The 1,134,215-nt window shown below is 43.4% G+C and overlaps 13 protein-coding genes and 10 long non-coding RNA genes across 100 annotated transcripts; 8 read left to right on the forward strand and 15 right to left on the reverse strand.

The window, feature by feature from the left end:
* Positions 1 to 1,740: 1,740 nt before the first annotated feature.
* LOC309370948 lies at positions 1,741 to 10,518 on the reverse strand. The gene is made up of 3 exons (XR_014168755.1): positions 9,986 to 10,518; positions 3,983 to 4,176; positions 1,741 to 2,889 (listed from the first exon to the last, which is right to left on the reverse strand). It is a non-coding gene; the product is annotated as an uncharacterized lncRNA (long non-coding RNA).
* A 253-nt stretch (positions 10,519 to 10,771) lies between these two features.
* On the forward strand, positions 10,772 to 166,289 carry UNC5B (unc-5 netrin receptor B). 2 transcript variants are annotated; one of them, XM_081913080.1, is made up of 17 exons: positions 10,773 to 11,262; positions 122,316 to 122,537; positions 131,517 to 131,660; positions 134,158 to 134,261; positions 139,701 to 139,881; positions 140,788 to 140,955; positions 142,341 to 142,505; positions 147,095 to 147,127; positions 151,260 to 151,454; positions 152,025 to 152,414; positions 153,603 to 153,690; positions 155,007 to 155,175; positions 156,491 to 156,724; positions 160,695 to 160,844; positions 161,835 to 161,999; positions 162,962 to 163,140; positions 165,283 to 166,289. In XM_081913080.1, exons 1-17 carry the CDS (start codon positions 11,166 to 11,168, stop codon positions 165,446 to 165,448), a joined length of 2,850 nt encoding a protein of 949 aa, XP_081769206.1. In that variant the 5' UTR covers positions 10,773 to 11,165; the 3' UTR covers positions 165,449 to 166,289. The 2 variants fall into 2 exon arrangements, with proteins under 2 accessions (XP_081769207.1, XP_081769206.1); XM_081913081.1 differs by lacking the exon at positions 147,095 to 147,127 and having other exon boundaries at positions 10,772 to 11,262.
* A 12,874-nt stretch (positions 166,290 to 179,163) lies between these two features.
* Positions 179,164 to 213,323, forward strand: SLC29A3 (solute carrier family 29 member 3; the record flags this gene model as incomplete). Of its 2 annotated transcripts, XM_081913159.1 has the most annotated exons (6): positions 179,164 to 179,261; positions 181,133 to 181,431; positions 197,529 to 197,611; positions 208,245 to 208,471; positions 210,026 to 210,188; positions 212,002 to 213,323. In XM_081913159.1, coding segments are annotated over 6 exons (1,449 nt in total). In that variant the 3' UTR covers positions 212,678 to 213,323. The 2 variants fall into 2 exon arrangements, with proteins under 2 accessions (XP_081769285.1, XP_081769284.1); XM_081913158.1 differs by lacking the exon at positions 179,164 to 179,261 and having other exon boundaries at positions 181,081 to 181,431.
* A 56,258-nt stretch (positions 213,324 to 269,581) lies between these two features.
* On the forward strand, positions 269,582 to 635,681 carry CDH23 (cadherin related 23). Of its 2 annotated transcripts, XM_081913083.1 has the most exons (67): positions 269,582 to 269,653; positions 286,568 to 286,645; positions 334,217 to 334,359; positions 337,895 to 337,942; positions 339,397 to 339,489; positions 392,282 to 392,476; positions 393,539 to 393,667; positions 405,060 to 405,138; positions 418,545 to 418,657; positions 422,308 to 422,496; positions 440,952 to 441,101; positions 444,742 to 444,900; positions 475,530 to 475,594; positions 476,840 to 477,077; positions 482,194 to 482,299; positions 482,394 to 482,521; positions 493,974 to 494,046; positions 494,953 to 495,069; positions 498,008 to 498,120; positions 504,260 to 504,367; positions 510,700 to 510,889; positions 511,325 to 511,470; positions 512,245 to 512,464; positions 514,372 to 514,524; positions 518,384 to 518,497; positions 521,091 to 521,239; positions 538,801 to 538,861; positions 540,052 to 540,200; positions 542,349 to 542,484; positions 543,023 to 543,411; positions 543,503 to 543,604; positions 548,018 to 548,167; positions 549,819 to 549,947; positions 551,282 to 551,410; positions 551,938 to 552,165; positions 591,078 to 591,299; positions 591,430 to 591,549; positions 593,882 to 594,062; positions 601,228 to 601,361; positions 601,986 to 602,195; positions 603,771 to 603,878; positions 604,709 to 604,811; positions 606,184 to 606,309; positions 607,081 to 607,284; positions 608,386 to 608,844; positions 610,755 to 610,871; positions 611,018 to 611,242; positions 612,820 to 612,989; positions 613,714 to 613,851; positions 615,141 to 615,260; positions 616,595 to 616,772; positions 618,697 to 618,908; positions 620,229 to 620,423; positions 621,965 to 622,075; positions 623,171 to 623,300; positions 624,151 to 624,414; positions 624,804 to 624,965; positions 626,016 to 626,272; positions 626,480 to 626,577; positions 627,540 to 627,660; positions 628,593 to 628,672; positions 629,467 to 629,507; positions 630,025 to 630,085; positions 630,390 to 630,519; positions 631,134 to 631,256; positions 631,636 to 631,749; positions 634,278 to 635,681. In XM_081913083.1, the coding sequence occupies exons 1-67, from the start codon at positions 269,587 to 269,589 to the stop codon at positions 634,602 to 634,604; spliced, it is 10,077 nt and encodes a 3,358-aa protein (XP_081769209.1). In that variant the 5' UTR covers positions 269,582 to 269,586; the 3' UTR covers positions 634,605 to 635,681. The 2 variants fall into 2 exon arrangements, with proteins under 2 accessions (XP_081769209.1, XP_081769208.1); XM_081913082.1 differs by lacking the exon at positions 631,636 to 631,749 and having other exon boundaries at positions 629,449 to 629,507.
* On the reverse strand, positions 526,959 to 533,416 carry LOC309370934 (uncharacterized protein C10orf105). Of its 2 annotated transcripts, XM_081913220.1 has the most exons (3): positions 533,311 to 533,416; positions 533,052 to 533,165; positions 526,959 to 528,725 (listed from the first exon to the last, which is right to left on the reverse strand). In XM_081913220.1, exons 1-3 carry the CDS (start codon positions 533,323 to 533,325, stop codon positions 528,306 to 528,308), a joined length of 549 nt encoding a protein of 182 aa, XP_081769346.1. In that variant the 5' UTR covers positions 533,326 to 533,416; the 3' UTR covers positions 526,959 to 528,305. The 2 variants fall into 2 exon arrangements, with proteins under 2 accessions (XP_081769346.1, XP_081769347.1); XM_081913221.1 differs by lacking the exon at positions 533,311 to 533,416 and having other exon boundaries at positions 526,959 to 528,730; positions 532,959 to 533,057.
* On the reverse strand, positions 556,555 to 586,194 carry VSIR (V-set immunoregulatory receptor). Its single transcript, XM_081913204.1, has 7 exons — positions 585,962 to 586,194; positions 578,191 to 578,610; positions 576,403 to 576,459; positions 571,204 to 571,311; positions 561,365 to 561,392; positions 559,671 to 559,858; positions 556,555 to 558,626 (listed from the first exon to the last, which is right to left on the reverse strand). The coding sequence occupies exons 1-7, from the start codon at positions 586,038 to 586,040 to the stop codon at positions 558,589 to 558,591; spliced, it is 918 nt and encodes a 305-aa protein (XP_081769330.1). The 5' UTR covers positions 586,041 to 586,194; the 3' UTR covers positions 556,555 to 558,588.
* LOC309370953 lies at positions 593,945 to 599,345 on the reverse strand. Its single transcript, XR_014168759.1, has 3 exons — positions 599,140 to 599,345; positions 597,216 to 597,347; positions 593,945 to 594,058 (listed from the first exon to the last, which is right to left on the reverse strand). It is a non-coding gene; the product is annotated as an uncharacterized lncRNA (long non-coding RNA).
* Positions 635,682 to 635,760: 79 nt separating the features above from the next.
* Positions 635,761 to 676,497, reverse strand: LOC309370908 (prosaposin-like). 2 transcript variants are annotated; one of them, XM_081913153.1, is made up of 14 exons: positions 676,338 to 676,497; positions 654,886 to 655,019; positions 652,410 to 652,484; positions 650,824 to 650,949; positions 649,310 to 649,507; positions 646,274 to 646,417; positions 645,226 to 645,285; positions 643,494 to 643,607; positions 642,188 to 642,283; positions 640,472 to 640,655; positions 639,776 to 639,957; positions 639,143 to 639,223; positions 638,096 to 638,197; positions 635,761 to 637,134 (listed from the first exon to the last, which is right to left on the reverse strand). In XM_081913153.1, the coding sequence occupies exons 1-14, from the start codon at positions 676,396 to 676,398 to the stop codon at positions 637,099 to 637,101; spliced, it is 1,593 nt and encodes a 530-aa protein (XP_081769279.1). In that variant the 5' UTR covers positions 676,399 to 676,497; the 3' UTR covers positions 635,761 to 637,098. The 2 variants fall into 2 exon arrangements, with proteins under 2 accessions (XP_081769279.1, XP_081769278.1); XM_081913152.1 differs by having other exon boundaries at positions 646,274 to 646,420.
* Positions 676,498 to 679,477: 2,980 nt separating this feature from the next.
* Positions 679,478 to 704,526, reverse strand: LOC309370903 (prosaposin-like). Its single transcript, XM_081913101.1, has 14 exons — positions 704,380 to 704,526; positions 696,393 to 696,526; positions 693,954 to 694,028; positions 693,217 to 693,342; positions 692,681 to 692,875; positions 689,823 to 689,966; positions 689,201 to 689,257; positions 685,532 to 685,645; positions 683,768 to 683,863; positions 683,118 to 683,298; positions 682,801 to 682,964; positions 680,464 to 680,544; positions 680,098 to 680,205; positions 679,478 to 679,925 (listed from the first exon to the last, which is right to left on the reverse strand). The coding sequence occupies exons 1-14, from the start codon at positions 704,423 to 704,425 to the stop codon at positions 679,890 to 679,892; spliced, it is 1,557 nt and encodes a 518-aa protein (XP_081769227.1). The 5' UTR covers positions 704,426 to 704,526; the 3' UTR covers positions 679,478 to 679,889.
* A 7,487-nt stretch (positions 704,527 to 712,013) lies between these two features.
* On the reverse strand, positions 712,014 to 721,433 carry LOC309370949. The gene is made up of 3 exons (XR_014168756.1): positions 721,394 to 721,433; positions 714,461 to 714,589; positions 712,014 to 712,098 (listed from the first exon to the last, which is right to left on the reverse strand). It is a non-coding gene; the product is annotated as an uncharacterized lncRNA (long non-coding RNA).
* LOC309370955 lies at positions 718,206 to 723,924 on the forward strand. The gene is made up of 3 exons (XR_014168761.1): positions 718,206 to 719,875; positions 720,197 to 720,360; positions 722,341 to 723,924. It is a non-coding gene; the product is annotated as an uncharacterized lncRNA (long non-coding RNA).
* A 7,722-nt stretch (positions 723,925 to 731,646) lies between these two features.
* CHST3 (carbohydrate sulfotransferase 3) lies at positions 731,647 to 776,370 on the forward strand. Of its 5 annotated transcripts, none has more exons than XM_081913163.1 (4): positions 736,630 to 737,395; positions 739,824 to 739,972; positions 769,434 to 769,709; positions 770,977 to 776,370. In XM_081913163.1, exons 3-4 carry the CDS (start codon positions 769,573 to 769,575, stop codon positions 772,214 to 772,216), a joined length of 1,377 nt encoding a protein of 458 aa, XP_081769289.1. In that variant the 5' UTR covers positions 736,630 to 737,395; positions 739,824 to 739,972; positions 769,434 to 769,572; the 3' UTR covers positions 772,217 to 776,370. The 5 variants fall into 5 exon arrangements, with proteins under 5 accessions (XP_081769291.1, XP_081769287.1, XP_081769289.1 ...); XM_081913164.1 differs by lacking the exon at positions 736,630 to 737,395 and adding an exon at positions 739,373 to 739,673; XM_081913165.1 differs by lacking the exons at positions 736,630 to 737,395; positions 739,824 to 739,972 and adding an exon at positions 731,647 to 732,733 and having other exon boundaries at positions 769,434 to 769,847.
* On the reverse strand, positions 734,852 to 798,149 carry LOC309370648. Its single transcript, XR_014168629.1, has 4 exons — positions 798,145 to 798,149; positions 797,901 to 798,041; positions 763,662 to 763,780; positions 734,852 to 735,103 (listed from the first exon to the last, which is right to left on the reverse strand). It is a non-coding gene; the product is annotated as an uncharacterized lncRNA (long non-coding RNA).
* LOC309370951 lies at positions 738,191 to 760,882 on the reverse strand. Its single transcript, XR_014168757.1, has 2 exons — positions 760,351 to 760,882; positions 738,191 to 738,611 (listed from the first exon to the last, which is right to left on the reverse strand). It is a non-coding gene; the product is annotated as an uncharacterized lncRNA (long non-coding RNA).
* On the forward strand, positions 797,358 to 805,984 carry AIFM2 (AIF family member 2). 4 transcript variants are annotated; one of them, XM_081913171.1, is made up of 9 exons: positions 797,358 to 797,594; positions 798,293 to 798,501; positions 800,646 to 800,761; positions 800,851 to 800,970; positions 801,472 to 801,564; positions 803,050 to 803,158; positions 804,352 to 804,504; positions 805,034 to 805,234; positions 805,580 to 805,984. In XM_081913171.1, exons 2-9 carry the CDS (start codon positions 798,327 to 798,329, stop codon positions 805,732 to 805,734), a joined length of 1,122 nt encoding a protein of 373 aa, XP_081769297.1. In that variant the 5' UTR covers positions 797,358 to 797,594; positions 798,293 to 798,326; the 3' UTR covers positions 805,735 to 805,984. The 4 variants fall into 4 exon arrangements, with proteins under 4 accessions (XP_081769297.1, XP_081769299.1, XP_081769298.1 ...); XM_081913173.1 differs by lacking the exon at positions 797,358 to 797,594 and adding an exon at positions 798,029 to 798,159; XM_081913172.1 differs by lacking the exon at positions 797,358 to 797,594 and adding an exon at positions 798,042 to 798,188.
* Positions 805,985 to 807,276: 1,292 nt separating this feature from the next.
* MACROH2A2 (macroH2A.2 histone) lies at positions 807,277 to 823,025 on the reverse strand. Of its 7 annotated transcripts, none has more exons than XM_081913177.1 (9): positions 822,577 to 823,025; positions 817,607 to 817,831; positions 816,727 to 816,833; positions 813,928 to 814,125; positions 812,902 to 813,012; positions 810,717 to 810,816; positions 809,860 to 809,949; positions 809,018 to 809,192; positions 807,277 to 808,013 (listed from the first exon to the last, which is right to left on the reverse strand). In XM_081913177.1, the coding sequence occupies exons 2-9, from the start codon at positions 817,776 to 817,778 to the stop codon at positions 807,848 to 807,850; spliced, it is 1,119 nt and encodes a 372-aa protein (XP_081769303.1). In that variant the 5' UTR covers positions 817,779 to 817,831; positions 822,577 to 823,025; the 3' UTR covers positions 807,277 to 807,847. The 7 variants fall into 7 exon arrangements, with proteins under 7 accessions (XP_081769303.1, XP_081769302.1, XP_081769308.1 ...); XM_081913176.1 differs by lacking the exon at positions 822,577 to 823,025 and adding an exon at positions 822,173 to 822,312; XM_081913182.1 differs by lacking the exon at positions 822,577 to 823,025 and adding an exon at positions 822,177 to 822,302.
* A 7,404-nt stretch (positions 823,026 to 830,429) lies between these two features.
* Positions 830,430 to 915,650, reverse strand: COL13A1 (collagen type XIII alpha 1 chain; the record flags this gene model as incomplete). Of its 44 annotated transcripts, none has more annotated exons than XM_081913123.1 (40): positions 830,430 to 831,122; positions 833,401 to 833,428; positions 834,983 to 835,021; positions 837,350 to 837,377; positions 841,822 to 841,857; positions 842,469 to 842,522; positions 843,318 to 843,371; positions 846,429 to 846,464; positions 850,523 to 850,603; positions 851,368 to 851,394; positions 852,772 to 852,813; positions 853,340 to 853,384; positions 854,050 to 854,139; positions 855,515 to 855,559; positions 857,292 to 857,345; positions 857,688 to 857,711; positions 860,378 to 860,446; positions 861,137 to 861,223; positions 862,245 to 862,298; positions 867,811 to 867,873; positions 868,392 to 868,418; positions 870,285 to 870,317; positions 873,948 to 873,992; positions 876,893 to 876,919; positions 877,665 to 877,727; positions 878,928 to 878,963; positions 880,440 to 880,466; positions 881,445 to 881,486; positions 881,868 to 881,966; positions 884,263 to 884,328; positions 889,436 to 889,462; positions 889,900 to 889,926; positions 890,032 to 890,058; positions 895,090 to 895,116; positions 896,020 to 896,046; positions 896,588 to 896,623; positions 903,827 to 903,877; positions 907,367 to 907,393; positions 910,429 to 910,464; positions 915,630 to 915,650. In XM_081913123.1, the coding sequence occupies 37 exons, from the start codon at positions 910,447 to 910,449 to the stop codon at positions 834,984 to 834,986; spliced, it is 1,662 nt and encodes a 553-aa protein (XP_081769249.1). In that variant the 3' UTR covers positions 830,430 to 831,122; positions 833,401 to 833,428; position 834,983. The 44 variants fall into 44 exon arrangements, with proteins under 44 accessions (XP_081769249.1, XP_081769247.1, XP_081769233.1 ...); XM_081913121.1 differs by having other exon boundaries at positions 833,397 to 833,428; XM_081913107.1 differs by having other exon boundaries at positions 833,397 to 833,428; positions 837,300 to 837,377.
* On the forward strand, positions 836,263 to 838,601 carry LOC309370945. Its single transcript, XR_014168752.1, has 2 exons — positions 836,263 to 836,352; positions 838,133 to 838,601. It is a non-coding gene; the product is annotated as an uncharacterized lncRNA (long non-coding RNA).
* Positions 915,651 to 964,694: 49,044 nt separating the features above from the next.
* Positions 964,695 to 1,010,538, reverse strand: LOC309370942. Its single transcript, XR_014168749.1, has 4 exons — positions 1,010,172 to 1,010,538; positions 1,009,488 to 1,009,586; positions 994,712 to 994,828; positions 964,695 to 964,765 (listed from the first exon to the last, which is right to left on the reverse strand). It is a non-coding gene; the product is annotated as an uncharacterized lncRNA (long non-coding RNA).
* Positions 1,008,994 to 1,034,739, forward strand: LOC309370939. 17 transcript variants are annotated; one of them, XR_014168736.1, is made up of 6 exons: positions 1,010,407 to 1,010,544; positions 1,012,148 to 1,012,201; positions 1,012,489 to 1,012,851; positions 1,025,608 to 1,025,708; positions 1,029,412 to 1,029,617; positions 1,031,708 to 1,034,739. It is a non-coding gene; the product is annotated as an uncharacterized lncRNA (long non-coding RNA). The 17 variants fall into 17 exon arrangements; XR_014168741.1 differs by having other exon boundaries at positions 1,010,474 to 1,010,577; XR_014168744.1 differs by lacking the exon at positions 1,010,407 to 1,010,544 and adding an exon at positions 1,011,311 to 1,011,446.
* Positions 1,034,740 to 1,056,272: 21,533 nt separating this feature from the next.
* Positions 1,056,273 to 1,057,115, reverse strand: LOC309370957. The gene is made up of 2 exons (XR_014168763.1): positions 1,057,019 to 1,057,115; positions 1,056,273 to 1,056,574 (listed from the first exon to the last, which is right to left on the reverse strand). It is a non-coding gene; the product is annotated as an uncharacterized lncRNA (long non-coding RNA).
* Positions 1,057,116 to 1,077,546: 20,431 nt separating this feature from the next.
* On the reverse strand, positions 1,077,547 to 1,082,824 carry FAM241B (family with sequence similarity 241 member B). Its single transcript, XM_081913228.1, has 3 exons — positions 1,082,336 to 1,082,824; positions 1,080,896 to 1,081,022; positions 1,077,547 to 1,079,391 (listed from the first exon to the last, which is right to left on the reverse strand). The coding sequence occupies exons 2-3, from the start codon at positions 1,080,986 to 1,080,988 to the stop codon at positions 1,079,113 to 1,079,115; spliced, it is 372 nt and encodes a 123-aa protein (XP_081769354.1). The 5' UTR covers positions 1,080,989 to 1,081,022; positions 1,082,336 to 1,082,824; the 3' UTR covers positions 1,077,547 to 1,079,112.
* Positions 1,082,825 to 1,112,690: 29,866 nt separating this feature from the next.
* Positions 1,112,691 to 1,113,593, reverse strand: NEUROG3 (neurogenin 3). Its single transcript, XM_081911516.1, has one exon. It carries the CDS (start codon positions 1,113,522 to 1,113,524, stop codon positions 1,112,736 to 1,112,738), a length of 789 nt encoding a protein of 262 aa, XP_081767642.1. The 5' UTR covers positions 1,113,525 to 1,113,593; the 3' UTR covers positions 1,112,691 to 1,112,735.
* Positions 1,113,594 to 1,134,215: the final 20,622 nt, after the last annotated feature.

The raw sequence follows: 1,134,215 nt of genomic DNA on the forward strand, positions 1-1,134,215 counted from the left end.
ATATTGCTTCAAGTTAAGAACTTTGCTTCAGGATGAGAACAGAAATTGTGCTCCGGCGGCGCAGCAGCAGCAGGAGGCCCCATTAGCTAAAGTGGTGCTGCAGGTTAAAACAGTTTCAGGTTAAGTACGGACCTCCGGAACGAATTACCATATTTTTTGCTCTATAAGACTCACTTTTTCCCTCCTAAAAAATAAGGGGAAATGTGTGTGCGTCTTATGGAGCGAATGCAGGCTGCACAGCTATCCTGGAAGCCAGAACAGCAAGATTGCTGCTTTCACTGCCCAGCGATCCCTCTTGTTGTTCTGGCTTCTGGGATTCAGAATATTTTTTTTTCTTGTTTTCCTCCTCCAAAAACTAGGTGCGTCTTATCGTCTAGTGTGTCTTATAGAGCGAAAAATACGGTAAGTACTTAACCCGAGGTACCACTGTATTTATTGCATTAGAAAAAGGAGCCAGCCAGGTCTGAAGGGACTTCTCCTCTGGTGCAGGAAAAAAGGGAGCAGTAATTTGGCAGCCCTGCCCTACAGTCTGTGCTACCTGGTCTTTTGGCATGAGAAATCTGTCTCAGAAAAGGCCTTGGGGTAACTGTGGAAGAGTTGCAGATGGGTGCTGTTATCACACCCGAAATACAAAGTGTAGTCCTAGCAAACCAACTGGAGAGTTGAGTCCCAGTGAACTTGGAAGGCCTTCCTTCTGAGCAAACAGACAAACAGACTGGACTTGCTTACATCCTCGTGCATCTGATTTGGCTCCTCTGTTTGCTTAACTGCCAGGATGTTCAAAACTTGGGAGAATTAATGGCCCGTTCCCTAATCCATTGGTGCTAACATCAACTAATGATAGGAAAGGGGGGGGGGAGAGAGACTGACGTGGTCTAATGTGTTAAAAAAACAACAAAACAAAAGCACACCACCAGTCGTGTTTCCCCTTCATAAGCACTTTGCTAGGCATACATGAGGATGAAGCAATAAATTAATGTTCTGTGGTGGGGGGAGCACCATCATTCTGCCATCTCCCCAGGGCATGTCCTAGCCAAACGGAGGCTCTTAAAAGAGGAACTTGAAGCAAACCTGTAGGGTGTTAGGAGTGCTTTTCCATGTCTCCTGCTGATGGGCCGATTCCCCGTTGCCCAAGTCCCAGGCTCTCATTCACACCCTTTGCTTCCGGGCTGCTGGTGTTCCTCGCACGTCCTAGGAGCCTGACAGCGTGAGCCGCTGCTTGACCGCAGTCTCATCCCAAGCCTTGGCCTTGCTGCTGATTAAGACTTTCGTTGCTGGGCATCTGAGGGTTACGCGGCCAAGCCACCCCCTGACTTTCCTCCGAGGTCACCAGGAAGCAAGTGTGCGTTTTGTAACAAGAGATCTTAATTAGACGGTGGTCGTGGGTGCTGCTGCAGCTGCTGCTGCTGTGTCCCTAGCCTGGCTGAGGCTAAGGTTGCACAGCGCCCCCTTGTGCTCACTTGTTTTACTGCCGCAGGACAGTTTGGAGCTTTAAAGCGGCGTTTATTTCCTCTGTCGAATTCCCCACCCCATCCCCTTTATTTTTAACTGAGCAGTAAATTCCGTTGTTCCTGCAGTTGAGGCCGGCCTAAACTGAAGTAGCACAGTACAGAAAGCACGGTGTGTGTGTGTGTGTGTGCGTGTAACGGGGAGGGGGGGCGGGCTGCTGGCCCTGCATGCTCCATTGATCATTCAGGTCCATCATTGTTTTCTGTGTTTCGTTAATAACTGTGTCAGGAAAGAACCCGGAGGAAAGCAAGAAGCTTAAAAGGGAGCTGGAATTCTGCCCCACCCACCCCCGTTGCAATGAATGAGAAACGGCGATGCCAAACTAGCCATCGACGCCGGGAGTTCCTAGGCAGTTAACTAATCTAACGACTTCCACCCCATATGCAATCAGAACAAAATGTTATGGAGCTAGAATTTAAACAGGAGGGAAGATACTTATTTCTAAAGCGCTGAAAAATCTGTACGTTGCATAACGTTGCAGCAGCATGGAATACTGGGCAGAGGATAGAAAGAGGGTTTTGCTGTTAAGAATGCAGAAAAGGGATTTTAACAAGAAAGCAGAATCTGCAACAACATGTTGCTCTGTAGTTCCAGGAAGTCTGCCATGTCTCTCCCCCCACTCCCAATACTCCATTCCATTCCATCCCTCCCAGTGTTCTTCCTTGGCCTCATCACGCAACATTCTATGGCCAATGAGCATGCTCAGTCCTCGCTGGCATGTTTTGAGGTCTTCCCCTCCCCACAGGTTTTCTGAGGATCGTCCAATCCCCTGCAATGCAGCAATATGCAGGTGTCCCATACAGGGATCAAACCTGCAACCTTGCTATTATCAGCATCACACTCTAACCAACTGAGCTGGTTTATTTTATTTTATTTTTACTTCTGCAGAGCTTGGCATTCCACCTACTGATCCCTCCTTCTTATACATAAGTGGTGCTGTTTCGGCTACGTAAAGATCCACACTTGCAGAATGAGATTGTTAATAGTATATAGGATTCAAAAAAACGAATCTGAGCAAGATTTAGGGAGAATCATGGGCACTCATGGTTGGGGCAGGAAGCTTTTTTTAAAAAGAGTTTATTTCTGTCATTTGTAGAACCTGAGATATGAGACAAAATGTACAGGCACTATTCTCATCCCCCCCCCCGACAGATTAGCCTGTTCCCCATTTTCAGTGTTTTACTTCCCCCACCCCCTAGAGAAACTCCTGTGGGTGCCCATGGCAGTAGTATCTTTCAATCTGTAAAGTAGCAGAGGATTTTGTTTAAAAATGGGGATCGTAGAACCTTCAGCATTTGTTCCTAGCATTATAATAGCTTTCAGCATTTCAGAGTGACGTTTGTCCAGTCAGCCATTGTCACAGCGATCAGTTACGTTTTCCTGTAAAGCAGGGGCAAGAAACAGAAGTTGTTAGTTTCCAACACTCCTCAGCCCCAGTCAGCATGGCCCAGCAGTCAGGAATGTAGTCCAGCAGTGAAGTTCCTGCTTTTTAAGTCATCAGGGTTTCCCAAACTTGGGTCTCCAGCTGTTTTGGGACTACAATTCCTATCATCCCTAACCACTGATCCTGCTAGCTGGGGGTGATGGGAGTTGTAGTCTGACAACAGCTAGAAACCCAAGGTGGGAAACCCTGCTCCAGATGAACTTTCAGGAAGACCAAGATATAGGGATGAGAGGCCTCTAATTATGAAGGCCTTCTATTAAGTAGTGGCTACAACTGAACTGACCTTTTTGGTGCTGGCCCCTGAACTTCTCTATTTGCTTCTTAGCTGTGTGACAGAACCAGAAACAAGTCCATCCGCCTTGCCATTCCATTCGGACAGGCTTTTGGTGGCTAATGCTTGGTCATCTTTGGTGCCAGGCTCATCATGTTGGCCCCATGTTGTCTTTCTGCTTGGAATTCTATTTGCATTATTAAAGTATTTTAGGTGAACTCCACTTCGGGAACCATTGACATGATTGAAAAAAGAGGGCTGAAATAATGCGTACATTTAGTTTTAAAGCCTGGTCTGTTGCTCACAACAGCCTTGATCTCAGACATTAAGCAAAGAAACAAATCTGGCGCACGAAGGAGATTTTGAATAAATTTGATTAAGAGGGTGCTCCATTTCAGGATGATGGTGGGTGTGCTTTTTTATAGAAGCAATTTAGGTTTAGACATCACAATGATTTTTTAAAAAATGGCATTTTTCATTTCATGAAAGAAAAAAAAGCTGTGGGCCCCTGCTCCAGACTGTGCTCCTGATCTAGAATGGAGAAACTCACACCAGTTTCCTGGTGCAAATTGCCCCCTGCCTGGCTGCTACTTGCACCTCAATGTGCTGTTTGCAATAACCAGCACATTTGGGGACACGCAGAGGACTTTCTGCAGGAAATTAGTGCTGTATCAGGAGTATATTCCTGCTATGGAGCCCATGGCTGCATTTCCCCACACATAAAAGAATAAAGGTGGTCAGATTAGGTATGTACCTACCATAACGTATAGTTGTTACTTCAGAGCCTGAACTATACCCGTCTCCCTCAAGCTTCAGAATGTGCTCTGCTGCCATTCTTCATATACAGTATGTGAAGGATCAGTGCTGGAGTCAGGTGGAAAGCCTTGGGGCAGTGGAAGGTGCCTTCTTTTCTCTTCCCTAGGGTATAGCTCAGTAGTTCGAGAAACAGCACCTGAGAAAAAAGCAATCTGAGCCTTAGATGCTAACGTTGCTCTTCTCCTTGTATGGGCAAACATGAAGACAGTTTACATCTTTTCCAGGTGTTGTGGAAAGTTGTGGAAAGATTTAACTGGAAATTTAAAATGTTTGGGGTGTTAGGGGAGGGGTAGTACATCTGGTGGGGAACACATCATGCTCCTTCTGGGGTAGTTGGGCCACCTTTGGTCCCCGCCCTGCACTCAGCTCTCACCTGTGGCTCCTACAAGCTGTCAGCATGTAACAGCAGCCACACCATCTTGTATCTGTGAAGCGGAGTCTAGTTCATTAAAGCTTAAGCCATAATAAAATTAGTTAGTGTTTAAGGTGCCATGGGACTCTTTTGTCAGATGTTTTATGCAGCATACTAACAAGTGAAAATATACCTTACAGGCTTGTTGTAAGGCTGGGTTGAGGAATCCTTCAAATGTTGCTGGACTCCAACTCCCATCAGCCCCAGCCAGCATGACCAATGGTCAGGGACACTGTAGTCCAGCAACCTCTGAAGGGCCACAGGTTCCCCATCCCAGCTGTAACTTGCCATGACATTTGCACACATAAAGGTATACAAATAATGCTAGTGATGGTGATTCAATTTCACACGGTCAGTGCAGGGTGTTGTTTTCCTGAGCAACACAATGACAAGTGTTCCCCATCCACAAAGACTGCACAAAGGAGTGGGCAGTGGAAGCGCTCTACGAATGGGACTGTCAACAAGCAACATTGCCAAGTGACTGCCTGCCTGCTTCCCTTTCCACTTGCCCCATTGGCGCCAGCTCAAAAGCAGCCATAGTCAAGCCTGAAGGGATATCAAGGAAAGGCTTCAGATTGCACGTAACAAAAGAGCTGGCTGGTTGTGATCCCCTTGCCAGTTACTAAAGTCATACAGCCACCCAGGAAGAAAGGTGCCCCAGTGCAATCTTTGGTGCCCGGAGGAGGAGACCTAGGCGGTAGAGATCTGATAACTCTGCTCTCCTGGCCTGAAGCATTCCACAGCCTCTTTAATCATCGCGGGGCCATTAAAACAGAGACGTCTGGCAGGTGTGGTTGCTGCACCTGCCAGGTGATTATTATATAGTTATCTTCACTCATATGGTTGCATGGACCTTCAATGTTGCACAGTGCTACAGTTGCCTTATTGCAGGGGTGAGAAACCTGGAGACTGAATACAGACCTCCGGGGCTCTCTGTCTGCCCCTCAAGGCTCTCCCAGCCCATGTGCTTCCAGACTGCACCTGCTCATTTTCCTCTGCTCTTAGACTGCGTATTCTTGAACTGTGATAGTGCCTCGTTTGCTTTGGAGGAGGGTAGGGAGATGGAGGCTGGGGGCAGCAACCTCTGCCCTTTTGCATGGAGGGAATGTCCAACACAGCTCACCCATGGCTCCACCCACTTTTGCTTCTGACCCCGCCCACCACCGTCATGTGGCTGAGGTTTACCCTTGAAGTGCCACTTGGGCTGAGATTCCCACCCCTGATTGGTCAACTGAAAACAACCCTGTGAAGTTGCTCATTATTGACTCCCTCTTTTTGGTGGGGATGGCAGACTTCTAGCTGCTGCTGCTGGACATCAAGGACTCAGCCACTGAATAACTTCTCACTGATCACATGAGAGAAATGTGGAGTTGAGAACTTTATGGTGGAACTCATATCTGAAGACCCCCTTGCCTCCCAACGAAGTGCAAGCCTCTAGTCCAGTTGGTCATGACTAAATCTCAGGACGGCAGTAAAAGAGAGTTGGTCGCTTGCATACTTTATGCTGATAGAGTTGTGTGTTTCTCTTCCCCCTGCCTCCCTCCCTCCTTGGGAGTGAGTTTCTGACATAAGGCTAAACATTTCATTGACAGCTATAGTCAAACAGGGATAGGCAACACAGTGCCCCCCAGATGTTATTGGACTCAAGTTCCCATCAGCCTCAGCCAGCATGGTCAATAGCCAGGGGTAATGGCAGCCGGATTTCTCTCTGCCACAAACTCTCCCAGATCACTAAACTCTGTTACCTCTTCAGCTTCTAACACCTCCTTCTTCCAGTCTTCTTCCTCTGACCTCTCACTGTTGTCCCACCCCCAATCCCTGGGCTCTGAGCCTTCTTCCCCAGCTAGTTCCTCCCACCATTCCTCTGCACCCAACCAATCCATTAAAGGTGCATAAACGTAATTTAAGCCTCTGGACCTGATGGTCTGAAGGACTCCACTTGTTTAGATAGGGATGTATATTGTTTCACTCCTTTCAATGGTAAGCTGTGTTTGGGGGTCCTCCTGTTCATTCTACTGCATAGGGCCACAGACTCTTGCCCCAAATGCCAACCCAGAATGCATGCCAACTGGTGCATGCTGTTCTTAAGCAAATGGTGGCCACGGTCATTGCCCGAGTGAGAGACCACGGGAGCCTTGTGTGAGCCAAAGTAAGCTTCATGCAGTAAATCCATGATTGGACCTCTCAGTCTATCTTACTGAAATGCAGCTGGGAGGGCTGCCAATGTGACTGAGGTAATAAAAGAGCAGAATCTGCAGCCCACCCATGCAGCCCACAGAGCCAGTGTGGTGTAGTGGTTAAAAGTGCCAGACTAAGACCTGGGAGACCAGGGTTCCAATCTCCAGATGGCCATGAAGCCTTGGCCTAGTCACTGCTACTCGGCCTAATTTACTTCACAAGGTTCTTGTGGAGATCAAATGAGAACCATGTATTCCACCATGAGCTCCTTGGAGAAAAAGGTGGACTAGAAAAGCAACAAACAAACAAATAAACAAACAGCAAGCTAACTGCAGCTTGAGGGCTGGGGAGGAGGTGTTTGAGAAAGTGCCATAGTGGAAGGATAAAATCACACACACACAAACACCACTGCCATGACTATGGCCAAAATTGTTGGCACTCTCTCCCTCACATAGCTGCATTTCAAGACAGGCCATTATTGCGGATCTTCCACATAGATTGGCCCTGAGCTTCCTGGAGGCAGAGTGGGTTATATATAGGTGAAACAAATGGACATTATGGAGCAGGCTGTATGTTTTTCTGACCCACCCACCATCAGAAGTAGGTAGGAAAAGTGTGTGCAGAGCTGTGGAGAGTGGAGTTGCCTCTTCCACTATCCAAATCCCATTTTGTAAAAATGCAATAATTCCTTTTTTTCTAGACAGGAGAAAAGACGCATTAAAAACCGTCAGCAGAGTGCAAACAGTCCATCTTTTCTCCTTATCTCTTTGAGATTATCAGGTGCTGCTGGGTTTTTTTTTCAGGGGGGGTTAACAGTGCTGTGGAGAGGTAGGAAGGGGGTTATTTCTTTATTCACCCCTCTAAGGCTAATCTTGCCTGCTTTCATCTATCACAGACAAAACAAAAATCAGAGAGACCAGCGATGCTTCCTGGACATTTGAGACCTCTGTGATCCCTGCATCCCCCCTTAACACGCAGACTTGCTTGGGATGGAGGGGGAGGGGTGCCCATCATCCAGAAAAGGAGCAGGGAATGGGGGGCAGCCAGCGAAGTGTACACTTTCAGCCCTGTACTCAAAATTCATCTTTGAGAAAGGAAGGGGAAGGAGGGGAATGTTTATTTAGGGATATTGAACATTAATGGGTTGAGATAGTCCTCTTGTCTCCTTTCCCACATATGACAAACAAAGAATATTTTCTGGTGCTTTTCTGCATGCAGCCGTTAAGATTACTGAAGGAAATGTGCCCTGTGTGAGGCAGCCCTGTTAGCAGTCCCCTGCAGGCAGTTAATTTTGTAGGCCTGCCCTTCTTTAATAAAAACCAGTCCTTTCATACAGAAGGGGTAGAATGGTAGATCCACTTCTGCCGCTAGGAAAACCATGCAGGCTCCCAGGTTACACAGAGTTCTGTTCTGACCCTATCAGTTTCCAGCAGCAAAAGGCACAAAAAAGCTGCCCTTCTAAGCACAGCTAGGTCTGTTGGTGTGACCTCCTTCTTAACTTGCTTAAGATTACAACTTCATTTTAAAACAAGTCTCACTGATTTAAGGATTGTGTCATTATCGCAGGGCGGATCTACATAGTACCTGATCTGTGCAGTAGCTATTTTCCCTGTGGTTCAACAGCATTCCTCACATGGCAACAACTCCCGATGACCCAGAGAAGTTTCCACACCAGTGACATACTCTTCTCGGTACACCCAGCAGTGACGTAGAAACTTCTTGCACTGTTTGTTTGTTTTTAAATGTAGGTAGTAGTTCCTATTACATGTTATAGAGATAGTCGGAAATTGCCACATGTGGAAGCAGTTGCTCAGGTTATGTATAGATCAGCCCTCAAGGAGACTGGTACAGTGAAGCCAAAGAACAATGACTAGTATTTCATGTTTATTTTAGCATCTGTATACTAGATCAGGGTTGGAGGGCTGTGGTCCTCTGTTGCTGTTGCAGTCCAACTCCTATCTGCTCCAGTCACATGGCCAGGGGGCAGGTTCCCCATCCAGGGGCATCTTACCCATAGAGGATAGTGGAGCGGGGAGCCAGGGCACCAGGTTCTGGAGGGCGCCAGGGAAGAGGCGGAGGCTGGACACGCTGCTTCCCAGCATCCGCTCCCTGCCCTCGCCATACCGCATTGTAGCAGCTCCGCACCTGGAGCCTCCATCTACCGTGGCCACCGCAGCAAAAAATGGCCAGCTGAGCTGGGAGGTGCCGCGCCCAGCCTCCACCTCTTCCTGCTGGAGGAGCCTTCTCCCCGCTGGCAGCGCCTTCCTCCCTAAAAAAACTCTGGGAAACAGGGGGCTGGGCTCCGGAGGGAGCTTTGCACCATGGTGCCGAATATACTTAAGACGGCCCTGTCCCCATCCTTGTGTTAGGGTGCTGTACATAGAGCAGAAGTGACAGCAGCTGGGATAGCTCAACTGGAAGAGCACAATACTCTTAATCTCAGGGTTGTGGGTTTGAGCCCCAAGTTAGGCAAAAGATTCCTGCATTGCAGAGGGTTGGACTAGAAGACCCTGGTGGTCCCTTCCAACCCTACAATTCTATGATTCTACAACCCACCCGCTCATAAAGTGTGCGACAAATGACAATAGCACCCGTGTGCAATTAAATCCTATGTTTGTTTAGAAATAAGGATTGCTGACATCAGGGAGAGTTTTCAGTGCGTTTACCATCACAGGGTTATTGAGTTGCATCAATGAAGTTTAAGGCTGCACAGTCACTTGCACAGCTGAAGAGACAAACCACTCTATAAAGTTGGAACTGGAAAGTGGCTTGCCTCTTCAGCATGTGGTGGAAAATTCAAAGAAACATTTGTTTGCAACATAGTTTCAAGGTCTCCTTGAAACTGTACCAAATACTTGTATATCATTGAATTCACAGAATTGTAGAGTTGGAAGGGATCCTGAGGGTCATCTAGTCCAACCTTCTGCAATGCAGCAATCTTTTGCCCAGTATGGGGCTTGAACCCATGACCTTTAGATTAAGACTCCCATGCTCTCCCAACTGAGCTATTTGGCCCAGGAATCACATTTTTGGAAACCATTGCCTCATATTACACAGGACTGGCATGGCTCTGAATTATCGGCACTGCTTCCTTAATTTTTATTTAAAAATCATTGATTTCAGTCAGGGAGAAGGAAAGCAAAGGTAAAAATCATAATTCCATCTCCGTGTTATCACCTTCACAGCCCACATCTTAAATTTACCTGGGAATACGTTCTTTTTTACCTTAGCACCAGAGTTGATAATAGGAAACGCTAGTCAAGTGTGGGTGCAGAGGGATAATGGCCAAACTAGCAGTACCAAAATCCTCAACCTATGCTTGGAAGTGAAATGTACTTTCAATGGGATCTCTTACCTGTGGGGAGGCCACGTTCAATCAAGTTAGGAAGCAGAGCATCAGGCACGGAACACGGGCACGTAGGGTGAAGGGGAAGAGCCTGGCACACGGAGCCATTCCTTAGGTACCAATGGGACCTATTGCTTCCCAGGCGCAGTGGAGAGGCTCACCAATCGTCACCCTTCGGAGAACCTCTTTTGATGCGCCAAATCCAAACATTACTCGTGTCCCGTGTGACACTGAACCGGTGGTTAAGAGCGCGCGTTTATGGTCCATGGCGCCGGAGCTTTGCTGCAGAAACAACTTAAAAGTGGGGATTGCAAGAATGTCGTGCGTTGAGCGAAATGCTCTTCAACCAAGGCAGCGCGTATCCGTCCATTTCATAACATTTATGCACCTTAAAAACCCCACAGCGGTTTACAAGGAGAGAGAAAAGCAGCCTGAAACTTTTGGGTACACACGTGCACGAGATCGGGCTGCTGCTCGCCCGTCTTCCGGGCTTCCGTCAACTCGTCTGGAGAGGCTCCAGCTCCGTGATTGGGGAGCCGATCCCCGCCGCCTCCGCCGTGTTTTCCGCGCGGCCTGTGGGCCGTCGCTCGCTCCCTGGCGCCCCCCTTCCTTCGCCCGGCTCCGGCTGTCGCCGCGGCTGTCGCCCGCCCCCTCCCGCGGAGCCCTCCTCCTCTCCCTCCTCCCGCCAGCCCGTCCCCTTCTCGCGGCTGGGCTCCCCTGCGCGCGGGACACCTTGGCACTGTCGGAGGAGGCTGGACGCGGGGAGGATGCGAGGAGCAGCGCCGCGCCTCCGGCGATGAGAGCCCCGCAGCAGCAGCCGTGGCTGCCCCTCTGAGCGCCGCTCCTACCAACTTGGAGAGCGGGGAGGAGCTGCCCAGCCTGGCACCGCAGGAGCGGCTCGGCGGCACCGGCGACCCTCTTCCTCGCGCGGCGGCGGCGGCGGCGGGTCTCCCCTTTCCCCGCTGTGGGCAGAGGAAGAGTTGCGCGGACCCCCGTCGCCACAGCGTGGCTGCGAGAGGCGGCGGGAGCGGGGCAGTCTTGGGGCGCCGGGCGGGGAGGCTGGAGCTTTGGAAGGGCTGCCGAGGGAAGAAGCAGAAGAGGAGGGCGCCTCTGGAGAGGGCGAGGAGGCGGCGGCGCAGGAGGAGGCGCAGGAGAGCGGCAGACGCGGCAGCCTCGTCCGCGCCCAGCGATGGCTCCTGCCTGGAGCCGGGGAGTTTCGGGCCCCGGCGGGATCGTCCTGCTCCTGCTGCTGGGGGGCATCTGCAACCTGAGGCTTTGCCACGCAGGTAAGACTCGGCGCGGCTGAGGGTGGGGGGGGGGGGAAAGGCGGGTAGCGCTGCTTCGTCTCTTCAGGACTTTGCTGAGGTGGAGAGAGACTCCTGGTTTCCCACCCGCTTCCTAAAAGTTACCTCAGACTTTCAAACACCCCCCCCCTACCTCGAGCCCGTTTCCCACTTTGCCGCTTGTGCGTATGGATTCTTCTGCCCGCGTTTATTCCGGCGGCGTCGAGAAGGGAAGCTGGATTACTTAAGGAGGGGGGGGGGAGTAAAGAAACGAAAATGATTGCTTTGCGCTATCGCCCTCTCTCGCTCTCCCGCACCCCTCTTTTGGTAATCGAACACCCCAAACAACGTTGCTATTAAGCGGTAGCGGGGGAGGGCGGGGGCCTCGGCGCGCCGAGTTTGTCCCGCGCTGGTGGGACCACGGGACGGTTCCCCCCGCTGTTCTCCTCCGAGGGTGGTGGAGAGACGCGGTTGCCTCGGTCTGAGGGACGGGGAAGGTCAGGGGAAAGAAGTCGTCGTGGTGCTGCCTGAGTCAGGGGGACCCAAAGAGGAGAGGTCTCCACAAGTGCTGCGGGAATAGTTCCCAAACACAGCTCCCCCCCCCCCCCAATGCTCGGAAGTAGCCGCCGTGGTGCTCAGCGCGCAGCCTTTCCTCTGAGTGCAGCTCGGAGGAGAGTTTTCCAACCTTCCTTGGGAAAGATTTTTCTTTCTTCTTCTTGCCTCCCAGAAAGGTGAATATATAACCCAGCTCACCTTGCAAAAAAAGGGTTTGCTTCGGAAGGGGGACGCAGGATCCCCGATCTCGGGGCAGGTGCATGTGAAAGATGCTCGTCCTCTGTGTACGGTTAACTCGGGAATAAAGCCTACTCGATTCACTTACTCCGAGGAAGGCAGCGTTGGGATTCACACTTTGGAGGGGTGAGTTCTGCAGGGCTGTGATGCATGTGTGCATAAGTTTGTGGCGTTAGGTTGGCAGCCAGTGCGCGCTTACCTGGGAGTAAACCCCATGGAACCTACACTTGCACCTGAGTAAATGCACTTATCTGTTATATATATATGCAAGTAACTGCACACAATTCCCCCGAAATCCAGGTTCCTGGTTAATTGACAGCAATAACTCTTATACTTTTTGCCAGGTGATGGGAGTTGACTGACTCCACTCCTAATTCAAGCAGAAGTGGGTGATGCTGCTCTGAATCTTTGTCATGAGTGCCCATGGTGGAAATCTGAACGTTTTAAAAAAGTAAATTGTCAGAGCCCTGAAGCAATGTGCCTGACTCTTTCAGAGACTATCTGTATTAAATAGTCACTGTGCATGAATTACCCCTTGGAAAGTATTGCTTAAAAAAAAAAATCTGTGCAAAAGCAATCTGGATTCTCTCCTGCGACAGGAACTAACTGACTGGGATGTAACCGCCCTTCCCTGAGTGGCATCTGAGTAAGTTGCTGGCCTGAGAGACTGTAATTCAAAGTAAATCACCTACTTCAAACCAGGTTGCTAATTTGAGGCGACTCCAGCATGAACTCTCTTCCACAGCCTTACTGTTTTAGACTCCATCCCTAATGCACCCTTTCACTTGAGCAGGAAGTCTTTTTGAACTCAGTGGGGCTTGCTTCCAATTTAACACCATAGTGTTTGTGCTGTTAAGCTGCTATCTGAAATAGGTTATATTGGGGAGTAAGTCCTGTTGATTGTCTGTTTCCACATATCACTTTAGGATATGTTGTAGTAATCTGTTGCAGCAGGAGGAAGCCAGAGCGAGGTGTTGGTTATCTTCCTGACCAGCTTATTTGGAGACAAGTTCCACAGAGTTCAACAGGACATCTATGCAGCGCATTTAGGAAGGGGGGAAAGTTTATGCATATTAAAGGAGCAAAGAATCAAGTGTAGCGTGATTATCAGGCTGGTTTTCTCTCTCCCGGATAAAGCTGAAAGGTCAAAGAAGAAGAATCTTTCTAATTGTCAAAATAGGCTCTAACAGGAAACTGCAAGGGGGGCTAACCCTTGAAGTTTTAAGACATCTGAGCTGGTTTGAGGAGGGTAATGTGGGCTTCTGTCTTTCTTCAGGATTGTTAAGTATTTCTGTGGTCTGTGCAGCCGTAATCATGTGTTTATTAGGGAGAGATTTCTACTTGGAAAAACACACTCACCGCCTTCCCTGGGAAGAGTCTCCTGTTCAGTTGGTTTGGCTGAAGAGTTGTGGCCTAAATATATGCTGTTGGACTGATACTTGTTTTCATGTACTCCATCCTCTTTTAATATCCTTTTGCTTTAGGGTCTGTCATAGCAGACCCCTGCGCATTCCAGGCCTGGCAGGGTGAACTGATCCATGCACCTTTATGTTTTCCTGTTTATCTCTGGCTGTTTTGACAGAGATCTGTAATCCTTGCTTGCTGCAAGTCCTCCTGAAACTCAGCAGGGGCTGTGTAGATTTGTAAAGGACAGTGCTATTTGAACTAAGATTTTTTTTAAAAAAATAAAACCAAAGATTTATTTTGGATGGCCCTTTCAATGCAAAACCAAGACCTTAGAACCTGGTATCCGATGATTTGGGTGAAAGCTGATGATGGATCAGAATGCTCATAATTGCTAATAGCAACTCTGTATGTTGCGCAGCTACTAATAAGTACACTGAGCGCATTGTTTTTAGGGTGCAGTATGCTCTCATTCCAAAGAGCTTGCTTGTAATTAACCAGAATCAAATTATAATTTGCTCAGAGTCTGGTGCTTTAAAGATGTATTTTGAAGTTGCAGTTAATGATAGGGGAGAAGGAGCCTATAGTGAACAGAGGACATTGTTTAAAGGGATTCTGGAATGTGAAATAGGAGCACTGCTTGAAGGGCTTCTCAGAGAGTACATTTATAGATATGCTTTGCTACAAAATTAAAGAGGACTCAACCAAAGGAGCAGAATTTTCCAAAGCAGGGGCACTGTTTTGCATTCCTTAAGCATTCCGAACATCTGCCGGAATAAAGGAAGGTTTGAGAGTGCAATGAAAATATGTTGAGACCCTGGTTTGAAGTAGGAACTGTCATCTTGCAAAAATAAAAATATTTATAGCAAATTTGTATTGCATTGAATGCGATGGTTTGGAGATAGGCAGCAGTGGGGAGGGAGGGTGGTGTGTGTGTGTGTGTGTGTGTGTGTGTGTAGTTTGGTAGCCAGCTGAGGATAGGAGTGAAACTGTTAGCTGGCCCCGCTGTTACTTCCAGCTTTGCGCTGCATTTGAATCTTATTGATGTTCTCTTTTGCTAGCTGAGCAAATGATAACCCTGTTGAGAATTCCATTCTTTCATTTAATAACCATGATAGCTGGAAGTGCGGCTTAAAAGTTCAGGCGCGGGGGCTCCGTACTGTGGGAATGATGGGATGAGTGAAGGTAATAATCATCTCAACTCGGAGAATTACCTTTTAATTGCAGACCTTTTGGTTCCCTGCCATTGCGTCAAACACTGACTTGAATTATATCCGCCCCATGCTGCTCTCCCTCCAAGTTTGTGAGCTAATATGTAGGGACAGGCTTGTAGGTCTCCTTAGCCTTTTCCAGCAGTTTTCCTTGTGCAGCCAAGAAAAACTGTAATGGTGAGCATGTGATTTGGAAGCTTAAACCCTTTACACCAAGGGTGGGGCAGCCTTTTCCAATCCAAGAGCCATACTGTTTTCCCTTCTGGGCAAACTTCAGAAGGCTGCATGCATAGTGGTGGCGTAATGGTTAGAGTGTTGGACTACGACCTGCGAGTCCAGGGTTTGAATCCCCACTCAGCCATGCAGCTCACTTGGTGACCTTGGGCCAGTCACCATCTCTTAGCCTAACCTACCTCACAGGGTTGTCGTGGGGATGAAATAAGGAGGAGGACAACAACCATGTACACGGCCTCTAGCTCCTTGGAAGAAAAAGGTGGTCTATAAATGAACAGTGGAGGGTGGGACCAGGAGCAAAAGTGGGCGGTGCATTATTTTCTACACACAAACACACACACCACTGTCTGTCCTCTGTCCAGGCAGGCAGGAGGCATCATCACAGTTCAAGGATACATTCTGGCCAGGCAAAGGCATTCAGGGCACAAGGAAGGACTGGTGATGGGGAGAAAAGAATTATAGACTCATAGAGCTGAAGAGTTGGAAAGCGACCATGAGACTCATCTATTCCCAATTCCCTGCACTGCAGGAATCTTTCCCCCAATGTTGGGGCTCGAACCAGTGGCCCTAAGATTAAGAGTGTCATGTTCTACAGACTGAGCTATCCCACCTCAGGAAGATTCTATAGGAGGCATCCCCAAACTTAGCCCTCCAGCTGTTTTGGGACTACAACTCCCATCATCCCTAGCTAACAGGACCAGTGGTTAGGGGTGATGGGAATTGTAGTCCCAAAACAGCTGGAGGGCCAAGTTTGGGGATGCCTGTTCTATAGAGAGGGACTTGGGGCCGCATTTGACCTCTGGGCTTGAGGTTCCACTACTCCAAACTGGTATACAATTGTTACTCCATGCTGTAACCAAAGAGCATGCCTCACCCACATAAATTCATGCATTGGGGTGGGGTGACACATACACCTTTTTTTCTAACATCACCGGCTTTGTCACTGTTGGGGAGAGGTGTTATTTCAGCCGAGACATGACCCGAGAACCTTGTTTCAGTGTCACAGCTGAGCCCTGTGACTTTACCAACAGAGCTCCTGAAGCACATGCAGAATGCTTTCTCTCTCTCTCTCTCTATCTCTCTCTCTCTCTCTCTCTCTCTCTCTCTCTCTCTCTCTCTCCTCTCTCTCTTTTGCTGCTTGCACTGTGGGTTAAACCTCAGAGCCTAGGACTTGCCGATCAGAAGGTTGGCGGTTCGAATCCCCGTGACAGGGTGAGCTCCCATTGCTCGGTCCCTGCTCCTGCCAACCTAGCAGTTCGAAAGCACATCAAAAGTGCAAGTAGATAAATAGGTACCGCAAGTAGATAAATAGGTACCGCGGGAAGGTAAATGGCATTTCCGTGCGCTGTTCTGGTTCGTCAGAAGCGGCTTAGTCATGCTGGCCACATGACCCGGAAGCTGTATGCCGGCTCACTCGGCCAATAAAGCGAGATGAGCCGGCGAAACCCCAGAGTCGGCCACGACTGGACCTAATGGTCAGGGGTCCCTTTACCTTTATGCATGTTTGGGATTAATAAGCAGAGCACTGGACATAAAGCACCCTTTCATGGCTTCAGACCAATTCCCTTCTTCTTATCCAGGATACTGTCCCATATATCCATTGTAAAGCTCCAGCAGGGGAGACATGGAGATGCCGGTGAGACGTTCCCCCCCCCCTTTTAAGTGCAGTTATAAAGAGATGTCTTTAGCTGCGCATCTCAGAAGTCAGGAAACCATAAAGTTTGATGGCTGCAGAGTTTGGGAAAGATCATTGCTATAAACTGTTAGGGGCTTGGAGTGCCGGCCCGGCAGGCAGTGACAGGCAAGTCTGATTGTAAGCTTTCCTTTTAAAAAGACTTTGAAGCCTCTTTAACTTAACTGGTCATTTTCTTTCCACCTTGTAAAGCTGGAGGGGGCCTGCGTAATGCACTAGGTGTGGGGATGTGTCACCAGGCATGCCTGTGGCGTTTGTTTGATCAATGCCAAAAGCTTCTTGCAGCAAGCAGGCCTTGCAAGCATGTTGAAGGGAGGCATTCATTTTTTTTTTTTTACAGTGCAATTAAAAGTTCAGGAAAAGCTTATAGGACATGCCTCAATCAGCAGCGTCCCCCCCACCAGCTCCTCACTCCTAGCTTCCTATCATCTGCCTTCTTGTTGTAATGGGAAGGATGGTTTTATTTTATTTTTAGCTATATATCATGCTTTGCTTAGGAAATGCTTTCAGCACAGGTATTATCCCAAAACTGGGTGTGCACCAGAGTGTGGAAATAGTAACTGACAACTGCTGAATCTTTCCCTCCCATGTTGAATGTTCACGGCTACCAATTCAGCTCCTGTAGTTTGCAGTCCGTTGCTACTGAAATGATTAATCCTAAAATTATCTCCCTTCCTGCCATTTCCTCGTAAGGAAAGCAGGGGACGGTAGAGATACCAAAGAGATAATTGCTTTCTTGGCTGGTTGAACTTAAAAAAGCTAATAGGTCTGGACTGTTCACTTTTGTATGCGTCTGCAGCACTCATTGGAGTCACGATGCTGCTGCTGGTTCTATTGTTTTTACTTTCATCTGCTTGTCAGTATAGGGATAGGTACTGTGCAGAGTGCGAAAAGGATAAGGTTCGTGGTCTCGAGGCTGATTTACACATGCCGGGGAATCACGTGTACTACTTCAGTGAACACGCTGAGCATTTTATGACTGAACACCGAAGAGATCCTAGTTTGGTCTGCCCCTCGGATGCTGTTTTTGTGTGTGCAAGAGGTTCCTTGATTTCCTGTAGCTTTAAGCTTGCAAACATGGCGGTCCAGCCAAATTGCTACCTTACTTGCTGACAACTGAATCCACTCCATAAATTGTTATTAAGGATGATACCAGAAAATTATTTTTCCATGTGAGGAGCCTGCTATTGAAGTATTGGTATCCTTCTCTCTGTGTAGGAAGAAATTGAAGAGACAAGTAACTGGAGGGGACTGTTTTAAAAGTTAATGACTTTCTTTGGGAGTACTTAAAGTTGCAAAAGTCAATGACACTTTCTTAACAACAACAACAACAACAATAGTGCTGCATAGGTTTTTTCTGATGTGAAATTTGGGTGACCACCTTTCTCCTGGCAGAGGTTATATGCCTCCAGAAATTATGAGACAAGCAAAAGTCCAACAGGTGTGTTTTCCCTGTCATGGAAATATCAGGATGGAGTAAGCTGTGCCAACTGCATTTTTACCTGTTACACAGCTGTTAGAAAAGGACGGAGATGGTAACCTTCTTTTGATTTGAGATGTGGATTTGAAAGTAATATAGGAGGAATGAGGCACCTGTTGCCTTACAGGTGATTTTGGACTCTAAATTCCATCATCCCTACCTATTGTCAGATGGAGGGTCATGGATTCTCCATCCCTGGTACTGTATAAGGAATAGCCAGGAGCAATACCAGCAGAGGATAGTTGGAAAGGAAAGCTTGTCTAGGAAGACTGATAACTTATCATAGCAACTTTGTAACTAGTGTAAGATACTTTGGCTCTTGGGCAACATATAAATTTATAAAACCACAAAAATATGAAATAAATCATGAAGACAAATCAGGCCAAACAAGAAAGCATAATAATAATTATCACCTAAGGGTCTCATTAACATCTTGACACAAGGGGTCTCAACTTCCATTAACAAACAGCTGGGCTCCTGTGTGATGTGACCCTCCCCCTTTGAGATTCATACCTACAAACTCCAGGGATGTAGTCAAGTTGTCTGATCCTGTGGACACATGTTTATGTATTATTACCCAAACACTGTGTTTAAACTTCAGATTTCCAAGCTTGGTGGCTCCTAGGCTTTGTCTTGCCTGTAGTGTGGCAGGATGCTGTTTAGAAGCAGGGAAGTCTTTGGGGTCCACCTCCTGGAATAAGATTTGTGCTTGAGTTGAGTCCCTGGCCATTCTGCCATGCTGCTGATTTGATTGCATGTTTGATTAGATTACATGTTTGTTTCTTATTAAGAGTGGCATGCGAAGCAGCCCAGTGCAAGGATCGCAGCCTCTCTTGGGTATGTTTTCGCCTTCTCTCGCCTTCCCCTCCCATCACACCCTCCCCACCTTGGCAACTGCCATGTGAGCTGCTTGAGCAGCTGTGAAAATCTGGGATGGGATGCTGCTGTGAATGTGACTAGCAGTGCACATGCTCTTGCCAGAGGAAGTGTGAACCTGCGATGGCTGATTACAAAGCAGTACTCTTGTTTGTGTTTGATGAACATATGGGCTGGTGCAGTGGGCTTAAAAATAAAATGGGGGAAAAGGCTTGCTTGAGGAGGAATTGGGGGTGTGGAGAAGGGAGCTGGGGATGAAATGGCAGCAAGAGGTAACTTGTTTTTGTGACTTCAGATACAGCTTTCTTTTTAGGAACTTGCTGTTTTTCACCCAACATCACCAGCTTGTTTTGAAAGTTGGTGCAGTGTGCTGCAACCCAGGGCAAAGAGATCAGCATGTGGGCAAGTGGCTAGGGAAGGAACCTACCACAGTCTACTCCCAGCTTCATTTCTAACTAACTGGTGAGGGAATCTCCTATTAGTGCACCCTAGGTCCATCCATGTGAATCCAACAGGGATGCCTTTCCCTTCACGTTGCCGTCATGTTAGCAAAGGAAACCAGAATGACCTGTGTGGTAGAAACGGCCCAAGAAGGGAACTTCTTAGGCAAAGGCTGCAACTTGTGCTGAAGCATATGCTTTGCCTTCAGAGAAGTCCAAGGTCTGATCACCAGTGTCTCCAGGTGGGGCTGGGAATGTCCACTGCCTGAAACCTTTGAAAGCTGCTGTCCATCAGGGTAGACTGCTGAGCTAGATGGAGCAATGGGTTGGACTTAGTATAAAGCAGTTTCTTATATACCCTAATTGTCAGAACTTTAAAGTACTCCTTGCACACTGGTATGTGTTGCTGCTGGAGATGTGCCCACTTTCTCCTTATGCACCACTTCTGGGAACGTGCTCTAACCACAACAACGGTAATAATAATACATTGCTACTAATTAATAATGATGCACAGATTCTGCTTGTCTTCGTGCCGCCAGCTATAGATTATTTAGAAAGGCAAAACTTGCATCTGGCTGGATCAGATGTGAGGAATCTTTGGCCCTCCAGATGTTGCTGAACTACAACTCATATCATCCCTGGCATTCGACCATGCTGGCTGGGGCTGATGGGAATGGTAGTTCAGTAACATCTTGAAGGGCCAAGAAGGGCACCTTGCGCTAGGTGGCTTTGGCAGTAGGGCTGACTTGGTGACTGCACACGAAACTCAACGAGTTGCTTGGGAACTGTGACAGCAATATCTGGGACACTGGTAAAACAGCGTGGAATCAGAAATGTTTGCCCCAGGATCCTTCACTGGCATTTGAAGATGGATGGCCAACACATCCCCAGACAGCCCTGGCTTGCAGGGTTTTGTATCTGAGGCGCCAAAGCCTCTTTTTACCATCCTTGAGACTTCTATGATTCATTTGTTCATGCCCTATAGTTCCATATTTGGAATCACTGGTACTAGTTTCAGTTTGGTGAGTTCTTTATACACGTTATTATGCTTTTCCCTCACCATAAACCTATGCAGGAAATCATTATTACTCCCATTTTACAAGCTGGGAACCAAGGATGGTGGTTGATGACTCTCAAAATATGGCTGAGGTGTGACTTGAACATCAGACTCTCAAGAATCCTGGAGTATTCATTACCATACCTGCAAAGGGTGGGTAAAATCCATCATAAATCGGCCTTTTGTAAGTCTTGCTACAAGCACCGCTTAGGGTGGTTATCTATCTGCACTAAGAGTTGATCTTAATATAATGGAGACAGTGGATCTGGAATTAACCACTGATAAAAGCTATGTAGTGACATACTGGAAATCTACACAGTTCCAACACTTTCAGACTGGATAAAAAGAAATTGGGAAATGGCATTATCAAGAAAATTGACTTAACTTCTCAGAATGCTGCCCAAAGAAACAGATTAACTGTTTTGTTGAAAAGGGGCCTTGTTTATAAATTCCTGGAATACTAATTTTCAAGACAAAATACAACCGGTTGTAGATATGGAACTCACTCTTATTTTCATAAGGTTAAAAATGTGGGGTGTTCTCATTGGAAAGCTAACTTTTGATATCATTTTGATTGTATTTTTTCCATGCTTGTATCCTTTTAGACATACAGTATGCTGTCTTAAACATTGTAACTTGGATTACCTCTGACTTAATGAACCTTTATTATGGGCATTCGTTCCATCAACTTATACATTTTATGCATTATCTTGTGTTTTTATTCTTGTACTTTGTGCCAATATGGTTGCCCTCCAGAGAGTATGTTGGACTTCCAGTTCCCATCGTCCCTGGCCATTCACAATGCTGTCTAGTAAGCGATATGAGCTGGAGTCCAACAACATCAGGAGGACCACAAGTTCCCCATCCCTGGTCAAGAAACGAAGCAATTCATTCCTGCCACTTCACCCTGTTGACTGCAGAGACACACATTATTGTGTCCATGACATAGTTGGCAAAACTAATCAATGTAATCGTTTTAAGAAAAGCAAGGGTGGGGAGGAGCTTCTCTAGCTCTTGAACACATACCCTGGGAATTGGTATCTCCTGACAGTATTTAGGGCAGCTTGCTCATAATGAGTTTCCCTATCTCTACTAGCAAATAATGTTGCCATGGAGCATGTCATGTACAAGGAAATTCACTGTGCTATGGTAGCTCACATATATGTAGTGATTTGTGCCAAACAATATAGCTATGTATGTGTGTGAAATGAAACACAGGGATGCTAATCCTTATGCGTATATGGACTAGGTATACTCAAGACTGCTTACATCTGATCTATATATAGATCAGCTCTTAAGTAATTTTGAGTATACCTGGTCCATCAGATGACATTGCTTCGGCAGATGAATCCTCAGAGATGGTCTTATTAATTTGTTTGTCAAGGGTTGACTGGATGGAGAACTACTCTCTTCAGTATTACAGAACAAGCAGCCAGTGGCTCACAGGAATCGTTCTGTTAGACTGTAATAGGTCAGGCATTCTTTAATGGACGAACCCCAGCATTCGTTTTTGATTAGAACAATGCTTTATGAAGGACACTAGCTTAGCAGTCATTTGTCTCAGCATATCCAGAGGAGATTATTGAGATCTGATTCCATCTCAGTAGGGTCCTACTAATGATGATTTTGCACTCAATTCAATGGACATGGATAAACTTGCTCCTCAGTGTCAGAGCTTTATTCTGAAGCTGACATTTGAGTAGGCGCTGATTCTTGGTCCCTTTTGGGGTGGGTGGGTGGTGGAGGAAAGGAACTATGCTGCTTGCTGCAAAAGGATAAATGGATTGCATGGGCTGAGTTGGTAAAGAATAATGACTAGAGGTGTTGAGAGAAGCAGATATTTGAAGGACACAGGCTCAAACATTGCAGTTCCGATTCGCCTGACCACAGCAAGGATGGCTAAAAATATGGTTTAAAAATGGGGGGGGGGAGTTGAGAGTTTGTTTATTTCAACCCAATAGTCGTTCCCATGTAGCCTTTAGAAACAATATGGCACAAGCACTTCTGTATTTTAATGTCTCCCTGGCTTACTGGGTGGGCTGATGCCTTTAAGCAGGAGGGTCCTTCCACACTGCTATTATTCGGGTTCCATGATTTGCTGGAAGTCTCTCTGGAGAACTGGCAGGAAGCCCTGAGCATGGAGGCACTGATGGAGAGGGCTGCACATAGTCTGCAAGGAGTTCATTAGAGCAGATGTTAGTGCCATAAAGCCACAGGTTCCTGCTGTTTCTTATTCACTTACATCCTTTAGGCTTTAGCAATGCTAATGTTAGTGAAAACATTTGCTGAAGTGGAGACATAAATCACAGTCCTCTTTCCCTCTTGTCTCTCCTCCCCTCCCCCACATGCCTTGTCTGCCTTCTCTTATCTATCTTTCACTTTGTTTGCCTATTTTCTTCACTCCCATAGAACAGCACTTGGGAATCACTGGCAACCCAGCGCATTCCTCTCTCTCTCTCCCCCCAAACCTCCTTGAAACAAAAGAGACTTCATTAGCATCTCTTTAGCACTGTGGATTTAATTCAGTGAGGATCAGCAAACACTAGTTTGTTACACTCCGCAAGGCTTTTTCTGCCTCTTGACACTCACTGCCCCATCTTCCCAAGCAGACTCCTTTGCAGTACACAGAATTGCAGGCTTGCAGACTTCTGTTCCCTCTAAGATCTGGTGGTGCAATCCTTGTAACTTTGGAGTTGTGTGGGATGATGATGATGATGATGATGATGATGATTTTTTTAAAGTAGCGAGTTACTATTTTATCCTGGTATTAATGGATGCTGGGTTAGATTAGTGGTGCTCCAGGCAACTGCAAAAATTGTTGCAGAACCATTCCTGCTCTCTATTCCTGCTAGCTCTCCTGGTATGGAAACAACTACCATTTTATCTTTCACCACTTGATTTGGCGCCAATCTTGCTTTCAAGAAATGTAAATCCAAAGGGAGTGGGGCGCTTACATAAACAAGTTGTAAAATGTTAGTGTGAAAAGATAGTCTTGCCACACCCCCTCCCTACATATGACCACACCTCTTTATAATCTGCTCCTCCTCACTAATTATTTAGTGTTAACAGTATGTTATGCTCTGATCTTCAATTATAAGATTACCTCGTATCATTCTCTACCGCATACTCTAAAAGGCAAACGCACACAGACATAAAACAGGCTGGTTTTGTGTGTGTTTCTGTGTGCAGGAGTATGCAAGCTTTCTAGTTCAATAGAACTCTTCATTAAACAAAGGGCCATTGAGGAACACAGCAGCATGGATGCTGCAACCACCAAAAGAAGTTAGCTCATTCAAAGATGCCACTTTCTCTGTTTCACGTATCTCATTCGCTTTGACCATTATGGCAACAACTGTTTTATTATACACAAACATAAACAAAAAATAATGAACTTGTATAGCCCCAGGGGATGGCAGCTTCTTTTTAGGTTGAAGATTGTACTTTGAAAGTGGCTTTTTTTCCAGAAATGAAGTATTGATATTCAGCGATTCTCTCTCTCTCTCTCTCTCTCTCTCTCTCTCTCTCTCTCTCTCTCTCTCTCCCCTTCTCCCCTACCCTCCTTGCTAGACCTTGATTTCTGTTCACTCTGCCAGTTTAAGGCCGAGCTATTGCATTGATTTGATTGCTAATGAAAACCTGTGTTTTGTGTCCCCAAAAAAGGTTGTTTCCCCCAAAGGCTTTTCTAGGTTCCACCCTGATTAAACTGACACTCCTCCGCTGGCTGCCTCGCAAGGGAGAACACACACACACACACACTCGAGTTTCTGCAAAAAGAGGAAACAGGAAATTCCCACCACAACCATAAAATAAAAGCACAGGAGGAGAATATGCAGCAGTAAAGGAAGGTGGATGGAATGGGACCAAAGGTCCCCTTTGCAGTTTTTGCTTTTAAAATTCAGGATCATTATAAAGTTTTCCAAGAAGTTCCCCACCCTTTGTGATTCTCACTGACTTCTGTAAACTCCCTCACCTGCAATGAACTCCATGAGGCCTTGCTTTTTTTACTTTGCTCTGTGGAAATTTAGAGAGACTCTCCAATCGGAGATAATATGGGAAGATAAGCTTTTCAAGCGCTGTTCCCAACTTAGGGTGCTGCCTTTATTGTATCCCCTCCCCTGCTACTGGACCTCCTATGCTTTGTAACAGCTGTTTGAATGGCAGAGGTACAGCAGATGCAGGCTTTTAAGGGCACTGAGATGCAGAAATTGAGAAATCAACATGCCAAAGGCACCAGAGGCCAACTAGCCAAAATTGCAGTCCTAGCTTTCACTGGCATATCTCACCTGCAATATTTTCATATGAATGATGTAATTTGCATTGACATGGCCAGAACTAGGCTTCTGCTGACTGGTGGCTTGTCTGGTCTTTAACCGAACTTGAGGGGGGAAAGAGAAAATTTAGATATTTTAAAAAGGTAGGGCAAAATACATTAATTTGGACATTTCCCCTCTAGTATTTCTCCCCCACCTTTCTCTTCGCTTTTTGGGATTAAAGATGCTCACAGCCATCAAAGATGCCTTAGGGGTAAAACATATCCATGGACCATAACTTAGAGGGGAAGGAAGTGAAGTGACCTTATATTTTAGCCTCTGGAATACGCAGAACTGCCAGGGATGCTGCTTACCTGAGATGATAAAATACAATTTGACAGTACCCATCATCGCTTTGGGAGCAGGGAGTTTGGGCTTTGTAGGACTCGCTGTTTTCCCAACTGGTTCTGGCAAGGCTGGGCACAAAGCACACTTGACCCAGGGACTGCTGCCAACCTCTGGTGCTGCTGGAACATCCGGGTTCCCTGCTCCTGCCTCTGTGGCTCTTGCAGGACTTGGCTAACCCAGCCACAGGGGAAGCTTGCTTGGCTGTGATATAGGTCATGGTAGCAGCCGACACACAAGTCTCCCACCTCTTCTCCCCCAGCCATATGTTGCAGCTCCTTCCTTTCCATTTGGGGATTCCAGGCATGCGTGGGCACGGGCGCTGGGCAGAGACCTGCAGCTGAAGAGGACTAGTGCACTAGCACTTAATGTTATAGCCTAAAGATCTGGTGCGAAGCTAAAAGATTAAACTCGGGGGTGGGTGGTATAAGTGCAGTGGAGGAAGAAGCAGGGGGAGGAGGAATAAAACTAAGCCTTTAATTCTGGGTTTGTTGCAGGCTGTCCCATATCGCCCTATGTTACTGAGTCACTTTAATCCTCTGTGCTTTTTTTCGTCGTCTGCCGTGGCAAGCCTTTTAAAATTCCTTCCCTTGTTCTCTTCTTCCTTTGCTTCTCTCCTCCGGAACCCCACGCCCTGTGCTGTTAGGCCAGGCCAGTTTCCTGTGTGACAGATCGGCTTCTTGCCCCAACAGGTGTTTCAGGGTACACGCCCCCTCCTGTGAGGTCACCTCCCCTCCCTATGATTAGCATCATTCATTACAAAGGTGTCCAAAGGCATTTTTACTGCATGCTCACCTCCAGCCCTTCTGCTGCCAACACTACCACCTTGTACATAGTCAGTCTTAGGGGGGAAAGATGTATTTAGCTGTACAGGGAGGCTGGGTTGGGTGAGATTTTGCATCCTTTACCCAAGACAGGACTTGGTATCCCGACTGCAGGGTTGAAAAAAGTGGCTGAGATCGTTAGTGGGATTCCCCCCCCCCCAGCAGAATGGGGGGAAAGTCTGTATTCTAGGCAAAAGAGAATCAGGGTTTGGGCAAGTTCAATAACAGAGAACTAGGAAGAAAGGGCAAGTTTTATGTGAGTATTAAAATGTTTCCTTGCACAATCTCGCCCATTTTAGTATCTCATTATTTTTGACCCTCGGAAATCCACACCCTCTCATTAACTGTGACAAATGTCCTGTGAGACTGATATTATAGTCTGGGAATCCACACTATCCTATCCTGTTGGGTCACTTTAGTTTCCTGGGTGTTCTGTGTTTGGGGAAGCCTATTTTATTTATCACTGGTAGGCTTTTGAAAAAACAAAAAACACTCCTTGACCCTTTTCTAAATAGAGGCCAATCTTCTTTTGCCAAATCATGTTCTGATAGGCCTGCAGTGAACCTACTTAAGCTATGGGAATTATTGTTCCTCTTCTTATGCTACCTTCTCAATACTGGAGGAACTATTAAAGTGCATTTTGGAAAGCCAGAACACAAAATACAAACATTATTGGTTCACAAAGAACATGAAAAACTACTCTGAGAACCTCATAAGATTGAGATGGGTTTTTGTTATAAAGGAATCTGCAGATACCTGAAGGCATGTATAATAAGACCTTTGGTTCTGAATATTGAAATCCAGATTTTTAAAATTCTCATGTTAATTCATTAAATGTTCACAGTCCTCAATCTCCAACCTGGTTGGTCCTTTCATGACATCACAGCAGTTAAGCCACTGGAAGCCAGGGAACTTGTGACGTAGCCTGTCCCCCAAGTCAGGGCCAATTGGCCAGATGTACATTGAGAAGCAGGGTGAACTAGAATACTTGGAAGAGGAGGAGACCGCAAAGACAGATTGCCATATTGCTGCATCATCAGCTAATGTCATGGGAAACCACTGGGACAGCTAGTTAAATGCAGTGAGCTCAGTTGGGGTAATATACTTAACTTATGTATGCATTCGTAGAAAGACCAGAACTTTGAACCCACTCCTCTCCTCGTTCCGACAGGCAACTGAATTTATTCCACCCACTGGAACAGTAGAGTTAAACCCTGTTTTTTTCAGTAAGGTGGGTGGGCTCAAACTTTGGATGGCAGCAGGATTTGTGGATTGAAACACATTTAAAAGTAGCACAACGAGCTGCATATTAGCTATAAAAATCTGAAATGCCTCTGGCATGTATGACTCTGTAAGCTGTGAAATAAGTTTGACAGCACATCTGCGCTGTCCCTGTCTCTTCCAGGACAACTTCTGCTTCTTTTGTCAGCAAATATCAAACCTGCAGAGATATAAAAGAAAGGAAGAAGTTCTTCCCCCATCTCTGCTGCTTAGAGCCTGATCTCTGATGCAGGCAAGCAAAAGAAAAACTATATATAATCAATGAAACAGGAAGCGTTTCCATTGGTTTCTCAAAGGTACAGAGTGAGACATTGAGTACTTACTGGTTGAAAATGGTGGAGAACTCTGCGGCCCTCTCAGGGCGGTTCACAACATCAAAATGCAATATGAAAACCCCATCATCTCTGGCCATTGGCCATGGTGGAAACTGGAATCCAACAACATCTGGAAGGTCTCAGGTTCACCACACCTGGTATCAAGCTAGGCTTGCCAGTAACAGGTGAGGAATGCCTTTAAGAGCAGAAAGGATGTGCAGACAAGGGTTTATCTAAAATCTCCCCTGTAGTGCAGCTTTCTTTTTCAGAGTCCATCACTAGAACGCCATTCATCACCACCCATTTCTGATCTTGCCTCTGATGCTGGAAAGGAGTCTGGCAGAGGTCAGAGACAATGGACTGTGGGGAAGGCAAGCTGTGGAGAAGGGGAGGGTTCATTCTCCTCCCCAACTAAGTATTTTTTTGTTCTTAAAACTGGGCCACCGTGCTCCTGTCCTTTGTATTATTCATGATTGGGGAAGGCTTGAGTTCGACCCAACAGGCCTGCTGTTGTTGAGTGGGGGGGGGGGGGGGGTTTGGGGGGGAGCATTGTTCTGGGATGAATGGTGGCATTTCCATCCAGAGCAAAACCTGCTGTGGGAAGTGATTGGTTGTCTTCTGCAGATGGTAACACCCCACTCTGTTCTCCAAAGGCTCCCTTGCAGGAAGATTCCTCTACTGACTTTCACGCTAGTTGTTCAGTTCTTAAAAGCAGAGTGTGCATGTCAATGAGAGCAAGCCCTCCGGAGGTGCTGGGAGAGAAAAATCAGCCCCCACAGAAGGGAAGGCCATTACAAAAAAAGCCCCCACCCTTCCAGGAACAAAGAGCCAGGTTTCCAGGGCAGAAGGTGTTCTGGGGCGGTGAGGTGGGGGGAGTGTATGTTTTTTATTTTTATTTTCTTAGTGTGTTTGCGCGCATGTATGTGTCAAGGATCCTTTTCTTCCCTGTTCCTCTTCTCACATGCATTTGATGAATACCAAAACTGAGGGGATTGTTTCCTTGTGAAAGAGCGTGAAAAATCTCATTTGGAGAAGTTTAATGCTTATTAGACCCATCTGCCTCCAGGGCGAGTTCCCTTTTTCTTTGGTGCTGAGGCCACTAAAAGAGAAGGAGAGACCTCCGGAATCCAGCATAATAATAGTCCGACACAGGCACAGGGCTGAGATGGAGACAGGGGAAATGTTCACACGCACGCACGCGCACACACACACACACACACCACTCTTCAGTGAGAGGTAATGTGGGCAAAAGATCTCACAACAGTTTGAGTGAATTGTAGTTCCTGAGAAGCAGGCCTCGTCATTTGCCACGAGTCTTTCAAAGCATAACCCTACAGCAGGTATTTAGACAAAGATATATGCCGTTTATGGGTAGGAAAGTATTGTTTCATTAACTGAGGCTGCAATCCTTGTCCCACTTGCTTGAGAGTTGAATTCAGTGGAATTTACTTATGAGTAGGCATGGGTAGGATTGTGCTATTCTCATCTCTCTTTAATGATGTGTGTGTGCAAGGAACAATGCATTTACACTGTAATAGATGAGTATCATAGAGTTGGAGAGGACCTTTTGCAGGAATCTTTTTGCCCAATGTGGGGCTTGAACCCACAGCCCTTAGATTAAGAGACTCATGCTCTACCGACTGAGCTATCCCAAAGGATTCCCTTAATCTGTCTTTAAGGCTGATAACTTTCTCATACGAGAGAGATGTTGATTCAAGAACTTTCTAGTATTTACTGGTGATAATCAATTATAGTAAGTTGATTTCCTTTATTAACTTGGTTATTCATGAAAGGAAGTTAAGTATTTTTCGAAATCATTTAAGAATGACATTTTTTTTTTAAATGATCCTGATCCGTAAAGTGATATTCAGGAAAAATCTGATGAATAGTCCACATTGGAGTTTACTATAGTGAGATGTTTTATATAATTTGATCAGGAAGTTATAAATTATAAGATTAGCAATTTGTCCAGAAAGGTAATTTATATAATAATCAATTGAAACTTATTGCACATAAGGGGTGGGATTATACATAGGTTTTGGTCTTACTCAATAATTGACCTATTATATTGCACCATAATTTAATGAGAAGTATGGTGAAAGGTGTGATCAAAGCACAAACATTTTCTGATTGTTGCCAGTTAACACATGAGCTCAAGTAGAACTCTGTATCTGAGAACAGAATCTGGCAGGTGGAATACTTAATAGATTAGGAGGTGGATGTCACTCCAGAAGAAAGCTAGGTATATGAAAGGGGTACATTAGACGGAATCTAAATATATATATATATATATATATATATATATATATATATATATATATATATTAAAAGATTGTCAGCCCACTCTTGTACTTGACAGTAAACAATCCATATGTTCAATTGGGCTTACTCCTTTGGGGGCGGGCATAGGGGCTGCAGTGTTCCATAACCAGCACCCAATGACAGGAGCTAAAGATGTTCACAAGATAATTGTTCTTGAAGTGAAAATAAATAAAGCATTTGGGCTCAGTGTTCAGGTCCCAAGCAACATGATTTCACACCTAGGACGTCAGTTGCCAAACGTGAGTCCTGCTAATTTCTCTCACTTGGTCACCACCTACAACCCCACACCCCTTGTCATCTGAATATTTCAAGCAACGTCAAACTTTGTTTTATATTCCAAACATGGTGGTTGTTTTTGGGTTGGCTGCAAGTCTCCTGGAATTATAGCAAGCTTGTTTTCTAATGCTTTGGAGGCTAAGACCCAAGCCAACGACTTCAAGTTACAAGAAGGGAGATTCCGACTAAACTTCAGAAAGGACTTTATGATAGTAAGAGCCGTGGATCAGTGGATATGAGGTGGTGGACTCTCTTCCATTGGATGGCCCTCTGTTGAGATTCCTGCATTGTAGGGGTTGGACCCTCAGAATCCCTCCCAACTCTATGATTCTATAAGCATACTTAAACTTTGTACCTGTATGCATTCCCTCCCTCCCTTTCTCCCCGTCTCTCAATATTGAGCTTGCCTGCCTGCCCTGTGCTGGGCTTGTGAATGACTCAGCTTTGCAACAATTGTTCACCTTTCCACTTGTCCCCAATTATCCTCTCATTTGATTTGACCTAGTTCAGTTCCATCTTTTTTCTTCCTTTTGGTCTTCCATTTGACACTTCTTGGAAGCAAATGAGGTGGCGGTGGTGGTGGGATCAGGGAGAGAGCTTTTTTCTCATGATTTCACTATTCCCGATGAATAACTGAACATGGCCATGTTTGGTGAACATTATTGTCTCCAAACAATACAGAAAACAAAAGGCACTGATGTCATAAAAATGTTTGCCTCTCCCACCTACTGCTGACTTCAATGCAGTATTGTACTAAACTTCAGGGTGCAGGTGATTGGGATGGGTGTGCAAATAAACACTGGGTCGAGCCAAGGATTTTTTATTTTATTATCAAAGCAGGAGACAGAGATCCTGTGACTTTGTTCTGTACCAAGACAGTCATTCCATTGTGTTGAATGGCAGCCACCGGTGCCGGCAAGATAAGCCAAGATGTTGCAACTGCTGTAGAAAGACTAGATCGAGAAAGATGACCTGTGAATGGAATTTGGTGCCACCTTGTAAATAAGCAAACCTATGGGGCATTTGTATTCTCACCTGATCACTCTCAGGATTTAGTCCAGGGTTTCGCAAACTTGGGTCTCCAGCTGCTGTTGGACTACAACTCCCATCATCCCTAGCTAGCAGGACCAGCGGCTAGGGATGATGGGAATTGTAGTCCAAAAACATCTGGAGACCCAAGTTTGGGATACCCTGATTCAGTCCATTCATCTGGGTATGAGGTGGAACCTGCGCATGTGCTCTTAAATTCAGTTTCAGGTGTGGGATTTTGAAACTATATGTGAGCCAGCTCTGAAGCTGAGTTACCTGCTCATCTATGAAGCTCACCAGGAGGCCTTGGGCAAGTCGCCATTGCTCGCTGTGCCTAATCCACTTCACAGGTATGGCTGCCATGTTGCAGCTTGGAGAACCAGTTCTGCCACTTACCATGCTACCTGCTCTAGGGCATTTCTGAGTGTCTCACTTGCTGGGAAGTCAAAGGAAAAAGGTGGGGAGAAGAACCAGGGAGTAAGCACTAGGTAGGAGGCACTCTCGCTGCACTGTCTCCCACTGCAGTTGCAAACTGTAAAGAAGAAGAAGAAGAAGAAGAAGAAGAAGAAGAAGAAGAAGAAGAAGAAGAAGAAGAAGAAAGCTGTTTTCTCCAGGTCACAAGCTAACAGGCCCAGTGTGTGAATGCAAAGGGATAATCCCATGCGTACAACTTTGCACTCTTTGGACACATGTAGGGCTCAAACATAATCAAAATCCACATGGCCATTGCACTTTAAACCTGACTAGGCTACAGCATACACTGACAAAACAGGGGAGACAATATTGGCTTAGGCAGCAGATGTGGTGGCTTGTTTTCGTACAAACAGCCTTGAAGAGGTGTGTAGAGAGAATACCAGCCTGTCCGCCAACGCATACTCTGGGATGCAAGAGTGCTCAAGTGTTGGCTATGGCAATCTGCTCGCTGTAAAATATTGGTTACTTGGTGATGTTAATGGCAGTGACAAACCAGAATGTGTGCTTCAAGCAAACAACTGGACAGCACGTACCTTGCCCTGTGAAAGTAGCAGATTGTGTCCCTCAAGCTGTTTGGGGGAGCGGATTGTAACACAAGCAAGCCTTTGTGCAAACTTCCCAAAGAGGGACAACCTGTAGGGTTAGGAGGTGGACCACGCTTTGCTAAAGCTCCCAATTAGCGTGCTAATTAACTCCTATTTAGATGGTGGGTTCACTAATGTGGGCATATGATCTACTACTGGGAGCTGGTCTGAAGGTAGTTTCTGATTTCAGCCTGTTCACCGCTTGGCATTTTTGGGTTACTCTCCTCATTCACTCTTGAATAAATCATGCATCCTGTCACATTTATATCCCACCTTTCTTCCATGCCATCACGCCTGAGGTTGTTTAATTTTATCCTCCCAGTAACGCTGTGGGTTGCCCAAGGCAACTTCTCAGTTAAGCAGACACTGTAATTTGCTCTATTCACTATACCACACTGTCTCTAATATACATGTAGTGCACACTAAAAATATAACCTTTCTGGGTGATCAGTTTATTTTAACCTAACTATTAATGCCATGAGACATAGGGATATTCTTAAATGAGAGAATTTAGACAGTCAAATTCTGTAGTGACTTCAGAACAGTCTGGAACTGTAGCTATTAAGGCTAGATAAATCTGTCATGTCCAGCTTCTCATTCTTTCTCTTCATCAATTTCTCATCTTTTCACTTCAGCTTGCTGTTTGTTTGTTTGTTTGTTTGTTTGCTTGCTTTTTAAAAAAGTCCTCATGGAAATTTATAAACATTTTAGTTAGTATTCCTCCCCCTTATATATACATTTTTGCAAGCAGTTTTCTCTAATGTGTTTCTGCATGCAATTTTTCACACAATTCCCTCTAATACAAATTCCTCTAATACACATTTTTGGGTTGGAAAACTCCTGTCACAACATTCAGAGAAGTTTGGATTTCATAGGTCATGGGTTTCATATTTTTTGGAGCAAGTGTAAATTAGGTACCAGTTTTCTTCCCTATCCCCAGCAAGCAGCTATGGTACCCGGGTAATTCATTTACCCTGGCAGCTTTCACCTGGCAGCTCTTGGTTCCTGGGTCCTCCTCTGTGTTGGCCCCTCATGGGCTTCCAGTCCCTTTGGCATCCCAGAATTGATCTCTGTCTCATTCTAAAGGACCAAAGCCCTAGCATGGCAAAGTAGTATGGATTTTGTCCATGAGCATTACACAGCAATGTCTGTTTGTTATGTCTTATCAAGGGACATATGCTTTAAGTTTGTCAGCGTGCCCCTTTTGCTGAAAGATTTCCAAGCTGCAGTGTAAACAAAACCATGATTCCATGGGTCATGTGGCATGACTAGCTTGAAAGGCTGGAAATTACTTCTAAGCCTTTCAAGCTACTGCTTATCTGTGTGATTGTGTGTACGATTTTGAAGTTTGCAAGAAGATGAGTTTGCAGAAAGATGAAGTTTGCAAGAAGATGGCTGACGTCCCATGAGAGAAGACTAAAGGATGGCTAAGATGTTCACACACGCTTTTGAAGATACTTCTCTTAACAAGGTGCAAAAATACCACTGTGTGGGTAAAGTGAGGCAGTGCAAATACTTTTCCTCTTCTTGGTCGTCAAAACCAAAAGCGGGCAGCAGCAACGCAGCCAAGTTCAGAGGCAAGCAGCATAATCCCAATAATGGAGGCAAAGGAGGCTGCTTACCCGGCCGCGCCGCAATTTAAGCGGTCATAGCCACGCCCCCAGCAAACCCGATTGGCCGGCCAGGGGGCGTGACGCAGCCGGGGTTCCTGCTGCAATACTCTGCCCACTTCAGGGTTGCTGCAAGGAGCCGGATTCCTACCCACAAAGGGGGAACTGACTTGTAGCCTTAAGTTGATGCTGTGACATGATACTCTAGTCTAACAGGACCAGAGAGCTCTTTTTTTGCCACTCAGCCGCTGAATCAATTGACCAATACATTTCAGGTTCAAATACGATTTTAGAAAATGATTGTCAGCAGTGAAGTCCGGCTCACAGCAGCAGACCTAAGCTTAACCTAATTCTGCATTTCAACCATCTTATCTTGAGCCATATAGCCTCAGTTTAAGGCCTCCCAGAATATGATGAAGAATATACTATTTTAAAGCTGCCCTGGTAGCTAAATGTATAATCATAACGCTGAATGCCTAAGAAAGTCCCAACAGCAGGACTTGGAACAGAGGACTTTCATTTGACCTACAAATAAAATAAATATATTTAATTCAGATGGGGTACCCTGGATTTGGATCTAGATGTGATTTTTAGACTTAGTTGGATAACAGACTTGGAAGTGCTGCCCTGCTTTAGCCACAGTTCCCTTCCCTAAGCTCACTTTCAATCTTCTCTTTCCTGTTTCTGTTTCCTGGGTTACAACTGATTGGTTGGTTGCATCTATATCCCACTTTTCACTGGATCCCCACAACAGCCCTGTGATGTAGGCCAGGCTCAGTGGCAGCGACTAGCCCAAGGTTACCCAGGGAGTTTAATGGTCAAGTGGGAATTTGAACCATGGTCTCCCAGGTCCTGGTCCGACTCTCTAACCACTACATCTGGGAAGGAGCAGATCATTGGGAAGTGGGTTGGAGATGCTTGTTTTGGGGTTTGGTCCTTTATTGTGGCCTTATGCAAGTTTTGTTGATTTTCATATGTATATCATGAATTGCTTTGGGGAATATTTGTTTAGTCTCCCCTCTCTCCAACTGCCAGATACAGTTTAGCTTTATTGGCTATTTGCACCTCACTTTCGCATGTCAGCTGGCTCTCACCTGGCTGCTTCTATTTTGTAGTAAAAACATTCATGTTTGTGTGTCCAGATTAGGGTCCCGTACTGTTTTTTGTTGTTTGATTCTGAAAGTGCCCCTTTAAGGGTAAGTAGAATATGGGGCAGTTTTCAGCAGTAAACCAGCATTGGGCATTAAATTGCATTAGGCTGCTTTTTCACCAAAATAAAAGTAGCCAGGTTAAGCGTGTTTGTTTAAATGCTTTTAACCCAGCCTTCATCACACCCTGCTCCCCCGAGCTGGCTTGGCTGTGCTGCAGATACAACCACAGATGCTTGGGAATAGGCAGGATAGCTTAACGTCACCTGCTGTGGTCATAACTTACCGTACAGTGCTGGGCTGGCCATCCTGTCATTCCAGTGCTGGGCACTGATGATTTTTCCATGCCTGTCAACCAGAAGTACTACCAATAGCATGAGCACAGAATGTCTCCACGCCAGATACCAGGATGGGCCAATGGCCAACGCTACATGTTACAGCTGCAGTGGGGAGAAGCCTGGAATGGCATGGAGGTTGTTGCTAACTTCACTCTGCGTAACATCTGAGTGATGATGCAGCAGTGATGTAATTGTACAGCTTAAGGATATGCCTACTGTAATATAGGCTGTCATTTAGTTCTATGAAAATTCTGCACGGAGGCTTCTTGGCTTTGAATTCTTCTGTTTTATTTATTTTAAAATATTTATAAAACACATTATAAAGCAGCAGAGTGGTGCACAGAAAAAAGTATAAAATATATAAGTATATAAAAAAATTAACGATAGTGGCGCCCACCCTGTGGAATGCTCTCCCATTAGATGTTAAGCAGATGAGTCATTATATAACGTTTAGGAAACATCTGAAGGCAGCCCAGTATAGGGAAGATTTTAAAAGGTTTAATGTTTTACTATGTTTTTATATATGCTGGAAGCCGCCCAGAGTGACTGGGGCAATCCAGTCAGATGGGTGGGGTACAAATAAATTATTATTATTATTATTATTATTACACCAGCAATAATACAATTAAAGTAACAGGGCAACACCAGAATATGACCAGCAGGCAGTAATTAAAATAATTCAGTCAAAAAGGCTTTAGAGAAATTTAAAAAGAAGCCTTGGAGTTTTACCCAGTGCTGCATGAGCAGAGTATGTGCAACAGGACGTCTTCCTTTCATCTTCCCAAGAGTTCTCAAAATCAGCTCTTTGGATCAGATTTTGAGGGCGCAAGGGGAGCTGGAGAAGTAAGGAGGGGGAAATTCCATTGCGCAAGTGGGAGTCTGCTGCACGAGTGGAACAGCAGCGCTGGATACAGGCCTTAATCGTGCATATGAAAGCAGAGATTGTTGCAGCGACTTCACTCTGAGCAGTTGCTTCTTCCACTTTGTGAGTCTGTAAATAAATGAAAACCTACACTGCTGTATATCTTGAATGTCCAAATATTGCAAATAGCAGTCTTTATCCTTGTATCGCTATATAACTTCCACAGGTTCGGGAGATTGATCTGTGTCCTAGGTTGGTATTGGTCAGGGCCTTTTATTCCCCGCCCCCAAGAACTACAAGTACACATACATTTTTTTAAAAAGTAATATATTAGCGAACTTGTAACTAGCTGGAGTTCAGTGTTCAGGGCAGATGTTGGCCTGTCAGGTATTTCATCTGGTATTCACTTAGCCTGTCCTTGTTTCTGTATATACAAATGACATATTGGGTCTGTTTTCATTAGTATTTATGTACTAGCTGTAAGGGAATGCAGTCTTTCCAGCTTGGCTGTTAATGACCCCTCCATGCAATAGCCAAGACCACTTAGTAGTCTCAGCTGAGGAGTTTTACTGCCAGCCTCTCCATCTAATTCTGCCTCAGTCTGTCTTATGCCTTTGGAGAGTGATATAAAGAGATGAGTGTATGATTTTCGCGGGGAAGAAATATATCGGTGTGTACATAGAGTCGAAGATGGGATGCAAAGTGGGCTCCCACAAGGCTCTGCTTGCACAGTTTAAAAGAGGGAAGGAAAATGAGACACTTCCTGCTGCTTAGCTAGACTTGCGTGCCCAGGCTAACCTGCACCATGATATATTTAGCAATATGTGCATTTTTATATTCCAACGTGTTGCAGTTGTTAAGTATGTCACGCGGAAATACTGGTATCTTTGGAGCAACTTGGGACTGTTGAGCAAACTGGGATGGCTTGTTAGGTACTGTGGAGACAGGTGCTGGCTCCAGCTGGCCACAGGACAGCTGGATGGAGCCAGGGTGGAGAGGTAGAGGCCTTCAAGCCAGCAGACGCAAATTTTCTGGCCAGAACCTTTTGCAGCCAGAGAGCCCAGCGTTCTAAAGCAGCAGCCACCTCCCATTCTCCCTCTTTAAATGCCAGGCTTCCCTGCTGCTCTTTATTCTGAGGAATAGGTTACCGAAGGAAGCCCCTCATAGCCTGTCAGCCCCGCCTGTCTCCTTCGTTGCGTAACGGCTTATTGCATTTGCCTTGCCGTGCTGGATCCCACTAAATAGTCGGTCATTCTCAGCACAACTATTAAATTATTTTGGAACAGGGCTCCTAGTCAGAATCACTCTGATTCTCTTCCTCCTCACCCCCATCCTCTGCCATTACATACTCCAGCCCCAAAGGAAGAGGGAGGGGGGAATCTGTCCTAGTTTAAGAGACGTAAGTCTCTCTCGTCTCCACAACCTTTGTTGGCAACCTAGTGACCCACTGCCAAAGCTCTCATAATGGCAAGACTAAAGTCTCCACTTGAGAGCCACTGAAGCAAGGAACATGCTGTTCTGTTCAAGAAAGCTCCTCCTGTAAGCGGCAAGTGAAAGAGGCACGGGGTCAGCCATGATCTCTTTAGGTAAATAAAGGATGCTTGAATAATCTTGGCAGCTTCTTTGTGAGCAGCTTCCTCCTTGCCCACCATTGGTTTTCAAGAGTGGCTGGCGCGTTTGGTGAAAACGTTCCACTTGCATTAGAGGTATTCTCTTTATTAGCAGCTCTTGATGGTAAGCTAGACCTTACTTTAAAGAAACAGCATGCTGCTGTATGCTGACCCATTGCTCCCACTTTATGTCCCTGGTATAACCAGGATAAACAAACCAGGGCAATTTGAGTTCTGTTTCTTCCAAGCTAGGTGCCATGAATTTGTTTACCCTTAATGAAGCATGGTGGTTAGCCAACCTTGGCCATGCTTTGTTGTTGGTTTGCTGGTTGTGGCAACAACCATGATTGTTAGTTCAGATGTAAAGGGGAATCCAAGGATTCCTGGCTTGTTTCTCCTGCTTGCACCAGAGTGAAGCTGTAGCACTCAAGCAGCATGCACTCAAGCACACACACAGCTCATTCACAGTAAACCACAGTAAGCCACAAAGTCTGGCTCATCGTTATTTGCAAAAGCAGACCGTCTCTCCATTGTTCATAATATTTTTTTTAATGCACCATGGCTGCAGTTCCCAGCATTCTTACTAGGAGCTTGCTTCTGAGTAAACCTGTTTAGAATTGCTCTGTAATGTGTAAGATACTGGGGTTGTCAACATACCTGGAAGCCACACCAGGTTTTGAAGCTTTACTTTCTGGCTCTGGAAAGGAAACTCAGGATGAGGCGAAGGCACTCTGCTCGAAACTAAAATTCAAAATGTTCAAATAAAACAGTAGTAATATTGAAGGAAAGAAAACGTTTGAATCATGCAACAATTTTTATTTATTTTTTAGTAAACACTGCCACTTACGATGTGGATCATTTGGGTGTGGTGGAAAGAATCTTCCATCCTTGGAAGCCGTACAACATACACTTCTTAGACCCACTTATAGGTAAAAGATCAATGGTGCTCCATTGCTTTATGTTGGGTTATTGTAAAAGTAACCATAAATATTGATGGATGTGCTGCAGCCCCTGTCATTTCTGAAGGCATGTGAAATCAAAATATTGCCAATACTAAGTACAACAAAAAATAATGTGTTGTCGATACTAAGTGGAGGGAAACTGGAGGAAAAAAAATGCTGAGAAAGTTATTAGGTTAATTTTAATACAGAATAACCACTCTGCTGCGTATACTGTTCCAGCTGTTAATATGAATCAGACTACAGCCTGCATATCATACCTTTTTTAAAAAAGGAGGTAAGTACATTTTTCAGCGTACATTCACAAGTGCACTATGACTTGGATTCAAACCTGTAGTAGGAATCCCCATTGGTTATCAACATCAGTTGATGCAGGTTTTGCATTTATCAGTACAGGGGATGCAGGTAGCCAGGAGCAGAACAGTCTCAGCAGAACAGGACTGGCGCTTGGTGGGACATAATATGACCCAAGAAGTCAAAAGTGTTCAGGGGTTTGTATGAATCCCATGAAGAAGAAGTGGAGGACGTTGCCTGGAGGGGTTCTGGATTTGTCTTAGGTGAAGCAGGGTAGGAGCTGAGCTGAACCAGGGAGCCCGCACACCCTGGAGCGCCTTGGTGTCATGGACTGGTTGGACGCAGAGGAATGGTGGGAGGAACCAGCTGGGGAACCCCCAAGGGAAGAAGCCTGGGGAGTGGTGATGGGACAACAATGACTGGTCAAAGGGAAAAGATTGGGAAGAGGTGGTGTTGGAAGCTGAGGAGGTAATGGGGCTTCGTGAGCTGGGAGAGTCTGTGGCAGAGAGAAGTCCGGAATCAGAGGCAGAGGCAGAAGTTGAAGCAGAAGTAAAGAAGGAGGTAGGTCAAGAGGCAGAGATGAGTCAGGCTGGTGAAGAGTCAAGGGTGTCTCACTTTCCTGCTGTGATGAGCTCCTCTCCCCTCTGGTCTCCCAGAACCAGAAGAGGCATGAAAAGGGCAGAGGAGGGGTTCATGCATGCAGAATCTCTGATTGCTTGGAAAAAGCCCTGGAGAGGAAGGAACTTTGATGGCTGTGGAGAGGTGAGGTCTCAGCAACTGACCTACTGAGGATGAGCTGCTGTGCCCATTAGGCCTGACATTCCGCCTACTCTGTGCATATTGTGTTTTTGCTAATAAAGAGTTATCTCCAGCGTGAACGGTGTGATTAACTGCTGGCTTGCTCCTGATACTCAGCAATATTCAGTGGCTTACTACCAAAGAAGGGAAAAGTAATACAATGAAATGATCTCTTTTTAGCATCTCTGTGGAAGTATGAGTGGTTAATGGATCATCAGAGTAGTGTTCTGCCAGAGGGTCTCTTGAATTAGGCTTTTGTCATGTAAACCTCCGTCAGAATTATTCAGGGCCATTCATCTGATCCAGAAAATCACAGTTTGTGCTGAGAAGTTGCACCTGCTGCAGTGTGTCTCTCCTGTAGTTCAAATAAGGATGCCACCCATGTTTCAACACCAGGCATTCATAGCTTCCCCTCCATTCCCTCATGTATTTGTCACAGAAATCCATAAATGTTTTTCTAGGCTTGACTAATTTTTCACTCTGTTCTGACAATTCTAGGAAATTATTCTTTTGTCTAATTTGTCTTGCCTTTCATGATCTCATTCTATATTTAAACCAAAGCTGCCACATTTAGGCTGCAATCTTGTACACCCCTACCTGGGTGTTGTCAACCTCTATAGAATTTAGTTTTCAACTACAGCATTGTCATGCAGTCCTCCACTTCTCTAGGTAATTTTCAGCATTTTTTCAATGGACTGGTTCCAGTCTTCTCGCTTCAGACACAAAATGCCTCTTTAATATCTCTCTCTCTCTCTCTCTCTCTCTCTCTCTCTCTCTCTCACACACACACACACACACACACACACACACACACACACCCCAAAATGGGAAGGGTCATAGTTCAGGGATGTGGAGCACATCCCTGCATTCTGAAAGCTCCTGGTTTGATTCCTTCCCATTGTTAAAAGGATCCTGGATAAGGATGACTGGATCTGACCCTTTCCATTTCTGGTTTTTTCAGTCTTAAATTCAATTCTCCACATTCCCATATCACTTGGGGGGGGGGGGAGGAATTAAACTTAGAGTTCTCATGAAAATTCACCAGCATTTTAGTATGATTTTCCCCCATATATATTTTTGCAAAGCAATTTTCCTATTGAAATGCATGTTTCTGTGTTATTTTCACTAACATTTGCATTTTATTGACGCTTTACCCTAAAATAATTCATTTTTTAAAATGTATTATTTGGCTGGAGAACTGCATTGCAAAATTTGGAGACATGGTGTATGATGATGTCTGTTTTGGGGTCGTGAATTGTTTCAGAAAATGTGAATTAGGTGGGTTTGCCTTTAAATTTCTCCCCCATGACTAATCCCAATCTCTGTTGATATTGGGCTAGATGCGTCAATGGTCTGGCTTAAGTATAAGGCAACCACATTTTTCAGATCCATCGCTTTTATACGTGTGATTGAAGACACAGCTCTCAACTGACCTAATTCCCATTTTACTCTAGAAAAATGGATGGGGGCCTTGGTCCTTTTGATTTCTAGGATTACTTGTAAAGGTAACGGTAAAGGTACCCCTGCCCGTACGGGCCAGTCGTGTCCGACTCTAGGGTTGTGCGCCCATCTCACTTAAGAGGCCGGGAGCCAGCGCTGTCCGAAGACACTTCTGGGTCATGTGGCCAGCGTGACGAAGCTGCTCTGGTGAGCCAGCACCAGCGCAGCACACGGAATTGCCGTTTACGTTCCCGCTATAAAGCGGTACCTATTTATCTACTTGCACTTAGGGGTGCTTTCAAACTGCTAGGTGGGCAGGAGCTGGGACCGAAAGACAGGAGCTCACCCTGCCGCAGGGATTCGAACCGCCGGCCATATGATCGGCAAGTCCTACACGCTGAGGTTTTACCCAAGGATTACTTGTATCATAGCCTTATGACAGAGCAGAGAACACAGAAAGTAGGTGGGCACAGGTGTCTCAGACCTTTGGCAGACCTTTCAGCACCACCAGTTTTGGAGACTAACCTGTCTCAAAACCTAACCTGTCTCAAATGTACTGGAGTGTGCACTTGAAGAAAACCAGCCCTTTAAATAATGTTTATACCTAATACGTATATGAGAAAGGGGAAACATTTTAAGAGTTTGTGTGCTGAGATAGCGATATTTCTACTGCAGAGTACTTAGTGTCCTTGCTTATAGTATAAAACTGAGTATATCAGATTCTTTTAAATTGTAAGCTTATCGTCTGGTTCAGATGACATGTTAATGGTCGTGCGCTACAACTCTTTGAGAAACTTTCTTTAAGAAGGATGCCAGGTTATGAAGTCTAAAGGAAAGAATGCTAAAATGCTATTTATTTAGTTCATGGCGTGTAGCCATGGGGAGGGGGGAGAGCCAGTAACTCTTGAGAGCCGACCTCAAGGTGTTTTAAAGCTGAGATTTCTGGCTGTGTTGATTTCTGTAAAGAGCTTGTTCTGATTCTTCCCGCTTTAGGCAGTGAGAAAACCAAAAGTGAATATGGACCCAAATTTAAAGGGGGTGGGGAACAGTTAACAAAATAGAATGGAATAATTCTGGGGTGCTGTGAGCTAGGACAAAATCTGTAGAGCTTTGAAGTAGAATAGCTAATAAACATTCATTTTTGTGTTGGTCAGTGCCTTTTGCGTAGAAGCAAGAATTGTAGTCCCTTGTTCTGCCTCCCCAGCCATACCCTTGGACAAGGAAATGGGAACAAAAAAAACCACACAAAAAAAACCAACAACTTGCAAGCTGAAAAACATTAGGTAAGGTTGGAAAGAATTATGCTTGTGTTGCCAGAAACATTTGATGTCATTTGGGGTGCAGTTAAATTTCATGGACGCCTGTTTAGAAAGAAATCAGCATGAACATAAAACGGCTGGCAAAGGAAACCAAGTTCTGTCTTATTCCCTTTTGCTTTCCACAGAGGTATGCTTTCTTTGCATTTTAAGAATAGCGGTGATAATACTGGTTGGTGGCTGTTAAATTTGTTCCGCTTGTTACTTTCCCAAAGACTTCAGGACGGGGCGAGCGAAGAAATCTTTCAGTACATAAAAAAGCTTTACTGCCTCTCGCTGCTGCTGCTGCGATTACTGCCGAAAACGGAAACATCACAAGAAACAGAATCTTGTTGTATATGACCTCTTCCTTAGAGGATCTTCCTATTGCCGCCGCAAAGTAAACAATGGTTCTTAAGGGAGAATCTGATTCAGTTAATTGTGCGCTGTTTCATATTGCACTGAATGTAATTCTTGGGCCACCCAGGGTCTGGGCTCATTGAGTGTGAGGATTTCCTGCACCCCCATCTCACTGACCTAATTGCCCCCTGAAAAACAAAAAACCAATTATGATTGGACAACTTGCTGCACTGCTTTCAAACCAAGGGTGTATAATATCAACCATATCTTTACTTCTTCTGCTTGTTAAAGAGGAAACTAGATTACTACAGTATAAGAGCTATTTATTTCCCCCCTGGGTATCTCAGAGTCTGTGTGTTTCTTTCAAGCGAGCTGCTCCAGCAACTCAGGTGGTAGCACAGCAACCTGGGTGTTCTTCTCCTCCTCCAAGTGTGCTGTAGCAGCTAGAGCAGGCATAGGCAAACTTAGCCCTCCAGATGTTTTGGGACTACAACTCCCATCATCCCTAGCTAACAGGACCAGTGGTCAGGGATGATGGGAGTTGTAGTCCCAAAACATCTGGAGGGCCAAGTTAGCTTATGCCTGGGCTAGAGTGTTAGGCTAGGACCTGGGGGACAAGGATTTTCATCCCCAATCAGTCATTAAGCTCACTAGCTATAGCCCACTGGCTGACCTTGGGCCCAACATCATCATTTCTCAGCCTAACTTGCTTCACATGGTTGTTGTGAGGATGACATCAGAAGCTCCTTGGAGGAAATGTGGGGTGTAAATGTAATTTGCTATATATTTTGGAAAGTTTGTTTGGCTGTTCACTATGCATTTGGACACCTCTTACGAAACCAGAGCCAAATTTTTGCATGATTGTTCCTGAGACCAAGGAGCAGACTTTAATCAATGTCTGAGCACATCTGGATGCAGTTTTGAACTGCAAACCTTTCAAAGCTGCACTGGTTTTAATGACTGATTTCATAACGGCACTGATTTTGACTGCTGGTTTTATAACTGCACAGATTTTTTTTGGGGGGGGGAATGTTCTCATAATTTCTGAGCAACGCCAGGTATGAAGATATCAGTTATAATAAATAAAACAAATAAATATTTGGTCACGCAGTCTGGAATGTGTTTGAGGGCACGACCCAGAATTGCAATCTGGAGATTTTAGAAACCACCACTGCAAGGTTAGGATCTCAGCTTTCTGTTCGCCATCTCTGTTTAGCAGAGAGAGAGATAGATAGATAGATAGATAGAGAGAGAGAGAGAGAGAGAGAGAGAGAGAGAGAGAGAGAAAGAGAGAGAGAGAGAGAGAGAGAGTTCCTCATGAGTTACCTTGATCCTTCTGTCTTCTCGCTGCAGGTAATTTGCCCACCTTTTCTGCTGGCTCTTTAAAAATGGATTGTTTGCTCACACTGAGTCTTCTCTGAAGAGGGATACATTTCTCAGGGTTTTGGTTTTTTACTTCTTCTAGGTTTTTTTCTGTCTTCAGGCAACAACCATGGAGACCCTGACCCCTCAACCCCCCTTTAAAGCTTCCAAAAATTCTGTCATCTGCTCTCCAGCAGTGGTTTTAGTTAGGAGATAGCTGGGACTTCTTGAGTCAGATCCTTCTCAAACATTCAAAACATCTCAAATGCCTTTTTCCAACACAAAAACTCTTACAAAGGCAGCCTTCTGCTTCCTAACCCAACTTCCATGGCTCTTCCATGGCTCTTTTGTGTTCTCTCCCAGATGGTCAATGCAGCCTCTGCACCTACACTGCAGGCTTCATCCTCTAGATCAGGCTTTTTCTCAACCAGGTACAGTTGAGATGCTTTGGACTCCAGCTCTCATCAGCCTCCATCAGCATGGCCAACAGACAAGTCTGAAAAGTGTTGTCGTCCAAAATGTCCGGAGGGCACCAGATTGGGGAAGACTGCTCTGGACAACTACAAGTCAAGACTGTCATTTCCTCCGGTGGTTTATTTCTATGTGCTGTGGACTGGAACTGCTCTAAATGTCATGAGCACACAGCTGTTGACATGAAGGTGCAGAAGCAAGAGCTGTCTCCAGAATCCATGGCACGAGAGAGCCTTTCATGTAGCTTCTTGGTAAAGCAGACCGTATAACAGATTCATTGGAGCTTAAACTGTGCTGTTCCATCGTCTCCCAGCACAAGGATAGCTGGAGGGATGCTCATGTGTAACTTGTGACAATCCTATTCTCTCAGCAAGGACCACGAGCCAAGTCTCCCTCCTTTCACTGTTATGGGACCAAAGGCTCTTCCCTGCTCACTATGCTAACACATTGTGCTTTCTTTGCAAAACCCTCTGGGGCACAAATTTATAAGTACAAAAGGTTGTGTGTTCTTGTGGTTGAAGATATTCTACAAAAACAATAGCAGTCACCTACCAGCAATTCCAATTTGCCCTTAACTGGCTGCAGCTTATGAAATGGCAAGTCCGGCTACCTTTCAGTTGTGATCCTTCCGACTCAGAAGCATCATTGAGCTTCCATGGAATAGTTGCTTGTACAGGCTTTGTTGTAAACAACCTCTCAGTTGCTTGGGACCACTGGAAGGAAAGCGATGGAAAAATGATTCTCCCTCTCCCCCCCCCCTTCTTTTTTTTTGGACCATTCATAACCAATACACTTTTTGATTTCAGAAGTTTTGCAAGCGAGACTTGGTAAAGCATTCGTGGAACACAGTGTACAGATACTTGAGAGGAACTCAAAAGGGAAAAGAAATGGGCCCATCCAACATTGAACCTTCCTCTCTCACTTGGCTTAATACTGCAGATAAAGTCATAGAAAAACCCAGCACTGTTATTTCTTAAACAACAGCGAAGAATCCGATTTGATTTGTTTAGACCAAAAATAACTCCAGAGATGAGACAGAGGAAGAAAAGCACGATATAAACCTCTCAGACTTTTGTGTGTGTGTGTGTGTTTAGAACAATGGTTGTTGGCTGAAATTGCATGGAAAAGGCAGAGAGGCTGGTAGGGACAGGACACAAAAGGCACCGAAACCCTGTAGCTTGCCTAGTTATGGTAAATGGAGAAGTAATGACAAAACAAAATTGTTACTTAAAGCCCAGGAAATGGTGGGGAAGAAAGGGTAGGAATGGATGTTCATTGTGGAATTACTGAGAAAATCGGTCTCCCCTTTTCACTGGCCTGATTATAGGAACACCAGTGATAAGATAGAATTGCAATCTGAAATTGTTAATGGGAAACTAGTGCAGTAAATGAACAACAAGTGCTCTCCCAAAACACATACTCTGGGCTGAAATGGGATTTCAGAGCTTCCCAAAGCCTAAAGGTATAATTTAAAGTTTGGGGGAAATACACGTAGTCCGCAAAAGTTCAACATCATGTGCTGTCTCCTTTTCAAACTCTTTGAAGTGGCAAACAATATTGGCTTCAGCCCAAGGAGTCTGATGCACTTGGAAAACACTTCTTCTTGTAAAGGGGGGGGGGTGTAGTGTATCCAGTTTCAGCTTCCTCCATGTTTCCTGCTGTGGATTTTTTTTTTTTAAGTTTGCTTTGTAAGTTTCAGCTTTGGTGGGGAATTTGGGCTGCAATCCAAACCCCTCTTATATGCCAGGCTGTGGACAGTTTGGATTGGGCATAGGCATCCTTCCGCTCGCTTTTTCTGGCTCCGCTGGCTTGTGTTGCTCTGCCAGTGCAGAACTACCCCCTCCGCATGTGGAATGGGCAAGTGGAAAGCCTGCCATTGGTATCTCTGCTGGCAGAGTCCAATGGAAAGCTCCAAATTGGGCCTCCCAGCGAGCCTGAGTGAGCCTGGGAGCCAGTGAATCCTAGACTGTTCTCACAGCTGGTACCAACCTGATTGCTGCACCATCCTGAAATTGGTACAGGGATCAAACCAGTCAGCCTCCCCACCTTCCTTTCCACAGCTGGCGTGAGTTGCCAGGCTGCAGCAGTTCGGATCACTCTGCCTGTTGAGAATGTGCATGTGTAGCTATGCTGTGCTTCGTTGACAAAATTCTTCGAGCCTAGCTAGGTGCATTCTTATTCAGGCTGATTGCAAAGTCACCTGATGTCGAATAGTGTCGAGAACCTACATTCCTTATGATGATGATGAAAACTTTCATACTCTTTAGTGATGCTTGCATTGGTTTTTTCCAAATGTCCACTCTACTACCAAAGATTTATTAAAAACAAGGCAGAGTAAAGGCAGAGTAAAGGAGACAAGAAAGTGAGTCTTGAAATGTTCATTCAAGAAGATATGATAGAGAAAATTAAGCATATTTGGCCTATTTGTTTAACACGAAAAGCCCAAGTAAGAACACCTGTTGGTGTTATTTTAGAGGTAATAATGTGGCAACTGAAACAGTGCATCAGAGGGACTTGGCACACACACCTGACTCTCTCTCCATGGGAGACCAGAGTGATAGCTGTTGCGGTTCGTTGGGCATTGGTACAAAATAATGTTTCTGCAGAAACAAAGCAGCCTTTTATTTCATTAACTGAAGTGCCTGGAGCTCCCATTTTCAAGGCTGCTGGAAAGATAATAAATGCCGAGCAAAGAAAGTTAATCTGTAAATCGCATTTCAATAAATAAGTCAGAAACAAAATCACTGCAGGCCCATTGTGTCCTGCTGACTTGCTGTCTGTTTGTTTGGCTCCCCGCCCCCAACCATTATTTTAGCCCACGTTAGTGCAGAGAATTGGGACAAATGGCAATTAGCAAAACGGGTTTAATTGGGGATGTTAAATGCTCTTAAGACATAGCTAAGAAGCTGCAGTGGCATCTGATGAAAAGCTAGGTCAGCATTTCCCAAACCTAGGGCACCCCCGCCCCCCGATTAAAACTTGGGGTGCGGATCTTATTCCTGCACTCAGGAAAATACTTGATCATCTTCTAGAAAACAATGGCAATCGTTTGTGCCACCAAAGGGTAACCCAGCTAATACTGTATCCAGCATTTTGACCTCTCCTTTCGCGGTAGCTGAGTGCATCTTGGCGTACCCTGGGCCACACCAAGGGCTCTTGGCTCATCCCTCTTCCATTAGGGATGCCATTGCAGGATGCCAGTAGCATGGTGGAATCAGTTCTGCACAGGGCCTTTCCACTCCAGAGGACTTAAACTTCAACATGGGTGGCATACAATTTTAATGGTGCATTTCAGCCTCCCTAGTTACAAATACACACCTGGGGCCCCCAGCCCACAGTTTGGGAATCTGCATGCTTGTAGTTTCTTGAGAGAGTAGACTGCACAGAATGGATAGATCCAAAGCTTCTCTCTCATAATACCTAAACCGAAGAAGCTGAACATTGGGAAATTCCAAACAGATAAAAGAGAGTACATCTTCATGCAGCGTGTGGTTAATCTGTGAAACTCGTTCCCACAGGGAACAGTGATGGGCCACCTACTTGGATGGCTTCAAAAGAGGTTTGGACAAATTCGCACAGTGTATAGGCTATCGGTGGCTGCTACCCACAATGGAGGCTATGCTCTTCCTCCATGGGCCATGAAGGTGATGACCACAGTTGGAGACAGTGATGCTTCTGAATAGCAGCTGCTGGAAACAAGGAGGGAACCGTGCTCTTGTGCTCACATCCTGCTTGCAGGGTTTCCCACAGACATCTTGGTTGACTGCTGTGAGAATAGGATGCTGGACTAGGTGGGCTACTGGCCTGATCCAGCGAGCTCTTCTTATGTTCTTACAAGTTGCAGGGATACCACCAACCATGCTTTTCTGTAACAAGAAATGGTCCCTGCTTGTAGATATAGATATAGGTAAAGGGACCCCTGACCATTAGGTCCTGTTGCGACCGACTCTGGGGTTGCGGCACTCATCTCGCTTTATTGGCCGAGGGAGCCGGCGTACAGCTTCTGGTTCATGTGGCCAGCATGACTAAGCCTCTTCTGGCGAACCAGAGCAGCACACAGAAACGCCGTTTACCTTCCTGCCGGAGCGGTACCTATTTATCCACTTGCACTTTGAGGTGCTTTTGAACTGCTAGGTTGGCAGGAGCAGGGACCGAGCAACGGGAGCTCATCCCGTCACAGGGATTAGAACCGCTGACTTTCTGATCGGCAAGTCCTAGGCTCTGTGGTTTAACCCACAGTACCCCCACATCCCACTGCTTATAGATATAACTGAGTGCAATTTGCGACTCCTGTTGTAAATCACCATTTTTGAATATGTGGTGATGAATGAATAATGATAATAATAGTAGTAGTAGTAGGCTGATGATTATGATGCTATTTATAGGATATTGACGTCCTTGTCCAGAGTTCAATTTATAAGGAGTGTTCAGTGGAGTGCACTTAGCCAAGAAAGCATATTTCACTGAGGTGTGCCTAAGAACCCACTGGTCCATTTTTATCTTGTTTGTTTTCTTCTGTCTGTCTAGCACTGTGGAAAGTTGAGTATGGTCCTATATAAAGGACTTCTCAATTTGTGGCCTTCCAGCATTATACCTTTGGGCATTTAAGAAAACCTTTTATTTTCAATCCCTGGAGTTTCCTTTTATCCTGCAGTAAGATTGCATCTTCCTTTAATTCACTGGAGTTTAGTTTCAAAAAAAGGAAATGTTTTCAAAAACAGGCTATTTTCTCCCCCTCCCCACCCTTTTCTCCAATTTATATATACATGCTGCATACCTAAAGCATTACTGAAGCACCTGCTATGCTGAGTATATCTGAAGTTGCCAAGTTTCATCATCCTTCCATTATTTCAGCAAATTCCCCTTTAATTGAATGCAAAATCCCTTTGAGTCCCACAGCGCAGATAAGAACCTTTTTTTCTTTTTAAATTATTTTTTAAAAGAATGATTTGCATGAAATCCACTAACAGGTCTATTGGCTTCTTTTGTGTGTGTGTGTGTGTGTGTTTTTAAAAAAAACCAGCAACACATAGATTTGTTGCACAGTCATTTGCTAACACAAATTGGGACTGGGCAACAGATAGTCTTGTTAACGGGAGCAGCGTATCTAAATACTTCTGCATAGCACTGGAAATGAATGAATCACCTGCATAAATACACTCTGTATGTGTTAGAGTGATGGGCTCCTGCAAAGCTGGTTAAAGGTCTCGGTTTCTAATTAAAAGTAATAATCATCGCATATTTTCCAGTTTGTTATTAAAAAAAAAAAAGTGTCTCTGACTTTTCTCGCTCCATGTATAAATTGGGTTTGAATTGAGGTGCCAAAAAGGTTAAGCTGCAGAAATTGTTTAGAACTTTACACTCTCTCTGCAAAAGTGTTTGCATAGAGCATTAATATGAGATTCTGAAAGTTCCTTGCCCTCGTTTCACGTTACTTTGCATACATCCAAAAATGCTCAGTTTCCTAATTCACACCCATTGGGCATGTACAGGCATGCGAGTCTCTGAACCAGTCGATGAGGTTTTCTACCTCTGAACTTAGTCACGTACTCCTCTGCCAGAATACTTCCAGCTCTTCATTTCTGCCTCTGCCATCTCTGCATTAAACACACCAAACCAGGGACTCAGAAGGAGCGTGGGAAGTTTCTGCAGATTGTCACACTGCTGGTCCATCTAGCCTAGCACTATGCTGGAGTGTCATAGTTTGCCTTTGAGTACTGGGATTTTCTTCAACCAACATCTAGCACAGGGTACCCTGAATCATATGGGGACCAAGGCACAGTGGGCAGTTTAACCCTTTGCCACCGCCACAGTCCTGACCAGAAGGTCCCCGCCTCACCTTGTGCTTACAATTTGGAATGGGAAGAAAGCCCCCAACTCTACAGCGCCACCTCCAACTCTTTGGCTTGGTCCCACTAGTCAAAGTCAGTATTATCATTATTACCTGTACTATAGACTGTGACTGTATGTAGCTTACTGCCTAAACCAAGAGTCTCATCTGATGCTCCACCAGCTTTTGCCACTGTCCCCGCCCACCGCTATCATTAACCATGAAGGAAAGTGGTCCACAAGCTGAAAGGGATGCCCTACCCTTTGGCCTACGCTGACTGGCAGCATCTCTTCGGGGTTTCAGGCAGTCTTTTCCATCCTTATCTGGAAATGCTGGGAGACTGAACACACAACTTTCTAAAGGCAAAGCATGTGTTCTTCCATCGAGCTACTGAGTTTCCCAGATTGTTTAACTTCCCTCTCTATTCTCAGATGCCTTAAACCTGTTTAATTTACTCCATCTCCAACAGGGCACCCAGGGCATGTTTATGCAGGAGTAGGGATGGCTCCACCTGTTTCTAGTCCATGCCAGTTTCACATGTGTCCGTAAGTCTGCCTGTCCCATTTCTACACCAACCTTTGATGATTTAATTTACTTACCTATTTAAAAGGAAGAAGCTTGAGTAAAGCTTGGTGCACGAAGGCGGGAGTTTGGTGTCTGAATGGTGCATCAAGGCCATGGGGAAAGGCCATAGCAAAGGAGCAGGACACCTCTTTTGCACGCAGAAAGTCCCAGGTTCAATCCCCAGCATCTCCAGGTAGGACTGGGAGAGACTGCTGCCCTGGAGAACCATTGTCTGTCAGTGGAAACATTACTGAGCTAGGTGGACCAGTGAAAGGCAGCTTCCTATCACAGAACTGTTGAGTTGGAAGGGACCACGAGGAGAATCTAATCCAACTCCCTGCAGTGCAAGAATATTTTGCCCTACAGGGTCTCGAACCCATGACCTTGAGATTAAGAGTCTCATGCTCTACCAAGTGGGCTCAGTACTGGAGGGACACCTTTTGACATCTGGAATACTGGAGGGACACCTCTTCAAGGTAGCAAAATAGCTGCTCAAAGAGTCCAGGGAATTTTATACTGTGACCAAATGCATTACTTGGGATTCACGATGCTCCCTGTGCAACCTTGGATGTTTAGGCACTGGGACTTGTGCAATGTATGTCCCTGCAAACCTTATGAAGACCGGGAGATGATGAAAATAAAGAGAAAACCCTCAGGGACAAGGCAGAAGACCTTGTGGGAGAGTGGAGTTATATATGCAGAATATATATTGCCAACAAATTGCCGTTCAGTTCAATTAAACTGGTACCACAAGCCAATTGCATTGGGATATGCCTAATTAGGAAACTGAATCCATTTGATTTGGGAGAAGTGTAGGGGAAGTGTTGAGTGGAGACTACTTGGTCGTAATATGCTTCCTACAGCAGAACCCTCCATACTACGTGAGTGGAGTTATGGAAGGAAGCCATGCTACTCAAAAGGGAATGGACTTGCTGCTGCAATTGCCATATTGGCCCACCTCTGGTAACTTTGCTAAGTGCCCCCCCCCCTTGATTTCCCTATCCAGTAGCATGAACAGCTTTGGCTATGTTCACCCACTGAGAAAGCAGCTTCCCTCCTCCATCACCTCCTCCTATTACATTTTGTTTGTTTGGAGGGTGTGTTTCTCCTTCTGAAAAAAAGAGAGAGTTGTACTTGTTGCCTTGATCCAATTCCTCTTTACAGGGAGATAAAGATCCTGTCTGGCGCCTGGGTTTCAAATCTGCTCCTTGATTATCTGCAGACGCCCTGGTAGAAGAGCCCGAGGCAACAGATAAAGAGAGAAGGAAGGCATTCTTCAGGCCCACAGCCACAGCCAGTCTCTCCCCCCCCCCCATGGCCTGTCTGCTCTGCTCGCTGGGGCAGGACAAAACCCTACTGGGATGTATTAATGCCGCTACTGTGGTGAGGGGCGGGGAGTTCACCTCTGTTAGAAGGAGCAGTTTTAACCGGCTTCACCAGCGGTGATCGAAACGGGGTGGAATGAGAGGACAGCAATCCTGGGGAAGGCCTAGGTGGGATGAATGCCTTTATTAAGCACAAAAGACGTCCCTTGAAGCATTCCCCCTCATCAAATTAAGTTGTGGAATGAAGGCAGAAGAAAAGTGTAATACTGTCCAGTTTTCTCCTGCTGAGCCGTTTCTTCCATGATGGAATTGAGGAAACCAACGTGCTAATGAGAGACAGCTGCTGGACTGCTTGCCGTCAGTGCAGGGACTTCAGATCTGTCGGGCCGAGAGGGGCCTTTTGGGTACCCCCACCCCATTGCTTGGTGTAAATCTCAGAGAGGAAAGCTGGAGAGCAAATGCAAGGTTGTTGCAGCGAGGAAGTCGAGAGGGAGAGAGGATTGTACGGGCAATAGTTGCTCACTTGCTCATGGGGCTTCCAAATGCCGAATCTCAACAATGTGGTGAAAGCTGCTCAAACCAGTTTGCAGTTTTGTGGGTTTGGTTTGGTTCCCTTGAAGTCGGACCAAAATAAACGAAGCCAGCAATGTAATATTTTGGCTTTCTCTGAGGCTTTTCTTTCTCTCTTTGTGTGCGAGAGAGACTAGTGTGAACACAGGAGTCTTTTGTTGAGTCAGACTGTTGGTCAGTCCAGCCCGATACTGTCTGTTCTCCTTGTTCATGGTTCTTTCGAAGTCAGAGTTGCAGAAACTATTACTCTCCAAGTGAGGTTGAGCTCCAGCTCTCATCAGCCACAACCAGTGGCTCAGGATGATGGGTGCTAGAGTCCAGCAGCAGCCAGAGGAGCCCAGCACCCCTGAGATTTCCCTCTCAAAGACCACATAAAACATGCATCTTTCCCAACCCCTGTTCCCCCCCAAATTCAGGGCTAACACTGCAGGCAAGGAATAGAGTGCCATTCTAACCAAAGCCAAGGTGGAGCTGGTTTTTAAATACATTGTAATTCAGCTTCCAGGAGTTGTAAAACGCAATCGCATCTTCATGCTGGGTAAATAAACACCAGGCACAGAGGCTGCAAGTCCAGGCCAGTCTGTATATATTTTCACTGCATCATCTGCTGTAGGGCAAAGTGCTGAGCCAGGCTGGCAGGCCCTTCCCTGGCCTTGCCCTGGCTGTGTGCAGAGTCCTGACCCATTAACTGTGCTGTGCTATTTAAAGCCCATACAGTTCTGTTCCCTGCAGCAAAGGGAGCCTTTCTCTCTCCCCCCCCCAACCCACCGCTCACTGCTGCTCATTTGCATATTAATAACCAGAATGCTTTTCCAGCTCCAAGTACTTCATTGCAATGGTAAATATTGGAGCTTGCAAGGAATGATCTGAACCGTTGTTGTCACAGCCCCATCTCTAACCCCACCCCCACCCCATGCATAGCTTAAGAAATAGTGTCAAATTATTTATTGTTAAGTCTCTCTCTGCATGTCGATCTCTTGATGAAAAGGTGGGAATGGGTGGCATGAATCCTTAAAAGCTCCAGTAGAAATATTTTCCCCACACCTTGCTTATTCAGATTTCAACTCTTGGCCATCAAGCTGCGCTCTAAACTCTATGCAGCTCCCCCCTTCAACCGTGGGTTGGTGTGCTCTCCCCATCTTCTAGCGAAGGCTGGGTGTGCTGTACTGCCTTTCCCCTGAAAGAGCCTTTGTGGGTTGGGTATCGTGTGTTGTCTCTTTTCAGCCTTGCCCCTTCTTGATGTGGCAGATGGACAAAATCCAGCTCAGATTTCCAAATCCTTGTGGGCGGGTAAGAGGACCAATGGAAGCACTTTGTAGGCACACTGGATCTTGAGAAGCGTGGGTGTTTGAAGGCCATCTGTCTTCATCTCCTGCATCGGACTACCGACAACGCAAGCTAAAGGAGAGGAGGATATTTTCCCTCTGCCCACCCCATCCCTAATGCTTGCAATTTGCTTCCCAGAGAAAACCTCTGTGACATTTGGGAAATTGTCTCGGAGCCAGGTTGTTGTTGTCGTAGTAAAGAAATGCTGGGCATGCCTTTTTAATGTTTGTTCATTTTTGATTCTTAAGCGTTCTTTGCTTTAAATGAATATTTATGTAACCCTTGATAAAAAAGAATGCCTCGAGCTTCTTTCAGTTTCTTATTCCACCTGCAATACAGCTCCATCCAGCGAAGCCTTGAAGCAGTTTTGCGAAGTACCTATGTAGCAAAGATGAATATATTTTTGCTTAAATTGCCACCGTTCCGCTGGTGCACAAAAGAACCTGCCAGCAAAAGTGTGTAGCAGTAGCCTAAGTTTGGAGGGGGCAGCAGGTTTTGAGGGTATCCCTATTGTTTACTGTTTGCCACAATCACTTGTACCTCTGGGCTTCTCAGACAATGGGGGTGACACACCTCCTCAAGCCCTCCGTACTAACAGGGATGAGAATCTGGTGACCCTACAAATGTTTGCACTCCAGCTCTCCATCAGCCCCAGCTAGTATAGCCAGAGGTCAGCGATGATGGAAGCTAGAACCCAGCAACACCCAGAAGGCTGTAAGTGTGCCATCCCTGCTATAGTGACTCTCACATATTCCTCTTCAAGCAACAGAAAGCCCTTTTGGCCATTCAGTTCAAAGCTTTTCATGTCATATCTTTGCCCCATGACCATTGCTCCCCACTCGCCCTACCACCGTCAGCTACAAATCTCTGGTGGTCTTAAATGGTTGGACCCATTCCCCCTCCCTGTCCTTTAGGCCCAGAACACCTGCTTCCAGTACACAGTTCTTTCTCTTTCCCTTTGATCCCCAAAGCCTACTTCTTTGACCACTCTTCATCCTTTTAGTCATCTTCATCCACAACTTGGTCACATCCACACCAAGCATTTAAAGCACATTTACAGCCATGGCTTTCCTCGAGGAGTCCTAGGAGCTGGGAATTGTCTTCTGGGAACTGTAGCTTTGTGAAGTATCTCCTCCCAGTTGTCAGCAGCTCTTAACAAATGACAGTTCCCAAGATTCTTTGCGGGAGCCCATAGCCGTTGAAGTGCTTCAGATAAGTGATGTGGTCTGCACACAATTGTTCTTTTCTCCTGTTGTTGTCTATATTGTTTAACTTGAGGTTGTAAGCTCCTTTAGGACAGGGCTTTCCCTTCTCTTTTGCTTATGTTGAGGTATTTTTAATCCATTTTTAGTTATTTTAACCTTTGTATGTTTTGAAGTGTGGCTGTGAATTTTTCATCAATTTTATTGTTATATCCTTTTGTAAACCCACTTTGAGTTTGTCTGTGTGTTTGTTTTTATAATCAAGTGTCGTGTGTATATATATATATATATATATATGAAATAAATAAACAATGTTACTTTGTGCATTGATATAAATCAATCATAATTATAATATAATGCCCTACTGTGAAATAAACTCTTTCCTATCTGAAGCATTTATGAAGACTGGATATTGCATTTATGGAGTTTGAGGGTTTGTAGCACATGTTGCCTGTTTCACACAGATGTCCCAACATGTGAATATTTTAAATAAAACGTTATTTGATGAGCATCCACAGAATGAGACCCTGCAGCCAACCACCTCAAAAAAATCCCCCAAGTTAAGTTTACTCATTTGGGGGCCAAGATATATATATATATATATATATATATGCAGGTTTTGGTGTCCTCGGGTGTCTTCCCGTGTAAAAGTTGGGGTGTCTAGGCGACGTTTCGACGAGGTCTCACTCGTCATCTTCAGGCTGGTGCTTTCGGCTTCTTGTTACTGGAACAGACTACTCTGTTCCAGTAACAAGAAGCCGAAAGCACCAGCCTGAAGATGACGAGTGAGACCTCGTCGAAACGTCGCCTAGACACCCCAACTTTTACACGGGAAGACACCCGAGGACACCAAAACCTGCATTCCTGTACCCGTGAAAATCTACGAAAGCAAATATATATATATATATATATATATATATATATATATATATATATATATATCCTATTGATTTGCCCACCGTGTTGTTGCTTGTTGCCTAGAAAGAATGTTTCTTTATAGCACCAAAGTCACCAATGAGGCCTTCAAGTTAACCCTAGGCTGCAGAGCATTGTTGCAAGCCCATCTTGCATCCCTTGCCAAAGACTACTCCTTTTATCCCTCTTGAAAACAACTTACGTTCTGTCCAAATAGTAGGGAAAAACTTATGTGTTAAGGCAGGACACCTTCCTCTGAGACAGACTGCAAACATACATGGTCTCTGGTTTCCGGTGTGCTTTCTTGTGACGCTTCCTGGCATTAATATTTGATACTGTTTCCTGGGATGAATATTCAAGATATACAGTCCCTCTGTCCTCCCCATCTCCTCCTGCCCCCTCCCCCCCAAAAAATAAGTTGGAAACAAAATCGTTTTTTATGACTTCCTGGAGCTGCTGTTGGATGCAGTTGGACAGCAGTGGGTCAGGAGCAAAGAGCTGCTGGCCTTCTGATTGCCTGCCTCCACATATCTCTCCCCTTTTAGGTCGTAAATATAAAACCACTGCTTGAAAAACAAAATGGTCATTAAGCTGTCAGCAGGCTCCGGCTCAGAAGATCGTAAATGTTTCTCCTTAGCAGCAGTTTTGCCTTGGCCCTGGGATTTAGGTGCCTCTGCATCCTGGAAAAAGCCATAGCATCTTCCTTCAAGGCCGAGTGAATGGAGAGAGGTACTTGGACCTATCAGATGCTGGGGTTGAGCTCCACCACTGCCATGGATGGGTTGCTGCTTGTTTAAAGCCCCACAGAATACCTCTCTCGACTAGTGATGACCCCGTCATCATTAGCAACTTCCTTGTCAAGTTACAAGTCCAACCGGGACAAAAAGTTCATTCCATTTTTGTTACTACGAAATTCCAAACTAACTCTGCGTTTGAGCATCACCAAAGTGCATGTTAAGAATATTTTGGCAGGTGTAATACGATCATGGCACGTCCTTTATGGCTGGTATCACATGCGCTTTATTTACAATAGTTGATACGCATGAAGCAGGAGCAATGGGTGGAGCCAGTGGTTACTGAAGGAGACCGAACGTCAGCAACAAAAATGCCTGTTTATTCATTGCAGGAATCTGCATGTTGCTCATGCTGCTGAGAAAGCTAAAGGGTTAAAGTAAAACCATTCCACGTGCCTTGCAAATGGTACATTTTGAAATTCGTTCAGGCAGCAGAAAACAGGCAAGCATGCACAAAGGTGGTAGAATTTGGCCGCTGAGTCCTGCCCACCATACACATCACACAAATACAGGAAATATAACTAACAATTAATCTCAGTTTGAATTGCAAAAAATATTAAAAGTTTGTTGCACCAAAAGTCAGGGCTAGTTATACATTTGAGAATTAGGTACCTACTTAGATCCGCGTTCTTCAACCTTGGGTCCCCATATCTTGCTGGACTACAGTTCCCCCCAGACCCAGCTGGTTTAGCCAGTGGTCATGGATGATGGGAGTTGTAGTTGAACAACTTTTGGGAACCCAAAGCTGGGCAGCAGTGTAGTAGATTAATCTTATGAACTAATTTTGAGTTACATCAGTGTCTGAACCCTTAATCTTCAGTTCCCCATCTGAAAAATGGGGAGCAACACTGACCTGGCTCTTGGGAATGTTGTGGGGGATGGACAAGGCATTGAACCTAGGAGAGCTTGCAGATGAATGTTACTAACTTTACAGATAAGTAGGGTAAGTAGGCTGTTCAAAGGCCCAGCTCTTCCCAATGGAGAAAGGGAAAATGGATATTTGTTACTGGCTGTATTTATCAATACAGACCCAACCAGCCCCTTCCAGTTTACATTTCCACTTCCATCTGTATGAAGGGCCACAACTGCTTTGCCCGTAACACGTAATGACTCTGATGCAGCTTCTAGCACTGACACTTTTAGTCACGATGATCTGAAGCTTCACTGAGTACTGAAATCCAGATAGGCTTGAAGCATTGCTAAGGGATAGTACTTAATGTTTCTCTCTGCAGGACCAAGGTCTGAGGTTTCTTTGCAGAGAACAACTAGCTCAAGGGACAGGCTGTCCTTGAGGTTAAGCAACCGAGTGGCACTTGTTTCCAGGATGCTTTTCTCTGTGAATTCGAGGCCTCTTGTATAAGGAGCAATTGTTGATTCCCCCCCACCCTGCACAACTTGGGATTCTTTCCTGCCTTGCAGGCAGGAAAACCCTCCTGGTTTGTGGTTGTTCCATGTTCTCCTGCCAAACATGTCTGCCCATAAAACTATCATGTTTGCAAATATGGGGGGAATAATAGATCTATCATTCACTTTCCCTCCCTCTCCTTTCTCTTTTTATTAAAACACAAAAAATAGCAGTGTCATTGCAGCCAGACCCCATTTTAGATTGGGTTTCAGCCCTACAGCGGGTAACGATTCATTAGTTGTCTCTGTAACCAATATGGTTTCAACCATGCAGCCCAATGCTGAGCATGTTTCTGTGGACTTTACTCACAAGTAACGATTGCCGCAGTGAGTGTTGTGCTTGCATGCTGAATTAAAAGAGAATGCCTATCGAAACATCCCCTTCCTATCGCCGTTCCTTTCCTCCTCGGGATCGGTTCAGAAATTTCTATGGCTGCTGTTGCCTCCCTACACTCTGTAATGATGGCTTTGGCTTTCTTAATAAAGTTTTTAGTGCCTGTGTTAGAGTGATAAAGGATACTAGAAACTGAAATTAGATTAGTTCTTCCTAATTACAGTGAGTTTGGAGCTCTGGGTTATATGTATGCAAGCAAGCAGGGGGAGAAGCTGGGGGATGAAGAGGCTGAGAAGATGGAACATTTAATGGGAACTTGATTTCCGAATCTGTTTAGGGTTTTTACGGTCTTGTAAGTAATTACGACAGGCAGCCTTCACTTACTTATTCTGTGCAAGGAAAGGTGGGAACCAAAAGCAAGGGCACAGAATCCTGGCATCACGACGCTTTATTAAGTTTATTACTAACTTGGCTCTGCCGCTCATAACTTTCTGACATATGGAAATTAGGGAACCATTCGGATAAGTAAGGAAGACCGATAAAGTGTTTGCGTCGAAGGAAAACTTCCCATGGGGAAGTCTTGTCTTGTCACCTGTCTGTACGGTTTGCCAAAGCGGTATTATCTTCCTGTCTACTTAATGGTTAATTATTTACAGGTATCTTGCAATGATGTTCCTCTGCTTCCCGTGGAGAGATTTTAAGGCTCCTCCCATGCTATAGTCATTGGATCCTGGATTGGCTCACGATGGAGTGGCTACAACTCAAAATTATCTGACCAAAGTGTAACTAATTAGCCACGCGACATGTGGCCAGATGGTGACTTGGGTAGATTTTGGGCGTAGGCAAGGCCAAGTGTTCAAGAGACATTGAAAGCAATCTGCCCTATGCTAGAAATGCAAAACAAGATGGATGAATATAGACAGCTGTGTGCCAAGGGATAAAAATGCCAAGTGACAAGGAGAATTTTTACCAGACTTCCACTCCAGAGCAGAAATGCTGAGGACCAGTGGAGTGTTAAAATTCTTCTCGCCCCTTGGCAAGCGGTTGTGTGTGCAATGCAGGGTGCGATAAATGTGCAGCTGGAGGGACAGGTGTAGATGATCACTCCAGGTTTTGCTGAGTAATTGCCCACAAAATTACGATTTGCCAACTGTGTTCTGATAAATCCTGGGCAGCCTTGAAGGTTTATAGCAGGGATAGCTGAATGAGAATAGCTGGCATGATGGACAGGTTTTCCTGGGAAGAGAGCTTGCCAAGCACTCCCATTCTTCCTAAGCCACACTCTTTTGAGTTTGAGCAAGACAGAGGCAAGGCTCAACAAGGCCCGAGGAATGTTCCATCTGAACTGAGGGTGCACCCCAGAATATATAAGAGCCTGCTGGATGAAGCCCAAGGATCCATCTAGCCTAGCACCCTGCTCTCTCGCAGTGGCCAATCAGATGCCTAGAGGAAGCCTGAACGTTGGACCTGAACAACACTCTTCCCCATCTGTGATTTCCTGCAACTGGTGTTCAGGGGCATGTTGCCTCCAGCAGTGGAGGTACAACAGTGCCATCATGGCTGGTAGCCATTGATAGCCTTGATTCCTATGAAATTGTCTAGCCCTCTGTTAAAGTTGGTGTCCATCACTGCCTCCCGTGGAGCTGAATTCTGTGATTTAGATATGCACTGTGTGACGTAGATCCTTCTTGTCTGTGCCGCATCTTCTACTGTTCATCGGACATCTCCAAGTCCTAGTGCTATGGAAGAGAGAATCCATAATCATCTGTAACATGTCTAGGCTTCATACAATGGAAAAAAATGTCTAGGTGGCAACCGATTTGACTTGCAGATAATGAATAGGGCTAGATGAGCAACCACAGGGCCATTCATAGCTAGATCCTAGGCCAATTTAGGCTTTTGAAAGAATGATGTGAAGGAAGCCAGGGTGACTCCTTGGATGTAATGGTATTCCTGAGGTGACAAGACAGAAGTGCTGCAGCAGGAAGCTCAGGTACCCACAATTAAGTCCTCTGCAGCACTTAAGAAAATAATGGCCATCATGTGCATCACATTAAAATAACTAACTAAAGAAGTTGAAGCTTCTCTTGTTTTATTAACCCGAAAGAGGAGGGGGAGAGGAGACAGATTTTATGCACGGCAATGGAAAGGTAAAACGACTTAATTAAGGATGATGTGCTCTGAGATGGGGTTTCTGCTGCATGGTTCCCTCCCCCCAGGTATATGCATGCACACTTTTCCCCAGGAAGGCCAGCAGTGATTGCTTTGCACAGCTGTTCTGGAGCTTCCTCTCTCGGCTGTTACCTGCAAAAAGAAGCAGGTTTAAAAAAGCAAAAGACAACAGCTCAGGAGTAGTCCACAGAAGGGGACATTGGAGTAGAAGCAGAAGGCAACTGTAAAAGAGGAGCCAATTTCTTAACTGCACAGAGTTCAGGACTTTAGTTTGTTCTCTTTCTGCAATGGCAACAGGTGTGCAGTGACAAGAAATAGAGAGATGTAGCTTCCTTAATACTTCCGCACCCATGCAGAAACAGGCCTCTGGAAGTCTTAAGTTTTTCCCTGGTGATCAAAAATGATCATAAGGACTAGGTCTGTAGGCTTCTGTATAAAGTTGGGATTTTGTAGTTGCAGCAGCTTCCCATGCAATCTTGCAACCACAGGGAAAGAACATTTTACAGTGGTACCTCGGGTTAAGTACTTAATTCATTCCGGAGGTCCATTCTTAACCTGAAACTGTTCTTAACCTGAAGCACCACTTTAGCTAATGGGGCCTCCTGCACCGCTGGAGCACGATTTCTGTTCTCATCCTGAAGCAAAGTTCTTAACCCGAGGTACTATTTCTGGGTTAGTGGAGTCTGTAACCTGAAGCGTATGTAACATGAAGCGTATTTAACCCGAGGTACCACTGTATTTACATTATTCTCACCTCCCCAATCCATGTGGATTTTCAGTTTGCAACATGATGTTAATTCTTCCAAAAGAATTGACCTAGAAATACTCCCATCGTGGAAATGTTTTGTCAGAACCGGCTTCTAACTAAGCTTCCAACTTGTCAATCGAGTCAAACTTTTTCCTTCAGTGACTTTGTAGGGACCGCTGACCACAAGCCTGTATTTTTAAAGGGGTGGCAAAGGGTGGATCAGAAAAGACCTGTTAGAGAGTCTCCATTACCTCTGGTGGGATTATACATTTGTTCTAGCGCTTTGTCCCAGCTAGCTTTACATGTCCCAAGAGCTCGCACCACTTCCTGTGGAGGCCGTTTCCATTGTGCGTTGACAGACATGTGTGACCTAATAAATTGAAAGGTTCTCTACAATGGAGCTAAAAAGAAACAGCCTCCGTCTCCTGGCTTGCATTGTTCTTTATAATCAGCTTGGCATTTCATTTTAGAGGGGAAAAAATAAAATGCATATATTTAGGCAGGGATTTGCAAAGTGCCTGCAGACTTTAGACATTGAAATCCCATTCACATGGTGCTCTATCCACTCCCTTCAGTTTCTCCTGGAAAATTCTGATCTTTAAGTCTTTAAAAGCATCAGTAATCCATCTGTTCTCTCGGTAGCGTGTTAGCAGTCACTGTTTCAATTTGTTGTGTTTTACTAAAGCTCCTTCTCCTCTGTTTTGTAGTCTGGTGCAGCTCTTTTCTTCATTCTGCCCCTCCCCCCCAAAAAAAATCCTTTCTTGTGTACATACACACTAACTCATTTGTAGTTGAAATGTGTGGTTTTTCTAAAGCTAGAATCTAAAGCTAGAAACAGCCTCGGTCCAGTATACCTGAAGGAGCATCTCCACCCCCATTGTTCTGCCTGGACACTGAGGTCCAGCGCCGAGGGCCTTCTGGCGGTTCCCTCACTATGAGAAGCCAAGTTACAGGGAACAGGCAGAGGGCCTTCTCAGTAGTGGCACCCGCCCTGTGGAACGCCCTCCTACCAGATGTCAAAGAGAACAACTACCAGACTTTTAGAAGACATCTGAAGGCAGCCCTGTTTAGGGAAGCTTTTAATGTTTAACAGATTATTGTATTTTAATATTCTGTTGGAAGCCACCCAGAGTGGCTCGGGAAGCCCAGCCAGATGGGCGGGGTACAAATAAATAAATAAATAAATAAATAAACAAATAAATATTAATTATTATTATTATTATTTCATGCTCGCCCTCAACATTCCTCTTTCAGTCTAGGTTCTGCCGCCCCAACTAGTGCATGAGGTTACTACATATGCATTTGAAAATGATCCCCTTGATTAGGTTGTCCATGCCTTTTTGTTCCATTACATGGCCCAGGTGAATGAAGAACAAAGTGGTACTTGTAGCATACTCACAACATTATGGGTCAGGTGTGGGTTATACCCCTCTCCCATTGTGTACAGAATCAATCTGCAGTGAACTTTTCTTAAAGCACCCCCCCCCAAGAAACCATGGATTTGTAGTTTCTTAAAAGAGCTGAGAATAGTAGCTCTATGAGGGGACAAACTACAGTTCCCAGGGTTCTTTTGAGAGGGGTGCTTTTAATGTATGGTGTGTACACAGCCAGAGAGTCTGATGATGTGCATTTTCCCCCAGATTTGCCAGCTGCTAAGATTTGGAGAGAGCCCATGTCAAGGGCTATAAAACCTCTTTTGTCTTAGAAGAGCTTGCCAGCTAGCCTGCAGTGCTAATACTCTGAGTATTGTAAACAGAAGCCTAAAGTAGCCATTGCCCTCACACATATGCAAGGCATTAACAAATGAACAGCAGGACACCAGATGTTCCGTTGTCCGGGCGAGCTGCTATCAGTTTGACACCTGTTGGGTCCAGCAGAGCTGTGGCTGAAAGAGCTGGAGAGAGAGAACCCCTTCGCTGTTAGGGAATGCAGAGCCCTAATCTCCAGATTTAAGAGGGAGTGGAAAACCTCTCCCACTTCAGAAAATAGATATGGGGGTGGGTGGTTCATTTCTAAAATGCTTTTAGGGAATTGATCCAACAAGGCTGATTTGAAATAATCTCGTCCTTTGTTCGATCTGCTGAATTGTTTGTAATTTGGTTTCCAATTTAAACGAAGCAAAGAGTGCATTACAAATCCCCCACTTTCTCCTTTGCCTCAGACTGTATAATTGGGATGTGCTCATAAGCCACAAGCAGTGATCATGCACCACACACATTAAGAAACAACACATATGGGTAGGACTGTTAGAGCATCAGTGGCAGTTTGGCCCGTCACTCACTTTCTTTGGCCTGTTGTTCAGTTTCAGAATTGTCAGAAACTTGCTCCTGCACTCATTGCAAACAGGCTTAGGTTTGTTTCAGTGCCATTCTCCTCTGTGCTGCTCTGTTGCACTCACTGTCCTTGGCCTCAGTTGTCTGTACGCTGCTTGTTACTACCAGAAACTGTTTTCCATCAGTTCAGACTCTTTGGCCACATCCACACCATGCATTTAAAGTGCATAGCTTTTCCCCCAAAAGAATCATGGGAACTGTAGTTTTTTTTAAGGGTATTGGGAATGGTAGCTCTGTGAATAGTAAACCACAACTCCCAGAGTTCTTTGGGGGGAGCCATATGCTTTAAACATATGATGTGGATGCCATGTTCTGACTAATAGTAGCTCTCCAGGGTCTTTCCTATTGCTTTCTACTGGATAGATTTTGTGTGTGTGTAATTTTGTCAGTGACATCATGGACATAATAACATACATTTCCATTGTCAATAAGACTGCGCGGCAGGAATGGTTCTCTAGATTAGGGATGGGGAACCTGTGGCCTTCCGGATGTTGTTGGACTCAAACTCCCATCAGCCCCTGTCAGCATGGGCAAAGGCCAAGGATGATGGTAGTTGTAGTCCAACAACTTTGAGAGGATGCCATGTCAGCTATCCCCATTCTAGATTCTGGCCCCAGTTGATTTCAGTTGCTGCTAATCCCCAGGCCCTTAGAACTACGGTACTTCAGATGTGTGACTTGACTTGATTAAATGGGTTATGTCTTCCTGTAGGAAATCAAGTGTATTTGTGAGGCTTCACACGAGGCAAGCCTGGCTTTACGTCATGGTTCGAACTGTGAGACAACTCAGTAGACTTTGTCTCGGAACCTGACTCTTGAAGAGAACAGATTGGCCCCAGTTTTGAAGGCAACTTGTCCATCTTGGCTCTCGCTCTCTGTGGAGCAGCTCGTATGTTCTGAACGCTGACAGTAAGCTGGCTGGCTGCCACCTGGGGATTCCCCTTACTGAAAGGGAATCCTCTGCGAGCCGGATAAACCAGCTTGCTGGATGCTTTGTCCGCTGGGAACAGGCCCAAGAATCAGGTCCGTAATCTCCACAGCAGCCAGAGATTTCTGATGGTGTGTCTAAATGTTAAGAGCTAATGGAGATTAGCAAAGCAAACAAAACCCTAAAGCTCTGCCCCCGGACCTTCTGGTCAGGATCTTCTCCTCCAAAGAAGGAAGTCGGGGGCAGACAAAGTAGAGGGCCAACTCTTGACTTCCCCTTGCTGGCTGTTCTGACAGTCTGGGATAGAGCTTTCCAAGAGGCCATCACCTTCCCTGGGCTAAGGACTTTTATGTCTGACAATTATGTCTGACACAGTGTCTGACAATTCAAGATTTTGAAAGCACAATGAAGGTGTGAAATATGGAAGTTTTATACTATGAAGCCTGAAGTGAGTGCAGTCAAACCTTCCAAGTGTCCCTATTTTCCAGGGACAGCCCCACATTTATAGAAGCCGTCCCGGTTTCTGACTTGATCCCAGAATGTCCCGCTTTTCCTTAGGACATCCATATTTTCATCAGAGAAATGTTGGAGGGTGTGGAATCGGACATCTTGCTTTTCAAAAGTTATTGGCAGGGCTTTTTTCAGCAGGAACTCACTGGAACTCAGTTCCGGCACATCTCAGGTGGGCACCATTGCCATTCTAAGAGAACGAGGGAGGTGTTCACGGTGAGTCCCAGCACCTCTTTTTCTAGAAAAATAGCAAGGACACCCCTATTTTCATCAGAGAAATGTTGGAGGGTATGTGCAGTTTCTCTGGAGCCAGAGCCAAACAGCAGGAAGAGGCAATTAATTCTCATTCTGTCCACAGTCTGGCAATCGTTTGTAGTGATGTCTATGCAATTTCACACACATTTTCCTTACCAACCCTCATTTTTTGGAACTGGAGTGTTGAAAAATCCAACACGCCCTACTAGGGTGTGGAGGGTATACAACGTCAGAGCTCCAAAGTGGAGTCACTGCGGTGCCACGGAATGAAAGATGGCCAATGCTGAGCTTAAGCACAGGCAGTTGTTCTACTGGGTGACTAAACCTGCCTGGTACTGGATCCTTCCCACCTCCCCCACCGCAGTGCTACAGGTGCCCTTTGATTCCCTCTTCTCTGTCTTTTCCAGGCTGCTCCCTTCCCTGGATCTCTGCGGGGAGAACAGTTGGCTGGAGACCACTTTGCTACTGGTTTGGCAGGCCGCACAATCATCTCAATTAGCCATTAGTCACAGCTGCAGGCAAACCGGCTGCTCATCAGGGAGAATATGGGATTCTGTGAGGATAATACTGAGGGACAGCTTAAGAAATTAAGGTCATATGGGGGACAGTTTTGAAAGAGAAATTCCAGGAGAGTAACTGCGTGGGAAGGGAGGATTTCTGAGGCAACTTAAGAGACTTAAGGCCTGTGCAAATTAGGCTTCCTCTGAGGAGGAATCCTACTCTGGTGGGAGTTTGGGGGTATGCAGGCCTGCTTTCCCGCCCCTTCTTGTTCCCTAAAAAGCTGGTGCTCCCCTTGTGGTGCTTCCTCTCCCATCCAACAGCAATTTCCCTGTGTCTTCAGGGTCTGGTGTCTGAGATGTTTTCGAGGAGGGTGGTAGCTGTGCCCATAACTGAGAGCAGCTTCAGGAATGCATGATGGGGAGTTTCAGAGATCGGTGCGCTAGCTCTGCTCCCCAGTCCAGACACCTTCCAACCAATGAAGGGGACCTGGCAAAGTGTGAGACACGTCTGTGATTACAGGGCAGTCCCCACTTGAATGTAGTTATCCTCCACAAGATGGGAGACCACCAGAACAGTGATGTGTGAGTGGAGCCAGCACACCTGTCCCTGGGTGCCCCCCCCCCATGTAAACACAGCATGCTAACTGAAGTTTGTTCCTCCTTCAGACACAAGCACACACAGAGGCTCTGCCTTCTCTGTTGTACGGGTCTGCAGTGTTGTAGAATGTATGTATATATTGGGACCATGCCGATGGGAACCAATTGTTTGCATCTCTCTCCCCTCAGTTGTTACTCTTCCTCCTGATTGAGTGACGATCAAGCAGCCAGAGCCGTAGCTAGGTGATCTTGCGCCCCTGGCAGAACCGTCTAGATTGCGCCCCCTAGCCATGGACAAATTAGCTCTTCCTTCTGCCTATCCTCCAACACCCCACCCCTGTCCACCCATTCAATTCACCCTCTATTTAAAACCATTTCTTGTGAGGCAATAATCAACATTTATATTTATGGACATATTTTTAAGCCGATTTTCTGCCCCCAATCGTCTGCGCCCCTGGTGGGGGCCCACCTCACCACCCCCTAGCTACGGCCCTGCAAGCAGGGAAGATTCTTGCAATTCATTCCAGCCACAGCTGCTGTGGTATTGCTTTGCTTTGCATAGCTCAGTAGAGCCTGAGAATTGGGGTTGTGGGTTTGAGCCCCATGTTGGGCAAAAGATTCCTGCGTTGCAAGGAGTTGGACTGGATAAGCCGCATGGTCCCTTCCAACTCTACAACTCTGATGCTGTAGTACCCCAGGGAAAACCAATCCCGCACAACTGCACTTGCATGTGAAGAGAAGAACCATGGTGGGAATTAATGAAAGTGGGGATACAAAATGCATCCTGGCCCTTTCTTTCTTCCAGTTTCCTCAGTTCCTTGTATACATTAGAGAATGTCAGAAACAGAATACTGAGGTGTTTTGCCCAGCGTTCATGGGTCGCACGAATTGTGCTAATACAAAGGCCATGTGCGAACCTTGCGTTCTTCAGAAGCCATAGTTAGAGCCATCTGGGTTTATCGCAGAGGCACATATGTTTCTTGTATCCCATTACCTGCACCATTGCAATGATTTTAAGGCTGCTTGTCAAGGCGATGCATGTGGCTTGCCTCTCTCAGCTGGGCCACTGCAGAGCTGTCGCAATTGCCTGAAGCGTCCTGAGGGGTCCCTCTGGTTGCTACAGATATACCCTGTGCCTTTCATTCTTGTCTCCTGTGGGCTGTTGCTGGGATGAGTTATTTTAGAGGTGGGGGAAATGGATCCATTGTCGTTGGCTCCCGCAGCAATATGGCGGGGAGGGGGGAGTGATGTTGCCATTCACCTCTGCTGCTGTTTTGTGCATGAAAATGTTTCTGCAGGTGCAGGCAAGTGTGTGTTTATAGCCCAGTAGGCTTTCCAGTTTAGCGCAGCAAAATGAGAGCTTTTTGGTAGGGGGTGGGGAGTAACTGGGAATGGGAAGGGAAACCTTGTACGCTCCCAGGGCTCTCTTGGAAATTGCTCTGCTCTTTAGCTTAGGATATGGATAGTCCCTGTTGAAAAAGGAAAATTAGACACGAGCCTTGTGTAAAGCAGCATTTTCAGAGAAAGTAAAGTAAAGAGGGGAGAGGGGGAGGAGGGACACCAAGAACATTTGACAATACTGTTCCCCTGCCTAATTTGTAGAGACAACAGCAGGTATCTCAAGAACTACTGCTCTTGTATGTCTTGCAGCAAAGCAGCGCCAGATGTTTCCCATATGGTTTTCGCTTCCTGTCTGGCTCCTCCACATTTAGCCTTTTTAGAATATAAAAATGAACATGTTTGCTTTGGACTACAAATAAAGAAAAAATAACAACAAAAACAAAAAGCGAGGGGGGTATCTTTTATAATCCTTTCCCCAAGAGAGATCATTCAGGATGCAATCTGAACTCTATTCACTATTGTATGCTATTGAAGAACTATTGTTTCTCTCCCCCTGCTTTTGTTAAATGTCTTCTGTTCTCTTTCTATCCCACCCCCCACCCCCCGCCACAACGCCATTACATGTTTTCTTATTGTGTCACCAGGCCTTTGCTGCGATCTCTTCCAGCCATCAGTCAAAGGCTGGGAATGGCGTAGTGCAGCGTTTCTCAAACGAAAAACCCACAGCAGAGTTTGCAGAAACTTTAGCAATTTGCTGCATCCTACCACTGCCCCCCCAATGGCACATGCCTGTGCATTATTATTAGTAAGCATTAACTAGTTAGTTAGTCAACAAAAACTTTAGTTGCTGTTTACTGGGAAAATACCATTGGTAGTGACAGGCAAGGAGTGTGTGCATCCCTGTGTTTGTCTATAGCAGGGGTCAGCAAACTTTTTCAGCAGGGGGCTGGTCCACTGTCCCTCAGACCTTGTGGGGGGCCAGACTATATTTTGGGGGGGGGGAGTGAACGAATTCCTATGCACCACAAATAACCCAGAGATGTATTTTAAATAAAAGGGCACATTCTACTCATGTAAAAACATGCTGATTCCTGGACCGTCCGCGGGCTGAATTGAGAAGGTGATTGGGCTGGATCCGGCCCCCGGGCCTTAGTTTGCCTGCCCATGGTCTATAGGTAGGTAGGTAGCAAAGACATGTCTATTGCAGCGATCTGTGTTGGTGTGCAGGTGCGTATGAAATGCACAAAGAGACACATTGCCTTGTTGTTCACTCAGTGTCAAGGTAACACAGGGCTTCTTTTTGTCCTTTTGTGGGTGTCCCAGGGTTTTAAGAGCACTCCCAATGCTGTATCTTTGGGAACAAATTCTGAAATTATGGCAGCATCATAGAGACAGGTTTAGTTTTAGAAAGTACTTGACCACCCCACGTGTATGTGTGTGCAAAGCGAATGCACATTCACCAAAACTTCCTCCCTTTAAAGAGCACTCTGAGGTCTGTGGATTGACATTATATAAGAAGCACACCCCCCCCACACACACACTCATGATTTATAATTATGTAGCTGTGCAGTTATGAGCATGTACAATATCGAGCACTGCCTTGTGTATACAAAAATGTGCCCAGGACATCAGAATATTCTGAATGAATGAATGGCTTGGTTAACAGTGCTCAAAACAGACTGCTGTATGCTCATAGCATGGTAGTGAATGTGTGCGTTTTTGTGTGTGGTGAACAGAAGGGGGGGCGGATGATACAGAAAATGAATCGCAAGTCACAGTAGCGCTGTGAATATGATCTGCCACCTATTTATTTTGATTTAGGAGGTGGGGGGAAATATAATAAAAAGGAGCAAACAACATGAGAAATGTGTTCTGCGAACAGAGCTGCAGTAAGTGTATGTATAATGAGGACTGGATCCATCCCAGAAAGAGTTCCCATTTCTCAAAGACCTTCCAACGTAAGCAGGAAGAGGGAGGGAAATGCCACAGGTGAGTCTTCTCACGGCATCCTGCTGCTGTTGTGAGGAAAGTTGCACCTGCCAAACTTCTCTCTGTATGCAGGATGGAATCTTTACTATTATTCAGAGGGAGCTGAATGTTATTCACAAGAGAAACAAACCCCGACTATCTGGTTGTGTACGCTTCTAAAACTCTGCTGGTGGTGCCTAGGAAAAGCATACAGTTTTATTTTCAGTGTGGCGTCACTGAATAGCTCCTAAATATTTTTATTTTATTTTTTAAAATTCCAACCCTGGTGCAAGATGCTTTTTCCAGAAATCAGCATGCCAACAGACAGGATCAGTTCAAGAAATGCGACAGCTGTTTTTCTCTCCTCCAACCCCAAGACAGCATCTCCTACTTATGGAGTTAAAGATTCTCTTTCTCCCTTGCTCCTGCCCTCCCCTCTCTTAATTGCCCATTAAATTATTTAAATATTTAGGACTAAAGGGCTTCAATTATCCATTAATTTACATTAGTAATTTATATATCAGACTGAATGGACACGCTGTTAGTATAATGGGCCCCAGTGGACTGGCAGAAGCCACACTGCTGTGCATTTTCCTGGAATATGATCCATTTCTTTACACCTCCATAGCTTTTTAAAGCACACACAGAGAGAGCGAGACAGATAGGCACTCGGCCCCATGCACATGCACGCCAGCCTGTGCATCAAAAAGCATGTGCAGGGCTGCATGTCCTCAGTGCCACGCAAATGCACAGTTGCATTCTTATTGCTTCCACGAATGGGTGCATGGAGAATAATGAAACACAGAAGAGCCCTCGACTCATATCCTCAAGTTCTGTGTCGTGCCGTCAGTCGCCTGCTCTTTCAACTGTGCTGCACAGAAAAGGCCCCTACTCAACATTTCCTTTAGAAAGCCTCAGCCCATCTTTCTCGACCTGCCTATTTCATGTGCAAATTCTGACAACCGCATCCTGTTAATCAGCACACTGCAGGCCTTGAGATCATTCTCTTGGCAGTAGGGGCAGCAAAGAAGAGGATATTTATTGCCTCTTCAGTATTTTTTTTTTTTTTAAGGAATCTAAATCGCAGTGAGGGTGGAGGCTTCAGTGGTCTGCTAGGCCCATCCAATCTAGTTTTGCTTGAACTACAGGTAAGGGTCGTCAGGTGAAAAAGAGGACAAGGCTCCTGTACCTTTAATGGTTGTGTGGAAGAGGGGATTTCAGCAGGTGTGGCTTGCCCCAGCCATCATGGCCCATAGCCAGGAATGATAGATGGGCCAACATTTGGAGAGCCAAAGGTTCCCCAACCCCTGCTTTATGGAAGAACTCCTCCACGTTCCTTTTCTCACAGAACAGCCCAACAAGGGCAGCTGAAGTTTCATGTGGCAAGCTTTTTCTTGGTGCTTAAATTTTCACAGTAAGTAGTTCTGGGGCTGGGTGTGTTTCTCAAGGGAAAGTTTCTACTTTCAGATTGAAGGTGGATACCTTGGCCTTTGTGTGTAGAGATGAGGGGGTTTTCTGCCATAATGCTACAGTGTCCCTTCAATAATAGCTATCAGATGTTGTAAGCCACCTTGCATAAAATCTTGGATTTTGAAAAGCAGGTAACGGGTTTTATTGGGAGTAAAATGAAATAAATAAAACCAGTAAAGAGATGCTATAGGTTCACAAGTTCTTCAGGATTCCACCCCCTTCCGCTCTTGATTTGCCATTGTGAGAGGCCTGGTTTAGATCAGTGCCTCAGCAGGGGAGATAGGGATGTGTGAGTAATTCAATTCAGTTCATCTTTAAAGGCAACCTACTTCATTCATAGTTCCTTAAAAACACACACAATACAACCAAAACACAGCCATCCTTCAAAATTTGCACTTCTCTGAATTTTGTAATGCAATTCTACATTGCCAAGTAATGTGTGTCAGTCGGGTAAAGTGACCATTAAAAAATAATCATCATGTTTTCACTATCATGCAAAAATGCATTATTTGGGGGAAATTGCAAAAGGTATGGTGAATTTTCGCAAGGACTTCTTTTCTTTCTTTTTAAAAACCAAATTCTCCGATTGGCATGGGAATGTGGGGAACTGAACTTCAGAGTGGAAAAACGAGAAATGAGCAGAAGCTGAAATGGACTGATTCACTGATCCCTAGTGGGATTGTGGTCCTGATTCAGATCACGGGACTTGTGCTGACAATTTGAGTTTGTTTGTGTGTTGTTGTTTTTAAAAAAAGCACCACAACCACCAAACCCTGCACTTGAGGGCACAGATACTGTGCCAGTGTCTGACCCTTAAACAGATTAGGATAAGGTTAATCTATCCAGTGAAGATACTTTAGCCTGGGAAGGTGAGATTTGGAGAAGCAGTGCCTCTCTTCTCCAGGTCCCTGGTGAGGATGCCTGCCTCTTTCACTCTGAGGATCCTAATCTTAAAGCCGCTCCTTTTAGAACTGCCTTCCAGGTACTGCTTTTGCCAATGTCTTCCAGAGGCTCCTGTGCTTTTGGTAAATAGCTCTTAGGAAGCCTCATTCTGGGCAGTGTCCTTGTTTGACATCCTGTCCGCCTGTGTGTCATCTGCTATCTCTGCCACAGCGATTCTATAGCTATAATGTAGTGGAAGCCTGCCTGCTTTTGACACTGTTACTTGAGATTCCTCTAATTGCCTGTAGCAGGTCTTTCCATGCAGTGGCAGCGGCAGAGGAGGAGTGGGAAAGTGTGTGTGTATTGGGGCAGTGGGAGAGAAAACAGACTAGTAATCTTATCTTTATCTTCACATAGAAAGATGGCAGCTTTTCAAGTACTTGGGGGAAAGGCCTGAATTGAAAGCCAACCAAATTCTCACTGGAAAACTGGATTTGATTCTCCTGTACCAGCCTTCAGCAGCCTAGCACCCTCCAGATGATGGGAGTTGTAGTCAAAAACATCTGGAGGGCACCAGGTTAGCAAACCTTGTCCTATACTATCCCAATTGTAATTGGAGATTTAAAGTTTGGTTAGCAATGGAAGCAAAAACATCCCTATATGTTAAGTTGTTTCTATAAGGTAGGGGAAATTGCGTTCTGTGTTGTTGACCCCAATCTTGGCCCACCCTCCTTTGCTGTGTAAATATTGCCTTGCTCTGCAATGAGCTTTACAGAAAACAATGCGTCAAATGGATGCCCTTGTGTTATCTAATCTTGGCCAAGAGCTGGGTCTCGGTCTCCACTTTTTAAGCATGGAAACAGTGGCACCCTTTCAGGGTTGGGAAGAACACATATACAGGCCTTGTGTAAACTCAGCCTCAGAACTTTAATGTCTCCACAGGGCACGTGAGGTCCTTGCTTGTTGCAGGCTCCTTGTTTCTATGCTAACAACAAGGAAACTGATTGTGCATTCTTTTGCGTATATCCTTCTGTTTATATAACAGAGATGAACTGGATGATCCTTTACCCTGATTGGACCTATCATGTGTTGGGGATCACAAGCACCCCACCCCCACCTAACCAGCACACTGGACCCACCTCCACCATCCCAGCTACCAACATGGAGGGGGGCAACACATTCAAAAGTGGCCTTGCTTGCAAAATCCAATCTGTATAGGCCAAAATGAGGAAGCTGATTACCAGATCTTTTCCTGGCCTATATGCGGTAGATTTTACATGTGGGTGGCATATTGAGGTGTTTCATCCTCACACTGACAGCTGGATGCTGTAGAGGTGAGTCAGAGTTTGGAGAGGCCAGGGGTTTTTTAATGCATTAAATGTACATGCTGCCCTTCAGCACTGCTGTTCCCAGGACAGCTAACGGGTCAATAAAACAGGCAAACTAATATAAGACACAATTAAAACTGAGTTGTGCAGAAGAACCAGAGAGGAAAGTGCAGAGAGGCAGCTGGAGATGGTACAGAATGGCCTACAAAGGGGCAAGGCGGCTGATGGATGTTCGTGGCAGGAGCTTGGTGAATTGCAAAAGGGATTGTGAGAGAAGCCTGCAGGAGAAGGCGACCTCAGGTGGAATGCCAATAAGGAAAAAGATGGAATGCCAATAGAACAAGAGGCATCTAGGAAGGAACATCTAATGGGGCCAACAAATGAATCCACAGTCTTTGACCATCTGAGAGATGTGGAAAACACCTTTACTGGGGTAAAGGTGTCCCACCTCCAAGAGTAATTATTGGGGAAGGTCTCATTAGAACTAATTACCCGGATGACGTGTATTATATCTCCAGAATGCTTGTTCGAAACCACAGTTATTGAAACTCAGCTGGAATGTATACCATTGATCAGGAAAGGTTCCTGCAGGACCAAGAAAAAGGCAGCATGGTTAACAAGCAAAGTCAAGAAAGTTATCAGAGGCAGTTGCTGGGCACTGTTGCACTCAAGCTCTAATTTTGGGCTTCCCGTAGGCATCTTATAGGCCACTGTGAGAACAAGATGCAGAACTAAACAGGCCTTTGGTCTGATCTAGGAGGGATCCAGAATGTCCTTACATGAAGAGGTACACAATGCATGTTCATGGGAGATTGTAGGACGTGTGTTATGAAAATGTAAAGGGAGAAGAGGTCTGTTGAAGACAATTGGAGGACCAGCTGAAGAAGAAAAGCTGGATAGGGAATAGAACAGAAGCAGGTCAGCAGAGCAGAGGAGAAGTGCACACTGGGAAACGGAACCATAAACAGAAATGTTTTTGTGTGTGTGAGTGTGACAGGGACTTACTCGATGCAGCTTGTGACACACAGCTGATTCCGGTGCCGTGTAAACCACAGGAGGTCGGGGCTGGCTTTTTGGTTTGTTCATTAATATAATTGCTTGCTTGTGTTATCAGCAGTGAAGTGATTTCGTTCGTGCTCATTAGATTCCAGAGTGGTTGCCAGTCTGTCTCTTCTCATCTGCAGCTGAGAACTATTTATTGGAGGACGATGTGCGCTTCTCTTCCATGACTGTTTAATGGCCAGGCATTCAACCTCAGGCAGCTGAAGAGACTGCAAGTGACTCTCTGGGTTCTGCCACCTTCCAAAAGAGCTAGGAAGTCAGGGCACTCCTGGAACAGCTGGTTGCTCCTCCTGAGGCCTCTGAAGAGTAGCAGCGTGAGCCCAAGTTAATTAACATGGGAGGAGCATGCATGTTTTGTATTGTTTTTTGTAAGTCCCTTTAAAAGCTTATTTAGCTGAAAGGTGTCTAATACTGTAACTGGGGGGGGGGGGGGAATAAACCAAACAAATGGGATCACACATGCACACTGTGGACCATCTCATTCCTACTTCTTATTTGTCTGTGTGTACAGTCATCCCGGATTTCCTTTCTATAGGCATTATGTGCCTGGAAAATTGTGGCTATGATATTTCAAAGAGGACAAAGAGTGCTATGCATGTGTGTTCTGATATATAGGTATATTCTTGCTGCAAACAGTTTTAGATGATGCGGACAGAACTGGCACTGAGTTGGCCTTTGACAGAAGCTTTGTGTGCCTGTAATAAATATATGCGTATATATACAACCTATGACTTGGGCCATTTTGTCATGGTGCTGGCCCTGCTTTCAGCTCCAGCAGTAATAGTTTCCTCGCCACACACACAAAATAAACCTCAGCTCCAGCCAATCAGCATTTATGCTTCCAATAAAACCCAGCATTCTGGATCAGGAGCCATCAATACGATGTCATACAGCCACAGCCAGATTATAGCATTAGCAGAGGAAATGGGGCTTCGTGTGTTCCTTGAGAGGCTGCTAAAATAGGATGAGGTTTCTGTGGTGCCATTTGCGTTCTGTCTCAAAACAGATTGGCAGAGTTATAGGCTTCAAAGGGTGCCATGCTGAAGAAAGCAAATATCGGCCATTGTGGGCTTTAGCAGGGGGAGCCGTAAATGTTAGATGGCTGCTTTAAATAGAGGGTATCCTGCCTTGGGGCAGGAGTTGAACTGTCTGGCTCATAGGCCTGGTTCAGATGCTATAATATTTTCCATACTGAGTCTTCCAAACACCCATCAGTGTGGTCATTCTGAGTCAGACATTGCTTCCTCCCTGCGACCACTTCCACTGGGATGCTCAGCAGGGATAACTTTGCAGGTTCCGAACTGGGCCACAAACATCCATCTCATGTGTCTGGCGCAAAGTTGGGCTTTGGAAAAACCTCCGCTTTTATTTTTACTTCCAAAAATATATTTCTAGTTCTTAGGGCAGCAGGTAGTTAAAAACAGAGAAAAAGATCAGAACATTGTTTGAGCAGATTGATTCTTTTGGTACTTTGTATATCCCTGCATCCATCTTGGTTGATATGTCCCAATTTATCCACTGCTTTTTTTAAAAGTGCCCAGCTTGGAAAACTGGTTTAGACCGAGGTTTGGCATGGAATAGAACATCAGAAAATTGCCCTCGGTTAGATCCTGTTGCATTGCGCGGACATGTCAGCTTGCTGGAAATTGCAGCCATTGTGAATGAAACCAAATCAAAATGTTGCTTCTCCTGAGTTCTGCAGTGCCAGGGTCAATTTTCCTTTTCCTTTGGAGAGAGTTTGCTAACTTGTGTTTAAAAAATCATCTATGTTATCTAGTTCCTAACCTGACTTCTTCACTATATGAATGCTTGTGAGATGAAGTCCTAGTTTGACAGGCTCCTCGCTGTCACGGACTAACACCCAATTTCATGACTTGCCAGTCACCCATTATTTCACTGCTACAGAGACTTCTGTCTCTATGGAGGCAGATTTAGCTTGGCAAATCACCTTTTATTAGATCTTAATGGCTAATGTCCACTAGAAAATGACAACCATTGCTGGCTTTTCATTATTGTCGTACTCACAGGCACAGGCTGTAATCTGAGCGGGCAGACTGGTCCAAATTAGGTTTCCTGTTAGAGAAGGGGCACACAGAGGCCTGAATTCACGTGGGAGCTAAAACTGAATCCAGAGACATGAGCCTGAGAAAGTTAAATCACAGCATTCTGTATTTTAGGAGAATGAGTGTACAGTCATACAACAGAAGTCGAACACCTTGCGAGTCAAACATTTTGGCTCCCAAACACTACAAACCCAGAAGTGAGTGTTCTGGTTTGCGAATGTTCTTTGGAACCTGAACGTCCGACACGGGTTCCATGGGTTTTGATTGGCTGCAGGACCTTCCTGCAGCCAATCAGAAGCCGCACCTTGGCTTCCGAACATTTTGAAAGTTGAACAGACTTCCAGAACAGATTCCATTCGACTTCCGAGGTACAACTGTATTACCGTTTTCAGTTCTCAACTAAATGATGTGCGTAGATGCAGTTACCAAAAATGTTTGAAAATGCATACACTCCACCATCCCTGCCCATGTTGGCTGGAACTGCTGGACATTGTAGGCTGAAGGATTTGGAAAATATCAAGATGGAGGAAGGTTGTTTGGACCGTGTCCCAGGTATTTTAGTTCTTGAATGATAAATACCTGAACCTATTCTACAAGCCCCATTTCTGCTCTTCCTGATACTTTACTGCAAAAGTGATCACTTTCCAGTTTGTTTATAGTTCTGAAAATAAAATAAAATCATAACAAGTCGTTGATCAACTTATCTTGATCACTTTGATCTGAAGGTGGTAAAAAACAAATCAGATATGTATACAATTTTGTTGCATTTGAAATGTATTTATTTATTAAATTTTTATACTGCCCTTCATCTGAGGATCACGGGGTTGTGTACAATATAAAAACACACAAATGCATACCATAGTAACAAACAAAACAACAACCCCCACTATTGAATCAATAATGCTTGAGTGGCTATTAAAAATTCTGCAAAACCTTTGGCCCAAGTGTGAAATGTAAGTCACTTCAGGCAGGTGGGAGCTCACATGCTTCCCCATGCTCCTCTACATTGGGGGTGCTTGAGAAAATACTTTTCTGTGAATTCCAAGGCAAACTGGCATGATCTCCACCTCCTAATCTGCAGACTGAAGCACAATTATCCTTTGGATTTCTCATTTGTCTGCAATACAGTTCTCCGTTCAAAAACATATGCAGGCATGTGTTTAACATCCTAACCCACATATATTAGGATAAATTAAGTTTGAAACTAATACATTGAGATATTATTTTCTGTTTGGATTTTTTAAAAATGCAGTTTAATGCAGGAACAGAACTTACGATGCAAAATTTACATGGACTAGAAATTGCCAGAACCAGCCATCCCTATCTCCATACCAAAAAAAATAAAACCAGTCCTCACTTTCAGAAAACTAGCATGTCAAGGAGAAGGCTAGGTTGGAAAAACACTTTCTCATATCTAGTTTGCAGGCATGGGGAAACCGTGGACCTCCCAATGTTGTTGGATTCCAGCTCGCATCATCCCCTAGTCAAAATGGCCAGTGGTCTGGAATGATGGTACGTTGTTGTCCAGTAGCATTTGGAGAGCCACAGATTCCCTGTGACACCCTATCAGAACAGATGGTCAAGTAATGCAGAGATGTACCCACAGATTGCAATACAAGGAAACTATTCTCTTGGACTAGGATCTACCATCCTCCCCTTTTCATCGTTGTTTTGTTGTTGTTGTTGCTTTTGCCAAGTTATCTGGCCCAATGCATTATGGGACATCTGGCATCTCTACGTTTTGTTCTTCCCATTCTCCACCCCTTCCTCCTCCACCCCACACTTCCACCTCTGAATTATTATTATTATTATTATTATTATTATTATTATTATTATTAATTATTATTAAGTGCTGATGGGAAGGACATCATGCGTACTGGGGGAGAGGATGCAAGCACCAGATAAGGCTTGTATGTAAGAATGCGTCTGTCATCAGGCTTGTCTTTCCTCCTCTTCCTTCTGGGACACTTACCCGTTTTAATTTTGACTTGTGTAAGTGAAGCTGGGTAGGCAGGCAGATAACGGGAAGCATCAAGAGTGGCAGGCACTGAGTCAGCAGCACCTTGGATAAATGCAGACAGATGGCTTAGCAATGCTCCGAGATTCAAATGGGGAGCCTGGCCTTCTCATTTAAAAATAATAATTGCAAAACATGGGAGAGGGGGTGTTCATTTAATCGAAGAAGTGTTCTCTAATTAGTTCATACCTGCTTCCCCCTTATCTGTATCCAAGATGAAAAAATGTTCGGCCTTGCTCTTCGCTAATGTCGCATCGTAGATGCAACTCCACCCATCATGGACAGCTGCTAACTTGCCATGTCAAATTAAGATGCCCATGCACCCTCTGCTAGTATAGTGAATTATACTCGGAGTCGAGAGTGGATTTGATGCTCTTTATTCAGCTCATAGTGGTGAGGAGGAATGGAAATTCCCCCCCAGAATGTCTGCTTTATATACATTATTTACACAATGGGCCTCACGTGATTGGCTAATTCCGGGATTCTCCAGCAGGCCAATCAGGTTGCGGATTCACTTCCATCTGGAGCTGGATTGGGTGGCTCCGGTGGACCAATCAGACTGCTGCATTCTGATTCCTGTTGTTCTAGGACCAATCAGACTGCTGCATTTTGGATCCTATTCAACTCAGTACATAACATATAGCATGCGGATTTCATGGAGCAGCAGTAAACTCATGCAGAACACAATTAAAATGTCGGTGTGTTTAGTGGGAAGGGCATGTGACCTATACCTTGCAATTGCTCTGTGATGCTAAGAAACTCTTGGGATGGAACCCTAGATAAAAGGTTTGGATGTTTCCGCACCAGTTTATGCCACGAGGTAGATATCCATTCTATTCCCCCACAATTCTGCCACCTCTCTCCTGTATCCTTCCCCCCCCCCCCATTCCACTTTGTATACAGTTGCAATATTTGAAATGGGAATCTGTACCCTTTAGTAAATCCCTTGGACCAGACTTGTGTGGTTTTGGTAGCGTGAAACGGTCCCTTCTGGGAGGTGTAGCTACTGATGCAATGTGGAGTAACGATGGGCAGAAGCCAGCCTGGCAGCCTGGTTTTCTTCCCTTGGTGCAGGCAATATCTGCAACAGTAACGTAAAAGGCTCCAAATGCAGGTGTCGGCCAATGAGACCGGTTGCAACAAACAGGCGGCTTTGCTTCCCCTTTTACTGTGTGTATTTTATTTTATGTTACTTCAGTCTCTGCTGAAGGTATGGCTATGTATCTCCTGATCACGTAGGTTTCCAAATGCTGGCTTTATTACCATGGGCTGGAAAGCCGAATAACATTCAAACTGCCAAGGAAAAGCAAAACGTTGATTGTGCCCAAACTGTCCAGGAATCTGCTGGTTTCTCAGTCCTTGGCTTGGGAGTATGTTGTTCTGCCTTTATGAAACTGAAAGGCTGGTTCCAGGATTCTTTTTGGGGGGTGGGGGATATCATGTAAGATCCATCAGTGAGTCCCTTACCCAGTGAAAGATAGTAGGGAGAGAGGACATTTATTTATCCCATCCAGGTGTCCCAGCAGCCTTCCTCACCTTTGCATCACACTCCTACAATCTCCCAGTTTCCCAGTGGGATGGGAGAAATCTCACCCCATCTCCCCTGTTCTCTGTGCACTCCTAAGGGAGTTGGAGGAAGGTTACTTTCATGTTATGCTAGGCTTCTGAGAAGGCCAGAGCAGGGCTGCTTTTGTTTTTCCTGGTAACCTTGTGCGTAGTGTGAAAATAGCAACCTCGCCAGCTTGATGGGCCCTTCAGAAACCTCTTAACTCACGTTTCCCAAGCTGTGATTGCTGCCATTATGTTATATTACAATAGCCAGCGCTGCTTCATGTTTTATAAGCTTGGAAGCATTTAAGCATCAGAGTGTAGAAACCTGATTGAGAACAAGGGTGGGTGGGTGGGTGTGCAGAAGAATTATTGGGCACAAGTGCAACATGGTCATGCCATCGTGTTCATTCCTTGCAATGACATGGATGAAAGCCAGAGCCTGCATTTCCTGTCCTCAGTCACTCTCTGGAGTGTCATTCCACAGAGCTGGCATAGATTTGAGCCCAGCAGGCATGGGGTTCCAAAAGCTTCATTACCTACAGTGCACCTCTAGGAAGTAAAAGGGCTCCTGCTGTTTTATGTACAGAGTGTTCTATTAAAGAACACTATTACAGCCCCCGGCGGGGTGGTGGCGATGGATGGTGGAAGATGCATTTTGCATGGCTGATCGGTACCGGCAGGAACTTGCTGCTCTTGTATTTGCACGTGGAGATTATTTGGTGCTGTGGTGTGTTTAATAATTCCACAGGAGTTCGTGGCAGTGGTGGTGCATGGTACTTCCATATACAGTGGTACCTCGGGTTAAGAACTTAATTTGTTCTGGAGGTCCGTTCTTAACCGGAAACTATTCTTAACCTGAGGTACCACTTTAGCTAATGGGGCCTCCCGCTGCCAGCACACAATTTCTGTTCTCATCCTGAAGCAAAGTTCTTAACCCAAGGTACTATTTCTGGGTTAGCAGAGTCTGTAACCTGAAGTGTCTGCAACCCGAGGTACCACTGTACTTGCTAGAACTCCTGCACATTGTGCCATACCTTTCAGGGCATAATTCATCTCAAATTCCTTGAAGAATGGATTGGTGTGTGTGTGTGTGTGTGTGTGTGTGTGTGTGTGTGTGTGTGTTTCACAAGCAGTGCAAATCCATGTGGGATAGCCTTATCCTCCGTAAGCACACATGAGAATCTTATGTGAACTGGATTATAGTTTCACATCGAGGCTACACAGTAGCTTTGCCCCATAAAATGAAAAGCTGGGGGGGGGGGGTGTTATCTGCTTCTGGTGCTGCCTCATATTGAATGACACCCCAAACACCCTGTGCTGCAATATACAAATGGAGATGACATTTTTCATGGTGCAGTGATAGGGTGTGTGTGTGTGTGTGTGTGTACACTCTTGTCTTGTTGGCACGTGCTTCTCTTTTGCAGCTGGGGATGCTTTCTGCAGGTTCCTGGTTCTCACTGCCTAATTTCTCCCAGGAATATCACTGTCTTCCCTCCCCTTCCCAATCCACAGTGGAGATTATTTATCATCATCATCATCATCATCATCACAATCCTCATTGTGGTTGCTGTCATTTCACATTGTGGCAATATCCGTTGCAGCTCTTTTTGAAAAGTCCAAGTGAAAATGTGTTTCATAAAAGCTCAGGGGAAAAGCTACTTTAAAAGAAGAAATAGTTTCATAGATACCAGAAATAGTTTAGGGAATACTGAAAAAGAATTGACAGAGGAAAAGTGTAAGGTATTTTTTTAAAAAAAAGATGTGTGTGTTGTTGTTGTTTTTTTCCTGAAGGAAAACTCAAGAGAGCAATAACAGTGCAATCCTAACCATGTTTTACTCAGAAGTAAATCCTGTTTAATTCAGCTGGGTTCAACCTGAGGTAAATTGGGGTTAGGATTGCAGCCGGACCCAGGGTTATTGATACTGGTTAAAGAGGCATGTTTCTTTTGCAGGCTAGGAATAGAGGCAGTCATTTGGAAAATCGCCAATTAAAACACACCAGCTTCCTCTGTCAAAAATAATAATAAAATGGGGCAAGCAGACAGGGGTATCCCTTTACTGCTTGGATTAGGAAGTAATCCAGTGGCACAAGCACTGCCTGGAGTCAGATCCTGTTTGTAAGTGTTAATAATACATGGTGAAAGCATAGACGCCACGTATCGCCCAGCTGCTCCCAGGGAGGGCGAGAAGGAGGGGAGGGGAGAGTCGCCTACCGCGAACGCAACCTGAACAATTTGAGGAAACTCCCAGAGGAAACTTAGCAGGATCCAGGCAACGCAGTGTGACAGCAGTGGGAGCGGAGGCGATGGTGGGGAGAGATCTGCAAGGTTTCCCACCAAACACGGGAGAATCGGAGGATGTGACTGTCTCCTAGTGAATGGGCATGGAAGGGGAGGCAAGGGGTCAGGTTTTCAATGTCGATTTCCTTTCCTTTTGAAACGTTTGGGTTTTCTCATCCGCTTCCTCTGCCTTGCAAACAAACAGAAAACATCAATAACAGCAAGGCATGAGATTTCCAGCGGCAGGTGCAACTGGGCTCTCTCAGAAACCAGCTTTTTCGGCAGAATGTATGGGGTAGCCAAGAGAAGGGGATGAAGCCAGCCCCAGAGTCAGGGATGTGTGTGCCTGTGTGTAACTCTGAGTGCCTGGAGGGGCAGGTGGGTGAGAAGCAGGATAAGCATTCTGCTATTTAGAATATGCTGCTGTTCAGAAAATTTCTAAGGAGCAATGGTATATAGCATGGGAAACACAGTAATTCCAGGAAAAGTAATACACCTGTTTATAGACTGCACAGTAATTCGGTCAATGCATTGCTCCCGGATTGGTGGACTCTCTTTCCTTGGAGGCTTTTAAGCAGAGGTTGAATGGCCATCTGTCATGTAGTTGAGATTCCTGAATTGCAGGGGGTGGACTAGAGGACCCTCGGGGTCCCTTCCAACTCTACAGTTCTTGGGACTCCCATCCCCTGTCACTTTTGGCCGTTGGGTATTCTGGCTGGAGCTGATGGACGTTGGAGACCAGGAGCATTGAGAAGTCCACAGATTAACCACCCCTGTTTCAGTTGGAGGGTGGTCCAGGGCACGCCGTGATTCAACAGCTTGAGGGTGGGCCTCAGGGTCATACGTTCTTCGCCCTCTCTCATATTAATCCCTCCCCAGCCTTTTCCCTGCAGCCTTAAGCGTGATTAAAGATTACATCTGCACCAATTTTAGCCGTGGTTTACATTATGTCTCCTGGAACTTGTGGGATTAATGTGGCTGCCTCCTGATTCATTTTAGTTTTTTAAAAATAATATATATATATGCGAAAGAAAATATTCTGCTAGTACATGTGATGTAGACTAAATATTAACATTGTCAGCATATTATAACATAACAGCTAGCTTTTAATTTCTAAATGATGGTGTGGGAGTGTTGCATCTACATCAGGGGGGGGGGAGGTCACCTTGACATTGTGGGTTTGCTTTTTAAATGCTCAGTTTCAGAAGCCTGTATTGTCATTTAAACTAGAACTGTGCCAACTGTGCTGAATTCTGTGTCTTTTTAATATTCGAACTCCATGAGTCAACCTTGAACTTTGAACCATTTCAATTTCAGCTGAGTTTCCCTCTTAGCTCGTTTGAGGCTCGCCAACACTGAATACTAGTTAAGTCATGGGTCAGCAAACTAAGGCCCAGATCCTGTTCAATTGCCTTCTGGATGTGGCTTATGGACAGTCCGGGTGGATCGGCGTGGATCTGATTCTGATCGTTCGGGCTGCGCCATTCCCCCCCCCCCCAACATACACACACATACACCGCAGCGGCGCCTTCTCCCTCCCTCCTCCTGACTTCTCCCCACCCTGCCTAGAGGAGGAAGGGGGCTGGGCTTTGTTGGTGCCAGCCCCTCTCCAAAGCCCTTTTGCTCATCGTCCCCCGCCGCCACCAGCCCCTGCCAGTCACAAAACACAAGAGCCACGGTTGGCTGAGCACCCCTCTCAAGTGGCCACCATTTAAAGCAGCCCCTCTCTGGAGCCCCTTTAAAGCAGCTCCCCTCTGGAGCTCATTGTCCCTCATTCATTTCCACCCCAGAAAATAGTCTGGCCCCCCGCAAGATGGCCCCTGCTGAAAAAAATTTGCCGACCCCTGGGTTAAGTCATTCAGCATAAGCCATCCTCAAAGATTGTTACTAAATGTTTACAGGTAGGCCTGAAAAAATGTCCACTAGGAATAGCACCTTAGAACGTTTAGCACCTGCCAAGCAGTTTTCCTTCCTTCCTTGGCATGTAAATCCATCAGAACTGATTGATCCCATTGACCAAGGGAGGAGATGGGAGGTGCAGAATGAAACTCTGCAAAAGCATTTGTTATGTACTGGACAATCTTCTCTGTTTAATAATATGTAGGAAGAATGCTGCATCATCACTGCCACATTCATGCCCCTTTCAGGGCCTGTTCACACATCAGTTAGGCACATGGTAACCACAGGATAAAATCTAGAAGAGCCTGTGCAGCCTGTGGTGAGCTGGTCGTGTGCATCCACCCAGAATGAAATGAAGGCTAGAATGCTTCATCTGGCAGGGTAAACATTGATTATTTTTTTCAAGCACTGGGTGAAATGTGCTGAAAGTCAGATCCTGTGCATGGCAGTGCATGCAAACAGATTATTCTGATACATGTCAGCATCAGGTGGGATGAAATAACTCAGCTGCTTCAGATGAGCAGACTCGCCTGTCCTCTAGGGGAGCTGCATCTCTGCATGAGTTGCTGATCTGGACTGCACACCTTCAATTCAGGAGATAGCTCCAGAACAGCAATGCGTACATAAACATAAGGGGTTGCTTCTCTGATGGAGGATAATTTCTTTCCCCTATGTGTCCTAAAAGTAAAACCTGCAAGAGCGAAGTGTGCCTCTGTTGTTAATTTTGGAAAGGGGTGGGGAAGTACGCCTTGGCTGAAAGAGGTTTAGGAAACACTGTGTTAGAGGTAGCTGTTAAAATCAGCAGAGCTAGCAGACTGTCGTGCTGCCCAGTGTCACGTGTTCCATTTATTCCACACCAGAGAGCCGGGCTGCAGAAGAGCACCTACAGGGATAAACCTTCTTTTGCTATCAGTGCAGTTGCTCATGTTATCAATAGTGGTGGTGGAGGAAATATAGAATTGCTGTGATTTATTGATGTCTTTTATTCCCCACTGGTGCCATCCAGATGTATATTTATGTTATAATGGGCAAGCTGCACAGAGCCATGAGGAGATAATTCCCATCAAGGCGTGTTGGATGACAGCAGAAAACATGAAAAGTAAAAGTAGGAGGGAGAGAGAGAGAGATGTAGCTGGGGAAGTGAAGAGGAGTTGAAAAGAGACTGGGGTTCCCTTCTGCCCCCGAACACAGCAAGTTTATTCTAAAACCATGAAGTCAGGATTGAATGCCAGGTTCATACACTTCCTATTATTATTATTATTATTATTATTATTATTATTATTATTATTATTATTATTTTATTATTATTCCGTCCATCTGACTGGGCTGCCCCAGCCACTCTGGGTGGCTTCCAACAGATAACAACGTTAAGCACAATAAAACATCAAACACTAATTCTCTATACAGGGCTGACTTCAGGTATGGTTTTTAAAAAAACATTTTGAGGTGTAAGCAGTATATAAATTTAATAACAACGACAAGTAACATTCTGAGTCTAACCTAGCTTGTGGAACACTTAGGCTAAAATCTGTTATCTTTCCTTTCCTTGGAGGTAGGACGGGAGATGAAATGCATTCCTTTATCACATTTATTAGCTCCCATTTTACAGTGTATCAATATGGAACTATAGAGGAATATTTTCACTAGATTAACCCACAGAGTCATTCACAGTCCTGAGAGAGGGTGCCGGGGTTCTTGCTCCTCCCTATCACACATTGACTTTGGTCCTGTGATTCTGGAGTCTAAACCACAGCTTCCCATTACATCCAAAGTGGGGAACTGCTGATTAATGTCAGTTGACTAACCAGTCTCTGAAAGCACAGTTTGATCCTGGTTTATAAACCCAACATGAAGCCACCGTTCCCCATTTTGGGTGCTATAGGGAACTGTAGACATAAGAAGAGCTCTGTTGGATCAGACATCAGCACATCTAGTCCCATGTCCTGTTCTCTCAGATGCCTGAGGGAAGTCTGCAAGCTGGGTCTGAGAGCAACGGCTCTCTCCTCACTTACGATTCTCAGCAGCTGTTCTTCAGAGATCTACTGTCTCAGACAGTGGAGGTAGAACATAGCCATTGTGACTAGTAGTCACTGATAACCCCACCTTCCATGAATTCATCCTTAAAACCATCCAGGTTGGTATACACTGATCCTTACAGGTGAATGGGGACCATGACCCCCCACCAACCACAGAGGGTGGCACTGCCTGTCAGCTTCCCCTCCTTAGTCTCAATGTCACCCTTGCAGAACTCAGCAGGATAGAAGATGGGGACAAAATTAAATAAGTTGGTTCTGCCATATGTTGACTCTGACCAACTGCTGTTGGTTTCCCTGACTTCTGCCCTGCTGTCCTAATGGACACTAGCCACATCTCACTATACCTCCCTGACCACCGGCCATGTGAACTGGGGCTGATGGGAATTGTAGGGCACAACATATGGAGGACACAAGGCTTGCTACATCTGGTATAGTTGATACTGAGTTACATGGATTTGCAATCTGATTCATGTTCCTAATGTGGCCCCCCCAAAAGTGCTTGTGTAATTTCAACACATGAAGAAAGCACAAGAAAATACAAGGTATTAAACATGTATGTTATACAGATGAATGCACCAACAAGCTGGCATCAGCCAAGAAAAAAGTCCTTTGGGGATTGCTCAAAACTGCTACAGGACTGCTATCTTACTTGCTTGGTAAAAAGAAATCACATGCTGAAGAAGTTTCTGGTTTCCGTTCTCCCCACCCCACCCCCGCAAATCTTTGGGGAAACATATATTTGAGTTCTTCAGTTTATTGTGTTGTCCTTCAATGTAGCTTGGAAGCCCTGGAACAATGAAGGTCAAAGCTGTAGGTAGGAGGACGTGTGGGGGGGGGGAATCCCCAGTTGGATATTATTTTGGCTTGGCACACAGAAGCTTAGAAGGACAAAGTTGCAAGGTGAAGTCGATTCCAGTCCAAAGAAGACTTTTTTAAAGTAGCGGCAAGACCATTATATGGTCTCTCAGCTATGCAATCATCTTCCAGTTCCTGCCAAGATTCCTCTCAAGAGTCTTGCTAGGGATGCCGTTTGCCAATTCTTGAACCTAGCATGTCACTTCAGGATGTTAAGCAGCAGGCACTGGGAATATATGCTTGGAGGCACTTCAGTGCCTATGGATGGCAGCAAGGCTGGAGAGTTTATAAGACCAGCATATTTTATCCAGTTCCACAGCTGTCAGGGCTAGCTTGCCCATGAGGCAAGGTGAGGCGACTGCCTTGGGTGGCAGGATCCATAGAGGCAGCAGATCCAGCTTCCAAGGGATGCATTGCCTGCTGCTGCTGCCCCATGCTCCTTGAAGATGAGATCTGCTGCCTCCTCAGAAGCCACCGCCTCACGGCCACCTCTATAGAAGGCATTGCAAGACTCCTCCCACCCCTAGGGATGAAATGGTGGAGGCTGCCTTCTGGCATGATTTAGAACAGGCTGCCCCCCACACAACAGCCTTTGATTCCCACTTCAACCATTAGGTAAGGTTGATTTCATTCCCCTCCTTGTTCATGATGTATATTTCACTCATCCCTTCCTCCCTGGCAGGGGCGTGTGGGCCATTTTGTGTTTTGCCTCAGGTGCCAAAACAGCTGGGGCCACCCCTGACAGCTCCATAAGATGTGGCAGCTGTAGTGTGGGCATGGGCTGCAAAAATGTCTGCAATGACAGAATGCTTAATGCAAGCTGGTCATTGGGTTCATTCCTGAGAGAGAGAAGTTGAGCACCAGAAATACCAAGGGGCTCCAAAGGCTTCAGATTTTGGTGCATATTTTGCCTTCGTCTTCCCCAGTCCATCCTTAAAAACAGAACAGTAATTCCAGCATTGTAGAGTTGAGCGTTTATATCTGGTAACTTTAAAGGTAAAGGTAAAGGGACCCCTGACCATTAGGTCCAGTCATGACCGACTCTGGGGTTGCGGCACTCATCTCGCTTTATTGGCTGACGGAGCCAGCGTACAGCTTCCGGGTCATGTGGCCAGCATGACTAAGCTGCTTCTGGCAAACCAGAGCAGCACATGGAAATGCTGTTTACCTTCCCGACGGAGCGGTACCTATTTATCATCTTGCACTTTGACATGCTTTCGAACTGCTAGGTTGGCAGGAGCAGGGACTGAGCAATGGCAGCTTACCCCATCGCGGGGATTTGAACCACCAACCTTCTGATTGGCAAGTCCTAGGCTCTGTGGTTTAACCCACAGCGCCACCCGCATCCCTATCTGGTAACCTTACCTGGCAGTAAATCAGGGATGGCTGACCAGATCTTAGTCTACAGTTGCTGCTCATTGTTGGTCATGCTGGCTAGGGCTGCTGGGAGTTTGAAACTGGAGGGCTACAGGTTAGCCACCCCTTCTCTAAAAGCACCCACTCTAGGTTTGTGGGAATTGTTCATACTGCTGCAGGACATTCACAGACACACAATCTTCAGGAATTCAGAGCAACTGGGTAAATGGGAGAATGGGGGTGAGGCCACATGCATGTCTCCATACTGCTTTTCCAGGGTGATGATAGCTCAGTGAATAGATCCTGAGACTCTTAATCTCAAGGTTGTGGGTTCGAGCCCCACATAGGGCAAAAAGATTACCGCATTGCAGGGAGTTGGAGTAGATGAACCTCATGATCCCTTCCAACTCTACAGTTCTGCTGAAACCCCAGAAGCCAGCAGGATAGTGGAGTCAGATTTCCCATGATTGAAGCAGGGCTTTAGTGCCAGTTCAAGTAAATAGTAAAAATTGCAAAATAAACCATGAAAATAAAACCAAGTTTGCTTCAGATTTGCACAATAGATAAAAGTCATGCAATTCAGGTTTCTTGGAGGAATTTTAATTGCCATGGTACAGGGTTTCAATTGGGGTTTTGGTCAATACCATTATAGAGTTTTTCTGACTCTAATAAGATGATTGCGCCAGTAATCATGCCCTGCTGTAGGATCCCTTTTTTGGTTGCCCACAGATATTCAACTCATGCTTAGTTGATCACATCAGTTGGACAATGCTTCCTGTTTAATCAGTGCTACGGATTGGTAAATGTTTATGCCTAGACTGCTTCCAAAGCAAAGGCAAATGAAAGGAAGCGGTGCTATCATATAGCTCTGCTCAGTATTGGCAGAGTGGAATCCTTTGCTTTGTCTGTTCAGAAGTTGGAGTTCAATGGGGACTTCCCTCTGAATAGACATGGTTAGGAGTTGCAATGTTAATCTCTCTGTCCACTTTGATTGCTTTGTAGGTGAGGACCAAGAGAGATGTATACTCTGTAAAGCAGAATGTCTATCCCTTACCCTCTTTGGCCATTTATGACCACATTGCATTCTTTATTATGAGTGTGAAAGGTACAGGTGTAAGTTATTTCTGGGAGCAACCCCCTATCTTTAAAGCCCCATGACTTCATGTTGATGTTTGCAGAAGAGCGTCATTGGAAAGTTGGCTAGAACAACAGCAATTGGGTTGTGGTGGGTGGGCGGGGGGGGGGGGCGGAATGCAGAGGTACTTCTTTGCTACTGGAGAGGTTAATAGCTAATGGCTTGCTGGGGAGGGGGAAGGTGAGATAAAAGGGCACAGCGGATGATACGTAATCAATATACCCCTTTCATTAACACAAAAGGCTCTCAGACAGCCACTGCTTATTCTTCCTGCCCAGGATGAATCAAAACAAGGTCAGACTCTAGGCTTAAATTGGTCACATGTAGGAGAAAGACCTTTCACCATTTAAGAGCTGGATATTGCAATCCCTTCGCTTTTGGTTCCCGAGCCAGACTTTCTTACACCTGCCTTTTTTTTCTGGACACACCTGCTCATGTGTCTTACTTGCACCAACAAGAATTATTTATTCTCATATTAAACTTCTTCTCTTTTTTTGCCCCAAGCTATCTGTATATGTACAACGTTTCAAACTTCCCATGCTGAGAAACTTTGTGGGCAAACCCTGTATGTGGGAGAAGTAAACCACAACATCACATGAAAGTTTATTTTTATCTTAGCAGACCGCCATAACAACCCAGCCGGAAAAACCAGCCTGAAGAGCATAAGATAAAATGCTGAAGAGCATAAGATAAAACAGCATTAATAAAAAAAATATCAACAGTATATGTTTGCTTCCATAAAAGCATTTACAGCTGTATGCTCATTGCATAACTTTCCTACACTGGATATCAGTGATTTACTCGTACACATCATATGGGAAATAAATGAAAAAGTTAAGCAAACAAAACACACAGACACACACACACACACACACACACAAACCTAATCTATGGGCTCATAATTCCTTAATTGTGCTTACATCTTTTCCACCAGGAACTGTTTGTTGTGGGGGGTTTTTGCAAAAAGAAAAGTAGATCCTGTAAGAAAAGTCCACCTTTTCCTGGTTTATATAGTCTGGACCAGTGTTTTTCAACCTTGGGTATCCAGATGTTGTTGGGCTACTACTCCCACCATCCCCAGCCATCTTAGCTAGTTGTCAGTGAAGATAGGAATTGTAGTCCCAGCATCTTCTGCGGATTGAAGTTGAAAAACACTGATCTAGATTTTGGGTCGAAAACCACACTTTGTAAGAGTTCGGGAGCTGTAGGTATTCCTTTGACTAGCTCTGTAGAATTCTGAAAAGAAGACTCTGCAGCTCCATCATCTCCCCAACTTCTGTATGTCTTTGACTAGGCAATCCTGGTGCCAACGTACTCCAATTTCACCTTGACCAGGGATGATGACTCATAGGGCCATCTTGAACATCTCAGCTTATAATTTAGATAAATGACCTCTGTTAGACTTGTCTCCCTACCTTTGCACATTTCCCGTTACTACTGGGTTTTGAAAGCCAGGATCAATCTCATCAACCTACCTTGTTTTTTTTTTCCTGTTTCCCTATTTTTATTTTGTTCCTAAAACCTCGGACACGGATGCTTGCTAGACTGACTTGTTTAGAAAAGCTGGAACGTCAAGGAGGAGAGGGAGTCAGAGAGGAGAGATCTCTGGGCAGCGTTCGTGTCTGCCTTCTTTACTGTGTACCGAGAACTGCACAAATGTTCTGTGCTGATTAATAACAGCAGTAGTATTTCTGCCATGTTTATTACTCTTGTTCAGTGTGGGCATTCAAGGCAGCTGGAGAGTTTTACAACATGCTTGGAATCCAAGCTTAATCTACTGTCTTACGATGGCTACTATTACAGAGAAATATTTGGCTGCAGCCCCCACGCTGTTTAATCTGGAGCAGTCCAAGTTCCAACAATTCAGCAGGACAATGCTGCAGTGAAAGGGATTAAGCCATGGTGTGTTTTATTTAACTACTGTTTGGGCTGTTCATGTAAGAAGAGGCTGTTCTTGCTCATCACATAAGAAAAAGCTTTTAACTGTGTTACTGTGCATATGTAAATATGAATACTACCTCCTTTTGCAAGTCATGGTTTCCATCTCCTCTCAGCTGCCTGTAATTATTGCTCTCTCTCTCTCTCCCTCGATTCTATAAGAGTGGCATCATGGGAGAAGCCTTGGCAGGAAGCAGAATTCCCTCCCCTGTGTGTTGCATTTGACTTACAATTTACCTGAAGGCACACCTGAGAAATCCAGAAAGCAGTGCAGGGAAGGATGGGAGGCAAGTGTACAAAGAGGAGAGCTGAGGAAATGGATAATATAGAAGCTGGGTGTGGGAGGAAAGCTGGTTACTGGGCTGGTTCAGACTTCAGTGAAACTTAATACACCACTTGTGGGAAATGAGAATGACGGGGGGGGGGGAGAGACGAAAGAGTTTCTAGAAAATGGAGCAGCTGGAGATTGGAAGGTGCCATTTGAATTGCTAAAGGAGGTGTTTGTTTTTAGAAAATCACAGCAGGAGGGGGACTCAAAGATATTAATGCAGAGATGTGAAATGAGTAGGCATCAGGGCTGGGAACGGAGGAGAACTGCTAATGCCCTGGAATCAAACCTCTCTCTTTTTTACCTTTGGGACGCAGGTGGCACTGTGGGTTAAACCACAGAACCTAGGACTTGTCGATCAGAAGGTCGGCGGTTCGAATCCCCATGACGGGGTGAGCTCCTGTTGCTCGGTCCCTGCTCCTGCCAACCTAGCAGTTCGAAAACACGTCAAAGAGCAAGTAGATAAATAGGTACCACTCCAGCGGGAAGGTAAACAGTGTTTCTGTGTGCTGCTCTGGTTCGCCAGAAGCGGCTTAGTCATGCCAGCCACATGACCCGGAAGCTGTACGCCGGCTCCCTCAGCCAAAAAGGCGAGATGAGTGCCGCAACCCCAGAGTCGGCCACGACTGGACCTAAGGGTCAGGGGTCCCCTTTACCCTTTACCTTTACTTTCTATTGAGCAGGGAGTGTGTCCTTGGCAGTACTTAGAGTGAATCTTGTTATGTGGCTGTGTGTGTGTTTTAGCGTGTATTAGCGTGTGTTAGCCTCTTTCTTGGGAGACATTTCCACCGCAGTCCTCGGTTAGCACAGTGTTTACATGCACAAAAGCCTGTTGCAAGTGAGGAGGGGATAAGACAAGCCCCCCCCCCCCGCCCAAGCTCCGCTGCAATTCTTATTATCTACACTTCGCTTAGCTCAGCATTAAACTCTTAAAAGTAAGTGAGATGGGGAGAGCTCAACCCAATAATATAGCAGAGGCCACCACACAAGCCGGCATTGCTAAGCCCCAAATCCCACCCTGCTTGGATGATGAAAGTTTCTTCCCCCCCACCCCCACCTCCGCTTCTCCCCCTCACTCTTTGTATAGACTTTCCTTTTCTATTTTTTCCTCCTCTGCATCTCAGTCCCTGTTTAATAAAGGTGCACAGCAAGGGAGTCCGTCTGCAGACTTTTAATTTTGCTTGGAGAAGAATCTGCTTATTTTAAAACTGTATAATTACTGCTGGCTCAAAGCACCCCCTCATTACCGGAGCCTGGAAGGAATGCTGTGTAATTACAGCATTTGTCTGCTGCAGGGAGGGAGAGCTGCGGGGAGGGGGGAGGCAGGCGAGGGTAAAGGGAAGGGATCTGTTGCTCTTGGGTCTCAAAAGCCAGAGGATCATCTACTGAAAAAAAGGAGGCGAGTATTCCCTCAGTTCTCAGCCAACTGGATCACAGAAGGAAAAAAAACAAATCCTGAGCACATTTATTACTGGCAAACTATCTACACACATGCCCATGTTTTCTGCTGAATCCATATTTCAGCAGGGAACTTGCAATGTGGCAAATTTGGAACATACTATGATGGTAATAGATCCTTTTACCGTGATCTCTCAGAGCACCGTACCATAGAGTTCTTATTCCTGAGTCTTCTTCGGTAACATGGGAAGTTAAATAGCAAATATGTATCAAATAGCAAAGCCCCCAGAGTCCCCAAAGCATGGGCTAAAGGAAAGGGAAAGCCTTTCAGATGTTATTGAGAACATACACTTTCCAGCTGTGAGATGACTCTCCACACTGACGAAAATAATGTATCCCAGAGTAAGTTCTCCATCAACAGAAAGGTCACTAACAGCAACCATAATTTTCTTATAGCCCAGCATGAAAGGAAAGGAATAAAAGTAGGGTTGCCATACGTCTGGAACTTCCTGGACATATCTGGAATACTGCAGTCGGCAACGGTGTCCAGGCGGAAATCAGCAAAATATCCATGAAAATCCGGATGTATGGCAGCCCATGTCGGCAGTGCCCCCCCCCCAAAAAAAAAACACCCAACAACTTTTCTGTCTGGATTTTCACCATTTGAAATATGGCAACCCTAAATAAAGAAAAGCATGGGGTCAGACAGGAGCTCTCCGTTTGCAGTTTCCTCAAGCTACAGTGGGGGCAAATTGCCACTAGTGCATTATCAAGGTGCCACAGTGGAATGAGTTGGTGCGAAAGGCCTCTTGCACTATTGAGAAACCAAAGACATCCCAATGAGGTTTCTGCACAAGTTGGATAATGCCTGAAATGGAGATCCAGCATTGACCTTCATGTGCACTCAAATTCCAGTTTAGCCATGGAATAACAGGCTCCCTCCTGCTTTGAGGATGGGGAGGGAGCCTGTCTAACCACAACTGGAAGGGATTGCCATGAAATGGGGCCCCCATATGGCTCCTGATGGGTATTTCCTTCCGTTCTTTGGAGGGAAGGTGTCCAAGGATGAAACGCCGTACTGGATGGTGCCACACAGATTCTCATGGAAGGATCAGATGTGGTGTAGTGGTTAAGAGTGGTGGACTCGTAATTTGGTGAACCGGATTCGATTCCCCACTCCTCCACATGCAGCTGCTAGGTGACCTTGGTCTAGAATCTGAAGTCTCTCAGCCTCACTCACCGCACAGAGTGTTTGTTGTAGGGGAGGAAAGGAAAGGAGATTGTTAGCCACTTTGAGACTCCTTAGTGTAAAGCGGGATATCAAATCCAAACTCTTCTTCTACTACTACTAGCCATGCATCTGAGTCCCCCCTTCCTAAAGACCTCAGTGATTGGGTAAAGATACAAGGGATTAGCAGTCCTTGAAGTACCCTGGACCCAAGTTGTTAATATACCTGGGAGCTTGTCAGATAGCTAGAAGAATCAACCATTGAAAAGAAAAAAAACGCAACACAGGAGAAAGGCAACTGATGGACACAAAACTAGCCAATGTGTAGGGAATGGTGTTCTGGGGTAGTGTTTCATCCTTAAATCAAATATGGTGTTGTTTTCTTTAAAAAACAACAACACACAAAACCCTCTTGGACATTACTCAGGGTACTGAGTGAGTTAGCCTTGAAGATAAGGAAATGTGATATTTCTGGAGAGTATGTAATAGTATCTGAGGCTTATGATATCATGTATTTATCTGCAAACCCACATTTATGAACAAAGTCACTTCTGTGTGGCTCTATCTAGCTTTTACAAAATGACGAACACATGTGCTTGAGAGAGTGAAATTTCAGAATGTTTAATCTCAGCGAAGCTGAAACATTTTACTTGAGTGGCTGAATTGTGCAAGATCCTACCTGCTAGTTTTGCTGTGTGACCTGGCTGTCCTATTTCCCATAACTACCACTTCTGAGTAGATACTGTTGATGCAGGAGTGCCTGCAGGAAGGGGGGAAACCTGAATAAAGAAATAGCTATTGTTGCACAGCTGTAGAATGCCTTTTATCTAGGATCCTTAAGGTGCTCTGCAGACTTCAATTCATATGCTGTGCAAGTCTACATCGGGCAGCTTATAAGGCCAGGCTTATGACAGTGTTGGGGAACCTGTGGTTCTTCAGGAGTTGTTGGACTACAACTCCCATCATCCCTGCCCATTGGCCACAATTGCTGAGGCTTATGGGAGTTGCAATCCAACATCTGGAGGTTTCCATATTGGCCACCCCTTGGTATAGACTGTACTGAACTAGACAGACCAATGATCTAATTCAGCGTCTCCCTATTTTTGTAAGCCATTTGGGGAAATTGTTTGGATGAACCCATTATAAAAAGCTCTGCAGGTTGGTATGGAACAAGGTTGATACTCTTATCCCACTACAAATGGAAACTTAGGTTGTAAGATTTTTAGAACCGGAGCTTTATGTTACTCTCTAAAGCAGCCATCGTCTCAACCTGATGCTCTCCGTATGTTTTTGGACTACAACTTATAATACTGGGGCTGATGTAGTCAAAACATCTGGAGGGCACCAGGTTGGGTTCTAACCCTAATGGGGTTGTGGCAATTATGTGTGCATTGATCAGGCTACATAAACAATGGCAACTGTTTTAAAAAGAAATAGCACTACCTGAAGTTTCTCATTGCTCCCACCCCTGTCTACTGGGAAGGATTGCCTGTGCATTCTTCCCTGAGACATGGAACACCTCCAGTAATATTCCCTGAAGCTCTGGAAAGCCTTTAAAGCAAAGGTATTGCAACTAATTGATGTAATGGGGTTTTTTTGATTCTTGGGCTAGAAGGAAGAGGAGTCCACTAAAAATCCCCCACTTTCTCTGCACGACTCTGCCCACAGTAGCAATTCCCACAACAAAACTGTCTGGCGAAGTTGCTATTTTATTTTATATACTTTTGCGGCTGATTCACAAGACATTTCCACCCCCTTGCTGTGCAATTTTTGCCTGCTCTCTGTGGCCTCTGGGCCAACATGTTTGGATTTAATACGGCATTCTGATATCCAGTTTAAAAGTCTTATTACGTGGTGGAAAGAAAGCCATTTGAGCTCCTTGCAAACAACCCATTTCCATTGGATCTCACTGTAGGGCGACTGAGAAAAATTGCCGTGTGGTCATGGGAATTCACCTTCATGGCTGAGAGAAGATGAGGGCATCCAGAAAACAAAAGGTGCATCTGCCTGTTCCCCACACCAGTTGTGAAGCGAAGCTGTGACATCTTTTTATTGGATTCCTCAGATCATGCAGAGACATACAGGGCCTACTTATTAGGCCTGCTAGACATCTGTAGATCTGTTCTGTGGCACCAGTCTCTGGCCACAGACTTTGAAGGCTAGTTTTAAATACATGTGGTTCTGCCTTGATTCAGCCCTGATTCAGCCCAGCGTAACTCAATTTGTTGATGCCACAGAAAACGATACAGTTCTCTTTGTGCTGCGGTCTCGAAAGTACATTCATGCAGGGCAACGTTTTTTCCAACCTTCCTTTTACGAAAGCTTGAAAGGGGTGATGGCTGCCATCAGAAATACACTCAACCCAGCTTCCAGCTTATATCCTTCCCTGCTGCCTTTCTGTTAAATATGGAGGCCTCGTGAGCATTGGGAATTGGTGCAACATGTGCGCACACATTTATATACACCAAGGTATTTCAGGTGCTATGGTGACAAGTGTGGTATAAATATGTATGCAGGGCAATCTAAGCACAGCTCCTTCAACACACACAAACACACCCTCTCATGCGCTGTCAGCCATGATTCTGCAAGCATTTTTGCAACAATTCTCTTCTGCCCCTGTCCCCTGCACATCCTTCCCTCCTGTTAATTCTCATCCATTGAGACCTTACCAGTTGCAGTGCACACGTGGTTCTGACTGGCAGCCAAACTTCCAGTGACTCTCCTGTTCCCCACCCCCACCCCACCCCGGTTGTCATGCAGGCCTGTCTGTTTACCCTAGTAAGACACTGTTGTCACTGCCGCATGCACCCCCCTTCCCTTCCCTGCCCTCCCACTCCTCACTTTAGAAAAAGAGGTTAATGTACTCCGCGCACTGAGTTAATGAGGACCAGGGATTACATCAGCAAGCTGCAAACAGCAGCTAGCAAGTAACAGCAACCGTCCCAGGAGGCCGCTGACAGGGCCCCATTATATCCTCTGTGTCTCGGTTTCATCGACTGTTTCCAACTTGCATCAGCCTTTTGCAGCTCCTTGTCATCAATGAACGGGGTCATGCACCCCTCTCTCTCTCTCACATACACATAGGTCCGTCCTGGGCCCTTTTGCCCATTCAGAGATTGCTGTCATGTCTTTGGCAGAACTTGATTTTTATCAGGAGGATAAGAAAGGCCCAGTGCGCACCAACAAACCTGCTGGTTGCTGCCCTATCCTTTATCGTGCCTCCTCAATTGCTTCTCACCCTGCTTGGCTTTCCAAATGCAAGTCTGGCAGAAAAGCGAACCCCTAGCATCTTTCACTTCCCAAGCTTCCCGCAGAGCTGGAATCGCAGGACAGAGAGGGGAATTGGCTGGTTTGTTGCTTTGTAGCTGTGTGATCTACTGTTGCGAGGCAGCTTTATAAGCACTTCAGCTCTGCTAAAGAGAGGTGTTCTCTCTTCCCAGTCCTTAGGACAACAGTTGTGCCAAGTCATTCTTGAACTGGGACAGCTTCTGTTTCATGTGCAAGAAATGTCACACGTACTCGAGGGGGTGGGGTGCAAGTAGACACAGAACCATCACTGAATTCTACCAGGACTGAAGCGGGGTATATTTGCTTCGTAGGCTGCATTGGTGAAATAAACTCTGGCTGGAAATTCTAAGCTAGCTTAGTCCCTAATAACTCCTGTTGAAATCCATGGGGCTGGCTTTTAGGAGTCAACACACTCAGGGGCGGCCTGAACAATTTGAAAGGGTATTCAACAAAGGCGGCAATCCTGCCTGCATTAAGGCTGCTTAAATCCATACCTTAGATGCCAACAAGTTTGCAGCCAGAGCAAAGTTTAAAGGTGGAGTCAACGCTTGCTGATGAGGGAATATGCATGGTTTCATGTTTTTGACTTGGCAAGCCGGGAAGGGGGAGATGGAATATATTTTCCCCAGTGGGTGATATTCAACAATGGGTATGACCCATTGAAATTAATGGACCTAACTTAGCCATGTTCATGCATTTCTGTGGGTTTACTCTGAATAAAATCTAGTTGAATACCACCCAGTGGGGTGTGTGGAAATGCCGTAAGTAAGAGTAAGCCAGGTCGCTTGAGCTTTTCTTCCCAACTACAGTTTACAAAAAAGCAGGGAGTTTATCTCATTCTGCCTCTCTTATAGCAGGCCTATCAGCCCTGGCCAGATTGCTTCTGGGTCATTCAAGATGGAAACCAACCACAGTGGAGCTTTGTTGCTCCTTCTTCTGCTCTCGTGGTCTGTTCCTAGGGAGGACAGCACCTGCACTGTGTTTCGATGTTGGCCAGTTATGAATACTTAACAAGCATTAAATGATGGTGAATATAAGAGTATGGATTCATAGCAGATAACGCTTTCCCAGGCCAATGGGGAAACTCTCCATTGTGATGGTCATATGGCAATTTCACACTCTCCCTGCCCTCTCCCTCAGAGAAAATGACAATAAGACATGCCTCATGATTTGTGAATGGCCACTCCTGGGTGCCTAGTTTTTGTCCAGATATATGCATTGGGAAGTGTACCAAAAAGGACAGGCTCACCATCATTCATGCATAATTGGGTACATGTTGTTTTTCCCTGGTATAACTAGTGATGCTATGCTAGGAGGAAGTAACTTGGACTCTCTTTGGCGGGGGGGGGGGGTGTCTCATTCTGTGCAAAGTGTTGTAAATGAAAACTCTTTCATTGTTTGTTTTAAAAACACCACCACAACTCTAAAGCCCCCCGCCCCCAAATAAGAAGGCTGTGGACACACCTTCAGAGTACTTACGTGTCTGCCTTCTATTTCCAAGATCTGCTAGGTGTTTATTTCGAAGAGGAAAATTGCCAGCGCTAAAATATATAACCGAATATCCCACTAAAATATATAACCGAATATCCCTCTTCCATAACAACAACAGAAGTTCTCACTTTTTACTTTTACCAGTAAATGCCAATTGCATCAGCTTGCAAAAGCAAACATAAAGGGAAAGGGCTATAGAAAATCAGGGAAATGTATGACAGGTAACGTAATTAATCCTCTGCAAGGAACGTATTACTGCATTGTTTAAAACTGAATGAATAGGGAATGTGAGTGGGATTCATTGGTTTGAGAATGTTTACTTTGTGTATTTTCACAGCCAACTCTGGCTTACTCTGTTTCATTATGTATTTTCGCAGTTTACCACGGCAAGTCTCTTAACATAACATTTCTGCGCCTATTGTTTAAATAGGTATTGTTTCACTCCTCGGTTGTGCATATTAAATGCTGTTAAAATTAAAACTGGCGACTGGGTGTGCTGTCATGCACATTTCTTGCAAAAAGTGAACTTGCAGAATCGAGGAAGTAAATATTCCAGCATCCTACTTCAAGAAATGATTCATTGTTCACTAGCACATTTATAGCACTTTTTTAAAAAAAATCTAATTTTTTATAGCACTTGTCATGTGTTCAAAGCACTTCTTATCCATTTTCTCAGACGTCCTTACCAAAGCCTTGCATGGTATGCTAGTACTAAGGTTAAAAATAAAAAAGGTAAAAGACCCCTGGATGGTTAAGACCAATCAAAGGCGACTATTGGGTTGCAGTGCTCATCTCACTTTCAGGCCAAGGGAGCTGGCATTTGTCCACAGACAGCTTTCCAGGTCATGTAGCATGACTAAACCGCTACTGGCGCAATGGAACATGGTGATGGAAACCAGAGTGCACGGAAACGCCATTTACCTTCTCACTGCAGTGGTACCTATTTATCTACTTCCACTGGCATGCTTTCAAGACAGAGCAACAGGAGCTCACCCCATCACAGGGATTCGAACTGCTGACCTTCTGATTGGCAAGCCCAAGAGGCTCAGTGGTTTAGACCACAGCACCACCTGCATCCTATAGTATGCTAGTACTATCCCCAGAGGGTTGAGAGACTTACCAATTGGTCAGTTTGTGGCTGAAGTAAGACTGAAGCAAGTACATGTCAATCTCCACTCATCTTAACCACTACACTGTACCTGCTCTACTAAAGATGCATATTATACTTTGCATTTTTTTTTAATAAGAAAAAATCTTATTAAAGTTAGTTGCAAAATGCCAGCTCTTTGACTTCAGGTTTTCCCTATTTTCAAAAGCATTTGCTTTTGAAAATAGAAGAGGCTTCTCTGAATTTACCCAGAAGTATGCCATTACTTATACAGCACCAAAGTTGTTAGCAGCTCCTCCTCTGGGACAGTGGCACCTTTAACAAAAGAGTGCATTTTTGCCTTTAAATACCTTAACGCTGTGCTAATGTTATAGCTCCACTTTCTGCCTATTAGGAGGGTTTAACCCAGGAGCAGCCATGCAACAGAGAGCAGAGTTACTGCAAACCGTGGTGGGCAATACTAGATAGTGCAGCCCTGCCCTGTGCTCTTTTCAGTGCATAGATGACTGTATGCGAACCCTCCTGATGCATACTTGAAACAGGTGCATTACATGATGTCACTGCATTAGCATTTTCCACCCACCTGCAAGTGGCAGCCAATGAAGCAGGGCTGGGCAATGTTTGATGACATCACTCCACTTGGCTCCTCCTCCAGATGCCATGTTTACTGAGCACTCGTCCTGTTTTGCTTATGCAGAGGCTGTACGATATCTGGTTTTTAGGGAGCATTTGTTCTGATTTGTTTGCAGGGAGGTTATACAAAAATGAGCGCTCATCTCGATTTGCTTGTGTAGAGGTTGCACTTTTGCCTATTAATTAGTCATTTATCCTGTTTTTAAAAAATGAATTTACCTGTCACTTTCCTAACTGCGAAAAGTCTGGAGGGTTTTGTTGTTGTTGCCACAGAGTGCAACAAAAGTATTTGGGGCCATTCAGGGGCTGTATTTACACATCTCCTGTCAATTGGGTCAGAATCTAAGGAAATTCAGTCCAATGCAAAACAGTTATACTTTGCATGAAAAGGCACATGTGTGGAGTTTAACTTTGCTATGACGCTTCCTCTCCTGCATTTCAAGCCTCATGATACCTGCGTAGTTGATATATCTAGATGGGATCTCAGTGCGTGCCACTCCCATTCCTCCTCCTCCTCCTCCTTGTCTACTCTCTTTCCAATCAGGGACTGAAACTCTTAGTTACACTTCAAGTTCCTCTTGACACTCAAAGCTCTTCTGAAGATCAATAAACCTTCCCCTCATTATTTATACTCCCTGGCTGTGAGAACTAAGAATAGCTCCATGAGCTCCGCTGCTAGCAACACTTCAGTGGCGCCAGACCATGTAGCAAAAGGATTCTTGCCAAACCACACCCTAACGCTGACAGAACCCTGAAGGCTACAGAGAGCATAGTTCAGAGCCTTGCCATACTTTTTGCAGGCAAAAATTCTATGTGTGACCCAACCACGAAGCAGAAACAGAAGGTGGTATTCAACTTAAGTTTTATTCAGAAGAGACACGGTGAAATTAATGGACATGACTTAAGTTGAGTCCACTAATTTCAGTGTGTCTACTCTTGAGTAAACCGAGTTGACTCTCGCCCAGAGGTGCATGAAAAAGTAGGCCAATAAGCGTGCGTTACAACATTTGACCAAAAGCGTTTATTCTTGTCCACTTAAATGTATGCGTTGGTGCAAATCACGAGGGGCAAAGTAATTAAAAACAAACAAACAAACAAAGCATTATCGTGGATGTATAATAATACGAAATCTAATGAGGCACAGGAGAGTTGCAAATGCAATAAACTTTTGTAAGCGCCTCCTTTATTCTGCCAGGATGCAACTTATAGAGATTGATGTTAAAGCATACTCAGCTCACGTTTACGCTACCAATAACTGCAAACACTTTCTGGCTTCAAGTCTCTCGAGCCTGAGGCATGTGTTACTCATGTGTAGGGCAGGAGCAGGGCTGACAGCCTCACCCCCAATGTCACAGCTGCTCCTCTGCAGTAGTCTGTAAAAGGGCAGCTATTTCATGATTGCATGCAGTGGCTCTGTGCAATCAAGGCGCACATACAACTGGGTGACCCAGTCACCCAAAGCTTATACATTGGGGTTTCCTTACAGACGACAATCTGAAGTACAGTGGTACCTCGGGTCACATACGCTTCAGGTTACATATGCTTCAGGTTTCAGACTCCGCTAACCCAGAAATAGTGCTTCAGGTTAAGAACTTTGCTTCACGATGAGAACAGAAATCGTGCTCTGGTGGAATGGCAGCAGCAGGAGTCCCCATTAGCTATAGTGGTACTTCAGGTTAAGAACAGTTTCAGGTTAAGTACGGACCTCTGGAATGAATTAAGTACTTAACCTGAGGTACCACTGTACACAGTTGTTGCAGGAATCAGACATGATGGCAGGTAGGGTTGCCATACGTCCAGAATTTCCCGGACATTGCTGGGATTTGGCGGTCAGAAACAGTGTCCGAGTGGAAGTGCTGAACTGTCCAGGAAAATCTGGATGTATGGCAACCCATGTCGGAAGTGTATATTTTGGTGAAATTCCTTTAAAAAGAGGTAAAAAAAAATTTTTGGGAGATTTTGCAACTTTGGGCAAAACTGACGCATGGGGCTTTGCAAGTCTATGCAAGGTAGTGGTCTGCTTGCAACTCCCAGAGCTCAATTCCTTGACCAATTCTCTTCTTTCAGTTTCAACAACAGCAACTTAAGGCCTCCTGGCAAGTTGCTTTTGAGAAGCACATAAATATCTGCCTGCATCTTCCGAGTTTGAGTTGCATAGATACAGTTCGCAGTCACCCTTAAGGCAACAGCATGAGACAGATGGAAGCTGAAAGATGCAGCCCAGCAATGGTCAGTTTGATGAGGCCGTGCCCAGCCAAAAAGCACAAAAAAGAATGCCACCATGCTGAGTTTTGATTTCCACCCTTTAGTTTACAACCAAGCCAAGTTGCCCCTTTAGTGGGGCAGGGGATGTGAATAAGTGTGCAACAGTCTTGCTCTCTTAAAATGTTTGTAGAGTTGGCATCCTATCCTAAAAGTTCCAATTTCTTCTTAAAGAAATAATTTCTTTATCTTCCAAATGCCACACGCATTGCCTCCTTGCTTTTGCGCACACACATTCTCTCTCAAACACTCCCATTGTATGGCATGCAGGCACCTTCACACAGCTCAGTTTTGCATTCAGGGTTTCCAAAGTATGGATACGATTAAAAAAACAACAACTTTTACCGATAAACAAGGAAAAGGTCCATAAACATTTTATATATGCTGCCTATTGGCATGTATATACACATATGCATTCTCTCTCTTCCCTCTGTGTGTGTTTGAAAAATAAAATCTCCCAGCAGCCGTGGGCTCAGCTTCAGAAAATTTCCCAGGAGCCACTTCACGCTGCCATGTCTCAGCAGGATGGCATCATAATAGGTGTTGCCTACGGGGCAGGGAACATTGCGGGTTAGCAGAGTCTAACAACACCACTTTGCAATTCTATAAGGCCTTTCATCTGAGGATTTCAAAGCACTGAACAAACATTAATTAAGCCTCAAAACACCCCTGTGAGGAAGGTGAGGGATGAATGGGGATGCCTGCATTAATTAGCTACTGTTCCTAACACAATCTGAAGATGATGGGAGGCAGGGGGCTTTAATGCAGAGAGGGGGTCCTAAAATCAGACCTGTAGGCAATATCAGCCTTGCTCCGCATGGAGGCTGGGAACTTGCGCTCTGGATTTCCAGCGCTGGGTGGAGTGGGGAGCACCAAAAGCAAATATGTCAAAGCTGGGGACTTCTCAGCTTCCTGCTTTAGTAACTGCAACAAACAGCAGGTTTGTGCCATGGAAAGAAAAAAAGCTGCACTTACTAATTCCGGCACGTCAGGCTTCTATTAAAGGCACCAGGCTGTTCCTCTTCCTTCGGCATGTGGCAACCGTAGTTAGGATCACTTTGGTTTGTATTCGGTTTCTGAATCCCACACTGCACAAATGCATCTACTGGTAGCTAAATGGCCATTGTCGAAGAGGAAAAAGCTGCTTCTAGCAAGGGAGATTGGAAGTGAGGAAACAGGTGCCCTGTTTCCCATGCTCCAAATCACCCGCTTGGGTTTTCTCCCTCTGTGCAATTTCAAATGTCGGAGAAAACACACACATTTGAAACCCCCCAAAGGAAGGAAAGCTATGAGGGGTAATATGGAGTGGGGGGAAATGGGGAAAGGTAGTCATAAATTCAGTTCTCTACATTTTGCAGCAATTTGCAGTCGTTCATTTATTTGCTTGTTTTAAAATCATCATGAAAATTCCTCAGCATTTTAGCGTAAGTTCCGCCTAATAAACACATTTTTGCATGCAGTTTCATTTTTGTGCATACTTTCCTCTGATATATTCATTTTGGTAAACACTGTGTATTTAACTATTATCTCTTTTATAAAAGTTATACACTGCATCCCTGTAAAAAAGAAAGAAAGAAAGAGAAATCCAAAGCGGTTGCTAAATTCAGATCAGTGTGAAGTTCGAAGAACAGCCATTTTCAGTTTGCATATTGCTTCAGAAACCTGCAGATTTGATAGATTTGGCTTTGAGTGCATAAAATATATGCTCAATCCCTAGCCTCCACAAAGCAACAGCAGACAGTGTAGTCAGCAGACAGAGTTCATGCTGGCATGAAGAAACAGGTGTACGTTATCCCAGTGTGGAAGCAGGATACCCTTGGAAAGTTTGCATGACAAGCCTGTGCTTTTATGCTCTTGGAAATTCCATTTTTTTCATATGGCAGAGTTTGTTTTAGCAATACACATGCGCTTCCCACCTCACAGTTTTGTTGTGTGCAACTCCATGGGGAAAAACTGGAGCCTGGAGAACACCGGCAGAGTTGTGGGTGTGGTCTGGTCCTGATGGGGATTCCTTGGCTCTGTTGTCTGAAGCAACATCCCAAAACATGCATACAAAAGACTCCAGTTCCTACTTCCTTTGACTCCCTGCGGCTTCCCTTTTGGTATTGAGTCCATGCTGCTAATCTGGACCTGTAACCCAAATCCCACTGAACAGTGTGCCTTTATTTTCCACAGCAAAGTGTCTCTTTGTGTTATGATGGTGGTGGCTCTATCTGTCTCTGTCTCCCTCGGAGGCAATGGCTTAGCTCGGAGAAGGCAGGGGACATGAAATGGGTGGTTTCCCCACTATAATTTGCTCGAGCTGTGAAACGTATGGCAGCAGGCACTCATCCACAAATGAGCCTGTTTATATGTTTCTTCGAGAGGAAGCGTAGGGGAACAGGTGAGAGTTGTGCTGCAGACTTTCCTCCTGCATGCACTGTGGGGGGGGGGAATGCCTTCTGAGGTGCCTGCCACCCCCAGGATGATGCTTATGGGGCCAATTCACACAATATACAGCAGCAAGCATGGCAGGAAGCTGCAGCCAACCCTGGCTCTTGGAAGCAATGCACCCCCTTGGGACACATGTTTTCAAACATCAGTTGCATCCACACATAACATGCCCAGGGAGCAATAGGTCTCACACTCCTGTTCTTGGGGCAAATGGCAGTTTCTACTTGGTGGTTTCAAGTTCCAGTTGGAATGCCCAGCTCCGGCTTCTGCTTTCCACACCATTTCCCTGTAACATCAACATGGTGAGATCCCCCAAGCCTGAAATTATGTCACTTTAGATATTACCCCAGAGTACCAGCTCAGTTGGGCTCCCCTTTTGCCTGTGCCTTTATAATATCTGAGCAGGTTTCGAGTTGCTGGTATAGAGGGAATGATGCCCTGACCCCAGCATGGCACACAAACCCAAACTTACGAGTTTGGTGCATGTAAGGCCTTAGCAGGAAGCCTGCTAGATGGAATAAGGAGCTGCTCTGCCAATCCTTCCCCTTTGTAAAAAGCAGCATTCTGGTGAATGTTTCTGCTGCCACTGAAAGGAGTGAGCAAATGCAAATCATAATGGCACCTGAACATGGGGTAAATTAAACAGAATTTTTACACTTGCCAGTGAAAATGACATGTGTGTGTTTATAATCTGCAATTCCATCCTACCTTGACTGCTAGGTGCAATCTCAGAACCCCAGCTCTCTCTGTGGTCACATCCACACAATACATTTCCAGCACATTTAAACACACATTTAAAGCACTTGGCTCTCCACCCCCATGCCAGGAAATATGGGAACTGTTAAGGGTGTTGGGAACTATAGCTCTGTGAGGAATAGGCTGTGGTTCTCAGGATTCTTTGAGCAAAGCCTAGTGCTTTAAATGTGTGTTTAAGTGTGTGGTACGGATGTGATCTGTGGATACTTTGTATATGTAAGCTGTGTACATAGGAATGGAGGAGTGAATGTTGTTTATTCTCCCCAGCACCCATCTTGGTCTCTAATGCTTACTAATACTCCCAGTCTTTTGGTTACTAATGCTCTGACATTCTGATGGGAAACAATTGCAGGAGAGGGGATTTTTAATACCTCTTCTGCAGATATATGGCTTGTGGCTAGGTGACAGTTACTATAAATATAGTACCACAGATAGGCCAAGGATTTGAGTGAGAAGAAATTTACGTCGGTGCCTTTATTTTTAAACAGTGTTGTTGTTGTTGTTGTCGTCGGGTTCTTCTTTTTAAAAAAAATCCATTCTATCCCATTGTTACATTCTACGTCTTCCGTCTTTTACAAGTCGAGAGAGCTAGCTGCAGACATCTGCAAATAAGTCACTGGGAAACAGATGTTGTGGGTAATCCGGATCAAGAACATCAGATTAAAATGTGTAATAATGCATCCCATCAAATATGCTGTGCACTAACCATTTTCCTGCTTCAAGTCTGAGAGAAAAAGCGACTCTCTGGAAGAGGGTGGGGTGGGGAGGAGAAAGAGTGGCTTTCCCTTCTTTTAGTTCCCTTTCTGTCCTGCCCATCCTGCTAAGGAATGGATTTCTGACCTAGCAACATTGTCTTCTGTAGCTGTCCTTCGTTAGCAAGACGCTGTAACAAAAAGAAAAGAGCTAACAGAAAAAGAATGTAGGACACGGCCTCCCATTTATGACAGCTTGATCATAGGAACAAAGGGGTTTGCCTTATATGCAGTCAGGCCATCTGGCTCAGTATAATCTACACCAGGGTTTCCCAAACTTGGGGTCTCCAGCTGTTTTTTGGACTACAATTCCCATCATCCATGACCACTTGTCCTGCCAGCTAGGGATGATGGGAGTTGTAGTCCAAAGACAGCTGGAGACCCAAGTTTGGGAAAGGCTGGTCTACAGTACCTGGCAGCAACTTCCCAGAATTTTATTCAGGAGTGTCTTCCAGCTGTGCCTAGAGATGCTGAGGACCAAGCCTGGGTCCTTCTGCAAGCAAAGCAGATGCTCTCCCACTGAGCTGCAATCTTTCTCTGAGATTTATATTGTCTTGAGAGTCCTAGGTATTACTGGAAACCTAGGGCATCTTTCACAAACTGCTGAGAGAGTGATGGCACAGAAGTGATTAGCTCCATAACATGCTGCTTAGAGGGGACCAAGTCAAGGAGAAGTAAACTCTACAGTGGACTTGACCGCAACAAAAAAATTTAAGTCGAACTTCCTTGTTATGTGACTATATTACTAACTGCTTTGTTATCTGCTGAAAGGGGGCTCATGTCTAGGGTTGCCATGTGACCCAAATCACCACATTTTGCTTGCGTTGTTCCGCCTATCTGGGACGCTATCTGGCCCAGAGTCTCAGTATGCACTTAAAATAAAAGCTCTTGCAGATTTGGAGATAGGAGCAAAAATGTGAAAGCTGTGTTGTGCCCTGTCAAAACAAGCCTGCTCCTGCCTCTGAGCACACACGCATGTAACTGCTAGTTGCCCATTAATTGGGTATATACCCATGTGATACAGGAGCAACCGCATCAGAGACAATGGGACACATCGTCTGGCTGCATCTCTCCCCCCAACACTTCACTGTTGTCAGAGAAGAATGCCTAAGCAGATCCTGGCAGCAGCCACTAGGCAGGTGAATGAGATGCTTCCTCTGAACCCTTCTCCAACTTTTTGAGGTGGTTGCCAAGGGCAGACACAAAGTAACTGGGAGGCAGCGCAACAATGAATGTGCCCAGTCTGCATTATTAGCAAGTGACTTGCATAATACGCAAAGCTCATTGCCCAGTTCTGGGCAAAAGCACTTGTTAGCCTTCCTCCAGCGCTCCCAGTTTCTTTCTTTCGCAAAGGGTAGGTACCTTAAGAAACTGATTCTGGGAAGACCGGAGACAGGACTATTTCTCAAGACCGCTTCTTGCTCCATCTCAGTCTGGTATTGGTTTTGCAGTGCATTGTGTCTGGTGGCGTGGCGTTTCTCCATCCCATCCTGGAAAGCTCATGGTGGCACCAGGGTGATGGTGAAGTCGAAACCATTGCAAAAAGGGGAAAGCATGGGAGTGTGCAGAGGAGGTAACCTGGCGGAAGGGAGTGTTGCACTTTTTGTCCTTTAGAGCTGGTTGCTGAACATGTTGGTGAGGCAAGAAGAGGCGTGTCATCACAGAGAAAGCTCCCAAATCACCAGAAGTAGAAGAAAGCTCTGAGCTGTGTTGTCTTTTGATATGTGTCGTGTATTGAGCTACTTTCTCCTTCCCTCATCCTGGCTCCCTGCTTCTCATCTGTTGCACTCTCTCTCTCTCTCTCTCTCTCTCTCTCTCTCTCTCTCTCTCTCTCTCTTTCATTTCCTTTCTCCACCCCTCAGAGCAGCCCTGAAGGAGATGCCCCGCTTTCTCTATCTCTCTCTTTTCTTTTCTGTGACACCCCTTGCTGAGGGAATTGTCCCGTGTGCTGAATAGGGCCAGGCGAAAGGGGGATGGAGGCCCTGACCCATGGATGCTAGCCATGCAAAAACACAGTGTAGGGCAAAACAATCAGCACTTCACAACTACAGAGGGCCTTTGTCATCGTTTAGCTTTCGCTCAATAGCTGTGCTTGTGATGAGAGCAAGCCAGTGTGGAAAGATTTGGTGAGTTGGGGAAGAAGAATATAACTTTCTGTTCTTTTTTATTTTTATTTTATCACCTCTCCCCTCCTAAACCCGTTATTTATCTGCAAAGAAATGATGCCAAAAATTCAAGCAAAGGTTAAAAAAAAGAGAGACTTCTCCCTTTTTCCGCGGCTTTTCAAAGTTGGGAGATAGGAAGCCACATGAATCCACTTTCTAGTGATGCCTGAAAACGAGCTCAATAGCGCGATCGCAGGGTGTCTGCCGAGTCGTGCATTATTAAGTCCTATACATTATTAAGCCCTAGTCATGTTAGGCAGTCATTGTTCTAGTCCTGAAGGAAGACAAGGAGAGGGAACAATTTCTTTTGACTCAGCGGAACGGTTTATTATCTTGGAAACTCAAGTTATTAACCCTAGCACATGGTGTTGCTTTATTTCGGCACAATGAGAAGAGGGGGCCCATGGCTGTGGTGTCGGGGTCTTTTTTCTGACAGTTGCTGAGAAATAGATCTGCTGTGTTCTTGCACTCGGGATTTAAGTAGGAAAATCCCACCGAGTTCAAATAGGGTAGGAACCTGGTGCCACTTGTCTTTCCTTCTAAACTCCGCATTTGCTTCGAGTCGGAGGTTGTTCACACACGGCGCTTTCATTTCTGCTTAGACCGCTATTCGGCATTTAGCGTTCATTAGCTAACCCTATAAGTTGTTGTCTTGCTAGGGAAGTCCATTTATCTCTCCAGCAAATGGATGAGTGCCACCAGCAGAGCTACCTGGGGGCAATTTTCTGAGGGCTGGGTGTGGCTAGAGGCTAAAAGGGGTGGGCAACAAATATAAATGTCACCTTTAGTCTCTATAAAGGTGACTATAAAGACTCATGCACTCTTCTCTCTAACTTTCATCCGGGCAAGCAGGAGGCATTGTCAGAATTCAAAGACAAATTCCAGGCAGGCAGGCAGGAAGCAGGGCAAGTGAGTACAGTGGTACCTCAGGTTACAGACACTTCAGGTTACAGACTCCGCTAATCCAGAAATAGTACCTCGGGTTAAGAACTTTGCTTCAGGATGAGAACAGAAATCGTGCTCCGGTGGCGCGGCAGCAGCAGGAGGCCCCATTAGCTAAAGTGGTGCTTCAGGTTAAGAACAGTTTCAGTTTAAGAATGGACCTCCCAAACGAATTAAGTACATAACCTGAGGTACCACTGTAGTGGAGGGAAAGAGGTCCAAGGATCGCATAGGAACACAAGAATGCTGCAGCACGATTGCTGACAGGAGTGTAGCACCTGTGCTCAGAGAACTACACTGGTTGCCAACTGGCTACTGGGTCAAATTAAAGGTGTTATTATTAGCATATAAAGCCCTCAGCAACTTGGAAGCAGTTTACCTATGAGATTGCTTTAACCCACATGCGTCCACTATGCACGCGGGTGGAACTGGCACTTCTACAGGTGACACAGACTACCTGCTCTGTGTCTCATTGTGTGGTAGCACCTGCACTTTGGAACCCCCTGCCTATTGAGATCAAGCAGGCCAGCTTCACAGTACTCTTTTTGGTGCCTACTAAAACATTATTGTTTAGACAAGCCTTCCTATAGAAACTTAGAATTGTAGAGTTGGAAGATATCCCAAGGTCCATCACTAGGTCCATCCCAAGTTTCCCACACTGGGTTTTTTGGACTACGCTTCCCATCGTCCCTGACCTCTGGGTCCTGTTAGCTAGGGATGATGGGAGTTCTAGTCCAAACACAGCTGGAGACCCAAGTTTGGAAAACACTGATCTAGACCAGGCACCCCCAACCTGTGGCCCTCCAGATGTTTTGGTCTACAACTCCCATGATCCCTAGCTAACAGGACCAGTGGTCAGGGATGATGGGAATTGTAGTCCAAAACATCTGGAGGGCCAAAGGTTCCGGATGCCTGATCTAGACCAACCCCCTGCAATGCAGGAATCTTTTGCCCAACATGGGACTCAAACCCAAGACCCAAAGAACAAGAGCCTCCTGCTGTACCAACTGTCCCCAGATGCTTAAAAAATTAAGGTAATTTTAATCTGCTTTAGTATTTTAGCTTTTGCATGTTTCAAAGTATGGCTGTGATTCCCCCCCCCTTTGATTTTATTAGGGGGCGTTGTAAACTGCTTTGAGGAAATTTTTTTACAATCAAGTAGTGTATAGATTTTATGAAACAGGAAAAAAATAAAATGTTTGGAGGCACAGTGACTTATCAAGTAAATAAACAAAACTTAAAGTTAGGCCTGAGAACACAGGATTGCCCTGATAGAGGTGAGGATGTGTTTTTATTCTCCCAGAACTGCACTGTCATGAAGTGACCCACAATCAGCTTCCCTGACTGCCACAGGCTTGTGTCCTTGCAGGACTTTGCCCTTCATTCTTGATGTCTTTGATTCGGTACATATTTTTGTGTTCATGCAGTTACACCATTTTGAGGGTGTGGGGAGACAGAGAGGGAGAGAGAGATTGAGAGAGAGAGGGGGGGGGAGAGAGAGAGAGTTCCAAGGGCTGAACGATGACAAGGCAGACATTACTTTCTTGGTTATCTGACTGAAATTACAGACTGTCGCGGTGACTTCTTCAGATCAGGACAGAAGTGCTCTGAATGAGCGCATCCCTCTGTGGTCTACAATACTTGATAGTGTGTGTCACCTCAAATAGTTTTATGGTGTGCGTCTGAAAAAGCACAGGGAGTGATTGGCACGCGCACATGTGTGTGTATCAGAATCTCTCTCATTCTCCAAGCATGTTCTTTGCAACCTCAATTGCCATGGAATAGAGCACAAAGAGAACAACGCAAGCAGGAGGGCAGCATTCTAGCCCTCTGTGTGTTTGTGTGAATGTATATCTCAGTGCGTATATGTATGTGTGTCTGTGCACACATTGGTCGAGGGACAAAGAGAACTTGGTGGGGGCCGGATTCATGGAAAGATTAAAAGGACGATCCTTTGGATGAATTCAGGTTGAAATTGCAATTGATTATATTGCAGACTACATCTCCCTCCCCCCCCCCCAATATATTTTCACTGTTGCTGCATTCCTTAAAGCTTTTTCTCATGAGAAATTTCTGCACTTCCCCAACACTGCACTGCAGATTCTGCTCTGTGCAGTATTTTCAGACCAGGCCTACCCAACTCACAACCCACCAGCTATGCCTTGTGCCGGACTAGGAACTTGACCACATCCCTGCTTTTGTAGTTCCCAGCAGGTAGCAGGCAAGGGCTTTGTAGGGCCATGGGCAAACGTGACTAAGAGGCTCACTTTGACTTGTTAGGTTGCAAGCTGTGCAGGTGTGGTCTGGGTGCCCTGCACCTGCTCTGCTTTTTGTTTTGTTTTCCTTTTGCCATCCTTTCCCCCACTCCTTCTGACAATCTCTCTTCTCCTTCGTGCTACTTCCAATGTATTTTAAAAGGCATGGGCCAATGGTATGTTCCCCGCTAAACCAGCTGAAAATAACAGGTTGTTGAATGGGATCCATAAACTATCTGCTGCTGGTGGGAGAGACGGATTCCATCTCTTCATAAGGGGTTGCCCACTGTGACAACTGCTTCCCGCCCCCCCCAAAAAAACACCATCAGCTTTTGTTTGATGCCGGATTTTGTTTTATTTTTTCCTTCATGCAAGGCCCCCTTAACAGAGATTGCTTCTTGCTTTTCCTCCCCCCACCCCCATGAAGAAAAGCCAAGACCATCAATCCCTTTGCCTACAATGCAACTTGTGTGAAAGAGAAAGAGGCTGTTTTGTGTGCATTGCAACCCTTTCTCCCCCCCAACTCCAAAATAATAAATGGGGTTTTCCCCCCACTGAGAGCATCAGCTGAGTGGAGAAAATGCAAGAGGTTTCCCATGCGGTGGGTGGTCAGGCTGGCTGGAATGAGCAAGGGTTGGGAACGAGGGGTCTGAAAGACTGTTTTGATTACTTATGATAAATGTGCTCTGCGTGTTACTTCCCCCACCTCTCCCCCCCCAAACATCCTTCGTTCTCCAGCCCAACATCTCTTTCTCTCCCCCCGCCCGTGATTCACTTAACACCAGCTTGCATAACCTGCAAGGCAGAGGCAATTTCCCCCCTTGCCCCCGTTGTCAGTTCTATTATCCATCTAGTGCTTCATCTGTTTTACACAGCATTATTGGACCAGGCAGTATTTAGTATTTTAGTTGTTTGTTTTGGTGTTTTTTTTTGAAGAAAAAAGGCAACCATTGCTGCCTCCTCAATAACCTTTGGTCAGCTTAAGGTCTTGAGCCAATTATTATTTTGTTTTAACAGGGGCATGTTTTTAAACGAAAAAGCCTGGGGAGCTGACTGCCCTGTTTGGCAGTGATTTTTAATAGCTTTACTATGAACTGAGCAAGGCCATGAAGGGCTAATAGCATTGGCACATGAGAAGAGCCCTCCTGAGCCAGCCCAAAGAAAGACCCATTTGGTACAGCCTCCTGTTCTCACAGATACCTATAGGAAGCCCCAAAGCACAACCTCAGTGCAACGTCGCTCTCGGCACTTGTGAGTTCCAGCAACTAGTGTAACATAGGCATGTGATTTCCAACCTAAATGCCATGGTTAGTAGACATTGATAGCCTTGTCCTCCATAAGTAAGTCTGATCCTCTTTTATGTTCTCACTTTAGAAGACTGGTGCTCATTCCAGAGCAGAAATGATGCCTTATCTCAAGAGTCCATGCCATGCATTCCGGGGAACCATGCTAGATTCTCATCAATCCCTATTTAGGAGCTTGCTCTCTCTTCCTGTGGTCCAAATGGAGTTTTGAACAGATAGAAATGTTAAGAGAAGGATCCAGATCACCAAGGGGGAAGGAAAACCATAATTGGGAATGAACCCACAAGCCCACAATTTTCTCCAAATTAAGCTCTGACTCATCTGTGATTTTCTCCATTCAAGAGAGAGAGAGAGAGAGCACAGAACCCCAACTTCTGATGACCAGATAGCCTTAATTCCAATCAGCAAAGAAGCAGCAAGTGTCTAGTTGGCTAAAGAAAATGGCCTTGATTTCTTTTAGATTAATAGTGAGCGTTTGACATACCCCCGCAGGAGGCTGTTCTTATTGCCTTGTGCAAAAGTGGAGCAGTCTGTCACCTACTTCTTTTTTCTTTTCCTGCTAGGCGAAACAAGTGAGCAGGCTATTTCAAGTGATTTTCTGCAGCCATATTACATGGCAGTGTGTGCTAGTTTTATTCCTTTTGTGGGGTAGCATCAACATGCAGGAAGCTTTCACATTCTGAAGGCGAGTCAGGACTTGGAGATAAAATTATTTAAGGAAAATTCTACATTTTTTCCCTGATAGCTATGTGAATAAACTCTTGTTTGCAAATGGACCTCCTCTCTTCCACAGGTCTCAGGAGAGTATTCATGAGTGTCAAGGAAAAGGTGCAAGAAGGAACAGCTCACACAAACACCATAAACTATAGTCTCTAGATTACCAGTTTTCTTTCTCTCTTTTGGAAGCATTTAGCCCTTGTAGAACCCAATATATGTGGCAAAATATGGAGTCACTGTTCTGCTCATTTGTTTGTGAGAAAGCAGTTTGCTCCTTCCTTTCCGTGTGTTGTTGTTGTTTAGTCATTTAGTTGTGTCCGACTCTTCGTGACCCCATGGGCCAGAGCACGCCAGGCACTCCTGTCTTCTACTGCCTCTCACAGTTTGGTCAAACTCATGCTGGTAGCTTCGAGAACACTATCCAACCATCTCGTCCTCTGTTGTCCCCTTCTCCTTGTGCCCTCCATCTTTCCCAACATCAGGGTATTTTCCAGGGAGTCTTCTCTTCTCATGAGGTGGCCAAAGTACTGGAGCCTCAGCTTCACAATCTGTCCTTCCAGTGACCACTCAGGGCTGATTTCCTTAGCCAATGAAAGAATTCATAGTAATTACTGACATTTAGAAAAGACAATTAGCCAAAGAGAAGCCTAGAGTGAAACATCCATAGAGTGAAACATCCATTGTCTATAGAAGGAATTTCTTGGTTAATTTTTAAGCCTTTCATGATTCTCTACCTAGTGTAGAAGTGATTGCTCCCTAATAAAAAAAGAATTTAGACATCCAGAAATCTAGAGTAGTTGAGTTTGTATACATTTTTTAAAAAATACCTTGTCAGTGCCAAAGCAGATTAAGCCTATCATTATTATACCTATAAAACAGAGTGTGGGCAGTTACCCAGTAGTCTTAAACTATTTTGCTGGGGGAAAGCAGGCTTTTGAGTAGTGCATACTAACCTGGGGTGTTGTCCTGTGGACATTCATGATAGCATTGGCAGATCAAGTGTCCCAAAATAGTGAGGTGCTATGAAGCTAGGACTTGCTGATCGAAAGGTCGGCGGTTCGAATCCCTGCTGCGGGGTGCGCTCCCGCTGCTCGGTCCCAGCGCCTGCCAACCTAGCAGTTCGAAAGCACCTCCGGGTGCAAGTAGATAAATAGGGACCGCTTACCAGCGGGAAGGTAAACGGCGTTTCCGTGTGCAGCTCTGGCTCGCCAGAGCAGCGATGTCACACTGGCCACGTGACCCGGAAGTGTCTCCGAACAGCGCTGGCCCCTGGCCTCTTAAGTGAGATGGGCGCACAACCCCAGAGTCTGTCAAGACTGGCCCGTACGGGCAGGGGTACCTTTACCTTTACCTTTATGAAGCTGCAAGAAACCCAGACTAATTAAATGCACTTCTTTTTATGGTTCCAGACCTTGCATTTTAAACATTAGTTAGTGCAAAGGTGAGGAGTGTCTGACTTGCTCTATGTTCTTACAGTTCTGTAGCACCCTGTTGTAATAAAAGTTCAACCTTATATGTTTTATAAATAGTAGTAAATGTAGGATTCTTCTCTTTCAAACTTCATCTGTCTAGCAGTGCAGTATCAAACTTTCCCTCTTCCCCTCCCACAATCTGAGCATCTAAGTCAACCTTACCCAGGCTTCCGTCATCCCTGCCCACTGGTCCTGCTTGATGGGGATTCTGTGTTCCACAATATCTGGAGGGCACAAAGTGTGAATTCATTGTAACTCCAATGTTTCATGCAAACATTTTGAACGCTTTAAGTGAAATGTGCCACCTCAGGCAAGAACTAGAGATTACAGAAGTTGTGGGGGGTGCTGTCCTAACCAGCAGCCCCGCGGTTCCTTCTCCTCAGCCCCATAACATCTAGGGTCATGACATTGCAATGTTGCAAGCGTTGTCTGCACTTCATTGATTGCCTGATACAGACACAGGGAAATTTACAGCGCAACGATGTTGCAACATGCATTGAGTAACCCAGATGTTAACATGGGGTGGGGAGGTGTTGCTGCTGTTTTCGATAGCAGCCCCCAGCGCCATCCTGACACATCCTGACATTCCAGGCTCTGTGAGCCTTGTTCTCTGGGACCAATACAGCCTCTAACACTGAGAAAAGCAGCAAAGAGTTTGCTCTGCGAAGTGCCACGTATTGAGCAAGGCGCTTCTGAAATACGGGGCATCCATTATGTCCGATGGAGCTGTCATGTTCAGGAATAAGGAACATCCCTTTAGCTGAGGGGCATCTTTCAGCATGAGCTCAGGTGCCCTGAGTTAGAGGCTGACAATGAAGGAATGTCAGGAGCTGGAAGATGAATTGTGCTCTCCTTCCAGATGTCTCTTCCATGGCAGAGGTGCGGGCATTTTTCCTTTGCAAAGTGCTGTGAGGTTAGTCCTCTATCCTGGGGTTTAAATCGGATGCTATGTGTGCACACACACACACACACACACACATGCCAGCAACAACATAAAAACTCCAGCAACAGAAACACATCAGCACAAGCAAACAGCAACGAGAAAACTTAATTGGTAGCTTCAGGCCTGTGTTACAACCCTGGCCAGGGATAATATATCTTTAAGTACTTGTAATCTTTTGAAATTCCCCTCAGCCCAGCCTGAGAGAGGACGTGGAGATTACCAAAGGGGCGGAGGGAGAGGAGTGACTTGGGGGAGAAGAACTTTGCCAGACGCACTTTAAGAGACTAATGGATTTCTAATGTTTACATTCTTTATATACAAACCTGCTTTATAAATGATCGTGGCATTATAGCTGTAAAACAAAGTCATAAAAACAGCCTGCAGCTCAGGCATAGAGCATAAATGCCTTTTTCCTCAGGCAGATGAAGGAGAGGCAGAGTGGAGAGCAATCAATATTTATGGGCCTTATCTGTGTTTCCGTGGTGCAGTCAGGGAGATGGCGCATAGGCTTAGGTATGTTACCAACCTCTGGGGTTGGCCCTGAGACTTTTTCCCACAACCACCACTTCCTGATAGGTGCCTGTGGCGTGTCTGGAACCACATATGCCAAGAGTCACTTATGGAGTTCCCTTGCTTTGATGACCACAACCGCTTTTTCCACTTTTAGGACATTTATTTATTATTGTATTTTATCCTGCCTTTCATCCACCATGGTCCCCAAGGTGGTGTACATGTGGCTCCCATCCAGGACCTAACCAGACCTGGACCTGCTTAGCTTCAGCAAGGTAGTAGACTCCCATGACTTCAGACCAGACCCTGGGATTTGCGTCACCATCTGGTTCCATTTTATTGTCTGAGGCCGAATTGCCAAATACAGCTATTAGATTGTTGTGGTTGCAGCATCTGCTGCAAAAAACATCTGAGGTGTTCTAGAAGGTTGTTCTGTTGATCAACCAGGTGCATTATTTCTTAGCTGCCTGTTTGCTGGGTTCAAAAGCATAAGACAATTGATTGACAAAATGGTTTTGATTTAGAAAAATCATTCAAGTTGCCCCATCTTTTTTAAAAGCATGATGCTTAATTTTGGTCCTGGCTAATGATATCTTCGGAAATATTTGAGATATGGCAGTACAGGCTGCTTTGAGCCCAAATTGTCCCAGAATATTCACAAGCATTTTTTTGGGGGGGGGCACCTTATTTATAACAAAACCTTCAAATCTAACGTGTCTTTCCCATCTCCAAATGCTTGTTCTCATTGGACCAGAGAATTCTGATGATCCTGGCTTTCGTCAAACTTGAATGCTAGCTATTTTCTCTGCTAAGGGCATTCTCTTCTGTTTTGGGGGTTGTTTTTGTTTTTGTTTGTGTGTGTGAATGGTTTTTATTCAAAGCTCAAACAACAGGCGGTCAGAGAGAACAATCTGTAATCACCACTCGGCTGTCTTTAAGCTATGGGACCTACACTGTAGGGCATTTTATTCCAAATGATCATCTTGGACTGGAGCCTTTTTCAATTTTAGCTCCAGAAATGCCCATTCATCACAAAACCATCATCTTGCCTGCCCTGAAACTTCCTGCCTCCTCCGTTCCGCTCTGGGGTGCTCCTGGGTACCCAGCGAGCTGCTTTGGGCTGCAGCTGTGCAAAGGCTCACAAGGGCTCGCCAGGAGGACATTGTGTGCCCTAATTACACTCTGCATCCCTGTGCAATTGGTCGGGTGCTGAGAAAATTACAGACCTGCAAATGAAATTAGGAAGGGGATGCCTGGCAGCAGCAGCAGCAGCAGCAGCAAAGAAACCAGGGAGCATGAGAGAGAAAGAGAGATTAGCCTGGAGTTTAATTCGTTGTTTCCAAAAGAGCAGTTAATGGATTATGACAAATGTCCTACTGCTTTCCCTAGTGCTGTGTTAAAATGGAAATGGAAAGTCAATTTTCCTAAATGGATTTTAAATGGCCAGCCTTGTGTGTGTGTTTGTGTGTTTGTGTGTGTGTATTTTCACAGGCTGATTTCCCCCCCCCCCCTCAGGATACATCTCTGGCATCTGGCTTCCTTGGGCCTAATCATTATTTCCCTTCGGGGTTTGTTTTCTAAAGGACTCAAAATGGCAGGCCCTGGTGGTTTGTGGGCAAACTCAAGATTGGCTGGTACTTAGTTTGGGTTGTAGGGTTGCCATGTGTCCTCTTTTCCAGGGCAGGTCCTCTTTTTCATGGGTATGTAAAACAAGAGTCGTCATAGCGATCCATAGTTAAAAGCAGAAGTTGGCAAATGTGTCCTCTTTTTTGCTCTTCAAAATATGGCAACCCTACTACCAATGCATTTCCCTTCAGTCCAACCTCACAAGTTCAATCTGTACCATGGGATCCACTTTCCAGCTATTACAATATATGCCCATCTTCCTTCTCCTTCTCTCCTGCTCTCTTTCTTCCATTCTTGCCTTTCTGACTTTCTCTTCTTTCTTTACTTAATAAATAAACCCCCCTTTTAAAAAGAGAGGTGTGTGTGTGTGTGTGTGTGTGTGTGTGTGTGTGTGTGAATGATTGTGCAGCTCAATTGTGTGGCATGACCCAGCAGCTGAGGGCAATATATCATCCAAGACCTCATCACAGCTATCTGCCCATCACCCATTCCCACCACCCTTCTGAGTAATACCCCTCCCCACCTTCTCACTATATAGAAGGGTCTGGAAACTTCTGTTTCAGTGTATCCGAAGAAGTGTGCATGCACACGAAAGCTCATACCAAGAACTAACTTAGTTGGTCTTTAAGGTGCTACTGGAAGAAATTTTTTTTGCTTTGACTATGGCAGACCAACACGGCTACCTATCTGTAACTCATTTCTTCTGTGTAACTTGGAAGCTCATCCCCAAGACTGCCTAGATTTGCCTGGTATCTTTCAATCCTAGATGTTTGCTTTGTTGCAACTGTTTGTTTACTTTTGGTCTTTAACCTGCAGTGCCCAGGAAGACCCTTGGCAGTGCCAAGCAGGCTGGACACAAGCATGCTTGAACCATGAAACATCATAGGAACACCATGCTTGCCTTAGCTCTGCCAGTACTCAGAGGGTTTAATAGCAGCACACAGTGCCTACCGTGTGTGTGTGTGTGTGTGTGTGTGTGTGTGAGAGAGAGAGAGAGAGAGAGAGAGAGAGAGAGAGAGAGAGAGAGAGAGAGATGGTGCAGTTGGCAGGCAGGGTTGATCTGTGTTGTAATCCCTTTCAAAATTGCTACAGCCTAGTGGAGAATGTTCTCTGAATATGAAATGCTTATTACTTATATTCTGTCCTATATTCTATACTTAAGAGGCTTTTCCCCACTCTTCATCCTTCAGGGCTGCCCATCTCAGAGGAATATCCCCTGGAGTATTTCCCCCAACAGAAAACACATTATGTATCTCCCCCTACATACTCTCTTCTGTGTATGCAGCTGCCCTTTCCCAAGAGTCTGAGTACATATATCTCCTCAGGGCTCAAAGCCAGGAGCGAAGCACCCAGACCGGGGTGTCCTGTGTCTCCCAGGGCCTGCCAGTCTGGCTCCAGTTTTCTCATGCAACTCTCACTGTATTGCTAAGTGCCTGGAGTGCATTCAAGATCCCTGCCATGTGGCTGTAACACATGAAGTATGCAATCCTACCTCCACTTGGCAGTAATATGTTTAGCATCTGTATGGAAAGGGGCAGGCAACTTTTTCTTTTGTTGAAGATCTCATTCTTTCTGAGAACTGTCCATTTACCCCTACTTTATGTTTTCTGTTCTTTAACCAGTTACCAGGGAAGATTCAGAAGGGCATCGGGGGCTACCTAAAATAAAGTTGACCCCCATAGCTCTGGATTGTCCACCTGTGCTTTAGGGCATCCAAATACTTTATAGCTCATTAATCCTGCAAGGTGGTATCTCCATACTGTTGATTGGAGGAGGAAGGTGGCTGAGCAATAGTGTCTTGTCTGAAGCCATCTATATGGTCCATGGCAGAACCAGAGACTTCCAGATTCTATCTCTTTCCCACAGTGTTATAGTAGCTTTCATGACTTGCCCATGAGTAACCTATATTGAAGTCCATGGGATTTAGTTATGAGCAAGCATATGTAAATGGGTCTTCAAATAGTACGCTTTGCTGGTTCTGTAGAAATTGTCCCACTAAGAAGTATGCTTCCGTGCTTGCATCTCTGTTAAGGATTGGTGTCCCAAGAGAAAGGAAGTGACAATGACCTGGTTCAGCAATGATATTCTTGACCCAATAAACCATGCAGCATTGCACTGAGAACAATAGTTGTGTTTCCACTCTCTGTCCTCCCTTTCTTTTCCCTTGAGTGCCTTAATGAAAGAATCCCAAACCAGGAAACAGTAGTGACTACAGTCCATACTTGCAAACCATGGTATATATATCTGAATTGGACCAATGACTATGCAAATATATTAAGTTACGAAGTGGGGGTAAGAATAAAGGAAGCTGCAACTGACAAGGAGTCAAAAAGTTATGAAATTCAGGTTGTTGTCCATCAGACACCGTTCTTTCAAAGCCAAGAACTGATGTCGGGTTATGAGGTCTGCATTGCTGCTTGAAGCATGTGGAGCTAAATTTCTCACATTTCTCATCTTTCAATGCAGGGATTGAGTATGGAGAGGTGCTTCCAGATTCCTTCCCATCAGCCCCTGCAGAGTCCCTTCCCCATTTCCTACTGGAGCCACAAGATGCCTACATTGTGAAGAACAAGCCAGTGGAACTGATCTGCAGAGCCAACCCTGCCACCCAGATTTACTTCAAGTGCAACGGCGAGTGGGTGAACCAGAACGATCACATCACCACAGAGAGCTTGGACGAAATCACAGGTGAGAAGGATTAGAGGATCGAACCATCTCTCAGGCCCACCTGGGACTAGACCTACCACTAGGTACAGTTAGGCAGCTGCCTCAGACAGCACATTTTGGAGATCAGGGAGTGGCAGTGAGGAAGTTAGAGGACAGAACTGTATTTGCCACAGGGCCTGCCTACACCATAAGCCAGCCTAAATTAGCCCCCTAGGTTAGCCTTCTGCCTTCAGGTGCAGAGGAGAGGACTGTTCCATTGCCAGTACTGAAGAAAGATACCTTCATCTCAGACACCAAAATATCTTGGGCCAGCTCTATGTGTCAGCTCTACTCTTCTTTTCTACCCATCAAGCATGATATTTTATATCTTAGATTTTTGTTTCTCCATTGAGGCATATGCCGCAGAGCACGTCCCCATCTGTTATATAATATATATATATTTAAATACGTTGACTTGCCTTCTTTTGATAGCTGAGAATTAAAACTGACAAAAGTTCTCCTAGCCTGTCTCTCATTGAGAGCAGTTTTGGGACGCTTGGTCAGAGGAAGAGCACTGGGCCAAAGCAAGTGATTTCTCTCTCTCTCTCCAAACTCCTGTCTCTATGAAAGCTTAGCAGTGGTTTCTCAGTGAGGAGACCAGACACAGTGGCCAAGCCTTTCTGACAATCAGCTTGTGCACCAGTGTTGCCCCCTGAAATGAGCAGCCACCTGATAATGTTGGGTGTGTTTCAGCTGGTGGGTCAAGACCTGCCTTTGGGTCATAGCCTGATCTAAAGTAGAACAGCACAAAAGCAGAGCAACTCTAAAGGTAAAGGTAAAGGAACCCCTGACCATTAGGTCCAGTCGCTAACGACTCTAGGATTGCGGCGCTCATCTCGCTTTACTGGCCAAGGGAGCCGGCATACAGCTTCCAGGTCATGTGGCCAGCATGGTTAAGCCGCTTCTGGCGAACCAGAGCAGCACACGGAAACTCTGTTTACCTTCCCACCACAGCGGTACCTATTTATCTACTTGCACTTGACATGCTTTCAAACTTCTAGGTTGGCAGGAGCTGGGACTGAGCAACAGGAGCTCACCCCATCTCGGGAATTTGAACCACCAACCTTCTGATCGGCAAGCCCTAGGCTCTGTGGCGGGTGGCATTGTGGGTTAAACCACAGAGCAACTCTACCACCATTGAAATATGTGGAATGAGAGATAGAGGTAGACATAGACCCAGATGGATATGCAATTGTTTGTTGTGGTTAAAGGTGGGTCCCAGGTCTGAAAAGTTTGAGAGATACTGTTCTAGGGGACGCACTCAGCTCATGAGCTGGCCTGGCCAGCTCTTTCTCTAAAGGGAACCCCCAGAATTGTCTGCAGTTCACATGGTTCTCTGAAAGCAGACTAATATAGAAAGGTTTTCCTGGAGGTAAAATGTCTGCAAGCCAGAGTAGTAGTAATGTACTACACCCGATTGTTTAGATAAGCCCTTGATAACACTGAATCACGGTGTAATTAATTTCAACATCCTATTAGGGCGAATTGTATCAACACGTCTGTGGTGGAAGAAACAAAGTCCCACTCTTAATGTGCAAATTCATGCTAGTATTTAATAACAACTGTTTAGGCATATTTTCATTAGATTTTCCAGTAAAGTGTTTCACAAGAGGTTCTTAAGAAAATCACATAATCTTAAAAGTGAGGGTTGGTAAAATTCTGTCATGGATCAGAAACTTGCTAAGAACAAGAAAGCAAGCAGTAGGGAAGCATAGTCAATTTTTACCGTGGCAAGAGGTTAGTAGGTTCCCCACAAGAATCCAGACTGAAAGTTCAGTTTTATGCTGAGATGCTGTTGGGGGATTTTCAAGGATTTTACAGCCATCCTCCAGCAGCCTTCTGTTGTGAACTTGAATGGGGCTAGCCCACCAAAGTGAATGATTTATAGATTGTTGCCTCAGGACGTTAGAAGCCTTGTTGCGATTGAACTTCATAGAACTGGGTCTCCTTGGCTTTGTGACAGACAGATCCTCAGATAACTCGCACTGGTTCAAATTCAGTTCAAGGGTATTGTGCCCACACCTGATCAGTGCCATGAGAAATTGTGTCTTAGTCTTGTTTGAAACAAGCTCATCAGGCAATGTCCCAGTACCAAGCTTCATGATTTAAGTCATGGAATCCTAGCACAACCCTGGAAATGGGCTACATGTGCATGGAATTGTCTTGCCCCCAAACTAGCACTGACTGTCCCTGTAACTTGCTTGTGGGATTCCCAGAGGGACCTGACTTTCCACTGCCAGAAACATGATGGGATGAGGTGGGCCTTTGATCTGATCCAGGATTGTCAGTCTTATGTTCTTATACCTTTTGAAATACAGTAAGGGATCCTGTATTGTCTATATGTTCATACCAACTTTTCTGATTAATTCTAGCATACTAAAATCTAGAGAGAGATCTCTCTTTCTCTCTCTCTTTCTTTCTTTCTTTCTTTCTTTCTTTCTTTCTTTCTTTCTTTCTTTCTTTCTTTCTTTCTTTCTTTCTTTCTTTCTCTCTGTCTCTTTCTGTCTCTCTCTCTCTTCCCACACAGGCAAACTAGGCATGGTTAGGCAGATGTGAAAGATTCTGGTAGGCCTCAGTTTAAGTACTTGTTCCATACCGATCCAGGGCTGAAGTACTATTTTTCTCTGACTTCAGGGGGTGGAGCAAATGTTAAGTAATATTTAATCTTAGCTTTCAAAAATCTCCGCCTTTTCTCTTACAATAAAAAACACTTGTCACCACTTCAGCTGATAACCCCTCAGCCATCTCATGTTTAAAAACAGGTCTGAAAATATCTTAACATTCACCTGCCTCTCTCTCCCCAACCCTGTCTTACAGTTGCTTAATATGCCCCCCCCCCCATTCTTGTGAAGGACAAGTGGTTCCACAAAAGAGGGGAATATTCAGCCCAGCTTGATCCTAAGTCATGTTCTGCTTAGAGCACTTCTCTAGATTTTCCTCAGTCATGGATGAAGAGTCTTCGAGAGCCATTGTGAAAAGGGAGTCACTAGTAGAAGGGCCAGACCTGTAAACAAAATGGTCCAGATGAGGTCTTTAGGGTTTGGGTCATTTTTTTAAGTGAGGAAATATTCTAAACAACAGAGGTAGCTAAATGGGTGGCATAATCTGAGATGGATTTTAATACAGTGCCAACTACTTATAAATAGCATTATAACTTCTGCCCATTAAAACTACTCTTGTCAGTTTCACTCCAAGAACTCATTACAAGGTCGCTCATTGTATGGTTTCCACCTGAGGGCATTTTCTGCTCCTTTAGAATGTAAGAAAAGCTCCTTAGTATGCTAATTGCTTCAGCAGTGTAATAGCACATGGTAAATCTTCTGAGGTGCTTAGTGTGGGTACTGATGACACTTTGACAAGCTAGGCCTGATCAGTTCGTTGTGGCCAAGCACTGAATTTACACACGTCAGAAACAGAGTCAACTTATGACCAGTTCAGAAAAGTGTGTGACCTGCACCACCATAATTCAAATCTCATGAAATCATCTCTGAGGGCTGATTTCACAGCCTATGTTTTCTGGCCAAAGGATAGTTTCTGTGAGCAATGAGCAATCCCTGCACCCTTAGAAATGCAGGACGGCTTTTGACATATCACCTATCTACACAGTCAGCTTCACATTTAGCTGCTTCCCCCCCCACCCCCATTACTAATCAGCAATGGAACTTGGGTGCTGTGCTGAAGATGCAAATATAATCTGCCCTGTTGCCCTAGATAAGATCCATTTTGGAACTGGCAAACAAGTACCAACAGCCAACTTGCGGAGGAGACTGTGAGGGTGGCTGGTTGCACTTATTGGTAAATGTCTGATCCTGCTGAGTGTGCATCCTTGCCAGGGCTGTGCACGGGGACAAGCTTGATTAAACAGGTGTGGCTATCTTGGTAATTTCAGAGAGGTGTAGTTAATTCCATTACATGATCCTTCATCCTTGTGGTGCCTTCCTGTTTTTCCTCACTCCTGCTCCCCAACCCTTTTGTTTGGGAGGTGCTGTCGCTCAGCAGTGGAGACCATACAAGAATCCTGCTGGTCAATGTGGACATCACTGAGCTAGATGTAGCAACATTCAGACTCAGTATCAGGCATCCTCCTTCATTGATACATCAGCTGCCATCATTTTTATTTTTAAGTTTATGCAAGCATCAAACAAACTGGTCTGCTATGTGTGCACCGACCCCTCTCGCTCTCCAGGCTTCAGGAAGACACCCGCAGCCTAGGCAGCCCTGCGGGAGGTCCCGCAGGGCTGTCTATGCTACGGATAGCAGCCTGCTTCCCGGAGCGTCGGGCGCCCTGAAAGCAGAGCACCCGGCGCTTCGGGAACACATCCGCAGCCTAGGCAGGAACTCCCACAGGGCTCCCCACGCTGCGGATAGCAGCCTGCCACCCAGCGTGAGGGGCGCCCTGAAGCAGAGCACCCCGCCCGCGGGACAGACATCGGCCAGCCCCACAAGCTTGGGGGATAGCAAGGAGGCGCAGCGCCGCCATCCCGCTGTTCCTCGACCTGGTTCGGTTTCCCCGACCTGGTTGGGGGGGGAATAAAGGGGGGAAATTTCCTTTATTTCCCCCCCAAAAAACTAGGTGCGTCCTATGGGACGGAGCGTCCTATGGGACGAAAAATACGGTATATTATTAAAAGCCAGAAAATATTTCTTTTCCTCTCTTTCTCTCTCTCTCTCCCTCTCCCATTTGCTCAGTGCAATCTCTCTTTGTAAAACAATTTTAAATGAATATATAACTGTAATTAAAGCTTCCATTAAACAAGTCCGTGCTGCACTGTTGAACTCACGCAAAAAGTCCACATTAAATGCCTTCGAGGGCTAAATTATTTAATTAGGATTGAGGTTGCCAGCATGAATAGCAAATGGATTTGCAACAGGCGGGCAAGAGGCTTTAATGTCCCAGGAGACCACTTGCCACACATTCCTGACATCCCGCCTGCGCTACCATCACACCAGCGAAAGGAGCGAGACATGTTAGGATGTGATCCACAGGCACTGCACAGCAAAGGAGAAAGTTGGAGGAATTAATATTTCTTAAATATTTTAACTGACTACCATTCCATCCTTCTCAAAGGACTTGGTGTAGGGAGCTACACACACAATCATACCATTTCTACTTTACATTCAGAATTCAAGAAGCACTTAATTGTCAAAAAAAAAAAGTAAGTCTTGTCCTCGGGTTGTAGATAGTGAAGGAGGGGAATTTAAATTCCGTTCGCATTTATAGGTGAACCTGCATAACTTGCTGTTTCCCAAACATTACTCAGACTGAAATGCTGCTACCCTTCTTCGAAATGCACACTTCTCAAAATTTTGCAACACACTTCTCCAGCCAAGCAATGTGTACAGAAATGCATCTACCAGGACAAAGCATGAATAAAAACGCATGCGTTATTAGTACAAATAGCACACAAGAGTGTGTTCTTGTCAGAGATCAGCTGAAACTGACCCATTTGCCAATCTCCTGTTGCAGAGCTGGTGGCATCCCTAAGATGGTTGGACGGCACTTTGTATGCCTCCTTCTGGCAACTCCTACAGCCAAGTTGGTGCCACACGTATCGCTCTGCTTTCCTTTGGACCATAACAACAAGGTCTTGTCGTTCGGGCAGCCCAGGACATCCATATGCACTGCCCAGGCTTGCATCCCAGAGAGGTCAAAAAACAATGTGGGAGACATATAAGCTGCAGGACTGGCAGTGGATGGCCTAGATGAGTGACAATTATCTGTATCTTTCCCATGCTGCTCTCATTCTCAGCTATTATTTGCTTCCTCTGAGGATCCACTTCCTATCACATGCCTGCCTGCCTCTATCCCTGCCCATAAATCTGTTTCCCCCTCCATCATTCATTACATTTGTGCCCGGCTGTTCCTCCAAGATGACATACATGGTTTCCCCACTCCCATTTTATCCTCACAACAACCCTATAGTGACTGGTGCCACATCACCCAGTGAACTTCATGACTGAATGGGGATTTGAACCCAGGCTTCCCAAGTAAAAGGTAAAGGGACCCCTGACCATTAGGTCCAGTCGTGGCCGACTCTGGGTTGCGACGCTCATCTCGCTTTACTGACCGAGGGAGCCGGCGTACAGCTTCTGGGTCATGTGGCCAGCATGACTAAGCCGCTTCTGGCGAACCAGAGCAGCACACAGAAATGCCGTTTACCTTCCTGCCGGAGCGGTACCTATTTATCTACTTGCACTTTGACGTGCTTTCAGACTGCTAGGTTGGCAGGAGCTAGGACTGAGCAGCGGGAGCTCACCCTGTTGCGGGGATTCGAACCGCCGACCTTCTGATTGGCAAGTCCTAGGCTCTGTGGTTTAACCCACAGCGCCACCCGCGTCCCGGCTTCCCAAGTACTTTCTTCCAAAAGCTGGGACTTGGGCTACTTGCTGAGTCTAGGAAGAGAATGAGAGAACACTGTGACTATATCCTGCAGATTTAAACGGGTTTAATGAGCAATCTTGTCTTTCAAGAGAATTCTGGGAAGAGGGTCGAGATCTCCAGAAGTTGATTCTCAGTAGCAGCACCAGGCTATAACAAACATGCCCTCTTCCCGGGGAATTCAGTGAGGAGTGTTCAGTGATCTCTGAACAGACTAATGCATGCAGGCTACAATTTGCAATATTCTTTGGTGAGAAAACCAGGGAAGAGCACCAGAAAGGGTTTGTGGTAAACAAACATTGTCTGTGGATATAACAATTGAAGCATGGTCACCCTTCAGCTTATGAACACTACAGGTAATTAAGTTTGGGTTTGACAAACAGCAGTGATTTGAAGGTCATGGAGCAAATATACCATTTACTTATAGAACGGGTCAGTCCTGGTAATTTGGAATTTGAGCAGATGCCTTAAAGTATAAAGAAAGAGGCTTCTGAGACCTATTCTTATTAATAAGATGGCAGCTTCCCAGACCCACAGAAAGCAGTTGGAAATGTCAGCCATAACGGGCTCAAATCCTTTATCTGTCTCTACCTACCATGTTCATTAAAGTAGCAGCCATCTTTATTGAGGGCATAAACATCTTCAGTTCATGTTGCATAGCTTTAGTACCACCGTTAGGGTGTGTGTGTGTGTGTTTTATAAGCAAATGAAATACAATTGTCATAATGGGAAAGGCAAGAGAAACAGTTGCTTCAACTGCTGCTGAATCCACTCTGCTCTTCATTTGTAGACAATTGGCAGCGAGGTTTTACTATATTAAGGCAATAAGATTAAAGCACATGCTTATGTGCCTTGCTGAATTGAGGCTGTGATTTTTAATGCGACGGTGAAGCGATTAAGGTTGCACTAAAACAGGAGGAGTAATGGGGTATATCTTAGCCAGTAGTAATAGCGGCTCTTTCGTAAAACAGCTGAATGTTGATAATGGCTCTATCAGAGTTATCACCCTTGGGTGACTCTAGAGTTCTGCCCTCGATGGGAAGTTCATTTGACCAGAAACAGCCTCCCTGATGACTTGAGGAGCTTCTTCTTTCAAAACATATTTCATTTGCTCAGCCTGTTGGTACTCAGTTCTTAATCGTCTAAAATTCTCGCCTCCTTCCACTTATTTCTTTTTGCAACTGCCTCTTTTCACACACAGAGAGACAGACAGACACAGACAGACAGACAGACACAGACAGACAGACATGACAACCATTATTGCCCCACTTTATCCCTAGGGTTGGCAGAAGTTTATCTTCCCTATAACATGAAAGTACTAGATCTCCCCGCCCTTATGTGGCCTAGTAGGACCAAGAAAACTGTGTACCAACTGTAGATAGCTTAAAAGGAGGGCGACAGCCCATCAAGATATTAGGATTTTGTCCTGGACTGTACATGCCTCCTAGCCAATTAAAGAAGGTATGTGTGGACATTGAGATCTGCTTTATACTGAAGTCAGACCATTGGTTCATCTAGCTCACTCTCATCTACATGGCCTGGCAGCAGGTCTCCAGGGTTTGAGATTGAAGTCTCTTCCCCAGCCCCCTAGCCAGAGATTCTGGGGATTAAACCTTGGGCCATCTTCAAGCAAAGCAGGTATTCCAAACTTAATTTTAAGAAGCACTCTGTGGGCAGTTGGGGTGGAGGTAAAAGATGAAAAAGTCAGAAAGGGCTCCTGAATCTTTGGTCGTTGTTTGGAAGAGGCAGGACCAGCTCAAGACATTTTGTTGCCTGAGGCAAAAGACAAGATGGCGCCCTAACCTGCATTCCATCATACTGACAGTTGAAACACTCGCTGTGGGTCAGCATCCTCCACTGGAGGGCAACAGGCCATCTCAGGGGACACAGAGCCAGCCACGTGACACACACAACACTCTCCTCCAACACCTTACTTCTGCTTCCAACCCTACAATCCCAAGGAAGTGCCACATGAGGCAACCCTGCCAAATCTGCTACCTAGCCCAAAAGAGAGACTGGGAGCTGCCTTCTACATTACGGTAAACCCTCACCTTACACATGTTTGACTTTGTGTGATGGTGATTCAACCCTAATTCCAACCATATGTAATTGCATAAGTCAAGTCTCATGCAAGGCGGGGAGCTTGAAAGCAACAGGGGGGGAAATCTGCTTCATTTTCTGCAGGACAGCTCTTCAGATATTTGACGAGTGCTATCATGAAATAAACTGAAGCTCTTTTCGTGGGTAGTGAGGAAACCATAGATGCTATACTCAACCATGCCTTCTTTCTGGTGTGTAGGGCCACCATTTCCCCTTTTACCCTTGCTTCAGCCATGTGTATGCATTTCTCACTTCCATGCACTTCTATATCCTCCCATATGATAGAATCATAGAGTTGGAAGGGGCCCAAGGGTCATCGAGTCCAACCCTCTGCAATGCAAGAATCTCAGCTAAAGCCTCCAGGCCCCAAGGCCATCCAAGCTCTGCTTTGAAACCTCTAAGGAAGGAGAGTCCACTGTCCTAGCTTCTCATCCCCCCTGGCTCTCATCATTAACCCTCCTCCTTGTTTTCTCTTCTTCCAGGGCTCCTTGTAAGAGAAGTCCAGATTGAAGTCTCTCGACAGCAAGTGGAAGAACTCTTTGGCTTAGAAGACTACTGGTGCCAGTGTGTGGCATGGAGCTCTGCTGGGACCACCAAAAGCCGAAGAGCTTACGTCAGGATAGCATGTAGGTCTTGAATGTGTTTAACCCTCCTTCACACGGGTATTTTTCATACTGTGCATTTCTCTGCAGGTACTTAGTCTATTTGTATGTAGGGACAGAGATGGACGGAATATACCCCCCAAGAGACACATTGTAAGCAGGTCATGTTTGCTCAAATGTGAGCTGTTCTATACATTTTGGGCACGTTGGGGTGTGAGAGTGTGTGTAACAGAAATAAGGAGGGATACCCTTTGTTGGAAAGGAGAATTTTAAGTTACATTTTCCTTGGTGAGGGTTGTGGGGGGTTTTGTTTTAATGAGCAGAACAAGACAAAAGAGAATTCATTTCATCATAGTTTATTGGATTGTTTGATTTAAGGATTTCAATGGGCTTTTCACATATGTTCATATATTTATTACCCCGTTCTCATGGAAGAAAATGAGAGCCCTTGACGGTGGGATCAGAATGGCAAAGATTAGGCCTTACTGTGTGTTTAATAATCGAGGATGGAGGCAAGGTATTTCGATGTCAGGGGAAGTTTGTTGTCTTTATGTTCGGATGCCGCTTGGAAAAATATTGCCAAACTTGATACGAGAGTTCTTGAGGTGGGAGCAGTGCTCTTCACTGATATTTGGACACTCGCTGCCATTTTTAATCAAGCTGGCAGACCGCAATGTCCCTTTGGCATGACTTCCTCTCTTTTTCAGCATAGAATAGATTTGGCTGCTTTTCAATATAGCATCTCCAATTTTGGCATGGTGGTACCCATGGTGAGAGTGGCAATTTTTGTTAATGTTCAGATGCCAGGTGTCATTTTGCAGCAAGATGGCGGACTAAACATGACTTTGGGTTGACTCCACCCATTTTTTGGTGTGACACATCCAATCTCACAAAAGGCACAATGTTATTTTTATTTCTAAAAAATATGCAGTGCTTATATATCTGGGCACTCCACACTAGTTTCAAAATATGTGGCTTTATTTTCTACATGGCTCCCTTCCCATGCTACAAAAATTTAAAAATAAATGTATTCTCAAGGATTAGAAATGCAAGGATTAGAAATTTGTGCGAACAGGCACTATAAACTTGCAATATGCAGTTCTAGAAGCAGTGGTTGTTTGAGGGATGCTAGCCAGTGAACTTTCTCGTTCCAGCAGATCATGCTGTGATAAGATCTACAACGATCAAGTCTTGTTCATAAAACAAGACAGCAAATTATCATCATTGTCATCATCGTAATCATCCTCAAAAATAATTACTTTGGACAGCCTTTATTTTCATTGGAACAGTTTGTCAAAACTGCTTGAGAGTAATTAGGTGGGTTATAGTGCCACCTACTGGTTAATACTGGGGCTTGTTTACTCGTGATACAGTTTAGTTAAGCACACAAAGTTCTTTGAAACTGATGCAATATTCAAGTATTAAGAAAAGTCGCTTAATATTTCTAATATATTCCTGTTCCCTGTGGCTACAAGCGATGCAATCATTCTCTAATGTTGATGTACAGAATTCAGAACATTTTAGCAAAGGTTTTGATGCACGGGGAAGGAATAGTAGGGAATTGAGATATTTTGTTTGGGAGTAGAGTTAGTAGAGGCAGAGGCAGATCAAGAAATTTTGCCATCTGAAGCAAGCACAAAGTGATCTCCTCTTTGCACACTGTATACTAAAGCCAGCTGGACTTGTAGTTGTCTCCTACTTCAGCATTTCGGTTAGATTAGTTAGATATTGGAAGGCATGATGTACAGCAGACATAACTCTGTTGTCCAGCACTTTACCACTGCTACCCACCCACCCAGATTCTACTGCTTGAAGCAGCTCATCACCACCTAATGGTAGGCCAGGCCCTGAGCAGACACACAAAAATATCATGTCCTACATTTTATGGAGAACAGCTATGAAGGGCTCTGAAACCTTGTCCTCTCTCAACTGTTTCACCCATTTGATTTGTGATAGTTCGGAAAATACAGTCCGCACATTCACATTCAGCAGAGACTTCCTTTTCCCTGCAAGCCCATACATCTTTGGAAGTAGAAGTGGCTTACTCCCAAGTAAATATATCTGGGGTGTAAAATACAAACTCTGCATGTCCATTCCTCCTTTAACTACCTCGATGGGATCATCTGAGTGCTTCTGAAAACCCTTATTGAGATAACCTGTGAGGCCAACAGAATGGCACCACAAGGACTTTTAAGCAGTGCATTTCTCCACAAACCTCCAAATCTTCATTTCAGTAAGAATTGCCAAGTAAGGAACCAGCACATTTCTCCCACCAAAGAAGCCTGGGAACCGTCGTTGGTTAAGGGCGCTTGCAGTTGTAGCTCTGTTAAAGTCTAAATACAGTTCCTAGGGTTGTGGGCAGGGGAGAAAAATGTGCTTTAAATCTCTGGTGCATACCCAGCCTAAGCTCATGCTGAGCTCTAGACATGCCGCCCTCTCTCAGCCGGTATGACAAGGCAACTGAGCTCCGCAAGTGACTCCTGGACTGATGCCTGGTGCTTGTTTTGTTTCCCATTCTTAGACCTGAGGAAGAATTTTGACCAGGAGCCCTTGGGGAAGGAGGTTCCTCTGGATCACGAAGTGCTTCTGCAGTGCCGCCCTCCTGAAGGAGTGCCAACAGCCGAGGTAAGCAAGGCAGACCACGGGGAGGGGGTGTTGGTGGCAGCAGCCGCCAGCTGGGAGGAGCCTGCGGAACTGAATTGCGATTATTCCCACAAGGCGACACATGCTCATGTTGTGTTTCTGCGTGATGATTAGCGTCACTGTTACTAAAGAGCACATGTAGCACTTTCCCATGTGCCAAGGGGTGTGCAGGGCTTATCTCAGATCACTGAGAAAGAGAACATTCTATACTTGTTTCATTCCTTCCTCAGCCCATAAATGTGAACTGTCTCCCTTCACTTTGGCTCATTGTAGGTACCTGCTTAGCAGAAAATAGACTGACACTTCAGTCCTAGGTGTAGGGCGTTGTTTACTCAAATGAAAGTACCATTACACAAGTAAGCCTGTGTAGGATTGCACTGTCCAGGCTACGTGGCTTTTGGGGATGTTCCCCGTTTAGAGAACTGCACAATTTAGCCATTTTGACACGCACACACAAACACCCTTAGGGGGAAAACAGGTGTTTTAATTTTTATTTGCTTTCTGTAGTTCTTTAGTTGGGCCCACGCAGGCCCTAAAAGAAGCCTAGCCTTGAGTTCTCAAACCTGTTTCAACTGCCTGGTTGTGAAAATACTAAGCTTCCATTAGTCAGCCGGTTTTTTTCAGCTGCAGAAAGGAATCTTACCCTTCCAATGCACTCCTGCCATTGAGCTTGGATTTATTTGTTTTACACCACCACCACCCCCGTCGCCACCAACCTCAGTGTCGCCTTTGGCCCTATTTCTTCTATCCTGTTACTTTGGACAGTTTTATCCATGTCACATGGAGGTCAGGCAGCTGCAATTCTCTTCTCGTTTGCACTCCCTACACACAGTTTTCAAGGCTTTCGTGGCATATTTGTCTCTCCTAAGGGGAGGAAGCTTGGTGGAGTGAGGTTTATTCCGCTTTGTAAAAAATAAACCAAAACATAATAGCCACAACAACTATGGCCTGGCATTTCTGCTGCTCATCATGGCTTCTGATCAGGAATTGCCCTTGTAGACAGCTCTGATCTCTTCAGTGAGGGTTGCTGTGAGGCAGGCAGATGAATCTTGTTTCTGAAGAGGTCGCTTCAGCTTGGCACCATGTATCTCCTCAAAACTGGTGGTGCTGGCTGTGGACTGGGCACGTAGCCAGAGCTGCCAAGAAGTACACGGATTAGTGTGTGATGCTGCTAATACCCATTAGGATAAGGCTGCTCATGCAAAAAGCCACAGAAGATAACTCTTCTTAGCCTCATTTTATTTTACAGTACCGCTATCAGGCTAGGGCATAGACGCAGAGCTGGAAAGCACCCAAATATCATCCTGTTCCCAACCTCCCGCTGCAAGGTGGAAGCATCCATCCAGCAGATCAGGCCCTCCACTTCATCAACACACACAACCGGCTCACAGTGCTCAACAAGCAGAGAGAAGATACGCTGCAAGCCTCTCTGAGCAGAGCAGAAAGCTGGCTGACACAATTATAGTTCAGGCCCACAGCAGAGAGAGAGAGAGAGTCTGTATAAACAGTCAAACTAGGGCAGGTGAGACCTGCATCCTTACACAGCCACGAACCTCAATGTGTGACCCTCGGCAACTCTCTCCTAATGTATCTCAGAGAGTTGTTCTGAGGATGAAATATAGGGGAGAACTATGAAGGCTGACCCGAGCTCCTTGGAAGAAGGGCAGGAAAGAATGCAATAAATAAACAAACTGTGGGTGCAAACCGATGATGGGGACAAATATTCCCGCAAACAGACAAAAGGGCAACATCCAGAGATGTTGATGATCCATGGATGGTTTGGGCAGCCATGCTATCTAGAGATGCAGTGAGTTGTACTACAAAACATTGGGGGGGGGGGACTATGTTGGCAAAGGTTGCTGTAGACTAACTGAGGAAGCAGCCACAACAGTGGGTGCATCCTGAAATGGAGTCTAAAGTGTGAGTTCATTTCCCAACCCAGGTGTTGGGAAATTTTGGCCCACCAGGTGTCGCCGAATTACAACTTCCATAATCATTGGCCATGCTTGCTGGGGCTAATGGGAGTTGGAGTTCAGCAACATCTGGAGGGTCAAATGGGTTCCCCACAACTGACATAGCCCCTCAATAAGCCATCCCTCTGTATTAGGTGGTGAGGAGAACTTTACCACACTCCTGCACCTGATCTGCACCTGATCAGACACAATCAAGGGAGTGGCAAAAAATCACCCTGCCTCTTCTTGCCAAGTTTTCTTAGATGGTGGTGAAGATGCTGTGCAACTTAACATGCATAAAATCACGTGGTGAATGGCCAACTGAAATCACCCAAAACCTTTAGGCAAGAATGCAGGGGAAGTTACTTGGGGGCAGGAAGAGTGACAGGGAGCTGTCACAAATAAGTACTTGTGTCCAGGAGGTCCATGGTCTGCTTGGGAAAGAGATGGCTGCTAAGCAAGACCAGCTCTCCAAAGGACCCAGGTTTGAGATTGCACCTGGAGATTTAGAGCACTTTCCCTGACAGTGATATATATCTTTTCCTACCAGGCTTGTTCTGGCAGAATGCTTTGAGATTCATGAGCTAGGGCTGTAGCATTGCCTCCAATGGTGATTGCTGCCCTCCCATTAAATGTATTACTTTCCCCTGTTCCATAAGACAGATGCTGGAATAAATGTTTAAAAGCCTCCTGAAATATCTGTCTCCTGCTTTTTTTTCCTTTTTCAATTTTAGGGTGTTATTCTAACTCGGACATGCAGACTTGTTTTATAGATTTTGGTTGCTGAGATATCTGTCCCCCCACCCACCCACCCACCCACCAACCAACCACTCTCCAAATTTGCTGGCGGTTGGTAACCAGAAACTTCCTGCCTTCCTCCTACAGCTGGGCACATCTGCGCCTTCCCTGAAGGCACACCATGAATGTGAATAATTGTAGGCAAGGATGCAATTTTTCCCATTGCAGCCCATTAATAAATCACGGGGAGCTGTTACCTCTCTCAGATATCTGCCCAGCCACCCTCTCCCCACTATGCACACCACAGAAGCGCGCGCACACACACACACACACACACACACACACACACACACACACATCTGCCTGCTTCTTCCAAGCAACTGCCATAAAATTCCAGCTGGGAGTGTTGGCACCTTAGCAGATTGCCAGTTTACAGCCAGGAGAAAAAAAGTGTGCATGAGGTAAATGAGTCGGCTCCCAGAGCCGGATCGGGGCCGTGATGGATAGCCTCGCACGGAGGCCGTCTGCTTTCATTATTCAGCAGAAGTGTTTATTTTAGGCAGCGGATCTGTTATTCTGACACCTAATAATGTACTTAACCTCAACACCTGTTCAGCCCAGCCTTCCCTCCCTCCTGCATGGGCTGATCAGCCATTAACTCCTCGCAGGATTTAGCAAGGAAAACACAGAACGAATTGTTTTCCAGTGAGGGGGAGAGCCATTAGAATTAGGACGTATCAACATTCCTGGAATTCCCCTGACAGTGGCAGAGCTTCACACAGGGGTCATCTTTAGCCTTTGACACCCCGTGACCCGGTACTTCCTGTGTAAACGGCCCAACTGGTGTAACGGCTGGAACATTAGCTTGCATTTGGGGAAACTCCAGCCCCGGCTCCCTTCCGTGAGGCTCTCAGGGTGTCGCAGCCTTGTCACAAGGCAGAGTGGGGCTGCATCTTCGGGGAGTATCACAGAAGTGGTGGCAAACAGCTGCCCCCAAATCTGCTGGTTCTGCAAGTGTTGTGCAGCATGCTTTCAAACAGAGGGCAATGCCACCTCCCTGCTGGCACTTTATGAACACGCATACCAGAGCAGTTGTTTGGGTGTGTGGCACCATCCCAGGGACATAAATTTTCTGCTGTTGCTGCTACCGCAGGAAGCTTCCAGCGACTTGTGACTGCAGTGGCATGGTAACGCTGCCACCGCCACCAACATAGCATCATATGGCTGTGCAGTTAACGTTAGGTGCCTGGGGTGTAAAGATGCTCAGTCTAGATGGAGTGCAGGCAGTTAAGCACACACACGCATATACCTGGTGACTGAGTGCCGATGAAGAGACAGGTCAATCCAAGCTAAGGGCAGGTAGACCATAGTGTCCTGTAGGGTAGCACCTGGTTTCTGCCTCTAGAACACCAAGAGGCCTGGTCCATGCATGCAGGTGAATGAGGAGGCAGAATGGATATTTCTGCTTCAGGCTGCAGGTGCAAAATACTGTACTAGTTTTGAGTGCACACATATGTTTTAACAACAACCCTGTTTGGCAAGTTTTAGAAACGGGAGGGGGGATGCTAGCATATCCTAGTCCAGCCCCTTCAGAGCTAGTTTTCTATGTGCAAGGTTTTGTGTTTTTTGCTGAAATGGCAAAACACCACTTTCAGCCCAAAATGGTGCAGTCTAGTCTATCGCTTCAGGACTCCACCATCTCGTTCCCATTTCACTTTGTCACCTGTGTGGACGACGCCTGAAGCCTTCAGTCTCACACTCTCAGAACGTAACTTACTTTTCAGAGTTGTTGTTGGGCTAAAACTGTTGGTCTCAGCAACTTGGGGCAGGATACAAATGTAAGAAATTAATCTGCGATTTGTCTGGCCTTGTGTTTTTTTTGCTAACAAAACAGCGCGGTGGTTGAACTGGGCCATTCCACATCCAGCTGGTGTGGCAGATGGGAACAAAATTAAAAATAGAAAGGTTATCTGTAAGAAAGTCTGTCCTTTCTCGAACAATGAGCAAAGCCCAGGTGCATTATGGTACTAGGGGCTCCTGGGGTGACAGGCAGGGTTGCTTATTATTAAAAAAATGGTTGAACATCACAAGATTCAGGATGCTTCATAAATAAGGCCTGTTTGTGCTTACTCAGTATTACTTCTACGTAGGATATTGCACGTACCAGTAAGGCAAGTGGGCAAACGTATACGTGCCACAGGAACCCAATGGAGTTTTCTGTCATGGGTACTTGCGGCAAATTTCGCTCTACTTTCTTTTGGACTATATCAGTGAGGCCTAGAGTGGGGGGGGGTCTTGTAATCTGGACAGCCCGGGACCTCCATACACACTGCCCAGGCTTGCTTCCTGGAGAGGTTGCTTCCGTGCTGCTAATGTAGCAAAAACAACACAGGAGGCAGCAGTTATGAGTTATAAGTCTCAGCGGCCACAGCAGGCACTGTGATTCTCCCGCAGTTTGACTCCACCCCTGGAGCGTTATCCAACAGAATTCCAGGCTCTGAATGACAAAGTCCCATGGCTTGCTAGGGAAACTTACAACTTTTAAAAAAAGAAACTTATAGTTATAGATCTGGCTTTGGAATGAAGATCACATGTTGCATGCAGTGTGTGTGTTACAGTAGTTAACAGTGGCTCCCTCTTCCTCCTTCCTTCATTTTTTTTTTACCCGTCCCAACACCTTCTTTCCCTATTCCTTTCCTCCCTGTTTTTCTCCCCCCATGGCTCTCTCTAGGTTGAGTGGCTGAGGAATGATGATGTGGTTGACACTGCCCAAGATACCAACTTCTTGATAACCATTGACCATAACCTCATCATCAAGCAAGCCAGACTTTCTGATACTGCCAACTACACCTGTGTGGCCAAGAACATTGTCGCCAAACGGAGGAGCACCACAGCCACCGTCATTGTCTATGGTACAGACTTTTTGCTTTCGGCAGGTTAGGGGGCTTATTCACATGGTGGGTAAGGAGAAGATGGGAACACAGTTTTCTGTAACGTATATATGTGTGCATGTATAATTAAATACTGGGTTCATGCAGTATGTAATCATCCACATTAAATGCAAATAACAACCTGATCTTCTAAACATGTTTGTTCAAAAGGAAGTCCCACTGAATTTAATAGCACTTGCAATTGTGTTTTAATATTTTGTTGGAAGCTGCCCAGAGTGGCTGGGGAAACCCAGCCAGATGGGCGGGGTAAATAATAATAATAATAATAATAATAATAATAATAATAATAGTTACTGCAAGAGTTACTGCAGTTTCCCCATCAATTGATTGATTGATTTCTTACAAGTTATAGGTTGCTTCATTGTAAAGCAATCTCGCAAATAAACTGGTCCCGATCTGTTCAGGGCTTTAAGTACCAATAGTTAACACCTTGAGCAGTTAATTGACAACCAGTGCAGGTCTCTGATTCACAGGCGTTACAATTTTGCAGATGTTCCTTAATAGATGTGTTCTTACAGAGGTACATTTTATTATTATTGATTGGTGGTGGAGAAGATGCAGCATTTGGGCTTCCCTCTTGTGGTAATTGCACATGGAGAGTGTCCAGTCTGGTGCCAGCTTCCACCAAAAATGTGCAACCCTGGCATGATTGGGGCAGCCATGGTGGTGAGGACTTATTGAATGTTACAGCTGCCACAGGAACCCAACACGATGTGGGTGTTTCCCAGCATATTTAGTGTGGGCAGCTGTAACATTAGAAGTGGCTACAGGAGAAAGAAATCAGCTAGGTTGGTATTGAGGAGATAGCCTCACTTGTCTGCTCTTTCATGGTTTTTAATATCCTTTGCTTCTCTTCCCTGCTCATAGTGAATGGCGGCTGGTCTACCTGGTCAGAATGGTCCCCATGTAGCAACCGCTGTGGTCGTGGATGGCAAAAGCGCACCCGGACCTGCACCAATCCTGCGCCTCTCAACGGTGGCTCCGTTTGCGATGGACAGTCCTTGCAGAAGATCTCCTGCAGCACTATGTGCCCAGGTGAGGGCATCTCGGACAGCCACTCCTGGACTCTGCACAGTGAGCTGTATTCACACACAGGGCTGTTTCTGTTTGTATAGCACAGAATCTGGTGGCAAAGCTTGATGTAGCCAGTTGACCTAGACTCAGTACCCTGTACAGAGCGTTAGAGTATCTCAAGCAGCAGGAGCCAGGCAGCAAAGCATTTGGGAACCATATCTGCTTTAGAAAACAACCCACCAGTTTCCAAATGTCATTTATTAAAACAGCTCATTCTTTATTTAGAACTACCTTTAAATATCAAGGGTTTGGGGAAAGGCATCCAATATTCCATTTTGTACGAACGTTCTGTGTACATTATAGTGCAATGATATTTATGTTGAGTCACAACTGAAGTGAGACTCATAATTTACAGGAAGAACTGCTAACATCACAGCATCTGCTAGCAGCAAGATGTGTTATTGCAAGGAATTGAGGAAAATAACAATGCTCTTAACACTTGCGGCCTGGAGGGACGAAACAGGATAAACAATAAAGAAGCGGGTTGTTTTGTGAGAATTCAATGTACTTTTATGTCTGGCTGCTCTTTTTAGACTTCAAAAGAAAGCAGAAAAGTAATAATCATACATGTGATCATGGGAGGCTGGAACCTTAAGAAAGGCAGATTTGGGAATGCATGTGCTAGTCAAATCTGTTCCATTTAGTTTAGGGTTTTTTTAATTACATTTTATGCTTGGTTAGGATGACAACTGGCAGATGTGGCAAGAAAGCAGGCGGTGCTTTAAAAAAGAGGAAGCTGCTGTAGTAGTTAGAACCTACAGCTTTCAAGATGTCACCTAATTTTTTGGGTAGGTGACCTTTAGCAAGCCACAGTCTTTTGCCCCAGCTCACTGGCTGCATTATGGGGTTAATGATACTGATCTACATTGCAGGCTTGTTCAGAGGACTGCTAAAAAGCAGCATAGAAATTCTAACTATAGATACACACCTGAAAATAGTTGCTTGTATCAGTATGCGTCACATTAAGGCACACTTAAAATACAACAAATTTTGGTGTAAAAACACTTACGTGTGGGATATAGTGCATGTTTTCGATGTGGAATAGCTTCCTGTGTTGGAATTTTGCAATGTTTTAAGTCTGGTCTTGCCTGTCAGCCAGTATCACTTTACTTTTTGGTTTGGGGCCGGTGGTGCCAGTAGGTGATTTCACAAGGGCATCTCAGCATTCTGCTTTTTTCAGGATTTAGTAAGCTAGTCCTACAAGAAATTGTTTCCTCTCTCCCTGCCGCCGCCCCCCCCCCCGCCAACCCCTTCTGCCTGTGCGTCTCTAATTAGTTTCCTTCCTTTATGGTGGTGATTCTGGTGATGGATTAGTCCCTGACTGTCTTTTCCCTCCCGAAATGCAGTAGACGGAGCTTGGACGGAATGGAGCAAGTGGTCAGCCTGCAGCACAGAATGCACGCACTGGAGGAGCAGAGAATGCACAGCCCCTTCGCCCAGGAACGGAGGCAAAGACTGCAGCGGAGTGCTTCTTGACTCCAAAAACTGCACCGATGGGCTCTGTATGCAAAGTGAGTCGATTTGCTGTGCCTAATAAGAAGCAGAGGGGAAAGGGAAGACAGAAGGGAGGCAGGTTTTTCAGTTGTACTGAAAAAGCTCTGCAGGTGGGCATGTAAGACCCAGTGACAAACTTCTGTTGCCAAGTTATCTATCACAGAAATAAAGACACAACACGTAGGCTAATAGCTGTTAGAGCATATATAATAGGATATCATTCTATTTTATGATATTTTTGATATCATTCAAAAAGTATAAATAAATCTATTAGAGTTCATATATGCAATGTAACAGACTAGTGGCGCAGAATGTCAAGGCCATGCGTTCAAGGTAGGCATCAAAGGTCAGTCTCACAATGGTTATTCAAAGGTTTCAACAGAAGACCTTCTGTGCCACTAGTCTCTTACATTGTATATATGAACTCTAATAGAGTTATTCCTACTTTTTGAATTATATCATTATTCTATTGCATATGCTCTAACAGTTATTAACCTGCGTGTTGTCTCTTTGTTTCTGTGGTTGGTTCTCATTGCAACACAGGGGTTTGTTTTTGCCAATTTATATATGGCAGGGGGAGAACACCGACTGCATCCTTTCAGCTCCTTACCCACATCTATTACCAGTCCCAATGAAGTTCTCTGGTCACCTAAATTCACAAGTTTGAAACTAAAGTTAACTTAAGGTCATTTAAGGAATGGAAGTTTCCTCTCCGCTCTGTCCCAATGTGGTTACCTGAGACCCACAGAAAGCCTCTCTTGGGGCTCCCTTTTGAACTGTGTTGGAGGGGGGACTGCTGAGAGGAGGAAGAGACATAAAAAATCCCTTCCATAAACTTTATTTCTTAATTATTTCTTCTGTACCTAAGATGTGTGGATGTGATCAAACATATTGTTGCGCACATAATTACTGGGTACACTTGTCACAGAGCTGTGATTATTTTTCACTCCCTGTTGAGTGCACACTCCATAGCAAACCTACATTTGACACTGTGTAATGTGTAGATCATCCCATTGCCTCTGCCTCTGGTTGGCATCAGCCTTCTAGGTGAATGGTTTCAAGTCTTGGAGGTGCATGGAGATAGCACGCTAGGGCATAGTGGTGAGCAAACCCAACTGAGCTGCAAGCTACTTCTGAGTCCACCTGCTTAGGAATGGGCTACAGATCCTTGCAGCCCACCTGAATGGGTTCCAGTTGTGCTGCTGCCCAGCCAATAGTCAACTTGAGACTGCTGATTGATGTAGACACCTGTATTACTCAAACGATATGTAGGTCATTCAGAAGAGCAGAATATTTCAGTTAGAAGGATTATCTGTATGAACTGCTGGCTGCCTTTGTAGATGATAGATATAGATAGATAGATAGATAGATAGATAGATAGATAGATAGATAGATAGACAGACAGATAAGATTAGATAGATCAAGAGAACTATGTATGGTAAGGTTAGTGGGTGAAATGCCAGCCTTTCCTTAATGAGGTTTGAGTCCTAATCTTGAATGTGAATCTTCTGAAGAAGATGGACGAACTGTCATTCAGAACCCATGATGGCAGGATCCCTCTGCCACCTGTAGAGCTCAAAGAGTGAAACTATGAGAAGTAGAACAGGGTCTCCTCTTCATACAAGAAAGGAGAACACAGGTGGGCAGGGTAAAGGAATTGTGGATAGTGTCATTTCCAATTGAAATGAGAGAGAAATCTTATATTTCATTGACATTTCCTTCAGAAATCCATCATGGTGCTGGGGAAAGCAATCCAGTGAATTTTGTTCAACAATGTGATCCAAGAAATGGGTCCTGATGGTACCTCAGTGGGATTTTTGCTTTGCTTGAACACCTGGCTTAAACTTGATCCAGATCTCTCAGGCTACAGAAATTACTTTCAGTGCTAGGACTAAGCCTCAGAAGCCAAGAAGCAATAATGAAGAAAAATATATTTAGACAAGTGCAGAGTGAATTTTCTTTGGTTCTACATGACAACCATCAGCCTATTCCTACCCCCATGTGTACCTGCTCTCTAGCTCAACGGTCCGGCAGCCTGCAAAGGACCTTTGCCTGAGTCATTTTGCCAACAGAAATGACCTGTGGCCCTTTAGGATATTTGACAGCTCAGGAAAGCACGTTGCTTTGCCAGTATTCTCTTGCCAACATCTTCATTCCAGTCTGCTTGTACATTCATGAACATTCCATGACATCACAGTAGCTCAGCCAGTATCTGAAGCTCGTTGGGTGGTCACAGGAAGGCAGGAAGCAGAAGATGTTTGGTTTTAACCCTTCTACTCTAAACTTGAGGCAAGGCTGGGGAGAATTGCTTTATTTACATCTCATTAGAGCAGGCTTCCTCAAACTCGCCCCTCCAGATGTTTTCGGCCTACAACTCCCATGATCCCTAGCTAGCAGGACCAGTGGTCAGGGATGCTGGGAGTTGTAGTCTCAAAACATCTGGAGGGCTGAGGTTGAAGAAGCCTGCTTTAGAGCATCAAAATAAATTGCCTGAATGAGCAGAAAAGCAAGCTTTGTTACAAGAGCAGCCCTGCTTTTTTAAAAAAAAATAAAAATAAAAATTGTGACAGTGCTGCCACCTGCTGTAGTCATGTTGATTTCCGTTGTGATACCTTCCTGGCTCGTTATTTTGCCCGAATTTATATTGCTGCCTGAATTCTGTCCTCCCACCGCAATCTGCTCGCCCCCCCCCAAATGCTATAATTCTAACCTCATGCCGCTGCTGCATGAGAATGTATGTGTGTCATCTTAAATGGAATCACTGGATTGATCCATGTTGGCAGATAGCAGAGATGAGGGGGAGTCCTGTACAGAGACGCAATTTATTTTTTGAAAAAGGGAAAAAAGCATCTCCCCCTCCCTCCAGTAGCTGCTGGCTCTGGAGAAGCTCACTGCTGGGAAAAATTAAGGCATCATGACAGCCGAGGTCGGGTGCAGTTTGCAGGCACAGTCAAACTGTGCACCATGGCAGCCTGCTGCTGGCAGTTAACACTTAAACAGGCAAATGGTACTGAGAAGAAAACCAAGCAGCAACACACCGAGAGGCAGGGAACACTGTGCTCTGTGTACCTCCCCATTGCCTAACAAGGATCAGTACATTTCCAGTGTGTGGGAACTTTCAACATGTAGCAAGTTTGAAGAACTTTAAGATGAATTGGAGTTAGTCTGTTCTTCTTTAGCATTTTGTCTCCCTCATTCCTCTCTTCTTCCTCCTCCTCCACCATCCCAACCATATATGTGTCCCTGCCACTTTGGGATCACCATATACTTCATCAGTGCTTTTTTTTCTGGGGGGACGCAGGGGTACGTATACCCCTAAACATTTTGTGACTCTAAGTTTGACCTCATTGAGGGACGGTATTTCAATAGGAGTAGGAAAATGGGAGTATCCCCTAAACATTTCTTTTTAAAAAAGAAAAAAGCACTGTACTTCATTCATCTGATGATGTGGACACAGGCCCATGAAAGCTTCTGCCCGTCAACATGGCGCTTTTCAGGTGTTGGTGGATTACAACTCCCATAATACCTGGCCGTAGGCCATGCCAGGAATTGGAGCTGATGGGAGTTGGAGTCCATTGACCTCTGGAGTGCACCATTCAAGGCTTATGCCGTAATATATGTGCTTGTCCTAAACATCCTACAACACTGTTGGGTTTCACTGCAACAGACCAGCATGGCTCCCCCATGCTACTGCTTCTTCTAGCACTTTCTTACGTTGATTGGGGGGGTAGGGGGTGTTTTTGGTGGTGATTGGGGTAACTACCTGCCTAACGGAGGACAGGACAACTGAGAAACATGGCAGCTCATTGCTTCTGTCCAGATAAGTTGTAGGCAATGCTTTTTTTCTTAAAAAAAAAGTTTCAGGGTACTCTCATTTTGACTTAAGAAGATCATCATTTTTATAGTTCAAATTGGGAAGAATAAATACAGTAAATGGACAAAAGTACAAAGACGCCCAAAATGTTTAGGGGTATGCGTCCCCCCAGAAAAAGCACTGGTTCTAGGATTATGCCTGAGAGGACTGGTGGGTCACATGTTGTGAAGAACCAATAGTAGTGCAGTTGGGTGGTTTGTACCAACTGACCACATAGCGGGGGGGGGGGGGGCTTCCATGGTCATGGGAAGTATGGCAATGAATACCAGTGGTTGGGGGGAGCAACCACAAGAGACACCTATCACCATTGTGTCCTGCTTGCGGGCTTGCTGGAGGCAGCTGGCTAGCCATTCCTAAGAAACAGACCGCTGGACCAGATGGACTCTTGCTCTGCTCCTAGGCACGTTAGCACAGCATCCCAGACCATGATGTTGGTTTTACATTTCGCAGGCACTCTCCTGATACTGTGGGCAGATACAGCAGTGCAGATATTTGAGAGGTGCTGCTTGTGGAGTGAATATGCCAGCCTCCTCCTCCTCCCTTCCAACTGCAGTTTACGTGGCTTTGTCTTGCATGTCACTTCAGTACAAATTGTTCCATTGTGCTTACCATACCCTTAGTCCTCGGTTTGCCAGAGCTGCTAAACTGCCCTTTGTTTTCTTTTGTTACCATCTTCATTGTCGCCATTCTCATTTTTCAACCTTTGTTTTTGAACTTTGTTTTCCCCGACAGATAAAAGATTTGTAAGCGAGCCCAAAAGTCACCGTAAGTCTCCATTTCATAGCCATTTTCTTTCATTTGTTGTACATTTAAGCTTCAGGTTTGGTTCGGGTTTGTCTGCTATACATGAACATTTGCCCTACCTCAGTATTAAAACATTCCTGGAGGACCATCTCTGTGTGACTCTAGCAGCCTCAAGGGAGCTGAAGCCAGTGGGAAGGGGAATGTAGACATTGTTAGGCCTGGTGGACCTTGAAAAGTAAACTGGGTTTGTTTTAGAAACTAGAATCAAACCAGGTTTATTTCTGATACAGTAGGAAAGATACTGTGGTGGTTTTAAGTTCAGTGCTGGTTTAAATAATAAAGCTTTGTAGCCTCCAGCAGGAAGGAGATGGATGTGATGTTCTGGACTCCTTCCCTGAACATTTCAGCTTGCTTGCTTGCTTTCTTCTTTTTTTAAAGAAAGCTCTCTAGCCTTTTTGTTTACAGAGATATAATGGAAAACGTGCTGGCTATTTTCTACCCAATTGCTCCCAGTAAAACAAACCTGCTTCTAGTGTTGTGGATAGCAGCGGCAAACGCACTGGGATGGCTGACAGCCACGTGCCACTGTAAAAAAATAAATATTAGGCCATTCTTATTTTTGTTTTGCTCAGTTTTGCCTTGACCTATTATCACAGCTCTCCCAGTATACCTTAGGATATCACATACACACACAACATTTTGGGTCAAGGGAATGAATTAATGATTATGATGATGATGCAAATATCAGTTCTTTGTATAAAATAAAAAACTATGCTCCACCAACACCTGCTATTCCCTTGACTAAATTCAGTGTAAAGTTTCAATGGAAATTAAAGCTATAGTTCATCCATTCATCTACAAGAGCGAGAAAGAGAAACTCTTTGCTTTTGTTTTTTGCTCAGTGCAAGCATTGTTCTTCCCCTCCCAGCTTTCTTTCTCTCTCGCCCTCAAGTAACTTGTTGGTGTTTCTGTAACTCCTTGACATAGGGCTATAGCGGTGGCGTTATTTTGTTTCGTTTTTGTTTTCATTTTTGCCAGAGATGGGGGTGTTCTTGTTGCGCATCCCTCCCCTTTCCTTGCGGCAGTGTGCCATCAGTTGCTGCGCTGCGTGGCAATAAAACGTGATAACGTCTGTGAACGTGAAGCATAGAAGGCAGAGCTGTTTCTGCATGAGTAGCATCCAGTGCAGAATATTTATTAGCTTCATCAGTGATAGCTTATCTTCTGTAATGCAGACTGAAAATCAAATAAAGGGAGGATAAAGGTGGCAGAGTAATTGCTACTCTTCCAATTCTGCCGCTCTCTGCCACCTAAAAATTCTCTTGCTGTTTTAAAGGACCTTTGCTCAGTCTCCCTTGCTTCTCCTTATGCCCACAATGACCTCCCAGAATGCTCTATTCTACCCCGCCACCCCCCTTTTATTCTAAAAATATTTCAAAACTATTCTTGCAAAGCCTATGCATCTCAACACCTTAGCCTCCATGCCTTGGTCACGCAAATCCCTTGCCTGCTGCCTCCCTTCTGTTTTATTTCCATTGTCAAACTAGAAGCTGCAAGCTCCCTGGGGCTTCCTGTTGCTCCTGCTTTGAAGTGCCATGCATATTGATGGTGACACCTTAATAAATAACATTAGCATGGGAGTCAACCCTCCCAAGCCCCGAACTATTTTAGCAGTATTCCTTGCTGTTGTATTTCACCTTCTAGTCAGAGGGAGGGAAATTACTTCTGTAGCAAGCAATGATGGAAGCTTGGCATGGAGCGTTCCTCTGTCTACCCTAGCAATCCCTATAGATTGGGAAATGGTCTGATTGGATACTTCAAAGCCTGTAAATTCCCCGTTATTTCTTCCTTGTGCCTTTTCCGGTAGTACCCTCAGGGAAGAAATTCCCAGTGGATCACACACAATTGTACATGTAGTCCAGATATAATTACAATTTTTTTAAGAAGAAAATCAACAACAACAACACCTTGATTCAGTTCCACATAGTCCCTTTCAGAAAGAAGGAACCTGTGACAACAGGGCATGGTAATGCGGGGAGCTTGGAGAAGAGGGAAACAGTTAAATCAAAAACAGGGGTGGAGGGAGGAGATCGTTGTAAATGCCAGTCTCTTGGCATATCTGGAGTACTTCTCGATTTGATTGGATATATTTCTATGCCTCTTTCCGTTCAAATGAATCTCAAAACGGCTTACAAATAATCAGTAACATGATAGAACAGAATAGAACATCACGAATACAACATGAATCATACAGAATAAAGAAAGCATTAGTGAAACAATTACAATCTATAAAAAACTGTTAACAAAGCAGCAACTAAAAAAAAATAAACTAAACATTGCATGTTGAAGAAAAAAAGCCATGCTTTTTTATTAGCAAATCCATACAGCATTTCTTTTGGAGGCAGTGATGGGATGAGGCTTCAGTTCTTTCTATCATCTTATATGGCCAAACCCCACCCCTCCAAAAAGGTCTTCCTGGGCATGTTTGAACAAATTGATCTGCAGAACTTTGGAAGTGTTGAATCAAAGGCCCAGCATTTTTGAGGTAAATAAACTTTATAAAGCCAAGATGAAACTCAACATAGTTAGTAGAGGTTGGGAGCAGGAGGAATGCACTAGGCAGCAAACATCATTTGCGAGCTCAGCCACTCAGGAGCTGATGCTGCCTTGTTGTCCAGAGCAATCTAGGACCTGTTTGCTACCAAAACGAACTTACAGGAGAGATTGACTCGGTTCATGGACTGTTGTTCATCTCTGTGCATCCAGTCTCACAGAGCGGCAGTCTTGTTGTTGTTGTTTTTTCTCAGGCGTGTGCACATTTTTAAAAGTTCAAGGTAGATGACTTTTATCACGGTCCTCTTTTCTGCGCACCAAGGGAGACCAAGGAGTCACAGCACGTGTCATGTATAAATAGATAGCTCCAGAGGCAATGTTAATTAGGGGTCCGCGACTGTGCCAAGGTTGCCCAAGGTTTTCTGACTAGGTCATTTAAAGCATAGGCAGGAGTACATTAAGAATATTGCATTCAGTCTTGCTGATCTTGAAACAGCAGCCTTGTGGCTGGTGATCATTTCCCTTATCACTGAGTCAAAGATCCATAGGCCTTATTGCACCCCCCCCCATTGCCCCATCCTAATTCAGGGGCTCCTGTTTTGCTTTGTGCTAGTATGGTCTAAGGACTAATGCAATAAAAGTTATTCTCCTCATTGGCTCCTGGCTCTGGATACCATAAATTTCTCTAAATTTCTTTCCTGAACAGCAGATTATAGCTTTGCGAGCCCATGGCTCCTGCTTCCTGCCATTCCCTCTTTGCTGCTAACCTTTCTTTCCTTCTGGCTTCTGCCTATCTTCTTTCTTCTCTCCAGACCACCAAAATAAGCTTGCCTTTGTCTGGGAGGGAGCCTAATTCTTGCACCACTTGCCCAACACAGCAATTCAAAAAGAAAAAAAGGACTTGTGGTTATTGTAGCTGGTATAGCTCAGTTGGTAGAGCATGAGACTCTTAATCTCAGTGCCGTGAGTTCAAGCTCCACATTGGGCACATTGCAGGGGGCTGGGCTAGATGACCCTCAGGGTCCCTTCCAACTTTACAACTCTATGATGTCATCATAACTTTTGTCCCAGTGTTGTATTCCATTTACAAATCAGTCAAGCTTCCAGCTTGATCTCCGTAACCTAAAGAGAAAGGCTTTTGGTGGTTTGTGTGTCCAACCCTTGCTGTAAAGAATGACAATAGGGAACATGCTACTAAGAGATAACATTCCTGAGGGGCAGTCGCATGCAAAGTCCCTCAAAGCAAAGACTTGCCTGAGCAAACATTTCCTAACTAGTCTCACTGAAGGAACCTGAGGGCCAGAGGGCTTCAGACATTAAGGCAATCTCTGTCTTTTGTTTCTAAGTTCTCTTCAGCTGGACTTTCTATTGTTTCCTCCTTGCTCTTCCAAAAATCCTGAGACAGAGGGGGGAGGAATCAGAATAGGTGGCGGAAATGTGGTACAACGTTTTGGTTTTGAATTCCGAATGGAAGAGTCATGCCATCATGATAATATTACTGAAAGGCATCCTAACATCATTTAAATAAAGAAAGAGGCAAGCAGAAAGTGGCAATTCTTTTTTCAGTTTCTGTTTTAATCTTTCTCTCTCTTCCTTCTAGTACTGGAGGCTACCGGTGACGTGGCCTTGTACGCTGGTGTTGTGGTTGCCATCTTTGTGTTCATTGTTATCCTGATGGCTGTCGGGGTGGTTGTGTACAGGCGCAGCTGCCGGGACTTTGACACTGACATAACAGACTCTTCCGCTGCTCTGACAGGAGGCTTCCACCCAGTCAATTTCAAGACCTCCAGACATGGTAAGACCCCAGCTTACTCACAAGGTTCACATCCATTTTCATACGTCCTTGAACCTCACAAGGCAGAAGGAGAAAACAGATACAACCAAGCATTTGAACTGAAGGCCGCTAGAACCCATTGTGGAGAAAGAGGTGGACTTGGTCCAGGGCAATCTGGGTTCAAATCCAGGCTAGCCTGGAACTCTCTGGGTGCTTTCTTTTTTCTCAATTAACCAAATCATTTGTGAGACTAAACAAGATGGAAAGTGTGAAATAAACTGTAGAAGTTTCAAATAAATAAATAGAAGAAAGTGGCTTAAATTCAGAAGAAAGCTACATCAGTTAGCCTGCAGATATTTGTCAAAATCTGACACATTATCCAACAGGAGGAGGTGGTAGAACTGTAAGCTGTTCAGATTGCAAGTTGAGGCCCACGCTTTGGAATAAAATCTCCCTGCATGTTTTCTGGTGTATGTTTAAAGTTTGTTTTTAACCATTCAGTCAAGCTTCCAAGGAGTAGCCATGCTGTCTGTGTCTATTTCCTTCTATGAGAAACATACCATTAAGCATTTTCCACCTTCTCTTTTGCAGACACCCCCCAATTGCTGCACCCTTCAATGCAGCCCGACCTGACAGCCAATGCTGGCGTGTACCGCGGCCCCATGTATGCCTTGCAGGATTCCTCTGATAAGATCCCCATGACCAACTCTCCCTTGCTTGACCCGCTCCCTAACCTCAAGATCAAAGTGTACAATTCCTCCACAACATCATCCTCACCCGGGATGCATGAGGGGACAGACCTGCTGGGAGTCATGCCCTCAGGCACCTTCCCAGGGGAGAACCTCAGGGATAATCACTTCATGAACCTAAGGAACAAGACCATGGGCTCTCAGCAGCTCTTGACTCTGCCTCGGGAGCCTGGGAACAGCGCCACTGGGACATTCGGCTGCCTGGGAGGAAGGCTCACCATCCCTGGCACAGGTAAATGTCAGCATGAAGGGAAATTTCTACTGACCTGACTTTATCTGAGAGTCTATTGAACCAAGAGGTTATGGGCAGGCTGACCTAAACATAGTCTGTAGTAGGTCAAGCTGGGGTTGCAGCACCTTGGACAGCTCTGAGGTGACACCTTGCTCCAGGGAGGTCTCGGAACCCAGCTGAGCTCCTATGTACTTGCTAGTTGTGACCATCTCTTCCAGGTTTCTCCCCCTCACTGGTGAGTGGAGAACCTTAAAGGGATATTAATCTGTCCTAGAGCACCACGCTCTGTCGCCTCTTCACTTGTTCATGCCAGGCACTTTTGAAAGGGGCACAGCTGGTAAAAAGCATTGCCATCGCCTAGAATACCAGAAAGAGGCCCAGATCCATTAGTGTCCTCTAAACACTGAACCTGCTCCTGTAGGGGTGTTTGTGTCATTCCATCCAGAGCAGAGATATTTATTGCCATCAACAGTCCACATACCACAAGCATCTCCATCTTTGCCTATATTGAGTTTCAAGTTACTCACCCCCATCCAGGCTATTATTGACCTCAGGCAGTCGTTCAGGAATGAGGCTTCCTGTTCACTTAGATGTTCTTCCAGGATGCATTGGTTGGGAATTTTCAATCATCTTCAACTATTACAAGGGGAACATCCCTGACTATGGGCCTCATCTGCTGTGGGATGGCTCCTTTGCCATAGGTTTTTTTGCAGAGGGAGCGAAAAGGAACGCATAATGCACACAGCTAGAAGCAGCTTCTTGGTTTAACTCTAGTGCTAAATAAAACCAAAGTGGGTGAGAGGGGCACATTCCCCAGGCATCGTCTGGGCAGAAGCAGATAATGGGCACCGAAGGTCAAGTGATATACTGCATTGACAGTTACTAAAACAATGTCCAGAGATGCCATCTTTTCTTTTTGGAATAATTAGGCACAGCTTTCAAGGTAATGGGTGAGAAACCAGGTGATGAGCTTGCTTGGGGGCTTTGCAGAGCGTTGCTGGTGATGCAGAGTGAGTCCACTGCATCTTCTCATTAGCTCTGTGCCTGCGGCCTAAGATACTGACTTGGGGGAAGAGAGATCAGAGAGAAGGGAAGATGTACTGCAGAGCTGAGGGTTGTATCATTTTTAAATCTAGTAAAAGCCTTTATTCATTCTCTTCTCCTCTACCATCCCTTTCTGGTCCATAGGGGTGAGCCTCTTGGTGCCACACGGAGCAATTCCTCAAGGGAAATTCTACGAAATGTACCTGATGATCAACAAAGCAGAAAACACCCTGTAAGTAAAGCAGAAAACTTGCTGTGTTTTTCAATCTGGCCTGCATCATCAGAGGTTATCCAGGAGATCTGCTTTAGGCATGGTCAAAGGTTTGAGCATGCCCAGTGTAAACTGTTCCCCTACCCCACTCCCATTCATTCCACAATCTGCTTTCATTAGTCCCTTGATTTCAGCAAACTGTGTTTCGTTCAAGAAACACTACAAACTTGCATCCAGACTCCGCTGATTGCACTTAATGTCTGATTGAAGTCACTGTGTCATGATAGTCATGACCAACTTAAGCATTTCATTGATTTCATAGAGAGCAACGTAGACACAGTTAGGATTCTGCTGTAAGTCAGGATCCAACCCAAAGCCACCTTAGACGTATTACTTTGGATCTTACCCAAGGCCTTTAATTTTCTTATCTGCCTGCGCTCAACTTAGCATTAGTATTTCTTCTTTTTAATTTTTTTATTTTGACAAAGTAATAAGAATAAATAAATAAGAATAAAAATGTGCACCCCACCCCCGAGACCATTCCTTTGTTACTATCCAACCTCCCAAAATTTCAACACCTCTTGCGATGGTTTGGCCCCTTTCCGTTTTAACAGTACAAATTCTACAAACACCCTCCATATCTCCTCAAAATCATTTCTACTGCACATTCCCCATCTTACCTTAATAGCACATGTTAATTTATCATTAATAGCTGTATCCCACACAACTTTATTCCATCCTTCCATTTTATATTCACCTTGCCCTTTCCACTTCCTAGCTATAACAACTCACGCAGCTGCCAATAAAATTGTGAGCAAGTCCTTCATAGCCTGTGAACCTTCCACCACATCGTAAATTGATAATAATGCTACCACTGGACTTTCGATCAGCTTCAACTGAGTGATTTCTGTTATCTCCTTAAACAACCTTTGCCAAAAAAAGAAGAAGTACATATTTACACCCCCACCACATGTGAACCAAAAGTCCTGGTTTTCTGGCATCCCCGCCAACATAACACCAAATATTCCTAGTATTTATTCTTTAAGTCAAGACAGCAATCCAGGACACCATTCAGTTGCTTAAAACCCTATTGAAGTTAAAGGGAGGGGAGATTGTGGCAGGTGGATAATTCTAACTAATTTAATATTTAGCCAGACTGCATTCAGGGGCTTCATTCAGCAAATATTGCTCTCGTCAGGTTAGATTCAAGCCATTCCCCATTTCATTCAAGTCATCCATTTCCTCTGAGGCCCAGATAACAGATGTCACAGGCCAGTTCTTTGACTTCCTTCATGTCACTGGAGACAACTTAGCTTTCTTCTCCTTGCCTTCTCTAGCTTTCCATCTGAAGGTACACAGACGGTGCTGAGCCCCATGGTGACCTGTGGCCCCACCGGGCTGCTCTTATGCCGCCCTGTCATCCTCACTGTCCCCCACTGTGCAGAAGTCAGTTCCCCAGACTGGATGCTGCAACTGAAAACCCAGTCCCACCAAGGAAACTGGGAGGTAAGACATTATAATGATTTGGGAATGGAATCAGCTGTTCCATTGGTGAAGGCACCGCATGCAATCTGTGGGTCAAGCCAGTTACTTAAAAATGTATGGTTATTTATCAGTTATAAAGCATTTTAAGGTAAGGAGATAGATAGGTTTCTGTTGGTTTTTTACTCGTTCCACCCCTCCCTCCCCACACAAATCTATAACGTCTCCTGTCAATCAGTCTCTGCTGATAAGAAACCCCATTGCTCAAAATGATGAACTTTCCCTTCAAAAATTGTATGAGAGAGAAACCCCTTTTAAACACGTATTGCTAGAATCATGAGATCTAGGAAGTTTACAACGCAGAAGTGAAAAGTCAGGATAGCAGCATTTTTAAAGTCGATAAAAAGCTAATCTATGCCAGTGCAGCACCAGACTTATGCAAGGCAGGTGAGACCTTGCAGGTATTGCATTGCTGCCCTCCTGGAAGTATTATAAATCAGGGTTGTGTGTATGTGGTGGTAGTTCTGCTGAAAAGATATAGCCTGGAATGTTGTACCAGCCACAGAATTCAACTTGCCTAGAATTACAGCTTTCACACAAAAAATAAAAATAAATGTTAACCCTTATGGTTGGGAAGATATACTTGAAAATATGGGGAAAGGGCCTGATGAACTCAAATGTGCAATAGATTTCCAGTCATCAAGAGAGCACGACTTTAGTGCCCTATGTAACTCTTCACCTCCTTGCCATGAGTGACAATGGCAGAATAAATTGGGCAAAATGATTTCAGAAAATGTTAAACAATGTTAAAAGTTGCAGAACATATTGTGCAAAAAAATGAAGAGCCATAAACAATCTTGCTTAATGCATAGTTTATGCAAGCTGCAGGATTCAGTTTTCTTGAATTTCAGAATTTAGGTGACCATACTGTAGTTTTACTTCTTGTTAAACAGAGCACCCTCAACCCTGGTGCTAGTAAACAGGGAGACAAATCTATTGAATAATAATTTCAGCTTGGTTCATGTGCACCAGCAGCAAGAAAGTCACTGTCTTTTGACCCAAAACAGTGCTGACTGCCCAATGGGATTTCTTTCTTTTTTATATAAATGATTTGGGGACTTTTACTATTTAAAATTTTGACAACTTGTATTTCTGAAAAATTTTTGTTTAACTTACTCTTGGATAGTTTTTGTTTTTCTGAGTTACGTTGCAATGGACGTTGAATACAAACAATAAAAATCTGACATGCTAACCAACTGGCCTCCAGCCAATGGAAGTAGGCACCAGGAAGAAATTTATTTCTGTTTTTTGCTCTGCCCACCCCTTTCTTCTCCTTTAGGAAGTTGTAACTCTGGATGAAGAGACTTTAAACACGCCGTGCTACTGCCAGTTGGAACCTAAGTGCTGCCATGTTCTGCTGGACCAGCTTGGGACATACGTCCTCGTGGGAGAGTCCTACTCCCGGTCAGCCATCAAGAGACTCCAGCTCGCCATCTTTGCCCCCACCCTTTGTACTTCGCTGGAATACAATGTCAAAGTATACTGCCTGGAAGACACACCGGATGCCCTGAAGGTAACATTGCTCAGTTTGCCCCTCTTGAATTTCTTTGCACTTGACTTGCACGCCTCCTCCTTTCTGGCTGCTTAATTAAACCATTCATCAGGCAGATAAGTTTTTTTTCTGATGAGAAAACTTTCCATTCTGAACAGTCTCCATGATCCCAGTAGCTAACTTAAAAATTCGGTGGGATTCTTGTAGGGTTGAAATGGAATATGTCCATTCAGTTCTCTCGGTTTCTCATTTCAGTTTTATTTATTTGAATGGTAAACTGCCCTGTGATCCTTGGACGAAGGACAGCATAGAAATTTCATAAATAAATCAATTTTACCAATCTTAAATTCAGTTCTCCGCATTTCCCTAGCAGTGTGAATTTCTCCTTATAAGCACATTTTTATATACACTTTTTTTTGGAAGCCATTTCCCCTAATGCATCTTTGTACGCCAATTTTCATTAATATGTTCATTTTTATGCATGCTTTCTCTTAACATGTGCATTTTTGTAAACATCGTTTGGTTGGAGAAGTGCAGCACAGAACTCGCTTAAGTGCAAATCTTGAAGAAAGCCTGCATTTCAGTTCACATATTATTTTGGGAGGTGCAAATTTGATAGGTTTGAATGCAAACTGCATCTTACTTTAGATTGCACTCCGCGGCCCCAATAAGAAAATCTCCCAGCCATTTTCCTTCATGACACTGAATGTTGATTCACTCATCCTAACATTCACAGTGATCACTCCACTTTAGCTGAGACTTTGGCATAGACTTACTAAAAAAAAATAAACATTTATTTTTATTTTATTATATTATTATTATTATTATTATTATTATTATTATTATTATTATTAATTCTGCTAAATTTACTACCTGCCATTCACCAGCAGGTCCCAGGGTGGATTACAACAATTTAATTTTCAGAAATTAAAACCAATTACAACCAACTGAAGTCATAGGAATAGGCTACTGAGGGTCAGACATGAGGCAGTGATGCAATCAGCACCATTTTTTTATAGTCTTTGCTTCAGCAAAGACAAGGTGACCCGTGGCCAATTAAGCATCAATTGCCCTGGCTACACCCATCATGTTTCTAGTATGCTCCAGAGTTGTCAACAACAAAGGGTTCCTAGAAGCACTTTTCTCCTTTGGCACGTCTAAGGGTGAAATCACCACTCAATGACAGTAGTGTAGTTAAGTGGCACCTTGCATAAGTGAAATAGCCATCACCAAATAAGTATTGTAGACCAGGCTTCCATACCTCTTTGAGAGCAGTATTTCTCACTGAGGGCTGTTAAGGCATCCATCTGCAAGCCATTAAGCCATTAAGCACATACACGTCTGAACCACCTTGTTTCTTGAAATTCTGGAATGATGGTAGTAGCCGTAGCTCAATGGTAGGTGCATGCTTTTCGAGCAGAAGGTCCCAGATGTCTCCAGGCAGGGCTTGGAGAGATCACTCTCTGAAACCTTAGTCAGGACATACAGTACTGAGCTAGATTAAATCAGTGGTTTGATTCATATACGGCAGTTTCCTATTTTATATTTTACGCCTGGATTTGCTCTGAACATCCTACGGTACCTTTAAAAAAAGCTGTCATAGACATTGGTCTTTTCATGCATCTAACAACAGTCAGTTCTGAAACTAAGTTCACAATAAAAGTGTGCTCATCTTTAATTCTCTGTTGGAATTCTTTGCTGTCTATGCTGCGGCAGACAAAAGCCTTATTCATTTGATTTCTCTGCGCTGACTATACACTTGGGGACATGTGAACTGTCTCCACTCAGAAGCGTTGCCTTTGAGGTGGTGTGAAAATTCTTTTCTTTGGTACTGTAGTATCATCCTTGCATTCAAGTCATCACTAGGGCATTGAGGAACCAGACCTAACATGACCTACCTTTTTGGAATCTGCACCTCTTAAGTGTCTAGGAATAAAACTTCACCTAACAGAAATGTCAGCCTCTTTGTTTTCCTGCTCTGGGACTATGCTTGGGGCCATACCTCAGAGAGGGTAGGAAAAACTCTGTGCGTAGAAGTTGCATGTTCAGCACTACTTGTCCGACTTCCCCATTTGCTGTTACTTTGGACTGCTGCTGCTCAAAATGGCCATGCTGGCAGTCAAAGGAGCGTGCGATGCAACTTGGAAAAGAGTCGCTCTGGGGAGCAAAACTGCCTGATGCAATGCAATGAAAAGTGACCTGCAGTTTGGTTTCAGTAATAGTTTCCCTTAACCCATTCCTCAGAGACCAGCCTCCTTGCTTTAAATGGAGGTCCCTGGAGGGAAAGGAAGGGTGTCTGAAGGAGACTGTTCTATGCCCTGTTTTGAAGATATAACGCATGGGCTCCCCCCCCCTGCCCCCTACTATTGCTGCTATGGCAAATTATCTCTCTGCAGTCTTAGACACTGGACACAGTGGGGCTTACTTCCAAGGAAGCCTTCATGTTAGCATGCTGTGCACATTCAGAGCCCTCCTCACCCACACAACCAGACAGGGCTGTGCAATATGCTCACGCTCCCCAGTATGATTGGCAGGCAGTACAAAGCCTGCAGATTGGCCTGTCCGGTGTAGGTACTAGGATCTGGGCCTTTGGCCTTCACTTGCTCATCAGGACAGCATCTCTGGGTTCAGGCGTGGCATTGCCTGGCTCTGACAGTGGGTCAGAAATTCTACAGGCCTTACAGGCTTACCCATTATTTTTCATATGCAAGGTTGTCTTGCAATCAGAGTTAAAATATGAGGGATTAAAGACCCACTGGAAAACTGCCTGCTTGCTCTCAATCTGAAAAATATCTATATTTCAGGTTATTTCCAAAGCCTATCAATAATAGTAGCACTGCTTTGCATGACTAATGAAAGCGACCCATCATTCTTAATGAAGTATAAATCTCCATCTGCCCTCATCCTACAAGAGTGATTAGTTCCAGTGATCAAGCTGGTGTTTCCGATCTTGCCGCATTGTGTGTTTTTAACCTTGATGTCATGGTTGGTGTCTAGCTTCTCTTCATACACTGAAAGAGCCAGAAGAGGACTCTAGAAATCAGCTTTTTGAGGTTTTGATTTAGGATATGACCAGTGAATCATAGGGAAGAAGACTCTGCGTTTCTGCTTCTCACATTGTCATGTTTATTGTCAGGGTGCTGCAGGAAGTAGAGGGTTGCTGTTTCCCCCCAAGATGTCATTGTGAGGGCTGAAAGGATTATTGAGCTGGTTTGTCTGCTGAAATACTGGATTGCTGCAGAAAACTATACAGGGGGGAAATACTGGAATTCCAAAACAGAGATGAGTATATGACTTAAGTCAAAAGAGTATGAGTTTCCAGATGGGATTTTTTTTTCTGGTTGATTGGCTTGAATTATAGCACCAATCAGTCGCAACCTGTTCCGGCACTAGTCAAAGGAACAGCGGTACATTGGGTTGAATCAATGTTACATCTAATTCCACATCCTTCCTACTGACAGTGTCTATAGGGATGCAGAGGAGACGTTCACAAGGAAAGCACGAGGTGCTTCCAGGCACCCAAGCCCAGATGCTGGCAAAGTCCAGCTCCCATGGCCAGAAAGATACATCTGGGGTTGTGCCACAAATGACTGGTAAACTGCATTAGACCTATGAGTGTCAGGGAATCCAGTGCTTGAGCCACCAGCAAGCAGCCTGGAAACACAGAGAGCCTAGAATGAGTTGCCTGTGCTATTTAGTATTGCAGCTTAAAGTGCCTGTGGTCGTCCCGTCCCCCCACTCCATGAACAGCAGCCCTGGTGGCAGTGATGGTGGTAAAGGTAAATGATGTGATAAAGGAAGAGAGACAATGTCCGACCAGGTGCAATTCTGCTTCAGGAGCTGCTGTGCAAAATAGAGACTTATCAGTGCCCCATCTGGCAGCATATGACAATCTGGGAGCATGGGAGGTGCTCGCTGGTTAAATTGCCATCATTTGTCCTTGGGCCTCACAGTTGTCCTTCCTCTCCTCCCCTCCCTTCTTGTCTCACAGGAAGTACTTGAATTAGAAAGGACTCTTGGTGGCTACCTGTTGGAAGAGCCCAAGCCCCTGCTGTTTAAGGACAGTTATCACAACTTGCGCCTCTCCATCCATGATATCCCTCATTCACTTTGGAGGAGCAAACTCCTGGCCAAGTACCAGGTGAGTGACTGGGTTGCCAGCATACCAACAACAGAGGGAGTGCCTCAATGGGACCACTAGCAAAACTGCTTTTGTTCATCACTGTTCTCTTCCAGCGCACTCCAGCCACCATCAAAACAAGAGTGCATGCACACATACACTCACTGAAAGGCCAGCCCCAGTTTTTATTTTCTGCAGATTTATCCTTGGTGAAATGGTACCACAAGAGAATTATGTGACTGGCTTTTCAGGAAGATACATTTCATATGCCTTAGCAAGACTTTGTGACTGCTCTGTCCTCTCCCACATCCTTACTTCATGATTTCCACCAGAAGGTTTGGCATCCTTTCATTTCTCCAGCCTCCTGTGGTACCCAACTCATGCAGGTGTGAGACCCAAGTTATCCTATGAATGGAAGACCCTAAATGGGCCCATCCCTGGGTGCACTGTGCTTAGGAGTCCTACAAAAGATCTGAATAGCACCTATAGACCACAGTGCCTTCTACACCCACACACACAAAACATCTCAGCCAGACCTCTTTGCATAAACACGCACTCATCATTGTAACTAAGCAACAATGCTTTCCAGAACAGGCCTGAACATCTTAAGAGAATAGGAAGAGTCCTGCTGTGCTGGACCAAAAGTCATGCTTCCATGAAACCCACAAGCAGGACTTGAAGGCTGTAACTTAAGAACCATTGAGCCAAACAAATACAGCCCACCAGGAGCGCCTTAATCCATTTTCTCCCCACCAGCCTGGAACTGGTTTGTTGATGCATCAGTGCTTTGTTGAGGAGCTGGCTGGTGGGCTGCGTTTGACTTGAAGGACCAAAAGGCGTGCAGACCTGTTCTGGTTGTGTAGACGTGTTCCATTGCCACAGTGACCCACTGGCACATGTCCAGTGTGATGGCATCCCAGTGTGCTGACATGTCATTATTATTATTATTATTATTATTATTATTATTATTATTATTTATTAATAATTTATTGTTATTACTATTTGCTGCAGGAAATCCCCTTCTATCATATCTGGAGTGGCAGCCAGAGGGCTCTTCACTGCACCTTCACTCTGGAGAGACACAGCCCAGCTTCCACAGAACTTACCTGCAAGATTTGTGTCCGGCAAGTGGAAGGAGAAGGGCAGATATTTCAGCTGCACATTACCCTTGGAGAGGTGAGCCAAGGGGATCCAGACTGCAGAAGCAAGCAGGCTATGTGGTTGGTTGGTAGAAGACAAGTGGAGCAGAACAAAATGTAACAGGAATCCCAGTGGCCTCTCTGAGCTATTGGCTAGAATTAACTGGCAAAATCTTCCCTGACACACATTGTGAGCCATTGCTCACTCCTAGAACTTGCTAAAGAAGCCCACATTCTTCTTGCCTGCTTTCTCTGACATGGATGTGGCACTGTAGTCTGCAGGAATATGTAGAGCAGAACCTATTATCTCACACATTTTAAGTTCCCTACCCAGGAAAATGCAACCTTCCTTCCACTTGTGAGGAAGCCATATGGCATCCGCTGCTTATGGAACATTCATTTTGATTTGTTTGCAGGGAGGTTATACAGTGCTGCATCAAGCAGTCGTTATTCCATTTTCCAGTGCATTTCCCCATCACTTCCCTTACTACAGAAAGTTCAGTTGTGGGGAGGGGGTCTTTTGCACAAGAGAACAAGACTGCCGATACTATTTTAATTGCACAGTGTGATTTTGCCACTGAATCCCAGCCACAAAATAACAACAGTCTGCAAACAACCTAATGCTTCAGTCCTGGTTACATGCTCTGACCCTCCAACACCCGCTATTGTTCAAGCATGCATGTTGATATCTGAAGGGTGATTTTTCTCTGGGTTCAGTGAAGCAGAAGAATGTGATGCCACTATTCAAGTCAATGATACATATTTTAAAGGCATGATATTTACCCTTCTCTTTCCCATTGTTTCTATTTCTGACCATCCATGCATGCCGGGTTGCCTAATTATCTGTATGTTGTATATTTGCCATTTTGTTACAACACGTTGGGGAGGGGAATTGGGCCCTAAAAGGCAGCTTATAACTTATTTGCTTAATTAGTAAAAAAAAAAATGCCTCTAAATCTGACAGATGCCAGTGAGCCTACGCCCTTTTTTGTTTTCCAGAACTCCAACTCCTTTGATGCCTTGCGTTCCTATCCTGGCAGTGCTCTGACGACTCAGCTGGGGCCGTATGCCTTCAAGATCCCTCTGTCGATACGACAGAAAATCTGCAACAGCCTTGATGCCCCCAACTCCAGAGGAAACGACTGGCGGCTCCTTGCTCAGAAACTTTCCATGGACCGGTGGGTTTTGTTTCAGCGCTTTGCCGTCAGCCATCCTTGCAGGAAACACAAGAGCCAAAGGAGCTGCTTGCTTGCACTTATTTAATTCTTTATTCTGATGTCTGTGGGTTGCCTCTTGGATCAAAATCCTTGCTCAAGACAATGAATAGTGCAATACACCAGAAGAGAGAGGGAAAACCTCATAAAACAGCAAACATAAATAATATTAAACATTAACTATCAGACAAACGCTCCCTGTATCGGATACCTGTAAGAAGGGGAACATTTTTACTTCCCTACTAAAAATATAGGGGATGTGGGTGGCTCTGTGATCTAAACCACAGAGCCTAGGGTTTGCCAATCAGAAGGTCGGTGGTTCAAATCCCCACGATGGGGTGAGCTCCCATTGTTTGGTCCCTGCTCCTGCCCACCTAGCAGTTCGAAAGCATGGCAAAGTGCAAGTAGATAAATAGGTACCGCTCTGGCAGGAAGATAAACAGCATTTCCGTGCATTGCTCTGGTTCACCAGAAGTGGCTTAGTCATGCTGGCCAGATGACCCAGAAGCTGTCTGCGTACAAACCCCGGCTCCCTCGGCCTATAGAGCAAGATGAGCATGCAAACCCAGAGTCGTCCGCAACTGGACCTACTGGACCTTTACCTTTTACTAAAAATATAGAAGAGTTTTCAAGGAGGCAGGATAGAAGAACATAAGAAGGGCCCGCTAGATCGGGCCAATGGCCCATCTAGCATCCTGTTCTCACAGTGGCCAACCAGATGCCTGAGAGAAAACAGCAAGCACAGGAGCAACTCTCCCCTGCTGTGGTTTCCAGCAACTAGTATTCAGAAACATTGCTGTCTCTAGCTGGGGAGGCAGAGCCCAGCCACTCTCTTAGGAAAGCCACCCAGGTTGATTCACTCATTTGTCTTCAGGCCCAGGTGCTCAGAGCAGAAATAAAATAAAATAGAACTTGCTATGTGCCCAAACAGTTGGGTGCCTTGCCAGTTCCCAAATGACTGGTGTCTACTGGTGTTCTAAGCAGTTGCTGAAACATTGTCATGGATGTATATTTCATTCAAACAGTGAAAAGGGTGCCAGTTGGAGGTTCCCCAGAATATGATGTAGGAGCTGGGAAGCCACTGCCAAGCCAAGGGCTTCTATACCATGTAGCCTAGGTAAGGCACTTGGCTTCACCCTGGTCACTGTGAGCAGTAAGTTCCATACTGCTGCAACTTAGAGAATCCATTTTCTGTTAAAGCAGCGGCCTTCATTTGCTGAGCGACTTTCCTGCGGAGACTTTGTCAGTGTCATTGGCCTTGGTTTAAAGATATCGGGGGCCCTTGGGGTACCATCCCAGAAAAGGTCAAAGAAACTAGGTCAGCCAAAACCCTGAGCTCCTCTGTGTCAGTAAAAATTTGTAGCAGATCTATTTTCCCCCACCCTGCTGACCCCTGGTTTCCTCGTGTATATTCCAGGCTCCTCTAAAAGTTTGTCTTTTCTTTTTATTTGAAAAAGCGTTGTGCCTAATTTTAGAATCACAGAATCATAGAGTTGGAAGGGACCACGACCTGCGGTGCAGGGTTTCTCCCCCGCCCCAACATGAGGCTTGAATCCACAACCCTGACATTAAGAGTCTCATCCTCTACCAACTGAGCTATCCACTCAGAAAGACGTACATAATATCCCTCCTTCAGCAGTGTTCTGGCCTTAGGTGAATGACAATCATGCCGTGCTCTACCTTGCTCCAAACAGCTTTTTAAAAGTGTGAGTTTACGTGTTATGCTTTAGACTTGGTAGGAGCTGCTTCACCAAAATCAGGCACTTCATCTCTGTTTCCCCCTCAAGACCTGTTCTGAATTTGTGTCATCGTCCTTCCACTGGTCATATGCAGTCCTCACTAAAGGCCTAGCCCTTAGTTCAGGGATGGGGACCTGTGGCTCTCTAGATGCTGATGGACTGCAGCTGTCATGGACCATGCTGTCTGGGGCTGATGGGAATCCCAACATCCCTGCCTTATGTGATCTCATGGGATCTGTAATCTCACATGTGGGAATACATCCATAAGTTTTATTATGAGCCCCATGATATCACAGAGATCTAATGGGAAAACACTGACGCCAACCATCTCTCTTTCCCTCTCTCATTTGTTTTCTTTCCTGCACAGGTATCTGAATTTCTTTGCCACCAAAGCCAGCCCAACAGGAGTCATCCTGGACTTATGGGAAGCCCAGCACCAAGATGATGGGGATCTTAATACTCTGGCCAGTGCCTTGGAAGAGATGGGCAAGAGCGAGATGCTGGTTGTCATGGCAACAGAGGGGGACTGCTGATGCAGCTCTCGAGAAGACTTCTGGCAATGGCCGAGCGGAAGGTGGAGTGAGAGAGGGAGAGAAAATGGCGGGAGCAACCCTTTTGGGAACTGATGGGGAAAGGGCTGCAAGGAAGAAGCAGAGCCGTAGCGTAACTCTGAAGAGATTGGAATGGCGTTCCTTCTCCCTTCTCGCACTCCTCCCTCCTCAAATCACAATCAGCCTTACAGATCCATGTTGCGCAGTTTACAAGCAATCCAAGTGTTAAAGACTCCTTTCCTCCTTCTCCTCAAAGCCTTTGAACCGGGGCACAAAAGCAATGTATCATTGCTCTCCGTGACCGCAGCCTGTGGCAGTTGTGGTCTCCTCAGCTTCTGCTGCCTCGTGTGGCTTCTGAGGGCTGCTAAGAATCTGGGTTGGGGTTGTTGTTTTGTTTTGTTTTTCTTTTCCTGTCCTCTTCCCATTCCCTGCCTTGTTCTCCCTTTATTTCTTCTTTGCTGGCAATTTATGCTTTGAAGAGTCGAGTACAATCTAGAAAAGACTGCTTACTCCTGTCAAAAGCTTCAAACAGCTTTAAGACACATTTAAAAAATGGAAAAGGAAAAAAAAAGGAAAACAGTTTCTTAGGAAACGCAAGTAATTTATTATCCAGATCTTTGGATGCATCCTTTTTAAGAATTCAATAAGAATCTTTCATGTATGTGAGAGCAAGAGTATCATGACACTCAGAGAAAGGGAGAGAGAGAGAGAAAATGCAATGGTGTTTTAGTGAAAATTAAACAATATCAATTTATGTGGTAACCTATGAAATTTGATCAGGTAGGATTGATGATTTGACCTGAGCCTCATATGTGTCTTAAAGGGGAAACTTTTTCTTCTCTTTAACATTTTGCTTGCATCTATTTCTCTGACTATAGCAGAATGAATGGGAATAAGTCTGAAAATTCACTCACAGGAGAAATAACCTGTTTCTGGAAAAGAAGCTGAGAGAAATTTCTTGGGGAGCTTTCTTGACAGACCAATACAAACCCCTCACACTCTTTCCGGCCCACCTCAGAATCTGGTGAAGTGCCCAGATATGCCTGACCAAATATCCACTGGTATTTGCTCCTGGTCTTGTCTCAGTTGTGTTTGGAGCCACTTTTGCTTTGCTTAACCTACTTGTCTTTGTGTGGGCCATTCCAGCAGAACGAAGTCCAGTTAGTACAGTAACAAGTCTCAAGCTAGAATCCAGATAGCTCCATTGAGGAATGTGTAAAAGGTTTTCTTGTGCTCAGAAAGACTTTTGGCCAAGGGGGGGGGGTTGGGTTGAGACAAGGACTCTTGCTATGCTATGCAGCCCAAGAAGCTGGAGTTCAAAAATCCCAACTGAGATGGTGAAGGCTTAGCAATCAAGGGTGTGTTCAGTCTGTCACTAATTTTGGGTGGGATTCAACTGCATAATGCCATATCCAGGTCATGAAATTATAGAATCGTAGAGTTGGAAGGGACCCCAAGGGTTATCTAGCCTGCAGTGCAGGAATCTCAACTAAAGCATTTGTGATGGATATCCATCCAATCTCTGCCTAGTAACCTCCAAGAAAGGAGAGTCCACCATCTTTCGAGGGAGTCTGTTCCACTGTCAAACAGTTCTTAGTGTGCATAGGCACTTCCCCGGGGAATGTCACCCATTGTTCTCATATGCCCCAGAACATGCCCCAGACAACTTGTGTGCTCTCAACCTCATCCTGAGACCTGTTCCTAATAGGTGGCACTTTATTTCCAGGTTTCTTTGTAGGAAAGATAGTTATCTGTTTAAGGTAGTACAATGGTACCTTGGGTTACATACGCTTCAGGTTCCATCCGCTTCAGGTTACAGACTCCGCTAACCCTGAAATAGTACCTTGGGTTAAGAACTTTGCTTCAGGATGAGAACAGAAATTGTGCAGCAGCGGCGCAGCGGTGCTTCATGTTAAGAATGGACCTCCGGAACAAATTAAGTACGTAACCCGAGGTACCACTGTACTAACTTCCCTGCAGTGTCTGAATAGGCATCAAGCAGATGACACCTGCTAGGTGAGATGAATGTGTGCTACTGCTTCCACTCTTGGGTAAAGTTATCCATAAGTGTCTGCATCACATCCATTTTGAATTTTGGAAAGCATGAGCAAAAGTCCCACTGTTTTTGAGTGATACGACCAGGACAGGATCCAGGATCCAGGACTGAACAAAGATACCCCTAATGTGTAGTTCTTCGAGAGGAATAAGAAATGTTAATGGTGACGGTTCAAACTGGAGGAGCAGAAACTTTTCCCACCAGTCTTGTTTTGAGCTGTGTTTCGAGTGATATTAAAAAAATATATATCTGAGAAAAATGTTTCAGCCGCTACACAGGAGTATCTCAAAGACCTGGTTTGCATAGCCATAGTTGAATGTGAAGAAGCCTACACTGCTGAAATTGTGGGCACTTGGTTCTACCGCCGCTGCTGCTACCACCACACAGCCAAGAAACAAGCCACAGTCAGAATTTTGACACAGGAACCCAGGATCATGGTTTGCTTGCCACCAAACAAGCCACAAGAGGTACACCAAGAACAAATCTTGGTTTCTGCCTGTGATTTGCTAGGAGGAAAACGAACTGTTGTCCCAGGTTTGGATGATATGAGAAGCCAGACAGTGGTGGGTTGCTGGCAGTACAGCCAGAGAAGAAGAGCAAAGTGCCAGCAATTTCAGCGGCATGAGAACACTTTGACTCATTTACATTAAACCATAGTTTATTTTAGCTATGGTTTGATGTGACACGCGCACCAAGCCACTTGAGTTTTAAATTCTTCACACTTTTCTCTTTTGTTCCTAGACCTCATGATCGAAGGAGGGAACATTTGCTTGAAGATTAGAAGCCACAGTGTCATATTATCATGTTGGAATAATGTTTGTGGTTAGCCCATCCGTGTGTGTGTGAGGGAGGGAGGGAAATTTGGAATCTCTGCACTTGTTATAGGTGACTCTCATTCCAGACAGTTTAGCTACAGAATTCCACAAGGACTCAAAGCTAATAATGGGTGGCGTTGTGATAATTTTTGTTTCTTTCGGTAATGCTTTGCGGTGCCTTACCTTTTTCTCTATATTGCAGGCGTTCTATTAGAAGAGAAGTAAATTACACAACAACAAAAACGTTAAATGAGTATTTGTGAGCAATGCAAATGGCTCCCTTGTATGTGATAGCTTCCTGAAAAGAGGAAAGGATATTGTTTGAATAGCCCCAGATTGAAGTTATTAATAAACTCAGCCACCAGGCGTAATGATTTAAAAAAAAACCTTGTATGCCAACAAGATCTTAGGTGGAAATGCAGCAGAAGTTCATTTCCTCTTAGCAGGAAATATTTTTAAAGATTTGCAGCTGCTGCGCACACAGTGCCCAGTTCAGGTAGTTCTTCATACTTTCCTTTCAATGAGGTTTCTAGCCCTCATTATCACAGGAGAAAGCAGCTGGCAGTGTTTGCTAGACGTCTGCAGTGTACTCTGATATGAATTACAACTAATAGGGAGCAGATTTTTGAGTTGGCAGTAGGAATGTAGGTCTCAGTTTTGCCATTACTGCCTATTCTATTTTGCCAGATCTTTCCCTCATGAGAAAATTAGATTTGGTACAGAACCGAGATTAAGGGATACAAACCTTGCAGTATAAGGGTAGTTCCAGCAGTAAAATTCTAATGCAAATGCACCCGTATTACCTTACTTTCGTATATATATATATATGTATATATTTCTATTTGCATTGGCCTTTGGTTATCCGTTATTCTTCAGGTTGTTGCAAGCACTGTGTAGTTGCAGGGTATTTTTCTTATAGTCACTACCTCTTAATAAGATTGTCTTCTTCTTCCATAAAGCATAGCATGGCACCAAGAGCAGTGCTGCCTCATCATGCTGATCCTTTCATTCCTAACTCTTCTCCCTTCCCACGAGGACACGTTCGTAGGCAATAACTTTAAAGACACGGCACGACATAGCAAGTCTTGCACCAGAAGACCCTCGCAATTACCTCATTCTCCTTAAACGGTAGCATGCTCTTGGGGAAAGACAAGTGCTGAAGACAAACAAAAAATTGAATGGCACACCTACTCAGGGAGCGGGAACGTGAATGGAACGTTATTTCTTTATGTGGCAGCTTGGTAACCAGTAGTTCAAGGAAGGGGGAGCTGTGACCCTCCAGATGTGGCTGGACTCTCATGGTCCCTGACCTTTGCCGATCCTGGCACAGAGAGCCCAACAACATCTGGAAGCAGCAGCTTCCCCATCGCTGCAGTCGTTTCTCAGGATGCAATTTCTTATCTGCGTGCCCAAGGAAGGCGCCGAAAGCTAGTTGCTGCCTCGTGTTCCTGTAATGACAGTAAACATTTCATACAGGAACCCAAAGACTGCAAATAGTTTGCAGGCAATGCCTGCTTAACCAGAATATATAGCCCCATTGTTCAGAGGTCACTTACAGTGAGAAAACAAATGGAATGCTAAACGTGGACTCTTAATTCAAGAAGACATTTTTGTTGCTTGGAGCCTGGACATTTACACAGAAGGCAAATCCATGGGGGAGGATGGTGTGTGTGTGTGTTTTGTTAAGCGCTGCAAAGGCAGGGCCTGTTTTCAAGGTGTGAAGTTTTCTTCACTCGTTCTCTTCCTCAGGCAAAAAGTCATTTTCGCTAGCTCTGCAGCCCTGTTCTCTAACCTTTTGGGATGTTTTGTGTCATTTGTAGGGTTCAGGTGCACAGAACCTCCTAGTCCAAACTATACGCCTCTTCAAATTCTTTTACACCAAAGCAACATTCCTGTTGCAGCTCAGGTCTCTCAAGAGTATGGTGCAATCTATACAAGATAGAACATGTCAGTATTGGGGGGTTTTGATGGCGCTTCTAGTGAGCATGGATTTGGAGACCTTGGGTATCTTTACCCGTACCTGACAAACATTTTTAAAGGACTAGACCTGCTTGATGCAGGGTCCGTAACTCTCTCGTCTGTATAGTTTATATACCCATTGGTAGGGCATACTTTCTTCTTTCTCACATCGTAGTTGTCAGGGATCTCATATGCAATATACAAATCTGGAAAAATATCCAGATTTTTGGAACCAAATGATGAACTTTCTGAGAATTGCATCTGGGGTTTTTTTGTTTTGTGTTTTTTTTAGAGCGAAGTTATTAGTGCTTGTTTCCTGTGTGGCAGTAAAAGAAAAGAAAATCAATCCTCAATCAAAAATAGATACTGTAATCATTTAACCACAAGGTATTTTGGGAGAGCTGCAGGCATTGCTGTCCTTCAACATGGCATCAGATGAGAGCACGATAGGTTTTTTTGTAACATTTTCAGCTAGCTGGAATATTATATATTATATGACTGAACTGCTTGCTGATAAATTGAATAGAAGAAATTCATCTATACATTCCACTTACAACGGTGAGGCCGTAAGGGAGATTGTATTAGGAGTTTGTGAGAAATTTAAAAAGAAGGTTCCAGTCTTTAACCTGATCTCTTGCTGTACGTCAGGGTGACTTGTTTAAGAATTGCATTTAGTCAATTAAGTTAAAGGTTCAGGCTGGAAACACAATTAGACACTTAGGCTTTGAATTGTTTAGCTAAGTAAGTGAACGTTACTACTTTCTGTAGAAATAGGCTGATCAGTTTTAAAATTACCTGCCTTTAGATTCCAGGAGCAGAGCGTGTTAAAAGTTTGTGCATCTCTCTGTGTGCATCTCCACCCCCCACCCAATATTGCTTCTCATGTTCTGTTGTTGTCCCTGTTTTGCTTTGGTCACATGGCCACATGGAATCTGTGAAGGTTTCCGCCCATTCACAATTTTCTTAGTCAGATGAGCATATCACTTCAGTAATCCAGAGACCAGTTCATGCGAGCAGGCCACCACCTCTATATGTCTGAATGTACCTTAAGACCTTTAACACAAATCTGGGGTGAATGTGCTTAGCTCCTGCTTACTGTGTATCTTCCGCAAGCCGATGCGATTGTGTGGCTGTGGGATGGGTGGGTGGAGAAGTGGAAGATATATGAAACTCAGTTGTACGCATAGTGATGTAAATTCATATTGGCACCGACAGGCCTAAGACATTTTGGCACCTGAGACAAACCACAAAAAGGCATCCCCCTCCCTGCCAGGGAAGAAGGAGTGAACGAAGATCTACATCAGGAACAGGGGTTTGGAATAAAGATCTACATCAGGATCTGCTGCCCCTGTGGGTCTTACCGCCTGAGGCAGTCACCTCACATTGTCTCATGGGTGGGCCTGACATATAAATTGAGGGAGCAGGTGATCTGCTAAGAGGCCAATCTGCCTTAGTCTTTACTCACTGCTTTTGTGTGAATTGGATACTGGATGTGCAGATATATGCATTCAGGTGTGTAAGAGAGAGAGGGGATTCAGAAGTAGAAATCTGGTGTGGGTGGGTGGGTGGGTGGGTGACAGAGAGAGATCAGTACTATATAACAGATTAGGGATCTGTGGGTGTGCAATAGGAAGCAGCGTCAGGAAGTGTGCAGAGTTCACCCTCTTTCTCTTTGCTTCTTGTTCAGAAGAGTGTATGTTGACCAAGTAGGGAGCCCTTTTGCCTGGAAAGCACCCTCTGCTCACACAAATGAGGGCTGTGCCTGTCTTTCTCCCTCCCCCACTGTCTCTTAAGGTGCTCTCTGTGGTCACACTGAGCTTTGTGACATGGGCAGCCTATGCCATCGTCTGGGTGAAAGCAAACCACGGTTTCCTTTCTCCCCTTAAGAGTGTCCTTCATTCTCTTGCTCTCCATTCTGTTTTCATATTTATACGTCCAGGTGGGGGGGGTTTTGGTGGGGGGAGGGGTCCGGAAGCATCCTCAAAACACGTGTCTGTTTATTCTGTAAACTAAGAACTGTAAATAAGGTTTAGCATTCCTATTGTAACAAATTAATTTTTATGCAATAAATTATATTTCCTAGTCTAATAAAAAGTTTAAAATTAAAACCAACTGTGTGTGACTCGTTAGTTTAGCTCCCAAGGGACAGAAAGCTCCCCGATAAATTAACATGTGCGATTAAGGTAAAATGGGGAATATGCAGGAGAAATGATTTTGAGGAGATATGGAAGGTGTCTGTAGAATTTGTTCTGCTAAAATGGAAAGGGGTCAAAAACATCACAAGAGGTGTTGAAATTTTGGGAGGCTGGATAGTTACAATGGAATGGTCTCAGGGGTGGGATGCACATTTTTATTCTTATTTATTTATAGTTATCCAGAAGCCATAGTTATCCAGAAGCCAACATTCTCACAGGTAGTTTCCAATGAAGTCACCTCTGGATTGTAGTGGTACTTCCTCAAGGCTGCAGTTTTTTAATAGCATTATTAGAACTATTCTGAATACTTTTAAATTTTGATTTTCCGGGAGGCAGGGAAAGACAAACTATGAATTCTGATAGTGTGCAAGTCCTCTCCCTCCCCTGAAATCAGCTAGACTTTGCAAATAGGGAACTTCCTAATAAACTCTGCTTGTACACATTGTTTTTCAGCACTGGTGAAATTGTTTGCTTAAAAAACCCGAGCAATTTCAGCTTAGCTCTAAATAAATAAAACCGGCTTAAGGACACAAATACTGACCTATATCACCATCAGCTCATATGGTGGTCCCCTTCTAATTCATAGAACAGGGAGGATCCGATTGAAACACTTTGCAGTTTGCCATTATGCAAGTGGTCCATAAGGTGGCAGCATTGCTCTTCCGCCACTGATCAGTTGAAGTGAGTTTATTATGCTGGGATAGGGTGAAGGGGGCTAACTCCATCGCTCCTGCTTGATCAGAAGTCACAGCAATAGATCTATTAAACATTTATTATATTACCCAGCTGCTTAATACTTTGGCTAACATTAGGTGTGGCCTGACATTTCTTAACAGAGGCTGAGAAGCATGTCTGCTTCCTTAATGTATCAGAGATGGCCACAACTATTGCAATATTAAGTGCAATGATCTTGTGTTAAAGATATCACAGCAAGCTCTTGGGGAAAGCTCAAATTAGCTCCCTGGGAATGGTGGTTCAAGAAGGTTATTGTCTTCTTGAGCAACCCTGTTTTGTTTTACAGAACAATGTAAGTCTCTTTTTTTCCCATTGCACCGGCAGCTTAGGGGCAGCCTCTGTTACCGAGTCTGCATTTGGAGCAGGGGCTACTGGATCACAACCTCTGAGCCACAAGTTGCTATAGGCACTGCTTTTTTAACTACTAGCACTAAGTGCAGGATCCTGGGGACTATCTGAACCATTACCCAGCACCTGCCTTGCCATTCAGTAGAGTGGGGCAGCTGCCTCAGGTGGCAGATACTGGGGAGGCAGAGAGCAGCATCAAGCTGCAGCATACCAAGTCCATCAGTATACCATTGGTCCATCCAGACTGGTACTGTCTATACTGACTGGCTGCAGCTTAGGAGTCTCCTCCAGTCCTTTTTGAACATGAGGCCTTCTGCATGTAGGCGACTACAAAATTGCTGAGGCCCAGACCCTGAGCCTCTGGGAGGGTCTGCACCACGAACAATAAATTGCCAAATAAATTTTGGTATCTCAACGGACCACAGTGTGGCTAAAAATGTCAGTGGCTGAATCTTCAGCAATACCCAAATGTCCCTTAAGCACCAATACTTAATGATACGATGCAAACATGGCAAAGTGTGACAGATACCTTGAGACCAGAACTACTAGGCCGCAGTTCAGTTTGCACAACTACTAGGCCCCTGTGCACATTTGCTCAGCAAGTATTACCCACATATTTCTCTTCAGTGAAGGATAAATCAGTGACTATAGACAAAGGGAAAGCTAAGTTTGTGCCACCTCTTCTTGTTTGGTCTGTGGCTAGGCAATGTTTGAACATGTATACAGGTGCTTCAGCAATGTTTCAGGGTGAAATTTGTGGAGTACGAATACAAGTCTGGAGGACAGAAGAGAAAAGTGAGGAAAATTAGGAAAAGGGCTGCAGCAGAATGCAAAGGTGAGAGACTCTTTCACAACTTCACATTCCTTATGGCCCTCAAGATCAGCCCTATTGATTCAAATACCTCATAATCTTTGTTTTTCCTTCCCTTTACTATGAACTATATGGTGAGGACACAACATCTTATGTAGGCCTAAGCAGGAAGAGAGAGAAGATTGTCCGCTTTTGATGAATGGCACCTAATGAATTAAGCTTGAATGAACTATTAGACCAAATAGCCAAATTCCATTTGCAATAATGGAAGGCATTTGCCTGTTTTCTTCTGGCAGAGAACTGGGTGTGCAATAGGGGGCTTTGGCAGTAAACTAAAGTCCTCGGGCAAAAGGGAAGGAAACAAGTCTCTGATGCATGCTGGGGTGCCATTTTAGATTTCCGGGAAGGGGTTTATTGATGCATTTGACACTAACCATGAGTGGCTTCCTTTATATGCCTTCTAACAGGTACAGCAAGGTCATTCACACATGACACGTCCTGTTTCTGTTATTTAAGTGAAGCAGCCGGTTTTGTACTACTGGCGTGCAGACCACCACTGCATCTGTCCATTTTGGCTGCAATCCTATTAACCTGCCTATAGTATACAGTGGTACCTTGGTTTGCATACGTTTTGGATTACAAACACGTCAAACCCGGAAGTGCGAGTCCCGGTTTGCAACCTTTTTTTGGATTACAACCCATTTCGTTGGGATTACGAACATTGGAGGCCCCATTGGTGAAAGCGTGCCTTGGGTTACAACCTGTTTTGTTTTACAAACGGACCACCAGAACAGGTTATGGTTGTAAAGCAAGGTACCACTGTATACCAGGTGGCAAACGTCAGGCCCTGGGAGACAAATGCAGACCTCCATCTGGCCCTCAGCACTCTTCCCCAGGCTACACCCCTTCTCTCTAGGCCACGCCCCTCACTGGCCCTGCTATGTATCTCAAGAATTTTTGCCTGGCTGGAATGTGTTTTTAAGACCTGATAACACCTCTTGCTTGTCTGAATGAAAGGCAGGAATGGGCAGGGTGTAGAAATGTACTGTAGAAATGTAGAATTTGCAGTGTCTCTGGCCTTGTTCACCACAAGGGAATGCAGCTCTCAGGAGAAACACAAGTTACCTGATTTGGAGTAAGTCCCACTCATCTAAATAGGGTTTGCTTAGGCAAACATTACTCTGTGTGCAGAACCTTAGCACAGATTATCAAACCTCTGTATGGGCTTTCAGCCTTATAATGTGTGTGATCTGCTGAGAGGGAAACCAGGAAGTTTTGGCGTTTTTTCAAAGTAGCCCAAAATGAATTAAAATCAGTAGTAAGACTGAAAAGACTCTGACACTTTGTGAACAGTGGCCATAGCTGGCTAAGGGAAAAAATGTGAGGGAAACCAAAGCAAATTATCAGCGGGAAAATACATATTACAAGTGTATGAAAGCCTGCAAAAGCTGTTACAGGCCACCAGACAAATCTGTATTACTGATTGAATACATCCAGCTTTTGGCTTTCTAAGCAGTTTTTAATGGGTAATATTTACTTGATGGACCAGAACAGCTTGGGCTAAATGCAGGTTTTCCCCGCTACCCACCCTAATTGTATTGTTTACCCTGGCAGGCTGTCACAGTCTCTTGTGCTAATCTGATCTGAGGCGCTTTTTCAACAGTGCCTTTTCTGACATGATCGACCACAGCATCTTGGAAATATCAAGCTTGTCCCTTCTGAGCTGATGGCTTACAGGCCAAGACAGGCTGAGCAATCTCTTCCTCGGGTGCTTTCGTGGCCTGGGTTGGCCATGCCGTAGAAGAAAGCCACTGTGCTCTTATGGATTTCTTCTAAATTTACGCATGTCTCCATTTGGTAACCTGCTTTAGGGGCATGCAAAAGTTTATCTTTTGTCTGTTTGATGGAAAACAAAAACCATGTGTAGCTTTGCTGAGTTATTTTTGTTAGCTCTGGAGGCCAATCATTCTGATACTGTATCTCTTCAACAAAGAAGGAGGCGTCTAAGGGCAAGTTATACCCTTTCTACACAGGTATTGATCCACTATGCATTTGCGTACAGTGCAGAGGATGTTGGTATTTGTTGTTCACAGATGCTTTCAGTGTTAGAATCTACCAACACAGAGAGACTTTAAGAAAATAAGATTTAATTAAAGCTTTTTCAAAATGCAGTATGTTAAAGGAAACTAATCTAAATAAAAACAAAACACAGAAAGAGAAAATGCAGAGTCCTCTCTTAAAGGTAACCCTGGTCTCACACAGAAAGTGGTGGGCCCTCACAGCATTCCTTTTTTCTCCCAGTCTCTTACCCTGGTGTCTTCCAGATAGGAAAAAAAGAAGATAAGAAGCTACCTTATACTGAGTCCATCCAATCAGTACTCGCTGTCAGGGCTAGAGAATGAACATGGAACCTTTGGCACACAGAAGATGCTCCACCACTGAGCTATGGCTCTCACTCCTTGCTTGGGGCTACAACTCCTGTTAGCTCCAGCCAGCATGTACAATGACCAGGCATGATGGGAGTTGTAGTCCACAACATCTGGCTACCCAACATGTACGCTCCAGATGTTAGAAGGACACTGTGACACCCTACCTAATTATCAATGCAAAACAATAATATCCATGACACAGATATATCTGAACCTATTTAGATATATTTGGCTTCGGGGAATTCCAAAAGAACAATGCATTTATATATAATACATGCAGAGCATTTATATACAGTATATTGGTTTCCAAGCTGTGCCGTTTTGTATGTATAATCATCTCATACAGAAATATGCTGTCAATCGCAATCAAACTTTGTGTGTGCCTTTATCGACCTTAAGTCTGCTTTCGTATCTGAAACTTAAAACGGGAAATTTTCCCCATCATTGCATCTCCATGCCATGAAATTTCACTCATTTTCAGTCCTATCTCATGGAAGATTAGGGGGCGCCCAAGCCTATTTAAACCAGTAGGTTTAAGCATATGTCAGGTTTGTAACCTTAATTTCTGTCTGTAAAGAATCTGGAGTCAGTCTCGTTACATCAGAACAACTTTTTCCAAGTGATCTGCCTAGGAGTGTTTGCAGACAAGACGTGAGTCACAATCTTCCTCTTATTGGCTGCGGCCAACACCATAAACACCCAACAATTTGAACAAAACCTCTTTTTGTACCATTAGAGAGCCTCATCAACCCACAGCTGGGCAACCCATCTAGAACAAATATTAATACCTCCTGACAGTGCTGATTCAGATCATTTGACCGACAGAGGGGAAATTATCCTAAAGAGGAAGAGAAACAGCTATTTTTTTAAAGTGTGGACTGAGGCCTAATTCTCACAGAGCAAACCTGTCTGGGTTGTACCATATCAAACTGCAGGCACGGCATTTTTAAAAATCCTCTCTCGACAGAAAATTGGATTTCAGGAAGGAAGGTTCTAGTCCAACCTTTCCCTTGAGATGCTAATTTTCTATGTGCAGTGATTAAAAAAAAATCAATCTGAAGTGATAATGGCCTAGATGTAGTTTTACCACATCCAAGGCGACTAGACTGAAGAAATAGGTTTTAAACAAAACAAAACGAACATTTCTTCTTAACATCTATAACCCCATTTTGGCTCAGTGTAAGAGTATGTGTAAAGAATTACACTACACAGCAGATTGTCTAGAAATTATTAAGATCCTTAAAGATTAAAGAGGAAGGAGTTGGGGAAGGCAGGACATGTATTACCTGTACTGGAAGAGTCCATTGATTGCAGTAAATGGCGACACTAAGGCTATCTACACATTAGTGGCCCAAAGCGCGGGGCGCTTATTTCCCCCTGCTGTGTTTCAAATCACATTTTGACTTGTAGGTCACTTAATGGCAGGGCCATCACCTCCCTCTGCCCTTCTGCCTGGCAGAAAAACAAGCCCCGCCTGCCAGTGCTGATTAAACCCCCGTCCCCAGCACCCAAGAATCTATAGGCGGAGTCTGGCACCAGGCATTTGGGGAACCCCTGTTTCATCATCATTATTATTATTACAACTATTATTATTATATCGTCCTATACCCGGAAGTCTCACTGTAAATACATGGGATTCCTGAACTGAGTGTTAGGTACAGTGAGGGCAAGTGGGGAAGGAGCTTTGGAAATGAATCAGGGGTGCCAACTTGAATAAAATATTCGGGGAGGGGTAGGTATGATCACATGACACAATGCACACATACACACACACCCCATTTGAATGGCAATGTCATGCCCATCAATTTTGGGGTGCCCTGAAATATTTTAGGGGGAATTGATCTGATAAACTTAGATAGATCCAGTTCCAGATAGGTAGCCATGTTGGTCTGCCATAGTCAAAACAAAAAAAATTCCTTCCAGTAGCACCTTAAAGACCAACTAAGTTAGTTCTTGGTATGAGCTTTCGTGTGCATGCACACGTCTTCAGATACACAAAAGGAATCTGTGTATCTGAAGAAGTGTGCATGCACATGAAAGCTCATACCAAGAACTAACTTAGTTGGCCTTTAAGGTGCTACTGGAAGGAATTTTTTTTGTTTAGATAGATCCAGATAGAGATTCCTGAATCAGGGCAGCAGTCGTGACCCGTGCCCATTGCGCACAAAAGGAATGCTTATTATTAGTAGTATTATAAATATTTTTTTAGCCTATTTCCAAGAAGGGCTAAGGAACACCTTCCGGGAGAGATGGAGGATGAAAGGAGCAGCACTTGCTCGACCCTGGCAGAAGCCCCCGCGGAGGAGGAGGAGGAGGGAGCAGCGGAGGAGGCGGCGCTGCGCGGCGGCGGCGGCGGCGGGCGTGGCTTTGGCGCGAGGGCCGGCGGAGCCTGTGCTTGGCGAAGGCCCGGCTCAGAGCAGATGGGGAGGCGCGCAGGGCCGGCGACAGTAAGTGGCGCCTTCTTCCGCGGGGCTCTCAGGCCACGGGGACCTTTCCGCCGGGGGTTTTGCGGCTGCGCCTCTCTTCGCCTTTGCTCTCTACCTGCGACTCCTTTTCCGCCTCCTGCTTCTCCTCCTCTTCCTCCCGGCCTTTGCTCCTCCTCCTCCCGCCGCACTTTGTTTCGGTCTCGGAAACTCGCCGTGAAATCCGCGGTCGGGGTGTTTGCCGGCGGCAGCACGGAGCATGTGCAGAGTGCATTTCCTGCCACGCACTGCTGGAATGAAGGGCCCGGGCAGCTTCCCGTTCGCAAGATGCACCTTTTCAGTCGAGACTAAGGCGCTCTCTCTTGCCACTGGGGGGGGGGGCACCAGGATTTTTCCCACGGAGAGACTTTTTTTTAACTTTTGGCTTCCTTATTGTTACCTGTCAGGGTTTGTGAGGCTTCAGGGGGACCCAGTATGCATTTTGTGGGTCTCCCTCAAAGCCAGGCCAAAACATTGTGTTTTCTGAGAGAACAGCAAATAGCCTCTTCCTCAGCTGCCCAGTATCCAAGGCTGGTCAAGGGCGCTGAGTACCCAAAGGGTTTGGGCAGTATATTCATGATACTAATTCCATTTCTTATCCACCCTTTACCATAAGGTCCCAAGGCAGGTGACAGCAATTTAAAAATACAGTATTTCAAACGTTTTAAAGCAAATTTCAGTCGCAAGAATAGAGTGGGGCCTAAAAAAAATAAGCTTCTCAAGTGTCAAAAGGCCAATGTGAAGAATGCTGTGTTTTGCAAATCCCAAGTCCTGAGCTGACCTACAGATGTCTTCCATAATTCATTTTTTAGGCCGTGAAGCTTAGGTTTGTATTGTAGGTGGGACTTTCTGTGACAGCCCACCTTTCTTGAAAGGAAATTTCTGGATTGGCTCCCAGAGTTTATTTGCCCATGTGGCATATTTTATTTTTCTTTTAATCATACCGAGCATACATTAAGCATTGATTGCTTTCCGGCAAAGCGCTTTTGTGTAACTAAAAAGCTTCCACATCTTAGTGAGTGACTGATTGGCCCAATGAAAGATGTCATTTTGCCATTTCTCTTCACTGTGGGTTGGCCTCAAAATATTCCCCAGCTCCCTTAGGAATAACATGATTCAGCCACATATTTCAAAAGGGAACCTCTTCTATTCTCTCCCCAGTCCATTAATTCTTGTTTTGATGACCTGGACAGGAGGGCTTAGAAGAATGGAGATTGCTTAAAAACTTAACAAGAGTCATTTGATCAAAAATTTAATTCTAAGGTAACTACTTCCGCATGATGCTGTCCCTTCACTTTGTTCTCTCTCACACATACAAACTTTTTAACAAACTTTCACCCTACCTTCCCTGAAGACTCGCGGCAGCTAGCAGTTCAACTATTTCATACAGTAAAGCAAAAGCAAACTCCATGAATACTGTTTGAAAACCATGTGAATATTTCAGAATATATTTAACATTATTTTAAGTAAGAACGTTTTGCACAGGCCCTTCTAAAAGACCTGTTTAGGCTGCAGTGGGCCTCAGTGTTCCATTATGCATAAGGACACACTAAATACTTCTCTTCTGGAACACCGAAGGAGTTTCTTTGAATTCAGGAACTCTTGTCCTTTTAACACAGATTTATTTGGGATGCTTGCAAGTGTTGCTGCAGCTTTCTGTGGCAACCAGATGGGTTGTATTTCTTAATATTAATAAGCATTTATATAGCTCGCTTGAAATGTTCAGGTGCACCTTCTCTCAGTGTACCATATCCCTGTAAGAGAGACTGGTGGTATTATTATAGGGGTCAAAGGGCTAGTGACAATGTCATGCTATGTGACCATAACTTTCGCACATCTTCAATTTATCCTAAAAGTGGCTGTTGATTTGGAGGAGCAAGATGACTACCACCACAGTGCGAACTCTTTGTACAAACCAGTGGATGTCACTACCCAAGAAGAGACACCCCTGTTCGAGGAGCCAGAGGGAAACAGACACGGTTTTCACAAGCCTAAAGATCACTTCAATGGCACCTACATTATTTTCTTCCTTCTGGGGACTAGCTCTCTCTTGCCTTTGAACTTCATCATCACTGCAAAGAATTACTGGATGTACAAACTTCAGAACTGCTCAGAAGAAGTCTCTCCAGCAGAGCAGGGAACTTCAGATGTTCGTGTAAGTGTTGGAAATTCAGGTTTTAACTCTTCTGTGTTAACCCTTCTCTTTATCTGTGAGCTTAGTGCATGAATTTGATGTCTTAATACTTATGGAGGACAATACTTTCACTTATGGAAGACAGCTCTGGTTTGTTTTTGCAAATACATTGCGCACGTGGTGTCCATAATCCAGCATTTGGGGCTTTTTTAGTTTAGAAAATATGACAGTGAAGAAAAGAGATACAGACATCTTCTTTTCATCCCTCTTGCACTATATTGGTCCTGTTTGTGGGCTTCTCAGAGGCATGTGGTTGTCCAGTGTGGGAATCAGGTTGCTAAGTATTTTGGCATTTGGAGTTAAAACACTCAGCAGAAATCAAACTTAATACTGAATTGGAAGAGCACACTTTACCCTGGATATAGTCACACTGAGATTCTGAGTTTAGGAAAACAAGAAAGCTACGTTTATTACAGGAAATACATGCTTGATAGGAAAGATCCTGGTTCTGCCTAACTTGAGAGATGCAATGAGCTATGCTTGCTGTTGTGTCTCGAGCTATGCTTGCATCTTGCATGCAGAGAGATCCAAAGTAGATGTCTCCTTTTCCAAGGTGAGGATGAAGTAGAAGGAAGTAGGAAATGAGGTCAGCAACCCTAAGGGTATCAGTCTAGTACCGGAGGGAAGGTCAGCACAGGTTAGGTCAGAAAGGGCAGTCTAGGAAACTTTAAGGGTTTTTCCTCACTCTCCTCTTTCCCATGCACATGTCAGCCTTCAGTGCAAGCTGAGTTGGATCCCAGTACTTCCAACCATCTGTTGGTTTGATAAGTGAAACTGATGATTTGCAGGACTCATGACAGACAAAAGAAAGTACTTCATCACACACTGCATAAGTAATTTTTGGATTTTGCTGCCACTCTGATATTTTATGTGTGGTTTTCCCTCCCCCGCCCCCACTCAGGCTAGGCTGGGACTGGAGGGAGATGAGACTGTTTTACATTTCTCTCTCAAGGGGAGCAGCAAATGTTTTTCCACAATTTCTCTCAAGGCCTTTGTTATCCAGGTGCTCTGATGGACTCAAAGTCTGGTTTCATAACTGAGGGCAGATTGGAAACCCTGAGAGTTTGCTTGTCCAGGCTCTTAAAAAGCTAATGCTGGAACTTAAGAGTCAATCAGTTCAATTCAGTGCTTAAAATAAATTAGGCAGCTTTATTCCTTAAATAAATTAGGCAGCCTCCTAGAAGTTTCAAATAGTTTTGTTGGAAATTTGATAAACTTTTCCATCATTGCATAGAGAATTCTAATTCATACAGTTGTAAAGGTATGTGAGGAATAAGGAAGGGGATGAATTGCAGAACCTCTAAATAAGAGGCTTGGCTGTGTGTGATAACATAGAATATGCTGCTTTCGAAAGTTGCCAGCATCTCATGGCATTAATCTCACAGGTGTATAGGGACTTTCGCTGTAATGCACATAGCATGACAATTGTCTAGCTGCATAATTGTTGCTGCTGTTTAGTGTCCAGTGAAAGATCCACACACATCACAGTATTGCAGCTCAAGTTAGGAATTTTTCACCTTTTTGAAAAGGTACAGATGGGATTATGGTTGCAGCTCTTGGCAGCCCAGTGCATACTACTCCCAAGACTTCTGACATGTTGTATAAACTCTAACTCAGAAATACAGTCATACCTCGGGTTAAATGTGCTTCAGGTTGAGCGTTTTCAGGTTACGCTCTGCAGCAACCCGGAAGTAACGGAGCATGTTATTTCCGGGTCTCGCCGCTGTAGTAGGACAAAGGAATGGCATTCTGGAGGTTTGATTAACTTTCAAGTAAAAAAGGGCTAGCATGGACTCAGTATTTACTTGCCTCCTATCTGGGAAAACCAGAACTGGATCACTCTGGTACTACATGAGAAATGGATGGATGAATGAGTGGAGTTTACGCTTGCCTGTGAAGTGCGAACAGTAGCAGCCCACCTCTAGGCATTGTCTTTGGGGAATTTTTTTTTTTTTAAATGTTTTAGCACCGTAAGCTTTCACGGGACCCAATGAGCATTTGCTAGGATGTTGCAGGCTAGGATGCTTCCTGCAGCTCCAGTGAATGCCAAGAGCTGTTCCCCATATAATTATTTTTGCTACAGGGATAGCCTCCAAGATGCTTGCCTTAACTTTAGAACTGCCTGGCAAGTTTCGGCTTTAATGCCAGTTTCCATCCAAAATCGCACGTGTCTTCCCCACTTTGCCTGACACTTGTCTCATTTCTCACTTTAGGGTAAGTAACATAAAAATAGGAAGCTTCCTTATTCGGTGTGAGGCCACTGATCCATCTAGCTTCTTTTCATATGCACTGAGCAGTAGTAGTTCTCCAGGGATTCAGGCAGGGGTCCTTCCCAGCCCTAAATGGAGATCCCAGAGGTGGATCTACAGATCTTTTGCACCAAAGGAGCCTGCATAAAAGAAAAAGCACACCTTAAGAGACAAACTTCCTCAAAAATTAGCAAAATAGAACAAGATATCACAGGCCTCTCAACTCACTATGGATCTTTTGCATGCAAAGGGAAAAAGGCACCTGCAATTTAGCTGTGTGTTTTGGGCTTATCACTTGTTTCCCTTGTAACCTTCAAAGTTGAAAAAGTTGCCTTGCCACCGCATAGCAGCAGTTTCTCCCCCAGTCCTTTCTGAATGTCATGATGATTCCAGCATTTGCTACAGGCCCAGGTCTTGCAGAATGGGTTGCAACAGCTGTCTGGGAAAACCAATTTTCGCAAGTGCTATCAAGCTCTAACAGAGGCTTACCAGCCTATCTGTCAGATTGCAAAGTACTATAGTGAGGATTAAAACAGAGTTCTGATAGGGCAGGCTGAGCGATGATGGCTGGCTGTTGGAAACACTACATTGAGAAAAGTGTAAAATAAATAAATAACCCTTGATCTCGCAAAGGGGACCCCAGAGGGAACAGAGTAAACATAGGGCCTTAAATTGCCAAAGCAGGAAGGCCTACTCCGCTTTCTGATTGAAATGTCACTTGAAAATATTAGCTATTTATAGTCTGTGTGCAGGTGTTTCTGCACAAGGGATCAGTGTGAGAAAGGGGAAGGAGGGAATGTTCATCGATAGGACATCCCAGGGGTATGTTCAATGGAGTACAGTGAGCAGCAAACCTAATACATGGTCGCTCTTTCGGCGCCAGAGGTTTTTGCCTAGTGCTTTGAGAATCGGTTCTAATTCTTTGTGAATTTTGCCTGTCATGCAAAACAATGACAACCCCATTCTGTCATGCAACAGTTGCATTAATCTTGTTATGAATGTGGTAATAATAATAATAATAATAATAATAATAATAATAATAATAATAATAATAATAATTTATTTATATCCTGCCCTCCCCAGCCGAAGCTGGGCTCAGGGCGGCTAACAACAATCAAAATAATCCAACATTCTAAAAACGTTCATTATAAAATTAATTAAAATCAAATTGATGGCAACCAGTAAGCAAAATTCTGTGCAGATTGCCAGAGGAGGGGGTCAGGCTGTGCCCTGACCAAAGGCATGGTGGAACAGCTCTGTCTTGCAGGCCCTGTGGAAAGATGTCATGTCCCGCAGGGCCCTAGTCTCTTGTGACAGAGCGTTCCACCAGATTGGAGCCGCGGCCTCTCTGTGGCCTGGGATCTTCAGGATGTTTTTATTTGCAGACAGTAAATTTCTCTGTGGAACATACCAGGAGAGGCGGTCCCGTAGGTACGAGGGTCCTAGGCCGTATAGGGCTTTAAAGGTTAAAACCAGCACCTTAAACCTGATCCTGTACTCCACTGGGAGCCAGTGCAGCTGGTATAGTACCGGATGAATATGATCTCGCAGCAAAGACCCCATAAGGAGTCTCGCCATGGCATTCTGCACCCGCTGGAGTTTCTGGGTCAGTCTCAAGGGCAGCCCCACGTAGAGCGAGTTACAACAATCCAGTCTGGAGGTGACTGTCGCGTGGATTACAGTGGCTAGGTCAGGGCGAGAGAGGTAAGGAGCCAACTGCTTAGCTTGGCGGAGATGAAAAAATGCCGCCTTTGTTATAGCTGCAATCTGCGCCTCCATGGAGAGGGAGGTATCGAAGATTACACCCAAACTCTTAACGGACGGTGCTGGCACTAATTGCACCCCCGCAAGAGATGGGAGTTGCCCCCTTAATCCCATATCGCCCCGTCCCAGCCAGAGGACCTCTGTCTTTGCAGGATTTAACTTCAACCGGCTCCCACGTAACCATCCAGCCACAGCTTCCAAGCATCTGATCAGTGTGTCTGGGGCCGAGTCAGGATGGCCATCCATCAACAGATAGAGCTGGGTGTCATCAGCATACTGATGGCAGCCCAGCCCAAAACTCTGGACAAGCTGGGCGAGGGGGCGCATAAAGATGTTAAAAAGCATCGGGGAGAGAATCGCACCCTGAGGCACTCCACACACCAAGGAGTGGCGCGATGACAATTCCCCCCCCAAGCGCCACCCTGCTGGGATAGCTCAGTCGGTAGAGCCTGAGACCCTTTAATCTCTGGGTCGTGGGTTCAAGCCCCACATTGGGCAAAAGATTCCTGCATTGCAGGGGGTTGGACTAGATGACCCTTGGGTGCTTTCCAACTCTACGATTCTATGAATTGAATGAGCCATACAAAATATAGACAAACTTCTGTTTTGTTCTCAAAGCCTAGCACCACCTTCCCAACACTGGCCTGCCTTGCGTAATTCCAGACGTTGGAGATTGTTAGAAGAAGCAGTGAAAAACATTCTTGCTTCTTATTGCCTTTGTCAACACTTTGCATAATGGGAGGGGAAGCCCTGCTTGTCCCCAGTGCCTTTGCTATGGCAGAGAACTCAGGAGAAGACAGTGTGTGTGTTGTCTCAGTTTGGCTTGGGTTTTGGAGAAAGTAAGAACTACAGTGCTTGCATTTCCTCTTCATAGCCCAGCATGAAGTGAGAGACTTAACATGCCTATGTTAGCTGCAAGATTAGTTTTGCTGTTTTGCTGTTGCGTGCTTAGAGGGCTCAGGAAAGGGGAGGGCACAGTGGGCAATCAACAGTAATTACTGACAAGTAATTTGAAATGTATGGCCCTCCTAGGTCTGCCTCCTTCGGGATTCTTCCGTGCTGCCACGACGCCAATGACGCAGGTGTTTAAAAAGTGGAGACGCAGGCATGGCAGTAGAAGTCTACAGGTGCCCATTATAGTCCAGCTTTTCCAAAGTGAAAACCCTCTTAGCACCTGTTTGGAATTCTGCAAGCTGCCTGCTGTACTTTATGGCTTTTTCCAAAACACTGGCAGGTGTGAACAGGCTGCCGGCTGCAGCAGGGAGCCTCTTGTCTTGGCGTGCAAGCTTAGAAATTTGTTGCTTCTTGATTCACGGGATTGGCGTTCTGATGTGAGCGCTGCAGTGGAGGCACCTTGGTCCCGTACTGTTGTTTTCCTCCTTAATTCCTACTTGCTTTCCTTCCCTTGGATTTTTTTATTTCTCTTTAGCAAAGTAGGTAACTTCTCCCAAGAGAACATTGGCACATCTCTTATGATGGGCAACTTCAAATTTTACTGGGCTCCCCATGTTTGTTTGTTTGTTTGTTTGTTTGTTTTTAATGCAAGGTTCTGTTTTGAAGTGTTAAGTTTCTGAAATTCCGGCACGAATAAAATTAACATGCTTGATTTTGCATCTCCACTGAAAATCCTCACTTTCTTGACAAAGCCTAGTGCTTCACTGGCCAAGTTTACATATAGGTGGATTGCAGAACAAAATGATTCACCTGAGGTTCCAGTATGAAGTGTCCAGTGGACCTCTGCTTATGTGGCATCTGTAGCTAGTAGATCTTGCTCTGAGATTGGACCAATGAGACTTGAGTACCAATGCTCTGTTAGTTTGTACCTTCAAAACATTTAAGATAACTCAGTGGAGACAGTAAAACCCTAAAAATCAGCAGCAGTGAAATCACCATTAAAAGCAGTTATAATACCATAATAAGAAGGGTTTGAAATATAAATATTAAGTACTTTTATCTGCAATCTTTGCAATAGCCCTGTAAGGCCAGTGTTGCTATCTCCATATTTCAAATAGGGAGTTGAGACTGATTTGATTTGCCTAAGGCAATCCAACAAACTTCATGTGTGATCAGTTTGAGTTGTACTTTATTTTCTTGCTGGTGATTCCCCTTCCCAGAGAACATAGGCTTGAATTATTGCAACCAATGCATTCACAAAAGCAAACAAAGATACCATTATTCCTACAAACTCAACCATTTCCACCAGCAAAATTAGGAAATAATTTCAGTTCCTCTCTTTCGAAATGCTACCAGTTCTGTTTCATGGCTGCTTCTCGCATGGAGTAGTTTACACAGACAGAAGAACTAAAAGAGGTATACACTAACAACCAATTTTGATTATTACATTTGATGTAGGACTTGCAGAAATGCAAGCAGCTCTTGCTTTGCAACTCTTGCTTCACCAATGTAAATTGCTGGAGCCCAGCCATGATTTTAAGAACTAGCCTCTTAGCTACGAGTGACCAGGACCTGAGTTCAGACAAGTGCATGGAGTGCCATGTACGTGAGTGAGAGGGCCCAGCATGGAAACCCAAACAGGTTGCCAGAGGAGGGACAAAATTCTCCACCTTTCTTCTGCCCAACCACCAGCAAGCTAGTTAAAACAGTTGCAGGCTAGTAACTTTAGTGAGCTTATTTATGAAAGCTGGTGTAGCATATGAGGCAAAAACAGGAGTGAGGGAATGAATGAATGAATGAATCTTTATTTACGTCAGCCATTGGCCATAGCAGTAAAACAACAATACGATGTACAAAGAATAAAAATTAAAACGTTAATTATATAAAATACATTTTAGGGTTTTGAATCAATAGTCAAATAGCGGATCTTATTCTAATTGCCCCAGCTAAAATCCTTGCAACCGTAGCTGACTTCAAAGCAACAACGCTGACACGTCATTCTGGTGCTAGTAGTGAAATGGATGTCAGAAGACAACTCGCCCCATTGAGCTGCCTACCTATTAACCCACCTCTCACCTTTGCCACCCCGTTGACTTAGACATGTATGAAGATGTCAGCACAACACTCTGACTTCTTTACCAATAATAGTGGAAGTGATGCAGAGAGTGACTCTTCTGGAAGCTCCGTGCCATTAGGCGTGAGGGGAAAGTATTCATTGTAATGCTGTTTGGGATAGAACCCTGACATATACTGGGCCACAATTATAAATGCATCCCAGTATTGGGAAATGTTTCCCTAATTGGGAAACACCTTTTGCGCAGAAAAGGGGGGTGGAGAAACCCTGCAGTGATGCTATATTGCCTTTAGTCCAACAAAGTGCAGAAATGGTGGTCTAACATCAGCTCATTCAGCCTAGAAACGCTGCTGTTTACCCACTCTAGACTTCATCAATCCCTCCATGACCTAATAACAACTTGGGGATATTTGTTCTTCGTCGTGAAGGGTCACAAAGCACTGTGCAGATTTAACAAGCTGGCGTGGGGGTATATGCAGGGATTAATGTACTGAGCCATCAAATATAGCCACTCCTGTGATATCGCGTAACACTTTAGGTGAGAAGTATTTGATCACTAGCAGGCTGTCTCCTGGTGCCCTCAAGGAAAGATCTGACACTGAAGGGTTTGGCGCTGTGAATTTTGACCTGGTTTCACTTTATTGAACCTGTTTCTCTTGACTTATTTTAATAGTGAGACTGAACATTTATTTTCCGCAGCCGCTTCATGTCTGGAAACCCTGGACACCCCTTCTCTGAGGTAAAATGCTCCCCTAGCAACGCTGTCTTTCAGAGACCCACCCCACCAGCTGCCTGGCCTCCTCTGGTGGTCTTAGTCATGGGTAGGCAAACTAAGGCCTGGGGGCCGGATCTGGCCCAATCACCTTCTCAATCCGGCCCATGGACAGTCCAGGAATCAGCATGTTTTTACATGAGTAGAATGTGTCCTTTTATTTAAAATGCATCTCTGGGTTATTTGTGGGGCCTGCCTGGTGTTTTTACATGAGTAGAATGTATGCTTTTATTTAAAATGCATCTCTGGGTTATTTGTGGGGCATAGGAATTTGTTCATTCCCCCCCCCAAAAAAATAGTCCGGCCCACCACAAGGTCTGAGGGACAGTGGACTGGCCCCCTGCTGAAAAAGTTTGCTGACCCCTGGTCTTAGTACGCCACAAGCTTCACATGAGTCAAAAGTCTGGAACAACAGCCAAAAAAAAAAGGGGGGGCTAATGCTATTCTAGGTTGCATCAGCAGAAGTGTGGTGTGCTGATCAAGCTCTATTCTGCCTTGGTCAGACCACACCTGGAGTACTGTGTCCAGTTCTGGGCACCACAATTTAAGAAGGATATCGACAAGCTGAACCTTGTGCAGAGGAGAGCAACACAGATGATAACAGGTCTGGAAGCTAAGCCTTATGAAGAATGGTTGAGGGAATTGGGTATGCTTAGCCTGGAAAAGAGGAGAGGCTGAGAGGAGACATGATAGCCATTTTCAAATATCTAAATACCTATCACATGGAAGTTGGAGCAAGCTTCTTTTCTCCTGCTCCGGAGTGCAGAATCCGAACCAATGGCTTCAAGTTACAGGAGATTCCGACTAAACGGGAGAAACTTTCAGGCTGTAAGAGCTGTCTGACAGTGAAATGGACTGTCAGAAGGTGGTGGACTTGCCACCATTTGAGGTTTTTAAGGAGAGGTTGGATGGGTTGGACTAGACCTCAGGGTCCCTTCTGACTCTCCCATTCTGTGACCTCACAGCAAGAAGACAGTCTTTCATTAGCAAAAGAGAGGAGAAGAAGCTTCCCACCACATCAAAATAAACCCAACATTTTTCATGTTTATAGGTCTTCCAAAAGACAGGTGACCTCACCACTCGTGGTTTCCTGTGGCAAGCTGACCTGATTCCCAGGTTCAGATGGATGATAAACTTATCTTTATCTGGAGTTCGGCTCAATTAATATGTAACGTTTAGTTCATTGCCCCATACCTAATTTCCAGCAGAACTCCCCACAAACAAGATTAGATTCTGATTTGGGTGTCCTAAAAGGATCTCTTGGCTAGTACTTCAAATGGGCCATTAAGATAAGCTGAGGAATGACTGAGCTGTTTAGGAGAAAGATAAGGTAGTTGAGAACAGAATGCTGGACTCCTGGGCTTTTAGCCTGATCTAGCAGAATTCTTCTTACGCAATGTTGTTTGTATGTGAGGACCACATATCTGAGTCCCCAACTAAATTATATCCAAGATGAGAGGTTTCTAATTCAGTCTAATCCATGTTTGCTGCATGGAGCAAGATTGAGAAAATGCTGATTGGCTCATAGTAGATAAGGCTTCAGTTCTACAAAACAGCAAAGTGGGGGGGCTTGGGGAGGGGGAGAATTAGAGAGTTAAGTGGTATCATTTTCCACAATACATTCTCAAGCAGTGACATGTGACTGAACAGTTTCTGGAAAACATTCCAGTGCTTTATTTTTTCCATGGGGGTGGTGTCTTTCACAAGTTCATTAGTAAAAGTGAATGGATGCTGGCTGCAAATAGCTATTGAGCAAGATCAGACAGTTTCAAAGTTTGTACAGTGGTACTTCGGGTTACATACACTTCAGGTTACATACACTTCAGGTTACAGACTCCGCTAACCCAGAAATATTACCTTGAGTTAAGGACTTTGCTTCAGGATGAGAACAGAAATTGCGTGGTGGCTGCGCGGCAGCAGCAGGAGGCCCCATTAGCTAAAGTGGTGCTTCAGGTTAAGAACAGTTTCAGGTTAAGAACAGACCTCCGGAATGAATTAAGTATTTAACCAGCAGTACCACTGTATCTTTGTTTATTAAATGCAAGCAAAATAAGCTTGTTGATTTAGATCACTTGCTGGGACGTCAGAAAAATTTCCCAGCACAAACTGACAATTACTCTGTGCAGATTCCTCACATAGCAGAATGGTCCTCTTTTGTTTTCCAGTTCAGTATTTTCTAAGAAACCCACTTCATTGTTCTGAGGTCAGGAGAGCACAGTGTCTGAAGTGGCACTGTGAGGAGGATTTAGCATGCTGCCTGAGAAGAGAGAGATGGGAATATGTTTCGCCTGGGAGTTGCGTGACATATACCCGTGACTGTCTTGCAAGCAGAGATGTGTCTAAATGCTTTCCGTCTCAGAATGCTAAGATATGCAAATAATGAGTGAGTCAGGCTGTTAATGATTCCCCTAGAATTCGAGGTGTTAAGTTTGGAAAATTGTTTTGTTTTTAAAGGCAACCCAGGTTGCACTGTTAACTATTCTTGCTTAGAAAGTCCCATTGAAATCAGCAGGCTAGCGTGAATCAGCACGGCTGGCGTCAGGTTTGTTAGTTTATTATTGCATTTAGGGCAACTCTTACCAGTGCAGAAAAGGTCTTTAGGTTTTAGTGCAATCGTGAATATATAACGCTTGCCTTGGAGAATGAGCTAAAGTAGCACAAGTGGACTTGGTTGGTTGTTTTTAATGTTCCCAAGTGGCATCTTTGTAAAATTGACTTATTTTTGTGTGGGAGCTTTTATGGCTATACGCAGGAAGAAGTAAGTGTGGTCATGTATCTGAAATGCTGTTAATGCAAGTTACATATGGATCCACACACACAAACCCCCGGCCTCAGGTTTACATAATACAGCCAGTCTTGCAACATGGCCTACTTTAAACAAGGGCATTGAGGGGGCTGGACTGGGAGAAGTATGAGCTAAGGAAACCACTAAGTGAATTTTATTGCTTATGGAAAGTGCTGGCTTGCTAACCCTGAAAAACGAAATGCTTTATCCATGCGACATAAACAGCTAAGTCAGCAGTGACACAACCCCTTATTCTCCTCTCCTGCCCTTTGACATTTGGAAGGAACAGGTTTTTAGCTGATGCAAGAGACAGGATCGCTTTGCAGAGTCAGGCATGTTGCCTCGTTTCCCCCTAGAGAAGTGTACTGTGCACTTTGGTGGGACTTGTTGGAGGAGTCGCATGTATATGTATGCCACTGCTGGTAACACTCTTTTGAGTGCAGGTTGTGTCATTGGAGGTAGAGTTAAGCATCTCCAAAACCTTTGAGGGGTGTGTATGTGACAAAAACAAGTTTCTAAACCTTATAGGTATAAAGATAGACTTGAAAATGAAGGGCGTGGTGTCTAGTAAATCACAGAAGCTGAATTTATTCCTGAATAAGTTTTCTGCTACACTGGGGGTGAGGGATTCAGTGCCCTACAAATATGGCTGACATGGCACCTTCCAAGTCTCATCATTGGGGTCCATGCTGTTTGGAGCCGGCAGACATTTGGACAGCATCCCTGGCCTAAGGAGAAGCAGAATGCACTGCATGCAACAAGCAATAAAATAAATGCAATAGTGCACAATGTGGCTTTTCTTTATGCAGAATTTGGGTTATGCCATGAACTTCTATTTTGTACTAGGGATGGGCTCCTTTCTCACCTGCACGTCATTTGAGTCTTTGCGTTTGTTTATGCTTTCTTGAGTGGAATGCACTAAGAACATTTAACGTCAAGCATTTTTTTCTGGTCTGGAAGCCTGCCCTTTCAGTAACTCCCTGTACCAGAGCCCATAGCTTTGTTCTCTGCTCTGCTTTGCATGATTTGCCTCGAAGTGGATGAATGATCAAGCCAAAGGAGTCTGCTCTTCCTAAAGAACAATGGAAAATGGAGGCTTTAAATATTTCTCGGCACTTACACTTTGAAGAATGGTTGTAGCTGAATTGCCATTGCACAGGAATTTTAATAACACCGGTGTTATTGCCAGATATGCGCAAGCAAAATGAAACGCCAGCAAAAGGGGCCTAATGTGCATATATGTCCAACATGCCAAGTTGATTGCACAGCAAGAAGCCTTGGCAGCCTGCTGGGGAGGCCTGACCTATTATTTGAGAAAGCACTGGCTTGCACTAATGGCCTAGTAAAGTCACAGAAGATTTTGTTGTTGCCTTTTAATGTATTGACATAGCAGCCCAGATTTGGTGCCACGGATAACCCGTTTCCAGGAGTCCAAGACTAGAGCCTGATCTTAATGGCTCACCAGCCATTCCACTCTCACATATGGGATGATAGAGTTGGAGAGGGCCTTGTAGATATCTGGTTCAATCATCTGCTGGGTGCAGGAAATACAGAGCTAGAACATGCCCAAGAGATGACTGTCGGGCCTCTGCCAGAAGGCCTGCAGTGAGGAAGAGCCCAGCACCTCTCTAGGTAATTGGTTCCCTTGCCCAACTCCTCTTACTCTCAAGAGGTTTTTCCTAATCTACCCTACTTGATCAGGTTAAGTCTAGTTCTATCCTCTGAGGTACCTAGTGGACAAGGCTTTCCCCTCTGTTTGGCAATCCTTTGGGGATTTTAAGAGGGCTATCACATCCCCCTCCCCCTTAGTCTTCTCTTGTCCCAGCTAAATATACCTGGGTCACATCTATGCCATATATTTAAAGCATTCTTCTACCATGTCCATGGAGAATACTGGGGTCTGTAGTTTGTTACTAGTACAGGGAATTGTAGCTCTGTGAGGTCAGTACCCATAACAAACTACACTTCCCAGGTGTATGATGTGGAAGTGACTTCAGTTCCTTGCTTTTCCATGTCTCTAACCATCCTCTGAACCGCTCAGCCCTGAAACGTGTGGCAAAAGAATAATTGAAAAGATCTCTGAGTAGGCATGGAGTAACCTCAGCACTACAGAAAGTGCAGAGAGCTGCGCATTGCTAGGAAGAAGGGCTTCCAGATCGAAAAACCGTGATGCTTCTGGAGAGGCTGGAGCCCTGGCATCTCTGCCTCCTCTTCTAAAAATTAAGCACCAGTTGGAACCAGGCCCTGCAAAGCAGAGCAATCTCCTGCAGTCTGCTGTTTAATTATAGTTCCTTCCATCTGGTGGTTTCTCAGGGTGCAGCACAGTCAGTAATTTCTCCTAATAACAAATGACTGTGGGGAACTGGTGCGAATGCCGCAGTTCTACAAAGAGGAAGAAATCAAGGCACAGGGAGATTAAAGGTTTGATCAGGAAACAAGGTGGGAACATCCAACCTAACCTGGTGTCAGACAACCCCTGAGCTTTAGACCACATCACCATTGGCCTTTTGCGGAGAGTGTCATGACTTGGGTGTTGGAGTGCTATATGGCATCCTTGCATAGTGTTTCCTTAACTTCCTTCAGCCTGTACAGTAAGCTAAATTGGTCACCATGGGTGATGGAGTCGGTTCTTTTTAGCCTCCCTTCTTTTCACTGCCAGTGGTTGCACACTTCAGGTGCTTAACAGGTGCGTCTTAGGCTAATGCTGGATACACCTTGGAATCAGGTGATGCAAAGGTGATGCTGGCAGGTTCACATAGCAAGCTGGATGTATAGCATGGTGCATCTGATAGGAGCGGGGTCTCATAGGAAGATGCTGTTTTGCTAAATCGGGTCAGTGGCCCATCAGTATTGCCTGCACTGTCTGCTAGTGGCTTTTTAGGGTTTCCGATAGGGGACGTTTCCAGCCCTGGAGTTACTGTGTTTTGAACCTGGGGCCATCTGCATTCAGTGCATGTGTCCTTTTCACTGAGCCATGAACCTTCTCCTGCACAAGGGCCTGCTTTATCTAAGCCTGCCTTGTGATCAGGGCTGTGTGTCTTTCCCGATTCCATGCCAGAACAGAAATATATAGAACATGGTGTGCAGAAATCACCCGTCTGGGAGTTTTGGCTATATCTTAAGCTCTTTTGTTTTCAAGGTTGCAAAGATAAGCTAGGAAATATGTGGGTGGTGCCCGTATAAAACATTGGAAGCCTTGGAGAATAAGATTCCCACTTTTTAATATATATACACAAATATTCCTTTTCACCACAAGGTCTGCACAGAAGAACGGAGATCTCAGTTAGGGAGGTTCATAGCATGGAAGCAGACAGACTTTTGGTTACTCTGATCCCAGGTCATTCAGTGCTCTAGAGACCCAGACCTGCTGTTTGAATTCTGCCTGGAAACAAACTGGCAGCCAGAGAGCAGGGTCTCAAGACACAGTAAGCCAAACTGTGACTTAAACCAGGACCACATGAGTGGGTGGTCTCCTGGAGAGAAGCTCACAGACATTTTGCTCCTCCCCGGCCTTTTCTACTCCCATGCCAAGTCAAGCTAAGCCAAGGTGTGACTTAACGTGCTGCCTGAACCCAGACTCATGGTTTAGCTCTTTCCTTGCTAACCACAATCTGTAGCCAATAAGAAACCTTGGCATGCATAGCTCTGCCACTTTGACTATAATCACTTCCTAAAAACCGCTAACGAAACAAAATAAAATAGGGATGTTCCATCATTCAAAATCTGGCCGACAGAACTGTGAATCTGGGCAACTGATGGGCGCGGTTGCCCTTTCACAGCTATTGAAATTTCCAGCAGACCAGCTTGCTTTGGGAGTCAGCTTCTGTCCGGGCGTTCGGTGTTGGGGTGTGATGAGTGAGCAGCAAAGCGGGGGGAGAGTTCGTTGGCCCCGCACAGACTCGTTGAAAGCAGGTCTCGGCTATCTGAAGATGAGCTCACAACTGCAAGCTATTCTTGGCTCCAACCTGCTGGCTGCTGCTAATTTCATGCCCCGTGATCCAGGTAACGCTCTAGTGCCTTGCTCCGTCACCCAGGGCTTGAACTGCTTTTTTAGCCCAGCAGGAACCCAGCTGCTTCTGCTGCCGAGTTTAAGCTGAATAAAAAGCCACTTTGCAAAAGCATCTTGGCAGCACGGGGCAGACTTTTTGCTAACACCACTGGGCAATTTTTTCCCCCTTTAGAAAAAAGACAAATACGTATATATTTAAGTATCCAGTATTTTTGCCTGAAATTATTGCATTGTGCTGGAGAAGCTGTGGCTAATACTGGGCCATTCTCTCTCCACCCACCATCTCATTATGAACCTCAGTTTTCATTGATTTAGAGCGCTGGTCACTGAAGGATTATTGGGCTGATACAGGAGATCAAAGAAAATACATCTTGAAAATGCAATTGAGATCAATGCACCCAGCTTGTCTGGAATTTTCCAGAGCCTATTCTGTGCACACAAGCTCACATCGAGGTGATGAGCTCTCGTCGGGATTCTCTGTTCTCTTGTATGCGGGGAGAGAAGAGAAGTTTGGGAGAATTAAGCAGCAGTAAAATAGAAGACCGTCTTGATTTGTAGGGCAGCTGAATCACTTCCTATAAATAAGTCCACACAAGTTACTAGCCTATAAAAGTGTTTGCCAACCTGCCTGTATCCACACATGCCCACATTAGTAATTTGTGGGACACTGGAAGACTGAAAAAGTGAGGAGAGGTAACTTTTTCCCAGGCTGTAAAAGCTTCCTTGCCTGGTCACTTCCAAATGAGTAGACAGGGTAGTCTTTGTAAACAGCAATTTAGCATGCCACAAATTACTAACAGAGGCACAAGTGTGGATGCAGGGCAGGCAGGCAAGATACTATGGGATTTCTGTAGGCATTTGCCCACATGGTTTAAAACCTACCTTCCTAAGCACTAAAACTTTGTGTCTTCTGAATGAACACAGAGATTCCAAGTAATGTTGACTCCTGTCCCCAGTGCCTCATTTCACTTCTTGTTCTCCCGTGAAATCTCTTGCATAAAAATGCCACATTTGCCCTCACCTGGGACAGCCATTTCTTATCGCAGGCAAAAGGCTTCATCTTAAATTACAGGCCTTCTGTGGCAGAGAATTTTGCCCCCATGTGGAGATTCACATTATGTATCTTGACTGCTGGCACGATTCATAGAAGAAAAAGGAGGAGGAGCCCTTCCCCCCCCCCTTGTGTTTTTAACCTTCCTTAATGAGAACTAAGAAAAAGGTCACAATGGGATTCACACTGTGGAGTGGCCAGTAATACAGCAAGGGGTGTCTTTGAGGTTGCCAATAGCAGACATGCTCCTTGGCTAAACAAATTGAGTGGTGTGGGGTTAATCACTTTGCAAAGTCTGCAGCCCTGCAAGCTTCAGGACGCTTCAAAGCCGTGACCTTGAGCTGCTGTGCCTGCGACTTGTGACAGGGAGACTCGGGGACAAGCCACGTCATGTCTTTTTGTTCTTTCTGAGGCATAGTTTTTGCAACCATCTTTGACACACTTTTCCTCCCTTCCTTAGGACTTCTTTGAAAGCTACATTTCCATGGCTTCCACTGTGCCTTCTGTGCTGTGCTTGATTGGGAACTTCCTGCTAGTCAACAAGTAAGTGCAACTGCATTAGTCATAACCATTTTCTCCCCTCTGTGCAATCCTGGCCACACCACCTCCCCCCCCCCCACCCCCAAGGCTGCAGCATTAGCACAGCAGTGGGCTAAAAAACGCTTGATGGGCAAATCGGTTTAGGCAGAAAACCCTGAGAAGCAGAGAAGCTTCTCAGAGTGGTCACATCTTGTAATTTAGTCCCAAGACGATAGCAGGCAGTATCCGAAATTGTTCAGGCGATGCCAGTTGCAGGAGGCTAGCAGACTTCCAAGTCTGCCACTTCATCCTGAACAGATGTGCCTTTAGCCTAATGTAGGAAGAGAATGAGAGCCAGGGTATTGGCTTTCAAGGGGAAGGGAAGATAAACCTTTAGCAGCTTGAGATTGTATTCAGTGGGCAGATCAGCATCCAAGCAATGAGCTCGTACAGCTGACCATTGCCACGTATTACACTTTAACTACATAGGTAAAGGGAGCCCTGACCATTAGGTCCAGTTGTGACCGACTGGACGGAGCGGTACCTATTTATCTACTTGCACTTGACGTGCTTTCAAACTGCTAGGTTGGCAGGAGCAGGGACCAAGCAACGGGAGCTCACCCCGTCGCAGGGAATTCGAACCGCCAACCTTCTGATCGGCAAGTCCTAGGCTCTGTGGTTTAACCCACAGCGCCACCTGCATCCCTTCGTTTAACTACATAAGGTAAAGGTACCCCTGCCTGTACGGGCCAGTCTTGCCAGACTCTAGGGTTGTGTGCTCATCTCACTTAAGAGGCCGGGAGCCAGCGCTAAATCAGGATATTGCAGACAGCCAAACTATCCCAGGATGAGGCAATCGCAGTACAGCAGGCATGTTCAACACCCATTTTGGGGACCCTAAAAAAAGCTCAACAACTTCAATCCTAAGAAAAGGTTAAAAACCTTGGTTGGCCCCTTGGTCGGCCCTCACGGCCCTTCGCTTCATCACATCTGGCCCTCTTTGAAAAATGTTTGGACACCACTGCAGTACAGTCTATTCAGCATCTGTTCACAGGTAGAAGAGAGCTAGAGCGACAGACACACACAGAGACAGACAGACAGACAGAGGTTTGCACATAAATTTTCAAGGCTTTTGCCCTTCTATTCAAACTTAAAACCTCAAATTCTCACATAGCCTAGAAGCTTGCATCTCGCTCATTGCATTCCCTCGAGGGACCACTTCCTGTGATCCCTTTTTTCTACATCAGGCCTATCTCTCTTGTATGCAGACTTTCTTGTGTCTAGTAAACAGAGGCCAGGGTTTGGTCTGGCACAGAGGGATATTCCTCTTTCATATCCACCACCCCCTGCCAAGAGAACTGGAGAAACAACACTGTGTAGTTCTCCCCACCTCCTGGGTCAAAATCTTTGCACTAGGACTCCAGTGCTGGAGCTCCTCAGCAGGAGCTGTAGTTTCTGTGCCTGTGATGTTCTAGGGATGCTGATGCTTTTTCATCTTCCTTATTCTTTGCGCACTTCAGCAATGAAACTGTGGAAAGCCACCTGAAAATCCCAGGGGTGGCCACACAATGCACCTGCTGTACATCAGACTTGTTCTCCAGAATCTTCCAGTGGAGAAAGCCCCCGTTTGCCTAAATGGAGCTCTCTGAATGTTAATGCCCAAATGTTCTGCATTGCTACTGCTGTTTTATTGCAGAATACAATGCAACGGTGGCAACGGTGGTTGTTTTCCAAATTATGCCTTGGAAGTGGAAAGAAGCAGAAGGCAAAAAAGGAAGGGGACCCAGAGATAGGAACGCCTGCTCCTCCTCCTCTTCTTAAATATTCTCCAGGTTGGAAAACCATTTCGCAAAAGCCATTATGTGCTTAATGCATTACATTTTAAATGTAGCATTCATTTATCTTTGGCACATTGTTGATTCTGCTGAGTGGCACATCCATAATCAATAAGTGTTTTATTATGCTAAGTTTTCAGCGTCATAAATACACATGAGGCTGGCTTGCATTTATGGAAACTCCTGAGCAAATCGGTTCCCTGTAGTTCAGTTGCCTCCAGAGAGTAACTTATGACTACTCTGTGCTCCACCCTTGTTAAGAGCATCTGCTCTCGTGGCTAAAATATGATGATGCTTTTGAAATGGATTTCCTTTTTTTTTTTATAAAAATTTTTATTAAGATTTTTTACAGATACATATTTAACAAACAGAATAGGTTTCATAACATCCTTTCATTCTATTGCGGACTCCCTCACGTCTCCCGCTTCCACTTTCATCGTTAAAAACGAATTTTTCCAAGCAAATTATCATCTTGTTTATGCTCTTAAGTACAATATTTAGGTTAAACTCAAATAAAAAATTATAATTTAATGGTAGACAGTTATTTCTGCTCTGGCTTCCTTGTTAGGCTTCAACCAAATTACAGTACTTTTGTAAATAAATCTTAAATTTCTTCCAGTCTTCTTCAACCCTCTCCTCTCCCAGGTCGCGGATTCTGCCAGTCATCTCAGCCAGTTGCATATAGTCCATCAGCTGCATCTGCCATTCTTCCAGTGTTGGTAGATCTTGGGTTTTCCAGCTCTTAGCAATAAGTATCCTTGCCGCCGTTGTAGCGTACATAAAAAATGTTCTGTCCTTCTTTAACACGTTCTGGCCGACCATGCCCAGAAGGAAGGCCTCTGGTTTCTTGGTGAAGGTATACTTAAATACCTTTTTTAACTCATTGTATATCATTTCCCAAAAGGCCTTCACTTTAGGGCAGGTCCACCAGAGGTGAAAGAATGTTCCTTCATTTTCCTTACATTTCCAACATTTGTTATCAGACGAATGGTATATTTTAGCCAATTTCACTGGGGTCATGTACCATCTATATATCATTTTCATTACATTTTCCTTCAGAGCATTACATGCTGTGAAGTTCAGCCCGGTGGTCCATAACCTTTCCCAGTCCTCAAACATAATGTTGTGCCCAATATCCTGGGCCCACTTTATCATAGCCGATTTAACCAATTCGTCTTGTGTGTTCCATTTCAGCAGCAAGTTATACATTTTTGAAAGTACCTTGGTCTTAGGTTCTAGCAGTTCTGTCTCCAGTTTCGATTTCTCCACCTGGAATCCTAACTTTTTATCAATCTTAAACACTTCCTTAAGCTGAGCATAGTGTAACCAGTCTCGCACTTTATCTTTCATTTTCTCTAAACTCTGCAGTTTCCAATTGTCTCCATCCCTTTCTAGTATTTCCCAATATTTTGGCCAATTGGCCTCCATATTGGGTCTTTTTCGGGCCTTGGCCTCCAAAGGTGACAGCCACCTCGGTGTTTTGTTTTCTAATAAGTCTTTGTATCTTGTCCAGACATTAAATATTGCTTTTCTGACAATATGGTTCTTAAAGACCTTGTTGATCTTAACCTTGTCGTACCATAAATATGCATGCCATCCAAATGCATTGTTAAAACCTTCCAAATCCAGCACATCCGTGTCCTCCAGAAGTAGCCAGTCTTTTAGCCAGCAGAAAGCTGCGGCTTCATAATACAACTTTAAGTCTGGCAGGGCAAAGCCCCCTCTTTCTTTTGCGTCCGTTAATATCTTAAACTTAATTCTGGGCTTTTTGCCCTGCCAGACAAATTTGGAGATATCTTTCTGCCACTTCCGGAAGCACTCCGTTTTATCTACAATCTGCAATGTCTGAAACAAAAATAACATTTTTGGCAATACATTCATCTTAATAGCAGCTATTCGACCTAACAATGAAAGTTTCAATTTTGACCAGCTATCCAAGTCTCTCTTAATTTCAGACCAACATTTTTCATAATTATCTTTAAACAGACTCAAATTCTTTGCTGTTATGTTTACCCCTAGGTATTTAACTTTCTTAACCACAGTTAACTCTGTCTCTCTCTGAAACCGTTCCGACTCAATATCTGTCAAGTTTTTTCCCAACACCTTGGTTTTTTGCTTGTTTAGTTTAAATCCCGCCACCCGACCAAAATCTTGGATTAGTTGTAGTACTCTTTTCGTACTAGATTCTGGCTCCTGTAATGTCAGAACTAAGTCATCTGCAAACGCTTTAAGTTTGTATTGTTTCGCTCCGACCTGTATCCCTTCCACCAACCTGTCCCCTCTAATCGTGTTCAAGAGCACCTCCAGGACCGAGATAAATAATAACGGGGAAATCGGACAGCCTTGTCGTGTTCCTTTTTCAATTTTAAACTCTTCTGTAACCACATTGTTAACTATCAGTTTAGCCTTTTGTTCTGAATATATTGCATCAATCCCATTCTCAAACCCCCGGCCCACTCCCATTTCTTTTAAATTCCCTTTCATAAACTTCCAGGATATGTTATCAAAGGCCTTCTCCGCGTCTATAAAAATTAAAACAGCTTTAGTATTTATGTCTGTTTGTAAAAGCTCCAATATATCTATAATGTTCCTTGTATTGGCAGACATATGTCTACCTGGGAGAAAGCCTGCCTGGTCTTTATGGATTACTTTGTTTAAAACCCTCTTGAATCTACTTGCCAAAACGTCTGCAAATATTTTGTAATCCACATTTAAAAGGGAGATGGGACGGTAGTTCTTAAGCTGTGTCTTTTCAGTTTCCGATTTTGGTATCAATGTGATGAAAGCTTCTTTCCACGATTCTGGCGCCTTCTTCCCCTCTAAAATTTCATTGCTGACCTCCATCAGTGGTTGTATCAAATAGTCTTTCAATGTCTTATAGTACTTGGAGGTCAGCCCATCTGGTCCTGGTGATTTGCCCTGTTTCATGTTTTGGATGGCCTGCTCAATCTCTTGTCGTGTTATTTTGCCATTCAGAATTGATCTATTTTCTTCTGACAACTTTGCCAGTCCATTTGTCTTTAAAAATTGTTTAATCACTGCTTCATCTTGTGGCCCTTGAGTGTATAATTTTTTGAAATATCTCTGGAAACACTTTCTAATCTCTCCGGGGTTCTGGATACATCTTCCTTCAATCTCTAAGTTTGTCACTGTGTTTAACTTTTGTCTCCTCTTCAACTGCCAAGCTAGCAGTTTTCCACATTTATTAGCCGACTCAAAAGTTTTTTGTTTCATTAGTTTGATTTTCCATTCTATTTCCTGATTTATCAGTTTACAATATTGTGCTTGGTAAAGTTTGATTTCTCTCAGAATCGGCTGGGACTTCGGATTAAGTCTTAACTTCTTCTCCAACTCCTTGATTTTTTCCAAAATTTTATCTTTCCTTTCGTTTTGTTTCCTTTTCTTTACTGTGTTCTGTTGTATCAGGAACCCCCTCATCACGGCCTTACTTGCGTCCCAGATAGTTCTTTTTTCCACTGTGGTGTTCATATTGATCTCAAAATAATCCTTTAGGGCTTTTTGGGCCTTCTTAGTAATCTCCTGATCTCTAAACAGGCCATCATTCATCTTCCATCTGAAGGAACCGGTTGGAATCAATGTCATGTCCATTCTCAGTGCGTTATGGTCGGAGCATGTCTTTGGGCAGATTTCCACCTTTCTGATCTTAGGTGCCAGACCTCTAGTTATCCATATCTGGTCGATTCTTGTCCAAGTCAGTTGGGCTTCAGAGAAAAATGTTCCTTCCCTTCCCAAGGGGTTTCTCACTCTCCAAATGTCAATCCAGTCCATATTGTCTGTCATTTCAAAAAAGGTCTTTGGTAGTCTCCCATCTTTAGAAATTTTTTGGCTCTGTGACTTATCCATGTTGGTTGATACAACTCCATTCATATCTCCCATCATAATGATGTTGTTGTAGTCCAGATAGTCCAGCATAGTCTCATGCAACTTCTTATAGAATTCCGATTTTCCTTCATTTGGAGCATAAATTCCTAATATCAGTATTTTTTCCCCTTGATGTTGTATTTCTATCGCCAAAATTCTTCCATGCTCATCTTTAAACAGAAATTTAGGTGAAAGGCTCTCTTTTGCATAAATTACCACACCTCTCTTTTTAACTGTATCCGAAGATATAAATTCCTGACCAAGTCTTTTATTTGTTAACACTTTTCTGTGGAGCCTAGTCACATGTGTTTCCTGTAAGCAAATAATGTCCAAATGTTCCTTTTTTAAAATGTGAAAGATTTTTCTCCTTTTTCCTGGAATGTTACAGCCATTTATGTTCCAGCTCAAAAGTTGCAGAGACATCCTGAATATATCTGGTTATTCTTGCTGTGGGGGTACCTTATTCTCAGATTTTTGGGGGTCCGAGGGTGCAGGAACCCCCGGAGGTTCAGGCCCTGGGGGTAATCCAAGTCCCTTATGGAGATCTTCTCCGTGTGCCACCAAAAACTTGTCTCTATCCTCCGGCGTTCTAATTTTGATCTTCCTCCCTCTGAAAGTAAACGATAAACCTTGTGGAAACTCCCACCTGAAGATGATTGAGTTGCTCCTTAGCAATTTTACTAATTCCGAGTAGTCTGCTCGAAGATCCAACAGCTGTTTAGGAATATCCTTATAAATTTCAATTCTTTTGTCCAAAATATCCAGTGACTTTCCGTAGTGCAGGCCTAGAATCTTGTCCCTTTCCTCCTTTGATCTCAATATTATCAAACAGTCTCTGGGCTTCTCCTTCTTTATAAGTCTTCCAAGCCTAAAAGCAGATAATATTTTAAAGTCTTTTTCTTCTAAGTTCCAAAACTTGGAAAATTCTTTGGTAAGGAACTCAGTTAAGTTACCTTCTTCCACTTCTGGAATTGAGCGTATCCTTAAATTGGCCTCCCTGTTCCGAAGTTCTGTCATGGAAAAGTAGATCTGGTGTTCTCCTACTTGTTTGCTGAGTGGTCTTACTTCTTTTTCAAGCTGTCCCAATCTTTGGCTAGTGTCTTCCGCCAGTTTCCGATTTTCACCTACAGCCTCCTTCAATTCTCCAATAGATTGAACATTCTGTGCAACTTGTCCAGTTAGTCTATTTAAACTTTCTGTGTTTAAGTCAATTTTAGCTGATTGCTGGTCAGCCTTTCTGTCCAGAGCCTCCAATTTTTCAAAAATTTTCTCCAAAATAGTGCCACTTGCTCCTGAGGCCATATCTTCCAGTTGTAATTCCTCAGTTTCTCCCTCCCCTGATTGTAGCAGGGAGGCCGCTTCTGCCTCAGGAGGCAAAGTAGTAGGCAAAGCAGGCACAGATGATCTACGCTGTGAGACTGTAGGTAAAGTTAACGTTGTTTGTCTGGTTCTTCCCCTTTTTCTTGTTCCACTCATTCCAAAGTTATCTAAAAACCAAGGTCAAACTGAATTGTTCCCATGAGAAAGTAAGAGCCCAGATGGTAACACTCAAACAGGAGGCCGGGAAAGAGAAAGTAAAACAAAGTCACTGCTGTAAATCCAAAAATCTTCTAGGTGGAGCTTAGAATGTCTTTGGGGAGGAAGTCCAATCCAATTAAAATTAGTAAGTCTGAATTGATCTCCAAAGATCTTCACAAAGATAAATTTTAGCAGAGTTAAAACTTAAAGCCAAACATTGTTTCCAAAAGTGCTTAGACCACAAGTGTTTCAAAGTAACAAATTCAAACTCAGTATGTTCCAAAGTTCAGATTCAAAGTATCCAAAGCCTGCAGGCTGACTGCTCAGTTGCTCAGGCAGCTCCAGTACCTGGGTTTCTTACTTTTATTTGTAATCCAATAGATCAACAGAAGACAGGTACCCTTGTCTCAATGAAGGTCCAAAAATCAGCCACTTAAAGTCTTTAAATCAGCCAGAAACAACAGTTTAAATAGATGCCAGATCAGTCAATGCAAAACGTTACTCTTTGTCTCCACTCCTCCTGCTCTTTACTTTCAAGTTCAGTGTCAGCGGAAGACGGACTTCCTGTTTTTCGTCACTCCGCTTTCAGCCAAATTCACAATTTTTAGAGGCTTTAGAAGTATATTGTCCAAATTACTCACGGGTTGTTGTTTTCCAAAGTTAGCAGTTTCAAGAAGAAAGGTCAGCGCTCACCGGCAACAGCGACGCGGCTTCGCTCCGTTGATCTCGCAACGACCCACAGCGCCGCTACCCCCTCCGCGGTCCGGAGCCCCTTACGGGGTCCCTTCTTCGTTTTAGGGGCTGCTTTTGGCGCCCGCCGGGTCTCAGGACCACAGGCTTCTGCTGCCTGTGGTTTTTCTGGATGGGTCCCCGCTTCGCCGTAGCGGGCGACCCGTTTCAACGGAGCTACCCTCTCCCGTTCAGGAGCTGGCAGCCATTGCCGTTCGCGCCGCCTCCGGAAGTGAGAATATGATGATGCTTTTGAAATGGATTTCCTGACTGTGTGGGTGAAGGTGACATTTTTGGGGGGTGGGAGAAGAGAGCGAGGAAGGAACTAACATGTTCAGTGTGCAAAAAGTGGTGCTTCTGTTTACCCAATCCATTCTGCTTCCTTATTGTGTCTTTCTGGAACTGTTGCATGCAAACAGGTTGCATTTCTCAGGGAGTCCCTGAGCCAGGCAGACAACATCTCTAACTTGTGCAGTGACGTGGCATGAAGCGTATCCCATCTGGAGCCTCTTAAAAGGAGGATGTATATCACAAGACAATGTTTGAACTGCAGTTTCTTATCCCAAAAATAGAATGCCCATTCGCTGCTAGAATCTTGGTCATTTTCTGCCTTTTTTTTCCTCCTTCCCTGCCCTCTCTACTGAAAAGGAGCCAGTCAACTCTTCAGTGTCTATAATAAGTAACCTCCCTGTTCAGGCAGCTAATTATCTTGTAGTGATAAGCATGCGATTGCTATTCCCCAAGCTGCAGTATTCCCCAGGCAGGCTTCATTCCTGTTATTGCTGCCTGTTGCTGTTGTGATTTCTGGGCATTTCCAACTTAGCAGGGTTTATGGAGACAGTAGATCAAGAAAAGACTGATGGGAGAAAAGTAGAATCTGTACATTTTATATAAATGGGGGGGGGGGGAATGCTTATTGTTCCAAGCCCTTCCTCACCCACCCATTTTTGCCTTAAGTTCTTTGTAAGTGGTTCAGCCATCTCTGCAACAATAGTTGAGAGCAGCAGCACATACTCTGGTTCATCTCTCTAGTTACCTGGCTTCCTTTAAGTCATTGGAGAACTCCCCAGGGCTCTCGTATCAGCAGCCTCTTCCTTAAGAACAGGAGGCATAACTAGGCGGCTCGTGGACAGTGCTTGTAGCAAGGCATTGTGGGAGGCATGGAAGAAATGCCATGTTTCCCCCCTTTTGCAACTAAACGCCGATTAAAGCGAGTATCAGATTTGGAGTCAGCCAGAGAGAAGCACAGGCAACTCTTTTCAACTCGACAAAGCAGCGTGGAAAATAAGGAAGTTTCCATTTGTCGTGAGACAGAATGTTGAATTTCCTGCACAAAAAGACTGCATTCAGGCGCTGTAATAATAAGATGCTCCATAATTAAGGTAAATGCATAAAAGCCAAAGTCTATCCCAGAAACAAAGCTACTGGTCCGTTTCACCCTGCAGCCCTGCTTGAGAGGCTCTGCCTATTTTTTTAAAAAAATACTTTACACCTGGGTAGCTCAGTTGGTTAGAGTGTGGTGCTGATAACGCCAGGGTTGCAGGTTCAATCCCTGTATGGGACAGCTGCAAGCTCCTGCATTGCAGGGGGTTAGACTAGATGATCCATGGGGTCCCTTCCAACTCTACAATTCTATAAAGAATTCTATGAAGAATCTCAATTCTATGAAGAATCCTCTTCAGATTCACATGGGGGGAAATGCAAACTGTGATAGTCAACAGGTGGAGTGAAGCACACATTGTCTTTTTAAGGGTGAAGCTGAAGAATACACTTTGAAATGTGAAATGCAATCATGTGCATTGTCTAGGTATGCTCCTTGTGGAATTGTGCTTGGCTGAAGCCCCCCAATGAGTGTGCATTTACTAGCAAACCTGGGCTTTTCTCTCTCTGTCTATAAAATGGCCCTTTTAAGGAGAGGGCCCCAGCACCGGAGTTCTTGCTGCATACCTGGATGGTGTGGCAGTGGGGCTGGGTGAGGTTGGGGCTGTGTGGGTACACAAAGGAGCCAGTCCTGTGCTTCTGCTGTCACTGCCCCCATTCCACCAGCAGCAGCAACACTGATGTAGGAAGGGTAGCGTCATGCCTGCTGCTTCTCTTGGCTTGGGTGCAAAGGCGAGTCACCTCTTGTGGCACTTTCAGCTGGAAAAGAGCTAGAAGGCTTAGTGTTAAATGCAGGGCCCATTTGTTTATAGCAGATAGATGTGGGGGGGACAGATTAGCTGTCTTATTCGGGTATGCACTTGGCCTTGTTTTGATTTTGGATGTAGGAAAGATCTCAAAAGCCCCGTTTTCCCTTAGTGAACCTCCTCAACGTGCCCTTTCATTGTAACATCTCAATGCTAACTGGCATATTTGCCTCTTAATGTAGGTTTCTGCACAAATTGATGCGTTTAGGCTGAGCACTTGGCTCTTAGCGGAGACGCCGCATTGCACATCCAGCTGTGAGAAGCCAGAACAGGGCTCCTTGGTTCCTGCCTCTGCCACTGGCATTCTCTCTTGAATTGTGCAACGTGCCTCCCCTTCCCTCTGCCTTTCCCCACCTCCTCATTGCCTGGGACGTCTCCTGTGCCTTGTGTGTCCTTCCGTTTGGTGCTGCTGAGCAACACCCAGTCAGGAGGACAGAAGGAAAAGAGCAGGGGGCTCTTCTTGCACAGAAGCCACATGCTATAACCCCGCTTGCCTTTCTCTTCCAGGGTCTCCGTCAGCATGCGCATTCTCTCCTCCTTGGTCACCATGCTGGCTGCCTTGGTGGTGATCACCGTGCTGGTGAAAGTGGACACCTCCGCCTGGACTTCGGGTTTCTTTGTCATCACCATCGTCTGCGTGGTTGTCTCCAGCAGCGCTGCCACCATCTTCAGCAGCAGCGTCTTCGGCCTGACGGGAAGCTTTCCCATGCGGAATTCCCAAGCGCTGATTTCAGGTTAAGTCTCCTCCCTGTGATGCGCCCGGCTGGAAGCTGTAGCGCATGAGACAGGGCTTCTCCAATTGCTTTTAATTTTCTTCGTGGGCAGGATGCATGTGCTATCTTTTAGGCTTGAGGTTTTGGCAGCGCCTAGTCCCATGACGATGCATTCACTCTGAACGAAGTTAACAGAAGATGACTTTTTGAAAATAAAGAACCGCACAGTGTTGTCGGACGGAAGTTCCGAAGGAAGCTCAGCAGATTAAGCAAGCTGACTCTCCGGTTTATGTGGATTTTCCCCCTCCGCCCACTTTCCTTGGTTCTTATTTCTTCCTCAGAGGTCCAGCCTTGCAGTATTTCGGTTTGGGAAAACGGAGTTAACTTTTTGTACGAAAAGAAAACATCTGCATTCAGCTCTGTGTTTGTTTATATCTCAAGGAAAAAAATATGAAACTTTGCATTGTCTCATTTCATATTCAGCATTAACATTCATTTCCATAACTGATGAGTTCCAAGTTTGCAGCTATGAATGATGAGGCCCCTCGAGGTTTAGCAGACGTTGATAACACTGGAAATGTGCTTTGAGAAAGACGAGGTGGGAAGAGAGATGCTAAAATCAATACAGAGGTTTCAGGTTTTCTTTTTTTTTCTAGGCCGTAGCGAAGAATGTTATTGGGGGGGTTGACCCACTGTGCAGACTTTCACCAGACCTCCTGTTGGAAACCTCCCAGTATTTTCAGAGTACTGGAGCATATCTTTATTTTTAGTGCAGATCAAGAAAGCCACACTCTGCCTGCATAAAAGAAACAATTTGGCAACAAAACCAGGAGGCCAAAAGGCTTTACCCACCAGACCACAGAAACGCTATTTCGCAGAATTGCAAGGCGGGGTGGAATTGTGCCCGTACATTTTTCATCCAGTCTCAGTCAAAACAATTTAAGCTTAGCCCTTCTAGAAACTGGGGTGGTTTTTAAGCATGCCAGATGAGAGTCTCTTGGTGACATTTCCCTGTTGGTTTACTTGCTTTTTTGTGTGTGGAAAAAAAAATTAATTGAATCCATCTTTACATAAATGGGTGTTTTTTTGTGGGGGAGGGAATCTGACGATTCTTGCAAGAGTGTCATTGCTCAAATGCAGAAATCCTTCAACACTTGTGTGTCTCTCTGTGTGGTTTTGGTGCGAAACAAAAGCTAACCCTTCCCAAACCTCACAATGGGATGTTACCATTGTGAATCCAAGACATGCATGTGAGAAGAGGGTCTTGGGATGAAGAAAAAAAACCCCACAAGTTAACAAAAGCAAGGACACAAGTGGCCAAAGGTAAATCGGTTGTGAGCAGAACAAACCAAAATCGCAGGATCTCTGGCTAGATAACACTGCAGAGCAAATGCAGTTGAACTGCGAACTTCCCTAATTACTGCTTTTGTCGCTTTCCCCAGTTCCAGCTTGTCTGATTCAGAGCCACTCCCTACTGCAAGTGTCTGGCTCTGGCAGACCCAGGATAGGCCAGGGCTTATTTCACAGTTCGTTGACTTTTGTTCTCCTTCCTCGCCCTCTTTCCTCGCCATGTAGGTCAGGCCATGGGAGGAACAGTGAGCGCCGTGGCATTGGTGGTGGATCTGGCAGCGGCACCTGATGTTACAGACAGTGCTTTGGCCTACTTCCTGACAGCAGACCTCTTCGTTATTCTGTGTATTGGGATGTACTTGATCCTTCCCAAGCTGGAGTATTCCAGGTAAATCCCCTTGGACCACCAGGTTGCCACGCAGCGTGTACCTTAATGGCCGAGTTCCAAAACAGCTTCCTCTCGATGCTTCCTGCCTTTTTGTGGAGGTCCCCTTCTGCCCAAAGTGGAAAATGTGCTGACTCTTTTTCCCTGTTTGCTCTCTCCAGCTGAACTTCCTGATTTGATTAAAAAGAAAACCAAACAGGAACTGTGGGATTTACCACTGTGCATACAGATACACACACACACACACACACACACACACACACACACACACGGTTGCTTGAGAAGCTATGAACCACTTAGATAGTGCTGGTGACTGTGGCTTCTAACCCTAACGCCCCAGGGCCAGCAAGCTGTATCAGCCTTGTGGCAAAGCTGCTTCTGAATCTAACATTCACACTGTTGCTACGAGACTTCTTGAAATCACTATGGTTCGTAGCTCTCGCTTAAGTGACGCAGGCCAGTCCCAGTGTGTTTTCTAGCTGTAGGTTGAAAATAACAAGCTTGTGAGCCATTGCCTGCTAATTTCCTGGTACCAATTAAGGCCGCTGTTGCCTTAGAGGTTGCTCCTATGATGCAGGATACTTGGTGAGGAGCTTTATGTGGATTCTTATCTGACCTCTGCAGAATTGCTCCTGTGTATATCGCCTCCCTGCCTCTGCTATTATCAAGGACTGGGCAGAGGAGGAATGGTGGAGACCGCCTCCCCAGCCTGACTCTTCCAGAGAAGAGGAAGAGGGGTTTGAGGGAGGTCACAGCTCAGGCAGATGAGGGGGAAAGTTGGGAAATAATGGGAGAGGGGGAAGAGATAGAGGAAACACCGGGGGGATGACAGATGACAGACACACTGTCTTTAGAAAGCATTCCAGACTCCCCTCTCCCAGAACCCGGTGAGCCTTGAATGTAGGAGAGCAAAGCTTAAAGGTAGAGGGCACTTGTCAGCACCCGTAGGGATGACAAATGAGAAAGTGGGAGAGATGGGTGGGGTCAGGGTGGAGATTCACTCGGGACAACTCCATTATCCAAGAGGCTGGGTTCCAAAGCCTCTCTGTGAATACTGAATAAAAAGCGAGTGGTAAGAATCATTTCCTTGTCTTTGTATGTTCCTGGGCAACCAGCCACATGGGAGTTGCTGGCAGCCGCCTGACAGCTAGGGAGGTAGTGCTGTTGCCACCCAGAGACTCACTGTCAGCTGATGTTGTAGCGGCTAAGAGGAGAAGTTGTCATATCTCTGGTCTTGCTTGGCAGGCCACTATCTCTTGAATCCTCACCGTAGATTTGCAAGGTAGGGATAGGAATGCAGATGTGCCTTTAAAGCAGGGGCAGCCAAAGTTGTGCTCTCCAGATGTTGCTCTGCTGTGGGTCCCATCATCCCTTACCGTTGACCATGCTGGCAGGGGGCTGATGTAGAAGAGATGGTCTGTGGCTGTCTAGATATCCCATACATCCAGCCCTCCTGTCTCAGCACTCCATGCTGCTCCATAACAGGGATCATTGGAATAGGATCCACCAGCCTCCTCCTCCCTTGTCGCGTCTGCTCAGACACTCCTGACTCATTCATACACTACAGGTCCTTGAATAAATGACTTGCAACACAAGCCCAGTATTAGTCTTCTCTGACTAGCAGTGGCAAGCCAGAGATTTGTTGTGCCACCTGAGATCCTTCAGCTGCTTCCAAAGGATCAAACCATATACAAACCGTGGCTTCTGGCACTGTTGTCATCTTTGATGATTATCTCCTTTCCCTTTCAGTCCCTAGTTTTGCCATCTTTTTGGACTTCCTGGCGCTAGCCTTTTTTCTGTGCCTCTTTTATTTCAGGTACTATATGGAAAGGCGACAGGGCAGCATGCAGCCACCATGTGTCTTGCCTAGTGACTATTTGGAGGATGGTGATACAGCCACAGGCAACACCAGCCTGCTTCCCCCAGACAGAAACCAGAGAGGAAGAATCCCTCCCTTGGGGTCCATCCTAAAGGAGATGGGCGTGCTGGGCTTCTGCGTCTTCTACGTCTACTTCATCTCTATCATCATCTTCCCTGCAATCTCATCCAGCATAGAGTCTGTCGACAAGGTCCCAGGGAGCTTGTGGACGGACAAGTACTTCACGCCCCTCACTAGTTTCCTTCTGTACAATTTTGCCGACTGGTGCGGACGGCAGATCACTGTCTGGATCCAGGCCCCTGGACCAAAGAGCAAGTTGCTGCCGGCTCTGGTTCTGCTGAGAACTTTCTTTGTGCCAGTCTTCATGCTGTGCAACTTCCAACCTCGGAAACACATCACAAAGGTCTTCTTCACCCAGGATGCCTATCCCGTGGTCTTCACGGTGTTGCTCGGATTCAGCAATGGCTACCTGAATACATTAGCCATGATGTATGGCCCCAAAGTCACGCCAAAAGAGCTGTCAGAGGCAGCCGGAGTATTGATGATGATGTTCTTGCAGTTGGGGCTGGCTTTGGGGTCCGTCTTCTCAGTTCTTGCTGTCCACCTCATGTAGAAGGAAGCAAGGGGAAGATTCAAGTCCATCCCCTGAGCTTTGGGGTGCAGTTGTACCTTGGTTTTCAAACAACTTTGTTCTCGAACGTGTTGGCTCCCGAACGCCACAAACCCAAAAGTGAGTGTTCCAGTTTTCAAATGATTTTGGGAAGCTGAATGTCCGATGGGGCTTTTGCGGCTTCCAATTGGCTGCAGAAGCTTCCTGCAGCCAATGAGAAGCCGCGCTTTGGTTTTCGAACATTTTGGAAGTCAAACGGACTTCCTGAACGGATTCTGTTCGACTTCCAATGTACAACTGTACTAGGATTTTATTTATTTTTATTTTTCAATCATGTTCAGAAAGCAACCATTTCCTTGTTTTTCTGGACGTGATCCAATCTCTTGACTGTAGCAGCAGGGAAGTTGCTTAGAAGCATATCACAAAATACAGGGGCCAAATTCACACACTTGCGATGCATCGCTGAGACTTTCCCCATTTCCTGTGTCATGTTTAACAGTGTGTTTGTTCGTAATGTTTTTTGTACTTGTACATATTTTGCCTTACAGGATCAATGGGAAAAGGAACCACTTACATTTTGCCAAGGATACTGGGAAATTAAATGCTGGACCCTTGACTTTTTTATTGCAGGAAATCTACAAATTGTTAATGATGATGATAATAATAATAATAATAATAATAATAATAATAATAATAATAGCAATTGTTATGGGAAAAACTCTCCAAAGGACCAGTTAACTTGCTTCATATTTCTTGAGAGGCATCTTATGCAAACCCTCTTGGGGCGGGGCAGGATTTGATTTTTGAGTAGGTTCTGTTGTATTCATGCTATGGGAGCAGGTAGCAAATATACATACCAGGTGGAAAGAATTCTCAGCAGCTGTTTTTAATAAGGGGAAATCATGGAATGATGCCAGGTGAAAAGAGGGTGTCATTAAGCAACATTCAACATGTGCTTCTAGCCAAGTCCCTAGAGTGAAGGGCAAATGCCAAGGAACCTTGATTATCCAAAAACCGAGAGTGTAAGGACTCCTCATCCTGGGACCAGAACTTTAAAAAGCACAGGAGAGCCAAAATGAGGGTAAGAATTGCTCATGTCACCCAGTCTACTTGTAGAGGTGTGGTTATTAATTGCCTGGGGCCTTAGAGCCATTATGCACTCTTAATCCCAGCTTCTCAAAATGCACCCAAACCATGGCTGCTATTGAAATCCCCGTTTAAGCAGGGAAATCAAGCTTAAAATCCATGGGTTAAGGCCATCAGCAGCTAACAGCCACGATGGTTATGTTCTAGCTGCATTGCTGAAGGCAGTAGGCTTCTGAACAACAGTTGTTGGAAGCTGCGAGAAGGGAGAGTGCTGCCCTTGTGCTTGGCTCCTGTTTGTGGGCGTGCCATAGGTTTTTCTGTTTGTCCACAGTGAGAACAGGGTACTAGACTAGATGGGCTGTTGGCCTGATCCAGCAAGCTCTTACATTCTAAGCACTGGCAAAAGCTTTGAAGTAAACGTATGCAGAATTAGTCCAGGACGCCATTGTTCCTTGCGTCATGAGGCTGGGGGATGACATTGCATCATTGAGCTTTGTTTGTTGAGGGCAGAACCAGCCGTTTTAATGGAAATGGAAGAGGCTTATTTTGCAAAGTAAATGCAAGGGCAGGAAACTGGTAGGGGAGAGGTGTTTCACAGTTCTACCCACCCAGACTGGTTGGCTTATGGAAAATAATAATAATAATCCTTTGTTACCCAGACTGGTTGGCTTTTGTAAAAAAAAAAAATTAAAAATCCTGGTGACCTACAGGTGTTTAGGACGACAACTCCTAAGGTCCCCACCTAGCAAAACCCACTGCCATGTTTAACCCATTTTCCCCACGTGAAAGGTTTTGAAACTGGAAGAAAGCTCGAAAGGGAACAGGCGAATGGCCTCTGTAGGCATTTGTAGAGGAAGTATTTAGCAAGCAGGAGATTGTTGCAACCTCTTTCCCACTCTCCAATTCTTCCTTTGCATTATCTCGGCAAACGCTGGCTCGCAGAAATGTGTTCATGGCATATGGTTAATAAGGAGGAAACATGAGAAAAGCCTAACTAGAGTTTCCAAGTAAATGCTTTCAACAAGAAAAGGCATCCTAGCACTTGCATTGCACCTTTTCCTTTGAGATGCAGGTTGCCAGGTTTATTGTTCCAAACAAAATTTGACAGAGGGATGGCATGGCAGCTGGCAAAAGTGACGTGCCGCTACAGCCCATGCTTTTTATTTCAACTGGTGAAGAAGCAAGGTCTTGGCTGTGTCCATTATTATCTGACAGCATGCCTTTACTTTGACTTGAGAGAGCAATCCTATACCCTCTTACCTGGGAGTAAGTCCCATTGAACTCTTGAGTAATTCTGTAGGATCTCTCAGTGACTGATAGGTTAATCCTGCTCCATGTAAACCAGGGATGGGGAGGGAACCTGTAGCCCTCCAGATGTCATTGGACTCCAAATACCATCAGCCACAGCTAGCATGTCCAGTGGTGAGGGATGATGGGAGTTCTAGTCCAACATCAGGAGGTTTTCCCATCTTTGATCTATACCAGCTTTCCTCAAACTTGGCCCTCCAGATGTTTTGAGACTACAGTTCCCATCATCCCTGACCACTGGTCCTGCTAGCTAGGGATCATGGGAGTTGTAGGCCAGAAACATCTGGAGGGCCGAGGTTGAGGAAGCCTGATCTACACCTTTTGGAACTGAATTCAGTGCTAACTTTTACTTGTATAAAGTAGTAATGCAAATGGTTATTAAGTTTTCTTCAAAGCACACAACAGGGTGCCAGTGGTTAAATACCACAATAATGTTCCCATGCTGGTGAACGTTGTTTCTTTAGCTAAAAGGACTGGATGCTTTTGAAGAGTAAGGCTTCTGAAATTTGTGGAAATGTTGTGGGGGGGGAATAGAACAGATGTGGCTCGATGTCTTGAAGTTTATCTTAATCACAGTCATCATTGGTTGGTTTAGCTTCAAGCTGTGGTCCTCTAGAATGCACAGGCCTGCTGCGAGTAAGCTCTGCTGAAAATATCTGGATTTACTTTTGAGTAGATATGTATAGGATTGAGCTGTGAGAGGGAGAAAGCAAAACTACATTTTCCAATATGTATAAGCCAAAAAGGAAGACTAGAAGAAGATGTCGCACAATTCAGCAGGCTTCAAAATTGTGTCTAATATCTCAACATCATGAAGTATGTACTCACTTGAACTCGGGCAATGTGCCGTTGTAGAGGGTTATTTTTTCAGGCAAAGATGTAACTCGTAAGCACCCAATGAAAGCGTTAAGCAGGGAAAATACTGGCTTTGGGTTTCACTGTCTTGCACCTCTTCACATCTCAGAATTTCTTGCATGCATGACATTTACATGCCCCCCGCAACCCTGTGTGTGTGTATGTGTGTGTACTGGTCCTTGTGAAGAATCCAAACACATCTGTTTCATTGCACGTGCAATGGGGGTGGAGCGAATATGTGTCTGCTCACCAGATGTTGTGGCGCCTGCAAGCGATTTCCATATAGGGAGCTGGGAAGCAAATAAAGGACTGAGGAGGGTGCCAGGCATAACTTTTAAATGTTAGGACATTGTTTAATGAACTCAGCATCCTCTTTCTATGTGTAGTTAAAGCACTGTGAGTCCCCACCCCACCCCCAAGACCCTCCCCTGTGCAAGGTCCATAGAATTACTTTCAGCTTGCACAAGAACAACAGGGTGTCAGTCACACCGGAGAGATTCCCAGGGGGTGTGATACCAAGGTTTGTACAACTAACTGAACCACTGGCACAGCTTAAGATGTGGCAGATTTGTCAAATGCTAGGTCTGTCTGGGGGATGAAATAGAGAAAGACTTAAAAGCGCAGCTCTCTGTAGCTCCGTTATTTAACACTTGACAGAATGCTAATTGGAAAATAATCTGACCTCGTCGCTGAAGAGCATATCGCACATCATGTGTGGGAATGTGGGCTTGATGGCATCTGTTACGAGCAGGAAAGTTGTTCTTCTTGTTGTTTTAAGAGATCTGATAGCTGTGCTTTAAAACAAAAAAATCCAAAAAAACGCACCCTCCTGCTGGTTTTTATTACTGGATCTAAGAAAGAACAGAGCTAGTAGATAGTAAACTGACATGATTGACAGCAGTAACTGAGGATGGAGCACCCTAAGTGTGCATTGGGTGTTTAGCTTGGGATCACTAGTAATGCACGCAAAGTATAGCTTTATAGGTAATTTAGAAATAAACATGAAACCAGATGTGAGCAGAAAATTTACTAGGCATGTGATGGAGGGGCTGCAGCTTTTATGGTTTGTGATATGCCATTGTGTAAACTCTGGAAATCGTAAGTGAATACTTGTTCCATTAGGAAATCCTTGGGTCTTTGCTGCATGGATTTATGACACAGGCTGACTGGCTTTGATTAGTCTCACACTTCCCGTTCGCTTTTCCACTTGGAAAATAGCACAGATAAAAGGTTCGGAGGCATCCTTACATTCATCCGTTTTGGAATGAGCTGTGTGTTTGTGTGTGTGGAGAAATATATAAACAAGACCAAAGCTGTGTTTTCTCCATTAGCTTCTCTATGCCCTTCCCAGCTCCCCCAAATTTCTGGTGTGGCTACAGTAGAATGCTAGACCATCCATTCATTCCTGGAGAGCATAGCTCAGATCTAATTGGACCATTGAAAGTGGCACCTTGGCAGATTCAGCCAGTGCTGAGGAACTTATGAGCACTTCCACACTGTCACTGTTTTCAGGTGGGGTTCGGTAACATACCAGCAAGCTGAGGTTGCAATATTTGTTGTTGATTGGGAGGTCTTGCCTACAGACCCGCTTCCCTTTGCGGTAGGAAAAATGACAGGAAAAAGCAATGGAAAGTTTGGGATATGACATGATGTTGTGTAACCTCCCTGCAAACAAACTAGGGTGAATGCACATTAAATAGCCACTGTCAGTCTGATCTCCCTGTAAACAGATGGGGATGAATGCTCAGTGAATCACCCGATCCCTGCAGCAGTGGCATAAGGTAGCAGATACTCTCTCTAGTACTTACTCTTAACATCAACCGTCAGTAAGGATGTTACTCTTAACATCAACAAAGCAAATATTTACAAAGGTTCACAAGTCACAAGCCCAAAAGCCTTTTATTCTTCTTAGTAGTCCACCAGTCCATGTGTAACTCTGCTAGTTATTTGTGGTCTGAAAGAGGCAAAAAAGCCACCAACCTTAACTGTTTGGAGACAGTTTTGTTTATCACTGGCTGTCAAGTATGTGACTGTCTGCAAACCTGCTTAATGTTCTTCTTGAGCCCGCAGCAGTGGCCAAAACCTCCTGCCTCTACAACTTGTTGCATTGAGACCTGTGTATGAGGACAGTGCCAGCAACAAGCATTTGTGGTTGCCCAGTCTCCTTGAAAATAGAGCTGCTTTGACTCTCCTTCTTGACTGCACTACTTTCAGGAAATTAAAACACTAGAAATATTTCCTTTCCAGATGGTGAAGACTAGATAAATGGTTGGTTGACCTACAGTTCTGTTTGACTGCATGCAAAGTAACCATCATTTAAGCTGTTGGCTTACCCTGGAAATGTGTTGACCGTGTATCGTTTTCTCTCCTGGATTTAACAAACTGGTCCTGTGAGTTTGCCACAGAAGGCAGCTATGTCCAACGCTGACGGCATTGGCATCTGCACACCACAGAGCCTTCTCTCAACCCTGGAAACATTTTGCAATGTTTAATTGGAACAGATAGCCCAATACATGTCTCTGTGTGTTTGAAAGTGTTTGGTGGGTTTTTAGCTCCTGCTCCCAATCCCTGGCAGGTGATGGGCACTCCCGTCCCAACACAGGCCAAATCCACTAGCTTTTCCTCTTGCACTTCCTGTCTTGAAATACCCAGGTTTTCCTTAACACTATATGCTTGTAAATCATGTCTTTTGGGTTCTACTGCAAGCCACTCTCTGTGAACTAGTCAAGCCTAAATGAACAGCATTTTTTCGAAACACAACCTTGTCATTTTAGTAGTACTAATAAAAGAGAATTATTATTTTTTTAAGTGCTGGTGTATTCTGGTGTCTGGTCTGCATTAAACTTAGATGGTGAGAATACTGTAGGTGGCATCGCTCAAGGGGAATCCCCAGGGGCAGCCCAAGTGATGAGGTTGAGCCATCCTCCCTGCAGCATACCAGGCCAGGGCAGCAGTGAGATTAGTTTGCTGTGCAGCCCTGATCTGGCACTCCTACTGATGTACCTAGGAAGCCCAACCCTTGCCTCCAATCTGCTGCTACACTAGCAAGGTCATCTGTGTCAATACAAGTGTTGGGAGGGCAACTCCACCCCACCACAAGGGCCATTTCTGTATCCCACTGCCTGCAGTCTCTACTAAGAACAGGACCTTTTCTGTAGTAGAGACTTAACCATGAAACTCCTTTTTAAAGAAGGTCCATTGGCCTCATTCTGTCAAGAGGCTTTGCCCAGGGGCGCTGAACCCGTGGCTTTCTAGATGTTGAGGTTCCCAACACAGCAGCGACCTTCTGGATTGCTTTTGAGCACTTCCAGCCTGTCACTGTTTCCGGGTCACAAATTCAGTTTTTGCAACTATACGTGAAAGAAAGAGGTCTTTTACAGCAAGCCTGATTCCCCAAAAGGTCAGATAGTTCATCTCCCCTTAGATGAAGTAGATGAAGGTCTTACAGTAATAAGGTACTTTCGTAGAAAGTGCTTGTAGCAAGGCATTGAGTTTGCTTTCCAAACTAACCTTAGCAGCTGGTCTAATCTCACTCATAGAGAACTGCTCTTAATATGAAATTGAGAGGTAGACTTGAGTGTTTAGTGGACTTTTTGGGGTAGAAGCTTACCTTGTAATTAGAGAATTGGAGGTTGATGGCGGTGTCCACAGAAATATTCTTCTGCATACAAAATGCAAGTGGCAGATAATGGAAAGAGAAACAAAGCAAGTTAAGTCAACCTGGTGCAAAAACAGACAAGGCTCCTGCATCTTTTTGCAGAGATGAGGAAGTCATCTTGGCACAGCTTTTCCCATCTCTACAGGTCAAAGCAGCAGCTGCCAAAACTCTTCTGCCTCTCTGTTGAAGGTATCAGAGCTCTGCCATCCTTTCCCAACTGAACATCTTAGAAAAAGTGTTGCGTAAGAGTGAAAAGGTCTTAAGGCTAAATGTCTGAGACGGGGTGGCTGGGTGGAGAAGTTAACACTTGCATCTGAGACTGCACAGGCTGTTAGAGGAAATGAATTACTGAGTGGCAATGTACACAAACATTTGATTTGCTTGAAATATGTACTTATTTCTAGCCTTCAGAAGAGCAAGGTAAAAAGTTCAAGATGGCTTCAAGCCTGCTAACCTTTTTAAAGAAAACATTCAAGTCTCATTCCTTCCTGCACTGAGATGTGAGAGAAAATTAAATATTCTGATTTTATTTTCGCATCAGTCTTTCAGACCACATCCGTGATGCTAGAATCCTGAAACTGCAGCATAAATTTCCTTGTCAGTGCTCCCTGTCCCCTCCTTTTCATGCTGCTTAATGATGCAGCATCTAACTCACATTATTCTGTTTAAGAATAGTGACTTTGAACTAAACTTTACCTACTATTGATATCGCTCACACGAAGCTGGTTTTTAGTGAGACTGACGGGCTTGTATCCCCTTCCAAGGTCTATTTGCAGTTTCAAGGTGGAAGGAAGACTATTGGTGGCCACTTTCAAACCAGTAGATAATAGCTAGTGACCCTGACCTCAAAATCATAACATTTCAAAGCACTTTGGATATCTTAGAATGTCATAGAATCATAAAGTTAGAAAGGACCACAAGGGTCATTGAGCCCAGCCTCCTGCAATGCAGGAATCTTTTGACCAACTTTTCTTCCCACGACCCTGATATTGAGAGTCTCGTGCTCTACAAACTGAGCTATCCCAAATATGATCCATCTATGAAAGTCCATCACTTTTCAGTTCCCACCGATTTCTGTGGAAGGAGTTTTAAGCATGTATTTAACAGCCCCCACAAACATGCATCTTGAGATCCACCAAGCCAAGCCTAAACCATCGTGTCCTGTAGTATGGTAGGGACAGTGGTTGGTGGTGTGTCCTCTCTTAGCAACCCCAGACGACCAGGGAGAACCAAAGATTTTGAGCTCTTAGTGGTCATTGTCTGTTTCTGATGGGTTCCCTTCAGCTGGGCATTCAGAAGCTTTGCAGGACCAACCTAAACAATAAGTCTTATAGCTATTAACTCTGGTAACTGTAGGGTGAGTTATTCCCACCTGTTTTAGCAGAAAACAGATACTGCAACTGCTTCCATGAGATTAAGAGGCAGGTGGGGGTGTCCCTGGGCATCAGGCACTTGGTATGTTGTTGCTTATCTTCTCCAGCCTTGGGAATAAGGATGTGTGAAGGGAACTGCTTTGAAATCTCGCTGGCCCAGCTGCAGAGTCACCTTCAGCCTTCCAGGTTCTGGTTTCCTTTTGTCTGCTCTCTGGAATGATTTGGGCAATGTTTACACGATGCTGGTGAACGGTTTTGAAAAGCAAAGCGAAGAAAATGCAGTCAAATGGATCGTTTCAAGGCAGCCCTGTTTACCATTCCCAAGAAGACGAAAGTCGGAGTGGATTTGGGGGGGGGGATCGCTATCCAAGGGACATTCTGCTAGTCAGCACTGGGTACTTTCCCCTTGATTTGTGTCTGTAACGTGAGGAGAAGGAGCCGCAGATGCATGCTGAATTCTGCAGGGAGCATATGCATGCGACTAAATCATTTACAGCTTTTTTACGGGTGCAATTGTAAAGCACGTTTCTTTTTTGCATCCGTAATTAGCTCCCAAACAGATGGTGAAGGAGTGTAGCACCCGATTAGGCAAGCTTTTGCTCTGCTGGACTACATTGGAAAAAGGAACAAAGCTCTTTGGAAGTTGCCTAATTTATCACACAGTTATGCGAAGGAGGATATAACTCTGTTTTCGCAAGAATGGGCCAAGCCGGCATGCCAGGGTGTGTTAACTAATCTGCATAATGCTTAAGCAACTGACAAACGTTAATGTCTCCCTTTTAATGGTGCAAAGGCCAAGGATTCTTGCAGGGGACCAGATCGTTCAGCATCCCTCTTGATTTGCTTGCACTAAGCTTTTGCAGTGGTACCGTGAGACTACTTGGGACGCGGGTGGCGCTGTGGGTTAAACCACAGGGCCTAGGATATGCCGATCAGAAGGTCGGCGGTTCGAATCCCTGCAACGGGGTGGGCTCCCGTTGCTCGGTCCCTGTTCCTGCCAACCTAGCAGTTTGAAAGCACATCAAAGTCAAGTAGATAAATAGGTACTGCTCCAGTGGGAAGGTAAGCGGCGTATCCATACACTGCTCTGGTTCGCCAGAAGCAGCTTAGTCATGCTGGCCACATGACCTGGAAGCTGTACGCCAACTCCCTCAGCCAGTAGAGCGAGATGAGCACTGCAACCCCAGAGTCGGCCACGACTGGACCTAATGGTCAGGGGTCCCTTTACCCTCTACCTTTACCGTGACACTATGGCTAGTCTTTATTCTGATATGTTTATAGAGAGGCTACATAATAATGAACACCCATCCTGTCTGACTTGAAGAGAGGTCACACATCTGCCCGTCAATGCATTTCTCCACCACTTACCAAACCGCAAAAAGTCCAGTTTTCAAAAAGCAGGTTTTTAAAAGTGAATTTGCTGCACGAAGGCGACAGAGTGCTTTAATCCACTTGGAAATACTCAAGCCATTAAGCTGCAATGTGCGTTTGGATCCCTCCTGCAAAACACTGCCAGTCTGGGAGGCACCCCAGATGTTGTCCTTACAAATGATGATCTATCTATCGGCGGTGCGTACGTGCCCCAGGCGACATAGAATAAAAACACTGGTGTTCAGACTGTTTGCAGCCGTTGCCTTCCCTGCTTGTCACAGGCTGATTGATGGCTTAATTGTTGTGCTCTCACCTGCTCTTGTGCTGCTCTCGTCAATCAAGTTCTTGAGCTCGGAGGGAAGGGACACGTGTCACTCCTGCGGAAGGGACAGAGATGAGGAGGTGTCGATCTCCTTCCCTGAGCGGGTTGAAGCAGACGATTGGAGAGAGGGACCGAACGCTGTTGGGAAAGGAATGGGAATGAGCAGAAAGGGTGTTTCGGAGCTGGAAAGGTTTTGGGAAAAGGCAACTAAAATGACCAAGAAGACGGAGCAGCTCCCCTTTGAGGAGAGCGTACAACATTTCATAAAAGCGTAGCGTTCAAGGGGCCCTGAGAATCATCTAGTCTAACCCCCTGCAATGCAGGAAGATGCAGCTGCCCCATATGGGGATTGAGCCTGCAACCTTAGCATTATCAGCACTGCGCTCTAACCAACTGAGCTATTGGGAACTTTAGAGAAAAGACAAGCAAGAGGGGGAATGATAGGTGTACATAACATGCACAACATGGAGAAAGTGGCTAGAGAAAGGTTTCCTTCTCCCCCCCCCCCCCCCAATGCTAGAACCTGTAGGCATTCGATGAAGCTGGATGTTGGGATATTCGGCACACACCAAAGAAAGCACTCCTTCATGCAGCACATAGTCACAACGATGGGGGCCATTCTCGCCAGATGCAGTGGTGCCTCCAACTCGAATGGCTTTGAAAGAGGATTAGAGTGATGCCTGCAGAATCAGGCAACCAATGGCTGCTGTTTGTGGGGGGGGGATGTGCTCCTTCCTCTGCTGGAGGTAGCATGCCCCTGGGTGTTAGTTTCCGGGAACTGCATAGGAGGAGATTGCTGTGGCTCTCAGGCCCTGCTTGCTGGACTATGAACAGGATGCTGGATGATGAAAGGGCCATTGGCCTGATCCAGCAGTCTCTTTTTAACGTTCTCAATGGGTTGTTTCTGTGGTTAGGTTTTGTATTTATTTTTCCTAAGGGGGAAAAAAGTTTTAAGAATTGAAAACACTGTGCTTGTTTCTTTCTATCTCCCTCTCTAGAATTTGCTTTCAAATTGAAAGGCACCCCGTGCCTCTGGGAGAAAGTGGGATAAAAATCTAAACCAATTAATTAACTCAAGGAGAGGTCTCTCTCTGTGTGTGGTACTTTCCCCTGGGGACTGTACCATCTCAGTCTGCAGGTGGGCAAGCATATTTGCTAATGCTCCCAAGTCGGGTGCAAACTCTTTATTTCCTAATGCATTTTCAGATTTTGCATCCAGTCTTGTTTTATTTTTATTTTTTTTAAAAAAAGCTCCCCAAGATGGCGAACACCCAACCCATATAAGTTACATATATTATATTATGCTACCTATCAAAAAATAAACCATAGGCGCCAGCTCCTAGGGGCCAAGGCACTTTTGGCCAGGACCCCTCAATGTTCAGAGGGCGTTTGGCTCTGCCCCTGGCTCCTCCCAACATTGCACATGTGACGTCAAGACATCTTGCAATGTCAGGATATCGGGTCGGGGCCCCTCAGTCATCTTGAGAAGATGGCTCCTCTGAGACAAACTGATTGAATTTGGCAGCCATAAACAAAAACAATAAGTGCAAAGGAAAGACCCAGCAGAGCCTGTGTCTCTTGACCCCTGTCCACCACTGGTAAGCAGCTCCTTGAGGAACCTCTACAAAGGAATGTGGCCCCCTAAAGCAGTGCTGTTGCTGTGTTCCTCCCTGGTATTGGTACCCAATGAAGGATGCTCTGTAAGTGCTTTTATTACGAAACAAACACGCAAATAAATTACTGCCGAGGTGAACCCACAATTGCAAGGCCTCGAGGCGGTTATGATGATGTTAGCTGGCATATGCTTGTGTGTGTGAATGGGATTTGGTCAAAGTATGTGCGAGAATGTGATGCATGCAAGGAAACTGGTGGTTATTCATGCATAAAATCTGTGAAACTTGGTAGGTTGAGGTTAACAAAGGAAGTTGCTGGTGAAGGTGCACATGTCCTTCAGAGGCCAGGGTTAGCCTTAAAGGCTCTATGGCCCCCTCATGTGCTTTTTGAACATCTATGGGTGTGTGAATGTGGGTGTCTCATGAACCTTTTTTGCTCTCTTGCTCTAGTTCTCTCTATGTGAGATAGGAGGAGGAGTTGAGGGAATGCTCATCCAGTTTGCAGATGACACCAAACTGGGAGAAGGCAGAATCAGGACTCAAGATGAGCTTAACAGACTGGAGAACTGGGCCAAAACTAGTAACATGAATTTCAATAGGGACAAATGCCAGGTTCTACACTTAGGCAAGAATAACCAGCTACAAAAATATACAATGGGTTGCCAGTATTACACGTGAAAAGGATCTACGGGTCTTAGCAGACCCCACAGGCTTAACATGTCAACAGTGTGTTGCAGCAGCAGTACAAAAAGCTAATGTAATTCTAGGCTGCATCAATAGAAGTCTAGTGTCCTGATCAAAAGAAGTAATGGTGACACTATATTCTGCCTTGGTCAGACCACACTTGGAGTGCCTAGAGTACAACCAAGATGATCAAAGGTTCTGGGTCTGGAAAGGCTGAGGGACTTGAGTATGTTTGGTCTGGAGTAGAGGAGGCTCAGAAGAGCTATGACAGCCGTCTTCAGATATCTTAGGGCTGTCACTGAGGGCAGGACTCAAACCAATGGCTTCAAGTTACAAAAAAGGAGATTCCAACTCAAGAGTTGAAATAGTACCTCAGGTTAAGAACTTTGCTTCAGGATGAGAACAGAAATCGCTCAGCAGCGGCAGCAGGAGGCCCCATTAGCTAAAGTGGTACCTCAGGTTAAGAACAGTTTCAGGTTAAGAATGGACCTCCAGAACGAATTAAGTTCTTAACCCGAGGTACCACTTTACGCTATAAGAGAGATTGTCTTCCTCCATACAATTTGTTTTGTAAAAAGAAAAGTAAAATTACTTAGTGATCCTCTCAAAAGTAATTATTATTGTACACATAATGTGTGATAGATATCACTTCCTGTAATGAATACTGTGATGTTTTGTTGTGGACTTAGCCCAGCATTCCTGTGTAAATCAACAGGGCAGCAACGAGATTACAAAGGTCTGAACGAAACTGAACTGTGCTGTGTTTGGGGTGCTAAAGGTTCTGTGGTTGTGGGTGGGGGTGGACAATGAGAGTGAGTCCTATGGCATCTTAAAAGACCCACACCCTGATTATGGAACAAGTTTTCATAACTCCACTTTGTCAGGTGTGGAATTTGAATTAAGCCTCCAGGTGGCGCTTTTTACTGAGCCTCTTCCATTTTTTTCTTCCTCATGCTCTTAACACAGTGGCTGAAAGCAACATTTTATTTTATTTTTATTTTTACGTTTTGCATTAGGGAGAGCTAACAACACAGACCAAGAGTACATTCACACGGAACATTACAGCTGTTATAGTTCGCTCAGTAGATGGATGTGTGCATGTTTTCCCAAGGCTGAACTAACTGATCCTGAAAAATAAGGGACTACATAATTTCCCAACACACTTCCAGGTTGCACTTACTCTAGAGGAGCTGGTGGAGGCAGTTTTGTGCTGGATCATGGTCCAAAGCAGAGTGTGGCATGTTTAAGCCCACTGAAATCAGATACCTTAAGGGTTCCTAACTCTATGCAGGTTGTGGCCTTTGGGTGTAATTCATCAAGAGCAAGTCTAGGTGCCATTTGCCTAGGAGTAAACTCCATTGAATGCCGTGGGAATTACTTCTGAGTAAGCATGAATAGGATTGTTCTGCAAGTGTCTTAATAACCACTATTCTGGTTGCATAGGTAGATGAATTATTTCTGTGCATCATCACAACAACAACAAAAACTAGATAGCAAAATCTAGAAATATTTACAGTCCATTCTGTCCATATAAGCAAGGTAAATTAAGTATTTAAAGCCCTTGCACAAAAATTTAGTAAAGTGTCCTCATGTGTCATTTATTAAAATGTTTCTATGCATCAGTCTTCCTCCAGCATCAGTCTCAAGGCTGTATACCATAATTCAAAAAGACTATAAACTATACATGCAAGTTTGTGCGCATATGGCTGGTCTTGCACCTATTGGGAGGAAACCACTTTCATATCATAATTTGTGTCTGCAAAGTTGCTGAAAAAAACAACCTACCTCCATTCAGATTCTCCACCACCCCAGGAATTGTTTTAGGCAAGTGCACAAACAATTCTCCTTCCACAACACACACAATGTATAATGAGAAGAGTCACTAGCTGTCAAACAGCTGTCGCTAAATGGAAATCATCTTTGCAGCAATTGCTTGCCTTGATGCAAACCTTCCCACGCTACGCTAAACAACAGGACTACAAGATACAGTACAACAATTAAAGGGCATGGAAGTGTTTCCCACAATTCTACCTGCTTTTGCCATGTTTGCTATTTAGTGGTTGAAAAGGTGTGCGTGAACCCAGCAAGCCTGCTGGGTTTTTCACTGCTAGGGTGAGAAAAGATATTCTGGGCTGAGGGTTATTTCCAGGTGAGCAGGCTGTTTCTCCATTTCTCAAAAATCAAAACACCCTGCCATGCAGATAAGACAAATGCCTCTTCAGAAACTGAGAGTGCAAACCTTTAGGAGGTAGGTCTCCAAATCCAGTCTCCAATCTTCTTGATTTATTCCTAGTTTTCCCAAAGCTTCTTAGCTGCTGAACTGCATATGTTGCAAAGAAGTACAGGGATGGGTTCATGGAATCAGGAAGAACTTTCTGACAGGAAGAGCGGTTCCTGCATATGTTGCAAAGAAGTACAGGGATGGGTTCATGGAATCAGGAAGAACTTTCTGACAGGAAGAGCGGTTCGACAGTGGAACAGACTCCATGAAGGGTGATGGACTCTCCTTCCATGGATATTTTTAAGCAGAGGTTGGATGGCCATCTTTCATGGATGCTTTAGCTGAGATTCCTGCAAGAGAAACTGGAGACTGGGACATGGTGGCCTTTTGAAATCCGCTGCCAAAATCTGCTGCACCTTGATTCATAGTAAGGCAGGTCCTGTCCAGATCTTCATGTTTGGACTTCTGAATGACTCTTCTCAAAGAGGAGAACCATTCATCAGTGCAGAACTGTAGCCAGTGCCTGTGACTTGGGGGCAAAGCATCTCCTTGACACCCCAGATTCAATTCCTAGCATCTGCAGGTAAAAAGATAAGGTTCCAGACAATGGGAAAGACCTCTCTGCCTGAGACTGTGAAGATCGGCTGACAGACATACAATATTGAGTTAGATGACCAAATAGTATGCCCTGGTATGAGAGAGCTTCTTGCTTAGGGGAAAGGCTTCCATGCAATTAAAAAAAAAATTAGATTTTTCACGATAACACAAACCACAAAGCAAAACGATGCACAAAAACAGGGAAAAAAAGAAAAAAGGGAACAATAAACAGATAAACAATAACAACAAACTTAATTCTTCACAAATCCAACCTTTTAAACATCTTGGTTGACTTCCTCAAATCCCTTCCTTCTGAGTTTCCTTGTAATTAAAAGTAACAGCTTTCCAATATCATTATTAAACTAAACTAGTGATTTTTTAACAACTGCTGTTGCTGAACAGCTAATACATATAAGCATATCTTGCAAAGCGAAGGAATTGAAGGTGACTTGGCGCAAGTGTCTTAAGTCACAGTACTGTATGACATGATAGCTGGTTAATATACCCAGTGATCGGAATAGCAAGATACCAAATGCATTTTGACTCTCTGCATCCTATATCTTAATCTCGGGCAGAAAAATAGAAAAGGCCGTTGCCGTTCCATAATAGTTGATTTACTGTTAATGCTTTTTAACACTGTTACTAGCAAATAAGCACACTGCTTTCCAGCACAGGCAAATAGCATAACTATTGAGGAAAAGCATGCCCCTCCATGACTGAAGTGGAATGTCTCAGTCTTGTTCAAACTTGGTCACAGCCAGTTCTAATTTCCCATATACAGAGCACAAACCCAGTATTGGTCTCCCAAATGTTGTGTGTAATAGACCTAGAAATTAATTTCACATTGGGTGAAAGGATCACTGTCAACCATAACATTCGGATATTTTTGCATGCATGAGCCAATCAATCCAGTCCAGTGCAAATTAATTTATCGAAATTGGCCTCAGTGATAGCAAAAGGTGCTGTTATCCCAGGTGTGAGAAACTGGAATTGGGGCAGGAGAAGGACGTTCATGGTTGAAACATTAGACATCTCCTCTGGAGCACTACTGCATGAAGAATGATGTTAGCTCTGGCAATTACTGGAATTCTGAGGCTGTCAGAAGGTTGAGAGCAAGAATAAAGTCCCACTGTGTATGCAGAGAAAGATATTCCCCTTGAGTTTTTACATCACCAAAAGCAAACATCTATAAAACAAAACATTTTTATTCCCACTTAGTGTAAACAGAATTCATACCAGCCATGCTTTGCCCCAAACCTTGGAATCTAGACCAGTTTAGAATGCTTTCTGCATGCTTTTTTGATAGCTCCCAATCCCAACTAATTATAAAGTGTCATTACTGTCAGCTGGACAGTTGTTTACGCATATACTTAAGGTTGTCACCTGGGGGTGTTGCAGGGTACAGGCTAATGGGCACAACTTTACATTAAAACTGCAATTCCTAATTTATATGTATAGATGGGGGGGGGGAATAGATTTTAAATGACCTAGAAGGCAAGCCAACAAATTTTCTAACCAAACCCCCAGATACATTCTTCAACTGATTTTGCACCCCACCTTGGAAGACCCTTCAAATCAGTTCCTTTTCCATCCATTTGCCCGCAGTTAATTTCCCCCAAAATCCTGCTTCAAATTAATTACTTTCAGGGCCTTTTCAGTTGTGGCTGAATGCTCTTCCTCTTGCCTGCATTATTTTTTGCTGGGAATGAAGCAGGTGGGGTAACCTCTTCCCCTTTGCTGCTGAGTCTGTCAGCATCACAGGCAACTGACAGCAAAGGACAATTTGAGCTGATCTAGTTTGTGTCTATTTCCTCCACTGAAAAGCCTGGGGATATATAGCTTTCCATGCCCTTCCAAGTAAAACTGAAACTAGTGTTGGCGAAATATTGAAGTCTGGTATTAACTTGACGTATTTTAACTTTGGCATCCCATTTGATGAATCTGGAGAAGTTTGGTGAGCCAATGGTTCTCATCAGTGTTTTCAAGGGATGCTTCCATGCCAGATTTCTGTCCCCCATCCTTGCTTTTCATCTCCTTAAAGGAGACCGCTAAACACACACACACACACACACACACCAAATAGCTTCATCAGGATTAATGGAGGGAAAGAGTCAGAGGTGGGTGAGGGGTGGGCTGAATGAGCCAGAGAGTAATTTCAAACCTTATCATTCTTTCTCTTGTGTGTAATGAAGAGCTCTCTTGTTGCAGACAGCTGCTCTTGAGGGGATGCTTTATGGCATCACTTCCATAATTCAAGGTCTAATAAGCCTTGTAACGGAGAAGCTTAGGCAAGACTTATAGGAAGGGTGACTAGAATTAGCTCTGGAGCACCGAACAAAGCAAAAGGCTTGGTACCCAAAAGTAGACCACGTGCAAACATATCACCATCATCTTCATTCTTCTACAGCCAAACTGGTGTTTATAAAGTAGGCGGTTTGGGTTGTTTTTATTCTACAGGGGGTGGGGAAGGAAGGCTTTGGCTATTATAATATTTCCTATTCCTGCAGCTCCTGTTGTTTCTGTTGGAATTTTTCCTCAGGTAAGTGTGTACAGGTAATACAGCTCAAGGTCCAGTAAAGAGACACAATTGGGGAGAGGACTTGGCAAAAAGAAGTGAAACCACCTCTTCAATACTGAAACCTGCCTTCCCCCTGCCAAACACACACCTAGGCCCACAAACCTGGTGTCTGAATCTTTAACAGAAAACTCTGTGAAAGTCTGTGTTTTTGTCTCTCTATGAAAGTTCATATTTTTGTCTGTTACTTGTGAGGATTACAGTGGTACCTCGGGTTACATACACTTCAGATTACATACGCTTCAGGTTACAGACTCTGCTAACCCAGAACTAGTACCTCGGGTTAAGAACTTTGCTTCAGAATGAGAACAGAAATTGTGCTCCGGCGGTGCGGCAGCAGCAGGAGACCCCATTAGCTAAAGTGGTGCTTCAGGTTAAGAATAGTTTCAGGTTAAGAACGGACCTCCGGAACGAATTATGTACTTAACTCGAGGTACCACTGTACTCATGTAGACTAGAGACAAATTTAGCAAGTTTAAGATGCTGTGACAGAAGCACTGTTGCCTGGATTATATAAATATTCGCCCCACTACAATCTCTGTTCAGATTTTCAGGTTTTTGTTCTTTTTTGAAAATCTGCACAGCCTGTTGGACCAGAGGTGGTGCTAGGAGGACTCAACCAAATGAATGTGCACCACACAGGAGATGATGTCTCTGTCCTAATCACCTCCAACTCTCTTTAAAAACCATAGTCTTTATATTTAAAGATTATTAAAGTAGTTACATCTTAGAGCTGGTATAATGTTCTGAGTAAGTGTGTGAGCCGTGAAGCCACTGGTTCACATTTCAGCTATGAATATACTAGAAAAATTCTCCCTCTCTCCCTCCTTCTCACTCACACATACACACAGAATATGAGAATAATAATACTGAACAGCAGACTTGCCATAAGGCTTACTGAGATAATGTATGGAAAGTGCTTTGAACACTAAAAAATGTTATATTCTTGTTAATATTTTATGATAGGATACACAAAAATAGACATCTCAAATCCAGGATAGATACCCTTAACCTAAAACCACAACCACACAGACTCCTACATATTTAAACTGCTTAATCAAAGAGCTCTCTCTAAGTGGTGTGCATGAAAAAACAGCTGAAGCCCACAAAAATTATAAATATGTAATTAAAACACACATAAAGCCAGCAAAACCTTTAAAGCCAATAGAGGCAACATCCACATCACATTTAATTGTCTAGGTACCACTCCTTCATTGGAGCCTGTCTTTATTGCTTGTGCTTCCATTGCTAACAAAATGGCACCTTCCACTAATCATCACCCAGCCGGCAAGGATGCTTTGTGTCTTCATTTCGCCCTGCATGGGCTTAACATTCCAGATGTGGGCTTGAATGCAAGAGTAAGAACGAAGGGTGTGGTGCCAGTGGCAACTCCTCCACCCCCAGCAAACAGCAGCTTGGGAGGGAGGAATTTATTTATTTTTTAAATGATCAGGGTGCAGAGAGAAGTGTTAGACCTCTTTGCTGAGGCCCCTTGACCTTTTTACACAGACACAGAAACAGCAAGAGGAAAACCAAAAATAAAAATCAGATGCATTAAATACACCCATACATCTTGCACATCCATCTGGTTTGTTTTGGTGTTGGTGCTCTCCTCTGAGCAACTACAGCTTCCAGGAAATGATTTGCATGATCTGATCAGTTTGAGATAGATCAGATGGGATAAATGGACGGATGCTGTGCTCACATGAGGAGCCATCACTGGAAAGCAGCACCCATTATTTTGGTAATGCTGGGTTAGATCTTCTTTCTTGAATCAAGGGCAATATGGAGGGTTAAAGTATCTGACCTAGGTTACGGGTTCAATGTGGCCATTCTTATGGGTGAGATAGTAAGAGTCCCTTGTTTAAGGAATGAACCTGTGCTCTAGCCATTTACTTCATTCCTAAATCTCCTCTCGGAATGAGCAATGGCAAATATTTGGCTCGTGAAAATCAATAGGGATATCACAGTTTGATAATACAGTTGGAGCTGACAGGTGCTGTTTATGAGAATCCTACTATAAATAGTCATTTCAATACTCAGTGCAAAGCGATCCTATTCTTTTTCATTTAAAGGAGGAAGGAGAGTAAATAGTTTTCAAAAACCCACTAGGAGGAATTCCACAGCAATCAAAAATAAATAAACAGACCTACATTTTCAAAAGTGGTTTTTTGCCCCTAAAAAGAACTGTCAATGGATAGAGGCTATAATTCTCCTAAGCATACCTGTTTGGAACTAAGTCCCGCTGAAATCAGTTTACTCACAGGCAAACATAGCTAGCATGATACTTGTCAAACTGCTTGACTCCAACCTGACACATTTGTCCTGATATATTAGCCTGTACACAGGACCAGCCCTACCATTAGACAAAGCAAGGCCAGTGCCTCAGGCAGCAGATGTTGTAGAGAGTCAGAGAGCAGTGTTGGAGGATGGAGGTAGGTGGGTCATGCAGCCTATACTCTACTTTCTAAGCTAGCCTGATATTCTCAGGTGTAGTGGTCATTTTCTGCTTGCTCCCATGGAACTTTTATTAATATGAATGCAGCACTTTTTTTTTAACTGAAATAAGAATACTGGGTATTGGACACACTGCAGAGTTCTGGCACTTGGTAACATGTCTTGTTCAACACTACACAGAGGGAGAGGTGGGTCTCTGATACCTTTCAACAACCCAGGTAGGTGGAAATAAAAAGTGAGAATAGAGAGAAATTCCTCATCTGCTTCTGGTGGACAAATATTTCCCCGCCCTCAATGTTCAGAGGTTGTTCAGGCTTCCCCTTGGCTGCTTGCCTAATAATAAAAATAAAAATGCACTTAACTGCATCCCTACAATTATCATTTGCTCCTGAGAAATTGGAAACCGACCGCAAACACAACTTACTCCTTCAGATGTGTCAGAGGGTTGTGCTTTGAACTGTGTGCATGTTAACAACGAACTTGTGAAACTGCTTCATTCATTAAAACATGGCTTGATTCATGAAATTGCAGATACTGCTGCCAAAGTAATGTGCGAAGTCTATTTCCTGCCCAGTTCATGAGACCAACGGTACTTTGCTTGATTTGTGCGATCGGCTATATCCTTGCCTAATTCATGAACTTCCACCGCTTAAGTGTCTCCCTTCTTAGTGAAAGCAGGAAATTCGGGTCTGAATCTTCAGAGCTGATGGGGACCACAGGGAGCTGCTCAGAGAGAGGTAGACCATTGTCTGTCTAGCTCAGTATTGTATGCCCTGTCCAGAGGATCCTTGAAAATACAAGGGACTGAAACTAAGACCTGTACCAATGACCTGATGTACCATACCAGATTTTTTGGGGGGGGATTAGACACCAGTGGGGTGTCTCTGCTGCTGTTGTAGTGACAATTGTTCTGCCCTGCCCTGCCCTGGCACAGCACAGCACAGCACAACTGTGTACGTAAAATCATTTGCTATCCAGTGGCCCTGGAACTGTGATCAGTGGCTAGTCTGCACTATTTTTCTTTAGTAGAATGAGCATGGTAATGGCAAGTGGGACATTTACTATAGCCAAGTCCATGTGGTGCTGCAAACCACTGATAGTGCCAGCAAGTCAACCTAACCTGTCCAGCAGTCGTGAAACTTTAAAGTTTGAGGGCTTTCAGTGGTAGGAACTTCATTCTTCGTGGAATTTTTCTGGGGCAGGGGAGACTCTCCAAATATATAAACAGCATCAGAGGACAGGTAGATTTCTAGTAGGTCTGGTGACTGAGCTTTGCCTCTGAGAAACTTGTATTCTGGGTCGGCCCCTCAGTTGTTCTCAGCGGGTAGACCTGCTGTTCATTTGTGAGTAGGCCTGGCATCATGAAATCCTCCCACTCGCTGCTGAAATCTTCGATTCTTTCCTTGGCTCCTGTCATCCTCTGTAGCCCATAATTGCTTGCACCACTGCTATAATCAGCTTCACAGTCAGCTTCCCCACCCGCCACCCCGCTTTCCCCTAAAAACAACAACATGCCAGGATACTAGCATTGGACTGTACCTCATAGATGCCATACATTACTCCAACTCCCCACTCTCTCCAGTAAAGTGTGAACAGTATAGATACCCTGTGTTACTTTACAGGAATGGTATAAACCTCGTCTTGCTCATTCTGAGACCTACCTCCTGCAATATCGGCATAATACTGGTGGTCTCTACCTTCATTAGTAGAGTAATTCAGGGAACTTTTGTTTTATTTTCTTATGTGAAATAAGACCTGAGTTAGAGCTATCACGAACTCCTGTCTTCATTGTTACCTTTTGCTTTTGAGCTGGTACATTGCTTCCCAATCACAGCTATGCTAAAATCCACAGCTACACTACAGGGCAGCAGTCACTTATCTGCTAAGGTAGATGGGGGGGGGGGAGGCTTAAAACGAACCAAGCAATTCCTTGTGTAGAGAGATTTTTCACTCTAGGCACCTTTTTGTTGAATTGTCTACCTCTGCTTTCTTAATGCCTGCCATTGCTATGACTTCATTCATTGGCTAAAATCACCGAGAGGCGGGAACAGGCTTGGTTTTTTCACAGAACAAATGTGCTTCATATCTTGAATGCTAAAGGTACTTTTAAAAAAAAGTGAAAGCAGGGGATCTGGAGGTTGCAGCTCACCTGGAGGGCAGCTGTGTCTGCAGACACTGCCTTCCTTGTGGAAACACATTAACAGCAATTCATCGTTGGAAGGAGCTTCAAGAAAGAGGCGCTAAGCAGAACAGAGCTTTTGTGTGAGTCACTCCTTCTGGACAGCGCCACGACCTGCTCTGATCCTACTAGTAGTCCACACGCTGTGGTCTTCATCAGAAACCATTTTCCGTGTGCCTCACTGAAGGGAAGTGCAGAGAGTGACTGCATAAGAACAGGCTTTCTTTCAGTGATGGCTCCTCATCTGTGAAATGCCTGTCTCCATCGTTGTTGCGTTTTAAGCACCAGGCTAAGGCCTTTTTATCTACCCAAGATTTAAGAAGTTATGCTCTGCCATGGAGTGGGATAGCATACTGTTGGTTGAGCGTTTCAGGAATTTTGTGTTTTATATGGTTTTAAATTTGCTTTGAATTGATTTTATCTGTTTATATTTTGTCAATTTGAGACACACATAGTAACTAAAGCAACCTCTTCATTTGGAGTATTTGGTATTGTCAGTGTGTGACTTGTGGGTGTCGGGCAAACTGAATTGGCACACCTGACTCTATCTTGAAGCATCCTGATTAGGCAGAGGTGCTTCTTTTTTTTTTTTTAATAAATCCTTTATTTAAGAAAACTTATGCACAGTTTTGAGATCAATGGATTCCGTTATCTTCTATTGAGATAAATGGGCTACTGTAACTAATCAATCTTGGCTCATAAATTAATTCCTTGATGAATTGATGAATTGATGTATTGATTCTTTCAGCTCTGTTTTGTTCACTGCATTTACTGGAGAGATTTTAAACTGCCATATTGTTAAAAATGCAGGTGACTTTGTAATCTAGATTATAGTGTCTGGAAAGCGGGGGGTGGAATTGAAGCAACAAATCCCTATCTGAAGTCAATCATAGCATCAAAACTCTGGTTTTAGAATATTGGTATAGTGTCAGCATTTGCATAGTGGTAACATGCAATAATTTCAGTTCATTAATGTGTCGCACTGACCATTGGCACCCATGGTTTAAGTACAGTCCAAACAAGACATTATGCTGCACAGATGAGTAACCCATAGCTGTTGTACTGCCATGCCCATCATTCTCAACAATTAGCCATGCTGCCTGGGGCTGGTGGGAAGTGGAGTTATACTAAATATGCCACTGTTACTGAAAATAGCAACCATGCATTTCATTCCTTTCCTCAACCAACAGAACCGGTGTCCCAACATATAACAATATTCTGTGTTTTCCTGCCTCTCATTCTGCTAGTGTCAGTCCATTGTGTGTGGTGGTGGAAGAGGGAGGGAATACAGTGACATTAACATGTGGTTATGTTCTGGGAGATGTTATGGGGAGTAGGGGACCTAAACATGCACTTGCCATCTTTTGTGCGTTTAGCAATGTGTCCTTTAGAGCCTTGAATTGTTCCAGATAAGCTACGTGGGCATTCAGGCATGGAATAGCACGTGTGACACAGAAGGCATTTCACATGTGGAATTTGTAATCCAGAGGTGAGGAACATCTCTCCCTCTCTCCCTCCCTCCTTCATTTCTGCCCCCTTGCAGAGGGTTCCCACCCCCTTCCTTCCATCACTAGGGTTGCCATAAAGTGAAAATCTGGACAAAAAATTGTTGAGCTATTTTTAAGGAAATTCAACAAAATCTAGAGTTCCAACATAGGCTGACATACGTTCGGTCATGTCAGCGATTTCCACTTGGACACTGCTTCCGACTGCCATATTCCGGCTATGTCTGGGAAATTCCAGACATTTGGCAACCCTATCCAATACTTTGCCTCCCCCCCCCCCCCGCCAGTATTTTCCTTTTTTCTCTCCCTTTGGGTTCCCCCCGCTTTCATGAAATTAGACCAAGGGCAGCATGCAGTTCAGGAGCCCCGCTTGTGTTGTAATCCTTATCCATCCATGAGTAACCTTTGGCTATTATCTATTTCTCTCTCTCCCTCACTCCTACCTGGCAGGGTTGTTGTGATGATAAAATTGAAGGGGTAAACTGCGCACCACCTTGAATTCTTTGGAAGAAGGATAGCATAAAAAAGGAGGAAGGGTAGTGTTTAAAAATAATAGTAACAAAGGAATAAAGCACTTTGATATAAAATCTCCTCTAAGCAAGAATATATCTCTACAAATGAACATTTGGGCTCTTTTTTTGAGGGGGGGTGTTTTATAAAGTGAATAATTTTATACTGATTTATACCATTGATCAGGGCCAGCCAAAGACATTTTGACACCCAAGGCAGATCCCAAAATTGTGCCCCCCCCTCCCCACCAGGGAAGATGTGGTGAGATTTGCATCAGGAACAAGGGGAGGAGGAAAATCAACATCAGGATCTGCTGCCCCTTTGGAGCCTGCTGCCTGAGGCAGTCACTTCAACTTGCCTCAAGGGTGGGCCGGCCCTGCCATTAAGGTATCGGGCCGAGCGTTGCCCATGCTGACTGATGGCAGCTATGCAACATCTTGGGCTAGGGCATTTCCCCTGCCTATGGCTGCTTGCCAGAGAGGCCAGAGATTGATTTGAACTTTGGAGATTTGGTATCCAAAGCATGTGCTCTATTATGGCCCCTCCCTCCCTTCTCAATTCCGCTTTGCATTACCAATCACATGTTCCCATAAATAGTGCAAGAGAGGCTCAGAAGCAATTTAAGCCATACATGAGAAAATGCCCAGAGTTATGGAAAGGGACATGTCTCTTAAATAGCAGAGCTAGAGTGGATTAGTATGGAAGTACATTGCTAAGACCACACCAGGGAACTTGGCCACTTCCTACCCTCATTATATTTGCCTTAGGCTGGGCATATTAGACTCTCATTGCATAAATATTGAAATTCACTCAAGTTTAATGGGTGGGAATTGAGGATCTGTCAGCCAGCAATGCCTGTTTTAAATATAAATGTGTAGAAGGACCTAGCAACTTTATCAAGGGAGAGAAATGAGCCAAAGGCAGCATTAATTGCACCAGTGATAAGGTTCTCCTGTTACTGAGAGCCTAGGAAGGAAGGTGGATTTTGCACCTCTGCTTAATACCAATGATGCATGCAAACCTTATCACCTTCCACAACAAGTAGTAGGCAACTTAGGTAGCTAAGATTTCTAGCAGGTAAAAACAGACTTCAGGGGTACCCAGAGTGCTCTGAATGTTATAGTTCACAGGGGAAGTGTGTGCCCCTCTGTCAGTGGCATGCATAAAATACAAATGTATAACTTTATAGGACTTCGAGGTAAGAAGTTATTAACTGACTTCCTTGTCGCTCCCACTCAACTACCTATGGAGGTTGTATATGTTTCTTGCACTCCTCCTTGCAGGGACATAGGAAGTTACATTATAGAGAGTCAGACCATTATTGATCTGTCTAGCTCTGTATTGTCTACACCAAATGGGCAATGGCTCTCCAAGGCTCTCCAAGTCTCTCCCAGCCTTCTTTGGAGATGCCTGGGACATTCTGCATGAAAGCAGATACTCTACCTCTGTTATATGGCCTCCTGCAACCCTTGACTGCTTTCGAACTATGCCGTTCGTGCTTTGGCAAAGTCTGACCCCTTCCTCGTCCATGTGGCTGCCAAGGATTAGTAACACAGTGCAGTCCACATGCTGGTTTCCTGTATGGTCATGCTGCCTCTCCCTGGGGCATCACTGCATTCCTCTGCTTGGGTACTCCAATACCCAACTGAACAGAACTTACAAAGCTGCTGTTCATATATGCCCACAACTACAAATGGGGAAAATGGTACATTTTTTAAATCTTTATTGTATATAGTAGTTTACTCAATATGGCCAACTTCCCGGGTGCTGATGACAGGCTTTGGGAGACTTGTCATGGCTCAGTACATGAACATAAGAATAGGACTATAGACCTTTCTGTCATTTGGTATGTCTGGTTTACGTGCAAAGAGCATGCATGCATATATACCTTTCCAGACTGTGTGAAGCATTTATCTCTCTCAGTGCCTTGTTCTCACCAGACTCAACCAAAAGCAATATCCACAGCTTTGCGCAATTTGTTGGGCAAGCCTGGAAGGAGGAACAGCTAGTAATAGCTGGGCATGTGCACTCTAGAACTGGAGACTGTGTCGCACAGATTCTGGTAATAAGTAGATGGGAAAGAGGGGGAGAGTGTGCAATAGTAAACTGGCATGGCTAAGTGTGGAAGAATCTTATGATGTGCCTGGTTGTGACACCACAGACCCCATTCAGTTAGTGCACCGGACCTGATACACAAAGATGTGATGGGTAGCTGCACTTTCGATGGGGTAGAAGCTGCTATTTCCCAGCAATTGTATTTAGCAGTTTAAATGCTGACAAGCTGAGGCTTGCTGACAACAGCAGCTCTCGCTTGCATGGTATCAACATGGGTGAGTAAGTGGGAATCCACAGAAGCTGTCAGGTTGCCACCAGTCTCTTTATGGCAATCACCTCTCCCGGTTTGCCCGGCACAACATGAGGGACCTCACCTGCTTCCCCCAAGTTCTCTGTGCTTGGCAGAGAACTCAGAGTTGACAAGGGACTCTTACTTTATCCTGGGTAGGAGTGACAGACCCTGCCCTTCCTCCATGTTATACAGAGAACTTGGCGTGCAGGGAGGGGATCGGTCTATCACCGCTTAATGGAGTCTCAGAAGCCTAGTACAGTGGTACCTCAGTTTAGTACTTAATTCGTTCAGGAGATCTGTTCTTAACCTGAAACTGTTCTTAACCTGAAGCACCACTTTAGCTAATGGGGCCTCCTGCTGCCGCTGCGCCACCGGAGCACGATTTCTGTTCTCATCCTGAAGCAAAGTTCTTAACCTGCAGCACTATTTCTGGCTTAGCGGAGTCTGTAACCTGAAGCGTATGTAACCTGAAGCATATGTTAGCCCAAGGTACCACTGTTTGACCATGTAGACTAACTCCTGGTGACTCCTAGGTCAGGAGACTTGTGGAAGGGGAGAAGGGGCAGTAGCAACCACCAAGAATGGCAGGGGTGTACCTGGGGGTTGGAAAGGTTGCCCCCCCACCAAGGCCCAGGGGATGCCAAAAAACCTGTGGCTCAGAGTGGCTAGGAACCTGTCTGCCCGCCTGCTCCCCGGGCTGCTCCTCCATTACTCTAGGTGACCAGGCAAGGCTCACAGGCTCCTCTGGGTGCATCTGTAGAGGAGTGGAAGGGAAAGAGGCAGGGGCAACACAGCTCCTTACCAAGGGTGCAAGGGAGTCTAAACTGGAGAGCCAGTGTGGTGTAGTGGGGGAGGAAGGGAAAGGAGAATGTGAGCCGCTTTGAGACTCCTTAGGGTAGTGATAAAGCAGGATATCAAATCCAAACTCTTCTTCTTTTTCTGCATAATGGCAGTCAAGCCAGTGTGGTGTAGTGGTTAAGAGTGGTAGTCTCGTAATCTGGGGAACCGGGTTCTTGTCTCCGCTCCTCCACATGCAGCTGCTGGGTGACCTTGGGCCAGTCACACTTCTCTGAAGTCTCTCAGCCCCACTCACCTCCCAGAGTGTTTGTTGTGGGGGAGCAAGGGAAAGGAGAATGTTAGCCGCTTTGAGACTCCTTAAAGGGAGTGAAAGGCGGGATATCAAATCCAAACTCCTCTTCTTCTTCTTCTTCTTCTTCTTCTTCTTCTTCTTCTTCTTCTTCTTCTTCTTCTTCTTCTTGTCTTGAAAGGTTTAACTAACATGCAAGTCTGTCTGGAAGCACAGGTAATAATATACCCATCAATAAATGCTTACGTCCAAAGCCTATAAGCCTTTGTTTTAGACACCTAAAATTTAGAGGATGCCGTTCTGAGTTACAGCAAGATGCAAACTGGCCACTAAATGAGGAACAGGAAAATTTGGATCCCTGCATCAGCTGAAGCGACTGTTTTCATGCCCCTGGAAGGAAATAACTTTTACTGTGTGTGGCATTCATGGAGCAAAACAGGTGCAGCTAACATTTAATAGTTGTCTTCCTTAGTGGAAGCCAGGTGCCAAGTTCTTAACAGCTAGCAATAAGCAGGACAAAACAAAGGCCTGTTTCAGGGGAGGGGGGAATTGTTGTCCATGGAAACTGCGCCACTAGGTGCCCAAATGGGAGCAAGGAAGAAGTGGATGGCACCCGTGCCGCCGCATCATGTGCCTCTAACAGCATAGCTGGTGGGCCAAACGCTCTGCCTGCCTTGGCCGGTTGCAGCCATTCCACATTCATGTATGATTCATGCAGTCCACATTGCTCAGCCAACATTTTCATTTGTTTTTAATATCATAGTGGTTCTATAAAAGGACGGTGCTATAAAAACCAAGAGAACTTTATGCCCAGGCACAATTGGTAGTTTAAGTATTGTGGGGGTAATTCTCCGCTAACAGGCAATTGTTTTCCACAGCAGCTGATGCTGCTGCCAAAATAAGAAAATTTGTTTCTTTTCTAAAGGCTTTTATGTGTGGAGCTATCAGCCAAAGAACGAGCAGCCCTGATTAGTTTTAAAAGAATATTTTGGATGCCAGGTTCCACCAGAGAGAAAACCAGCTTTTAAACATACATGCTAATTTTATGGAGACAGACACAACCGAGGAAGGGGGGAGTCAGGAGAATGGGAGATGGGTTTTGACTATATTTTGACATGTGAATAACTCCATTTTTAAAACAAAACAAAACAAAAGGGCTGTAGAACTTCTGCTAATGTGTATGTTGCAAAGAAAAGAACCACTGATAGACTGTCTGTCAACAGAAGTGCGTTGCTGAAACTTGTGTATACATTAAATATAATATGCTTGTAACAATCCAACTGAGATCTCTTGGCAGCAACATCTTCATGCCACCCCAGTCTCGACATTGCCCTGCCTTGCCCCTGCATCATCCCAGGAGGCACCAGTGCTGCGCCTTCTGGGCTTCTGAATGGAAACTTGGTCGCTCTCATGTAGTCATATCTTCTTGGTTCTCATGGACCTCTTGGTGGCTTACATTACTATCAGCCAGGGTATCCTCCTGGGACACCTTGCTAGTTTGATTAAAGGAGGCACTGCATCGCAGCAGTTCTACAACTACTTGCGAGGTAGGTCCCAGAAGATAGCGCTGGGGATGCTGCTCTGTCTGTTAGGACTTGTCTTATGAAGTTTTGCAAGATTCTATCTTGTCCCCCTCTCCTTCTTCAACACCAGCACACTGGAAGATGATGGCTAGAGATTTGTGGTGAAGCGTGGTGTGATGGCCTGGGAATCTGATTCAGAAACTGAATCTGAGGAGTCCCAGCCTGCACAGGAGTCCCCACCTCCAGGGCCGGCTGAGCTGGGGCAGGGGCTTGAATCTGAAGGGTCTGCACCTGTGCCGGATCCTCAGGAGCAGACACCAGATGCATCCACTCTGGCTCCGGAGGTGATTGAGGACCCATTGCCTGCAGGTGCGCCTCTCCCAGCCCTTTCAGGGAAAGGTGAAGATGCCCCTGGGTCCAGTAACCCTCCAGCCTCTCCTGAGCTGCAGAGGCTAGATCAGCAGTTCTCAACCTGTGGGTCCCCAGATGTTGTTGACTACAACTCCCATTATCCCTAGCTAACAAGGCCAGAGCTGACCTAAACAGTCTGTAGGTCAAGCTGGGGTTGCAGCACCTTGGACAGCTCTGAGCTGACACCTTGCTCCAGGGAGGTCTCAGAGCCCAGCTGAGCAGGGATGATGGAAGTTGTAGTCCAATAACATCTGGGGACCCACAGGTTGAGAACCGCTGGACTAGATGAAGGTGAATAAGCTGAAGCTCAATACATACAAAACAGGTGTGGATTGTGTAGTTACGACATGGCCCAAGGCCTGGTTGTACCTGGGTGGCTGTCTTGTTCTCTGAAAGAGACAATAACATTCTTGCCTCACTGCCTGACTGGTGTGTCCTCCACACCTTCCCTGGCAGGGGCTATGCTTCACCAAGGAGTCACTGGTCTCTCTGTTTTGGGTGGTGTTAGACCAGGGGCAGCCAATGCAGTGCTCTCCAAAAGTACTGCAGTTCCCATCAACGCTAATCAGCATGACCACATGCCAGGGATAATGGGAATTGTAATTCAACTATATCTGAAAGGTACCACATTGGCTACCCTTAGACCATCCCTGAAGGCAGGTGTGTAGTCTGGAGTTGCTGTGGGACTTAGTATTGCTCTTGAATTCCCAGACAGCAGCAGTGGCTTCAAGCAGGTTGGTTCTCCATCTACAGCCATTTAAAGTGACTGTGTTGTTGCATGCCACTGAGTTTCATGGTTTGGTAACCTTCAGGCTGAGCTACCTTTGAAGGTTGTCCTGAACCTTCAGTTGGTTCATCATGTAGCCACCACCCATCTAATTTTCAGAATGCCTGAAGAGAGCATAAGGCACTGGTGTTAAAAACAGTAAAACAAGTGCTGGATTTAGTCGAGCCTTTCATATAATTGAAGCCAGTGGTGGCTGTTATCCATTAGGACCGGTAGGGTGGAACTCAGTGAGACTAACAATAGCCAGAGCCAATGATAGGAAGAGCCAATGAATTATTGTTTTGTCTCCACCCTACTTCCTGTTGAGTCCTACAAGGGCAATGCTGAGAGACTAAGGAACCTGACAGCCAGGACCATCCCCTGGGCTAGTTGTAAATGGGAGGACAGACAGGTAGGGTCTGGCTGAGGGAAGACTTGACCTTGCCCCATATGCCCTAATGGACCAGCCTCCAGTCCTTGCAAAAACATAACTTAAAGGAAGGTCTTTGTTTCCTTATCAGGATCCTTGTATGTTATTATTTATTGCACTCATTAGTCACTTTTTTAAACAAATGAAAAGTAAACTCAGAGCAACTTACAATGCAAATACAAAAACCAAAACAAAATTAAAACTAGAAAGGATCACAGGAAAGTTTACAACATAAAAACACCTACCATTGTAACAATTAAAAACAACACACACACCAAGTTTAAAAGGCCATAGATTGTGTTTAATAAGCCGAAGTGCCTGGGAGAAGAGGAATGTTTTTCCCTGGTGCCTTAAGATACAAAATAAAGGCACCAGGCAAACCTCCCTGGGGAGAGCATTCCACAAATGGGGAGCTACTGCAAAAAAGGCCTGTTCTTGTGTTGCCACCCTCTGGACCTCTCACAGAGGCGACACATGAAGAAGGGTCTTGGATGATGATTGCAGGGTCTGGGTCAGTTCATATGGAGAGAGGGTGGTCCTTGACAGTGGCGTAGCGTGGGTTGTCAGCACCCGGGGCAAGGCAAGTAATTTGCGCCCCCTAACCCGTGGATTTGCGCCCCCTAACACATGGATTTGCGCCCTCTAACCCGTGGATTTGCGCCCCCTAACCCTACCCCCCAGATGTTGCGCCCGGTGTGGCCGGCCCCCCTGCACCCCCCACGCTACGCCACTGGTCCTTGACATATTGTGGTCCTGAGCCAATAGGTCAAAGGCTTTATAGGTCAAAACAAGCACTAACACACACAGAACCCACTAAAGGAGGTCACAAAGCTACTAAGAAGCCGCCTTATTTTGTTTCTTCTTGACTGAATTCAGGATGCTGTCCATGACCAAGTCTTTCTCAGTCGCAGCACTCTCTCTTCATGTCCTAGAGAAGCCCACCAGGCTTTCTGGAAATTTTGACCCATTCTTTCCCCTGAGGATGTTCAGAAGGTGAAACAGGTTTTATTTTCTGCTCTTCGGAATTGTATTGTTTACTATAGTTTTAATGGTTGCAATTTAATGAATTTTCAAAGTGCTGTTGATGGCTGCTTTGTGTTAAATCTTTACATTTTGTAAGCCACCCTGAGGGCTTTTTCAAGACCACATACAAAATAAATAAGTTCATCTTCTGAGCACCCCAGAGGGAAAGCCTGTTTAAGTAATGGTGTGGGAAAGTTCCATGATTCTGAACAGCTATGGCTGTTCTCCCAAGTGACAAATAGTTAAGCAGAGCATCCTTTTGAAACAGATTCAAATGGAGAGCAGAGGAGATAACCCGATATTCTTTCCGCAGCGCAATTTAGGCAAAGGGGGTAAAATAGAAATAGTTTTTCAAAGGTCAATGGACTCTTACATTAGGAAAGAACAGAAACCAAGTAGTCACAGTGTAGTCATTATTACAGGAAAAGAATCAAGCTGTGTTTAATTTATAAAATGAGATGTGCAAATTTGTTTGCAGGCCTTGTCCCCCTCATTCCAGATGTGTGTATTAAAGCTGTGGTTACTCACTGGTAGCGAAGAAGGACTCTGCACATGGTCAGAGATCCTATCTCCCTTACCTCACACATCCTTGGTCCAAGACCTGCCTAACCTGAAGCCTTGAGTGCATGTTATATTTATTGAGTACATGCTATATTTTTTCACGATGGAGGCTCTGCACTTCTTAATTAGGGGTGCATGGCAGGCTGAAATTCAACAGGTGCTGCATCCCCATGCCAAGAAAGCAGCAATAGGGAAAGCTGTCCGTTTGGATGCATTCAGTCTGTCTCTCCTACTGGCCCTGTTCTCATGCTTTTAACATTTCCATGCCGGAGAGAGCTTCACCTGGTGAATTTCTGCAGGGCATGATTTTGCTAGGGATGGCTGAGCAGGGCCAGTATAAAGAAAAGAAGGCAACTCTAGTGCACAACCTTGGTCAGGAAAAAAAGAGGGAGGCCGATTTCGCTAACTGCAAGGTCGCAAAGGATTCCTTGGTTGCACCTTTGTGGGGATTTGTGTCCAGCCCCGGATCCCCAGAGCAGGACGGGGGCGCTTAAAGCCCGCGCCTACAAAGAAGTTCGCCGCAGAGTGTCAAGCACGCGGATGCCTTCCAGTTTCTCCCGTCCTTTCTGAGATTAAAAAAAAAAAAACCCAACTGAAACCAGACGCCCGAAAGCGACTGTGCTGAGTTGTGCTCGGCGACGTTTCGCAGCCACAGAGGAGCGCGCGGTGGCTTTCGTGCGCTCCGGCTTCTCCCTCGGGGCGGGAAGGGCTGTCGGAGTCGCCAAAGCAGCGGGTCCCGTGACATCAGCTGAAATATTCACCGCTCGCCCGCTGCAGCTCGTGCTGCTCCTTCCTCCGTCCGCGCGCGCGCGCCAGCTGCGCTGCTGCTGCTTCTCCGACGACTCCTGGCTGCTTCCGCGGGCGGAGGAGAGAAAGAGAGCGCGCGCTTGCGCCGGGGTATATATCTCCTGCTCTTCTCCCCCGCCGCCACCAACCTCGAGGGAGCTGCTGCCGCGCCCCTCCCCCCCCACTACCACGCGCATCCCTCAGGAGGGGGAGGCGCCCAAAGTTGCTCGGCTCCTGAGGCGAGCGAAGCGCCGCCGGGCAGCGACAGCAGCAGTAGGAGCAGCAGCAGCCGGAGAAAGAGGCGGCGCCCGCGCTCCTTCGCTGGACTCCTGCGAGGAGCGCGAGGTTGGGAAGGCGGCGCTCTGCGGCACAGGAGGAGGCTCCCGGCCGAGGAAAGCGACTGGATTACGGTCGGCGGGCCATGGCAGAAGAGCCGGCGCTGGGCTGGGAAGGTCGGCGAGCGAGGGACGGCAGGAGGTGACTTGGCGACGACGCGCGCCCTCCGCCTCTTCCCCTGCGCGAGCTTTGGCTGGCCGGAGGAATTCCTTCGCAGGCTCTTTCTTGGCCAAGAGCCGAGCACCCCTCGCCGACGCACCGCTCGCTCCCCCTCAGCCGCCCACAGGTAAGGCGAAGTTTCAAGGCCCCCCCCCGCGCCCCTTTCCCGCGTTTTCTCTCCGCCGGAACTTTGAGGGGCGCTTCTTCTTCTTTCTTGGATTCTTGGACGCTGCGCGCGCCGCGAGTAGAAGCGAAGACCGAGCTGGCAAAGTCCTTCGCCGCCCCAGCTCCCGGTTTCAGTTAACTCGGCCACGTCGGAACTCGGAGGGCCCTGATGGTTTTAGTCGGGGGTGTGTTTTTTTAATAGCCTGCCTGGTTCCAGAGGTTTATGGCGGGTGGCAGCTGAGCGAGAGCAGCTCAAGTGAACAGAGAGAGGTTGCAGTTCTAAGCAGGGTTTTCGTTTTGCTTTTTGTGAAGGAGAAAAATCGTTTTGTAAAAAGCAGGTCCCGCGCGCGCTCTGGGGTTGTGTGTTTCCCTGAAGGCGGAAGGGGGACTGAGAAGGTGCGCTGCTATCGCTGCGCGTTTCTTGTCAGAAAGTTCTCACCTCAAGATACGAGTGCTTAGGATTCCAGCCTTAAATATTCTGAGGCTGCAATTCTATATCCACGGACCTGGGAAGCAAGCTGAATGAATGGGTCTTTCTTCTGACTTGAGCAGGAGGCTGCAGAACCGCTGAGAGTCTGTGATGGTGCTAAGATTCTTGCAGTTGCACATAAGCCCCATAGAACACGAGGGCTTACTTCTGAGTAAACATGCATAGGATCTGGCTATGCTTTTATCCACCAGATGACAGGTAGAAAATGAAGGGGGGGAAGAAGCATCCTCCTCTTTGGGTTCTCTTCTTGAGCACTCTTGCAAGGGAATAAGCACCACTGAAAACAGTGGGACTTGTTTCTGAGTCAACATGCATGGGATTGTGTTGCAGTAGGAAAACCCTATGACAACTGTGCATTGAACTAAAACAAATTGGAATATAGGAGCAGCCTTAATAAAGTAAAATGGGGTTTTGCTTTTTTGTGTTTTTTTAAAAAGAGCAATTTTAATACTAAGAGCAGGTTCAAGTGTCTTTTTAAATGCAGCCTCTAAGAGTGTTGAATCCAATAGTGCAAAAATGAACAGTGAAAGAAGCCATAACATAAAATAATAACAATCTAAGCAGCTATATATGATAGATAGATAGATGATAGATGATAGATAGATAGATAGATAGATAGATAGATAGATAGTGCTGCAACCCTATGCATACTCAATTAGGAGAAAGCCCCACTAAACTCGCTAGGACTTACTTCTGAGTAAACATCTATAGGATTGGGTTCCCCAGACGCAGTTGCTTTTTTCTCTTTGACCACCTGTTCTGATGTAGTTTCTGCAATGAAGGCAACTGACAGCATTACCTTGTGCATATTTACCGGTACTTAGAATTAAACAGGACTTTCTCCCAGGAAGCGTGCGTATAATTGCACTGAGAGCTTGGAAATACGGTGAAAAGGAGCATGAAATTTGAAGATCAGTTAGACTCCCAAGTATATAATAGAGAGCATATAGGGCTGGCAACTTCTGTTCTCTCCCCTCCCTTTATTGCAGAGCTTTTGAAATTCCGTGTACCTTGCAAAAGGCTAAATAAGTACATAAAAACAAAGCTTTCCCTACCACTCCAGCTCAGTGCTGCAAAAAGTTTAAGCCGTTAAAGACACCAGGCAGGAGGACAATTAAGAGCTGGCAGCCCCCAGAGCTTCTCTGGCAAATAAATAGAAGTCTGACACCTGACGCCCACCTAGGGCACCAAGCAAGAAGGTAGGACAGCTCTCGGAGTCTGCTGCCTAATCATATAGATATTCCAAACTAGCAAAGCTTCCTTAGTCCTTTGGAAGGACCAGGTTGCATGGTAATGAAGACACACAAACATGCAGTGATCGCTACTTTGGAGGCACTTGTTGTATGGGAATGCAGTTTTGCTGACAAGCTGTTTTACACAGCAATCACTGTCTGGGGGCTGTCCATAGGACTGCAGCTGGGCAGTGCAATCCCATTTTTGGAAACTACTCAGACTGAATTCTGCGGGATTTATTCCTTACTAAATGTGATCAGGTCGCCTGTAGTCCTTTTTAAAGTGCTTGTCTGTTTGGCAGTCGTGCTCCCCAAACAGGGGCTTGTAAGCATCTAACGTTGCACTGCTCCTATTTGGCATTAAGTTCTATTAATTTCAGTGACTGCTACATTCGTGTAGAGCTACTTTAAAAGCATGGAACTTGACTCGGCAGATGCATCAGAGTGGGATAGGGGCTGCAACACCTGAAATGCTTCTCTGTTTAGAATATCCTGCCTTTTATCATATAGTTCAAGGCAGCTTTTGTACAGTAGTGTTAGTCAGCTCTTCTAACCACCTTCTTGTCATAAACCAAAGCCCCAGATAAGGGTGCTAAGGCATGAAAACCTTAACACAAAGGAGGCTGTTGAGCCTAGTCCTAGAAAGCAGCACATTCAGGCTGCCCTAAGCTGTGTGACAGACTAAGCAGGGACCTCCATCCCTTGAATGTGAAGCTAAATGTTAACTTTCTTCCAGCAAGCACCTCCTGGCTTATCAAATTCCTTCACCTATAAAGCCCCATCCCTCCAGAGGTGTCCTATGCAGCTGTGCTTAGGGTTACTTTGCAAGCAACGGGGATCACTTGGAATACCCTGTACTTGAAACCCAGTGTGTCGCTTTTTGAAAGGTCTGAGTAAGACTCAGCAAGTGTCCTCAAGGGTGGACAGATGACTGAGCAAGCTCTCCCTCTGTGGTGGGGTTGGTTGAATGGGTCCCATCTAGAAACCACTGTGTTCTGAATGAGTCCCAGTTTACTGGAAGCACACCTCCCATTGCTTCAGTGTAATTTTGTGAAGTAATCTTGTCTGAGGTGCACCAGGGGAAAAAACCTCTTTCTGCATGGGTGATGACCAAAGAAGAGCAAAGTTCATTGGGGGGCTGGGGCTGGGGCTGGGGAGTAACATGCCTTCCCCAATATGTTAGATAAAATTACATGAAAGAGAAACGATGCTATACAGTGCTTCATATGAATGATCACATTTGAAATGTGTTTTCTCCCAAGCAAGTCCTATTGACTCCAAAGGAACTTTGAGTACACAAGGATTGCAGCCTTAATTTGATTTGCAATTTGATTCAGTTATAATCTGTGTGTGGAAAGTGCCTTTCTTTCAAGTAACTACAGGGGTCCAGCAATTGAGTGGGTGGGCAGGGAAGTGGCACAAGCTGCAGTATGTATTGGCATCCTATTCCTGGAGGGGTTTCCTTCTGACCCTTCTCCCTCTGGCACTGTCTATTTTCAAATGTAGCCTGGGGAATCCCCTGGGTGGATCTGCCCCCACCCTTACCCAAAAAAGCAACAATGCACCGCCACAAAACTGTTGCCCTGTGTTTTAGTTTTAATGTATCCTGCTGCAATTGTTCCAGGGATCTCCTATTCTTTCCTGTTTCTCTTTCCACTCTACATGAAGTACTTTTTTTTTTATTCATAGCTTCTCCCTTTCCCTCTCTTGGCATCTTTAACTGCATATATTCAGGGTTAAAGGTGTTAAAAGCAGGAAGGGATGGGCTCTGGAGGCAACCTGTACTATTTTTAGCTGACCGGCTACCCATTGGCATCTTGGCCAAGGGATGGGGAGAAGAAGAGAGAGCCAGCAAGTATTCAGTGCTTGAGTATTTTTCACAATGAAGTGGATGAGTTGTAGATAGGCATAGTTCAAGAATTGTCTCATCTTAATATTATCTAAAGAAGAGCACTGTCTGCAGGAACAATTTACTAATTTATGTTGCGCTTCTGCTTTTTGTACCAGCCATAACTACAAACTTAGTAACTTGTTCATGTGAGTTATGGCCCATTTCCCCAGCTCATAGAGAAAGAGAGTTTTACCCACCTGAGCCTGATGTTGCTCCTTGCTAGATCCTTATTTGATCCTGAGCTGCATACGTAGCCCCAAAGAGCAACTGGGATTTGGTTGGATAGGTTAGGCAAATGGGGGCACTGGAACCCTTTCTCCTCAGAAGCAATCTCCTATGCTTTCTTTTCTTTACAAAGGAAAGCAATGCAGAAGGACCAGCTTTGACGTACTGGCCTTTGCTAGTATTCAGTTGTGCATAACAGGCAAACGAACCTGCCCAGCAAAGGAGGCCATGCCACAACCAGCTGATGCTCTCTGCTCCCCAAAGTGCTCCCTCTTATATCCTTTGTGATGAAGGAAGCTTGGAGGATATGAAAGGGCTGGTGAATGTGGTATTCAGATCTGAAGTACTTATTCATTCAGCATCTGCACCTTTGAATCAAATAGGGTCCCAGGAACTGCAAACATAGAACTAGGAATCAGCTTCACACTGGTGGAGCGGGCAGGGAAGAGCCTGTTTAAAGAGCATTCCCAGTTACAGTGTCTTCCCAGCCTCTTCTTCCACCTGCTCACTTGAAAACTGCAGTGGGTTCGGTGAAGGGAAGGAGGACTTGGGTTAGAAGCAGGTCCCTTGCTTTGATCTCTCTGAAGCCTCGATTTTCAGCTTAATCTCCCTTAAGGAGAACATCTGTCAGCGGCCTTACTTTGCATGGTTGAAGAGATGCCACAAATGGCAGGCAAAGTGGTGGTTTCAGAACTGGAAGTGAACTAGCCTTTTAACATTTCAACAAATTCTTAAGCAGGTAGGAATGGGCTTTGTTGGCACAGATAACAAAGTCCTGATTTTCACAAAGTGGAAGGATGTTTTCTTGCCTGCCACCTTTCCTGGGTGTTATATAGTCTTTGGGAATGGGTGATAAAGAGGGTTTCCCTCTCATGTTCTCATTGTGTTTTGGGGGAGAGGGGGAGAAAATAGAGGTGGAAAGTGGACCTGAAGTGGTGCTCATGAAAAACTTTTGGAACCGTTCTGCTGCATGATATCAGTTGGATTGGTGAGGTGGCAATGCGAGAGAGAGAGAGCCTCTTCTTTGAGGGAGTTCTGGATCTCTCTGCTTGCTGTTGTATTTAACCTTCTTTAGTTAAGAGCTTGATATGCAACCAGGTTGGGCTGTGGTTGTTGCCTGGCAAGATATAATGCTAATGGTGATGTTTTTGCTTGCCAACAAATCAGCTTTGACCCTTCCAGTCCCACAGCAGGCACTTAAACAATAATGTTGTTGCTTTCTTGAGATTGTAATCCTAAACACACGTTCCAAGAAGCAAGTCCAAATAAGATTAGGGTGTACTTCTGAATGAGATTAGGGTGTACACGTTGAGTATGAGGCTGTTAGTGCATTTTGATGTTGAGAGGCATGGGTTGCATAATGGCTTGGGTGATACTTTTTGCTGAAAATAGCAAGCTTCCTGGATACATAGATTTCTGATGTACCCCCTAAACGGTGTAGGAAAACATTTCCCCCCTTAATGTGTGATGTGTTATTGGTTACTGTATGTAGCTTGTGTAGAATTTCTGCAAAGATGTCACTTTGACCCTCACTCAGTAGTACAAATTATTATATGGAATTGGAATTCCATTTTGGTTGGCTTTTCTAATTTACCTGTCTGAATTTGCTGTTTGGGTGTACCTTTGTCTAATTTTCATGGTTCTTAGCACAAAAACATTCCCAAGGCAGCATGCATCCTCTTCCATGGGTCTTGATTCTGCAAATAGTTGCAAACCTGAGCTGCTTTTTAAAAAAATCATATGGTGTTTCCATAGTCCTAGGTGTAAAATTACCTGGTTGCACCATTGCACTAGGCAATACATGGGTCTATCTCTTACACTTTCCCATTTTGTTATTTGCCATGGGGAAAACCTGCAGGGCCAGTCCACTGGATTAAGGCCATCAAAGTTGGGGAAAGGCCCTGATTCAAGTCTGTGTGATAGTGCAAAAATTCAGTCTTGAGTATGGATGCTACGTCTGCCACTAGGAAGGCACAGCATATCTAGGTAAGAGGGAGAAGACAGATATGGTTATCATTTCTTCATATAATTTCAAATCCTAGAGTTGATTTACTGGTTTCAGTTTCTCGTTCAGTTCAAAGACTTGAATGGAGCATGAATTAGGAATTTGGATTAGAACATCTCTGCATTCTATCATAATCTTTAGACCACCCTAGATCATTTGCCATGCTACCTTGTCAATTGATAAATGCCGATGCCCTGATTGAAACCCTGTTTTCTGTTGAATTCATTGTTCGAGCTGCAGTTGAACCACTGATTTGAATACGGAACTGAGAACCACCTTGTGGCTTTGAACTGGGTGGGCGAGACTTCTAAGGGACTTCTAAGTGGGGACCAGCTGTGGACATTGAAACACCATGTCAGATCCCAGCGCTTCAGACTTGTGATAAGCTATGCTGGTGCATATAGCTGATCAGACAAGTAGCTTGGTTTCATCAAGTGAATATGGAGTGGCTTTGGAGGGGGTTTCCTCTAGGTAACCAGCCAAGGAATTTTCTATGCAAATGGAAGTGTACATTTTTCTTTCTTTAGTGTTTTCAGTGTGGCACAAATTACTAACATACAAATGTATAGACAGGCTATTGTAAATTCTTGTGGACTAGTAACTCTTGCATACATATTTGCAAGGCTGGTTTTGACATAAAACACACACATACCTCTCTCCCTTCAGGAAGAAGGCAATTTAAGGGTCCCCCCCCTTGCCTGTTCTGAGATTGCCAAGACCTTATGAGGAAACCCTTCCTCTGAATGTTTCAAGTCTTCCTGGTGCAGAGTAGAAAATGTAGAGGAATTCTTTCCCTAGGCACTGACAGTAATGGAATAATCAATCTGCTATTACTATTGCATGAGGCCATTTTTCTCCCCTCAAAGGTACTTGGAATGTTGACTCAGTGGAACAAGATGAGGTCTGGTCATGCCTAGCATGCTCCCCTGGCTCTCAGGATCTCTCACTGAGTGTCATAAGCTCATTCTATGAGATCTTCCTGGAGAGAAAAATGAAGTAAAGATTAGCTCAAGGAGATGATTAGACAGCAATCTTAGCCTTTCCTTTTTTGAATGTGAGTTGTTTTGTAAAATCACTCCAGCATGACAGTTGTATTAGGATTTTGCTACAAGATGTACCCGCATCGCACAGGTTTATGACTTGTAGACAGCAGGGATACCAGGGAGCAGTTTGGAAAATCTGTAGCATGCAAGGTAATGCGCATAAGCAGTGAACATAGTCTTTGGACTGTGGCACATTCAAATCCAATTGAATGGTCAATAGGCTCTCTTTTGGTCACATTTCACTCAAATGCAGTATATTTTGCTACTTAATCCCTACAGGTTCAAGTGTGATAAGTCCCTTGCTTAGCCATCCCTTCAAGCAATGGCACACACCTGCATATAATATAGACAGCTGGGGTTTTCTTGGACGTTTCTGTTGTCACAAGGGGGGAGCCTATATGTCAGTTGGCCAAATTGCCTATAACTACATAGCATTGCAAAGCAGCAGCCGGGTTGGCCTAGATAACTAGAATCCAAGCTTAACAGAGACTGGTGGGCAGTGAATGTGTAATAGCCTGCGTTCTCTTTCTCTCTCTCATGCCTAGTTTTCCAGCAAGCTTCTTAGATAAACTCCTGCAATGAGAGGTATAGGTAGCAGACGCTGCAATGCATGACGCAGCTAGCAAACATCTTCCTTTAAAAAAATTCTATTGATAGAATAATACCAAAAAGCCCACAAAAGGTAGAGTTAAGATGTACATTTAGATCATGTTAAAATGCCAAAAACCGAAGAGATTTGGCGATCATCTTTAGTACTTCTGACCCCACTACGCTTAAGGAAGGGACACCATTTCAGATTTCATTTGGAGAGGTCGGTAAGGGAGTTCTAGTAAAGTTCAAAGGTCTGGTCTTGAATATGTTCAAGTTAATATTGCAAACGTGTATACAAAGAATGTGTGACATTTTCTTCTTCTTTCCTATTGTTATTGCTATAGCAATGTTAACATGACAAAAATGGCTATAGCATTATTATTATTATTATAATTAACATTTTAAAGAAAGTGATTTCTGACTTTGGTATGAATATGAAGCACGAAAGCCCACATAAATGCTCATAAAAATGGGGTGGTAGTCACCTAAGTTTTACTCAGAGTAGACCCTCTGAAATTAATGGGCCTAACTTAGTTATGCTCATTTATTTCAGGGTTTCCAGCTGTCTTTGGACTACAACTCCCATTATCCCTAGCTAACAGGACCAGTGGTCAGGGATGATGGGAACTGTAGTCCAAAAAACACCTGGAGACCCAAGTTTGGGAAACCCTGATTTATTTCAGTGGGCCTACTCAGAGTAAAACGGGCCTGGTGGCTAAAAATAGCACAAATGGCTAGTCTTACACATGTGCCATACAGGTCGGGAGTGCTAACTGTGCTATCTGCACTTATCTCCCCATATTATGGAACACAGTGCTTTATTTGTGATGGGCACAGATCTATCTATTCAGCAAGAGATTGTAAACATTACAGTGCAATGGTAAGGTCACCCCAGGCATGCCATTTTCAGCAGGTGAAAGGTAACTTACACCTTGGCTCTCATTCTGTTCAGGGTCTTAGAGTATTGGATTAAGAAGTATTGGATTAAGAGTATTGGATTAAGAAAGAAGCTCATACCCTTTGGTGTTAGACTGAAAGATGCCAAATAGTTAGTGAAGCTGTATAGTTGACCAGTTGGACAGTGTAGAAAAAGCCACCTCTGGCTAATGTGTTTGACTCACTTGAATTGTGAGGCTCTTCCAGAAGTGTAGGTGCTGCACTGCTATTCATGGCACACATAGCTTGGTGTCTGCTTTATGGTGTAAACTTCTGCTAGTGAATAGGTTTGGTAAGTTTTTTTTCAGGTTTCTGTGTGAAGGATTCACCATAGCCCCTAGACAGACTGTGGCATTCTTCTGCTGAAAAGTACATCTGTCGCTGTTCAACACATCTCTGCATGTGTAACAGAATACCTTCCCTGTTTTCACTAATTCATCACATGGGTTCTAATTACTAAAATGTTCAAAACCTAGTTTCACCTTATATGTGAAAATAGGTAAAAAGATAAAGGAAGTAAAGGACCCCTGGACAGTTAAGTCCAGTCAAAGGTGACTATGGGGGTTGCAGTGCTCATCTCACTTTCAGGCCGAGGGAGCCAGCATTTGTTCACAGACAGTTTTCTGGGTCATGTGGCCAGCATGACTTAACCACTTCTGGTGCAACAGGACACCGTGACAGAAGCCAGAGCGCACAGAAATGCCATTTACCTTCCTGCCACAGTGGTACCTATTTATCTACCTGCACTGGCATGCTTTCGAACTGCTAGGTTGGCAGTATATGTGAAAATAGCATTATAGAGGCCCCCATATCCAGCAAATGTGGGGAAATTCCTATCATGGGGTCACAACAACCATGGTCTCAAAAGTTGGGCTGCTTCCGACCATGCAGTACCTGTTGTGGTACATTGTGCTATTAAAAAACTCCAGAAGTAGCAGAGAGATACATGGAAAGTAATTGGCTTTTCATTTCTAGCCAGGTGCAGGGCATAGGTCCAAGCAGATGATGTCACCAGGGACTGGAACTGTGTTTAGTGCCCTGGATTGCAGCTGCCTAAATCTGCCTTGTGGTCATTGGCTCAACCAAAGGATCACAAAAGCTTACAGGCCTGGTTACAGATCCACAGGCTCATCACCTGCAGCCTCCAGTGAGCTCAATGATACTAAGCATTACTGAATGTGGCAACGATCCTCCTCCTTTTACATTTGCTGAGCTGGAGGCTATTACACGGAAGAGCCTGAGAACCAGGGATTTCAACTTTTGCTTTTGCAGATAGTTGCATTAGGTAGATCCTGTCATGTGGATCTTCCCCAAGGCAAGAAGAAAGAAAGGGAGAAAGAAAGAAAGAAAGAAAAAGAAAGAGTTGCTCCTTAAAGAAAAAAAAGACCATGTGTTGTCACTGGAATAGAGATGTGATTTAGACCTCAGCTGCTCTGGCTTCTATTCATAGTAGAAAACTTAATTGTAGCTAGAGACTGACAGGTTAAAAATAAGAGAGAGCAGCCAAGCTGAGGTAGTGTGACTTACCAGAATAAAAAGATTAAGAGTAACAGAGTGATTTACTGGCTATATTAGATTAACTGCTATGGTACTGGAAGAAAAAGCCCTGCTTAAAGTTTCCTGAACATTCAAGGAGAGGACAAGAGCAGAATAAAAACAACACCGCAGATTCGAATGGAGCCCAAAGTGGGACTGCTAGTGGTATATGCAGCTAGTCTCTCTCTCTCTCTGTGCAGAACCTGTTGAGGACCAGAATTCAAACCAAGCTGATACAATTGTTTACATTGCCATTGTAACTGCTACAGAATAAAAGTAAGAGAGGTTCTAAAGCCTGCATTAATAGGGCTACAGATACAAAATTGCATTCTGTATATTTTCTTAATTGATTGATCCAGAGTAATTTCATCCTCAAGAATTCAGTAGCTCTGGCGGACGACTAATTTGGGTAATCAGTGTAACAAGTTTTCAGAATTTAGGATCCCCGCACTGCTGAAATCATGAGCACCCATTCTTATTTGTAATATTTCTCAAGCAATTTGTTAGTCACATGGGCTGCAAAGGCAACACTGGAAAAGTTTGTGATTATACCCAAGGAGAAAGTAATAAAAGTAGTAAAAGCCATGTCCTGTTTGCAGTTTGCCTTTTTCTCGCCCTCAGCGAACATTGAGTGTTTCCCCCACTTATGGTTCTGTCCTGCCCTTTTTCTAAGGAGCTTAGGATATTGCCAATGGGAGTTTTCCTATTCTAGCTTCACAATAGCCCTATGAGAGGACTTAGGGTGAGGGGTGGGTGGCTAGTCAAAGGTCATTCACTGACCCTCATGGCTGAATGGAGGTTTGAACTTGGACCTCTCCAGTCACAGCCCAACTCTCTGCCTCAGATGGCTTTCTACCCACTTACTGTTTAAAATCTATGGTCAGAATTCAGAATTTTTCAAGTAGGCTTCTGCGAGTGCAGAAAGACCTCATCTTCCTTTCCTTCCCCCTTCAGCTCCCACATGCCCCCAAATCTTCTCCCAGTGGTCCCCCAGCCATTTATTATGTTGAATATAACCCTGTACACCAGGAGTTTGAACTTGAGGAGGCATTGCCCCAATTGCCACAAATCCACACACACAACTGTGATTTGGTCAGAAGAAAACTCCCTTCCTGAGAAAAGAGGTTCGTATTCTTCACAGATGGTATCTGAATCACATTATAATTTGGAACTAAATGTCAGAGTGATCTGAAGAATGAATAACACGAAATTGAAAAGCTTAAGGCAGGTAGCTTTTCAGAGTTTGTATTCTTTGATTTGTCATTTACTAGGGAAAAAGTTGAGCTGTTTCAGATGGCATATCTGGCTGTCGCAAGTAAGCTTAAGGAACAGGGCTGTGGTCTAGCTGGGCTTCTTATTGTTGAAGTTGGTTGTTAAAAATGCCAGCTGTGAGTCAGGATTCTGTTACGCTATGGAAATGCAACAGCTGAAATTACTTTTACCGTAAAAGGGTTGGTCAAAATTGAATGATTCATGAATGAAAGAACTGAGGGCTGAAGAAGGCTATTAGAAAAGAGGAAAGACATAGAACTGTAGAGAGAACGAGAATTTCCAGGTGGACTGACAGAAATAATGCAATACTTTATCAGCTGTGGGGAGTATTTGGATGACCTCTGTGGATCTGACACATTCATTGAGTAAAGCAGGCACTCTTATTAAGACTAATTATAAATGTGTTTGCTTGTGTGTGAAGGTTTTGCAACTACTGTATTAATATTGAGTTGTGAACGTTGCCCATCTCGGATTTAAAAAGTGGACTGCAACAGGAGCTGTCCTCACTGGAAGTGCTGAATTCATTGCTGCAAGCCACAGGGCCAATTGCCTTGAGACAAAACTTGCTCTAATGTGTGGCTTCTTGCTGTGGGGTGTTTGGGGGCATCAAACAGCCTCAGAAATATGACCTGCCATTAAAATTCTGGTTATTACTGAGCACTAATCAAATAACTGGAAATAAGTGTGATGATCAATTGACTGGAAGGGACTGCAGGTATGCCATGGAATGTGGACAATAAATAATTATTGAGATTTTTCACAGTGAGCTTCTACTGGACCAAAAAAAACCAAAAAAACCTTCAGAAACATTTTTTTGCTCACATCTCTAACTATGCAATTTAATGAGTAAATTAGTTTTTCCCGTCCCATCTTTTTTACACTGGCTCTTCCGCATGTGTTCTGCTTTCAGACTTCCTCCTTCTGTATTGCTTTGGCTCCCCCTGCCTTTTTGTTTCATCTTTTCTCTGTCTTCTAGATTGTTGCTGTTTTTAACTCTTTGCTTTTTTATTATCTTTCTCCAGTTTCCTTCCAGCTTCTCAAAACACTTTCAGTTCTTTTTTCTATTACTGCCCTCCAAAACAAAAACAACAACAACCACCCTTCATATTGTTTTTGAATGGGTAGCAGAGTCTCACAAGGAGCACAAAGTAACATCTCTCACCCACCCTACCTTCTAGTTTAGAGTTCCCATGCTATAGTCTGGAGTTCAGCCTCCTTTCCAGTCCATCACTCCTTTTATGTTACTACAGCAACCTTGTGGTACACAATGTGCTTGATGCTCAAAGGATGGCAACCATCACTTCCCTTAACCTCCTTTGCTTCTGGGAACAAAATGCGCTGAGGCTCCTTGCTGATACTTGTGCCGTAGCAGCAGCTAACTCCCCAGTGTTTTCAACTTTTCTCACGACTTTTGATTGCAAGGGTGGTGAAGGACAATGCATTGGCATGGAGGCAGCTGACATGCCAGGGCCTGAGGCAGGCTGGTTTTGAAGAATGAGGTGGTGAAGGAGTGAAAAAAGTGTTGGCATCAGCCTTGTTGACGACTGTGCCTGCTGCACTAAGAATTCACACACCTTCATGTTTTGAAAACTGAGCCTGTAAAGTAAAATCTGGGTGTTGCTGCAGAATCCTGCAGAAGTGCTGCCTTTCCAGATTATATTTTTAGCTTTCACTTTGGGTGGGGGGGAGCATTGTAGTGGTACGTTAATTTGATATGCTTTTCACCACTTCCAACTTCCCCCCTTTTTTTTGCTTCCACCAGTCGCAACACCTTCAGCATCTTTGTCCTTGCCATATTCTTTGTGACTCAGCTCTCTCCCTCCCGAGTTTGGGGTGGGAAAGAGGACGCTCACATTGTATGTAAATTTACCTGATTGCAATTGCAGAACCTATTTGTTCTATTTGCTAAAACGCCTCTCTATATGCTGCAAAGAATCGCAGCCATGCTGACTTTGGTACTTTAAGGTTTTGATGGTTTCTCAGTTGTCCCTTTTCACTAACCCCCAATTTCGTTTTAACTGTGGCTGATTAGCCATGGAATGCCCATGGTGTTCCTGTTTCAGACAGACCATCACCCTGATTAGCCTTGAAGAGCCTCCAGCAGCAAAGAGCCTCTCCCTAAGAGTTAAGTGAGCTTTGTGCGAAAGCAGCAAGGAACCTCTTGATTTAGATTACATTTTACGTGGAGCTTTCATTGCTCAGGCTGTCCAGGGTAAGCTGTTGCGTATCTCTCCCCCACCCACGCCTTTAAAGTCAACGTGTGGTCTTTCACCTCCTTGAAGAAGCTCCTGTAAAAAAAAAAAAGCTGTGCCTCTTTCTTTTCAAAAAGGTATGCAAATATCAATCTGATTTAAAAATATTTAGACACTGAGAAAGAATTAAGTATTTCCTGTCTATGCAGCTAATACTTGGTGTGTGTATAGACTGCAACATAGAATTCGGATTCCATAGAGTCATAGAGCAGTAGAGCTGCAATGCAGGAATCATGGATGGCGGCTAACAGACTGAGGTTGAATCCTGACAAGACAGAGGTACTGTTCTTGGGGGGCAGGAGGTGGGCGGGTGTGGAGGACTCCCTGGTCCTGAATGGGGTAACTGTGCCCCTGAAGGACCAGGTGCACTGCCTGGGAGTCATTCTGGACTCACAGCTGTCCATGGAGGTACAGGTCAATTCTGTGTCCAGGGCAGCTGTTTACCAGCTCCATCTGGTATGCAGGCTGAAACCCTACCTGCCCGTGGACTGTCTCTCCAGAGTGGTGCATGCTCTGGTTATCTCTCGCTTGGACTACTGCAATGTGCTCTATGTGGGGCTACCTTTGAAGGTGACCCGGAAACTACAACTAATCCAGAATGCGGCAGCTAGACTGGTGACTGGGAGCAGCCGCCAAGACCATATCACACCGGTCTTGAAAGACCTACACCGGCTCCCTGTACGTTTCTGAGCACAATTCAAAGTGTTGGTGCTGACCTTTAAAGCCCTAAACGGCCTCGGTCCAGTATACCTGAAGGAGCGTCTCCACCTCCATCGTTCAGCCCGAACACTGAGGTCCAGCGCCGAGGGCCTTCTGGTGGTTCCCTCACTACGAGAAGCCAAGTTACAGGGAACCAGGCAGAGGGCCTTCTCGGTAGTGGCACCCACCCTGTGGAATGCCCTCCCATCAGATGTCAAAGAGAAAAATAACTACCAAACTTTTAGAAGACATCTGAAGGCAGCCCTGTTTAGGGTTAGCTTTTAATGTTTAATAGGTTATTGTATTTTAGTGTTTTGTTGGAAGCCGCCCAGAGTGGCTGAGGAAACCCAGCCAGATGGGTGGGGTATAAATAATAATTTATTTATTTATTTATTTATTTTTATCATCATCATCATCATCACAATAAAAGCATCTGTGACAGCTGGCCACCCAGCCTCAGCTTAAAACCCTCCATTGAAGGAGAGTCCTCTACCTTCCAAGGGAGTCTGTTCCACTGTTGAATAGCTCTTGCCCTTTGGGTCCTCCCCTCTGGAGCAGGAGGAAACAAGCTGGCTCCATCTTTTATGAAGACTGCTGAAGCTGGAGGGTGGGGCAAGGCAGGTGGAAAGAGCCATCATTGCCTGATGGCCAACAGGAGGTCTCTCTCCCCTAAACAACCAAAAACCAACCAAAATTAGTATTTGTCAAATGGGCAAATGTGGGGGGTTTGGAGGAACATGGAAAACTTTTGGAATCACAGTACCACAGCTGGAGATGTACGGGAATGTAGTTAGTAAGAAAAAAAGGAAAGTAAAAGAAATGGATTTTTATTTTATTTTATTTGCCTTGGAGATGAGATAGAAAACCCTTTTGGCACCACAGTATCACATCTGGGGACCCATAGGCTCAGCCATTTTAATAATAATAATAATAATAATAATAATAATAATAATAATAATAATAATAATAATAAATAAATAAATAAATAAATAAAAATAAATAATTAATAATAAATATTAAAATGACAAATTGTGGAAGGGTTTTGCAGGGTCACAGAAGCCTCTTGGGGGACAGATATCACTCATGGGTTGGTTAACCAACCTGTGCTATTCCAAAACCATTATCAAGTTAGTTTCCCTTTGTGAGTCTGAGCAAAGAATATATAGCTAAAAGGAAACATGACAGCCACTATTTCCATCATGTATATATTGAATTGGACTAAGGGCTTTCAGACCTAAAAAGATGGGTTCCCACAGAGGCTTACAAAATCTGTTTTCATAAGCCCAACACAAAAGCTGATGTTCTTTGCATTGCCTGAAAACCTATATAGATTTGGGGTTTCTTTTTTGACCAGAAGTCTCTCAAATCTATTGCGGCAGGGAAAGCCTTATCACTTTGAAGTCAATGGGAGCGTTAGCATTGACTTCAACTGAATGAGGCTTTATTCATGGAAAGTACTACAAGAGCAAAACCAGAACATTTTTTCCCTAAATTAGTGCACTTGTAAGGCAGTATGCATTGTTGCTCATTTTCCCCCCATCACATGCCATTTCATAGGATTTTCTTTTTTGCTCTGAATTTTTGCTTATAACCTAAAAATGTTCCATAAAGTGAAAAGAAGAGTGGACTTTTTGTGTGTTAGGAAGGTGGCTTCTTTTTGTAATAAAGGAGTGTTTCTCAAACAGTGGGCAAGGAACCATCCAGGGCTTCCTCGCTTCCTCCACTTGCTAGCACCAGCAACTCCCAACTTGCTAAATAAAATGATCTGGAAGACAACAGAAGTTTGGGTTGGAGGGGGAGAGAAAATGAGACCCCCCTTTTCTAAAGGGAAAGGGCCACAGAAACTTTTGAATGACAGGTAAAGTAATAATAATAAAAAAACAACAACTGGGGCTAGAATAGAGGGAAATTGGAGAAGAAAGCTGTTACAGGAGGAAGAAGTGAATGTAAAAGGAGCAGGGAGGAGAGAAGCAGGCAGTTCAGAGGGGAAAAGAATACAGTGGTACCTCTGGTTACGAACTTAATTTGTTCAGGAGGTATGTTCTTAACCTGAAACTGTTCTTAACCTGAAGCACCACTTTAGCGAATGCGGCCTCCCGCTGCCGCTGTGTCGCTGCTGCGTGATTTCTGTTTTCATTCTGAAGCAAAGTTCTTAACCCAAGGTACTGTTTCTGGGTTAGAGGAGTCTGTAACCTGAAGCGTATATAACCTGAAGCGTATGTAACCCAAGGTTCCACTGTACAAGTGTGAAAGGAGGAGAGAGGGAATGGCAGGAGATGAGCAAAAATATTTTGAGCAGCATGTGCAGGTGAGGGGGAATGAAAAATTTTAAAAGCCTGCTTTAGAGCCTCTGGTGCAGCAAATCCTGGTGAGAATGGGGATGCTGAGTCACAGTGTCTCCAGTCAGTCTTTAAGCTTTGAGGAAAATGGACTATGGAACCCCATTTACTTGCCACATGGAAATTGCTGTGGCAAAGAATTCCCAAAGAGGGGTTAAATTATAATATAAATTGTGCAAGTAATTGCCATCTGGTTATGGTAAACTCTGGCTCCGTATGCTGCCATTTTGTTATTAGCGTCATCTCCTGTGCAGCCATTTTGTGATTGGAGGGCCTCAGTCATTTCCGGTACTTTCAAGTGGGCCCTAGGGGTAGAGAGAGAGAGAGAGAGAGAGAGAGAGAGAGAGAGAGAGAGAGAGAGAGAGAGAGAATATCACTGTATTAAGAGTGTAGAAAATACAGCAGATGCACAACTCAGTGAAGCCAGAGTGGCAATGTGCATATGCAATCCAAAAGGTGGTGCTGGGAACTTTGTGGGAGTCAGCACACTCCCCAAGAAAAGTAACACCACCCGTGGAGTTGTAGGATCATTGTGCCAAACATGAAGTTGCCTTACACTGAGTCCACCTGGTCCATTGTTTCATCTGGCCGAAAGCTACTATCTATTTCACCTGGCAGCATATCTGACAGGCATTTTGCAACACAGAAATGTCTGATATCCATGTGAAGTGGAGGTGCCACACAAATAACACCTTAAAGTTACTGAGCGACTATTCCAAGTCTGTAATAGCTTTTGGCACCATGGCTGCAAAATAGTAGTCATACTTCTGTAATATCATATTTATCCTCTATATGAAGTGCCAGTGAACTATATTTATTAAGGGACCGTTTTTAATCACTATGGGCGGTGGGGGTAGGAGGTGAGATTCTTCACTGGGAACAAATCTCATTTCCAAGAGTCCTTACAAAATGAGCCATAAAATTACAATATTTCAAAGTACTTCGTAATTCCAGTACAGGCGGCTCTTCATCATGGAATATGAAGGCTCGGAAAATACAAAACTCATTAGATTAAAATAAACCACCTACTGCGAGGAAGAAAAGCTTATTTATCAATATCAATTTTGTTTCTGATTACCCTGCATGGCAATTTGTTACTACCAAGAATTATGATTTGGGTATCATTCAGACCCAAATGAAAGTGTCTTTCCTGACTCTTAGTTTCAATTTCTTTTGAAATTTACTTAGTTTTAAGGCAGGTAGAAAATGATGGTTGGTAACTAGGTAACATGTCAACAAAAGACACAAAATCTTAGCAACACAACCAATAACACCCCAAATTTCTTGTCTTGAGATACTTTTTCAAAATCTTGACACTGCAAAAATATTTTGTTTCTATCCATGTATAATAAATATAAAACAAGTGTCTATTTTCCTCCAATTTCAGCTATCTTTTTTTTAAAAAAAAGTGTTAAAGACATAAGTAAATGCTTATAATAACCCAATCCCAACTATGCTTACTCAAAAGAAAGTCTGATTTAAATGAAGCTTCTTTCCAAGTAAACATGCATAGGATTGTGGCCTAAATCTCAATTCATAACATTTTAGTGTAAAATACTGCATCTAGCATAAATGTGCAAAATGTGCAAGAACCATAAAACAGGATTTACAATAAAGGAAAAGTAAAATAGTTACAGCTTTCCAAAATTCCCTATAATTTTCCTACTCCACATTCTGTTATGGGTCAAGTTACCAAACAATCTGTATTGCCTTAAATTACAGGTAGCTGTGTTGGTCCAAGTAATCATAGAGTAATACCTTTATTAGCATTAGCTAAAATGTTACAAAGCATGAAGTAAACTTAAATCAGCCATTCCTTGGCTTTTGGAATTACTGCTGATTTCCATTGTGGCTAATATAACCTTAGGTGGTAATAAAAGATTTAAGACTAGTAATCTACGATCACCTTGATCGTTCTCATGCAAGGAACATAATAATACAGTCAGTGGGTCAATCCTCAGACTGACACAGACTCAGGTAGATATGCTGACCCAAGACTGTATTAAAAAAAACCCCAGGGGTGTTCTATATGGCCATGTTTCTGTTACTTGAAGAGACAGAACTTTCCTGAGAGAAGAGCTGACATCTGGTAGCAGAGACCTGAAAGCAGAGAACAGAGGCTTAGATGTAATTGGACACGTTGGTAAACTGATCTCTGCAGAAGAAAGTTTGCCACACTGATACTTGATCCTGGCCTTGCTACACTATTCAACCGAGAAGTAAAACAATCTCTAACAGAATGCTCTCTGGCAATTAGTAGGCATGGGTTCAGATTAGTGGTGCATCAGATGTGAACTTGCACCACCATGTCCCCCCCCCCATAATAACATGGGCAGGAAATTAAGTTCTCCCTTAATTTTATATCCTGTATATGGTAAACTCAATGCTCAACAGTGGAGAAGTCGGGGGAAGTCCAAACATAGGAAGGACCTTGTACGGCTGTCCACATATCATTTCCACACAGTCTTTAATAAATAGGTTAATCTACCGTAGCTTTACTTTATTACTCAGTCTGAGCCCAAATTTAAAGCAAATTTAAAGGCACACTCATTTGTTAAGGCTCCTTTGATTCTAGTGTGTCCCTGTAATAAGGGATGGGGCCCTGCATAGGTGACTGGTTGAATTACTTAAATTTCACATACTGGGTTTATCTGGCTTCAACTGGACTTCTTAGTAGTAACAGCACACCTTGTACAGGGATCAAAATTCATATATATATAGTTGTCTGAATTATCCAGCATGAACTAAAAGTCTTGTACCCATCTCAAAAATGGGTGTTTCAGTAATAATAGCATTTAAAATAAGAGAGGCAGCTTAATTACTACTAGCCTTTTAAACTTCTCTGGTCAGACCCTCTGTAAACACTGTCCCGGATGGTTGTCATTGCAAAACCTGAAGCTAGAATCATCCCATAATAGCTTCCTAACCATATGCTGCGGTTTCTCCCTCATATTGTAAAAAAATAATTTGACAATGTTCCACAAGAAGATTATTTCCTTTTGGTGTCAGAAAGAAGACAGATTAGCCTGAATTAATACTTCATCATGGCAAGCGGGCCTTTGAATTGGTAATTGGCATCGTCTGGTAGAGGACGCAGTAGTAAGATGAGCAGTATACAATTTTTATGTCAAAATATGGCAATTGTAAATGATAAAAATATATATGGATTGGAAACCTATCTTATGGTGGCAAGTGTGTCTTTATATCCAAGAGTGAGCAGGGACTATGAAACCTTGGAATTCAATATATTAGTCTGGAATTTAGTAAATATCTCAGATTCAGACTAAAGATACCACTGGTGGAGTGGGGTCTATGAAGCTGCTTGAGTTCACATAAATGGCTTGCATTTGCTTAAGCTGAATTTCTGATTTTTCTTGTTTCTTTGGAGAGCTGACCTGCCCACCCTGTGTGCCATATCATAACCTACTTTTGACAACCCCCTCCATTTCAAAAGCATTTGGGCATGTGTCGTTGCTGTGGTGTGCTTTCTTGGGGGGGTGGGGGATAAAGTCTTAAAGCTATTGTGGCGTCATGTACCTAATTTCAGGTTTCTTAGGACTTGTTGCCATAGTTTTGGGAAATCACAGTAATAACAAATGTCATCCAACAATGCCCATTCCTAACACCATGCCATTAAAAAGAAGAAAAAAAGGAAAGATGCTTTCTAGATTGAAGCATCACCTGGGTGGAAACCTGAAACATTGATGAGCACAGAATTCACAAGCAACTCTAAAGAACTGCTTGCATAATGTAAGTAATTTGTTTAGAATAGACAACACAGAGCTAAAAGGGATGCTGTTGGTTCTGTCTTTGTAAATAATGTAAATTGCTTTTCTGCTTTTACTGCTTTTAAAGGATGCTCCAAGGGGCGAGGGTGGAGAGTGGAATTTTCTTTCTCTCCAAATCCTGCAAGCTGTAACTGAGGACTGGGCTTTCAGCATCTTCCTGTGCTGGAGACACAGTTGGCTTTTTTGGGAGCACCAAATGCACCTCCTTGGTGAAGAGTTCTATCATCCAAATGGTTTCTTGCATCCAAAGTTGAGTCTGCCTTTCGTACTCTGACCGTGTCAGGACTCTCAACAGCAGCCTGTGGTCAGAAACACAATGGCATTGGTCCAAGGAGAGTCTAGGTGTAGCTGGGGTCAAAGCACAATAAAGCCTAAGCAAACATGGTCCAAGAATCAGGGCAGGATGAAAATGCACAGCATAATATCAGTGAATCAGTGAAAATGCACAGCATAATATGTAAGATTGTTCATTGGGAGCAGAAAGTCTTGTGTTGTTTCAGCATTCGTGAGACCTAACTGAGGGCTTACATCGCCTGGTGCCCCAGATTCTGTCAAGGACCAGTGTTCTGACAACTAATTACCCCTGCTCCCCAGAAGCCCATTTACTCACGAGTAGCTCTATTATGCTAGAATTTGGGGTGAATAATCATTTGTTGGGTAACCGCTTGAGCCTGGAATTTCTGGTCCATAAGATAAAAATGCTGACCTAAACTACAGGAGTTCGACACAATATTCCATGCTATCTGAAAACATTGTGGAAGTGACAGAGACATCTATTTACTAATGCCCTATTTTTATGATTGTGTGGGTGGGTGCGCTAAATAACAGCCAGAGACATAATGATGGTCTTGGTCTATACACCATGTTAACAAAATCCATTCCCTAAAACAAAATGGGGATGGCTGATGCCAATATTGTTGTAGCAATTGGATATGGAGAACTGGGGAGGGTGAGAATAGATCAATTGAATGTGGGGTGGTGGTGGGAATTATGTGAAGTTTGTGAAGCATGAGTAGTTGTTCATTCCTTCCCATCCACTTTGTCATGCTTTCCCATCCATTCAGTAATATGGACTTATAAATAGAGAGTGCAGATTCATGACAAAACTACGTTGAGGCCACACCAGGAAGAGGGACTCAGACCATTCAATAAAACCAAATGGTTTCAATAAAACTATATTATGTAAGTGAATAAGTGTATGTGTATAATAGGCACAACGTCTATCAAATGCATCTTGCATTATAATTTTAGTTTATTTTTTTATTTAAAAAAACCCAAAAACCTGGTAATTCCTTGTGATTTGGAGTCTTGCTTTTCTTTCTTTACTGGAAGTGAGATGCTTTTGACTGATTTTTATTGTTGGGGAAACAACGTAGACCCACGGCAACTTGATGCTTCTAAACATTGCGCTGCCATAATTCATTCTGTCTCCTGTACCACCAGCAGTGTAAGGAAATGTGTGCTCAAATAATCTATGCCTGTGATTTTCCTGGAGCCATAGTGGGACGCTTGTGTTGGTTTGCATGCTAATGTTCTTCCCGGCACATCACAGCTGTGCTCAGGTTGTGAAGCAGCTAGCACTAATGATGTACCCTCTACTGAGTGCAATGCACTAGGATTTCTTTTGCACAAGCCCCATTGAAATGAATGGGTTTTTCTTACTGTTTATTCAATGCTCATTGAATTTAGTAAGGCTTGTGCTTTTGTTATCTGGCCTCGCACACACCTTGAATTGGATGAATAGACAAGGGCAGGGAAGATCCCTGGAAGACATCCACCAATTTATCCATTTCTATTGAGAACAAGCAAAGCTACTTGAGTAATCCTGCAAGGTTGCATTGCCTACACCTCATAATCTGTGTATTCAAGACCTCGGAACAATTTAACAGGATTAATAAAGTGTGATTGCTCCTATCAATCTCTAGGTGGAGATCACTGACACAGTCTGGAAGCACAATTTCAGTGCTGTCTGTGCCTAGGCTGGAAGCCAGGCTAGCTGTACTCTTCTGCAAATGCAATTTTAATTATAATATTCATTATTCACAGCTGCATCAGTTCAGACTTTTCAATATTTGCTACCAAAGCAGCCAACGTTCTATGCCTTGCACATTTTGCTATCATCCACAGTCCATCATGAAACTCCAGTGTATAACAGAGTGGCCCTCAATCAAACAATTTCTACCCTGTGTTCTAATAGATTCTTGAGAACTGCCCTGTGGGTTGGTGAACATCCCCTAAATTTGGTTGCTGGGTGAGAAGCTTTTATTCCCCTTTCAGCAGCAAACATATCTCTTGCTGACACAGCAGTGTGTGTGTGTGTGTTAAGATGCAATGCCTCTTATGCAGCCAGCAACATGAGGCAGGTAAGGAAGCAGGATTGCATCAGAAAGAGCAATACTCTGCTGCAGAGCTGAGTTCATAGTGTGTGTGCGTGCACACACATGTAAACATACCTACTGGGATCAGTGCCTGGCTTTGCACTTCAATAGTCCATTCTAAATCTTATTGAAAAGTTGTGGGGGGGGGGGTCTGTTTGGCCTTTCTCTTGCCCCAAATAACTAATGTGCATTTTGTGCTCGATTTTTGAGTCCATACATTCCGAGGTGTGATCCTAAGTTTCACTTGATGGCATGAGTGCACTTTGATTTAATTAAATAAAGCAGGACTTAAATGATAATGATCTCTGTTCTCCTATTTTAGGAACCATGGAGTGTCACTTTTCTGCCAAGATCATTTTCCTTGCCCTTCTGTTCTCGGAGTGGGTCTGCTTGGGTAAGTCTTTCGGTCATTGCTCAACTATTATTTCTTCTCCCCTTTCTTTTTTGCTTTCTTGAGTACCAGCGGGTTCCTAGAGAAGGGCTGATGTAATCCCTGGCTAACTTCATCACTAGCCTTTTTTTAATGCTTGTGATACCCAGGACAAGTTTTTCCATTGATGTTTATGATATCTTAAAATCCATAATAGGTTGTCTCACTTTCAGTTCTTTTCCCCATAATGATAGAATTCACTCAATCTGTTCAGCAGTAGCAAAACTGGTAGAGCATGAGACTCTTTATCTCAGGGTCATGGGTTCAAGCCCCACGTTGGGCAAAAGATTCCTGCATTGCAGGGGGTTGGACTAGATGACCCTCGGGTACCTTTCAACTCTAGAACTCTGTGATCATGCATGCTGCCTGGCTGATGATCTAGGAGAAACATTTTGCCACATTCAGGCAGCTGAATGATTAATATGGTTAATGTGTGAGAAAAGGCTCTGTATGAATTCGTCCTTCAGTGGAACTACTTGAATTTTGAATTAAACACGCACACACACACAGAGAGAGAGAGAGAGAGAGAGAGAAATTAATGTATGAGGTTTGTTGGTTGCCTTCCTGGCTCTCACCAGAAAGTGCAGGAAGTGGTGGCAGTATTATTCATTGCAGAGATAACAGCCTTTTTGAAGCTTTCAAAGATCAGTTGTACAGAATAAGTTTTTATTGAGGTTCAGCATGTTTACAAGCATCCACACCATCTGACAAAACAAGTTGACATAAATAAGGGTCCTGAGCTAAATAAGCATCTTACTCTAGGAAGCACCTGAGACTGCCTCCTCTTTGTTCTACTGATCTTGGTGCTTTCCCCTCCCTCCTGTGAGAAGCCTCATGCCACTTCCGACAAGACACACATGCCAAAATGCCCTAAGAGCAATGTGATGCAGCAGGCTGTTGCTCCTGAGGCATTCTGGGAAGTGCAATGGCATAAAGAGGGGAGCCTTGTGCTGCTGCAAGCAGCCTGCATCTTAAAAAGAATACAGTGGTACCTCGGGTTACATACACTTCAGGTTACAGACTCCGCTAACCCAAAAATAGTACCTCAGGTTAAGAACTTTGCTTCAGGATGAGAACAGAAATCGTGCTCTAGCGGTGCGGCAGCAGCAGGAGGCCCCACTAGCTAAAGTGGTGTTTCAGGTTAAGAACAGTTTTAGGTTAAGAACGGACCTCCGGAACAAATTAAGTACTTAACCTGAGGTACCACTGTAAAATAAAATAGGTAAAGCAGTGGGGGGGGGGACTTTGGCCACTTCCTGAGGTAAGTAAATTTGGTAACAACTGCTGCTGAATATTTTCTGGATATTCTCCCCCGTCATGATTTTCCAGAAGGTATTCATTTTGTTCATACCAACATACAGCGGTACCTCAGGTTAAGAACTTAATTCGTTCTGGAGGTCCGTTCTTAACCTGAAACTGTTCTTAACCTGAGGTACCACTTTAGCTAATGGGGCCGCCCGCTGCCGCCGCACCGCCACCATGCGATTTCTGTTCTCAGCCTGAAGCAAAGTTCTTAACTGGAGGTACTATTTCTGGGTTAGCGGAGTCTGTAACCTGAAGCATCTGTAACCTGAAGCATCTGTAACTTGAGGTACCACTGTATTAGGATTAAAATAACAGCAACAACAGCACAACCCATGTGGGAAGATTCTGTAATTAAGAACAAACTTTACACTAAGGGAAGAAATTCAATGTTTGATTCTCAGGAGATTATTTAGTTGCTATTTGTGTTAGTTACTTCAATACAATTGTGTTAATGGTCAGAAGTTGTTGTATCTAGTGACAACTACAAGATTCCTGGTTTTCCCAGCTGCAATGGGAGCAATGTGATAATTGTCCCAGGATGGCAATTGTTGTTGACTTCAGATTCCTAACTTCAAGTGTAGGAACTGAGGAAACTCTTTGCTTGGATATGAAGGTGGCGTGATCTGGCTCAGTATAAGGTGTAAGTAAATCCAGAACAACTCTGCTACCCAATTAGCAGTTGTCAACAATGAAATAGAGGCTAGTTGGTATTGCCACTGCTAGAGAAGTAGAGCCCCAATAAGAGAGCCTTCCACATAGTGAAAATGTCTTGCGAAATCATCCATTTGTGTGAAGATTTATATTTATTTACCATATTCTGGGAAACATGCATTTTCCATTATACAATAAAATCTTTCTTTCTTTTTTTTGCACATAAAGTGCCTTATGGTGGCATATCTGTATGAAAAATGAACAGTGTGAATCAGAAATGTTCTGCTTTTCTCATTTACCATTTCTTGTCTAATAGTAACTGAGCTGGCAGTGGCTAACCAGGAAAGAGATCTTGGGAAGATGGTGGATAGCCCAATGAAAACGTCAATCCAGCACATGGTAGCTTTTGAAAATGGCCTATTCCATGCCAGGGGTACTTAGGAAAGAGATTGGAAATAAAGCTGCCAGAATTGTAATGCCTTTATGGAAATGTACAATTCAGCCACATCTGCCATACTGTCTATGATTCAGGTCTATGGTTCACCCTGTCTCAAAATGGATATTGTAGAGCTAGAAAAGGCTCAACATAACCCTGTCCCAACCATTTGGCCAGGAAGAATCCCTGGAGTCCCCTTGCCATTTGGGATCAGACTGGTGTGGGATGGTTGTGAATGGTGGCTTGGGGTGGGGGTGCTTACCTGACCTTCCGACTGCCACTCATGAGCCTTGTGGATACATCTTGGAGGGAGAGGTCTGGTGGGGGAGGAGTGGAAAGAGATGGGGAATTTGGTAGAATCTGACCCTTGGAGGGGCCCAGAAGAATGAGACAGGTTCATTGAGACCTGCTGGAGGTCTCTGCTGTTCCCACTCTATTTCCTGGTAAGCAGCAGTGACTCCAATATCAGCAGGTCAGGTAAGCACTGCTACCCCATCCGACCCTCTGCTACTTGGTGTGGAGACTGAGAGAGAGGGCCTTCTTGGTTGCTGCCTCTCGTGCTTGGAATACGCTCCCCAGAGAAGCTCACCTGGCACCAACTTTGAGGTCCTTTTAGTGCCAGGCAAATATTTCTTTGTCGCTGTCCGTGGTACTGTGTCTTTAGCTTTCCTGGATTTTATGGATTTATTTATTTTTAATGGCTGCAGCTGCTTTTATATAGTGATGGTGACCAGGAAGTCTTTCACTGAGCAGCTGACTATAAGTAGACAAGAAGGCAAGAATTTTGTCTGCCAGCAACTATTTGCCACAGTGGTCAGATGCAACCCCCTGGTTCAGAGGCAGTATATGCTACTGAAAACCAGTTGTTGGGGAGCAATAAATAGGAGAGCGCTGTTGCTTGTGTTCCCTTCTTATACTCTTTCTTGAGGCATCTGGTTGGCCGCTCTGAGAAATGAGTTGCTGAAATAGATGGGCCATTGCTATGATTCAGCAGGGCTTCTCTTGAGATGTTCTTGCCATGCTGAATGCTCTTCTGCAACTCAGAACGAGTACAGTGGTACCTTGGGTTACAGACTCTTCAGGTTATAGATGCTTCAGGTTACAGACTCTGCTAACCCAGAAATAGTACCTCGGGTTAAGAACTTTGCTTCAGGATGAAAACAGAAATCATGCAGCAGTGACGCGGCGGCAGCGGGAGGCCCCATTAGCTAAAGTGGTGCTTCAGGTTAAGAACAGTTTCAGGTTAAGAACAGACCTCCAGAATGAATTAAGTTCTTAACCCGAGGTACCACTGTAACTTGTTTGGGTACACATCATGACAGGACTCCAATGATAGCACTCTTGCTATATTGGAAATGCAGGGCTACAGACCACTAGCTGTGGGGGGGGGGGGGAGGGAGGGAGGGAGAGAGAGAGAGAGAAAGGCGTGGAGGAATGAATGATGACTGTTTTCAGTTTGGTGTAGCTTATTGTATTTTCCTTCCCACTATAAGCTGCAACAAGGCAGATATTTTCTTTTCTTCCAGGCTGTGCATGCAAACTGATTCAGTTCAGTATCCCAAGAGCTGAGTCTCCAGTGAAGTGGCATATATCTTATGCTAGGCTTTCGGGTCCCTTCTTCCTCCTCCTCTTCTTTTTCCTCTTCACAGGAGTATCTTGGCCATAGCCAGGTATATGCCTTTTGATCTATGCAAGTCATGAGTTGGGGGGAACCCTATCCAGTTGTACTATTTACTATCTTAGTGCTTGACTGGAGAAGGAATCTGTAGCTGCTTTGGCTTCTTAGCAGCACAGAATAAAGGCAAGGGCAACTTTTGGTGCTTCAAAGGGAGCTGGGGATGCTGGGGGAAGCTAGGAACGAAGGAGTGCAGCCGAACACTCCATTTGCAGTATCGGAAGTTGCCTCCATCTATCCAATGTCACAGTTTCTCTGATAATGCCTTGTATAAGAGCAGAAAAACATATCAAGAGAGAGGAGAAATGGGAAAGAGCAGCACCTCTTTCCCATGTGCTTCAAACAGACTTCATGTTACCAGCCCAAATAGTTCTTAATATATGCCCTGTAATAAATAACACCCCTGTCTCAGCTATAAAGTGTCTGTCTTCAACTGGGATGCTTAAAAATTCATGGCATTCTGGCAGCCAGATAAAGGAGGCTGCTTCTCATTTTTTCTCCTTCTATTGCTCTGCTGTTGATCCCCCTGAAATAGTAATTTGCTGAGCAGGGGGAGAAAACAAGTCATTAAAGTTAGCGACAATGTGTTGAAAAGATCAGCAGCAGCAGCTGCCTAAAACACCACCTGGCAAGAGACTTCCATGTGGTGGCATTAACAGCCTAGCACTAGTGAACTCCCAGGTGTGTATGTTTGTATGTGTGTGTGAGAGAGAGAGCCCACCTCCCAAATTACAGCACCCCAGTAGGTAGCTTTTAAAAATATGTTCCTTGTAGGAAGACTTTCAACCTCTGCTGTCTTCAGGTGTCAAAGGGCTCATTGAGACAAAGAATAGAAATATGGCTTAGGAGTAGGGCTGGGCAATATAACCATATATCGTCTAAAACCAGTTTGAAGTCCATATCAGGATATTGGTTTCATAATTTTTGACCTGGCAATATATTGTGAACAGCATTCAAAATTCGCCAGGTGCATTTTGCCCTTAGATATTGGCCATGTGCAACCAAGTAAAGATGCCCAGACACTAGGATAGAGCCTGATGTCTCCACCATCTGGAGATGCATGCCTGGGCATCCTTGGATCTTGCCTGTTTTCACACACTAGCAACACATATTGTACAATTGTATCTGTGATATATTATCTGCACAATCAGAACAAATTTCAGGAACCCAAAAGTTGGAAAATACGGCTTGCGAGCCGTCTGGCCCCCCAATGGCAACTAGGCATTTTGTTTTGGCTACTATAATGCTGGTTTAAGAAGCCATTTGACACCTAGTTTATATATCTGAGTTTCTCACATGGTGTGTGTGTGTTATGCAAAAATTACAATGTGGGGAAAACCATGAAGCCAGCCAATGCCTCTAGAATGCCTGATTTCAGACATGATATACCAGTACATTGCAGTGTCTAGCTGGTGATATAACATAATGTTGAAAACTATATATCACCCAGCCCAACTCACTGCCTTATATAGTCAGCCCATGAAGCACATTGCCTGGAAGTTGATTTCCAAGGCTTCAGACAGGTTTCCCCCCAGCTCAGGGACTGAGCATGGAATCCTCTGCATGTGCTGTATCACTGAGCTAGGGGCCCTTCCCTTGCCTCCAGGCTTTTCCAATTTAAGGGATCTAGATAGGAATGAAATCTACACCCCATAGCTGGAGCATGTGTGCTTTTGGTAGCCTGGCAATTGGGCTGTACCAAATGCTGTAATAGAAGCTACAGTTAGTACTGGATATGGAACAACTGATTGGTTCAAAATTGGGAAAGGAGTACGGCACTGTATATTGTCTCCCTGCTTATTTAACTTATATGCAGAATTCATCATGCGAAAGGCTGGGCTGGATGAATCCCAAGCCGGAATTAAGATCGCCGGAAGAAATATCAACAACCTCAGATATGCAGATGACACAACCTTGATGGCAGAAAGTGAGGAGGAATTAAAGAACAATTTAATGAGTGTGAAAGAGGAGAGCGCAAAATATGGTCTGAAGCTCAACATCAAAAAAACGAAGATCATGGCCACTGGGCCCATCACCTCCGGGCAAATAGAAGGGGAAGAAATGGAGGCAGTGAGAGATTTTACATTCTCGGGCTCCATGATCACTGCAGATGGTGACAGCAGTCACGAAATTAAAAGATGCCTGCTCCTTGGGAGAAAGCAAACCTAGACAGCATCTTAAAAAGCAGAGACATCACTTTGCCAACAAAGGTCCGTATAGTAAAAGCCATGGTTTTCCCAGTAGTGATGTATGGAAGTGAGATCTGGACCATAAAGAAGGCTGCTGGCCGAAGAATTGATGCTTTTGAATTATGGTGCTGGAGGAGACGCTTGAGAGTCCCTTGGACTGCAAGAAGAACAAACCTATCCATTCTTAAGGAAATCAGCCCTGAGTGCTCACTGGAAGGACAGATCCTGAAGCTGAGGCTCCAATACTTTGGCCACCTCATGAGAAGAGAAGACTCCCTGGAAAAGACCCTGATGTTGGGAAAGATGGAGGGCACAAGGAAAAGGGGACGACAGAGGACGAGATGGTTGGACAGTGTTCTCGAAGCTACAAACATGAGCCTGACCAAACTGCGGGAGGCAGTGGAAGACAGAAGTGCCTGGCATGCTCTGGTCTATGGGATCACGAAGAGTTGGACACGACTAAACGACTAAACAACAACAACAACAAAATGCTGTAATGTGGCTGCTTAAGAAGATCCTGCCTTTAACATATCACAGCTTTTGTGCTAATCGAGAAAAGTGTGGCAGTCAAGAATGAAGGTCATTTGTCCCATGGAAAACTGGCTGCACATCAAGTATTGCAACAAAATCCTTGTTATTCGAAAGTCTGCTTTGTATATGGCTGGCGGTTTTCAGTAAAGCTGCCCAGCAGGTTTCATAGCGCTTTGGGCATCCAGTAATCGTAATCGGCAGGTGCTCTAAACTAAGATTTCAAAACTTAGCATGCCACAAAAATGTGTTATTCTTTGGTCTTGTAAATGTATTGCCCCCATGGTCTCATGCCTTTCCATCTCTCTAATCTGCATCTTAACATCATTTGCTTCCAAGCTGAAGGAAATAAACCAGTTTTGTGTGATGGGCTAACCCTCTGGAAAAGTGAACTGGCATTACTTTAAAAAAAACCAGCCATGAGATTATGCTTTGAATTATTGTTACTGTTCTGCCAGCTCCTGAATGCTAAGGTGCTTAGATTTCAATACGGTGTATATAAGAGAATATTTGAACGCAGACCAATTTATGGTGATAGTCATGACGGCTGGCTTCGCAAGGGGAAGAAAAAAAAAACCAAACCCTTTGAGGCTTACTCAGCTATGGTATTCTTGGAACATTTTGCTGCCTTGAAAGGGAGGGGGTTAGGAAAAGTTCACGCAAAATACAGCCTTAGGGTTCAACATGTGCACATTTGCTAGGCAACACACCTGCATTAGGCTTTGATCCGTGGTTGTTGGACGGGCAGTAATCAAAGTGAAGCCCTGCACTATCTCAGCCTAGAGAACTGGCTCACACTCAACCCTCATTTGAGCTCAGCTGAGCCAAGGCAGGGACTGTGCCAAGGGGGTGACACAGAACTAGATGAGTCGAGGGCGGTATGCGGTGGAACACATATGCAAACACACACCTATAGTCACTGCTACAGGTGCATTTTTTTGGTATGCATGAGAAGTAGTTGGAGATGGACAGCTGTTGCCAAGTGCTTTTAATAGGAGTTTTCCTATAAGCATGTTACTTCAGGAAGAAGATTTAATAATGGCATGTACTCAACAGCTCTCTGTCTGGGGAAAGCTAGTATGTTGAGGACAGCAGAATTATATTTGGTGTTGTATTATGAAAGAGTTTAGGCTTGAGATTTCTGTGCCCATGTCTGGTTATGTTCAGCAGCTCGAGTTTATTATAGAACCAGCTAGAGGCCCAACAAGACATTATCCTTGGGGTGCAGTGAGATGGTAATGCTGATGGAACAAAAAACAAACAAAATCCCCCACAAAGTTCAAAGTTCAAAACTGGGATAAATGAATATCATCCAAGAAGAGAGCAGGCCAGCATAATTCAGAAGTGCCAGGAGCCAGTGCAGGAGCTTACTAACTGGCTGAGCATCAAAACTGAGATTCATTCCTGTGACTTAAGTTTAATATACTCATAGTTCAAGACACCCAGATTGCTGGAAACATCTGAAAAAATGGCACCCATTTTGAAAACAAGCCTTAAGTAGTGGTTGTTTCCACATTTGGGAGCAAACTAAAACCTGGTAAAGGCCTAGCCAGACACTATTATTATTTTTAAAAGCCTGGAAATTGGGCAATTGTACATCTTGCCTTTAGAATGACACCATAATGTGTACCAAAGTGGGGAGTGCTGGCTAGTATTTGTAGATGCAGCAATGGACTAATTGCTAATCTACTTCCTAGTAGTCTATCTTCTTGTGCCAACATTTATAAAATGAAAATGTTAATGATGTTTCCAATGGGGATAAATGAATAAAATGTGGCCTATGCTTTTTTTAAAAAAAAAAGAGTAGTTGATGTAAAAATAATAAATATTCAGAAAATAGGTCAGGAATAGTTTGGTTTCCATCCTTTTTAGTAGATTCTTATGTAGCCAAAATGGTACTGGAAGGATCAAAGGAACCAGAGGGTTTGCAGACGTTCAAAAAATTAAGGGGTGGGTGGGAAGAGATATAAAACAGATCAGTTAGTACTGAGCATGCTTGGTGGGTACAAACAGACTGTTGAGAGAGGGGAAAAACCCCCAAAACTGGAGAAATTGAGTTACAAATACCCACAACTTTTTGCAGCATTGGTTGTGCTGCTGCTGTCATTCTAGATGCTGAATGAGAGAAGAACATGAAACAGGTCCCAGAATTAAATGCATTCCGCTGTTAAGCATGGCATTCTCAACGAGCAAATTTTCATGTTGCACAGAGCTCTGATCCCATACCCCCACCCCCACCCTCCAACTGGGGAAGGACTTTTTGAAAAGTGCTGGGAAGCATTGGGTTGTGTAGTAAGGAAGCAAAAAATAATAATAATCAACTATCTTAAACAAGTCCTCTTCTGAAATTACAGCTCCGAGGTTCCACTGAATATATCATGTTGTTTCCCTCTAGTGTCTGATTCAAGCAACTGCATAATTCAGTTTGAATTTAGATCAACAACAAAAAAGAAAAAGAAAAAAAATCTAGACCTGTTACTAAAACAAACCAAAAGGGGCTAATTTAAGGTGACCATTACAGTTCATCCAAGGTATGTCTGCATCTGTACTGTTAGTTCAACCCACACAGCAATCGGTTCTGCACTATGGAGTCCCATACTATGTATGTTTAACTGGGAGAAAATCCCACTGTACTTGGTGAACCTTATTAAGAAGAAAGTTTTGATAGGATTGCAACCCTAGGTGCTGGAGAAGTTTATAGCATTAGGTGGCTGAATACCACTCTGCAGTAAACAATGCAACCTGTGATGAACACATGTGTTTGGCAACACTCTCCTAGCCTTGAAGGAGCATCAATAATAGATATCACTGCTGCTGGCTGTCTCCAGACAGGTTGTTTTGTCATGAGCTCTGTGTGCTCTCTAGGAAAAAAGAGCCACCATAGAAATCTGAGAACGAAGAGCAGAGTGGATAAAACGAAGGTGAATTTGTTCAAAGAGGGGCAAAGGTACTGTCCACTCAGGAGGCAGGAGTACAATCATCACCCACCCCACCCACCCCCCGAATGCTGCTATTCAAGAAACTGAAAGGCTCTTCTGTAGCATAGTCATTGTGACAAACACTGCAAGTTCTGCAGAGATTTCCCATCTGGTATCTGTACGAACCACACTTTTGTTCACAAAATCAGTTTGGCCATGTTGCTCCATTAGAAAAAAGTCAGAGTGGGGGGAACCTTATTAGGAGGAGCCGCTGTTATGTATTACTATTATTTTATCCCACTTTTTTGCCTCATAACTGACCTCCAAGCTGGCTGACCATATGAAAATTAATATATAATAAATGTTATTCTTTTTTTAAAATGATGTATATCTTTAAGTAATACATTCATAAACCAGTGGTGTTTTATATGAAGGCTTAGCGGAGAGGGGAGAAGGATGGAAAATGTCCACTCCCACACTTTTCCGCACTGTTTTCCGTTACCGTGTGGAAAAGATAAAGTATAGAATGTAGTAAGTTTAGAAATTATGGGGAAAACCATGGAGGGATGGAAGGGAAGTTGAATGTGAAATGAATGTGTATTTGGAATAATAAAAATAAAAAATGATTATTTGTATGCTGCCCATCTGACTGGGTTTCCCCAACCACCCTGAGTGGCTCCCAACAGAATATTAAAAACATGATAAAACATCAGACATTAAAAACTTCCCTAAAGAGGGCTGCCTTCAGATGTCTTCTAAAGGTTGTATAGTTACTTAGCTCCTTGCCATCTTGTGGGAGGGTGTTCCAAAGGGTGGGCGCCTCTACCTGCTTCCTCACTTCTCTCAGTGAGGGAACTGCCAGAAGGCCCTGAGTGCTTGATCTCAGCGTCCGGGCTGAGCGACGTGTGTATTAATTTGTAAACATCTGAAACTCAGAAACAAAATTATATAAAAAAGGAAAATGATCACTCCCAAGCCTTAAATCCAAATGGTAAAGTTTCACAGAATTCAATTCACTTCTTGAGTAACATGGAAGAGAATGAAAACTTCCTCACAGCTCCAATGCATTTTAAGTTGTGAATGTTGTTGATCATTGCCATAAAGATACTGTTTTACTGACAGCCACTTTTATCAATTGCCTTTCACCACCTGTTAAGCCCATAGTATATTTTGAAGGAAGTTGGCATTCCAGTGGCAGGATTTGTTTTCACCCCCTGCTGCCCATCTTTTTCCATTCCCAATGCTAATAATAATAATAATAATAATAATAATAATAATAATAATAATATGTCCTTTGTTCTCCCTCTATCTCTTACCACATAACTTCTGTAGGAGCTTGGTGATGCACCTTTTCTGACTAGCTCTATGGGGTTTTTCCCCTTCCTCCTCCTGCTATTTCAACAAGTGCTGTGCCAAAAATTTCTCCTGTGTTCCCCTCCCCAAAACATTATGCATTGATGATTGAGAAAAGAAATTGCATTTGAACATTATCACAGGGGAGGGGGGGGGAATCAATTAATTTATCCTTGGTAGGGTTTGTAAGGTTTTATTTTTTATTTGTATGTGATTACCTTATTTTTGAGGCGATGGCGGCAGGTTATGGGTGCCCTTTCTTTTGTGCTCAAATCATCTGTACTCTGCAGCCTTCTGAGTGCCCACACACTTCAGTTAAAGCCCAGGGGAAGGCCTCATGAGGTAATTCTCCCCATGGGGTTTTTCAGATCAGGCAAACAGGAGGTTCCAGAGTGCTAGAGAAAACTTGACTGGGGGGCGGGGCGTAAATACACCATGCTTGGTCACCTCAAAACCCCAAACTGATCAAAATTCTAACGAAATTCTCAAGCATCTTAAGAACAACGCAGAAATAGTGAAGCCTTTTTGGGCAGAGTAAAAAAAAAAAAACTTTTGTAAAACAGTTCTTTGCTAATTTCAAAATCTCAGCACCTGAAGGCATAGCAGATGTTAGGTGGCACTCTTAAACTTGATTTGTTTTTAGGGAGTCTGAGCTAGTGCAAGTTTTTGGCAAACTGCCCTCTAGCAGTATGCCATCAGAGGGTATTGGGGTATCTTATGTCATGGTGCCAAGCTCCTCCCCACCCCCACCCCTTTTAAAATATTGCTTCCATACCAAGCTATCATGTGTACAGGATAACAAATGAAGAGGCAGGGAACAGCTGTGAAGGCAAATAGTCAGGTGTTGGAGTTGCTGCCAAGAAGATTATATGGAGCACCACTCTCCAAATTAGAGCTATCGGTTCTTAAACTGAGAAGATGTTCAACCCACCTCTTGAGTTTCACTTGTTTCTATCACATCTGAAAAAGATGCTTTTTTAAAATGCAGATTTTCTGTTTTTAAAAGATAGTGAGAATTCCGAATATTGAAAGTAATATTCAGGCTGTGGGAAAGAAACACATTTTATTGCTAAGAACAACACAACGTTGGTGATTCTACACTGCCCCTGAGAGACGCCTCCATCTGCCTGATTTCCTCTGTTGTACATAGACATCTCTTTTTAGCACAAGTTCCAGGACATATTTTTTCCCGATGAGCTTCAATTGGCTTTGTTTATTGACATGCTTTGTGGTTGGCTTGTCTCTCTGCCTTTTGTCTGCTACCTTACGCTTTAGAATGAAGCTGATGTAAAAAGCACTTCAGAGAATCATCCATTGTATACATAGGAATGGGACTAGAATCTGGGTGACCTGTACAGGCACCCTTCCTGAAATTACCGTATTTTTCGCTCCATAAGGCGCATCTGACCATAAGGCACACCTACTTTTTTGGGGGGGGGGGTTCAAGAAAAAAAATATGCAGCTCTTGGGGGCTTCTGCAGGAGGTGGGGGAAGTGAAAGAGCCTCGCTCTGTCCCTTCCCCCACCTCCTGCAAAAGCCAGGGATAGCCACGCAAAGTCTCCCCAGGGCTGCGGGATGAAGGCTCCCCGCTGCCCTGCAGAGGCTTCGCGGGCTACCCCAGAGCTGCTCAGGAGCTTGTGGGGCTGGCGGGGGAAGCCCAGGTCCCCCCCCCCCAGCCCCAGGGACCACACATTCGCTCCATAAGATGCACAGACATTTCCCCTTAGATTTTAAGAGGGGGGAAGTGCGTCTTATGAAGCGAAAAATACAGTAATTTTGCAAAAGATAAAGAGGACTATAAAGCGACAACATCGTCAGTTTACATATTAGAAACAAAAAGGAAGCGGGTGGGGGGGCAATTAGTGTTTAATTGTTATAACTGAATGTAGCAACCCTTAAAACTGTATTTCAGCTAAGAATATGTGTCACAAACATACATGGTGACGCACGTTGTATCCTGTTTTTTCACACCAATTTGGCATATAATGATGGCAAGAAGGATGAGGAATACTCAGCCTAATTTCATATAACAACTGACCTAATTTTATGCAATTGGGAAAAGCCCTGGACTAAGTGATTGAGGGAGGGGGCTCTCTCTAAGTGATCAGTTCAGACAATTTGGGTGGGAGTCACTGAAACAAATGTAGAGATGGAGGAAGGGGGGGAGCACAGAGATACACTGGATGGCACACAGAGAGAGCGAGAATCCCTCTGCTGCAGACACGCACCCCATCGGTTACCTGGCCTTCAGCTGAAAGAAGGAAATGCATCTCCTAATGCTTTTACAACTCATCAAAGGTAAATTTTCAAAGGCGAAAAGTAGGGTTGATTGGTGCCATTTTGCATTGCACCTACAAAATATATCCCCCTATTTATTGTCCAGTGATTTGGCACATTGCTAGAAGTGAGTGAACCCAGAATCGAGAAAAAAGGCAAGTACACCTTTCCATGTGACACTCCTGTCACATTCTTGCATCTGGGAATCCAGACATGCAGGTTACACTCGATCTGTGTGCAAATGGCCTCTCAAAATTCTCCACCCTTTTGGAGAAATTCCTTTTGTGAGCAGGGAAATTGGAAGGATGTTGGGGTAGGAGAAATTCTCCAATAGCTTCTTGGGTGAGTGGAACCCATCATTACCTATTAGTATCAATAGTACAACTTTCTTTATTTTTCTCCACTGCAACTGGCAGCAGCTGTCTTGGCAGCCTAGCCACTACCACCACCACCATTTTGCATCTTCCACAGTTTCTCCAGATCTAATGTTGTTCCAGGTCACATGCTGGCTAGGCCTGATAGGAGTTGTAGCCCAAAACAGCTGGAGGGCACCAGGTTGATGAATGCTGATTTAGGTATTCTCCGTTTATTGTCTTGGAATTGCTGTGTGTTAAATTTTTACTGTCCTCTTCCCTGAAATCACTAAGGTGAAGGATGGGTTGTTATAAATATTTTAAACAAAACAGAGGAACTATGTTTTGCTATAACTTCTTTATTGTCTTGGAATGGCAATACTGGTTTTCCCAAGAAGTCTAGGCTAACATTGATTGGGAACAGCTTTGTATAAATCTGCCAAACTGATTATGAGTGTTTGAGGAGTATATTTCACACTATACTGTCAAAAGTACTCTTCATTGTGCTAGTGTCCAGTAAGCTTTCAGGTGTTTTGGTGCATTCAGAACTGGGCACCTGTTTTGTAGGTGAGCCAGCGACATGATCCTGCAGAGACAAGATGCAAAATATTTCTGACAGCCCAATTAAATCCCCTATTTCCCTTGTTCAATAATGTCTGGCAGTGAAAGTAGATCTCTTAATAAAAGACAGTGCTGGCTGGTCTAACGCTGGCTGGGAACCAAAGTAAGCCCATCTGTCAAATGTATTACGCTTTGCATCTATACCCTTTCAGAAACTTGGTAGATCTGTCTTCTGCTAACACAATTTCTCAATTTTTCACTCTGCTTCCAAACCAGTGTGGGCTATTCTACTTTGTTGTCTTGGTTCTGATTTCCCCAGATCAATCATGCATCAATTAATGTGGCCTTTGGCTAAGTAACACCTCTGAGCCTCAGATCTCCATTTCTGAAGTGGTAAAAAAGAGTTCCTTGCTTCATTGTAAGGGCCCCTTCAGATTTTTATTTTTTTATTGAGCATTCATCATTATATGTGATCATGATGTTACTGGGGCAGTTATATGCTATCACACATTCAATACCATTTGCGCCTGCAGAAATTTCTGGGTAGCTAAATTGTTTATTTTCCAGTAGGTATATATGTTCAGTAGTTTCCTGCTAAAATCCTGCAATTTGTCAATAGTACAAATGCTCTGCTTTCGTTTATGCCATGGTTCAAAAACACTCCCTCCAGATGGCAATAATGTGGTTACTTTGGGGACGTATTGCAGAACAACTAAGAAAGTGGAATAAATGTGTCTATGGTCCTGTGTAAATCCATCTCTGATGCACTATTATTGCATCAGTGACTTGCTTTAACTCATGTTTAGTCGTCTCGTATGAGGGTCTCCTGTACACCGTTTGGAGTGATTAAGTGGTATAACCACAGATTGTTGAAATACATAAATAAATAGAAATGCAGAGTCCACATGCAGAAAAACACCAGCCTGAAGGGACCCTAAGATTGTTACTGGTAAGGCTGCGATAGGGAATACCTACCAGCTCCGAATCCCCCCAGTTATGCTAAAATGCCAGTAACAACAACAACAATGAAGGAGATTCCTACTAAACATTAAAAAAAAACAACCTTTCTGACAGTAAGAGCTGTTCGGCAGTGGAACAGACTCCCATGAGAGGTGGTGGACTCTCCTTCCTTGGAGGTTTTTAAGCAGAGATTGGATGGCCACCTGTCAGGGATTATTTAGCAGTGATTCCTGCATTGCAGGGGGCTGGACTAGATGGCCCTTGGGGTCCCTTCCAACCCTAGGATTCTATGATTCTAAATGCTTCCGGGTGCAAGGGTCTTGCAAGCGTGTGTGCTTTTACTTACTTGAGCGAAAATAAGCGGGCAGCTGAAATAAGTGAGCCTCATTATTTAAGGTGAAAGGAAAGGATGCTCTGGTGCAATTAAGGCTGACGAGGCAAAAGGCTGACAGCCATGGGAACAATGTGAGGTATTAATCATGTGCTAAAACAGTAATTGCCATCTCCTGTTCCCTTTGCATGGTCTTGCCACCCCCGTGCAACAGAAGGAAAATAATAATTATAAAAGAAACAGCCATTTGTCTTCGGGAAGATCTAGGTATCTGGTTCTCACTACATTCACAGCAGCAAACACAAAGTGGCTTGTGGAAGAGCTGGGCCGAGGTCCTTTCTGGGAGCCTCCTATATGATGGGTGCATTGATGATAGCCTAGCTGCAGGGATATAGCCAATCTTAGCCCATCCTTTAAATTAAGGTGTGCAGAAGTCATATAGCAAGGGGCATTCCCATCAGCTGCATTTTAATAACTCCATTTAAAACACAAAATGAAACTTACATAGGACAAAGAAATGGCCATACAGAGAGGTGTGTGTGTTTATGTATGCATATACAAAGTTTTGTTTATTGTTTCTAGTCATGCCCTAAATAGCAATGGGGTGGGTTAATTCCTCCGGAGTTTGATTTGGAATCAGTTCAGTAATTACAAAGACTTCTTTCAGAAAACAACCTTTCCTGTTCTTAAAGCTAGCCCAGCAAATGATGCTGCCACCTGCACAAATTAGGAACAGCTCCTAATTCCAGTCATTCGTGAAGTCGGTTTGAGAAATAGCACCTCAAATAGTTGTATCTTAAGACAAACTACAGGATACGTAAGGGTTTTTGCATAAAGTTGTGTGAACAAAGAATAAAAACCCTGGGCTGAGTGCACAGTAGACAGGAGTGTGGACACAACATGAGTTTGCAGAATGCACTATGCTTGCAACAGATGCATCAACTGTGTGTGCAACAAATGAGAAACACATGCACATTTATTAATTTTAAAAAGCCAGCTTCCTTGGAAAGTTGTGACACATTCATGCATCCTGGACAGGAATGCCACGCAGCACATCATTTCATCTTTATTGGTGCTTCTCTGCTTCCACCCACTGGGATCCAAGATTCTTTCTACTTTCCTTTTAGGATTGGACCAATTTACTGTGTCTTACTTAAAAGGAGGAATAAGTGCTTTTCAGTAGCTCAGCTGGCACTCGCTATTTACTTTGGGTCATGCAAAAAGCTCCCTTTTTACCCATTGCAATCCAGCCTTCTTGTTCAGGGCTTTGTCTGTTGCATCAGTTAAAACATAACCTCACAGATATAAACAACCCCTTTTTATCTGTCCCTATTTTTCCAGGCCTAAGCAATCGCTTGCCGTACTTCGTAAATTATTTCTTCGACACATACCTGTTGATCAATGAAGATACGCCAGTGGGTAAGTGCATTGAGCTTTTATGTCTAATGAGTTAAATGGCATGTTTCACATCAAATTCTCTTTGGCGGGGGCGGGGTGGGGGGGGGGAAGAAAGTCAAGAACAGCGACTCAGCATGTTGATTTTAAAGGAGCTGCCTATAAAAGGCAAATAGATTCCCCCTCTAGAGCGTTAAAATGTGCACTGTCTTTGGTTGCTTTCAGAAGGCTGATAAAGATTCTGTTGATGAGGCTGTTGGTTTCAGTCTGATTAAAGGGAAATTAAACTGGATGCAGTGTGAACAATCTCTGAAGAAGAATCCCAAACGCTAGCGTGGATTTACTTACCCTGTTTCCCCGAAAATAAGACAGTGTCTTATATTAATTTTTGCTCCCAAAGATGCGTTAGGTCTTATTTTCAGGGGATGTCTTATTTTTCCATGAAGAAGAATATGGTACACATTTATTGTCTAATTGTGAGTAAGCCAGACTCCGTCAGGGCAGAGCGAGCAGCAGGCAGCTCTCTGATTTAAAGAGACCTCACACTGCCTGAACAGCTCCGGCTGCGCTGTGGCCGATCCGTGAGCTGCACGGTGTCACCCGCTGCTACGGTCCAGAGGAGTCAGACACCTTACTGTAGCTTTGGGGGCCTTATATTCCGGGGAGGCCTTATTATTGGGGAGGTCTTATTTTCAGGGGATGCCTTATATTACAGCGAGAGGCAAAACTGGAAGTAGGTCTTATTTTGGGGGGATGTCTTACTTTCGGGGGGAAACGGTAGTTCTGTTCCATGATCCTAGACTTCCATATTTTGCTAACTGTTTTGTTGTTGCAGTTTTATATGCCCTCCGCCATTCACTTTTTAAAATTTATTTTTGTGTATGGTGAAGCATTTTCTCTTCTTATCTATTCCGTCTGCAATGCAATATATTGTTGTATCTGGCGGTAGAGAACACCAGAATTGAAATTAATTATTCTGACTGTACCTTACTACTATGTTTCTTGGTTCAGTCCAATAAGTTTCTTTAAAATAAAATGTATGAGTTGGGATAGCTCAGTCGGTAGAGCATGAGACTCTTAATCTTAGGGCCGAGGGTTCAAGCCCCACATTGGGCGAAAGATACCTGCATTGCTGGGAAATTGGACCAGATGACTGTCAGGGTCCCAACCAACTTTACAATATTATGATTGTATGATGTGTAAATGGCCACTCTGCTCTCGAATCTTCTGCTTCATATGGTCAGAACTGGCAACTAAGCAGCTTACACAGTTTTATTTATTTATTTTTAAAAATATTTATATACTGCTGTATCATAAAAATATATCACAGTGGTTTACACCAATAAACATAAAATGAACAACATCATAAAAAGTTAAAAATAAAACAAGTTAAAAGCAAATTAATAACAAACATCAACAGACCATCGTTGGGAGTGTTCTCTTAATTGCCTGCATAGTACTGGCGGAATAGAAAAGCTTTTAGCAAGTGTTTAAATGTTGGCACAGAAGAAGTTGGTCCGCTGAATCTTTTGGCAGGGTGTTCCACCAGACTGGGAAGACGACCCTAAAGGCTCGATTTCTTGTTATTGTCAAATGACCCTCACCAACTCCTTTGCATGTCTATCCAAAAGTTGGTCTTGGTGCTTACCTAGGGAAACTGGGTAGTGGGGTTGTATCCTGAAGTACTCGGGGTTTGAAAACAAAAACCAGGGTTGTCCAAATACTCAGCTAAGCTCTACTCACTGTGCAGTTATCAGTTCCCCAAAATTATCCTGAGTGTAAAGGTAGGTTTTATGAAATTCGCAAAAACAATGTTGTCATGCCCCAAAATCCTTTTGACAGGCAAGAAATTCCAGGGGTGGAAATGAAGGATGTTGCTGTGAAGCTATAGTAACATTTTAAAGCACGAAATAAAAGCATTTAATTGAACATTTATTTCATGCCACTTGAAAATATGGCATATGTGTATGCGTCTTCCACATCCAGATAGATGCCTTGTGAGCCGACTGAGAACAGGGAATGGTTGTGTGTGTGTGTGTGTGTGTGTGTGTGTGTGTGGTTTTAATTGTGCCCTTGGCAAAATATTTCGGCGTTTGATTGACAGATTTAGCCTTTATTTATTTATTTTGTCAGTGATCAGTTTTAGTAAATGTAAAAATCGATTGGGCCCTTTCTTGGCCTCTTTCCAAGCTCTCAGTCCATTAAACTTCTGCTCTTCAATCAGGGCCTGTGGATGGCTAGTAATGCTGTTCGAATTGATTGTAAGCCCTGTGTGTGCACAAGCACAGTCTGAGCATGATGGGCTGCTCTCCCTGTTCAAGCTAATAGCTGTGATTTTATCAGGGCCCGAATAGCAGAGCCCTCTATTTTCTTGCATGTGCTCCCCCACCCCCCCATTTGCAGTTCACGCTTGCAACACAACACCATTAATCCATGTATTCTTAGTGAAAGGTAAATTTGATTCTGAATTAAAAACAAGAAAACAAAAAACATGGGATGCTTAAGACATCCTTTGGGGGGGAGGAATAAGGTATTGTACTTTATGGCCATGTTTGCATAGTTTAGCATGAACTTGGGCTCCCAGGGTGGCAGCTAAGCCCCAGGGTTTGGCTTAGGGTGTTGTCTGAACCCCCAGCCTCCTAGTTAAGCTCTCTTCTCCTTAACTGAGGGGCCTAACCACCAATTTCCACTGCCATCTTCCCTGCAAGTTCACAGGGTTTGATTTGGTTTGCTAATTTGATTTCCCATCTACACTAATAATACCAGAAATATTTGGCGCAATCTAGAGGTTGAAGATTTTGTAAATATACGTAGAGAGAGAGAAGTGCTACTTGAAATTAACAGGAGGGCACAACATGGGGAACCAGCAATTCCAAAGGAAATCCTGTGCACTCAGGCCCCAGTTACATGATTTGATTATTACATTTTAACCGTTCTCCAAGCTTCAGAGGACCTGCTTGTGGATAAGTAGTTCTATGCAACAGGGAGAACATCCAAACACACACACACACACACACACACACACACACACACACTCTTCCATGTGGAATAGCTTTCAGAGCTGGCAGGTTTTCGCACATGAGGGCAACTAGCTTTAGAGTAAAAACAACAAGCACAAGCACAAGATGTCCCTGATTGTAGTTTGGAGCCTGTTGTCCTCAGCTAAGAGTTTTATAAATGAGGCTGATTGCATTCAACTAAATATGGAAGCTGCTTATGGCCCTTGTGAATCATTGTACACTATATAGTCCTAGTGTAGAACTTAGTGCTCCACAAATTGCCTTCCCTTGATATTGTATACTTAAAATCTTTGCTGGGCTACTGGATAAAGATGGCAGTGATACTTTATTGCAGTCCCAATCAGCTACAACTTAGGCATAATTTTTATTTGGTGGGGGGAGGGAACTCTCTTCATTCCAATAAGCATCATAGCTAAATCTCATTAGCCATGTGAGGCTATATAAGGATGTTTCGGGGGGACGACGATGGCGACGGGGAACCTGAAGCTAGATCAGAGTAAAGCCTATGCCTGTCAAGAAACTCTGCCCTCACTCTGAATTTGCTTCATATGCTCTTAATGGTATTCTTATTAAAATTGGTTGTGAGATGATGTCACTTTTACTAGGGACAAGGGGAAGTTTTCAAACCCAAAATGACTTGGGAGCCAATTAGGCCTGCAAAGAGCAGCAAGCTGGAGGGTGGGGAAGCTTTGGGGAAATTTTCAATTGCCCAGGAACAATTTTGCGTTTATTAATGTTTGCTAGAAAACAAACCCCACTAGTGACTTCATTCGCTCCCCCATTTAGCCTGCTGCTGTCTTCTACAACTCACTTGCATTAATAAAACCATTTCCCCCCCCCCTTCCTGGTCCCTGCTCAAAATCCCTCCCCCCCCCCTCTCTACCTGGCTTGAATTTAACTGCCTCCCCTTTCCCTCACGTGATGCCTAAAGGAGTGTTAAGCAACAATTAAATAGATAATTCCCTCTCTAATCACTTACATGAGTAAATTAGTCTTGTCAGGAGCTATTAAGACAGAGAGCTCGGAATTCATTAGGCTAGATTGGGCCTATGGAGCTTCTGGCATCGCTGCTAGTCCAGGCTGATTAATTTCCTTGAAAACACTATCAATGCCCATCTGTTTCATTTAGATCTTTGGAGAGCAATTTTCAGGTGGACTGACCCCCTCGTCAGTTATTTCACCCAGAAGTAATGACTGACACACACACAGCCTACTGCAGTGTGAAGAGGAAACTCTCTGTGTTTGTGTATAAAAGTAAAATATTCATGCACACTTGTTCAAGACCTGCAGCCAAAATTTGGCTGATGGTTTAAAATTGATTAAGGGAAAGTTAAGTGTTGCCTCCTCCCCTGCAGTTCCTCAGCATGTGAATCTCGGCTAGCCTTTCTCCCATCGTTGTCCAACCTCACTTCCTCTAGAATCTAGAGACCACTCCTTTTCTTTTCCTAGTTCCTTCTGCCCTTGACCTGCTGCCTTCTCCTGTGCTGAATAAACTTGTGGGGCCAACTAATTCTGGTTTTGTTCCCCATCCTCCTCCCTGCTGAGTTCTTCAAAGGCAAGGAGGAGACTGGCAGCCAAGGTCACTTCCAGGACAAGATGTAAGTAAGAAGACAGGCAGACTGAGGTTGATGGGGCAGAGCCCCTTTTTCCCCAGGACAGTGGTGGCAAACCTATGGCATGCGTGCCAGAGGGGGCATTCAGAGCCATCTCTGTGGGCACACGCGCCGTCGCCCCAGCACAGAGTTACTATATGAAACTTCCAAATGTGACAAAAATGGCGAGTATCTTGAGTTATTTTTACAAACATTACCCTATTAAAAAAATGAAAGATAAAAATTAGATAAATGAGTCTAATGAACAGAACTGCAAAACATAATTAAAATCCAAGGATCTACATTACATTTTGTAGAGTACCCATTGAAAACAGGTAAGCCTTTAAAGCCTTCTTAAACATTGCAAGAAATATGTAGATTTTTTGAGGGGGGGAACCACTGATGGTGGGGAGAACTGAGGTGATAATGAGCTTAGCTTTTGCCTCTTACGACGACGCACTAGCTAAAAGGGAGTGAGTTGAGGGAGAATTAACCTGCAGAGAGGCACACAAATTAAGAGCTACTCATTTAGACAGACAGCCTTGGAGAAGGTTATGTCTGTCCCGCGGTGTATGTAATTATTGTTGATCACTGAAGCATGTCCCTTGAAGACCGGATCTTAGGTTTAGTTATGCAAAAGAGGGCTGCGAAGATAGGGAAGATGTACATAGATCTGATATCAGCACCAGTCCTGTTGCTTAACAACAAGGAAGCTCATAGTGAGTTTGATGCTACAATGTCATCCAGCCTCCACCCCCTTCACTGTACTTCGCCCCCCCTGCATTCACTTAGAGTTTGTAAGCTCCTCAAGGCGGGGACTTTTAATCTGAAAAGCATCGTGCACATTGACAGAGCTACCTAAAAAACATTGGCATCTTACCTTGCATACAAAGTCTGAAGACTCCATAAGCTTTGTAAGTTTTTCACAAAACCCTGTACAGATTGCAAATCTCCATGCATCTTCCCCTGCTACGTACTAATGAAACCTAATGTCTGCATGTGCACAGAAGATATTTAAAGCTAGAAGTGTGTAAGGCTAAAGAAATACTGCAGGCGACTTGATAATGAGGTACTAATTGGGCATCAACCATGTGCAAATTAAATGAAGCCCAGCGGAAGACTGGAAAGCTATAGCAAAGTCAACAGTTGGCTCACTACTGAACTACATTTGTTTACATTGGACACAGTTTGATACACAGTTAAATGCATTTAAAGGCCATTGATTTCAGCAGATTGAACAAGGGATGCTCAACTGTGCATTCTGGATTGTGTTCTGTGGATTGTCTTCTGTGTAATGTAGACTTGCCAGAAAGGGTTAGAGCCAGTTCTGAAGTGTCGTACTGAAGAGACTCCCCATCCTCCTTAAGATATTTGTTATTGTTGGTTTAAAGCACAAGAGTCCTACCGGTCTTTGCATGCAATGTTGATGTCATCAAGGAAATAATTTATTTAGCATTGTGCCAGTTTCTCAGATATCTCCATGCATTACCTTCATCCATATTCATGCCTTATGGTTTGGGGAAAAGCACGCCAAAACTCAGTATTTCATAAGAAATAACAGGGCAGATACTGCATAGATATGGATTGTGGCTAGTGTTGTGTGTATATCGCTTCCCAAATAGTGGCAGCACGCTGGATGGAGACTAAACAGAAGTGTGTACAGTACACAGCTTGAAATTTCTGTGCAAGTATCAATGAAGCACTCTCAGTGAGAGAGTGCTTAAAAGGTGTTAGGAGAAAATTAATTTCTGAGAACAAGCTTCATTTTATGATAGAGATAGAGTGAGATTATGTTTCTACTTCTCGTGGAATTCTTTATTGCCTTTGAAAAGTTCGATTAACTTATGATCCATTGGATCATGGTGAAGTTTTCTTCAATCTAACTCAACTTCTGTGCAACTGGATGTCTGTTTCACTTCACCATGTCACAAAGAAAAAGGCTGACTGCATGTTTGAGGGGGCCCTGGACAAAATTTTCTCTGGTATACTCCCTCCTCCTTTGGTGGGCTTATTTGAAGGGAGGCAGCAGCGTGCCAAGCAGTACCAGGTGGCTGGATTTAGTCACCATGTTTGTTTCCCCTAATGTTGCTCCAGGCACTGTGGGAAATTAAAATGGTGGGCAGGTCTGGTCATCTGCTTATAATACTAGGACAGAAATATATATATATTGCGGGAGGCTGACAACAGGCATCAACCGTGGTCTTTGCTGAGAGTCTGGGCCCCTGGCTACTACTCAAGAATGCCAAGAGCTGATACTGGCCTAGAAGCGGAACTACACACACAAACACAAATACATAGGCTCACCATTTTACACTGTGATCAAATGTATGTCTGCCCACGTGGGAGTATATATTCAAGATTTCATTTACAAGGAAATGACAATGTTGGAGAAAAATCACTGCTATATTTTTATCATCATCATTCTGTAATAAATGATGACAAAAACATGTCTTACTGTATGTAGGCTACTTTGCTTAAGTTTCCCCCTAGGTGGAATTGCCTTGCCACACCTTTCCTCGCTTATCTCGGCCTCGAGGCATTTGGTTGGTAGTAATGAACATTGGAGGCTATACACCACACCCCCTCAACAGTATTTATAGGAACTCAAACACTGAGATCCTGCTCTGTTCCAGTAACAAGAAGCCGAAAGCACCAGCCTGAAGATGACGAGTGAGACCTCGTCGAAACGTCGCCTAGACACCCCAACTTTTACACGGGAAGACACCCGAGGACACCAAAACCTGCATTCCTGTACCCGTGAAAATCTACGAAAGCTAATGAATATATATATATATATTCCCTTGAACAGGCTGTATGCCAGAATGCTATGATAACCAGTTTATGAGTGGTCTGCTACACAGCATCTCCTTTTGCATTCACATGACAGCCTTGTGTGCGGCCAAAGCATGGCAATGGGGGCACAAATCAGAAGGTCTGGTTCTGCAGGAAAACACAGAAATATATGAGCCATAGCTGTTGTTAACTATTTATTAGGAAGTTGGGTCGCATTTGTGTTTTCAAGCTGAGGCTTCTTCCTCAGGGTCAGAATCTGTATGGCCTTATTTGTTCCCATCAAAAGAACGCCTTGGGGAAAAACAAAAAGAGTGAATTACATGATAAATAGTTAATAAAATATGTGCCTCTTATTGTTGCAGTTTGTTTATTTCGAATACCAGTGTGGTATCCAATGTTCGCTAGCACAAGGATTTTCACTTGTGCAATGAAACTTCTCCCTCTCCCTGTGTGTCCCTGTTCCCTCTCTATAAATGCTATGAAGGATTGGGAGGGGAAAAAACAACCACCTGGAACAGATTTAAGGGATACACAGGAAGTGGAGAGGGAGGGGAAGTTCCTTTGTGCAGCCAATAGTCCCTGCACTAGCAGAAGCACTTGGCTGGCTATCCCTTTGTGCTCTAGAGCAGGGGTCAGCAAACTTTTTCAGCAGGGGGCCGGTCCACTGTCCCCCAGACCTTGTGGGGGGAGAGACTATATTTTGAAAAGAAAATAACGATGCAAGAGCACTATGAGCCCCGGTGGCTGCTTATTGTGTCTTGCGAGCAGCAGGGGCTGGTGGCAGCGGTGGAGGGACAATGAGCGGCATGCGAAAGTCTTCCGGAGAGGGGCTGCTTTAAATGGCAGTCGCTTGAGAGGGGCACTCAGCCAACCGCGGCTCCTGTGTCTTGCTGGTGGTGGCGGAGAGACAATGAGTGGTGCGCAAAAGGGCTCTGGAGAGGGGCTGGCACCAACAAAGCCCAGCCCCCTTCCTCCTCTAGGCAGCACAGGGAGAAGCCAGGAGGAGGGAGGGAGGAGCCGCCGCCACCACTGTGTGAGGGAGAGGGAAAGAACACGGAGGCTGGCAATCCATGTGGCAATTCCTGGACCGTCCACAGGCTGGATCCAGAAGGCAATTGGGTCTGATGCGGCCCATGGGCCTTAGTTTGCTGACCCATGCTCTATAGCCCTAAGAGACTTGCAAAGCAGCATACAAAATATTGTTGCAATAAAAACAAACAAAGAAACAAACAAACACAAAATGTCTAATAAAGGAACAGAAATTGCATTCTACCCATACAGTGCTAGGGCTTTTCATGCCCTTGATATCTCCTTTGGCCAACTTCTACCAGGTAGTAAGTCTACTGAAATCTTCAGAGGCAGGGAAGTGGGGTTGAGCTACTGTAACTTGCTCTGTCTAGCATGGAAAAAGTCTTATATAATGCATCTCCCTTGAGGAGTGTCAGTTCCGTCGCATAGCTGCATGAAATCCCATACAGAGTTTCTGCTATACAACACCTTGTATGAATAGTGGAGGCATCATGGCTTGTACTGGGACAAAGGGTTTCCCTGTTTATAGCAACATGTCTTTATGTTATCATATGAAGATCACAGTGTGTTGCTGTATGTGAGAAATTCACTGCAGATGTGAAACTCTGCTCTCTTTTCTGCTGTGTGAAAGAGAATTGGCTCAAACCTTTGTTCAGATTAGCAATTTCAGTGTAAACTATACTGAATACTAATTTTCACTGCTTGAACTGTTACATTAAGCACCTGTGCAGTTTGTTTATATTTCTTCAGAATGAGGTCGGGAGTTTGAAGAATTAAATTACTGGCAGCAATTATGCTGTTTTAAAGCTCCATTTCAGTAGTGCGCTTAAGCATATGTTTTAATAACTTTCTTTTGTGACTTGAAACTGTGCTTACAGATAAACATATGTTTGGGGTTTTATTACAAGCTCATTTTCTGCAGTTCGGTGATATGTTCTGCTTTCAGTTTGTAGCTTGCCTTTATTTACGGCTTAGGTTAGGGAGTTCCCTTCCCTCTTCATTGCATTAGAAATCTGACATTTGAAGCTTGCAGGGGGTTGTGAACATTATTTTAACGTGACTATGGTGGGATTGTGGCTTGTTAGATTATTATTTTTTATAAATATATTACAGCATTTATATACTACCTTTGGGGAAGTTCCCACCACAAGGCAGTTTAAAAGAACCATATAACATCTTGTGTTTATTGCTAACTAAGTCAATATTTTGTTAGCTAATATAATGAATGGAGTGCAAGTGTGGGAATATGATAAAGAGATATTTATTGAATGCATATGGCAAGTGCCCATACTTACTTTAACACCCAAAAGACACTTGGTTGGAGCATCCCACTAGGCAGAGGCAATTTTCCAATCAGGAAAGTTTTCTCCTGCTATGGTTGGGGCAGTCAAGCATCCCTAGGGAGGCATTTGTGATGACATGTATAGCAAAGATATTATGCATTGGCAGTGATCCACTGTTTTGTATGCGTATGTAGAACTTAGGTGCTAGCAGATGCTTTTTCACGAGAAGGAGACTACTTGGCGTGCACAGTGAAAAATCACCATGTGTGAGCCATAAGCAATCACCATTTCCCTTTGCAGAAGAGAAGGGGAAACACAGCCCCCCCTTATGCTCAGGCCTTTATGTAGTACCCACTGATCACAATTAAAATGACAGTTTTAAGTGTGTGTAGGAGGAATAACGAACTTCTTTGCTAGCTGTTAAAATATATACTGGCTAGAAATTATCAGATTTGTTTTAATGAGTTGCTCGCTCACACTTCCGACTAAACCTCAGGAAGAACTTTCCGACTAATAAACACACTAATAAATGTGTGTTTCTGCCCCCCCCCCTCATGCCACATTAACTGGTCTTTCACTGAGAACAATGGCAGAATAAAGGTGGTTAACTTTGGGTTAACTGCCAGAGAGAACATAGGCAGCCACCTTGAATAGATTTTCTATGTTAAGTGTGAGCTTAAGCTTAAATGAGTTTCTGTCAAACATGGGCACTGCAGGATTTGCTTCCAGATGGTGGGCCCTGAACAGTAGATTTTGGAGAAAGCCAAGCAGCAGGCAAAAGGCCAGTCTGACTTCATGTGTAGAGCAAACAGATGACTCTTTAGGAACCAGGGATGGAGGAATTTATTTTGGCTCAATAAAACTGCTCGCAGAAATGACATATTGTCACGAAGCATAAAACAGAATATTATTTAGCAGTGCTGGACAGAACTAAGGATACTTGTAAGTATATGCAAAGTGGTGTCATATTCCTCTTGCATTTTGCAGTCAGTTCTATTCAGATGTTTCTTTAAGAGCTGCAGAGAAAAATGTGAAAGAGTAGATAGGTAACACATGGTTTGCACTATTAGGAGAAAATCATTCTTGGTGTGCAAAAGTAGGGATGAATTGACTCTGAATAATTAGCTGGAAGAGCTTACACAAAGGAATTAAAAACGACAGAATTCCAAACCACTGCTGGCACCTACTAAGGCTGACTTTTGTAGCTTACTTTTTAACTTTTTCCATCACTTAGAATGGAATACATATTTCTGTAGTCCTAAAGTCTAAATAACAGGGACGCAGGTGGCGCTGTGGGTTAAAGCCTCAGTGCCTAGGACTTGCCGATCGAAAGGTCGGCGGTTTGAATCCCTGCGGCGGGGTGCGCTCCCGCTGCTCGGTCCCAGCGCCTGCCAACCTAGCAGTTCGAAAGCACCCCCGGGTGCAAGTAGATAAATAGGGACCGCTTACTAGCGGGAAGGTAAACGGCGTTTCCGTGTGCAGCTCTGGCTCGCCAGAGCAGCAATGTCACGCTGGCCACGTGACCCGGAAGTGTCTCCGGACAGCGCTGGCCCCTGGCCTCTTGAGTGAGATGGGCGCACAACCCCAGAGTCTGTCAAGACTGGCCCGTACGGGCAGGGGTACCTTTACCTTTACCTTTAAAGTCTAAATGGGTATGCAGGTGGTGCTGTGGTCTAAACTACTGAGCCTAGGGCTTGCTGATCGGAAGGTCGGCAGTTCGAATCCCCACAATGGGGTGAGCTCCTGTTGCTCGGTCCCAGCTCCTGCCAACCTAGCAGTTCAAAAGCACGTCAAAGTGCAAGTAGATAAATAGGACTTCCGGAGGCGGCGCAAAACAGCAATGGCGGTCCTCTTTACCCAGTGAAGAGGGGCTCCGCGAAAAAGGGTTTTCCGCTACGGCGAAGCGGAGACCCATCCAGATAAACCGCAGGCAGAGCGAGCCTGTGGCCGTGGGACTCGGCGGGTGCCAGAAGCCCCCCCAGAAGCGAGGAAGGGACCTCGTAAGAGGCTCCGGATCGTGAACGGGGGAGCGGCGCTGTGAGTTCATCGCTCTTTTCGCGGAAGTGAAGCCGCGCTGCTGTTGCTGATGAGCGCCGACCTTTCTTCTTGAAAAACATCGAGATTGGCTGCAATTTACCCGTGAGTAAGGGGTACCAAAGAACTGACTAAGGATCAACTTAAATTTGTCTATTTTGGCTGAAAACGGGAGGCGAGTAACAGGAAGTCCGCCTTCCGGTCCTGCTAATCGGAGCAAAGCAAAGAACCCGATGCGGGCTGAAGTGTTAAAAAGAGACTTTGAAAGAAATAAGAAGGGGCATTAATAGACTGTGTGTTTTTAGAAATCGAAAAAGGGTGAAGAAATAAATGTTTTAGTCCAGTGTGTTAGAGAATCTTCCTCCTATTGTGAAGAGACGTGGAATTGAAGGGGACAACCGAGTTATTGGACTGCCAGTGTTGCAAATGAGTACTGTCAGGCTGCAGAAACTTTTCTTTTAACATAAACTGTTGCACTGATGGATACACTATCGCTTTAATACTGTTATTGAAACCTCTCTGTTACCTTGTGGCACTAATTCGAAACAGAACTCTCTGAAATCCTCCTTTCTGAACTTGGGGATTTCAGTCGAAATAGGAGCTTTGATGGTGGAAAAGAAACTTTCTTTCCTTTGAAAACCCCCCCTAGTGGATTTGCGGAGACATAGTAGCCTGGGAACTGTATCTTATTGGGATTTTTTGTGGTTTAATTGTTTATACTCTGGACTTGCCTTTCTCATGGACTGAAAGACTATTTGACCTTGAACAGCAGCTGGGGAATGAGTGGCCCAGCGAAAACAAGAGCAGCTAAAGCTAAGGAAGCTTTAGCTGAGGAAGTTAAAGAAAAGAAAAAAGACAAGAGAGCTGGGCAGCTGGTCCAAACAACCTTGATTCACCATCGTAGATCCTCGGTGCCTACTGTGTTGACGGCGCAGGAGGAGGAAGTTGAAACGCCTGCTACAGAAGAAATGGCAGCTGGAGGAACTGATCCAGTCTTGAAACAAATTTTGGAACAATTGGCACTTTTGAATAAGAAGGTGGACGATCAGTCATCTAAAATTGATAGAGCTACATCTACTATCAGCAAGTTAACAGATCAGGTTTCGCAGCATACCCAGGCTATTGAGAAACTGCAAGGAGCTACGGCGGAGAACTACAAATTAGCTGCGGAAGCCAATCAAAAAGCTGAGCAAGCGTGCAAGAAGGTGGAAGAGATCAAAGGGGAAGTAAGACCTCTGAGAAGACAGGTAGGAGAACAGCAAGCCTACCTGTCAATGGTGGAACTGAAAAGTAAGGAATGTAATCTTAGGCTGAGGGCTGTCCCAGAGTTGGAACAGGGCAACCTAGAGAAATTCTTGACGGAGCTGTTTTCTAAATTTTGGGGGGTTGAAGAAGATAAAGACTTCAAGATCGTGACGGCCTTCAGACTGGGAAGATCGGTTAAAAAAGATAAGTCCAGAGACTGTTTGGTTTGTTTGAGAACAAGAGAGGAAAGAGACAAGATATTAGGCCAACACTTTAAAAAATCCCTGGAAGTCGAAGGTAAAAGGGCAGAAATTTATAGAGATATTCCTAAATATTTGTTGGACCTTAGAGCCACATATACAGACTTGGCCAAATTGTTAAGATACAACGCAATCCCATACAGGTGGGAATTTCCTCAAGGTCTGTCATTTACCTATAAAGGAAAGAAGGTAAGAATCAAAACGCCAGAAGACCACCAGAAGTTCCTACACGACAACGAGGAGGACCTCCAAAAGAGAGCCGCAGATTCTTGGCCTCCACCACCGGGATTACCACCAGGATCCACACCATCTGGAGGCGGCCCGGCACCACAGCTTCCGGAAAAGGAAGACAAATTAGATACCCAACTGTGATATCCAAGAAGTAGACCGGGATGTCTCTACAGCTTCTTAGCTGGAATATAAATGGCGGGAATTCTCCAGAAAAACGCAGAAAAGTATTTCATATTTTGAAAAAAGAACAATTGGACATTATTTGCCTGCAAGAAACACATGTGACAAGACTCCATAGAAAAGTGCTAATTAATAAAAGGTTAGGCCAAGAATTTATTTCATCGGATAAAGTTAAGAAAAGAGGAGTGGTGATCTATGCAAAGGAGAACTTGTCCCCAAAATTTGTATTTAAAGACGAACAGGGCAGAATTTTGGCAATTGAAATCCAGACACAAGGAGAAAAGTTTTTAATTCTAGGAATCTACGCCCCAAATGATGGAAAATCGGAATTTTTTAAGAAGCTGCATGAGATTATGCTGGACTATTTGGACTATAACAACATTATCATGTTGGGAGATATGAACGGTGTCGCCTCAGTGAATATGGATAAGTCACAAAGTGCTAATATAACGAAAGATGGCAGACTTCCAAAAACCTTTTTTGAAATGACTGACAATTTGGATTTGATCGACATATGGAGGATCAAGAACCCTCTAGGGAAAGAAGGAACTTTCTTTTCTGAGGCCCATATGACATGGACGCGAATCGACCAAATATGGATAACTAGAGGGCTGGCACCTAAGACCAGAAAAGTGGAAATCTGCCCAAAAACCTGCTCCGACCACAACGCCTTGAGAATGGAATTGAGACTAAATACAACCGGATCGTTCAGATGGAGAATGAATGACGCCTTGTTAAGAGATCAGGAGATTGTTAAGAAGGCCCAAAAAGTTTTAAAGGACTATTTTGAAATAAACTTAAAGACAAATGTGGAAAAAAGAATAATCTGGGACGCAAGCAAAGCAGTGATAAGAGGGTTTCTAATACAACAGAACACGATTAAAAAAAGACTCTGGAATGAAAAGAAGGAGAAGATCTTGGAGAAAATAAGAGAAGGAGAGAGAAAACTGAGATCCAGGCCCAAATCGAAGGAAGTATTGAGAGAAGTGAAGTTTTTCCAGGCACAATATTCGAAACTGATAAATCAAGAGGTGGAATGGAAAATTAAACAAATGAAACAAAGATCCTTTGAATCTGCAAACAAATGTGGAAAATTGTTAGCCTGGCAGTTGAAAAAGAGACAAAAACTTAACACAGTTACAAATCTAGAGATTGAAGGGAGAATGGTTCAGAAACCCGAAGAAATCAGAAGGTCCTTCCAGAAATATTTTAAAGAACTCTATTCTCAAAGGCCACAAAAAAGCTCAGAGGTGGACCAATTTGTCATAACTAATGGATTACAAAAAATACCCCAGGAAATGAGAGCAACCCTGAACTGTAATATTACAACCCAAGAAATTGAATGCGCCATTCAGAACCTCCAACTGGGCAAATCTCCGGGACCTGATGGGCTTACTTCCAAATATTATAAGGTACTGAAGGACTCATTGACACAACCATTGTTGGAAGTTTGCAATCAGATTATGGAGGGGAGGAAGGCACCGGAAACGTGGAAAGAAGCCTTCATCACGTTGATCCCAAAACTAGAATCTGAAAAAACTCAACTTAAAAACTACCGTCCTATCTCACTCCTAAATGTGGATTATAAAATTTTTGCAGACATTTTGGCAAGTAGGTTTAAGAAAGTCTTAAATGAAGTTATTCATAAGGACCAAGCAGGCTTTCTCCCTGGTAGGCATTTATTTGACAACACAAGAAACATCATTGACATTTTGGAGTTTTTACAGATTAATTCAAACACAAGAGCGGTGTTGATTTTTATTGATGCGGAGAAGGCCTTTGACAACATTTCTTGGCTGTTTATGAAGAAAAATTTGGAAAGGATGGGAGTAGGGCGGGGGTTTGAAAATGGAATAGAAGCAATTTATTCAGAACAAAAGGCCAAATTGATAGTAAACAACGTGGTGACAGAGGAGTTTAAAATTGAAAAAGGGACACGACAGGGGTGCCCTCTATCTCCTCTGCTGTTTATTTCAGTTCTGGAGGTGCTACTGAACATGATCAGAAACGACCAGTTGACACAGGGAATTGTGGTCGGAGAGAAACAATATAAACTGAAAGCTTTCGCAGACGACTTGGTATTAACATTACAGGAGCCAGCCTCTAGTACTAAAAGAGCGTTAGAATTAATTTCTGATTTTGGTCGGGTGGCGGGATTCAAGCTGAATAAACAAAAAACTAAAGTTTTAGCAAAAAACTTGACAACTACTGAAATAGAGGAGTTCAGAAAAGAAACAGAACTAAATGTGGTCAAAAAAGTAAAGTACCTAGGGGTCCATTTGACCTCCAAAAATTTGAATTTATTTAAGGACAACTATGAGAAATGTTGGGCAGAGATAAAAAGAGATCTGGAAACATGGTCAAGATTAAAACTTTCCTTGTTGGGCAGAATAGCTGCCATAAAGATGAATGTATTGCCGAAAATGCTATTTTTGTTTCAGTCCCTCCAGGTCGTGGATAAGGTGGAATGTTTTGGAAAATGGCAGAGGGATTTGTCCAAATTTGTCTGGCAGGGCAAAAAGCCCCGAATAAAGTTTAAAATACTAACAGATGCGAAAGAAAGAGGGGGGTTTGCCCTGCCGGACTTGAGGTTATATTACGAAGCTGCAGCCCTCTGCTGGTTGAAGGATTGGATCTTATTGGAGAACACCGATGTCCTTGACCTGGAGGGATTTGATAATGCTTTTGGGTGGCATGCATATTTGTGGTATGACAAGGTTAAAGTTCATAAATTGTTCAAAAACCATATTGTCAGAAGGGCAATTTTCATGGTCTGGTCAAAATATAAAGACTTATTGGAGAGTAAAACTCCGAGGTGGCTCTCACCGATGGAGGCCAAAGCACGTAAAAGACTCAATATGGAGGCCCACTGGCCTAAATATTGGGAAATAATTGAAAAAATTGGAGATAAATGGAGGTTACAGAGTATGGAAAAGTTAAAAAACAAGGTGCGAGATTGGTTGCATTATGCTCAAATTCAGGAAGTTTTTAAAGCAGACAAAAAAGTGGGTTTTCAGGAGGAAAAATCGAAACTAGAAACAGAGTTGCTTGAGCCAAAATCCAAGCTAATTTCGAGAATGTATAACTTGCTGCTTAAATGGAACACACAGGATGAGATTGTCAAATCCTCTATGATAAAGTGGGCACAGGATTTGGGGCATAACATTATGTTTGAAGACTGGGAAAGGTTATGGAACACCGGAATGAAATTCACGGCATGTACTGCCTTGAAGGAAAACATTATGAAAATGATATACCGGTGGTACATGACCCCAGTCAAGCTTGCAAAGATATATCACCTGTCTGACAATAAATGCTGGAAATGTAAGGAAGAGGAAGGGACATTTTTACACCTCTGGTGGACCTGCCCGAAAGTGAAGGCCTTCTGGGAAATGATACATAATGAACTAAAAAAGGTGCTGAGATTCACCTTACCTAAGAAACCGGAGGCCTTCCTTCTGGGCATGGTAGACCAGAGGATGGTCAAGAAAGATAGAATTTTCTTTATGTACGCTACTACAGCAGCGAGGATTCTGTTGGCAAAGCACTGGAAGACACAAAATTTACCCACATTGGAAGAATGGCAGACGCAGCTGATGGACTATATGGAGTTGGCTGAAATGACTGGCAGAATTCGAGACTCGGGAGAAGAAGAAACGGAGGAAGTTTGGAAAAATTTTAAGGACTATTTGAAAAAGCATTATAAGTTGTATGAATGTTAAAAAATGCTCCTTTCTAGGAAGGTATAGCTTCAGTATCGGCAAATTTCTGAATTGATAAATAAGACACTATAAGACAGAAGTGAGGTAACGAAATATTTTTATTGTGTGGAAATTAAAAATTAATGCAATTGTATCGAAATGTTTACATCAGATAACACGATAAAATGGAAGATATATTGTTATGTACAAAACAAGTCAACAAATTGCTGAGGTTTTGGTTACACAGGGAATGCAGTGCTCGGGAGATGGGGGAAGTCCATTGGATTCATGGAAGTATGTATTTGAAAGTGGAAATTTGTTTATTAAAAACCTAATAAAATATTTATAAAAAAAAAAAAAAAGTGCAAGTAGATAAATAGGTACCACTCTGGTGGGAAGGTAAACAACATTTCCGTGCACTGCTCTGGTTTTACCAGAAGTGGCTTAGTCATGCTGGCCACATGACCTGGAAAAACTGTTTGTGGAAGTGGACAAACACTGGCTTCCTCAGCCAGTAAAGCGAGATGAGCTCCGCAACCCCAGAGTCGTTGGCGATTGGACTTAACAGTCAGGGGCCCTTTACCTTTAAGGTCTGAATTTGGGCAACAGGAAAAATCTTAGCCTTCCTGTGTGACAAGTTATGTCACTGATGACTATCATATAATGTGCTACAAACTTTTCAGAAAGGGAGAAGCTCATCTAAGCATAGTAGAAAAAAAGACCTGTAGTCTCATATGTAACTCTGTCAGGATTTTAAATTGCAGATGTGATTGAACAACCTGGATATATTTAGGTGTTGATGATCATAACACCTCTTGTTCTACTGAAGAACTGAGGCAGGAGCCAACAATGCAATAGCTCCCCCCACCCCACAATGGGTAAAGAACATCTGGTTATGAAGGGTTTTAAAAAACAAAAAAACAGATGTTGTCTTAACATTCTGCCAGGCCCTGAAAAGATGGGGGAGGGAAGTCCTTTTATCTCTGGCTGATATTCTTCACTGTCCTGGATAAATTGGCCTTATGATTGGAATATTGTCTGCAGTCTTGTCAGGTACACACCAATGAGTGACAGGTTATAGAAAGCAAATCAACCGAAAGCTATTACCCTCTTACTTCAGCAGAGTTTGAAAAATAGTCATAAATTAATGTTCTGTGCTGACTTGAAGGAAAATTCCCTACGTGTATTCCCAAACACATCAGGCCATAATTGTGCATGTGTGTGTATGTTTTAAGAGGATGTGCAAAATAATTCAATACTGTAATAGTGTTGCTGTTTTCTAAAAAGCTCTGATATTTACACACCCCATTGAATCGAAATCTTGTTTGGAAAGAAGCCAGGGAAGCCAGGATATCATAGACTTTGTAGTAATATCCTCAAGAACAACAACTTACAGGGGTTCGTTTTTTCCGCATCCCTCCCTCCTTGGTACAACAGGAGGAGTTGCTGCTTCACCTTTTAAAATATTCAGGTCTGAAAAAGCAGACCACTCTGCCACTTCATAATTCACACACTGCTTGTTTTACAGCTGATGGAAGAAAAGGGGAAATTTATACATTACAGAAACTGATGAAGTTCTCCTGACTCAGAAAAGAACTTTGTGTGTGTGTGTGTCATAAAAGCCCACCTCAAAAAAGATTCTAAATTCCACATTTCTCTCCCCTGTTTCCATTTCAAATTAAATTAGAACTGAAAAATAATAGGGAGGGGTGTGTGTGTGTCATAGCTGTCAACTTTTCCCTGTTCTTGCGAGGAATCTTATTCAGAATAAGGGGATTTCCCTTAAAAAAAGGGAAACGTTGACAGCTATGGGGTGTGTGTGTGTGTTTTAAGCACCTGTTATTGAATATAACAGAACAAATCTGCCTCCATAATATTCAACAGGGGAAGAATTGACTTGCTGGAGGAGCTAAATAAACAAATAAAGGAAGGAAGGCATGGCTTCCCCTTCATCAATTTTTGCCATGACCTCTAGCCTCTTTTTCCTGCTTGTTTGCTTGTTTTTTAAATTTCATCCAAGAATCAGAGGGCGGTTTACATGATAAAAACACAAAAAATACATAAGATAACAAAACAATGCCACTCCCCACCCCCCCAGTTTAAAAGGCCCATAGATTGTTTAATTAGCCAAAGGGCTGAGATAAAACTTTTTGCCTAGTGCCTAAAGATATCCAGTGAAGGTGCCAGGCAAGCCTCCTTGGGGAGAACATTCCACAAACGATGAGACACAACAGAAGACCTCTCGTGGAGGAGGCACATGAAGAAGGGCCTCAGATGATGATCGCAGGGTCCTGCTCAGTTCATATGGGGAGAAGCGGTCCTTGAGGTATTGCAGTCCTGAGCCGCTTAAGGCATTATAGTTCAAAAGAGCACTTTGCCTTGGGCGTGGAAACTAATTGGCAGCCAGTGCAGTCAGGCCAGGATTGGTGTTATATTCTCAGACTGTTTTGTCCCAGTGGGCAACCAGTTCCATACAAAATAACAGAGCTCCATTCAGTTGTATGGGTTGGGGGAAAGATGTTGCGAGCATCAAATTCGAAGGTAGAAAATGAGGCCATTACCCTATGTGTAATACATTCCATTCATTTGCGTGGGAGCTGAAATAAAGATGCTGCAAAGGCAAAATAGGAGGATGAGGGGAAGAAGGGGGTGAATTTTAAGTTGTGTGCGTAAGGCTCTTCCTGATACCACACTCTCCATTCAAGTGTGGTAACTAGCTGGAAGAAAGAGCTGTTGGCCTGCTCTCTGCCATGTGTCAGTGTCACCAAGTGCAAATGAGTTTAAAGAGATCAATTATTGTATTGACTATGCATAACTTTGCATACAAATAAAACAATTTATCTGAAGAAAAATGCACATCTGTCATAGCAGGCGCAATCTGCATTTGTATTTATGTGTGTGCAAGAGAGAGAAATGGGAGGGATGCCTCTTGTAAAAAAAACACCTGCCGCTAGGAATGTCGGGGAATTCTGATGAAAATGGAAATGGGAGTGGAAATTGCCAAAGTTCACTTATTTGTCCCCTGACTGATATGGAAATCAATCCAGTGAATGCATTCAGTATTTGCTGTTGTTGCTTTCAGACCACAAACTATCACATAATGGGCTGCTTCCAGAACTTGGAACTCCATCGCTAGAGAAGTTAGACTGGCTCCCTCCTTGTTGTCCTTCCACCACCAGCTGAAAACTTTCTTGTTCCAACAGGCTTTTGGGAACTGACTCCTTTTAATGAAAGGGCTGGTGCTAATCTGTTTTTATTGTAATTATTTGAATGGTTTTAATAGATTTATACACACGCGTGCACACACACACACATTTTCACTCATACGCATACACACACACATATTTCTAGAAATGCTTATTTATTTCTTAATGGTTGTTTTTTCAATATGTTATTATCTATTCTTGTTTTTATTTGTAAGCTGGGATATAAACAAACTAATAATAATAATAATAATAATAATAATAATAATAATAATAATACATGGCAGAATGGAAAATTATTCTTTCTTACATCCTTATCTGCTACCCATGATATTTTATTAGCTTTCTTTGAAGGGGGGAACTTTTATTAAACATAATTTTACAAATTTAAAAAGGAAAAAAGGCTCTTCTTCCCTATTAAACGGGGGCATCTTTTTAACTCAATCAACTAAAAGTTTCAGGCATAATTTTCGTGGTTAAGTGGAGATGCAAAAGATAAACACACCCATGAACAGTTTTTAAGGCGTGTGTGTGTGCTAATATTATTGCTGCTGAATTATCGCATTTTAGTATAATGTGAAAATCCTGTCTTGGTTGCAAAAGGATGGAAGTAGTGGAAAACCAGAGAGAAGAGCCAGAAAGCAACAAATAAAGTGGAGATAATATAATAAAATATTAAATCCCCTGTGGATGGTTGGGATGAAAGATGAGACCCAGGGTTAGAAAAGTTGAATGGCATGGTATTGGGCAAATCTGCCTCTCAAGTTGGGAGGTTCATTGTTTGATAGAATGCCACATGTACACACACACATACTGGAAAATTTTACACATCACTTGGGAAGACAGGCAAACTAATATCAGTGTACTGGAAGAAGCAAAGATCACCAGTGTTGAAGCAATGATTCTTCGACATCAACTTTGTTGGACTGGTCATGTTATGCAGATGCCTGATTATCGTTTTCCAAAGCAACTACTCTATTTTGAACTTAAAAATGGAAAGCGTAATGCTGGTGGTCAGCAAAAGAGATTTAAAGACTGTCTCAAGGCAAATCTTAAGAAATGTAGTATAAACACTGACAACTGGGAAACTGCGAGCGCTCCAGTTGGAGAACAGCCTTTACCAAAGGTCTCATGGGCTTTGAAGACACTCGAACTCAGTACGCAAGGGAGAAACGTGCTAGGAGGAAGGCACGCTTGGCAAATCCACACTGTGATCAACTCCCGCCTGGAAACTAATGTCTCCACTGTGGAAGGACGTGCAAATCCAGAATTGGCCTCCACAGTCACTTAGGGACTCATTGTTAAAACCGTGTTTATGGAAGACAATCTTACTCAGCTACAAGTGATCACAGAAGAAGAAGAAGAAGAAGAAGAAGAAGAAGAAGAAGAAGAAGAAGAAGAAGAAAAAATGAGATCTTTCACTACCTTTCCCACTGCCAACCTTTTCTATGCCAGCAATTTTGCTATAAAAAAGAAACATAGACCATTTGTTCAGGATCTCCTCTGCTGTGAAGTGGCAGTAGCAAGGAACTTGTTGCTAATGCACAAAGCTCCCCAACCTTATTATTCTCTGAGTGGTTCAGGTACTCATCCCAGCTATGTAATGTGCATGTGTCTGCCTGCACATGAGTCTAATGGCAAAAATAAATAATATGTTGAAATGGCTGAAGAATGGAGATGGAGTTTGGTTAGATGAGGATTGGCAGAACAGTCCATTGCACCATTGTGGTTCTGGTCCGTTCTTTTGTCTTGGAGCCTGCTGGGTTGTAAAAGCAGACGTGGCCCCAGGTGGTAGGATAATAACATCTTTAATTGTGCTCAGAGTGAAATTAGCTCCTTATCTGACAGCTTGACATCTTTATTGTTATTAATGTGCATATTGTACAGTGCTTTTATAAACTCTGTAGTGACAAATGTTTTCCCTTTTGCTTTTATTAAAAATAGAAGAATTGGCTATGAAGAGTTCTGTATATCTTAGAAGTCTTCATTGTCCAACATCAGTCAGCCTCGTGAAAGAACACTACCAACCTAGTTTGTATTTCTCAGGATTGAGGAAAGGAAAACATTGGCTTTGTAATGAATTATATGTTGGTGATTATAAAAGCAAGATCATGGTTAGAATATAGCCTGGTTGGACTTGGGACAAGGTTTTAGACAACTAGTATAACAAGAAAAGTCAAGAAGAGAGAGTTAGACAATGGGGTTGTTGTTTTTTGGTCGTGTTGATACAGAAGAACTCCTTTCCAGTTCCTTATTTTGATCCCTTTCCACCCTTCACTTACATTCCATTCATCTTTAATAATTTTAGAAGGAAAACAAACAAGGCATACATGACAAGAGTCAATACCGCTGAAGATCATGCATGAAAACACACAGATTCCAAACTAAGCAAGCCAAGCTGAGAGGCCAGAGTAGAATGCTCACCAAACATAATATCATGTTAGAAGTTGTGATAAGATCAAAATTCTGGCCAAGTGGGATGCAGGATACAGTGATGGGTAAGACACTTTTTAGTCCAAGGGACTCCTAGAAGGCTATAATACACGGTGAGGAACCTGTAGCCCTTCCTGATGCTGTTTGGTGATGACTCCCATCATCTTTGACCCCGTGCTTATTGCTCTGTGTTTTTATAAACTCTATGCCCATGTTGGCAGGAGCAGATAGGACTTGGGGCTGTAGATTCCCCATCACTTCTGTAATTAAAAAAAGGCAAAGAGTAGAGAACTGTGAGGCTTGTAGGCTTCTCTCTCTTATTGTATTGTTTCTATCAGGTGTTACAAAACAAAACAAGAAACTACCTACTCAAAACTTTTAAGATGAATTCTGTGTTGTTGAAATAATTGCATGCACGTTTGCACACACCACTTGCACACTAGCTTCAAAGCACGCTTGCTGTATCACTTTTACGACTAGGAAGAACTTGTGTCTCATTCAGCAACTTCCTTATATGCTTCTTAAAGAAGGTGGTGGGGTGGAGGCAGGGAGTAATATCTGGAAGAATGGTCCTGTGACTAGGATTCGGATGCAAGTAGGGGGATGTTTGTACTTAACATCTTGTTATATTCATTCAGTACTAGTCTTTGGAACAGATATATAGAAATTAGATTTTCAGTGGAACTGTTCTGTGTGGGCCCTACTTTTAATACCTCTCCAATGGAGTCTTCATGGGGAAGGTCCATTTTGCATGTCAGTTATAGACAGAGAGAGGAGTTGAGGGTTATACAGTCTCCACCCCTTCCCAGATTACTGAATGGTTATGGTAGTGCGATGACAGTTTGCCGCATGCTGGAGCCCACAGCAAACTCACACTCCATGTGGTTGGAAAGCTATTCTTGTGTGAGTGGTCAGATTCTGCAGTTCCTGAAAATTTCAGCAATTCTCCATGGCTATCTGGGCAGTGTGGTATTTAAAGAACAGCATAACCAAATTTGTCTTTTTGCCAATTGCCCCAATGCCTTCATGAAAACCAATATTTTAACATTTCACTAAAGATGGCTAATGATAATGAGTGTCACAGCTAATTTGCATTATGTATGTAACTCACAAAAGTGGTATGACATATCATGGTGAGAGAATGAGAACTTCACACCTTCACAAAACCTTGTAGATAACTTCTCAGTGCAGATGTTGAAACTTAATAGGAATGGAATGGAAAGGGGGGGAAAATTCAAGTGGCCTATTTTAAATTACTGGCACCCTTATTCCTTGTCTAGTTTATCATGCCTTATCTAATGTACTAGTAGAGTTAGAGAACAGATTTCTGCCTAGGAAAGATGGACAAAAGGCGTTCCATTTTAAAGAAGCGCTGGCTAAAAGGCTATGTAAGCAAGGCACATAAAATTATGAAGACATGGGGTGGGGGGTGGAATGGGGTGGGGATTTCTCTATCATGCTCTGTAATGTTAGGACTTCCATGCCAAATTAAATGTCAAAAGAATGAGCCAGCAGTAAATCACACTGTTCAAAGTTGGAGTTAACTGTTTATTAGCAAAAACAAAATCTTCACTTGTCTGAGTGTCAGGCCTAATGAGCACAGCAGCTCATCTCCAGAAGGTCTTACCCATGCATCAGTTGCCGAGACTGAAAGTCCCCACCTCTCCAAAGCTATGTTGTTGCCTCTTCAGGGATTTATCCAAGCAGTCAGAGACTGTGGCTGAATGCAGCCAACTTCTCCTCTGCTCTTTTCCTGCCTCTTCTGCCCGACTAATCTCTGCCTCTTGGCCCCCTTCCTCCAACTCTCTTGCTTCAGCTTCTGCCTCTGATTCTGGACTTCTATCTGTCAGACTCTCCCAACTCATCACACCCTGTTACCTCTTCAGCTTACGACAACTCCTTTTCCCAGTCTTCTTCTTCTTTTGACCACTCAACATTATCCCACCACCACTCAGATCTGAGCATTCTTCCTTTGGTGGTTCCCCAGCTTGTTCCCCCCCACCATCCAATCAGTCCATGACATTAAATTTCATTGTGAGTTTAAACATAATAGGAATATATGGAACTATCCTTCAGGAAACTTTACAACTTACACAGAGGTTCTTTTTTCATCTCAGATTTATTTCACATTTATATACATGGCAGTTCATGGCAGATAGGAGTATCAGCAATTAATACTGGTAGATATTCAATCCATCCAATACCTGTGTTTACTTACTGTGTGAGTTGGCCTCCCGATTATAATGGTTTTGACTGCAGCCTCCTGCAAGGAATAGTTGACTGTGTTTTGGAAGCAAGTCACATAGTATGCATGTATGGTCAGCCTGTGTCAGTGTGTGTATACAGAGTGGGGGAGAGAGAAAGAGAGGGGAATATGTTTAAAAAGGTTGACCACTGTCTAAAGCCACATTTTAAAATACTTGGGGGGGGGGAAACAGTGTAGAGCATTTTCAATTATTTGACTGGTCAAGAAGACAAAGACAATTCAACAATAGCACAAGCTAAGACAATCACAACAGACAGAAATGGCGCCTACAAAGGAGACAGCAAATGCAAGTTTTGCACCCCTTCCTCCCTGCCCTCATTACAAGAGGCCAAGCATAGCATCGTGACCTGTGCCATTACTTTGATGTTGCACCAGCAGAGCAGCATGGTTCACTGATTCCCTGCTGATAACAGCTACCCTTGCCAGATGTGCAGTCCAACACTTAAATAGAAATGGGAGTAGAACTGAGTGGTTGGTTTAGCTTTCTCTCAGCACATGGTAGAGTTATTTCAATGGTCCATATACACAACGGTGCAATCGCTAATCACAAAAAACTGGAGTGCAGAAAACTCTAAACAATGCTACCATGTTCTGAGTAATATACAGTTATTTTATTTCCTGTTCTTTTCTGCATAATAGCATTTTGCTATGTTAAAATTTGCATGCATAAAAACTCTGGGTTTTGATGTAGGGGGCCCACTGTGTTGAGAAGCTTCTGCTGCTGGTCTTGGAAACATCCAGGAGAGAAAATGAGACAAATCATGCAAACAGAAAGCACAGCATATTATAGGACACACATTCCCCCTTATTCTCTTCCAAAAACATGCCTTTTGTTTTTAGGAGGAGAGAGGGAGAGAGATGAGAAAGTTTCTCTATACTTATCACCCAGGAAAAGCGACCTTCAAGCATAGTCATTCTTGGGAAAAGTTCCCCCATCCGTGACAGATTTGACTATAAATCTCCAGTATTAATGCCCAGGTTCCCAAGGTCTGTCATCCTGCATGCCGGCTAAGCACACGAGTTGCTTGAAAACAACGTACTAAGTCATCTGTCATATCTGAAACACATCTGATCCTGTTTTTGTTACTAGGTGATTTGAGAAAGGCTGAAAACTGAGCTCATTTGGGTACAAGCATCTGTGCACGCACTTAGGGGTCTGCACAAGTATGCAAAATTATAGGATCCAAACTAGACACGATTCAGGAAAGCTACAAATACTTTAAAAAAAATAAGAAGAATAGCAGATAAGGCTAGAGATGTGAGGGCCTGGAAAAAAATCTCGGGGGGGGGGGGAATGCTGTCTTTTCAAACACTTGCTGCCAATGAGGAGATCATAGATGCTTTGCTCCTCCCTGGTCCTTTTTGCGTACTCAGGCCGCTAAGCCAACGCAAGTCACCCAAACCCAGGATTATGAATAAGTTCCTGAGTTTGGATGGCACACTAAACCTAACCTTGGCATGGCTTGCCACTTTGAGTTAAAAGGACCAAGGAAGAGCAAAACAGCTGTGATCTCTTCCTTGGGAGCCAACATATTCACACAGTCCAAGAAAGCCATTGTTTGGCTTACCACGACTCTTGCAAACCAGGCCAGAGTCTCAGCAAATTTGATGACCTCTCCTGCCCTGTAGGTGTGTCACGACCCCCAACCCCCAAAGGTACAGGCCCACATCCTAAGGAATTGGGCTTTAAGAGGTCAGTACTGTTTCCAAATCACCTCTTTTTGTCCCTATATCACATTGTGTGTGAATCTGTCTCGGAGTACAGACCATTACATGGTACTTTAGTCCTCTTAAGACTCTTCTTCCCTTGTGACGTTTTTTGGGCAATAAGTTGCTATAAATGGCTTTCTCTTTGTGAGGGTCACCATCAGTTCAGTGTTACATTTTGTGGCAGTCAGCAGCAGAGTTAACTTCCCTGACTTGTGCACTGACGGAAGATTGCATTTTAACTAGAAAAATGTATTGTTAGAGCTGCACCTTGAGCAATTTGTCAGAAAGCATGGGTGTGCATGCGTGTATGAATTGGAAGACATTTTCTACTGAGAATGGCAAGGGGAAGGCTGACTGCAAAACAGGCTCGGTAGAGGTGCCTCTTTATTTGTATAGGCATTAAATGGAGTTAGACTGTATTGCAGTTCTCGCTGCAAAGGAAATCCTTTCTTTATTCCATTCTCATTCACTGCTGGCTGATGGGGTTTATTATAACTTTTTAATAATGATGATGATAATCTATGTTGAAATTGAGAGAACCCAGGAGGTTACTTGGTCACAATTTTCATCTATTCTTGGTAGGGGAAAAGCCAGTGTGTGTGTGTGTGTGTGCACCTCCATGCTTCTTTTTGCAATACTCAGTTTTCACTTTCTTTCTTCTTTTTGATGTCTGATTTATGCTACTGTATATTTCTGTGATTTGCTGTAATTGTTAATGTGATGACTTGCTTGCAAATAAAGTTGATACCACAGGACAGCTGTCATGGATTGAACTTTTAAGTGATTATATTACCTTGATGGCAACACTGATCAGGCGGCATATCACTTGATAATTGCACTTTTCAGTCCATCAGGAGTCAGTATAATGTAGTGGATGAGGTGTTGTAATTTAATTGGGGAGGCCTGCATTCAAATCTAGATTCAGCTTTTAAACTCACTGGGTGACTTGATCCTGTCACTATTTATTTCCTAAATTGATTTTGCAGGATGGTTGTGTGGATAAAATTGAAGAGAGAGAGAGTGTGTGTGTAAGAATATTGTGTGTGCTGTCATTAGTGTATGGCTAAAAAACATTTCATGCATTTTTTAAAAATACCCAGTGAGTTGGGCTTTGGGAATGGTTGGCTAATGAGTTGGCTGTATTCAAGTCAGGTGATGGGAATAAAATAAGGAGTCTACACCGAAGTACAGTCGTACCTCGTTTTGCGGCTGGGATCTGTTCTGGAGCCCTGGCCGCTAACCCGAAAAAGACCCAGGGCACGTGCGCTGAGTGGTTTGCGCTTCTGCACATGCGTGAGCGGCAAACCCGGAAGTAACCCATTCCGGTACTTCTGGGTTTGCTGCAGATGTTTGCCGGAATGGACACTAGACAAGTCAGACGTTCGCGGAGGATTACTATAAGGATTACTACTATAAAGTTGAGAAGTTTCATTGAAATATTTGGTCCTGAATTAACAGTCTGAAATCTGTAGGTTATTTTCTCCACACAGGTCTATCAAGTTTCTGTGGTATCTGCCCCAAACGCTTTTGTTAAGAGGCAGTGCCTATAAAAGTTGGAAGGTGCTAGTTTGGCTGACCTATTTTCATTGTGAGTCCCAAGTTTTTCAGTATTGGAAGTGTGCCCTTAAGAAGCAGCTAACTTCATAGAACAAAATATGTTTACAGCAAACTGTGAGTTAGGTGTAATAGCTGTTTGCCATACCTGTTAGTAATAATTTCACAACAACAGATGCTAAGCAGAGTGGAGTTGAAACAGAGATGCTTTTTGTAAACATTCCTGCAGAACGTTTCCATTTCAATTTTGCCTTCTCATGCCTTTGGATACCTCATGACATTACGAAGCACAAACAAAACTCATTCAGTATAGTGGCATGCCCTTATTCTCAAGTAGCTTTGTTTGCACTCGGTTAGGTTTTCAGGTAGCCTAATCTGGTTATGTGGTAACATTGTTCCTAGTCAGAACAAGGCCTATTTGAAAATTTAAAAAAAAGTCGTTAACTGTGAACCGGTAGAGAAGATATAAGGGGAGTGGGGGTTGGAGGTGTTAGGCCTCCTGTAAGCATGATTTCTTTTCTTAAAAATTTAACCTGTAACTGTGCTTTCCGCCATTAGGTTGGGGGTGCTGCTGTGCATTCGGACCAGGGACTGTTAAATGCTTTTGTGAGGAATTTCCAGAGGGTTTGGCAGTGGGAGTCTGTTGTAGCAAAACCTACAAAGTGTCCTATGGAACCTGAACAGAATAACAGCTGGTTGAGACACGGACGCTTGTGGACTTTAGTTTCACTTTAGTCAGAGGTTGGTCACCTACGTGGGTAGGTGTGTATACAGTATTTTGACGACAGATGAAAATGGCATTTTACAACACTTTTAAACAGAATACCTTTCATTTTAAAAAAAACACCTGTCTTTCTGTACCGAAGCACTTCATGAATCTAATCAAGTGAGTGCTGGCCTATGAAAGATTATGCCATAATGAGTTGTTGGTATTTTAAAGTGGGAAGCTACAAAGGAAGCTACTTGCATTTAACTTTCTCTTGATTGCTTTTAATTTACTTCACTTCATGTAAAATAATTTTATTCACTTCAAGGCTTTTACCTAAGATTAAGCAAAGCATTTCACCAATTTAGGAATTTGGGGTGGGTGGGTTAATTTTTGTTTGCAATTTAATGAGAAACTACCTAATTCACACTTCTTGAAACCATATTAGAGATTATTATAGTTAAGTGGTATATAAATTGTTTAATTCAACAAATATGAGAAGCAAAACACAACCATGCTTTGAAATTTATCTGAATTTTGCGATGCACCTCTCCAGCCAATATTTTTTTAAAATGCACTTATTTGGGGTGATTGTGTTATCAAATACTAAAATGCATTATATTAGAGAAAACTGCTTGCAAAAATATGTACATAAGTCAAAACTGTACAGAAAAATACAGTTATTAGGAGAAATTTGCACTAAAAGGCTGGTGATTTTTTTTGCGAGAATTTTTTATAAATAATATAGATATACTGCAGATGGTTGCAGGAATGTTGCTCCCAAGGTGACAGTCAGGCTTCTGTTTGCTCCTTTTGTTTTATTTTTAATTGTTATTGCTAGACCTCTGAGTGGTGTGCTTCAGATATGGGTATGCAAACTCCAAAGGAGTTAAGCAAAAATATTTCACTTGCACTTTGTGAATGTTGGACAAGGTGAAGAAGAGGATGCAGTAAACTGGAAAGCTAAGTAGTGTTAATGGTCAACAGAGTTGCAGCCTATTTCATTTTTTTCCACTGTGAGGAGAGCTGCAGGAATATTGACTAATAACTGATCAAAGTTTTAGTCAAATGGTTTTGTTCAGTCACATTCCAAAAAAGACCAATTTTTCAAAAAAAAAAAATGGAAGGAAGGGCTGTTTAGGGGCAGGATTACAGTTCATCAGTGATAAATATGTTTGAATGCTAGAAAAATGTGGTATCTCAGTGACCATGAGGAAAAGACATGAACTATAAATGAGAAAAACTATGCGTTTGTTACACAAAAAGACTGATAGCATGGAAAACACATAAAAGATGCAAAAGCAGTAAAGAAATCTTAAATAGCCTCCCCCTCTTCAAATATACTAATTTTCATAACACTTCAATATGTATCATACTGCACATTTCTCTCTCAGATATACCAACCTACTGTGTAGACTGCTCTGCTAAGGTCTTCATGTCTGTGGCAGTCATGAGAGAGAAGGCAGACCTTGTTCTCTTTTTCTATTCAAAGGCTTGTGTTTTCATTCTGCTGTGGAAACTGTTTGTATCAGAAGGCAATGAGAATTATGTGATACGGGTCAAGAGCTCAGATATGAAGTTGTTGTAAGTTACAATACTTAGGTTTCAGCTTCAGTCAGAGAACCAGAACCATAGTCCAGCCCTCTGGAAGGATTTATTGATTCACTTGTGAAATCACTGGTCCAGCAAAATCCATCCATTTCCTAAATTTTATTTTGTGTGTGTGTGTTGTTAAACAACCTGAGCTAGTTTAAACTCCTGTAACTGAACTGCCCCATTACTCACATGTGAGAGAACAATAGAACACCAGGACGCACTTAAATGTCTCCACACGTTGGTGTCATTAATAACTGTAATGCTGGCATCACTCGCTCCTAAATAGCCTCATTTATCAACAAGCAATTTACCATGGAGTGGTGGCAGAGACGCAGATAAGCAGTTGTGGATGAGGTACCTGCATGCCACCTGCCAAGTTCTCTTCGCCACCTCCTCTACAAGGCTGGAGAAGTTGAGAGATTGAGAGAAGCTGATGCGGGGAGGGGACAGGACTCATCTTGAAACGTGACTTCCATGCTGAACACTTAGGTATCATGGCAGCTGCCAAAAGTGTTGCTTCTCTGAACAAGGCCACTGCTAACATAGGATTTCTAGACTAAGGCTCCTTTAGAAGTGCATTTCTTGGTGTGTGTGTGTGCTGCTGCTGCTGTTTCTGCAGTTGCTGCCATGCTGGTTATTATAAGAGAATGTTGTGAATTGGTTAGTTAGCAGGCAGGCAGGCAAGCAATGCACCGACTGCCAAAGAACCAAACTCGCCTTTCTGATCACAGTAACAGGAATGTGGTGAATGGGGGACTTTTCATTCCCTTACCGTTGTGGGTGGAAACACTGGGGCTGCAATAAGTATTCTAGTAAGTGCATGGTGGTCTTCAATATTATTCATAAATCCTGGAACGGGTGCCCCTTCCCATCATATGTTTAGAAAGTAGCTCAGATATTTCACAACAGTTCAGAACATGTATACATTAAGAAAATGAAAAAGGGGAACATCATGGAACCCAGTATTTTAAGACTGAACAATATGATTTGGTCTTATTTGTTCTGGTGTCTTTAGAAATCCAAACTTGAACCACCACCAGCTGATCTGACTTTCTCTGTGTCTGCTATATGGTGGAAAAGTCAAGTAGATTCGAAATCTTTGATTGATCCAAATACTCACCAGATGTAGTTCTTCATAGGTCATTGTTCAGTAGCATAAAAATACTGCATCCTGTTGCATAATGTTCTTTTCCTAGAGACTCCTGAGTCAAAGCTTGTCATAAAAATGTGTTTATTTTAGCTCAGACTAATATATTTAATTTTATCTTCTTTTTATCTTTTACATTGTTTTCAGCTGAAGCTCCATAGACCCTGTTTTTGTTGGGGCATGTTGCCTCCATAATTTAGGATTGAGAATTAATTTGGGGTGCTTTGTGTGCTACACTTATGGAAACTTCAGACTTGAGGATTTTCAGCCATGTGTTATGTTAGTCGTACACTCAATTTAACTTCATTGGTAGATGCTAAAATGAATCTACACCATCCTTGTTTGAAGCCCTGTTGTGCTCTGTGGAGAAGTGATGGCTTTGGATTTACATTATCACTTCTCATTTTGAAACTGATTTTTTTTTAAGGACTACTTATTTAGAAATTGGAAAAGATGGGCAGGGGGAATTAATTGAAGAAATGAGGCTTGTTTTTACAAGTAAGCCATGTTAGAGTTACCACCATTCATATAAAACAAAATCTGAGGTAAGATACCTATAAGAATTGTGACGGGATTTTAAAAGTAAAATTAGCAACATTTTCCAGATGGGTTCTGTGCATCTTTAGTGATACCAGTGAACATGACAAGGCAAATTAGAAGTTTTCCTCCTAAGGAATTTGAGGGAAATCAAAACAATTTTGGCAAGATTGGTTATTTTTTCTTCTTCTAGACGTTACTGTTCAGACAGAGGGAATAAAGTGTTATACTCACAGTATCTTACGAGTGAAATTGTTCCAGTGCTAGAGAAAGGGAAGGGCAAAGTTCTCCAAGCTTCCCTCAAAATTACTGTATTTTCCACTTGTTCTTCATTCTTTAATATAGGATTCAGGAGGGGGGATTTATTTGAAAAAGCAGTTCTTTCTTTTTCGTCTTTGAAGCTTCTTTGTGTGAACATTAGCTGTGACAATGGACTATTGATTTAGATGTGAAACTGCCAATTAGTTTAGATACCTAGAAGAATTGGGATACCAGTTAGCAGTTCAGTTCCTTCAATTGGCAAATAAGGACAGTGCTTAATTGATGAAGCACAGCATTGATTATTAACTTTATCTTCTTGTGGGAATGGTTGGTAATCGGAATCCTGTTCCTCAAATTCATTAAGATGCTTGAAGTGGGAGGTGATGCAGGGCTTCATCTGAGCCAGCACCCATTTGAGATAATCTCCCAAACCCATTTTGAATGATAAAGTGCACTCTTAGGTTCTTGAGTGAAGACATTCATATATTTCGGCTTCTCTCTCTGGTTAACATATTATCATAGCAGAATAACAACAAGTGGACCTGCAACAAAACGCTGCCGTACACCCTCTCTTCCTAGCAGGGGTTCCTTTCTTCTTGTACAGGGATGTCCAACTGGTTGATCATGATTGACAGGTAGATCCCCAGATGGAAAAAAAAGTGGGATGATAGTCACACACACACACCGCCCACCCTCTGCCCCTCTGTTGCGTCTAATAGGCTTTCGTTTATCGTTTGTGTGCAGCAACAACTTAACAACTTTTGCCTCGCCCCCAAAAAGCTCAACAACTCTGATGTCTCCCCCATTCGAATGACAATGGGTAGATCACTGCCAGTTATTTTATACTGGGAGTAGATCGCAGTCTCTTGGGAATTGGATGTGCCTGTTCTTAAAGGGACTTAAATCAGGCAAATCCCATTCTCTGGTTTCTAGTGGTTGTTTTCCTCCTAGCACTCAACATTTTGTGGCTGCTGAAGACCACTCTAGCATGCTCATTCTTCACTAGAGTCTTTTAATTTACAAACTTGGGGTCTGTTTTGGTGGGTCTCTTAATTTACAAACATAAATACTTCTGTGTCCCTGCAGTGTCACCTAAATGTGTACAAACCACTCTTTTATTCTGCCCCCCCCCCAGCTTCTAAACCACTTGAGTTGGCTATTCAGTCTATAAACAAGTGGGCTCTCCAACAAAATGTTGCAGTTTGGAGTCCTGGTGTTCAGGGTTACAACCAGCCATGCCTTTCTCTAGGATACTCCATGCCATTCCACCCTGAGTCACTCAGCATCCCAGCCCACATTTTTGCCTGTGTTTCTTTCTCTAAAGAGCATTTGTACATTTGCAAACTTGAGTTTCCCCAGGCCAGTGGCTGATAACTTCCTCCTGTCCATGAATGGAACCAAGAATCCATACCTGTAGAATGAGTTCACTATCAGTATGAATTTTTGTTTTTTAAAAAACATCATTTAAATTATGTGATTCTTTCCCACCCCATCCCCCACATCCTTGCTGGACAAAAAAGCAATCCGTTTCCTGTTTCAAGACCTGAGATGACAAATAAGCCCAGACAGTCACTCGTGGTTGCCTATTGCAAGCCAGACAAGTGTTTTTGATTCAGCGTTTTTACTTTGACTTCCACTAAGGACTTCCACTTCCATGTTAAATGAGATGTTACCATGTCATCAAACAATTCCTTCTTTTAGAATTCAGTGAAGCATCAATCTTCATGCCCCATTGGTCCTGGCCAAACAACTAGAGTTGGTAACATTAAGGGCACACTTTGACCTGCCGTCTTTTGTGAAGAGCAAAAGGTCTAAGCAAAGGCATCCAAAAAAAAAAAAAAAAAGTCAGCAAGATTGTTTGACATAGCAGCTTTTCATGGCACAAACAATGGATGGAACAGCATTTGCATAAAACTCATTAGAAAAAGTGCAAGTTTCATAAATCTTGTGATAAATTAGTGTGATATCATTCGAAAAGTGATGCATTAATTTTAGGGTAAAATGAATGGCTCTGTGATCATTGTAGGTAATTAGGAGGCTTCTAGGTAATGTAGAGAGGAAATTATTTTTAAAAGGCTTTCCGTATGGAAAGTCATTGCTCTTGGACTAGAGTGGATGGGTTAGGAAGAAGAAACTGAGGAGTTGCATGACCCATTCTTGTTCTCTTTCATTCCATTTTTACTATTTGCCATGGTTTCGTAATGTTTGTCCTGTTTATCACATTTTCAGTCTTAAAGCCAGAACCTAGGATTCATTTTTTGCTTTCCTTGTTTTTCTGTTTCTTTTGCCTCCACTCCCTTAAATTTGGCAAAAGTTAATATTCTCTACAAACCCCAGTGAGCTGTCACAATATTTCTACTAGAGTTGTAATCAGCAATGCTTTCCTGCTGCTTATGTCCTCACTGGTACATTACTGATGATCTCTGCATGAGTGTGTTAGTCTGCAAGAGTGAGTGTATTAGAACACTGCAGTCACACAAAACACCCAGATAACATTGTTGTCAGGGGATAACAGGAGTTCTGACAGAACCTGGGTGTTCTGTTATCACTTCTTCCTACTTAGGTGGTGGGAAACACTTCCATTGTTGCAAGGACCCTATATCTTCGCTTGCAGAATGTGAGGTTCATTTAACCATGGCCCAGTATACCTGAAGGAGCATCTCCACCCTCCATCGTTCTGCCTGGACACTGAGGTCCAGCTCTGAAGGCCATCTGGTGGTTCCCTCACTTCAAGAAGTGAAGTTACAGGGAACCAGGCAGAGGGTCTTTTCAGCAGTGGTGCTCACCCTGTGGAACACCCTCTCATCAGATGCCAAGGAGATAAATATACAACTTTTAGAAGGCATCTGAAGGCAGTCCTGTATCAGGAAGTTTTTAATGTTTGATGTTTTATTATGTTTTTATGTCCGTTGGAAGCCACTCAGATGGGATGGGGTATAAATACACTGTATAGTGTTGCCATATTTCAAAAAGTAAAAACCAGGACACCCCGAAAGTTTTTGAGCTTTTTTTGAGAGACTTGTCTAAGATCCAGGACAAAGTGCCATCTTTCAGAAATCTGGACATATGGCAGCCCTAATAAATGATATTTGCCTACTTCAGCAGTTGTTGCTCATTTGCAGTTTTTCTGTATAGCCTTCCCTGTCCCTATTTCACTTCGCTTCACTCATTTGTGTGCACAGCTGTTTATGTGGTACTAGAATACAGAATCTGATGGTGGAGGAAGATTTTGGTAAAGAAGAACCAGCTTACACTTTTGTACCAGTGAAATGCCCCAACATACTTGTACCTCAGCTGTGAAAACCTTGCAAAAAAACATGCAAGAACAAGAAATAATTGCTTTGAAAGAAACTATCCCAGGCAACACTTTAATAATGAGCTTGCTGAATATTATTTAAATGTTAGCAAAGGTCAACTGTTTAAAATGGGAAGTAACCAAAAAGCAATAAGCATATGTGTTGGGTGCCATTAATGTCAAGTGATGAAACCAATGGAATGAAATCAAAGGAAGGGTCAAGACTGGATGCAGAAATGCTAAAGTGTAATCTCTGTATTCCAAAACATGCACAGTCCATTTGTTTGTCGAGAAATTTATTTTTTCCAATGAGTCTTATCTGGTGTGGTGATCTCCAACTATGGAACATGCACATTTCACTAAAACATGGAACTGAACAGAAAACCATGGGAAAATTAATTCTGGGCTTTACTTGTAGAGACATAATAAAGGAGGAATGGATCAAATTCAATGAATTCAAAGGTTGGGTTAAAGGAATTGGAAAGAAAATCGGAAATGCTATATAAAAATAAGAGAATCAACTGTAACCCAAAGGCAGCATAGATATTAGTATTAAACAACTCTTGGGCAGTGGCAGAGGAAGGGGGCAGCTAGCCCCGGGTGCCATCTCTCAGGAGGGTGACAAGAAGGCATCCCATGGGGGGCTCCCTGGGCACATCGGCGTGTACTGCCACTGCCACATGCCGCCGCCACCGTGTGTGTAGGATTCCACCACTGCAGCCACAAGTGGAGTATCCCTCTGCTGCTGCTGCAGTCGCAAGCAGAGGAATCTGCCACAAGTGGTGGACCATGCCACCATCCATACGGCGCTCAAGCTGCACCGTCAGTATTGGCACCACTGTGCATGCCCCATGCATAGCGCCGCTGCGCATGTGCTGCTGGGCGGTTCGCGCTGCCCCTTGATACCCCATACTGGGTGCTGGAGAGCCTTCCTGCTTTTGGGGAATGTGTAAGTGTAAGAGAAGATAGCTGCACCAATTATAAACTTGTGTTTCCTTACTCTCCCCCCCCCCACTTTTATTACTATAAGTTCTTATGCCGAAAGTGGAGAAATACCTTTCTCTTCATTAAAGCACCTGCTTTCTTTTCTGGCTGCTATTGTGGCAAGTTGCGTTTCCTGCTGTCCCCGGTCTTTATGTAGGTGAACTTGTTCCAGATGTGACACGCTGGCATTTTGAATGCCGTAAGTGGGAAGTCTGCGGGTACAATTTACATTGTATTGAGACAACAGAGAAGTAAATTCAAATTCATAACTGGGTGCAAAATTAATCCATCACAGTTTTTATGTGCCGCATTTGAAATTGCCTGTTGCTGTGGACGAAAGCAAATATACTACCTGCTGAAGCCTGCCAAAACATCTCTGATATAAGATGTTTTGCTAAAGTGAGTCATAATTCATGAAACAAGTGTTATGAGCTGCGTGTCTGAACCCTGCATGCGAGTCCAGTACTCGTGTGTACTCAGGGCACAACCCTGAGAAGAATCTTGTGCTGGTCTCAGTACGTGCACCCATTATGAATAAATGTTTACCCTTAACCATGTGCCCACTAAAGAAGTTACACACACCAAGAAATAAACAACAAATGATTTATTACATAGAAGTGAAGAGAGACAGAGTATATGGATGTTGCTTCAGATAGCAAGGTTAGTGACAGGGTCAAAGATGGCTCATAATGGGGGGGGGCTCAGGTTTTGCCAACTGTACTGATGCCATGATCTATAGGAATAAACCAAAGATCAGATTGGCACACTCTACACAAGAGCCTTTGTAGTTTAGCTGAGTTTCTAGATTCAGCTCTGTGATGCTTGAGTTCTATCCACAATGATATATAACTTAATTAAATCAAGACTGGACTAATGTAATGTGTTGAGCATGGGGCTGCTTCTGAAGAGTCTCTGAAAACTTCATTTGGTCCAGAGTAAAACAGCAGGGATGCAGGTGCCGCTGCGGTCTAAGCTTTCTGATCGGAAGGTTGGTGGTTCGAATCCTCATGATGGGGTGAGCTCCCATTGCTTGGTCCCAGCTCCTGCCAACCTAGCAGTTTGAAAGCACGTCAAAGTGCAAGTAGATAAATAGCTACCGCTCCAGCGGGATGGTAAACAGCATTTCTGTGCAGTGCTCTGGTTTCACCAGAAGTGGCTTAGTCATGCTGGCCACATGACCCAGAAAAACTGTCTGTGGACAAACGTTGGCTCCCATGGGCAGTAAAGCGAGATGAATGCCGCAACCCCAGAGTTGTTCGTGACTGGACTTAATTGTCAGGGGTCTTTCACCTTTACCTTTTTTTAAAAGGCAGCAAAGGTGTTCACAGGAACACATTTCCATGAGCAAATTATACCCATTTAAGCACATCAAAACTAGTTACCAAAGATTCCTTGCTGCTCGCTCTCCCTCCCTCCCTCCTTCCACCCCCACACTTTTAAACTGTTTTAATTGGGAGTTTTAAATATTAGATGCCACAAATGCTGTTTTATAGAGAAATGATGGATATAATGATCTTATACAAATAAATATTGGTTTTATCAATATTTCTGGGTCTCAGTTTCTCAGTTTTAAATGGAATAACAACAGTACCCCAGTGGCTCTTTGATTTCCCCCTCCTCCTCCCCAAGTAAGATGAAGGATTTCTTATCTGCTCTCTGATTTGTGTGAAAGAAGAAAAGGATTATGGAGACATTATCCATCAATGTCTTCTTTAAAGGTCTCTGAAAGGACTAGGTTTCCAGGAGGAATGCTGAGAGAAACTTGTCAACTTTTATAGGCTGATATGCCCAGTTCAGTGTAATAATTGGTATTTGCTATGTTAGAAATTTCAGCTTTTGGGATGAAAACAAGGCCATCAGACAGGAGGTATGTATAATGGACTAGGAAGGGGAAGTGACATACAAATATACTAAGGTCATACTAAGTTCAAGTACCAGAGAATGTAAGAATGCATGTGTGTGTGAGAGAGAGAAACTGTGATCGAAACAGAGTGAGCAAAAGGAGACAAGATAAATTGAGATTATCTAAAGAAATCAGGACCCTTAACTGCCCTGTCTGACTCCTGAGAGGAAACAAATGGAGCCTATAACTTTACAGTGTGAGAAGATCATTTGTCCATGTTTTACAGTCTTTCTACTGACTCTGTTGACATTTTGTGATTTGTTCCCAATAGTGTCAAGCACAGGAGAGAAAGGATGCTTGTTTCTCTCTCCCACTTTATCCATGTGGCCATGCTACTCATCGTGTAGCTATACTTATTTTGATTAGATGGCACTAAGTATTGGGTCTCAACTATAATTTGTACAGGTTCTCAAAGGAACCAGGACTTGGGACATGTGAAAAATAACTTGGGGTATAGGTGAAACATATGCAAAATGTCACACTCTCTTCTGAGTATTGACAACTCCCCCATCCACCAAGACACATCCACAGTTAAAAGCAGGGCATCCTGATCTAAGAGCTTTCTGTATCTGCATCTCTCTCTCATTTTAATGAATCAAACAAGCACTAACCAATCACGACAGGGGTTTGTATTTCTATATGGGGCTCTGCCTTGAACAATACTGTCTGAACAGGTCAGTAACTAAGGACTAACTACCGTATTTTTTGCTCTATAAGACTCACTTTTTCCCTCCTAAAAAGTAAGGGGAAATGTGTGTACGTCTTATGGAGTGAATGCAAGCTGCGCAGCTATCCCAGAAGCCAGAACAACAAGAGGGATTGCTGCTTTCACTGCGCAGCAATCCCTCTTGCTGTTCTGGCTTCTGAGATTCAGAATATATTTTTTCTTGTTTTCCTCCTCCAAAAACTAGGTGCGTCTTGTGGTCTGGTGCGTCTTATTGAGCGAAAAATACGGTAATTTGAAGAGCAACTCAAGCCTATATGATAAAGCCTTCATGTGTGGAAGGAAATAGGAGTGTGCATGGTCAAACTTAATGATTGGCAGGCAGTATGAACCCCCCAGGTTTGTCCGGGCCCAGCATTGCTACAAGGTGTGACAAGTTTGGTGAATGGTCACAGAAATTGAACAGCGAGAAATATTCAGACATACATGCCTTACAAACCTTCAAAGTAGGCCCCCTCTGATGCAATGCACTGTTGACAACATTCATAGAACTGCTGGAAACTTCTGGAGAAGTCCTCTTTTTGTACTTCTTTCAGTTCCCTCGTCACAGCAGCTTGGATGTGTGAAATGTTGGGAAATCTGTGTCCTTTCAGTGCAGATTTCAGTTTTGGAAAGAGAAAGAAATCCGGTGGGGCCAGATCAGGAGAATATGGAGGATAAGACAACTCGGTAACCTCAGTAATGATTTCACACGGAATATGCAATTCTTCTGCCATCATTTGGATGGACAAACACTGACCCCGCATCAATAACTCACAAACTCTGTCAACATTTGTAGCTGTTCTGCTCATCGGCAGTCTGCCAGACTAAGGGTCATCTTCGAAGGTTTGCCGCCCTTCACAGAAACACTTAAACCACTCATACACTGTCTTTCAAGTTACAGCTTCATCGCCGTACACATTTGTGAGCATTTCATGGGTTTCTGATGCCGATTGTATGTTTAGATATTTCTCGCTGTCCGATTTCTGTGACCATTCACCAAACCTTCCGGTCACACCTTGTAGAAGCCCGGCTTTCTGCCTTTTCCTCGTTACTGTATAGAACAGAACAGTACAGTACAACAATGCTTGTTGTAAGGGCAGGCTGCAGTTGAAGCTACTGACCTCAGAGACCCTGACAAGGAAGACACACCTGAGGCTGCTTGTTTTCTCAGCCTGACACTGTTAATATCAGACTGTGCCTTGTCTCAGCCACACACCCCTTTTCACACATTACTGGAGGCAGCCAGCTCCAGAATACAGGTCTGGCATGGTAATGATTTTGAATTTGTTTTGTAACAAGGTTTTGATGAAGGGACGAATAAGAACCCCTTAATTTCATTATTAATGTTTAGTTGTTTTTCTATTTATTCATGCAACCCTAGTTAAGGAAATAGCCTACACTTCCTGTCCCTAATTTAGCAAAGCAAAAGGCTTTAATACAGCATTCATTCTTTGTGTGGCTCGTGCAAGAGGTTATTCATCTCCTTTTAATGAATCACCAAATAATCACTAAATCAGCAACTTGCATTCAGCAATCTCATGTGCTCGACAAATATTAATGAATTGAACTTCACAATACCTCACGGAGGGAGGACAATATTAATAGCATTATGTTTCAGATGAGAAAATAGAGATGCAACCACAAGGAAATCACACGGTCATGTGAAGTCTTTGGCACACTTAGGAACAGTAATAAGTAATTGTTCTGAGGCCTTAATCAGCATTGCAAAAAGGTCTTGCTTTTACACTCTGTTTTGACTGCCATGGTTTGCCTTAAAGGATCATGGGAACTTTAATGTAGTCAAGTGCTGAGAATTTTGTTAGCAGGATTCCTTGGGAAGAGGGAATAGCTATTAAAACAATTTTAACCTGTAGTGTGGATATGCCCTAAGTCACTGCCCTCAATTCCCATTCTCTTCCTCCTTTAAATAGAAATTATCAGATAAGATTTATATATATATGTATGTATGTATCATTATTTAATGTGGCAACTTGAATGCTAAAGCTGGTTGAATGTCAAAGCCAGGTAGCTTCCAACATTCCTAAGGGAACTTCATTGCTGTATCCCAGTGAAGTTCTCTCTTTTTTTAGGCCAGGATGCCCTCTAGTAATGTACAGTTACTAGAGTTACATCACCATCTTTTTAAAGTGTTGAAAGTTGGGGCGATCTCCATTTGCTGCCCTGATCTTCTGCCATCTTTGCCATTTTGCTCCTGCTCATCTTTATGGCGTTGCTTTGCACCTGGCTATGAACCATGCAGAAAATATTTCCGCCAACATGGTTGCAAGGCTTCCTTCTCCATATTTCACTATCTTTCCTCAATCCACTGAGAAAGTCAGTTGTGTTCCAAAAGTGCCTATGTCTTGTCCCTTCTTTAATGGCCTTCCATAAATTTGTGAAAACCATCCTGTTTGAGAATGCTTTTCAGTTGTAGATTGTTTTACTCTATTTTATTTACTCAGCTAAATTAGGGAGGGGGTGTTAATGGGTTGTTGTTTTGTTCAGTCTTGAAAGTGTAGTTCAGCGCCTTTCTGAAGTCAGGAATACCAAGAACAGAAAACAGCATCACAACAACTCTTTGTATATAAGATTTCTGCACATAGGAAAATCATCAAATTCAACACGTTAGATGCAAGCAATGTTTGGAGCATTTGTCTCCAATGAGTTGTAACCTTCCCTGATCTTTCTATCCCACGGATATGGGTATGGTGGGGGGGGGGGAGCTTCCATTTTTCACACCCAGCTCCACTCATGCCTTTCCCTGGGCTGAGAAATGGCCTCTGGCAATGGAGGGGCTTTATGTGTGTCACATGGTTTGACCTTGGGCTGGAATTCCACAGGGTTTCCCTAGCTTTGATAAGCAAACCACGCTATGCATTTTTAGCCATTTCATCTTTGCACTTCATGATTCCGCCTCCACCTTTTTGAGTGCCTGCAGGGAAGAGAGAAAGAGGTTTTCTTTTTGACAGCAATGAAATCAAAGTGCCTGCTGTCTTTTGTTTGCCTTTTGCTGCTTCTCTTCTTTTGTAAATCTCTTTATTGAAAGCTTCATTTGTTTGAAAAGCATATGCAAAACTTTGTGATTCTTCAGTCCTACGCAATTGCAATAACCACATTTCCATTGCAGGGGTTTGTTTTGGGTAGCTGTCTCACAAAATACGCTTTTAATGTGTAATTTTGAAACGTTTGCCGTGTTTTCATGTAAAAAAATACATCAATGCAATATATTTTGGTAACATGTATTCTACAGTACAAGTATATCTAGTTCAGGAGTGACTACAGCTCCCCTAGGCATGTATGCTCGTGGCTACAGCTCCTAGTACACGCAACATATTGAAAATAAATTTGAAAATAGAACTGTCAAAATCATAATGCTTTCCTGGAAATCTATATTGCAACTCACATTTGGAATACTGTGGTACAAGTGAAGGTGTAAACAGCAGACATTTCTCCCTTTAACTTGTTCTGCCATTCCATGCTTTCTTCATCTGGGCAGCCTAATTTAGAATGAAAAACAAAGCTTTTTTGTTGTTGTTGTTGCTGCTGCTGCTTTACAATTGGGAGTCAGAATCCTTGCTTATCCACTATGTTGTTGTTTAGTCGTTTAGTCATGTCCGACTCTTCATGACCCCATGGACCAGAGCATGCCAGGCACTCCTGTCTTCCACTGCCTCCCGCAGTTTGGTCAAACTCATGCTGGTAGTCTTCTCTTCTCATGAGATGGCCAAAGTTTTGGAGCCTCAGCTTCAGGATCTGTCCTTCCAGTGAGCACTCAGGGCTGATTTCCTTAATAATGGATAGGTTTGATCTTCTTGCAGTCCATGGGACTCTCAAGAGTTTCCTTCAGCACCATAATTCAAAACTTATCCACTATAGAGGTCTACCATTCGGTCATGGTTTATGTTCTGCTCAATCCTGCTCTACACTATCCAGTGCTGGCTTCATTCTTGGCCTTTCCCAGCATTGTAAACAAGCAACAACTCTCCCTGGGTGGTTTCTTTAAGTAACCCTCCCCGTACCCCATAAACCCTGTCTTTAGGGGCCTCTATCGTTTATCCACCTATCCTAAGCTCCTAGCTATGGGCCTATTGTGGTGCTGCTGCTCCTTTCCACAGATGCTTTGTTGTCTTGCTTGGTATCTGGCCCTTTTTTATTATTTTTGCTCTCTTCTGTTTCTGAGCAGAAGAATCACACAAAGTGATGATGGAAGAGAGACCCCATGTGTACTTACAGCAAAAGTCTTGCCCGAGGCTTACAGCCTATATAGTTAGGTACTGCACTAGATTTTTTGTCATACTGCTCAAGGTTTCCATGTGATCAGGATCCGAACTGGGTTTGATATACCTCTGCCTTCATAGCCCCAGGACACTAGTGGATGGAAGTAGCTACCTCAATTCACAAAACCAATGTCCTATCACAGTGGTCTATCACAGTGGTCTCATTGTGGCAAAGTTCCCTCGTAGTTCTTCCATAGTTGTGTGATCTCATAAATGCACTATTTTTAGTGAAACTGAGAACACCTGGGGGAATTGGAACATTAATTCTCAGTAATTAAATCACACAGGAACATATTTATTAGACAAATTGTAGGCAAACACAGCCTTTTGGTGGCGCTTCATTCCAAATCTGATTATATCCATCCACACTTATCTGAATGTTTTGTTGGCCTTATTCCTATAACTGTTTAGAAGATATTGAAATTGGACAAATGTTAATGAGTTGACTCATCAAAATCTCATGGCATAATTGTATCTTGTGTCTGGTCCTGAATTTTAAGATCTCGGCAACTGGGATATCGGAAATCAGATGCAAACACCTTTTTATTGCCGTGAAGAATATGTTTCTGCCTTTGGGGGAAGAGAAGGAACAAAAACCGAAAGCCTGTGGTTTCTGACGCAAATAAGAAATAGACAACATTCTCGTCTTAAAGTTACAAAAAGTACACTTTCAAATGAATTATTTCGGGAGAAGTCACTTGCAATTATGTTTGAGTGCTGTGCTGGTTTCTTTTTAATGCTAAAAAAAATGATGATTTCTGGCAGTGGGTAATTGTTGATGAATGGATAAAAAGTGATAGAATTACAGGTTTGGTGACAGCTGATGGTGGTGTAGACTTGGCATCCTTTTATTATCCACAGGTGTTCTGTTTCTGAGCCTTAGGGTGCTCTGTTTTTACTGTAATTGTTCCACAAGACCGTCTACACTTAACCCCATCTCCATTGTGCACAGATTCCACAGTGTAGAGGATTCTTCCAGAACTTGAGATATGTATTAGATAGCAACACCCATGTTTCCTATAGCGCCTTATTGCTGCTGTTAGGGAAAGGGTGGCTAACCTATGGTCCTCCAGTGTGATCCTGCAAGTTGATGGTTTTGCCAGGGATCGCCCTTCGGCAAAGATTGGGGGCAGACTATCTTGGTTTTGCACAATCATTTCTCCATCCCCTAATTGGAAGGAGAGGTGAGCCCCTGAGATCTTTCATTGATACAACACAGCTCTCCCCTGGTCCTACAGTATCAAAGCCAGAAAATTCAAATAGCCACAGCATTTCTCTGCTTAGTAGTTCTCTAATTCCCGGGGAGGGGGGAATCCAATGTCTGAACAAAGTGTTAATAATACAATACCTTTCTGTGACTTGAGCTGCACTGCATAATTCTTCCTCCTGGATTCAAGTTATAATTAAGCACAGTATAATTGAGTCAGGCGATTTAATGCTGAAAACAGTGGGCTGCTTCTGATACTTAGTACAGCTATACTTGGTAAAAGAGTGGAACTGCAGCCACCCACCTTGCCCAATGTGAGTGCTCTAGGCTCACCAAAAATCTAAGCATGGGTATCACATTTTTAGAGTACGGTACCTGTGTGAGAAAGACCTAATATGTGCAGTCTAGGCATGAAGAGTGCAGCAGACTTTAAGAACACACATTTAAAAGGTTCTGTTGTTAAGATGGAATGGGATAAATTTGGATGGCAGTCCACATTGACTGTGTTTGGAAGCAGTGCCAAGCCATAGTTTATAAACAGTGTGCACAAACTTGCCCCTCTCCACCATGCCTCCCTTCACCTCTGTGGTCACAAGGAGGGGACTGGAAACATCAGTTTCCTGCCTTTTTATATTATGCTAGAACTGGGATGAACTGCAATTAGTTTTGTCTATGGTTTGTCTGAACAAACCAGGATCGAAAACTGCAGTTTGAAGTTGGATTCTTTGGAAAACCATAGTTAAAACCATTCACACTTTTTCCCCTGCTTGGGCATAGTGATCATTTGAGGTTAGTTGAAAACAGAAGCAAATGCTTCCCATTGCCTCATGGTGACACTAAGGGAAGGAGAAGGGAGAGGGGAGTCCCCAAATTTCAGACTCATTCATGTAGCACTAAAACCGTCATTTTAATGTGTAACTAATATGCCATGAGTGTGGAATCCCAGCCCTTTCCCCCATTTTTGTGGCATCCTACTCTTGCAACCTCATGCTGCTTTCCAATATTTTGGCACTACCTTGTTTTTAAGTGTGGTCCTGAAAACCATATGCATATATGCATTCTTGGTTGTGATACAGCCCCCTCCCAAAAGATGCCTGAACATAATTTCCACCCCAAACTTCTATTTTTATGAAAATACAGGTCCCAGTGAGTGGAGTGTGCAAATGCTACTGAATTGGAGGAGGGGTTTCTATTGGTCTGAGGCTGATGCTATCTCTGTGTTCTGTTGCCGAAAGTCTTGCCTGCCCATATATATTTTTTACTCAAGAAGATGCATGTATGCCTTTCAACTTTCCTGAGATTGACTCAGCTGGAGGGTCTGCCTCACTTCTGAGCTAATTTAGCTTTCCCATGTGTAGCAATTCCTTTCTGTCAAAAAAGTGCAGTTTCTTCACAAAGTGCCGACTCAGCAGAGCAAGGTTAACTTCACGAAAGGAAACAGTTTTTAAAAAATTTTAGGAGTTTGCCACGGAGAAAGCCCAAATTGCTTGAAAAATCTTCCATAGAGTAGGAAACAACAATGTTAGAAGCTGGATAGCGAGTTTTCAAAATCCAGCAATTGCTTTACTGGGGTGGGGCGAACTAGATGATTAGCCAAGGGCAAGAAAAAAGATGCCCAGCGGCGTTTTCAAGTCTAGCAAATTTATGATGACAAGAGCTTATTTTCATAGATACTGGAGGTAAAAGAGTGACAGCAAGGTACAGTAAGAGGAAATAAAATCTGTTTTATAGTGCAGGATTAAAGGCTGCTTTCATATATTACATTGGCAGTAAACCTGGATTTTCTGTTTGAAAGAGACTTGTAGCAAATCCTTGTGCTTTCATGAGTGCGCCTAAATACTACATTTGCAAGCACATGTTGATTGCATTCACGTGTACACATAAGGACAGAATTTGTGAAATGATGCTTGTGAAGCTGTCCCACTAGAGATTGCTTTGCTTACAAGACTCACCTCCTGTTCAGCTGGTTTTGTAGCACAGGGCTTCAGAGGGGGAGCTTAACAGTACCGGAATCTCTTGATTGGTGCCTTAAGGCTGTTGTTGGGTGGAAATAAGCTGAGAAACGGTGTCGCATGACACCCTTGTAAAATGCAGTCTTCCCCCAGCTCAGAGACCATGGCTGAAGACTACCAAAAGTCTTGTGGTCACAATTTTTTTCAAGGAAAATGCAAACTCCAGGTGGGGGTGGTTATAAAATTGATCACCGTTGGAAAAGCAGTGTGGGGAAAGGACTGTGCAAAAGCAGCACACTGGAAAATGGTTAATTACTAGGGATAGGGTGAAAATTTGAATCAAGGGGTTCTCAATAATGCTAGTACCCTGCTCAAAATTCCCATGGACAGAATCTGAGGCAGGCACAGCCCACCTTGAGCAGGTTCTCTGACTACAGATTTTCTCACCACACCTTTCTCACCAGCTTTTGTTTCTCTTGTGTCCTTGTAGGTTCATCGGTGACACAGCTGCTTGCCCGTGATCTAGACAATGACCCTCTTGTGTTTGGAGTTGTTGGAGAGGAAGCAAGCCGATTCTTTGCTGTGGAAAGCATGACTGGAGTTGTGTGGCTTAGGCAACCATTAGATAGAGAGGTAATGAGTGCTGTTTAGCACTAAATATTACTGTGTATCAAGACTGCAGCATGTTTGTATTCAGTGATGTAAAGGGAAAATATATTTGATACACACATACACAAACAAACAAACAAACAAACAAACATGTCTTCAGAGGTCTTCTAAACATCAGATAGTTTTTTATTTCCTTGATATCTGATGGGAGGGCATTCCACAGGGCGGTCGCCACTGCCGAGGAGGCCATCTGCCTGGTTCCCTGTAACCTCACATGTCACAGTGAGGGAACCGCCAGAAGATCCTCAGAGGTGGATCTCAGTGTCTGGACTGAATGATGGGGGTGGACCTGCTCCTTCAGGTACACTGGGCTGAGGTCGTTTAGGGCTTTAAAAGTCAGCACCAACAATTTGAATTGTGCTCAGAAACTTACTGGGAGCCCATGTAGATGCTTTAGGACCGGTGTTATATGGTATTATAATCCTACCATTTATTAATTTCTAGGGTTTGGGGGGTTCCCCCTCAAATTTATAGCTCACCAATCTTCCTGAGAAGGATGCAGGAATGAGTTAGGGAAAGAACCTAAGAGAAAGGAGGGAAATTCAGAAATTGGATATGCACAAACTGCCTCCTTGCCCACTTGCAATTGGCCAAGCGGGTGGATCCATTTTCAAGGCAGTAAGCTCTTCCCTGTTGGATCCTGGCAGGTGGACAGGAGTGCCGGGCCACAATGGCATCCACCTGAGAGATGCTAGAACTGCACTCCTGTGCGTTCTGGCTGGAAAAAAAGACCTGATGGTATTGAAGTAGCAATACTAGGAAGTGTCGACATCCTAGGCCTTATATGTTGCTGCTGTTGGCTGTTTTTCTGCTCTGTACAACCATTTCTGGAGGTCATGGCCTCAGGTTGCAAAGACAACCAGCACAGCAAAGCCATGAGAATCAGAGGCACAGATATGGCAGTCTTATAGTGAGTTAAGGAGGGGAGAATTGGTCAGGGAGAACATAATGAGGTGGGTGTATGTTCAGGGTGCCTCCGTTCTGCATGCTGTCATTTGAGCTGGGGTACCTGCATATTTGAGCAACCTGGCTCTAAATATTTGCTCAGTCCTTAGAGGATTATTACTTAATTGCCTCTTTCCTGTTTCTCTCCAAATTTAATCGCCATGCCTCATGGTTGCCAACAGAGCAGAAGCTACATAATTTCTGTGCAGTATTTGAAAGAGGAAGTCAAGCCACTTCTAGGAAGGAATGCCATTGCTGCTCATTCGTAATATTTAAAAATTGCCCACCATGTACTCAAAAGCACCTTCAGGGAAAAATGGCAGTCCTTTTTTCAATGTTGGGTTCAGGTAGGTAGAATTAACAAATCATGCATATTAAGAAATAGCTGAAAAGCTAGGAAGAGAAAATAAAAACTTCCCACATTGGAATAGTGCATTCCAAGTGTCTTACACACTTCACATACCTTTTTCTGGGAGATAATTATGCAGTGTATAGAAAATAGTTGAATAATTTGAGAGGGGCAGAATAGATTGCACAAATGAACGGGATCCCCAATACAACATAAATGTGGGAGGGGGATGTGCTAGCTAGAAAAGCAAGGTGCATGCTGTAGGATAGAGTTTTGCCTGAAGTCTACTCTGTCCGCTTGACTAATCTCTATCCTTGCCTGTCATTTTCATGTTCCACAACATTCTCCCTTTGGGTATCTTTCACCATTTTCACCCCTTCTTTGTTACACTGTGCAGAGGGGTGGGGAAAGAAAGGTGTGTGTGAGAGAGAGAAATAATGGAAGGAATGACAGTGTCTCTTCCCTGAGACAAATGGATGACGTCTCCTTTATCCTTGGCATTTGGCTTTCACAGGCTGGCTGCAGGCATTGCCTTGAGGCAGAAGCTAAATTCCATGTAGGCCCTTCTCAGATCGCATTAGCCGAGTGTTCATGGGAGGACAGCACATGTTTTGGTAAACTGTCCTAACACCCCTCCCCCCAAAAAATAAACAGTTATTGTGGCAAAAAAAGGGGAGGTGCAGGTCTTGGCAGTGTAGATTCAAGTTACCGACTGACACAAAGCCTGAGTTAGAAATCTAGTAGTTCACATACAGCAATTCCAGACTCTTATTAAATTAATTCCATTCAAATGAGCTATTAGTCCTACATACTGTATAGGACTAAGTTGACTCAAGCCGCTGACTGTTGTTACAAGAATGAGCTGCAGGCTCATATACTTCTCCCTCATCTTTGCGTGAGCAGGAGGGAGAAGCTTTTTCTTATTTGGGGGAAACTGTGGTTTGCTGTTTTGTTAGAATGTGGTAAACCATGGTTTGTCACATATGAAACGTGAACATAAGAAGAGTCCTGCTGAATCAGACCAAAGCTCCATCAAGTCCAACATTTTCTCACAATGACCAAAGAGATCCCAAGTAAGCCTGCACATGGGGCATGAGCTATGAGTTCACAAAGTGGTGTAGTGGTTAAGGGCGATAGGCTCGTAATCTGGGGAACCGGGTTCGCGTCTCTGCTCCTCCACATGCAGCTGCTGGGTGACCTTGGGCCAGTCACACTTCTTTGAAGTCTCTCAGCCCCACTCACCTCACAGAGTGTTTGTTGTGGGGGAGGAAGGGAAAGGAGAATGTTAGCCACTTTGAGACTCCTTAAAGGGAGTGAAAGGCGGGATATCAAATCCAAACTCTTCTTCTTCTTCTTCCCTTGTAGCAAAGGAGAGGCAAGAGGAAGAGGAATATGAGCCTAAGGGTCACATATTTTGTTCTTACAAACGAGCGTTTGTCATTACCTCTGAATTCAGCCATTGGTTAAACTGAGGTATACTGAACCACTGGGTGAAATTGGAGAAATCCTAGCAAATTTTCTGGGTCATGTCATCCTTTTGATACAACTTTGAGTCAATGGGGCACACTGATTTTGCCACCATATTTTCCTATTAATATTCAAGCTCAGGAAATTTGTATGTAATTTGAACGACTGTTAAGATAAATGCTGCTAGTCCTGTCTCTTTCTCTTCCAGAGTGGCTAGGGAAACCCAGCCAGGTGGTTGGGGTATAATAATAATAATTCTCATTCTTATTATTGCATGCTGGAACATTCCTGGATGAAACATGCATACTGTTCTATTTCTTTTTCCACAGCTCTCAGTGCAAACACTAGTACTAATATGAACTGTTATATAAAAGATGGTGGGAGGAGTCTGCAGTTAAGAAAGTTGAGTCGCTCTCTTCTGTGCACTCTCTGGTTTTCATTGATATTCTGTCCAACCCTTGGATTAGAATGCTTTGCTACCAGTGAAGGGTGCAAGTCAAGTTCCATCAAGACTTGCCTGCCATTAGGTCACTCCCTCCAACCCCCTCCATATTCTTGGAAGACTATATATGAGTATTGCAGTTTTGTGATGATTTTTTTACAGTTATTCCCGGGGTGTTTCTTCAACTTCTTCCAGGTCGCAAAAGCATGTAATTATATTCGGCTCAAATCCAAAGCCTTCTATCAACAGACTACCATTGTGGCATCTCTAATTACATCTTTTTCTTCTCGTTCCAGACTAAGTCAGAATTCACAGTTGAATTTTCTGTCAGCGACAGCCAAGGGGTAAGTGTGACATTTGTTCCATGATATAAAATGGAGAGAAGCACAGAGCTGATTTTGATAGTGTGCTCTGTAGGGAGGAGATTAAAGCTGCCGCAGTCCCTCCCTGTTCCTGAAGGAGCCCTCCTTAGGGATATAGGAGCACTGTATGCATGTAGCAAGGGAAGTACACGGCAATGTATGAAATGGTGTGGAAAAATACCCATCTGTTCCCTCATCTTTTTACTTAAAAGTGTGTAAACTTCAGAAAACAGAATAACACCGGTATCTGACTAAACTTTTGGGTTTGTTTATTTTTTGCTACGTAGGAGTGCATTTTTTTTCTCTCCACAGGAATGTTTTTTCCCAAATGTGTAAGTGTGAAGGAAGAACTGACAGATTTGAAGACCTCAGGGAGACCATTTTTGTGGCCAATTCTGAAAAGGCTTATTTTTATTTTATTTATTACATTTGTATACTTCCCTTCATCCGAAGATCTCAGAGCTGTTCACAGCATAAAAACACAAAATAAAAACACAAAATACATAATAAAAAACAAGCACAAAACAAAACAATAACCCACCCACAATGCTTGTAGAGAAGCAGCTAGAAAAACGGTTGAAACAGAAGTGTCTCATTATGCTACAGAAAATTGTAAATGTTCAGCATTTTGGTAATATGTAAATAGTCAGATGTGAGACTTATATTCCTTCATTCGTGCTGTTCTGACTCACAATTTTGACTATTCACTTGTTAAAGAGAGAGCTGTTTTCTGATAGCATAGCTACAGGAAAAGTGGATAAAGTATTTCCTTCCATCAGGAATATTTTCAATTAATGAAATAAGGAACACCTTTCAAAGCAAGCATTTTGGGTTTTCACGGTGCTTAGTCTAATCTTTGTTTTTGTTTTTAAAAGCATTATTGGCTGTTCATAATTTAGATTGGACTCATCGATCGTGCATTGATCTTACTGTACTTAATTGTATATGATACTTTTGTTATTCTGTTGTTGTTTTACTTGAGTTCTTCAAATTAAATGGGGTAGAAACAAAACTGCCTCCTTCAAATAGGGATACATGTGTGCAGCAAGCTCAGGAGCAAAGAGGGATACAAATAGTGGAAGGTTGTATATATTGTCCAATTCCCCACCCCAAATTCACAACCCCAATCCTGAGTTCCTGCCCTCTGAGCTCAAATCATAGCCCTCTACACAAAAATTATTTCAGCCATAAAATATGGCCCATCTCAAATTGACCACTGAAAGGATCTTGAATTGAAGAAGAAATGGGCTTAGAACCAGCACCCATTTCCCCATTGATACCCAAATCCTCCTTCTCTGCAGTGAAGGGCTATAGGGTTTCCTTGCTAATAACAGCAATATCTGAAAGGCCTTACAATTCTGCATATCATATGACAATAGGGGGGAAATGCCACCAATATGAATAACTAAAATCTGTTCTAATCGTTTGGCTTGCAGGTGATCAAGGGGTCTGTGAATATCCAAGTGGGAGATGTGAACGACAATGCACCAAGGTTTCACAATCAGCCATATAGTGTCCGTATCCCTGAGGTAGGAACTTTATTTTCTCTTTTGCTTGGAAGAGCTTCCATTCCTAAGGGGGGGGAAACCAGTTGTTCCAGTTGATTGGAATTGGGTTGTTTCTCCAGTTGCTCTGAAGTAAGGGTGGTTTCTTCTCTTCATGTGGGTAGAGAAAAGTATGTTCAGTGTTGTGGGACCATTTGTACATAAAAACCTTGTATTACTTCTCTGTCATTATGCCATGTTCCTTTCAATGCCATCCGCCGCAATAGTATTTATTGCCATTGAGCAGTTCTGCAAACCTGGTCGTCTGGAGACCACCCTTTGTGTGTGGGTGATGCTATTTTGGTTACATAAGCATCTGCGGAGATAGAGGGAATGATAACTCTCTTCTGAGAAATATAGTTTGATGAGTGTTATGAAACTTTTGTGCTAGATATCCCCTCCCCCAACCCAATAACTATAGTTCACATGATTCCATAAAATGTGGGAATAATTGTCAAACCAAAGTGTATAGGGAAAACATGCTTGAGATTCAGAGGAGGTAGATCTTAGTCTCAATACTGTTTTTGAAAGTATGGAAGCAAGATGGCGTGTGTGTCAGTCATGTGGCACTTGGCTGGAAGAAGATTTCTGAAAGGTTGCTGTTTGTGTTGGTGCAGATAAAAACTAGTAGATGTATTCCCCTCAGAGTTCTCTCCGAACATGTTGCTGTGTGAGGGACCGTTGTCCAAGGCTACCTTTGCAGTCCTAAAAAGTGCTGCTGCCAAATAGGCTGAATCTATTCTTTTGTAAATGCCTGAATATGTACCAAGCCAGTTCTATATGGTTCTCCCTTAATTCAGGGGATATGTATATACCTGGGAAACATCCCATTTTGAGAAAGAAAGTTGGGAGAGAGGCATTTCCCAGAGGAAATGGAAGTAAAAAAATATAGCCATAGGCAGGTTTATTAGGGAGTGTAGAAAAACATGGTATCACAGGAATGTCACCAGGACCTGACCACACAATGTTCTTCAGTGCATCTGTAGTCAAGTAGCAAGTAATTTTATATTGGATTCACTTCCCTTTTCAGATTTTTCCCTAGATCAGAAAAATCTTAGTTTACAGTGGAAAAAGTGCAGGTTGCAAGTTGAACGGGAAGTATATAATGTGGCCAACACCCTAAATATTGAGATATCTCTAGCTTCAAATACCGTATTTTTCGCTCTATTGGACGCACCGGACCATAGGACGTACCTAGTTTTTAGAGGGGGAAATCAAGGAAAAAAATATTATTGGAGAGGCGCGCAAGGCTAAAGAGGAAGCCATGGCAGTGAACAGGATGGATCGCGCTCGCTGCCCGGGCTTCCTCTTTAGTCTTGCGCAGCCTGCGCCCGGCTGGAGAGGTTGCACAAGGCTTTTCTACAGGAGGGAGAAGGGACTGACTGGCGGTGTCAGTCCCTTCTCCCTCCTGGGGAAAAGCCCGCAAGAGCCGTACAAAGCTTGTATGGGGCTCTTGGGGGCTTTTCCTGCCTGCCTCCCCCCTGCATTCGCTCCATAGGATGCACAGACTTTTCCCCTTAGTTTTTATGTCGGAAAAAGTGCGTCCTATGGTGCGAAAAGTATGGTACATATTAAACTCCCATGTGGATGAGCCCTTAGTTTATCGTTTCTGTGCATGCATACTCTGCACAATTAAGCATCTTTGCACAGTCCTCTGATGTTGATTTCTGCAACCCTTTCCTTGCTTGAGGCATTCTGAGCATTCTGCTTGCCATGCCCTTTAGTTAGTCTTTGCCTGGCCAGTAAATTTAAAAGTTTGGATTTGAAATTCTTCAGCAACCAATCACATTTGAATGAACAGTCATACCAATTAGTATCCACCTTCATTCAACGTATCTTTTTCACTTGTGTCTTGGTGTTCATTTTTGATCCATCCAGATGGCTTGGCTACTTTCTCTTTGAGTATCAAACTGAAAAAGCTTTTTATTTGGTATGTAAAAGTTTAGATGTAGGTGTTGAAACATGACATTGTGACATGGATCACTTCCCCAAGATGCATTTTTTATCCACAAAAAAGGAAAATTAAATATACTTATGAGAACTTGAAACAATTTAAAACTTTCTAAGCTATTTCCTGTTACTATGATATTCATCAGTTTACAAGCTAATCACCATTTCTGATTGATTACGTTCACTCATCACCGTAGTACTCTTGTTTTTGTTACTGTTTTCTGTGTACAGAGCTTCCTCGCCTGAGTTTGTTCCTTCGGGAAGCTTTGGATATTTCATGGAAACACTTGGACAGGAGGTGGGGGTGGGCAAAGATCAAATCATTATGTAATGCATGAAGTGGCAGAGAGATGAGAACTCTTATCAAACATTGACAGCAAATTGCAAGTTACTTGTGCATCCTCTTTCCTTCCCCAGCCACCCTTCTCTGCGATTTCTGAAACTACACTAAATTTAAATGAGATGTGTGTGTTTTTTCTGTCGACCACGGGGTAAACTAGATTAAAAGAAACAGTATTCTTGAACCCAACCAAACTTAATTGAGCAATTTTTGCAAAATGCCCAAATGAATAGATTCAATTTGAAACTGTTGCTTGTCACACTGATTCTCTCCAGGCAGTTCCAAAAGTCAATGATGCAATCAAATATTTGTAATAGAAGAATTACAAAGGTTAGAGTACTTTATCTCAGCTTATCTTTAAGAAATTCTTCAAGACTTACAAAAGATTATCCAGCACTAACTTTCTGCTGTCATAGCTGTCAACCGTCCCTTATTTGGCGGGAAACTCCTTTATCCCAGCGCCGTGTCCCGCTGCTGTCCCTTATTGATGATGTCCCTTAAATTTCCCGGGTTTCATGCTCGCCTCACTCGGGAGGGAAGCAGCGGCTCGGGGTCCTCCGCCACGAGAGAGAGCACGCGCACAAGCTGCCGCATCTCCGTCTCTCCCTTTTCCCCCTCAGGGGCACATCATTAAGAGACGGGTGGCGGCGGGTGGGCAGGCAGCCCCTCTCTTGCGAGACTTCCGCCGCGCTGCCGGGGAAGCTGGAGGCAGTGGCTGAGGAGACGGCCTGAGGGAGGAGGAAGAGGAGGGGATGCGGAGGGTCGCAGAAGGGCAGCGCCGCAACTGCCTCATGCTGGGCTCGCAAATACAATCATGGGGCACTTACATTATGGCTGGAACACCTCGAGAGGCAGGTTTTAATGCTCCCCCTGCTGCTTTTGTGAACTAAACTGCCTCCATGCACCCCACCTGCTAAGTGCCCCACAGGGGAAAATTTGGCATGTGCTGTAGCCCCAAGATAAATTGCTTCGCTTGACTGCAATTTACCACTTTGAACTAAAGAGAAGAGGTCTGGTTATAGATCAAGTCTGGTATGGCCTTGCATCAACTTTTTAATATATACTGTATATAAAAACCATTTTAATTATTTTCTTTCCCTGAATTCTAAGCCCATTAATCAGAGATAGGGGTACTTTCCACTTTCTCGCTAGATCTCGCTAGTTTAGTTTTTCTGGGTTGTAAACCATCTTGCAGTGTGATTTGGGCAGAATCCGTTTCTGCTGGGCTAAGCGTATGTATCTGTTGAGCGAGAGAGGGAGCGCTGAGGTAATTTAGAAGTACAAATTATTGCATTATCAATGGTTCATTAATAAGCTCGCTACTTGGTATCCTGCTGAGATTAGACTTTGATCCTTTGCCCTACCTTTGCCAGATGTGTAAGGATCCTTCATTAGTCTGTGTGTGCTAAAATTGGCCAGGAAGCCAGGTTCATCTGTTTTAGAATGACATAAATTATCTGAATCGTTCCTTTTAGACTGCCTTTGAGTCAGAAGCAGCACATATCTTCTCCTAACAGCTAGGTTTTACAGCAGCCTTGCTTTTGAAGTCTGTGGTTTGGACACAGAGAAAGGCGTGTAACCCTCATTCACTGATTCAAAACAGGTTTTCTTGCCAAACCTCAGTTTTTAAAAATGCTGTATTTTTGTATGAGCTCAGAATTTGGGGATCTTGAAAGGGGGGGTACCAAAATTATCTGAAGTACAGATCTGTCCTTCTAAAAAACATTTATCTAGGTCTAAAATGACCTCCTGCCAAGTAATTTTTATCTATTTAGGAATGACCTTTCCTCTTTGCCTGCTAACTTTGCAATGCTAGCATCCTTTAAATTATGCAATTAGGGGAAATTTGTGTAGAAAATAGGGCAGAACTTGACATCTTGAAGCTTTAAGGAGGGGGCCCTTGGGAAAGGCGCCCACCTTCTCCATGCTGAGAGGGTACATCTCCTCACTGCTGCCACCATTGCCCATTTGCTTGTACCTATCTCCTTGTGCCCAGTTCGCACACCTGTGCAGAGGGAGAGAGCAAGGCAAGTGGAGAGGGATACTTCATCTCCCCACTCTTGCCACTGCTCACTTGCTCAGGGTTGGGCAGGTGAATAGGCAGAGACACCAGGGGAAGAAACAGCAGGTTTAGGGATGCTCAGAGGTTGCTAGTGGTCCCTCTGCTTGGGTGTGGAACCCAGCAAGATGATCAACAATCCCAACCCCAGATCCTGCATATCACAATGTAGTTTCAAATATCTCACATGTGGATAATGAATGCAAATCAGTAGGTTCCTGTACACTATTATCCCTTTCTTCGACAAACTGGGATGGGGGTGGATAACAGAGGCTGAGAGAACAGTGGTTTGCTGACACTCAGATCATAATAAGCTCCTTGCTTAATACTGAGTAGATGAGGGGAAATTTGGAATGGGACCACCATATCCCCCCTCCCCATTGTAAACCCCATATTCATGGTGGCAGTTGTCTAGAGCAAAATGCCAACATAATGCTTCACCTGCATTTCATCACCAGGCTTAAAACATTACGCTGTTCAAACTATGGAGCTATTCAGACATAACGTCAGACTACGTTTCAACATAGAATGGGAACCAAAAGTGCCGTCAAGCCTTTGAGGTCCTGTTTTATGGTCATGAATTTGAGGAGGTGCTTGAGGGTGCAGAGTGATGCGGTGAAAGTTGGACAAATATTTGGGTACACGGGCTTCCCTTTCAAATGCCAGGCAGAATAGACACCTTCACCTTTCCTCCCTGCTTTTATTTTTAAGCTTTTTCCTGTTCCAGAAAGCAGCAGTGGTGCTCCCGACCTGCTTGTTTGTTTGTTTTTGCATAATTTTATTAATCTAGATTTTCAAGATAGTCTGCGAAAGAGAACCATGAAACAAATATAAACAGTTCAAAAACACCAGAAACAAAAGCAATTATCGGAGCAACAGTAAAAATACAGAAACCAGTAGATACAAAATCTGAAGCCATTTCCCCTCCTATCTCTGTGGAAGGATTATGTGTCATAACATAGCTTCCTTTGAGGGGCATTTTTGGGAAAAGGAAATGTTGAGCCACTGTAATTCGTCATGGTGAGAATAAGCTGTGGGCTTGTGCCTTTTTTGGCTCTTGCATGGTGATTTCTAACTTCCAATCCTGATTGGTTTCAGCCAAGCAAACTAATCCAAACAGATGGTTTACATTTGTCTGTGAACTAGGACTGCAAACCATCTTGCCAGCATGAAAGGACGAAGGCAGGGAAACACACCCAAAGGCCCCACCCCCAACTGTGCCTCATTGTCCCAGAGGACAATACTCCATACTCAAAAGAACCACAAAGTGGTCTTCCAAGAGGCAGTTTATACAACCCGAACATGGGTCATGGCCAGTCCAAGGTGATTCAGTTTCCCTTGCCCCTTTGATGGTGAGAGGGGGGAGAGAGAGACAGAGAGAGAGACAGACAGAGAGAGAGAGAGACAGAGAGAGACAGACAGACAGACAGACAGACAGACAGAAGGGGAAAGGAAGGGAAAGCAAAAAAATAAGAGAGAGAAACTTGGGTTCATAGGGAATGGGGGTAGGGGAGAGAGAGAATCAGAAATGCACATTCATTTATGGTAAAAAATGAAAAGTGAGTCCCCTTTTCAGGTTGCTGGTCACATTGGATCATGTGTATGAAAAGAATGAAAACTACTGCTTAGAGTGAAAGAGTTTAGCAAACGTATATCTGGTGGAGCTTTTTCTAATACGGGAGAAAAGCCACTATCCAATAGTGCTGCCTTTCCCACCCCCCCCACCCCCCAGTCCTCTCCTGCTTGCCTTTATAATACCAGACAACATGGATAAGCAGTAGACAGGCTGAGGTGGGAACAGACAGCTGTATCGCAAAGATGCCTTTGCACAGACTACTAATTAGTAATATTTGTAGGCACTGAAAGCAGTTTTTTCTTTGTTTTGCTTTGACATGAATAATCCTCTCTGTTGCAGCACTTCAAGCAAAGGGGTAGAGCGGTAGGGGAAGGCTATTCAAATTTAGTGCTGTTGTTTGGCAGCTGGAACATTGGGAAAAAGATCAGCGTGAATAAGTGGAATGCAAAATAAACTTGCCTCCTAAAATACTGATTTAGAATATGCATAACACTGCTTTATCAAGTGAGCTTGTTTGGGGAATACAAATTCTTTAGGACTGGGAGAGGCACTGCGCTTTGTGAGAGAAGGAAGAGAGATTTTATGACCGGTACTTGGACAGTTGCATGATGGAGGAACTGGAAACACAGACTGTGTGTTTGGCATAGTCAGAGCAAAAGTGTATGGCAGTGTCAGGCATTCATCCTGAGAAACACAAGTCAGATGAACAGAGTCAGACAAGCCAGACAAGATGGAATTGTGGTAGACTAGAAAGACAGTCCAAGCAGATCTGAGAGAACAATCACATGTAGTCAGAAGCCAGGTGCAAATAATAACTGGTGGGCCAGGTGTTGGGACTCAGACCCCAAATGAGTTTGGACTTGGGACCTAAATGATATACATATCCATTAGGAATTCACCCTGATTCCATATATGAACACCCAACACCCAAGCAATGGTGGAAGCTAAAGAGAAACCAGCCAGGTCACCAAGGAAGTATGTTAACCCTAATAGGTTAGAGTTGATAATGTTCCGCTCCATGAACCTTATCAAAATTTTCAGTAACCATTTGCCTGTCATCCAGAAGTATTACATCATCCATGCATTCTAACAGAATTATTAAAAGATCTGTCGGTAGCTCATAATGAGAAATTTTTTAAATTTCATTCATTATCAGCCCCACCATCTATTTCTGATTTTGGGGAGGCCCAAATATAGAAATGCACAATGAAATGTGCATCACATCTCTCAACATTTATCCCTTGTGTTAGCATAAATTCAACTTAATCTCCCTGCTGTTACGTACCGCCTAAACATTAATTTGATAAAGAATTCCTTAAGGTCTATGCAAACGGTGTTTCCATATCCATATCCATGTTTGGAATTATTTCAGTTTCTTAGTAGCATGCAGATGAGCAAGCAAGAAGGAGGGCAAGCTGCTTAAAGGAGGGTGAGAGGCACTTTGGACAGCTCTCTGAAATGGCAGTGGAGTGAAGCAAACTGTGAGGGAAATGGGTTGGTTTGTGGTGAGCGGTGAGGTAAGTGAGTGGGATGAGAGAGGTATAAAGCGAGGGGTGGGGTGTAAAGGAAGGAGGGGTTGGCCAGGTGTGTGGGGAGGGGGCTTGGCAAAGAGGGGGTCAGCCAGGGGGCGTTGGTGAGAGGAGAAAGCAATGGTGGCTGTGCCTAGTAATGAATAAAAATGATGTTAAGTGTCCTTTTAGCATCTATATTGAGATTTGCAGAGGGATAACTATGCTACTTCCTTTCAGCAAAGACAACAAAGAGTTTTATGGCACCATAAAGACTAAGGGCTCTTGCCAAACTGGTCTTTTAATGTGTATTCAGGATGATTTGTGCTCTTGATGCTTATATGCTTTTATTAAGTATATTCAAATAGTAGCAATTAATTGATTAGCAGGCAGATGATGCTCAGTTTTTTTATTTTTAAAAATTGGTTAGCAATTGGAGGGCAAAGGAGGGGTTGTTTAGTAATACTTATGCGCATAAAATCACATTAGACCATATATTGTGCTGAATCACTTCCCTAGTCATGAGTTCTATTGAATCATTGCACGGGAGTCTTTTGCCTTTATTTGTTTTTGTGCTCCGCTGTGAGTTCCATGACAAATTAAGACCTGCCTTGTCTTAATTGCACATTGGCTACTAGTGTGAAATAGCAAAGCAGAAGTGTGTGTGTGTGGGTGCATGCACGTGTATTTGTAGTAAGAGGATCTCTGTCCGTCACATAATCCTGCTCTACAAATAATTATGCCTTTTCCCTCCCGTGCAGCTCACTTGTCGAACTCTTAACGAGGCAGCGCCGATCCTTTCAAGTCTGTAAAGAAAGGGGGAATCCTACTAGAATTGGCAACTTAATTCACCAAGCTGGCCTCGACAGACCTCATTAAGTTCCCGTGTATTCATTTCAGGCTAATGGCTGTCATGCTGGCTGCTGTTTGATTTTCTGTAATGGACTTTTATGGCTTTCCAATTTGCTACAACGTGTTTGCCTGTGTCTGTGCCCCACAGGGCAGCTCCAGTGTGTTAGTCAGGCACCTGTGCACTAGCCATCCTGACCTTGAGGGTTTATCCTTCTGCTGTTGCTTTTCCTCTGTAGCCTTTCTTCTTCGTATAATCCCCTCTCTCAGCACTTTCTCACTTTAGTATTCCCCATCCGGCGGTTTTCAAATTGCAAGGGACATAATCCAGCGATCTTCCTCTGTTCCTACATGCCTTTTGAAATGGATGAGTAATTTAAAAAAATAATAATAATAATCCCCAAAGTCCTTCTTTATGCATGTGCATGAGCATGTATGTGTGTTCCAGCATGCTTGTTTTTCATTCATTATTGTATTACTAGGTACTGTTAGTTCTGGTATCCGCTAAGCCAACTGGCCTTCTTTGCCTCCGTTCATTTTATTTAACTTTGAAATGGAGCGCTATAGTGCAGCATGAAGTAAATTTGCCAAAGCCAAAACATCTTCCATTTGGTTGGCCTGTCTCTATGGTGCTTTGGCCATGCACACTGGCTGACTAGGTGAAGAACACATGAAGAGTGCATTCTTTTAAGTGATGCTGTAGGCAGCTCCTGCCAACCTAGCAGTTTGAAAGCATGAAGTGCAAGTAGATAAATAGGTACTGCTCCGGCAGGAAGGTAAAATGGTGTTTCCGTGTGCTGCTCTGGTTCGCCAGAAGCGGCTTAGTCATGCTGGCCACGTGACCCGGAAGCTGTACGCTGACTCCCTCGGCCCATAGAGCAAGATGAGCTCCGCAACCCCAGAGTCATCTGTTACTGGACCTAACGGTCAGAGGTCCTTTTACCTTTTATAGACAGCTCCACTCTTGTTTTTAGACATTTTTCATCTTCTTTTAGTAGCTGTACCTTCTGTATCCTCTGTTCTTTTGTTATAGCTACCTTTATATGAGTGTGTGTGTTCATTTTCATTAATAAATGTTACATACGGTGACATCTTCATTAGTGTCTTTTTTATCAGGCTTTTGAATCAAGAATACCACCACAGACACTTCTGAAATAGCAACTTCCTCCCCATCCCCCCACCCCCCAAAAGTACCTGTAGCTTGACAGGATATATTAATTTATACCAGGGTTCTGTTTTCAAGAGGCTTCCACTTCATCTATAACCATTCCCATATTGATTTCCTGAGAACAGGCTAATAAATCATCACTAAGCTCTCCTGGTTTGTGGGTTTAGTTGGATGAACTGCTAGCAACTCTAGATTTTCTGGGGGCGTGGATCTTTTCATCCTCATGAAATGCTTTTGGAAGCTATGATTTCTTGACCCAGTCATCTCCAAAAGAGGCTGCATTAAATTCCTACTGGTGAATAATAATAATAATAATTATGATGATGATGTCTTGATTCTTAGACCAGTTTTATTAGGTTAGAACAGTGGTCTGTCTGGCACTGCATCTTTTCTCTATCACGGGTCAGATAAAAATGATTTAGCAACGATTTGAAGTGTTGTTAATGGAGAACTCTCTTTCCAGCCATTCGTTTCTAGTTTCAGTCTTTATTAAAGAACTAGCAGCATTGTCCAGCAAATCTTGTCTGTTTTAGCATCTTAAAATAAGCCTTAGACCAAAACTGGGATAAAGGTTTTGTGTGTTGTATCTGTGATAGCATTTTCAAAAAGGATGGACTTCTCAAACGGTGAATTCTTAAGAGGGCTGCTTGGATGGAAAGGCCCAGCAATAGATGAATCTCTTTGCTTTCCAAGCAAATGGTTCTTCAGGAACACAGTAGCATAGGAACCTGGCATATACCAGGTCAGACCATTGTCCATCTGGCTCAGTTGTGTGAACACTGACTGGCAGGGGCTGTCCAATGTTTCAGGCAGGAGTCTCTCCTAGGCAGGATATACTTGGGACTGAACTTGGAGCTCTTCCGGATGCAAGGCAGATGCTCTAGCACTGAGCTGCAGTACCTCCCCAAAGAGGGATTTCTTGGACTAGCAATGTGGGAATTAAACTAGCTTCCCCAAGTCTCCTGAAGATCCCAGGTGAGATAGAGATGAGAGAACCTAGAAGAGAATTGGACAGGAGTCTTTTAAGTTTCAGGGAGGGGGTCTTCCTAAGAGAAGTGAGAGAGTTCTTAAGGGAATCAAAGGTCATATTGCAGCCATTGTTCATTGTGGTATGGAAACTGTTTTTGTGTGTGTGTTTTTGTCACAGGGCTCATCCAGACTTTCACTTGACCTTCACCTTTGCCCTGGGAAAACCAGATCTTTATTGCTGAATTGGAGCAAATGTCAATTGAGTTTTCTGCGGATTGACATTTGCTGTGATTCAGCTCCAAAGAGTGGGTTTTCCTGGGGAAGAAAGTGGTGGAGCAAATGGAAAACTGCTCGGACCCATGCTTTCTAGGCACGGGATGAGTGGAAGTGTGGGCGAGCCCTCAGTGTTGCAGGTTTTAATTGTGTGCGCGCTTTATATCATGGTAAAAACATGCAGAACTGTGAATAGAGGCAATCATGGGACAAGTATCAAATCCATACCACACACTAAAATCCATTGCTTCTACCTTCTAGGATCTACTTGGATGCACCTATCTACCTTCAACTTTCTGAAACAGAGATCTGTCTCCAAATTGAGTTAATTATCTGCATATCATCTATTTTTTCTGTAGCCTACTTCCCAGCCTAAATCAGAACTTTCCAAACTTTTCTTGTTGGTGACACACTTTTTAGATATGCATCATTTTGTGATGCAGTATTTCAGTTTTACTAGCAAACCGGAAGGTTAAACGAACCCCTTTTCCAGCCCTAGGAGGAGCACAGGGAGCATTCATGTGACACACACACACTGCTGCCAACACACTAAAGGATCATGACACATAGTTTGGAAGGCTCTGGCTTAAATGCTGGTCCTAATCTATGACAGAGCTGGAAGACAGGAGGAGCTTCTACTTGCTAAGGGAAATGGAAGTATAGTCACATAACACATGGAAAGGTCAAGGTCTTTGGCCAGGCAGCAGTCTATTTTTTCAATGCTCTGTTGTACCCCCAACTCTTCCTAGATTACCTGCATGTGTTAGTTATCAGGAACACGAAAATGATTTGGTATCTTACCATTACAGCTATTCACTTCTGTAACACCACAAGACCTATTCGCAGTGAAATTTCACAAGCTTGTGGTCGTAAATTTCCCTTGTTAATAGCCTTAGGCTACTGAAGTAGCATTTCTCCCTACACCCCACTCCCCAACTGCAAGCCCTTATTTATTTTGCCTTGCTCCATATCACCTCCCTCTCCCCCAACCCCCCCTCTCCTCTTTCCATCACAGTGGTGGCAGATTACATTGCTCTTGATATGGGAATAGGCTGGCTAAGAAAGTGTTAAAGAGCCCATATTGTAATTAAAATTATTATTTTGTTTTAATGGTGACAATGTTCATAATTACACCAGTTTCCCAGCTGATCAAGCCCTGGGAGTCTTTGGAGGCCAATATAATTCTATCGCAGGGGCCTGATGTGATGAATATGAAGCAGTTGGAACAAGTGGCCACACTTTGTCCTGCGTATTAGAGATTCAGCAACATACTGTAGGCTACTTCTTCCTTTCCTCCTCTACTCCTCCACTTTTAAATAAAGATCTTGTAGATTGAAAAAGCTGATAATAGCTTTGGCAGGAAAGATTTCTTCCTAATGTGGTGCTGTCAGTCTGAATGCTGCCTGCTCTTCTTTCTCTTTGTATTTCTTCAAGAGTGCTTATGCATATTGTTTTACGTGTTAGATCTTCACAAACAGTTTACAACAATCAGTTGATTTCAGAAACCTTTTTCTGGCACAGGAGGCCACCTCTTCTATTATGCAGTGGTGAACCCTGGTTTGTCATTGAGCAACTAGCCACTGTTCCTTGATGAGTGTACCTGTGTGGCACATGCATTTGAAAACGCGTGCTTCTGGCATCCATTCTTAAAATATTGGTAAACATGTAAAAAAAAAAGTGAACAGTGAACCAGCTGACAGAATATTCACAACGGGGTCATTATTTTCTCTTACGTATTTGGCATGCAAAAAGTACTTGTTAAACTTTTAAAGAAATTCTCTCATATTCATACCATCAGCTGTGAATATTCATGTTCAGATTCTTTGCAACAGCTGACTCCTCATACTATGTTTTGTATTCTAAAAGCAAAGCCGCAAAGACAGTGCATATGCCTTGAGTTAAAAATGTAAAATGTTTTATTTTGCATGCAATCACTCATGCCTGAAAAATTGTCATTTGCTTGCTGCAAATGTTTATGCAGATAAAACTCCCATCACACCACAGTCATTCATGAGAAGTGGACACTAACAGAGGGTGCAATTAGGTATCATTAATTTTGCACGCAGGTTACTCAGGAGGTGAGGGGAGGTGATAATTCTGTGCTTCAGAGGTGAAGGAGCTGATTCTCCATTACCCATACATGGTAAATTCTATCATTAAAGAGAGGAAAAAGGGGGGAAGGTTGTGAAATCGTCTTTCCCCATATGTACCCACTAGACTGCTTCTACCTGCAGAACTGGCAGTGCATAACAGGTGTCACATAAATACCTGTTCCATAGTTGTAAGAAATTGATTTTTTGTGTGTGTGTGGCAGCACCTACACTTTGGAACTCCCTCCCTATTTACATCAAGGAGGTGACTTACTGTACTCTTTTCGGTGCCTGCTTAAAACATTTTTCTTTAGGCCAGCCTACCCAGACATGATTATGTTGTCGTGATTTAATCATTATTTTTTTACTGTTAATTTTAAAGACCTTCAACTGTTTTAACTGTTTTTATTGGTATTTTAATATTTCTTGTATACCACTTATTATAAATTCCATTTTTAACAAAATACATAAACAAATTCTTGCTGTATTTCAAAAGCTCGAGGTAAGTTTAAGTTCTCCAGGAGAACAATCTCTAAACCCTGGCTGGACAGCAGTTAAACATGACAAACTGGCATAGTCACTGACACACCTACAGCCCTGTTGCTTATGCCAGCTGGGGCAGAAGGCATGGGGCAGGCAAAAGCTGTGCCACCCTGGAACTGGCGTGGTGTTGGGACGCAATGCCATCAAATGAGTCCTCATATCAGGTCTCTTGAGTTTAGGCCAATAATTTAGTATTCCTTCTGAGGTGCCTTGTGAGTAGTCCTCAACTGGACTTGAAAAGCAAATCCTGAAAACTAGACACCATTTTCCTGATCCACATGTCACTAGGGCAGGTAGCTGGAAGAAGGGCTGATAGTTCAAGGAACAGAACTATGGGCATTTAAAGGCATGCAATGAGAGACTGTTGGTAGAATCCTCCTGAGTTTAGCATCCAGGTGACTTGGGGGAACCAAACCTATTCTACTCCCTGCTATATAACAGTTAGTTCAGTTGTATAATCTCAGTCCCTGCCACTCTTCTCTGAGGGAACCAATAGGTTACCCTTCTGTGTTACCTGACTACTCTTCTACCTGCCTGATGGTGGTTGCCTTCCACATCTGTCTCCTGCTTGGTTCCATGACAAATATCTCTGGTGGGGAACCTTTTTATGAGCAGGGCCTCATTGCCTTAGGGTAAGCTCTTCTCTATCTATCTATTTCATAAAAGGTTTGTTTCATAAAATTTATATACTGCTTGACTGGAAGGGGGACACACCCTCAAAGTGATTTATTTTACGTACACACTCTCACTTTGCCTGGTGGGATGGCAGCTGCCCAGTGACTGGATTATGAGTGGATGTAGTTGGGTCAGGTGACGATGGCTAGTAGCAAAAGGGGGACACTGAGGGTCATATTATAACCAGCAGCAGACGCCTGGGTCTTGCAAAGCGAAGTTAGTGATTACTGTTTTGAACTGTAGCTCTCCAATCAGGAATTTGGGGAGGGGTCCACAAAGGCTTATGTTTTGAGTTTTCAGCTTAAACAGGAATGTTTGGTTATACATAAAATGAAGACCACTCTGTTGTCCTCAGCATTGATGATGCATGTGGCAAAGTGGGACTTTCAAGGTTCCTGATAGGGATAAAGTAGAAGAAAAATGGCAACTTGTTCTTAAAAGCTGTTTCCCACCCCCACTGCTTGTAGGAGACCCAGCAATACATTTGGGAATTTTATCTTGTATCATTCATGGCTGCCACATAATATTGTTGCCGAAATGTAGTCATTCATTTTATTTCCTACTTCAGTTAGCGTGCTGACAGATTCATGTGTTATTATAAATAAAAGGATAGCAGTGCATACTTCTGACACTGGTCACAATAGAATGTTTTGAAAACTTTTGTGGAAGATCCGTGCCTTCCAAGCCTTGATGGCATGATAAACATTTCCCTGCTTCTTTAGCAACCTTTAATTACTTTGCAATATGAGGTAGTGAAAAACAGAAGGCAAGTGGTGAGAAGAGGTTGTTCTTTCCTTTTAATAACCTTAAATGGAAGCATTGTGTCTACCTATTTAAAAAGCCATCTCTTTTCCCCCCCATTTAAGATAATGTGTTTGAGAGGATGTTATTTCATCGGTAATCGCTGGGTACAATATCCCTGAGAGAAGCGACTTACCGCTGCTCCCTCACCCTCTTTCAGTCCTAGCTTCCCTGCGATCCTTTAATATCGGACAATTTCCGTACTATATTGTTGTTTTTGTTGTTTTTTTAATGTGGATGGTGTTCAGGTACTAAGGAGAAAGAATGCGTTGGCAACGCACAGTGGAATTCAATAAGTGAAAGATAGAGAGCATAGCAATGTATGAATCCAGGGCTCTAAAGTTGAATTTCTTCCACTGTTTCTATTAGAAACATAAATGTAAAGGTAAAGGACCCCTGACAGTTAAGTCCAGTTGCAGATGACTCTGGGGTTGTGGCGCTCATTTCATTTTACAGGGCAAGGGAGCCGGCATTTGTCCACTCCGCAGACAGTTTTTTTGGGTCATGTGGCCAGCATGACTAAGCCGCTTTTGGCGAACCCGAACAGCACACGGAAACACCGTTTTACCTTCCCACTGGAGCAGTACCTATTTATCTACTTGCACTTTTGCGTGCTCTCGAACTTCTAGGTTGGCAGAACCTGGGACCAAGCAACAGGAGCTCACCCCACCACGGGGATTCGGACCGCTGACCTTCTGATCGGCAAGCCCAAGAGGCTCAGTGGTTTAGAACACAGCGCCACCCACGTTCCAATTAGAAACATAGGCATCTCCTTACTGTAGCCATTATTTGTGAGTTTCAGATTATTAGTTTGTCTGATCTCTAGGGTAGGTTACTTAAAGATGGGAGGGCAAATGGGGCGGGGAGGATATAAAACATGCCTAGTTATATCAAACCTCTTCAGAAACAAATGGATATGTGCAAAATTATGTGGGTCCGAAGCCCAAAAGAGTATTGCCATCAGAGGCTAGGGGAAAGAAATGCATGCAGAAGTGAGAAAGGAAGAAGGTGGGGAGGAAGATGAAGCTATCTCATTCTCGCTACCTCTTCCTTCCTCATACTAACATACCAGCCATGCCTGCATATCCTTTTCCTCTTTTTCCTCTTTTCCTCCTTTTTGCCTGCATCCTCTGTCTTTATCAAGCAGAATATAAGGGGGAAATGTCACAAGTTGCTAGCTAAGAGGGGATGCCAGAAATCAAGCAACGCGCGTGTGTTCCTAGGTGCCAAACAGCAAACTAAAACCATTGTAAAGAAGACACTGCAAGACACGGGTGCAGGATAAGCAGTGCAGTTCCAAAGAGAAGCAAGTAAGCCTACAAGGCAGATATGGCGAAAATATTTCATATTCCAGACCTTGGGATTTTCAGTTATTTTGAAAATGAGCCCACCCCACCGTCCGCAAGTATTCTTAACTTTATGGGAAATGTAAACATCCTGTATGATTTCATTTTCCTCAGAATTTTCTCCATTTAAAAATGGTTCCCTTGAGCAGGGAATCCTGCCATTCTCCCAGGATCCAGCTGCAAATCCAAGACCCGAGTTTCTTTAAAAACGTATGCCCAAGTTGTGAAATGAGAAACACAACAAAAACTACTGGGGCGGAAAACTTCAAATGGTGTGGAAGTAATGTCTAAAGTGCGCTGGAGATTACAGTCATTTCCATGAAGCAACGCTTGCAACAGGGAAGGGAGGGATACTGCAGCAAAAGGAAAGCGGGAGAAAGGGGGAAACAAAGTATAAATTAAAAAATAATTATTCCACCTGGCGTGGTTCTTAGGTGCATGAATAGGGAGGACAGAGCAACATAATGCCCCAAATGGGAATAATATAGGGGGCAGCCTCACTACAGTTCTGATCTGGCTGTTCTGCCATTCTGGGAATATAAGATCCCCAAGCCAAATAAATAACCTCATGGCAGCATTAGAAGAAACAGAATTCCTCAAACAAGGTACCCCATGAGTAGAAAGGGGAAATACAATGAGTGAATCCATAAAAGTGGTTATGTCTATGACAACAGAAGGAAGAGAGGAGAAGCTGCTTGCCTTGAAAATCTTCTTTTCCCTAAAGCAGCTGCTTCCCATCAAATCACTAACAAACTTTCAGGTCCTGTTGCTAAGGTTATATTACACTTTAAACTGTGAATGTGAGCATAATCCTTTCAGGACAAGATCAGTTAAAATGTGCATAAAGCATAGGGATACCTCCTGCACAATTATTACCTGAAGACATCCATACTTGTATAATGGGTTTCATTTCCGCATTCCAGCCACATTCCATTGGTCAGACTATCAGCTCAGCTGGCAGCAGCTAAGCAGAGTTTTAGGCAGAGAATGTTCACAGCCTGAAACAGAATTGCTAGGGATTGAACCTTGGGCATGTTGCCTGCAAAGAATGCGCTTGAACATCATTGAGCCATAACTCTTCCTAGTTTGTTGGTAACTAAGGGCACAGGTTGAAACACTGCAAAGTCATTCCCCTCCCCACCACCGTGTTTCCAAGTCACTGCTCTTTGCACAAGAACAGGGGCGGGGATGTCTTCATGCGATGGTTTCTTTCCCCATGCTAAACTTCAATTCAGTTAAGATTAAATCTGCACATGCTTTGTCAATTGTGTGTGCTCAGAAGCAGCAGAATTGCGGCTTTTGTTGGTTTTAGGAAAAAGCACTCCAAAGAGGAGTATTTATCTCCAGTGGCGGAGGAAGGGGGGTTGCGGGCTGCCCAGGATGTCATCAGTGAGGGGGATGACAAAAATATGAGTTAAAAAAAATAATTTTCAAAAAAATTGAGCTCACGAAACTTTTTAGTTCAGTCAACAAATGTAACGAAACATGGCTGGCACTGGGCACCACACCATGGAGGGCAGCACTTACCACAGGGCCTGCAGCATGCCCGAGCCATGTGTCTCTCCTGGGAGTGATGTGGTGGCTTGGGTGCCTGCAAGCTCCATGCTCCCTGAAACAGTAGTGTGGGGCTTGCATCTGCCCTCCGCCTCTCCCTCAGCCACCCTACAGCTGAGGGGCAGGCAGCAGAGAGGCTCCATGCAGCTCGCCTCGCCCCCTGGGGAGCTTGCCCCACCCCCAGCTTTAGGATGCGTGCACCGTACCCAGCACCCGAGTGGGTAGCTATGCTGCTGTTTCTCTCAAAGCAGCAAGATGCAAATGGATTGTGACTAATGTCAAGTGCACCTGGCTTGGAAAAACAGTGGTGTGGGAGTGCTGGAGCCACAGTAAGCAGTAATGTGAGCAGACCCTAGGTGAAGATTAAGAATGAGGGAGGATCCAGATTCACTCCAGAATGTGTGTGAACCTTCCTGTTCTGCTTCCAGTGGATTGTGGTTGAATTCAAACATAGACTTGCAGATTAGATCACACTAAACCTTTCCAAGCATGGTCTGCTCCTACTTGGAGCTTTTTGTTTTAAGAGGTAGTCCAAGCAGATGAAAAGCATGGTGCTTGTCATGCTTGTTGAGTGGTTTTGACCAGCACTTTTTCTGGGGGGGATGGGACACAGAGGTTTGCATACCCCTAAACATTATGTGAATCTAAATTTGGCCTCATTGAGGGGCAGTATTTCAATATGCGTAGGAAAATGAGAGCGCCCCGAAACTTTTTTTTAGGAAAAAAGCACTGGTTTTGACTATAAAGCTCCTGAAAGTGACAGTAAATCATGATGTGGCACCGCTTCCTGGATTATTGTACAGAGGAATAGATGGTTAGGCTCCAAGCAATGAACCTACCATATCACCAGACCCCCTACTCCCATCCCACAGAGTTGTTCCAGCAGGACACCATTGTTGATGCTGCCAAAAGCTATTGAAAGATAGGAGGAACCACTCCTGGTTGCACTCCCCCTGTCTCTTTCCCAGCAGAGGTCACCCACCAGTGCACCCAAGGACACCACAGTCCCAACCTCAGCCTGAATCCAGATTAAAACGGGTCTCAATATTCCAGCTGTGGTCATTGTGGTTTACTAATGCACAGCTTTTATATCAGCAGATTTAAGCTTCTTTGAGCTTTCTCTCTTAGGCATCTGAAAGCGTTGTATGGCCGATATGCTACTGCTTCCTCTTTCAGCCTTTAATGTTCTTGTCTCTTGGTTATGGACTAAAGCAACTGCTACATGATGAATGGGCATCTATGGTATTTTTGCACTTGAAGACTCTTGGCTACAGGCAGGGTGATCATGATTAAGTCACATCCCTCAGACTTCAATACAGCCTTGCTTATGTGATAGCTTAGAAAAACAACATCCTGAGATCTTCAAGCTTTTATCTAAACTAGTTTGAGTAAGAATTCATATCTTTCTGCAGGAATTGGGTCTGTCCAGTATGTAATAATAACTTACAGTTCCAAGAAATGTCAGCAGCATGCATTAATATGAAGCATTCCTATCCCAGCTCTCTGTCCCGACACAATATTATTGATACCAAACTCATTCCCTTCTAAGCATGCATACAATCGTGAAAATGTGCAGCAAATGATCTTTATAAATACCCTTTTCCTGTTGTCTTGATTGTCTTTCTCATTTTGTTCCTGCTGTGTTTTATCAGTTCTAGCAGTTCAAGTTCTATCTATTTGATGCTTGGCTGTAATGTAGAGGTGCTTTGCACATTCATTTATATGTGGACATCTAAGATCTTTTGAAGTGTGACATTTCTATATATTCTTGGAGAACCAGGATTGGCTGTTTCTCTTTGTTCTATACGCTCAGTGGAAAATGTAGGATTTTTACCTTGCAATGTGTGAATAAGCTCAGCAGTCCTGGAATGCTGAATGCAGCTCCTCTTAGCTATTATGGTGTGGCTTGTATCACATATCTCCTTATCTCTGACCAGATAAGGTTAAAGTTAGCTTAACAGTTACATTTCATATGTTTCTCACTTTGTGGTAACCCTTAGAATCATAGAATTGTAAAGTTGGAAGGGACCCTGTGGGTCATCTGTTCCAGTCCCCTGCAATTCAGGAATTCTGCCCACAGCCATCTCTGAGTGGCCTTGAACCACCAACCTTCTGGTTAACAGCTAGGCGAACCAACTCATTTCACCACTGAGACCTTGTACTGCAGAAACAAATTTAGAGAACAAAGTCTGTTGGTAGATCATTAGACAAACAGAAACGGGACCTGCTTGTTTCCTGCATAGGATTTTTAGTCACATAATTCCACCCCCCCCCCATGTTTTCCATCCTTCTTCCTGCCTTAACAGTCAGCTTTCTGTGGCTCCTGAGCACCTGTAGCCCTCATTGGGATGTATTTGGAGTGCTTCCCCTTGGGGCTTCTTCTAAAGATTTTTTTTTGTATTTCTTCAAATCTTATGGGTCCCTTGCAGCCTTCTGATATCTCCCTCTTGTGCATTGATGGTGCTCATATCAATAACAACACTCATAGTCTGAAACAGAGGGGATGATATCAAGGGAAAGAACCTTGAGATGGACAGATGGACAAATAAAGGATCTCTAACCAACCTGAGCATGTTGTGGTTCGTATGTGTTTTATGTATGAATAAGCAGCTAAGGAATAGCACACGCTTTGTGACCCTGAGGAAGTCCTTGCTATCAATGGGAAGATACTGAATATGGATTAGTTAATCTCAAACTTTTGTTTTCATTGACCACTTGTAAATTGGAGGTCTCTGCAGACTACTTAATGAACTTTTTTTGTATCATCAAAGCACCTGCATAAGTAATATTTTAATACATGTAGTCTTACCTTTCTAATGTTATAGATATGCTTACCCCCTTTTTATGTGAACCCGGGTGTAATATTTACCAGATTTAGGCTCAAGTTCAGCATATATCCTGCTTCTGTATTGGACCTGATGAAGTGATGAAAATCCTGCCTCTTCCACTGGTACAATAAAAAATAAAATAACATTATTTCATTCAGAACTGGCATAATCTGCAAAACTTGTGCCATAGTATGAAAGCCACATGTTTTAGGCCATGTTAAGAGATCCTTTAAATTGTGTTGGTTTTTTAAGGGAAAAGTTAGTAAGCTGCACCAGTGCCATGTTATTTAAATGATGAGCCTGGGCCAGGGGCCTTATTTGACAATCCACCACCAGTTAAAATGGGCTTGATCCTCCACCAGAAAAAAATAAAATAAACTAATTGTGGGGCTAAATACAGATATTCTTGACTGTGCAATAACATTTCTATGTGTTGTACCATCTGATTGACGCTTGCAGACCACAGTTGTGACCTACCACTTTAGATAATTTGGGGGTGAAGACTACAGACAATAAGTCACCAGAGAGGAAATATTGAAGACTGTATTTCAGTGATGCACAGAAAGCAATTATAGTGCCACATGATGATAATTCTGTCCATAATGCCTGGTCAGCTGAAGTGTAATGGTTGTTCCAACAGTAGTCCACCCCCCCCCCAGCATATGCATTAAAAGGAGAAAAGTTTGTGATTTGTGTACACTATTTGAATGGATTGATGAGGTTTCTTTGCGCCAGTGCTAACAGTCTTAGAATAACCATGTTTACTTGGAGCTATGTCCAGTTGGTTTCATGGGGATTTTACTGTGAAATAAGTCTGTTTAGGCTTGCAGCTTCTTAAGAATGAGTTTTTGGGTACCTATGTCTCTCTGTTATTGCTGCTTAAGAAAATATCACATTAAGGGGCAAAAAGTTATAATGCGGATGGAACGACATATCATTTCTTTTGCTCCCTTTTTTGCAGAAAGCAGCTAGATGATAATGGGAAAGGAGGAGAAAGGAAGGGTAAGAGAGAGAAACTGAGGCAAGTTGTGTAAAGAAGGGGGCATAAATCTCCAAGCCAGAGAGATCGGTAAGGTCTATTAGTCATGTCCATTCTGCACGTTTGCGCTTCAAGCAGGGCTACGGCAGACATGCTTTTTTTCCCCCCTTCCTTTTTTTTGGTTAAAAAGCCTCATCGGAGCGTTATGGAATTGGAATGTGAAGGGTAATTGAGCTGAAAGCCATTCTCTTCCTGCAGTCGGTGTGATAGGAGTGATTGAAGCTCCCTCAAACACAGCTTGGGAATCCTGATGAAAGTCCGTGTGGCAGCTGGACAAGAGGGAGGAAAGGGAAAGGAAGCAAGAGGGGGAGAAACACCTTCAGTGTATAGTTTGCAGAATGCCCAATCATTTTGGGGGGGGGGGTTTCCCTGCCAACCAAGATAATTGTCCCTGATAAGATTGGTGTTTTGGTTTGTAATTGATGGTAACTGCTTGTTGTGACGTTTTAATTTCTATTTTAGAAATTGTACAGTGCTCAGTAGTATAAAATGGTGCTTTAGTAAGAGGTCAGTGCTTAAGGAAGCAGAACAGAGCATCAGGAGAAGTTGACTGGTGATAAACTGTTAGCTCTGATGGCTGTGTTCTCCCTCCATGGTCAGGCAGTAACGCTTCTGAATGCTGGTTGCTGGAAGCCTTAGGATTGGAGAGTTCTCTTGGACTCAGGTCCTGCTTATGGGTTTTCCACAGACATCTGGTTGGCCACTATTGTGAACATGATGCTGGACCTGATCCAGCAGGTTCATCTTACGTTCCTGTGTTAGGTTCTCCCATCCCTCATAAATGCCACCTTAAGGATGCTGGATTCTTTGAGCAGCAATCTCTGTATGTGCAGGCATGTCATATTTTGCAGTAGTTCTTCCAGTGGAAGTTTCATTTTCATTCCCTCTTTGTTGCTGATGTCATTTTATGCCAGGTGTCAAACCCATCAGCCTCATCGTACATAGGACTTCTTCTTGTTATAGGATTGAGGGGTCACAGTTTGGACTTTTAGCTTTGGGATCCTGTAGCAGAAGCAACTGACGAAGTTCTCAAAACGGTCTGTTCAGTTAATGACCCCAACCAAGTCTGTTAACCATCTTTTCATTGGACTAAGTGCAGGTGTTGGCCAAGTACAGGTGTGCAAAAGGGGAAGTATGCTCAACAACTTTGCCTGCCCTTCCCCCAACAAAAATCTTGGCTATGCCCATGACCTGTGGTCAATCTTGCCTGAGATCTAGTAGCTGGGAAACACAGAGGTTTTACTTGCTCTTTGTACTGAAACCAAAGTAATGAGTTTGGGAGCCCTCCTGAAAACCTGATGGAGAGGCAAGATTTCTTGGGCTGTGAACAACTCCTTCCGCCTTATGCTCTGCCTTGTACGTATGTGCAAATAAAATGATACACCTCAGATGATCTTTGTTCTATGCAATCCACAGCATAAGTGTGTGCTGGCACCTCTAGAGTCTCTCACCTCCTGGAGATTGGGATAGCGTAACATATGCCGTGACACCTCCATATCCTTCCCTTTTTATATTCTTTTTGTGGTTTGGCATACATAATTTACTTTCTGCTTTTTCTCTCTCAGTAATCATGTGCATGTGGACCGATTTTAACCTGATTTGGGGATAAACAGCCAACAAAGCTGAGGAAAAGCCAACAGTTTGATTAGAAGGACTTGTCTCAAGCCATAAGAATTATCACTGCTTGAGAATGTGCATGGCAGCCAGCCTTCCTGGCTTCAATGGAAGGAAATAACACATTACAGCAAATGAAGTTGTACAGTTAAGACCCACACCATTTGCCTGAGGAGGGGGGGTGAGCAGAAGATCAATCAGTTCTGGTCCTGAAGCTTGTCAAGGGCTTGCAAGCGTCTTGTAGGGCAGTGCACGTTGCCTGGTGTCGCTGATTGCTATATAGACAGTGTTAAATGTGTCTCATTAATATTTGTGTTGATTCTTTCTCTAAACTCTGGTGTGTGGAGAGGATGTGTCTTATCTCTCCTCCACAGGCTTTCTTTCTAGAGGATTCCACTTGCTCATGACAAACCTGGTTTTTGTAGCAACTGGGCTACTTTCCTGATTACTGAAGGAAAGATGAGCTCAGCGCTGACACAGAAATCATAGGAATTCAGCAGAAAGCAGTTAAGGCTAAATTTTAAAAAAGAAGAAGAAGAAGAAAAGATTGTCCTTCATTTGTGCAGATGGAATATTGGTTTCTTTGCTCAATTAGGTTTGTAAATCTATCAGAAGAGACAATTTGCACATGGAATTAACTTTGTTCTAAATACACGTTGAAAGAAATTCATGTACTGTGAGATATGGATTGGTGTAGTTGATTATTAAATCAATATTTCTCTGCCTGATCTTAGGTTTTTCATTTACTTTGAGAAATAGGCTGGATTTTGCAGATGTATGGCAGGTTTGTTGGCATGCCTGCTTCTGCATCCTACAAAAAATAATTTTCCTCTTGGTTTACTCTCAATTAAACTGGGGCAAGTTACGGGGCGCTTCACAAACATCTATCCAGGCTTCTGTGGGCAATGTTTTAAGATCCATCCCAATGACAACTTTCTGTTGGAGACACAAGCCTTTTCTTAACATTAGGGCTAAGATTATTAGTCTAAGGCCCTGGATTTGTAAGAGCTCAATCCAGCACTCAGAAGCGAAAATACTTACTCCCAGGTTAATGTGTGCTGGTTTTCAGCTTAACCAGCCATAAAGAAAAAGGAATTCCAGCATGTGTAGTTTCAGGCAGAAAGGTGCCCTATAAATGTTTAAAAAGGTAAAGGTAAAGGGACCCCCGACTCTGGGGTTGCGGCGCTCCTCTCGCTTTACTGATCAAGGTAGCCAGCGTACAGCTTCTGAGTCATGTGACTAAGCCACTTTTGGCGAACCAGAGCAGCGCACGGAAATGCCGTTTACCTTCCCGCCGGAGCGGTACCTATTTATCTACTTGCACTTTGACGTGCTTTCAAACTTCTAGGTTGGCAGGAGCAGCGACCGAGCAACGGGAGCTCACCCTGTCGTGGGGATTCAAACCGCCAACCTTCTGATCGGCAAGTCCTAGGCTCTGTGGTTTAACCCACAGCACCACCCACGTCCCCTTATAAATGTTTAAATAACAATAAATATATGCATATCTTACCCGTAAAAGAACATACAAATAAACCTCAGGAGAGTTCAAGTATCCCTTCGATAGTAGTTTTGCTACTTAGAGAACATAGATCATCTAGTTTTTCTTTAGTTGTTGAACAATCAGATGATCTTTGAAAAGTAAGGGCATATGGCAGAGCTCAGTATTCTTTTGCTATCCTGAGAAAATTTTATATAAGTGTGAATGAATGTGCCTCAGACCTGTTGTTGAAAATGTTAGTATTGAATTGGCAAAAAACCTCTTCAATATGACAACTGTTGTCTCTTAGACTTTAACCTTTTATAAAACTTCACTCTGGCTGTTGGATGGGATGCTGCTGCTGTCTCTCAGCAGGCCCACCCTTGTCTCCTGGCATGACGAAGACCCACTGCTGCCAGAGGGACCCACTGCTAGGGCTAGCTTCCAATGGGGATGCCTGTCAGGGCCTGGACAGTGGCTGTGGTTCCAGTGCCATCTAATCTCCCCACAAAAGCAGTGGCTCAGAAAATCCCTCTGTCGGGAATATTGTGGATTTATTTTAAAATGGAATCTGCCATGAAAACATGGGGGCTACTATATTTTATTTTTGTTTTTTTCCTGGAAGTCCACTGCATTTTGGGAAAACAAAGATGGCAAACCTGCTGTAGGGATGCATCGGATGGTAACCTGCTGAGCACGCCCCCTTTTTTGACATGGCGTTGATCCTTTGTCTTAAATGTATTTTATATATAATGACAATAATCCTTTCAGCTGACTGCAATAATTTACTGTACATCCAATACTTTGGAAACCGTTTTTATGTTTTGACATAGAATGGCTTATTGTTATGTGTAGAGAAATTTTTGCTTCTAAGGAACTTGAACCTAAACAGGATTTCTTGGAAGTAAGTCGGTAGAGATTTTTCCCTTTCCTGCTACTTTCTCAAAACATTAATCTTAATTGGGGTTGTTGTTTTTTTTTACTTTTCATTAGTGTTTTCTCACACATGAATCCTAATTAATATTTATCATTTCTTCTAAATTTTGAGGATCTGTGTATAAAGCGGAAAGTGTCCTTCCAAAAGATGAATGAGAAGGTTACAATTTATTTAAAACAATTTTTAATGGAAAATGTGCTACTTGAATGTTTTATTCATTTACAGAAATGTGATAAATATTTATAAAAGCTTGTTCAGATGATCACAATAATAAACTGACTGCAATAATGATTATTGTTTTTACAATGCATATTATACAGAATCAAACTGTTAATTCATGTAGTCCAGTACAGATGATCATCCATGCCATGTTATGGGCTTGCACATGCCCTCTTTCTCTCTATATATATTCCCTGCTCCATTTCCAGGTTGCAATAGTTACATTGTTCTATGACATCCCAGTAAGACAACTCTCATTTTACAGTAGCTTCTAAACTAGGCTTCCTAAACCTTGGGTCCTCAGGTGTAGTTGGACTGAGACTCCCATCATCCCTGACCATTAGCCATGCTGGCTGAGTCCAAAGATATTTGGAAATCCATGGTTGAAAAAAGACTGCTATAAACTTAGGTTTGCAAGCAGACTTTGTGCCATGGCTCAGAACACAATTCAACAAACAATAGTTATCAAAACACAAACATGGAGATAGGAATGCACACGGGAGACAGGAGTGTGTAAGCCTGTGGCATATTCTTGATCCTCCACATCTTGTTTTGGAAGATCATCCAAATAAAGCCGATGACTCATTTCACAAGTACTGTAATGCCACATTACGGCTGACTACATGGGGGAAGTAGAATAAAGGAATATAGTGCTCCTGGACTCTTGCATAATTCCTTAATTCTCTGTAGTTGTACAGAGAATTTAGGAATTATATAGGTTGTCATGAAAGGATAAGAACATGTGGTAAAGAAGAGTTTATTTTGGTATAACTAGTACAGTTAAAAAATAACTCAACTGCTTCTCAGCACTTGGTCATACTTTAAGCAATGTCATGAAATGGAGGAATAGTGAGGAGAAATTAGTGTTTGTTTATTTATTTTAGTCAGCTGAGTGTGTACACACACACACACACTACAGTGTCTTGTTGGAAGCAGACACACACCCTGCCTGCCCAAATACGCTTTAACTGCTACTTACAAATTTTACAGCAATGAGCCTCTGAGTTTATGAGGCAGAAGAAAGACTTTGCTGGCAGTGAGGAGAGAAGGGCAAGAGGTGTTTTATTGGCTTTTCAATGGGACAGAGACGCTCTGTAAATTACTCTATTTGCTAATCACTTTGTGAAGTCACAGGCTCTGGTGTGGCAAACAGTGTCTTATATATTGTGAAACAGATAATCTTTGTCACACCAAAATGTTGTTTCTTTCCACTTCATGAAAAAACATGGCATGGATTTTCCCTTCTAATTTGTAAAGCTGTTGCATATGATGTGATTTTAGTTTGTAGCACAGACATGTTTTGCCTTTTATGGATAGTTTGTCAAGGCAATTCTTGTTGCATTTTCTCTTTGGGTACCTGGGGTAATTTATTATTTTAATGGGTTTATTTTTTTTTGTCAGGTATTCATTTTAAAGCAATTGCCTGAATTAGTCTGGACAGCTTGATTTGCAATGTAAGAAATTCATTCTTTCCCTGTTTGGTTATGCAGCAGTCGTGAGCCTAAAGTGAGTCCAGTTATTAAGTGTTTGAGTATTGTTACAAGAATGGTTGATGTCAAAACTGTTATGGCCTTTTGAAAGATACTCCTCAGCCATCAGGACCTTGAGTTTGGAGAATTGGGTTGTGATACTTCAATTTATTATAGTAGTTTAGTGTAAAGACCTTAGTCAGGTCTTAATAGTTTGACACTCTGTTTTCAGGCTATGCTTTTCACCTCTTTGTTAGAATATTCCCCCCAGCTTTCTTTACCTTTCCCTACATCATGGATCTGAATATTGTATAGATCGGTAATATAATTCTTAAGAGTTAGATAAATGAATGGAAATAGGGCTTTGAAAGGAAAATGGCTTTGTTTTGCTTTCCTTCCATTTTTAACGTTTCATTCATTTTGTCTCCATTTGTTTTAAATGCACTGGTTTAGATTTTTTATTCATTTTTTTCCCCTTTTCCTGTTGGTTTCAGCTGAAAAACTAGCCTATCTTCTGCAACCTGTAATTTTGTAATGGAGTTTTCAATACAAAAGGCAGAAGCTTTTTCATCAATGTATACTACCGTTTCCTTTCCCAATCATCACTTTCCAAATTTCAGACAGATTGGACAGCGTCTCCCCATTTTAGAGGAGGTTTAAAAACATACACCAACACAGCCCACCTAAAGCAGGGCTGGGGAACCTGTTACCATGGTCCATGCTGGCAGGGGCTGATGGAAGTTGTAATCTTAACAACATCTGAAGAGCCATAGGTTCCCCATCCCTAATCTAAGCCAACTTGAATTTTCCAGTACGTTAATTTCACAGGATTCTCTCTCTTCGATTCTGGAGTGCCTTTCCCCAATGGGAATACTTTCCTCATGAAATCAACAAGGGAGTTTCTTTTACACATGAACATCCAGAGGCAGAGGGCCTTTTCGGTAGTGGCACCCGCCCTGTGGAACATCCTCCCACCAGATGTCAAAGAGAAGAACAACTACCAGACTTTTAGAAGACATCTGAAGACATCACCTGTTTGGGGAAGCTTTTAATGTTTAACAGACCACTGTAATTTAATACTTTGTTGGAAGCTGCCCAGAGTGGCTGGGGAAACCCATCCAGATGGGTGGGGTATAAATAAATGATGATGATGATGATGATGATGATCTAGGCTGAAAGATGCTCCAAGACATGTCCCTTCAGAAGGAGTCTCTCTCCACTGAGGAGATGGCAGATGAAGTTGCATCTGTGTGTATTGCTGAGTGTTTTTTCTTTTAAACTGGCAAGCAAGTGAGCTGCGTTAATTGTGGTCAGTTTTGAGTGACAGCTCAATCAGGAGAACACGAGACTCTTAATCTCAGGATCATGGGTTCAAGCTCCCACATGGGGTGAAATATTCCTGCATTGCACGTGGTTGGACTAGATGATCCTTGTGGGTCCCTCCAACTCTTCTGTTATTACATAGGTGGGGGAAAGGAGATGGTGGAACTTTAAGCAACATGTGCGCACACAAGCATGTCGTGAAAAATACCATTATAGGTGTGACATCTTCTGAAGCTGTTTAAATATAAAATGCTGTGTTTCTGTTTCGTGACAGGGGAACTCTGGGTAGATCTGGTTGGCATTTTGTTTGCTGAACTGCGGTTGTCTAATGCATATAGGGGCCAAACTGACATCCATTGTTTTCCTTCCATTTGTGCCTGAAGCCTAATTTAACTGCATATTCCAGAACTGCCTAAAGCTGCTGCACTTGAAAATGATTTTTTGGCTTCCAGGAGTTTCAGACATTTATCCTGAGCCAGAAATATACACAGATTTGCTCTCTAATTTAATAAAGTCATCCAAATAATATGATTTTCTCCTATAACCATCGTTTATGTTTCAAAGCAAAATGATAATGAGAAAGTCATTAGAAGTAATAAACAAAACAAAAGCCGCACAAGTTAATCCTTCACTGAGTCTGATATAGGGGCAGAAGAGAAATAGCATTTGAATCCTAATTAGCTGGTGTAATGTTTTCAGTGGTGTGTGTTTGTTTTTAGCAAATGTGAAATATTTATTCAGAAATGATTTTTAAGGCATAAAATTGTGTTTCGGAGATAGACAATGAGGCTTTGCCAAATGCAAGGATTTTTTTTTCTTTTTGGGGGTAGAATACTGCTTTGCTAATACAATACCATCAAATTCCTTTCTTTTCTTTTTTGCATTGGCTATTATATAAAAATTGACATTTGTTTCTTTCTTGCTGTTTTTTTTTTTAATTCCTGCTTAGCATAATTTTGTTTGTATATCTAGAGTTGTAGTTAGTGACAGGTGAGGTTTTGTAGAACAAGGAAATGAACTCTGAAAATATAAGCCCCGGGCCAGTCTTAGATTTTGACCTCCCAGCAAGACTTTAAAATGTGCCTCCCCTCTCCTTTCTGCCCCTCTCAGCAGCTGAAGCAAAACTTGGATCTCTCCAAAGTAGCAGTCTATGTATTGGTTATGCAGCAAATGGAAGAAGAAACTAAGCAGTTCCAGATTCTGTTTGTGTCTGCATGGGCACACATATGCTGCCTTGGGTTCCATGGTGGAAAAAAGTCAGGATACAATTGTGACAAAGTAAAAGATTGCTCCATGCCAAAACCAGAATGGACATTTATAGTTAGTTGAAAGTCACCCTCCCAAGATTGGCTTCATTTAAAAATTGTTAAGGAGGTGAGTGGTAAGGTAAGAAAGGGGCGACAAGAGACATCAAATCAGACCTGTCCATCAAAGCTGCTTTGACTTCCCCCTCACCTTTCCTAGGCAGCTCACCTACTTGTGCACAATAGTAGAACTTGCCTAATAACTTCCTTCCAGTCTCATTTGCTCTATTGCAATTAATATTTTGCGCCAAACTCTCTGTTGACTTTTGCTTTTTCTTCTTCTTTGACATCCGTAGGAATCCTGCCTAAATCAGAATCTTAATATTTAATATTCTCCTGCCTAAGGGGAATTTGTTAGGGTTTTGCCATTTTACTGACTGGATCTTGCTCTCTTTTTGTCTTCTCAGAAAAATGCCATAAATTCTGCCCCACTGAAATAACCCAGTAACGAGCTCAGTTATGTTCAGTTTCTCTCTGAAGTCAATCAAAGTAAAGGCATAATAATTCTGAAGAAGTGGCCTAATGTAGAATGATTCATCCTGCAAAGTGTTTTTATGGAAAGTTGTTTTCAGAATTAGTTACCATGAAGTCACAGCCCTGGGCGAAAGCTGATATTGGAACACATCATTCATTGATTTTCAGTGTGGCATCTTGCTGTCTTTTACCAGATAAGGTGCAGTAGGTAAATCAAGCAACGCTGGCCATGGCAATATATAGAGAATTCATGGTTTTCCCCATTCTGGTGAAAGAGCTAAAAAATTCAAACAGAATCCTTCGGGAAGGATAATTTCCTCTCCGTAAAGTCCCCCCTGCTCTCTTCTCTTTTACTGACTGTAATTGTCCTAGGGTATTTGCATAGAGAAATAAAACTCTCATTCTCAGCCTATGCAATCTCTTATCTCACTGGTGAGGAGAGTTGCTTTCGGAACTGCCACCACAAAGGCACATAACCAAACACTCTAGCCAAACTCTGCCATAAAACATCAGTGCAATGCAGTCTTAATACCTGTTTCACAGAACTCTTGAACAAGCAGATAGAAGCAGCATAAAATAACAGAATACAGGATCAGTTTAATAGCTCTGTTAAGGTCTGTTTTGGCAAATATCAGTGAGCTTGCATTTTGCCAGTGGGCAGGTCAACACAGGGTTTGACGGTTGTCAGACATAGTCTCAGATCATTATTGATACATGAGAAAAGGTACCATATTTTATTTCAAATAAGTAAACTTCAGATCACCCTGTCCTTATCTATTAACTAATCCTGGTGGCAGATTTGGTGACAGTTAGCCACAAGATTGGCCATGCAAGGAGTTGTTTTTAATGGCTGTAGCAGCTCACCTCTGATGGTGAACACATTTCTGACATCCAAAATGGCAATATCCAGAAACTAACAGAAGAGCCTTTCAGCGCTCTGTTACTGAACTTAAAGTGGCTATCTTTGAACAAAAGAACCTTGAATGAAAATTCCAGCTTAAAGTTGAAATTCAATTTTATTCATTTGGGTCTGAATAGAGATGTTGGTTTCTTGTCCCAGTACTGCCATGCTAAGATTGTGTTGCCACCAATCACTGCTGTTGGGGAGGATCAGTTTGAACTTTTAAATACATTTAAGCGCCAGATGAATCGTCACTTCTTGTACTTTTTGTATTCCATTTCCATTTAATTCTAATTTCTTTGTTTCCTCTCTTTATGCCCAGTGTATAATGGGCAAAATGTGGGGGCGCTGTGGATGGAAAAAGGAGCTTGTGGTCAGTAGACTGTCAGTTCAAATGAATTAAAAGATGCAAAAATCTCAGAGACAGCTCTCCATCTGACTTCGAGGGGAAAGTCCTTGTTAACTCTGATGGAATTCAGTGCAGACACTTTCCTTTTGGCATTTGAAATATGTTTCTCTTTCTCCTTTGTCCCCCCTCCCCCTTCTCAGCTTTCAGCCAAGGGAAAGGTTTTATTTTTGTTTGGACTCATGTTAAGTAGAGGAAGAGCAGGTGTTCCTGCAGTTGAACTTCTGGTGTGATCACGAGAACACATTTATGAACCATTTGGGGCTTTTTAACCCATCATTTTCTAAACAGATGAGCTCACATCTGAGGTTCACTATTAAATATATATATATATATATCAAGATTTATATGGATGGTGTAGACAGGACATTGTGTTAAGTTAAACTGCTACTGCTAAGTTAAATAAGCTGTTGTTTAGTTTTCTAGGAAGAGCTTGGTTTTAGGGTGGGAGGGAGTAAGATAGAAAGATACTCTTCAAGTTAAAGATAAAACCATTCACCCATGAGCTGACTTTTTAGGATTATGAATACATTCCTTGGCAGCAAGCCCACTTTTGCTGAAAGTGTAAATCTGACAAAGAGTTAAAGCCAGTCCTGGCTTTCTGGTTGGTGTGCCTGTATGATAAAATTGTATGCAAATATATGCTGGTTGTATTTGCACTTTATATTTTCATATGTATATTTCAAAAGCATATTAGCCTTATTTGTATGCTTTCATAGAATCATAGACTTGTAGAGTTGGAAGGCACCCTGATGACCATCTGGTGCCCAACCCCTGGCAGTGCAGGAATTTCAGCTAAAGCATCCATGACAGATGGCCACCCAACCTCTGCTTAAAAGCTCTCCAATGAAGGAGAGTCCACCACCTCCCAAGGGAGTCTGTTCCATTGTCAAACAGCTCTTACCGTCAGAAAGCTCTTGGGATCATCTTAATGGCCTGAGCCATCCAGTTCCACAGGTCAGCAAGGGCTTCAACAGGAGCTCCAGTCCTGTCAGCTGGGAATTCCCTCACAGCTACCTGGAAACCCATTGGATCCATCAGCCTTTGAGGACGGACCAACCTTTGCAGAGATGGGAAGTTGCTTAGAGCCTAAATTTCAACAGGAAGTGATATGACCATGACAAGGGACTGATATCAATATTCCCCACTTTCAGATCACCCTTATCCTGCCCAGCCAAGAAAACAAGGTCCAGAGTGTGATATGCCACATGCATTGGGCCAATGACATTTTGGGACATAGGACTATGGTCATCATGGCAGCCATGAAGTTCTGAGCTATCCCAGGGCTAATCGCTTTGGCACGGATGTTGGAAGTTCCCCAGAACCAACAGTCCGAGACCAGCTCTGTCATCTCTGGCAGTGAGACTGCTGGGCAGTGAGGTGGACAGTAATCTGTCCCAACTCCAGGAACAAGCACTCTGGATCCCAAGGCAACTGTACAGAGAGCCTAGAAAGAATGGTGTGAGATACGCCAATATTTAGAATCCATAAAACAAATAGATCTGGTATGGCTGCTCTCATGATGATCTGACAAGAGTGATGAAAGACAATGTGATGAGGGTTGACTCTCCTGAAGAAGAAACCAATGTTGGGGTTGGGGATGAGTGGAAGGTTGCATGGCAGCACCTTTCTTATTCTCCTAAAGGTGCAAGTGTCAAAATACTGAGGCCCTGTCCTGCTTCTTTTATCCAAAGAAGGTCTGTGAGGCATTTCTCATTCAGCTGATGGCCTTTTGGAAATAGTCAGCCATCAGGCACTTATGGATCTCTCAAGCCCCTTTCCCTCCCTAATAATCCTACCTCTTGGGAGGTATTGATTCTCCGCCGTTGGCTGCCTCTTGGTATTCTGCAGCCCATTTTTGTCTGTGTAAATCGCTGTGCTGTCATTTTCACGCAGCAATTACCTGCTCTGATTTCTTTCATCCCGAGTTCTTTGCCAGAAAGCTAAACTTTATATTGACAAAACACAATAGAAACAGAAGTTGGGGGGGGGGAAGAGGCTGGACTTAGTAGAAGTTTGACAAATAAAACTTTGGAGAGAGTTTACTCAAGGAGAAAACTTTCTGTCATTCAGATGTGCACAGAGGTCCCATGTCCTGTGGTTGATTTATCTATTGCCATTAGGAAGTTGCAAATGACACCTTGGCTATATGTATACTAATACATTCCTCTCCCTCTGAGTGGTGTGGTTCTGTGAGCATGAGATATCCAGCAGCACCCTTAACAGACCACAATTCCCAGGATTCATGATGGTTCACTTGCACAAAAGTGATTTAATCAAAACTAAAGCATTTTTTAAAAAACTTGTTTGTGTGAAGTGGCTTCATGCCCTATATTAGCTTCAAATGGGGAGTTTGAAACCCAGCTGCTGAAGGTTTCTTCTCTTTATGACCCATTTCTCACATATTCAACACATGACTTACCAGTATTTTTTATCTTTGGCAGCAACTAGGTACTGAGGAGCTTACTTTTTTAGGGGCAGAATTCCCTTCCCTTCAATATAAAACAAGGGTGGAGAACCTGTGGCTTTTCAGGTGTTGTTGTACTTCATCTCCCATCAGCCTCAGCCAGCATGACCAGCAAACAGGGATTATGGGAGCTGTAGTCCAAAATCATCTAGAGAGCCACAGGTTCCTCACCCCAATATCAAAAGTGAAAAGGCTACTTCTAAAAAGATATCACCTGCATAACTGTACGCAGTCTTTAATACTGGTGTGCATACCAAATAAGAATATATGAGCTGCCTGGGAGAACAATGGCACCTTCCTAGTAACAAAATATTATAGATTGAGGCCTGGAGGAATTTGGTACTTCTTTCACAAAGACATTGGATTATTGCCCACAACTCAATAGTAGCAGGGGTGCCATTTCAGGCCCCCTTCTGTGGGAGGAGGGTAATGATTCACAACAAGGTTCAAAGTCTTTCTTTGCTTTTCATCCATTTAATCTTGTACATATCCAATGAATTCTACATGCATTTGGTATGGCTGCCTTTTTATGCCTCGTAGCATCCAGATGAATTGGTGATACTGTGGAATAAACATGCATACTCTGAATCAGAGGAGGGCAGGGCCTAACTACCCTGTTGCTTGTCCTCAGTGGCACCCCTTAGTAGTATATGCCCATTCGTTTGCTGAATATTGACCAGCTGTGTTATCAGTACTGCCCTGCCTTATAAGGTTACTGAGAGAATGTGTGTGAAACGTGTTGGACACTTAAAAAGCACCACATAAATCTGCAGTGATAGCATCTTGGAAAGGACTGTAGGAAAAACACTGAGGGTAGGGTGGGGGTTAAGTGTGATGGAGGAACCAGTAAGAATCGGTATGACTGTACCAAGCTTCTGAGAAATTTTTTATATCTTGTACACCATAACATGTAAATTATAGCCCCTCAACCTCAAGCAACAAGAGCACAAAGTTCTGTTTTCAAACTTGAAAGCATTTTGTTATTAAATGTGTACGCCTGGCCGGAGAGATCTCTCACCTGAACAGAATCCTCATCCTAGCAAAGAATAAAATTTACAAAGTCTGCTGTCCAATGCTGCTTCAAGGAGTACCAGGAGCAGAGAGAGGCTCACAATTCAGATAACAAAAGTGTCCAGAATTGTGCTGCCTGATGCAGGCCGTGAAATTAAAACCTTTTCTGCTTTCTCATTTCCTTCTCCCCCTCACCTGTACATTCCAGAGTGAAATGGTCCCCTGCAACTTCTCGGAAGAAAAAGAGAACAACTGAACAGGGCTTTATTTTACATTTCGAAGTTGGCTTATCCGGATGACTTTTCTTCCTTTTATTTTTACACTGTGCCTTGGAACAGTTTTGGCATGGGTACACGTATTGATGTGCTAAAAGGGAAAAGGAAAAAAATATAGTTTACTCATTTGTGAGAAGGTATAGCTTCAAAAATTTGAAAAGTCGCAAAAGGCAGATCATAGAAACACACACCCTTTTCTCATATCAGTGACAAAGGCTGCATGAATGTGTCAGTTGCAGCTTTCTCTTAATAATATAGCAGCTCTTGACCACCACATGCTTGTGTGTACTTTAAATGGAATACATAAATTATTCATCTTCACAATGTGTATGTATTTTGTAATAAGAATAACAATTTTTTTTTTTATCCTGCCCTCCCCAGCCGAAGCTGGGCTCAGAGCAGCTAACAACAGTACTCAAACATCTGTACAAAAATGGGCATCTGTACCAAGTATAAAAAGTCTGGCAAGAAGTAACCCTCATACATGCCCTTTTTTGTCCCTAAACCAAACACAGAGAGGTTCAGAAGAAGACTTTTAGAAGTTAATTTTCCTTATGGGAAGAAAGTAGTTCAGGACTTGCAGTGATTTGGGAATATTGCTTTGTTTACAGTATAGGCTGAACTAGGAGAAGCAGACAGACAAGAATGAGTTCGACAGATAGTGCTAGCTCTTAAAGCACCGTGTTTTCCCAAAAGCTGACTGGATAGTCTTGTAACTTTGACAGCTGATTGAAAAATACACTTTTGTTTTTCTTCTGTTGGCAGCCTTCTAAACAAAGGTCTCCCTCCACAAGTTTTAGTAGAGTGTATACGTCAGTCACTACAGGCCACGAAGCAAGCACCTTTAGCCAAGAAATGTTGCAGAAACATTTGAGAGAGGTTTGTTTTCCATATCCAAAAAAATAATAATCTTGCAACAAAACAGCAGTAAGGATGCACTCTTCTGAGTAGCTATTGTTTGATATTCTGACTGGTCTTGCATAAAGCAGGTTTTTTTTCACATAGGTTGGAAAATTAGTTTTTTTAAAACTGTTTGAATTTGAAATCACAGAAGAAAGAAAGCAAGATAGTGCTGTGACTCAAAACTTTTGAGTGAAGTATTTAGGGAGACAGATGCAGCCCTAATGATGGTAGTTAGTCCTTCAAAGAGCTGCAATTGGGAAATCCAAAGTGCTGTCAGTGCAGGTGGACATTACTACAAAGCTTGAAAAAGTAAAGTTACCTTATCTGCAGGCAGTGCTAAAACTGCTATACCTGTAACATTCTGAGAAGGAAACACATGTTATGGGACTTGATGAGGGATTAATTTGCTGCTGCTCTCTCTGTGTTGATAGGCACTGGTTTTTGTACTGGTTTGTATGTTAAAAAGTTATGAGCTTTTTGAATAAACATTCACAAACTTTTTATTGATAATAATCAGCTAAATATACAACTTTGTAACATGCAGAAAACAGCATTCTTAGAGAAACCAAAGACTGGAACTGAGGGAAGTCGGGGTGGGGGGGTTATGTGTGGGAGGGGGGAGGGAGAAAAATGGGGGGAACAAGGATGATATGTTTTTTGGATAATATGTCTTGTTATAATTTTGAATAAAAAATTTTTTAAAAAAAGTTATGAGCTGACTTTAGCATATGGAGAATCAGGACATAAATATTTTTACACAAATTGAAATCACTCTCTTGTCAACCACAGAACTGAGGTAATTAGAATGTGAATTTGCACCTTAAAAGTGGGTAATGTGATTTATTGGGGCTTGAGACAGTTGAATAGTTTTGGGTATTGCATTTCACTGTCATAAGTATTATGAGGACAACTGTATGGATCACATCCCATTATATTCTTGTGATGTTCTTGACCCATTTCTAGTATAAAATGTAGTATGTGAATCTTAAACTTTTCCTTCTACAACATGCATGCATTCCCCCCCCCAATGCCTCATTTTAATTCACCCCCTCTCCAGTTTTGTATTTTTCCCTGTTGCCCTTCTCCTTCCTTTCAGTTTGATTGTGAGATTATGTAGACAAAAGGTGCAAGAAGGCAGTGTCTTGTCTCTTATATATGCATACATGCATGCATGCATGTATATACTACCAATGCTCCCCTACTTTCCTGAAAATGCACAAATATAATCTCAAAGACCAACTCTTAACTGGAGATGTTGCTTTTGCCTGCAAATCCCCACAGTTACAGTCTCTCCTGGTTTTCAAAGAACAATCTCCCATTGCTCCTGTGGAGTTACCACAGAGAAATGATGAGGGCAGGCAGCACTTTTTAATCAACGTTACATTAGATGGAGCTTATATTATTCACTCTGCATTATTACAGCTATTTTAAAGAGGGGGGGGAGAGGTTAGGCGTTAATGCCATGCTTGCAAGCCTAGCTGCGCTGGATTCTGGCAGGTGGCGAAGTAAAAAATCCAGACAGAAAAGAGCCAAAATGGAAAAAAATAACTGCACCAACTGACTAAAAGGGTGCTTCAAAACAAGGTAAAGGTGCATTTAATAACAGAAGGCAGGGGCTAAAGTAGAAGGAACAAGTCTGCATCATCACTTCTAATCAGCAGAATCAAGAGGGGCTGCAATCACTATCGTGTGGGAAATGAGGGCTTGCAAAGGGAGAGGACAAAATGGACTTGAAGGGGAGACGGTGTCACCGCTGTTAGGCAAGTTGTTTTTTTCCCCACAGAAGCGAAAGCCTCCATTTTATTGGTCTTCTCTATTGATGTGATTGAGATGATCAGACCATTTTGGCCGTGTTCAACGGATTGAGAGTGCTTTGGGACATCAAAATAGCAGCTAGAGCTATTCTTTCAATGCCAGACACCACAAAGAAAAAAAGCCACACCCTCTAAATAACCCTCCCTCCTAAATCTGAGTTGTGGAGTAAGGGAATGTTTTCAGAGTGAAAGATTAAAACAATGTTAGCTGTAGTTTTCGGAGACTTTAATAGAGCATTTGTACATGTAGAGCTGAGGGGTTAATGGGATTTGATAAAGTGGGGAAAGACTGGTGTGACTCCCTTCAGAACCTTGCTGCTTGCTGAAGACGGTTTTGTTTAGGCAAGCCTGTGAAAGCACTGTTGTAAATTTGTTTTGTAAAATTTTTGGTTTTTTAAAATTTTGTTTTATAATGTATATAAAGCAGAGAGAACAATTGTAACAATGGACAAAAATTTAAAGATAAAAACAAAACTAGGAAATAGGCACAAAAAATGCATACAGTTGCACTAAGTCCAAGTAAAAGACTATTAATCAGATTATCAAATAAGCTGACATATTTTAACCTTAATTTAGTTTACTCCTGATTTAAATTTTTAAAAATGTTTTCAATTACTCTTTTTAAAACTGTTTAAAACCACTTTGAGGTTTTGTTACCATCAAGTGGTATATAAATATTTGTTAGGTAATGTGGCAAGTGCAATCTCACGCTACAGGTCAGCATGCCTTCAGAATCCTGGGGAAAAAATAAATGTTAAAAATAGATGTGGTAAAAGTGAAAAAATTCTCAGTCACACTTAATGTGAAAACTGGATGTCAAAGGAGTTGAATGAATTAAATGTTACAATATTCAGAATGATGGTGCTTTTAAACAGAGAACAGTGAAGTATCGTTTTTTAAGGAAACTCAACTATGCAGCTGTCCACATCCTCCGTCAAGGATGAGTCTCTGTCAACAGCCCTCTGGTTACAGCAAAGAGAAAAATGAGCAGCCCAAGCTCAGCTGTCAGGTCAAGATCTCATGCCCCCTGTTCTTCACCTGGAAGAGAATAACATGAAGTAAAACTGGCAGCTGGCATGTCAGCCACTTCTTTTTGCTTGTCATCAAAGGTGTCTTGCCTATATAACAGATTTGTTCTTAGCAGTAGGTGCTAAGTGCTTCCTTCCTGACAGGCTGAATGAAGCAATAGGCAGAGGCAAACAGAATGGACAAAGAGAAGGGAGAATGAATGCATGAGGAATGCTTGCAGAGCATTCCGAAAGAGAAGGGCTTGTGGTTAGTCTTGAAAACTAGAAACCAAGGGCCCACCTATATAAAGTAAGGGGAGGTTGAATTTGATATCCCACTTTATCACTACCCTAAGGAGTTTCAAAGCAGCTAACATTCTCCTTTCCCTTCCTCCCCCACAACAAACGCTCTGTGAGGTGAGTGGGGCTGAGAGACTTCAGAGAAATATGACTAGCCCAAGGTCACCCAGCAGCTGCATGTGGAGAAGCAGGGAATCGAACCCAGTTCACCAGATTACGAGTCTATCGCTCTTAACCATTCCTATCATAGTTTGGGGTTGGGGGTGGGGAGCAGCAGAGTTGCGATAAAAGATGGATTGATTGCTGGCTAAAATGGGCAAAGGACCAACAATGGGCAGGGAGAGGTTGAAAAAAATCAGTTAAAAGGATGGCATATCTTATGGGTGTTCCCTTGAAAATTCCAAACCAGCTGCTCCTATATAATCACACTTGTTTGAGTATCCATGAAGTAGAAGACACTGTTCAGTGTGGAAGTGATGCTTGGGAAGCATTCTTGGGATGTCCTCACACTCAGATTCTGGAATATGGTGTCAGTGCCTCTGAAACTATTTTAGTTTCATTCAAATTTTGGTGTATTTGGGGGTGGGTCTCATTTTAGTCCAACCCAATGCAGATATGTGATGGGACATAAAGGAATCGGTCAGTGGGTCTATCAGACTGCCAGTTACTTATTTTTAACCATGTTCTTGGCCTATAATACTTCGGTTTTTGAAAATGTTTGTTAGGCTTTGGGGTTGCTACAATATTTCCTTCAGTCAAGTAATGTGTATTCTGCCCATATATTTGAAATAATTAAACAAGTCCAAAAGAAAAGGTGTCAAAAGTTTGACAAAGCTTGGAAAGCCATCTGACCCTTTTAGCCATCTGACCCTTCATACCATTTAAGAACATCTGACTCTCATTAAGTCAAGGACTTACTTCTGAGTAGACATGGTTAGGCTTGTGCACATTGATTACACAATGTGCACCTATAAGTGCAAATTTATCTGTAGCCAAATCTAATGCAGTTTTAGCCTATAAACCGACTTTCACTTTATTCTATTTGGAACTTTTTTAATTTGCTGTTTAAATACTTGCACTTTTTAAGAAGGACAATGGTATAAATTGGTTAAAGTAAAGAAATAAAATTATGAATCAGCTGCAAGTCATTTGTTTATATGAATAGTGTAACATAGGAAGATGCTTTTCATTCAAGATTGCAGAAGCTACTTCCATGCACTTGGATCTATTATGAGCTGGGAAATGCAGAAGTTAAGACCATTTCATTATATACGACTGTACATTTAGCATGGAAAGAATAGAAAAGTTATTGCAGGCCCAGATTTACATGACTAGAATCTGTCTGATTTCAGATAAGTCAAACAACGCCTGGAAGTGATGCCTGGAAAATGAAAGCATACAAAGTGGGGGGGGTGCGTGCATGCCCCCAGCTTTATCCAGGTGCAAGTCTCAGACCAAATTTAGTAATATATATGTTATGGGAACACATTGCATCAAGCCTTGGGTTCATGCACTCCAGTTTCCTTTATGCATGAAGGGATGAAGTTCAAAGCTTCCATAACAACGCTTGTAACAAATACTTGTAGCAAACAACATGTTCCTGTTTTGTTTGAACATAGGACATTGTTTCAAATAAACCATAGTTTGCTAATTAATCAGGATATTAAACTATGATCTGATGTTTTCCCTTCACACATGTACAGAGGTGTCTGAGGGGATGAGATAGAATGGGATAGGTGATGTCGGTTGAGTAGTGGATACTACATGACTTGTGTTTATGTAATAGGGAAGCTTTTGGGGAGTAGATGTAAAACAGAATCTGGGTATGATATGTGTATGTTAGTGGGGTGAGTGCTGCATAGCGTGAGTCAGGATGTGCCAGGGCGGCTGAAGAGGGAAGGTATCTCCAGCTCTTTTTATGTTTTCAGACTCTGTTGCTGTACTTCATTTTGTTTCGGGATCTTAATTGTTTTATTTGGCATTGAAGCTTTTCAGTTTCATTGTCTGATAAATTGTATTTCCTTTTGTAAACTGTTTGGGGTTAAGTGGTATATTTGAAATAAAGAAATAAAATGTTAACTTTGGAGATACCTCTATAAATTTTCTTGCACCCAACAAAAGTTCAAGGATGACTGCACACACACCCCCACGCCCTTGTTTAATATTATCTGATATTTGCTTCTTTCAAAACAAACAAACCACAGTTTGAATAAAATTATTATATTTAAGGTTTGAAAAGCATGATGAAAAGGGCTATTTGACCTATTGTTTTCCCAGGAGAGTTGCAGAAGAGGCTGTGTGAAAATGCACTTGTTGCCAAACAGTCTTAATAGGGATTTTGTTGTCTAAAAGGAATCATGAGTTCCCCATCACCACTCCTGCCAGTGCTACTGCATTTATACATATACTCAATAAGCACAAATCAATTTAGTGTATGGCTTCAATCCCTTGGGAAACACTTTGAAGCATGGTCCCTGCTGCACAAGGAAATGAAGTCAAATGAGTGCAATTATCTAAGCAAACATGAGGATCTAAACTGGTTACAAATCGAGTATTGAACCTTCAGTGTCTTCCTGGATAACAATTGTATTTTTAAAGAAAGGTCCTTCCCCCAAAAAAGTGAAATTAAATGGTAACTGGCACAGGATTGTGCTGTAAGTAACTTCAGCAAAGTGCACAGAGAACATTTTATGTGCTGAAGAAGACAACAGTAAAAGTTTACCTTAATTTATTGGAATTTCCCCCCACCCCGTGGCTATTCACAGACTTGTTCAGTACCGTTTGCCCTATCACAACAGCAGCTGAAAACACTTGCACAAATTATACTGTATCTATCCAATCTATTTGAAAACACCAGAGAGAATTAACCACACTTTTTGAAACTCCTAAGCTGGGATATTGTTTTGATGTGTGTGTGTGTATCTTTGAGGTTTTGCATATATTGTTGTCTACTGTGAGCTGTCTGGGACAGGGTGTGATGAATCTAAAATAAATGCATTTGTTGTGTGTGTTTGGCTTTCTTTATATTTTTGAGCCCAATGAGTCCTCGGTGCCTGACAGCAGCTCTACCGCCATAAATGCAGATGATTATAATAATAAACCACTGAGCAAACAAAATGGTATTAGCAGACAAATGCATACATAGAATCTATGTATATATTTGTAAAATGTTGTATAAATTAATGTGGTACCTAATGATTCGTGATTATTATTTGAAGGGTCCTACTGTTACAGACTTATTTGTCATTACTTGTAATAACACCATTGGTAATGAATTCATTTGTTTTAATGTGTGTGCCATGTAGACTTCCATTGAAATTCCATGTTAATTAATGTACCATTAAAATAAAGTGTCACCCAATTAATATTGAGCGGAGGTGATATGGCCAGTGTCCTATCATTAGAATTTCACTTGTAATTCATTGCATTAACACATATTTAATGAAAGTCATTTGCAATTCACAGCATTTACCTCATCAGCATCCATGGGAATGGCACCGTTAAATATGAGCTGTTGAACCTAGTAAAAAAGATCCACTTCTGAACAGAACCTTTCTCCTCTTGCCCGTTTTATGTTACTTTTCAGGTTTCAATATTTTCTCTCTCAAACATATTGTTGTGAGTTTGGAGGGTTACTCTGTATGATGTCTGAGTCCCTTGTAATTCCTGGGGTCCTGGATACAGCAAGGGTTAAAATTTAATGCAGAATTCAGTTGTTGAAGTAGCCTGACCAGCTTCTTGGTGAGTTAATGGCAGCCTAAGCATGGTCATTAGTATAACAAAGGAAGTAGCTTTGTGCCAGAGATCAAATGGATGGGGCCCCTTCCTCACCTGGCTGGAAGTGAGAAAGAAATAGTCAGAGTTGTGTAAGCTAAAAATGGGGATAAAGGTAAAGGGACCCCTGACCATTAGGTCCAGTCATGACCGACTCTAGGGTTGCGGCGCTCATCTCCTTTATTGGCCAAGGGAGCTGGCGTTTGTCCACAGACAGTTTTTCCAGGTCATGTGGCCAGCATGACTAAGCCGCTTCTGGCGAAACCAGAGCAGCGCACAGAAACACCGTTTACCTTCCTGCTGGAGCGGTACCTATTTATCTACTTGGCACTGTGTGCTTTCGAACTGCTAGGTTGACAGGAGCAGGGACCGAACAACAGGAGCTCACCCCGTTGCGGGGAATTCGAACTGCTGACCATTCGATCGGCAAGCCCAGTTGGCACAGCGGTTTAACCCACAGCACCACCCGTGTCCCTAGGCTCAGGTTGTACATATATGCAAATAAACCATATATCATGACAACACCATAGTTTCTGCTGTCCCTCATTCTGAGGAAGCCAATCTCTGGGTAAGTGCTGGAAACCCTTGGAATCTCATACCACTTGGGGATTGGAGTGCCATGGTGCAACACTATTCTAAAATCCGACCTAGAAAGTAAAAGAAAGCCTATCTCCCTCACGTTTTCTTTGGAATCTATTTTGCTGGTGCCTTGGGTTATTTCATTGTTTGATAGATTTCAATGCTGGGGCATGGGGGAAGGAATCACAGATCTCAATGTCTGGATGTACAGCTGGAGAACTTGCTTTTAATTGGTCTTCAGCTGATGTACTGAGACTCACAAGTGGATTGTACTCTAATACAGATGGCACCAGCAGCACCTTTTGTTACCATTTCAGATTTATTCTTAATTTTCTAATGAAAGGAGTGGACCAACCAAGTGGAGCAACCAAGTTTGCTTGGTTGGTGCATCATGGGTAGCAAACAGAAGGTGTGTGATTGAGGCTCCTGAGGTATTGATTTTAAATTGATTTGCAGCCCACTCCAGAGAACCCAAATTCATTACTGCTTAATGAATTCAAACATCAGTAGAAGAAAGGAGTGTGTTTGCCTGCTTGAAGGGGAAGCTGAGGTACGGAATACTCAGCTATGGATTTTTCCCCTGAACAATGTGCCAACAGGTATTTATGAGAAGAGATTTAACCACAGTAACATTCTTTTCTGTGGTACTAGATGTAGTTATGAAAAGTTTAGCTGATTCTGTTATGGAGGGGTGAAAAATGAACACTTGAATGTGCTGTTTTGTGCTTTCCTTGAATTTGGCCTATGGATGGCAGAGGCGGGGGAGAGCAAGAAAGATAACTTCAACTGTTGAAATTTTGGGCCTAAAGTCTGAAAGGAGTTGGAAACCAGTTCTAGAAAGAATTGCAGAAAGGACTTTGGCTTGACCTGCATGTTGCTCTACCTTAGCCTGTCAATATACGCTTGTCAGTCCATTTCCATTACCTCCTCTCATTTCATCGACCTTCAGACAGCTGTTCAGCCAGATTGCCTGCCGTTTACACATTATTTGCATTTGGTACAATGCGTGTGCCTTTGCATCCTAATCATTTTTACCAGCTTCTCATTGTCCATTGTGGGGTGACTTTGCCTTGGAAGGACCATATGGAGGTCCTGTTTGTGAGTGTATAGTTAAAGGCCAGCAGGCTTGTTACCAGGGTGAGCAGCAGTAGGCCCTGAGGTTTATTAGGGCCATAAAACGAAATGGCACCAACGAAATTTGGGCCTTCCCGCAATCTGTCACAGGTGTGGTAAAAGTTTCTTTTTATGGTTGTCTTGGACCAAGACTGAGGAGATTGTGGCTGGGCAGTGAGTGCTTTGTGAATGCTGCCTGCTCCTTATTCATGTTTAAAAAAAGCAGGAGCTAAGATGACCGTTCCTATTCCATTCTTCCACTGTGATTATTATAGAACTTGCTTTGGCAGAAAGGAAGCCACTTCTTCTTCATAAGACAGTGTCTAAGCTTGTGTGCTCCTCCTGTTTCTGGAAATGTTAATATAGCCATGCTCTATCATGCTGGGATATTTGGACATTGGTTGTTGCCCAGTTACGTCCTTCGTTTTCAAGCTAGATTCACATTACTAGCATTGCCACATGGCATTTCTGGATATGGAAGCACTCTGTGAATTCACAGGAGCTCTCCATTGTAAGAGGTCCTGAAACCTTTTCAAAGCAGGACATAAAATTAACACTTAGTTTGTCTGTAGCTGAGGGACGCGGGAGGCGCTGTGGTCTAAACCACAGAGCCTAGGGCTTGCTGATCAGAAGGTTGGTGGTTCGAATCCCCGCAACGGGGTGAGCTCCCAATTGTTCGGTCCCTGCTCCTGCCAACCTAGCAGCTTGAAAGCACATCAAAGTGCAAGTAGATAAATAGGTACCGCTCCAGTGAGGAGATAAACAGCATTTCCGTGCGCTGCTCTGGTTCGCCAGAAGCAGCTTAGTCATGCTGGCCACATGACCCGGAAGCTGTACGCCAGCTCCCTCAGCCAGTAGAGCGAGATGAGCACTGCAACCCCAGAGTCGGCCACAACTGGACCTAATGGTCAGGGGTCCCTTTACCTTTACTTGTCTGTAGCTACAGGAGCAACAGGCTAGTGCTAAACTCCTGTCCATAGTTACAAGGAAACAACCCAGAGGAACTTGTTCTTTTGTTTTCTACACCCCCCCCCTTTAACCATTCTTAATTTAGAAAGATTCCAGGGCAGTGTGCTATTAGAAACAAAACAAAACCCACCCTGATAAAATAAAACAACATAGTATCCTTCATACAGGCAATTAAATTGAAAGGCAACAAGGCAACTGCAGAAGTGTTAAGCAAACAGAGGCCATAAAACTAATTTAAAATGCCTAAGCAAACAAACACATATTAACCCTAGGCTGCTGAAAATATTGTCCTATCAGCAATCCTGCAGAGAGTATTCCAAAGTCAGGGTGTTCACACACACACACACACACACACACACAGTGTGGTGTGCATATTTGAGGTGTGGCTATTTGGAAGGTGTGCATATTATATGCAAAGAATATGCAAAGAACATACTGGAAAGCAGTTAAGGTCTGTATAGTTCTAAGAGGAAAGCTGAAGAGTTATTGTTTGGACCTCAGTCCTAAATAGCTCTTTGAATTTGTGGGAAGCAAATGTGATGTCAGTGTGGAGCCTTTGTGTTTTGTTTCATTTTTAATCCATTTTAGCTGCCTTTAAAACCCAGAGTACATTTACATATATGGCCGTAAAGCACTGTGGTCTAAACCACAGAGCCTAGGGCTTGCTGATCAGAAAGTCGGTGGTTCGAATCCCCGCGACGGGGTGAGCTCCTGTTGCTCGGTTCCCTGCTCCTGCCAACCTAGCAGTTTGAAAGCATGAAGTGCAAGTAGATAAATAGGTACTGCTCCGGCGGGAAGCTAAATGACACCGGGTCCCTCGGCCGGTAAAGCAAGATGAGCACCACAATCCCAAAGTCATCTGTGACTGGACTTAACAGTCAGGGGCCCCATTACTTTTACCTAAAGCATTCCTACCAAATCTGTACTATCTTTTCATATGCTAACAAGGATTATTTCTCTTTAACTGCCACACCATCAGATGTGGTGCCACAGTGGATGCCCCAAAACAAACACAATTATTAGGCAAGACCTGCTCCTGGATTCCCTTTGTTCATCTCAGCATGAAACTCCTTTCAAAGAAAGCATATAGGCATGCTTTCAGTTGTTGTTGTAAAGCATTGATGCTAGGTATCTTTGAAAACCAATTATCTTGGGGGGCGTGTTATAGTTCTAAAATTTCATACCTACAGCAGAGCACCCTGACTGATTTTAAGTGCCTGGAAACAATTTAATTGAAAATTAAAAACAAAATGATTTTCTGATTGTTTTAATGAAATGGGCAGCTGGGAAATTCTTTTTTAAAAAATAAAAAAAATCTCCCTCCTTATGCCCTCAACTTTATTATCATCCAGTGCTTATCCCGTTACAGAAGAGTCAACTTGTGTGATATAGGCTATCTCTCCTTCACACAGATGGGCATTTGGCATTAGGCCAGTTGGATGAGACTGTTGGAATGAGTCACGTTCTAGGTGTTCTGCAGCTCGTGGCCCGTGAAATGATTTTGATACGGTGGAGAGCTCTTAAAGGCACAGTGCAGATCTGTTCTGCTCAGAGGTTTATTCTTTGAGCGGCATCTTTATTGTGCTCGCCTGCCTAATGTTTCTGTACACTGACATAGCTTCTGTACAGTAGCTGTCTTGTTGTGCTCTTGAAGTCCAATTTATTCGTAGTAGAGGTTTGCTGGATTCAATCCTCTCTTGTAAAGCCCTGATATATTTCACGTCAGTTAGAGCAGGGTTTCCTGCTCCAGAATACCAAGGCAGTACTTGGAGGTCTCCCTATGTCAGGTTATTCAGTATACCCAGGAAGGACTTGGGCCCCTGGCTCTCAATCTGTCCAATTCATAGTTCTTCAGAGCTGTATGAAAGAAAGCAGATGGGATAGTCTCTACTCTGATCACATAATTAATAACCTCTCAGTGTTCCTATAGGAGCCAAAATGACTTCCAGTTATGGGATGGGACCAGCATCAGGGAAGGGAAGCCAGGAGCAGACAGCCACTTGGAGCGCTCTCTGTCCCTGGGAGCCACAAGCCCCCTTTCTTGTGCTGAGGCTCTGAGGAGTTTGCTAAAAGATGGCAACACATGACCCTCCATCTACAGTGGTACCTCTAGTTACAAACTTAATTCGTTCCGGAGGTCCGTTCTTAACCTGAAAGTGTTCTTAACTAGAGGCATACTTTTGCTAATGGGGCCTCTTGCTGCCGCTGCACCGCCAGCACATGATTTCGGTTCTCATCCTGGGGCAAAGTTCTCAACTCAAGGTAACTCTTCCAGGTTAGTGGAATTTGTAACCTGAAGCATTTGTAACCTGAGGCATTTGTATCTGAGGTACCACTGTATTTACTGAGGTGACACTTGGAGAAGAGCCTCTATGGATTAAGTACCTCCATGTTAGGGTTGCCATACATCCAGAATTTTCCAGACATAGCTGGAATACTGCAGTCGGAAGCAATGTCTGGGCGGTGGAAACTGCTGAAATGTCTTGGAAAATCTAGATGTATGTCAACCTATGTCGGAAGTCTAGATTTTGGCGCATTTCCTTAAAAATGGCTGAACAACTTAGGCCAAAAAAAAAAAAAGCTCAACAACGTTTGTTTCCGGATTTTCACTTTTCTGAGATATGGCTTCATGTACTACATTCTTATCAAAAGTTGAGGAGGTTTCCACTATTTATGATCTGTACCCTTGGATGAGGGGAGCTGAGCTCCCTCACGTGTGCCACAAGTGAAACACTTTTCTCCTTAGCCTGGTCTAGGAACATAGTCTAGGAAGAGAAGTTCTTTGATGCAATGCAGTAAGGTAAGGTGCATTATGTATTGATGATGATGATGCAAAAATTGAGCATTTGAACATCTGTTTTCCCCCTCCCACTTCAAGGGTGAACAAGGTTACAATAACTTAACACATGGGATTGCCCCACCAAGTCTCAGATGGTTTTTGGAACTGCATTCTTGCCATCAACATGTTTGCAGAGTTAATGGACTTGATTATTGGCTGCAGGCAGATAAAAATGGGACATGCAACTAAATGTTTCACTGTGTCCCTGGTGTGTGTGTCTTATTAGAGGGAATGATGTCTCAGAGCACCCTCTTATCCTGTTTCCCTTAGTTACATTTTTGTGGGGCTGATAGGAGATGGACTGAGAGAGCGGCCCAGGTGTTGTTTTAGGTTAGTGTGGCACCAGCTGCTGACCTCTCCATGCCAGTGTCTGTCTCAGAATACCGGTAACTGTTTAAAGAAAGAATCCATCTCACATGAGCTCTAACCAGAACATATGAAGATAGTCACAGAGGAGGATGAAAAACATGTTTTGGGGAAAATGTACCCCTTTTGTGTGAGGGAGGTTCAGAATAAATGCTTTGGGGTTCCCTGAGTATCCTGCAGTTCTCTTTAGTTTGAATGTGGCTCTGTTCTGTTTCCAAAATGATCAGCATGAAGTTACCTGAGTTCCATATTGGAAGGGAAGATTAGGAGGCTCCTGACTAAGAGTGGGCTTTATAATATACTTTAAACATTGCAGATCATCACTTAGAAAATAAATACTGTGAGGATTATAAGGTGCTTAATTATCCATCTGGTTATCTACAACATTTAAAGTATATTTGGACGTTTAATTTTTCAGCGAGGCGTTGTGTACATTTGCATGTTTCTAGTGTTGACTCAAGTCATTCTGGCAAGACCACATTGAATTTTCCACTGTTAAGTGCAAACATTGTCAGTCTAAAGACATTTGCAGTGGTAAATACTGTGCAAAAAATGTAAATGCCAGTACAGATTTTGTCTCAGTTTCATGGTGTCTGACATAGGTGTTGATCTGCAGCAGGGTATGTAAAGTGGCACTAAGAAGTGAATGCCTGTGAAAGAGTTAAGTATGTTTTCATTGTAGGGGAAAGCAATTTCCTTGTTATTCAGAAAGCAAATATTACAGATGTAGGCACTTGTTATTGACATGTTTTCCATTGACATCAGTATCTTTTGTCAAGTTAACAGTTGTAACTAATCAGGCAGGTTGTGGTCCAGAGTTTTTACGTGAGCAGTCTTTTTCATTGACTGTGGTCAGGGCAGCTTCAGTGGTGAATATGCCTAAGGATTTGATCCTGACAGTAACGTCAGTGAGGAAGTGTTTGTGGGTGCTGTGGCTCATTATATCCCCCCAAAAGCACACACACACCCTGCAAGAAGCTATAAAACTGCAACTCTGAGTACTCTCACATAGGTATGTCTAACTCAGCTCTGGTGATGCTGGGGATTGACCCTGGGACCCTATACATGCAAACCTATGCCAAAAAATGAGTGAAGTTGCGCAAAAGTCATGTTTTGGTCTGCCATCTTGATTCAGAATGGTGGCCAGTGTGCAAAGCATTGACAAAGACTGCCACCCCCACCTCGGGAACCTTCGTGCCAAGTTTGATGGCAATATCTCTAGAGGCGTCCAAACGGACAAGTCACTTTCCAAAATACACAGTAGAATGTTTTATATTGTTTTATGTAGACCTCTTAGAGTCTTGTTGGTTTGTTTGTTTTAAGCAGCATATTATATTTTAATAAACACTGTACAAATGCAAAAGACTCTCTCCTGTACAGCTTAAATAAAAAAAGTTTATGTTTCAAGCCTTGTTCTTATATATTTTCCCCTCTAAGGCCAAAACCAAAAGGGAAATCTGGCCAAATAGGAGATGATCAATTGACCTTACAGTTTAAAAGTGAGAAAAATCTTTGCCGTAAGATGCTCTCTCATCTACTGGTATGACAAAATAAGGACCAAACCCGTATGACATTTGTGACCCCAGTGCTTAGTCTGAACTGCCTGGGGGTTAGAGAACAAATTCTCTTCAAAGCCTGACATTAAGGCCTTTTGTATGAAGCACAATGACACTGAAATCCAACTCTTCACTTTTGCAGCCAGCCAGGCTGATAATCACTGGTGACCAGAGCAGATTTGCATGTCAAAAAGAAGACTATGTGTATTAACCAAGAGCAGCTTTATCCTTCTGAATATTATTTCTATTCTTATGGTGAACAATGCACTCAAGACCTCATCTGAGTCTGCTACTATTTGTAATGCCTTCCTTCCTCCATGTTAATAGTTAATTTGTAATGGTTTGAGTCTTAACACTCAGATAGGGCAAAGCATGACAAAAGTAATTAAGCTCTTCTCAGAGAATGAGTAGAGTTCATACATTTTGTTAGAAACAAACTAGCTTTAAAATGATGCTAGAGTATGTTTGGATTGGTACAGATATTAAGCTGGCAGAAAGTTCTAGATTTGCAAGGGAACCGATGCTGGCAAGAATGAGACAGAAAACAAACTTTATGAACCACCCATACAGCACTATTTCATTTTGACGGGCTTGTTTTAAAGACTTACACCCTGCTTTATCTTATAAATACCTCAAAATTTCTAATAGCAGATAATGGTAAAACATCAATGCATCAGAATAGATATTGGGTGTTTTGTTTTTTTTTAAAAAAAAACTAACAGACCAGTAACATAGCAAAAAAAAAAGGTAACATACCGGGGGGGGGGGGGTTAAGAGCAGCTGCTCAACAAACAGAATAATAAAACAACACCCAATAAATGCATATTTAAGCTGAGTTCAGTTAAGACCCAAAGGTTTTGGTTATAGCCTGGTGCCTGAAGGTAGTTCTGCAGCTTCGTGGGCCTCCATGGGTCTTCTGGGTTTTTCACAAAGCTGGTGCTACCAGCAAGAGGACCCTGCAGCCCTTCAGTGGAGGTGTATTAAGCAGTACCTCGGATGCTGAGCTTGTTTCATTAACTCATGTGCCAAAGCACTGCTCACTCACTTCTCTACTGACATCCATTTCCCCATCCCTCTCCAGCACACGGGCATGCACAACAGCTACAAGGATAAAAGTGCAACAGGAGCACCATGATTGATGGCTGCACGGCTGCCCTGCTTGCCATTTCAAGAAAAACATCAAAGCCCCAACTCAGGCAATGATGGAAGGGAGCCATTCTGGCTGATGTTGACATAGTTTTGCCTATTTAAGAGGTCCCAGAATGCTCTGTGTTTATTTTACATATTTGTTTTATATTGAATATCCCATTCTCCAAAGACATCAGAGCAATGCATTTATGCAGTTTATGGGGGGCATTTACCAGATATAATAAGCTTGTGCTCCTTACAGATTCTTAGCTTTTCTTTTCTAATGCTTAGGGTTTTCTTGAACCGAAGATTCTTGCCAAAACATCCTTCAGTTGCATTATCTTTCCTTATGCACTGAAGAAGGGTTTTGTTTTTTACACTAGGATGACAACCTGTGCATAGCAAAGTTTCACAGATTATACAGTTTGTGGTTTTTTTTTATGTTTGTGAAGAGAGGTTCAGTGGTGTAGTGGAGCAGGACTGAAGCACAGCAAACACAGTGATACCATCTCCAGAGTAACTATTTGCCAATCTTCTGCATGCCAAATAAATGACATTTTCTCAGAGAGAAACCCACCAAACAAGCTAAGCAGAAGAAGAGACCAGTTACATTAGAGTACATGGGTAAGGGTTAAAATTCCATTAGCATGTTATAGTCTGAGAAAGGGTATATAGTTTTTTGGGGGGTGGCTACGGAGATTGCCAGGAAGAGTAACCGGCACTCCGGAATTTCCTTCAATGGTGCAGTGAAAAATTCCACAGTTAATCGTTCTCAGAACAGGCAGTCTTATTACATACAGACACTGCAGAAATAAAATGTTTGCCTGGAATCTTTGGGTAATGTTTCTCATGCAGGAATGCAATCCTTATTTTTCTTTTCTCCTTTTAATGAAAAATGTGGTTCTAGAGAGGCACTTCTGCTTATTTAGCATGTGTATTTTTTTAAAAAAAAAATGTTATTTTTTAAACTGTTGTTCTTTCTAGAACACACCAGTGGGAACTCCGATTTTCATAGTGAATGCCACAGATCCAGACCAGGGAGCAGGCGGAAGTGTGCTGTATTCTTTCCAGCCTCCGTCCAACTTCTTTGCCATTGACAGTGGCCGTGGCATTGTGTCAGTCATCCGGGCCCTGGATTACGAAGTTACGCAGGCCTACCAACTTCAGGTCAACGCTACAGTGAGTAGGAGGCTTCCTGCTTCTTTTGTTCTAGACAAATCTTAAGCATCTGAAGCAAGGAGACTAGATCTTCCATTCACACTGCCATTATCTGATGGGCTGGATGAATTGAAGCTGAATCCTGAAAAGACAGAGGTGTTATGTGTCCCAAATTCTCAGGTTTGAGAGGCAGGGCTACAGGTTGCACTCCCCCTGGAAGGAGCAAGTTCGCAGCTTGGGGTGCTCCTGGATTTTACCCTGTCACTGGAGACGTAGGCCACTGCAGTGGCTTTGAGTGATTTTCCCCAGCTCAGTCCTTTTGAACAGAAGTGGCTTGGCCACTGCACTCCATGCTCTAGTAACTCCCAGACTAAATTATTGCAGTGTGCTCCACATACGGCTGCCGTCAAAGATGACTTTCAAACTGCAGTTGGCCCAAAAGTGCAGCAGTCTGATTACTAGCTGGAATTCTGTTTAGATTTTGCTTAAACCCCGATCTTAAAACTGTAGCACTGATTGCCAGTTTCTTTCTGGGCCCAATTCAAGGTGCTCATGTTCATGTATAAAGCCCCGAATGACTCAGGTCCCAAATACCTGAAAGACCACTTCCTTGCCTACAGACACCCTCTGGTGTTAAGATTGGCAAAAGGGGCCTCTTGGTTGTTCTACCACCATCAGAAGCTCAGGGGCATGAGAGGGTCTTCTCTGTGGCAGCCCCTAAATTGTGGAACTCCCTCCCCACTGAAATGTGTCTGGCATCTTCATTATATCACCTCCAGCAAATGCTGAATACACGTGTCTGTGGCCTGTCTTTTGACACCATATAGACCCACTTTGTTTTTGAGATTGTAAATTGTTTTAAATGAATTTTAACATTGTGTTTTAATTGTTGTAACCTGCCCTGGGGCCATAGGGTGAAGGATGGGTAAATCGTAATCGTAATAAATATGGCAGCTTTTAGGTTCATTTCTACAGCTAGAACTTTGCTGTAGGAGACAGCAATGAAAAGATGTTAAAGGGAAATGGTTTCCATTGTTTTCTATTTAATTCTCTTTCAATATTTTCCCTCTCTTCATTTTTAAGGACCAAGATAAAACCAAACCACTTTCTACTTTGGCCAATCTAGCGATCACTATCACAGATGTGCAAGATATGGACCCAATCTTCATCAACCTGCCATACAGTACAAACATCTATGAGAACTCTCCTCCGGTAAGAGCTTTAGATCGGCATCTTGTTAAGGATTAAGAGAGCTATTGAGAACGTCTCCCACATAATCCCAATTGAATCTTCTTTTGTCTGCAGTTTTTTTTTTGTATTAAGAAGTGGAAGTGGGAACTGGAACAGAGAGAAGAGGAAGCAGATATCAAAACAAGGCAAACTAGGTGCAATACTTTCAAAGATGGGAGGGGACATCTTTTGTTTTGTTTTTTTACATCTGATTTGAACAGGTTTGTAGGGTACTGGAATACAGTACAGGACTACAAAATTGTTAAAGGGGGAATACAGGAGAGAGAGTGATTTCTCCATTCCGGATGGGACTCTGTTAGGGAGAAACCACTGTGGGACAAGTGGCTCAGTTGTTGATACGTGCAAAGTAATTATTTTTGTTAGTATTCACTTCTGAATAATGCAGAAACATTTGTTCACTATCCAAACATGTACCAACTCAGAACTGTGAAAGCTAGAAGAAGGTACCACAGCTGCTGATGTTGTAAATACAAGCGATTCTGGACCTCTTACAGAAAATTATTACTTTCCTTCCTTAATAAAGGGTGTGTTAAATATTTGACCAATAAAGCACTTGATCTTAACTTAAAAGGCTGATAAGTAGCTGGAGAAGAGCGAAGTCACTGATTAATACAGATGGTTGTAGGAACTGCACACACATCGTTCCAGATTTTATATTAAAGCTTTCCTTCACATGAGACAATATAAGCAGCAGAGGAGGCGGAAAAAAATCCTGCCTAGTACATTAATAACAAGAAGGAAAGAAGAATGATATGGTATTACAGAAATGGAAATCCCCACTAGCATCTGAGATTATGTACTGGATCACCTTCACTGCATGACCTTGTGCCTGTAGAAGGAATATCTCTCAAATTAAATGACAATATAGCAGTGTCTGGAACTAAATGGTCCTTTTCTATTGACACTTTCGGTAACATACATAACAATTAATGTCAAGTAGCAGACTTTTTTACACAGGACATTGTAGTGAGGCAGGGGGAGCCCTGGAGAGGATTTGTGTCTAACGTGAAATACAAATATTTCTTAAGAATACAGTCTTCAAGTTTATTTATAAGAGACCTTAATTTGTCTTTCCCCCTATCTAATTTGACTCAAATAGCAGTCTAAAGCAGGGAAAGCCAACTGCAGCCAGAGTCAGGGGTCAGGGGAGTTATAGTCCAACGACTTCAAGTGGGGGTCACTTTGCTAGCCCTAGTCTAAAGGAATTAATGTGAGAATAAGAATTCTGACCCAGTGCATTTCTTCTGAGGGTATACTGAGTTTATACTGTCTGATTTCCACATCATGTTCTCTGTTGTCATTTGGAGTCTGTTAAACAGGTAAATGTTCAGAGAAGGTCCTCTATATGACTGATGGATTGAGGATGTACAATGACATGTATTTTTCCTCTAGGGAACTGTTTGGGAAGTCAATAGAGAGAGCACAGAGGAACATAAAATTGCTTGTGCATGCTGACATTTGCCTCTCTTGTTCTCAGCCTGACAAAAAAAAACCCCAAACTCACGTCAAAACAACAGCATTGAATTATTATTCTTATCTGTCTTCCCTCTCAATATTCTTTGAATGCTTTCATATCTCCAAGGGATTTGCTTGTATCTCCGGCCAATACTTTCTGCAACCTAATTGGCTCAGTGCTTCTTAGAATAGTGGACAGATGTAAAACATATCCAGAAACACTAATGAATAATTTTCACTCAAATTATGAGGCTTTATTGGTTCCCTTCATCTAGAAATAATCAGTGGGAGGGTGCTTTCTTTCTTTTTTAAGCAGCAATGAAATAGCTTGCAGAGAATTTTTACCTGGACCGCTTTTGACATTGTAGTCTCAATACATACTATGAGCATAAGTATTTTAAGCTTACGAGTGCAATAGAAATGTCTAAAATCACTGGTGTGCCATTTCTATCCTGACCTACTACATTACGTGTGTTGTATAGAGAACTTGCCATGGTGAAGTGCATGCAGTACACGTATATACCAACATTGAATTTGGATGATGCACCTTGTCATAAATGGATTTTCCTAGTATGCTTGGGCAGAGCCGCACTCCTGACTCCAGCATCACCACAGTTTACCTGAGTGGTAGTGAATCAGGGAAGGGTCATAGGTTGGTGGGAGAGCATCTGTTTTGCCTTCAGAAGGTCCCATGTCCAATCTCTGGCATCTTCAGGTGGGGCTGGGAGAGATACCTGCCTGAAAACCTGGGGAGGTGCTGCCAATCTGTGTAGACACTACTGAGCTACATGGACCAATGGTCTGATAGAAGACAGCTTGTTAAGTACAGTAGCACCTTGGCTTATGTTACCCTCGGGTAACATAAACTTCAGCTTGTGAAAGTGGCAAACCCGGAGACTGCCTCCAGTTGCGAAAACCTCAGGATCCGGCCGGACCTCCAGAACAGATCCTGTTCACAACCGGAGGTACCACTGTACCAATCTGATCCTCCAGCTGGTGTATTCACATAGCCCTAATTCACCATGGCTACTGCTGCTGGTGGTGTAAGCAGGGTGGCTCCATGGCTCTTCCCTGACACATTGGTTGCTACTGGATTTCCGATGCTAAAATCTGAAGGTCTGCATGCCTTTTTCTGTTTTCATATGGTTATCTGCTCCTGTTGCACATCAGGCCTCTCATACATGAAAGGTGCTCCTTCTTATGCTGATTTAATAAGCTGAACAAAGGTCAGGAAAGGACTCCAGCAATTGTTCTTGGTCTGTCTACTTACATTTCTTTCTCTGTTTATCAGTGGTGCGCAGCGTGCCTGATTTTTTTCTATCTATGTATCAAGCAGAAGCGCCTAATCTAAAACTTTATACATTACCTAATAAAATCCTCCTTTTTGGGATTATTGCATCAAATTTTAATTTCCTCACTCGAGTAACAGCATGTCACCCAGCCTGTCACTGAAGAGCCGACAGAAGGAAAAGAACTGGATAAACTGCAGCAAATTACTGCAAGCAGATTCCTATCAGCCCTTTGACTGGAATTAAGGAGTGCGAAATAGGATTTCTTGCCTCTGGAATCTGCTGTGGCGGCTTTCTTCAGCACCCTTCTCTTCCCCTCCCCACCCCCAGCTCCTCCTCCTGCGATATGGGGTTCCAGTTTGCCTTTTAAGTCTTTAATCCTATAATAGAAGAAAGGAAGGAAGGAATGCTATAGTTTCATTTTTATAGAACAAGTATATTGTGGTGTAACACAAAAACACTTTTCATGTGCCCTTGGTGACCCCTTTCCCCCCTAAACATGATATAGCAGACAGAAAAGTGGGGAGAGACATTGCAAGCTATTTATCTGCATGTGCCTTCTTTCTTAAAATATTCTGAGGGCTATACAACTCCGATTCTGCTTGTGTAAACCCAATGCATGCATGTGCACGTACACAGTGTCCAAGCAAATAAACTGATTGATTAATTGATTGATTAACAGAATTTATATACTGCTCGGTTGTAAGAAAGCCCCTTGAGAAGTTTATAAAAGTACAAAATAAAACATTAAAGTTACTAATTTTTTAAAAAGTTAAAAACAGCTATTTAAAAATATTAAAAGGAAAGTTAAAAGCAATGGTAGCTAAAAACTAATAAAGTGCATGTAGCTTCTGCATGTCTGGTTAGACTTACCTAAACAAAATGTTTTAAGCAGGTGCCAGAAAGTGTACAGCGAAGGTGCCTGCACAATGCCAATAGGCAGGAGTGTAGGTGCTGCTACACGAAAAGATCGATTCATTACGAGTGTAGAATGAGTTATTATGTGGCACCTGTAACAGTTCCCATTCTGCAGATTGAGGCAGCTGAGTGATCCTATTTAGGGTAAGGTGACCCTGCAAGAAAACTGGTCGCAAGCTGTTAAGGTGGTTTAGAGTAGTAACACCTTCATAGTAATACCTTAAACCAGCATTGCCCTGTAGGTTATCCTTAGTGACAGTGGCACAACTCTGCATTGTAGCATAGGAGTGTTGACAATCGATGGACAGCATCCATTACGAAGGCACTGGTTTCCTTTTACAATTCGGTGGTTCCTGTTTCAATGAAAAACCAACCAGTTAAGCAATTGTTCCCTTGCAAAATTTTGAGTCCACAACAGAAAACGCCCTCAGTTTGCTGTCCCAGGACTTTAATCTGCAAGGGGGAAAGCTGGGGGCCTGGTTCATATATACACCCTTATAGATTTTGTGATCACAGTGGGTGTTTTAATTCTGGCCTAGCAGCTGCCCCTATAACAAGTAGATAACATCTTCCTCCAGGTCCTCATTTAAGAAAGAACATCATGTTAAAGAAACAGAGTTGATTTGTGCTGTCACTGCCCCAGAGGCTCAGTGTGTCTCAGTTAATTCCTCCTTATAATATTTTAGTCTACCTGTGAGTGTTTTATTAGAAGCTCAACATTTTATTAAAGAGGATCTATAATAGATCATCTCCCTTTCACTGGAAAAGGAAGATGGTGAAGAATATATATATATATATGCAGGTTTTGGTGTCCTCGGGTGTCTTCCCGTGTAAAAGTTGGGGTGTCTAGGCGACGTTTCGACGAGGTCTCACTCGTCATCTTCAGGCTGGTGCTTTCGGCTTCTTGTTACTGGAACAGAGCAGGATCTCAGTGTTTGAGTTCCTATAAATACTGTTGAGGGGGTGTGGTGTATAGCCTCCAATGTTCTGGGCAGAGAGGAAGTTCCCAGGCTAGTGTGCCTTTTCTTCTTTTGTTCCTTAATCACTTGAGGGATATCTTGAGTGATTTCTTGAGTGATATCCTGAGTACCACTTAGGTGGGTCATTAGGTGTGGATTAGTTGCTAAAGTCTTTGTGTCTTGACCTCTTGAACTTTGTGAAGAGTTTTTCTGAGAAGATGGCTGTACTGCACTTAGTTGTGCTCTGGCTTGGCTTCGTGTATAGGGGCGAGCTGTGGTTTTGTGGCCTGTGTCAGCCAGATCTGTGTAGGGATTGCAGGGGGGTGCAGCATCCGGAGGTGCCACCATGGTTTGGCTACTGGATGGTGTCTGTAATTTATCTGTGGAGAGGGTCTGGGTTTGGGTCTGGTGTGGTTGATTGGTGATAGCGTTCTGTGTGCCTCTGGATCTGGTGTCAGTTTTTGTGGGGAGGGCTAATTTCCAGATGTCTGGCAAGCGGGATGTGTCGTCACGCTTGTTCATGTTGTGAGGGTGTTTCTCTATCTCGATGGCTTCCATGATTATTCTCTTGTGGTGATGTTCCATGTTAAAGAGCAATTTGGAATCTGCAAAATTAATTTCGTGTCCTGTTTCTTTCATGTGTTGGAAAAGAGCGGTACTCAGTAAGTGGTACTCAGGATATCACTCAAGAAATCACTCAAGATATCCCTCAAGTGATTAAGGAACAAAAGAAGAAAAGGCACACTAGCCTGGGAACTTCCTCTCTGCCCAGAACATTGGAGGCTATACACCACACCCCCTCAACAGTATTTATAGGAACTCAAACACTGAGATCCTGCTCTGTTCCAGTAACAAGAAGCCGAAAGCACCAGCCTGAAGATGACGAGTGAGACCTCGTCGAAACGTCGCCTAGACACCCCAACTTTTACACGGGAAGACACCCGAGGACACCAAAACCTGCATTCCTGTACCCGTGAAAATCTACGAAAGCATATATATATATATATATATATATATTCATATTCTGTTTAAAAGCAGATGTGTATTATTTTAGCAGAAGAGTTTAGTAGGTTCCACAATGTCTCCCTTTCATTTGTGCCTTGTGAGGGAAGGGTTTTCCTGTGTTCCTGTTCAAAACTATTGTTATCTGCAGCCTTTCTGCATAGCCACTTGCTCTGCTGAGCAGCAGGTAAGCAGCAGATGATGATATACAGAATATCCTCAGAAAAATAATTGTAATGACCGGGGTTCCCTTTTGTTTTCAAAAGCAAACCTGAATACAGATAAGACCCAGAGAAACCAAGGGTTGCTTCATATTAAGATGAAGTCCTGATGGACATTGTGTGAGTTACTTACCAATCTACTTTTCACACTACCAGGTGTCCAGGTGTAAATGAGAACTGGTGCATTTTCTTCTACAGTATGCATGAACTTATTTTTCCCTCTTTGGGAGCACAAATAAGACCCCAGCCCTGCATTCCCTTATTTAGAAGGAAGCACCTTTGAACTCAATGGGATTTGCTTCTGAGGAGTCATGCACAGGATCACACTGTTCCTTGATATATGAGTATATGTACCCTGTGTCGATGACCTTGGATTCAACACAAAGGTCCTTCAGAGAGGAAAGCCCTTTCTCCTTTACAATGCGAACCAAGAGTACTAAGCTATTTCTGCCTGTGATCATAACACATGGAGGCCACAAAAGGTTTGGCTTGTTAGGGTAAAGCTGCCCCATAAATATTTACAAACCATTTGCTATTCCTGCGCCATCACTAAACCCACCCTGCTCAGCAGCTGCCTTCCTTTTGAAATGTGCCGCACGGTTTTTGACACTTACCATTCTAAGCTACGCTCTCTCTTTTGACAAGTGATGAGTGAACTGTCAGATAGGCCATGGTTTCACCCAGCGCTTTTGGAATGTAGGAGCACTTTAGTTTACAAATGAGATGCCAGAACTTCATGTCTTTCCCGTGGGAATTACAAATTAAAGGGTAGCATGTTGGGGATGGGATCACTAAATCTTGTGTTATGCAGAATTATTTCTTTTCCTGCGTATTAGTTTCTTCACTGCCATTTTCAAATCTTTATGTAGACTCGGATTCTTTCCAGTTGGTTGAAAATTTGGGGTCATTGCAAGATGTCCTTAAGCCCAAATCGCTCCCCATTGAAATCAGCCGTAGATTATATAGAACTGGGAATGCTTAGAAGCATTAAACTATTGAAAGCAAGAAGGTTCTTCAGGTGTATTCAAAGATGAATGAGGGTCCAAATCATCCTCATGGCTTGAATATCTCCAAACAAGATAATTTAAAATACCAGAAAGATAACCACAATTTAAGAGAACTCATTTTGGAGAAAAACCCTTATATTCAAAGACTAGAGACCATTTGCTGTAGAAATATAATATTTGCTTTTCATGATAAATTGAAACCTTTTGTTAGTAAGGAACTTACTGCCCCCACCAACAAAATTTGGATTTTCAATATTTTGAGATGTAAAGCTGCTCATATGATAACGGATAGGTACCGGTAATACAAATAGATAATTGTTTGTATAATTTGATTACTATATAATCTATTCATAGTATAACATCTGATCTTGATTGTGTGAATCTTCTAATAGTTTTCTTATTAAAAAATTTTTTTAAAGAAGATATGGACCATTTAATCAAAATTTAAGAATATCTAAGCAATATACATAAGATGGTATAAAATATTTATCAAAAATAGACAAATCAAAGCTTAAAAGCAAGTATACATAATCAAATAATGATAAATACAGGAGAAATCAAACGTTTGCTTCTATAAATTATTGGTTACTTAAAAAAACAGGATACAGTGTACACATTGAAATCCATTCATGTGCAGACACATACCATTCCCATCAAACGTAGAGAGCTGTGTCTTAACTGGCAGATTGCTTGGCTTCTAGGAAGAGAGTAATTGACAGCAGGACTCTGCAGTCAGCCCCCCATCCCCCCCCTGCTTCCCTGCTACTCAGGTGTTGCCTGCCAGTCTGCTGAGCAGCAGAGGGGAGACCATGAAGAGGAGAGGTCACCCAAGGAGAGGTCAACTCAGCAGCAGGAAAAACAAGACTGTAGAAGGGGAGGCGTTCGGAAACACTGTGCTGGGGCGCTGGAAGAGGCTAACTGAAGTCCTATGTGCTAGAAGTTCCCTACTCTTGCTATAAGGAAATGCAACTGCCTGAATCTATCCTAAGTCATGAGTACCATGTTCGCTTTTCATTTAGCAGAGTATACCCCTGATCATGTCAGAGGTCTTGTGCTTTCTCAAGACTTTCATCTTACATGACATGTAGCAGCTGCTACTATTCAGGGTGCATTTATAAGAATTTGTCATTAAACCAGTACATTAAAATGAAATAATCTTACGGTGAGTATCTCGCATCAAAAGTAAGCACGAGAATTGAGTAATTTTGATCTGTTGGAATATTTGCTGTTTGCTTACGAAGAGGCAAATGATTCCACAGAGAACTAATTGCTTTTGCAAAACAGCTAAGCCTTGGACTGGGGGATTCCGATGCCTTTGCATGTCAGTATATAAACTTAGTTCATGACAGTGTTCTGAAGGCTATTGTGGCTAAACTGAGTAGTTAGCTATAGAGGGGCTATCCAGAACTGAGTGCTGTATATGACGGCACTAAACATTTTGCTTAAAAAATAGCTTTTAAAAACTGAGGAAGATGGTGGAAATGGTTTGTGTATGCAAATATGAGGAGCTGCCTTATACAGAAATGGTTGATGACTGCTAAAGTAGACTGTACTTGGCAATGGATGTCCAAGATCCTAGGAAAATGGTTTCTCAGACTTGCTACCTGAGGTGCTGTAGCTGGAGATGGCAGGAACTGAATGCAGGAATTCATGCATTTAAAGGAATGTACTCTGCTGTTGAGCTACGTTAAATTTTGACTAAACTAGCTTGCCAGACTAAGGAGTGATGGTAAATGTAAGTGACCTGTAGCCTCTTTAGCTGTATTTACTGGCTTGGAAAACATAATCATTGTTGATGATTTAGACACTCTCCCTTCCGTTAGTAGCATGGCTGTAGCACGGTATTTTATTCAAAGGTCAGTTACCAAGGATTTATAGTTAATGTCTTCAGATTAATGTGAACACATTCGTAAAGTGTCTTTTGAAATGCCTGGAATACAGTCTGTGGCTTCAAAGAACTTTCAGCACAACATTTTGAAAAATAGTTTTCTGTATCTATAGTATTGAAGGAGCCCAATATGAAACTGTAGGTTTTAATAGCACTTACAAAATGGATTTGTTTTGTTGCTGCTAGTGAGTAACCGTCACCTCTCTGTTTGCATTAGATGTATTCATGGCAATGCATGGTTAAGGACTGTCAAAAGTGTTCATATAGATTTTTAAAAATTACCTTTTTAACACATTTATTTTTTTCATATGCAAGCGTGCTTATATACATGTATAAAATACAAAGTGTGTGTTGTGTGTGTTAGAGATGCTACTAATATGCTGACCAAAATATGGTTATTCTTCAGATCTTGCATATCTGCCTCAAAAAAACATACCAAAATGTATATAGAATTTCATTTTAAGGATAAAATACCTTTAGAAATGCATATTTTGTGAGAAAATGTGTTTGAAAATGCCTCCATTTGAATGCAGATTTTCTGCCTATAACTGAGATAACTGAGCTATATCTTTCTCATTTGTCAGGGAAATTGTTAGACTTCAGGTGTATTTATATTTGTCTATTAGAAGTAGCTATTTCTGTCGATTGCACCAATTTACACAATGCCAAGATTAAAAAAACAAATAACTGGCTGTCTAAAAGTACTTATGAAGAAAAATGGGGCTAATAAGGTATTTGGATAAGAGTTAGAAGTGAAGCAACTCTGTCTGACCTTCGGCCTTCATCTGATGAATTACAATGTTAGTTTGCTGCTGCCAAGGCAGATGTGTGTTCTTGCTGTCTCATTAGACTGCAAATGCCACAGTTGGCATTTTTTTTTCCTGAGGGCAAAATGGACACCTCTTTTCCCTGGGTCTCAATAAACAAAGGAAAGCAGAACAGCCTAAAGCCATAAAATATGTTCACACTACATTAATTATTATTATGTGTGTAAATATGGGCATTTGTTGAGTAACCATGACCTTAGGAAAAAATTCATAGCTTTTATGCTGAAAGATGTAGAGGCTAAGGGGAAAAGAAGGCTCTAGTTCAATAACACTGATCTGTAGATGGAGGGTGTTCTTGCCTACACATGCCACCATGTAAGTGCGGCCTTCCCTGTTCCCTTACCCATTGTGGATAGTTTCCCTATTACACATCCAGAGCTGCCTTTTGATGCAGGTGGTTGGTTGAAGCTCCATAACCATTACGGAGCCCTGTATGAAGTTTCATTCTGATCCTAGCCACATGAATGAAGACTATCTTGAGTAGTATGCAACACACCATAGCTGAAGGCTTAAAACCAGGGGTTCTGGGTTGGAATCATAATTCTCCTTCTCTGTGCAGCCTTTGACTGACCTTTTCACCCAGACTTTTCCAACCTGGTACCAATCTGGGGCTGAAGAGAGTTGTAGTCCAAAACATATGGAAGGCACCAGGTTTGTTCAAGGCAGCTCTAACCAATATCCTACTCCTTAGGAAGAAACGGAGACTGGCTGTTCAAAGTGAGGAATTTCAGATGTACTTGCAGTTGACTTTTGTTGTCCATTTTATTGAAGGAGTGTAACTTTTCAATGGAGACAGGAGGTGGCAGCAGGGGGGGAAAAGGACCAGGAAGTCTTGGTAACTTACTTGACAGAGCTGCTTCATTCAAAGAATAATGGAGAAACTAATTTTAGTTTGGAGAAGAGGGTATAGGAGTATCTCTCCAAGTTGTATGTCGTTGGCAATAGTATAAAATGATCGCTGTGCAAAATTTCATGCGTGGAACTACAAGCTTAGACAGTTATTATGGAGCAACTCATCATAGTAAAATAAACAACTCACTGTTCTTTTCAGAAGCAGCAAAAAATGAGGTAGAGTCTATAAGTTGCTTGTGCATTTTAGATCTGTACCTGCCTCCCATAGCCTCTGTTTGAGATTTCTTTGTTTCAGCTCCCAGGAGTAAGTGACCCAAATCAGAAGCAAAGCTCTGTCACTAATAGCCACATTCACCTTGGTGACCTAACTTCAGCTCCAGCTCCTTGGACTCATGATAAGTGACAAAGGAAATGGTGTTGGAGCATCCACTTACACTTTTAAAAACAAAAGACACCATTCAATTCCTCTCATGCCTGCCCCACAAGAACATGGATGCCCCATGGGTCATGTTCGGTTAGTGTCATTTTGAGGGTTGCAGGTCAAGACTGAGGTTTAGTACAATAGGTGTGTAGGAGTGGAAGACTTGGATATTAAAAGGCTACCATTAGCTGTGGGAGTTTGCTCTGGAAATCCAGCAAGATGCTTTTTGTAGTCCTTGAGCACCTCCCAAATAGCTCATGATTAAATTAAGTAAGATAAGCAATTTCAGCATCTACTGCTGACTCGCCCATCTCTCTTTAGACAAGCTGGGTTTGCCATTGGATACGTTCACAAGGGCTATTTAGCATGTTTGAAGTTAGGAATTATGAAACAAATTGCAAGGGTATGCAGTGGGGAACTGCCCAGCGAGAATGATAAATGATACGGAAACAAATTCCACAGTGCCTGCAAAACTGGAATCCTCTTTTTTTCCTCTTTCCTTTGTGGTCCACAGGGTACAACTGTGCGTATGATAACAGCAATCGACCAGGACAAGGGACGTCCCAGAGGTATTGGCTACACAATTGTGTCAGGTGAGTCCATAAGGAGTTCTTGTAGAACAAGCATGATTGCAAAGTTAGAGGAATTGGCCAGGTGACAATCTTCCTGGCATTCAATCCAAGCTATAAAGTGTTATACTTTCACAGTAGAACATTAAAGACAATTCCTCTTTTCATAACATCTATTGATAAACCATATCATTTTTGCATGCAACCTCTTCTACAATCCCATTTTAAAATGTTCTGTGAGTCTATTTTTTAAAAAAAGTTTATATATTTGTAGAACACACACAAGTCAATAAAAACAACATCTAAACAGATATTGACATATAATCAAACAGCAAAAGAACCCTAAGACTCACAGTATCTTGAAAAGTTTTGATTTTTAAAATAAAATATTATATTTACAAAAATTAATATAAGGAGACCAATTACTGATAAAACAATCCCATTTTTTGCCTGCTTTCCACCATGTTCTTTACTCTTACGGTGTGAATGAATTAACCATATGATATCAGTAATTGTGTCTGTATTATGTTTTGACAAACATAATGTTAGGCTAGAAATCAATCAGTGAAGAAGTGGAATATTTTAATTTTTATCTGTGCCTGAACTGAGCTTCAGGAATCGGGATGTTGTTTTCAGATGTGTGTCTGTTATGCCTGGCTACAGCTGTTAAGCTGTTGCTTTGCCATTAATGACTCTCAACGTTTATGTTTTTGCAACTTTCTTTTCACTGTTCTGTAACAAACAAAGAATATTCAAAGTATCTGAACTGAATTTGGAAATCTCCTAGAACAATACACAGGAACTTAATAAAATTGTGTCTGAAAAAGAAATAGGGGGTTGAAATAAATAAAATAAAATAAAGTATTCATCATGTTGTCTCAAAAAATATGCCATCTTCTTAATTTCAGTTTTGAAGTATTTGAATTTGCAAATTCATATCTGAACTCCATATTTCTATTTGTTTTGTCTACTGATAAGCCACTCAAGCTTAACACCTGTTTGTGAGAAACTGGATTTGAGACTACTTTGTTGCTGTCATTACTGCTCTTGGTTCCAAATAGGATATTTCTATTTTACCATCCCTCCCTATTTTTAGTTACAGTTGGCTTGAGGTTTGTAAGCGTGGTGTAGATTTTTGTGTAGATTTTATTCTTGTTGTTTGTTTCTCCACACCCTCCTTTTAGCATGTTTTGGGAGAGAACTGTCAATAATGGAAATCTTGATGCAGACAAAACTGCAGGATTTGTGAATTGCTGTATCCATTTTATGCACTGAAACTGTCCCAGGCAGGCAGCTTGGTGATAAACCTCCAGGCCCTTCCTAAAGACCAGCAATCACAACCTTTAATCCAAATATCCCATGGTAGAAACTGAACTGGTAAAACTGGAGCTGGGCAACATTGCTAGAAATTCATAGGTTCTCCTTATTCTCTCTCCTCCTCCTCCTGCAGCATCATGCATTATTTTCACAACACTCAAGTGTGCTTCAAGCAATATTTTCAGTGTTTCCCTTTCTCTACAGAGGCCAGTTTCTGTTTTTAAAGCTTAAAAAAAATCAGTATCATTAATTATATTTGAGTTTGAAAAAACGTTTTACTGCTGTGAAAAAAATTATAGGATGGGCACAGGTGTGTTGCTTCTTTCTTGACACCCGCTATTATGCATTTGATCTCAGCCTAGCAAAATCATATAGCTCGGTTGACAGCCAACATTTGCTCGCTGATCAGACAGAAAAAACACATCTATGGAGTGATCTGAGTCATTCCCCTGCCTGCCACTATAAAACTAGTAACTTTTTCCCTTCGGAGTTTGAAGCTGTTGTTTTTTAACTTTGCACTGTTGTTCGCAAATATTTGTCAAGTTTAATAAATAAGTCACTTGCATAACCTGCTTTGGTATGCTCTAAATCCAAGGACAAATTCACTTGATCATGTTTACATAGTGAAGTCAAAGGCCCTGTTCACACATAATGCTAAGCTAAACCACACATAAGCAATGTACGCTCAAACATGTAGGTACACAGAGCAAAAAACACAGCCCCTTTGCTTCTCCTCCTGTTTGCTGCTTTGCTACCGGGAGCTGAGCCATGAATTTGCTTAGCATTACATGTGAACTTTGTCCATGGAGTTTTCTAGGCAGGGATACTGGAGTGGCTTGCCGGTTCCTACTCCAGGTGGATCACGTTTGGTCAAAACTCTCCACTATGACCTGTCCATCTTGGGTGGCCCTGCATGGCATAGCTCATAGCTTCTCTGAGTTATTCAAGCCCCTTTGCCACGGCAAGGCAGTGATCCATGAAGAATCCATGAGTTTGACCAAACTACAGGAGGCAGTGGAAGACAGGAGTGCCTTGCGTGCTCTGGTCTATGGGGTCACGAGGAGTCGGACACAACTAAACGACTAAGCAACAACAACATGTGAACTTGAACTTATAGTTTGTGTCACTCCAAACAAACCATGAGCTGAAGTTAAGGTTTGTTCTTGGATTAGTGCAAAGGGTTAATTTGAGAGAGAAAAACAACAACCCTGGGTTTACACATAATGCTAAGTCAAACCATAGTTTACCTCTGGTGGTGTGGCAGCCGCAGGACCAGAAAGAAGCAAAGCAAGCACAATTTTTGCTTCCCATACCCACACACTTGCTTGCTCATATGGAGCCATAGTTTGGCTTAGGAACCAGACCCAAATATTAGTGAGCTGATATTCCGAATGAAATAAATCCAGACTACAATTTACCGTAGTAAGTTTTGTTGTGGGACCATTCCTAAGGCTAGGGAAACATGTCAACATCTTGTGGGGAAGTTCTGCCATATGTGCAGGTGAACCCCCTTGCATGAGCCAATACTTCTTCATGCATCATCTCCTTAAACATTTCTTATTTTCTGAATTGGTTATAACAGTTTTGTTTATCAGCACCGTCTTTTATCTGGCCAATAGAATGGCCCATATTTTCTCACACCACCCTTATCCAACAGAGTTATTGCCAAAATAACCTGAACGTTCTTCTGGGGAATCTGTGTGCCTGCAGAGTAAGAGTCAGTCTCACAGCCATAATAAACATGATTGCATCTGTTGACATACATCAATAACTTAATCATTACCCCTGGGTCTATCACATTGGGGAGGCCACCTATCATCATAGAAAATCATGCAGAATACATCAAAGCCACAAGTGATTAAGCTGTTTTGCATTTTCTTTTTGGATTGTGTCTGCAAGCTGAAACTGCAGTTTTGAAATCTGCTTGGAACTAACTGATACTAACTCAACAGTTTTCAGTAGAAAGCATTATTGTAGGAAAAGGGGAATTTCTACTGGCGTATTTTGCCACATGCAGTTTGAGCATCTGATTTTGGCATGTGGTGAATTGAGTTACCCACCACTGTGGTGTATTTTGCTTCTGCTGGTGGGTCTATTATGGATTCTGGTTTTGTGCAGTCAGAAAAGCCAGAAAATTACCTCTGTAATAAATGTTTATCTGTAAGCCGCCTTGAGTTCCGTCAGGGGGGGAAACAGTGTAGGTAGGTAGGAAGGAAGGAAGGAAGGAAGGAAGGAAGGAAGGAAGGGTCTGTGCCTCCTTACTCCAGCAGGCTGTACAGCCTGACCCTTTGGTGTTACTCTAGGTACTTGGAGCACTTCATATATCAGGGAACATCCTGTCTTGCAGCCCTGGTAGCCCACAGCGTAGGGCAGTAGCACGCAGGTTTTCAGTTTTAGTGCTGACAGCTCCTATCTAGCATGAATAATAATTTGCTGGTTTTAGTTATGTGGATGAAGAAAGTAAGCACATAGTGTGTGTGCAACTTGGACCCACAACAGATTATTTCAGTCAGGAGTGCTCCTGTTCAGGATACAGCATTGCATCCTACCATCACCTATCCCTGCCAACAGCAAGGCAGTGTTCAACAGCAAGCCTCTGAGCACACTCATCTTCATGGAGCAGTTTTCAGGGTGTCGTTCCCCCTCTCCTTCATTCCCCACCACCACCTTAAAGGTTTTGTGGGGGGAAGGTATTTTTTTCTGGTTTTTGTATTTCTGCAAACTCTGTTGCTCACCTAAGCCTACTCATATTTCCCTCTTGCCTTTGGGTGGTGCTGTTTTGGCTGCGTAAAGACCAGCACTCAGAAAGTTGAGTTCGCTATTGGTATAGATGATACGTAACACCAGTGTCTGTATGTTTCTAAAAGGCAATTATTTAAGTTAGTGAAGGCTCCAGTAATCCATGCACCAAAGGCAAGTTTCATTTCTGGTTTTTGTCAATCCAGAAATATATAATTAGTTTGTCATTATCCCCTATTATTATGGTAAAGGTCAGTGAGTATATTTTCTGCTTGGGCTGGAAACATTTGCAAAATGTGCAAAAAGCTGTCTAATGTCAGAAGATAGCTGATGAATTTGATTAGGAATTAACTCAGCAATATTAAAAATGATTGTTGCTGGCTTTCCCCCACCGCCAATTGTTGAAGCTAAATTTAGGGTAGCAAAAGCAAACGGAATGTTCAATGAAAAGTAAAAATACTGATTTTATTTCCCCAGTTTAATTAATTATCTCTCTGTTAAACTACAGGCATGGCGGTGAAGAAATATATAATAATTCTAGGCCAACATTTTCAAATTGTGTTTGATATTGGTTGGTTCAGAACATATTGCAGAAACTTTTTTATATACAGCCCTTCTACAAATACAAGGTTTTCACTTGACAGAAGAACATTAAAGCTAGAAGATGAAGCATAACCACTTCAAAAAAAAGAGTAAGGTCAAGCTCAAGTGATTCAGTTACAAAGATATCAAGTGTGCAATCACATTGTCTTATCAACTCCCATATATTTTCCTTTCATGGGTTGACATGGCTGAAGGTCCTCTTTTCTAGAAAAGGCTCAACTTGGCTGAGGAATAGAATTGTCTCTGAAATTTCACCTAAAGAGAAATTAAAAACGAAGGCTTGAGCTTCTACTCAGGTGAAACAGATGCAGAATCTTAAGTGTAGTAATAATAAAGTAATAAAACTAGTGAAATTCATTGGCAAGGAGGGATAGACGAATCAGTTTCAGTTTCACTCACTTGTTCATTTTTTCCAATCTTAAATTCAATCTCCACATTTCAGCATATTTCTTCTAAGATACATGTTTCTATGCAATTTTGCCTAATACACTCATTTTTCCTAATACAATGCATTCTAACGTAATTTCCACTATTATATGCATTTTTATGCACACCTTAGTCTTGTTTGCGCATTTTGCACAATTACTTTGCTAGAGAACTGCATTGCTAAAGTCAGAGGAGTGCAAGTTTCAAAGGAAACTTGCTGTGGCTGTGTTTTGCTTTGCTTATTGTTTCAAAGTGAAAATTATGTAGGTTCATACATAATTTAAATGTGAACTGAACTGAATTTATCCCAAGTGCAAGATTTTCGCACTTCCCAAGTTACCATTGGATTTCACATAAAGCAAAACTTGAAAAGAACTGGGAGGTTCTTTTTCAGATGAATTTTTGGAGAAATCTGGACAGAATCCCAAAGGGGCATGGTAAAAAATTCTCAAATTCTGTGTGGGTAGGTGCCACAAGGAAGAATTAATTTTAAGGTTAACTGTTTCTTTAGTTTTGATGTTTGCTTCAAATCAGTAAGATGAGTTACTGTATGTACCCCAATGCAATCTACACTGAGCTAGAAATTGCTGTCCTTAACTTGGATCCAAGTGATTCCTTTGCTTTCACTAAATTAGCATAATGCCAGCATCCAGCTCAAAACCCATTTAAACATACAGAGACTAGCAACTAAAATGAAAGCAAAGGTAAATGTCACATAGGACAACAGACCTGAGAAAAGCCACATGGAAAACACTAGAGATCTGAGGGTCATTTGTAAATTTCCCAGAATACCTTTTGGTAAACTCAAGTGCAACCAGCAAACGGCCCCCTCTAATATCACCGTAGAGGAAGCAATCCCTTGTTTGTGTTCACAAGCTGGGTTAGGCTGGTGATGTTCAGACACTGAGGTCAGGGCTGTGTTTTGAAGGACAGATAATTAATCCAGTAATGTAATCCACAGCTCCTTTTTTGGCAGATTTATGAAGATAGCCTCTGTCCCGGGGACTCTACCTCATCATCTTTCATTTCCCAGGCAAAGCTAGTGACTTGTTATATAACATGACCTGTTCTAGATAAGATTTTTCATTTAAGGAGCTCTTCAGGCTAAGAGAGATTGATGTCCTGGCAGCTTCCAAGGTGCAACAAGTGATGGAAAGACATCAGAAATGGGGTTGGGCAGTCAGGCTATTATTAATAACCATGAAGGGAGGAGTTAAATTTAGATGGCCGTTGCCATGCCAGTGGAGTGTGGGAGTCATAAAACTTAAGGTGTGTGTTACAACTATTGTCCCTGTCTACTAACTTGTAACAGAGTTGACTTTAGAACCTTACAGCAAAGGCAAGAAAAAAAGTGAGAAGCCGGGTGAATGGCCATATAAAATGGAAGAGTCAGTTTTTCTTGCCTATCTACCACATGCAAACATGGTCAAAAAATGCAGCATAAAACACTGTGGAACATCATACTGGTGAACCCTGGCAGAACATTTCCAATAATGTTGCACAATGCTGTAGTGGGAATGGAGGTGAATTTACATGACTGCATAAAGTCTAAGGGGTGCGGGCACTGCAGAAAGCATAAACTCCAAAAGTACCACAGTAGCTTTTCTTGTCAGAAGGACTGGAAAGACATAATGGTAGTCATGTCCGGTTCCTGAGATTCTTGTCCACGTTGTTAAGAGTGTGTTTAAAAAACCCCACCCAACTTAGATGCGGACCTGAAAATAAAATGTGTGAGTTAGACTTGAAGCAGAATGAGGCAGCAGTATTGCAATGGTGTATACCTAACCTGGAAAACAATGGTGTATACGCATTGGTTCATCTGTAGCCTGTGAAATTAAATTACTCCAGTTTTGAAAATACCCATTTGTTTGTTTGTTTGTTTGTTTGTTTGTTTGTTTGTTAAATCTTGTGTCTTGCCTTTCTACTACAACGGTCTTTAAGGCAGCTCACAAATCGATAAAATAATCTAAGATATCACCATCGTTAAAATAAAAATAAACTAAAATGAACAACAGCTGTAAAAAAGCATTATAAATATAAACAAGAAGCATTATACCTAACAAAAATTAGTTATTTATTATATTGTTTATATGGTTTCTTTCGGCTGTAAAAAATAGTCAGATAGGATGGATATAGCTTAGTGTCTAAAAGACAGTAAAGACGTCAGGTGAATATATATTTGGAGGGAATTTCCACAGCCAGGGAAATTCTGTTTCTCTCTGGTAGCAACCAACCAACATCCCAAGATAGATATTGAGAGCAAGCGTGGTGTAGTGGTTAAGAGCGGTGGACTCGTAATCTGGTGAACCGGGTTTGCTTCCCCGCTCCTTCACATGCAGCTGTAGGGTGACCTTGGGCTAGTCACACTTCTCTGAAGTCTCTCAGCCCCACTCACCTCACAGAGTGTTTGTTGTGGGGGAGGAAGGGAAAGGAGCATGTTAGCCACTTTGAGACTCCTTAGGGTAGTGATAAAGCGAGATATCAAATCCAAACACTTCTTCTTGAAGAGATTCAGGCAAAAATTTATTGATGAGGTTGTATTAACACAAGAGCAAGCAGACCTTTCAATACCCTCCTCCTAGGTTAGGGATAGAGAATCCCCAGTCTGAAGTGGTATGGTCCATTCTATGATGGTGGTATGATCCATCCCAGAAATCTGATTTCTACCATGTCCATGAGATAGAACTAGACTAAAAGCTAAAATGTTGGGTGTTGCTACAACCAAAGTGCCTCAGACATTTCAGTGTTGCAGAGAATTAGCAGTGTGTGTTACGTTGCTTTGGCCCAGTGTCAGTCCGGGAACAGTCTTTGCAAATATTGCTTTTATAATGGCTCCTTTTATTTCAGAAAGCTTCACCAACAAATGGCCTTCAGTAATTAAAACAGTAACTCAACATCAGCTTTTGAAACAGCTGGAAAGACTATGAGAGTATGGGGGGGGGCAGAGGAAGTAACTGGTTTCACAAGGGGTTGAGGAGCTGACAGCTGCCTCTGGAATATTGCCCTGGGTGTGTGGTGTGTGTGTGTGTTTTAGTAGGACTGGATCCAAACAATGTCCTATTTGTGGAAGTATGACTTTAATTGGGATATATAGAAGACAAATATAGAAAGGGCGTTTCTTTTGAAACACAGCTTTGCAATGTGAATAATAGTTTTTTATAGGAATAAATGCAGGTATTAAGAAAAAGTGTAGCAGTCTGGAATTTTGATCATGGTAAGATCCCCCCCAAAAAAAAAATACTATGCAAACAAAATTGTCAATGCGAAGAAGGCAAGTTTGCCATGTAATGATGACATCTGTGATCTGAGTTATACATACACACTACTGTGGCATGGCTGTTGTTGTCATGTTGCTTGGTCTTTATGCCACAGCGTTAGCATTCCTGACCAGGATTCATGTGGGACAGGCAGATCCCATGGTAAAATCTTTCCCCAGCAATGAGCTACCCTTAGAGACCGATGGGGAATCTGATGCTGTGGGAATCTGTGAGGCAAAGTACCAAATGCATCTCATAGCACACAACCTAAGGAAATGTAAGTGTTCAGAAGTCACAGTGAAATTGAAATCAGTGGAACGTATGCAAATTTAACAAGCCTCATAGATTTAAATATGATTTAAATGCATTTAATTTTATCTGAATTGAACTCATGGTTATTAACTCTGATGTCTTTACAAGATATATCCATAGGATGTGAAACACAGATTTGTGTCTCACCTATGCCCCACTCCTCAATGTTGATATGGTGCAAAATGTGGAATATATATGTAACAGCATAGAAGCTGTTGTACGTACACTGGAGAAAATGAGGGAATTGTTAAGAACAGGCTTTTCTTGTGGGTTGGGCTGTATGTTTCCAAAGTGTTGGGATTTTTATTTTTAATCATTTAATTAAACAAAGCCTGGAACTGCTTATAAGGTGAGGCATCCAATTTTGCCTGGTCCCTCCTTCGTCTTTTAGCCATCTGGGCCCTATCTCATTCTGTCCCAGAACCCACCCAACACTCAGGAAGTTCTGGGCTATAGTGGATACAGATGTATGTGTGTGTTAGTGAAAACGAGATGTTCACCCTTTCAGGAGCGGAAGAGCTTTCCACTGACACAAAGCCACCGTTGGTTACAACCCAGTCTTTCCAGCAAAGAAACAGCGGATTTATGGGTGTCCCGTCCCCCCCCCCCCCCCGTAAGCATGGTTGTGAAGATTCATTCTGTAAACTGCACTCGAGCCATAAATATGTAGGAATCCAAATGTGCATTCTCTCTGTGGGAAATATATTTGCCTTCTGCTCCCTGTTTACTTGGATGCAACCCTGTGCAAATTAAAGAAGAAGTATAAATAAATTTAAGCAGAAATATGAATGAATGGTGCTGCAAATATTTGGCCTGAACCTCATTCCACGTGTTGTGCCTGGGAATACACAGGTACAATTCATACTGTTGACCTGGATGGCCTTGGCATTATGGAGACTGCCCTATCCCTTTTCTGTTGTGCCATGCAGCTGTGCTCCCTTTTACTGGATCTGCTCCTTCCTTGCACATCTACCTTTGAGTCTGAATGGACTATCATCTTAGTTTGCTGCCTGCCTTATGTAAACTCACATGCTTACTGCCCTTGTCTTTTTGACTCAGTGATTTATTTAGTCTAGTTTCACCTCCTGGGTTACAACTTCTCAGCCATTTCCTTGGGTGCAACTATTATTTGCTGCAATGGATGCTTCTGGCAGCCCTCCCCTCCCAAAACGTACACCCCTGCTATTGTCTATAATCTGTATAAAAACAGTGTGGGAGACATTACAGGGAAGCAGCCCTGAGCACCTGTCTGGATGTTGTATGGGGTAGAATTCAAGGTGAAGATCAGCGAGGTAGTCAAAGCCGCTGATGGACTATTTATATAATGATAACTGTGTCTGTTGCTGATTCTATGAACCACATCCAACAGCATCTATTTCAGTGCAGAGGAGCCCTGACAGAGCACATTTTGATTAATAAATTATCTAGTGTGCACGGTGTAGGCCACGTTCCCCTTTCACATCTCATGAAAGTCATTCACTTTAAGTTTAGTGGTTTAATGAGTCCAGGCCAGTCTAAAGATTGCATGTTGTGGCAGCAAATGTCCCTTCGACAAAAGGAATAGGGCTATTGGATTATGTGTCCAAGGGCATTTTCACTAGTGATGCCAAGCCTCAAGCTAGATGTTTGCCAGTGTAAAAATGTATGGCACAATGTTGTAATGTTCTGAGCTGCTCTCCTTCATAGGGAAGGGGTTACTCAAAGTGTGATGTCACATTACATGTCCCCACCCTCAGAACACCATTTAGTACAGAATGTGTATGTGCTGGGGGAGAGAAAGAGAGACAGAGTGGGAGCCATTTTAAAAACAAATGTATATGCTACTCAAATATATATAGACATTTGGATTGTCTTGGCCAGTCTGCTTATTTACAGAACACAGAGATAAAACATCTCTTGAATTCCGTACTGCATATTTTAGACTATAAAGTATAGGAAGCCATGCTGCATAAAAACCTTCCTCGGATTGCAACACTGTTTAGTAGAACCATGGACAATGCAGGTTTGTACTTCTAAAGCAAAGGCAAAATAGTCACATCTACTTTTTTTTTCCCCTGATGCAAAAGCAATCTGTTCGGCCATTTTTTCAGCTTGAAAAATCCAGGTTGTAGCCTGGTGTGAAATCACAATACAGTGGTACCTCCAGTTGCGGACAGGATCCATTCCGCAGTTCCTGTTGGATCCCAAGGTTTCCGCAACCTGAGGACCGCTTCTGTGCATGCACATACCACTTCTGCGCATGCACGCGCTGCAAAACCTGGTAAAATACTTCTGGGTTTGCCGCATGCGCATCCCGAAGTTTGCGTAACCAGAGGGTTACATAGACAGATGTTCGACTGTACTTGTTTGTCAACTGAAAGGGCCAGTAGCTCAACACTGGAAAGGATCAGGTCAGAATTGGAGGGCACATAATTAGCAATGCCAAGTTGCCCAAATAAGAGACAATAGAATGTCCTTTGCTGGCCAAGTACAATACAGTCAATGCCATCATTAAACTCTCAAGCATCCTAAGAACAACAAGGCTTCATATTGAAGTTCAGGACACTGCAAGAGGCAGAGAGTGCAAATGTAGATAGCAGAAGCATTTCGTATCTTTGCATCCTGATTTGAAACATGTTGACTGAGTCAGAAATAAGTCCCACTGAGTTCAATGAGGCTCACTCCTAGTAAGTGTGCTTAGGAGCACAGTCTTAATCAAGCACAGTTGGACTGAAATGAGAGAATGTGATGAACGTGTTTTTAATTCTTGTTCCTTTGAGCTGATACTGCAGTTTTAAAACTAAAAATATGACAAATATAACAAAAAAATAAAATTGGAAAGTGTCTTGATAATCTATGTGTGCCTGTGTCCTATTTCCAATCAAACGTATCCAGCATCACTAGCTTATAACATTTAAGAGCCAGATTACCTGAATGGCATGGCTCATAGCTTCCACCTGGCTGCTTCCCCACTGCTGTGTATCAGGGAGATCATGTGGGTATGGGAGAGGGTCATGTGACAACAGTTATTGCCCATGCTAATGCTGTCCATCCCCTGAGGCTGGTGGTGTTGGTCTGGGGAGTTACCATGCCTAATGAGTAGAACATAGGCATTAGAAGAGAAGGGTAGAACAGAAATCTCCAAATGCCTCCCATGTGCTTTCCTCACTACATACATTATAAGAACTGTATGGAAAGCAACAGCCACACTAGTAAGGCAACTACAGGCTCAAGACAAGGATTCACAAGGACAGGCCTGTCCACCTGTGGACATCTACTATTTTCTCTGCTGTGGAACCCAGTGGGCGGAGGAACAACAGAGGTGTGGAACAGGCCTGGGATTGTTTTGTTGCCCATGTTCAATTTTTTAGTTCTTTATAGGAAAGAAAGCGGAGGTGGTGTAATTGCTGTTAGATCAATGGAGCAAACAAACCAATTGAAAGCCATCAGACATTTCTGCAGTATGCAGTCAGCCACATGCTAAAATGCACTTAACCCAGGCTGGGACTTTTTAGTGGGTCAAGAAATTGACAAGAGAGGTAACAATAGAATAAGGGGTGACAAAAGTATTTCATAAAGAGAGGAAGTTGGGAGTTCAGACATGAAAGGAAATGTGTAGCAACAAGTGTGCATGTATTTTTTTGGGGGGGGGGGGTTGGGAATAAAATGGGGGGAGGTGGCAGGCTCTTCCTCTCCCCCACACCTTTGTCTTCTAAAATGTGAAGTCATATATAAGTCTTGAGGAATGAAACAAATCTGAAAGCTTCTTCACTATGTCTTTTCTTCTCCAGGGCTGAGTTCTGAAGGAAATGTGTGTGCAAGTTTTACGCAGAAGCCAGCCGTACATAGAACTGATTGACTTGTCCTCATGATATCCCCAAGAAACTTCCTGCCCTATTTCTAACCTTTTTTAAAAAACGAAAACTTTATAACATAATCCTCTTTTTTCCCCTTTTTTCCCCTTTTCTTTTTTTGACAGTACAAGCAGTAGGCAATCAGTGCCTGATCTACAGGGCTCTAGGTTTGATCCCTGTGGTGACTGAGCAATAGGTTAGTGTTTAAGTTTGAAATTGGGGAATTCCACCCTTTTGGGTGGGTTTTCTGTAAAACATTAGAACAGGACTCCTACTTCTCTACCTCTTCTTCCCCCATCCCAGTCTCACCTCCTTGATTTCCTGTTCCACAGGTTTGCTAGCCTGCTTTATCTTGTGTCCCACCACTTTTTGAAGTTGGGGTTGTGCATTACAAAGGAGGAGAAGGAGAAAGGATCCCATTTCTGCTCTATGTCCTGCACATCCTTCCGATCTCATCTCTACATACTGTCAAGAATGCTTTCGGCAAACTACCCTCCCTCCACACCCAGCCTTATACTTAAAGGGAACTGCAGATGTGTGTCTCTGTGCCCTGCTAAAGATCCATAATCAGTAGCAGAAGTGATGTGTATACAAAAGCCATGAATACATTTCCATTTAAACAGGAGCGCTTTGAAACTCCTTCACTGCCTGAAGTTTTTGTGATGCTATCAGGAGGAGCAGCAGCAGCAGCTCAGTTTCCAAACCTGTATCTTGTTAGATTGAGGCAATGAGAAATAGAGTTTGATCTTTAAAATACATTCAGTAATGTTTTCAAGTCATGGCATAAATCTGTTGCTGGCTGGGGTTTCAAACAGCACAACATTTTGTTTTTCTGATCTGCAACTGTGTTTTGTTTTTGACCTAAATGTTAAATCTTGAGCTTTTTTTATGCATTTCTGCACAGGAGTTTTATGTGTGCTGATTCAATTTATTTTATTGTCAGGCAACACCAACAGTATATTTGCACTGGACTACATCAGTGGTGCTTTAACGCTGAATGGGCCACTGGACCGAGAAAATCCTTTCTACAGTGCTGGATTTATTCTTACAGTGAAGGTGAGAGAGTCAGAGATGGGCTGTATTGGAGCAAGTGTTTCAGAATATTTCAAGGGAGAAGAAGGGAACATTGGTTGTGGCAGCAAAAGCTAAAGTGGGATTTCAGTTTAACCTGAAACTGCATAAATTTGGAGAATTTGGGTTTTGAAATGCAATTTATATGTGCAGATCTTAGAATTGAGGATTTCCCCAGGAACATGAAATTTTGTTCAATTTATAGCTTTGAATATTGAGTGCCAAGAGAGAGAGAAATTGTACCTAAATCATTGCCATTCTGCTTGGGGATATGTGTAGTTAGGAACAAACACATTTTGGGGAGTTTCAAAACTGAAATACTTTTGGTGGAAGCTGAATGCTTGCTATAAGTGTTTTAGTATTCACATTCCCTCACTTATTCACATAACTTAAATCTCCCATTTATTTATTGAATTTTGACACAAAATTTGCCTTTATATTATAGCTTCATGACAAGTCATTGTCAGTAGACTCAGATGACTTTCTTCCCCAACTTCAAGCATTTAGATATTGAGGCATATTATGCTATTTCCAACTGAGAGGAAGTGGACCCATTTTTCATCATCCATAGATCCCTGCTGTTGACATTGGGTCTTCATCCAGTCCAAATAATTGTGCATCATATCAGTAGCTACAACATGATGTAGTGGTTCCAACATTCAGGTGGTTCCAAAGATCCATCATGAAGCATATTTTTTCCTGCCCAGGAACATTCCTTAGAACAAACTTGGAATTGCTTGGTTTTGACAATCAGACACAACTCCAACTCAAAAACACTTGAGTGGTACATATGGACAACAGAGATAATAGGACGTGCATGGTGAAGGAGAAAAATAATATAAGCCATTCCACGTGAAGACTTTTCAAACGTGTATAAAACTGAGTGGTAACAAGAGTAGACATGTGAAAAAGAAGTTGCATGCATTTTCAGTAAGTTTCCCAAAACAGTTAGGTGCTCTGTTTTTGTCCAATTCTGTTTATTCTTTTCCTTACTCAGTGCTATTAGATTTTAGATAAACCTAGGGCCATTTGTTAGATATCTCTGTGTCCCTAGGTAGCAAATTGGGTAATGCTATGGAGTTGAAGTTCCTGGAGAAATGCGTTTTATGGAACTGCCTGCTGGAACTAGATAATAAGAGTTCCTGATCAAGCTGAATGATAGGAGATTCAAGACAGGCAAGAAGCTGTGCTTCTTTACCCAGTGCATTGTTAAACTCAGGAATTTCATACCACAAGGTGTGGCCATGGTCACCAAAACTGGTCAACTTTAAAAGGGGAATTGGACAGATGCATGGAGGATAAGGCCATCAATGGCTAGTAGACATGGCGTGATGCTCATCAGAGCCTTCCTACACAAGTTTGTCCATGCTGAGCAGAAATTACAGTGAAGAGGGGCAAAACATCCTGGTTAACAAATGCCATGAAGAACCATGTTCCAGCACCTGAGAAATTCTCCCTCCCTCCCTGCACCAATCACAGGTGTTTAATTAAAATCAATACCAAGCCAACGAGCTGGTTGGAAACATATTTAGTAGTATGGATTCCACTGGGCTGGAGGGGTGGGGGATGGGGGAGAAAATCCATTTGTTAGAGGGGTCATTGATTGGGAGGTGGCAGGCAGTTTCCCAAGAAGTACTGATCCCCTTCCTTCCCCCTAGAAGGGCAGTACTTTGTCAAGGAGGGAAACTGGCATGCAATTACTCCACTTGACCTCTGCTGAGGGTCTTTCAGTGGAATTCTACATGGTCAATATGCTATTATCTCTATCCCTGAAAATTCTGCTTCTTCTCCTAGTTCAGTTTTTGTTTAGTTAAAGAAAAATCTAAGTGAAGGCAGAATCTATTTTTAAATAGGGGAAAGGCTGTAGTTTCTTCACCCCTACTAAATAGACTCATGTGACTTTGCAGTCTAGTTCTCTGTCACCAAAATGCTATAGGAAATGCACTGGCAGCTGCAGATCAGTGGCAGGACACATGTTCTGCATGCAGAAAGCCCCAGCTTTCCATTCCTAGCCTCTACAGGTAGGGCTGAGGAAAACTCCTGGTCCACAACTCCAGGAGACCGTCTCCCAGTCATTGTAGATGGTGCTGAGTTAGATGGTCTGGCTCAGTAGAAGACAGCTTCCTGTGGTTGGTCCTCTGGTTCTGGTTGTCTGCTAGTACATAGGTGGAGATAAATAATGATCCGTATTGTCTTCACTGAATAATTTGGCTCAAATGCTACAGATAAGTTTTTCTACGTTAGGAAACCATGACTGAGAAGTATGGCCTCCTTCAAAAACTCACAGGTAGTTAAAAGGGAATTTGGATCAGTGAAATGCTCCTCTTAAACACCAAATGTTCATGGTGACCATGTTCCCCTTCATTTGGCACCATATTATCTCCCCCATGCCCAATGTATATTCCTAGCCAATCAAGGATCCTATATCCAATGAGATGAGCTCATGTTGAGTGAGAGGACATGGGGGAAATGGTATAGTTCATTGGTAGAGCATCTGCTTTGCATGCAGGTTGTATCCCAGGTCCAGTCCCCGACATATCCAGGTAGGTCTGGAAATGCCCCCCCTCTAAAATCCAGGGGAGGTGCTGCCCTTCAGTCAACGTAGACAATGCTGAACCAGATGAATCAACGATCTGATTCATTCTATGGCAGCTTCCTATATTCCTACTTTATGCCCAGTCATATTGGCTACATAGAGCTGTGTTGCCCAATTGCCCTATGCAGTGTGAGACTGTATTCCCCCCTCTTCCAGTACTTCGCTGAGCAGAAAGGCAATTAAATTGGTGCAGTCCAGTGCAGTAGAAGTGGGCTCATGTCTCCCAGACAATTATGGTTAAGCTCCCTGCACTGTCTTCAGTGCCTTCACTGCCTGCTTTTTTAGCACCAGATAATGCATTCTGTTCTGCTCCACACAATGCATGAGCATAGCCCCTGTTCACAGCACCCCATATTGCAATACATAGCTGCAAATACATCTCCAAAATTAATCCTCCAGCCTCTCCCATGCTGCTTACTGAGCTAAGAAAAATAGGCCTAGAGGTCAGAAAATTATTGTTGGTTTATCAATCTTTCCTTTTTACTGAGGTGCACAAAACAAAATTAAAACAAAATAAATTACAAAATATAAAGTGGTGCCTAGGACCAAAATAGCAGGCTGATACAGCTATATTAAAGCAGCAGCAAAGTTCACAACAAAATAAATAAAGACCTGTGTGCTTTCATTTACATTGATTCCCCCTCCCCCCCAAAAAGATTGTTTGCAGAATCTTGACTTTTCAAGCCAAATTAAATTAGGCATGGAGCTCTCTGGCTTTTATTCCATGCTTCTTTTTTAAATAGAAAATCTTCATGGAGTAAAATGTGGGTGGGTGTGCATCTGCTATTGCCAAACTAGTTTCACCTCGTGCTTCTTTGCCCTCTAATATCAGTTGCTTTCCTACTGCTCAGGGTAAATTCCCATTCCTTTTCCCTTGTTTGAAGAAAAATGGATTTCCTTTCTCTTTCTGTTTATAAGATTGTGTTTATTTATTTTAATCCTTCAAGGTGTGGTTCTCAACATAGTCACATGCTGGATAAACAACATGCAAAAATCCCAAAATAACAGTGTTTCCCCTTTCCAATTTCCCTTCCTACAGGGGACAGAACTAAACGATGACCGCACACCTTCCAATGCCTCAGTGGTGACTACCTTCAACATTCTTGTCATTGACATAAATGACAACGCCCCTGAGTTCAACAGTTCAGAGTATAGTGTGGCTATTCCTGAGCTGGCCCAGGTGGGCTTTGCTCTTCCTCTTTTCATCCAAGTGCAGGATAAAGATGAGGTAAGACATGGTGAAACAAAACAAGATTAAATGCCTCTTCTACTGAGATTTTTTTCATATATATAAAAAAATCTCAGTAGAAGAGGCATTTAATCTTGTTTTGTTGGCCTTCTTAAGTTTGTTCCTGGCATTCTTGGTTTCTTTTTATTTTACATTAGAATTGGATAAGGACTCTTTAGCCACCTTGGTACTTCCATATCTGTATTATCAACATAACAAGTTACAAGGACCATAGAAACAATAAGTAGAAAACCAGCTTTTAAAAGGATGACTACACAAAGTCCATATTTTCCTAACATCCATGGCATCGTTCATTAGCTATGAATATGTACAGCATCTCACATCACTGCTCATTCATAAAGTTACCGTAAAATTAGAAATATTGCATTGCATTGCGCTCTACGTGGGGCTACTTTTGAAGGTGACCCGGAAACTACAACTAATCCAGAATGCGGCAGCTAGACTGGTGACTGGGAGCGGCCGCCAAGACCATATAACACCGGTCTTGAAAGACCTACATTGGCTCCCAGTACGTTTCCGAGCACAATTCAAAATGTTGGTGCTGACCTTTAAAGCCCTAAACGGCCCCGGTCCAGTATATCTGAAGGAGTGTCTCCTCCCCCATTGTTCTGCCCGGACACTGAGGTCCAGCTCCGAGGGCCTTCTGGCGGTTCCCTCACTGCGAGAGGCCAAGTTACAGGGAACCAGGCAGAGGGCCTTCTCGGTAGTGGCACCCGCCCTGTGGAACGCCCTCCCATCAGATGTCAAACCGATAAACACCTACCTGACATTCAGAAGACATCTGAAGGCAGCCCTGTTCAGGGAGGTTTTTAATATGTGACATTTTAGTGTATCTTTCATCTTTGTTGGAAGCCGCCCAGAGTGGCTGGGGAAACCCAGCCAGATGGGCGGGGTACAAATAAATTATTATTATTATTATTATTATTATTATTATTATTATTATTATTATTATTATTGCTTTTTAAGGCTGAACATCAGTCAGTTTTTACAAAGGAATATAATGCATTGTACATTAGACTGAAATTGTGACTCAGAAAAATTCTTGTTGCTATGTTCAGTTTTACTGTACATGTACCATCCTCTTGGGTAAGCAATACACATGTAATTCGTGTTAACTCTGTTGTTTATATGTACGAAATAGTCTTCACACTTATGAAAAAGGAAGCCCCATCCAGTTTTATATCTATCCCATTTTTTGTTTTGTTTTGTTGGTAGTTATTTATGTGTTTATGTATTTATTTTTTCTGGAACCTTAATTAAAGTTGGACAGCCATGTTATAACCCATAATTTATTATGCTATTTGCCTACTGTAGGTTGCATTCCTGCATTTTAACTATTTGCCATCTTAATTGCAATCAACTATATAATACTAAATAATCCTTCACTGCAAGGAGACAAATTGCAAAATGTGCCAATATTAACTGTGGCAAACTGTGCAAGATAACCAAGAAATGTGGAGAACAGTTTGAGTATTTTTCAAAACTTGCATCTTCTCAGCCCATAGAGTATTATTTCCTTCTGTAAGATGAGGACAATGTAGCTGATGAGTTCTAGCAAGCACAGTTGCCATTTTTGTGCAAATGAATTTCTTCCTTTCTCAAGTTGTGTTTATAAATTGAGATTCCCCCCCCCCCTTTTCCTGGTGACAATCACCAGTCTATGGAATTGAAAGCTTGGGTTGTTTCATCAGAATTCTTCCTTGGGTTCATTTTTATCTTGAATGCATAAAATGGCTATTTACATTCAAATGTGTCTACAAGAATTAGAAATTCTGGCTGACACCAAGGAGCTTAGAATTTCATCTGTGGTGCTCACACTGACATCACCTCATTCTCTAGCTAAGAACTTTGGAATTGTCAAAGTGGAGCATTAACTATTTCCAAGAAAATTAGGTGAGGAGAATGAGACAGAAAAGAATACTAGCACGTAACTAGATATTTGTAATCTCTTCCTTAAGTAGAGGGGTGGCCTTTTATTTCCCACAATATTTGGGTCCAATAGAAATGCACCAACTGTTTTGGTTCAACATTGTGAGACTCCTGGGTTTTATGATGACAGTATCCTCTTTCAGGTGTAAGTACGGTAGCTTTTGTGTCACTAACAAGGATTGGAGTCATTCTGAGCAGCCCAGATATTCCCCTGATGTCTGCACCTACAGTGTGAATGTCTGTAGGAAGCAGGCCTCTGCATATGTGTGTGTGTGTGTGTGTATAAAGTCTTCCATGGAACCAGGAACCTTAATTCTTTCCATGGAAGCCTTCTTGTGTACAACTGCACACACAGAGTCCTCCTCTGTACAGATGTTAACGCTGTAAGGGCACAATGGAATGTATGATGTCATGGGTGGGATCCACTTCTTGGTCCCACTTATATTAACATGGAAGTTAGCTAATAACACCTGTTTCCAGGTATTGGGTTGTAAAGTCTTATCTCTGTCTCTCCAGATGGCTCTGTTCTTTGGGTTTCTTCTCACTGCCAGTTTCTCTTCTTGGAACTTCCCAGAAACACTTCACATATGTGCTCTCCCTATCACATACACACATCTTTCACTGCCTGTGGATTCCCCCAGTACAACTTGCCTGCAATATCACGGACCTTTCCTCTGGAGCCATTAAAATAGCTTGTATTTATTACAGCAATGGGCCATTTCACTTAGGAATTCCATTACTTCTCCCCCTCCCAAAGCCCTGGAGTTATGCTCTTCAATTACTCCACATATTTGGCTCACGCAATTCATGTCTCATTTCCTGTGCTACATTCAACCCTATGACCATGACACAATCTACAATATCTGCTTTAAAGGACTGTTGAAATCTCATGGAGATATCTCAAAAGGAGAACCTTTTCTGCTTTGGTATCATATGCTATCTTCCATCAGTATTTACTAGAAAAAAATATGACAGACATTTCCTGTGTATTTGCTCCTGGAGGGTTAATTTAATTTACCCTGCAGTTTTACTTATTTAACTATAGCTAGATAAAACATTGTGAAATTTTTGTTTTGTTTTTTAATAATGTACATTTTGCTGCAAGGAAAGTGGTGAACGCTCATTTGTTACAAAAGAATGGCAGATCAGCATTTGTTCTGTGGCAGTCTTCCACACTTTCCCTTAAGAAAGTTCACATTCTTTGCATATTTTATGGTGGGGAAGAATCATTTTCATATATTAAAATATGCAAAGTCATTATTTTCACAGCATCGGGTGCTCATGGCCTCCCACAATCAAAATGATGGGGTGTGTGGCGCTGTGGTCTAAACCAGTGTTTTTCAACCTTTTTTGGGCAAAGGCACACTTGTTTCATGAAAAAAATCACGAGGCACGCCACCATTAGAAAATGTTAAAAAAATTAACTCTGTGCCTATATTGACTATATATAAAGTAATTCTCTTGAATATGAATCAAATAAACACAAAGAAAGTATTTTATAATCACTTTATTATGAAATAGTAAGTAAACAGAAATATGAAAAATTATAAAATACTTTATTTTTAAATCTTTTGAATTTTTCAATTTTTCCCACGGCACACCAGGCAGCACCTCATGGCACACTAGTGTGCCACGGAACAGTGGTTGAAAAACACTGGTCTAAACCACAGAGCCTAGGACTTGCCGATCAGAAGGTCGGCAGTTCGAATCCCCGCAACGGGGTGAGCTCCCGTTGCTCGGTCCCTGCTCCTGCCCACCTAGCAGTTCGAAAGCACGTCAAAGTGCAAGTAGATAAATAGGTACCGCTCCAGTGGGAAGGTAAACGGCGTTTCCATGTTCTGCTCTGGTTCTCCAGAAGTGGCTTAGTCATGCTAGCCACATGACCTGGAAGCTGTCTGCAGACAAACGATGCCTCCCTCGACCTATAGAGTGAGATGAGCCCAGAGTCGTCTGCGACTGGACCTAATCGTCAGGGGTACCTTTACCTTTTTAAAGGATCACTTAGAAATTAAAACATTAAGGTGTCAACACCTTATGCTTCTTAGCACTTATTATGATCTTCTTCTTTTTTTTGTTAGATGGTGAATCTTTCATCAAAGTATATGCTACTGGTGAACCAAATGCTGCTTTAGAGACTCCCCAAAGCGTCTGGGAAATGTAGTTTTCAAGAGTTGCAAAACAACACAAAAACCCACGCACATGTAAAACTGAGACAATTGCTTTGGAAAGGAAGAATTTGAAAGAAGCGCTGCAGTCAGCATATAGATGCTGCTTCCTAGCAGGGGCATAAATAGATATTAGTACTTGTGAAGCTGTGATGCTGGCAAGGGGGAATGACGCAGGCGCTCACAATGGGCATGCATATAGAATGGCAGGATTACTCATCTGAAAAGGCCTCTTGGGGAAAATGAGAATCATTTTTAGAATCTTGCTGAAATAATTTATTTACTCTGCTGAAAAGCATCCCTGCCTCTCCCCAGCCGCCACACCAAAACAGAAACTATATCGGTATAGTGAATACTAATGAGCCTTTCCTTTACGGAAGGTGCAGGATCATTTTACCTGCTGCTTTATTGTTGGTGCTACATCTCAAGAAAACATGTTTAACATATCGGAAACCCATTTAGGCTGAATAGCTTGATTTACTTTTTCCTGTTTTTCTCACATTTCCCATTTGCTTTTGTGTACTTTAAAAAAATAGTTTCAGTTTTTTTGAACTGATTTTGATAGTGCTTATTTCTCTTGTGTTGTTTTAGCAAATGATTGAGGGCTCTAGCAGAGAGTGCATGTCCTGTTCGATAGGTAGGGTTGGGAGGGAGTTAAGACTTTGAATTTGGACTTCCACCACAGACTTTGACTTCTGCTCATGAAAGGCTGTTAATCCAACTTGCTAGCGGACGGAGATAGCAAGGAGGCTACTTTCTTTTCTTTTGGCCAGTTTTTCCACTCCCTCTGCAACCCACATCATCACCTCCTCATACTGTTCTGAAAGTGTTAGAGGTGATGCTGTGGGGTGCAATGGGAGGCAAGGACCATGAGCCCTAAGCAGAGCTTCATCTTCAGATGCTCCTGCTGGAGGAACTGGTTTAGATCCAACCCAATGTTTGCAACTGTATTTTCTTTCTTTTTTTTAATAATATTTATTAAAGATTTTCTTAATACAATAGAAAGAACAAACAAAATAACATATAGTTTTTCAGTATCCACATTTTCTTCACTTCTTTGGACTTCCTCACAACTCTCGTTCCTGCGTTCCAAATTTTCAAGCTTTACCCAGCAATTTATTACCTTGTTTCAATTCTTATATTATAATTTTCCAATATTGTATCCCTAATTTTAGATAATTTAAACCCAAACCTTAAAAGCTTAATTTTAACATAATATTTATCCAAAATTTATCTTTTCTTGTACTTACATTTATCTTCATATTCCTTTTAACTAACTTATTGGTGCCATATTGTTGATAATCTTACATCTTTCTTAACATTCATACAATTTACAGTATTTTTGTAAATAGTCCTTAAATTTCTTCCAACTGTATTTTCACTACAGAGGCAACTGTATTTTCACTACACATTGGTACTATCGACTCTCTTTATGGTCCCTGAGGGAAAATGGTCTTTTGGCCACTCAGGAATGGAAATGTTTGGCTGTTAAAGCCCACCAGCAATTTCCCCCTGGCAATGATAAATAAATATATAAACAGCAATAATTTCTAAGACACTCGAAATGTAAAATGGAGGCAATTCTCTTGCAAGTGAGACCCAGGACTACAGTACCACCATTCCTTATTTGTTTAGGATTAAGACAAAACACACACAGTCAAAGAATTAGAGTAATCAGTTAAAACCATGTTGATCAACTCAATAATTTTTATACAAATTGTACAAATTTTGTACACAGTTTTTGGTTGGGGAGCTGCATCACATATGTGAGTTTCAAAGGATAGCTACATTTTGGTTGGTATGTTGTTTGAAGAACGATGAATTAGGTGAACTGCCATTAAAATGTGCACCAAACTTCTCCCATTATCCCATTAATGGATTGCTGCCACTGGTCAAGTTGATAATTTGCACTGTGTGTGTGTGTGTGTGTGTGTGAGAGAGAGAGAGAGAGAGAGAGAGAGAGAGAGAGAGAATGAGAATGAGTGTGTGTGCATTGTTTTCCCTCCATTTGCTTTTCATGTGATATACAGTGGTACCTCCAGTTGCGGACAGGATCTGTTCCGGAGCTCCAGTCAGATCCCAAGGTTTCTGCAACCAGAGGGACCACTTCTGCACACACGCATGTGGTGGTAAAGCGCTTCTGTGCATACACAGAAGTGATCTACCACTTCTGCGCATGTGCGTGCAGCAAAAACCCGGAAACATACTTCTGGGTTTGCCGCTTACATATCCCGAAGTTTACATAACCAGAGGGATATATAAGCAGAGGTACGACTGAAATGTAAAATTATACAATTCCCTTGTCAAAGAAAAGATTATATTTTGCTTCCGCTCCTTTGGCACTTTCCATGCTGTTCTGGAGTCTAGAGATTCTCCTCTTTCTCTGGATTTGAGAGTGCTGTGGCATGCAGCCTGATGCATTCAGTGTTTTCTCTGTTGTCTTCCCCACCCTTCCAGAACTGATTGTGGTGATTAAAAATAAAATAAAACATCGTTTTCACACACAGTCCTGCCTAATGTGGATAGGCAAAGTTTTGTCAAGGCATTTAAGGACTCGGGTGCCATTATTTAAACAGTTCCTACAAAAAGGAACGTGTTAGTTAACATTGCTGGGAACCTCACAGAATCAAACTTGTTTGTGAGTAAAGATCAAAGGAGGATCTTGACTACTGGAAAGCGTGTTGGTAGGTAATATAGCACTGAGTTCTTGTGTGGAACCTCTGCTTTAATTCAGCTTCTTGCTAATTGTGGAAAAGCAATGCTTTAGCAGCCCTGAGTGCAACAAACCTCCTTTCCATGAGTATAAAGAAAGCTGCTGCAGAGTACAAAAACCATGTTGTGAAACATGTTGGTGCCATATTTGGGCCCACATGACTTATGGGGAGACAACAACAGAACTTTGACAGTGAGAAGATGGAGAGAACAACTATCCCATGATGAGACCAAGGTGATGGCTTCTGAAAGGAACGAACATTTCACATCATTGTCATTTTCACAGAGCATTGTATTTTTCAGTGGACAGTTGTGTTTCCTTCAGTGGACAGCTAGAGGAGTGGTTTTTTAGAAGAACAACCCAATAAGTAAGACAGAGAAAGGGAGAAAAATTTAAGACACACAGATTTACAGGGACATATCTGACAGAACCTATCATAGTATTTCAGCATTCATGCAGGAGCTGGCCTAGTTCATTTGTTTAAGGGCAGAAAGGGAATTGTTCAATTCACCAGGGAAAGCAACTAAATAAATATATGGAGAGGCAATTGAGATCAAGACAAGTTTTAGTTGTTTTTAGCAACAGCTTTGGGGAAAACAAAATATGCTCTTTGAGAAATGTTTTTTCCTTCTGTAAAACGGAGGTACAATTTTTTAACTTTGAAATGAATTAATACTGAAGTTTAGTCATGATATACATGCATATAAGTTGTTTTGATCCTTCCTCGCTACTGCAGTCTCTTATAGACTGTTGTCCTTCTCTGAATCCCATGACTTGTGTTGACACATTTATGGCAGAGAAATGGCCAATAACTGAACACAAGAGTTCAGCTGTGGTCTCCTGTCACAAAGCCATATAGTGGGGTAATTATTTTGCCTCTGCCGCGTTAAAGTGTGGGCAGTTCAGAATTACATTCCTGTCCCAGTTGATTTGCTAGGAAAACTGGGCAATGTGATGTTGAAAAGTTTGGCTTTTTTTGCTGTTGGTGCTGATGACACTTAAATGTTATATGTATTTTAAATGTGAAGCATTTTACATAAGTTGTGGGAAATGACCAGGGAGATCTGGTCTCAACTTTCTGCTCAGTCTTGAAACTTGCTAGGTGATCTTGGGCCAGTCACACACATTCAAAGCTAACCTATCTCACAGAGTTATTGCAAGAGTAAGTAGAATCAAGCATTTGCCACAACACTTAACTCCTCGGGGAAAGGGTAGGCTTTTTTAAAAAAATGTAATAAGTAAATGACTATATTGACATTCCATCAAGTGATGAGATGTTGATGTATTCATTTGTTTATTATAATCTCCTTGCTCCAAGGCCGTAAGGGTTGTGGCAAACACTCGCTTTACCTTTTAGCATTACACTAACGCTGTGAGGTAGATTAACCTGGGAGAGAACGACTGGCCTGAATACCTTAGAGGAAAGAATATGCTGACATGCATATCTCTCCTTTCACTGTGGAGCACAGGGCAGCAGAAATGGTGTCATTTTATTTTATTCTGGCAAAACCTCCATGAGGTAGATTAGGCTAAGAAGCAGTGGTCGCTTAAGGGCACCCGCAGAGTTCCATCATAGCTTGACAGGGATTTGAGCTCCATTCATTGCACCACAATGGCTTGATTCCATATCCAATCATTCTATACATTGGAAACTTTAATGAGACTGCTATAATGCAAATAGTTGCATTATTTGCTATGATACTTCCTTTACAGAAACAAGATCATGTCCCAAACTGAAAAGCCAGAAATCAGTCCCCCTGTCCAAAATTTCACAGCCTGAGTATAGGGGCGAAGAGCCAGTGGCACCCCCCATATGTTGTTGGATTCCTACTCCCATCAGGCCCAACCAGAATGATGAATGGTCATACCATTTTCCAGTACATTTCAAGGCAGGGCACATCTCTGGAAGACTGGAGGGGCCAAGGGAGTTCTCCTCCTTTTTTCCTTCTCCCATTTTTTACATTCCTCAGACTGGGGAAAAGAGATTTCTGTGGTGAGTCAGAATTGGACTTATGTAAACTGTGTTTGTTACTATTAAGATGTAAGTTACATCACAGCCAGCCACTCAAAAATTCACAGTTGGACAATATCTTTATTAGGAGCAAACAAAGTGTCACAAAATAGTGGCAAGCCTTTGAGCTCTCCATCATATAATTACTGTCTTGACATGCAGATTATTTTATATATATGAGTGTATCTCTGTGTGTGTGTGTGTGTGTGTGTGTGTATTAAAATTCACACATATGCAGTATAAATGCATTACATGGATCATAACCGTAAAGAATAATGGACAACTCTGTAGTATTCTTTCCCAAATGTGCTAGCTGCCAATCGGAATGAATTAGATTTCACAGGGGTTTTTGCAATACATGGAATTCACCAGCAAATTACCCTTAAAGAGGGAAAATCAATCATTTGGAGCAGAGATAAGCTGAAGGCGAGTCAGCCTCGGATTGATCCCTGTCTGTGCATGCGTGTGTGGAATTCAGCAGATAGCCTCAGGAAAGCAGGAAGGAGGGAGGGAATAGCTGAGCACAAGAGAAAATCTCAACACAAGAATAAGGAGGGATAGACAATGAAGATAGAGCTTGCTTGGACTCTAGTTGCATTTGATGTGTGAAAGGTGGTTGAGCCTATTCAGATGATCCTTTGATGCTGTGTCAGCCTCAGTTTCCAATCATCCCATGCTGAATGGTACATGCAGGTTTGGACAATCACTTGAATGCTCATTGCCGTCTGTGTTCTGCCCCACATAGTCAACTAAGTGTGATTTGGTTTGGTTTGGATGAGGGGGCACTGCCCTATTTCCCTCAGCAATGTCCCCATGTTCCCATTGCACCCCACACAGCTGCCAAATGGCAAAGAAACACCATACTTTTTTGCTCTATAGGATGCATCTGACCATAGGATGCATCTTGTTTTAGAGAGGGAGAACAAGAAAAAAAAAATCTCCCCCTCTCTGCTCAGCACCCCTTCAGCGAAGCAGCAGGAGAAATGGAGCCCCTTCCATTTCTCCTCCCACTTCGCTGAAGGGGTGCTGCGCAGCTCTCCCTCTCTGCTGAAGCCAGGAGAGTCTTGCTCTCCTGGCTTCAGCAAAAGGAACCCAAAGCCGACCCCTCTCGCTGTCCAGGCTCCAGTGAAAGCAATGTGAAGCCTCCGGAGTGTGGAGGGAGTGCTCCCTCTGCGCTTCGGAGGCTTCACGTTGCTATCGCTGAAGCCAAGGAGCCTGCATTCGCTCCATAGGATGCACACACATTTCCCCTTAATTTTTGGAGGAGAAAAAGTTTGTCCTGTAGAGTGAAAAATACGGTACATATCCTTTTGCAAGTGAGTGGGAAAAAATGCTTTGTGTGAGATATATGCCATGTAGGGCAAATACGTTTGTTGTCTTCATATTTTGGCTCAGCTCTAATGCTGATTCCCAGCCATGTATCACTGGCAGTGGCTGCTCACCTTTGTGGTAACAGCAACAAAGAGAATTCTGCTTTGATTAGGGTCCCAAAATTTGCTGCATTTGAATCTTTGATATTCGGCTTGGAAAACGTGGTCCTCCTTTGACCCAAGAGAAAGTTATCTCCATACAGGCTATGCCAGCATGTCCTTGAAGTGAAGAATCTGGTATATTAGATAGCAGTTTGAGCCACATAATCATTTCAGCTACATAATGTCAAAAACAGAATAGTCACAAGAGCCTTGTGGTCATCAAGTAGACCCAAGACAGTTTTGTAAAAGAAAAAGCTGTGGCCAAACTTATAGTTTTGCATTCCATTGAACTGGAACACAACTGGCTGGCTGCAGACCCACCTGATCAAGGTTCTTACGGTCATCCTGAGAAGATTCACGTGCTGATGGTGCATAATGCATTGCCAGGGAAACAGGTAGCATTTTGTCTATAATTCATTGTGGAAACCCTTATATTAACAAAGTGGTTCACTTTGCCAACAAAGTCACTTGCATAGATTTGTGACAGAGGCTGAGTACTTGCTCTTTGAAAAACTTCCCTTGTCTTCCTCTTGAACAACAGGGACCGTCCTTAAGCTAATCACAGCTTCTTTGTTATTGAACAAATGGTGGGAAAATCACTAGTCAATCATCTCAAAGTCTAAAATGCTGCTTCTATAACGAAGTGTACGAAAATGGTCTTCTAATCTGTTCTTTGTTAGCTTACAACCCACCTCCCCATACCTTTTTTAGATAGAAAGATGGTTTCTTTTATTTTCCCCAGCTCTGTATGTGGTCACTTGATTGTGCTTCAATTAAATGAATCAAAGAATAGAGTGTTAAATCACAGGAGGTCTATACACTTAAGATTTTCTGACACCACACATGGAAAATTAGACAGTGTTCTGTCCCAGGTGGTCTCAGCCAGGTGGGGTTCCAGATCAAGGAGAGGGGGTTCCAGGCAAGAGTTCCGGTTCTGGCAAGGCCAGCCAGAGAAGCAAAGCAAGCAGAATTCAATTTCTATTCAAGTCAGAATAACTTAGGGCTAAATTCTGGTTCTGGCAACACAAACTTAAGCTCCAGGTAGCACCTTGGACAGCTCCACGTAACCAGACTCAAATGTTGCTTTGGCAACAGACAACCCCAGGGCACCATCTAGCTGTCTGTGCTGAGTTCCCCTTCTGCTGGAGACAGGCCTTGCCGCCTTTAGTAGGCGCTGAACCTCAGCTAGTTAAATATTTTTATTGATTTACTTGATTTGGGGGGCAGTCCCCCCCCCGGCTAATGCCCATGATCCTTAACCTTATATCATAACCTTTATTGCAGGTATTTGTGAATTTATTATCACCACATTTTTACTGGGGTTAATTTCAATTTATTAATCACTATCTGCATACACACGCTGGGCATTATGGCTCATGGGGCTGCAGAAAAAATGGGCACGATCAGTCTCTTTATGGGAACATCTGGGGCCAGTGCTATCATTAGGGCAACTAGGCAGCCGCCTTGGGCACAGTCCTCAGAGAGGTGCCATGATTACCTTTGAGGAGCACCATTTTATAGATTAGCTTTCATTATAGCTTATACATTTCTGATCATATTTCACTTTTATTTTTTATTTTTATTTTTTTATCATCTCTACAAGAGATTCGTTTTTGAAAATTAAAGTTAGCCATTTTGGGCAGGGGTGTGTGTGTGTGTGTTTGTGTGTGCAAGTAGTTAGCTTTGCCTAAGGTACAGAATAGCTTTGCACCAGCACTGGGTATAGCAAAGCATTCTTCCCTCTTCCCACTTGCCTCTGAATGATGCATAAGTGTGCATATGCTGCAGCAAGCTGGACCATTCCCTTGAATGGGAGGCCGCTGTCCACCTCCCATATCAGTCGCTACTTCTTGCATGTGCAAGTCATTTGGGCTCGTAACTCAACACACATCTATTCCCATGCAGGTGGGGCTGGTTACAAAGAAGATAGGATTAAATGGGGGTGAAGCAGTTACGGAGGAGCATACTGTTCCCCAAAATAGAATGGCACACGCTCATCAAGGAGAGAAGTGAGGAGCTTTGTGCTTCCACACACAGGTAAATGAACATATGTGGTGGTGCACTGAATTGTTATCTTCCAGCCCTACCATTAGGCAGAGTGAGATGGCGACCTGAAGCAGCTGGTGCCGGCTGTGACTGTACAGAGTGTGACTTACAAGAGAGTTGAAGCTATAGCAACACCCACTTTTTTTTAATAAGTTCACCGTCACAGATGAAACTTGTGTTGGAGTCCTTAATATAAATCCATAATATAAATGCTTTGAAATGGCAGCTTTCAATCCAAGACCAGTTCCTGGCTTTTAAAGAGAACTGTTCCTTCCTGGGCAGGTATGTCGGGTTCATATATTATTGTAGGGTTTCCTGTGAAGTGTTGGCCTGTGAAGTTTGGTTTATTATTTTTATGGTTCTTCCTGGGCATTGGGCTGCTGCTGGCCTTGGTTTTGTTTTCTTCACAAGAAAGAGCAGTGAAGCATTTGTGCTTTTCACAGAGGAAAAGTGCAGTTCTGTAGAATGGCAGATGCTTGCAGCCTGGTTGAAGGAGAAGATTAGGAAAGAAAGGCATGTGAAATCACAGCCTCACATGCTTAGTTTATAAGCCAGATATGGATGAAGCCTAAATTAAATGGAATCAATATCCATTATATACATACGTGTGTGTGTGTGTGTGTGTGTGTGTGTGTGTGTGTGTGTATCTGTTTTTGTACATTCTGGAAGTTGCCCAGAGTGGCCCAGTTAGATGGGTGGGGTACAAATAATAAAGTTCTTGTTGTTGTTAACAAAACTGTTCTTTTTGCAAGTGGAGGGATGCCTTGCATCTCTGATTTTCACTGCGGAAGCGGAAACTGCATTATCACTGTTGGATTCGTTTAGAAAGTGGCAGTTTAATTGCCCAAGTTGCTGCACAATTAAACTAATTATGCATGTGATGCACAGCAATGATTCAAATATCCCAACACTTTATAGTGTTGCATTTGCTATCGAGTGAGGAACGTGATGTGTAGATGCTGTTATACCTGCAACTGTGCATAGCAATTATTTGGATTTGCTTTACAAAAAGAAAAAAGAGAGAGAGGGGGTAAGTGTCCCAGTGTAGCAATGCCAGTCTGGGAGTATGTTGGAAGCACAGTGGAGGAAAACAGGGAGGTTTTCTATATCCCCCTTCAAGTGTTTTTTTACACATTTTATACTGATTCTGCCTTTTTATTTTCTCTTGCTCTTCATTTCGTATGCCTGAAATAATTTCCCAGGTAGAACCAGGATGTGTGTGTGTGTCCCGCCTGTCTCTGTGGGGTGGCCAGTCCTTTCGTTATAAAACAATATGGAAAATCTTCCAGAATCTCCCCACCTTTTCCTGTAGGCCAGTGTGTGACAGGGGGAGATAGTTGTGATCCAGGCTAAGCCAGTCCCTTCTGGTGGGCAGCTGATAACAATTTGAATATTCAGATTTGCTCTCAGCCATCTGCAGGGGGTTCAAAGGCTTCGGTAAACTAGGAGCAAAGAAAGCAGCATGGGGGAGAATCAACAATAAAAAAAAGATGAAATAAATAACAGAGAAAAATACAGCACTTCTCCCAACGGGCAGATGAATTCCACTTCTCAAGACTTCACATGGGGAAGCTGAGGCACTGAAGTAGTTAGTAATTAGGGATGGCAAATATCAACAGGCTGATCTGTTTTCCCAGCTGGAAGGGAATTAAATAACCCTGCTCCTTTCCGCACATGCTGGGGGCTTCTTTTGATGTTCAACATTATCACGCCTCCCTCCCCCCACCCCAACAAAAAAAAAATTATCCTCTTGGGCTCCAAGAAAATCGACATCGGCTTACCGTGATGAAAGGCACCTGCTCCCAGAGCAATGATGGAACATGAGAGATCCATCCCAGCTAAAGAGTGGTGAAGACATTTCTGTGGCTTTCTCACCTTATTTCTGTAGCTGAGCCTGTGTCAGCACCTTATGCAAAAGTTACATATTACTTAGACTCTAATAACTGCAATAGACACACAGACAAATCCCTGCCGGGTCTGTAAGGTGCTAGTTTTGTATAGCCCTTTGTGCCACCATGGCAGCTTCCCAGAAGAGGGAGCTTCTCCCCTTCTCCATCAGTGCAGCTGCTTAGAAGGAAGTACTGCAGATTGCCTACTCAGCAATCTGCAGGACATAATGAGGCAGTGAGGCTTCACCGGGCCTTATAAAACCTCAGGCTCCAGTCCGGCTTCCCAGTTTGAGCACTTTGTCTCTTAAGTAAACACTAAAGTCCTATCAAGCTGCCTGTACCTGCTTACTTCCTTGGCAAGTGCCCACATGTCTGCTTTCTCCAATCCTGCCTGCCTTTATTTTACCCAGCTGACCTATCTGGCGAATCAGTGCAGTTGTACCTCCTGAGAGCAAGCACCGGCCAACACTGTTTTTCAGGGCTCCCCAAGACATTTTGCTGCCTGAGGCAAAGAACAGCATTGCGACCATCTCCCATTCCATGTGCAGAAGTCAACTGGCAGTAGAATCTTATTTCATCCTCACACCTGAGGGCCACAGACTAGCTTAGGAGATGTGGGGCAGGTCACATGGGACACCCGACTGTGTCCTCCAAGTCCTTGAGGCCTCCTTCAGCATCAGCTGCATGAGGTTACTGTCCTCCTTTGCCAGGAGCTTCTTCAGATTAGGTGGTTATTTTGATGGCATATGTAACAATTGCACATAGATGGAGATTTTGCTGTGACATGCTTCCAAAGGATATTTTCCAGGTGATCTTTTCAAGGGTGGAACACTCATCTTAACAGGTTTACTGCTTTGCCAATTTGCATGGGTCATAAGCTTTGCCTGCTTTGAGTGGGGTCACACTCCCCCTAAAAGTGCAGCTTCATAGTCTGGAAGCACTCCTGGATCCATCTTTGTTAGTAGAGGGTCAAGTGACTTCAGCTGGTGAGGCAGCTTTAGCCATTTCTAGACGGGAACCACTGTTGTCTATATGCTGGTAACCTCCAGGTTAGATTACTGCAACATGGTGTTTGTGGGGCTGCCCTTGAGGTTGGTCCAGAAGCTGCAGTTGGTGCAAAATGCAGCTTAGTTGGAGCCTGGGGCAGAACATCACCAACACCCCATGGTTGAAAACTGCTGATTAGGTACTGGGCTAAATTCACAGTGCTGGTTTGGCTATATAAAGTTCTGTACAACTTGGGACCAGAATATCTGAAAGATTTTGCCTGTTGTTGGGAAGTCCATTCCTCATAACGCAGGTGTCAGGCCTACAGCCTTGTGGTATCTACCCTTTGGAATTCCATCCCCTTGAATATTATACAAGTGCCTTTTCTGTTGTCTTTCTGGTGCCTACTGAAGACCTTCCTCTTCCATCTAGACTAGACTTTTAAGCTGAGATCTTTCCTAGTCTGCACCTATGCTGGAATCGTCTTTAAGAAGTTTTGTTGTTTTATCACTTGTTGTTTGCCACACTGTGCTCCTTTGGGAGGAAGGGTGGGATATTAATTTGTTAAAATAAGTAAATAAATCAAAAAGCAAGCAGGCTGAAGAATTACGGCAGAAATAAGGCCAGTACAAAATTCTAGTTTTTCATGGTTTATGTAAATAATTTGTGAGTGGGGTGATGGAGCATGAATCCTATCAGATGTAAAAGTTTCTTGCATATGATTTTTAAGAAATACAAACCTGATTTTGTATTTTTTACTTGCATTAGTTTGAAGTGCATATACAGCAGAGGTCTGGTATAGCAACTCTGACCGTAAGTGGCCAACTGTTGATCATTAAGCATAAAGATAGAAAAGAGCCATTTGTTTAGAGTAGCCAGATGTTGTTCATCCAGCGAGTCATAAATAGCCATGTGTTATAATGTAGGTTTAAATTGGCCCCATGGCTCCATGAAACCAGAACAGGGAAACTTCCACTTTCACCAGTGGGAGCTTCGAAAGTGATGGGAAAATGTCTTTCCTGTAGATACATCAGAATGACTATTCAATAAACAGTCAACGTTAGAGAAATTCTCTACTGATTTGGGCAAACAGAAATGGGTCATTTCATTTAATAGGTTTGAGGAGATTGTCTTGCCTTCTTTCTAAATCCCCGTCATTTGGGGTGGAAAGAGTGGCACACTGTGAATGTTAGGAGAGCCCTCATTCTTTCTATGGCCCAGGTTTCTAGGAGGTTTAAATTTGTGTTCCTCTTTTGGGGGGTTCCAGGATTTCTACTTCTGTGGTACTAAAGTAAATATTTCATTCATTTGACTTACAAGACCCTCAAGTGTTCTTGCAACTCAGTCCTTGAAAGGTTCTGCAGCTTCTACAATTGATAGGCCTTGGCCTTTGATTGAGTCTGTGTGCAGGGAAGGACCCTAGAAATCTGTTGACATGTTCACTATATGCTATTGCATAGATACATTTGCCTTGTTTGGTGAAGCCTATGGTTATCACATCTTCCAAAAGGGTGTTTCTAGCAAATTAGAGAATATAATCCCATGTTTGGGATGAATTGCTTTTATTCATTCTAGAACTGAAGACAGCTTCCACCTCAGAACTATGGAAGAAAGGAACATTTGATCTTGAAATTCTGCCCTTACAGGGTCCTGAGTGTGGCATTTTCCCCACCTGTATTTTGAAAAAGAAAGGGAACCCTTTTCATTCTCCAATAAGCAGAAGCATGAGCCGGCAGATTCTGGTTATTTTCATGTTGCACATGCTACCTGGAGAACAAAACCCTATTTACCATTGTTTACTTTTCAGTTTAGATTTCAATGCGATACTTTTTTGGCTTCTTCAAGTTGCCAGATCTTTGGAATAGGAACCTGGTCTTCTTAAACCTATCTGTGAGGTATCACCCTCACCTCTGGCTACTGTATAAATACCAATATTATTTTAGCTCTTTTCCGCTGCATTCTAGGATATTTATTGTTGGATTTGGTTGGGAGGAGGGAGGCAGAAATGGAAAGGGGGATTCTCTAGCCATGTCACCCGCTTCTCAGCTGTCACGCTCAGCCAGCTTTTGCTATTAGTGCCCCTTCGTGCATTTAATTGGTCCCTCCTTCCAACAAGACTGACTCCATTTGGGGGAAAATTGGAAATTCAGCTCCAGCGGTTTTTTCAACTTTATTGTAATGTGCTCTGCTGGGCTGGGCTCTGGGAAGGAGCGCAGTGTTTGGGCATGGAGATTGTGAAGTGTCAGTTTTTTGGGGAACAAAACTTTTCTCTCTTTTTTTTTTTAGCTGCCCCCTTCTCTGCTCAAGTTCTAATGCTGAGGCTTCTTCTCCTCTCCATTATGATAAGAATAGCTACTACTGCTGCTTAAGGGGAGATTTACACCAACTATGTGCTCTTTAGCAAAAATAAATAAATAAATACATAAGTGGTCTCACAGATTTCATAGTAATTCATTTGGAATTAATATTTCAGGAAGATGTAAGGTTCTACTGAATGTGTTTTTGATCCCCAAATATTCGTTTAAGAAGAATGCAAAATTCAGGCTTCCTGGAAATCTATGGGCATTTGGGCTGGGCTGGGGTTGAAATGAAAGGCACTCAGACAGCACATAGTTTTGCTACCACAAAATGGCGATGGCTGCCAACTTGGGCAATTTTAAAGGTGTACTTGGGCAAATCCACAGAGCGTAAGGCAATCCATGCCACTAGTCATGATAGCTAGATATTACCTCCAGCATCATAGGCAGTATGCCTCTGGGGAGCCTAAGTATGGAAAGTGTTGTTGCATTCATGTCTTGTTTGCAAGGCATACGATTGGCCACTGTGAGAACGGGAAACTGGACTAGAGGGCCCTTTGGTTTAATCCAGAAGAGCTGTTTTTATGTTCCAGTATGGAAGTGATGTTCCAGTACTTGACTGCCGAAGTGGCTACTAGAGGAAACTGCTACTATTTGAGTTTTGTAGACACAAGCAAACCGTAGCTTCCCATTCTCCATATTTACAGATTTCTTTCTTTGCTATTTTTTAAAAAAAATGTATTCCATCTCTTTTTTTGTTGCACACTTCATTATGTTATTTTACCTTCAGGCTATGTTCTATTCACTTTTCTTCTGTTGAGTTAGGTAGATTTTTCCTATGTGTTTAGTGTTGGTGATCCCTATCTGCACACCAACCAGTCAGGTTCATTCAGGTTTAATATTACTGCCTTTTTTGTTTCTTCAGGGGCTCAACAGTGTTTTTGAAGTGTACCTGGTGGGAAACAACTCCAACCACTTTATCATCTCTCCAACGTCAATTCAAGGAAAGGCAGATATCCGGATTAGAGTTGCAGTGCCGCTGGACTTTGAGACAATCCCGCGCTACGAATTTTCTGTAAGGATTCTTTTAAAAGATATATGAGCAACTTAAGGGAGGGTGAGACATAAGAGAGATTGAAGTTGGTTGGAGAACATCCATCTTCATTGTGGAGAAAGATAATATATGGGAGTGGAGACAGATTTTTGAGTATGGCAAAATTAATCAAGTAGAGTTTGCAGTAAAATAGTTCCGAATTTGAAGTACTCCTTGATGATAGAATGAGCTCCCAGTGACTAACATGATAAAACATTTGATTGCAAGACGAATTCATCTAATCAACATTACTATCCGTATAACATGTTTCAAGAGTTCAGGCTTTCACATTTGTTCTCTCAAAAATTCTTACAACAGCCCATTGAAGCAGACCAGTATTATTGTCCAATATTGCAGGTGAGGGATCTGTGATAGAGGACATAAATGGCAGCTGGTTAGCTGGCACCCATCATCATAATGCTACACCAGCTAAAGACATCTGTTTTTAAGTAAAGGATGCCTGTGAAACTTCATTTCCACAAACATTGTTGTGTATGTGCTTCCATCCTACTGGACTAGTTCAGATAAACATCATCCTCTTCTCTTTCATAAGCAAATAAGCTCCCAGCCCATTTCTAAGTTCTTTTCTTTTGTCCCTTTACACAGAGTCTCTTCTCCCAGCATCTGTTTTAAGATGTGGCCTCCCTGTGTCATTCCTCTCCAGGTGTACCACTTTATATGAAGTAGTTAAAATGCAGTTTGTGTGTCTTCATAAAGTTTATGGTCCCTATGCCATAGGCCTAGCAGTGGAGGAATTAAGTCATGTGACAGCTGTGCCAGAATAGGCAGATGCTTAATGGAGCACAGCTGCATGGAGCTTGTGCCTACCTTGGTCCTTTTGTTGAACATACCCCATGACAATCGCCATCAAACTTAGCTATAACACCTTCTGCACTTTTATGTTCATTACAGGAATGACTTGAATGAACATTCCCATTAAAAATAAAAATCAGCCTCCATGTTCTGTGATGAATGATATTGCTTGCTTTACCACAGCGAGCTTCCTCCAGTTACTATTGACATGTAGAAGTTAATATGGATGAAACTAACAAGTCATGGTTTGTTGTTTGTTATGTTTACTAATGTTGTTGTGTTTACTATCTTTTGTAATGATTTCCTTCTGAAAGCCCTTTCACTGCAAACTAGCTGCCTAGGGGGCAAATGGGGAAGTTATTATCGTTGTTACTTACTACCTTTTAAAACCATCCTTCTACCTGAAAGATCCCGTGCACAGGGCAACCTGTTAAGCCTCTGAACTCTTTGGTGCCTTGAAACTTGTAAAGGACCAAAGTGGATGCTGCATCAACTTGTAAGTGAGTGGACAAAGTTCATTCCTGAATTGGTCCTGTGGGATCAGTACAGTAGGCTTGCAAAAGTTTTCTCTTCTAGCTGTTAACATTTTCCTTCACAAAACTCTTGTAATGAAGAAGACATTCCCAGATCTACTGTTGGGTGTGCCAGTTTGGTCATGCACATCTGACTTACCCAGTACCAGTTCCTCACAGGAGTGATGTGTAAAAGTACTACTGTTGTGGGGGGTCATACTAAGAGGAATGGACCTGAACCTTGGAGACTCTGATGTCCTGATGGAAAGAAAACAGAATGAACTCAGCAGGGCCAAAGGTATAGAGGAAAGAATCCTCTGTTGGATGTGTTCTTCTGGATCTTCTGAAAGCAGATGAATAATTGGCCTGCTTTAATGGAAATGATCTTAGCTGACTGTGCTTCATCACACATGGGTATAAAAAGCAGCTGCCGACTAAGGGAATGTTAGGAGGAGGAACTGTAGGCCCCCAAAAAACTCAGTGTGCCTATATATTTGACAAGCGTGCATTAGCCTGTCACCTTTGGGAGAATGACATTAAAATGTGGTGTGCATCCCTCACTGTATCATTTATCATGTGTGATTGTCATGTTATTGGGTAATAGGAAAGGAGGTTGGCGTCACTAGGTGCAGGGACAAAATATTAGTGTAATAAGTTTGTTAAAAAATCAGGGACGGAAGCAAATGTGACATGTGGAGGGGCTTTCACAGCTCTTGCTAATTTGCCTGGTTCGTACTGTTTTCACAATATTAAAATTTGGCCAAAAAAGAAGAAGAAAATGAAAAGAGATCTGCTGTGAGCGTTATCTTCCAAAATTTAGGGCCCCAGCTGCAGAAGCTTAAATAAAACACCCCCTCCCTTTTATGTTTTGAAGCTATAAAAGTTTTATGTTCTATAAAACTTTGGTTTAAATGCACCTATCAAGCACTGAAGCTTTTTCCAGATGCCTGCTTCAGCTTTGTCCCAATGTCTGGGTGAGCTGTAAATTTTTCGAAAGTCAAAGCAGCTCTGTAAACATCATGCCAGCAGCCTCTGTTGCTATTAGTCTTGACAGTGGGCCTTTATACACCAGCAAGGAAGCATAAATAAAATCCTGCCTTCCTAGAGCACTACAGGGCATAAAATAGAAATGTAAATCATTGGGTTAAATCCTGCTCGGGTTTTAAAAGTTAAGAGGGTAAGATAGTGGCAAATCCCTATGCCGTAGTTCCTGAGGGCATTGATGCTTGTATCACAAACATGACACTGGAACCCACAACTAAATCCTGATAGGCATATAAAGCTGAAGTGGATGACTTTTCAGAATAAAGGGCAGCATTGGAAATATATAAAGTGCAAGGCTTCTAGTTTACGTATAATGAATGTGTCTTCAACTCATTTGAAACAAGATGCCCACAGTGCTACAAATCCAGTGAGTTCCAGCATGAATGACTCTCAAGAGCATCATTTCAAGTTAAGTAGAGTCTTCTCCAGCCTCCCACAGGCAATCCCTCCCTGCCACCAGTTCCCCAACCCCTCTGAGAGGTACATTTGCTTGGAAGGAGTGGTAAAAACTAGCAAGCTGAGCTAATTGGCAGCAGCAGCAGCACATCCTATTATGAACCAAACCCAAATTAAGCGGGAATCTGGCCATATTCATAATTTCGATTCCCAAACCGGGTCAGTTCATATCTTGAACATACTCTAGTTCCAAAGTTGCTGTCCTCACCAATTCAATATTAAGTTTTCAGGCTTATCAGTCTTTTCTGTAGCTTGAAGATTGCAAACATTTTTTCAAACAAAACGAAAGGTGGGATGCCTGGAATGCTAGCCAGATTTTATGGACTTCAAAATGTACCTAATGTCCTTATAAGAAAGCAAATGCGTCCAAAATGTAAAGAAGATTGTCAGAATTTCCTTACTGGTGGGATTTACGAATGACGTCACTTCGGTTAGACATGGGTTATGCTTTTGATTGCAAGGTTGAGATTTGACTTCCTTGAATAGGAAAATAAAGCTTCAAGGCTCTGGATGTTATAATCCAGGGGCTGTAACCTGGAAATGTGGCAGTGTAAAGCTGTGAGCTTTTGAATGAAAAGATGCTCATGCATCAGGCATATTCAGTGGAATTCTGGTTCAATCCTGATGCGTAGCCTCCCAGCCAAATGCTTGCAGCTGTCATAACAGTCCACTCAAGGAAATCAAAGGACATTTAGAACTTCTCTCTCTCTCTCTCTCTCTCTCTCTCTCTCTCTCTCTCTCTCTCTCTGACACAAATTAAATTTCATACTCATCATTTACTCCTTGTTTCCACTCAGCTGTTTGCAAATGAGAGCATGCCAGACCATGTTGGCTTTGCACGGGTGAAGATTAACCTCATCAACGAGAACGACAACCGCCCAATTTTCAGCCAAGTCCTCTACAACATCAGTCTGTTCGAGAATGCTACCGTGGGAACTACAGTTCTGAGTGTTCTGGTAAGCAGAACTCATACATCTATTCAAAAAGTATATTCCACTGTACCTCTTGCTTTGAAACTCTTAGGTTGCTCAGAGTCTATCACAGAACTATGGATCAGCCCAGAAGTGCATTAGAAAATGATGAAGCTTTCATTTTTAAAATATTTCTATCCTCTTCATTGTAAAAAAACCAACCCCAACAACTCCAGAGCAGTTATGATAAAACATAATTCATATGCATAAAGCCAGAAGTCACTTGGGAGTGTGGGCATCCTAATGAAGAGAGCAGACACCTGACTGATTCCCCCAAATGGATTTGCATACCTTTAAGTGAGGTTAGTAAAGGACAACCAGGGATGCGGGTGGCGCTGTGGTCTAAACCACTGAGCCTCTTGCCGATCAGAAGGTCGGCAGTTCGAATCCCCACAACGGAGTGAGCTCCCATTGCTCTGTCCCAGCCCCTGCCAACCTAGCAATTCAAAAGCACACCAGTGCAAGTAGATAAATAGCTACCACTGTGGCGGAAAGGTAAACTGTGTTTTCGCGCGCTGTGGCTTCCATCACGGTGTTCCATTGCACCAGAAGCGGTTTCGTCATGTTGGCCACGTGACCCGGAAAGTTGTCTGTGGACAAACACTGACTCCCTCTGCCTGAAAGTGAGATGAGTGCAACAACCCCATAGTCACCTTTGACTGGACTTAATTGTCCAGAGGTCCTTAGTAAAGGACAATTTCCAGGCAACTAGCAGGGAAGCTAGATGCACTGTTGATTATGAGAGCTAGGGAAGGACATCTCCCATTTTGTACCATAATCTGGAAGCATGGAAAAAGGAAGCACAGGTAACTTGTGCTTAAGCTTTCTCTTTTACCGCTTCAGTCTGAGGTTATTGGTTGTTAGTTCAGCATACATTGGCAATCAAATGCTCAGGGTTGTATCCAACACTGCGCAAGTGGAGCAGCAGAACTTCCCATTCCTCCTCACCACCCAAAAATCTCCTCCCTCCAACCCTATCAAGCAGATCTTGAGGGTGTCTGAAGAGCTGCAAGGGAGAAGGGGAAATTTTATCCTCACAGCAATCCTATGAGGTGGGTTAGACTGAGAAGCGCTGACTGGCCCAAGTTCACCCAGTGAGTTTCATGGCTGAATGGGGATTTGAACCCTGATCTCCCAGGTCATAGTCCAACACCGTAATGTTTACACTACACTGACTGCCAATGACAAGGGCCATGTGACATAACAGAAGTCATAAGCTGAAATAAGATAGAGCTTCTGCAGATGATATGTGAGATTTTGAAAGCATTATTAGGGAGAAGGCAAAGGAAGCAGAGCTGATCACAAATACAGGGAGGAAGTAAAAGCAAGAGTATGGAATAGTCATCACAGGGACAGTTGGAGACAGGAAAATGTGTGGGACACAGGAGATAAAAGGCAAAAGTCCAGCTGTGTTTGTAATGCACTGAACATCCTGTGATCTTTGAACCCTTTACGATAATCTCAGGTAGTCAGTTGGGCAGAAGGTACCTTAGGCGATCAGGAATCATTTAGCTGTGGCAAAGACTGTTGCAAATCTGTGATGCTCATTCATTCATATATATCGCTCTTTTGCAAAACATCAGGAAGTGAGGGGTGGATATAATGCTTTCCTACTGCCTCTGCATTCTGGATTCAGTTTAAGGCCTGTTTGGCTTAGCATGATCTACTAAGCCTGTGTAGGGGCAGCAGGAGGAGGGGAAAAACAAAGTCAGTTGAGTTAAATGAAGTATCAAGACTTTGCACCCAAATTAGAAGAGGGCAATATATGCATATCTTCCAAATGGGAAATTTAAAAATACCCAGGGACATCTTTTCAAGATACTCCTTTTCCCAGTCTTAACTGCTTGTAATAGAAACCCAGCATACTTTAATAAATCTAATATTAAGAGGCTCTTGAAAGAAGAAAAATACAAGTGGTTGGTGGTGTCTTTATGCCACCGTTGTTAAATATGCATGAATTCTTCCTCTGGGTTTTTGTTGTGTGTGTTTTGTTTTGTTTTTGCATGTTTTCAACTCACTGGGCCGATTCACACTTTATGCGGCTGATGCATTTGCAGTTTCTTCGCAACCTGTCTTCTGGTAAATGCGAAGTGTTTGAAGGCAGGGAAGTGTCTGTAAATACATGGGGACATACACTGGACTTGTGCCTTGGAGCTACAATGGGATGTAGTTGTCCAGCCCATGTGTGCTGCTTTCTTATGGGTGATACAGGAGTTCATCAGGAGACACATAGTTGAGGAACGGGAAGCTTGTCTGCAGTGTAACATGTACCTGCCCTCAGTTAGTCTTTTCCCCAGCAGCATGCTCAAACTTACTAGCCCATGTGGTCCTGGGCCGCTACAGTCCCCTACCTCCCATCAACCTACATATGCAAACAGTAGCAGACGAGGAATGTAGAACTCAGACAAAATGTTTCCAAGTGTATGCATGTAAGTGTGTTTATTCTACAAACAGATGGTGTGAAACCGTACGGAGCCCCTGAGCTGTTCCCATCTGACAGTTATTAATATTTCAAACAGATGTTTAGCTAGTCAGGCTGTCAGACACTAAACAATGAGATTGTTACAGCATCTCTCCCCCACACACCCCTGCACTTCCAGCTATGCCAGCATTTTAGAGCAAATGCAAAATGCCAGGAGTCGAATCTTCTATGATAAATCAGAATGTATGCAATTAGCATTGAAATCCAGATTGCCCTCCCAGCTGATCCCAAACTTTTAACAGGCTTTGGAAAGTGCTTGTTGGCTTTCTTTGGTTGTTTGAGATGCAACACTCTGCACATGTCAAAAGTGCTGCTTATTTGAAGGATTGTTCATGTAAAGTGGCACACTCTCTAGACAAAGTTGAATGGTGATGGGAAGAACTCAGTAATCTGCATATTGTGCTACACAATAATCAGTTGCTTTGCTTTTCACACACATGTGTTGGTGAGTTTTAAAATAAGTGATTAGTAGCACCTTTCGTTAAAGGACAGCAGAGCTGGATTTCAACACACACCCCAAAACAAACGCACAAATTACTTGGCAATCTGACTAAGCAGTCTTTAATGACTTAGGCCTTATAGATCTTCCCATATGTTCTGTTACATGTTTAAAGTTATTCTTTATAATATGTGTCTTAGTCCAATTGTACATGGATCATGCTTACATGGAAAAGATGGAGGAAGGAATCTAAATGGTCACATGCATCATTGAAAATCCCACCCCAGCCATTATGTTTTAGCCATATAGATAGGTGTGAATTATCGGTGTACTCCTAGTGGCTGGTTCTGAATATTTAACAGTGGGGGGTTTTCGGCAGCTGATGGAATGGTGGGAGGTTTGTGTTTTAAAAAATGTGATTCTTGGAAACAATGCATGGCTCATGCCATACCTCACTTGTTACTTTGGGGTAGCTGCTTTGGAGAAAAACAAGATAAAATGTGCCATCTTCTTGGAGCAACCCATGCCAGCTCTTCACATGCCACAAGAGTAATTTGTCACTTTCCTTCCTCGTGTACTTCCCTTAACAAAGGAGAGACTCCTGGCGCACTTTTGAAACTCCTATACGATGCCCAAAGTGGTTCGCGTGTGCATAGTTAGATAGCAGACTGTGCATAAGTTTTAAGGAGTTAATTAGTCTAGACAGATGTAAGCTTGATTCAGAAAGAAGCACACAGATTATGAAAGGCCAGTAAATAAACTGGGTTCCCTCCCTCCGTCTCAATCATATCTTCCTGATTGTCCCGTGTTCCATTTGATTTGTGTAGTTTCAAGGCCCTTTGTGAATGAATGCAGTAATTCTTCATCTGTTTGCTCTAGCTTCCTTTGTGCTTTGTGAGTTCTGCCTAATGAGGGTGGTCCCTGGGATACGGGAGTGTATGTGTCAGCCTTTCCTGGTGACAGCAGAGTAGCAGCTGGCTCCGCTGCACAAGCCTACCACAGTTTTCAGGCAAAGACATGAGCAGTTTTAAAAATGCAAGGCCCGGGAAGGGTGGTGGTGGTTCATATATTCTTTAGCACTCTACCTACTGTGCCAAGGAAGTGTTTGTTCCCAGCACTTCTGGAAATGTTGAGGGGTTTTTTTTTGTCTCCCTTCTGACACACTTTGACTCAAGTTGCTACTATTTAGGTGCTTGTGTCTCAGGGTGCAACTGAGAGCCTAGCCTATATATGGTCCAGTGGATACAGATCTTGGAGACCCGGTTCAGGCTCCACCTCTGTCATGGGCTAATTTGACAAGTTACTATGTGGTTTGCAGAATCATATCCTGGCTTAAAAAGGTGGGATGTACAGAAGTTGCTTGTGGGTGAACACAGCCTCTTCACTGCCACTTTGTGCCACTCTGTGAGCAAACAGCTGAACAAACCAGAATTCAGTTTTTAATCAGAGCGTCCAGTTATGTGAAAACTTGGAAACTAGGGTTAGTGGCTTCTAAATAATAATAATGGGACTGCGGGTGGTGCCGTGGGTTAAACCACAGAGCCTAGGACTTGCTGATCGAAAGGTCGCGGTTCGAATCCCCGCGCAACGGGGGGAGCTCCCGTCGTTCGGTCCCAGCTCCTGCCTACCTAGCAGTTCGAAAGCACCCCAAAGTGCAAGTAGATAAATAGGGACTGCTCTCTAGCGGGAAGGTAAACGGCGTTTCTGTGTGCTGCGCTGGTGCTGGCTCGCCAGCTGCGGCTTAGTCACGCTGGCCACGTGACCCGGGAGCTGTCTTCGGACAAGCGCCGGTTCCCGGCCTCTTGAGCAAGATGAGCGCGCAACCCCAGAGTCGGTCACGACTGGACCTGTTGGTCAGGGATACCTTTACCTTTACTTAAATAATAATAATAAGATATGGTGTGAAGTTTGCATTATGTGGATATGTCATAAAGATAAAGGCAACAACTTTCACATGTGGTGGGGTGTTTTGGCAAATGGTAACGTGAGATTGTTACAGATACAGATAAATTGTTAGAGATTGTTACAGATACAGATAAAGGTAAAACCACCATTGTGCTTCTTATTATTATTATTATTATTATACACAAAGAGAAGAGAGCACAAAGAAGTAATAAAACACAGGGTTTTGTACATAGTAACCATTGCAAGGATATTATACGCTAAAATCTGGAAAAAAATAACAGAACACCAAAGATTTAATTCAGAAAAGTTGGGAACAATTAGAAATAACAAAGTTAACTAAGATGTGGCATCCTTATGAAATTGCTAGAGAGGAAATAAGCAGATTACAGAACTGGGCATTATAGACATAAGGATGGACTGTTTGCTGCCATAAATTGCATTTTTTAATATAAGTGTGTGTGCGCACACACACATGCATGGGTTAACTTAGACAAGGCAAAAATATATTTATGTAAAGATAGGGGGTGCACATGTTGCTTATTTGTATAAATAGATACAGAAATAAATATATACACAAATGGATCACTTTTTTGTAAGTTTGTATTTTTTTTAGCTTGTTGGTTCTCCCCCCCCCTTTTGTATGTTTCAGTATTTGCTTAAGTTAAATAAATACTTATATAAGCATTATATATATTGTACTGTTTTTAACTGTATTTCCAAATGTTTAATAACATTTATATAAAAATATATCCCATCTTGTGTGTAAGCTATTAACCATTGTTTCCTGGTTCACATGTCATGGGAAACAATGGGTAACAGCTGAATCAAGGCCTGTTTTGTTACTCATTTGAATGGATGTAGCAAAGTGGTGGGCAGGAGGCTATGTATGAGTTGGTGCATGCTACTCATTCATATCCTGGCTTGTTAAAACCATGGCCATGCAAATTCACCCATTTCTCTCCATCTGCCCCAGATCCCTCTCTGTAAAATAGCAATAGTAACCAGTTTCACAAGGTTGCTATGAGTGGCGTAGCAATTTGCTAATTTAAAATGCTTATTAGCATTCTACAGGGATACAGTGCATAGTGTTTGGGAACCGGAAGACCCTGGTTTAGATCCTGGTTCTGCTTTGGGTGAGCCTCTCTGTGGCTCAGTTGCAAAAGGAAACGGGGGCTTAGACATTGTCTTACATTGAATAAGTGTTGCAACCTTAACATGTAGATGAATGTTAAACGTGAGCAGAAACTGGATGTCATCTGGGAGCCACTGCAGGTAGGCTTACGTTCCCATTAAAAAAAAATATTTGAACCCCCTCTATATTCCTAGAAGCAAGGGCTAAGGCAGTAGTTTAGGTTCACAACAATCCTGTTAAACAGGTTCTGCTGAGAGAAGATGGTCACACAGTGAAATACAAAACATGGATTTGAGCTCAAGTTTCCAGTAGCCAAAGTCTAGTACTATCTACTGATGCCTTTCCACCTCTCCTATTTAGGCCTGGGTATATGAAATGTACCAGAAAAGGAAAAAAGAACTTCACCAGTGATGACAAATGACCATGCCTTTCTGTAGCATTTCTCCCCACTCAAGTCTCTGACAGCAGAGAAACTGCTGCCTTTTTTCACTTATAAATCAGCTATGAAGCAACGGAGATTGCAAGCAGCAGGGATTCAATGCCTCCTTTTCCTTTCCACTTCCAGCTTGCTCTGCCTCCTTTCCTCTTTACAAGTTCAAACACACAGCTCCACAGGATGCTCTGGGTGGAGATGCAGTTGGCCTGTGGAAGCATTTATATAGTTTCCTGAAATATTTTTACCTCTGGATTTGCGTGCTCTCTCTTTCGCGTTTCCCCCGCAACTCTTCTTATCCCCATTTTCTTTTTCTTATTTTGCATTCCTCTCTTCAGTTCCATTATACTCATCGTTATCATATGAGATTCAGGAAGTGTTTTGTTTGCAGGTGAACAGCTGGACAGCACAGGCTTTAAGGCAGCAGCTTCTGCAGCCTGCCTGGGAATGAAGAGAATGCCTCTAGGCAGGCCTCATGCTACGAAGACTTGTTTTCAAAAGGTCTGCTTTGCAGATCTGGGGCTAGAGGTACCCTGTACCAAATTTAACATGTGCATTTAGCAATACCAAGGCTGTGTATCGATGTATTGCCAAAGAGAAGCTGGTTCAGCCTCCTCAGCTGCATGGCAAGCTCTGTTTCCTCCCTCTGTTTGCTTCTCAGTCAGCACATGTGCATTTTCCTCAGCAATACAATCAAAATAGAATTGTTGTTCAGCTTTTTAGGCTTTAGAGGAGAGGCTTTAAGCTCTTGATGCTGAACTTGCAGCAATAGAGTTGTACACTGTGTCATTCATACTTTGTTTTTGAGTGTACAACCCCTCTTCCATCAATCTATCAAATGAACAGAAAAAGCAACCTCTTTGTAAATGGAAAAAATGTTCCCTGGCTCCTGGATAAATACTCCCTGAGATTCAGGGGAGAGTGTCAAAGCCCCCTCCCCCCCTCCCCACCAAATGTTGATTTAGGGTGCTCTTTGCTTTCTCAGCATCTCCTGCTCCTGGAGGCTATGAAGTTTACAACAACCAGCTTGCTCAAGAAGTGTGAAATTCGCTCTCGTTGACCTTTCTGTTATGTTATTAAAAGGTTTCATGGCCGGTTGTTCAGGGTAGGGTAAAGGGAGGGGAGCACTTGCTATTTCAATAATGACTGCAGGATGGGACAGACCGTACCAGTTTCTACCTGAGCCATGGTTAGTAAAAGGCACAGGTTTTACGTCTACCCTTTTGTTTTTGCTCCTTATTTATCACTAAAATAAAAGTTGGATAGGAATAATTGGTGCCACTATGACACCTTTTGCTTCTTATCTTGGGTTTCCATTCAACTACTGTATATATCTCTCTCTTTCTCAATCAAAGGCAATGGATAGAAGTAATGCTGACATCTTGGCCTTGCTCCATCCTGAGTTTGTGAGCAGCGTTGGGAGCCAACAGGCAGTTGCCAACCTGCTCAGGCTCCAGAATCTCCATGTCCTGGCAGTGATGAACAGTTGTATTAATTCATACAGCTGTCTGCAACTCAGAAAAGCTTCTGCCGTTCAGTGATGCTGCGGGCACTAAATGCGAGTGACTGATTTCGGCATAGCAGGGGTGTAGTGTCGCTCGGAGCTTACATCCTTACACTTCAAATATCTGTTCCTCCTAAGCTTGAAGTTGCAGAATCAAATTATAGGATAAAGCGAAGTGGTGTTAATCCTCACAGAAGACTCATGCAGACCGAAACACTTATATCCCTGGATATGTGGATACTTGGGCTTTTACTGGCTGGGAGTGTGAGTGAGTAGTGGCAAGCAGATAGAGGCTGAGGTTGTTCTGCTGCTTTTAAACAAATCAAAAAGTTGGAGGAAAGCAAGTTTACTTGTTTTGTGACAGCATGCCTTTCACTTGGTTTTGGAGGTCTTAAGTGAATGATCACTCAAGAGACCGTTACTTTGCAGGTAGACCCTGACCCCCTAATCCTTCTCTCTGCTTGATTTGCTCCCAGTGTAGCTTGGTAGATTAGATTCAGATCAGTTGCTTTTGCCTGCTTGAATCCCATGATACCACACTTAACTTCTTTTAAGCTCTCTGGAGGTCTGCTTTTGATTCCCCACCTATTTCTTCATTTCCTTTGTTAAGGAAAAATGACAAGTAGAGACAGAGCAGTAGATCACTAGTGCAAATTTTGGGGCAATGTGAGAGCCCAATGATATTTGTGTTCCAATCTGCATATTAGTCCAGGCAAATCATGCCAGGTCACTTAAAAATGAAGCCATTGGTCCCAGTTAGTAGCTCTATTAGTTCAAATTCTGTAGTATTTTGCAGTAACTCCAGCAAGGAGTTTATCTACTGGGTTCATCCAGGATGGTACAGCTGATAAAAATGGGACCAAGGCTTAGACATTGGTTAAGCTTAAGCTTAATCTCACCAGGCTTCATTTATGCTATATAGGTATTCAATGCTCAACCAAACAGATGACATCAGCACTTATCCTACCCTGGTCAGACTTTTCAGAATGTTTTCTTCTTCTGAAAACACCTTTCTTCGAGCTATGTATGGATGGCAGCAACAGGACTGCTATCAAAGCAGTCCCAAATAGCATCCCAAATAGCAAAAACGTGGTGGTGGCTTATTGCAAAGCAAAATCATAGGAACGGCACACCATGTATAAGGAAGAGCCCTGCCAATCAACCCACACATCATGCTGAGCAAATCAAGAGCTCCAGTGGCTGGATTCCGGAACTGCAATGACCCACAAGGTTTTTTTTTTGTCTTCCTCCGTATTGGCATTGAGGACAAGAATGCTGTGCTGGAACTGGCAAGCCTGAATTCAAACCATACTGCTTATATCTGGATATTAGCTATGATCAAATCTGATTTACAAAGAGTATGCTCAAATCCATATGTTCCATTCTTATCTCTGTAGGTAGCAGTGGGCATGATTCATAGCAGTCGGTTTCCACACTCATAATTTCTGTTGGCAGGCACTTACATGTGCAGACACCCTCCATGTCCTATGAGAGACATGAGAGACCCCTTATCTCAGGGGTAGAATACTATTTTGCATGTAGAAGATCCAGGTTCATCTCAAGTTAAAAGTATCAGGTGGCAAACGATAGGAAGGACCCCTACCTGAAGCTTTTTTTGAGCTACTTCCACTTTTGAGCTACTCCCACTCACATTGGACAGTATTTAAAGGGCAAAATAGGTTGCCCTGGTAGAATGAAACTTCCTGTCTTTTATCTGCTTATGTCACCTTTCATATAATAAGAGCATAACTTGAAGCAGCCTCTTTAGGAATTTAGTAGCAAAGTAAATGTGTTAATTAACTTTTTGTAGCACCTCTCACTAGGTCACTTTTAATTTAGTTGTCAAAGAGTCTCACGTTAACCTTCTTTTGATCTTCTGCCTTTCTAATTTCCACCTTGGCTTCACACAAGGGACAAGAAAATTGATCTTGTGCTGATCCCCCCCCCCAACAGCAATATAGGAATGTGAGTTGACAAAAAAAAGTCATAATACAGTTGTCCCACACTGGGAAGGAGATCAGTGTTCATCGATAATACAGATCACTTTCTCAGTCAGTTGAGGCATTGCACTAGAGACACTGGCTTCCTAGAGGCTCTAACCACTGGTTTTATCTGCTTCTTCTGAAGTACCTACCTCCCAAATTTGTTCATGCGGCTTTGCTGTATGGCCACTTAAATATCTCCAAAGAAGGGGAAATGCATCACTTTAAAAAGGACCAAAAAAATTGCATGTGCTAATTTACATGTATGGATGTGAATTTAGAAATAATTGCTATAATGCAAATAAAAATGCATAACTTCTTTGTTGTTGTTGTTTAGCTGTGTCCAACTCTTTGTGACCCCATGGACCAGAGCACGCCAGGCCCTCCTGTCTTCCACTGCCTCCCGCAGTTTGGTCAAACTCATGCTGGTAGCTTCGAGAACACTGCCCAGCCATTCGTCCTCTGTGGCCCCTTCTCCTTATGCCCTCAATCTTTCCCACCATCAGGGTCTTTTCCAGGGAGTCTTCTCTTCTCATGAGTTGGCCCAAGGTATTGGAGCCTCAGCTTCAGGATCTGCCCTTCCAGTGAGCACTCAGGGCTGATTTCCTTCAGAATGGATAGGTTTGATCTTCTCATCTCCTCAGCCTGCTGTTCAGGTACTAACTCTCGATGGGCATCTCCAAGACCCCTTCCTGTCAGTCTTTATCTTTCAACTGGATTTGAATTGACAGCCCTTATGACAGATCACTGTCTTCTGTAAAGTAAGACACAGGATCTTGCAGTTGCAACAAGTTCTCTCTGCTGACTGAAAATAAGTAAGAGATGGTTTGGTTTAGCAGCTGAAAGTCCTCTTCCCTACCTGTCTCCTGCTTTTCTTAATCCACCCCACTTCTGGGTCTTCAGCTTATTTGAGTAGAATTTGCAATGACTGCTGCTGCTCAGTATTTCTGGGCCCATTGTATTCTGAATTCAAGTCATCATCTAAGAGTTTCGTCAAAGGACATGCTTCTCTGTGTCTATTTTCCATCACAAAGAATAACATGATGTTGCACAACTGCGCAGATGAAATAAAAGAAGAGAAATGCTATAGGAAGTTTTTTATATATAAAAAATATTCTCAGAAACCACTGAGATTAAATTCCATTAATTCTAATCTGATCTAACCATGGGAAGTCCGTTCACCTTTTCTGGTGGGCGGCATTGCGGCCAAGCATCTGGGCCCCTGCAATGATCCAGCTGGGGGGCAAAGATTGATGCCCGTCTTGTGCCGTCCCAGCTGTGTCACTGGCGCTGGGCAGGGCTACACCCAGGGTTGGCTCCGCTGACCAATCAGCACCAGCAGGGGGCGTGGCCACAGGAAATTTAATCCGTGGCGCAGCCAAGGGGACTTCCTCTCTTGCCCTTCACCGAATCTGTTTTGAACTGTTTGGTTCGAGGTCGTAACGGCACATTGTACTCAAACATATGTAACAGAGCAAACATGCATTTGAGCCCTGGGAAAAGGATAGCTGTGGGAGCATAATTTGGAGTAGAGGAGTAAAAGGCAAGAAAAGGTGAAAGCATCTTCTACAAATACACACACACACACACACACACACACACACACACACACGGGTGCATCTCTGCTCAATATTTATCCTTCCCAAAGCGATGTTTTGTCATATTGTTTTTTAAACTAACGTTGTTAGGATTCTGTTACAAATATTTGTGTGTAATGTATCATCATTAGCCCCTCAGAGAGTGGAAGGGAGAAGCCCAGGGTACTTTAAAACTCTCCTGCTGGTGAGAAGCAGTGGGAAACTGCAAACTTTGATCTGTCTAGCTAAAAGTCAAAGATATACAAATATACATGGTCCTGTTAAATCCTCACTTTGTGGGACCCACTGTTTCCTGGACCATCCTTTCACTTACATTTCATAGAATCATAGAACTGTAAAGTTGGAAGGGACCCCAAGGACCATCTTGTCGAACCCCCTGCAATGCAGGAATATGCAACTGCCCCGTGCAGAGATTGAGCCTGCAACTTTGACGTCTTCAGCACCGCTCTAACCAACTGAGCTACCCTCTCCTGGAGAAGGTATCTATGGGAAATGCTTACTTAGTCAAGTGTAAGCTCTGTCTCCTTGAGGCTGCCTTGAACCCTATCACCTTCCAACGCTCCCCGCCCCGCCCCCCCCAGATAATTCTGTGAATTTGGCTCATTACAGAGGAAGCACTATCTCAACTGGGCTTACTTTTCTGGGCTAAGACTTCTATACTGCCATCAACTTGAAGGTTGTCTTCTCTTCCCGCCAGCAGTACTGTTGGGAGGGTTCCAGTACATCTGAGGGCCTGCTGGTGTTACATTCCTGCTTCATGATGGGAAGGGTGGATAAATACAAAGTGAAGATATTTCTGACGTCAAATTCACAGCACACAACCTCTTTGTTGCCGAAACGGAAATGGAAATGTGATGCTTTTTCTGTTCATAACAGCTTACTGCATTTTATCTCCTGCCCGTGTGTCTTAGGTCCTGGTGGACAAATAAGAGAAAGTTGGGTGCATGTCTCAAATCAAGGCCAACCCCATGATAAACATATAGTACAAGTGAATTCTGTGGTTCCCTGAAACTCATATTTCTATTAAATGGCTGTCAGTGTTTCTCCCCTGCTAAGCATATTGGAAACCTTTAAGCTGACAGCCCAGATCTGCTTTTACAAGTGTGAAATGAGGAGCAATATAGCAAAAAGGGGTCCATAGCTTTCCCTGTGTCCTCCAAGCTGCCTGCTGTGCTCTTCCTCACCTTTCTCCTCATCCCACACTCCTCCCCACCCCTCCTGCCTACCTCCTCTCTCCATTGGCATCTTAATTGATCTCATTGTTCACAATGCCCCAGAGTCCCTGAGACTCCAGCTGTGCTTAAACAGAACAAAATCTCTTCCAATTTCCCCCACCATTTAAAAGAAAATTGAATTCTTTATCTGCAGTAAGAGAGGAAAACCTGCAAACATGTGAAACAGTAAATAGTTAAGTAATCAAAGGAGAGAGAGGGAGAGGTTCCAAATGGTCTGGAAAGCTAAACACAAATGGATTTTGTGGAGGTGGGGGTGGGGGACGCTGGGCTCTTTGTTCCTTTTAAATATTCTTATCCATTCACCTCTGTAAATAAAGTGAAGGGAAAGAAGGGAGAGGAATTACTAGGTAGCGGAGTGACTGACAGATCTAAGTTCTCGTCTGTCTGTCATAGCCCAGCACTCTTTGGTTGTGTTTATCTCCTTAATCTAAATATCAATCCGTAAAACCAGAATGGGATGGAATAGGAATCATGACAGCACAAGCGCTAAAGAGAAAGAGAGAGAGAGAGAATTATTGCAGCTTTCATTGCAGCTATGTGTCCTGATGGAGCTGTCAGAATAAATACACAGTTTCGGAGTCCAGAGGTGGGAGGGGGGGCCGAGCAAGAAAAATGAATGAGAGAAACCAGCGGACCTACATTTGTACTTCTCCAGATGATATCCTTTGGAAAACAAGCGATCAAGAGAATATTGTGATTTAGCTCTGGGGGAGGGGACACAACCTGTTTTCCACCCCAAATTACTTTTATGCTGTGCTAGCACTTTGAAGACAACTGCGAGTTTGGAAAAGTTTTAGTTCAAGGTGAGATATCTAGTCAAGCTGTCGACCAGTTAGAGGACAGAGTAAGAATAGCCTAGCTCTGTTGGGCCAAGTTCCATCCAGGGCTCCTCCACTCTTAACACTTGTCCCTTAACTCTTTCCTCTGGGACACCTGCTCTTTGCTGCTGAATCAGAGCAAACATTGATTGGGTATTCTGTGGATTAATGTTTGCTCTGATTCAGCAGTAAAGAGTGGGTTTTCCTGGGGGAAGCAGCAGGGCAAATGGAAAGCCGTTTGGATCCATGGCTAGAAAGCACAGGACAGCTCCATATAGCAGATAACTACTCTCCTCTGTGCTTTCTAGACATGGGACAAGCAAAGTGTGGATGAGCCCCATGTCTTTCTCAAGGCCTGCTCTGGGAAGCTCACATGGAAGGACAGCACCCAAACACTGGGTATTCAGAGGGATGCGGCTGCTTTATATGGAAGCTCCACATAGCCATTCACAGATTTATCCTCCGTAAGTTGGCGTACCCCTCCTAAAGCAGTGGTTCCCACCCCTCACTTCCAAAACATTTGCAGATTGCTGGGAATCTTGGTGGATCACTTCACAGGTTTCTTTCTGCCTGAGGTTTAGCAGTTGTAATGCACTGTGTTAGGTGCTAAAGTGTTGTGTGTGTTTTTTTAATATAATGGAACTTGAATTTTAATGTAATAAGGAATACAGGAAGCAATAAAAATAGAGCTGAAAAGGAACGTGAATATTTTACTGCTGTTGAAGTGTCTGTGGGGTTAGCCAGTGTGGTGTAGTGGTTAAGAGTGATAGTCACGTAATCTGGGGAACCGGGTTCGCATCTCCGCTCCTCCACATGCAGCTGCTGGGTGACCTTGGGCCAGTCACACTTCTCTGAAGTCTCTCAGCCCCACTCACCTTGCAGAGTGTTTGTTGTGGGGGAGGAAGGGAAAGGAGAATGTTAGCCGCTTTGAGACTCCTTTGGGTAGTGATAAAGCGGGATATCAAATCCAAACTCTTCTTCTTCTTCTAATGCCAGATAGCCAAATTTAATTACTCTTTTAAAAAAATTGGAATGCTGCTCGTCTGAAGCGGAGTTGCTGTTCTCTCCTCTGAATCCAGAGTGGGCTACATTTTTCCAATGAGGATTCGGCACATTTCTGGGAAGATGAGCTCTCATGGGATGAAGTCTGACTCTCTAGATCAGCAGTTCTCAACCTGTGGGTCCCTGGATGTTGTTGGACTACAACTCCCATCATCTCTAGCTAGCAAGGCCAGAGCTGAGGGATGATGGGAGTTGTAGTCCAACAACATCTGGGGACCCACAGGTTGAGAACCGCTGTTCTAGATCTTTCCTCACCACAAAATGCCACCTTGCACTTTTGTGCCATTGCTCCATGGTTCCATCCTGCGCAATAATTTCATTTGGGTCTTACCAAGGTGTTCCCTGCTCTTCTAGCTGAGTTTATTTAATTAATGAAACGGGGGGGGGGGTTGAACCTGGGATTTGATGTATGCAAAGCATGGTCTATAGAGTGCCAGTCCGGGGGCAGAGTGAATGCTTTCTGTTTGGAAGGTCTCAGGTCCAGCCTTCAGCATCTCCAAGTGGACCTGGGAAACCTTGGAAGATCTGCCGCCTGTTAAAGTAGACAATGCTGAGCTAGGTGGAACCATTATTTTTGACACTGTGCAAGGCAGATTCCTAATCTTTTCAGCCTGAGTGCCTCTATCGGTGTCCCTGGCTGGGGGAGACTCCAGGTTGCCTCATAATCTCAGTTGCTCAAGCAGGCCGGGGCTTTTAATGGTGGCAGAGGGGAGAAAGAAGAGCTAAGGACTGCACGGATGAGCTGTTCTCACAAACGTTTCAGAGTTCGTTGTGGTGATTTATGTTTTCTTCTTTGGACTCTGACCTTAATTTCTTCCATTTTGCTGGGCTGTAAAATTCATTAGAGACCTAACAGCGGAGTGATTGAGATGTCAGCCAAGCTATTGTGTGGTTATTTAATCTTTCAGATATGCCGCTTGCCATTTAAGCGGACAACAAGAGAATATGAAATCAATACGGTTCATTAGCAGAGAACCTGCTGCTGGCCCAGCCACAGAGCTCCAATAAAACCTGGTGAGGCGAGCATCTAAATTGTCCCGGTGTCACCTTGGCCGGGGGGTGGGGGAGAGAAGTAAAATGGGGGTGGGGGGGAAAGTGTGAAACCTCTGTCTTAACAATTATTTCTTTGCTGTGCAGCTGCTTACAATGTAATATGCCCCATTGACTAAATTTTCCAACTGTAATCCCTAGCTACGGGCAGCCTTGCTGCAGTAAATTACTCAGTATAGAATCGAGGGGTCTGCTTTCTTGCCAACTCTGTGAACTGCACTAGCAGCTGATGTTAAGGGGGCTGCTGTTATAAAACACAATCAAAAGAAGCTGGGACTTCCCCCCCCCCACCTTCCCATCACCTGGAAGAAATAGTAGAAGAAGCTCTGTAATTCCGAGGGAGGTTGATTGGCCATTTTCCCCCTGCCAGTCTCAGCGGAGTTGTCAGGTTGTTAGTTTAGCTTTAATGTCTGTATCCATTGAGGCTCTGCAATCTCAAGTTTCTCAAGGACCACTTTGACATTTTAACAGTGTCTTCCTTTTAGTTATTCTTTCCACTTCTCTGTCCCCTGCCTCTTTCTTCTCGGCTTCTCTTTCCTCCAATCAATCACCTTTATCCACCTCCGCTCTAATAATCCTGGTAAGCAGGTCGGGTCCAGTTGCTCCTGATTGTAACTTCATACATTTCCAAAAGCACCGAGAGAGGGAGAATAATGCTGAAAATTATGAAGAATATACATTTTTACTTCCCCCACCAAGTTTGTGATAATGTTAAGTGGGTCCCCTATTCATTGCTAATTTGCTTTTGAGCACTTGATGTTTGTAGCGCCAGGTGTTTTTTTTCTTCTTCCATTCCTGGATCTATAAAATGCTAGCTAGCAATCAATATATTGCCTCCCCGTTGGGAGGATTTAAGGACCTAAATAAGCATCGCACACAAATGTGTGCAACAGAATTCTAACAGTTGGCTCCTTTGTTTTTGTTTTTAAGAAAAAAATATTCTTTAGGATAGGGGATATTTGGAGAAGGAAAGTGGTGTAGAAGAATGCTTAATTCTCTTCCCACCTGACACTCCTCTACTCTTAAGTTGCACCCACCCATATGGGGTAGCAATTGCATCCTTCCAGACCTTAACATCCAGTGAATGGTTTTGGAAACTGCAGCAGAGGAGAGGAGATTGCCTGGCAATTGAAAAAGCTGAGCCACTTTTCCCCAGTCCTTTCTACAGCTGCCACCCTGGTCTTGTCAATGAAATGGGGACACTCATATGTTCCTCACATGCTTGCTATGACCTTTGCCACTAAAGCTGAGTTGATTCTCCCTTCTTTCGGCTAGTACCTATTTTACTCCTTACTTTGTGGTTGTTGATGATGAGGACCATAATTGGCATGCTATAACACAGCGTGAAGGCAGTAATTATTTTCCATGCTAACAATCCTTTTGGCCTGGTACAAGCTTGTTGGAATGTAACCCCACTTCCCCAGAAAGGCCTTGTCTGTTATGAAAAATCTGAAACTTGTTCAGTGTCCTTTAGCTTCTTTAGGTGTCTTTGCATAAGCACCTAATGTTTCTGTCTGCCTGATTAGTATTTATAGTCAAACAGGGCAGATTGGTGTTTGGGAGACAGAAAGGTAAGGATGTGTGATACAGTACAAAAGTGGCAAATGACCTTTAGACAATGATCCCAGCCCTGAGGTCTAGTATCATTCCTTCTACGTACTCTGGAGAGCAAAGTAATTTACTTACATGACATATGCACTCCTCTCCATACAAAGAAAATGTTGGAATAAACTAAGGAACTCTGAAACTTGTAGTTTCTTGGGAATCTAGGATGGTGCAGTTCTCTTTCTCTCAAATAAACTTTCCTCATCTCTCTGTTCTACACTTTCCTCATCTCTCTGTTCTAGAGGATGACTTATATTGTAGCTATTTTGTTCCAATAAAGCTTCTGATTGGTAAATTGCTCTGTAATTTAAAATATCTGGACATATAGGGAGGAAATTCAACATTGCACTTCAATGAATGTCCCATTTGCACAAGAGGTATGATTCCTACCCGTCTGCTCCCCATATGCTGATCTGGAGGTTCTCTTCAGCACCCCACTGCCACCACCAATGAGTGGCAGGACATGAGACACACTGGGGAAGGGGGGAAAGCCCCATTGCAGAAGCAGAAGTCCTCGTGTTGGGGTTCCACAGATGGGCCTCCTTAAGTGAATACCACCCATAGGGTTGTATTCAGTGTGTTTTCAGGACTACCCTATTCTTGTGAATGTGATATGTCTTAACTGATTTTTATTCTAAATTTTAAAGTGTTGCAACCCACCCTGGGACCTGCTGGTGAAGAGTAGGCCTGTTAACAATAATGGCCATGCCTATCTTTGGCCCATTTATTTCTGTGGGACTTTGAGTAGGACTGAGTTGGAGACAACTACTAGATACAGGAAAGTATCTGGACATTCAGAGTCAGGGAAATAAGTTTGTGCAAACCTCTTTAAGCATAGCCTGTATAGTTTCTGCATTTTCCCAATGGGAACTGGCATACAGGCCAGGGGCCCTTGGATTTCCAGGCTTGGGTAAATTGTGCCTCATTCTACCCACGATTGACCCCTGATCTCTGCATGTTGCATGTTTCCCCTATTCCTTTCTGTGTTCCTATTTCTTTGCTCATCACCCCACGTAGTATCACAGGAGGTTGGCAGGCAGCAGGCAGCGATGAGAATCATGGCAGGTCACTCTGATGCCTTGACAGGTTTTTGACAGTCAGTAATTGCTTTCCTGCTACAGCTCTTTTGAGCAGAGAGTTTCTGGCCAAAGCAATTTGCTTCCCATCAATTTTTATTCCCTCGTTTTTAAATAAAAAACCTCCTCCAACAACAACAAACAAACCTGGAAACCCCTTTATTTAGCAGGCCTGGTGTCAATTCTCTTTGCAAGGGCACCCTTGTCCTGCAGAGAGTGACATATTAAATGGAATTCTCCCTCCCCGGAAACACCTGTTACGGCTCTCTTTCCTCTCCCCCTACCAATGGTCTGCTCAGCATTAGCTTTCAATTGCTGCTAATAAGCTTTACTGAAAGACTCTAGGGAATGTTTATTTGTCATGCACCCTTCCTCCACAGGCAGGGCAGTATATTATTATTCTATGAGGTTATCCTCACAAGGAAAAGCAGAGAGAATGGTGAAATACTTGCAACTACCTGCTGACCAAGGATTTGAACCTAAGTCGACCTGGTCCAAAACCAATACTCTAACCCAGGGGTTGTCAACCTGGTCCCTACCGCCCACTAGTGGGCATTTTAGGATTCTAGGTGTGGGTAGGGGGTTCTACTGCCGTAGAACTGAATCCTCCTTCCATCAAGCACTGGTAGGCGGTAAGGAAATTTTACCATCAAGAAAGATGCATTAGTGAGCGGTAGGTATAAAAAGGTTGACTACCTCTGCTCTAACCATTACAAGTGGTAGTTGGCTAAGATTCTGCACGATAAGGCTATAAAGTTGCCTAATCAACTTGCATTTGAAGGAACTGAATATGATTCTCCCATGGATTATTTACTGGGAACAATGTATAAAGCCAAGTTCCCAGCACACTCCTTGGGAGTCTCGTTATTTTTCCGAACCATGTCAAAGATCTAAAGTGTTTTCCAAACTCTTTGTCTTACACTAGGCAGAATTACCTTACAAATGCCCCCTTTTGGTAACAGGAGCCAGTGAACAACGGTTACATAGGTTAAGTGGTCACATAGATGCTAGAGATCTTGGAACCACCAGTTTACCAATCCAACTTCTAGTGAAGGTACAATTGCTTCTAAACAAGAGAGCAATAGAAGTGGTGCCACCGTAAATGTATGGGAAAGGTTTCTATTTAAGGTGCTAAAGAGAGTAAGAAAGCAATCCATTATGGATTGTGAGGCCATTAACTGATTCATCAAAACATCTGCAGTCAAGATGATTTCTCTAGGGGATGTTCTGCTGTGGTGGATGGGTTTCATGCCTTGGACATGAAAGGTGCATTAAACTCTGGCACCAGCACAAGAAACATTTAGGAGTCCAATGTGGGAGTCACTATAAGCAGTTACAAGGTACTTCACTTGGGGTTGAAAACAGCCGGATGCCCCCAAAACATGGCTGCGATGGTTGTCCATCTTCTTGGTGGGATGCAGCACATTTCCATAGCTAGCCATGTTGATTATAAGAACTTCACAGATCTAGGACTCCAGGTAAACTGGGAATAGCCAGCATTGACACAGTCTTAGACTATAGGCAACCTATTGGATGTGACCAAAGTGATATATAAACAAACAAGGTGGAACTGGTCCACAGTCCTGTTGCAGGTGATGCAACTCACCTGTGCTTTTTTGAATACTAGAATTTGTCACCTTCCTCTCCCAGGTCATCATCTGACAGTAATAGCTGTTCAACAGTGGAATAGACTCCCACAAGAGGTGGTGGATTCTCCGTCCTTGAAGGTTTTTAAGCAAAGGTTGTGTAGCCACCTGTCATCTATGATCTAGCTGAGATTCCTGTATTGCAGAGGATTGGACGTGATAACCCCCACGGTCCCTTTCCAACACTACAATTCTCTGATTAGAAAACCACAACAAGGGTTTCACTCTTTTTGAAAATTGAATTGTATCATTGACTTTGACATACGTTTTGGTTTCCCATATTTCTTCATACTGCTCTCACCACTAAAATTTATCATGATTGCACACATAGTTAAATTAAAAGTACTTAAACAGAAAGTATTGCATACTTTAACTGTAAAGGTGGTCTCGGCAGTCATGAGCAGTGATAGTCATTATAATTGTGGACATAGTGTGTTCAAGATCTCAGTATTCCTAGTATATCTCTTCAGTGTTCCTGTCTCTTTAAACTCTTGCCTTCCTTCCTTACGCCTCTCCCCCCCCACCCTCCACTGCATCTTATGCTTCCCTGAAGCAGCTATGAGTAGAGCTTATCTCACGAAGTTTTAAGGAGTTATTCAATGGGGGCTCAGTGGATGATGAATGTCGAAACCATTACCGGCAAAGCACCGGGGCTCCATGGAGCTGTTTAAAAATGCATTCTCCCATGTAAATTTCTGCTCCATCAATCCTGATGACATGTCAAACATTGCTATTGTTTCCTGAACAAATTGTACGACATGCCCTTTTCTGCAGATTTGTGCACAAGAGCAGAACTGCTCCAAAGCTTTGCCTTCCGCTATTGTCTCTGAGCAGGTTTTATGGCAGCAGCTGCAACCGGGCTGATTTTGATCGCAAGTGGATGACGGATGGAGTGGGGTGGAGGAGAAGGAGGAGGAGGGAATGATCTGCACGTGTAATAGATGTGGAAATAGTTCGGCGCAAGATAGGCATGCTTGAGAAGTGCAGGGAATTATGCAAGGGGGATGCACAGAGGTCAGCACTTACGAATGCATGCACTATAGCTTTGCTTGTGACCGAGCAATGATAAATATCCCAATAATACCCAGCCCAATCATATCCATCAGTTTTAGCCACTTTCCCAACAGGGAATATCCAGGGAAGGTTTGCAGCACTTTCTGATGGCCTGCAGAAACATTTGAATGCTGTGTAGGCGGATCTGTGCCAGAACTGCTTAGTTGCCATAGTGAGACTTAGGTATGCATAGGTCAGGGCAACAGGAACCAGTACCACTGCCACCGTTGCTGTCACCTGGATCTTGGATTAGGAAGACCTTTATGCTGATCCTGTGATTTTCTAAAGTGGGTCACAGCAACAGCAGCTCTCTCACCATACATATATATGGTAAAAATAATAATAGGTCAGGGCAACAGGAACCAGTACCACTGCCACCGTTGCTGTCACCTGGATCTTGGATTAGGAAGACCTTTATGCTGATCCTGTGACATGCAGGGTCCTCATAGCAGTGCTATAAGGAGCAAAAGGTTGTCTTTGATCATTGCATGTATGGAGGTGAGACTACTTTGAAACACTAAAAATTTATTGTCCATGTTATGGCAGGCACCACAATAAACCAAGAACACACTGACAGTTCAAGAGGAGCGTATGCTGTTCTGTGTTTCATGGATACTTTCCGTGTGTGTTTGGATCTGTGAATTATTTGAAATGAACTTTCTAAAGTGGGTCACAGCAACAGCAGCTCTCTCACCATACATATATATGGTAAAAATAATAATAATTAAGAGATGGATCCCCAAATGCATGTTGAAGGCTAAAGGCTACTGGTGTAAACGGTGCTGAAATTTATGGACCAATGACCTGGCTCAGTGTAAGGCAGCTTCCTAGGTTACTGTGAGATATAAGAGTTCACCAGGCAGAGGGCCTTCTCAGTAGTGGTACCCGCCTTGTGGAACACCCTGCCATCAGATGTCAAAGAAATAAACAACTATCTGACATTTAGAAGACATCTGAAGGTGGCCCAGTTTAGGGAAGTTTTTAATGACTGATGTTTTAATGTATTTTTATTGTTGGAAGCCGCCCAGAGTGGCTGGGGAAACCCAGCCAGATGGGCGGGGTAGAAATAATAAATTATTATTATTATTATTATTATTATTATTATCATCATCATCATCATCTTAGAGTCTAGGATCCCTGTCTGTGTGCCTTGTTTTGAATGAACTATGTGAGAAACAGAGGATAAAGAAACATGGGACATGGATGTCTTCAACCTCTATAGTGTGGCAAAGATGCAACACAGTACCTATGCTATCTTGACAGCGTAAGCATCCCCCCCCCCCCCGTAAATCCATGGGATTTGGTGACATTGAAAACTGGATTTAGATTCCTTGTTGGCTTTCTGTCTCTTTGTGTAGGGTATGACCCACTAAGAAACTTCATCTTTGCTAGAAAAGCAGGCATTCACTGAAATGAAAAATCGCAATAGCCACAAAATTAAAGGTGTCCAAAGTGTGTGTTCTGACTTCTCTTCCTTGCCTTCTGTCAAACAACAATAACCTGCATTATTTCCCATGTTACCTTACTAAGACATATGAGCCTGCATCCCATGACTTTGTAACTCCTTCAGTTTCTAAAAGGCCCCACTCATCCTGATCCTGATCCAGTTTACACTGGTGTAAATCAAAAGTAATCCCTTAGAATTTATTCTGAGAAAGCTGGACCTCAAGTGAACTGAGATGGAGAGTGGATTGCTTTTTCCATCTCAAGACAATCACAGCCTGAATGTGTCAAATGCATTTTGCCTTGGCAGTGCAATGATGTTTTTGAGTCTGATGATTACGCACATTATTGCCGTCCCGGGTAAAATGGCAGATCCATCACCAGCAGAATGGGTGAGAAAACAAGCTGCTGCCCTTGTGCTTCTACAACTGGAAGGTATAGCAGCTGGTGAAATTCTCTCTGTGTGTCGGTCTGTCTCTCAAAAAGATAAGGAATTGGGCATGTCTAGCAACACTTTCTCTGAGATGGCTTAGTAGGTCTTGTTTAACATAGTAAGAAATTGCAAAAGTCAGGAAGTTTGTGGAGCCCAGCTTCAGCTCCTCCAGGGACAGTGAATTAATCTGATTGGGCTCCATAGAGCCATTCTCCCAACCTTGCACCATATAACCTTCTTTTAACCTTCTTCTTCTTACAGCCCCGCCCCATGTGGATGTCAATAGAAGAAAATTATGCTTCTAGCATTGTCCATCACTAAAACAAGCACTTACAAATGCAATTATAAGGAGCCTAATGGAGAAATTAGTTGTGGGTAGTGCCAACATTCAATAGCATCATCAAGCTGGGTGTAAATCATTACTTCATCAATGGTCAATCCTTACATTTGGAAATCCTTACATTTGTCTTCTTGTTCCTGTCCTTTTGCACCATGCTTGCACTCAATGAGAAGCAAAGGGTTGGCTTGGTTACTCTGGACACCTGCAAGGTGTGGGGGGAAATCAGGAGAATGGGCATATGCTACGCTACATAAAGTAATTTGTGATGATCCAGGGTGCCCATTTTTAACAGAACAAGCTGATTGGCTTATTGTGGCCTGGTTTCCATGCAATGCTAAACCATAGTTTAACATAAACTATGGTATAGCATGCATGCGTTTGCCTTGCCTCCTGACTGTGGAAGAAAGAAGCAAGCTGCAGTATAGCTAGTCATAACATGTGAAGTCAGGCTTATGGTTCCCCCCCCCCAAAGAAACCGTGATCCGTAAGCCAAGGACAAACTGTATGTGAAACTGCATATTGTTATTATTATTATTATTGATTTTAAACCATTGTATAGCCTTGCCTACATGTTAGAACTACTCATGTTGGAAGGCTAGTGTTCTTACCTAAACAATTTGCCAACCTCTTTCTTATTCTTAATCAACTGGATCTACTTAAAATAATACTGCTAAAGATTATAGTAAGATGTGGGACAGTATAAGGCATTGCCACTAAATTTGTCTGCTTAGGGGGACATGCATGCTTATTTCAGCATGTGCTTGGAAAGCTCATGATAGAAATCATGTATAGGAATGCTCATGCTACATTTCTTAGAAGATAATCCCCTATGGATTTAAAGTAGGGAGTTAGGACCTTCACACACACACACAACCCAATCATTTTTCTTGAAGGCGCAAGCATTTTTTTCTGGCAAGTGGCAGCAGGTGGAATGATGTGTGGAAAAGGGAGGAGGGTGTTGGCAAGTGGGGAGGGGGTACATGTGTGTTCTGGGTTCTTTAGAAAGAGGAGATGGCCAAAGTGGCAGGAAAGTGGACTTCTCCTCCATGGCACACATCTAATGTCGGGCATGTGGGATGCCCCCCACCCCCTAAGGAAAGGTTGGTACCTGAAATCTACACACCTGAACAAGGCCACCGTTCTCGAGCTGGATACATCAAACCACAGACTCTCACAAGGAAACATTTGGGTTGTGCACATGGGTTTGAAAGTCAACAGAGCCAGAGAAAACGGTAATGTGTACACAGCCCAGGGCTCCACCTTTTAACAGGGCAAGTACTTCTGAATTCTGAATTCTCTTCTCTTGTGATAGGGACCAGTCAACATATCACAGGTCCATAGAGCTGATGAGAAGTATAGTACCTGTGATTAGCTAATTAAGGGAAGTCTCTAGTGTAGGAGAGTTTTCCCATTCTCTAGGTTGCTTGGTTTGAATTAAGCACTCTTAAGTGCTGAACCATTTCTTTTTCCAAGGGCATGATTTCTGCCTTATGCGTCCGTTGAGCTTGTTTTCAAATGCAAGGCAATGGAATACACACGAGAAGGAAGCCAGTAGTAGTTCATTGATTCCCAGAATGAGGGTTGTGCACTATAAAATGACAGTAGCCATTTTTAAAACTCCTAGCTAAGGGACATGGTGTAGTATTAACAAGTTGAAGGTATCAACGAAGCTTTTATTGGATGCTGCATGTGGAAGAATGTAACATAAATCCTACATGAGCTCTGTTGGTTGCTGATTTGTTTCTGGATCGAATCCTAAAAGTTGAAGGCATGCTGTATTACCTCCATTTGTTGTGCCCATACCTATTCATATCCACTAGTTTCAGCTTCCTTAAAAACTACTGTTTTTCTCCAGCCTTGGTGCTGAAGGCCAGCACTGCTTCAGAGCACAGGGATCATATCTGGTCAATCCCTCATGTCTCTTTTTTTACATTGCAACTGGCAACCATTATTACATTGTGTCTGGCAATGAATGCGCCCGCAATCAACAAAGAAAAAGGAGACTGGAGTGGGTGGTTATGCCTGAGTAAGTCTATAATTTAAAAATTATTCTAATAATGTTTATGGAGATTTTAGACCCTGTCTCTTGACTCTGCTCTTTTGTGACAATTTTTAAAAATGGGAGGGGGAGTAACATGAAGCATAGAGTTGTACCCAGAAATCGGGCCCCTTTTTTGCAGAATGGCTTGTTCTCCGGGGACTATTTGGCTGACGGACCATCTGGATACCTGCAGTCAGATGAACCAGCCACATTAGCTTGCAGCAGCCTGAGAGCTATCTGCCAAAGGAAAGTATAGGACTGAACATGAGGAAGTGGCCATCTTGCATGACCAGCTCGTTAGCCTTCTCCCTAATGAGGTGTGACACATTTTATCCAAGGATACAAGGAACCCTTTCCCCAAAGACATGTTTGGAGCCAATGAAAACCGAAGTCTGATTTTGCGAGGCCATACTGTGACAATAACCCACCCAAGAGGAAATTGCAACTCTCTTAGCCTCCAGCTGGCAGGGCAGGTTAAACACCTGGAAAGTCTGCTGCATGGGATTGAAGGGTTGCAAATTGATAGGTACATCAGCATCCTACCAGGCAACCCCTGCCAAACCAAGCAGCAGTATTGCTGACTAGAAGACGGTACAATTAAAGGAAGAGAAAGCCTTTGGTTGCTTGTGGGGGAAGGCAGGGGAGGAGAAAGAGAAAAACCAAGCAGATGGCACATTTTGATCTCCTTCCAACAAAGTTCAAATCTTCTAAACTTATCGTACAAAATGCTTAAATATCAAATAGTTGGCCGACCCTGAGATGCAAAGGTCCCTTAAAAGCCATACTATGGTATTTCACCCTCCTAACTTGGCCTTTTAGAACTCACTGTGAAACGTTCTTATTCTGATGCTTTGTAATCCCTTAGCCAATTTGGTGAGTTCAGACAAGTAATTGGGTTTCAATAAACTTGTGAGAGATTGTTGATCTTAATTGACAGACCTCAAAACTGGGGCACTGACCCGTTAACATGTTTGCAATAGCAAATTATGCAGTTAAAGAACAAGCTGAGATGTGTTTGCTGTTGTTTAATTATTAATGCGCTGTGCTTCCCAAAATCAGAATGGGTTTTGTTATTTGAGGTACAGTGAAAAATCGCAAGAATTTTCACTTGAAAGTGGAGCCATGTGCTAAGGTCCTTGATGATGATAGCTCAACAGTGGTGTGTCTGTTTTAATGTGTGTGTGCACGCGTGTGTGTGCATACACACACCTGCAGTAATGCATATGGTGTCATCCATCTCAGGGCACCTCCAAACTGGTGTTCTTTTGCAGGTGTATTATGTGACATCTCACTGATGCAATAATAGTGTGTTGATGGTGGATATATGCTGGGCTGTCCACAAAGTTTGCTTTATTAGTTGTTCTGCAATGCCTCTGCAATGTTACTGTGTTATTGCTGTTGGAGCATCTGTCTTGCCATGTAGCACAACAAAACCAGAACCAGAAACACACACACACACACCCCAAAAGGGGGAGGGGCAAGAAGAATACTCATGGTATGAAAAATTGTGGGCTTCCAGGAGGAAGCTGTGAGGCATGCACTAAAACAAAGCAGCATATCTGCCCCAAAATTTTCGAAGGTACAGATAATATTGATACTGAGCTCACAATACGATCATGACCACCAGTCATTGTGAAGGCACAATAAAAAGCACATCAAGGGTGGAGGAGGGGGGGGTAAGCATTGCTATTTTTCTAGAAAAAGAGGTGACAAAACTCACCACAAGCACCTCCCTCATTCTCTCAGAATGTCAATGGCGCCCACCCGAGAGGTGACAGAATTGAGTTCCGGTAAATTCCGGATGGGGGAAAAGCCCTGGGGCTAAAATGAGATTAACATCTAAGTGAGAAGTTAAGTCCTAATGGCATATTGGTTGTGGGGTGTGTTGTTGTTGTTGTTTTACAATTAAGGTTTAATTTTTACACAGATAAACAAAATATTATGTAGAAGGTATATAATTAAATGTAACGTGTGCTCTGGAATATTGCTGCTCAACCAGAAGTGTTGCAAACATGCAGCTGGCCAGGTCGAAAAGGTATTCAACATATAGCTGGATTCTCTGACATAGTTTCCTATATTTTCACTTACACCTGTCTCAGGCTCCATCTGTTGAAGCCACTTCCTTCATCGGCTGCATCTCTCTCCAGCCATTACTACCATCCCTAAGCTTAGAATAGAAAAAGATCCAAACTTTTGTGGTCCCCTCATCATGGTCTCTTCACACATAGGCAAGGCCAAAGGTATATAAAAGAAAGTTAGAGCAGAACTCTCAAGCATATGTAACTCATAGAGCGCTTTGAATTTGGGCATGAAGTGTGTGTGTGTGTTTTTACACTGCTTTTACTCACATCCATCATCCTCTAAGAAGCTCAGACAGAAATCAATTTAGAAAATAAGTTAAAAAACAAGATGGTTTGGTATTTTATTCCATATTTCTCATTTTAAAATACAAATTTGTCCCCTTTGCCTTTGCTGCCATTCATGCATATTTTATATATTCATTAGAGCCGAGACTTTAAAACACCCACAAATCTTGCTTTGCTCACGAAGAGTGACACTGTGAGCTTTACCCGCTTTCCTGGGAAGGCTGCTGTTATTTTTTGCCATGACCAGATTGCGAAATCTGTCATGGCTTTATAAGATTTGCAAGGACATCATCCTGGTGATGAAGGTCTCAGATTCTACTGAGAGTGAGACTCCCTCTTGTCTCCCCTTACTGTTCCTTATGCATTAATTTGTAGCACTCCTAGAAAAGTTGTGGACAACAGAGACAACAGAACTTCATAATCAACTATGCCCCTTGTACCAGTTAATGACAACTATCCCATTAATTTAACTTGGTATTATCATAAATTAGGATGTACAAGCATTCCTCAGTTCATCGACACTTCCATCTGGTTTAATTCAGTTTACATTTTCAACTACAGTTGTGTATGTGTGTGTATTGTGTAAGTCTGTGTTCCCTTTCATTGTCCTCTGTTGCAAAAATATACAGATTTTTACATAGCCCAGAATAGACAAGACATATCAATATATATTTACAGATTAATTGCCTTCCCTGTATGTACCCTCTTAAAGATAATGCAATAGGTAGGCCTGTTAGATTTGTCAGCATTAAGAAACAAGAACAGCAAAGGGGCACCAGTATACATTAATTAATACATAGGTAATGTTTCTTGCAAACTAGTTTTTGTGTCTATTTATATATCATGTGTGCCTGTTTTGTTTTGTTTTTTTAAAACCACTCAAAGATTCATGGTTAGTTGTTTTAATTTTTAAATGTTGTTTTCAATCTGTAATCTGCCCTGGAACCTTAGAGTGAAGGGGTGGTAACAAATAGTAGTAGTGGCAGGAAAAAGAAGAATTATTGTGGAGACTTAGATAAGTAGCTTTCTCAGTAAGTCAGTACAGCAATGTGGATCAAATTGGTGTGCAGAAATAGACCTTGGATGTCTTATTTTCAAAGGATTCCTCTGACATCCCTAATCATAAATACAAATAAAATATGTGCGTGGATGTGTGTGTATACATTCACTCATTCTTTACAAGTACCAAAATCTAAGGAATGTGCCAGTAATCCGTACTAAGAACAGATTCATGCTGTCATGCAGACTCCAATGTTCCCCATGTATGGCTTCAAATACAAAAGGTGACGGGAGGAGTTAACTTCAAAATGTGCTGAGGAAAAAAAGTATGTTTTATTCATGAAAGCAGCTATTATGCTTAGTGCATTTCAAGTATAACCACTCTTATCAGAGGCTCATATCACAAGTGCTCTCCCAAAACACAAAGGAACTCCCCATTCAGGAGATAAAGAAGGGATGGTAATTCCTATGATTTATACTCCAAACGCACCAGGCATACATAAGAACTGTAAGCAGGAGTGCTTTCCTCAATAAAGCATACTTTTTCTTAAGCACCTGTTGAGATTCACATCCTCTTCGGGGTTTGGAAGTCTAGATCATCCTTCATAGAATTGGCATCCTCCAGATGTTTTAGATTAAAGTACAGTTATGCCTGCTGGGGCTGATGGGAGATGTAGTCCAAAAAGGGAGACAGCCTCTCCATGGAAATGGCAGAATGCACAAAAAAGTATATATTTCTTACAAAAGAGACAAAAAACATTTTATTCCTGAGGTGTGAGAGTTGATTCATTGCATATGAAAGTGGGATCATCGATGACATCAACATGTCATTAAAGATGATAATTGACTCCAGTTACCTGAATCGGCTCCTTTGTGTAAATAACACACTTGTCAGAAACACCCCTGGCTGTTTTCTTTTACAACTTTCATCCATGACAAAGTTACAGTTCTTATCTAAAATAAAGTTCCTTTATGTGGAGTTTTTAAATCTTCCTTCTGTTTATGCTCTTATGAAATTCAAGTATCTGGGCCTTCATGGCTGTTTTCCTTGACTTTTTCAACCTTACAGGTTTTTGACTCGGGTACATTTTTCATATCAGTAATTCTCTGCATGCAGAGAACATACATAATAAGTCATGGTGTGCAAGCGGCAGTATATTTTTACTTAAGAATTCCAACAGGAATGGTTTTGAAGGTTGCAGAACTATAGAAGTGGAAATAACAGTTGCACTGGAGAAAACAGGGGCATGGATACCAAACTAGATTTTTAGCCCATGAAGGAAGTAGTCTATGAAGAAAGTAATCCTATCATCTTATAAAAGTCACAGAACTCCCTACCATATGCATTTGGAATAAAATGTAGCCTTCTGGAAGCGATGCATAGGTGGTGATCACTGTTGCAGAAGCCAGTTGTTCAGGATAAAGGTATGGAGGACTCACAAAGTTAAGATGGTTAAGCGGAGCTGAGGAGTAAGAGAAGAGGACGTTTTGTCTGACGTGGTGATACTGCTTATACAGCTTTGTATCATCTTCTCATTTTAATTTTAGTATATTTTAAATTGCTGTGAGATTCCTCGAGTTTCTTTTGGAAATATGCATTGCAGAAGTGTAATAAACTAGCTACAAAACTTTGAAAAAGAAGTAAGCCCCGTAGCTCACATTGGGCTCAATTTGTACCCCAAATCAGAGTGATTAGAAATGGAAAGTTCAACAAATTTATTGCGAGCTGATTCTGGCTAGGTTACACTGCCTCTTTTCTATGCAGTTTTAACTGGTGGTGGTGCCAGGAAATGGATATGTAACTTAGAAGAAAAAAGCGATACTATTAATAAGATTAATGGTTTTGCCCTAGGCCAACTCGATTTTGATTAGATGCTCTTGCATGATTTTCAGATATGCTTTAATATACTATGAGATTTCCTTCTCATAAATATTTTTACTACTAGCATTGATTTCTTTTCTTAATTTTTAGGCTACAGACAATGATGTGGGCTCTTATGGGAAAGTTAGCTATTATTTCAGTGATGATCCTGACAGGTAAGTACCCCTGCTATCTCTAGGGGTTCCTCAATTTATCCTAGTGTGGTTCTGATTCTTGTTGTTTATAGTATGCATTTCCTTCCTTCATAGCAGCTAAACTCGTGCAAAACTATGACAACAGATAAGGATCTTCTATCATCGTATATTTCCCGGGAGTTGATCTGGAAAGTGGGTATTCACCCAGTTAACAAAATTGTTAGTTCTGGATTGCTCTGAATGTGTCTCTCCTCTGCTTGCTGGCGAAACCCACTGAAGAAACCAAGCAAAGAAAATCACTGTTTACTGTCCAAGGAGCAGGGCTGGCCCACCCATGAGGCAAGCTGAGGATAGCAGACCCAGCTTCCAAGGAATGTGTCGCTTGCTCTGCTGCCACAGTACCAGTGATCATTGTGGCACGCTCCTTGGAGGCTGGATCTGTCACCTTCTCAACAGCCACCCGCCCAATGCCACCTTCACAGCAGCCTCTTGGTGAATAGGAGTCACTGCTGGTCTCTTCCCACCCCTAGGGTGGAGATTGCAGGGGCTAACTTCTAGGGTGTCCTGGGCTCTGCACCCACCTGGCATGATTCAAAGCAGGCCTCCCGCAACAGCCTTTGATTACCACTTCTACCTTCAGGTCAGGTTGATTTGGTTCCACCCTTCACCCCTTATTCCCAATGTAAATTCCAATGTCAAGTTTATGTATGAACAATTTATGGAGCAAATGCTGTAGTTCACACTACAAACTAATTATGGAACAGAACTGTCAAGTTCTGGCCATCCTGCATCCAAGGTTACTGGCCTTGCATTGGAGTGTCCAGAACTGAGGTACTTGTTTATCAGGCAGCCAGGCTGGAAGATAATTAATGTTTGGGAACTCCTGAAAATGCTACCAAATCATAAGGAAGGCTCACCAGGCCCTTTGAGATCTCTTAGTTGGTTCATTAAGGTCTCTGCCTCTTGACTGGAATAACTAGGATTCTGTTCACACACAAAGGAGATTTTCTGTCCATTTAATGTGTGCAATGATGTCCCAATGTACATATGTGTGCTTTTATAATGAGAAAGCAGCCTAGGGTGGTTGCATCTTTTGAATGGAGGAGTCGGTGGGGGACATGTGGTGTTCAACCCTTTCCTTGCTGGCTGCTTTCCTGCTAAAAATTAGCCTCCAGCTCCATCTGCTTTCCCCCTGCTGGTTCCAGGTGCGCAATTTGACTTGGTAGGTTTCCTTAAATAGCATTTATTTGCTGTTTTTGTCTCCAGATTCTCACTGGACAAGGATACAGGTGTAATCACGTTGATTGGCCGGCTGGACTTCGAGACAACCCAGCGCTACACATTGACTGTTATTGCCAGAGATGGAGGTGGGGAAGAGACCACAGGGAGAGTCCGAATTAATGTCCTGGATGTCAATGACAATGTCCCCACCTTTCAGAAGGATTCTTATTTGGGGGCTCTGCGGGAAAATGAGCCTTCAGTCACCCAGGTGGTCCGCGTGAGGGTAAGAAATTGTGGCTTAGATGTATGTATCTCATGTGTCCAGAATATGTAGAGTGAACATTAATGTAAAATAAGGCCACCAACATGACCGCTATGTATGTTGCTAGAAACTATGAGAGCCAGTGTGGTGTAGTGGTTAAGTGGACTTGTAATCTGGGGAACCGGGTTTGCGTCTCCATTCTTCCACATGCAGCTGCTGGGTGACCTTGGGCTAGTCACACTTCTCTGAAGTCTCTCAGCCCCACTCATCTCACAGGGTGTTTGTCGTGGGGGAGGAAGGGAAAGGAGAATGTTAGCTGCTTTGAGACTCCTTCAGGTAGTGATAAAGCGGGATATCAAATCCAAACTCCTCCTCCTCCTCCTCCTCCTCTTCTTCTTCTTCTTCTTCTTCTTCTTCTTCTTCTTCTTCTTCTTCTTCTTCTTCTATTTCCAGATGGAACTATTTTTGTAGGCAATGTGTTCTGAGAAATGTTCATCAAGTGTACAAATTACATCACCATTTCAGAAATGGGTTTGTTTTGTGGGGAGGGGGGGCACTCCACTAGAGACAAAACCTGTCCTGAACATTCTAGGGTAGTGTCCTTTGGATTTTTTGCGTGGCTCGATTTTCCCATTTTCTTTTCTTTCATTTTTTCCCCACGCTTGTTTGCAACCTTCATTTCCCTGATCATCTTTTGCTTGTGGGGAGAAGAGAATATGCCCTCATTGCTGAAGCAACCAAGCCATGCTCTCTCTTGTAGGGATGTCCATCTCAATGCAAATCTCACTGAAAGTTATGGCAGTGTGAAGAGGAACAACATCTGCAGTCAGATGCCTATTGGAATGGGAGCATAATTCCCCCCTACATTGTTCAACCCTTGCAACTCACCCCATTATGAGAGTATATACTGTACCATTTTACAAATGGGTGCAGAAAAATGCCCAAATGTAAGGGGATCGTTTTGTTCTCAGGAAACAATTATTTTTACAAGACATGCTCCCCTGTTTTAGCTCATCAGTATTCAAGAGGAGGAAGGTAAACAAGCTGCATAAAGAAAATTGGCACTCCCTCTCCTGACAGTCGCCCTATGGCATACCACAGAAAACACCTGCTCCACTAGGGATAATAGTATGCAGAGGTTTGGGGCATCATCATTATTGATCAGCTTTCACAACAGATTCAGATAAGCCATGAGAGGCAGATTAAAAAGAGGGGGGGGAGGCTGGTTATATAATAATTATATTCATTTTATCTCCCATTATTTATTTGCGGCATCCTTGAGATGTTTTTGCATATGTTCCAAATGATTTCTTAGAAAATTAAATGATGTGTTTTTGGAAATCATTTATCAGGCACCCAGAGCAGGAACTAAAAGCATAAACAATTAACAACTCTTGAGTTCTCTTTATGTTTAGAAGACTTATGAGAGAGGGGCTGAAATTTTTAACAGGCTAACTTTGGTCATGTGATTTATACAGATTTCCTGAGAAGGGCAGGGACAGAGTTTATGAGATCATATGATTGGATATATAGATGAAGAAGCTTTGGGGTGAAACCAGTAATAAGAATGCTGAAATGCAGTGGTTAATTTGCAGAGTTTATGTGAGGAAGAGCTAGAACTCAGAGAAATAACTAAACTCTGAGGTGAATTTGGTCACCCTGGAGTAGTTGGTTCATTTGTCTTATCCTGCTAAATGTAGGAAGATTTCTATTCTACATCAGGTGCAGATATGCTTATGCATAAATCTAGGCCAAACCACAGTTTAGTGTGAATGAGTAAATAAGTGGGACCCTGAAGAGGAGATTGTGATTGATGGCTTTGCTCCTCCCCAGTCCTTTTGCTGCTGCACTGTGCAAAGCTGTGGTTTGGCTTGGCTTAATGTGTTGTAAGTCATAGGACAAACCTTAGTTGCAGCTCATGGTTTGTCTGGAGAATGCTAAGCCATGGACCTAGGTTTGAATGACACAACAGGATCTTAGCACAGCAGCAAAACAAATGGAAAGGAGCAAAGCAGCCACAATCTCCTCTCAGAGTAGACACATTTGGTCACTCATGCTTAGCAATGGTTTGGCTTAGCGTTACTTGTGGACTGGGCCAGTGGCTAGTCATTTGTATGCATGTGCAGTCAGTTTGGTAATAGTCATTCTTAGCAGGGGTCAGGCACTTTATTTGTTTTTTTTTAAAAAAAAAATGTTTCACTTGGCTTGCCAGTTGATGCTCTGTGCTCAGGGCAAACAGGAAGCACAGTAGTCATGTGAATTGGCTTTTACACATAAATGCAAACTCACCTCTAAAATCTTATTTTTGAAATCTCTTTCTTGAAGTTCACCGTCTACTCCCCCCCCCCTTTTGTCTCTTCAGTTTCTTAGCTGGTTGCACATAATAGAGCAGTGGTGATATTCTAATGCTGGGAAGCTTTGCCACAAGAACACAGCACTGCTCATGGAGGCAATTAAACAGAAGTGAAATAGGAGTCAAGCATATGAGAAGGAGAAAGCATGGAATCCCTTCCATCTCTGCTCCTTCAGATGTTTTATATGACTCTTGCAACCTACCATGCTCCGCAGTTCTTGGTTTTTGCTCCCCATCTTTTCTGCCTTACTATGTACTTCACTAGATATCATGGCGAATTTTTGAAAGAGGTAGTTGGGGTTCTGAATGTGAGGTTGTCTAGTTCAGGAAGCCATGGCCATTACAAAGTGAGCCCATCCCACCTCTGAATTCAGATCCAACTTCTAAATGAGTCGCTTACTCCTTGCCAATCCACATACCCACCCAGCAAATAGAGTCTTGCCAGTGGGGAGGGCAGGAGGAATTGGTGGCAAGGAGACCAAGCTGGAAACCTGATAGGCCTTATAAGCTTCAGCCTTAGAGCCTGGCCACTCCTAATTAGGGATAAATTTGATTCTGTTGGATACACCTAATTCTCACTTTCCAAAACAATGCGGGAACTGAGCTATGGCCAGACTTTGAAATAAGATAAAGTGTGCATTAAATACATATATTAGTCAAAATGCATTATATCAGATTATTTTGTTTTGCAAAAATGTGTGCAAGGGGCAAAATTGCATACAAATGTGTGTATGAGGAGAAGCTCACATTAAAATGAGGACTGAAGCTCGGCTCATGTTTGTTTGTTTTTAAGGCTGAATTTAGACCTACAAGCTTCTCCTTCCTCTTTTTGCCACCAAGGCTGAGTTGGAATAAGTAAACTTGCTTGGAGAGGGGTGCAGGTTTGTGGGATAAATCCTGAGCTTTTTATTGAGAATCCTCTAAGAAAGCTTACAGGGGAAATGAGTTCATTATGAGGTGACCCAGGTAGCTCTCACTATGCTTCAGGCCCAGGATTTACTGGATCAGATTTCATTGCCCTCCAAGTGGGAATTCCCTTGAGGCTCTCTGAATTTCAGTGATGGGATTGGAAGGGTGTTATCATTTGCCTAAGTAACCAGAGCACATGAAGCTGTCTTCCCATTACTCCTGAGTCCCTGTATCCTCTCCACTTAGGAGTTTCTTGTGAAAGCTGCAGCAACATAAATGCACCATTAAAGGAAAATGTAGCCTTACTGATAGGAGCAGCACTTCCATTTGGATGTGTTTGAAGTGCATGAGTTGAGAGCACATCTCGCTTCAGCCCTTGTTCATTGGCATTACAAAGCTTGCACAAGCTACACAAATGTAGACAAAGCAATGAGCAGAGCAGGGAAGAAAGTCGGGAAGATTTTCCATTATTTGAGCTGCTCTAAATGCAGACTCAAAAGCATATGCTCATTAGAAAGAAAGGATTCGTCTGAATGCACTCATTACTCACATTATTCTCTTTTCAGTCATTCAAGAGAGTGACTTTTGGGAGGAAGGCAGTTGGCCTGTATCTTGCTGATACGATCCTAAGCTTTCCCCTTCTGGGAGGCAATAAAGATTACATGTTTCCGTGAGCACTGTTTAGAGTAGCCTCAGGGTGTGTGTGGTTTTAAAGTGATCTTCAGAGTGTTTTCACACTGCACAGCTCCTTTCTGATAAACTGATACTCTTTGTAGGCAGGCAGTTTTCACCATCAAAATGGTTTCACTTGGTGAGCAAGGGAGTTTCAGGAAGGCCTGAGCCTGCTATTTGGTTTGTCCAGTTAGAGTTATTCCCAGCCAGCAAATCTTCCACAGCCCGTCATTAGGAGCAGATTCGTTAGGTGGAGAAGTGCTCCAGCCCTCTAGTCAAAGTGGTAACTTAGCTTTTCCTTCCCAAACATTAGACCTGCTCTTGAAGGATTGGGCAATATTGCTTATAGCACCTGTTCCAGTATCATGTGGAACCTAATCAGTCGCTATTAATTGGAAGAATGATTTCCTCACAATAAAATTGACAAGTGGAGCACTAAAACAAAAACAAAAAAACCATCAGCAACCCTACCCAGAATATGCTGCAAATTTTGCTAGAATTTCGTGGGAAATACCTGAGAAACCAACTAAAGCTAACATTTGCATTTATGCATTTCACACTTTTGTGAGGAGGAAAATGTTCCAGGGACAACACTTGGGCTTCCTTTTGCAGAAGAGATCACTATAGGCATATGGTGTTTTTGCAGCATTTGGTTCATTTATAAATATACAAGTAGGGCATAGTTGGAGGCAAGAAGCATGAGCTTCCCTATAGTAGTTGGCAAATCTGTTTCCCCATGTCAGACCCTCAGAAAAGTACTTGCACCCCACGGCACCTTCAGGTTACATCCCATCTCTCTCTCTTGTTTTCTGTCTCTCCCAAAACTGCTGTTACTGAGACTTAATTCACACACAAAGATGTTTGATCAGTCCCAACCTGCTTCAGGAGTGGGGAACTATACACCAATTTCCCTCCAGAGTCTCACATTCCAGGGATGAACTCTATACCTCAAGCCTTAGCTCCTGTTGAGGAACCATCAGCAAGCCATTCCTGAGCATTAAAATTCCCCAACAAAGAATATGGCTGGCATGGCTTGGCCAGACTCCATAAGAATATTCACACTTTTGTTTATTAATAATATTTATAATTTATTTTATTAAACACTTGGTGGTTGTGCTACAAGATCTTCTTATCTAAATGCTCCAATAACAGTAGGTAGGTAGATTAGATTAATATTAAATTATTTCTTCCATTTTTACCTAGGCATCAGATGAAGATTCTCCTCCGAACAACCAGATCACTTATAGCATTGTGAACGCTTCTGCATTCAGAAGTTACTTTGACATCACTTTGTCTGAAGGTTATGGAGGTGAGTGCAATACAGTGCATGTGTGTGCATTATGGTTCGACTTTTAAAATGCCTAATGTCAATAATTGCCAACACAGGCTTCTTGCCTTTTCAGTTATAAGCGTTGTCCGCCCTCTGGATTATGAGCAAGTTCCCAATGGTGTTATTTATTTGACTGTAATGGCTAAAGATGCAGGAATCCCACCACTCAACAGTACTGTCCCCATCACCATAGAGGTGTTTGTAAGTACAAACAATGCCTTCCATTTACGCTTCCCAAAATGTATGTTCTTGCTCTGAGCACAGGATATGGTTCTCCTGATATATTTTTTTTCTTAATTCTATTTTAGTATTAACACTGTAGTGTGTCTTGTTATTGAAGAGTGATTCCAGATGAATATTTATTGTGGGATTGTTAATAATAATAAATAATAATAAATTTTTATTTATATCCCGCCCTCCCCAGCTGAAGCCGGACTCAGAGCAGCTAACAACAGTAAAAATAACACAGTTTACATAAAATCACAATCAATTAATTGAAATACATTCTAAAATCAATTTATTCTAAAATCAATTCAGAGTCAAATTAATGGCAACCATTGGGCTAGAGTTCTGTGAGGATTACCAAAGGAGGGGGTCAGACCGTGCCTTGGCAAAAGGCCTGGTGGAACAGCTCTGTTTGCAGGCCCTGCGGAAAGTTGTCAAGTCCCGCAGGGCCCTAGTCTCTTGTGACAGAGCGTTCCACCAGATCGGGGCCACGGCCGAAAAAGCCCTGGCTCTGGTTGAGGCCAGCCTAACCTCCCTGTGGCCCGGGATCTCCAAGATGTTTTTATTTGAGGACCGTAAGGTCCCCCATGGGACATACCAGGAGAGGCGGTCCCGTAGGTACGAGGGTCCTAGGCCGTATAGGGCTTTTGTTGCTTCTTATACATGCAGTGGTGGCACCAGGGGGAAATCGGAGGGTGGCGACAGAAGGAGCAAAGTGTCTTTCTAGGTAGGCAATTTTAGGATCCCACATTTTAGGATCTCTGAAAGAAAAATAACAGTATATATCAATGACAGAGACCAGGCCAGGGTGGGGGGGAGGTAATCAAATGAGAGTTTGAGTTCCTTGTTATGGGTTGCTTGCCTCCTCTGTTCCCCTAGTGTCAGGTATGCATGCATGCAAGTTGCGGTTGTTGTTGTTGCAAAGCCCATACAGTGTCCTGGGTATTGAAACACCAGCCTAAATTCTTATTCCCCCAATTTCATCCAATTGTCCCCCCTGGATTAAGGTAAGGGAAAAATAAATGGTTATCAACAAACCCATTTGCAATATTTCAATGGCCCATTTGCAAATTAAGCCCTTGTCTAGAAGTACGCTGACTCTCAAAAGCCACAGAGCAAGGTTTGTCTGCTGCTTTCTCTTCAACCTTCCTTAAACCCACTCTTCAGCTGGAAAAGAAAAGACTGCGGGAGAGGCTTACAGATATCACTAACAAGAGAGTCCCTGCTGCTCTCAGGCTTGCAATCTAGAAGAAGAGCTCCATCTCTCTCTCTCCCCCCTATTAACTAAGCAGCTAGATGACAGTCAAGGGAAGAGCCTGATAAAATTGGTCTTTCAACAGAGCCAATAGCGATGGAGTAGCCACCAAATCTTGTAGCAGAAAGAGAAAACTTCTGGAGTTGTAGACTCAAGACCTTAATACTCCCTGGACCTTAATATTCCCTTAATCTGGAAGGTCACAATTGATTTCTATTTGGTCTTTAAAAAGAGAAATGAAGCAACACTCCTGCACTTACCCACATTCCTAAGAATGATTTCATCCTTAGTATTCTTGAAAACTGTCGCCTTGCTTTGCAGCATTCACTTGAAATCCCAGCTGTATTACTGAGGAAGGCAGAAGCTGAAACATTTAACTAAACAGTTCTAGGCATATCTCTGTTTTCATATAACTTGCCCGGAGGCAAGGCCTGTCTTTCCGTTTAGTCACTGTACAGCACCTACTTGCTTTAATTGCTTCTGCACTCTTGGCTTTTAACTACTGGTTCTCAGCATGACCCAAGGCAGGTTGCTCCAGCAGCCCTGCCACTGCACAAATATATGGTAAAGTATTAGGAAGTGAACGCGTGGGATGAAAAATTGGTAGCTATACAGTGGTACCTCGGTTTAAGAATAGCCCTGTTTACAAACTATTCGGTTTACGAACTCCGCATTAACGGAAGTAATGTCCTGGTTTGCGAACTTTACCTCGGTCTCAGAACGGAATCCGAACGGTGGAAGGGCACCGGCGGCAGGAAAGTGCACCTCGGTTTAAGAATGGCTTTGGTTTAAGAATGGACTTCCGGAACAGATTAATTTGTAAACCGAGGTACAACTGTACTGGCAGCACTGAACACTGTTGCCATTTATTTGATCATGCACAGTGTAAATAATTATGGAGTCATGGGAGTTTATCGCATCAATAGCTGCAATGTTGCAACTTGTTCACTGGCATGCATCTGCATTAAAATCAGGGCATATGAATCCCCAAATGTTGCTCCTCCAGAGATGACCTGTTTATTGAGCACTTGTCCTGATTTGCTTGCACGAATTTTGCACTCAGGTTATCCAATATCCACTCATTATTGAATATTTGACCTGATTTGTTCGTGGAGAGGTTGTGCAACTTCCCATCATGCAGTTCTTACTCTAAACCTTTTGGTCTGTTTCCCCATCACTCTCTTTACTGAAAAAATCTCTATCTCTCTCTATCTCTCTCTCTCTCTCTCTGTGTGTGTGTGTGTGTGTGTGTGTGTGTGTGTTTAAGTGGATTTGTTGCACAAGAGTGCACTCATGTTCTCTGGCCTTAGTTGGAGGCATTTTTTTCAGAACCTCAGTCATGTTCGCTGGCCCCAGTCTCCTTTCTTTCTCAGAGGAAGACTTGGAAAAGGAGAGTGCATCACATGGAATTCCATCATTTTCATTCTAGGACTTTCTAGTCCAGAGGATGTGTCGTTACTCAACTTCTCAGGCTCAAAGGGCACCCCCTTCTGCAATACTTACTGCCCCTTTCCTGACTGCAGGAGGCAGTTTCTGCAGAATCAAGCAATTAAGAAACACAGACAGCTCATCAGAAGTGGCAGGCTTAACATCAGGCCTAGACCAACCAGCCTTCACAAGACCTCAGCATGCTACTGAGGCGGCCATAGCGTTCTGTCCAAGGTGTTGACAGTCTGCTCTTTGCTATGTCTGTTGTGATCCTCCAACCCATCGTCCCCTAGGAGCCTTAAGGTGAGCCAGGAGAGATTGTTCCCAGGACAATAAGATAATGAAGGGATGAATAGCTAAGGGCATAATAGAAAATATGTAAAAAATCAATAATAATGACAAATGTTGTTTGCAACAAAATGTTGCCCTTCGGAGTTCTCTCCGCCAAGATATTTCATCCCATCCTTCCCCCACAGTAGACACTCAGCATTCTCATTCCGCATGGGATGGTTTTGCTTGGTTTGCAGGGTCTGGGTATACAAACATTGGTGTTCCTCCAGGTCTTCTAACACCTCACTATTATGCGCGGATAGTGCTGTTTTTACTTTAAAAGGGTAGGGCTTTGGAAAATGAGTTTATTAATATAGATGGCTGTGTGATTATTATTTATTTATATCCTACACTCTGCTTTTATGCATTTAAGTGACTGTCCTGGTGGTCCTAAGCATTTCCTTTATTATTATTAATTATATTTGTATACTGCCCTTCATCCGTAGATCTCAGGGCGGTTCGAAGCATAAAAATACAAGATAAAAACACAAAATACATAATAAAAACAAAATAAAGCAATACCCCCTCCCCCACCCCTCATACTACTCATCTAATTAACAACCCCTATCTTTCTTCTCCCCCTAATAAAGAAAACTTCTTGAGCCAATGCCTTCTTTTCATTTTTAGCAATTCTGTTCTTCATCCTTTCCAATCTAGCTTTTGCTCCTTTCATTTAACGGAGACTGCTCCAACTCATCTTTCCAATGAACTCCACGCAGCAAAATCTAACCATCTTCTCTTCGTGGATCTTCTTCTTCTGACTCTTCTTTCAGCCTTTGATGCAGCTGACTGCTCACTTCTTATTTCGCTTTCTTAGCTTTGGCTCCTATTGTTTTCTCATGGCTTTTGTCATGGCTGTCTCATCACTCCCTTAAGGTTTCTCTCGGTGGCTTCATTTCTTCATCTTCCCCCGCTTTTTGGAGGAGTGCATCAGGAATCAGTTCTTCTATTTGGTCCCATTGGACATGCCCTTACTGGCCTTGTCCCCTCCAGATGTTGTGCTGAGTGGGACTGCTGGGAGGGGTAGTCCAAAACACTTGGAGGCACCAGGTTGGTTATGGCTGCATTTATACATTCATTTGGTTGTTGGGATAGGAGTGTGTCAAATCTGCCTCAAGGTTCCATGTACAAAGATCAATGCAATTATCATCACCATCACCATCAAGATAGTACATTTATGCTGTTCTTTTCCTGATCTTCCTTCCCATTCTTTACAGCTTACTGCTTTATTATTATTATTATTATTGCTTCTTGGCCATTTTCAAAATCACTCACATTTGTTCCTGATAATGCTTCTGCTTGTTCTTCTCCTCAGCTTTGAAATCTTGGAATAGTTTTTTGATTCTAACTGCATAGTCATCTCATTTTTCATTACTACAGTGGTACCTCGAGTTACAGACACTTCAGGTTATAGCCTCTGCTAACCCAGAAATAGTACCTCGGGTTAAGAACTTTGCTTCAGGATGAGAACAGAAATCGTGTGGTGGCGGCGTGGCAGCAGCAGTGGGAGGCCCCATTAGCTAAAGTGGTACCTCAGGTTAAGAACAGTTTCAGGTTAAGAACGGACCTCCGGAATGAATTACGGTAAGTTCTTAACCCGAGGTGCCACTGTACAGTCAAGTACCATGTTGGTTGTGCAGTCAATCCAACAGACTTGAACCCTCTCCCATTTTAGGTACAAACCAACCATATGAGGTAGGTAGGTACAGTAACAACATGCAAACAAAAGAAACAAAGAGCAGCAGCTGTTTGCAGCACAATATTGCACTTCGGATAAAATGGAGCAGAAGGTTTGCTACACTTTTGCAGATATCATGACGAAACGTCTGCGAAAGGATGTTTTAGAAGTAAAAGTCACGTAAGGCAGCCTCAGCAACTGTTTTTCGGGAATCCCTGGGTAGGAGCTTTACAGCCCCTTCTCCCACACGTGCTTTGAAATTTAAGAATATATCATGCCTTTAGAAGCAGTACTTGGAATCTCACCCCTGCCCTCCTCTTTGGTAAAGCTGGTAGTACCTTGGAGCAGTGTGTGGAAAAGATTAAGATTCTACACTGCTCAATGGTTCTACTAACTGTGGAAGTTAAATCATTTGATAGTGAGCTTGCTCACTTCTTATTTCGCTTTCTTAGCTTTGACTCCTATTGTTTTCTCATGGCTTTCGTCATGGCTCTCTCATCACTCCCTTATGGTTTCTCTCGGTGGCTTCATTTCTTCATCTTCATGTTCCATTTGTGTTCCAACTGGCACTTTCAGCCAAGCTCAGAGAAAATCCTGCCAGCAAGTCCTTCACAAACTGGGAGCACGTGCAAAGAGAAGGAAGAGGGGAAACACACTGGGTGTCTTGACTGCAGAACGACTTCATTTCCCTCTATGTGAAGTTCAAGAGGATTAAATGAGTAAATTCTCTGGTTTCCGTCCCTCCCCACCACCAGAGATCTAAAGGTGCCTGAAACCAAGCCGCTCTGATTCTGACATGAATATCAAATGCACATTAGCCCTTGAAGTGATTGAAATTATCAGTCATTCAATCAATCACAGCCAGCTGTTTATTTTTCAAATGCTAGCTGTCCCCAGCTGCTGTTGTCCTGAATCCTGATGCAAACATTCTTATCAGGGATGGTGATGTACACAAATATATATTTATTGGTAGCAGAGTTGTGTTACTGTTACTCCACAGGATTAAACCAGATTGTCAAAGCACAACAAGTATTTTGATTCAAGAAAACTCAAGCTCAAAATAAAGTATCGGCAGTGGAGTTTGCTCTCTTGATAACCTTTCAATCTTAGCTGCATCCTAATAAGATCTGACTTCCAAGTGGCAGCATTTTATTGACCAAAGAGTTGGTGAAGATCATTGTTGCTACAAGATTTGTCTGACTTTCTCTCTTGTCCCCGACATAAGATTGGAGGGGGGAGTAAGAAAGAAGCAGCAAAGGGGTTTAATTGAGGCTAAATACCTCCTTCCCATAGCTGCTCTTTGGACAGTGTAATCCCATCTGTCTAAAGACCACACTTGAAAAGGTCATTTCCTTCTAGTTGATTTTGTACATGGGTGATTTTTAAGTAGCTGTCACATTCTGCACTTTTGACCAAAAGGAATTTTCTCTTTCAACTGGAAGGGGGTGGGGGTGGAATATGATGATGGTGATGAATTGTCTCACAGTGGTACTTAAGGAGCTGAAATGAAGGAGCAAGTATGATTGCATGTGTGTGAGAGAGAGAGACTGTCTAAGATGGTCCATTTTTTCAGCCTTAGCTTGTTGATTTTTAATAAAGAAATGAAACTCGTGTTGTAGATTTTCCATTAGGGGACAATAAGCTTTCATAGAGGGAGTTACTGAATTAGAACTAATATTAAGCATGATACCAGCATCCTTGGAAATACCACCACTAATAAGTTTCTCTCCAGCTCTCATTTGCTGACATTCTAGGTGCCATTTTGTTCACTGAGCCAATAACTTTAACTACGCTTAAGTATATCATAAAGGAGACATATTCATTTGTGTTGGACACTGTTGATTTACAAACTTCTTCATCCCAGAGCCACTGCTAGAATTTCCTGTCTGGTGGCATAGATTAGTAAGAGAGAGAGGACTGAATGCTCGCTGGAAATCCACCCCCTTGGAATCCTTAGGCCAAATGTTAAAGTCTCAGTTCTACTTCTCTGTATGTTCAAAGGCTGAAGTACTTTGTCTCTCACCAACACAGTGCTATCCATGAAACTGTATCCAGTGTTGTTTGTGCATAAGGGCTCTAGAATAGCTTGCAGAGACTTAAAAGGGTTTTAAAGGAAAATACAGCTTTCTAGTAGCTTGGATGGCACCTTGTAGGCCTTCTTCTGACAACTCCTGCAGCCCAGCTGGTGCTAAACATATTGCTCTGTTTCCTTTGGGCTACATCAGTGAAGCTAAACTTGTCTTGTCGTCTGGGCAGCCTAGGACCTCCATACACACAGCACTAGGACTGCACCCCAGAGAAGTCACTTCAGTGCAGCTAATGCCGCAAAAACAACGTGGGAGACAGCAGTTACAACTTTCCAGTCTCTGCAGCCACAGCAGGCGCTGTGATTCCCTAGTGGTTTGACTTTGCCCCCTAGCGGTGCACTTCATTATTGACAGATTCCAACAAGTGGCTTGAAGGCGATATTTCAAAGACCTCATTGCCCACAGCTGCAGATATTACAGGGCCATTCCTTTCTACTATGAAGTGGTTCCTTTTTGTGGCCCTAGCACTACCTTGATAATTTCAGTTTTGTATGTATTATAGCAGAGTTAAAACGGACACCCATAAAGCATGACTAGGGTTGCTGATTCTGAAAGAGACATGTATACATTTTGGTGTAACTGTGCTGCAGGTACCTGAAATGAATAATGAAAAAGTCTCCACAGACACACTTAAAGCAGGTTGTTGTTGTTTTGTTTTTAATTAAAGGTTGGTTGCTTGTCCACTTGATAAAAGGAAGAAAATACAGGGCATTTCCTCTCTGTCCCAGCAGTACTTAGTACGCCCTTTCTCTCCAGCAACCAGTAGATATTCTTTCATTTTGGTTACATACTCAAGCTGGTATCTCAGTAACCTCCTGTATATGCTTAAAATGCTTCAGCACGCACCTAAGGGCTTTTGTAGTTTTCAGCTATGACTACAGCTATTGAATGGCTCTCCCTGCTTTTGAGAGTGAAGTATTCAAATGAATACATTCACACAGACACACACATCTTCTCGCAGCAGAGAAGGCTGCTACCAAATCTCCTTATTCTCTAGTAAGCAAGACTAGAATTTCTCATATACACTTTGCTTAGATATGGGCGTAGAAAAGTATTCCAAGTGGGGATTTAGCATCCTTACTTAGATGGATTTTCCGTGTTACTCTCTTCCTCCTCCAAGGATGTGCAGAAAAAGGTGAAGCTTCATGCAGTTGGAGCTATCCATGATGGATCTACTTTATAGTGTAGGGAGAACAATGCACAGTATTGGGCATTGCAGAAATCATGAGTGATGAAAAGCCTGATTAAAGACCACCTGCTCCAAGCAAAAATAGCAGAGGATGGCAATTTAATTATAGTATGATGGGCATCACTGGCATGTGAAATTACATAAAATATCAACTTTAATAGCAAATACATCAGTCAAAGTTTAAGGGCTAGGGTAGCAGTTCCCTCTATATAAAAATGTGGCAATTTTTTATTCTTCTTCAGTTATAGCTTCAGTTATCTCTTCTTTTTTAGACTAGGCCTTTTTCTTGAGTAACATTCAGAAAGTCTATGTTTAAATATAAAGCTGATTTATTCGTCTTCGTATATAATTTTTTTAAAATATTATGCAAATTGTGTATATTGGTCTGAGACGAATTGAAAAGTAAAGTATCTTTATATTAATAAAGATTGCAGTCTTTCTCTTAAAAACAGAATAAATTATATTTTTATTAAGCTTTACATTTTGGAATATTTAAAATACATGCATTCTTCACCTCAGATAACTGATTAGAAGGGGGGGTGAAATTACTAGTAAAAAATACAGTCATTTTATATTTTGAATAATAGCTGACTAGCTAGAAACTGGGAATGATTTGATATTTCATTTCAGTATTTTAAGTCCTCCCTAGAACTGTTTTTCTTTCTGTAATAATGTTAATTTGATTGCAGAGCAATGATTGGGAAATCGGGTTTCTTTTGTCCCTCTGGAAAAAAAATACATGCTAGAAAGTAAAATTTTAATGGGTAGGAAAATACACATACACACACATTTGTATACAGTGGTACCTCAGGTTAAGTACTTAATTCATTCCGGAGGTCCGTACTTAACCTGGAACTGTTCTTAACCTGAAGCACCACTTTAGCTAATGGGGCCTCCTGCTGCTGCCGCGCCACCGCAGCACGATTTCTGTTCTCATCCTGAAGCAAAGTTCTTAACCTGAAGCACTATTTCTGTGTTAGCGGAGTATGTAACCTGAATCATATGTAAGCTGAAGAGTATGTAACCTGAAGTACCACTGTACAAGCTTAACTAAACTAATTGGTAAGAAGGGGTGAGGGAAGCAAATAGCAAAGCTAGTGATAATTTGGGAGAGCATTCAAGGCAGGAGACTAATTTAGCCCAAACACTTTATGTTACACAGTGATCTAAGGATCTGGTTTTGAATCCTGTAAAAATAAATTCCCATCCTAACAGGACGTATATGAAGTTTTCGGCCATTTTCGGCTGAAAATTTCTTTTCTGGATATCCTTAAAAAAAAACAAAAAACCATTGTGGATCAGATTATTGGAGAATGAGGGACATGGTTTGGTGAAATTAAATATTTAATTAAACCATCTAATTGTCGACATTTTCCCACTGCAAACTTTTGTTTCTGAAAAGTTTTATGCCTACTGTCAGAACAATTAATCCCCACAAATACTATGCTGAATGGAAACATTTTTATTTAATGACCACATTTTTTTGCCAGTGAATTCTATACATTCCCTTTCACTGTTTCTCCTGGTCTCCTAGTCACTTTTGTGACAAGAAGAAAAGAAAGAAACATCAAAGATAGAAAGTACAAAAATCTCTAGGTCGAGCCTAGAATGATGAAAGCATGGTGCCTTTGTCTCCCTACAGTGTCTCCAGTCCAGATACAGTCACAATGCGTTCTAAGGATGTTTTCACATATTGTCAGGCTTATGTGCAGATGTTCTTCATTTGAAGCAATGTGTGTGCAGTGGAAACTCTTTTTTTGGGGGGGGAGTGTAGAGATATTGCTTCTCCAGCCTGTGCGTCCATTGCGAGAGAACCCAGCATATACAAGCTACAATTGGCAATGTTGTTAAATGCCTAACTTTCTGTTAGCTAGAGGCCAGTCTATTACTTTTTATCTCTTCAAGCTTTAAGGCACTATTGACAATGGGATTTTTGAAGTATTGGCTTCTACTATTACATATTTTGTTGTGCTCTTGAAACAGGTGTGGGTATCAAGATGGAGTTTGAACTATAAAAATAGAATAATGTTCTGAATGCGGATAACATAGAATCTGTGAAGGTTTGTGTATGCTCTTCACAATAAGCACCCTCTGCTCACTCAGAGAGATATTTACAGTTCTTTATTTTACATATGTACCAGCAGCACAGTACAACTTATGCATCCGAATCATCTGGTTCAGATTCAGGGAGTTGTCTTCTCCTGCTTCTCCTCCAACAGAAGAGGCAGGCAAGCCTCATGGGACGTCTCTGATCCTTGCACAGGAATAGGCTCTCAGTCTGTCTCTGAGCTCCCTGTGTGGTGCTGCTTCAGCATTGGAGAGCCTTGACACCTCCTGGCTCCCTCCAGCTCTCTCCCCCTCTCCCCCTTTCGTCATTTCCTGACCGTCTCCTTCTGACTGTTCCCGTTCTGACTCTTCTCCTCCCCCCAGCTCAAAGGCTTTCCTTCGCAGTCCCATGACAGGATCATAGAATTGTACGATTGGAAGAGACCCAGAGGGTCATCTAATCGTTTAACCCACTGCAATGGAGGAATCTCAACTAAAGCATCCATGTCAAATGGCCATTCAACTTCTGCTTAAAAACCTCCAAGGAAGGAGAGTCCATCACCTTCTGAGGGAGTCTACTCCACTGTCAACAGTTCATTAGTACATTTCTGAGCACAATTCAAAGTGTTGGTGCTGACCTTTAAAGCCCTAAACGGCCTCGGCCCAGTATACCTGAAGGAGCATCTCCACCCCCATTGTTCAGCCCGGACACTGAGATCCAGCACTGAGGGCCTTCTGGTGGTTCCCTCATTGGGAGAAGTGAGGTTATAGGGAACCATACAGAGGGCCTTCTCGGTAGTGGCGCCTGCCCTGTGGAACACCCTCCCTTCAGATGTGAAGGAAATAAGCAGCTATCTTATCTTTAAAAGACATCTGAAGGCAGCCCTGTTTAGGGAAGTTTTAAATATTTAATGCTGTATTGTTTTTAACACTCAATTGGAAGCCTCCCAGAGTGGCTGGGGAAACTCAGCCAGATGGGCGGGGTATAAATAATACATTGTTGTTGTTGTTAATTTCATAAAAAAGTTCTTCCTGATGTTTAGTCGGAAGTCAACTTTATTCCGATTGCTCAGTCTTCAAGACAGATTCCCTATCTCCCCGTGACTTTGGAAACAGGTGTAGAGGGTCATCTGTTATTGCAGCTTGAAATGCAGAATTGTTTCCTCAATGTTCATTCCATGTTTTGTTCTGGTGGCTCAGTGTTCAGATTGTGTCAAAGTTTGTATTATATTAACAAAATAAAATGGGATGCTGAACAAAATAGTAGTTAAAAACCAAATGTGTCGCTTTTTTTCTTCCAATATATGAGACTGCGCTGTGTTTTGAGGTGTTTTGCATCATGCTTCATCGTAACATTATTTCTGCTAGGTTAGATGTTTATGTTGTGTGCTGTTTTTTCTCTTTTATCTTCGTAGGATGAAAATGACAACCCGCCCACGTTCAGCAAGCCTTCCTATGTCATCACAGTCATGGAGGATATTATGGCAGGTTTGTGAGCTGCTCCTGTCATTTCTGACACTGCCTTGTTTCTCTAAGCAATAGTTAAGACTAATCATAGTTCTGAGCCCTGACATAACAGCAAACACGGTTCGTTGAAAACAAGTGGAAACTTCCAATCTCCTCTTTGTAACCACAACATAAACTAGATCATCATTTAGTGCTATGTTCACACCAAGTCAAGCTGTTCCTTAGAATACAGCTCAAGCCATAAAATTCTGTCTTTTTGGGAGCCATGTGCCCTACCTGTCTCTCTGCTTGCTGCATTCCTTGGCTACTTGAAGGAAAATCACTTTTCATGTACAAATCTTGAACCGGAAATTAAAATAAGGCTGCAAGCCTAAGCATGTTTACTTGAAAGTCAGCTCCAGCAAAACCAATAGGACTTATTTCAGGACCAATATGTTTCAAATGAGAACATTAAAACAAAATCTGCCATTATTATTTCCCTCCCAGAAATCTAACGTTTTCCACAGAACGACCCCACCCCCCTCTGAAATTCACTTTGCTCTTCTGTGCCCCTCTCAGCATATATTCTGGTACAGTAGGTGATATTATTCCCATTCAGTGTCACCTGCCATAGAGTGATAGGATGAATTTAGTAAGTGGCAAATGTGGAATATCCTTACTACTTAATAAGCACTTTCACTTACTCTTTAGAACACATTAGCTTACATTAAGGGGGGGGGACCACACCATGTTTCAGTGAATACAGTAGCAAAGTAATGGTAGAAAGTCTTAACCACTTGGTTACTTATCTGTACTAGGCTTATGTTCCAATGATATCTTCAATCCTAAATCAGATTAATTTCAAACTAGTCTAATTTGGCTGATAAATCAAGCGAGTGGTGTGCCTGCAAAATGAGAATCCCCATCACCTTATTATTTTTCTCCAAGGAGCAACAGTGCTGTTTCTAAACGCCACTGATTTGGATCGGTCAAGAGAATATGGCCAGGAGTCCATTATCTACTCACTGGAAGGGTCTTCTCATTTTCGAATCAATGCTCGCTCAGGTAAGCACAACCACAATATTCTTTTTCCTTCCATGCTTAGTCCATCATCTCTTTGCAATTGCTATCTTTATTCTCTTCTGTCTCTTCTACTCTCCCTCATTTTTGCCATGCTGCCCAGCCACAAAAGAAACAAACTAAGTCTTTTGAGTGTCAAAATAATGACTCTTCAGCACATTATAATTCCCATAAAGTGTAATCATAAGGCTATTTTTGTGACATTCTTCAAGGTGGGTGTGCAAATTTCCCATAATCCAAATCTACACATACTCTACAAATCAAGGCAGATTGCCTTAAGGTACGGAAAACTACACCAGGATAAAGCAATCTTATCAGTGCTGTTCTCGGGGTCTCCCTAGTTTTCATACTGAAAATTTAAAATATTCTAATTAGGGATGGTGGGATTATTATTTTTTCAGAGAGAGGGATTTTTAGATTCTTCTCTTATTCCTTCACCTAGAAAAAGAAAAAGAAATTCTCAAACTATTCCCCATCATTTTTTGTCATTCCTCCACCCACAATGCCAAGGAACGGCCCCTGGTCCAGGGCCCTGTAGAGGATGTAGAATGAAGACCAGATGCTGAGACTTGTAGGGGGGAAAGAAAAGCGCTGTGCTATTGCCACTGCTGATGGTGAAACTTTTGGAGAATTTATTCTCCCCTGGAGAATTGCAACGTGTTTTCCCCAATTTCTCTTAACACAAATACAGTGCAGAACTTTGAGATGCTACTTCCACTCAAAGCACTGTATTTTTTGCTCCATAAGACGCACCTGACCATAAGACACACCTAGTTTTTAGAGGGGGAATGCAAGGAAAAAAATATTCTTTAAAGTGACGGGCTGCCCTTCTCCCTCCTCGGGGAAAAGCCCCCAAGAGCCACACACACTCTCCTCGTGGCTCTTTAAAGGGAGCGTGGCTCTTGTGGGCTTTTCCGGGAGCTGGGGGAAGGGACTGAGGGGCTGCCCTCTGTCCCTTCCCCCACCTCCCGGAAAAGCCAACAAGAGCCGTGCACTCTTCAAAGGGAGCGCGGCTCTTGGGGGCTTTCCCGGGAGGTGGGGGAAGGGACAGAGGGGCTAAGCCAGAAGCTAGCACTCCCTCTTGCTGTTCTGGCTTCTGAGGTAGCCGCGCAGCCTGCATTCGCTCCATAAGACGCGCACACATTTCCCCTTACTTTTTAGGAGGGAAAAGGTGCGTCTTATAGAGCGAAAATTACGGTATGCACGAGCCACAAGATTCAGTTGGGACCTGGAATTGGCACTTCAGAAAACAGCCCACCTTGATCCAAAGTGGTTTATAGGCTGTCCAGTTTGCCCTGAGGTCCAGCCAAGTTGGCTTTGTTCCCCATTTACAACTGGGAAATAATAATAATAATAATAATAATAATAATAATAATAATAATAATGGCTATAGTTTTATTTCCTTTTGACCAGGGATGGGGAACATTTTTCAGCCTGAGTGTCACATTCCCTTCTAAGGATCTCATTTACTGATCTGGCCACTACAGGTTCTCCTATCTTCAGTGGTAAAGCAGGTTCTGGGCTTTTTCGGAGGGGGCACCATATAAGTTTTAGGAGCAAGATAAAGTAACACATTCTGAAGTTTTAATCTGCTGGGGTTTTAGAGATACAATACTTAATGTTGTTTGTTTGTTTGTTTTAAAACAAATATGTTCATGTAGAGTTATCCAGACTGAATATTGATATTGTGTTTGCTTATCATTATCATATCCCTTGATGAGACAGGATATTATTATTATTATTATTTATTATTATTATTATTATTACTTTTGCTATTTTCATTCTAGATCGCTGGATAGCGATGTTTTAGCCCAAGTACAAAAAGTTCACCATAGGTCACATTTTCCTAATTTCCAAGTAATTTGGAAAAAAGCTTAGCAAGGTTTTTGTTACGAGAGCAAGTTCAGCCATGATGACCCTCCTTGTTGAAATATTCTGTAGGGAGATAGATGCATTCAGAAGGGAGGAGAAATGAAGAAACATAATATTTCAGTTCTGTGGTTTAGGAACAGAAGAACTTTTCCGTACAAGTATCCTCACTGAAATTAGCTGAAACTGCTCTGTGAAGGTGTGCCTAATTGGATGTAACTTTGTGGGCAAAGTAGAGCAATCCATCACTGAGACACACTATTTTTTTATTTAAAAAATCCCCCACTGATTAATTTTTCCCCCCAGTCTACAGATTAATGGATATCACAGGAACTTGGGAGGCAAATGTATTTTAGTAAAACCTTTGACCTCTTGCAGTTCTGTAATCTAGATTAGTTTTTAACCCCATCTCTGATATATCTGCTGTGAGAAGCACCCTACACCGAAGAGAACTGAAATGCACAATTGTAGAAGCTAAATTCTAGGGGTGGGGTGCTGGGACTTCGGAAGGGCTGGCAAATAGATTATCCCATCTGGTTTAGCGCAGACATTTTTGGTCCATTTCAGCAAAATGGCTGTAAAAGAAAGTCCAATTAGAGGAAAGTCCTGCAGCATCAGATAATTAAAGAAGTAAATCAGATAATTAAAGAAGTAGGAGGTAGAGGTCCAGTTTCCAGGTATCACTAAAGCTTTGCCAAAGGCATACATTTGAAGGAAACCCCTTCAAAAAAGGGGGGGGGGAAGAATCATGGGATGACCAACTTGGATGGCCTCTGAATGTCTGATAATGGGAATCATAAGTGTGTAGAGTTCTATTACCCTCCATATCCTGCTTGTGTAGCCTTCCTGTAGGTATCTGGTTGGCCCCTGTGCAACCAGGAGCAGACAGGCTTTTCTTCTCATCCCACAGGGCTCTTCCTATGTCCCTAGGTGCTTTTCTCTGTGACCTATAACAAAGAAAACTCTTTCCTGTCTCCTGTATGTTGCTGAACCACAAACATTCAACCTACGAGCTCTCCCTTCTCCTTTCACCTTCCTCTCTTGCCTTCTGCAGGGGAAATCACCACAACATCTCTGCTGGACCGGGAAGCTAAATCTGAATACATACTCATTGTGCGAGCAGTAGATGGCGGTGTGGGTCACAACCAGAAAACAGGCATTGCCACTGTGAGTTGAAATTATTCATTTCCCCTGCCGTGATGTGTGTTGTGTTGTTGTTTTAAAATCATGATGCACATTGCTGGGCTGCAGCGGCCATCATCCCTGACTACAGTGGTACCTCTGGTTACAGATGTTTCAGGTTACGCATTTTTGGGTTGCGCACTGCGCCGAACCTGGAAGTACTGGAACTGGTTACTTCTGGTTTTCGGCACTTGTGCATGCACAGAAGTGCTAAATTGCGCTTTGCGCATGCGCAGAAACACCGAATCGCAACCCACACATATGCAGACATGGTGCTGCAGGTTACGAATGCTGCAGGTTGTGAACGTGCCTCCCACATGGATCATGTTCGCAACCCAAGGTTCCACTGTATTGGCCAGACTGTTTGGGATGGATGGAAGTTGGTACCCAGTATCATTTGGAAGAACAATCAACTCTTTTCAACTCTGTGAAGCAGCACGTTAACTGGGTTCCTTCTTGCCCAATACCACCCAAGCCTACATAAGGAAACTGAAATGATCTCTCACCCGCCTGCCTCCAGTCCCAGTTTTATTTAAATACCTTGCAAGGAAAAGGGCTTCTTTGGCTGTGAAGGGTTGTCCTCAAGGAGTGATTTATCTTGGATTGTTAAAAAGAGACTGAAGGCAACAGGGAGAGAAAGATGCTGCTACCAGCAGTCATCTTGCCTCAGCCTCCAGGAGGCAATCAATATGCACCCAAGCAAGGCCACTGCTCTGCAGAGCCAAGCTGGCATGCTCAACATGGCAGCCAAAGCCTGCCTTTCCCAAAATGAATGTGCGCATAGGAGTGGAGAGGGCGAAAACATGATTAAGAACAGAAGCAGAACTATTTTGTTATTGCTGGGAAGGAAAGCAAGAGACACAGCACAGAACGCACATGCAGACATGGTCCTTTCCTGAAATATTTTCCCTTCCCTTTTATTAGCTGGTGTCCTTTGGCAATTTCCTTTCTTTTGTATCAGTATTGCTGCTTTCAAGCCTCTTCTCATTTGCTCTTGGTATTTGCTCTCTCTCTGTGCGTGTGTCTTGTCCTTTTTCTTTTTTTCTTCCCTTCTCGTTTTTTAGTGTGTTATTTTTCCTATCCATTCACACATTACAGTATTACAGAATGAGTAAGCTGGGTCCCTGCTGGCCAGATACTCTTCAAACAATCAGCCACTGCTCAGTCTACCAGGTGACTGCCCCAGGGCACCTAACTAATAGGAATTTCAAACACTTTAAATAATTTACCAGGGCGGTGAGAAACCAAGGCAACTGTCTTGATTGCATGTCTGAGCTTCTCTGGTGTGCTCCTGGCACTATATTCTCAGGGCACAAAATCCCATAAGTTGCTGCACCAAATTATCACCGCCCGCCCCCCTTTCTCCCCTTTCAACTTTCTTATCAAAGATTGCATTTTCAAAGGAATTAATTTTTTTGTTGGCTTTGCCAGATCTCCAGAAATAGCTTGGTGATATCATGCCTGTGTCTGTCTTAGAAATGTGTATAAGTGCTTTCCAGGTAGTATTTTTAAACTATAGAAATGGCTTGTTTGGGACTATTTCAGCAGGAATTTCCTGTCAAAGTCTCGTCAGATGAGCAGGGACTACTTTTTCAAAATGGATTTTCTCCCATTTAAAGCCTTCAGAGGGCTAGTTCACATATGCATGTTCAAAAGTCCTTATCCATTTTTACTGCTGAGTTGTTTAGGAATATACCAAGAAAAAAGCACACCAAGAACTCAGGCCAATGTAAGTTTCAATAGTGGGAGTGGTCCCTACAAAACGCATTCAGGTGGGCATTATCAACATGTGGATTGAAAGATGATCGAGTGCGGAATTGAGAAGGTGATATCTGGGAATTGCCAAAATGGCATCTTAATTTTACAAGGCGTATAATTTTGAAGATGTCAATTACGCACTTGATCATCTTTCAACCCACAAATCGATAATGGCCGCCTGAATGCGTTTTGTAGGGACCACTCCCACTATTGAATGCATTTTGTAGGGACCACTCCCACTCATTGGCCTGAGTTCTTGGTGTGCTTTTTGGGGTATATTTAATAACAAGAACTCCAACTTATTTAGAGTTGTTTAGGAAGGCATGTAATTGGCAGTGTGTTGGCTAGGGTATTTGGGTGTCCCCTAGTTTGTCTTGTATTTCTTGTATGGGTTTATTATTTTTGTTGAAGTCTAATAGAAGATAGAAGCTTTTGGCTTGCCATGTATTTACTGGTATATGAAAACAATTATCAGCTATAGATAATTTTATCTATAGCTGATCCTTTACCACAGCTACAATTTTCATATTACCCCGTGCCAATTAATATACATTCAGCTGTGTTGAAAATCAAATGGTACACATGTATGTATAGACCAAAACTGAAAGAATCTTCCAACTCCCACTACCAATAATTCATTTTTTAGTCTTGGGTAAGTTAACGGGATCCCTCTACCTTACAACTTGACTTGCCTTCCTCTGGTTTTTGGAGTGAGGCGGGATTGACACCACTTTCTCCTTCCACTTTCTCCTATCTTGATCAGATTTGTCACTTTCTTCCATTTTCCTTCCTCTTCTTAAATCTCAATGGCATTGCATGGCCCTTCTTAAAATGCCCAGAAGGAGCTGTGTTTAAATTGTTCAGGAGTATCGTGTCATTGCAAATACCAATTTGCTGTAATGCTGTATAGCTTTACTATATGTGTGCAAGTGCTATATTTATCACAGCGACTAACAAAACAAGAGATTAATTTCTCATAGTGAAACATTTCAGCTTTCAGTTGCTCTGAAATGATGTGTTTGTGTGACATAGATATAAAAAAAACTGCTACGAGTGGGTAATAATAATAATAGTTTTATTGTTTATGCCCCGCTTATCTGGCTGGGTTTCCCATGTCAGACATAAAAAACTTCCCTGAACAGGGCTGCCTTCAGATGTTTTCTAAAAGTTGTGTCATTCTTTATTTCCCTGACATCGGATGGGAGGGCGTCCCACAGGGAGGGTGCCACGGCTGAGAAGGATATGGAAGCAGCATTTTTAGAACTTCTGGTGATGTTCCTGCTTTGTGAAGTTTTTGCTCACATTCCTGTATAGGACCAGATGTATAGGAACAGTTAGAATTGTAGCTGATAAAATTAGTAACGCCACTCTGTTGCTTCACGGCACTGTCCACACCCAGGGGTGCAATTTAGGTAGGCTGGCAGACAGTCTCCCTTGTGTACTGTATAATCATGCCAAAGCCCCCAATCCTTCTGTTTAGACACAAGTGACTATTGGTGTTTTGTAGACAGTACTGCTAAAGTTATCTAGGTGTAAAAGAAAAAGAAAAAGATTGCAACAGATGTTCTTAGCATACATTGGGGTTTTTTGTTTTGCTTTTTTTGTGAAATTGTACCCTTTGAACCTCATTGAATTCCTCTGCAACCCTGCATACACACACAGCTAAAATCTCCTGTGCCAAATCTTCCCAGTCTCAGATGGTGCTGCTGTTCCTCAGTCACCAAGTGTTAACTGCAGGCATAAAGGTAGCCTTTACTCTTCACAGACTGCTTGTGTGAGAACAGCCCACTTTGCACAGGCTAATAAACCAGACTAATAAACCAGTACTAGTGGCTCTCTGGGAATAGCACTGGTGGCATGTTTTTCTTCTTGATTATAATTTATTTTCAGTTTCTGCCCACGATGATGAAATATACTGGACTCCATAGGAGATACACAATAACAGTGTAATTACCTCCTATTTGCCATGTTGACTGATTACCCCCTGAGCTAGCCTCTTAGCACTATTGAGAACATGAATATGAACATGATTGTAGAAATGCACACCTGTCTTACTGTTTCAGCTTGGAAGGAAAAAGCAGCAGGAGCTTTTAACAGTGTGACCGTATACCTGCCTACTCTGAAGTAAGCCCCAGGGAGTTCAGAAGGGCTTACTTCCAGGTAACTTCTAGGTGCAAGGTCTTCCGCAATGGAGGTTTTTGCCCCCCTCTTCCCACGTGCCCCCTGCTCCCCACCACCACCAGCTGGCTTCAGGAGGGTCGAGCAGACCCCCAGAATAGCATGCAGCAGGGAGGAGAGGGGAGATTGTTGCATCTAGCAAGCTGGAATGCTTGTACTGACAGAACAATCTACTTAGTGCTATGCAGAATTCCTCCCTAAATATGTTCTTAAAATTCCAATTTATTATAGGTGCCAATTTAGCTGAAGGCTAAAGGGAGTGTAAGAACCTGAAGCTCAAACAGAAGATTTTTGGGAGTGAGTTTTTTCCAGCTGTTAACATTCTGGCATTGTCATAGGAGCAAAGAGCCTCACTAGGTTTAAAACAGACTTTGATAAATTTATGAATGACGCTGCGTGGCTCCTTCTCTGGTCTTTTGGGTTCTAGGAAGATTCCCCTTTATCTCTCAGTTGAACGCCTCCCTGCCCTTTTCTTGTGCCCTCTAGCACTACAGCTAGAGAAACTAGGTTGACTACCCATCTAAATTTATTTTGAAGTGATTTGATACATGAATTTCTCAGGACAAATATACTGTACAGAGATGGTGACAATGTGTGTGTTGTTGTTGTTTTGTGTGGAGCCGCATTAGATTGCCGCCCCCCCCCCCCGGGCTAGAGTAAGGACCAGACACAAGTTGTTGTTAAAACAATCCACCACAACTCCATTGATTACAGAGAAGTAAGCAGAATTGGCATGGCACAGGAGTCTTCAAGTACACCTTCCTTCTGAGGGAGTGGGTCACTGGGAGAGGGTCTTCTCATTTGTGGTGGCCTGTTTGTGGAATTGTTCCCCAAGGTAGGCTCACCTGGTATCTCAAATGATCTATTTTTATATTGTAAACCGCCCTGTGATCCTTGGATGAAGGGTGCTATAGCAATATAAGAAATAATATTAACAATACAATGGTATCTCGGGTTACAGACGCTTCAGGTTACAGACTCCGCTAACCCAGAAATAGTACCTAGGGTTAAGAACTTTGCTTCAGGATGAGAACAGAAATTGTGTGACGGTGGCGCAGCAGCAGCAGGAGGCCCCATTAGCTAAAGTTGAACCTCAGGTTAAGAACACTTTCAGGTTAAGAACGGACCTCCAGAACGAATTAAGTTCTTAACCTGAGATACTACTGTATCTTTTTTGTCTGCCAGTCAAAGCCTTTTTATTTTCCCAGGCTTTGGGTAGCTGATGTATTTCTACTTTGCTTGTTTTATTGATCCTTGCTTTTACTCTGCTTTTTTAATCTGTTGCCTTGAACATTTTAATTGAAGACTATTATAAAACAATTTCAATCCATTAAATAAATAAACAAACCACAATGGCGCCCATTCATTTGGTACTGGTAGATAGGATGGCCAAAAAGGAATGGTTTGCTGTGGACAATCCATTTTTCAGAAGCTCCTCCATGTCAACTTGTACCTTTTGTGTTCCAGTTCTTCCCTTCTGCTAGTCTGATATGTAATGACACTACTCTGATCTGCAGCTTGGTGTTTGGCCATATAAACACTTCTGACAGGAGCTAACAACATTGGTGCTAAACCACACTGCCAAAAAAAATAATAGTCATGTATATGAAATTTAAACCAAAGCCTCAGAAGTTCAGCCAAGGAATAGAAGCGACATGTGACTTTTAAAGTTAGCACTCCCTACTTTGTACTGTATAATCCAGTAGCAGAGGAATTACTCAGCAAATTGTGAATAACCCAGACAACAATAATGGAGGTAGCTGGGGGGGGGGGGGGAGAGAGAGAGATGACATTAGTCAGATTTGTTTATTTATTGTGACTCATGCACTTGTAGAGAGAGGGTTCCTGCCCTGCTGTCAAGCAGTCACAGCACAGAATTCTGAAAGCTTCCCTGGCGAGCAGAACCTCCTCTTCCAGAATAAGCATTGGCGTTGCTGAGTGAATCAAATGGGCCTCCAGAGGCAACATCTTGCTAAAAGCTGCATCGCGTGTGACAGGGGCATTAGGACAGACGTAAAGGAGAGTGTCTTTGTCAGACGTTGTCATCGTGTTTCTGTCTGGCATTCCTAACCTGTATGAAAACCGTGTTCTGAGGTTGCCGGTGAAGAGACAGGAGCGATAAAAGGAAGCTGGCCAAAATGTGTGTTGCTTTATTAAAGGCTGTATTTACAACTGTAATTCTTTCCAGGTAAACATCACTTTACTGGACATTAATGATAACTACCCCGTGTGGAAGGATGAGCCATACTTCATTAACTTAGTAGAGATGACTCCTCCAGACTCGGATGTCACAACGGTATGTGCTGGTGGGGAGGGGGGAAACATACCCACAATTCTTTCTGTAGTTCAGAACCACCATTTTAATGTATTATGCAGATTTATTTATTTTTAAAGCAGGTATGAAATAAAAAGTAATTGGCACACATAGTCTGCAGGTGTGTTTGGCCCACTTTACCCAAAAGAAATACTCATAAACACTGTTCTGATGTTGCATGGGGGCCCAGGGGGGCTTATAGAAGAAGGGATAAGCACACAGAGACCAACAGAAGCAGTTCAGCTGGAGGGGTGGAGCCCGAATGCTAACTTCCCAGCAGCTGTGTTGCTGCTGCTTACTGGGAGGGGGAGAGATCAGAGTTCTGCAGAGGCACCTGTGAAGCTAATCAGGCATTCCCACTGACTTCCTCAGTACCACATCACTTCCCCTTCCGGTAAGCATTGTTCATTGCTTGTTCAGATATATTTGCTCAGAAGCAAGACTCCTTGAGACTCTCAGGTAAGTGTGCCTAAGGTTGCAGCCTCATTCTCTTAACTTTGGATTTTGGAGGCTTGGTTGTGGTTGCTCACTGGCGGTGCAAACACATTTTGAATATGGGCAGAAGCATTCCCTCCCGTGAACACAAAGAGACAGTGCCTGTTAACAGGCTGTGAGAGTCCCTGCTTCCAGGGCACTGGCTTCTTACACATCTTCCACAGCCTGATATTAGTGCAGTTCAGGTACAAATAAGTGTTAAAGCCAGTTTTCTATTCTGGCAATTAAAGTGCCGTGGCAACATAAGAAGTCGAATTTCCCTGGATAGAGGCCGGTCAGTAGATAGCCATTTTTAATTCTATGTTTCAGAATGTACTAATAGAATAGGGATAGAGATCATTAGATTAGGAGCTGATGGATTGTCCTTCATTAACCAATGAGAATGCATTTCTAACCCTCTTTTTATATTCGATTGTTGAGTCTTGCATTGCAAACAGGTTACATGACTGGGCCAGAACTCCTGATAAAATAAAAGCAGTAAATCCCATTTTCATTTTCACAGCTTTCCTTGCTTTTGAGTGACATGCAGTGAAAATAAATTATTGAATGTTACTATTATCCATTAAGGGCGAAGGGGAATCAGCAAAAGGTGTGATAGAAACCAAAAATGGTCAGCTGGTAGTCTGCAGGTAACACCAGGCGCATACACAAAAAGATCAATGTAATTAAAAGAGGGAGATTAAAAGCATTGTTATTTATTAAATTTATATATCACCCTTCAACAAAGCCAGTTTACAAAGCATGCACTGAACAGAATACAGAAGTTGTCAGTTTATCACATACCGTATTTTTTGCACCATAACACTCACTTTTTTCCTCCTAGAAAGTAAGGGGAAATGTCTGTGCGTGTTATGGAGCGAATGCCTGCGGGTGGCGGGGGGGATCTGCTGCAGTCATGAGCAGAGGATCCATGGTTCCCCTTCCTTCCCTCCTCCGTGGTTACAAAGCATGGATCCACATGGATCCTCAGGATTTTTGCATTGGGCTACTCCAAACTCACTGTCAGATCACATGTCTGTGGCCACAGCATGAACCACAAAAATCATATATCCACTATTTCGTTTAGAATATATTTTTTTCTTGTTTTCCTCCTCTAAAAACTATGTGCGTGTTATGGTCTGGTGCGTGTTATAGAGCGAAAAATACGGGTAACTCTAAAATCCAACACCTGATTGCAGTGTTTGCACATTAACGTTTTGTCAGGGAACTGCTCATGATGTCCTCTGCACACCAGCCAACAGGGAGCTTTCTGTCATGCTGCATCACAGCATCTCTGGCCCCCATGGTCTGTGAGAGCTGCTGCTTGTGGGGTCTGATTCTGCCTGCCTTTACGCTGCTTAATAGAAGCAGACACAGCTAGCGTATCCATGCAGGGAGACCACTGCCTTATCCCCAATAATCCTAGGTGCTAGAGTAGGTTCTATTGAACCAAAACAAGCTTTTTTTCCCCCTGAGTAGGCATGGTTAGGATCTCACTAACTAGGCTGCAATCCTAGTTCAGGAATGCCTGCCTGCTTTTGAATTTGCTGCAGCAATTACAGTGGGAAATAAAGCACTATATCAAGGGCCATGTGCTTCCACCTGATTATGGAAGAGCAATGCTTCAGCAGCCCCAGGGGACACTATTGTGGAAAGGACCTTACAGCAAAGATTGGCCCATCCTTAAGAGCTTCACTTATTTGGGGTTTTTTGGTTATTTAAAGCATTTTTGCCCTACTCTAAAAGAGTCCCCTACACACACACTTTCACCACACATACACCCAAATGTATAAGGCTGGCAGACCCTAGTCTAAATTCGTCAGTCTGTGGTTTGTGAACAAATACTTGTCGGAAGGATTACGGCCCTTTATTTTTAACATAATGACCAATTCATCTTGCCGTAAAGACGTGTGGATTGCCAGTAACTGTTAGCAATGATTATTTATTTATTGCAATTAAAGGCGTAGCCTCTGTAAGGTTAGCGATAAAACAGTTTGCAATAAAGCAAAATTGCAAGCGAAATTAATCATGAACTGGCCATTTAACCCTCTTTTGCTTTATCTGCAGCCATTCCCAGTCCTTCACTGGGGAGTTTGGGCATCAGAATTTCAACTGAACAGGCTTATAACCAGTAACAACGTAGGTCAGCAGAAGGCATACACCTTCTTTAGTACAGTGGTTTTCAAACTTATCTTACAGTGGTACCTCGGTTTATGAACTTAATTCATTCTGGAAGTCCATTCTTAAACCAAAGCGTTCTTAAACCAAGGCGCGCTTTCCCTACTGAGGCCTCCCGCCGCCAGTACCCTTCCACCGTTCGGCTTCCTTCCATGGAAAGGGATATATGCTCCTTTCATGATGGGAAATGGTAAAGTTCCAATATGTCTGGTTAATGCTAGCATGAACAAAGTGTGTCTCTTAAAGCATAGCACAGAATCCTATGTGACCCACTAAGGTTCCATGAAAGATGAGCAGGTAGTTTTTCTCAGCAGATAAGTCAATATATAGGAGGTTTCCTGAAGGGGGTAGAAAAAGAAAAGGTTAGTGGTATGTATTTATTTAGTCATATGAAGACTGACAGTCGCTGCATTCCCCCCCCCCCATTCCCACCCCACGCTGGTATTTATTGGATTCTGAAGCACCAAGGCTACATAATTTATTCCACATCCAGTTCCTGTACCATGAACTCTGTTTCCTCTGCTGTGGTTCTGGACCTTACTGTGATTTGGAAGGCATAAAATCATAGTCCTCACATTGCACTCGCAGTTCCCATCCTTTTGCAAACATGGCATAGTCATTCATAGTGTGTGTGTGTGTGTGTGCGCATTAGGGTTGCCTCTGTGTGTTTTAAAGTAAAATTTTGGGCCAATTTCAACTTTCCCAGCCTTGCTTGCGACCTCCTTCAAGGACCTCTCTGAAAGGCATTGATTTAAAGCCTTTCAAATCCCTCTGGCAAAATAAAAGAGAAGGAGAGGGAGAATTATTCTCCATCACACTAGGAGAAAAATGACGGGCGTGAAACAGAAAATAAATGAGGGGAAAGCGGAGAGAATCCACAAAATCATCAAACAGGAAAGACTGTGTTTTTTTAAAAAAAACACCATAATGAAACATTAATCTTCTGGGGAGGAGGGGAAATAGCAAAGGTCTCTCGTCCAAGTTCACTGTGTAGAAATTAACTCTCAGTTACCTTAACTGGCCTTTGAGCTCCCCCTCTCTCCCCCATCCACGAACAAACCTCGCCCCCCGAGTGCCCCATCAGTCTTGACAGGGCTCCGACTCCTTGTACTTCTGTTTCTGTTAGGGAAAGTGTGTTGGCAACTTAACACGAAGTAGCTTTAATGAAACATGAAATCCATTGTGCATGTGCTGATCAAATACAATTTATTTCTATGTAATTAAAAAGTAATATAATGACTTAAAAATTCCAAATCTGGTTCTCATTTAGAACTCCTGCAACCAGTCAGTTTCCATTTCAAGATGTTCAATTACAGATTGATTCGCTGAAGTAAATTCAGCCACCTTTCCCCACCACCTTGAAGTAACCTTTCCAGTCTCCTTGTAGGAGACGCAATATTCTTTAAGTCGTATCTTTGTTCTTATTGCGTGTAATTTATTGTTTGTTCCTACTGTGGTGTGATGGTTAGTGTCAGACTGTGTCAGAACACTGGGAGACCAGTGTTCGAATCCCTACATGGCCATGAAACTCACTGGGTGACCTTGGGCCAGTCACTGTCTCGGCCTAGTCTGCCATACACATCCCTCTGAGCTCCTTGGAGGAAAAGGTGGTAAATAAATATAAGTAATTCAAATAAAATAAAATATAAACAGTCATTTTTGACCAGGTACCTGTAGTCCTGAAGACGACTTATTTTTCTAAGTCATCTTCAGGACTACAGGTACCTGGTGAAAAATGAATATTTATATTTTATTTTCCACACCATCAAAATAAAAAGCATGCCACTTTAAAATAGGTCTAAATACTAAACAATAAAAACAAACAGGCCCAAGCCAGAACAGCAACAGCAATGAAAACATTTGCAGTTTACTCGCCAGTGGGAAAACTTGCAGGAAAAAGGTGGTCTTCAGAGAATTATTCTTAGTGGATGACCGTAGTCAGGGAGTTTCACAAGAGAGGTGCCACTGCAAAGAAGACTCTGTCTAGTACAAAACAGAGTATGAAACAAAGGAGCCTCTGTGTATCTTAAAAGATGAAGAGGAACATGGAGAACGGCACTTCCAAAGATTCATGGGCTGTTTGTCACATTTAGATGCATCTTCTGGTTTTGCAAATACTTCAGCATATATTCAGAAGTCTTTACAAATTAAGACATAACGTATACAGTATGTATTTGCAGCAAATGTCCTGTATTCCCCTTTGAGGGTGATTTAAAAATAAAAGACAGTTTTATACAGTGTGATCCAGGTCAAATGGGTACCACATTGTGAGCATGAGATTGTGGGGCAACCAGTCATTTCTGACTACATGAGGATTTTATTGAGGGCAAACAATGCAACTTCACTGCCCTCATTCTGAATTAAAGAGACAGTGCGAGTTAAGACTATGATAGAGAGTAGAGCAGGGACACGTTCACCATTCAGGGTTAGGGCAGTAAGAGGGTTTCATTTGTTGTTAGTGATGTTCCCCAATAGCCAAATCTGATTTGGTACATAGTGATGTCACAAAGAGCAGATGAAACCCTTTCATGGAACTCACCATGAATGGGGGAGCGAAGAAGGAATTTATTTATTTTTTTGTCAAGGAAACCAGGTTGATGAATTCCCTTTTCCACAGACACCTGCCTCTGAATAACGCAATGAACTTTCTTTTGCATCCTTTCTAATCTCCCCCTTTCACCCAGTGGACATACACAGCTGGCAAACAGGAGTTGCATCTCAAGGAATAGAAAGACCTTTGCAGCACTCGGGCAGCAAACTGAAATGTTGCAAATATTTGCAAATTAATTGCAATATACAAATGAGCAGTTTCCTTTAGCAATTAGCATGGGTTGTGCGGGGTTGTACTAAAGTAACCATGATTGCAATTATGTTTGGATATGATAGTGTGTTTTATTTTTTTAGATCATAATTTTTTGTTTATTTTCAACTTCAATGTTTCAATAACAAAGGAAATAAACAAGGGAAGAGCCAATAGAAATCACAAGTTCGCGCGAGCACAATATTACATTTGAAAGCAAGAGCAAAATGGAAAGAAAAACCCACTAGGCAAAAATAAAAATAAATGCAGTGTTATGACATGAGCCATGGGGATAATATCTGAGGATATGGTCTGTCCAAAAAGCAAAGTGATCATTTGGTGGGCAGCTAGTACATCCAGGTTGAGTTAGAAAGATTAGAAAACGCCACAAAGCTGTGAGAGGGTGTTTTGTAAGACCACACAAAATTATTTTTTTAAAGGGAAGGACATGCAAAAAAAGCATTTTGAATATCTTTGATGAGATGTTTTAAACTCACCAAACTTCATGGCCTCCCAGCTTAACTGAAGTGCTGTAAGTGGAATGATCCTTTGCCAGGAAGGGGCAACAGAATTCTGATTCTCCTACATTCAGTTATTCTGTTTTGCTTGGGACATTTTTTCACTGGCACATCAGCCATGGTGACTGTTGCTGTACCACGAAAGAGCATCAGGACAGCTTCTTCAATGAGACTGTGTTGTGTACTTAAGTGACTGGAATCGGAGTCATGCTTTTATTCTGCATCTTTTCTGTTTCATGCTTCAGTTTAGAAACCAGCCGTACAGATGTACGAAAAAAAATGAAAAAGGATTTATTTATTTTTGGTCTCTTATCAATATACCATCACTCTTTTGATCTCTGCAGGTGGTTGCTTTTGACCCAGACCTAGCAGAAAACGGTTCCCTCGTGTACAGCATTAGACCGCCAAATAAATTCTACAGTCTTAACAGCACCACAGGGAAGATTCGGACAACAGGGGTTGTCCTGGACAGAGAAAATCCAAACCCCCAGGAAGCTGAGCTCATGAGGAAGATTGTGGTCTCCGTCACTGATCGTATGCTTGCTTCAATTGTTCTGTGAATACTTTAGCGCTCCATTAACTACCTGCTACACATTCTTACATACTAGCTGTCACATTCTTATATATTTTGTGCTCTTGATTAAAAAAAACCCACATCCCTCTATAACTTTCCCCCATAATAGGTACATAGCAGGAGTAGCAACAATTATAGATTGCTTAAAGTTAGATAAATGCTAGCTTCTACACTCTTACTTCTGCAATTTATTTTAACGGTTTTGTTATCGCTCTGACATTTCCCAAGTCTGATTATTTTTTTTCATTGAAAGTGAATTGCCAATTACTTGAAGAGGAATGAACAGGGGTTTCTTCTTGATATATAGAGGTTCGCTAAGACAAAATATTAGAAATTTTATTTTTCAGTCTTTGGGGTGCTCGAGAGACTAGTTGTGACTCTTCTGATCTCTGCAGGTGGAAGACCACCACTGCGAGCCACCAGCAGTGCCACAGTGTTTGTAAACCTGCTGGATCTCAATGACAATGACCCCGCTTTCCAGAATTTACCTTTTATCACTGAGATTCCCGAGGGACTTCCAGCAGGGTCATCCGTTTTCCAGGTGAATCGGCGTTACTTTTGATTTCAACCATATACTTGCTGAAAGGTGTTTCTTAAAAAACAATGAGAACAGCTGTTTGGGCTTCTGTTGCAGATGTAGTGATGAGTAGTAGTGGTACTTTCCTCACTGCAGTAAAACCAGTGCCCCAGAATGTTTTAAGGGAGCAAATACCTCATACATTTTCTCACTGATGATCACACCTGACTTCTATCTACATTCTGTACTACTTGTTGAAATAAGCCAAGAGGAAGTTGAGAAAGCTAAACCACACAGAGGAACTGATAGACTGAAAGCCCCTCGTGACATCAGATCATTAGTTCACTCGCTTTTCTTTACAGCTGAATGTGAGTTTGGCAGCCTTAGTCCGTCTCTCTCAGCGTAGTCTGTTCAAGAAAAAGGTGAACACATTCAAGGGACTAGTAGCGCTGGTTCTTTCACTGCTCTGCATGTGATCTGAACTGTATTGCTTTGCCCTTAAGCACAAAAAAAGGAGTTCCCATTAGTTCCAGTGGGACATCTTTTTGCAGTGCAAATTGCAGGCACAATGGGGCTGATCCCATCTCAGGAACAATTTTGGTAACAACTTTGTTTTATTTTTAATGAACCAGGTAGCACTAGGTAGCCGCACACTTGAGTTAAGGCCATGTGTAAATTTGGCCCTGAGCCCATGGGAAGTGATAATGTGATTCTGTTGGGATCTTCTTGGTTTCACCTTTATGAGAGGGGGGAAACTTGTCAGAACGTTGTGCTTCACTTTTTTGCTTTCTGTCTCAGGTGGTAGCCATTGACCTTGATGAAGGCTTGAATGGTCAAGTGACATACCGTATGCAGGTGGGCATGCCTAGGATGGACTTTGTCATCGACAGCAGCAGTGGTCTTATCAACTCCACAGCTGTTCTAGACAGGGAAAGGATTGCCGAGTACTACCTCAGGGTAGTCGCAAGTGATGCAGGAGTGCCGTCCAAGAGTTCTACCAGCACTCTCACGGTCAGAGGTGACTGAAGAACTGAAACACTCTGGATGCTGTCTCACTGTTACTGCTGTGTCATTCTTTTTTAATAATAATAATAATAATAATAATAATAATAATGTATTTAGTGCGAGTGGTTGTCTGTATTTCAAATGGGATTTCTCATCTTGTCTAATACCTTCAGATAATTTTCTGTGCTTAGGTTGAGTCAAACTAGGGCTTAAATCCGTGTTTCCCAATGTGGGGCACACGCCCCACAATGGGGCAATTTGATTTTTTGGGAGGAGGGGCCAATTCAAGAATGAGTTCAGCCAAGTTAATGGCCTGTTAGGCTTCCTCCGCGTGAATAGGAGTTCACTTTTTGAATAATAAGAATTATATGGCACAGGGGGAGGCATCAGGATTTTAGAGATGATTAGATGGGGCATGGCCCAAAAAAAAGGTTGGGAACCACTGGCTTAAATGCTCAAGGATTGCCCAGCACTGAAGCTGGGAAAATGCCCACCCAAAACAGCCGAGGGAGAGGAGGAGAAATGCGTAACTTGACTAGGGAGTAAAATTTAAAAGTTCTACCTTGTTGAAGATGCAAATTTTGATGCATACAACCCCACCCCAAAAAAGGCTCAGGCAAGGAGGTTTGAAAATCTCGCCCGGTCCTGCTGTTGCAGTTCCAGAATTTTTCCACAACAATTTTTAAACTGCCAAGAATGCTGCTGTCGCTCTTTAGGAGCCCTTCCTCCAACATTGTGAGGGCTAGGGCAAAGGTGGGCAAGCCTTGGTTTGATTTCGTGCAGGTGGCAAGGAGGGGTAAAAGGAGAGGGGCTGTCCAAAAGAGAAAAAGAGATTTTAAAAAGAAAAAATGGAGGTGGCAGAAAGAGAGAGGGAAGGTGTGCCTTCACCCACTTCCCATGCTGTGCAAAGAAAACATGAGAAATCCTGGATAATGTGAGAGGAACTCATGCTCTCGCTGTTCCCTGTGCTACCAACCCTTGTGGGAAAGAGCATCAGTATGGGTTCCTGGAGCTTTTTGCGATGAGCAGGTGGGCTGCAGCTCCCATTCTGCTGAAGCAATGCAAGAACCCACCCTTTTTGTTTGTGTTGGCCATTCTCATGGTTGTAGTGATGATAACAAAGTCGGGTAAGATCCAAAAGGGTTTGGAGGGCACTCTTTATTGGACCAACATGGCCACTCCAATGAAATGTTTAACCTGTTACTATTAGTTCATGTTTAAAATACTTTTTTAAAATAAATGATAATAATTTATTTTAGGTTTGACCCCAAGTCATTTATAGCTAGTTTTTAAGGAGTTTTTAAATACAATCTATTATGCACTTTGGAAAGAGTTTCTGTTTGGTTATTCCAGATACTTTTCTGCTATACCATGATAGAAGAAAGTCTCCACAACTTTAACTTCAGGTGTCTAGGAATAGAACACATTTGTATGTTTTGAAATGTTATGAACTTACCTCAGAATTGAAGAATATCAGTGACAAAAATGTTTATGATTCTTAACTATTTGTAACTCTGGAACTCCCACAGTCCATTTCACCACTGCCTATTTGCCCTTTCTCCTACTTCCTTGATTGGGCTTTTTTAGGGGGTAGCTGATGTGGCATAGTTCTGATCCCTAACTGAACTTCTATGGCAGTCCCTAAGGTGGCGCAACGGGTCTGGGCACCTGGCTGTTAACCAGAAGGTTGGTGGTTCAAACCCACCCAGAGACTTCCTGAATTGCAGGAAGGTTGGACTTAGATGCCCCTTGGGGGGTTCCTTCCAGCTCTACAATTAATATTATTGTAATATGCATAGAAACAACGGGATAAGCAAAGACGTGGCTTCTTACAGTGGCTGATGCTCCACCTTTTAGCCGTGCCAGGTATGGCTTTGAAGCATGGCTCAGAGTCGACCTTGATCAAATTCTCTCTTGTAGTTTTAGATGTGAATGATGAGAACCCCACCTTCTTCCCAGCTGTCTACAACGTATCGCTTCCTGAAAACGTACCTCGTGATTTCAAAGTGGTCCGCCTCAACTGCACCGACGCTGATGTGGGTCTCAATGCCGAGCTCAGTTATTTCATCACAGGTATCAAGTCTTTCTGGTGTACTTCAGAAGTAGAAGCCATGTAGTTTGGAGGGGGCAGAGGACACGGGTCAGTCTTTATTGCTGTGTCCTCCTTTTTCTTCCTTTCAGATTTTAGCCTCTCCTAGGGTTGGCACTGTGGTCTAAACCACTGAGCCTTGGGCTTGCTGATCAGAAGGTCGGCGGTTTGAATCCCGCAACTGGGTGAGCTCCTGTTGCTCGGTCCCAGCTCCTGCCAACCTAGCAGTTCGAAAGCACACCAAAAAGTGCAAGTAGATAAATAGGTATCACTCCGGTGGGAAGGTAAATGGTGTTTCCGTGCACTGCTCTGGTTTCGCCAGAAGCGGCTTCTGTCATGCTGGCCACATGGCCCGGAAAAACTGTCTGCGGACAAACGCTGGCTCCCTCGGCCTGTAAAGCAAGATGAGCGCCTCAACCCCAGAGTTGTTCACGACTGGACTTAACTGTCAGAGGTCCCTTTACCTAGGGTTGGCATTCATCCGGAATTTCCCAGACATTGCCAGGATTTCCCCGTTGGAAACAGTGCCCGGGCAAAAATTGCTGAAATGTCTGGGGAAATCTGGAAATGTAGGTTTTGGTGAATTTCCTTAAAAATAGCTCAAAAACTTGCAACCCTAGCTTCTCCTATCCCCAAAGCTCAGGGTGGGTAACATTGAAAAGGCATAAAATCCTACTAGCACAGAACAAAAATAAGCCAACTCTTGGTTTATTAAAGGTTTGGCCTCTTTCCCCTTAACTCCATGCAAAGGAAACCACCACATAATTCTGCTCCTCCATCTGTCACCAAGTAGTGCTCTTTCTCCTCTCCCTTCTCTTCCATACTTATTTGGGAGTGGTTCATAGCTGTTTCAAACCACCCCCACTTCTCTAGCTTGATTCCTGGGGAAGCATCTCTTCCTTGGTCTGTCACCAGCCTCCTTTCCCCCCTTGGGAATCGGTTGTGGCACCGTGGTGCAGAGTATTGGTGCAAAGCGGTGTGGGGAAATTCATGTAAATGAAGACAGCCAAGGGGGCTTTTCATCCTGCTGTTAGGTTTGCAACGGCTAATTTGCATGGGGATTTGCATATGTTTCCCTATGATGCTTTGCAAATGATAGCAGAACTGTTTTGGGTTGTTTGCTCCTAAGAATTATCTATGCTTCATCAGACTGAAAGAGTCATCAGCTGCCTTATGTCTGCAGAATGTGGATATGACAATTTGAGAAAGGCATTGTCCCCGAACTCATTTGCAGTGCTTGCCGAAGTGCAGCCCGGTAGGCCATATTCTGATGTAGACAATGGCGTGAAAATAGGTCTTCATCTTCTTTGTAAGGAGCTACTTCCATATAGCAGATAAGTTCTGGGTATGTCCGCATGATTCTTTTGGAATTTTTATACGATTCCTCCTTCAGAATAGGTCAGCCACGTGTAGTAGGCTATCATTTCAAGTCCAGAAACAGGGTGGTCAACATTTGAGATACCTCTTCCTAAACAGGGCCATCTACATCATGGAATTTTTTGGGCTCTTGGCCGCAATGCCATCCAGTATGGCGCACGATGCAGCCTGTGTCCCTGTGCACAACCTGTAGTAGTTATGTTTTTGAGTGGTAAGCAATAAGGGACAGCCTGCCTCTCTAAATGAAAGTTTCCTAAACCATGTTTTTGACAGTTGAGATAAGCAAAAACAAGCTATGCGGCATCTGAGCTGCTGTATGAAAGCAGCGCTTCCTGGAAGACTTCGGCCATTCTGTGTATGGATTAATTCTTGCTAACAACAATGCGCAAGAAGCATTACAAACATGCAACATAATCTAGCCAAGGTTGAGCCTCACTGACGTCAGCGGAAAATATTTATGTATAATAGTAATAATAATGATCATTTATTCCTTATACTGCGTCCATCTGGCTGGGTTTCCTCAGCCACTCTGGGTGGTTCCCAACAGAATATTAAAAACACTATAAAACCATTTAAAAACTTCCCTAAACATCCATGACATATGTATGTTGTGTGTGATTCTGACTAGCTCAGTTTGTGAACCACCAGCCTGTTACATACACATGTATGGTCTGCTATGTGATTGACAATGTGTTATTCCCCCACCCTTTCACACCCACCCACCTGTGTTTTACACATAGACTTTTGTTTGTTTATACTGTAGTGGCCAGTTTATACTGTAGTGGTCAAAAATAAAATAAAAAAGAACTTGACCGACCCCCCCCCCTTTTTAAAGTTTTTTGCAAGAAGCAAAAGTAGGTGATTAATTGACCTGTGACGAACTGTCATACATGGCTGATGGGGAATTTCATCTTGCTGTGTCACAAGCTGGGCAGGCCTGCGATCTCACTTTAATTGAAATCAGTGGGACCCAAAAGTATGCACACCTTACAATCCCACTGAAACCAACCAGGTATGAAAGCCCTGGCTCAGATCTTACTAAAAACAAATAAGTTTTCTTTATTGGGTGCCATTGCCCCCCTGCTTGGATTATTGGACCTAGAGTGGCATTCCACAAGCACATATTATTTCCGAAAGCTCTAAAACTTGTCCATTTTCGCCCTCTGCTGCTCAGAGTCCCCAATGACACTCTATATCTTTATTGTACCATTATCGGTTAATGTACAGTATTACATTATAGGGGGGGGCGGCGGCGAATCAAGAATCAATATGTTTAACGTAGATTGAAAGAAAGCATTGCACAATTATCAAGCCATGCAACCTTGGAAAGCCTTTAAAGCAATAAAGCCACCGTGATTCAGCAGCACATTAAAACAAGTGAGGCTGAGATGGAGTCCTTGAAATCTCTAATTTGGGCCAGCACTGGCAATATGGCTTGCATTTTGCTATTCCATGTAAATTTTGAGCACTCTTAGAAATGCTTTTGGGAAACACACAATTCACACTGAATCCTTAAATGGCTTTAAATTTCTGTGAAACGCTTGGGAGACAATCCTGTGGCAAGATCTGCCAGGATGAGCACCTTAGGACGCAGCAGATCTCTGGATTACCAGACTGATTACCAACTGGGGTGGGACTTAGGCTGTGAAACGTTACTTTAAAGGCTTGTTGTTGCTGAACTTGGTATGGATCTATTGTAACTTTACTCTGACTTAATTTACACTGGCTTTCTTTATGCCAGTTTATTGTGGCAAGGATTGTTCCCATAGTCAAGTCTCCCATAATCCTGTCCCACAGGGACATAGGTGGATTTGTGACTTCTGTGTAAGTAATAGGAGATGTTTCTGCATTATAAGTGGAAACCAGTTTCAGACCTATTTAGCTGTTGGAGGTCTACCCAGGAACTATGGGAACTGTAGCACTATAAAGAGCCTAGATATGGCTGACTAAACTGCGATTCTCAGGCCATGATAGTAAAAAATTGCACGGAACAAGTTTATATTTGTGTATATAACAACTAAAACATGTAAACCGTAATTGGAGTGTGTGTTCTCATTTTTCTTGAATTTTTGAATCCATTTTTCATTCCAGAACGTTGATCATGAGTCCCTTAGGAATGATGTTGTTGACCTTTTTGTGTATTGATGTACCACAGTCAGAACTAAAACTGTAAAAATTTCTTGTAGCGAAAGACATACTCAGGGCAAAAAGACTGACTGGGGTGGATAAATCATTTCAAAAGCATTATCTTTCACATCTTGTGTACAGAGTGACTGACATGTAGCGTTTGTAGGTGGTCATGCACATAAATGTATGCATGTTCATTGAAGAAGAGCGTGTGCTTTCTGAAGATCTTAGTTCCACATTTCATATTCCTAAATACAAGTGTGTGTTTTTTTAAAAAAATATGTGCCCTCATTCTTCTTTGAATTCCTACTTCTTCTTTCCTTTCCCTCGTTTTTATAGGTGGGAACCAGGATGGAAAGTTCAGTGTCGGTTTTAGGGATGGAGTAGTTCGAACAGTCGTCAGCCTGGATAGAGAAACCATCCCATACTATACGCTTATCCTGGAGGCCATTGGTAAGGATTCCTGTGGACCGCTTTTGTTTCTGTTATCTGAGCAACTGATGTGTCTCTTCCAGACTGCCTCATTTGGAGTGCAGTGGAGAGGAAACAGTTTGCAAAGGATTCGTACAAATTAATGGTGCAATCTTCTGTTGCCATTTCTGAAGTTTCCCTTCCAATTCCATGAGCAAATCTCCATCACCGTATGAAGCGAGATGGTTTTGTTAACCACCTCCAGTTAATCCTGGGCCTTCTACACACCTTTCTCTCATGTTCTGTAAAGAAGCCCCTTTGTAGCTTTATATGAGAGGGAAATTCTGTGTCTGATTAACTTGCTAATGATAATATTCCCCGGCGTACTGTGTAGTGAAATGCAGCCAGACGCTACATACTTGGGTTGAATGTAGATTAATGAAGACAACTAGCACAATCAATGGGATTTAAGTGCTCAACAATGTCTACTATTGATCACAAAGAATTTTTTCCATGTTGCGCAAATTTATGAAAGACTTGACGTTATTTGAAATGGAATATAATTGGTAGGATTAAACATCTTTGTGGCATTAATAATTCTGCAGTTTCATACTGATGCTTCACTCAAGTTAATAAACATCTTTCAAAGGCTTTTCAAGAAAGCTGAAGTAAAAAAATCTTAAAACAATCACAGTGAATTTGACATACATTAGAATCAAAGCAAAATAGATATATCTGATGCAGGTGTTAAACAGATAAAACTATACATTGTGTGTGCAATTTACAGTAAATCATATTTTAAATGCACACTAACTATGATGGAGCCATATATGTATATTTATTTTCAACAGCTAGTAGCACCATCCTTTGGCACCCTCATAAGTTTTACTCTCTCTGTGATAATATTTCTTTGGCAGTGCAACAGGAAGATACCCTTGTTGGCCTTGTAGGTCTGGAATCTGGAACTGGGGAGACAGATGTTAGTCCCAGTCCCACAAGAGAGTCCCTAGTTTCAGAACCTAGTCAGGCTTGACTCTTACAGACCTTTCAGAGTCTAGGAAGAAGAGAGGACACCCAGAGAAAGTTCAGAAGAAGATGACCAAAATGATCAAGGATCTCTCTATGAGAAAAAGTTACATTTAGAGCTTTTTAGTTTTTAAAAAATGGTGAATAATTGGGGGGAGCAGGACATGATAGAGGTATATAAAATTATGTTGGGTAGAGAGAAAGGGTTTAAAGAGAATGTCAGAAAAATTAGGGCAAACGAAAGGGTGTGTACTTCTTCACACAGCTGCAGTTTGCTACAAGGCAATGTAATAATGGCCACCAATTTAAATGGCTTTAATAGGGAGTTAGGTGAATTCATGAGGATAAAGCTAGCCATGGCTCTGGTATACCTCTGAAAAACTGCTGTGCATCTCCATACTGGTTGCTGAGAATCACAAGTGGGGCAGGTTGTACTTACATCCTGCTTGTGGGCTTCCTATAAATGTATTGGTTGGCCACAGTGAGACCAGTGTGTTGGATTAGGTGGGCCTTTGGCCTGATACAGGGGGAGCTGCTCTTACCTTCTTACCTGGAACTGTTTAAAGTGCCCCCCAGAAATTTGGACTCAGACGGAATGTGTGGAATGATTTGAGAATGACCGCTCCCACATCAAATGGGGGCGCCCTTTGCATGGTCACACACCCACCCCTGGATCCCAGTGGGACTCCTGGTAGTTCGGGCTGGCTTCCTCCTCCCCAGGCTGGATACCTGGAGGTCTCCGCCTACCTCAGCCAACTGCCCAATTCCGCCTGGTGAGGCATTGCCAGGGGATTGGCCAGGTAAGGGGAGGGACCGTCCTGTCCACACAACAGAAGGTGAATCTTACCTGCGAAGCGGCAGTCGGCTCCAGAGCTTCTCCCACCCTCCCCTCCCTCAGTTAAGTCATCTTTTGCAGGTTAACCTCTTCTCCACAGGTACGCAGGCACTTCTATGTCAGGGTCAATGTTGAAGGGCCGGAAAGGAATTTTCCTGCATTGGCAGGTTTTGCCTTTCCCGTAGCTAAACGTCACAACTTTGGCGGTTTCAGACCTTGGACAGAATCCTTTAGTCTATCTTCCTAAATGGGGGGGCATGAAGTGGTGACCCACGCCCCCATTGCAGTGGTGATACCAGGGTTCCCCGTTAAAGGGGTCTTGAGAGGAGCCATTGGCCATACGCCGAGAGGTTGTCATTGTTCTCCCCTCCAACGGTGGCAAAATGGGGGGGGGCTCTCTGCTTGAACATATGTTCTCCAGAGCCAGCCCAATCCCCACACATTCTGGATAACCCTGAAGTCTCCCAGATCCCCGGCTGGGGACTGGGAAGGATAAACGCCCAATGCCTGAGCCAAGGTCTCCCTACATCTGAAACTTAATAAAGTTGTGGCCAATTTTAATCCCATAGCACGTTGTCTTGAGTCATTATTCCACTCGGGGGTCGCCTGGGGTTGGGGGGACTCCTCCTGTCCACCAAGGAAAAGGAGGAAGCACCTGGGTTGCTTGCCCTTGCTTGCTTCTGGATTTGTTTGCATTCAGACAATGCTCAGGTCAGCAGACCTGCCTTTTTCCTAAACATTGGGAGATTAAGTTGGACCACTTTTTTCTCACAGATAACGGTCCAACAGGCAAACGGAGGACTGGGACAGCTACTGTATATGTCACTGTGCTGGATGTGAATGACAACCGGCCAATCTTCCTTCAAAGCAGCTATGAAGCCACTGTTCCTGAAGACATCCCTGACTACAGCAGCATCGTACAGGCATGTAACTAAACTGTTTGTTCTCGGTTAAGATCTGGTGGGGACAATGGAAGAAGAGAAGCAATAAGCCTGCCTGCTCTCTTTCTCTCTTCATCCTAACTGTTACCTGGTGTCACAGTAACATGATACTAAGGTTAGGCCATACCCCGTACCAAGGTTTTACTACTTTATGTGCTTTGCTGAATTTAGCAGTCGCTTCCTCTGTTGTTGGAAAGTCTAAGAACAGGAAGCAGGGCAATTCATAAACAAGTGAGCAGCATCAAAAAGATCAGGAGACTTTGAGTAACAGGTTTAATAACACCATTTCAAGAATAAAGAGGGGGAGCGAGAGGGTGGGGGGAGTCAGGTTCAAGGGGACACAATTCATTAGCTGGGCATTGGAAGTAACTGTGCTGCAACATGGTAACCACAAAATTATTTCTTCTTGATGTGATAATGGAACACATCACTGGAGCTGCTGTACTGACCCAGGGAATGGTTTGAGCATAAGACAGCTGCTAAACAGAGCTACTTTCAGTGAGGCACTGGCTGAGCCTTCCAGCGGCCTTTCTTGACGAAATAGGTATGCTTTGCTAGTGTACAAAACAGCTTTAAATAATAAATTGGGATAGAAGAATTTGGAGTCTCGTTTTGCTGCTTTTGTTTCCCTCTTTAAAGCTAGCCCTTCATGGGATGAATGGCAGGAGAGCTGGTAAATGAATGAATGCATTCACACCATGCCTTGTGGCGTTCCCAGATTTTCTTCAAAACCAAACATTTTTATTTTCTCTAGCAAACACAGAGGGGTATTTCCAGCATGCTCTGAGTTGGCTTCTCGTTCCTTGAATTCCCCACTCTAGCCTGCCAAGAGGTATAGTGAGGTTGCAAGCTTTTGTTCCATATCACATGGAAATTTTGCACAGCGGGAGGTCAGCTGACTGGGGACAGGAGGGGATTGCCTCCAAATACCCAGTGCTATTTTTCTAGGAAAAGAGGTGCCGGAGCTCCCTTGTTCTCTTAGAATGGCAATGGTGCTCACCTGAGAGATGCTGGAGCTGAGCTCCGGTGAGCTCCAGCTGAAAAGAAAAAATAACCTAACTGCTAAATCTGAAAGTATCATAGGTGAAGAAATTGCTATAGTGGCCTTATGGAATATGAAGAAGAATGCACCCCATAATGGGGAGAGAGAGAATGAGTGAGCCCCCCCCCACACACACACATATACACGAGGCTTTTTGTTGTTGTTTAGTCGTTTGGTTGTGTCCGACTCTTCGTGACCCCACGGACCAGAGCATGCCAGGTACTCCTGTCTTCCACTGCCTCCCGCAGTCCATTACTTTTATATGCCTGTTGTCTTTGTCCATGAAGTTTTCTTGGCAGGGATACTGGAGTGGCTTGCCGGTTCCTACTCCAGGTGGATCGCGTTAAGTCAAAACTCTCCACTATGACCTGTCCATCTTGGGTGGCCCTGCACGGCATAGCTCATAGCTTCTCTGAGTTGTTCAAGCCCCTTCGCCACGACAAGGCAGTGATCTCACCATATCTCTGTATTAGGGATTGGGTTGAGATTTTGCCATGCCAGAATTTGAACCAGCAGCCTGCCCATTACACATTCTCTCTATATAGCATTGTGGCTCAGGCCTTCCTTCCACCACCACCACCCTACACTTGTAGTAGAGGAGGCAGCTGTGTTTTAACTTCCAGAAGCAAACTCCTATGGGCCTTATAGGAGATGCTCTTGTTTCCTGGCAGGATCAACCCCTGGTATCAAACCTGCGTAGATTGCAGATGAGTTCCTGATAACTTCAAAGTTCTCTTCCTCCACCACCAAATAAAACTTGCAAGGCGGCTGTTTCATAATGTTGATTAGGCCCTTTTGATGGTTTTAAAATTAAAATATGTCAACGCATCAAAATATGATTTTGTATGGGAATGACATAAATGCTTCAAGATTTGCTTTTGTTTATGCAGTCACATTTCTGATTGTCTCTTGATATTAACATGAGAAACTGGGATAGGGAACAAAGCAATAAGAAACAAAATTGAACAGAGTAGCCAAGTCCTACTGAAGAGACCACAATAAGATGCTGTTTCAAATAAAACGTACTACGGGAATGTCTGCAAGGGAAAGGCACTGGGTGCCTATGAGGCCTCTCCTGTGAAACTCATTTTAATAAATTGGAGAGATTGCTTTTCTGACCAAAACGAAAGGAAAGTCAAACGCATTAAAGTGAACATAAACGCTGTCACAAATCAAATTCGGGAAACAGACAATTTTTTTATTTTTAGTTTAAAATCAATTTTACAACTGAGTGAGTCAAGGGAGGTGTGCTCTACCTTCATTTAAAGTTTGTGTTTTGCCAGCTTATGTCATAAATCTTCTTAAAGTGATTGGCACCATGAAGTACTCATGTTCTGAACTGGGAATTTTCCTGTGGTTCAGATGCAAAACTCTCCTAAAGTGTTTAGGAAGAGGAGAGTGCTGCATTTAGGTGCCTAAATCTGATCTGCTAGTTGATATCCAGCCTCTTAAATATGCTGTGTGCTCAATATTAATAGCTCGGACGGAGTTAGTGTAACTTAGTGCCACCAAACTTTGCAACTTGTGCAGACATCTATGATTGGATCTCCCTTGGTATTTCTTTTTATTTCAGCTTTGCACCCATCCATTCCCACCCCCACACTCCTGATTTGGATTGGAAACCAGGAGGAGGAGAGGCTAATGCTTTCTCATTTTCTCTCTCTCTCTCTCTCTCTCTCACACACACACACACACACACACACACACACACACATGCAGAGCTGCGATTAGCCATGAAGGGGGAAATACGCAGCCACCATCGTTTCACTATTAGTTCCTCCTAATAGTAACTTAGGAACGCAGGTGGCGCTGTGGTCTAAACCACAGAGCCTAGGGCTTGCTGATCGGAAGGTCGGCGGTTCGAATCCCCACGACAGGGCGAGCTCCCGTTGCTCAGTCCAACCTAGCAGTTCGAAAGCATGTCAAAGTGCAAGTAGATAAATAGGTACCGCTCCGGCGGGAAGGTAAACGGCGTTTCTGTGCACTGCTCTTGTTCGCCAGAAGCGTCTTAGTCATGCCGGCCAGTTCCCTTGGCCAATAAAGCGAGATGAGCCCCACAACCCCACAGTCGTCCGCGACTGGACCTAATGGTCAGGGGTCCCTTTACCTTTAATAGTAACTTAGAGGAGGGATCTGTATTAAAGAATCAGCCCCATCCTCCTTGTCATGGTCTCTCCAAATTAGGAAACCCCATGGCTTCTTTTAGGGGCAAATTGTCAGGAGAGTCAGTCACTGAATTAGGGTATCATGTGTCACTTGGTTCTTTGTGGCTTAGCTACCAGCTAGAAAATCCTTCCCCTTTAAACACACACACACACAAAACTGCATTTGAACAAGCTACTCCCTTGGAGCCTCACTCCAACATCTGAAACATGGGGCTAATAATAGTGATCTCACTCACTGGGTTGTTTACAAAGTGCACTGACTATACAGTGGTACCTCGGGTTAAGTACTTAATTTGTTCCGGAGGTCTGTTCTTAACCTGAAGCACCACTTTAGCTAATGGGGCCTCCTGCTGCCGCCACGCCGCCGGAGCACGATTTCTGTTCTCATCCTGAAGCAAAGCTCTTAACCTGAAGCACTATTTCTGGGTTAGCGGAGTCTGTAACCTGAAGCGTATGTAACCTGAGGTACCACTGTAATGTATGTAGAGCACCATGAGTTGTATTCAGTGGCAGAATTGTTCCCCTTCCTTTCCTGCCCTCTGCAAATCCCAAAAAAGCCTTGTCGGAGGACTGAGGTAGGAGGATCCTGAACAGTGTGGGCTCTGTCAACGCAGAACTTCAGCACAAGGGGAGAACTGTCTCACATCGGGTGGAGGAACTTTGCATGAAATGGAGCTCCCTTGGGTGCAGTGTTCCTTTGCCCATTTTCAAGGGATTCTCCCTCACACTGCAGCTAGCTGAGATTCCTGCACTGCAGGGGGTTGGACTGCAGGACCCTTGGGGTCCCTCCCAACTCTACAATTCTATGGTGCAGCAAGGACAGAGTGCATCAGTCCCCTAGGAGAGGCTTTTTCTCATGCAACCAATAGATGCAACCCTATGGAATTCCAGATATTAATTTAAAGCAGCGTTCATCATTGACACTACAAATGGGCTTCATTGCACTGTGCGGCTACTTCTCAATTCACAAGCTGCTTTGAATTTCAGAAGTGCACAAGCTCCTCTAGAGTCTCTACGAATGCATTCACAAATATGTTCGGGTGGCCTTTACTGCTTATTTATTGAAGTAATCCCCAGCCCCAGCAGATGCTAGTGTAATTATTATTATTATTATTATTATTATTATTATTATTATTAAACGTGAGTGTCTGTGGCAGAGTGTTGTATATCTACAGTCATTAAACCGAAAATGGGGAAAGTGCAGTCATATCATTTAACACACACCTGTTTTCGAAAGTAGGACAACTGAAAGCATACATTTCTGTATACACTCAAACATTACAGAATTGTATTGGAGGGCCTTTCAGATATAAGGCTCCAATCTGAGAAGAAGCTATATGAACTATATGAAGTAATCCACTACAAAGCCTCTCCCCCTTCCCACACACAAAAAAAGACCCCCTTGAAGTATACACTTTTTATTCCCATTTACTCCAGTAGATCCACTCGGTTGTAAAGTTTCAGCTTCCAATAAATGTCGTCACACTTTTATGATGTCTAGATGGTTAGTGCCCCATGCAGGATGTTTCACAATCTATTATGCAGGTGGAGCGTTTCTTTTCTTAGCCCTTCAAGTTACAAAACAATGGTTATAATTCAGATATGGCACTTGGGCCCACTGAAAGTTAGGTAACTTTTAAGTGCTTCATCGTCCATTTGTGAGACTGGTGTTAATGGATCTTGGGCAAATTGAACTGTGCCTGGATTGCACTATTTCAAAATAAATAACTTGCATGGTATGCCAAAGCTATTCTCCCTAGCTTTCTTTCGCCTGTTCCACGTGTTCCATCTATTTCAATAAGCGGTACAATTAATAGGCAATTAGCAAATCATTTCCCAGTATTATATAGATAGCCAAGATACCAGCAAAACAGACCTTTAAAAAAAACTAGCTTCCCACTTTTTAAACATTTATTTGTTTATTTAATGAAATGTGTATACTCCTTAACTGTTAAAATCTCTAAGTGATTTTCATTAAACATGTTGTGATCTTTCCGTTCTTTTTTCTTTTTTCATTTTCTACCTCAAAGAGCCTAAGAAAGATTACTGTAAGAAACTGCCACTTAAAAAAAAAAATTAAAATCCAAGATTTTCAAAAGTTTTCATATTATATTGCCATTTCCCCTTGACCCACCCACTCCCCAACTTCACCTGCTCATTTGCATGTGCGGGTTTAGTTGCTGAACTCTATGAAATAAGAGCAGATGGGGAAAGAGTTGCAGGGACTGCAGGGGGAAATGGCGGGCCACTGAAATGGCAAGCACCCCACCCTGCCTTTCTCCAAACCACCCCCTCCTGAAGCTGCCATTCTCCCTAAAAGAAGCAGTTAACAGAGTTTTCTTGCATACATGTCCATGCACCGTACTGTGAATGAAACTTCCTGTTTTGCTGCATGGTAAAATGGTGACGACCAAACGTTTGCTTGGTTGCCTCCTGGCTAGCACACCATCAACCATTCAGAAACTACCAGATTACACCTAGTCTACACCAGTCTTCCCTAGTCATATATAGAAAATGGGGTGGTGAGACCAATGTGTAGAGCCAAGAGGGGGCTAAATCCTCCTCCAACCAAGGCTCCATCCCTGCAGTCTTTCCCTTCAGGCACTTCCATCCAAATGTACACTAGTTTCCCGTTTGATTGGGCATGGTCTACACATCCTTTTTAGTGGAAGTAGCCTTATCCCAAGTCAAACCACTGGCCCATTTAGCTCAATATTATTTCCAGTGTCCGGTGGCAGCACTTAAATGGTGGTCTTCCCCAGCCCTTACTGGAGATACCAGGGACTGAACCTGGGACTCTTTGAGTGCCAAACTGTTTGTTCTGCCACTGAGCTGTGGCCCTTCCCATGAATGGTAATACTTTTGCGATGCCATTGTACCACCCAAGCACTGAAAGTACAATAATCTGCACCAAGATAACTATTATACTCCTTCTCCTGCCCAAAATTGTTGCATTTGTTAATGCTGTATGCAGTGTGGATGCACTAGCTTCTCCTATGGATGTTACTTGCGGCATTCATCTTGTTTATTTATTACTGTTCTGCTGTCACAGAACCTTTTGCCATTAGAATTTAGTCTTCTTCTTTTTTTCTTTGCTGTGCTCCCCCCTACTGTCCAATTTCTATAGATCTTTTTTTTAAAAAAAGTGATAAAGAGCATCTGCAGTTTTGTAAATCTTTAAAATCTTTAGCTCTTAGGTGGCTGTGCCTCATCTTGCAGTGTAACTCCCAGGTGTTTGGAAAAAGTGAAAATCCCAATAGAATATTGTGCTGCTCCTAAAAAAGCAACTTACCACAGTATCATCCTGTGACTAACTTACATGTGTGATAATGCAATGTGCTTGTTCATGAAGGCCCCCAGATACGATTGAGTAGCCCTCAGCTTCACCCAGCTAGTTTTGGCTAAAGCTCTGGAATCAAAGTGAACGTTGCCAATGAGTCATTGCCGGCACATCTCAAGAGAACCATATCCACTTTCATTCATCTGGCAAGTGAGCTGCGAGTCTTTCTCTTGTCTTTGGCAAACCTTTCTGCTGTCATAGAATTAAAGAGTTTGGGGGAGCAAATGACCGTTGACACAAATGGAACCAGGACGATTTGGAGTGCCTCATCACCTTTAAAAAAGTTTCTTCAACTTTACAATATAGCTTAAACATATATCGATCAGGCACTGCAAGTGTTTGCTTCTACCCCTTTCCCATAGTTAGGTATGTAATGACCACTGTGCTTCTCCAATTCTCCCATCCTTGTTGTTCTGTGATTCTCCGAAAGAGCTTAGACTATATCTGAGGTCAGTTAACAATGTGCGGGATGCAGCTGAATCACGGAAGGTAATGGATGAGTCACAATTCAGTTGACTCCATGATGTTCCAGTCCTGGATTACAGGTGCTTTTATCGAACAAGTTTCGTGGACTTGGGAAATGGGCCGGCTGCGCTTGACGCTGCGTATGGAATGCCTTAGGGAGCCCAGACGTTTCCATAGCCTGAGCTGCGGCTCACTGGCATTCTCGGGGTGGTACGGCATACATTCATGTGGCCCGTAGAAAGATTGATCTAGAGCTGCTGGCTTGCACAGAGTGATAAAGACGAGGCAGGTAGCCAGGAGGAGGAAGATGCAGATGAGACCGATGATGATAGGCAAGGAGTCGGGCTTCTCCCCAGTCGGCTCAGGGCTTAGAGGGACCAGCTCAGTGGTGGCATTAAGAAATGCAAGTACCCTGGCAGTTGGAGAGGTCTCGTTGGCAGCAGCCATTGTGCTCATCTTTCCTATAAGACACAGCAACAAGAGTGGAATCAGAGAACTGGAATCACTGACAAACTGTGAGAAGAATCAGCTGCCTTGTGTGTGTAAAACCGTCAAGGATAACAACAAAAACCCCAAACCCTAATTATAAATAAACGGACTCAGTGCAGTGGTCCCACGCTTCTTGCGAAGGAGATCCACTGGCAGAACTTTGCTTAGAATCCACCAGTCCTTCCTCTAGTAGAGATGGATCTGCATATTCCTCAAGTGTTTTTGCCTAGCTGGAAAGTGTCCTTGAGCTGTCACTATGCCTTCTGCTTGCCCAGATGGGGAGGGTTGTGGGTAACCCTCCAACTGTTGCGTGGTTGAAATGTAGCCTGATGTGCAAAGGGTGTAAGAGTTGTAATCCCTGTGCTTTTGCCTCTGGCCCCATCCACCACCAGAACGTGGCTGCTGGAAGGGAATTATGCAAGGGAATTCAGCCTTGTCCTGCAAAAGCTTCTTCACCCCTGGTATATATCATATAGCTGGGATGGCTAGCCCAGATCCAGCCCACCAAGCAGCAGGAAGTGGCCTGCCAGGCCCTGAAGCATTATTTCACAATATCAGCACTGTGGTTCCCAGCATTGAGATGGAGAGCATTCCATTTTTTTACTCTCCGCATACCTCTCTGTGCAGAGTAAAAGGTAGCATTTGCCCCCACCTCACTCCAGCCTCGCCTTCTATTTCATTGCACTTCTTCGACCATTAACAAACAATGAAATTTAATCATCATAATTTTCCCAAAGAGGTCCATCCCTACCTTGCAACCACCGGTACGTCTTCCTGCCTGACTGTTTCCAGACTCAGTTCAGCAAATGGGAGCTATGGCATAATTCTACTGAGTGCTCACAAAGCCAAAGCAGCAGGGGGAAATAAAGAATAAATAAGAGTTGGTCCTAGAACACTGCAGTGCCCCCTCACAGAAATATGGGCTTTGGAATGGCTATTTAATTGTCTGGTACTATCCCTGCTGTGGTCAAGATTACAGAGAGGGCTTTCCTAAATGTCAGGCCTGGTGTGATTAATTTTTTGCAGAGGGAGGAGGCACTGGGAGGACTGAGCAAATAGGTACATGGCATTGGACTTCACTGAGCACAGAAAACAATACAAAACAAACCCTGAGGCTAGCCTTTGAAAACAACTTGCTGAAGACGTTTCCTAAGATCTCACCATTAGCATGTGGCCCTGCTCCATTACGCCCAAATTAGCATTCCCTCTGACACTCACCCTGCCCACCAAACATTTGCTTGTTTTGGACAAAGAGTTCAAACATGCAGGGCATATTTATTTGGAGAAATGGGGGCAGGGGAGTGATAAGTAAAAACATGCAGATGACTTTGCTGCTTTGCAGTAATCAGGCTCTTGCTGGTGAGAGGGATCCAGGGAATCTCTCACTCTGTAGCTATATTCAAATAAAAACAAATAGTTGGGAGATCCAGTTACTGATCTTGTACATGTGGTTTGGCGTCTGATTGGCTCTGGAGAACTAAATGTCTATTCTGCACTTACGGGCACAGCATAGACTACTGATGGGACTTTATTCCCTGTGATCACACCTCCACAGGGTGGCTGTAACCAATAAGTGCTTGCTCACCTTATGGACCACCGCAGCCATTTGGAAAGTCCTGCATCGCAGGGGGTTGGACTAGAGGATCCTCAGGGTCCCTTCCAACTCTGCGTTTGTATGACCCTATGACCTGTTACCCTTTTCCAGAATTCTTTCTTTAAAAAACAACAACATCTGGGCTGATTTTAAAATGTCACTGAACTTGTATCCACAGTAAAACTGGAGTGAATTTTGACGTTTGTGGCAAAACACACACACACAAAAATAGAAACGGCATTATAAAAACAATCAGGGAGCTTAACCGTACTTTTTAATGAACCTACAAGCAGCGGAATAAGTGACCAAGTCCTTTGAGGATCGTTTCAAGTGTTGTCGTACACAATCAACTTCCTTTAGATCAGCCATGAAGATATAAAACAGATACAGTGGTAGCTCAGGTTAAGTACTTAATTCATTCCAGAGGTCTGTTCTTAACCTGAAACTGTTCTTAACCTGAAGCACCACTTTAGCTAATGGAGCCTCCTGCTGCCGCCGCACCACTGGAGCACGATTTCTGTTCTCATCCTGAAGCAAAGTTCTTAACCTGAGGTACTTTTTCTGGGTTAGCGGAGTCTGTAACCTGAATCGTATGTAACCTGAAGCGCATGTAACCCGAGGTACCACTGTGCTTCTAAACTTGCATACGTTGATATATGTTAATATATCCAAATGGGCGCTGTCTTTGAATTCTTTGTGAGATAAGCAGCGGCTTTTATTGTTCCTGACAGAACAGCAATTTGCACAGGTACCTGAGCATGTGCACATGGCAGATCCTTAACTTTTGGCTAGCTGATTTTATGCATAAGTTTTGGCTTTCAGCAAGCATTGACAAGCTCTGGGGGAAAACGAAAACTTGTCAATGAATGCTAAGCACCAAATCTTGTTTCTAGTATTTATTGGCATCCAGTACTTATTGGTGGATGTGGGGGGATTTGGTCCATGCTTCTTCCAAGCCCAGTCTCCCCACACCCCTGGATCCTTTAAGTGGAACTGTTTCTGCAGCTTTAAACAGGTGAATCTTCTGAGACCAGTTTCTTCCCATTTTACCAGTGACGTTTTCACAAGCCTGATATACAATTAACAATAACAATCTAAGAAATAATAGTCTTCTAGAGTTCCGCTGGATGATCCATGTTAGACAGTTCTTTTGTCTGCAAAACAGATACTTGTCTCATGGGGGGGGGGAGTACTTTTAAAATCTGAGGGTGAGAAGGGCTGCATACTTGTTCCTTGATTATTGGATAATATTTGCTTGTGATTAGCAATACTGATGGATATTGGCAGTGCAGTTTTGAAAGGCTGTATAGCTGGAAGCAGCAACCATATGCTAAAGTTGCTTTATACACTAACAACTTTAAAACCTTTTACAGTTGCAACTTTCGAAACATGTTCACAGGGCTTTCTCTCCCCAACCCTAGTGTCTGCAAACCCAATTTTACTAGTGTATAAAAGCACCACACACACACACACACACACACCTGTATTATTATTTTTTTAAAAAAAATATTCAATCAATAATTCTGTAATATTCTATAATGGAATCATCTTCTGGAATACGTACATTCAGCAGTGCCTTATTTAGTATGACAAAGAAATATGGCAAATTGCCAGTCTTGAGGTTCAATGTGCTCTATTCTCATTCAGTTCCCCTGTGATGCTGTATCAAGCTGTCATTCTGCTTGTTCATGGCACTTGCAGATCACTTCTTAAGACCATTTATCTTACTTAAATGTCACTTCAACACTGAGTCTCCTTCCTGCCCTGGAAAAGTTTTCCCCTCCTAGGCGATCTGTTTTCTGTATGCATTTATTCCCACCAGAGCTCTTGCTTGCTGTCTCTGGTGGCATTTATTTTCAGCAAGCTCACTTGCTGCATAAACTGAATTGGACCCAAGAATTTCAAGGTATTTGGCAACCGATGCACATAGAAGAGTCCCAACATATTTTGTGAGTTTGCCTATTGACAGAATGAATGCAAATAACAATCTTCTATACTCCACCAACCCCTCTCAGTGCTTTTTTTCTGCAAAATAATAATGATCAGATTTAAGACAAGCAATTGCCTTTCCCCTGAGAGGATGAAAAGAGAAGGGAAGCTCTCTGTCTCTCACTCTACACATATATATAAAATCCACCATACACTTTCAATACCTATGTCAATAGAAGTAAATAGAGATACAAAGGCTTCTTTTAGCTCGATGAGATGCATTTCAAATTCACACGTGACATCACAAAACATGCAACTCCAGCCATTTTCAGGCCACTTGCTTACAAGTTATATATATCAGAAGTGGTGGTAATGTACAGCAAACTTCTTTGAAGCACGTCAGGAGGTCTTGCACGGTCGGTGCTTTCCCTTGTTTCATGCAACATACATTTTAAGACACTTCACGTGTCTGTTCCTTCCCAAAGTAGTTTGTGAAGTGTCCCTCACTTGAGCAGCGCTCACTGATTTGTCCTGCTATTCATCCCAAACAAATTTCACATCTTTCCCCTGAGTGGAAGCCTCAGTCTCCCTCACACTTCTTCAAAAAGAATTCTCTGAGGTCAAAATAGCAAAGGTGGAACAGACAAACGGAGTGGCTTCTCTTTTAATGCACCAACCTTTTTCTTGGAAGATATTCCTGGAGGGAAACTGCATCACCCTAGCTGCAGGAAAACTTTGGGGCCCTGGCTATATTTCTAAGACAATTTTACCTTCTTCTCTTTTTTTGGTTCCTGCCCTCCTTCAGCTTTTAAGGGGGATTTCTTCTTCTGTTCTTCATCCCCTGGGCTCTTGTGTAGCCTCTGTTGTCTTCCAGCCCCTGACAACTTGGGGGAGGGGTGAAGGGAACATAGGGCAGGCAGAGGATAGGGGGATGGAGGGAACAGAAACAAAGGAACTTAGATGTGGCAGCAAACACTAGACAGCTAGTGCCTATGCAAAGGAGCAGGCCTTTGAGCATCAAACACTTACTTTCTTGATGGACATGGAAGCAACAACTTTTGAGATAGGAAGCTGTCATGAACTGTGATTCTTTACCTCCAGCAGCTGTTCCATCCCCTGCTGAAAGTTGGAATGGTACAGTCTGGCCACTGGCTTCTATTCATTGAATGCCAGCCTTCAAGTTACTCCTCTGTTGATCTGGGACCAACAATTGGGGGGAGGGTGGGGGAGAGACAGGAGGAGGGACTCTGGCATGCAGTTCTTGCTCCTCTTCAGCTCTTCAACTTTCTCCCCACTCCTTTTTATTACTTTGCCCGCATCTTTTGTCTTCAATGTCATACTTTAAAGATCTTATATTTAATGTAGTATCTCCTCTGTTTCTAGAGTTACCTCCTTTCTGTTTTCTTTTTAAATGGTCTGGTCCTGGCCCTGCAAAAAGGGAGGAAAGGGGGGGGGAGAGAGAGATGGGGGGCAGCAGGGAGAGAAATCTCTGGATAAGTGGGTGCAGGTCAGGCACATAGGGGGAAATGGAAACATTTGGAAACAGATGTTTGAGGACTAAGTAAGAGAAAGTTAGTGGGCAGACAGAAAGTAAACTTGGATATCCTTCCTGATATTTCAAAAGGTTAGTGGAAACAGACGCACAGGTTAGGGAAGTTGCAGAAGGTATCAGTGGCTCTGTACATGCTCCCAGTTTTTCACATCCTGATCTCAGGCTGCAGAGTAAGCAATCATGAGCTGCTGTGCCATGAATGGATGGTAAGGATTCCTGGTGTTGTCTATAGTGGCTAGGGTACTTTGGTAGCAAGAGAAGGCAGGCTACAGACAAGAGCTAGACTGGTACCACACTGGAGCATGGTGAATTGCAAGACTTTTGAGCATGTCTTGCATGTCATATGCATGTCTAGCGACAGGGTCACCATGTCAGCATAAGAAAGAGGTGTATACCACCATTCTTGTACCTGCCTGGGCTTTCAGAGTGCATTAGCACATGCATTGTAGCACACTGCCTCCAGACAATAACTATTATTATTATTATTATTATTAATAATAATAATACCCCACCCATCTGGCTGGGTTTCTCCAGTCACTTTGGACAGCTCACAGCATATATTAGAACATTCTAAAACATCAAACATTAAAAACTTCCCTAAACAGGACTGCTTTCAGATGTCTTCTAAAAGTCAGGTAGTTGTTTATTTCCTTGACATCTGATGCGAGGGCGTTCCACAGGGCAGGTGCCACTACCAAGAAAGCCCTCTGTCTGGCTCCCTGTAACCTTCTTGCAGTGAGGGACCAGCAGAAGGCCCTTGGCAGTGGACCTCCTGTGCCTCCTGAATGATGGGGGTGGAGATGCTCCTTCAGGTGTAATGGGTCATTTAGGGCTTTAAAGGTCAGCACCAATGAGGATCCTTTAGGATTGGTGTTATGTGGTCCCGGCGGCCACTCCCAGTCACCAGTCTAGCTGCCGCATTCTGGATTAGTTGTAGTTTCTGGGTCACCTTCAAAGGTAGCCCCATGTAGAGCACATTGCAGTAGTCCAGGCAGGAGATAACCTCTTTGCCATCGCTATCACCACTTGGTAGGCTTGACATTGAGCTCTAACCTGTGTTCGGTCCAATTCAGAATGAGTTTTCCTCTACCAGCACTCTAGCCGTCTCAGCGATTGTTTCATCGTCCTCAGCTTCGGGGAAAGCCACAGGGCCGTCCGGGCTCCATGCAGTTGGAGAGGGCGCTTTGGAGCCAGACAGTCAATAGCCATGGTTAACTCTGCATTCTAGCAGGCCACCAGGAAATTAACTAAAACGCTATCAACATGGGATAAAACATTCCCCACCACTCTTTGGAAACCATTTGGATCCATTAAGTGGTGAGGATGGACCATTCAAATTGGTCCCAGCTCCCTGCAGAGGGGAAGGGTCACAGAGTCCAGTTGCACCAGGAAGTGATCTGACCATGGCACTTCTTTCGTTTCATGTTTACTTAGTGTCAGATCATCCATGTCTGTAGAGGTGGACACCAGGTCTAAGGCATGTCCGTGGGTATGAGTTGGGCCAAACTTATTCAGGGACAGCCCCATGGAGGCTAGGGTTGCAAAGCCTGCTATACACATCAGAAATACTTATTTCAGTTCATCTTAAATCAAACAGTCAACAATAAACATGAAAACAGGGTTGTAATTGTTAACCACTACTTCATTGTTTATTATCCTGAAAGTTGACCATTTCATTATATATAGTATCTCTTGTGCATTTTGCTATTTAAAATTGGATGCATTTTTGTACTGAATCAGCCCTTACAATGCCACCATGGAGTTACCATAGGCCTATAACTGAGTTGTGGGAAATGTGGTTTGAATTGCTGCTATTTGGGACCACTTTGCACCTTTCAGCACATGACGGTGAGGAAAAATTGCCCCTCGTCAGCTTCAGCCTGTGGTAGACGAGGGAAATAAAACCTAATGGACCTTGATGAACTCAGTATTGAGAAGTTTTTGGCATACATCTAAAACAGACAAATACAAAGTCTTTAACAAGGTACCGCCATTATAGCCTTTGCAATCACTGGGATTTCTGCTGGCCATATCTGTGATCCTCATGTTCAGGATTGCTGGTGACTGCAGAGAGATATTCATTCAGGGCTGGTCAGTATTGTTTAAATTTGGGGGGCGGGCGGTCACTTACATTGATCCAGTTGTTAGGGCTTAGAATTTCAGATTTCCCTCATTTGATATGCTGGAATTTCAACATACACACACACATACACATACACATATACACAGACAGTCTCCCCACCAAAAATTCAAACTTTCTAAAGTAATGAAAAAATCCAGCAGAGGGCACAAATGTACTTCACCCTTTTAGAAGACACTCTTGGCATTCCTTTAAAAATTACTCTGCCGGGTTAATAAATTGTGTTCTTATTTTTCCCGAGCTTTTTAAGAAATATATGTGATATGCTTGTAACAGAGGCTGCCTACAGCAAGTGCATTATTCTTTGGGCTCATATACATGACTCCAGTGTCACCAATGATGCTTTGAAGGAAGAAGACCCTTGCGATAAGCAATAAGAACGCCAGAGGGTACCATTGAGTTGTGTTTCCTTTAGTATCAAGTGATATTCCATTATATACACACACCATGAAATTATTTGAACTATGCAATATCTCAAGTTCTGAGCCAGTTTCTGACAGTGATTGCTGACTGTAGTAACTTCCATCAAAGCAGCAGCTTCAGAGGGAATATTAAGACAGATAGTAACTTGCTTTAGAACTCAGTAATCCCTCAATTTTGTTGGATTATGTATTCCCACTGTTGTGATTTTCTTCTCCTTTGGACACCGCTGCGTTTTCTTACATTACATCCACCACCTATTAGCTTGCTTGAAGGACCTTTGGATTAAAACTTGGCTCCTTATATATGCCTGTGCAACTGAATCACTAAATGATCAGGGTAAAGAAAAGGCCTAACATTGCTGAGCTTGTGTGTGCTCTATGCCACTGATAGCGGCTTCAGACTTTGCTAGGAAGATACACAGTCTCATCTCTGTTCAGCTGGCAGCACTTGCTAATATTCAGAGTGGAATTTTCATGGGGGGAGATTTACATCTGTAGCCTGAATAAGTTCCCCTTTGAACATTTCATGAAGCATTGGCAGTTGATTACAGAAGTGACTGTATTTAGCTAACACTTCCTCAGCAGCATCCAAAACCGCCCTCAGATATTTGTCCATGAAGACTCTCAGTGGAACCTCCTTGTTTGTTACCTAGCAACACATCCCTTTCCCCTCACCTGCCATATTCAGGGCAGAGCTGCATATTATAATAAAATAAAATAAAATAAAATTGAACAACTGCCCCAAACGCCCCATGTTGAATTCTTGTTCTCCCCTTTGGTAACATAGACACAACTTACTCTGTTCCTGCTGTTGCCGTGTTGTGCATTTTCCCCCATTCCACACAATTAGCTCTAACGTGGAATGAGGAAATGCATATTATGGGGACATCAGGACGTGAGGTAAATTGTATTACATATTGTAGGGAGGAATAGAAGAACTCAGCACAGCAGTGCAAGTATTTGTGGCAGGCAGCCCTGTTTCACTCATGCATATTTCCCCCCTCACTTTGCAAGGAGTGCTGGAAGAAACTTAAGAGTGCTTCCAGCTAACCTGCTCATTGACCATTCATCCTGATTTGTTTGTAGGGAAATTAGATGGCATTAGCTGTTTAATAAGCATTCATTCTGATCTGTTTGCTGGGCAGGTTAGATGCTGCTGTCCCATATTTCCCAGTGTGTTTTCTTGTCACTTTCCTTATCTCAAAAAGTCCTCTATTTGGGGCGGGGGGATGGGTGTATTCCTCAAGGCCTCCCAACAAATTGTGCAAATGTGATTGAATCTCACCCAAAAATGTTCACTGTTTGGAACCACCCTTCATTTGAATCCTGTGTTTGCCACCGTTCTGGAGAAAGCTTTCTTCTTGCTTTAAATGGGTCTTCCAGACCAGCAGAATACCCACGGACCCCACCCATTAGCCCATAGACTATAGACTATAGTTTAAGAAACACCACTCATGGTTTTGTAAACTGCGTTGAAGCTTTTCACAATCAAGTGTATGTGCATTTTATTAAATAAGATTAAAATAAACCCAGCAAGCTTCAAGGTTGAGCTGGGATTTTACCTTGTTCAGATGTTCTGTATTTCTCAACTAAGTTCAAGGTGCTGAATACTCAGATATAAAACCACTGCAAGTGGTTGCCGTGCTACTCCAAGCACTTTTGACTGAGGCTGATTATCTGGAGCCATCTCAGGTCTGGTCTCAGGCATTTAAGCCACCCTGGTGAATGACTTTTGAAGACTTTTTTGAAGCTTCAGTTAATCTAACAGAGAGCTTGATCATTAAATGGCACCAACCAACACTAGCATATTTCACTACTTGTCAAACAACTGCAGTGGGTGATATTGTATTTCCAAGGAGAATTCACAGTTCTGGTGCTTACCTTTAGAAGCTTGATTTCAGTATTCTTCTGAAATTGGGTGGGCTGTGACTGGACAGGGAGTAGAAACACTCTTATATATTTTCTAAAAATAAGTATGTTGAATAGTTGGACTTTGACACAATGGCCTGGTTTCTCAAATAATGGTAACCTGTGATATGTTTAGCCTAACCATGATTTGTCTGAGCATATGAAACTAGTCCAGTAGATGAACCAAGGTTTGTTTCCTGCCAACAAACTGCAGTGTGAAGCCATGGTTAATCGTCGGCTTACCAATCATGGCCTGGTATTGTGTCTCAGCCATGTTTGTTTGCTCACCCCAGACACTTGCCAAGCAGAAAGCCACAAGGTGAGAGGAGCTGGAAAACAAACCAAGCTTTGAAGAAGTAAGCCATGGCTTATGTTCTTGTTTATGAGATGACACGTGATTTGTTAAGCAAACTGTGGTAAAGCAAACCATGATTTAGCTTTGTGTATTAATGTAGCCCCTTATTGCTTGTTTCATTTGTTTGCTTGCTTGTTCAAAGGTGAAAGCCACAGATGCAGATGAAGGTGTGAATGGCCGGGTGTGGTACAGGATTATCAAAGGTAAGCAAAGAAAATGGATAGTGTTTTTTTAATGATAAAAAATGTACAGTATACTTATAAAGTAACTAGAACAACCTTATTGATCGTTTTCATCCTTACTGTAACATCAGCAACCTTATGCGTCCTGCTCCACATTTTCTGGGCTTTAAACTTAATTATTGGGAAACGTGCATCCTAGGGAATTATACTTCTAATATATCTGACTTCCTGGTACCATTAAAACTTGACAATTCATTCTTCATAACCCTCAAGATTAAGTATATTGCAGGAAATGGCTTATGTTGCATCAGCTTGTCTTAACATCTAATACTCCACAGTCATGATCCTAAACATACCTATTTGAAAGTAAGTTCAGTTGATAATGGGACTTGCTTCCAAGTAAATCTGTAAGGATGTGATCGTGATACATGAAGTATGACTTCAAAAGAGAAATTTAATGCCCTGGAGCTAGAACTTCGGCCCTAGCCAATAGAAAGCCTGGCTGGAAGCTGAGGGGGAAAGAACTTTGAGATGGATTTGGGGTGTGAGGGGGAGAGGGATAGAAAAAGGGAGTTGAGGGAAAACAAAAAGTAAGCAGCTGGTAAAGATAAAGGACTGGCTACAATATGAACAAGCAAGGTTAGAAGTGGCATGTGTGACCTAAGGGACAAACTTGCATGGTACATTAACATGTATGCAACAAAGCCTTGCGGGAACATCAAAAGAAAAAGAAAAGCAACTTTGGGAAGAGGCCTGCTGAAAGGGTAGGAGGATGTGCATACAGTGGTACCTCAGGTTAAGTACTTAATTTGTTCCAGAGGTCCATACTTAACCTGAAACTGTTCTTAACCTGAAGCACCACTTTAGCTAATGGGGCCTCCTGCTGCTGCCGCGCCACCAGAGCATGATTTCTGTTCTCATCCTGAAGCAAAGTTCTTAACCTGAAGCACTATTTCTGGGTTAGCGGAGTCTGTAACCTGAAGCTTATGTAACCTGAAGCGTATGTAACCCGAGGTACCACTGTAATCATTTAATTTAATCTAAGAGTCTATATGTAGCATTGCTATACTGGCTTCTTTATAAATTCATAATCCTATTGGTGTTAATAGATCCACCTCTCTCCCTTTTCTGAAACAATCCTGTAATGGGGATTAAGTCTTCAAATTGAAGACATAGTGTCATCTTCTGTAGTCTTCATTTGTCATCCACAGGAAACAGTTACAACAACTTCCGGATCAATCCTAGCAGTGGACTGGTCATGCGAGGCTTACGGCCCTTGGACAGAGAACGCAATTCCTCCCATGTCCTTGAAGTGGAAGCCTACAATAGTGAACAAGGACCCATGAGGAGCTCTGTTAGGGTAATAATGCCTCTTCAAGATTCCACAAGGCGGCACAGGGAAATTACAATCTTCTGTTGGTTATAGTGGAGCTGGCTATAAGGGTTTTGCTAAATCAGGTTTACATTTTGGTGAAGATCAGTGGGATATTGCAAATTGTTTTAGAGTGCAATTTTTAAAAAAGGATCAAATGCCGAGCATATAAATACATAGGTTCCGCAGAAAATAATTTTTTGCAAACTGCTCTCCCAACGGGTAATAATATTTTGAGCACTTCTTCTTTGTTTAATATCTTTGCTCCTCTGAATGAATTAAGTAACAAAGTCAATGCATAAAGAATTTCTGAAAGCAGCACATACATAACGCAGTGATATCCCACAGTTTGAATCAGAAACCTTGAGGTCTGAGGCAGGGACTTAACTTTGTGAGTTATTGTGGACCTGTGTTTACTCAGGCCTATGAACCTCCCCAGATCTAGAAGAGAACAGTGCATTCAGATAACTCATGGGAGGGAAATTGCATCTCCTCCACCCACCACGGGCCAACTCTGACTGGTGGGCAGAGCTCACCCACCTATCCAAGAAACTGACATCTCAGTGATGCCAGGTGACCCCATTTTTGCATAGTGCTTTGGAGACATGGTTGTGGAGCTCATCCTCAACATTCACAACAGCTTACCTTCACTTGCAGAAGCCCTCATAAATTCCCTGTGCATCCTGTATATTCTGTTGTGGGTTCTGTAGTAGGAAAAACCTGTTAAAATGTGGGGAGTCCAGGTGAAATAGATTTTCTAATAGTTCTTGACCTTACCAAATGTCAGTGGAGCTTCATTAGAATCCATTTAATGAGAAATAGACTTCTTTTTGACAGCCATTTATGACTCTGCTACACTCGGAATGGAATTTTGTGAGTATGGACACTATCAGGGTTATACCTCTGTTCATAATCTCAAAGGCTTGCTGCAGACAAATGGAATGAGAGAAATCACAAGTGTGTTGGGCAACTTTATCCCAGCTCCCCCTGCCCTTATAATTATGCAGCATGGTTTTAGCAATTACCTTGCTGTAGCACGCACAGGATTACCCTGATCTATTTTTTAGGACTTTAAATTTTTCCTAATTAATTAGCTACTGCCATGTTAATATGCAAAAACATCAATTCACCTGCTGGAAATAGATGTTAGGGAGGGTCTTAGCGGCTGTCTTGAAAAATGGAATGGAATATAAAAGTTGGGAATTGGGAGGAACTGAGCAAAGAGGCTTGCTTAAATCAGGTCTGGTTTCTAACGATTATGGAAAAGTGAGTGTATAAAATATGGTTGAGGCAGAGTCAAAGTCAGTAAGAGAAATTGTTTAAGGTTTGGCAAACTTTTATATATCTATATAAATGATGCTTGTAATGTCCAGACTGTTCTGGCAAGCAAGGTATGGGATGTCTGATGCCTGCCAACTAACCCCGATGATAGATGCAGCTTTTGATCCTGAACCCCTAGCAAAAATTTATTAGAGAACAAAAATGAAAAAGTATTAATTTATGGCAGCATTATACCACTTCTCTGATAGGGGGCCGTCAATTGTGCTTTTTCTTACTTTTTCTATCATTTTAATTCTTTTCATTGTTTTCTTTTGGTTACAAATAATCAATATGTGCCTACTTGCTTATGAAAAAATAAGTAAGAATTTACAATTTTGAAAGAATGGAAAATTCTACACAGCTTGCCTCAGTTGTACTGCACCAAGATCAGATTCTTATGATATCGGCTGTCTTTCTTTTCCTCTGGGGCGACAGCACTTGCCGCAGCTAGAGACAAGATATTCAGTGGCATATTACAGCAATCTGTGGCAGAAAGGAATTTCCCCCTTATGGAGCCTTATGGGCTTTGCTTTGCTTTTATTCTTTGTTGATTACCTGGAGATATTTGCTTTGCTGATAGCTTCCTGCAGTGTACTTGCTCTCTGCTTGTTACACAGGTTGCTTCTGTTTGTAGTGAAGAGGCATGAGAGACTGGTCATATATTTCACCATGGAACTGATCTTTGGGTCCAGTAGAACTCTATAATTCTGTGCTGTGGTGTCCACATCAAGACTCCTCTTCCTTATCAAGTGTCTCTGCTTTTTCTCCAGAACAGATTCCAGGCAAATAAATTAACTGCACCTTAACTTTTCCCAGGTCATAGTGTACGTGGAAGATGTCAACGATGAAGTGCCAGTATTTACCCAAAGGCAATATAACCGGCTGGGACTGCGTGAGACTGCTGGGATAGGGACATCTGTTGCAGTTGTTCGGGCAACAGATCGAGACACAGGTACAGAAACTGCATGGAATAGTCATCCTTTTTTTTCCAAGACATTGTGACTTGCCATGATTTGTATTTGTGGTCTCTTACTTGTCAGTGTTGCCTTTATTCTTGGTGGAGGAGTACAATTGCTCCTTCTAATGCTGAACTTAGGTGCTGAATGCGACAAGTTTGTAGCCAAAATGGGACTGTGCATGTGCAATGGGGAGATTCAAATATATCCAGGGGAATCCTGAGATACGCTGAAGTACATATGAGCTTTCGTGTGCATGCACACGAAAGCTCATACCAAGAACTAACTTAGTTGGTCTTTAAGGTGCTACTGGAAGGAATTTTTTTGTTTTGACTATGGCAGACCAACACGGCTACCTATCTGTAACTGAAGTACATATGTTATTTTTTCCTTATAAGTTGCTGTGTAAGCTTTTAAGCGCCTGTCTGGATTTTTGAACTCTCATCCCAAAGCACTGTGCAATTGAATCATGGCTTAATTACATTGTGAATTGCATGTGTCTTGCACCTTTAACTGTGTTCTTTCTCCCCTTAGGAAACGGAGGCCTTGTGAATTACAAAATCATCTCAGGTTCCGAGGGGAAATTTGAAATTGACGAGAGCACTGGTCTCATTACCACCATTGATTATCTGGACTACGAGACGAAAACCAGCTATCTGATGAATGTTTCGGCCACAGACCAAGCACCTCCCCATAACCAAGGCTTCTGCAGCGTTTATGTCAGCCTCCTCAATGAACTGGATGAGGCCGTGCAGTTCTCGAATGTCACCTATGAAGCAGTGATCACAGAGAACATCCCCCTGGGATCTGAAGTCCTCCGAGTCCAGGCGCGCTCCATCGATAACCTGAACCAGATCACGTACAAGTTTGACCCCAATACAAATCCTCAGGCTCTGTCTTTGTTCAAAATAAATGGCATCACTGTGAGTAGTTTACAAGTGGACCTCCTTCACCTAAGATCATACTCTAGCATTGGGAATTCATTTATTCGTGTGTCTTTTTTTCCCTTGGCAGGGTGTGATCACAGTCAAAGGACAGGTAGATCGAGAGAAAGGAGATTTTTACACCCTAACTGTTGTTGCAGATGACGGTGGTCCGAAGCTTGACTCAACTGTGGTGAGCTATTTTTGCTGTAACCCTTTGGCTTTGTAGAGTAGGACAGTGTTGAGTTGGCTATTCTTTCCAAGGCTAGGTCCTACCCAGGAAAAGTTTATTGTTTCCCCAGGAAAGCTTATACAGTCGTACCTTGGGAGTCAAATTGAATCCGTTCCGGAAGTCCGTTTGACTTCCAAAATGTTCGGAAACCAAGGTGCAGCTTCCGATTGGCTGCAGGAAGCTCCTTCAGCCAACCAGAAGCTGCAGAAGCTGCGTCAGATGTTCGGGTTCCAAAGAGCATTCGCAAACTGGAATGCTCACTTCCAGCTTTGTGACGTTTGGGAGCCAAAACGTTTGACTCGCAAGGCATTTAACTTCCAAGGTACGATTGTGTGTGTGTGTGTATCAATCAAACATTTCTGAATTGTTTTGTATTGTCACTGAGCACAGCCTTGTTACCTTAGGTGTTAAAATTAACAGTTTTTAGATATGAATTTAGCACCTCTAGCGAAACGCAGGCATTTGCCGTGGCAAGCATTCCTTCCTGGCACCGATTCCCACCGTGTGTTTTTTATTTATTTATTTATTTATTTATTTATTTATTTATTGACCGAGTTTATATCCCACCCTTGGTCCCTAAGCAGCTCAGAGTCACAATGTAAAAACAAAAAAAACAAAGCAAAAGCATCCAACACTCTTAAAACAAATGCAGTTAAAAACATTATAAAAGCAGTTACGGTGACAGACATTCTTGCACCTGGTGATCTTGGGCTTGCAACATTTCATGTTAACATTCAATGCAACTTCCCTCCCTGGGGCAATTAAGAGCTTCCAGGGGCCAAATTCTCGGGGGGGGGGGGTTGTAGGTCGGAATATATCGATATTCCTGGACAGACAATTGGTGTTCAATTGGTTGAGAGACTTGGCAACAAAATAGTTGAGGATGCCACATATCTTAGATGATTGAGGGATATTGGCAAAGCAACAATAGCAGAGTTTGGACATGGTTCACCTGTGTTTTCCTTACATTGCATCTGTGCCTCGTTACATTGCGTCTGCAGCTGACCTTTCCCAAAGCATTGAATTCACACCACATTGTTTAAAAGGATTTAAATCTAATAACTGTTTTTCTTCTTCTTTTCCATCCTATTTTGTGCTTCTCTCCAACAGAAGGTAAGAGTCCTTCCCCTCCATTGTGTTTATCCTTCCTTTGTTTGTTGTTGCCTGTGACCCTTTGTTATGGCTTTCAAGCAAGTAGCTGTTGCTATACATTTCCATGTGGGGTGCAAATATAGGGTGCAAAACAGGCAAGCTGAGGAATGCTATTTATTGGATTCTGAAGTGCAGGCAAGCTTTAGAATTCCCTAGCATTTTTCAGACAGCTAGTTCTCAGCTATGCAGTTACCTTCACATTCCAGTCCCAGCATTCTAAATTCTTTTAAAGAAGACGGTTGTTCTATCTTGCCAGGCAGGCCTTGTTCAGTCCACTAAACAAATGACTTGGTGCCCCTAAGAATGTGCACCTAGTCAGAACATAAATGCCTCACAAACTCGTTTATGACTCTTCTAAGCAACCCTTTCCCCCTAGGATTGAGAATGAAAGGGGAGTGGAGGGAAGGGACATTTTTCTCTCAGATCTTTTCATGTCCATCCCAGCCTATTCTGGGTATAATGGAATTTAGAAACAGTAGCATGTCGGCTTTGTGCAGACATGAAGCTCTGCAGTCCTCCTCAGTCCCCCAAGTTTTACTTGAAGTAGGACTCAGCTCCCAAAGTCTTAAGTGAGACAACACAGCGATGGAATAGGTGAAGGAATAGTAGTAGTAGTAGTAGTAGTAGTAGTAGTAGTAGTAGTAGTAGTAGTAAAAATAATAATAATAATAAAGCACATCTCTGAACAAAGGTTTGGGAAAAGTTGTGATGTCGTGTTGGAAAAAATGGACCAAAGGAGAGTCAACAATGGAAGGAATCAAGGTGGCTTAGAGGAGACAGGTTTGGCTGTTCAGGTGGCCACTCTTTTCAGCAGCTGCTTGTTCTTAAAATGGAGAAGCATGCCTCTCCTTTTGATGGATATTATTTTTTTTTGCAACAAGAATAAAAAATCACCCTAAAACAGGCTTCCTCAACCTCGGCCCTCCAGATGTTTTTGGCCTACAACTCCCATGACCCCTAGCTAGCAGGACCAGTGGTCATTGATGATGGGAATTGTAGTCTCAAAACATCTGGAGGGCCGAGGTTGAGGAAGCCTGCCCTAAAAGAAGCAGAAAGGGGGCTTCAGCCTCCCTCTAGAAGCAGGCCATGCTGCCTGGCCCTGCAGCTGGAGCCTTTAACCAGGTAAATAAAGACTCATAAATAAAAGCATCTTCCTCTTTTTCTCCTCCTTTTGTGTATTGTGTGTGTGCATGCACAGTTATTTTTAGACATGACAGCATTTCCTTTAGCTAATGACAGAAAACACAGCTTGAATACTATCAGGGTGATTTTGGACTCATGACTGCAGCTGAGGCACATCCATAATAACCTGATCCCTTTACAAAAAAAAGAGCTACTGATGGCAGTTCTCACAGCAAAGTGATTCTGAGAATACTTTGATGCTGTGTGAGTTGACTAATGTAACTGTGGGCTGAAATTTCCATGTATTTCTTGGCTACATGTATTGCTAAATGGACTCATGTGTCAATACCAGTGAGGTGTTGTGAAGAGCCTCTATAATAAATGGGAGGCTTCCACTTCCCTCTGTCAATGTGGTTGTGAAGATTAGAGGAACTCGCTATATTAGAAGTGCCTGAATGCACATGTAGCCTACGACCCAGTCCATGTTTACAGTAAGTCCTGTTGAACAGAGAGGTATTTGCTTCTGAGTAAACTTGAATTAGTTCTTCCAGCCATACAGAAGTGTTAGAGCAGGCATCCCCAAACTTGGCCCTCCAGATGTTTTGGGATTACAATTCCCATCATCCCTGACCACTGGTCCTGTTAGCTAGGGACAATGGGATTTGTAATCCCAAAACATCTGGAGGGCCGAGTTTGGGGATTCTTGTGTTAGAGGTACCACCTAGTTCAGTGTTTCCCAAACTTGAGTCCCCATCTGTTTTGGGACTACAATTCTCATCATCCCTGACCACTGGTACTGTTAGTTAGGGATGATGGGAGTTGTAGTCCAATGAACAGCTGCAGACCCAAGTTTGGGAAAACTGACCTAGTTCTTCAGTTTACAGCTTTTATCTCTTAAGGTAGATATTATACCTTAGCCCAGGGGGTGAGATAACTCCACCCCATGGGACCATTTAAACCCAGCAAAGGGCCAATTTCGGCCTGTGGTGCAATTTTCCCCAAACCATGCCCATCTGTCATATCTTATATATCAGGTGAGGGACAAGTGGGGACATTGCTACCAAGAAACTTTCAGAAGCCTTCAAGTTCTCCTGATTGTTGCCTAGCAAACGAGGCTTGCTGTCAGTGTCATCAGCTGATTGGCAGTGACAGCAAGCCTGTGGCGATTTCACTGCACAACAGAGTTCCCCACCAGGAGTTTGGTAGTGAATCTGATTGCAGTGGGCTTGCTGTAAATGCCTTATAGCAAGCTGACTGGGATTGGCTGCGCTACTGAGTTCCCAAAGTCGGGAATGCAGCTGATGCTTGCCCCAAGCCACCTTGCTGGAAGTGCCAAACTACTGATTGGCACTTATAGGAAGCCAGCTGCGATTGGCTGTGCTTTGTAGTTCTCCACTGGGTACTGCATAGTGCAGCTGGTGCCTGCCAGGAGTCGTAAGTGCTGAGCAGCTGATCAAGGCTTACAGCAAGCCGTCTGGGATCTGCACTTATCCAAACCCCAAAGTGGGTTTGCTTGCTGCAAACATAAGCATTCCTTTGCAGCAGCAGCTTCAATTCAAGCTATAAATGCAAGGGTCCTTCTGTTTGCTCAGATTATGCAGAAAGTAGGGCTATACTGCATGGACAATGACTATTGCTCAGCCGTTTCATCAACCTCAGAATGGGCTGTTTTGCTTCACCAATATTTTGGGAGTAGGGTGAATTTCTGGGGCTGGAAGAGTAGCCATCATTTTGCCTTTTTTCCAGAAAGCCTGTTCTAAGATGTTTTTAAAATGGCTGCCACCATTTAAAAAATGGATGATACAGAAAGGATGATACTTTTCTAGAATGGATGGATCATTCCTCTAGCAGTTTGTATTCTTTAAGTGTTAAGTATGCTTCCAAGGGATAGGCAACGCTTCAAGAATCAGTTAAACAATTTGGAGAAATAAAATTGCATGGAACAATTTCACAAAATCATTTCTCCTCAAATTATAAGGTGAATCTAATGAATTTTTGGCTAAATCACTGTTTCTCCCCAGCTCTAGTACTGGTGTCTGTGAGAGACAGACAGTCAGACAGACAGAGCTCTTATTCATATCTGCATTCTCCGTTGGACAGGTTACTATCACCATACTGGATGAGAATGACAACAGCCCACAGTTTGACATTACTTCCGACTCATCTGTGAGCGTAGCAGAGGACAGTTCTGTTGGACGTCGAATTGCTCTGGTTTTAGCCAGGGACCCTGATGCAGGAAGCAACGGGCAGGTAGCAATGACTGTGTGGCTTCAAAATGTACAGTTACTGTGGAGTCAGCAAAAGGGTGTTGAGATGTGGTGGGTTGGTCACATTTTGCTTATTCTAATTTGGTGCTTATGGGATAGCATCAGAATTAAGGAAACATTAGTTTCTGTGTAAGAACTTTGAAGGTGAATGGTAGATATTTGCGTAGTGAGTTAGCAATATACCAAAACTATAATTGGTGAACCCTGTTTTCTTGCCCTAATTGTGATGGCAAATTGGTTTCAATGTTATTGCATACTTCCTGCTTTGGATTAAACTCGTGGTCCTTTCCAAGTAGATATATGTGCCCTACGCATGATTCAGAAACAGCAATGTAGGATGCCTCGTAGGCTGATGAATAACACCCTGCTCATCAAAGCTTCTGTTGTCTTACATAGGGCATCATCAGAGCACAGAGATATGTTGAGTTCCACAAATAACAGCTCTGGAACAGCTGCATCCTCCATGCCCTTGTAATCAATAAACTTGATTTTAAAGGGGAAGCTGATATTTTTTTAAAAATAATCTACGGTCTAGTTTCTGGCTAGCCTAGCGTTGGAGTGCAGGGTTGTTCTCTGAGGGACAAGAAATATTGTAGATTGAACCACACAGCCATATGTGACATCCAAGCACAAGTATAAAGCACTTTCACTTGTGTGTGTGTTGGGCTGCTCTTATCCACTGAAAGACTGAGCAGGTGTAGCTGATTTCAAGATTTTTGTCAAGGTCAGATGGGATTAGCAGGGATCACAAGCCCGCCACTGCTAGCGCCTGGGTAGACCGGGGGCACCTGTCAAATGTGTAAGGATTTTGTCAGAGACCTTTTTTTCTGCACTGTCCTTTCTTGGTGATGGAAAGCTCTGGTGCAACCATTGAGACAGGTGAAATGGCAACTTTATCCTACCAACGACCCAGTAAGTCTCTCTATAGGCACTGTTTCTCCTTCAGGGCCAATTCACATATTACCATCTTGAATGGACTATACAGAAGCAAACTTCTGCTGCTGCCATTGCCAGTTGTCCTGACTGCTATCAGGAGGCAAGAGCGAAGTCTTCTGGCCTCAGCAGAGTCCACCTCCGATCTGTGAGTCCCACTTCACATCATGGGAGCACTTTGCCCTTCTGCTTCCCTCAGTTCTTTGAACTGGCTCCTGTAAGGCCCTGATCTTCAGTGGTAGGGTTTCCCTGCCTGCAAGGTGAAATCACTAGCACTAAATATAACTTGGACTCTTAAGATGCAATGGATGGAGCAGATGGCTCTGAAAGATGTTAGGGGGAAAACAATATCTGAAACAAGTTCCTTTGGCGCTGAGAGGCTGCTTGACAGCTGACAGATGGGACAATGGACCTGAAAAAAACAGATGGCAGCGTTCTCACCACCACAATGTACTAAAAGGAAGCCCTCTCTGTATTAAACAGGAAGCACTCTGTGTTTAAGGTGAGGTGTGTTTTTTCTTTAATTTGCTGCCTGAAATGATCTGCTGTTATGAACCTCCCAAGCAGTTTCAGTCTGAAAAGGTGCTTTCATATGCATCATTTTGAATTTATAGATCTACTGTTCTCCTATGGAATTTACAAGATCCCCTAAAGCTCCCAGCCATTGTTGTGATTTTGTATATATGAATATCTTTTTACAGGTGACTTTTTCTATAGTATCAGGAAACATAGGCAGGGCATTTGAAATCCGCACAACCAACAACACCTATGGAGAAGTGTTTGTGGCCAGACCATTGGACCGGGAAATGATTGAACACTACACTTTAAAGGTAATTTAGTGATGCCCACGATCCAAGTTGCTTGCTGCACAATCACACTGTTTGCCAGATCCAGGCAAGCAGCTTTATATACCAAATGTGATTAGCCAACTTATTGTTGTCTAGACTCTGTAATTGCAGCACCTGCATGTTTACAGTGTGACCAATTATTTCACTTACTGCCTCGATAACACCTGTATAAGGAAAAAATAATAACGCATTCCTTGTATTTTGAACTATAAATGTGCTCAGAACAATATATTTTACATTATTTGAATATATTAAAAATTGTTCCGAGACACAAATTGGAATTCATTGCCAAAGTAATTGGTTTACAAGGAGACTGTAACTCCTTGCAGTTGTTTGCCTCAGAGCTGAACTTCACAGCAGCAGTTCCAAAGAGCAATCGCATAGCCTCCAGCTCCAACCCTGTTTTGTTTTGTTTTTTTTTACAAAAAAATATGTATGTTACTTTGTCCAACTTTTCTTCCAAAGTGGAATTTTATGTACACAACCATGTACACATTCCCAAGGCCACACAGTCTCCTGTAGCCATTTTAAGTTGTGTGAAGCTATGTGGCCACCTGTTAAACTTGCCACCAGAGGAAGAGTTGGATCAGCCTACTACTTACATTCTTCTGTTCCAAATGACTCTCTAATAATACTAATTGCCAAACCAGGCTGTATCTATCACCATCAGACCACACTTAAGATTGTTCACTGCAATTACTTCTGCTGCTCTGTTTACTCATCTTACATCAAAGTAGAGCTATTTGACAGTCTCTTGTGTTGCGTTGTTCTGTGCATGGTACTACTAGACATGCTAAGGACTCTTATATCTCATACACAACTGAATATTTGGAGAGAAAGTCCCTCAGGAGCAACAGATGAATGGGGGAATGTAGCTCGGGGTTAGGGGAACTTGTTTCTGCCAGGGAACAGGCAACATTATGTCTGCCAGGCAACTGTATGTCTGGTAGAGCTGACTCAGAAATTAGTATGTTAGCCAAATTTAAGTTCATGTCTGAGGGCTCCTGCTCGAGAGACAACTTAGGGCTCCTGGTCACGAGATAACAGAGCATTGCATGAGAAGTAAAAACAGTTCTCGCATATTATATACATTATTTATACATATAAAATAATGCAAATACACACTCCAGGTTCCATAAAGTAACCAGCAGGTCAATATGTGATTGGGGGTATGTGGGGGAGAGATTGGCTTAGCTCATCCAAGAGCATCATTGCTATGACATGTTTACTTATTTAGGCCATTCTCATTTCAGTTCAGTAACAGGCTTGATCAAGGCTATGAGCTTTTCTCCTGATTATATTGTGCTACATTCCAGATTCAAGCATCTGACAGAGGTGTCCCACCTCGCAAGAAAGAACACACCTTAAGAGTGAATATACTGGATGTTAATGATAACCCACCAGTTATTGCAAATCCATATGGATACAACGTTAGCGTTAATGAGGTAAGCTTTTCTGCTTGCTGGCTTTCTGTGAATAGAGTTATTTGTGCACAAGGAAGATCTGGTTCTAACCCCAACAGCCCCTCACATTCTGCAACATATATAGACACTTACTTGAGAATATTATTTGACAATGTGCTTCTGGGTTTAGGCAGCAGAGCCCTGCTTGTTGTGCCATCCAGATTAAATTAATAGACATAAATACTGTTGCCTCTGTCCAGCGTGTGGCTTCTCAAACAGGTTGAGAGAATGCTTGATTTGGTGAAATGGCCAGTCCTCTCAAATTGCTTGTGAGTCCCACACTAAACAACAAGAGCTCAAATAAGAAACCAGTTCTAGTCTATCTGTTGCTGTAGGAAGATGATGTAATAATAATAATAATAATTTATTATTTATACCCCAACCATCTGCTAGTCTTTGCCTAATCCCAAATCCAAATCTAATTTTTATGACACAGTTCCATTTTTAGAGAAGTATGCATAGATATAGATATGCCAGACTAATATTCATTTTTGTGTGTGTGCTCACAGAACGTGGGTGGAGGCACCGCTGTGGCTCAGGTGCGAGCAACTGACAGGGATAGTGGCCTCAACAGTGTCCTCTCCTACTACATCACTCAAGGGAATGAGGAACTGACCTTCCGCATGGACAGAGTGACTGGGGAGATTGCCACCCGCCCCTCCCCTCCAGACCGTGAGAGGCAGCAGTTCTACCAGCTGGTGGTCACTGTGGAGGATGAAGGCAACCCAGCCCTCTCGGTATGTGGTGGTGGTGATGTGATGCCACATGCAATTGGCAATGATCTTGAGAATTATTGAATACACTTAATGTGGGGTAAAGGTCCCAAGAAAAACTGAGCAGGGTAGATTTGCCTCGTTCATCTCGTTCTGAAATTGGAAGATTATTTTGAAAATGCTGTGTTGTCAGATTCAGTACATGGTCCATATTTAACAGTAAGGTCACGCAAACACACGTTATAATTTTAGTGATCCGTCCAGTTACAGTGGTACCTCGGGTTAAGTACTTAATTCATTCTGGAGGTCCATTCTTAACCTGAAACTGTTCTTAACCTGAAGCACCACTTTAGCTAATGGGGCCTCCCGCTGCCACCCCGCCGCCGGAGCACAATTTCTGTTCTCATCCTGAAGCAAACTTCTTATCCCAAGGTACTATTTCTGGGTTAGCAGAGTCTGTAACCTGAAGCATCTGTAACCTGAAGCATATGTAACCCGAAGTACCACTGTATTACAGAGAGTGTATACATTCATGATATCCATCCAGATTGTTGCCTCTTAGAACTTGGAGGTAGAGCAGAACAAGTTCTCACACATATATAAATATGCTGGTCAGTTAAATACTGCTTTTATATAGGCACAGTGGTGGAACCTGTTTAAAGTAACTGGAAAGGATTTACACCAGCGCTCTACTAACCTTAGAGTTTCTTATCTCTGCTTATCCTACCTACAAAGCACCAGGTTTGCAAGATCCTTTCTGGATCCAACCAGAGACCCATCTAACCCAGTATCCTCTTCTCACTGTGACCATCTAGATGCCTATAGAAAGCCCATAGGTTGGACCTACCGTGTTACAGCACTATCCCCCCAGGGCTAGCCCGGGAAGATTTGCCTCTTGAGGCAAAATCCATCATCTCTTCCTCCATGGGCGTACCCTGCTGCCACTTCTTCCATGGGTGCACTTGCATCAGGAGTGGGGCGTGACAGTGGAGGGGGCAAGGGTGGGGTTGTGGCAGCAGCGTGGCGCACTTGCAACAGCAGCAAGGCACACCTGCAGATGGCAGTGGCAGGATGTGCCCACCATTGTGGCTAGTAGTAATTGACAACTTTTATTTTCCTTGGATTTGGCTAATACCCTTTTAAAGCTGTCCCAAGTTGGTGGCCATTGCTACAACTTGTGAGAGCCATTTCCATCATTCAGCCCAGGCTCTTTGTGAAGCTGCACTTCCTTTTGTCTGTCCTAAATCTCCCAGCATTCAGCTTCAGTGGATGACCCTGGACTCTAGTATTACGAGAGAGGGAGAATCGGTTTAAAAAGTGCCACCTTTTTTATTTTAAGTGCCAACAGGCTGGTTCCACTCCAGTTCAAGGGTTGGTTCCAGATAGGAGAATTTCTGGCTGTTGATTTACCTGGTGACTAAAAACTTATCTCAGGTTGACCTGAGATAGCTGCCCTGTTCCATACTAGAATGAGTGTTTATTCGGTTTTAGGCTGCTCCTGAAACTCATAATCTGTCTCTTGTCTGTCTAGTTTCTCATGTATTGAAATGCAAGCTGGGAGGCTGCTCTATCCAACAGCTATTTTTCCTCCACACCAGAAATGCAAGATGTACAGTCCACCATTCACACATGTCCTTGGCTTATTGTGCATTTCATAATTGTTTTGGGGTTTGTTGTTTTTCTGTGCTGATTTCCACTGGATGATATAACTGGAGAAATGCAAGTCAGTGAAGTAAACACCTGCCTCCCTTGCAGTAGATTCGCACATATTTGATACCATGACATCTAGGTTATGTTCTGGTTCTAACTATGTTGTGCCTGTGTACATGGTCTCTAAATTATTTTATGCTTTATGTAATGACAACAGGGAAGTAGCCTACGTGTTTTCATGCTCATAGAATTACAGGAACAAACCAGTTTAGAGAATGTAAATGCAAAGCTTCTCCTTTTGAATACTTCCCATTTTCAGCCATCTCTTAGCCACTTTTACCTAATAGAAATTTTCTTTTTGATGTGTATCTCTTTCAAACTAAAACAGGGGTTGTGAGTAACTTCTGTGGTGCATCCATACAGGGTTTTTGTTATTTAGGATGAGAAATTATGAGATTATGTAATCAGTATACAGGATCCAAAAACAGACTGAGAATGCCACTAGTCCAAACAGTTTGGCAACACAGTCCATAGCATGCTTAACTGGCAGTAAATTTTACTATGTTCAGCCTAGAAAATGTGCTTAGAAATGTGCAGTGTACCATTAAAAGCTGTGTCTTGCAGCAAAACCATATACTACCTTCGCAAGCCCTTTTTCTCCTGCATATGATCTCCAGCACCACATGCAACAGCCGTTTGGATACAACCTAATGATTCAAATGACTGATATCATTTGAGCCAATATCAATTAATCTTGAGCTCCTGCTTGCTGCCTTTCAGAGTAGGGTTCCAGTTATGATAAGCTGATCAGCCTGCTTCATCTTAACCCAAAAATTTATTCCAACGTCCACTATTTATCTACAAACATTTCAGGTGGCAAGTGCTCCCTTTGACTCAGTTTAGTTCTCAGATCAGCTTTGTCAAAGTTCACAAAAGATATTTGCTGTTTATTGTAAATTTATCCAAACTCTGTTTGGAGCACTCCCATGTTATCCAGACGCCACCTGAGTAGGTTTGGCTATGCTTTCATGCATCTGCGCAAGTTATCCCAGCACAGTAGCAAAAACCAAGAATCTATACCAGTTTTCCTAGTATACCTTTTGGCAGTACATCTGACTTCCTAGAGGAATTATAATCTGCCAGGCTAGAGGAGGGTTCTCTTGTCCCATCATACAGTCAGAAAACAGAGTAACTGAACAGGAATTGGTTTGTTTTGGTTGTTAAGATAGCGTGCTATGACTTACAGTGGTCTGAGAACAGAAAAGCTGCAAATTTTAAAGCATTAAAAGAGGAAACAAAATAAAGGAAGCATGCCAACTTTTTGCACATTTCCCCCCTTCATTTCTAGTGGTTTATTTATTGCTGAGCAAAGTTGTAGTGGTGAACAGCTGCTGAACATTAAGATATGCTCATTTCTTCCCAGAACCCTTTTGGACTAAGATGAAGAAATTGCTTTAGTCAGCAGTACTAGTTGCACGGTAGAGTGCATTATGCTACACTAATTTTAAACCCTAGGATGTTTAGCAGTGGCATGACTTTTAGCACATTCTGTCGAAGCATCTTTAGTTTCTGGTAGCAGCTTATGAAGTGTACCGTCATTTCAGCAGCTTTATGTCCATCTCCCATGAGGAATTTTCTCTGCAGAGCCTTCATATCATCTCGTCACCATTCCAAAAGTATAGTCCCAATCTCCGCAGCCTACTCTGATGCTGTTTGTTACCATGCCAATTGAATACAGTGGTACCTCGGGATGCGAACGGGATCTGTTCCGGAGCCCCGTTCGCATCCTGAATGGAACATAAGACGTGACTGCGCGTCTGCGCGTGCACGGGTCGCGTTTTGCTGCTTCCGCACATTCGTGTGATGTCATTTTGAGCGTCTGCGCATGCACGAGTAGCGAAACCCGGAAGTAGTAACACTCCCTGTTACTTCCGGGTTGCCGCAGAGTGCAACCTGAACGAGCTCAACCTGAAGCACATTCACCCCGAGGTATGACTGTATTTAACAATTGGTGCAAACATGAGTCATTTCTCATTCTTAAAGTGTAGACTCTTGTCTTGAGAAAGAAAGGCGAACTAGTGAAAGTTTCATTTGGGACCTTACTGGGATGGGCTGCATTTTGATACTATGGTCTACGCTATCTTACACTCATACGGTTGTTATTTGGGAATAACAAGGACTCTCCTTCCTTTGAGGCTTTTAAGCAGAGGTTGGATGGTCATCTGTCATGGATACTTTAGCTGAGGTTCCTGCGTTGCAGTTTGTTGGATTGGTTAACACCTGGGGATCCTTCCAGGTCTAGGATTCTATGAATTATTCAATTCCAATCCACTCTAACTTCATTATGTTTTATGGAAACGTCATAAATTTATTAGAAACCTAAACATCAGTGAGTGGGGGGGGGTCGCAGTGCATTGGAGAAGCACATGTTTTGCAGACAGAGAGACCCAGCATCAGCCAGATAAAAGGATCAGGTGGCAGGTAATGAGGAAAGCCCTGCTTGAGACCGACTTGCCAGTCAGAATACGTAATGACGGACCAGTGGTCTGGTTCAGTTTAAGGCAGTTTCATGTGATCAGCGGTGAGTGTTGGAAGTCTGGTCTATGGATTCTGTTGGAGTTCTTGATGAATATTACAGTGGTACCTCGCAAGACGAAATTAATTCGTCTTGCGAATTTTTCGTCTTACGAGGCATTCGTCTTGCTAGGTACCACTGTACTTGCGCATGTCCTTTTTTCCCCCATGGCAAAAGAGAAACGTAGCCACAATAAACCTTTTATTTTCTCATCAGAACATTTAAAAAAAAAAAACAAATATAAAAAAACATTCAGAGGTACTATCAGAGCAGCTGGTATATTCACGTAGGATAAGCCGTTCCCAGACCTACCTTTATACAAGCAGTTACCTTTACACACACACACACACACACACACACACACACACACACCGCTTCCTAATAGACAGGAGCAAGCAGGATGAATTTAAAAGAGTAAGGTCTTTGCTCATGTCATTAATAAGCCTGCTTTCTCTTTTCTTCACTCTCTGTTCTTAATTCATATGTATTTTAAATGTTGGAGGATGTGTACAGTCAAACTCCTTGTGTTCTCTCATCTATGGCAAGCATCTTCTTAAAATGCCTTAACTTTCTTCTTAATCCATCCTAACTTCAAACTTTCCAGAATAACTTACTTACTGAACGTGGGGCGGGAATCATAGAATTGTGGAATTGGAAGGGAGCATGAGGGTCAGTCTAGTCCAACCCCCTGCAATGCAGGAATATTTTGCCCAACGTGAGACTCGAACCCACAACCCTGAGATTAAGAGTCTCATGCATGTATCTCTTAGCATCATTTAGAAATTATTGGAATGGTTTTTATTCCTATAAATGTATTTAAAATAATCACAACCCCTACATATTTCGTATATGACTTTTTTTTTATGTGAGGTCTCTCTTGGAAAGGGAAGCATTAGTTCCTCTCTGCAAACCCACATGCCTTGGAAGGGCTTAATCCGCTAATGAATATGGTATGATCAGTCAAAGAGCCTGAGATGCCTTGCCTTGCCTTGCAGTTTCCACTGTTTGCAATGGATGTGCTAAATAGACTATGAAACCAGATTAACGGGAGCTGGTTAAAACATGCTTCTGAGCTCAGGCATTTGGAATATATCCTCATATCTTTAAGAGATAACTACTGCAGTTTTGATAGAAATTGGATTAGACCAAAACTTTAATTTTCAGTATAAAATGTTTTTAAAAGTCACAACTGTCAGGTCCTAAGTATGTTGCGAAATCCACATCTTGGGCAAATTTCTAAAATAGGTCTCAATTGTTTTGTGACAACAGCAGACTAGATTTGACATTAGATATAATTTTGATAGTTTGGCATGCTTGTGCTTCGCTGACTATTTGCTACACCACCCTGATTAGTTAATAGCTGTGCATGTACCATGCAGCAAGCAGTAAAAAGAAAATCAAAAGACTGATTCATAGAATTCAGAGAGCAGGTTCAGAGCCAAATTTGCTAAAAAAAATAATTACGATGTTTTAAGAAGGAAAAATTAGTTGAGACTGCAGTCAGGTACTGTGAGATTTCCATGTGTAATTTTTTTTTAAGCCAGGATACAAGCAAAATCTGTTGCAAAGCACCGCTTTTTAAATTATATGTATACACAATACAATTCATATAAGAAAGACCTAGAACGCCTAAGATTTTTTTTTTCCCGACAGAAAGTTTTGAATTTTTTTGTTTTTTTAATCTAGTCCATATTTCCATGGAGGAAAGTGTTAAAATCACTGTTCAGTTTTTAAGGCAAATGGTGGTAACACTCCTAATTCCTCCCCATGGAGGAATTCCTGTTAGAATTAAGAAATCTTCTTGATCTCTTCTCCAGTCTTGTACATGGTCCTGGTGTATTAAAACCATACACCTTTTTTAAAATATGTGGCAATTGTTCGTAAAATCATCAGCGTTGTGAAAAGAAAAAGCCATCAGAATCCTAGAAGGTTTCAGTACATCAGCCTCTTCCAGAACTTATTTTCTGCCCTGATATACTGTATTTAAGGAACAGAGTAGTAAGTGAAAGTTAGGACATGCACCAAGTGCCTCAGAGACCACCATTTTTCTTCCCCTTAGAAACAGTCTTCAAAAAGCTTTTTTTCCCTTCCTATCCACCGCCCCTTCTTGTTTGTTTGTTTGTTTGTTTGTTTGTTTGTTTGTTTGTTTAATGCAGCAGGCAAACCCTTGTCCAAATTGAGGCCAAAGATTCCATGAAAGACATTCTTCCTGGAAAACTTTGTTATGCATTTGTCGTGTTTGGTGAGTCAGGAACAGGCTCTGAAAAACAAACAGTGATGATTAGTTCGCTTTTCCCCCCTTCCCCCCGTATATTCATGCCTGCAAACTTATTTATATGTCTGCTGCCCCTTGTAAAGATTTCTGAGCTGGTTACTTCTCACCTCCCTCCCAAAAGCAAAGAAAAAATGAGAATGCGGTGAATGAGAATGCAGATTGCTTCCCACTCTACGCTAGCATTCATAGCATATAAAAGCCTTTTTCTGGAGCCATAGCAGGCAGCATTTGTACCTAGAAGCCACAGTACCACCCCAATCAAGAGGTTAGGAAACATCTCAGGTTCTCCAGAGTCCTCCCTCCCTGCCAACACTAGGGGGATTGAGTCTGGATTCTGACCAGAGTACCAGCTGCTGGCTTTCCATAAGTGAAACAAAATGTTAACAGAAACTCCTAGGGAGCTAAAGGGTGCTGTTCATCTCATGATTTCCTCCCTTATCTGATCTCAAGGCGTTTGAGAATGTATAGCGTTGCAGCAAACAGCACTCCCCATCCCCTTGACCTTGGACATGTAGTCAAATGTATGGCCATGGGCAACTTCTGGAAAGGAATTATTCCACCAACCAGCATTTGGCACACACATATACATATATAAATATATATATATTTACTGCTAGCTAAGGAACTGACGAAAAGGGATGTGGCTGGCGCTGTGGGTTAAACCACAGAGCCTAGGATTTGCCAATCAGAAGGTTGGCGGTTCGAATCCCCATGACGGGGTGAGCTCCTGTTGCTCGGTCCCTGCTCCTGCCAACCTAGCAGTTCGAAAGCACGTCAAAGTGCAAGTAGATAAATAGGTACCGCTCCGGCAGGAAGGTAAACAGCGTTTCCATGCACTGCTCTGTTTTGCCAGAAGCGGCTTAGTCATGCTGGCCACATGATCCGGAAGCTGTACGCTGGCTTCCTTGGCCAATAATGTGAGATGAGCCTTGCAACCCCAGAGTCGGTCACGACTGGACCTAATGGTCAGGGGGCCCTTTACCTTAAGGAACTGACGAGAGAGGGAGGGAGAGAGAAATGAATAATTACCCAGTGTTGGGAAGAAACAGTCCCCCGGGACTGGAGGGGAGAGGGGAGTATTCGGTTCCGAGAGAAGATGTCGACCTGACTCTGATAGCTGGCGGCTAGCCATGTAGCTTAATTGCGGCCTGGCTTTGGGCTCCGAATTAATGGTAGGAATGTCATCAAAGACAGGATTCTCAATGCCATGGGTGTTGCTGAAAGGAAAAGCACAGGTTCAACACACTAACCAGACCAGAATCAAGTCTCATTCTCATTCTCCTCTTACTTAGATGGAAAACAAATTCTATTTAGATTGCTGCTACAGTACTTGTGTCTTTATTATATCGAGGAGAGAAGTACTGGTGTGTCTTAAGATGTGTTCGGTAGTGCCTGAATGACTATTTCAGTGCTTACAAAGAACTGAGTCAGCTACAAACCAATTAGAGAGTCTATTTTTTGCTCAAAATATTCCTTTTAAAAAGCCAAGTTTCCAGCACTGTAAAAATATTCATTTCTTAAAGGCAAAGTAACTATTTGTGGTGTCAGTAGTGACACCAAAATTAATTTCCATCTTTCAGTGTCTTGTTTATCCAGGTAGTTTTGGTTCAAGCAAAACCTGCAGAGCAGGACACATAACACATTTAATGCTGTCAGACAGTCCATTTTAGAACTATGGAGGGGTCATATTTTGATTAATATAAGCAACAAAAGAACCCGTTGACTGGTAAAGCTAGATTTATCACCATGTTAGATCGTTCTCTGGCTAGGTGGGCTTATTACCAGTTAGCTCTCTTTCAGAACAAAAAAATCAAGTACGTAAAAGTTTGTCTTCTCCTGGGAATGTTGTGTTATTTGGCTTAGAGGATGAGGTTCAGAAAGCCTGGATCAGGCCGACAGCAGGTATGTATATAAATCCGTAATGTGCAACTAAGTTTAGCAGTGTGCAAGTCTGTGACAGAGTACATGGATGAAGGGCCAAAATCTTTTCCCCTTTACTAACTGACTGTTGCCAGCCTACCGAAAACCCCTTACTGGCATTCTGCCTGTAGGAAAGAGGCTACAAGAAAGATAGGGGCAAAGTTTTGTTAGACCATGTCCCCTCTTTCCTAACACTGGCCGTGAAGATCATTAGATAGAGTTGTAGGGCTTCTTTCAGCTAATAATAGGGTATGGTTGAATGGTAGGTGAAGTTGGGGCCCACAGGTTTCCAGGCACCTGCTGCAAATATAAACATGGAATCTATATAACGCTAGTTCCAAAAGTACTGATCCGACTGCCTTAACTTTTAAAGCCCTAAATGTCCTAGCTCAGGGTATCTCAAGGAACTATTCTATCCATGTGACATGTCTTCGCCTCCACTATACTGGCATCTTATATCAACTTAAGAAACTCTACTTCAGATACCAACATTGAGGAGGTGCATTTGGCACCTACTAGGAAGAAAGCCTTTTCCTCAGAAGCTGTCTTCTCTGTTGAATTCCTTTTCTAGCAAGGCTTCTTGCTAAGACACAAAGATTTCAGACTTTTCTGAATAAGTCTTTTTTGGGATTGCCGCTTGATCTTGTTAGGCTGCTGTGTTACTGTGGTTTCATTAATTGCTTTATCCCATCTGTTGCTAAACCGTAACTTCTTGATGCTTCAACCTCTCTTGATTTTATTGTGTGCCCTAAGCCAAATTCCCAAGTAAAAATATAGCAATACAGTAAAACAGAATTTCTCACCTCTCCATTCTGACAAGTTCGTGAGCACCTGCAAAAAACGGAATGCAGTGTTGTTACTGTGACATTTCCCTAGGCAGTCCTATTTCACATTTTAAAAAAAATTCAGGTGATAGAATTTCATGTATAGAAGAAACCCAAAGTTAATTTTGTCCATCCCCCTTGAGCTGAGTGTATGGTCTTTTCTATGCAAGAGATCTATCCTACATATAAGGATATGCATTTCCAATTCCTCTTTAGTGACTGTTTGCTTTGCTTTTCCTAAGCAACAAATTCCTTTCTCTTTTGTCGTGACGCTTATTGGCTTGGTGATTTGGACTGGGGAAGTGGAAACTATTAATCCACATGGCACTCAGATACCAGATATAAGCAGTTTAGCAGTGGTCAGGAATGACATTCTGTCCATTATTTCATCCTCTTTCCTTCTAGCGAAAACATTTTTATGAATAAGCAAAAGTTAAATCCTAACAAAATTTACTGCATATAATACACGGTTCTCGGTCCTACAGTTCCTCCTGTGCTCCTTTATTTGAGCTGCTACATAAAAGAGAAACTTTACAGTTACCATTGAAGTCTGATTCATGAATTGTTCCTGGATTTTCAGTTTCAAGTGCTGAAGCTCTCATATTTAGTAACCAAAAACCTCAAGGGTTTTAGATATATATATATTTGCGTGTGTTTGTGCAGGAACATATATTTATGCATATTATCATAATTTTATTTCAACCACATTTTTTTCCCAGAAGAGAAATATTTCTAGCATATGAACATCTGGAATGGGAGATTCTTTGCTTAATAGGCCATCAGCTGAGGGTGTGTGTGTTTTTAGATGTTGTTCAAATAAGCACAGAATTAAAACAAGCTTGTTTGCTGCAAGAAAGGGTGCTTTGTGATGTTATGAGTAAGCATTATGCATTCCAGCGGGCACAGAAGTAGACCGTGTATAAACAGGGACAGAGGTGGTTTTAGGGTAGTGTGGCTGGTGTAGCAGTACTGGGCGCCAGCAACCAGTGGCATAGCAGAGGAGGAGCAGAGGGGCAGTGGCCCTGAGTGCAAAATTCTGAGGGGGCAACCAAGTGCCCCCATCACTGAGGCTTTGTGACTAAGCTTCTGTTGCCTTCCAAAGCTGTGGGGAGGCAAGCTGCAACCCCTTGCCAGGCCTTCAGGGCTGGGACAAATGCCTCCACCCCAGCTGTCCAGTCCACCAGGGGGGCATACAACACTTCCCCTGCCCCGGGCACCAAAAACCCATACTATGCCACTGGCAGTATCACAGGGGCGCTACAACACTGATGTAAAGTGAGCGAGAAATGGGGGGAGGGCATCAAATTGTCGCATCACGCAGAGCCCAATTTGAGAGCCCAAAGTCTACCACTGATGGGGATGGGGTAATTTGTTTTCTGATATGCCTAGCAAATACTTTCAACAAGGAATAGCAAACATGCAATAGGGGAGGAGGGAGTCAAGTAAACTCTTAACACAACAGTGTTACATCTGCATTGGCAAAAATAGTTGCTAACTTGCCTTCACCAAGCAGAGGGATTTGGGGGGGGGGATACGTATTAGAGCTAATCATCAGGGACTTCCGGGTCGGCGCCATCGCCGAATGGCGGGCTCCCTCCGAGCTCCGGAGGGAGCCTGCTCGGCAGGGGCTGGGTCCTACCGCACCGGCGTTGCGGGGACCCGTAAAAACCACGGCCACGGAGGCCGTGGACATGGAGACTCGGCTGGCACCGTTAGCGCCCTCCCGACTCGTGAAGAGCCTTTTTAAAGGCTGTGGATCGGGTGCCGGGGAGGAGCGTGGTGCTTTGAGTCCTCTGCTATCCCTGCCGAGCGCAGCCGCGAGCCATCTGGCGGAGAGCGCTGACTTCTTCTATTGAAAATTTGGACCTAAAAGAAGAACCCGTGAGTAATTGGAATATGGACTAAAAAGAGAGCTAAATTTTTTAAAAATTGGGAGCGAACGGGGGAGGTGGAAAAAAGGAAGTCAGCCCCCCCCTAAATTGTAGAAGAGCCAAAACAAAGGACTGGATAACTAAGATCGAGTGGAACTTTATCTTGCTGAATTTGCAACTTCGCGAGGGAAAATTATAAGATTGAGCTGGAGGAGAAAAGTGGAATTTGTATCAAAAAGCAACCCCCCCCCCCCGAACCCCTGGAGCGATCCGTGAAAGTGCCTGGAGAAGAGAAAAGGAGGTTTTGACAGCTGTCAAGAGCTGTCAAAACGGAATAATAAAACTGAGACTTTGTTATGAGGACTTTGCCGGCTACATTTGTTATAAATTGAAGATAAATTGTTTCAAATAAGGATTTATAAGTTACTTGGACTGGTGGACGTGATCCGGAAGGGAACATTGTTACTGTAATCCATCTAGAGGAGCTGAGGGATATTGCATGTGTTTTCGACGGGAAACATGAACAGTTGAAGGGAACTTTTAATCTCCTGGGAAACTGCAGAAATGGAGCATTATTTTGTCTACAGAGGGTTTCACTCTACCGGGAACAATGGATCTATCTGTTCAAAACTGAAAGGAACATGACGTAATGTTTTGCTCTTGAACAACAAGCCTCTGTAGAGACACTAGAAGCTTTTGGAAAAAGAACATTTCTGTGAGGGAACAGGGAAGTAAAAAGGAAGAGAATGATTGACAAGAACAAGGAAGCAATAAGAATGGGACAGAGTTGGGGTGGGAACATTTGGGATATCCAGATTTGACAAGCTTATGGTTACAAATTTGGAGTTTTTACTCCTGGTTACAAAAATCTGGATAGAAGAAATGGGCCCCTTTTTGATAGACTCCTCCTAAGACTGGACTGACAAGAACAAGGAAACAACAAGAATGGGACAGAACGGGGGTGGGAACATTTGGGATATCCAGATTTGACAAGCTTATGGATATAAATTTGGAGATATTACTCCTGGTTATAAAAGTCTGGATAGAGGAAATGGGCCCCTTTTTTGACAGACCCCTTTTAAGATTGGACTGGCAAGAACAAAGAAATAATAAGAATAGGATAGAATTGGGGTGGGAACATTTGGGATATCCAGATTTGACAAGCTTATGGATATAAATTTGGGGTTTTTACTCCTGGTTATAAAAATCTGGATAGAAGAAATGGGCCCCCTTTTTATTGATAGACCCCTTTTATGATTGGACACTTGCAATTTAAAAAGGCCGGTAAAGGACCAGAGGGATGTGGATTTATTGAAATGTGGGATCTTCAGGAAGAAGTTAGAAGTGGAGGGATAGGAGGAATGCAACAGGGAAAGAGGGGAGGGAAATTTGGAATCCAAAGGTTGTAAAACTATTATTTGTTTTTATTTTATTATTATTTGTATTATATTTGAAAGGGGGGAACTCGTGGAAGGGAATAGATCGACCTTAGGGGATGGAAATTTGGATAAATTAAGTTAATGAGGATGAGTGTATTTTGGGAATAGGAATTTGTTGAATTTTATTGTTTTTTTGGAAGATTTGGAACACAAGAGGGGGTGGGGAGGGGAAGTCCTGGATATTGGAAAAAAGTTTATGAATTGGATGTTATTTGTTTTAATTTGGAAAATCTTAATAAAAATTATTTAAAAAAAAAAATAGAGCTAATCATCAGGAATGTGTTGCAATTCGTGACTCTAATAAAAGGCACATGACTTCACAGGGAGCTTGATTCTGAATACCTTTTTCCCGAAACAGCACCAATGAAGGCTTTAAAATAAATAACCGAGAAGTTTGGTAATGTTATTGCTCTTATTACAAAAATATTCAGTATACTAAATGTTTAAAAAAGGAACTAGCTTGCTTTACTTTTCTAATTGTTGAAAGCGTTACCAACTTTTCTAATTTAAAAGCGTGACCCGTCCTACGCCTGTTTGACACAGGGGAGTTCAATACAGCTTACTTCCAAGTAAGTGTGCATGTATATTCTGACCATGTTGCAATTGCTAACTGCTGATAGCACAGGAAATCCAGAGCACGCCTTAGACTCTGTGTTTTGGACAGGGTTGTCACGTATCGACTCAGAGACAAGATTTCCCTTTAAAGCTATAAAACAGCAAGAGGGACAATGCTCCTACGGCCACTTTGCCCCCTTTCCATCTCTACCTGCAGTTGGACTAAAGAAACTAACATCCTGCTTTGCTGCAGTGGGTGGATTGAGACACATTGGCAAAAGGGGCTTGTGGGACAGGTGGGAGCGGAGTTCTGGAACCACGTATTTTATCATTCTGTAAGGACAAACAAATAAACATATAGCTGTGTGTTCTCCTAGACAGAGAGATTTTTCTCTTTCTGACTGTAGGGAGTTTCTTCTTTGGTGGGGTAGCGTGATTTGGTGCAAGCGGTTAATGTATTTGCCATAAATACAGTGACAGAACTTTGTGAAGCAGCCCATCAGGGTGGATTTAAAGCAAAGGTAATTTAAATCAGCGATTTACGTCATGAGGAGGCATCGGAGAGGAAAATACCAATTTAAATGGAGCTTTCCACTGGCATTCCCTCACGCGTTTTCTAAATTAGAGGTTGGGAACCTCCACCCCACAGTCCTTAATAGGCCCAGCATGCCTGCCTGTTTGACTAAGCCATGCCCGCCTGCCCTACAGGTGTGGGGGCAGGTAAAGCTGCAGCTGTGCCGAAAGGGTGTTTGCAGTCCCTGTGCAGCTGATCATTGAGGCTTGCAGAGTATGTGCCTTTGCCTATGTGGTTTGATTTCAAACCACCCCTTGCGAAAATGGTTCACTCGACATTATTGTGACGTCAGGTGGTTGATTCCTGAGACCCTTAGGACCAGAAGCCATTGCAGTTTGTGAAATTAAGTATGAGAAACGAATAAGCTGTGCACTGCTCATCGTTGTCTCTCTTTCTTTCGAGTGTAATGCTCTTTTTCTGATTCACTCTGCTTTGGCCCGGGTGCACTCACCCTCACGAAAACAATGTCACAAACAACTAGAATGACTAATAGGGTGAAGCAATATTTGTTAAGTTTTTGAGTACACTGGAAATATTTATTTTCATGAGAAGACCGTTAAATGCCCCTGTTTAGTAGTTGGAGTGCACATATTCGTATGAGAGAAATTGCCGTATTCGTTCTTCAATTATATCTAAAAGCCTTTTTTAACTTGAAGTCACTGTATTGGTTTAGATATTTAACTGTAGGACTGATGTGTTTATATTCAGATTAGGTAAAGGTACCCCTGCCCGTACGGGCCAGTCGTGTCCGACTCTGGGGTTGTGTGCCCATCTTGCTTAAGAGGCCGGGGGCCAGCGCTGTCCAAAGACACTTCCGGGTCACGTGGCCATCGTGACAAGCTGCATCTGGCGAGCCAGCGCAGCACACGGAAACGCCGTTTACCTTCCCGCTAGTAAGCGGTCCCTATTTATCTACTTGCACCCGGGGGTGCTTTCGAACTGCTAGGTTGGCAGGCGCTGGGACTCAGCAACGGGAGCACACCCCGCCGCAGGGATTCGAACCGCTGACCTGACGATCGGCAAGTCCTAGGCGCTGAGGTTTTACCCACAGCGCCACCCACGTCCCCCATATTCAGATTATTTAATATTAAACAATTTACTCTTTCAGAGAAACTTCGTATTCACAATTCTTCAAAAAGATTTTTTTAAAAAATACATTTTAAAAATTGGGGTCTTTCTGCAATTTATTTTGAGACTAGAAATTGTTCGGCATAATTAAACGGGGTCGTATCCAACTTGTATATGTTGCTGACATTCATTTTTCTATTTGACAAAATTTGCTTCTCTCCTACTCCCTCTGTTTGCACTTTTTAGTATTTCCTGCTAGCATTTTCTTCATTCTTCTACACATTTTTTTTTGTACAGCAACTGAAACACTAGTCCTTTGCTGAGTCTAAAAGCACCTGTTTTTGCAAGAAGAGTAACTTCCTCCTTATTTGCTACTTATAGTAACTAGATTCATTGTGTAACTGAAATGGAAGAGAGTATATTCTTTGTAGAGCTCTCAGAAACCGAGCCCTAATATTAAAGAGAGATCAGATTGGACCCTCTTCTTTTCCTTTCCTTTCCTTTCCAAGGGTGGAGGAATCCATTAGTTGATTACCTTCAACTAGGCCTATGTGATGCGCATCAGTGAGGTGAATTGAAGCAAGGCTCCAAACCAAGCTTATTAAGGAGCCAGGGGGAGACTAGGCCGTGTGAGCTGACTCAGTCATCGCACAGCAGCTAGATTGGGCAGAGCCTGCAAGACAGTCCTCTAGAGACTGCTTAGTCAACCTGCACAAGACGGACCTAAACTATTCAGGAAAATCACCTTTCTTCTTTGGTTCCTGAATATAGCTCTTAACTTAAAAATGGGCATTTGATTGAAATCTGCTTCATTCTATTCAAGGCAGAGAAGAATCAGAATGAAAGTGGAATAGAAGGTCTCTTAGACTAGCTAGGGCTAGCTTTCTCTGAGACCTCTGGCTCCTAGGTGGTAGCAAGAGTTGGAAAACTCTTAGTGTGGGGCTCGCCCTCCAAGCAATACAGAAGGAGTGTCATTGAGTATGTTTTGCCTGCTACAAGTGTGTCATGGTAATTTAGTGGAATTGAAGAAGTTCCCCGTTTCGCCTCCTCCCATCCCCTCAAAAGTACAATATCTGTTAGAAGGCAACCAGTGTGTTCTGATGTACTCTGCAACTTCTGCAATGTAAGAGTTCTGAACCTCAGAATGTGAGGCAATCCACTGTGTTTGAATTCTTACATCCAAGAAACATTTGCTGGAACTCTGCACAATGAAAGCAGCTAGGGTAGTATTAAAATGGAGCTGGGGTGGGGACATACCCAGTGCTTTTTTTCTTTAAAAAATGTTTAGAGGTACTCTCATTTTGAATCACCATTTTATAGTTCAAATCGGGGGAAATAAATATAGTAAATGGACAAAAGTACAAAGATTCACAAAATGTTTAGGGGTATGTTTACCCCTGCATACCCCCCGCAAAAAAGCACTGGATATATCTCACTTCAGTGCCTAAAATGAGGTTTGAAAAGATGAGGGAATTAAAAAAAAGAAATCCAATTAACTGTACATTAGTTAGTCTAATTAGCTCCAGATGTTAATGCTTTCATTCCTCTACTTCTTACAGCTAAGCTGTAGAAGGAACTAGGCAGCTGCTGAAATTTAACCACACTGTTCATACTGAATGAAACTGTAATATTTATATGAAATGGAAGAAGGTTGTTCCACAGTTTAAAAAACACACGTCTTTTTCACACCTCAAGCTAATGTATTTCCAGGCATTAGCCCTGCTGGCTGTGCATTCCAATGTGAATGTCCTGAAATCAAGGCAAAGCAATCAGTCCCAATGGGGATTTGACCCAGGGTAGACAGATTTAAGTTACAAGTCTCTCTAAACCTTATACAGTGGTACCTCGCAAGACGAAATTAATTCGTTCTGCGAGTTTTTTCGTCTTGCAAATTATTCGTCTTGCGAAGCACTGATTCCCATAGGAATGCATTGAAACCAAATTCCCATAGGAATGCATTGAAACTTGCAAGACGTTTTCGTCATGCGAAGCAAGCGCATAGAGAAATTCGTCTTGCGAAGCAACTCAAAAAACGAAAAACTCTTTCGTCTTGCGAGTTTTCCGTCTTACGAGGCATTCGTCTTGCGAGGTACCATTGTATGTAAAAAATGCCCTGAACTTTTGAAGACTTCAGACAAGCCAAATTCTGCAGTGATCCCAAATTGTTGTTTGTCAGTATATGAGTGTGCATCTATTTACACTTAAGAAAGGTGAGGGCTCATCCTGTTATAATTTTGCACTTAAAAAAAATAATCCCAAACAGAAATGTTTGGTGTGTTCTAGCTAATTTTATTGCATCATTAGTTTATGTAAGTAACAGAAGCAACTGGCATTACGGAAAGGTAGAGAGGCTCATTTTTCTTTTGTAGTGAGACATCGCCCTTTGGCATAGAACAATGCTAAGGAAGAAGACACTCCCGGTTCTCCAGTTGCCTGTGTGCAAGCACAATTGCTCCATGCAACTCAGAAAGAAGAAAACATGCAGCAGCATTCTGGCCCAATATGAACGCACTATTACAGAAATGATGCAATTTCTAAGTAGCGACAGAGCACTATGCCACACCCCAGTACAATTTAACACGCTGGTGCTTCGTTAACCAACCCTGCCCTTTCGTTCCGCCAATTCCTCCCAGCCACCCATTTTCCGAGAAATGTGTATAAACAGGAGTCCAACGAGGGTGGAGAAGCTGCTATGCCTGCAACATGAAAGCAGCTGACAGGCTGCTAAATAGAGAGCTGGAATGTTGGCTTTTAATCAGAACAACTCCTAATACGCAGAACTGGGGCAGAATAGACGTCACACAAATATTTGTTTTATTTAAACTAATTCAGCAACGGAAACACTGTAAGATATTGGGGGGGGGCTTCCCTTATGTTTGACTCAGAGGCTGTAATTACTGCTGAATACTGTGGCAGGAGTAAGAACCTATCAGTATATAAGAGCTCTTCTCGGAGCCTTGCACTGGCTGCCAATCTGGGCCAAGTTCATGGCCTAGTTTTATTGGCATACAAAGCCTTTACTAGCTTGGGACCAGTTGCCTTGCAAGATCACCGTACCTGCTTCAATCTGTGGTGCTGTCACAGTTACAGATGCCACATAATACTTGTTCCACACTTGTAAAAAATCAGTCTTTTAGTGCGGCGGCTCCCACACTTTGGAACTCCCTGCCTATTGATTGCAAGCAGGTGTAGGATTGCCATATGCCCGGAATTTCCTGGACATACCCGGAATACTGCAGTCAGAAGCACTTTCTGGGCAGAAATTGGGAAAATGTCTGGGAAAATCTGGACGCATGGCAATCCATGTCAGCAGTGCTGTTTTTGCTGATTTTCCTTAAAAAAAAATAAATAGCTGAAATACATCAATTTTGTGTGTGTGTGATTTTGCTTAAAAGAAGCTCAGCAACTTTTGTGCCCAGATTTTCACCTTTTGAAATATGGCAACCCTAGGCAGGTGCCTTTGCTGTACTCTTTTCAGAGCCTGCTAAAAACATTTTCATTCAGAGAAGCCTATCCAGACATGCAGAAGCCAAGGTGTGTTTTAATCTGGTCTTGTTTATTGAGGGTTTTAATTATTTCTGAATGTTTAAAATACTCGATTAACCGCTTTTATGGACAATTTTATGGCTTTATTCTTTTTGCAAACCACTTTGACGTTTTACCGCAATCGAGCGATATATGAACGTTGTGAAATAAATAAAACGTATGTAGCAGCTTTCTGCTCATTGCTTCTTGTGGGCAATAGGAAGTGGTGTAAGTCAGAAAAAAGGCCAGGAATGGCTTAGGGAAACATTTTTGCTTGTGTATTCAAAGCAATCAGTGCTGTGCCACGCCACACAACTTCACGTTTAGGATTTCCAAGTTCAAATCCAGAGCTCATGAATACATTTTAAACAGCTCTCCGGCAGCAAATAGGATGCAGGCATAACTTTGCTGCAAGCCCCTCAGCTGCCTTTCCCTTCTGCCTACTGTGAAGCAAAACAGGTCCTGCTCACTCCAGCATGTGAAAGGGAAGAGCTAACGAAAGGACTACTGCCATTGCCATGAAATTTATCACCAATGTATAGTACTTCAAAACACACACACACATGACCTCCCAGATGCAATTCTGCTTTCACCGTAAATGGCTTGGTATCATTAATGCAATAGCACAAATATTTTCATATTAGCGCCCGTGCTCTTGAAAGGACACAGAGGAGAAGAACCAGATACGTATGTGTGTCACTTTGCACCGAATACTAAGCCTGTTAAGGAGAAATAAATCAAGACGGGATGGGGTGAGGAAGAGGAGGGAAACGTTTTGATACGTACGCCTGTTAGCGATTGCTTTTCTCTGCTTGTAAATGAGGAGCAGAATGAGGGGAAGGCACAGAATGCCCACAATGCAGGCCCCTGTTGCAAGTGCAGCTGCTGTGACATCTGAAAAAGAGCAAGGAAACAGAGAGAGTCACATCATCAAGCGAGCAGAAAGATTATTCTCATTGCTGGAGGCTGTTGGGTGTGAATTTGGTGGTTTAGATATGAGGTCAAAATGCCCTGAATAGGAAAGCAATTCCTTTATACTAAAAGTGTTGTTGCCTTTGCCACAATATTATAATATTCCTGTGTAACGAAGTGGATTTTCATTATTTCAGAAATGTGGTGCTCCATCAAAATTTAGTCGAATGTCCCTTAACCATTTTACAAGGCTGTAACAAAAGCACGTCAAACTGCAAGTAGATAAATAGGTACCGCTCCAGCGGGAAGGTAAACGGCGTTTCCGTGCACTGCTCTGGTTCACCAGAAGCGGCTTAGTCATGCTGGCCACATGACCCGGAAGCTGTATGCCGGCTCCCTCGGCCAATAAAGCGAGATGAGCAGCGCAACCCCAGAGTCAGTCACGACTGGACCTAATGGTCAGGTGTCCCTTTACCTTTAATCATTATTCAGATGAAAAGAAATGTCTCGAGCATTTGAGAAAGATAACAAATGTAGTTGTATATAAACCTAGGGCAATTATATTATTGCCTACTGGGTTCTTCATATAGTTGCACTGCTTTCTGTCAGACTGAAATGTTATAGAGAAGTGGTTGCTCCTGACGTGGAGATGAAGTCAGGAAGAACTTTCAGATAGTAAAAGCTGTTCGACAGTGGAACGGTCTCCCTTGGGTGGTTTTTAAGCAGAGGGGTGGATGGCCTTGGGTCATGGATGCTTTAGTTGAGATTCCTGCGTTGCAGGAGATTGGAATGGATTACCCCGGGCGGGGGGGTGTCCCTTCCCACTCTACAATTCTATGATTCTGTGAAATGATGAGAGTTATGTATTGAAGTTCTCACCCTGGCCACCAGGGGTATCATGTATATAGTTTTCCCTCAGGTCCACGTCAGTTAATTTAGGCGGGAAACCCTGGGTGGTTGTTGTTACAATGCTGACAGCTGGCTGCCTATAAAAGCAGGCCGGCTGAGCTGTTTGCTGTTCAGTTCAGTTCCAGCTTACAAATAAAGAGCTGCTTTGGAGAAATTGCTGCTTCGTCTGCTATGTCAAACCACTGCTTAATAATGAGAGCTCAGTTTGTTGATGTTACACCTGTTATGCAGCTTAGAGGGCACTGGAGCCCTGAAAAAGATGGCAGTTCTAATCACTTGTGGTCCAAAATACATAAACACCACTGGTTATTGTTTAGCAAGAAACTTTCGTAGACGTAAAAGGAACTAAACATTTTATTTATGTTATTAAAACGTAACAAATTTAAATATAAACACACTATTTGATCCCAGCATACAAATGAGACTGCATGTGTAAATAATAGGAAAATACTCATTTTATATAATTTTAACTAATGAATATTTTCCTATTAATGAAAATCCATCAGCTACATACAGATTATCCCCCAGATTACCAGATTACCCCCCCCCTTCTCGGTGGTGGCGCCTGCCTTGTGGAATGCCCTCCCATCAGATGTCAAGGAAATAAACAACTCCCTGACTTTTAGAAAACACCTGAAGACAGCCCTGTTTAGGGAAGTTTTTAATGCCTGATGTTTTATCGTGTTTTTAATATTCTATTGGGAGCCACCCAGAGTGGCTGGGGAAACCCAGCCAGGTGGGCGGGGTATTAATAAAAAGAAAAAGAAAAAGAAATTATTACTATTACTATTATTACTATTTTATTATAGATGCCTACTTGTATTTATTTACTCAAATTGGCAAGTTTGGGGAAATTTTAAAAAATTATGTATGATATTTTGAAGGGTATTCCAAATTTCTTCAAAAATGCTTGAACAAGATATTTTGTTCAGCCCCTTTTGCCAGTACAAAAAGGAGGGGGGGGACACTGCTGTAATTGCAAATACTGGACTTGATCCAAAGTGAATGCAAAGGCACTTGGTAGTTTCATCGCCCTTTGGGCTCAGATTCATGATAAGCTAATGACATTTAATTGCATGCAAAGCTCTCTGCTTCATGTGCTAGACCACAACTTCCTAAACCTTTATCAGCTTACAACTTGACTTGGCAAGCTGTGTTTTAGTCCAGCAAATACTATTTACTCTGCATCTGTGCAGATTTAATCAAGGCAGTGAAACCCAAAGCCTGATAGGTAAATGCAAATTCCATGCCAACAGCCTATTTTTATTTACAGATATTAAATAGTGTCTAGATTATAGACAGGACAGATCTGTCTCGAAACAGATATGACTAGTATGAGTTAGACTTGTTGAAACACAGCTGACTGACTGAGAAAGAGAAGGGAGAAAAAATGTTCTAAGCATTGCCGAATCGCAGTGAAAGAGCAGCTTTCATTCACACAGAGCTGCTTCCAAGTAGTTATAGCACCTATGACAAGTATATGTACAGCTTCCAGTAATGAATCAGCCAAGTTAGTGAACAGTGAGAACCTGAAGCTCAGAGTTTGTCTGGTTTTTCTGCAACAAGATGAAGTTCTACTCTCCGGTCCTTTTTAAAATTAAAGATACCACATATTTAGCGAACAAAATAAATAGCTAGATGCCAAAACTTGTAGGGAGAAGAAAAGTGTCAGAATTAGTTGGGCTGGAATAAGTTCAGTAATATGTGTAAGATGCAGAACAAGAGTCAAGACCTGTTTATTCAACTCCCATGAGCAAGGGTGGAAAACTTCCTTAGGCAAATTCACATCAGGCTGCAATTTGAAGGACTGCATATTTTTCCACAAAAATGAGATCTCCTGCATGTGTAATACAGGAACATGCCAATGAGGGGATGTTTTCCTAGAGACTTTTTCCTGGAAAGGGAGGTGGTGGCAATTGAAACGTGCAACTTGACTCATTTGCTGCTTGAAAAACTTCCCTACTTGATTTTGTGATTGTATAAATTGGCCCTCAGTGCTGTTTGCTGGAACTGTAGGAAGTCAAGCTCTGTCTTTATGCATGTTGTCTAGAAATCTCCAGAGATTTAAAATTGCCTCTAGTCTGGTAATAAGCTATGTTTCCCAGCATGTGTGGGAAATGGAAGCTTTGTTTTTGAAGATGTGGAATATAGTGTAGAACAAAGAGGTTCTTAAAGCTCCCACCCTGAACCATTAAGGACAAACTAAGAAAGCAGATGTGAGCTCCTGGCCTAAATTTGGCTAGGAGGTACAACTTCACTAGGACCTTCGGAGCTGCTTTAGGAACATGTCTGACAGCAGGTTTTTGTTCCCTTTTTCAAAAAGTGTTTTGTTATCAGAAGTTCCACAGAAGTTCCACTAATCTCATGCAGTCTTTTATTCAATGATGATATAAGATCTGTAAACACCTGTAGCAGCATTACCACAGATTTGTTAGCTCATATTTATAAATTTGTCATCAATATTGTGAAAACAAAAAGAAAGGATAGCTCAGCTGGTTAGAGCGCAATGCTGATAATGCCACGGTTGCAGGTTTGAGCCCTGTATGGGACAACTGCATTTTCCTGCATTGCAGGGGCTTAGACTAGATGATCCTAAGGGCCTCCTCCAATTTAATGATTCAGTGATTAAGAAAACACTGCAGTCCTTACCGTAAGGCCAAGGTATGGCAGTGCTAATATGAAAGCACTGTTTCTCCAAACAAAGCATATCCACATACAGCACAAATACTAAAATGTCCTTTCAGTTTATTGTTGTTTCCTTGAACTGCCCGCTTATTTCATTGTCCAAGTCCCTGTTATTTTCCAACTACATTGGGTTGTTCAGAGATCGTCACAAGGGATCAGCTACTTTCTACGGAAGCTCAAATACCATACAGCTAATGATGACTGTATGAGAACAAACTCTGCAGATCAGAACACAAAGGTTTTACTACCAGGGGACTTTTGATTCGAGTCCTTCATGAGCACCTTGGAACAAATACTTCCTCCAATTTTACTTTTGCAGACGAATTCAAGGTGCGGAGCAAATAGGTTAAGACAAATTAGAGGGAACCTGCGCTTCATGACAGGCTACTGTCTGATCTTTTTTTTTGCAAATGCCCTCCGTTATTCATACGCACTGTTAATTGAACCCTGAACTTCTCCAGGTTAGTTCTTGCTCAGCTTTATGAAGACATTACTCATTGGAAAGAGGGAATGACTGTAACCACGTACATCATATGAAATGATGTACTATAGCTGGACTACAACATGACAACTTTCTTCCACCTTGTGCTTGATGCTAGAGAGCCTTAGATGCCAATAATCTACATATATATTTGGCCTAAATCATCAGGAAGAGCTGCCAGCAGTTGCCATTGCTTTGCATGCAGAAGGTCCCAGCTTCTGATATTTCCAGGTGGGACATTTCCAGGCAGTGCGGGGAGTTGGACCAGATGACCCTTGGGCTCCCTTCCAAGTCTGTGATTCTATGATCCTGTGACTGAGGAAATCCTGCTGGAAACCCTGTATCTGTATCTGGCAGCTTCCTATGCAGCAGTTCCACTAAAATATACACCAGAGTTACAACCAGCTCTTCCCAGGGAAAGGGAGGCTGCCCCGTCAAAAGCAAGGTGCAACTAGGATTTGCAACCCTCTGTTGCTGTAATAGATGTCTGCCTCCCACCAAGCCCCTGTGCTGCATTTTGAAGTGAGAGAGCAAATATTTAACATATATAGAACACCAATAATGCCTTAGGCACTGCCTCCGAGGGCTTACAGTCTGCAATAAATACATATGGGGCAAGGAAATGTTAGTTTGGGGCAGGCAAAATAAACTGGGCAGGGTTGGGGAGAGTTAGGGAAAAGTTAGTGAAGGTTTGTTCAGAAAAAGTGCTGCTAAAGATATGAATCTTGAGATAAGCAGGAAACCACCGGATTAATAGTGCACAGGAAGCTACTTCACATGCATGCAAGCAATAAATCAGATGAGGCCTAAAGAATGGAGGAGATAATGGCTAATATGGGGGATTAGGCAAGATGGTCAAGTCTGAGCCTGTAAGGCCGTGCAGGGAGACAGGTAATGAGATAATAAATAAATAAATAACCACCAAATAAAGAAACAGAATATGCAATCTGCACTCATTTAAAGAAAACGATTTGTCTGAGTTGCAAAGGTAGTCTTACTTTCACTCTCCATGCTGGCAGCAGAATGAAGTGTGCAGTTTGGGAAAGTAGCATTTGCTGTAAAATAAAAGAAATAGTTGTTAGTTTCTTAGAAAGTCGGTTCTTGCGCGGTCTTTTGAAAAAGGGATGAACATAATGTGCTGGTTTGGGTGAGAATGAAGATACCGCCCTGGTTCACTTTCACCTCCTCCCCCATGTGGCCACGAGGAGGAGTTAGGAAGCTTTCCCTTCGGATAAACGTCCAATCAGAGTTAATGAAACTGGTTTGTTTTCACAAGTTAAGATGAACCACAGTTTGAGGTTCAGATGACATGCTTTGCTAAACCGATTAATCTAAAGCAAAAGATAAAAAAGGCTTTTGATATTCCCCTCACAGCTATGCTAGAGGAGAGGAAAGAGAAGAGAGCATGAGGCTACGGGAGGCTAGGCTCGTTCTCGTAACATTAAACTATGAGTTAGCATTATGTCTGAATAGCCAGTCGCTACAGAACGGACAAATCCCAAAGTCTTGGGAGACTTCCTACATTTTTATTGGTTTAAAATGATTATATATGATTCTCTTATTATAACTTCAAAGCATGCATAAGGTTGCAACCCAATTCTTAAAAATACAGGAATAAATTCGGGTGTGTGTGTGTTAAAATTCACTTCATACTCTGTTTTTAAGCATGCTGCTACTAGGGTGACTTTTTCATTTTCCTGAGAATAATCTTTTTAGCCTATCAGGAATCATGGGTTATGATGATGTCACACTATGTAGCCAATCAGTTAGTTGTGTGACAGCATCACTAAGCCAGTTAAGGCAATGTGGTCAATGTTTCTTGGATCAACATTGCACTCACTCTGAATGGGCAAGCCTATCTATGGAGCAACATCTGAAAAACCATCAGATAATGACATTTTCATCACTGTCAAAGTGTGTGTGTGTGTGTGTGTGTGTGTGTGTGTGTGTGTGTGTGTGAAGTGTCCCCAGTTTGGCTCAGTTCTAAGCTTTCTCTTTTGATTACCCCCACACTGGTAGTCTACATCTTTTGATAGTTAGGATGGCATTCGACTAAGCTTTCCACATAGTGCAAAATTGAATTTATTGAATATAACTAAGCACTTTAGGCTTGAGGGAGGGATGTAGCTCCATGATAAGAGTATCTTCTTTGCATGCAAAAGGTCCCAGGTTCGAATCCCCGGCATCTCCAGGTTAGGGCTCCCTGGAGAGCTGCTGCCATTCGGTGTAGACAATAATGGGCCAACTTGATGGGCCAGTGATGTGACTCAGCATAATGCAGTTTCTTACATCAGTTAAGTCCATTAATGGACTCTCTCTGAGTAAAACTTGGTTGAATACCACCACCCTTAGTGTAGACCATCCATGCCAATAGGTTTGTATGTGTGATTCTAGGACATGGGTAGGCAAACTAAGGCCCAGGGGCCGGATCTGGCCCAAATGCCTTCTCAATTCAGCCTGCGGATGGTCCGGGAATCAACGTGTTTTTACATGAGTAGAATGTGCCCTTTTATTTAAAATGCATCTCTGGGTTATTTGTGGGGCCTGCCTGGTGTTTTTACATGAGTAGAATGTGTACTTTTATTTAAAAATGCATCTCTGGGTTATTTGTGGGGCACAGGAATTCGTTCGTTCCCCCCCTAATATAGTCTGGGCCCCCACAACGTCTGAGGGACAGTGGACCGGCCCCCTGCTGAAAAAGTTTGCTGACCCCTGTTCTAGGAGAATATGAAACAGGCGAAAAGATGGCTTTAGCTATATCTGCTTTGTGTACAAAGTTCACCTGCCTTTTTGTATCCGAAGTTCCATGAAACCATGAGCCTGCTGCTTGGCACGGGCTTTGTTGTGCTCCTTTTCAGCTTCTACCACGTAGCAACAGTAGTTCCCACTGTCCTTGAGAGTAAGGTTTGCCATGGTGACATGAAACGTCCCGTGGTGATCCGAGGAGAATTCCAAACCATGGTGGCTCACATGCTGCCCGTTGTGCTTCTCCGGTTCATGATGCAGCTCCTTTGCTGAGACATTGCGGACATGTTTTTTCTGGGAGCAGCTCTGGTCTCCCTGGTTGCTGAAGTACCAAAATTTGTAAATGGAGTCATGCTGGGATGCCAGAGACCCACTGAGCTTGCAAGTCAAGGTGACCTTCTGACCCTCAGGGCAGATATAGAGCGCGTAAGGAGTGATGATTTTAAAGGTTGTTGACTGTGCTGCAGGAAGAAAGCAGAATGTTAGAGAAGCATGTGAGAGATTCAACTTAGTAGGTCAAGTACAGAGAGGCATTATTGTTTCCATTACACGAGAGAAAATGTGACTCACAAAGTTGCACTGAGTGCAACATTCTGGCAAATGAAGCAGGGGCTTTTGGTGCAAATGAAACTGTACGTTTATTAAAGTAAAAATAAATGATCACAGAATATTTTTATTGGTGGTCACCTTTATGTGCAACAGCACCAACAGACCTTTTCATTCAGGAGCCTATAACCTGGTATATTTCTGATGCCACAAACTGCTATAAAGTTCACAGTTACATTGCACTGAAATCAATTAAACATGAGCCAAGAAGAAGAGGAGCTATGAGCCAGAGTGTTTTGTGAGTGTCTTAAGACATGCTTACTGATATTTGTGTCTACCTTCACCCACATTCCTAAATAGAGCCACTTTCCTTTTTAAAAAAGGAACAGCTGTAGTTCTTGGCCTCACCTCACCCCTCAAGGCCAAATTGCTAAAAACTCATTAAGTTTTAGAAACAGTTAAGGCTCAGACTTCTTAAAGTAAAAAAATATATATTATCTGGAGGGATCACCGCAGACAAATGTTTGCTATTGAGTAGTTCACAGAACCTTGATAAACTGCAGCTCTTAATGTGGAATTGATTTGGATTGTCTAGAAGGGTTGTCAGTTCCTGCAGGGATATAAAACAGCTGCATATTTCCATGTTAATTCATTTAAGTGTATGCATATTTAGGATTGCCTGTTGACTCATATTTTTGCCATCTGAGAGGCGGTGGGTGGATAAACAGCTACGGATCAGTTCCGTACTTGGGATAGCCAGCATAAAAGCTGCATTCAGGTCATTTGGAATATTTGGATACATCAATCACCCCTAAGTGGTACATTGGTGCAATTTGCCTTAGAAATAGTTCAATGCAGCATGCGTACAGCAAGGCTATCCATTTAGCACAGGGGTGAGGCTCGGGGAGGCCGGATCTGACCCTCCAGGCCCGTCTGCCTGAAACCCCCTCAAACACACCCACTTTCCTCAGGCCACACCCATAGCTATCCCTATTTGACACTTTCCTTAAGTGTTTTTGCCTGACTGGAATCTGAACTTTGATAATGTCTCTAACTTGCTTCGATGGAGAAGACAATAACAGGTGTTTGTTGTTGAAGTTGTTGGCATCTGTGTGTCTCAAGAGACTACTGTAACAAAAATAAAATTTGCATCTATTGTTCTTCCCACTTTTGCCTCTCGTCTTGCCCGCCAGGAGAATGTGGCCACAAAAAGGCAGTTGTGGTGTTGGCTCTGAAAAAGCTTCCCTGCCCCCGATTTAATGTGTTCCATCCCTTTTGTAACCACCAGCTTTTTAAAAACTGCAGTATCCTTTTGTTTTGTTGTTACCCTATGTGGTTAAGTAACTTCTGGCTTTTAAAAATCTGAAGAGTCTGCTGGTATTAGCAACAAAATATGTTTTCAATTACCTGCAGCAACATCCTGTTTGGGGTTTTTATGGCTAGAGCTGTAAGGTGTGTGCAGGTTGTTGTTAAGTTTCATATCTTGCCTCTCCCAGTGGCAGAATAATTCTGCAGTTCACCAAGCGCTTCCTGCCTCAGGAGGAAGCCCTGCAGCACTAAGTCATTGAAGAGAGTTGTGGGGGGTGGGGGGGAATGGCACGAAGAGGCAAGCCTCTTCTTGCAGCCCCCCTGTCACCCCGTGCTGGGTTTTTGTCTACAGTGGTACCTCGGGTTAAGAACATCATTCGTTCTGGAGGTCCGTTCTTAACCTGAAACTGTTCTTAACCTGACGTACCACTTTAGCTAATGGAGCCTCGATTTTAGTTCTCATCCTGAGGTAAAGTTCTTAACCCGAGGTACTACTTCCGGGTTAGCAGAGTCTGTAACCTGAAGCGTTTGTAACCCAAAGCATTTGTAATCCGAGGTACCACTGTACTTCCTTCAAATCTTCCCAACACTGTAGGAGACTACTGGATAAATTTGAGGTAGCACAACAAAAAGGCACAAGACTTAATGGATTCCGCTCCCCCTTCAGCAATGTGATTGGATCCCTGGGTGCTTTATATTGAAATTTACAGTTGGAGAAGGTTGGGAGCAGTGCTGTTTTTCTAGAAAAAGAGGTGCTGGAGCTCACCATGAACTTCTCCCTTGTTCTCTTCAAATGGCAATGGTGCCCACCTGAGAGGTGCTGGAGCAGGGCCTCTTTGAGCTCCAGATGGAGAGAAAAAAAGACCCTGGCCGGGACAAATGAATTTCCTTAATTTGTAGAAAGCTCTAAAATTTGTTTTCACTATTACAGATCTTGCACACTTAAAAAGAAGAAGATTAAACTGCAATTTAATCTTATAGGCTAACTTGGGGAGCGGGGAGTAATTGAGGAGATAGGGTGAGCAAGCCACTCCTGTGATGTCTTCTGTCAAACTTCCCCCAATGGCATGGACAGCAAGCAATGGAATAGTAATGAATATGCTGACTTTAAAAAGGGAGTGTGTGAACTTGATGATTAATTCATTGAACAATTAACCATAAATGAGGGTACAAAGGTCTTGGGTGAAACCATGCCTCCCTCCCACCACTTCTGACTTAATTGCGTTTAAGTTCGCCGAATAATGCAACACAGATGATGCTAATATTCCATGGATCTTTGGGACACAGTATGATTTTACTTCCTTGACTTAGGCTTAATTAAACCTAAATGTCAGAATATTTAAATGGCAGTGAGCAAGGCAAATGTCAAAATGCCTGTGTGACTATCAACCAAATATCTTACAATGAACACTTAACCTTTTTTTGGTGTTGTCTAAATACAGTAATATTGTGTGGCACTGCATGATATGGTAGTGGTATCTCAGTTCAGGGTGACAGAAGAGGGGGTGGGGAAGAAACCCATGCATATAAGTTGATAACACTGTAAGGAAAGGATATTTGCACAGTTTATTGGAAGCTCCTTTGCAGCCACAATTATTACTTCCCCTGTAACAGACGTCAGTAAACTAGTGGCGTCAGTTTTCACTTAGATGACACAGAAGACATAGTTTAAAATTTGAGGAGGGGGGAAGAATTGGGGGAAACATTGTGTGTAGTTTAGCATAAGTCCACTTTCCCCTCAAAATGGTTCATCTCCCTACAGCACCTGTCTCATAAACAAGAAAACACCTGCTCTCTTAAAGGATATTCTTGTTCCTCCACCACCTGTAATCAGTCAGCATTCTATGCCACTGAGCATACACAGACTTCACTGAACTGTTCTTGGGAGCTTTTCACCCACCTAAGTTGTTCCCCTTAAATATATGTTATATTTCTGCAAACCTTGGAAACTCCCCCAGGCATGCCGATATCTTCCTCCCGGGTGCGGATGTGCTTCAAGTTCAGCACTTGGAAAATGACTTTGCCATTAGTATATAGAATGACTGCCTCTCCGTGTTCCAGGAAGATGCTGAGAATTCTCTGTTGGAATTTTCTGATATCTCTTAGAGAGCTCCGGCTCCCTGTCCAGAGCTATTGTTTGCACACCCTCTAGGGAGAGGGAATAAATGCGGAACCCGTTGCGCAACTCTTAATGAAGTAGTTCCTTATGCTACACAGCGTAAACATGCCCTCGGTGAAGGGGCTTTTTCCCCTTTCCATGGACCGTAATAAGGAAGTCGCACAAGAAGGGCGTCCTCCCTGTATTTCAGCCAGCACTTTTAAGTGTCAGGATGCAAGGCGTGCCACTTCTAATGAAGAGGTCTTTCTTGCTAGGAAATAGAAAAGGCAGCAAACTGAATACAAAATCAGTTTAACGGGATTCTAAGATTCAGAATGCCTTCCACAGCTTTTCACGTCTGGAATTTGCAGGTATCTACGAATAGAGCTTTTCCCACTTTCTAGATAAGGGAGCTTATTCCATGAGTGGCTCAACAAGACTACCCAGTGGAAAACAAAAAGGAAGTATTTAGTACATGATGCTGTATGTACTAAGCGTATTGGCAAGGCAGCTACGGCAGTGGCTCACCTGTCTAAAAGGGTGTGGGAGAATGTGATACTAACACCCAATAACAATCAAGGCCTACCAGGCTTGTGTGTTGAGCATGCTGTTTTATGGGAGTAAGTCACGGGTAACCACCAGGAGTGACGCCTCAATGCCTTCCACATGCACTGCGTCAGGAAGATTTTGGGCATCACATGGCAGGACAGAGTCTCAAGCAAAGACACACTTTCCCAAGCCCACATGTCCACATTCCTGTCTCAGCAAGGTCTATGCCGGCTTGGCCATGTCCACAGAATGGAAGATGGCAGGCTCTCCAAGGACATGCTCTATGGGGCGCTGGCTTCAGGTATTAGGCCTGTTAGCAGACCACCTCTGTCTTACAAAGATATCAGCATGCAAGACGTGAAGGCTGGCAACATCAGCCCCGCTGTGTGGGAATCCCTTGCAGAGGACCACAATGGCTGGAGGCAGTCAGTCAGGCCGTGCATGCATAGCAGAGTGACCCGGAAAGGAATGACCACTGCAAGGAGCGCAGAGAGAAGAAAAAGCCATGATGTATCTGCAGCAGCACAACCAGATGCCTTCAACTGCCCCAGCTGCAACAAAACATGTCTCTCCCATATCTGCCTCTACAGCAACAGCAGACACTATAACTCTGACGGTTTGACTTCACCCGCAAAGGCGCACTCCTCCATTGTCTCTTGAGACAGACAGATAACAACCAACAACAGGAGGGATAGGCTCGCATGTGAATATATAAGAAGACCCCCTCATAGTCCTTGCCTCTGGGAAGCCCGCAAGCGGCAGGACACAAGGTAGAAATGAATGGACCCACAACAGTTCCAAATCCATTCCATCAGCATACATATTTTACAGGGGGGAATCCATAAAAATTGGAGATGAAATACAAATGTGGGTGGAGGGGGGGTAGGGGTTAATGTAAGCACAAAGGCAGATAGGGGGGCTGCAGCGCTGCTGCCTGAGTGTTTTAATTTCTGTTTGTCTGTTTCCCTCTGGCAAAGCTCTAGAATGCATCCAGCTGCTCACAGCAACCACTTCCCGGGACAGTGTGGGGACAGGGGCCGTGAAATATCAAGTGGCATAGAAATGCTCATAAATAAACAGATGTGCAACTGCTCCAGGGATGCTAATCCATCCTTGGTGCTGATGCACCCATGCAGCCCCAACTTCATTACCCCCCTGCCTCATCACCATCCTGGTACGCATCATTGAAGCTGACGTCAGGAAGGGGTGTTCCATGGCCCTGCCCCATAGTGCCAGCCACTCCTGCTACTAACTTAAGACTGTAGGAAATCTGGGCTGGCCCTCCCACCAGGCAGCTGATTCTGGGTATCATGAAAGCGCAGCAAGTTGTTAAATTTATTATTATGATATATTTTAACAAAATTTCTATACTACTTGATTGCAAAAAACCCCCCACAAAATAACATAAAAGAACCTCTAAGCTTTTACAAAAGAACCTCTAAGCTTTTACAAAAGTATAAAACAAAACATTAAAATTCCTCTGTGTGTGTGTGTGTGTGTGTGTGTGTGTGTGTGTGTGTAAGTTAAAAACAGGTATTAAAAAACTTTCAAGAGAAGATGGTTCAAATTAGCTAAAAAAGTTTCAAAGGACATGTAGCTTCTACCTTACTGGATAGGCTTGCCTAAACAAAAAGGTGCCAAAAAGGAGTCAATAGGCAGAGAGTTCCAAAGTGTAAGTAATATTATGTGTTACCTGGAACAGTTGCCCTTTCTGGAGATCAAAACAGTCAAGTGGGCACATATGGATCGAGGGAACCAACCCCACAGGTAAACTGGTCCCTAGATGTTAAAGGCTTTGCATACAAGTAGTAACAGTTTGAACTTGACCCGGTACTTGAACTATTGTGGCATTTTTACTGCCAAGGAGGGAAAGGCGGTTATGGTATTTTCTGCCTCAGATGCCACAATAACTCAGCTGGTCTTAAGCACCAGGGGAGGGGAGCATTTGATGCTCCCACCTTAGGAAAAATATTGATCTGACACTGTTAAGTAGTTTTCTCATCCTTCTTACACAGTTCTCATCGTGCTCTTTCTCAACCTCTTGGAAAATTTGACAATCAGATAAGTAAGTGCTTGGGGGGGGCAGCTGTTTTGTTTGCATTTTAAACAAATATTCAGAGTTATATAATGTTATTTGTTATCTCTTGGTTAGATGCCTTTAACGCAAAGTTCCTTCAGCCTCATAAAAACTCTTGAGAAGCAGAATATTAATATTTACATTTATATATGCAGAACTGAAAGACAGTTATTTGCTCAACACCACCAAGTGAATTCACAGCTGAGCAAAGATGTAGCCTTGCACAGATGCAAGCCCATTGCTGTCTGTCAGACTGTGCTAGCTAACTTGCTGACTATTTCAACAGCTTGTGCAAAGGAGAGGAGCAATTGTAAACCGAAATAATCTTGTTATTCCCTTGCTGTTCCTCTCCCTTAAAACATGATTTGCAAGGGATCAATGACTTTAATATTTTTTCAGTGATCTCAGCTGAGCCCCAGTTACTAGGAAAAAAAACAATCCTGTTTCCTCTGCATTCAGCAAAAAGCCCTTTAGGCATCACATATGACATAGCGGCCTTGCAGTAAAGTTACCTGAGGGATATAAAAAAAACCCAGTTGAAGGCCTAAAAGTTGGTCTGTAGCCAACTCTGGACTTCAAACCCCACACATGCAAATATGTACACAGCTGGGGTTGTTTATTTTTTAAAAGGCCAGCTCTAGAGCCAGAAAGACACAGCCAAGCAGGTAAGGATACAGGTGTGTGGGTGCTCCAAAGGCTTCCAACTCATACAAGCGGATTGGCACAGGCATCCCTGTGGGCCACCAAGATGCTCTTTTTGGAACATCCCTCACCTGTTGACAAACTTCATTCACCACCAGCCTGCACCACCACAACTGCATCCTGCACATACTTCAGAGTAACCAGCCCTGCTTTTAGACCCGTTTGGGGATGGATGGAGGTGGGATAAGCCAAAATGATGCCCACCCACTCACCTGTCCTGGGTGCAAGAAGCGCAGTGAGGAAGGTGGGGCAAGGAGGAAGGTTGCTTCAACAAGGTATTGAAACTCCATTTGGTTTCCTCCCACCACACCCCTCCTGCCACCCAACCCACATTAGCAGCAGCCTTCCTCGCTGCTTTTTAAAGCGCCTCTCTCTAGCCAGGTAGCCTCCCAGGGAAGAGTGCAGGGGGGGGGGTGGAGGCTCCATCCCCGTCGGGAATCCTTGACCCTCAGGCCAGCCCGGTGGGAATGCAAATGCGCGGGTCTTGGCGCAGACCCAGCTGCGCCCTCCAAGGCTCCCCGCCTGCCCTTACCTCGAGGGAGAGCCAAGGCAAGCGTCAGCAGGAGCAGCGGCGGCGGCAGGACTCGCCGCTTCCTTGCCTCCTGGTCCATGCCGCGCGAGGTGAAAGAATAGTAAATAATAAATCCCTTTTCCGCTCGCCGGTCCCCTCTGGGTGGGTCTCTCTCCGGCGGCTGGCGCCCGGAGCTGGGCAGTCCCGAAGCAGAGCCGAGAGGGAGTTGCAAAACTCACAGGAAATTTCAGCAGCCCAGATGCGCAAACCCGGGGGGGGGGGTGCGCGCGCTTTGGACCGGGCGGGCAGCGCGAACGGAGGGCGCCCCCTGGAGGCCGAGAGAGAAAGCGGGTATGCCTCGCGCGTGTGACGCATCGATTTGACAGGTTGGGAGATTATCCCGTCTGTAGCGTGCAAACTTCGTCAGACCACCCTCCCGCCCCCGCCAGTTATTTGTTTGTTTAACAGGATTTATATACCACTTAATTATCAAAGCCTCTAACATTTTTTTTTCCTTTCAGAAAAAAAAGTAGGTTGCAAAGAGTTGTTTGATGCAGTCAGGTTTTGCTCTTAGGTTACCAGAGAATTTGCAGTTGAGCACACTGCCTCTTGCTAGAATTGGGACTGGTGGGGAAGCCTTAAAGGAGGGGGAGGAATTGAAATTTAACAATGCAGAAAGACGCTGTAGCTCAGAGGTAGAACACACTTGAACAGATGCTACCACCGCTTCCGATTATTGGCTCTTGGGCAGGAATGAGGTAGACCAGAAAGCCCCTGCCAGCCAGAGTAGGGAATATTGAGGCAAGATGGACTTGTTAAAAGGCAGTGTTGCATCAAACATTTGAAACCCATACTTGAAAAACTCTCCAGGTGCTTGTCAGTCATCCCAGTGCTTTTTCTCTCGGCATCTGGTACTTTTGGAGCTGAAAGTAGATTTGCTTATTACTACACAAGTTGTGCACAAGTGTGTGTGCTTGTGTGGTGGCGAGGGAGGAGACACGTGGTGTTTATTTATTTTATTTGCTTATGTTTGTGAGTCAAGTGGATATGTCAATCAGCTTAAGCTCCAATGGTTTATGCAGTGCTTGGCTTTCTTTCTCTCTCTCTCTCCCTTTCTCTCAACTGTGCTTTTAAAAGATGCTCTTTGATTCTGACATAGCAATATTAAAGTAACCAGATAAAATAATAGTAAGTCGAGATGGCGCAGCTTTGGAGACAAGAAAAGAAAGATCAAAGAGAGTACAAAGGGAAAGGAGATGGCATGCTCACACGTGAAAACCAAGCAAGGGAAAGTCGCAAGAGGCTCTTAGCAAAGATGTCTTTTGCGTGATCAGACAGCGCTTCAACCACAAAATGTTGCATAATTGCTCTGCTGTGTACTATGTTGTTACATGATTTCCTGGAGCTTTGTCTAGGAGATGTTGCAGAAACAGTGTGTGGCCAATTAAACTGATTGGGCTGATTGGTCTTATCTGAAAGGCAGTGCTGCTTACAGTAGGCTTTGAGGCCACTTGTTCAATCTACGGTACTCAACAGACAGGTACAATTTGAAGAATGCAGCAAACCTTTGATGTATTGAATCAGCCCTTGCTTCTGATAAGGAAGGAGGGAAAGGGAGTTGATTTGCATGAGCAGACCATCCTGCTGAAACAGTTTCTGAAATCTAGCCTGAAAGGGAGCTCATGTTCCATTAATGACGTCTTGTCAGGGTATTCAGTTTGAATTTGTTAAGAGCAGCAGCGCTGAAGGTGCTTAACACTTCCTCTGATCTAAATCGTCTCTACAAGTTGCTATTAGCCCCACAAGGGACAATGATAAATACTTGGTCCATGTATTGCGTGGCGAGTTCCCGCCCCCCACCAAGGATAAAGACACCAGACACCAGAATTTAAGGTTAAATAGGCGAATTAGGCCACAACTTTATTGAATTCAGGAATGAGAGGCATTGGCTTAGGCATTGGTCCTATCGACTATCCGGCTCCAGCCCATTTGCTGGAGACATGGAAAGGGTTAACACCATAGTGGGGGAGTCTCCTGCTGAGGCACGTCAACTAGGAGCTCCCCCCCCTCACAGCTGGGGGGGGCGTGCCTTAGGCCCACACCTCCATAGGCTTCGGACAGGGCTACGCTCCCCAGAGTCCTTTACCGGACCACCCTTCATTCTCTGGGGGGAGGTGATGGCGTTCCTCCCCCCCCCCACATCCTCTTAACCCCTTCTTACCAATGCCTAACTGCCAATGCCGAGGAGTTGTGACGAGTTGCTATGAGGTAGGCAAAAAACCAAATGGCTGCAAATTGCCAATTGGGAAAAATTCCTACCATGCCCCTTGCGGCGACAGACCGAAGTCCATAGCAAAGTCAGAAACCTACCTACCTAAAGGGAGGGAGGGGGGAACGTGGGGGCTAGCCAGCGAGAAGAGGGCGAGCCCGGGCCATGCTGGCCCTAAATAGGGCAGGCCCCGCCCCGCCCCCCAGACACCCGATTGGCTGGCTGGGTGGATGGCGCGGCCGGGATTCCCCTGCTCTCGCGGGGGCTGAAACCAGCCCCCGCTCACGTGGGGTGGGCGTGAAGCTCGCAACCCCACCTCCTGGGCCAGGTCCGGAAGTGGCTTTATTATTATGTTACCACAGCAGCTGGGGGGAGGGCGCATTTGGATTGGGGACTAGTTAAACATTCTCTTCCCAAGTACAGCTGCTCTGATCAAATTCAGAGTTCCTTACACTTGTTTAAAAATAAAAGTAAACATTGGGAGTGTTCGGCTGCAATCCTAACTCTGCTTACCTGGGACTAATCCCTAGTGAATTCAATAGGTCTTATTGTTAGAATTGCACGGCCATTCTTCGATTTCCTTCATGACATGTGGTTTGTCCCCAAGTCTTCTTTTTTCATGGAGAACTTTTCAGCTGTACTTCTCTCCATAAATAAGAAATAGCATTCTTCTGCAAAGCAACTTGCCCCATAACAGGGAAAGCCAAACTCCCTAACCACATGTATTTCAAGGTGGGCAGTATGTCCAGAAGGTATATAATAATAATAATAATAATAATAATAATAATAATAATAATAATAATAATAATAATAATAATTTATTATTTGTACCCCGCCCATCTGGCTGGGTCTCCCCAGCCACTCTGGGCGGCTTCCAACAAAGATGAAAGATACACTAAAATGTCACATATTAAAAACTTCCCTGAACAGGGCTGCCTTCACATGTCTTCTGAATGTCAGATAGATGTTTATCGCTTTGACATCTGATGGGAGGGTGTTCCACAGGGCGGGCGCCACTACCGAGAAGGCCCTCTGCCTGTAACTTGGCCTCTCGCAGTGAGGGAACCGCCAGAAGGCCCTCGGAGCTGGACCTCAGTGTCCGGGCAGAACGATGGGGGAGGAGACGCTCCTTACTTGCTGGCTGTGGAGGAAGTGCACAGCAAGGCTCTGTGTGAGAGTTTTCCTAAATCCTCTTGGTTTATTAGATTTGGCTTTTGACCTTGAGGTGCATACAGTTTTAATTCAGGAATAGAGAGGTAGGGGTGGCCACCAACTTGGATGGCTTCAAGAGAGGATGAGACAACTCATGGAAGATGAGGCTAACAATGGCTTTCTTCTACCTCATCCCAGAGAGAATGCATATGAATACCAGTTGCTGGAAATTTTTTTTTGGGGGGGAGAGAGTGCTGCAGGTACTTATTATGGGCTTCCCACAGGCACCTGGTTTGACCACAATGAGAATAGGATGCTGGCCTGATCCAGCAGCTTGTTCTTCCTTTCTTAAGCATTTTCCTTTCTTCCTCTCAAATCCCATGGGATTCATAATTGATTTCAGAATGGGGGGGGGAATGCAGTTTTCGAAACACAAGATACAGACCAGATTGGCAAAGTCTGCCCTACTCTGTTTAAGAATGGCAAATCCAAATGGATATATTTCATCCAAGTCCTTCAGAGTGGACACAAAAATTACAAAGGGAAAAAAAGAGAGTTAATGGTTTTTATTTTAGAAGTCTGCTGTGGAATTAGTTGAACATTCTGTAGTTTGCTGAGAGCATTTTGCATGGCTCCTGTGACAATTGGGAAGGGTTAATAGGCCTTTCTGTACTGCAGGGTTTATTCACACATTACAGTAGGTTGTTTCATTAAATTCTGGTCCATTGTTCTGCCCTATTTTAATATACCACAATGCATTCATTTGTATACCGTGATACCTTTTGCCATGCCTCCTGGATAACCTCAATAATGCTTGTTAAACAGGTTGTCTGGAAGCCCCCTCAGTGTCTCTCAGAGGCACTGCCAAAATACTGTTGCCTATTGCTTGTGTTGCTTGCTTGCTTAGAATGCCTGACCAAATGTCTTATTTAATTCCTTCTGTGGCTGTGCCTCCTGGATAACATCAGTTGATGTCTTGGACAGGCTGGATGCAGAGGAATGGTGGGAGACACCAGCTGGGGAACCCCCAAGGGAAGAAGACTCAGAACCAGGGGATGGGTGGGACATCAACAAGTGGTTAGAGGGAGAAGAGGGAGCAGACTGGGAGGAGGTGTGAGAAGCTGAAGAGGTAGCAGGATTTAGTGAGCAGGAAGAGTCTGTAGCAAAAAGAAGTCCAGAATCAGAGTCAGAAGAGGAGGCTGGAGACGAGGGAGCATCAAGAGGCAGCAGTGAGCCAGGCTGGTGAGGAGGTCTTCCCTTCCTGCAGTGACCAGCTCCACTTCGCCTTGGTCTGCCAGAACCTGGAGAGGTATGAAGAGGGTGGAGCAAAGATAGACAAGATGAAGGAGCCTCAGATTGCTTGGGAAGGAACCAGGGGAGGAGGAGACTTGGAAAGCTGTTGGAAAGGTGGGGACCTTCCGTCCTCATTGGGGCAAGATCTGCTTGGAAGCATTGTTGTGCTCACTCTGCCTGAGCTGTTTTGTTTCTTTGAATAGAGCATTAACTTCACTAACACCCTGTGAGTTATTGCTGACCTCCTCCAGACAGCCACCCTGACAGTTGACCATGGCATAATCTTAAAGATGGATGTATTTGTTAACCTCTGGAAGCTTATGGAAATGTGTGTGTAGGCTTAAGTGCATGGCTCGCATCTAGACACTTTTATTTTTATTATTATCCTTGCATGATTTTGAATGTGTCAGTGTTTGCTCACAGGCTACTACCACGGTCTATGTCACCGTCCTGGATGAGAATGACAATGCTCCAGTATTTCGGCAGCAGCAGTATGAAGTCACACTGGATGAGGGCCCCGGCACACTTAACGCAATCCTTATCACCATCAATGCGGTGGACCTTGACGAAGGGCCAAACGGCACAGTTACATATGCCATCACAGAGGGGAACATCATGGGCACTTTTCACATAAACAGCACTACGGTTAGTACACTTTCACATCGCTGTTTCACTTTGCACAAAGGTATTGAGCCCCGGTACCCAACATTCCATGAGCATACGCCCTCATTGCCAAAAGCTAATGTTTCCCTTTTGTTTTGGCCTCTCATTTTAGGGACAAATCAGCACAATGAAGGAGTTGGATTATGAAATCAGCCACGGGCGTTACACACTGATCGTCACTGCCACAGACCAGTGTCCAATCCCTTCACGCCGTCTCACATCCACCACAACAGTACGTATCGCTTCCGGGATAACGGATAATGAGTAGCCATCCAAAAGCACTTCCAGATGCTGCTTGCATTTCCAGAAGCTAAACCTCCATAACATGCAACAGCTAATGAGATTAATGATCTCCCATTCTATGAAGTGTGCACAGCAAACTTCTTGCTCTCTCCTTTTTTGCGTTCTTGCATGTTCTGCAATTCAATTGCTGTTGCGTTATAGAAACCGTTTAAAAGGAGCAACTATATCTGTGGTTCTCAATAGGAGGAAATTCCATGGGAAGAACATACTTCTCTCTCACTTGTCTCCAGTATTTGGCAAAGAGGGAAAATCACTGCTGGACACCGAATTTTAAGAAATATGTTTATGGTGGACCATAGAAGGGCAACAGAGATGGTGAGGTATCTGGAGACCCTGTGAGAAAAGTGTAAAGAGACATATGTTTAGCTTGGAGAACAGATGATTAAAAGGTGACAGGATTGGCCATCTTCAAATATTGCAAGGGTTGTCACATGGATGATGGAACCAATAGGCTTTCTGTTGCTCCAAGGGGGTGGGACCCCAATCAACAGGTTCAAATTACAGGAAATGGATGTTCAATTCAACATTAGGAAGAATTTCAGCAATGGAAGCTGATGTCCTTGAAAGCTGATGGTGGAGCCTCTCCATCAATAGAGGGTTTAAAAATATATATTTATATTATGTTGCTACAATAGGTAACAAAAACCATTATACACTAAACATGCAAAAAAGGAAAGGAAAGGGAAACAAATAGAGGTCAGCTGTCAGGAATACTGCTGCTGTGGCAGAACAAGGTGACCTTTGAGTTACCTTTTGACTCTAGACTTGTGTAGCTCACTCTTTGCTTGCACTTTCCACCTGCAGTTTCCTGAAGGCTGTTTTGCTTCCTTGCTCAAGGAAGGCCATGTGAGAGGTCCTTCCCTTTTTTTCTCCTCTGCTTTGAATCTGCTCACTCTTATACTAATGAGAAGTACTACCTAGCTCCGTTATTTTTGCTGCAATGTACATACGGGATCAGTTTCTGTATTAATGGCCAACACAAAGATATCATTATAGATTGTTGCGTGCGGCACCTGTCCGTGTGCAGTGACCCGCATGAGAAACGACATGGTACGTGCACTGTAGCACAGCAAACGTCCAAAAAGAAAGCTTCGCAGCAGTGTGCTAAAACCTAACGTGGTGAACCATTGCATGAATCCCCTCCACCCTGCAGTAACTGCTGTCACAAGGAGTGGATTAAAGGGGCTTCCATGCTGCAGATGTAACAGAGCAGGCATCATATTGGAGGAGACACTGTTGTGCAAGTTGCTGTTTAACTCCACAATTGCAGGCTTCTACAACCCTGTGCCACTTCACAGTGTGGGTGTAGACAGGCAGGGCTTATCTTGGACTCTGCATAGACTAGATTAATAAGTCACAAGGGCAGCTTCGGAGTTTGAGTGGAAATTGCTTGCCCACACTGAAGAATTCCTGCAACCGCAGTCATATTTTCAAGTATTTTCCAAAAATCTTGAGGGCTAGAATCAAAGTGCACAGCCTAGTAATGGCTTTCTCAACAGGACTGTGCAACTATGAGGGTTCTTCCATGATCCACTGGTTGGTTTATAACTGCCATAAAAGCAACTGAAAATTAAGTCTTATCAGGATAACACGTCCTCTGACTTGCAAGCACCCTTCTTTCTAATCAGTGTGTGGAGATGGGTGAGGCTACTCCATGCTGAACGACTCTGTTGCCCATTCTTCATTGCTTAAGTTTAACTATGTGCTCAAGAATGAGGCCTGCCCTCCTGAACAGTTTCCAGAGTTGATTCCAGGCACACGTTAAGCCCTACCTTGTTCTCCATGGTTCCTAGAATAAACTGATTACAGCTGCAGCAGCGTAATAAATACCAAACAGCCGATTGCACCGAGTTCCCAGGGTGTGCTTGCATCTGACCTGGGCCCGATCAGGGTTCGACCTGGCAAATCCTCGTACAAATTTACCTTGTCAAGAAACATAGCTTTGCAATTACACTGGAATGTTGAGTTTCAGATGTCCTTTGTTTTGCCAGTCTGTGCAAAATTCTTTTAAGTCAGAGATGGATGTCATTGGATGCCATTAATTTCTGTATGAAGGTTATTGAGAATGCTTGTGTTTGTTGCTGCAAATAAAGAAATACAGTGGGGGAAATTGAGATAAGTGAAATGAATAAATAAAACTAGCAGTACTATACTGGTGGTTGTGTACAAGATGGCTGCAGGTACTCGATAACAGGCTTCATAGCTTTTACTTGTTGTTTTGGCTGCGTTTGCAAACTGTTCTGTGTGTTTTTTGTCTTAAGGTGTTAGTGAATTTGAACGATATCAATGATAATCAACCAACGTTCCCACATTCCTATGAAGGGCCCTTTGACATCACAGAAGGACAGCCAGGGCCAAGGGTGTGGACTTTCCTTGCCCACGATGGAGACTCGGGACCCAATGGACAAGTGGAGTACAGCATCATCGCAGGGGATCCCCTTGGTAAGTGGAAAAAGAAAGAGAACAGGAACTCTTGAGTTTGCAGTTCTCAGCCCGTCCAGAAAATGCAGTGTGCAGAAATCATCTCAGGGTTAGTAGCACAAGACAAGGAGTCAGTATTCTGTTTCTGCCTGGGCCAGTACTTCCCTATGCAAATAGCATTTCTTACTAAGGCTTAGTTTCCATATGTGTGGAATAAGGTCAGTGTCCTCTTGTCTAAGTCACAAGTAAAAGCTAAAAAGAACCAACTGAATGAGTTCTCTGTTTCAACCCCGGATAACTCTGGTCTAATTCTATTCCTGCCACTAATTCACTGGGTAGACTCAGGCAAGTTGCTGTCCATCTGCTTCAATGAAACAAAAATATGTAGAGTGGGTGTCCTTGTGGCTTATCTCAGAGAGTTTTGTGTGGAGGAATAACAAAGCACATTGCGCATCAGAAACACTCTGGAAATGATGAGCGGGTCCTACCCTTAGACAGATGGTGGCAGCTGCCTCAGGTTTATGGGGGAGAGGACTGGATGCCCCTTAGCTGTTCCTTCTGGCCTCCCTTGGCTCCCTCCCTTCTGGCCTCCCTCCCCTCTCCTGAGGCTCCCAACTCTTCCTCTTCTCTTGAGCCAGCAGCAATTATTCTTGCTTTGCCACTGACCTGGGCTGGCTGTGTTGCCTAGTCAGCAGCCGCATTATCACAGTATATTGCAGAGAAAACTGCTGAGAAAGGTCCCTGTCAGAGCAAGCTCTCAGGTGCAGCTGCTCACTGAATGTGCACATGTGTGGCCCTGTTCATGGGATGCACCACTTCAGCCTTTGGCTGAGCAGGCCACAAGTAGGTGCTGGGTGGAGTGGTGAAATAGCAGGGGAGAGGTGTTGGGGGTTCAAGCTATATATGCCATGCCCCTTGCCCTTCACTTCCTAAGCTAGCCTGCTGCCCTCAGGTCAGATGGAGGATGTTGCTCCATTGCCAGCACTGAAGCAAGATCCCACTTCCAGCTCTGTGGGTTTCTGTATGCAGAACAATGGTGGGGAAAGGTTTCATCTTGTCCTTTGCCTCAGGCGGTGAAATGTCTTGGGCCAGCCCTGGTGATGAGTAATAGTAATTGCCGCAACGATAACATTGTTATGAGTATCTTACGTTTCCAGTGCTGCTTTTTCACATTTGGCTCCTTGGTACAGTGGTCAGTGGCACTGTGGTTTAGTGGCCAGAGTGTTGGGCTGGGACAGGGGTTGCAAACCTGGCATCTGCAGAGGCCTTCCTTGCTGCCCACAGACTCTCCTCCCACTGAAATTAGACTTGGAAAAAGCCAATAAAAGCCTTAGTTTAATCTTCCTTGTTGCTAGGAGGAGATTCCACCTGGGGAGGGAAGGTTAATTCTTGCTTTCCTCAGTTGCACCCTCCAGGAATATCACATCCCTCTTCCCATTAGGTTTGGGAGGGAAAGTGAAAGCACTTTATTCCAAGCCTAATTGCTGGGGGATAGAGGGGAATGTGTGTGTGTGTGTGTGGTGTGCACAACAGCTTACGGTATCTGGTTTGCCAGTGTGCTTACAATTCTCAAAAGACCAGCAACCCATAGACTAAAAACAGAGACACCAGGGTTCAAATAAATCCCCAGGAAGCTCACTGGGTGACCTCAGGGCAGTCACTGTCTTGGCTGTGTACACACTGCTGTGTACTTTGCCGTGCAGTGTGCTTCCACCACTGGTTTGTGAAGTCATGTATAACAGCCACAATCTACGCTGTAGCTCCTTGAGAAATACTGTGTGTTGGTGTGTTTTTACTGCAAACCAAGCAGATTTGCATAAAGTTGGGCAATGACAGCCTTTGTGTGAGACGCTTTGGAATCTCTGCAGTGTCATACACTCAATCTGAATATGAGGCAGATTATTTCAGAGTACACAAACTTTTTGGTGGAAGAGAAAGGGAGGAAAGGCGTGTGGAAAGAATCGCCTAAGAATAGTTAATGGGACATTTCAAAACTATCCCTTCAAGAGGCCTCTTTCTGAGAAGCCGAGTGTCTACATCAGGAAATCCTGTTACAGGCAGCATCCGCCATGAGAGGAAACATTGCAAACCTGTTGTACTTGCCCGGCTAGAAGATCCTTGAGGTTTTGCAAGTTCATGCCACAAACAACGCCCCCCCCCCCAAAGCAAGCAAGTGTGCTAGAAGGACTATGAAGCTTGGCTAGGAAGGGATTGAATACCGCTTTGCACTCTGCTCTACGGAGTCAAAGAAGTCTGCTTGAAACCTCTCAAGCTTAAAAGCTGGATGTAGATCCATGCAGCATATTTACTTGGAAACAAGCTCCACTGTCTTCATGGGGGAGGCACCCTCAGATAGGAATGTTTAGGGTTAAAGCCCTGTACCTGGTAGCAAGCCCCACTGTTTTATGTATGGCCCACTTGTGAGTAATGTAAAGGTAAAGGGACCCCTGACCATTAGGTCCAGTCGTGACCGACTCTGGGTTGCGGCACTCATCTCGCTTTATTGGCCGAGGAAGCCGGCGTACAGCTTCCGGGTCATGTGGCCAGCATGACTGAGCCGCTTCTGGCAAACCAGAGCAGCGCACGGAAACGCTGTTTACCTTCCCGCCGGAGCGGTAGCTATTTATCTACTTGCACTTTGACGTTGGCAGGAGCAGGGACCGAGCAACAGGAGCTCACCCCGTCTTGGGGATTTGAACCGTCGACCTTCTGATCGGCAAGTCCTAGGCTCTGTGATTTAACCCACAGCGCCACCCGTGTCCGTGTTACTCACCCGTGTGAGTAATGTACACATGTATAAAATTGCATCATTAATCAGATCTAAATAAATACATCATATGTCAACATAACCAACATATCAGCAAATTCTTGTACAGTCATACCTTGGATCTCAAACACCTTGGCTCCCGAACAAATCAGCTCCCAAACGATTGAAACCCGGAAGTGAGTGTTGCGGTTTCCGAACATTCTTTTGGAAGCTGAACATCCAACAGGGCTTCTGATTGGCTGCAGGAGCTTCCGCGCTTTGGTTCCCGAATGTTTTGGAAGTAGAATGGACTTCCAGAATGGATTCCGTTCGATTTCCAAGGTACGACTGTATACTGATAGAGGGCAGGAAATGTATTTCATTCACTTTTAGGGTCTCTGTAGCATTGACTCTTGGATAGAATCTACCTAGTTTCAAGCTAGGGGAAGGAACCATGATTTTCAAGCATCACCGTGAGTGGATTTGAGGAAGGGTTGTCTTCTGAAAGTGTCCATCTTAGCCAACATCCTCAGGCTTCCTAGTGCATTGTGGGCCCCTTGCTGAAAGAAAAAAGGCCGCGTTTAATTTTGTGTGCCAATAACAAAAAGAATAAAAAGTCCCATTAGAACATAATACAATTCAGCTGGATTTTAATTAATCATCTTCAGTTCTCTGCTGGTTTATTCATGGCCCCTAGCAAGAAAGCTAAAAGCAGAAAGGTTTTGCAACACTGGGACATTAGTAGGCCTGAGGAGAGGAGGGAAGTTCCCTAACTAGGTGTACAATAGCCAAGTGCAAATTGTGCTTACAAGTGTGAACACTCAGCTAAGATTATTTGTTTCCTTTTCATTTATTCAATTTGTCAGCCCTTTATCTTGGCCAGGGCGACCTAAGGCAACTTAATTTTATTGGAATTTTATTTACAACATAACACAACCCCAACAAATACACAAATCCACCCTCATTAAATGTGAACATAACATGCAGTGAGCATAACATACAACAATACAAACAACCAAATAAAAGACTTCTTTTATCCTGTATCTGGCCTCCTTATTTACTTCTTATAAACTGTTTCCTTTATGAAGAATTATTAATATTTTTCTGATTATAACTTAAATATCCACAAAGTCCCCTGCAGACATTAATCGAAACAAGTCCAGGTATTTATTTTAGGGCACTGTTTTGTGAAGTATTCTCTGCATGTTCCCCATGCTTTTTGAAACTCTTGTCTAGTGTCATCTCTAATTGCCTCTGTTATTCTAGCCAGTTCAATATACTCTAACAGTTGGTCTTGCCATTCCTTTTTTGTTGGCACAGTTTCTTTTTTCCAGTTTTTAGCAGTTAGGATCCTTGCCGCTCCTGTGGCATAGAGGAATATTTTCTGATCTTCTCTTGCTATACCTGTGTCCGTTATCCCCAGTAGAAAAGCTTCTGTGTTTTTCATAAAGTTATACTTAAACATTTTTTTAAGCTCGTCATATACTGTGTTCCAGAAGCTTTTGATTTTTTCACAGGTCCACCAAACATGTATAAGTGTCCCCTCTGTTTTACCACACCTCCAGCACAGATTTGTTTTTGCCTTACACATTTTAGCTATTTTGGTAGTTGTTAAGTACAGCACCATCTATAAAACATCTTGATTAGGAGGGAGGTTCCCTAACTAGGTGTATGATAGCCAAATGCAAATTGTGCTTACAAGTGTGAACACTCAGCTAAGATTATTTATTTCATTTTCATTTATTCAATTTGTCAGCAGCTTTATCTTGGGCAGGACAACTTAAAACCAAACAAATAGACAGTAAGCTCCACACAGATACATTCAAACCAAGAGGAAATAGAAATACATTAAGGGACGTCATATTGATTGTGGGTCTTCTAAATGGAAGACTAGGCTGTGAGCAAATCTCCTGGTTTTTATTGGACCAGAACTGCAGGGCTGGTGGAGAAGGTGGGGAGGAGAGAGGCATTAACCCTTCCCATCAATGCCATTTTTCTGCTCTGGATGCTTCCTCAACCCATGTTTTCCTCCATAGGGAAAACTGGATTTGTTGTTGTTTAGTCGTTTAGTCGTGTCCGACACTTCGTGACCCCATGGACCAAAGCACGCCAGGCACTTCTGTCTTCCACTGCCTCCTGCAGTTTGGTCAGACTTTCTATTTATATGCAAATAGGGCTTAATTATTATTATTATTAAGATTACCAGATGAAATATTTGTAGCCTCTCTACTGTGGCAAGTGCATGTTTTGACAGCAAAGCCATTCAAAGTATTCTTTGAATAGTAAGAATAAAAAGGACGAGGCAAATGAAGTAATTGTGAGAAAACTGGCTTGGACTTCTTCTAAACAAACCATGCTCAAGACTGCTTTCATTTTCAGTTCTTGTTTGGTCAAATGCAGAAACAAACTGACTCTGTCAGCCGCATGCACTCAGTGCCAGAGCACAGAAGCCTTACTGGATTTGGCTCCAGAGTGCTGTGTGGAAGAAAAGCAGCATTTTGTGACTTTTTAGTTTAGGAGGGAAAAGAAAGTGGCTGGGAGCGTGATCGGCATTTTGGAATTGATGGATGGTGTGAAGAAATCATCGGATAAAGAGACATTTGTCTGTCTCTCTCTCATTTAGTGGTGGGACTGTGGGTAGACAGCAAAGTGACTGGATCATAGGCCAGGAAAGACAAAAGAATGAATGTGTGACTTTCAAAAGGATTAGATAAATTCATTGTCTTACCAACAGCTGTTAGCAAATTAGCTAAATGAAACCTCTGTGCCAGAAGGTAGGATACTTCTGAATATCAGATGCTGGAATTAAATGGAGAACGACCTTCTTGCTTTGCTCATAACTGCCAGAAGCTAGCTGTTGGTGAAAACAAAATTATGGACAAAATCATGGGTTGCCAACGTGGCACCTGCAGGCAGGCATGCCCCCACAGAGGTCTTTCCTGGTATCCCTAGGCTCTCATCTCCAGATCCCTACCCCCACTGATATCACACTTCTAGCCAATAAATGGCTCCTAGTTGGAGTCTGTGTGCTGTTCCTGGAGGTTGCAGCTGACTCTCCAGGAAAATCACCCCTACCCACACCACCATTAGGATTCGCAACAGTTAGAACACTTTTTTCAAGCCTAATTGAATTAATGCAGTTGGTTCATTGGGGAGTGAATGTGGTTGCAGTGTGCACATAATTTTGTGGTGTGTGGTGTCCACAACTGCTGGCAAATTTCCCCCATAAGCCTTGAAAGGTTGGCAAATTCTACTGGACTGATTCATCTAGGCAGTACTGGTACTTATATTCTAATGAGAGACTGAGGCTACAATCCTATACAGATTGTGGCTTGTTGCATACAGGCGTCAGTGCGGGGTGCAAGGAGAGAGTATACTTTCTACCACTGCTCAGATTTAAGTAAATAGAGTTCAGCATTTCATTTTCACAGTAATACGTACCAGGGTATTAAACAATCTCCAAGACAAAACTTGCGGGTGGCTCTGTGGGTTAAGCCACAGAGCCTAGGGCTTGCCAATCAGAAGGTTGGCGGTTCGAATCCCTGCGACAGGGTGCGCTGCCGTTGCTCAGTCCCTGCTTCTGCCAACCTAGCAGTTCAAAAGCATGAAGTGCAAGTAGATAAACAGGTACCACTCCGGTGGGAAGGTAAACGGCGTTTCCGTGAGCTGCTCTGGTTCACCAGAAGCGGCTTAGTCATGCTGGCCACATGACTGTACGCCGGCTCCCTTGGCCAGTAAAGTGAGATGAGCGCCGCAACCCCAGATTCGTCCGCAACTGGACCCAAAGCTCAGGGGTCCCTTTACCTTTAAGAAAAAACTTAATTTACCTGATGTGGCTAAGCCCTGGCCCAGGACACAGCCCCCCAAGGAAATTCTCCCTGCAACACCCCACCATTTGGGGGGGGCTAAATAAAGAAACAAATAAAGTAGACAGTGAGGTGGGGGGGGACTTTAAACTTATCTCACCAGTGTGACATCCTGATAAGGATGTCAGTTGTCTTCTCTCTGGTCATCAGATGGATCACTTCACCTCAATCAATCAATCATTTGATATCAGATTGATCACCTAAGACCTGGGGAGCATTAGGATGTGTTGCCAGCATGGGAGTGCTGTAGAACCAACATAGACACTGGGAGATCACCAGCAACGTTCCTCTCTTTCTGCCTGGATCTTGTGGCCTGATGACAACCTGATAAAGAGCAGATACACAGTCCCCTCTCAGACTAGTATCTACAGAAGTGCATTAGGTGGACTTCATTGATCTGTTTTCAGTGCACCTTCTTGACCATCTCCGTTAACACGTTTCCCCCTGGAAAAGGAGGTTGTGAGAGCATGCAGTGCTCTTGGGTGCAGTCTTCCATGGTGCTCTAGGCTGGCAAACCTGCCCTGCTTGTTTCTCCTGTGCCCCTTAAGCATCCTTGTCTCTATCTGTCTTGCAGGAGAATTTGTGATCTCTCCTGTGGAAGGGGAGCTACGCGTGCGGAAGGATGCTGAGCTTGACCGAGAAAACATTGCTTTCTATAACCTCACCATTGCTGCCAAGGACAGAGGGGTGCCTCCTCTCAGCTCTACTGTAAGTGTTTGTGGTCCAGGAGCCACACTGCAAAGATGAGGTTCTGAATCCTCCATGGGGGAGAGGTGAATTGTGCAGGGGTGAGGAAACAGAACTGTACCTGATTAATGAAAAACCTAAGGAGGTATTGCCTCTATTCAGCCATATGGGGGAAACACCTAGATTGCCATGGAAGAATCCGTGACCAGAGGAGAGAGACGGTGGAAGAGGACTGGAGGAAGTTTAAAATCTATCTTAAGAATTGTTGTAAAATTTTGGAATGTTAAAATGTTAAAAGGTATGAGATATAGAATTATAGCGGTTAAATTTGAAATATGAGAAAAACTTAAGGAAAAAGAGTTTTGAAATTGATCAAAGATTTGCTAAGAACTAACATGTTAAAATTAGGATGCAGCGAAGGGGAGGCTTGGGGAAGTCACATTAGTGTTAGTCTGTGTTGTTTTGTTGTTGTTGTTTTTGTTTTGTATGTTTCTGTTATTGTCTATGTTGGTGAAAATGAATAAAAAAATATTAAAAAAAAAAAAAGATTGCCATGGAAGAACCATATGGACAATTCTTCTTTGTATTAATAGTCTCAGGCCTGTTTGCCCCTCTCCTCATCTGTCTCCTTTCTTTTTGCTTTAGGTCTTGGTGGGAGTGCGTGTTCTGGACATAAATGACAACGACCCCGTCCTCCTCAACCTACCCATGAATCTCACTCTCAGTGAAAATGCTCCCATCTCCAGCTTCGTCACCCGCATCCTTGCCAGTGATGCTGACAGCGGCAGGAATGCTCTTTTAACCTTCAGCATCACAGCAGGGAATATAGACAATGCTTTCTACATCAATGGCACCGTAAGTCTCTCTTTTTTTAACGTTGGGATACACAGCCTCCCATGAAGATCTCAGTAATCAGGATTATTTATGTGTGGAAGGTAGTCCTTCAGATATCCTGGTTCCTACCCATAAAGAGCTTTATTGGGCCTCATCAACACTTAGTACCGGGCCTGGGAAACTTAACTGGAAACCAGCTTCTCGATAAGGATATACATGCTGCCTTTATGTGGCCCCTGTTGAGAGCCTGGCTGCAGAATCTGGGACCAGTTGTGGTTTCCCAGTGCTCTTCAAAGGCAGTCCTAGGCAGAGCACATGGCAGTAATCCAGACATGATGTCACTAAGGGATATCTCACCAGTCCAAGCCTGCAGTCTCCACGATAAAGTGCAGCTGGCATACCAGCCTGAGCTTAGAGATGTGCACATCAAACGTGGGCTTTATTTATTTGATTATTTGGACTTTAATCCCACCCAAAGGCTCAGGGAAGGCTTGCAGGTGTTAGCAACATATATGGATAATGCGCATAGTTCCACTCTCTCCTTTTATTTGCTTCAACATCTGGGAGATGTCTGGAGACCACAGTGCAAAGAAAGTATATAACTTGCAGCATGGCGTTTGCCACTGGGAGGCAACGGGGTGAAGGCTTCCAGTGATCTTAAGAGGCTGGCATGTGTTTTCTTTCAGCCCTGCTGCTCCAGGTCTACAGCCTGCATGAAAAGAAAAGCATGACTTCACACTTCATACTGATTTGAATTTCAGAAGTGTCCTTTAATTTGAATGTACTCATTGTCATCTTTCCACCTAGCTTTAGATACCTGAGCTCTATTCTGCAAATTGCGGAGGGCCTACATCTTTTCTTTTTCTTTTTTAAGTTACATGGGTCTGAAGAGGTCATTGGGTCTGGAAATGCACTTCTCATTTGCACTCAAAACCAATGGGCAGTTTTGAAATAATTGGTTTCACTTCTTTTCCTTCGTTGCCGCTGCACAGATCCTCAAATCATAGCCCAATTCTGACTGCTTGAGTCAATGTGCAAAGGCCTCCTTTCTTCCAGCCATAGGAAAAAAGTCTGCGCTTCCTACTAATTTCATAGTATGCTGGTGGTTGGGCTGAGAAGAGATTCAAATAACAAATCCCTATCTGAAAACAACAGCAAGCACCTTTTGATAGTAACATTAACCTCTTAAAAAAAATGATATCAGTTCAACCCTGTGTATTCACATGCAGCATTTTAGAAAAGCATTTTAGCAAAGCTACCTCTCAGTAGCTTTAACTAGTCATCTTCAGGCCCAGATTTCAGGGTACAAGGTCTTTCTTTTCTTTTTCTTTTTTCATTTGCTGACTCCTGTGTTCCAAAGAAGAGGACTTTCCGTAACAGATTCACCTGGTAGAATGGAATCTCTTTTTTTACCCTGGTTAGAACGAACATAACCTGTTCTCACTTGCCTGAGCAGTTAGCACAGAATCATGGGTGCTGGTCCTCCCTACTTAACGTTTCCCCATCACTGGCATTTGGCAGAAGGAAACAAAACAATGCAGTTCCATTTATTCCCCCTCTCTTTCCCCTTTTTTCCCTTTCCTGTCTCTTCATCAGACTGGCATCGTGTACATAAACCGCCCGCTGGATAGGGAGCGGGTGTCCAAATACAGCTTGACAGTGACAGTGAAGGACAACCCAGAAAATGCACGCAACGCAAGGCGGGTAATTATACGCAGTTTTCTGACTTTGCCACTGGGGTTTACTGAGAGCATTTCATGTAGCACGGCTCTAGCTAACAATCAAAGGCGCAAGACCCAAGCCTGAAACTTTGCTTCCTCAGTTTTTCTTCTCAGACACAGAATCCAGAATATTTGCAAAAGCACTACAGCTCTTCATTCAAATGTTCTGTTTCATTGTAGGTCCTTCAGTTACCACTCAGTAGTTCCCCTCAGCCCCCTAAAAAATGTGAAGGTACCTCACAGAATGGACATAAAATGTTTTGATCTCATCTGCTTGCACATTATATAATTGAGACAATGCTGTTATAAGAAATAAGACAAAAAGGGTATTTTCTGAGTCTCCAGGGGCCTCTTCAATGTTAACTCAGAAACAAAGCATACTAAACTTGGTATAACATGGTAGATCTAGCCATTGTCTCCAGAAATATATATGTAGAGGATCTATTGCACCACTGTACTGGCTCCACGTTCTCTTTGGGTACTGGCTTTAATGGGAAAAGCACCCTTGTAATAGTACCTCATGTGCATCAGGTTCAAACAGCGCATACCTAAAGAGAGGCAAATGTCCAAGCCTGAACACCTTTGAGAGCATTGTATATGACCTACCTGTTTGAATTGGCCTCTAGGATTCAGGCTTAAGTCAATAAAGCAAAGCTCTTGAGCAGCCTGTAAATCTAAACAAAACCTTAAAACCCCCGAAGAGATCAGTCTGTATTCTTTAGCAGTCGTGATGCTTGTGCGAAGGAGCCCCTCCTAAAGGCAACTGCAGCTTCTTTTGTAGTCATTTTGTCCTTTTCGTTCACACCACTTTAGGATTTCGACTTGCTGGTGATTTCAGTAGCAGATGAAAATGATAACCACCCTCTCTTCACTCAGAGTTCCTACCAGGCCGAGATCCTGGAGAACTCCCCTCCAGGTATGTGTTTCCTCTTAACACATTCGAATCTCACAGCTTGCAGGTGGTCCCTTTGTTCAGCCCAGGTCTTCTGTTGTTAATGGGATTATATTTTATTTTTTACTTTCGAACAATATTGTGTTAAAACAAATCACGTGGTGACTTAAGAAGGAAAAGCTGTTTAGGACATCTCAATTTCTGAACACTGTTATCTGTTCTGCCACAACATCACTTGGCATACACTTGCCTCTTTACAATCTTCTCCAACCACTTTTTCATAAATAGAGGAACTGTCCCCCCCCCCCAAAAAAAACCCCACCCAGATGCAAATCAAGTGAGGAAAAATTCATCTGATGTTAATGGTAAATGATCAGAACCATCCTCGACCTGGAAAAAGCAGATAGCAGACTTAGGACTCTCAATATGTCACATATAGTGGAGGTCAAAGAAATTGTTTTGCATTAGTCATCAAGAACCTAGAGCAGCTGTTGTATCAGAAGATGTGCTTAATAAAGTTGGGGAGCTGTGTTTGAGAAATGCTGGAAAACGTAAATCAAATTAAACCTGGTAAAAGTGGATTTGTTGGAAATGACAGGATTTTTTTAAAGAGTTGGATGCTTTCTACTATGATCGCTTTTGTTTTATACAGATGCTATCCGTTTTCTGTGGCTACTAAAATACCCATAGTTCTTTTCTCTGTTGTGAAATGGCAAAATATTTTTATTTGTTTCATGAAACCAGTAGTTTGTGATTTTTATGAACAAGCTTATGAATAAGTTTTAAGACCTTCTCTAACTCCCTTTCTTAAATAATAATAGCATATAAGAAACTGACTGTGAATTAGTGTGGTCCCATTTGCTGAGGCCAAAGAAGTGTACATATCAGAATTCATGTTAGCAAGTTTTCCCCGGAAGACATTGGCTGTACTAGTATTTCTTATCTTCCAGACCATGGGTTGGAGAAGGCTTGGAAGATCATTCCTGATTCTCCAGACCATTTGTTTGAACTTTAAATACTTTTAGGTTTCTGCCAAAATATTTATACTTCAATAAACCAATGTCCTTGCATTGCATCACTCCCTGATAGTATGTGAGTTCAGAAACAAGAGGAGGCAAAACTCCCACTAAATGTCCTTTTCACTTCAATATTCCTGATGAATTGTGTGTGTGTTTTCTGTTTTGTTTTAGCAGGGCTGTAAGGCGTCTCCCATGGGGCTTCTTGATTCAGTCTGCCAAGGCCTCACCAGGCACTTCTTTTTTGTCTCATGCTTCATAGGACCTCACCCTGTTTCACCCATTCATTATTCACTGTTAATCATTGGGGGGGGGGAGGGAAAGGAGGCAGTCTATTGATGTTATCTCTCTGATTGAATGGCCTCCCATGTTCAATTCAGGAACTCGCATCACAGTCCTTAATGGGCCAATTCTAGCTTTGGACAACGACCAGGGCATCAATGCTGTGGTGACGTACCAGCTCCTTGGGGCAGCGACAGACCTTTTCAGCATCAACAACAGAACAGGTAAGAAAGACATACCCGCTTAGCAGGCAGGCATACCCCTGGTCTGGGGTGAGGAGGTAATGGAATATTTGCCCTGGCCAATAGGAGAGCAGGCCAGAAATGAACCTTGGGCTTTTTTAAAGCATGTGGAGAAGATCTGGGGTTTTGTGTGTAGGGAGTATTTTCTGTGAGGAGCATTCCATGTTCCACCTCACCTACATGCGAAGCAGGTACAGCCTTGCAACTCGTCTGTTTGTATTATCGTTGTGGGCAAGCTATTGAAAAGACTTGCATAAACAAGCTCATCAGTAGTGTCAGCTTTTGTTTACCCAAACAATGAGTGAGTAAACGGGAGGCCAAACTGGAGGGCCCACTCTTTTATACCATGGCCTACTTTCGTTCTTGAGTCTTGTACAACAGTAGGCAGAACCTTTTGACAAAACAGTCTGCTACCCTACCGACACACCATTTTGGTGGCAAGCTCTACATGTAGTTCATACAAGTCACATGGTGGTGTGGGTAATGGGCTTCACTGGGGAAAATTGTTGGGAGGTGACACGATATGGTCTCCAAGTAAGGAGCTCTCCAGACTTCCCTTTTCCTTTGCCATTTGTTACAACTTCCAAGTTCTGGTACGCCAATTTCATAGAATCGTAGAATTGTAGAGTTTGTTGCAGATTTTATTTTGGCAAAATGAGATTTGCACTCTGTGGAGCATGGTAGAAATTTGGCTGCACATGCCTATAGTTGGTTCCTATCTTTCCTAATGGAATCTTTATTCATAATTTCCAGGGGTTGTTTTGGTGAGGCCAGGCCAAGTGATAGACAGAGAAGCCTTCTTGAATCCGGTCTTGGAATTTCTGCTGGTTGCAATGGATATTGGAAAGCTGAACAGCACCGCTAGGCTCACTGTGACCATTCTGGATGATAATGACAATAGGCCAACTTTTCACCCGGCACTGTTGACTGCTCACCTGCTGGAAAACAGCCCTCCAGGTCAGAATGAAGGCAAAGTACAAATAAACTAGTGAGACTAAGATGAGGCTAGGTACTGGGATTTCTTAAAAACAACAACCATGCAGTGATAATTGAAAATGAAGTATGCAGTCCAGGAAATCAAGAGATAAATTTGCAATATTCTACATCACTCTTAGGCCATTTATGGGGAATACGAATATTAGGTTGGATCCCCATTTAGTCATGCTTAGAGTAGGTCCAGTGAAATTAGTGTGAAGTCTGGATCCGGCTGATTATGTTTTTCTTACCTTGCTGATAAACACACTTGTATTCTGGACACAGACAGACCACTGGAGCAAAATTCCAGTTAACAAAGGATCACATTTTTCTTTTTCTTTTTTTGCTCTGTTCCCATAAATTAGCAAATAAGGAAGAGACAATTATTTGGTTTTGTGTATATGTGTTTAGCTGGCAGTCACTACATAGTTTGCCCATCGAAGAATGTACAAAGTGTTCGTCACTCTTTAATGTTTTAATGCTAGAGTTCACATCTTGTTCAGGTCACCTATATGGCCTACCTTCAGTTCACCATGAACATCCATATTGTCCTTTATGCAGCCCATTATTATTATTATTATTATTATTATTATTATTATTATTATTTTGCTATACTGTCCTTCATTACAGGGCAGATTACAATATAAAAACACAAGAATACACGCCATAGTAACAAACAAACCACCACCCCTCCACACACACACAGCTTAAAAGGCCATCCATTATTTAATTAGCCAAAGGCCTATGTTTTTGCCTGGCACCTCAAGATATATAACGAAGGCGCCAGGCGAGCTTCCCTGGGGAGAACATTCCACAAGCGGGAATTCTACAATCTGATGGAGTTCATTTAGCTCTTTTGGCCCTATCTGTTCCCCATATGTTCTTTACAAATTGTAGGAAGGAGGTATTTCATATCATAGTATCGTCACATGTCTATATCTTAATGAGCTTTCTTTATAGCAGGCTTTAGCAGGGAAAGACTGCTGGAGACAACAGTTTGTGGGACTGATCCTAGATGACAGCTCTTGTGTTCTAAGGATTAAGGTAACTGAAAAGCTCTCACAGTCTGGGTGTCCCCCCTAGGTTTTTCTGTTCTCCAGGTAATGGCAACTGACATGGATAGTGGCCTCAACCAGCAGCTGAGCTACCGGATTGAAAGTGGAGCTCAAGATAGGTTTGTGATCAACACCAACACAGGGGTGATCAGGGTGGCCAACATCAGCATAGACAGAGAAGAGAAGGACAATTACCGGTTGACGGTGATTGCTGTGGATCGAGGGACACCGCCTCTCTCTGGCACCGCCACTGTGAGCATCCTCATTGACGACGTCAATGACTCCCAGCCAGAGTTCATCAACCCCATCCAGACCGTCAGTGTCCCTGAATCGGCTGAAATAGGCACGGTTGTTGCTGAGATGACTGCAAAAGACAGAGACCTCAATCCCCGGCTGGAATACTACATCATTGAAATCCTCGCCAAAGATGATAATGATGCTCTTGTGCCTGACCAGCAGGGAGCGTTTGCAGTGGATTTTAGAACAGGTACAAGAGTCGGGAGGCTGAAACACTGCTCCAAACATGGGAGTGTAACACAGTTTCTAAGGAAAATGGCCAAAAACAAAGGAAGGCAGGAAAAATCAATACTCTATACCATTTTAACATTGAAAAGAAACATTACGGGCCCAAAACAGCATTTATAGTAACAGTTTTATCAAATGTCGCTTTGTCAGACCTTCTGTATGTTGAAGAGTTCCTAAAGTGAACAATTTATTTAGTTATTTGTGTGAACACTTTATCCCACTTTCCAGCCCTAAGAAAAAGCTCCCCGTTGTGGCTGATGTAAAACTCAGCACCACCAAGTTTCAAAAGTTAAACCTTACAATCAAAAGAACCAGAGTTTAAAATCTGCAGCCAGATATTTAAAACCATTAAAAGTTGCACTGCTGACTAAGAATGTTTTCATTGCCTATCTCAATGCTATCAGAGATGGGATTGGTCTCACCTCCTTTGGGAGGGAATTTCACAGCGGAGATGTTCTCAACACACAGTCAGGTTCGTATGAGAGAGCAAGATCTTCCAGCTATCCTGGCCCATAGCCGTTTACAGCTTTATATGTAAGCACCAGGACCTTGAATTCAGCCCAGAAATGAATATAAAAGGTCTAAAAAGGTGTGTACCACAAGTGGTTGGGCTGTTTTGCACCAGCTGCAGTGTCTGAACACTTTTCAAGGATTCCTCCACAGGGAGTACATGACAGTAATCTTAATTGTAAGGTGACCGAGGTCTGTATCATTGTCTGTAGCCAGATCTGCCTTTTCTAGGAAGGGGTGCAAGTGGACACAACTGCCAAACCTGGGCAAGACTCTCCTGGCCACAGCAGCCATTAATCTCAGAGCAGAATACAGTGAGGAAGATTCTCTCCCACCTTTTCTACTTTCTTCCCACCTCTGCTTCTCTTTCCTTTTCACGTCCTGCTCTCCCCCCCTTTTTTCTATGTCTGCCTTGCCCTTTCTGACTCTCCCTTCGCTTTCTCTGTACACTTTTGAATGGCTACTTGCTTCACTTCAACTATAACTAACTATAATCTTCTTATTTCCCTTACGGCTCTCAGACCTGCAGGTTTGATTTTTCTGTTTCTATGCGTGTGCTCAGTGTCTTCTTTCCATCTCAGTCAACACCTCCTCCATTCTCATCCTCACCATCCCTGGTTCAGTGCCGGTTTGTGTCTTGCTAGCAAAGAGCAGCCCAAACGTGCCTTCCATGCATTGTGTCACAGCCTTCACAGACTGAATGCTGAAAGCTCCTCGGAAGCACCTAGCTGCTAGGGAGTGGGAGGGGCAAGGATTTTTTAGGGTAAGTGAACTTCCGTCCTGTTCTTTGGTGGATAGGGCAGGGTACAGGATCCTGTACATTTTTACTCAGAAGGAAATGCCATTGTGTTTAATAGGGTCTACTTCCTAGTATTAATGTTCTAGACTGACGCCTTGTTCAGATTGTTTGGAAACCCTTTCACAGCAAGTATGCCTTGATACACATTCTGCATAGAACTGAAAGCATATATTCTGGTCAATATCTGAACTCATTTAACTTAGGGTGAGTCGTCATTCTCACAGAATACACTGCCTCTCAGTATCCAGGTTCGTTGAAGAAATACAAGTCTTGTTCATAATATAAAAGTATGTGGGATACAAAAGAAATGTAAAAAAACCAAACCCAAAAATATTAAATAATGTATGGTACAGAATTGGGTTGGATTGAACCAAAGGAATCTGGATGTGCTGTGTGTTTATAGATATGTTTTCTGGCTAGAGAAAATATAGGTGAAAAGAGACTAAGAAGCTTGTAAACATTTGTTAGATGAATATACTTCTTTGGCCTGTGAAAGCTCTTGCTCCCATGGTTTGAGTATGCTATTTAGTTTGAATTTGCCCCCTTCTTTTTCTTACTTTCAGGTGCTGTGAAAGTTAAGTCCACTCTAAATAGGGAGCTGGTAGCCACTTACGAAGTCACCATCTCCGTCTACGACAATGCCAGCGACGTGGTGGACCGCTCAGTTAGTGTGCCAAATGGTACGGCAATTCCTGTAATTTTCACATTAAACTGAGTCACACGATGGTGTTGAGGTCAGAAAAGGAGAGAGTATCAGTCTGGTAAATGTTCAGGTGTTTTATCCTTACTCTTTCCTCTTCTCCCCTCCCCTCTCTGCCTCTCACAGCAAAGCTGACAGTAAACATATTGGATGTCAATGATAACGCTCCTCGCTTCCGCCCTTTCGGGGCGCTGTTTTTCAAGGAAAGGATCCTGGAAGGGGCCACTCCAGGGACCACCTTGATATCCGTGTCAGCTGTAGATCCAGACAAAGGTGCTAATGGTCAGATCACTTATGAGCTACTTGACCTTTCACCTGAGGGATATGTCCAGCTGGAAGACAGCTCAGCAGGTAGGTGGGACACATGGGATCCCCACTCCCCCATTCTTACCAGGATATCCCTAAGGGATCCCTAAGGAAGGTTCTCCGTATGGGGGAGGGGAAATGTACCATTTTATTTCCCATTGTTTTCCCAATGGCACAGGAAGTTTCATTGTTTGGGCAGTCTTATGAAAATAAAGTTCGTATGAAACCTTTTCTACTTCACTCAGGTCTCTGTTAGGGCTGACCTCGATAGCCAAGTTCATTTGGCCAAGAACTAAACATACCTCCTGTATGTTCCTGCACCATTTGTTTCCTTCGTAATTTGTAGAAATTGTTTAATTATGAAGACCTATTTAACATAGCGCCATTACTGTACATGTGTAGCATAAGCCAAAAACAAAATCAAAAAACCCAACAAACGTGTCCTTGCCCCCAAGGAGATTACAAACTAAATTTAGGCTTTTGGACCTAACCTTTTTGGGAGAAGGGCAGTACAAAAGGTGCTTTCAGGTGGGCTAGTTATTGGCACAAAATTTTGTTGTTATCCTTCACTTTCTAGTGCAATGATCCCATCACTTTTCTAACTGCAAAAAAGTCCAGTAAGAAACGGTTAGCTGGCAGTGTCGTATAACTTCTGTATGGCACTATCTGGTGGAGTGTTCAATAAATTGTTCTGTGTTGTAAACAGCCAGTCTGGGATCTCTGAAAGACTGTACTAGCATGTTCTTTGCTTGTAATGCAGGAATCAGTGGACACCAGACGTTCAGCAAGCTCTCCGCAGAATCAATATTTGTGGTCCCCTTTGGTTCACATGCATGGCTTATACCCAACAGGAGGTTGGAGTTCATTGTTCTGGGCCCCCTAGTGGAGGTCAGACAGGCCCCCTTGATGTTGCATTTCCAGTACCCATGAAATACAGTTGTACCTTGGATTCCAAATGCCTTGGTAGTCGGACGTTTTGGCTCCCGAATGCCACAAACTCGAAAGTGAGTGTTCCAGTTTGTGAAGATTCTTTGGAACCCGAATGTCTGACAGGGCTTCCACAGCTTCCTATTGGCTGCAGAAGCTTCCTGCAGCCAATCAGAAGCCATGCTTTGGTTTCTGAATGTTTTGGAAGTCAAACGGACTTCCAGAACGGATTCCGTTCAAGAACCAAGGTACAATTGTACTTATTTATTCCAGCAAGCATTTTAACTGAATTCTGATTTTACAGTTTTAACCAATTTTTATTTCTGTTGTATCCTACTTAGAGACAGCTGTAATTAAGTAGTAGATAATAAAATAAATAATGTTTATCAAAAGCATTGTTTTTCCTCCAGCCAAGTGGAGCTTCATTCTTAGCATGAAATGACCACCAGACCCTTAAGATTTTCATTAGCAATGGCCCTGGACATATGTTTCGGGATAAGCATTTCGAAATTTGTCCCAAGGGCCGCAAGAGAGTCTTAACTGTCTGCCATTCCAATAGTAGAACCAGCCGTCTGTGGGCATGTCCTTTTTATTTTATTTTTAATGCCCATTCAGGATAGTTTATTAGAAGGCTGCAGAGAGGTGGGAGAAAAATTAGCATCAGTCAAAATGGCAGTCATAATCTTCTCTTTTAGGAAAAGTAATTTCCAACAGGACAGTGGACTATGAAGAAGTTCAATGGCTGAACTTCACTGTTCGGGCTTCCGACAACGGATCTCCCCGGAGATCAGCCGAGATACCAGTGCACCTAGAAATTGTGGATATCAATGACAACAACCCCATCTTCAGCCAGCCATCCTACCAGGTGAATTGAAACATGATGTCTAGGTGGGGGACAGGGACTTGGGAAGCAGGATCAGATGAAACAATTTCCTCTACTATGAAATATTATTAAGTGTCTGAAACAGCTCTATGGAGCGTAACATTCAGGACAGCATACCACCTGTGCTGTGAGATTCCGTGATAAGAATCACATTAAAATTAATCATATAGCTGCCTGTAATTTAGGAAGAGATTGAATCCAAAGACGCTCACGGGTGCGAAGAGGTCAGTGGCCCCTGGTTCACAATATATTGTGGGGAGTGAGGTGGGTGCAAGGTTAGATGGGGCTTATGTTCTATCCATCCAGTCTGAAATCTACCTCTGACCAGACAAATATCTCTGAGAAGTTCACTAGCAAGGAGATGATGGTGAAGAATTTCCTTGTTGACTGTCTGCTCCACCAGGTCCTCGGAGTCCTACTGCCTTTTTGAAAAGGAACACTCTGTTTAACCTTATCAGCTAATAGCCATTAATAGACCTATCTTCTGTCAATCAGTCTTATGTTTTTTCCAAGAATGTAACCTAATTGCCATCAACACATCCTGAAGCTGATTATTTGTTGTACAGATTAGGCTTTGTCATCGGTGATAGACAGGCAGCTCCACCACTCAGTTCGTGGCATGCATTGGGTCCGATACCCCTTTAGAATTGGGTCTGATACCAGTCAAAATGTCTGACATCATCATTTTCTCTTGTGTTTATTACAGAAACCTGTCTTTGAGGATGTCCCACTAGGCACTGTCATTCTGAGGGTCCGTGCCACAGATGCCGATTCGGGACGCTTTGCCCAAATCGAGTACAGCCTGGGAGATGGGGAGGGCAAGTTTGGGATCAACCCCAACACGGTAATAAACCAAGCCAGCCTGCAAGTCTTTGACTAACCAAGCCTCTGTTGAGTTTCGTCTCTACCCTGCTTGTATTCAGGTCTACTGAACAACTACTAACAATTTAGTGGATAGCAGAGCCACTCCCACATTTGCCTGAGATCCGCTGACTATCAGAGGGCAGGTGGTGGAAAAAGAGAAGTGCATGCATAAAGAACTCATATGCAGCCAGTAAGCGAGTAGCAGAGTTGGATGCAAATACTCACAGCTAGGGATGGACTCGACAGAGCCTGGATTCAAAAGTGGACTTACCTGATTCAGTCCAGGCAGATGTTTATTCTGTTTTATAATTTTTTTCACCTTTTCTCCAAGGCATACATGATTCCTCATTTAATCCCTACAGCCACCTTGTCAGGAAGGCTAGCCTGAAAGGCAGTGACTGGCCTCAAAGGTCACCCAGTGAGTTCCACGGCCAAGTGGGGATTTGAACCCTGGTCTCCCCTGTCCTAGTTCAACACTCCAACCATTACACCACACTGGCTCTCATGACTCGCTTCAGATCATGGGCCCAGTTTAAAACCCACGATCCAGAGGGTCCCTTTATGAGCCAGTCCAAGGACTACAGCACTGCCCTCTCTCCTTTTATAAAAGAAGTTTCCTTTTAGAAAAGCTCCAGAACAGCCACCACACAATTCGAATTATAGTTAAACCAATAGTAAACTGAGTTGGAACGTACAAATGCCCCACATGCAGCACTCAGGAGTCAAGTTGCATTTTAAGTAAGGCAGTTGCAGTCTTGGGTTGTCATAAAGCAGTCTTCTTACATCCGGGAATCAGTATATGTGGGATTACATACAGGGGAGAAGTCAGCATGGGGAAGTCAACCAAACCTCTTTATACTAGCTTGCCATAGACCAAGTAGGCAACACCCCATGTCTCATGATGCTGACTCATCACGTGATACTGAGTCAGCATTTCCCCCTAGCACAGTGTTAACTCCTTGATACCCGCAACACCTCCCAACAGACTTTACCTTTGTCACAACTGTGTCGCATATCCTTGACACATGCTATACCTAACGAAGACCCAAAGAGACCAACCCCCCAAACTGCAACGTTGGGGTCCCAGTGCAGATGTACCTTCAGTTGACTGCAATTGTCATTTTATATAGGAAAATAACTTACTGTCCAACTGAATCCCTGCTGATGCCCAAGAAGGAAAAGCAACGCGCTCCGTCTGGCAAATGCACTGCTTCCATAATGGTGCCTGAATGCATCCAATAACTTTCTAAAGGTCTTTGTGTGTTCCAGGGAGATATCTACATTATGTCAACCCTAGACCGAGAAAAGAAAGATCACTATATGTTGACTGCTGTAGCCAGAGACAATCCAGGGGCCATTTCTAGTGACCGCCGAGAGAACTCTGTGCAGGTAATCGAGTGACATGGAGGCTTCACTGCATGTTTTGGAAAACACACCTCTGTGGAAGAGGCAAAGTATCACCGTATCTGCTTTGCTCATTTATAGCGACACTCAGTATTTCCATTCCAAACTTTACTAAGAGTACAGAAAAGAAGAAAAGTTAAGTGCAGTAACAGCAAATGTGCATAAGGTTGTGACTGCATGGAAGACCAAGGCAGGAGGGGAGATTTAATAAAAACAAAAACAAAGTCATAGACTGTGTCATGGAGAAAGAGAAATACAGTAGACACTTGGGTTGCGAATGTGATCTGTGTGGGATGCACGCTCGCAACCTGCAGAGTTTGAAACCCACGTCTGCACACGCATGGGTTGTGAATTGGTGCTTCTGTGCATGCGCAAAGTGCGATTTAGCACTTCTGCACATGCACAACCACCGAAACCTGGAAGTAACCCATTCTGGTACTTCCGGGTTTCGGCGGTCTGCAACAGGAAAAAACACAACTTGAAGTGGCTGTAACCCGAGATATGACTGTAGATGTTATGGGAAGAGGGAGAAATGCATATGGGAATCATCACAATTGCTGCTCCCTAAGCTTTACATAGGAACCACGTGGCACAGGCAGGATCAGGTAAGGAAAACCATACCAGCATCAGATGCTGAACTGCAGAGGGGAGGATTACTGAGACAGTTCCAATTTACATGGACTCTTCAATGTTTTCAGTGCCACGTGGGACAGGACAACAAATGCCACTCCCATTATGCAAGGATCCCCGTCTGCATCAGGATTGGCTAAATATTTTCAGCCCAAGGCCTGCATTGGTGGTCAGCCACCCCTCCAAGGGCCACATCACCAGCAGTAGGTATGGCCAAAGTATATGTGTATGCATCTGTACACAGCCTTGAGGCCTGCAGACCACAGACACATAACACAAACTGCACATGCTCTGGAATGGTAAAAATGCTGCCTTAAAGAGCAGGGAGAGGTCTTTATCTGTGATCTTAACACTGTGACGCTTCACAGTCAGCACTGGCAATAAGAGCCCTAAAGATCGGGCAAAGGAATTTTATCTCCCAATCAGGAAATAAAGTACTCTGCTCTTTAGAGATTGCACTCTATATAGCGGACTAGAGCACTTCTTCTGATCAGACTGAAAGATAAAGCTGTAGGGGCTGATTCCTAGAAAAATACCCGTAAAAAAAGATGAGCCAGCTAAGTGAGGGTTTTTTTGTATCCACTTGGTGTGCGCACCATTGTGATGGGAGGATCGTGATGTCCATGTGCTCCAGTCTTCTAAGGGGCTTCTCCGCCCACAACTACATTATTGGTTTGCTTTGATTTCAGGTGGTGATTACAGTTTTGGATATCAATGACTGCCGACCCCAATTTGCCAAAAAACAGTATAGCACCAGTGTGTATGAAAACGAGCCAGGAGGGACTTCTGTGATCACAATGACTGCTACTGACCTTGACGAGGGAGACAACGGAATGGTGACCTACAATATTGAAGGACCTGGAGTAGGTATGTAGCTTCATGAACGGAGAAGGTTTGTAGAGAGGTGGGAAGAAAGAGAGCGAGACGGGTTAAAATCCCAGAAATCATCAAAAGCACAAAAAGGCTGGCTTTCTTTCCATTTTACAAAAAAGAGAGCAGGCAATTGATCACTGTGTAGATGTAGACAATATTGCTTTGTATGATGTTCTTGGTTCTTGGTGTTAATTATTACCAGTTTCACATAGGAGTTGCAATGGGCAAAATGATTTGTAATGCCTTTACCTTCACAATAACCCTGCGGATTGGGTTACTGTTCCCATTCATTACTTGAAGTGTCAGTGCAGAGGTAGATCTTGAATCCAGATCTCTCCGGGAGACCATGCTGGCTTTTACTTTTGCTTCGGCTCTCTTCTGCCAAGTGGGAAGAAGGCATCCAGATATGGGTCAATTCCTCCTACTGTCCAGGATAGGCAGGGTCAGGTAACATAGATTTGAAGACATAGGCTGGCTGGGGAGACTCTACCCTTCCCTGCATCACCCAGGTTCAGAAAAGCTTTCCATCCTCACCAGTTTTTGGGCAGTCTTCTCAATTTTTTCCCCATCTTAGATTTTGTCCTTTCTTCTCACTGTACACTTCTTCCTCTTTGTTCTGCTTTTTCTTCTGCTTAACGTCCACTCTCTACAGATTTTCTTCTCCTTTGAGCAATGGGTCTAGCGGGGAAAGGGAAAAATGAGAAAAGCAAAGAAGTATTATTACCAGGCCTGTAAGGAGCAGTCACAGAAGAATTGGTGTCAGTGCCACTAAGCCTGCTGCCTTGACAACTGCTAGGGTGCCCCCAGAGGTGCACAATATCAGCTGCAAAGCCTTTTGCCTTTCTCCTGTGAAGCAGGAATGCACCATACCACACCTCATGATCAGACTTGCTTGGCTTGAATATTCATTACGCTCCCTCCAGTGGTGGGTCTGCCCATAGTAACTCGACAGGGAAATTCCTCTAGAGCAGGGTTTCCCAAACTTGGGCTTCCAGCTATTTTGGGACTTCAGTTCCCATCATGCCTGATCACTGATCTTGTTAGCTAGGGATAATGGGAGTTGTAGTCTGGCAACAGCTGGCGACCCAGGTTTGGAAAAGCCTGCGCTAGAGTGTTGGTCTTCAACTGGTGGGTCAAAACCCACTAACAGCTTGCAATAGCAACAGCACCATCATATGAGAAGAAAGGAAGGAAGGAAGGAAGGAAGGAAGGAAGGAAGGAAGGAAGGAAGGAAGGAAGGAAGGAAGGAAGGAAGGAAGGAAGGAAGGAAGGAAGGAAAGAAAGAAAGAAAGAAAGAAAGAAAGAAAGAAAGAAAGAAAGAAAGAAAGAAAGAAAGAAAGAAAGAAAGAAAGAAAGAAAGAAAGAGGTCTCCAAATGCTTGTTTGGGTTAAAGGTAGATCCCAGGTCTGGAAATATTGAAAGCTCCTTCTCTGCTTCATGGCTGAGTGGGAATTTGAACCCTGTTCTCTTTGAGGCAAAGGGAAATACCTTTCTTCTGAAACTTGTATCCTTCCCACTTGTTTAAGGAGAGAACTAAAAATAACAGTTTTAACCTTTTCGGTGCTGTTTAGCCTTTTATCTGCTTTTTAAAAAAGTAGCAGTGATTTTTGAGTTTCCACAGGAACGTCAGCACTTCCGAGAAATTTTGTAGGCAGCCCTAAAAGTATGAAATTTGCTGCGTGAGCCAGATATGTGCTGTTGCTACTAAACTTATTATTGTCTGGATTCAATTATTTAGTCTGATGTATCATTTGGGAGTAAATAAATTGAAGATGAATGAATTTATTGTTTGTTCACACACATTCCTTTGTCTCCATTTTGCTATTTGTTGAATAAGTTTATTGAAGTAAACTTGCAAAGGTTTGTTTCCTTAGTGCAATAATTAATACAGTGTCTGTACCATCTCTTCTTCCTGTAGAGGCCTTCAGAATTCACAAGGACTCAGGGCTCATAACAACTCGCAGGCGCCTACAGTCTTATGAGAGGTTCAACCTCACAGTTCTGGCCACTGACAAAGGGAGACCACCTCTCTGGGGAACAACTATGCTCCAAGTAGATGTTATTGACATCAACGATAACCGTCCATTATTTATCCGTCCCCCCAATGGAACTATCTTGCACATTAAAGAGGTAAATCCCTATCTAGAATTTCTCATGCTTCTGATAAACGATACAGTAGTCCAGGGTTGGCCTTCTGTAGCTTTATGCAGCCAGCTGATTTGGAGCCAGCTGATTTAATGGTGTAGATTCCCACAGCAGAAAGTATATCTGCTCTGATCCGTGCTTCGTCTCTCACCTGCTTTCCTGAACAGAAGCACATTTGATCATTCTCAATCTTAGGTACAGTAATGAGTAATTGGATATTATTAGGATGCACACAGTCGCTCTGGCTGCGCTATTGAGGGGGAAAATCAAAATTCTGCTTTTCTTTATGAACAAAGCAATGACTAGAACTGAAATGATGCATCTGTCCATCAGGTGGCAGCAATGCAAACGGATGAGAAAGGTGCCTGAGTACGAATATAAAAGTGATGTGTATTGCTCAGCTTGAGCTAACATGGCACCTCAGACTGGGCTAGAACAGGACGATGATGGCGTCTTACTTTCACCTGCTCTCTGTATTATACAACTTGAGAGTACTGACGAACCTGATCTTAAAGTAATGTGTGAGCTGTCCTGAGAACATGATGGTGCTTCTGCACATCAGAGGCTCTGCTTAGAAGCTTATAGGCTTCTAAGTTCAGAAGTTTAAAGGTATTGGCTGCAAGAGCTCTAAGTACAAGTTTGGCAGGCCATTCTGCTTTGACGAACCTTTAATGAAGGGAAGTGTGTGTGTGTGTGTGTGTGTGTAGGGATTTATGGTTCATAGGACGTAAAGGTAAAGGGACCCCTGACCATTAGGTCCAGTCGTGACCAACTCTGGGGTTGCGGCGCTCATCTCGCTTTATTGGCCGAGGGAGCCGGCGTACAACTTCCAGGTCATGTGGCCAGCATGACTAAGCCGCTTCTGACGAACCGGAGCAGCGCACGGAAACGCCGTTTACCTTCCTGCCGGAGCGGTACCTATTTATCTACTTGCACTTTGACGTGATTTTGAACTGCTAGGTTGGCAGGAACTGGGACTGAGCAACGGGAGCTCACCCCGTCACAGGGATTCGAACCGCCAACCTTCTGATCAGCAAGTCCTAGGCTCTGTCGTTTAACCAACAGCGCCACCCGCGTCCCAATCTGTTTTGATGAACCTTTAATGAAGGGAAGTGTGTGTGTGTGTGTGTGTGTGTGTGTCTGTCTGTCTGTCTGTCTGTCTCTCTCTCTCTCTCTCTCTCTCTGTGTGTGTGTGTGTGTGTAGGGAATTATGGTTCATAGGACATACTGTTCCCCAATAGACGCTTCTAGACTTGTATCCTTAAAAGCTTCCCCAGGCGATACAATATTTGTGTCTTCAAACAGGAAATCCCTCTCCGATCCAACGTGTATGAAGTCTACGCCACAGATAAGGACGAGGGTCTCAATGGAGCTGTGCAGTACACCTTCCTCAAAACCGGCGCAGGGAACAAAGACTGGGAATACTTCACCATCGACCCAAACAGCGGGCTCATCCAGACAGCAATGAGGCTGGACCGAGAGAAACAAGCTGTGTACAGCGTAAGTCCCCTGGTCAGGAATGCTGGGACATTCACGGAAGTAGCCCATGTGGTTCTTTGTCCACAGCTGTGGCCCTCATTGCTCAGAAGGCTGCCAAGTCCAGCCTGCCAAAGATGTGTCCCAGTGCTGCGATGGTGCCCATGGGAACATGATTGGGGATGTGGTGAAGCTGCAGTAAAGATGTGTGCTTAAACCAGACCTAGAACCAGCATGATAGTGCAGCCTTCCAGGTGCTCAGTCAATTCCTCACTTGAGCTATGTGCAGCCCCATACATAGGGATCCATCAGCACAGACCACAGGTAGGTCTGAAAGATTAGGAGCACTGCTCCCCCCCTTCCAGGTGCAGAGATGTTGTAGATGTGATCTGAAGTGTGAAGCCAGCTCCTTCCTGCTCAGTTCCTTTCCTAACTCTCTCTGTTTCTTTCTGTGGCTTCTGTTTCTTCTTTAATCCATGGACGGCTCCACAAGCCTCTTATAGGGGTCCACTGCAATGCTGTCACAGGTTCAACCTGTTAATGTGGGCCGGGGTGGGGAGCCTCCATCCCATGGGGCCAGGTTGGTCCCGATTTGGACCACAAAGCCATTTCCCCCAAACCATGCCCACCTGTCCCATACCTGACATCCAATGTGAGCTCAGGTGTGGGGCCGACAGAAACACGGCTGGATTCCATAGGGAACTCGGTCACACAGCCAATCACTGCAGAAAGTGGGTTGGGAGTCACTGTCCATCTGCTGACGGGCAGTGGGTTCAAGTCTGTTGGATTGACTGCACAACCAACATGGTACTTGACTGTACAGTGGTACCTCGGGTTAAGAACTTACCGTAATTCGTTCCGGAGGTCCGTTCTTAACCTGAAACTGTTCTTAACCTGAGGTACCACTTTAGCTAATGGGGCCTCCCACTGCTGCTGCCGCGCCGCCGCCACACGATTCCTGTTCTCATCCTGAAGCAAAGTTCTTAACCTGAGGTAATATTTCTGGGTTAGCAGATTCTGTAACCTGAAGAGTCTGTAACCTGAGGTACCACTGTAAATCTGGCCCCCTCAGAAAGTAGGTTGGCCACCCGCTGCTTAGTACTTACAAGCAAGGCAAAGCACCCTAGCACTACAGTTCCCATGCACCCAGCTGCCAGCGGCTTAGGAAGTGCAGCACCAAGGTGCCACCTGCCACCTGTCCAATTTGGCCTGTGAGAGTAGGAACTGATCAGGATCAGAGCCACTGAGTCAAAAAGGCTCCCCTACCCCACCTCCTGATGGTAGCCAGTCAGGCTATTAAAATGAGGAAGAAATTAAGCTACTTATTAGTTCTAATCCCGTGTAATGCCATCAGAGGCAGAACTGAGACACTGAACCAGCTTTCTGTTCTTCATTTTATATCCTAAATTAAGAAATGCCCCTGTTGCCTATTTCCCCTTTCTGACTCAAAGGACTGGCTAGGGAGTAGAGTCTTCCCTTTGGCATGGGGAGGAACTTTTGAGCTTCCCTTTTACAGACCAGGTGTTGTTGTTGTTTTTTTGTATGTGTGTGTGTTCCTCCTGCAGCTGATCATTGTGGCATGTGACCAAGGCCAACCACCTTACGAGACCATGCAGCCCCTCCAGGTGGCTCTGGATGATATAGATGACAACGAGCCCGTCTTCCTGAGGCCGCCTGTAAGCAGGTCTATCCCTTCCCCTTTTGGACTTCATTGGAGCTGTGGAATACCAGGTCCCAAAATAACAATCGGGTTCCTTCGGGAGCAATACAGGGAACGGTTGTTCTTACCTCCACCTCGCAGGATGCAGTTTGCAGAATGCGTTCAACGTAATAGTTTCTTGGAGTCCCTGGAAATTCTGGGAAGTCTTTGATCTTGGAGAAATGTTCAGTTATCCGTAGGGGAAAGTTTCTTCTCGCTTCATTTCTGCTACAGCAGCAGATAAATAGGAAATACCCATTGTCTGAGATGTATGCATGGGAGACCTTTGGGAAAGGATGGTAGCATAGTTTTTGGCATAATGTCAGGGAGGTTTTCGGCGAAGAGGTTATGCTATGATATTAGGAGTTCACAACGCCGTTGCATCAAGCTATGCACTGTTCACCCTCCTCTCAAGGCTTTTTTCATCTGCAGTTTTTGAATCTTAAAATCTTATGAGTAGTGTTCATATAGATACAGTGGTACCTTGTTTTTCAAACGTAATCCATCCTGGAAGACTCAAGCCAGAAGCCTCAATACGGAAAACTCAAAACGGAAGCCGCATTTCCTGTTCGACTTCCAAGGCACGTTCAAAAACTGAGGCACTTACTTCTGGGTTTTTGGCATTCGAAAACAAAAACATTTGACTACGGAGACATTCAAAAACCGAGGTACCACTGTACTTGGATGACAGTTTAACTCCTTAAAAAATTAGTAAAGCTGGGGGGGATTTTTTTTTTTAAAGCTCTTGAAATGGAAAGAAAGAAAATAGCTAAGACTTTCAAGGATGAGCAAAGGGAAAAGTTAGGTTGCTTCTTTTGGCTGTCTTTATATATCTTGTATTATTGGTCGCACCTCAAATTTTATTTGAGGTTCAATAAAATATTTTGCTTGCAGTTCAATATGGTTTGTGACCTGATATTCCGCCACCCCCAAATGCAATTCATTCAGTCAGTTGTTGATTGTATTGCACATTGTTTACTGTTTGTGACTTTATGCTTGTCTGTTTTTGCTACCTTTTAACATGTGGTTTTTTTCCTCTCTATCTCACCATCTCTCCCCACATCTCCTGCAGAAAGGGTCTCCCCCTTACCAGGTTCTTTCTGTGCCTGAACACTCACGTCCTGGTACAGTTGTGGGCAATGTCACTGGAGCAGTAGATGCTGACGAGGGCTCCAACGCTATCGTCTATTACTTCATTGCAGGTAGACTTCATTTCTTTTTCTAGACTGTCCTTTGATGGTTTTCACGCTGCTTTGTTCTTGTATCATCCTTGCTTGCACCGACCGTTCAGTGTTTTAAAGGGGGGGCAACTCCCTATTTACCCCATTCCACTTCCACCCCCTTGTGATACCAATAACAGCACGTGCATCAGCAGTCGTGTGCATGCCAATTGTGCACAAATGGGGAGTTGCCTGTATGTATGAATGTATGTGTGTTTAGAAGCTCAGTTCCACAGCTGCAGGAGCAGGTGGTGCTGTGGTCTAAACCACTGAGCCTCTTGAACTTGCTGATCAGAAGATCCACGGTTTGAATCCCCATGACGGGGTGAGCTCCCGTTGCTTTGTCCCAGCTCCTTCCAACCTAGCAGTTCAAAAGCATGCCAGTGCAAGTAGATAAATCGGTACCACTGTGGCAGGAAGGTAACCGGCGTTTCCATGCGCTCTGGCTTCCATCACAGAGTTCTGTTGCACCAGAAGCAGTTTAGTCATGCTGGCCACATGACATGGAAAGCTGTCTGTGAACAAACACTGGTTCTCTTGGCCTGAAACGAGATGAGCACTGCACCCCATAGTTACTTTTGACTGGGCTTAACCGTCCAGGGGTCCTTTAGCTTTACCTTTCACCTCCACAGCTACCTCCTTGAGTGCCCACCTGGAAGGACTAGCCCATGAACATTGGATAATGGGATTGAAGGGTGAAAGAAATGGAGGAAACCTAATTGGAATTTCTCCTCCCCACTCACCCACACTAATACGACTACAGAAATCTCATTTTAGAGAGGAACAAATTTTAAACAAAACTGGCTAGTTCTCTCTCTTTTTTTTTTTTCAGCTGGTAACAGAGAGAATAATTTCCAGCTGAGTCGGGAAGGAAAATTGCAGGTGTTGCGGGACTTGGACCGAGAGAAAGAAGCTTTCTACTCTATCATTGTCAAAGCCTCTAGCAATAGGAACTGGTCACCTCCCCAGGGTCGCCGGGCAACCAGGATCCAAGCCATGGATCTCAGCACTGATGCTACTCTGCAAGAAGTACGGATCTTTTTGGAAGACATTAATGACCAACCTCCCCGGTTCACCAAATCAGAATACACGGCAGGTAGGGATGGTTCCACTTGAGCAATGCCCATTCTAACTGAATTACTGCGATTTTAGAAGAAGAAAAATCTAGGTCGCAAAACTGTATATGATTTGTGCATAAGCACATTCAGAATAGGGGGCTAGTGACCTCTCTTTACCATGATGTAAAATAGGATCTTTAAGACAGGGGCGCCTTGGACTACAGCTCCCATGATCTCAGATCATTGGCCATGCTAGCCAGGGCTGATGGGAGTTGTAGTCCAACAACAGCCAGAGGGCCACAGGTTGGCCACCCTTGATGTAGGTATTATTTCCCAAGAAATGACTTCTACTTCTGTTATTTTCTCCCTCTGGGGCTTTTCCTTTGTCACTTCTCTGCCTCACCCCACCCTACTCCCTTTCCGAAAGGGGTAGCAACAGATGCAAAAGTGGGTTCCGAACTGATCAAGCTTGTTGCATTGGATGCCGATGTGGGAAACAATAGCCTGGTTTTGTACAGCATTCTGGGTATCCGTTACATCAAGCAACATTCCAACGACTCTGAGGAGGTGGCCAACATTTTCAGCATTGGTAAGAGAGGCAACAGCATGCATGGGGAGGGACCCGTGCCAAGTGAACTGTCTCGCTCGTTTGTGCTGCATTTGGTTAGCCCTGCTATAGTGAAGGCCAAGGCCGGACCAACATATTTTGGCACCTGAGGCGGACTCCAAAATGGTGCCCACTTCCCTGTCAGGGAAGAATGGGTGAGGGAAGATCAACATCAGGAGCAAAGGGGGGGAGGGAGAAAAGATTGACACCGGGATCTGCTGTCCCTGTGGACTCTGCCACCTGAGGCAGTCTCCTCATGGGTGGGCCTGCCCTCGTAAGGGCAAAACATTGTGTGCTAATAGAGCCATGGTCATATAATCCATAAGGCTGCTAATCAGTCATGCTTGAGAAAAGTTGCTGACAGGGATGCTGCCATACAACAAAGACTGCTTTGTATTATCTTCAGCATCTCTTTGCTGGAGATTACACTATAGCAAGGTTTCGCAAACTTGGGTCTCTACCTGTTTTTGGACTACAACCCCTGTCGTCCCTGGCTAGCAGGACCAATGGTCAGGGATAATGGGAACTGTAGTCCAAAAACAGCTGGAGACCCAGGCTGAGGAAACTTTGCACTATACTGTGGCAAGTTTTTGAGTATAACAGTGTCACAGAACAAAACAAGTCTTTCTGTTATACTTAAAATGTCTGCCTGCTTTGTTCCTCTTTAAGTAGGTCTTGGTTGCTGCAAATACAAGGGAGCCACTGTTTAATTGGTCTTGGAAGTGTATTAAACTAAAGGTTAATCCACATGTATTTGGAGCAATCATGTGGTACAGTCCTGTTTGGTATATACCATTTCAGGCTGCAATGACTGTTCTTTAAAAAATATCACAAGCATTTAGAAAACTAGCACTTCAGAGAGGTGGTTAGGCTAAAACCTTATAACCTGCTGTGCTGCTTTTATGTTCAGGAAGGTTTTTACATGGAGAAGCATGCTGCCTCCCACACGCAGCCTCAAATGGCACAATCTCAACAAGGCTGCATCATGTGATATTCTGACCATGCAGGGTCACTTGTTGGTTCTTCTCAAAGGTAACCTAGATGGGATTCTTCGAACCTTTGACCTCTTCACTGCTTACAATCCTGGCTACTTTGTGGTGGATGTCATGGCCTCAGACCTGGCTGGTCACAACGACACTGCGGTTGTGGGGATCTATATCTTGCGGGATGACCAACGGGTGAAGATTATAATCAATGAGATCCCAGATAAAGTACGGCAATTTGAGGAAGAGTTCATCAGCCTATTGTCAAACATCACGGGGGCCATTGTCAATACGGATGACGTTCAGGTAACTGCTGCTTTGGGGCAGCACATTCATTTTCTTAACAAGAGGTTGATCTTTCTTTCTCAGTCAAAGAAATAGAGGTGGAAAACTGGCCAATTTCCTGGCAAAACCAGCCTTTGCAGGTGCGTGCCCTGGAGCCATCTAGTCACAGGGAAATGTAAGAATGGGATAGGAGAAGGGACACATTTTTTTTTCTCTTGTCTCCCATAGTTCCACGTTGACAAAAAAGGCCGTGTGAACTTTGCCCAAACGGAATTGCTGATCCACGTGGTGAACCGGGAAACCAACCGGATTCTGGATGTAGAACGGTAAAGATTCCGTGTGTCTCCTCTATGTAGGTTTATATTTGAACACAGAAAGAAACACAGCAATGAGTTTGTGGCTTAGGTAAGATTTGAGCTGAGGACTTTCCCACGAACCTTCTTAGCCATATTGCACCATAATGGCTCTCTCTCTACAGAGTTGCCTTTGCTAAGCCTCAGCAGTTAGGATGAGACTTTTTTGTTGGATAGACAGCTAAAGATTCGTTCAGTTCTGCTGCTAATATAAAAGATGGGTCTAACCATGCTTGGCACTGTGTCACATTGAGGCAGGCTGCATAATGTCATTGGATATAACAACCTCTCCTGTCACAAGCACGAGGAGTCTTAGACCCAGGTCCTAGTGTTTTGGCAATGTTTTGGTCAGCTGGCATCTGATACTAGTATTTATATTAGGTAGAAAGACCCTCAAGCAGTGGTAGCCAACCCCAGCAACCTCTGCTGATCATAACTAAAAATAAAAATTGAATTGAAACAGCCCTTCAGGTTCACATAATGATTACTTCACCATGAAAGGGTTTGTTGTTGTTGTTGCCTTAGGGCAGAGATTTGTGCAAAGCCTTTTCTTGCTAATCTAGCATTCCATTCCTTTGTGAGTCTCACACCTGATTTAAGATCAGGGATGGGGAACCTGCAGCTCTCCAGGTGATACTGGACTACAATTCCTATCATACTTGGCCATGCTGGCTGGAGCTGATGGGAGCTGGAGTCAATCAACACCTGGAGGTGTCAGGTCCCCCAACTATGTTAAAAAAAAGAATTTGAATGATGGGCTTCATGACACCTCTGATGCAATTTAATGGAATGAGTTCTTGCTTCCAGAATCTCTTGAGTTGGAAATTATAGCTGGGAGGTGAGGGTTGATCATTCTTGCCATAAACACTTTTTAAAAGTGTATTTTCAACACTAGGAAGATGAATCCATAAATAAAGGTTTAACCCTCTTCCTAGAGTAATACAGATGATTGATGAGAATAAGGAGCAGCTGCGGAATCTCTTCCGGAATTACAATGTCTTGGATGTGCAGCCAGCAATCACTGCCAGGGCTCCAGACGACATGTCGGCGCTGCAGGTAAGATGGAGGTGGGGGTCCTTCCCTCTCTCAGGCTTACTTTGCTTCCAGCTCTCATGCTTTTGGGGGGGAGGTCCCCCACATTCTTTGGAATTGGCTGCATTGAAAGGAACTGCCCCTTCATAAACTGTTTCCTTAGGTTTGCTGCAACAAGGTTAATGATTCTTTAAAAAGCATGCAGCTGCCAAGATTATACAAATGCAGCTCTTGAATTTCTTCCTATTAAAAGCACACAAAAAGGACTTATTTGGAAAGCAGCTGGCAACCTTATATTAACTGTTTTGTGAAAAGAGTTCAGGTACGAGTCCTAAAGCCATATTGATAGGAGCTTTCATGACAGGAATCTGTAGTGGTGGGTATCAAAAAGATGTTGGGTTTCGCCATCGTGTTATTAGAGTGACCATTAAATGGTGGATTCACCATTCATTTCCTTTTGTATTCTCTCCCTGTGACCTGGACATGAATGCAGTTTGGAATCACTGAGTCAGATATCAATATCTTGCCATTAGGTCAAATATTTACAATTGGGGGGGCATGTGGACCAAATTCTTATCTTCCCTACCCATGCAGACCATGTCTATTAGGTAGTGAGGGCCTGTCAATCACTTGAATTCACAATGGTGTCAGGGCTTCAGAGCGCACCACACAGGGATCTCTGTGTTGTGCTTTGAAGTCCCATCAAACAGCTGATTGGTGGTGCTTCAGAAGCCTTTTTTTTTTTTTTTTGGTCCAGCCTCTTCATAATCATATATGACATCAGGTGATGGGCAGCTTGGGCAGAATGGCCTAGCAGTCCAAATGGGAAGATCTGGCACACCTCATTAGACCCGTACCCCAATTTACACTGGGTCAGTAGCCAAGCCATTTCCTAGACATCCTATCCCTGCCGTAACAGTTAGTTTTGTTTTTGTTTTGTTTCTTACCATTTCTAGATGGCAATAATTATTCTGGCTATTCTCCTCTTCCTGGCAGCCATGTTGTTCATCCTCATGAACTGGTACTACAGAACAGCGTGAGTAGCCTCCAGCACTTGCACTGTGTAGGGAAGAGTATTTCAGATGCCACAATAATAATAAAAATGAATTTTTGGAGCTGACATCAAACCCTTGCATACTGCATAGGAGGAAGCTCTGATTCAGGGATTTCCAATAGGAGTAATGGCTGTAGATTTCCACCACAGAACATAGCCTTGTGGGAGGGTGAAGGGGATGAAGTGCATGTACTAAGTTTGTCAGCCCTGCTCCCAGATTGCAGAGAGGGAATTTCTCTTTTTGGTTATTTATGGCTGTCTGACACCTTTGAATTGCACACTCTGCTGCCAAAAGTGGATTCATCTTCCAAGTTCATGATAAGGGATTTGGCTGCTTTACTCAAATATTTCTGCATTAGGGCCGTAAGCTGGGTTGCATGAGGAAACATGCAACAGGTATTTGCATGCTCAGTGGGAGAGAAATCTGTTTTCTGGTGCCAATCTTCCTTTGAGAGGTGGAACAATATTTTGTTTATTTTAAAATATTAGGTATATCTGTATATCTCAAGGAGCACAACTGAACTGGATTAAAACATAGTTTCTCTAATAGATTTAAACATGTTTAGATTTATAGAGAATTACTTCAAGATTTGGTGGGAGGAAACCCAGTTTCAGCAAAAAAGCTCAGTAGCAAAGGTTCTTAACCAGTAGTCTTCTACTGGTTCAGAACAGTATGTGAGAGGATGTTAAAGGGCCAATCACATTACACGTATGATGAACAGACTTCACAATACAATTCTTGTGCTCTTTCCCCTTAGTTATTTTGTGTCTTGCAGGCACAAAAGAAAACTGAAAGCAATTGTGGCCGGTTCCACAGGTAAGAGATCTTGGAAGATCCATTTTTTCCCCCTCGCCCATTGGGAAGGAAATAGACACTGAAGAATATGATGAGATAGCCATCACTCATAACATCATACGGTGAATAATAAGACCAGCAGCTTGGCCTGGGTTGCTTTCAGTCCTTGACTCTTTGGTGCTGGTGAAGTGTTGCTTTTCCAGTCAACTGGAAGTGAAATTAATTAAGTCTGAAAAACAATTGATGTTGTGTTGCCACCCTGTTGCACTCCAATAACTACTCCATTAAAAAGTAAATAAATAAAGGATGTAAATTCTAGACTAAACTGCTTGTGTGGAAGCAAACTAACAAAGGCTAAACTGTGAAACTTTATTTGACGTGATGATAAGTAGTGAGGAAAACTTTAGCTGATAAGTTTCTGTGTGTCTGGTTGCTGGTAGAAGCACAGGGGCAACAAAAAACGTTTTTTTATAAGTCAAACTCTAAACTCAACAGATGTGAATGATTCTCGGTAAATTTGACACATTGCTTTCTTCAGGTAACCGAGGTTTCATGGACATCATGGATATGCCAAACACAAATAAATATTCCTTTGATGGGTGAGTTGTCAACAATTTCTGAAAGGTTTAACGCTAGCTAAAAAAGAGGCTATCCGAATGCTGACCATGCCTAATTAAAGACAATCTTGGCCTCTGGCACCTATGATGCTTACTTTTGAAGGTGGCTGTTAACAGCACAATCTTTGTATATAGCGCAATCTTTGAAAACATGAGCTTAAAGAAAAGGAGTGCTTAAAGTTATCTGAGATAGTATATTGACAAGTATGTGGGCCAAACTGGTGGATTTTTCTTGGATGGTTTCCCATTGCAGTTGTTTATTGTAGGCATCCTGTATCCTTTCTAGAGCCAACCCTGTGTGGCTGGATCCTTTCTGCAGAAACCTGGAGCTAGCAGCACAAGCTGAGCATGAGGATGACCTGCCTGAGAACCTCAGTGAAATAACAGACCTGTGGAACAGCCCAGCCAGGACTCACGTGAGAGAGCATCTGCTTGCTTACTATACTGTGGTTGAAGCCACAGTATAGCCAACGTCCTAATTTTTGCCTGTAGCCTGTGCCAGCATAAAATTCAGCTTTCAAATTCATGTGAAGCAGCAGAACACATTTTGATTGTGTGCATAAATTAGAATTGGCACTATTTGTCAATCATCACCATCCCCTTGTGCTAGAATATCTCATTTATCTATTCATAACTCCTTTCTCGTCCAGGCCTAGTAATACAGCTGCACCTTTGTTGCCCAGTAGGAAGAGGCCACAGCAATGGCATATCAACAGCAATGTAGCTGCTACATGAATTTTAGAGCTTCGTAATCTAAGATTAGTTGCAATGATGCACCTCATGGAAAATTAGAGTCAGTCATGTAGCATGTATTTGTTGTTCATTGTTAATGAGATTTTGTTCAACATGGCGCATGCCCTACTTGGTAATTAAATTTTGCAACGGGAGGTGGGCATGATGTAGACAAATGTTAGCAAAGGGCATTAGGGAAGTAAGCAGTGTTCCTGGAAAAGATTCCCAGATGGATTTTCCTTCAGGTTTGGAAAGACACACAGAGAGAGAAGCTATTTTAAAAACCTCTTCTTTTTAGGGAACATTTGGCCGAGAGCCTTCGGCTGCCAAACCCGAAGAAGATCGCTATCTGAGAGCAGCCATTCAGGAATACGACAACATTGCCAAGCTAGGCCAGATCATGCGAGAAGGGCCCATCAAGGTAAGTTTTATTATCCTCGGTCTTAGTTCAGTAAAAAGTTTGTGGCACTGCTTGGCCAGAGGACAGAACTCTCAGCACCATGTTTAGTCTGCAATCCAATCTTGGAATGCAGTTGTTTTGGGTAGTCACACAGAATGCACTATGTGGCAAGAATCCCTTTTTAATGAGGATTATTATACAAGGTGTGATTCAAAAGAATTTATTAGAAGGTTTAAGGATAAATGTTTTGGCCATTATTATTATTATTTTTAATGGAGAGGATATCTGGATTTAGAAGTAGCTTCTCATGGGGATTCCCTACACAGAATAAGTTTCGGGACAACGTGGCAAAGGGCCCGAGTGTAATTTCTCCTGTTGCCCATTCCCTCCCTCCTTCCAGGGCTCTCTCTTAAAGGTAGTCTTGGATGATTACATGCGACTGAAGAGACTGCTTGCTCAGCGGATGGTGCATAAAGCCACCACCAGTCATGGGGACCAGTCCTCAGTCTCTGAGGTAGAATCTGCTTGTGCATGGGAGTTCTTGAAAATGCTTGTTGTGCCCTTTGGGATGTAGTGTTTGCTTTTCAGAACTGTACCCTTCGGTATTGATTGTGTGGTTCTCATAGCTATTTCCCTCTGTAGCAGAAGAGTGCAGGAGTTCAAGGAAACAGGCAGAAGGAGCCCCTCTCCACCACAGGTCTGCACAACCTGTGTCTCACTAGGTGTTGCTCCCATCAGCAGCCGCCAGCATAGCTTACGGTCAAGAAGGATGTGTTGCTGGCCAACTCTGCAGGGCCACAGGGTGCCCAGACCTGTTCTGCCTGAGCACATCCCACTGAATTAGCTACTTTTTCTGTGTCCTAACTCCTCCTGGGCACTGAAAGTCTCATGCTAGGCATGTCTATTCATGTTCTTAGTGCAGCACTGCATTAATTTGCAGTGCTAATTCATTCTTTAGGCCTCTGGTTTCCAACCAATGTGCCATGGCACCCTGGGGTGCCTTGAATGATCAGGTCAGGGGTGTGGCAACAGTGGCCTCTGTTCCTCTTTCCTTCCCTCTCTCCTCTGATGCCCTCTTGTGTCCCAAAGGCTTGTACAGCTGTTTATTGCAGCGGCTGTGGCTCTAAGTTCCATAGGTGAATGGTGCCTCTGGGAGGCACCACTCTCTGGGGTGAAGGGGTGGTGGTGTCAGCTCAGAGAACAGGGATGGCAGCAGCTGCTGCCCAGAGGTCTCGGGAGATGAGAGGAGGCTTAAGGAACACTCCACAAGAGAGGGTGTTCAAAAAAGGGTGAGAGTCTGCTATCTCCGCAGGCAAGGGGTGACATAACTGGGCCCCTGACCCCACGGGGGGCCGCAGAAAGAATGTAGTTGGTCAAGGGAGCCGTGGACTCAAAAAGGTTGAAAACCTCTGCTTTAGGCATTAGAATCCTTTGCTAACCACTGTGAAGTAATCACACTTCCAAAAGGGGCATCTATAGATAAGAGAAGAAAACCCTAGGTCAGTTATTCCCCAAACGAAAGTTGCAATTCTCTAATAAATGCAACTTTGTAGGGGAGCTCGTAGACTCACAGCAATGAGGGATGAAGACAGTGCAATAAAAAAGTTCTAAAGGAAGAAGGCATGAGACAGAGTGATGAAAAATAGGAGGGCATGGTCTTTAAACATCAAGAACTGTAGCTGCAAGGATTTTTGAATTGGGAGGCGGGATAGTAACAGGACATTCCTTGCACATCAGTTTATGAAGGCTATAGTGAAACAGAGAAACTACATGTTTAAGCACATTGGAAAAAAAGTTTACTTTGCTGGATTGTAGCCAGAGAGTGAAGAACTTTCAGGGAGCACTTTGTTTCTCTTCTGTAATCTCTCTGTTTGCTTTATCATGCCCAGTAAGTTGAGCCAAGTGCACAGAAGTGGTGAACCAGTTAATGCTTTGTGCTTGATTGCAATCTTTGTCTAATCCGGTTTCCTTCTGCCTTTGCTTCTATTCTACCTGAACCTGGAGTTCTTAATACTCTCCAGCTAGCTCAGGCTTCTTAGCATCCTCTTTCTTCCTGCTCTCCCATTGGTTAGACCCTCCTCAAAGCTCCTTGCCCACCTTATTACAATCAGAAACATATAATGCACAACATTATACAGAAGCACAATATTAAATATCTGCTCTTAGTGGTTTGTTGATTTTATGGGATGTATGGTGTCTCAGGCTGGCTCCCATCTAAGAAGCACCCAAGCCTGAAGGCACTTCCCTTTCAATCTACTCTGTGACATCTCACTGTGCAGAAACTGCCGTCTTTGCCTTATTAGGATTTTAAAACGCGACTGTGCAAGAACCAATCCAAAAATATGTCTCAAGTTGTATATAATGAATGCATTTTATTCAGGGCCAATATTAAGCTCTTTGCAGGAAAGATCTAAAGTAGGCTTCCTCAAACTCAGCCCTCCAGATGTTTTTGGCCTACAACTCCCATGATCCCTAACTAGCAGAACCAGTGGTCAGGGATGATGGGAACTGTAGTCTCAAAACATCTGGAGGGCCGAGTTTGAGGAAGCCTGATCTAAAGAGACCTATACATCAAACAAGACAGGAAAATGAATTTCCCAAGTCAACATCTGGTTCCTCCCCCAGTGCAAAGAGTAAGGGCTTGGCAAGAGTCGTGCACTCCCCAGCAATGAAGACTTAAAGCCCTAAACCAGTGGACTCTTCTGAGGAGTGAGAGCTCCAGTATATGCAGAGAATTCCCTAGCCTGAAACAGCTTCTCCAGTCATTTCAATGGAGAATGAGGTTCCATGTGCCTTTTGGTGCATGTCAGTTACTTCCACTGGAATCAGCTAGGTCACCCAACTGCTTGAGTGTTACAAACATAGGAATTTTGAGTGGGGTAATTAAACTCTAGCTATAATCAGGGTCTTTAGGTTGAGAGGGGACCTTTATCCTGTTCCCAGATTAGCTCAGGAAGGGAATGTAACTGCAGCTGGAAACAGCGCTGCCTAAGCAATGGGGAGCACTACAATGTGTTGATTTCAACTTGGGTTTTGTTCCAGCTGATCCAGAACGACTTGGACGACGACGACGAGCAAAGGAGTCCAAGCCAAGGGAGCCTCCGCTTCCGACATAAGCAGCCCATTGAGCTCAAGGGACCTGATGGAATCCACGTGGTCCACGGGAGCACAGGTACTCTGCTAACCTCTGACCTCAACAGTCTTCCCGAGGATGACCAGAAGGTGCTGGGCCGCTCCTTGGAGACACTGACTGCCGACGGTGGGGCGTTCTGTGACAAGAACGCCCGCACCGAGTCCGCCAAATCCACCCCTATGCACAAAATGAGGGAAGTGATCATGGAGAGCCCACTGGAAATCACAGAGTTATGACTAGAAGTGGCATCACTGGTGTAGCGCTCCGAGGAAGCCTGGCCCCACGTAGACTGCCGCCGCCGCCGCCAGAGGAGAGCACTGACCAAGGGACAAGAGGGGCAGAAGAAAATCCAGAGGCCTCGGTCACTTGTGCCTGGCCACCACCTATTCCAGAAGAAACCTGACCAAGACAGCTGTTAGGGCAGCCTTGGGGAGCCTAACCCCCGGGGTGAAGGGTCTCAGGACTGTTTGCTTCTACCAGGCACTCACATCATTAAACTCATAACTTTTTAAATTTTATTTTTAAAATATAAAGTGTTAAAAAGAGCAATGGGGAGGCCCTGAGGCACAGACTTAAAGGCTAGAATTGCAATAACCAGGGTGTGCCATGATGCCCCATCGGTGGAGATGACCAGGCTCTCCCAACAGGTCCTGGGTTGCACCAATTACATTCTTCCACCATCAGGCTAGTGGTGGAGATTGTGATGATGGGAGAAGACGGCTGCTAACCAGCTGCAGCTAAGATGCTATGACCATCAACTCGCACAGAGCAAATTGTGTGATAACCTTCAGGAAGCTCCATAAATCTGTTTGGCATTTATCTGTGTTTTCACCTTTCCAGAAAGCAGGGGTTGGGGAGAAACTGAAGCCATTTCTTCATTTTGCTGGCCTACCAAAACACTGCAGCATCAAAAGAAACAAGAGTGATATTAATTGAGGTTCTGAACGTAGAGTGTTTTGTGTGTACTCCTTTTCTTCTTCTTTTGTTTTCAAACAGTAAAGTGTTGAGCGTTTTTGGAATGGTCTGTCAAAGGAACCAGAAATACATAATCCATGAATTTAGTTAATCTGTGTTTGATCTTTCCCTCCCAGCTTGGGCACAGGGTTCGGTGCTTGTTTGGGTTAAGTACACACTGCTGTAGGGGCTGAGGAATCAGCGTGGTCATTGTGCTCATCTATATACCAGCATGTACATTCTCTCTCCATAAAACTATCAAGAAGGGAAATGCTAAGTGTTTCTTATTCAGAAGTGTGTATGCAATACACACACAGTGAAAGGTCTGCAGTTTGAATAAACTGTGCCCATTAAGCTAACCTTTAACATCATTCTGCTTTTTATTATTCAGGTTTACAACAGGTCACTTAGCTTGCTTAACAAAAACCAGAGTCAGTGTCAAATTTGTAAGAATTGTTTAATGTTTCTTAACTACAGAAGCATTGGTAAAATGCTCATTATAATGTCCTTTTGGAATAACTGGATAATTTCTCAGCATGTATATTGAACAGGTTCACACACAGGTAAGTATGGAACACAGGAGCTTCATTACTTATAACAGCTATGTAGACATGGGAATTGTGCCTTGCGAAAACAACAACAACAATTCACCTCATGCTGCCTGTTCTATATTATCCTGATCACTTGCCGCTACTCCTGAAGTACAGAGAAAACACAATTAAAATTACTTGTTCCTTAGTTCGTAGGTCAGCACTCAACCCACCTATTGGTAAGTAACAGCCATGGATTTATGTGCTAATTAGTCTAAAATTCAGTCTACCTAACTACACCAATCCAGCAAGGGAATAAGCAAACCACTGATCATGCAAATTGTTTTGTGTCCAGTACCTATTTAGCCATTTAATCAGCCTTTCATGCTGATTGTGATAAAGAACAGGGTTAGGTACATGTGTGTCTCCCAAATAGGAAAGGATGAACTTAAACCAAGTTTAAGTTCTACAGGTAAAAGTATAAGTACCCATTAACTGCCTGTACTTAACATGTACAAAGGGCAGCCCCTTTTTTCCTGAGACTTTGTTTCTGTCTACACCAGAAATTTAAGAGAGCTGAAATCCCTCCATATAATTAAAATTATTGTGTCAGTTGACCTGTCTTAAAGAAAATTCTAAGCATCTCCAGGTAAAAAGAATCTCAAATAACAAGACTGGGAAAATATATTTGTTTGAAGCAGTGCTGCCGGCAGAGTAGACAGTGGACTAAGTGGCCCAACAGTCTGATTGGCTGTTCCCAGCACCCCTTGAAGAAAAGCAATGAAATATTAAAACAATTTAAATGTATAGTATAGTCGTACCTTAAAAGGCTAGCTAGACAAGAAAGGTATTGGAAATCTGAAAATGCCAACTTAAGCAGCCAGTTTTGCAATGATCGTAACACAATTTACCCATTTTAAAACAAGAGTCTTACCAAAATTCTCAGCTATTCAAATAAAATCCCACCACAGCCTTTTTCCTCCCTACCCATGTCACTTCCCCACCATGGATCTAAAAGTAAAACTAAATGTATGGTAATTCAGAGTATCACAAGCAAAGGAAACATCCCCCCTGCTTTTTTCTTTTTCAGCAGTATAGCCACCCAACGGACAGCCACACTGCAGAAGTGTGAAAGGAAGGTGTGGTTCTGCCAGTGTTTAGACATTTCACCATTTCCCACCCGGCCAAATTCCAGGGTGCATTCAGTAAAACCACAGCCAACATTCTTCCACTGGCAAGGCTTCCTCTAGTTCCATATATGGCGCTTGCAGTATTCAGTGGCCTATGGGGAAAAGAGAGGAAGACTCAAGGAAGGCCATTCTCCATTCATAGCACAACTCATAAGAAAATGGGCTTACAGTGGTGCCTCGCAAGACGAAAATAATTCGTTCCGCGAGTCTTTTCGTCTTGCGATGTTTTTCGTCTTGCGAAGCACGGTCCGTCGCAACTGCACCTCTTCAAGCGGCTTTAGGAAAAAAGCGAACAAACTCGCAAGACGTTTTCGTCTTGTGAAGCAAGCCCATAGGGAAATTCATCTTGCGAAGCAATGCAAAAAATGAAAAACCCTTTCGTCTTGCGGGTTTTTCGTTTTGCAAGGCATTCGTCTTGCGGGGCACCACTGTATATAGGAAAACAGGAACTTCAGAATATCTAAGATTTCCTCTTCATCTTGCTGTCAACTAAGCTCACACCAGGGATCAGGAACCTGAAGCCCTTCAGATGCCATAAGATTCTGAACACAGAGACAATGCCAATACAGCTATGGTGTTCATCCAGTCCCATTGATAAGGAGTGAATGCTGCAAGATTGCTAGATACACAGCTACAGGTGGATAAGGGCCAGTATATTCACACGTAAGATGTTTTTAGAGCTCTACAGGTAAGCACTTGGAAGCAGAACGAGTTAATTTAATCTGACCTATCTGAGCTGTGTAACAGTGTGTGTCTACTACTTATTACACCTGCACACAAATTTTAAACATACTCCCCCAATCCTATATTCCACATCACTAATATGCACCTAAGATCTTCTGTAGCACAGAGGATTTTCGTTTCAAAGACTATCGCCTTCCATAGAGTCATTTCACCTGCTCCTATTTCAGTCATCGCGTCACATTCCCAGAATTGTATGCTGCGAAGAGTGCTCCCAGTTTTAACTGTGTTCAATTACTTTTTTTAATCAACTCCATCTCACTATATTGGAAAGCTTGATATTCCCCTCTTGCCACCACCACCCCTACTTACTTGGCACTGAGCTGCAGTCTCTGCATTCTTGCACCAGTAGCTAGGGCCCCGAACACAGACTTCCATGCCCACAAGGTGGGACGAGGGGCAGGCTCCTAATTTCTGTGGGGCAGAAGAGTACAAAAAGGGACCATTACACCTATGCAGAATCTGCCTCCTTTCTTAACTGCTCCACGCTCCTTTTTAAGTTCCCCAAAGCCTCCTTCAACTTCACATTGCTCCCCACTTTTCAAAGCAGGCGGTAAGACTCAGGGTAGCTCTAGGGCCGCCTGTGGCTCTCAGCAGGGTAGCCAAGTACACAGTACCAAAAAGGGGGGACTGTGAGACGTCTCACCATGGTGGGGGACATTGTGACCTGTTGCCTGCTCAGTCTTGCTAGCCAGGTGCTAACTAGGAGGGCAGCTTGAAGGTCCTTGCTGCTCTTCTTTCCTAGGTTTTCTTTTTTAAAAAAATATTTGGACTGGGCAGCCATTCAAATAGAGGACCCTTTTGAAAAAGAGGGCTGCCCTTTCTGTAAAGTAGGACACACAGCCAACCCCAATCTTCAAATTGATTTTCAAAAGGGCCATCTGCGAGCTATTTGACTTCTGGCAAGGGTGATCGGCCCCTCCTCTGGAAACTTGCTGTGCAAGAAGGGAGAGAGAAAAAGTGGGTGGTATAAAGAGAACGTCACAGGGGGTTGTCCTACCCACCAAATTACCCCCAACAGGCAGGAAGGGGCTTTTCTGCCCCCTGTTTCACAGCAAGGATGCAATATGTAGCCCCGTCCAGCAATCATCAGGACCAATGGTCAGGGATGATGGGAGCTGGAGTCCATCCACAGGTTACCCACCCAAGTTTTACAGGTTCAGTTTCCTTGTGAATAGTGAGACTACTGGATATTTATGGGATTTTTGTGGTTTTGTTATTTGCAAAGGAAATAACAGTGCAATCATATATGCGTGTCAGAAGAAATATCCCAGGTAAACATATCCATTGGATTGTGGACAAAGCTGTTTGCCAGAGATCTCGCTCAAGAACGAACAATTACTTTAGAACATGACTTACAGCACACACAAAGGTTGGCTCCATGACCTGCACCAGGAGGCGGACGGCAGCTGGCTCATATTGCACCACAAGTTGATCACACTGTAATGAAAAAAAAAACAAGTTAAGTGACTCTCAGCCTTTCTCCTAGGTACAGCTCCCCAAGAGTGCAACTGGGTCTAAATCTTTTGTTTTCTGGATTTAATTGATTAAGCTGAATTTGCAGGGTCTCAGGACAGGTGGAATGCTCCCTAAGAAACCTCATTAGTCTTATCCAAGCTGTCTTCATTTCTACAAAACTCCTAAACAGGCAGCTCTCTTTGGTTATGACTATGTCAAAAAATATTTGGAAGTTCTGCCCAAGAAGTAACTTGGGCAGAACTTCTGCTTCAAATTTTTTACTATGAGCAAAATTTGGTGGCAACTCTAAAAAGGGGGGGGGGACATTTGCTTCAGATGCATTTCAAACTAGAAGTAATTAAAGAAGATAATATTTCTTCTGGGTTGCAGAATAAAGCTTCCATGTAGCTAAACCAATAAAATGCCCGCCACTTTTGGCAGGAAAACAAGGCAGAGATCTTCAGCTCCTTGACCTCCTCTCTCCTTTTAGAACACTTTGATCTCCCTTTCACAGTAGCCATTTGGCGTACTTACAGGATACACCAAAGCTTCTGGCAGCAACTGGCAACCCTTAGAAAGCATATTTCCAATCTGTTCCTGCGTTTGATTCTTTTCCAGCTCTTGATCAACATATGTAACGATGAGTGTACACACATGGCAGACTTCACTTTCACTGGGTTTGGTTGGTTTCAATCCTTCTTCCAGAGCTTCCATCTCTGAGGAGAAACAAAGTTTGGGAGTTATCAACCTGGAAAGATTACTTTTTTATATATAGTATTTTTTATTGCAAATTGTTATTACTCTTTTTACATTGAATGCCTCCTGAATGCAGCTCTTGACAAAAGTTAAAACCACCCATTAAAAACACAGAAGCAATGAAGCAATATAAATTAGGACAAAAGAGAAACCAACTATAAAAACAGAAACTAGCAAAGGCAGATGGAAACGCACCGTCCATTGAATGCTCAGGAGAACAAGATGGTTTTTTGTCTGGTGCCTAAAGGCTGAAGGTAGGTGGCAGCCACTTGTCTTTGGGAAGAGCATTCAATCATAATTGGGGTAACATGACCAAGGCAGCCACATCTCTGGTCTAACCTCAGAATGTTAGAAGGCCTGACAAGAAATCTTGTAAGACCAGGCAAGTTGATATAGGAGCAGGTCATTGCAATTAACCCATGCCCCACGCCCAGGCAACATAACATGACAGTGCAAGCAAATGCCATTACCTACCAAAGCTCAAAGAGATATCTCTGGGGCAAAGTCTAATCCTCATGCACACAGCTTCAGGTTTAGTTGCATCCAGGAGCATGTAGAGAATAGCCTTTCCATAGGAATCAACTAAGTCTTTGCATTGGTCCAGGATTTCATGGGGCAGTATATAGCAGACTTTCCCCATCTGGTGGACTATTTCTTGCTGAAACATAAAAGCAGAAAGGTATGCTAAGGAGGAAGATGGAACTTATTCTGTAGTCGGTGCTAACAAGGAAGGAGATGTCAATTACTGGCAGGAGCAAGCCAGCCAGCAGTAAATCACAACGGGCAGGTGAACTTAACTCTTTCTTAGAAAAACAGGATCTGCACAGGAGTGCCAGGCCTAATGAGCACAGCAACTCTTATTCAGTCGGCCTTGCCCCTATGAGGCAGTTTCAAGGACTGAAGGTCCCTACCTTCCCACAGCTGCCTAAGTCCTCTCCTCTCCAGTGTTTTCCCCCAGCAATCCGAGACGACGCCTTTGTGACACTAACTTCTCTTCCCTCTTCATACCTCTCCAGGTTCTGGGATACCAGATGGGAAGGGAGGTTGTCACACCAGGAGGCGTAGACCCCCATGCCTCTTCACCAGCCTGACATACTTCTGCTTCTTGGCCTCCCTCACGCCTCTCTCCTGCTTCAGCTTCTACCTCTGATTCTGGACGTCTCTGCCACAAATACCGTATTTTTTGCTCTATAAGACTCACTTTTTCCCTCCTAAAAAGTAAGGGGAAATGTGTGTGTGTCTTATGGAGCAAATGCAGGCTGCGCAGCTATCCCAGAAGCCAGAACAGCAAGAGGATTCACTGCTTTCGCTGCGCAGTGATCCCTCTTGTTGTTTTGGCTTCTGAAATTCAAAATATTTTTTTTCTTGTTTTCCCCCTTCCAAAACTAGGTGCGTCTTATGGTCTGGTGCGTCTTACAGAGCGAAAAATACGGTACTTCCTGCTCACTCAGCCTTGTTACCTCTTCAGCTTCTGACACCTCCTCCCCCCCCCCCGTTTGCTCCCTCTGACCTCTCATTGTTGTCCCACCACCAATCCCTGGGCTCTGAGCCTTCTTCCCTTGGGGGTTCCCCAGCTGGTCCCCCCCCCAAATTCCTCTGCATCAAACCAGTCCATGACCTCTATGAAAAGCAGGAGGAGAAGTTACTGTCGATCTTAGTAACTGAACCAAGGTGACCACAGCAAAGGAGATATGGGGTCCTTTTGAGTGTTGGGTAGAAGGAGGTCATGTTGACAGGTGCAGTTTCTCATGCAGACGTAAGAAAAGCTGCACCTGCATGAACTCCCTTTTCTGGTAATAAGAGACAAACTGAGACAGGCAGTTTCCTCAGTTGTTCCTTTCCTTCTATGCAGCCCTCTAATGTTTCAACTAGTCCCCTCCCAACCCATGTTTCCATATCAAGTGCTGATGAAAGGCATCCTATAAGTTTGAAATGAGACCTTCATTCAACTTCTCATAATGAGGGAACCAAGAGTTTAGATTCCTGCATTGCAGGAGGTTGAACCAGATGATCTTTGGGGTCTCTTCCAACTCTACAATTCTACAATACTAGGCAGTGCTCTCACAACCCAACGTCCCTCGCAGTAGCAGTGGTGCAGGCCTCCAAAAGTGGGGAAAACCTCCAAAGAGAGCCCCCTCCCGAACCCTCCGCCATCACCCGATAGATGACAAGAGGTTTCCTCAGCCTTACTTCTGTGACATTCTCCTCCATCATGCCCTCTGCAATGGTTACTATTTTCTTGCATAAACCACATGCAAACTCAGGGCTTTGGGCATTTGATGTTTTCTGCCAGATTAAAGAAAAGAACAACAAGAAAAAATCAAGCACAACTTTCAAGGACAAGCAACAGTAGAATACGAAAACATTGTTAACTCAAGCTTAGCCAAAATAACATTTTCTGTGGAATGCAGCAAACCCCCTTTTTCAGTGATCACTTTGAAAAGTGTGCAAAAAACCCCTGCCTATTCAAGGAAGCAATGCCTTCATCCTGAATCGACTTCATTTGCCTTCAGTGACCTCAGCATGAAGCCAAACGTGACTGGCTACATAAGGCAGTGACATTGTCCAGTTCATGGAATGTTCTTATCCGTCTGGGATCAGCCATATAGAACAAACTGTCCAAATTTTCAACCGGCATTCTTTTTACACTGACATTGTGTCACATATGATTGACTACCTAATTTCATGATGTCACCCCATTTACGTAGTGATCCTAGTTGGCTAGGATTCTCCATGTGACTACTTTGGGAACAGTAAACAGAAGGAAAACAAATTGTGCCAAAGCAGCAGCAAATGGGGGGAAACTATACCAAAAAAAGGTGGAAAACATGCAGAAATATCCCCAGAAAGAATGCCACATATATCCCCAGAAAAGGCATGACTTTTCAAACAGCCACTTTAAAAATAATACGTGCAATTCATCTAAAATTTCCTGAATTCGCTGGGGAGCCTTTGCTTAAATATTTCCTATTGAAATCAATAGAATCTAAAAGTTGGATTGTGCCAGTTAAAGAGAGATGAGTCACAGTGAAGTAAATGAGAATCTGCATTGCAGGGGGTTGGACTAGATGATCCTAGTGGTCCCTTCCAATTCTATGATTTAACGCCCATGCAAAGAATCTCCCAGACAGGGGCCACCCATTAACTCTTTTGCTAAGGATGTGCAGACCCTGGAAAAGGTACACTAATCTTATTAAAAACAATTGCAATTTTCCTGCTTTTCCTCAGGGGGAGTTTCAAAATTCTGCATGAAAGTTGCTTTTGGCAAAATTCAGTGTCTCCCTAGTGTTGATGTGTAGGTTAACACTGCTAAAAATTCATATCAAACGCCCTTTGATATTCCTCTGATGTTTGCCACGCAGGAGTCTCCAGAGCCTCATTGCATTTGACTTTAGGCACAAATAAATTCAGCAGCTACTCTGCTCTGCCCATCTTGCAATGCTCTCAGCCTCTGCCTGCCCCCTGGCAGAGCAGGAGAGGGCTCTTTTGCTCTTACCTCTACAGATTCCAATACTGTAGACAAGTCATCAAGGGGTTTAGCTGGCAGTAATGCATGAAAAGGCTCGGGTTTTTCAGAGTCACAGAAGGCGCCACAGACAGTCTTTGATTGCTGAAAGAGGAGAAAAAAGTTCCATTGGACAACAAATCTCGTTTTCTCTTCCTACCATAAATTAACACGGAGCTACGGGAGGGTTGTGGATGTTGTCTGAGGGGAACGGGGGAGGCATCCCACATCATACTGGACAAAACCCTCCCTTTGCTAAGGTTACCTATGCCTTCACATGCTGCAGGTGAATGAACAAGGAAACTGTGATTGTGATATTTTTATGCACCCACCCACAACATCATTGGGCAAGTGTGGATAAACACACACCCTTGTCAGGACCAACTAGATCTGTTTTCAAATGGAAATCTACAATGAGCTTTTATTTTCAGAATGAACCAGTTTCACAAGAGGTGTTTTTCAGGAGCAAAAAATATGGAATAGCTTAGGGTTGCCATACGTCCAGATTTTCCCGGACATGTCTGGGATTTCAGTGATGGAATTAGCATCTGGAGGGGATTTTGGTAAATCGTCAAAATGTCCAGGTTTTTAAAAAGCTCAACAACTTTTTGGGTCTGGATTTTAACTTCTTGAAATATGGCAACCCTACAATAGTTCTAGAATGTATGTGGAGTGCATTCTGTAGAAAAAGCAAGGACTCTATTGATCCGAGAACAAAAGGTGTGTATGCAGCCTTAAGAGTGGCTGGGGAAACCCAGCCAGATGGGTGGGGTATGAATAATAATTTTTTTAAATAAAATTATTATAAGCTTCACTTCTCCAGTTGGCATTAAAAGCAGGATATATAAAAACTGCCGTTGTGATCAACCTCCCTTTCAACCTCCAAGTTCCCTTCTGTCAAGCAAAGGTGGTTTCAATTGTCCAACCCACAAATTATCAGCAAGAGTTGACCTAGAAATGAAAAACATTCTCACGTACCTCCTCCTGTGATCAGCAAAAAGTCAATCGAATTGTGAAGTGGGGAGGGGGAGAAAACCAATAGTTAAAATCGTGAGAAAATAATTCAGAGAGTAAATCCTACAGCCTGAACTAGCTAATCCACAAACTCGCCCACCCGATAGCATTACGTTGCAAAACTAGCTGTGTAAACTTTCCTTGTCCAACAACTCTGTTTAGTGTAACAGGTGCTTTTCATGGGCCTATTCATGCTATCATGAATTAGAAGGTGCAATTCTTCCACAAAGGCAAAGTCTACCACTCCCAGTAGTCAAAGCCGAGCTGCTCTCAAACTTAAGACGTGAAATGAAGTATTTGCCATTCTGGATATGGCTTCATTGCCTGAATGATAATGTCTAGTCACACTGCTGCCTTGGGATAAAGGTCAGCAACTGGAACCCCCTGGGACAAATCTGGCCTCCAGAAGGGGGAGCATCCTGTCATATTTATCTCCCCGCTCCTGGACAGCATTTGACAAACTAGGCTCTGGACTTCAAACCTTGTTCCCACTGTGCATGTTAATTTTACCCAGATCTCCTGATACTTGTTTTCGTATGTCAGTATGTAATGCCTTATACAAAAAATGATCAATCACATGTCTAGAATATCTTACAAGCCTGAATTCAGATATTACAATACTTTTGCTGCTGTAAAATTGGCCCTGAAGTGATGATGCTTCTCTACCTGGAAAAGGCTAGAGTGTAAATGTCTGCCTCAATCAACTTACCAATAGATGTATCAGCAATCGGACGAAAACATGTGAATACTCAAACGCATATTTCTTGCACTGTGGAGGGAAGGGGGGGGAGAGAGAAACAGCTTCAATAATTACTAACAAGATCAATCCATTAATTTCACCCACACCCAACTTGGAGAACTCCATGCTATCTCTGGAGCATGCAAAATTCTCATGCCCCTTTTTGTTTCGAAATGCTCATAGGAGCAATCCTTTCAAACTTGATCGACGATATACAGTACAACAGAAGTACTGCCAGGACCAGTTGTTGCCTAAGACCAAGCACCTCGCCTTACTTAGTGACACAGAGCTCAGCAGGGCATTTTCTGCTTGGACTTCTTTCGTTCTTGTGACTGAGGACTTATTTCAAACTACTGCTGGTCACACCAAGGAAAACTTATTCATATGAAACGACTTGCGGCTCGTGTCACACTTAAATTGGGCTGCATCTCCTATGCATACAATGCAGCCTTCACACAGGAACCAGCAACCTGATTTAAATGAGATATCAGGTATTTCTAAGCCCTGGTGGGTAAACTGTTCTTTCACAAACTCCACATCACTTTTAAATCACAGTTTGGGTGGAACAAAGTGAACCACTGACAGCTGAAATGGGGAACCTGTAGCCCTCCAAGTGTTGTCGGACATTCATTAGCCCCTAGGCAGCATGGTCTCAGTGGTCAAAGATGTGGAGAGTTTAGTCCAGCAGCAAGTTAGCCACTCCAAGTGTATGAGGATGGTTTGATTTCAAATGGCGTTCTAATTTAACCTGAATTGGAGAGCCAAAATATTATGTAACTACTCCTCTGTGACTTCAGATATATATATACGCAAGGAAGGTCACTTCTTTCCCCAGTTAGTCTGTTACAGTACTTGGAAAAGTTAAACGTGAGACCACAGGCTGAGGGACAACGTCTGAAATAAGACATAAGAAATATAGTTGTGTAGATCCATCCTTTGCTTTGATTACCAGATGACAGACACAGGTCCTGAATATATATATCATTATCATTAGTGTGAAGCAATAAAATCCAGTTACCTCATTTACCAAGTCAGACCCCAGGTGTTCACAGTATTGTTCAGCATAAGAAGCAAAGGACTGGACAAGGAAAGAGCTGCTCTTGAAACCTTCCTTCATTTCAGCAATTACTTGTTGACAGTCTCTGCAAGGATTTTCTTCCTTCTGCTAGGGAATAATAAATAATAATAATAATAATAATAATAATAATAATAATAATAATAATTCATTATTTATTCCCCAGCCACTCTAGGCGGCTTCCAACAAAATACCAAAATGCAATAGTCGGTTAAACATTAAAAGCTTCCCTAAACACGGCTGCCTTCAGATGTCTTCTAAAAGTCTGGTAGTTGTTGTTCTCTTTGACATCTGGTGGGAGGGCATTCCACAGGACGGGTGCCACTACCAAGAAGCCCCTCTGCCTGGTTCCCTGTAACTTGGCTTCTCACAGCGAGGGAATCTCCAGAAGGCCCTCGGCACTAGACCTCAGTGTCCAGGCAGAACGATGAGGGTGGAGATGTTCCTTCAGGTATGCTGAACCGAGGCTGTTTAGGGCTTTAAAGGTCAGCACCAACACTTTGAATTGTGCTCGGAAACGTACTCAGAAAAAAATGTTGGAGGGGGAGAAATGAAGGATTGTTAAGACTGTGGCAGGGAGGGAAAAAGTTAAAATTCCACTCCGCTTCCCCAGTCGCCCCTAGCACACCCCCACAAACACATGGGTAAGCTTTCAGAGGCTGCTCTGGCTTACCAATGTATTATTATTATTACTATTATTATTACAGTATTATTTTCCTCACAAAAGCGACCCAAAGTGACCTACAAAAACAGTATAAACACTAAAATCAATTATAACAAATGCAACCAATAGGGTTGCCATACATCTGGAATTTCCCGGACATAGCCAGAATACTGCAGTTGGAAGCAGTGTCTGGGCAGAAATCACAAATGTCCAGGAAAATCCAGATATATGGCAACCCGTGTTGGCAGTGTCATTTTTTTCTTTAAAATAGCTGAAAAACTCAACACCTTTGGCCCAGAAAAGCTCAACTCTTATGTCCAGATTTTCACTTTTTGAAATATGGCAACCCTAATCCCCAAACACACCTGAACAGATTTTTTAAAAAAACAGGTTTTTCTTACATATCTCACCTCATTAAAAGAGGCCACAAATACCTGGTAGTTGTTGTTCAAACTTAGATCTAAAAGCCCAGGGAATGCCATTTACATGCAAGTCATTAATGCAACTCATGCTACATCCAGTATGGCCCTCTGAGCATGCCTCAGAATCCTGTGCATGATTGCAAAACTCCTTGGAGTGCATTCTAAAGTCTGCACAAAAGGGTTGTCTATCCCAGAAGCAGTGTGACATCCCTGACTTATGTCCTGCTTCTGGCATGGAAGATAACTCCTTGAACTGGTGGGCAATTCCCTAGTCTTCCTATAAGATGGGACTGAGTCTCACCTATAGGCCAAGCCAAAATCCTCTATGACGTAGGAGCCAGCTACAGTTTAACCCATGGGCAGGCAAACTAAGGCCCGGGGGCCGGATCCAGCCCAATCGCCTTCTCAATTCAGCCTGCGGACGGTCTGGGAATCAGCCTGTTTTTACATGAGTAGAATGTGTCCTTTTATTTAAAATGCATCTCTGGGTTATTTGTGGGGCATAGGAATTCATTCATTTTTTTTCTCCTTCAAAATATAGTCTTGCCCCCCACAAGGTCTGAGGGACAGTGGACTGGCCCCCAGCTTAAAAGTTTTGCTGACCCTTGGTTTAACCTCTTTCCAAAATGCAATTGCCTTCCCCTGTGGTAGACATGAAATTCCGGTTCACAGATAGCCAAACTAGGCCTAATGGAGGCAGCCATGTTTGTTGCTCACACATCTGCCCTGATTTGTATACAAAACAGGACGTGTACATCTTTTTTTCACATCAGAAGCAGGGCAAAGGCTAAGAGCTTTTTTTCCTTCCCTATTTTAGCTCCCCTGCAGCCCATCACTTCAGGCATTTTTCTCCCAGAAGTGGCTGAGCTGGGCTCGAAAAATGAGCCAAAAGCAATGATCTGTAAGAATGGAGGGGGAGGAATGTGTTGGGTAGGGCAGCAGATTACTCACTGCCCTTTTAAAAGCTAAAATTACAGACTCAGCTCATCCCTTCTATGTTTTGCATCCACTCCTTCCTCCATGAGAAATAAACATTATCATTATTTTGCTTCTTAGAGAAAGCTCTACTGATAACCTGCAGTCACACTGTCAATCTATTCTGCCTTTTCCCTCTGTGCTGCTGAGGACAAATGTCTTAAAACACAAACCCAGTACGTAAACAGAAAACAAGGCAGTGGATGGATGACTGAGGGAGATGTCATTAAACAAACAACAATTAAGCAAAACAGTTTAATTATCAAGGCTTCGTGGGAAGGACGCAGAAGAGAGCCTGGGGTTTTTCTGTGTTTTTCCTACCACAGCACCTTTCATGGGAGCCAAGGCTTCTCTGTAGTGGCACCCAAGCTATGGATCAGTATGTTTCCCTTTGGTTCTGTGAGCTGCCCAGAGGACCTACGTTGATGGCTGCCATATAAAAACTCAGTCAAATCAATAAAATAATGTGCCAGTGTAAACAGGCTTCCTTCAAGCCACTTGTCCTCTCACTGTAAAAATGGGTGAATAGATGGCGCAAGTGAGGCCTACGCACATTGCAAGCCCTTTGAAGGTTACACATTTGGCAGTGGAGAAGTGTCCAAGCCTGAAGGACTCTCAAAAAACAAATTCTCCCCCTCAGAGAATTCTGGGCCCTGTGGTTTATTACAAGTTGCTGGGAATTGTAATCCTGTGATGAGTAAACTACACCGCCCAGAATGTTTTGAGGGGAAGAATGTGCTTTGAAGATAACGTGTACACAGCCAATGCAAGAAGCAAGCTCTGTGAAACGGCATCCAGCGCACTCTAGCTGAAGTTGGCAGGGTGTCTCATGGTCTCTGGAGAGAAATTGCTCCTGGCTTTCATGTGTATGGCTGTTTAAGCAAAGGGAGACAACTCCATCCAAGCCGAATTCCTTACCAGAAACTCAGTTTGGGGCTCATCCTGAGGATAGAGGAGAAGGGGCACGTTAGCTATAAAGGGAGCCAACATTTCGGGGAAATCCGTCATATCAGGCATTCCATTAGAACTGATTAGCTTCTGGAACTTCAGGGCTCCTTCCAAGGGTACCAGATGACTGCATAGCCTGAAGGCACCACATACTATTTCAGGCCTATCCTAGAAAGAGCAACAGAGAGAGAGAGAATATTGTCAGCCCTTAAAGTGGAGGAAAAGAAATAAAAACACTTGAAAACACTTGTGTGTGTGTCTGTTCCCTTAGGTCTGTCTTGCAGAATTACAAATGTACAGAGTCACTCATAGAAAAGTTTGTACTTGTTAGCTTCTTATTTTTTTAATACAGGGCCTTTTTTGTGACAGCACTCACAGATATGACAAAGCAACACTTTTTTCTGCCTATGGCAGCAATTTTGGCTTTGGCACCCACAGCACTTTTATCAATATATGTTTGGCTGTATAATTATTGTGTGGTTTTTATATTGCGACTTTATGTTGTGAACCACTCAGAAACCTGCGGGCATAGGGTAGCATACAATTTTTGATAGTAATAGTAATAATGTATTGGCACCTATTTTTTTTACCCCCAAAATGCACTGGTTTAATATAATACAGGGTCCCTCACTTTGTTAGGGCTACAACAAGAGGCTGTTTATTTATGTACCAGCTAACACGCAACAACTTAGGAAAACAAACTTGTTGATAAACGATCTTTAATTGGGAGCAAGCAGTGAGGTGGCCTAGTTTGCTGGTGATACCAAATTGTTCAGGATTATTAAAGCAAAAGGATTACAAAAGGATCTCTGCAAACATGGCAAATGCAATTCAATGTAAATGTGTCTAAAATGATGCACTTTGGAGCAAACCTATCTGACCAGCAACAAGAATTTGGGGTCAGTAATAAATTGCTCAATGAATCTGTTGACGCAGTGTGTGGTGCCCATGAAAAAGGCAAATTCCATGCTGGGGTTCATTAGGAAAGGAATTGAAAATAAATCTGCTGAGATTGTAAACTTTTGTTCTTATGAAAATAACCATAAAAACAAGCTAAAGGGTGGAGTCTTGGCTCCAACCCATAATAATTGGAGACAATATTGAACTCTATAATAACTTCCTATTATATTGAGTGGGTGGTGGAAAATATTTACAATTCAACAAGTCTTAGTTTTTAATTAAGAATTCTTTCTGTTTAAAATGGTTGACTCGCAGAAGAAGAAGAAGAAGAAAAGAAATAAAAACATGAGTCTGGTATAAAAGTATTTTCAGAACCAGTTTTTTAAAAAAAATCACTATGTTTTGAGTTAAACAAGAATGAAACTAAAAAGCTGGCCTGTGAAAACTAATATAAATAAAACCAACATTATTCATAGCATAGATGCATCCTCAGAGAGGATCCCACACAGTGTGACCGGCTTGGATCTGATCCGTGTAAGTCATGGTTGAAAGTGTCAGTACCAACAATATCTCAGTCTATTTACCTGCACTTGTTTTCCAAGTTGTACCAGAATGATAACTCCTGTGTCCACCATCTTCTTGCATTGGATTGACCAGTCCTGGAAAGGGAGATACTGGCAACCTTTCTCCAAAAATTGACTGATTCTTTCCTGAGGAAAATAAATAGAAGAAAGAAAGAAAGAAAGAAAGAAAGAAAGAAAGAAAGAAAGAAAGAAAGAAAGAAAGAAAGAAAGAAAGAAAGAAAGAAAGAGGAGCATTATGAGATGGTTTTATACCAACTTGCAATATTTTCTGGAAGGGCTGCAGAAATTTATGGAAAGGGGTGGGGAGTCACACTTTGAATGAAGTCTCCATAAGTCCTGTAGCACAGAGAGGGTACTATCTCAGTCGAGAGCATTTTAGAATATAAGAAGAGCCTACTGAACAAGGCCAATGGCCCACATTATCCAGCATCCTGTTCTCACAGAGGCTACGCAGATGCCTGTGGGAAAATCCACAAGGAGGACCAGAGCACAACAATACAATTTATTTCCAGCAAATGGTATGCAGAAGCATTATTGCCTCTGACTGCAAAAGCAGAGCAGAGCTATCGTGGCTAGTTTGACTTTCAGATTTCAAAGGGCATTTCAGGGTAATTCAAAAGGCAAGCCTTTCCTCGCTTAATGCTATTCCCCCACGTGAACTATTGCAATGCTCTTTAGGTGGGGCTGCCTTTGAAAACAGTTCAGAAACTTCAATTAGTGCAGAATGCGGCTGCCCAGTTGTTGACAGGTTTGAGAGCAACAGATAATAAGACGCAAATTTTGTTTCAGCTATGTGGCCTGCCTGTATGTTTCTGAGCTTAATTCAAAATGCTGGTTTGGACCCATAAAGCTCTTCAAGGCTCAGGGCTCTAATATCTTTCCAGAATGCTGCTTCTGGTATGAACCTACCTGGACCCTTAGATATTTGTCTAAGGCCCTTCTTCAAGTCCCCACCTCTGAGGAAAGCTTGGAGGGTGGTGACAAGAGAAGGGTCTTTTCAGTGGTGGCCCCCATTCTGTGGAATGCGCTCCCCTGAGAGAGACACATGTTAACCTTTGTTGACACATCTTTGGTGGCAGATGCAGACTTACTTTTCTACCTTGGATTTCAATAGACTGAGGTGATAACCAACGCTTCCTGTGATCATATGTGGGTTGCTTTTGTTTTGTTTTTATGGTGTAATATTTTTTTATATTTTTTTAACAATGCTGTAAACTGCTTGGAGAGCTCTGGGTAACAAGCAACTAACAATTAATAGTAACAAAAACAAGAAGAATAATAATGATACATTATGACATTATGGGCTCATACAGTCAAACAGAAATTGCAACACATCTAAAATACTTTCAGTTTATGCCTAGGGTTGCCAACATCTGAGCCATCCCCCACCTCCAGGGATTATTATTGGAAGGCAATGATAGACAATAATGTGTCTCTCCACACTTACTGATTTTTGAGAATTAGTCAAAGGCATAACAGACCAGGCTATTTGTGGCAGAGCGGGGGGGGGGGGGAGATAATTCTGTGTTCTCAGTTGTTCACCAAATGAAGGATGGAAATCCTAGAATCCTCTCCGGAATACTTACATCCGTGGAATTGTCTTGCATGATCTTCGCCATCATTACTGTAACGAGCTTGCACATACCACACTTGAGACTTTTCTGAGAAAGAGAAGAAAGAAATAGTAAAAAATATTATTATTATTATTAAGTATCCCAATTCCATTGGCAGAATCCAGCTCAAGAGCACCAACTAGTGCAGCATGAGGCTTCCCCCGTCCTGCCCCGAATCGGCTCTAGGGGGTCAGGAGAACCCCAGAGTTGCCCACAGTGGGGAGGGATTGTCCCACAGAAACCATCGGAAGAGCACAACACTGAATTTGAATTCCTTGCCATATATTTGAAGGACATGAAATCCATGAGATTAGTTTAGTCCTTGCATATCTACAATTCCCAGCACCCTGAACCAACTATAAAAAGGTAAAGGTATCCCTGACCATTAGGTCCAGTTGCGGACGACTTGGGGTTGCGCCCTCATCTCACTCTATAGGCCGAGGGAGCTGGTGTTTGTCCGCAGACAGTTTTTCCGGGTCATGTGGTCAGCATGACTAAGCTGCTTCTGGCGAAACCATAGCAGTTCACGGAAACACAGTTTACCTTCCCGCCAGAGCGGTACCTATTTATCTACTTGCACTTTGATGTGCTTTCAAACTGCTAGGTGGGCAGGACCGAGCAACGGGAGCTCACCCCGTCACGGGGATTCAAACTGCTGACCTTCCGATCTGCAAGCCTGAGAGACACAGTGGTTTAGACCACAGCACCACCCCCGTCCCCGAACCAACTATAATTCCCAGGTGTTTGTGTGTTTTGCATGTATGGTGTGTACACAACCTAGGTCAGTTGCACTTCATTCCCACTGAAATCAGCAGGACTTCAATTTGAGATGACCTCTTTCTATACGGCTGGTTCAGGATCTAAATCAAGGCAGACCATTGCTTTACCTTGCCCAGCCTGCTCTGTCTGACAGCAGCTATGTGGCCACTCACCCAAAGGTGCATGCAAGGGAATGTACCTAGACACTTATACAGGCAACACATGCGCTTTCAGCCTGAGCTGTATGGTGCAGCTAAATAGGGGTTTGAGGCATAGGTGCCAATTCCCTGGGACCCTGGGTACCCGAGCACCCACAAATTTCCCCATGAAGAGGCCGGGCACCCACAAATTTCAGTGCCAGGGCCATGCGCACTTCATGGCACCCACGGCCCCAGACACCCACAGTTGCAGGGCCAAGCTAGCACTCCGAGGACAGAACCACACTTTAAAGTGTGGCCCTAGTTGAAGCCCCACCAAGCACTTCTCCAGTCTGCACTCATACAGCTTGCCCCTTTCCTGACACAAAGGCGTTGCGCATTTGCCTATGCCGTACATTATGCAGTGGCTGGTGCAGGCAAAAAGGGCAGAGTAGAAATATACAATCCAGGACACAGGTAATTGAGTCAGTTGGCATGTGTGTTAAGAGCAGGGTGGCTGCTGTTTATGGCGGTGGAAATGTCTTTAATGTAACATGGCAGTTCTGGCCTCAGTTCTCCTGGTGAAAGAAAGGAAGTGGAGCAAGGCCAGCTGACTGAGCAGCTGGTGCCGTCTAGAAATCCTCCGTTAAACTGGCCTTTCCATTTCCACTCAAAAAAGAAAGTTGGGGGGGAACCTAATATGGTTTTCATAGTCGTTTCAGTTTTGTTTTGTTTTTAGACACTGTGTTTAAGGGGCTAGCTGGTTGGTATTCTGCAATCGCAATGCAATGCAGCATCTGGAACCCTAAGAATGTCACCTTTCATTTAGAAGAGAAGCAGGTTTGTAGCCCATAATACAGGAACGTGTGTTGGAGCTGGGCTGGAGGCCACAGGAGTGGAGGCAAGTGGTTTTGAACGTGTCTGAGGGCAGAAGCCTGCAGAAAAGCTTATTCATCTAAAACAACTAAATAGGGAGGAAAGCTAAGAGGGCTTGTTTATTTCTTTTGTAGCCACTGCCGTGCTTTCTTTCTGGTCAGGGGGCAACCTCATTACTCAGTGGCAGGTAAAGAGTTCTCTGTGCTTGTTCAGAGCACTTCATTTTTTAATTTGTTTTTATTTTTTATTAAAGATTTTCTTGTTTTACAGAAGTAAGTGTAACATCTCTCATATTTTTTCCATGCAACATTTTTACAAATCCGTTTCATTTGTTGAGACTAAACATCTTTCAAGACAACAATGCCCATTTACACCACAAAGAACTCATAACCCACCTACTTTCAGCAGCCAGAAACACCCTAACCAGACACTGGGGAGACCTGTCAGGAGTAAGCATGGACCAATGGTACCAAATAGTATGGGAAACAGCCCTACTAGAAAAATTAACCAATAAACTGAAACTGACACGGGGACACACAGAGCACTTCATTTTTGTTATTCGTTCACACTGCTTGGTTCCTGGATGAATCCTGTGATCCCCTGCTCAGATTAACCCTTGCATTGAAGGACATGAATGTTGGAGGTGGGCAGGGAGTGCATACGTCACATGGACTCACCACAGGGGTGTTGATCGCCAAAGTCCCATGACAGTGGTCCAAAGTCCCGCACTTCAGTGCCGTGGGGAAGTCCCGACACCATGTTTCCGGACCCTCTGCACACTCTTTCTCCCAAGACAGGGGGCCTGCAGCAGCTGCCCAAAAGAAGAACAGAAAGGTTAGCTTCCAGCTACACAGTGAAAAATGCTCTTTGACGGATTCTACCTTCTATTTAAGCCATCTCTATTTGATTTTGAAAGATAAGTAAGCTGAGCTGAGGACCTGCCCACTAGCTCGGCCACTCAGAGGAAGCAGCCTTGGAGAAATACTGCTACCACAAATGCCCATCTGTAAAATGGGAACAACAGTGATATTTGGCATCAAGCATGATAAAGTCAGAAAAGCACAGAAGTTCTGTAAACACGGTTATCTATATAACCTTATGATCGTTAAAACCACACACACAAATAATATATTTTGGATTTTTCACTGTTTTGGACCTAAGTCCACAAGTTTATTTTCATGCTTTCATCTCAGCTTCTGCACTGGAAATACTGTATTTCCTTTTCATAGAAAACCATGCTTTTCTTATCACTGCTGGAGCAAGGCCAGTTTAACAAAAATGGACAGTCCTGCCATTGAAGCCATCGTATCCTCTACGTGCCAGGAATAAACAATTTCAATATTTAATGCAAAATTGTAGCACATGAAAACCATGTTACGAGCAGCCTGTTGGGTCAGGCCTAGCCCAGCATCATGTTCTCACGGAGGCCAGCCAGACACCTATGGGAAGGCTACCAGCAGAACCAGAGCACAAGAGGCCTCTGTCCTCCTTCAGTTTCCAGAAAACAGTATTCAGAAGCACTGCTGCCTCCAAGTGTGGAGACAGAAAACAGCCAACAAGGCTAGCAGCCGTCGATAGCCTTGTCTTCTAATGAATGCTGTATCCTCCTCATAGCTGACAACAGTCACACCAGATTGTTCACACTGTGGTAAATGTGGCCATCTTGTTGCAATCACTTCAAATCACTTGGGACATATCTGTGCATAGTTATAGCCTTATTAGATATGACACTTACTACAGCCTGACCCAATGATCAGTGCTCAATTTGCAGGATGGGATCGTAGTCTGACAAAATCTGGGGAGCACCATGTTGCCTACGCCAGTTCTAAATGCAGTATAGCCAAGTTGGTGATCACAAAAGAGAGGGGAACCAGGACTATTCTGCCCACCCCAAGTAATTCGACCTAAGCCAGCCCTGGGGAACTGAAACTGGACCAACACAGAGTGTGTACTTTGAACAGAAACTCTGGTGAGCCCAGATGTCTACATCTCTATTTATATAGTATTTGCATTACATTGCAGAACTGAAAGCAGAAATATTCTAGCTATCGCTGCAACAGAGGTTTGCTCCACAGACATTAGCAAGTGATACTGCATATTTTTCAGAACACCTGCTCCCATACCAGCCATCTTGGACCCTCAGGGTGGGCCGGGGAGCTCTTTGGCCCACTGACCAGTGACCCAGGAGAAGCCCCCCTCCCTTGTCGTGGAGCCCCTGGAGACACAGATGGCAGCAACTCAGATGGGCTTCTGTTAGCCACCAAAAATGTCTTCCGCCTTGAGGGGAATTACTTCACACTCTCCAATGCTTTTAAGGTTCCCCTGCCCCCTGCATTTTGTTAACCATTAGTCCAGGTATTTCACTCTATTGTTCTTCTAGGTTGAGCATAATTTCTGGTGTTGGAAACTGCCCTGAGATCATCATGAGCAATGAAGTGCAGTATGGAGATTTTGCAAATATAAAGGAACTAATGTTTAGCTCCACGGTTGTGAAAAGCTTCAACCGCCACTGATTTCTGCAAATCAGGCCATGGTTAAAGGCACAGAAGCAGGTCTTTGTGGTTAGTTGGCAACCAGGTTTAGGAAACATAATTCACAAACTGCTGCAACGTCTCGGCTACATCTAGGAAATTATTTTGTTCTTTTCATGATCGCAATGGTAGGCCATTACTGTTAGCATCTTAGTATGTGACCAGTAGGGCCTGAAACTGTCATGTAGGTTTTGTCCTTGTGGTTGTTGTCTTTAAAAAAGCAACCTCCCAAACCTTTTATCAGCCTAGTTCTTTTCTACTGTGATCTAAAGTTCTGAGATGTTGTAACAGTCAGTATTTCACCCAAAGCTTTTGTGTTTTACCATGTGCAGAATATCCCCTTAACTCAGCCTTCCCTAACCCCGTGGTGTCCTCCAGCTGTTTTGATCTACAATTCCCATGAGTTGGGGATTGCTTGGGACTGATGGAAGTTGGAGATCAGAATAGTTGGAGGGAAGCAAATTGGCAAAGGCTCAGGCTGCCTTAAGAGCTTAAAAATTAAAATCTTGTTAAGGTTCTTCCTTTGACCCCTCAAATGAATTTTCCTTCCTACTATTCCTGCTCATATCAAACCCCACAATTACCACCATAGTCACATTATTCTGTTTGATGTTGGGAGGAATGGGAATCACTGTTTGCTATTTATTAGCTTCTGTGTGCTGCTTCGTACAATGAATGAGGCTGAGACTTTTAACCCAGTAATTTCACATCTTCAAAGAGGTTCATGGGATTACTTCTCCTTATGCTGTGGGTATGCTTTAGATGTAGGGTGGATAGCTTTTCGGGTGGTTCTTGCAGCTGAGCCTTTAATAGCAACTTGGATGTGCTTGTGTTAGCTTGGTATTATTCTTCCCATTTAGATGACCAACAAATGCACATAGAGAGGATCTGTTTGCATTGCCCCGACGACCAGATCTGCACATTGCACAGATCTGATGTGCTGTTCATGCAGCAATTCTGTACAGAAAATCAGTTGAGCATCTAGAAGTCAACGGCAAGGACAGACAAGGTCGTAACCCCAGCTTCCCCACTGTCAGCACCACCACTCTAAACATTGATAATCTAAATAGGGCTACTTTTTTATCTCCATGCTACTGGTTTCTACAAATCAAGTTGTTCCTAAGTTTTTTCCTCCCTGGACAGTTGACATCTATCTATATTCTGGATGCTACATCTCACCATTTTTTTTTTAAGTCTACACCTACCACTATGGTAGTAAATTCTTTATCCACATCATAATTTTCATCTGCCTGTGTTGACCATAGCTCAAATTTACGGCTTGTCCACATTTGGGCATTATTTAGCTGTTAATCCACATTTCCCCCACTCGAATTAAGCAGAGTAATCCACATCTGCACACATTAGAATTTTTATGTAAGGAGCGATTTTGGTCTTTCCTGCTCATACCAGTGAGTGTATCCCTGCCTTCTAATTTGCTGATTCAATAATGCTAATTAAGTGCCAACTGAGAAGCACAGATAGCTGCATACACCCCCCCTTGTTTATATTTTTATTTTTTAAAAAAAATCTCAGCTCTACAAATGTGCAAAAGCACATTCAGGCAACTGTGAATTTTGAGCAGCTACTGGGGGACTGAAAAAGAGATGAAAGCAATTGTAAATTCTGAGAGCACACTTTTTGGATGCTACCCAATATATTTGGTATAGAAATTTTAACATGGTTTTCTTGTTCAGTGTTCTGGTTCTTGCAAATCTGAGGGATCCGAAGGTGGAGGGGTGGCTCTGTGCTCAGGAAGACACCAGAAATAGTTACAACCACAGCAGGGAGAGGGGGAAGTTGTCAGCATGGAAAGGGAAGTAGCAGAAAGGGGTGACTGATCCACCCACCATGCAGAACAGCAAAACCAATTACTTCCTACCCTGAGTGGAGCAATTTGGAGCCTTGTTTTCCTCAATTTACCAAATTATTCCCATATCGGGTAAACCTGAATTTACAAGTATGAGATGGCGTTGTTTGAGGGAAACATCATTTGGACCAGGCAGATTAAATGGAAATGCAAAGAGCGGCGAACACACACAAGCCCATAGCTGTTTAGGGTGGGAATGAGGAACCTGTGGCTCACAATATATTATTGGACTCGCATTAATTCCAGTCAGCATTGCTATATGGGTCAGGCATGATGGGATGTCCTCCTTGCATTTGTCCAGCTGCAAGAGAGGGGTGTGGAGAAACCTGCTCAGAATTCTTCTGTGGATTTCAACATTCTTTACAGTGAGTCAGTAGCCCATTAACACTTTCTTTCTGCCACCCGGTTTCCGGAAATTTAATCTGCTTTATTTTCCCCCCCTCCGCCCCTTTTTAATGTTAAGCTGTCTTGGATCTCCAATTACGTTAAGGCATGCCCATGCATGCTTCCCTCATATGCAAATATTCCTCTCTCCCCTTGCACACTTTTCTCATGTTCTTTGCCAGTTTGAACGTGACACTTCCCCCTGGTGTTTGCACACACGCATCAGACGGTTTTGCTTCTGTTTCCACCACACACAACTATACTTGTGCTCTCCCATCCTATTACTGTTTGTCCTCAGATGGCACTGACAACCTTGCATGTAAAAACCACAGCCTGGTGCTGTCCCTCCTGTGTTGTTTTGCACACTTCTTTCATCATTCAACTTCTCAGGCAGAAGAGTATGCTGTTAGCCTAAATCTGTCTTGCGCTATCTCACTTTTTCTAGTATTCAGGGTGTACTTAGGAGTTGCCCACCCTGCCAAGGGTGCAGGCCCAGGGAAACAAAAAAATTGCATCTCTTCACTCTGGCTAGGAGGGAAAGCAGCAAGGGAGGGGTGGAGGGAGGGAAGCCGATAGACAGAGGAGGAGCAGAGCAAACCCCCGATGACCACAGAGTAAGTCAACAGTGGAGCACAAAAGGAGATCAAGAGCAAACGTTTTGAGCTTCTGGTTCACGGTGTCTCCCAGCTTTGGAGGTGACAAAACATGCCTTTCACGCACAAATCATTATGTATTTCACAACAATCTATGCATCCTTCACTTTGACTCCAGTGGGGAACAAGCCCCTGTTGAAATGACCTTGCTATAAGATCTGGACACACACACACCCTCCAGGCCGACTGAAGGTGTAAATGTGTAAATAAACCTTATTTCTTAAAGCTATGACAATCTCTACCACAGGCATAGGCAAACTTGGCCCTCCAGATGTTTTGGGACTACAATTCCCATCATCCCTAGCTAGCAGGACCAGTGGTTAGGGATGATGGGAATTGTAGTCTCAAAACATCTGGGGGGCCTAGTTTGCCTATGGCTGCTCTACTGCGTCTTCAATTCTCCAAAGGAGCACAGAGACTGGGCAAGTGCCTGGAACCCCCCTGGAATCTTGCTATGGCTCGGGAGAGAGTGGGGGTGGCACCCAACTGCTGTAACAATATTAATGGCTGAAACACAGTGAAGTCATTCTGCCCCGCTATGTTTTAGGTTGTATTTCCATGTCTTGTCTATCTGTTTCGCTACCATGCTCCTGCAACTGTCCAACTCCCAGTCATGAAGCTGCCATCTGAGCATGTGCAACAGCTGTCTTAAATGTTCACACCTCAGCCTTACCAAGAAGCGAGTGTGACTTAACGTTTTCTAATTGGATGGAAACTGGTTAAAGGGAAGATGCATCAAACACCAGCATTTCTCAAGAAACCACAGGATAGAAACGGATCGCTGCCAATGTTGTGTGTAAATGGGCTTGGGGGAAAAACAGCAGTGGAGCCACAGTGAATGGTAATGTGGACACACTAGAACCTACCCCCATTCTCCACTAAGCTGCGCATACAAACACACACCCTTGCCAAGACTTGATCATGCCTCAACTGTAGCTCAGGGAGAATGTGGACACAAGCAGCAAGGTTAGCATCATGGGGGGGCGGCTAAACTCTTGGGGTGAGGATGGAGGGGGATAAGACAATGAGGGAGAAATTGGCAGAGATTAGGAGGGGTGAATGTAATTCACTGCATGGATTGCGACATGACTGTTGTGTCAACAACAGACTGCAAGAATTGCTTTCCGGAACCTTGAACAATAATAGATGCTAGTTAGCAAATGGGGAGAGGCATGCACAACCTACGCAAAAGGGTGGGGGGTGTTTGGTTGTTTTGCATACAAGGAAATAGTCTCAAGCATTAAAAATGCTTTTAGGGATGATAGAGTATTCAGAGGGCTGAGAGGTCCCTTTCCATCTCCTTTGCAGCACATCAGCATTAAAGACAATGACTGTGTGGGACAAGGCAGCAATTGCAAGGCAGAATTAGGAGTGATCTCATCTTTGGGAGAAGTACCAGCATGAGCCACAAAATGATGCAAGGAGCTTCATTTTGGGGCTCCCTTGGGAGGAAGAGCAAGATTTATTCTTTAAAAAAGGAATAATAATGCAACTCTGTTGCTTGGCAGAGCATTTACCGGTATATAGGCAAGCAAGCAAACTATAGTCAAGGAAGTGCCCAGGTTCATGTGTAATGTCGTAGTTATGGTCAGTAAGGCAATAACAAACCATGGCTTGTTTTTGCTAACACACCATAGCTAAGACACTGGACAGGGTACACACATAACACTGAGCCATGGTTTATCGAACTATAGCTTAGTAAACCATGGTTTATATTTACATACAAAGCCAGGGCAATGAAAGAGTTCCAACCCCAACGCCCTCTGCCCACCTCATCTGAACAACAGGCTCCCATGCTTCAACATGTACTTCAGGAACTGGCATTTCCAATTCTCCTTTTTTTCAAAAGCAATTTGCCATCTAGCATGGGGGTGAGGGGCTTCTACCTGAGAAACATGAGCCCAATGTCCCCTTGGGCACACTGAACCAGCTATGCAGTTATTTGGATCCCAGAGTAGAGTAACAGTATAATCTTATGCATACTGTGGCGTTTGCCCATTCTTTGGGGATATGTTTGTATTGGGGGAGAGAAAGGATTAATAGGTTGACCAATAAGAAAGCCCAGAGGAGCCTACCTGATTTTGAGGCGCAGCCCAGAGGTTTTGACAGTTAGTTCGGTTGGTTCTTTTTATTGGGGGGGCGGGAGATAGAGGAGTCAGAGTGAGTTAGAGACAGGGACAAGACAGAGAGAATAGAGTGACAGCGTTTCGAATATATTTTAAAACTTGTTTGTATTTGAAATAAACTTTAATCTTCATTGTTAACTCTACCTGACTGAGACTCAATACTTCACTGGGGAACCCTGGTTTCCCCCCACAAAATTGGTGGCAGCGGGAGAATAAAGTAGTGGTGTACAGGTCAATAGTCCATGAAACAACCGGGGGCTCTGCACAAACGCCCCAGAATTGGTGGCAGTGGTGGGATGAATACACGGGGAGGGGAAAGGTAAATCTGGGAATGATTACCTTATCCTGGGTGTGAAGACATATTGGTGTAGTTGTGGGAAAACTCAGTGTGTGAGGCAAAGCCAACATAATAAATTGAAAAGAGAACTTGAAGCTATTCTGGCAGAGGTTTTAGACTTGTGGATGGGTGAAGTGAGCTTGCAGGGTCAGTGTGGAGACCCAGTGCAGGACTTTGGGGCCAGAGTCTAAGAGGGAACCTAGCAGGAGGGAATAGCAGTGAGGAAAATTGTTCAAAGGTTGTCTTGCTGAGTTGCAGCAATTTACCTGGGAGTAAGCCCTGGTGGGGCTTCCTTCTGAGAAGACTTATACAGAGAGGATCTCAAAACCAAGAATAATAAATACTACAACTATAGAATGTGATACACAAAGTTTCCACAGCCATTTATTAGCTTGAGCTATTCACTTCTGGAAATCATGAAACCAAAATATAAATTAGAGAAGAAAAAGGCAACAGCAAAGGGAGGTGCATCATGAAAACAGAAGGGAAATTATCTCAACTGGTCATTCCATATAAAATGAATATAATAAAGATCAATATCTAAACTCTGATTCTTCACCACATTTATAAAAGGAAGCCATAAGCCATGGAAAGTTTCCTTATGTCTCCTCCCTTCTGGCAGCTGAGGAAGCTAAGGAAGCACTGCAGAGCAACTAAAATGCAGCATGGAGTGTGGACAGTCCAGGATAAACCTAATGCACTATACAGTGTTAAGAACATATTGCAAAATATGCCCACACAAAACTGTCAGTCTGGCAGAACCTGTCATCTCCAGGAAATTGATTAGTATGTTTTTTTAAAAAAAACTTGGCTTCCACTACACCTTCTTATTTCAAGACACTGAGATGCCCACTTCCACTGTCTTTCAATAAGTAGATTTTTGGATTACCCTCAACACTTCTGGAGATGCCTTTGAAAATGGAAATTTCACTTACTTCCAAACACGGTTTTTACAGGGTTTTAGCCAGAGGAAGTAGACTGGATTATGGCACTCCAATTATATGTTATAATAACTTTTAATAATAGTTTTAATATTTATATGCAGCCTATCCAACTGGGTTGCCCCAGCCACTCTGGGTGGCATTCAACAAAATATTTAAAACATTAAAAACCTCGCTTTACAGAGCTGCCTTCAGATGTCTTCTAAAAGTCAGATAGATGTTTATTTCCTTGACATCTGATAGCAGGGTATTCCACAGGGTGGGTGCCACTACCATGAAGGCCCTCTGCCAGGTTCCCTGTTACTTCACTTCTCACAGTGAGGGAACCGCCAGAAGGCCCTTGAAGCTGGATCTGTGTCCAGGCTGAATGATGTTTTCCGGTGCAGTCCAAAGGCTTGCTTTTGTTCCACAAGGTAAATAATTTGAGGACACAAGGCACCTCAGGTCCTATGTTAAAAATCAAGCACTGCTAGGAGTTTGCTTTTTGTTTTCCAATGTATGTCTTACCAATAAAAAAAATTGGTGTCGCACAAGGAAATTTTTATTCTGCAAGTGTGACCCAGAGAAAAAAGTTTGAGAATCACTGTTATATGCTAAAAGCAAATTCATCCTATGAACTCTGGTCAGCCAAAACAGCATACTAGAGAGCTATCAGCAAGTTTCTGGAAAGCCCAAGGTTTATAGCACACACAAAACGAGGGGTGGGGGGGTGGATATTCCAGTTAGCCCAGTGAGGACTGAGCTAGAGGGGGAACAGAATAGCATGTCCTGAAAAGGGGCTGATGGGAATCCTGAACAGGATCACGCCACACTGCAACATTTTGTTGCTGGTCCTGCTTGCCTTCTTTAACAATATTCCGTAAGTTGGATGCAGAATTTGTCATCATTTAGTGATTGCAGGAAGAACAGGTGCTGGCAGGTCTATCTAGCTGGTGCAATCTACATATCAGATGTGGCGATACGGGAAGAACTCCCGCAGAACCTATGACAGGAGGGCAGGAATGAGCAGAGAGTTAATGGCCTCTGCGAGACGCACTTGTGTGAGCCCAGAGCACTGAAATGTGCCAGGCAGAAGCTATTACAAAAGACAAACAGGTTTAGCAACAAAACCTTTGTTTGCTGTCCTAGATTCATGTCTACACCCAGAGTATTTGCTAACCTACTATAGCTGCTCATACGGATCCCTCCCCACCAAATATTCCCTGCTTCGGAACATCCTAGCAACTTGAATAAATGATTCAGATATGAGATTCCTCGCAGTACTGATCCTCTCCCATCTCCTACTCAGGGAAAAGTGTGGGCAGGACCAGATCATACCATACTATCAACATAGAAGGATTAAGGTTGTCAGGCAGATGGTGATAAGGTGAAAATCAGCCTCTCCCCTGGCCCCCATTTAACGAGAATGCCTTTTTCACATAAATAGTATTGTGCTGATGTCAAGTTTTTTAAGTCATGCAATGTTACACAATCCCAGAGGAGTAACTACACTCATTAAAAACCATCAGAGTGACCAGAGTCTTTAAAATATACCTCTTATATAGCATCGGCTTGTTTACACTGAAACCCACATCATCAGATCCAATGATGGGGCCAAAGTTACCCAGTGAGCTTCATGGGTATGTGGGGATTTGAGCCTTGTTATCCCAGGTCCTAGTGTTAACACTCTAAACCACTGCACCACAGTGGCTCTGCATAAGTATAGAAAGAAATGAGGGGCAGTTTACAGGAGGAGCTCTGGCCCATGGCACAATTTGGCATGCAAGGCCATTTATTATAAAACCATGCCCACTTGCCAATCAGCTGGCATCGCTCCGCTGGGGCGGCGAGGAGGCAGGGCTCCATTCTGTGTTGGCTGCATGCCAGTTGCCCTGCCGGGAAATGACACATGCAGCTGGAGCAGCAGGGCTGAGCAGGAGCGAAATCCTGCTCTGTTTTGCAGTGCACACCAGTTTGAAAGCCGGTTTACAAGCAGCCCAGAGCTACTCTTTGAACCTTCAGTTTTCTGTAAACTCTACACAGTGAAGCAGATTAAAGGCTGGGCTAAGGGAGAGATGGATCAGCGCCTCACGTGAAAATCAGGTCCTATCAACAGGATAAACTTTTTACGACTGATAGAACTAGGCTTGGACACGTCGGAACTGGGAGTGACTAGATCCCAGGAGGAAGCCACTGTCCCTTGCAGAGTTGTTCCTGTGCCCCGTTCCCCTTGCCTCAGCAGTTGGGAGTCAGTCACACCAACTCCCAGCTGGATCATTCCGTCTTTTGCTGGGTTAGCTTTATAATTTATGCTCCGCATAGCAAAGTGACACACCTGTCTCTGAAGAGGGAGGGAAGACTCCTTGAAGCAGCAACAAGGAAGGGTTAAAAAAAAAAACCTAATACAGGCAAGCTGTATTTGAAGGAATGCAAGTGTAACATGTCACTTTGTTTTTCACAGACACGCTGAAAACTAAGATTGTTATGTGTGTGATAACAGAAGGGTTTTTAACTTACCCACAGGCATGAGTGACCTGTTTTCCAGCTCCGCATTTAAGAACTAAAGTCAGGTCATTTAGACTATAGCATCGGCATTCATTTACCCCCGCGTAGTGTATGTTTGGAGAATCCATAATTTGCTAGATTAAAAGGCAACTACCCTGCTCCACACACCCTTTCTCATTTTTAAATACTGCCCAGCTGTGTGTTTAAAATACCATTGTGAGCGGGGGGGGGGGTCACACACACCCCAAACAAGACACTCCCCCCCCCCGCCAATTGCCAATCACCATTACACATGCTAGTGTTTTTCTTTCAGAGATTTTAAAGTGTGGGACACATCTCCTGCACCTAGAGATATACTTTGCCTCTCCTGTGCCGCCACCACCCTGCCAAATTCTTTTTTCCCCTTCATGGCGCTGCCATGTGATATGTTTGTATTATATTTCTCTTTGTAAAGATGCCAGAGCTGGTGGAACTGTACAAATCCTATTCAAGACAAGATAAAAACGCTCCTAGCCTGGACTCACCACACCTTCCTTTCTATGCAAAAGGCTTTTAAAGCTTATCTACATAAGAGGAGGAGGTTCCAATTAGTGTTCTCATTATATAAGTTTAAATGCATTTTAAAACATTCTTCTTCAGGGTGGGAATAGTCGACTAAAGAATATGTTTTCTTCTTCCCAAGTTAAAAACATGGTTGAAATGCACTGTTTATTCTGTTTGCGCTTAGTTAATATTATAAATCATTTCAGGTGTCCTCCTTGTTTGGTGCTACTCTCTCCAGCCATGGTATTACAGCAGAGGTAAGAGTGAACTAATGTGGAGATGGTTAGAAGATTAGAAGCTACAAGGCCCTAGTTCAGACCCCCACTCGCAGGCACTAAGATCACAGGCAGGGCTATTTTTCTAGGAAAAGAAGTGCCGAAGTCGCCATGAACACCTCCCTTGTTCTCTTAAAATGATAATAGCACCCACCTGAGAGGTGCCAGAACTGAGTTCCAGCTGAAAAAAGCCCTGCTCACAGGGGACGTAGGGTTAGTCAGCAGCTCTCTGCCTGACCTACCTCACAGGTAAGAACCAGAGGAAGGGAAGAAAATGCCAATAAAAATTCTCCACAGCAGCAGTGGGGATCTGACAGCCCACAGGTCAAGTTATGCTGGTCTGGGATCCTCATTTGACCTGTCAAAGTGTCCAGTGGGAGTTGGGGGAGCTCTGGATTGACCCCTGCTGAGCACATGGGGGTCGTTTGCATAAATATTTCCAAAGGGTGAGGAACGTCTATGAGTTCTGACTAGGCACTGTTGACTTTACCATTTTCAGTCTTTATATGGCCAAACTCTACACATGCACCATTACACAATACTGAAGAGAAGCAATGGGAAACAATGGCGGATTGTGGACTTTCCTTTTATCATGCTAAAGGTCTCACCACGAGGTTCCCTGTGTTATCCCGTTATTTCCATCCCACTGTTATATGGAATGGAAATGGCAGCACATAGACTACTTCACAGATTGCAGCGCTTGGGTGACTGGCTCTTGCATCAAATAATATTTGCATACAATTATAACACAAATGACAAAAGTCAACGTCTACAGCATACACGATAGCTGCTACAAAAGTCGTCTGGCCTTACTATTGCTTGATGCTGCTAATATCTTGAGTTGCAAGTCAATGCTTGAGTACTTTTTCTGCAGGCACACAGATACTGTTGTGTTTTTAAATTACTGTTGTTTCATATAACATTGTTGTGCTGTATACATTAGATGACATCTTTGGATGCTCCCACAGAAAATTTTTATTATGGCTTTAATTGTGCCCCCTGAAGAAACCCACTCTTTACTGCTAAATCAGCACAAATGTCAATTAAGTTTTCCGTGGATCGACGTTTGCTCAGATTCAGAAGTAAAAATGGGGTTTCCTGGAAGAAAGCAGTGAGGCAAACAGAAAACGCACAGGACAAGTGGAACACCTCTCGAGTCTGTGCTTTCTAGGTGTGAACAAGCAGAAGTGTAGGCTAGCTCTTAGACGGTACAGATTATATACAGTGATATCAAGCCTACGGGATGAGAGCAGTAGACGAAGACTGCCTGTGCATATTGGTGCAAGCTTAGGTAATGTATGTGCCCTGTGCCCTGGCTGGGGAAATAAAATTCAACATTGCCAGGACTCAGGTCCTTTCAAAACAACAGAATATTCTAAATAATGAGAATATTTAGAAAACCATGCATGGCAAAATGCTCTTGAACCCGTGCTATCATGTCTGAAGTCATAACCTTCTCCACAGATCCAGCACTGTGTAAGTGGTTTGATTTTCAACACATGTGATGGAGGATTTGCTTTCAATATGTAGCTGCCAGTATCCAGCTTTTCTTGTTGTTCAAGCTGTACAGTACTGATAACTGCCTCTGTATTTTCAGCTGGGATGTTCTCGTGCCCTGCCCCTGCCGATATCTGGATATTTCCATCTCTTTAGAGGCAAACACTTTCCCTAAACAGCTATCTGCAAGATTCTTCTGAGAAAGTCAGAGGAATTCATAGAGTATAAAAGCCAGTATTTTGTTACTGAAAGATATAATGCACATGTTGTGATATTTGCTTGACTGCAATGGGAAGTTATTTTCGAGTCCTTCAACATATTCCTGTGGGTCTGATTTGTCACAGCAAAAGGTAGGAGTACTTGCCACATAGGGCTTTACATGCACCTGCAATTTAGGAGTAGGAAGAAGATAGAACAGTTGTTGGCATCTAGGGTCCTATCCTGCTCAAGCTACCGCATAATGTGCTACCCATCATATTTATATCCTGGCTCCTGCCCAAAGACAGATGGAGGGTTCTCATTTCATACTTGCAGGCACCCTGTGAGATGGAGACAGTTGGCTTTGCAGGGATCTGAACCTGACTTCAACCACATCCTAGTCCAGCACTCTAAAGGCTACACCACCCTATGTGTTAATTACATAGGTGGGGTCATGTTCTCTCACTTCAAGTTAGCTGAACTGCAGCCCTCTTTGTTTTAGGAAGGGATAGCTTGGAAGCACCTCAGATGGGACTAAAAGACCTGAAGATGTTCATTGTTCTGAGCTCCCTTCCCCGAATGGTGGCCTTTAATAAAGGTAGTGACTGAAATGCTGTCCTCCCTTAACATACCTTTGAATCTTGGATGCAAAAGAAAAATATCACTACTGAATTTTTTAACACTAGCTGTGGCTATATTAAAAATTACACTGTTTTTTTTTTTAATGCACAACGTCTCGCTCCCAGAGATCTTTTGGTACCTATCTAGACTCCTCACCAAGAGGTTAGATGGGACACATTTGGGGAGATCATTGAGCTGGAGCAAAGTGCCATATTGTTAACACAGTGCGAGGTGGATTTACAGCCTACAAATGGACATTGAGCTCACTGAAAACACAGCTGTAGAAATTCAGCATTCATACATCTGAATGTTTTCAGCCTTAATGATCAAAATGACTTTACAGCAAGTTCAAGTGGCTAATGCTGCAATTTCAGCAATTAGCATACATATACGTAAATTTCAAGTGCGAATGAGTCAGATAACCCACAAGCAAGCTAGTCTCCCACCTGACTAGTCATTAGCACCTGGCTTTCTCAGCTGTTGAGCCACAGAATAAGCTTCCTGCCTAAAGGCACTTCTGATCTTATCAGTATGAAAATTAAGCAAAGACTGGGAAAGAGCACTGGAGTGGGAGGGAAGAACATTTTCAAAGACAACCTGCGGAAGACGGACAAGGGGAGGAAAAATTATAGGACTAGGCTGCTCTCCTTTACCTATGTAGAGGAGAGTACCTTTTTACCTTTACTTACAGGAGGAGGAGGAGAGTAGGCACCATTGAATGCAATGGAACTTCTGAGTAGAAATGTTTAGGATTGCCCTATAACCCACCCACAAGTTGCAACTAACACCTTTGAAACCGCAACACTCATCTAGCTGAAGCCTTAGCTCAATTGCACTACTAATCATGAGTCAAAAGGCAGTGCTCAGTGACAGCAGAACTGCATGTAAAAGTGAAACACAGTAGTCCATTTTACAGATTTATTCTAAGCAGCAAAATTGTCAGCGAACGAAAAGGTCAGAAGCATATTGGTTGCCTGGATATACACTTCCCCCACCGCCAGTAGTGCAATAGTAAGAAGAGAAAAGTTCAAAGAACTATGCAAATTGCAGTAGTAGTCCTATCCAACTATTCCTTGGAAGACTGAACTGCTTATTTATTTCTCAGAATATATATAGCAACTTGATTGTAATAAAATCTGAGAGCAGTTTACAAATACTACTACAAGCACTGTAAATATGAGATAGCTAGATCTTGGAGACATGGATAATAATTGTAATAACTGTTGGCTCTTTTTCAGCATTGGTTGATGTTTTCGGTTTACTGGGCCAAGTCATTGCCCAAAGGTGCATCCCTTCATTCCATGTAGCAGCATGGAACCCTGCCATTATGGGTTAGTGTTTCTAGTTAAATGTTGGTCAATGTCTTGTTCCAAAAGGCCACAACCACAACAAAACAGCAGCATTGTAGTGGTGGTGGTGGGTGGGGTTTTTATTTTTAGCTTTTTTCAAGGCCAGGGTGCTCTAGAACATGGCAGAACCCTTTGGTAGAACTCCCCCCCCCCCCAATTTATTTCGATCCATCAAAACATCATTTACAGAATGGCTTGAATCTGTGCAGAACAGGGAGTCTAGCCACAAATTTCTACTCATCGGAGCTTAGCAAGGCTTAACTTCTTCCAGGGTAATGGCAGCTATCTAGCAAAGTCACAATAATGTTAGATGAACCGTTGTGTGATCCACAACCCTTGGCAAGCATCAGGATCAGATGTTGCCCATAAAACCCAGCATCAAAAGAGCACCCACTTTAATTTTTGTATTAAAGAAAATAATAATAATGGCAGCTGTTACAGCTGTGAAGGCAAGCTAAAGCCAGAGGAAGGCTCAATAGGGGGTTCCTACATGTCTTAGTACATACCTTGGTGTATCCCCTGCACAACAGAAGAGTAAATCATAGAAGACCAAGGAAGGCTGTGCATAAATTATACAGATCAGATTTCAGCTCCTATTGGGACAGCATATAAACACACACCCAGTTATGAGACAGGGCCTACAGCTGCAGAGGGAAATGTTGCCACTCTTAGCTAGGTATGGAGCTGGCTTTTCAAAGGAGTTAACACAGAGGAACTAGGAAAATAGGAACTGCAACAGAAGCAAATGTCATTGGACAACAAAAGCCTGGCACTTACATTTCTTTGCTCTCCTTCATCCACAGAATGATTGCCATACTACTATAACAAGAGTCTCAGCACTCTTGCTTCTAGTATACATTGAAAACCATTACATCCCACTGTCAGTTATAGATGTTTCATGTTGTTTGACATTGACCGCAAGCTTTTTCCTTCATAAATTGTTACTGTCCCAACCAAAATAGGCATGGGAGTAGTGGAGCTGCAAACTCTTTCCATCCCTTCTGCAGTCCAGATATTCCCCCAGGCCTGCCAATTTTTGAAAGAAAAAGCTTAAACACAAAGGCCAGTATCAGGATAAAACATCAAGCATGGTTTGGGCCCAGAGCTCCTAACTAAAGAACCATGGGAGTTAAATGTTAAAAGACTGGTTTCCAACTCACGAGTATCCCACACCTGTACAAAAATAGTTTTTCTTGCTCAGTGAAGTGCGGGGGAGGAAAGGAAGAGAACCAAATATGATAGCTAAAGCTATTTCAAACTGGTTTACACTGTGACATAGATCTATCCCACCCAAGGAACAGCCACAGAGGAAGCACTATGTCTGAAATAAGAGTTCAGTGACCTAAAACGAAGTTTCATCTATGCCATTTGATCTCTGATGGCTGTTGCACACTGCAAGCCAATCATCCTCATTTTAGTCATTTGCCATGTATGTCTGACTTTGTTCTTAGTGTAATATATGGGAGGATAAACAGGAAGAAAGCTTTACCTTCCTCTTTGCATTGCTCCCATACTGAATGAGATAATAAACATTCCTCACCAATAAGTACCTTCAGTAATATGTAATATTCAGTCTTATACAATGGGTGCTATTCAATATGTATTTTTTTAAAGGGAGGAAAGCATCTGGTTGCTATTGAGCCCTAGGGAGCAGCTTTGGGCAACCCATGATTAAATTAAATTAAATTCCTTTTCCATTCCTTTAAACAGCTCTTCTAGCCTACTTTAGCTGGAGAAAGCATTGCCAACGAGCAAACATTAAATCATGGAGATTTTATGCTATAGTGTTCCTATAGCTTCACAGTCCAAAGAGGGACATTTTCCATTTGAATCTGTGTATACATTGTAGAACAAGCATTAAGACACCCAGCAATTTGGGCTCTTCGTCTGTTTTTTCTTTTTAAAGGGTGTTTATTGCAATTAAGGAAGTAGACTTAAAGATGCTGACTTAAAGGTGTGTGGCTACGCAAGACACAAACAAGTGATCAAAAAGTGCTAGTGATCAAAAGACAGGACTTTATCCCTGTTTTCTCATCCTTGTCTCCTGGTCTCTGCTTTTCGAGTTCATGCCTGCCACCAGCTTCCCTTGATTTCTAACACCTCCATACTCAACTAAATGGTACAAATCAGATAGGTTATATGCTGCATGTTATAACTTGCACAATGCACAGCATCTATTTCTCTTTCACACAGGACGCAATCAACTATCTACTGATACCTACTTCATTGCACTGATATACAAGACATTGGGTATGCGTCAAGAATCAATTGTGTTTTCCTGGAGCCAAAGGCAGGGTTAGATGCATGCAATGCCCCCCACCTTGGGTTGTCTGATGTTGCTACAGAACTCTCCTTGGCTGTCTTTTCCAAGTGATGCCTCCCCTACTACAGTTCCATATAGAATTAGAACAAAACCACCACTGGGCAGGAGAAGCTCCACATGGCCATGTGGCAATTTCTCCATGTAGGACATCAGCCAGTTGCCACTAGAGTCACACTGTTATCAGGAAACATAAGACTCAACAAAAATAGTTTTAGATTGTTCAGTTGCATCTACTTTAGAGACAAGGTTGCCAGCTTCTTTGCATCCTTGAAATAGCACCAAATGCTTAGACCCAATGCCTCCTCAACCAATTCCCACCAGTGTCACCACTCACATGGCTGATGGTCACATGTGATGGAAGTTGAAGCCCAATGCCATCTGGAGGGAACATGTTGAAGAAGCCTGACTGAGACTGAGAAGAGGGCTTAATTTGAGTCAAGGATCAGCTTTACCTCTTATTGTTGAACCTTAAGATATTTTACATATTATGCATTGCCAGGGTAGAAGACTGCTGTCAGTGCCAGACAGCAGAAAACGCACATTAAACTTGGCCTTAAGAGAACTCAGTTTTGCTGGAGTGGGCACCACAAGTATGATTTAGCCTGAGATTCCCACTCTATAAAGGTAGAAGAACCAAGAGCCCATTAGCACAGCCCTGCCCTCACTATAGCTGCCCAGCAAATCGTATTCAGTGGTATGTTGCCTTGGAACCTGGAAATATCATCATGGCTAGTAGCCATGGATTCAACCTGCACTCCATGAATTTGCTTAACCCACTTTCATTCCATCTTAAACCAGTAGGGATTATTACATACTGCGATAGCAAATTCTATGCATTATGTATGATGGAGTTCTCCATCAGCATGATTTATGCTGCCAAGCTATTGTAGTAGTAAGAATCATTTGCAAGAGAACAGCCTACAGTCAGCTTCTTAATGGGTTTTCTTACTACTTTTCCTGCATTACGCTTAACTACTTTTAGGATCTGAACTCTTCTATTCCTTCGCAGGCCTCAGCTAGTTTGGACTGCCTCCCATCTGGCTTCTGTTAGGTGGAATCTTCCTTACCTCCCACAGCATTGCTTGCATTTGTGAAATTTAAAAGCATCATGAAACCTAACATATAATGCAACCCTAAAGATGCTAGATGTTATGGACAGAAAAGCTTTAGCCAGGTGAGTTCCAAAATGCTCATCGCTGCATTTGACTCCCAGCTCTAGAAGAAAACTTTGTGAATGGGCCTGTCCCCTTGTGTAACAGACCTAAATATAACGCCCCCCTACTCTCACAAAGCTTTACCTCTCCACTAGTAGGTCTCATATAACCTTTGATACCTGAAAACTGGTGATAGATAAAACATAGATCCTCGGTTCCAAAGCATGTGCTACCTTTGAACCTTACCCATTTATCAACCAAAGAATTATATGGGGACCAAAATGAAATATACTTTAAGATGAGATATCTCGGGTCAGTTTGGGGGGAGGTGGAGTGATAGACCAGTGCTTCTTAAACGTGCGGTTTATGAAACAAGGGGCTTTTCACACTCTGGCTTTTCATCAGTGTCCACAGTATTTAGTGTTCTGATTGAAGTTCCACACACCATTACTTTAAAGTGGTACTGTCAGTGCTTTCAGAACACTTGATTATATAAGTTTCAGCCTTCATCTTTTAATCTCAGTTTGGTATTGTGTTTGACTGACTGGTGCTAAGCTCCTGGGGGCAGGGATGAGTCTCATCCAGCTTGCGAGTAATGTGGCTGGATATGGTGCAATGATGTGGGAGTTGGGGCGTTCCCTGGATAGTTTGGAGTATCCTAGGAATGACTGTGCTACACACACTTTTCCAGCAAGCCTTCCTCAGGACAAGTCAGGCACGAAAAACTACTCTGCACAATGCCTACGCAGCATAAAGAGGGTGGCAGCAGCGAAGCAGCATGGGAAAAGGGATTTAACAGCTGTTGCATGTGGATTTTTTTCACAGCCAGAATAAAGCTGAACCACCATGTTGTCATGAGAGGGAACCTTCTCACCTGGCTGCCACTGAAGGCATGGTAACCACTGAATATGTTTGTTTAGACCAGGAATGGGGAACGTGTGGCTCTCCACCAATGTTGCTGTTCTACAACTCTACATCTCCTCCAACCATTGGGCCATGCTGGTGGCGGGACCTAGAGTTCAGCAACATCTGTAGGGCCACAGGTTCTACACTTATGGGGTAGTCCATCTGGCCAATCTTCTCTTTGCATTCTAGAAAGGATCTAGGTCCTTTTTCAAGCATTCAGAGGGAGTAGGTCTGGTAGTTTGTCTCTGTACTCTGGTTGTAGCTGCTCTTTTAAAAGAGCTTAAAAAGTTAGCTGTCCCAAGGGTTATTTGCCATGCGGGATATTACTATTAAGAGACACTCCTAATCAGACAGGACCTGCTCAAGGCCGGCCTACACCTTCACAACATCCTATTTGTATGGTGACTGCATTTTCTCAAAACACTGGAGTTTCGATGGACAGGTTCTTAAGGACAGACATTTATGTGCATTGAGTAGTCTTAGCCTAATCAGGGCTCCCAGAGAAATCTACATGGCTGTGAGGACTGCTCACATAGTCTGCTGCAGGAAACAACTACCAAATACCAATGTACTTATGACAAATGCCTTCCAACAAGGGATAAAGTTGCCTTTATTCATAGACAATCTCACTGGGACCAGGTGATCCCTCACAAAAACAGTTGTCTGGTAATCACTGCTCAATCAGGCTACAGCAGAGAAGGAGAGTGAAAGCAAAGCCACCATCAGCTGTGCTGAAAATCCAGCAACCTTTGCCTCCTCTCCTAGGACAGTTTTCATTCTAGATTAGTTGGTTTTTAACAAGTGCCAGAGTTTGTTTTTTTCCTGCTTTCCTGATATTTTTCCTTTTGTGCTGTGTCTTTTAGATAGCAAACATAAGCACAGGGCTGCTTTATTATTGGTCTTTGTAAGGTGCCCTGGGAGCCTTTTCAGCTGGAGTAAAAGGTTGGAAATAAATTGCATGGGTGGGGTTTCATTGGGTAAGGGCCTGCAATATGAACCAATATGAACTCTCTCTACTGCCCTCTCACCCAAGCAAGTCCTGCCTTCAAGTGAAGGCAAGTGACGGGCACTTCAGATGAAGGTACCTTTCAATTTTGAAATCAGCATTAGCAAGAACAGACATGCTAGCAAGCAGATAAGTTCCCCATATTAAAATACCTATCTGCCTTAAAGTCGTGTGTGTGCAACCTGCTCTGCTGCAATAAAGCAATCCCTCTCTTTCAACTGCCAAATAGGAGGAAGTTGTGGTCTGCTGCAAAACAGCAAAGGGGCTGTGAAAAACAACAGAAATAGGACAAATGCAGCTTCACAATGAGAATTGAAATAAGCTTGTTCTGAGGAAAGTTACAGATCATCTACACATGCAATAGCACAATACGTATATATTTGTGGGTTTACATACATCAAGCCAATTGGTACCGATTGTTCCTTTCATAGGATATTAAAAGCCTCAGCTTGGTATACTAGCTCATTCTAGGGCACTGCACACTATGGAATGTAATCACCCCTTTCATACATCCATCAGGTCTTTAAAGAGAAAACCAAGGGAATTCTATAGTACAGTTGTCTCAGAACCTTCTGCTAAGGTATAACCATCTAAACAAGCAAAGCACAAGTTTACAGAGATAGAAGTATCCAATTTATCCAGCACTCTTGGCCAGAGACACATTTTGAGCAATATACATACGTTCTACAAAGCCTTCTCCACTCAAACAGTCAAATAAGTTGTTTCTCCGAGGAAGGAAAACTTACAGCACTCTGGGAGTTGGGGACTAGGCTGCCCTTAGGGTCCTCTTCCAACTCTACTCCTTTCTTTTTCCATTACCTTTTTTTATTTATACATCAGCCTAAGTTTGGTGCCACTCTCTCCCCCTCTTGTGTTCGGATATACAAACTATGCCCTGCTTGTCTCCCCACTAAACAGAAAATGTTGTCCTTACCTTGGTAGGCAGCCAAATAGAGTGTTATCAGCAGCACCCACCCTTTCCATAAGCCCTCCATGTTCTTCAGTGTTACTGGATCCTTCTGGTGAAGAGAGACAATGCCTCCTGTCTGCAATGAGCAATCTTGGGAAAGGCAGCAGGATGGAGAGAAATTAACACCCACACAGCTTGAAGTTTCACAAGTACCATTTGCCACACCCAGCCCCAGGTTAATGCAATTAATGCACATGATCTGTAATAGCCAGAGCACTCCCAGATGAGAGGCTCCTCCAGTTTCTGTGTAATAGCTTAATCTCTGCCAGCTGACAAGATGTAGCTTCCTCTGTAGGTAAAAGTTGCAAGGCCAGGAGGCTGTGTGCTTTTATGAATCTATGTCCCAAGCACCTAAGCTGTGCAATGTTGTGAGTCTGCCAACAGATCTCTTTAAAATCAAAATACATTCCTACAAGAGAGTCTAAGGATAGAGAAGTCTTTTTTTTCTTCTTCCCAGAATCACCTTAATATACCTATTACTATGGTAATGTAAATTAGGGGTGGTGAGAGGTTATTTAAACTTGCCAGATTCAAATCAGGTAGCCTGGAAGGCGAGAGTCCAACCCAGCTATGACCTTTTTCCAACTTCCAAACTGCGTTTTCCCCAAGCACTCAAAATCCAAATCAAAGCACTAAGGAAAGGAAACCCTGCCTCATTTCTTCTTCTCCCCACTCCTTCATTACATCAGTTTACATGGAGATGGGGACAAACCCTACAGGGGCAAAATAAAGGAGTTGGAAAAAGAGGCCTAACCCCCATGGAAGACAAGGCTCTGGTCTTACCCCACCCCATTGGGCCCCAACTATATTCTTCGTCTTCATAGGATCCAATAGCTCCATATGTCCCTATAGACTGATATGGGAAAAGGGGGTAGCAGCCAGATGGGCTTGCTTTTTGCTCCTAAACTCATTTTGGCTCCATAGCAAACACTCCCCCCCCCCCAGCCACAATATAGGCAAAAATGGATCAAAGTTCCTTTGGAAGCAGGAGGAAAGGCTTCTATATTGCATTACACAGTCTACCAGCTTGCTCCCAATTGAGAGCTGGGAGGGTACATTATTCTCTGTACGGGATACAAGACAGGATATATTGGTGAGGGGACTTTGTATTTTTCTCTTTCTTTTTTTAATTACAATTTTATGTTTAGAATAGTCTTTTATCAATGAATTGTGAAATCTTTTTTAAAAAATTATACATTTATTTATTTAGGCAACCCTAGAAATTTCCAAAGTTTACTACAGTACACTTAGGAGCACACTACTAAGTCACCTTCAATCAGGACCTCATTCAAGGCCTCACCAACTTCAAAGTTACATTTCTTTAAAAAGACACACAGCTGACTTATTTAGTTAAGACTTTTATTTTGAATTACAGAAGCTTTAATGGAAAAAGTGGTTTATTAAAGCATTTTCTTGTTTTCTCCCAGTTTATACCTAGAAGGTAGAAAGGTTTATGCTACTAGAACGAAAACATGTAGTATGTTAGAACACACAAAAAGATGAAAGATCCCAGTTCTGAGAGACTTCTTGTCCATTACAGAATCACCTTCTATGAGATCCACACATTTTAGAAATTCAAGCCAAAAAAAAATTTGTGTCTACTTCCAACTGCATTACGCAGCCCTGCATTAAAATGTGACAACCTCCAAGGAAGAAAGGTCATTACTAAGAGGCAGCAAATATTCACCCTAGTATCAGTGCATGAGATAATTAAGCAAATGCCAGCATCAACATCTGCAGTAAGATTAAAACAAAACACAACAGCTGTTTTGAATTGTATATTCATTTTCAAGTAGCAAGAACTTGGAGCCAAAGAGCAGACATAAACATCTGTTGGATAAAAATCAAGACAATGCCCTCAATACATCTAGGATGTATAAAATAAAGCTGCATGAAAACAATCAACAGCTTTCTTTGAACAATTAGTTTGCTGCCATTAAAATTAGTTTGCTTTCCATTCCAAACCAATTGTTTTACTAAACAGTTTCAAAGATCTTGTGTGCCTAAATTTAACATGCTAAAACTAAAAAACCCTGAAGAGATTTTTTTAAAATTTCCATTTACCATCCTCTACCTTGAATAAATTGTTTAGAAAACTATGCATTCAAGAGTTATGGGGTAATGGAGTTACGTGTAATGGATAGTTCTCACCCCTCCACCAAGTACTGTTCTTCAGCTTTCAAGCTGACCAGCTTGGATGAAACTTGGAAAAATATATTGAAGCTACAAACAAACTAGAAAATGGCACCATCCACAATCTAGGCCTTGGATCACTGGCTTCATAAGCCATCTCTGTCCACACATACTAGGTGTCCTCAACCAAATGTCATTATGCATACTATTATCACATGACATTTTGTGGCTAAATATTCTGAACTTAGCGCTATCACTATCTAGGAGAATGTCTAGTCATGCAAATAGCGGCAGTGTGCAAGATAGCAGCAGCACTGCAGAATGATAGATGGAAACACTAAAAAAATGATCTGCTTTTCCAAAACCCAAATGAAAAAATACGACTTTTTCCAAACCACACTATCAATACCGCTTTGCCAAGGTTCCTCTGAATTTTACATTCAGACACTCTTCCTACAAAAAACAGAGTGGAAAGTCTGTCCTCATCTAAGGAGCTAGTTTCATGCATTGCAATTGTCAGTCAAAGCACTAGGTACACAGCTTGATTTTCCAGTCTTGTGGCAACTTTTTAGTTTTATATTCCCCCCCCCACCCCAAAACAGCCAAAGTAGTTTTATTTATTTTAAAAATGTGTTGCACCTATCCTGAACACCTGGTGAGTAAAGCTGGGATACACATAATAGCAACTGGTATTGCCTGCTCCATAGGCTCTGAATTCAACACTCCGTATTAACTACATGGGCTATCAGCCATCTACTTAATGAGAACACAACTCTGGCAACACACTAATGAATTCCATGATGGTCTCAAGACTTAAGAGCCATAGCTGCACAAAAGCCATGGGCATATTCACATTCCATCTTTGGACTATTTCTGTGGAAGGAAATGTATTCCTGTGTGGGTTATGCAGCTGTGCCCCAGCCCAAAGAATTTAAGGAATTCCTCAACCAATCAACTGTAAAGCAAGTGGATATAGTTTCAACAGGTGTTTTAATGAACAGCATTAAAGACACATATTCTAGCAAGCCAGTCACCAAAAAGAGCGCCTTTAAAAATTAGTCGCTATGTTTAATATCCAGATATAGCAGTGGTGTCCTTCGTAAGCACTCCTTCTCAAAGGCACTCAGGCCAATTGATCAACATTGATGATTTACTGTTTATTCTTACAGATCATAAACTAAAACTCCAATTAAGTCAACGTTGTGGATCCTTCCAGGGTAGTAGCACGGCTACCAGAAAATTCATAAAAAGGAACTTCAATGGAGGTGGGGGTCAAGTGGAGAGGAGGAGAGATCAGGATACCAAGGTTTCATTCTTGCCAGCCTAATGCTCGCCTCATTTTCTTCAAGAACGAAAGTTTTGGCCAAAGCCAGTGCGCCTCTTCTAGTTCCACACGTGACGTTTGCAGTGTTCAACAGCCTAGAAGAGAAAGGAAGAGAGGTTCAAGGCAAGGTCAGAGTGAACTCAATTCCCACAATATTAACAACATGGCTAAAAAATTTCATTAGGTCATTATTCTAGCATAGCTGATGCCAGAAATATTGGGAAACCCACAGGAATATAAAAGTATGCCAAAATCTCATTTACTCACATTGCACTGGGCTGCAGTTTCCATGTTCTTACACCAATAACCAGGTCCCCGGACACATACGTCTGATCCCAAAATGGAATGTGATGATGTCACACAAACTCCAAGTTTCTGCAAGATGGACAATTAATTGCAGCTCCAATTTCCATTTTGATAAAAACATAGATTAGTCCTTCCCAGTAGTTCTTACAAGCCACATATAACTTCCCAAGATAAAAGTGTCAAGTTTCACTAGGACCGAGCAGACCCATTAAAATCAAAGGACTTTCAAAGATTGTTCTCAGACAATGTCCTAGCTGGGTATCATCCCATGGATTAATGTATCAATCAGCTTTACATATGAACAGCCATACTAGCTGTGGTACTTACACTACACACAAAAGTGGGATCCATCATTTCTGCCAATAGCTGCACAACCATTGGCTCATACTGCTCCACAAACTGAACACACTGTTGATAAACAAAGGAAAAGTAAAGATTACGTGACCCGAGCCCCTGCTAATTAATCAAGGATATTTTAAAAAACAGTAAGGAACTAAAGCCACTTCTTTGCACTGAATGCAACTCAATTGAAGTTAATATATGCAAAACTCAGTAGTTTCAGTGGAAGATTTTAGTGTGCACTAGATCAGGGGTCGTTTAACCGGCCCACGAGCCACCCCCAAATCGAGCCGCCAACTTGGCGAGTCCCTGCGCCGCACTGTGCCAGTTTAGCAAAGCGCACGGGGACTCGCTTCTGCGGCAACGGTAATTGCATCTGCGCAGGCACCGGAAAGTACATGATCTGGCCTATGGAGGGATCTCTGCTGGAGTGAACTGGCCCAGGCGAGGTAAACCTTGCAGACCCCTGCACTAGATTCTCCTGAAATGATCTGAATGTAAATTATTAACTTGGCTGAATACTACCTATTGGGAGGTATCCAGTTTACTCTTTCACTTAATGCAATTACTTCTGTTTGTGCAGTGAACTCTCCCCCTCCCCAAATCTACACAAGAGGTCTGGGATAAGCCACAGAACAGCTATACGGGGCATGCGGAGACACACAGGGAGAGGAAATCCCAGTGCAGTGTCAAAAGTCCTTGTGCAAATAGAACAAAGGCTTTGAATACTACCTACTGTGTTTTTTACTATTGTACACACATTATACATTTATTTGTCCATGCTGCTTTGGGCCACAGGCTCCCAAAGCAGGGCATACACAACACACATAGCTTGTAAATTCAGATGGACTTGCAATATACAATTCAAGTCATTTGGTGACTGGGACTTACACTGTTAGCATTACCAAAGAATGAGACATTAGAGGTGATTTACACAACGCTGGTAGCACCAGTATATCAACTATTGTGGACACCTCTTTTTCCATTCTAGATCTACTATTCCCATAGAAAAGTGCACTGAAGCATGTCCCTCCACCGCATCCCATGGTTTGTATGCACTATCTGAATGTTAACTATGAATGTGTTACTGACAGGTTTTTAGTACAAACATTAAATCAATTTGCCAGGTGGTAATTTAATTGCCAAAATATGCACCTTCACTGTGAATTTATTAACAATATTAACCCAGGCTGCTATGAACAGAATAATCTGGGGAATAATGGATCATTCTACTCATGCCCACTATAAAGTTGTCCACGGATTCTGTCCCTGATAAAGACAATGCTGAATGGGAGCCAACACATCACCTCTGGGAAGGGACAAGTGTCCTACTCATTTCAACAGCTCAAGGGGTTAACCGATACAAGTAAGAGCATGCATCCCTGTGTTTCACATGTGCCCCTTTACATTTAAATGCAGATAAGCATGTTTGTTGCTGGCATGAAAAGCAAATGTGGAAAATGACTTTTAATGTAATACATCATGGGGTAAATGATTTTACCCATGGTCCACATCCGGTTTTGTTTTGGATCTCAGAGCCCTCACATGACTGCTCTCACCAAGAAAAACTCAATGAACAGATAGAACAGAGGTTGCCACTGCGCTACACTTACGCAATGCAAGCAAGTACAGCTTCCTAGTCAGTTGCAATAAACTGTGGGTACAGCAACCTGTCTTGTTTTACAAGGGATTTGCAGAAATGTTTGCTCTTCCTTTCTTTGGCTGCAGGTCTACAATGTGCTAAGTTCAATGTACCAGCAACTTACTGTGAAACACTGAAGTGATTGCATTCTTTGTGGCTGTTTGAGATGCACTCCTCTGTGCATCCTTCAGCATTCCTGTTGCTTATGTGTTTTTGATCCTCCACCCCGCACAGCTGACAATATGGTGTGCTCTTAATGCTCAGTTGCATATGCTAGCTAAGCAGACAGTAAGTTATTTCTGTGGTTTAGGCTGGTAAAACTCCACGTAAACATCTCATAGGGGATGGGGAAGGAGAGAGAAATAAGACCACTAGCCACTCAAATCAGCATCCCACCCCAGTTAAGGACTAGTTAATAAGGCACTGGAGGAGAAAGATTAATTCTGCCAGGTCACCAGGAGGCTAGTGCTCTGCTCCTTCTCACAGAGGAAAGAAATAATGCAACAGGCAAGGGAAATACAATAGATCACAGTACCTAGTATGTCTTGTGCTCATGTGTCAAGCCTTGCATGGTTACAACATACAACCAGAAGATTAGAGCAGAAGCCAATGTTGCTCAGTAGTCACACATAATGTTTTAAGCTTTAAATACAGGTGTGTCTAATACTAATTATCTATTTTACCTGGTCACTGACAGACGCCGGCAAGTAGCGGCAGACTCTTTCCAGAAAATCTTCAATTTCAGCAGTGGTAGCATTTTTTGCCAATTCCTTGTCAGCATATGCAACAATCATCTTGCAGACATCACAGATGTCCCCAACCTGCGGCTGCACTGGAACAATTTTTTCTGAAAATACAAGAAGAGTCCAATGTTCAAAGTTTTTTCCTATAGCCACTTAACTAAAATATGCAATACTGAAAAGAAAAAAAACCCGTGTGGCGCCAACTAAAAACATGTAGGAGTGCTTAATGTAGAGTACTTGTTTCCTTAAGTTCTTACCAGCAGGCAAAGTATTGTCTGAGCAGCACCTCAACATCACACACACCATTTTAGGATCAGTTGCTTCCAAAAGCATGTCAATTATAGACTTCCCATAGACATCCACGAAGTCCTTGCACTCTTGTCGGTATTTTTCAGGTAGCACAGAACAGACTTTCTCCATTCCATAAACCATCTCCTCCTAGTACATACAAAATGAAAATGTTAAGTAAAGTAACTTTCGTGATAATAGTTACAGAGATTGTAAAGGGACATCATCTACTTACCAAGTTAGAATCTGAAGCTATTTGTGTTGAGCAAGTTAATACATTATTTTAGCAAAAAGATATCAATACCTCTCCTATTTATTATTCCACTCTCTTAATTCCTTTCAGTGTGGCACACAGCTATTAATGTGGATTACACAAAACCGTAACAAAGGAAAATGTGGACTCTGATTCATCAAATACTATCTATAAGAAGTTGGAAAAACTCAGACATCGTGTAAGCATAATATGAAGTTATGCTATAAAAACCTAGGCATACTATTGCTATGATACTAACACTTCTTTAACAATCAAAGCAACCAGCACCTAGATAGCAAGATGTATTTAGGGGGAAAGGTATTTAGTGTCCCTATCCTAAGAGATACGTAGGTAAAAGATACACACCTCTGTCTTATTGCTTTCCAGAAGGCTGGCCACCTCTTCTACCATTATCGTACATGCATCACACAGAGAGAAAGATTCTGTTTGACTCAAGCTATTCTGTATATTGGAATAAATAACATATACAGCAGTTCAGAATACATTCAAACATCTAACACATCTAGAAAACCACCAGCTACAAAAACATGAAATGTGGTATGACTATTGGTTCGAAGTCCGCTTGAGTTTACAGAATGCATGAATCTTTAAAATTACATTTGCATAAATCCTTTGTATTTGTCCCAATGCTTATCTCTGAAAAAAATAACCTAAATTGTATTATTTTCAGGTTCTACTATCAACTAAAGTCTATGCAATCCCTTAAATGAAATCCGTAACTTTTAAATGCTATGGACAGCATCCAATATTTGAGGCTAACATTTAAGGCGGCATGCTTAGCTGTGGCAAATTGTAAATGCTTTTGAGTACTAGACAATCTAGACTTTTACTTTTCTTCCCATACAACAAAAAAACATTTTGCTTAGTGAGTACCAATTGTTGCTTGTGGAAAGGCAGAAGACTAACACAATTTTTTGTTTTCTCCCTCCACTACAGAATTATATGTGCAGAGACAAGGGGCTTAGGGTGATGGTCCCAAGCTATTCAACTATAGCATCTGGATGGAATCCAAAAAAGCCCAGGTATATATGGCAGGGAGGGAGAAGACAGAGCACAATTTTGCCATCCAGCAGGAACTGCTTGTGCCGAGAGGGGAAGAACAAATTCCAGGCAAATTAAATAACACTCAGTTATCAAAATCACTAATCCCATTTCCCAGTAAGCCGCCTCATACCTGGTCAGATTATAATGCCATTGAGCTTAGATTTACTCAGCCAGGCAAGAGTCCTCCAAGGTCTCAGGCTGAGGTGTTTGCCATTACCTCTACCTGACCCCTTCTAAAGGTCTATGCAGGGCTTGAAAATGGAACATTCTTCCATACAAAATATGTGCTCTTTCGCCACTGAACTATGGTTCCTCCCCAACTATGGTTTTCTTTCTCAAGTAATTGTATAAACAGAGCAATTGTATCTGCCTACATGTTTTATTTATAAAATTATGTATGCTCCACTATTCATAAGTTATGTATTAAAACAGTCATATAGAAAGCCATACCATAAAAAACCATATAAATATTTAAAATCAGAAATCAGCTAACTATTATAGAAAGATGTAATCTTAAGTGCCTGCAGAAGCCTTGATAACTACAGTTAAACAATGCTAAGGCTGAATATTTTGTTACTTACCTGTATTTACCATACAAATAAACATATGTATTCAGGCTTTGGTTAAGGAGTGCATAGACAAAATAATTAAGTTTGGTGGCTGAAGCTATATAGCATGGTTCTGGTGCCTAGAAAGCTGGATTCATCTAGGTATGCATTAGTCACATGCTTCTTTGAATATTGTAGTAAGCGTTATGATCCCAAGTGGCCCAGAGGGGTCGTTTAACCGGCCCATGAGCCGCCCCCGAACTGAGCCGCCTGCTTGACGAATCCTTGTGCGTTGCGCTAAACCAGCGTGGCGTGGGGACTCACTTCCGCAGTGCCGGAAATTGTGTCTGCGCAGACGCAATCGCGGGCGGGTGCACTCATGTACACATGCAATCCGGCCAACCACTGGTTATGATGGCAAGAATCTACTGGATGACATTAGTGGCATCAAGGCTGAACCAGATAATGTCATCCCACACCAAGAGTACTATATAGACTGCTTAACACCAAATCTTACCTCAACTGGTTCTACCTTTTCTTGAGAGATAACTTTTGCAGGTACCAGAGTCTGGAGAGGCACAGATTTCAGAGAAGAACACAATCCAACCATGCCACAAAGAACCTGGGGTTGCTGGAGACATAAAGAACAGTTCCAATTATTTCCTGATAGTCTGCAGGAAGGAGAACTAGTCAAGTATCAGCACACCACACACTAAAGGTGTGAAAGGAGTTTCAAATGCCTTTCAGATGATACTACAGTGATACCTCTAGTTACGGACTCGATCCATTCTGGGGTGCCGTTTGCACCCCAAAAAGTCTGCAACTAGAGTGCCACTTCTGCGCACGCACGTGGCGCGATAGAGTGCTTCTGCACATGAACGGAAGTATACACTTCCGGGTTTGCCGCGTTCGTATCCTGAAAAAATGCAACCGGAGACTGACGTAACAAGAGGTACGACTGTACTTGAGCTTTCAGTTTGAATTTCTCCAATAATTGATCTGCCTTTAGTAATTCAACCATAAAGGTAAAGGTAAATGGACCCCTGACTGTTAGGTCCAGTCGAGGACAACTCTGGTGTTGTGACGCTCATCTCGCTTTATTGGCCAAGGGAGCCGGAGTACAGCTTCCGGGTCATGTGGCCAGCATGACTAAGCGCTTCTGGCGAACCAGAGCAGCGCACGGAAACACCGTTCACCTTCCCGCCGGAGCGGTACCTATTTATCTACTTGCAGTTTGACGTGCTTTCGAACTGCTAGGTTGGCAGGAGCTGGGACCGAGCAACAGGAGCTCACCCTGTTGCGGGGATTCAAACCGCCGACCTTCTGATTGGCAAGGTTTAGACCACAGCGCAAAATGCTTAAAAGTTGACTAGAGACAAGATTTTCTTCCTCAAAGCTGAATGCTTTAGAATGGCAATCCAAAGGAGAGCAGATACACAGTCAATGCAATGCTTTCTTTGCTCAACATACCTCATGATGCTACATTTAAGCAGTACTCAAGAAAAACTTGGGTGTGCCAGTGAATTACTGATTCTCTAAAAGGCACTTTGCTGGATACCATATTTATGCCCAGTTTCAGGAGGCATAAATATGTGTTTCTAGGATGACACTAATTAGCAGTTCGCATTAAACTGTTTTGAAGTAGCCAATTCACATTTCCACACAAAAGAACAAGATCCAGCCATTGATAAAACCAAAATTGCATTTGGACAATTTGAATTCTTTTTCTGAACTCAAATAATATATTATCTGTATCTGAAAGACACAAACTTTCCTACCAGCAATTTACTGTTCAGTGCATCTGCATGCAGACTGTTACAGATATTGCAAAATGTATACCATGCTCAACTACCATAACCACTGCAAGTTTTATACCTTATAGAAAATACTTGTTCCATTAGTTTACTTGTTTAATTATATAAATCTTTCATAAGGTACTTCCTTTGCCCCAGGAACACCCTCCCTCCTTTGCATTCCATTCCTTCTCCGCTGCAGTACGCTACTGAGCATATTCAAATGGAATATGCTATTTAATTAGTGGCAGTTACTTTTAGTTCACTTTGACCACTGGTCTTTTAAATATGAGGAAAACAGTGCAAGTTGCTTGCCATTTGAAAAAGAATGTGTACCAAGATATTGGAATATACATCATGTATAGCTAAATTAACAGAAATTAAGAACATTTCTACACATTTTCCAAGAGTTATGCCAGCATCCTGCTTCTCTCAGGACAAACTGAATATTGTTTAAGACAGGATGAGCTTGTCTGGACTTCACAATAAACCACAGCTTAGTATGATAGAAACAAACCACAGTTAACCTTGGGTTAACATACTCCTTCTAGCACAGCCAAGAAAAGGAGATGGAAACTGTGGTTATGCATTATGTCCAAAATCAGGTTAATCTCAGTTACAGTAATGTTGAAACAAACCAGCTTAACACAAGCTTGGTTTGGACAAACAAGTAAGCAACAAAAAATCAGAACCAGAAGCAAGAGTTTCCTATCTCTTCCTCACAGCCATGTCACAGGAGGGTAGGATATAATATTCAGAAGCCCAAGGCTTGCTGCAGCTTGTTTGTCGCAGTAGCCATGGTTTAGTATAACATATGGACTGGTCCATTAAGTTGCAAATACTATACAGCTACAGCACCTGGTGATTCTAAAATCATGCTTTTATAAACAGAAAGTACTGCAGAAGCTTTCCCTACTACAGATTAAGGTTTGTTACCTAGTATGGGTGTTTCCACCCAGACAGCCTTTGATGGAGAAAGTCCTCCCTATTTCTAAACACAGGCAAAACCAGGTATTTTCTCTTTCCTTTTGTAAACTGGACATCAAGTAGTAGCATGCACTTTTCCTTCAGAACTAAGCTACCATAAAGCAAGGCATATAAGCTTCAGCATTTTAAAGTCTTTTGCCGAAAGAATTCTCATGCAAGAGCAGATATGCCAGGGGAGAAAAAATTCAGCACGTTTGTTAGATATGGAAGAACCTTTCCTCTCCCCATTCCGCCCTCACCTCGTGTTTCCCTCGTTCATGCACTCAAATACAATACTAGAACCAGCACTACACATGCAACACATATTGCCACTAAACTATGACAGGCGCAAGGTCTTCCTAGAAATGTTACTTTAACAGCTATGCCCAAAGAACATTATGGAGTTCCAAAAGCCCCATTCGCTGTAGTACCCTATTGAAGCAGAGTATATGATCTTCATGCGGCCCTCTGAAGCTCCATTACTAAAATACACATCAGAAGATAATAAAAATTGGGACTCCCTTTTGGTTCAGAATAGCCAAGATGAAATTTCATTCGGCACTTGGAATTACTATTTTTCCAAAGCCACTGTCTGGTCCTTGAATCTGTCAAAGCTGAATTCTGTCACACCACATCTACCTCTAAGCAAGAGTTTAAACTACAGCTGCGGGGGTGGGGCGGAGGAGGGGGGGAGAGAAGCAAGGCACCACCACAAGCAAGTTTCTCACATACCTGTTCCTGCTGTTGACAAAATGGAGAGAAAGGAAGACATGGTAAGTTAACAGGAAAATAACCAAGCAGTTGAATGGTGCACAGATTTTCAGAGGCAGGAAATCTTGCCAGGGACCAAATCGTGGGTGAGATTTGTTTTGCTATACTTAAAAGCCAACATTTATTCATTTTTTGATACTTGGGTCATTTAAAGAAGTATGGAAAATGCCCCAAGTGCAGATAAAATATACAGTAATGAATCTAAGTGCTATTTATCTTTGCTGCCATAAACCGAGGTGGAGCTTCAGTATCTTTCACTTAACTTTTGTTAATACAAAAATGATTGCACATGGTTGGGTAACACACTTTAAAGAAAATGGTCATTTAACAAGCAAGTCTTCTGCTGTAAGCAGCAGCTTAGATTCAGCCTCTAAAGCAGCCTTTCTCAACCTTTGGTCCCCAAATGTTGAACTACAACTCCCATCATCCCTAGCTAGCAAGGTCATAGTTCAGGGATATTGGGAGTTGTAGTCCAACAACATCTGGGGACCCAAGGTTGAGAACCACTGCAAGTGAGACACTTCAATTATGACACTGTCAAACTATCATGGTTATCCTATACATATTTTTTACTGTATTAATCCTCACATCACACCTATTAGAATGACCCCTTCAGAACTAGAAGTGCAATTATTAACAAACAATATTCCTCTTACCATATGCATCAACATCTGGATGGCTAAGTCTGAATACTGGGAGATGTAGGACTTGCACTATTAGAAAGAGAAGATGATTTGAGATGGAATGTAAATAGTATCATATATACAATATCATTTAAGCCACCATACTGTTCCTAAAATAAGTCATTTGCCTTATGTTACAACAAATTGCCTTCTGATCCAATCCTTTATCAGAGGAACTCATGGATGCAAACATCCCTTCCTTTTCTCAAGTTTGTTGCAAGAATGAGTAAACAGAGATGGTGATCTTGGCAATGTCACCAAGGGAGCATCATAACCAAGTTGGGATTTGAACTTGGTCTCCCTGTTTCTATTCTTCCCACAGGCTTGCCAAATAGGGCAAAATTAGAGCTTAAATAGTGTGAGTTTAGAGCCACTGTGGAAGACGACTTTTAAGCTTTACTATTACCTCAGAAAAGTGACTGCATAGTCTTTAAAAATGGCATTAAAAATCGAATCGTTACTTTACTGTAGCACTTATCCCACTGACACTGACACTGAAGTGTGCATGCACACGAAAGCTCATACCAAGAACTAACTTAGTTGGTCTTTAAGGTGCTACTGGAAGGAATTTTTTTTGTCATATCTATTCAATTACCAGATCAGCAAACGCAGGTTCAATTTGTTCACACTCTTCTTTGGCATGCTCAATGAGAGACGTCACAAAGGTTGAGTTGGTCCTCACGGCTTCCTGAAGGTCAGTTATCAGCTTAACACAATCTTGACACACATTGTCATTTCCCTGCAATGGCAAGCATTTAGCACACATTAGTAAGATTACATCTTTGAAAGAAGAACTGAACAAAGCTTTATATCGTATTCTAAAAGGCCTCCAATAAACCAGTTCTAATACAAGAGGCCCTGAAAAGCAGTGATGTTTGCTCCCCAGAATAGGATGGGTCACTTTTTTGGGCCAAAGACTCTTGATTAAAATCCATTCATAGCATATACCTTTATAGACTCATTCATTCAACTTGTTTAAACCAACAAAGGATTAGTGAAACGCTGACCAATAAATATTTTATCCTGTTGCGTTAATGCCCTCTCCGATTGCATGGAGCCTGGACAGCCCCGTGGTTCTCACGGATCTGAGGGCAATGAAACAATCGTTGAGACGGCTAGAGCACCGGTGGCGGATAACTCATTCTGAAGCTGACCGGACACGGGTTAGAGCTCAATGTTGAGCCTACCAAGTGGCGGTAGCGACGGAGGAGACGACTTTCTTCACCGCCTCTGCAGAAAAGAGCAGCCGGAGACTTTTTCAGGTGATTCGCAATTTAGCGGAACCACCTGTTACATCGGGGCCCAGTACAGGCCACATGATCTCCTGCAATGATTTTGCAAAGTTTTTTGCAGATAAAGTTGCTCAGATTCAGGTAGAGGTAGACTCCATCGTGGGAGCAGGGCCGGGGCAGGAGAGTGCTAGAGTCCTGTCTAGTCAAATTGCATGGGATCAATTCCAATCTGTTACTTCCGAGGCTGTGGACAGGGTGCTTGGACAAGTGAAACCAACCACCTGTCTCCTTGATCCTTGCCCATCCTGGCTTATAAAAGCTAGCCGGGAATGCTTCCCTCCGTGAGGGAGCCTTTCCAGACCTGCTGAAAGAGGCGGTTATTAAACCGCTTCTTAAAAAACCATGTTTAGATGCAGCCACGATGGCCAACTATCGCCCAGTCTCAAATCTTCCATTCTTGGGCAAGGTGATTGAGTGAGTGGTTGCTGAACAACTCCAGGCACGCCTGGAAGAAGCGGACCATTTGGATCCCTTCCAGTCAGGATTCAGGCCTCATCATGGGACTGAAACTGCCTTGGTAACACTGGTTGATGATCTCCGGCGGGCTAGGGACAAAGGTGAGAGCTGTTTCCTAGTTCTGCTGGATCTCTCAGCGGCGTTTGATACCATCAACCATAACATCCTTCTGGTCTTGAGGGGCTGAGAGCTGGGGGCACTGTCATACAGTGGTTCCGCTCCTTCCTCCTGGGCCGTGTTCAGAAAGTGGTGGTGGGGGGTGAGTGTTCAGACCCCTGGGCTCTCACTTGTGGGGTGCCTCAGGGTTCTGTCCTCTCCCCCATGCTTTTCAACATCTACATGCAGCCGCTGGGAGATCATCAGGGGGTTTGGGCTGGGTGTTCATCAGTATGCGGATGATACCCAGCTCTACCTCTCTTTTAAATCGGAACCAGTGAAGGCGGTGAAGGTCCTGTGTGAGTGTCTGGAGGCGGTTGGAGGATGGATGGCGGCTAACAGATTGAGATTGAATCCTGACAAGACAGAAGTACTGTTTTTGGGGGGCAGGAGGCGGGCAGGTGTGGAGGATTCCCTGGTCCTGAATGGTGTAACTGTGCCCCTGAAGGACCAGGTGCACAGCCTGGGAGTCATTTTGGACTCACAGCTGTCCATGGAGGCACAGGTCAAATCTGTGTCCAGGGCATCTGTTTACCAGCTCCATCTGATACGTAGGCTGAGACCCTACCTGCCCGCGGACTGCCTCGCCAGAGTGGTGCATGCTCTGGTTATCTCCCGCTTGGACTACTGCAATGCGCTCTACGTGGGGCTACCTTTGAAGGTGACCCGGAAACTACAACTAATCCAGAATACGGCAGCTAGACTGTTGACTGGGAGCGGCCGCTGAGACCATATAACACCGGTCTTGAAAGACCTACATTGGCTTCCAATACGTTTCCGAGCACAATTCAAAGTGTTGGTGCTGACCTTTAAAGCCCTAAACGGCCTCGGTCCAGTATTTCTGAAGGAGCGTCTCCACCCCCATCGTTCTACCCTGAGGTCCAGCACCAAGGGCCTTCTGGTGGTTCCCTCACTGCGAGAAGCCAAGTTACAGGGAACCAGGCAGAGGGCCTTCTGTGAAATGCCCTCCTACCACATGTCAAAGAGAACAACAACTACCAGACTTTTAAAAGACATCTGAAGGCGGCCCTGTTTAGGGAGGCTTTTAAAGTTTGATGTAGTACAGTATTTTAATATATTTTTTTTGAAGCCGCCCAGAGTGGCTGGGGAAGCCCAGCCAGATGGGCGGGGTATAAATAATAAATTATTATTATTAATTATTATTATTATCTTTGTCCTGGAGAGGTTGTATCATTATTATTCCAGAGTACAGCAAGATTAAAACTCTGCATGAGCAGAACTGACCTCTCAGTTACGTGTCTTGATACAACGTCTATTTTGTTACTTCTGATTTGGTAAAGAAGCAGGCTGATAAAGTGATTAAGGTTTGGATGATTTAATTTGCAGATGCAGTAGAACACTTTGCCAAAAGCATTAGCTACATAGACTGCTAATGCAGACTGCTAAACCAAAGAAGTTTATTTTGTACAGGCTTGTATTCCAGAGTTTTGAGTACAGTCAAGCTATATTTGTTAAGAATTATCCATGGGAATAACCCATTTGTTGTACAGCGCCATTGCAGTTAAGATCTGACATGCTACATTCTCACCTGAGATTCTTGCTTGGGTTTGTCCTGGGGGTAAAGTAGTAATGGCACATTAGCCATGAAGGGAGAGGCCAGTTCAGAGAAATCTAGTTCAGGAATCTTGTTAGACTGAAGCTGTTTCTGCAATTTCAGTGTTGCCAGATGCTTCTGAAGAGACTGGCACAACGTGAGTGCACTGCATACAACTTCAGGATTATCCTATAGATCAACAAACAATACTTCATGTTTATTTGCTTCTATCTACTTTAAATTCCAAAGAAGAAATGCCAGACAAGTACCTGACCCCCAAGAATCAAGTAGAAATAACAACAGGAGCTAAGCAGCCAGCACTTGCTTAAGCTCCACTCCACAATTATTATTACCAGATCTAACCCTTCTTCTAGCCCTAGCCATCAAAGGTTTATCACCCACCACACAACATCTAAATGCTTGAAAAAGAGAAGTATTAGGTTCCCCAAACGGAAGCAGCCAAGCCCGCTTAGCTTGTCCAATTAATTCGGAATAAAATAAAATTGCTTCAGTTTCAGTAGACTACTCACAAGCTCCTCTTTGATCATATCCAGAATATTTGGCAAGTAAGCATCCACCATTTCCTTGCACTGAGATACCAGTTCTTGGTCAGGAAGAAACTCACATGCTTTAGTCATGTAGGCATTTATTTCCTCCTGTAACAGAAAACAGGTGATTTATAACCTCAAGGACTGAAGAGATTTGCCTACCTTTCATTTTCAGAAAGAAACCCTTAATGATTCCCAAACCATGAAAGAGGGTCATTAAAATTAGTGTACCTGTAGCTAATTTTTAAAATCAGCACTAAAAACCTGAACAGAAGACACAACTCTTGCAATCTGTAGCTCCTTATGTAGTGGAATCCAAATAAAAGTAGTAACTCCCCTTCTAACAAGGAAGGTCAGGTAGCCTTTGTCTACCAGTAGAGTTATAAGGTGGTTGTTTTTTACACTGATTTCAACAATCTGATAATGCAATTGGAATTCAAGTAAAGAAGCTATTTGGAGGATGAACTTTGTATTTGACTTTGATTCCTGCACCATTGCAAGGCCTCAGAGCAGCTCACATCAATGTTTTATACATTTCAATAATTCTGTCCCTAAAGGGCTCATAATGAATGTTATCCAACATCCCCACCACTCAATTTCAACAGGGGAATTTCCAATTTAGAAAATGTAATGTTTTGTACATTTTTATACAAGGGGCATTATCAACTGAACTAGCATCCTGCAAATTATGTATCGGATTAGACCACACCAAAGCTTACCTCCGTGGCATTGTCCTTCAAGACCTTGCCAGCCACAGCTACAACTTCTTTGCATAAGTCACAAGGGATGCTTTTCTGAGGAGAACATACAGCTTTGATCAATAAGGACACGTGCATACTATTGCCCAGTACTACACTAGTATTGCCTCTTACCCTTAAGAGAAATTACAATTCATCATTCACATGGACCATGACACCACCCACTGATAACTGTTCCAGTAGCAGGATCTAGAATACCATCTAGTCAGGTTGCGTGGGAGAAAATTCAGCTGCTGCAACCCAAGGATGTGGTTCAATCACACATAGCCTCAACTCTTATCCATCATGGCTTTCAAGAGGAAGCTGAAGGGGATTGACTGGGTGGATCCAAATGGCAGTGAAACACTTCTTTGTTCAAGGGTGCGGTACCAGCAGTTTCCAAGAACCCCAGAAGCTTTCCCTGGAACCCAAAGTTTATATTAAGGTAAAAGGTAAATGTACCCCTGCCCGTACGGGCCAGTCGTGTCCGACTCTAGGGTCGTGCGCCCATCTCACTTAAGAGGCTGGGGGCCAGCGCTGTCCAGAGACACTTCCGGGTCACGTGGCCAGCGTGACGAAGCTGCTCTGGCGAGCCAGCACCAGTGCAGCACACGGAAACGCCGTTTACCTTCCCGCTATAAAGCGGTACCTATTTATCTACTTGCACTTAAGGGTGCTTTCGAACTGCTAGGTGGACAGGAGCTGGGACCGAAAGACGGGAGCTCACCCCACCGCGGGGATTCGAACCACCGACCATGCGATCGGCAAGTCCTAGGCACTGAGGTTTTACCCACAGCGCCATCCGCGTCCCTTTATATTAATATCCCCCTTTTTAAACAAGGTCCTAAAGAGGGTGGTGGACATCTTCAGATACTTTTGGAAGAAACTGATTCTTTTGAGCAATTATAACCAGGGTTCTGGCTGAAACACCCTTGGTCACCGTGATGCATGATCTGTCAGAGAAGGATAGGGGAGCGAAACCCTACAGATTCTCCCTGATCTCTTGGCAGTATTGGTAATGATATGGCAGCACTTCTACATTCAGTTGAACTCACTGTGCAGCACTGTGACAATGTTGGAGACATTGTGGTTTTAATTGTGTTATTTTAGCTATCCCTGTCTGTTGTAAACAAAATACTGGAATATTATTGTTTTATTTTGTGATTTTATGTTATTGTGACCTGTCCTGGGATTGGCAAGAAATATGAGATATAAATAAATATCTGCAATAAATTTCATGTAGGCTACATCAGGCGGCAAAAGCACTAAGTCAGCTTCCTAGTTTGGATAAAACAGGGAACCGTTTTAATAAACTCTTAAAGTGTACATGGGCACATTTGTTCTTAGTCAAATATAAACTGTAGCTGATGAGAGAGAAATTGGGTCACATTTAATAACATGGAGCATAACACCAAAAACCTGCCAGATTGTGTGTTCCTTCACATAAAGGGACAGTTATGCTCAGTGATGACCTGTCCTTGATCTTTGAAAGTTCTAAGAACTTAGTTTTCTTTCAACTCACGTTATCATGCTCAGTGTATATGCATGTATATTGCGAGTCATCACTCCCCTTTCCTTCTAAGCAAAAGATATGCAAGTGCATGGCCAAAGGCTTTGGGTTCTGATCCTAAGTATTACTGAAGGGACAGGATACCCAAATCCTGTCTGTGAAATCACCACAGGCCTCAAAACTGTTCAGAACTGTCCAAAATTCTTTTTGTCTTCTAAAAATCCACAGCTACAGCTTTTCTGTGGATTCTCACAGAATCTTGGTACATAGGCAAAATGTTATTCTTTTATCAGCACGAGAAGGCTTCAAAAGGCTAATGAATAGGCTCTGTCATTGCCAAGAATACTCAGGCCTGGGAACTGACTTATCTCATTTGGTTGCAACATCTTGGACATGCTGAACCACCAGGGCTCCTCGACCCACCCCCCTTTGGCTTCTCATTCCCCCATTCCTGGGAAGGGTGCCAAGAGTCCAATAGTCCCAAGACAGCTTTCTGTTCATGCTCAGAGGAACTCATGGGCAGGACTCCTGAGGGAGGAGAAAAGGGGAGGGAACTGGAAGGGTATATATGCTCTGTGCACATGACTGTGAACTCGTGCATGCTTTTTGTGAGTTATCACACTTGACCTTCTACCAGTTCATGGATGGTAGAAATAAAGCTTTTTCTCTGAAACTATTCCTTGAGTGTCTGTTGACTCCCATTTTCCCTTTCCTGGGCACAATATTTTTCCCGCCCGAGGGCAAAGCCTCATAAGGCTACATTTCTAAAGCTCTATTTAGTTGCAAACCAATATAAACAGTCAGCTGGTATGCTTGCTTTGTTCAGAAAGCATGGATTATAGAACATTTAAATTTACCAGGGAAACAAAAATTAGTTCCAGTTTACTGTCACATCAAAAAGTTGGACTTACCACTGTAGGCTTGTTCCAAACAGTTTGCCGACAATGCTTAACTGCATTGCAATGAGATGCAGTCTGCAGGTTCTGACACCATACCTCAGGACCTTTTGCGCACTCTCTGTGCAGTAGGAGGGGGCTTGACAAAGCTGTTGGGGGAAATTAGTTTTCAGGTTATTTGTTCCAAAACAGGCAAGTCCACTTAAGTAGTTTCATTCTGCTGAGGGTCTTTAAAGAACCTTAGAAATAAAAATGATAAATTCATACAACAGAAATGAATACACAACTGAACAGACCTAGGTTAGCATTAACTGCCAGAGCACTCTTCACATCATACATTTGAGGCTATTTTTGTGTATTCACCATTTACTAAATACAGATGCATTAGAGTAAGAGAAACTGACAACTGATGAGCTAACATGTTGTGAGGCACCTGTCATTCACCAATTAGGAACTGCTAGATAATTTTGTTTCCTATAGAACAGTGGTTCCCAAACTTCCCCTCCATCCCGATCACTTGGAAATTGCTGAGGGTCTTGGGAGACTGCTTAGTAAATTTTCTGCCTGTTGTAGCAACTAATGCACTGTGCCAGATGCTGTATAATTTTAAGTTGTATCACTATTGCTTTTTTATTTCTTATTTATTGTATGTATTTTAACCTACCTAGGGGGTCCATTCACCATTCACGTAACAAAAACTACTATTGAGGTATCAAAATTTTCAAATAGCTTGGGGAGTCTGAAAAATCGGGGGTCTGCAGTACTTGGCTAATTGGGAGCCACTGCCCTTGGATTTTCCTCCAGTACTGCCCCCTGCAGGAAACTATCTTAAATTCACAATGGAACAAAGCTGAGTAAGGTGGTTATGGACATTTGCTTTAATTTAAGAATGAAAGCAAGAGCTGTACTGCATGCATCTGTGAAGGTCAGGCAGTGGGGGATAGTTGCTGTTGCTGCTCCCTCTCCCAGCTTTGAGGCTCAGAAATAAAACTTGGGAGTATTTTATTTTATTCCCGTGTTTTAAAATTAATATTGTTATAGCAAATTCACAATGCTTTAAATGGATTACGATTCAGAAGATAGCAAGGTCAATCTAGCATCAATACTTCACTCACTGGATTACTCAATTATCAACATTTCAGGCTTGATGATAAAGAGAGCACTTCAATTACTGCAAAAGAGAACATCAAGCATTTAGTCTAATTTAAATATTATTGCCAAGTTTATTGTTTCTATAATGTACAATAGCTTTGTCACTAAAACCTCTAATTCTTCCATCTTAAACAGTAAGGCAAGAACTGGAGAGTTTGAGCATGTGCAAACAGGGACATGAGGTCTTTATCACAATAAAATTTCCAGTCATACAATCTTCCACTTCCTATAGCAGGCTTCCTCAAACTCAGCCCTCCAGATGTTTTTGGCCTACAACTCCCATGATCCCTAGCTAGCAGGACCAGTGGTCAGGGATGATGGGAATTGTAGTCTCAAAAACATCTGGAGGGCAGAGTTTGAGGAAGCCTGTCCTATAGTCTATAGAACATGGAAATTGGAAACTACCTGTATGTAACTACAGAAATTCTGATGAGACTTTTAGTTATCTAGCTTCTAGGGGAATTTTACTGGGATGGACAAGGATATAAAGCAGCCTGTGAGTAGCTGGTTTTGTCTATTACTAGACACAGCCTGATCCTACCATTACATGAAGGACCTGTTTTCCTAACACAATGCGTTCTCAGGAAATCATTCATTAAGAGAGTTTGCATAATGAACTGATGATTTCCCATTACTTCATATGGGAACATTTCTAATCCATGCTTTTGCCCTCCATGCTTTCTGCCTGAAACTGCTGCAGCTAATCAGCAAAAGCCAAAGAGAGAAAACATGAATTTGTCTGATCTCTTTCCCACCCTCCATGGTTTCTGCCAAAAATGGCTGCCACAAAACACAATCTAGTAAGGAAGCAGGCAAAGTGTGTCTGTTCAGATATGTTTGTGTAACAAGGTTTGAGTATAATTATTTGTGTTCGGATAACTTAAGATTTCAGAAAACAAGCATTCCGATAGTGGGACCAGTGTTGTACTCTGAAGTGGAATGATTTCAGTGTGATCTTGGGACCAGTAAGTACTGATGTCTATGATAGACATTTCTTAAGTGGTACCAGAATCCACATGATAGCTCAGTTAGTAGAGCATGAGTCTTAATCTCAAAGTTCTGGGCCCACGTCGGGCAAAAGGTCTCTCCATTGCAGAGGGTTGGACTAGATGAACCTAATGGTCCCTTCCACCCCTAGAATTCTATAGTTCTATGCAGATGTAGCTGCTTTCTTTTTCAAGTTACATTACTGATTATGGTAACACTGCAAATCTTATGCGAACAGAGAACTATGTTGCACACGAAACTGAATCAACTTCTAGATAAATCTTTCCTTTGGAACATGCAGTACCTTACAATCTAAAGCACATATTTCAAGTACCACTGAAATTAATGCACACAAACTCACATTTTTTTTCTTATTACAAACCCAGTATCTTAATCATGGTTAGAGCAGCAAGTCTCAAGCTCACATGTGCTCTTCTCACGTGCAAAATCTTCCTTCCCTTCCCATCATTCATCACAATGTAGCATTATACCAGCACTGGAACCAACTATAGCTGGCTGAAGCTAGGGATTTGCAAACCAGCAGAGATGCTGCATTAGAGTTGCACACGTAAAACATCTTGGCAACGGGTGGGTGAATGTCAAACAGAGCAGAAGATTGGGAGTGCAGGGGGAGTATGGATTATTTACAAGGACAGGCTAAGATACTTAACGTTTGCAAGGACACAAGCTACTGATAAAGTGCTCCCTTCCCACAGGCTTCAATGTCAGATGCTCAGTCATTTTGCGCAACTTACGAGCTTTCTGTACTGACCAAAGGTCACTCCTATTTTGTGCAAGACTTTACAAAAGAAATGACAGCTAAGTGACATTCTTTTTGTTCTTTAGGGCTATAATCCTAAATCAGATGTAGAAAACTCACTGGAACTTGCTTCCATAAAATTTATGAAAATGTGCATGCCTTTCTTGTTAAAAGGGCTTAAAAGATACAGTAAATTTACAGCCATGTCCCATACTGAAACATCTGAGAATAATGGATTTAGAAGGTGCTTTTAACCAAGGCAAGAAGCACCCTCTAGAGGCAAAAGTTGAGAAGTTTTGACCTATTTGCAGTAAAGTTCTCCAGCTCTTAATTGTGGACGAAAAAAGTTTCAATACAAAGTTGTCAGAGGTTTTTCAAACTTAAATTAAATGGTCACAGGTAAGCTAGTCCCTTGATCTCAATTTCAACATGTTTTTGGCTCAATAGTTTCTGCAACCCAATATGGACCGAGGAGAGTGGAAGAGGCGGAAGTTTGCTTGTGAGCTCATGAAATGGTGCACTTGTGGACCTCAAATTCTGCAGAGCCAAGAGACTTCACTATATCAGAATCACAGTGCAGATGACAGTTCACTGTCTACTTGGCAGCATTTTTGCCATGTATTTGAAATCAGGTCAAATGCTTAGTCAGTTTAATACTAAATACTTATTACAGCAGGCCTTTAAAGTGAATTCAGACTTCATAGTTTAAACTGATTTTAACTTTACTCCATTGAGTTGTTCATCAATTACAATTATAATTGTGTATTTATTATTATGTCAATTTATATACCATGTTTTGTTTCACATGCATGTTGTGGAATGCATTCATACCTCAAACCAATACAAGGCATTTTCTCTTTTGTTTCCTTAAAGCAAGGAGGAAAGAAAAACTAAAAACTGAAGTGATCCATTTAGTTGATACTTTGCCAAGATGCAGCTGTGAGTCACCAGATTTACAGAAACTATCATTCACAAATGATAAGTTATCTCCAAAGGCGAGGCTTGAGGCACCAAGCTTTGGAAAAGCAAAAATGTTTATTTAAAATTATGCAATACTATACACTTAAATCCAACCACAGCATCCAACAGAGAACTTTAATAAAAGGAGGGTGACTAAAAATCAATGCCTTTAATTTAAAATAAAATAAGAGATCTGCCCAGATTTGATTTAAATTGGATTTTTAAAAAATATCCAATTTCTCAAATAGTTAGATTAATGATAAACCTCAATAAAAGCATGAAAGTTCTTTAACTTAATCAAGGAATGTATCAAATAGGTTGAAAAACGTCCTTTAACTGAACCTGGTCAACAGAAGCCCTGGACAATGACTTCCACTTGCACAATGGGGCTTGCCCCCCCAAAATAGTTGGGGGATGGGAGAACCTCCAGAACAGTGCACAGGGGAGGTGGGGGGCATTCTCTCTATGCTTGCACAGATGGAACATTTATAATAGTGCAGTATTGAATTCCACCCAATGAGACCACTTTTCAGGCTTTACCTATGAAGTACATACATTTCATTTTCACCCCATGAAACAGTTTGTTATTGAACTAAATAGAGCAGGTTTTTTTTAAAATCAGACCTTCTAAGCCCTATAAGTCCTGGGCGTTTTGTTTGTGAGGGTGGAAATGAAACATAGCAATGAAGTTATCCAAGGATTTATGTTCATGTATTTCCTATACTTAAAACATCACAGTCATAACTATTATTGATTTAAAAAAAAGACCTTACAGTATTAGCAAATATTTTAAAGGGAAGTTTTTAATGTTTGATGCTTTACTTTGTTTTTAATTTGTGGGAAGCTGCCCGGAGTGGCTTGGGCAACCCAGTCGGATGGGAAGCATATAAATAAATTATTATTATTAGAAAAAAATAAGGAAAAAACGATATATGCAGAGTGACAAAGTTGTAATGCCTCCTATAAACAGTAGTGCAAACAGTGCAAACTAGTATTGTTTAGTGGCTAAATTTGCAGTATTGTTTAGGAAAGATGAACCAATAGGAAACTTGATTTAACAGTGCAATGTTAAGTAACACATCTGCTTTCTGGTGTATTTCCTGTACAAATTAAACTGCATCCCAACTGCCCTTAGTTGGGCAGGGGCAAGCAGGAAGTGAGTTTAAATCTTTGTTTTCTGCCCTTCCCTAAATTTCTATGGAATGAATTTTAGTCACACCTGAATTTTGGATGGAGCTAATTTACACAAAGCTTGGATTATATCATAAATCATTAGCTTAAGATCTGCCTTTCCTCTTGCAATTCTAAATCATGATCTAAATGATTTTTAAATTGCTGTGACATAATCCACCCTAGATGAAAGCACCACTTCCACTAGTTCTCCCTAAGTGCTGGGATCACTTCCATTTTGAAAGGTTTGTTTTTGTTTTTTAGCTAAGTAGGCTAGCTTTATATTTATCACAAAATATCAGATGCCTTTGCTTGGGCTACTCACCTCCCTTTCCATTTGCTGCATTCTACAAGCATCCAAATAGTAATTCAAGAATGAGCATAATTATTTAGTAATAATTCTGTAAAAGCAGTGTCACATAATTTTTTTACAGTATTAAGCAAGATATAAATGTTCTTAAATAAACAAGCTAGATGGCTCTTAAGTCATTCATTGCAGAGTTCAGAGAAAATGACAGTATAGCAAGAACACCCTCTTAAGCAGCAGACAGGAGCAGCAGACAATTGCTACTGTTTAGGCATGATAGCTGTGGAAGCTCAGTGTGCAAGGGGAGTATACCACTAAACCCCAACTGCTGGGGTCAGACATTGGACAGCTCGTGCCTTAGGAACATCCTAGGGGCACCTGGCCTTCCTGGAAAGAGGATGTTGGGACTAATTCCTATACTGTAGGGAGTTGAACTAGATGACCCTTGGGATCCCTTCAAACTCAGAAAGTCTATGAATCTATCACAGGGAGAGTCAGCGGACTCCTCACCCTCCAACTTCACTTGACTGCAGTGCCAGGGTGTTCTAGATAGCAGTAACTGGCTTATAGTCATTAACTATGTTTTTCCACCTCAGGTAACTTTGAAAGTATTTCCTTTGCATGATGCACTTGATTATTTCCATTCCTTTTAAAATTACTGCTTGTCTATCTAGAGAACCAGTATACAAACCTTCAGGGTTCAATTCATCCCGTGTTTCGTCATACTTGGTGCTGCAACATTAATTGTTGCAAAATTTAACCCCTAAAGATAAAGCTTTCTTTGGATCATCCACCCACAAGTTTATGTGATGCTTTGAGAAAGATATGTATCATTTGCGGTGAGAAACCATGTTCAAAGTATGCCTCTTAGATACAAGATCCAAAGCAAATTCCAGAAATACTTGATGGTAGCAATTTTACTTTTCTAGAATTTACAGTCCTCTTGTTGAAAAGACAAATGTAGCTAGCTAAATCCTGGCATGATCGTTTTCTACAACTAAGAATTTGGTTATTTCTTGCCCCCTTTTCTTCAGGTTCTCAATATATCATGACTGGCTAAACCATTTTGTGGCCTGAAAGCTCGTGGGCTTATTTACAATGCTGTTCCAGCTGCTGCTCTTCTGCATACCGTATATTTTGGTTCAATGGCTTTATTCTCTGCTTTCCACATCATATACTGCAGCTGCCATCAACCGCAATTCAAAAGAAACCTTTCTGCAGGTATTTCAATGCAGTGCTTTTTGCATCCAGCTTATACTATAGAACAGCTTCCAACACACCAAAGCAAGTATTTGGTTCCTGTGGGGGTAGGCTGCAAAGCTGAGACGTAAAGGAACTGATGGAATGGCAACACCATAAGTGGAGTTAAGAATTTACAACTAGGAATAAGAGCCAGACACCGGAAGAATCACAGCTTATTTATCTATTGGGAGCAAGCTTGATTCAGTGGCGCATTATGACATTTTCATGCCCAGGGAATGCATATATGTAATAAAAACAGGGCTAAAATGCCAGAAACATAAGGATGCTTGAAGCATTTGAGGAAGCCACGAGACAACTTTATGGAAGGGCCAAGTGCTGTTAACAGATGCGCCAATCATGAAATACCACGTCTAGAAGCATTGTGCCCTTCCATGCCAGCTGTTGTGAACAGGTAGGAGAGGACAACCTGTCAACTTCACACCTTCGCCTTCCAGGGATATTTGAACAGCAGCTGCTGGGAAACTGTTGGATTACTATGGGTCCTTTTTTGGGGGGGGGGAGTCATCTGAGGTCCGAAGGGACCTTGGGGTGGCATGGGGTCACCTACCCCAGCCTCCTGATCAGAGCAGCCTCAGCTATGCAGAAATGCAACTGAAAAACCATTGACCAGGTGTTAGGCCAGAAAAAAGGGGGGTAACGAGTGTGTTAAAAAACCGTGAATTCAGTTGGCGGCGATGACGGCGAGGGCGGGCAGTTCCCATTTAAGGTGCGGGGGAGGGGGAGAGGGCGGAAGCTCGGCTACGCCCCAAACCTGGCAATAAACAAACAACAGGTCCCCGAGGCGGCCCTCAAAACACACCCGGCGGCGACTTGCGCTTTTCTCCAGAGCGTGTTTCACTGTAAGGGCGTCTTACTATGCCTTGCAGAAACATTAACAATAATAGTATCTGGGCGGCCTCCGAAATATAAAAAACGCAGGTCTTCCAAAGGACGTCTTCTCAAGGTCCGCCCCAAAACGGACATGTAGGGGCACGTCTAATAGTAAATCCTTTGCCCGCCGTGGCGGAAAGAAACGCAGGGTGAGGTGGGGGGGTCGCCTTGTAGAGAGAAGAGACCGGGCAGGGCAAAGAGGGGCGCTTTCTAATGGCGGCCAATAAAGAAGGCGGAGCCCCCCCTTTAAAAAAAGGAAGGAAAAAAGAAGCCACCCTCCCCTCCCAGGCACCTCGCCGCTTTCGTTTTCTGAGGTAAAGCGAAGATTCTGTGCTGTTCTCCCCCTTCGTCGCCCTCCTTCCTCCTCCTGAGGGAAGCCAAGAGCCCACCATTTTTTATTTTTAAATGGAAGCCCAACCAAAGCAAAGCAACGAACACCCCAGGGCGGCTCTTCCTGCTTTTCCACTCCCTGAATAATAACAACAACATGAACAGCTGCTAACGGGACCGAGGGCGCGGCCTCGCTTTCTTACCCGCCGCCAGCGAGCAAAGGAGGACGAGGAGAGTGGAGCGCTGCATGTCGACTTTTCTCTCGGGCTGCGCCGTCTGCAATGCGGGAGGGTCAGCTGACAGGCAGCCTATATAACAAGCCGCGCCGCCGACTGGGAGGGAGGGAGTAAAGCCAGCTACTGCGCGTGCGCACCGGTGGGTCGGCTGAAGCTCGGGAGCTCCGCTCCCGCACTGCTGCTGTTGCGCAAGCGCAGTGGTAGACCGAGAAGAAAAACCGATTCTTCCTCGTCGGCCTGGTCTCGTAGTGCGCAAGCGTCCCCCCACCGGTTCCCTAGCTCCCTGCAAGCCTCTCCGGGTCTGCTGACACTGATTCATCTCAGACATGAGGGGAGGGGAGTTGTGTCATAGACGGGAAAAGGCCGGGATGGTTGATTAGAAGGCTATGAAAGCAAAGTCATGTGAGAGGGGCGGCTGAAGCTCGACCCCCTCCTCTTTGTGTTTGCTCAGCGTTTGCTGAGCACAAAAAGCCTGCGTAGGCAATCAATGAAATAAATGTACTGTATTCGTCGGGATTGCGTGCAGCCCGATCCTGTGTATGCAGCTGTGTAGTGCGATTTTACACCCAGAGGTTACTATTTTGCAACTTCCCTAGTGCAAAAATAATGACATATATAACAGATCTTAAATCTTCTAATGAGTAACAAGTCACTCCTGGTAGGATATACTCTCAGATAAGTCCCATATTCACGTACGTACTCACAAATAATGTGTCCCTAAGTGTGTATAGGGCTGTGGCAGAGGTAATCGTAACAGAAACTGCAAAAAGCAAAGGGGTTTGCTCCTTTGCTGTCCTCTGCCTACTCAAGGGATTCATGCTCTTAACACACTCACACTCACTTCAAATGAGCTTTGGTCCTGATAGTATTTGAAGTATCCTTTGTGAATCTCAGCTCTTGCACCATGGCTGCAATAGGCCAATTTCTTCCAAGTGCCTTTACTTTTGTTACATCATAAGTGGTCACATGCAGGAAAAAAATAAAATTGTGAAATTATATGCCTTAAGTGTGGTTTCTTAGCTTTAGCAAATGGAGAATTTGGCAACTTAGGCACCAGGTAAAAACATTCCTTTTCAACCAGGCCTTTGGATGCTTTAACAATCTATGAACTTTTAAATGTGTCTGGAGTGGGGTTATTGATTTTGTCTGTTGTTATGCATTTTTGTTTTTATATTGTAAACCAGCCTGCGATCTTCAGATAAATCTTTAAAATAAATAAAAATTTCTAAATTTCTAAACTGCTATATAACTGAGGGTTGGCTATGATCCTAAACTACCATCACCCTCAGGGCAGAGGGGTTTGCTTCAGTGAGCTGAACCAGGACTATGCTGAAAGTGTCTTTTGTCTGTTATCTCTCTAGACTAGGATAAGCCAAGCATTTCTTTACTGTGGGCTAAATGTCACATTTATAGTAGTTCCACAGGCAGAACTGATGTGACACGTAGCCTCCATTTTCACACATCTTAAGAGTTGTCAGGGGCATAAAATATTATGTTCTTAAAGGGAAAGAGGCAGAAGAAGCAGAGGTCAGATCTGGGGATTGGAGAATGAAAGCCTCTTAGGGTGCTTCTCTTTGGATTTCTGGTGTGAGGTAGCAGAAGTGGCTATGTTGCTTGCCTCCTCCTATGTTGCCTTTGTAAATATGTCAAATGTTACAAAAATGCCGTGTGAGTCTCCAGTGGTCTCTTCTCCAGAGGAGACCAACACCCCAAAAGTGCTGCCTCTGGAACTTTTCACAAGTGAGGAACATGGAACAGCATTCACAGACTAGCCTTCTGTCATCTTTGAGTAAGAAGCTAGAATGGAAAAATACAAACACAGTAGGAGAAATGAATGAATTTCAGGAGAACAAGGAGCAACAACCACACCCTCCTGCTGCAGTGTGCTGCAATGCTTTCCAGCTCAAGCATCTCTGGCTTCCCTCCCAGACCTGTTAAGGTGCAGAAACTAAGCCTGGAGGTCACAAATGCACTGGTTTCTGATTTGCTTCTTGGCCTAGTTTTTTTTTAAAACTGCAGTAGCATTGAGTAGAAGATACTGGGTGAAAAATACCTCTCTAGAATCCCTGGCTGCTGGTTTTTGTTTTGTTTTAACAAAAAAAAAGCGTGCAGGGTCTTGTTGAAAGGAGGCTGGCCTTTACAGATGGCATTCCTGTAGCAAGACTTGCACTACTCAAGGGAGGGCCTTGTTAGTCATAGTACTTGTGTTTTGAAACTACTACTTGCCCTGGGAAATTCAGCTCACTTCCTCTCTTTTTGCCCTTTTGCAACAAGTGTTGTCTGAATGCTTCTTCAGGCAGCCCAGAATAAGCTTGAACGTACCGTATTTTTCACTCCATAAGATGCACCTTACCATAAGAGGCACCTAGTTTTTAGAGGGGGAATGGAAGGAAAAAAATATTATTTAAAGGAAGCGCTGAGCAGAGCCTGTATGCATCCCAGGCTCTGCTCAGCACTCCCTTTCACGAGCCGTGCGGAGCGTGTGTGTGGCGCTTGTGGGTTTTTCCTCTCCTCAGGGAAAGGCCCCCAAGCACCACACACACGCTCCGCACAGCTCGTGAAAGGGAGCACGGCTCTGGGGGGCTTTTCCAGGAGGTGGGGGAAGGGACTGAGGGGCTAAGCCAGAAGCTAGAACAGCAAGAGGGAGTGCTGCGCATCAATACCTCTCGCTGTTCTGGCTTCTGGGATAGCTGCGCAGCCTGCATTCGCTCCATAAGACACACACACATTTCCCCTTACTTTTTAGGAGGGGAAAAGTGAGTCTTATAGAGCGAAAAATATGGTGATTCCCACCTGTCCAGTTTGCCAGTGGCATACACCAGTCTCCTGCCACTGCTGCTGCTACTGAAGGACCTCCTTTCTCCATAAATACTTGCCTATACCTTAAGATAATCATTGGAAGGCTTCCTCTAGGTGCCCCTATCATCTAGGGGATGTGGGTGATTCTAAGTGGTGGAAACCCAGTTGCAGGATGCTCTTGTTGGAGAAATTTAAAAAGGGGCTCCTAGACCCTTCTGTGAGGTTACACTCAAAAAAACCCAACAGAAAAAGATGCAGGCTCTCAGGGAAAAATAGGTGTTGCAAATATGCAAGGGACAACCACAAAAATAAGGAGGCTGCAAAGAGCCACATCCAAAGCAATGTTTCATATCATAGGTGCTGGTGCCCTGGGTGCCTGAGCACCCACAAAATTCCCCAAGAAGGGGCCACGCACCCACAAATGTCAGCGCCAGGGCCATGCACACAGCATGGCACCCACAGCCCCAGACACCCATGGTCACAGGGCTCAGCTGGCACTCCTGTTTCACATACACATCTAGATTGCACATGCGATTTCCAATCACCAATCAAATGATTACAGCAATCTTAACAGTTGCAACAGAACATCAACATCCTTACTCTTCAGATCAGTCCTCATCATGTGATTACATATAATCATTTCAATGTCTTTCTTTATTAAGACTTTTGCTAATTTTTCTATTCATTAAATGACTCCATACCCCCCCCCGCAAAATCCTTTCCCCATCTGTCAACAAAACAATTCAAGATTAATCACAATTGCCATGTCTAGCTGATTCTCCTTTCATGCACACAATGGCCACCCTAGATTCCAACAGTTTATTATTTCAGTCTTCTGGAATGAACATTTGCTACTTACAGTTTTCTAAAAGAAACTTAAAAGGTAGACAGGCATGGGCCTTTTCAATTTAGCTAGGCCATAGGCTCAAAAGAAAATAGAGTCATAAAAATGATATTTTAATGAATTTTTTATTTTCTTCATTGCTCTCCTCAGGGAAAACTTTGCATGGCACCTGCCTTATTGTCCTTTTCATACAGTGAAAATATGTTTTTTATGTTTAGATGCAATTTTAATTCTGCCTTCTGCTGCTTTTGTGATTTTGCAGCTCTTAGCTAACCACACTTTTTATTTACTTTGGGCCACTGTGAGAACAGGATGCAGATGGGCCATGGGCCTAATCTGGCAGGCTCTTCTTATATCTGTACTGCCATAGACACAGTAGAGAAGTCATGTATCCTGACATCTGGAGCTGTGGTGTGATACATTTCACTAACCTCACAATAGCAGTTTTTCACCAGTGGAAATTGTATAGATTTAATGGCACACAAAGACCACTGTTTGCAGCTTTATTCTTTCCAATTGTAAAGCATGAACATGATCTCAAAATAGCATACCAAATCAGCAAAAAACTATAATACCCCATGACTCAGATTTTTGTCAGCTGGTATCTGCATCAGACATTTTCATGAAGTCAACTTAAACTGAAATGGGATCTCAAAGGGTAGTGAAAGTATATTGTGCAATGAGCTTTCAAATGCTGTACTGTATTTATTTCCTCATGTGGGCAATGATAGATGGGACAGGACACATCTGGATTAGAAGCATCAGATACCTAACAGTATTGACAGTTTGAAATTCTACTCAAAGCAACAGCTTTATATTCATGGGTCATTTCAGAATTGGTGGTCCCAGAACTGCAGCCATGTCTTCGTCACAATATATTAAGAACTTGAAGCTTAAAGTCCATGGTTCAAATCTCACTGTACATATGATTTCTCTAGAGGGCCTCAGGAAAGCCATTCTCTCTCAGCCTTAGTCGCCATCTGCAATATGGAGATGACTATACAGTGGTACCTCAGGTTACATACGCTTCAGGTTACAGACTCTGCTAACCCAGAAATAGTTCTTCGGGTTAAGAACTTTGCTTCAGGATGAGAACAGAAATTGTGCTGCGGCGGCATGGCAGCAGCAGGAGGCCTCATTAGCTAAAGTGGTGCTTCAGGTTAAGAACAGTTTCAGGTTAAGAACGGACCTCCGGAACGAATTAAGTACTTAACCCGAGGTACCACTGTACAGATCTGCCTTGCTGGGCTACTGCTGAGTGGATTCCTAATATAAATTATATGAAGTATGCCTATTCCCAGGTTAACTAACAGGGTCAGCTTGGGCAAAACAAACCAAATTGGGGAGTAAAAGTTGAAGACAATGGGGTGAGGCGCTCACCTCGCTTTTCAGGCCGAGGGAGCCAGCATTTGTCCACAGACAGCTTCCTGGTCATGTGGCTGGCATGACTAAACCTGCTTCCCCATGTTGCCTCTGCCTCCCCATGTCTGTTTATCCCCACCCACTGCCTTATTATCCTGCAGCAATTGGCAGGATTTTGTCTTTTCCTTACCATAGGTGGGTGAAGTGGATGGACACAAGAGGGAGGAATGGGTGGTAACAGCTGTGGCTATCTCATCTCCTGCCTTACTAATGTGATTAAAGGTACCGGTAAATATCTATTCTCCAGACTGAATTATAGCAATTCCATCAGTTCAACATAGGAGTTGCCAGTTGAGGAGAAACCCAGCCTGCCTCAACTCTGCGCCTTTGACAGAGGTTTGATCTGCAGAGATCTGCAGGTGAAGCTTGTCGTGACGCCAAGCTAAATACCTGTAAATCAAATTTTTGATAAAGAAAAAAGCCGCTGCAGAGATGGGTTCAACAGTTGGCAATCTCCAACTACAACGCAAGGCACAGTGCCAAGGACTGAGTGAACTTTCAGCTCTACTAACAGAAAACAATGAGCCACATCTTATCAATAGCTCCAAGGAGCGTGGGTTGAAGTGGAGAAGTCAAGGGGTGGTGAATCTCTTTCCCCCACTATTACAGAAGTTAAATGTTTTGCCACCTGAGTCTTCAAGCTATAAAGTACGTTCTCTAGGCAGAGTCTTATCCAGTCTTGAATTCACCTAAACTAGAGCCAAACTAAGGATAACCATGAGTAAGCCCAAAAAGAGGCTTGACTTAACTAATCACGAATGAGCCAAAGTAGATAAATGCATTGTTGTGCACAGCCTTAAAAATTCAAATAGCATCTACCGGGTGTGTGTGTTAATAATGATTATGATTGCACCAGTCAGCAGGCATGAAGGAGAAATTTAATGGTGAAACTGGATGCCTTCATCTGTCCCAGCTATAACAAAACGTCTCTCCCATACTGGTCTCTACAGCTATGGCAGGCGCTGTAACACACTTTACCCTTGATGATGCCTTCTTCCATTGTTTCTTGAGACAGACAGATGCCAACACTATTAGCTCTGTTTACTGAGTTTTAATTGTAATGAAGTATTTTGTAGTTTTTTTATATTCCTCATTGTAAGTTGTCATGAGACCATTTTTGATATATGGTAATCATGATTTATCGTCATCTGATAAAGTGACAACTCCTGCCTGTTCTTCCCCGGGGTCTTTCACTTCTCCTCTGCCACCTTCATACAAGAGTCCTGTTTGCTACTTCAGCAAAAGGGAAGGCAAAAGAACCTTATAGTGGGAGAGCTGTAGCTCAGCATTAGAGCTTTTCTTGTAGAAAGGCCCAAGTGTAATTGCTGGCGTCTCCAGACAGGGCTGGGAAAATCCCCTCTCTGAAAATCCCCTGTTGGAAACCTTGGAGATCAGCTGCCATGGGTCTTGGCAGATTTTACAGTTGCTTCATGTGTAGCTATAAATCTGAAAGTATAATTCTGTAGTGTGGCTATGTACTGTAATTATACTCTAGGGACACGGTGATGCTGTGGTCTAAACCACTGAGCCTTGGGCTTGCCGATTGGAAGGTCGGCGGTTCGAATCCCTGCGACAGGGTGAGCTCCCGTTGCTCGGTCCCAGCTCCTGCCAACCTAGCAGTTCGAAAGCACGTCAAAGTGCAAGTAGATAAATAGGTACCGTTTCCATGTGCTGCTCTGGTTTCGCCAGAAGCGGCTTAGTCATGCTGGCCACATGACCCGGAAAAACTGTCTGCAGCCAAACATCGGCTCCCTCGGCCAGTAAAGTAAGATGAGCGCCGCAACCCCAGAGTTGTTCATGACTGGACTTAACTGTCAGGGGTCCTTTACCTTTTTTAATTATGCTCTGGTTCATGCATCTATGTTGATAGTGTTTTTGAAACTGTATGCAAGATGCGTTGTGGCACCTATTTGTAAGAGCCAATGTGGCATTGTGTTTAGAGGATCAGACTAGGACAGAGGAGCCCCAGGTACAAATCCTGCCAACCAGAAAATTCACGAGATACCTAGGCCTAATCTATCTCTCAGGGTTGTTGTGCTAATGATAAGATGTGGGGATAGGACACAACCACATATGCCAGCTTGAGCTGCTTGGAGGAAAGGGGATCATAAATAAATGTAATAAATAAAAAAATTTAATACCAATAATACTAATACTGCTGCTAATAAAGTGCTTATGAATAGCACTTGATTCATAGGTGCCAGTCAAAGGAAAACCAAAACAGGTTTGCAGCCTCCTGCATTTTAAGATGAACTTTGTATTCTGACCACCTGATCACTCATATGAGACATTTTAATCTGTTCAGGTCAGGTTAAACTCAAGCTGTAAACAAAAGGTTAGTCATCCTTAATGTTAGGATTGTCATATCTTTCTTTTTTTTTTTTGTACAGACCTTGATCTGGGGTTTGTAACCAGTTCTGAGCTGAATAATTTGGCCCCGACATGTTTATCTGATTTTAGGGAGGATTAAAAACACCTCCAAATATTGGATTAATATTTGTAGGGGGTTAGACTTTAAAGAATTTTCATTTCTTACCTTTAAAGACAAGGTGGCCAAGGGTTGCTTTTTGTTTCTGTTTTCATTATAAGGGGTATTCTGAAGCAGGAACACAGCAAGGCTGCTATTATAAAATGAAAGAGAAAGAAAGAAAGAAAGAAAGAGAGAGAGAGAGAGAGAGAGAGAGAGAGAGAGAGAGAGAGAGAGAGAAATCTCATGTGTGAAGGTAAAAAAAAAAAAGACTATAAAACTTTAACACATACACACACGCCCCACATAAGTTTAAAAATATTCATCCAGCCATTGATGAGGGGGTAAATAGTCCTGTGAACGTAGGAGGGGAAAGAAAGATAATCAGTCTAGCTTGAAGTTTCTCTCTACCTCTGTCTTTCTTTCTGCCCCCACCCATGTCTTTCTTATCGCCTCTTCATGATGTTATTGGGGCAATTCTGCTTTCAAAACTGCATACACCTGCTAGCGTTTTGGGGTGGTCATACAGCTTCATTTCTATTCAGTGCATATCCTGTAACTTCAGTGCGGAAATCACACAACTTTTTAGACCAGAAATGTTGTGTTTTATTTTTGTCCCATTTCTGTTGCGCTATAACCTCTCCAAATGGCAATAACATAGTAGCATTGGGGAAGCACTACAGAGCCAAATCCAATTTATTGTTCTCACCCAAAAGGCCTTCATGAAAATATGTGTCTTTGATTGCACAGGAGCAATTATTTTAAGATGATGCTGTTAAAGGCACTGCAGCAGGGGTGCAAGAAGGTGACCTTACTGATCAGTTTTCAGAGAACCTTTTTTTTGCGGGGGGGGAGGGGGACTAGACTCTGTGAAGCATAGTACAAGTCCCTGCTCTCAGAATACTGTATGCAGAAATGCAGCTGTGCTGGTTTTGGGGATATGTTACATTATAGTCAAGTAAGATGTGAACAAAGACACCTTATTATGTTACAAAACTGCCTGCACTTTAACAGGGGCCTAAATCAGTACTCAACAGTAATATATTAACTAACAATAAAGACGGGCTTAATCCTTTACATAAGATTAGGGCAGATATGCCTTTTGCAGAGACACTGCGACGTTTTGTTGCAGTTCCTGCTTGTGGAATCTTTAGAATTTTGCTGAGTGAATCTAGGCCTTTATCACCGTCCGTTTGTCATAGCTTGATCAATTGTGTCCTGTGGACATTATCTAATGAAGGTAGCCAGATGCAAAAGGGGATGGGGCTCCTGTAGACTTAATACTTGTGTAGAAAAATGAACGGTCAGGCAAGCTGCATCCGCTGGTTCCCCCCCCCCCCCCCCCGTTCTGTTAAACACAGTAAATGTTCGTGAGCCCTGCTTTCTTTTGCATTTGGTGACCCTATTCAGGCGGCCACTTTGTGCTAGTGTGATGTGTGTGATGTGTGGTGGGCCCTTTTGGACTCAGAAGAGGGCAGAATGGGAACAGAATGGGGCATGGCTGGCTGGTTTGTGCAAAGCATGGAGTTTCCCCCAATCTGTGAATACAGTGGTACCTCTGGTTACGAATTTAATTAGTTCCGGAGGTCCATTCTTAACCTGGAACCGTTCTTAACCTGAGGTACTACTTTAGCTAGTGGGGCCTCCCGCTGCCACTGCGCCGCCGGCACGCGATTTCTGTTTTCATCCTGAGGTAAAGTTATTAACCCGAAGTACTACTTCCGGGTTAGCGGAGTCTGTTACCCAGTGTTTGTAACCTGAGGTACCATTGTACTTTCTTTTCAAGCTTGAGCAGCATAAGGAGTACTGGCATTTGGATATTAAGATCGAACTTAGTATATATGGTATCAGCAGCTCTACAAAAGTACCTAGATTCTTTAAAGTTTGTCAGGTTTCACACAACTGCAAGTCTCTTTTGGCGTGTTGTGCAGTCTGTTTTCCTACCATATGCCACATAACAGGACCGAGGTTTTGTGATTTGGCCTCCGAGTTACAGGATTCTCTCAACTTTTTTGTTTTGAAGAAATTAGCATTTGGTCTACAGGTGGCAAAATTTATTTATTTTTTTTTTTTAAAAAATCTGACTCTGACACCTGCTTGTGCAGAAATAAAAAACCACCTTGCAGAAGACTTTTAGCCTTCCTGGGCTTTTACAGCTGTCACTGGAAGAGCCACAAGCAAAGCTTGTAAACCATTTTTTATGGCCTTCTGTTTCATTGCTTTGTTTTTAAAAGAGTGCTTTGAAGTCAAAAGATACCTGACAAGAAAATAACCTAAAAGAGAAATATATCCACCCACAAACAATATCTTCAAATATAGATGTATCCAAGCCACAGAAAACTGTCCTACTGCTACTCTGGACTGTTGTGTGGTTTACAGGATCTGCTCCTAAACTATGGACTGAGAGCAAACCTTGCTGAAGCTAGAGTGGTCTGGATCTGTCCATTGCCTTGATAGGAGACTGATCTATGTCACCTTTAATTTTGTGATGGAAGAAAGGCAGAATATATACGTACTAAACAGATGTATCAACGTAGTTCGCATTCTGTGTAATGATGTATGTTGTCCTCAGAAACTCAAGAGGAAGTTGATCAACTTTTTCTTAAGTATGCCTATTCACCATATAACACATCTTGCAACATTTCCTGGGTGATAAGAAAATTAAGATTGTCAGGCTTTCCCCCTAGTTTTTGTTTTTTTTAAGGAAGCAAAAAAACCAGGCCTGCTAGTGTGCTTTTAAACAAGGATTGATACTGTATGCAGCAGTCAGCAGCAGATAAAAGTTTTTCATGACCATGGAAAGAAATGTTTTCACTTGATAATTGTTGCAGGTCAAAGTGCTATTGAAAAGTTGGATGGCTTCTTCTGCTTTCACTTCTTCATTGTAATATGAACATATGGAGAAATATAAAGTGCATCTGGACTAACTACTGTTTCTGGTTGAGGTACCAGTTCCGTTCTTTTTGAAGCTACACTTACCAAGATATCTAAAAAAGAAAATATAAAAATTAGCTTGGCTGATCTCCAGCCAACATAGTCTTTCTGGATCAGATTCATATTAGATTCATAACTGGGGTACCCGTGTCTGCTGGGCCTCCCCAAAGTTGATGGGCATTGCCATTCAAATGGTGTGTGTGTACTGTGTCATATGATAGATTATGCAGGGCTTACCTACCCCCCCTGCCATTTTATTCAAGTTGGCACCCCTGCTCTGGGCGTTCCTTCTGGCCAGTTTATGAAAGAAGGAAGAAGCCATACCATAAAAGTGCAGAAATCCAGAAGGGCACTTAGCTGCCCAGATTTATTACACCATCCTCATTTAAAGAGTCCAGAGAACACGCCTTCCCCTTCAGTAGGAAAACTGCTGCTGCTACTCCCAGCTAAACAAGACAGAGGAGCTCCTTCGGGTGACCTGTTTATTGAGTATTCATCCTGATTTCATCCCATAGGTTCAGTGCAATCAGACCTGTTTTATGGAATCAATTCTAGGGTGAATGCAAGCACAGCAACAGACCCACTAAATCTTCCGTGTGTTCCTGTTATGCTCTCATGAGTTTGCAGCGTCAGATTTTAGTCACTGCATGCAAAATACATTGGGATGCACAATTTGGCAGTCTGCTGGGCCCCAGCTTTGGAAAGGCTGAGAGATATAGCTTGGATGCCCTCCAGATTTTATGCATTATTCAGAGTGGTGTTCTCCCTTCTGTCTTCAAGTGGTGCAGTTATTTGAAATCGGATAACAGTGTGCAGGACAGCATGAAGTTCAGTGTTACACTGTTCTTGCTTTCATGGATTGGGCCCTATTGAAATGTTGTCCTGTGAGCCACCTTCAGGGTCACTGGTGGAAAGGCAAGGTAGAAATGTTTTAGGATCCAGGTAGACAGAATGTAGATCAGGATCTACTGGTAGATCTCTGGATTACTTGCAGTGGATTGGCAAGAGTTTCCAACTCCCAGTTGTTTAACAACGGCAAAAACGTTTTTACTAACTAAACTTGGCTGTTGCAATGATGAAAGCTAACCTGGAGTGGACTTCTATGTGAAAGGACTGTGAGCACAACTCAGTACAGTTCTGCTACTGAAAAGTAATTCTTAGGTTCAGAATATGCTCAGAGGTACCCTGATCTTTAATTCTAACTGATTGTCTTTTGCACCTGCCTCAAGCTGGTGTGTGTTGGGTTTCTAGTAAAAATGTAAAGCAGATCTGGACATATTTAAGTTTGCCTATCATTTTAAAATAAGAAAACAGGAAATACAAGTGCCAAACTCTTGCCCTGGGTCCTTGGGTGGCACACGCTTTGGTGCTTTTCCGGGAGTTATGGAAGGTTGTAGGCATAATAAGGTAATTTGTGGAGGTGGTGCAAGGAGACAACATTGTACCCAAGTGCCTGGGGGTATGTCTTAAGTGGTTTTAGATTTAATGGCTCACCACATGGTGGGGAAACTGTTTAGGGATGTGCACACATGTGTATGAACGCGAGAGAACTATGTGCAAGACCAGTCCTATCATTAGACATAGTGAGGCAGCTGCCCAAAGGCAGCAGATGCAGGCGACAGGTCTCCCCCTGCACCCTCTCTAAGATACCCTTAATGCCCTCCAGCCTGGTGGATGCTGCCCCATTGCCATTCAGTAAGATTCAATTGAGAGTTCAGTTAGCTTCTGCATGTGAACAGGAGCAGGAGGGATTGTATTTGCCTCAGGCAGCAAAATAACTTGACCCATGCACTGATTTATTTGTGTGTGTGTTGCGTTGCGGTTGTGGTTTCCTTAAGTGTAAAGCTGAAGTGAAAGAGGAACAGAAAATGACTTGCAAATTATTTGCAGAACAAGTTAAGATGTGTACACGGAGCTAAACTGCAAAAGGAAGGTGCTGGAAAGTTAGGTCAAGGCAATGTCCCAGTTGAGGCATTTATGGGGCAGCAACAGGCTTTTCACTTGGGGGAAGAACAGTGTCACTCCCCCCCCCCCGGCACCTTGCATCTGCCACACACCAGAAGGTGACACCTGAGGCGGCTGCTCCCAGTGAAGGCTCATGTAGATGAATGATTCATGCCCCTTTTAAACTAAAATAGTACTGGGAAATCCTTGAGTATGGGTCCCTCAGAAGGCCTTAAAGCACTTTTCACCAGTGGGGAAGGAAGCTCATAAATGAACTCTGTCACCATCTAGTTAAACCAGCTCTTAAATTTCCCCTAATTCATGGGTGCCACATGTGCTGTTCTATTCTATCTCACACAGCCATCTAGGGATGAAAAAGAGATAACAACAACTCAGTTTAGGGCAATGAGATTTTGTGGGACTGAAGGCTGTGGTATCAGGCAAGAGAGGTAAATCCCAAGATACTTCACAGGGTGTGTGTGTGTGTGTTGGTGTGCTTTTGCTATGCTGTTAATATTTCTGTTTCATATTTTAAGGAAGCTTGTGAATTTTCACATCTCTGGAGTGACTTCTTTGGGCATAGCTTTGATGCATGAAAACTGTCAGGAGAATATTTCCTGTGGACACGTTTCCTGGGTGCTTACTTTTTATTTTGCTCCTCCATAGCCAATGTGGTATCGTGGTTAGAGCATTGGACAGAGACCTTGCAACCTTGCACCAGTTGCTGTCTCTCAGCCTAGCCTATCTCACAGGCATGTTGTGAGGGGAAAACGCAGAGTGGGGAGCCACCTTGAGCTCTTTGAAGGAAAGGTGGGATACATAAATGTTGAAACAACAGCTACAGCTGTTTTCCTTTGTGTGTGTCTTGGTTAATGCCTAATGTAAATAATCACTGAAGGTCACAGTATTTGCTTTGGATTAGAAAAAAGCCCACTATGCCATTTTTCCAATTGCAGAATCAGCTGCAGCACTCTTTCGTGTGTCTCCTAAATTGCCTGAGGATTTTTCTTAACAAATGGCAGTATACAAATTCACAATATCATGATAATAGATGAATCACATGGGTTACAATGCTCGTGTGAGTTAGGACTCATTTTACCCAACCCCCACATCCAGCGTGGATGTGTATTTTCAGGTAGTGTGCATCAACCCTTCTCGACCCTTTTCCTTCAGTTAGTATTTCCACATTCCACTACGGCCACGGATCTTCCCCTTTTTAGATACAGCTTTCCAATATAATAATAATATAATAATAATATACTAATAATAATTTATTATTTATACTTTCCCCAGCCACTCTGGGTGGCTCCCAGCAGAATAAAAACATGATAACAGATCAAACATTTAAAACTTCCCTAAACAGGGCTGCCTTCAGATGTCTTCTAAAAGTTATATAATTGTTTATTTCCTTGACATCTGATGGGAGGGCGTTCCACAGGATGGGTGCCACTACCAAGAAGGCCTTCTGCCTGGTTCCCTGTAACCTCACTTCTCGCAGTGAGAACTGCCAGAAGGCCCTTGGACCTCAGTGTCCAGGCTGAACGATGGGAGTGGAGACGCTCCTTCAGGTATACTGTGCTGAGGCCATTTTGGGCTTTAAAGGTCAGCACCAACACTTTGAATTGTGCTCAGAAACATCCAGTATACCAGACCTTCACAATGCAGTGCAATAAAGCTACAATTCACATGCATTTTCATTTGTACACACTCGGGCTGAAGTGCAAATCTATTCTGTTTTAAAATATCTTTTTGCATCAAAACTGGTTTCTGTGGGGGAATACATGCATTGACTCATTGAAAGAAATTGGATGTGTCTGGATTGGGGTTGACCTCATGTGTACAAAGCTGAAAACAAACAAGCCCAGCACATTCAGAGTGTACTGAATGCACACTAAACCATCTAGCTCTTGGACACTGAGACAAAATTTCCTTGTCTATGTTTTCTACCTACAGGTCAGCAGAGGGAGCCAGAGCATAATACTTTATGTCATGATCTTGGGACCACGGCAAGGAACTCCATGACTCAGTTAGTGCTTATGCTGCCAGTACCTAAGGCAGTGTCGTGCTAAGTAGCACCCTCCAGCAAAAAGACAAGATCCAACCCAATGGAAAGGACAACAATTAGCTATTAGGACTAAAGCCCCAAACAATGTTAAGACATATTTATTTGCCATTGTTATTTGAGGCTTTGTAGCAGGAGGTGGGAAATGGCTCCAACTGGCAGGCTGAATCCCTATTTACCCCATTCTTGGTGAGCCAAGTTTGAGTGGTGTAAATCACCTGACACCACAGTGACACCTGTTTTCCTTCCTGAGTCTTAGGTAGGGGTGGTCAGCATTCCTTCCTCTGATCAACTAGCAACAGTGATTCAGTGCCCTGGAATACGTGAGTTACCTACTGGCGGACTCATCAGCCTTCACAACTGTCTTGTTAATAATGTAATATCACTGTACTCCAGCCACCCAGTGGAGAAAACTATTGGATTTTGTTGGCTGCCTAAGGTAGCCAAGTGATTAGGAAGAAACAGCAACCCCACCCATGCACTTGTGCTTCTAACTTCAGCTCTGTGTGGATAAATTAACAGGTGAAGCTTTTCATGGCATGGAAAGAAGCATTATCGCCTGCTAACAATTGCATATCAATCCATTGCTAAAGGTACAACTGCAAAGCTCAGCTGAAAAGTTGGCAGCCCTGTGATGACCAGTGTTGGTCAAAGTTTCTTGGTCTCAAAAGTTGTCAGTTAAAATCCTTTAAGGCTCAACGGTCTGCAGCCCAATTGTTCCTTCCTTATTTATCCAGTCCTGCACGGGTTGCAACATCCAGAACCTAAAACAGAAGCCAAGTCACCTTTTGGAATTGATGGCTTTTCCCATTGCAGCACTACAGGGACTAGTGGTGTGTCCCAGTGGAAAGTCGCGTTTGTGTGTACTGCAGGTAAAGTAAATAATCCGTTCACAACTCTCTAAAATGGCCTGGCTCCAAAGAACTGCACAACAAGCTACCCAAGGGAAATTTGGACGTGTTTCTCAAGCAACAGCTCCCCAAGCCACAAGGTAAACTGCGCTTGTTTTGAAAAGGAGGGGAGTTTCCTAAGCAGTTTGTGATGTAGCATAATGGTCTGCCATTCAAAGGGTGTGTGTGAATTCTACTGAGCATGCCCAATGCCTTGATTGCATCTAAAGTAGCTCTTTGGATCCCAGCCAATGAATTTCTCAGTTCATTCTTTGCAACTTAAGTACAGGTTTGCTTGTTTGTTTGTTTTTAATTATATTAGATTTAAAAAGGAGATTCTGGTTCTCATTAAAGACTGTTTTGTTAATGGTGGTGCTGTAGGCAATGCACATCTCTTATTCATTTATTTAATGAATTAATAGGTCATCGTTCAAAGTACACCAAGGAAGTGCACTAGGGGGAGCTGGCTTCAAGCAGCAGGCCCGTTGGCAGATCAACTCTGTGTTTACAAAGATCTCTGCAAAAGTGACTTGAAGGCTGGTAACATCAACCCTGCCGTGTGGAAATCCCTAGCGGATTGTATCAGGTATTGTATTGTGTTAGGTATAGTCAGGTATTGTATCCACAGCAGTGACCAGAGGAGGAATGGCCTCTGGGAGAAGCACAGGGAGAACAAAAAGCTATGATGTATCTGTAGCAACACAACCGGACACCTCCATCTGCCCCAGCATCAATAATAAAACATGTCTCTCCCATATTGGTCTCTACAGCCACAGCAGGCACTGTAACTCTCCAACTGTTTGACTTCAACCCCAATAGGCGCATTCCTCTATTGTCTCCTGAGGCAGGTGGAAGCCAACCACCACACAAAAAAGTACACCATCTCCCCCTTGGTGGCTTACAACATTACAGTCATGTTACATTTGCTTCAGGTTACGTGTTTTCAGGTTGCGGACCGCGGGAAACCTGGAAGTACTGGAACAGGTTACTTCCAGGTTTCGCCGCTCGCGCATGCGCAGAAGTGCTAAATCGTGCCTGCGCAGATGTGGCGCTTCAGCTTGCGAACGCTGCGGATTGCGGACGTGCCTCCGTCACAGATTATGTCTGCAACCCAAGGTTCCACTGTATTATGATTATTACTTCATTCCACGTAGAAACTGATCCCTATGAAACATCTCAAAGTGATATAACAATAAAGACATCAACAAATAATAACAGCAGCAAGAAGCAATTCCATATGTAAAAACAAGTTCAAATCCAATGCAGACCGGGATAAATATCTGCACTTGTTTGAAAAAGACACCTTCAACAGGCGCCAAAGAGAAATAGAGGCTGTGTCTGTCTGATATACCACCGGACGGAGCTTCAAAAGACAAGTGCTGCCATGCTAAGGGCCCAGTTCCTACATCATATAGAACGGACCACCTGATGGTGTCTGCAGGTGGCCCTCTCTTGTGGAGCACAGTGACTGGCTGGGTAGAAAAGGGCTAAAACGATTTTTAGGCACCCTGCCCTGAGCTGTATAAGGCTCTCACCAGCACCAGCTCCCAGAACTTAGCTTAGTAGCTAATTCAGTACTATTCTTTCTACAGTGGTGTAACATGGTGGAGATAGCTTACCTCAGTGAGCAGCCAAGCTGCTGCATTTTGCACCAGCTGCTCAGTGGGCAGCCCCTGCAGTTGAAACAGAAAAAAAATACAGTATATCATTTATATATTGCAATACGATATAAAAATAATATTACAACCATACTAAAGATCAAACAATATGCTAACAGTAATAATAATAGCAGCAGTTAAGCATTTCACTTTTCCTTATCCAATTCCACCAGCCATCCATCTATGAAATCAGGCAACTGTATTGTCAAGCAACACAGCTGGCCTGCGCTTGGAGGATGGCTATTAATCACTGCTCAAAAGCCCAGCAGGATTCCCTTTCAAGTTTTGTGTGTGTGTGCAGCTTCTATTCATTTTTGAAACACAGTCAAGTCATAGAAGCACCATGAGGGATCTCGGGCATAACCTCACTTTGCCTTCGCACTCCCTTTTAAGCTGAATCAAGACCAGAACCCCAAAGTGCCAGCCATTCACCCCACTGCATCTTCTGTGAGATGCAGTCTGCACATCCACTACTCTCTATTACTATTTGCTCCTTTTGAAGCAACCATACTTTCTGCTTCCAAACCGAAGAGGGATAAAATGATACAACTATTTACATATGAAGCTGTTTTCTGTTTCTTTATTTTACCTAAACAAAAGAAAGTTGTAAAGTGGAAATGTAAAGTAGTATATTCTGGATCCCCCCCCCCCCCGGTGGCTTTAAAAAGACAACCAGGTTAAGCAAATATCCAAATGCTCCCCACCCAAATAAATGCATGGTATATCAAAGGTATCAGAGTATGCTTTGCCATTGATCTGCATGAGATAAATGGATTTATGGAGGTAGCCTTCCGCATAACAAAAAATACTTTTAAGGAAAAGTGGGACTGAGTTTTTAGGGATGCACACTCATCTGCTTAATTGTTCGTTTTTGGCTGACTCATTCTGTTTCTTTTACATATTTCCAGATGCTTGCCTAGTGACTGTGTGGGGTTAATTGAAAAACCCGTCGGCACGAAATCAGGTGACGTTGCTGACACATCACCAGTTTGGACCAAAATGCAGATATTCAGAACTGCTGCAAGATAATTGGAATCAGATGTCTTTTTCCCTACCCTAAGCCTAAGGCATTTTGGTTGCTTTAGCAACTTATTCCCCTTGCTTCTCTTCTGATGTCATTCTTGGACTGCATTGCTTTGGAACGTAGTGGCAGTGGCTGCCAGGATGAGGAGGTGTGCGGTGGCTGGAAATATAGCCTGTGTGGAGACACACACACACACACAGAGCCACTGGGAGGCTGAGGGTGCAATCCTGCCAGCTAGTCATAACTTCATTGAAAGCAGTGGAGTGCAATTGGGGTTATGATTGATGCTGGATTGGATCCTGTGTGTCTAAGACCAGAGATGGATGTTGGTTTGGTGTTTTTCAGAGTTGAAGGTGGCATGGTATAGCTGTACCACTATGATAGAACCAGACCGCTATTTCTCATGCTGTACATACTTTGTCTTGGACTGGCTGGGTGCAGAGAAGTGCAGGGAGGTACCAGCTGGGGAACCCCCAGGGGAAGAAGGCTCAGAGCCAGGGGACTGCTGGTGGGACGATGCATGGTCAGAGGGAGAAAAGGGGAGAAGAATGGGAGGAGGATGTGTCGGGAGCTGAAGAGGCAACAGGGTTTAGTGAGCAGAAAGAGGCTGTGGCAGACGGCAGTTCAGATTCAGAGACAGGAGAGTAGGAGGGCCAAGAGACAGAGATACGGCAGGCTGCTAAAGAATCCAGGGAATCTCATCCTCCTGCTGCAACCTCAGATCTCCTAGAACACACAGATAAATAAAGAGGGCAGAGCAATGAGAGAGAAAACAATGGAACCTTAGGTTACTGGGGAAGGAACTGCGGAAGGAGCCAGTGGGAAGGTGGGGACGTTCGGTCCTTGCAACTGCTTCATGGGGGCAAGACATACCCTGGGAAGGTTTGCTGCAACCACTAGGACTAAGCTGTTTTGTTTCTTTGAATAAAGAGTTCGCTGACATCTGGCACTTTATTGTTTTATTGCTGACCTATGCCTGACTCCAGCTCCTGACATACTTTCTCCTTCTCTTTCCTGTGCTACTATTATTTCTGGTCAAATAGGATGAGGAGGTTTTTGTGGTGCATCAAAACCTTGCAGCACTTGTTGGACCAAAGGTAATAGCGGGAGAAAATAAACCAATGTATACACATTGCTATGGGCATTGATATCTTGATCATGACAACTCTCTTAAAAAGCATTGCCTGTTTCTTGAGAGGCTGGATTTTAACTGTTCTATGAAGGCAAAATATATTGCTACTTTTGAGTCCTTTGTCACCGTGAGTGGCAACCATATACAGTCGTACCTTGGTACTCAAATGGCTTGGCTCCTGAACAAATCGGTTCCCGAATGCCGCAAACCCAGAAATAAGTGTTCTGGTTTGCGAATGTTTTTTGGAAGCCGAATGTCCGACACAGCTTCCGATTGAGTGCAGGAAGCTCCTGCAGCCAATCGGAAGCCGTGCCTTGGTTTTTGAATGGTTTTGGGAGTCGAGAACCAAGGTACCACTGTAATCATCTCAGGACGGATGCCTATTTTAATTTGCAGGGTGCATATGATGAGACAGTCTCGTGGCGTCCACACTGCACAATTATCATGCCATCTTTCCTTTCCTATTTAGGTTTTGTTGGACCACACCTCCCATCTTCTCTGATCATTGGCCATGCTGGGTAAGGCTGATGGGAGTTGGAGTCCAACACCACCTGGAGGACTGACATGCTGGCAACGTAGGTTGACTTGGCATTTGGCTCCTGAGATTGCTTTGCCGTGTGTCCCGCTCACAACCTGCATTTGCTGCACCGCTTTTAAAGCTGTCTGCCAGCAGCTGGGTTGCAGAGCGATGATGCGGGAAGTGTGGGAAGAGTTCCAAGCCGGCACATGGCAAAGCAATCATATAACTGCTTGACTGCATGCTGAACTTAGCGCAGCTAAATTCAACCCACATTCCTCATGGGCCGATCTGGTTGTTGGAGTTGGCCCTAACACTGATTGATAATAAAATGGGGAAGGGGAGTTAAGAAATGTTGTGCTTCCAATCCATTCAAAGGGAGGAAACTGTTCTTATTGTGTGTGAAAGTACTGAATTTTACAAAAGTGCTGTGAAACCAATTGAAAACTGAGATGCCTGCAAAGTATTTATGCCTGTTTGCATGACAAAGGGCTGGTCTCTCAATTTCCTTTTTACATGGGGAGAAAACCACTAAGCACCGTGCAGTCTTGAAGGAGAGCAAGAATGACTTAGTCCTTCTCCAGCAACCTTGATATATTTATTGCTCCAGCTCTTCATGTTGAGGAGAATATTCCCCGTAGGTAAAGCAGTTCTCAAATAACACATGCGGCCAATTACAAAATGTCTTGCCTCTGCATTCACTCCCAACATTGCTGTGACTTTTAATTATATTGTTATAAGGTTCTCGCTTAACCGCAACATGTAGGGCACACATTTTCTCGTAACACAGGAAACGATAAGCTTTAAATGTGTCTAGAAATCACACACGAATCCCAGTGGAATGTGAGCAACCGACAATACCATTATATTTTCCGCGTTCTCTGCTGCAAAACTATATGCATGGGGAACTGAGAACAGGACTCTCGCTGGCGTTGTCATCTCTTCATCTGGCAAATCATGAGCAGGCCAGCCATTCTGGCCAAAGCATCCATGGTGGGGTGTGGGAAGTTGGGTTGCCATATGTCCTCTTTTCCCAGGACATGTCCTCTTTTTTAAAGGGTAAATAAAATAAGAGTTGTCACAGCGATCCATAGTTAAAAGTTGAAGTTGGCAAATGTGTCTTCTTTTTCGCTCTTCAAAATATGGCCACTGAGAAGTAGCTTGCTGATGAACAGCACTGAGGTTGATGTACATTTTTATGCAGAGAGGGGTAGTAGAGCCTAGCAGCTAAAATAGTAAGCTGTGAAGGAAGAACACCCTGGTTCAGATTTCACCCCTGACATGAACTCACTGCTTTGGGAAGGCAAAGAGGACAGTTTCACCCTCATTCACATGTTTAAATCTTGCTATCGGTCAGGCTTCAGGGAATCCTATCCCACCTCATGGTGGCAGCATAGAAGCAGATAAAAAAAGATGAGTTCTTACCAATTAGTTTATTCAATATTCACAGAGAGAGACGAAGGAATGCAGTTTCTCTTAGATAATAGTGTTGCTCCGAGTAAAGTCCCACCCCCTCAGTCTCTCCTATTCTATGTCACCCCTGCACCGGCTGAGCTATGCTTTCTGCCTCTGAGCTTTCTGTTCTACAACAGTGGTACCTCTGGTTGTGAATGGGATCCGTTCCGGAGTCCCTTTTGCAACATGAGCAGAACGCAACCCGCATCTGCGCGTGTTGCGATTCTCCACGTCTGTGCACGCGTGTGATGATATTTTGCGTGTCTGTGCATGCACGAGCGGTGAAACCCGGAAGTAACTCTTTCCGATACTTCTGGGTCACTCCGGAACGCAACCTGAAAAATCAGATCATGAAGCATACGCGACACGAGGTATGACTGTACTCTCAATGCACGCCTGGTCCTGGGAGAGCGGGTGTGTGTGTATGTCAGGAATGCTATCCAGAGACACTGAGTCTGTCAGCTGTCTCTCCCCTGGTGCTTCTTCTTCCTGGTGCTCTCCCAATATTTCCCAGCTTCTCCCCTCTGCAGCCTCTGAACTGTGACCTTCTGCAAACCACTGTTCTAAATCTATACTGTCCTCCTCGTCTTGGAAAGATGGAGGAAGCGGGGGGCAGTTCCCACCATTCCTCCTCAGTTCAGTCTCTGACACTATCATTCTTGAGGAGCACAGTTTGCTTGTGCTCTTTGGGAAGGGCACATAGCTGAGTGGTAGAACACATGCATTGCACATATAACAGCTCCTCACCCCCCTGAACTCCTAGAGAGCCACTGTCACTTAAGAGCATACAAGAACTGGGCTAGAAAGAATACTGAAGAGGAAGCTGTGGAAGACAGCTTTTGAAGAGTCCATCTCTCCTGACCCCTGACTACTGGCCACATTTGATGGGGCTGATGGGAATTGGAATCCAAAAACTTTTGGAGGGCCACAGGCAGTGGCGGAGCTTCATGCACCGGGGGGCAGAGAACAGGCGGGGCGGGGCTGGCATGCATCCTGGGGGCATGGCATGCCGCCTGCAGGGTTGTGGCACCCAGCGCGGGCAGGGGGGAAGCTGCAATGGCACCCCACTGGGATTGCGCTGCCAGGGGTGGTGCGCTCCCCCCGCACTCGTCTTCCTCTTCCAGTGGCCACAGGTTTCCCGTCCCTGAGACAGGACAATGTTGAGACTCAGTGTAAGACGGCTTCTTTGTTCAGCACATCTATTTCCCTTGCAGGTTAATATGCCTTTTGGATATTTTTTTGAACTGAAGGGGACAAATGGGGGTTTACCACCACTCCCAGAGGGAAAAAATGTATTTATTATTCATTATCTATTTAAATTAACCCATTTGCTAGCACCTTGGTCATATCACACAGAGGAAATTGATACTGAGCACAATTCCAGCAAATATAAACGTGGCACAACTTCGATGTACGTACATGCATAGTTAATTATATGCCCATTTCATTACCTGGACGCGCATGTAGAGTTTAACCTTGTTTTCAAACAAAATTGAGCTTTCAAATAAAAATTGCGTAATTTAAAGCAACGAATGCAACACATTTTGCAAATCCCACAAAGAGAACACAGGGCAAGGAGGGTGGGGGAGAAGAAAAACAACAAAGGAATGCAGGGGAAAGGATGTGAGAAGGTATAGGAGGCTCGGAGCTAAAGATGCCTTCTCCAGTACAAAACAGGTGAGCCTGCTGACATCAGGATCTAGAGAGCCCTTTGTAAGAGTGGAAGGCACCTTCACAGGCGCAGGTGGGATACCTCTGATTTCTGACAGTCCCTCTCCAGCTACAATCCCTTTTCCCCGCTGTAATGGTTCTAGGGGTTGCTCGTGCGTAAGTCGTCGCCACACCTGGCTGGGTTACCTGGGTGAACCCTTTCTGTCCGGACAGCCACCCATCCGTGGCTGTCTCAATCGCGGGCAGAATCCGTCAGTGGGCGTTTCTTGAACTTCTTCCAGCAAAGAAGTTCTTTGACGCCTAGTCTCCTCCTACTCTCCCTGCGAGGAAGTCTTCTGCGCAGGGAGGGTGTGGGCAGCGGAGGACCCGTGCTCTCCCCGCTGGACTCCGGCGAGGAGTCCTGGAGCCCCCTCGCCAATTCCCCCATCTGCCCCCCTTCTCCGCTGGTGCTACGCTGAATTCCTTCCCCAGCAGATGGGCTGCCTCTCTCCCTACTGGGACCCTCTCCGGCACCCCTCTGGAGCCTTCCCTCCGCCTCTGGCTCCGATGGCAGTTCCCTGACACCTGCCTCAAGCCATTCTGTCCCTCTGCCCATCAGAAGTTGCTTGGGGAGGGGCACAAAGGGCTGCAGTGGCAGCAAAGAGGCAGAAGAGGCCTGGTGCCCGAGCAGAAGGCTGCTTGCATTCCCCACCTTGCTCAACACTTTTGAACATCTTGCATTAGATATACGGTGAACCATTGTTAACGTGGAAATATTGTTGTTTTTTAAAAAAGCATAGAGATCTGAAAATGTCCCTTGTAAGTGTCCCCTTGATTGCGCAGCACAGAAAATTCGGTTCAGACTCAAGCAGCTACCACAGACTAGGATTTAGGGGTTATGGGGCAGATAAACAGCAGCTGAACTAAACGACTGTCCCAGTACCCGCATCACCAGCATGCTTTTTTGGTCATGCAGCTTATGATCTGCATGCGTAATCTGTGTCTATTTGCTTCGGTATGCTAGTTTCAACGACAATGGTGGAAAACCATTAATTAATGAGCTAAGCGGTAATCAAAAGCCATCGTAATTAGTTCACACCATTTCACTATGGCTGTTTTAGAAACACAAGATTATGCCAGAAAATATTAAGTACCTTAAGGATATAATCATATTTGTTGGGGTGATTTAGAGAAACAAAATGCCACTCTCCAACTGGAAATCCAGCTGCTTCTGCTAATATGATTCTGCCTTGAATCTAACAATATGAAGCTCAGGGGGAGCCATAAAACCTCCAAACATGATGTGGAATACTGTTTTCTATGCATAAAAAGCCACAGCCTTAGGGGAATTTTTTTTCATATCTTTCCAAAGCTAGATGTGAGTTCTGTATCCTCCATTTGGAAGCCCAGCAACTCCCCTTTCCAAGGGCTTGACATGTTTCCAGTTCCAGCTCCCAGTACATGCAGACCTTTTTTCGCATGACAAGGAAAGGAGCCACGGTCTCATAACTTAATCTCATGTGCTCTGAGCCCAGAGCTGCCAGGAATATAGGCGAAAGCATTTCTGCAATGAAGGCTTATGCTTTAAAATCAGTTTGCTCAAGATTTTCAATGTGAGGACTACACCTAAGTAAAAGGAACCAGTGATCAAAAGATGGCACGATCTTCTTAGCTCAGGAGATTTCATCACCCCTCTTTATGCTACTTCTTAACTGTGGTTCTGGTAAGAACTTAGAAGGGTGACACAATGAGCGGGCAAAATCAGCTTGAACAAATCACTTTTTGGGTATGACACAAACATGTTACCGCCATGCAGATGTCAAGGAAATAAACAACTATTTGACAAAATACAGCACTATAAAACAATTTCAAGGAACAAGGCACAAAACCATTGTACCAACAATAAACAATAACATTTGGGGTCCTGCACATCACCTGCAAACCTGCAACTTACTCAAAATGTACACAATTCTTCTTTTGTGTGACATAACAGCCATAACTCATTTGCATTCTTTTAAATTCATGTTGCACAGAGGGCATTGTGCGGCTGTAGTAGCATGCAACAACCAACTCCATTTTCTCAAGAACTCAAAGAAGAAGAAAATCCCCGGCAGAGGTGCAGCAACCTCAGAAGTCACATTACACCTATGGTTCCATCAGTCTGGCAGGCTCCTGTAGTTGCGAGCCAGGAAGCAATTTAAAATTGATGCTAGGGCGAGAAATTGAATTTGTTGACCTCTTGCTAAACCAGCGGGGGATTACTATTATTCTTATATCTGAGCCTGTGCTATGCTGTTAAAAACAAAAAAACTCACTGTTTCAAGCCTGTGGCAAAGGGCGAGGCTTGAGGAATGGATGACAAAAAAGCTGCCAAAGGCAGATGATTGGAAAATATGGAAAGACTGAGAGGTTCAAAGGCATGGCTCATCTACTAGAAATATCATTTTCAGACAGAGCCATTTTGGTGCTTAAAGGATAGTGCAAAAAATCTGCAACTGCAGATCATGCAGTCCAGACACATTTATCTAGGGATGCATTGGTGTAGATACACATATGTATGAGTAGTAACTGCTTAGTACATAGTATTTATAATTCATTAAATTTAAAGCATTTCCCAAGGATGTTTCAACAACAAAGAAAAAAAGCTCCAAGAGTGTCCTAAAGTGCCACCAGGTTTGCAATCTAAAAAAAGATGACACATAAGGAACAAGGGATGGGGAGGGCAGAGAAAAACAAGCAAACTTTGGATACCTGTTCTTAAACAAGGCAGTGGAGGCTTAGGATCAGAGTTTTCCTTCTCCGAGATGGGCTACCTTCCCAGGTTGACAAGCACCATCTGCCCTCACTTTCTTCTACAAGCAAGTGCACCAGAGTCTGTCTTCACATACAGGGGAAGTCCCTAACTCAGAAAGGGTTTGAGGCCCATTAGCTACCCACACCTGGTTTAGCCAGCCATATAAAGCCGTTCCGGGTGTGTGACCACTGTTGCATGCTGATTGCTTCTAGGAGACACAGGTGAGAGCTGAGCGCAGGATGGGGACCAAAGGTGGACAAACTACCCCCAGCAGGAACGTGATGTGTCCCGCACTAAAGATACAACCCCTCCCCAACTACTAGGTCTATACTGTACATGTAGAACAGCTCCCTCCCAACAGAAGCCCCGTCTTCCTTTGCCACGTAAATTGCTGCTTTGGCAAGTAGAGGACTTTCTAAAAGGAAAACAAATTGAAAGTCCTGCTGTGTACACACAAGCCCTCATGCATCTGTAAATGGATGCTTGGTCCTTAGGGTGAAGAAGGTGAAAGATGATCAGGGAAGCCTTTGCGAAGGCAGCAGTGGAAGGTGGATCAGTTTTCTTAATGCATGAAGGCAAAGCCAACGAAAGATTGGGATTAGTAGAGGAAGGAACACTGGGTAAGTATAGGATGTAATGCATATGGGCAAAGTTAGGCTCCTTGCCCTGCAGAATCACCATAAGAAAGCTATTTTAGTCACTTCCAGAAAATGTAAGATGTAGCCAGAAATAACCACGGTGGAATGAGCGTGCAGGGCAGGGGGTGCCAAGCTTTTGGGGCCTGTGGACATATCTACACACACACACACACACACACACTGCATCCAAGAACACACCACTATCTATTATATTGTAGTGGTTCTTCTAAGCTGAATTTCAACATGGGTGGGGGAGAGATTCTGGGGTCCCAGGGAAGGCATTTGCAGGTACCTATGTGGCTGGTGGGCCCCATGTTGATGACTCCTGAGTAGGGAGATGCATCCTGTTAAACTTCCTCATTGCACACAAACATCAAACCTGCTTCCTGTGGATTGTACACAGAAGCTGTGTAAGAAACACTGTAAAACTGCAGATTAGGCTAAAGACACTTTGGGCCCCAAGTGTCTTTTGTGATGGTAGGCTGACACTTAGGAGGTGACATGCCATTAGGTGTGGCAGCCAGTGGTGGGTGGTGCAAGAGTTTATATTTTAGCATGACCTGCCACATAGCTTTTTCACAATGTGTATGCGCCTTAGGAAACTGGCTGGTTGCGGCTAATCAATGCATGGGAGTAAGACCATAGCTCAATGGTAGAGCATCTGCATGCATAACGTCTCTGGGGCAATCCCTTGCCTTCATATGGCAGCTTCCTACGAACACCAGCAACAATGTGCTGTATGAGAAGTAAAGACTATGTAGAAGACCATCACACACATCAAACCCAGCATGGTACAATTGTTTTCGGAGCGGGTGGAGATGCTCTCAAGTTTACGACAACTCACACAAAAGCAAAATTTGTGCAAGTGCTGCTTTAGCCCTGGCTGCCGGTATTTCTGCTGTAAAAAGGGCTTCTTGTTCATAGTTCCATGGAAGTGCCTCTCATTTGAAAAGATGGCCCTCTGAGGATGCCTTTCTTTGGCCATCACTGCATTTGGCATCGCTTTTTGCAAGCAATTCCTGGCATCTGAGCACTAGTGCATGCTTCCAGCTCCCAACTCAACCACTCAACCTGTGGACTCCTGACGGTATCATTAAAGGGCTTGTTATGCTCCAGGCGGCGTCCATCCCTACACCAGAAGCTTGCAAGTGAAGGGCCGAACCCTGACACTACGTACTGCCGAGCTCCTTTCCCTGAATCACACCCTTCCCGGCAAGGTGTGCTGTCAATCATTCCCCGCCACCCCACGCCTGGAGGCGCCCTTTTGAACAGCGGCGGCCACAGATACACACCCACAACTCACGAGCAGGATGAAAGTGGCGCCTTTTCTCTCCGGCTCCGCACAAAAACCCAGCAACCCCAAAGCACCCCTCGTGCAGCGCGACTCCTCGCTCCCGCCAGCAGCACGCAAGCGCCCCAGCAACGTAGCCGCATATTTTGTCGGCGAGGGTCTTGGACAAAGCCAACAGAAGGGTCCTTGTTAGCCGGCTACTCCCTGGAGAGGGAGGGTGGGAAGGGAGAGCGCGCGCAAGAAGGAGCGAAGTGGGGAGGGGGCGGCGGCGGGGTGGAGCTGGGCTCTCTCTCCCTCCCGCTGCCTGTCTCCCCCTCCGCCTGCAAAAACTGAGGGAGCGAGGGCGGGAGCAGCCGGAGCCGGGAGGGGATGCAGCGACTTTGCGAACACTTTGCAACTCTCCCTCGCCGGAGGCAGCGCTTCTCCCCGGCCTCGCCGCGGGCTCCCCCTGACGCGCACGTCGCGGCCGGGCCGCTGGGGAAGCGCTCCAGGAACCCCGGCCAAGGAAAGGAGCGCGCGTCTTCTGAGGGGAAGCCGGAGAGAGGTGGAGGAGGAGGAGGAGGAGGGACTCCTTTCCTCGTCCCCAGGGCGCGCCCTCCCGCCTGACCTCGCGCACCCCGCGCCTCAGAGGGGGAACCTTTCAAGCAGCTTTCCTCAGCAAAAGACGGCGAGCCGGAGTGGATGGTCGCCAGGCTGCTGCTGCTGCTCCTGCCGTCGGCTGCCTCGAAGTCCCTTTCGGGACAAAGGCTTCCCGGAGCCGGCCCTTCCTTGGAAAGAGGCTGCGAGGATCCCGCGTCCGGGTAAGGAGGAGGCGGCGAGACATCTCGCGCCCGAGCCGCGCCTCCCGCGCGCTGCCACGCGGGGCTTCCCCGGCCGGCTGCGCCCTTGTCTTCTTTCTGCCGCTTTTCACGCTCTTTTGTTTCTCGGTGGCGGACGAGTCCTTTTGTGCTGTGCGCTGATGGGTTTCTAGCTTCTCGGATGTGTCGGGAGGGAAGGGAGGAAGGAGCCAAGCCTGGTGGCGCATCCTGATGCTGGGAAAGCAGGACGAGGGGCTTTCCTTCCTTTAAAGAGAGAGAGATACCCCCAAATTCCCAAGCGGCTCGCCAAGTTTTGTAGGAAGAGAAAGTAGCAGCAGGCATTTGTTTTCCTATGGTTCCTAAGTTGGATATATTTTATTATAGGGCTCGGTGGGTAGAGAGCAAAGCACCTTTAAAGTTGCATTGTTTCGGTGATAGAAATACCTGTGTTTTAAATCTCTGGCGCTGAATGAAACCCATAGGACTTGGAAGGGCTTAACTTTTGGTTTGTGCCCATAAGATGTTATTTTTGACACAGCCTGTTGTATTGCTGAAGCAGAAAATGGTCCATATTGGCGCTTGAACCACAGAAAGGGAGACTTTACCTGAGGTTATTAGGTTTTTTTTGGGGGGGGGTCACATATTGGTGTAAGATGCAAGATGTGGGCTTTTGAATTGTACAGGGCTCTTCCTAACCAGAAGGTTGTGGTGCTGAATGGGAGTTTTCAGACAAGCAACTTGAACGCTGTGTTTCAGAGATTAGTTGCTGGTCCGAACAAAAGTATGTTTCTCCAGGCCTCATCAGACAAAACGAAGGGCATAGTTCACCAGGAGTTTATTCTGCATCAGCCCAATTGAAATGAATGTCAGCTTTGTAAGGGTGCTCCCATTCCATCATCATCATTAATTAAATTTGTATACCGCCCTATACCCACAGGTCTCAGGGCGGTCAATAGGGATGGTATCAAACATTTTCTAAACAAAGGCTAGTTCTGTGTAGCAATAACTCATATGGAGTTTATAATGTATGATAAATGTACACACTTGCATATCACCATGTTTACATCTGGCAAAATAGATATGTATTGGAGTTCACACCATTTCTGCATGTAAGTAGCTATTGTCCAGAGAATTTGTCACACGTGAAATGGTCCTCTCTTGCATTATATTCCCTGTCCTTTGGGAATAACAAAATGACTGTGGTGCCTGCTTTACAGATGGGGAACTGAAACCATTGGCAATCTGTGCAAACATTCAGAAAAGGTATTGTGGTATAGTCCTTCCATGACATCACTACATAATACCGGAGGCATGTGGTACAGTCCTTCCATCACATTACCACTAAATAATACTGGAGATGTATTCCCCTGCAGCAGAAACTTCCTGAGCGTTAAGGATAATCATGTTAAAGAGACAAAGTTGGCATACAATTTTCTCCCTCAAATCATAGCTTTCTGTTTGTATAAAGTTATTGACATGGAGAAGCATTTAAACATGACAGCCCTGCACCTGTTTTCCAAAGTGGTGCAGTCATGGAAGTGGGGGAGAACGAGAACAGTCTCACATGCGTTTTATTTCTGGGCAGTGAGTTAACCAAGTTCTCAGAGGTAAAAGTGCGCAGGTTCATCGTTCCATCCACTAAACATGCAAGGTACCTAAACTGCTATGTGGACCACAGGGGAGTTATTGTGGTGCATGAATGCCATCTGTCTTGTTGGTATCTGATGCACTGATCTGAAAAGTGAATGGGAAGTATCTGCAGAGATTACCAGAATCATATCATAACAGTAAAATGGTATCCGTTGCCAGAATTTCCAAGAACAAGACCTTTTGTTGCCCTTTTTTTACTCTGAATTGATACCCGACCCCACAGACCTTCTGCATTTAAGACATAATCCAATACGTTTGGCAGAAGGATGAAATCGCAAGAGATGATGAAAAAAATAATCAGAGAAATCCAAGTAGAACAGATCAGGTCTGTGTAAATTCTGCACTTAAATCAGAATCCTGCATCAATGAAACCCAAATTTCTCAGCAAATTTTTTTGCAAATATACCATAATGGCATAACTCCTCTTATTCGGTGTGATTTTGCACATATTACTTTATAGTGGGCGGGAAGGATGGGTTATAGTGTTTCTGCCTAGTCATGGGTCGTGGAAGAGTAGCAGCCTCATTCCTGACCACTGGAAGTTTTGTTCTCCAATCCTTTGGTTTCTGCAGTTTCTCTGGGTACTAGCCACACGTTTTCAAGTATAACTTCATAAGTGCCTAAGTACAGAAACTTACTTTTTTCCTGGTTAATTTGTTAAGGAAGCTGAATTCTGCACACACAACTTTTACTGATAGTCATAGCCACTACATGGAAGTTCTTCTGCAAAAGACATAGAAGACAATATTCAAAGAAAAAGAGTGCTTATGTATTTGTTACATTTGCACCCCACTTTTCCTCTAGGGAGCTTGAGGTGGCGTAAATGGTTCTCCCCCTCTCCAATTTATCCACAAAACAACCCTGCCTTGTTAAGGGTGCTGGGAATTGTGGTTTGTGAGTTGCAAGCTATCATTGTTGTTGTTGTTTAGTAAATTTGTTAGTCACTCCAAGACAACCCAAAGAGACTTACAGTTCTCAGAATGAATGGGGGATGTTTTTCAAATGTACGTTAAAGGTCTGGTGTGTATGCAGCCTAAAGCTACTACACCATTACTGTCCCCATCTTCATCATCTTCATCATTATCAGTTCATTAAATGTTAGTGTACGTTGTGTGGGAAAATATAAAATAAACATGGTTCACACTCAATGGGTTTACCATATGATGCTGCTGAGAGGTAAGGGATAAGTGAGACTTAACTGAAGGTGAGAAATCCGAGCAAATTCTATAGTTCATCTCTGTAAGCAATTATACATTTGGTAGCAATGTTAGCAGTCCCTATGGGCCTTCCAAACTGTAAGGTTGAAGTTCTTTATTTTCCAACTTTGGAATACAATATGCGTTTTCTACAGACAAGCTTTTCAGATGCTTTGTCTGAAAAAGAAACGCTTCATTAAAACCAAAACCGCATACATAATGTAAATTGCCAGCAGATTTCAATAGAAGCAATACTGGTGGTAGGAAATGACAGGCGCAAAGGCACGATAAAGCTTTTGTTTGGACTAGAGGACTACAGCATATGATAGGCTTTTGCCAGATGAAGGTCTCCTGTAACAATGATCTTTGAAAAGGAAGGCTCACGCTTTGAAAGCTGATGGAAACAAAGGATGGTTAGGGTGTGCCTGTACTAGCTCCTCTTGTTGCATTTCTTGTCATTTCAGCCCAGTTTCCTCCTCACTGCCTTGGCACTAGTCTTGGCCCACATTTTTGCACATACCTTTCTTGTATGCATGAGAATCCACTGCCCAGGATTGAGGGCCACTTAAAACAAAAAATGCCCAATGCATTTGCTCAAGGGAAGCTTGTCACCTCTGCACTTAAATGCCATCATTTGAGAGCAAAAAAGAAGGGGGTGAAGTGCTCTGAGATGTTCCTATGGAATTGCTACGTAGCTATGATTGATCAAGCTCAGTGGTGACTTAATATTTGCCCTCCGGATAGAAATTAGCATTAGAAATTTGCAAGGTGCAGTGGTGGGATTTGTCTGCGCCTAACCAACCTAGCAGTTCGAAAGCACGTCAAAGTGCAAGTAGATAAATAGGTACCGCTCCGGTGGGAAGGTAAACAGCGTTTCCGTGCGCTGCTCTGGTTCACCAGAAGCGGCTTAGTCATTCTGGCTACATGACCTGGAAGCTGTACGCCGGCTTCCTCAGCCAATAAAACGAGATGAGCGCCACAACCCCAGAGTCGGCCACAACTGGACCTAATGGTTAGGGGTCCCTTTACCTTTAACCAATTTTCAAAATGCAAAAGACTATGGCACTGAAGAAGTAGAGGGCAAGGTGAGAAGTTTGGAAGTTTGGATGAGGGATGTTGGGGAGAACATTTGCCCAAATCAATTGCCAGATGGTTAGCTCCTCTTTAAAGAGGTTCTAGCTTTCCACAAGAAATGAAGGAAGAGGGCACAGCGCATGAAATGAAAGGAAGGAAGATAGCAGCAGCACATGCAGTTAACAGCTCTCCCCGAAGATGCTCCTTCACAAAGGAACATATGTAGATTTGTAAATTAAGCGAGTTATGGACTCTTTTCTTGTCACATTAGAGAAAGACTGAAATTCACGTTGCCAGCTCATGTATTAATTTTCTTCCAATTATGATATTAACGCCTCAAAGGAAAGTGCTTCAATCATACACCTACATTCACACTGTGTTCTCAGTTCATATATTTTCACCCTGATCTCAATGAGGACTTCAGTTTTTAAAGGCATACCTGATTGCTAGAAAACTCTAATACCTTTTGCTCAGTCCACACAAACGCCTGCCTTTCCACTCTTTGGATTCAGGGTGTTATGAGCTAGTTGCAAGGCAGTCTGCACACAAGGAGGAGTAATGTGAGTGTGCAAAATCACACTTCTTATTTTGGAGGTGCTGCTTCTCACACTACCCAGAAGCCTCCAGGAGGACATGCCATTAGTGATCGGCTTCTGTCCTGAGGGAGGAAGACTGAGAGAATTTGTAACTATATCCTGCCTTTAGAGTCATGAGAAATGCCGTTCTGATTTTACACTGATATCCGGTCCTACACATCTCCTCTTCTTCTCTTTCAAAAAAAAAATAATAACCCATGTTCTCATCTGTTTAACTGCCTGTTTATTGATTCATTCCTTAGCTGTTAGGCTGTGGCCTCAACAACAGGCTACACCAGGCTTTTCATGACTATGTGGTTTTAATTTGTGATTTATTTATTTTTGAGGGATAGCAGCGGTGTACATAGAAATATTTAAAAGAGCTGCCATGACGCATTGCATAGGTTACTGGATTTTGATATAAGAGTATCCTACGTTGGAAAGATTTGAAGAAAGCCTTGTGTCTGAGCTTCTCCTGCGTACCAGGATTATTGTGAAGACAACAGTGAAACGCTCTACCATTTAGAAATGATACTAGTAATAACAAGTACCTATTCTCCGGTAAGTTGGGACACAGGTGGCGCTGTGGGTTAAAGCCTCAGCGCCTAGGACTTGCTGATCGAAAGGTCGGCGGTTCGAATCCCTGCTGCGGGGTGCGCTCCCGTTGCTCGGTCCCAGCGCCTGCCAACCTAGCAGTTTGAAAGCACCTCCGGGTGCAAGTAGATAAATAGGGACCGCTTACCAGCGGGAAGGTAAACGGCGTTTCCGTGTGCAGCTCTGGCTCGCCAGAGCAGCGATGTCACACTGGCCATGTGACCCGGAAGTGTCTCCGGACAGCGCTGGCCCCTGGCCTCTTAAGTGAGATGGGCGCACAACCCCAGAGTCTGTCAAGACTGGCCCGTACGGGCAGGGGTACCTTTACCTTTACTTATTCTCCGGTAAAAAAAGAAGGAAAATAATTTGGATGGCTGTTCCATGTATATATTAATCCGCAAGTGAAATTCAAAGGCGACTTTGTGTTTTTGTTTTTGAAAAGGGACATGATGTTGTCACCTAGACAATTAGCTACTGTCCAGAATGTGCCAGACCCTGGAAAAGGGGACTTGCTCAGAAATATCTTGCAATTACCTCACCCTTCAGGCCAACCTTCTACCTTTAGGTGTGGAAAGTTCTCCTTTCATCCTCCACAAAATCACTCAGTGGCGAAAAAAATGAGCCTGGGCATCATTCTGGATCTGAATGTTCCTGGGAGTCTTCTGCTTCAGGGCTGGCAGAGGCAGGTTCACGTAAATTTCATCCATGGTATTTCTCTTCCAGCTTGGATCTCAGCCACTGTGATTGGAAGCTGTGACTTCTGTTGACACAGTTGATCGCTGCAGCCAAATTCTGGGATGGAGAGACAGACACATGGGTATATTCTTCAGAGAGAGCATGTGAGGACTTCTGTGGAAAATTTCCTGTTAGTATTCAGAAGCATTATCCACATAAGTCCCTCATTCAAACTGGAGAATAGGGTGTTGTGTGTATGTAAACTGCAGTGTTTCATCCTACCTTAGAGTCCCGGGGGTGGGCGGCGGGCAGGGAAACGATTGGGTAAGCCCTTGCTCCCTCATGGTATTAGTGCTCAGTGCCTTTCCCAACTACTAATTGGGGAGATTTATGGTTCCCAAAGTGGATGTTGAAAAAACAATTATTTTTCCTGGTAACTTTTACAAACCCGACTTGATGCTTGGACTGGAAATGGAGCAAGGTTTCCTGGAAATGTTCACCCCCAGATGCTGGGATATTCAGCCATTCACCAGGAATATGACAATGGATTGATTTACATGAAGGAATTCTTTCTTAGCACTTCATTGCCTCCCAAGAGCTGCCTTGGGGTGGTGGTGGGGAAACTGAGCACACTAGCTGCTTTAAGGTGGTAAAACAGAAGCAAACGCAGATTCCAAATTAGCTTGAAGGAACAGGCGTCCCATTCAGTGGCTTCTCTGGGCTCTCGGTTGTAAGGGAGGGTGGGAAAAAATCAAGTCAAAAGGGGCATGTTTCACTCCCCACCTCCCCTTTCCCATAACAGCCGAGTAGCAATCTGTGGGCACATATTTTACAGTATAGGGAGAGAAGGAATTTGTTTTATAAAAATAATCTCAAAAAAAAAAAAAAGGAACACAGTGTTTGAAACCAGAATATCCCAACCTGGAAAAACAGTTTGTTGAGACGCAGATGTAGGTTTGTGGTTTTGAACATGCCCTAAAGGCACAGCAGGGAAGAGTGTGAACAGAGCAAGCCAACATTGTATTTTGCTGTAGGAGGAAGCAGAGGAGCAGCGGCCAGATGCACCTCTGTTGTCTTTAACGGCAGGAATTCTAAGGCCAAAGCCTCCTGCTCTTGGGCGAACTCATGGCTTAGCAGTAAGTTTCCCAGCCATTCCTGGTGGTCTGCAGACCATGGCATGTAAGACATCATGTTTTTCACTTAACACCACCTCCAGCCTGAGGTCTGCTGTGTAATCTCTAAGGGTGCCATTTAGGTATACATAGCATGAGTGATGAGCCCACAGGGAAAATGCACTTAGTTCTTGTCCCCCCCCCCCTCTCTAAACAGATAACCTTCCTCAGAGAATCAAGCTGGAAGCAACCACTTCTTTTTCCAGGAGAAGCCCAATTATGCAGAGCGCTGATTGGCTGGCCTTTGTGATAGGCCCAAAGCCACACTCTCCTGCCTCTTCAGTCTGCTCTGTGTAACGCTGACCAGTTAGTCCTTGTGGCAAGTCACAGAGTCATTCTCCCCTCCTGCCAAGCTGTATCTCAAGTTCTTTTTTTAAACGTATCTGTGTTTTTTAAAAACGGTTCTGAATGAAATTTAATTGTATGAATGTTACAGTGTGTTTTTTTGCGGGGGGGGGGGGGATGTGGCAGGGGATTGTAAAACCAAAACAAGTGGTGGTAGGAAGGAGAAGAGAAAATCATTGCTAACTAGGTATTAGTGTGAATAGAGGAGGAGTAAAGCTGGCAAAAAGCAGAGTTTAAAGTTGGGTCAGAATGATTAAGAAAAAACACACTGCACCATTCGCAAATGGCAAGATGGGGGTTAGTTTCATGGGGAAAACCCTCATTGAGCATGGACTACTCCATGCATGTAGAATTACTCTTGTGAGAGTTTTTCTAGGGGGAAAATGCCCCCCTCAACATTAGGTACAATGTTTTTTTGTCAGATGTGCCATTCTGAGCAGAGGTGTGTAATGATGTGGTGATGTTCTCCAGTGGGTTGTGAGAGAAAAATAAGAAAGGAGTCTTCCACCTCCAGTGGATTTTGACAAGGAAGTTAAAGAGATGGTCTCTGAGGAAAATAAACAAGCACGACCCTGAAGATGACCTTCCTTGAACTTCAGAGAGATAGCGAAAAGAAAATGTCAGAGCAGAGTTATCGATTTTACAGTTGTAGGATATCTGTGTGGCTTTTTCTTCCCAATTCTTTCAATTTCTCAGTAGCACGGGTGAAGAGATTACTGTTTCATCTCTCCCTCTTTCTGATTAGTGCCAGTCCTGGAGTACTACGCTTACAAGGGTTCTTTGTGGGAAAGTGGTGGCACAAGAATAGAATGTGAGGTCACTGCTTTTTCAAGGAAAGGATGTTGCATTATATGTATTGCATTGGGGTAGGATATCAGCCCTACTGAGTGACGCTACCTGCATCCCGGCTGATCTAGGGTAACATACTCTTGGCTCTAGGCAGCCATTGCACAATCAAGATTCAAATCTACGTGCTGCCTCTTTCTGTCTCCCTACTCATCACTTGTAGATATTATCCCAAGTCCAAGTACACAGATGACTCACCAGGAGTCCACATATGAATAGATTTCTTTCCAAGGCGATTTTGTTTTGGTTTTTGTGAAAGGGAACATCTTCTCTTTCCAGACTCATTCTGGTAGAAATGGGTTGAAGAGGGAGGCATAGAATGTCCACATTATTTATGCATGTGGGTTTTTTTTCAAAATTTTATTTGCAAGGATCGTTTTGAGGCAAGCAGTAGTTCATTTTCATTTTAAGAAGCTTTGGCATTAAGCCTCTCCTTTACTGTCCCTTCAGGGTTATGATGACTTTTCCTTCAGACAGCTGTTGCAGGAAAGAAGAGCTTAACTTAGGCAAGGAAACACTAATCTCTCTCTTCTTTTTTGCTTTTTAATTATATTTTCTTTCTGTGCCTCTGTGTGGTCTAGTTGATCCTTAATGCCACCCTGCCAAGTCCACCAGAGATTTCAGTTGAAATGGGCTTGTAACATTAACAGTAAAATCCTGTGCACATCTACTTAAAAGTCAGTTATGTTGAGTTTGGATTGAGGCCGCAGTCCTATGCGCTCTTCCTTGGAACTGAACCCCATTGAAAACTCTGGAAGTTTCTTCTGAGTGAACGCACATAGGATTGCACTGTCAGCCTGCTTGCATCCTCTTCATTGCTGTATTCCATTGGGCTTGCAGAATGATTGCAGATGCACAAAGGAAAAACAAACAAAAGCTGCATTGGCTTCTTGGCAGAGAAAAATGGACAAAAGGGCTTTAAATTGTGTAATTACAGCTTTCTCTAAACATATAAAAAGTACGAATAATATACACAAGAATGAAAGCAAGGTTCCAGGCATGAACTGCTTCACTGCTGTGGGCTGAGTTAGATCCTGACTGAAAGATGAGTAGGATGAAAAGGTAATAGACTGGCTTTGGGAAATTGCAGACCTTTCACCAGAGCCAAAACCTAACAGATGCTGCATTCACCCAAGAACAGCAGTAAGAAGAACCTTCTCTCAGTGCCTAGTTAAGGACCCTTGTGGAATTTCCAACCATTGGACTAGCCATCACTCTCTGTTTGCATGTTTGAAAAACTGGAAGTGGGAAGTTGAGATAGGCTACAGATTTCAAACATACTCATCGCTTGGTGAACATCTTTCTAGTCTTTATGACGTCTTGGGTGTCTGCAAGCATGCACATCTGACCACCACTGAACATGAACATCATTAGCATGAACAGTAGGTGGTTCTGTCAAAAGTTAAGAGAAGAAAGTAACAGACTGTTTTGGGACATGTAGTGCTTCTCGGATGAGAAAGACCACTCTGCCAAATTCCCCATGCCCCTAGGAATAGCAACAGGGAAAGGGCTTTCTAAATGCAGAGTTAAGGGTTTTTGTAATAGCCCCAGAATACCCTTTATCTACACATTTGAAAATTCCTGTATCAGAAAGGCAAGTTAGGCCATGCTGCATATTTCACCACTCCCACCATTGACTGGGCGTCTAATACATTTGCAGTACCTTAGAAAATTCCTACACAGTTCAGTATAAAAGAATAAAAGCCAGAAATATATGTGCAGTGGTATGAGACTATAAAGCAAACAGATTACAACTAAATATCACATAAGCAGAGAATTGCTATGCAGCCAACAGTACATTTTTCCTTTTATGACCGTACGTCTAGTTTGATGTTTTCTCACCAGTTTTCTGATGCAGCCCAATTGTATGCATGTTTGCTTAGGAATAAGTCCCACTAATCACAGTGGGGCTTTCTTCCAGGTAGGCGTGCATATGATTGCAGCCTTAGGCTGGACTCCACAGCCTACTCTAACCAGATGTGCATAGGCTTCTACTGGTAATGATTCATAAGCAGGTGTTCCTGACATAATGTGTTAGATCTCCCTTTTTGGTCAGTTCACATGAGCATTTTCTGATGCTGCTCTGAACCCCTGATTGCAGCAGTTTGGAGTGCATGTGTTGGAAAATCCAAATTTTGTACCTAGGCAGCCCAGTTCTATGTCAAGAGAAACTGAATCCTGCAATAATACATTAATTTGCTTATTTTGTGTACACATTTGCTTATTTTGCACAATTTTGCTTCCTTTAGTTATAGGATGTGATGAAGAAATATTCAGGGCTGAATGCCAGTTGGGGGTGGGGGGTCACCACTCCCCCCCCCCGCCTTTTTGACATCTGCTTCCTCAGTTTCCCCATGCAGAGTGAGTTCTGTCTCCAGGCAAGCAAGCATTCTGAGCATCCTTCAGTATGGTATCAGCACGGATGGCAAGCCAGAGAACAGTGCCCAGTCTACCACTGAATCTTTGTTGAATTTGGGGATAGGGTGCTGCTGCTAGAGACAGTGCTGTCAACACAACCTGTGGTGGCTTCAAGGGCTGATAATGTGAAACGTCTTATGGCTTCGTGATGACGCCATGCTTTCTGCTTTCATGTTCGTTGACTGCCATACAAAAATACTGTTTGTGTAAAGTTGTTGTATAACTTTGCTTTATGGATATCCTAAAAAAAACAACCCCACAAACATTTTGAAGCAACGAGCATTTTCATGTGGTGAAACTGCAATAGTTGCTTACTGTATTCCACCATGTGTAATGTGGTTTACTCCCAGGTAGCTGTGCATGGGATCATAGCCCAGCATAACTTCTATTTCGTTGCATCCCTAATGTGATAATGGTTTGTAAAGTTATCCCTCTTGGTTTAAGCGAAAGGAGCATTCTGAGCATTTGAAACCACTTTAGCTGCTGATACACACACTCTCATTGGGTATGTACAGGGTGAGTCCTTTCAAAGAGGCCCTGTGGATACAGAGTACACATGTTCCACGGGGCCTGTTTTAAAAGACTCACCCTGTAGCTTGCTGCCTTGGCTGTCATCATGAAAGATACTTCTTTAGGGAGAGAGCTGTACTGGTTTGGTTAGCAATGCTTTTGCATGGGTATGCTTTTGTCACCAAAAGAATACTAGGTAAGGTTGGGCAGCAGCTAAGGACATATGAGACCAGGGCCACATATTTGGGCAGGGCAGGACAATGATAATTGAGAACTTGGAAGAGGCTGTCTAGGTTTCTCTTTCTTTCTGCAAAGAGAAGTGTCTGTACTGGAACTCAGCCTGTGCTAGTTTCACACACCACATGCTCCATGCCCAAGGCAACCTTGACAGTCCCCTCAGGCTGGAGCAGCAGTTTCCTTTGTGCCTAGACAGGCAAACCATGCCCTTCATCTTATTCCTTGCCTGTAGCCCCACTGCAGGTAATTGATCATATGCAGCCAACAATGATATAAATAGCCCAGCCAGTTGCTCTGTTAATTAGACGTCTACTGTCTTGGTTGTTTTTACTTTTTTGTGGCTTTCTCAAAGTTCTTCTAATGAATAGTGAATTATTTAATGTGGGGCTTTCCACACTGTCTCCAAGGACAGCTGCAGTGTCTGGAGAGTGAGTGGATCACGTCAGAGGAAATGGGGGGAAATCCTGACCCAGATGCTGATGCTTCCTGGTCTCTCTGTCTGCAGGAAGGGCTGTAGCCTGGAGGCTCACATCACGCTCATTCCTATAGGGAGGGGAAAGGTGGTGGGAGCCTTCCCCAGATGCTTATGCTTCCTGGTCTGTCTGCAGCTCAGTGGTTGAACCTTCTGCTTTGCACTCAGAAGGTTCCAGGTTCAATTCCCAGCTAGGGCCGGGTGAGACCCCTCTCTGAAATCCTGAGAGCTACTGCACATCAGTGCAGACAATGCTGAACCAAAAATCTGCTAATGCAGCTTTCTACGTTCCTCTATTTTGTGCCCTCCTTGCCAAAATTATGCCTGTTTTGAAAGGCTGCATCTGGACCGCTGTGCACAGTTACACTTTGCCTCTAGTTCACTGCCTCCCCAGCTGTCTTCGGGCGAGGTTGGGCCGGATTGAACGGCACTGTGCTGTCCTTGCTGCTGCAGCGGCATTCTAGACAACATAACATAAGCTACCCCACCCCCAGTAGTGCTGTCTGCCATACTGTGAGTGGCTGAGAAAGGACAGCATTCATGTTCAGTATAGAGAAGTGCTTTTGATAGGCAGGAGATCATCCCTCTCTATCCAAAGGCTAAGCCAGGTCACCCCCTGTTTAAATGTGGGGCAAATTTGGCTTCTCCCCAAGTGGAAAGTCTCCTCTCCCTGTTTGATACCAGGTCTGATCCTATTACTTGCAGCTAATTAATACACAAGCTGCATGGAGCCTGTCATCGCGGGCAAATTCCAGGGAGCAAGAACAGTTTGTTGGAGCGGAGCAGTCATAGCTGTGCATTATTTTCCACTGTGTTTTCATCTTTCTCTGCTTTCAGACATAAAAAAGAGGTGGATGGTGGAGAAAAGGAGTGTGAATGAGTTAAATAATTCTACGACCATGGTTTTTCTCACTTCACAGAGTTATTTTGCTGAACTCTGAGTCATTTTGGGAAAATGTGACTTCATGCTTCCATAGATTTTCCTTAGTCACCTGCCTAATGAAAGGTACTTCCTTTCTTGTAGGGTGGCCCCTAGATACAGGCACAGATAAATGGGCTAATGTTTGCAGTCATCCTTAGCAGCTGGTTGGCTGACTCATCCTCCCTCTTTTAAACCTTGCTTTATTTTTTAAAAAATCAACTCTACACCCTTCATTTTCTTATCCCTCCAGAAGAAAGTATTCCAGGCACATGTATTCCCCACAGAGAAGGCAAGATATGCTAATTTATAATTATCCTCATTAGGTGGGATGGTGAGAGCACACAGCTGCAAGAAAGAGGAAATTAGTCTCAATAGGCTATAATTGTCTTGCAAATGAAAAGTTCTGAGCCCAGAGTACTGGGAAATGGCACCAAGTGTAAGCTTCCAGTCTAGGCACACTCAAGATGAGAGAAGACCATGCTAGGCCACTGGCATTATTCACCACTGGCATTAGTTGTGACAGCTGTGGGTGCCAGGAGCAGGTCAGCAGTAACTCACACGGCTTCAGTGAGGTTAACTCATTATTCAGAGAAACAAGACAGCTCCAGAGGCCATGCCTAGAGAGCACAGCAACTCTTGCCAGTAGAACTCACTTCTCTGAGGCAGTTGAGAGGACTGAAGTTCCCCACCTAACCACAGCTCCTTAAATCTCCTCCCCAGGGTCCTTCCCAAGCAAGCTGAGGCACTGTCTCTGTGCCTGTCTGTGCTCCACCCTTTTCATACCTCTTCTGGTTCTGGGAGACCAGGGGTGAGGGGAGCTGGTTGCAGCACGAGAGGGAGACCACTTGGCTTCCTCACCTGCCTGACTCAGCTCTGCCTCTTGCTTCCCCTCCTCTTCTGCCTCCGCTGCTGCTGCTGGGCTGCTCTCTGCCACAGACACTTCCTGCTCACTAAACCCTGTTATCTCTTCGGTTTCTGAAACCTCCTCCCAGTCTGCTCCATCTTCTCTCTCTGGCTCTGAGTCTTCTTCCCTTGGGGCTTCTCCAGCTGGTACCTTCCACCACTCCTCTGCATCTAGCCAGTCCATGACATCTTGCTCCTCTTTGTATATTTTAAGAGCAGGACGGATAATACTATGCGAAAACCAAGACTGCCCCTGCGAAACAGCATCATCTTAAGTTTTCCCCTTGTACTCTGTGATGGAAAGGAATGGGTAGCTGTGTTGTTATGTTATTCATCTTCTTGCCCCAGCCCGATGAATTTTGAGTCATGTAAAGAAGTTTCAGTCTGCATTAGTGCATTTGTTACACCGACCAACTTCTTCTTGGGAGAAAATATGCTGCATTTCACTTGCCCTCCAACCAAACATCTCAAATCTCAGTGAACATTAGCTGTGTCAGAAAGCTGAGCGTCAGCTGGGAGCAGCTTATCCGAAGAGGGAAGTGTTAAAAGGTGCACAGAGACCCTCTCTGTTTCAGCTAACAATAGGCCATTTATTACTTTTAATTCTGCCTCCCTTACCCAGACAGCAAGCATGTAAATGAGGAGTTTTGATCCAGCACTAAAGAAGGTAACTGAGATAGAGAAAGAGAGAGAGAGAGCATGTTAGGCATTACATTCTTTAATAAAGATTATTGCAGAGGGAGACTGATAAGGGGAAGCTTTTAAAAATAGATTTAATTTAAGGTAAACTTTCTACTGCTGTACCTAGTTCCTACTTTTTATTTTAAGTTCAAATATACAAATACGGAAGTTCAGCTGGAAAAAATCTCAGGCACCTGGTCTAGGTGCCTAGAATTTTTGTTCAGGTACCAAATTATTTGAAATATCTTTTCCTGGCTCTGTTTACCAGCGGTGAACATCTGCTTCCTTCAAGTGATTGATTCTTTCCAAGGGACTGGATCATGTTATGTTCCTCACGTGATTTTTTTAAAAAAAATAATAACAACTACTTCCATTTTTCAGAATGTCAGAATCTCAAATCTGGCAAAACGTGGAGACTTGTAGAAGCATTTAACACAGCAATTATGGCTATACATGTCCATTTTCTCACCACAGTAGTTTTCATGTCAGCCGATTTCACGGTCAGCAGCTACAGCTGCTCTCCAACTACAGGCCTTCCAGGAGCTGTGAAGGAGCTCTACTCATTGAGTAGCTACATCCCTGGATAGACCAGGGTGTACCTAAGTTGCTTTACTGTCTCATTCAACTTCATCTCTTTCAACTGTGATTGGAAACATCCTTGAGCATGAAGTTGTCCTGCTTAGCCACTTGTTCTATATGCTGGAGGAGCAGAACTTATTCTCTCAAATACCTCACACCTGCTCTTTTTGGACTGAAACATCAGAATTTGTCAGTGTATGACTTTGGTATGAGATTCTATAGTGCATCTTTTCCACTTGTTCCCTCATTAAATTTTCGCAGCTGACTTAGCTGTTGGCTTTATTTTCAGAGTACCTGCACTGTTTTTGATGTGTCAACTTTTCTGGAATAGGTGTTGATAATTATATAGCGGTGGGCAGTAATTATATTGTTTCCACACACTACTTCCCTGTTCCCAACAGTCTTTACAGGGCAGAGAGAAAGGAATAAAGATATTTTTGTAACGATCTATTTATAAACATATATTTATTGGGGCACAGAAGCAAGCACACAGACAAGCAGTGCTAGATTCAAGGCTGTATCAGTGCAATCTTCACAGTTCTCTCTGCAGAAACTTGTTAGCACCTCTGCTAAACTGTTACTCCCCACCTGGCAGCCCCCCAAAACCCTGTTTTTCAGCATTGCACACACCTTTAACTCAAACTGGGCACATTAGTTCTCATCTACACTGCAGAATCAGATATATGGTTCAAGGAGACTGGACAAAGGGTAGGCTAATGGAGTCTTGGTGCCCTGTCAGCTACCAGGCTGTGCCTTTTAAAGGGAGGCCTTGTAGCAAACAGGAGTTTTGTCAACTTTATGTGAAAGAATGTCATGCCTCGCTCCAGCCATACGAAGCATTTTGGTAGATAAATTCTTCATTACTCATGTTGGAATTTGGCCAACACACTGAGGACCCCTTTGCCTTGAGGAAGATATTTCAAATGTCACAAGATTTCAAATGCACATGTGTGTATATGACCTCAGCTTGACATCTAATTGGGGGAAAAGCACGGCTGGACTGATACATGATACTTTCTGAAGCATAGTCACATATAAAAATCAAGATCTGTAAAAGCTGCATGCAGATACGCCAGAAATGTGAATTGACTATGCAAGGCTTACATAGTTCCATATCACAGTTGCTTTTCTTCTTCTTCTTCTTCTTCTACTACTACTACTACTACTACTATGTCTTGCATGGGGGTTATATTTCTGGAATGGCACATATAGGCAAAGATACATACCACCCCCCTGGAATTGCCCTTCACAATCATCCTTACCTTCCAGGTAAGGCAGAGAGCTTGCTTACCAGGCTCTGGGATGGTCTCCTGAGATCTCATGGGGCTGGCTGAGTTCTCACAAGATATTGTGGGAACTCAGGTGGCCCTGCCAGATCTCGCGAGACCATCCCAAAGCCTGGTAAGTAAGGCAGGGAGCTTAAAAGCTCTTTCCATGCCAGGAAAACTTGGCCCAAAAGAAGATTTGAAGATCTTCACCTTGCACACAGTTAATTTGTGGGATTTTGACTGACCGGCTTTCAATTGCATAAGGTTGAAATAATGCCAGATAATTGCGTGCAAGATGCAATTTATACCGTACACTATGTCAAAGAGAGCATAGCTTGGGAAGAATGGAAAGAAAAGGATTTTTCATCACAATACTGTACTTGATTTTTTGGAAGACATTTGCTTAGGGTTGCCATATGTTTTGAATTTCCCGTAGCTGGTATTTGACCTTTGTAAACATGACAGCCAATTTCCTTTAAAAAAAAAGCCTATTTCCTAAAAACTCTCCTTTTTTGAGATTTTGCATAAAAATATATATCATAGAAATGCATTCTGGTTTTCAGACAGCCCAGACTACTAAGCTCCCCTGGATTTTATGTGGTTGTGACATATCCAGGTTTAAACACACAATTCTGTTGCTGTCATGTCTAGTTTAACCTTATGGTCTTCTCAGAGGCTTTGGTAAAGTTTCTGCATTCAGAAACCAACAGTTCAAAAAGAAATGGAACTGAAAAGCATGTTTGAAGCTATGTAAAGGGATTTGCATATTTTATTTCACCCCTCCACCCCAGTTCCTCAAATATATTGACATGTTCACATTTTGGCAGTTACAGACCCTGGACACGACATGGAAAGCTTTGCTGTCTGGGTGGAAACTGATTAATGGAAGCCGTAAGCTCAGGAAACCGAAAGAGCAGCCGTCACACAATCGCACATTCCATCAGAATAGTTAAGTGAACGTCAGCTAGCAGAGACTTTTAAAATGCATAAATGGATGCAGGGCTCTTTTCAATACCCATCGCTGCGAAGATAATCTAAGCAGGGTTTTCGAAACCAAGTACCAGTCTTGCTCTGAGCTCCTGATCATTTATGCTTTTCAATAGGCTGCTTTATGCACCGGGAGGCAGAGAAGTTAACTGAAACTGCTCTGTTGGGAATTACTGAGTTCTAAGAATCCAAGTGAAGAAATAGCTTCTTGTAGACGCTTTACTTGTAACACTATTAAGTGAATGTTTCTTTAAGCAGCGCAAATATTACCCATATTTGTATATCTACTGTGAGCAGGAGGGGCATCCGTTTACTGCATTTAAAAACCCTAAAACCCTGCAAATGGAGTCATTTTCAGATACTGGGTATGCTCATTCAGTACTGGGGGTGCAGCACTGCAGCAACAGGCTGTGCCCTAAATCTACACGCATTCATTGTAACATCTGAAAGAGAGAGGGCTGCCTCAGGAATTGGGAAAAGCCTTTACAGGTGGTTCAAGGAAGGTGTGTTGCCTGGCGGTGTGTCTGTGAAGTGGGAGAGTGGCATTGTGCCAACAAATAATAATAATATCAACAACAACAACTTTATTACAGTCATACCTCAAGTTACAGATGCTCCAGGTTGCGTTTTTTCGGGTTGTGGACCACCGAAACCTGGAAGTACCAGAACGGGTTACTTCCAGGTTTCAGCAGTCACGCATGCGCAGAAGCGCTAAATCGTGCTTTGCGCATGCACAGATGCGCCAAATCACAACCGTGCGTGCACAGACGCGCCGCTGCGGGTTGCGAACGTGCATCCTGCACGGATCACGTTCACAACCTGAGCGTCCACTGTATTTATATCCCGCCCATCTGACTGGGTTTCCCCAGCCACTCTGGGCGGCTCCCAACAGAGGGCTAAAAACAGACTAAAACTTCAAACATTAAAAACTTCCCTAAACAAGGCTGCCTTCAGATGTCTTCTAAAAGTCAGATAGTTGCTTATTTCCTTGACGTTTGGTGGGAGGGCGTTCCACAGGGCGGGTGCCACTACCGAGAAGGCGCCAGACCTAGAGTCATACAACGGATGTCAGAAGAGAGCCTATGCACACAAAACAGTATCAGTCAGGAACAGTTTTCCACTATGATATCACTCCCCCCCCCCCAACCGAACCTGTGTAGAGAGCTGGATGGGGTTTGCAAAGGAAAAAAGCCTCCACGGGGGGGCCCTGTTACAAATAATGCATATAGAGTGGCAGGTGTGGGGAGAGCTTGGCTCTGTGACGTCACCCCTTCCATGTGCATTCGTTGTCCGGAAAAGGTGAGCCAAATCCTGCAAGGGAGCCAGAGCTTAATGTTCTTTCCCCCACTCCCTAGCACCTTCTGTTTTCTACTAGAGTGAAAGCTCCAAATGTATGTTTTTGGGTAAAGGGGCACTTCCAAAATCCAGAATGGCATAAAAATAGTAGATCATTAAATAAATATGCAGCAAAGGTATTCTGTTAATAGGAAGGTGGAGGATTCCAGTCTGATGTGATGAACTGAAACTTGCTGTTCAGCTTTGAGCAGCCAACGGCACCAAAGGAAGACAGCCAATCCCTATGGGGTCACTTGGTATTTAATAGTCCGTACCAAAAACATAAACTCCGAACCTGCTAATAGATCTACAGGGGTTAGTGGTTCGAAGAATATTATCCACAATATCCCCCCAATGTTATGGTGATATGTTTTGCATGTTGCTGTTCACATCCTTGGCTTATTGGTGACTTTGAACTATGGGTGAGATTGACACATTCAAACACAATGCGATCCAAATAGCGCTTCAGTTTTTGGGGGAAGGGAGTGGCTTTGGCAAGTCTCTTTTGCTCATTAAAGAGCTGTGAGGGGCCTCTGATATTAGCATCACGAAGTGTGAGTCAAATGAACTGACTCCCAGTTGGCCATTTCCATATTCATTCCTGTGATTCCTGATTTTCCGGCATCTTCTGGTTCTCCTGGAGCAAATTCCTAGGCTCCCTGCCATAGCGCCGCGGAAACAGTCTGCTTAGGAAGAAACAACTCCTTTACCCAGATGAACACAAGATGCTGAAACCGGCCTTCCTGATTTCCTTCCTTCATCACACGATGTCTTGAAATACTTTCTCTGGCACCTCTTTCATCTGAAAAGCGAAGCAGAGTCCTGGCCTGTTTCAACTATGTGGTAGATTACCACTTAGCCTAAGGCCAGCACTGTCACTTATTCTTGTGCCCAAGTGTATGAACTGCACAAAGTGATTCTTGCCATGTTAAAGCTCTAGGATAGGAGGTTCATCTTGTAGCCTAATATAGTGAATGCTTCTGTCCAAGTGAAGCATGCTACTAGATTTCAGGTGAAAATAGCTTCTGCCCCAAGGGATGAGGCCCATGCAAGCATAGAGGGCAAAAGCCAGAGTAGTTCCTTGACCCACCTGAGCTTAGTACTGTCACCCTCCTTTTATACAACCCAATGTTTGAGTGGAAATCTTATTTTAAAGGACATTAATCACTAATTTAGCTGCAGTCACTGGGAAGCTGTAAAAAGGCCCAACCTTCAAACAGGAATTGTTTAAATGAAAGATACAAGGAGCCTGCTAAAAAGTGATCCAATGAGACCAGCTGATGTTATTAATGCATTTTATTTGGGGGAAAATAATCATAAATCAGGTCAGGGTGGTGGGGAACAGGCTGACAACACAGTAAACACTGGACTTCAGTGACATTATCTGGATTCGCCATAAAAAGTGAGCAGAGGATGGCAATTCCAGAGACAATCACTACTGTCTCTTGAGCCATTACTATTACCAACTACTTCATCCCTGATCTCTAATTCATTGTTTTAGACCAATGTATGGTTCACACATGCCTGTTCATCAATAAAAATTATACACGTAGGTAAACATTTTATCAAAATTAAAATATATTTATACAGTGGTACCTTGGGTTACGAACTTAATTCGTTCCGGAGGTCCGTTCTTAACCTGAAACCGTTCTTAACCTGAGGTACCACTTTAGCTAATGGGGCCTCCTGCTGCCACCGCTGCACGATTTCCGTTCTCATCCTGGGGTAAAGTTCTCAACCTGAAGTACCACTGTATTGCACAAAACATTAACATGTAGCTTTGCTTTTAACAAATGCTGTATTTACTCAAATCTAATGCACACCTTTTTTGGCCAAATTACATTGCAAAAATTAAGATTTACATTCGTCAGCAAATAGCTTTTTTGGTTTCAAGGTTCTGAAAATTGAGGTGCACATTAGATTTGATGACACATTAGACTTGAGTAAATACAGTATTTCTCAATGTTCATCATAATATAGTTGTACCTCGGAAGTCTAACAGAATTTGTTCTGGAAGTCCGTTCAACTTCTGAAACATTCGACTTCCAAAGTTCAGCTTATGATTGGCAACCCTGCAGCCAATCAGAAGCCGCGGAAGCCCTGTCAGATGTTCAGCTTCCAAAAGAACGTTCGAAAACTGGAACACTCACTTCCGGTTTTCGATCATTCGGGAGCCAGAACATTCGACTCCCAAGGCGTTTGGAAGCCGAGGTACAACTGTACAAACGTTTCCTCTGTCCCTTTGAAATCAAACTTCTGTAATATATGCAAAATCTGTTTCCCAACTCCTTTATGCTTCAAATGGTCTATTTCCTAAGTTAGATTGGTTCCAGGCAAAATTCCTTCGGTCCCTACTTCAGGTTACAAATTGTGTTCCTAATTCAATTCTATTTCTGGAAACAGGTGAATGTCGGCTTTTCACCAAAGTGTGATGGGCTGCTTTGAAATATTGGCTAAAGATTTCAGTATTTGGCCTGGGGAAGGGATTACTTGTACATTTAACCAACAAGGAGTCTATCAGCTTCTGGTCGAAAATTATGGTCTGAAAAGCCTCCTAGGTTGGACTTTCACCATCCTTTTTATATCATCTGGGTTATGATACTGCCCTTAAATCCCTGAGGCAGAGGTTATAGGACATTTCATACAGCGATCTTCGATCTCGATCTTAGGTAACCTGTGGACCATTTGCAACTGGGATTCAATATAGACATGATTTTCAGTTATCTTCATATCTTATGAATCTTTCAGTACCTAACTATTGTTGACCGTTTACCAAAGCCAGATTAAATGTATTTTCATCTGAAGTACTAAATGGCAGACTGGCCAGAATACCCTATCAGTATAGGCTCTGTTTATGTTCTCAGGATGTGGACTGTATGAAGCATATCTTACTACACCGTTGCCAGTATAAACAAGCCAGGGATAAATTAATCAAACCCTTATTGGTAAACTTACTGGCGAAATCTGAAACCTTCTATCTCAAGTATCTTCTTGACGATAAGACAAAGGATAATACCCTGGCCGTGGCTAAGTTTGTCTCAGAGGTAATAAGATCTAGAAACCAACATGCTCTGGATAAAACTTAGTGACTGCCTTATAATCTTTACCCTGTATTTCTGCTGTATCTTGCTTTCGAAACTGTTTCTTGTAGGTCTTTGGACCTTAATAAAGAATGTGTGTGTGTGTGTGTGTGTGTGTGTGTGTGTGTGTGTGTGTGTAATATATTGGATTGCGGTAGAGATGGAATTTTTTGAAAATTCAAGAAATCCACATGGATTTCTTTAATTCCTGTTTTGACCCTTCGCCTTGACAAGAAATAAGGATTTCCCCAATTTTGCTAAAGACGTGAACAATTCTTGTATATTATATGCATACACAGTTTCATTCCAAATTTCCTAAATTATCCAGAACATACTTATAGCGGTGTTTATAGCTATAAAATAGGTATACAGTATAGGAATATTCTTATGAAATTGTGTTAACAGAAATATAGTACAACATGGCTCTTGACTCTTTTATACATATAGCTGCATATATTTGTACATATAATCCCCTTCCCCCCTTCCCACAAAACCCCCCCAGCAGTGTCTGAGCAGCTTGGACATATGGGTGCTTGTTAACCAAAGGCAATATCATGTTAGCAAAACTCAATCTTAAGTGAGGTGTAAACAGCACCTCTTTCTTCAGTAGCTAGTTTAAGCATGCTTTTTATAACAAAACTAAACAAAACCATGTATTTTGGGCATAAATGGGGGAAGATGACTTCAGGGAAAAGAGGTGTGTGGGTTTTTTTGGTTTTTGTTTGGCAAATTTGGCATTTGATTATACGTTTGTATAACAAATAGCCGGTAGTTTGCCATATGCAGCAGCCTCTCCACCTCCCTTGTTCCCCTGCCAGGGAGAGTTACAAGGGTAGAAAACCCTTGAATTTAAGTTTTGTTCACTGTAGTGTAAACGTTATTTCCTCTTTGTGACATTTAGTAGCGGGTGGCCCATTAAATTCATTCGAGAAGAGAAGATCTACTGACTTCAGTAAAGGAAGAGGGTAGCACAAGCCTTCTAAAAACAGCAAATTCCCATTTTATGCATGTCTTGAAAAGACTGTGCTGTTTAGAATACGGAATCTCTACTGCCCTGAAAAATGGTAATAGCCACAATAGTCCATGGCAGCTGTTGCCATCAGAAAGAAAGACTTTAAGGCAGACAGTAGTTTTATGAGAGCTGAAAGTGGTTTGAGAGAGGTTTTGTTTCTCATGGAAATGAGTACAGTGCTACCTCAGGTTACATATGCTTCAGGTTACATACACTTCAGGTTAAAGACTCCACTAACCCAGAAATAGTGCTTCAGGTTAAGAACTTTGCTTTAGGATGAGAACAAAAATTGGGCTCCGGCGGCGCGGCAGCAGTGGGAGGCCCCATTCGCTAAAGTGGTGCTTCAGGTTAAGAACAGTTTCAGGTTAAGTACGGACCTCCGGAACGAATTAAATACTTAACCTGAGGTACCACTGTACAAACATATTTCTTGCCTCTGGTCAAATAGGTGGGGCAGGTTTTTGAGGCAGTGTGTGAACCTCTGAAATCTTGAAGCAAATAAGTAGGACCATACTGTTACCAACAGGAAAGATGACAGAATCAAAAACAAGTAACCTTTAACTCCTCCTGTGCGGCAAAAGATAAGCCAGCAGCCATTTCTCCAGGCTGTTCCCTGCTTGGTCCTGTTGTCAACGCTCCCTTCCCCTGTTTGCTATGTTAGCACACCTGGATTCGTGATCAGGTTGGGGAGGGTGTGGACCCCAGGACCAGGAAGAGAGCAAGCAAGAGAAGCTGATGGTTCCTTAGAAGGTTATTTGTAGTTTAGCTTTGTCAACAATAGCAGCTATGCCTCACTCAGACTTTCTTCAGCCCTTTCTCCTCCTTTCAAAAAAGAAAATCAGCAGCAGCAGCAGTGTCCTCAAACTGAAAGGCCTCCTGTCATCGCAGGTGCCCAAGCAACGTGACCATCTGTTCTGAGCATCGCCACTAGTGCTGCTGTAATAGCTGCATGGCATACATAGCCTTTGATGAAGCCGTGCCACGTAAATCTGCTGCACTCCGAACAACTCTGAAACAGAATATACCAAATGACTCCATGACTTTGTAGGCCGGTACTGTTATTGCTCTTCTCCCAAATTACTATTTGTGCAGTACAATTGCCACCTCTGTTTAACGAAATGTTAGAGGGCCATTTAAAAACTAGCAGGCCCACTAAAGTGGTAAGTTTGCCAGTGTTTCGTGCAAACAGCTCCCCTTGTGCCATTCAAGTAGTACAATCCTCTATGTGAGGACTATGCCATATCGAAAGAGAGGCAAGAAGTGATGGTAGGAAGAGATCGTAAGAGATGATCACGGCATCTTTTATTCTGGGGTGGAAACCCATGACTAAGTGCAATGAAGTAATTCATTCTCTATTTCTAATCATGCTGCCATCATAAAACCCCCATTAGTTCAAGCACACAAGCAGTAGAGGAAGTCAAGCACAGCCCAAATGCTTATTTCTGTTTCCCAGCAACTGTGTCACACGATGGAGTGGCTGATATGTGAAACAACAACAAAATCCTTGTTTTTAGAGGATGCTCCACAAGTTACAGGAGGCCTTTAAGAAACATGCCTATCTGTGTGTGTCCTGAAGAGGTGCTTTCCTTCCATGAGTTTTCAAAATGCTTATTAATTTACCATGTATTGATTTTTTTAAAAAATGTCCTGTCTGATAAACATGGGGAATACAGAAGTGTTGCACAGGTCCACAACTCTCATTTGTTTTACCCAGCAACCCTGTAAGCTAAGTTAAAGAAAGAAGTTGCAAAAGGGGAAAGTACACATGGTTCAGGTCCCATAGGGTATCCACTAATAATGCTTTTTTAAAAAAAATCAAAATATTTTTGATAAACGAAATATGGCAACCCTAATTGACCTGATTCAGGAATGAAGAACCTGCAGCTCTCCAGATGTTGCTGGACTGCAACTCCTATTGTCCCTGCCAATTGGACATGCTCTCAGGAGCTGGTGGGAATTGGAATCCAACATCTGCAGGGCTACAGGTTCCCAGCCCTCGCCAAATTGGAGCTAATCCGATTAAATATATATTTGTGTCCATCTTCCTTGTCCTGCAACATCTTCTTACTCTGTATTATTTGTTTGCATCAATGGGCTGTTTCCTCTTCCAAGAAAGGATGTAGGAAGCTTAAGTACAATACTAAAATATACTTTGTTTTGTTTGGACTTTCAGTCTGAGGTTAAGAATCTTGTCTGATGCAACGTCTGGCAGGATTCCTCTGGCTCATGTTCCCACGATGTAAAGAGTAAGAATCAGACAGTAAAGAAGCAATAATCCATAATTGGCTGTACCACTTCAGAGCAATCATTTGAGTGTATGCCGATGATGAAATTATGTTCTGAATGTAATACACCTATTGGCTTTTATTGGTGCAGTGAGGGGATTCCTAAAGCAGATATTAAACATGGAATTTAGAAATGTGGTTGAGCAGAAGTAAAGTTACTGAAGAACAACTTCCCCAACGATGCTTCTTCACAACGAAAGTGCTTTCCATTCTCCACAACAGAAGCCTTTGAGCTCTTGAGTAGTTTTGCTCCTTTAACTGTATTTGGAAATGCCACCGCCATCTGACATAGGACAACTGCAGATGTCAAGTGAGCAGAGGTTTGAGTGTTTTTGCATCTTGTGTAAAGCATGCAGACTTCTTCCCCTGGAAGTGCACCTCCAGGCTTTGAATAAGACATGGCGAGAGGGAGCATGAATCACACATATTCTCCCACTTCGTTTCATGTAACCAGGTGTGCTGAGTGAGCGCACCCAATAATGGCCAAGCCAGATGATTTAAAAACTTGTCCAGCCTTGTTGCACTATTTATGTTTAGCTTTAAAAGTTCACAAGCAACAGTTTAGGATTCTGATGCCAGGACACAGTTTTAGAATTCTGAAATGAGATTAGAAAAAGAGTGCAGCCTGTGTATTACAGGGGAAGGTAGCTGACTGGGTACCTTTTTTTTTGTATTGTTTTGTTATGAAATAAAGAGGGTTTTTTGGAGGGGAGTGGGGAGTCCCTGGGATATTGTTTGAGGTGACCTTACTGTTAGGTAGTGGGTGAACATATCAGACGACACAGCAATTCTTCAACAGCTCTAGTTTATTCACAGGCCAGAACAGAACTGAACTGAAGGGTTCAGCCAGCCTGCTTATATAGAGCTCCACTACAACACAACTGTAACAACTTTCTGTAACTATCCAATCACTGAACGTCACCTTCGATCCCTTATTTACATATGTGGACCTGAGTGAAAACTATCTACAGTATCCCCCTGCTGGCCCAGAGTGAGAACATCAGTACATAACAGGTAGGATGAGGTTCAAAGAGAGCAAGTCGTTCGTTTTAGTGCCATAGAGGTGCCATTTGGATTCCCATGCACAAGAATTCCTTGGGCTGTATCATCTGGACCAGGGGTTTTCAAACTCATTACCCCCATGGCCCACTGGAGACTGGGGGCAGAGCTTGGCATAATCAGCTGGCAATTACTGATATCAGTTTTTATCTAAGCTGCCTTGGAAATTGCCAGATTCTTTGCCACATCACTTTCCTAGCTTTCCTCAAGCTATAAATACAAACATTAGCTCCGGAGGTTTTGTGACTGCCACCCCACCCCCATTTTAGGCAGAATTTGCTATCCCAGAGGGTTGAGCCTCAACATACAGAAGGCTTGTTCTTTTATATTTTCTCCTTCCCGCCCTGGTGTGCATCCCAAAGTATTTTTATCCGTTTCCTGTAATTTCTTCTCCCATTTGCCTTTCACACTCAATTTGTGCCTTTCTCGCTCTCTCTTTCTCCCCCACCCCTGTCCTGAACCCCCACTAATTTCTTTCCTCCTTGGCCCTTTTGCATCTGTTTCTTCTTCCTTTAACAGCTTCCCTCTCTTATCCCCTTCCTCTTTCTTCCCACTTGGCTTGCTTGTTTCTAATAAATATCAAAATTCTATCTGTTAATATTATTTTTGCTTCTTATTCCATTTCTAATTTCCTTCAACGCCTTCTTGGGCCCTTTCCCCTCAGAGGAAGCTTCCTCCCTCCTCATCCCCAAAGCCCTTCTGTCTCCTGGCCATCTTTACTCAACATGCAAGAAGTTGCTGGTTCAGCTGAAAGGCTTATGAAGTGAAGAGGGACAGAGCAGGCTGTTGCACTAAGGCTTGCTTGAAAGTGGACCCACTAGTGAGTCCTGTCCCACTGTTTGACAGACATTGTTCTAGAGGAGGGTTTCCCAAACTTGGGTCTCCAACTGTTTTTGGACTACAATTCCCATCTTCCCTGGCCACTACTCCTGCTAACTAGGGATGATGGGAGTTGTAGTCCAAAAAAACAGCTGGAGACCCGTTTGGGAAACCTTGTTTGAGAGGGTGGATTTTGCACAGCCCAGAAATCAAATAATTAAAGTACCAGCATGGTGCAAATAGAACCAATCTTTTTAATAACCTAAAAATAAGTAAATCTGTCATCAGCATTTTGCTTTTCTTTGCGCTATATACTATTTAAATATTACACTCCAATGGCCTGCAACACAATGAAAAGGCTGCTCCTGGTTGCCTGCCCCATGATGTTTCCCACCCTGCGGAGATGAAAGCGATTCTGAAGAGCATCCTTAAGCAAAGTCTCAAATGAAAACTGCAGACCATATTGCTTTGTGAGCCACCGTAGGCTTTTAACAGTCCTTAGAAAAGCTCATAAACAGAAATATGACTTTTAAGAGGAAGCCTGTGGTGAGACAGAGGTCAACGAGCCTGCTTACTATAAAAGTCTGGCTCAGAGCAACAGTTCTGAACTGAAAGGGCACCTACAGACGGAGGAGTAAGGACGGCTTCAAACGATCCGGATTTCTTAAAGCTTTGTGATGAGCAAACTCTTCATCCGCCTCCCAGTGCAAGCACCAAGCTAAAGTTGCTTTTTGGAGGTAGCTAGCACAAGAAAAAGTTAGTGATCTGTAACAGACCTAGGTTTGGAATTCATCCTCAATTAGAAGTATTCTGGCAAGACTATAGATATATATATTTTGTATATATATATATATTTGCTGGTTTGTTTTGACTTTATTCTTTAACCCTTCTCTACAGGCCCCAAGTTAAATTAATATTCAGCTTACCATGAGCTGCCAGCTGCCTCACCTGGATTTTGCCCTCATTTCAGCCTCATGACCCTGGTTCTTGACTGTCCATATGGAAGACAATTGTTTTCCATGTTAATTTACCCATGGGCGTCTCGTTCATTATTCCTTATTGTATCGTATCCTCATCCAGCCCATACTGACACTCAACTTCATACTTCACATAGCAGCAGCATTGTTTTTCAGCTACATTTGTGTTACCCACAGCAAATGCATAAAATGTGAATGGTGGTCTTAAACACATGGCAGGGAGTCTGAGTGGTTGTGTCCAGCGCATGTTCACATGCACCTGCCTGTTGCATTTTATGATGTTGTTTTAGAGAATATTGATGTGACAGCAGAGAAGCCGTGACAAATGTGACCGCTGTGTGAAGCAGCTGTGAGGACATGCATAGACTTTATACTGGGTATTCTGAAAGACAGGCAACTCCGATTTTGTACGTGTGACCTGCACTGTTTTCAGATCCGGCCACTTTTATTTAACCACCATAAAGGCGCTGTTCTTTGGGGACTGGATGCTGGTAAATTATGCCTTTATGGTGGATGGGGTTATGTATATCTGTAGTATTTCTATGTTTTCGTTAATTCTGCATTGATTTTTATTGACTTCCTTTAATTTTGATTCTGTTAGGCTGCCTTGGGTCCCTTTTTATGGGAGAAAGGCAGGGTAGAAGTCTTCTCATAAATAAATTAAATACATTTCTGTCAGGGAACTGTCATCGGAAAGAGAGTTGGTGCAGAGGCTCCAGCAGACTCGGAGAGATTCTGCAGCGGAGGAGGGAACCAGCAGGGGGAGAGCAGAAGCTCCGGCAAAAGGGGAGTCGGAGGAGGGAGGGCTCTGGGATACTTCTAGTGAGAATAGTGCAGAGGTAACAAGACCCCCGTTGGCAACTCCCACCCTTCGCCGGAAGCTGTCACGTAGAGAGTTACGAAGGCGCATGTCCGTGAAACAACTTTTATGTTGGCGTAAATTTCGTAGACGCCCACTGTCAGATTCTACCAGCGACTAACGGAGTCATGCCTTGGGAGGCTCCGTTAGTGCCTCGGTTTGGCTGAACTGCCAAACACCAGAGGGATCAAGCTTTTACGCACAAGCAGCTCATTATCCCATCACAATTTCCTTACACTGGCTGGGGTTTGTTGGCGACAGAAATCTGCTCACCAGTTGTCCCTCGGAAACCAGAATTAACAGCAGGTTCATTGTTGTCTCTGGGTATTTTGATACCGGTCTTAAAAAACACTGAGGCTGCAAAACCACATTGATTGCAGTTCCATAGAAAGGTGGTATACAAATTAAAAAATGGAATGGGACTAGAGCCCTCTACTTGTTTACCTGGGAGTTAGTCCCACTGAACTCAGTCGAAATTGCTTCTGAATAGAAAGGTGTGGACGATTGCATTGTTAGAAGGAGAACATTGTGTGGGTGGGTGCGTATTTAGAAGTAGAAAATTTTATCCACATTTTTCCAGGGTAAGAAGCAGACAGCTGGGAGTTAAAAGCAACACAGAGCACACAGTTCTGAGTCTTAAATGAGAAACATAAGCCTTCAGACTCGGTTACTTGGCAAATTACTATTTTTATGGCAATAACATATCTGAGCCAATAGTGCAGGTTGGAAGCGCAACACTCAGCCCTGTGTCTTACAAGAGAAGCTGAGAACACATTCAGCAGTCTTCTCTCCTGATTTCTCAATCTTAATTTTGTGAAAAGAGACATCTGGGTCCTATGCGTATTTACTCGAGAGTAAGCCTCGTGGGATCAAATAATTGCAGACTGTGTGTCTGTATGACACAAGTAATATCCCCCTCCCAAACCCTGAATTGGCAGAATAACTGAAAGTTGTGAGAAGGCCTCTAATCTCGAGTTCTATCTTCCTTTATCTGCCAAAAAAAGAGGACATGCTGTAAACTCTGGCTGGGAGGGGGGGGGACACGTTTTGTTACTGTTTTCTGCGTTCAAATAACAGAAAGAAATGGCGTCTCTACAAAGCAACGCCTGCCAGTTAGCTGAGTGCTCAAGAGTAGCTGTTTCCCCTTTGGAGACTGAAGTGGCTGCTTGTTTCTCCCTGTTTCACGGCAGCCATGATTGAATCCACACCTGTGACAGTCGTTTTCGGGCCCAGGGCTGGCGGACCTCGCAGTCAAACTACGTATTCTTCTGTTAAGCACACTGTTTATAAATGCAGTTAGAACTCGCCAGCAGCAGCAACCATGGTGGGCAGAGGGCAGTCTGGATTGGGATTGTGTTGTCACGTAGGATGGGGAGAGGAGTAACCAATTTCCACTTTACTGTTTTCTGATGGAAAATGCCCCTTGCAATTGAGCAAATATCCCCTGAGGGTGGGGAGATTTGAGGGAGGCGTGTTCTCCTCCCCTGCCCCACTGCTGTGATCCTTATTTGTATCAGCACAGGGACACACACACACACACACACACACACACACACACACACACAGGCTTTCTGCTAAGAAAGAGAAGTGGAAAATCTTAAGTGCACTTTCAAATAATGTACTTAGCGTAATGTTTAGTTTAGCTCTGAGATGGAGTTTGGGGGCTAGGATTAGGCTTGGGGTTTCAAGTGCAGGAAGCAGATGATAGTTACAATCAAGGTCAAAAAGGGAGGCTGTTGCTCCTGGTGAATCCAGAGACTTCATGTTATTTGCAGGGCTTGAACATTACATGCCACTATTTCCTACCCTACTTAAAATGACGATTAATTGGAGGCCCACCCCCCTCCAGCCACTGCTATGTTGTAGGACACTGCCTTACTCTTATTCATATGCCACTTCAGAGATACTACTTTATAATTGCTGTAGAAGATACCACTTTATAACTCAAGCAGTATAACCTCCAGAACATACTTTTTTGTCATCTTTAAACCTACTAAACATATGGTATCCATAAGCATAGCACATCTGGCCTGAGCATGCCCTCCACTTTCTGGGATGAAATATACTGCTTTTATGTATAAATATTGGTTTAAAATGTAAAAAGTAAAGAATGAAGAATCTATTTATTGCTTGGGTTCCTGGTTAGAAGTGCATGGGTTTCAATTATAGCCATGTGATTCTGTACCAAAACCCAAAGGCAGGCCAAATGTATTCTGGAAAGGGGGAGGGGTTCATTAGTAAAAAGCAACCCGTGCCATAGTTTCATGAAAAAGCAGGATGAAGGTTCATGGACCCCTGGAGGAAACTTGGATTATGTGCATGTTAACGAAAGGGTTCTAATAATCTGTTTGCAGTTGGATTCCTGTCACACACAACGTCATTTACAACAGTCAGTACGTACCCTGAGGCTGGAGGCAGGCAATAGTTTTAAGAGGGGTGGAAGTGTTTTGTGATGCGTTGGTTCCTGTGGTCTCGACACGCATTTCTCTTGCCAGGCCGTCACCTCCGGTCAAGCAGCTTCTGCACAGGGACAAAAATAGGGTGTGAATATATGGTGTTGGCACCATCTCTTCCGCTCTCAGGGTGGGTGGGTGGGATTGTGTTTCTCCAGCCTGAGACACCTGTTCTGGGATCCAAATATTTACAGAATGGCTCTGCCCCTCACTCCGAAACACTGAAATATTGTGAAACCTTTGTGTAAGCAACAAAGGGGCCGTTTCTCTTCGCTACTGATAAGGACAGACTGGTCATTTAAGGCCTTTGGCAGGCAGATTTTGGCAGCTAGATAAACTATCCCATGGCAATAGGCTCAGTTGTTAGGTGGTTCTTGTTTATGATAGATTGATGGACAGTTGGAAAGCAGCGACTGTTCCTACTGGCTGCCTTTTAGCTGGGTTTGAAAACAAAAATCTTATTGGGATTCTGTTGAATTTTTAACAGAATGTGATATATAGACCACATTATTAGACTTTATGCCTAGCTTTGAATATTTTTAATTTCCTACACATACACAAGCTCCTGCCAGGAATAATCTGTAGGTGGTTTCATTTGCACAACTGTTAAAAGAAATGGCAGCATTTGATTATGACTTTTTTTCAGCAGCCCCAAATATCCTGTCCCAGAGCAAAACCGGTCAGTAAATTACTCAAGTTCAAAGCTTGTTATTACAGAAACATGATCGTCACAGACTTGGCTGGGTTTCAGGCCTAATGAGCACAGCAACAGATAGGTCCGACTCTAGGAAATCAGTTGCTGAGTCTAAAAGCCCCTGCCTCCTCAAACCCTTGCAAGTCCTCCCCTCTCCAGGGCTTCTTCCAAGCAACTGGAGACTGTGCCTGTGTGCCTGTCTTTTCCCCACCCATTTCAGCCCTCTCCTGGTTCTGGGAAGGGAGAGACACCTGTTGCTCTTCACTAGCCTGACTCATCTCTGCCTCTTGGCCTCCCTCCTCCCACCCTCCTGCTTCAGCTTCTACCTCTGACTCATGACTTTTTCTGCCACAGACTCTCCCAACTCACCGAGCCCTGTTACCCCTTCAGCTTCCGCCACCTCCTCTTCCCTGTCTTCTCCCTCTGACCTCTCACTGTTGTCCCACCCCAATCCCCAGGCTCTGAGCCTTCTTCCCTTGGGGCTTCCCCAGCGGGTTCCTCCCACCATCCCTCTGCATCCAGCCATCCATGGCATATCCCTACTGAGCTAACACCTGGATTTGCAAGCAAATGCTGGAATTCTGAAGCCATAGCTGCTCGCACCAAGTTAGTGTGCACATCAGAGCATTGGCACGCTTAACCAGTGCTTGCCCACAACAAGGCCTCTTTGCTACCAGAGAGTTACTGTTTATTTATTTAAGACTGGCCCTCCTCACTTAGCAGGGCATTCTAGAGGATGGATGGTACTGGGCTGGTGTTTCCAATTCCACAGTGGAGGAAGAAGTACAAAGATATCCAGCACTTTCCCCGAATAGGCAGAGGGTGGGCCCAGTGCCGTGTGTTGCATTCAGCCCCTTATTAAGGAGTCGGAGGTGGTTCCTGCCCTCCGTGGGATTCCCTTTCCAGGTTCTAGGCCCCCACCTCCCCTTCTGCAGATCAGAGAGAAGCCTCTGGGCTTCTGCAAATAAACAGTTGGTGGGACCAGCGAGTTCTGCTTGCGCAGAGTATAGACAGTTGCCTTTTAGAGCTTGGAGCGCAAGAGTCTGAAAAGCCAGGAGGGCCTGGTGCCAGAGGGGAAGTGCAGCAAGGGGTCTTTGGGGAAGATTTATTTTTGGGAACGGAGAGATGTTAAGGGGGCAGAGGTTGATGGATGCTCTCAGCAGCTGAGGATGGAGCTTGCAAGGAAGAGGAGGCCCCCTGCTTTCTTTTTATTGCTCTCTCTGCTGAGCTGGAGCCTTGTTCACGCAGCAAAACAGAGCAGCCTTCAAGCCCTTGATGTAGAAGCAGGGTTTCCATATGCCGAGAGCCCCAGATGTTTCCTTGATGGTTTCAGGCAGAACACGGGGGAGATACCAGAGTGCCGTACATTTCCCAGGCCTGTGTGGCGAGATGCAAAGTGTCCACTTTAATTAATGGGAGTCCCATCTCTCTCGCACTGATTTATCTTAGTAGGGGTCGGCAACCTGCGGCAAATGGGCCAAAAGCACCCCACGGGGGTCGTTTAAAGGGCCCACGAGCCGACTGCTTGGCAGGTCCCCGTGCGCTGCACTAAACTGGTGCAGCGCGGAGTGGTGACTCGCTTTCGTGGCGCCGGAAATCGCGTCTGCGCAGATGTGATCCGGCCCATAGAACAATCTCCACAGGAATGAACTGGCCCAGGCGAGGTAAACCTTGCCGACCCCTGGTCTTAGGGTGGGGCTGCATGATATGGGGGAAACACAGTTCCCAAATGTCTTTATCTCCCACTCCCAAAAATACCTTCTCCTAGAGAATTGTTGTTTTTTTCTCACAGTGATGGTCTAAAACGGAAAGTTAACCCTTGCATTTGCAAGGACAATTGATGGGCATAGGGATAGGCAGGAAGGGTAGGTTTCTCAGCCATCCTTCCCTGTCAGTCCTTCTGCCCATACATTTTTTCTCTCGGCAAATGCATAGAACACACAGTATCCAAGATAAGTTCCACTGTTAACTAGTTCCACTGTTAGCTGAGTACTGTGGTACCTCGGGTTAAGTACTTAATTTGTTCCAGAGGTCCATTCTTAACCTGAAACTGTTCTTAACCTGAAGCACCACTTTAGCTAATGGGGCATCCCGCTGCCGCCACGCGGCCGGAGCACAATTTCTGTTCTCATCCTGAAGCAAAGTTCTTAACCCGAGGTACTATTTCTGGGTTAGCAGAGTCTGTAACCTGAAGCATATGTAACCCGAGGTACCACTGTACTGCGCGTGGCTATTGCATTGGGTAGTATCTGCAATACCTTCAGCAATGTATGCAAACTCTCCCTCTCCAGCACGTTCTTTATTTCCCTTTGCTGCTTTTAAAAGTTTGCCTTAAAGGCGTGAAATGAACTGGGTGCAAATCTGCTTTGCCTGTTTGGTCTGGTTTCACCACTCCATTAACTTCAATATAATTTTATTTAGTTACATTAAGAAATAATGCAGAATATTTACACTTCGTTACAAGGATAATCCAAAAATGTGTATGGAGAATCTTATGTGTATAAAGTTTCTTTCTTTCTTTCTATTCTGCACCTGAGCTGTTTCGAAACTCCCATGGGCAGAGATGCCATTCTTAAAAAGGAGCTTCGTAGAATCTATGACATAGGTGACTATTTCCTTCCTGCCCCTGTTATCTGGGGGAGAAACTTTGTTCTTCACTAAGAGTGAGCAATGCTTCTGAAATAGAGCCTTAACCTAGCTCCCTTCCCTGCTGCATTCCACTGGCAAGAAAATACATTTTTGTGAAAGGTTTTTTGGGGGTTTTTAAAGCTTTTGCTGGTGGTTGATGGATGATGCTATCTGGAGGCTAGTTTTATACAAGAAATTAGCTGTCAGGCTTGCTGCTTTCTCTTTTTTTACTGTTGTTTATTATGTGACGGTTGAACTTGCTTTTATTGGATTTTTTTTTTAATCGTATTTCATTGTCGCCCAGTGCTTTATGCTTTTCTAATTAGAGTATCTCTCTTTGGGTGCCCATGGGCCATGAATGCAGGTAGCCGATATGATGAATAAATAATCAATTTCTGCTGAGCAACAGGTGGGACTTTCACTTTCACTGCTGCTGTCACTCTAGCCCTTTCCCAGCACTGAAAGCTCCAGGGCGAGCGCCAGCCTTGCTTCCTAGGAAAATGTTTAGGATTAATTGCCTAGGAACCTGATCTATACCTTTCCTCGTGCCTTTAAACTATGCACTTTTATCTTACTGCTTGGAGAAAGGTGGTCGGTACACATTAAGATTAACAATGCAAACTGCCACATAGCACCCAAGCATTAAATAGCTCAGACAAGGTGAGAAGGTGGAGGGGGGAATGTTCGGTGGGGGGGGGGGAATAATGAGACCGGCAGTCCTCAAAAAGGCAGTAGAGGGAGAGGGGCCAAGCTACACAATCAGCAGAAGCTTGTTGCAGCTTTTAAGGTCATATGTTGGAATGCTCCCCCTATGCCCTCCTGCCCGCCCCCCAAAAGCACCCTGCTCATAAAGAAAGAAATAATAATAATAATTTATTATTTATACCCGCCCATCTGGCTGAGTTTCCCCAGCCACTCTGGGCAGCTTCCAATCGAGTGTTAAAAACAAAACAGCATTAAATATTAAAAACTTCCCTAAACAGGGCTGCCTTCAGATGTCTTTTAAAGATAAGATAGCTACTTATTTCCTTCACACCTGAAGGGAGGGTGTTCCACAGGGCTGGTGCCACTACTGAGAAGGCCCTCTGTCTGGTTCCCTGTAACCTCACTTCTTGCAATGAGGGAACAGCCAGAAGGCCCTCGGCGCTGGATCTCAGTGTCCGGGCAGAACGATGGGGGTGGAGACGCTCCTTTAGGTATACAGGACCGAGGCTGTTTAGGGCTTTAAAGGTCAGCACCAACACTTTGAATTGTGCTTGGAAACATACTGGGAGCCAATGCAGATCTTTCAGGACCGGTGTTATGTGGTCCCGGCGGCCACTCCCAGTCGAAAGAAAGAAAGAGTGTCGGGAGAAAAGTCAGGGTAGGCTAGAAGTTCTCTTCTTGATATGCAATATTTTTAAATGCATACATATAATACACACAGAGGAAAAGAGGGAACGATAGAGAGTGTGCAGATACGCAGTTCCCCCATTTACAGTTTGCAATGGTGCCAGCCAGAACTGGATCACATTGCTTGGCACAGAATCTTGGGAAGGAAAGCTCAGACAACTGTGGGTGCTTCCAGATGGCTTTTTAATATGCAATCTGGTCGCTGAGAATATTGCAAAAGGTTAAGTTGGCAATAGGCTTTTTTAAAAAAACTGATTGGAGCTGTCCTGGAAAACAAATATGAAGATTGAATTGGGGGTGGGGAGGTGAAAATACGTCATGCGGATCCTGCAAAAAAAACAACAACCCCCACTTGCATTGATAAGTACTGATTCCATAATAAACACCTCATGTGGAAGCACCTGCTTCTTTCTCTGCTGATCACTTGAGGTAAAGGGAAGTTTCACAAATCCTGTGCACTCGCTCCATCATGAAGTGCCACTCTGGGTCTTTGCTTGGGTTGTGTGGAGGGATGGAGGAGCCATGCTAGGATGCTGTCCTACCACCCTAGTTAGAATCACGAGATGGAAATTGGCAGCATCCCAAATTTAAGCCAGGAAAGGCGCAAGGATGAAGCCAAGCGAATGTACGTGTGAGCTAGGAGCTTTAGGGGGATGTGAGAGGCCAGATGACACAGCCACCACAGAGATATGTCCCCCACTGACATGGGAGGGTGGTGTGTTCTGTACCCCCAGGAGGCAGCAGCACAGCCCCAACCTTCTTGCGGCTACCCTGTTTCCCCCTGAAGGTGGGCAGAGACCTTGGTGACTTACATCCTTTGGAAGCAGTCCTGCACTGGATGAATCTCCTCCGTCGGCAGAGCCAAGAACAGCGGTCTAATGCCCATTAAGTCCAGATAGATCCAATTTGAAAGTGCATGAATTTTGCATGCAGTTCAGATGTGCTCCTAAGCATGCAGTATACTTATTGACACGTGCAATTTCTCTCAAATTCTCTCTCTCTGCAGGGCATCCTAATGTTAGACGATGCTTTCCAGATAGCTGAAGAGCTACGGGGAAGTTTGAGGAAGGTCCCTTTACCCCCTTCTCCTCAAAGGGGAAAGGCCTTTCTTTGGCAAGTCATCGAACGCAACACTCTCTCTCTCCATGGATAAAGGGCACACGTTACCTCAAGACTTCTGGGAGCTGATGCATTGCCTGAGGATGAGGAGCAAATACGCCATCCTCCTGGTCTTTGTGGTAGCCCTTGTCATTATTGAGAAGGAGAACAACATCATCTCAAGGTAGGAGGGGGAAAGGAGAGCTGTGCTGGAAGAGAGGCTTTCTCTGTACCCTAGCGTAGCCTTCAGGCTGCAGCTATATCTTACCACCTTTGCAGGTCCCAACTTGCTACCACCATCTCTCCGGCCTTTTGGAACAAGGTAAATATTTCTTGCCTCCCAGTGTGAATTAAGCTACCTCTTTACCCAGGAATGCAGGCAGGTTGCTCTTTTAAACACCATGCCCCACACAGGGATAGGTGGCAGCAATGGATGGTTGGAACTGGTTTCATACAAATTGATTTGATTTTATATATATATATAAAGAAGAGCCTTCCAGCAGAATCCGCCTAGAAAGGGGCAAGGGGGAATTTTGCGAAGCGCACCTTTTCTCCCTCTTGCTTGACAAGCTGCTGCTGCAAAAGTTCACTTTTCTGAACAGCTTTTAAAGGTACAGATAGGATCCCAGTCCACACAGAAACATAGAAAACTGCCTTATACTGAGTAAGGCCACTGAGCTCACCTAGATTAGCGTTGTCTACACGGACTGGTAGAGTTTCACACAGGGCTCTCTCCAACCCTACCTGGAACCTGGGGCCATCTAAATGCCCCAGTTATGCAAAGTTATGGCACTCCCCGCCCCCTGGGTCATCCTACTTGTGTCGAAAGCCGTCTCAGACAGTGGTTATTACACTTTCCATAGACCACTAATAATTGACACTTCCGAGTGCTTATACAAGCATGGTAGTTAACTACCGTGGTACATAGACAAGCATTTCTATTCTCAATCACTCCCTTTTGCTACCAGGTAACCTATAACAGAAGATCACTATTGCCCGGGCTGGCTTTATGGCAAGTTACAATGGCAGGGCAACAGCCTCTGGTGGCAAATTGTGAATGGCTGGCTGGTTGTGCTGCCACTTGTCCATGACACGTGGGTTGACTTTGCCAAAGAGATACATACACACAGAGTATGTTTTTGGACTAGCCGAGGCACCGATTTGCAAATGGTGTTCTGGGGGATATAGGGATTCCTTAGAAGGTTTATCAGGGGTTCAGTCAGAATATTAGAATTAGCAGGTAAGCATCCTGCTATGAAACTTTTCTTCACCCCAGGCAAGCCCAAGACATTTTGGTGCCTAATGCCGTCTCCACCCCAGGCCTTTGGCAAGTAGGTGAGAACCAGCGGCTGTACTTGATTTCTTAAGGCCTGGAATAACCTTTGAAACATTGCATGTTTAATATTGCTGCTGCTATTCGTTAGGGTGACTTTTGTTCTCTTTCTCCACAGGGTGTCCGACAAACTAAAGCAGTCTCCGCAGTCCTTAATGGAAGCCAACAGCACGGACTCTGGCTCGGTGCTGCCAGAGAATGGCTCCCTGCTGTCCTTAAGCGAGCTGGATGCGGCTTTCTCCCAGCTCAGGAGCCGTCTTCAGAATGTCACTTTGCAGCTGGGGGGGACTTTGCCAGCGCCTGTTCAGGGAACCCGAAGACACATTCTTCTCATGGCCACCACCCGCACCGGCTCCTCCTTCGTGGGGGAATTCTTCAACCAACAGGGCAACATCTTCTACCTCTTTGAGCCGCTGTGGCACATTGAAAGGACCGTGTCCTTCGAGACCGGAGGCGCCAACGCCGTGGGCTCAGCCCTTGTCTACCGGGACGTCTTGAAGCAGCTCTTCCTCTGCGACCTCTACATCTTGGAGAACTTCATCATCCCGTTCCCGGAGGACCACCTGACCCAGTTCCTGTTCCGGCGTGGCTCCAGCCGCTCCCTGTGCGAGGAGCCCGTCTGCACGCCGTTCGTCAAGAAGGTCTTTGAGAAGTACCACTGCAAGAACCGCCGCTGCGGCCCTCTCAACGTGACCCTGGCCACGGAGGCCTGCCGCCGGAAGGAGCACATGGCGCTGAAGGTGGTGCGGATCCGGCAGCTGGAATACTTGCGCCCGCTCGTCGAGGACCCTCGCTTGGACATGAGGATCATTCAGCTGGTGAGGGACCCCCGGGCGGTGCTGGCTTCCCGCATGGTCGCTTTCTCCGGGAAGTACGAGACGTGGAAGAAGTGGGCCACGGAAGGCGCGGCGACCCTCAACGAGGACGAGGTGCAGCGGCTGCGGGGGAATTGCGAGAGCATCCGGCTATCGGCGGAGCTCGGCTTGAGGCAGCCAGCCTGGCTCCGCGGCCGCTACATGCTGGTTCGCTACGAGGACATTGCCAGGTCGCCCCTCCAGAAGGCCAAGGAGATGTACCGATTCTCGGGCGTCGCCATCACCCCGCAGGTAGAGGAGTGGATCCGGAAGAACACCCAGGCACCTCACAACAGCAACGACATCTACTCCACCCAGAAAAACTCCTCTGAGCAGTTCGAGAAGTGGCGCTTCAGCATCCCTTTCAAGCTCGCCCAGGTGGTGCAGAACGTCTGCAGCCCGGCCATGAAACTCTTCGGCTATAAGCTGGCCGGCAGCCCCGAGGCCCTTACGAACAGATCGGTCAGCTTGCTGGAGGAGAGGAGGACCTTTTGGGTCACGTAAAGGCACCACTTTGCCGGTAGCTTTCTTGTCAAATTGGAAAAGCTGGAGTGCAAGAATTGTTGGGGGGGGGGGAGCAGCGTGTAGCACAAAGGGTGGAGAGGGGGGATGCCTTCGGCTAGCCTGCTTTGTGCTTCTGCTTACCTTGCGCTCGCCGTCCTCGCACTGAGGTGCTTTCCGCTTTTTCTGGGAGCAGGCGTCACCTGCCTTTCAACTCCCAGGCTCCTAGATGGATTTGTGAGGTGGCTGAGCTCAGTACGAAGGAGAGTTCAGAAGCTGGCACAGGCTGGAGCATGAAGCGCTGGGTTCTGCTTTCCCTACCTCATGTTCACATCCTCCTCAGCAGAGGAGGGCCTTTCTCTTAATGCCTGGGGCATTTGTTCACTAAACACCCAAAGAGAGAAAATATTCTATTTTTGAAAGTTATTAAAAAGGAAGAAGAAAAAGAAAAGAAATTGCTTTCACATCCTGCTGGGGAGATGTAAGAAAAGCAGAGTTGTTGCACTGGTAATCACCTCAGGCAGCCTTAAATTTAGGGCTGATATTTGCGAGGGGGTGTGAAAGAGAGGAGAGAAACTTGTTCATCCTTTTGACAAGAGGGTGTTTCCTATTTGAGACCCTCAGATAAATTAATGCCTTGTTTAAACTTGAGGAGAGGCGTTTGGATCACACCAGTCACGGGGGGGGGGGGGACTGGCCCTACCAACAGTAATGAGAGGATTTTGGCCTACACCACGGACAGTTTCGTGTGCTTGCTGCCTTTTGTCTTGCTTTGCACCTAAGCCCTTGGAAGAGAGACAGAAAGCAGGCTATGAAAACAACATTCGACGGGAGAAGAGAGGAAGAATGGAATAGCATTCAGCCTGTGTCCCTGAGGATCAGGCTTCCTCAGTGCCATCAGCTGTTTTGGTCTCCGATAGTCTATTTTTGAAAACAAACACCTGCTGTCTGGTTTTCTCACTTGTCACTGAATCAATTGTTACTGAATCTCACCCAGCCGACTGGAGGCGGCTAGAAACAATAGCTGCTTTCTTGTGAGGTGACAGAAGGCTGTGGCTTTAACTGTGTTTCCCACCCTGATTGCTCTTCCTTACCTCCAATAATTGTTTCTGTGTCCTTTTCAAGTGCTGGTTGGAAACTGCCAATAGTTCTTTCTCTGCAATTTCAGAGTGGGGGTTGTTTTGTACAGAGCAGGCCTGCCGAAACACAGAAGCAACAGGCCAGTGGAGCTGGTTCAGTGATAGGAAATGGAAATGGTTTCTGCAACTGCAAGAAACAAGATCTCTGAGAGCTGACAATGAGCTCCTCTTATTCCTTTCTGGTTGTGGGTTCACATTTTCATTGCTTTGAATGCAACCATGTAAGAAACCACCCAATGAATTTTTAGCACATGTCAGCCCCTGCTATTAAACTGAAGCACTTATTAGCTTACTTGCCCTGCCTGGACTGAGCATCCAAGGTGGAAATACTGAGTTTATTCCAGATGAGCATATATATATATATGCCAGAGGGGAAGCTGTGGTAGGAAAAACAACAAAGGGCCTTGCCTTGTGTCACTATGAATACAAAAGGATGTAATATAATGGCATATACCAAGAGTAGCAGAAGATATGTCACATTTCTGAGTGGAGACAGATATAAGACTCTGATCCATTCTTCACAGTTGTCACAGTTCTTTCTTGCAATGCTAATTTAACACCTTAAAAAAGAAACAATTACTTTCTGTAATAGGTAAAATATCTCCAATCTCAATTGGCTGGGATGTCTATGGAGTCATATATTATTAGAATCTTCATTTCCTTTTGTTTCTTTCTTTCTTTCAACAAATGTCATTCAGCCGGAAGCTGTTAATGCTTACGGCATTTAAGACCATTGCTTTTTTTTTTTGGCGGGGGGGGGGGGGAGATGGGAGAATGGGGAGAGAATTGCCGAATAAGTAACTGCATTTTACTTTAACCCGCTCAGAATAGAACTGTATGCATCACGGTCCTATTTTCCTGACATGAAGTGGTTGATCAGGGAATGAAAAGAGGACTTTTGCACAGCTGCAGCAAAAAATTTTTTTTTAAAAAAATCATCTCTCCACCCCACCCAGAAAAAGCAGTTGATTATCTAAACAGAAAATTTATACCATGGTGAAGAAGAAGCTAAAAAGAAAGAGTATGCCACTGAACAGAAGGTTAAGAAAAATGCTTCTGGGTTGCCATTAACTCTTTCCAAAATGTCTCCCAAAGTTCCAAAGCTAGGTTTTCCACAGAAAGCATCACGGAGGAGGTGGGTGTTCGCATCAGCTAATTTTCACACAGTTGGATGACTCCACACACTCAAAGATTACTAGCACCAGTCACCTGTACAGCAAATGAGCACAAATTATTCTTCCCCTCCACCCTCCCCTTATTAACCTGTCTTCGGTGGAGATAATTTGCCTGACTGATAAGTGGTGACTGATCCTCGCCGTCTCACACATTCAGAGTATTAAGCGATCAGCAGAGTTACCAAATGATGCATATGATGTGTGAAATTTCCCTCAGTTGTAATTCAGGGAAGCCTTTAAACGAGGGTTGTGCATTCATTTCCAGTCCAGAATAGCGCCATAGCATGGGCAAAGGAGATGGATGTGGGCGCAGTCCGCATGGATCTGGAGTCCTTCTGCACACAGCAGGCATTGAGAGCACCTGCCCCACTGTTGAAGGGAACCCTTTTGTCTATGGTGGGGAAGGGGTGGTTCTTAGACGCAAGCAAAATTCTCTTTTGGGGGTCACTGTAGGGAAATGTTCATGCTCTGTTGCAGTGTTTCCTAAACTTAGGTCTCCAGCTGTTTTGGGACTACAATTCCCATCATCCCTGACCACTGGTCCTGTTAGCTAGGGATGATGGGAGTTGTAGTCCAAAAACAGCCAGAGACCCAAGTTTGGGACACGCTTCTCTTGTATAACTTGGCATAGAGTGAAACGGAGTCCTGCTGAATGGTGCGCATTGATGTATATACGTAAAACACTTTTTTTGGGATCACTCAAAAGCTCCATTGATACATGTTCATATGTTTTGGACAACCAACTCCCATCGGCCCCAACCAGCACGGCTGCTTCTAGTCCAAAATGTCTGAAGGCCCCAGACTGGTGAAACTTGGTATAGAGCAGGATGGTTGCATCCACAGCTGCAACAACCACTCACATGGCAGTTCAGGTGAATTCTGGGTTTATGTACTAGCAGATATTGTTGGTGTGGTGCGGAGCCACACAATCTGCCCAAACCACGTGGTTAGAGGTTATGGACACAGGAGACACTGTGATATGGCACATGCTACGAAATGTATAACTGAGGCTTAAATGTCAGTTTCTACACAGAAGAAATATTGATGAAAAGCTACCTGTGCCATTGTCATAACGTTAGGACACGTGCCTGCTTTTTGCCCTGGTTGGGAAGCTGCATACAGGTGGCAAAGCAAACACTTCTACTGACTTTGCACCAAATGGTCCCTGCAGGGTGGACATCTCAGTAGAGGCAGAATGCTACCTATGAAACAGTCTTAAGCAGGATGCGGGTCAGATGCAGCATAGCTTGCTCTCTCTCTTGAATATTACTAGAAGGAAGCATGGCCCAAACATGGCCTGTTCCAAAGGACACAGGACAGAGGTGTTGGGATAGCTATGAGAACTTTCTGTCTATGAAAAGCAATATGGACAGTCTTTACTTCTGAATCTCAAGATATCCAGTCCACAGGCAGGTAGGATTCTTTAACAGCCCCCATGCCCATTGGAAATTATTCTGGTTTATGGAAAGTTTCAGCCAGCACTGTGCTCACTATGTGTTGCTTCTGCTGTTGCTTAATTTTAATTGTGCTTTCACATTCTGTTGTGTTGTAGTTTTCAAAAAAGTTACAACTGTGGCTTTGGTGAAAAGCAGCCATAATTTCTTTACATCTACAAAATGGTTCCAGTTTTGTATGTTTTCTGTCTGTCTTTAGCTGTAAAATGTGCAGTGGGTTTGTTTGTTTGTTTATTTATTGTATGGAGGGGAGGGGAAGATGAAAAATAACTTTATTAGCAGGAATTGGGACTGCACCAAAAGAAAAACAGACTCGGAAATGTTTCCCAATAAATAGAAATGCAATTAAATTAAGAGTAGCTCTGGTTAAAATAAAACATGTCTTTTTTCCCTTCCTGTTTTTTTTTTTTTTTTTTTGGCAAGAATCTTTTAAGGGAGAGAAGGGTTCTATTTAAAGGAAAGAACTGGGCAGGAAACAATTACATTTTATTCTCCCTCTGTAATCTCAGAGCTGCAAATAGCTCTAACTATCTTAGAAACGATAAGGAGAGCCATTTGTTCTTTTAACAATGTGTTCTGTATCCTCAGCTCAACAGAATTATTCCTATTGCACTGCAAGAGGTGCATTTATTTATTTACTTGCCAATGAAAAGGTGGTGTGTGTTTGAGGAGGGGGACGTGGTTGCCGTCACATAAGAAGAGGATTCACAGTGTGGTGGCATACAGACTTTTTCTTTAAGATCTTAAAATGAAAAATAAAAGTATTGCATACAGTTTTATCACACCTGAAAATGCAGGGGAGCCATAATCCATTGCCCAGTAATGCTATACCAATAATTTTAGCCAATGGGGCTTAAGTGTGCCTGAATGGGTGCTGGATTGCTGCATTTATACTTTACAGATCACAGGTGACTGGCAAGTCTAGAATCAAGCTATCCTTTAAATATATTCATGGAAAGCAAAATAGGTATGGCTGTCATGCTGCAGCCCAGACAACCTACTTCATCATTAAAACGTTTTATGTCACAGCGACATTGCCAAACTCACTTCTGCAAGGTGGTGAAGCAGGCAAGACTTTGCTTTTGTTCCATAGGAGGAGCGAGGAGCGACTTGGTGTCGGAAGGGCAATGCCATGGCAGCAATCTCATCTGGTTGAAGGTAAAGGCAAGTTTTCTGGACTGCAGCCTGGCCAACCCTATATCAAATATGGGGTTCATTCCCCCCCCCCCGAGGGCCCCTGCTCTTGCACTTTGGCAGCTGAGAAAGCTCCCCGTTTGGTAAGGCTGCAGACATTTTTATATACTTATTTTAATTTATATTGACATGGTGCAAGCATATGGAGATGCTTGGTTAAGCACAGCGTCTGCCAGTCTTGCTGTATCCACTGGGGAATAAGAGTCCAGGCCAAAAGTGGGAGTCCAGAATCACTGGTAGGAGCAGACCCAGGAATAGGAGGGGGTGTAATTCTTTGGCAGCTCTCAGGACATCACACAGAAAGGCTCCCGACTCTAGCTAGCTTGGGGATAGACACAGAGAGGCAACTTTCTCCTAAGCCAATCATTTGACCTTCCTGAGCACAAGGGCGTCATTCAGTGCTGGTATATTTATTTAAGGAAGGGTGGTTGGTTGGTGGGGTTGGGGTTTTTTAGAAACTTGATGAACACATCTTCAGTCTGTGAGAGAGTGAGACAGGCTTTGACCTTCTGGGTATTTTGACTTGCTAGAATATAGAAAAATCAGGTTTCCAACAACACAGCCTCGCACCCCCCTCGTGTCTTCTGTCAAGATTCAATCAGCATGCTGTCTTCACTTCCATCTGTGCTGTAAAAGGATGCAGTTGGCCCAGGAGAATGGCGCATAAGCCCAGTTACGGGCTTCCTTTGCTGTGTGGCCTCCTGACCCCCCGTTGCCTTGGGGCAGTGCAAAGCAGCTCCTATCAGCCGTCGGGTTCACTTTGCAAAGAACAATTTTTGGCACACAAAGCATCCTACAAGGGTAAGGTTATTGGTTCGGGAGGCTTCGAAGCAGAAAGGCAGCAACAACTATTATTATTATTCATCTGATTTTTATACCGCTTTGTATTTTAAAGAAAGAAACCCTCAAAGCAGTTTACAACACATTATAACATCAGATAAAACAAGCCAGAATAAAACAAATTGACGCTTCAGGGAAAATATTCCAGATCCAAGGGACATTTTGCTTTTCCCGTATTGATTTGCCTACTTAATTTATATAGCTGCCCCATAGCAGAAGTACTCTAGGAAGCCGGTGTGGTGTAGTGGTTAGAGTGTTGGACTAGGACCTGGGAGATCAGAGTTCAAATCCCCACTCAGTCATGAAGCTCATTGGGTGACCTTGGGCCAGTCGCAGCCTCTTAGACTAGCCTCTTAGACTACAGGGTTGTTGTAGGGATTAACTGAGAAGAGGGGTGAACCATGTACTCCGTAAATAAAGCTCTTCTACTTACCTGCTTAAGGAAGCTGGAGGGAGGAGCCAGATGGAGATACCCATCACCACCCTAGCATCCTGAGACCTCCACGTGGTTGCAGTTGGACCCACCTCAGATACAAAACACCCTTGGCACCTGGGCTTGTCATTGCACTAAGTTAAAGTTATTTATAACCCACCTTTTCCCCAGTCTGGGACCCAAGGCAGCTTACACAGAAAAAAAATATAGAACAAAATAAAACATAGAAAAGGAAGTCATTAAAACGTAATTAAATGCAACTAAATGTTCATGTAGTAACACAGAAAAAAAGGAGTTTGGAGTGGAGCCATCGGGAGTTCCTCAGGCATCCCTATGGTTGTCCTGCGAAACATTTTCAAAAAGGCAGGAGTTACCAATGTTAAAAGAAGCCCACAGTGGCACTGCACCTCTGATTTTAAAGCCTGTTGCCCGACTTCTGGCCTCTGCTTCTGTGTGAAAGAACAAAGTGGTGCATGCAGTGGTGCATTTTCCCACATGTGCACAGGATACAAGCAAGATACTGCCCTGAGACAATTGGATTTGGTATTGTTTACTCACCTAATGGCCTAAAATTCTGCAGCTCCGCCACCCTGCCCCATCCAACTTGCCTCAGAGACGTGTATCAAGCCAAAAAGTTTAGCATTTCCAGCTGCTCTCAGCCTTCCAAGGCCGTTGAGAGAGCTGCTCTCTCCTACTTTTATCTGTTTTCCCATCTCTTGTTTTCTCGTTTATCCTGGGCCATGCTTTAACTCATGCGGAAGAATCATCTGTCAGTCACGTCCCCCTTTTAAACCCCATCTCCGAATGGACAATATCATTCTGCCAGAAACAGCTGTTTTAGTTTGTTTAAAACCAAAACATCAGTATACAAGATTCAAGGCAGGCCCTGTATCTTCAAACTGAAGGGGTTCACATGGGTGGGAGGAATCTGTGAGGAAGGAGGCCAGGAAGAGCTGGGTTAAATGGTAGGAAAACGTGCTTCCAGTATCTGAAAGAGGAGAGCGGTTGAGAGGTTCAGAGAATGCCCTCCCCTCTGTTTATTTACCTGTGCACAGAGATGTCTGTGTTACGAGCTAGGAGATCTCCCAAAAATAGTGAAACCAATATGTAAATATTTTCTTACTGGCCCTATGTGCTGTGATGGAGGTTTTTAGCTGGAGAGCTTTGCCTTGTGCTTAAAACTTGCTTTGGTCCCTGGCCTGCTAAGGCAGTGCCTGCTTGGACGGAAACATGTTGGGGTGATGTTTCATGCTCCTTCAAGGAGTGGGAAAACTCAAGGCAGCTGTAACGTGAAGGGCGTCTATATAGTGGCCCGTTTACAAACGAATGACTAAGAAGGCATTACAGGGGTGCAGACACAAGCACACAGGCAGGGTTTTCCCACAAAGAGATGCCTGTTCAGCCCCCTTAAAACCCAGGCTGCTGCTTTTTTATTTTTATTTTTTGACAGGCCTTGCGGAAGCTCTTCCAGACAAAGCTGGTTCTAACTCACAACCTAGCAGGAAGCTCTGACTCATTTGCAAGCTGCTTGGAAGAATCATCAACCATAACTGTGGCTACAAAACCGTCCTAATTTTTGTACGCCTTCATTTTGTTTGCAATTTCCCCTCATCCCTCCTCACTCCCTGTTTCCTGCAATATACCGCCTGATTAAGAGGTCTGGGGAAGCTCAATGGCTTGCCACATTTTTGTTTGGTTCCAACGTATTTGGGAGTTTTCACTTTTGGACCTTTGCTTCTTCTCAGGGGGGGGGGGACAGTCAGTTGACCATTGGTGGCCTTGTCCCCCTCTAATAACCTGCCACATCAAAGCCCAAAGGTAGATCCTATGGCACAATAACAGTGCCTAGCTGCCTTGACAGGTTTTATTGTCAAGCAGAGAACTGCTGCACATTTAAAACAACAACAACAACCCAAGGCTGTGGACCCGTCAGAAGATCTGTTTTTGCTCTTAAATAAAAAGAAATGCATAATTCTGCTATTCTAAACTGACATCTGTCTGGCACTTTTGTCTGGCAGTGGGAGATGGCGGCTGAAGATGCACCAGCTGCTGAGACTGCCTGCTTAAGTAACCACAAGTGTTGACATGTCCTAAGGTGCTCAGGAAAATAAATGCGGGGTCTAGGAGACAAAGCAAAGCAGAAAGCACCCTCCTGTAAAGCTTTTTAACAAGCGCCCAAAAGGAGGCAATGGTATGCTCTCACATTTCCTCATCTGCTGTGTTGGTTGCTCACCTCCCCGATTCTCACCTGTTGCTTTCCATTCTCCCCTGTTTCATAGAGAGACAGTGAAAGGAGGAGGAGGAATAAAAGTTGAGCTCAATATATTGAAAGGGAGGAGGCAGCGTCAGTCAGCCAAGAAGCGCAGCCCCCCCCCACCGCATGAAGCCTGAGTGCAGTGGTTTCGTGGCAAATTGGTACTCTGCACATGTTCAGAGGCATTATTGTCGTAGCCTGCCGCAGATACCAGCCATGTAAATAAATTTGATATCCAACTGCACATTTCCTGGGATTCTATAGCAAGCCACGATGTGTACCGTAGGCTACATTAGCACGGAAAGTATAAACTATCAAGGCACAGAAAATCATGTTTGCACGCTTCTTGTATCCCTTCTCACCATCTTTTTTTAGTAGTGTTGACTGCAAAGGAAATGGGGAAAAACACACACACCAGAGAGTTAACTTTTCTTCTGTGCCCCTCCAGGAGTAGCAAATGAATCGCCCACCACATGCTCACTGCAAAAGAGGAAGTCTCCTAAAGTTATTCTTCTGTGATACATTATCAGACAGATGGTCTTAGGAGGATGAGAGAGAGAGATGCAATCTTTGCAATTATGGGGGGAGAGTATGTAAGCTTTGCCGGTTTCACAGAAATCCTTAACTGGGGGTGAGAGGGATAGAATCCAGGTTTTTTGGATACCAGCCGATCTAGCAAGAAGTGTGAAGCCGATTCTGTAGCGTCAAAAAGCATTTGTATCTAGGCCTGTATCTCCTCCTCTGGTGGCAGTGACTCCAAGACCTCTCACAGAGGCCTTTTCCAAGCCCTGTTGTCAGAGAGATAACTGGAAAGTGAACTTGAGACCTGCATACCAAGCTTATGTTCAGCCACTGGGATGTGGCCTTCCTCCAGGTGTGGAGTCGGCCTCATGGGGAACAGCCAGTATGGTGTACTGAGTAACGAAATGGGCTCCTGCTGCTGCTGTAGCCCCAGCTAGGTGATTCCACTGCTACTGCTATTTCTGATGCGCGTAAGCTTTTTGCTATACCATCTGCAAAGGAAAATCCTAGAGCGCCTTGGCAATTTATTTTTAAAAACCCCTGACCATGAAGGCAATTTAATGTTTAATTTAAAATCCTAAGAGTTGGAAGGTACCCCGAGGATCATGTAACTCCCCCCCCCCCCGCATTGAACGAATACGCAGCTGGGATTGAACCTGTGACCTTGGCATTATCAGCACCACGCTCTCACCAACCGAGCTAATAGATTGCTTTAATTAGACAGTTGTTTTAGCAGGCAGCTTATGAGCGGCCTTATAAAAGCCTGGATAGCTCGGTTGGTTAGCGTATGATGCTGATAACGCCAAGGTTGCAGGTTTGATCCCCGTATGGGACAGCTGCATATTCCTGCATTGCAGCGGGTTGGACTAGATGACCCTCAGGGTCCCTTCCAACTCTGCAGTTCTATGATTCCATGAAACAGTCAGAGCTTCCTTTCCTGGTAGGATAGAAGAATAGATAGATAGATAGATAGATAGATAGATAGATAGATAGATAGATAGATAGATAGACAGACAGACAGACAGACAGACAGACAGACAGACAGACATACTGAAACCATGTGTCTATGGGCATGTGTGTTCAAATTGCCTTCAGTAGGGTTTTTATTTAGAGATCTAAACATCTTAGTAGCGTTTTTGAGCTTGTAATAGAAAATATCCCTTGTAGGAAAATGCCATGCATTTTTTCCTAGCTTCACATTTGAAAAGAGGGTTCGGCGTTTCTCTCGCTCCCCCTCCCAACCGCTGTAATTCCCACCACGGGCAACAAAAGCTGTGGATTTCATTCAGCTCTATTAATATCCTCTCCATCAGTCTGGCTTTTGAAGCCAGGCTCAAAATTAGTTGGAGGCCGGCTGGAAATAGCAGCGCGTTTGCCCTCTTGTCTCTTTCCGTCCCCTTTCCCATGCCACTCCTGCCCTATTAATAGCCTCTAAGTGCAACCCGGCCATTTATTCACTCGGTAAACAAATAGTAAAATGTCAACATGGCGGGAATACACAAGTGGAGGGATGAGGAAGGGGTGGCAGGGGGAGGGAAGAGTTAAGTTGCAGGAGCAGGTCTTCTTCACTGACATGGGGGGGGGGCAAAGGGTGGTGACATCATCACACGCTGCCTCCTTTGTGGGAGAGTTGCCCTCGGGAAGCCAGGGCAGCAGGCAGGCATCCTCTGGCCTCTTGCCACACCAGCCGGGGCTCTGAGGGGCCACTGGGAGCTTGCACCCCTGCCTCCCAGGAAGGCCATCCTAGCCTTGTCCTCCTGCCAGAGAAAGGAAAACTGCAGGGGATGTTGCTTCTCGCCTCCCTGTCGAGGAAGACATATTATTTCCACTTGCTCAGCTGAAGGGAATTGCACACTATGGCTTCATCAGCAGTCAGGGTCTTAAGGGTGGCGTGTGTGCAAAGTGCAAGTTTTGGACCTCTTTTTTTAAAGTTATCACTTGTAAGCTGAGAATATTTGATAGAAAAGCAGGGTATCATGAATATTTGATAGAAAAGCAGGGTATCAAGCAGGGTATCACTGAGTTGTTGTTGTTGTTTAGTCGTTTCCGACTCCTCGTGACCCCATGGAGCAGAGCACGCCAGGCACTCCTGTCTTCCACTGCCTCCCGCAGTTTGGTCAAACTCATGCTGGTAGCTTCAAAAACACTGTCCAACCATCTCGTCCTCTGTCGTCCCCTTCTCCTTGTGCTCTCCATCTTTCCCCACATCAGGGTCTTTTCCAGGGAGTCTTCTCTTCTCATGAGGTGGCCAAAGTATTGGAGCCTCAGCTTCACGATCTGTCCTTCCAGTGAGCACTCAGGGCTGATTTCCTTAAGAATGGATAGGTTGGATCTTCTTGCAGTCCATGGGACTCTCAACAACTGAGTTAGCAGCAGCAAATTGACCTCTCTGGGGTGCAAGCCTGGGTAGAGTGTATGGAGGTCCTTGGCTACCCAGATGACGAGACCTCCCCCACCCCCCTTTGGCTTTGCTGATGTGGCCCAAAGGAAAGTAGAGCAAGATGTTTGACACCAGCTTGGCTGCAGTTGCCGGAAATAGGAGTACAAGGCGCCATCCAACCATCTTAGGGACTCCGCTCTGAATTTGTGTAGGGTGTACTCCTTAGCCTTTTCTTTTCCTGAAGATATCCTGCAAGGCAGCGGAGGTTTAGGATCAGTCTTCTTTCTCCTGGACGGGCTACCTTCCCAGGTGGATGAGCCCCCCCCCCGCCCCCCTTTCCTCCACAGCACATGCAGAAACCACCTTCTTGACCGCTGGGCTAAGTAATTAAATAGATGTTGCTATGAGGATCAGCAGCTGGAGACTCCAGGGCTTTATCTGGCGACACACTGAGCTGGCTCCCTAAGTGTGCACCAGTCCCCTCTCACTTAAAACTCAATGTCAACACACACTACTGTGCACATTCAGTGTTCAACTCACAGTCACCCCAGTGTGCACATGGGTTTGTGAGTATACTGCAAGTTTTAAAAGAATAAACTGGGCTGTAACTAGCGTACTCGGTGGGGTTCACGTGTTATCTATTTATCCAGGAGAACCTATAATTATGATCGTTGCTGAGAATCACGTCCAGCCACTAGCTCCTCCTGTTGCAAGCTGACCCTGTGGGATGTTCTAAATGGGAGCATTGAAACGGCAGGCTCTGAGGAAGAAACAGCCTTGCCTTGTGACTCAAAACACTTCCAGACATTCGCCGGCTTGTTTAAACTAAGAACAAATAACTCCATTCGGGGGGAAAGACAGGCAAGCATGCAGCGACTCGGCGCTTGTTTAGGAAATGCTTTTTACCTTCCATTTCACCCTGACTTCCAGTGGGGACATAAGCAAAAACATACCCAAGACTTTTCCCTTTGCTGCTGCTCCTCCAAACCTCCCAGGCTTCTCTTTCCCGCTTCATCAGTCTATCCAGTTCCCATGTTCTTTGCCTAGACGGATTGCTCTTGAATCAGCTACAGTCCTGCAAACACCCTCATTTTCTAGTTAAGGCCGAAATTAATCCTGATGGACAAGATTTGGAACGGCTAGAAAAGTGATTCTCTAGGATGCTGGCCTGGCAGTGCTGGTGGTGTGCAGTTAGGAAGCGGGGAGGGCCAGGGAGAAGGCAGGCAAGTAGGAGTGAGGGGGAAGTGAGAATTAAGACCGCAAGAGTGAATTATGATCAGAAAGGGGGAGGGGCTAAGATATATGGCAACTGTCTGTCTTGAGAAACAACGGAGGTGTTCTTCACCTCTGGGGGTGAAGTCAAACTGCGGCGTTAGCAGCTCTGAAATGACCTCTCTGGGGTACAAGCCTGGGCAGTGTATATGGAGGGCCTGGGCTGCCCCGATGACAAGAACCCCCTCAGTCTTGCTGATGTGGCCCCAAAGAGACTCTCCACTCCAGATTTGGGAAAGGTTTACTCCTTAGCCTTTTCTTCTCTCAAAGATATCCCGCAAGGTAGCAGATGTTTAGGATCAAAGTATTCCTTCTCCTATATGGGCTACCTTCCCAAGCTGACAAGCCTCACCTGCCCCATCTTCCTCTACAGCACATGCAGAAACCATCATTGGACTGTTGGGCCCACTATTGGTCTTGCCCACTCAATCCGCCAGAGCCTGCCTTCGCATGTAGGGGTGCTAAGAAGATGTGTGTGTGTGTGAATTCAGGTGAGACTGACAGGTCTGGGCTGCAGGGATGTTGGCAGCCTGAGGTAGAATTCAGGGCTCCAACCAGGGGGGGTGGGGGCGGTCTGTTTCCTTCTGGAGCCTACGTGCCAGAAAGGAAACACTTTCTGTCAAAGGTGAAAGCATGCATCAGCATAACCTAATATCCATCAAGTCTATCAGCATTTCAACAGCTTATTTCATTGGAAATTGAAAATTCACCACACGTTTAGTGTCTGGAAATAAATCGCCACAGAGGTGTAAGGTGTATAACCTCAAGTATTCTGGCAAACCTAAAGATGATGCTACATCCAACCCTTTCAGAAGTTGTTTAACAAATAGCAGAGAAAATGTTCTGTTCTCATGGGAATTTGATGCAGTAGCCCAAAGGCTATAGCTAGGAGAGCTGTGTTTGTCTCCCCACCTCCACCAGCCAATTAAGAACCTCCTGGCCTCAGTTCTGCATCTGAAAATAGCAAGGGACCTTCCTTCAGAGATGCCGTGTCCCCGCTCCCAAGCCTAGATCTAAGGCTTGTGCAATTGATCACATATAACAGCCAAAGGCCTGTTACGCAATGCACATGTAGTGCTTTGAACACTTGAAGGCGATGTGTCGATGATGCTACCCATCTGCATCCAGCCAGATCAATGAGACATGTAGAAGCACCAACATCTGCCATCCATGTGCAAGACAGCTCCTATGCACAAATCTCACTTTGCACTCAGGCAAAAGCTTGCAAGACAGGAAGCTTGTACGCACAATCTCTGGGAGCAAAGCCACATTGAACCAAATGGAATTTACTTCTAAGCAGATATACATAGGATTGCATTGTAAAGCACAATGCAGGGTGGGGCTCCACTCCTGTGTACAAGGACCTTTTGAGCTCAGTAGAGCTACTTTCTGAGTGCTCTTAGGAAGCTGCCTGGATCAGATCATTTGTCCATCTAGATCCAGGTCCTCGTAGATGCCCATGTCACTGGAAACAGGCTTTTCCTAAGAAATGACATTTTAATGCAAACAATGTCATGTGGGCACTGCAAAAAATAATTTGTGTGCATGTACAGTACTGACCCCACAGTAAACTGGCCACCCAGGATCACCCTAAGAAAAATCTATATCACATATTGCCTGGGAAGAATGGTAAAACAGTGGCCTCTAATGTCCAATAGGGAGAATGCCAGGTTCACACAACAAATATGTGCAGAATGAACTAGGGAGCAGCTGGCTTACTGCCTGCTCAGTATTTCAAAGTATGATTTCTTATTTTGTAATCTTAATAATAAATGTGGAACAGGTGACTTCTATCAGGATAGAAGTACAGGGTAGTAATCAATTATATTTTACCCATAGTAGACCCACTGGAAATAATGGACATTGCAAAGGTTCATTAATTTCAGTGAGTCTACTCTTGAGCAAAACTTTATTCACTGCCACCCACATTAAACAAGAAACATGAATTTGAAGTATAATCAGGCTTCCACATCATAAATTCAAAGTGCACATGACTCTCTCCCCGCCCCCGCCCCCCCGCAAGAATCTTGTGAACTATAGTTTAAGGGTGTTGGAAACTGTAGCTCTTTGTAAACTGCTTTGAAGTTTTGTTAAAGGCAAGCAGTATACAGATCTTATGAAATGAATAGACCTAAAGACAAATCCAAGAAATTGCTTCCTTCAGACAAAATTACCGTATTTTTCGCCCCATAGGGCGCACCGGCCCATAGGACGCACCTAGTTTTTTGGAGAAGGAAATAAGGGGGGGGGGAATTATTTCTCCGCCAGGCGCGGGAAGTTGCGCCGGTCTCCCCAGGCTTGCGGATATCTGCCCAAAGGCTTCGAGATGCAGGCATCTCTCTTCAGGATACAGGCAACTCCACAAACCAGGTCGGGAACAGCGGGATGGCGGCGCTCCGCCTCCCTGCTGTCCCCTGAGCTTGTGGGGCTGGCGGTGGGGAGAAGCAGGCTTCTCCCCAACGCCAGCCTCCAAACCAGGTGGGGGAATAGCGGGATGGTGGTGCTACGCCTACCCGCTGTCCCCCAAGCTTGCTTGTGGGGCTGGGGAAGCCCGAGCTTCCCCTGACCCCAGCCCCCAGAACGGGTCCAGGAGCGATGGCGAGGTTGCGCAACCTCGCCATCGCTCCTGGAGCTTGCCGGGCTGGGGTGAGGGAAGCCCGAGCTGACCCCAGCCCCAGAACAGGCTATTGCCCGCAAGCCTTGGGAATCTGCACGAAGCACGGTGCACGCTCTGGAGTGCGCCCCGTGCTTCGGGCTGCAGGCTGCTGCCCGCAAGCCTTGGGAGCCCACTGGGCACTCCCGCCGGGCTCCCAAGGCTTGCGGATAGCTTCCTGAAGCCTGGAGAGTGAGAGGAGTCGGTGTGCACCGATGCCTCTCGCTCTCCAGGCTTCAGCGAAAGCCTGCACTCGCCCCATAGGATGCACAAACATTTCCCCTTCATTTTTGGAGGGACGAAAAATATGGTACAAGGTAGATTGTATATGAAGGTTTTGAGAAAAAGTCCTGGGAAGGTTTGTGGTGTGTAACAAGTTTTTTAAAGCCAGCAGGTTCTTTGAATACCACAGCTGTTTCCTTGCTGCGGTGGGGACATGAAGGAAAGGTACATTCTGTTGTGAAATGTTGACAGGAAGAGAACTTTGCTGGTCTTTCTATGATGCAGTAAGGCAAATAAATAAAATGAAGGCTCCCCCCCACCCGACTTGGAAAGAAATGGAGACAGGACAGCTTTGGGATGAATCAAAATCTCTCTCATGTACACAAAAGGTCTCTTTCTCTTGGAAGCCCAGGTCGGTGTCCAGCCCAGCCAAAAGGGAAGCTCTAATGTGTGGTGAACTACAGGCCCAACAGACTCTGAGGAAACCCACAACCTGTGTACTTTTCAGTGCCCTCTTTTTAGCCAAAGGCCTTGGCTGCTTATTTTGGATGCCATTGCCCCTTCTATATCTCCTGGATTGGGCTGTTCCAAGAGGTGTTATTAACCTTCCATGCAGCTGCTCAGAAAGGACGCCTTCTAAATTCAGCCCGCAGACAGTCCGGGAATCAGCGTGTTTCTACATGAGTATAATGTGTCCTTTTATTTAAAAGGTATCTCTGGGTTATTTGTGGGGCATAGGAATTTGTTCTTTTCCCACACAAAAAATATAGCCCGGCCCCCCCACAGGGTTTGAGGGACAGTGGACCGGCCCCCTGCTGAAAGAGTTTGCTGACCCCTGGCCTAGTGGTTGCTGTGTTGGACTAGGATTTGGGGAAACATGGATTCAGCTGTCCATGAGGTTTGCAATTTGCTGATTTTTTGAATGTGCAAAGCGGCTCATCAATTGATCAGTGAGAGAAGAAACAGGTGCACAGTGGGTGCTGGCGCTATATGATTGGTCTCTGGGAGCAGTTCCTCAGCTGAAAAACATGAAAGGGACTTGAGTGGAGGTTCACCCAGGACCTCTACAGCCTTCTTGGAAAGCTGTACACTGGCTCCCTCGGCCAGTAAAGTGAGATGAACACCGCAACCCCACAGCCGTTCACGATTGGACCTAATGGTCAGGGGTCCTTTTACCTTTATTATAATAATAAATAATGCGAGTGGGAGCTGATAGGGGGCAATTGCAGGGGAGAACCAATGGACAGGGTAAAGGTAAAGATAAAGGTACCCCTGACCGTGAGGTCCAGTCGCGGAAGACTCTGGGGGTGCGCGCTCATCTTGCTCTATAGGCCGAGGGAGCCGGTGTTTGTCCGCAGACAGCTTCTGGATCATGTGGCAGCATGACTAAGCCACTTCTGGTGAACCAGAGCAGCGCACGGATACACCATTTACCTTCCCGCTGGAGCGGTATCTATTTATCCAATTGCACTTTGAAGTGCTTTCAAACTGCTAGGTTGGCACGAGCAGGGACCGAGCAATGGGAGCTCACCCTGTTGCGGGGATTCAAACCACCAACCTTCTGATTGGCAAGCCCTAGGCTCTGTGGTTTAGACCACAGCGCCACCTGCGTCCCTATGGACAGGATAGACAGGCACAAAACTATTCCCATGCCTACTAATTCTTCGAACAAAAGCACCATAGCTCATGGCAGAGGTTATGATCAGTGGTAAAGCAGAAACTCCAAGGTTCAATCACCAGCATCTCCAACTCCCGCTAGAAATGTCCCCTCTTTGAAACCTTGGAGAGCGAAGGTTTGCAGACCCAGCCACCTAAGCAAGTGGGCCTCAGGACAGCTATCAGCATTGGTAGGCCTCACCAGTTCTGAGCTCCTGGCAGCTGCTTGCCAAGCCTGGGTGCTGTTCAAGTAATGGCTGGTTCCTCACTTGGAATCCTACTTGAAAACACCTACATGAACTCCTTTCGTATGCTTTTCTGGAACCTAACCCAAGCCATTTCCCTTCCTTTCTGTTTGCTTGCAAAGATGAGTTCGTTCTTGTCAGATTGCTGTTCTTGTCAGATTGCTGGCCTCGTTCACATTACACATACAATTAACAGATGTACACAGCCAATAAAACAAAGACAAACTGGTCTGGGTGTGAATCCACTGGCTGGTGTTCTTTGATCAACCACAGGGACATTAGCAATGGGAGGGAAAGCTATAAATGGAGGGCTGTTTTTAAATCCTGCTCTGAAGAGTGGTGGGTTGTGTAACTAGGCAAGCATGGATTTCTTTCTTTACTTCAGGCTTCTCTCCCCCATTCTCTTTTCAATGTGATCTTCCCAACAGGAAAGTCAAATGCTAAGGGATCTGAGTTGGAAATAAATGACTAACCTCTGGTCACTTTTTACTTCGTGAGACCAACTCTTGATACAGTGGTACCTTGGGTTACATATGCTTCAGGTTACATACACTTCAGGTTACAGACTCTGCTAACCCAGAAATAGTACCTCGGGTTAAGAACTTTGCTTCAGGATGAGAACAGAAATTGTGCTCCGGCCACGCGGCGGCAGCGGGAGGCCCCATTAGCTAAAGTGGTGCTTCAGGTTAAGAACAGTTTCAGGTTAAGAAGAGACCTCCGGAACGAATTAAGTACTTAACCCGAGGTACCACTGTACATCCAAATGCATCTCAGGTCCCACCTCTGATTTTGCACTACATACCCAGCCAGTCAGTTTCTCCACCCTTCAACACAGTTTGTGCTCCTCAGCTTGGAGTACTGCTTTCAGCTTACCCTAAATCACCCAACCCAGCTGCCAACACCATACGGGAGCCTGGCCTGAGGGCAAGGAACTGAGGCTACGGCCACAAAACCAGCAGAAGGCACCACTTTCAAGCTGCCTCACACTTTTTAGGGAACAGTGAACTTGCTTTCAACTGCAGATAACTTTCACAGAGATGTGTTTGATTGTTTTATTATCTCTGAGGCTGCTGTTGTTTCTGTCTCTTAGTGTGTGGGTTATCTATTGTTGCGATTTGCCGTTGGACACCATGAAAAGCTGTTTCTAAATTTAATAGCAGACAGTAATTCTTGCAACAACAAAAAACACCCCAAAAAATGTAAATCACAGCCTCATGCAAGAGTGAAACTAATGTCAAAACGGAAACAGATCTTATTTATGATTACATTTAGATCCCTTCTTCCCTCCAAAGAGCTCAAGATGGCAAACATGGTTCTCTCTCTCTTGCCCCCATTTTATCTTCACAACAATCCTGTGAGGCGGGTTAGGCTGAGAGGCAGTGGCTGGCCCAAGGTCACCCAACCAACTTCACGACACAGTAAGGATTTGAACCCTGGCCTCCCACGTCTTGTCCAACACTTGAACTACTACACCACTCTGGTTTAGGACATTTTGCTGAAGGGAAGGCAATGCTTTCACTGTTTTGTCCTGATGCACAAACAATACATTCTTGCTCTTATGTGAATTGATCATGTGTGCATGTTCTCCTTTCCCTTATTTTTGACAGGCTGAGGTTCTGCTGCTGATATCTGGTGGAGCAGTTGAACTAGAGAGTTGAACTACTCGATATAACAACTGGGCAATTCAGGAACTTCTGAACGCATTTTTCTGAGATTCAGATACGGGAGACTCAAACCATTTTTAGCTCTTTCCTCCTTCTCAAGGCTACATACTTATCTTTTAAATAGTCCACAGAACGAAAACAGACAGAGCTCTGAAGCATACTGGCTGTTGACTGAGGGTGCCTGTTTGCAGGCTGCAGTGGGAAAATAACGTCAAAACAAGCAGGTATGCAACAATATTTGTAAAGCCTGGAAAGAAAAACACCTGTAGTGAGCCCAGCAGGTGGGGGGAGGGAGGGGGAGAAGGTCTCATTTGACCACAGTGACTTCTGTATTCCAAGTTACTTTCCACTTGCTGCTAAGTTTGTTCCTTTACACTTCCCCTTTATTCACAAAACTCTCTTTTAGTTCAGCTGTTTTGTTTGGGCTCAGTTTTTTTATATTGGCCAAGCATCCCTGTTGATTCGGGTCCAGGGCTGAAATTTCATTGGCTTTTAAAATTTGTTGTGCGGGGGGGGGGGGCAGGATCTCATCTTTGCCAAGTGTTTGAAGGGGATCTTGGGGAGTGTTCTTTAAATATAGGTGTGTGTCAAATTTTATGCACAATAAATGAGTTCCTGGATGCAATCCTATGCACACTGACTTGGGACAATAAATCCAGCTGAAATGATGGACTTCCAAGGATAGAACCAGCCTTGTGTCTTTCATGCCCTTTTGTCTTAGGCAGGCAAATACTGTGAAAGAGCAAAGATACAAAATTATAAAACAAATGCGCTATTATAATTTTAGCCTACCTGCTTATTAAAGTTATCCAGGACACTGGCCAGGTTTGCGCCCTGGAGAGGCCACTTCAGGCACTGTGATTCTCCCGTGGTTTGATTTCACCCCTGGAGGCGCACTCCATTACATTATCTCAGGTTACATATGCTTCAGGTTACAGACTCTGCTAACCCAGAAATAGTACCTTGGGTTAAGAACTTTGCTTCAGAATGAGAACAGAAATCGTGCTCTGGCGGCACGGCAGCAGCAGGAGGCCCCATTCGCTAAAGTGGTGCTTCAGGTTAAGAACAGTTTTAGATTAAGAATGGACCTCCGGAACAAATTAAGTACTTAACCCGAGGTACCACTGTATCTCCCTAGACAGATGGATGCCAACAACATCTAGGAGGAATTCATTTTAGTAAAAATGTGCTTCCATTCCTTGTTGCATTTGCAAACCCCCTCAACTACTGAACTGCCAAAGAGTTGCTCAATCATTTCCCCCCCCTCAACCAGTTGCTAAGGATGTGAATTATGGTTTCCTGGACTTGTCAGTTTCTGATAGTTTTGCTTCCACTCAAAAAAGGGGTTTCTGTTTTGCAGATCAATTTAGTCACTTACACCTCCTAGTGGCCATAACATAACAGATTTTCTCTGACAACTTGAATTGATGCACCTAAGTGTAGGCAGAAGCACACTATATATTTAAAGCACATTGCCCCCCGCCCCAAAGAATCCTGGGAACAGTTGCCCCCCCCGCAGCTACAGTTCCTTAACAAACCATGGATCCCAAGATTCTTTGGGGGAATGTGGCTTATGTATGGTGTAGACCTACTCTCAGCCAGCTAATTCAATTAAGCTTTGTTGTTGTTGTTTAGTCGTGTCCGACTCTTCGTGACCCCATGGACCGGAGCACGCCAGGCACTCCTGTCTTCCACTGCCTCCCGCAGTTTGGCCAAACTCATGCTGGTAGCTTCGAGAACACTGTCCAGCCATCTCGTCCTCTGTCGTCCCCCTCTCCTTGTGCCCTCAATCTTTCCCAACATCAGGGTCTTTTCCAGGGAGTCTTCTCTTCTCATGAGGTGGCCAAGGTATTGGAGCCTCAGCTTCAGGATCTGCCCTTCCAGTGAGCACTCAGGGCTGATTTCCTTAAGAATGGATAGGTTTGATCTTCTTGCAGTCCATGGGACTCTCAAGAGTCTCCTCCAGCACCATAATTCAAAAGCATCAATTCTTTGGTGATCAGCCTTCTTTATGGTCCAGCTCTCACTTCCATACATCACTACTGGGAAAACCATAGCTTTAACTATACGGACCCTTGTCGGCAAGGTGATGTCTCTGCTTTTTAAGATCCTGTCTAGGTTTGTCATCGCTTTTCTCCCAAGAAGCAGGCGTCTTTTAATTTCGTGACTGCTGTCACCATCTGCAGTGATCATGGAGCCCAAGAAAGCAAAATCTCTCACTGCCTCCATTTCTTCCCCTTCTATTTGCCAGGAGGTGATGGGACCAGTGGCCATGATCTTAGGTTTTTGGTTTTTTGTTTATGTTGAGCTTCAGACCATATTTTGCGCTCTCTTTTTTAAAAAGATATTTATTAAAGTTTAACAATTACAAAGAAAGAAAAACAAACAGTAATAATAGAAAAGATTACAATACTTCAAAAATACAGGAAAATGCTAAAAAAGAAAAAAAGGAAAAAGAAAAAAGAGAAAACCCAAAAACAATACAACTAAGCAATAACATTTAAAAACAATAACATCCAGTATTTTCATATCTTTATCTTTCATTTACTTATTTCCATGACTTCCTCACGCCTCCCTTTTTGTATTCTTCATTCATAATTGTTTCAGCAAGTCCTTTCCCTCTTTCTCAGATTTTATTCCAAAATTTATCTTAACGCAATTTAACCTTAAATTTTACACTTTAACCCATTAACAATCCATTTTTACTTAATTCTAAATAACCTTTCTGCTAAGACCATGTAGGTTCATTTCAGCATCTTTCTAACATTCATTAATTTTACAATACTTTTTAAAATATACTTTAAATTTTTTCCAATCTTCTTCCATTGACTCTTCTCCCTGGTCTCGGATTCTGCCAGTCATTTCCACCATTTCCATGTAGTCCATCAGTTTCATCTGCCATTCATTTTGCGCTTTCCTCTTTCACCCTCATTAAGAGGTTCTTTAATTTCTTCTCACTTTCTGCCTTCAAAATTGTGTTATCTGCATATCTGAGGTTGTTGATATTTCTTCCGGCAATCTTAATTCCGGCTTGGGATTCATCCAGTCCAGCCTTTCGCATGATGAATTCTGCATATACGTTAAATAAGCAGGGAGACAATATACAGCCTTGTTGTATTCCTTTCCCAATTTTTAATTCACCAAGAAGATCAGCCTTATTTAACTAAAATGTGCATATCTTGCCTTTCATCACAAGATCTGAGGGTGGAGACCAATTAAATTAAATGAAAACAACACATCCTTTAAGCAAGCATAAGGATTGATAAAAATGATTGACATTATCGCATACAGCGATCTGTATTTTTAATACTGACACAGCCTCCCTTTCTCTTCCCCTTCTGCAAAGCAGAGCACGCCCTCAGTTAACACTGGAGTCAATTATCCTTCAGAGAGGACTTGAATAATACTTGATATATATTTTAATGATGAAGCGGAGAGGAAGAATCTCATCACAAATTCAGAAAACCAATGTTTTATTGGTAAGTTGGATTGGCACAAACGTAGTACTACTTATAGCCAGCCATTTCAGAGGATTTGCAGAACTGTGCACACCTAGGCTATGTACTAAACTCTGGGTCCTGATTCTATCTAGCCCAAAATAAAAGCTAGAGCACCAGCATATAAAATATGGTGTTGCGCCTTTGATCTGCCTACTTTTAACATTATGGCATCACAGAACTTCCCTGAAGAGGATGAGGGATGCAACGAGGGAAACATGCTTATGCAACCTGTTTCCCAGTAATGCAATGCCATCTGCTTATATAAAAATGTGGGTGGTCAAATGTGGGTGGCCAAAATTCATACAGATCAGCACTGCTCATAAGTTAAAGAAGCAAAGACACTATTCAATCTCATATGTGACTGATGTACAAAGCAATCCTAGACACGCCTGTTCAGAAGCAAGTCCCAATGAATTAAAACGAGGCTTATTCTCAGAAAAGTGGGTATATGACCACAGCCCCTTGTGCATCCAGAAAAAGCAAATGGTAGAGTCATTTCTGGACTGGAATATGTACTTCTTTAGACTATAAGCAGGGAGGGCTTCAGGTGTCTGGTGTGTTTCCGCATGTAAAAGCTCTCTTCACACAGAAAGCTAGCATGTCAAGGAGAAAGGTTGAGTGTTGGAAATTTTTCACCTGTTACACGAGTTTCACCCTGGGACTTGGAAATAGAGTCCAGGGCATGGCTCACAGGTAGAGCTGCTTCAATAAATTGGTTGCAGTGTGGAAAACAGTGTTTGTGTGCAGTATTTTACTTGCTGCAGATGGCAGGGATCATTCAGTATACGGGGAGGGACAGTCTCAGCTTCATATATGTCTCCAGTTACAACAGCCTAGTTTTCTCCCATGTAAGCCTGGCTCCCATTGATTTCTACTTGTATTTCATTTAATTAAAGAAATTTATATCTCATCCCTTAGTAAATATTTCCAAGGCATCTCGCTGATGCAAAACTATATATTAAAAAAACAAAAACCACAATAAGCAAAAGGACAGGATTAAAAATGAAAACGACACAGCAGCATAAACTTTCCTATCAAGGCTTGGGGAAATTAATTCATTTCAATTAACTTCCCAGTTACTCCATGATTCTACCATTCAAATACAGAATATAATTGCTGACTCTCTGCTTTCAAGAGTAGGCTGACATACGAAAATGACACAAAGCAAGCAAGCTTGCCCAATCACTCATCATTTTTCCTTATATGAGGGGAAATGTCACCTGCTAAAGTTCCGCGTATCAAGCTGCTATTAAAAGCACAGTAACAAGGGTGGTAAAAAGATGGCAACCCCAGGGATGAAACTTGTAACAGGAGAGGGAGCATGAATTTTGATCTTCTTTTAAGTTTCTAGTCCTTAAGTATGTGAAGACAGACTTGGAAGTGGGTGGGCAACTTCTAGTTTGTTCACTGTACTTATTAACTGGGTTTGGGGGTTTTTTCTGAAAAGTATCTCAAAGCAACTTGAACACACAAAAATTGCACATAGGTTAAACCCAACCAAAAACTGAAACTGAGCCAACATAGTTATAAACAGCACATTCATCTTTATAAAATGGCAGAACACCCCAATCCACTGAAAGAGGCCACAAATTAATTAAATGTCCAAAGGCCTGACAGAAAAGAAATGTTTTTACCTGGTGCCTAAAGTGAAGGTGCCAGAGGTTTTTAACTGCAGTCCTATATACTCAGAGAAAGCTCCAGCTGAACACAGTGGGGCCTAAAGGTAAAGGTACCACTGACCATTAGGTCCAGTCGTGACCGACTCGGGTTGCAGCGCTCATCTTGCTTTATTGGCCGAGGGAGCCGGCGTACATCTTCCGGGTCATGTGGCCAGCATGACTAAGCCGCTTCTGGCGAACCAGAGCACTGCACGGAAACGCCGTTTACCTTCCTGCCTATTTATCTACTTGCACTTTGACGTGTTTTCAAACTGCTAGGTTGGCAGGAGCAGGAACCGAGGAACGGGAGCTCACCCCATCCCGGGGATACTTCAGAGCAAACAAACATAAGGTTGCACCATTAAGTCTCAAAAGCTGCCATATTAAGAGCCAAGCACATGTCCTAGCGATCAGGGGACACAAGCTGTCCCCAAATAACTCTGGGCCACCTCTTGAGTTGCAAACTCAGAATAGGTTATCCAACAGCAGCAAATATATTCACATGCATATAACCGGCTGTCCCCAATACAGAATTCATGCTGTCTATCTTTCCACATGGCAAGCTCACAGATACAGCGCGGTTAGCAGTTAACTCCAGAAGGAGATGCTCCCAAGAAGAGCCATCGAAACGACTGCCGTTCGTAAACCCTGGAGCGAAAACGGCGGGAACACGTTTGCGAGCAGAGTTGGGGGCGAGTCCCGTTGGAAATTACCGCTGCTCCAAATAATGCTGGGAGACCGTACTGTGTAACATGCCGCTTCAGCCTAAAGCGCGCTTCCTTGGGAGTAAGTCCCAATGGACTTCAGGCGACTCCCCGAGGAAGCACGCAGAGCAGGACCGGTTATGAAACAAGATCGGCGGCAGTCCCGGCGCCTCGCTAGGGGGCAGAAAGATGGGGAAGGCAGGGAAGGCGGCCGTGCGCCACGGCGCTCTCCTTAAACGTCTTCCGGGATATCTGGAGTGACGCCCGGTTCCTTAGTCATTGCCCAGCAGATAGCAATCGAAAGCAGGCCAGTGATTTAGGCTACTTTCTTGCTACCACCTCCTCCGCCCCCTGGAAATAAATAGGGCGGAAGCGGCAGCGTTTTCCTGCTCGCTTGCAGACTTTCCATTTTGCAGGTAAGTGGAAATGCGGAAAGCTTCCAGAGATTTCCCTTTGTGGGGCGGAAATGATAATAATAAATGGAAATTATGATAATGATTGTTTCTGCGAGTCCAGTTTTGCGAGAGGCCTGACTTGGACCGAGGCAGTGTTTACGAGTATTTTGGAAGGGGGTATTTCGTTGCTCCGTTAGCAACGGAGGATAGGGGCCGATATATGCTTCTCAGCTTTTTAGCAGCATGCCGCAGTTTCATTAAAGCAAACAAACAAAAACAAGGCAGCTTTCCATAATAATAATAACAGCATTTCCGTTAGTTGCCTACCTTATGAGCTTGGCAGCAAGAGAGTCGTTTTCGGCAAACGGCTGAAAGTTTGCATAAGAGGCGCTCGCTGAATCCCGGTTGGAATCGGCTGATGACGCCGGAGGCTGTTCCCTGCAGTTATCAAATGAGGCGACGCGCCTCCTGCGGATGATCCCGGGGACTGAACCGGTGTATTAGGGATCAGGCGGTCCTGAGACTTTCTAATGGTTTCTGGATCCCATGCTTTATGAGGTATCTAAAGCACAGCATGTACCGATAAGTAATCTAATTAGAATTAGCAAAATTAGGGTTAGTAAAATTAGTAAAAACTAATCGGTGCAACTAGTACGTAGATGTCTGTTCCTCAGCTGAACTCTTCACAGCATTTCCCCCTCTTTTCTCATTTTCTTTAGCTGCCTTGGCTGAAGACCTTTTGCTCTCTTTGCGATGGGCGGCCAAATCTCTGTGGACAAGTCGGTGCAGGTGGTGATAGTCGGGGGCGGCTTCGGCGGGATTGAAGCTGCCCGCAAGCTCAAGTGTTGGGGAGTCCCCTTCGTTCTGGTGGACATGAGGGACGCTTTCCACCACAATGTCGCTGCTCTCCGGGCTGCCGTGCAGAGTGGTGAGCTTCTCCTTCTGGGGGCAGCAGCATATGTGCTTCTTTCTCTAAGATATGGGCAGCTTGTATGAGGGAGATAAGCGGTCAAACCAATTGCATAGATAGGGGCTTATACCACATAGAGCTGTGTTGCTTACTCAGGCCTTAGAAATCACAATTGGTAGAGAGGGCTCTGTGTGATGTCATTTCCCGTTCTCCTGGAGAGGAAGGAGCATATAGTACTTCCTGTTCCCCTCTTCCTTCAACCAGCCATGGGGGCAGATGTGCCCTTTGCTTGCTCCAGCTCAGACAGATGCCTGAAGCTGGTTACACTGTAAATATGCCTATTTCGCCTGCATACATACGGTATTTTATATTGTTGCCACTGCTATGAACCAATGCAAAATGATCAGTAAGCCAGTCATATTTTCAAACTTACTTCCCAAGTTGTAGCCTGATTCATTGTTAAGTGGAGCAAGAAAGGGAGAGTCAGCTTCCTTCAAAGCTGGACTTGCTCAAAGCAAAGTTTCACAGCTTAACTCCTATGCTTTATAAATGTTGCTGCCAAGGATGGGATTTTGAAACTCGGTTCAACCCACACACGTGGGTGCCTGGAGGGATAAATTGCAATTAATATATCCTCTCCTACCCATTAAAACCCATCCCACAAACAGCTCCAGTGTGCTATGAGAATATTTGTAGGTAGGGTGGGAGCTCTTGGATCTATGTTCAGAAATTAAGTACTGAGCCTGATAATCAAACACCTCTTTCCAGGTGGCAAAACCAGGCTGAATCCTGCACATAACAGCAACTGTAGCCTCATTCTTTTCCCTACACTTGTTTCTCTCCCTGCCCTTGTCCCCAACATCTTGATGGGTCCTTTCCTGTCAGGGCCATATGCTGGGAAATTACTTTTTTTCCTTTTAAATGCCCTGTAAATCTTTAGGCAAATTTTGCTGCTGCGTGAATTGCTAAGCTGAAAAGTTTCCAGGTAGCACACCCTGTGATTCTCCCACTTGAAGTACTTGACATTCCTTTGTTTTTGCAGTCCCAGATGGGAGTGATAATGAGGTTTAGTGCACCCACAGTGACAATATTGGTTTGAGGAGACAACAAGTTATATGAGCCTGCTATAACAAGAAAATGTTTCAAAATTAAACCAGTTCAGGACACTGGGTTGAAATTCTGTGATTTAGCAACTTGAGAAGCCTGAGGGCACCTGAGCAATACCCTGATCCTTCATCTTCTGTTCCGTTTCTGTGTTGTTGATCCGAAGGATTGGTTGTATTTTCTTTGCTTTTAGAAATTGGTAGTTGTACAGTGATTTATGCCACTTTTTTTTTTTACACTGTATACTGCTCTGAATACATTGGTAGAAGAATCAGACAGAAAAAATATAGGTATATTCATACAGCAGTTTTGGGAGCCTTAATGTTTGTGGGGCAGAATTATGACTGAGGCCTAGTCTACACATGCAGCAGAATGAGGTGCTTAAGTCCTGTGGTGGTATAAAGGACCCTAATTTATTATTTAAGTTTTCTCTTTTTGTGTTGCCTTTTGTAAAAAGTTCACTGTGCCTAGAAACAGGAGCAGATGCATGCCTTACATTTAAAACACACCCAACAAAAACCTCCAAGGAAGGCGAGTCCACAACCTCCTGAGGAAGTCCGTTCCATTGTTGAACAGCTTGCACTGTCAGAAAATTCTTCCTGATGTTTAGCCAGAATCTTCTTTATTGTAACTTGAATCCATTGGTTTGGGTCCTGCCCTCAGAGCAGGAGAAAACAAGCTTGCTCCATCCTCCATGTGACAGCTCTTTAGATATTTGGAGATAGCTATCATACCTCTTGTCAGTCTCCTCTTTTCCATGAATACAGCTGGGTGTGGTTTAAACACATGGTGTGGACCTGCAGGTGGGTTGGACTGAAGTGTTTTTGTTTCTGTTATAGGTTGCTATTTTAACTTGCAGGAATTTTTTTTTTGGGGGGGGGTGTACACTCTGAATGTAACATGCACCCCCTGCGGTCTACTCCTATTACTTTGGGCTTCTACCTTCTCATCCTGCCACACATAGACTAGGCCATACACGTATTAAATATTTAACTTCTTTGTAGTCTTGATCTTTAAGTACCATTAACGGCCTGAAAATTCTATACATCATTTTGCAGGATTTGCCAAGAAAACTTTCATCTCCTTCTCCAAGACCTTCGGAGGCAGTTTCCGGCAGGGTCTGGTAGTTGGAATTGACTTGGAGAAACGGCATGTCCTGTTGAATGATGGTGAAGTGAGTGCATTGAGGCCAAAATCTGTGGTAGCCTGTAGACATGAATTGCAAGAAGGTCCGACTGACCGTCTTTTAACATCTCTTTTTAGCACCTCTGCTATTCCCACCTGATCCTTGCCACAGGGAGTGATGGGCCTTTCCCAGGAAAATTTGACAAACCCATGGACATGCAGTCTGCTATTCAGACGTACGAGGACATGGTTCAAGAGGTGATGTTGCAAATTCCTTTTGGTGGGAAATTGGTCTTTTCACCTTGTGTATGTCTGTGTCTAGGGTGTGTACATGGACCTACCTTGGCTCACTAAAGTGCCACTTAAGGCTGACTTCTGGCAAGATGGCAGTTGGGCAAGTCCAAATACTCCCTTTCAGTCAGAAACTCAGACATATAAGCTGGGCACCAAATGGCTCCTTAAACCAGGGTTACAGTTGCCAAAACGGAATGCCTAGTTTCCATTTGGTGGTCAGAAGGCTCAAAAGTCTTATTTTTCAAGACAACTTTGGGGTTTCTGAAATTCGCTCTGATGGTGCAGATAAAATATTGCGGATAGAATTCCACAGGATGTGTTGTTAGCATGTGAAAACAGGCAAGACCCAAGGATCCCCAGGCATGCACCTCTAGTTGGTGGAGATGTCAGGCACCATCCTGTTTAAAATTATGAAGAGATGTTAACATAATATCTAAACTCTCTCGTTTCTTCTGGTTTTGAAAGGTTGAAAAATCTCCCCGCATAGTAATTGTGGGGGGTGGTTCTGCTGGTGTTGAAATGGCTGCGGAGGTTAAGACGAAGTATCCCAACAAAGAGGTAGGAGCCACAAGTGACACTACTGCTCACCATTTTATTCCTCTGGTAATTGAAATTTCCCCAGAATAGACAAGGGTTGCCGTAAGTGTGGACTCTTAAATGTTTGTGTGTCTCTATAGTTTTCTTACATTCCTTTACCCCTGCCCCCTTTGACCAAACTGTGGGAAGCAGTGGAGGACAGAGGTGCCTGGCGTTCTCTGGTCCATGGGGTCATGAAGAGTCGGACACGACAAAACGACTAAACAACAACAACCCCTGCCCCCAACAGATAACTGCAATTCTGTGCATGGTTACTTGGGAACAAGTTCCACTGTGTTCATTGGGACTTGCTTCCAGCTAAGTATGCATAGGATTACAGTTTAAATTATTTTATTTTTAAAAGTGAATGGGTGCTTGGCGTTTTTTCCGCCTCTGTTGCTTTGCCCTTAAATGTATGCTCAGTGCTATAGGTTTGGCTAATTCCTCTTTTTTGGTCTTTTTTAAGTAGAGAAATTGCAATTTGGATGAGTTGTTGCCCAGTTCTGCTGTTATGTTGAACTGTAATCCCGGGACTCCATTTTTGTAGTGGATTCTAGCTTGCAATGTCTTCTGTAAGCCAAAGCTTTACTTTTGCGGGGGGTGGGGAGCGATCTAGATCTGGTTGCCAGCATAGCAGACAAAAATTTGAAAAGCTGCATGATTTTATGGGCTCTCAATGGCCACATTTAGGTGTCATGATATACTAGGTAAACTATTTACCATGCATGAAACCAGTTACACCCACTTAACCATATTCCCTGGCTTAGTGTAGTGTCTGAACCAGGAATTGTGTTTTCTTTCACACCAAGCAAACCATGATAAGCTAAGGTCTACTGTTTGTGGTTTGAGAGAAACAAACCGTGATCCCTGATTTGGATGGAACACTAAGCCACCAACTGTGTTTTATTTTCTCCCTAAAAAGGAATGAAGGGGCTCGTACATGGGAACCCATGCTTTACTACGATTTACCACAATGTGAGAATGTTGTCTTTGTAGTAATCGAAAACCTGGTTAAATTGATATTGCAGACAGGTAATGGGTCTTTGGGACACAGGTGGCGCTGTGGGTTAAAGCTTCAGCGCCTAGGACTTGCTGATCGAAAGGTCGGCGGTTCGAATCCCTGCTGCGGGGTGCGCTCCCGCTGCTCGGTCCCAGCGCCTGCCAACCTAGCAGTTCGAAAGCACCTCCGGGTGCAAGTTGATAAATAGGGACCGCTTACCAGCGGGAAGGTAAACGGCGTTTCCGTGTGCAGCTCTGGCTCACCAGAGCAGCGATGTCACACTGGCCATGTGACCCGGAAGTGTCTCCGGACAGTGCTGGCCCCTGGCCTCTTAAGTGAGATGGGCGCACAACCCCAGAGTCTGTCAAGACTGGCCCGTACGGGCAGGGGTACCTTTACCTTTACCTTTACCTAATGGGTCTTTGCTGTTAACACTCACAAATTCAACAATGTGGTTTTGTCCCCAGGTCACCCTTATTCACTCAAAAGTTGCACTGGCAGATGCAGAGGTGCTCCCCAGAGTTCGGCAGGAGGTGAAGGAGTCCCTTTTAAAAGAGGGGGTACATCTCTTATTGAGTAGGTACATAGCTCATTTATTGCATGTAATTGTCTCCTAGGAAAGCTGAAAATGTTCTTTCCTCTTAAACGTTTCCAGACCAATTAAGGGTGGCTTCAGAAGAGTTTCTTTTTGTACTTTGGTATGCATACACTGTGCATCTCAATGAAACTATGCTCATGTAATTTATTTAGCTACTTTTAAAATAATACACAGGAACAATTGGCAGAGGATTGAGCCCCCGCTCGTATTTTAGTAGCATAAATGGTTAACATGCATGCAAATGTCAAATTAGGACATACAGTGTTTGTATTTTGTACGTTGCTCAAAAACGTTATTTAGAGTGGTTCATGGGGATTACATACTATGGCAACTTTCATGTAAGTTGGAATACTGTACTCCCATTGGACTTGGGAGAGCGTTGCTTCTCAGTAGGCAAGCATAAGATTATGCAGTGGTACCTCGGGTTAAGTACTTAATTCGTTCCGGAGGTCTGTTCTTAACCTGAAACTGTTCTTAACCTGAAGAACCACTTTAGCTAATGGGGCCTCCTGCTGCCGCCGGAGCATGATTTCTGTTCTCATCCTGAAGCAAAGTTCTTAACCCGAGGTACTATTTCTGGGTTAGTGGAGTCTGTAACCTGAAGCGTATGTAACCTGAGGTACCACTGTACTTCGTTCCTCTTTTACTTCAAGTTACTTTGTGAGGATATTGTGTATTTATTTTAACTGAAATATGTTTTTGCTCAGGAGCTGTATACGATGTGAAGTCCTCCCTGGGACCAAGTTCCAACCCAATTTTTATAATTAGAAGTTGCTCATATAATAGAGTTCCAAGATTATCTTTATAACCAGGAGGGTTAGTAACACATCTTTTTTAAACAAAACCATATTGGAAGTTTTGAACTGGGCACTTGGTTACTTTTAAGTTATGGTAAATATAAAACAGGGTTGGGGACTGAATGTAGGTTCTCCAGATCTTTGGGACCTGTGGGATTCTGCAGGCCATGCCATGTGTCCAGTTTAACATATTCCAGCCTTCCTGAGCACCCTGTCTGAAAAAGTTCCCCCCACCCTTGTTCTAAAATTTAAAGTTAACCAACATCCTTTTGAGGAATAAATACCTTAAAGCACAAGAGGATGGGAGCACGATTGTTGCAGTGGTTCAGTGACATATGGTGTCCTTGTTTTTGTTTTTTGGCTGCATACAACAGGTCAGAAAGTTGAAAACCTGCAATCGCTGACTTTAAACCAATTCAAAGAGAACATGATAGTGAAGACAGACAAAGGCACAGAGATTGTTACCGACATGGTGATTCTCTGCACTGGGATAAAAGTCAATTCTGCAGCATACAGCGGTGCATTCAGTAAGTTATTTCCCACCCTGACTTCATGTTTAAGGTAACATAGTTCCAGTCCTCATGTCTCAGTTATAAATTGGAATTGTAACTTTGTACTTAGTTTCAGAAGGCGCCAGGCTAGCGATATTCATTTGTTGGCTACTGTTGATGCCTTTTAAAATGTGACCTTTTATTCATATAGTTGGCCCTACCACGTAGTATCTGCCTCCACTGCTAGTTTTGGGAAGATAATTAAGGCACACATCCTATGCACACATAGCTGGGAGTAAGTCCCACTGAAGTCTTGCTTCTGAGTAGACATGCATAGGGTTGAACTGAGGGATAACATTCTGCATGTATTTTAATCATTTTTAGACCTGGGACTTTGGAAGAAAATATACTAAAATGGACACTTCTGATATATCTATATTATAAAGATAACGTTTTGTGGCTTGTGGAGAGTTCATGGTTTCCATAAGACCAAGAAAGACAGGTTAAACTGAATTACATAGTTCATGGAACTACATACTGATTTAATTCCATCATCCATCATTAGGCGACAAGCTGGCAAGTAATGGTGCTTTGCAAGTGAATGAGTACCTTCAGGTTAAAGGATATGATAACATTTATGCTATTGGCGATTGTGCTGATGTGATCGAGCCAAAAATGGCATACCATGCTGGGCTCCATGCAGATGTTGCAGTGACAAACATTGTCAACAGCCTGACACAGAAGCCTCTGAAAACCTATACACCAGGTAAGTTTTGTTTTGTGCCTTCATGTCTCTCTTACATGTCTTCGACAAATGTGCATTACAAGGGGTATGACAGGAGCTTCCACAACTGCACCAGAGTTTGAAGCTGCTATTTTAGGGGACTTCCTACAATCTCTTGTACTGCTGGTTCATTCCATACTTTATGGAGCATTTTACTTGGGGTTGTTCGGGTGGAGAAATAATGGTTGCTAATTAAATGTGTGAACAAGGCCTCGATAGCTCTTATGAGTGGGGAATATGGACTTTGCATGAAATACGGGTTGCATGGGTTAAATAAATGACTTAAAGTAAATAATATAGCTTTATAAATCTTTGTGTCCCCTTCAGGATCACTCACATTCTTGATCTCACTGGGAAGATGTGATGGAGTGGGCCAAATCAGTGACTACTACGTGGGACATCTCTTAGTGACAGTAGTTAAAAGCAGGGATCTTTTTGTCGGGCAAAGCTGGAGAAAGATGGGACAGTGTATGCCATGCTAGATAGAAAGGGGCTTGCAAGAAAAGATGCAGGTGTAACAGGACCAGTGCCAAAAAAGAATATACCTTTCACTTAAAGAAGGGTTGGGTAGTTATTACTAATTTTAAAAAGCTTAACTTTTGTCATACATGGTTTGTATATCTTATCCAAGGCTATATTTTACATTGGACCTTGGGATCATTTTTACTATCTGGCTCATAAGCTATAATGGATTCTTAAAGTTCTTGAATTAAAAGAAATAGCAACCCACAATCTGTTTTGTGCTGTATTCATTGAACTATGTGTGTCTTGTCTGCTTGAGTTTATCTTTTTTTGGTATATTAAGCTTAAACCTACCTCTTTTAAGCAAACAATTTCCCCTAGAATATATTTATATTGACCTCTAGCTGATCCAAGCCCAAAAGGTTTAGGGCAGTTGGTCCACGCAGCTCCCAAAACTGTGTAAGCTATGATGTGGCATAGCTCAAGCTTTAGAACTTATCAGTTCCTAGAACCTCAACACTGCAGTTGTTGTTACTTTACATATTTTTCTTGTGTTGAAAGTTGTTTGTTTCTTAAACAATACAGTATGATGACCTCAAAAAGTGAAGTTTTTTGTTTTTAAAAGTGTATTTACAAGTTGGATGTTTTCCTTCTACCCATGGGTCAAGAATGGAACATTGAAACCTTTATGAATAAACCTGGGTGTGTGCAGAATCATTTTGATTAAAAAATCTATAATGACAGCAACATACCTATTTTTCCTTGCCACCAACACATGGTCGTCTATTTCAAAGTAGATAAAAGGTAAATGTAAAATAACATTTCATTATGCACTACTTTTTCCTGTATTCAAAACTTTCACCCATCATAATACAGCTCTTTGTTGTTGATGATGATGATATTTCAAGAACAAACATAAAGGTGCCTCATCATATTACTCCGTTTTTTCATGGATGAGAGCAGAATTGGACAGTTTAGTGAAGCTGGTTTTTGTCTTATTGAGAAGGAATGGAACTAACATTGACTTCAAAATAAACTGCATAACACACTGGGCACTATTCAACTAAAGTTGAGCACTTTATGTACTCCCCTAAAGCTCAACAGCTGAAATCTAGGAGACCTACATGTACAGTGGTACCTCATGTTACGGATGGGATCTGTTCTGGAGGTCCGTCTGTAACATGAAATGCCCGCAACTCAAAGCGCTGTATCTGTGCATGCGGCGAAACCTGGAAGTAACCCATTTCCGCACTTTCGGGTTGCCGCGGGACATAACACGAAAAGATGCAACATGAAGCGGACGCAACATGACGTATGACTGTACCTGATTTTTGTAGGGGGGGGGATTGCTTTTTTTAGTACATTTGCATTCCCCCTCCATTTGTCAGATTCTGTGGTGTCTTTTAGTAGTGCAAAACTACAATATAGTCCGTCCCACACATCTTTCCCAGTGGCAATGCTGAATGACAGCCTAGGATGGAACTGGCCTCGTTGTTCCAAGAGACTTCTCTGTCATAAAACTGAAGATGCTTTCCCTTGAGAATAAGTCTTAAGTGAAAAGGTTTTGAGTTTCAAGTTTTTAAAAAGCATGATGCCACATTTTTTTTATATAAAAACAAATAAGATGAAATATTCTCAGCAATTACAGTTCATTCTGGGGTAAAACAGTAAAGCACCAAGTGAAGTTTTCTTTGAAATTACTTTCTCCAACATGGAATGTAGACATAACAAGGTTTTCTAACTACAGTACCAGTGGGGAAAGAAAGAGCAAACAATTCATTTTCCCACCCACTCTGTGTTGAATTGTCTTGCTACTCTAAAATGAGATTAATCTTTAAAAGGTCTAAACTAAAATAACTCGAGACATTAAAAGGTAAAGAGAGCTGGCAATGTAATTTCTTAGGGGTGATACAAAATGGTAGAGGGTGCCTAAAGCATGGTATAATTGCCGATCAAATTCTCCCAAACAAATTCCCCTTCTCCCCCCCAATTAACAAAAGCCCTCCACCCATCACAAAACTTCAAAGCTACTCACATACTCCGTCCTCACAATATTTTAAAAATAAAACCCACTTCTAATTCATTCCTACTCATATTCATGTTGAAAAATAAATTTTCATTTGGCTTCTGTTGCTACTTTGCATCTAGCTTTGCCATCTCTTGCACGTAGATGCCAATGCTCTCACTGTCAAAAAGCACGAAGTAAATGTTCTTCAAGGAAGAAGGGCTGGAGTCATCAAAATGGGAAGAAATGGCTTTGAGTGTCAGCTGGGCTGCAGTCTGTTTTGGAAAGCAATTTCTATATACAGGGGAAAAGAGATCAACATTAAAGCTTGAACATAAGAGCATTAGCCCAAATTATGAACTAAATGTACTTTATAAATGCTCAACTCTTTATATAAAAGATGTTATTCCAGAAAATTATCAATAATGTTCAACCTTATAATTGCTAAGATTATAGCAGCTAAAAATCAGAAAAAGCGTATCTCCTACTATATTTGAATGGATTGAGAAAATTTGGACCATAGCAACTATGTTCAAGCTAACATAAAAGTACATATGCACCAGCCTAACAGACTTATGGAAAAATGGGTATCTGCTGTCCAGGAATATCAGCATATTTATAAAGGATGGATAATCTTTGTTTGGGAAGAAGAGGAATGATAACAGGCAAGGGCTCATAGGGAGATGAAGCTTGGAAAGAGTGCAGTGGATCAAGATCAAGATGTAGCTGAATCAACAACAGCAGTTTCAAGATACAGATAGTAGAGCTTACTTGGTCATGGAAATAAAGGGACAAATCTTAATATTATGGGAAGAGAAGCTGGCTGATAGTGCTTCTCAAAGCACAATGGCAGTCATAATGAAATTCAAAAAGATAGTATACCACACAATGTAAGTGATGAATGGCTACTGGGCAGAGGAGACACTGTTGGAGAGAAGTATCTTAACATTTCACCTAGCATACCTAAATCCTTGGACAGCACTGAAAAAGGCCACAGCTATTGAAATATAAAGCCAGTCACAGAAATCATTAAGGCAGCCAACTCCTTTCTAGCAAAGCTCTTTAGTAGTTGCATGAAATACTAGAAGTTCAGAAAGCGATGCTTTCCTTGACACAGAGATGCAATGACTGAAAAAGTTGAGCATTATGCAGTCATTAAAGGTGCAGGACCTCCGGCAGGAAAAAAAATATATGGCAAGCCTTCATGTCACACTTACAAATTTGTTTTGTGACAAATTTGACAAGATGTTGTAACATTCATAACTAAGTGGCGGGGCTTTACAGAGAAAACCACATACCTGCCACTGGGGAAAGGTGGGAAAGCCACAGATTTCAGCTTCTTGTCTTCAGCAGCAGTTAAACAGTTCTTCACAGTCTCCTCCAGTTGCTCTTCACATTTGTCTGAACCCCACTGTGGGATGTGACAGTGAATGACAAACTTTGCTGCTAGACCAGTAGACTGGCTGAGAGCAGCTGAGGAAAAAAAGGGGGGGGGGAGCAAATATGTTAGGCGTTAAAAACACCCTGTCAGTTTAATCAGGTCTATAATTTTTTGGCTACGGAAACCAATAATTTTTGGCTACAGAAGCCAAAAATTGTTGTTGCCAGCCCCCATCCCTCTGTCTGCCTTTTCCTCAGGAAGAACCAGCGGGATGGGGGGAAGCTTGCTTGCATGCCACTGCTTGAAGGTGCCTTTGCCATCCTCCACCCAGTGAGGGGAGGGTTGCCATGTGGTGTAACCCACAGCCCCCCTCCTGACTCTGGAGGGTCCAAAAATCACTGTGCAACCACTAAGCTCTGCAGCTTCAGAATTAGATTTAAGGCTTAACATCTCTCGCACTCCGCAGAGGACAGCTCCACACTTGCTGCAGTGAGTGTGGCAAATGAAACTGTTAAGCCTGCTATTCATTCATACTTCCAAACCAAAATAACATTCCTTATAAAAAATATAAGGTAGTCTTTATTCTGTTGCAATACAAGCTACCTGTGGGATGGAATACCACAGAGATTGAAATAACTCATGCATTTTTCGAAAAGTTATTCCAAAGACAAACAACAGCAAGAAAAAACACTGAATATTTATAAAGAGAAAATACTAAATGATTAATAAAAAAATTATGCAATAAACAAAAGAGGTTACCTTCTGTGACTTCCAGAGGTCCTTGTGTTTTACGGAGTTCCTTTATGGTTTCTAAGAACTCTTTACCTCCAGACTTTTCCAGTGCCTTACCTGGGGGGCAAAAAAGCAAGACACGTTTCTATTAAAATACTAGTGGAGTTTTCACATAAAAATATAGAATATGAAGTCAGCTAGCTATCAGTTTTGAGCCTACAGCCCTACGGCCAAAGATTCATTTAATAAAACGATTTCCCCTCCTCCCAGTGCCTCAACTTTCCATTTAAAATGTAGATAAATATTGTGCTGGCTGTCTCAAGTTTATTATAGTTTTATCACACTATGGTTTTTATTTTTTTTATTTGTAAGACACCAAGATAATTCATTTTATGAGATGTCTAAAAGACAATAAACAAAACTCTTAAAACACTAGCAGAAACCTAAGTACATAGCAAATGCAGCCAAATTTAAGATGGTGTAATTAAAAAGCTAACATAGTATTGCATCAACTTATTGTGTTATGAGATACATAGGCATTTGAAATCTTGAAACAAGACATTTGAATTATATCACTGTTAAAAATAAAACAATTGCTACAAAGTTGGAAACTGCCGTAAAAATAAGGGCTTTTGTTACACATAGCTCAGACTTCACCAACCTAGAGACCTCCAAAGGTTTGGACTACAACTGCTTTGAGTGCCAGTCAGCTCAGCCACATTGGCTGGGGCTGATGGAAGTTGTAGCCCAAAGCAGATAATAGTTTTGAGTTCTGATGTGAAGGTTAGACTTCAACAGTCCTCCTGGAAAAGAGTTACAATTACAATTCAAAGGTTCAAATATCCCCATCTCCTTTTAAAAAAAAAAGAGTCTTAGAGACTTACCTACTTCTTCTTTGAGGTCTATTTCACTAGTAGTCGGGTGCACGATGCCTTCTACTTTCATAGAACCAATATGGCTGATGTCACTCTGCGTCAGAGAGAGCTGCAAGATGCCAATGAAACAGGAGAAAGAATTCACAAGAATATAAAGAAGCTGGCTGGATTGGACTAAAGGATTATAAAGTACAGAATCTTGTTTCAAACATGCCAAATAGCTGTCTTCAAGAAACCTGCAATTGGACTGCATGAAATCAAAATCCATCTCCAACTCTATGACCCCAACAGATTGTATCCAGAGATACTTTTTTGAGATGAGGAAACCAGAACCAGACATAGGATTCAAAAAGTGACCATATCATAGATTCATATAAAGGCATCAGGATACTGACAAGCTCTATTTCCAGGTCCTTTCCTAACATTCCCAGCGAAGAAATTGCCTTTATGCTGCAAACCAAGTTTATGCTTTCAGTGAGCTGCTAACCATAGCTTTGATATATTTCCTATGTAGTCTTAGCCTGTTCACATCCCATTTGTGTGTGTGTGTGTGTGCTGCTATGCACTTTGCATTTATTTACTGATGCTGTGAAATTGTCTGAATACTAAACTACTAAAACAGAAAGCAGATTGTACTTCATTTTCTTATTGCTACCAAGCTGCTATCAAATTGCAAGGCTCTCACTTTCAAACTAGGGCTACCAGCAGCTCACTTTTCAGACTTCAAACAGAGCCTTTAAATACAGGATGACCACATGCTCTTTCCATTAGAAACCCCTGCTATCTTTTAAATGTCTATCAAGGAATGCATTAATCTGGCCCAAATCCAGCTGCACATGTGCACAGCAGTAATTGGGCTTCTGTGTGCATAGCATGTATCAGATAACTGATGATAACACTGATCACCCATTCAGGGGAAGGAGGTAATGGGAGAAAGGGTACAAAATCCAGTCCCCTAACCAACAATAGGTTAGAATAACTGCCAGTTTTCTGACTGCAGCACAAGCATCTGGATGCCGGGAGGAATTATGCAAGCAATTACTCATTCACCTATGGAAACATGTAAAGAACCCTGCTTTCCCGCCCCCAGCTGATCAGGGCACTCAATTTCTGTGTTTACTATATGCATATGTATCTATAGTTACAGAGATTCACCTGAAATAAACTGGACTAAGGGCACATAACTCCCCCTCTAATAGGTTCATTGTTTTCAGTTTGCACAAGAAATACCTAACATTTTTGGATTTCAGTTTTGCTAAAGCTGCATCTTCCTATCATTAAATTTATATACTGCCCTTCATTGGAAGTTCTCAGGGTGGTTCACATCACAGAGAAAGAACAAATAGTGAGAACAAAAGCAAAACAAAAAAATACCCCCCCAGCTCCCCATTCCCACAAACACATTTAAAAGCCCACAGAATATTAATCAGCCTGGTCAAAGAGGAACATTTTCACCTGGCACGTAAGGATGTTTAATGAGGGCATGCAGTGAGCGAACCTCGCTGGGGAGAGCATTTCACAAACGGGAAGCCACTGCAGATAAGGCCTATTCTTGTGTTGCCGCCCTCCAGACCTCTTGAGGCACATGAAGCAGGACCCCAGATAGTGATCACTGAATTTGGGTTGGTTTATATGGGGAGAGGTATTGCAGCACAGTGCATGAAGTAACAGCACAGTGTTCAGAGATGTTAAGATTATTGCAGTGCAAACTAATGCAGTCCCAGACCCCTGGAATTTGTGCCTTATAAATAACCCATACCTATTTCATGCAACACTTTTTCACAGAGTCTCTGTCTCTGTCTCTCTCTCTCTCTGTGTGTGTGTGTGTGTCTGAGAGAAAGAAAGAGAGAGAGAGAGAGAGAGAGAGAGAGAGAGAGAGAGAGAGAGAGAGAGGACATTTGTTGCTGTGAATGAGGAGAGGGGTGAGACCTCAGTAAGAATCATGACTGAATAGCAGGGGCATGGCCTGTTTTAAACAGGAGAAAGCTTAAACATGTAGCTCCTAGAGTGAAAATCTGCAAAGTGGCTACTTCATCATGTTTTTTTTTTCTAAAGAAGGGATTGCTTCATAAAAATACTTCCTGGATCTTGAGGAAACCCTGACTAAAATATATGCAAAGCGAGAGTCAACTGAGCAAATTTTGGTGTGGATAGTGTGGACATAATTTTATTGTACTGTTCTCTAACTTGGTACCTTCTGTCCTGGAAGAAGACTCTTGGAGGAGAGTATAGTGAACCCATCACCAGGTCCATCATCAGCTGCTGAATTTGATGCTCCTTCTTTTTCATTCTCCTTCTGTTTGTTCTATTGGGGGCAGGGAAAAGAAAAATTAAGAAGAAGAAAAACTAACAGAGTAGGTGGGGAAATGTACTGTCAGAGAAACACCCCCCCCCCCAATATTCACAACTAGAGTTTCCTCTGACGTGGTAACTTTTTTGTTTTCCACATGAGGGGCTAGTTCACATAAGCATCTTACTGTGTAAGAACGAAACAGAAGAGCCATTGTGTAAGGATCTTAACACCTTATAGGTAAAGGTGTGACTTGGCTCTCAAATGGACAATGTGAAGATCAATGCTAGTATTAAACATAAATATATTTTGCCTTCCAGAGTTGGGTTTACTTTAACCTGTGCTATCCTGGTCAGGTCAGATGTCCATTTGCAGCTCTGATAGATTTTGAAGACATGAACTGTTAACATATCCATGTGTGACTCGTCTATAGTTTTTTTATCGCCTGGCATGTGTTGGAAGTGGACAAAACAAACCAGCTCTTTAAATCTATGTTAAAAACCAAAAACACCAAGACTGTGGTCCTAAACGTAACTACTTGGAAATAAACTCTGTTAAAGTCACCCAAAAGTTCACTTTCTCTGATGAAAGGAGCTTCCTTTGGAGGAAGGGAACCTTTGGATATAATCCAATGAGACTAATTTCCAAATTATGTTTTTCCAAAAATGGTGAAGTCTATTCCCTCTTTATACTATTAAGTGTTAAGGATAGCATTATATATAAGGGTCCCCCCTTATGCATTACAAACTCTTGAAAAGCTTGAATTACTCCTTTAAAATAACTTACAGAGAAAGTTATCTTACAAGAAGATAACTCTGAAATGAACCTGACCACAAAGAAAGGCATTATAATGAGACAATGAGACCAGTGCTAAGAGGGATAGCATAGCCTGTTTTCCAAATAGAGCTGCTTGGTCCAAGTTTTGCTTACCTTTTTGGGTGCCCGGGCTTTTGCAGCCTTTGTTTTCTTTCCAGTCTTCTTGGTCCCCAAATATTTCCTCCCTCTCTTCTCTGGAGAAGGTGAAAGGATAGTATCAGATTTGCTTTTGGTGCCTCGTTTTTTGGCAAGAAGCTCTGGATGAATCCTGGGCAGGACACCTCCACTTGCAATGGTCACTCCTTTTAGCAACTGCAGAAAGAAGCAGTGTACAGAGACAGGACATACCTGAATACAAGTTCTCTTGAGGGTACTCATTCACTTTGATAGATTTGCTTGTTGTTTTTACAAACAATTCACTGTACAAAATGGAAAAACTCCAAATATGCAGCTCTGCTTTCATGCTTAAAAGAATAAAAATGTGATCAAAAAGCAAAATAAAAATAATAAATTCAGTTATACTTCCTACATTTAATACAAAAAGGAAGACACAATTTATAGATCAGATTGCTGATACTGAAGGCCCATGAGCTTTGGTGACAATATACTCGCTTATGCTGTTATAACATTCTCCAATATTTCATGGATGAGAACTGAGCCACTCTTTTGTGCATGTCCAAGTATTTCTGGAGTGGAGTCTGGCACCTCAGCAGCATGTCTGGCTACATAATGCTGCGGCCAACACAATTCAGACTCAATCTGCCAAAAGTAGAAACTGGGAGCTAAGCAGAAGGCTTAAGTGGACAAAACTAGTGAGGCAACCCATAAGCTATCCAGCAAGTAAAAACAACACTACTATATTGCATTTAAACCATAGAACACTGGTCCACTTTAACAGTCGAGGAACACAGAGGCACAGCAGTAAATACCCAGCCCAAGATAAGTGAATGAATTGATAGTAAGAATTCTAGAAAAATAAAACATTAAGCAATTGTAGCCTCCCTGCCCCCGGTTTGCAATGTGGTGCCCTAGTTCCCACAGAGATCAAACTACTAGCACTTCTCTCTATAATAGTTAAGCATCCTTCTCCATTGCTGCAAACTTCACCCAGAGAGTGTACCATTTCATCCCACTTCTCGTGTTCCTTCCCCAATCTGGGAAAACCAACCCCTGCTTCCCTTCCTATTCTCCCCAATTTCCTCCAATGTAAATTATGCCAAGACCTCACTAGGGCAGCTCAGGAGTCTACTTTCAATGCTGGGCCAGAGTTCTGGGAATAAAGGCACCTCTGAGATCATGAAGAGTACGAGCCCCTCATCACTGAACTACTGCAGACTTTTGCCCTCCCACAAACTTAACACTCAGGAGTGGGCTGCCTCTGAACACATGCATAAACACTGAACCATCATCAATCCTTTCTGCAATGCCCATGCCCATTGTCTCCTCCCACTCCTCTCATTCCTTAACTTTCTCTCTCACACTTTCCCATCCCTTTTAACAATCTACCACAGTGGTTCCCAAAGGGTGTGGCACACCACACTGGTGTGGCAGGACATCGTGGCAAGTGTGGCAGAAACATTCTAGAACAATAAAATATTTAAACATTTCAGTGCAGTATAGTATATCCAGCCAACTGAGGAGATATGGAGAAGTTTATTCACTGTTATGTTACGTTTTGGTTGGGTCTTATAAAGGTATTTTCTATTGCAGGCTTCTTCAAACTTGGCCCTCCAGATATTTTTGGCCTACAACTCCCATGATCCCTAGCTAGCAGGACCAATGGTCAGGGATGATGGGAATTGTAGACTCAAAATATCTGGAGAGCCGAGGTTGAGGCAGCCTGTTCTATTGGGTACGTCATAATTTTGGTGGTACCATAGTTTATGGATGTCAAAGATACAGTCAGACCTCGGGTGCAAGTAGCTTTGGGATGAATATTTTTGGGTCGCGCTCTGCGGCGACCCGGAAGTAGTGGAGCGCGTTACTTTCGGGTTTCGCCGCTCGCCCATGCGCAGATGCTCAAAATGACGTCACACGCCTGCACGGAAGCAGCGAAATGTGACCCGCACACCCGCAGTTGCATCTTACGTTTACTTCAGGATGCAAATGGGGCTCCGGAACGGATCCCGTTCGTATCCAGAGGTACCACTGTATAAAGTAGCACATCTCAATCTGATAGGCTACTCTTTGTGACACCTGTCTTGAGCTTCAGCTGCTGCTTTCATCCACATGAATGATGCAAAAAGGAGGGGAGAGAAGAGGGAGAAATGCCCTCCAGCCTCTAAATCAATCTGATTCATTGAAATATTTGCACACTGCTCTGTATAGATTTCATAGTGGTGTAAAACCATGGCAGTCATGGTTGAAACAGAACTATTGGAAAGCAACTGCACAAACCTCCAGCAGTTAAACTTGGACCAAGTTCAATGGAGTTTACTCCCAGGTAAGTAGGTATGGGATTGAAGTTTAGGTGATTGCATTTTGTGGCATTATAACAGTATAGCTGTTAGAATACCCTTTCTTAAACATTTCTGTGCTGGGGCAGCATGTCTAACTACTGAATACTGGTTAATAAAAATGTACTATTCAAATCAGAAGCACATGACTGTAGAGCTGCCCCATGTAGAGCAGGTTGATAAGAATGCTTTAAATTGACTCCAAACACTTCCATGCTTAATGTTTATTTTTTCACTTTCTCCCCCCCTTGAAACCTTTAAACAAAGAACAGCAAACATATTCATGAAGAATAACTGCAAGCCATGCAACACCTTGTTTGGCAAAGTCAGAAAAAAACCTGTAAGAAACCATGAGATCTTGGTTTTTCAACATTTTGTCCCCTAGTAGTGTTGAACTACAGCACGATTAACAGTTATCCAATACAATTATCTTCTGTAAATTGTTTGTAAAGCATACCTGATTCAGCTCCTCATCATTAGCAACTGCCAGAAGGATGTGTCTTGGAGCAATTCTTCCCTTTTTGTTGTCCCTTGCAGCATTACCAGCCAATTCCAATATTTCTGCTACAAATACATTGGGATACATGTCAGTAACAAGATACGTCTGCTCCTGGGACTCACTATATAAATAATTTACACATTTAGGCCATCTGTGAACCACCTCAGTTTCATTTCCTAGATCTGTAAAATTCTAGGTCCTTCCTTGAAATGGAAAAAAAAGCCTGGGATGTGTGTATTTCAATACCTTTGCTTTTAATGATTTACTGAATTACTAAATGGGGGAGGAGCAGAGCAGCACATTCCGAGCATTGCCAGCTTGCAGTGCAGGGGGGTGGCTTCCAATCTTTCTTTTCACTATACCAGTTCCAGGCTGCTAGCACCCTGCTCCTAAAGGCACCATTTCAGAGCTTTCTTCCTGCTCCCGCTAGCAGAACTGGCAAGAGCTTTCTGCCCACCTGGGCCTTCCAGCACAGTGGAACCTTCTCCACTGGCAGTACTTCTCTCTGCGGGCAAAGAGGCAAACAGCGTGCCATCCTGACCCCTCCAGCCATAATCGAGGGATTAGGATTGCACTATTATTTGACGTTTTCTATTTATATCCTGCTTTTCAATTATATAGTGCCCAAAGCTTCTTACAAAAAAAGAAAAGCTTTCCCACCTGGGATAAAGTATGCATGATCAAATGTCCACTATTCCCACTGCTCTGTTAAAAGCTTGAACTCAACAACATCAAACGAGCAAATGATTTGTTTACCATTATACAGCCTCATTTCCAGAAGTGTTGTGCAAGCACTTGGCCTTGCCACTTCATTAATTTAATTAAAACATGTTCTTACCTGCTAGATATTCTATGACAGCCGCCATGTAGACAGGAGCTCCCACTCCTATCCGGAATTTGTATGTTCCTTTCTTTAAGTATCGCATCATTCTGCCCACTGGAAAAATAACGCCTGCTCTGCTGGAGCGAGACATTTTGGTCATTTTTTTCTTTCCACCTCGGGCCGACATTTTGTCGCTCTGTGTTTTTCAGTCTTCTGGCAGATTATTCTTATTTGCTTGTCCTAATATAAAACATACAAAGGGTGAAACAAGGATTGATATTGGGTGTGATATAATAGGAGTTGGATTTTTTTAAAATGTTGGGGAGCAAGATTTAAGGCTGTGTACACACTATACCTGGCTATGCTATATGTTCAGAACACATTCCCCTGCAAAGAATTCTGGGCCCTGTAGTTTGCCCCCAACAGAATTAGAATTCCCAGCAACCCTTAACAAACTGCAAAACATAAATGACCTATAGTAATGTAATTGGTATGGAAACAATACTTTCAGTATTGTACCAACTAGTCCACAACGTGAACAACAAACATGGCACAGCTGCCAACACCCATGATACATCTGAAACAAAGTTTTCATAGCCAGTTTCTTCGTCTGATGTTCATGTGGGTGTCAGTGCTTAGGCAGCAAGACCTTTATCACACACACATATGTTATGAACAGATGTGAAGGAACCCCATGTCGCAGAAGTACAGTACAAAAATGAATTGAGAGAGGAAAAAACCTGTGTGAGACACACCTCAAAAACAGGGTGAAGACTGTGACCACGAAACACTGATTTGCTCGGGGGATCTGGAGAACTATGTGGGGAAATGGAATAGAGTATCCTGGAGGAAGGGTACTGACTGGAACAGTGAGCAAGAGCACTCCACACTGCAACACTGGATATATGTCCCATTTGTCTGATTCAATTTCTCCTATTACAACCAAACCTGTTCATGTAATAGCCTCTCATATTATCCTAGGCTGTTCCAATGCAAACTAAAAATAAGCTTCTATACTTTTAAAAATTGTGTAAAGTGAAATTTTCTGATGGCACAGCTTTGTCATGAAGGAGTGAGCATAATTGTACCTGTTGAAATTGTCTTTGCTACACAACTATGAAAAAATACGGAAGCTGTATCCTCCATTGCATCGGAATACACTATATTTTCATTCCATATGGCCACAAAGGCATATATATCTTATAGGTAATAAGTAATATATAAGTAATTTCCATTTTTTATTTGACCTGATCTGGGGCTTTTAACCTGGAAGCCTCATACACCGATGAAACTTGTCCTAGCATAGAGATAAATGGATCTTAGGGTTGTGATCTAACTATGTAGATGTACCTGACTTACATCTGGTAAAATAGCCTGTATTTGCTCAGAAACTAGGCCACACCCCCACACCCGATTCTGTACATAATGCCCATTGTGTGCTTGGCATTTTACAAAGTGAAAGAGGCACACAGGAGACAACAAAGGGGAGGAAAATGGAGCAGTGATAAAAAGGGCAAGTAACTGCAATTATTTCAGTTACATGTACTTAGGCTTAGTTAAATGGATCATTATACTGTTATTTGTTTGTGCTGTGTAGCTTTTATGTGCCTATGTGAAGGGAAATAGGATGGCAACCTTTTCCCCTGGCAGAGGCTCTCTGCCTTCAATGCAGGCAACCCATTTATGTGGAGGTTACGTCCCAGGTCATTGTGCGCAGTCAGTGGACTGCGTGTAAGCTCATTCCGCCCTCTTCTGGTACCAAACCTGGCAAGTGTGTGCACGGTCCTATGTGCATCAAATGTGCACAAAATAGGATTTGCCCGTACCAAATTATATGCTGAAATTCAAACAGCTGCAGCATTCTCAGAATGAGGATAAAACAATAAAGCAAACTGCACCTGTTTAATGCTATTCCTGTCAGACTTGTAGTTCTTTAAGATACAGAAACATAGGAAAAGTGAAAACCCCAGAAGGTAGAAGGGTTGCCTGTGGATAGATTTCTGATGTTAGCTTACACAATATTTTGCATTCATGTAGAAAGCTGCACATCTACTTGTGTTTCTGAGATAGGGCGACCTAATTCATGTGTTATCTAGTTGATGTGAGCCCTGTTCAGAAATGCTCTCCATGCATTCAGGGAATCAGGGGAGAGGAGGGCGTGGAGCCCACTGGTCCCACCTCCAGTTTGCCTACTGACTTCTCATCCATCGCCTTCATACATTCAGTGTAAGGTTTGGAAGCTTAGGGCTCCCAAATATATAGCAAACCAAACCTTCAACCGAAGGTGTACAGGTTGTGGGCAAGGCCAGCAGACATGCTGATACTGCTTCTCCTTCTCACTTGTTTCCTAAGCACATAAAGGGCACTTCTGATTTTTCTTTTCTTTAAAAAAAATGCATTTAAGACCATTTCTATACTGCTTAATATACAAAATATTTCTAAGCAGTGCACTGGAAAAACACACAAATATTACCTAAATATGTAAAACCACAAATACAAATAAAAAAACCAAGAATGAAAAGTTAAGAAATAGAGCATTATAAGTGGTTGCAGCACTTCTGCTCACACGGGGAGATATCCATGATTTAATGTTCCCCATACAGAAAAGTATATACACTAGACTAGATGATAGGGAGAAGGGAATCAGCAGACTACCAATTCAGTGGGTAAGGCAAAGGTAAAGTGACCCCTGACCATTAGGTCCAGTCATCGCCAACTCTGGGGTTGCGGCACTCATCTCACTTTACTGGCCGAGGGATCCGGCGTACAGCTTCTGGGTCATGTGGCCAGCATGACTAAGCCGCTTCTGGCGAACCAGAGCAGCGCACGAAAACACCATTTACCTTCCCGTCGGAGCGGTACCTATTTATCTACTTGCGCTTTGACGTGCTTTCAAACTGCTAGGTTGGCAGGAGCAGGGACCGAGCAATGGGAGCTCACCCCGTCGCAGGGATTCAAACCGCCGACCTTCTGAACGGCAAGCCCTAGGCTCTGTGGTTTAACCCACAGCGCCACCCACGTCCCAATTCAGTGGAAACTGGGCCTAAATGATAGGGAGATCAGATTGCTCAAATTATGTGGCAACTTCATTATTTCCATTAAATCTTCTGGCATGATGCAGAATATATAGCTATTATTTATCTAAAACATTTACATCCCTGTCAACAGGCGGGGTTTCAAAGTGGCTGATATAACCATGATATGTGTTCTTTTTTTATTATGGCAGTAGTGATCGATTGAGGGGCTGCGTGGGAGAATAAGAGAAAATGTAAAAAGAGGTAGACAACCATTTGGAAAAACAAAACAGGAAACCTCAAGACCTCGCAACTCACACACAGCGCTTCATAAAAAGAAACGCACTGCGCATGCTCCGCGGCCGTTTCCTCCATCCATAACATTCCCTCTCAGAAGAGGGAGGTGTGACATTGCTCGTCCTCATATTAGAACGCCCCACTCTTTAAAGGGGCTGGCCTTTAAATTCAAGCAGGAACCTTTCTGTTTCTTTCAAATTCAAACCGCCAAAGCATTAAAACTTATTTACGTAGCGAGCGAGAACGTGGAGGAAGATGTTGCTAATACGGAGTCGGGGGCGGGGCGCGCGCACACTGAGGGACCCGCCCCGCCTAACGTTCTTTAGGGCACGCGCTCATAGGTCGGACGGTTGAAAGACGCGGGATGGCAGTTTTTTCTTAAAGGGGGTGTGTGGGTGGGCGTGAGGGGGGGGCTAGCGTTTAAAGAGGCAGGATGGAGAGCGTGCGCTTGTGCGCGAGCCGCCAGTCAGGCGCAGGGGACTCTGGGAAACCAACGCCGTTCCCTTTCCCGCGCAATTCCCGTCCTCCTAGCCTCTGGCGGGGCGGGTGGGGGAGGCGTCTATCTCCAGGCTCTCTCGTCAAATTCCCGCCTCTCTCCTCGTTTTGCTTGTGGCCCGAGATGAGCGGGGGGGGGAGGGGAGTGGTTGAGATGCCGTTAACCGGCTCTCGTTCAAAGGGCGCCCCGGAAAGGGAAGCGCCGGGGAAGTGACCTCTCCTCACCTCACTCCCCCTTGGGAGAGCCGTGCGGTGGGGAGGGAGAGAGGGAATCGCGACCCCCGAGAGAAATGGGGGGGGGGGTTAGAGAGAAACAGCGCACAGGGCGGCGGCGCCTCCGCCCCCCCTTCACGCCACTCGGCGGCATTTTCTTGACCTCTGAGGAGGACAAAACGGGAGCGGGAAAAGCGCCGCAGCCTCAGCGGGAAGAGATTCTCATCTCGCGCGCTGAGGTGCCGCCACTCCCGCTTTTTTCTGTTCCAACGGCTCGCTCTGCCGCCTTTTCTCTCTTCCCCTCGCGTTGCTCCCTACCGGGGATGACGCGCCTCTCCCCGCATCGCCTCCGTGCGTGGGGATGGGGGGGGGCGGGAGGCTGCGGCTGCTTTCGGGGGCCGCTTCCCTTCCCGCGAGGGCGCTTTGGGTGAGGGGCGGGGGCGGCCAGTGACGGCGACAGGCCTCCTCCTCCCCCACCCTCCCCCGCGGGCCCCAACGGCTTGTCCTCCGGGGGTGCATTAACCGAGCAGCCTTTCCCCCCGCCCCGAGCCTTCCCGGTCACCTGCCCGCCTGCTGCCGCCTCCGCTCCGACGCCGCCGCAATGCCCGCGTCGCGCTTCCTCCTTTCCCTTCCGTCGCTTTTATTGTATGGTTTCAATGGCGGCAGCTCTGGAGGCCGGTGGTAGGGAGGGGAAGGGGGGTCCTTCTCCACATACCACCTCTAGGAGGAGCCACGGCAGCGCGGTCCTCCGAGCGCCCCCGCCGCCAGCCCTGGCGTCGACGGCGCTCTCCTGGTGCCTCAGGGAAGAGCCGCCAAGGGGGCCGGGTCGCCGAAAGGGAGCAGCGATGCTGGCAGCTGTAGCAGCAGCGGGGCTTTTTAGCCTTGCTCTTCGTTTGGATCGGCTGCGGGTCAGTTTTGGAGCCATCGGGACACCCTTTCGAAATAACCCACTAACCCTCTTCCTACCTCTGAAGGTTCCCAGCGCCTCCCGCTCCCGAATTCTTCGCGATTTCTTCTAATTCTTGCTTCGCAGCGGTGACTTTAACCTAAAAGAAAGCGCTCTGCCAAGGAATACCTGCCCAAACAGAAAGGGGCGGGGCTCTTTGGGAAAATACTGTGCAGTGGTGCTTCTTTGGACCTGGTGTTACAACACCGCTGTACTCTTTCGCAAGCTGCTTCAGATCGCTGTTTGGCGAGGATGTTGCAGAGCGCGCTTGAGATCCAAGGAAGCATCAGTTAGGAATCTTGTGTTGCTAGATGTCCCTCTTCATCTTCGATGCCGCACAAAAAGTACGAGTCTTGTGTGTTCAAAGCTGCCACCGCAGCGTAGGCTTTTCGCCCATAATTATTCGCTGAAAGGGTGGCACATCATTTCCCCACTTTTCATTACCACTGTTTAGCGCAGGTAAGGGTCGAACAGCAACTTCTTTGGAGTTGGGTTTTTTTTAAAACTGTTGAGGTGGCATCATCTGTTCTTAAACATGTCAGCCAGATTGCTTCCTGTAATAAATTAATGTGAGTATATTGTGTGCAAAGAAAGGGAAGGACCATGCCTCTGGTAAAATACGCAGTTTGCCCCAACAAACAATTATGTGGAAGTAAGTCCTGCTTTGTTTCCTGAGGCTTCCAGTAAGATGTTTATAAAATGCTTCAACTACATAAAAAAGTATCTGGAGAATTGGGTTCATCTCCCTATAGGACTCTACTCAGACTTCGAGATACTATTGAGAGGTCTTACTCCCATGTCTTGCCACCTTCATGGGCATGCTAAGTGGACCTTTTCGGTGACTGCTCTCAAATTGTGTCATTGCCACAGAGGGCTAGGTTGGCTCTTTCCTTTTGTGGACAGGCAAAAACTTGATTCAGAAACCTTTGGCCACTAATTGGCTGTTGCAGCAGGGCCTTATGAAGGTGTGTGATCTACTTGTGCTTTTAACTGGATTAGAAGTATTTCAAGGCTGTTTTTAATAGGGTTACTTATTTGTCTAAACAACAACAACAACAAAATTTGTTTTTTAATAATTATACCGATTGTGCATGTTTTAGCTGTATTTAGCTGTGAGCTGCCTTGGGTCCTCTACTGGGAGAAAGGTGAAAGGAAAAAAAAGTAAATATGAATAACATAACAGTACTCAATGCATAACTAATAAGATAGAAATAACATTTCATCACTAATACATCAAAATCCTTTTAAATCTCATTTCCTATCACAAATGCAACTACTTTTGTCACCATTTTATAAGTCCTAAATAAAAAAGTCCTAATAGTGAAATACAGCAGGAATCTTGATCACAAGACAATTATATCTTTTGAAGAATTATATCTATCTGAAGAAGTGTGCATGCACACAAAAGCTCATACCGATAACAAACTTAGTTGGTCTCTAAGGTGCTGCTGAAAGGATTTTTGTTTGTTTGTTTCGACTACGGCAGACCAACACGGCTACCTACCTATTATCTTTTGGTGTCTGGCAATGATTTCTGCACTTGTGCATGAATCACATGGGTTGCGATTCAGTGCTTTGCACATGCGCAAAGTGCGATTTAGCACTTCTGCACATGCACAAAATCCAGAAGTAACTCGTTTCGGTACTTCCGGGTTTCGGCGGGTCCATAACCCAAAAAAACTCAACCTGAAGCGTCTGTAACCCAAGGTATGACTGTATAGCATTTTAAGCTTTTTATTTCTCCCAGTGGTTTAAAATATATCAGTTTCATTGTGAGGAGAGATTACAGTGGTACCTTGGGTTAAGTACTTAATTTGTTCCGGAGGTCTGTACTTAACCTGAAACTGTTCTTAACTTGAAGCACCACTTTAGCTAATGGGGCCTCCTGCTGCTGCCGCGCTGTCGGAGCACTATTTCTGTTCTCATCCTGAAGCACTGTTTCTGGGTTAGCGGAGTGTGTAACCTGAAGCGTATGTAACCTGAAGCTTATGTAACCCGAGGTACCACTGTATTGGAAATACGGTCTTTGTTTATAAATATAAAGGTTGAGTAGAGACTGCTAAGCAGTTTCAAAGTTTTCAGTGAAAACTGAAGCATGGTAAAAAAAAAAGTTAAAACAATCCACCACTTAATAGCAGACACACACACAATTAATATACAGATAAGGTTTTGTAAGAGAATGCACACTTTATTTTTAAATCTGCTGCATGAAATAATAAATCGTAAACATTTGCCATTTTAAAAAGATAACTATTTACATCATATACAATAAACCAACAGTACAGAATTGCATAAACTTACGTTTTCCAAACAATAACCCCACTACAGAAATAATACAAGATAAGTAAATGTTAGCACAGTGAATGTTTGTAGTTTTCCTGGAGTAGGATCAAGTTGTTGCCCCACAGTGCATGATAAAGAATGGAGAACTAGTTATGGCATTTGAGCGTATATCCTCAATGTTGCTTATAATCTACTTTGCCTAAGAAAGCTATTATTATACTTGAGGCTACGTGCATATTGCTGTTTACTTCAGCTCAGTGTGCTCCCAGCACTGATGGTTTGAAATCCCTATCTATCCTCCAGCTTCTTGGGAATTACTGGTGTTTGATGTGTTTCCCCTCAAACCAGCTTCCATCTGACTTGAAAACGTAAGCAGCAGTTAATCTGAGTTGTGTTCATTTCCCATAGCCATTGTCTGGGCCAGCCTAGGACGTTTTTGCTGCATGAGACAAAATAGAAAGGACTGCTGCTTCCTCTGCAGCGCCCCCTGCCACCACTTTTCAGCAGCCACAGCCACCTGAGGCAACTGGAGGTGGTCTGGAAAAGGCCCAGCATGCTGAAGGTGGTGGGGGGGTGTAAAAGAAAGCCAGAGAGGAACAGCCTGTGAGCAGAGGAGACGGCCGACAAGCACAGGAAGCGGTGGGCGACATGCTCCTCAGAGGCTGGATCTGCCACGTGAGTTGACTGCTTCACCAGTCCTCATGGGCGGGCTGGCTCATGTGCAGATGAAAGTTTCATTGAATTGGAATGGGTGGGGAGTAGCAGGTAATGCACATTGGTTGAAGACATCCCTGCTTCCTCTCCTGTGTGTACAGCAACATAAAAATGTGATTTGGAAATGTTGCGAAGAAAACCATGTCACTGCTTTTCAAGCCACGAATGTGTATGTATCCTGATTTAGTATATTTTTACATAAAAAGTGAACATTTTTTTTTTGCTGCTACTTTATAAAGATCTGAGCATCATCTCCTTACATTTTGTTACAGTATAATGATGAGGTGCATGCTTGATTCCATTTCTCCAAAAAGTAATTTTGTTGGGAATGTTGAAAATAAAACTGCACTTACCCATTGATTTCCGTAGTTCTACTCTGTGTATGACTTGTTGGATATAACCCTAAACATTTAAATCAGTATTCAGCAGATGCTTGAAATACTTTTTTTTAAAGTGGGCATAAACTTCGGCTGCAGTTAATTTCAAAATAGCTTATCACACACATACTATTTAAACAGAATTATTTAGGTTAAGGCTGCAATTTTTTACCCCATTATCTGGGATACACTTCTGAGCAGGATTGCATTGGGTTGTACTTTAAAGCTACATATAATTTGATGAGTTTGCATCTCTGATAAATAAAGGCTAATCTGAAGAAACAGGTAAAAAACAACAATAGCAACTGCTTAGGTAGATAATCCAATTTAAATGGATAAATACCTTTATCTGTTTGAAGTAAAAAGAGTTTGAAGTTGCTTTCTCACAAAGCTTTTTAAATATTACCCTACAATATTTAGTTGGCATGCCAAGCAGTGATTTAACAAACTGAAAATTTCATCGCAACCTATGTAGATACAAAGATGTCTATCTCAAATCAGTTGAAGCCTATGTAGGAGAATGTAGAAACAATGCCCCAACAATGCAATATATTCCAGTTTAATAAAATTTTAAATATTTGTACATCAAATAAAACCAGATAAAAAGCATATTTTGTCATGTAAATTGACAAAACCAGAAACAACAACAAATTGTTTCTGCAAATCAGTTTCCTGCAAAAACTGGCTCCATAACGAAAGTCTTTTTTTAAAAAAATAATAAAACCAAATATTAATTCAAAATATTAGCTACTCATATAATTTTTTAAACAAATTCTGATAGCTTAAATATCTAGAATGAATGATGACTTTAAAGCTATTACAAGAGTCCCATTGATTATTGTGAGGTAGGATACCACAAAAAAAATCTTAAATGGCAGGTTTCTGTCTGCCCTGATTTTAATATCTTTACCTAATATTTATGAAGGTTCCTAGAATTTATTTATAATCTACCTTAACCTGGATTTGGAAATAATTCCTATAGGGTCTGTCCTAAATTAACACTTTGAATTCATGACACTAGTTTTTTTTTGTTGGTAAATGCACACAGAAGGCAAATAGAACTAATTTGTCATCTTTCAATAAGTCACATGAGTAAGATATGATGGGTCCTTGGAAATATTTGCATGGGTCTTTACTCACAGGAAATTCTTCAAAAAAATCAATTCCTTTGCATGCAAAACATGATTTTTGGACATGCATCTTTAGACATTGTGGTGCTGGATCCCATAATTAACTGAAGGGGAAGAAAAATTGCTGCTAGCATTCCAAAAATGCTTGCACAAGAGTGCACAGAGCTATTGTAGATAGGTTTTTCTAGGAGTTCTCATGCTCATACAAAAGTTTGCATAGCTGCTAGAACATATTTAGAATTAATTTCACTTTCGATATCTTTTTTGCTGTTTGGCATGCACTGATTTCTAGTTTTGGAAGAACATGTAGAATGAAGACTAGAAATTTTTGATTACATATATTGGAGAAAATTTGGTAGATACATTAAATAGGAGTTTAAATATATTTTATGAAAATATATTTGTTGCATGAGGAGGATATGCACTCATTTGCAAGAGTCACTAGAATTAGTGGCACTGATTGAAAGGATATGAAAGATGTAGAAGTAAGGTGTTGAAGTGTATTGGGATGCGGAGACATACGGAATTTTCTCTAAATGGAAGTTGGCACTCACCAGGAGCAATGTATTAACAGGAAAAGGTAGCTAATTGATTCACCGTCAGACCCTTATACTTCCCATTACTGTCTGAAATCTCAAAATAATATAGTAACTAGTCAAAAATAATAGCAACAATAAAACCAAAGATTAATGCATATAAAAACTATAATTCCTTCTCCATACATCATTTATAAAGCAAAGCTGGTATTTAGTTATTTAGAGATAAAACCATTGAGAGCTAACAAATATGCAAGCAACCCAAATGCCCAAAGATTATACAGACTGCGTAATGAACTTAGCGTTTAAGTGCTCAATTAATTCATAAATATATTGGGGATCATGCAAGATCCATTTTGTCCAGTATTCTGTTTTCAATAGAGGAAGCTTACAAGGAGAGTGTGAAGGTGATGGCAGTCCTCTCTTGCTCATTCCTCAGGCTCTTCACGTCCAGAGCTATACTGTGTCTCTGAGCAAGGAGGTGTTTACTTAGGACAATTTGGATATTGAAAGTTAAAGCACAGGAAGGTGTCTTATTGGATCACAAAATTGGCAGTATAGAGGTTAGTTTCATTTTCACAATCGCTTCAAACAGAACAGACATGTTTGAGTCTGTTTTCGTTTAGAGAGACCACCTGTCATCAAAAGAGACCATTTCTTTGCCCTTCCTGGTCCCTACATTTTGTGTAAATTGTTACTATTATTGAAAGAGACCATTTTGATCCCTCAATCCAGCTCTAGTGGTGCATAATTATACATAGCTAATGTGCCAGTATGATGGGGGTGCACAGTTAGATGCACATTCACTAGAATGTGAATCCCTGTCCTCTTCCTGGTGTTGTTAGCCAAAAATAACTGAGTTGCTAGAGCTTGATTGGGGGCCTGTATTTAGGGAGTCCACAGTTGTTTGGTCCCCAGGGTAGTCTGTGGAAAAAAGAAAACTTCCGAGCTGAACATCTGCCCATCAGCAAAAAAGCACCAATAAGATAGTGTACTTGGAAGGCAAGAAAACAGCATCCCTAACAACAAATGTTAGGAACTAAAATTTTTCTTGCTTTCCATATCAAAATACAGCTACAGAATATATAACAAAATAAAAAAGGAAATGTAATATTAAAAAATGAATATATTAAAGTACAAAGGCACACCGCCCTGCAGTTGGACACATTCTTACCTCAACAAAAGAACTTCTGCAACAAACCTGATATGCAAAAATAGTCCCTGTTAATACTTACATTGAATAAGTCTTATATCAAAAATGTATTGAAGTAACATTCAATTTCTTCTTGTTCTTTGTGAGCACACACTCCCTGATCTGAAGAACATTCAGTCCAATCCAAAATTTTGCAGGTGCATACATAAAGAATTCGTAAGTGCAGAGGGCTTTCTCCTCATTGCTGGGCAGTCCTCTGTATGCATCCCCATTGTCCATATGGAGCCACCTCCAACATCGCAGTGAACACCTCTTTGCTGACCAGATTGTATATGTGGAGGTTGGGATGGGAACAATCCTTGAAACCTAGCAGGACATCTAAATTATGGGTACACTGCAACACAGATCCATGCTTATGCCCCATTGATTTCAGTGGCATTGGTTCATAATGGTGCACTTAACTATGCCCAGTGTGGTATAATTATAAGAACTTAAGCACAAGTCTCATGAACAACTACCCTGTATCACTTTTGACTTGCCCATTTCTGGTTTTTCTGCATTTAAAGCTGTGGCAGAAATCATCTAGTGATGAAATAGTACCCAGTGGCAATTAAGGTTTCCAGCAACCAGTTTATACTGTTTGTTCTCAGTATTGTGAAATCCTTCTATTTTCTTACTGAATAGTTTAGGCTCTGCACTAAACTATGATTTATAAGCAATCAATGAAACAATGGTTTAGATCCCAGATTGCTGTTCTAATCAGAAGTGAGGGATTTTAATTTGCAGGCCCCCATAGCATATCCCCAAAGTATCCCAGTCACTACTAACAGACTTTCAGGGGACTAGAGGGAAGGTGGGGGGAGCCTCATTCCACAAATTCTGTCCTGGTGAAAGAAGCATCCAACAATCAAAGCAATCATGTGTGTTTCCTTAAGAATTTATGGGTTATTGCTATTTGAGTGTTTACTGACAGTTCTCATCTAGAGCTTTGTGGGCATTCCAATGTGAATATGCTATTTCTGCATGAATCCATTTTCAGCAATGTAGGATGCAGATCTGCATGTGTAAACAGATGTATACACAGAATTGCCTCCTGTAAAAGGGATAAGGGAGCCCAAATGTATGCAAAAGTGTTGTATGCAAGGAGCTGTTGGGGCAGTTTAACTGTGCTAGAGCCCTGGGGGAGCATTCAGAAAAGGAAAAAAACCATCAAGTAAATTACAGATGAACTAAATGCGTTTTTGGCACAAGTCTTCACAATAGAAGACATCCCAGAGATACCTACACTTAAAACAAATTAACAATAATACACATGGACTACAGGAATCAGTAGAAGTTTTAAACCTAGTTGACAAAATAGTAAGTTACTGGGACTACATTGCATCCACTTGAGACTTCTTAAATAACTCAGATGATATTACAAAACTATCAAAATTCAAAAGGGGCGAAGTTGTCATTAAAAATGTCAGCACATTATTGGAAAGTTATATCCCCCCCCCCAATCTTTTGTCCCATAAACTTGTACAGTCTGTTAAAGTGGTGCCCTTATATTTTTAGCACTGGGATAGTTCCAATGAAAAGGGAACCTATAGAAATTGAACAGTTTTATCATGGCAGCAAATACTTCATGACAAATATGTTTCTAGTATGAAAAATGTCTGAAAATGAGTAGAACTAAAATTATGTAGAAAAGAAATCAAACATTTATCAAATTTAAAATTAACTTCTAGTACACCAAAAGGATAATAACTTTCTTGCAGAAAAATAAACGGTAGCTTTTGAAGAGAAGCCATGAAAAGGTTAACGATGGAATCATCACGTGAGTAAATGAATGTTTGTCACTGGGCAACCAGGAAAGATGGCGAAGTGTTGCTGTATCTTCACTGAGCTGCTTTTCAGAATCAATATTCAAGTTTATCGCTTAGAAATATGAGAAAAATAGCCCCTCTTCTGAAAAAAGCAACAACCACAGAAAGTTGTCTTATGTCCTAATGTTCTTCACATTAGCTGCTGCATGACATGTCAAGATTTTCGGACGAAGGCTCCTATTATCAAAACAGACTGAATTGAATGAAAAATGATGAAACAGAAGCCAGTTTCTCTCACATCTGGCACTGGTGCCAACCTCTGGAAGGAGAGAGCAAAAACCACTGGGGTGTCCATCTTCTGCAGCCTCACCAGGTCCACTGTTCAGGAACAAAGCTCTGGTGCGCGTGGCTCAAGAATACTTCCGTGCTCCTTGGAGGCAACTCATTCAATAGCTTCAGCAAACCTTCAAGCAGGATGTTCTTCTGTCACCACTGTAGGCCTTCCACAAATATCTCCACTCTCTTACTTGTTTCATTATTTGGCTATCAGCCAAGGAGTTTGACCCTTTAAGTGACAGATATATTATTTCATATAGAAATGTCTTTTCAGATATTAGTAAAAGTGCTGCTCTCATGTACTTAAAACTATGCAAATCTCAAATCTAATTTTATCTGTGTTCCACTGGGCTCCACTTAAACATAAATGTTTATAATCCTTAGCAGCAAGTAATTTTCACTTAGCTATTTTGGGTTTTGCACCTGTGCCATCCCTTTTCTGAAAATGATGGGAGTCTATCACACCTCCCTGAAATAATGTGAGTGGACTGCAGCTAGTATGTTGCACAATCTTTTGCTCTACTCAGAATAGTGACATTGTAAACCAGGAACAGTCTAGTTTCCTGTTGTGCCCTGAAACTGAACTAAATCTGAGTTGGGTTTCATAACTATTCGTTTGGGGTGCATCATGGGGATGCAGTGCACATTTTGAATTGTCAGCTGCAGAGCTGGGGCAGATATACACCATATATTTAAAGACCATCCAACACATTTAAAGCACATAACTCGCCCCAAAAATCCCAGGATCTGTCGTTCCCCCCTTCACAGTGCTACAATTCTGTCTTTTTTAAACTACAGTTCCCAGGATTCTTTGGAGAAAGTAATGTTCTTTCAATGTGTGATGGGTATGCTTTAAATGTATGTTGCGGATCTGTCATTAGTGTGGACATTGGTGGTAGTCATGATGGGGAATTTGCATAGTGCATGAACTGAGTGACATCTTTTAAAATACTGGTCTGTGTTTATAGTATACATAGCTAGTACTGCTTCCAAGACTAAGAGAAATACATAGCAGTAATCTACACAAGGCTAAGCCTTCACTTGTAGTACTATGTTCTCCATAATAAAGTTCAAGAAAATGCTGAGAAGCCAGAAGAGATTTTGAAGGATATGAGAAGAATGACGAGTCACATGGGGAAATGAGAAAATAATTGGAAATGTTCAGCTGAGCCACACACACCTCATGACCTACCAAGGCAAAGCATATCCTGCTGTGGGTTTGTCCTGGTTTCAGTGGATTGACCAGAAAGCTGCTCTTTCCTCTGTGTGAAGTGGTCAGCATATATTTAGTTAAGAATCTATCATATGTTAATGTCAAGGGAAACTTAACTGACTGTTCACTGATCTGAGGGCACAACTAAATGTGACCTTGAGATCCTTATGGATTGCCTGTGTGTGTGTGTGTGTGTGTGTGTGTGTGTGTGTGCGCGCGCGGGTGCAGCTTGGGGGCTCCTGGGGTCAGGACCACCACTCTGGGCCTCTTGGGTTGATGTGTTTGAATTGATATTGGCCACAATTAATTATTTTAGTCTCTTGCATTACCTTTAGTTTGGCACTGAAGTGAGGACAAGAAGCAACGTGTTAAAACCAGAGGAAAACAGCCGTTGCTTGTGTTGTGAGATCTTGCAGGGTGCAGGGGCAAACAGGGAATTGCTGAATAAATGCATCTTAGTGCAATAACATTTGATGCTCCGTAGAATGAAATATATGAAGAGCAGCAATGCATGGGAAGAGAGGCAGCAGATTTTAAAAGATGTCCAAGAACTGAAAAGGGTTATTATGAATGCTAGAAGTTTCTACTGAGTTCAGTGGGACCAACTTCCTTATTGTAAGGCTGTATAAGATTGTGCACTTAGTTGTGTATCGGAAGCCTGCTGTTCCCACCAATGACTTCCTCATTGAAATGTTAACCTTTGCTTTAACTGATTCTAGAAGATCAGTGCTTTATGTATGTGCATGTTTTGTTATCCACAAATTTTCTCCTACAAATTTAGTTATTTCATCAGTGGTGCCCTCTGCTGGCAATAGGGTTTAACACAGGTGGTCCCTGTTTCTCACTTTGTTGGCTTAAGTTTTCCCATGAAATACCATTATATACATATATGATTTATTTTACAAATGTTAATTTCATTTCATTTTAATAATGAAAGTCCATAGTATTTTAAGTTGTTCTTGCATTCATTGTCAAATGGCTTTGTTGGTCTTCCTATGTAAATAGAGTGATTCTTCCTGGCACCTTAATGCAATAACTTATTTAGCTGTATCACTTTGTATGAGTGCACAAATATCATGCAAATATTGCAGCTGTATTCCACAATGCAAGTAGCATAGTATCAATATACATATAACGATACAAATGACTGACAATCAGATAAAAAGGAAAAAGTAGCATTTTCTGTACAAAAATATGCAGCTCTTTATAATTTGAAAAATGCATTATCTTTTGGCACTTCCAAAAAGAACACTGTATAAAAATAAATATTCTATGCACAAACACACATACACACACAGGCCAGTCCATGGTTAGAATCTTCACTGCAAAAGAAAAATATAAAACTGTGTTAATATCACAAACAATAATTTTGAAAGGGATTTTCTGTTGAGAAGAAGTGCTGTGAAGGTATGCTGTTATGTGAGTATGATCCAAGGGAAATAATCTAAGCATGTAATCAAAGCTAAGCATGTTGAAGTCCTATTGATGTAAAAGAGAGAGATTTTGCATGTTTCATCAGTATGAAAATGTCTAGCTTTGTTGACAGGCATTTTTCTTAGGAACTGAAGTCCTGGGGAAATCACCTGTTCATTTTGCATTCTTCAGTAATTGACTAGGAGAAATTTGTAACCCATTTGGTCCTATTCCCTCTATATTCACAGTCTGCACTTTGGAGTTCAAAATGCTTCACTGGAATTCCACTTTAATCAGTGGCAGTCTTATGATCTCAGAGCTTTTAAGCTTTCTGCTTTGCTTGCTGGGCAAGGCCCACTCAGCATGCTGGCTCTGGAAGGTTAGGGATGCTCACACGACATCTCACAGGAACTTGGACAGCCCTGTGAGATCTTGCAAGAGCATTCCAGCACTGGTGTGCTGAGAGGGCATGGCCCACACAAGAAAGGCAGAGAACTTCAACCTCTTAGGGTTGAAACTACACAAGTTAAATGCATGTAAAATGTAATCATACTGTACGAGACATCTTGTGAGAGGTTAATCACAGCATGAACTTTATAGAGAGATACTTTATTACAATGGATGCACCAGGGCATCTTAATGCTGGATTCAGCCATATAGCATACTTTTGAATGCATAAAGGTTCACAAATACTTTTACACAGAGAGTCCAATAGATATGTAACCTCTGTACAAATTACAGATTTAAACCAAGTGGTTTAAATACTAATTTTAAAAGTTTTGGGTGTTTTGGATGTTTAATTATGAAAGTCTCTGTTTGAATAACAGAAGTGAGTTGTTAAATAAGTCTAACATTCTCATGAATGTCACATTCTGACTTCTAAGGACCAAACTATATACGTCATCAAACACATCATTAGTAAGCAGGTATGTGGATTAAAAGAAAAAGAATAGCGAACTTGGGGTGATTTTTGTCAGGACCGAAGTACATGGTGATAGAAAGTTTAACTCTTTCCTCTCTCATGCCCCCCAAAAGATAATCCCTTCCAGCTGTTTTTGACCCCAGAAGGAAAGTTCTCTTTGCAGCACTACCCTCATGTGCCTGCTCTGCATTAAAAGAGAGACTGCATACAGAGATGTTTGCTAATGATGTGTTTAGCGTCATGCCTACTTAAAATATTGGCAGACAGTTTATAATTTTAGGCTTTTGATATGATTATATTATGTATACCCCACTCTGGGCGGCTTACAGCATGGTGAATTGCTAATGTGTTTGGTTTGGTCTGAGTTATAAAAGATACATTACCCATGCATTCATCTTATTTTCATATATTTGAACAATAATAGTACCTATAATATAGAAGTTTTTGAATTGGGACAGAAGTGTGCTATGGCCAACCCATCATGCTTTTCCGTTATAGTTACACCATGCAGAAGCAGCACATATCACAATCATGCCATTACCTTATTCCAGCATCCTTGAACTGGCAAGCCATCTTCCCCCTATAACAAAGAATGATTTAAGGAGTTCAAGACAGCAAAAGACTAAAATAAATCAGGAGAAGAAATAAATAATATAGCTGCAGAAAATATTCAAAATTTAAAATCTGTTTAGATGAGATATCCCAATGTAATACACCTTGCTTAGCCATAGATTGAATAAACATGTTTGGTACAAGAGGGCTGCCTCCGCATATAATAGAAGGCCCACATGTTCCAAATCAGAATCTTGCAACCAAATTCATGTTGGACCTTTCCATACAATCAGTTTACTGTCCAATAAGTGTGGATTCCAGATCCATTAAAACCTATGGAAGTTTGGTCACTGATTTCTGTGGCTCATAAATTACTTTCTAAATGTACAGCTACTACTGACTGGTTTAGCCTCCAAAAGCCTCTCCTCTCGGTAGGCTATGGTGGGGACATAGCATTTACCCAGTCCTTAAACTACAATGTTTTGATGTTTTGTTTAGTGTTTTGCAGGCTGTGTGTGCATCTATTATTTAAAATATCTGTAAACACAAATAGAATAATTTTCTAAGGCTATACTTACCAAGCCATGAATATATGAGGGGAGCCAGTTTAAAGGAAAGTCCCAGTGTGTCCCCTAATACTGTCAAGTGTGTGCAGCAAGCTGTATTCCTGTCACCCAGATTTCTAATTGGATTACCCATTAGTCATTCCAGTATTTTAACGTGTGTGTTTGATATATATACATATACATTTATACATACACACAAACCTATTAAAACAAAGAGCTGGTCAGACTTGTGGATTGATCAAACTTCAGGCAGAATTATGACTGGTTTGTTCCTCTGACAACTAATATGCTTTCTAAATAGAGATTTCTCATGAGAAATAATACCTTTTTTATTATGGCAATCTTGAAATATAGTGGCAAGAAGTATGATAAATTAATGATCATTTGACACTGAAATAACCACGTTTTCTAAACCTATTATCCTTAATGCAGACACTCTCCTGACAGTACATCTTTCCGCTGGTATATACAACTGCAAAATGCAATAACTGAAGAGCCATTAACAATGAATGAAGAAGTTCCCATTGGTACAATGGTCCCATTGGCAGGAATGAATTGTATAATGCATGTAAAATTCAAAGTTAGGGAACAGGAGTTACAATTGAGGGGATCAACAGAAGGATGTGGTCATAACAGTGTGTTTGTTTTGCAGAGGCTGGGAGGCAGAAGGAAGCATATTTATTAGTAAAGAGCAGAAATTAGGCATATCACACTTGAAAAGCATGGACTTCATACATGCTCTTAGAAGACAGAGCAGTCCAGGAACTATGGCAGCAGAGTGACAAGTTAAAAAGTAAGGTTTTTTTCATGCTTGAAGCAGATAGCATATTTTAACATTGGGTTTTCTTGCTTTGTTATAAGAATATGGCATCAGTTTGACTTTTCACAAGATTTTGCGTGTGTGTTTGTATCCATGTAGTGTATCAGAGTAGGAGTGTGTGTGCTTGTGTGTGTAACCAGTAATGAATGTGGTATATTCCATGGGGGGGGGAAGCAACACTGAAAAGACCCATTATTGTGTGGCTAACTTTCTGCACCTTGCTTGGGTGGGGCATACAGAGAAGAGCCTCTGATGAAGACTGCAGGGTATGGGCTGGTTCATCTGGAGAGGTGATTCTCTTTAAATGGCAAAAACAGCACTTTGAACTGAGCCTGGAAATTATTTGGTAGCTGGTGCATTTGGGCCAGAATCAGTGTAACATATCCAAACCTTATGGTCCCAGTCAATAACCTGTCTCCTGAAATCTTCAAGGAACAGATTACAATTGAACAAATTACAAATTCAGAATTAAAAAATGAAAGAACTATGCATAGGCTTTTGCCATGATACATGGGAAACCTGTACTTCTGAAATAGAGGATATGAAATAGGTGTGTTGCAGGACAGAAGTGGGAAGGCAGGGTGATGTGGCGAATAGCAAGATCTGCGGAAGGGTCACAGTTTATATATGTGAATTAGATGCTCTTTTATGTGGTGTGAGATATTTGTAAGATCATGAAAGTTAAAGAAGAAGTAAAGCAGATACGAGCGAGCAACTTTATGTTCCTTAAACCAGCATATTTAACCTCATATATTGCAGGAAAATGGTAGTAGCAACCGGTCTCACTCCAAAAGCTGTTATGAGTGTCAATGGACATCAAGCATTTGGGAGAAAGGGAGGGGATATGGAAAGGGTCTTGCAATAAAGGAAGGAAGGAAAAGCAAACTGAAACATGCAGGAAAGGGAAGGTAACACCATACCAATGGGCAAGGGGCATCCAGCCCGTCCAGCCCTGGTAACCCCGGCTCACCCTTCTCGCCTTTAAAACCTCGAAGTCCCTGTTCGTGAAATCAACCACTAGAATTACTTTAGTCAGTGCAGATAATCTCCATTTTATGGGTGGAGAAACTCAGTAGAACAATGATGTACTCAAAGGCACTCAGGTTATAGTCCCAGTGTTTTTATTTACAATGGCATACTATGATAGCTTTTTAAAAAAATAGTATTCTGAAATAATCAGAATCTACTAGTTTTAAATGGAGAAGATTAGAGAATCCACATTTTGGGGAAAGACTTCCCAGGAAGCTGATACTTAAAAGCAACTTGGTGGCAGGCGTGCTTTAGCTGCTTGGATGGCTTTGCTACAGAATTCACAGAGTTAAGGAAGTACAGTAGCTGAAATGGAATACTTTGGGGTTTTGTCACATTTTTTTATTAGCTTAACTTTAAAATATATTTAGAAAATCTTACTGAAGTACTGTTAATTTGATATGATTAAGAAAACAGAATAAAATCTTGTCATGTTCTCTGGCCAGATACAGAGACAAGATATTATAACCCAGATAAAGTAAACCAAGTAAAATACGGCTTGAAAAGTTAGCACTAGAACATTTCCTTAAAAAAAATAAAATCTTATTTTGAGACATATGAGGTAAGGAATTCTGAAGCTCTCCACATAGCTGCACGTGTTTCAAATTATCTTTCAGGTGTCATCAGAAAGCCACTTGCTTCTTTGTTAAAAGTACAATTGGAGTAATTTGCCCGTATGTAAGTGGCTCAATGTCAAGAACTTTCTCCTTTTTCTTTGGACTAGATCAGTCTGTTTTTCACTGGGTGTCATAAACTGAGTACCCTGCAACACAATCAGCTGCAACATCTTTCTGATACAACATTTGCTCATCTCCAAAGTGGGCGAAGGAAGAAGGCACTTTTAGATTTCACTTTTACTCAGGCCCCCTTCACACATGCACATTCACTTGATGATTATAATGTAAAGTGATGACCCTTTACAAACAAACCCCTGTAGATGAGATCACACAGTTTTCACATTGCCTCATAACACATTTCATTTGAGATAGTTAATTCAGCAGCAAGTCATCACGTGAACGAGTGAACACACATGTTTGAATTGGCCTTGAGTCTATGGAAAAAGCTGTAACAGTGAATCTAGAAGTTTTTAAGTGGTATTGCTTTTTCAACTGGGCCAGTTTTACATGGCCAGGGCTTGCTCTGGCTTCCTTTATCACTTCAGTAGGTATGGCAAAGCTCCCCTCTTCTTTTTTTCCTTTTTTTAAAAGAAATCAATTCAAGACATTCCTGCCTTGTGGTGTCATTGCCTCTTGTCCTTCTTTCTTCCCCAGTGGCTTAAAATATAAAACAATGTGCCTTATAAAACACAACATACCAATGGGCAGGGTGCATCTAATCCAGGTGCTCCTTGGTCTCCCTTATCCCCTTTAGGCCCCCTAGAGCCTTTCTTGCCCCTTTCCCCCTGTGAATAATAGTTTATTAAAAAAGATACATAAAAGATTTAGGATTATCCATTTCAAGTCAGTGTCTCATAAAAACAAAATACTGTAATGTATTAACTGTAATGTATTAACAATTAACTTCAAAAGCTTGATTTTCTTTTTCATTTAACATTCTTCATGATTATTATTATTTTTTGGCTGGCTTTGGCATTTTATGTTTAAATGTATGTGTATTTTGTATTATTAAAACCTCAAATTTAAACAATAGCAAGGTGTTTGTCTTCCATTTTCATGCAGTGGCTCTTCTTTATACAGTTATATAGTTATATAGATATTTCTTTTCCGGGCAGTGTTTGTATTGTTTTGTCATGGCCTTTGGCTAGTGCAATAAAGCTTATTTTGATTGATTGATTGATTGATTGATTGATTCAATAATCACTGTTCCTCCTGAAATTTTTCAGAATAATTAGCATTGGGAACAGCTTCTCCTCACATTTCCTCAGAAGTAATCCCATTGAGCTTAGTGGGGAATTCTGACCTACAATATCCAAGCGAACAATAAAAGTAAAATGAGTGGTGAGGATTATTACACTTTTTTCCAATGACTAACTTTGAAAAAAAATAATAATCTTGCTGAAGTTCTGTATTATTTTTTAAAATAAACCTAGGAAGACACACTTCTGTTTAAAAATCACATATTAATCAGCTGGATCCACCATGATTTTTTATTTAACAGGAGAGGCAACATTGGCAAATTCTTGTAAAAATGCTCTATTCTACTTAAGTTCTTAAAATAGACCCTCAAAGGGATAAAAATGGAAACCATCGGCCTCATGCTACCTCTCTGAACAATGGTGCAAAGTCACCTTGAATGAATAATGCCAACATCAAGCCAAGGACCAATAGTCAGAAAGACAACATAATTATGAAATCTTTCCAAGCCAATTTACAAAAATCAGCAACATACAAAAGAGGGAAACATTTTGATAAGTGCTTGTGGATGTAGGATGTAAGTGGGATTGCTGCAGAGGGAGTTTCATTTAGTAACTGGTATAAGGATTAGGTGGCGCAAGGAGGCGACATAAAATCAGGCAGAGTGGGTATATTTTTTTAAGGGAAATAAATGGGTTTGTTGTTTGTTTTTTTAATAAAACAAAAATAAACTGGCAGGAAAAATGGATGGGAAAGGAGAGGTCACCCAGGATCAAACGTTGGCTTAGAGGGAGGATAATCCAGGAGAAAATGCAGACTGGGTTGTGGCAGGAAGAGAAGGAAGGATCCGGGAGAAAAGGCAGAAGAGCAGGAAGGGATAAGGGGGACAAAGGTAGACCTGTAGAAGCAAGGAACACACACACGCAAACCACAAAAAGACAGGAGAAGAAGAAAAAACAGTTGAAATAACAAATTCAAGTTTAATGCGCAGAATAAGCATTGGCACCTTTTCAGCTGGTTTGTCCAAATGAGCATACTCCATTCCCATGATCTGTTATAATATTGCATTTATTTCTATTTTCTTGACTGCTCTTTCTGGGAGATAAATCCCTATGGTATCACACAAGAGCCAATGGGACTGATTAGCAGAAAAGAAGGACCAAGCTGCATGGGATGGTGGCAGCATGAGATTCATGGGTCAGAATCAGGCCTGCCACTGGATCCTTCTAAAACAGAACTTGGGGTGAGATTTAAAAGCACATTAGGGGCAGGCAGGAGAACCTCCTGTTCTCTGTACTTCTCCCTACCCAAATTATGTCTTCTTAGCTCTTTTTCAGCCAGGAGGACTCCTAGGCTGAAAGTAATCCTGCTAGGATAAAAGCAGCTGGAAAGAAGCAGGTGGGGTGGGAGGGGCAGGGTAAGGGGTCAGCAGTCTCCTGTTCTCTTCTGTGCTTTAAATCACCCCTTTTCCCACTTTGTCAACATACAGCATAATGCAACCAATATTGGGTTGTGCTACCATCAAATCTAGTTTGGAAAGATAATTTCCGCAACTGCTGCACAGAGTATCCTGTTGCCAAATCATGCTGCAAGTTAAATAACAGGCTGCCCTTGACTGCTTTACATCCATAGCACCACACATTTCATACCCGACTCAAGAAATGTTTCCAAAACAGCAATTAGTCATAAAGTGTCTGCTAATGATATATGGAAGGACTCTTCATTTCTTAATGACTAAATGGATACTTATGCAGGATTTGTGTGTGCACAGTTGCTCTAACTCATCCCCTGCCCCCGTATTGTGATTTCAAAGTATTTGTTGCAGTTTTGCAAAACATACTCCTGCATGGTGCTTTGGATTTTTATTCTCTTTTTAAGTGGTTTCAGAATTATGAATGGCACTGAGAGTGAAACTGGCCTGACTTTCCCCAGAGCTTTATTACAAGCAATTCAGAAACAAAGCTGCCTCTTGTCTAACTGGGCAGAAGGTTCGCTCATCAATCTGTGACAGTTCTCATCTGCCAATAAACTTGTTGGGACAGAAACCCAGCCTGAAGTGCTTTGAATTTTCAGTTTTAGTTAACCAAGACTGTTCTAAACATTTTATTCAAATTTAAAACCAACTGAAAAAGTATCAGGAACTTGCTTGATAGAGTAATCGGAATAATAACTACATTTTATTTATGTTTTAATCAAAAGGAAGTTATAAAAGCAGAGATGGAATGATTAAGTACTCTATGCAACAGCAGCCTTGGAGAAATCATAAACTAAGAGGTAACGCTCATCATGACTGTGATGTGCTATGGAGACTTATCATCTCGTTACTTCAAGTATTGTATCACAACTTTATTTTAAGATTTTCCAAGTGTTTCATGAGAATTATTTCGAACAATGGTTCTATTATTGCTAGCAGCCAATATTACTGCAGGCTCCTACATTATTGGACAGGTAACATCCTTGAAAAGGATGATAAGTCTTTGGGTTATACTTTATTAGGCAGTTAGATTTTACCTTATCCCTTTTGATGTCCTAACAAATTTAATCATTCCACCGTTCCTTAAAGGCCTTAATAGTGAAAGAGCCATAATTTAAGACTTACCCGGTTTCCTTTTTCACCTGGTGAGCCTTGTGAACCCTATAATATAGGTATGAATGTTTAAAGAAGTTACTCAATTTAAAGCCAGTGTAGTACCCTGGCTTAGTATTTGAATCCCCACTCAGGCATGAAGCTCATTGGGTGACATTTGACCAATCATTGTCTCTCAGCCAGACCTACTTCACAGGCTTGTTGGGAGAAAATAGGGAGGCGAGGAGAACCACATATATCACCTTAGAACTACAACCTTGCTCACAAAGTGATTCATCTGATGACTGAGATGGAGAAGATCTGAATTGCTAATAGGTCACTGGGCGGGTTGGAGACATCTTAACCTCTGTATTCATCCCATCCATTTGCCTAAATATTACCCCCGCTGTTCTTACACCAAAATTGGTGAAGCCTTGTGGAGAATGGCAAAAAAATTGCTTGTGGAATCTGATCCAGCCCCCCAAGCTAGAAGTTAGCCACCTTTGAACTAGACAGAAAATTGATCATACTTTTTTTTAACTTATGGAGAAATTTTAAAGCATTTCGCTTTACTCAAGTAACTGCAGCAGAAGGTCTATGTTCTCGTGCAGTAGAATTATTAAAGTGAATTTCATGGGGAAAGTGAGGTGGAGGAAGAAGAAATAATGCTCTATACTTACAGGAAGTCCTGCTGGTCCTGTTGGTCCTGCTGTTCCAGGGTCTCCTTTATTGCCCTAAAATGAATTTAGGAAGACAGAAGTATGTCCTGATTTTGAAAGTGTACTACAGGCACAGAGAAGGTAGACCAATACTATATCTTTCATAGTAGCAACTTACTTCTGAGCCTTAGGCAACAGAAATGTATTTTCAGTTTCACATAATTTTTTCTCAAGCTAGCGTGGAATTGGAGAGGAGAGATTTCCACCTCCATCCCAGCGAAAAGGTCCCCAAAGTGTCGGTTAAACTGTATTTTGCTGACTAGCAACAGAATAGTGTTAAATAAACATTCCTTTTACTGTTTATCTCTGAAAAGGTATCATGTTCACATAACAAAACACATTAGAAGTGAAAAAGAGACAGTGGAAATATCCGTTAGGTAAGGTAAAAAGGTAAATGACCTCTGGACAGCTAAGTCCAGTCAAAGACGACTATGTGGCCAGCATGACTAAACCACTTCTGGCACAACGGAACACTGTGATAGAAGCCAGAGCACATGGAAGCGCTGTTTACTTTCCTGCTACAGTGGTACCTATTTATCTACTTGCACTAGTGTGCTTTTGAACTGCTGGGTTGGCAGGAGCTAAGACAGAGCAACAGGAGCTCACTCTGTTGCAGGGATTCAAACTGCCAATCTTCCAATCTGCAAGCCCAAGAGACTCAGTGGTTTAGACCACAGCACCACCTGCATCATGCCATCCATTAGGAAGCATTACTTATAATATCAGAAAAGTAAAATTTGCTGTGTTTAAGATGTATTGGACTTGTAACAGACAGCCGGTATATGGACCTGTTTGCTATAGGTTGCTCACCCTCTCTCCTTTTGGTCCTGCTGGTCCTGGAACTCCAACTGGTCCCGGAGTACCCTGAAATTTTAGGGAGAAAAAAGTCCATGAAGCCATTTACTCAACATATTTCAAACTGGATAAGGAAAAAAAAGAGGAGTTTTTGGTTATTCCGGTATACACTTAAATACTACAGCTTTTAAAGTTGATGACCATCATTACTGTATATACAAAGCAGAACCATGTCTGGGCTGGTTGAGATGATAGAAAATATAAAAGACATTTCCTGAAACATTAGATGAAATATATATTCCTTTACAATCATCAACAAAGCTAAAAGCTGTAGCAAAAGGGGGGGGCAATGCATGTTCATACTTAAAGCCTTTTAAAAGTGGTTGGGTAGAGTAGGGGAAAAGTAAAGTTTGCATCACTTTTTACATAGGCAGCTCATCATGCAGGTTGACAGATCACCATGCCACAGACAGTAATGCAAATGTACAGTAATATAATAGAGAACATGAGAAGGTCTTGTTCATTTTCAAGTCCTTATCTGCCATTTAAATTTAACTTCAGTGGGGCAGAGAATGGTGTGTTTTGGTTTTCGCTCCGGGTGCTTCTAGACAAGACAGAGGCTTATTGTGGAGTCAGTGCTGCTCACGCACTCAGGTTTTTTTGCACTGTCCATATGATGATGATGTTATCAACATACCCACCCACATATTGTTTTACATTTCTCTTATTGCAGAAAACCCAATAAGTAACAAATAACATGTTATACATCTGTGGTCACCATAGGCTTGTGGATGTTATTTATTTATTTATTTATTTAATGAATAGTTTATCACATGTGTGGTGATGTGATAATAGTCCCCATTGCCACATCCTTGCCTGCTTCCACTTGAGCACAACATAGCCATTGTATTTTCAGCACACCAGCCTGCCTGGTATCACCAATCCAAACAATCTAGTTTGGAAAAGCTATTCCCTAAAGATCTCATCACAAGTGGGGGAATACCTTGGAGACTGTAATCACAGCACATAGATCAGAACTTCTCTTTAAAAAGAAACAAACCAAAGATTTTGTGCAAGACCTCTTTATCATAATTTCTATAGAGCTAAATATTGTATTTTTAAAAGCACACACAAATATGGAAACAGATGTTTCCCACCAATCAAGGACCTCCCACTAATGTGGCTGGGAAACAGCAGAATGCATGTGAAAAACAAGTGTGTGGATGGTTGTGTGCCAACTGCGCACACAGAAAACCTGGATCTTAACTGGTGTGTAACATATAGCCCCCCATCTGGAAGTGCCTTCAATAGCATTTCCCTTTTTATAGCCAAGTTCTACCAAAATTTTATTGGGTTTATGAATCAAATAAATCCATGCACAATCTAGCTTAAGGATCAGTTCATAAACTCAAATTATTCAGTCAATCCGTCTTCCCAGGGAACTCTGGGAGATGTAGCTCTGTGGCTGCACAATTATAAGTTTAACATAATATCACATTGATCCCCCTCAGTCCTAGGTATTGCTCTATAAATTCAAGTATACATAAAGAAATCTAGTTTTTAAATACAAAACAAGCAGTACAACCTGCCACAACAACTTGGCACTGGAGGTTCCATTGTGATTTCACAGAAATCAAAATTATGGAGTCTGTGACACAATATGAAGACCTAATGGAAACAGCTGCCCATTTGCAATCCAAGGAGGTGCTTTGTAAAATGGGTTAGTATAGTTATTCTGTCTTTCAGCATGAAGAGTTGGCCAGCAGAATTCACAGGTAGTTAATTCAATATTGTCAATTCTGAACAAGCCTAGTCAGCTTAGTCACAGTGTTACAGCATATCTAGCCATACCTCACAAGCATTCTGACACCTTCACAGTTTCTTGCATTGCCAAAATGATAACCTCTCTATTGCTTTCATTATCACTTATCCCCCAAAAGGTGAAAGCAAGACACACAAATCAAAGAGTCCATATTTATTATAGTTCAGTTTCAGATTTACTACATGAACGTGAGCAAATGAGTCAGGAACTGTTATCCAAGGATTGATGGCTGTGTGAACTGGCTGAAATGACCCAAGCCAAAACAGGAAGAGAACTCTAGAGCCTTATCATGGAAGCTGCTGTTAAGCTAGTAGCTTCCTGGGACCAACAAACTCAAGAGCATTGTCCATTTTAGATTAGGATGGATCTGAGTAGATCACTGAGCAGATATGAAGACCCACTTTGACATGTTGCAATACACTGTTCCTAAAATAATGGTTCATCCACATTTTCACTTGACCTGTATTTTGATCATATTGTGTACCAATTAATTCTCTTGGGTCCGAGAGCTTTTCTTCTTGTTCTGCAGCTGTACCTTGCAAAAATCTGATCGTACCCGCTGAACTGAAGTTTGGTTAAGCAAAATCTCTCTTTGGATTTTCTGTGCATCTTATAAGATTTGATTCAGCAGGCAAGACTGGGTTTTTGCAAGGCACAGCCACAAGATAATGAGAAAAGCTCTCAGACCTGGGGAAATTAATTGGTACACCATATGACTAAAATACAGGTCAAGCAAAAGTGTGAATGAGCCCCTAAGTCTTATTCCCATGTCTCATGCACATATGACAAGCATCCTAGGCTATAGTGAGATCAGAACAAGAAATTGGTTGCAATGCATTGCTTGAATGTGCTTGAAATAAAAATGCAATAGAGTGCCTTTTGCTCACATAAGACATTTACAAAGCATTACTATGGCTGAGAAAAGTGGAAGGAGATGCTTTAAGCAAGCTTTCCATGGGGAGAGAAAAGAAGACAGTTGACGACTGACAATATGAGAGACAGAAGTACATAACATTAATAATGGGTACATGCAAAAAAAAAAATTCATTTATAATTTACAATATATTACAAGTAAATAAAATAAAACCAGGTTATCTTTAGGGCTCAATTCCCAGACCTGTGGAAATGTGTAACGATGTGAATTAAAACTTTATGGTTGTTCGGCATCAAAATGTAGCAGCTGCATTTGTTCTGTCTCAGCTTTTTGGAAAGACAATGATACAGATACGGTTGTGGCAAGACAAAGAAGACAAACCACAGCATTAGGGGATAGGAATGTAGGGTAAGAGAGAAATGGAACTCACCGGTGGGCCAGGCCTGCCGTCTAAACCTGAAGCACCCTGGACAGACAAGGAAGGGTTAACAAAACAAAAGGCGAGGAGGAAGGGAGGGTGAGGAGGAGGGGAAGGGAGAGGTGAGTGAAGCAGTGACTGGAGACAAACATATGCACACAATAAAACAACAAAACTTGGATCTCAGGGACAGGTGATGGCACTTACAAGGAAACCAACAAAAAACAAGACACTGAATGTAACATGGTCTGATTGCTTTAGGTTGCCGGTGAGAATGCAGCACACCAGCATACGCTACCAGAATAAACAGGCCTAGCTTTGGGAGAGCATCGCTGCTGTCTCATGCTCTATAGCTGAGGTTGCGATGGTAACAGGAGAGCTATGTCAATCCTTAGGCCATCCGTGGGAGTTGCTTTGAATCCCAGCACATTTACTGTAGCATCTGATGAAGGCACAGCTCTTTACCTTGGCCTCTATCCCACACCTGTGAGAGATATACCTCACCCTGTCTATCCACCCTGTTGTCCTGATTTTAATGTGTTCTAACTGTTTTCAGTAGTGCATTTTTAGATAGTGGCAACCAACCTTGGGATGTCATTGTGAAGGATAGGTAAGACATTAGTAGGGATGTGGGGGGAACTGGTTCAGTTTGCATTCCAATGCAACCTTCCCAAAGCTGTACTTAACAAACAGAAACAGAAACATCGCTCTGCTCTGAAATTCATACTTTTCAGAATTTTGCGGTGCAATTCTTCAACCAAAAGATTGCATACAAAAATGTGTTGTTAGTAAAAAAAAAAAAAATCATTCTATAGGGAGGAAACTGCTTGCTAAAATGCTGATACTAGGCAAAATTGTGCACAAAAATGCATATATCAGGAGAAATGTTCACAAAAATGCACATAGATTTTCACGTGGACTTTTAATTCCTTTAAAAATAAATAAATAAATTGCAAAATGCAAGTCTGGAAAAATGAGAAATAGACGGGGGGGGGGGGATTGACAGATCTGTCCATCCCCAAGCTCTAGTCATACATAGACAAGTTACTGATGCTGCATGTTGTGCACACAGGCTGCATTCTCATTCAGGTATTTGAATACTAGTCAGCTTATGTCTGTTTGTTTCTAACCCAGCAAGTGAAATGTGCAATAAGACTGATTATATTAGCTAGATAGGAGAGACTATTAGAGCGGTGAATGATCAAGCACATCAATTTGTTAAGCTGCCAATTTCTGATGGGCTTCTTTTTTAAAAAAAAAACTCCAACAACTTGAAGGAAGAAATTGGTTGGTTGAAATGCAAATTAAACAATGATCATTGGTGATTTATTAGGTTCTTCAAGCAAGAGAGAGAATACAAAGAAAAATGGGCACTGTTTAAATCTAGACAGGCTAACTGAATTAGCAAACACACTTAACACAATACCTGCAGAATATACATGGCCTCTGAACACAGAATCCATTTAGCTATCACAGGAAATTTCTGTCAGTGGAATTTCTCTAATCTTTTTTTTAAAAAAAAAATCCAGCCAAGTTACTGAATTCCGTATTATGTGTCTTGTGAAGTACTTTCTTTTGGCTTTCCTGAACCTACCATAAATCAATTTCACTGGGTGACCCCCAAGCTCTAGTAACTGAAACAGTTTCGTGTGTTTTTGTAATTTGCTTTCTTCTACAGATACACTCTAAAGAGTATCACGATATGACCCTGAAAGAGAAAATTTTCAGCAAGAGAGCCCCAGTGTATGAAGAAATTCTGACCAGTTCCTGTACAACATCTTCTGTACTCTCATTTCTTTGAATGATGGTAGCAAGATGCATTTGACATCACCTCTTTCTATACACATTGGAATTTGGCTATATTTGTTGCAGTATTTGCTCATGGAATGGTGCTGAATCTTCATATGCACACACCTCATCCTCTGCTAGGGTCAAGAGACTTTGAAACTGGCACCAACTTGCAGTAATATTTCTAATGGGATAATGTGCAAGGACAATGGGATATACATCTTGAAAAATTAGCCCTCAGTTAATATGGTGATGTATCCATAAGGTTAGCTAACTAAAAACTCTATGAATGCACACTGTTGTTCTTATTCAACAAGGGAGATCCATGTTTGGAGAACAGACTTCCACTCAAGCAACTAATGTTCAGGCACATTCCAATTTTCTCCTGGACTTCATTGAAGTGACTGGATACAGAGCTTTTGTTACAGATAGGGATGAACGTATACAGCAGGAACCACTAGCCGGTTGTGTCACAGCTAGGATATATAAACCATCGTATAAACGAAAGTAAATGATATAATATTATACATCAAAGTCAGCCTTTAAGATGTATTAACAGGAAGCAATGTTCTGCTATGTGCATTTATTAGCAAATGTAGTATTGTTGACCTGGGTATTTCTTTCTCCAGACTTGTTTAAACTCTCTGTGTTCAAAAGTTTAGATTTCTTAAAAATAATAATATTCCACCTATAAATTGGTCCTGCAAAAATTGCCATGTTTGTTATGTCTTGCATTCTGTTGGCAACATTTCTGAACTCTTGCACTTTCTTAGTTTTTTAAATCGTTTAGTGCTTCTGCCCTGCTTTGAAAATATTGTTAAAATCATGACATTACAGCAACCTATTTAAACAAAGACCAGCAAACCCTCAGCCAAACAATCACACAGCTGAAGTCTAGAGAACTATAAAGATAGTTCAGGTTAGTTTCTGAATAACAAGACCTGTCCCTATCCATTTGGTTTTGATGTATGAATGCCATGGAAATCCACTAAAATAGAGATGCTGCCCATATGGCCCAAAGCCCAGATACAGATATCAGAATTCTCCTTTTTGATCTGCCAGCTGATGCAGCTCATGCTTATCTTACCAAGTTGCTATCCATTTTGCATTGCTTCACTATCACCCATTGATGACTTGCACAGGTGGTAGGGAAGGCAAAGCACATGCAATATTGGGAATATCAGTGAGGTTGTATAAACAGGGCAGCTGCATAGTGAGATATGGCACTGGTCCATCTCTACTGCAAGCACATGGGTCTCTAGCTTCCAACTTCTGCTACAGGCAGCTGGACGTTGCCAAGATGAGGACCCTGCGGCCTGGTTGCCACTTTTCTATGCAGTCTTTTGTGGTGTTGATCCCAGAATGTGAGCTGTAAGCCAGAAAGTCCCTAATTCAAATTTCATTTCAGCTAGCTGACATTAATACTCCCATAAAAAAGTGGCTATCCCTGCCCTAAGTGTCCATGATAACATTCCTTCGAACTTCATAACTGTAGGATCTGCACAAATAAATGACCAGGGAGTTTGTAGCCCCCTCCTTCTTTCTGGACTAGGTTTGCAGGTTGCCTGTGGAAAAGAGTGCCCTATGGTGGGTGGGCACACCAAGCTACAGGTGTCCTATGGATTGAGCAACAGCATGCTTTATTGCAATCTGGAAACTGGAACCATGGCTTGGGATGATATCTTCAAAGCACCCATTTGCCATTAGCAAACTGCAGTGCAGGAAGACAAAAAGGGTATGTGTGGGCTGACTGTGTCAATTAGTCCATATTTAAGAGAGGAAATGGGTTATCTGGTGAGGAGTATTATACTCTAGAAACAGAACCCTAATAGAAACAGGGAATGCTCGCTTTGTTTGAGAATAGAACCCTGCCAGACCTAGGCTTAGCAGTTCAGCCTGGTCTTCCCTGATCTAATGCCCTTCACGTTTTGGACTGTAGCTCTCATTAGCCCCAACCAGCAGCCTTGTTTATAGAATAGTTTATAGAATCTACAGACTATTTACGTTTCTTGCTTGAATGTATTGGCACTTGAAGGTTATTATGAGCATAAGAAACACATGTGGCAAGAGCCCAGAAGTAAAATTTCTCTTCTTGGTATCACCCAAGCAATCAAAATCCAGGGGACCTTGAGTCAGTGACCAGAATTCTCAAACTCAAGACATCTTTGCAGCTTCCTGGACTTCACAGCATGGCATCGTGTTTTGAAGCTTCTCATTCCATGTGTCATTTTATCAAATTATGCTTCTTATTTTAGTATTTGGTGAACGCTTGGGTTAAAGATGGCCTGTGAAGTTCTCCTTGCTTTCTAGATACTTACGGGCAATCCCAGAGGACCTCGGTCTCCTTTTTCTCCCTGGGCACCCTTTTCGCCTTTCATTCCAGAAATGCCTGCTTCCCCCTAAAGGAAAGATGTATCAGGAGAAAGCCTAACACTTCCTTGGAATCTTTCTAAACAGATATTAATTACATAGCAAAGGCACCCAGTAGCATCCAAGACATAGCAATGACTAAAGAACATTTTGCAGCCAATTTCACTCTCACACTAGACAATGCCAAGTTGCTCCACTGGTTTCAAAGGAGATATTTAAAGTGTTCAATAGTGAAAGTGACAGGATAATCAGTCTCTGTAGTCGATGCTAGAGTTTATGCAAATTGAGAAGTTCTGAGCTCCCGTAGATGAAGAGTAAATATTTGTAAGATATCCTGATTTTTCAGTGCAAATTACACAGGAAGAGAAGGGCAAATACATGTATTAGAGTCAAATTTCCACATAAGAAAAAGAAAACAGCTTTGGAAGGTATGGGAGGAGGGACCCATAAACTCTTTTATCATGTGTTGTTTGCCTATTTCAAATTGCTCACCTAAGTGGCCTTTTTGCACAGAACAAAAAAAGCAGAAACAAACAAGTGTTTGGGCTTTACATACATGCACTGACACATAATGGTATAAGAAGCATGGGTTTATTTCAGCCTGAAATAAGAGTTCCTGCTTTAAAACCTGACACTATCTGAATGTGAGGAGATGGGGTATATTAGTTCCACTGGCATGTTTGGAAAAACTCTAAACTGTCCCAAGCCAATAATTTGACCTTCAGAGCAGCTTCTTACACACTTTCTCTAAAAGGGCCTTATTTAATCCAATGTGATGGTCCTTCATTCTTACCTTAGGTCCTCGACCACCTTGAAGACCCTGTATTTGGAACAAACAAGAATAAAAATTAGGGTGGGTTAAATTTCAGAAGTCCAGTAGCACACAGTTCCTATATTATTCATTCTTTTGCACCCTCTGCTTTCTTGTTAATGATATAAATTACAGCAACTAACAGAGCAAATGCTCCAGTGCTGTTTTTATCTGTTCCCACCATTTCCTGCCTATAGATAATAGTTATATACTGTGCCAGTAGTGATGTACCAAGTCTTGTTGATTGATACATCCGGTTGAAAGGATTGGATTAACAGTAAGGCATCAGTATATATAAAATAAAATGGGGATTTTTAGATGTCTACTATTGATTGCTACAGCAGTGTCATTAATTGTACCCATCCTTTTGTCCTTAAACAGGATCAGCAAACAGACATTACATAGCATATCCTTGCATATGGTGGGTGACAGTAGTGGACAGCCGCGTAGGGCAGTGACACACACCTGATCTCTGGTCACCGGTGTCACTGCTATATACTAGGATGGAAAAGGGAAAAGACAGAGTGGCAATGAGGTGCAAATGCACTGTTGGGAGTGCAAACAGGCTCTGTTGGTGTATTTGCACCATGCCAACTTCCCTGCTATCCATCCTAGTATACAGCAGCAATGTGGGCAACTGGAGGTCAGGTGACCATGACTGCCCCACCCCTGCCAACTGCTACTGGTGTGGGAAAGGCCTTTCTTTGCAGAAGCAGTTACGAGCAGCCCCCTTCTGCCACTCTGCTTTAAAACTGCAGCATCCCGACACTGCTTTTTCATTACCATTTTCAGTACCATTTCAGTGGTACCTCGGGTTACAGATGCTTCAGGTTACAGACTCCACTAACCCAGAAATAGTTCCTCGGGTTCAGAACTTTGCTTCAGGATAAGAACAGAATTTTTGCCACAGTGGCAGCGGGAGGCCCCATAAGCTAAAGTGGTGCTTCAGGTTAAGAACAGTTTCAGGTTAAGAACGGACCTCCAGAACGAATTAAGTTCTTAACCCGAGGTACCACTGTAGAATAGAATCTATTGAATTAGTCTGCAGGTCATAATGCGACAAAAACAAACATTCTTCACTGGGATGTGTTGGTCTATGTAGGGTGCCCTGGCTCAGTTCGTACAGCAAACAGTAGGTAAGACCGTAGGACCAGAATATGCTGTGCTGCCAGCACTGAAGTTTTGTTGATTTCATCTACCCAGAAATTGCTCCTTATTGCTAAAGACAAGATAAAAATGGCTTGAACAACTATAATAACTAAGTTACTTGCTTGCTCATGCCGTGCATTGCAGTTAACATTGACTATTGGCAGCCTTGCAGAACAGAGTTGTGTATGAAGTTTCAGTGAAATGTTACCATATATGTAGTTGACAGATAGGACTTACTGGTGTTCCTGGTGGGCCTTGGGGCCCTGGGGGCCCTGGTACCTGAAACCCCAAACAGAAAAAGAAAGGTCAGTGCCATAGTAAACAGCTTGCATAAGAACACATTATGTAACCTTCAGAATGGTGGGCTCATGAGAGAAGTGGATGGCTATGGAATAAATGAAAAGAGCAGATGGGTACCATTTATGTTTCTGAAGTCTATCCTCTGGGTGTCTTTTCTTCTCAACTAAGCACTGCATTAGAGGTGGGGTTGGCTGGAGAAGTGCTTGGGGAGCGGGGATGCAGAAAACCATGCTGTGAGTAGGGAAGGCTGCTGTGGTCCTCACCCAGAAATCCCCTTTGCTGTTAAAAATGGTCCCTGCCCTTACTCTGTGAGTACTTAGAGGTCAGCCACAGATCAGTTGCCATCACGTCAAGGCAGGCCCCTTTTTCAGTAGAATAGTTTGGAGTAGGCAGTTTGAAGTTCACAACCCATAAAACCCTGATGGATGCTTTGACTACACCAATGATCCTCCCAGTAAGCTTCAGCTTCTGTTTTTAGAGGATAAATTGTGGAATGACAACTTACTGAATCTCCAGTGTCTCCTTTTGCGCCAGGTTCTCCTTTCTCTCCCTGCAAATGCAGCAAGTATAGCATAAACCCAAGCACTGGTATGATTTTTATTTCTTTACAGTATTAAGAGCATTCAGATGGCTTAACATTCAGATGAAGACATCAATTAGAGAAGAAGAACTGCAGTCATCATTTTGCACCCCTCCAGTGTGCCTGAATTAGCTGTGCTACCTATCTTGATCTTTGTCAAAATAGCTGGGCACCATTCTAACAAATTTAGATAATGTCTTAAGCTGGCAAAGTATGTTCAGAATGGAAATATAATGGCCAAACTTTTAAGAAACACACATTCCATATTTCTAGAAATTGTGCCCTCCCTGCACACAACTGATTGGAACCTGTTTTATCTGAGGCATAGATGCTTCCACTTTCCCCCCTCTTTGTTCAAACATAATCGATTTCAAAAGTAGGTGGTTCTGACAAGCCTTTTTCTTAAGCAAGCAGCACTATGGTGGTATAGTATAATGACTTAAGGTGAGAACTGTGGTAGTGGTAGTTCCTGCTTTAAATCTCACCTCCTTCACAAACTTACTGCGGAGCCTCAGGTGAGCAACCATTAGCTCAGCTTCAGCTGAGAAAGAATTCAAGGTAGTGTTTTGTAGTGATTGACTCTCCCCACAGAAGTGGGTTTTTGGGGGGATGATCTAATTCTTTGGATAGCTTACTGTTAATCCTGGAAGTCCGATTGGACCTGTTAGGCCTAGAGGTCCTGGCATCCCCTGATCACCTTTTTCTCCAGCTAAGCCATCAAGACCCTACAGAAGAAGAAAAAATATTTATTTTTAAATACTATACAATGCAATAGAAAAACATGAGTGCACTGCTGGCATTATCAGAGTGGAAACATATTGAGACCCAAGTACTAAGGGCGCTGAACTCAGTGCTAGCAAGCAGCTATAGACAACACCCTTTGTGGCTTTTACTCACAGAACTTTAGCACATTCCTCTCTCTAATGTGTTTATTGACATGTCCCTAGTCAACAACCCACTAGGCAAAGGTCCTGGGAATGCAGTGCAAATGGATTGATTCGGTAGAAGCAGTGGCAGATGTAATATAATAAAGAGTGTAATTGAAGAACGTTTATAACCCAGAGTATCTTTCAAATGAGCTCTAAGTGGCTAACAGAAAAATCAGTAAAACAATACACAACAAATTATAAACAATAAATCTTGCTGTTCATTTGTTGTGGTTTTTATTGTTGTGTCTTATATGGATTGTCCTTGTAGGCCACCTTGAGGGCATTTGTCCAAAGGTGCACAAATAAATAAATGGGAGGATTTCACCCCATTATGACATCCCATTTATATGAGTGTGACCCTGAAGTTCATAGAATCATAGAATTGTAGACTTGGAAGGAACCATGAGGGTCATTTAGTCTGACCCTCTGCAATGCAGGAATCTTTTGACCAATATGGGGCTTGAACCCATGACCCTGAGATTAAGAGTTTCATGCTTGTGTGTGTGTAGAGGGAAGGGCTGTGTGAAAATGTGTGTCTGCACAGGATGGAGGGGATATATGTAAGTCCATCCCTCTGCTCCTTCCACACCACTGCAAATTACTGTGAATCTCTTCTTAGAAAAAACACACACATTAAAACACATTTAAAGTTCTCTGTCTTTCACCATCTTAGTCCTATAGAAAGCTATGCTAAACAGAGAGGCGTTTCAAACTTACTTCAAGATAAATGTGTGTAGGATTTGGATTTCTGCATGCAAAGTTGAGTTCATTGAGAAGAACATTTGTGTATTTAACTTGTGAAGAAAGAGGTAGACCCATGAGGAGGGAAGATAAGGCAGCATCTTGCCTTATGACAATTCAGTCAGGTGTTGAAGTCTCTAGGCCCAGTTTGGTAAAACATACAATCTGGAAGTTCTGATATCATATGGGTAATGGCAGGTATGTACTCAACAGCTGCCATAGATCAGGGCAAGCACTTGGCAAATGGAGCCACCAAAAGCATTATTGTTTTATGGAAACAGTTTAAATCAAGATCATCATCAGTGCCTTTTATAGTAATTCCAGTTTTAGAGGGCAGATAATCTCACCTTCAGTCATTTGAAACTGACCCATCTATTTTCGTGCTTGAAAGGCCAGCCAAATTAATACACTCCCATTACCTAGCCCTTACCTTTTCTCCATCATGTCCGGGAGGACCAGGCAGGCCAATTTCACCCTAAGATGCAGAAACCAATGGAGATTTTAAAAATGTATATATATGAAGGGCTATTTCACCTCTTTATGTGTTGAGCATGGGAAGCGACAAAAAACAACTCTGCAGGTAGAGGAATCATAGGCAATTACAGCAAACTTCAGTGTCCAGGTGCATGGCAAAATCCAGGCAAAAGAGAGTGGTATCAGCAGGCTTGGTGGGGGAGTTCCAAGGGTTGCATAATAATAATAATAAAAACCTTTAGATACAAACCTTAAGGTGCGGGAAAATACCAAACAATCCAATGAGGATTGAGCATAGTCAGTGGCTACAGAACACTGTGAGACTGCAACCTGGAAATCTACACTGCACATTAAAATTCCCTAATGCAGGGAGCATGAAGGAGCCATGAGCACTTACGCTTGTTCCACTCATTTCTGGCACCTGTATTTCTTGCAGTAGATCTAGAGTCTGCTTATTATGACAAGTGGAGAACAGGAGGGAGGTTGGGAGGATGGGCAACACTAAGAGGGGAACTTGTGGGGAAGCCTGGGTTGTCTTCTGCATGGACTGGGATATTTCCATCCAACAACCTGGCAGTCCTATTCACTTAACGATAGCAGTGCCCTAGAACTCCCACACCACAGAGGGATTCACACAAGAGCCAAGCTTGGGGAAAAGGTTTTCCAAGATGGGAATATCAGGGGAAAATGCAGCCTGTTCCCCCAGCTGTGCTGATGCCTGTGTACATACTACTTTCCCTCAAATAATTCTGGGTGCTGTAGTTTACCCTAAATTCCTTGAGGGGGTAAATGTGCTTTGAATGTATTTCATAGTGTGTATGTACCTAGCGTCCACTATACACACAATTGAAATTCATCCCCCAGGTTTGTGTAATGTTTCCTTTATGGCTACTGAGAATGAAGTAATTCCCTGCCATAGCATAGATGCAGCACAATCATTAGACACAAAACCAGGTTTTAAATTATGCTTAAGGATGGACATACATTTATTTTTTTTAAAGCAAATTGTCTGTGGTAAATTAATTTACAACCAGGTGTGTCATCTATCTGGCTTGTACCTAACATGCACTTGCCTCAGGTATAGCAATCAGGGGGTAAAATGTAATGTGCAGAAAAGTCTTTAGAGTGCAGTTGACTAAAACAAGGTGACTGAAAAAGAAGTTTCTTGTCTCAGACATTATCCAGGCATACTTTCATTTATAGAACATTTCCCCTTAGTAATGGAATGCACAGCACCACCACTAAAACTAGGTTTTATTATTCTGCAGTTATAAAATGTGAGATATAATGAGTAGGAAGAAAAGTTTACAGCTGCCTTTTCATTATGGAGTGATGAGGATATACAGGGAAAATAACTCTACTGGTCATGTAGTACATTCATGCTTATACACGATCTTTTTCAGTTACCCAGGAGTAAGTTCCATTGAACAGGGCTTGTTTTTGAGTAGATCCTATATTTGTTGTTCTTTAGTTGCTTAGTTGTGTCCGAGTCATGAAGAGTCGGACACAAAGGACTAAACAACAACAAATATAGGATTGGATTGCAAGGTCCTAATTATTAGTAAGCTTGGAGCATAATCACAAGTTCAGCATTTTTGAATTTAAATGAGAGAAAGAAGCATGTGTAGGTATCTATTGCATTGAAACCTTATGGGCCTTAAAGTGTTTTTGTTTTGTTTTTTTCTAGATCATGCCCTAGTCATTTTTAAGGATTCTCAGATTGTGACTCTTACCTTCTGTCCAGGTAGTCCTGGAGGACCTGCGACACCAGGTAGTCCAGGAGGTCCCTGATGAAAGAAAAACTCATGCTTACAAAATAGCTTGCTTTCTTCCTTTAAAAATGAAAACATTGCAAAAGTAGATACTTCTTAATGCTAAGAGCTCTTTGACAGTGAACCAGGCTGGCTTGGGCAGTGGTGGGCTCTTCCTTTGCTTGTGGTACTTAAGCAGAGGATGATGGACAGCCATCTGTCAGAGATGCTGCAGCAGCATCTTGCTTTGCTGATCCTGCGCACTGGTTGGACCTGATGACCTCCTAGGCATCTTCCACCGGTTGCTGATTCTACCCCTTTTATGTAACAGAACTTTGTTTATAAACCCCACTGCATATAGGAGGAAAGGTGACTCACCATAAGAGCCAAGGTTCGTATCTCCTGGAAAAAACAAAAAATATATATATTAAAGTTTCTTCTTGAAGAAGCAACTCTCCTCCTTTCACCTCCAAACAAATGCTTAAACGATTAACCACACGTTGCATGAAATGTTATGTAGGTTTTATTTCCATTCTGGAATTTCAAAATAGTTTTTACACTGTAATTTTTCTTTAGGGAGAACAGCAGCTTTACAGCATCTTCATAATATGGGCAAGATTCAACCCAGCAAAAGACTTCCTCTTCCCCTCCCCTCCTTGCAGAGGGCCTCCCAGCCCTCCGAATCAGATGAAGAGGGGCATCAATGGGAACAGGGAATCCTGTATACAGAAGTGGAACTCAGTGCACAAGCAGGGCACCACAACTGGATATACCACCCTATATGTTTACGAATGTCCAAGTTGATCAGCCGTTACAGATGCATAGAAGAAAGCATCCAAGTTGGCATTCCTAATCTGAAACAAGCACTACTTCAGTACCTTGAAATTCAAAACCATTTCTCCCCAAACAAGCAATTTCCATACAGCTCTCCCTGTACATACACTATAGACCTGGTTTCTACAGCCCTTCAAGTGGTCATTTTATAGTTCAATACTTTAGACAGCCATACTACTGATTAGTGTACACTGCTCCCACCCATCATCAATCATCAGGCTGCATTGAAGCCATCAGTTTACTTGCCTATTTTTGGTGCACAGAAATAGCTTGAACTCCCATGGTAAAGACCAGAAAAGAATAGGTTAATATGAGGTACAAAATGGAATTTATTAAGCAGACAAGAAATCTTCATTAGGGGGAAAAACCCATTTCAGAGAGTTAAGCTCTTATTCAAAATATAAGTATTGCAAGAAGTTCTTTACTGATTCCTACTGCCTAATGGGTTTATAAACATCTGTTGTAGCTAGGTAACAAATCTGAAACATCTGCAGCATTAATCTGGCAGGTGGGGAACTATCTTATTACTACTGCTATGTCTGCACAACTCTTGCAAAAAGTGATCTGCTGGCAAGAGCTATTCAGGCATATTATATAATATTGCACTTTGAATTAATGTCCTCTTTGTCCTAGCTGACAGCCTATTGGTAGGGTATAAAAGAGATCATGGAGTGCAGAAGTAAGAATACTGAGAAACATGCTGAATAGCACCGCAGTGTACAGTCTGAAGGCAAATGAGACTAACATCTTGCTGGAGCTAAGCAGACCTTCTCAGGTATTAGATATGAGAAACGGACAATGTCTTGTCCCTCCTTCGACTCAGATATTCTGTGGTCTTGGAGATTCAGACAGTCTTTGGTCATCTCCATATCTTGCATTCAGAGATGTAGGTCTGGCATATTTTTAGAAAAGGACCAAGATCCATAGCTTCCTAAACATTCCTTGTGATGTCCGTAAGCTTAGGGCCAAAAAAACCTGTGATGCTAAATGCATCACTACAAATTAAACCAATCTTTTAAAAACTAAATAAGCAAATGTTGGTTCCCTATCACTGACATTAGCTCCACAGGCCCAAGAGAATAACCTGTTCTATCCCATCATGGTTTCAAAGAGAATTACCTCCACATAGCAATGGAAGTTTTGCTCCTGGGGTTAACAGCAACTGCGGGGGTGATTTTAATTGGAATCATGGCAGGGAAATAAAAACTCTCTCTATGAGCCACAGTTCTGATTTTGTTCAGGGCCTCTCATGCCTGGTATTTAAAAAGATTCACAAAACTCGTAGTGACCTGTTTAGCATCATGTATATTTTGGCTTGAAATTTACCAACAGTGTTAAGGTATGGATATCAGCTCCGAACATCAAAAGAAAATCCAAAATAAGCTAGACCTACTAATACAGTATGGTGTTTAGTGCCACATGTAGTTTGGCCCTTAGTGGACATCTCAATGATTTTATACTGAAGCCCGCTTCACCGTAAAGTCTAAATGTCACTCAAAAATCTTTTTATTGGTTCATGGTGGCTGCATTACCTTTTTCCAAGGCATAATGTTTTTGCATGCCATAATAGGCCCTTCAGCTTTGTCCAGTGAGTTGGAGTTTGCTAACACTCCCCAAAGTAGGACTTCTGTTCATGCAGTGGTTGGGATTCTTTATGCATATTCCAGAGGAATGCCACACTTTTGCTGATCTACTTTAGGTAAAAGATGCTGTTTTGCATGCAGTGGAACAAGGAGATTGCAAACTAATCCTACGATCTTCAATAGGTGACTTCACCAGAATCCCCTGCACATTCTAAAATCTGAGTAGTCCTAAACATGAATGATCTCCACATCATGATCCAGTGCTGCTCAATCACTGGCTATGATTACAATAATTTGTATACATAAATATAATACCCAAGTCTCCATACTATAACTTCTACAGAGGTAGCAATTAACTGTATGACAGGGTGCCCAAACTTTTTTCAAAGAGGGCCAGATTTGATGAAGTAAACATGCATGAGGGCTGACCACAGTTGTTGAGCTTTTTATAGGATTGAAGTTGCTGAGCTTTTTTTTAGGATTTTACCCAGGGCCCGGATTAAATCGACCGGCGGACCAGATTAGGCCCCCGAAACAGACTTTGGACATGCCTGCTATATGAGATGATCACTTGTTGCAGCTAAATCAGCATGAAACAACCTGTTACTCTTCAAAAAAAAAAAAAAAACCACCATAAAACAAACATATTACCTGTAAAGCTTCATTGATATTGCCATTGTAATCTACCATTTCATTTTTTCCTGGTTCACCCTTGGGACCCTGAAAAATAGTACACAGGTGGTTAGAAACCAGAGTTTCTATCTAGATTAGAGATACTTCAGTGCTTGAAAGTATTCCAGTATCTTGAATAGAAAGCCCCAAAGAAAAGGACACGCTTCACAGAAAAACCGCGTAGTGCAGTTATAAGTGCACATATAGTCAGATTCTAACCCACTCTGGAATAGTCTTCAGTAGGTATATCTTTCTCTACTATATTTGCTTAAAGATGTTATCAAGCTGTGGTTCATCTGGCCAAGGACAGGTGGCGCTGCAAACTACAGTGGGTTGACAGCTTGCCAAAAACACACAAACCACCCCTTAGTGGAAGAGGGCAAGGTGGAGGAAAGAAGTGGCCCAGGTGGGCAGGTGAGCCACAGAGGAACATTCAGTACAGACTGGTGCAGCTCCCCAGCAATTGCTCCGTAGTCCTGTTTTGCTGCCACTGCCACTCCCCTCCACCTTACCCTCTTCAAGGGCCGCTCCTGCAGTGTAAGGAGGGGTGGGTAGTGAGCTGCAAGGAAAAGGGGCTTTGTTGAACTGTAAGGAGTCAGGGGCTTTTTCTTGTGTGGTGGGGAATATAAGAGGGTTGGCAAAGTCTCCAGGGATTGGGAAGTAGGTGGAGCTGGTGAGCAACCCAAACACAGATGTAGCCCCAGTATGTATATAAAAGAGCAAGGAGAATTTACTCACCTTTGGTCCTGGAGGTCCAGGTAAACCAGGGGGTCCAGGTTCCCCTTTACCTCCTCCAAGTGCATTGTCAGAATCTCCCTTATCTCCCTAGATATACAAATAAAGAACAGTGGTCAAATGCCTGTATTTCTATAACAAGGCTTTTTCTGAACGAGTGAAGGGGAGGAAGTGATAAATGAGAATGTATTGCTGCTAATACCCCTTAGTCAGTTGACTGCTGACATTACATATACTAATTGTGAAACCAGTTAGCAAAACCAGCACCATCCACACAGGAGGAGGAGAAACCTATGGATCTGGAGAAGCCAACCAGTATTTAGGAAATATAAAACCGAATGGGGGAGGGAGCAAAACAGATCAATGAGTATTAATCACGTTCATTGGGTCTGGAACGCTGACTAAGATGTAGCTCTTCTGATGGGCCACTGTTGCTGGTCCCACATGACTCTGAGATTTGGCCCGCCTTTCCAAGCCCTTAATGTGGTTAGTTCCCTTGGAACTCCATGCCAATACAGTGGTACCTTGGTTTACAAACTTAATCCGTTCTGGAAGTCCATTCTTAAACCAAAACCATTCTTAAACCGAGGCACACTTTCCCTAATGAGGCCTCCCGCCGCCAGTGCCCTTCCACCATTCTTAGACCGAGGTAAAGTTTGCAAACTGGGACACTACTTCCAGTTTTTCAGAGTTCGTAAACTGAATAGTTTGTAAACAGGGCTGTTCTTAAACTGAGGTACCACTGTAGAAGTTTGCTTTTAGGGATCTTCTGGGGAAAACACAACCACTGAATTATTCAAACAGGTCTTTGAAATCCTTTCTGAAGTCCTTTGCCAACCAGCTATCACTGATGTGTTGACGTTTTTACTGTAATAGTGTGATTTCAGTCTGTGGATATTTAATATGAAAGTGTGGCCTATAAACGTTTTTAAAAAACAAATGTACAAAGATCTGACCAGTGAAATATTTTTCTCCAGTCAGATTATTTGCTGTTTTTATGGAAGCATAAAGATGCATGCTGGGAGGTGCCCTGTTCCCTGAATGTTTCTGTGCAAGCAAATAGAGAATATATACCTGTTACCACATCCCCTTCCCAGGTTACAAAACAAACCTTTTGTCCTACGGTTCCAGGAGGTCCCGGATCACCAGGTTTTCCTTTCTCGCCCTGTTGGTGAAATATACACATGGTTGGATACCTACTGCAATTATTGGTTTAATCTGCACTAGGATCAGCTGAATGGCGGTAAATCTATCTATGGACACAACATGGCAAGTATGTCTACAGCTTTATTCGTGTTCCTTTGCTAGTTTTCCTTCTGAAGAACCATCGTTTGCCTTTTGATTCTATATCACAGCATGACCATGTGTCCATTTTCTTTTACACACACCCATATATATATAGGTTGGTTTTCTTTTTAAAAAAAGTTCTGGCTACAAGAAGTTTCTCTCTTTCAAAGAACATGGTTTAAAATGAAACAATCTCTCAAAACTAATCACTTTCTAATGAACTTTCCAGTTTTGAAAGGCTGCATTTCACAAACATCTTGTGAAGAACCATCTTCACAGGACAATCATTTATCTGATGGTTTGATATTGGGGGCCAGGAACTGGCAGGTGCGTCACAGGTACCAGAATCAAGGTGATGCAATCCTGTATATGTCCAAGATCATCTACAGTGCCCATATGGATGGTTTATACCCTTGTGTTATGCCCAAGTACCTAAGCTTGATAAAACAAACAATATGGGTGTTCCCACTTCAGTTATCTAACACAGAAACACCATTATCATCCCTAGCGTTATGTGTGCTGGCATGGTTGCTCAAGAGCAAACAGGCAAGACTCCCCATTGGTCTTTTCAAGGCTTTATTATCTGTCCAAAACGTTCACAATGCAGATCGACTCAATTCCATGTCTGCTCACTCACTAGCAGAATCTGGGAGTGGGCGGTCATTAAACTTTCCCCAACAGAGTAGTCTTTTGACCCCCACCCTATGCCTCCCCTCTCTGCGTGTAAACCGACTGCGCAAAGAGGGCGTGGGCAGAGAGGGACCTGCCTTCCCCCCGCTTTGTTCATGCTCGGTGCAGTGTCTCTCCCTTGCATACTCCGAGCCCTGCACCCTTTCCCCACTGGAGGCGTGGCTTTCCTCCTCTGTGAAGGAAGTGCTGCTTCTCACAATCTTTGGAGGCTCCCTGTAACCCAACTGCCCTTCCACCTCTTGCCTCTGAGCTGATGGCAGTTCCCTGACACCTAGTTTCAGGAAAGTTCTGGCCACCTGTTGCAACCCAAACTTAGCACACTTCCTCTTGTCCCACTTTGAGCTAACGAGCAATTCAGGCTTTTTCCAGATAGATGTTTGCTTAACTTAGAGCTAAAGAGCAAGTTTTCCTTGCTCTTCTTCGCCGCCTCCATTGCATCTGCAGAAAACAGCAGCAGGAGACTTTTTCAGGTGGTTCGCAGTTTATCGGAACCACCTGTACCACCGGGGCCTGGTAGGGACCCCAAGATCTCCTGCAATGCTTTTGCAAAGTTTTTTGCAGATAAAATCGCTCAGATTCAGAAGGAGGTAGACTCCACCGTGGGAGCAGGGCCAGGGCGGGAGAGTGCTAGAGTTCTGTCTGGTCCTGTTATATGGGATCAATTCCAATCTGTTACCTCCGAGGATGTGGACAGGCTGCTTGGACGAGTGAAACTGACCACCTGTCTCCTTGATCCTTGCCCATCCTGGCTGATAAAAGCGAGCCGGGAAGCGCTGGGCGATGGGCTCTGCGGGGTGGTGAATGCTTCCCTCTGTGAGGGAGCCTTCCCAGACCCGCTGAAAGAGGCGGTCATTAAACCGCTTCTTAAAAAAACATCTTTAGACCCGGCCAATTTGGCCAACTATCGCCCAGTCTCAAATCTGCCATTCTTGGGCAAGGTGATTGAGCGGGTGGTTGCTGAACAACTCCAAGCACGCCTGGAGGAAACGGACCATTTGGATCCCTTCCAATCAGGATTCAGGCCTCACCATGGGACTGAAACTGCCTTGGTCGCGCTGGTTGATGATCTCCGGCGGGCTAGGGACAAAGGTGAGAGCTGTTTCCTAGTTCTGCTGGATCTCTCAGCGGCCTTTGACACCATCGACCATAACATCCTTCTGGACCGTCTAGAGGGGCTGGGAGCTGGGGGCACTGTCATACAGTGGTTCCGCTCCTTCCTCCTGGGCCGTGTCCAGAAAGTGGTGGTGGGGGGTGAGTGTTCAGACCCCTGGGCTCTCACTTGTGGGGTGCCTCAGGGTTCTGTCCTCTCCCCCATGCTTTTTAATATCTATATGAAGCCGCTGGGAGAGATCATCAGGGGGTTTGGACTGGGTGTTCATCAGTATGCAGATGACACCCAGCTCTAACTCTCCTTTAAATCAGAACCAGCGAAGGCGGTGAAGGTCCTGTGTGAGTGCCTGGAGGCGGTTGGAGGTTGGATGGCGGCTAACAGATTGAGGTTGAATCCTGACAAGACAGAAGTACTGTTTTTGGGGGACAGGAGGCGGGCAGGTGTGGAGGATTCCCTGGTCCTGAATGGGGTAACTGTGCCCCTGAAGGACCAGGTGCGCAGCCTGGGAGTCATTTTGGACTCACAGCTGTCCATGGAGGCGCAGGTTAACTCTGTGTCCCGGGCAGCTGTCTACCAGCTCCACCTGGTACGCAGGCTAAGACCCTACCTCCCCGCGGACTGTCTCGCCAGAGTGGTGCATGCTCTAGTTATCTCACGCTTGGACTACTGCAACGCGCTCTACGTGGGGCTACCTTTGAAGGTGACCCGGAAACTGCAATTAATCCAGAATGCGGCAGCTAGACTGGTGACTGGGAGTGGCCGCCGGGACCACATAACACCGGTTCTGAGAGATCTGCACTGGCTCCCAGTACGTTTCCGAGCACGATTCAAAGTGTTGGTGCTGACCTTTAAAGCCCTAAACGGCCTCGGTCCTGTATACCTGAAGGAGCGTCTCCACCCCCATCGTTCAGCCCGGACACTGAGATCCAGTGCCGAGGGCCTTCTGGCGGTTCCGTCATTGCGAGAAGTGAGGCTACAGGGAACCAGACAGAGGGCCTTCTCAGTAGTGGCGCCCGCCCTGTGGAACGCCCTCCCATCAGATGTCAAAGAGATAAAGAATTACCTGACATTCAGAAAACATCTTAAGGCAGCCCTGTTCAGGGAAGCTTTTAATATGTAATGCTGTACTGTTTTTAACACTGATTGGGAGCCGCCCAGAGTGGCTGGGGAAACTCAGCCAGATGGGCGGGGTATAAATAATAAATTATTATTATTATTATTATTATTATTATTATTATTATTCCCTGGAAAAGAAGCGGGGAAACCACTTTAACCATATGCCACACCGCGGGGGACGGCACTTACCGCAGGGCCTGCAGTGCGCCCAAGCCACGCATTTCTCCTGGGAGTGACATGGTGGCTGATGCATCTGCAGGCTCCGCACTCCTAAAATGGCAGTGTGGAGCTTGCAGCTACCTGCTGCCTCCCCCCTCAGCCGCCCTACAGATGAGGGAGAGGTGGCAGCCTGCCCCAGCTAAACCCCACCCAGTGGGTGGCTTCCTTGTCCCTGGGTGCAGGCACGCATGCCGCCCCAGGTGCCCTAGTGGCTAACTACATCGCTCATGCTTCAGCTATAAGGACTACTCCATAGTACAAAAGGGTCTGTGGGCTGAATGGCCAAACATTTTGAGTTGTGCCTTTGCATTACATAAAAGCAGCATTCAGTTGCAAACAAATTCATTTTGATCTTTTTATGAGCCACCTTTGGCTTACGCCCCAAAGGCTGTGTGCAGTTAAAAGAACAAACAAAAACAACACAAAAATTCAACATCAAAACAATGTAAAACACAGAAACAGCAGCATCCATCCCCAAAAACCCAAACCAGACTTCAAAACGCAATTTAAATCAGCTATTCAACACACCGAAATGCCTGGGAAATAAGCAAAGGAATTTGCTGCCAAAAACACTTTATAATGAGTGGTGGGGTAGCTAGTCCAATAAAGACATTGTAAATACAAGGTCAGATGGTTGTGGGATCCAAACAAAGGCCTTGAGGGAAGACCTTGCATTTTGGGTAGAATCAAGTGGGAGAGAGTACCAGTAGTCCTTTAAGTAACAGACACCAAGTTATCCAGGCAATAGCCAGCACTTTCAAATGTGCCTAGAAAAGAAGCAGCAACTATTATAGTTATTTAAGAACTGGTTAGAGGCAGTCTCTATAGCTAATACACTGTAGCTGCTGTGTTTTGTACTAATGGAAGTTTCCAAGGTCTTCAAAGGATATATCACACAGAATGCATTTCACGAGTCCACACTAAATGTTACCAGAGCACCAATAATTGTGGCTGGACAATCTAGCAGGGATTGCAGCCGATCTACCAGTTCCAGTGACAGTGCTTCATCAATCAGCAGCACCAGACTGTGAACTCCAGAGACTGTAATCCCATCCTTAGGGAAATGCAACCCAGTCTGTTCTAATTATCTGAGCTGGCCAGAATGCATTTTTGCTCAAGAAATGTCTGGATTTCAAAATAGGAAACATGATTTAAATAATATTGATCACACTGATTTGTAATAGCACCAGCTGTATGGAAGGCTATCTTGAGACCATTTATTCTGAAACCATTCCATGTACCCCAGTGAGAGCCCATTTTTGTAAATTTCTGCTTGACGGCTGCATCACATGGGTATGAACCATATGAGCGACATATTGCTTAATGGGAAGGGCATCACTAATATTGCATGTGCAAGCATGATGTATAAAGCAGGTCTGAAAGTAAACAAGGGCAGTTCTTTTTATGGCAATAGGCCTTTGGAAGGAAGAGAAACAGAAGGGGAGCACAGAGATTGAGGAAGAATGAGCCAAGTGGTAGGGCAGAATGAAGTACTGAGAGCTGCGTGGAGCAAACCTGATTATCTGACTGCTGAAAGCTCTGTCTGATTTTCCTTTCCAACTGTTTTCTACAACCAAGACAGCCTTCAAAGTTAAACCACAACAGCTGAGATTCTCAGGATGCCAGCTTCTGTTCTAGATATAACTGCTTTCTGTGTCTGCATGGTACGCAAATGGACATGGCAATAACACTTTTGAGTACAGATGGAAATTGTTTACTCAGATGGCCATTTTCATCTAATATCTGGATCTGCAGTGGAGAAGTTGAGTTCACTTATATTTCAAAGTGCACACAAGGCATTAAATGGAGTGCTTTATTTTCAAATTAAGTTGGGAAATGTGAAGAGTTAATAAGCTGCAGCCAGAGCTAATACTAATCAGTTGCATGGATTTTGCTATCTTCAAAGTCAGCAGCAATTGCATCCTCTTATAAACCGGCATCCCAGCATACATCCAAATCGTTCTGTCCTCCCATCACAATACTTATCCTGTTTGTTATTCCAAGGGTGAAAGCAGACACAATATATAAACACATCTCTTTCAGAAGACGGCTGATGTTTGAGTATTCTGAACAGGGGTGCTTCAAATTCTGGGTTTAGTTTTGGGCATACACAGCACACTCCACACATGTAAGAAACAGGATAAAAGCATTCTTTGGCAAGCATGAAAATGCAGCTCAAAGCAACCTGGTCAAGGTTTGGGGGAAGGACAATACAAATAAGCAAACCAAGCTCAAGCATTTGACAATGTCCTACCCTCTGCCCCCTTTTCCCTGGCAAACCTGGGGGGCCCATCTTCCCTGCAACTCCACGGTCTCCCTTTATTTGGAGGATGGGTAAGAAAAGGGAGGCAGAGAATTATGTCTGTTACGCTTGACTGGTAGTCTCCAAGCACAACATAGCCAAACCCTGAAACACCTAAAAGAAACAGCAAACTTGCTAAAACTTCTACTTTTGTTGCTGAAAGCAACAACAACATCAGTAGGATTTATATAGAGTTTTAAAGTGGTGAAAACACTTCACACACCTAATCTCAGTAATCTACACAACAACCCTGTAAAGTAGGTCATTACTGAAGCCCTTCTATTGAAGCTTGGGGAGGAGATCTAGAGCTAAGATATAGTAGCTCCATAGATAGATAGATAGAAACTTCTACAGACCCTGGTGAAATTTCACTTGTTTCCTGCTGGGGAGGGGAGAGGAAAATAGGGAACATCTCTACTAACCAAAGTATTCACATACTCACATCCTGATTATAACACCAGATCTCCTTAAGAGACTTAAAATAAAACATAGACAAAGCAGACTAAGAACAGACATTTCTTTAAGTGCAATACCTTTGCTCCTGGAATCCCTGGCTCACCCTGCATTAGGAAAAGATGGAAAAACAAACTGAGAGAAGAAGAGAGGAGAGGGGCAATTCTTTTACTTCCAGCACTAACAGGCAGAGTAGGTGACCATTCTTTGAAGAAGACCTCATGCCAAAGCCCCACTTTAGCTTTATTTCAATTTGCATTTACGTCTGTCTAATGGGTTTCACTAGGTCTCACACAGCTGTGTACTGATGTGAAATTCACTCATGCAACTTTCTATCCAGCTTTAAACGGACCAAAAGTATTTTATTTCAAGACTCAAAAACAGAATCTGCAGAAATACAGATGGGCAAGAGTTGTTAATATTCAAGTTTGAGGGCAGAACTAATGAAGAAAACATTGAGTTCTGATGTTTTCCTTCTAATGCAAATGTCAGTCAGGGCTATTTTCTGGGGAGAATCAGTAGATGGGAAAGGATTTGAAGCCTTCCCTCGCTTGCAGATTTTGCCCTGCAAATATTGTCCTAAGGAGGCAACTTTGGAAAAAGAGAACCATGACTATGCAGATAGGAGCAATGTTGATTTGGGCCACCAGAGCCATAGTGTCCTTCTTTACATTCTCCCATAGAAGTGAATGGAGCACAATAATGTGTTGCTCTTGGAGAAACTCTGGTAATGACACTGGGGGCTCAACCACACTTCCCTTCATCCCATGATTTCTTGGTCCAAGAGGTTTTTCTTCCATCCCACCACTTTCCCTGAGAAAACCTGTGGTTTACTGCTGAATTGGAACCAACGTCAATCTGCAGAAAACCCAAATACCATTTGTTCTGATTCAACAAAAAAACTGCAGGTTTTCCCGGAGAAAGTGGCAGGACAAGAAAAAAACTTCTCAGACCCGTGTCTAGAAATCATGGGACAAATGGAAGTGTGGATGAGCTCTGGGTGGCCCAGCCCTCACCAACAGAATTCCCAGGGAGGAGGAAGTCACATTTGCTTCAGTGCAGAGTACAAATATAAAATTCTACCCTCTGCACATAACCTACCTTTTAAAAGGAATTTTGGTAGTGCTATAAAATTACTCTGATAAGGCAGGCCTAGGACTCAGCTATACAGCTGCAAATAAAACGTGTGTTGTAAAGTATATTATACAAATGTGGCATTAGATGGCAATGGTGAGCTATGGCAAATTCAATATTCTTTTCAAAACATTAAAAAAGCGTTTCACAGAGTTTTTTATATGTGTTTAGATTCCATACTAGTCTGCGAGAAAAGTTATATTATGATCATTTAAAAGAAACCACTCTGATCTGTGTTTCTGTTTGCAACAGTGTTATAATGTCTCTGTAACACCAGCATCTCATGTGGGCTGTGGTACTATATTTTTGTACACCACTCTAAGCACTGGTTTGCTGGCACATCAAAGCTGCTTTAGGTCTTTTTTTAAAAAAAACAACAACACCGGTGGATAGTGCATGATATGAGAATCTGCCATTGTGGCTATTTAATTAATCTGATGGATGCACATTATGAACTTCCTTTGACCAGACATTATCTTAAACATTTGCACTATTGACTAAGTGCCACTTTTTTTTTTTTTTTTACTATGAAGGAACTTTGTACTCATAGGATCTCTCCAGTGGATTATAATCTCTACTACATTACAAAACACTAGATGTGATGTTTCTGAGTGCAATAAAACCCCAAAATTTAGCAGTTGAACTGGCAAAATAGTAAGTAGTCATAAGGATAATTCTTTTTTAAAAAATGCTTTTTATTAAAACAGCTCTAATCTCAGGGCTGTGCTTTGCTTTTCAGTTCTCTGCTCCCCACTATTTGATGCTGAGAGCACACCTCTGTTTTCATCTCCTAAGAGAGCTCTACAGCCCCCCTGAGAGGTTAGCACTTGGAAACTAACCTTCATGCCTGCCACCGCAATTCCAGGATTCCCCTGACAGAGAGAAAGGAAAGACAGGGATACTTTGATAGATGGTGAAAAAAAAGGTGTTTGCTCAAGAGAGAAAGTTTCAGAAAGTTTCTCTTTTTTTTCTTGGGGAGGGGGCAAAGCATACCTAAGGTAATGTAAAATAGAAGCCAACAGCCTTGGAAGATTACTAGGGCCAAACTAGATGTGACAGCAGCACAGGGCATGTTGGCTGCATCTGATTTTTCATAGCAAAGGGAGTGTGTGAATGAATCCCTTACCAAACCCACTGCTTACTTCCCTCTAGCCTCTCCCCACAAAGACTTTTCTGATGCCAGAGCACAGATAACAAAAGCATCAACACACAAGAGCACAGGAAGCTCCCTGATACTGAGACAGACCACCGGTCCATCCAGCTCAATGTTTCCCAAAAGTGGATCTCCAGCTGTTTTTGGACTACAACTCCCTTTAGCCCTGACTATTGCCCATGCTGGACTAGCAGAATCTCATAACTCCCATAGGACTGCAGATTCCCCACCTCTGACCTAAAGGGGCACACTGCTGGGAGATAAGCTGCAGTTAGGAGCAAATTTTCTAAACCTAAATCCACACCTGTGTTCCTCTTTTAGTTCTGAGAGAGAAAGAGAAAGGTGGGGTGGGGAGGGGGAGAGAGTAAGAGGAAGAGAAAGAGAAAGGTCTGCTGCTGTCACCTCTGGCTTGGCCCTAGGGGATTCCTCAATGAGGAGTTCAGTATTGGCAGACAAACTTCTCTCAAGCACAGTTTGCCTTCCATTACCATCTCCTGCAATGCTTGGTTGCAGGGAGTGCTAGGTACATTGTGGAGCACATCACTGGTCCACATGTGCTTGGCTGGGGCACTGTGTTTGCTGAGAGGACATCCTAGAAATCACTATAGATTGTTCAGTACCACAAAGGGTTCCTCAACACATGCAATGGGGTCCTTCCGCAGACAAATCAATGTGGAAAGAATTTCCTGAGGGCGGAGGTTTTAAGACTCTTGGGTCTAGACAGGAGTGTTTCACAGTTCCTCTACACTAGCATTATCAATGCATCTTGCTATTGTTTTGAAAGAGAAACTGTGCTATTGCTTTTAGCAGAAACCAAACCTTGGCTGTTTCATAATCTTAAGGTTTTCACCATCAACTTTACTGAACATTTTCTGGTCTCATGTATGCAATTGTGCATATCTAGTATTATTTTATGACCGAGGGAAAATGTGAATATTAGTAATGGGACATTAAGGTGGGGGAATGAAATGAAATGTAGCAAGAATGCTATACAGCCATGGGATCTGCCAGGAGATCTTTGTACTTTGGATGGCAGGAAAATAAATAATTCCTCACATATGCAGGGTTTTTTGCATAAAATGTGACAAATGAGTGTTTGGTGTTGTCCTCATATCTCTACCAATTACTTAACCTTTGCTTTGCAGTTGGATTCAGGCAAACTGTTGAGGTGGTAAAGGCACCACACAAAAAACAACTAGTTATTTTTACATATGACTTCACACATTATCCAGGAGATTGTCAGCTGCAGTATCTGCATTATGTCAGTGCATTTAAAAGAACAGTCCACGTAAAAAATATTGTCCTGTGATGACTTAGCTATTTTGGCTGTTCATCTGAATCAAACTTGGGTGATTCTTTGTGAAGGCTGAAGCACATATTGAGGCTGATGAAAGGGATACTACAGAAAATGGCCTCCCTATGATAAGTGACCCCAGCCCTGTCCATAATGGCTCCATCAGCATGTAATGCTAAACTATGTCTTAACATTATGAGGACAAGCCACAATGAGTCTAGGACTCTTGCATTCACTTCACTTCTCTTCTCTTCTCCTCTCCTCTTTTGGCATAGCTGCAGGAAGGCTAGAATCTTCTGCTTCCATTTTATATTAACCACAGCTGTTCATTCTGTGCAACCCTAAACTGTGGTTAATCATAGCTACAATCTACTCAAACAAGCCAGATTTATAAGTCACAGTCTGAAGCTGACTTGTTTTAGCAAACCATATTTAAGAAGTCTGCCCAGGTTTGAACATCACAACCAGCTGCAGTTAGTCAAATAAGGAAACAAAAAATTATTAACTCCTCTTCATGGTTTTGCCAGAGAAGGAGGGAACAAGCCAAATGCTCACTGCAACTCAGTTTTGTAACATAAACTGTGGTTTAGCATTACATGTGAACCCAGCCAAAGTTGGGAAGTACACCTATAAAGGCTGTTACCTTGTGTCTCCACATATCCTTCCCAACGGCCTCAAGATGACCATGGATATGCAGAATGTAATGGCTCAATCCATTTGAAATACACTTACAAGTGTTTCAGCAGGAAGAAGGACCAGTCACCATGATGAGGTCATGTTCAGTAGCATTTTTATGGCAAAAATAATGCCCACTGTAGACCACTGTATTTCACTGCTCCCTATTAATGACTGGAAATGATGCTAATGGGGAGCAAGCTCATCAAAGCAGCCAATATGTAACATGTAACACCTGGGCAGGGAAAGAAAGATACTGGAAGCCTTTGGGAAGGATATCAAGTGGTAAGAATTTCCTAGACAAAAATTGCAGTGCAGATGGAACCTTGAGATGAGTGCTTATTGGCTAAATAAAGGAGGTGGGCACATTCTACATATTAGTATCTGTTAGGCTCTTCAATGAGATAATTTGATTACAAGAGCAAGTGGTCCTAGAGAAAGAAGTGGGAACGGATGGAAATATTTATTGTTAGACATAGAATAATGGGGGTTTGGAGAGTTTAGTGAAATAGATGAACAACAAAGAGACTTGCTTGGAGAAGCAGATTTAAATCATAAACCAAGAAGGGCAAACAGGTTCAAACATTGAAAGGTGTGAAGCAGATGGGGATGGAAGAAGAGGGAGAAGGATCATACCTCTCAACTTTCTGAAACAGAAATCAGGGGCATAGCTAAAAAACACAAGGACAGAAGATGGAAATCAGGGATTCTATGTAATAACAGGTAAAAGAAACATTCAGAAATGCATCAGATGTGAGTAATGTTTAGTAACTATGGGCTAGAGACATGAAGGGGATAAATATATATTGGGAGGGTGGATTTGATTGAAGAGATGGCATGTCAGTCCTTTAACATGTAAATGAATGCAATTCCGGAATCCTTTAAATAAGGGTTATTCTGACCTAAAATATGTGCACTGAAGTTTAATCTGAATCGCAGCTATAAATTTAAAACTAAGCACATACTCAAGTGGAATTCTTTTCCACTCCTCTGAAAGTAATAAACATTTTAACCTTGATCCAATGGCAAATCAGTCAAATTTATGCTCTCTGTTTCCGTGGCGCAAATGAAGCACAGATTGGTTTAGTGGACCGCACACTCATTGCAGTGGGTATCTTAAGGCACTTCACTTCTTTCCACAATGGGAAAACTGTTGAGGAACAGGCATGCCATTTGTTCAGCAAAACATTTCTTCCTGGTTCTTCTTCCTTTTGCTAAATCAGACTTTGAGCTTTTTGTATTTTAAGAGTAGGAAATACATGTACAGAATACATGTAGAGAATGTTAAAGGTAATTGGTGTAATCTCTGAGACTCAGGGTCAGTTGAGAGGTATGGGTAAGGGTGGTTGGATAAGTCAGACTCCATTCCTTGCAGAATACCTGAACTCCTTGTTTTCCTGGTAGCCCTGGCATGCCCCTCTCCCCCTGTAATAGGAAAAAAACAAGATAAAGATAATGAAGATGGAAGAGTGAGGGGAAAACATAGGTCCCCATATGACCTTTGTTGGTAACCACTGAAACTGGAGAAAACTGTATTCCATAAGATCTCAAGAAGCTCTGACGCTTCAGAGTAGAAGTCAACCATTGCTGTGATAATTTCTTACAATAGAATTAGTAAATTCTGAATTTATTATTAAACATTTGAAGTGTTAAAGTTATCATGATGAGAACATGGTTTTCTCCATCTTTTGCATGGGGAAAATGTCAAAACGTAATGCCAGAATCAAACTAGAGACTGGTTGTGCCAGCAAATAAATAATCAGTGCAGCTCATGGCTTGTGGTGTCAGGTAGTGTTGCAGAGATATTATGCTAATATGCCATAGGCGTAGGGATTGACTTATGACCTTCTCAATGTCACTTCAACTGGCTTATGTTAACTACCTTCCCAGAAAATACAGAACTTCACTGTGTTGAATTTATTACATCTGAAAACAACTTCTCTGCACAGCGGCCAAAACACAGATCAACTCTTTTGCTGTATGGGTAGTGTGTCAAGTTCTCCCCAGCAATGCAAGCGATCATTTACCCTGGCATCATCATAGCATGTGTTTTCCTACCACATAATGACTGCAGAAATGGGATGATGTACAATGGACCACATGGAGCAAGTGAGCCTAAATACTATGGGAGGAGAAAGGCAGTACGATTCAGTGATGCTGGAGTTTTGGATGACACTTCCTTGTTGTGTGTAACATATAGACATGAGTGTCTCTCTGGACTATGGATGGATGATTGTGACAATTTTAGTTGCTCCCAGTTCCTCATTTCCCCAAACTTAACTTCAATTCACCACATTTCCACATCAGTATTCTATTTTTTAAAAAACCTTCTCATGAAAATCTGAGTACATTTACATGCTAATTTCTCTTAATAAACACATTTCTGTTTACAATTTTTCCAAATATACACATTTTTGTAAGCAATTTAAAAAATGCAGAATGCATATTTGAATGTAATTTTCACTAATATATACAGCCACACACACCCTACTTATGTGTGATCAACTCACATGCGACCGCATATACGCACGACACCAGGAAATAAATAAATAAATGGATAGACGACAGACAGACAGACAGACAGATAAAGGGATCTGAACAGTATATAAACCAAACGTATGTGTTCACAAGCGCCAAAAATGGGAGAACAGTTTTGATTGTCACTAAAGCGAACATGAAACAACGTACTGTAATTTGTTTCTGCTTCTAACAAACCAGCAGAGGGCAGCCCAGGATCTCAATTCAAAGCTTGAGGGTGGGCTGTTGGGGGGGGGGGAGGAAGAGACAAAATGCTGTTCATTTCTTCCCACCAGGACAGTCTCCTGCTGGTTTCCTCTTTAAACTACAAGTTTCATGGAGCTTTGATTTTTCTTAACCATGAAATTGACGCTTCCTTCTCATCACAATCCAATTGGAAAACCTGGATTAAGAAGATCTCCAGATCTCCAGGGTTTAATGATCTGGCTGTGCTCACAGACAGATTGTGAAACTCTTGATGTATAATCCTTTTCACCTTGGAGAATGTGTATGCTTTTTTCAGCTGCCCGGAAAATCAGGAGGCAGCCTCTGGGTAGGTGTGGAGAACATCACTGGGATATGCTAGTTAGCACTGATATTAGTTGCTAATGATTACCCACCTTCCTCTTAATATGCAACTTGCTGTTGGGTAATGACAGACACAACATGTGAATAACTGTGGTGTCTTTGAAAGCAGACTCATTGCAACCTACTGTGAAGTCAGTCTAGGTAGCAGCCTAGGGCAGCAGTTTTTAAGGGGCCGCCTTTCTGCACAGTAGGTGACGGATGTCAAGTTTTCTTTCCTATTAGTACCTTAGTGCATGTATTTCTCTTGCTCATGAATAGTAAGGAATAAGGGAAGAATGGAGCATCTGTACTTAAAAAAGAATAGGGAGGATATGACCATTAAATTACCTCAATACATGTGCTGGGGGCAGCACATAAATACATTAATAAATCAAATTTGTCTCAGTAAGTTGTAGTGGGTACATTGAAAAGACAAGCTATCCAAATAGACATTTTTAGTAGTGTGTACTTGTAGAGTAGTGTGTAATTGGAGAGTAGTGTGTAAATTGTAAGTAGAGTTTAATTGTAGAGTTGGAAGGGACCCTGAGGATCATCTAATCCAACCCCCTGCAATGCAGGATAATGCAGCTCTCCCATACGGGGATTGAACCTGCAACCTTGGTGTTATCAGCATCACACTAACCAACTGAGCTAGAACCAGCCCCGAAGACATTTAAATCATACAGCCTGTTATAGTTTGCCTTGTCTTTTGTGGATCTTGGCCAACGTTGTAATACCTTTTTTAAAAAACACAGGGATATATTCAAAATTTATAGGCTCAATATACATTTTAATCAAATAGATAACATATGGGCATGAAATCATGTTAGCCTCTCTTAAAAGGGCGCCGAGCATCAGAATAAAAGAAAGGAGCATGCCAAACCTCAACATCAGGATCTGCCGATTTTAGAGTGGGTTTGATGTGTCAGCTAACCAGACATTGTGAAGAAACCCCAACCCGTCTCACAAGATACAGAAGGGCAAGAAATCATCAGCCAGTTTGAGTAGTCAAAGAAATGCCTTTGCAAAGAGTCAAATTCCACCAAACTCATAAAGATAGATTTCACCGTGTCTCTCTGTGTGTGCCTAGTGGAGCCAGGACATGGAAGTCTGCTAGTGGTTAATCACAACACAGATGGATATGCTATTAAATAGGCCACAGGTCTGCCTTGGGTCAAGATTTTTATAACAATACATTGTTCTGAGTAACAATTCCCATACCAGATTGACACCATGCCTACCTTCATGCTAGGCTCCCCCTTTTCGCCCTGTGCAAGGGAAAACATAGAGAAGAAAATGAGGGGGGGGTAGAAAAAGAGGGGGGAGGACAGACAGAAATAAGAAATTAGGGAAAATGAGCTGCATTGAGAAATGGATGAGAAATGAAGGGTGGCACACTTGAAAACCATGTAGGTTGTAGATAGACAAAAAAAAAATATGTAAGATGGTATGACAGAGCGCACAGTGTACACATACATTTTTTCCTTCTTCTATTGTCTCTGGCTCCACAGGTTTTTCAAGCACTATAAAACCAAGCAACTTTCTTTGACCAGAAACAAGAGCACAGAGCATCGTTTGGGCTAGAACCCAGCCATAGCATCTGTTTTCAATACCAGGATTCAATTCTAGAACATATGAGATCAGAATAGGAGAAAGCACTGCAAAATACATTCCTCTCACCACTAATTAATGGGAGAAAGCCTCTGCAGCAGGAATTAGAAATTCCAGGGCAAAGAGTGGTGTTTTCACTGCCCTAGCAAAAGTGAGGCGGGGAGGGGTGGGGGAGAGAGTGTACCTAATACCCATCACAATGGGTCACTAAATCTTCATGTCAAGACTGGGGGAAAATATTTGCCTTAAGCCATACATGTGTGCAGAATGTCCTCTGGGTGCAACACCACTCCTCTTGTCAATGTATGGGATGTTCATATGAACATCATTGTTGTAACACAGTGAAGTAGCAATCGGTGGAATTTGGGACATGGGAAGTTGCTGGTGCAATGCAAAAGTTACCTTTGGGCCAGAAGGACCAGGAAGGCCAGGGGTGCCAGGTAAGCCAGCCTCACCCACCTCACCCTGGGGAAAAGATACAAGGAAAGACAGGAAGGAATAGGAACAGATAAGGATCATAAAAAGTCAAGTTTTCTGGCTAAGAAGAAATATTATTAAAGAAGTGGTGAACAGTAATCTCAGGATGACACCCTTGCTGTCCTGCCTGGATTAATACAAGAAGGTATTCAAAAAAGCAACAACAAAACACACCTCTCCTACAGCCACAGCAGGCACTATAACCTTCCAATAGTTTGATTTCACCTCCAAAGGCACACTGCACCATTGTTTCCCGAGACAGATGCCAACCAAGCCAAGTCAACACTTTCCTCATGTTTCACCTAACACCTGAGTTCCATGACCCAAGTCACAAGATTTAGAAGCCACCTCTTGGAAACTGCTGGGGCTCAGCCCTAGCACCAAAATGAACCTACTAGACTTATAAGATTCAATATAACTCGCAGCACGATAAATCAAGGAAATCATAATAAAAGGACTATTGTAAAAATAGCAGAAGCGTCACAAACTTCAACAAAGTGGTAAGTAAGACCAGCCATATAAGGCAAGTAGGTAAGAGCCGACCCAAACGTTTCAGTGGACTGTACCATCCCAGAAGATACATGGGGAATTGCTTCTTCGAAAGTGCTCACATTATCAAAATCTCTCTCTATGTATGTTCCTGACATTAGCTTTCTACGTGCAAGGAGGTTTTCATGTGCCCCTCTGACAGTTTGGATCGGGTCTAATCAGATTTAGCCAAGGGTGGAACCACTGAAGGATACCCAGAGTTTGTACATTTTGCATGTGAATGTGGATTCAAACTCATTTTTATTCCAGATAGGTGTCAAATCTTCAGGGGCTTACAGTTGTTCCTGGCAGAAACTGTCACAAGCAACCAAGAGAGCCTGAAAAATTGGAAACTTCTCCAGTCCCACCCTCTTGTTAACAGATTCTACCCATGGGGCATGACAGAGGTTGTGATGGCTGCAGGGGAAGAAGTCACACTTACTTCAAGCCCCGTCACTCCCAGCCGAAGTTGCTCAAGGTAGGAAATGAGCAAAGTGTGATAACCAGGATATGCTTGTGTCTGTGTGCATGAGTAAGGCAAGGATGGTGTATCTTTGCCAGCACTTTCCCAGATGGCTCAGATCTGCATTAATGCATTTCAAACGCTGCTGTGCTTATTTCATTTTCTAGTCTTATGCTTCTAAAAAACAACAACCATACCTTTCTTCCATGGTACCCCTGAATTCCAGGGTCCCCCTGTAAATGCCAATTGAAATAAAAACACAAACAAGGATTGAGTTAGGTTGCATTCAGACTGAAACCCCTTTCCCTTTATGAACATGAACGTAAGAATCTGAGGGGGACATAGACAGATACAGGAGTCCCCAAGAAGAGCTGTGGGGTATTCATGTCCCTTGCAAATTTTTCAGCTCACTTAACTCTAATATTGGACCATTCTAGCCTTTAGGGATCTCTGTGTGACCAAATGTTGGGTATTACCTGCCCCTCTTTGGAGGAGTAGAAAAAGCAGTGGCATGCAGTAGCAAGGAGAATTCTATAGTATCATAAATATTGTCCTGGCTTCCGCCCAACACATTCAGACAGAAGCTCTTCTTTGAAGTTAAGAAAGAGATATTTATTCAGGCAAGTAACAGTGCAGGTTTGGCAGCAGACCCAGTGCTCAGGAGTCAGGATTAAGGAGTTCAGGAGCAGGCAAGAAGTTCAGAATTGGACAGAAGAGATGAATATGTCCCAACAAGTTTCCCTGCCCCTCTTGCCAAGCTTTGTAAAGCAAGGCTTGGGATGCTCACTCACGAGACTCTCTCACCTTGCGAGAATGACAAGTACACACTCCATCGGTGCAAGCTGGTCTGCTCCCTGCCTAGTTCTAAATAACAAGGTTGCACCCTCCTGTTCAGTCACTGATGCCTCCCTGTTCAGCTTCCCTCTCAGTTGACCAAAGGCCTCCCTAAAAAAAGGTCAGAGGGGACAACCTGCACCCCTGCTCTCTCTTCCAAAGTAACTGAAATCAGGGTGGAAAGGGGAGATCCCTGTTCCTCGGTTTCTTCTTCTTCCTCCTCTTCCTCCTCCAGAGCCTGCCGACCCAATCTTAATTGTGCTGTGGAGCTCATTACAGATATGCAGGTTTTTAAAGCTAAGTTTCTCTCTGTTCAAAAGGTGTGGAAGAATGATTTTACTTCCTAGCTAGTTCCTGGCATACTTCCCAACCTCTTCTAACTGGCTCTTTGTTTGTGGTTCTAAATCAGGTAGGGCCTGATTCAAAACTGGTCTTATGTGGAGGTAAGAATATGAGTAGGAGGAACATGAGCTCTTCACGCATTACTAATTTTCATGCCAATAAACACATTAACGCAAACAGGTTGTCCTTATTTTCCTATACCTTCCAAAGGCACATACACAGTAAGTTTATTCAGAATTTGAGCCCGTGCTTCTAAAGTGCATTAAACATGACAAGTCAGGGTCATGGATCCTTAAATAAACAAATTAAGTAGAAGATCCCTAATACTTTTGTGTGTGTAGGGTTTTCCCTTGTTCGTTCTCAAAGCATGATAGACTAACTCTCTTGTAATTAAACCATTTTGCAGCATCCCGAGAACACAGTTTATAATCACATTCTGGACTTCACTGCATTTCGCATTTCACTCACAAAGTATTTGAAATTTTAGAGGGCAGTTTTTATATCTGGTATTTCTTCTGAGTTGCTTTACTCACCTTTGGTCCAGGAGGTCCTGGCAAGCCCTGCAGATAAAAGCATATGACATCATGAGGTAGTAAAAACCTGAAAATCCCCACAGCACTGGGCAATATGCTAAGGTCTGTACTACATTTACTTCTCCTTATACCATATCACCATATATTTTATCTTTTATTACTTAAATCATGTATGCAGAAATTATCCTCTGTAGTAAGTAAATGAATTCTAAGCCCCATATCAAGCATGCACCATGTTGCATTATTTCTCCTTTATAGACCCTGAACTATTCATTTTAATAAATGTCAGCTGATAATTCACAAACATCTTTCCATACACCCAAACTACTAGGCTATGGTCCCATATTTGAAGAGACAGAGCTTACTGGGATGGCAAAAATAAAATTAAATGCATTTTAGGCCCATGACTGCAGACAAGCGTCACCTTTAAAGCACTGTAAATCACCCCTGATAGAGCTACAATTCTCAACACCCTTAACAAACTACAGTTCCCAGGATTCTTAAGGTAGGGAGGATATCCTTTAAAAGTACTTCAAATGTATGGTGTGTTTGCAGCTCAAGACTCTTTCCCTCCCTCTCTTTTTCACAGATAATAAGCCTGTTTTGTGCTTATAAGTGCTTATCCTAGGATTAAAGCAAGATGAGTTGAGAAAAATCTTCACTCCCAATTATTTCAAGTTAACCCTCCATCATGCACTCAAATCATTAGGCTGAAGTTCATAGGGTTGTTGTTTTTTAATAATAATCCTAGAGTTCAGTGGGGTTTTAAAATCCGAGAACTGAGTAACTGGACTTTTATCACACTACATTCAGATGAAGCCGGCAAGAGAATGGTCACTGAATGACCAACTCCCTTCACTGCTTGCCTACCCTTCCCTTAATGCATGCAGTTGTATGGCACTATTGAGCCAGCATTCATTATGTCCCTTGAAGGCACCAAGAAATAAATCACGTTCATGCAAGCAAATGCAGCAACCGTAGAAAAGGAAAAGATGAAACAGATACCTTTCCATCCTTGCCAGGCTTCCCTGGTTCTCCTGCTTTTCCCTAAGGCAACACAGAAATGTGTCTTTCAGAGACGCCAGCTTGGTAAACCCTTATTTCAACAAGAGTGATTTTGACCTTTTGAAAATGCTTACTGTCCCTGCAGGAATGGTGCTGTTACCAGAACATCAAATAGAATTTGAGGCTTTTAAAAGTTGGGCGTCCTGCTGAGAGTGACATAATTGCAGCCAGAGTGTGACTTCTTCACCCTGGAAGTTCGCACAGGCTGGGGTAGAGGAAATGGAATCCTCATGTAACATGGGAGAAGAAAGGCTTTGGGGCACCACCATTGCAGAACCACCATGGAGGTAAAAGCCAGATCTTTGGTTCTTCGGAGAACAGGAAGTATGGGAAACAGACACAAGCAATTGAAGAGGTACTTACAGCTGGTCCAGTTGGTCCAGGTTGTCCTGGAGTCCCTGGGAGGCCTGGTGGCCCAGGTGGCCCTGGAGGCCCTTGGATTCCTGCCTGTCCCTGTTCACCCTGAGGTGTATTGAAAACAACGCTATCATCAGTGCAGCACAATGACCCTGGAGTGTGATCTATAGCAAGCAGAGCCTGAGCAAAGGAAGAAGAGCCAAGCCAAGCAAGTTGCTGTTAGTAAGTACCTGAAGGGGGTTTCCAAAACTTGGGCAAAGGGCAATGTGTGGATGGGCTTTCTGCATGGATTCCTGAATGACTCTAAAGCTCCCGTCAGAAGGACTACAATTCCCAATCAGATCTTAGACTGGAAAAGTGAGCATCAGTACTAAAGCCCATCAAACGAGCCCTTGCCATTGTTCTTAAGGCTTCTCCTTCTTCTGCCCTTCCTTACAGATTTACAGACTGGGGGTTTCAGGGATGTCTGAATGACACAAGACAACAGCCCCCTAAAACTACTACTTCTGTTCCATCTCCGTCTCATTTCTGTTCTTGCTTCTGCTGCTTCTTTTCCTGTATTCAAAAGACTCCTTAAAAGCTTATGTTTTCTCTCAGGCTTTAAGAATTTTGTTTGCTTGTTTTACTGATGTTGTTTATCATTTATTTTACATTGTACCTCACCCTGGTATCAGTACCGATGAAGGGTGAGCTACAAATCCTTTAAATAAATACAATAAAAAATACAATAAATTTTGGTGCATTATTATTACTATCTCCACTGAATATTGCTCCTTCCTAACAGAATGCAAAATAGAATGTATGAAGTAAGAACCCTGGTTGCATCTGCTTTTTCTCTACCCAACCTTCACTATGTCCTGAATTCCAGCAGTCTGTTTCGTTGACTTCCCTGTTTTGTTTTTTTACACCCAGCCAAAGTGGTTGTGTGAGATAGCCTGCAGTGAACTCTAACAGAACATTAAATCCACACACAATGAAACCACTTGGTGCTTAGCAAAACTTTTTAAAAAATTATATAGCTCCAATTAATGGTTAAAAATAGGCATGTGACATCCGATAAGTATGGCGTTTGATCTCTGACTTACTCCCTCCATCCAGTTACATTCCAGATGAATCCTAGAGGGCCATTCCAGGCTAAAAGTATTCCTAAGCATACCATAATGCCACAGTAACAAGAGGCTTTGTGTGGGTTGGCATCTCACTATAGAGAACTCTTGCTGAGATGAACCATCTGCACTTATCTACACAAACACACATAATACTGTCCTCAAACAAAGCCAAGGGCACTGCGGCTGTATCCTCTGAAGGATGTTGTAGGCAGCTGAGCCAGTACTTGCCAAATGCCCATGTATAAATCTCCATAGATATACAAGCTAATTCATTCCAGTGCCTTCATTCAAAGTGACATAGCTATCTCTAGAGGAGTTGAAGAGATTGTCGGCAGAGGTTCCCTTACTGTTAGTGCTACAGTCTGTCTGTCTGTCTGGGAAGTCAAAGGGTGTTTGCTGTGGATGCAATCAGGATATTATTTTGTGTGGCAACTGTGTTTAGTAAAGTTACACTGACCTATCAAAACCAACACTTTCCACAGTAAACATATTAAGTGTAGACACTCCCAGAGGAGCCATGACCAGTCTGGTGTCCATGACACAAATCCTCAGGTATTTAGAGATGGGTGCCTGTTTGTCACACTTTGCCAGGCCTTGAGAACGTCTGATCTAGCAAGCTGAAAACAGCCACCCTACAAGGTGTTGTGGTGTTCTAGGTGCTTAACAGTCCCCTTGTTTTTAAAGGTCTAGACAGTTTGCTGAGCCTCTGGGTTACCATGCACTACATTCTGCTTGATAGGTCCCAGGTTGTGCAAACTTGCCTTAAAATACATGTTTACATGTTTACTGCAGGCGATACCTGCATGACACCAGTGCATAGTCTCGTGGTAAACACAGCCTCAATATAATGCATGGAGGGCTCTTAGATTCAGTTCTCCTTCAGATATTCTATAGTACTGCAAGGGGGGTCATTTGCTCTCTCTCCAAGAAAAAGAAGCAATCCTTTTCTTCAAGTATATCCTGTGAAAACCTTGTTCTTCCTCAATAACACTCTTTCTTGCAGCATCTTGTGTGGCCCTGAAATCAGATCATCAGGAGAAGCAGCCAAAATATTTCTGTTCATGCTTAGCTGCTTAAACTGAGAGCGCAAGCACACAAGTGAACTAAAACCAGCTTGTGGGGTCATTTCTGATGTACAGGCATGTCAAATGGTGGATAAAACTGACTCTCTAAAGAGATTCCTGCTTCTTCTAGTTTTCATGAAACCCTCTTTAAGGAAGAAAGGAAGCTGATTAATCGCCAGTCTCTGAATGAAAAGAAAATGCTTAAAACCAGGAAAAGAAGAAGGATACCTGGAAGGTGCGTCTCTTTATGACTGGGGGTGGAGCCAGCCGCACTGAATTGAGAAGAGGCAACAGCTGAAGAAGACCGAGCCAGGAGGTCACAGGGCAAGGGCCAAAGGTCACAAGGCAAAGGAGGTCAGTAGGGCATCAAAAGTCATACAGAACAGCCAATGAAGAAAATGGAAAGGGGGTGGGGAAGGAAAACAATGAAAGGATGTAATGAAAGTAAGTCACAGTTCAGAGACAAGAATGAAGGGCAATGGAAAAGGTATCTGTCATTGGGAACCTTTTGGCAAGCCTCTTGAGCTCTTCTATGTTCTATTTTAATATTTTGAACATAGGCTTTGGTTTTATTCTTCAGGCTTCAGAGTACTCTAGTTTTTTTTAAAAAATACTTTCTAGTTATATAACATGGAAGAGAAAAAGCTGATTATGCTTCTGCTGTGTATCATTGCAACTAAGCATAGCACTTGCTACCCTCCACACCTGTAGTCTCTAGGCAGAGTACTTCTGCTCTAAATTTGCTTCTTGACTTGTTATTTGCACTTCTCTTGCACTTGCTTCACCCAAAGTCTCCATTCCTCACTGGTTGTTTTTGTGCTCTCCTTATTACCAGATATAGTTCATTTCTTGACCATTCTTTTTTGTTGCTAGCTAATTCCATAGCAAATTTGCTAATCAATGCAAAGGTTATTCTGATTACAACAGATATTCTCAGCAAACCATTTTTCATCCCTTAGATAGGCCAAACTGTATTAGAGAAAACTAGTCATTATAGTAAAAGAAGTGTGCCTGCTTTTTTAAAACACCCCCTCCCCAGTGAAAATGGATATGAAGAAGGCATCTTTTAAAATTCTGAAGGGATGAATGCAGAATAACTTGAAGACTTCATTCCAACAAGGAATCCAGCTCTACATCTTGGCAGAAGTTTCACTCCCTGCCAAGTCCAACTATAGGAGATCTTTCTCAGAACTCATTCCTTCAGTGTTCCAAACATGAACTTCACATGGAGGTCATTTCCCTCTTCAGTTTTACCATACCTGACCTCACAAAAGTAATTAGTATGCATGAGATGCATTTCTAATTTCAGCACCTTTCCAAAGTTTACTCCACATCATTCTACATTGCGTGTGTGAGCGTGTGTATGTCTTGCCTCACAACTGTCTCTATGCGTGTCCATTTTAAATCCAAAGCCACGTGTTCCATGCTACAGATATCCATTCCACCTCACAAAAATGACTCCAGGAATACAAACATATTTATGCATATCTATGCATATTCTGCCTGCCAAATATTCAATGAACTGTTCCAACCGCTGCAAATGCTTATCCTCACTCTACAACTAGAATCACTCCTGATTTTCACTAGTATATTGTGCAAGAACAATCAGGTCTTGCTAAAGCTCAGAAATGCAGATGCCTGTAATTTCTTTTGAGGCTGAGAGGTATGCCTGCAGGTCTCCCATGACAGCAACTGTGTACACTTCAGAGAGTACACTTTCTTCCCCTTTTTTATGGCTGCTTGCTCTTTAGTGCAGGCCAAGTTCCAGTCTTGTTGCAAAACTGAAATGTCATCACAATATTGCAGCACTGCAACCCAGTCATTCTGGGCAGCTTGTTAAAAATAGAAGACGTGTTGTGGTGGTAAAATTGGAAGAGCAATGGTTGGATTAAGAAGGCCACAATCAACAGCAGATCCAAAGACCACAGAGGGGCTCAGTCTGTGAATCACAGAAAAAGACACTGCACATTCCCTGTAATTCTTAAGAGGCGACAAAGTCAGCTGAATTTTGGGAAGCTGTAGCCCTCTTCAGGTGTTTTTCTCCACACAATCTCTGTTGCGCAGAAAGAGACACACACAGCAGAGCCACGTGTGCTTCCTCTGCCCCCACCACCACACCACACATCTGCCTGTCCCCACCACCATCAACATGTTGGGGGAAGATCTAAAGCAGGGTGGGAACTGCCTGACAAGCACACAGGCTGCCCTGTGAGTTGGAACCCTGAGTGCTCCTGAAGGCAGCCTCTGCATGCTCAGCAGGCATCTCCCCTTCAGACATTCCCCCAATGTATCAACACTGTGGGGACAGTATAGGGTGCGGTGATGCATGCAGACAAGCACATGCAGCCCCACTAGTTCTCTTTATGTGACTGAGACAGTACGGAGATAAACACCTGAATAGGATTTTCATATTCCATCTGTTCTGTGTGAGGTGTTGGATCTGAGCAAACATGAGGAAGATTTGGAATGCCATCCTTAGGTCCGGCTGTATTCTTCTGATGTCTCACCTATCCTAATAAGAAGCATGGGAGTATCTAGGGCAGGTATGAGGAAACTGTGGCCTGCCAGATGATGCTGATCTCCAAACTCTTATCAGCCCTGGTCAGTCAGGAATGAGGGGAGTTGTAGTCCAGAAACATTAGGAAAGCCACAGGTTGCCTGTTCCTAGCTCAGCTGTTAGAGCATGGTGCCGATAATGCTAAAGTTGCAGGTTCAATCCCCATATAGGGCAATTGCATATTCCTGCATTTCAGGGGGCTGGACTAGATGATCCTGAAGGTCCCTTCCAACTCTATGATTCTATGATCTAGGAGTGCCTTTCACATGTCTTATAATCAACTGTGAAATTGCTCAGCAGAAGGGACTCCTCTTGAGGCAAGATCTAAAAACACAGACAAGGCAAAAATAGTGCTGATCAGTTTAAACCTTCAAAATCTCGAGTTGGGCCGCGAATGAAACCCTGGGGAACTGCTGCCAGCCAGTGTAGACAGTGCTGAGCTATATGGAACAGTGGCCTGGCTCAGTATGGCAGCTTCCTATGTTCCTAAATAAATCTTGAGATGACAGTCATTAACGACTATTGGAAGTTGAGCTCAGGATAGTTCAGATGGCATGACTATGATATACAGAATGTTTTTCTTTACATCATTTGCCTTTTCCCACAGTGAAAAACTGAAGTCTGATGGTAGCATATATTTTACACATTTTCCTTTATTGGAGGGGAGGGGGTAGCGTCCCGCAGGTATGTTATTGGATCTTTTGCCACTGAGAACATGCAATATTGGATTCATCTCCTTGGCCTTTTGCAACAGGACCAGTTAAACCCTTTCCCCACAAACCTTCAGTGTAAGGATCTGATTAGAACGCAGGGCTGCAAGTGTGGTGCTTAGGTATTCCTAGGGGGACAGTGGAGACAGAGCAACACAGAGCTGGGTCAATTTGATTCTCTATACCATCAGCAGCAAAATGAATTTCACCAACTCCTAAATCCAGTCCGAAGACAACTTGCAACCCCTGCCCAACCCTGTTGCCTTTTTTACCTGTTTCAGTTACCTCATCTGTCCTCAAGGCTTGCATTGTGCAATGCATACATAACCTCTTGATGCATTCATTTCCTTCGTTGAGAGCACAGTATCAGCTTTCCTAATTTGTTGCTCGACGAACAGGCTAGGGAACTACATAACAGTGGGGCTGGATCCTCAGTCCTTGCTTTACTGACAGTGGTAGAGGAGGGGAACCCAGGCCAAAAAATCAGTTCATATGCCACAGACACAATGGTAAGAAACCCATTATTCAGAAATCCTAAGCAAGCTAAAACAAGTATCTGGGCTATTCCTTCCTCTTTTTGGAAAAAAAATAAGTTTGTTATTATGGAACAAAGAAATTAATTGCCTTCCTTTAAGATCCATGGGGGTGGGGGACACACCTTACCGTTGATAATTTGCAAAGTATTGCTGCCTTTAAGGGCAACGCTTAACAAAGATGGAAATTGTGACCAGTGCCCTGAGTCCATCCAAGATTTCCAGGCAGCAGGATAGGCCTAATCTTCTTGTCTAGCACCTCTCAAAGTTCAAAAACCATGAATCTGCTTAACAGCTTTTTAAAAAAGCATAACTTTTTAATGACTTTAAGAAATCATTTGGCTCTGAAGTCTTCAAGAACATTTTTGGTATCATCTTGAGGCCCAGTGTTGTTTTTAAAAAGAAAACGAAAACCTTTAAGTTCCTATAATTTTAATTAGAGTTGGAAGCTAAAATCTCAAACTTTGCTGGCTACGGCTCAACTCTCGGGTTCCTCACCCCCAGAAACAAAACATAGGCTGCTGGTTAGTTTAGAATGTAGCAGAGGAAGGCTCAAGGCATACTCCCGTTGCAAAGCTTTGCCAGAGCTTCTCCACCTTAATCTATTTGCTCATAGGATGTGGATCATTATTATATTTCCTCTTATTATGTAGATCTCCTGTAGCTGAAAGCACCATCTGAGATGGGAAGGTATAATTTCTTAAATAACAATTCCAAATATCCAACAGAGACAGTAAGCCACACTATTTTTTTCTTTGTGATCGTATGGTATGGTCAAGTCCTCTTTACCCCTGATTAGTTTCTCAGTGTTTTAATAGTCTGTGGACCCTCCTTTTCATCTTGATCAGCACTGGGAGAACTTGCAAGGGAGTGCAGCTGAACTCAGAGCATTGCTCAGGCAAACTATGCTTCTAACTTAAAAATAAAAAGCCCATAGCAATTGACTGACACTGCTTTTCTAAATAAATATACTTGGCTCTCTGTTGTTGTAATTATATGGGCCAGAACACACAGCCAATCAGCCAGCCTTTGTTCCCTGCATCCTTCTGCCTCAGATACCTCTAAAAGGGTCATTATCTGCATCCTGCCATCACTCAGGATCCTGGACAAACAGAACATCTATATCTCTCTGGGATAAGGGCCAGATTTTAGGTATATTTATTAGGAGACTTCTCAAATGCTGAATATGAAGTATTTAAACCTGTGTCCCTATAATAATTTCAGCCCCAATGTATGCCTTTCTGGCTGAGATTTCTGAATTGCAGGGGGTTGGACTAGATGACCCTCAAGGTCCCTTCCAACTTTACAATTCTATGGTTCTAATGCAGAGAAACTGGGCAGAGCAATCCTAACTGGCAGATCTGCTAGCCAGATGGAGAAATTGGTGAAATATTTCCCGGAAAACTCTGCACTCACTGTATCTGCCAATAGTCAGGTAATAAAATATCTATGTGGATGGGGGGTGGGTGAGGAAAGGACTGCAAGAGCCAGTGATGAACTCTAAGAACTCTTAAGTTCTATATTTCCATAAAAGCCATCCAAATAAACAAGGGATAATATGCAAGGGTCACTTTACAAACAAAATAGAAGAGTCTGCTTACCCTGTGTGGATAATCTCCACATTGACCCTGCAAAAGTAGGAGATTAAAAGAAAATAGTTTACATCATGTATGCTGTAACCAAAATAGATTCGTGGAGACAGGTTCATAGCAGGTGCATTGCTGACTTGAATGCATCCATGTCAGTGAGGATAATGCTGATTTAAGCATCCTGTGGTCTGGACTTTGTCCATGGATTCAAATGTGCAAAGGTGACATTATTTTCAAAAGCAACTGTGGATATTGAGACTATTGATTCAGGGCACATGAATATCCAGGAGTTCCAGGTTGTTTCAGCTTCCAGATTCTAGAAAAACCTGCATTTTAATGTGACTTAAAATCCTCTTTAAGAGAGCACACGACTATTTTAGCCTGCCTTGAACACAGGTATTTCTAGAAACTGAAACCCAAACCAACATGGAACTCCCTTTTTATTGTAGGTAGAATGTTAATTCTGCTAAGCTCACCTTTTCTCCTTTTTGTCCAGCGGTTCCCTATAGAAAGTAGAAGACAAATATAGAGTCATGTCGCATATATAATGGTAATAAGGAATGCCAAAAATAAGTGTCAGCAGAAAGTATGTACAAGTAATTACTCACTGGTTGTCCTTTGGGACCAGCTGGGCCCTTTGAGGGGAGGAAAACCCAAGCAGAGGTTACATCAAGTGAAAAACAAAGTGAACAATATGATGAATACGACAGCACATGATGTAAGCTTCAGATAAAACTTTGGCATTACAGACAGGAAACACAGGCAAGCTGTAACCCCTTTTGCGATAATTCTCACCCAAACCTTTTAATTCCATAATCAGGTATCCTTAGGATCCTCCAAGTAACATATCTTAATTGGGCCTGTTACAGATGTCATCTACTCCATGTACAGATGTGGGAAATCTTTCTTTCATGGTGATGTTGCACATCAATTAAATATCCTTACAGCATGTGCAGTTCCCATCAGGAGAGACTATCCACTAGTGACATAGTTACCAGGAACATTCAGCAGTGTGGGCGGTGGGATGCATAGTCTGTAGGAGTAGCACCACCAAAAGTAGGGATGGGGGAGGAATTCAGTTCTATTTGCATTTAAAGACGACAGATTCACACTTTTCAAAACAATACTGTGTACCGAAATGGATATCCTAAGAAAGTCAGACTTATCCGGATTCTGCACAGCAGTTCTCCAGCCAAACAATGTCTACAAGAATGCACAGACTATATATGCATAAATGCATATATTAGTGACAATAAAAAAATCAAATATGCATTTTGCTTCGAAAAATGTGCACACTGAGCAAAAATGCATTTAGAATGCACATGAGAAATTTGCACAAAAATGCTGACAAATTTTCTGGAGGGCTTAAAAAAATATTCCAATGTAGAAATGTGGAGACTGAACTTAAGAGTGGAAAAGTGAAGAACTGAAAGATACTGAAATTGACAGATTAACCCATTCCTAATACAGAAGAGTAAAAGCTTTTTCACACATGGGACAAATAAGTCTAAACTGTCCACTGCTTCTTGCAAAGTGGAGGATGGAATATTAGCTACTTCACAGCAGGGCCCCGACCTGTGAATGACAAGTGTGAAATCCACAGTGAGGTGGAGGTCTTATTGTCTTGCCAGCAGGTGGTGGCTCTGGCTCAACACCACTGCACCCCTTAATCTAGTTTGCTAAGGTATGCTGTGACATGTGCACGTCTGGTGAAATGATCTGGGTGGCTTATAAACAAAAATAACAGGTGCCCAATTAAAAATAAAATCAGCAGCATTAGCCTATTAATTAACTAAAAGAAAGCAACCAAAAAGTAGCAAAACAACAGCAACAACCCACATTCAAAGCACAATAGCACCCAGCTGCTAGTTGGTTTCCCAAACTTGGTTCTCCAGCTGTGTTGGACTACAACTCCCATCATCCCCAACTAGCAGGACCAAGTGGTCTGGGATGATGGGAATTGTAGTCCAAAAACAACTGGAGACCCAAGTTTGGGAAACACTGAGCTAGACTAATAAAAATCAGGCCATGATGTGAGATGTGTGCTAAATGTCTTTTTTACATTCTCTTCAAAGATAAGATAGTGCTCACATGACAAACTTATCTGAAGAGGGACCTGCATACATTTTTTACAGCAACAACAGGGTATGGCATACCTCTCATTTGCACACTATTCTGTGATATTTTGGCATACCTCTGATGCCTATTAGGGATACAGCTCTCTGAGAAAAAGTGATGGAGAAGTAAATCGGAGCACAGCCATAGACTTTAGCCTATTTAAAATCTCTTGTGCTTGGCCTCTTCCTTTCTGGTGTTTGGGATGCACTGAAAATATGCCTGGTGGAGACTTGCTCCACTTGTGACTCAGTGAGCTGAACACAGGCCACCAGAGGCTCAATAAAACGGTCTTTGGCGCCTGCCTGGAGCTTCCCTCCCTCCCCCCCTAAAAAAAAAGCATTTTGGTTTTCTCCAACACCTGGCTGGCCCACACAACACATGCCTGGTGGGCTGTGTTGACTTAGAGGGTCACAAAATATGTGCATTCCGCCCCAAAAACTTAATTTAAAAGAAAATCTCACAATCAATTCATCAGATACAGAAAGCACGGCATGTTTCAGCATCTGCCTGCAACAAATAATGTAGTGAAAATATACTATATTAAGAGAGTGACAATTAATTTGAACAGTGGGGTTAAATTGGAATTCTGTAGGCTCTGGGCCAAAGCAAGCAGAAGCTTGCCAGACCACAGGCCTGTACTATTTGATAGATTGTAGGGTGGGATTATTTCATTAACTCAGAGAGGAAGCAAAGTATACACTATATCCTGTGGTTCGCTCTGCTTTAGACACAGGGTAAAACTCCAGCTTCGTAGAAAATAAAAGCATGACTCGAGCAATCCAGGAATCGAAGCACACACTGAAATGAGATACTTTGTAAAATAGGGCCAATACACACAGGGTGGCAGCAGAATTAACAAGGTGGATAAAATTTATGGACCAGGAATTTAGTATGCGAAAGTGTGTCCAGTTACAAGCAAGATAGGCTAAATGGCCTGTATCTGGCTAACTCTGCTTTCCAAGTTATTGACTTGAATAATTTTGTGAACAGTTGATTTTCAAAACTGTGTGGGTTCCCTGACAAGTATTTCTGGGTTTTTTTTAAAAAAAAGAAATCTGGATAATGAAAACAGGATATCCTAACACAGTTTCTCGGCACTCAACCCCATTCATCTCAAACAGCACAGTCCCGTCCCCCCGCCCTATCCTTCTATTAAGTGCATGTTAAGTTGGATGGAGGAGGGGTGGAGTGATGTGGAGCTACCACCTGATGGTGAAACAATCAGATGACCCAGTTCACCATGCATTTCAGACTTGCCAGTCACCCAGCAAATCCTAATTATCCCAGTGTAGCTTAAATATGAAAGGACTTAGCAAAGCAGTCACAACAAGGAACAGTAAGCACAAAGGCAAATTAAGCCTTGTTGAGTCATGAAGCTAACTAAATTTACGGTGACTAGCATCATGGAAAGGAGAGAGATACCTTGGCGATATTGTGGGTTTGGTCCCAGGCCATCAGAATAAAAAGTGAATATTGCAAGAAAGCGAGTCACACAATATTTTGGTTTCCCAGTGCATATAACAGTTATGTTGATAGTGTACTGTATTCAATGAAGCCAGTACCTCCTGGCTGCAGGGTCAGGAGGAGAAAAACCTGGCTCCAGTCCTACCCACTCCTGTGGCCAGAAGAGGGACAGCAGCAGTTTGCCTAGAAAATTTCCCTTGATATTAGATGTAGAACTGATTTGCCTTTGGTATAGCTACAGATGCAGCTCGATTCCACAAAAATATGGAATCCAGACGAGGATTTGCAGGTCCAGCTATGACAAAACCACTGTACCAGGTATATTCACAAGAATCTGGAGTTCTCTTGCAAATTTAGAGCAGGAATGGGGAATATGAGGCCCAGGGGTGTCTATATGCCACTTGCAACTCTTCCTGGGCCACACATCCTCCTTAGCTGCATTCCTTTCCATCCTTGCTTCGCACCCTTCTTGAGTGTCTCTGTCTGGTAGGAATATGTCCTTGAACAATTTATGTTTCTTGCTTGGAGAATAGCAAGGGGAGTGTGTGTGTGTGTGTGTGTGTGTGTGTGTGTGTGTGTGTGTAAAGAAACTAGCCTTCTGCACACTTTTGCCATTGGCATTTGACCCCTGGAAGGTCTCCTAGAAGGGAATGCGGTTCTCAAGTTGTGGAAGATTTTCTACACCTGTTCTAGAGATTTCATTGATGCTATAAAGCCATACCACACATGCACAAAGGACTCCTGTGCAATGGTGATGTCATACCCTACCTTGGCGTTGCCAGAACCTGCCATATTATGATAAGTTTGGTGGTGGAACCATGGGAGGAATTCAATGTTGCACTCTTCTAATAGATCTGTCAGTGCAAGTATTTCTGCTTGCCAGACAGAACACACACACCCCCCGCTTTTATCTTGCACGCATTGCTCTGGGGTTCTCCTGGCCCATCCCCCCACCCCCAGAGCAACAATCTAAATTTCCCCATTGGCGTCATTCTTTCAAAGAGGAATGTCAAAGATCTAGATATCATTAAGAAGTGACAGTGTTTCCCCTATGCAGAGCTTTCTGAGAGCTACGCCTACAGATTATGCCTTCCACCGTGTCAAATGGTAGAGACAAACAGATACCAGTTTCACAACAGATTTGCATTTGTAATTTAAAGCAGGTGGAGAATGTAATCCATTATGCACCGAAATGTCCTTTATATGATAGTACAAGGGAAAATTACTGAGAAATATTTTGTCTAGTTTAACATCCTGACCAAAAAATTATGTGTTTTCTCTTTGGAGTTGTTTATCCATTTGTTACATATAGAACAACATTGTATGCTTTAGCTGCAAGCAAACATCTAACAGAAAGAACTAGTGTATTAAAGGAGGCCATGCCTTAGGAGCTTTAAGAGTGTATTTAGTTTAATCTTACCTTGAATTCAGTTTTACTCTAATTATGTTTAAATATTTAATATCATTAGAAGGTACTTTAACTTTCTTATTATACAATGCTTTTATTGTTTAGGGATTGGAATTTTTTTGAGTTTATTTTTAAAGTGGTCAAGGCTAGTACAATAAATTTGTTGATGATGACCCAATAACCTAGTGCTGCTTACAGGGTGGGGTGGGGTGGGGGGTGGAGGTCTTATTTACAAATTTGCCAGCAGAAATCACTTTCTTGCTTTCATTGCTAGAGTAGGAAGATAAAAGAATGGGAGTTCTATTCCAGGTAGGGCTGCCATATGTCCGGAATTTCCCGGACACAGCTGGGATTTGTCCTTCGAAAATGGTGTCCTGGTGGAATTTTCAGAAACTGGTTAAAATAGCCAGGAAAACCCAGGCGTATGGCAGCCCATATTGGAAGTGTTGCATTTTTGGTGAATTTCTGAAAAAAATACAAAACAAAACAAAACAAAAGCTTTAAAACTCAGCAACCTTTGTGTCCAGATTTCCACTTATTGAAATATGGCAACCCTAGTTCCATTTTGAAATGAAGACTCCACAAACCCGCCCTGCCAGTCTTGCCCTTTTACAAGCTTGAAAGTCTCCAGCCTCAACCCAGCATATTGCACAGAAATAGATTAAAGTCTTATTACCACTTCTCCCTTCTGTCCAGGTTGCCCCTGAAATGGAAAGGAAGACTGCATCAGGGGTGGCCATTCTAGTTACTAGGACATTTTGAAGCCTCAGACTTCTGCAATTGTCATTACCGTTTAGTCATGTGTTCTCCTGTTGCTTTCCTACAGCAATGGTTTTCTCATGGTTTGGACATCTAAAGCCCTAAGTGGTTTGGGATCATGTTATCTGAAGGGCTGCCTGCAGGTGGATGAGCCTGCCGAAGCACTGAAATGAAAGCTGTGACCCTGCTCTCTAACTGGCTAGCAAGAGCCATTAGGCTGGCAGGGAGCAGGAACAGGGCTTTCTTAAAGGTGGCCCCACACATTTGGAACTCACTCCTCACAGAGATACATACAGATGGCCTCTTGCAGTAGGGCCCAAATTTCGGGCAGAGCAGCCTTCCTGACACTGGCACCTACACAGCCCTGACCTTTCAGCCACTGTGCCCCTGCAGCAATGCAAATGTTGGCTCTACCTCACCACAATGGCCTCATCGCTACTGGTCTTTCAAAGAATTTCTGAAGATATATTTATTCAGGTCTAGTTTTGGATGAATTGTGATGTGGGGCCATATCTTGTAAGTATATTTTCCCCCATGTGTCCTGAAAATTGGGTTTTAAAGCTTTCAAAATGTAAACAAACACACATAAAAATAGAAACACTGGTGTATGATAGGTGGATTTTTAAAAAGTCTCCAACCATATAAGTTACATTTCTGACAAGTCTAATTTCTAAGATGTGTCTTTTGGTGGTCTGCACACCAGCACCACTTCACATATATGGATTTGCCCAGAATTATTGAAACAAATGATTTAGCGATAAACATTTTGAAAGTGTTATTGACAGAAAGCTGCTGACTAAGAGTATGAGCAAGAACAAGAGCCAGGGGAGGGGAAATATTCACTTACTGGTTTGCCGTCTAAACCAATCTGACCCTGAAATTAAGACAAAAGAAAAGAGGTGACTTTTTGTGTAATTCTATACAGGTCTACTCAGAAGCAAGCCCCACTGGGTTCAATGGGGCTTTCTCCCAAGAAAGTATGTAGCAATGAAGTCTAAAACAGGCAAATATTCTGACTGTGTTCATAGCCCATATATACAGCCCACAAGACTGAATACCTGACAGGTCTTGGACAGAAAACACAAGGGAGTCTAGTGACTGAAAAAGCATTGCAACAGATCTAGAAATTAGTTCAAATCACAACACATATTTATAGTTTTATGTTACAGTTTTTGCTTTAATGACTCATTTGTAAGGAAAATATAGGAGATCTCTACTTGCATTTTTTAAAAAAACAATAAATACATTTTTAAAGAAATCAAAGCACTGAATGAAATAGCAATGTCTTTTCTGTGACACAATCCCCAGCCATCCATTTTTAGAGCAGATGCGTCAAGAGGCATTTAGCTTAAGGGATGCTGCACTTAGAAATATATCATTCATACATACCAGTATGCATTAGCAGTGCCACTTACCGGAAACCCAGGAAAACCTCTTGTTCCAGGCTGTCCCTGAATAGAATGAAGCGGAAAAAGAGATTAGAAGAAACAGATGAGACAGCAACATGTGTGACTAAATCACTCCATCAGGCCTTGTGATTTCCTACTCTCCATCATTTGCCAGATGAAAATATGTACACTTGTTTTACATGACCTGAGGGATTAGCTCTTGACTGCGGAGAACTAGTACAAAATGAAGCCATTTCTGTGGTGTCTGGAAGCTACCGCAAGTCACTAAATAATATTGGACTCTCTAATCTCAAGTTGCACATTTCTCCACCACTCAGAAAATGCTTATGTTGATGCTCAGCCACCACAAATCTTTAAATGTTTCAGTATTCTTTTAAGTGTAGTCCCCAATACCTTTATCCCCCCCCCAAGTTACAAGTCTTAGACCTTTAAACATATTGCTAATGCGGCTTCTGTTCCTTCTGCATTTGCTCCCACACTGTTCTGGGCACAGAGAAAGACTTCCATCCATGTGGTTCAGCTTGACTGAGGATATATTTATAAGCTATGCAAATGATAGGTCTTCTATGGGCTGGACATTGCTTATGTGTCCTGTAAGCACACCATGAGGCCGAACCATGTGGGCAACCTATTCCTGAATCAGTGTGGAAAGAACTCCAGAACCTGGAGCAAACACACCAGGAAGGATGATATGTGCAAATAAGGTGTTGGGCCCAAAGGAAATAAGCAGATGTACAATGGCCAGCCACTTGGAATCCCAACTACATGAAGATCGCTCCATGTGACAAAGTGCTGATGTGAAGCTCCTCACCACATGGATTCGATACTTACTATGCTGATTCCACCACATCATTGTAAACCATCAAACAAAGCAAACTGCTGAGCATGCTCAGTCCTCACTAAATTCTTGAGAACTGACTTTGGCTTTTAAAGACTGTCGAGCTTCTGCAAACTTTGGTCTTCCCATAAGAAGGCTGACAAATCCTTCTTGCTTCTTGGTGGGTCCATTTTGGCTCCAGTCCTGTCAGTGCTTACTACCTGAGCTCAATACTAGAAGGAGAGATGGTAAGAGAAACCTGTGCAAGGTTATCTCAAGGAACCTGTTATTCTACTCCCAAACAGATACAATTATAACTGCTGGAGGATATAACACAAATAACCGGTGTTGAGGAAATTAAAAGGAAAGCAGTTCTGTAGAAGAGACTATGTAATTTCCAATTTCCCTTCAATTGTTCTTCAGCTATAGCCACTCAGGCTGGTTTCACATGAATGATGGGAAATAAAGAGGCCCAGCAGCATTACAGAAGGGTTCGTTTTGAATTCCAGACAGTTTGTCTGAAGTTTCTGAATCAATTACATGTGTGTTATAAATTCAAGCTTGCTCACCAGTCCTTTTGGTGCAGTTTGCAGTGCCTGGGATCACTTTATAGGAATACTTTATATAACCGCATCACAGTGCCATAAAATGAGGCATTTAATGGTGGTCAATCAGCTGTGAGATGTATACTGAGCCTCAAAGATGATGGTGGTCTTGATCACTCAAGCCCAGTTGTCTGGCTTTCATATCTCCTCATTCATTTTACCCATAAGGAAAATGTTGAAGCAAATATGGTTGCCAGAACAGTCCTAAGCAAGGGTGGTATGCAATGCCAACAGAAGACGGAGCAACAAATGTGTACATTCTGTGCCTGTTCCCAGAAGTCCCTTTCTGGTTGTTCCGTGTATTTCAACTGTACCTAGTTTGTGCTTTCACTGTGTAGCTAATTTTAAGGTTTACTTGCTAAGGGTGCCTGGAAACAGTGCTGCCTATTTTTACTTGCCTGATCTGACAAATTTGCAAGTATCTATTGGATTTCGAATTTCTGATAAACATCAGTGCTTGGAGACATGCCGCAATTCATGACTGGCTAAAATGTTTCTGACACATGTGTTGAAAAAGAGAGAGAGAGAGAGAGAGAGAGAGAGAGAGAATAGGTAATGTACATGATATATAAGTGTTTTTTCACTGGACTTGCTCATATTGTTATAAGCATACTCTTCAATAATACAAAATGGTTCATACTTTGGGTGTGCATAGTCTGGAACTTGATTTCTAGGGGCTTATACAAGCCACTGCACGAGTATGTGTGCCATGAACAGCTGTTTCATGCGCTGGCTTACTGCTTTTTTGTTTTAATTGATATTGTGGGTTTGTGGGTTTTAAAAAAATTGTGGTGTGGTTTTATGGCCATGTTTGCATGCAACACTAAAGTATGGTTTGGCATTACATGCACAAGCATCAGGCTTGCAGACTCCCCCCCCCCCCCAATAATAGCCATGAGGATATTGCAGGCATCTGCTTTCACTTTTAAACTAATTAGAACTAATAATTTTAAACTATGGTTTGTTAATCAGCCATATCACAAACCCTGGTTTGTACCTGGTTTGTTTGAACTAACCATAGGAGGAACAGGGGAGGGAAAATGTAAGCCCAAATTCATGTACAGCACACCAAACACTAAACCATTGTTTAGGTCCATTATGTTGTAAATCACTAAGTTCGTAAGCCCACACTAAGAAGGCAAGACACGGATGTAACCGAACAAATAAAAAATAACATCCTATCTTCTCACTCTCTATATAGCACATACATCTATTATAAACACTGCAAGTCTCCAGTTTTCTCTCTTCCAAAAGGAAACTGACCCTCTAAAACTTCCCCTGGGACTTCCTAATACTCAGGGAAACAGAGACACCCTTCTTTGTCTAATAGACAAAGAATAGTTACATGCTATTGTTCTACAATCTGATCCAAAGAAACATTCAGTGCTTAGTTACAAGTTTACTCATGTGTGTAAATTGTTTATATAAGCAATTGCTTACAGTTACCTCAATTGCTGAACAAAACAAAATGGGGAAACGATTATAAACTCTTATAGCAGATTTAAGATTGAGAAGAGTCCAGATAAAGGTGCTGAAAATCTCAATCAACCTTTTTCCATTTAATACTTAGCACAATCTAAGGCAGGCACAGGTAGACCAGGTCTGCAGGATCTAATTGTGTTTGCAGTAGAATTGCAAGTTCTACCAACCAAACCCAGGTGCAAAACAGTAGCAGCAGGAGGAGCCAGATGGCAAGCAGTAGCTCATATGCTAGATATAATTACTTACTACATAGGTTATACACTAGGATAACCTGTACAAAAATAGCCTAATTTCTAATAGCCTAATTTAGAAAGTGGGGAAGCCTTTTTGTTGTTGCCAGTGGAAGTCTGAAACCCTATTATACACAATAAACTGTAGCAAATCTGCTGCTGTATTACAGTCATTTTAGAAGTAAAAGTAGCCCTAGGGTTTCACAGTTACTCTGTAAGGCAATTGTTTGCAAACTTTTTCTCTTGAGACATTTGCTTGTCTACCATGGAACCTCTGCTCGTTAGTGGAACGTTCCAAGTAAGGATTGTGGGGGAGGCGGGATTCAGTCCAGTTCACATGTATAGGCAAATCCTTCAGTTTCACACTTTCCAAACCGGATGATAATTGAAATACTGTCATCTTTCAAAATTCATTCTTAACTGAACTTTGCAAGTCAGTTCTCCAATCAATGTGTACAAAAGATACATTATATTAGGGGAAAGTGTGTGTGTGTGTGTGTAGTGAGAACAACCAAAAGTGCATTATGTTAGGGGAAACTGCTTGTAAAATACTGTATGCACATTAGTCAAAGTGCATACAGAAGTGTGTCTATTGGCAGAAATTGCCACTAAAATACTGAAGAATTTTCACAGGGATTTTATTTTTTCAATTCACAAATTGCTGCAGAAATATGGAGAACTGAATTTAAGAATGAAAAAAATGAGAAACAGAAAGAACTGAAATTAGCAGATCCTTCTATTTAATTCCAGGGCATTTTGTAGAATTGTCATTCAGTTCATGTGCGGCACTCATTGGATCTTATTGTTTTCCCCACTTTAACAAAACCTAGAATACATCCACCCACCCTGTACCTGGGAACATTCCTGGTATTAGTGGGCAAGCTGTTTTTTGGAGAGGTTTGCCTGCCCTTACTGAATGTTTCATCGAAGAATCTTTAATAAGCTTCCATGGAACCCTAGAATTACCAAGTGCATGCTTTGAAAACCATTGCTTTTTGACATACACCCTGCTTTCATATTACAGAAGGGCTTTCACAAGCCAGAGAATGAAGACCAAAATCGTCTTAGAAATTCCTTTGGAGAATTATTGTGGCTATAAAGTGCCTTAAATTGCTCCAAACAGCACTTTTTTAAAATGCTGGTGTCATATTGGCTTTGGCAGAATATATAAAACCACCTGGAGCCACTGGCTAAGGACCAAGGGGAGATGATCTGCTATAAATTCCATGGCCTGTCCACTCCGTAACTTTCTGAAACAACAAGAAAGGAGAGGATCTCACTAATAAATCTCTGCATGTAGATTGTCTCTGAATGCTGATGGACAAGAAAGGGCTGAGCAAAGAATAGTTAGAGGAAAGCCGGAAAGGGTGCAACTTGGCCTCTGATACCTTCCTTGTAAACTGCTACGCTGCTCCTTTCGACTCTTTAGGCTGGAGACAATAAAAGGCCAGAGCAAAAGTTCAAGCACTAGAGATTCCAAGAAGCATGGAGCTTTCTCTTCCTCAAATGTTGTTTGTATCAAGTTCTCAAGAATAGAACTCTGGGAACTGCCAAGTCGTGGAACGCGTCTGTTTCTGCCATGCTCAGCACGATGCTTTGCTCAAGCCAGCAAACCCAAGTAATGTTAAGCAGCTGAAAAGCTCTGGATGTGCAACTGCTCACATCATCTCGCCTCCAAAAGACAGTCTGGAAACTATTTGTCATCTCACATCTGTCTAAAGCATGCTGTTATTCCAGAGTACTCCTGCGTTTCTTTGCTATCAAGGTGCTCCTTAGCGCTTATCACCAGGTCACCATAAAACTAAATCATCTTTGCAATTGATTTGGAGAAGGAGATGGAGAAAAAGCATTTCCCCTGTACTGATGATTATGGCAGGCAACAATTCACTTCAAGCATAATACGTGCCTTATTAAAGCCACAGTCCTGAAATTATTTCCTCTCAAGTAGTTTCACTCTAATAAAGCTTAAGTAAATGCTCTCCAGTGAGGAGTCTCAAGGCAAAATCAACATGCCTTTTCATTTTTGCAAAACTGGCCCTCAAAGATGGGTTGGAAAAGGCAGGTTGCAGGAGTCTTGTGGGCAAATTGCCAGGTTATCAGTGAGAGGGTGTTGCGGACAGTATGATTTCATTTCCTGGTTAGAAGCTGAAATTGCTAGATTCATCATGCACAAAGACAATGTTCTGCTGTGCAATTGCCTCTTTTATATCACTTTAGCCTTCTTAAAACTTTCAGCTCCCAACACTTCTGTGTCTGCACTTTTCTTTCCTGCCTCTCTTATCCTTAAAATGCAAATCCTGGCAGCAAAATTATTTTACTCCCCAAAGAAAGTATGCTAAGGGACAGGATGAATCAGTACTGAACCTACTCTATAATTATACAGATGCAGGTTGCACCATCACTCATAATTCAAAGTTGTAATTTGCCTTCTCCGGCCAAAGCTGCAGCACAATGTGGGCTGCTCATTAATGCAAAACTGAAGGAAAGTATCCATCCCCTTTCACACATTGTGCTTATGATATTCATTACTGTTTGCAGAAGAACACTGTTGAGTCATAAAAAGCCAAGTCATAGCCATTCTGTATAAAATCAACACGAGGAGGAGATTCATGCTCACTAGCCCAGGCCCTGCCTTTCATACATTTCCCTGGCCTTGCATATGGAATATGTGCACACATGCTGAACACTTTATGTTCTGAATGCGGAATCTGTATCCTGCTGTGGGACACACTTTGAGGCTCAGGGGTGGGGTCATGAAGTTCAATCCTGCTTCCTCTTCCATGTAACGTTTGTATCCAAAGCGGCAGTGTGAAAAGGGCATATAACATTCTGTTAGCGTGTGGAGCAGTTTTCAGCTTAGTTATGCAATGGAGAAAAATCACAGGTCACAGTCCAACACAGAGATAAATGCACTTAAACCATTGGTTTTAGTAGCCTGGGCATACCTAACTCTGTGCTAGATTGTGGCCACTGAGTATTATGGCAACATATGAACACTATAGACTAGTAGGCAGTAAAAAGAGAGAAACTTGGCAACTTTATGTTTTCAGTCAGAAAATAAAATGGGCTGAAACACATAAAAATGCAACATAAAACAAATAAGCACCTCAGTGATCCTCCCCCCCGCCCCCAGTTTGTCTCCTGGTTTTACCTGCATCTGCAAGCCCAAGCATAAATAATGCAATCTCCCAAAGATACTAACTTTTAGACATAAAATACATGAAGCTGTCTTGTACTGAGACAGGCCATCTGTCACAGGATTGCCTAATCTGATTGACAGTGACTCTTCAAGGCCTCAGTCACAAATCTCTTCCACCCTAGCTGACATTATTTAACTGAAAGTGACAGCGGTTAGGCCTGGCAACCTCTACCAGTGCATGCCTCTCTCTCTCTTGTAGTCAACTAACAAGACATCCCATTCTGTTTTCACTAAAGTGGACAGTAGTTTTGTGGCAAGACCTCCCTGAGAAATTCTGCTGGTCTTATCAACAAACTTTCCACACCTCTCTGAATTCCACAGATGTTTTGCCTGAGAAGAAACCCAACAAAACCTCTTAGAAGTTTACCATAAATAAAATCTTGAATCACCACCAATTCATTTCTTACAGTGTTGAATACTACCAATATGGTTCACCTTGGGTTGGTGAAGAAGAGAGGGGGATCTGGGTCACCACACATTTTCTGGGAAATGACGTCAAATTTCTTTCTAGCACATTGCACCAGAAATCAGTGACCAGCTGGTATTATCTGAAGGCAATACTATTTTTATTTTTTTGCTAAAAATACAAGGGTGTGTAATATGCTTTCTGTTACTGGCTTTTCCCTTTAGACCAGAAAATATTTCCATTACTTTTAAACACAGGAGGGGAAACCACTGGTACGGCCAGTTTGAGCTTTTGTGCTGAGACTGATGTACTTTCTAACCAATATATATAGTCTGTAATTTCAATATAAAAACAAATCTGGCCAGGGATGTAAACCACATCATTTAGAGTTACAGGCCCTTTGAGCTGACTAGTGGCATTTTCCCACTCCCTGTATTTTTTGGGCAACTCATCCATACCCTTTAAAAATTAAAGTAGAAGAAAAAAAAACAGAGAAGGCAACTTACTGGTGGGCCACGGGGACCGATGATGGATATGCCGGCTTCTCCTGGGGCTCCCTGCAAGGGATGGGAGGAGGAGGAGAGGGAGAACATGGACGTGAAAATCAAAACCAAAACAAGACTGGGAAATGGCTTAGAGTTGGCTGTTGAAGAAAAAGAAGGAAGGGAAGTATTTGAGAGTGGGAGAAAAATACACGAATGTAAGTGACAAAGCCAAAGCGAATATTTAAAGTTAAAGATTCAAATGAACAACAACTGAGGGCTGAAAGGAAAGCATGGCCAAGGAAATAACGAGGAGGAAAAAGGAAAGTTTACAAAAGAGATTAAAAGGAACAATACATCTGCACACTCTTGAGAAAAAAAATGATCAAAAGCAGGTTTCTTCCAGTTAAAACAGCAGGTCCCTTGGCCTTTTCCAAACAAGACGGGGAGCCATTTTGAACCTATTCTGAAATCAGATCAAAGCATCATTCGCGGCTCCTTGAGGATGGAAAGTATAATCTCACTATGTAGAGATTCTGACTCTACTCTCTTATGCCAGAGTTGTCTCACTTCTAGTTATCATTATCTTTATCCCCACGATGGGGTGAGCTCCCGTTGCTCAGTCCCTGCTCCTGCCAACCTAGCAGTTCGAAAGCACGTCAAAGTGCAAGTAGATAAATAGGTACTGCTCTGGCAGGAAGGTAAACGGCGTTTCCATGCGTTGCTCTGGTTCACCAGAAGCGGCTTAGTCATGGTGGCCACATGACCCGGGAGCTGTACGCCGGCTCCCTCAGCCAATAAAGCAAGATGAGCGCCGCAACCCCAGAGTCGGTCACGACTGGACCTAATGGTCAGGGGTCCCTTTACCTTTTACACTTCTATGTACACCTAACTTGGCTAGAGAACTGCACCACAAAATTTAGAGAAGTGTTAATTTTGAAGAATGGATGTGTTTAGGTTCTCAAGTTGTTTCAGGAAGTGTGAATTAAGTAGGCTTGCTTTCAAATGCAAACTGAAACAAATTTCCACCATTCATCCCTAGTGGCCACTAACTGCTATTTTCCAACATTTTGGGTAGAGGAGATGCTACTTATGTTTACCTTCCTTAACTATTTGAGGTTGTCATGATTTTCAGGGGGTTTTTCTTGCTTCAACTTTTTTTAAAAAAACCTCGCACTGCACACAATGGGACAAGGCTCTCTCCCCAGCTTCATACCATCCACATACTTCCTGGAACACCACGGGAGCATCATGCCACTGTGTGGAGCACCGACCTTATTTGTGAAGTTAGAGCTACCCCCACAAAATCCCTTTAGCCACCTTGTAAGGTCAAGACAGGTAAGCAGTAGCCCCACCTCAAAATGTTGAGAGAATTTCTTTCTCATCCCATATTCTTTCAGAATGGCTTCATACTGTCTTTATTTCCCTCAGTGAAGGTCAAAAATAAGCTGGTTGGGTTTTTCGTTTTTGGCAAAGTTCTACGAAGCGCTGTTCTAAATATTTGGAATATGATTCACAACTGTCTATGTCATTGGGGATGGAAAATCAGTTTGGTTTTTGTTTAAGTGGGAGACCTAGATAGTAACAAAATTTCTGGAGACAAGGATGCTGTTGAAGATTCCACAGCACTGATGGTGCTATGAATCTGGGATTGACTGTACGCTTATTCCAGTGTCCCTGGGATGTCTGCTTAGTTTACAAATGTACAATTTGTAAATGAATAGATAACCATTACAAAAGCACTATAAATCTCCAATTCTCTCCCCTCTAAACCTCTCTGTCCTCAACACCTTAAAGGCTCAGGGGAATGTGAATTGTTGCATTTTTGCTGCTTATTTAATAACAGGGAATGAACAAATGATGGGGGTTTTGAAGTGACTCTAGTGCAAAGAACCTATGTACTCATAAGTAAAGGGTCTCGATAATCACATAGGATGGACAGGATATGCAGCCCATATAGAGTTCCCACGTCTTAATTTGGCAAATTATGGACAGCCATCCATTCACTGCACTACTAGGCCAAGAGGAATAGGACATAAGAGCTGAATACTTAGACAGATAAAAAGGGACAAGTGTCACACCAGCAGCTTGGAGTGGTGGGTTCCCTCTAATAATAAGCTCAGGTGGTGGAGTGCCAAGAGGATTATAGCCAAAACAGGACTTCTGAGAAACAAGAGAGCATGCTTGGATGAATCCTGAGGTATGCAAAATAACGGCCCAATGAGGACAGAGCATGCTCAGTGGCATCCAGGAGTCACAGAATGTTGAGTCCAGTTGGAAGAGGGAAATGGAAAATGGAGAGTGGGTGGGGAGGAGAGGACAAAGAACTGGCCTGCTTGAGTCCCTGACAACTTCCAATATGCTAGAGGAGGGCTGGAGTGCTAGAAAGAACCCTAAGCAGCATTACTTCTGTTAGCAGGTGAGGGTATACTACAGCATTATGCTTCAGGTTCCACTTGTTTTACCTAAACATGCCCAAATATTTAATGTCAAACCTGATGAAGGTTTTTATACTAATTGTCTTGGATGACCTAAAGGAAACCAAGGCCTATGTCTACAAGCTGCTTTGCTCTTCTGCTCCAGAATATATCATGCAGTATCTTTTCTTCTTCATGTCAGGCTGACAGGATTTCTAAACAGTCAACTTTTTTGTGGTACTTCCTTGGGAAGGACAGAGAATCTGCAGCAAACATCCTCCCCCCCTTTCTTTTCTTCTGAGGTGCTGCAACATCTGAAATGATAGTGCTGCTTACTGGCACACACACAACATACATTTGGCGTTTGAAAAAGCCCTAGTTCTGTCTGGGGCAAAGCAAATAAAAATATGATATTTCCATTGCAATCTGTTCTGGGCTACCACTTACCTCTGCCCAAACATAAAAAGAACTGATGTAATGCTTTTCTGGATAGGAGCAAACGAAAACAGCACCACAGATTAAAGTAAACGTTTGAGGGTCCCCTCGCACCTGCTTTCCTCAATTATTTTTTATGAGGCTTTCCCTTTAGATAATAGAAGGCTGCAATCAGGAAATGGTGGACCTGGCCCAACACAACACATCTGGCCGCCTAGGACACAGCTGGTGCAGTTAACCACATTTCCACGTGTATCTTTCCTGAACGCACCAATCACAGCTGTCAGCAACAAAACAGAAAATGGTTCCAGAAAATACCAGAAAGGTCCAGCTGCAAATGTTGAGCTTGCCTAGCCAGCCTTCACAATGTTAGTATAAATTATAGTAAACAATTTTTCCCCCTGCTGTCTTGGAACATGTGTGGGCTCTTTCCCGCCCTGCTATTTCTTATTTGCATATATTAATATCTGTAAAGTTTGTACTTCTAAACTGGGCCTTTGGCTCACGTAGAGGATGGGATTTCTTCCTTTCTTCTAGTCCAGGAAGAGCAGGGGTGGAAGTTAGAGAGGGATAACGTGGACTAATTTCCAACCAACCACATGGCAAACTTGTTGTCCGGGCAAAATACCTTGGTTAGGGAGGTGTTTCCAGGGGGCATAGGGTTTTTTTAGGACATGGTAATGAAGTGATGAGCTGGAAAGAGCTGACTCACCTTCTCTCCAGGTTGCCCCTTTAGTCCCTGGGCCACCATTTACACCAGTCGCAGCCACATGCAAGAGGGTGAAGGAAGAGAGAAAGAGAGACACAAACACAGGAGTCAGTGTTAAGGCACACTAAGCCCCCAAACAACATAGATGCACACACAGAAGCACACACACAAAAATCCCCATGTGACAAACATTGAAACATGCTTTGTTTAATGCTCACGCACAAGCACAGTGGATGGCAACATTTGCTTCAGACTCCCTCCCATTTAAACCACTTTTAAGAATCCCTGTCTCTGGATAGGGGAGTGCATCATATGGTGAAAAACTGTTCCTGAAACGTACCATAAGGGTTCGCATGAAAGAATGTATATATTTCTCTTTTTTAAAATCTACATACGTAGAAAACTAGTATGCCTGGGAGATGTGTTCCAGCCCGGTCTTATCAATAAGTTGCTACTTTTTATGTTTAGGAATTTTATACGTGTGGGACAGAGGGCACATTCAGCCATGCAATTGCTCATCTGCAGTCTGAAGTGGTACGGAACAGGGATTGTTTTGCATCATGATTAACTCTTTGTCCAAAGACCCTAAAGAACCCTAAGAAGGCGGCAGGAGCTGCTGCAGCTGAAGCTAGGAACCCAGCTTAAGTTCAAGAATGGCAAAACAAATGGTATGCGTTAGCAGTAAGCTCATAGAGTTAGCTAGGCTGGGCTAGATTTAAGCTCAAAAGTCAGCAATTGGGAAGGAGCAAGAGATTTGGCAAGGTTCCTTAGACCCACTGCAATCAAGAAAGATTTACTGTTTGGAAGATCAGTTCTGATGGCGTCACTTAATGCAAGTTCACCCCATCCTAGCCAATGCCACAATAACCAGAATAAAAGCATCCCTTTGGCAAGGTAATCTGTTGTTACCACCCAACACACCACTGAAGCACGAGCATTTGACCAATTATAAACAAAATATTAACCTGAATACTAGAGCTGAACTGCAGACTACTCTTCAGTTGATGGTATGTTAAAAAGAACCTGAATGCCAACACCATTCTCAACAGTTTTTCCTTGATATTCCCAAGGATATATGTATTTGTTTTGCAGACTCAGAAGTCAGCTCATAGCCAAAAGCTGCTGAAGTGGTGTACAATAAGATAAAATAAAATCCAGAAGACACAGACTTCATAAACTGAAAACAAGAAAACTACTTCTACAATGGTATACTGTACTTAACATTCCATAAAAGACACTGCAGCCTTCATGGATTTATCGTATTGTCAATTTGCTCTTTTACTTAACACATTTCCCCTAACATTCTATTTAAATTCACTGCCCTCCATTTTAAACTTGTTGTTTCTTGCATTTCTTGTGAAGAATGTGGAAATTCTCACTTGGTTTGACATCTTCTTTCTAATAACGACTTTCAGATATTTGAAATTTGTCAATGCATTTCTCTAGTGGAGGCTAAACATGCACAGGTCTCTCAGTCTGTCTTCATATGACTTGATCTTCTAGACCTTTTGTAATTCATGTAGCTATTCTGTAAATTTTCTCCCATTTCTCAAGACTTTTAAAAACAACAACTGATACCCAGAACTAAACAATACTTCCAATATTGTGCAGCTTTAGCCACCATGAAATATAGCTGCATGCAAGATTATATGACCAACACCCACTAGAAATTTTCACCTATCAACACTCTTTCCAGAAGTGTTGTGCTGTGTTTCCTCAAAAATACAATCAAGTCTTGCATGACTACGTGGATGTCAGATGTCCCTCATTTGGGGCAACATCACAGGTGATGAAGTTTTTGATCATTCTATTTATGTTTGCTAATTAACTTGCTGATTTGAGAAGTTCCTGGCCTTGGTGGCCTTTGTAGAGTACATTTTCAAATGCTCTGGTCTTTATCATTTGGTTATTTACTTGAAATGTTCATGTTTTGACTTCTAATTGGCATGCATTTGATGTATTACAACATAGATCATTTGGAATCAACCTATGAGGCAGACCATAGGCAGAAGCTTGAGTGTATCTTGACTGAACCAGGAATGAGGGTGCCAATTGTTGCATTTATTTTATGCCTTTTTTTTGTACATTGGAAAAAGTTTCATTGTTTTTCTCCTTAACTAGGGGGAAGCTCATTCTGTCAATATTTGAGATTCAAGTTTGAGGTATGTCAAACAAAAACAGTTTCTCACATCTACAACACATCCAGGTGCATGGAATAATGCCTTTGGAATTATTAGTTTTTATGCATGTTACTGGAAATGCACACAGACTGACATGCACTTGTATGCATTATAGAGGACAACACTTCTTTGGTCAGTGAGTGTGGGAATATATTCTTGCAGTGTTGTTTCTTAACTACAGGAAAGCAGCAGAGTGTACTCCTCCAATCTTTAAATTACAGGTTGCAGACACTTCTTTGGGAGGTGATGTGACAAGAGAACATTTAGCAGTGGTTAGCATTAAATTGAAACATGTTCCACCTTAATGGTGTTGACATTGCTATGTTGTCCCAAGAGAACAATGCTCATCCTTAGGCCAAAAATGTATAACTGTTTAATCTTTGCAGTTATTTACACCCTTTTCCAACTCTGGGAAAGCTGTAAGAAAGTAATCTGTTTTAGAAGCAATCCTTCCCTGCCACACACACTCATTACTCCTGTTTCAGCTGAAAACCTGGTGCTATAGGGCCTATAGTACAGGCAATCCTCCAAACAGATCAGTTTCTTTTTCACATCCCACCATTAATTTATGCTCAGTGAGTTTCCATGTAAGTTCTCTTCCTCAGTTAATTAAAGATCCCTGCAGTTTTATGCAACAGAAGCATCTAGTCATTGAGATTTCCTCTGCCTCTTGCTATGAAGCTCTCAGCAATCAAATCAGTTATTTATTTTTTTAATAGTAGCTGCTTCATGCTTTGCCTTTTGCACAGCCAAACTAGAAATGGAACCAGAGTCATTATTACCCTGAGATAATGAATATATCACGCCTCCCCCACAAAGGGGCCATGGATAGCAAAGGGTTTAGAAGCAGGTGTGTCAGGTAATTGCAAGAGGTTTAAGACTCACCGGTAGTCCACGGATCCCCATGGCGCCTTTGTCTCCCTAACAATTAATGCAAAATCAGAGGGCAGTTGGAAACTGGCCATATGTGGTGCTATAAAGTGACACAAATGAGCTTTTACTTGGCATTTCAAGCAGCTGCATTGGTTAATTTAAAATTTATGTAATTGGTTTAGATGTTTGCGTGTTAGGTTGAAAATACAGAAGTTTGCGTATTTTATGGACTCTGAAGTGGAAACTATGTGGTTGGAGCATCTTCAATGCAACGGTATAAATCTGCTTGCATGGTCTTGTGTGTGTATAGGTGTATGTGTAAATATATTTTAAATATGTCTATAAGTACGTAAGTATAGCTGTGCAGAAAATTGATAAAGAAACATACATGGTGTCATTATATAGAAACATTTTATAGTTTCACAAATTTGCAATATTGCATAACACATCGAAGTTGTTGAGAACATAAGAACAAAACATAAGAAGAGCCTGCTGGATCAGGCCAAAGCCCCAACTAGTCCAGCATCCTGTTATCACAGTGGCCAACTAGATGCCTATGGGAAACCAAGGAAAAAAGAAAACAAGCCCTCTAGTAGTCTAATGACATATTCTGTTTATCAGTATATTTCCTAGTCCATTGGTATAATAAGTGGTAGCCCACTGGTTCTTAAATTGTGTTTTATTTTGGATCCCTTGCTTGTTTGTTGTGAATCATTATTATGTCACCATGTAGGGAAGGTATTTGAAAGGCTTATGATTATTAATCACCTGCTGTTCTTTTCTTCCATTGCTATTTGTGTGATGGAGAATCACACATTAGCAGAAGGGTCTTTAAAAAAAAAACTTGCACTGCCAAAGAAACAAGCAGCTTCTTTGTGGCTTGCCTCTTCAGCCTGAGGTAGAACTACTAACAGGAATCTATAGCTCTTCAGCATTTTCTTTTTTTATTAACAGTGTGGCATCAACATGACCCTGAAAAATGCACCAGAAGCCCTTGAATCACAGCTAAAGAACCCTTGTATCAGTTAATTTGAGAAAATCAGTTCTACACTTTTTCAGAATTTTGTTCAAGATATTACTAAGGCAAAGGATGATTTAGGAGAGTACAACCAGTTTGGTCACACTGGGTATGGAGCCTCAGGGATGCCACAACTATGATTTACAATGGAGCGCAAGAAGGGAAGGGGTGCCAATTTTTGGTGTCACACAGGGTGCTGCTGAAATTTGACACCCCAAGGCCTGCCACTGACTAAGGGGCATAGAAATTACTTGCTTTAAATGTGCATGTTGTAAGCTGGAAAAAAAGTTGCACTTTCAGATCTTCCTGCCTACAGTCCTAACTATGTCTACTAAGAAATCACTGGGGCTTACTCCCAGCTAATGGGCAGGATTGCAACCTCATAGTGGATGCATGTCTACTTAGAATTAAGTCCCACTAAGTTCATTTGAAATTACTCCTAGGTAAGGATGTATACGAGAGTCACGAAGTACATTCTAGCATTTATGAGTCTTATGTCTGGTAATGGACTCTCTATTTTGTACAATGTGCATTGCATCATGCCCTGCCCTCTCTGTGCAAAAACATTCATATATATCTTTGCAACCCTAAAGGCTAGCAACATGCTTTTAGACAACGAAATAAAGCTGATCTTATCAAGAAGTTGAATTCTGAACCCAATACTGCCTTCCAGATTCCTCTTGAATTGCACCACACACACATCCCTGCCTATGATGTTCAGAATAAATTACTGATGCTTAAGAGAGCAGGGTGCCTATCATGTAATGCCAAGAAACACACTCACTCATGAGTAATGTTTATACCCCTCACAGTGCATTGGCACAACCTTCATAGCTTAATAAGTCAGCATGGTTTGCCTGGCTGCCTGCCTACCATGTGTTTCTAAGGTTTTCATCACCAAAGCAGCCAACACACTATACAACCGCATGAAAAACAAGGGCCTATCTTGATGTTATTATCCCCTAAGATTTCACAAAGTGTGTTTAGGTCCCTTATTTTTATTTCTTTGCATTTGAAAGTCACACCTGAGGGATATTTTATCCAAAGGTGTCATATCTAAGATCTGAACTACCTTCAAGTCTGACCCTTGTATGGTCTTTCTAGAGAAGATCTTTCCAAACTGATTTCTGAAGCTGAACACATTTTACTCCCAAATTTAAGAAAATTAATCCTAAAGCTCCCTAATTATCAAAGCTGAACCTTTTGGGTTAATTCAAATTGAAATCAAGAAATAAAAAGTAGGAGAGCTTCTTACTTGACATTTTGAATTGAGGTATAGATACCTGAGTACAAGACATGCACACACTACTAATTTGTACGTGCCTTGATAAACAGCTCAGTTTTCCCAGATGTTTTTCCATTATCATGTCCATGTATATAACAAGGTTTTTGTTTTTTAATGTGCGAAGGCATGCTTTGCAATTGATGGATGCCCAGTCATATATCTTGAGCTCAGATATTTATACACACTGACAAAACAGCAAGCAAGAACAGAACTAAATGTTATGCTTTTCAGACTGAGCTGCCAACAAAAATGATACACCGGCTTCAAGTTCTCCCACTCGTCCCTGTTATGTTTAGGCATATTGAGCAGAATCAAGACATCATCATGTTATACATTTCCCCAGCCCTTGACTGTGGTGTAGACTGTGTTGTTGGCAGGCCAGGGTAGATGACTATCATGGGTGTCTTTGTACATTATTAATAATAATAATTTTATTATATATACCCCACCCATCTGGCTGGGTTTCCTCAGTCACTCTGGGAAGCTTACAGCACATAGAAAAACATAATAAAACGTCAAACATTAAAAACTTCCTGATACAGGGCTACTTTCAGATGTCCTCTAAAAGTTGTATAGTTCTTTTTCTCCTTGACATCTGATGGGATGGCTTTTCTAAAACTTTTGGGGAGAAAACTCAACAAGAGACTATGGTTTTTGGCACCAACCCCATCTTGGAGCTAAAACTGACTTCTGCCCTGAGAAACGTCCCTTTAATGAAAAAGAGAACTGACTTCCAATATCATATTCCCATACTTACAGTGAAAAACAGTGGTACATTTATTGTGGTTATAGTTGTTCATATAGATAGGCTCTTTCGCTTTCCCCTGAGTGAACTAGCTTCTGAAGTCAGTAACTTATCATTAGATTAGATTAGAGGGGGAAATGTCAGTCCTCCAGTATGAAGTCCCTCTGGCATATTTTTTGTGACCCATCATGTCCACAGACTATCACTAATACCTGATTTCCATGTGGATTAGCATTAGGTATATGTTTACAAATCCCATAAAAAGTGACCGGCACTATGCTGGTTTTGTTTTTAATCTCTGATAATAAGACTATTCATATAAACAAGCTTAGAGGGGAAAGAAGAATGCAAGCTGTCAACAAGGTGGGAAAAGAATATTTACATCTTTTGCTGTTTGAGAGGAACTACAAATTGGAATGGGGGGTGTGTCCATTAAGAAGAGATTTAATGAACTAGCCATGTTCCTACCTAGCAAACGTAGAAGGATAATGGAATGGATTCTGATAATAGATCCTATCCCAGCTAGGCAAATGCAAAACCACCCAAGGTAAGCTAGGTACACCTTCCATTCCAGCAGTGACAGCTAGTTACAGAGGGGCAGAAAGTGGTCAAGTGACCGCCAATGCTGGTTGTAAGAGAGGGGTGCCTGTGATCCATGACCTGGTGGAAGCAGCCAAAACAATAGTGCCTCACATGTAGCACTGTGCAGCTGTTTCGGTGACTGACTAGTTCACCATACCCATATGGATATTACAGACTATTTACACAATTGGCCCAAAATTACCAGCACATGCCTTCATGAGTATCTCTTGCCCAGGCTACTCCCACAGATGTTGGTTGGTAAGCCCCAGATGTTCCCCTCCCATTTGACAGCTGCTTAGTGGTATTGTTTTCCATACCCCCTTATCAGCCACTACTACTTCCAGGAAGTGAAATCAATGGTGGCAATGAAACTTATATCAACCAGATCAAGAGATCTTAGGTAGCAGAAGTGGGGAAGCTCCTCCAAGCTTCTAAAATCAGGGTCACAATCAACATGCTTCCAATCACAGCACTAGACTACATTGACCAGGGGTATCCAGCCAACTGTCCTTGGATTACAATCCCTATCAGCTCCAGCCAACAGGGTCAATGGTCAGAGGTGGTGGAAACTACAGTTCAGCAACATATGAAGGGCACTGTGTTGGGTACCCCTGACATAGACAATGGGGTGTCCAATATGAGGCAACTTTTATATTCTTAACTGTGCTATAAATGTGACTGGCAGCTTCCCAAAATGCCAGTGTCTGAATGTGGGCTGGAAGGATGTGTCTTCTCTGTCATTATATTTTCCTGATGCTTGGTTTGTGCTAAACCCAAGCCATAAAATGCATGTTTTTTTGCTCGAGGAATGTTGTGCCACAAATTCCTGAAGGAAATCAACCCACAACACCAAAAAATCTAATGAACTGGAGCTTCCATTGCACATGGGCCAAACAGGTCAGCTCTCTATTTCTGCATCACTAAGAACACATTCCTCACACAATGGTATTTGTTCAACTGAACCTGCAAATCCTTTCCACGATTAAATAATATAGGACAGATTTACATCTCTGCCTACTCACAAGTCAATGCTGGGTATGCCAAGAATCTGAAAACTCCTGAGAGCTTTATTATATGACTTGTAAGTAGACCAAGATATAGATCCTTTGTATGTTTCTGCAGGAGTGGCTTGCAGAAGCAACTCCAAGAATGAAAACTGCAATGTGGGAAGGAAATACCCTAAGTGCTATGAGCTCATCTGAAATCAAAAGAACTTCTTAAAGGAAATGTGTGCTCTCCATTACAAGAAAGACTTGGGAAATTCTATACTTAGAACCTTTGTCCTGACATTGGGTCAGTCTGCATGTTCCACTGAAATCCAGTTCTCTTTACAGCAGAAGAGGTGAACATGGCCCCCTTCAGATGTTACTGGACTGAGCAGTAGCCAGGCTGGCTGAGGATGAAGCTGATGTGAGTCCAAAACCATCTAAAGGGTACTATATCGTCTACACCTATTTTCTGACAATATGTTCTTTTGCAATGGGTAGCCAGCTATCTCCTCCCCAGTATTCACAGACTTTAGGCAGCTGGCAAGAAAGGAAGAAGAGAGGAGGAGAAACACAAAAAGGGGAAAAAATATTTACCGGAAGCCCAGGTCTTCCTGAAGGACCCTGAAAAGAAACACAGCAAAGGACAAGTTGGCACAAGGAGCATGGGCAATTGGATTGGTACAGAGAAACAATAAAGACATAAGCTAACTGAATCTTGGATGTGAAGAATACCACTCCAGTGGTGCCCTATGTTTAATTTGTGGCATCTCCAGTTAAGTGATCATAGACAGGAAAGCCAGGAGTTTCCAGACACTCTGGCAAGCTATTGGAAGTCAGAGTAGACAAGACTGGGCCAGATACAACTGACTTGGTGCAGTTAGCCTTGTGTATCCTAGACAAAGATGTGGGGCTCACTAAAGAAGGATATGTAGCTTGTTGAGTACAATTGTGAACCACACCCGCTGCTACTATTCACTCCCACTGCTGTGCAGTCAGCAGGTACATTTCTGCACTGGGATTAACTGGCATTACTAGTCCATGTAGATTCATTCTAGCATAGGAGAGTATGTGCAGCGAACAAGCACAGAACAAGCACACCCTACGTGAGTGAGAAGGAGAGTCCTTGGATAAACGACAGCTATTTGCTCAAATATGTTGCAGTCTTTCAAAAGAGCCAGTTGTTCAAATATGTTGTCGGCGTGACTCCTCTTCAGGCGTGACCGATTCAAAGGAAAGTTACAATAAAAGAAGGAGCTAAAGAGATCCTTTCTCTCTCCCCCCCACCCTGCGTCTAAGCACGCACACACATGATGGATGATGGCAGGAGGACTACATTGTATCAATACTATAGGTCGCTGATGGAAACAATTTGCGTAAAAAACTGGAATGCAAAACTCTTAAGCACATCAACTGTCCAATTCTATTTACTAGCGCTGAGCCAAAATGCCCCACAACTTGACCACCCTGGCTGCAAGCTGCAAAGCTGGGGGGAGGGGATGTTTGGTGATTTATAAGGGACACAAACATATGAAAAATGCTTGCTCCAAAAAATGCTTGCTCCATTTGCTACAATAGCTTCTAAACTCCCTGCTTCTGCCTGGCAGTTTCCTGTGTGCTTCCTACTCAGAAGATGCCAGCGTGAGAGCAGGGGAAAATATTCCTTGTTTATGCCCTCACTCTGAATTGGCTTTAGAATGATACCACATATAATCATAAACAAGTGGCAACAGCTGTGAAAATAGGTGAAGTGTGTGTGTGGTTTCATGAAAACGTCTGCCTATCCCTCTCCAAAACCCCATGTCCGAGCCAGAAAAGGAATCAAAAACCCTTTGGCTCAGCTCTAAATTTCTTCGGGCACATGTACTCCTTTGTGTTAAAGCAGATATTGTGTTTGCACCTGAATGTGGAAGACCAGGGTTCAAAATCCCGAGTAAGCCGTGAAACTACCTTTGGTTAAGTCACTCCCTGTCCCAGCAGAATAACCTACCTGAAAGGGTTGCCTACAGGATAAAAAGAGATAACCCTATGTATACTGTATCCAGGGGCGGACCTTGGTAATATGAAGCCCTGTGCGAGGCCAAAATTTGACACCCCTCCATCCCAAAACTGCCTTCCTAAAGCTGGTTAAGTGAGGTGCAGGGCTTTGGGAAGGAGGTCTGAGGCTCTGGCAGGGTCTTCCTGCCTCCTTCCCAAAGCTGGGCAAGCACTAACTAGGTTTTGGGAAGGAGACAGGAGGTCTCTAGGACTCTGCTAGAACCCTCACACCTCCTTCCCAAAGCCCACCACTTACTAGACTTTGAGAAGAAGGTGGGAAGGTGCCCCCTAGGTCCCTTTGCCGGGGTACCAGTCACGCTGCCCTAAACCCACCTCTGCTGTATCTTGAACAACTTAGAGGAAAGGCATGATACAACTGTGAAACACAAATAAATAATAAATACATGGTTACAGAATTACAGACCCAAAGCATCTCTCTAGCAAGCCAGGTCTGATGCTTGATTCTTGGCTGGATGATACAACCATATGCACATGGTGGAGACAGTCAAATAACCTGTGCAACAAGTGGGTGTCAGCTATGGTTTGAGCCTACACAATGCTGTTGTACAAGGCTACATAAATGAGGAAACCCTTCTAGGTTTTGTTCAACAAATCAGCATTGTTAAGAAAGTCCTCAGCCTCTCGGCTTTGGAATGCAGGTTCCAAACAGCTCTTGAAGATGTGAAGCAAACAGGCCATATTTTGTCGAGTATGTTGTGTTTCTTCTGACTACGTGTCTGGGTATTAAAGTTAATGAGATGAGAGACTTCCAGCAAGTCTGAGATCCCGAAATGTCTCAAAAGTCTAGACACGGGAGGCCCATGGTCACAAATTCTGCATGGAGGTATGAGGAGGCATTGTAAATCAACAAGAAGCAGAAAAACGGCAAATGCAAGTAGTATATTATAAGTTATTTAAATTATTATTTTAAGTTATTTATATAAGACAGATACCACACACAATCACCAATCTGTTCACAAGGCAAGAAAATAAGCACCATGCGCCCACCAAATTGGTTTAAAGGCAGCAAAAATCAATGGCCAGAAAATAATGCAGTCATGGCCAACTGTAGCAAATCAAATGCCATAATTCACAACATTCACACTCTTTGCTTAGCAATGAACAGTGAGCTTGGACTCATTGTTTTAAGCCCCTACCATATACAGCTAATAGGAATCACACAGCAGTCTAAATGACAAATATTCTAGAGTCTGTATACAGACCCCAGGTAAATGTAATGCATATTTTCATTTTTTCCAAATTTCCTTTTGGTTGGTTTCACAAGGGGCCATAGCTCAGTGGATAGAGTGCACATGTTGCATACAGAATATCTTTATTCCAATCTGTAGCATCTTCAGTTTAAAAAAAGCTTAGGTAGCAGGACTGGGAACAACTGGTTGGTTAGAGTAGATAGCAACCAATGGCCTGACTCAGAAAGGAGTTCCCATGATCCTCCCTGCTTACATGTTCACAGACACGTAAGGAAGAGCAGGATCACATCCAGCAACATGCACCCTGGCCATGCTCCGTGCCAGCTGGACATCTGGCAGCAGTGTGAATGAAACAGATACATGGACAGATGTACACACGTTGGGCTAATGCATTTGTCATTGACTGCATTTTATGGGAGACTACTTCATGCTGGCACTATTGGGACCAAGCAGTTTTGCAGCACTTGGGGTCTGTAAAACTATAGTGTTTTCAGAAATTAGTTAGTTTTCCTTGCACCCGTCTTATTTTCCCTGCACCCGTCTTAACTTTTTGCCCCAGATCTCCCAGATATTTTTTTATGTCATAAAATAAATGCTCTCTGAGTAAGCTTGCGAGAGCCTCGGAATATTTCTAGTCTTCCCACAACAAAATATACAGGTACCAAAAATATGGAAGAGCAGGTGGCACAGGCAGTTGAATCTTTTGTGAATCAGAGCAGCAGCAGTTTATCAGTTAAGCCCTTTCTGTCCATTAAGAATTCCTGATGTTTCAGGAATGTTCCTCCCTCTCCCCCAGTGCCCAGTCACCTTACCACCAGATGCATTCTTCACAACACACACAGATGTAAGTTTTGGTACTTACAGGGGGGCCTGAAAGAAAAGAGAAAGAAAAAATAGTTATCATGGTGGAATGTGTTAATGCTATTGAACTCTATTGATAGCATCTTTAATAACACCTTCCTCAACAGATCCATCATTTTTCAGTAGGATTATGAACTGGCAAGTGGATGGTTCATATCTCACCTTAGCCATAAACTTAGCAGGATTCTGCAATACGTGAATAACAACACTGACCCTTATTACAAAGCTGTAAGGATTACTGAATAATTTGTACAAGGAGCTTTAAACACTCAAAAGTAGCATGGAAATGTTAAGCTGTGAAGGTGGTGTGTTTTAGGTTTTGCACTACAAGAGCTCCTGTTACCTTGATGCTACAAAAACCATATACATCAACTAATACAGGACAGTAACTGAAATGTCTGATTTAGAGCAGTGGAGTTCAAGATGATCAACCCTCAAGGAACTTTCACCTGCATCAATTCATCTTTTGTGTGTGGCAGAAAATTTTGGAGAACACTCCTGATCCTAGTCATCAACCAAAGTGGGCTGCAAATGCATTTTAGAATGCAGCTAGCACTCCCTTCTGCATATGCTCCTTGCAGGAGACAATTAGCCATGGCACTTTGGAGCAGCTTTTTGCCATTCTTCTCATCATGGAACTCTGACTAACAAGCTTTCATGGAGCACCAAGCTTCTTTGGGAAATGGTTTAAAAATCACTGGTTTAGAGTGCTTAGACAATACTGACCAAGGCTGTCAGGATATGGAGATATACGGTACAACACATGACACATGGGGGACATGATTAGTCTGCCATTTTTGGCGGCAGCCACATGCTTCTTATTTGATGTAGCTATGCTCTAAGGCTGTTCCCAAAGGCATGTTTATGGTGTATTCTCCAGTCCAGTCTCTCCTTTGCATCTAAAATGTAAGGTTTTCTTTAACACTTCCATTTTCAGCATCAAATCCAGGCACAACCCAGGGTGGAACTTTTCTGATTCCAAGCAGATGGCAGCCCTTTTGAAAACATTTTGCATCCCCAATGGCAAGACCTTCTTTCTTTCTTTTTAAAATAAAGTAATACCATATATGATGATGTCATAATCCATTACAGTAGCCACTAAGTGACATCATATGGGAATTTTGGACTGCCACTCAGAAACCTTATTTGCTCTTCAGTGGCTTGGAAGAGCCCAACACACTCAAAGATATGATCATATTGCAGGCAGACCTCTGTCAGCAGCACAATCTACGTATTTGCCGGCAAGCAGCGTTTCACACACAGCTTGCAAAATGCAACTCAGCTTTGTCTCACCTTGTAGGGATACATGGATCTCGCAGTCAAAAACACATCTCCTCTCTCTCTCTCTCTTTCTCTCTCTCTGGCTATCTGTATACACCACTTTGGAACTCCCGAGTTGGGTACTGTCTCAGTATATACAATTTAATTTACAAAAGCTACTTAAGTGGATAGTCAGGGTAATGCAGTAGTTAAAACAGTTAATTGGACAGTTAGCTAGCTGATTCAGAGAGACTTAGTTTCTATTAAATAATGGGACAACCCCAATATGGAATCTTTACCTCCTTGTGGGAAGAATTGAGTGTACATGCAATTAAAAAATAAAACCTACCCAGCTTTCACCTTACTGCACACATATTACATTAATTTATTCATCAGCTATCACATTCATCAACTTACCTTTCCATCTGCCACTTTATGCAGTTCTTAAACACTTCATTTCCCCACCACAACCAGCCAGCTAGAGAGGCACAGCTGTGTAGTCTCAATAGTGGTGTTGGGAACCTCACACCTTACCCAAGACTGTGGGTGAGGGCATGGAAGAAGGGGAAATTTCACATTTGGTGGGAATGCCCTCCAGCTTCATCACTTTGGACTGTGGTTTATCAGAAAATATCTAATATAATGAAACTTCCGTGCTTGTCACGAGACAGGTTGTTTACATTCCACAGTAAATGCACTGTTGGGTTTCTCACGGGAAAGGAGACTGGATGTGACGTACACTGGTTTCCTGTTTTTCACTGTTCTTTGCAGTTTCACTTTGTGCTATTCTCTCCGTGCTTTAGAGGAGAGAGGATGCATTTTCTGCTCCGGCAGAGGCAAGATGTTTTTCTGTAACATACCAGCTTTGAAGTGTAAATAAAGCAATATAGAGTATGTAGTACGTACTCCTCATCCTTCCGCTGTGCACGGGACGCTGCTTCTTATCGTCAACAGATGGTTCCGGGCCCAGAAAAACATGGTCATGGGCTCCAGAAGTCGAATCGAAGTGCCGGCAAAGGATCGGAATGCAGAGGGACAAATCGGATCGGAATCTGCTCTGCGCGTAAAGATGATTGATGAGGTATGTGCTACTGCTCCGGGCAGCCTGCCAACTTCTAATTAATGGCTTTATGGCTGGACTTTGAACTTTTAAAGCCGTTTTGCCGGGCACAGGCAAAAGGCTCACAGGCATAGATTCCTATGCTGGGGAAATCGAAAGTAACTTTTAAAAGCGCTTTTGGAATAAAGCAGCTGCAGATAAGCAGAGCGGCACAGACACAGCTTGTATAAAGCAGCCTGATTTAAAGCAGCAGAGATGACGCAGAAGGCTAATGCCAGAGTCATGATGGCCCTTCAGGATGCTTGTGGGATTCCTAAGCTCAACAAGAAAAAATATACGGACTGGGTTCAGTATGCAGAGGCTATTCTGCGGAAAGAGGGTCTGTTTGAGGTTATTACAGACACCCCCCCAACTCCAGTTACAGATGCATGGGAAGCTAAGGATTCCAAAGCAAGGGGAACTCTTACGTTGATAGTATCCCCAGAAGAGCTCTGTCTATTGCGTGATAAGACCTCAGCCAGAGAAATTTGGGACGCTTTGAGAGAGGCTCACTTGAGGACAGAAGCTGGATCCACTATGTTTTATTTTAACAAGCTGCATAATATGGCTCTTGCTGAAGGTGGAGATGTGCGTATACATCTGATGGAGATGCAGAATCTGAGACATGAGCTGCAACAGAGAGGACTCAACTTTCCAGAGGCTGTGTATTCCTTCATGATACTACAATCTTTGGGTTCAGGTTGGGAGTCTGTTGCAACTCAGATTGCTGTACAACCAACTGCTCAGCTGACAGTGGACTATGTTACTGCCGTGATTCAGAATGAAGCAGATCGCCGGGGTGCTGGCTGCATGGGCAACAGGGAGACTTCACAGACGTCATCCCATAGTGCAGTGGAACCACCAGATGGCGCCAAAGCTTTGAAGGCAGTGAAATGCTACTCATGTGGATGTCTAGGCCATATGAAGAGGGAATGCAGATATCCCAAGGCCAAGACAGAGCAGCGCAGCGAAAGCTCATCGCGTGGAAAAGGCCGAGGCAAAGGTCCGGTGTCCAGGACAACGCAGCACAAGGCAATGGTCTCACGCTTCACTCCAAAGGTTGCAGAGGTCCAGAAGACATCTAGATCTTTCTTCGTTGTTGATTCAGCAGCAACGCATCACATGTGCAACGATAAGCGACTGTTCGTGTCTTTTACACCGCAGGAAGGTGCAATTCACCAGGCGGATGACCACACAATTCCCAGTAAAGGCTACGGAACTGTTGTTCTTCACAGTTTGGACTTATCGATACAGGATGTGCTTTATGTCCCGGATGCCAAACATAATCTGCTCAGCGTTGGACAGCTGAATGAGCGGAAAATTGACGTTTCCTTTAAGAACAAGAAGTGCACCATCACAAAGAAAAACGATTATGTATTGCATGCTGAATATGTTGATCGTTTGTTTGTTTTGTATTATGATGATGTTGTGCAGGATGACACTTGTTGCATTGCAGGTTCTAACAAAAGTTTGCATGCAGAATGTATTCACGATTTTCATAGAAAATTTGGTCATTTGCATTTTGAGGCAGTATCTAAAATGCCTGCCTTGGTTGAAGGTATGACTATTAAACCCTGCAGGTACCACATGAAGTGCAAAGCATGCGCAGCAAACAAGGTGAAAATGGCTGCGAAAGGTAAGGTGTCTAGTAGGCAAGCTACAGAACCATACCAGATTGTTCATGCTGATTTGGTTGGACCACTAGCGCCCTCTTTAGGTGGTAATAGGTACTTCATGGTTCTCATTGATGCATTTTCCAGATATATTTATGTGTACAATCTCAAGCAGAAATCAGAGGCTTTTCCTAGGTTCAAGGAATTCTGTGCTTGGTTGGAAAATGTGCATGGTAAGAAGATAAAGACTCTTTTCTCTGATCGCGGGGGAGAATTCACTTCTCAGCAGTTTGAAGCTTTTCTGACTGAGAAAGGAATTCAACACGATTTGTCTAGTCCTCGCTCGCCATGGCAGAATGGACTTGCGGAACGGGCAAATCAGACATTGCTTCAAGGGTTAAAAACCTTGCTGCATGATGCAAATCTTCCAGAGAGTTATTGGGCCGAATCTCTCTCGTGTTTTGTTTACAGTTACAATCGCAGGTTATCTTCAGCGATTGGTTGTACCCCCTATGAGAAGATGTTTGGCAAGAAACCATACATCAAACACATGAAAATTTTTGGTTCTGACATGTGGGTTCACTCACCACAAAACTCCAAGTTAGACAAGCGTGGATTGCATGGTATCTTTCTAGGTTATCAGAAAGGGTCTTACAGAATAATGATGACTGACTCTAAGACAATTAAGCTCACAAGAAGTGTTGAGTACAATGCCAAGTGGGGGGAGAATGTGGGAATTTTCCAATGTTATCCTGATGACAGTGATGAGACTGAGGATAGTCAAAAGCAACCGCAACAACCCACACTCACTGATGAAGGTTCTGATTCTGAGTCTGAAACTGAATCGGGTGATTCAGAGGATTTCAAGAGTGCGAAAGCCTCTATGCGACCCTCTGAAAGCTCTGATCAAGAATTGGAGGAACCATTGTTCACAATAGGTCGTTTTTCTCCTAAGAAGGAAGAGGAGAGTGTTGAAGACTTAAGGCTAATTCGTAGGTCACAGAGAGCCACAAAAGGCAGACCTCCAAAGAGATTTGCTGATGAATTTGCTAAGATAGCAGTAACAGCTGTTAAAAGCTCCAAGAAGGTATTTGAACCTTCAAGTTTCCAAGAAATCCAGGATTTGGATTCAAAGGAAGCTGAGCCATGGTTAAATGCCATGAAGGCTGAGCTTGATTCCTTAGAAAGGAACAAAACATGGGAGCTAGTTCCAGTAGTTCCAGGAATGAAACTGCTTGGAAGCAAATGGGTCTTCAAAGCGAAGACTGATCAAAATGGCAAGATAGTCAGACACAAAGCCAGATTGGTAGCCAGAGGTTTTGCACAGGTACCAGGTGAAGACTATCACGAGACCTACTCACCCACAGTGAGGTATGAGAGCATTAGGCTTATGCTCAAGCTAGCTGCAGAGGAAAATCTACACATTAGTCACCATGATGTAAATACAGCTTTTCTGTACGGATCTCTAGATGAATCCCTTTATATGCTTCCACCTGATGGCGTACAGGTAAAACAGGGATTTGTTTGTGCTCTGAAAAAGTCCCTTTATGGTCTCAAACAAAGTGCACGATGTTGGCACACAAAACTCACTGAAGTATTGTTTTCTCTAGGTTTTCAGCAAGGGAAAGCTGATCCATGTGTATTTGTCAAAGAGGAGGGGCAAAAGAAACTGTATTGTTTGTTTTATGTTGATGATCTTTTATTCTTTTGGGAGGATGTCACAATGTACAATAACGCCCTAGCTCAACTGAAAGAGCACTTTGACATGAAAGATCTTGGTGAGGTAAACAACTACCTATCTCTGGAAATAGAGAGAGATCAAGATGGTAACATTCTAGTACACCAGTCACGGAAAATTGCTGATGTGTTAAGCAAACTAAACCTGATGGATGCTAACCCTGTAGACACACCGATGACAACAGGTTATCAGGTAGATGACACTGAAGAAGCATTTTCTGACACTACACTGTACAGAAGTGTGCTAGGCAAGCTAAACTTCATTGCCAGATGTTCAAGACCAGACATTGCTGTTAGCTGTAATTTGCTAAGCAGACAAGTCAACAATCCTACTGTTAAGGATTGGAAAGCTCTGAAACGCATAGCGCAGTATTTGAAAGGCACTATGCATTACAGACTGAGATTTAACAATCAGAAGTCTGGTGGTCTTGAGATATTTGCAGATGCAAGTTTTGGAAGTGACACTACAGACAGGAAAAGTACGTCTGGAGTTTGCTACATGTACAATCAGGGTCTATTTGATTGGTCATGCAAGAAGCAAACAACAGTTAGCTTACGTACTTGTGAAGCTGAACTGAATGCACTGTCTTATTCACTTAAAGATTGTGAATGGTTGTTACAATTGTGCAAAGACATGAAAATTCCTGTCAAATGTCCAATCCAGGTTTACCAGGACAACAAAGCATGTTTGGCTTTGCTGAATTCTGAAGGTTGTAAGCAAAGCACGAAGCACTTGCAATTGAAGTTGCAACATGCTAGGGAATGTATTCAGAAGGGACTCGTAACGGTGTCCTATATGCCAGGTAATGAAATTCCTGCTGATGTATTGTCCAAGATTGTATCAAGGGATCAACACTGTACCTATGTGCAGAAGTTGGGTTTGTACTGATATTGTACGAACACGCTGCCCAGAGATGTTCACAGAAAGGGGGAGGATGTTGGTTTCTGCTTTCTTCTCTGTGCAGCGAAGTGCTTGTCATGAGACAGGTTGTTTACATTCCACAGTAAATGCACTGTTGGGTTTCTCACGGGAAAGGAGACTGGATGTGACGTACACTGGTTTCCTGTTTTTCACTGTTCTTTGCAGTTTCACTTTGTGCTATTCTCTCCGTGCTTTAGAGGAGAGAGGATGCATTTTCTGCTCCGGCAGAGGCAAGATGTTTTTCTGTAACATACCAGCTTTGAAGTGTAAATAAAGCAATATAGAGTATGTAGTACGTACTCCTCATCCTTCCGCTGTGCACGGGACGCTGCTTCTTATCATCAACACAGTCTTCTCCATTAATCTCTTAGTTGAATTATTGGGATGATGACCCGATGAAAACTTTTCGATCTATTGAACTTTTAATCTGACTGCTGCCAGGATCTCTGTAGCACAGAAATGGAAAATGCTACAAGATCTCCAGTTTTCCCTGTGGTATAAAAATATGTGGACCTTGGCCATCACTGAAAAAATAATACATAACCTATGTGTTGCTAGGAGTATTGAGAACCCAGAACAATTTCACACCATCTGTGGGACTTTATTTCATATACCTTGAACTTGAACTTGCATATACAAAAGTCTCTATTTGGTTATTTTGACAATCTCCTATGTACCAACTGTTTCTTATTAAAATAATATCCAGCTTCTTGCACTGCCCCTATGTCCCCCCCCCCTGTTGTTTTCTTTGCATTGCCTGCTATATTTCAACAAAACCTATAAAAATGGTGGTGTTAGGAGAAGCGGTTTGGATTTGTTAGGCCCTGAGGAATGTTATGGAGCAGGCCAGGCCTGTACAAATGGGACAGGCTCTGCTTGAACCAGGATGGAACCAGACTGTTGGCACTTAAAATAAAAAAGGTTACAGAGCAGTGTTTACATTGCATCTAAATTGCAGTAGGGTGGAACAACTTTGTCCTCAAACTGAAGGCATTGTTCTGTGAACATGCTAACATGATTTATAGCTAGCTTTGTACAAGACATCAGGGTTAATAGCAGACACTAACAGTTACCTCAATTCAGAAAAGGAAGCTCACATGAAGGAGCAGGCTTCCATACACGTTGCTGAACACTTTGTTCAGGAAGTGTTAATCAGATTGGTTCCTTCAAAAATGTGACCAAACAAAATCCTTGAGCATCCCTAACAAGAAAAAGTAGCTTTTCATACAGGTAAATAAAACAACAACAGGAAGACTGGAAGATTGTAAACCAATTTGCACATTAGAAGGAGGAGGAGGAGGAGGAGGTCCTGAAGTGAATTTTCTAACAGATAGCTGAAGTCAGGAGGATGGAGCTATATTTTACAACTAAGACGGTCTATTGATTTTAGCCACCAGCTTCACTAATCAGAGACAGATGCTAAGTATCTAAGTGCATGAGAAAGGCCAACTGTGAGGGTTGAAAATGGGGAATGCACTGTTAGAACTATGGACTGAGGTGGGTGACCTGTGCATAACCATAACTTTGGCTTTACATGGAGACAATAAAAACCCTGTTCTACTACCCTCATAGTCAAATTGTAAATGGTCAAGCCAAAATAACTTCCAAGTTGCCCTTTAACCTGGCTTCTCACAGAACAGTGGTTTAGGCTCTCATGCAGAAACAAGTGGCAATTATAACTGACTTACTTTATGTTTAATAAAATAATGTTTAATCTTTTCAGCAAGGGAAACACTAGATTCGAACAGCTAATGTTGTCTTCACCGTGTTTCCAAATGACACTGGTTGATATCCAACAGTCATACTCAGAGCAAGACAAATTTCACCTACTGTTTGCACTTACATTCTCTACTAAGAATAGGCGAAGATGTCAATTTTGGTTCTCCACAGTTTCTCATATTTTCCCATCTTAAATTCAGTTCTCCACAAATATATCCTAATATACACATTCTTGCATGCAATTTCCCCTAATGTGCACATTTTAGCAAAGCAATCTTCTCGAATGCAAAGCATTTGGCATGTTACTTTCACTAATATATGCATTCATAAAAGGGAGTGGGTAGCGCTATGGTCTAAACCGCTGGGCCTCTTGGGCTTGCTGATTGGAAGGTCGGCAGTTTGAATCCACGTGACGGGGTGAGCTTCTGTTGCTCTGTTCTGGCTTCTGCCAACCTAGCAGTTCGGAAGCTTATCAACAGGAGTAGATAAACAGGTATCACTGTGGTGGGAAGGTAAATATTATTTCAATGCTCTCTGCCACCCATCACAGTTTTCAGTTGCACCAGTAGCAGTTGCACCAGTAGCAGTTTCATCATGCTGGCCACATGACCCGGAAAGCTGTCTGCAGACAAACACCAGCTCCCTCGGGCTGAAGCAAGATGAGCACCGCACCCCATGGTTGCGTTTGATTGGACTTAACTGTCCAGGGTTCCTTTACCTTTTACCTATATGCAGTCATATGCAGATTAAAGCACACGAAGATGAAAATATAATGTAGAAGCCTATTTTGGCATTAAGTAGTATCTCAATTAAAGAACAACAATAAAAGCAGTTATAATGCAGGAGACAATAAGAGCATCGTGCCCAAGCCAAAAAAATCTGGACTCAACACAGGTCAAATAAAAAATCCCAAAGCAACTTTAACTGGGTTGCCATGGCCCTACCAAATTTTAATCATGATGTGGGAAGAAATTCCGCTGCATCACACATAGAATTGTAGGAAGGAGTGCAAAGGGTCATCCATCTAGCCCAACCCCTTGCAATGCAGGAATCCCAACACTTCCAATTTGAAACCAAACCATTCAGAAGAGAAGCAATGAGTCTTCATGTGTATTTCATAGAAAAGTGCTAGGGAATGGCAACTTTAATATGAAGCTTGACAAATCTATGAGTGAATTGTTCTCGCCCCCAGCTGTCTTGTAAATGGGATGACCACAGAAAAAGTGTCAATATTGAAGCTGACTAACAGACTAAAACATTAAAAATGACCAAATATATGACAATGTTTAGGCCTTGGGACTTGACTACCTCAGATGTGCTTTGCAATAGAGTTTAAGCCTCAGGAATCTCTGGACAGGCAAAGCTTGTCTTCTTTGGCCTGCAGTGTTGGCAAGGAAGAAAGCAGGAAGTATATTTTTCCTTGGAGGGTGTAGGGAGGAGGACTGATTATGTGATAGCTGGAGAGGGGGATTGTTTTCCTAAAGCCAGGGTTCAAATACTCCTGAAAGATAAATGTGTTGGCTGCGTCTAGTGGAAACACACCCCTTGCACTATCAAATCCGCAGGACAGCTTTTAATTTTACTATGACAAATTCTAGAGAGTAAGCTGGTTTTGTCTGCAGCAGCAGAAACCAGAGAGTCTCGACTCTTGTGGCACCTCAATGACAAAATAATATTGTGGCAAAACTTTGTTCTCCAATATATTTGTTAGTCTTTAAGGCTGTTTTTTTAAGTCACTTGTGGTTCTTTCTGTTTTACTGTGTGATAATTTTCATATTTTCTTTCTTTCTCTGATCACAGGGGAGCAGTCAGTCCTTTCAAAATATGTTTCCTTTACATAGTCAGTATCTATGCCTTTGGAAACACCCTTTGAAAATAGGCAATTTGTATAGCTGAAGAGAATATATACTGAAATATTTGATTAACTGTGTAAAAATATCTGGGGCTTAGGTTGACAGACTCGTTTCATCAGGTTCCTGAGCTTTCCTCAAAATGTTCACGGATATTTCTAGTAGAAAGCAGATTTAAATACCTTTTTGTGGTTTCTTTTCAAGAAGGGGAAATGGGATACTTAATACAACTGTCAAAGCTGTAAGTGCTTTTCATATATTCTAGACTCTTATTAAAGGCAAGAGGTCACATACTAGACTCACTCATATGAGGCAAGAGCTAACAGAGCTTGCCTTTTAAGTTAAATGGGATGGCAAATGTGTCAGCCCTGAAACAAAAGATTGGCAAAAGGATGAGTTTTCCAACTTTTTCCATTTCACCATTTGAATCTCATGGCAGTCTGCAGGTGAACTTTAGTGTTTCAAATTTCAGCGGGGCCCTGTTGCACCCACCTACCCACCCACCTACCCAGCCTCTTGCATTCCTTTCTGCTCAATTAACTACATCATAGTTGTGACACCCTGCAACGCCCCCCCTAGGCTTGGCACCCAGTGCAGCAGAACCAATTGTGTTGCCTTAAATCTGTCTCTGCAGTCTGCTTGCGGCTAGACTGGCAGTGCAGGGACACACAATATATTTATGAAAGTCATCACCAACCATGGAGGCAGAAGCAACACTGCATAAAAAGACCGACACTTTCAAAACCAGCTTTGGGGTTTGGGGGTGAAAGACAAGTAACAGCGCTGAAAAATTAATCAAGTCCAAATTTGGAAAGTAAAGTCAAATGCCCTGGAATTTCCTTGCAGCCTCTGGCATAACTCCACCCACTTTCTCTCTGGCAAGATGAAGGCACTGGATTTTGTACATTCATTAATGCTGAATTTGTCAGAGTAGATTGCTAGCGGTCATGTTGCAGCTATTATTCTGCAATTTAATTCTGCAACACAATGGAACATTCAGGCAAGGATTGCTTCCCTCCTACCTCCACTCTGGCCAGTCACACCTGCACCACTGCATGCTGCTTATTACATCCTATGGAAGGTCATATGCATCTCCCATATGTACACTGAATCAGCGCATTCTTCTCCAGCTCCAAAAGTAACATACTGACAAGCACAAGTAACCTGTAGGAGCAGTCCCGGGGAGGTGCTGGGCTCTGGATGCACAAATGGGATGCACAAATGTAAAAGGAAAGTAGGTTGGCACCCCTCTTCATAAGTCTGGAAAAGGTTTAGGGGCTCATATAATAAGGCACTGCCACTTACTGTGTGGCTTCTAACCATTTTATGTTTTATATTAACTGTTTTAATGCTGTCTTTTAAAACTGTATTTTGCATTATGTGGTTTTATTGTTTTTATTATGTGTTGTATGTCACCCAGAGGATATTAATTGTTAGATGACCAATAAATATAGGAATAAATACATAAATAAATAAACATGGATGCCCCATTGCAGCTAATGGCCAGTGTGGTGAGGTACATGCTTGAATGGCCTTTGTTCAGTGGAGGAGTGAGGGGAACAAAGTACATTTCCATGGTGTAAAAGAGCAGAGTCCAATGAGCATTTTTTTATATATATAAAAAGCAGAGGTCTTTCTACTGCTTTGCTTAAAATAGATGGTACCACACCTTCCATAACAGATGCATTCAACTCCAGCCACCCAATCAGTCAGGCCTCCTTCATTGGCTTTCACCAGCCAGAACAGACAAGGATCAAGAGGGCATGTGGTCGGTCTCTAACCTCCAAGCAAACATACACATTAAAAGATGACAAGCAGATGCTACGGTCACAACCACCAATCCTGCTCTAAATGTGGAGTCTAAGTAAGGGAATATGAGTGACTTTACCAACAAAGTGTTTTGCAGATTGATCACAGCTGGCATCCAAAGGTTCCTCCTCACTACACAAGATGTTCAAATATAAGACCTCCTAAATAAAATTTCTGTTGGCCAGCACTGTGCTAATGCAACATTCGCAGAGAAGTAGATTAGTGCTGTGGGGGAGTTCCCAAAATGAGCTCTAGCCCATTCTCAGTCAGATTCATTGCACGTCTTCCTCCAGCTTTGCTCTAACGCTTTCCAGTTGCTTCATCACCCCCGGTTCCTCAAGAATCCAAGAAGCTTGAGCACTTCCTGATGGGAGAGAGGTTTGGGGAGGGGAGTGATTATGTCAACCATTTGTGCCATTTTTCTATTCCAGAGATCAACCAGCATCTTGCTGGTGACAAATGATTGTTTTCTGGTATTTTTTAGGGGGATACAGAGTGCAAAGATTTGTGAGGACTGGTGTAGTGTAGTGGTTAAAGTGTGAGCTGTGAATCAAAAAACCAGGCATTGCAACCTCAACCTTATGCATGGTGGTCAACCTTACAGGGCAGTTGGATGGATTACTGAGAGAACAGGAATCGAGGTAGCCCAAAATTGCTTATACATATAAACAAGCATGTGCACATTTTTTTTACTGAACACTGTATCCTTTGGCCCCAGGAACCTAGTCTTTTAAATACCTAGCAATGCCCCAAATGGACTGACTAAAGAAAAAGTCTGTGGGGCTTTGAGAGTTGCATCTCGCTCAGAGATGCCATCATAACCATTACACAAGTTAGTCTTTTTGCCCATTAACCCTGATTTTAATGTTATACTAGTGAGAGATCCAAAAGGGGGTACGAATCACCCCGGTAACTGACGTGGACCTGAGTGAAAACTATATACACAATACCCCTGGTGGCCAGGGTGAGAACTTCAATACATAACAATTTTCACCTATAGCAGCTGGCTAGTTTTCACTCTTTGCTGCATCCATGGCACGCCTCTAAAATATACCCAGACCATTCAACTTTCTTGAAAGTCACGGCCAAATGAGCAGGTGGTATTGTCCTTCCAGGGGGTGGCTGGGTCCTCTCAGGGCTCATGCCTCACATCAGTTCTCTAATGCTCCTTCAGCAGCAGCAAATAATGACACTCGATTGACTACCTGACGAAAGAGAGAACCTTTCTCTTTTTATTATTATTAGATGTATAACCTCTTGTTGACCTCAGTTAAAAATGTTGAACTGAGTTTTTAAACCCTCTTTAACCACCAGACCATAATGAACCACTGCTCCAAAAGTCATGAATGCTCAAGTTCAGGGGACTGTTTAAGTATAACAGTCTGATTAGAAAGACTGATGAATTTATGATGATCTATGAGGGAAAGGTCAAAGATCAAGTTACCATTTTCTCCTCATAGATTTGATGGACCATGACAAATACATTCGCCAGACTTCAGTATTCTATCTCAATGGAGAAATGGAAATTAATTGCATCCGTCCATCAGTCACCCCCTAACAACATCTGCGTTGCATTATAGGTTTTAGAACTGGAGGTGAACCACAATCAGAGAGCTTTAAATCAGAAACCTCTGGAATTGGCAGAAAGGCTAGGTCACATTCTCATTCATGTGTTTAAGCTTACTTGTGTGATCCTCTCAGTTCTTATCCACAATCTGAGAGACAGAGAGAGCACATCATTTTCTTGTTGCTGATTGGATGCAGCTGAACTATTATGAGAAGAATTCTTCTTCTGACAATTTGGTTTCCAGTGATGGAAAAAATATAAACGATGAGTCATTTTAATTAAATGGCCAATATCTTTGGCTCACATTGAAACAAGACATGCTGTATGATTTTGACACCTCCCATTTTGAACCTAAACTGAAGCTAGAAGACTGTTCCAGCTCATTCAACCATTACTGCAAAGAAAATAGTTGGCATGTATGGAGAAATTTAGTTGTTATATGGGATCTCACATCCCAGAAGCCACATTGTGGGAAAGTAGAAACAGAACAACAATCCACAATTAAATAATGGACCTCCATTCATTATGAGCTGGTTCACACCTGTATGCTCATCACTGGATGACTACAACATCAGGTGATGTCTTGTCACATCACATTGCTTCGAATATAAAAGTATTTTATTAGAATCATTCAACGAACTCAGACTGGATTAAGAGGTCGACCCCCCTCCCCAAGATGCATTCTTTGTGGCCTAGTGGGATGAAGAAAAATGCCTACACTTGATCCTGATGCCCCCATCCTTTCCACAAGGTTAGTAGGGACCTTCACAGCAACAGGACTCTGGAGAAAAAGTAGACCTAAGACACAGGCGCAAATATTGGCAGGACACTGCCTTGTTCTTGATCAGGAATTCACTTTCCACTTTTTTTCATTTTTAAATGTTCATATGAGAATTTATGTGGAATTGCAAGTAAATGTTCAACCTTTACAGAATAAAATGAAAGATACATTTTATTTTATTTTTTATTTTTTTAAAAAATAAATAAATATATAGACATCTCAGGAATTGGAAAGGGAAAATAAAATACCCCTACAAGATACATATATCTTGTACTAAAGTTCTTGTGATAGGGAAAATTCGTATTTTACCATTCACCACAAGTGCTGCAAATTTCCCTGTATCAGAAGAGGAAATTAGAAATGCCCTTGATATCCCCCTCAAAACTATACATGCCTTTATCATCTCCAGCAATTTAACTCAGCAATGCTGTTACATCCTGAGCCACGCAGTAAATCCTGTAATGCCTGCGTCTTGCTATTCATTAAGATGTTCAGATCAAAGGCGTTTCTGACGTTCATCTTCTTTATATCACCCTCTATAAAATTAAGGATAATGTGGAAGGGAAGTAGATACAGTCATTTAATATAAAGGAACTCTCACTGGCAGGCAATAGAATGTATTTCTGGAATAATGTTACCTGTTATGAGTACTGAAGGCTGAGCTGAAGTGCAAGCGTAGCTGCTCATATAGAATAATATTCTCCTTAACACCATGCGCGTGAATGCAGCTTCTGGGCAACATTTTTCAATCTGATGCATATGGGGAGCTCCCAGCTTCCCTCTTCAGGGAAATAATGTATGTAGTGTAGTATGTAATGTTGTTGTTGTTTAGTTGTTTAGTCGTGTCCGACTCTTCGTGACCCCATGGACCCCATGCATGCCAGGCACTCCTGTCTTCCACTGCCTCCTGCAGTTTGGTCAAACTCATGCTGGTAGCTTCGAGAACACTATCCAACCATCTCATCCTCTGACATCCCCTTCTCCTTGTGCCCTCCATCTTTCCCAACATCAGGGTCTTTTCCAGGGAGTCTTCTCTTCTCATGAAGTGGCCAAAGTATTGGAATCTCAGCTTCAGGAACTGTCCTTCCAGTGAGCACTCAGGGCTGATTTCCTTATGAATGGATAGGTTTGATCTTCTTGCAGTCCATGGGACTCTCAAGAGTCTCCTCCAGCACTATAATTCAAAAGCATCAATTCTTCGGCGATCAGCCTTCTTTATAGCCCAGCTCTCTCTTCCATACATCACAACTGGGGAAATGATAGCTTTAACTATGTATGTAATAGGCTAACTTAATTTAAAACACATCTGTACATACAAAGTTTTAGAAACTTTTATTTAAAAAATGAAGAAGAAAATAAGTCAGCTGGGATCAGGCTGGGCCACTCCTTTAGGAATGTGCAGGGAACAAAGACAGCCAAATAGAGGAAGATCTGGAGGACACAACTGGAATGCCTGCAGAGTGCCCAGAGCATGAGAGAGCAGTACTGGGTTTGCATTGTCATTAAAGAAGGTTCCTCCTGTTATTTAGGCCCAGTGTAACAGGTGTCTGATATTTACGGGGTATTAGTTAGCGGTTACAATAGGTCTCTCTCATTAAGTCCTGCAGCAAAGCATCCTATCAGTGGAAAATTTTAAAACTATCTTCAATGTGCTATGTTATGCAGGACAAATGCATTCCACAACCCCCAGAGACACAATTACTTTCAGAAATTTGGGAGTATGTTAATTGATAATGAGATAGCTATGACAAACAGTTAGCTATGAATGCTAATTAAAATATCAACCACCCTAAAGCTGACGTTTATTTATTAGGGAGAGATGTATTCCTTGGTGCACTTCCGCTTCCTCTCATCTCCCCGCATGCTCTCAAAATCTGTTCTTTAGGATCCCCCAATCCTCTGGAGCAGATTTTGAGGGTGCATAGAGGGTTTCAGGGGTTTCAGGGTTTCATAGAGGAGGAGGAAGTTCTGTTGTGTGAGCAGAACGGCAGCATTTGATAGATGCTTTAGTCTTTTCATAATAAAACTAATTTGATGTGGCATTTAACATCCACATTCAGCTTGTATTTTAAAGATGAAGCACTCTCTTTTTCTTACATGATATTTTGGGATTCTCTTTTTCTTCTTAACCATTTAATCTGGGTTAAGACAGTTGTTCCTGTGGATTTTTTTAGGGTCTCTAATTCTTCCATGTAATTGGCTCTTCACAATCCTGTTCAACATATTTGTGAGATACTTAAACATACAGAAAGGACTTTCTTCTAACCAAGCTCGCATCCACCCAAGATGACTTTTATCTCCGATAACCACTAATTAGCACAACTGATTTTAGAACAGCCACAGATCCATCCCTCAAATAGTCAGCTTGCTGTCTCTTGGAGCCTGTGATACTCCACCTAAAAGGCAGATGAGAATGGCTACCACTGTCTTCCAAATCCCCATAATTAGCAGAAGGATAAATTTGTCCATTATATTTTTTGTGTGCCAAAGAATGCCTGTCGAAGTACCAAAGCACAAGCATGCCATTATTTTATTAAGACAACCTAAAAAGTTTCTGTGGATCTCTAGGGCTATGTACACATTTCTGGCCCAAAACACAGTTCCTTGTCTCAAGTCTCAATTCAGTTCAAAGTTGGCTTGGAGGGGAAATACATCAGAACATAAAATTTCATGTGTGAGAAACAACAGGACAGATATGGATTGTGGCTAACATCATGTGTACACTGCTTCCCAATCCGGCAGCGGGAGCACATTGAATGCAGAGGAAACAGGAGTATGTAAACAGCCTTTGCCTTAGTTTGTATGCACTTAGCAGGCTATATGTGAAGTGGGTGCTCTATGAGAAGGCATGATTTTGGGATGAGAAAGATCACACAAATTTGGTTAACACATCTGTGCAGTCAGTCCACCACGTACCATATGGTAATGTACCTGCTCCTACAACGCATAAAGAGCATCAACACTAATTGTCTGGTAAAAAAAAACAGACATAAGATGTCCATGCATCATTGGATACTCCTTGGCTCTTGGGATGAATGTAATCCCACTTAGGAGCTTTGGTGATTGAACTTCATCATGGCTGCCTCACCACCACCCCCATAGGACTTAGTTAACTTATTTTTTAATTGCTTCCCCCACCATGCCACAGGATCTGCAGTGTGGACTCTCTTCTCTTCTGAGTGCAAGCCACTGCAGGTTTTAGTTGTGCCAGCTGTCATGTGTTGGTTCCTCCAGCCCCCGCAATTCTTTTTGGCATTACAGAGCTCATTTTGAACTAATTTTTCCTATATATGTGTTTTAAAAAGACTTAAAATTGAGATCTAGTTTTGGGAGGAAAACATGATGATTCAAACCAGTTGTTCCCAAACTCTCCCCCTCCCCACCCCCACAATGGGTGACTTGAAAATTACTGATAGCCTTGGCAGAGCACTCAGTGATTTTTCTGATTGTTGTAGCAATCTCAATGACTGTGTTAGATGCTGTATTTTTTAATTTTTATTACTTCTTTTGTTTCGTATATTGTATTTTATTGTATTAAAATTTGCATTTCATAGAATTCAAATAGTAATTGGTTGAAATCCAGCAAAGCTAAGCAATGGTGACATTCAAAGTTAGGAGTTTTCACTGAAGTTTCCAGTGCAGTGGCATGTACTAAGGAGCCAAGCCGCTTAAAAATTAAAATGGAAAAGTGCCACTTCAGTACATGGTGGAATTTAAAAACAACAACATCCAGCTCATCAATTTTTTCTTTGGTTATTTTCACTGAAAGTGCACCAGGGCTTGCCTGCTTGTCCCTGGGTCAAAGGTTAGGATTAGCCAATTGCAGTAATATTTGTGAGTAGCTGCACTCTTTATATATTGCTTAAAACACTTAACTGACAGAGAAGTATTTAAGATTAAATCAGGACTTTCCCTCAGCTTGATCAGATCTGCCGTAGGATCACAATTCCAGCAGCTGTTACTTTGGCCCCATGAAGAAACCAAACACACAAACTTAGAAAAGGGGAACACTAGAGGCCTCAACTTTGCCCATTAGCTTAACTCCATGGGAGACCACACTGTGCAACCCATATGTTTTCTAACTTTTTCCATACACCATCCTGATCTCCCACTGCATCCCTACCTGGCCCAGCCTGACCCACACAGCTGTGATGCTTAGGGAAGCGGGGCAAAGACTGTGTCGCCTCAGAGGAAATTTGCTGGGTGGTCTCTTCTGTACTACACATGTTGCCTGGAGCAATATCAAATCATAATAAACAAGTCCCACACACAACCCCCTGTCAGTTCAGATTCCATTTAGACTGATATAATCTTCATTTTCACTTTGAAAGGCGGGAGGAAGCAGGAGAGAAGATAGACCTCCTTCCAGGGAGGGAGAAAGGCGCATGACATACGAGTAATATTCTTGCTGGCAAAGTGACTTACCAAGTGTATGTATACAAACGTGCTACTCTTCAGCCTTTTTGTCCTCTGTGTTGCACTTCCTCCTGATACCCTCATGATTCCATGGGGAATATGCTTATTTAATTACCTTGTCCTGATTGAGCTGACTGGTGCCAAAGCAGCACAGCAATGACATCATGAAAAGAAGAGTGGGCAACCCTGAAGCTTTTGCAGTCTTATTAGAACAAGAAAATCAGTATGAATGAATTACATGAAAATATTTTGATTGATGCCACTCTCTCAAGAGCACATGTGGGAATAAGACCAAAGATATAACATGTGTGGCATGAATCGCATAACATATGTGCAAGAAAGATTTGTGGGTGTGCATTACGACAGAGCCTTCCTTTTTCCACAAAGGCCCAGGAGTGCCATAGAGTGTGTTCTGGTGGACAGATCTGTGGCCAGGGCACTGTTAGCAATTGTGCACAAAATTCTGCAAGTGCGGCACTATGCCCCTTTTTCGAATAAGTCTCAAATATTTCAAACACCCAAACAGGTGAAAAGTGCAGTGGACTTGGATGGAGAGATTCACCCTTCTGGTTTTGCAATATGGAATCCAAGTATAATATACAACTAGCAGCAGACAGAGCTCTAACTAAGTGGTTTCCAAACATTTTATTAGAAGAACCCAGCAATGCAGCTTTATCTAGTTTGGGACCCTCCACTCAGTCATATTCCTCTGTTCGGTGATTCTGAGTTATAAGCCTCCAGGTGTACTGGAGGTGAACTCCACTCTGCCAGTTACCTGACAGCCATCTTGTTTTTGTAGTCCCCAATAGGCCGCTACAGCAGGGAGATTAACCACAGGATGGCCTAACATAAAGCAAAAGGCTGTAGCTCTGTGGTAGAGCATCTGCTTTGCCCACAGAAGGTCCCAGATTCAATCCCCGGCATCTCCAAGCAAGGCTGGAAAAAAGCCCTGTCTGAAATCCTGGAGAACTGCTGCCAATCTGTGTAGACAATACAGCGATTGTGAGGTAGTTTCTGATGTTCCTACTACAAGCCTGTGCAAACTTTGGTGGGATAGCAATGCACATCTGATGGGCTGCATTCAGCTTGGTGGGTGAAAAGTAATTTTCAAGTGTTTCCAAGGCAAAAACAGAAGGTTTTGGGGGAGGTCTATGAAGAGCCAGGGAGGCTGCACCTGAGGACTCAAGTTAAATTTCTTGTAAAAATATGAATTAATGCTGAGAGGCAGTGTAAACTGAAAAATTCAACACACCCTATTGTGGCAACACTGGGCTGGCCACTGTTGGAAAGACGATACTGGACAATGTGGACTTTTGGTCTGACCCAACCAAGTCTTAAACTGTGCAGACTAGTCCCAGGGTTTCACACTGCAGACTCTTGAGTCTAAAATGCTACATAAGTGCATTGGCTTCCAATTAGCTACTGGGCTAATTTCAACGTGCTGGTACTGGTGTGCAACACCCTATAAAGCTTGGGACCAGGACACCTAAAAGATTGTCTCACCCAACCAAGAACTGTGCTGTATACCTCTTGCAGATACCATGTCAATACGAGATCCATTCTATATGATGTAGGAATTGGACCTTTAGAGTGTGGCACCAACCCTCTGGAGCTCCTTCCCCTCACGTTTTAGACAGGCACAGTCTCTATTGTCTTCAGCACTCATTGAAGCCTTTTAAGTGGATATTTTTATCCCAGTCTGTAATATATGTTGGATTAACATTTGCTTCTATATGCATCCTTCTTGTTTTAATTGTTAATCGCTTTGGGATGCTTTATGAGGAATGATTCATAGGTGAAATTAAATCAAACACATAAATAATGGAATTGTTAAAACTCTGGTGTTTAAACCCCCCAGTCTTTTGTATATTGAGATGCTGCAGAGCTCACAGGTTTGTATACAGAGTTGATGTTTAACTGAAACAGACACAGACACAGTATGGAGGGTCAACTCATCTCCTGGCAATCAGGCATGTCTGGTTCTGGTTCTCTTCATTTGCTTTACACATGACTGGGCAGGCTGAGAATGTTCATAGCCTGCTTGTTACATCTTCACACTCCAGTTATTAGCTTCCTTGCACTAAAGTTCTGTTCAAAAGGCACAGGGAATGAATGTGCAGACATAAGAAGAGCCTGCCAGATGAGGCCAGTGGCCCATCTAGTCTAGCATCCTGTTCTCACAAAGGACAACCAGATGCCCATGGGAAGCCCCAAAGCGAGACCTGAGCACAACAGCACTTTGCTTGCTTGTGATTCCCAGCAACTGCCTCTGAAAGTTGAGCTAGAATATAGCCACCATGACAAGACACACGTATTATTGGTTAGTAGAAATGTGAACTGGGATTGGAACCTTTTCTGGATGGGGCTGCACTCTCACCGAAGAGCTAGGTTCAAAGGTAAGGGTGCTCCTGAATCTGCCTTGCTCCTAGATGGCTAGGTGGCTGCTGTGGCTAGGAGTGCTTTTGTCAGCTTGAACCAGTATACCAACTGCATCTATTCCTGGAGAAAGCATATCTCCCCTTAGTCAAATCCATCTTAGGTTAGTGCAATGCACTGTACACGGAGCTCCTCTTGAAAAGTGTTCTAAAACTACAGCTGGTGTAAATATGCAATAGCCACAATAATTTCTGGTGCCTGTTTTTCTGGCCATATTGTTCTGGTCTTGTTTTAATTTACATTAGTTTCCAATTCATTTCTGGGCCAAATTCAAGCTGCTGATTTTATTTTATTTTACCTATATAAAGCCCTACATGCCTCAGAACCTTCTCTTCCAACATGAACCCATCCATCAGTTGTAGTCCTCCTCTCTGCACCCCACTAAGAAGGTAGGTACAGTTGGTAGGATGTGGGACAGGGCCCTTTTGATTGCAGTACCCTGTGGAACTTCCTCCTAAGGGGTGCTGAATTGGTCCCTTCTCTGGTGTCCTTTGGGTGGGTGATTATATTCCAGTTGGATCACTGAGATCATCTGCAGAAGCATCATTGGTTGTTCCATGAGTTGGCAAGGTTCATTTGACAACAACAAGAAACCAAGTTTTTAGTGTCGTCAGCTCACAACTGCCACCTGATTTCTGATTTTAACTTTTTTATTGTGTGGTTTAAATGTACGATTGTTGTAAACTGCTCTGGGTTTCTTTTTATGACTTAAAAATGTAAAGGGACCCCTGACCATTAGGTCCAGTCGCGGACAACTCTGGGGTTGTGCGCTCATCTCGCTCTATAGGCCGAGGGAGCCAGCATTTGTCCGCAGACAGCTTACGGGTCATGTGGCCAACATGACTAAGCTGCTTCTGGAGAACCAGAGCAGCGCACGGAAACACCGTTTACCTTCCCACCCGAGTGGTACCTATTTATCTACTTGCACTTTGATGTGCTTTCAAACTGCTAGGTGGGCAGGAGTTGGGACCAAACAATGGGAGCTCACCCCGTTGCGGGGATTCGAACCGCTGACCTTCTGATCGGCAAGTCCTAGGCTCTGTGGTTTAGACCACAGTGCCACTTAGCAGTATATAAATAGATTTATAAATAATTCAAAAATTACCAGCATTTTAGTATACATTTCCCCTAATATATACATTTTTAGAAAGCAATTCCCCCTCCAGTCTAATGCATTTCAGTATGATAATGAGTATCTGCACTTTATATACATTTCCCCCTAATATACACATACTTGTACACAACTACAAGAAAACTGCATTGCAAATTTTGGAGAAGAGCAAACTTTGAAGGATAGCTGCATTTTGGTTCATGTATTGTTTCAGAAAGTACAAATTCGGTAATTTTCGCAAAAAAAAAAAAACCAACAACCCTGAATCTCTCCCACTATCCCAGTTGGTGGCCTCAGGATCCTAATAAAATACAAAGTAGATTCTATAAGGCTGAAGTCTGCCCTCCCTATGTTTAATTACTTTCTCAGAGCCACATCAAGGCGACCATTTTACCACACATTGTGCCACATGTTTTACTACACAGCTGCACCTGACATGTAAAATCCTCCTTACCACTTGGAAGGATGATACAGTTGACTAAACTTGGCACACTAGCTTGTTTCTTTGTATGGGCTCTCAATGAAAAAGAGCAGGAGTTTAATAGCATGATGTCGGCTTGCTAAAATTAAGCACCTGTGAGAATGAAGATAGCACATGTCATTTGAATTTCACACAGTTGTGGAAGGCTGTTACTTTCAGAAATTCTTCTTCCACAGCCATGCAAAGACATGCAAAAATGGGAAGTGGTTCCTTTAATCTGAGGGGAAAGAAGTGAGTTCTTCTGTTTTGCTTAATAATCATACCTTTTGTTTAATAATATGAAGCACCAACCCAGTAAAAAGAGAACCCGTGTTTACCTCAGGGTGAAGGCAACAGCTTAATCATTAATTGCTGCTAGTTTTAAACGTCAAAACCCAACCCAACCTCAGAAGTATTGCCTGGTCTTCAGTGACTGTCGCTGATGGGAAACTCATTGGAGCATATATTTGGAGGGGAAGAAGGTTAAGATGATTAACTGGTGCTAACAAGTTTAGGATGTGGAAGAAGTATTTTCTTGGACGTCCATCAAAGAGGGGATTGAATGTTCCGAAGCACAGTGGTGGGAGGGGTAGGAATGGAGGAGGCTGGCAGTGTTATGTGTTTACCAGATGATATTTCTCAACCAGCTTTGCCTCCTTAGCTGTCCTTCCCAGCAGGCACAGCAGAACTCCTCTTTATGCTCCTAACCCCCTTCCTCCCACCCTAGACCTGAGAGAGAGAGAGAGAGAGAGAGAGAGAGAGAGAGAGAGAGAGAGAGAGAGAGAGACCCAGCTAAAGATGTGTCCTGGCAGCTGGGCAGAAAAATGATCCAGGAGGAAGAGGGCAACGTCACCGCTCTTCCTGTTGATCAGTGCATTAAGGACACCCTTTAGATACCGGTCCCAGCAGATCTCCAGCCTCTTCTGTCTCCAAAGGCTGCGCTAAAGGCTGGCCAAAAAGACTGATCCGAGCAGCTGAAAGTAAATCTGTCTTAATCCAGCAACTAAATGCTTCCTAGTGAAATAACTACCGATCCTTGTCAGAGACAGGAGCTTTGCTGCATTGATTGTAGGTAGCAAGGCAAGAAGTAAATTTGGGCTGGGGCGAGGTGGGTGGGGGGAATGGCAAAGTATTCATTTTCCTCATAGGATGGAGACAGCAGGACTAGGGCAGATTGGCACACACTGCCAAGGGTCAGCTTTGGTGGCCAATCATGTAGAGTTTGGTAGGTCCTTCATCTTAACTAGATTTGCTGGGTTGGAAGCACTGCAAAGAGAATGCCATCTCAGTGGTGCTTCAGATTGTTTTCACTCCCCGATCCTTGCATGGCAGGAAGTTCTAAGGTAGCTTAATGGAGGTAAGGAATAGTGGGTATCTCAAGGGTGTTTTATAAGGCTGTGCCAAATATTCTCCAGTTTTGGTTTGAAGGCAAAAAACGGTAGTTATTAAGAAATAGAACTATTTCCTGAAAAGCACACTGTGAAAATATTCATGTTTTTGCAATTGTGAAGTATGACACCACTACTTTGGTGTCATTTCCCCGCCCCCCTGGTTGCTGCTCCTTTCTTCTCCCTGGACTGATCAAATGAACAAGCCAAGCCAAACAGGAAGAGCAGGGATCAGCAAACTTTTTCAGCAAGGGGGCCGGTCCACTGTCCCTCAGACCTTGTGAGCGGCCTGACTATATTTGGGGGGGGGGCGGAGGTGAACAAATTCCTATGCCTCACAAATAACTCAGAGATGCATTTTAAATAAAAGCACACATTCTACTCATGTAAAAACACCAGGCAGGCCCCACAAATAACCCAGAGATGCATTTTAAATAAAAGGACACATTCTACTCATGTAAAAACACGCTGATTCCTGAATTGTCTGTGGGCCGGATTTAGAAGGCGATTGGGCTGGATCTGGCCCCTAGGCCTTAGTTTGCCTACCCATGAGGAAGAGCCTGGTGAATGGGATGCCATTGCAACACTACGTGGCTAACCAGAATTGGCTATGACATAACTGAGGGGAAATGGGGTTAACTGAGAGAGGTGAGGCAATGTAAACAAACAGGTAAACATTTTCCCAAGCAGTGCTGAAAACTGAGGGGAAAGGGAGAAAGTCTTTCAACAGTGGGAAGAACGCTCATGGAATGACCGCTCCCCGCTTAAAACAGGGGGCGCCCTTTGCGTGGACGCATGCAGCCCCTAGATCTGGAGCGGCTCCAACAGCATAGGCTAGGCTTTGCCTTCCCTCAGGTGGGATACGTGGAGGTCTCCGCCTACCTCAGTCAGTTGTCCAATCCCACCTGGGGGAAGAGTTGCCAAGGAGACCAGGCCAGGTAGGGGAGGGATTACCTGCCCACACAAAGGAGGGAGGATCTTACCTGGGAATTCTCACTTGGCTCCAGAGCTTCTCCCACCCTACCCACCCTCAGTCAATGTCTTATGTTGCAGGTTAATTTTCCTCACAGGTTTTGCAGGTTAACTTTTCTTCACAGGTATGCAGGCGCTGCTACGTTAAGGTCGCTGTTAAAGGGCCGGAAAGGAATTTCCCTGCATTGGCAGGTTTCGCCTTTCCCGTAGCAAAACGTCACAACTTTGGCAGTATCAGGCCTTGGGCGGAATCCTTTTGTCCATCTTCCTCTTTGCGGCAGCGATACCAGGGTTCCCCGTTAAAGGGGTTTTCTGAAGGGAGGATTTGACCGTACGCCGGAAGGTCGTCATTGCTCTCCCCTGCGGCGGCGGCGTTACGGGGGCGGCTATCTCTGCTTGAACATATGTTCTCCAGAGCCGGCCCATCCCCCCACACACACTGGATAACCCTGATGCTCCCTAGGTCCCCGGCTGGGGGCTGGGGAGGGAGAACGCCCAATGCCTGAGCCAAGGTCTACCCACATTTGAAATTTAATAAAGTTGTGGCCAATTTAATCCCATAGCACATTGTCTTGAGTCGTTATTCCACATGATGGGGGGACCGCGCAGGATCTGGGGACTCCGCCTGTCCACGCAAAATAGAACGTAGCTTTGGTACAGATTTGGTATTTTGTAGTATTCATTCACAGATCCATCAGGCAGTAAGCAAGCAGTCACACAGAAAGGCAAAGCCAACCTCAGACTAGCATGTTCAGCACCCCATCAGCCTACAAAGTTGCTTGTGCCTGCCAGAATGCTCTTAGTAACCTTTCCCTGCCAGCTTCAGACTTCAAACTATTACCCCTGCCCTGGTCAAATTCCAAGCCAAGCATTTTTTTTCTTCCTTTTAAGCCCCCACCCAGGCATGTGGGTATAACACACTCCATGAATTCAGACTAGCCACTAGTTATCAGAGCCCACTGCTTATCAGGAACCTACTGCCTGCTTCATAGTCACATGCATGCATGTACGTCACTTGATGGCTGTACGCTTGATCACTTACAAGTCTCCACTGAAAATCACTGCATGGGAGGTAAAATGTTGTCTGTGCTGTTACCGTACATCTGCGACGGCCCATTTACATAAGCAAGGAATGCCTTGAGGTAGCAGCCATCAAGAGAAGGAAGTTAAGATTTCTGGCTACCCTTCTCCCCATGCCTGCAGTTACTTTGAAGTTCTCAACACAGAAAAATTGTTCAGTATTAAACTCTTTACCCAGGCATCTAAGCATTTGTATTTGGTCAACGCATTACATGCACATTGCATGCACGTTTATGTAACTATAGCCAAACAACTGATTTAGGCCAGGAAACAGTGCTTCACTATGAGCATTTAACTCTTTCCCTGCCCAAATGATTTCCACCAGCTTAGAATTTTAAATGTGACTGAAAGAGTTTTGCACCCATTATAAATCTCATGAGAAACAGAAGCTGCTTGGGACTGATTTGAAGCGTTCAGCTCTTCTTTCCTAGACATTTCTCTGCTCCCTGAAAGACAGCTTGCTCACTGCAATGAGGAGTTCTCTGGGGAAATTATTCATTGTACATAAGGCTGCTTTTGAAGAATGACTGGAAACTGCAGTTAGTAACCTAGCACCTGTGTTTTAAACTGAGTGGGTCCTGGCACTGGGAATGCATCTGACTTGACTTTCCATAACTTCCAGTCCACTTCCACTGCAATTCAGGGTGCTGGTGCTTACCTTTAAAGCCTTGTATGGCTTGGGACCTGGATACACCAACCTGCCCATATACTAAGATCTTCCTCTGGGTATCCCCTCCATCTAAAGTGAGTAGGCTATATAGGAGAGAGCCTTTTCAGTTGTGGCACTCCACTTGTAGAACTCCTTTCCCAGTTTTGCTTGGCACCTAAACTAATATCCTTTAGGAGCCAGGCTAAGACATATTCATTTCCTTAAGCTTTTAACATCTGATGAATTTCTCCCCTCCTGTGATTGATTTTTTAATTGTGTTTGTATTAGTCAGTGTAAACTGGAGATCTTGAACTGAAGGGCAGAATAGCAATGTTTTAATAAATAAACAGATAAATTAGAGGCATCCTAGGGCACACTTGCAGTTATACGTACAGAGCAAGGGTGAGGCCCAGCAGGCCCAGTAAGTGTCGCTCTTGACCTGAGAATATGTCTTAGAACATGACCCAGAATCTTCTGCAACATGCGCAGGGGAGTGTCCCTTGGCCAGTTAACAGGGGCTCCCCGCCATACCATGCAGAAATCATTCCCTGATGGCAGAAAGTCTGGAAACCATTAGCCTATAACATGCCTATGTGCTTTTGTTTGTTTGTTTGTTTGTTTGTTTGTTTGTTTATAACCATTTGTATACTGCTTAATATTTCAAAAATCTCTAAGCTAGCAGAAGAGCTGCAGCATTCCAGACTTTGGCCTGTCAGTCTGTAAAAACGAGATCTTGTTAAGCATTTCAATAATGCAGGCATACACAGAAGTCACTTGCTGGCAATGCCAATGAAACTCCCCATCTACACCAGATACTCAAGAGAAACATCAGGCATGCATGCCCAAAATAAATCAGGTCTTTGTATATATATTTGCTAAATCCCATAATACAAGGCATTCTTTGTGCACAACAGGGTGTCAGAAGAGCTACATTAATTCTGCGTGTCATGTTTTCAAGAATTTCTTCAGTTCTCCGTCTACAGTTGAGACATTGCTTTGACAAGGCATTGGTTTATGTATGTTTGTGTGCTACTGGGGAATTTGTAAAACCCTGAAAAGGCATTCCCTGGTGTAAACACTTTTGCTGAGTATCTGTGCAGAAGTATACACATATGCTCAGAGCAGTTTTGGAAGGGGGTTAATCAATCACCTGCATAACAGAACTGTTCTACTGGACATTGATCTGGCGTGAGGCTAGACTAGGATTTCATTAAGCCATATTCCGATTTCATTAATTATGTTTAACAGAACCAGAGATCTGGAAGGGGCTGAAAGGACACCTGCCCCAGCCTCTGTTCAGAAAGACAATTCGCACAACTAAGTGCTGAAGTGAACTGAACAATAATTGACATTTTCAGCAGATTTGCACTTGTTGAACTAGTCTTGTGAACAGGCCACAGTAATTTGTCCAGATTCACAGTCCTTAATAAATAAATAAATCTCTGAATAATGTTTTGAGTTAAAAGATAAGGGGCATGCTTGTCCACACACAAGGCATATGCAACATACACAAAAGTTTAATTTGTGTAGACCTTAAAAGAAACAGATTATGAATCAGTCCAAAGACGGCTATTAATAATGACCACCTGTTAAGCCAGACAAAATGAATTTGCAGTTGCCCCAAATATGTGGCACCCAGATCATGCTATTGTGTAGGAAGGGGATTAGTAAGGGGCAATTCATTTGACTAAATGGCACGATGAGAATGTTGGTTGAGTTTCAATCTAGGCACGTTCGGACAAAACTGCCAGGCCCTTCATTAGGAGCAGAAGAACACACAACACAACCTCTACTTCAAGTGAAACTGGAGCAACCTTGGCAAGATTCAGGTATGTTTAATGTGTGGTGTGGGCACTCCAAGCAGGTGCCCATGCAGCAATCACTTCTTAATGCTACAGATCAGGCGGGGCTCACTTATCACAGGGAGAGTGTTTTTAGATGACAGCACCAAAGAACTCAAGGGAAAATTGCAGTTTGCTTATAATCCCTGTTCAATTGACTGAATCTCTGGTAAATTGTGGTGACTGGAGTGACTATAACCTCAGTCCCAACCTGAAATCTCTGTGATCATCTAAGCTTCTGAAAAAATGGAAGATAAACAGTAGGTCCCACATACAGCACATAAGCACATAGAGCTTATTCATTAGTTCTGTACAGACTGGATGAACATGTGGAGGTTAGAAGCAGGATCCTTGTGTCTAAGTCTGCCACACCCTCAGAACATAGTATTTGTTCACAGCTTTGGTAAAATGAACTAGGTTCCAGTCAACTTATCTAAGAGACAAAGGATGAAATCACTGAACAAACTATTCTTTACAAAATAGTTGCTCAACCCCTTGAATCAGCACCCACGTTCTACGCATTCTATACAGAATCATAGAGTCATGGGATTTTAGATTTGGAAGATACCCCAAGGGTCATCTAGTCCAGTCAGCAGTTACCTGTGAGAATTCTTTGCATGTGATAATATGCTGAAAACAGATGACTCATTGGCATTTCTAAAGCAAACAAGCCCCAGTCTTGAATACTGTCTGCCAGAGACTCATTGCATAGGAACAACCCATGGATCATTGTGTTTACATAAACAGCAGGAGAGCAGAACTTTTGCAAAAGCAGCAGTCCTCAATTCCAAAGAATTAAACAAACTCCAAGGGGTTGGCTGTAAGAAAAATACAGTGGAAAATTTATCTTGAGACAGTTACCAGATGTGCCACACTCCAAAGGCGTTCTAGTCCATTTATTAATTAGTTCTTCTGCTGCAAAGTTATTTTAGGAGTAGTTTATTTGGTGGGGAAACTGCATCAAAAGAAGACACTGGCCATGCTGGATCTAGACACATCAAAAAAGTGTTTCAGCTTAAAGCTTTGTAAATTTAAACAGGGAAAACAGGTAGAGAAAAATGGGACTTTCACATCACCATCTGGGACTCATTATTCCATTTCTGTTGCATGTTCATGACCCCGATCTTACTGAGGTGCAAAACCTATGTCCACGGGCATTAGCACCCCTGATTGCATGTGGAATTAATTAACTTAGGGCTCTTGCAGACTGTTGGGTTTTAGGGGCAGGATTTGTGTGTGTGTTCTGCAACTTGTCATTGACACATTAATAGTGCATTAACGTTGGACTTATACTGGACTATCCACATATAGTTCTGACTTATTAGTTGTTCCGCAATACTTCTCTAATGCTACCGCATTTTTGACACCTGGAGGGGCATTCCTGTATTATAGTGCAACAAAAGGGAAACAAAAAAATAAAGCAGAACATTTTTGGTATAGAAGTTACAGGATTTCATAAAGATGTTGCAGGACATGCACTGATTTGAAGCACAGCAATACGATCACTGTAAAACTGTTACAGGTCAAACAGTATTGAAAGCATATCATAAATGTATCATAACTACTATAATATTAGTGAGGGGGTTAAATTCCCTTCAAATCAGATTATTCTCTCTAAGTGCATGGGGGAAAGTTTTTAAAATTACTTACATTTTGCTATACTGAAACAAAAATATGAGCATTTCCATCTTTTAAACACAATGACCGCACCCCACATTAAATGGGGTGCGCCCTTTGTGTGGTCACACGCAGCCCCCTGGACCCTATGCGGCACCATTAGCACAGGCTTGGCTTCACCTTCCCCAGGTGGGATACCTGGAGGTCTCCGCCTACTTCAGCCAGTTGCCCAATCCCACCTGGGGAGGCATTGCCCAGGTGATCAGGCCAGGTAGGGGGAGGGACCACCCTGCCCACACAATAGGGGGAGGATCTTACCTGGGAATCATCAGATGGCTCCAGAGCTTCTCCCACCCTCCCCTCCCTCAGTTAAAATTTCTTTTGCTGGTTAGCCTTCTCTCCACAGGTACGCGGGCGCTGCTACGTCAAGGTCGCTGTTGAAGGGCCGGAAAGGAATTCTCCTGCATTGGCAGGTTTGCCTTTCCCGTAGCAAAAGGTCACAACTTTGGCGGTATCAGGCCTTGGGCGGAATCCTTTAGTCTATCTTCCCTAAATGGTGGTGGGCGTGTAGTCGTGACTCACGCCCCCCTTCTCTTTGTGGCAGCGATCCCAGGGTTCCCCATTAAAGGGGTTGTTTTGAGGGAAGGCTTTGGCCGTACGCCTAGAGGTTGTCATTGCTCTCCCCTGCGATGGTGGCGTAATGGGGGCAGGCTCACTCTGCTTGAACATATGTTCTCCAGAGCCAGCCCATCCCCCCCACACACACACTAGATAACCCTGATGTTCCCCAGATCCCCAACAGGGGACTGGGAGGGATAAATGCCCAATGCCTGAGCCAAGGTCTACCCACATCTGAAACATAATAAAGTTGTGGCCAATTTTTAATCCCATAGCACGTTGTCTCAAGTCGTTATTCCACACGGGTTTGGGGGACTCTGCCTGTCCACGCAATACACTCTTATAACTGCATGATTTTTTTTGGGGGGGGACACATATTTTGTTAGTAACAATAGTGTGAAATTGATGTTAATAGTGGTGTACACACAATAAATTTGTTTTGCAAATAATTCTGATACTAATGTGGTTTTCTGATCGTTTGCTTACTCTCTGGCCTTTATTTTTCCGCTGGGCTCCACAAGCTACGTAACATCATATAGCATCCCTGACAGTAAGTGTGGCAACCATCCTTATGCTTGTAAGCCTATGGGCAAAACCTGTTTTATTTTTAAATTGTTGTACATTGCCTTTTTCATAATCAGGATACCTGATAAATTAATTAATTAAAACCCCATTGCTAGGAAAGGCTTAATGATGTCAAATAATCATAATGGAGGGCCAAGTGGCATACCATCTAACATTTCTCCAATGAAAATAGGAGCATCCTAAGAAAAAGTGGGACATTCTAGGATCAAATCAGAAACTAGGACGGCTTCTGTAAATCTGGGGCTGTCCCTGGAAAATAGGGACACATGAAGCATCTGAAGTGGTAGTCAATTGCCAGGGCAGAAATCTTGTGATCAATAGGTACAGTCCTGCAGAATCTGGCCTAAAGGGTCATGGGGATAGGCAGCAAACATCTCAGTTGAGGTTCACTGTTTTTCAGACCTGCTTTGAGGTTCACTCTTTTTCAGACTTTGATAACCAGCCAATACAGTACTGGACCAGTCAGACTAGTTCAATAGCAGAAAGCTGGCAACCCTAACCTCAGCTTCCTGAAAGCTAAATATGCAATACATGTGTCTTGACAAAGACTAGGTTGTACAGGGCTGTGCACAGGTGCTGACTCCCTGGGACCCTGGGTGCCCAAGCACCCACAAAAGTCTTCATGAAGGGGCCAGGCACCCACAAATTTCAGTGCCAGGGACATGCATGCTGCATAGCACCCACGGCTCCAGGCATCCAGAGTCTCAAGGCCAAGCTGGCACTCCTAGGGCTATGGTGATAAAGTGTATTGTGTGTACTATTCCTAGAAAGTGATGTGGAATATACATTATTGGAAAGAATAGTGGCTGCACTTTCACACACAAAAAACACCCAGCATGGTACTTTGCTTGTCACTAACTACAACCTCTCTTTCCTCTCCATTTCCTTCTGTATTTGACCAGGGAGTTTTTATTCATGACAAACAGGTATGGCTGTGGCGGCTGCAGGGGACAGGGTATCTTGTTACAAACCCTGCCTAGCTCTTTTGGTGGCTCAGAGCCAGGCAAACTGACAAATCACACTTCCTCTCAACACAGTCTCTGCCCTGAAATAGTCAGACCACTCCAGTTCAGAGCCCCCCACCTCCAAGAATCCCAAGCATCCCTCTACAATGCATCCCTATGGAGCACAAGCCAAAGCCAAGAGCTAAGCTGGTGTCCAGGCCTTTAATCTTAACAGGCAGGTTAGGAGCCCCAGCGTCTGTCATGTTGTGCCTTATGTCAGAGCCAACTGAGGCCTCTTAAGAGAACATGAAAGGAAATTAATCATCATCATCATCATCATCACCATGCAAACAAAGGTGGGTGCAGGCAATCTTGTTTCCCAACAGGGAATAATTTTTGCAGGCAATGGATGGTCGTTTTCAAAATTATGCTTACTTGAACAATAATTAAAACATGATCTAAGGAAGGAATCCTGGCTGTATGGATTATACACCAATGTGGGTCCTCAGAGTTATATTTAGCACAGCTGGGATGTTTACTGAATAAAAAAGCACAAAAATGCACTGCTAGATCAGGCCATGCTCATCTCTTCCTTCATTTAATTTCATTCTGTTATTTAAAGCCTCTAAGGATGTTTCTGCTGCTGCTATAATGATGCTTTATAGCGCCCCTTTTCAGGCAGATCTCCTTAATTACATAAAATTATTAAAAACAGTAAGCACCAATGCACATTATACAGTAAGACAGAAAAGCAACTGTCTGCCTTAAAGAAACTCTTTCTGCTGCTCCTCATCTCAGAGCAAGGTTTTATCGCAGAAAGGCAAAGTATAATATTGCGAGTAGCAGCAATTAACCAAATCTAAGCTTGAGCGATATTCAGAGTTGTATAATTCTGTATATTTTCTGTATACAGATGTCCCATTCAGTTAGTGGGCTTTTTGGCTGTCAATTCTCATGAATTTGCACAATCTATTTGAAAGTTATCTAAGCCAGTGGTCATCACTACATCCTGTAATAGTGTGCTTTTCTATATATGTATTAATTCAATTTTAACCAAGTAAACAACAGAAGAAAATGTTGGTGATGATGACAACAGAAAAACCCACCCTCTTGAATTCCATAAAGTCCATTGCTCTGTGTAAGAAGTGCTTCCTTTTGTCAGTCCTGAACACATCCAGTCGGTTTCGCTGGCTGATACCAAGATCTAATATTGTGAAGGGGCAATGTCGCTAAATCCACTTTGTCCACCCTGTTCATAAATTTATTGACCTCCATTATATCCCCCCTTACTCATTTTTTTCCTTAAGTAAAAAGACATTAAAAATAGGACTAAAATAGTATTAGCCTTTTCTCACACATAAGTTGCTGATACACCGATGTTCAGCCTAACTTGGGTGCTATGCAATTAACAAATTTGTTCCTTGTTTTAGGCTGGTGAAAAGCAGTGGATACATTCACCAGCACAGTTACGAATAGCATTTGTGGCTCTGCATTTTCAGACCATACAAATCATAGTTACTGAAGGATGACATGCGAAGGCTGCTTACCAAACAAGGTTCTGCTTCGTTAGAATGAACATGGAAGAACAGCCACAGTACTTATTGTTGTGTTCATTCCGCACACAAACACACACACGCACACACTCTCACACACACACATATATTCTGTATACGGAAAGATGGGTGGAGGTTGTGATGCTTGCCTAACATGCCCCAGTTGTCCCAATTTGTCAGGTACTGTTCCTGTTTTCTGGTCCCTGTCCTTAATGAGTTACTGTTGGAATGGTCTTGGGTTCATACATCTAAACCACAGAATAAGGGCTAACAAATAACCACAATCTGCAGAGCAACTTGATGGTTTACAGCAGCCTCAAAACCTTTCTCTGCTCTAACAGACCCACATGCTCTTAGGGCAATGGTAGCCAACATGGCTTCCTCCATTGTTGGACTACAATTCCTATCATCCCTGTCCTTTGACTATGCTAGCTGGGGTTGATGGGAGCTGGAATCCAACAATATCTGCATTCCTTATCCCTGTTGGCTACACATCTTAGATCATGTCCAAAGATTGTTCTCTAAGGAAGCGTTTAGTATCCCGAATAAGGAAATATCTCTTAAGTCAGTGTTTCCCAAACTTGGGTCTCCAACTGTTTTTGGACTACAACTCCCATCATCCCTAGCTAGCAAGACCAGTGGTCAGGGATGATGGGAACTGTAATTCAAAAACAGCTGTAGACCCAAGTCTAGGAAATACTGTTCTAAGTTATAAACTCTCACTCTTTTGCCTCTGTGGTGGTGGTGGTTGTTTTTAACCTGTTGGTTGTTAGCTTTGCCATTTTTTTAGGCTGAGGTACAGTTCGAACTAGCAGCTTCCTGACCACTATAGTACACCACCAACGTCTGTAGTGTTTATGTACTAATGCAATCCTCCTGGAAGAGTAGCCTGATTATATGTGAGGAAGGAGTTGAACTTCATTCATTTTGGCAACCCTAATGTAGAGTAAACAATACTCCTGGCTTCTGTGTGGAATTTTCGAAGGGCTTAGCCCCTTCTCTTCCCTCAGCTATGGAGAAACATTCTGGGAAATATAAAGGGCAATGCAAAGACAAGTGCTGACCTCTGAGGTATTCCACTCTACCTCAGATCAATATGTTATAAACATTAGCAAAGGCTAGGCCAAGATACCTCTTTACTTTTTTTTAAAAAAAAGAGAGTTTATTTTGGGGGCTTTCCCCCCATTTCCGGATATCCAAAAGTCCGTAGAGTTGACTAGAGTGTAAAAGTCACTCATATCTTGGCTTCCCAGGATGCTATGCAGTAGCACTATATAATAAATTTCAACATACAAAGATTTAAACAGAACATTGAGAACAAAATAATGATTTTTGCTTATGCAACAAAGGAGTAAATAAAATTCCTTTACTTGCCAGGTGGGGCAAGTCCAGTGCTTTTTTTCTGGGGGTATGCAGAGGTACGTATACCCCTAAACATTTTTGGGCCTCATAGAGGGGCAGTATTACAATATGAGTTGGAAAATGAGAGTACCGCTAAACTTTTTTTTTTTTTTTTTTAAGAAAAAAAGCGCTGGGCAAATCTATACCACAACTGAACTGGTTTCATAGTAATTCTTTCTCTGCTGGGTACACTGAAACCTGTAGCTCTGTATCACTCCAAAAGTCAGCTCCCAGGATTATCTGGGAGAAACCATGACAGTTAAACTGATATAAAATCAATATAAGATTATAGTATGGGTCCCAGAGAGTGCAAGAATGAGAGTAAGAGAAGGCCCTAGCCTCTTCTTTTTAAAAACTACACTTACTAAGAGCTTGTAAACTGATTACTTCACCTGCCATGAACATACTTATTGAGCAATCCCAGTGCTCCTCCTAGTAGAGAAGATATACGAGGTGCATTAGGGGGAGCAATAATCTCACAACAGGGACTTTAGCAGAACTTGAGCTTGCGAACATTATTCAGCATAGCTGCTCCAACTGCCAGGCATTGGCATGCAATGTTGTTCATGGTTATCTTGGACACATTCAAAGACTTGCTTCTATGGTGATGTGTCCCATGAACTGTTTGCTTAAAATTAGAAAATAAACCAAGCTTAAACGAGGGTGTCTTCCAACACTGCATTTTGTAACCAAGTGCAGTAACCCAATCACAGAATAGCTATGCACTTTTGAAGGGTGGTAAAAATAGCTACTTTTTATTTTTTTAAGTACGTGGAATGGGAGGCCAAGTCCTTTCATGGACACCTCTTCCATTATTTTTAAAGGAAATGAGAAGATTTTTTTTTCATATGTGTTCCTTTTATCATGCAGCATTAGGCATCTATTTTGTACCCAGGATTTAACTACACGTATAAAATGTAGTCTGAGCAGCCACTCTATGAAACAGGGCCATAAGGGGGAAAGAGGGGGAAATATGAGACTCTTGACTGTTTCATTCCACACAGAGGTACATACACTGCAATATTATATGTGGAAGATTATGCTGTACATCTGACAGGGACACCTTATGCATTCATAGGAAGGAGTCGGCCTTATACAAAGTCACACTATTGGTCCATTTAGCTCAGTATTGTCTACACTGACTGGCAGGGGCTCTCTAGAGTTTCCGCCAGGATTTGTTTCCAACTCTACCTGGAGATGGAACCTAGAAGCTTTGCATGCAAAGCAAGTGCTCTAACCACTGAGCTATAATCTCTCTTAAATAACAAGGTCAGAGATAGCTCAGTTAAGACAGGACTACAGGCAGCGACCATTTCGCACCAGGGTTCTGTTCCCAGCCCCTGCATGCGTTGGCAGAGTTTCTCATTACACCCCGCCCCATTCTGCTTTCTTCTGGGTCCAAAAGGACCTGCACATCGACAATCACACATCAGCTGGACACACCTAAAACTGTCACTGCCAACAGAGAGCCTCTGGAGAAAAGTAGCATATTTAATATCATATCTTGCCCTCATCTCCCTCCAGGTGGCATTCGTATTCTCATATTGTAAATAGGAATTTGAGTCTGAGAGAGGGCGAACTCTCCTAGTGAGTTCATGGCAAGGCATAATTTGAACCAGGAACTCCCTAGTTCACACACAGTTCATCATTTCACCACACGTGTTCCATTTTCTGATTGCCAACAAATATACTTGGTTGCAATAAGCCCTTAAAGTATGCAATATTCATGCTGCCCTGCTCCACAGCAAGTAGCTGAACTCTCCATAAGCTGCCAAGTTTGAAGGCTGCCACCCTACTTTTAAAATCCACATAACTCCACCACGATGCCAGTCCTTTAAAGGACCTGCTGAAATGTGCCTGTTTTCATATGTCAGTGTTCAGAGGGCACAAGTGTCTTCACAAAGCAAGATCTGGATGTTATGGCCCTATTTTCTTTCTATATATTCTGAGGCAATGAAAAAAAAATGTTCGGAGGAAATAAGGAAGTCATTAGCGCAATCGATTTCCAAGAACGCCTCTAAAATGGGCCTGAAGATGTTCCCCAGCAGAACCCTTTTTCAGCTGACAGATGGTAGAATCATTTCATCAGGCTGTTCCAACACTCAGCTCATATGACAGGCAGCAGGGTGCGGTCAGGTTGCTGCACTTTGAATGGTGATTATGCAATGCTGCTTTGCATCTTAGCATGAGAAGACACGTGAGCCATCTATGAGCAGTTACCCCCATGCCACAAGTGTAGAGCTTCCACAGCTATCCAATGTTGCTGCCTGAATCCTCTCACACAACTAACCACACCATGTCCACACCACACCTGGTTACAGTTTACAGTTTGATAACTGCTGTTTATTGCAACAATAATCCACAGCCTCAGCCTTTTTCACTTGTTCCCTTCCCACATCTATGTTCTATAAAATGTTGGCCAGTTGTCCCCCTTCAGATGTTAAGATTATGTGTGCTCCAGGGGTCAGAACTTTCCTTTAGTTACATGTATATCTTGGATCTAGCACCCAAGAGTCTTGAACCTGACAGCAATGCAGCTTTTAGGTGCTACTATAATCCACAGAAACAATAAAGTGCTACTTGGAAAGATGGAAAACTCATTTTGCTTTCGCCTTGAACCCACTTGGGGGTTCAAAAGTTCGACTGAAGCTCTGACAGAGACGGAAAGGAGTGATGAAGAGACAAAGAAAAAATAACTAGTAGAAAAGTGGGCTGTAAATGGAGGCTGACTGCAGGCAGAATGAAAAGAAGAAAGCCAAGACAAAGGAACAGTGGAAACGAGAGGTGTCAAAATCCCAAATCCTATAGTAAACAGTGAGAGGCTGGCAGCGCAAGCCTTCTTCTGGCAAAATAATCAAAATTATTTCAGTGGTTTCTTAGTTACAATGTGATATAGCAGATACACACAGATACACTTAGCCTTTCCAGTGCAGGATTCATGGCCCAGCCATGAAGCTCAATGAATGGATGAGAGCAAGTCACTTTTTAAAATTAGTATCCTTGGACAGCAAAGTAGAGCCTGTGAAAAAGTATGTCTGTTTGCAATGCCCACATATGCAATGGCTCTCTTTATTGTCAAATGCCAAATCAAAATACACATGGACAAAACAGTTGTCTGTGAAAGATGTATTTTTCCACACCTCTGGCTTCAGATAGTTCCTGCTATATCCTGAAGGATGGCTGTTAATAGATATTTCATTTCAACTATTTCCTGCCCCCTTAGAATAGCCTATCTCTTTATTTTTATTTTTATTTTTGACAAAGAACCCATTATTTGACATAGTATTTTGGATGGTTTGAAAACTCTTTCTTTCTAGCTTATCCACCCCACTTTAGTTTGAATACCCACTAGCTGAATACTTTTAAGTGTTCCAAGTGGTCCCCCCCCCATGGCTTAGGGAAGCTGTTTAGGACAGTTCATCTATCTGGCATCAGATTTCATTGGAACCATAGAGCCAAGTTACATGTTATATCAAACCCATTGTTTGGAGTTGTGTGGTTTATTTATTTTTAGAAAAGCTTTAAACAGCAACCATGGGAAGGGTGGGGAGCTGATGAGGATGTGGACGGTAGTGAGGGATGGAGGTACTGATGAAAATTGCCCCCTAAAGTTGCTTTTTATGTCAGGAGAGAAGCTTCTATAGGTATCCCTTTTTATGCAAACAGCAACTTTGGTAGGGGAAATTATTTTTGTTGCAACTGCAGAACTGACACACCCCAGTCCCAACCTGAGCAGTGCCCGCCATAACTTCCTATTTGAAGTTTAAAAAATAAATACACACCAAACTACAGATTAAATTTATAGCTTTTCCTGTAGCCATATCCTCCAACATGCCACAGAGGGCGATCAGGACATGCGTCTTTTCGGATCCTGCTCCCACAGATGTCACCTGGCTCCTGGGAGAGTACAGCCCCTCAAAACGGGCACCTTTGGGGGCTGCGTTCCTGTGGGAGCCAAAACAAGACATCTCGGGATCCAGTCAGAAGCTGGAATGACTTCTGTAATTCTGGGGTGTCCCACTAAAAGCGGGACAGTAGACAATTATGCCTACAGCTAGAAAACAGGTTTCTTCTAGATATGGAGTGGAACAATACCTCCATGGCCAACTTTGTGCTGGCTATTTCTTAATCCCTTGCACTTCATTCTAAAACTTCTAAGGATTCTCCCTTCAAAGGTGACTTATGAGACCCAAGCCTATAACAACATATGTTGATATTCTAATGCTTAATTAATGAGATGCTTTTGCAGATGTGTGTTCAGTTCCTTCTTTCTTTAAAATGTTTTTTCAGTGGTTTAAAGTTGGGGGATTTTTTCTTAAAGTAAAATGCAATCATGAATTTTAGACAATTGCATAAGCAATTGAAATCCAAAAACAGTTCAACTCCTCAGCCAATAAAGTGGGTTCTAGGCTGCCCATGAAAGCTTATGCTCTCATAATGTGTTAGCCTTTAAGGAGTAATGGAATTATCTCATTTAACCAGACACTTATTGTATTAAGAGGACCTTGAAAATATTATTTTGGGAATGGGGTCAGCATGTCACACAACATACAGCAACTCTTGTTCTAAAAATTGGGTGAAGTACAGGCTTTGACAAAGTTCACAATAACATTTATCAGATCCAAAGATGCTAGGCGGCAACAGCCAAGACCACAGCAGCTAACAATCATGGACACAGCTCAGAGACTTCCTGTACAGTCTTATGGTGATCTTTAAACCTTTGGTGACCCTAGAGAAAAACTCAACTCAAAGCGGGTGCCACACCTATCCCAAAGCATGACAGATTAGTAGTGTCGGTTTCCTGAGCCTAAGGAAACATAGATTTCCTTATCGCGTCTATAAATAACATTAAAACACTGTGTTTTTACTTCTGTCTATATTGTTCTTATCTTTAGTGCTAAGATAACCGAGACACACACACACTTATGTATCCTCTTTACAGCTTCACTTTACTCAGTCTTCTGTTAAACTAAAAGTACAAATTTTACAGTTTGGACCATTTACAATTTCCCTGCTGATTTCAAAAAGTCTGCAGATGAACTTGTGTTCTCTTTTCCTTTCTGCACACTAGGCAGAACCCGGAAATCGGGGAAGAATCTGTGGGAAATATGGTGCAATGTCACTTATGGTAAACATTTATTTTCAAGAAGGAACATGAGGTCTCCTTGTTTATAGGCACCATAAGGGGCTGGCTTTAGAAGAGAACCTTGAAAACATCATGCTGACTTTTCTAAAGTTCGAGAAAGCTTCACATCTGCCCACAAGGACCACAATGTCTAGGATCAAGAATCTATCTAGCCCATAAGCATATCAGGCATTGGGGGGGGGTGTCAAGAGTGTAGTGTTTTCCAAGGTCTTCTCCTGGTTTAATATTCACAGTGAGAAAGCACACTTGCATTGTTCAAAGTCAACCAGAGCCCTGCCTGCCAGACCACTACTCCAATGCGGCATTCCACCCATTGAATTCAGTAGAGTGTCTGAAATGGATGAGAGTGGGAATTTTGCAGATGGCACCCCTGTCCTTGGAATCTTTGGTAATGATACAACAGGTGCCTAGAGGCAAAAAAAGGAAGTCACAGATTCACGTATGCATGTTACCCAATTAGGATATTCCTTGGTTATGTAGTCACTCATCCATTCATTCGAAACAAGGCTACCTCTCCAGAGGAGAGTGGGAACAACACAGAATGATTGCTGAAATATTGGGAGTGGGGCATGTCACAGAGAGCAGAGTTTTCTTGAAATGCCCCCCCCCCCATCTTCGCTCAACACTAAGTTGAAGCATATGATTCAGCAACCCAGTAAAATAAAGACCTATTTCTCATTGAGAAATGCGGCATAAATAGCTACTCTTAAGTTGAGAGGTGTCCCAAGAGTATTTCAGCAGCTGACTAGATCCCTCCTTTTGATAATGGCCAGTGCAAAAGAAGACAATGACAGACATTGAGGGATATAATTTTACAAGATGCTTCAGTTTGCTTGTGGACCTCGAGGCATTATGAAAGTCATGCTTTCTCTGACCTGCTGGTATGCAGACAGACAGCACTACATCACTCTTGCTGTCTGCTCTTGCTCACACTGTTTATGTTTTAAAGCGTTTGTTTCATACACATCTTCCAGAGCAATTACGCAATCAGACGTCTCAACCTCCGTGTGTGGTGTTTGCAGTCCACACACCACATGTGTGTTCTCTCAGGTGTATCAATTGTATTGGTGAGATATTGCAGCACTTTAAGAAAATTGTCAAGAATGTAGAATGCGGGGGGGGGGGGGGACTCTTAGGGCATATGGAGATGCAAGTTCAGCTGCAACAGGGGTGCTATTTGGTTAGGGAAAGGAAGAGTTGCAGGAATCTCAATGAGGTTCCATTATCTTGTTACTTTTAAGCAGGCACTAAGTATTTATTTGTTCTGTCCAGCCTTTCTTGATGTTTGTTTTACACTACTGGTGTTTGCCTGGTTTTTAGTTTTGAATATATATTTAAATTTTTTTATTGTATTGCTTTTATCTCTTGTTGGAAGCCGCTGCGAGGGGACATTGTTCTAAAAGGCGGGTTTTAAAGGAATATTTGGGGAAATAAACTAATTTGCCTCAACATAATATTGTACAAGATTAAGTTAGGACTGTCACTATACTGATGGACCAATCCGGATCTGAATGTAAGTAAATAAATACATAAATAAATGCTTATATGCATCCATATAAAGCATAAGTAATAAAGCACCATATAAAGCACCTTTTTTGGCTCAATTTCCATTTTTGCTGTGGTTCTGGATTGTGTGGAGGGGTTTAAATTGCCCAGCTCAGTGTTGCAATGTTACCTGTCTGCTCCTACCCAGTCCACCATTGGTCTGCTGAACAAGGCACCCTTCCTGTCCAATGTCATGTTTCAATCAAAAGCAGATCAAAGTATTCTGGGAACAAGAAACAGCACTCCTAACTGCTCTGTCTCCCAAAGGTGCACTCAGGAAACATCAGAGCAGAGGAGAGTGCTGTTCCCTGTTTTTGGAGTGCTCTGATCTATTTTCAATGGCAGCAGCTAAAGGACGGAAGAGACACTTCATTCAGTGGTTTTGCCACTATATGATACTAGTAGGATTGTTGTCCACAGAACAGACAAGCTGGATCGGAACTATGAGTCATCAATTCCCCACCCCTGCTATATTCAGTCTTGTACATGTACATGTACACACACAGACACATACTTACTTATTTGCTGACTCATTGTTACATAGGCATGTGTAAAATTAACTTAACAAATGTTGCTCGTATCATTGAAACTCTTCTGGCTTCCCTTCAAATTCCTCAGATGTTTCACTTGAGAAAGCACCGTCAAAACTGCTTTGAATTTTGCTTTAGGCAAAATTTTGATGACAACTGTACTCTGACAACTGCAGAAATTCACTAGTATAATTCCACTACTTTCCACATTTACCACATGTGTGAGATTATCAGCAGTTCTGCATGGCCATTCATAATTCCCACCAGCCCAGTGAATTCCATGGTGCTTACTTCTGAGTAGACATGTGTAGGATTGCACTATTAGAAATTAGAAAAATGCATGATGTTACATTTTGAATAGGACTGCAGTGTTCATAGCTTTTCTACAGCTGTGTCCAGTGGTATAAATTAGAAAAAACACATTAATACCAAATATGTTGGCTTTAACAGCCACATTTTATATTGCTGGCATAGATCACCTTGCAGCCCAGACATCGTCATCATTATTATCAAAAGCAGGAGTAGCTAAATGATGTCATTCTAAATCATTGCCTTAACATACTGAATCCTTCTAAAATTGTGCTTACATTCCAAAGGTATACATTACTTTAATTCAAGGCAGTCTCAATGTCCTGAGCTAGCAGTCTCACTCATTAAAATATGTTTTATTAAAACATTTCATGAGCAAGTCTCTACAGAGGAGACTTGCTCTCCCCCGCCTGATTTCCTTGAAAAATGAAGATTTTCAAATGTTCATTCCCATCAAAGGGCTTTTGGGATGTCAATATGAACATTCAAAACCACTGCTACAGCCAATCCCCTTCACTGCTACTTCTCCTCCTTTCCCAAGGAAAAGCCTTGGCTTAGAGAAGATGGATGGATAGTTGACAGCAGAGGGACTGACATGTGGAACACCTTTTCCAGTTGGAGATCATAGGGGTTGATTTTAAGCGTAACAATTTCTGGGAGAAAATGAAGCTACACACATCATTTGTAGCTAATAAGAGGCAATATACAGTCAAACTCCATGATGCCCAGTAGGAAAAGACATCCCATGTGTCATTTGCTGATGAGGAGAGACTCTCCTGTGTAGATGAAACCATTTCACAACCTGCTACTCTCCTCCCTTTCCCCAAAGGAATGTAGTTTTTTTCATTGGAGAAGGGAGAATGGCAGGGAGTGCTAGAGGTGGTGTATGGGTCCAATGCAAACCCCGATCAAGATGGCCAATCTAAAATACCATTCAAGCAGAGGTTGGTTTGCCTTTTCAAGCACTTATATATTTGACATATGGCTAGATATTTAATACCAGTGTGTTTTGTTTTTATTAATTAATTAATTAATTAATTTTTTAAAAAAATACTTGGAACTATTCCAGCATCTTGAACAAACATGGTTTGTAGGCAATGTTTATATAAAATAAGGATGAACTGAACTACCTAGATGAACACTCAGTTTTGCATACATTAAATCTTTAATTCATTCCGTCCCATTTTTTTTAACCATATGAACCATATTTTAACCAGTTTTTTTTAACCATATGAAAACTTTACATCAAAATTACACACATTTTTGTTATGTACTGAAGTTTTCACCCTGGGCCAGCAGGGGGATACTGTAGATAGTTATGCAAATGACGGATCGAAAGTGACGTTCAGTGATTGGATAGTTTGTATGCAAATGAAGGATCGAAAGTGACGTTCAGTGATTGGATAGTTTTTAGAAAATGGTAGCAGTTACATTGTTCTGGAGCTCTATATAAGCAGGCTGACTGAGCTCCTCAGCCAGTTCTGTTCCAGCTTACGAATAAAGAGCTGCTTCGGAATAATTGCTGTGTCGTCTGAAATGTTCGCCCACAACTTAACAATTTTTGTATGTACTTTCCTCCTAAGTATGCATTTTGTGCAATATTTATGGATTCCCCTCTAAAATGCGCATGTTTGAACTGAAAGTGCGTCACAAAATCCAGAGAAATACACAACTCAATTGCTAACTAAGGTCCAATCCCTATAGAAATCCAGAACTGTGAATTAAGCCAGTTTGCTTTAAAATGTGGACCAAATAAATTTCCCCTCTATCCCTTAAATAATATAATTAAACACATGTTGCTTGTTGACCTTAGAATTCAAAGTTTGTAAGTCTTCAGATCCTCTAAACATTCAGATGCCTTGGCCTATTACTACCCAGTTTTAATTTGTCATCAGAGTAGCTAAATCAATGCAAATTAGAATGGCTGTGACATATTTGCCTTCCCAAGAGATTATGACATCACGGTACATCAGTCTGTGGCATTAACAGAGGTAGGGTTTGAAGAGAAGAGAACACTGCCAGGGGTGTAGGGTGGGGGGTGCAGTTCACCCCGGGTGTCATCCTTGGGGGGGGGATGACAAAATGGCACACCGTGGGGGGTGGCACTTACCGCGGGGCCTGGCATGCAGCAAACCCGAGCCACACGTCTCTCCTGGGACTGACGTGGTGGCTCAGGGCCCCACACGGCCCGAAACGGCAGGATGGGGCTTGTGTCGGACTCTGTGGGCAGCTCGCTGCGGCGCCCCAGTGCGCGGATCGCGGCACCCCCATGTGGCCCTGGGTGCCGGAGCAGCAAGCTACGCCCTTGAACACTGCAAGCATGAACACTACCAGAATGTTGGTTTAAATTGTTAGTTGAGGAACAGGGGATAAATATTTGAAAACAAATAAAGTAATCAAAGATCAAAGGGGACAAATAGAAAATAATCAGAGAACAAACAAATATTCCAAAACAATGCTGCTTTCACACAACCTTCAATGAACTCAAGGGCTTGCCTTTCGCTTTTGATCAAAGTTGCCCTCTCCTTGCATACCCATCCTCCATAACTATATAAAAGCCGTCATAACCACCACCACCACAATATGGAGTTCCTACCTGCTGGACAGTTGCATCGCTGGTGGATGTCTCTAGCTTCCCGATGTCTTGGCATGTTGAACTGTAATCTCTATAAAGTGAAGGCAGGAGGGGAAAGCTACATTAATAATAATGAAACCCAAGACTTGTGCATGTTAGAAAACAGCTTTTGAAAGGAATTCAGCCCAGAAGTGTAGCGAGGAAAAGACATCTGGCCTCGGATCAAAGACAGACAATTGCCTTCAAATTTAATCTCAACATCCGCTTGACTGAAAGCAGGCAGAGCAAATTTGACAGAATTTCTAAATGTGATTCCTTGCTGAGGGGCTGGATTGCTGCAGAAAGGGGCAATTACCCATGCAGGGAAAATTTCATGTGGCAGACACAACAATTTAGGTTTGGGAGCACTCTTCTAAATACAGTAGCCACCATGGGAATGTCAGGCAAAAACGTTCTCCAATCCTATGTGATCACTAATGTTTACACGTATTCAACTACCACATCACTTCCTTTAAGCCCTACCCCTGTCTTACCCTCAGTCACCATAAATGCAGATTGCAGTTGAGGTGGGGTGAGTACCTACCTGCAAATATTATAGTCTTTAATAGAGAAGACTAATTTCTGACAGCTGCATCTACTACACATACACCAACCCTCAGTAATAAATCTGCTCCATCAAGTGTTGCTAGTTCTCCTCTACATTAATTATTTATTTATTTATTTATTTATTTATTTATTTATTTATTTATTTAGACAATTTATATACCGCTTAATTACAACAATCTCTTAGCAGATAAAGTTATACAGTGCCAACCAGTATAGACAATACGGAGCTAGACAGACCATGGATCCGACTCAGTATAAGGCAGCTTCCTAGAACATTTAGAAAACTACATCAGATTCATGTGCCACAGTCAGTGCAATGGCACACTATTGCAACTAAGTAAGGAGCTTTGCTTCAAATCCACCATGTATCATGTTCACCTTTTCTTAGCCATGTACCTGATAAGAGGAACCAACACTGTCAGAAATAGGAACCTATCTTTAGCCTCCTTGATCTGTTTTTAAGACTCAGTATATGGTGACCTGAATTTCCTAAGTACTGTACTGAGATGCTCAGCAACACACACAAACTTAACCACTTCAGACTCAGAAGGAACGGCTGTGTTATCAGATCATTTATTAATCTGGCTACAGTCCAACGCAGAGTTACTCGGGAGAAAGTCTCGTTGAATTCAATAGGGCTTACTTCCAAGTATGTTTAGGATCAGGCCATAAACCTGCAATCCCTAGCATATTTCTGCTAGAAATTAGGTCTCACTGAATTCAGTGGGACTTACTTCTAAGGGAAAATGTTTAGGGCTTCAAATAGGTTTGAAGCCAAAATTCAGAAAGTTTACATACAATTTTATATATATATATATATATATATAAAGGCTTTGTTTTATTTATTTATTTTATTAAATTTCAATTTATAATATAGATATGCCATTCCTTCTCCCTCAACCTTCACAAGTCTGTATTTTCAGACAGTTGTACCTTACATATTATCAGGGTCACATTAGGGCTATAAGAAACAATATTCAAATTTAGGCTTGAAGGGTGAGTTGTCCAACCCAGGGGCTTGAACTCAATTAATTTAATGGGGTCTGATCTGCAGGCTGGTACTGCTTTATTAACTTGGCATGGGAAAACAACTAGGCTACTAGTATTTATACTGGGCTGGTCAATGCAGAGATATTATACTTCCAACCAGAGGGTCTGAAGCTGCACACACCTAGTCCCTTCAGTGCGTTGAGACTCTGATGGCTGAGCATAAACAATAACTTACTAGGCTAGGTCTCAGCCTGTGAGGTTTTCTAGTTGAAACCATGGAGTTCCCAATAAATACTATGTAGCTGTGTGTCTTCCCTTTAACAAAAATTTGGGTGCATATGAACCTCTGTTCTGGAAATGTTCCACTCTTCATCCTTGATGTTTACCTCAAAACCAGTGAGAGATTCTAATTCTGTATCTTGGATCTTCTCAACTGTGCGTATTATGTTTCAGCTAGGGCCATAAATAGGACATCCATATCCTTTAGTTTGATATGTAACCTGGTCTTTGAAGACCTAATTGCCTCCTTTTATACATCCAAGTGTTAATTTAAGGATCTTACCACAGGCGTTTGCCATCTCAGTAAGATTGCTCCATTAGGAACTTGTAGGGTACCATATGTCATTCCTTCTGGCAAGTTCAGGGATGAGGCCATGTGACATGATTTGCATGGTCAGAAGGTCTCTGTGACAACTCGTCCTCTAACAAGTGAAAGCTAATGCTTCAGGCTTAGAACACAGCTCTTTGATGTACTGTTTATAGCACCAGAATATGGCAAATGCAAAGAGAATGGCAGTCAAAATGGGGAGGGCAGTCGGGATACCAAAAAAGTGGCATTGTTTTCCCTTTTTGGCTGTGGCCAAGTATTGTTGCAACTCAAAGGTGGCAGAAGAAATGAGAAGGTTATTTCGGCTCTCAAGAAAGAAATGCAGCATTTTCTGGTTCTTTTTGTTATCAGAAAAGACTGTTACTTCCCATACTATTCCAATAACTTGGGAAATATGCACCTTCTGACCTAGGGCACTACCAGATGGTTGTCATTTTGGGGTAGGATACAATCACATACTGGTAAATTCAGCTTGTGCAATTAAAGATGATTTGGTGCTCTTGCACAACAAACCAGCTTCTACTCAAAACCAGACTTTTTGCAATAAGGCGAGTGACAAGAAAAGGCACTGGGAAGTGTAGGATAATGACTGCTTGATACAACATTGTGTAATCTCCCTGCAAGTGCTGTACATCAGAATGAATGCTCAATAAATAACTAACCTTGCCTCTCTGCCCCACAGATTTTGTGCAAATAAGTAGAGACAAATGTTCAAAGTGACCCTAGACTGCTAAAGACAATTGAAGAATGGTGGTCATAGGGCTAGAACTGTCTTAGGAAGCTTAATATATTGGAATGTAAATTGGAAGACATGGAAAGACCATTTCTGTACTCGCACAGAGAAAAGCTACAAACCCCTATCTTCAAAAAAATTGTGGGTTTCCACCAAGAAAAATGATGTGATAATCAAAACAACTTATTTAGTATGTAAGTTTTCAGATTGCCCTTCAAGCAAAATGGAAATGACAAAAGCTATCCTTTGAAAGCTAGTTTTAGGTAGCCTGTGCGTGGCACTTGATAGAATATAAAAGGCAGATGCACATCATGGAGAGCTTACAATCAAAGTTTGACACAGGGGAAACAGCAGAGGGCTGGGAGGGAAGTGGAGGCAGGAGTGATATGTGAATGTTTCACATACCTGTGCTTAGCCTTTGTTACAGGCTTAGTTGCAGTAGGGCATGAGAATTGGGGGTCTGACCCAAAGACCTCACAGAAAAGGTAGGTCTTAAGGAGGAATTTAAAGGAAGTAAGGTGGCATCACACAGGTATTCTGGTAAGCAGCTCCAAGTATATAGTGCAGAAAGGGATAAAGAGTGGTGTTTTTTGAGGGAGCAGAGGGAAGGGCATGGTTGGGAATGTACAGGGATATCAGAGCAGAGATGAGACCATTACAGACTACTGGATCACCAAAGAACTAAAATAATCTCTTGAGACCACTATCTTTTGTATTCTTCAAGATGATCGATTTTAAATCCAAAGCACAAATGTACTGGTATATTGTGGGTTTCTTTCAGCATAAAGTTAGGTCTCTATCCATAACTGAAGACAATGTTCTATTGCCCCTCCCACTATGCAGCTCCTAAAACTTCTCCAACAACTCTAAAAACAACAAATGGATTATTGGATGACTTATACACGCCCAGGTTGCCTTTGTCCAACAAGCACAGATGCAAAGTGATAATAAAGTCAACTTTTAGAAGTCAGAGCCACTAGTGTGACCTGCTATGGGAGAAAGTTGCTTTTTCTCTTTGAAAGCTTTGCCTATGCCTAAAATGCCACTGTTTTGCTTTCTGTCCCATAAATGCTGAAGAATTTCGCCTTGCAGCCAGGGTACTCTCCGTACCATCTACATCATTCTCAGTCTACAAACACATTTGTCAGGGAAACACAGTTGGCAGAAAACCTCATGCCATTGCTTGCTGCTCACTGCCACTGGTAGTACTTAAGGAACAGAACCTGCAGGGGAGGGAGCATTTAAGGGCACTTGCCCTGGACTTCAACATATAGAAAGAGGAAGACACATCAATGCTGACAAACAGCAACCGAGAAGGGTGGTTGCCTCAAATTAACATTCAGCTGCTGAATGCTATGCTTCTGGGTGTTCAAAAGTTCTTGTTAGTGCGATCTTTCTGAACAAATCAGGATCTGATCATTTTTGCCAGGGTATCTGTCAATAGTGCGTCAACAGGCAGGAAAAAACTATAGCATGTCCCAACTGATAATTGCATCTGGATATACCCATGCTCAAAGTATACATCCCATTCACAAGTCCTTCATCCCCCCCCCTCTTCTGAGTGTTAGACAATATGCATGGATCATATTTTAATTGGCTTTCAGTGTCTTAGGTTCATACGTGGCAGGAGGTCCTTCCACAGCTAAGAATATTAAAATCAAATTTACACAGTGATCCATGTAATGCTTTACAAAGAAACCAGTCCGTCAAAACCTCTATACATTGATCATATTTTGAGAAAAGCATACTATTATGTGATGCTTTGAAACGCATCACCCTTTCTTCAGAGTATCTAGTGGCATATGCAGGGCTCCATTGGGGTACTTGTCAGGCCCAGCTGTTTAGTATCAGACACAGAAAGAACCTCTTTATACATCTTGACTTTAGGCCATCTTTAGCCTTTAGTTAAGTGTTATTGAGTTGTCTTGAATTTAGTCACATATGCAGCCTGATCCTATCTGTGTTTTACACATGCGGAAGTTCCACTGAGTACAGTGAGGTTTGTTACCAATAAAGGGAATGGAATTGCAGCATTAGGCCACACTCTGGAGTGTACTTACCAGGAAACAACTCCCATGAAACCCAATTGATCTTACGTCCAACAAACCAGCTCCCAGTGATGGCCCTTCCTCCCCAAAATGTCATCACCTACAGAATCATCTAACCTTGCTGGGAGTAGAGAAGAAGCAGTTACCACATCCTCTAAACAAACGGTTGTCTTTGTCATGTTCTTATAACCTCTCCCTGTGTCCCCAATGCTTATTGTTGTCATAATCATATGCAAACCACTTTGTGAGGTCCACCTGAAAATAAATACCACGATCTAAGACATGTGGAACAGCCAGATGCAAAAGAGGACAGGGTTCCTGCACCTTTGATGGTTGTATAGAAGACAGTTACAAGCTACACCTGTTCAAATCCTCTCTTTTCCTAACTTCTTAAAGGTGGAGCAACCCTGTTGTTCTTCTGCACCTGACCCCCTTAGCTGTGATCAATGTAATTATGATCAGTCATTAAATCACAAGAAAAGGGATAGAAGAACCTTCCTGGATCAGAGCAAATTTCCATTTAGTACTACATTCTTTTCCCACAGTGGTTAACCCAGAGGTTTTCAGGATGCCCATAGCAGGATATGAAGGAAACAAACAATATTGTTTTTGTTTGTTATTGAAGTACAGTGGTACCTTGGGTTACATACGCTTCAGATTACATACGCTTCAGGTTACAGACTCCACTAACCCAGAAATAGTGCTTCAGGTTAAGAACTTTGCTTCAGGATGAGAACAGAAATTGTGCCCCGGCGGCGCGGTGGCAGCAGGAGGCCCCATTAGCTAAAGTGATGCTTCAGGTTAAGAGCAGTTTCAGGTTAAGAACAGACCTCCGGAATGAATTAAGTACGTAACCAGAGGTACCACTGTATGCAGTTTTGTGTTTTTATATTGTAAACCACCTTGTGTTCTTTGAATGAATGGCAGTATAGAAATTTTAATAATAATTAATTTTTATTTAAACCCCACCCTCCCCAGTTCAGAAAACCGGGCTCAGGGCAGCTAACAACAAATTTAAAACACTTAATTGATGCTACAAAAAACAGCATAAAATACGGTATAAAACGTGAATAACAATAAAATCAATTTAGGGGGGAAATCCATCCAATAAACATTAGATGATCATCAGGGCTAGCTGGCTAAATTAGCCCTATTTGGGCCAGCGAGGAGACCAGGGGAGAATTAGCTGTGGGATCCCAGAGTGGGTAATCTTCATAAAAAGGGGAGAAGGAGGGAAGGAAGGGGAATAAAAGATCAGGCTAAGTTCAAATTGTAAGCTAGCTGGAATAGTTCTGTCTTACAGGCCCTGCGGAAGGAAGTTAAATCCTGCAGGGCCCTGGTCTCATTGGACAGAGCATTCCACCAGGTCGGAGCCATCACTGAGAAGGCCCTGGCCCTGGTGGAGGATAATCTAACTTCCTTAGGGCCCGCAACCTCTAAACTATGATTATTCATGGACCTTAAGGTGCTCTGCGGGGCATACCAGGAGAGGCGGTTCCAGAAATACGAGGGCCCTAAGCCACATAATAATATCCCTTCCCAGCTTATGCCCCCACCAGTGGTGTACTGCCTCTGAATAATGATGTTTCACTTAGTTTTTCTGGCTAATAGCCACAGAAAGGCCTCTCCTCCATTAATTTGTCTATTCTCATTTTGAAAGCAGCTAAGTTGATGGCCATTGCCACACAGTGTGCAGTGCCAACAGGAAATGCCATTAGTTAATTAGGCTTCATGTGAAAAAATACTTTCTATTGTCTGTCTTGACTCTATTGGGTGACCCTAGTTCTAGAGTTACAGGAGCCCATTCTCTCCACCTACTTTTACTATGGCATTCATCATTGAATAAGGATGCATCAAAGTCCCATATAGACACAATGTATGAAGCACAGAAATCCATTCACATGGCTTGAAAAGGACAACATCCTTTGCATTTACTGCTATGGGGCAGAATTCAGCCAAATTCTGGATGGATCAGCCACCAGATTTAATGACTGTTAAGCAAATGCTTTACTTTTCTGTTGAGATCAAGGAAGCCCAAGTGCACTTAACTTTCTAAAATGCCCCGTGCTTGCAAAATAAGGAGGAAAGAAACCAAGTTAAAGCTGAGCTGCTTCATTAATTCAGTGCATTTGCTTCCCTCCGCCTCCCTTAAAAACCACACTGTGCTTTATTCTGTGTTGTTGTTGAATGATGTGAACCTTGCAGCTGTAAAACTCATTAGGAGCCACTGTAACTTGTTCATGAGAATGTGACGGTAGAAGTACTGACAACGTGAAAAAGAGTAGGGACTTAATGCTCTGCTTGGGGGGTGAGTCATTCTATACTGTTTTCTTTCCTGGTTCCATTCTGCTATCCATCTCTCTTGTCATCCTATATGATAGTCTCCTATCCTTGCTTTCTCCATTCCTCTCCCTGTCTCTTACCAGAATTGCCTGTATTTCTTTTCCACTTTATCTTGCCTCAGCAACTCCCTCATGCCTCTCTCCTCCATACTTGCTTGTCAATCTTTCCTTTGGCACTCACAGAGAACAAAGCAGAAAGGGCCCATTACCGTGTATCATTCTCTTCTCACCTGCTCTGGTTAACTACAGTAAAGCAAGTGCAACTGCATCTTGATCAATCTAATAGAATACACTTTTTCCATGAATCTAGTGTTTCTCAAACTTGGGTCCCCAACTGTTGTTGGACTACAACTCCCAACATCCCTAACTAGCAAGACCAGTCAGTTGTCAGGGATGGTGGGAGTTGTAGTCCAACAACAAAAGGTTTTCCCAGTCATGTGCCATAGAACCATGTTGTTCCTTGCAAGATTATCATGGTTCTTTCACTAATGGTAAACAAAGGAAGCTTAACCACCATTATTGATTTTCCTCTGCAATTCATAGCAAAAATTGTTTCTTCAGCTTATAAACCACCTTGTGTATAGTGATATAGAAATTTTATGCTTTCTTTCTTAGTTTATGCTGTGCTTGTCTTGTATTTCTGTTTTAATAGCTTTTAGAATATCTATTGATGTGTTTTAATGCGTTGTACATCGTCCTGTGACCTCATGGTGAAAGATGGTATGTAAATTCCTAAAGAAATGGACAGATAAACCAATAGAAATTTTAAAAAGAAAACAAACTGCTGGTCTAGGGAACATAATTTCTATGATTTGGTCAGGAGGAAGTGTGTATCTATGGTTGTTGAGCATAGTAATATCTTTGCGTGGACAGGCGGAGTCCCCAGATCCTGAGCGGTCCCCCTCATCATGTGGAATAATGACTCAAGACAACATGCTATGGGGATTAAATTGGCCACAACTTTAGTAAATTTCAAATGTGGGTAGACCTTGGTTCAGGCATTGGGCGTTCTCCCTCCCCAGTCCCCAGCCGGGGACCTAGGGAGCTTCAGGGTTATCCAGTGTGGGGGGGGATGGGCCGGCTCTGGAGAACATATGTTCAAGCAGAGATAGCTGCCCCCGTTACGCCGCCGCCGCAGGGGAGAGCAATGACGACCTTTCGGCGTACGGTCAAAGCCTCCCTTCAAAAACCCCGTTAACGGGGAACCCTGGTATCGCCGCCGCAAAGAGGAAGATGGACTAAAGGATTCCGCCTGATACCGCCAAAGTTGTGACGTTTTGCTACGGGAAAGGCGAAACCTGCCAATGCAGGGAAATTCCTTTCTGGCCCTTTAACAGCGACCTTAACGTAGCAGCGCCCGCATACCTGTGAAGAAAAGTTAACCTGCAAAACCTATGAAGAAAAGTTACCCTGCAACAGAAGACATTAACTGAGGGTGGGTAGGGTGAGAGAAGCTCTGGAGCCAAGTGAGGATTCCCAGGTAAGATCCTCCCTCTATTGTGTGGGCAGGTAATCCCTCCCCTACCTGGCCTGGGCTCCTTGGCAACGCTTCCCCCAGGTGGGATTGGACAACTGACTGAGGTAGGCGGAGACCTCCAGGTATCCCACCTGAGGGAAGGCAAAGCCAAGCCTATGCTGATGGGGCCGCTCCAGATCTAGGGCTGTGCGCGTCCACGCAAAGGGCGCCCCCCCGTTTTAAGCGGGGAGCGGTCATTGCGGTACTGCCTAGAATGTCACTTTTTTTACCACATGCACCACCAGCCCCATCATTTATATAACAAACTTTGTGTTTGGGTTTCAAGCATTGGTTTTTCAGTGTATGTTAGCGAAATGAAATGCCAATCATTGTGATGGATGAAGAGGCGGGGAAAGTTGGAAAGGGGGACATCCCAAGCCCTAGCTGGAGATGCCGAGGTTTGAACCTGGAAACTGCTCTACCTACCACTTAGCCACAGCCCTTACCAATGGCACAGCTTTGTCAAAACAATTGCGCAAACCAGCAATTAATGGTTGTAAAAGCAAAAAGTCCCCATATTTTTAGATCAAAAACTCTCATTATGCTGTTTTTCCCAGTCCCTCCTATCAGAAGCCTTGATTGTTCTGCACATGCAGCAGAAAAAGTGGTAGCAGAATCTTCCAGAGGCACTGTACTACTTCAGATAACAAAACAAACAGGATAACAGTTCTAGCTCAGCTCAACCCTTGCGGCACCAATTTCCTACTTACAGGGATTGTAAAATACATATACAAGTGTTTTCAAAAGTGGTGTCCTTCCCACATATAGTCTGAAACACAGCACTGCCTAAGAGTTGTCACCACATTGTTTGTGGGCAGAAAAACGGAGGGAACCATTTCAGCGATTTTCTCCAAGAGCAGGAAAAAATCTCCAACATTTTCTCAGGGATGGGCCTGACCTTTAAAGGGACCCCTGACCAGTCTAGTCCTGACCTGTCCAGTCACAGACAACTCTGGGGTTGTGGCACTCATCTGGCTTTATTGGCCAAGGGAGCTGGTGTACAGCTTCAGGTCATGTGGCCAGCATGACTAAGCCGCTTCTGGCGAACTAGAGCAGCGCATGGAAATGCCGTTTACTTTCCCACTGGAGCAGTACCTATTTATCTACATGTACTTTGACGTGCTTTCGAACTGCTAGGTTGCCAGGAGCAGGGACTGAGCAACGGGAGCTCACCCCGGCATGGGGATTCAAACCGCTGACCTTCTGATCGGCAAGCCCTAGGCTCTGTGGTTTAACCCACAGTGCTCCTCCCCCTCAGCCTCCCACAAAGGGTTTGTTTACTTATCTGCTGCAAACGACAGCAACAGCAACTGTGTAGGCAGCCTGGTCATCATTTTGCATCCTCTTTGATGCGCTGAACATTGTGCCATTCCAGGGCATACAGCGGAAGGGGGGGGGATAGAAGGACAGCAGAATATTTGAATAAAATGCTGCAAAGTGGCCTTCATTTTATAGCTAGGTGGAGAAAGAAAAATCTCAAGGGTCCCCCCCCCCCCGGCAAAAAAAACATATTCTGAGAAATTTTAGCTCAGCCCTTAATCCAAAGTGGTACAGTCCATCCCATCCCCGCAGAACTCTACAACCTTATCCTGCTGCACATGTAGGCCAGGTTTCAGGCACAATCTGATAGCGAATTATCTCCTTATGCTGGAGTGCAGCCAGTCTTCCACAGACAGGACTCCTGCCTCTGTGTGTCTCTATGCTTCTCTCATGTATCCCCCTTCAAAATCTACCATCTGTTTGTTCTTCCTAAGGACATGAAATTAATTAAGGAAGAACATAGCTGTTTTTAGAGAACAGGAAATAACAATAATTAGTTGAGAGGCAATATTTCATTGTTTAAGTTACTCTCATCCCACAAGCAAGCATCAACATATTATTTGGGGCTTGCATGTAATTGTTGTTGTTTAGGCGTTTAGTCGTGTCCGACTCTTCGTGACCAGAGCACACCAGGCACTCCTGTCTTCCACTGCCTCCTGCAGTTTGGTCAAACTCATGCTGGTAGCTTCGAGAACACTATCCAACCATCTCGTCCTCTGTCGTCCCCTTCTCCTTGTGCCCTCCATCTTTCCCAACATCAGGGACTTCTCCAGGGAGTCTTCTCTTCTCATGAGGTGGCCAAAGTATTGGAGCCTCAGCTTCAGGATCTGTCCTTCCAGTGAGCACTCAGGGCTGATTTCCTTAAGAATGGATAGGTTTGATCTTCTTGCAGTCCATGGGACTCTCAAGAGTCTCCACCAGCACCATATTTCAAAAGCATCAATTTGCATGTAATAGATTGTACAAAACATGGCAACAGTGCTATTTTTCTAGAAAAGAGTTGTTGGAACTCACTGTGAATGCCTCCCCTGTTCTCTTATAATGGCAATGGCGCTCACCTGAGAACTTAGTTCCGGCTGGGGGGGGGGGAGCTCTGCATGGCAAGGATAAAGAAGCTAATTTCCAGTCAAGGCATTGGATTGAGATTCTGGAGAGTTGTCTTCCATCCCTGGCTACTCTGAAACTTGGAATATGCTGTGTGACTCATCTGCACCACCTGTGAACTGGGAGAAATGCTTATGGAATGGCTGTGAGTCTAAAATGCATCCGTATCCATGAGGTGTTTAATATTAAACATGGAAAGCATAGGGGAACAGCTGCAGATCAGTGGCAGAGTGCATTCAGGAGGTCCTAGATTCAAAGCCTGGCATCTTCAGTTAACATGATCTCAGGCAGCAGGACTTGGAAAGAACTCAGGATAAGGTCCAAAGGAGCCACTGCTGGTTGGGAGTGTAGAATGCTGCTTCAAACACACATGTAATTAATGATGTAAAAGAGATGCAACATGGCCATTGGCCACACCTGGCAGAAAGAGTGAAGGGGCCACAGAGGTTGGCACACTGGAGCAGAGCAGTGGGAATTCTCATGTGACTGGACTGGAGTAGTCTGCATCCGAGCTTCAAGATCTTATTTCTCTCTGTGTGTGGTCTTGCCAACTCCTCGTAACAGCACTTGTTTATGCAGTTGCCCCCCACCCCGCCAAGAGTCAGTAAACAGATCCTCTCTAATTTCATTGTTATTCTCCTCCCCCTCCACCTATGAGATTCTTAGCAGAGTTAGTTTTACTTCTTAGCACTGCCTTGCCAGTATATTGCTTTTTGCCCTCGTGTTCCCACCCCACCCCCGCAGCAAAGCAACATCTGTAAAAAAGAAGAAGAAGAAAGCAACCTGGGTTGAAATGGAGAGCAGCTTATTCTGAAAGCCTTCCAACAAGCAATGAGGAATCAAGATGCCCCTTAACCTTTCCCTGATCCTCTTTCCCTTCTACCTGATTATAGACTCTGCATGTTTAGCTACTTTAGTGAGCTTCAATGCATGCTCCCCCATGTGCAGCTTCCGATTGGTTTCAGCTTTGCCGTATCAGTCCACAAGCTTCCAGTTACCAGATGTAAGTCTGCAATCCCATGTATACTTATATGGAAGAAAGCTTTATTGAATCCAGGGGTGCATACTTTGAAGTAAAGATGCATAGGATCTGGCTGTCACTTTGGGACTGCATTCCTGTCCACACTTCCTCGGGCAAAAGTCCCAGTGAACTCACGCTCCCACCTATAGACTCAAGCTGCATAGATTAAACAGGTGATGTTAATTCTATGCTAGTTATTTATCTGGTCTGCTTGTCAACCTACCTACTCATCTATTTCTGCTGGGGAGAAGAATAAGAGGGAGGAAAGCTGACATAATTTAAAGCTGCCAAGGAAGGCTCGGAGAACTCGTGGGCTGTCAAACAGAAGTGAAATCCCAAGCCCCAGAGAAAGGATCGGAGACGTTTCACAGTGCTTGGCAACAGCAGAGACTCTGGTGTATCATTTGCCAAAACAACTCCACAAGAAGCTTGGATTTTGCAGAAAGAAGACTAGGACAGAGGGTTTTAAACATATTTGTGAAAATGAAAGAGCACCGACCTCAGCAAGCAGTTGGTCAACTCTTCCCAAAATAGCTGTCTCCATTTGGTCTGCGGAGAGGCAGGCAGGCAGCGGAGCGGATCTGTCTGCCTCCAAATCTGAAACCCTGGATTGCAGGTCCGACGTCCTGAAGTACAGCAGGAGGCTGAGCACCAAAGAAAGTAAAGATACTCCAGGCAGCCCAGAGCTCAGCAGAAGAGGTATCTTACAGCATCTTTCCCCATCTCCTGTCCTGGGATGTGTGAGGCAGCCGCTCTCCAAGGCACCAGGAGCAGCCCCCTTCCAGCCCTTCTCCTCCACCACCATTCCTTCCCTGGCCTGAGAAGCAATAAATAAATAAATATAGTATAAATAAAGCTGCAATCTTCCTCTCAGAAGTACAATCCAGAACGCATGAAAAGAGCACCGTCCAAGGGAATCCCAAATGCCACTGAAGGAAGAAAAAAACAGGACAGCTAACAAAACCAAACAAAAATGTATAGGGATCAAAAGGTGAAGGGAAAAGAATTTTCCCCTTCCGAGGGGAAAAATCAAACTCCAGAAAAGTTTTGGAGGTTTTTTTGGGAGGGGAGGGAAAACAATCTGATCAGGGCTGTTGTTGTTGTTGTTTGTCTTTCAGCCTCGTTTGTTGTCTCTGTTTTTCCTCCCTCCCTCTTTGTTTGATAAGTTTTCAGTTCCTTAGCAGAGCAGGCAACAGATTGTGCATGGAGGTCCCCATTAGAGAGAGGTAATTCTCAAATGATTGGGAGTTGTACTGTGGCTGTTCCTGACTTCTCTGTAATATGACACACATACACACACTCTCTCTCTTCTCTCCTCTCCTCTCTGTCTCAGATATGCTGGCTGCACGGCTTCCCAAAGCAACCTCCTCTGCTCTCCCTTTCTCTGCCGATGATTTATTTATTTATGCAAAACTGCTGGGTGGGATTGGATACTAGGCTCCCACCTCCTCCAAAGCCCCACAGGTCCCTCAAGTGCCTTTCATCAGCTTCTCTTTGAAGTGGCACTCACTGCAGTCATTTATAGCTGCAGGAAAGTGACTATAAAGCAGAGGGGCAGGACTTGTGTTACCCACCCACCCATCTCACATGAGGGCAATTACGTCTGTGGGTTTGTTTTGAATTTCATTGCATCTGTGGAAGTCAAGCAACATCCTCCTGGTCTGCTCTTTCCAGACAGGTCTGCTGTTTTCGGACCAATTTCGGATCTAAAGAACTTTGGATAGTTCAGTCACCCAAGTGCTTTCAGTCAGTTGATTTGTCCTGAATCCTTTTTTGCGGCTCCTTTCTTTGTATTGTGGCTTCATTGCTGATATGTCTGGATCCCTTTGGCTCAGGCATTTCACACATGTGAAGCATGTTCCTCATGTCAGCAAGGAAACCAAACTGCAATTCTGGAGAACGTGTGTGGGGGATGTAACTTCAGGCTAATGGTTCAAATCTTCTCGGTTAGGTTTGCCGGAGTACAGATATGTAAACCCTCGTTTAAAAATAGTAAGTTCATAGGACGGATTAACAGTTATGCAAAGTAGGCTATGGCCCCTTATACTATGATGAAACTACAGAGGAATTTCATAGTGAGCTGAGGATGCTTAAAAGGGATAATGTCAGAAAGGGACAGTAATTACAGTATGTAGGATTGACTAAAATTTCAGACACCTTTCCAGAATGAAGAATAGAATGGCCATGATTTCTGTACAGTTGCAGGATTTAGGTGCAGCTTCTGTGGATGAGTGTTGGCTCTCTTGGCTACTATCTATGATGGCTATGTTCTACCTCTGTTGCTAGAGGCAGGGCATTTCTGTATAGCAGCTGCTGGGAATCACAACTGGGAGAGTTCTGTTGCGCTAGGATTCTGCTTGCAGGCTTCCCATGAGCACCTGGTTGGCCACTGTGAGAACAGGGTGCTAGACTGGACTGTTCTTATGTTCTGAAATGCTGGTAGAGATTAATTAGGTTTGGTCTCTGACACAGGGATGGTACAGGGCTCCTGCATCCTTTACTCTAGCCTGTTAAAGGCCAGGACCTAGAGCTTAGATTAAATGAAGGAAACAGCATGGTTCCAATGGCTCCATTTGCCTCTGAAAAATAAATAACAGGAGGAGGAGGAGGACGAGGACGAGGAAGAGGACGAGGAAGAGGAAGAGGAAGAGGAAGAGGAAGAATGGGCATTGTTGTAATCTCTGTTTGCCCCCAGGACACAATAATTGGTGTAAGCTTTGTATGAGCCAATGAATTGTAGATTCTGTAACACTGAGATTCAGAAATCTTAGTTCAACAGTAAGAACCCCTTAAATTTCTCTCTGACAGTAGCTGGTAAGGGAATGGAAACAGACTTCTTTGGTTGGATACAATTGCCTTAGAACTCACTTTGCAGGTCCTGAAATTGCACATCTCCTCCCAGCCATTCTCCAGAACTTCAATGCTACAGGAATTAATTTGGCAGTTCATGAGTCTACTCAGAAGCAGTTCCAACATAATGGTCAAACTCCATGAGAACGCTCTGTAATTATTCCTGTGAAGCAGTAATATTTGGAAAATGCTGAATTGAAATTGAAAATCCATGTGGCTCTGCCAGGAGTTTGGCCAACAGGCAGGAACTCAGTGAGCTCTGGTCTACAGGCAAGTGGCCAGGTTGAGTCAATAGAGTATTATAACTTTAGTCAGCTACAACCTAAGGCAAGTTATGGAGCCATAAATACAAAATCATAGGTTTTTATCGGGGAGGCAGTTCCATAAGGTGAAGTAAGGTGAAGTAAGGTGAGCTGGGTGGGAAAGACAAATCGTGTATGTTGAAGGAGGAAGGTATTGGCTTGCTGGTTGCAGGTTACCATGGAAACATTGAGAAATGGAAATAATCTACTCCAGAAGAAGTGCTTGCTTATCCAAAGGCATAGCCAGGAGCCAATAGTAAACCCAAAAGAAAGGATGGATTGGTGAATGCTAACTCTTCCTAAGTTTAAACAACAAAAACTATTGTGGCACATGAGAAGACTAACAAATGTTATGTGCCACAACTACCCAAGCATTCCATGTTGGTTGAAAACCCTTTGCTGGTTTTCCATGTTGATTGAAACACCAGATAGTGCTTATGCCCAACTTTAGTTAGTGTGCCAGCTACAGCTTTTCCGGGATCTGTCCAACTTGGCCTCAATAACCCATGCTCTGATAACCTCATGTTCGAACTGCTACAGTGTGCATTATATGGGACTACTCTTGAAGAAGATTCTGAAGATGTACTATAGCTGAAGCTACATGCTGCTACATTGTTATGGTGTGATTAGAGAAGACAGGGCCTTCTTAGTGATGGCACCAATACTTTAGGACTCCTTCCCTGAAGAAATATGGCTGTTCCCCTCACTGTAGACATTTAGAGGCCTGCTAAAGACTCCTGTATTCACCTGGTCCTTCAGGAATTAAATGTCCCAATTTTTACCTGGAATTTTTTGTAATGGTATTTTAATTATGTTGTACACCGCCCTGGGCTATTGATTGGGAGGAAGGGTTGTATAGAGATCAGATAAATAAACAAAGCATAGTTTAGTGCAGCATACAAACATGGCCACTTAACAAGAGGTAACAGTGTGGTAAAGCTAGCTCCAGGTTTGTGGAGGCCCTTGGCGAAGTACCCTCTGAGTACCCTCTGAGTAGCATCCTCCAACAGCAACAGGCTAGCCAAGTGAGCTTACCAGGTAGTGATGGCAAATGACACCAGTACTCTGATTAGGGCCAAGTACCTGGATCTCTTGCAGCCCATGGGACTCTTGAGAGTCCCATGGACTGCAAGAAGATCAAACCTCTCCATTCTTAAGGAAATCAGCCCTGAGTGCTCACTGGAAGGACAGATCCTGAAGCTGAGGCTCCAATACTTTGGCCACCTCATGAGAAGAAAAGACTCCCTGGAAAAGACCCCAATGTTGGGAAAGATGGAGGGGACAAGGAGAAGGGGACGACAGAGGATGAGATGGTTGGACAGTGTTCTCCAAGCTACCAGCAAGAGTTTGACCAAACTGTGGGAGGCAGTAGAAGACAGGAGTGCCTGGCGTGCTCTGGTCCATGGGGTCACGAAGAGTTGAACACGACTAAACGACTAAACAACAACACCTGGATCTAGGAACCAGACACCATTTTAATTCCCAAAATGCCCACTCCACTTGGGGCACTGGGTAATATTAAAATGTCAGCAGGCTCTTAGCTGCTCTAAGCCCAGCTTCGGCTAGGGAGGGAGGGATATAAATAAAATTTTATTATTTATTATTATTATTATTACCATGTCCTGATTTATGAGAATAAATTCACGTAAATAGAGTCCAGGGCAGTAGGGAAGGTGTTAGAAGTGGATCCTGTGGAGTGTCCAGGATACTGGATTGGCAGAACAATGCAATGGTTTTATCCCAGTTAACTGACAGATCAGGCCAGACAAGCGTCCCAAATGAACTGATTGTGCACCCTAGAGCATGGTGCAAGATGTGCTGCCGACATGCAAGGATTTGTTTGCTGATGATGTGAAAAAGGTTCCCTAAAGGTAGACAGTTTGAAGTAACTATTTGAAGTCAATAGCCCATATTCTGAAAGACGACGACTCCACAGATCCTTAATGGATGTGTGCCTTCTTTGTGAATGTCCCAGTAGGCACCACGGTTTGGGGTCAGTCTACCTCATATAGACACACTGAAAGAAAGCAGCCCGAGGCTACTGTGAAGCGTGCTTACTAAAACACATGCTGAAAATTGGCCTCTCAAATGGAGCTCCCTTCTGACTCTTTGCCTGTCATTTACACAGTTTAAATGAACATTTTGCGTGCAGTCTGTGCTGGAAATTGCTGGCAAAGGAAACTCATATTTGTCTCCAGCCTGAGCTCAGTTTCAGAGTGTTTTGAAGAAATGGACCTTTTGGGACCCAGTTGAAGAGAGCGAGAGAGATCTGTTACCCTTCCGTCAAATAAACCTTTGAAGGACCCAAGAGCACACGGTGTTTATTCTTTGAACAGCCATATTCCTTTCACAAGCCACTTGTTTTCTAAAATGAGATTTTAGTGTCTGCTTGACAGGAAATCCTTTCTTAATTTCTTCTAATGGGTTCCTTGTCATTTAACAGCTCAAATGAATGTTGTGCCTTTGGTATGCTTTGCAAACATGCTCCTATTAACAGATATCTTCTTTCAACAGCTTTTCATATATATATCTGAGTCTTTCTAACACATGATGAGGTGCAAGGAATAAGTGCATTAATTTTTGAAGAACGTTGTGTAGATTTCTTCTGATCTTTGCGGTCGGTGCTTTGATTTTTTTTTTAAAGGTTCTATGGATCCAGCTCAGTTAACATTGTTATGCAGTATATTAATCTTCATTTGTTTATTCAATCACACCCCATTTTTTAGTCCTGATCAGCTCCTGATGTAGCTTTAGAAAAATATACAAATGCAATCCATGAAAAGGCACACTAGATTGGGGTGCCTGGTAGTGTTCTATGGCAATCTATTCTGGTCCCTAACAATTTGTTTTCTTGTCCAGGTTCCACACTGAGGTTCTTCCTACAAGATGGAAAACGAAGAAGGAAGTGCAGATGGACAAAAGGGCTGGTTGATTATAAAGATATCAGCTCACAGAAAGCTCCTGTCTGATGATATCAATATGTCCTCCGGATAGTAAATTAGTATTGCTCTCTCTTAAAAAGGATGGCAATTGCAGTAGAGATGGCAATTGCAATATGGAACTATGGATGGGCACAATCCTGTAATTCCCAAAGTGTATCATGAGAAAAACTGCTACAGTGTTGCAAGAAATAAATGAAATAAGGAATTAAAGGCTCTTGTGAGTTCATAGTATTCATCTACAGAGGGGGCTGTCCTCTGCATGAGTTGCAGCTTTGAACTTGCTTAGAACAATGATTCAAGCAATAACATGGGATGGACATGGGATGAGAGTTAAGAGTAGTTACTTTTCCACTCTGAAATCTTATCTCATTAGGCATAACAAAAGTTTGGAAACACTGGTGAACAATGGGATTAGAAGAGCAAAGAGGCAAACTGGTAGGTCAAGCGGATGGGTTGAGCAACCTAGATCCAAACCTAGTACACTCTAGATGGTTTGGTCTAAAACTACCATCATCCCTGACTGTGGGCCAAGCTGACTGAGGCTGATGGAAGTTGGAGAGCACCAGATTGGGTTACATGGTCAAAGTTCAAACATGGTCTGCCAGAATCTCTGCTGAGTGGCTCAGACCATGAACTAAGCAGGACAAGAAGTTATGCAGATGAATTCTGAATTTATTTGCTGTACAGTGGTACCTCGTTTTGAGTCCGTCCCATTTCGGGTCCATTTCGTCCAACATCCGCGGCAAACCCAGAACAGGTTACTTCTGGGTTTGTCGCTCGTGCACACGCAAAAGCGCTAAATCGTGCTTCGTGCATGCACAGAGCAGCGCTTTGTCGAGCGTCCCTTTTGTTGAGTGTCCGGGGCTCCACAACGGATCCTGGACGCAAAAGGAGGTATGACTGTATATGGTACAACTTCTGTTGGTGCAAATCATGGGGATCAGTAACTGAAATTCCCTAAGATGGGTTGAGAAGAATCTCTGTGTACTTCACTTACATAGGAGCCAACTCCTAGGGGCTGAGGTCCCTTGTCCCCACCCCCAATAAAATATTTCATGGGGCTGCCCCCCCCAAGTGATGGGCACTGCCATTCAAATGATGTGTGTGTGCCATGTCTTGTGATCAGTTATGCAGGGTGGAGTTTATCTGCCCACCCCCAATATTTTATTCAGGTTGGTACCCCTGTTCACTTGTAATTTCCTCATGCGGTCTAGAGGGCAAAGCTCTTTGAATCCACTCTAGGAATCACAAATTGAGACTTCAGCAAATACCAACCCCACCCCCTCCCCCCCAAAAAACCAGCCCAAATATCAATGAGTGTGGACTGCCTCTTGTGGATGTCAGGGAGATAGGAAAATGGGCATAGAAAGGAATAAATGTACCCTGCTGTGATCTCCTTAGGGTGTTAGCGGGTTTTTTCCTCACAGGGAGGGAAGTGCTCCAAGCTCCTGATCATTCTAACATCTATTCTTCTTTCAACAATTTTCCCCCCAGTACCTATGGACTTATGTGAAGGCATTATGATAGTGACCATTTTGCTTTCAGTCTCCCTCCCAATAATTCCAAATGCTGTATTTGATTTTGGGTTGCTATTTTTGTATTACTGCTGCTCTTTTCTTTGATAGAATCCACCCTGGTTTTCTTTCCTGATTTGCCAGCCAACGTAGATCCTATCTGTGTATAAATGGAGTTATGGTTTTCCTCTCCGGTGTGTATTACTTTTAGACTGACCTACATAGAATCTCATCTGCCATTTTGTTACTCATTCACCAAGTCTGGACTCTAGAGATATCCTTTTGGATTTTTATACACACAGTCTGCTTGGGTTTTCGCTAATCTGAATAATTTGTTATCATCTGGACACTCACCCCTGACTCTAGATAATTTATAAATAAGAAAGACAGCATCACTCCCAATACATGTCCTTGAGAGACCCCACTGGTTATTTCCCTTCATTGTGAAAACTTCCTATTTTATTCCCACAGCATCCTGTTTTTGATCCAGCTATCAATCTATAAGAGGCCTCGCTCTCTGATTGCTAGGTTTATTTAGGAGTCTTTGGTGGCTCCCCAGTGGTGATTCACCAATAGTCTGTTGCCACACTCAAAGAATTCTAAAAAGCTTAACAAGATAGGACTCCCCTTTGTAGAAACCATTCAGAAGCCCCAGCAAGGCTTATTCCTCTATATGCTTGAATTCTAGCGTTAAAACACTTTCCATCAATTTATCTGTTACGCATATTAAGCTACTGGGCTTGTAATTTCCAGACACTCCTTGAATTCCTTTTAAAAACAGGTGTTACTTTGACCACTCCTTCTAATCCTCCACTTAATGAGGTCAATTTTAGGGATAGCATCCATATTTTTGTTAGAAGACCATCAGCTGCATGTGTGTCTTGGTGTGCAGCATCAGCTTGGCAGGAGGAAGGGAGGTCAAGTGAGGTGCAGCCCCACCATGCTGGCTATATGCCATGTGAACCCAAATACACATTTATATTTAATTTGGATATTAGCTCTAGAACTTCATCTCTATATACCTCAGTCTGTGTTCCTCGGGTACCATGCCCAGAAAAGGCTATTCTGATGTGAGTTACCTTTACAGAATCCTCTGTAGTGACAGTTCAAATAATTAATCTCACTTCTTTGCAAACTCCTAATGCTTCTTCAGTAATGACGATAGGTCTATGAGATGTCTAATTCCTGTCACTAGAGGGAACAGATGCTGGTTTTTGAACTGATCAGAGTGTTGTACATTAAGACTTCAATCCTAACCATGCCTCCTCAGCGGTAAGTCCTGATGAATTCAGTGGGGCATACTCCTAGGTAAATGGTGTTAGGATTGTAACCTCAAGGATACCCTAAAATATGGAACTGGGGATTTGAAAGTGAATGTCTGAAGTACCGTATTGACCCGAATATAAGCTGCACCTTTAAACTTGGAGGGGGAGAGAAAAAACACCCAAATATAAGCCGCTCCCTTCCTCACTGCTCCTGGCTGCATACTGGGGGGGGGGGGTTGCCGTGTTGTGTTGCTGGCGGCTTTCCCCCTTCCTTGCTTTCTCCCTTCCCGGTGGGCACCGCTTTGCTGCGCTGCTGGTGCTGTTTGCCCCAAGCTCCTGGCTGTATACCGTAAGGTCACGAATAGAGCAGCACTTTAACTTTTCAAGGTCAAAATTTGGGGGGAAAGTGAGGCTTATATTCAGGCCAATATGGTAATACAGTGTTCAAGGTCTGCCCTTCTTGTCTGCAACAATTCATTCTATAGCTGTGTTCAAACAATACCTTTAAAGCACATTCAAAGCACATTCGAAACACATTATTTCTTTCAATAATTCTGGGCACCGTAGTTTACCCCTCACAGATTTAAAATTCCCAGCAACCTTTAACAAACTACAGTACCCATAATTCTTTGAGGGAAATAATAAGTGTTAAAGATATAGTGTGTTCACAGCATAAATTATTCAATTTCAGATTCTCCTGACAAGTCTGTAGTGTATACACATAACCATTACTGCATGCCAAAACTGTCACAGTAAGTTTTATTTTGGTAACTGGTTCTATACTTATAGGATGTTCAGCATGTACTAAGGATTATACCATGCATTTGTTTCAGTTTACAGCCTGCCTTGTTTTGGAAGGCTAACCACACAGAGACATCTATTTTCAGTACTATATAGACAATTACCAATTGTGCCAAAATATGCTAATCGTTTCCTAAACCAAACCACTACTTAAGTATATATTAAAACATTTATGCCACCCTTCAACCTCTTTGGGATTTCTGTGCAGTATACAACAAAAATTTATATCATAATGCAAAGTAACGTTTACAAAACAGCAGCTAAGACCTTTAAAAGGAGACTGAGATTTGCAACGTATTAAAATGCCTGGGTAAATAAAAGTATTTTGAATATTCCATCATAGCCATGGCCATGGCTTAAGTAAGCCAGTTGCTGGCATTCTTCCTCCCCACCCACTACCCCAATCTACCAGTGTGAGGGCTGCATATGAACCAAACTTTATCCTTAATGTTTACAAAGGAAAACGGCTACCATATGTGTAGCCTTCATACCTCAGAACTAACCAGAGAGAGTTCTCCATATTTCACTATTGATTTGGGATACAGGTATTACAGCCAAGATGCCTGAATGAGTTTATAACTGCTTTTTCCTGCCTCCCAGCCACCTCCATCCTCTCTTCCATCAGTTCATTTGCTGGCCATGTCATGCTGTTTCTCTAGGCGCGGGTTGCTGCATGTCAGCGTAGTTTAGGTCAAATGAGAAGCTTTGGCTGCAGATGTGCAGGGCGGGTAATTTCTTTATCCACAAGGCATTAAGGAGTCTTATAATCCTGTGCCAATATAAACGGACTAATTTAGCTGCAGACCTCTTCCAACTGGTATACTTTGAATTATCAGGGCTGCCCTGTTTAATAAAGTGCCTCCGGGGACATTCTCCACCCCCCAGGGAACTTGGAATCACTTTCTGACTCTTTGATATATGCAGAAAGATCCATGGTGTGGATCTTCCTAAAAATATGAAGTACAAGGCAGGAGTGTTTGTTCCTGACCCTGAAATGGGACTGGGAATGGCTGTGTCTGAAAGCTGGGAAAAGATAAATAGATGGCTACAATGCTAGCAGATGGTTTTCACCAGTCCAAAATTTCTAATTTCTAATGGAGAAATTCATCAGTATGGAGGGCTGATCATCATGCTCTAAATCATTTATACCCCGCCCATCCGGCTGGGTTTCCCAAGTGGCCTTCCAAAGGTTGATGTATTCCAACTCCCACCCACCCTAGGTTAGCCAGTTGTGCTCTAAATATCGGTTTTCCAAAATGAGAAAGTTGTCACTGCATAAAATATTTGCTGCGTTCCTGGTTTGTCTGGAGCTATAAAATATCATAGGTTCTAAACTACTAATGGTTTGGCAAATGGTAATCACATATGGTTTCCAACTGCCGATAATAAGATCAATACCATTTGCAGCATGGGGCAAAGTGGGTAAGGAGGGTAGTGACACACAACAGATATGTAAATGTTAATGCATGTATTTATGGAAAAATAGCCTATTAATAATCTAAATTTTAAAAATCACTTCTGGGTAAGATGGATTGGTCCATTCTAGTCTGCCAATTTTTAAGTTGAGAACAACACTCAGATAAGTGTAAAATCCAAAGAGTTATTTTATTCTAGTCCACACATTAGTCTGTGGACATCCCAATCAGTCAACAGAATCCACAAGCATCCCTTTTCTAGGTAACATGCCAACATGCCTTTCTCTATATATATAACAAGGAGAAAGAAGGGAAGAAAGATACCACTGGGTCTTTATCATCTGACTGGTCTATGGGCCAGGCTATAAATCTCCAAGAATAAACAATGGTTTGCAATCACCCATCACAGCAAGGAAGGGGAGGAGAGAGTGTGCCTACAAACAGCTCATTCCAAATCCTACATGAGAACAAGATATCTGCGCGCAGTCAAAGAGCAATGAACCACCCTTGTAGCCAGTATGAATCTTTAATAGCTAGTAGGTATAGTTGGCTGTGCTGGACTGGCCATGGTTTCCAGTCAGTCCTGAAATAAATCAGGTGATAGCATTCGGTAATTTTTTTACAATCACTCAGGGCTGTTGTAAGCATGAAAAGATATAAGTTGTATGTTTACAACTCTAAGCATCTTGGAGCAAGGGAATGATACAAATGGGATAAATAATCTCTTCTGCCTGTTCCCTAGAACCCCAGCATTTCAATTTCTATCCCAACAAACTTCACCACCACGCTTTCTTATGGGCCTCTCTGGTAGCAGCTGTAGTGCTGCTGAGTGAATGTGTACATGGCCTTTAGATGACTAATCTATGCTTCTCTTAACAAACATCACTGTACTGCCAACAACAATCTGCTTTGCTAACCATATGGAGCCATGGCTTTGTCACAAAATACCATGTTTAAGTGCAAATAATATCCCTTTTTCCCTTGTAGTTTGTAGGGAAATGAGAGGTCTTGGCTCGTTTAGGTGATCCATTGCTGTCAATAACTAGCAGGCCAACATCTCAAACTATTGTAAATATATTAATGCAAGACTTTCTTTGTATTCACTAGACTCAAGAAAGAACATCTGGAAACAGATGTTCTGTGAAGCAGCATAAAAGGCAGCGGAAGAACAGTAATGGCTCACAGCGCAGTGGTAAGGCAAGGAGCAACAATAATGGAGTTTGTCAGTGATTAGTCACTGCTGATTACAAGGGACAAGCACAACAGGAAGTAGTCATAAACCACTGTTTGCAAAGTTAATGTTCAATAGAGGAAAGACCTGAAGCTGCTGATAGTAGTATATCATCAGCAGTAAGAGTCTCAGGTCATGCAAATCAATCTGGGAGTGAGCAACTATTAGGCTGAGAACCCAGGCCAGAGAAAACAGCCCTATAGAACCAGCCTCCGTGGGGAGAGCATTCCACAAACAGGGAGCCACCACAGAAATTGTACTTTGTCATGTTGCCACCCTCTGGGCCTCTCGTGAATGAGGCACATGAAGAAGAGTCTCAGATGATAACCACAGGGTCTGGGCCAGTTCATATGGGGAGAGGCAGTCCTTGAGGTGTTGCAGTGCTGAGCCATTTGAGACTTCATAGGTCAAAACCCTCAGGGATGCAGGTGGCGCTGTGGTTTAAACCCCTTGAACTTGCTGATACGAAGGTCGGCGGTTTGAGGTGCTGCGATGGGGTGAGCTCCTGTTGTTCAGTCCCAGCTCCTGCCAACCTAGCAGTTTGAAAGCACGCGGTGCAAGTGGATAAATAGGTATCGCTCCGGCGGGAAGGTAAATGATGTTTCCGTGTGCTTCTCTGGCTTCTCCAGAAGCAGCTTAGTCATGCTGGCCACATGACCAGGAAAAACTGTCTGCGGAAGCAGACAAACACCGGCTTCCTCAGCCTGCAAAGCGAGATGAGCACCGCAACCCCAGAACTGTTAGCGACTGGACTTAACTGTCAGGGGTACCTTTACCTTTTTTAGGTCAAAACCAGCACTTTGAATTGGGCCCAGAAACTTATTGGCAGCCACTGCAGTCGAGCCAGGATCAGTGTAATATGTTCAAACCACATTCCCCCAGTGAGCAACCTGGCTACTGAATTCTGTACCACTTGAAGCTTCCAAGCAGTCTTCACAGTCATCCCCATGTATAATGCATCGCAGTAATCTAACCGAGGTTACCAGAACATAGACAGAAGTTAGGCTATTCCTGTGCAGATAGTGATGCAGGTGGGCCACCAGCTAAAGCTGGTGGAAGGCACTTCACTCCACCAAGGCCACCTGAGCCTCAAGCAACAGCCAAGGCTCCAAGAGTAACCTCAAGCTACATACCCACTCCTTCAGAGGAAGTGTGCCCCAATCAAGAGCAGGTAACCTCCCATCCATCTAGTCTAGGGAACCACCCATTAACACAGGCACCCCCAAACTCAGCCCTCCAACTGTTTGGGGACTACAGCTCCCATCATCCCTAGCTAACAGGACCAGTGGTCAGGGATGATGGGAATTGTAGTCCCAAAACAGCTGGAGGGCTGAGTTTGGGAATGCCTGCATTAGCAGTACCTCAGTCTTATCTGGATTGAACTTCAGTTTGTTTACCCACACCCCACACTCTGCAGGCATAACTCCTTTTGATGGTGACCATTTGTCTACTGCCATTCCCCCTCACCACTTAAATGCCCCTCCAAGTGATGCTACATCATGCTGTGCCATTGCTCATAAGGGCACTATGGGGAGAAAATGGCAGTTCTCACTGGTGGCCACCATTCTTCCACAAAAGCCACCTCTCCACAAACATAAGCTTCATTTTCTTGCTTTTCAGTTAAATAAGAGGATGCCAACCTTTTAGATTGTAAAAATATTGTTCTTCACTACTGGTTGGTCAGCTACAGAGCCAGGGTTTATTCCGAATGATAATGAGCAGAGCTGTGTGTAAGGTAGAGTTCAATGGCTTTTCATTCATTACAGGTTACCTGCCAGAACACAGAAAAAAATAAATGGATAAAAATGAATGGATGGTTGAGAACTCTAGTCAAAGTGGGATCATTGCTCCAAACAAAGCCAAATTCTGGTTCATTATAGGGAAGATGATTCCAAACCCATTTCTTCACTGTTCTGCATCAAAGGGAAAGTGCAGGAACCGAACTTGCATTTTTCCCCCCTGGTGGTGTCTGGGTTTGATTTCATCCAGAACGTACCCCTCTGCAATCAGAGGTCACAGAGATGGTCATCTTCTCCAGCTGGAGCGGCACAATGATCTCACTTCCTGATCATCCTGGGTGGTGAGACTTTTTAACAGGCAAAATTGCAAAAATGAAAAAAAAATTCTCCAGTGAGAAAATGCTGAAGAACATCAAAGTACCGACAATCTGTTCAGAAAATGTATCAAAGCACACTTCTAAACACCAGTACTGTATATGGGATATTTGTATGTGTTTTTGTGTGTATCAATTCATTTTTCATGATGGAAAGTAGAAGCCATGTTAAACAACATTTAAATATTAGATAACATAATAATAACTCAAGACTTTAATTTATCAGAAATAGGGAGGGGCCATTACTTCTTTATCCCAAAATCTCAGGTGCATAACCTAGATGGAGGTTATCTGCAAACTCCATCTTTGAATCATCTACAAGCTGACTTCATGACATCAGCCTAATTTCTGCACTTTGCCCCACTTCTCAACTCCCTCACTACCTGCTTATTGTAGAATCTTGCCTGATGAAGACTTCTGGAGAGCTCAAAAGCTTGCCATGCTTTTGTGACATTTTAGTAGGTTCCCCAAAAAGGCATAGTCCAACTATAGATTTTGGAGGGGGTTTGTGTACGGATCAACACAGCTACTTTTGCTCTTTATGTGCATAGATGAATACAAAACTAGCCATTCAGGCAGAATCCTACAACCAGAGGAAGATGATTTTCCACCATGTGGACTTTTCATTTTGAGGATTACATCCCCTCCAACCGCTAGATAATACTGTTTGACTTCAATTGACTCTTTTTACCTAGGACATCATCCAAAATTAATCCCTGGCCTTGCTAAATTAAAGACTGCCAGGTTTCACTTTACTCCCGCTGTCTGCCAAACCCAGGGACCTGTGTGTTACAAGCCAGACTTTAATTTCTCAGAGTTGGGGATCAGCTATTGCTTCTTTATCCCAGATTCCCAGGTGTGCAACCTGATATCTATAGCACCTGGGAGAGACTTCAGACTGCAATCTCCATCTTGGAACTATCTCTAAGCTGACTTCATGACAACATCAGCCTAATTTTTGTACTCCCCACCCGCACCCCACTTCTCGCCCCCCTCACTCCTATCTTGCCTGATAACGAAGGCTGGAGAACTCAAAAGCTTGTCACACTTCTGTGACATTTTGGTTGGTGCCAACAAAGGTATTTTGGTTGTTAAACAATGTTGCAGTTAAAGGGTAATGATAGTTATACAGTATATACAAAAACTTACACAATTAGAATCAAGTGCTCAGAATGAAGGGAAAGGACAAGATGGAAGCAATACAAGATGGACAGGTGGGAGTGGGCTGAGAATAACAACACCAAGATTAAAGTAGAACTAAAGGTGAAACAGAAGAATGAAGCACCAATAAAAAAGGCAGTAGAAAGGAAAAGGAACTAGTAATAAATAAAAATGCACATGTAAAATCTGTGTACTGTTCTTCAGATTCTTTGGGGTAAAACATTTTGCTGAGAAAAAAAGAGTTGTAGAAAACAAATAAACTATCTCACAAGCACTATGAAGCCCCCTGTCACTTGGTACAATATAGCCAGGAGACTTGTGGACTACACTTTCATCATCCATGTCAACTGACCAAACTGGCTGGGTCTGATGCAAGGCCACAGGCTCCCCATCCCTGTAGTATAACATATTCTACACTGGAATAATTGGCTTCCTATGGTGGGCGAGTTTTAAGCATTCCACCAACAGCCAAGATGCGGTTCTGCAGACAGAAGGTGATGAAAATTTCAGCAGCTGCGATTACTGAGATCACCCATCAACATGGTCAGATTAATCCTTACCTTAAACACAACCTTTAACTTTCTTGCGTACAGATGAATGGTAGTCAACCATCCAATGGGGAACACTAAAGTGTTATAAAAAAGGTAAAGGTAAAAGGACGCCTGACCATTAGGTCCAGTCGCAGACAACTCTGAGGTTGCAGCGCTCATCTCGCTTTACTGGCTGAGGGAGCCTATGTACACCTTCCGGGTCATGTGACCAGCCTGACTAAGCCACTTCTGGCAAACCAGAGCAGCACACGGAAACACCGTTTACCTTCCCGCCAGAGCTGTACCTATTTATCTACTTGCACTTTGATGTGCTTTCAAACTGCTAGGTTGGCAGGAGCAGGGACCAAGCAATGGGAGCTCACCCCGTTGTGGGGATTTGAACCACTGATCAGCAAGCCCTAGGCTTTGTGGTTTAACCCACAGCACAACCCACATTATACAAGTGTTATACAGTGGTACCTCAGGTTACATACACTTCAGGTTACATATGCTTCAGGTTTAGACTCCGCTAACCCAGAAATATTACCTCGGGTTAAGAACTTTGCTTCAGGATGAGGACAGAAATTGTGCAGCAGTGGCAGGAGGCCCCATTAGCTAAAGTGGTGCTTCAGGTTAAGAACAGACCACCAGAACGAATTAAGTTCTTAACTCGAGGTACCACTGTACTTGAAAATAATACAGTGGAAGGTGAAATCTGCTTTGACATTGACTTCCCAGGTCCCACTTTCAGGGATCCCACACGCCAATCCAATTTCACCCCCAGGTCTGCTTGCAAAATACAAATCTTCCTCTGACACATAATACCCTAATCTATCTAATTTACAGGCATTTTGCCAGCCACATATATAAAACATAAGGCTGAATCAAAACATCAGACCTAACTTTCCACCCTCATTAGCAAGCTATGAAGGTGGGCTCTCACTTTCATTGATTCTTCGATGGGAGGAGGGACAAAGAACATGGACTAAGTTTGCGATTGTGCCGGCAACAGAGGGAAAGAAAAAAGTGCAGGAGGAAATACTCCCCCACTTCTCAGTGGTTTGCAGTTTTCTTCTACAGAAGTGAATGCCAAACTTTTGCTCCTCTGGGAAAAGTACTGCATTTGGGGACACTGTTGCAGCGGGATCAGACTCCTGGCCCCTCCAAACTATAGATCATAGGTCTTCTACTGAGAGGGAACCTGCCTGGGGGCACAGTCTATCTCTCTGTGAACACAAAACGAGGGAAAAGAAGAGTATATTTCATTAAAGACAGACTGCCTAGGAACCCAAGAATGAAATGGGAATGGATAGCTAGCTCAGGAAATTGAAAACAACTTTTAGTAAAAACTTCCTATCCCTCAAAACACTTAGTCTTTTATCAAAGATCCTTCTTTTTCTGACAGCAAAGTGTAAGGTTTTGGCAGAGCACAGCTGCACTCCAGGATAATGCAAAAGACAGGCGTGGTGGCTACGAGGTTCACAGCTAATGGACCAGAGTCGTTTTCAATTACTCTCAGCATTGTTCGCAAAGAAAAGCCAGGGACAAGGAACGCTGCTAATGTCATCTGGGAGCCACATCGTTTCCAGCATTCCTGGACACAGTCTTAAAACCCATTCACTGTACCTTCAAAGATCATCCTGGGTGTTATAAGCCATGAGGGAGCGCTTGTTCATCTCTGTCTTCAGTTCTGATCCTGGGCTTGCTTCTGTGCACAATAACACCTGGACCCTCCCTGCAGTGCTAAAGTAAAAGAGAGGCCTAAGCATTTTAACATTGCACACTTTATTTACATTTTCAGTGGTGACATTATTTTTATGATTACAAAACCAGTGTGGTTATAGCCGGATGAAAATTGGTTTACAACATTGTGCCTCCATCCTCCCACGCTGTCACTATCACATATGACAGCTCTGAATTTTCAGAGAAAGGCAGCCTAGAGAGCTGAACAAGCACATTATATGCAGCAAGGAGTGGGAAACCATATATTAGAGCAGGAAGGTACTGCAGGTGGGCAAAGCGTTGTTGGTAGAAGTCATATCAGGTTGGAAAGAAAGATGAAGCATCTAGTAGGCATGAGAGATCACACGAGCTCAGAATTAAGGACATAGCAAAGGAAGCAAATGGAAGCGTGGGCAGTCAGGAGTGGTCATACTATATGGGATGTTATTAGCATGGCCTATAAGGTTTCACGAGGTTTTGACAGGTATTTGAGTTTATGTAATCCACCCTGGGACCTTAGGGTAAAGGGTAGGTAATATCCTTAGAAAAAGATCCGTACAACCCAACATTTCTGAGGTCATTTCTGAGAATACAATAGCCGTCTACAGCACCTTTGGACAGATATACGTCTTCCTTATTTTTGTCCACCCATGACCAGGTTCCGCACCAGCTCCATCCCTGCATTCTGATCTGGTAGATTCTAAGCTTGCTCTTATTCAGTCAGCAGGATACTTCCAGACTCTGCTTCTGCTCTGTCTGCCCTGGCTCTGCCTTCCAGCCCTGTCTCGACAAAAGTCTGCAGTCCCAGACAAGTGAACATATCTAACAATTGCTCATAAAATTCTGGTGATGAATTCTTCTCCTTCCTCAGAACAGGTCTCAAGCCAAATCGTTCTGATGTTGAAATTTAAGACAAGCTGGCCTAATGGCTGGATTTCCAAAAGATAAAAACACAGTTCTGACAACCCTTTGAATAAGCAGCATTGCCATTTGGGCCAGGACATGGGAATCTGCTATCTGTGGACAATGCTGAGTGGCACTGGGGTGAAGCTCTGCAATTAATTTCGTGCTAGGAAGCTACTCAGGGCAGTCTAAGATGAATACTACTCTTCCATTTTTCACTTCCAAGCTAACAGGTGATTCTCTCCTGTGGCCATCTTCTTGAAGGAAAAGTGTTTGAATTACTTGGATTCCTCTTCTCTTGAATTTGGAAGTGAAGAAGGCAGTGATTGATACTGACGAGTGGACTGATGTGGCTGCATTTTTTGACTCAATGACCAAACCTTCACACAACAGGCTGGTCATTGTTTCATATTAGAAACATGCTAAGATGCAAGATGAGCGTGCAACCCCAGAGTCGGTCATGACTGGACCTAATGGTCAGGGGTCCCTTTACCTTTAACATGCTAACAATCAAAAAGATACCAACAAATCTATAGGATATATATCACATTCAAAATGCAAGTTTACACTTCACTTTCAAATGTCAAATTGAAGAAATCACTGGCAACAAAACTAGAAAATTCAGTGAGTTTCAAACATTTGTGGATACTTGTTTCAGCTGCAGTTTCAGCCAAAGTATTAAACCCTATCCCTTCTTCATCCTTCTAGGCTCTGGCCACATATCTTCCCTGTAAGTGGCTGGGTCAGTTGCTTCTAGAAATGTCAGGCTGGAGATGGGCAGCAGAGCCTTCCAGTAAGAGATTTCTTGCCGTCTGCATGGAGATGTCCACTGAAGTCGTTCCAGCTTACAGCTGCTAGCAGGGGATAAGGTAGCAGCTGCTTCTGCTGCTTAGATGTCTCATATTGAGCACACAGCTCTTATTGTATCAGCCTTCTCTGCATCTTTGTGTCGGCAATGTGATGTAAATCTTTCCGTGGCAGGGGTTAACCTATTTTATCAGAGTCGACTAGAAAGAAAGAAAAAGGAGACCCACCATATGCAAGATGTCCTCCAATTTTTAATTTTTTACAGTTGCTGTGATGAATTAGAATTTCAGAGAAAAATCAAGGCAATATGTGGATCCTTTTATTTGACTCTAGGGTAGTTCCTGCCCTAGTATGTTATTTTGGAACTTATACTACTATTTACTACCATTAATGGTTATAATTACCACCACATTTATGGCCTGCCTTTCCTCCAAGCAATTCAAGATAGGGAACATCGGGGTTATTCAATGTTTTCACAACAACCTTGTAAAGTAGGCTAGCCTTCAAAACAATGACTTACCAAGGCTCAATAGGGATTACCCAGTTGCCAGTCACTGAGATACAGTATATGCTAGTGGCATTTTACATGTACACCAAACTGTTTCCAAAATCACTCACCAATTAAACATGATCAAGATCTGAATATTGGTAAAGCAGACCAATCATGAATAGTACATAGAAAAAAGAAGCAGAAGGAAGGAAGGAAGGAAGGAAGGAAGGAAGGAAGGAAGGAAGGAAGGAAGGAAGGAAGGAAGGAAGGAAGGAGAAAGGAGAAAGGAAACAATGAGGAGAAAACACTTAAGAACTAACAAGAAGCATGGAAAAGTAGAAGAATGAAAAAGTCAACCAAGCTTGATCAGAGGTGCAAGGGGTTACCAGCAGTGCAAACTGTCCAACCAGAAAATGAAAGAATGAGTTAATGAATGTTGAAGTGCTTAAAAAAAAAGAGTTTTAAAACATTCAGCAGTTTTTTGTGTTTGCTGATTATTACAGCATGACCAAAGAAAAAGGGCAAAATTAGAAGGGGGAAATACCTTTAAAAAGAAGTTGGGAAAATGAAGGCAATAGGAAGGCAAATGCACGGAGGAATACAAGAGTGGCTCTACTTCAAGTTAAGGAGTCTAATCCAACTCTAGTCATGCACAAGGAACTTTGTACTACAACTAGTGGCCCTGGACTGGGATGTGCCTTTCCATCTGCACCATAATACATATCCAGCAAAAGCAGCATGAGATGCATCCCACAAAATGTGCACCCAGTAAAAGCAAAGGTGCATCTCTGAATCTGCATTACTTGTTCACACAGAATCTTGCATCTGTATATGCTGGATTTAAAAAAACTGGTTTTCATATAATTTTGTTTTTCAGGCTCCCCTAGAATTGCTGGGAGAATTTCAGTGTCCATTCACCCTAAAGAATAGTAGGGAAAACACCTCTCCCACCCCCACAGCCTCATGAAGAAATTCATGTGCAACTGTGGGTCCAGTTATTACAAGTAATGGACTTGGCCACAGCTCCTTCCAGTCTTCCTCTCTCAGCTCATTGCTTCCTTCAACCACCAGTATGAACTAATAGTATAGTTTAATTCTGTGTCAACTGATTGAAAATTCTACATGAGAATATTTGGGAACACTCTCTTCCTTCACTCCACCCTCCATTTTGCCACTCATAAATAAGTAGTGAAATTGTAATGTAGCCAAATCTGAGTCACTTCATGATGTTATGATGCTAGCACATTCACAATGTGATCCTAAATTGTTTGGGATCATGCAGTGAAGATACGCCACAACACTCTGTAACAGGATAAGGGTTTGGATTGTAGAAAATGAATATGTATTTATACATCTGTTCTCATTTTTTGTTACACTGATCCCTCACTCCCATCAGCTACCTCATTTTCATCCTTCTAGAATATGTTCCAATCCAGGTCAACCTTTGTTTCACCCCTGTCCAATATGCTGAAGGAGATCAGGCCACACTGCATTGATTTCACCAGCAAATTCCTATAGGTGTACAACTTGTCCTGCATTTGCCAGGAGGACAGTGTGATCTTTGATTGCTGACTATACTATTGCTTCTTAAAATTGATCTTCTACAACATATAAGAAAGTAACCCTTGTTTGTTTTACAGCATAATTCAGAACTTGTCTTCTCAAAAGTAAGTCCTACTAAATTTATTAGGGTTTACTCCCAGGTAAATGGTGTTAGGATTGCAGCACTAGATAGTCTTTTCACTTCCATAGATATGACTAAGTATGGGCTATGTGATTATTGTGGTCTTGTTGGGACAAGACAATAAAGTTATTGTTTACCTTCCTGACCAATGTGTCCTCTAAACCTACCATGACATAATGTAAAAAATAATTTAAACCGTTTTCTAGGACAAGGAAAATGTGTGGTTCTCCCCACTCCAACTACAATAGAAACTCTCATATAAAAATCCATCACTAGTTTGGATGTTGGAAACCCAGGATGTGAACTTCTCTACAGAGCCTCAGCTTAAATGAATTCACAGGGCTACTGTGAGATTAAGTCAAAACAACCTCTGTTAATGAATGAAAGATGGAGTTCAAATATGGCATATATGGAAAAATGGCACCCATTGCTGTGATAAGTTAGTGACACTGTCAAACAATTTTTTACCATAATTCCACTTGGTCCATTATAATACTGTGATTTAAATGTGCCAAGGGATTGGGAACCTCTTTCTATGCTAAGGATTGCCTGCACACATAGATTCCTTCCTTCCTTCCTTCCTTCCTTCCTTTTGCTTTTATCTAAGCATAATTGTGAGTCTGTATGTTAGCACAAGTGTCTTGAAATATTTGGAGTGCATGGGCTGGAGTGGAATGAAATATCATGCCTTTCAGCAGGGCCATATGGAGAGAAAATAGCAAAGGATCTGATAGCAGGTTCCTTTCAAGATGTACAGGAATAGCAGCACACATCTCCATGGGATCATATGGATGAAATTCCTTGGGCCTTGAAACCTGTTGAGAGTCTTCAAATTCTTCTGTATACAGGAAGGATCTTTTTGATATAAAAAAAATTACTGGATCTCTATATTGTTGGATACTTTTTGGTGTGCTTTTCCCTGAATAAATCCTCTGGTAAATCCTCTGGTGATTGTGTTTTGGATTAAACCTTCTCCCACAATTCTGAAATATCCCTGGCCCTGAATAGATGCCCCCCCCCCCAAGTTCTCAGTCACTACTACCACAAGGCCTCTGGGTGCCACTCAGAATGGAAACTTTTAAAATCATGTAGATAATAAATGGAACCATGATTTTGGAGAAATCTTGGAGCCAGATAATGTGGGAACCCATATATCAAGATACCTTTTTAAAAATGTACAGTAATGTACTTGCACAATCAGTACCACCCAAACTAATTGTTAATGTACATTTTACGGTGGGACTATGCATTTCCTAAGAAGTAAATGCATTTGGGGTTTTTTAGATTATAAATTACCAAATTCCTGTGAAACCCAAAAGAGAATTGCTAGTTATGATATCAGTTAAGGCTCAATTAAGATTAATGACAGTTTCATTACTCTATAGATATAATCTGGCTAAAGTTAAATACTTTTGAGTCTTACCAATTTTGTTGGCAAGGAGAGGTCTGCATGCTCATCCACACTACAGTGTAAGTCAATTAATGCAAACATCAGTGTAGTAGTAACCTATTTTCTCAGCACGCAAAGGAGGAATCTAGGCTATTGCAAAATCATTGTTTGAAAATGCTGGATCTGACTGGAGGACCATCTGCTACAGAAAAGCTACCTGGGGAGTGTTAATGGTATCCTGGCCTTCAGCTTTACCAATACTACTGCCTTATTAGTTTTAGCTAAATATACAAATTTAAGGTTTGGTTGTTTTAAGCCCTATAAACAATTTTGGACTAAGATTACCTACCTACCATCTTGCCTCTTCTGCTGATGTTTAAAACCTTTCAAGGAAACCCTGCTGGTTGTTCCATGACCAGCAGATAATAATGGGGAAGCAGGCTTTCTCAGTGACGGTACTGACCCTCTGGAGGGACCATCCTCCCTTAAGAAGACACTAATGACCTTTAGATTCCTGTCAAAAACGTGACTCAAGCCTGACTCTTTAATGTTTAATTTTGTACATTGCTGAGTTTTATTCTGTGGTACATACACTGATATGTTTGGTTTTTATCTTATTTTTATCTAGTTTCATTTTGGAACGTTGTTGAATTTCAAGTTGCATTTTATGTAAACCATCTAAATATTTTTTATTATATTAAGCAGTACGCTTTTTTTTTTTTTTTACAAATAAGTAGGTAAATAATATGCTGCTATGAAAAAGAGGAGCACTTGAGTTGTGACTAAGCCATTTTTCTGCTAGTGGCTCCTGCATTGCAGGAGGAATATTTTAAAAGACCCAACTACTAGGGCAGGATAGATCCCAACCACAGAATCAACCCTCCACTGGGAGGAGTGGTGCCAGTTCTGTGGGGCAAACCCACATGTTTAGCCTCCCCCCCCCCTCCATAAGGATAGTTTAAACCTTACTCCACAACTACTCAGGGGCAGGAACCTCAAGCCCAGGGCCCTGGCCTTTCTGTTTGGAACTCAACACTCTCCTCAGAACCACTTCTCTCCCCACAGACCACACCCTGCCCTCCTTTAATGCTTTTACAGTGGTACCTCGGGTTACAGACGCTTCAGGTTACAGACTCCCCTAACCCAGAAATAGTACCTCGGGTTAAGAACTTTGCTTCAGGATGAGAACAGAAATCGCGCGGCGGCAGCAGGAGGCCCCATTAGCTAAAGTGGTGCTTCAGGTTAAGAACAGTTTCAGGTTAAGAACTTACCTCTGGAATGAATTAAGTACTTAACACGAGGTACCACTGTACATGCATTTTACATACATAATTTTATGTGCTGTTACTGAACTGCTGAGGCTGGGAGTCCATAAGTCACAACAAGGTATATTTTATTCCTAGCCTTGAACCAGGACAGCATACATATATGAAGTGTCCAAATGAATCCTAGGTGTTTGACAATTATTCTTGCAGAATATGTCAACATTGCTGGTGTTTCAGTTTTTTTAAATTTATTTATTGTTGTTAGAACTGTTATTAAATAAATGGCTGTATTTTGGGTGAATGTATCAATATTGCTGTTTGTTTTTAAAAGAATACCTTATTGCTGTTGTGATTGTTATTAAAGAAATGGCTGACTAAAAGAGATGTGCCCAGGGTGAATGACAGAAATTTTACATTTTCACTTTTTGATCTTGCGTAGGTAAAACATGAGAGAGCCAAAACCTGAACCTGCTGGAGCAGAAATCCAAAGGTAACCATCAAGTACAGATTCTTACCAGACTCTTGCAGATGGATTTATGCTCTTTGATATATTTACGGAGCTGGTCAGTGAACAAAGGCAACCTTTTTTAAGCAAGCCCAGATTTTGCAGAGCTGATTTTGGGATTGCTTGGGAACAAAATTCCTGTCTGGCCTATAGAATCTATCTTGCACAGGCAGATGGAATGCCTACAGCTTCTTTTAGCTGTTATTAATGTTCAAGGAAACGTGGTTGGAAGAGTTCCATTATCTGAACCAAAAGAAAGGCTTGGAAAACCTCATGAGAAGCAGCAGGCAAGCCTTGGGTCTATAGCTTCCTCATCACAGCTGTGGTTCAGAACACGTTTGAGATTCTCAAACTTTTCAGCCACTGCCTGCCAAACATAAAGACCTCAAATCATTCCCAGTTGCATGCATAAAAATAAATAGTGCTTTTCATTCAGGCAGTGCCAATGCAATATGAGTTACTGAATGAGAGCCATCATGCACAAATACTGCATTCAATCTGGTTGTTGAATGTTGTTCATGCTACGTTGTCTGTGAAACTCACACTGTAACATTCACTGTCACACTGCTTTATGGCTAGTTGTTTTGTGGAGTGCCGTGGTTTACAGAATTACAATTAACTGCACATGGCTAAAGCTAAAAGTGTTTTAGGAAACTGTTTTGTGGAAGCCCAGTAGAGATGTCAAGAAACACAATCTCAGCATTTCTACTTCTTCACCTGTAATTTTGAGCAAATTGAGTTTCTAGGCCTATGAGGTTGACAGCCTCTTGGGAATGACATTCCAGACGTTGATGCGAAATGTTCCCTCATGGTTAACATTACAGCTCAACATCCTATATCAAACACTTTCAATGCCGTTTTACATGTGTTTCCACATATTTCAGGATAAGTGAGCTTGTGTGTTTTTTTGTTTAATAACATATGCTGGAGCAAAATTAGCTGTGGGAAGAAATGTTTAGTAAAACCTCGGTTTGGATTCATGCCACCGGTGTGTGCCGTGAAACCAGGCCTTAAGCAATACAGTAGGAAACGTCTGTAGGTTTAGAGAGCATTGCCAGAGATGTCTCTCTATACTTTATGAACATCTTAGAAACAAACTTCCTGGCTGATGGAACTGTCTTCCTCCATTTAGGAGGCATGCAATCCCATCTCCTATCTGTTTCCAGTAGAACAGAATACAGTAGATTATAAACCCTTTTGGTTTAAAGACATATGTGTAACCTAGAAAGAAAGGAGTTTATAGTCCCAGTTGGGGAACACAATGTAAAAGAGAGGAACCCTGTTGTAACTGAAGCGTCTTAAAAGCCCCTTTGAGCTAACTGGGTGGTGCCTAAACTGTAAAGGGTCATTGTGCTGGCAAGACTAGAAAAGAAGAAGTAAAAAGGAAACAGGAACTGTGTGGGTGAGTACATTATGGGCTCGTCCACACTTCTCCTTACCCTGTGCCCAGAAACAGTTTCCCAATTGTCCCTTGCTTTCCCCAGGAAAACCCTCTCTTTAACAGAATTTGAACAAACATCAATTCATGGAAAGCCTGGGACTGACGTTTGCTCCAATTCAGTGGTAAAGATCAGATTTTCCTGGGGGGAAGCGGCAAGACGAATGGAAATCTGGATGAGCCCTATATGGAGCAGTGCATGGAACCAGTTCTTCCAGCCATTGGAGTCGCCTAGAAAACTAAAGACTGAGACAAGGTCTTTCAAAAAGCATGTGCTTGTCTACCATCCTGCCAAAAACCAAGCATGGTTTGGGGAATGTATATTAGCATCTGAGAAAGGTCACTGAAATTAAAGAGAAGTCATGTAAATGGCTGTAACATATTTTTTATTTTGTGTGTGGTGTTTGTGGTCATTCCTAGCCTGTTTGTTTGTTTGTTTGTTTGTTTGTTTGTTTGTTTGTTTGTTTGCTTGTTTGTTTGCTTGCTTGTTTGCTTGCTTGTTTGTTCACTCACCACCAATAGGGGAGTCCAGAGTCCTCAGGGCAGCTAATAAAATAACAAAACATTCTTAGCCTAAGTAAAACGTGAGAGTAATCTATTCCAGACAACAGAGGTTCTTGAGAAAAATACACACATTTTCTTGCTTCTAGAGCAGGGTGGTCCAACATCTGGTCCAAGGGCTGCATGTGGCCCTCAAGACCATTTTTGCCGGCCCTTGGCAATAGTTGACACACCCACCCCAGCCCTCATGCTGCCTTCCCAAAGCTGGGTAAGAGAGATGCTGAGCTTTGGGAAGCAGGCACAAAGCTCTGGCAAGGCCCTAGAGTCCTCCTGCCTCCTTCCAAAAGCCTAGTTAGTGCTTGCCCAGCTTTGGAAAGGAGATGGGAACACTCTAAGACCCTGCCTGAGCTTTGAGAAGGAGATGCAAGGAGACGCTACCTTAGAGAGAGGACTCTGCATTTTGTTTTCTTTTTCTATTTTTTTAAAATTTAGATTAGTTTCTTATATTGTATTGTATTATGAAAAAGGCTTTCCAATGCTAGAATGCCTTTGTTATTGTTATGTACTGATGTTCTCACCCTGGGCCAGCAGGGAGATACTGTAGATAGTTATGCAAATGAAGGATCGAAAGTAACATTCAGTGACTGGATAGTTTGTATGCAAATGAAGGATCGAAAAGTGAGTTCTGTTCCAGCTTACAAATAAAGAGCTGCTTTGGAAGAATCGCTGTGTCATCTGATATGTTCGCCCACAACTTAACAGTTATCAGTGTGTGTGTGTGTGTGTGTGTGTGTGTGTGAGAGAGAGAGAGAGAGAGAGAGAGAGAGAGAGAGAGAGAGAGAATTAATTGTTATTTTTGATAAAGGAAATATCAGTGACTGTATTTTTCTGCATTTCAGTCCCTTCTGACCTCTGTATACAGTCCTCCCCAACCCATCCCATGACCATGTATATATGTACCTGCAATTCAAAATAACATCTCATGCATCTATTGAAGTGCAGTGTAGCCCATAAAAGCTTATGCCATACTAAATGTGTTAGTATTTAAAGTGCCCCTAAACTCTTTGTTGTGCGTGCTGCAAGAGATTAACATGGTTACCCCTCTGGATACTTTTTTTGTCTTTCTTTTTAAACCAAACCAGTTTTAACGTAAGGTTAAAAACTTTTTCCCTGCCCACCCAATTGCTCCAATCTTTTCCCAAACCAAAACCTTGTGCTACAGTAAATAGCAGCTGTCTGCAAGGTTGCACAGTAGCTATCTTCTGCACCTGACACCTGAATACACACAGAAGCTAATGTGCACAAGTGTGTGGGCTGACCAGGCGCAAAGGCTAACCACAGTTTTGTGAAACAAATGTGCAATAGAAAAGACTCTTCTAAAGATTCTGAACTCCTGAGGATACTCTCTGATTTATTATCTCCTGAAAGTTCATAGTTGAGAGAAAAGGTTGTGATGGAGCACTCCATACCTCTTTGTACAAATCCTTCCCCTATATTCCTCAGACACACAGCATACTCTCCCTATACTGCTATGAGTTTGAAGGGGAGGAAGTAGGCTATATGTGAGACCCTTCTAACCCCTAGATCCAGCAAGTGTTAAAATATAAGCCTGGCTAGGTTCCCGTGTTGAAGTGGTTGCCTGGGTGATTTACTTTTGTAGGGTGCTGGTGGTAGCACACCAAGCTCAGAACAGAAGTTCCTGACAAATGCTCCCTGATGAGGGGGAGCCCAATCAATGTAACACTAAATGCCAATGTCTTCTGTTTGTGTATCCTGACGTATTATTATTAATGTTGTTGTTATTATTATTATTATTATTATTATTATTATTATTATTATCATTTATTAAATGTGCAAACTGGAAGGCTTGCTCTACAGACCAAAGTTTAGATCCGTGGGTTAATCACAAAGTTATGCTTCTCTCCACCATCATCACCCACCAAGCCAGGATCATGAGTTTGAAGCCTTTTTTTCTGTCATCTTCATGGGCCTTTATCTGCAGAGTTTTTAAAAAATATTCCCTCTGCCACACTAAGCTGCATATTTTGAGAAGAACATAAGACAAGTTTGGGTAGACCAGTAAATTGCCTCAAAGCCACCTATTCTGGCTTATTATTACATCATAACAGGAGAGTTTGCAGCCATAACTACTAGGTGGCTGGCTGCATGTGGTATATTTCAGGTGTACATATGAATGCATGTGCCTGCATGAGCACACACTCACACATGCATGTGTGACTGTTCTTCATGCCGGAGTCACCCCAACAGCCTCCAGATTTCCAGAGCTGACAGTAATTAACTAGCAAATGTGCCCCCACCCCACTCCAGCAGCATATGTTTTCACTTCAGAAATATTTCTTGACATCTGTATCTAATTGAAGAAGTGAGCAATACAGAATTGAATAAAGGGAAGTGGACATGGGGCATATAACTCTGACTTTCCTCTGCCTATCCACTCTCAGTCTACTCAATGACCCCTTGCACAAAAAGGGTGGGGGGAAACACACTGAAAAGTCAGGCCTTCCTTTCAGTCATTCCAAGCTGCATGCCAGGAGAAAAGTGCCAGTTGTTGGCATTTGTCTGACTCACAATGGAGTGTGTCTCCAGGGACGAAGTCAAACTGCTGTGTTATCAGCACCAAAGTCCCGCCCCCCCCCCTCAGGGCACAAGCCTAGGCAGTGTGTATGGAGGTCCCAGGTTCCCCAGTCAAAAATATTCTCCTCTCGGCCTCTCTGAGGTGCTCCAAAGGAAAGCAGACAAATACATTTGGCACCAGCTTGGCTACAGCAGCTGCTGAAAGGCAGAGTACAAGGCACCATCTAACCATCGGAGGGACTCCACTCTGGATTTGTGTAGGGCTTACTCTTTAGCCTTTTCTTCTCCGGAAGATACCATGCAAGACAGCAGAGGTTTAGGGTCAGTGTTTTCCTTGTCCTAGATGGGCTACTTTCTCAGGCTGATGATGAGCCATATCTGCCCCTCACTTCCCTCTACATCACATGAAACAAACTAATTAAAGACTTCTTTGAGCCCACTGGGGTCATCGACAGAGGTCTTACCACTGCATCATTGTATGATTTGCTGCTTTGGCTTTGCCATCAGTTGACCTCTGCCGGGGGTGAGACATTTTCCTGCATCTGTGCTTTGGGTGTGATTGGATCGTTCAGTCATTCGTGTTGCAGCAGAATCACCTGCCCTCTAAGGAAGCATGCCAGTCCAATGACTCATGCAGAAGCTCAAGGGGCCAGGCTCCCTTGAGGTTGGGCAGCTCTAATTTTTAGACACTCTAAAAGTAATTCTTTTTAGTTATGAGCATGGTGTGCCACAAGTAGCGGTGGTGGAGAAATTTGACCTAGTTCACATTTTAAAATGAGCATATCTATTTCACACAATGAACAAACTGAAACAGCCACGCTTTGAAATCTGCACTTCTCCAAATTCTGCAATGTAATTCTACAGGCAAGTAAATGTGTACTAAAAAGTATATACTAGGGGAAAGTGTGTAAATAAATGAAAACATTAGCAAAAATAATTGTGTATCTTATTATGGTATATAATAATATTTGTATTTGGGAAAATGGTTTGCAAACATGCATGTCTTATCCAAAATTCCACAGAAAACTGTGTATATTAGAAATAATTTGCACTGAAATGCTGATTAATTTTCACGAGGACTTAAAAAAAAATCACAAACTGATGTGGAAATGTGGAGAACTGACGTTAAGACTGGGAAACTGAGAAACAGAGAAATCAAGATTCCCGCTCCGCCCACCGCCCCACCCTTGCTTGCCACATGCTATTCCTTGTGCCTCATAATTGCAGGGTAAATCTGGCACAGATTTATTTAAGGAAACTATAATACTTTGACTACTTTTTATAATTTTAGACTATACTTACATTACATTTGCTTTTCTTTATGGCAGCAACTTTCTCTACAGATAATTGATTCTAAGATCTCCTTTTAGCTAAGAGCAAGTTCACACATTCATATTCATCATTCAGTGAGTGCCACCACATATCACACACTACAGGCAAAGCTTTCTTAGCAGTGAAGACTACCTTAAACATGGAGCTTTCTAATGGAGGTAGCTTCTACAGTCAGCTGAAACCATCAAAGGAAGAGTCATGGACGCTGTAGTCCTCTAGACACTTTCCCTGAAGTAAGCCCCACGGATCTCAATGGGCTTACAAATTCTGAGCAAATGTGCATAGGAATGAGCTGTGGACATCCATAAGACTTCAGTTGTAAGTGGTGAGATTTCAAAAGATACACATGCATTTGTGAATTAGTCCAAATCAGGGAAACCTAGCAAGAAAAGGCAGGAAACAACTAAGAATTTAGTTGAGGAAAGACTGAGAATATTAAGCATGAGAAACATGCACAATGAAGCAATGGAAAGTGCTAAAAATGAAAAATCACACTCTAGCAAGGTTCCTCCTACCTTGCTTAGGTTTCACAAAGTATCGAGTGCCAGAAATGACTTCATGCAGAACATGAAAGTATACAGGTGTTGTCAGAAAAGGAAAGGTCAAACTAAACAAGATATTTAAGTACACAACACGCAAAAATACTTAAAATGACCTCATCTCCTTGTTTACAGAAATTAGTAATGCGGTCCTCCAATCCAGCTCAGGGCTGCAAAATTTCAGGAAACCTAACTTTTACATTAGGTCAGAGCACCCATACTGTGTAGGCTGTCGCTGCAAACAGAACTGTGTGCATGTGCAGAATTGCATCAACATTCTGAGCCAGAAAATGATTCTAAATGGAAGTCAATTTGTAACACTGCTAAGCATGACAAGCTGAACAAATTTCCATACTGAATTGAGGAATTACAAACTTCAGCAACTTCATTTGGCACAATCAGTATTAGTGATTTAAGGATTCGGTCATTACTTGCTGGTGTCCCTTATATTAATAAACATGTATCTCAAAGCAACATGCCTTAAAAGCAGGGGGAGAGAAATTAAAACAAGTTATAAGAAGAGCCATAGCTCAGCAGTATAGCATCTGCCTTCAATCCCTGGCATCTCCCTCCAATATAAAATCCCAGAAAGCGATTGCCAGTCAGTGTAGACAATACTGAGCTAGATAGATCAGGAGGTCTGACTCAGTGGAAGGCTGTGTTCTTGCCGAAAAGATTATGCTTTATTAGGAAGTCTAATTGCTTGTGAGGTCAGCTTAAGCGCCAAAACACCACACAGATACAGGAATGCCATTTTGAATTTCTGTGGAGTTCCCTCTTTTGGAGCAAGCTGGGGCTGGCTGAAAAAATTGAGATACAACAGGCACCCACTGCCTGCACTTCCTGGAAACAATTGAAAAAGTTTTTGTTCCCACTGAACGCATAGGTCTCTGCCCCGAATGTCTGGTTTGTATATTTTTTTTTAAATTTAAAAAATCATTCATTTTCTGTGCTGTTTTTACTTTTATTATATTTTGTACATCTCCTTGAGACATATACAAAGGAGGAGGAGAAGGAGGAGAAAGCAGCTTAAGCTTAATGATCTGCCTTCTCCCTGGAACTAACTGGCACTAACTGGCATCACCTCAAACATTTCTGCTCCTACAGCTACTTGTTTCTCCAAATGAGAAAAGTCGCTGGTAGCCAGCCATCTTAAATGTATGCAATACCTAAGGAATACCCCCTGCACAGGCAGGAATATGGCACAAAAGAACCATAGTCTGTGACTCACCCTCTGCCATGCAGAGCAAACCTTGTCAGATGGAGTCTCTTGGGATGAGTGAATTCTGGGCCTTGTTGAAGTCATTTTGGGGCACAGACTTCTGCACACCTAGGATTTTAAGCAAAACATACATCTCGTAAGAATGTCAAGCCCATTTTTAATGTGACATTTCCCACAATTCTTCTATTTATAAACTCCTGTTCCCTGTCATACATTTCCTCATTACAAAGCCTTTGATGTTTCAAAATCGAAGAGTGAGTTTTTATTGTTTCGTTACAGTTTCCTGTCTCTGTCTTCTGGTATATTTGGATTTTGTTGACCTGGCACTTCAGTTTATTTCACATTTCTATGGTGGAGGGAGAAAAAAATATCACCTTGACTTTCTTCACCTCCAGATGCCTTTAACACGCCTAAGAAGGAAACTTCTCCGGAATTAACAGACAAAACATCAACCGAATACCAAACAAACATCCAAACTGGGAGCAATTTCCATGTAATTGGCTCCATAAGTGACCTCAGCAAGATATCTACACAAAGCCTGCTGTCAAAATCACATGTAATGGAAAATGAGATTTTAAAACCCACAAGAGTGCAAGACAAAGTGAAGGATAAAAGAAACAGTGCCGGTAGAAGTTAGAAGGGAGACGCTTGTTTTTGTACTACAGTGGTCTTGTACGATAAAAGGTTTGCTACCTCACGATTCCTTCACATTTGGACTTTCCATTACATTGTGAATCCATCAGAATAAAAAGATTTAAGTTAATAAGCAGCTTCAGACCTGACAGGGTGTAACCTAGAGCTAGCTGTTGTACTGCTATTTCAACCACAGATGGCGCTGTGTTCAATTGAGGTGGGCCAAAATGGCTGCTTAACTGAGGGACTGCCTTATTGTAAAAGAACGGTCTAGAACAACAGCACCAATTGAAGACAGTGCAGCAGCCAAAGAGAAGGAGCCGCTAAAGAAAAAAATGGCCCTTGGAAGAATGAGAGGAAACTGCAGGAACAGCAGGAACAAGAGCAGCAGCAACAGAAAGCTGCTTCAGAGCAAACAACTTGACTCCTGAGAGTACATACCTGTTGCAGTATGAAGCTCCCTGGTGTAAATACAGGGAACCTTACTTTCTAACCTTGCTAGGTCATCAGTGCAGATTCTCCTGTTACACCTGCTGGCATAGAACCAATGAGTTGGCCAGAAATGTTCACATGTGGACTTTGAATTAAATGTCATAAATGTAGGAATGTTGTTTTGTTGTTGTTGTTGTTGTTGTTGTTGTTGTTGTTGTTTTTAAAAAAAGCACCCTCTCCCAAATATGTTGGGCTGGTTTTGCCTGCCTTTCAGAACCACAAATAAACTATGAAAGAAAAACTGTTGCCCCTGGCCAAAGATACCGTGAGGCTGTGATCAGAAGTGGAGCATCATGATGCCACACTATGCAAGGGTGGAATTGCCACCACATACGGAATGTACAGTGGTACCTCAGGTTAAATACTTAATTCGTTCCGGAGGTCCATTCTTAACCTGAAACTGTTCTTAACCTGAAGCACCAGTTTAGCTAATGGGGCCTCCTGCTGCTGCTGCACCGCCGGAGCACGATTTCTGTTCTTATACTGAAGCAAAGTTCTTAACCTGAGGTAATATTTCTGGGTTAGCGGAGTCTGTAACCTGAAGCGTATGTAACCTGAAGCATATGTAACCTGAAGCGTATGTAACCCGAGGTACCACTGTACTACTCTTCCGTCTGCTATATTTGTTTTAAATTTCCAGTGAGGTTCTTGGCCACTGCAGGAGAAGCTGGTGGCATTTCACAAGTCATCTGTTCCTCATACTACTAGTACACAATTATCACATAACTTCTCACCTCATCGTTCACTGCAGGGAAGTCTGGGCATGTTTTTGAAGGCTTAAGGTGCGGGGCAAAATGCCCTCAGGGATCCCCTTAATATAGCAGGTTGTGTGAGAGAACTGAGGTGAGGCCTGCATCTACCTCCCCCATGGCACCGACTTAGAGGAGGCTGTTGCTCCTCCTTGCAAGTGTCTTTTTCCATTTTACACTGTATCGCAATACTGTAAAAAAAAAACCATAATAAATAGCTAACAGTTTGTGGGCTTTTTGTGTCAATGAAAATCTTTTGCCTGAGGCAGCTGCCTCACTTTGCCTATTGGTAGGGCCAATCTTGCACCCTGCAAATACCAGCAGCACCCTCCCCTCCCAGGCTCTCATCTCTTCAGAAAGAGCTGTGGCCTGCTGGCCTGGTCACCCAGGATCACCTAACCTCCCTCAAGAGCTGTTGGCTTTCTTTTTAGAAGGGAGATAGGTGGTGGGTGAGTAAGCAGGTGGTGAAGAAAGGTGGAGGGAGTCACAGAAAGGAGTTCCATTTCTGTTAGTAGTGGTCCCCCTATTAAGGCACAGGGGAATCTAGAAGATCTCTGACCATTGTAGTGATGGAAGCAGGGTCTGGGTTTGGAACCCCCTGTCCCTTAAAGAAACCCATTTTTCATAAAAGCTAAAGTTGAGGGGCCATGTGTCATTGTCACTTCTGCTCTCAATTTTCCTGGCATATGACACAAATCCTTTACAGAGAATTATTGTGTTGACAACCTGTTGAAGGAGTAGATCTCTGAGATTTTGAAGAGGTGAAGCCTTACACAGATGTTTTTATTGTTGCAGTTCCTTCCTTTGGACAAGGCTACCATCAAGGCTTGTACAGTACGTGTAAAAACTGTGAGTCCTTAGCATTTGTGAATTACCTAAAATGGTGAACTTAAAAAAAAATGTACTCCTCTGGGGGAAGAAGGTTATATGAAAAGGGCACAACAAGGACACAACATATACCGACAGCTTTCTTGTAAAGAGATTCCACTTTAGTATGTACATGTGGAAGATAGATAAGGTTGATGAGAAGAACAATGCTGACAAACAGGGGTCTGGAGGATATGCCCCGGAAAACTGCTTTGCTGTATTTAAAATATACATCCCAGCTACAATATGAAAAAGTGGATCTGTTTCAGGGGTTACTGGATTGAAGAGAAAACCTGATGGACTGCAAAAAGCACAAAAGCATGTTGAAGAATTAAGAGGGAAGTATAGTGTGTTTATATTTGATTTCCAAAAATGTTATAACTGGAGCTGCACTGAATATTTGCCAGTATTGATTTTAAAGGCAAGAATAGCTGTTCCAGTGGAGTGTAAATATCACCTGATAAATTTATTAATTTTTTAAGTTTTGAAACAGCAATACTATGGTTTCATTTTCTTTCTCGATTTTGAAGTAGTCACATGAGAATAACTGTCAGGAATCACAGCATGACATCACAACACTATGCAGCCAATCATGTCTGGCTATGTGATTTTTATCACTGAGGGCAAGTGAGGTAAATTTAAATGGATAAGGGAACATTTTAGCAGATAATATATATATATATTTATGGCTGAAAAAGAATCCATTTTTTGTTTTGCAAAATGGCCCTGGTTAATTTGGGGCAACTCAACCTGGGGTAGTACAGGGCTCTCTTGACCCAACTTGGTCAAAGCTGAGATCGGCTTGAATTGGCCAAATTTGGTTTGGAATTGGGATTTTGGCCAAATCTGGTGCATAGTCTTATTATATTCCTGCCAAATGATGGTTAAAATCAGTGCTGTTATGAAGGGTTCAGCCTGCCATATTAATTCAAAATGGCATCTGATGGTATTCGAACGTAGGCTCAAACTTACTCTAGGAGCTCAGGAACCATCATGCCACATTGGGGAATGATATCATCTTCAAAAGTGTTCAAATCATTGCAGGTGGCTCACTTCACCACCTTGAGTCAAAATGAAGTCTGAAGTCCTAGCCTAGACCAAAATCTACTACTTGGGAACTGCCATGCCCATTTGAGCAATGATATCTTAAGTGGTGCAGTTTGGAATAATTTGGCCCACCACCTTGATTCAAAATGGTGTCTGGTGGTGGACTTACAGAGGAGGAACATGGCAGACTGAACATCTTCTGTTGACAGTTCGCCGATGGCGATAATTGCATGATGCTTAATGATAGCCAAACCATAAATCTTTGCTATTAAATTCACTCTGGTAAAATAGAGTGCACAAGGGATTAACTCACTGCTCCACCTCAGGAGCCATCATGCCAAGCTGGGTGACAGTATCTTCAGAGTTGTCTAAATCAGTTTAGAACATTTCAGTCTGACATCTTGAATCAAAACGGCACCTAGTGTCCAAACATAGATGAAAACTGGCCCATTGTCAGGTTATTTCAAAGAAGAAGTCAGACCAAAATGGTTGCTTAACAGAGGAACAGCTTTATTCTTGTTGCTTCTGTGAAGTAACCTAGCAAGGGGCCTGTTTTCATCTATCACCCAGTGATTCCATCTGATTGATGGATGATGCTTTAGGGGAAATGGCCTTGCAGGCCAAATTGGACCCCTTATTGGGTGAAGATTGGCCACGGCCAAACCCCTGATTTAAATGAACAGAGCTCCACTCATGCAGAAGCTCCAAGGATGTAAAGAATCATGCATGTGGCTCTGGATTAAGTTATTTTATTTCATATAATTAAATTATTAAGACACAAAAATAATCCAAAAAATTTGGAGCTTTATATTACTATCTCCAAATGAGGCAAGTAAAAACCAAGTTGATTAAAAACTTGTAGTTGAAAGACTTTAAAGATTCTATCATTTTTTCAGTGCTGTTTTTGAATAAGAGGTGAGAATAAGATAACTAGTTTCTGAAAATGCAAGAAATCTTCATATTATCAAAGCATCCGTCTACTCAATAAGACTCTGCTCAGAAGATGGGACAATCTGTTTAAGTAATACACATCTGTAGTTTGCTATAAAAAAGACTGCTAGAGAATGAATAAATTCACCAGGGATATATATGATGGAGAACACAAAATATATATTTTACAACCAACTAAATTCTACTTGGGTCTCAGTTTACCCAGGAGAATTGAACAGCCGTATGATTATAGAATTTTAAAAGAGGCAAGCATAAAAAGTTCAAACCTATCTCCCGTACATCCTATAAAAGTTAGGAAATTCATGGCCCCTTTAGTAGCTACAGAGCCAAAACCACCGTAATCCTCAGTTTGAGTCTGAATTGTTTTCAATTTGTAATCTGAATGAAAGAAGAGGTTCTTAATTCCAGATGCCACATTTTTGGCTATACATAAGCTGAGGTTTCTTAGATCAAGGGTTATATCATGATAAGTATTTTTGATTCTTTGCAGGATTCCCTGGGAACTTACTGAAGTGCTGGATATAAATCCATGAAATAAATCCATGAATATGTACATACATGCATACAGGGACAGAGCTTTGTTCTTTCATTTTCCCAGCAGTCATCTGCCCCTTTTCTAACATTATTTATTTCATTTGTGTCCCAAGTCCAATTCAGAGTAAACCCATAAATTCACAAGCAGATTCTAGTTATTTCCAGAATTTGGTAGATCTCGTGTAAGAACTTTCAAGAGCAACACCAACTTGGAAACTGTTAACTAGAAGCAGGAGAGGCTATATGCAGCTAGGCAGGGGACAGCCCATCAGATATTTGAAGATGGTCTCCTCTTCTCCAGGCTAAACATACCCAATGCCCTCAACCGTTCCTCATAAGGCTTGGCTTCCAGACCCCTGGTCATCTTAGCCACCCTCCTGTACACATGTTCCACCTTGTCATAACTCTCCTTAAATTGTGGCACCCAGAATTGGACACAGTACTCTAGGTGTGGTCTGACCAAGGCAGAACAGAGCACTACTATTACCTCCCCTGACTGGGACACTATACTTACGTTGAGGCAGCCTAGAATAGCATTAGCCTTTTTTGCTTCCTGCGTACCCTGAGTGATGCGGATTCTCTTAATGGGCTGCCTCAAATAACCTTATCCTTCCTCTTCACCCAGGGTCTTAATTCCCATCACATGTTTAATGTGCTCATGGCCAGCACCAGCAAGCACCATTCTTGGGCATATGCTGAGGTCCCCACAAGCTCCTCTCTCACTGCTAACACTAGCCTAGTTTGGGCATACTTTTCCTTCCTGGTGCTGACAGGAGCATAATTACAGCATTGCATTGTGGTGGATTCAATGGTAGTGCCAGCAGGTTTAGCCACATAAGCCCAGTGCTCCGGTGCTGCAGCTGGCCTCTTGCTGCAACTTACCACCTGACAAGTCTGCTTTGGGGTGGGGAGTGACTTACGGAGGGCACTTTGCCTCAGATCTGGAATATGCTTTGCTCTTGTTCTGAATATATGTTTCAAGTACGGAACAAAGTGGTATCTTCAGTGCATGCCAGGATGTACGTCTTTAACCTCAGGAAACTAAGTATTCATTTTACCAGTGAAGCAATATATGAACAGATATCCCTAGCTATGTTTCCTACTGAGTTAATATTTCTGTGTTATTGACCTTGCCCCAACAAAAGACTAGAAGAGAACAGTTCAAGAAACCAAGCTTTCTAAATGGCCTGCAGTTGGCTCCTTCTCCCAAATATTTGGGAGAAAAGACTATAAACTCCTGCTATTTGCACTGCATCCTAAAACTGAGTATCAGCCAACAAAAACTGGCACAAGTTCATGGATGTCACACAGGAGGCACTGGGAACATAAACTGGTGTGAAAGCCTGAAGGAGCAAAAGGGAATGCAAATGTAGTAGCCAGAGAGACAGATTTACAAGAGGGATACAAGAGATCTTGGTAAATGTGCTCAAGAGTCTAAATTAGGCTGGTGTTTGACATGACTTAGACAGAAGGGGGGAAACTAAGTGAGAGAAGAAGGAAAGTTTGAGAAAAGAACCAAACAGGGACAGAAACAGTGTGTTGAATTCATATACAGCTCCATAGATTATTGGATGAAATGGATAATCTAGCCCCATTTCAATCTGGTTTCAAGCCTGGGCAGCTGGGTGGCAGGGAAGGGTAGAGAGAGGAAGCATGCTGCTGCTGCTGATTTTCAGTTATTACTTCTTTTTAAGAAAGGATATTCACTTCAATAACATGCAAGAATAAAGGAAGAAATAAAGACAATACAACTGAATTAAAATTAAGCATACACCTAAACACAAAGTGCAAATTAGGGTTGTTTCATCGACAATACTTTAAGAGAATTATTGTTGTTGTTATTATTGGGAGTGAAGGTAGTAGCATTCCTCCCTAAATTTTAATTATGTTATTTTATTACATATAACAATACAAATGTTTGAGATACAGAAGACAAACAATTATTGATTCCAGTTTCTTACCCGCCCTTCCCCTTAAAGCCCCAGGGTGGGTTATAACAATTGAAGCGAACCTGAATGTTAAAATGCAATAACGTGCAATGTTAAAAACCCGTTTAAAGGATCTCTGCACACCCTACACTGTCACCTCTGAATGAACTCAGAAACTCTTTGCCGTTGTCTGGGGCCCAAGTCCAGACCATAGAAGAGAAAGGCAAACAGAAGTGTATGAGGTCGGATGCGAAGGAACTAAGTGGAAACTTGGACAAATACTGGAAATGGTTGTAGTGACTGAGGTAAAATAAAGTGAGGACATGGGAAGGAAGAAAGCCAGCAGGAAACCAGGTCTAGGTGCGGTGAGGTACAATAAACAGAAAACACCAGTCCATAGAGTACTCTGTGGGGGACTGTTTCAGGCATACAGCTTGCAACTTTCATAAAATATTGCTTTTCTTACTGTAACACCTCAACCTTCTTCTTTCCCCCCCAGCTATAGTGAAGAGAATGGTTACAGGGGAGAAAGCCTCCTTCATCTGTCACTGCTTCTTGGGGACCCCATGAAGTTAGTTCAATTTACACCTTTTACCACTGCAGCAGAGTGTTTCATTGACTTGCAGAAGCTCTGTCCCAGAGGCAATAAAAACCTAAATTGCTACAGAAACCAGGCTGTGAAATAGCCCTGCTGGAACTCCAAGGAGCTTCATTAGTGTGATGGCTGCTATGGGTAGTCTGTGCATGCTGACAAGCAAAGCGTCCCAAAGGCCTGATATTTAGCTATTGCCTTTGGCTAGGGAACAACACCATTTATGGTGGTGATCTGTGATTTCCCCAGGATAGATGGCAAAAATCGCAAAGACTTCCTAACTGTCAAAATATATTCCTGAGATTTAGGAGTAGGCTTGTCCAAAATTTCTCCAAGGAAAATAGGGATGTCCTATTCCATAATGAGGGACATGGGTGGCGCTGTGGGTTAAACCACAGAGCCTAGGACTTGCTGATCAGAAGGTCGCGGTTCGAATTCCCCACGACAGGGTGAGCTCCCATTGCTTGGTCCCTGCTCCTGCCAACCTAGCAGTTAAAAAGCATGTCAAAGTGCAAGTAGATAAATAAGTACCGCTCCGGCAGGAAGGTAAATGGCATTTTTGTGCGCTGCTCTGGTTCGCCAGAAGTGGCTTAGTCATGCTGGCCACATGGCCCGAAGCTGTACGCCAGCTCCCTCGGCCAATAAAGCGAGATGAGCGCCGCAACCCCAGAGTTGGTCACGACCGGACCTAATGGTCAGGGGTTCCTTTACCTTTTTATTCCATAATGATGATGATGATAATTTTACTTTTTAGACGCTGCCCATCTGATTGGGTTGCCCCAGCCACTTTGGGCTACTTCCAAAATATATAAAAACATTAGAAAACATTAAACATTAAAAAACATCCCCATACAGCGCTGCTTTCAGATGGCTCGGGGGTTAGATAACTCCATACCCTCTAACATTTCTCCGATGAAAATAGAAACATCCTAAGGAGACATTCGGGGATCAAATCAGAAACCAGGTTTGCTTCTGTAAATCCAAGACTGTCCCTGGAAAATAGCGACACTTGTTGAGTCTGGATTAAGCATGAAAGTGTATCTATATCAAGCCAGACACAAACTCATAATAATATCTGTAACAGAAATAGTTATCCTCATCTAGGTAAGAATATGGAGGAATCTAAATCTGAATGCAATATATTCCGAAAGAACTGGGGAAGGGAAGGGAAATGGATTGCTTTTCAACATAATAATCCCAGAGCTAGGCATTAAATGCACACAAATATCCTCTTTGGTTTCATCCCAAATCCCTTCGACCTCCTGCACTGAACCTGAAGCCCAGACCCAGAAGAACAGTGTACTTGGGTCAAGTAGTACAAAAAGCCCAAAGCTTTTGGAGCCTCTTGGCGCAAGTAGTCATTCTGGCAGCTCAGGGTTTCTTGGCACAAAATGCACTTCTTTCTTTCTTTTCCCCGTCTCTTTCTTGGCCTAGTGCTTCTGTCCAGCTTTCCTAATTTTCTGACATCTTGAAAATGTCAGTCAGTTGCTTTCAGTTTATAACATATTTCAAAGCCTAGTTACTCAGCCGTGCAACAACAGAGATGCTTAGCTTTCAAAGCTGAAGATAGGGATTTGTACATGTGCTGAATGGTCTTTATTTCCTAGAGACGTCTGCACTTTCTCTTGCCTCAGACTTGCCTCTTGCTTAAAACTCCATTACTTTGCCTTTCTTTGCCTGCCAGAGGGGACTTTCGCTAGGTAATTCCTAGCAAAGTGTGCTACTAATCAATGGACAGATTCCAAAGACACATTCAAGCACAACCCTGTACATGCATAAGACACAGTTCTCCCTTTCTCCAAACATATTCAGTGAACATACATATTAATGAGTACTATGTGCATATTTAAAAGCCATCTCCAATTTCCCATCACCGTCTGTGATGGACAACACTGCACATGTACACAACCACACACCCTTCAGTTTACATGTCACCAAAGTTCTTTGTTACTTTCAGAAAACAGGAATGCAAATTGAATTGCCTTCCAGCTTAGAATGTAAAGCAAGACACTGAGTGTTGGTTATTTGTTCAGCTGACAAGTTACTGAAAGATTTTAGGTTGGATTATTATATCCACCATTATTTTATTTATATAACACATTTTCTACAAATTTGTGCTCAGAGTAGTTTACAGCAGAATAACAGGCCAAAGAAATACTATAATAACCATGCTACATGATTAAAATCATAAAACTATTTGCAATGCTAAATTAACAATCTACTAATTAATCATTATTGTTGATCAATCATTAACAAGTCATATAAAATGCATCTAGAATATTAAACATAAAGCACACAAACAGGTCAAGTAACACAGTGGTACCTTGGTTTACGAACTTAATCTGTTCCAGAAGTCCGTTCTTAAACCAAAGCGTTCTTTAAACCAAGGTGTGCTTTCCCATAGCAGTGGGGGACTCAATTTACAAATTGAACACACTCAACAGAAACCGGAACATGTTCTGCTTCCAAGGCAAAGTTCATAAACCAAAACACCTACTTCCGGGTTTGCAGCGTTCTTAATCCAAGTTGTTCATAAACTAAGCTGTTCTTAAACCAAGGTACCACTGTATCCCCAAACAGCCAAAAAGCTAATGACAGTAATCACTGCAACTAGCAGCTGTATGTGTGTAAGCTTTTAAATATTAAGTTCTTTACTCCCAGTGATAGTCATAGGGATGTCCCGGGTGTTCAGATACCCTGCTAGAATACTTGTGAGCAAGATTCAGGTAAGCAAAGCCCTAGCCTCCTAAATCTTATGAACAACAGCCCCAAGGTGCTGAAATTTACTTTGACCAATAGGAAGGAGGAGGCAGCTGCAGGTGCTCTGCGGGGCTGGTTTTTTGTTGTTGTTTTTAAAACTGAGGATACGAATGGGATTACCAGACCCAGAATCAATAATAAAAAACCGGCACTCCTCCGTGCATCCCAGGAGAAGATCATTTAGCTTTTTAATCTTGAGAATTGGCTTCACAATCTGAGCATGTCTAGCATTGCTAACTGTGTGTATTTAACTAAAATCTAAACTCTAGATCAAGGAAGGGGAGCCTGTAGCATTCCAAATGTGGAACTACAACTTCCATCATTTCTGACCATTGGCCATGCTGGCTTGGGATGATGGGAACTGTAGTCCAAAAATATTGAGGGCCCCAATCTTGGTGAAGGCTGCTTTATTCTCTTTCCAGAATTTTCAAACAAATGCTCCCCATGTTGCAACTTAGGAAGTTTCCAAGTGTCTTCCACTCCATCTCTGACACCCAGACCAACTCACTTTCAAATTATGCCTTCTGGCAAAGCTGGGCTGAATTTCATGGAAGGCTGGGCTGAGTTTCAAATGAAGCTGAGCCAATTTATAATTTATATTTCAGTTTATTGTTTGGAGGGTTGAAATCATGAGCAGCTTCAAGCCTTCGCTCAGTACAGCTTCAACCTGAAACCAGGCAAAACCCAGACATTTTGGCTGAGTTTCCTGATCAGGATTTGTTTGAAATTCAAAAAGCATTGAAACTTTGGTATGGGGTGGGGGGAGTCCTTCAGAACTGAAAGCTATAAAAGGTTTTGCAAGGCTTTCTCAGTTAATCCATACCTCTGTATTTCATGTTGCTAGTTATATTATAGATTATATATCTTCATATAAAACTGTGGTTCAGATTCATATGAGAAGTAGTTGGGGCAAGAAATTCATTTGTTTGCATTATCAAGCATAAATCCAGGTATCCTTGATCCCCTTTCTTACAAGTGGAATAGCCACAAATGAGGATGGGATTTCAGCGAAGGAGAACATCATTGCTCAGTTTCATAATTGTATTAGGAGGGTGGAAAATTGTTTCCTACAGGTCTAATTGGTTGGAAATTCTTTCTCCTGCAGGAAATGAAAAAGTTCATTGTTCTTGAGATTGGTGTGTATATCCTATTAGACTTGCTCTTTTTACCTCAGCTACCTCTGGCATTGAGGAAACTGAAACCCATACCATAAGAACATAAGAAGAATCTGCTGGATCAGGCCAATAACCCGTATTATCTAGCAACCTTCTTCTCACAGTGACCAACCAGATGCCTGTAGGAAACCCACAAACAGGACCCAAGCACAATAGCTACTGTGGCTTTCAGCAACTAATATTCAGAAGCATTACCTCCTCCAACTGTGGAGGGAGAGCCCCGCCATCATGGCTAGTAGTCATTGATAGCCCAATTCTCCACAAAATTGTCCAATCCCCTTTTAAAGCTATCCAGGTTTGTGGCCATCACTGCCTCCTGTGGGTGTGAGTGCCATAGCTTAACAATCCGCTATCTGCTTGTGCCACATTATGATTTGATTGACCACAGGTAGCATTCTTTTGTTATAAGCAGAAATATATGTTTAGGTGTGCAAGGTCATGTCTCAATGCATGGAAACAAGCAAATTCTCTTTCAGATAGTATTACTTAATTCAATATTCTTTAATGCTATAAAAACCTATACTGCATGTTTTGCCCCCTAATCGGTCATGTCAAATGGGGAAAGTCTTCTAGATGGCAATAGCCATGTTAAAACCAGTTTAATAATATTATACTGTACTAGCCTTCAGAACAGCAAAGCCGTCTTACTAATGATTTCATGTTCCTTTTGCCAGCGTGGTGTAGTGGTTAAGAGCGGTGGACTCGTAATCTGGTGAACCAGGTTTGCATCTCCGCTCCTCCACATGCAGCTGCTGGATGACCTTGGGCTAGTCACACTTCTCTGAAGTCTCTCAGCCTCACTCACCTCACGGAGTGTTTATTGTGGGGGAGGAAGGGAAAAGAGATTGTTAGCCGCTTTGAGACTCCTTAAGGGGAGTGAAAGGTGGGATATCAAGTCCAAACTCTTCTTCTTGCCAATAGGTAAATATCAGCTGGTTATGTATAAATAGTAGTAATCCAGATAAGAAGTCCTCTTAAGGATGAGTAACTGATAAAAATCAGGAAACAGAAGGTGGGGATAACTAGACAGTTTTCTTAATGGAAGGAAGGAAGTGAGTGAACCAATAGCCGTGTTATTTACTTTGCAGAAATCTCAAGCAGACTGTAAAGAGCTGCAAATAGATCTCTACAAACCGGGCGTAAGAGTAGATGTAATGCAGTAAAAGAGTAATGCATTTGGGATTAAAATAAAAAATAAAAAAACACACACACTAATTGAGTCTAAACTTTCTTTGTCTACCCAAGAAAAAATATATTGGGTTCTGGACAATAACTCATTGAAAACAACATCTCACCACTCAGTGGTCATCACCTCCATGTCCCAACTGTGAGTGTATGAAAGCATATGGTTTGGCAGTGTTGGAATGAAAACAGAATGCTGAGTTAGGTGGATCCTAGTGAGATTCAGCAAGACAACAATTATGGTCTTATGTGTCCTTAGAGGTGAAGGAAAATATATTTAATATTTAACCTTGTCTGCAGGTGGTAATGGGTAAATTCTGAGAGAGGTGCATGGGGTAAAATACAGATTAATATGAATAGTCTTCCCAAGCTATTACTCATGCAGCTGTGTGACATGAATTCTGATGTGAAATGGGACCTAGATGCTCTTTAGACTCTACACTGCAATTTCTTCTGTCCAGTCACCATGCATCTGCTCCTGTTTTTAGGGTTCTTTTTTGCAGTCTGGCTCTGACCTCAATATTGCTAATTTTCAGGAGAATATTAGAACTTGGAGGTGGTGGGACCACTTTAAGGTTCCTTATGATATAACAGGAGAGTGTCTGAATACTGGTTCTGAGGTAATTATACTGCATATATATCATAAACATGGCTGACTAGAGGTTTCTGCAGTCTTGGAAAAGCAGCTACTCATCCCCCTGCCTCTTCACAAGCCTGTTGTTGACCTTGCCCCCTTTCCTACAATCAAGCTGGAATTCACAAGTTCACACCTTGTAGTTGCTCAGTCCAGAGACTTTTAATAATGGCTAGGTGTTGCCAGATTTGGGGCCCATTTGGAAATATTATTAATGTGAATGATCCTGGTGTCAGCACAGTTGTAGTACTCAAGACCTTTACAATGAGTTGTATCTGCTGCTCCAGAGGTGAATGGCCAGTATAGATTTTCATATAGAAGCTAAGCTGACTGACACCTTTTCAGCCATTGCCTGAAATGCTTTTAAAACAGAGAGCACCACAGGAGGGGTTCAGGTGAGAGAACTCTGTGTCTTAACCATTTGCCACTTTGTCAACTATATAAGCAGCCTAGAGAGATGGAACAAGAAGAGGCCATTTTCCCCCTTGGATTTGGCTGCACAAAAGGTTAGTCCAATAGCAATTCTCCTCTGGAGGTCTATATACAGAACCTGTTTAATTTGTAAATGAAGGGTTTTGGCAGACTTTCAACACTTAGACCTTGTGCCTCCTTTAATTAATTGCATCATCAGTATACAAAATGTTATGATACCCCATGAGAAATGTCATTTGTCATTCCTGAAAACTTTTTGCTTTCCTGTAAATTCCTTAGACATTTAGTTTGAGGAGGAACCTCCACATTTGCCCCAACATTTAATTTTTAGTGACATTTTGTGGCAATTTTTATTCAGAGTGAGCAGGATTAATGTGTAGAGCTGTGAACTATCATTATGAATCTCTCAATTTCCGATCTGTGTTGTTTTCACATTTTTTACTCATAATTCTCTTCCATTTCTGTGACGATAATTCCCCTTCAAAATATGAATTTAGAGGATATTTTAATACATAAGCAGGCAGTGCAATCCAATACATATCGACTCAGAAGTAAGTCCATCTCCGTTCACTGGGACTTACTCCCAGGTAATTTGTTAGGACCTAGTTTAGAGAGACAATTTCCCTGAGTGTGGCTTCTCTGGAGAGCCAGTGTGGTGTAGTGGTTAAGAGTGGTAGTCTCGTAATCTGGGGAACCGGGTTCGCGTCTCTGCTCCTCCACATGCAGCTGCTGGATGACCTTGGGCTAGTCACACTTCTTTGAAGTCTCTCAGCCCCACTCATCTCACAGGGTGTTTGTTGTGGGGGAGGAAGGGAAAGGAGACTGTTAGCCGCTTTGAGACTCCTTCGGGTAGTGATAAAGCGGGATATCAAATCTGAACTCTTCTTCTTCTTCTTCTTCTTCTTCTTCTTCTTCTTCTTCTTCTTCTTCTTCTTCTTCTTCTCCTTCTCACATAACAAGCTCCACTTGCAAGCAACCAAACAAATCCTTGTTATGCACAATTATTAAAGGAACTGGCACCCTGTCTTCTTTTCAGTCTAATCATACTAGACAAGAGTAGTAGCAGATGTTGCAGATTAGAACCATATTGTATTGGAAGCAGGGCTGGCCCAAGATATTTTGGCACCTGAGGCGGACCCCAAAATGGGGGGGGGGGAGAAAGAATGACATCACCTGCCCCTGAGGACCCTGCTACCTGAGACAGTTGCCTCATGGGTGGGCCAGCCCTGAGTGGAAGGGATGGCTAGGAGACCTGCTTGGTAATATAAAAGGGTCTCTTCTCTGTATTGCCTGATGGTTTCTGAAGCGATCTGCTACATACTTTCTAGAGTGATCTTCCAGAGGTTGATCCCATAATGAGCACATTTCTATAGACCTAGGTCAGATTTAGAAAATTATTGCGCCTCTTGTCAACACTTGGAGATTTGCATAGGATAACAAGCACCAAAACTTGTTCCTGGTTGCTCTACTGCCCTCTTCACACATTGCAGCAAAGATGGAATCCTGTCTTCCCACCATTGACTAACAACCTGTAGTGCTGATAAAAATTGCTGTCTTAAAGATTTGAAGATAATCCTGCTGCTATTGGGCTGTTTTATGTATTTCAACAGATTGGTCCCCCCCCCCCCGGTTAATTGTTATATTATAAAACACTTTGTTAATGTATATTAAAAAGTAATTTACAAAAGCTATGAAATCAGTGGTAGCCAATGTGGTGTCCTCCTGGGGTTATTAGACTCCATCTCCCATCAGCTTCATCTAGCATGGCCAGTGTTTAGGAATGATGGGAGTCCAACAACCTCAGGAGGGTAGCAGTTGGCTACTCCTGCTATAAATAAATAAATATGGAAGTGGAAGGGTTGACATAATGAAACTGAGCCCAGTGAGGATATATCCAACAGCCAAGGCACACCCACTAAGCTCAAAACATATGAGGAGCGTAGACAAATAAACCTAAGTGCAGATTATCCTACAGATAAGAGTTGGGATGAAGGGTTATTGTGGGGCGCCATCCCATGTTAGATATTATTTTTTTGAACTTGTAAGTTCATGCCATTATGTTTTACAAAAAGGTGGGAGATCTTATCTACATAAATTTTTTCCATTTCCTTTTCTTGGCTTAAATGCTCATTCTTTCCTTCACCTCTTTCCAGGTTGCTGTGGTTGGAGGTTGCTTTACAGCTACGGTACAAGTTGCACCAGAGAAGGGGCATGGGAATTGAAATCTGCTGTTTCTCCATCACGGAGTCCAGAGGTAAGCCCTGTGAAATGAACCCCCAGACATTATTTCTCAATAAGGTAATGTATTCCTCTGAGGGGCTCAGACAAAGAGCTCAATTTATGAACGCTCTGGAATTCCTAAAAATAAATATCCTGAAACCTTTGAAGGGAGGATTGCTTCTTATTTAGATTATATATGTTCGTGAAAAGTCTGAAACTGAGATTTTTGCCTGCTATATATCCTCATTTTTAACACTTTAATGGACACGGCAGCCTTCTGGAGATATTTTGGTCTGCTGGGGCAGGACGTCATGGACATTTTTGTGTGTGAATTGCATGTTGTAAAGCAGGGAATGCACAGATTCGTAAGTGGCCTTCACTTCAGCCACCTTTCTGAGCCCAGGAGCACACTTCTGGTCCCCTACGTAAACATAAAACGCTGAGTGAAAATGCAGAACTACTGTCTCGGAATAACACAAAGCATATACTGGAATGTTGTATATTGACAGAAGTGACTTGCATCACACTGCCTTGGACTTTTGCCAGACTAGACCAGCCCAGAAGGAGAAACTGCACTCTCCCTGCTGTCCATCACAGACAACCCTGGTAAGGCCAGCTTCTGCATACCAAGACGCCAACTGCACATGGCATCAGTAGACATCCATGATTGATCTGCTGGCATTTCCTTCATTGTACATTGCCGCTTTGGAGAGTTGCAAATGTGATTGCAGTAGTGGTGCTGTGGCAAGGGGCCATTAAACCTTTCCTCAAGGCTTCCCACTTCCCGCGCATCGTTCGCACTCAGCAGAACACTAGTAACAGAAGCAGATAATTGGCAGCACACATCCTTGCAGGAGTTTGAAATGCTGACCTCCTTATCCTGTTACAGTCCTTTGAGCTATGAACTATGACTGTGGCTAAGGAACAAATTTGTATATTGCCTTTCATCCACAGATTTCAGGGCAGCTCACAACAAACCAATAATCCCCCCCACTTCCTTCAACATATTTAAAAGTCAATCAGCCAAAGTCCTGATTAAAGAGGAACATTTTTGCCTCTCTTTCTCTCTATCTGTCTGTATCCCTGGACCCAGAGATTAAAAAGAAAACATTAGGCTGAGTCTTTTTTCTGAATGGTTGGCAACCCTCAATGCATGCAGAGGCCTGGAGCCCTTCTGAATTAGTGTGAGTGAAGGAGAATAAGGGCAGCAAAGTCTTAGCTTTGCTGCTTGTCCAAATGTCAGCCTTCATCCTCCATTTTTTAAAAAATCAGCCCGCAGCTGCTTTGAAGCCCACAAAATCAAGACTTCAACAAGCAAGTCTTTTATAAGTTTATCTGTCTCCTACACAATTTCAGGTCTGACCTGCATTACTTAATCTAGCAAAATATTCCACAGTCCCCTGCTTTCCTGTATGCGACTATGCAGTAATGCAAAACATCTGTGGAAAAGGAGGAAAAGCAGAGATGCCTACAAGGCACATGAAGCGGGGGAAGAAGAAGAAGAAGAAAAAGTGGGGGAAGGAGCAGCTTTTTGCTACTTGGAGCAATTTGGCAGGAAGTCCAGTTGGGATTTTGGTAACTGATTCTTCAGGGCTGCAGGAAGGACATAGCCAGAGAAAGCATTTCAGGGACCTGCTTGTAAAATAAGAGAAATGAATAAAAACACAGCAGAAGTAATAAAGCAGGAGAAGTGACAAGATGGAAATCAGACAAAGCAAAGCTAGGGGTCATAAGTTTTGGCTTGGGATTGAAAAGCACACAGCAGCCACTGCTGAGATCTTCCCCCCAAGCATGAGAAGCATAAGGTGAAGCAAAAGCCGCCTTTCTTCTCACTAAGAATTGCCTTCTTATAGGAAGTGGAAACACCAAGTAAAAAAGCATGGAGTGAATGATCTTAAGTGGAGCCCTCTTTCTGAAGATTGGTGGGCAGATCCTATCGCGTATGCTCTGCTGAAGAAAACAGGAGGGCACCTCTCAGTGCTCTTGTGAAATAGTGGCCAAGCCAGCTTGCACATTGCATCTGATCTGGCTGCTTATTTTTCTCTTGTCTTCAGCGCACATGCGGAGTATCCTTATGAGAACTATGTGACACGTGGACTGGAATTCGCTGTCAGGCCCTCCTCATGTTTAACAAGCTTCAGTTGAATCATGTATACAAAATAATAACAACAAGCCACACAACACTTTCTTTGTCTTGCTGCACTAGCATTACTGAGTAATGGCACCCAGGGTAGCAGTAATGCCATCTCAGATCTTAATGGCTATCAGCTCTGAACTCTATGGGATGAAGTAAGATGGTTGCATTTAGGGATGCGTTCTGAGGTACAGAAAATCTGCCCCCATCCTAGACAGGACACCCAGGCTAGGCTGCTGGAACTGTCTTGCAATATTCAGTCTTCTTTTATTGGTATCTGCCACCTGAAATGTTGGCAGTACTAACTCCACTCTAGAGTAAACATACCAAATGTTTCTTCTACCAGAGATGCTAACTTCTCTCTTTTGCTTTCTTATAAAGCACATTTTAAATGTTATTTATTTAAGAACTTTTATAGACTGCTATGAAACGTCTCTAACATAACACCATGCAAAATCTTTTCTTGAAAAATACAGACCCCAATCAATCAAAAGTTTATTGGCCAAAGGCCATAACAATTTCACCATTATAATTTGCCACACTGCAAATCATAACCTACAGCATACGGCAATTACATAAAACAAGGGATCAGTGATTTGAAGAAAGGGCGTCAGCCTTCATAAATATCATCTGCTAGCTCAAACCTAGTTCAACTTCCGTTAGACCAGGCATATGCAAACTCAGCCCTCCAGATGTTTTGGGACTACAATTCCCATCATCCCTGACCACAGGTCCTGTTAGCTAGGGATGATGGGAATTGTAGTCCCAAAACATCTGGAGGGCCGAATTTGCCTATGCCTGCGTTAGACCTCTGAATCTGCTGTGCAACTTACCGGTATTGCAATACTGTCTCTCTCTCTTTCTAATCTTACTTGAAGCCAGAAATAAATATAAAATAATTAAATTGTAGAGTTTGAAGGGACCCTGAGGATCATCTAGTCCAACCCTCTGCAATGCAGGAATATGCAGCTGTCCCATACAAGGATTGAACCTGCAGTCTGGGCATTATCAGCACCACACTCTAACCAACTAAGCTATCCATGCTCTGATACACACAGTGATACAATCAACAAAGTTTAAAAGCAATGTGTATATAGTGAAATGATTTTTTTAAATACTGATAAAATCAACAGAATTTAAAAATCAGTAAGCACAATAAAAGCCCATGCTTGGATAGGCTTGCCAAAACAATAAGTTTTTAGCAGGCATCTATCAGCTATTGTTCTTTGCAGACAAGTAAGTCTTATGACTTTGATTTGATTGCCTGGGGCATATGAATGAGAGTATAACACCTCCTGCAGCAGTCATTTCTACAAATGCTTTCTCAAAGTGGTCCTTAAATGGCCCAGAAGGCCACCCCTTCTTTTGTACTTGGACTGCAAAAAAGGAACAGAGGTTGTAGCATCATGTCATAGGGAGCTCTGCAGATAAGCACCAGAAGAGCTCAAAGAGCAGGCGACAGAAGAGAATCTCCCTTTGCAAGCTCTTTTATGTACTGTCAATAAAAGGGAAACTCAAAAGAGAAAGCATAATTATTTGCCACTTTCCGCTAATGGTCTGAAATGAGCACACCTCCTATCGATTTGTCATTTTCTTTTCCCAGACTTTCACACAGAGCTTGAAGCTCAGTGGACATAAAGAAACAAGCTGGAAGAGAAAGGAAGGAACTTCAAAATGAAATTCTATAATAAAGCGAAACAGTAACAGAGCCCATTGTGTCCAAAGGATGTCATTCATTTATATGGCGTCTCCCTCTCCCTGCCCAACCCCCCAACCCAGGAAATGATGATAATATCAAGACAGATCCAAGTAAAGATGTTTCTGCTGTTATAAGAATTCTGAGGTCTCAAATATAGAATAAATATTCATAAATGCCACACATCTAAATATATAAACCATGTGTTTGAAATAGTACAGGAAAGCAATTCTGAAGCCATTTTGACTCTTTCAATGACTTCAAATACTCCTCTGCAGTAAGGGAGGCAAATGGCGAAAGACTTCTTTTCGCTTACAAATCCTGACTTCAGGGCACATTTGTGTATGAATAGGCCTGTGACCTGGATTCAGGAACTAAAGTATTAACCATCACAAAAGAATAGCCAGGCTACCCAGGTAATGCAATCAGGATCTTAGCGGACTCAAGAGTCCCATGGGGAGTTGAGCAGCAAAAGCCAAACCCAAAAGACCAAAAGCAGCTCCATGTTCAGAAGTGAGCCATAGCTCCACTTTCCCCAATTCAAAAACCTAATAAAAGGTGACTTTGCCACCATTACTCCTGGTTAACAAAAATATTAGTAGAGTCCTTAGGCGCCGTTGGTACCAGTGGAATCCCAGCAGCTTTACAGACTTTTAGACAGCAGACGACAAGCATTAGCTGAAGTCCTTGATCTTTCATGTTTCCATCCAGCAAAGGATATTTCCAGAAGTAACATATATTAGCATACAGTTTCCTAACAATGTCCCTTTTAAGATCTGCCTTGTTTTATAAATAATTTAAAACTCACTTGCCACTCAGAATTGCATCACAGGTTTTAATTAGGAAGAACTCCTTGTTTTACATAGAGGGCTTCCCATCCAGAGACTAAAAAGAGGGCAGGGGAATCCAAATGCCAAAGACAACCTGATGACAAGCAATTCAAAGGCACATCAGTGTATATTAAGTGCCTGGAAACGAAGGTAAACACCATGTGCTGAGATTCTGCATCTCTTGGGATTTGCCTCCCATATCTTTCTGGCGCCTAACCATCTTAGCTATGCAGGACCAATAACCAGCTAAGGAGCCCCAGTGCTTTTGTTTAAACCTCATAAATGTGGTGCTGGTGAAAGATGTTTGATTAAATGCAGCCACATGCAAGAGATGGAAGTCTTCACTGCTCAGAGCTCAAGGAACAACATTTCACTCTTCTGTACATTCCCTACAAGAGTGTCATGACATCAATCTACCAGGGATTGTCCGTATAGGGTAGGCCAAGTACTGTATCCTGTTAGTCAGTCAGTTTCATGACTTCTCTCTTTGAAATTGCTAACCAGTTGTGGTTTGGGAGATGTGGTCACCTGTTTGCTCTCAGGATGTGGGATAATGCAACCAATGAGTTTGACATTAGATCATCAAACAACTGTTAGAGGCTAACTCTTGCCACCTGTTGGGCTTTGGGTCATGTGCTGTCTTTAATGCTCTCTAGATTAAACTAGCTGGTTCTGAGTCTGCAAGAGTTAATGCTTATATTGTATAATACACCCTTTTGAGGCTAGGAAAGCAACTATGGCTGGGGCGGGGGGAACCAGTTTTCCCCAGTTTGAAACTTTCAAATTTAGTAATTCCTTTTCGAAGTATGACATCAAATTCTGAATGCAGTGTTCAATTTTCTGTAAATTTCTGTGGCATTCATAGAAAAGGAGAGACCTCAGTAGTGTACAATGGTACCTCAGTTAAGTACTTGATTCATTCTGGAGGTCCGTTCTTAACCTGAAACTGTTCTTAACCTGAAGCACCACTTTAGCTAATGGGGCCTCCTGCTGCTGCTGCGTCACCGGAGCACGATTTCTGTTCTCATCCTGAAGCAAAGTTCTTAACTCGAGTTACTATTTCTGGCTTAGCGGAGTCTGTAACCTGAAGCGTTATGTAACCTGAAGTGTATGTAACCTGAGGTACCACTGTACATCTGTGTACAGCATTACCTCTATGACTAGCAGGCTTTATGAGAGAATCAAAATATTTAGGTCAAGTCATACACTTCTAGTATTAGGAAACAAAGATCAGATGCACATTCTACCACATGTGGTGGACGTGCAAGATAACAAAAACATTCTGGGAAATGATTTATAATGAGTTGGGGGGAAATGTTTAAAATAACATTTGTAAAAAAAAAAAAAAGAGGCTTTTTTATTTGGAATTTTAGGTGCAAAGATACCAAAGGAGCAGAAATGATTATTTATGTATGCAATGACAGTAGTGCAGATGATACTGGCCCAGAGATGGAAAGAAGACAAAGTCCTGACCAGAGATGAATGGTTGATGAAGATGATGGACTATGCCGAAATGGCGAAACTGACTAGGAAAATCAGAAACTAGGAAGAGGAGAACTTCAAGGAGGAATGGGGAAAATTTATAATGTAAACAACTAAAACTTTGGCAGGATTTGAGTAATGCTTATAATAAGGAAAAAAATAAGAGAAAATAAGAGAAGCAATTGAAAAAAGATTGACAATTGTAACCATGGAAGGATGGAGGGGAGTTGAAGGATTCAGGGAATTCTAAATGATGACGTTGATGTTTAATGTTGGAATTTTAATTTGCAATGTAAAACTTAAGAAAAAAGATTGGGGAAGGGAAGGAAACAGAGATCAGATTTTAATTTCTGAAAAGGAACTCTCTCCCAAATATTGAGTGTTGAGTGTCAAAGGCTCAGGGATATATCACATAGGATAAGAAAGGTCATGGAAGCAAAGTTTCCCACTTCCTCCTTTCCCCACCCCTGACATCTATCCATGCACACACACCCCAAGCCTGAATGCAGGGGTGGGGGCCCTCTTGAATAATGTGGGGTGTCTGAGGATTGCCGAGGAGAGAATGGGTTATGGAACTTTCTTTCTGTGGTCTTCCTTAAGGGTGCAATCCTATCATCCCTGGGATGATTCAGAGACTGAGACCCAACTTTGTGAGCTCCTGCCCTGTTGCTGTGGAAACCTCTGCAGCCCTTACCTTACTGATCTCCGTGCTCCAATGTTAGTAGAGGCAAAAAGGAGCATACCAGTGGCAGATCCTGGGAAGGAATGGATCCTTCATACTCATTGTTCTCCCAGGCCCCCAACATGCTACCAAAGCCAGCCTTATGACTAGCACATGTTTCCCCCCACACACATTGGAAACAAAGGGAATAAATCTCAGGCTTTGGGTGCAGGGGGAGGAGGAGGCCTGAAGCTTCTTTTCTTTGAGCTTCCTTAAGTTACATTAAGATCCAAATCATAATCTCCAGCTATATGGTAGCCCCTTGAAATGACGACATACATACATACATACATACATACATAATATAATATAATCACAAAAACCATGCACAGAAGCAGACTTTGATGACCAAGTGCCTGTTCTGTGCAGCTGCTCACCACGCATGTTTTGCCCTCTTAGGGTAAAAGAATGGGGAAAGATGTGTCTGAAAATGCCTGCAATGACACTGTGTGCACAAGCAGCCGCTTTCAATTTGCTGCTATTATTCAACATCATCTCTTGAAGAGCAGGTCAGTGCACAAGACATCCTAGTGTGGGTGCTTTAAATGGCCACATTTTTGGATAACAGTTCCAAACTAGCCTTCCAATTCTGTGCATCACAGTGAGTGCCCGTGACTAGCTGTTTGCTCATACATTCTAGTTGGAGTCATTTTGCTGCCCCATAATGATGTGAGGAGTCAAAACTATTCTGGAAGGTTGCCTTGCTGCCGTTTGTTAGTTAGCTCAGTCAGAAAATACTCTCTGCAGCATGCAATGGTCTCTAGTAAAGAGATAGGGGTTCACATGGGCAGATCTGGTAACAGCAGACCTTACAAAACCAGAAGCAGCTTATCTGGTGGGGTGAAGCTGCAATGTTAGCATCCTGGCAGCTGTGTTGCTGCCACTTACTAGGACAGAGGGGGGAAAGCCCAAAGTGGCAGAGAGGTCAAGACTGTGTAGTTGCACTGCCAGAGCCAATCCTGCTAGGAAGCTTCTGGAAAAGCCACTTTGGCTCAAAACCAGGAAAAAAGCGTCTTGGTGGCACAAAATAGTGCGTAATAAACCAGTAAGCAAGAACTCTCTGGACTCTAGGCAAATTAAATAGCATTCAAAATGCATCTGACCCTATAGTATAGGGTTAGAAATCTGCCCACAAGAAATTTATTCATGTAAGGCAATATGCTGATGGGAATATTTAAAGTAAATGGAGCAACTTCCTGCTGCTCCTGCCCATGCAACTAATTTGCATGGTGGTTTGGCAATTTCACTGGATCTTCAGGTATCTGGATCCCATTTGGTTTATTTATCAAGAAGTACTGAGCATTTGTTTATTGGTACTTTTCAGTAATGAAATTAATGTTGGATACATTTTCGTGTTTCCTACTTCCTGGTGGTTAAATCAGTTTTGCAGCTCGGAAAGACTAGCTTACAATCCCTTGTTTTGGAGCCCTCTCTCTTTGATAACCATCAATGTGGCATCAGCTTCCACTGGGCTGCCACTTTGCACGCTAAGCAGTTAGTGTGACAGTTCCCCACCTTAGTAGAGAGCCCTATATATATCAGGAGCTCAAATGCAATTCATTCTAATCTCTCAGGGGCCATTCCATTTTTTCCCTTTAGTCAATTTAGTTAGCAAACTTAAGTGCAAGGCTGTCACTCATTTGTTGCAGAGGATCACACTACCAGGGACGGACTTTGGTAATATGGTGCCCTGAGCAAGGGCAAAATTTGGCACACACACCCCTAAATATTTCCTATTTTCACAATGATTCCTTTTGGTACAGCTGTTGTTTTTAATGGATCTTCTCAGTTGGTACCTGTAAAACTGATAAGTTTTATCAGTGGTCTTTGTCTAGAAAAAGAGGTGTCGGAACTCACCATGAACACCTCCTTTGCTCTCTTAGAATGACAATAGCACCCACCTGAGAGGTGCCAGAGCTGAGTTCCGGCAAGTTCTGGCTGGGGAAAAAACACCCTAGGTTTTATTGGCAGCATTATTTGTATTTTGCGGCCCCTCAGCTTGGTGTCTTGCACAGGAGGAACTGCTCACACTGTCCTAAATCAAGCACTGGTTATTACATTTCACCAGAACCTAAAAGGCAATATTCTGTAACAAAAAATGTCTTTTATGACCCCCCTGCAGTTAGTGCATCAATTGCAGATGTGAATGCTGCATCTTTTGTAGTTGCCCAAGCAGCACAGACCCTGCTGGAGAGTGCCCTACGATCAACGAATCATTATAAACACTTAGCTCTTTATGATTATTTATGTAGTGTGTTCGTATTCATATCACTTCACATACATTATCAATGTAAGTAACTGTAAGTAGTCCTTACAGTATTTTTATCACCCTTTTCTAGATGTGAGGGTGTACTATAGGGCAGAGATGGGGAAACCTTTTCAGCCTAAGGGTCACATTTCCTTCTGGGCAACCTTGGGGTGGCTGCATCAAATGCTGTAATCAAAAGCTGTTATACATAGAATCATAGAACTGTAGAGTTGGAAAGGACCACAAGGGTCATCTAGCCCAACCCAGGAATATGAAGTGCAGGAATATGCCGCTGTCTCATATGGGGATCAAACCTGCAACCTTGGCATAATCAGCACCATACTCTAACCAACTGACCTATCCAGGCTAGTTCATTTAATGTAATGTGTAGTTTCGCCCTCGTACTAGAATTCTTCCTGCTTTGGCTCATCACTTTGAAGCTGCATGCATTGAGAATTAATGACAGGATAGTTGTCTGTTACGTCCTATGCAGTAAACCCAAAGCCTTGTCTGTTGCCTCTACTGAAAGGACTAGGTGATGAGGCGTTGGCCAGGGAACAGCTGATGGATCTCATTGCAGACTGTGCACACTACCGTAATGGATTGTGTAAGCAATGTCAGGGTATTATTTATATCCCTTTATTATGCCTTAAACTCCCATGGTGCCACTGGAGAGGAACAGGTGCAACGCTGACTGTGATCCAGTGGCCAAGAATGTTTCCTCTGCTCTGGGAGCCCAGGCGAGAGCTGATCAGAGAGGTACAAACCCAGCTATCTGAAATTACTCTGTAATGCTGGTGGGCTACAACAATAAACACAAAAGTTTCACAGAGCTGTGGGGGCGGAATAACTCGACTGCGACTCTCGGCAGCCTATGTGGCTAGGAAATCAGAGATACTCAACAGCAGGAATTCCCCGGCAAGTGCATAATCTGAGTTCGTATATAAAAGGATCCACTCATTATAGAACCATAGGAGGACAACTGGGGTGGAACCCTTTAAATCAACCTTTAATGCCTAGCTCAAAAGCAGGAGAACAGGAGGGGAGGGGGCGTTCCCCTGGGGCTTTGCTCTGTGCAGGCACCTGTGCTGAATAGGCATGAACACATGGTAGAATCAATCCACCTGACACAGCTGCCCTATTGCTCTCTCCCTCAAGCATTAGAAGGATAATGACGTGCTTAAAATGCCCAAACTACCTAACCCAGTATATATATTTTGAAACCACATTGGCAGTATGCAAATATATTAAAAAGGAGATTTATCTGTTTCATTCCTTGAGCTAATAATAACCAAGAATAGAGCTGCTTGGGGATTTTGTTTGGTCCATATTTTTCAACCAAACTGAACTGATCTGCACTTCCTAGACTAATACACAAATCATAATGCAATTATCCTTTCATTTTCATGTTTCTCTAAATATCGCAATAGTTCAGGGCCCTAAAACACGCACCAAGTGCTCACAAAACACTTTAGGTAAAAATGGATAAGAAAAGGAGTATCTTATAATAAATGCATAGAAAAATGCCTATATTGGGGTAAAATGCATTAAAAGTGTACATTTTGTGTGCGTGTTTTAAAAATTGATTTGTAGAGTGATGTGGAACTGCAGTAGAACAGCCTTAGAATCGTAGAGCTGGAAGGGATCTCATATTAAATACAGCTTGCAGCTGTATCTCCGTGTGAATTTGACCCCAGATTTTGAATATCCAAACCACTGTCTGAGGTAAATCTATAATTTCTTCTACCTCTTTTTGCAGTTCCCAGGAGAAACCCTTCTTCTAAGCAAGAAGGTAACAAGATAACAGATGCCCTAGAAAGGCACCACACTTACATAAGGTTGAGCACTTGCATTTTACCTCTAAATAGCTGGGTATCTGTATCTGCTTAAATTCAGCAAAAGAAAAAAGGGGGGAAAGTTTGTAGTGATGTGGCACTGTAAAGCACAAGCAAAAGTTACTACATATCCAGCAAGGATATGAAATGATACTCCATTTATAGGCAATGAACTTCAAAATACAAGGTTTTCAGAAAGAATATTCAGAGTCGTTCCTTTTCCTTACTCAGAAATCCTTGGAGCAGAAGCAATTAACATTTGCCAACAACCCCTGGAGTGGAACACCTCATAAATCTTCCCTTTGCAAAGCCAAGGCAGCACACGCCTCTGCTTTCACAAAGTTCACTGGGAAAGAAAGTGGGCATTGTTCAGTGGCCAGACTCAGGTGTGATTGGAGCATCCCATCTGGAGCATCTGTTCTTGAGTCTGAGCATGTCTATCTTCAGAGAGGCTTTAGGAGGAAAGAATTACCATAAGGAAAAGAAGAAAATTTCCCTCTTCCTCAGACCAGCTCTTGTGGGTGCTATGTTCCTACAACATATTGTTTGCTAGAAATCTGTAAAGGCTACAATTTTATGCACATTTACCTGGGACTAAAAACCCAACTAGACAGGGTGTGAGAGACACGTGACAAGATTTCATGACTAAACATAGGAGAATCAACCTAATTCGCCCCATTTTTGCCTTAATCAGCATTAAAAAAAATTCACATGAACACTCACATTTAAATTTAGGTAAGAAGGCATTTAAAATACACTTTCTCTCATAATATGCATGCTGGTGCTGAGAAATGCACCAGAACCTCTGGAGATGTGCAAAATCCGATGGGAAAATACAGTCCAATCTGCACATGAGTCTCTAGGAGGTGTGGATCTGGTCTATTCATATCAAGATTCCAACACCTCACACATCCACACCCACAATTTACTTAAAGCCACCCACCTATGACATATAATACGCACCAGCAAAAGAAGAAATGGTATGAAGTCAGCTAGGACATTGCTTTGGGCTCCCCCTGCCTCTGGACTCCCCCTTCCCCCACACCATCCCCATCGCAATGAGTGCAGTGCACTGCTAGGACATCACTGCATCCCCCACTCAGGAGCCCCACCCACTCCCATCTACTCCTCTGTTTGCTAATCTAGATTTCTCTTGTACACGTTTCCTATAGTATTGTGAAATCTGATTCCAGTTGTGGGCGCCCAAAGAGCACAGTGCTAAGGGGCACGCAGTTGCCACTACTGAGCATGCCCCTTAGCACTTGAGCATGCTCAGTAGAATTCCATGGACAAAACCGGCAGGTATATGAGAAATGGTTCGCTGTGAAGCCAAGAAGAAATGTAGGGGATTCCTGAATGACTTCATTGAATCTGATCATGCACATGGGAGTCTATTCAGTTCTTAAAGTGTCTATGAGGGTGACCAGTAGGGATGCCATCTCCCCCTCCCTCCCCAAAAGATATTGAATATCCTCAGCTTAACAGATTCTTGCAAGTACTGGCAGGCTTCGGGGAAATGATGAACTCTCATGCTGTAATTGGCCATTTGGCAGGGTGAGAAGTGTGGGAAGCAAGCAGTTCCTAGACAGCTAGGACTGAGCATAGTATGCTTAGTAACAGTAGTGAGATCACCAGGACCAGTGAGCTCCACCCACCCACTTTTGGGGTTAGGATTTAGACTGCTGATCTTGTGAAGGGCTGAAGGAATACAGGTTTGCTACAGAACCAGGGCACAATGGAAGTCTTGCATGCTAATCCTGTGTACTGCATGCTTACTCAGAAGTCCAGCTGGCTGAGTTTGTCAACCCACTTCCAAGTAAATATGCCTATGGCTGTACCCTTCCTCTGTTTTCAGACCAACATGCCTTGTCAGGAGAGAAATTTGGTTCAGCTGGCATCTAAAAGCTAACCTACCAAATATGTGTTTTCCAAAATAAAAAAAAATTGAAACACACCCATCCTTCAAAATCCGCACTTCTTCACATTTTGCAGCACAGTTCTCCAGCCAAATCAGGTGTACATATTTGCAGGATGGCTTCTGTACCTCTGGGATGCCTACTCAAATTGGGATGGTTGAAGGGCACGGTAATGTGCAAATTCATTCTTCATTATATGAGTGGGTAATGCAGGGCAAAATATCAAAGCAAGATACATTGCAGAGGTCTGCCATCTTTTCTATGATCCTCAGTTGACCTGTTATAGTTTGAAATGGGCCCTTCACTGTAACCCAAGAGACCTCTTTATTTTAAAGGACAACAAATGCTGCAGAAAATCCCAAGCCTTTATGTTGTTACCATCTGCTATGTCTGCTTCAGCCATTGTTTTGCAGTCCGATCTACAGTACAACAGTGCAAACCTTTACAAACTCAAGGACAGCTTCCTGGATCTTGTATTGTTTTTCTTGCACACTGTTTCTGTGTTGCGCCTTCCAGTCCAGAAGTTGTATTTACAGTTTGTTGAGATACTAGGACAAACTAGTATTCACCTGAAACACTGTGTTGGCTTATCTCAGACACACAGCAGGGTGCTGAGGGAAAATCCAGTGTCCATGTTTGTTCAGCGGTTAAAGCAGGTATTACCCTAAAGATGCAAGAGCTCTGCAAGTAGCAAGTGGGCATTTGGCTCCCTCTTCGTCCTCTCTACCATCAAACAGAAGTTATTACATGACGCAATGAACAGAGGGTTCTGTGTCTTCCTGCCCCTACTTCATATAACAAGGCAAAGGAGAGAAGGGAATGCTCTCCATTCCAGCTGATCTTCAGAAGAACTGTACCTTTAAGAACTGGCTCCTGTTTGCTTTTTTCCTTCTTCCTCCTTATCCCCTTTTCCTTGTGTGTCATGTCTTTTAGACAGCAAGGCTTAGGGTAAATACAGCCTTACTACTTTCTTTTTAAAAATAAAACTGCTTTGGGAGCCTTTTTTAGGTAAAGAACAGGGTAAGATGGTTTAAATGAACAGAAGTAAATAAATAGCTACAGCTGGCAGACAATGGGGAACTGAGGTTTGTTGTGATGTATCACGACATGTTCTGCTAAACATTACATGGGTGGAGGGGAACAGAAGCTAAACGTGTTGCCCCTATTTTTAGAAGCAGCCCTGCATTTATTGTAAAGCCAAGTAGTTTTATCCCATAACTGCTTATGAACACACAGGAGAGATTATCTGTTTTCCACTCAGTTGCCAATTTTCCTTTCGGATGTCCGTTTACTAAACACCAAGGGGGAAAGAGATTCCTCAGAACACTTCGCTGAAGCCAGTCCTCAGAAGTGGAACCAAAAGTCATTTACTTTATGAATAAGTGAGCATTCATTCACTCCACCCTAAATATAACCCCTCCTTGCCTTTCTCGTCCTCTCAGCCACACAGTTCCTTCTCTCAGCTCCTGTCCCTTCACTATGTCGCCCAGGCCCTGTATTCTTCCATTGTTCCACTGCTGCCATCACCCCCTCCCCTCCACCACCACCAACCACTGCCAGGCATGCCTTTCTCCTTGAGATTCAACTGGGGGGAAGGTGGCGCTCTCTAACCCATGCCCTCGTGGACCACCTGGGAGAAGGAAAATAAGTTGGACCAGGAGACAGGTTGTGGTAGGAGGAGAGGAGGAGCATGGGGAAAGAAGGTTCTTCCTCCTTCCAAGGACCTAACGTGCAGGGCCAGCCCAAGATGTTTTGGCACCTGAGGAGAACCACAAAATGGTGTCCACCCTGCTAGTGCCAAGAAGCTACTGTAGAGGCAGCATGGGGCAGCGGCTGAGAAGGCGACAGATCCAGTCTCAAAGGAACATGCTGCAGCCATCGCAGCGGTGGGCAATGCATTCCTTGGAGGCCAGATCTGCTGCTCCTGTTGCCTGAGGTGGTTGCCTCTCCTTGCCTCATGGGTGGACCGGCCCTAATAACATGTTTATATGCAGAGCCTGGGGAGATGAATCCTGCCTACTTGTCCCCACAAAAGTCCTAGCAATTGACAGCCCCTTTCTATAGCCCCATTGCCCTGAGGTACTTGTGTGTCTTTGAGTCCTCAAGATGATGTGTGCACAACGCTTTTTTACTTCCTCCCATCCACTTCAGTGGGAGGTGAAGTGGTCAGGAGAGGGAAAAGAAGTTAATTACAGCGCTGGAGTTGGGTGGGGCCTCTGCTTCCCTGGCAACCCATTTACTTTTGCTCCCCTAGGAGAATGGAGTTACGTTTTGTCATGCTGACAGACATTAGCTACTAATATTCCATATCACCATTAAGTCATTATTAAAATGAGGCCTGTACCCGCTGGAAAAGCTTTAGGAGACACTGGAATATATTTAGGAGAGGGCCTTGCCTAGAGGGAATATAGTCTTCTCCCTGGCAAGAAAGCCTTACAAAAATGAGGTAAGTTTTGGCTTTAAAAACCAAAAATCTTTTTCCATTCCGTTTTCAGCACTCATTTGATGAAGTAAAGGACTGCAGCAATTAAACACGGAGGGACCGTTCGAGAGGTCTTAACCTCAGGTGGCAGCTGTTCTTATCACTTCTCAGCAGCCTGAGCTTATTTCTCCGAGATGTTCTGCAGGCTTTCCCCACTGAATTGAGAATTACATTGCTTGGGTGTTAAGAGAAATAACGTGCTTTCAGTCACAAGCGTGCCGAAGGTCTACTAAAGTGGAGAGAGGTTGAAATTGAAGAGCACCTGTAACCAGGAAATAGACTAATAGGGATGTTCCTTCTCTGGAGAGAGAGAGAAAGGCTACAGTTATCTGGGCAGCAGGTTGGTTGGCTGACAGTGGGTGATAGTGACACCTGCTGGAAATATGCCCTCATTAGACAGTGGTAGCATCTTTCTTTGCTATTCAGAAAGAGTTCCACAGAAATGTTTAGCTGGATTCCTATATGAAGTTCTCACCATGTGAGTCTTTCACACTGGTTTGTTTGCAGAGAGCTATTTATCAAGCACTGTGATCTGTTTGTGGGGAGGTAATAAGGCATTTTGTCAAGCAAGTGTCACCACCCCACACTTTCCGGCACATCTTCCTGTTCCTTTCCTTATCATAAAAAGTCCATTTGGGGAGAGATGTGGGTTTGTTGCACAAGAGCTCCAAATTCCGCTTTAATTGTGCACCCTGAATTGTATGGGATAACACTGAACCCCACCTCAAAATGGCGGCAGTCTGTAGTGGCACACTATGTCTCCAGACTCTTCTGTTAGAGTGCCAATGGGGGATCTTTTAGATAACTTTTTTTAAAGAATGCTTGACCTATGCAAATGGCAGGGATTATGTATGTCAGAGATAACAGGGGATGATAGAGACAGAGACAAAGAGAGAGAGAGAGAGAGAGAGAGAGAGAGAGAGAGAGAGAGAGAGAGAGAGAGAGAGAGAGATCAGCTGAATCTGTACATCAAGAGCAAGAAGGGATGCATTCTAGGCAAAGTGTGGTGTAGTGGTTAAGAGCGGTAGTCTCGTACTCTGGGGAACCGGGTTCGCATCCCCGTTCCTCCACATGCAGCTGCTGGGTGACCTTGGGCTAGTCATACTTCTCTGAAGTCTCTCAGCCCCACTCACCTCACAGAGTGTTCGTTGTGGGGGAGGAAGGGAAAGAAGAATGTTAGCCGCTTTGAGACTCCTTAAAGGGAGTGAAAGGCGGGATATCAAATCCAAACTCCTCTTCTTCAAATCCAAATCTTCTCTAAGTGCAGAAGCGAAGGCCATGCCCTCTCCGCTTCCACAAAGTATGCACCAAAATGCACGCCAGTGAGAGAGGGGCATTCTGGTGGCTGCAGAAGAGGTGGGGCATGCTGAGCCCCATCGCTTACACTTCCACCTCCTGAGTTGGGCACTTCATCCTGCCCCACAGGGTGCTGGCCTGCCACCTAAAATGCTTCCACCATCCGAATAATCTTCTCCTGCCCTGCCCTGCCCTGAAGATCTTGCACCCAGAGTCATAATCCTATCTACTTGTGAAACTTGAAACCTTCAAATTCAGTGCCCTGAGTCCAAGGCTTTTTCTTTCCAAACCTCGAAACCTTGCTTTGCCCCCAACGTATCAGCAAAACTCAAACTAGAATATCACCTTCTCCGGTGGAAGGATTCAGGCAACTTTTACAGCTGAGAGCCTGGCCCAGCACTATGTATATAACATCTGCTTTGAGGAGGGGAGACCTCCGTCCTGTGTGTCACCACAGCAGGGAAAATGCTTCTTTCCCCACTCTATGGCTCTCTGGGGGCCAGGAGGTCAGAAGGCTGGATCGAGATTTATGAGCTTCTCCCAGTAAAAGACTTCCCCAGATGAACTTTTTGCACTATTCTCTCCCCCTTATCCCTTCAGGTGAATGGGAAGATTTGAAACAAAGGTAGGCGGGTATGGCCGATACTGAAGAGCCCGTTTTTGACCTCTTGTTAACATGTTAAATTGACGCATGGGCAGGTGGCTCCTTGGCAAGTGAACAGCTCATTGTCTAGTCTTGGCCAATTGCACAGTAAGAGCTTTCCCCCTTCTTCATTTGTTTGAGCCAGAGGAAATCTTTCTGTGTAGGAAGCCAGTAGTCACATTTATTTAAACTTGTCTCTGGCCTTACAGTAGTGCTGCACACTTCTTCTTCTTATTTTTTAGATACCTGCACATGCTACAAGAAGAGAGCCGAGACCAAATTTACCTTGGATACTATGGGCAGAGCAATGTGTATGGAAAATTCTGCACCAAGGTAATACAAATCCTGTACTAGCCAAAGATGCATCCTGCATCTAGTATAAGTATTGTTTATTTTGCATTTCCATACTATTTTGCAAAATTTTAGCCTATTTCTACTAGTTCAAGGGGGTGTACAATGAGTTCTGCTCGTACTGGATTTTATTCCACAACTGAAATGTTTCACCAGACAGTGCCCTACCTGGCCTACCATGATTTTCATGATATCAATATTCTGAGAAGCTAGATGGTCCATTGGCCTGATGCTATAGGCTTATCTTCTGTTCTTAATGCTGGATGTCAGGGAGGAAGATTCTAGCCTACCCTTCTCCCTGACATGCTGGTTTTCTATGTGCAGTAATTTATTTGTTTTTCTGTATAGAGGAGCATTCAGTTCTGAGCATCTTCCTTGCACTCTGAAGTGACACAGTGTAGAAACATGTCTGGTTTACCAGAGAGAGATCAATTAAATGAGAGAGTCTGTACCTGTGCCATGTGCTGCTACCTGATGCACCAAATAAGCGTCCACCCGGTTGGGATACTGTATACATGCACACAGTGTATCATCTGGCAGGAAGTGGAAATCCCATACATTTCTTGGCCATTTGCACCTGAGCCAAGTCTAAATGCCAGTCCTAAAAATACAGCCTGGAAGCTGCAGCATGCTAACAACCTTCCTCGCTCCTGCCTCCCATCCATACACACTGCCTGCACCACCGGATTATTTTTGAATGAGGACACTTTCTTGAAAGTAACTTGAGGCTACACAGAAGCCATTCCCTTTTCTTTCATGTTCTTTGGTTGCTGTTGCTGTTGTTGCTTCATTCAAGCTGCAGGCAGACGTTAAGAATGCGGAAGGAGGAGAAGGGAGAAGTAGTCTCTGTCTAGGATTACATTGCTGTGTTGCTTCTTCTTCCTTTTGCATTGCCCAGTTTGGTTTTGTATATAAGCCACATTTGTCCTTGGTTAAGTTCTGCTTCCTGCAGGCTCGTCACTGAAACATGGAATTACTAATGTGTGAGGAGAAAAGGGCTTGGCGGTCCTTTGAATTATTAACTCTGGTGAAGAGCAGAAAGAATATAGGAAGGCTCAGGGGCTTGAGAGCCAAACCCAGAAGCTACTACTAGACCTATTTGAGTTCTACCTGCTCTGCCTCATATGTTTGGATGCAGTAATTCTTCTGAATACGAGTTGCTAGAAACTTCTGGAGGGCAGGGAGCTCTTTGGGCTCAGGCCCTGCCTGCAGGCTTCCCACAGGCCGCTGGCTGGCCACTGTGAGAACAAGGTGCTTGGCTAGATGGGCCATTGACCTGACCCACCAGGCTCTTCTTATGAGCAGTGCTGTTTTTGTGTGCAGAACAGAAAGCAGACATATACAGTACAATGAGCTGGTCTGGAAGTGCCTTGTGCTCAGACCACATGTATTTCGTTCCCTCCACAATTCTGAAAACGGAAAATGGGTGCATAAATGCCTCCTTATACCCACAGCTTGTTGTTCTTTGTAGTGCAATAATCTTTCCAGGCTTAAAAACCTAAGATCCTTTAACTGGAAATACCAAGCATTGAACCTGGTATTCCATGCATGTGAAGCAGGTGCTTTATATAACCAGAGAGGTAGGCCTCGTCCCAACTTGACAGTAGCAGCCAACTGCATGCAGTGCTGACTGACTGGCTCCTCATGATGTCACCAAGAATAAGGGAATTTCCCGCAAAAAGGAAGGTTGACAGCTATGATGGGTAATACACAGACATATCGGCCCCTACAAATTTTGCCTAATCCCCTTCTAAAGCCATTGCAATGAGAGGTCATTACCATAGCTTGTGTCAGCAAATTCCATTTTAAAAAATTGCACTGGCTTCTTAAAAGCCAGGTTTGCTTTAAGGGCTGGTTTCTGTTTGTTTAAACTCCATACAGTCTAGTAATGAGAGTTCAGAAGGGCCATTTTCACTCCATTTGCACTAAGAAGCCATCATGAACACTACCAGTTACCACTTGCACAGGGTATAAGGGTGAAAATACTCAAAAATTCTAGCATTCAAATGGGGGAAGGACATTTTCTATTGGAAATTTGGCAGGATTCCTGCATTACAGGGGATTGGACTTCATGAGCCTTGAGGTCCCAACTACAATTCTATATTTTACTCCTCTCCCTCACTGCAAAAAGAACCCATCCAATGGAATCTTACCCTTATCACTGCTTTTAAATCCCTCTCATAGCTGAAATAGATGTCGCCACTAGAGGGCACCCAGTATCACCTAGCATAGGCATCTAGCCAGAAATCACAAGATTTTGGATTATATAGCGAAGGTGGGAAACCTCTTGGTATACTCAGAAGACAAGTTGAAAGGAAAGGCCCAAGTGGAACAAATGTGGCACTTGATGCATACAAACCCTCATGCCCTTACATATTTAAAAGGCATGTGGAAACCTGCCCCAAATCCGATTACATCTGAGGATTAAGGGGATGAGGCATGTGAGCCAGTAAACTCCTGCTTCCAATCTCCCTTTCAGCTGCAGACTTACTGGGTCCCTCTCACCCACTGTCTGCTTCCTCCAGTCCGTAATATGGGAATAATATATTATTGGCCTTCCTTCTAGGGTTTTTACAACTGGGGAAAACGGGGCTCTTAAGGAAAGCGCCACATAAGTAGCTTCGCTGGTTTCGATGGGATTTAAGGAAATATGCTCATGGTCTTCCTCTCAGACACAATAGCAGCAGGTGGATCTGAGTCTAGGCAGCTGCCCTTCACAGCAGCTGAGCGAGATTCCTGAGGATGGGAGAGTTAGGGAGCTCACTGTGGCTTCCAGGCCTCTTGACTCCATTCATCTGGGACAGCTTCACGCCCGGACAGCTCAGATAACTACCTTGGGGATTTGCCTTAAGGATCGTTCTAATCCTGCACTGCCCTGTCCTATACAAACTTCTCAAATTCCCAGCAAATGGAGGGTGAGCTTTATGTTGTCGTTGACTGGCAAGTGGCTTGGAGCGGAAAGCCACTTGTCTGTTTTTTCTGGGATGGGGCCGATTTCATATGAGTCTATTCTCAGCCAGTAGACATCCCAGACTCCCTTAAGAATAAATGGGCTCTTTAATCAGGACTGTCCTATTTGATCATATTAAGGAAATGCCCCCATGAGCTGCAATTCACCCATGCTGTGTGGCAAGCTCTGCATGGATCTGCCTCTCCATCACTGCCTTGCATAGAAGCCTCTTGCTTAGCATTCCCCACCCCTGACTAAACCTCCAACAATGGGGCCATTGGCATCTTTGATTCATTACAACAGAATCCTCATTGCTAAAACTTTGGTGGTATGTTTCGAAAGGGGAGACAGAAAAATCTCTTTCTGGATTTCCAAATATCTGCACTTGCCCACGTAGTACAGAGCATATGGGTTGGCTTGCTTAATATAGGTGACTCTCAGCTTAAGCTGGGGCTACATTCCGGGGATAGCACCTAAAGCCAAAATTGGGTAGAGTCAAGACATGTTGGGTTCAATGGCAGGTGGAACTGCTAAAATCTATTTTCCTGGACGCCCACCCCCTTTTGTTTATTTTTTTGCCAAGCACCTAAAGCTGAATGCACACGAGTTAAATGTGTGTAAGTTGAGAGTTACCGGTAATTCAGTTTAAGGCACAACTTTATATCTTCCTTCACTTCTCTGTGCTGTTTGGAGACCCATTCAAGTGTGAACATCTTCTATAAGTGGTATAAGTTGTTCTCCTCCTCCGCTCCTCCGCTCCATGGTCTTCCAGCTGTATTTTTTTCTGATGGATAGTTTAAGTATTTTAAGCACTTCCAGTCATGTTAGTCAGTTGCAGAGAGGCAGGGAAGAAGTATTGTGTCACCTTGAAGATCAGCAGATGTATTGTGGCATAATATTTCGTTGACTCAGTGGTACACTGACACAATTTTAGATTATGGATTTAACAGTCTTATAGAGCAGCCTGTGGCTCTTTCAGTGGCCATGTGTATTCCTTCGCTTACATCCAAATGTGGTAAACCAGTCCTGTTGCCTTTGAGGGCTCTTGTGCTCCTTCTGTGGAGTGGGGTCTTGATGTCTGCCTCATTCCCCTGCTCTGAAAGCACAGCTGTGTGGACTAAATGCATGGGATATTGTCCTCATGTCACAAATGCACATGCTCACATTCATTCAGCATATAGAGAAAAAGTGGAATCAAAGAACCACAAAATAGGTGTGCAGTCTAATTTTATGCATGCATACATACACAGCATGGCCTCTGATAAACACACACACGCACATATCGCCCTAGCACAAAGAGAGCACCTCATGTAAATAACAAACTGGCTCTGTTCCACAAAGGCCTTATGACACATACAGACGGGGGAGAAATTTGGTTTGCATTTCATTGCATATCAACCTAATTTGCACTTCTTGAAACAATGTGCAAACTGAAATACAGCCAGTGCATTTAAAAAAAAAAGTTTTGGGGTACTCTCATTTTCCTACTCATATTGAAATACTGCCCCTGAATGAGGCCAAACTTAGATTCACAAAATGTTTAGGGGTATGCGTTCCCCTGCATCCCCCCAGAAAAAGCACTGAATACAGCTATCCTTCAAAATTCACACTTCTCCAAATTTTGTGGTGCAGTTTTTCGAACAAAAAAATGTGTACATACTGCATGTATTAGGGGAAAGAGTCACCAGAAAGGCATAGATTAGTAAAATGCATTACATTGCTTGCAAAAATGTGTATATTAAGGGAAATCACATACAGAAATGTGTGTATTTGGAGGAACATGCACTAAAATGTTGACAAATTATCATGAGGACTTTAAAAAATTGTAAATGATGCAGAATTAAAGAATGGAAAATTGAGAAACCAAGAGAAACCAAAACTGACATATTTTATGCATCCATAATGCTACATGAGTTTTTGTTGTTTATATTTTAGGGGATGGTAAGAGCATTGAAACAGCAGGGTAAACACACAAAAACTAATTAATTTATTCTGGCAATAGGTGCCTGCCTGGTTTATTTAGCATAAAACAACTTGTTTTAAAGAGCAGGTTTTTAGGGTGTTCATTTAAAGCCTTGGCCAAGTGTTATTAGTATGTCTGGCAGGCTGGGCTGGAGGAGCTTCTGACAGCCGAGAGAACGAAACAATAGGCCTCTGTAATCGGGAGCTTCGACGTATGGTTCTTGGGGCTGCCGAGGCTGCCGGCAGGACACGTACAGCTGCTGCGGATCCAGAAGAAGGGCCAGGAGCTGAAGGGAAATTAATGATGATGAGGGAAGTCCATCACTCTGCACACTGGTCCAAGAGATTAATGCCTCCTAGATGAGAAGCAGTATAATGCAAAAGTTCAGGACGAGACAGTAAGGAGCTGAAAGGGAAGAGCCATAAATAAGGCAAGGAAAATAAAACAGAAAGGAAGCTGGCAAAAAATAAATACCTGCACTTTGACAGTGAAATATACAGGCAGGCCTGTGGGAGCAAAATAGGGGTGGGGGGGTAGGGGTGATGGGCTGCTTCCTGAAAATGGAATGGGAGATCAGGAGTCCTGCCAGCCTTGTGGAGTATGCAACAGAACAGACGGGCCATTAAGACATAGGACTTGTTCTCTCTCCTAAGGCCTCGCTGTTGTCGAGCTGTAGCACCCTGCTTGTGGTTAACGCTTAGCTGGAATGAAATATTCAACGCAGCAACAGAGAAATTAAAATAATAATTTATTTGTCAGACAAATAAATGAGAGGCTCAGTGGTATATGGTTACCAAGCTCTGGCCTGCCTCCTGCCATTATGGCCAGCACTTATATTCCCTTAATCCAGCCCCCTTTGCTCCTCCTTGGGCTGCCTCTGTTCAATCAGCCTGGTTGGATTTCCTATTGGCTGATTGCTATAACTAATCACAAAAAGATACACCCATATCCTCCTGTCCTTATAAGGGAGACAAAGAGCTATATATAAATGACAAATAAGTAATAATATATCTTACATGGAATCTTAATTACCAGCTCACCTCTTGCCCTCCTTGCCCTATTGCCTTCTAAAACAAATGGTTAATCTTACATTTTTATCTTCAAGGATCTTGAGTTAATCATCATTGAAAGATCTCCTTCATTTGAGGGTCTTTTAAACAAATGCCTGACAACTATATATCAGGAGTGTTGATGGCGTCTCCTGTCTGGCAAGGGGGGCTAGGCTCATTTGCCCCTCTGGTCTCCTATTGCAATATGACTCTATGAATCTAGCATTTCTTAAATCCTTTGCATAATTACATTTAAGCCAATATATTTAAGCTAATATATTTCATACATTATCATAGGTAGCCTTTTAAAAGAATAAAACCTTTGTAAAGTAAAAGGAAGGAACAGTTTACAGCCTCAAAATAAAAAGTGAAGAAAAAAGTCTCTTCCCCTGTTTACACTCCCCCCCCCCTTCTCCAGCCAGTTGTTTTCAAAACCATTTGCTCTTGGCCTTTTACCCTGTGGCTCAAGTTTAAGAAAGGCCCATGGTATCATTTTACTATTTGCCCATTCCTAATTGTGTTTTCTCAGCCTGCAAGGGCAGTGTATGTAATTCCCCCTTTTTATGACTTTGAGAATTGTTTTTCCTGCTATAAATCGGGGGGGGGGGGCCTTGTTCAGGAGGAAAACATTGCCAAGGTTCCTCTGCCTGGCATGAAACATTTGAAAATCTAAGCCCATTTAATTTAGGAACCTGATCAAGATATAAGCCAATATAAGTCTTGATTAAAAATGCAGTCTATATTCAGATGCCACAGAGCCATGTGAGACTTTCGCACAAATAGATGCCAAGGCTATTGAAGACAAGGAGCAGAACAAGCAGCACTTTGTCCTGGCTTCCCTCCTGCTCCCCACCTTACATGCAACTGTCCCAGGAGTTTGGTGGGGCAGTTTGTACATGGCGGTTTACATCACTCAAGAGATGTGCAGCTGAAGGTGTGAACGGTCTCCCTGGAGCAGCAGTGGGCTCCTTCCAGCAACCCGTTTATTGAGCATTCATCCTGATTTGATTGCACATGGAGGTTAGGCAATGCCCTGTCTTTACTGAGATTCGTTTCTGCATTACCACCATCCCCTAAAATATGCAGCCACAGAGGATTGTCGGATGTGTTGCTTTCTAAGTTTGCGCACCTGCCTAGCCAGTGCTCTGTGTAACCTGTCCATGTAGATGCTCCAGAATCCTTTGCAAAATGCAGTAGTTCTGCAGTGGATGCCTTGGAGTTCCCTGATGTGTAGAAAATGTTATCTTCAAAGTGTACACTCTGGAAGCAACTACCTTAGAGAGCCAGAGATCACATTGGGATCTGCAAATCTGAGCAATAATTTGTATGGCCCAAGAGAAGGCCACACGGCAAGAAGCAGGAGCCATTTCCATCTTTTTTATTATTCGTCGTATTATTTAAACACATCGTTTCCTTTCGGCTTGCTTTCAATCTGCCAAGGCACATCTTCGTCACAAGAAAAACTGACATTGCAAATGAATGGACGGATCGCTTCAGGTTCGGAGATGCAGTTTGCATAAGCACCCCTCAAAGTTTTTCTGAACCTCATCCAAACTCTCTGAAACTGCAGAAATAAGCAAAGAATGTTGCCAGATTTCCCCCTAGAGTTTTGGTGCTTCCTGCTTCTTCTTGGAAATATTACAAAAACAGAAGAGCTTTCCTCTAAGGGACGAAATCTATAGTTATTTCTGATCTCCCCTTAGTTTCCTAACTAGTGTTTCTTCTCTATTTGGACCATTTCTTTTGAAGAATGTAAAAGCAAAAATGACAAAATCCAGGGCATTTTTAAAGGGGAGAGGCCCTTCTTCAGCTCTCTTATCAGCCAGGCCCACACCATATATTTAAGGCACACAGCTTCCCCCAAAGGATCCTTGGAACTGGAGCTGATTACAGGTACTAGGAATTGTAGCTCTTGAGGGTCCCTTGGAGGAAGCCACATGCTTTAAATAGAGTTTTAATAATAATAATAATAATAATAATAATAATAATAATAATAATAATGTGGGGGGTGTGGACATGAAGTTATAGAATGTGGTTCCATAAGCGATTACCAGGACAAATTAAAACACTTGTTGCTAGAGTTTCAAGGGGATGACAAGTCATACTTCAGAGTCATCAGGACTTGCTACCATTTTGCCATCCCCATGGCCACCAATAAGAGCACTAACATCATTAGCCTTTAAAATTGAGCTGCCATAATGTCCAGAATTTCCTGGACATAGCTGGGATTCTTCCGCCAAAAATAGTGTCCAGGCAGAATTTGCAAAAATCAGCCAAAATGTCCGGGAAAACCCGGTACATGCCAACGCATGTCAGAAGTGTAGATTTGTTGGCAAATTTCCGTAAAAATAATTTCGTTTCAAAAAGTTCATTAAAAAATTGCAACCCTACTTTAAAAGGCTTTAAGAAGAAGAAAAAGGGGCTTTTCTAATTCACTGATGGGAGGAGAATTAATTGCTAGCAGGCTACTGTCACCAGCAATTGTGTTAAGTTGTCAGAGTATTTTGAGGGGTGAGAGAAGTGATGTAGTTTGCGAGCATATAAATGCGCTTCTTAGCATAGTCTGTGGGTGGAGAGGCAAAATACTGGCAAAACTCAAGGAGCCTTGGGTTATGGGCCCAACTCCAATATGTGTGGGTGGGTGGTATTCAATAACACCACAGGTTGTGTGTTTTCCCCCTCCCCACTTCCAGCTTTTTTATTTTCCCTGCTGAAATCTGGTATGAAACTGCTGCTACTGTTAGTCCAACAGATTAAATGGTCCAAATCACTTCTTTTCCCTCTGATGCCTGGGAGAAGTGAGGGGTTGTAAACCAAGGGTTCAGATTACAGAATTCCAGCAACTTTACCACAATTTGAGAGGTTTTTTCCCTAGCCCTTTCCATTGGACGAAGTCAACCTAAGAAAATGTTGAGGCTTTTCTAATCTCTATATACTATCATTTGCCACCAAACACTAGTGACAAGTCATCATTTTGCAGTATTTTCATTCCTCAGTCTCTCCCATCTGCTGGCTCTTCTTTCATGCTATTCCCCTCCACCCCCCACATCCTTGGATTTAGGATTTATTTTGTTTTTTGAAAGAAAAGGAGAGCTGTTTGTACTTCTGTTGTGTGCCCCTAGCAATTCTACCCGCTTCTATGTTTTTGTGAAAACGTGGAGCAGTTGCCTGTGATTTACTGCAGTGTTAACAAAAATGTCAGAGCTTGGGAGCGTCGTAAGAACGGATGTGCTGGCAGCCTGCCTGGACAAACACACTAAAAGTCAATCCCAGATTGGATACTTGAGGAATTAGTGTCTGTACAAAGATGCTTTAAATACGGAGAGAAAGATGTGGATTTTTACAAGGGAGGCTTGAAAAGTTCCTCGGAGCAATTTAACATATGCCACTGAGCTGAAGACTGCACCTGCCTCTCCTGCTTATTGGAAGCCTGACTCCTGTTCCTTGTTGGAGCAAGCCTCCTCTTCACTGCTTTCCCTAGTTCTCATTCTGAGAAATAAAACAAATCCCCTGGTCCTGTTTGTTCCTCCCCTCCCACAATGAATCTGCTTTAAACCTAAGGAATGGTCTTCCCTATGCGTTGACTGCACTTGAGAGCCAATTACAGGTGGCTGTGACAGGCCTCCAAACTGCCATGGGGAGCCAAAGTGTTCCATGTCTTGAAGCAGTGTCTATCAATGTTTCTCACACTTGGATCCCCAGATGTTGTTGGACTACAACTCCCATTGTCCCTAGCTAACAGGACCAAAGGTCAGGGATGATGGGACTTGTAGTCCAACAACAGCCAGGGACCCAAGGGTGAGAAACACTGATAGACTGACAGACATTTCTCTTGGCCTAGGGATATTTCAATGTACAAGGAATACACTTTTTGTGATCTGTTGCGTAAAATGTGATAAATTACTTATAGAAGAGGCAGGGGAACCTTTTCAGGATTTTGTTCCCTTTGGGACCTTTGGGAGAGGGAGTAGCATGTCAGTGGTTGGTGGGGCCAGAGGCAAAAGTGGGTGGAACAATTAAAGTACATTTTGCCTTGGTGTACTGGGCTATGCTCTACACATTCTGACACACCCCTCACTAACCTCCATACAGGAATGCAAGAAGCATGATCAGAGTTCAGGGATGCATTGCAGCCAGGCAAAACTACTTAAGGAGGTTTCCAGAGAAGCCAGTAGGGGATGTGACTAGGTAGGGTGGGGGCTAACTTTCAGAGAGTGCTTAGGGCCAGATGGAAAGGTTTAGAGGGCCACATTCAGCTCCCCAGCCTGAGCTTCCCCACCTATATATGGGAAACAATTAGGATACTAGCCTATGATCCCTGGGAGGGTGTGCCAGGAGCCATTGAATGTTGCATATTAGTCTTTTGCGCATACAGAATCCTTGTGCATACTTCAAGAATGTGGATGGAAAGGCTGTGATGTGCACCCTGTGCCCTCCCCATATCTGCTCTGGAGAGATGAGGGGACACCTAGAACAGATTTAGGGGGTGTGCAGCGGGGAGGGAGAAGGGAAATTCCAGTACTCAAGTATTTCTCAGCACTACCTTGGATACAGCCCAGGATGTCCCCCTGAGATAGGTTCATTAACGTGTAAACCTTGGCATCAGTTTGGAGGGCATTCAAAATTTTGGGATTATGAAGCTCCCTGAGATTGATGGGGCTTCCTCCCTAGCAGGTGTGTTTAGGATTCCAGCTTCAGCCATACAAAGATACCATTTTTGATATGTAAGAAGGTGGTGGTGGTTTTTAACTGAGCAAAGGGAAGTTATTGCTGTAGCTGATTAAGCATTAGAACGGTTGCTATGAAGTTAAATGCTTGCTCCGACTAAAATTGAGGTTCATTTGCCCTCACAATTTCAAGTGAAGACGGATCCCAATGATGGATCGTAAAAGGGACAAAGAACTGGGTGGCAGTTCACAGGGTAAGACGAGTGTCAGTGGAACAGTCTGTCAGTAGAGCAGAAAGCTACAATTAGTGTTTCCCCAGGGGGCGTGCCGACTGACGAAAGCAAGGAGTGTTGTCAGTCAAAATTGAGTTGTGTTGGCAGAGTTATGTCTTGGGAGCTTTCGAGTAGAAAAAGGGATGTGAACCTGCACAACACTTGTCTATGGAGAGATGGAGAGAGAGAGAGAGAGAGAGAGAGAGAGAGAGAGAGAGAGAGAGAGAGAGAGAGAGAGTTAATTCGTGAAATATTAGCCTGCCTAATAAATTAGAAAAATGCATAGTATTTCCTCCTCTGCAGTGATCCTGTCCCAGGCCTTTTATTATTTGGAACATTTCTTCCACGCACAACTAAATGTTTGTCCATCCCACACAACAATTGCTACTCTCTGAACATTCTGGAATTGCCATTTGCTGACATCTCCAATGCTCAGCCCTGGAACTCCTATTTGGTATGAGTTGCTGTATCTGTACCTGCGGGTTTTCTAAAGGTTAATCTCCCCTCTGACGTTTCTGCTGTACAGATTTCTTCAAAGTTGTCCATTTGCAGGCCTGCACTGAAGGGGGTGGTGGGGTGACCTGTGCCAAGCTAGGCATTCTCTGGCAGTGTCCCGGCAATGTTCCTTTTTCACTGCCAAAGAAAATGGAGGGGGGAGGAGGAGGGAGGAAATGCTGAAGCCATAAAGAATACTGGAGAACTTGTCACATTCAATCTTCCTTTTTGAGCAGAAGGGTTCCCATGAATGAAATCACTGAACATAACAAAGTTTGAAAAGTGAGCAACAGCAGAGGATTTTGGTTGTGTTCACAGTTCTTGTGGAAGTATTGCAAATCAATGGAGGCTTTAAGGATAGCCATTCAATTTAATATATTTCCCCCTCAAAGCAGAAATATATGAGAAGAGACTTTGTGCATGCATGCACCTAAGCACCCACCCAAAAACACCACCCACACATTCACCTTCTTTATGGTCTGCACTCTAAGTCAGGGATGGGGAACCACTGGACCCTCCAGATGTTGTTGGACTACACCTCCCATCAAACCTGATTATAGGCATGCTGGCTAGGACTGATGGGAGTTGGCCTCCAAGAACGTCTTGAGGGCCACCAGCAGCCTAGCCCAGCTCTAAATGATTACGCAGAACATATCGTATTTTAGTGTTCATAACAAGGGGCAAGAGACCAGTATGGCTTTCCATTCTTGGTATGCAGAATTTCTACATACATAATGCAGTAATGGGCAGCATGCTGGGGAAAGCAATGCACACCTGACCTCCTGACACCTGAGTCGCTGCTGCTTACCAGGAAGGGGAGGGACAAGGGAGTGGGGAGGTTGGCATGTTGCAGACGCACTGGTGGAGCCAACCTGACACTCCTGCAGATGCATTTGCATCACACAGACTTCCTCACTGCCTCTCCCCTTCTATTCCCGGAAAGCGACAGTGACTCAGATGTTGGGAGGTCAGGTGAGCACTACCACCTCACTGTGGTGTCTGCTACTGATGCAATGTAAAAGGAAGTGAGCAGCTGTCAAGCATAATATTAGGAAAATGTGACTTTCCCTGCTGCCAAACCTGCACGGGTGCTGATGTAAGCTAGTCCTGGGCTGCTGCATTATGCACCAATTCCCCTCAATCCCATTTTGTCAAAACACCCCCACCTTCCTCTTCCAGCAGCTTTGGGGAATGATTTCCCTAATCTTGAGATATATTTTCCCAGTCATACACTAGTTACTTACCTTGACATCCTCCTCAACAGCTAGATAGATGGATAGACTGGTAGATATTTACATTGAAGGCAGCTTATATTTGAAAGCACTAGAGACAAGCTGACATTATATGCTGAGGAAAGCTCGATATTTATTTGCCTTGGTTCGGAGTTACAAGGAACAGCATATGAGGTTTATTTTTTCATAACAGGCCTTTCGGCAGTGTTTTCTCAGATGGTGGTTTACAGTCAAGGGGAGCTGATCGTCCTTTGGATGGGTGAAAGGTGCTTCTTCATCTCCAACACTCCTATAACAGTAATTGACAGCAAGGATATCTGCCCCCCACTCCCCCCCCCTCGGTTATCCTGTCTTTTGACTTTCTTTGGCAGTAGCTGCCTTGGATTCCGGCTCCTCTGGACCTCCTAGGGGTTTTCAGTTGTGTGGGAGTACTCATTCTCAGGTGTTAGCAGAAAATGAAAACATGGGCTGTGTTTACATTTGGCTAGACAGTCTATCCACCTGCCTAGACGTAACCAGAGAACCGTTTCTCGTGACCGCAGGGTTTTCTTCTGCCCAGCAGGAATCATCTGTCTCTTTAATGGCTTATCCACACAGACAAGGAGGGAAACCGTTCCAAACCTGGGGAAGTGCTGAATCTGGGTATGTAAAAGAGGAGGCACACAGTCACCATGTCTGAGAATCAGAATGTGTTTTTCACCTCTAACAATATAACTGCTGAAGGTCCTCAGCAAAAACCATAGAGGCTCTCCATAGAGTACCCGGTACTCCAAATAAAGAAACATAACTAGCATCAGAGAACAAATCTACTGAGTGGTGGCGAGATCTGGGTAGGCCTGGACTCTGAAAAACTTACTTTCCAGGTCTATCCCTCTGCTAATTCATGTTTATCTACAGGTGGCCCCAGTATCAAGATCTCTTTCTACTCACTGCTATATCTGTATGACGGACAGATGAGAACAGCCTCATAAATGTATTGATTCCACAACCCACCATCTTGCCTTGATTTTGGACGCACACAAACACACAACCAGGTGACCTCTATGATTTAGAGACAGAGAAAAAATCTGATCACCTGTCACCTTCCAGATGTGAAGAGAACCTCCGCAGCATGATGCTGTATGTGTGTTTATGGTTTTTCCAACCTGCCATTCATCGCAAGATCCCTTGAGTACAAGACTGTTAAAACACAACAATAAAAGGCAATAAAACCAAAATCATGTATACAATAAACATTAAAATCAACATAAATGATCAGCATCAATACACTACCGCCGTAGTCTCCTTTGGGAGGAAGGGCTGAATACAGCCTGTTGAATTCTGCCTGTTACAGTTTTCAGACCACTTATTATAAGAACACACTTCTGACCTCAGACTTGCAGTTAACTCCATTGGGAAAGGAAGACTGTACTCCTTAATGGGAATAACAAATTGCCAAAGGCAGGGCGGACAGATGGAATCTCGGAATGAGTCACAGAACAGTAGTCGCCCTTCCATGCCTGTCTGTGGCTTTGCTCGGAAGCTGATCTGTTATTTAGAAGCCCCATGGTACTGCTACTGGGGCTTCAATAGCAGGGAGGGGCAATTTATAATTATATCCTGTGTCATCTTCAGGGTAGATGTTGAAACCATGCGTACTGCCGCTGCAAATTTAAAGGACACAAATTTGATCATACTTCAAAAGATCTTAGAATCAATTCCAAGGAATTGTTTTTATTATTTGTTCTTTGTGAATCGAGCTGCCTCTCATTCCATTTCAGCCATAACCTCTTGGGTGTCAAAAGAAACCCCACTTTGTGTAACAGCTAATCATTGCGATCTGTGGAGCACACTTGGCCAGCTTTATTCAATTAGTTGCTAGGCAAGTGAAAAGTCCCAGGCCTGTTAATCCCTATCACATATTGCAGGGGTGGGGAATCTCTTTCAGCCCAAAGGGCCACATTCTCTTTCGGCCAACCTCCTGAGGGCCACATAGCAATTGTGGGCAGATCCAGAGGCAAAAGTTGGCGGAGGAACAAATTGCAGTAGGCTAATTCCTGTGCAGGCCTCTCCATTCTCCATCCAGACAAGCAAGAATTCAGGGACACATTCTAATCAGTACAAAGATTTGGGGTGCGAAACAGGAGGGGTGCAGCCTGGGGGAGTGCGCCAAGGGCCAGATGGGGAGGTCTGGAGGGCTATATTTGGTTCCTAGGCCTGAGTTTCCCTGCGCCTGGCATGTTAAGATGGGTTCCACCAATGTTATTTGAGTTTCGATACGATTTTAACATCTTGCTTTTAACTTTATCTCAATAAAAAGAAGTTATTGACAAACTTAGAAAACCAAAGACCTAGCATTACTTTCAGATCAAGATTTTTAAGCTATGTTCTTAATGCAAATACCTTTCAGGCATTCGTGCTTTTTGCCTGTTATTCAACGTTTTGCTTGGTCTCTAGCTCCAAATAAATCCTGAAGATAAGCAAAAGATTGAAGAGGCATCACTTGTGGTGTGATCCTGCTCTCACAACACACTATAGGCATATGTTCTAGTAAACATATACTAAATCAGTTGCAGCTCTGCCATGTCCCTCATGCTCACCTTTGTGTGGGAGGTGGGGCTTTTTTTTCTTATATTTTCACCCTTTGTGCCAAAACCTGAACAACTACTGTATTTTTAAAAACAGTTGAAAAAACTGCTATTGAGAGTGATGTGTCAGTGACATCGTTGATACTAGCCAATGGGTAACCTTCCAAACTAGCTTTACCTGTCCAAACTGACTGTGCTGGAAATGTAGAGGGCCTTTTTTTTTTTTTTTGAGATTGCACTGGGACAGAAAGTATATTTATATTTAATGTGGTAAGAGGGCACTTTTGAAACCAGCCGTCTTTCCCCAATTCACACAGCCCACGAATATTGCATAAGTCTTCATCTTAAGACAAGTCTCAAGACGACTAGTGTGATATTGTTTTACCATCTCTAAATGGCTTGGGGCTTCCCAACCAAGTGCGGGGATCCCAACAATCTATTTAGTAACTTCACAGTCAGCTAGATACTGCCAGTCATTTCATGCTGCCTTCCTCATTTCTGCCAGGAAATGAATTCTGTGGCTACACATTCCCCCTCCTCCGCTCCTGATGATTATTCCACACATGGTTACTAAGTGCTGAAAGACAGCTCCTCCTACAGGCACTTAAGGACCGTCCTACAGTATATGGTGTTTAACTCTTCAAAACAGTCAGAGGGATAGCAAGAGGGATCATTACATGATAAACTTTAGGACCACCAGGTTGCAACCCAAATAAACATCCATGTAAATGGGGATAGGGAGGAAAGAGAGAAATATTGGTGTTCTTACCAAAATTGCATATTTTCCTAACACTTACTCATGAATGAAATATTTTAAAATGTAAACCCACTCCAGAACAATTAAGGTGAAGAATGAATGTGTTTCCCAAAGGTTTGTTGCTGCTGCTGCTGCTGAATGAGGCTCTGAAAGAAGCTGCGCCTTCCTTCAGGTGTAGACAAGGGTAAAGCATTAAGTGGAAGTTGTATTCCACTGAAACCAATAGTACTTCCTTCTGTGTAAATCTGTCAGGGGTATAGCCATAGCTCAGTGGTAGAGCACATAGTCCATATACAAAGGGTCCCAAATTCAGTTCCCAATATCTCCAGGTGGGGCTGAGGAACCACTCCTGTTTGAAACCCTGAAGAGCTGCTACCAGTCATTGTATATGATACTGAACTAGGTGGACCAGTGGTCACAGTTCCTGCCCACAGTGATGGACAGACATGAAAGAAGGAAAGAAAGAACATGAAAACAAGGTTTCAGGGACTAATTCTTCATGAAATTTCACTAGATATAATAAACATTTGTAGGAGGTGATTGATGAAGGATCTGGAGAGTGATAATGAAAAATGTCCATTAGAGGGCCTCATCCTTCTGATGACAGTGGAACTAAAGTGTTCCATGTGTGGTTGTAGTGAGGGAAGCCGTTCTGGGGAACACCAAGCAAGAAACAGGAACTTAGAGAAGCAGCCATTTTATAGCAGCATGATAAGAGTCAAGTTCCTTTGCCCACACTTGACTCCAGTCTGTATAATTTATAATGTTTACAGCAGCACATTCATTAAATTTATATATTGTGTCTACTTCTGAGATATGTTTGGAAAGGCCCGGTGCTCTCAAACAAGTAAACTGGCTCTATGCAAGGTCAAACAGTATTAAGTATCCATGGCACAACTGACCCCTGCAGGAGTTCCTGCCTGGCTGGTTGTTCTGAAGCTATCAGAAGCCACTGTATGAGAAGAATGTCAGCCATGTAATAAAGAGAAGGCAAACCTATTTATTATTAAGTCGGGGTTGTAGCCCCTGACGTCAGCTGCAGGGCTTGTGTTTGGGCCACCCGCTTAAGTTCTAAATTGCTCTACAAAAGTTTCTGCATTATCCCCCTCCTCTTGTTGCTGCCCCTCCTTCCTACCATTCCCACCAAATCTCTTATTCCCTGAACTGAAATGGGTTAGCATTCCTCCTTGCTGAGGCAAGTGGATAGCTCTCAGCAATGCCAATTCCATATTAAGTCTTTCCTGCTCCCATGGCACCCTGTAAGGGCAGGCAGTTTGGGTGCTGCGAAAATGTCAAGTATTTGCCAGCATTCTTTCAAGCTTAGCCCATTCCTGGCACTTTCAGAGTAATGTTGGAATTTAGTCCATTAGCTTAAAGCTCTCAAATGGCTTGTCTCAATTACTCTCCTGGCTTTGGGGTCTCCCTGTGAGGTGTTCACGAAAGCACACACTTTCTCGCAGCGTCCCCCTATTGCAACATGGTCTCAGTATTCAATGCCAGGTGCTGGTATTTTTAGTGTATGTGTACAGAGTACGAATAGAGAAACTCTGGCCTGGGGTCCAAATGTGGCCCTCCAAGCCTCTCTCTCTTTGGCCCTCAGATTTCTCCTCAGGTGACTGGTCCTGTTTCACAGCCCAAATGTTTTTGTCTGACCAGAATATGTCCTTGAACTCTGATAATGTCTCTTGCTTATTTAGATGGAAGATAGAGATTTGTGTTTAGGTAAACTAGCATAATAATAATAATAATAATAATACTTTTTATTTGTATCCTACCCATCTGACTGGATTGACCTAGCCACTTTGGACGGCTTCCAACAAATTATAAAAACACAGTAAGACATCAAGCATTAAAGGGCTGCCTTCAGATGTCTTCTAAAAGTCATATAGGCCCTTTGCCTGGTTCTCTGTAACTTCACTTCTCACAGTGAGGGAACAATCAGAAGGCCCTCAGAGCTGCACCTCATTGTCCAGGCTGTACAAACATAAAGTTTACTGTCATTGCTCAGGCCCCATGTGGCCCTCATAAGGTTTCACAGAAGAGAATGCAGCCCTCTGGCTGAAATTGCCCCTGCCCCTAGTAAAGGAGACTCACAGGGGCAAAGTGACTTGTCCATCAACATATAGCAGGCCAGCGGCAGATAAAAGGAAGGAAGGAGCTGGTGAGGCTGAAACGCTGAGTGATCAGCCAAGAAGTTTCCATTCAAAGCCACTACTGCCTTCAAGTTCATTGGTGGCTTTAGGCAGGCCACTAGTCTCACAATCTCAACTGCCCATCTGCAATATAAGGATGACAAGAACACGGGCCGACTGCACAGGATTGTTGACTAGAAGGATTGCTGAGGGCTAATTTTGACTGAGGGCCAACAATGGGATCTCTTGCGTGTTCAGACCCAGAAACCTCCCCCCTGAATAAATTCACACTTGATTCAAATTTTGGTTTTGGTTTTTGGCAGAATTTGGGCCACAACTTTATTGATTACAGAAAGTGATTGGTTGCATAGGCTCTGATTCGACTAGCTCCCTGCCATGCAGGTAGCGCTAACCCAGGGTTCCAGCATAGGTCAGCCAAGGGTGAACACCTGGATAAGCGGAAAGCCGGGAACAGGCTATGTTCGCCACCCAAATGTCCCCCTGGACTCAGGCACAGGCAGAACCCCTTCTCAGGGGTGGGTTGACCAAACCATTGAGTCCCTGGGTTCCTTTAACGGAATACCCTTCACATAGGGATGGTGAGAGCGTTCTCCCATCCCTATCACCTGAACCAGAGCCTATCCGCAACCTTACAAGTTGTGACAATTTGCTACGTGGCAGGCGAAACCCAAATGGCAACAGCCAGTCAGCCAAGTGGGGAAAATTCCTGCCGTGCCCCTGTCCTAACGACAGACGAAGGCATTGCAAGGTCAAGCGCAAAACCCTAAAAGTTGGGAGAGGTGGACGGGTGTTCCGAATGCACGCGCCAAAAGAGGAAGCTCTGGGTCACGTGCATGGGCATAAATAGGTCCCTTAAACCGTTTGGACTGCGTCCGATTGGCCAGATTGCACCCATTTACGAGGGACCTACCAGTCGGGTGTTGTGGCTGACCAATCATACCCACCCACAACACAGGGTGTTGGTTTCCAGGTCTCACTGCAATACGTGCCCTCTTTAAGGGAGGGCCCAATTTGTCTCTTTCTGTTCTGGCAAATAGGAGCTATGGGAAGGAGAGGCAGCAATACAGTGTGACAGGGAAGGGAAGGGGTAGTGTGCCAGCACTCATTTCACGGCAGGGACAATGATGTCATCACCTGAGCCTGCTATCTGACAGTCCTCTACCTGCAAAATATATAAGCTTTTCTCAGAGAGAAGCCCACCAAATAAGCTAAGCAGAGGAAGTGGTAGGTTGAATTGGCATGTAGAGCTGAAGGCTAAATTGTCACTTTTTTATTTTGAAAAAAACAAAAACCCAACATCATTTCATTATGAATCCAGCAGAACTTTTTATCAGGCTGCATGCTTAGCAAATGGGGGGGGGCATGCAAGAGAGAGAGAAATGCTGGCTCGGTATAGAGGCCATAATATCTACATTGGTCAAAGGTTCTTTTTTTTTTTTCATAGTCTTAGAAGGGGTGTGACTGTGGGAAGTTGTCAGGGAGAGCATTTGCATTGCAGAATTTACCACTACGCCACTAGGGAGGGGTGTGTGGATTGGGACAACGGCGCTAGAGGAGGGAGAGTTCATCCTCCCCCCCCCCCCGCCACATGCTCTTTACCTTATATGGCTCCCTAAAGTTGCCATTTGCCATGTCCACAATATTTCCCTATTCCATCCCTCAGGGCTGCAGCTCCAGTCGAGAATCCCCACCTGTGACTTCCATAATTTCATTGCAGATCTTCACCATTCAATCTAGTTTGGCCCTGGGACAATGTACGTGACATCCAAATGCTGAAAAAAGGTCCAGGTGTGCCTGAAGTCCCACGAATTTGGGGGACCTCATAAGGAAAGTCATAGCTTGTGAACTTGTTCTCGCTGAATGCTGGTATTGTTTGTCAGCAAAAGATGAATGAAACAGGCCCTGACCTGTAACAACCCAGCTCTGGAGCTTCCTACCACTCGAGAGCCAGCATGTTGTAGTGGTTAAGAGCGGTGGACTCATAATCTGGTGAACTGGGTTCGCTTCCCCGCTCCTCCACATGCAGCTGCCTTGGGCTAGTCACACTTCTCTGAAGTCTCTCAGCCTCACTCACCTCACAGAGTGTTTGTTGTCATGGGGGGGAGGTAAAGGAGATTGTTATCCGCTTTGAGACTCCTTAAGGGGAGTAAAAGGCGGGGTATCAAGTCCAAACTCTGGGGAGACAGGGAGCATGAAACAAAGCATTCTGAAACTGAGCTTGCTAAATCAAAAGTATCCTAGGCAGAAGGCACCTGAGGCTACTTTGCTCCAGGGTCTATTCAAGTAACTAACTGTATGGACTGCATCTTATATAATGAACATTTTGTACAGGAACATTTGCCAATTTCTTTTGGAGTGGGAGAGTAGTGCATTAAACAGATATTTGTAAGCACTCTGCCATACAACCAAACTTTGGGGAAATTGCTCCGTTTTTCTACATAACCTCCCCACCCCTTCACCTAGTATGAATAGATTTTTGTTGATCCGTGTATTATGGAACGAGCCTGACTGTTCCAGGCTCTGTGTCACTTCATAACCTTGGCTTTATTAGCCCCAGTTGCAGTAATTCTGAGAAATCTTAAGCAGGGGCTTTGATTTTCAGGGCCTGCTTTCTCTTTAAAATTAAAATGCCTTTCATCATTTAGAAAACAATCCGGCAGGATGAAAAAAAATTTGGAGGGGAAAAAGGAGAGAGGAGGCTTGGAGCAATTAGGAGGAATGATTGAAATACAGGGGATCCATTTGAATTTCTTTTCCAATTTATTTCCATATGGAAAAGAGCCGTGTTCCAACATTAAATGTGATAATAAAAGCTTAGCATCCTCTTGCAAGATTAAACAGGCATGTTTGCAGCCACCTGAGACTTATTTGAAGGGAAATGTCCAGATGGGCACAGAGTAGAAATTTCAGCGTGGGAGAGGCCTCCTTAGATGTCTCATCCAACCTTGAAGAGACCACTCAGACGCGGAGCATACGCCTGCCAACACGCCAGTTTGTCAGTCTCTTTACAAGCCTTTCTGCTCCCTCATTATATAGGGCCTGTCCAAATTGTTCCAGGTGGAAGCGTTTGGGGTTCTGCCGGAAGCAGCGATGGTGGAGTGTGTTGTCTACAGTTAATAAAGTAAACGACTATAAGGACGACCTCCTTAAATATCTATTTCACTGGTCAGATGAGTCCCAAGATATTTTTTTCTGTAGCTGCCAAATCCCTTTTGGCCTTGGGCAACTACCACAAATGGATGAAGTTACCTCACAGGGCTGTTGTTGTGAAGCTTTTTTTTTAAAAAAAAAAATGCTGCTCTGAACTTTTTGGAGCAAGGTCACAATAAAACAACAATACTCATAATAATAGCAGGCCTGCCCAAATATGATGAGCCTAAATGCTTTGGTCAGATTTTTTGCAGAGTGGATCTCTTGCTTCCTCCTTGCACGGCTGTTTTGTGCTCCTGAATTATTACAGTGGTACCTCTGGTTGCGAACTTAATTTGTTCCGGAGGTCTGTTCTTAACCTGAAACCATTCTTAACCTGAGGTACCACTTTAGCTAATGGGGCCTCCCGCTGCCGCCGTACCACCAGTGTGTGATTTCTGTTCTCAGCCTGAGGTAAAGTTCTTAACCTGAGGTACTACTTCCGGGTAAGCAGAGTCTGTAACCTGAAGTGTTTGTAACCCGAGGTGTTTGTAACCTGAGGTACCACTGTATACCAATATGGTTTGTTCTTGTGGTTTTTCTTTTATGGTTTGTAACTGTACCTGTTTTTATTGTTATACTTTCATGACCCACCCTGGGCCCCTGTGGGGAAGGGCAGGACATAAATGCAAATAATAAACACAAGTATTTGCTGTCTGAGTCCAAACAGCAAGTGTTACCCCCGTCCCCACCAACCCCAAGGGTGGGTGCATTGTACCTAAGGCTAGTCAAGTTATTTTGGTACTAGAGACAGAAAAATCCCACAAACACCCTCGCCCTGGAAGTAAAAATACAGGAAAAGCAAGTGATAAAGTAATAACTTGCCATTTTGGGGGGACATCCAAAATTAGCAGCCTGAGGTGGCCACCCCATGCTGCCTAATGGTAGAGCCGGGCCTGCATAGCCCTTCAGGCACGTGGTGTGACTTTCTATGTCCTCTGCAGATGAGTTCTTCCTCCCACGTGGCTTCAGACCAAGCTGGAAAGAGCATCTGAGTGGAGAGATGGCCCGATTCCCAGGTACATACATAAGCTCCACTTGAATGTTTGCTTTCCCATTTTACTCTTTAAATCTTCATCATTTAATTTATGGGCAAGAGCAAGCTAGTGTCTAGGAGGGCAGATGGGAGGTTGCTCCAACTCCTTCCCTGAGGCACAAAATGGAGAAAAGGAATGTGAAAGATACTTAACAACCTCACTGAGGTTGCTGTGGCATGCAGCGTGAGTAGACACTGCATTCACCTTAAATGCTTTCCACAGCTGATTGTCCGGTGTAAATAACTGCTAGGGACAATCTGGGCAAGAACAAAGTTTCAACCAAAACTGGATCAACCTTGAAAAAATAGAAATGTAGATCAAAGGCGGCACACCTTTACCTCTTCCAACACCCTCATCTGTTATGCCACTTCCAGACTGACGGGTTAGACTCAGTGTATTTTCCTTCTGTCCACAACCCCACACAGAGACTACAGGTTTATCCACACCTCTCTTTGCTCTGTCACTTGTTTTGGAGGAACTGGACATGGAGGAGGGGGTTAATTTCCTTCATGAGCCCAAATCACCCCATATGTTAGGTAAGCCGACAGGTGCAAGGTCAGCCAAGCCAGTTGCTATGGCAACAGCCCTGTGCAACCTATATAAGTGATTAAGGCACATCAGCTGTATGTGTCAGGGCCAGTCTTGCAAAATGAGTAAGTCTGACCGGAAGTGTGAGTCGGGATCTGTGTTTCATCTTGAATTGCTGGAGCAACAGAAATACTTTGTACTTTGTATATATCTGCATCTGCTTTGAGCTCAGTGTTGTTGCAAAAGCGGCATACAGATATTAAATGAAATCGTATCCCTGTCTCCCTCAGGCTCCTTGCTAACCCTTGTCTCAGTCTCTCAGAAAGAAGCCTGGGTGCGATGAAGAGGTTGAGGTGAAGTTCGCTGTTGCCATGGCAGCACTGTATTGGGACAACCAAGCAGTTGTCAGTGAGAATGCTCCATTTTGTGACAGGAACTGACAGGGTTCCTGCCCTGGTTCTAGGCCTCATGGAAACAATTTACACCTCCATGGCAGAGAGGAGAGAGAACAGAGAGCCAGGAAACTGCAAAAGAACATATGGGCATATTTTAGCAGAGCAACATGGTCTAATAAGTTCCCCTTACACAAACACTTTCCCTGACTCTCCACTTTAACTAGAGGTTCAAACTATCGAGCAGTCAGTGTTATAACAACACCTCCAGATCAGCTTCAATAGGCACCCTTCAGTCTAGAAGGAGCAGGGAACTTCCCTGGGAAAGATCTGAGGCTATAGGCAGTGGAAAACGAATTTTCCCATTCCCCATGAAAATTCATCTCATCTTGATGAATTGCAGGACAAAATTTCCTTTATCATCCCAGGGATCCATCTCATTTACAAAGGTCCTGGGAAACGTAATTTGTTTCTTAGCCTCCTGCTGTCTGTGGTCTTCTTGCTGAAAAGTGACATCATTTACAAAACCAGTAGCAGCGGTGATGGAGTCCCAAGTTGCTCTGCAAATCATTTTGCAGCCAGCCATAAATAAATATAGGAAATTGTGCCATTTCAATATTGAGAGGGTCGTAGTTAAAAAACGGATTTTAACTTGGATTACAAAAGAAAGGAAGAGCTCTAACCTGCATTATGAATAGCACTTAGGAGGATTAAATCTAAATAGTGCCTAAAAACTACATTATTTTTCAGAAGCAATGCTGTTGACTTTTAATTATTCCCCCTGCACAATGGAACTTTACTTACTTTTCCTCTTTAACTTCCAGCTCAGAGTGAAGTCTGAATTTCTTACAATGATCCGGTGCTGCAGTGGTTTTTATTGGACATAAAGCAAGGAATTGATAACAGTCCAATCCCATAAACTGCTGTGCTGGATTACAGTGTATAAGATCAATCACAAGGTCCCACCATCAATAGTTCTCATTATACTACTTGATCCAATGCTGTTACAGGAACAGCTATATTAGCCAGGATGCCCAGCCATGGTAAGATACAACAGTGCTATTAAGACAAACAAAGATATATCTAGTTCAACCTCCAAATCACTATCATTCCTGGATTTATAGAGTGATCTAGACCTGCTAATATTAATGGAAGCTTTACCACTGATTTCAAGGAGATGCAGTATGTACTCTTCAAGTTTGTCTCATGAGTTGTGGTTGCACATCTTCCATGATAAAAGCACTATGCACTTCCTAATTCCTGGACTTACAGTTTGTTTCACAGTTGACTGGTGCTCAAGGGAGTTGAGACAACACAGATGTGGGAAGAGTCACCACAGTCATATAGCAGGTTAATTCTGTGAGACTGGGGAATTCCTAATATCCATGAACCCTGTCGCAGAAGAGGCAAAGATTCCACTGTGGCACTCGCTCTTCACGGCCATCACACAGGAAGCAAAAATTAACCCAGTTAACCCTGTTGAGAATATGTGAACCTTAACTCTGAGTCTGGTTCTCATCAAGCCATCACAGGGGAATGAAACTAACTAGCAGGAGGGAGGGAGAGACAGAGAGAGAGAAAATGCACGCAAACTTGAAGGAGGTTCACACTGGGGTCACCTTAGACCAGGAAGCCAGAGCATCATTTAGGAAAAGCAGAAAGGCAATCAAGGAATAGCCCTTCCATAGAGTCTCCTCTATGATTCAGGCAGTGCAAAAAAAAAAAGAGCACAAAATTCGCTTTTGCTTACACAGTTTAGGCTGCAACCCTGGGAGCAAGCTCCATTGAACACAGTGAGTTAACATGTATAGGATTGTGTGCTTAAGCTGATCTTCTGCTAAAAAGCAACACCTCTTGGAGCAGCTAAGAATATTAAAAATAAGAGATTTACAGTAAATGCACAAAACAATATAAAAGCATAAAGAGATTTAAAAAACAGGATGTCAGATAAAAACAAAGAGACTTTGTGGAATTTAGTGGCGCAGGCAATGTTTTAAAAACTCCCTTTGATAATAGTTTTAAGTTCCTTAATTCTCACTGTTATACTCCAACCTGTTAGAGGATGTTAACCAACTTTTTCAAAATTACTGGTGTCAATCTGTGTGCCATAGTATTTGTTATCTAAACATCCTGTTAGATGACTACAAGCAGGCAAACTGGTTTCAAATTAGCCACAAAAGCATTTGTCATACAATGGTTGCGATTCTTTCACGGATAGTCGTATAAACAAGTTTCGCTCCAACCAAGTTTGGTATGGCTAGATGGCCTGTTTATTCTGCATTCATCCTGATTTGTTTGCACAAAGCTTGTGTGGTGGTTAGACTATGTCCAGCCCTTATTGAGCATTCGTTCTGGTTTATTTGAGAAGTTGTATGAACAACGAGCATTCATCCAGAATTACTTGCAGGGCATTTACATCTTTCTATTATTCATTGGTTCATTCTAAACTTTCCAGTGTGTTTCACCATCACGTGCCAAACTGCAAAAACTCCTCTGTGTGTGTGTGTGTGTGTGTGTAAAGTGGATTTGTTGCACTAGGGCAAAAGGGCATTTTATCCATTTTAATTGTGCAGTCTTGAAGCTCTTGTATGTGCTTCAATCCCTTCTGCTAAATACTGAAAGTCTGCAGGCACCCTGTGTAGAAATGGAACACAGGAACTGCCTTACACCAAGGGAAATAATTGCTCTGTCTAGCTCAGTATTGCCAGCACTGACTGCAGGAGTTCCAGGCAAGTGTCTCTCCCAGCCCAGCCTGGAGAGACTGGACCTGGAAGCTTTTGCATGCAAAGTGTGTACTCTACCACTCTTCCACCAAGATTCTTGGAGTAGAAGAGGGAATTCCGAAAACTCAGATTCCTGATGAGAAGGACAGGCAGTTTTTAGTGCAATTCTATCTACGCTTTGTGGCATTTGCCTATCATCACAGTTATTAATATATGTATGGAGAAACACCAGGAAAGTGCAATGCTTCGTTGGCCATCCCAGAATTGTTATGGATGTTTCTGTGTAACAAACATGTGATGTGCTGAAGGAGAAGTGGATTTTTCCAAAGGCACAGGAACAAGAAAAGAAAAGAAACATCCACCCGAACCTTTCTGCTCCTAATTATCTCCTCAAAAACCTCCTCTAATTATTTGGGCCTCCAAAATTATCCTGCTCTTGATGAAAAAGTCATTCGATTCCCAGGGGGAATTCCAGATCACTGACCATGTGTAAAATTAGGTGGATCTTAATCAGGCAACGGTCCATGTTGGGATCTGCTGAACAGAAAGAGATATTCCTGAGATTTTTGGTAATAATCCAAATGAAAGCGAAAATAGCTGTAAAGGGAGGGGGAAAGGAGCTTACAGCCCACTCTTTGGCAATAATTGCTGCCCGGCCTTACAACTGCAACTTCAGACAGACATTCCAGTGAATCGGATGCTGGGACAGCCATGAATCTTCCCACCCACCTCACCTCATGCAGGTCGTATACCTTTGTTCTTCTCTTTAATGTCACATAACCATTAATGCATTTTCCCAGTTCTTCATTGCATCATCATCATTATAAAAAATGAGGAGAGGTTTTGGGTGGCATTACAGGATTAAAGGATTTTGTTAATTAGCATGATGCATAGCTGACATCTTTTGCAAACTTCTAGGAAATTATTGATTGATAGGTTGATTCATTTTTTAGCTTGGCCCTTCAGAGTGATAGGCATCCATCGACTGAACACAGTGAGTGTGCTTCCAGGTTGCCCCCCTCCCTACATGCTACATCTGTCTTCCCTCTTAGCATCAGCAGATGTGGTGGGAATAGAAGGATTTGGGCCTAAGACTGTAGCTTTCTCATATATTCCAGGGCTGTGCTCTGCCAAGGGAAAGGTGAATAAATGGAACAGTATGTTGGCCTCCTCAAAGCAACACTGATGCTTCGTGAAGCTAAGAACTGTCCACCGAGACTCCTTTTTATGGTTAACCTCTCCTTTCTCATTTCCTGCTCTTACTTATTAAAGATGGCAAATTAAACCCTGCATCCTGCTTGGCAGAAGGTTTCACATGACCCTACCCTTGTCATGCCAACAACTACAAGAGTGCTGGAGTGAGCCTTAAGTGTAGAAAGAACAGCGACATTTGCAAGCTGCTCCACCGTAGCAGGGAAACCATTGGACAACACTATTGTCACTGACTTCAGTTGCTCAGCTCTCCAATCGGGACCAGCCCTGCTTTTAGGCAGAGTGAGGCAGTTGCCTCCTGTGACAAATGTTGATGGGCTGGGAGTAGACAGAGCTGTGTGTGCCTTGCTGCCTTCAGCTGACATGGAGGATGCTGTCCCACTGCCAGTGTCAATGTGAGTCAGTCAGTCTGGTCAGCTTTTGCACATCACCTGTTTGTCGCTTACAGGCAGCCCAGTGGGATTGTGTGTGCCATGAAGATCCTGATGGCAAAACTGCATAGTGCTGTCAGTCACTGCAAGCTTGCTGTCGCTTCCAATCAACTGATTGGTGCCAACAGCAATCCTCCTTTGCTAAGGAGCCATCAGGAGCACTTGAAAGCTCTTGATGTTTCCTTGACAGCCACATTTCTACCTGTCCTATCTCTGATATTATATATGACATCAAGTGTGGGGCAGGTAGTCATGGTTTGGGTAGGAATGGGAACAGCCTCATAGCCAAATTGAGATCCATGACAGATCTAATTGGGCCCAGCACCCGGAAGTTCCCCACCCCTCAGTTAGAGATTTTGTGTGTGTGTGTGTGTGTGTAGTTCTCACTCTCTTTTAGTTTGAATTGGTTTGTTTTTTAATTATTCTTGTTTTAAAATGCTGTGAGACACATGAAGCATTGTCTCAGGAAGACAGAATGTAAATAGTTTAATAAATAAATAAATTTAGGCATCAGCAGAAAACGTGCGCTGATAGAGCTATCTCTCCCTAAAAACAGATTCAGTAAAGCTGGACTTCACCATAATGAAGAAAAGCTAAACAGTTTATCATATTTTGGCTGCTTGTAATTTGTTTCTGTAGTTTTTGGATCTGCACACTGTAACAGCACACAGAGTGCATACTAAAATGTTACTTTCCCCCCATACACTTAGAAACACTATGAGTCCTAAAGGAGAGGTTGGATGAATGTTGTGTTTCTGCATAGAACAAATTGGTTTGACTGGCAAGTGATAGTGCATAGCCTGTTTCAGTAACAGGGGAAAAAGAGAGTCAAGGGTCCATCAGATTGTCAGCATACAACTACAGCTGTGCTTTAGAGTCTACAGAAAAAAACACATCTCCAATTTTCAGTGACAGCAATTTGATACAAGGACCAAAAAGTATGTGATGTACTTAATCTCTGTTTAATACTTTGTAATCCAACCCCCTTTAGCTTCCAGGACAGGACGCTGGCCCTGCTAATAGACAGCTGCCTCAGGCGGTCAATTCTGGGTGTCATGAAAGGGCAGCAAATTGTTGGTTATTGATTATTGTTTTATTGTTACAGCCAGGGGAAAGATAGTTGAAATAGATTGCCAAGGGAGAGACCCAAGTGTCACAAAGCAAAATGTGTATGTTGAGACTGTGGCTTGAGTGGACCCATGCAGGGCTTGGAGCATGCCGTAGGGCTCATGTAACTCGAGTTGTGAGATGGGTGTGTTCTCAATTTGTGAGCACTCTAACTCCATATAGGTAAATTCACTCCCAATTTGACTTGGGTTCAGAGTAACTGCTGACCTCCTCCATGCTGAGCAGAAGGCAGCAGCAGTTGAGCCCCTGGATCCTATTCTCCCCCTTTCCCCACAACTTTTAGCAGCTGCAACCAAAGAAAGGCTTCTGACACAGTGTCTGAAATGGCAACCTGCCTCGGGCATATGAGACAGAGGATGTAGCTTGTTTAAAAACTAACAAAGCCCTAAATTTGCATTTACTGCAATGTTTTGCTAATCTAGACATACATACATCAGGGAAAGAGGAGTAGACTGCTCATTCAGAATTGACATCAAGATGACATTCAAGGACAACTTGACAGTTCTGCTTCCTCCTCTATAGTTGCTTCCTCAGGGAATCCTAGATAGGTATCATAAGTCCATGTGCCACTTGTATTGGCTTCAGCATTGGCAGAGTTCTTGTTCACTTATACTAGGCTGGCATTTGGAGCATAGTCCAAATCCTAAAATACCATGCAGCTGTCTCCTAATTTTTATTTTTATATATTTTTTATCTTCTCTTCCAAAATTGCTCAGGAATCTTCTATTCTTGGCCATGGCGGGGGCCGGGGGGAGATATCCAACTATGGCATATTCAGCATAGACCTATTACAATCAATGTTAAGTGAGTTGAGTGCATTGATTTCAACAGGGAAGGTGGTGGTTTCTGCAAGTGCTTTAGAGGGAAGTGAGGGGCAGGTGAGGGTCATCCACTTGGGAAGGTAGCCCATCTAAGAGAAGTAAAACTCTAATCCTAAACCTCCGCTGCCTTGCAGGATATCTTTGGGAGAAGAAAAAGCTAAGGAATAAGATGGCTGGATGGCGCCTTGTTCGCCTCCTTCCAGCAATTCCTGCAGCCAAGCTGGTGCCTAACATATTGCTCATTTTTCCTTTGGACCACATCTTGTCATCTGGGCAGCCCAGGACCTCCATAGACACTGCCCAGGCTTCTGCCCCAAGGAGGTCACTTTGGTGATGATAACGCAGTGGTTTGACTTCACCCCCCGAGACGCGCTCCATTATCTCTTGAGACAGACGGATGCCAACAACAACAACTGACAGGGAGGGAAGAGGAACTTATGGTGTTCCAAATAAGTTGACCCACCTTGGGCACTAGCCATGGTGAGGAGTGGGGCACCATTTCTTGTTCCACCTATGCAGCAAAATGTCTTGGGAAAGCCCTGGGGTGGATAATCTTTTAGTGTGTGTTTCTCCCTTGCACTTGCCCTCCTCTCCTCCTGTCCATGAATTGAGTAAAACAAGCCTGATTTCACCTTGCAAACATAGCTGGAATTAAAAGGCTTTTCCCACATAGGACTGCGCTGAAAGGCGACTGGCTTCCTTTTCACATTTGTAAATGTAATTTGTTCCTCAGCTGACTCTCTTGTCTTCCTATGAAGTCGTTTCTTCTCTCATCCACAGGAGCAAGTTAACAGGGGGTCGGTGCCATCTAGTGGAGATAACAGGAAAACACAAACTTGCCCCTCCTTGGCTCACATGGATTTAAAATTAATTGCTCATTCAACCAATGGTCATTATGAGACTGCTGGGTTGCACAGCAACTTGAGTCGTTTTGCACTATGTGAGACACAAATGCAGTGTGTTTTTTAGAACATGAACAAGAATAGGAAAGGAAGAGGGAACTGGAAAAAAGAGGGAATGTTGTTGGTCTTTAGCTAGTTGGTTGCTTCTCAGGGATGGGTGAACTTCCTCAGCCAGAGACTAATTTGCTCAACCAGCAAGGAATTCAGTCCTACAGTTTTGGGCAAAGATTCTCTGGTATTTCAAGATGCAAAGATACACAGAAGCACACTATGGCAGAAAAAACATTAAGCTTCACAATATCCACCAGGTGGCACACCTACAGTCCTCTAAAGTCCCACTTGGGCAAAAGACCTGCTACTTTTTTTCCTGGGTACTGCCAGATATATAGATGAGTTACACTAAATTTACAAATTAATTTGCCCCCTCAGTGGTTATTTTCACAGCACTCCAATAATTATGGGCCCAGATTTGTTGTTTTGCCTTTCATTCTCTGCACTAAGGATCGATACCAGCTGTTTTATAATAGCATGTCATTCATTAATGACTTGGGCCAGGAATGCACTTTATAAAATACATTTTAAAAAAATAAACAATTACATGTGGGACCTGTGACATTGGCTTGTGGAGTGCTCTCCTTTAGGGTTTCAGGCAGGGAGCCATGTCCATTTTCAGGATACTCCATTCCATTTCCCCTCCTTCTCCAGCTGTGATCCCCAGCCCCTCTGCTACCAACACACTCAGTTTTCTGTACATACATACATACATACATACATACATACATACCTAGTGCTGGTTGTATGTTTATTCCCCCTTCAACCCACTTTTTAGTCCCTAAACACCTCCATGAGTTTGACTGGTGTCAGAAACAGCAACTGAACCAGGGCTGCTGAATTCTTAAAGCTAAACCAACAGTAAGTTAACGTTGGGGAGCCTTTTAGAAAATACCAAGTTTGTCATTTTCAAACACCCAGGAGATATTAGATGCCATATTTTCTTATAGCAACTGGAGATCAAGAATGTACGTTGCTAAGTCTGGTGCCTGTACACAGGAGTAGGGAGAACCAGATTGTTCAGAATCAGAATATGAAGAGTGCCACTGCCACATGCCACCTTCCGAGTCTCCTGCAACATGCCCTTACCCAACCTCGGGAGTTGTCGCATGCAAGGAGGGGGAAACTCTTATTTGCAAAGACCTACCGTGCCATGTTTTGTTTTACTCATTATTAGGGTGGGTGAAGAAGAGGAGAAAACATGCAGCAGCCATACACCTGAGACCCACTAGTCAATAGCCACCTTTCCAAGAACTGTAGTTTTAGTTTTTTAAGAAACCAGCATGTTTCCCATGTTACAAGAATGGGTGGTGCAGTAATGTAAGTTTAACTCTCTCAGAGAGGAAGCATCCTTCACATCACCTGTGAAAACACTCAGAGAGACTCTCACATCCTGGGCTTTCCAAACCCAACACTTTAGGACTCACAAAGCCATGTTTGATCAATATAGTGGCTGAAGTGTAAACATGCACTCATGAAAACCAGCCAGTTGGAAGTGACACTTTAAACCCCTTCTTGGCAGAGCACTGCTCGCTCTCTGCATCTCTTGAACTTTTCAGAATGATGCTCTCTTTTGAGTCCCGCACGTACAAAGCTGGGCTGAGTGTTTCCCTCCCTCCCTCGGCCTTGCTTTGTGTGACTGATGGATGGCCTGAGGGGTTTCCCTCCGCAACCCATTCCTCGAGCCCCCCACCCCACCCCACATGCCTGAATGGCTTATTAGGGAGCCCCTTTGTGGTGTAATTGGATTTCTCCCCTTGTTAGTTTGAAATGAAAATGTCATCTCGATCGAGGGAGGAGCCCATTCAACTCAAATTAAAGCCGGTCATCTCTTCAGTGAGCTGTGAAGCTATTCATGCTGCAGCAAGCAGCTGCAACTGGAGGCGCTCTCGACAATGCCTCAGAAGTGCTCTCCAACCCCAGCTCCCCCCCCCACAACACACCCCACCACACACAACTGGTCTGCTTCTGTGGTGTGACACACACATATATTGGCCAGCCCAAACAGTACGTTAGTCAGGAAAGCTGAAAGCTCAAGGTCCCAAGGAAACAGAAATGTCAGGAACTAGGTTTGAAATGGAGAATCTTAGGGATCCCTAGCTGAATGAGCCATCACAACTGGCCTGGTGTCAGCAGCTGCCAGGGCCCCAGCAGGACCACAGAACCCAGGTGGCTGGGTCTGCAAGTCACCATTTATATTTCTCCACAATGCCCTGGGCACTGTGAGACACTTTAAACAGCAGCTTCCCTACCACCAGGTGAGCCCACGGTCTGTGAAGCTCACCCATGCAGATAGTACCATGTCAAAGTATTAGTAATGGGTTTACAAAATGGCCTCCAAAACCCAAATCAAGGGAGCCTGGAAGCAGGTCATTCTGGGACAGGGAGTGGGACTGTAGCCTCATCACCTACCAGGCCCAGCATGGCCTCCTGCTGCCGCCATTTACCACTCCAGACACAGGCAAATACATGGCAAATACCCTCAAGGAGCCAGGCTCGGCCCTCAAGTCTGAGCAGACATGTTTCAAATACAACATATCATGGGAACATGGTTATTTAAAGAGATTAGGATTGAAGATTAATGCACCCGTAGGACAGGCCACCCACCCCCCTTCCACTTAAACCCATTGTTCTGTTATTGTAGGGAGCATCACCTCTACAGCAAGCACAGGAGCAAGCTGCTAACAGGATTAGTTCTGTTACTTGAACTCACAATAGTGGCTGCCAGCACTGAAGGACCACCTCTGACAGGGGTTTCCCTAAAAAATTCAGACAATCCACAAATGCGAGTGAATAAAAGCCAAGTGAGAGAACATACTGGGGGGGGGGGAGTCACAGATTATTGCGGGTCAGCTTCCCAACCCAGTAGTTAGTGATATAGATGTTTCCTGTGTTTTTAATATGTTGTTGTAAGCCGCCCAGAGTGGCTGGGGCAACCCAGTCATGACAAGCATATAAATAATAAAATCATTCTCATCATAGCAATCAAGACCCCAGAAGTTGTTGCAGCCACATCCTGTGAGCTCCTAACTTGCACATTAAAACTGCTTATGAGCACAGAGAGGCTGAGCATCTCCCCATGTACTTCTCCAAGCTTGTCTCTCCAGCCCCTGGGTGAGCAGAACCAGTGGCGTGGCTTTTTGGATCCCAGCCAGTGCTGCTGCCTGCTCTTTGATAAATCTGCTAACCAAGTGAGTGACTGAAAAGCTGGAAGCGATGCTACCCTACTAACCTGAACAAGCAAAGTTTCCCCGTTTGCATTTGTTTAAAATTACAGAATATGCTGAGGTTTAAGAACAGACAAATGTTTGTGAACCATTTTGGGGGGCTTTTTGGCTGAAAGGCACCCCAGAAATAAATTCTAACCCACTCACAGCCTGTCCTGTCCAGATCTGTCCTTCATCTAGACAAGGCAAAACAACTTCCAAAAGCAAATAGAGGTATTTTTGTTTATATCAGCTTATAGCAGCCACTGTCAAGCTGTTGGTGTATCTTCAGATGGGAGTGTTTAGTCATTTGAGTGTTCAAAGGGTTGTGGACATTATATTTCTACAGATTAATGCAATACTTTTGGTTTTAAACATGTTGCAACTTGCCTTATGTCCAGAGGATAAATCTGAAATATAAGTTATGTTAATAGCCAGTTTTTCATTTAAGCTTGCAGCATTCATTATTAGCAGCCCAAGATCAAACACATAAAGGAATGGAAACCAAAGCCATTTGGAAAGGAACAAAAGATGTGTATTAAGGAACAGTTTGCAACTAGTATTACAAAGAGTTGAGGGAGGTGGTTACAAAGTTTTCCTTTGCTTGGATTAGATTCCTCCACTCTTGTTTTCAAGAGGAGGCCACCACTAGCAGGGGAAGAAGTGTGGGTGGGTGGGGAGTTCTCCCACCAGGTCATTTTGCAAGGATGCAGAAATATCCATTCACGTAAATTAACAGACGTGAGAACCACGTTACACATGCCCACTGCACACTCACCTAGTAAGGCTCCCCCACTGCAACACACACAAACCACACACACATTATGAGACAATGGATGGTTTCATGCTTAAGGCAGACCCCAAGTGAGCACCCCGGGAGCCAGCACTCACACAGAGGCAACCATTCATCAGCACTGTTGCCTCCAGCATGGGGACTGTGTATGCGACAATGCAAAGTACAGGGGCCACACGTACAGCTCCCAGCATGGAAAATAATTCTCAGAATTCCCCGTCCTCATGTACACTGATTAGCTACAGAGTGGCCTCCTATAAACTATGTAAAGTGTGGTTCCATGATCGATATTTCCACACAAACCCAAGCTTCTCTCCATTTGGAGATGGTATTTTAATCCTGTAACTGACCTGAGTTAAGAAGCTTGGTTTTCAATCAATCTTCATGCACCTGCCTGTCTTTAAAAGACCTGGACACACATCTCAAAAGTAATAGGTGTTATACCTATATAATTTGCTTTACAGCAGAGATGTGGGGCCTGTGTCTTCCCCTCCAACCAAAGGAAGCAAAGTCTCAAGGTCGGATCGTGACCAAGAGTGCCAAACCAAACCCAATCCATTTTACGACTCCCAGATTATGAGTGTAATGCAGCCTTGTACAACCTGGTGCACTCCAGATGTTGCCAGATGCCACTTCGAATCACTCCCAAACTGCATGGCCAATAGCTAGGGATTGTGGGAGTTGTAGTCCATCTGAACATGAAGGGCCACACATTTCCCACCTCTGCTTTATACCTTCTCAGTTATCATGTTAACTACCTCCTCTCTAAGGGCAATAAACAATGCCTACTTAGTCATCTCATAACACTGCCTTTTACATACGAGGTTCATTAAGCACTTTTGTTGAGAGAACAAATGAGAAACCCACCTGCTGCCTTTTCACCCCTTCAGTAAAAAACTCAGCTTCAACCAACAACCCTGAGATTGCCTCCACACCCAACTGCTACAACCTGAGCAGCACAACAAGAAAAAATGTAGTCAGCCTCGTGCCACTGAAAGAAAGTAAATTTTCATGCTTCCGCAGGAAGCCAACTGAAGTAGAAGAAACTGTACCCTCACAAACTCGCACTCCATATACTGCCTCCCCACACAACTCATTTATGTTCCCTACAAAATCTATTTACATAACATTTTGAGGGTGGGAGCCCATATGGACACACATACACACAACAGGGGCACATTTGACCCCCCCACACACACTCTCTCTAACATGCGCTCACACACCGGATAAGGAAATGTGGTTCTCCATCCGCCAAGCAGCAATCATGGCTTATAGAGAAGTCCCTGTCATCGTTGGCTTAAGTGAGAGACAACGTAGATGAGGCCCACCAAGAGTAGGCCACGCACGCCGACCATCATGAGAAGTATCAGCAGCAGGATGGACATGACTGGCTCCACCACCTGGTTTCCAAGGTTCCACGTGAGGAATCCCATGTTCACCAACTGTTGATTGATGTCTGAAAGCAGTGAGCGCTCCCCTGGCCTTGCTGCACCCTGAGGCTGCTGCTGCTGCTGTTGGCGGTAGTGTTGTTGTGGAGCAGGGCCTGCGTTCATGTTGAAAAAACCCTGCAGAGGAACCCCAGAGAAACAGAGTGAATTCATGGTGCCGGATCCAGTTTGACAGATACAGTAAAAGCCAGAAAGAGCCGGAAATGCAGCCATTTGGGTGGTTCATAGATTCCAAAGAGCAGGTACTACCATAGAGAGAGTTTTGAGAAATGAGGAAACTACAGAAAAACTTACATCCCTCTTCGGTGAGCATATTCCACAGACAACGTTTAAAAAAAAATTTAATTTCTACTTCATCCTTAAAAATAGTGCAAGGCATTAAAATGCACCAGAAAACTTAATTTTTTAAAAAAAAACCCAACATGGTTTAAGAAACAGTAAGCCTGCAATCCTATCTATGACAGCTGGACTTAAGATGCCAAAGAAGGCCCCCCGCCTACACAGAAATGGAGCCAGAAACAAAATGCTGCAGTGTGGATTACTCCTGTTTTCAGGATATCCCACCCTCCTCCCATTCCTCCCTCATGTTCTGTCCCTGGTTTCATTTGCACTATACATTTGAAGCAGTATCATACAGCTTTTTCAGTCATGGCTTCCCCCAAAGAATCATGGGAATCGTAATTCATCAAGGCTGCTGAGAGCAGCTGTTCCCCCCTCAAAGAACTAAAATTTCTAGGGTTGCCTGTGGAGAAGGACTGGCAAACTCCTCTGACAATGTCCCACTCCTGCTCCAAATAATCAAGTCAGTATTTTGTGACCAGTGAGCATACTCAGTACTCACCAAACTGTTTTTTGGCCTCCTCTCTCCCCCCCCCCCTTTAATCTTTCCCACCCCACCCACCCAAGGCTTTTCTTTTGAACACACATCTACAAACCTTGGTGTTTCCCTGAGTCTGTTGATAACCCCTCTAGGATGAGAATGGTGTTGTTTTTGATATGCAATGACTTCAGAGAACTAAAACCCCTATTAGTATTGATGATTCACAATTAAGGCTGCTATGTGAACCCTGGCTAGGCAGCAACATAGGCCCTACAGCATCCACAGCCCTGCTGATCGTGGCAGTCAGGCCAGAAGGGTGGGCAAATCTGCTGCACCAGTGACAGCAGTGGGGACGACTCAGGATCCAGCAAGTTTCTCCTTCCTGCCCCTGGAGGACCCCATATTGGGTCTTTCTGCAGGCTGCCACCTCAGGAATCTCACCGGACAGCCTGCATATTTGCAGATGGAATAGGGAACGCCACATGGGCAGTGACTGGCAGGGTTAGGAACTGTGGTCTAGTCCAACTCCCCCTCTCCATCTCAAGTTCAGTACAAAGGTAGTTCAGATTACAGTGCCCAAATGCAATTCTGTGCATGCTTACCTGGAAGCAATCCTGGCTCAATTTTGCAAATTTACTTTAGAGGAAACATGCACATGTACTTAAAAGGGTAATCTTTGAACAGATCGACCAAACTTCAGAATTAAGCATCCATTTGCAACAGGAATATTCAAGCCTTTCAAGTTCCTCATATAATAATTCCCAGCAAAACTGAAACATCACATAAAGGTCTTCTCCTCACCGGCTGAGAGGAGGTTCCTCTGTTCTGAGTGCTCTGCCGCACTCGAGGGTCATCGTCTTGTACGATGTCGCCGTTGGCCAAAATCCGCACCATCTTTAAGGGTTGTGTGGTGTTTGTTTTGCCACCCCTGTTAACATAACAAAGAAAAGAGTTTTGAACAAGCTCCAACTGTTGTCTTAGGGAAAGGAGTGCAGTTTAGAGAAGCGGGGACATATCAAATTAATATACATGAAGGCAGTGCTTTATTTCTAAAAAAAATAAAAATGTTTAGGAGTTCTCTTATTTTCCTACTCATATTGAAATACTACCCCTCAATGAGGCCAAACTTAGATTCACAAAATGTTTAGGGGTATGCATACCCCCAGAAAAAAGCACTGCATGAAGGCACATTTTTATACTCTCTATTAGTTGCTCCACAATAAATACTGACACCCCCCCCCCTCTTTTCATGGTCACAATGGCTAGTGCAGATTGGCATACTTATCACACTTTTCACACAATCCTAAACTGTACAGAAAAAAAAATCTATTCCATGGATCATTCATATAGAAACACTGGGGGGGGGGAACAAATTACCAAAAAAAACCCCAATCAGACAAGCCCTTTGACTAGCAAGAAGAAAGGCTGATTCACACACTCCTGTACAGTAGAGCCATCATCATCCAGTTAAAGTGGATTAATCACAGGACTCTTTAATCGATTAAGTTGGCACACACACCGTAAGAATGAAAATGAAAAGCATGCTTTGCTTTTAGATGATGCATGCATTTGTCGCAAGACACCATCTTGGAAAAGTTAATCCCTCCTAGCTGAGAGAGAAGAACAAATAATCACAGTCCATTTCAAGCCGTGACCCTAGGCACAGTCATCAGGGAGCAAGTCCCATTGAATTCAATGGAGCTAACTTCAGACTAAGCAGGGATAGGACTGCACAGTTGATGAGTCAGAAGACTTTTAATCGTTTAATCCAATTAACTGACAAATGGCTGCAGCCTGATATCTAAACAGAAAGGTGAAAGTCTGTCTCTAATTCCTTGGACGATTAACAGAAATCACAAAGGGCAGATATTAGAGAAAGCTCCACACACTTGATTAGACCCCAGGGCTGCATCTGAATATAGATTTCTAGGCACTCAAACTAACCTGGGAAACATTCCCATAAAAGCAGTTATGCCATGGTGCAAGGCAGTCCGATGCTGGTGTCATACATGACCCGACTACAGTCAGGAGGACCATTACAGATTGATGGCCCAGGCATATCTTTTATTTTTGTTATTATATTTATCAGGCACCGCCTTTCACCAGAGGCAACTCAAGGCAGCTTCACAAAAGCACAGGAGTGAGATGAACATCCAAGTTCCCCTAAAGAACACTCAGGCAGATTCACACAGTATTAAGGCGTAAGCTAGAAAAATCTGCAGACCCGTTAAAATTTCTCACCTACAGCTTGAATTCACCAGGCAGCCTTAGACACGCTACTTCTCTCTCAGGCTCAGCTCTACAGTTGCAATATTGACCTACCTCGCATGGGTAAGAGTTAACAAGCAAGCAGAAAACAAAGGCAGCAGAATTAAGGGACTCACTGCTACGAGTTATGATAACAGAGCTTAGTTGTTTTTTAATGTGAGGTGCCCTAGAATGCCCAGCCTCGCCTTGGGAGGAAAGGTACCCCTTCTGACAAGGAAACGGGCACTCTGCACATGCTCGCAAAGCAGTTATTCTTGCAGCTGCTCCAGGGCAGACAGCCAAACCCCCTCGGATTAAGGAACCAACTTCCCACGCTGCATTTGGCTCAAACAAAATCCTGGCAGGTAACTCTGCCCTGCTTCAACCAAGGGGATTCGCATTTCTTCGGCTGCATCTTAGGATTCTGCATTTCTAACAGAGCGGCCCCTTCAGAGGATAAAGCAAAAAGAATTGGCGGCGGGGTGGGAGATGCACCACTCGCCTCTTTTTCTCCCCCTCCGGCTGGTGCAAAACGTCTCCGGCTGCTGCTCCTCCAGCTGCTTCCTCTCGACTGTGACACAACTAAAGCTTGGCAACATCCTACAGGCTGTCGGCGCCGGAAGTTGCAAGCAGGAGAGGGAAGGGAGAGGCGCAAAGCAAGATCCTGCGGCGAGAAGCATTTGCAAAACCTGAGCACCTCCCTCCTCAGGCGCCCTCCGTGAACTGCAGGTTGCTCGACGGCAAGAGAGCTGGCGCTGGCGGGCGCAAGGAAGTTCTGCTGGACCAGGGCCTTCCAGATGTTTTGTCTGCGGCTGGTGGGAGGTCCAGCCGACCTCTGGATGGCCGCGTGTTCCTCGCCCGCCCCCCGGTAAAGGGGAAAAAGGAAGGCAGGGCTCCCCCTGCACCTTTAACCGCTGGGTAGAAGAGAGAATTGCAACAGGTTCACAATATACCTGTTGACATTTTCCTCTTCTGAAGGTTCAGGAGACTTGCACTCTTTTTTCCCTCTACGTGGTCATCATAGCTGTCAACGTTTCGCTTTTTTTAAGGGGAATTCCTTTATTCAGAATAGGATTCCTATTAACGAATTGCAAGGCTGGTTATGATCTCTCACAATAAAAATTGTTTTTTCATTAAATTTCTGTAAATTTACAATTTTGTAAATAAATTACAATAATTTATCATTCTCATACAATTTACGCTTTGCCCCATCCACTGTTTCAAAGTGCCCCGTAGGTGGGGCAGAATGATACAAAACCCATTTTTCACTCATGTCATTATATTCTCATTATCGTCTAACTTTAATTGTTCTTTTGATTGCTGTTATAATATTGATTAGCAAATATTGATAAAGCATTTTTTTGAATTATTTGACACATTTTGTTACATAAAATATGAGACTGAATTTTTCTGCATCAATCTGCCCCACTTCCCCCTATCCTTTCACAATGCAGAGCTGTAGCTATGGGGGGTGGGGGGTGGCTAGCCAGATTTTTTTACCACGGTGAAGCCTCCAGGGGGGCACCATTGAGACTCCCAGCCCGTGTGTGTGTGTGTGTGTGTGTGCAAATGTGTGTGGGAGTGTGCCAAACTGGGTCTTTCACCCGGGTAAAATAAAGCCTAGTTTCGTCCCTGCACAATGGAATGGTTTCTCCCTCTCCTTCCCCTCTGTGCCCCCTAAATCTGTTCTCAGAGTTCCCTTAATCCTCTGGAGTGGATTTGAGGGTGGCATGGGCCAGTTGCCATAAGAGCAGAGTGGGGAATCCTGCTGCACTGGAGTTAATCCTTGCACTAGTACCAATGTTGAATACCACCCAAAGTCTACAATTTCTGCAGATATAGTTAATGCATTTACAATTTTTTCTCAGCAACCAGAGCTGGCGGGGAGGGGTGGGCATCAAAAATGGTTCAAGTGATATATGGATTAAATGAAGTCCTGGTAGAAAATCCATTGCTTTTTCTTTTGTGGGAAAAGGAGATTCCAGTACAATTCAGGCAACCTGAAACTTTGCCTGCATGTGTGCATTTTTGCTCACTGCACAAGTGCAGGAATCAACAGTAAGGGTGTGAGGGCATGTTAATTTTTCTCAGTCCCAGTATATCTCTCATTTGTTTAGGTGAAGCCTGTTTCTGTTTCATGGAAACACCAATGCAAAACCATCTCTTGGGGTCTCCCTTTGCATACATCTCCTCCTTAGGGGGAAGCAAAACAAACCCCAAAATAGGTTTTAACAAAGACACACTGCTGTAGGCCCACATTGTGAGCCTGAACGACAGAACTAATCCTTTTAACACTTGGCTGCCTTTCTTTGCTAAATGGGGGGGGGGGATGAAAAGTAGGGAAAGCAGGCTCAAAGTTTGGGATTGCAACATTAATCCCCTCCCTATGCCTCAGAAACAATACAGTCATTTCAGGAACACATTTGAGCACTTTAAGTCTCCCATACCTCTCACTTCTAAAGCTGACTAGAATGCTAAAGAGTCAAGACGCCCTTTGGTCTGTTGAGAGACCCTCCTGAGATTCAGTTTTCAAACCATTTATGCAGCTCTAGAAAATATAATCTTGATCCCTGAATTGTACTTGAATGCTCACTTATATTGTAGGTTCTGCCAGCATTGATCAAGTCAGTAAGGAGATGACAAATTTAGGGCAGCTTGGATGGTTCCCTCGCACAACGCGACAAGCTGAGGAGGTGCAAAATATTAATAATGACAAAAATGAAACCTATATTTATATAGGTGCTTACTGAGAAAATCCATAAGAAAAGCAACTGTACCAAAAGGAATTGTTGTGAAAATGTATTGTGCTGTTTCAATTCACTTTCTCTCACCCCTGCCACACCCCTCAACGTGATGTTAACTGTTTTGAGAAGACTTGGGATGTGTTGAAATATTCATTGCACACACACACACACACTTGTAATCACAGTTGGAAGGGTCATCTAGTCCAATTCCCTGCAATGAAGGAATCTTTTCCCAATGTGGGGTTCAAACCTGTGACCTTGAGTCTCACGGTCTACCAACTGAGCTATCCCAGGTCCATATTTCTCTTTTAAAAAGAAGTACTCCCTTCAGTCTCGGCCCTCTGCTTTAAAATTTGCCCCTGCTAATCAACATTTGTGCCCTAAATAGCCAATAAATAAAAACTTTACTTGATTCCCCTTCCAATTAAATTGATTCATCCTTGCGACTCTTAACGCCTCTCTAGCTCTGCTTACACGTCAGGCACAGGTACTGCTAAAAGTGGACTGGCATTCAAGTGCCTAACTCAGAAGTAAGCACAGAGATTTGGCTCTTCTGGCTGGCACCATGGCTTTCATCATGAGAGAGATTTACAGGCAATATTTTATAAACTAAGACAAGCAGTTGTATCAGAAGTGCCCTTGGCAATCATAGTATATTGTATATCAGAGTGGCCAGAAGGTGCATTGAAGTTTATTAGTAGATTTAATTTAATTAGTAAATTAGTGGTTTACAGTAGCTCAGCAAGGGTTTCTGATTCCCAGTAGTTTTAACAATACTGTAGCAACAACAACAAAACTGTTTATTCCACCTAAATAATGCGGCTGAAATGAAGAGAGCGAAGCAGGAGTGGATGTCTTGTGTGAAACAGTAGTGATCTCAGTTCAGTTTTAATACCAAATACAAATTCCTAGTCTACAATGAATTTCGGAGGCACTCTGTTCCTTAATGCTAACTGTATGCCCTTTGTTCCTGGCTCTGGATCCTGGAGTTTTTGTAAAAACCAAAGTAGATCAGGCATGCCTCCCCACCTCTCTTGTTAGCATTTGTAAAGTACTTCGCTTGAGGTTCTTCAAAGTGTTTCACATGAACATTATCTTGTAAGCCTTTTAACTAACCTGTTAGATAAAGGTAAAGGGACCCCTGACCATTAGGTCCAGTCGTGGCCGACTCTGGGGTTGCACTGCTCATCTCGCTTTATTGGCCGAGGGAGCCGGCGTACAGCTTCCAGGTCATGTGGCCAGCATGACAGGATGGGAGTATTGTGGCTGATAAACAGCTTCCCTTAGGCCAGCTAGTCAGTTCATTGCAGAGGTGACATTTGAACTTAGGACATCCTGGTGTGTCACCCAACCTCCAAGACCTACCAGACTGTACTGGAACCCGTTTAAAATATGGCAATTGAGACGGCTCCCATATCACAACTGGGGCAAGCCAGGCATCTAATTTCTCTGGATTGGAAGGGCTTGCAGAAGAGAGTGGACCAACTTGGCAGGAATGAGGTGGACTTTGCTCACAGAGCTGCTTTTGTCAAGGGCACCTCCAGTTGCAGCTGCTTCCTGCAGCGTGAAGTTTCACAGCTCACCAAAGAGATGACTGAATTTAATTTGCAATGAATGGGCCCCTCCCTTGATCTAGATGACATTTTCATTGCAAACTAACAAGAGGAGAAATCCAATTACATCACAAAGGGGCTCCCTAATAGGCCATTCAACTTGGAGAGTGTGTGGAGGGAGGGTGAAGAGGCGTGGAACTACTCTCCAAACCAAAGTCTGGAAGGGGTCTCTGTGGCTACAGGATACTGGGCAGATAACAATGTGGTCAGCGTTCCGGCAGAGGGGGAAACAGCCTATAAGAGAGACCGCCCACTACAACAACACTGGTTTGGAGCCAGACAGATGCTAAGGGTCATGCTTTTAAGAAGGGAACTTGGAGGAAAATTCCTTCGCTTTATTGGAAAGGCAAACTTGGATCCACAATGTGAAGGATTTCTAGGCCACTGAAGACCAATAACTAAAGTGATTATCGTAACATCTCAAACATCAGCTCTTTATCCCTCCAGAATCTCAGCACCTGTTCACATAAAACCTTGTGCAGACTTAGTGGCTGAATGATGCTTCATGGAAGAGTGGTTCCTGAAGAATGCCACAAATTTTCTCTCGGGGCACCAGAACTCAAGAGCAAATGAAATGCACCATCATATTGTAACATGAATGTAGGATAAATTTTATAAAATGACACAGAAGGCAGAAGGACTATATTGAGCATGAGAAACAATTACTAGGGAAAGTGTTTGTTTTTATTTCTTTAACTGGCCCAGTTACTGAGCCTTGTATGTCAGCTCAAACACAATATTTTTCCAGGGGAGATAATTCGTACATTCACCTGAGAGTGTCACTAAGGGTATGCGCAAACGAGTCACATAACAGGTGCAGTGTGAATATAAGTGACCACATTGGCTTGGAGAACGTCTTTCTCTGTTAGACACTATTGCAGTTCATATCAAACACTTGGATTAATGTTGATGAAATTGAACAGCAAGCAAAATTTACTCGATCCTGAGCACAAAACTGCCAAAAGAAGGCAGAAAGTAGTGGGGGGGACCAAGGATGGGACAGCACCCAAAGCCTTAGACAAACTTTTTCCAAGAAACAAGTTTAGGGTAAATTTATCCCTGTTATGGATGCTCTTGAAGCCAGCCTAGACAGAAGAGCAACAGTCTGTAGGGGTGTAGCTGGCATTTTTTTTAATTTGATGCAAGATTATCCAAAGGATGTGGAACTTAGTCTAGTTGATGAATTCTTGCACTTCCACATGCATGTCAAACAGGAGCACCCTGAAAAAGAAAATTTCAGCCCATATATATATTCATATATATATTCTCTGCATAGAAAATGATACTGTGACTTACTGATTTTAATTATCTACTTGGTAATTTGCATCCAAAAGAGCTCAAAAGAAACTGTTCTGACTTTGTACATAGTGTAATGTTATAACAAAGCTGAGATTCCCCTGTGAATGTTCCGTGTGTCTTCATTAATCCCACACTTCTGTAAACTTACTAAAGGTTATAAATTTATAAACAATCTTAGTATCAGTGCTAAAATTTCCACAATGTTCTACTTTCATTGTGTACATAAAGAAGAGAACAATGTTTTGCTTCTCATGATCAGATGCTATTAAGTTTGGGCCTCTCAAGGTCTCCTAGCTCAGGGCCTCCACTTGGTTTAATCCAGGCCTGTTCTCAAGCCGTTAGCTACATCTCTTGTACTTGCTTTGGGGGGGGGAGGCGTTGCATTTCCCCCCCTCGCTTTGCTGTTCTTCTGACCAATCTAGTCCCAATTCAGAAGGCTTTCCACACTGAGATGAAGCACCAATCTGAGCAGTCTGGTTACGCAAATCTCTTATTCTGCTGGATGAGATAGCAAGACTTTTCCTGGATTCCACTACTTCAGGCTACAGCTGGGAAATAGCATGGTTGAACATTTCTGTGTGAATAAAATTAACATATTAAGCCATAACTTTTCTCTCTGGTGCCTAGTTTTCTGTGCAGAGTGAGTTGTTGTTGAGGCCCTACCACTGGAGAAAGGTAGTTGGACAGTTTAGGCAGCATATGCTGGGATGGGGACTGGGGTAGAGGAAGTTGTGAGGTGTTTTTGTAAACTGCCTTGAAAGCTCTGCTGAATTCAATATGGAAATCTTTCTTCTTTTAAAAATCAATTTCATTAAAGGTTTCAACATATAATACAATAAAAACCAAACAAAGTTAACATCTAAAGAGAGCAAAATAATAAAAAGAAGGAAAGAGAGAAGCGGGGGGAAACACCCCCACAAAAACAAAATTTTATATTCTATCAACCTTCTATCTTAATCTTCAATTCACAGAGATCCATGTCTTCCCAGTTCCCACCTGGGACAGCTCCCGCCTTTCTCAGCCTCACACTCTGAGAAAAACAATTTTATTCTGTCTCTCACAAACATATCTTCTATCAATCTTTTCTCTGCATGTATCGTCATATAATACCATCCATATCATACTTACAAGTAATATTATTTAATATTTATCAAATACTATCAAAAACTAGGTTCAGCTACCAGTCCAGTCAGCTTCTGTATGTAAAATGGGGGGGGGGGTAGGGCGCCATCTTGTCCTTCCCCTCAGGCAGTAAAATGGCTTGAGCCAGCCCTCAGTTGTGATTGTTTTTAATCTGGAACGGCATTCAGTGATGGAGTCCCTCACCTGCCCACAACAAAGTGGCTCTCTCTGGGGACAGTTTTATCCCCTCATCTGATCTGCCTGAACCGGATGAAATTGGCACTTCAACTGCAGATGTGAGGGAAAGAGTGAAGGGATTAAGAAAGAGGGAGAAAGACTATCCCTAGCATTTTGTCCTTCAGAGCCACAAAACTTTCTGTAAGACCACAACAGTGGCTAGCTTAGTCCACAGAGCATGGGACTCTTAATCTCAGGGTCTTGTTGGGCAAAAAGATTCCTGCCTCGCAGGGGGCTGGACTAGATGACACTCATGGACCCTTCCAACTCTACAATTCTATGATTTTCCAGTCAGAGTTTTTCAGATTTCCTTTAGCTGCCATGCCTTTCGTCTCCCGTCAACAAAGAATGAAGAGGAAGAGTAACTGTTATCAACGCCCAACTCAATGAAAAAGAAAACCAGAGAGAGAGAGGTGAGAGGAGGAGAAATGAAAGGAATCTTAGCTCCCTCTCTCTCACACACATGGCTTCCTTTTTAGTCACTCTGTCAGTTCAGAACAAGCCTGCTCAACCAACCGCTGCCTTGGGAGAGAGGCATTTGCTCGGCCTTCTCTGCACACTGCAGGTGAATTAGCATCTGTTTGGTTCTCCCCAGGCTGAGCAAATCATATCTTCAAAGCCACTGCAGGCCTGAATGAGGCCCACACATTGTGCCCTTTTCTTCTCCTGACGATTGACTGAGCTAATTGAACTCTCCTTTTCTGGAAGGACCGAACAAGGGTTTCTCCCCGAAGGGCGGTGGCGAAGGGGGCGTAAAAGAAAGAAGAAGGGGGGGAAACCGAGGGGAGCGGAGAGAGAGAAAGGATCTCTTCTTCTTTTTTCCCAACCCAATGAATGAACTCTGATTCCCGAACAGCATCTCTAAGGTCAAAAGGTTAGAAACTAGATGGCCAAGTTAGCGCCTGCAACGTGCTCCTTCCTGACACTATCCGGCTTCCCTTTCAGTTCCAATTAGTCACTACACTCTATAGATGTGTCTGACACATCAACCAGGCAAAAGCCGTGACTGCTGTTCTTACAGACCCTGGGCTCAGTGCTTCAGCTCCCGTGCTATATAGCCAGCTTTATTCATGCACCTCCTCCTTACTTGACTTCCTTACTTTCCCTGTTCAACCGGCACTGCCAGGTCCCAATTCTGCATCATGGTCAAATTGCAGTCCAGGTTTAACCCCGGGTTGCCTACTTCCATACTGGCCCCTGCTCCTGTGCCTTTATAGCAGCTTAATAGCAGCTTAATCTGCATTCATTGTGAGGTAAGCTTATCTTCAGATCAAGATGCTAAACAGCAACAGGCTAGCCCGTCCCCGTCCCCCCCCCCCGTCAGCTGGTAATTCTATTCATAATGGTTGTTGTGGATTACTTACGTGCAAGACATAGTCTGTTCACAAATCCATACAAGGCAGAAATGTAGCAAGAAGAGCTTTTCCCTTAAAGAAGAATCCGTGGTGGGAAATGAGGCCACTGTTGTTGTTTTTGCCGCTGTTAAAAGCAGAGGGGTCCTTCGAGGAAAAAGAAAAAGTAAATCTCAGTATTGGGTAAGCTATACTGAGAGAACTTTGCAAAGCAAAACGGTTCACAGCAGACAAATCTGTTCCAAAAAGTTTTCTTGAGGTAATAACACTGAAAACCTCAAACTTTAGAAATCCCTCTATTTATGTCATCCAGTGTTTTGCAGAACAAGAGTCTTGTGATATATGCACCAACGCATTTGTACCTTTGTCCAAGAGAACAGTGATGTTCCCAAGCTAACTTAGTGATTCTTCCTTTGTCTTTACTGTTACAGGGGGGGGGAGCCATGGGGACCGTGGCGCTGGGTGCACAATTTTTGAGTGGTGCAAACCAGGTAATCCCATGTAAGCGCCCCCAGTGCGGCCCAGCCCAATGCTGCTCTCCGCCTTCCAAGGGCTGTGTCGGCTGGCCGGGCTCCCCCCTGTTCCGATGGGCAGGTGGATCAGCACAACCCTGCTTTGCTCCGGTGGGGGTGTGGTCGCTCCAGCGGCATCAGTGGTGAGGGCTGGGCTAGCACCCCACCCAGCATGCATGCATGCCAGCCCCGGGTGCCAGCAATCGATGCTACACCACTGCTTACTGTGGCCTAAGATAGTGTGTTCATCACCACAGGGGGCACAGGAATGGTGAGTTAAAAACTATTTCAGCCTTGAATAGACTACATTTAGGAGCAGAAGGGGCAGGGGAATGAGGCTGCTTTCCCCTCAGGGTTTTGTTTTGTTTTTCAGCTCAAAATTACTCCCTCCCACCTGCAAGCTGCTTTTTCAGCATTTTGCCCATCTCAGCGAGGAGCAGGTGGAAAATGAGCCTCTCTCTACCTGCCCTTTTCCAACTGAGGCTCAAAGTAAGGCTGCTTTGGGTTTAAAAGGAAGGCAGAGGATACAATCCTGGCACTTCACTTGTAGTGCAATCCTATGCCCTGTGCAGAGGAACCGTCCTCACTGCACTAAATCTGGCACTGCAATAGCTTCATACAGATAATTAAGCAGAGACCGGTGACAGAACTGAGTCCACCAGCATAAAATAATCCTCATGGGGTGGCGCACTAATGTGAACACAGTTTCCCTGTGGGTGATGTCCCCCTGGGTGATTATTCACAATATATATTTGCCAGATATTCTTAAAAGACAATGGTTTCCAAAGCAGTTATACTCCCCGCCCCCCATAAGAGCAATAGCTAGAGGGATGGGTTTGGCAGGCAATGAGAGAAGAGAAATCGCTTGCAGCAAACGGCACTGAAATATAAAGGGAGACAGCAATCATTTATTGGGGGGAAGGTAGGGGAGCCCTAGATTGACCAAACAGAGAAAAGAGAAGAGTGTTTGAAAGACATTGTGCCAAGTGATGAAATACCGGAGCATTAAAATGGGCTGAAAGGGCGAAGCACGTGAAGAATTGTTTATTTTTTAAAGAAGAAGCGATAAATTTAAAGGCAGCAGCCCCTGTGGAATTATTAATGGACAATGAGGTTGAAACCTTGGCTTTGCCTGGTCTAGCTGGGGGAAGATGAGCTATTGAGTGGCATTTGATCAATAGAACCAGCCAGCCACAGCAGATGGCTGAAGAGAGGCCAGGTGGGGGGGGGGACACACGGAGTAGGACAGAGCACAAGCTGAAGGTCTGCCCTTCTGTCCTCCGCTCCCCCCACCCACCCTCCACAGACTGAGTGCTTGGCTGGAGCTTCCATGCAACAAGGAAGAACCACACACACACACACACCAGGTTTGCGAATGTCTTGTTAAATCATTACCAGAGCCACAAGGTCAGACACCGAGCCGTCTGCCTCGCATTAAGGTCTAAATCGACCTTTTTCTTGGCTTGTTTGTATGAGTGCTTTGTGGAGGGTGGGTGGAGGGGAGAAAGGCAGTTGTTCTCAGTGGAAGATACTGTTAACCCTACAGGCCTCCCAAGGATGCATACACATTCAGACACTGAAAGGCAAAGGCTTCAATTGGCACCGAGATATTGCACCCCTTTCCACCCTGGCTCCCTTAGCTCATCAAAAACATAAACACTTCATCTACTACTCATGTGTTCCTACGAACCCAAGTAGCCTTGAGGAAGGGAGCATACAAGGTCATTGAACTAATTTCACAATTTCAAGAAGCATCATTGCACTGAAAACACGATACACCATTAAGTGATCTTGCAAAAAAGCAAAACTATATTTTCGATTTCTGTTAAGATACAGGGAATGACCAGTGTGCACCGGGGTTATATTCTGAGGCACCATGTGCTAACATGAAATCACGTATAATCGAAACACCCATTGAAAAAGCCTGCAAACAGCTCATGCCACCCCTGCCCCTTTTTGTGCCATATTTGGGTGCTTCTCGGTTTGGCACAATGCATGCATGTGCAGTTGCAAACATATTGGATATGTAAAAAAAAAAAAAGATCTCTGTGCACTAAACAACTGCGGTGAACTGTAGTCCACAAAAGCTTGTGCCATAATCAATTTGTCAGTCTCTAAGGTGCCACACAGGTGGCACTGTGGTCTAAACTACTGAGCCTAGGGCTTGCTGATCGGAAGGTCGGCAGTTCAAATCCCCATGACGGGGTGAGCTCCCGTTGCTCGGTCCCAGCTCCTGCCAACCTAGCAGTTTGAAAGCACGTCTAAGTGCAAGTAGATAAATAGGTACTGCTCCGGCAGGATGGTAAACGGCGTTTCTGTGCACTCCTCTGGTTTTGCCAGAAGTGGCTTAGTCATGCTGGCCACGTGACCTGGAAAAACTGTCTGCGGACAAACATTGGCTCCCTCAGCCAGTAAAGTGAGATGAGCGCCGCAACCCCAGAGACTTTCGCGACTGGACTTAACTGTCAGGGGTCCTTTACCTTTAAGGTGCCACAAGATTCTTCATTGTTTAAACTTATCTAGCACATGGTTGCCGCCTGCCAACCTAGCAGTTCGAAAGCACCTCCGGGTGCAAGTAGATAAATAGGGACCGCTTACCAGCGGGAAGGTAAACGGCGTTTCCGTGTGCAGCTCTGGCTCGCCAGAGCAGCGATGTCACACTGGCCATGTGACCCGGAAGTGTCTCCGGACAGCGCTGGCCCCTGGCCTCTTAAGTGAGATGGGCGCACAACCCCAGAGTCTGGCAAGACTGGCCCGTACGGGCAGGGGTACCTTTACCTTTACCTAGCACATGGTTGTGGTGGGAGGGAACCCAGTTCCAACATATTATTTTCTGCGTATATTTTATTGGACTTGCAGTGGTGAGCTGGAACAGAAGATGCACAAACATTTCAAGAATGTTTGCAGTCTCATATCTCCATATGTGGTGGGAATGTCCCAGAATTCAACTCTTCCGGACATCAATCATACAAGAAATATGCAAAATAACTAAGCAAGTATTAGAAGTCACCCCAGAACTAGCCTACTGAACATATTCCAAGATAATAAGGCCCACTCATATTATAAAGAGCTCATAACCCACCTACTCTCAGCAGCCAGAAGTATCATAGCCAGACACTGGAGAGACCTGTCAGGAGTAAGCATGGACCAATGGTATCAAATAGTATGGGAAAGAGCCTTATTAGAAAAAGTAACCAATAAACTGAAACTGACATGGGGACAAATGTTCCCCCTGATTGTTCCCAGGGTTTTTTCCCCCTTTATGGGGAGAGCCCCCATTTCAGAGACATCATTATTATCACCTTTTCAGCAGGAATCACCCCAAGTTGTTTGGGAGGCAGGAGCACAGTGCAAAGGCAGAAACATTATTACTATCATCTTATACATCCTTAGTTTTGACATTGTTGGCATCCTTCTGTCTCGGGAGACAATGGAAGAGTGTGCCTTTGGGGGTGAAGTCAGACTGTTGGAAGGTTGCAGCGCCTGCTGTGGCTGTAGAGACCAATATGGGAGAGATATGTTTTATTGCAGGTGAGGCAAATGAAGGCATCCAGTTGTCCTGATGCAGACATACCGTCATGTTTCTTCTCTCTGTGCTCCTCGCAGCAGTCACTATTTATTTAAGTGATTGAATAGGTCCCCCCCCCAAAAAAAAGGGTCGTGCACAGGGCAGTACAGACCATAAACCTGCCACTGTGAACACAGACACTTGTTGACTGTTCATGCGGGTGAAATGTCTATAGAACACAGAGCAAGGCAGATAGTTCAGAGAGCTGGCAGCAGCAGCAGCAGCCAAAGAGGAATGCCTGTGCTTTGTCTCCCTCCCCTTCCTGGGCACGGCCAGATGTGACCGTATCTCAGACTGAAATGTTATCAGTGGCATTTCCAGCTCCTGGCTCAAAACACCTGTTTTAATTCATTAATCTCCTGACCCCGGCACACGAGGGCTCTGTATTAAGCAGGCTATTTGCTGACCAGGCAAAAAGACTGAACAAGATCAGAGGGGTGGCGTTCCACTCTCTGTACCTGCTGCTGCTAAGCAACTGAAGCTGATAGGACTGGTTTTCTGAAGTATTTGTGAATGATGGATTGGTACCTGGGAGGTAAAAGAGATGGGAATCTCCCCCTCCTGCCCCACTTAGAGAGGGAAATTCCTGATTGTGCAGTTGAATCAAATGCTTAGCTCTTAGATGGGTTGTCCAACATAGGTCATCATGAGAGATTGGAGTTGTAGCTTTGTGAGTACACCAATGCAACTCTCTTTAGAAAGACAGGGAAAGATTACATAACATACTGAGGGCTGCAGAGGGCTTCATCAGATCACAAGCTCATACCATTTAACAAAAAATCCTCCCCTTCCTCTATTCAGACAATTCATGGTTACAACAATGGATCTCGGTGACATATTGAGGGAAATATTGTATGTTCCCTTGGCCTGCTCTTGACTCCTAAAGCCTTGCATTCCCTCTGTCATCTTCAGTGGCTATATGAACAGTCTAGCAAGAGGAAAGCAGAATATCCGGAGCATTTCTCAATAATTCTCCATTTCAGTTCTTTGTGTTTTCTTTGTCTAGCCATTTCGATGTCCCACTCAACACCTATTGTTCATCAAAGTTCGGTGTTCTTTGATTGCAGCCCAACATCTCTTTTCAACGCTGAGATTTCAAAATAAAATTTAGTACGCACAAATTGGGCACAATTTGGTGCCTTTTTTCAAATTGGGGCTTCACTTCCACAGTCATTTCCCCAGGAGTCAGGAAAGAGACAAAACACCTTGTGACATGATATTTACCCTGAACTCTACAAGATCACAATGAAGCATGGATTGTATGGTTCAAAACATAATCATCTGAAGTCTGAACACCCACCCAACTCCTTCCATGCATGCACACATCCATTTCGGAGGGAAAGAGAAAAGGGACAAAATGCATTATAATATAATATACCCCCTGAGTGTGGGGGGTTCATACTGAAACTTAAGTCTTGCTTCACATGTTTTATGTGTGATACGATCAGCAGAGAAGTGGAGGGCTTGCTTTGTGGTAGCCCCTGAATTGTAAAACCCCATCCCCATAGAGGTGCATCTATCATCTTGCTTGTCCAGCTTTTGATGTGTGCTGAAGATGACCTTATGCAGTTAAGGTGCGGGGTTCCACCACTTTTGTTGTACTTATTCTGCTCTGTTGCATTTGTAATGGTTTTATTTCTTTTTATCATCTTGGATATTGTTACTGTAACCCACCCTGAGACCTTATGGCGATGGACGGGTAAGAAATCTTCTAAATATCAATATGCATGATGAGGGCTCCACACAATTAAGGAAAAATGGGGCAGTGGGTCTGGCCCTGCCTCCAGTATCATCATGTACCTTCCTGATCCCCAGTATCTGCTTGTTGAGCACTTACATCTGAATAGGGCAAGGCTGTGCACATAACCTTCCAAATGATCTAGAACCCTGAGCAATTGGAGTTCTAGATCACACCGAAGCTTATGCACATAGAGCTTGGTGTTCATTGGCTTCCTGTTGTCAGGTGTCCATGCTCAATGTGCAGACATTGGGGAGGAGCTACATTATGTTGGGGTGAGGCTGGCGGCAGTATTGCCCCTTCATCCACTTAATCATGTGAGGACCCCTTCCCAGATATAATATGGAAAGAGAGGGTGTTGGTCTGTAAAGTTTGTCCACGACTCCTTGACCCAAATAGCTGGTTTCAATGCAACTATTGTGAGTTGCAAACTGCCATTTATAGGGTAAGAAAAAGGCACTTCATTTCAATGGGCTGACACTTGACTTATGCCCAAAGACAGACAGAGACCTCTTGTCATATCTGCTCAGATTTCAATCCCAACTATTTCCTCTTTTAAATTCAACAGCATGTAGACCGCTGACCAGATGAGACGGAAGTTTCTATCTTATACATGTTTGCCATTTCCTTTCAAGCTACTGTTTTGGTTTGGTATTAATTTTTAAAGGGAGGCGCTGCAGCTTTAAAGAGATTCCCAGACTTCCTTTTGTGACTGCTGGAGTGGGCGGGGCTGCGGAGGAGGCGGAGACCAAGAAGAACAAAAATAGAAAGAGGCCAACAAAAAGGAGTTAAATGTGTGAGTGACAAGTTTTCAGCAACTGGCTTTAGCTTGAACTGAACCCTGTGAGGTCGTTTGCATGAAGAAAGGGAACAAATGAGCTGGATTTTCATGCTTGGTGGACAGTGAATGAATAAGCATCTTTTAAAACCCTATCAGGAACTCTTTGGATTGTCATTATAAGCTGGAAAAGAGGAGAGAGAGAGAGAGAGAGAGAGAGAGAGAGAGAGAGAGAGAGAGAGAGAGAGAGAGAGAGAGAGAGAGAGATCTGCTCATGTGAAAGAACCCCAATTCTTGCATTTCTACAGCAAATGGGATTGGAGTTCCTTGCATCATGGAGAATGGCACTGCATTATTTGAAATTGTTGTGGCAATGGGTTTTTAAAACAACAACAACAACAACAGATGAGGAGCTGTAGCAATATGAATTTAGGACCACTCCCAATTTGACATGTTGACAATGGAAGTCATGTGGAACTTCACAGAGTTTCTCATGAGCTGAAGCAGTCCAGGTGATGCCCAGTTTATGGCATAATTCACACTGCTTCTCCATGAAAAAGCTGCCAAACATGGGCTATGGCTAATTCACACCATCCCTGAAGTAGCCAGATGTTTTGGCTGACTGCCTGCAAGCAGGGTACCACAAACAATAGTTAAGTGGGGAGAGGTTGCATAGTGCAGCAAGCCTATTTGGGGGGCCATTTCCAGTGGCATGCAGAAACATGAAACGGGTGCCTGGCATCCATCTTAAATATCTGTCTTGCAATGGACAGGAAGCTGACACATGTGGCCATTTCAAGACTCCAGAGTAGTTGTGTGAATTTAACCCTGTACTTGTTGCAACTGTCAGCTTTCTAAAGTGATGCACCCTGCTGACTGGAGTATGAAACAAAGGTGCTTTGCTTCAGCGCTGTGAACTCTTTAATAACAACATGGCTCCTTTGGGGTTCTCCTTCTTGCACAGTGCCCCCTAAAGGTGCTTTAACCCACATATACTCCAGTGTGCGCACATAAAGCATCTGTGTGAATACGCTTCCCCATTCACAGCAATGGAGAGAGCGGCTTTGCAGACTCATCTCTTTGCACATACCTGTTTTTGAGGCACACAGCCATCCCTTCCATGGAAGTGAACAGAGACTAGCAGGGTGAGCAGAGGAGGTCTTAGCCTATAAGAAAGTGGGCTGAATAGATGTCCGGTGTTTCTTATGATCTATACTGTTATTCATCATAAAGAATTCCTAACAAATGATCAGTAGAAAAGCTGTTTCTCCCAGTGTTGTAAAATCAATAACCCGCTTTGTAATGAAGCCATTCAGTGTCGCTACTTTTCATTCATTATAGCCAAGATCCTAAGCTTTGTGTGTGGTGTTCCATATGTGTGCTGGGGCTTCTCAGTTTCATCTTCTAGAAGCAGCTTCTCAGGCCTCCCCCCACCCAATTCCTCAAAGATCCTCTGGAGAACATCCAAAAAGATGTAAAAGGATGTTAAGCAGCAGAGAAACCAGTCATACACCTCCATCTGCTTTTAGAAATTCTGTGTGTGTGTGTGTGTACACAGATCTCTCTAGGTCACAGATGGAGATCCTATTGCTCTCCAGATTTTATTTGACTACAACTCCCATCATTCCAAAAAAGTGGCCATATTGGCTGGGGCTGATGGTGTAGGGATGTGTACAGATGCCAGGAGAGGATATATTTATTAGCTATTCATTTTTAGCCTTTTAGCTTAAGTAATCCAGGATGCTTTAAGGCAGAATGGATTCTCCTGGTATTTCCCCCTTTCCTCCCCCTTCAAACAATAATCACACAAACAGTCTTGTGAAAGGTAAAAAGAACATTGACTCACTGCTGCAGAATGACAGATACAGCAGCTTTGTTAAGGCAGGCTTCAAATGGTAATTCAGTTACATAGGCATGCTTAAATCTAACTTAAGATGGTGTCTGAGCATTGGAGCTCAGACATGCAGATTGTTCTCACGTTTGTGGCTTGATGATGAAGGTGTAGGAGTAAGAGAAGAAAGAGGATGTGCCCAGGCAGGTAAGGACAATATATATGACTATGCCCTCCCCCTGTTAGGGCACAGGTGGGGCTGTCTCTCACAGAGTTCTCTCTAGCAAATATACAAGAAAACTCTGTGAGTGTCAGCTTCTATCATGTGCCTATCTAGCAAACATGCGTTGTTGGTTTGACTGCATTGTAAATATCCCACAGATGTGGCTTGGAGCTCAATGACATTAGGAAGGCCATAGGTTCTCCATGCCTGCTCTAGATCCTGGTCCGAATAGATATAACAGAGATTATTCATATAGGCTGACTCTGGTCCCAGCTAAAGTTGGCCATGACTAAATCCCATAAAAGGCAATGGCACTTAGACTCAAGTAATTTTAGCTGCATTGGGTACAAGAGATTTTATTTTCTTTTTTAAATCAATTTTGACAAGGGTTTGCTATTTTCTGAATTTCCTTTTGTTCTTTCTTTCGAGACAAGCTGCTGTGTAATTTTTAAAGTGTTGCATGGATGCAGTATTCTGTACACCCACAGAAATGGAAGTGTTCCAATTGGTCACCACTTCATTAGACATTGAAAAGGGCAAAAAGAAACCTTGGTTGTAATGATGGCTTTGGAGCTGCCTGGTGAACAGAAATGAAACCATCATGTGCTAAACATTGAGCAGAGATAAATGGAAGAGTCTTTCAGTCTTCATTATAAAGTCTCCATGGGCTTGCCAAAACCATAGCAACCAGTTCAAGCAATGATTAACCGAATAATGTGGAAGCAAAGCGGTGGGGGTTGGGAGATGCATTCAAAACCCTAAAACATTATCCGCTTCTCTAAAAGTTGTAAATTTCCCCACAGTATACAGAGCAAGGCTCAAAAAGGAGGCTGCAGTGCTGTAAAACCCACTTAAGTGAATACGTTTAAAGAACTAGCTTTAAAGTTGTTTCTTTTTAAAAACAGCTTACTACCAACTTTTCTGAGCTCTGCAATATCTACATCTTGCCAGATTCCATTCTTTATGGCCCCGTTTTCTTTTACTCAAAAGGATAATTATTTGCCTAAAGTATCTATGATTTTGAGGGGGGCGGTATTTTATTTTGATGACGACAGTAGGTTACATTTTCCATTAAACCAGTTTCACACTCTAGCAAACCATTGTTTTGGTCTTAGGATGAACTTCCATCCTTTTGCAAGCTGCGTCATGGTCCCCACAGATAACAACAGAATGTGCAGGCTACAGAAGTGGGGAACCTGTGGCCATTCAGAGGTGGTTGTACTCCAAGTCTCTCCAGGCCTAGCCAGCCTGATCGGGGCTCATGGTGAGAGTGATAGAGCTACATCCCTGGTTCCCAATCCCTGATTCAGATATTTTCTGTTTCCATTCAGTTTAGGAGCTAGAACCATAGCATCTCTTGGAAGTTTATATCCTATATGTGGGATATAGATGGGACATATGGGAACAGAACTAGCTGGAGGTGAGGTAGGTGTGATGGACAGCCCAGGGGTTTTATTGCTGGTGCTAAAGACCCCATAGGTTTGCGGGGGCAGGGAGATCCCACCCCGGCATAAATCTCTTTTCTGCTTGACAAGGGATGTGAAACACAAATGAACTGATGAGCCACTTTCCCCACCTAGCAGGTGCCCAGATGCATAGTATTTCACACACAAAAGTCTATTTCACCTGAATTTAGCTTCACAGCTTCAATAAAACATCAACAGTTGAGGGAGCAAGGAGTAGATATTAACCCTGTATAATAATCAATGCACCCCATGTTAAACAGGTATGCTTAGAGCAGCTTCATATATTACAATCAGTAGCTGGCGGCTGGCAGAGCTTGGGTTTGTGATGCCCAAAAGGAAAAGGTGACACAGATTACAGATGAACACTGAGCAACAACTGTTCTCAGTGGTTTTCAACCAGTGCAGCATGGCACCCTGGGGTGCCACAGGCAACATTGTCCCTCTTTCTTTTCCCTCCTTCCTCTGATTCCCTTTTGCTTCTCTGCCACCCAAAGGCTTGCACAGCTGTTTGTTGCAGCAGCCCTGGCTACAAGCTCCCCAGGCAAATGGTGCCTCAGGTGCTGACCAGGGGGTGCTTCCCAGGGGGTGCTTTAAGCCCCTGTGGAGTAGTGTGAAGAGGCACCTCTCTTTGGGGCAGGGGGGTAGCTCGGAGACCAGGGGCAGTAGCTGCTGCTGCTGCTGCTGCTGCTGCTGCTGCTGCCTAGAAGACTCCCAGGGAGAGGAGGCTGAGGGAACACTCCACAAGGTAGGGTGCTCGAAAAGCACTGAGGGGCTGCCAGCTCTGCAGGCAAGGGGTGACATAACTGGGCTCCTGAGGCCCCCCCCAAATGGGGTGCCACAGAAAGAATGTAGCTGGTCAAGGGAGCTATGGGCTCAAAAAGGTTGAAAACCTCTGGTTTAGATCATTACAAACAAGCATAACCAGCTAGTGGCTGAAGAAACTGGGAGGGCAGCTGGTGGCACTGGCTTGGCACATCCACAGCGTAGTTTGTGAAAGCTCCTTGCAGTGGCTCTCATATTTCAGCACCATGGCCAGTGGCTTCCCTTCCCTTCTAACGGCCTTTGCTCCACAAAATGGTCTTTATACACTTGGCATTCTTTTGCAGAGAGAGGCAAGCCAAAGAGAGGGGGGGGAGGAGGAGGAAGCATATTAACCAGCAGGAATGTGGCAGGCATCAAGGCACAGATGCTATTCAAAATGCTGCTGCTACAGCTGCAGCAGCAGCAACAACAACAAAATAATTCCTTAGGTTATAGTGAGAACGGTATAGAAACTTATATCTAATTAAAATTGAATATTGAATTATGTTTAGGAAGAAGGGGTAATGTTTGGCTGCAGGAGTTGCCAGAAGACAGGGCACAGGGCACCATCCAACTGTCTTAGGGACTCTACTCCAGATTTGTGCAGGGTTTACTCCTTAGCCTTTTATTCTCCCAAAGATGTCCTGCAAGGCAGCGGAGGTCTTAGGTCAGAATTTTCCTTCTCCTAGATGGGCTACCTTCCTAAGTTTATGAGCTCCATTTACCTCTCACTTACCTCTACAACATGTGCAGAAAATGCCTTCTTGGCCATTGGACCCATTATTGGTCTCATCCACTCCACCCACTGGAGCCTGTCTTCGTATGCAGGGGAAGTCCCAGACTCACCAAGGGTTTTACACCCATTGACTACCCCCACCTGGTTTAGCTAGCCAGTCAAAGCCATTCCTGGGGTGTGGCTGCTGTCGCTGCTGACAGCTTCTAGCAGCCACAGGTGAGAGCTGAGTGCAGGTGAGAGCCAACTGCTATCTCCAGTTTGTTCAAAAAAAGGATCTGGCAGCAGTTGACAGAAAAGAGCTCTGTCTCAAAGCCCCTTTGGTCATAGTAGTAGACAACACTGGGCTAGGTGGACAGCATAGTATTTTGGTGTTCCTATGCTTCCTACATCTCTAGGTAGCGGTGTGGATAAAATGGGAGTTTGAAGAACAGCATATACCACCTGAAGGTCCTTAGAGGAAAAGGTACAAATGAAATAAACTCTTAGCAGTGCAATCCTATGCACATTTGCGATCCTATGCACTCAGAAGCAAATCCTACTGCATTCAACATGGCTTACTATTAGGCAAGTGTGTAAAGGATTGCAGCCTAAAAGGCTTTTGATTTTTTTTTGGGGGGGGGAGTGAGTAAGATTTAGAGGCCGCCCTAGACCATAGTCTAGGTGCTCAGGAAAGAAAGAAGATTTGGGATTAGGAAAGGAGGGGTGCAAGATAACACAATAAAAATAATCTAAGGGTTTGTCAGGAGCTGACAAGCATCTCTAAAGCTGGGGAGAAGGAGGTTTTAGGGTATGTGCAGGTGGGTTAATGACCGGTGACCCTATGACTCACTTTTTTTCAGGTCACCAGGCATTGCTGGATCCATTCATTAATTAAATAGCCTTTATCAAAAAGCCCCAGTGCCAAAGTACTTACTTGGAAATGTGTTCCATTGAGATCAACGGAATGTATTTCTCAGTAAATGTGTGTAGGGGTCAGGATGCCATTCAGATAGAAACTGAGAATGGGGGGCAGGGACAAGCCTTGCCAAAGCATAGGGTCCAACCCCCTCTTTTCTGAGCTGTTTTCCCCAAATGACCGACCAATCGCAGGGCGTGGAAGCAAATGCCACCCATTCAGGCGAGTTAGTGAGTCTGGGTTTACAGAGTCCGAGTCCTACATCTCCTCCCATAAAGCGTCTATCTCTTCATTAAGTTTTGGCTGAATTCCTGACTTCAGAGGCTGAGGCCCACCCTCTCCTGCGCACATCAGATTAAGAGGATGGGCAGAGAGTAGCCCTGGCCACCCTCTGAAGCAGGGCACCTCATTTAACGTGACCCTCAGGGCAGGGAGAATCAATGCTCTGAGCTGAGAAGTGAAAGTCATTCCAAGCGGAGGGTCCACAACAATCCCAGGCCTACAGAGATCCCAGCTTGGGCTGTTGTTTTGCAAGCCTTGCCTTTTCTTCTGGAGCAGGGTTAGTGGAGGGAGGGAGCGAAGTGCATGTGCTTTTGTCTCCCAATAACCAAATTTCTTTTGTTCTACAAATTGCTTCAATAGCCTCTCTTTGCTGGCTGGCAAATGGGCCCCTGCTGACATCAGTTAGCATGACAATCGCCTTTTGGCCCAGAAGCCTCCCTTTGTTAATGGGCTGCATTGCAAAAGAGGCAGTGGGAGAATGGAGAGAAAAAGGAGGCACCATAAATCTACCTCCTGCAAACTGAGTCTGGGGAGGAGGAGGTAGTGGTGGTGGTGGTGGTGAAAAAGGAGGAGGAGGAGGAGAGGGTGAAGAAGGAGGGGGGAGCTCCAAGATTCATGGGTTTTAGGCTGGGCATTCTTTAACCCAGACAAAGCCTCTCAGATGGAGAAGGGGGAAATCTCTGCAAGGCAGGCAGCAATTTCCCTTTTTCAAAAAAATCCCTGGATGAACCTGAGATGATTCTACAGGAAAAGAGAGCAGTAAGACAATCCCTTGGATTGGCCTTGCAAAATTATCCTGTACTTTGAGTGAAAGCAAACTGTATGCTACCCAAGTTATATTTTAGCGAGACCAACTTTCTATACACAACCCACTCAAAGCTCAACAACACGACACCAGATTGTGATGTGAAATGGTGTATTGAAGCCACATGCAACTCTGGCCTTCAGTAAGCTACCTAATTCTTAGGCCGGCTTCCCTATAATGTCATTCTCTCCAGACAACTAAGAATGGCTCTCCCTGATGTCATAATCTGTAGCAGGGATGGGGGATCTTTTTCAGTGTGAGAGCTGCATTCCATGCTAGGCATCCATCAGAGGGTCACATACTAGGATTCAGGGCCAGCCTGCCCATGAAGCAGATTGAGGCAGCTGCCTCGGGTGGCAGAATCCGGTGGGTCCCTGCTGCCAGAGGAGAAGGGGTAGCGGTGGCTTCACACAACATCTCGTCACCACTTCCACTTCTCACTTCTTCCGTGGTGGAAGAAGCAAGTGCCAGGGAAGCAAGACGGGTAGGGAATGCAGGTTCCAGGTTCCTGTGAAATCTTGTGGACCTCTTGCGAGATCTCAGCAGAACCCAGAAGCCTCAGCTGCACGACCCCGGTAAGCAAAGCTTTGGTGGAGAAGTGTGCTCTACAGGGCTTCAGCCACCAGGCCCATGGCAGACCAACTCCGCATTACAAAGATGTCTGTAAACATGACATGAAGGCTGGCAACATCTACCCCATTGTGTGGGAATCCCTTGCAGACCACCACAGTGCCTGAAGACAGACAGACAGGTTGTGTATCCACAGCAGTGACCAGAGGAGGAATGACCGCTGGGAGGAGCACAGACAGAAGAAACATCATGGTGTAATCTGCAGCAGCACAACCATAAGCCTTCACCCACCCCGACTACAACAAAGCATGCCTCTCCCGTATTGGACTCTACAGCCACAGCAGGCACTGCAACTGCAAACTGAGTTGTATTCACCCCTGAAGACTCCCTCCTCCATTGTCTCCTGAGACAGACGATGGTGGAAGGGTGGCAGCAGAGGGAGGGGGCTGCACCTTCCTGTTCCACCTTAGGTGGTGAAATGGGCCAGGCCATTCAGGCAAGACCAGAGGCAAAAGGAGGCAGAGCAACAAATGTCAATGTTAATTTGGTACAGTAGGCTAGTTTCCATGAAAACTCATGCACTGTTCTCTACCTCCATCCAGGGAAGCAAGAGGCACGATCAGAGTTCACAGACACAGTCCAGACAGACAGAAAAATTCAAGGAGGGTACAAGCATGTCTGGTGATTGGTGTGGCCTGACAAGAGGTGGTATGGCTAAGGAAGCAGTGTAGCCCTTGGGAGAGTGCTGAGGGCCAGATAGAATGGCTTGAAGGGCCACAATTGCCCACTCCATTCTATGCACAATTGGTTGTTTCCACACCCCATTCTTCCCCTGAAGCTTAGACCTTGATCCAACTTGTACTTAAGAAGCAACACCCACCAAGCTGTTTATCTCTAGAAAACTGGAATGAAATCTCCCACCAATTCAGCAAACGTAAGAAGAGTCCCATTGGATCAGGCCAATGGCTCATCGAGTCCAACATCCCATTCACACAGTGGCCAACCAGATGCCTGTGGGAAACCCACAAGTAGCATTTTGAGCACATGATCACTCTCCCCTCCAGTGGCCTTCATCAACTGGTGCTCAGGAGTGTCGCTGCCTCCCACTGTGTCGACTGTGAAGTTTGCTTTTTTGAAATTAGGGGGCATCCTAGCCAAGGTTAGTACATTTAGAGTTCTATTGGGAAACAATTGAGCCTTATATTTTGATGATTTTTTAAGGCAATAAAATTCAGAATCATCTTGCCAATTTTAACACTTTCATGCTTAGGTTTTAGTTTGGTTTGTTAAAATCTTAAATGCAACACCCATGACTGGAGATTCTGCAGGAGGCATCAAATTAGAAGTCTATGGACTCTTATTACTATTACATTTGAGCGTGGAAATTTTGATTTGAGAATCTCTCTCCACACCCCAACTTTTAAAATATAATTCTTGTCTTCAATTGCCCATACAGTTGTACCTTGGTTCTCAAATGGAATCTGTTCCAGAAGTCTGTTCAACTTCCGAAAACCAAGGCATGGCTTCTAATTGGCTCCAGGAGCTTCCTGCACTCAATCGGAAGTCATGGAAGCCACGTCGGATGTTTGGCTTCCAAAAATCGTTCACAAACTGGAATATTCACTTCCGGGTTTGTGGCATTCGGGAGCCAAAACATTCAAGTCACAAGGCATTGGAGAACCAAGATACGACTGTAGTTGAAAAGCGAAATTTCTCTGGCTTGGTTGTTGTTGTTTTTTTAAATACCCAGGACTTTCAGATACCAACATGTACCATGCAGTGCCCCAGTCTCTAGTTGTCTTCCGCCAACATAAGAACATAAGAAAAGCCTTGAATGGTCAGGCCAATGGCCTATCTAATCCAACACCCAGTTCTCACAGTGGACAACCAGATGCCTATGGGAGCACAACAGCAGCCTCCCCACTTCTGATTCCCAGAAACTGGCAGCCAAAGGCATACTGTGTCCAACGGCGGAGACAGAATAGAAGCAGGTCACCTCAGAGTTCCAGTGCTCACTGTCTGCAGCACACTTCTTGCCAGCCTCCTGGGGTCCCATGGGAAACGCCAAGAGGCAACATTATATAACAACTATTATCCACTTGAAATATCAGCCATGCCCCCCACATTGGGAGAGCTTTGGTGCACTGGAGAGGCTTTTGTGAAACGTCAGTGGCTGGGCCTCCTTTGCTGCCTATAACCAGCTCCACCTGCAGCTCCAGGTGCAAGCGTTCCTCTTCCTCCGAGCTCTGCAAAAACACCACCAATTACGCATTAATCTCAGGCTACTCAGTCAAACCCCCAGGAATGAAACAACACCTTCCTTCATCTGTGTGTTTGCTAGTTAACCTTCATCCGGGTTTTGATTGGGGCCATATATCACTTTTGAAATAAACTGGGAAGCTTTTGTAGAGCCAGGAGGCTGTTTGCTTGTGCGCTGAGGAGCACCAACAAATGGGTGTCTGTGTTTCTTGGAGGAGGAGAGGAATGTGCAGATATATTGCCAGAACTGCAGCCACTGGGTAGTTCTCCTAAAAGGCCACCCAATCTTGCAGGGCTGTAGGTTTCGCTGGGTGTTCTTCAAATTACATTGAAAGCTATGGTCAAATGGCCATTGATGTGATGGAAGCTAGAATTCAGTGGGCTGGAAGCCACTGGGCAGAGAGGACAGAAGTGAATCATTTCCAGTCCTGTAGACTTCTGAATCTGCCAGCAACTCACCCATCTCTGGATGAGAGGGACAAGGAATTAGACTCATATATATATAACTGTAGTAAATGTTTATATAAAAACCACTGTCCTGAAAGTGTGTTGCTCTACAAATGGGCAGCTCACAGGATCCATACCAGCCACAAAGGGAGTTAAACATTGTTGTATCCTAGCTCCCACTCTATTTAATTTATATATAAAGGATACTGTTCAGAGTTTAACATCCCCAGAGTATCATGCCCCTAAATTGGCCACAAAAGTCATCTCTATATTACTATAGGCAGATGATGCGGTACTTCTATCTCAGACAAAAATGGATTTATTTATGAGGGCATTCTCAGGATACTGCCAAAGAGAACAGCTGGCTGTGAATGACAAGAAAACTAAAATCATTTTGTTTTCAAGAAACTATAGGGCCCATAGATTGCATATGGAAAATCAGTTGATCGAACAAGTTAAAGTCTTTAAACACCTCAGCCTTATTTTTCAGTCAATAGGTTCATGGAGAGCACATCAGAAATATGCAAAGGAAGAAGCGTCTCAAAGCACCAAGATTCTGACATGCTTTTTCCATCCAAAAAGTGCCAATCACATACCACCAGCACTAGAGGGTTTAAAGCTAAACCCCCAGCACAGTTATTATACAGGGCTCAGATTTGGACAGACACTCACCTTGGATCTACAAAGACTGTTCAATCTAAGTTCCTAAGGCAATTTTTTTCCTGTTTCATCCTGTGTTCCAAATGCTTCATTGTGCTTGGAGGCTAATCTTCCCTCCATTGAATTACAGACTTGGTGTAGGACATTTAATTATTGGGTTTGGCTAAATTAAAACCCCACTGATCTCCTGCCCTTAGTATTGCAAGATTGTCATGAGAGCGCTTGGAGTAAAATTGTCAACCAAAAACAGCTTTACTTTTCTGGTTTACCACCACAACAGTTATTAACACCAGGCTTCAGTAAAGCAAACAATTTAATTAGACCGTGCCTATATGATATTGAGCGACAGAATAATATGGCCAAGATAAGGAAATTTTGTCCATGGTATGATTATTTTCCACCTAGTCATTTTGACACATTGGCACCCTATTTGCAAAATTTAACAATTCCAAAATACAGACACGCTTTCACTTAAGCAAGATTTAAAATGTTGCCTTCAGCTGTACTTGAGGGTTGATTTTAAAAAATTACACTGGAAAAATTGTTGTGTCCATGTGAAGATGGCAGTACAGTGGTACCTCGGGTTACAGACACTTCAGGTTACAGACTCCGCTAACCCAGAAATAGTACCTTGGGTTAAGAACTTTGCTTCAGGATGAGAACAGAAATTGCATGGTGGCAGCATGGCGGCAGCGGGAGGCCCCATTAGCTAAAGTGGTGTCTCAGGTTAAGAACAGTTTCAGGTTAAGAACGGACCTCTGGAATGAATTAAGTTCTTAACCCGAGGTACCACTGTATTGAATCAGTGGCTCATGTGCTTCTGGCTTGCACTCTTTATAAAGATTTGAGGAGTGAGGTTATTATCCCTCTACTACTGTCCATGCTGGGTTGCTCAACCATTGCTACTGTGTCCTTTCTTCTAGCAGATCAAGATAATCAGGTGACAGCAAAAACTGCAAAAAAGAATTAGCAGGGGTGATTAAAATAAGATCTATTATTTGATTATTGATGTAAACCTCTGGAATGTATTTTGTATAGTTTTTACCTCTATTTTATTTTATTTTATTTTATTTTATTATTGCTATGGCTAGTGGCTGATGCAAATAGTGATTCTTCTGATTCTATATAACTGTAGAGGTGGAAGGGACCCTGAGGATCATCTAATCCAACCCTCTGCTATGCAGGAATATGCAGCCGACCCACACAGGGATCGAACCTGTGACCCTGGCATTATCAGCACCATGCTCTAACCAACTGAGCCACTCAGTGCCAGTTTTGAGTCTCAGATTATGAGAGTGCCTCTACATACAAAAAGTACAAAATTTCAAGTTTTCATAGCTGGTTTAAAAAAATGGAAATGGGGAAAACAGGTGCTAAAACAAACAAGATTGTTCTGATATGACAAAAATATGGATACACACGTATTTGTCATGTTGTGTTTATGGATCTGTGCAGCAATAACTTTATAGTTTATCCTTTGGCCACATCATCAGTGGCTTTGCTCTCCTTTAAAAAATTACATTTGACATCAGGTGCAGAACAGACCTACTGTGGATGTTGTATCTTCCATTTAGTAAGTGCTAAACTGTGATTGCTCCTCTTGGGATTTGCTGGCAGAATGTCCCTGTGTTAAATAGCATGTGAAGGTGCCCTCAGGACGATTGGTGGATCCTTATCCTTTGCATGTGCATTTGGAAAGTTCTCTGTGTTCATCAAGTTTGAAATGAGACCACTTCCATATTTTTTTCCCAAAGAAAATTTAATTCCCACCACCATCAACGTCATTTTAATTCTCCCCATTGTAACTCCGCAACATGTATATAATATAATCTTCGGTACCAAACATATATACTGTATATATAATATATTCATATATTTGTTCTGAAATATAATCAATAAATACAAAACAGTGTGAAATTATTATAAATTATTATCTTCAGTACAAAAAGAAGGGATCAATGCTTCTTACGCGCGTGGTACCATTTTACAGGGAAAAAGGAGCTTGCAGTGCTATTCCGTAAATGCCTACTCAGAAGGAAATCCCACTGGATTCCATGCTGCTTTCTCCCAGGTAAGTGGGTATAGTATTTCAGTCTTAGTCTGAAATGTACCAAAAGGCAGAGACTTTTTATTAAATGCATGTGTACTTAGCACATACATGTTCACACACACTCTCTCTGTGCCCCCCTCACACACATGCACACTTCCCCATGTAGAGAAAGTCCTCGCTTCAGAAGGACTGTCACAGTGAAACCCTCTGCCTTCAATTCAATTTTAAATGCAAATAAGTTTGCTGTTTCTCTTTCTTAGAGGAGTGTATGGGCATGGGAAGCTGCTGCTGTATGCTGAGGTGGGCCACCGGTCCGTCTGCTGCTGGCTTTGCTGGCAAAGGATAAGATTCCATGGGCAGATGCCAGTCAGACTGACTGCTGAATCTTACTTCAACACTGGTGGCAGGACAGTGCCGCAGCGAAGGGCTGTTGTGGGCTAGCTTGGGGGAATGTACAGAGCTGCTTGGGTGATGTGCAAAGCTCTGTTCTCCAATAGAGGGGAACAGCATGGGAATCTCAAAAGGGACCTGCTGCCACTGTGCCCCCACAGCCCTGGCCAGCTGCCTCATTCTGTCTAATGGCAGAGCCGGCCATCCCACCCAGGGCTGTTTCCTCTGAGAGTGGTTTCCCAGGGGTTAAGGCTTGTAGTGAAAATGCCAATTGGACCATCTGTCACTGAGTGACATGCCCTTTAAGGTTACGTTGACCTCCCCCCTTCAAACCCCACACGCATTTTACCTGCCTGTCCAAGTTGCATTCACACACACACACACACACACACACACACAAGTTCACACCTTTGCATGCTGCTTGATTCACCCAGAGCAACTACCACTCTAGGTTTTATGCTCACCACTGTTTCTCATTTTCTTAGAGCGTACGCTCTGTCATAAATTATGCCACCCTTAGCGCGTGTTGAAAACTGGGTAAGGAAAGCCCATACGTCCCACTCTCAGAGGCTGATTCTATACATGTTGACCCAGAAGTAAGTCCCATTGTGTTCCTCCCAGGGAATAAGGCATAGGAGTACAGCCACAACCACTCAGCCACAGGGTGGTTCAAAGCGAAGGGCAACTAATCTATATATTAAGTGCTCTTGAATATGTATTTTCCCTGTGAGTGATTTGAGGGTGGTTTAAAAGAGCAGGTTCACCCTCTCTTCAAGACATGCTCACAGAGATTTTCAATCAATCTGGAGTTGTACTGGATAATATTCCAGATTCATCCTCCCAGAAGCAAAAGGCTGAGCTCCTATGTCCAAGCAAGGTCCCCCTGAAAGCAGCAGTTTCCAAGCAACTGCATTCAGTGTGGATATATTTGGGGCTTGGGGCTTGGGGCAGTGGGGAATGCAGCCTAGTGAAGCACCTTAGGTCCTATTGGTTTCAGTGGGGGAACAGTTGTGCTTATGCTTATGGCCCTGTGTTTTGATTTAGCCTGCCGTCCACACTACCTCCAATACAGTGCAATTATCCCACCAGAACAAACATAAAAGGTCGGAATCAGTAGGTGTTCTCCTTTTAGGACCCAGAACTAATTGGGGGGGGGGGGGGATTGGAAGAGATGCAAAAGTTGGCATGAAATGGTAAGACATTGCTGCACGGGGAAAGGGGGTGAGTATCCTTGCTGGAATTCCACACTAAGTGAGCGCACCTTGCTGTGTTGTTACAATAGGGTGCAGTTAACCCATTACAGATTACAGTATTATTATTCTTTAAGTACAGTATGAATAAAATCTCTAAGTACCAAAAAGGATGAGGCAGCGGAATTAGCTGCCTAGTGATGTCATGAGCAACTCTCCACAGGGTAACTTTGAGTTACACCCAGATTTTATGCTTATGGAGGCTGGGGGGGGCATTCCTCCCCACCCCAATTCAGTGCTGTCATTTGAGCCCTAGAGAAAACGCAATTTCTCCCTTAACGTTTTATGCTAACTGGAGCAAGGCATATGGCATATGGCTGCTGCACAGCCTTTGGATGAGAAAACCACCCCATCTGGAAAGTCTCTGGCGCAGAGACGGGAGTCCTCCTGGTGCCTCCGGACGCGGTCGCCTTTCAGCTTCCATCATATTCACCCAGCGGAGCCAATGCTCTGGGATGATGGGAGTTGTAGTTCAACCGCATCTAGGAGGCTCCAGGTTCCCGATCCCTAGCTCTTGAGGGCTACCATGTCTTATTTTCTTCCCAGCCCTGTCTTGGCTTCTCCAAAAAAAATAGGGGTGGGGGGTGAGGGGCGTTGTCAGGAAAATTGCACAGACCAAGTGGAGGGAGCTCTCCCTCTTAAGGTAAAGGCTGAGGCGAATCTAGTGGAAGGGAGAGCTTGGTCGGAGAGCCGAGCGGCCGAGCCGCCCCAGTTCATGGGCGCACGAAGTCCGTCGAGGAGGGGATCTCGGGCAAGACTAGGCAGCTCAGACGAAGTCCGGGAAGACGGCGCGCTCCGGGGGGCGCCTGAGTCGGAGAGGGTCCCCGCCGGGGGGCGCCTGGAAGGAGTCCGTGGGACTGAGGCTGCCCTCTTGCGAGCCGGGCGAGTCCAGCGAGGCGGCGTCCCACTGGCAGCAAGCGGGCCAGGCAGCCAGGCTGTCGCAGCCGGCGCCCAGCTGCTGGAAAGCGGGGCCCACCTCGGGGCCCGGCCCCGCGCCGGCCAAATTCTGGTCGGCCAGGCGGAGGGTCTCGGTGAGCGCCCAGATGTAGTTGTGCGCGAAGCGCAGCGTCTCGATCTTGGTCAGCTTGGCGTCGTCGGGGAAGGTGGGCAGGACGCCTCGCAGCGCGTCCAGCGCCGAGTTCAGGTTGTGCATCCGGTTGCGCTCCCGGTCGTTGGCCTTCATGCGCCGGCTCCGCTTGGCCTTGCTGGGGCCCAGCCCCTCGCCCTTGCCGGGCCCTCGGCCCCGACGCCCTTTGGCCGGGCCGCCGCGCGCCGCCCGCGCGCCCACCTCGACCAGGAGCAGGCAGGGGCTGGGAGACGAAGGCAGGCTGCCGCCGGCGCCCAGCGAAGGGGAAGACGAGGCGAAGGAGGCGTCGTCGTCGGAGATACCTGACGAGGGCGGCTCCCCCTCGCTGGTGGTCGAGGCTGGCGAAGAGGAGGCCGTCTTGGGAGACATCCTGCAAGGCAAGCGGAGAGAGCCGGGCGAGGGGGCCACGTTAGTGGCAAGGAGGCACCCGGAGAGATGGCGCAGGGTTGTGGGCGCGCGGTGGCGCATCCACGGGGGGACCCTTTCCTGGGGAAATGGGTTGAGAAAGTGGGTGCGCTGCAAGCAGGGATCCCGGGAATCTAAAGGGAAGGTACCCTTGGGTGCTGCAGCTTCGATGCTTTGTGGGAGAAGAACTTAGATGTGCCCTCACGCAAGGCATTGAAATAATTAATCGATGGGCAAGTACCAACTTCTTTTTTTTGACCCCCTTGGGAGAAACAAGCTGCTCTTTAAGCCCCCGAACCAGTTTGCAACTCTTAAGAAGAAGAGGATTGCACGAGGAGAGGAAGCCTCTGGGCATATGCAAAGCGCCTTGACCTCTCTGCCCAGATCATCGACGGCTCCCGGCGCCTCTCCAATGAGAGGCATTCAGCTCCACAGAATCCACAGGGGGAATCTTCTTACCTGAGCCAGAGGCGACGATCTCGCTTTGGGAGCAGCCCACCTTGGAGCGCGAGGCAAGGATAGCGCCTTCCCCGACGGCAGGAGATTGGAGGCTGCAGGTCGGGCACACGACTGCCTCGGGGCCCCTATATATAGGGCGCAGAGACAATGCAGGGTTTCCTGATCTGGGCAGCGTGTGGTGCTTTCTCTGTCCCGTCCCGTCCTCTCCTCCCTCTCCTCCCCGCCCCCCCCGTCCGGTTCACCCCCGCCACCTCGCCAAAGCGCGTCCAACTTGGCACGCTTTATCTTATCAGGCCGGCTCGGAGCGTGCCTGTCTCGTTACCGCCCGCAAGAGGCCAATCAGAGAGGCGCCTCCGGGCTGAGCCACGCGAGCCCCTTGCACAGCTGGCGGCCCAACAAAGAACTTGGGGGGGGGGGGAGATGCCCCTGTCGCCTCCTCAGCAGCAGCAGCAGCAGCTCCCCCGCAATAGAGACGCTTCACGGCAAGGTTCGTGTGCGCGCGGGCGCGCAAGCAGAAGCGCAAGATTGCCAAGCACTGATAGAGCTGCCGCCTTGATGGGGGGGCGGGGGTTCAAAAGGAGAATGGCATCAAAACTTCTTCAAATAAACTCCTAAAACACACGCGCCGCTTTTCTTTTCGGTACAGTTTGGTTTATTTTTACGTATTTATTTAATGGCATGTTAACCTTCCGTTTTTATGCGTTAGCCAAGAAGAGGCCTTCGGACTCTGGAATCTTTCCTCCCATGCTGCGCAATCCTAGACGTATCTACTCGGAAGTAAGGCCCACTGAATGGAGTGGGGCTTACTCCCAGGTACGTGGATGGGTGTAGGATTGCTTTGCACATGCAGCAATTAAGGTGGATTCTTGGAGGGGCTACAAGCGGGTTTATGCGCAGTAGAAAATGCATCCTGCAAACTAAGGAATTCCTGGAGTACAGCATCTCCGTTTCCAGAACTAATATCTAGTCTGGGAAGCCCATGAAGGCAGTAGCCCCAGGGGGGCTAACCTGTAGTCCTCTTGAGTATTTTGTCTGTTTTGAGAAAGAAAAGCCACTTAGAAACTAAAAAGGAAACAAAGCTTGGGGGAAATCTTTTTAAACCTATTCTCTGCCCCCAACGTTGCTTGCAAAAACACATCTAAAGTCATCTCTCCTTCTTCTTCGCAGCCACCCTGTGAAATAGGTGAAGCTGAGAAAGAGTTTACTAGCTCAAGCGAGCCGAAAGATTTAGTGGAAATTTGAACTCGGGTCCTAGTCTGAAACTAATTTCTACGCAACATAGCTACATTTTCGGACCATCCCTCCAACAAAAGCATGATATGAGATTTTTCAGCATTTGAGGTGCTGATTAAAAAAAAAAGAAAAGAAAATTGCAGAAGGCAGATTCAAACTAGATGTCAACTTAGTGAAAGCAGCTAGCCAAGCAGAATGGCACAATTGCAGGTTCTCATTGCCCCTGTACCTAGAGCCTCTGAATACTGCTCACGGGGAAGGAGAAAGACAGACCCATGAGCCATTGGACAGCAGCGGACAGCAGGTGTTCTGCACAGTAGCTTTTGAGTAAGGGCAGTTAATCTGAGATCCCTATATAAGGAAGGGCTACAACGCAGTAGCAGAGCGTATGATTTGCATGCGTAAGGTCTCTGGTTCAATTCGTGGCGGCTCTAGGTAGGGCTGGGGGAAATGCTCCCATCTGAAACTCCTGAGAGTTGTCAGCCAAGGTTGACCAGTAACAAGCCAGACGAATCAACTTATCAGTTAAAGGCAGCTTCCTGTGTTTATTTGAGAACTTTGGTTTAAAGCACCCGTATAGGTCATTTCTATGGTGTCAGTTCTGGGAGGGTGTTAGGGAGCCCGTGGTCCTAGGGTATTGTTTCACACTCTCATAAGCCCCAGGCAACTTGTGGTCAATGGTCAGGAGTTGTCCAATAACATCTGGAGGCACACAAGTTCTCTAGCAACTAGTGTAGCCGTCCTTTCCCAGGCACAGAAACAACTAGCTGTAGCACTGCTAATAGTCAATTAAAGGTAAAGGGACCCCTGACCGTTAGGTCCAGTCGCGGACGACTCTGGGGTTGGGGCACTCATCTCAATTTATTGGCCGAGGGGGCCAGCGTACAGCTTCCGGGTCATGTAGCCAGTATGACTAAGCCGCTTCTGGCGAACCAGAGCAGCACACGGAAACGCCATTTACCTTCCCGCTGGAGCGATACCTATTTATCTACTTGCACTTCGTGCTTTCAAACTGGTAGGTTGGCAGGAGCTGGGACCGAGCAATGGGAGCTCACCTTGTCTCGGGGATTCGAACCACCAACCTTCTGATTGGCAAGCCCTAGGCTCTGTAATTTAGACCACAGCACCACCCGCATCCCTTAATAGTCAATTGACTAGCCTCAAAAGGAGAGCTCTCTTGTCTCCATTGCTTTTGGTTTTTTGCTGCAATTCTCCTGCTGCAAGGGAACAGGACATTTCACACACTCCACATAATACCCCAAATGCGGCTTCTCCCAAGTATTCCAACATTTTACTCGCTACATCAAAAGTCAGCTCTGCCACCAGTGGTCTCTTGTAACAGTGTCTCTGTTTCGATGCAGAGTGCTAAAGCAAAGCTATGTGCAAGTAGAGGGAAACTCCCTAAGGCTACTACAGTAAATTCAGTGGGGTATAGAATTGTAGAGCTGGAAGGGACCCAAGGGTCATCTAGTCCAACTCCCTGCAATGCAGGCATCTCGGCTTACTTATGAGTAACTTCACAATGGATCCAGCAGACAGTGCAGAGTGGAGATTGAGTCTCCATTACGAGTTGTGCATCATTTAAAGGCTTGCTTGTTCTTTGATAAATGTCAGGTACTGTTCCAATGAAAAAAAAATGCCACTTTCAGAAACTTCTGTGTCTCTTCAATCCTCTGGGATATTTGGACCCAGTGCAGTCCTGTGCCCATCATGTGTTCTGTAATTTGGAACACCCAGCAGGCAAAAGTGGTTTCTATACTGTGTAAAAAGTTGTTTTAAAAGGAAGATTCTGGAAAGGTTTAAGAAAGGGAAGCCCTAGTTCTTGATTCCAGTTTGTATTTTCTGGCTGGCATCGATGCCCAGCTAGCCATAAACTACAAAGGAAACAGTCTTCCTTAAAACTTATTTATGTACTCAGCTGGTGCATAGTTCCAGTATCTGATTTATTTAATCCCTATCTTTCAGCTGCGTTTATTTTATTGCATTGAGATTTTATTATTTTAAATTTTGTAGCCCACTTCAAGACTCTTAGGGAGGCAGAACCAAAACCTCTTAGTATGGGAGTAATCCCAGCTCCCCTCACCCAGCCCACCCGGGGCATTACAGAATGGCAGTGCCACACATGGGGAGGGGGGAGGCAGATTACTGCACCAGCCTGCAGCTCATGGGGTGACTGGGCCTGAATCAGAACCAGTGTCATCATGAGAGCAAAGCAGTGATTGCTCGGATCTCTGGCCAGCTCAGTTCTGCTCCCCAGAAAGCTACATTTCAGGGTTTTCTGCTAGCAGGTGGTAGGGATTCTCCTGGCAGTCATTCTCCCTGCCTATTGGGCAAGTGGAAGGAGGGACTCCATACTAGTGGAGGTGATGACTGACAGAGGCCAACAGGGCTGGACAGAGGGACACCCACACCCAACTCAACCCCCAGCATGGAGCAAAGGGGGTCTTGACTGCCCTATACATAAGTAAATACTGATAGATAATAAAAAGCTCCCTTGCCTTTCTTTAATGTTATATTTCTCCTTCCAGCACCTCCGCACTCAACATAGCTTAGACCAGTTTCCAGGCTAAATCCATGGTGATCAACCTCTTTCACTGCTGAAGTTAAGCAGCTGTAGATCAGGTCAGTACCTGGGTGAGTGACCACCTGGGGACATTTCAGACAATTCCTTGGGTTCCATGGCAGAGAAAGGGCATGATAAAAAGGTAAAGGTAAAGGACCCCTGACAGTTAAGTCCAGTCGCGAATAACTCTGAGGTTGTGGTGCTCATCTCGCTTTACTGGCCGAGGGAGCTGGCGTTTGTCCGCAGACAGTTTTTCCAGGTCATGTGGCCAGCATGACTAAACTGCTTCTGGCAAAACCAGAGCAGTGCACAGAAAGGGCATGATATTTGTCCGCAAATAAATAAACTCTGAGACACATTTGGTGGCAATGTGGGAGAATGCATATTTTCTCTGTGGTGGAACTCAGCTCACAGAACTCACTAACCAAAAGCTTAGAGGAAGCCCCTCTTTGCCTGTGTTTTGCTGGGGACTGAAGACTTCTTTTCCGGAAAGCCTTTGGTTCTACTGCTGTTCTGTTGCTGCCCCATTTGTTAAGTGGGGCTCATTCCCAGGTAGGTGGGTAAAGTGTTGCTGTCTTTTATGGACTCTTTAGTGGGTGGGTGAAAAATGGAAAACATGAGATTTGTAGAACTATGGGTTTGAGAGTGAAAATGAGATTTCTCTCTCTCTCTCCCTCAGTGTTAGAAACCTGGGGCAGGGGAGAGGTGTTCACTTAGCTATGTGCCAAACTCAAATCAGTTTTCACAGGGATATGAATTTGTTTATGGGATTTGCAAGTGCAAAAAGTGGTGATTGCCTTTGTTGGCTTGTGGGGAGAGTGGGGGGGAAAGTCTGCACAAATTCAGGGAGGGCTGACCTCTCCATAGCCATGGTGGCTAAATGGAACCTCCCTGCACAGTGCCAGTCTATGTTTGAGTACCATCTAATGTAGAGGACAGACAACCAACCCGCCCACCCACCCCCCCACACACCATCACTTGCATCCTCCACTTTTGAGTTTCTCAGAAGCATCTGACCAGCCACAGTGCTGCACTAGATAGCCCTTGCTCTGTCCAACCTTGCAGATCTTATGTTTATATCACTACCATACAAGGGTTGTCATTCATAACATTCCCCACCCCCCGCCACCCAATTGACCCTAAGGAAGAGGCCAGTTTTCTTGAGGAAAGAGGCCTTGGTTCCTTTCTCCCCTCCCCTCCCCTTTCCTCTGTACTAGTGTATTTGCTCCCTTTTTTTTTTTTTAACAGTCTTTCCCTCTGACTTGTAAAAAGCAACCGCTAGATTGAGTTTTGCATAGACGGCCTGTTTTGAAAAAGCCTTTGGCCAAACAAGGCAAACTGTCAGGAAGTGTTTAAAGTTACACACATAAGCCACAGAAGGGAACAAAGGCGTTGGCACCGAGCCATGTGCAAAAGATTCAACCAGAGACCCAAGGAGCGCGTGTCTGGGAGGACTGGAGACAATGGCACGCGGGAGCAACAGTTGGGCTTCCTTTGCGCACACCTGTTGCTGCCCGCGCAGAGGAAAGGACCTCCCTTCCCTCCATCAGAGAGGGGTAAGGGGTCGCTCCAAGGTCTCCCCCGCGCCCCAGAAAGGCCAAATCCCCCCACTAGGTGACCAAAAATTTTTATTTTGGGGGGAGTCAGCACCGGGGATGCGGCTCTCCAAAGACTTCGCCATCCCAACCTTCCAGTAAAGTAAAAGCAAAAAAGGGAAGGAGAAAAGAAATTTCCTTTCTAAAGGGAAACTTGGAACTTTCGCCCCCGTGCTTAAAAATTAGAGAGGTTGGAGCTCTAAAAAGGCTGGGATCCTTCAAAGAGACCTGGTGGTGGGAACTCTAAGGTCCAAATGTGATTTTCCTTTAAGAAAGTGGACCCGAGCAAAGGAAAAGGAGGAGGCACTTTTGTGCGCAAAAATTACCCGGGAAATTTACGCAAACAGTTGGAAAGCTCTGGGCACGTCTGTTTTCCCACCTCAGGGCGGGAAGGAGAAACTCTGAGGTGCCCTTTCCCATGCTTGGAGGAGTCTGCCGAGCTGGAATCGGAGTGGGGCTGAGATCTTTGTCAAGCCCCAAAGGGCGGATTTGGAGGCGTTTTCTGGGTTCCGTTTCACCTCACCAAAAACATTTCCTCACTGGCCGTTGGCTGCGGCGGCGAGAATCGCCGTTGGAATCTGTGTAAAAGATCCCTATGTGGAAAGCGGTGGTGCTGAAACAGCTCCTTTCCCAGAGCTGGAAGGGTGACCTCGGACAAGCTGCGGTTTGCTCCATGCGACAGGTAGCACGGGGGCCCCCTGAGACCCCTTTTACGCACGGCTGTCTCCAAAAGCGCAGGGCAGAGGCGTCGGTGAACGCCAGCCTCGTGCATCTGTCGACCGCCGCTCGAGTCTCTTCTCTACGGGGATCTGAAAGACTTTCCCGTCTTTTCCCCCACAAGGAAAATTGGGGGCGGGGAGGAAGCGAGAGACTTTTCTCTTCTCTCGAATTTTGTGTGCCCTTTTTAGATTTGCGACGAGAGGAGGGAAAGGGGGGCGCGAGGGAAAACTGAATAGGCTCCTGGCAGATTTTTTTGCTTGCACACAAATGGATAACAAAAATCTGGTGAGCGAGTTACCAACCCCTTAGACTGCCCACTTCAAACGTCCTCCAGACAAAAGCTGAAGAGGGAAAAGAAAGCCCCACCTGGTCGCACTGTTTGCTAAAATAATAATAAATAGATTTCGTTTAATAAATAATGACAAGAGATTGTAAAGTGGAGTGCTTTGGGGAAACATTAATCATGAGGCGGGGGGCAGCCATCACCTGCTCAGGGAAACAAGGCAACTTTATTGTTAGATCACCTTCTCTCCCTCTCCCCAACCCCCCTTTGTGCCATTGCTTTCCCCGATAACTTCCCTCCAATTGCTACAATTGGCTGGTCGCTTCTGTTTACTCATAGTTAGCATAACAAGCGCAATATTACCACAAACGTGATAAAAATCGACCGGAGGTGGGGGGGCGCTGCCTTGGCTTCTTCCTCACACCTGTCCGGGCAGCTTGAATGCCTCCCTGGCATTAAAGGGCCATCCCAGTTGGGGCCCTTCTGGCGTTTACATTGGCCTTCCTTCTGCTACTTTATAACAGGTTTACTGCAATTCCCTATCGCCCCGTCCTATTTGTCTTATTTTATTGAAACCATATGGTAACCAGAGGAGCCAAGCACCCCACCTTTTCGCCTGCCAGGCGTCGGCGAAGGCTTCGTGCAATCTGGGCCTCCCCTCCCCTTTCTCCCCTTGCAGGCTGCCGCGGCCAACTGGCGCGCTGTTTGGTTTGAGGAGGGCTCGTGGAGATAACAGGGCCGTCTGGCTTCCCTTTCCCACACAAACTGTGTCAATACAATCTTAGGCACGCACACACACAAACACACAATCCATTAAAGGAGAAAGAGAGAGAGAATAACTGGCACCGGGTTCATCCGCATCCCTGAAAAGAAGGCATTCCCCCATTATTATTTTTGGAGAGGTGAGAGGGCGACCATATGTCCCCATCTGAGGTAACCCAAGACGCACGTGGAACACTTGGGAAAGGAAATAGACCCCCCCAAAAACAACCCCACACACAAAATGAACCCAGACAAGGGAAAGGGGTTAGTCCAAGTGGCCGGAGCTTTGTGCTGACACGTTCTCCCCCGCTTCCCTCTATACACAGAGAGAGACACACAAGATCTCTCCATTCAGCGGCGGACAAACGAAGCTTTGAGAGGAGCTGAGCTGCGCTCAATGTCGGGGAAAGGTACAAGGGCGCAGCGCAACACCTGTTGCGCCCTCCAAGACTTCTCAGCGCCCTGCTCGCTCATTCTCTTTCCCCGCCCCAAGCCAGGAGGAAACTGGCGAGGAGGAGGTGGGGGAGACCATTAGCTGGAAACCGTGATTTGTGAGGCCATATGTTGAGCCGCCACATATGGATGCTCTTCAGAAGGCACACAGAAGGAACAGCTGCCGCTCCTGACATACCTACCCAGAAGAGATAACTGGGGAGCCACCTCTAGGCGTCCTCCGCTCTCTCTCGCACACGCAACCGGTTGACAAACGAGAACCCCGCTAATATGGCTGAGAACAAGGCCTCGATTGCGAGGGAAGGGCTTCCTTGTCCAGTTCGACAGATGCTCTTTATTTCCCCCTCCGCTCCATTTCCCCCCTTCCCCAGTTTAACTCATCCGCCAGGCGGTTTTGCTTGGAGCGCAACCGCCGGGCGCAAAAGTGGAGAGGTGGCTCTCTTCCCGCCATCGAAAGGGGGCAGCGAAACCATCTCTAGAGCCAGGAGGGAGGAGGCAGCTCCCTCTCTCCAAGACCCCCACCACCCACCCCAAGAGGAGAGGCGCCTTCAGTCTGTCAGGAACAGAGACGTTCTGCTGGAAATTGGTGCGCTCTCCCTTGTTGAGTTCGTGTGGGGTCTGATGAAGCTTCTGGAAGAAAAGCGCTTTGCGGGGACGGGATCCCAGGCCAGGTCTTGTTCGGAGATGAATAGTTCTTTGGCTCAAGCTCAGGCCATCAATCAACAACCCGCTACCGTTCTCATTCTCCATCCAGAAACACAGTGGGAGGAACTGACCTCTGGTGCAGTTTCCTCAGGTATCACCAGGGTTGAGAACACCTTTTTCCTGTCCCAGGGACACATTCTGGTCTAGACAACCTTGGCAGGAGGAGGGAGGTGGTTGAATGCCAGTGGAGGGAGAGACTAGAGGCCAAAGTGGCTGGAGCAATGACTACCCCTTTGTTCAGGGACCTAATTTCGACATGCACTTTCTTACTTCTCTCTGTCCTGCACCCAAGCAAGCAAGAAACCGTATGGGAGCTCAAGGATACATTGCAGCTAAATACTCTCAAAGGGTGTGCAAAGCAGGGGCAATGGAGAGTTTGTTCTGGGGGAGTCCCCAGGGCCAGACAGAGAGAGCTGAAAGGCCACAGTTGGTCCCCAGACCTGAAGTTCTCCATCCTTGTTGTTACCTCTGGCCTTAATGGTCTTATGGCTCTTTAGTGCATCACGTCACTTCCTCCAGAATGTGGTAACCTCGGTGGTTGTGTTTGGGGATCCTCCTTCTCAGCCTTCAGAGTGAGGCCCTGGACTTCTGCCCTAAAGCACCACATGCTGACCATGTATTATAGCATTGGTGGAGGTGAGAAAGTGATAGCCCCGATTTTGTTTGGATTTCTGTGCCTTTATCTGTGTAGACTTGGATCCCCCTTGGAACCAACAGTACCATAACGGGCAAGACCCAGGGTTGCATCTCATTGGGGGGTCCTGGTTTGCAAATATGGCCAGCGAATGGATTTCTTCTGTTAGCAGTGGTGGAGCAGAGGACTTGTATTGAAATCAAGAGCAAACACACTGCCAAAAACAAAACAGAGCAAGGTTAGAAATGGACTGCCAGTTCTGGAGCATGGTGGAGGCAGGGACCCATTTAGGTAAACTGGAGTTTCACTGTTGTTGGCCAGTCTCCTTGCTGGGCTTCCCGCAAAAGTCTTGGAAAGGAAGGAAGAGGACCAACCTCATTGTTTTGTTCAATGGCACTCTGAGAACAGGGATGGGGAACCTGTCTCATTCCACCTCTTGTTGGACTCCATCTCCCATCAGTGCCAGACAGCATGGCCAATGTCATGGGTGCTTCCCAGCCAACGAATGCACACGGTAGAGAGCTAACTCTTTATCATCAGAGATAACAGTTACAGTTGCTTCCACAACTCTGGAGACTAACACACACCAGTCTGGCATCTAGGCATCTATTCCCAGGTCTGCACTCTATAGAGCAGTTGCAACAACTGGGAACCACTCCCCCTCCATCGGCTTATGTACCTTCCCCTGATGGGTTGTCCAAACATAGCTGGGGACTACACCTGTATGGAAGATGCTGTTTCTGCTCTACCTGCTTCAATTCGGTCCTGGTTCTGGGAGTGGTGGGGGGGAGGCTGGGGAAGCACCCAGTCCATTTGCCTGGCCTGCCTTGTCATCCTCTTCTTCCAGCTCTAAAGCTCCCCCCCCCCCCGGCCGCCTCTGATTCTTGTCTCCTGGCTGGTACAGGTCCCCACAGGCCACTGCCCTCCTCTCCTGAGCCAATAGTCAGGGATGATGGGAGTTGTGGTCCATCAACAACTAGAGGGCCACACATTCCCCAACCTTGCCTTAGAAGAACCTGGAAAATGATGGAGAAGTTCCAGAAACAGTTCCTATAATGGTGCAAAACACCTTCCATCTTTCTAAAGAAACATCCAGTTGTTAATCTGAAAAAAATGGATAGGAAACTTCCTAAGAAAATAGGGAACAAGCACCATTATCTGATCGCAACAAGTGATGAATTTGGCACTCTGCATTAAGTGCACCAGGTTAATTCTTTTTCTATTCCCCCATGCAACAACCATCAGACCTGACCTATTTTAAACCCTGTTTGCTGTATCTAGGTTTGGAGTTAGTTGTGTTCAGTGATTTGGTTTGAAAATCGATTTGTTGGATTATAGTTTTTTTAAATATAAAATAATCCTTAAACTAATGTGGAGAGGACTGAACCAGGAAACACACACACACAGAGAGAGAGAGAGAGAGAGAGAGAGAGAGAGAGAGAGAGAGAGAGAGAGAGAGAGAGTCTCCCAGTCTTCTAGTTCTGTGAGGATTTATTAGAAACACTTCTCATTCAAATTGGTGCCACCACTGTTTATGGTATGAGGAGAGGAGGGGCAGCACCTGAAGCAGTCTAATGCAAAATGCCAATGCAGAGATGAAGAATGATGCTTGCAAATTTGCAAGTCAAATTAGAGGGTTTCTTGCCTTGGACAAAGACTCATATTTGACTTTGTATCTTTCTCATCCCTGTGCACTTTGGCTGTTCACACAGAAGAGCTTCTCCGCTGTGAGGCATGCTAATGGCACACACGCATGTATGCATGCATGCACACGTCATCTCCGCAGTTCCCCAAGATCAACAGAAGGAAAGAAGCATCCATTAGTCCTCCTCTGGACAAAAGCACTCCAACCCTGCTACCTCGTCTGAAGTATCAGCTTGTTTGCAGCAGCAAAGGCCCCAGACCCACATGCAACCTGAAGAGAGAAGCCAAATGAGCCAAAGACTTTACCATGCACCTTATTTGCCTTGAAAATAAGTAATTCTTTCAGATATATAGATATATAGATATATATATAGGCACTTCACGTACAGATGTTTAAAAATAAATACAGCCGTGAACTGACTCACTGTGGAGCAGAAAGCAGCAGGTGCAAGCTATCTGAGCAGTGAGCACTTGAGATAGCAGCAGCAGCAGCAGCAGCAGCACAATTCATTAGCTGGGACCCAGTTCTGCCTCCCCTTTGGAGCTTCATCCCAGTGCATATCAGACAAGTATCTTCTCTCTTGCCATTTGAGCCAAAGACGTCGCTTTTCAGCAAGCCTTCAGAAAACATTATCACAGTTTGTGTCTACTCTACGATGGATTCTAATTTTTTTCATGGATGTTCTGCTTTTGTTTTAAACTGTTTTTTTATATTTATGACTTTTACAATTATATATATATATATATGCAGTTGTTTTTATTGTTTTTTTGACATATGTACCTGTTTACTATGTGAGGAAGTGAGGTCAACAACCCTAACAGGGAAAGAAAGTCAGCACAGGTCAGCACTAGGGCAGGAGGTTTGGTGGTCCTTCTCTCTAGATAGCCTTTCTTTCTTAAATAGTTTTTATTAAAGATTTCCTTGGTTTACAAAAGTACGTGCATTGCCTCTTTTTTCAGGTTGTAAAGTCTTTTCTACTGATCGGTTGCATTTGAAATGAGACATTAGTGTTGTATACAGTGGTACCTTGGGTTACATACGCTTCAGGTTACAGACTCCACTAACCAAGAAATATTACCTCGGGTTAACAACTTTGCTTCAGGATGAGAACAGAAATCGTGCTCCGGCGGTTCGGTGGCAGCGGGAGGCCCCATTAGCTAAAGGGGTGCTTCAGGTTAAGAACAGTTTCAGGTTAAGAACGGAACTCTGGAACGAATTAAGTACTTAACCCAAGGTACCACAGTATGTACAGTATATGTACAGTATAAGGGTGGGGAAGAAGAGGGGGGGAAGGTGGTGTTGGTGAGACTCATATTCTCTTTTATAGTGTACATGTGGGGTTTTGCATCAGTGTCTACTTGTTAGGTCCTCTTCCTATTCATTTATTTCATTTCCTTGGTAGGGAGAGGGATTGGGGGGACAGTGTGTAGTTGGTTGTCTGTTGTTGGCTGCAGTGTGGTTTGTTTGCATTGGGGGGGAGGGATTGTTGGGGCAGCTTTAGGCACAGTGGCTTATCCAACTCTGTAGCCTCCCACTCTATATCTGGAAAGCTGTTGGATTCAGGGCTTGTCACAGTTTGAGACCTGAAAGAGCACCCATCTTAGTCTCAGACCCATGAGGTTCTTCTTCAGGTGCTCCCCAACACCCGAGTGAAATAGCATCATCATCATCATCATCATCATCATCATCATTATTATTATTATTATTATTATTATTATTATTATTATTATTATTATTATTATTATATTTGTACCACCCTATTGCCATAGGTCTCAGGGGGCTACCCAACATAAAATTACACTATAAAATATGAATGGGGAGAGCAGGGCCAGATTTAGATGAAGAGAGGCCCTAGGCTACCCCCACCCTCACGTCTAGAAGAAAATGGAAGAGTGTTATAAACAAAACTGAGTGAAGCCAAGGATGATGACGGGTATTTAAAATTCTACAATTCACAATTTCTCCTCTAAAGGACCTAAGATGTTATTGTTAAATACCTGGTGATTTTTTAAAATGCGTAAAATTAACACTGAGAAACCTTTGCAATAACTGAACTTTGTAAACCTTTTGTGGAATAAGCGTTATTTTTTAGGAAAATAAAGTTGTAATGTTATTATTTAAAAAAACCACCTTGAGTTTACAATTTATATTGTCTGGGAAGTGTAAACAATACAATCATGATCACCTGACAGTGTGGCACTTTTAGAATCTACTTTCATGTTGCCATTAAAATAAAATGTCAGTTTTAAAATACGGTACATATTAAGAAGTAAACTACAACCATCAAATACAGTAAGGCTAAAATGTATATTTTCTAGCCTTCCTCATAGCAAAATTATCCAAAACTTCATCAAAACTTGTTTGTCTAAGTTTGTCACTTTCAAAGTACAGACACAGGACTACTCCTCCTTTCACAGATATTTTGTGGCCATTTGCAACTGTAGCTGCTTCTATGAGTTATCATTTAACTCTTTGGGGGGGGGGAATTATCATCACACATCATGTACATGGAAGTTGCCGAATCAATTAATCAACTAGTAGGCTTGCTCAAGTGTGTTGCAGGTAGAAATACTGTTTGTAATGAAGTGAGAGCAGTAGTTTACTTGCTCGAATTAACAGATAAGAAAGTTTTGAGAATTTACATGCTAGATTAAAATTGATTAATTCATTGAGAAGGGGCTTGTAAGAAAAACACTGGGGCCTAATTTGAATAGTAGAGTGCCTGGTATCTGGTGGGCCAAATCACTCGTCAGGAGAGCTATGAGATTCAGGTGAGGGTCAGATGCCTTGCCGATCCCAGCAGGTATATAACAGGAAGACTGGCCTGGCCAGCCCTGGCCGCCAGAAGGGATACAATTTATGAGCTTTCTCCGTTATCTGCACAGCAGAGCATGTTCAGTCAACAGTGCAAAGGCTGAGCTGAAGTGTTCCCTGCTGGTTACCTGTTTCAGCAATAGGGGTTGCTGTTTGGTAGTACCCAATTGGTTAGCTGTCAGATTCTAGAGTTCCCTATTGGTGGCTCTCAGGTTATTCACAAAATACAGAGTCTATTCATAAAACACAGTGTTCATTCATAACGTAGTAACATAAATCTCCATTGGTACATATTGAGTGTATATTTTAGCGGTCGAACATACAGGTTTATGGCCATGCTGTAGTGAAGAAGAAGAGTTTGGATTTGATATCCCACTATATCACTACCCTAAGGAGTCTCAAAGCGGCTAACAATTTCCTTTCCCTTCCTCCCCACAACAAGCACACTGTGAGGTGACTGAGGCTGAGACTTCAAAGAAGTGTGACTAGCCCAAGGTCACCCAGCAGCAGCATGTGGAGGAGCAGGGATGCGAACCCGGTTCACCAGATTACGAGTCCACTGCTCTTAACCACTAAACTACAGTGGTTATGTGACTGTGAATAAAAGGTGACTGGGCTCATTGTCTTGGGGTTTGGGGGGGCAGGTGACAAAACTGATTCCCAATAAGTGACACCCCCCTTTATTTCCATAACAAGTCATTGAGTCTGTACTCTGAATAGTGACACCAGGGACCTAGAAGATGCAGGGTTTGTCAGTCCAACCCCAGCACAGTCTCATCAGGGCTGACCTTAAGGCAATTGGAGCAATTTGGCTAAATTGGACCCCGTGGGCCACTCCTAATGGGGCCCCTGCACCAGGGCAATCTAGATGGATGTTATTAATATCTATAAGGTTTTGCAAACTTTGGCTGTGAACTGGAGCCCTACAAAAAAAAAATCAGGTTGGGCCCCACTGCTTCCAGTTGGGCCCCACTGGCTAACCCTGAGTCTCATAGTTGCTGTGCCCGAGTTGCCCTGCCCTTGCATGAAGTCTTGAGTTTGCAATTTTGGGAGAGAGGCGATTGCCTGCTGGGGAATGGGAAGGCTGACGAGGCCCACAAGATTTAGAGGCCCAAGTTGCCCTTCTCTTTCATGAAGTCTTGGGTTTGCAGTTTTGGGAGAGGGGAGACTGCCCACTAGGGAGCGGGTGGGCTGGCAAAGCCCCCTAGATTTACAGTCCCTAAGCTTTTGCCTATACATAAATCCAGCACTTGGGGAGAGAGCCTTTGTGGCGTTGCCCCCTCCCCTGTTTTTATGGAATTCCATCCCAAGAGAGGCTGGCCTGGGCACCTGCAGTGCTATCCCTTCAGCCTCAGGCAACAATATTTGGATTCTCCCAGACTTTTGAGTTTTAACTCTGCTGTGTTTAATTTCTTGCTTATTTGGTGGCTGATGTTATTTCTTTATTGCGTTATGTGCTGCCCTGGGAATCATTGGCTGAAGGGCAGTTTACAAATATATAAAAACAAACCAAAATTAAAATTTACATGCACATAGCAAATTATTGGCATTGCTACACTGGTGCTAATAGCTGAATAACATGGGAAGCTCGCTGGATATTGAATTATGAACCACGGATATCAGTAAATGTCGGGGGGGGGGAAATATATTCTTTTTCAGTTCTTTGTGAAATTACATCTCTCTGGAATTCTCCTATTTGAATCCAGATTTTCATCAATTTAGTCAGCTTCATTCAGCGTTGGGAATTTCAGTTTGGGTTACAAAACCATAGCATTTGTAGACACCCAAAATCATAGCCTTGGAAAGATTATTGTCCAGTTGTCCCTTCCTTAGTATCAGGTATCATTATCCACCATGCTACCCCAGAACAACGTATGCAGTTCAGATCACAGCCTGTCATAAGCAGAGAGCAGATGCTTGTGCCGCCCATAAGGTGCCTGCAGAGCAAAGATGTCATGAACTGGCAGGATGATGGGGAGGAGGAAGAGGTTTGCGGCAAGGGGCGTGGCCAGGACTGAGACACACCAGGGCAAGCTGGGGATAGGAGTACAGGGTGACAGAGGGTGGCAAAGGGATGGGGGTCAGTGCACAGGAACCAGAGCAGCAGGACCCATCACCAGAGCCAGAGGAAGCCCTGTCTCCATGAACAGGGTGGGCTCTGAGGTGTAGGGAGTAATTCCAGGAGGCAGAGGCAGTCAAGGGCCCACAGTCCAGCTCCCTAGTTGGCCAGGTGGGACTTATTAGCTCTGGGCTGTGATTCCTCAACTGGAGTAGGCTTGGAGCAGGTGAGGGTCATCTGCCTCGTCAAGCCCAGATGCTGCAGTCAGCAGGCAAAGTACAAAAGGGAAGCAGAACTGAGGTGCTGTGTCTGCTCAGCTGCCCATGATTGGGCCAGGGCTCAGATCCTGCAGGATCTCTGTGGGACTGTTCTTTGGTTTTTGACTCTGGGCGTGTGGATTGGCCCTGGACTGGGAACTTGGCATACTGACTTGCCGCCAGGTAGGCCAGGGGTTCAGGGCCTTGTGTGTGTGTTTGCAAAGAAGGCTGCAAAATAAAGGAGGGGGAAGATATAGAAATAGGGATGATCCATGTGCAACAGAGAGTTGAGAAAAGTAAGGAGGAGGGGGAAAGAAAAAGGGATTGAAGGTTGTCCACAAAAGAACGTGAGTCTTGGGCTGAAAAAGGTCATCTATCCCTGATGTATTTATGGGATTGTGCTGCATGGCACCAGTCCACAAATGATTTCCTCTGTCACCTTGCTGTTATGTCAGGGGCACTGACTATAGGGACTCAGCCAGACTGGTAAAGAAAAAGCGATTTATATGTGTTGTATATGCAATATAACATTGTGTCACCAGATGGCAATGTGGAGTCCCATTTTTCTCTACAATGGTACCTCAGGTTAAGAACTTAATTTGTTCCAGAGGTCCGTTCTTAACCTGAAACTGTTCTTAACCTGAGGTACCACTTTAGCTAATGGGGCCTCCTGCTGCCGCTGCGCTGCCAGAGCACGATTCCTGTTCTCATCCTGAAGCAAAGTTCTTAACCCGAGGTACTATTTCTGGGTTAGCAGAGTCTGTAACCTGAAAGATCTGTAACCTGAAGTGTCTGTAACCCGAGGTACTACTGTGCTTGTTTTCCCTGTTTAAATTTACAATGCTTTAAACTGAAACACTTCTTTGTGTTTAGATCCAGCCTTGGAAAATATTTTTCAGCTGAGGGCCACATTGTCTCATGAGCAACCTTCCAGGGGTCGCTTGTCAGTGGTGGGTGGGGAAAGGGGCAAAAGTGGGAGGAGCAACAGGTGTGATGCTTTCCTGTGTACAATAGGCAACATTCCAGCCACACAAAGCTGTACATTCCTCTCTCTATCCATGCAAACAAGGGGCATTGTTACAGTTTGGGAACACTTCCAGTAGGCCAAGGCACTCAAGGGTGCATGGAGCAGAACCAGGGATCTCTGGAGCCTGGGAAGAAGGGCTGTGGCTTGGGAAAAGTCCAGAGAGGCCTTCAGAGCGGTATTTGGCCCTCTGGCTGAGGTACCCCACCCCTATGAGATAGTACAAGTGGCTGAAAGGCTGCAGATGCAACACCTGTTAATCATCCCATAAACAGTACACCTGAATAACAGTTCATGCGCATTTGCTGAAGGTGTCCTGTATTGACATTCAGCAGGTCACTCTTGGTGACCTCAGGGGTGGAGAACCTGTGGACCTCCACAAATATGGTTGGATTACTACTGAGCCCAACCCAAAGCATTTTGCTCCAAAAGGTGGAATGTCCCCCGCTTCATGTACAGAAGATGGCTAGACAGCACTTGACTCCTATTTCAATACTGGCAGTGAGAATCTTCCACTGCAACTGAGGGCAGCAGGCTCATTCAGGGAGGGACATAAAGCAGGCTGCAGGGCACACAACAGCTCTGTCTACTCTGCACCCCTCAGCATTTGCTGCTTGAGGCAGCTGCCTCATTTTGCCTCATGGTAGGGCTGTCTCGTGCTCCTCTCCCCAAGTTGAGGTTTATAGCACCCAAAGTCTGTTGAGGTTTTTTTTCCCCAGCAGCTCAGGTATAATATCCCACATGCCTATTTTCGCTCCCTGACATTAAAAAAAACAGTAACAAAACATTAAATGCCTAAATATTTGGTGCCTACTGTGGCGCTGTGGGTTAAACCACAGAGCCTAGGACTTGCCAATCAGAAGATTGGCGGTTCGAATCCCCACAACAGGGTGAGCTCCCGTTGCTTGGTCCCTGCTCCTGCCAACCTAGCAGTTTGAAAGCACATCAAAGTGCAAGTAAATAAGGCGGGAAGGTAAACGGTGTTTCCGTGCACTGCTCTGGTTCGCCAGAAGCGGCTTAGTCATGCTGGCCACATGACCTGGAAGCTGTACGCCAGCTCCCTCGGCCAATAAAGCGAGATGAGCGCCACAAGCCCAGAGTCTGCCACGACTGGACCTAATGGTCAGGGGTCCCTTTACCTTTACCTACCCCAGAATCAACTTCCTGAGGCTGTTGCTTCATGAGAGAGCTGACCCAAGACTCGACTCCCATCACTTAAGATTATTGGCCATGCTGGCTGGGGCTGATAGTAGAGTCCAATGACATTTGGAAAGTCACAGGCTCTCCACCCCAGCTCTAGAAGCACCTCAGTGGGAACTGCTGCACAGAAGATATGAAATTTATCCAATGCAGAGAGACAATTGTATCCACAAGTTAAGTTTAGGTAGGAGATCAGTGGCAAGATCAACCCATTCATACAGAAATGATCATTAATCAAAAGGAAAGTGGCCTATTTGTTTCCAATGTAACCAATGGAGAGAGAGGTGAGATATGCAAAGCTCCCCTTTTTGTCTCAGTTACTTGCCACAAGCTGAAACAATGTGGTTTGCCTCCGAAAAGCGGGTTTAAAATATGTCCTTTCCTTACCCGACTCTTTCTCTCTCCATCTCCCACTTTGTGTGTGTACACACACACACACACGGTTAGAAAGATCTATGGTGTTTTTAAAAAGGGAAATAATTAATTACTCAGCTAACTTGAAAATGCTTTGGAATAATCAGTCACTAATTCACTGAATAGGAAAAGCTGCAAAGGATTGTTATAAAAACGCCGCCAGTTGCATTCTGGCACAGTAAATCTTCGACCCTTTTTTAAGAGTGCCCTTTGTGTGTACAGCCCAAAGAAAGCGTAGGAGAAAACAGTGCCGTCTACAGAGAGAAAGGTCTCTGGGGTCTTCCTGGGCAACCTACACACATGCCTGGGGGTTAGCTAGCAACTGGGCCTGCACATAACCACCCTGTAATAAAGCAACAACAGAATGAATGCTCAAAAAAAAAGACCGGCCGTAGCCCGACTAGCATGCAACTTTTGTGCAAGCAAATCAGGATGGATGTTGAACAAACAGGTCATTTGGAGTCTGTCTAAAGTAGGAGTAAGGGACCTGTAGCACAGATTTTGCTGGACTGCAACTCGAATCATCCCTGACCATTGGCTATGCTGTCTGGTGCTGACAGGAGTCTCAGTGCAAAAACATCTCGAGTGTACAGATTCCCTATCCGTGGTCTAAAGGAAGTAGAAAAGAACAGGATGTGCAAAGTGACCTGGGGAAAGTGGGGATCTAGAAGGAACTGTGGATGAAACTGTGATAATGCAGACGGAAGACAGTATCAGCATGTGGTTTGTAGAGAGGAAAGGATGCATTGTAGGGACCTGTGCAGTAGGCAAATGGGAAATAAGTGCCGTGACTGAAGAGTGTCAAATAGCCCGGCGGTGGTACAGAGAAAGATAGTGCCACAGAGTGCAGGGGGTGAAAAAGTTACTAAATTACTACTGCCCGTAAAGGTAAAGGGACCCCTGACCATGAGGTCCAGTCGTAGCCGACTCTGGGGTTGCGGAGCTCATCTCGCTTTATTGGCTGAGGGAGCCGGTGTACAGCTTCCGGGTCATGTGGCCAGCAAGACTAAGCCATTTCTGGCGAATCAGAGCAGCATATGAAAACGCCGTTTATCTTCCCGCCAGAGCGGTACCTATTTATCTACTTGCACTTTGACATGCTTTCGAACTGCTAGGTTGGCAGGAGCTGGGACCGAGCAACGAGAGCTCACCCCGTCTCGGGGATTCCGATCGGCAAGTCCTAGGCTCTGTGGTTTAACCCACAGCGCCACCCGCATCCCTACTACTGCCCATGAGCAAGTGTAAATCAGCTACTTTGTATGCCAGCTAGTGGTTTTGTTGGTGTCCAGAAGTCATAAACACATCTAGGGATTTTGGTTTCTACTTTCTCAAGTGACAAAAATGGATATGAACAGGCTGATAATGGAAATCTCCAGTGATTTGGAAAGATGGGCACTGCCCAGACTTGGTATTCGGGGGTAAGGTTAGTGCACTTAAAATGAATATTCTGCCATGAATAATATGTGTGCTGCATGATAATTTCCTACCTGTTCCTTAAGCATATCTTCAAAAGATCAGTGTGCTATTTCATGAATTGTTTATATGATAGAGTTTAAGGCACAGAATGCAGCCTGTGAGGGAATGGACCATGTAGCAAGACATTGGAATGGCGATGCAGTCAGGGAGCACAATGCAGAAAGGCAACTATGCTACATAGACCATTACCCCCATCATTGGTGCTCCACTGGTCCATATTGGATAGGCTAGTGCTGCAATTGCATTTAAGTCAGGGGTGGGGAGAGAGAGAGATAAAGATGGGTAAGCAACTTGGAATAATAATAATATCATGTTGTTGTTGTTGTTGTTGTTTATACCCCGCCCATCTGGCTGGGTTTCCCCTGCCACTTCTGGGCGGCTCCCAACAGAATATTAAAAACACAATAAAACATTAAAAACTTCCTTAAACAGGGCTGCCTTCAGATGTCTTCTAAAAG

The sequence above is a fragment of the Podarcis melisellensis genome, assembly GCF_964234715.1.
Source record: "Podarcis melisellensis genome assembly, chromosome: 5".
Classification (NCBI taxonomy): domain Eukaryota; kingdom Metazoa; phylum Chordata; class Lepidosauria; order Squamata; family Lacertidae; genus Podarcis; species Podarcis melisellensis.

Bases quoted from the DNA above. Each gene is read 5' to 3' on its own strand.
- UNC5B (XM_081913080.1), top strand. From the start codon at position 11,166: ATGGCTCCTGCCTGGAGCCGGGGAGTTTCGGGCCCCGGCGGGATCGTC. The intron at 139,882-140,787 runs GTACAGACTTTT...CCCTGCTCATAG, and splicing joins AGCCACCGTCATTGTCTATG to TGAATGGCGGCTGGTCTACC. The intron at 151,455-152,024 runs GTAAGACCCCAG...TCTCTTTTGCAG, and splicing joins TTTCAAGACCTCCAGACATG to ACACCCCCCAATTGCTGCAC.
- CDH23 (XM_081913083.1), top strand. From the start codon at position 269,587: ATGGAGTGTCACTTTTCTGCCAAGATCATTTTCCTTGCCCTTCTGTTC. The intron at 548,168-549,818 runs GTAGCAATGACT...ATCTTTTTACAG, and splicing joins ATGCAGGAAGCAACGGGCAG to GTGACTTTTTCTATAGTATC. The intron at 629,508-630,024 runs GTAAGAGATCTT...TGCTTTCTTCAG, and splicing joins AATTGTGGCCGGTTCCACAG to GTAACCGAGGTTTCATGGAC.
- LOC309370934 (XM_081913220.1), bottom strand. The intron at 528,726-533,051 runs GTAAAATTGTCT...CTTATAGGAAAG, and splicing joins AACCAAAAAAAGAGAAGAAG to ATGAGCACAATGGCTGCTGC.
- VSIR (XM_081913204.1), bottom strand. From the start codon at position 586,040: ATGGACCAGGAGGCAAGGAAGCGGCGAGTCCTGCCGCCGCCGCTGCTC. The intron at 578,611-585,961 runs GTAAGGGCAGGC...TTCTTCCTGCAG, and splicing joins TGCCTTGGCTCTCCCTCGAG to CACAGTCAACAACCTTTAAA. The intron at 571,312-576,402 runs GTAAGACTACCT...GCTCTTTTTCAG, and splicing joins TGCCAGCATGGAGAGTGAAA to ATGTCACAGCAGCTGCACTT.
- LOC309370908 (XM_081913152.1), bottom strand. From the start codon at position 676,398: ATGGAGGGCTTATGGAAAGGGTGGGTGCTGCTGATAACACTCTATTTG. The intron at 649,508-650,823 runs GTAAATAGACTG...TGCTCTTTCTAG, and splicing joins AACTTGGAAAACAAGTGCAG to GATAGGCCTGAAATAGTATG. The intron at 643,608-645,225 runs GTAAGTTGATTG...CTCCTCTTTCAG, and splicing joins GATTGCTGATACATCTATTG to CAATCAAAGACTGTCTGTGG.
- LOC309370903 (XM_081913101.1), bottom strand. From the start codon at position 704,425: ATGCAGCGCTCCACTCTCCTCGTCCTCCTTTGCTCGCTGGCGGCGG. The intron at 685,646-689,200 runs GTAAGAGGAATA...TTATGTCTCCAG, and splicing joins TCCAGATGTTGATGCATATG to CAACCCCAGGTTCTTTGTGG. The intron at 679,926-680,097 runs GTGAGTAAATGA...TTTCTCTTCTAG, and splicing joins AAACTGCAGCCCAGTGCAAT to GCTGTTGAACACTGCAAACG.
- CHST3 (XM_081913161.1), top strand. From the start codon at position 769,573: ATGGATAAAGGGCACACGTTACCTCAAGACTTCTGGGAGCTGATGCAT. The intron at 769,710-770,976 runs GTAGGAGGGGGA...CTTTCTCCACAG, and splicing joins GAGAACAACATCATCTCAAG to GGTGTCCGACAAACTAAAGC.
- AIFM2 (XM_081913171.1), top strand. From the start codon at position 798,327: ATGGGCGGCCAAATCTCTGTGGACAAGTCGGTGCAGGTGGTGATAGTC. The intron at 801,565-803,049 runs GTAGGAGCCACA...TTTTGTCCCCAG, and splicing joins CGAAGTATCCCAACAAAGAG to GTCACCCTTATTCACTCAAA. The intron at 803,159-804,351 runs GTAGGTACATAG...TGCATACAACAG, and splicing joins GGGGGTACATCTCTTATTGA to GTCAGAAAGTTGAAAACCTG.
- MACROH2A2 (XM_081913177.1), bottom strand. From the start codon at position 817,778: ATGTCGGCCCGAGGTGGAAAGAAAAAAATGACCAAAATGTCTCGCTCC. The intron at 816,834-817,606 runs GTAAGAACATGT...ATGTATTTGTAG, and splicing joins TGTCATAGAATATCTAGCAG to CAGAAATATTGGAATTGGCT. The intron at 809,193-809,859 runs GTAACCTCTTTT...TTTTTTCCTCAG, and splicing joins ACCTCTGGAAGTCACAGAAG to CTGCTCTCAGCCAGTCTACT.
- FAM241B (XM_081913228.1), bottom strand. From the start codon at position 1,080,988: ATGGTGCGGATTTTGGCCAACGGCGACATCGTACAAGACGATGACCCT. The intron at 1,079,392-1,080,895 runs GTGAGGAGAAGA...GTTCCTCTGCAG, and splicing joins GAGGAACCTCCTCTCAGCCG to GGTTTTTTCAACATGAACGC.
- NEUROG3 (XM_081911516.1), bottom strand. From the start codon at position 1,113,524: ATGCGCCACCGCGCGCCCACAACCCTGCGCCATCTCTCCGGGTGCCTC.